The sequence below is a fragment of the Tiliqua scincoides genome, chromosome 1 (genome assembly GCF_035046505.1).
Source record: "Tiliqua scincoides isolate rTilSci1 chromosome 1, rTilSci1.hap2, whole genome shotgun sequence".
NCBI classification, from domain to species: domain Eukaryota; kingdom Metazoa; phylum Chordata; class Lepidosauria; order Squamata; family Scincidae; genus Tiliqua; species Tiliqua scincoides.
Window position 1 is genome coordinate 175,188,525 of NC_089821.1, and position 1,153,433 is coordinate 176,341,957.

The 1,153,433-nt window shown below is 43.2% G+C and overlaps 2 protein-coding genes, 1 non-coding gene and 6 pseudogenes across 4 annotated transcripts; 2 read left to right on the top strand and 7 right to left on the bottom strand.

The window, feature by feature from the left end:
- Positions 1-218,426: 218,426 nt before the first annotated feature.
- On the bottom strand, positions 218,427-218,543 carry LOC136638231 (5S ribosomal RNA; annotated as a pseudogene).
- Positions 218,544-338,973: 120,430 nt separating this feature from the next.
- On the top strand, positions 338,974-903,955 carry ADGRB3 (adhesion G protein-coupled receptor B3). The gene is made up of 30 exons (XM_066612423.1): positions 338,974-339,727; positions 535,630-535,740; positions 547,986-548,147; positions 555,395-555,559; positions 559,874-560,038; positions 562,386-562,550; positions 576,061-576,162; positions 576,602-576,708; positions 598,071-598,265; positions 603,229-603,297; positions 613,375-613,483; positions 645,845-645,991; positions 647,501-647,576; positions 653,849-653,951; positions 661,986-662,029; positions 759,954-760,080; positions 761,674-761,777; positions 767,140-767,242; positions 846,065-846,215; positions 846,955-847,024; positions 852,060-852,126; positions 857,185-857,270; positions 861,116-861,214; positions 861,610-861,781; positions 866,585-866,680; positions 867,945-867,984; positions 872,088-872,731; positions 893,161-893,196; positions 899,044-899,154; positions 903,119-903,955. The coding sequence occupies exons 1-30, from the start codon at positions 338,974-338,976 to the stop codon at positions 903,308-903,310; spliced, it is 4,572 nt and encodes a 1,523-aa protein (XP_066468520.1). The 3' UTR covers positions 903,311-903,955.
- Positions 343,961-344,079, bottom strand: LOC136637553 (5S ribosomal RNA; annotated as a pseudogene).
- On the bottom strand, positions 417,991-418,108 carry LOC136637187 (5S ribosomal RNA; annotated as a pseudogene).
- Positions 475,052-475,167, bottom strand: LOC136638123 (5S ribosomal RNA; annotated as a pseudogene).
- Positions 545,737-545,856, top strand: LOC136637269 (5S ribosomal RNA; annotated as a pseudogene).
- A 102,610-nt stretch (positions 903,956-1,006,565) lies between the features above and the next one.
- On the bottom strand, positions 1,006,566-1,063,105 carry LMBRD1 (LMBR1 domain containing 1). 2 transcript variants are annotated; one of them, XM_066609504.1, is made up of 16 exons: positions 1,063,021-1,063,105; positions 1,060,761-1,060,937; positions 1,056,963-1,057,023; positions 1,053,415-1,053,509; positions 1,052,025-1,052,089; positions 1,046,487-1,046,575; positions 1,043,400-1,043,473; positions 1,031,737-1,031,862; positions 1,031,112-1,031,264; positions 1,025,019-1,025,083; positions 1,023,532-1,023,634; positions 1,023,069-1,023,173; positions 1,020,686-1,020,835; positions 1,019,771-1,019,849; positions 1,008,124-1,008,215; positions 1,006,566-1,007,955 (listed from the first exon to the last, which is right to left on the bottom strand). In XM_066609504.1, exons 1-16 carry the CDS (start codon positions 1,063,084-1,063,086, stop codon positions 1,007,836-1,007,838), a joined length of 1,620 nt encoding a protein of 539 aa, XP_066465601.1. In that variant the 5' UTR covers positions 1,063,087-1,063,105; the 3' UTR covers positions 1,006,566-1,007,835. The 2 variants fall into 2 exon arrangements, with proteins under 2 accessions (XP_066465601.1, XP_066465600.1); XM_066609503.1 differs by having other exon boundaries at positions 1,052,025-1,052,092.
- LOC136638407 (small Cajal body-specific RNA 15) lies at positions 1,008,528-1,008,658 on the bottom strand. Its single transcript, XR_010793626.1, has one exon. It is a non-coding gene; the product is annotated as a small Cajal body-specific RNA 15 (non-coding RNA).
- A 52,734-nt stretch (positions 1,063,106-1,115,839) lies between the features above and the next one.
- Positions 1,115,840-1,115,960, bottom strand: LOC136638207 (5S ribosomal RNA; annotated as a pseudogene).
- Positions 1,115,961-1,153,433: the final 37,473 nt, after the last annotated feature.

Consider the following 1,153,433-nt stretch of genomic DNA (forward strand, 5'->3'; position numbering starts at 1 on the left):
TGCCCATCCCTGACTGCTACTAGTAGTTAATATTAACAGAAACTTAAAACTGTGGTAGATGTTGTAAGTCTCCCCTAACACAGGCTAGGATGAACATTCCTAACACAAAAGAAAGTAAAGGGGAAATCTTGAAACTTCAGTATATTCCAGGAAAAGGGGCAGAAGTGTTTTAAAATTTGTTTTGTTTTTAATTGTGTTTATGTTTTTGTCCAGTTTGAAGAGACACTTGGCCAACAGACTGAGGCAAAGAGGCAAAGAAGGAAGGCCCATAGCCAGGGAGACAGACCAGGGACAGACTGCACTTGCTCCCAGTGTGGAAGGGATAGCCACTCCCGAATCGGCCTTTTCAGCCACACTAGACGCTGTTCCAGAACCACCATTCAGAGTGTGAAACCATAGTCTTCCAAGACTGAAGATTGCCAATGATGAATGTTTTTGTATTTTTACTTATGTTGTAAGCCACCTTGGATCCCTTTGGGAGGAAGGTGGATACAAAAACAATAAATAAATGAATGAATGAATGAATGAATGAATGAATGAATGAATGAATGTGGCTGCTTATTTGGATTTCTTTTCCAGAGGGCAGATTTGCCTGTTCTTCAGGTTGCAGGCTACCCAGAGCATTCAACAGAAAATCTGTCCATTATACTGTCTACTTGTTGGGTTAACAAACCAGACTTTGCTCAGAGATGAAGGGATGAAATATGGGGAGGGGAGAGTGTGTGCTGCAGCCATGTTTTCCTCTTTCTAAACCATGCTGGACATGCACAAGCTGATGCCACCTTCTGGGATGGTGAAAACCACTGTTGCCCGAAAAAGAGTATTGTGTTACACAAAAGCTTGCAGCAACATCTCTGCTGCTAGTTCCAATTAAAGATATCACCTTGCTAACTCTACACCTCTCCTAGCCACTTATCAATAAATATCTATCAATACTCTAATAGCTAGGATTGGACTTTGGCATATAAAATTAGGTAGTAAAGATGACAGGTTTAGCAGTGAATGACTCATATATTCAAATTACTTTCGAAGGTTACATTCCAGAAACTTAAAAGAAGCACACAAGGAAAGGACATTTCGCTGGGAATTTAAATTTATATTCAGCCAGCAATGAGAAAATCACCTTGGTTAATATGTCACAGCACATACGTATCATTCCTTAAGTACTGCAGAACCAATTTAGGAGGTCTGCAGGTTAAGGGTGCCATCTTCCAGTCACGATCTTCTTATCACTTACTCTGGATTAGTTTCACTGAGAAAGCGCAATGCTGTATAATTCAGATGCTGCCTTAATAATAGTTATTAGCCACTCCTTGCAGCCACAGTGATTCATTTGGAAAGGAAAATGTGGGATGCAAAGCAATGTGTGATAGGAATGTGAAAAAAGTGAAATAAAACCATGCTAAAAAGCCAGATGATGCTCTAAAAAAAAACCCTGTTTTTTTTAGAGCAAACCTGCTCCCTTCAAAATTTTCCTCACAGAACACTCCTCACAGGAATACATCATTATGAGCAAACTAAGCAGAGATGGTGTCCATGGTGGTCATCATTTATCCATAGCACACAGTCCAGTGGCTCCATGTCAAGGATAATAATTTTTCCTTAAAGATAGTGAATGTGGAAGGGATAAGGTTATTTAGCTGGTTATCTTTTGGGGGCAATGTTAATAAGTGTCCTCTGGACCCATGATAGGCAAGGGGCCTTTTAATCCTAATCTACTCTAAAATTCCAAAGCACTTATTTTAGATAGAACATTACAGAGTTATGAATGTTTCTCAGCTAAAATCATGACTGTGTCATATATTATTTCAGTGCTGAGACTTGTACTTTAGATACTAATAACGATCATTGATACTTAATAATAACTCAGTTCAGTGTTGCCTATGAAAGGTCATGACGAGAAATAATAGGGTTGATTCACACATGAATTTCTTCCTGACGTGGTAATTTCAGCAATTTTCGTGAAGTAGTAATTCTGGACAAATGTATCCCTGCGTTAAAATGAGTAGATATAATAGTCCACACCTGAAAATGATACGATCTTATTAAGGGTGCAAGCCTAACCCACTTTCCAGCACCAAGGTAGATCATGCAGCTCCAAGGTAAGGGAACAAACATTCCCTTACCTTGAGGAGACCTCCATGACTGGCACCAAACTGCAGGATGCAGCACACACCCCATTGGCACAGCTATGCCAGTGGTGGAAAGTTGGTTAGGATTTGGACCTAATATGCATTGAACCAGTCTTTAATTACAATTCTTGGGATCTTGGGATCATTAGGGTAAAACCTAACTTGTGGGTCATCAAGTCCAACTTGCTTGTAGAAATCTGAATTCTGCCTAATGCCATCTTTGTCAAAAGCTTATTTGCCTTCATCTCCTTTGATGGATTCCCAAGGGTATATCTCAGGAAAGGTTCCTCAGATATTCTCAAACTGCAAATTGACTCCAAATTGACACCTAAATTTATCCAACTACATGCCTAGTTAAAGCTGCTTCCTGTGATTCCCCACATACTTAGATGATAGGTTTCTTCACTCATAGTAAGTTATTCCTAAATTTGAACCTATTCTTTCAGGTCATACCTGTGAGAGACAAGGAGAGCATGTAAACAAACACTCTACTCAAGGCAGGAGCGTCAAACTTAAGGCCCAGGGGCCGGATGTGGCCCGCGAAAGCTTTTTATCTGGTCCTCAGGCTCTCAGTTTCTGAGCAGTGCTGAGTTGTTACTGCTAAAAGGGCAGTCCACATGAGAATTGGGGTGTCCCTTATCTTGAAATATGATCAAGATTTGCATGTTTTCTCTTCTGTCATTTGCAGCTAAGTGAGAAAAAGTGTTTATTTTTGGTTATGACCTGTTTAATGACATCACTTCCTGTCTAATGACATCACTTTCGGCCCTCAGCAGACATAATGAATGCTATTCAGCTCTCTGTATGAAACATGTTTGACACCCCTGACTTAAGGCAACCTTCAGGTATCTTAAGATAGTCATCAAGTCTCTTCTCAATCTTCTTCAATTTTTTTCAGTAGATAATGTTTTTGCCCTTTCTTAAGAGGTGGCTGCTACTGCTGGTCTGTGTTTTATTTGTAATATTTTAAGGTTCTTTTAATATTTATATGTGTAATATTTTAAGGGTGGTTTAATGTTTATATTGTAAATTATAATTTTAGAAGTGAATTTTTTTGGCTCTGTAAGCCACTCTGGGTGCCTTCTGGGAGAAAATCCCTCACCAAAGGCTACTGAAAAAACTCCACAGTCAGGGAATTAGAGGGCAGGTCCTCTCCTGGATTGAGACCTGGTTGAAGACCAGGAAATAGAGAGTGGGTGTCAATGGGCAATTTTCACAATGGAGAGAGGTGAAAAGCGGTGTGCCCCAAGGATCTGTCCTGGGACCGGTGCTTTTCAACCTCTTCATAAATGACCTGGAGACAGGGTGGAGCAGTGAGTTTGCAGATGACACCAAACTTTTCTGAGTGGTGAAGACCAGAAGTGGTTGTGAGGAGCTCCAGAAGGATCTCTCCAGACTGGCAGAATGGGCAGCAAAATGGCAGATGCGCTTCAATGTCAGTAAGTGTAAAGTCATGCACATTGGGGCAAAAAATCAAAACTTTAGATATAGGCTGATGGGTTCTGAGCTGTCTGTGACAGATCAGGAGAGAGATCTTGGGGTGGTGGTGGACAAGCCGATGAAAGTGTCGACCCAATGTGCGGCGGCAGTAAAGAAGGCCAATTCTATGCTTGGGGTCATTAGAAAAGGTATTGAGAACAAAACAGCTAATATTATAATGCCGTTGTACAAATCGATGGTAAGGTCACACCTGGAGTATTGTGTCCAGTTCTGGTCGCCGCATCTAAAAAAGGATATAGTGGAAATGGAAAAGACGCAAAAGAGGGCAACTGAGATGATTACTGGGCTGGGGCACCTTCCTTATGAGGAAAGGCTACAGCGTTTGGGCCTCTTCAGCCTAGAAAAGAGACGCCTGAGGGGGGACATGATTGAGACATACAAAATTATGCATGGGAAGGACAGAGAGATGCTCTTTACACTCTCACATAACACCAGAACCAGGGGACATCCACTAAAACTGAGTGTTGGGAGAGTTAGGACAGACAGAAGAAAATATTTCTTTACTCAGCATGTGGTTGGTCTGTGGAACTCCCTGCCATAGGATGTGGTGACGACATCTGGCCTAGATGCCTTTAAAAGGGGACTGGACAAGTTTCTGGAAGAAAAATCCATTACAGGTTACAAGCCATGATGTGTATGTGCAACCTCCTGAATTTAGAAATGGGCTATGTCAGATGTAAGGGAGGGCACCAGGATGCAGGTCTCTTGTTATCAGGTGTGCTCCCTGGGGCATTTGGTGGGCCACTGTGAGATAAAGGAAGCTGAACTAGATGGGCCTATGGCCTGATCCAGTGGGACTGTTCCTATGTTCTTATGTTCTTAAAAAATCAGTTTACAAAACAAGTAAATAAAGAAATAATATTCCACAACACTCTAATCATTTTTGTAGTATTCACTGGAATATTTTTTCCAGGTTTTCTACTTCTCTTGAATTATAGGCGCCAGAACTGAACATCATACTCTATTGACGGGCTCACCAAGAAAAAGATGCTAGCTTTCCTGCCATGGCACTATGCTACTGGCTTGTATTCAACTTGCTGCTAACTTCCATGATTAATTTCCCCCTCAGATTTTCATGCATAAATTGTGACTCCCAGGATTTTCATAAATTCACTACGTCCAAGAGAGGTAGGATGGCTATCGTATTGTGCAATATTAGATTGGAATGTTCCCAGATGCAGTGCACCACGACAAAATTGGAAGCACCTGACTTGCAGAAATACTAATTTAAAAAAAACAAAACTGCCGGTCTGTGAAGAGTTTGCTGTCCAAAAAATAAGTGAAGACCTGCTTCAGATAGCTTCCTTGGTTACACTGCATGAAAAAATGATAGCATAGATCTGGTCCCATGAATAGCTCTGCTAAAAAACACATTAAAGTGTGATTGTCTCTTGACCAATAAACCACTTACAGTATGCGTGGCCCAAGCACGCAACTAGTTTACAGGATGGTCCCTCTGGAGGAGGGAGATGAAGGGTGGTGGGTTAGCCCACTCTTGCTGCAAAGTACATTTTCAACAAACCCCATTTCCTTATTCATTATTTGGCATTAGAACATAAGAACATAAGAACATAAGAACAGCCCCACTGGATCAGGCCATAGGCCCATCTAGTCCAGCTTCCTGTATCTCACAGCGGCCCACCAAATGCCCCAGGGAGCACACCAGATAACAAGAGACCTCGTCCTGGTGCTCTCCCCTACATCTGGCATTCTGACTTAACCCATTCCTAAAATCAGGAGGTTGCGCATACACATCATGGCTTGTACCCCATAATGGATTTTTCCTCCAGAAACTCGTCCAATCCCCTTTTAAAGGCGTCTAGGCTAGACGCCAGCACCACATCCTGTGGCAAGGAGTTCCACAGACCGACCACACGCTGAGTAAAGAAATATTTTCTTTTGTCTGTCCTAACCCGCCCAACACTCAATTTTAGTGGATGTCCCCTGGTTCTGGTATTATGTGAGAGTGTAAAGAGCATCTCCCTATCCACTCTGTCCATCCCCTGCATAATTTTGTATGTCTCAATCATGTCCCCCCTCAAGCGTCTCTTTTCTAGGCTGAAGAGGCCCAAACGCCGTAGCCTTTCCTCATAAGGAAGGTGCCCCAGCCCCGTAATCATCTTAGTTGCTCTCTTTTGCACCTTTTCCATTTCTACTATGTCTTTTTTGAGATGCGGCGACCAGAACTGGACACAATACTCCAGGTGTGGCCTTACCATCGATTTGTACAACGGCATTATAATATTAGCCGTTTTGTTCTCAATACCCTTCCTAATGATCCCAAGCATAGAATTGGCCTTCTTCACTGCCGCCGCACATTGGGTCGACACTTTCATCGACCTGTCCACCACCACCCCAAGATCTCTCTCCTGATCTGTCACAGACAGCTCAGAACCCATCAGCCTATATCTAAAGTTTTGATTTTTTGCCCCAATGTGCATGACTTTACACTTACTGACATTGAAGCGCATCTGCCATTTTGCTGCCCATTCTGCCAGTCTGGAGAGATCCTTCTGGAGCTCCTCACAATCACTTCTGGTCTTTACCACTCGGAAAAGTTTGGTGTCATCTGCAAACTTAGCCACTTCACTGCTCAACCCTGTCTCCAGGTCATTTATGAAGAGGTTGAAAAGCACCGGTCCCAGGACAGATCCTTGGGGCACACCGCTTTTCACCTCTCTCCATTGTGAAAATTGCCCATTGACACCCACTCGCTGCTTCCTGGCCTCCAACCAGTTCTCAATCCACGAGAGGACCTGTCCTCTAATTCCCTGACTGTGGAGTTTTTTCAGTAGCCTTTGGTGAGGGACCGTGTCAAACGCCTTCTGAAAGTCCAGATATATAATGTCCACGGGTTCTCCCGCATCCACATGCCTGTTGACCTTTTCAAAGAATTCTATAAGGTTTGTGAGGCAAGACTTACCCTTACAGAAGCCATGCTGACTCTCCCTCAGCAAGGCCTGTTCGTCTATGTGTTTTGAGATCCTATCTTTGATGAGGCATTCCACCATCTTACCCGGTATGGATGTTAGGCTGACCGGCCTATAGTTTCCCGGGTCCCCCCTCTTTCCCTTTTTAAAAATAGGCGTGACATTTGCTATCCTCCAATCTTCTGGTACCATGGCTGTGACCAACGAACCTTCATGAATTAGGCTAGGTGACCCACACATTGGGACAATTGTACTATCAAATACAATGCTTGTAACATCTCCCATTCAGTCCCAACCAAGAAAGAGGAGTGTCAGGTTAGGAGATACAAGAAAACAGTGTTCTTTCAAGAAGGCAATTTACGTTGGAGATGTTTCCACACAGCGACAACAGGGATAGGAGCGATAGACCAGAGACCATCTTCCATAAACCATGCAACTCGCTTGTGTCTGAAGTCGTCTCATGCCCCTGTGAGAAAGCAGGAGACCTTTTTCTAGCCACAACAATAACACTGGAGCAAGCAGGGAGAATTGCCAGAGACCCACCAGATGAATGGGCAACTACATCACAAGGTCTGTCAGGCAGCAGAAAAATAAATGAAGGGGGGGATGCAACGGGATGGGAAAAGGCAAGGGAATACAGGGGGACAGCTGGGCTAATACTGCACAAAATTATAGATAAACATTTGCTAGTGCTCTTAAATTTAATTGCTTTCTTTCTGAGTGTGTTTTGGTACTCATTTTGCATCAACTCTTGCTGCGCAATACCCACTGAAGAGTTTCAGGAAAGGCAGAAGGGAGAAAGAACTTCCTCATTTTTTCTTTCTTTCCCATTCATCTGAGGCCTTTTCTGCTGTGTTATGTAGTGCGCAAACAGGGGTGCCCAAACTTTTTGGCAGGAGGGTAACATGATCTCTCTGACACTGTGATTGGGACCAGGAAAAAAGAATTAAGAACATAAGAACAGCCCCACTGGATCAGGCCAAAGGCCCATCTAGTCCAGCTGCCTGTATCTCACAGCGGCCCACCAAATGCGCGAGGGAGCACACCAGATAACAAAAGACCTCATCCTGGTGCCCTCCCTTGAATCTGGTATTCTGACATAGCCCATTTCTAAAATTAGGAGGTTGCACATACACATCATGGCTTGTAACCTGTAATGAAGTTTTCCTCCAGAAACTTGCCAATCCCCTTTTAAAGGCACCCAGGCCAGATGCCATCACCACATCCTGTGGCAAGGAGTTCCACAGACCAACCACATGCTGAGTAAAGAAATATTTTCTTCTGTCTGTCCTAACTCTCCCAACACTCAATTTTAGTGGATGTCCCCTGGTTCTGGTGTTATGTGAGAGTGTAAAGAGCATCTCTCTATCCACTCTGTCCATCCTCTCCATGATTTTGTATGTCTCAGTCATGTCCCCCCTCAGGCGTCTCCTTTCTAGACTGAAGAGGCTCAAACGCTGTAGCCTTTCCTCATATGGAAGGTTCCCCAGCCCAGTAGTCATTTTTGTTGCTCTCTTTTGCACCTTTTCCATCTCCACTGTATTCTTTTTGAGATGTGGCGACCAGAACTGGACACAATACTCCAGGTGTGGCCTAACTATCGATTTGTACAATGGCATTACAATATTAGCTGTCTTATTCTCAATGCCTTTCCTAATGATCCTAAGCATGGAATTGGCCTTCTTTACTGCTGCCATACATTGGGTCGACACTTTCATTGGCTGGTCCACCACCACCCCAAGATGTCTCTCCTGATCTGTCAGACAGCCCAGAACCCATTAGCCTATATATGAAGTTTTGATTTTTTTTGCCCCAATGTGCATGACTTTACAATTACTTACATTGAAACACATCTGCCATTTTGCTGCCCATTCTGCCAGTTTGGAGAGATCCTTCTTTAGCTCTTCACAATCTCTTCTGGTCTACAACACTCAGAAAAGTTTGGTGTCATCTGCAAACTTGGCCACTTTGCAGCTTAGCCCTACCTCCAGGTTATTTATGAAGAGGTTGAAAAGCACATGTCCCAGGATAGATCCTTGGGGCACTCCACTTTCCACCTCTCTCCATTGTGAAAATTGCCATTGACACCCACTCTCTGCTTCCTGGACCTCAACCAGTTCCTAGTCCAGGAGAGGACCTGCCCTCTAATTCCCTGACTGTGGAGATTTTTAGGAGCCTTTGGTGAGGGACCATGTCAAACGCCTTCTGAAAGTCCAGATATATAATGTCCACGGGTTCTCCCGCATCCATGTGCCTGTTGACCTTTCAAAGAATTATAAAAGGTTTGTGAGGCAAGACTTACCCTTACAGAAGCCATGCTGATTCTCCCTCAGCAAGGCTTGTTCGTCTATGTGTTTTGAGATTCTATCTTTGATGAGGCATTCCACCATCTTACCTGGAACAGATGTGACAAACTGGCTTATAATTTCCCGGGTTCCCTCTCCTTCCCTTTTTAAAGATTGGTGTGACATTTGCTATCCTCCAAACTTCTGGCACCGTGGCTGTTTTAAGGAACAAGTTGCATATTTTAGCCAAGAGATCAGCAACTTCATTCTTCAGTTCCTTTATAACTCTTGGGCGGATACAATCTGGGCCTGGTGACTTATTGATCTTTAATTTATCAATTAGGTCTGAAACATCTTCTCTTTTAACCTCTATCTGACTTCATTCCTTAGTCAGGAGGGGCCGTTCAGGCAGCGGTATCTGCCCGAGGTTTTCTGTTGTGAAGAGAGATGCAAAGAACTCATTTAATTTTTCTGCCATCTCTAAGTCTCCTTTTATCTCCCCTTTCCCTCCCTCACCATCGAGGAGGCCAACCGCTTCTCTGGTGGGTTTCCTGCTTCTAACATTTTTGAAGAAATTTTTATTATTCCCTTTAATGTTGCTGGCCATATGTTCCTCATAGTCTCTTTCGGCTTCTCGTATCACCTTCTTAAATTTCTTTTGCCACTGTTTATGTTCCTTTTTATTCTCCTCATTAGGGCAAGACTTCCATTTACGGAAGGAAGCTTCTTCGCCCTTTATAGCCTCTGTAACTTGGCTCGTTAGCCAGGTGGGCACCCTCCTGGACTTAGTGGAGCCCTTCTTCCTTTGAGGTATACACTTTTCTTGGGCTTCTATTACTGTTGTTTTAAACAGCTTCCACATATTCTGGAGAGATTGGACCCGCTTTACCTTTCCTTTCAACTTCTTCCTAACTAGCCTTCTCATTTGAGGGAAATCCGCCCTTCGGAAGTCAAAGGTTTTTGTGTTTGATTTGTTCTTCCCCAACATGTATGGTAAAACTGATTGCAGCATGTTCACTGTTCCCCAATGGCTCAGTAACATTTATCTGTCTAACCAGGTCCTGAATGCCACACAATATTAAATCCAGAGTCACCAGTCATCTGGTGAGCTCCACGACTAGTTGCTCTAAAGCACAGTCATTTAGCATGTCAAGAAAACCGGTCTCTCTTTCATGACCAGAACACGAATTGACCCAGTTGATGTGAGGATAATTAGGTTTGGGGTGCCGCAGGGTTCCATCTTATCCCCCACGCTTTTTAACATCTACCTGAAGCCGCTGGGAGAGGTCATCTGGGGGTTTGGAGTGGGTTGCCAACAGTACGCTGATGACACCCAGCTTTATCTCTCCTTTCCCCCTGATTCTGAGGTGGCGGTTGGGGTCCTGGATCGCTGTCTGGAGGCGGTTAGGGACTGGATGTGGGCGAACAAGCTGAAATTAAATCTGGATAAGACAGAGGTGCTCTTGGTTCGGAAATCCACAGCTCAGGTGCTGGACTATCGTCCTGCTCTGAATGGGGTTGCACTCCCTCTGAAGAAGCAGGTCCGCAGCTTGGGGGTTCTCCTGGATCCACAGCTGCTCCTGGAGTCCCAGGTGGCGGCGGTGGCCAGGGAAGCCTTTGCTCAGCTTCGGCTGATTCACCAACTGCGACCATACCTGAGCTGCGCGGACCTGGCCACAGTAACTCATGCCCTAGTGATATCTAGATTAGATTATTGCAATGCGCTCTACGTGGGGCTGCCTTTGAAGACGGTCTGGAAATTACAACTAGTACAGAGCGCGGCTGCTCGTGTGGTTGCTGGGGCACGTCGGTTTGACTCTGCCGAGCCGTTGCTCCGGCGGCTACACTGGTTGCCGGTTCAGTTCCGGGCCCAATTCAAGGTGCTAGTTTTGACTTTTAAAGCCCTTTACGGCTCGGGTCCGGGGTATTTGAGGGACCGCCTCCTTCCCTACAATCTGGCCCATGCTCTTAGATCTTCTGGGGAGGCCCTTTTGACTATGCCGCCACTAAGAGATGTGAGAGGGGTGGCGGCCAGGAAGAGGGCCTTCTCAGTGGTGGCCCCCGAACTGTGGAATACCCTCCCCTTAGAACTGAGAACTGCTCCCTCATTGCTAACGTTTCAGCATGGACTGAAGACCTTTTTATTTCAAAAAGCTTTTAATTGTTGACAGGCTGGCTGGCGTTCTTGCTTTTTATATGAAAATCCACGAGGTTTGTTTTGTTTTTAGCTTTTTAATCATTGTAAATTGTTTTTAACTGTTTTTCATGTTGTATTTTTAAATTGTCTGTTAGCCGCCTTGTGTGCCCGTTGGGTAAAAAGGCGGGGTACAAATTAATAAAATAATAATAATAATAATTATTATTATTATTAACATTTCTAATTTGAATAAGTTTACATAAATTTACATAAATAAATATATTAGAGATAGAACTTATATGAATGAGTAAAGGTCTTGCAATAGCTCAAGACCTATAAAAGGCCTTGCGCAAAGCAAGGCTAGCCTTTCCTTTGGTGCCACTTTGCAGACATGAAGCAGCAAGCAGTGGAGGGAGCCCTCGGCCCACAGCTTGTGCAAGAGGTCCAACAGTCGGCTCTCGTGCTGACAGCAATCACTTTGGGCCAATGTGGGCTCCAGCAAACGTCCGGCGGGCCAGAGACTCATTGGAGACTGGGCATTCCTTGTGAGGTTCCTGAGGGCCACAAATGGACCCCAGGCTGGGGTTTAGACACCCCTGTGCTAGAAGATCAGTTTGGGGGCTGGCCGACTGCACCTGTGTTAAATGGCTATGATGTGGGGGGGGAAGGATGATTCTGGAGAGTGAGAAAGCTATATGTAAGGTGTCTTTTTCTTCCCTTTGCGTTCCTCTTGAAACATCCCTGTATATTGCAATGAGGGGAGGGTGAATTTTTTTTTTAACTTCATAGCACACATTCTGCAACCTCAGTCCCCTTGCAGCTGATTTTACTGTTAGGGGCTTGATCAGGCTACTTCTCCCTTTGCCCTTCATTTTCAACCAACAAACACCTTGGTTTAAGAGCTCTCAAAATTCCATAGACCCTAGAAATTAACAGGGCTGTGTGTGTGTGTGTGTGTGTGTGTGTGTGTGTGTGTGTGATGTTCTTTAATTTACTCTGTGTGTGTGTGTGAAAATGTTCTTTAATTTACAAGATATAATTCTATACGCCTAAAGAATCCCACAAGTATGTTGAAATGACTTTCTTATTTGTGGGTGGCTTCATTTTATTTCCAAACTGAAAATTAACATTTTTATAGCACTTTTATAGCACTAAGTTAGGGGAAAGATATGTACAGTCAGCCCACATCATACACTAGGGATGGGGGCTGACTGTATATATCTTTCCCTCAACATAAGTAACTGAAGACACTTGTGTAAGTTTTGTGTTCAGGAACTTGGCCCAAAACAGAGCTTCCCAAACTTTTTAGCACCAGGACCCACTTTTTAAAATGACAATCTATGACAACTCACTAGACAAAAAAAAAAAAAAGATAGAAAGAAATATCTTTATTAATAATTTAGGTAGGATGTTAATGTCTCAATCAATCAATCAATCAAATAAAATAATTGGGGTCCTGTGCTAGAGACCTAACATATAGTATTGTGTGTAGAATTTGCTAGTCACCCTAGAAATTGAGTTTAAGGACTGTTCTCCCAAATGCAGGGTTCAATTACAATCATTCCAGGGTACCCAGAAGGCTGAACTGGAGAGCAAGATGTGCAGTTAGGGATTTCCAGGTCACACAAAAGGCTGAAACTGGGTGGTCTATGGCTGGCAATTGTTAGAGAAAATTGGAAAATGTGACATTTTAATTTGGGGTATGAAGATTACTTCATTCCACAGGTTAGCATTCCAGCTAACAATTTTCTTCTGCAAACTGGGCAAGGGTGGTTGCAAAGTTTGTTTTTAATATTTCAAAACTTTTTGCTACTCACCAGAAATCTAGTCAACTTCTGACCTGCTAGTGGGTTCTGGCCGACAGTTTGGGAAACACTGGCCTAAAACGCCTCTCAGTAAAAGAAAGTGTATTTGACAGGTCAATAGTATTGATGACATTTTTTGCAGAATGGATACAGAATTACATGGGGACAAACAAAGTCTCAGATCTGGTGAACATTTGAATGTGGATAAAACCTCAAGTCCACTTCTAGAGGAGCACCAGGCAAGCAATGAATTCAGGAACACAAGTGAGGAGTGGTTGAGTGCAGTTCAAAATCCCAGACCAACTACTCTGGTTATTTTCCAGAGTTAGCACCTAAAGCCAAAATTATGTGGACTCAAAATTTCCTTAAGAATTCCTTAGAGCCAAAAAAACACCTACTGTCTCTTTACAAAACCTCTAAAGGCCAATGGGAATTGACAGCACTGGAGGGAATGGCAGCTAAACTTGAATTTATTCTCTGATCTCCATTCTCCTATCTCATGCCCACTCCAGGGCACATGTTTAGTATGTAAAATAGCGGACAGAATCACCTGTACTATTTAAATTATTTTATCCTCTGCAGTTTTTGTTTGCCGAGTACATGGAACTGAATTGATGCAAGAAGTCTGGGTAAAATGTGGACCTACTGTACTTGCACAGCTCATGGATGCATCATTTCCTTTTTCATAGGTAACAGTGAAAACACACTGTTTTCCTGAACTTATTGTATTTTGGAATGGTAAACTTTGGAATGGTGCTCTGCATCCCTAATGCATACTGGGCACTGAACATGAATGAATGATTTCAGCAAGCCATGTTGCTGGGAAGAGTTAATACCTTTCAGTGTTGTCACCAGAACGAGCTTCCTTTCTTGCCTTCGCATTTGCCTGAGTCTCTCTTTCAGCATCATTACGTGATCTATCGGGAAGAGTGAATGTCCATTCCAAAACTGTACATCAGCGTGCCGCCTCTGATTTGTGTCAGGCTAAAATAACACACTCCTCAACATGGCTGAAATGCATATGCAAATATCTGTTGCGGAATATACAGTCAGCAAAGCATTAAGCCATCAGCACATCTTCTAAAGTGCATCTTGATCAATATCATGTGCAGTGAATCCACTCATCTGTTATGGAGAAGTAAAACTGCATGAAATGAATGTATGTTTGAATACGTGAGATACTGAGAAATGGAGCTCGTAATGAGCTAAGCATTGTGCAGTCTTCCCCACTCATTTCTGACCAGAGCACAACTCCTTTTTCAATTTCTGAGTCTCGGCTTAACCATGACTGACAGTCATGCTAAATGGTGTGTGCCAGGAGCAAGCTTTGTAATCATATTACAACCTACATATATTGAGTTCTGCATTCATTATGAATTTTATTTTATTTCACCGTCTCACTCACATGAAAGATGCCTTTTCCCTACTGTGATACTTGTAAATTTATCAATTGTTTTTAAGTCTTTAGGGGCCCAATCCTGTCCAATTTTCCAGTGCCAGTGCAGCTGTGCCATTGGGGGCATGAACTGCATCCTGTGGTGGAGAGGCAGTCACAGAGGCCTCCTCAAGGTGTGGGAACATTTGTTCCCTTATCTCAGGGCTGTATTGCAGCTGCACCAGTGCTGGAAAGTTGGATAGGATTGGGCCCTTGGTACATCTCATGACTGCATGAAAAGAACCATTTTCCTTTGTATGCATGTATCATGCATGCATGAAACTTTAAGTAAAGAAACCATGCCAATCAGCTGTTTGGTACAGAGGAGGAAAGAACTGGGACTACATTCAAGTCTTCCCACCTTTCTCTTGAGCAGCTGATCTGTGTTATATCACCAGTTTCCTCACAAAGGTTACAATGTGCAATCTCAACAAACAGAGCAATGGTGATACTGCTCATTCACATGCAGTGGCAATCCTGGCCCTGGTACCACCCAGAGCCATGGCTACAAGCTGTCGTCGTCCCCCCACAAGCCAGGCTGCCACCCCCTGCCTCCCTTCCAGATGCCCAGGAAGGCCACGTACACCCTCCCCAACCCTCCTTGTAAAGCCCTCGAGGGCCTGAAAAACATCACTTCCCATTTCACAAATGTGTTTTGATGCCCTTAGGAGGCATTCTGAGAGCTGGGGAAGCCTCCCTCAAAATCTCTTTAAAAGTCACTTTAAAATGTTACTTTAAAATGTCACTTCTGGTTTCCTCTGTGAAATAGGAAGTGATGTTTTTTAGTCCTCCAAGGGCTTTACAAAGCCTTTGGAGGGAGGCAGAATGCTGCTTCCACAACCCTCAGAACACCTCTGGGCCTCCTCAGGCATCCCTCAGATTGGTATGCCATCTGAGTGCCACGGGGGAGATGCCACGAGGGATGTGGATGGTGGTATGGTGCTGTCCCCCCAAGTCTGGTGCCCAGGGCATTTGTTTCCCTTACCCCCCCCCCAGGTATGCCTCAATTCACATAAACATGTATCTATTCCTACACATGTCTTGCACACACACAATCTTGGGTTTTAATCTGCTCGGCCCAGAATTAAACTCAAATTGGGCGAATAAGCAATACTTATAGAGCAAGAGGGATCAAATTTATCAGTGTCTGACAGTTTTGGGATTGTTGATGTGGATAGCAGTGTGAATAATCTCAAAATGTCCCTAAATTAAAGTAAGAAATGTCAGCAAACAAGGAAACATTTACTTTACTGAAGAGATCAGTTACTTTATACACAGAGCTTTAAATGGTTGTGAGTAGAAGAAATCTTATCAGTACTTGAGAGTTCTTGAGAGATCAGTAGGAGTTAAATGATGGTAGAAAAGAGTGAAAGTCAAGCTAGATGTGAGCTGAGTTTCCTCCTCAGCCAGTCAGCAAAAATGAGAAAATTAGCAGGAGATTTTAGTCACAAACACTGAGAATGGAGGCTCTTAAAAGGATAGACAGTTGTTGTGAAGATCAAAGAGAGGAGGGGGAGATTACCAATCCTTAATCTGCTGGGCAGGCTAGCACCCCTTTTTTTTCCTTTTGTAGCAAGGTTGGGCTGCATGGCTTCGTTACAGAAAAAGGGAGAAATGCAGCAAAAAGGTTCTCCTTTAAGCAAGGAAAGTAGCTCCTCCAAGGGTGACAGTGGCAATCAATGTGAGAGGCTTTCCAGCATGAGACAAGCCTTAGCAAAAGAGACAGCAAGGAAGTTTTCAGTGGGAAATCAAGTGCCACAAACATGGAGGAAGTTTCTGTGGGAGAGAATGCAACAACGGGCAGCATGGTTGTCTTTGCTTGGCAGTAAAAATGACAAAACATTTCAGCAGCATGGGCACCTCGGCAAATGACAAGATGACCTAAAATGAAGGAGGTTTCTATGGGGAAAGAGACCTCCAGACACACAGCACAGGCAACATCACTGAGAAAGAAGTTAAGGGGAGACCTTCAAAGAGGACATAAAGGATTGGTTGCACCCAAATCAAAGAAGTTCCTGAGGACAAAAGGCATGGAAGGGTGTGAGCTGAATTCATGCTCAGGCTACTGGTGGGAGAGGTTTCCTAGAGAAGGAATCTGCAAAGACTATCCAGGTAGCCTGGCCACTGGGCAGCTGGAACTTTATTTATTATGCAGCAGGACCTGTGCTCCCTGTTAACCCCTGCTAACTGGTTAAGAGGCACTTTTTCAAGTGGGTGCTCCTCTTTTATTTAGCAGGGGGAGAGTAACTGGCCCACCTCACTCCAGCAGTGTCTGTTCTAGTGGCTGTCTGCTGGTGTTGCATCTTTTTAGATTGTGAGCCCTTTTGGGACAGGGAGCCATTAGATATTTGATTTTCTCTGTAAACCGCTTTGTGAACTTTTTGTTGAAAAGCGGTATATAAATACTGTTGTTGTTGTTGTTGTTGCTGTTGTTGCTGTTGTTGTTGTTCACAGAAGCAAAATTCTATCAAGATGGAGATTCCAAATTTACAAGACCTTGGAAGAAAGGAGACACATAAATGCCCTTCAGCACTGTAGTTTTCCATTCCTCTTAATGGCCCTTAATTAGTATGACCCCGCTTAAGAGTTCCTCAACTATCTAAAGATATGTGAAGCTGGTTTACATGCTTGTGTCACCCCCCCCCCCACACACACACACCCCAAATGTCCAGCTCCTTCATATCTCCATTTATGGGTTTTTGAAAGGATGCCCTTTGCTTCTTAGGTAATAAAGGTTTGGATACATTTATGATGTACTTAATGTTTTATAGTAATTAATGTACCAAATCCAGCACAAAGTGAGCCTCCTCATTAAACAGAATGTGTTATTCTTTGGTACAGAGGTGGAAGAAAGTAATCTAATGATAAAAGCATAAAATAAGCCTGAAGGTCTGTTTTGCTTTTTATGATATGATTGAAACAAAGAAAATAAAAATGGCAATTAACAGGAAAACACAGCTATTGTGACCAAAGCATTTACTGTGAGGGTGGAAAAAAGAGTTAAGACTGAGAGGCCAATTCATTTTTGGTGATTCCAGCCCAGAGAATACTGACGTGATGCTCTTAGGCCATTCTAAATAACTAGAGAGCCTTAGCAGAGATTATATATGTCTATTAATATGAGGACTGCATGGGGATTTAAAAAAATAATGTATTCCCCCGCTAAAAATCAATAATGTTTTCTATACTACTGGGAAATACCTTCTGCCACTTCAGAACTGCAGTGCCAGCAACAAAGTGAAAAAGTCTCATTGACACAATATTTTGGGGCATGACACACTCACTGGCAGTGTCTATAACAGAAGCTCAGATTTCTCCAGTATGGCATGTAAAACTGGCAAATGTTTTCAATTCTAGTTTTACAACAGTGTCTATCAATGCTACCTACTAATGAACATTACCATAGCGGAAAACGCACACAAACCAGTGATGAGAGAACTCTCCCAGCTCAATTCAGAATTGATTTGGTATTTATGAGACTTTCTCTTCTTGAGAGTTCAGAGGAGGTTGATCTGAACATTTTCTCCCAGGCAGTAATGTGCAACTATAATGCCATATGCATAGATTACCTCCTGGGAACTGTAGTTTGGTTCACTTTCACCCACCCTATAGCACTAGTTATGGCAGACAGTCACCTAAACATTCAATTTCCCCCCTCACAACACTCAGAACACCCCTCACATAACTCAGAAATTGGGGAGGGCATTAGAGCTGGATGGAGGACAACTATCACACATTTGCAAGAAACAATCAAGATAATTCACTGACTCAGGGCCAAATCCTATCCAATTTTCCAGCGCTGGTGCAGCTGTGTGAACAGGGCATGTGCGGCATCCTGCAGTAGTGGAGGATGGCCTCCTCCAGGTAAGGGAACATTTGTTCCCTTTCCTCAGGGCTGCGTTGCAGCTGTACCGGCACTGGAAAGTTGGATAAGATGGGGCCCTCAGAGTCCAATCCTGACCATTCCCACCACCGCCACCAAAAAGCCTGTCATTGCATCTTGGTGTGTGGGGGTGAGGGTAGTCAAAGAGGTCTCCTCTGGGTAAAGGAACATTTGTTCCCTTCCCCTGGAGTAAGCCTCCATGATGTGGAGGGGGCCTACTCAGATTTTGCTGGTGCAACTCTACCTTGACCTGCGCTGGTGGATCAGGCCTGGGACAGGGATTAGGATTTGGTGACCACCACTGCCACCAAACCGCTCCTTAAGAGCAATTCAAGTCTGACAGTTATCCAAAACCTAATATCATTCAGACTTCTCCGACATATGCAGCCAAAACAATGAAGAATATATATACCCACCTGCCAACTGAGAATAATACTTTATGCATCTGATGAAAATTTCTGCTGAAATAAATCAGTTGGCCTTTAAGGTGTGACAAGATTCTTTGTTGTTTTTGGTACAACAACAGGATTGTCCCTCTGGAAGTTGTTACCAATAAATGCAGACATTGATCTTGACTTAAACAAAGATCGTAAAGAGAATACTTCCATCATCTATAACATGGTAGGATGGCAGAAATAAAATTAGAGAAAGAGTATCATTATTTTGGTAGGGTGGAAAATTAGATGACTTGGTGCACAAAGAAAATTACGCCATGGTGATTGGCTTGTGCATAATTTAAATTATAAACTCTGTAGTTTTGCCATGTTTCATGTCACAAAATTCATGACCTGGTACTAGATTATATAGTTCAAGCTCATGCATACTTTAAACAAAGTACATAAAGAACATTGTCAGGAAAATTTGATTTACTTTGGGTACTCACCAAATATGCAGCAACATTTACTGGGATTTAAAGTTAAAACAGGTTGTGCAATCATATACTGAACGGGCTTATTACAACTCCTCACACATTATACGCACCAAAAGAGCAGATATATACATCAGGAACTAGCTCCAATTTGTTCAAGTAACAGTTCATTTCCCTCCTGGTTCTCATTTCTTGTGTGCTGCACTATTAACAAGCTGTATGGCAGAACATCATCGTATTTATTTACTTCAGGACTTCCCATAATACCTTTCAACATTGTTTCCAGGCTGATTTACAAAAGGATAAAATAACAACAAAATTGTATCATATTACACTCGCAAAACACATGTTCACAAACTGTGTTTGTTAGATAACAGGAATATAGGAATGAAGAAGGGTTTTCAGTGGAAAAACAATAGTCAGGAGACAGTGTTTAATCTTTACAGACCCCCTATCCTTGCCGTGTTTCTTTCAGCTCTGCTTTGTTCTCAGGACATGGCTGTAACAACTCTGCTGACTCTAATAGCCTGATCCTACCCAATGCTGGAACAGCGAGGTTGCTGGACCTACTCTGTATCCAGCATTGGATTCGACAAGGCAGAAGGTCTCATCATGGTAAGGGAACATTTGTTCCACAACCAGCTCAGAGCCCAATCCTATCCACTTTTCCAGTGCCGGTGCTGCTGTACCTATGGGGTATGCACAGCTTCCTGTGTTGGGGAGGCAGTCTTGGAGGCCTTGGCAAGGTATGGAAACACATGTTCCCTTACCTTGGGGCTGCATTGCGGCTGCCCCAGTGCTGGAAAAGGATTGGGCCCTCAATGGGCTACTCAAATCTGAGCCAGCTATTTAGCTGATACAGAACAAAGCAGCTCCATGTAAGGCTTTCAGGCCTGAGATGGGTTATGATACAGCAAAGGCCTGCTGATTCCCAACCTCTACTGCTGTGGTTTTCAAACTCCCAAGGACTTTGAAAGCTGCAGTAAGTTCTTGCGGGGGCAGGGGGGAGGCAGTGGGGGGGAGGCAGCGGTGCGATCCCCAGGATCGTGCCGCTTGGGGGCTGCAGGGGCTTGGGTACACTTATCAGAGCCTCCTGCAGCCTCCCGGGGGTGCGGGGAGCCTTGCACAGCTGTCCGCAGGGCTCCCCAATGCTTCACAAGCAATCACGCTCCACTTCCTGTTTAACGATTTAGGCTGCAGGAGGCTTTGGTAAGTGTACCCAAGTCCCTGCAGCCCCCCTGAGTGGTGCGATCCTGGGGATCATGCCACTGCCTCCTCCCTGTCTCCTGGCTGCCCCCACTCCTTAAGGGAAAACAGGCCAGGGCCCAGAGGCTGGGGCGTCGTGATGCCCCATTCTGAAAAGCCCTTCCCTACTGGGTTTGAACTGCTTCCCCACTTCAAAACACCCCGTTTCAGCCCCCGGAACGCCCTTGTTCACTTCCCTGCCACAACACCTGCCCCAGCAGCTGTCAGGTGGGATAAGACTGTCGCATGATGGTGCAGGCATTCCCGCTACTGCCACTTACTCTTTGGGTGCCAAAAAATGCTTTACAGTGCTTTTATGACACCCAGCACCAGCTCTGACAGGCAATAGGATTGGGTGCTCCACTGTATGCTGTAAGCAGGCCTGGGGCAGGTCAGTGCCTGATTCTGAAACAACTTCAAGTCCTGTTTGATGATTCATCTTCCTGTAGTGACAAATATGTGAGGATTTTCTCTAGCACAATGTTTCTAAAATTGTGAGTTGGGACCCACTAGGTTTGTCACAAGCCAATGTCAGGTGGGTTCTCATTCATTTCAATATTTTATTTTTAACATATTAGACTTGACGCTACCATGGTATGTGACTGTGGGGAAATGTTACACATCTGTACTTTTAACAGGCTACTTTATACATGTTTTTAACAATGAGACTTACTCCTGAGTAACAGCCCAATCCTGAGCTGCCCGGGGCGCGTGGCTGCAGCAGCACCGAGGATGGCTCCCGCCATATCCTGTGCACCTCAGCCTGCCTTGGGTGGTGCCTCAGGAGAAGGGGAGTTTCGTCCCCTTCTCCCGGGTAAGGGAAGCAGCCCTGCAATGGGGCTACTCACTTTACTGCCAATCAAAAGGTTGGCGGTAAGGTAAAGCTGTTCATGTAGGGCGCCAAGCCCCACACAAACACCTTGAATCCAGTTGAGCAGAGCTCCACGGGACCCGCCTCCCTCCCTCCCCCTGGCACGCCTCCCACCAGCCCTTTCTTTGACTCTTGCCTTCCTGTCATGCCTCCTCCCTGCCCACCCTCCACCTGCTTCCCTCCTCCCCAAAATGCCTCCTCCCTGCCCCCTCCCTGCCCCAGCTTACTGTGCTGCAGCTCGGTGGTCCATGAGACCACTGAGCAGCGGAGGACGGCACCCTGGCACCCAGCACCGGCCAGGGTTGGGCTAGCACGGGCGCTGGCCCGGCGGTAAGCCTCACAGACATGACTTACAGCACGTTTGCGACAGTGCGCTCCAGCAGAAAGCCAGAGCGCTGAGCTCAGTATTGGGCTCGAAGTGTGGATAGAACTGTAGCCTAGGATTGTTAAAAATTTCCTGCCTGATGATGTCACTTCTAATTATGACATCACTTCCAGTGAGTCCCAACAGATTTTTATCCTAAAAAGTGGGTCCCGGTGCTAAAAGTCTGAGAACCACTACTCTAGCACATGCAGATGATGCGGATGCCCAGCTCCACCCACCCCAGTCTCCCTGGGATCAGGGTTTGTCTACACCGACAAACATTAAACATGGGAAAAGTTTCTCCCTGTGAGCACCACCCTCACAAAAGGTTAAGATTGCTTCCTGTAATCTCTCCCCAAACTCTTTCAAATAATTTAGTAGATATTGTACTGTTCCAGAACAACTGGCATGAGCAATCAAGAATTTTTTTTTTGCTCTGATTAATTTTAATTTTATCGCCCCTAATTATAACACCTAAACAACCTTGGTAGCTCCCTTTTTGGCTTTCCTGTTTCAGTGTTTAAAGATTTCAGTTACAGTCTATGCTTAAGCACAAAGCACTCTACCTTTGCTTTGTAGCTGACGTACCACACGTAGTAAAAACTGCCCACTGTTCCTCTATTAATAATACGTGTCTCCAGGGCACAATGCAAATATTAATACGTTGCTCTTTTCAACAGTTTTGTGAGGACCAGCTATGTAAGTATAGGCTTATTTTTATTTTACAGTGGGGAGAACTTGAACTCGGAAAACATTCTCACGGTTGATCAGCTGTAACAGAATATACCAGTTGTCACATATACTTTAGGAAATTTTAATAACTTTAGTCAAGGGCAAATCAAGTTTGATTTAAGATACAAAATTAAAATGGATTTCCATTCCCTTGTCTATCCTTAACCAGAATTTAATTTTCCAGGGTGAGGTGAGATCTTCTGTTCAAACAAACCAGGAGACCCCATTCTGGTAAATTCAAATTTCCCGACAGTGAGAGGAGCCAGGGAGGGAATGTGTGAGCCCACAGAAAACTAGATATTAAGAAATAAAGCTCTAGCCTTGCCTAATCTCCTTACATGTTATTTTTCTTTGTGGAGATCAGGGCCTACAAGAGGAATTTTCTCAGCGGGTACAAAGTTTCTTCTGAGCTCCTTCCCAAAGGCGGAGGGGGGCAATGGGAGCAGGCAAGCCAGGGGGCAAAATAGGGGAGGGGGAGGGTGCTGACAGCCACAATAGTCTTTGGAGCCAGGTCTACTAGACTTCTTGATGCAGAGCCCAGGTCTACCCAACCATGTGGCACTGGCAGCTAGATAAAGTAATATGGAAAACCAAACACACTCCTAAGTCTCTCTAAAATCTTTGAAATATAGAAAATCCATTGCAGAAAAATAGCATCATCGTATTTAGGCTCACACTAGAATGGACCAAAATGAACTTCTGCAGCAGTTGTAGCCCCACATTTGGTCCCTGAACTTCTATACACTCCTTCATGGTTATGGGATCCACAAGCCAAAGAGCTACTGTGGAAGGCCAGTTTCCTCCCAGATTTGACACTGTGTTAAGGAAGGTCATGGAAGCAGCCCTGGGCCTAGTGTGCATGGCTTGCAGCAGCTATTAACACTGCATGTATGTGGTTGTGTCCTGGCATCATGCGTTGGCAGCCAGGTGAGATAGGAAAATATCAGATCCCAGGAACTTTCTGGGCCCCCTCCTTTGGCTCCTGGGCCCCCTTTCTGACCCTGGGCCCGGGTACAAATTACCCCTTTACCCCCCTCTCCTAGGCCCTGGTAGAGATTTTTTTATTTTTGACTGCCAAATTATTTGGTTATGTTAGCTCACAACTGCCACCTAAAGTACAGCTCAGACCCCCGTTTTCCCGCTTAGGGAAAATGAAGTCTAAAGGCCCCAATTTAATTGCACCTCTAAAAGTGAAGCCCACCCTTCCTCTTTATCACTATGTGCACCATAAGGATTTTCACTTATCTATACTGCACATATTAAGATCATCCCTCTTTGTCCATACCAAGATTTTCTATACAAGGTTTCTATACAATGGTGAGGAGGAAAAAAGGACCCCATGAGAACAAGGTCAACCTCTAATTTTAGCCAGTGGGTAGAAGCCTTCCCCTTGCTTTAAGTTCTGGCAACAAAGAATTTGCCTTGCATGCACAGGAAGACGTTCCAGTTTATTGAATCAAATTTTGGATTTCTACCCTGTTGGACAGAGGTCCAAAAGGGCCCCCTTTCTAAGGTGTGCTGCTGAGGGCAAGTGTTCTACAGGACCCTTGGAGGAAAGAGTGACTTGGGAAGAGGCATCCTCTTTCATGTGAGATGTATGGCCTGATTAGTGTATCTCAGTGGTCTTTAGCCTTTTTCGTTCCATGACTCCAATAAATACAATATGATACTGGTGATCCCACTGTCAATCCCACTCCTCTCCCAGGTCCCTTTTGGCTCACTGCCCACTCACCGCCCACTCCCCACCTCCAGAATGCCCTCCCAGAACTTTTGCTGTAAGCAAATATTATTGTTAGAAAGAGCAGAAAAAGTTACCATGAAGCCTGGCATTGGTGAAAGCTATTTTAGCACAAGAACCTGAGCAGGACTGGAACACAATCTCCTGGTATCTGAAGGGTTAGACCAGATGCCTCCCCCTTTACCTGGTGGTGCTCTAGTCCAGTGATCTTCAACCTTTTTCATTTCAGTGAATTGCTGCGACCCCAAGGTCGCATTCCCCCCCCACTTCCAAGGCATTTCATCATATACTCCCTTTTACTATCTGTTTTTGTACTGTGTTTCTACAAATTGCTGTGAATATCAGTCCTAAAGAACAAAAGAAGCTAAAACGTGGAAAAGCAGAAACACAGGTGAAGCATAAGCATAAGCTCATAGTTTGTAACTAAACCTTGAAATGCTCAGTCTCATTATGTGATGCTAGAACTTCTGAAACATTTTCATTGTCCATTTCAACACTCCAAACAATCCAAAAGCAGCTCTGACTGAAGGCCCAAAGACCGAAACAGTTATAGGATTGGAATTCCCAACTACAAATTCCAGCTAAGGGAACAACAGTAAAGAATCCCCGTCATTGTGTGAGAAATGGGGGGAGGGGGAATTCAGTATTTACTGTGTATATAGTCTTACCCAAACCACATCTGTATATGTAAAGTATAAGTATAAACAGGATCAATCCAAGATCTCTGGGTGCCTGAGACAGTGTGCCAAATGTTGCCTCCCCTTACTTGGTTATATGCCAGCCTCTGCCCCTTCCATTCCTTGGGATGGAAAATTAAGAGGGGGTCAATTATAAGAGGATGTGAAGTGAAAGGGGAAGTAGTAGTCTGGAGCATTTCTCTTCCTGTTACTTTTTCCTCATTCTCCCCTTCTCCACACTTTTTTCTGCCCCATTCCCTACTTCAGTGGTTCCCAAACTGTGAACCACTGCTCCCCGGGGAGCTGCAGAATTCTTGCAAAAAACCCACTTCCATATACATTATTGCCCTAATAGGGAGCTGTGGCCAATGACCCAAGAGAGCTGCCAGTCGAAAACATTTGAGAACCTTTGCCCTACTTTTTTTTTTTTCCAATCAAGAAAGTGAATGGAGAGAAGGTGCATAGGCAGATGGAAGAGGACACTGTTGACCAATCTGCCACCTGAGACTGTGGACGCAGCTGGGCTTGTGGATGGGCCAGCCCTGAGGATAATGAACATGTAACATATGAGCATAAAGTACAGAGCATAAAGTACTGATGCTCAGAATTTGTCACTATGATGATTCATATGTTCATCAAAAAATAAACAAAAGACGTACCTATGCAGTAACACAAGGAAAAAGATTGTCAGGTCAACTATTTATTCCTATTGTAGCATTCGACTCACTAATAAGCAATAATTAGCAATGTGTGATCCAAGGTGTGGAAGCTTTATGAACTTTTAACAAGGCCTATGAATCATCAAAATGAATTTGAAGGCATTTCTCACAGATAATACACACATTATCTTCAAGGTAAAATTAATTAGTTGTGGCTTGTTTTCCTGTAACTGAAATTTTGCAGAGAGTGAAATAACACATTAGAGATAACTTCACAGACTGTTGCTCTACCCAAGGACATAAACGAATGCAACCTTGGTGTGCTTTCATAACTGCAGGGGAAATGAATAGGCTAGGACTGTGTACCAAAGAGATATGGGGTGGAAGGCTCTCCAAGCTGTTGCCTCGGTCCTGAAATACCTTGCAGTTATGGGAGCAGGGAGAGAACTTTAATCAGCTCATAGACTCCACAGTCTGCAAGGGCTGTTCTGTTAACTTCTGTGGAGGGGGCTGAGGCAGTTGTATGAATATAAGTTAGTGGGAAGACACAGCTATGCAGAAGCTTCAGATGTATTGAAGAAGTATCAAATATGTACTGAGGTGTATGATCTCTGGGATTAGGCTAAATTCCTGTTGATTTCTTAATCATATAGAGTAACATTTGCTGCTTAAATTCTGATTAACTGAGGCTGCAATCCTATGCACACTTTCCTGGAAGTAAGCACCACTGAACACAATGGGGCTTACTTCTGAGTAGACATGCAAAGGGTTGTGCTGTGAGACAATGGGGTGCACTTAACAATTGTAATTAAGGGTACTGTAGAAACCGTACAAGGTACCATACAAACCATATCATTTGTTTTCTCCCAGCTTCCTCCTGCTTTCACTAAGCATTTGATAGCTGAACCACTCTGGATTCAAGAAACTGATCTTAGGCATCTGTGTACTGTCCCCACAATCTTCCGGTTGGCTGACTGCTTTTTAATGTAGTTTCACTTCTTTATATCACAGCACGCACATTTATTTGTTTAAACAATAATTTGTTTTACTTTTTATTTTAAAAGGGAAATGGTACCATTTCAACCCAAATAATCACCCAAGGCATATAAGAGATTTAAAACTGGACCACGTTTATTTAATCACAGCCAATTCAAGACAGTTCCTATCTTTCCTTGCTCCTTCCCCTGTTAGTGCAGGCATCTACCTTGGAGGAGACAGCACGCTATAGTCTATTCTCCTGGGATGCTCCCACCCTGACTCAAATCTGCAGAACGTCAACAAACAATCTACACTTCTCTGTGCCAACCCCAACAGGGCAGAGGCAGCTGAATTACATCATCTACCCCAGACTAGACAGCCTTTGAGGTCAACTTTGAAATCCAAGCTCGAAGGGTCTCCAGCCAGCATCCCTGAGCCAGACTGCCTTTTGATACTGGTTCTGGTTCCCTCTGCCCCAAGCCTTGCTTCCTTCAAGGTGCATACTGATTCCCTCTTTTTATTCACTATCCTGTACTCTACCATTATACTATACCAGCCAGCTGTAGCCAGCCTGGCTAAGATAGAACCACCACACCTATAGCAGCCTAAGGGCCCAATCCTATCCAACTTTCCAGCTCCAGTGTAGCCACAATGCAGCCCCATGGTAAGGGAATACATGTTACCATTCCTTAAAAAGGCCCCAGTGACTGCCCCTCCAGCACAGTATGCAGCCCATACCCTACTGGCACAACTGCACCAGTACTGGAAAATTGGATAGGATTGGACCCTAAAGCATTGATGAGGTGAGCCGAATGGCTGTCCCATTCTCAAGACATCCTGCAGCCAAAAGAATGAAAGAACTGATGCATCAGCCTTCTGCCTGGGGTGAGACTGGGCATAGAAGCCTCCATCTTCATCGATGAGGGCATGGAGTGGTAGCTATTTAAAAGAGAAATGATAAACAAGACCTGCCAAACTATTCCAGGCATTGGGAAAAAAGGGTTGTGAGGTTGCAAGCTAATCAGGACTGTGCAGAGTTGTCTTCTGATGCCAATGGGTAGATACTTGTCCTGAACAGGTAACTGTATATATGTATAAAGGCAGCGGGTGTACTTGACTGCTCAAACACTGTAAAATTTTACTCCGCCAAAATGACAGCTTTCTGTGGGTCCATCTAACTTAAAATTGGAAATCTGAGAAACTACATTTCCCATGTCCCTTTGCACCTTGGACAGGGCCAGCCATAGGGCAATTTGGCTAAATTGGCCCCTTTGCCTGGAGGGTTCCTGCACGGGGGTAACTTGCTCTGTAGCTGATGCTCCAGTGTGGAATATTCTATGAGAGTGCAGCAAAAGGAGCATTGCCACTGGGGGTCCCTCCCTCCTGCCCACCCCTGGGTCTGATTGGCTTGAAAATCACCCTCCCTCCCCAGAATCAGTTGGCAGTGATGCCGTTGCTGGGTGCCTCACCACTGCCGCTTCTCTTGGTGAATGGGGCAGCTGAGGGCATGGAGGCACAAAGATCTTTTGTATTGGGCCCTGCAGGTCCTAAGGCTGGCCCTGATCTTATATATTGCTATTGTAACATCCTAGGCACCACAAATGAAGAGAGTAAGACAGATCTACTGAGAGGGAGAAATAGTGACAGATCTTGCTGCCCCAACACAAGGTATGACAATTTATGAAGCAACTTTATACTGAGTCAGTCCATCAAGCTCAGTATTGTCTACACTAAGTGTGAGGGTTTCCATCACTAGTCTTTTCACTCCTACCTGGAGCTACCAGAGATTTAACCAGGGACCTTCTGCATATAACGCATGCGTATTACCACTGAGCTACAGACTCATCCCCTAAAGTAAGTTTGGATGAAGGGAAGGTCTTCTGTGGGAGCAGGTTGGGATTAATGTGGATAGAGGATGGGGAAGAACTGCACCTAATCCAGTCCTTTGTGAGTGCTTAAAATATTTCATGCACTTCCAAGAAAAGACAGCAAAAAAGCAAGTGGAAAAATCGAGGCGAGCCAAGAGGAGTTCGCACATCACTAGAAATAACTTTAAACAGCGCCCTGACTCAACTTTCATATAATTCAGTGACAAACACCAAGGGACTTCAGCAGCAAAAAAGCAGGCCCATGATAATCTACCTTCAGTTAAGTTGTACATCTTTGTGTGGGTGTCTTCTATTTTCTATAGCACTTCCAAAGCCTTCAAGAAAAATGGCTTTAAGAGCTGTGGTTATTGGACATGATGGTATGTTATTTTCTTGCTCCTGACATACACAGGCCATTATTCTTTATTTTCCATGATGGTTCGAATATACTATTAGCTTCCTCAGAGGACTGCACTGCCCAGTCTCTTTCAATGAAGAATTCTTACAGAAGACAGCTTGCAAGTTCCTCCACTCCCAGGAAGTTGATTATGTAATGGCAAACATGTCCAACGTAATTAAGATGAATGATTGTATACCCAACCAAACGAATTTTATCTTTTGTAAATTTGACATTTTTCCTATACCGTTCAGAACTGTAATAGGAAAAAAAAAAATCAAACACGCATCTCTTCAGTTAGAGTTAGAGAGGATAACATATTCTTTTTTTTCTCAACATAAATGTTTAAGGGTCAAATTCTAGCTTTTATTGCATTTTCTTTCCTGGACTAACACAGGGGAACTTCAGCCCATCTTTGCATCTGTTGGAAAAATAAAGTCATAATATTATACCCTAAGTCAGGGCTTTTCAAACTGGGGTGTCACGATGCCCCAGCCTGCGGGCCCTGGCCCCTACCCCCTTAAGGGGCAGGGGAAGCCTGAGGCAGTGAGGAGGCAGCGGTGCGATCCACAGGATCGCGCCACTCAGGGGGGCTGCAATCGCGCTCACAATCGCTCCGCATCCACTTTCACTGCTGCGGGGAGCCCTGCTGCAGGTCGCGCCGGGCTCTTTGCACCCCTGGGAGGCTGCAGGGGCTTCGGTACATGTACCCAGCCCCTGCAGCCCCCCTGAGCAGCGCGATCCTTGGGATCACGCCGCTGCCTTCCCCCCGCCCCCGCTGCCTTCCCCCCCACCCCTGCAATGACTTACTGGCTCTCAAACTCTCCCAGAGAGTTTGAGAACCACTGCCCTAAGTTGTGGTAGCTAGTTACTTTGTGACATCACTGACAAGATGTCCAGAGTCCTAAAGACATCTGGAGCATTTGCCCCATAGAATGAATGGGAGGTCTGCCACTGACTGGGTGAAACCCAATTGGTGCCTGGTGTCACCTGATAGAAAGGATTGTGTGGGGGCTGGCAGTGTTTATCCCTCTTTAAAGTAACCGGCAGAAATATTGAATAGCACCACTAGCCTTAGGACAATCTTCTGTAAAAGTTCACATTTCCCAGCACTAAAATCCAAAATTAACTGTTCACAGCTTTCATCTGTTTGGCCAGTTGTTTATCCAATTAAGTCATCCAGAACTCTGCCAGAGGGCCTTCCACGAAAATTAAGTCTACAGGAAACAAAATTACTTAAAACAGGTAGGCGTAAACGTTTACCTCAGGAAACCTCAAAGTGGAATGAATTTATCAGCCCCATCTGAGTAGAGTCTCCTTTGGATCATGGCCTTTCTGTGAAATGTTAAATCCTGCTCCAGGGCTGACCACTGATGCACGTATTAATGTCACTATCTAACCCATAGAAAGGGATAAGACAAAGCAGGCACATGGCATAATTGTTTGCCATGTCCTTTTAAAAGCTTAGATAGATGACTGCCTCGGAAATCAGACTTATGGAGATGAGTAGTTTGGAAATATTATGAAAAGCTTGCACCATACATTGTTATTAAAAGTTAAATGGCTTTTAACTTCGCTAGGGCTGTGACCAAACTAATCTCTGTTCAAGAAGGTTTAAGTAAGTATAGACAGAAGCTGAAGATACTTTGGCAAGCATGTTTATATCCTTCAGAACAGATCAAAAGGAATACGTGAGGACTGGACTGTAGCCAGCTAATGCCATTATTGAAAAAGACCCAAGGAGAGCCAAGGGAAGGAAAAACTCAGGAAGTCATTGGGATTCTCAAGAAGAGATTGCTGTCATTCCAGACAAAAGCAATATGTACATCACACACTTCAATTTTCAGAAAATGTTCAACAAAATTCTACACTGGTGGCAGAGTCAGGAAATAAAGCGGGAAGCAAGCACAAAAGGGCCATCATGAATGCCTGCTGAAAACAAATAATGCAAACAAGGAGATTTCTGATCACGAAACCTTGAAAAGATTATATAAAAATGGGTTGCTAGCCTACTAACTGTGGTTATCTCAACTAGCAAACTTTTAAAGATCTTGTTCTGTTATGGCCCAATTCAAACAAAGAATAGCGCTGGCAAATGTGTGTTCCATCAGTGCAGGCTGCTATAAAGCAGCCATAAAATGCTTTGCGGTAATACAAGCAGCTGGCTTACTGGCCAGAAGGCCGAAACCTTCCCCAGTATGCCAGCAGATGTCAGGAGGCCCTCTGGATCAACACAGGGGGTGAAACGGGGCAAGGGGAGGGCAGAACGAAGAGGAGATGGGCAAGGGATGGCAAATTGGACCTGGGGGTAGGATTGGTGGTGGCACGACACATTGAATCCTGAGTCCCTTCCTGGGTCTGATTCACGTGCATGGGGCAATGGGAACTTGCCCCCCAATATCTTGGGCACAGGTCTAGGTTGCCCCATTGTGATTGCTCTAAACTTTTAGTCCATTCCAAGGAAACAAGAAGGTAAATGTATGCAAGTAGGAAAATGGTAATATTATTGCCATTGTAATTTATTGACCAAAGGTTTTAGCTAAGAATAACAAAAATGACATAAATCCCAAGGCTAGGTCAGGCTGAAGTATTCCAGAACGAAAAGTGGGGGTGGGGAATAAACCAAACTCTGAACAGTCTAGTAAAAAAAGCAATACTAAAGGAGAATTTTGGTAAATTTGGTAAATGAGGGATTCTTCTGGGATATTACATCATTAGCTGCCTTTTGAGAGAGCCTGACTACCACAGGAATCTTAAAAGAAACGGCATTTGATACCTGCAAGTCCTACTTCCAGCCCTGGCATCGAGTTGCCTCCATTGGTTTTTACAATGACCTATTACTGTCCATGTTCATAAAGATCTGTTCTCACACCTCAAAACACCTTCTTGGCTAGTCACTGCTAGAGAGGGAGAATTGGATCTCTTAGGGATTTGGTGTAGACAATAACAGTATTAGTTCAGGTTTTTTTTATCTAGTCTCCAGCAAATGTGCCTGAGGTGCTTTGCAATCAATACTGAACTAGGTTAAATCAGCAATTAAACCAATCGCCCATAGCAAACAAGTTGAAAACACATATTAAATTACAAAGAAGTATTCAGGAAGTTGAAGAGAGATGCACAAAACTAAGGAAGGAAGTTCTGCACAAGAGATTTCCTTCACTGAAGAAGGATGAGCATAAACCAGGGAAGAGGGGAGTAATTCATATGAAATTGTTGTTGTGTTAAAATCTTCCATTGTCACTTTGCTTTGATAACCCTAGTTTTGAGGGGAATTTTCTCTTGAACATGATAATGTGGCAGATTTTCAGTTGAGGGTTGTTTCAAATTCTTGTCTGTGTTGAAGAAATGCAGAATCCATTTCTGATGTGATCCTGTCATAACTCATTTTTAAAAGTTATTGAGTTATTTATTGAGTTATTGAGTTATTGAGTTGCATTGTGTGTTATCAAATGTATACTTTCATGGGCTATTGGTTGAGTTTGGTAGAACTGAAAAAAAGCAATCCCATGAGAAGCTGACAACCTTGTCTTCCTACATTCCAAAGGAAATGCTAAGCAAAAGAGATAAGAAATCTGTGTAGGCTCAAGAATAGGGGCCCCTTCTTCAGGAACGCAGCAGTGAATCCTCAGGAAAAGAGGATGCTATGATCTATAAGAGGAAGATATTTTCTTGAATATGCATGGATATCATGGTCCTATCATGGTCAATAGGGCTTGCTCCTGTGTAAGTGGGTCAGAGATGTTGAGTAACTGGCAACAAAACAGCTGTTTTAATAAAATAAGAAACTCCTGAAAGAAGTGCAGCCTAGCCTGAAGAGTCTTCACTTCACTGGAAAAGAACCCTGCACATCTGCAATGGGAATATGGGGTGGGAGAGTCTGTATCACCTCCTAAATAAACTTACAAATTGGCTCTTTGGAATGGGATAAATGTGTGTTACAAAAACAGTAAGTTGGGGACCAATGACAAGCACTTTTGCTCTCTGTTATACAATCACCTGCTGGAAATGGAAGGCAAAGAACAGAGTAGGCATCTAATCAGTGCTGGCAATGATATTTTGCTGTCTGAAAAGGAGCACCAAGTGGTCCCCTTCCCTTCTCTCCCTGTTCTTTTTTTCCATTAAAATCATCATGTGTCTCTTCTTGCAAATTTCTCCTCTTTGCTTCCTTTTCTGTAAGAAAGGAAAAGCAACCAGGTACCATTTCATCTTTCATCCTCAGCAAACCATCTATAATGGGGTGCTCAGTGGGTTGCCATGCTGACCTTGTCTGCAATATCCTGCTGGCTAGCCCAGTCCTGAGCTGCTCGGAGAGTGGAGCTGCTGCAGTGCCAAATGGCGGCCGCGGCATCCAACATGCCCCAGGCAGCCACCACCACCTTCTCAAGAGAAGGGGACTTTCGTTCCCTTCTACTGAGTAAGGAAAGTAGCCCTGCAATGGCCAGTAGCATTGCAATGGCCCTGTAATGGAAGTAGCCCTCTTGATCCAGCGCAGAATCGGATGTCGGGCCACAGGGCTCAGGATCCAGTGCAGCCAAGCTCCATCGGTTCAGCCCGCCCTGCTCCCTCCTCTCACCATGCCTCCTCCCTGCCCACTGCCCGCCCTCCATCTGCCTCCCCCCCCCGGAACGCCTTCTCCCCAGCTCCACCCACACCCCCACTCACCTCTCTGTTGCCAAGCGGTTTGGGCAACTGCCAGGCGGTGGAACACGGGCCCAGCACTGGAGCTGGCTAGCTGCAGCACTGGGCCTGTGTTAAGGGCTTGCAAACATGCCTTACAAAATGTTTATGAGAGTGTGCGCTAGCAGTGAGCTGGCATGCACTGTTCAGGATCGGGCCAAGAATCAGCCTGCTTCACCCTGCTGTGGATGGGTGGGCCTTGCATCTAACCCACTCTTGCCGCTTGGACTAGCTATGTAGAACCCCAATTATAAGAAGCTCAATCACCCATTTGATTGGTGGGTGATTGAGATCTGGCATCCCATGGGGCAAACGGAACTTGGCCCCTCCAAGGAAAAAGCAAAACATACATTTACAGCCCAGTCCTATGCCCCATGGCCATGACATAACTTGCATTGCACCAGTGGAGGCTGATTTAGGACAGTCGCAAAGCATCCTCCACCGAAGGTCTGCAGATCCAGGTAAGCCAGCGCAGGGGGTTGAAGGGAAGCAGGAAGGGAATTAAATGTGGTGGGGTGGATGAAATTGGATATTGAAGGTGGCAGGAGAGAGGATAAATTGGGTCCAGGATTGAGGCAGGTTTGGCGGTGGCAGCACATGTCAAATCCTAACCCATCATCTGGGCATCATCTGCCTTCCTAGGTCAATGAGGACCTGTGCCCTAAAGACCACCATAGTTCCACCCTGTTTTGAACACCACTATTTGCTATTTGCTAAATAAATCTAAGCCCTGATTAGGGCAAGTTGTACAATTAATAGCTGAATCCTATTCTTCACCGCTGCTGGTGCAGCCACAGCAAATGGTGAATGCTGTGGCCAACAAGGGGGGGGGGGGGGCGTATTGGCAGGCTTCAGAAGAGAAAGGAAATTATCCCATTTGTAAAACTCCCACCCCACAATGGGTCTCCTCCGACCTGCGCCAGAGACTTTGCTGGAGCAAATCCAAAGAGAGAAGGGGGGCAGGGAGCCTGCAGAGAAGGAGGATAGGATCCGGCAAGTGCCATCATGATCAGAGCCACCTACTCCCATAATTAGGCATTTGCTGAAAACAAGCAACTGGCACCACTGAAGAAATGATGGCACAAATGAAACTGGACCAAATTCAAATGAGTAGCTCAAGGTTCCACAGAAATCCACTCGGTAGGCCCTGCGTAATGGATCTCAAAATAGAATTATTAATGACGGATTGTGGAACTCTAGTATGAAAACAAGTGACAAATCCATCTATTTCCCCTCTTGCACTGAATGGATCTATTAAACTGATATGTAATTATTACATGAATAGAGCCATAAAGACAGTCTATAAGGCACTCTTGTCTAGTAAGTTTTCCATGCTGAAATTATCCCACAGCTGAAATTATTCAACTAAGTTCTGGCTTATTAACTGCATTCTCTTGAGGCTGCATAAAGCTTTTCTCACAGAAAAAACAATGCTGTCCACAACATACAAGACGATGAATTGCATCCAACTATACAAATGGTTGAATAAGCAGTGGAACTGTAGACTCATGCTGAAGTGCAATTTTTTTTTCTGTTTTCTCCCCCACCCGCACCCCATTTTAAGCATTTACTATGAGAAATGTGGAGCAAGAAACCGGCCCATGATTACACTGTCAAATTGAGACCAATTCAAATTAATGAATGTTGAGAACAAGGATAAAGACCAAGCTGAGGGTGGATCTATAATCTGGAAAAGAGACAAACACCGTGAATGCCATTTAATTAGGCACCATGTTCAACATTTTGCAGATGAAAGCAGGAACACAGGTATTGGACTCAGTGGGCAGAGAGCTCACTGCAAAGTATTCTTCCTCAGTCCTCAACTAGTATGATTTGCCAAGCAATTGGTTTTTAAAAAGTCAATCATCTACAATTATTGAAGTAATACAGTGGCAATACAGGAAAATAATGAACAAAAGCAATAAGCAATGAACCAGCAGCACAGCAAACATGGTGGCAATCCATCCTCAAACTCTTTGTCTTTCTTATTGTCATTATTAGCTTTCAAGTGTTCAAGTCTTTACCCACCTCCAAAAGGACAGCAGAAGGAAGGCACTCATTTCTGCCTTAGAAGAGAATTCCAAAGTATTGGGGCTGCCATGGAAAAGGTCCTGCTCCTTATAGAGGTTAATCAAGCCTCCCTGTATGGTATCAAAATAAATAATACTGTGACATTCAAACAGGAAAAGATATAGAGATTTTCAAGATACTGTTGGACTTCTAGGAGGACCACAGGACAATATTTTCGGCAGCCAAACAGAATTACCCCTACAATTGCTCCCACTCTGGGCAAACTGCTATTTAACAGCAATTCTACCTGCAGTTGGAGGTGCTGATCAATAATGATTCCTGCTCCAATGTTGTTTGTCTTGCTTTTCCATTGACCAAACCCAAAATGCACTTGAATCCAGCTATGCTATTGGGTTCCTCAACTCATTTGGGGGCTGAGAATAAACCATCAAAAAATTAATCCTTGTACAAAACCCCCAGTCTGAAGGATTTTGTCCCCCAAGGGCTGCATTTTCAATCCAAAAGGCTTAACAAGACATGAACCATTGCATGAATACAACCCATTTTACACTTTTCAAGGAGAACAGCACCTGAGAACAAGGCAGTCTGCCTAAGGCAAACACTTTTTAATCTACTGTGTTACTGGCGTAGCATGTTGTATCAAGACAAGCAAAGAGGTAAAGTGATAGTTTTTATTTTATTTTTAACTTCCTTAACCTCTGGTGGCTTGGCAGATTTCTAGTCCTAAAAGTTAGCATTTAGACCTAAGTATTATTGAAAGGGATAAACAAAAACACACAGTGAAATTCTACTATTTTGAATGGAATGGCTTGAGAGCATGGCACTCGGGGAGTTAACAAACTTAAATGTAATATCCATGTAATTTACTTACATTTGCAAAGCTCTCCATTTGCACTTTATATATAATTGGTCAATCTATCCTCTAACCCAGATTTACTATTTATCACCATTTTTCCTGTACTTTCTGACCAAAAAAAATCTGCTGATAAATCAACCAGTCTACTGCTTTGCCTTGGAACATTTAGTATCATATTTTTCTGCCCTATATTAATAGAATACAGCGCTGGGGAAAGATTCCTTTTTCCTGAAGAGAGCAGAAAAACGCAAGGAAAAGTGCCAAATAATTACAAAAGTGAAATAAGAGAGGGAGGGAAAATCCCATAAGCATATTCTTGATAAATGTGGCTTACAACTTCATTGTGAGCTATACAGTTGCATAGGAATGAGTCAGGCTATGTGAAGTGAGGAAGCTAAACGAATAATTGGATGTGTAAGTAATGTGAAATGAAGATGAAGGAGATGCATAAGTCCTCTTCAGACATTATGGTTGGGAGAGGTGTGGTAAGGGACAACAAGAGTATGCCAGCTAGCCCCATTCCCATGCCAAAGCACTCCATAGCCACACCTTCCAGCCTTCCACAAGTATCTTCCATAAGATTTGTATGTTGAGACAAATACTGCATTGACTGTTAGAGGACAAGGCTTGCTGGCCCCCTGATGTACAAAATAGTTTCTAGTCACAAAGTACAGCCTAGTCCCATAACTTTTGGTCTATGCCTATTCAGGGTTTTCAGCAGGGCAACTCACAATTTGCTGCCATATACCCTGTCCCAATGATGTGAAAGCTGTGTCACCATTGTGTGCTTCAGGGCCACCAGTGCAAATGGCCAAAGGTTTCCAGATGCCCAGCCAGTGCAGGTAAAGTGGTGACAGGGGATGTTCCAGGCAGGTTCAGGGCAGGTAATGCACTGAACTGATGGTGGGAGGGCGGCAACAGCCACACTAACACAAATGATAGATCCTGCCTATCACTTTTCCCTGCCTGATGCATTTCCTGAGGCTCCTTGGACTTACTCCAGTTAAATGGCATTGGTTTGAGGAGACACACTGGAGGCCAGGTGGCTTATGCCTGGTTGCTCCTTCAGTCACTGCAACTCAGATCCATTGTTGTAAGTCAGGGAATAGGGATGGTCCATAACTTCTGTAGGGGTTTGAGACAGGCGTGCCCCAGCAAGAGGCCTCACACTTGCTCAGAGGGAGGGGGGTTAAGTACCCTGGTCCTCCTCCCTCCCAGGGCTAGTTTGCCCTAGGTCTTGGACAGGCGCTGATAGCTGCACAGCCTCCTGCCCTGCTTCTCTTTCTGCTCTGCCTGCCATCATGGGCTTCTTGCCTCTTATGGGGCTTCCTGCTTCCTCTTGCCCCTCCCCTTCCTGCCTGAAGGGTTGATAAAGGGCACCTGCCAGCAGCTGCTGGCCCTTAGGCATCCTTGCCCCTGCCCCTACTGTCCCAGTATGTGCCCTGGCTGCTGGTCTCTGCCTTCTGGGATCCCTGCCCTGGTAAGTTGGGGTCCCCAGGGAAAGAGGGAACCCTGACAACTTCATGTTACATTTGTTTTCCTAATGTCCTAATGGCAGCGATTTTCAACCTTTTTAATCACATGGCACGCTGACAAGGTGCTAAAATTGTTGAGGCACATCATCTGTTTTTTGACTATTAACAAGGCAGCAGGGGACTCACATTCCCTAATGGCACTACTAACAAATGACCCACCCTCAAACTCCCACAACACACCTGTGGACCATTTGCGGCACACCAGTGTGTGAAAATAGCTGTCCTAGGGGATCTTGGACCTTTATACAGATAAGAGTGGCTTTCCTAAAATCAGATAGGTTAAAATATCTTACCATCACTTAAAATGTTTGTTTTTTAAACAAGTGATGCCTTTTCTTGTTTTAAATTTATTGCCCTTTCACAAAACTCGTGCGGGTTTTGCTAAACACTACAAAACACAGTCTATCACATTTTCTGTAAAGAGTTCTTAAAAATCAAAATGCCAACGAGGAAGCAATCGTAGAAGAACAAGACTCAGATTGAATATTTCCTAGAATAATTCCCTCAAGCCTTTTGTCTTTATATTAACATAACAATTAAAATCCCACCAGCTCACCAAAAGCAAATTTATTGTTTAAATAGTGCAAGGTCAGGTGATGGAAATGTTGGATAACTATATGGCTTTTTCCCCCTTTATTGCTTGCTTTCTTTTAGCCTATTCATGCAGATTTCAATGTATAGATAATATTCGTGCTCAGTAGTACAAACATAGACCAACTCTTGGGATGTATTAAAATTTTAAGTGTATATTTCATTACTACAAAGGAAAAGCCATTTATGAACCAACTGTACTGTACAAATTCAAGGAGTTATGGGATTTATAGATAATAAGACAAACATTTGGGTTAAAAATACCATTCTCATAAAATGCCTGTGCTATTTACAGTGAAAAACTGGAAGATTATTAACAAGAAATAAAGCCAACATCTCTGCTTGCAGACATTCTGGGATATTAAACATAAAGCACAAGAGTAAGGTTTTCCTACAGATGTTCTTGAGAGTCCGCTGAAACAAATCAAAGTCTTTTCTAGCCAGTCATTTCTAAACAAAAACAGATACAGGATATTGGCACAAGATGTGCCCAGGAGGAATAAACAAAAATGGCACTGCATTGTCTACAAAGGACACTGCTGCACGGCCAAACCCTAAATTCTCTGAGCTGATGAAAGGCCCTCTGGTTTGGTAGAATAATATATCTATAGTGGGGTTTGGCAGGGGTGGGGAACTAGGAAAAAGGCGGGGGGGAGGAAAACAATGAACAAAACTGTCACTCAACTCAGATGCAAAAATCTCATTGCACAGAAATTGGCAAGGTAGCAGTGAGGATTAAGATAACTTGACTAAAATAAGCCACAATATCTGTCTTTTCTGATGGCATGCTATTGCAAGCGCGTTATCATTACCAATGCAACTGGAGCTGTCTGCTGCTGGTTTTGCTGTTTTATTGTGTTATTTTACATTCTTGATTTCCATAGGTTTTATTGGATTTTAAGGTTGCTAGCTGCATGGTGAGACATTGTCCTGTAAGGCAGAGTAGAAGTGTGTACAATAAACGTGCATGTGGGTGTCCCAATTCCCATATCAATGCTGAAATATTATGGAAGAGAAGAGATCCAAGCTGTTCCCCTCCACCATGTAGTGTGAACTGGGCCCTCCGCATGAATTGCTGATTGTCTGGTTGAGGCACAGTTCACCTGGTTTTTCCTGCTTTTCAAGAAACACTGGTTAAAGAGTAGCCGGCTGGGCCTTTGGGAGTCTGCCATGGTGAATGGAAGAAGCTCACACTGCTTCTACATCACATTATTTCATTTCTGGCCCTGCTGAATGCATGAATCAGGGTTTACAGATACTGTTCACAGAAATGGAAGTTTTCCTTGGTAGTATGGAATTTGCATCTTGGACTACTGTGTCCTAGTTAAATGTGTCCCAGTCATTAGTGTCCCTGGACATTTGCACCTCATTCTTTTGTTGTATTGTATTATTTTGCATTTTGGATGCAAACCAAAAATTTGGTTATTTGCATCCTATTATAACTGGACAACAAACCTCATGTTATCTATCCTAAGCTTCTTATCCCAGCCCTAACCCTACCTCTGCATTTTAAAAACAAAAATGTACATCTAATATAAATATACATATATTGAACACAAATGTCCAGGATCCACAAAGTACAGACGTAAATGTCCAATACCAGGGTGCATTTGATTAGGACACAGTTGTCAGGATGCAATGGTCCAGTCACTTGCTTCTGCATCCAGTGGCATTGCTAGTGGGATGCAGGGGGTGCAGGCTGCACCAGGAGACATGCACAGGGCATGACCCCACAACTAGCCAAAATTTTTAAGATCTTGGTATTTCTGAATACCATCTAATATAAATTGATGCACAATTTCATGCAGAATGCAATTAAACAGACCACGTTGAAATATCTCTATTCAATCAAAAGTTATGGCAAAAATACCAGTGAGGGTGGGGCAATGGTACGTCATCACGCCCACTGCTGAGGGCATCGCCCCACCCACTGCATGGAAGGAGGTCTATCATGGGGGTGACATGATGGCCTCCCATACCAGCTGACGCAAGCCCTAATGACACCACTGCCTACATCACATTATTTCAATACCAGCCCAATTGAATGCATGAATCAGGATAGACATACACTGTACATAGAAATGAAAGTTTCCCTCACGTGTATGACAGTCATTAAAGTATGTAAGTTGCATGTGCAATCTACCCACTAGTCACAAATTTCACTAGACACCAAAATGCATAAAGAGAAATGTCTATTAACTTCACTAGGACTGGACTTGGAGTTAGTTTTCAAACAGCTGAAACTGTGACACAAGGGACAAGTGTCCTTCAGTGTTCTTCTGATCTACCTTGCACAAACAAGATTTGCCTCAATATCTATCATGGGCCGCCCTTTGCAAATCTGTCTTATACATACACTCTGTTAACTTTCTTATGTTCATGATGGACAGAAAATGATGTCCTAGCAAAAAAATATGAATGACTTTTATGATAACCAAATACCTCTCTGCCTGACTGACCATAATAAAGACATTTTAGGATGCAATCCTGTGCACACATCCCTGTGAGAAAAACCCACAGAACACAGCCGGATTTACCTCTGAAAACAGCAATACCTTGGACAGCGTGGAGAATATAGTCCCTGAAAGTTAAGTACTGCATTGAGGCATCACTGATTTAATAGTCAGGAAACAGAGGCTGACTGACCCAAAATGCACTGCTCCCATTGGTTAAAATAGTTGCCAAACACAAGTGGATAAAGAAAGCTGTAATGAGTCACTGCCAATAAGTGGAGGGTTACCCGAGATGGCATTCTTGTCCTCCAAACAAGATTTTGTACTTATGAAGCTCATCATATACGGACGTGATGACATCTTGTTACCCAAGATGGTAACACATCTTGGGTAACAAAATGTCATCACATTCGCATATAATTGAGCATCATAAACTACAGAGCTTTGTTTGGAGGACAAGAATGCCTGTTTGACTGTCTTTGTGCAGAATTTAGCAAGCAATCTAGTATTGGCTGCAAGTTTTGTTCTACCTTCTCTGCTGTAACCAGTGGTCTATCAATTAAAGGCTGAGCTATCAAAGGGACACTAGCCAGGCCTGCAGGGAAGAGCATGTTTTCTAAATCATTTAGCCCTTCCTGCAGGAAATCTCATCTAAATGTTAAAAAGTCATTGCTAACTTGTAAGACAGCATTTCCCAAAACATCTGAAACCTGAGGCACTTTTACATCTGAAAAAAAATGTACTTATGAGAAGGAGACGAGCCCAAGGAAGTAACCCACTTGTGAAGATACAATGGGGTAGACCAGTGGTTCCCAAACTTTTAGCATCAGGACCCACATTTTAAAATGACACTCTGTTGGGATCCACCTAGCTTTATGAGCCTTAAGAAAAAGTATTTTACTTTGCCAGTGCTCAAGCCTGTTTTTATCCTTTTTACTATAGTGTGTGTTGGCGGGGAGTGCATGAGCTCCATGTTCATTGAATCAGGATGATTCATTCTGGTGGTGTTGGGTTGCCCTCACCCTAAAAGCTTCTGCAGCCCTAGAGGCTGCTGCCTGATTTATAAATGCCAAGGGGTGTGACTGTAATGGTGATTGGGCAGCAGTACTCTCCCACCCCCAAGTAGCAGCTTGTTTAACCCTTGATGCACATAGCCTATTTTCCTTGTCAGTTTTGTGACGCACCAAAAATTGGGTTGCCATGCACTCATGGGTCCTAATTCACAGTTTGGGAACCACTGGGGTAAACCCTCCTGCTTCTTTCCAGTGTGCCCTGAAAGGAAGGGAGAAGAACAGGATCCAGGCCAGAAGGCTCACCAACTCCAGAAGGGGCTGCAAATGGTCTGAGACCATTTTGTCTTGCATGTTGAAACTTTGTTCTTGCAGTGTTTTACAGTTGCAAGCCATCCTAGGTGCCTTGATGTGCCTTGAAGGCAGAACAGAAATGAAGTGAATAACGTAAATAAAATGAACCACTTCCTGGAGGCATGTCTGAATCTGAAGTAAGTGAATGAGCCAAGCAAATATCATGTAGCTACATAGGAGAATTATCCATCCCCAGAAGAGGTTGATAGGAAGGAGGCAAGTCCAGAGCCGCAAAGCATGTAGAGATGCCACAGGCAGCTTCCTCTTTGTGCAGGTATTTTGGGCTCTTAGAAGCCTTTATACTTATTTCCCAGTAGAAATCATCTCATGACATATAGTGTGCCCTGGATCACCTTTTGGAAATTACTACTTTAAGAGGTGTGTCCTGTCCTACATTGTGTTCTTTAGTCACCATATCCCCTTACATATGTTCTTTGCACATTCAATTTAATGTGCATGGGGTGTGCGCCATCATGGTGTCAAGGTTCACCCTGGCATATGAATATACATTACAGAGTGGCCACACGTTCCCTATGCATGAGATTGTATTGATTTGGGATTGGAGCCATTTAAGCCTGCAAGGGGAATTTGTGGCCACTCTGTACAGTAGCATATCTACAAAGAACAATACAAACAGATATTTTTCCAAGGGTTCCAGAGACAAGGGCAAAGCTCTCATTATTTATAGCTGGATGTGCAAGCTATAGATGTTCTAATTCAGTGTTTCCCAACCTGGAGGTCGCAATCCTCCAGAGCAGACATTCCCCGCCTTCATTTAGGATGCTACTCCCTTAAGAGGGTAGCAACAAGTACGGCACTTCGGGATTTCGCTGCCACTAAATACATGTAAGTAAAAATAGGGACTTGCATGCATTCTGCGGTGGTGGTGGTGGCAGCAAAATCCAGAAGTGCTGTACTAATGGCACCTATGGGTCCCCACCCTCATTAAGGGGGTAGCGTCTCAAAAGTAGGTTGGGAACCACTGTTCTAATGGATACATGGGGACCTCTGTATTCGTGATTCCCCTATCTGCAGTTTCCATTAACCATGGATCCAAAGGCCCCCAAGCGCCCTATCCGGAGGCAGGGGGAGCTGTGCTCCCCTTGTCTCCAGAGGGTGGAGGGTGTCCCCCATCCATGGATTCAACTATCTGTGGGGGGTTCAAGGATATGGGGGCATGCCTGTATGCAGTTGGGAGTAGCACATCAGTAGGATTCTGCACACAGGCAAGCAAAGAACATCAATAAGATGCTAATGCCTTACTTTTGAAGTCTTTTGGATTGAGCTGTAATTGATTTTGTCACTCCACCTTTCTGTGTTAAAAACAAGCACAAGCCTGCTTACAAGAAAACGCTATGTTTATATGTTAAAAAAGGACAATATAAGATACAATAAATGCAAACATTGGAACAAAAGCAGCAGTCTAAAGTAAGCCAGAGTTGGTTCTATGATCTTAAAGATGTTTTCTCAAAGACCTTATAAAAAAGATAAGACTTCAGCCTCCACTTGAAGTCAGTGAAGAATGGTTCCTGCTTATGAAAGGACTGCAGTTTTATAGCAGTAAAGCATGTGGCCAAACCTGCAGTTTTCACCAAATCAATGGAACATGATAAGCAGAGTGTATTTGTAAATGTAAAAATCTAAATAAATAAAAGGAACAGTGTGGGTGAAAAGAGCACCCAAGGAAACTGCCTGATTTCATAAGTCAGTGGAGAAGGCTTTACTAAAGGTATAATTACTGCTCATGTACCATAACTAATGACTGCTAGCTATTCATTATAAGCACTATTTACTTTTGGGTTTTCATAGCAAACTAACCACCTACTGCTTGCTTTCAAAATAAATAATTCATGGGTTCTCCCCATAATTACCATGTTGTGTTTGTGACGCCCTGCCCCAGCTTGTGTCTCAGTTGTCATGAAATAAGTAAGTACACGGACAGTTACATCTTGTGCTGTCTAGTGGCACACTTCCTGGAGAAGGGCTGCTATCTGCTCTGCTCTGCCCCCTCCCCCAGGCTCCTAAGGACGGGGCAGAGAACCCCGTCCTTAGGAAGGAAGGAAGCAGAGAACGGGGGAGAAATTTGAATATCGTATTCCACAGTCGCTCTTAGCTGCCCCACCACTATAGTCTTGTATTAATTGTATACTGTGTTGGACACTGAAGTCTCCGTGAAATAGAGGCAACAACAATATGGAAATGCACTCATAAAAGTACAAAATATGGCAACCAGATACAGAGCAAGTACTCTTGATTTTGCAGGACCACAGCCAAATGGGATGGCTTCTTTATACTTTTGGTGTTTGTCTTGATACATTAATTACCCTCTTTGTGATTTGAAATAACTTTGGTTCAAATCAATACCTTCTAGATGGTTTATGTCTTCATTTCTTCAGCTGGCATAGGAACTTTCAGGAAGGTCAAACTCAATGGAAAGACATGCCATCACATACACGAATTATCCTGTGGGGAGCTAAGAATAATCAACAGCCCGATCCTAACTAAGAGCTCAATCCTATGCCTGTCTACTCAGAATTGTCCCAATATAGTTTACTCCCAGGAAAGTATGGATAGGATTGCAGCCTAACTCCCCATGTGGCAATGCAGCAGCCACAATGTGGCTTCCACTGTAGCCCAGTTTCAGCATGTTGAGTCCTCCTTGGGGTAAAAGAACTTTTGCTCCCTGACTCTGGGGTAAACCCCAGATTGATAGCTGACGCAAGTCTGCCTTGACCCTAAGAAGGGGGTTAGGAATCAATAGGTACCACTGTCACCAAACCCACCCCCTTTCCAGGTCTGATTCATTCTCCTCCCCTCCCATCTCCATCCCATTCTGCCCACCCAACCCATTCCATCCCCTGTACAGTCTAACTTGCTCTCACAGGAAGGCCTCACACAGACCCAGACACTGGCGGTAGCAGCCAGGTTGTGTGTGCCTGGGTGTCACATTTGCAACAGTTGCAAAGCATGTAATGCCAGCAGAATGCACCAATAGGATTGGGCCATAAAATTGATAGTGGCCCATGAGAACTATACATGGAACTGCACCTTCCTTATTGCTGGGTGTAGAAGTTGGAAGTTCTGCTACTGAATTGAATTGTTTTTATTTGATTAAGTTTTGGAGTGCCCTAGCTGGCAATGCAAGCTTTATGGATGCTCTGGATCACCATCAATTATTGGTACACTCATTTGTGAATTCTTAGATGCCATTTTTTCCTGGTCCACAGCTTTCATAAACATTCACTTCTTATGTTTTTTTTGTTTTTTCCCCCTGGAGAATATGGTTATACACTTTGTCACCTGAGCCTTTGTATGTTGTTTTTTACCCTGAAGTTCAATTTACAACTTTTAAAAATAAGTGTTAGATTTTCTTACTGTCTGACTAAAGAAGAGATAACTGTTTGTGAGCATAAGTGGTGGGGTAGCTCTTCTATTGATGGGACACTTTTAAACGAAAAACCTAGCACATATTATTAAGCTTTCATCTTGCAGCAGTAATATTACAGTATGATAGATAATTTCAAGCTACTTGGAAAAGATAAAACATTTTGCAGCATGGGAAACGCATATCAGCAATGGCATTGATGCTACTTGGACATGCAGGTTAATCTGAGGAAAGAGAAAATCTGAAGGAGCTCACCTTTCATTCAGCCATATTGGCAAAACCATGTTCTAGGCTGTAGTAATCAGAGGTTTTATTTTCATTTTGATAGAATCTGAAGGTCCAGCATGGACTATCCCAGTGTTCTTCAACCTTGGGGTTGGGACCTCAATGGAGTTGTGAAGCCTCAGTTGTGGGGTCGTGGCAACTTACTGAAATGAAATAGGTTCAAGACCACTGTACTAAAGCATCACCAGGTAAAGGTGGAGGCATCTGGAGTACCCCTTCAGCACTGGTTCCCAACCTGTGGTCCACAAGACCCTGAGAAGTGGTCCATGAGGTCTCAGGGGAAAAAAATCACCTTGATTATTCCAGTGTCTCACTGAGCAATTTCCCACAAACCACCAATGAGGGCAGAGGACGGACTGCCCACAGCCATAACCACTGAAGTATCAGATGTGGTTGTGGGCAGTCCATTCTCCATCCTCTCTGATAGTCCGTGGGGGAGTGCTTGGGGGGATGAACCACCAGTGTGGGCAGAGACCAGACCCCCCACAGCCACATGTGGTCCACAACGATTCCAATTTTTGCCCCAGTGGTCCACAGGTTCCTAAAGGTTAGGAACCACTGCCCTTCAGGTACAGGAGATTGTGTCCCAGTCCTGCTCAGGTTCTTAGCAATTATTTATATATTGGGGTCATGGCACAAAAAAGGTTGAAGACCACTAGACTATCCAACTGGATCTCTCTGATTTACATGGACTTTCAAACTGGATCTACAGCTACAATATCAGCTTCTTGCCAAGAATATTCCGGTACAAGGACCTCCATCATTTGGACAAAGGAAAAAAAAAGGTCTAATTTAGACATTTTTTGGCCATTGATCCAGCTCCCATGAGTTGAAATATTCACTTGACTTTAAAGGAAGGAAGTTGTATTGCGTCCTTTGAGAGGACTTGCAAATGCAAATGGCACCATTGGGCAAACCAAAGCATATTGTTAACACAAAATATTTCATGACTTCAGGGTTAAGAAAGTGAAACTAATAAGAAATAATTATTGTAATGAATTACCGTAAGTAATAGTATGGAAGCCTCCAAAAGGGCTTTCGTGTTGATTGTTTTGTTAAGATTACCATTTTGGCAGCATTTGGTTTTATTGATCTGATTTCTGTATTTAAAGATGTTAAGGTTATATATTACAATTGCCATTGCTGCTGGAGAAATAAAACAGTAAATTAAAACTTCAAATCACTGCTCTGCTACTAAGACATATGAAGGTGAAATGTACCCTGAAGACAGTTTTACTAGACTTCCCAGCTCATATGCACTTTTATATAAGAAAAACATTGTTTTTGTACATGTAAAGGTCTTATTCCCTGCATAAAGTGACATATTCAAGTTCTTTTGAAGTAAATGAGACTGATACCCCATGTTATTATGTCTTTGTGCCCTTTCTCGACTGTGCTGAAATCTGTCTTGCATTATTTAATCCATAGATCTAGAGGATTACAGCCAAAACACATGTTTGCCAAACTGCTATAACTACTTTTCAGTCTCATTCTATTAACTATTACTTAGTAGTAGTGTTGTGTGTTGGCAACCTTCAGTCTCAAAATTCAATGGTATCGCGCTCTGAATGGTGGTTCTGGAACAGCGACTAGTGTGGCTGAAAAGGCCAATTCGGGAGTGACAATCCCTTCCACACTGGGAGCAAGTGCAGTCTGTCCCTGGCCTGTCTCCCTGGCTATGGGCCTTCCTTCTTTGCCTCTTTGCCTCAGTCTGTTGGCCAAGTGTCTCTTCAAACTGGGAAAGGCCATGCTGCACAGCCTGCCTCCAAGCGGGCTGCTCAGAGGCCAGGGTTTCCCACCTTTGAGGTCCACTCCTAAGGCCTTCAGATCCCTCTTGCAGATGTCCTTGTATCGCAGCTGTGGTCTACCTGTAGGGCGCTTTCCTTGCACGAGTTCTCCATAGAGAAGATCCTTTGGGATCTGGCCATCATCCATTCTCACGACATGGCCGAGCCAACGCAGGCGTCTCTGTTTCAGCAGTGCATACATGCTAGGGATTTCAGCACATTCCAGGACTGTGTTGTTTGGAACTTTGTCCTGCCAGGTGATGCCGAGGATGCGTCGGAGGCAGCGCATGTGGAAAGCATTCAGTTTCCTCTCCTGTTGTGTGCGAAGAGTCCATGACTCGCTGCAGTACAGAAGTGTACTCAGGACGCAAGCTCTGTAGACCTGGATCTTGGTATGTTCCGTCAGCTTCTTGTTGGACCAGACTGTCTGGTGGTGGTGGTGGTGGTGGTGGTAGTAGTAGTAGTAGTAGTAGTAGTAGTAGTAGTAGTAGTACATCAGCCCCACTGGATCAGGCCATAGGCCCATCTAGTCCAGCTCCCTGTATTTCACAGCAGCCCACAGTAGTGCAGCAGCTGCCTTTGCAGTAGTAGTAGTAATACTGGTGGTGATAGTGGGGATTTTGATACCAAATACTATATGTTTTTAAATACAAAGCAATCAAAGCTTGCCATGTGGGTGGGTAGGTAAGGACTCGGTTGCCCATCACTATATTTGCTTTTGTTGATTATATACATGAAAAAAGGAATACTAGGCAGGCGTTGCTTCCATAACTAACACAAACAAAGTTTCATTCTCTTGAAGACTATGACACAGCATCTCTACTGAGGACCAAGCTTGTGACTTTGAAAAAGTTGCATGAAGGAAAACCAATTTGGTTAGACAGATTTTCAGTCACACGTTCTAAACCTATTATCAAATTTTGGAAATAAAGTCCTGTCTTATTATCAAAGTCTCAGCTATTATAACACCAGCTGAGTGAGAAAGTCGCAATGGAGTCCTATTGTAAATCACACTCACACTAATAAAGAAAGTCAGTTTTACCTTCCGCCCTGTTCGTCCAGGGACATTTGTTCTGTTAAAGAGGTCACCATCATAAGTCACAGCCTTACTTATCTTTTTTCACGGCAAATAGTTAACACAGGATTCTTCCATCACAAAAGTTTGTCCACAATAAATGGAATGTTCTATAGTTTAATTACCTGCTTAGCCTGGACTTGAAAATGTGCTGCCAAACACACCCATGTTTGAAATGATGCATCCCAATGGCAGGTGCTACAACGACACAGCATCTTCTGACATGACACGATGATGGCTCTGCAGTGACATTGCACCAATGGCAGACACAGACCCATGAACGTGTTTAGATTTAGATTTGGGATGTCAATATTCTTTCCTAAGTATTGTTCTATGACCAGGAGGAAAAGAACTGTTGACCTCGATTGCTTCTGTGATGTGATTGTAGGGGCTTGACAGATGTTAATGGGGTCCTGCACCACTACAGGGTTACCTCTCTCTGCTAGAAGTGATGAGAACAAAGTCTTCTAGCGTTCCTTTCACTCAACACACAGCCACAGCAGCAAGTTAGACATAAGAGAGAAGGTGTGAAAGTGATGCCCCTCTATTCTCCTGCTACTGGAGTTATAAGGACGGACTTGGCAGTGTGAAATAAGGGGAAGGATGTTGGACAACTGTTGTGTGTGTGAGAGAGAGGGGGGAAGGGATAGGACTCTATTGCACTCCTAATATAGGATCTATATGATCCCAATAGAGGATCCCAATAGACTGATAGGATGTGAAGCAGGTTTAGAACTGGGTTTGAAAAAAATAAACAAAACCCTGAGCTATGTCCATCAATAATTCCAGTAAGTGCCCTATGCAAGGTTTATGCTGAGTCACGGTGAAATGAGTGCCTGCTAGTTCCTCATCCGTTTAGCTCCAAAATGACAGCTCCTGCTACAATGTCTTGGTTGAAGGATTTGTTTTCTATCCTTGGATGCTGCCTGGGCTTTTGATCCTGACCTTTGGCCACAGCTTCTCGGCCCAGCCAACTACTCTCTTGATTCTGTCTGTTGCTTCCAGTTCTTATGTTTTCAAGCTTAGTAAGCGTGAGTGCTCTGGTTTGATAACGTTAGGTAAAGAGACAGATAAAAAGCAGTGTATCTCATGCCTGAATCTGGTGATATAACTTACTGCCATTATTTCCTCCCTTCCCTCGACATTTGTAATGTTTACTACATTAGTTCAAAGCTTCTTGCCTTGATGCATCACATCAATAATGGAAACATTTATAAAGCACCTTTGGGGGGGAAGAAACACACCTAAAACAAGGCATGAGGATGCTGTACATAATATATAGAACAAAAAAAATTGAGCTGAATGCTCAGAGAAACTGGCTGCAGCAATAAACTTGGCAAACCTGAAAGAAGGCCGGCAATGAAGGAAAAAGCAAATAAAAAGAATTACCTCAATGCAGGAACTCTGTATACAACCTTTCTAATTATTATAAAGGTGCTTATACTTACATATCTCACTGCTGAACCCCATAAATTGATTTGGGGGTTTCTCTCCCTCTACTACTTTGTTAGTTTCTACCTGCTAGATTCAGCAAATCATGCAGTGTGATCTGTTCATGTGCTGATAAACCAAAAAAATGTGTTTTGATTCAGCATTGGCTGTTTACTAAGATGCTTAATTAGCATACAAGAAGACATAGTGGCAGAATAGATGATGGCTGATACGTGATGCCTGATATGTGATGGCTACAAACAGTGCAGTGATTTGTTGGTTTATTCATGGTGCTTTACAGCATTGACAAGAAGGAGTGTGCCAGAGCCACAGTGCCAAGTCGTAAGTCGAGCCTCTGTCCCCCTTGACTCAAGTCACCCATGAGTCATAAGGGGCGGCCATCGCAACTTGTCTAGAGCCGTTGATTCAAGTTCAACTCAAGTCATTTTGATTCAAGTTTTTGAAATTGAGTTAAGCTCCAGAAGCGCCGAAAAAACAAGGAAGCAAGCAAGCACACACACAAAACAGAGTTGCAAGCACACACAAAAGTCATTCTTGACTTGAGTCAATTTGAGCCTTTTCATTTATATGGTAACCCCCCATCTCCTGAGTCAGTGCCCAAGTTTTGACATGTGTGACTTGAGTTTATACGAGTTGCCAAAAATGTGTGAAAAATGAGTTGCAAAATGAGCCTGTATGAGTCGTGAAAAATGCAAGTCATCCGTGCCTTGGCCCATCCCTATTGACAAGCACTGTTCCCTCTAAGATGCACAGCCAAGTGGCTGTGCAGCTCCAAGCTGAGCTCCTCAGAGTGTGGAACTCAGCAAAGTGGACGTTTGGTGATGATGTCATTACCAAACATCTGGAGGCAGTGTCACAATGCCACATATCTACAGAAGTGGTCTGTGCACTAGCACAGACACCTTACAGGGAACACTCTTGACAAGGACAATAAAAAATGTTTTTGTTTTTTTTAAAGATTCAATCCAGACTATACACTTCCTGAGTCTGATCAAAATGTTAGCTTACAGCAGGGTCTCCAAACACTTTGGCACGAGGGTCACATTGTAATCTGACATGGTATCTAGGGCCAGAAAATAAATAAATAAATAAATAATACATGCATGGAGAACCAATGTGCTGAGAGTTGGACTGAATACAATAAGTGGGTGGGGGTGGAAGGAGTAGGGGAGCAGAGGGCAAAATAGACTTGCACAGGAAGAGGGAGGAATGGATTTTGAAACAGCATCAAGCAACCTACGATGCAAATTACAAACTTCTTTTTGTTTCAATTTTTGCTCTGTTCAACATAGACATTATATTTATATTCCAGGTCTCCCAGCATCGGCATATATCTCATTCAGCGTCTAGAGGAGCTGAATGTAATGCAATCTCACAGACAAGTCTAGGGCAGGTTTTGAGCAAAAAATCATGAAATTTTCTGACCGTCAGATAAGTCAGGGGTTAAATTTAGGGGGGTGTCTGACTATAATTTTGTCTGATTTTACCCGAAGCCAGAACCTGAAAAATAACCTACCCATTAATTGTTACCAAAGAACCAAGTTACCAAAGTTTCTAATTGATTAAAAATTTAGTAAAAGATCCTAAGATAGACTTTTATTCCTTAACTTTTTAAATTCTCGCCTTTACAATCTTTTTGTAAACAGAGTAACATCCCAATGCTACATCTCAATCCCAAGCGCCAAAAATGGCTGCCACCCCATCCTGCACACTTTGGGCAGCCACCGGCAGCTCCTCAGGAGAAGGGGACTTTTGTCCCCTTCCCCTCAGGAAAGAAAGTAGCCCCACTATGGGGCTACTCGATTCACCGCCAACCAAAAGATTGGCATTGAATCAAGTGCCTCCGCATCAGGCGGTGAGCCCGACGTGGAGGCTTTGGATGTGGTGGAGCATCACTCCACCTGTCCTGCCTCCCTTCCTCCCTCCCTCCCTGCTCCCTCCCCCCCCCGGCATGCCTCCTCTGGCCTCTCCACACCTCCCATCTCACCGTGATACCTCCTTCCTGCCCTCCGCTCACCTCCTCCCTCCCTGGAAAGACTCCTCCCTGCCTCCCCCCACACCCCTACTTACCTCTCCACTGGTCGCCGATCTGTGCGACCGCTGAGCCCTGAAGATTGGGCGCCTGCATGGCAGTAGCCTGCCACCAGCCGGGGCTGGGCTGCTACCAGCGCTCGCCCATTTACAGCACGTTTGCGACAGTGCACGCCAGCTTTGAACCTGTAAACAACATACCAGTAGAATCATTAATCAAATCCTTCTTTAAGGTGCCTGGTGTGCTAAGCCAGAGGCTCAACAGGTAACATACAACTTATAACATATAGCTGGGAGTGTGCACAGTGGAGAGACAAGCAACAAGGACTGAGCTTGAGCAAGTGCAGCTGCACATAGTTTCAACCCTATTTATTCAGAAGTAGACCCATTGCTTTTCCTGGGTGTTATTCTTAAGCAATGGTGCACTGAACTGTAGCCTGGGACTTTGTTTCAGATGGAAACAAGGATGACATCCTGGTGTTTAAAAAAACCATACCTTTGCTAAACATTTGCAAAATGGAAAGAGACTGCAGAAGGGTCTGCTAAAGAGAACGAGGCTTGCTTGATTTAAATGGAAGCTTTGAGCGATGGCACAGTAGGTTAAACCTTTATGAACTCTTTGCTATATAAATACTAATACTAATATTGAATGTGACTTTAAATTCACTGTAACGGTCCATTTCCCCTCTGATAGTTGCTTGCCTACTGAGTGCAGCTTCTGTTCTATTCTAGTTCTGCACATGGGGACATGTCAGTAAGCCATGCTGCTTACCGTGTCTGTGAATCAATCTTGGTAAACAGAAGTTGTTCTCAAGCAAACCTGTTTCTGCAGAGTGCTAAACTGACAACAGAATGTATAGGAGCCTGGGAGTGTCCACGGACCCCACTCCTGGAACCCACAGACAAAGGGGAGACATTATAGTTGGCATTGCTGTGTAGCAAATTTCACCCAAAACAAAATTGCAAAGTCCATGCGGAAGTTCCTGCCCAGGAAAACATCTGAAATATTGGAGGTGGGAGATGAGACAACTAGAACATTTTGCTAAGGGAGGGTCTGCTAATTGGCTTTGCCAATTTATAGCTCAATCCTAAGCTGCCACTGGATCCTGCACGCCCTGGGCTACCGCGGGAGGCACGTCGGGAGAAGTGGACTTTTGTCCCCTTCTCCCAGGTAAGGTAAGCAGCCCTGCAATGGAGCTACTCACTTTACTGCCGACCTTAAAGTAAAGGCGCTCATGTAGGCACCGAACCCTCCATGAGTACCTTGGACCCTGAGGAGCAGAGCTCCATGGACCCGCCTTCCTCCCTCCCCCAGCACGCCTCCCGCCTGCCCCCTCCCCGCATCACACCTCCCCGTCACACCTCCCTCCCACCCTCTCTCCACCCCCTGCCAGCCTTCCCCCTCCCCGGAACGCCTCCTCCCCGTCCTCATCCCCACCCCCGCTTAACATGCCGCAGCTTGGCAGTCCATGAGACCGCCGAGCCACGGAGGCTGGGTGACCGCCCCGTGCTAACCCAGCACTGGCCAGCGCTGGGCTAGTATGGGCTGGAGCCTGGTGGTGAGGCTCGCAAACATGCCTTACGGCACATTTGCAACAGTCCGCGGTGGCACGGAGCCGTAGCATGGAGCCCAGGATTGGGCTCTTAGGGTCCTAAGCCATAGGAGTTCACTTGAAGAAAGAAATGAACTTCACGTGGAACAAAACAATTTCAAGGCAATTTTTTTTAAAAAAAGGTTTCAATACGATTAGCTACACTTCTCAGAGAAATTTCTATTTTCCCTTCAAACAGGAACCAGAAATTTTAAGAAAGCCATAGCTGGATGTATGCCTACAATCAAGCCTACAGAGATGGGAGCACTTAAGCTCATTGAAAACAATGAATGTTTTCGCCAGTAGCCATTACTGATAACATCCAGTAGGCGTAATATACTATATGACTCCATTCATAATAATGGAATTTCAGCAACATGCTGGGCTGAAAATCTCTCTTTATGTGTGCAGCAACGGTCTGGTGGACAATCATACCACATGCAAATAAACACAAGGTTTAATCATGCAGATCTTTGTGATCACTAGAAGAACAAGAGCTCTTGATTCATCTCTTGATGGACCATTGCGATTGCTGTAGCAGTCACAATGGGATAGAAAAACAATCAAGGATTATACAACATAAAAAAGTGAAACCTTGCTTTATAAAAAGAATCTCTGCTGCCTCTGTGCATTTGCAGAGAGTGTTAAGAGCAGATTTCCATGCCACTTGAAATAAATGCCTGCCAATAAACCTGTTCTCAGTTCCTTTCCCATTTGAGATTAACATTTATAGCCACACGTGGGATGCAATATTCTCTTGACTGATATCAGGTGCCTGTTTTTCCCCCACACTTCAAACCAACTTCTTACCTGCCAAAGCAGAGGCCACTCCACACTGCCGCTTCAGTACTAACAGAGGTTTCTGAGTGTCACTGATCACTAGGGAGAAAGATATGAAAGCCAGTGTTTCATTACAAACTGCAGCAATTGCAAATGGGAAACATTAAGGCCTCAGCAAGCCATTTTGGAATGCAGAACTGCTCAAGGGGAGGGCTTTTCACGACGAGAAACCAATATTAAAAACCGTGGTTGAGAAAATTTTAGATGGGATCAACACTGACAAGAACAGACCAAATAAAACAAAAGTAATCTTTGCAGTTTTTCTGCTGTTTAGATTCACAGCAACATGAAGAGAAGTGATACTATTGATTTCTAGCATTCTGCCACAATTGCACCTAACTTTTCGCTCAATAAAAGGATATTAATATGGTTATTGCAACAGCTTCCCTCAGGAGGGAAAAGGTGGCCTTGTGGTGATAGCATTATTGGGTAGATTGCAAAGTCTACCTTTCCCACAGGTTCATCTTTTCTCAGTCCACTGCTAATTTGGATCCCTTCCTGCTTCTGAGCCTTAAGCTTCACTGACTCTGTAGAGTCTGTACTGGTCAAATTTCCCACCGTTGTCTTCATAGTGACTCTTTTCCCCAGAACCTGAGAAATGGCCCATCTATTCCACACAGCTTCTTTTCTGAAAGTTTCCCCCTGCCCTACAAAGCTTGCACTTTCCCTACCAGAAGCTGTACTCCTTGAATTTCCTCAGCTGTCAAGGACATTTTATGATGCCACAGAATCTCAACCAAAGGAAAGGTATTGTACTACCTTTACAATAAAGACCTGCTGCTTTTGATGCCATCAACCTTCCTTTTCTGACTTTTCCTTCCCTTTGTCCCCAAGTGCTACCAAACTGCTGGTCAGTCAACCTTCTCAGGCTGATTCTTTATCTAAGGGCACAATCCTAACCAACTTTCCAGCACTGACTTAGCTGTGCCAATGTGGAGTGCACTGCGTCCTGCAGTGGGGAAGGCAGTCAACGGGGCCTCCTCCAGGCAAGGGCATATTTGTTTTCTTAACTTGGGGGTGCATTGTGGCTAGGTCAGTGCTGGAAAGTTGGTTAGGATTGCACCCTAAGTGTCCCAACTTTCTCTCTCCCTACCAGGAAGAAAGACAACTCAGATCCCTTGCTTCAAGGCTACTGCCTCTCTCTGTGTGTTAAGGACTTATTTCAAAGCCTCCTTTTTCCCTTTAAGACCTTTCTTTGTCCAAGGAGATTTGTGCGATCAGCCCTTTGTAACCATAACCCCTGAAACACAATGCTCTCAAGTTCAGCAGAGCAGAACAGTAACCATGTCCATGGCATAGCATTCTCGAGGACCTACCAAATCTCCACTAGCTTTCCTTGTCTCTCTCTCATGCAAATTCAAATTGAGTCACATTTACTGATTGAAGTGTTGGGAACTTGAATCAGTGACCTGGACTCGAGTCACAAAAATGTATGATTTGGGGTGACTCATCAACTTGTGTGTGAAAGACTCTGAAAAGACTTGAGTCAGGGCCCCTTTGACTTGGCACTTGACCACACGCATGCTGACTCAAGTCTGCCTGTGTCTGGGGGTGCTAGCTTACTGTTTTCACTACGTGGAAAACCTCATAGGGCAAGCATTCTGACGGCAAGCAGCAGGGAGTTCCAGTCAGTAACTGGCTAGCTTTTAAAGGGGGTGACTCAGCCCAGGGAGAGAGAGCAGACAAGGGAGGCATTCATGGTAATCCCATTTTGCAGGCATGGCTCTAATGTTACTTGGGAGAGAGGGGGACCCTCATTGAATCAGCAGCTACAGAGGGACTACTTCTGAATTAAGCTGCAAGGATCAGGTCATCCTGGTAAGCCTCATAGCTGCTGCTCATGACCCTCCTCCCTCTTGCCGCTTCTGTCCTGGCTCTCTCCCAGTCCCTCCCACCCATCCTGCCCTCTTTACAAATGGGCGGGAACATCAGGGGAGTGAGTAAACGGAACTCTGAGGCACACACGCACACATACACTCCCCAGCAGTAGACCTGTTTTCTCCACAGCAGGCTTTTTAAGGGGGGGGGGTGACTCGACTCAAGTCCATTAGAGTCACTATGAGGTGACTCGGAAAGTGTTCCCATTAGGATTCTTTTTTGAGTCATGGGGAGTGGTGACTCAGTGACTCGACTTGAATCAAGCCCTGCTGGGCTTTCCCAACACTGACTGATTTTATCTTTTGCTTTTGTGGTAGTGGTGTGTGTGTGCGAGAGAGGGCTTTTTCTATTTTTATACATTTGTTGCTCTGATCTATCACCAAACTGCCTTCACCACTCCAGAATAAGGAGAATCTCTCCTCCCCGTAAGGATCTCATTGGGAAGCTTGGGTTCATGGCCAAAGTGTGTTTGTTCAGTGAGAGTCAAGTTTCCCCATTGCAAATGGGTGAAGTCCTTTCATGGCCTGTTCTAGTCTCACCTTTTCTTGTAGCCCTCAGATCAGGCTACCAAGAGTCATTCCCAGCCTCAGCTCTTTGCCAGACCCCACTCTTTTCTTCCCTATAAATCCTTATTCTTCCTTCCTGCACCCCAAAAACTTTCCCTTCTCCTGGGTCCTTCTGGGAAACTCAACTAATCTACTTACACCCCTTGTTGCATCACATCATCCACCTCTTTGCTCAGTCCCCTCTCTTTCTGTGGAGTTCCTCTCTCCTCCCCTCTCCTTTTCTTTTCCTCCTCCTTGGGGCTCTATCATGTATGCATGTAAGCAATAGCATTCCCTCCCTGTACAGTAAAGATGTGAGTGTGCTAATATACTGAATCCCATTTTATACACTCTGTTTTGGTTTCTGAGTACTTTTCAGTACACTTTGATGCACCTTAACTTAAGCCTCAGTCATCTTTCACCACCACATTACATACAGGTACCTTTAGGATCCCCACTCACAATAGTTTCCCACTGCATGTGCACACGTTCCACGTCTTAAAAAGCACTGCCAGTAATAGTTACTGCCTTCTTGCAGTGCTCAGGGGGTGATTGATGTGGGGGGGGGAGAGAAACTTGTAGCAATGAACTCCATCTGGCTTTGGAAAGGAGCAGTTTAAGTCATATATCCTCGAGCATTAGTAATGCACCAGGTATAGTCTGTCACACAAACTTAATAACACCCCTACCCTGTAATGCACTGCATTATTTATGGAGAGACCTTGCGACCTCCTCCATAGAAATGCAACATTTTCATTACATTCATCATATATTCATTGCCCGTATTACAGGGAAGATGTGCCCCCTTCTGCTCATAAATGTTGCATCATATTTGGGTCAAACCTTTCGATTCTTACTGAGACACAAGTCCCATTAAAACAAAAGCCTGTTTTGTTTCTGTAATAAATGTGGGCTCAAGTCCACTGCACATGACGTAACTGCTGCAAATGGAAAAAACCCATCATAACAAATCCAGTTGGCGGCTTACTAATATATTCCCAATATATTTCAAATTATTTCGTTTGGGTCATTTCCATTGTGAGAGATTTGGTGCACATATTTCAGCAGGGTCAGGAAGTTAAACTCGTTTTTCCCATCCTAATGGAAAGTAAATTAGCCCAATGCATTCTTAATTTTCTATGTAATGGAGTGTAATAGCTATGTCCCCTTCAAGTATACAACAAAGAACAAAGCCAACTATTTAACAACAAACATCCCAATCAGACATCTGTCTTACATCAGAATTCCCTTTGTACACAGAGGAAGATGTTAATAAAGGAAAGGAATAAAAAAGTTAAAATCAATGCCTATCTAATTTTGAGAAACTATTGAGAACTCTTAGTGCTTTGATACTTTATGCATTAAGTCACTCTAAACGATTGCAGTGCTTTGTGAGAAGTTTCAAGGGCACCATGAAGGAGAATTAAATTACCAAGTAATGTTACAGTTTGTTCTTATATTTACATTTATCTTGAATGAAGATAATTTATTTGATGGGTAAGGAAATGGGTAGCAAAGAAAAGCTATACATCACCCAAATGCAGACTCAGAAATCTTTGCCCTTCATATGGTGACTGGGCATTGTCAGACAACATTCACAACCTTTGAAATGCTTCCTGGTGCTGCCCCAGTATTTTGGAAGCCTTTGGTTCTCCACACTGGGGAGATGCTACCTACATGCTTTTATTTGCACATACACACACACAAAGAGGAGAAAATAATTTGTTAAGGAGACTAATATCTCAAGCATGTCCTCCAAGACTCAATCGATTTTGATTCTGTTGCATTTTGCCAGACAGCAAACAGGTGAAAAACACAAGAAAGAACACCCAGTATTCTCTGGAGAGAGTGTCAGGGACAAAAACTACATGCCATTGTTGTCCACACTTTCACTTAGGGTTTCCTCAGATTTCTTGGATCTACATCCTTCATAGAAAACTGTGCCTCAGAAAAGATACTGAAAATAAGCTGTAGTCATGGCTGAGAAGTTGCCATAAGGAAAAAAAATGCCAGCCACTACTTTTTCCATTGAGTTGATTCACTATGCATGTAGCCCAAGTGAACAAATAGGGACTTGTAGCCCAATCCTAACCCTCTCCCCTGCTAACATAAATAGTGTTGCGCTGGTGGAAGATGCTTTATGGATGTTGTAAAGCAGTCTTTCTTGACAAGCACAGTGGATCCACTAGCAGGGAGATTGCAGTGGCTTCCTGGGTGCCAGTGGATCCACAGACACCCACTGGAGCAAGTACGCCCATGCAGGGAGTTGGCAGAGGCAGGGAGGGAGGTTGAATAGGACAGGGGGTGGCTGGAACAGGGAAGGGCTGGGCATAAAGGGGCAGTGACGGGGCAAGGACAAGGGCAGATCAGACCCAAGGGCAGGCAGAATTGGCAGCGGCAGTCAATCCCAGATTCCAATCCCGGGTCTGATCCACCTGCAGGGTGCAACACAGACTTGCACCAGTGACAGAGCTGGTGCAGGTCCAAGTTGTCCCTTAGCGGCTGCTGGGGCATGCTGGGGGCAGGGGGACAAATATCCCCTTACTCCAAGGAGACCTCCAGGAACCAAAAATCCCCAGTAGGAAGCAGCGGAAGCCGCCCCAGCACCCTCCTCACACATGACACACCCCTTTGTGGTGGCTGCAACTGCCCCAGCAGCAGCACAATTGTCAGGAAGCATCTAGGCTTTTTACATAGCAGAATGAGGTTCCATTGTCATAAACCAGCAATAGGATTGAGCCATTGCTCTTTCACTCTGCTCTGGTCAGCCACTGGATCGGACACCAAGAGCAAGTCTTGAATATTCTTTAGGTCAGTTTGGAACTAGATAAAAAGGCTTTCTAGTCTTTTGGTAGCATCCCAACAAAATATTTAGCTGCAGTTCAATCTTCCAATTGCTGCATGGTTGACAACCTTCAGTCTCAAAAGACTATGGTATAAGCCTACAGCAGCCGGTATTCCCAAGCGGTCTCCCATCCAAGTACTAACCAGACCTGACCCTGCTTACCTTCCAAGATCAGGCATGTGCAGGGTAACAGTTGCTGCATGATACTTAGATAATTTAATGGGAACAAAAATGTTAGCATAGCACTGCAGAGGTTGACAGGTGTCTCATGGCATTTACTGGGGAGGGAGCATCTGGGAGCTGCTGCCGGTCAGTGCTGACTGTGCTGAACTGGATGGACCTGTATACGGCAAGCTTGTATTTTGAAGCTGTGTCACTACATGTTGATACTGGCAAGTTAAGTCCCTCTAGCATCATAGTTACATGAACCAAGGAAGAATATAGGGAATTGGCAGGTTACATGTGATCTAGACCAGTGTTTCCCAACATTTATCCCCTGCCGTACCACTTCAAATGTCCACCTAGTCAAAGTACCACCGGAAGTAACTGACAATGACATCATTGCCAGTAACTTCTGGGTTGGGAGGCCAGATACAATGTGACAAACACCAGTAAGAGGTGCAGGGTGCATGGGAGGGCTTTTTCAAGCATGGAAGAGCATGCTTTAGAGCTCTGCCCACTGAGCCAAGCATAAGAACATAAGAACAGCCCCACTGGATCAGGCCATAGGCCCATCTAGTACAGCTTCCTGTAAATCAGCATGGCTTCTGTACCATGGCAAGCCTCCTACCGCTGTTTGTTGTGTCACATTCCAGGTCTCTCTGCCAGGTGGCAGGTGTCCAGGAGTCCCATGAGTACCACCAGACACCACCTCAAGCACCACTGGTGGTATCCGTACCACTGTTTGAGAAACACTGAGCTAAACAGTTCCCACTTTATGCCATTCAATTTTTACTGTTTGCTTACACACACTAATCTCAAACAAATAGATTTGATTGTTAAGTTATTGGAAGAAATGTTTGTCTAGGATCTGAAAAGACGTGGTATACACCAGGGCTGTCAAACATAAGGCCGATGGGTCAGTTGCAGCCCAAAGAAGCTGTTTTTCTGACCCATGTGATAATTGGGCTCTCCCAGTGTCATCATCAACTGCTGAGCTATGAAATAATGCCTTGGCAGAAGTGGCACTGCTGAGAGAGCCCAGTTATAGTGCGAGGCACCCTATCAGCAGTGCCACTTCTGCCAATATGTCACTGTTGAAAGCCCACATGGTCATGGAGTACTCCGAGCAGCACAAGAGCCAGAAGACAGAAAAGAGTGACCTCCTGATTTTAGAAATGGGTTATGTCAGAATGCCAGTTGCAAGGGAGGGCACCAGGATGAGGTCTCTTGTTATCTGGTGTGCTCCCTGGGGCATTTGGTGAGCCGCTGTGAGATACAGGAAGCTGGACTAGATGGGCCTATGGCCTGATCCAGTGGGGCTGTTCTTATGTTCTTACAAGGTATAGACAAGGCTTTTAGAAAATCAATTGAGGACCTTATTTTAAATAAGATTTCCATTCCTGAAGCTAATGAAGTTTGATTCGAATTAAGCACATTATCCTAAGCATTTTTTATTTCGAAGCAAGTCCTAATGTAGTAAATGGGATTTACTCTCCAGTATGTGCACACCAGACTGCAACCTAAATGAACCAAAAGTCAGTCTTAAAGTGATTGAATTGCTAATTTACGTCTCCATGAGATAGTCAAAGCAGTTCCACGACACTGTTTGTGGTAGCTCAGTGTGATTGGAGAGCTGTTAACCAGGTAACATAGAAAAGGGGGAGAGTTAAATTTTGCTTTCCAAAGTTGACAAAGACCTGCACAAACCAAATGAGACCAACTAGTTTTGTTGATTCCAAAAATCCATTTTGCGCTTTTAAAATGGAAGCCAATAATGTATAGCTGGCTAGCAGCCCAATCCTATCCCCTACCAGCATTGCCAATGCAGCTACACCAAAAAGACCGTTCTGTGGTTGTAAACCCCTCCACTAGACAGCCAAATCTTAGATAGGATTAGGCTGCTAGCCTTGGAAATCGTGTCCAGTATAGGAAAGGTTTATTATACAGCCACATTATTATATAATAAGTATATAATAAGCAAATCACTTCCTGAAGAGCAGTCTTTTTTAGGCCAGTGGAATAAGTGGGGTATCAATTACATATGCAACCCAAATATTGGTCTTTGTGAACACAGTCAGATCAGCTTGACCAGGATTTTGATGACTATTTGGACAAAGGCTAAAACAGGATTACTTTGCAAGTAGAAGACATTGAAGATAAGTTTCCCTTTAGTCACAAAAATACTCTAATTGTCTGAAAGTAGACACCAGTTCTTAGGAGAGTTGAAAGGGATTTGAAAGTAGCTTTTATTCCTATGGCATACACACACCACTGTCACCTGTGGTCAAACAGGTTTTGCTGGTTTTTGAAACAGTCCAAAAACCTGATTTTTTTTTTTTTTTTGTACAGGTAAAGATGAGGTGAGTGTACACACCATGGCAAATGTCTTTAACTCTCTGGGAAAAAAAGTCCCAAAATGATAGTCTGTCTCCAGGCACTGAAAGCAGATACTACTTTACTTAATGCTAGGCACGTGCACTCCTTTTTACAGGGCTTGTGACCTACATGGCTTGCTGAGGAAACAAAAAAATGTTGGCAGAGGTTGAGAACTGCTCAGGAATTAACAATGTTCCTCATATATTCCGCTGTTTTCCATCCCCCCCTTCCTTTTCCATGGCAGGCCTGCTTGAACAGGAGAACCATTTAGGAAGGGTAGAAGCGGCCCTTCAGTACTTCAGACCTCATGTTATTACTCCTCAAGACAACTTATATCTGGTCAACTTACTGGCTCCATACCCAAATATCTGTCAGGAACAATTAAAAGGACTTAGCAAATCAATTGAGGACCTTATTCTAAATGAGGTTTCCATTCCTGAAGCTAATGAAGTTTGATTCAAAACCAACCAACCAACCCCCCCAACACACACAGAAAATAGTTGAATCTTGTCTCCCTCAATGAACTATCTCAATGCCTTCCCTGCTAAACCTGAAATGACATCCTTGTGCTTCAAAAGAGAAGGTGCTGCATGCCTGTGTTCCCATCTTGGTGCTGTATACCACTATATATATTATTATATTGGCAACCTTCAGTCTCGAAAGACTATGGTATCGCACTCTGAAAGGTGGTTCTGGCACAGCGTCTAGTGTGGCTGAAAAGGCCAATCCTGGAGTGACAATCCCTTCCACACCAGGAGCAAGTGCAGTCTGTCCCTGGTCTGTCTCCCTGGCTATGGGCCTTCCTTCTTTGCCTCTTTGCCTCAGACTGTTGGCCAAGTGTCTCTTCAAACTGGGAAAGGCCATGCTGCACAGCCTGCCTCCACGCAGGCCGCTCAGAGGCCAGGGTTTCCCACTTGTTGAGGTCCATTCCTAAGGCCTTCAGATCCCTCTTGCAGATATACCACTATATTTAAGCACAAACAAAACTGGTTTGTGCTGGCAAAATGTGGCAATATATACCACTATATTTAAGCACAAACAAAACTGGTTTGTGCTGGCAAAATGTGTTGGCCTTGGGCCCAGAAACAAACCTGTAGAGAGACGCTCCATTACACACAATGTTTACCTGTGCAGGCAATACTGGAATGGTGAAGGATGGTGGAAGTGTTTGCTTGCACTGTGCTATGCCAAGGATGGAGTTTTCTGGCACAGACCCACTGTCCAGGACCAGACAACATCAGTATCCCATGGAGAGGGAACATCTGAAGAGTGTTCTAATCTCTTTCTTCTCCCTTCCACACTTTTGCAAGTCTTTAGAGGTTAAAGTAGCTTGGGAGGCAGAGCTCCATCAGACATGCGACACCTCTTGTTCTGACACCCTGATTTTGAAAAGACAACTCCCATTACATCACTTGTGCTGTATAAACACAGTTGAAATTCATCCTGAGTACAAAGCAAACACAACAAATCATTGCTAAGAAAACCCAGGAGTAGGAAAAATCTGCAACAATTTCTGTGCACTGAGGCAGCAACCTGGACAGGTCTACTTCATGCTGCAGCTGCAGGATCATATTTTGGAAAGCGTCCTCATGCAAAAATGCTCACTGAATGTAAGAAATGAGCACACCGAAGGAAGAGACGAGTACAAACCATGTGCTCTCTTGTTGACTTACTGCATGCAACGTGCTTTCTGCACAGAGGAGTATTCTAAAGCATGGCTCTCTACCTGGAGTCTGAGGTTGAACAGCTTGGAAATCTACCACCTCACACTGCAAAAGGTGTTGATTGGGTCCTTTATAAATTCGCTGGAGAGAGAAGTCCCATTGTAATAACTGAAATACTTCCCACAATACTTCTGCTTTCTTACAGAATACCCTCCAGGTTGGTGTCATTTGAAGAAGAGTTCAATTTAATTTATTTATATTAATCAGATAAAATATTTGTTCACAAACATATGTACTTCCAAATGACCACGTCAATTTCAGTGCATGCCAAATGACCATTAGGGAATCTTATTTGGCCTTATTTGGGGCAGGAGGTCTGGTCTGGGGCAGGAGGTCTGGTCTAGAGGGTAGAGCCTCTGTCTGCCTGAAGATAACATCCACAAGGTCGCCAGTTCGAGGCCACCAGCACCGTACGACCTTGGAGCAGCTGACAAGCTGAAGCCGAGCAATTCCATCTGCTCGGAGCGTGGGAGGATGGAGGCCAGAATGTGAAGCCAGATCGGAATGAAACACCTTGAATGTAGTAGTTCTTGAAAGAAAGAACCTTCTTTGAAATTGTAAAAATCCCTATTTAAATATGGATTTAGATAAAAGCCTGCCTATGTAAACCGCCTTGAATAAAGTCTTGAATAAAGACCAAGAAAGGCGGTATATAAATACCTGTTGTTGTTGTTGTTGTTGTTGTTGTTGTTATTTTGTCCATTGTTTATTCATTTTACTTGAATAAAATTCAAGCAATGTGGATTCTTAGAGTTTGGTTTTCAGCATTTGTGAATTCTGCAGCTCAAGTCACTCCATTTGTAGCTTTGGTTCTGTATGGTTAGCTGCAAGAGAAAGGGAATCTGCATACATCTGAAATTTATTCTTGTCATTTCTGAACTCCGCAAAGAGCTGTTCAAATTGAATTTGTAATGCTGCTGGATAACGTAATTTTTCTGTGTACAGCATTGAGCTTTCTGGTTCCTCTGCTGAAAAAAAACAACAAAAAATTGCTCTCGCATGTGGCAAAACATGTTAATTCCCCCTTTTCAAGATGTGACCTTAAACCACAACCGTTTGCTTTGGAACATCTTGACAGCACTGAGCATGCCAGTTATATGCTGCCCTTTCCTTTGTAGAGTGATGTACAATTAGTTCAAGGGATCAGTCGTACCAGGCACAAATGCTAAATCACATCCCGGTTTGTCATCATTAAAAGCCACTGGTTGTACTTTTCTTTTCCCAAGGAGGAAAGATGTTTTTTTCTGCCCTGAGAGCAACAAAGCTTTTCAATGCTTTCCTCTGCTCAGCCAGCGCGTCTCGGTATGGTAACGCGGGTCACCATAGCCTGCCTGCCGCTCATGTAGATAGGACTGAAAAGATTAATGAGACAAATGGAGGCTGTTTCCAACAAATGGCAGTGCTGATGTGATGTATTCAAATGTCATCACTTGTCAGCACTGGGTGAATAACACAATGATACCACTTTGTGCACTGGAAGTAAATTCCTTTTTCAAGATGAAGCACCACTTTTCTGCTTTCCTACCGTTGAAAGTGTTCTGTCAGTCTTCTGCCAGCAAGCTTCCCCCCTGGAAGTTCCTGCCCCTGCATAACAGTGCTTGCTGCCAGTGCTCATCCTTACCCTCCAGGGTGCTCATAGAGAGACAGCATTGCTGCAGGTTCTTCCGCCACTTCAAAGTTTCCATGCACCTCTCTATCAAAAACCTACAGCTGGGTTGTGTCACAAATCTCAGTTTCATCAAAAACAATATTCTTCTCTGAACTGTCATTCTAGAAACAATGATGCCTGGAAAAAGCTGTTCACCCTGCCGGACTTAGCTCCTCAATTACAAGCAACAAACACATTTTAAAAAAAAAATCACCATCTACAAAAGGCGAGCAGAAGAACCTATTTAATTTAATAACTTGAAGCTAACCAAGTTTGATTTGGCTTACAGGCAGCTGCTGTCATCTCCCCCCCTCCAACCCTACCAACCCCCCCCAACCCTGAAAAATGTACCAGTGCACCTGTTGATACCTCTGAACTGCAATATTAACAATGGACCACATCAAGTGTAGGCAAAAACCCATAGGGAGGAGGTGTATGAGTGTGTGTAAGAAGCTAGGGAGGAAGATTGGTTCCTTTTGCAAATGCAGAGGTGTGCCCCTTTGAAGCCCCTGATCCCAGAGCTTTTGAATCTTAGCACAGGATGTTGCTTTTAACATTCACAACCACCCCACTTTAGGGAAAGAGAGCTACTTAGGAAGCATGTGGTCTGTCACCACTTGCTTCCACCCACCCCCAGCCACCCTGCAAAGACTTGGCAATGTGATTTTGAGAGCAGCCAGAGACTCCACAGCAGAGACATGGTCCCACAACAGAAAAGTTCCACAGCAGAATAGTTGCTGCCATCCCCTTGGCTTCAGATGGTGGAGGTATCCTAAGCAGGGCCTTATCTGATTATTGTAAGTGATATATAGGATTATATGGGAGGCAGTAGTTAAGGTATCCTGGTCCTATGCCATATAGGGCTTTAAATGTCATTATCAACAAGACCTTGAGTTGGGCTCAGAATGGAATGGGCATCCAGTGTAGCCACTGAGCCCCACGACCAACCAGGCCACTGTATTCTGCATTAACTGCAACTTCTGAACCCTTTTGAAGGATAGCCCGATGTAGAGTGTACTACAGTAATCTAAGCAAGATGTCACTATGGCGTGGACCACGGTCACCAGATCCAACTGACTCAGATACAGTCTCAGCTGACAGACCAGCCAAAGCTGGGAAAAGTCCACCCCCTTCCCCCAGCCAGAGATGCCAACTGGCCATCCAAGTTGGATCAAGGAGGACTCCCAACTGCGAACCTGCTATTTCAGAAGGAATGCTACCCCATCTAGAGCAAGTTGTAAATCTAGAACTCACATCATAGCCTTCCAGGTCAGGAGGAACTCTGCCTTGTCCAAATTTAAGCCTTTTCTGCCCAATATTGCAAATACACAACAGGGGTCAAATGTGTACACCTGTGGGCTGAGCAGAAATAGGTTAATTTCAATATATTAGCCCACCCACATTCAGGTTCCAGCCACTTCCTGGCAGCGCCCCAGAGCTCCAACTGCCCACTTGAAATCTGGTGGAAAAGAGAAATGGAGCTGTGTTGCAGTATTGATCAAATACAGTTATTTCACGGTCATCTCCACCACTTCTTTCTGACCTAGCAGAACACTATGCTCTCAGCCCAGCATTGCATTCTTAAGTCCTGTTCTGAAAATACCATCAGCAGAGTCCTCAACTTCCTGAGGGCCCAGGGAAAATCTGGTGGTGGAAGGACAGACTGCACAAAATTTGTAGGCTGGCCTCAAATGTAGCTCACAGGCATAGTGATGTGCTTGATCTAAGTAGAAAAAATGAATACAGTGCAGGAGTGGCATTGCAATAGCAATTTCTGCTGCCAATCAGTGCCCACTTTTTTTGAACATCACTAGAGGCATTCAAATATATGCATAGTTGGGGAGGCATAGTTTACCACTATAATGCTACTCTCCTCAACTAACTGTCATTCTGCCTTGACTGAACTTGTCTGTTAACGGGCTACAGTTTGGGATCTGTTAAACTTGTACCTTTGTACGTGATACTCCCTCGTCTGCTTTTCCAGGCGATTTTATTTCCTGTGTCATGCGTTTTGACATCTCCTCATGCCCGAGGCCCCTAAATTCTACTCTAGATCAAAAATTAATCAAAGAGTATTCTCAGGAAAATACCCTCTATTTGATTTTGGAAGGGTGACTCAGAGATGGATAGCAAAGAGCAGGGAGGGAAGGAAATGGGAAAGAGAAATATAGCTTATTAAAAAAAAAAAAAACAGACCAGGGACAGTCAAAATAATTGTGATGGTAACATTGAGAAAGTTATTCACAAGGAATTTCCCCCACCCCCTATGCCTGTTAACAAGACTCTAGGCCAAACCAATTACAATGCAGGAGAAAGACCAAAAATATAGATTATATCTTGCAAAAATAGCCCAAGAAGATTTATTTTTAAAGGTCTTTTCATTAAGAAACGGTCGCCTTTAATTGAGGCATGATTGTTTAGCATATTTTATATCCAATTATTAATGCAGAAACTCACCTTGTGAAATGAAGGTTATTATAGGTGGTCACAAATGTGAATAATGTAGGAAACTTATTTCCTCATGCAGAGGGTAAGGCAAAAAGGCCCTAATAAGACCTGGCACTTGCCAGAGCTACCTTCAGATTGGCCATCCCCCCATTCGCTTTATTAAATACTATATAGGCATTCTAGATGTCGTTTTGGTTTCATGTGGGTTTATGTTTATATGTGCTGTGAATTGTTTTAAAATTTTCTTAATAGTACAGTTTAACCCTTTTTAATCTGCAGCTTTGTTACCTGCTGATTTGATTACCTATGGTTTCTGAACCCACTGGGTGAACTGACCTGAACCTGGTGGCCCAGGAATAGAACCCCTACTGATAAGAAGAACCCACTGTAATTTAAAAAAATTGCCCCCCCCTTCTCTACATTGGGTTGCAAACTTATACACACTTACCTAGTTGTTGGAAGAGACCCACTGGACATCGTAGGACTTTTTTCTGAGTAAACTTGCCTTAGAATCACACTGTTGGTGTGGGCAGGAGGTCTGGTCTAGAGGGTTGAGCCTCCATTTGCCTGAAGATAACATCCGAAGGTCGCCAGTTCGAGGCTACTGGCACTGTGTGACCTTGAAGCAGCTGACAAGCTGAGCAGAGCTATTCCATCTGCTCTGAGCGTGGGAGGATGGAGGCCAGAATGTGCGACCAGATTTATTATTATTATTATTATTGTTGTTGTTGTTGTTGTTGTTGTTGTTGTTGTTGTTGTTGTTGTTGGTGTAGTCCTGTGTCCCAGGCAGCACTGGCTTTGAACCCAGCAAGACTTTTTCCCATTTGCTAGATTACTTCTACTTGTGGTGGTGGTCCAGGATCACGCATTGCTTCCTGTGACCCAATAATCCTTGCGTCTCACAACTTTCTCACATATAGGCAGGGCCGGCCTTTGGGCAGTTTGACAAATTGGGCCAAACTGGGCCCTAGACCTGGAGGGGCCCCACACTGCCACGGTGAGCAGAGCTCCCATGGCCACAGCCAACGCCTCGCTCTGTAGCTGATACGGTCCAGCATGGAATCTTCCATGCCAAGGCATCACAAGGAGAGGGTGGTGAGCAGACCATTGCCCTTCCTCTGCCCACCCCAGTGTCCAATTAGCTTGAAATCCCCCCCCCCCCCGGCTGAAATAATTGGTGGTGATGCTGCTGCTGGGTGCCATGCAAAATGTTTTGCATTGGGTCCCGGAGCAACTAAGGCTGGCCCTGCATATAGGCAAAGCCCACAGAGCTCATGCAGACCATTCAGACTTTAATTTAGGGCCAGGGAACAAGCCTGACTCTGTAGCTCCAGCTTCACTGTGTATGTATGTTGAGTCACCAGCTTGGTGAATGTGCACATAGTCTCAAGATGAAGGCTCCCTTGAGCAGAACTAGTTGATGCTCCCCCATTTCCACACATTTCCCCTCTTCTGAACTTAGACAAACTGAAAATGTATAACAGCAACCTTCATTAATGTTTATAGTTCATTAAGTTTTGCTCAGGATTTTTTTGTTTTTTTTAACAGTATGGTAATGTTCTCATGATGATGACTCATACAAGACTGCATTTTCTGTTCTTGTTAAATACAACATGGGCTGATTTTTATCAACAGCAACAACTTTTTCCAAGCAAAATTAAAATCCTAGTAGGCCTCAGATTCAGCTTATTATCCAAGTTCTGAGGTATTTCAGAGCCATCCATAGAAAACCACTTCAGAAGCCCTATTGGGCTGAGAAAATGGGGTAGAACCAGTGCTTATTTTGTAAAAAAAAAAAAAAAATAATGCAGGAACTCACAACTTGTTAATCTTTTATTTATTTATTTATTTATTTATTTATTTATTTATTTATTTATTTATTTATTTTTAAACCATTTTTAATCAGAGAAATAAGTAATAAGATACAACTAGACGTAGTAAATAACTACGTGTGCGTGCGCGTCCATCCCGTGTGAGCTCCCTGATAGCAAAAGCACTCCTGCCACAGCTGGAGTGAAACACCCCATTTTTTTTAGGTGGGGAGGTGCTCCACTGGGCTATAGGAAACTCTCTCCATTTGGCTATAGGAAAGCCTATAGTTAAAGTGTTCAGAACTAATATATAAGGTCTTGAGCCCAGCTGGTGGCCATCAGCACCTCAAGTACTAGTTCCAAACACTTTGAGCCTAAGAGTTCTTATGGCTCAATTGCTAAAGTGCTGGTCTGTGGAGCCAGAGGCTAGGGGTTCAAATCACTATGAAGAATAATTTTTTTTTTCTTTAGGTGGGGAGGTGCTCCATGGCTGCAAAATATAAAGGTTGGTTGCCAGCTGCCAAAAGGGGGGCCAGGAGGCTGCAAAACTCCTCAAAGTTCAGTCCCAGGCTGGCTGTTTTTTTACCTTTTTTTTTTTTTTTTTTTAAGTCCCAGGTAGGACTTAACCCACAGTTAAGCTCCTGGAGTGAGCCCCCTGCTGGAGGCTGTGGGCCGTTGAATCTAATGGGACTTACTTCTGAGTAGGCATGCATATGATTGGGCTGTAAATCTGGTACCATAATCAAGTTCATGTCACTTATGGCCCAATCCTATCAGGGATCTAGGACAGCAGACCTTGAGATCTACTGCTGTAGGACCTGATGTGGCAGCGCAAAAACCACGCTGCTGTTCTGTGCAACAGAGTCACTGAAAGAAATGGACAGCAGCACTATGTGTGTGCAGGACTCACCTGGATGCTCCACTGGCCCAGGTAAGTTGGTGGTGGGGGTGAACCAGGGGCACTTTGGGGGTGGTTTGGGGTAGGAAAGGGGGAGAACAGGGATTGATGGGTCTCAGTGGCACTCCACTCAGGGGCACTAGATGCACTCCAAATCACTGCCCCACCCTCTAACCTGCCCCATTCCCTTCTTATCCTAGGACCTATGCCAGCAAATCGCTGGCATAGGTCCGTGGAGGCCCATAGGGAAAAAAAAAAAACTGTCTCTGGTTGGCCTTCTGATCAACCCTCCCACCATAGCATGCAGTGTACTTGGGGTTGTACAACTGGATGTAGGGAATAGGATTGGGCAGTTATTTGCTAATGGCATTGGTATCCCCCACTTCTTTCATAATGCATATAAAGCCCCTCCCACCTTACATCAGCCATTCAAGATGGATTAGGTTGACAGAGAATGAGTAATTTAGAATGTGAACCCATACTTCCCCAATCATAGCCTGGCACATTAAGTGGTACACCGCACTGGCTCTCAATTTGCTGCTCTGAGATACTAAAAATGCAGCCTTTCAACTAAGGGTGACTAAGGGTAAAACTGTATCCTCCTTGCAGTGGATTTTTTTTTCCTATGCAAACATTATTGCTTTCATTGATCAATGCCCGCTTTTTTGTATGGATTAAAAAGAATTTTAGATTGTTGGCTAATTTATGTTGCTCATCACATGATCAGTTTTTTAAAAATCTACTAGATATCCAGAGGCTATAAATACTGAAAACTTGTCAAGGTCTATCATGGAATATTTATGTACCTTTCTCTCCTTCATTTAATACTGCCTGTTGCTAGGTTTCACAAACTGGCTCAAACAAAGGGAAAAACATCAAACCTGTCAATTTGAGCAGATCTACCCTTCTAAAGCTCCAGCAGACACCTGATTTTTAATATCTGGTGGGATTTAGATAATTCACTTCCATGCTTTCATGCCTGTGCAACCCAATTCTATGCATGTTTACACAGAGGAAAGCCCTGCTGAGTTCAGTGGAATGACTTCCAAGTGCATAGATTTGCAGCTTTAAAAAAAAAAATTAGGGGGAAAATCCCAACATCACCTTCTTTTCATACAATCTCGCCTTACCAGTTTTAGGACTTTTTGCATCTCATACTGCTACATACTGTAGTAAACAGCTAAAAAAATGTATTCACCTGAAAGATAATGATGCGATAGTATTCATTTAGAATCCCTCACCATTTAACAACCCTGAGAAAATAGTAATTTCTGCACATGTACTAAGGTTACATGGAGCTGTTGTTCATGTAAAAACTAAACTGCTGTACAAAGGACTCACTCTGCTTATAAACATTGTGCTTTATACGCCTTTATACCACAGGGTACATTCCTCAAAAGTGGAGCTTAGTCTGAAACAATGGTGTAGGAGATGTCATTGACAATAAAGTAGGAATCTGGTGCTGATAGGCCAGGGTCCTCTGCTCTCATTGGCTGCAGGACCTATCAATCAATCAATCCAAGATGAAGAGAGCTATAGCAAAACAGCAGAAAAGGAAGCGGTGTTATTAGAGGTATCACTGTTATTTCTGAACCTCCCCCAAATGCTACATGCAATGTCAATGCACAACTAGTACTATCATACAAAAACGGATTGTGTTCCTGATTCTGAGTCAGTAAAATGTTGCATACAGTAAAAGGGGAGGTAAAGAATCGCCTTCAGTCACAAGGTGTTTATACAGTACTTGGGCCTTATCCCAACCATCATATTTGCTGGTCCATATATATAAATGATTAAACAGAAATGTGTCCTCTAACCCATTTCTAGATTTCATATGACAAGGGCAAAATGTCATAGAAAAATACATACAAGGGGAACATGGCTCCTTCGTCCTGAATTGTTGCAGAAGAACTATTAGGTTTCTGCAACAAACACAGTTATTGAACAAATTGCATTTTTTCATAATTCTGCATGGTAAGAAGTATCTGCTCAAGTTCTCTAACCCGCACAATTGTTGAAATACAGGTGCCCAATCCTCCTTTGCAGCGGGACACCCTACGCATGATCCCCTGCGCTCTTCAGCTGCAAAGGGGAACAGCATTGTACCTATCAACTTACCATTGAGCACCACTGTTACGTTAAGCACACTGGCCTATATGGTCTCATTTCTAAGGTACATTTTACTGCAGAAAAGAAATATGCATAAAAGGTAAAACAATATGAACAGCAGGATAGTACCACAGCGATAAAAACACAGCATTATACATCAGCAAAGGCAGAACAATAGTGGCTTGACTAAGGCTGTCCAGTTGAGTTGGAGTTGGATTTGAAGAAGGCCTTTCTAGTTCATGGCATATGTTACTAAGCTACAGAGAGTAGCTCTGGGCAATTGCAGAAGGCTGTTTTCTCTCCATTAGGGTCAGTTCACAGGATTATTTATTATTATTATTATTATTATTATTATTATTATTATTATTAATTTATACCCCGCCTTTTTGCCGAATGGGCACACAAGGCGGCTTACAATTTAAAAGTGCAACATGAAAAACAATTAAAAACAATTTACAATAATTAAAAAATCTAAAAACAAACAAACCCCGTGGATTTTCATATAAAAAGCAAGAAGCAAGAACGCCAGCCAGCAACCTATGCTGAGTCTGGATTAAAATTGTAGGCTGAAACCTGCCTACTTGGGTCTGTCACAGAGCCACGATCTTTACGCTACTTTGTTTAAATGATGGTTCTGCAACACATGCAATGCTGGGTTTAATTGTGGCACACAAACTAGTATAATAAACAAAAGTTAAATCTTGGTTTCACATTGGGCAGGTTCAGACATTGATTCATCTGCTGGCCTCAGTTCTTGTGGGTCTGGATTACCTCCACACACATGTGGAAAAATTTTTTTGAAAGCATCAGATGATTATTATCACCCTGTGAGAAAAGCTAACTCAGCAAGGGCAAAGGTCTGGCCTTCTCCCTGGCACACAAGCATTCTCTGTGCAGGCAATTTTGACATGGGACTGGAAACACCTTCAAAATAAAGAAACTTGTCTTCTCTTCCTTGTGGCCCTCATCATCACAAGGGGGTAGATCTCTGTTATATGGTCAGCATATGTCAAGTAAGCCCCCTTCAGCCCAAATTTATGTCACTCATGTTTTAATGCAGCTTATATAGGTGTGCTCAGCTTCCTTTCCCATCCTTTTCTTGATTGGTCTTCTTCCCAGATTTTCATTGCAGCTTGCCCTTTCTCTCACTTCCTTGCCCCTCTTCTGGTCACAAATCTCCTTATCTTGCCTTCCAGTATTCCTTCTTCACTACCCCTCTCCTGGACCCTGCTGAGCCTGTCCCCTTTCTCCAGCCAGTCCTTCTCATCTTTCTGCTGCTCTCCAATTCCCGCTTCTGGATCTTATTCACCCACCTCAGTTTGACCATCTCACCTGGTCTTCTTCCCTCACCTTTTGTTTCTGTCTCCTTCTGTCTCACCTGCTTCACAATGCATGTGGGGGTTTGCCTGGCTGGACCTCTCTCTGCACTGAAGCTTCACGGCACAGCCTTCGGCAGCAATCGCACCATCTAGTGCCGCAGCAGGAAGAGGCCATTCAGTCACTGCTATACTTAGACCCACGTTCCCCACACATACATCCTCCTTTTCATGTTAGTTTCATCTCCACTTCCCCTTTGCTCTTTCCACCTTGCTCCGCCTCCTGTTCTCCCTTCTCTAAGTACCCATCCCAATTGTCTTTCCCTGCCACCACTTATCCCTGCCTCAGCTCTCCATGCCCTATGCTGATTGGATGGCCTCCCAGCCAGAAAAATCCCCATGTTTACTGAAAAGCAGATGAGGTAGCTGTACCACGTCAGAAACAGACATTCTGAATCAACACTAACTCACTCAGTAGATAAGGTAGCACAACTTAACTCTGGAAATCGCAAACCGCAGTAGGGTTTTATCCAAGAATGTTAGAGAAATTGGTACCGCAATCTGCTCTATGTTGTTTTTCCAGTTCCACACATCTAATTGCATCTTATTTGATGTGTTAGAATTGGGTTCAAAGGTCTGAATTATCAAAGAGACTCCACTCCTGTTTACCCAGAGTACTCAACTGTTCTGCAGCTCTTTTGGAAAAGGGACAATGGGAGCTGCAGGACATTCTGTGCTTTTATGATGAGTGGGTAAAAATCGAGTTGCAAAGCCTTTTGAAAATACATCCGCAGTGGTGAACTGTTCCCACATGTTATTTGGGTAGAAAAGGGCAGCTGGAGAGGTCATCTAGAAGTTAGTAGTCCCCCAGCTGCAGCCATTTTGTGGTTCCTGCAGGTGGCCCATCCATACTGAGAACTTGTCTGACCCAGCTTAATTAGTGAAGCCGTACCAAGGTCTCATTCATAATTTCTGCTGGCCTTTATCTATGCTTGCTATTGTATTTTCATTTAGTTGGCATGTATCCAATTTTGTCCTTTTTTAAAGTAAGAAATAATGTCATAGTACACCAACCTCAGTGAAGCACAAACACTGCATTCCATTACATCCAAGTACTCCATTATATCAGCAAGTACAGTAAGTACATAAGTACACTTATCAGACCCATTTTGCATATTTAATCTTCTAAAATAGTTTTAAATTCCATTTAAACATTCAGCTGTTTCCCTAAAGCGCTCATGTACCAGTCAACAATTTTTCATATTAATGTACCACCGTCAAGCAGGATATAAATGCTGGTGACTGTGGCAGACTTTCTCTTAACAAAGGCCAAGTTCTCAATGAATTAGTAAACCAGCGTTTGGGACACAACACTTCAGGTTTTATGTTGGGACTCCAATGATGGAATAGGTTGAACATAAAGAACTACTTTTTCAAACTTAAAATTAAATGTACAAAGGAAAGGGCCATTTTTTGCCGAATTCCCCCCTTCATTTTGCAGCCCACTGCACCTTTTGGCCTGATATGCTTTTGTTTAGATGTGTGGCATGCAATATGCTGAATGCACGTTCACGAAATATGATCATTGGACAAAGGATGGGCATTCTGATATTTTCATTGGCTGTGCGGGGGTAGTAAGAGGAGCCAAGGGGGTTCTTGCCTTACAATTGGGTTGAGAAGTCCAGGAAGGGGATAGAAGCAGGGAAAGGGGAGTTCATATTGCTCACACTTTGCACCGCATGGCTGGTGGGAACGAGGAAGCTTCATTGAATGACCAGCTACAGTGGGACTACTTCTGAGTAGGACTGCAAAGTATCAGGACATCCTGGTAAGCCTTTCAGCTGCTGCACATGACCTTCCTCCCTCTTGCTGCTTCTGTCCCTGCTCTCTTGCAGTCCCTCCCACCCCCTCTCGCCCTTTATACGGATGGGACAGGACAGCAGGGGAGTGGTTAAAGAGAACTCCGACACACACACACACACACACATCCCAGCAGCAACCCCCTTTTTTCTTTTTCCATGGGGGCTTTTTAAAGGGGAGGGCTACTCAACTAGAGTCTTTTAGAGTCACTAAAGGGTGACTCAGTGACTCAGAAAGTGTCCCTATTATGACTCTTTTTCGAGTCAAGTCACAAGGGGGGGGCGATGACTCTTGACTTGACTCGAGTCAAGTCATGCTGGACTTTCCCATCCCTGGCCTATCACACACAAGATGGAATCAATACCCCAAAAATGAAGTCTAGTGTTCTTCAGACAGTGAGAGAATAAATGCGCAAAGGATCAGGATCCATGATGCCAAAACACTGTGGCACAACCAGTGTAATGCGGTGGTGAAATCTGAGAGCTTGAAAGAAAGAAACAGCTACTTTGGTCATATTAAATATTTATAATAAAAGTATGAACTAATTTAGTGGTGCTAGCTGCTTCTTTGTCTTTTCTATTACTGTTTTGTTCTATGATTTTTTTGGTGTTTTTGTGAGCTGCCTTGAGCCCTGTTTTAATAATGGAAAGTCAGAACAAGTATTTGTCCTGGCAGGAAGACCTGATCATATCCATGGTGTCAAAATGAAGTCATGTAGGGTGTGCAAAAAAAAAAAAGGGGGGGGGTTCATTTCTCCATTCATTTTTATTCTGAAAGTTTCATTTGTGGTGGAATTATTTAGTTAAATCATTTTTATTTCATCATGAAACACATCATTTCTGGTTGTTGTTCATTCTCCATTGATTTCAGCCACACTTCTGCCTCTAACTTTTTCTGTTTTGCAGTCAATTATTGAGACATTTTTCGACATTCTAGGATCTCTCCAATGGATCAGATCTGCCATATTTCAGACACATAGGACAAAGGGACTTCATTTTAGAGCCTATTAAAAAGGACATACAACACAGCCTAACCGCCATCTCAACTACTGGTAATAAAAACAGCAGGCATATCAAAGAAGCACCTGGGGGGTAGATGGGAGGGCAGAGGAGTGTGTAATCCAGAGAGTGAGGAAATAGTGCTATGGAGGCTGCTGCACCTCCAGGTAACGGGTGCAGCATTTGGTGATTCAGGTGCTTCAAGGTTTTATCCAGCCTTTGATACCATCTGTAATGGTATATTGCAGAAGACTATTGTATTGTGAGGGGTTAGTGGTGGCCACATGCCTCTTTTGACCCTCTAGGGCCCTTAAAGGTTTAAAATCCTGCTGTAGCAGCCTACTCTGGGGCATTTCCATTGCTTGGTAGGAGCTTCCAAAAAGAACCATTTATCCTACTCTTTTTACTGGAGGCATCTGTTAAGCTTTGTTAGTGTTCCCAGGCAAGGTTCCTAAGCAGGAACTGGGCTGCTGGAAGTGACCACATAGTTTGTGGAGTCTTCTTCCTGGCCCTGCTTATCTCATCATGGAAAGTACTGGGTATTGTGCTTTCCTGCAATTGTCCACACAAGCAATTGTGCTTGTCCACACCTGCAATTGAGGGGCCCAGTTTTTTTTTACGGTTTCTTCCCTAAAACACTTTTCCTTACTTACTAATTAATGGGGGTTATTGTTAAGCATATAAAAAAGATCCCAGAGCCCATGGTCAATGAGCATCAGTTTAGACCATCCTGGAAGGTGTTACACACTAACTATGGTCAGAAGGAGTTGCTTGCTGTTGAAAATAGTGTTCCCGCTAGCCGTATGAGCATCCCGTTATCAGACAGCATCAGTGTAGGCCTCCTGGGGAGGTGCTGCGCACACTGCCCACTGGAGTTCATTTGATGCTGCTTTGGTGCTGTCAATGTCAGAAGTGGTATAAGCTATCTATACGGTATTATTCTGCTTGCTTAAAATCTTGCTTGTGTCTTAAAAACAGCCCATTCCTATCCATTTGATATGCTGGCGGATCACAGGGGCCATCATCACTGCAGCCGCATCAACAGTATGCAGCTTGATGCCAATTGTGCAGCAGCTGGTGAGCCCCCACCGGCAGCAACAGGCAGCAGACCAGCCCTAGGCAAAGGTAATGGGTCAGTAGGAGCAGATGGAGGTAAGGATTGGGCCAGACCAACTGTGGATCTTTGTAGCAGTGGCATCTGTGAGATCTGGAGCCCCCATCCCAGGCCCAACATGCCCCTTTCACCCAAACAGATCTACACCAGCAGTACGACCAGTGTAGATCTGAATAGACCCACAGGGGACTTGGGAGCAGAAAAAATGTTTGTACCTACCTCTCCTCGCTGGCCTGGTCCCTGATTGGATACAGCAGAGGCTGCGTAAGTGTCCCTGCATCACACAGTGATCCTGGATAGGGTTGGACCCTTAGACTAAAATCCTGTTAGCTTCATCCATTGGTGTGTTCATTGTCTCCATATCCAAAAAGAACCACTGCCTCTGGCAATACAACCTCAACTGCCAAGAAGGGAAGGACATGAAAGATGACCCCTGCACTGATCCGTCTGGTGATCCTAGTTGGCACTAGCATTCCCTCCCCCATTCTTCGCTATGAAGGCCCAAAATTATGGCAGATACCGATACACTTCTATGAAGATGGGAGTTGTTGAGGACATTCTCCTTCTCCCTGCTACTACTTTTGTCCTCTCCCTTGACACCCCCCCCCCCGCAAGTGTAGAGGAAACACCACTAGGCTCTGCTTTGTGTGCCCCCTCTTGCAACAAAACACATCTATGCTGCATCTCCACGTGTCACCATTTCAAATGTTGGGCCCCATTCTTCCCCTTACCAGGCATCTGAATCTACTTGTCAGAGTCAGGAAAAAAAAATCCAACATTTCTGATTCCCCCTAATCCCAAATGTTTGTGCTATTGCTGGTTAAATCCAAGTACGTCAGCCTACTGAACATGTGAATCTGGTTGCAGTCAGAAAACAAATCCATAAATATCCAAAGGGTTAGTACTTATTTTTGGGTTTGGGATGGGACATTCTAAGTATGTTTTCCAGCATTAAATATAGATGCAATAGAAATATCAGTCTTGCCCTTGACTAAAGGAAGTAGAAGGAGGAAATGAGCTTGTCTTCACGCTATCTCACGTCCTCTCCATTGCAGACGTTATTTAAAACAAAGGGGAGCACTTTTGGCTCTGATATGAGTTTGTTAGAACTGCTTCAGTTGCCAGAGAAAAATTTCACTGCTGGAGTTGTGTGGATTTCTTGCATTCATCAGTAAATGAGCAGTAGATTTTTCCCAATTTGAATTACCTAAAAGTAAATCCTGCACTATATACTGATGTGCCCTGCATTTCCAAGTTGGAACACCATAATAAGAATGCAGAGATCATTTCCTTTGAGGGTTTTGAAAGACAACATGACACAGGAATGAAGAACAGCTGTGCTGATTTTTGAAATAAAAAGGAATAACACAGCCAAGAGCTATCACTAGTGGGTATATTTATCTGCTTCTCCTGTTTTTTTTTTTAATTCTCCTCTTCTTTCTTCTTCTAGAAATTAAGAAATGGGCCTCTGCAATGGCTCACAGCTCTGATCAAGTCAAGGGACGATAATATTTATGGAATGGAGTTCTCTTTTGTGGTGGCTTCTGCATAATCATTTCAAGTAGTTACACCTCAGAGTTCACCTGTTGTCACACCTGGTGATATAGAACAGACAAAAGAAAATGCTTCTTTACCCAGCGAGTAATTAATCTGCAGAACTCCTTGCCACAGGCTGTGGTGATGGCATCTGGCCTAGATGCCTTGAAAAAGGGATTGGATAGATTTCTGGAAGAAAAGTCCATTACAGGTTACAAGCCATGAAGCGTATGTGCAACGTCCTGAGTTTAGAAGTAGGCTACCTCAGAAGGCCAGGTGCAAGAGAGAGCACCAGGATGCAGGTATCTTTTTGTTTTGTGTGCTCCTTGAGGCATCTGGTGGGCCACTGTAAGGTCCAGGAAGATCCAGAGGGCCTCTTCTTATGTTCTTATAAGTGCTTTTTGCTTTAGTGCTAAATAATTTAGCTGCTCCCTGTCAGCAGTGCCTGCTGAAGCTCACCACTCCCTTCTGTGTTTTCCAAAGACCTTCATGCAGGAGGGCTTCAGTCAAGCATACTTGCTGCAGCTTTGACTGCCTCATGGAGCTGGGAAGCTTGAATAGAGCCCTCTGTTATCTCTGTGGCAGGGTTTCCATAGAAATGGGCTTTCAAAGAATGTATGCCATGGTGTGATCAAGACATAATAGCCCTGAAGTGACAATAGCATGTGAACATATTGCCTTAAAACACAACTATGTGCCAACGAGGTTGGGCTGAGAAGAAGGAAATGCAGAATCATGAGATTTCAGCATTTGAGTCAAAAAATTAAAACATTTTTAAAAGCCTGAGTTGAATATAAGAAACTGTCTTCTTCTCACTATTGGACCTTCTAGCTTAGTGTTGCCTACACCTACCCGCAATAACTTTCCAGGGTTTCAAGCAAGGGTCTTTCCCAGCCCTATCTGAAGATGCCAGGAATTGAATCTGGGAGGTGCTGCATCCAATGTGCTGCATGCATCTCCATCACCCAGCTACTGCCATAGTAATATGAAGAACAGACACAGTTCAACCAAAATTAAACACCTGTAGGTCCCATCAGTATGCTGTAAATTGGTTTAGCTTTCACTAGATCATGCTCTAAGTGAATTTGCATGTTTCATCTTTTCTAAATAATGGTTGCACTGATCTAAAAAAATAATTAGAAATATAGGTGTGCCTGGCTTAACAACCTTCCGCTTAAACGAAGAACTGTATATACGATGGTCAAAGCACAAAAAAGAGGCTCTTAATGAGTCGGGTCTCCTACAGTCTGCAGCAGAGTGTCTGCTCACACAAGAAAGAGGCTCTTAATGCAAAGAAGAGGCAATTTATCTCCAGTAGCTTGTGCAGCCAACTAGTGTCTGGCAAGGAGTGTCTGTTTAGCACAACAAAGGCACTAGATTGGACTGAATGTTCGCTTAACAATCCAATTGCGTAACAATACGATTTTTGCAATTGACTTGTGAAAACAAGGCAATTTTCACAATGGAGAGAAGTGAAAAGCGGTGTGCCCCAAGGATCTGTCATGGGACTGGTGCTTTTCAACTTCTTCATAAATGACCTGGAGGCAGGGGTGAGCAGTGAGGTAGCTAGGTTTGCAGACGACACCAAACTTTTCCAAGTGGTGAAGACCAGAAGCGATTGTGAGGAGCTCCAGAAGGATCTCTCCAGTCTGGCAGAAAGGGCAGCAAAATGGCAGATGCACTTCAATGTCAGTAAGTGTAAGGTCATGCACATTGGGACAAAAAATCAAAACTTCACATATAGGCTGATGGGTTCTGAGCTGTCTGTGACAGATCGGGAGAGAGATCTTGGGGTGGTAGTGGACAGGTCGATGATAGTGTCAACCCAATGTGCGACGGCAGTGAAGAAGGCCAATTCTACGCTTGGGATCATTAGAAAAGGTATTGAGAAGAAAACGGCTAATATTATAATGCCGTTGTACAAATCGATGGTAAGGCTATGCCTGGAGTATTGTGTCCAGTTCTGGTCGCCACATCTCAAAAAAGACATAGTGGAAATGGAAAAGGTGCAAAAGAGAGCGACTAAGATGATTACTGGGCTGGGGCACCTTCCTTATGAGGAAAGGCTACGGCGTTTGGGCCTCTTCAGCCTAGAAAAGAGGCACCTGAGGGAGGACATGATTGAGACGTACAAAATTATGCAAGGGATGGACAGAGTGGATAGAGAGATACTCTTTACACTCTCACAAAACACCAGAACCAGGGGCCATCCACTAAAATTGAATGTTGGGAGAATTAGAACAGACAAAAGAAAATATTTCTTTACTCAGCGTGTGGTCGGTCTGTGGAACTCCTTGCCACAGGATGTGTTGATGGCATCTGGCCTGGACGCCTTTAAAAGGGGATTGGACAAGTTTCTGGAGGAAAAATCCATTACAGGTTACAAGCCTTGATGTGTATGTGCAACCTCCTGATTTTAGAAATGGGCTATGTCAGAATGCCAGATGCAAAGGAGGGCACCAGGATGAGGTCTCTTGTTACCTGGTGTGCTCCCTGGGACATTTGGTGGACTGCTGTGAGATACAGGAAGCTGGACTAGATGGGCCTATGGCCTGATCCAGTGGGGCTGTTCTTATGTTCTTATGTTCTTAATGGGGATTGGCGAACATATCGCTCTCATTAAGTGACATGCACCTGTAACACAATTACAGTAAATGCATCCATCCCAGACGCTCTTTCTTCTCGTAGAGCTGAGCCTATAATCATGTCTAATCCTTTGACCAAGGAGCTCATTCTTTTAGAAAAATGTGATTTTTAAAGTGAAAGGATTTTGGTCATTTTTTTCCTTGCAAATAAGATAGATGATCTCCTAATCTGTCATGATGTACTATGCCTCATTTAATTGCACCTCAGATATGTTATTATCGTTTCAACTACCTCTCCACTGCACACAAGGATCTTGACAGGCTGGGATAGTTAAAGGACTGTGAATTGTGTTCCAAAAGTGCAGAATAAGTGGGACTACTTAATTTACAAGGTGCCATGTTTTCAGGGGAAATACCATTAAGGTGAAAAGTAAAGAAACCGGTAAAATAAACACGTAATAGCTTAACCTTTGACAGCATCACCATTAATGAAAGAGTGACACCTTGCAATTTTTTTCCCCCAGCTATTAAGTGTTCAGTCCATCATTGTTGCCTCCTAATGAGGACTAATTAGTGGTATTTTACTGGGTGTTTTATCTCTGCTCTTCACTTAATAATACAGCTTTAGAAAGCCATTAATATGCTTTGGCTTGAGGATGGAGAAATAAAATCACATATGGCACCTAAACTGAAGTAATAAAATGCCCTGGATGAAAAGCAACCATGGTGGAGTAATTTGACTGACAATACTACAAATGCAGCCAGCATCATTGTAGCCCAACTTTTCCTCTAGTAATCAAGTCAGTATTGGAATCCCTCTTTCCCATCGCTTTTTATTAGGGCTCATCTTAATTGCACAAGCTCCTTAGTATTCAGAGAGACCTGGTGTTAATGGTTTGCTCGCAAAAGGAAATGGATTTTTTTTCTTTAGTTTTTCTTTCTCAGATGCCAATCTAAATAAGTAGCTACTGTAGAAAATGAAAGTGACATCTGTAGCAGAGCATTGAGGTGTTTATGTAGTTTACATAGCAGCTTGAAGGTGTACCACAACAACGATTAACGTGCTGAACGGTTTATTTACTCATTAGACGGAGGCTGGGTGCATGCTGTATGCAAGGGAAAGATAAACTTTCAGTTTAAATTACTCTTATGGGAGTTGAGTATCATTCAATATCAAGAGATGGAAACAACGGCTAGGACAACTTCAATGGCAAATTAAACAATTTAATTATCTTGTACAATAGCTGGGGCAAGACCAAATGCTAATGAGCACTAAATGAGAAGGTGACTTTTCCCTGAGTTCATGCTCCCTGTTTGAATTTGCCATTGTACACATAAAGATATGGAGTGGCACCCCCCTCCAACAAGTATCTCCACCATTAGGGGCTCTCTCTATGAAAGGAAGACCTGTTCCATTTGTACAAGGATGAGTGGAATGCTGGGAGCTTGCACTTGGGGAGCTTGCCTTGGCAGAGAAAGCTTCTGAGATTGGACGTGCTTGTCAATTAAGCCCACATATTTTGATTCCTCTGAAATGGATTTTGAAAAGATTTTCTCTGACCAGGGTGGCATAACAGCACATATATATAGTAGGGATGGGTGAATTTTCTCACATTGGATTAGCTCAGAAAATAATTGGACAACCCAATCCTAACCTGCGCTGGTGCAGCAAGGCTGCATGGGCTGTGCTATATCCAGAACAGGTTCGGAGGAGGCTGGAGGTTTCCTCACGGTAAGAGGATATATTTCTTCTTACCTAAATAAAGCCCCAGCCAGCCCTTTGGGACTAATCAAATCTCTGACAGCTACATAGCTGGTGGGAGACCAAGAAGCCCGGTATAATGTTGGTTGACTCAAGAGGGGAGTTAGGATACCGTGGAGGAGGTCTCAGCTGAACCTGCCTCCCTCTGGGGCCTGATCTATCACCCGTTCTGCCCTCCCTTGCTCAGAAATGCCCCCTCTCCGCCACCAGACCACCCTCCTGTCATCCTCCCCAAGCCTTGTGCCACTCAGTGGCATCCTTTCCTCCACCAGTGGTCAGGAATCTGGATACAGTGACAGTGGGGCAGTGCAGGTCTCACCACTGGTGCTGCATACTACCAGGGTGGCATGAATGTGCTTTACAGCATGTTTGTGACACCCTCAGCCAATGGTGAACTGGCACTGGAATGCGTTGTGAGCCACTTCCACCCTCCTGCATGAGAAGCACTTGGCTTACTTGCCAGGCTAATCCAAACCCTAAGCTTTCTGCAGTAGCCCTACACTTGTGCCTTTCTCCGATGTATGGTAATGCAAAAAGCCAGGGCACCAAAGTGAAGGGGTCAAGCTCTCTCCTTCCCTATCCTCTTGTACTGCTGCTGGTCCTGCCACCAGTGGGACAGTACATATGCTTCAAATAGAAGAAAGGAGGGGTGATGTGGGGGCTGGCAAGAATCAAGGATCGACAAGAGGGAATCTGGGAATTTTTCTCCAGCTCAAATAATAATGTGAGCTGGAGAAGAATTCAGGGATCCGGATTGCTTGTCTCTTCATTGAAGAGAGCAGTACTAACCGACACCCCCCTCCAACTTTTATTCTGGCCCAAACCCAATCCTGGTAAGTTTCATTGGCATCTTCAGTACATAGTTCAAAAAATATTAGGAAAGTAAATTCTGTTGATAAGAGCCCTAAGAGTCAGGATTTAGGAAATTCCGTAAGTTGAACATTTTCATAGTTGCACAAACAGACAATTCTCTGGAGTTCCAGTTGCAATGATTTTCTTATGCACTGACAATGACATCTTCGATCAGCTTTGCAGCTTCCCAGCTGGGTGAAAGAAGGGGCCTACGTGAGTTGTGCTTCTATTTTTCTGCCTCCAAATATTGAACAGATCAGGAGCTCACACATCACAGAATCATCAGATCAGCACATGCTTAAGTCCCTCACTGAGGCCAACTTTCTCTTTCTGAATCCAGCAACTCCTCCCTGGCTATCAGACTGACTTTCCATCTGACTTTTTGCACCCTTTCCAAGACATCCCAGCAAATGGTAGGAGTCAATGGTTCAAAGCGAAATAGTGGTGTCCATTCTGGATCTTCTCTCAGTAAACATGAAGTACACCTGTTAAACGTTGATTCCCTCTGCCCTACTTGCTTCACCATAATGACCCTCCCTGCTTCACCGACCTCTTTTCCCTCCATTTTTCACCCTACCTCTCCTTATTCAAGCAGGATCCCTTTTCTACAAATGGCCTGATTTGCTGCATCCCATGCGATCTCCTTTCCTCGGAATTCCTTCTCCCAGAAAAAGCCCATTTCCCCTCAAACTATATTTTATTCTTAAAAGGTTCATGGTTAGGAACCCTTTCATGAATTAGTTCCTCTCTCCCAGTACTTGCTCACCCACCTTGTTATACTCACAGTGATTTTGGTAGTTTAATGATTGACAAAAAGATTCTGCACCTATACAACTCTGCCATGACAAGCTTCCCAAATTCCCTGTTCTCTACAACAACTGAAGGTACCAGAACCTTGTTCTCTTTCACGTCTGGACACCCTACTGATTTCAGTTGGGAAAACTTTGCTTCATATCACATTTTCTTGAAAAATTCCAAATCCATCAGGCTTATATCCAAAGGGCGAGAGAGTTCACACACGAGTGCACTGTACCACAGCATGTAAAACCTTCCATAAAACAGAATTTGCAGGAGAGACACAGCAAGTCAATCCCTTCCCGTCTTATGAATTTTCAAGTTATTTTGTTTTGAACTTCTTGAAAAGTTCACAAGCCTTTGAGCCAGGCTTCCACAGCTCTAGTTAAGTCCCTGCTGTGTTGAGGATGTCAAAATACATTGAGCTGCTGACTACAGCCAGCTTGATAAACTGAGCTATTTATTTCTGTGAATTTTATGTATTTGTCCAGTTTTACATTTTTAATGACCTGCCTAGGGCTCAAGCGGCATATAACAGTAAAGGCAAAGCTCTTTATTCATCTGTGGCTTAAGGCATGCTTATAATTCTGTGGAGTTTGATTGCTTTACTCCTAGTTTACACCAGTTAACTATAAAGAATATCAGGTCCTTTCCTTTAACATGAGACACAAATCCATCTTTTTTTTTTTCCCAAAGCCCATTCCATGGTGTTATCTCCAAAAGTCATTAAATACTTAGCTAAGCGCACTAAACTAATAGCACATACGCATTGTTCTTTCAAACTCTGGTTCAATTTACTCAGTCTGATTAGCTAGCAATTTGTACAATTACACTTAAATGGATGCAGTGCTGATTTCACTGCTTATTTTATTATAGCACTAAAGCAGGTACAGTGCTATCTGTATGGCTTGTTTACAAAATTAGTCATAAACACATTTTTTTAACACACTCTATTTCAATTTCCCAGCTTGATTAGCTAACAATCTATACAAAAGCACTCAAGTTAAAAAAGAAAGGCTAATTGCTATGAGGAATTTAAAAAAACAAAAAACCCCAAACAACCCTATTTTACATTCAACTGGTTTTATTAGCACTAATGATGTTCCAAAACATTGCTCTTTCTCTCTCTGCCACAAAGAGACATGTATTTCTGCCTCTCTTTTAAAATTTGCTCATAATTAAAAAAATGCCTCAAAAGAATAAAATACTAATTCCATATTTAAAATGTCATGCCAGGGAGTGGTAATTGCAGTTTCTTGGCAAGTGATTTTACATTGGTTAGCAACCACACCTGTGACTGCTATGGAACAGACTTCAGATCCTATCCTATCCAACTTTCCAGCACCGGTGCGGTCGCAATGCAGCCCTGAGGTAAGGGAAAAAATGTTCCCATACCTTGAGTAGGCCTCTGTGACTGTCTCCCCACCACAGGATGCAGTGCATGCCCCACTGGCATGGCTGCACTGGCACTGGAAAACTGGATAGTATTGGGCTCTTTAGGAATGAGGGCCATTGTTTCTGAAGCACATTCTGCCAACACAGAGAATCTAGATCCCCTTTCTTGTGAAGATGGTCAATCTGCCCTGCACCAGAATCGAGGCAGGGGCTCATTTAATTAAATATTCTTCCAGGACCAAAAGTTCTTACCAAGTAGAAAATACAATATTGGGAGAAATGGCTAGGATAGAATTCTTCTCCCAGGTATCTGTTATCTCCATGGGGCAGTTTTTTGTGTGGCCAAGCATTCAGCCATGAGAGCACTTCCTTGTAGTCTTGAGAACTGATATAGACAGCCCAGGTACAGGCTTACCGCTTCAGTTCAAGCAACACTTGACAAGATATAGGAGATGCATTTGCTACTTGTTTTTAATTGAAATGGAGCCATGGGGGGAGGAGGGTTGCAGCTTGATCTAAGCAGCACCAGGGTAAAGGGGTGCATTGCTGTATCCCAGGGGTGTCAAACATAAGGCTTGTAGGCCAAATGAGGCTCCCAGGAGCAATTTATCTGACCCTTGCTATAATTAGGCTCTCCCAAGGTGCTAATTGGGCTCTCTCATATCTTGAAAATATGAACAAGATTTGCACATTTTCTCTTCTGTCATTTGTAGCTAATGAGCTTCGATGTAGAACAAACTGCTTATTTCTGACCATCATTTGCTTAATGATGTCACTTTCGGCCCTCAGCAGGCACCATGAGTTGATTTTGGCCCTCTGTATCAGTGGTTCTCAAACTTTTTAGCACCACTTTTTAAAATGACAATCTATCATTCCCACCAGAAGTGATATCATTAACGTGGAAGTGATGTCATGGCCGGAAGTGACATCATCAAGCAGGAAAATTTTTAGCAGCCCCATATGACAAAAATCAAATCAATTAAGTAAATTAAAAGTTTAAATAATTTTTTTAAACTTATACTTATTGTAAAGAGCCCTCCTAACCTTCCCAAGCAGTTGATCTGTTTAAAAAAAATTCCCCAAATATCCCAAAAGCTGCAATCTTATCCACACTTACCCAAGAGTAAGTCCCATTGACTATCATTATTAAAAGCATATACGTAGCAGCCTCTTAAAAGTATAGATCTGTAACATTTCTCCAAATGCAGTCACAGACCATGGTAGCACCAAGTCTAATATACTAAAAATAAAATTCCCATTGTAATGAATGGGATCCCACCTGAAATGGGCTTGCGACCCAACTAGTGGGTCCATAATTTGAGAAACACTGCTCTGTATGAAATAAGTTTGCAATACCTACTTTATCCTCTCCCTATAGGCTATTTTTCTGTTCAAAATAAAACAATAAATAGCCTCCTCCAAGATACTTCTCCCTACAAAAGTGGCATAAGAATGCAGCCGACAGGAACACAACTGCTAACTGGGGAAAGTGATGCTCCTCTTATATTTAGGGCCCTATCCTCTCCAACTTTCCAGCACCAGTGCGGCCGCAACGCAGCCCTGAAGTAAGGGAACAAATGTTCCCATACCTTGAAGAGGCCTCTGTGACTGCCTTCCCACCACAGGATGCAGCGCACACCCCATTGGCACAGCTGCACCGGCACTGGAAAATTGGATAGGATTCTCCTTTTCTTCTCTGTTTTACTCTTCTGTTCTGAATCCAGAGAGCAGGAGGAGAAGTGGTTGCTGGAGCACCAGAGTGTAAGGAGCAGTGACATTTGGCAGCCACCTCAGGAGCCTTGTGTCTTGGGTCAGTTCTGCATAAGACAAAGCTAATCTTTGATGAGAAAGAGAGCTGTCAAGCAGCATTCCCAATCTTTTTGCGGACTACGACCACATAAGAGCTCTTAGGTTCCAGGGGCTTCCTATCAAACAAGGATAAATCATGAACAGATAAACATAAAATCCCCTTCTCACATTCTAGTGTGTGGCCCCCTTGAAATGTGTCAGGGTTTCTTAGGGGACCATATGGGTCCCACTGAGAATGACTGGATAGAATAAAGCTGACAATAGTGGTTCCCAACTTTTTTTGACTAGCAGTTCCCCTGACCTACTGGGTCATTGGCCTTGGCTCCCCATTATGGCTACAGTCCTAGACATTGTATAGAGAGCAGGGTTGTCGCGAGGATTCAACAGCTCCCCAGGGAGCCACGGCTCACACTTTGGGAACCACTGACCTAGAACAAGAGTTAGAATGAATCCTGATCTTATATTTCCTCAGAATCAAATCTTACTGAGTTCAGTAGGATTTCCTTCCAAGTAAGCATCCGTGACTCGGGAAGATCAACAACTCTCCTCTGTTATTGGGTTCTAAGGCAGCACTCAGGCAAAAAAAATCAAAAATTCCTTTCCTCCTTTAGCTAGATTATTTAGTGAGCCACAGGAAGTGAATCTAAATTGCAGTGCAAGTAAAATTAGATTTAAATTGACACAGGTACTGAGACACTTTCTATCTCCATATTAGTGTATTGCAATTTGCAACATTTTTCTCACGGGTACATATCAAACCTAAGAGGCTCCAAAATAAAGCAGCATACATATAACATATAAGAAGCAATTCCTAGACCAAATGAGAAGCATAGAGGTTCCAGTTTAAAATATTTTTCAGATTATTGAGCTTTGATGGTATACGATGCTGTCAGCACCCAAAATTTTATCACCATTCTCCGCAATACATTTTTCCCTTCATGAGTTTAATGGGGTTCTATAAATACAGCTCAGATTTAAGAAGTCCAAATTTCATGACTTAAAACAAGCAAAAAAAAAAACAAGCAGAAATCCACATACAGTTTCTTCCTAGCTGGGTCACTTTGAAGAAATCTTGCTGAATTCAATGGCATTCATCAGATCCTGTCCTTTCAGTGCAATCATTTGCATAAGTGCCATTGATTTCAATAGTATTTACTTCCCAGGGAGCTGTATCTTGCTGGAGATAGTAAAATTGTAGGAAAGGATGTGGGGGCAGCTTCTGTTGGCCCCCCAGGATGGAAAAGTTGCAAAGATTTGGCCTGTGTAAGTGGAACCGAGTAAATCTAATGTTACTTGCACTGCAATTTAGATTCACTTCCTGTGGCTCACAGGCAGCCCAAACCTGAGCTGCCCAGGGCACGCAGCTGCAGTGGCATCAAGAATGGCTCCCACCGCATCCTGCACACCTTAGCCTGCAGCAGGCGGTGCCTTGGGAGCCTTGGGAGCCAGGTAAGGGAAGCAGCCCAGCAATGGAGCTATTCACTTTACCGCCAACCAAAAGGTCGGTGGTAAGGTAAAGGCATTCATGTAGAGCGCCAAGCCCCACACAAACACCTAGGATCCGGTAGAGTGGAGCTCCACGGGACCCACCTCCCTCCCTCCCCCCCTGCATGCCTCCCTCCTGCCCTCTCTCCACCTCCCGCCTCCCCGTCATGCCACCTTCCGACCCTCTCTCTGCCCTCTGCCTGCCTCCCCCCCTCCCCGGAACGCCTCCTCCCCGCCCCTGCTTACCGTGCCATGGCTTGGCGGTCCGTGAGACTGCCAAGCGGTGGAGGATGGGCACCCGCCCAGCACCACCCAGCGCTGGGCTAGCACGGGCACTGGCCCGGCAGTAAGCCTCACAGACGTGCCTTACAGCACGTCTGCAACAGTGCGCTCTAGCAGAAAACCAGAGCACCAAGCTCAGGATTGGGCTCTAAATAATCTAGCTAGAAAGCCCTCCAGTGCCCTTTGAATGGCTTAAGGGGCCAAAGACTGTGGATTTAAATATCCATGATTTTCAGTATTCATTGGGGGGTCTAAGAATGGATCCCCTGCAGGTACCAAGGCCCCACCTGTATAGGCACCTCTCATTTTATGCAGGGTTCCATTCTCAAAAATCAGGGGTATCTCAAAAATACATAAAACAAACATATTTATACCACAGGAACATATTTAAATGGTACAGGTTAGGGGAAAGGTATATGCTGATGACTGGTGACTTCTGCTTACCGAAGATGGCACAGGGTGAAGTTTGGGAGGGAAGTGTTTGGGTGGGAGGCTACTTGGAATGAGAAAGGGAGGCTACCGAGATCAATGGCTGAGAAAGCAAGGATGAAAGCAAAGATACCATGTGAGGAAACTGAGAAAACAGCAGGTGGCAGCTCTGTGAATGCTCTCACACACATGGCATGTAACTGTACTGCATGAGCCTGTTGACCATGTTATTTCAAAAATTTGATTGTATAAATTAGGTTTAGGTATTAATTGAGCAAGTACATTGTTTCAAAAACATGTAAATCAAACTCATGCAACAGCAGGTGCCCATACTGCCAAATAAAACAAGAGAAGCAAGACATAAGACAGGAAAAGAAACCAAGGAGAAGTCTAGGCAAAGCAGGAGAGAGCAATCTACAAGCATTTAAAACTAAGAACTGAATAGGTAACATTACTCCTTACTTGTGGAGATGAACACATATACTCACACCCACACTTTAACTCTTCCAACATCCAGCCCACCAAACCTCTTTTCACTCACTAAGAGGAAGGGGATTGCTTGCAAGGAGATTTGTGGCTGCATTTGATACTGAATTCGCTTAGGCTACCCCTAAGGAGAGCATGCGAACTGAAGGCTCACTGCAGCTTGTTCCTGTAACATGAAATGATGGTTTAGTCTTGCATCTCCACTATACCGTCTCAGTTTTAAGCTTGTTCTGATAGGGTGATATCTTTGCAGAGATACTGTTCCATGTAGCTGAGTGTTCACAGAGTTCCTGTTGAAATTATCCTCTGCATTATCTATTTATGATTTCTAGCAGTTCATATATGATTAACCCTGTTTGATCTTCCAAGGTAAATATGTAGGTCTAAGATTTCTTAATATTGCAGTAAGGATAATAGAAAGCCACTCTGATGGGGATTAATAATAAAAATCTTCTGATGTTTCTTCATAAGTTATGCATCTCTCATTTTGAATTGCGTTCTGTCAATAAATCTGCAAGATTCAGCATTTTGATTAAAGTCACAGAATTGCAGTTACTATGTATGTCTTTTGCAGTCTTCTGTCTTTTTATTGGCTGTGGGGCAAACAGATATGTAACCATTAGAGTAAATGTAACCATTCTCAATGTTTTTAGCCCCATGACTCATCTTCAACGCAGAGCTGATGATGTCATCATATCACCTCCAAAACTTCCAGGTTGCCAAGATTTTGCATTTTTTTTAACTTGAAAAGCCCACCTCCTGGGTGTGTTTTACTCAGTGAGAACAAGATGCATGACTCAGCCTGGAGCAGGTTAAAGACCACCAAGCACTCCAGGCCACGTTTTGTTGTGTGCTTATGTTCTGGAGGTGGGCTTGTCATATTAAAAAAATGTGCAAACTTGGCAACCTAGAAGCTTTGCAGAGCTCAGGCGGCATTAAGTGACTCACCAAAAATGGTGTTGCAACCCACAAATGAACCACTGCATTAGAACTTTCCTGTTACTTGGCTGCATCTCAATTGTGGGATGCTTCATTTGTTGAATGTCTGCCTGTCCTGTGCTTAGGGTTCCCAACATTTTATTACTTCCTGTATCTGTACATTTAACAGAAATTTGTTCTGCAGAAATCAACTGGTTAAGGTTTTCACAGCATGGGAATAAGTTTTATTATTTCCCAATCCCTGCATAGCAAGCTGTTAAAGGCACAGAAGCAGGCAAGGCTGGTTTTTCTGATCAGCTGGCAATCTTACACATAGCTGTTGTTAGAGGCACAGGAGCTCTGCCAAAATCCTGTTACAGAGAGACCTCAAATGGCAAGTTCTCAAATATTGTTTTTGGTTCAATTCACTCATTACCTGTCCCACAGTGCTATCTATGCAAACAGATTTGCGGGAGGCAATCAAGCTAATTTAGTTCCAGTATCTGATTTCAGTGCCTGATCTCAGAATGCCCTTAAAGCAAACATGATGGGTACCTCAAACATGTGCTGACTGCTTTCCCCTCTCAGCTGAAGAAATGGGGCAATACCCTAGAACAATTGTTTCCAAACGGTGGGCCAGGAGCCACTGGTGGGTCACGACCTGATTTTTGGTGGGTTGCCAAAGGGTGACAGAAAGAGCCAATAACTAATTGCCTCTAGGCCTGAAGCTGTTCAAAAATCAGATACTGTAGCTTCTAACTGCCCTGCAAGAAGCTGAGCTCCTGCAGTTTACAAGCATGTGTAAATATAGCGCAATAAATGTTTGAGCAACTTTTTTCTCATTATTATTTATAAATAAATAAAATTATTTCTTTCTAGATCTCCTTTTTGAAAAGTTTGGTAAACCTTGGTGGGGCCTGATAGAGTGTCATTTTAAAAAGTGGGTCCTGGTGCTAAAAAGTCTGGGAACCACTGTCCTAGAGAGAAGGAATTCTTATTGGAGGGCATGGTTTTCAAGGTGGGCTTCAGCTAAAGCACTGTTTGTCATGAAATTAGATGCATAGCCCACTTTCTCTGCAAACAGGGACTATCCGCATTTCAACTGGCCTCTGTAGCTGTTCCTTTAAAGGCAATTTCATGATGCTGGTATAGTATGGAGAATGGTGTAGTGTAGCTGGTTGAGTGGAGTGGAGCCACACCAGTGGAGCTGGTGTAGTGTAGAACTAGTGTAGTGTGGCAGCTAAGAGAATGAGCTACAAATCAGGATCTGAGTGGTTTGAATCTTCCTTCTAGACAAGATTTACAGCCCAAACCTGAGCTGCCCAAGGCTGCAGCGGTGCTGAAAATGGCTGCCGCCACATCCTATGCACTCCGGGCCGCCACCACCAGCTCCTCAGGAGAAGGGGACTTTCATCCCCTTTCCCCGGGTAAAGAGAGTAGCCCCGCAATGGGTCAGCAGTGAATCAACAACCTCCCTGTCGGGCGGTCAGCCCAACACAGAGGTTCTGGATCTGTCCTGCCTCCCTCCCTCCCTGCTCCTTCCCCCAGCACACCTCCTCCCCACCCTCTACCCGCCTCCCGCCTCCCGCCTCCCGCCTCCCCAGGACACCTCCTCCCCGCCCTCCGCCTGCCTCCCCCATCCCCAGAACACCTCTTCCCCATCCCCACTTACTTCACATTTGCTCAACAGTTCGCACGACTGCTGAGCGGCAGAGCTCTGGTGGTCGTCCGGCAGTAGCCCAACGCCAGCCAGCGCTGGGCTACCACCTGTGCTCACCCAGAGGTAGGGCCTGCCAACGTGACTTATGGCATTTTTGCAACAGTGCATGCAAGTGCACACTGTTCAGGATTGGTCCCTTACTCACGAGGGCTGCAAGGCAGTGGGACTTGCTTCTGAGTAAACATGCATAGGCCAGCACTGTAAGTGACATTATTCAGTCTGTTTCCAGCCCACACCTGCAATATGGGGGTATTACTACTCACCATATAAAGTTGTTGTCGCAATCCTTATAAGACAATATGAGCACTCTGGACCCTAGAAATGACTGTAGAAATGTTTAATATTAGTATCATAATTTAATGTGCAGACATGGATAAACAAGGATGATATCAGTGCTGTGAAAAGCTTCACTTACTGATTTTAAAGCTGGCCAGGCTGTTTTTTTTTTTCTTTCTGGTCAGTTGGCAACCCTACAGCAAACCTCCATCACTTTAATTTTCCATTTATTTAATAATCGCTTTAATTTTCCAGGATTTAATTTTCCATCACTACAGAGCAGCCTTCGTTTATTTCAGAGATGGTGCTGGTGATCATCTGTTATTTATACAGTGCCTAATATGTGCTAGATGCCATACAGAAATTAAAAAAAGCCCAGTTCCTGCCCACACAGACAAAAAACCTGACAAAGGAGAGCTGAGAAAAAGTTTTCATGCCTGTGAACATATGCCTTTAAAAAATGGAGGGGAGTATATGGACAAATAAAACAAGATGTTGATGTAAAGCCTTCCTAAACATTGTACCCCCTCCTCTTGGAAGACCTCATGGAAGATATCAGAAAGTGGATAGACCCAACTCCCAGCAGTCCTTGGGCTGGCGCAGGATGGAGGCTCTGGATGCTGCGGAGTGGAGTTCCGCTGGTCCCACCTCCCTCCCACCCTGCTCCTTCCCCCTGGCATGCCTCCTTCCCGCCATCTCCCTGCCATCCCCTGCCTTGGAAGGCTTCCTCCCTGCCTCCCCCATACCCCCACCCACCTCTCCACTACCCTACAGTCCACGCAACTGCCGAGTGGTAGAGCACAGACGATCCACTGCTAGTAGCCCAGTGCTGGCTGGCACTGAGCTATCTCCAGCACTGGGCTGGCACTGAGTGCTACAAATGTACTTTATGGCACATTTGCGGCACTCACTGCCAGGGGAGCTCCAGCGATACAAGCTCAATATTGGGCTCTAAGCTTCTTAGGCTGATATCCCAAGGGCAGCACCTCTTGGGCAAGAAGGCTCTAACTACTGCCATGTGTGCTTTAGAAACTTTCAGGTTGGACTGTTACAAGGTTAGTTTGGTGTCCTTAACAGTTGTTTTGTTTGTTTGTCTGTCTGTCCAGTGCGGATCTGTCTCTGAAAAGCACATGGAAACAGTGACTAGACCAGTGAAGGTTTTAACCAATGCTCTCAGCTTGGGACATATCACTCCAGCATTGTCTCAACTTGGGTCTCTTCCAATCGGTTTACAGGCCCAATGCAAAGCACTGCTGTTGAACTTGAATGCTTTCATCCTATACACACTCCTATACTGGGAGCAGTGGCATAGCTAAGGGGTGCAGGGGGTGGCAATAGCACCAGACAACAAGCTTTAGGGGGCAACAAGCTGAGTTTGATACTAGTGGCCAAAATTCTGAAAACCTTGGTAAGTATGCCATCATGTTATATATCATTGGAAAGGTAAATTTATGCTGAATGTAATAGAATAAACCGTGTTGGAATATCTGCATTCTATCAAAAGTTATGGCCAATTAACCTGAAAACATTTTATTTATTTATTTAATAAATTAAATTTGATTTTGTCATGGGGGGGCTACAAAATCTCCTTTGACCCCAGGTAGCAGATGCCTTAGCTATGCCACTGCCCCATTTTTCACTTTTTAAAAAGTCTTTATATAACATCAATTCTGGGAGTGATGTCACTTCCAGGGAAACATTTTGCACTTGGCACCAGGCTACACTTTCATTAGCTATGCTACTAGGATTAAATAATTCAGTGTGATTTACTCCTGAGTAGACATGCATAGGATTGCAATGTAAAAGAACTGGACTGGATATCCCAGGGACAACATACTGCCTGGTTTCTGCTCTGTTTACCCTACTGCAAAAAAGTGAGAAGAGACTCCAAGAGGTGGGACCTTCTCAGAGGTGGCCTCCCCTAAAGAAAGTCATTGACTTCTTTGCTGTAAAGTTTCAAGAGTAATTTCTAAATTTGTCATTTTCGATGGAAAGGATACAGGGATAGTGGAATTTGACATCTGCTGCTTGTTCTTCCTCATGATGGTTGCCTGAAATTTTTACACATGTTTTAAATTTTGATTTTTTAAATATATTTTAGATAGAAAATATTTTTGTTTTAATGTTTTATTTATTTATTACAGATACAGGTAAGGAAAATTGGATAGACTTAGGGTTGGGACTACATAGGTTACACACAAGGTGGTGGCCATCGATTACAACATACATTAATCCAAACGAATTATTCATCAATACAAAGATTATCATATTAATTAATCTACTGATTAATAGATTAATTAAACAATCAATATTTCTCTCTAACCATATCCATCATAAAAAGGCTTCAAATTTTTACTTATACAAACTTCTTACCACTGACCTAATCTCTAAAATAAAATCTCTCTTATCTAATTCTTAATATCTAATATCGCATCTAAAAGGAATACTATGGTATTACACCCTTCAATGTCTCTTATAACATATTATATATCATTTTCCATATCATTTTCCATATCTGTCCAATCATAAAAAGGCCTCAAAAGTTCACTTATAGACTCTTCTTACCACTAAACTAACATCTAAAATAAAATCTCTTATGTTAGAGTTGCAACCCTTTGGCTGGTAAAGAGTTGTATGGAACCTTGGATGACAGGCAACAAAACAGCATACACCAGCAGAGTTCTTTGAATGCAGTGGTTATATTTCAGAGCAAGGGTTATCACAGGTAGAGTAATCAGTAAACAGTCCTAGTCAGCACGATGAGCAGTCAGTCTATAAACAACAAATCCAAATCAGTTTTCCAAGATACACAGTCAAAGTTCATCCCATGGTCAGTAACAACATGTATATACTCACATCCAGCCTCCCAAGTTACTGGCAGCAGTTCAGTAGACTCCTACTACACTCCTACTACTGCACTGGAAGCTCAACAGACCAAACATTAAGTAGTTGTAGTGGCCAATCAGTGTAGGCTAAGCCACACCCAGGGTGAGGCAGTCACAGGTGTTTGCTGATCCTGCTGACTCCAGCAATCTGCACCTGTTCCTGAACCACCTTGTTGGCTGTGTTTCTGCCTTATCCAGAACATAGACCTGACATCCTCCTCCTTGGTTCAGGACAGTTTATCCTGCTCAGACCCTTAGCCCCAGCATCACACAGTTTTCTTGATGCTTAATTGTGCATTGCACTTTTGTTAGTGCATCCGCCACATTTTGGCTGGACTCGCAGTAGGTCAGGGAGATAGGACCATCAGAAACACATTGCTTTACGTTATGGAAGCGCACATCAGTGTGTTTCGATCTCCCCCTTACGCCAGGTGTCGTAGCCATCTGTATGGCCACCTGATTGTCTTCCATCACGTTAATGGGTTTTGGCACTTGTATGCCAAGATCCATTAGCAGTTGGTTGTGCCAAATAAGCTCGGTGCACATTAGACTCAGTGCAGCAAATTCCGATTCACATGTTAACAAAGACACATGTCTTTGTTTCACTGTTTTCCACCCGATTAAGGCTCCAGCTAGAAACAGTGCCATTCCCGAGGTAGATTGCCTAGTTTCAGTGTCTGTGGCAAAACTTGCATCTACATATGCGGTGAGTCTCAGATCACCCTTAGGTTCTAGGTACAAGGACATGTCTATTGTCTGTTTCAGGTACCTTAATATATGCTTTGCTGCTAGCCAATGTCTCTGCGTGGGTTGGTTCGATGCTCTGGCTAACAAATTGCACGCCATAGCGATGTCAGGCCTCGTCCATTGGCTAAGGTACATCAGACTCCCCAGTAATGACTTGTACATTGTGGTATCGAACATGGGACTGGGTGTATTATCTTTATCAAAACCAGTCACCATAGGAGTCTTCACCCCATTACATTGCTCCATGTTGAATTTCTTTCGCAATAGGGCTATTTTTTCTCTTTGCGAGATCTTATAGCCGTTAGACACCTCCGTAATTTCCACCCCAACATATTTGCGTATCTTACCCATGTCTCTTAACGTAAACTTTTTTCTCAATACCTCAACTAGTTCATCTGCTTGTTCTGTTGTTTTGCAAAGTATAGCTAAATCATCCACGAAACATAGTACTATGCATTTTCGCTGGCCTTTACCCCTGGTAAATACACATGGGTCAGCTATACCTTGGTGGAAACCTTCGTCTTTCAGTGTCTTAGAAAGGCATTGGTTCCATTCAGACCCTGATTGCTTGAGCCCATATAGACTCTTCTTAAGTAACCAGTATTTCTTATCATTTTCAGGAGTTCCTGTAGGTTTTCTCATGTAAATGGTATGTCTTAGAGGTGCATGCAAATAAGCAGTTTTTATATCAAGATGTCTGATCACATAATCCTCTTTTGCCGCTATTACCAGAGCACTATACAGTGAACTGTTTCGAAGGGTAGGTGTAAACAGTTCGTCATAGTCAGTTGCATCTTGCCCAAACCCTTGCACAACTAACCTAGCCTTGCACTTGGTTTGACCAGTTGCATCCCTTTTTACTTTGAAAACCCATTTACACCCAATTGCCTTTTCCCCAAGTGGGAGATCAGTCTCTTCATATACATCCAATTCAGACATGGATTTTAATTCAGAGTTCATGGCATCTTTCCAGGCTGCTTGTTCCTCTACGGGCATGTCCTTTATGGAGTCGTAGGAGGAAGGTTCAATGAATGCCTGACAAACAGTCCCTAGTTTAAACCGGTCAGGTTCCTTCCTTTCCCTAGTTGATCTAGGAGGTATAGTGATTTCCTCCTCCTCAGGTTGTGTAGCTGGTGTTTCAGGCTCAAGCTCAGGTTGGGGTCTACTTACATCCATATCAAGGGATGTCTTGCTTTCCATAGGCTCCTCCTTCAGCATTGGAAGTTGCCTTTTAGGTGATTTCCCTTTAACAGGGACAGTTTTCTGTGGTTGTTTTCCATTGTGGTCTATCATCGGGTAGGAAGTGGAGACACAGGGACCTAAACGTTCCCACCTCATAGTATCTTCCAAGAACTTTGCACTCGCACTGATCACAATGGCCTTAGAGTGCAAATACCCAAACCTGTAAGCCTTATGTTTTGCATCATAACCAAGGAAATACATTTTCCTGCTCTTTTGTTGCCCTTTGCGTCTCAGTGCTTTAGGGATATGGACATATGCGGGGACACCAAACACATGTAAATAGTTTAGAGAGGGTGTCCTCCCATGCCAGAGCTTGTACGGTATCTGTCCAGTACCCGAATGCCAGATTGCATTTAAAGTATGCGAAGCGCACATCATTGCTTCGCCCCAATACTTAAAGGGTAACCCACTGTCCTTTATCATACAGAAAGCCATATTTTGTAATGTTTGGCCCCGCCTTTCACAATGTGCATTGTGCTGTGGTCAGTACGGGGCTGTCAAGCGATGTTCAATGCCATTGTCTTTTAGTAAGCTTTCAAACTTCAGATTAACAAATTCTCCTCCCCGATCAGTAATAATGGTTTTTGGCAGCTTGCCTGTCTTTCTTTTCACAAACTTAAGCCAGTACTCTACAGTCTGGCTTGTCTCTGCCTTTGTTTGCATCAGATAACAGAAAGCATAACGAGAAAAATGATCCTTAATGGGCAATACAAATCTTGCTCCCCCCATGCTGGGAGAGAATGGCCCAATCAAGTCCATGAAGATTAGGTCCAGGACCTCTTTAGTTTCATAATTACCAGGCTTCCTGGTGGGTGCAGCCTTGAACTTCACAGCTTTGCACACCTCGCAGTCCAGGTATAGGCCACAGGGTTTTAATTTTATCCCTTCAGAATGTCTTTCTGAGGGCTGGGAACACGCATGACCAAGTTGGCGATGTAACTTATGAATACAGTCTTTATGCGCTGGCTCATGAGTAAACACAGACCCCACAGCTGCCTTTGAAGTGGTGCTTAACAGATACAACTCACCACACAGTTCAGCAGTGGCCACATGCCTAGCATCCTTCTTTATCACACACTCCTTCTCAGTGAATGTCAGAGTGTATCCTTGCCTTGTCAATGCAGCAACAGACAGGAGTTTATAAGTGAGGTTAGGCACATAAGCCATTTCAAGGGTTCTGTTCAGTATAGGTAGAAAGACCTTTCCTTTCCCACATACATTGGCAGTGACTCCATCAGCAAGCGTGACACACTGGTTGTTCACTGCCTCAAACGTTTTAAACAGTCCCTTGCTATTGCAAATGTTTGCCATGGCCCCACTATCAATTACAAAGCAATCAACACAGTCCTTTGTTTCTTTGGTAACTGTCAAATTCACCCCTCCTCCTTTGCCAGAACGCAGGGGTTTCTTGCCTTTCTTGGAAAGACAATCCTTAATTAGGTGAGAAGTGCTTTGGCATCGAAAACATCTTTTCACAGTGTAAGCCTTTGCAGACTCAACAGGGTCAAGGTCACATTCCACAGCTGCTTTCACTTTGTGCTGAGCTGAGGAATGCTGCTTGTTATCTCAAAGCACTCTGTTGTCTTGTCTCCTCCTTTCCTCATCAAGGAGTCGACTGGTAAGGCTGGGTATTGTCAATTCCGCTCGTGGTATCACTTCCAAGTTTGCTACAGATTGGTCATAGCTTTCATCTAGTGAGCACAGAATGATGTACACTTGCTGAAGGTCAGTAAATATTAGCTCGTGTTCTTGGAGTCCCCTTAGAGTTTGTTTCATAAACTCCAGGTGATTAAGCATGTTTCCTCCTGTTTGGAGGCGAGCTCGGAGCAATTTTTGCATTAGGTGTATCTGTGCACCGACACTGTCCCTTACATAAATAGCTCAAAGGGCATTCCAGCAGTGTTTTGCTGAGGTTAGTCCATCTATATGGACCAGCTGCTGATCCTCCAAAGTCAGGCCAATAATACACAGAGCCTTTTCATTGTCCCTGTGGTAGGCCTCTATAAGTTCTGCATCATCTTCCTCATCAAGGGCTCCCAAATCTGGTGGAGCAACTACCACATTCCACAGGGCCTCACACTTCAGTAGCAATGTAACCTTGCAAGACCAAGTGGCATAGTTATGTCCATTTAACCAGATTTTCAGGAACCCAGAGGCTGTGACCGCACTCATCTCCATGCTCTCTTGTAGCCTCCTGTAGCTTTAACAGCAACAGTAGCTCTTGTAATTCACCAGCCCACCAATTCAGCAGTTGCTGGGCCCATAACCCTTGTTAGAGTTGCAACCCTTTGGCTGGTAAAGAGTTGTATGGAACCTTGGATGAACAGGCACACAAAACAGCATACACCAGCAGAGTTCTTTGAATGCAGTGGTTATATTTCAGAGCAAGGGTTATCACAGGCAGAGTAATCAGTAAGCAGTCCTAGTCAGCACAATGAGCAGTCAGTCTATAAACAACAAATCCAAATCAGTTTTCCAAGTTACACAGTCAAAGTTCATCCCATGGTCAGTAACAACATGTGTATACTCACATCCAGCCTCCCAAGTTACTGGCAGCAGTTCAGTAGACTCCTACTACTGCACTGGAAGCTGAACAGACCAAACATTAAGTAGTTGGAGTGGCCAATCAGTGTAGGCTAAGCCACACCCAGGGTGAGGCAGTCACAGGTGTTTGCTGATCCTGCTGACTCCAGCAATCTGCACCTGTTCCTGAACCACCTTGTTGGCTGTGTTTCTGCCTTATCCAGAACATAGACCTGACATCTTATCTAATTCTTAGTTTCTAATATCACATCTAAAAAAAAAAATCTCCAATTACAATTCTTTTTCAAAAAATATCCCTTATTTATCTTAATACCACTTAATTTTCACAATATTTATATTTCCAATTTTCAATTACATCTATTTTGACTTAATATGAATAAAAAATATTTAACTTGTTGTTCAGCCATTTTAACTTTCTGTCTTAATGCTTGCTTTGTTCTGTCTTATCAGTGCTCCTTTTTATTCCTCCCACTGTTTCTTCCACTTCTTTTTCTTTTTCTTCCTGAATCTCTCAACTTTCTTGGCTCTTCTCTGTTTTTCTTTCTTCTTCTTCATTCTGTTGTTCATTCTGTTCTTGATCCATAAATTCTTTCTCTTCTTGAGACAGCTTACTCCCTGCATGCTTCCTCTTTTTTCTTCCTTAAGATTCTTAATTGTTATAGGAACAATTACTTCTTCCGGCTCCTGTCAGATTTCAAAATAGTCAATTTTTTTAATTTCACCCTCCTGCATGCTTATAAGAGAGGAGCTTGTTTGCTTGATTTGTTCAGATAATTTTCTGACCTGTTGTTCCATTTCTCTTCTAAAATCCATCAAGAAATCCCTTAATAAGTTCTGGCTGTTACCAACATCCTTTCGATTTTGAAATGCCATTTTTGTCAGCATCAAGTCCATCCACTTGTTATAGTGCTACTTTCCAATTTTTATATCCAAAAAGTATAAGTCAATATTCCAAATCCTCAATGTCAAATCAATCAAAACATTAAAGAGTCATCCAAATCTTTATCTTGGCTGCCTTCTTCCAAAAAAGGGTATATCAATAATCCAGAACAATATTTTAGAGTCAAATTAGGTTAATATGCCTTTAAATGAGCAGGACAGCAGGACAAATTTCAAGCCTGTTGCTGGGAAAGTGAAAGTAAAGATTTTCCTTTTTCCCCCTTTTTAGCCGTTGAATATTAATTAGTCATTTCTTTTCCTCTTATTTATTTCTCTTCTGTGCATACCATCAAAATAATCTTATGTTACTCCAGTAGGGGAAATCCAAATTTGCTTATTTCCCCTCTGGGTGGCTACCGGCCAACATAAATAATCTTAAAATTTACCTCTGCCTCCTTCTGATGTCTTGATTGCAGTTCTCATTAAAGCCTTTTAATAAGCAAGTTTACTCACAGTTTAAAGCTTTTATCGCTGTTATGTTGTTGTATCTAGGCCGTGGGAGGAAAGATCTCGGCTTTCCATATCTCCAATATGGTGACCAGGATAGATGTGATTCAGCACAGAGCAAAGGGAGAAAAATCCTTGAAATTGCCTGTTTCAAAAGACTCCCCCGTCAAGCTCTAAGCTCTTCGTACTGTCTTCCTGGCACCGAAGCATGCCTTAGTTGTTGAGGCACATGAAAAACACATCTATTCAGCAATCCCCCCAGCCCCCGAGGTTAGTTGCTACTTTGCAGAGTGTTGGCTCCGCCCCCTAGATAGAAAATATTTAAATGCATAAATAAAGTGGCTGGGTGGTATTACTTTTTTTTTCTTTTAAAGTCAGCCAAATCTCACTTGATTTGCTTAGTTCTTTGAGCAGAAAGGTATGATTAGTTTCAGCAACTCCATTAAGTTTCAGCTGTGTTGTTTGCATGTGATGCAAGTGCAGATTAAGCAAGCAAGGAGGTGAAATGAAGAGCAACCCACACATGCATGGCTCTCTATTCCACCTCCTTGCCTGTTATCATGTGTGTTCATCACTGCAGGAGTTGGACTGAAGTTGAGTTTCATCATGACAAAACGGAAGGATGCCATGTAGCAGGATGAACAGTTAAGCTTCTCAAGTGTTGTGTTCTGGGTGGCAAAAATGTGGCCGCTCCTGATGATACTGGGCTTTCTTTTCTCATGACAATTTTAATGATGTCTTGCACAACCTCCACTTTCTAGCGAGCTGCATCTAGAAGCTCCTTCACCGTATGTGATTGATGCTGCAATTCTATCCATTCTTACATAGGAGTAAACCCGATGAACTATAATGGGACTTACTTCTGAGTAGACATACCTAGGCTGGGGCTCTGATACAGTTATGTACACTCCCAATAAGATTGCCACCTCTCTTTTGATTTGACTGGCCCTGCTCCTCTGCCCTTAACCAGCACCCTACCATGCAGAAATCAGAGGTGAACTGTCTTGGCATTAAGATGAATAAAACAAGAAGTGTTACCTGCTAGAGTTGAGTTTTTGGGTTAAAAGGAGAAGAGTTAATAGACTTAGGGCACAATCCTAACCAGGTCTTCTCAGAAGCAGGTCCTAGTTTGTTCAGTGGGGCTTACTCTCATGAAAGTGTGGTTAGGATTGCAGCCCTAGTTTCAAAAAAAAATTGCTGTTGGGAAAATTAATTGCAGATTGTTGTAAAAACTTGAGTAATAGAGCTGATTCTGGAATCCACATTATATAAGAGAGTCTTAGTGAAATGGAGGGGAAAGCATGTGATCAAAAGCATCACGACAATGTCTTGAATAGTTATGCAGAAGACAGCATTTCAACAGGTGCAGTTTTTTCACTTCTGTGTGACACACTGTACTTGCCACAATTCCCACATCGTTATTATGTGTCCTCCCATGCATCTGGCCACTGTAGTCACACCTGGTTATTTTAAAACTTCCCGCAATCATTTATTCACAGCAAAAACAAACGGTCCATAGTTTTTAAGAGAGAGAAAAATCACAAGCAAATGTGATAATTGAACTTATGAATTCATCTTGTCTAAGTGAGTTAATGGCATAATAAATAAGGCCACCAATTGATTAAAAATGTTATCTCATCATTTGGAAGCGCAGTAATAATATCCCCCACCCCCCAGGCACTGGCAACTAATCAGCGAGTAAAAACGCCATGGCTACTCAGAAGACAAAATCCATCCCCTAGACAGTGTGTAAAGTGACAACAGATTAATGCCACTCAGAATGATTATTCACCCAGTCAGAAATAATTACCAGTCTCTAATCATGAGGCATTACAGTCTAATTCCATTTGATACCTCATTCTCTTGTGAGATTTGCAGTGCAAAAATATCTGGGGTTCTTTTTAAATAAAAAAATTTTTTAAAAAGCAAAACCACTTAACTTCTGTAACATGCATGTAGTTTTTTGCAGCAAGGCTTGTGACCTGGCAAAAAAAAGGCTCTCTGGGGATTGAATTGGTAGGTTATAGTCCATCTGCTGGTAACCCTAAGGCTGCAATCCTATACACACTTACCTGGGAGTGAGGCCATAGTTCTCAATGGAACTTCTGAGTAGACATGCATAGGATTGGGCTGTAAGAAGGTTTACCACAAGTGACTTCAAAACAACTCACAACTATTGTCCAAACAATAAGTATAATAAAACCTCAAGGAACCCTGGCAGCAATTGCAATTGGCTTTTAGACATAGCAAAATCCAATGGGGTGCTACTTAGTGGGAAAGAGGAGGGGTCACCAACTCCCCCTCCTTCAGCCTACCTGCCCCAGAGCTAGTACCAGGTAAGAGGGGAACAAGCTAGGATGGAGGGCTTGTTGAAAGAAGTGCCCAGAACCAGGTGTGCCCAGCAACTCCTGGCACCTGTCCCTAATCATCCCAGCCCAATCACTGGGATTTTGCTATCTTATTGATTGCAAACCTCTTTGGGAATGCAAACCATTTCCCTCTCTTTTTGGTTGATTATTCCACTGCTTTGTGTGTTCTCCATATTACACAGTTATATTCTTACCCCTTGGGACAGCATTTGCTTTTCCAGACAATCCTTGGGAGAGACATGGACATTACCATGCATTCCCCAATAAATACAGCCGACAACAGGTATGGGATTAAATGGGCCACTTTATTAACTTACAACAAGCGCAACAAGGCCAAATAGGAAACAATACCCAAACTAAGTGCGGGGTTCTAAATGGGGGAAACGGCCTAGCCGTCTACGTCCCCCAGTCTCATAGGGTGTCCACCCAACTCCAGGCGTAGCTCAATTGTTATTAAGCCCGCCTTTCACTGTCGCCCAAAGAGGGTAAGCCAGCCAAACTACTCTGCCTTCAGGTCACCCCTGCAAGGCCCCAAAGTTCAGACCAGGGGCTAGCCAGCCTGCCTCCCCGAGCCGGTCAAGCATCCAAAGAGCGGTTCTGGTTCACCCCTGTCCTTGCTGGCTTAGATTGGACGCCGGAGAAGGTCTTCTGTCTACCCACCCCGCACTTCTACCGCCACAAGGGGAGGTCAGCCTAGCGCTTGGCCTTCCCTGCACCCAAAAAGAGGTTCAAGCCTTGTTGCAACTCTGAAAGAAAGCGCCCATAACCCATAGGAGAAAGGTGAACACCATCGCCACGGTAAAGAGCAGGCTCCTCCAAACCAATACTGGGATGATGGATAGCCGCTCCACCAAGCTCCGTGACGACCCTGACCAGGTAAGCGTTGACCCTTTTGTGTGCTACTTCGATTCTTTTAACGCTACTCGCCCACCGCCAAACTCGCCTGGGCAGCATGTCAGACCACAGGATAGTGATCCCAGGAAACTGACGGACTAACGAGTTAAAATCCTTGCGGGCCTGGAGCCTCAAGGACATGGACGTCCTCTGACCCAGGTCATTTTTGCCCAAGTGTACCATGATTACCTGCGGCAGGGGGTTGACAGCAATGTACTCCAAAAAGGCTGGGAAAAATTGGCCCCAACACATACCCCTCTTGGCCAACCAGTCAATGTGCGCAACATCACCCAGCACCAGCTGAGAGCCGAAACTGGATGACATGGCATGCTTCTGAGCCCAAAAAACTATAGAGTGTCCGCAGATCAAGACCCTGGCTGGGCAGCTCCTTCGCAGACCTGTGGAAAAAAGAAGCACATCGTGAGATAAGCTCACTGGACAGGCCAAGAGAAAGGAGGAATCCTTCCTCCGCTCTAATGTTCACCCCCATGGCCAGTCACGGTCAGTGACCTGGTCCGCCTTACCAAACCTACAGTTCACCCCACCTACCCATTACGCCGACACTGGTGCGGCACACGCTCACCAAGCGCTGCCAACAGAGCCTACATGGCTCTGACACATCTCGCCAACACTGGCGCGGCACACGCCCACCAAGCGCTGCCAGCAGAGCCTACGCGGCTCTGACACATCGTGCCACATGGTACTGCATACATTGCACCCACCTGACGCTGCACACGCCCACTGGCGTTGCACACGGAGCCCTTGCAGCACCTTAACGGACGTAGTATTTAAAGGCACCAGAGCGCCATCTACCGATGCGCCTGATGCCCTGGGGGGAGAAACCAATGCTGGCCGCAGTGGATGCTGCCCCAATCCTAAAAGAATGCAGCCCAAACAATTCAGGCCTCAGGCCTAATTGAGACAGCGCTCTTTTAAAAATGGCCTGAAACTGGTAAAGTGAAAGGGGGGAACGATCCTCATGGCGAAATAGCGGGCCCACTCCTGCAGGAGCCGTTAAGCAGTACTGTTCCATGACAGATACTGGACAAAGACACCGGCTCGGAGCCTGTTTCAACTGAATCCACTGCCCACGCCCTAACTGGTCCGTTTTGGACACTCGCAAATGGAGGGATAAACACCCAGGCCGTAACTCACAGTCCCCCCACTGAAGGACTCTGTCAGTGGGGGCAAACCGTGACCTAACCAAAACCTCACCTGGGCGAAAAGCCCCATAAAACATTACCAGAGTCACTGCCCTAAACAACAGCGACTCACCTGGGCGAAAAGCTCCATAAAACATTACCAGAGTCACTGCCCTAAACAACAGCGACTCGTAGGTTGAGGAACACATGGCAATGAACTGCATGTGCAACCCCTGTAAAATGGTGGGCGTGATTGGCAGGCGCTTGTCGGCGCCTGTGGGGAATTGCCGGCCAAAACCAGCCACCATCTTACGCACCCTAAAATCCTTAGTAACATCCTGAATTCCCCAGGCCTGGAACTGGAAGGAGATGGCCGCCAAATAAATTGACATAGATTTGCTGGATAACCCCCTATTATGCAGTCCCAAAATGAACTGCATAAGAGTGTGGGTCGAAAATGGTCCCTGCTCTGGAACCAAAGCCAACCTGCAAAAAATGCCAAATTCACGAGACTTACTCGAGAACAGGAAATTGAGCACCCCATTGGCAAGGCCCTATCAACATAATAACCGCCCTCAAACTGGAAACCCAACTGGCAGAAATCCTGAGGGTGCACTGGAAGCAATCTAAAGGCAGACTGAATATCTGCCTTGGCCATCAAGGCCCCAGGGCCACACTTCTTGAGGCGGGCCACCGCCTCGTCTAAAGAAGTGTATCTGACTGAACACAGGTGGGTCGGTATCCCGTCGTTTACAGAGGAACCCTCCGGAAAGGACAGGTGGTGAATCAGTCTAAATTGGGCCTGGGCTTTCTTAGGCACCACACCCAGGGGTGATACCTGCAAATTCCTCAATGGAGGAACCGCAAACGGTCCAACTACTCTCCCCGCTTCCACCTCCTTGGCTATTTTTCCTCGCACCACCTCCTCCATTCCAGTCACTGACCAGAGGTTGCGTGCGAACGTGGGCCTAACTGGAGGCGGGGCTTGGATCTTGAAACCAAACTGAAAACCCTCAAACAACAATCTGGCTGCAGAACAATCCGTATAAAATTGCAGCCAGTAAACCAAGGAGGGAATCTTAACTGGCGTTGGGCCCTTTGCCAACACCAGCTGAGGGTCCACCACCAGGCTTTTTTCCACGGAAGGGGCAGAAACCTTGCCGTGGTCCACTGATCCGTGGACATTTTGCAACAGGATGCCCCGCCCCACACATGGGGCAGCCATGGGAAAACGAACATCCCGGCCTGTTGCATTTGCCCGTGGCATTAAATTGAAAGCATGCGCGAGGGGTTTGAACCCACTGCGCACCCTCAGGAGCCATAGGCTGCTCGGGTCTGGAACAAGCAATCAAATGCCCGCTATCCGCCCTATCCCCCAACGTTGCCCTAGCCGGCAGGACTAACTGCACCCAGAGTTCCCACTGGGGTATAGTTCAGTCCAAAGATGGGTCCTGCGTGGCTCTGATGCGAAATTGACGGTCATAAGCCATCCAAGCTGCACCAGCATGATCACGCAAAGCGCGATGAATAATGTCCAGGTATTTGAATAGTTTGCCCGCCTTTTTGGGGTGCAACTGGACAGTGACCCCAGCATAGACAATGAACCCATTCAGCCAATTGGTCCAATTCTTGTCTATCTTCCTCTGCCTGATGGTTTCCTCATCACGCACAGGGTCTCCCACTTTGGGGGTAGGCTCAGGCTCGATGTGAAGAAGACTGAACATGTCCACAAAGTCACCCCGCCATATCTTCTTCTTGACCGACATGGCGAGGTGAGAGCCCAGAGGGATGGCGATGATGCCATACGAAACCGTAGGCTTCTCCCTCTCCACCACCAATCCAAATGACTCATCCCCCCAGTCCACATCCTGCAGGTCCAACTCTGTGTCAGCCATGGCAGGATAATGACCACACTGGGGGGGGGGGTGCCCTGCTGGACCTGGGACCAGACTTGGGACATGGATATGTCCAACCCAGGGCCCAGGGGTACTGTGGGTAACTGGGCCCCTGCCAAAATGAAGGAGGCCCCCAAGGAGACCAGGGCTGATCCGGTGCAGCCCGGCTAGGTGCCCAAGGAATGCCCTCCTTGTCATCCCACACAGACTCTGCATTGTGAGCAAAGCCCGCCCACGGCTCACCTTGCCCACCGCAGCCACTATAAGCCTGTGGCCAGGGCCTTTTAACAGGATGGACCACCTCCTCCTCTGCTTCTAGGGTGTTGACGTCCTACGCCTCGCCCTCCTCGACAGTAACGTGCTTATCCTCCAGAACATGAACCTGCCGGGGAGGGAGAGAGGCCCCTTTACTCATCCTACCTGATCTGCGAGGTACGGGGACTGCCCTGGAGCTGGAGCCTCCATCACCCTGCCCCGCCTTGTGAAGGGCCTTCTCTTTTTTTCACGTGTCGTAGCGGGCCATTACAGCCCGCAACTCAGCCATTTGTTCTTCCTCATCTGATGATGAGGGAGGGGAGGGGAGAGGCCAAGCTGGAACTGCCTTTTTGGCGGCCTTGCCACCTGACTTCTGGGCTTTCTTCCCCATGTCCACCCCCCAAGTGAAGGAATATGCCAAGTGGGGCCCACCGCCCCCTGTGTTCTAATTTTTAACTGAATACGATACAAGAGACAGGGAGGACTACGATCCCAGCAGTGCCACCGCAGCAGCACGGTTTCTTGTCCCTCGAAGTCCCCAACTCTGAAAATGAGAGACCCTTTGGCAGTTGAAGCCCTGATAGGGGGAGCAGCCTGGCAATCATTGCTAGCGTGCCTATACAGGCACGCTAGCTGCCTCTGTCCATGGTTATTACATTACCTGAATTGGGCCATATTTACTTCACATTTGGAGTACCCCATGTCAGTTCCATGCATTCTTTCTATTCCTTCCTTTATGGATTCTTCTTCATCTTCAACAATAGCATGTACAAAATTTAAGGAAAGAAACAGGCAACACAGATTATGCAAGGGAACAGGGCCTTTCATCTGACTCTAAAATTGGATCTTCTTCCCAGCATCAATCCAAGGCACTGGAGTTCATCCAGATGGCTCTACTCCAGAGAGTATATTGGCTCTGATGGGATCGGAGGCAGGTTTTTAACTGAATTGTTAGGATGTATGGGAAGATATGTTTCTTTGGATTACATAGCTGCATTTTAGAATTTCAGTTCAGTATTCAGTACAGTATAGTGTTAATGTAGTTAAGGAGATGCAGAGGTGAGAGAAGGTAGAATTAAAGGAAACAGACATCCTAATAGAACCAGTTAGGATCGAATCTTTCTGGTCTTGTTTCTAGTTAAGTGATGTGGGTTCCACTTCTCTTTCTCGACCATGACTTTGCATATAGAAAATGCCAAAGTGGTAAAAAATAAATCACTCTCCTGCCTGATTTCTCAGAAGCAAATCAGTTTATCATGTGTCACTGTAACTTGGTTAGGTCAGACAGGTGGACGTATGTATTCCCAGGTTGGCCCAGCCAGGTACTTGGTCCAGCCACAAAATTGGCAAATTGTCTCAGATCAGTCTTTCTTGAACAGGTATCCAGTGCAACCAGTGTCCACCCTTGATTATGTATGTATGGTGTTGGGTTCTAGGAATGAACTACAGAAATGTTCTTCAACTGTGGATCGCAATCTCAATAGAGTTGTGAAGCTTCATCTGGAGGGTCGCAGGAACCTTTCAAATCCTGTGCAAGAGAGGACTTGCATCCAATCCAATAATGGGACTGCCTTATCAAAACTGAGTTCTTGATATAATCCTGCACAGCCTCTTCTCATGGAGTTGCCCTGCAGCTCCAAAGGCTGGTCTTGCTCAGGCTGCTACCTCACAGGCTTCTTCTAAAGACAGAAGAGGGAGGGAAAACACGGTGGGTAGAAGCAGGGGGTGGGTAGTGATGGGGTGAGGCGTGGAAGGATCATGTGCTGAAAGGGGAGCAGGATCAGTGGTGGGTCCCCAGTCCTATATGGGGGGGGGGGGAGATCATGGCATGAAAAGGTTGAAGACCACTGAACTAGAGGTTCTGCTGATCTGCTGCTCTCTCAGCAGTCTCACGCCTGATATTGGAGACCCCATAATATTTTGATGCTGGAGGATTTCAACATGTGCTTGTTGATTATAGTTTTATTTCTATCTTTATTGTTATGTTCTGTTAGAAACTCACATTCTGAAGAAGTGGGTTAGACATGTTTTAAATGAAAAATATCTGCCATGGGATTTTTCTTGTATACAGTGTTTACCAGCTGGCAGTTTAGTAAATGGCAGTTCTAAGAAATATAAAGCCTTCTGCCTGATTGTTGTTGTTTTTTTCCTTCTTGTTCTTCTTGTTCTTCTTCAGAAATGCATTAGCTTTTAGATTGCTGATCTCAAAAGGTTTGACAACTATACCTCTGGTTTCTGTGGTTGTGGTGACTCATCTGAAGTCCGTTCAGTTAATATGTATTTCAAAGTTGCAAAAATGCCAAAAATAGATACAAAGGTAAGAGAGCAAGATTTCCAAATGCTGTTATGAGAGTTTCCAGAATAGAAAAAAAACTTTGTTGGTAAGTGCAGATAGTAACTGCCATATTTGGCTCAAAATGTGAGTCAGTGAATGAGAGAATGAGTGACTGCCTTCTGGCATAATCTGTAGGGTTTTCAGATGGGAAGAAACTAAAGGCTGTCTCAGATCTGTAAGCAACAGGCCTGCTGTCCGGAGGTAATGAATGCTATTAGAGAGACTACAGCTGTTGGGACCCTATGACATCATGCACTTTATGACTGTTTTGACACTGGCTGAGTGTTGCAGTGATGTAGGGTTTAAGAGCTAAATAGAAACTATGGTAGAATACCTGGGGGGAAAATATGTTTGTGATACAACAATGTAAGCAATTTTTCAGGGACTGATCAACAGTGATATTCAGTGGCATAGCTAAGGGGATGCAGGGGGTAGCAGTCACACCGGACAACAAGCTTAAGGGGGGCAACAAGCTGAGCTTGACACCAGTGGCCAAAATTGTGAAAAAAATTGGTATGTATTAATAATACCATCAGGTTATATATCATTGAAAAGGTAATTTAAAGCAGAATGCAATGAAACAAACCCCATTGGAATATCTGTATTCTATCAAAAGTTATGGCCAATTAACCAGAAAACAAAAAACGCAACTGCCTTATGGAACAAAAAGTAGATTTTCTTAACTCAAAACTGACCCATGAGACTGATTGTTCTGAGAGTCAATGAGATGTTGTTATGATACAGCATGGAACCACTAAGGTGTTGATATGAGTCAGTTCTCATTTCCATGTATCATAACACAGCTTCTCCTGCTCACTGGTAAAGAGGCACATTTTCAGGTGGTGCTCCTCTTATATCTAGCAGGGGGAGAATAACCATCCCTCTTCACCCCAGCACAGTGTCTCTAACCAATAAGGGGCACACCTTTTATTTATTTACTTAATTAAATTTGATTTTGTCATTTAGGGGGGCTACAATATCTTCTTTGATCCCAAACAGCATATAGGTGTTTTAGCGATGTCACGGGCTGAGGAGCGGTGGCAGATCAAGTGTGTGATGAACTGCTCAGGGGAGGAGGCAGGTTTTCCCCCAATTTGCACTTTTTAAAAAACCTGAGTGTGATGTCACTTCCGGTTGTGACATCACTTCCGGGGCATCATTTTGAGCTCTGCACTGGGCTACATGTTCATTAGATATGCCACTGGAGATATCTGTGAAAGCAGCAGCAACAGCAAAGAATTCGAGGGCACCTTAACAGGCACGTTGACTGTGGTGTGAGGTTTTGTCAGGCAGACGCTATGTACTGGATGTATCTGACAATATACAGTACTTGACTGCTGCCCCAGCCAGAGCTCCCACCTGGTTAAGGACGTCTCAAATGATTAAGGTGCCAATGCTATTCACATTTACCTAGGAATAAGTCCCAAACAAACGCAGTGAAATTTACTTCTCAGTTGGAATACACAGGATTATACTATAAGCCGCAGGGGTTGAACCTAACTGTCTGCATTTAAAGTATGTGCTGTACCACTGAGCTATGGTCCCTCTCCATGTAGAAATCCTAGAAATCCCCCTACCTACTATCTCAGATGGTACATCACCATGCAGGGGCTATACCATGTGTCTCTTTACTTCTATGTTTATCCATCACCATAAAAACAGAGTTCATGAAAGATGAATCAATATAAATAATTGGGAAATGTCTGCTTCTAGATTTAAATGTCTGCTTCTAGATTTAAAGCAGAGCTGTTTGGCCTCTGACATCCCTGCAGAACATATTCTGCCTTCTAGGGCCCCCAATTCAATTCTAGTCATCTGATTCTCGAACAAGTATGTGTTGACATTCTATCATGAAGACAACAGTTCCTCTCTCTAGAGAAGGGAATCTTTCCAGACTGTAGGCAACAATAACAAAAACAGCAAAGCTGAGTTGCCAGAATAGAAGAGGAAATCATGACTGAAAGCACTGGATTCTCTCCTCTAGAAATTAGTGCTACCCCCTGGTACATGCAGATAAGGATTCAGTGCCAACCTTATTTGGTGGGGAAAGAGAGGCTGTGCAGGATCTTGTCCTTGCCAGGAACCTCAGGGTGCAATCCAGCCACTGGGATTGACTGGCGCAAGTCCCTTGCAGCAGCCCAGAGGTGCCATGAAAGTGCCATAAAGTACTTTTGCGCCACTGTTCAAGAAGAAAGGCCAGCATATGGACATGCACCATCCTCCAGAGGCCGACGCAAGGACCAAAGTGCCAGCGGACCACTAAGTCCTCACCAGCCAAGGCAGACTGGCACAGGGGCTTCAGTAGGGCAGGGAAAAGGCGGGAAGGATGCATTCTGGGGCGGGGGAGGGCGGGTTTGGGGCAGGCCCATGGGCAAGCTGCGGCCAAGCGGGGGATCTGTGCCAGAATCTGTGCCGGATCCTGATCCCAGGCAAACTGGAGCAGTTTTGTGCTGCTCACATCTGTGCTACTGCCTGAGCTGGTGCAGATCTGAGTAGCACCATTGGGGTCGATGTGGCATTACTTGGGGTAAGGTGAATGAATTCCACTTGCCCCGGACTGAGCCCCAAACAGCCCCAACCCCATGTTGGATATGGGGCAGGCCAGCCAACCTCCCCATTCCAATGCAGGTTAGGATTGGGTTGTCAGTCTCCTTATCACCTGCTTCCTGGGCCCCCACCCTACAGTTTCAGTATTATCTGGAAAATTTAAGAAATTTACACTGCGTGGAACATGTATAATTCTCAGCTTCTCAGAAAGGTTCACACTTCAGCGATCGTAAACATTGACAGACCGGGGCAGAAATTGATATCTTCATCTCTTCAACATGTCTCCTCCATGCTGTTGTGCTCATGTTGGTTCTTCATCTCCTCATTATTGATGAGGAGAGTCAGCCCCACAAAATGGTGATTATGGCAGATCAGCCTGGGCCTGGGGTTATCTCCGAGATACCACCTGGGATTGGTTCCTCTTTCTTTTTGTTATTTTGTTGAGAAATCTTAACGATTGTAACATTGTTTACTGTGCCAGGTGCCATGTCCAATCAGTGTCAAAGAGGATCTTAGAGCCACGGCTGGAGACAGAAAGATTGCTTACGCCGTCTCTCCCCTTCTAGCTGCTAGCAACGAGCTGGGTTTACCGCCTTATAAATAACTACTCCACCTGTACTTGGAATTTCTTCATGAGAGCAACAGCCAAGGTGTTTAAAAAGAAAGTGACCTACTTTAACTTTCAAGGCAATGAATAACTTCTGAGAATACTAGAGGTTCCTGCTACCACCAGTTCCACAACAAATAGGCATTGCTAAACTGTAGCCTAATGTCCAGTGTTTGCTACATTTCAGATGTGTGTGCTCTATAAGATCAAGTGAGATTGTTAATGAAGGACATGGTGGTTCCTTTATTTTCTTTTTCCTTTGAAGCTTTCTAGCTAACTTTCCTTGCTTTAGCTATATAGGTGTGATAGAAACTGTGCAAAGGACAGTCCAATTCTGTCCAAACTTCTTGCCAATTCAGCTACATTAGTGGAGTGTGTGTTGCATTCTTCTGAGGCGGAGGGCAGCCTTCTCCAGGTAAGGGGACATTGGTTCCCTTGTCCAAGGGCAAGCCTCCGTTGCCCATATTGGTACGCTCAGACCTGCCCCAGCGATTTTGCTGGTACAAGCCCAAGTGGAGCCGGGAAGGCAATTGGAGGCCAGAAAGGGAGATAGGATATCAGCGACACCCCTTTTCTCCTTGTCCTTGCCCACCCCTTGTTCTACCCACCCCGCCCACTTCTGCACTGACTAGCTAGCACAGAGACTTTTCTTAGGGCTCTGGTGCGCATCCACTCAACACTTGTGGTTGGTGGCCCAGCTGTGCAGAATGGCATATTGCCTTTTGAGCCAGGTGTAAAGCACACTGTGCAGCTGGGAATGTGATTTCCAGTAGCGCAGCAGGTCCATAGGGTTGTAAAGGAGGGCTTGTAAAACCTTCCTTTGTCATTTACTGGAGTCACATTTCACTTGTTAAGACTCCTTTGGTTGAGAGAGTTCTTTCTTTAGTTGCTCCTTGTCATGAGCTAGGCTGGTCAGAAGATGAGAAACCTGAAATCTTGTTGATTAGATTAAGATCTAAGAAACCCATGCCTCTTTACCGTCACAATCTGTAATGAGGCTCTGTTCCTGAATATTGATGGTCTAGATCAGGGGTGCCCAAACCCCGGCCCGGGGGCCATTTGTGGCCCTCAGGGATCCCCAATTCAGTCCTCAGGGAGCCCCCAGTCTCCAATGAGCCTCTGGCCCTCCGGAAACCTCCTGGAGCCTATGCTGGCCCAATGCAACTACTCTCAGTGCGAGGGCCAACTGTTTGACCTCTTGCGTGAGTTGTGGGCCGAGGGCTCCCTCCACTGCTTGCTGTTTCATGTCTGTGAAACAGCAGTGGCAGCAAAGGAAAGGCCAACCTTGCTTTGCACAAGGTCTTTTATAGGCCTTGAGTAACTTCAAGACCCCCATTCATTCATATAAGGTCCATCTTTAATATATTCATTTATGTAAATTTATTCAAATTTTAAATGTTACAATTATTTTTCCCAGCCCCCGACACAGTGTCAGAGAGATGATGTGGCCCTCCTGCCAAAAAGTTTGAACACCCCTGGTCTAGATAGACTATTGGGAACATATTATGGGCTTGTGAATTTGCTCCTCCCTTTCCTGGTTGACATATCACTTGCCATGGCATCCGAACTAGGCAGACTACATCTTGTTACATCTAGGTATACCTTCAGAGCATGACCTGAAATCCTCATTTGAACTGGAATTGCCAACCACAGTTGAGAAGCAATATTCTGAGTAGTGCTGTCTATCATTGGAATGATCAGAGACACAATGCCTGAACTGAATTGGGAATAGATAATAGTTCTTTTCAGAGATCTGAATGTGGTAATGTGGATGTATGATGTTCACATTCCTTTCTTTTGTCCCAGTATAATCATGAGTCAAGTGGGTTCTGCAGGCTTTTGAAGTACCATTAAAAACCTTTGAACAGAGATTGTGATGAGAAGCGTGTTTACGCCACAGGCAAGGATGACTCTCCCAGATAACTTTCAGCTCTTGGGGAATGTTATTGACAATCTCCTGTCACATTGTTGCACCCTGCCAAATGGAAAACACAAGAATGCCAACATACAACTAATTGGCCCCAGAGTGATGTAAAAAGCTAGTCCAACATACTGAGGAATTGCTTCTTATCATGCCCCACCCCCAGTTTCCCTGGAAATCTGATTGAGTGCAGATGTGTGTGACCCCAGAGGCTGTAGTCAACTGACTTCCTGTGTTATGAGTATTCTGTAGAAAGCAGCCATGGAGTAAGTGGTTGCTAGTACCACCTGGGTATCCTGCTTCCCCGAGTCTGTCCCTTGCAGTGCTGCCTCCCTGTCCCGGAAGTAATAGCAGTGATGGGACGACATCACTGCAGTTGCTTCCTGCACACCCCGAGCACTTCCTGCATGCACATCGTTCTGAGTGGCTGTCTGGTTTGTTTTTTTTTGCTCAGCCACTCCAAGGGAAGCAAAAGAATTGAACAGCTGCTCTGAGTGATGCACAATCACTCCCTGCAAGGGGGGAGGGGAGGGCAGTAGATGGCAGCAGCACCCCATAGATGTGCTGCCTGGGGTCACTTTTCCTGGTTCACCCCAGGAATGCCAGTGGCTGGTACCCATTGAGGAACAGAAGTAAACCACATTACCCATTGCTGGTACCCGTTGCATAAGTAAACCACATTACCGCAAGTAATTATGTAAAAATTAAAGCAGTGTTTCGCAAAATGTAGTGCTAGTCGCTACAGATTGAAAAAGCAGAGAAGCTTTCCCTAAAGCCAGAGAGGAATATGAATACAAAACCTTTATTACAGAGTTTATGAAGGGCAAGCTTCATATAAGTGCTAATTATATAAGCTTCTCATGTGTAAAACAGCTAACTGCTCTGGACCATTAGTCTTTGGTTTCCATCCTAAGCTGGCTCACCCTCACCTTTCTTTTTCTTGTTGAGTGTCCACTCATATGTGGCACTAACAGAAATGTGCCTTTGCAAGACCAAAGCAGAAACAGGAGAAACTTGACAACCTCTAGAATTGGCATTTCATGACCTTGCAATATATATAGATTGTAACCTCCACTTCTGACATTTCATGTTCCTACAAAGTTTATAGAAGTAGTCAGTACCTATTAGTCATCATTTTAACCTTCACCATTTTTGGAAGGGATACTTTCCTCTCCTAGGAACACTTTTTCTTTTTTTTTGTCTTTTTCTTTTTTGTGGCTCTAGCACTTTAACCTTTTAGGTAACACCTGTCCAGCCCTGGAAACATCTGCCTCATCCGGTAGTGGGTTCTCCCTCCTTGCAGGTTTTCAAGTAGAACCTGGACAGACACCAGCAACAGAAACTGGAAAAGATACCATGCTGGTTGAGGAGGGACAATTGCTCTTCCAAAGCTCAATATAAGAAGACACCACTTTAGAAGGTGCTTCTTTGCCTAGTTTGCAAGAAACCTCCCAGGTCCCTTTCAGTTGTAATATTCTAAGATTCAATGACACTGTCATGGACAGCCTGGTGCAAGATTTTCCCAAAGGAAATGAATTGCCTTTGACCATTACCTGTGAGCAGTGCTTTTTTGGTAAAAACAAAAACAAACAAACAAAAAGGTGCAGGAACTCACAACTTGTTAATCTTTTATTTGTTTGTTTGTTTGTTTAATTGCAGTTTGCAGTTTGCAGGGCATTGTTGTCTTCGATGGCTCCACATCAGACCCTTTTGACATCCGAAGCGGAGTGAAGCAGGGCTGTGTTCTTGCACCAACCTTGTTTGGGATTTTCTTCGCTGTCCTGCTGAAGCAGGCCTTTGGAACTGCAACAAAAGGCATCTATCTCCGGACCAGATCAGACGGAAAGCTCTTCAACCACTCCAGACTGAGAGCAAAATCCAAAGTCCAGCTGAAATGTCTGTGTGACTTCCTCTTTGCCGACGATGCAGCTGTCACTACCCACTCTGCCAAAGATCTCCAGCAGCTCATGGATCATTTTAGCAAGGCCTGCCAAGATTTTGGACTGACAATCAGCCTGAAGAAAACACAGGTCATGGTTCAGGATGTGGACTCACCTCCCTGCATTACAATCTCTGAGCATGAACTGGAGGTTGTCCATGACTTTGTGTACCTTGGCTCAATGATCTCCGACACTCTTTCTCTCGATACCGAGCTAAACAAGCGCATCGGTCAAGCAGCTACCACATTTTCCAGACTCACAAAGAGAGTCTGGTCCAACAAGAAGCTGACGGAACATACCAAGATCCAGGTCTACAGAGCTTGCATCCTGAGTACACTTCTGTACTGCAGCGAGTCATGGACTCTTAGCTCACAACAGGAGAGGAAACTGAGCGCTTTCCACATGCGCTGCCTCCGACGCATCCTCGGCATCACCTGGCAGGACAAAGTTCCAAACAACACAGTCCTGGAACATGCTGGAATCCCTAGCATGCATGCACTGCTGAAACAGAGACGCCTGCGTTGGCTTGGTCATGTCGTGAGAATGGATGATGGCCGGATCCCAAAGGATCTCCTCTATGGAGAACTCGTGCAAGGAAAGCGCCCTACAGGTAGACCACAGCTGCGATACAAGGACATCTGCAAGAGGGATCTGAAGGCCTTAGGGATGGACCTCAACAAGTGGGAAACCCTGGCCTCTGAGCGGCCCGCTTGGAGGCAGGCTGTGCAGCATGGCCTTTCCCAGTTTGAAGAGACACTTTGCCAACAGTCTGAGGCTAAGAGGCAAAGAAGGAAAGCCCATAGCCAGGGAGACAGACCAGGGACAGACTGCACTTGCTCCCGGTGTGGAAGGGATTGTCACTCCCGGATTGGCCTTTTCAGCCACACTAGACGCTGTGCCAGAACCACCTTTCAGAGCGCGATACCATAGTCTTTCGAGACTGAAGGTTGCCAATACATGTTTGTTTATTTATTTTTAGGCCATTTTTTATTGGAGAAATAAAATATTTTTATGTGCTTCCTCCCTAAAGATGAACTTACTTCTGAGTAGACATGCATAGGATTGGGCTGTCAATCTCCACATCTCCTTCCCCCTAGCTACTTTTCCTACACATGGGAAAAAATACTGTACAGGTGCACTTGTAGCATGTAGTATGGCACTACTTCCAGGAGAGGAAGCAGTGAATGGATTCTGAAAAATGGCTTACATGAGTTCCATGTAGTAAAATTACTCTAAGCAACTGTGGGAGTAAGAACAAAAAAGGAATTCTTACACAAGAGGGGTCTTTAGGTGCACATAGAAACAGCTACGTTTGCAAACAAGCAATTAAAGATGGTTTAATTCGGGTATCAGAATACTCTGTGTCTTTGGGAAGGCGCTTGGCATGCAATTGTATGTTCTCTGCTGCCCTGAGCAGCTGCTGTGCATTGCTGGAGAGGAGCTGCACATGCTGGCTGGTAGAGGGCATGCTTGTGGGAGAAGGATGAGGAGGATCTCTGGCAAGGCTGGACAGCACATTGTACACACATAGAATCCCTTTTCACCTGCCCTTTGCATGTGAAAACAGGTGCAGATATATATCTCTGCCAGAATTAAGAGCCCAATCCTAGGTATGTGTACTCTGAAGTAAGTCTTGTTCTAGTCAATGGAGCTTACTCCCAGGAAAGTGCCTAGGATTGCAGCCTAAGAGCCCAATCCTATGCATGTCTACTCAGAAGTCCACTTTAGTGAATGGGGCTTACTGTGGATAGGATGGCAGCCTCAGGGCCCAATCCTGTGCCTGTCTACTCAGAAGTCAGTCCCACTAGAGGCAGTGGGGCTTCCTCCCAGGAAGGTGTGGAGAGGACTGCAGCCTCAGAGCCAAAGCCTATGGCTGTCTCCTCAGGCTGCAAGGCTATGACAATTTCCCGGGAGTAAGCCCCTTGAACACAATGGAACTTATTTCTGAGTAGACATGCATAGGCTTGGGCTCTCAGACTGCAAGGCTATGCACCCTTTCCCAGGAGCAAACCCCATTGAGTACAATGAGACTTACTTCTGAGTAGACTCACCTAGGCTCGTGCTCCAGATTGGCACAGGGGCTGTACCAGCCAGCTTCCTTCCCCTCCTCCTCCACCAAACCAGTACCTGGGCGTTCAGTGGGTGCAGCAGCCCGTCTCCCTGGCTGGCTGGCTGGCTGTCCATCTTCCTCCTCGGCATCAGCGAGTGTCCCCCGCACCCTCCACCGGCTTGGAAGCTGCACAGGGAAGCAGAGCAGGGGGGGGGAGGCGGGCTGGGCTCAGGCGAAGGCTTGGGGATGGGGCAGGAGGGGGTCATTGTGTGGTCAGGCAGGGGCCAGGCACCCGCCCACCCTGCACCCCCTAGCACCCACCCAGTGAATGCATCTATTTTGCTCCCCCCCAATGCCTCCAAAGGGGAGGGTCACCTGCAAAAAGGTCCCCCCCCCTTCCATTAGAAAAAAAGCCATGCCTGTGAGGAAAAAGGTGTCCAGGATACACCATTATAGCAAAAATGAATTGGATTTTCCACTGGGGTAACTTTGTACCCTAACTATGGTCCATTAATTTACCCTGCTAATTTTTTTTTTCTCCATACCAATCACACAATTTCTTTATGCTAGAACAATATTCCTAATGGCTTCAGACTCCTGGTGTCCAGATACAATGGAGGACACAGTGCCTACACTTTTAAACACTGTATAGAAGAGGGAATATATTAAACTTTTTAAACCTTTCCTTGTTAAGCCGCACCTGCCAAAATTTCCTCTTCTATACAATGGTTAAAGGTATAGGCACTCTGTTCTCCATTGTTTCTGGTCACTCTGTTCAGACTATCCTACTGAGTTCTGTACCCATTTACCAGTTAGTAAATTCCCACTAAAATCAACAGGCCTCAGTTCCGAGTAGACATGTATAGGGTTGCACTGTCGATGTGCACATGGAGTATAAACGTGTGCCTTAGGACACCATTGCATGTATATGTGTGTGTTTCTGTTTGCAGAACATGTGGTAGTGCAGCATGTACTGTGACACAAACTAACTTCTACTGTGAAAAATGATTAAATTTTCTTGGGCTTTAAAGGTTAACACCAGCACTGTAAACTGAGTCTAGAAATAAAGAGACTGCCCACATACCCCAGTAAAAGACACATAGACAAGGTGATGTGGGATAAATAGGGAACAGTTTATTAACATGAACATATAGAATCTGCAATGGGAACTTCCTATGTTCAACTCCAACCCAAATTGTGTGGGTTTCCAACTCTGCACCCAGGTTTAGGTAGGATTGGGCTATAAGGCTATTGTCTATATTTTGGGGCTTGCTTTATAGCCCTTTAAAGCCTATGAGACTTTATTCAGGAATGTCCCTCAGCTGGGCTCTCAGTGAAAGTAATCCAGCCCAGGAGTCTCCATCTGTCAGGAAGAGAAACATGCACATTGGCAGGTGAGGAGAGAAGAGGAACAAGTGGTTAAACTACATAGAAATACCATGCTACTGGGCTCAGCAGGCCAAGCAAAATGTTGGTGGGCCAGATGAGCCTACAGGCTGTAATTTGGGGACTCCTATTCTAGGTATTTAATATTGTTTTTAACTGATGCTGTCCACCCCTTTGCCTGGAGTATATATTAAGCCAACCAGTCTCTAATTTCCTGGTTTCTCCTGAATTCCTTCTTCAGTATTACATTGGCAATCTTCCAGTCTTCTGGCAGAGAAGCTGACTGAAAAGACAAATTACATATTTTTGTCAGAAGATCAGCAATTTCACATTTGAGTTCCTTCAGAATTCTTGGGCGGATGCCATCTGGACACAGGGATTTTTAAATTTTTAATTTGTCAGTGCACTCTAGAACCTCATCCCACAATGCAAATAAATCACTCAGCTTTTCTGCAATCTGCATATTTTCCCAATCAGTTAAAAAAAAAAAAGGTGAATTTTTATTTATAGGGAAACTTCCTGCTTGGAAGCAGGAAGAGGAGCCCATTTTTCCAAAAGTGAACGTTATGTCTGACATGCCTTATGTCATGAGCCTATGTTTCCCTTCAGAGGAACCGTGCTTCCTTGGTTGAAGAACAGAAATGCTGAAAATTGGGGGAGGGGGGAGCATGAAAAAAAAATTATTGGTCAATGTTAGGATGGAGAATCACAGTTCAGTATATGCCCAAACAAAAACTATCCCCTCCTGATAAGAACAAAGCTTCAGAGGAAAATTCTAGCCCCTTTCAGTGGGCTACTGAGATTTCTATCTGAAGGATATTTGGCAATGCAGAAAGAAGAACTGGTTTGGCTTGTACTGCAAAGGAAGTTCTAGATTATAGTGAATGTGAGGTTGTACATGTCACATGAGTTGAAAACCACAGGTGTGGCTCATGGATGTATTTAGGTTAGGCCTAAATTGTACCCTTTCTCCTTCTAGAACAGGCATGTCAGACATAAAGTCCACAGGCCTAATAAGGCTTTCAGAAGCTCCTTATCCAGCCCTGGAGTAACTGAATTTGTGGCAACTGAGATAATTAAGCTGTGAAGTGACACCTCATGCAGCACTAATCACAGTTGTAATAGGGGCTGAAAAAAGTTGCCAACAACTTGTTTTTTTCCTTTGCTCTCTTATCTCCCTCATGCCCCTGGAGCATGCATGGAGGGAAACCAGGCAAGGTGTGCAATCACTGATAGAAGTGAAGCTTCTAAGTGATGCTTCTTAGGACCAGGGTGTGGTGACTGAGGGAGGCAGCAGTAGAGGGTGAATGCTGGTTGAGGAAGGATCAGAGGATGTGGGTGGAGTGGGCATTATAGTTAAGTCAGACTGGTCACTGCATATTTTAAAATGAAATTAATTGTTCTGCATAGTAAGAGAAAAAAGTTAGATGGAGCGCAGCTCGGTAGAAGCAGTGCTGCTGAAAAGGTGGGTTTCAACAGGATAATTGGGCTCTCCCATATTCTGAAAATATTATCTAGATTTGCGTATTTTCTCTTCGATTTGCAGCTAATGAGTTCCTAGGTGAAAAGTAAATGCTTACTTGTGGTCATGACCTGCTTAATGATATCACTTCCTGCTTAATTACATCACTTTCAGACCTCAGTAGTTGCCATGGATGCTAACTTCAACCCAATGTATGAAATGAGTTTGACATCCCTGATCTAAAACATTTCCATCCTCATCTCTTATGAATATTTTGGCTTGGACGCTGCCCAGCTCCTGTCAGTTCCTGTCTTCAAAGGGTAAGTTTAAAGGCTCTGCTGCAAAGTTTTTAATGTTAAGCAGTCAAGTTCCATTTCAGTTCATGTGGAGCCTGTCTCTTTTGAACAGGCTTGGATTATTTTGAAACATTCCGAACAAATGGAAGCCCCTCATGACACCATTGTCTCATCCACATATTGGGATCTTTTTTTAGCTCTGCCTATTTATTTTTTTAACTTTTATTAAAGAATAAAAATAATACAAAAATATCAACACACTGTAAACATGCTATAATAATAAAGGGGGGAGGAAAAAGGGGGGAAAGAAAAAAATTCATAATATCTCTCTATCTCTCTATCTCTCTATCTCTCTATCTATCTATCTATCTATCTATCTATCTATCTATCATACAGAAACCATTTTATATAACAAAAATCAGCAGTTTATAAAGCTCTGGCTATTTAGCCAGCCCTGTGCATAGAACAGGTTGCATTTTTAGAAATGCTCCCTGAAGGTTCTGACCATTATCCCAACTTGTAACCTACATTTGGCTTCCAGGATCACCCAACTAACATTTCTCAACATCGCTGATGCCAATGTACCCCATGACTGTTGACCAGTCCATCTGCGTGATGATCACAACCTCTGCACTAGGCAGACAAGTCATTATGTGTTCTACACCTCCAGCACAAACCCCATCTCTATATGTTCCTAATGTCTGAATCACCCACTCTTACGATGCCCCACCTGACTGTCCTCACTATTGCAGTCTCTTCTAAATTATAATTTCTCTCTTACTCAAAATGATATAATCCTTCCCTGAGAATTCAGTCTCCAGGATGACAACAGAACATGAGCCTGAGAGCAGAACTGGGATGGGCGATTTGACTCAGAAGACTCTGAGTCGAGTCTCAAAAACTGTCTCAAAAAACAAGTCAAAAACTGACTTGCTTGACTGTTTTCCCTGACTTGCATGGACACGAGTTACACGTGTTTGAAACTGGCAGTGACTCAGGAGTTTTTTCTTGGAACCAATGAATATGCAGTCCTAGTAGCTGCCTCCACAGTCACCTGGGAGGAAGTCCCAGACTGAGACTTGAGTGAGTCATAAGCCTCCTGGCTGCTGTGGGTGACACTTGTGCCCACCCGCCCGTCCACTGCTTCTGTCCCCTTGCTTGCACTGCCCATCCCCTCCCACCTTGGGATGCCTCCTCCGTCCCTGTTAGTTTATGGCATGCTGCTTGGCATTCCTTCTGAGAGCAGAATCAGGAGTCATGATTTGAATGGAGAGTTGTGATTTGATCAGGGATGAGTGGGTTCATTGCTGGAGTTCTAAATGAACTAATTGGCACTTTCTGCACTGCTGCAGTCACTTGAAGAACAGCAGAGCTTCTGTTTACAGATGGATGGGAACATAGGAGAGTGTTAAATGAGAACTTCAGCACACACACACACACACCACCACCACCACCACCAGCAACTCTGTTTTATCTGGAGCTGCACCTGATTCATTTACTGAAAAGACTCTGTCTGACTTGAGTTCCAAAAAGTCTCCCGCCGAGTCCCGAAGGCTGCCCATTAAGATTCGTACATGAGTTGAGTCAAAGGAGGTGGGGGTGAGGCTAGACTCGAGTCTCACACATCCCTGGGACTGAATGCCTCAATCAGGTGCCTGAAGATCATTCACAAAACTCTCCCAACTCCCTCAGCTTGTCCATGCCAGCTACGTTGGCTTCAAAAGAACAAACTTGTTCCCTCAGAGCCAAGAGTTCATTGCATCAAGGACACTCCCATAACTTATTCCCAACAGGCGGATAGTAATACATATTGCACTTTACACAGTATGCTAGGAAGTACCTCCCCCACAATGATTTCTACTGTCAAAATAACTAATGTAATTCAGTGTTGGTTTGGTTTGTTTGTTTAATGATCTTCTTACTTGGAAAGCAAAGTCTTCCTTTGAACTTCATTTTTTGAATTTTATTTTAGGGAACTTGGTTTTGAGGGAGGGGGATGATAGCACTCTGGTATCCTTTCTCTGCTACTCAGCTCCCAGCGACATTTAACTTGCATGTTTATCTCCTCCTTACCTTGAACCACATGGATTGGACAAGTAACCTGGTCCTTGACACTCCAGTATTCCTCTCTTTGGGGTTGAGAAGCACCCTTCTACAACTGTTTGGGTGAATCTGACATAGTAAAAGGTACCCTTGCTTAAAGTTGTGTGAAGAATGTAAGTAATACAGTACTGAAACAATGTTTACTTTATAAGATGAACAAGATGAACAAGATGAAACTGCTTCCAGAGTTCTTCAATATGTGCTTCTGAGATCTGTATGACATCTGCAAGATTTGATGATGAGAAACTTGTTGTGCTCCTAGCCTTACCAATCAGCCTCTCTCTTTTTTTTATTTGCTGAAATAACACTTCTAGATAACAGCACTTGCCATAAAAGACAAATAACCTACATCTTAAAACAGAATAAAATTTAAGTGGAAGACTGTATTTTGTTTATTTCTAGCTAGCAAATAAGCTGCCTCAGAGGTATCTTAAAACTGACTGCAGCAAATTCTATACAACCCCCTAAAGAATATTTTCAAATGAAAAAGAAAGAAAAAACTTTACTTTATATAGCCCCATACCCTTTTCTCTTTTAAAAGTCAGGAGCTTTTTTACAACTTGGCTTAATCAAGACAGAACATGGGTTGAGAAACCTCATTGATATCTTCCGTCAGGTTTCTATTTTCACATCTTTAAAAAATATATACTTTAGGTTAATAACATCCTATCACCTTCAAATCTCTGGCTTCCGTGGTATATTCACAGAGTATGATAATTCAACACAGTAAAAAGCCCTTTATTTGGTGATATTTCTAAGGCCCAGGTTATGGCAAATCAACAGCAAGAGCAGTTTTTCGTTCTGTTTTTCTACTAGCTCTGTAACACCTCTGAGTACTCTAAATACTATTAGATACTCCTCTGCTTCATACATCATACTTCACATTGCACCAACGTGTTTGTCTGAAGCCACCAAAAGATGAGAATTGATAAATTAAACTCCAGGCCTCCTAAGTACCATAGCTGAGAATTCCTCTCCCCCCCCCCACCCAATGTCTAGCAAGGAGGTGGAGAAGCCTTGTCACAGCTCATTCTACAGCATTTTTATTTGGTTTATTTTTGCTTTAATGTGTCTGTCAGAAGAGAGCTGGTGTGGGTGGAAAGTGGAACAAACACATTTTCCATAATGCCTTGTGAATCATAAGGAAGGCCTCATCTGTTACTTTTCCTGTGTGGGTGGTCAGTCACAGATTGCCTTAATTTTTACCGCCACCTTCCACACAGCTTGTACACTAAGCATCTTGCTGTCCTAGGTTAATTTTTCCCCTAGATGTGCAGTATGCCTTTGGCTTTACAGAATCAACAACCAGATGCTCTATATGCTCCTGCCAGGGTGTACATAAGGCAATAATGACAGCTAGGGAGATTGTTGCATAAACAATAGCACCTAGAAACAGAAGAGCATATATTAGTCTTTGAACAATTCCTTGCAGCTCATATGGAATAGTTACATTTGAAAACTGCTTTTTGGATGTTTTGACATCCGAGGCATAGTGAAGCAGGGCTGTGTTCTTGCACCAACCTTGTTTGGGATTTTCTTCACTGTCCTGCTGAAGCATGCCTTTGGAACTGCAACAGAAGGCATCTCTCTCCGGACCAGATCAGACAGAAAGCTCTTCAACCTCTCCAGACTGAGAGCAAAGTCCAAAGTCCAGCTGAAATGTCTGTGTGACTTCCTCTTTGCCGACGATGCAGCCGTCACTACCCACTCTGCCAAAGATCTGCAGCAGCTTATGGATTGTTTTAGCAAGGCCTGCCAAGATTTTGGACTGACGATCAGCCTGAAGAAAACACAGGTCATGGTTCAGGATGTGGACTCAGCTCCCTGCCTTACAATCTCTGCGCATGAACTGGAGGTTGTCCATGACTTTGTGTACTTTGGCTCAACGATCTCTGACACTCTTTCTCTCGATACCGAGCTAAACAAACGCATCGGTCAAGCAGCTACCACATTTTCCAGACTCACAAAGAGAGTCTGGTTCAACAAGAAGCTGACGGAACATACCAAGATCCAGGTCTAAAGAGCTTGCGTCCTGAGTACACTTCTGTACTGCAGCGAGTCATGGACTCTTAGCTCACAACAGGAGAGGAAACTGAATGCTTTCCACATGCGCTGCATCCGACGCATTCTCGGCATCACCTGGCAGGACAAAGTTCCAAACAACACAGTCCTGGAACGTGCTGGAATCCCTAGCATGCATGCACTGCTGAAACAGAGACGCCTGCGTTGGCTCGGTCATGTCGTGAGAATGGATGATGGCTGGATCCCAAAGGATCTTCTCTATGGAGATCTCATGCAAGGAAAGCGCCCTACAGGTAGACCACAGCTGTGATACAAGGACATCTACAAGAGGGATCTGAAGGCCTTAGGAGTGAACCTCAACAGGTAGGAAACCTTGGCCTCTGAGCGGCCCGCTTGGAGGCAGGCTGTGCAGCATGGCCTTTCCCAGTTTGAAGAGACACTTGGCCAACAGACTGAGGCAAAGAGGCAAAGAAGGAAGGCCCATAGCCACGGAGACAGACCAGGGACAGACTGCACTTGCTCCCAGTGTGGAAGGGATTGTCACTCCTGAACTGACCTTTTCAGCCGCACTAGACGCTGTTCCAGAACCACCATTCAGAGCGACATACCATAGTCTTTCGAGACTGAAGGTTGCCAACAACAGGAATTTTGAAAAATGACAGTTCTCTGGTCAATCTTAAGGTCACATTAACCTTATCATATATGGGAATGATATCAGCACCCATTCTTCTCTCCACCTCACCTCCATATTGTCAATGTATTTGCATCCAGCCAGAACTCAGGTATATTGCTAATACCAATTCCATTTTTTTAATAGCTGTAATTCCAACATAGATCCAGCTCAAGAAAATATGATTTCTCTTTCAGTTTCAAACATGCTGTTTTGCTTTATTGAAATGAAATGAAATGAAATGAAAGAAAGAAAGAAGAGTGACTTCTTAATTTTTTTTGTTTTGGGGGTGATTTTTGACTAATCCCTTCAGATTAGTTTAGATTAAAACTAGTTTAGATTGTTTAAAAGGGGATTATCCTATCCGCCCCCTCCCATGCTGATGCAGCGAGGCCAGCACAACCCACACTGTCCCAGGGTAAGCCCCAGCCATGCAATGGGGCAACTGGCTAAATAGCCAGTGCAAGTCCACGTTGTCTCATATTGGCGGATCAGATATGAAAAGGGAGATAGGATACAGTACATGCTGCTGACACCCATTGTGGGTCCGATCCACCCTTCCACCCCACCCCACATCATGCTACTAATCTCCAGAGCTAGCCATTCTTTCATAGAAGGAGATAAGGTTTGTCTGGCAATACTTTATCCTTGAAAAACCATGCTGGCTCTTAGTAATCACCACCTTCCTTTCTAAATGCTCGTAGACAGGCTGGTTGATTATTTGCTCAGCCACCTTCCTGTGTATAGACATAAAGCTGAAGTTCCACAGCTCATCTTTCCTTTCCTTTCTTGAAGAAGGGGACCACATTTAATTCCTTGAAGTCTCCCCACACTTCCCTGATCTCCAGGAGTTCTTGAGTATTATAGACAGAGACTCTGAGATAACTTTAATCTGCTAGTTCTTTGAGCATCTTAGGATGCAGTATTTCTGGCGCCATAGATTTCAGTTCATTTACAGCATCTTTGTTAACTTGTTCCACATCCTGCACGTTTCCCTCTTATGGACCAGTTCTTTGGAAAGCTCCTTGTAGGGCCAGTCTGGGTCCTTTAGACATTTGTCTGCTTTTCTTTGCTCTTTGGTTTGTTTACTGTCTTTCCTTCTCCTCAGAGTACTCCTTTGGATATTGCTCAAGGCTGTTTACTTAGGCAGGCTTCCTAGACCCAACAAAGGTCTTTACAATGTTGTTCTGGTGTACCCAACCTCCTCTCAGCTGCAGGAATACTCCGAGCTTTCTGCAGGCAAGCCACACAAATCATGCCAGCAGATTTCTCTTTCTTGTCCCTGAGATTCTCAGCATCCCAAACTGCTCTCCCACTGTGGCAAGCAACACCTCAACAGCAACTCCACTCTGCCACCGAGTTTCGTAACAGCTTATCAGTGACTTTTTTGGTCTCTCCTCCAGACACAACCCAGGCTTCACCTGCTTAGCTTCCAGTAGTCTTCAGGCAGCTCCTCCTTCAGAACACACTTCCTGCCCACTTACGCTTCTTCTTGATTGGGATTGTTTGAGATTGTGCTTTCAATACCAGAGTGGTCAAATCACAGCTTGTGAGCCACATGCAGATCCTTGACATGCAATTTGCAGCTCTTGGAAATATGTTGGCTAAGCTCTTTTTTGCATCACAATTAATATGAAAGGTAAATAATAAAATTTCAAACTTTGTAATTACTTACTAGGCATAAATTGAGAGTCCACTGGATTAAAACATAAGTTTAATGTTCATGGTGAGTAAATATATTTAAGAATTTAAATGCTTCTTAAGTAGTGTGACTCTCAAACATCTTTCTTGCGGGTCTCAAACACCTGAAGTTCCTTGTATGTGACTCGAACAATAAGCAAGTTTGGCCACCCCTGCCATATACTCTCAGTCAGGTACCCAGTCCCAAAAAGCCCTCTTAGCAGGAGATCTCCTGAAAGAGAAAGACACAAATGAACACAAAAAACACAGACACAACCACCATCGACCCTTCCTGCCTTACTCCCACATAAAGCTCTGCAGCTGGATTCACAAGGCCCTTTTAGGCATTCGTATCATTCTCTATACCTTGGATTGTGCATCTTATCCTTGCCTGAATGGTTGTCTACACACCTACTCACTTCACTGCAGTCTCTCAAGCTTATATAAATGAATATAACATTATCTAATTGCATGAAGTTATTTTTTTTTCCATTGATAGTAATTTCATTTTACACGACAGGCCTCAAAATGCTATTTTTATTTAAGTCAAACAAAAGGCTTCAGTTGTAAGAAAAGTACAAAAACCTTTTAAGAAAATGATTGTAGTTCTTCATTGAAGTAGGAGACAGTTTCTTATCAACAGGTTATTGGAGTGGTTAAAAAAGTCATTTTATTAGGTGAGCTAAATTAGGCCTTAGGTTGTTCTCGTCTCCTTGACATGATATGTTCTCGTCTTCCTCAAATGTAGGTGCAGTATCTGCAGGAAATATGGTATAAGTGTAGGACACAATTCAACTTTTCAAGTACTGGATGTGGGCTCTGCACCTCCACAGTCCTTTCCAATGGTGTGCCAATCTGCCACCAATCACATGCCAATCTGCATGTGAAAAGCTACAGGGGGATTGCAAGACTCTGAGGTATGATCAGGAATACTCCCTTATTAAATTCCAGACTTTTTGTATAGATACAGACATTCCAAATAACTGACCGACTGGAGTGAGATTTGATTTAACTTGCCTGTTCACATGGCTGGTATTATTTGTTTGTAACTCCTCTCTCTCTCTCTCTCTCTCTCTCTCTGCGCTGTTGCACACATTTAGGTTGCAATTCTAAGTTTTAAGTTTGAATACCAACACACCCTGCGCCTGTTTTGATCAGGGTCAGACAGTGACATAAAACACCAACAGCCCAATCCTATCCAGAATTAGGCTGTTCTGCAGAAGTGTTTATGACAGTAGATCAGAATTTTTGCAAAATGTTGTCGTAATATGGCTGCTGACAGCACGCAGAGCACTCCATTGGCAGTCATTTTGGGAGCATAGCTGCAAGAGGCAGCAGTATTCACTAGATATTGCCAGATCCCGCCTTGGCCACTGGATCAGGTAAGGCAGCATCAGGGTTGGGGGGGGCAAAACTAGGCAGGTTAGAGTGAGAGGAATGGGGATAGGAGGCTGCAGGATAGGTGTATCCAGTGATGATGGCATGTGCCAGATCCTATCCCTTCAGTATCCTCCCTGTCCCCTTTCTCTCCTCGGACTTGTGCCAGCTAAAGAGCTGGTGCAGGTCTCATTGTGGAGTGGGAGGCTTATGGAGGGGTCAGGGGATTTAAATCTTTCCCCTCTGAAACCTCCCTATCCCCCTCCCAATACAATGCACCAGCAGGGGGGGGCTCAAATTTACATTATCATCCTTTAATCATTGAGCTATCACAATGATATTTGGTATGTATGTGTCCTTATAACACATATATCCATTTTAAGTATAAACCTGAAGTCGACTCTAGCACCTATCTAATATGGCGACGGTGTGGAAAAATGCCAAATGCTTGGGTTTGAGCCTAACTTTTGGCAGAGTATGGCTTTGTCATTGGAAGCTTTTTCTGGGAATGGTGCTCAGTCACCAATCTCATTGCAGAAGGAGCAGCTTTGCCTGCTCCCCCTTTGCGTGAGGCACAGCGGGAAAAGTGGGGAAGCCCATTGGCTGCAAGTGTGATTGGGAGCTGAGCATCCAGGGCCATTACTGCATTTCTGCTGTAACTATACATTCTATGTTAGCTCAGCTCTGAAGCCTCCCATACACCCTACCAGGTAGTCAAAGACTTGCTGGCTACCATTCATAGCTGAGACAGGAATTTTTTGTTCATCACATGATTGGCCATTGTGATGGGTTTTTTTCTCCTATTTCCAGCTACTTGACACTCGCTCATGTTTGTTAGCCAGAGTGGCCGTGACTGGCTAGGGCTTCAGGATAGGGATCAATGTGCACCCTGAAGGAGGAGGTTTGAGGGGGTTCCCAGAGTTGATCTCCAGAGGCTGCTCAGCTCAGGGATGCTGGTTGAGGAACCCACTGCCTAAGATTGCAAAGTCTATGTCAAGGGTCTTCTCAGCATGGGAAAGGTGGTGCAATTCTGTTTCCTTGACACATTATAGGGGTTTACTTTGAAAAACTCAACATATTGTAAAAGTAACCTTTTAAAAAAAAATTATTTTAATTATAATAATAAAGAAGGAAAAACACAGTAAAAGAGAAAAAAGAGAGAAAAAAACAAATATTAAAGATACATAAAAATATAAAAAATACAAAGAATACCTCTAATAATGTAGCATGGGCAAAGTCGAATATTGTAATTACTTTCAACTTTATATTTTAATATCTAAATTTCCACCCATTTATACATTATTATTATTATTATTATTATTATTAGTAGTAGTAGTAGTAGTAGTAGTAGTAGTAGTAGTAGTAGTAGTAGTATTTATATACCGCTTTTCAGCTAAACATTCACAAAGTGGTTTACAGAAAAAAAACACAACTAATGGCTCCCTGTCCCAAAAGGGCTCACAATCTAAAAAGATGCAAAAAGAACACCAGCAGACAGCCACTAGAAAAGACACTGCTGGGTTGAGGTGGGCTAGTTACTCTCCCCCTGCTAAAAAGAGGAGCACCCACTTGAAAAAGTGCCTCTTACCCAGTTAGCAGGGGTAGACATATAATGGAGACATTATATCTCCAACAGCCCCTCTTATCTACTTGTTATAAGTATTCCATTTCAGATTAATGTTCTCTATTCCTTTTAATCTAATCTTCAAAATCCACAACTCATTAACTCATTATTCTCTGTCTCATGCAGAAAGTCAATAATTTCTAGTTCTTCAGAAAATTTTCTGTTGATTTTAAGTAAGTTCATAAGTTTGTCCATTTCTGCAAAGTCCATAACTCTTGTCCACCATTTTTCTATCGACAAAATGTCTGTAGTTTTCCAATATTGTGCATAAAGTACTCTAGCCACACTCGTATACAAAAATAAGATTTTGAAGTAGCCTGTTAACAATGCTCATTTTATGATTCAGTTGGTTCCTTCAGTTCAAAAGGAAGCATATATATAGATGAGAGCTCTTGATGCCATCAATTGCTTTCTTGAAGGTTATTAAGAAGCCTCCCAAATGCAACTCTCTTAGAAGGTACCCAAAGCTTTTAATGTTCATGCTGACATCAGTGATGTCTACTAGTGAAACTGCAGCTTATGATTCTATTAATTTTAAAATTACTTTTCTTTCCTGTTCGAGCTTGAGATATGGGGTGGGTTATACGTATCAAAACAAGTAAGTAAACAAACATACAATAGGAAACAGAAAGCTGATTGAGATTGACCAAAGTTCAAATATACTTACTCACAATGCCCTTTGATTTTTTAGATGGCAGAGCTTTCAGCTGGAAATATTTACTTTGATACAGGGCATTTTAAGACAACTCTATTAATTCCTTGTGCTAGTATTCTGCTTACTGCTGGGTTTATTATCTATTTTTTTCCCCTTCTTTTCCAACCTAGAAATGTCTTCACTGCGTAGTTACTTCCTCTGAACTTCTTTCTGAGTTTTTAAAAATTACTGATATGCATATCTTCAGAGCATTCATATGCAAAAATTGTGCATGGGAATCTATTTTGGGTTGTGCACCAACATCCATCTGCATAATGTTTAAGTACCTATTATTTAGATTGAAGGATGTGACAAACAAGGACAAGTGAAAAGTATACAGCCTGATGGCAGGAATGTGCTCCACTAAAAGTGTGAGCTGTGACCATCGGGATTGCAATTAAAGTCGACCAAGAGGTCAGCCACTATCCTTTCCATTTTTTAAAAAAAAGTTCCTATTTAAACTTTTTAGAATTTTAATAGAAATAGAATAGTCTAGTGAATCACAGCATTCCTTCCAAAGAAAGCATTACAAGTTGGCTCCTAACTTTCGACAGAGTTCGTCTCATCATCATCAGATGCTCCCATTTGGAATGGAAGGAGAGGTGCATTTGCACAAGAATCCCTTCTGCTCACTCACACAAGGACCACTTGCAGGAATGCAACTCTCCATCTATTGCTCGTCTACCTCCAATAATCAGGGATGGGCTGTGACTTGGATGACTCAGACTCTCGTCACAAACACACACTTTTTCACAACTTGAACAGACTCAAGTCACACATGTCAAAAACTTGGTTAGTGACTTGGGACTTGAGGATTTTACCCTAAAAATGAAAAGACTCAAATAGACTTGAGTCAAGATTTGCTTTTGTGTGTGCTTGCAACTCTGTTTTGTGTGTGTGCTTGCTTGCTTGCTTGTTTTCAAGGCTTGACTTGCTTTTTGAGTCAAACTGACTTTAAAAACGCCTTTGGACCAGCGCGACCAGATCCAAAGGAAAGAGTGCCTATATCTTTAACCATTGTATTGAAGAAGGAATTTGAGACTTTGTGGCAGGCAAAGCAAAGATCTGCATTTAAGATCTGTAAGATTACTTGTAGTAAAATAAAACTTCAGGAATAGAATAAAACTTCAGGAAAATTCTCTAAAGAGTTCTTGATTGTTATGTGGTATATCAGTAATGAACCATAACATTTCTCCATCACCTCTGTTTGCAATTTTTTAATTCTGTTTTTTGAAAGTTTTGTGACAGGGTGCAGAGCTGTTCACCAGCTATATCAGATAGTTGTCCTGAAAGAGTAAGAAATATAAAATTAAATAATGTACAATATGTGTGTGTGTGTGTGTGTGTGTGTGTGTGTGTTTAAAAAACTTGTTAGCAAACGTACCATTCCCAAATTCAGATAAAAAGATTCAAAAGGAGACAGTGAAGAATGATTGTCCTGAAAGTTATTTTGGGGCTTAGCATAAACACAGCTGATGTGATAAAAGGCCCCGTTGTGAGTGTGCAGGACTTTGTGTATTGCAGCGTAAACAAGAGGGACAAGGTGTAATTTTGTTCTTTTTCCAAACCTAAATGTTAATGGTTCATCTGGGACTTGGACTAAGGCACAGGGTGACTTGCTTAAGGGGTGGATATGGCTCTTAAGAACAAGCTATAAGTGCTGGTTTGCTAGCTTGGTAAAAATAGTTTGATTTATCCCCTTCTGATCTGCTGAGGCTGTACTCAAGGTTACCTAAGCAAGGCAACTCTTCCCCCAGAGTTTTTAGTCAATCTCAGTTTGCAGGTATCAGCTTTTCAACATTTCACCACTGCTTTATTGCACACAACTATATTTCTCAATATGCAGGATTCTGACACAAAACAATTCGGACCACCTGCTTCTGTCCTGATAGCTCTTAGAAAAGCTGACTTCTTTTTTTCCAGGCAATTTTGAGTTTGCCATCCAAGGCCTCTCTATCTTCCTGTAGACCGTATAAGAGAGCCAGAGATCCATTAATTCATTTGAGGGGAAAATAGCAATGCCCTATTCTATTGCTGGTTGCCAAAACCTCTAAATCCTCAAGAAACCTCTCAAGGAGGTAGATCCAAATTCACAAACTGCTGAAGGAGACCAGAAAACCTGTGTTATTGAATTAAAAAAAAAAAAAAAACTTGTACACACAGGGAAAAACAATTTGTGTTCTGGAATAACATGTAATGGCCAGTGGCACAGCTATGCAGTTCGGAGGGAAGGACAAAAAAGGCAAGGGTGGATGGTGCTACAAAATACATTTATTGTGGGGATAATTAACAAATATGAGGAAAGCGGAATAAAAAAAATAGGACCCAATTCTATCCATCTTTCCAGCACTGATACTGCTGTGCCAATGGGGTGTGTACTGCATTCTGAGGTGGTGGACAGTGACTGAGGCCTCCTTGAGGTCAGTAGCAAACTTGACCTAATTGCATCCCAGGCAGGTCTGTGACATGCTGCCACCCTAGCATGCCACCTCCCTCCCTCCCCAGGATACTCACCAAGGTTCACAGAGCCTCGTGCAACACTCAGCAGCAGACAAAAAGCCTTCTGAGGCTTCTCCTGCTGTTTTAAACAATACTTCCAGTTTCCCAGAAGTATTGCTTAAAATAGTGGGAGAAGCCTCAGAAGGCTTTTTGCCCGCTACCGAGCTCCCCTGCAAAACAGGGCCTTGACTGCCTGCAAAACAGCTCAAATGGGCAGGCAGGGCATCGTGGGTGAAGGCAGCAGCCGAGGGGGTTCAGTGAGCATGGTGCTCAGAGCTTTTTCTCCTGCCCCTGCCCCAGGTTCACCACTGCTCAAGATAAGGGAACATTTGTTCCCTTACCATAGGGCCACACTGTGGCTGCAGCACTAGAATGTTGGATAGAACTGGGCCCACTGTGCCTAGCTAAGTTACTTGTCTACTCAGTCCCTAGTAACTAAGGGCGCAATTCTAACCCCTTATGTCAGTGCTTTCCAGCACTGGCATAGCGGTGCCAATGGGACATGTGTTTCATCCTGCAGTTGGGGGTCACTCATGGAGGCCTCCTCAAAGTAAGAGAATGTTTGTTCCCTTACCTCAGAGCTGCATTGCCCTTAAGTCAATGCTGGAAAGCACTGGCATAAGGGAATAGGATTGCGCCCTAAATAATACAAGTCTTCTTAACCATTCATTTGTGTAAAGAGTTGTTAGGAGGAAAGAGCAAAAAACTGGAGGATAAAGGAAGTCATGAGAAGGAAAAATGGGGCATGTAATGAAAAACTCACATGCACACTCACAAGCACAGAGAGGAGGAAAGTCACAAGGCCGAAGCATGTTGTCAGCTTGAATGCACATGAGACAGACAATAAAGAACAGGTAAAGGCTGAACACAGAAAAGAACAAGTAGATTGTGGTCTGTAACAGTGGTGTCCAAAGTGGAGACCATTGCACACTGGAAAAAGCTTCCCCGATGCAAACGGCACTTACCGTTCTGCCAGAGAGCCTCTGCAAAGTGCCTCCATGAGCCCCTATTCTTTGCCTCATCCAAATGCTTCTGCCCAGAAATCCAGGGACAAAGCCTGGTGGGGCATTGGAGGCCAGAAACGACTGAACGTGAAGAAAAATGGTGGTGTTTTGTGGGGGCTCCCTTGCAGAACAGTAAGTGCCATTCAGAAGGGGAGGGCTTAGGAAGGGTGCCAGATTCAACCTGTGGGCTGGAGTCTGGAGAACCCTGGTCTGTGGCAAGACTGTGCCAATGACTGTTTCATACCTATTGCGGAAGAATCACCCAAATCATGCCACTGAACTTACCACAGTCACATCAAGATTGTTTTTAGTTGCGATGTTACCAGTGCTCACATGCAAAATGTTAATATGGAGAGAGTGTCGATGAGATGTGGACGAACTGAAAAAATGAAAACCTACATCAAACCATGCATGCCCAGTACAAAAATGAAGACACACAGCAAGCAGAAGCAAAGAATTCAGAACTTGTCAAACCATGGAGAAATGTGCATGGGTTTGGAAGCATCCTTAAGGTACTACTGCAAGTAATTCTGCTTCTCAGTAATTTGGGAAAGAGGGAGGCTTGAAGCTGAGATCACCATTGTCTACTTCCCTTTAACAGTTGTCTCTGGGGCTTACGTTGGTTTGTGCGCATGCTTTACAATGGCTTCTTGATTGTTGAGAGTGGTAATGGAGATTTCCTTGCCTCTGGTCCCCAGATATCTAAGACTAGCTCTTGGTGATTTGATAAAACTCCACAACAGCACTTGGAAGACCGTGGCTTTGATAGGCTTAGCAATTTGCCCACAGAAGTGCTCATTGCCTAAATTAGGATTAGGTCCCTAGAGAGTTTTTCTGTCTTTTTGATAATCAAAGCTGCCCACTTGGGCGCTTCACTTGAGGTTAAGTAGTGGAGCAATTGGTGTTCTTGCTTTCATTCCTCTCTAAATCTCTCTCTGATTTATAGTAAGTTTTTGAAAAAAAAAAGCTTGCAGAGATAGAGTCAAAAACCTTGCCCCTCGTGAACTGTACAAGCACAGCTACATGGTGCGGAGCTGATTTTCTGTGGTTTTCCTCTTCTGGGCCTTTGACATTTCCGTACATCCAGTGGGTTTGGGTCAGAGGTTTCACAAAAGCTCTGGTACTTTTAAACTGTTTATAACTACCTCAGAAATCACAGTCATCTTTCAAAAGTCTGACTTATTGATACACTTCAAGTGGCCTGACTTCTGAGGCATTTTGCTGCCCTCATAGAAATGAGGAATGACAAGAGATTTTGATGGGAGAAACTGGAAGACAACAACTTGCTTTACGCCATTGAAACAGTATTCTTGGTGAGAGGACATATTTGAGCTGAACATCTTGAGAACAGTAATCACAGCAGCTTATTGAAATCTTAACTGCATCCACAGCAGCTAACTTTCATAAACATAGTGCAAAATGATTTCCATAAAATGGTTTATTTCCAGTCAGAGGAAGCACAAAGTCCTGCAGACTGTTGCCCTAAAAAGGAAAAAAGGAAAATGTACATTTGCTTAAGAGAGGAATACAACCCTAATCCAAGTTCCAAATAACCCGGTTCATTATGTGGAACTAGGATTCACTGAAACCAAGGGGACCAGATTTTGAATCAGTGAGCTTAGCTACATAGCAAAGGTACATTCAGAATTTGATCTTTCACTTTACCATATTTCCAAGACATGAGACTTACATATTTGTGTATGAGGGGGTTCCAGTTATATAGCCCTCAGGAAAAGTTTCATACATCGTATAGGGGTAGGAGGTTCTGTGTGGGGTAGGAGGTTCAGCACATTAAACACCAAACTGAGGGCTGGGGCCAAGAAAGTGAGTGGACTGAATTTCAAGAATGGGATGGAAACAACCAGCCTCATTTCTGGCTGAAATTCTATGAAAATATTTGAAGTTGAGAGACAGTGTGAACACTTTTCTAAAATCCTTTTGAGATTAAGGCATAAAGAAAAATGTAAAATTCTTAATGGTTGGAATGTTCCAATTATGTCTTTGAAAATACCATTTCACTTTTGAATTCATTGGATAAGAAAAGAGGGGCACAGAGCAGAAGTGTGGAGGAGATGGGGGGGCTAGAAAATCAGAGAAGCAGAAGCAGGCATATCACCAGGTAAGAGAGGCAGCACATGACATGTCATCTAAGGGACCAGGCAGTCCCGAGGCAGTCGTGATCATGGAAATGGCATTAAAGGACCAAAAGCTAATTGAAAACCAGTTCTAAAAATGATTATACTCAATATATTCTTCTAGAGCACTGATGTTCTATTAAAGAACCACTATTGGCTTATCCCTGACCTTACCCTGAAAGAAGAGGCAATGAAGGAGCTGCTGCTCCTCATCTTTATTCTGCACAGCAGGAGGTCTTGTTTTGAAATACGTACTCCAGTGATGGATTAGTGTGTGAACCTCTGTTTTCTTCTCTGGGGATATTTGGGGGGAAGAGGGTGAATGGCCATGTATAAGTGTTTCCTGAGAGTTGCTGAGTCCCTGTTTGTTTGTACTGATAATGGCTGCTACGTCTGCTTCCTTCTTGGGGATGCCATAACCAGCAGTAGGACAACCCAATCCTATTAGGCTTTAGTGTTGACAGAATGAATGTTCCACCGGCACTAACTGATGAAAAAGTGCTGTACAGAACTTTCTAGCAGCACAATCTGAGAGCCCAGTACTATCCTTACCCACCTGACCAAAAATGGACTTGCAATATCCAGCTTGGGGGGGGGAGCATGGGGGATCAGGAGGCGTCAGAGGCAAAAGGGAACTTAAATCCCCTTACACCTCTGTAAGCCTTTCACTCTAAAATGGGTCTCCTTGGACCTGCCCTAGTGATTTTGCTAGCACTTGGTCAAGAAGAGAAAGGGTGCAGGAGGCTGCAGACAAGGGGACAGGATCTGGCACATCATCACTGCCAGATTCACCCACTCCTACAGCCTTTCTACAACCAGTTATGCCTCCCTGCCCAGTTGCAACCCTTCCCCTCCCCACTCTTCCCTCTGCCACTCTCCCACCTCACCTACTGACTTAGAGCCCAATCCTATGCATGTCTACTCAGAAGAAAGTTCCATTATAGTCAATGGGGCTTACTCCCAGGAAAGCGTGGATAGGACTGCAGCCTTAACTGCTCCAGTGGAAGAGTTGACAACATCGGCATCTAGGCAGCATGTTACTGATTGTGCTGCCAATCTGGGGTTGGGATCCAGGAACTGGGGTTGGGATCCAGCACTTATGATGCCTCCTGCTCTCCACCCACTGACCCCTGGGGCCACCCACCCTCTCCTCACCCATGAATGCCTCCCTCCCGCCTCCTCTCTGCCCACCCCAGAGGCTTGTGTCGGCCCAGCGGGCCAACACAAGCCTTGGTGAGGAAGCCGCCGTGGAAGCTGGATTCATACCCCATGTGTTTGCGCACCCCCGTGCACTGATGTGGCTTACTCCAGAGGAGGTGCAAACGTGCCTTACAGCACGTTTGCAACCCTCCTGGGCCTGTGCAAGGGACTTGTGCTGGCCCAAGTGAAGGGCAGGATTGCACCCTTTGTGAATTAAGGGGGAACTGAAAACTTTTGCTTATTTGATTTCCAAGAGCAAATTTTATACTTAGATTTCTAAAATTCAGAACCCAAAATTAGTATGTACATTTCAACACAAGTACAATTGAAGGTTCCGGAGTCTATGAAACAAATGACAGTTTTAATTTCCGTTGCACAGTTCCAGCATTGCTTGAAGTTCTCTGTTTTAACAAGAAAAACAACTTTCAAAATGTAAGCTCCCCATTTATACCTGATTTCTATCCATTTGTTACATATGGCATGTTGGCAAAACCTAGTTTCCGTTTCACTCTCCATATCTTAACAGACATTCTGTTTCAATGTGTTTTTTTCCCCCAGAGTAAATGTCAATATGGAAAAGTTTCTGTTGATCTACCGCAACAATTTTTTAAAATAAAAGTTGGATTATTTGGGAGTTATTTACCCTACTGGTTTTCTTGAGGAAAGCAGCTATATGTAGTATAAAGGACAAAATTGCTAGATACTAGAGCTTTGCTGAAGAAATGTAGAACTAATTATGAAAGCAGAACTTCTGACACATCCATGTGAAGGGAAAGGACCTCATTTTTTCTGACATGCTTTTTCTACAATCTGTTGTCCTTGAATGTTTCCAGAAACACTCAAGTTAAGTGAGGATAAACAAACTGGGTTTTAAAAAGTAATTCTTAATAATCTTCTTTCTGCTCAAGAGGTGGTTCTGGGTTCTGCGTAAATAATTTTTCATGGCCCCGATCCAGGCATGGTTGCATGTATACAACATTGTGTATGCAACCAGAGAAAACAATAGGGATATGCATTCCCTTTGGCCTGGCACAAAGTACACACACAAAGTACATGAAACAAGATTGGCTTTGGCTAAATGGACCACATTTATTGACTGAGAACCATTATATAATGCAGTGCTTCCCAAACCTTTGATAGGCACGATTCACCTCATGATCTGCAATAGGTCGCAACCTGATGCTCAGTGCTGCACCAAAAAGCATTTCTGGGTAGTCAGCACTTCCAGGTCACACTGGGATTGTGACCCACTTCATTGGACTCCATGGGCCCCATATGCCTCACAGCGGCAACCAGAAGTTGCAGAAGCAAATCAGTAGTAAATCAGAAGTCACTTCCATGGGACTGTTCTGTCCATCTTCCCGGGCTGGACAATGCCCTTTCTGAATCTCCTTTCTCACTTCTAAATCCCTCATTTCGCTTTCTAGCTTTGTTTTTCTCTTTTGTTTTTTATTGCTTTATAAAAAATATATTGGCCTCTGTTGAGGCACTGATCCCACGACACTTGCACTACAGCTAGCACAGGCTTAAGCAAACCTGGAGCTGCAGGAACAACACCTACAATCACAAAGTCACTGTTATGTATGCAAGTTAAATGTTTAAGTTATGCAGGATCAAAATCCTGCATAACCGATTGGCCCAGTGTTATGGCTGGCTAATTGGGAGGTGGATTGAAATCCTACCCATCCGATTGGCCCTCTAGCCTGCCAATCAGGTGGACTGAGACTGATTCTACAGCACCAACCCTGGGGAATCTGGGCAAAGCTAAGGGGTATAAAGCAAGGAGTGTCTGCCTTGTGTTTTCATTGCTAGGTTCTGTTCTGAAGATGGAATAAATGTGTTGAGCTGTTATCACTTGCTCTTCATTTATTCGCATGGACCCACTATTTAACAGTCACCCCAACTCAAAACCACTGGGGATAGGCTCAGCATTCACAGTTCCACTCTAGCCCCACCCCACAGCCACCCAGGGTGCCAAACTTGCTGATCTGCCTCCTGCAGGGACGCAGCCAGGCAAAGATGCTTGTGCCCAAATGGACATTGCAGTTTAGATGTCTGCATATGGTTGCACATCTGCTGCCAGACTGTGTGTGTGATTTCCAATCCAGCAAGGAAACCAAGGTGTGGGACCTCTTTTGTGTGGGTCGGTGTCCTCTCTCTGTTCACCAGGGCACAAGACTTCCGTATCTACATCTCCTGAGTGGACACAATGTACATTTGGACAAAGTCATCTTTCTACAGAGTAAACCATTTTACCAACTATCATGCAAAGTTCATTTCAGGTATGCCTTGCATGTTTGCAATATATTTGTTTCCTTACAGTGCACAAAGATTGTCAATCATTTTCCAAAGATAGCTTTAGCAAGGGGTATTATTTACAAGGTCTACTTCTTACAAATGTGACTGCACCAACAGGTATTATATAATTTGAGAGAAATGAGAAATGACATTAAAAAAGAAAAGAGACTTTGCTTTGGTGTCTGTTTAACAGGACATTACATTTCAGCTGGATGATTGGAGGTGTTCAGTGCTACCCATTCTCATTGGATATGAACAAAACTGAAATAATGATTCTAAAGATCAGTCTTGTAGGTTATTAGAAAGAAGTTCTAATAATAAAATCTTTGCAATTAATTTTCAGTGCTGTAATTTGTAGTCCATGAGACATTTTTGAATAGGAGCATAACTATGTTATGAAAAAAAAATGAGAATATACACCATACATACAAATAATTTGGGGAGGGGAGAATTAATAATCTTTAAACAATATCTGCATATTTTTCCATAGTGAATTGTTGTGATAATACCACCAATAAATATTAAAGTTTGGAACTTACGAAATAAATGATTGATAATAGAATTATTGCATTGGGTACATTTGCCCTGTATTGTAAGAACTGAAAGTTGTGGCAGGGCACACAACCTACAAGGTAACACGTACACCACACATACGTGGATCAGTGTATTTTTACTCTGTAGTTTCCCTCTTTGCAAATTATCCTTGCAGAACGTGTATTTTCTTTCGACACTCCAGGGAGCTTAGAAAAAATGTGAGACATGTCTCAGTGGAGTTTAAAAGACAGTTTGAAAGTTCTAGGGGACAGCTGCCATGAGAAACAGTTTCTAAAAAAATCCAGGCAGATATGTAGAGAATCTGCATGTGCTCACCTGGATCAGGGCCAGAGTGAGTGAATAAAATAGGTGCCATCCATCGCTTGAAGAATATCTTTGCTCTATCTTTGGCAGAGGTGTTACTTTCCATGATGGAGAGGGGAGATGAGTCCTCATTTGCATCTGTACACTGAAATATATGTGTGTTTGAAATAGCCAACAATTGCCAATGAAGCTTCACTTTCAGTGGGAAGAAAGTCACACAGCACACACACAGAAAAAGGCCAGACCAGAAGGATTAAAAAAAAAAAAAACAAAAACCATCCTACATTTGGGTAGACTTCAGAGGATGAATACGAGATGAATTTACACAATCTGGCTGCAATCCTATGCACACTTTCCTGGGAGTAGGCCCCGTTGAACACAGTGGAATTTACTTCTGAGTAGACCTGCATAGGATTGGGCTGTCAGTTATCACATGCTTGTTTTATCTGGCTGTTTTTCCTTACCACCCAAGCAGGTGTGAAGGGGTAATTTCTGCACATGCCTGAGAGTGTGCAGAGGAATTTCATGTCTCCGAAGACCAGCAATGAGGTGCATGGAGCCCAGACCAGATGTACAGCTATTTCATGGGCAAATACTGCTGTGAGACACATCTGTGGGTTTCAACTCGCATGGGATTTGCAACCACTTGTTCAGACCAATCTAGGCCTGTCTTCAAGTTGCAAACATTCCTCCTGCACTCCTACCGGTCCCTTCTCCTGTGCTGCCAATCATCCCTCAGCAGACTTCATGTGTCTGCAGAAATCGCAGCAGCACTTGTTTGCCAAAAGGAGCAGAAATTTCCCTGAGACTTTACCCTTCTCCGGACAGAATACTTTCTAGTTTGAAAGATGGTGCCCAAACCCCGGCCCTGGGGCCACTTACGGCCCTCGAGGACTCCCAATGTGGCCCTCTGGGAGCCCCCAGTCCCCAATGAGCTTCTGGCCCTCCGAAGATTTGTTGGAGCTTGCACTGGCCCGACGCAACTGCTTTCAGCGTGAGGGTGACTGTTTGACCTCTTGCGTGAGCTGGGGATGAGGGCTCCCTCCACTGCTTGCTGTTTCACATCTGTAATGCAGCAGTGGCAGCGAAGGAAAGGCTGGCCTTGCTTTGTGCCAGCTTGATCTATTCCAAGACCTTCATTCATTCATATAAGTTCATCTTTAATATATTCATTTATGTAACCTTATGTAAATTTATTCAAATTTTAAATGTAAATTAATTCTTTTTTTCACCGGCCCCCGACACAGTGTCAGAAAGATGATGTGGCCCTCCTGGCAAAAACTTTGGACACCCCTGCCGTAGACACTCACCTATAAGTTGATCCCACAGATAAGTCGAGGGCAGGTTTTGAAAATCATGGAATTTTCTATGACTCTCGGATAAGCCGGGGGGGGGGGTTAAACTTAGGTGTCTGACTGATTTTACCCCTGAAAAATAACCTATCAGTAATTGTTGCCTAAGAACTGTACAGTCTCTCATTTATTAAAAACATAGCAAAAGATCATAAGATACATTTTTATTCTTTTTTAAATTCTGGTCTTCAGCACCTTTTTGTAAGCACTATCAGAGCAAGTGCACTGTAAACAACATACCAGTAAAACAGTGGTTCCCAACCGGGGATTCATATACCCCCAGGGTCACTCAACAGGACATTTAAGGGTACTTGAAAAAGAATGGAATAATGCAGGTCATGCTTCAGAATGGCTTGCAGAGCCAGCAAGGCAGGAAGGGAGATAGCTAGTTGGCTGTGAAAGCCCCACCAAAAACTAGGTTTTGGTCATCAATTCATGTATGAACCAGTGATTGAAAACCAGCACAGTAAAAAAGCTGAAACATAATATGGAAAGTGATCAATCAGCCAGAATTTCTCAGGACACTTCTGGTGCAAAACAGTGCAAAGGCAATGTCTTCTGTTCTTCACACAGATGAAAAGAGAAAACACTGTGATAAATACACAAAGTCTGGGCTTTCATGTGGAGGAGATGAGGGCTTGTATTATTAATTACAACATTTTGCTAATATGAAGGGTACAATTTATGGAAATGGGCTGTCAAGGGATATGCAAGTGAAAAAGGTTGGGAACAACTGCAGGAAAACCATGAATCAAATCCACTTTTAAAGTGTCTGGTGTATTAAGCCAGAAGCTCTACATAAAACATACAACCTATAACACATAACTGAGAGTGTGCAATTCAGTTAACAGCAGAGAGATGAGCTGCATATAGTTGCAACCCTTTTTACTCAGAAGTAGACCCTCTGCTTTCTATGGGTGTTATTCTTAAGTAATGGTGCACTGAATTGTAGCTTCAAATGCAAAGGAGGATCCCATCCTGCTGTTGAAAAAAACAGACCTCTGCCAAATGCAAAGCCTTTGCAAAAGGGAACCAGGCTGCAGCAGCATTTGCAAAATTCTCTGGAGGAGAATAAAAGGTTAACTTTGGCTCGAATTTCCTAGAAAAGTTACTGTAGAAACTAAGATCTCTGTATTGCTTCTGATGGGCAAGAGGTGCCTACCTGAGTGGAGAAATGAAACTTTTCAGAGTTGAAAGGGTCTGCCCTCTACGTACTATAGGCGAGTATCTATGGTATATTGTTCTGTACCATGATTTCCCATCCCAACTTTTGCAGGGGAGTTTTTCCCCTCACATTTTTTCTACAGTTCTGTTCTTTGACCAAGGAAGTGGGGTTTCCCTTTGAAAAAAAATGGGCTCCCTTCCCTGGTTCCAAAGTTTCTTCCAGAATTTATCAAATTCTTTTGGGGAAACTGATCAGGCGATTTCCCACAGTAAACTTCAGAAACAGGGAGGGGAGCTCTTCGGCACAGTTCCTTGTAAGCTGCATGGGAGCGTACCAACACAGCTGCAATGGAAACCCAGCATAGCTAAAAAAAGATGCTGCACACATGTTCCCTTTGTTCTCTAATCTCTCTCTAGCCTGCTGGAGGGAAGTGTGCAGATTGCTGATAGAAGCGATTTTTGAAAGCCAGATATGAGTGTAGATCACTGATAGACACATCAATAAGGAGGGAAGCCAATTGCTAGGCAGATTACTCATAGAAGGATACTACAGGCTGTGGGTTCTTCTTTGTACCATCTCCAAAAGTATATCGTGGGAACAGGTGCCAACAACTCTATACTCTGCACAAAGAATAAAAGGGTAGCAAATGGAGGAGAACTGTGCACCCAATGTGGTAGAGGACATCTGGGTGGTTGTCATCCCACCCCCGATCATAGGGAACCCGACAGCATATGAATACCCATAACCACGTGGTATTTTGCACATACACTGCCCAATTCTATCTGAATGCCTGCACCGAGATGTCGTGGCACCAAAATGGCTGCTACTGTGTCCAGCACAGGCAGCAAGGCTGCTGGACGTCTACCCAAGGTAAGGGGACTTTTTCCGCTTACCCTGGGGAATGCCTCAGCGGCTGCTATGAGGCTATTCAGTCCCACATCAGCAAAATCACTGCAGCCCCATGTCAGTGGATTGGGACCAGGAGGGGGGGGATAAGATCTGGATTGGACCCAGGAGGGGGAATAGGATCTGCCCACCCTCTACCCCATCATCATCCTCTCCCTGTCCTGCTTTGCCACTTCCTGCCTCCCCTACCCTGGAACACCTCCGTACCGTTCGGCTGTGAACCTACTGCCATTCACACTGTTGTACCCCTGCCTGGAAGGGCAGAGCCAGTTGGTCCGACAGGGATGGATTCTGTCCGGTGCCACTGAGAACGAATAAGCAAGACATTAGAAGGTGGAAGGTTAGGAAGGTGTTTACAGGTTAGCAAGGCATGCCTAGGACCCCTGAGAGCTGTCCACTCAAATTCAGAAGCCCAGGGTCCAGTGGAGTGTGACACCCTTTTATACATTTCAGTTGTCATTCAAACAAAGCGTCCTAAAAAGGGGAAGTTCCCTTGGTAACTTTCCTAAATGTCCTTCTTCATGCTCCCGCCCTTTTCACTCTTTCTTTTGCACTTGCCCCTACCTTTCTCAAAGGGAAGTCTTGTTTCTGACCGTTTCGCGATGCTCGCTGTTCTATTTCTATCCTGTCTGGCTTGCGGTTAGGTTAGTAAGGCACTTTATTAGCCTGTCAGCAAAAAGGGTCTGTTAGTGATAAAATTTGGCCAGCAGTAAGTCTTAATTTCCTCTAAATCATGCCTTTCCTGTCTCTGTTAGCTGCTCCCCCTCCCTCTTTGTGTTGCTCTGTATTGATGGCTGCCACAAGTTTTGCTTTGGAAAGAGAGGGGGGGTTTGAGACTGATTTGCAGGTGACAACTCGGAGCATCTCCAACTGGCACAAAACTACACAGCCTATCCATGCTGGCCTTTGTACCAGTGCCTGCCTCTGCTTAGCTGCCACAAATTGCTTTCCAGCACTTTCACAGTTTCCATTGCCACGGCAGCACGCTGCAGACCAGTGCTGTGGCTCTGATGCGTATTAACTGATATAACTGATTCATTGTTTTGTGTCTGACTGACTGAGATGCTGTATTTAAGAAAGTAAAGTATTTTTTTTTATAAATTATGATAAAATTATATTAAAAATACCTTATTGAATAAGCTTTCTGACAAAAGAAAATGGAGAAATGCTATATCCCTGCTACCCTTTCAAGCTTAAGTCACTTCTCCTTTCCATGTTCATTAGCATTCAAGTGTTTACATAGAGATACAGTAGGCCAAAATTCAATATAGTTGAAATGTGCTCATTAAAAGTAGACTGGGTGAGAAAAACCTGGAGTTTGAGCTCAGATTTATTTTGAGTCACAGGAGAAAATATCACAGCTATGACTCATTGGCCACATTCCTACTCCTTCCTCTCACAAATCACTACACCCAAATAGAAACAGAAAGAGGTTGCTAAACTCAAATGGAACATCTTCTGCAGTGGCATCATCAGAGGGGAAGGGACCTATCCAGACATGTCCAGGGCCCCCACTGATCTATTCCACGACTGTGTTGGATTATACAGCAGCCTAAATGTCCATTTTAAGAATTTCAAGTGACTCTAGAGCTCTTAATTATTTTTTTGATGGTGCATTGATGGTGCTTTTTTGCACTTACATATCAAATCCATCGGGGAAAAAGAAGATGACCGTAACTAATTGATCTGATTTTTTTTTAACTGAACAGTTCAAAGATGGACCTTTTAAAACTAGAGTTTTTATAAGTGCATTACCATGGCATGATATATAAAGAGGGGGGCAGAATTTAGGGTTTTAGGGTTTCCCCATACATTCATACATTTCCCCACCAATGAAATAAAAGTTGGAACTTGGCACTTTTTTAGGCCTTCCTTTCAGTGAACTATTAACACCTCTACTCACCTGTTGAAAGTAATGGTGTCAAAATGAACCCCGGCCAATCCCATTATCAGATGGCCCAACTATTATCTTTTGGCGTTCTGTTTTTTACTGTTTATATTGCTTGCCACAGTCAAAGAAAAACACAGCTCCATGCAACAAAAAACCTGTAACTTTACTGAAGTTCTCTTTGCATGCTGGGGGTGTTTCTGCTGCCTGGCAATGCCTTGGCAGTTCCATGGTGAGGGAAACTGAGGTACTGTGATTATTCCATGCCTGGCCTGCCACTTATGGTTAGGATGAAACTGACATCCTCTTTATTTAATTTAGGTAATTTAAAGCCTCTTTTGTTCATAATAGGTGCACCAAAGCATTGCTTGTGCATACCCCTTTTGGTGGCACTCAAAATTGGGGGGACTTGGCTGTCACAGGTTGTGTCCCCAATATAGACATTAACAGAAGACAGAGATGTTTCACGTGATTACTTCCCCTGGAAAGCAATAGGCTAATTCTATGCACAAATCACATATAGAGTGAAGAAGTAGCCACATGACACAAGTGACTCAGACTTCCATGAGTCTCACAACCCTGTTTAGGGCCTCTGAAAGCAATTTTTGTTTACTACTGGCAAGGGAAGAGTGGGGGGAAGTGCTTCCTTCCTTAGAGGATAATGTGACTGGGATATTTCCAGATAGAAGCAGGACAACCACCAGAGAGTATTCCAGGCTAGCAAGGGGCGGGGAGAAGAACTGACACTGCTTGCCCACCCATGTTGAGTTCCAGACTCTTGAGACCTTCTGTATGCAAAGTATGTGTTCTGCTACTGAGCTATGGCTCGTCCCCTTCCTGTGTGTGCCCTCTCTCCTCCTGGCTGACCTTTTAGGTTGGCAGTTCTTGAGCACTCTGCCAAGGAGTCACTGATTTGTTTCTGTATTATTCCCATATCCATTAAATGGGTTGCCCAGAATGCTGTCTAAATGCTGCATTTTTAATAATATGGTGCATATATATCTGTTGTGCATATAACCTGATTTGCTATCTGCCACTGCGCTTTCCACATGCGCTGCCTCCGACGCATTCTCGGCATCACCTAGGAGGACAAAGTTCCAAACAATACAGTCCTGGAACGTGCTGGAATCCCTAGCATGTATGCACTGCTGAAACAGAGACGCCTGCGTTGGCTCGGTCATGTCGTGAGAATGGATGATGGCCGGATCCCAAAGGATCTCCTCTATGGAGAACTCGTGCAAGGAAAGCGCCCTACAGGTAGACCACAGCTGTGATACAAGGACATCTGCAAGAGGGATCTGAAGGCCTTAGGAGTGGACCTCAGCAGGTGGGAAACCCTGGCCTCTGAGCGGCCCGCTTGGAGGCAGGCTGTGCAGCATGGCCTTTCCCAGTTTGAAGAGACACTTGGCCAACAGACTGAGGCAAAGAGGCAAAGAAGGAAGGCCCATAGCCAGGGAGACAGACCAGGGACAGACTGCACTTGCTCCCAGTGTGGAAGGGATTGTCACTCCTGAATTGGCCTTTTCAGCCACACTAGACGCTGTTCCAGAACCACCTTTCAGAGCGCGATACCATAGTCTTTCGAGACTGAAGGTTGCCAACAAGTACTGTTCACATACTTTTCATTCTGGCTTTGTAGTTGGATTTGACTGCTTTGGGGGGCCTCATATTATGTGTGAATGATATTACAGTTCTTGGTGGCAGTGGATTAATAAATAGCCAATAATTTAGTAAATAATTAGTAAAATGCAATAGATGTACCCTTTGAGAATGGAAAATTTTCAGCGAGCCCTGGGCCTACACAGATGCCCTAATTTGTTTGTTTGTTTTAAAAGTCAACAACTCTATTGCTGTTCAAACTCCTTCGATTTTTACAACCCTTGACTGAAGGCTGCAGTCGATAAAATAGCCACTGCAAGGAAATTATCCAGAAAGCAACAAATTGTTATTTTTTTCTTACAAATCTGGTATAAAAGACAAACCATGATTATGTTTTACAGCTGGAGGGAAAGTAATGTTGATCAAGTTATCATTGTCGTTGTCATCATCATCATCATCTTTTACCTATTTCCTTTTGCCATGTTTCACTCCCTGTAATAAGAGTCAAAATAGCCAACATTGCTAATTGAAATGCATTACAATGTCTAATACAAAAGTTCACAAAAGTTTTTCTTTTCAACCACAGTTTTAATTACCAAAAGACACTGTGAGTTGGAGTACATAGGGTCATGAAACACAGGTGTATATTGAGACACAATACTATTCACCATCTTCTTTCCTGTTTGTTTACCATCCTTAGATAAGGCAAATGTTTCCTTATTTACCATCTCAGATTTGAAACGTTGGTTGGTTTCAAATAATCCTAAACAGTTTTCTGCTCTCTTTGCTGAATATTAGGAAACAAATAGTTTTAATTTTGCAAGCATTCATTTATACTGTGACATTTATACACTCATTTATACTATACATTTGCAAATGAGTTCTAGATAGATCCGTGTTTCCTCTGGGAACACTGGATATCTCTGCTTAGAAGAACACTTTCTGTTTTAAATCTGTGCATGTCTACTGAAACAGACTTTTTTTTTTTTGAATTAAAATAAAATAAATGAAGAAACGGGATCAAACTGATGTTTACATGGGAAATGCATGTAAGAGTCTCTAGGCTCAATTTCTGTTAATGTAAAGCAGCCATAGGTGGTTTGACTAGAGGAAAGGGGGTGTGGCTACTTAACCCTTTCCTGTCCAGCTAGTTTTATAGGGGAAAGGCAATAGCTCAAAGAGCATGTGCTTTGTAGGCAGTAAGTCCCAGGTTCAGTTTCTGGCATATTTAAATAGGAGTGGGAAAGGCACCCTCAACAAAACTTGGAATACCATATCAGCCTGTGTTGAATAATGAGTCAGGTGGACAAATGGCCTGATTCACTATAAGGCAGCTTCCTATACTGTGCTCAAAATCTAGAGATTTTGAGAAATCCAGTGGAAAACGCACTGGAGGGTAAGGGTTAAGAAGGTATTTCCCCCACTCCCTATTGCAGCTGCTTTTCATGTTTGGAATTCACATATGGAGCCTGCTGCCTGCATTTCTCATGCAATGTCCAATCTGGCCTGGGTTTTCAGTAAGGATTGGGTTTAACTTAAGTAGACATACTCAGGATTGCCAAGGCATCGCACATCAAGCTCGGTGAGACTTCCTCCCTAGCGAGTGAGTATGGAATTGCCATCTTCGAATGATGAGGAATTATGTACCAACTAAGTGGTGCTCTAAATGAAATGTCACCTCACTATAGAAGCTTTTTACACTAGAAACACAGCATTGCGTAGTTGAGAAATCAATACTGCTTTTTTCCCCCTTGTCTGCTTCCAAATTGCCATTGAATCTGTGCAACCATGTGACGCTTCGCAAAAATGCTGACAAACCTCGCTCTCTACCCACCCCCTGAAGCATTCACATCTTAAGTGCACCATAATAAAGTGCCCAACTTTTCCTTTTTCATTTGTCAAGTAAAAAGCATATTTTAGTTCTCATTGTGCTTGGAGTAAAACAATAATTGATGAACACCAGAAGGCCTTTCTAGGGCATATTCTACATTTGACAAAGTCTAAGTAAGCTGAAGAAACCACAAAGGATATTGATTTTCCATGAAAGGGTAAAGACTGATCTTTCTTCATTTGAAATGTTCTGCTTTCCTACCAAATACCACAAAGAAAATGCAGAGAATAAGGAAAGAGAACAATAGAGCAAAGAGGAGGAAAGATGAATGATTTAGGATCTAAATGACTCTGCTTGCCATTCCAATGCCTATTAGCAGGTCAAAAAAAAGTACGCGGTTTTAGAAAGCCCATTTAACACCAATAAGTAACAGAGGTGTTGCAAACTGCCTTTGGTATTCTTTATGGGGGGAGGGAGGGGGTGACATGCCAGACCAAGGTCTACATTCCCACAAAAGTTGTGAAGCCCCTGCTGGTAAAAATGGTGAAGCCCTTTCGGGAGCAAAATCCCTGTTGCAATTGAACAAACATAATGATTACAAAAATGTCCAGGAGGGTGCTGCTGCCTGCCATCACCGCTAACCAAAGGCCTTGCCCACAACTGGGATCGCAGCTTAATGATTATCATTATACATAGACTTGGTCAGTCTTTCTGGAGGGTGAGTTTGCCACACCCCACTCTTTGAATTTTATTGATGGATCATTAGACTGTTGCAAATGTTTCTCAAACACATATTCTATTTCAAGTTAGACTGTGCTACTACTTCTTCCTCATGGCTCAGAACACCTCGATATGTTCTTAACTCCTTTTACCCTTATGATAACACTTTGGGGTAGGTTAGGCCAACGGATAGTGACTGGATCCGCAGCACACTACTTTGTAACTGAGGAGGAGTTTGATATGATTCTTAGCAGTATGCATCACACTGAGCACATGGCAGTGGGGGGTGGGGTCAAACAGGTTGATTCTGATTGATATTATGAGCACACTTAATGAAAACAGTCACTAAACTAACAGAATGAGATACCCTCAAGGACTTTTTGCATGTAGGATATGAGTAGTGTGCCTTAGGTTTCCAGAACGCTTTTTTAAAAATCCCCATAGTCATAGGCAAGAATATGCATGATTAGTAATGAAGAGAATATTGCGATCAAGTTCTCTTCTTGCTGAGAGCTATTCCTGGCAGGGTATTTTTAAACATATACAACATGTGTGGCGGGGGCACAATCATGTGCAAGGACCCAATGTAATGGCTAATAGTGCAACTGTATAATTTGGTGGTGCAAAGAAAGTGGAGACAAGAGTGAAAGTGCACAGTAATTTACAAAGTGCCCAAAAGCCAAAATGGGTTTCATACAGGATCGAACTGAATTTGCTCACTCACACTGTACTCGAGACAGGAATTCTATGGCTAACATTCACACGTGATGGAGCCATAAAGAAAACAATTAGGAGGAGGAAAAGGAGGAGAGAAGAGCTCCTTCGAAGAAGAAGGAGCAGAACAAAGATGGGGAAATAATGGGGAGAAAAGGAATGTAAGGAGTTCCCTGAGGAACCCATGAAAAGGAAAGGAGTTTTTTGAGAAAGAGGAAAGAAGGAAAGTGGGGAAGTAATGGGAAACAAACAGATTGGGAAAGGACATGTTACAAGGAGTTTCTTCCAAATGTCTATCCACACATCTCTATAGATGTTCAGTGGTTGTATTTATTTTCAGTCCAGTTTGTTTAACTCACCCCGTCCTTTTTTTTAAGTCTCACCTTTTAGAACATAAGAGAAGAGCCCTGCCTGATCAGGCCCGTGCCCATCTAGTCCAGCTTCCTGTATCTTACAATAGCCCACTAGATGCCTCAGGGAGCACACAGACAAGAAGATACTTGCATCTCACTGCCATTCCCTGGCATCTGGCATTCTATTTAAACCCCTGCTAAATGGGTAAGAGGCACTTTTTCAAGTGGGTGCTCCTTTTTTTAGCAGGGGGAGAGTAACTGGCCCACCTCACCCCAGCACTGTCTGTTCTAGTGGCTGTCTGCTGGTATTCATTTGCATCTTTTTAGATTGTGAGCCCTTTTGGGACAGGGAGCCATTTAGTTATTTGATTTTTCTCTGTAACTGCTTTGTGAACTTTTAGTTGAAAAGCGGTATATAAATACTGTTAATAATAATAATAATAATAATAATAATAATAATAATAATAATAATAATTACTCTCACACACCCCAATGAAGCCTCCAGATTGCGGATTGGGTTTAACTTGGGCCACCTTATTAAACACAAGTGACCAATTTTTAAAACATGAAACCTACTGAACACACTGTCCCTCCCTCACCAGTCTGGGGTAGGTGAAAAAACTGCCATCCACAGCCAATTCAGAGTACAGAAAAAAATTCCTACCAAGCCCTCATGATGAGCGACCAGTTAATCTCAGACTGTACATACCCATCATGGCTTGAAACCTGTGATGGAGTTTTCCTCTAGAAATCTGTCCAATCCACTTTTAAAGGCGTCTAGGCCAGACACCATCACCACATTCTGCAGCAAGGAATTCTACAGACTAAGTACAAGCTGGGTAAAGAAATATTTTCTTTGGTCTGTTCTAACTCTCACAACTTTCAGTTTTAGTAGATGTAGCCTGGTTCTGGTGTTGTATGAGAGAGAAAAGAGCATCCCTCTATTCACCCTTTCCATCCCCTACATAATTTTTTGTGTCTCAATCAGATTCTCCCTCAGATGCCTCTTTTCTAGACTGAAGAGCCTCAAATGCTGTAGCTTTTCCTCATAAGGGAGGTGTTCCAGCCCAGTAATCCTTTTGGTCGCTCTCTTCTGCACCTTTTGTAGTTCCACTATGTCCTTTTTCAGATATAGTGACCAGAACTGAACACGATATTCCAGATGTGGCCTTACCGACGATTCGTACAATGGTGTTATAATATTAGCTGTTTTATTCTCAATCCCCTTTTTAATAATCCTGAGCATGGAATTGGCTTTCTTCAACACTGCTGCACATTGGGTCGACACTTTCATCGAGTTGTCCACCAGCACCCCACTATCTCTCTCCTGAGCTGTCACAGACAGCTCAGAACCTATTAGCCTATAATGTGAAGTTTTGATTTTTTGCCCCAAAATTCATTACTTTACACTTACTTACATTGAAACACATCTGCCATTTTGCTGCCCATTCTGCCAGTCTGGAGAGATCCTTCTGGAGCTCTTCACAAACCCCTTCTGGTCTTCACCACCCAGAAAAGTTTAGTGTCATCCGCAAACCTAACCACCTCATCCCCATCTCCAGGTCATTTATGAACAAGTTGAAAAGTACCGGTCCCAGGACAGATCCTTGGGACATACCACTTGTCACCTCCCTCCATTGTGAAAATTGCCCATTCTGTTTGGTCCTCAACCAGTTCTTAATCCATAAGAGTACCTGCCCTCTTATTACCCGACTATGAAGTTTTCTCAGCAGCCTTTGTTGAGGGACCATGTCAAGTGCCTTCTGAAAGTCCAAATATATAATATCCATGGATTCCCCTGTATCTACATGCCTGTTGACCTTTTCAAAGAATTCTAGAAGTTTTGTGAGGCAAGACTTACCCTTACAGAAGCTGTGCTGACACTCCCTAAACAAAGCTTGTTCATCTGTGTTTTAAGATTCTGTCTTTAATGAGGCTTTCTACCATCTTATCTGGAACAGACATTAGGCTGACAGGCCTGTAGCTTCCCAGGTCTCCTCTCCTTCCTTTTTTGAAGATTGGTGTGACATTTGTTGTCCTCCAGTCCTCTGGCACCATGGCTGTTTTAAGGGACAAATTGCATAAGAGATCAGCAACTTCATTCTTCAGTTCCAGATGCCATCTGGGCCCAATGACTTATTGATCTTTAATTTTTAATTAGGTCTAAAACACCTTCTCTTTTAACTTCAATCTGACTAGCAGCATAATCCTATGCATGCTTATTCAAAAGTAAGACCCATTACGTTCAATGGTGCTTACTTCCAGGAAAGTGTGCATAGGATTGCAGCCTTAATTCCTCTGTCAGCAGAGGCTGTTCGGGCAGCAGTATCAGTCTGTGGTCTTCTGCCATGAAGACAAATGCAAATAACTCATATGCTTTCTCTGCTGTCTCCAAGTCCCCTTTTACCTCTCCCTTCCCTCCCTCACCAGTAGGCTGATTGCCTCTCTCTTATGGCTGCTCTCCTGTTTTCCCTCTCATAGGGCAGCCTTCCTTTACTTCTGCATTGCTGCTGGGTGGGAGTTAGGCAAGTATCTGTTGCTTCCTCAGAGCTGGTATGACCCTCCCCTTCCACTCCAACTTGTCTCATCCTTCCCTGCCATCATCCCTGTCTCCTTGTTTTGCTTCCCCTCCACAACCTTCTCTGGCCCTGTCTCTCCTCTTGGGCTTTCTCTGCTTCCTTTCTCATCCATGTCCTTTGCGTGGTTCATCTGTTTCCCTTTCCTCTCTTGTCCTTCATTCCCTTGTTCTCACTACTCCAGCAGATATTTCCCTAGCTGTCTTTTCCCCATTTGTACTACTCTTCTCCCTCATTCTGCCCCTCTGCTCTTTCTCCACCTTCCATCCCCAATCTCCACGCACCCACCAGCTTTCTTCTACAGAGGCCAAATGCCACTGCCCCAACCATCCACAGTGCTCAGTAATGATATTGCCGCTAAGCACCTGTTCGTCTCACTGTGTCCCTGGTCCTCTTCAGGCCATAGCATATAGCCTGTGCCATGACATTACTGAATGTCTTCAATTGAAGGAGATCAACAGAATTAAAATATTGACCATGTAACAGAGGCTTCAGTGGGCATGGCAAGACATGTGTCTGCTGAACTGGAAAGTAAGGATGAGCAGATTCTCCCAATTCCACTCCATTTCCGTTTGCCCTCATTTCTTTGTTCCCCTCCATTTACCTTCAGTGGAGAGGATTTTTCCAGTCTTTTGACAGCATTTGTTTATAGATTTATATCTCACATTTCTGTGAGACCATATCAAAAGGAGCCAAGAAAAAATAAAGATATCGTTCAATACAAGATTATGTTGCTGAATAGCTAAAAGAGGCAGTGGAGGATATGATCATAAAGCCTCCCCCCAGCTCTCTGGTTTTCCAGGAAAGTGTACAGCAGGTATAAAATTAGTAGTCCATGTCTCCATGTAATGATGCCAAAATTGCTATTATTTTTTTAAACACCATCATCACCAGTGTGATGATACAAGTGAAGGGACATTATATATATTAAGTCCAGGCTTCAGCACTACGGTACCACTCTTGTAACACTGGGTTACAACTTTAAGTCCTTTGTATGCCATGTACATACACACATGCATATATAGAGAATTTGTCACCATAATAAGTGAAAGCTATCTGGCCCTGCAAGGAATTTTTGGAATTGTGTGTGTGTTCCTTTTGTTTTATGGCCCAAACGTATCCCTTGTTACACTGGAAGACCAGCGTACCACATAGTTCACTATTGTGGCAGTCTCTCTACCAGTCTGTGGAGTGCTACTGCTACTGCAAGGCCCAGAAAGCTGTGTACTGCCCATCCTCGTCCCAATCCACTCCTGATCCGCCCTCACAAACAGTGGCAAACCTACATTTTTAGGCCCTTGAAACATGGACTGTTATGGGGGGCCCTTTGCAACTAGCAAAGAGGTCTGGGTAACCACTGTTATCTTCTTCAATGGGGTTGTTTCATGACAGATCACCATTTAAAAAAAAAATTAACTACTACATCTCTGATTTTGATTAAAATTGCTATAAAGGCAGCTAGCGTGCCTGTATGGGCACGCTAGCAATGATTGCCATGGCTAGCCCCCCTATCAGCCGGCAGCAGGTCTTTGCTGCCAGCTGATTGGCTGGCTGGCTGGCATTAGGGGGTGGGACGACTGAGCCTGATCTAGCACGCAGGCACTAGACCCGGCTTAGTTCCGTTCCTGGAAGCGACCCCCGCCCGCCCTCTAGCTGGTCTGGGATTAGCTGGTCGCTCTCCGGAGGACCGGGTAGGAATTTTTGAGCATCATCTGATTGGCACCATGATGGTGTTTTGTTTTCGCCTACCTCAGACTGGCTATGGGTCTGCAAGATATCACTTACTGTCCTGGTCACTGGCGGTAGAAGTGCTGGGTGGGTAGGCAGGCAGAAGACCTTCTCGGTGTCCAATCTATGTCAGCAAGGGCAGGGGTGAACCAGAACCGCTCTCAAGATGCTTGACCGGCTCGGGGAGGCAGGCTGGCTAGCCCCTGGTCTGAACTTTGGGGCCTTGCAGGGGTGACCTGAAGGCATAGTAGTTTGGCTGGCTTACCCTCTTCGGGCGACGGTGAAAGGCAGGCTTAATAACAATTGAGCTACGCCTGGAGTCGGGTGGATGCCCTATGAGACTGGGGGACGTAGACGGCTAGGCTGTTTCCCCCATTTAGAACCCCGCACTTAGTTTGGGTATTGTTACCTATTTTGCCTTGTTGCGCTTGTTGTAAGTTAATAAAATGGCCCATTTAATCCCATACCTGTTGTTGGCTGTATTTATTGGGGAATGCATGGTAAAAGCAATTGCTGTATAAGCTTGGGAAGGCTTCTCCAGACCTTAGAATGCCTTAAAAGGCTTTCCTTCAGGAAATCGGAAGTGGCTTTTTTCACCTCTCTGAGCTATTCTGAAGCCTGGAGAGTCAGTGGGTGGACATGCACTACCTCTCCGGACTCCAAAAGCCCTCCCGAGGAGACTGGAGTGCAGCTTCAGTCCCCCCTTCGGAGGGCTCAAGGGGAGCCAGATCCACAAATGTATAATCTGCAGATAAACAAGCTCCACCTGTATACATACATAGTGCATCAAAGAATGATAGAATAAAACATAGAAAACAATCAATATAATATTTTATATTGTTAAGCAAAACGTTTAAGCAATATGGACTAAAGTCGCTTCTGGAGGCCCGTATGCCACCCCGTAGTGCAGCCAGTGCCACTCTGCACAGCTTTGTTTATTCTAAATGGGATTGCATTGCCATAGAGAAGATCCTGAAGGTTGGTGGTGACCTGTGTGCATTCAGGGTCCAATCCTATCCAATTTTCCAGTACCAGTGCAGCTGTGCCAATGGGGTGTGCACTGCATTCAGTGGGGGGGGGGCAGTCATAGAGGCCTCCTCAAGGTATGGAAACATTTGTTCTCTTACCTCGAGGTTGCATTGTGGCTGCTCAGGTACCGAAAAGTTGTGCCCTCAGTCTCCCTCAGCAACTGCAGCAGTTGTTTTTGCCCTCCCACATTCATGTCAGTTGATTTCTCTTCATAATACAGCCGTCCTTAAAGTGGCATGCCCTTGCTTTAGGGACAGCTCGCAGTGGTAGCTTTTCCTTACATTGTGGAAATGGTACAACAATTGAGATTCTAAACGGATGTCTTTGTGGTTTCATAATACATAAATTTTACCTAAAATGAGAAGGGAAGTCAGGAAGACTAAAGTCATTTAAATTCCAAGGACTTAGTTTGCTTTGTGATATTGAAGAACAGACTGCACTTCATGCTGTTATAATGTTTACAGCCTCTTTCTTAACACTTAGTAGCATCTGCCGAGTGCTTAGGAGGATTTTCAAAGCTCTATTCAGCCTTATAACTGAAGTGTCATTGATTTTGTTTTTCACATGGCTCTTTGTGGTGCATTGATTGTCTCTGGGTATATGTGTGCACCTTTCATTTCATCCAGAACATACATATATTGCATATAGATGTTTATTAATGTAGGTTAAAGGGGGTATATGTAAACAATTGTGGAGAAAATACCTAGGTTATGCAATGGAAGTGACAGCTAGATTCATGCAGTATGTAGGGTCCCAGCCCTGGAGGGGCCTGGAGCAGGCTTGTTCCACCCCACCCCCAGGAGGCCTCAGATTGGCTAGAAGGGGAGGGGGTTCCGGCACCCTTGTCCTCCTCCCTAGCAGAGCTGCCAAACCTGGCCTAGGCGCAGAAGCCATTCACCTCACAGCTCCCTGCCTCGCACTGACTGCCTCTCATCCCTGGCTTCCCTGTTTTATGGAGCAAGCCTGCCCCCTTTGGCCCCTCCCCTTCCTCCACGTGGGGCAGAAAAGGCCTTTCCTGCTCCTGGCTTGTTTCCTTTAGTGTTACTTGTTTGCCTTGTCAGTCTCCCCTGCCTGGTTGGGGTGAGCCAACCTTCTTTGCCCCCCTCAAGGGGTGAGGAAGCCTCCCTACCCTGGGCATTGGGTGCCTGCTCCAGGGTACATTGGGGGTCAGGGTATCGGGGGGGGCACAGTAATTACGCAGAATATATTCTTTGGAGCATGCTGCTGAAAATGTCCATATATTAAGCATTCACCAATAACTTTATAGTTTTCTGAGGCCTGAATCTTACCTATATTTTTTCATTGCTGTAGATCTGTTATAGAATGGATGAAAAATGGATCCAAACTGGTCTCTTTCTGGTTCTATTTCATTTGTGGCAAAACAAATGAGAAAAGCTCTCAAACAAACAGAATGGCATACATACTATATGGTGGCGCAACAGGACAGCAGACTCCCCCACTTTTTAACCACAGGAAGTTGAAAATGACCGGCAAAGCTAGTTTGGGCATCTAGTACCAGCCATTTTTTTCATAATGGTCTGTATGTTGTGTCATTCCAAATCATGATGGGGCGGGGAGGTGACTGTTACTACTGGAGGCTGTCCTATTTTATGGCAGTGGAATGGCATGATGTTGCAGCCTATGTGTGTGTGGTGGAGGGAGAACAGACACTGTTTTCAATGCCAAGTTTTTAAAAAGGGGTGAAAGCTCACCCATTCTGCTATGCTACACAGTGCTATATTTTCGTTTTCTGAAAATGAATTGCAGAATAAAATTGGCCATTTGTTACAAACAATAATTAAGTAACCAATAACTGAATGAACCAAGTTTTTAATATTGAGAACCAACAGAATAACTAAACAAAAACAGTGTCTTCTATTTAAAAAAAACAAACCGGTTTTATATTGAAACGTTATATATGTTTGCTATTACATATAAATGATTTGAAGCACAGTATGTTTGGATATAGCCAGTATCTGAATTAGACATTCAATGTCTATTGAAAAATACTATGTATATACCTGGGTGCTTGACTGGTTCTTTGAAGAAGTTCAAGTTATACATTTAACACATTTAGATAAAAGGGCAATGGAAATAGAAAATTGCCACCACCATGACAGGTTTCAGCTTCAATTTGTCAAACTGATTGTGAATGTTTTAGAACATTCAGTAAGATGTAGCAAATTGTCAATGCATCCAATGTTGTTTGGAGACAAAAGTAGCTAGATTTACTCAGAAATCTGGTACACTGGAGTCTTCACTTTTGCTCAGACATGCAGTAGGGTATAATGTTCCATCTACTGAAGACAGCACATAAACTTGTATTGGTTTCAACAGAGCTGCATTCAGGGCCAGCCCAAGATGTCCTGACGCCTGAGGCAGCATGTCAAATGCTGTCCCACTTTACCCAATGGTGTACCAGCCTTTGATCCTCCCACTGACCAATGTTCTAATTCAGCACTCTGCTCCCTTCCACATTTCTTCTTCCTCTATATCCCCTTCTTTCAGTGGAGACAAGTGGACAGAGATGGGCGCCCCCACCCCCAATCTGATTTCAAAGAGTCTCGGAAGCCTCTTTCCTAGCAAAGCTTATACTGAAGTCTTCTTTAAGGGACACCTGTAGGTAGAAGAAGGGAGCAAGGGGAACTCAATCATCACATCTTCTAATATTAATTATTTGAAATAGTGCCATCTTTTTAGTCTCCAACCGTGCTTTTAACACCAGAGTGAATATTGGTACCTGAGCACTGGGATTATTCGTGCTCTTTTTCAGTGATTGAATCAACTGCCCCTGCTGCAAACCTCTCCTCATACTTACAGTCTCTTCAGCTGAGTGATACAAAGGGTGAAGCATGAGTTTACCAGAGCTTCTCCTTTGCTTTTCATGAACTAAAAAGAAAAAAAGTCTCCTCAGGCCTATGTTAAATGGTTCGTAAGTGGATCTTGCTCCCAAATGTACATGCTAGTTAAGGAGTGGTGGTATACAGACTCTGTCCCAAGGGAAAACTGAGATGAGCACAAGGAAAACAACGGAGAAAGGGAAGGGAAATGGAGGCAGGGGAAGGAAGGGAAAGAGTTATGTTTTCTCTTCAAATAATTTGTTGGCATAATCTCAGCCCAATCCTTTCCCCCAGTAGCTCATAGCCTGCAGCGCCACTGCCTGAGTGCATGCTGCATGCTATGCGGGGGAAACCGGAGAGCCCCAAAGAGCTAAGAAAAACTTTTTCTTACTTACCTCCTGTAGGCTGCCTAGGCTCCAGTGTTTCTTCTTGGACCTATGGCAGCAGTTTAACTGGCATAAATTCCAGGAGACTCAGGGGCATTTCAGGGCTGGGAAAGGGGGGCAGGATCTTGGGGTGTGTGGCTACAGACAAGATCCTCCTCCACCCACCCCAAACTGCCCCCTGCCCAAATTACTCCCCTCCCCAAACTGCCCCCACCACCAATCTACCCGCTCTGGCAGAGCATATGGGAGCCACACCGTTGCGGATGTAGGACCTCCAGCCATTTGCACCAGCAGCCCGAAGTCCACGATGGCAGCACGGCTTTAGCACCAGTGTCCCAGATCTGCCACTGTAAGTCCCCCATAATATTTGCTCATTAGTCTACTGATTACATTTGCTCTTGGACTTTGTTCCTTGTCTGTTTATCAAAATTGTGAATGCTCTCTATAAACAAGATTTTAAAATGAAACTGTTTCAAATGATAAAAGCATATCATAGAATAGCGCAGAGGGTTTGTATGTGTGTGTTTACCAGAGAGAGAGAGAGAGAGAGAGAGAGAGAGATGCTGAGAGATCCAAAAAAGATGCTGAGCAGCATTGAGCCTGCCAATTTTTTGTGAGGGGAAAAACCTGTGCGTGACAAACAGGCTCCCTACACAGGCAACAGTTGCAGTTTAGATCATGATGGTCTGCCTTTTTTTTTTTTATATGTCAAAAACAACTGGCTCTAAACTAAGTAAAACCTTCTTAGTTTATGGATCATTGACTTGGTAGATTGTAACAGTTCCTCTGGAGCTATTACGGTTTGTCATTTCAGTCCAGCCACTGAAACCATACTAAGCCTGTGTGCTTACAATCCTCACTAAGCGTTTGTAGGGCAATCATTGCTGCATGTATTCGGCATATTGTTTTTAAAGTTCAATCTAATGTTTTGTCTTTGGTAATATGAGGGAAAAGAAACGATTTTCAACAAATGAATGAATAATGGCTTGAAAAATTAGGCAGTGGAACATGCTGATCACTGCTGCACTTAAGCAGCTGAGGAGAGGAAAGACTTCAGAATGGATGAGCAGAGTAGCCCAGCGGAAAGGAATGGGATTAATAAATCCACCTGCTGCCGACTTCTGCAATGAACACCAGTACTATGAAGATACAGATCTCAACATCTTTGCTTGACTGGTGCCAGAACTTTTAACAGTAGAACTCCAAAGAGAATTAACCACAAATTGTCTTCAGGGCAACTTGGCCCAGTTCCTGTCAGGGCTGTCCCCACTGCCAAAGACCCTCCTGCCTCTTGAAAAGAGATGCCGTGAGGAACAGAACCAATTGTTTTGACTGGTCATGGAAAACGCTCCTTGGCTCTGTTCGGTGTCAGCTTGACATTCAGGAGCTTTCTCATCCCCTGCCCTGAAAAAGATTATCTGTTTCATTTCGGAGAGTTCCCAGACACCTAGGCATGTGGTCCATGTGCACTAGACATCAGCAAGCTGGGTGAACTTCAACTTACAGGCTCTGAGCCTCAGGTGAAATGCTGGGTGGCCTCATAATAAGGCAAACGGTGAGAAAAGGAGGTATGTATCATACCGCTGTGGCACTGTGAGTGCCTGTTCTAAAAGCAGCTGGAAGATTGTATCTCGCTAATTGACATTGCCCAGTGACCACAAAATGACATCTTGTTTCCTTTTTTTGTTTTGTGTAAATGGCAATTATGACTCAACTAAAGCTGGTGCAAATGCTTAGACATGAAATTGTCATTCTCTGCTGTGTGTTTGTTTTTCTCTTTAAAATAGCTGCCACAGGGGAACTCAGCTCAGAACAGGACCATGACCCAGGTGCGGGGAGCATTTAAGATTTTGCTTTACACCATAGTCCCACCAAAAATCACTTCCCAAACTACTGTTTGCCTCTGAAGATGCCAGTAGTCATAGTGGGGCAAAGTCCTGCTCTGGGAACCTTCCATTTCTTTTATTTGAATGTGTGAAGTGTGACATGTGTATATATGTGTATGTAGTGATTGTGGCCTGTCAGGAGAGCTCAACCCAGACCAGAAATGTGACTTATAGTAGGACTAATGACAACAGGCCTTAGATATCACAGCCCACTTTAATTTGTCAGCACAGTCTCTCTCTCTCTCTCTCACACACACACACACACACACAGAGAGAGAGAGAGAGAGAGAGAGAGAGAGAGAGAGAGAGAGAGAGAGAGAGAGAGGATGCCTTGCCTGATTTTGTTCTTTAGAAATGTCCAGGAGCAGCCACACCTTGCTTTCATAGCATGCTTGACCCTGTGAACAAAAGCCACATTATTAGGGCTTCCAGACTTGGAGTAAACAAAGTCATTAGTAACACAGAAGAACAGTCTCCAACCAAAGCTGTCATCTCCAGCTCTGTGGCCAAATTCAATCAAGGAGTCCATGCTAATGAAGCAATTGAACTTCAGAGCTTGTCAGGACTTATTTGTGGCATCCTCAGTAAGGTACAAAACAAAAGCAGCATCCATTTAAGCCTGGTGATGAACAATCAAAGGTCATTGAGCCAAAAAAGAAGATGTTACCGTGATGAGTTTTTCCCACAAGACATCCCATAGATATATACAGGAGGAAAAGGTATAAAATGTTGGGTTACCAGACTCATATATTTCATCCATCACTTGTCTCTCAGCCTAGCTGCCAATGAGTTTGTTCATTTGACTCATCAGTGTGGTGTGAGACAAAACCATTGCAGCTGCTACCCAAGAACCACAGGGCCAAGCTGGCACTCAAGTTGGAGAACCACCTCTTCTTCCCCTTTATCTATTCCAACCTTTTCTCCCAAACTGAATGCCATTGTACCATCATGGGCTGGACAGCCATCCTAATGGGATGCACCCCTCTCCCCTGCGAAAGCAGCTCTGGTTCTCTTTCCCTGCTTCCTCCCTCAAACCAGCTACAGCATAGCATCTGAATTTGCTTCAAAGCAATGTTACCCTGCACATGCCTGATCCTGGAAGCTAAGCAGGGTCAGGCCTGGTTAGTACTTCGATGGGAGACCACCTGGGAATACCAGGTGCTGTAGGCTTATACCATAGTCTTTCAAGACTGAAGGTTGCCACCTAAAATGTTCCATCTTTTATGCCACACTTTCGATCCAGGAGCTTGCTGTGTCTTTGCATCATAGACCCATTATCCTTGCAACACAATAGAAGTGATGCAGCAGAAATGGTCTGGTAATCTTGGTCCTTGGTACAGCCTTGCCATTGACACATAAAACCTCCTCTAACTCTCCTTCTCATATGCAGTCAAATTAGAGATATACTTAGTGCCTCTATTCTTAACTCCTCTCTGTCTGTCTGTCTGTCTCTGTGTGTGTGTGTGTGTATATATATGTGTGTGTGTGTGTGTGTGTGTGTGTGTGTGTGTGTGTGACAAATTTTAGTCTATTTTTTACAGGTTTAGGGGGAGGCCTGATATCCGCTCTAGGCCTCCAGATAGACAGACTCCACTAACCATCAGTCCAACTACTCAAACAGTTGAGATGCTTAGGAGAGTTCCCCTGTGACTGGTTGCAATGCCGGTTAGCAGGGTTGGTCCTGTGGGAAGGACTAGCTCTACCACTGTGAAATGACTTCATGGTTGTCTTGGGCAGCAGTTTCCAGACGATCTTCAAGGGCAACCCCACAAAGAGCACATTATAGTAGTCAAGTATCAATGTCCAGGAGACATGGACCTCTGCGGTTAGGCCTGATTGATTCAAATACAATAGCAGCTGGCACATCATCTTAAACTGGGCAAATGCCCCCCCCCAGGCATCACTACTACCTGGAGATAGATGAATCGAATCCAAGATCCTAAGCTGCAAATCTGTTCTTGCAGAAGGAATGCAATCCCATTCGGGACAGGATGATGATCCAGCACCTGAGTCTTTGATTTCCTAACCAAGAGCAATTCTGTTTTGTCCAGATTTAATTTCAACTTCTTAACCCACATCACCTCCAGACAACGCTTCAGAATTTTGCCACCTCCTCCAGCATTAGATCTGAAGCAGAGGAGGTAGGGGCACACAAACACACCCCCTCCCATGCATGAGGGCAATGTTTCCATGTGTCTTCAGACCCTCTTTTTGCTTGGACCAAACCTATTCATCCAAATTGCCCCCAGGTGCTATTTCAAAAAGGCAAGCACAACAGGGGAAATGATACGTTTAATATCTCATCTAGTGTGATTTTTACTTGCTATTTTTGAATGTCCTGATTATTCCAACACTTTCAGTGGACTTCACTGGGGCCTGTCTATGAGTTCTGCTGTCTTGCTTCCTTTTCTACCTCATACATGCTATCCTTTTCTATACCAGCACCTACAATTCCTCACGCACTTGAATTATTTATCTTATTGACCAAGGGAAACTTACTGATAACCACAGTGTAAACATGGAAACAGGGGAAGAAGCACCCAGAATAATAAGGAATCTAGCTGCTATCATTCAGAAAACACCTCCCTCCCTACCAGCAAGAAAAGAGAGATGAAAATGGCAACTGAAAACTTTGTATTCCAGAGTGGATATGAGTAAGATTAATGCTGTGCCCTCAGAAGATCCAGATATCTTTATTGATACTGAGTTTATTACAGAAATCTCTGCTGCTGTTTCAGAGCTTTCTCAGATACTTCCTCCAATATGCCTTAGGGAGTCATGTCCTTTATTTTGGCTGTATCTTGCATCAAGAGAGCCAAATCATTCATCATCTTCTCAAAGCAGCAATATGACATCCCGCTGACCAACAGTCACTTAAAACAGCTAGTTGGCACTATTATATGCAGGGAGGGCAAAAGTGAATACCAGAGGGAAAACTTTTTCTTTTTCTTCTCCGTGTCTCTTTGCCTTGTCTAAAATGTGTACCCTGCCTGGAAAACAGTTGTTAGGCAGATGTAATTGAATGTGAGATGAGCCCCCACAGTATTTTAATGACGAGTAACATTCCTGCCCAGGCAGCAGAAAGTTCGTTCCTTTGGAAACTCACGAGGCCCAAAATTATTTCACTAATATTGGCCCAGGTTTCCCATTTCTCCTGGGGGTAGAAAGACTGGAGAAGTGTTGAAAGATGCAAATTAAATCTCTCACCCTGTCCTGGTTCATCATTAGGATGCGCAAGAGAACAAGAGCATAGAAGCCGGGTTTCTCCAGTGAGGGAAACAGGTCTCTTCCACTGGGAAAACAGTGCTTGTTTTCAGGAGGATAATGATGACTCTGTTTTAAGTTGCTCTTTACAGTGACGTACAATTAAATATGCAGCCTTCAACTCTTATTTGGGGGGGGGGGGTTGGCTCTGGTCCATTTTTTAAAAATTCAAAATATCGAAGCATTCTTGCTACAAATATCATGTCATAGACTCAGTATTAAAAAAGGAAAATATATGATCTGGGGCAGTGGCACAGCTAGAGGGGATGCAAAGCACTAAGATTTGCGGGGAGCCTCACTTCAGTGTGCAAGCAACCCCTCCCCCTCCCCTTCCAAGCTGTTCCGGGTGGTGGGAGCAAAACAGAGGCATTCTGTTTTGCTTCCACTGCCCAGAATGGCTCCAAAGGGGAGGGGGAGAGGCCACTTGCATGTTGCAGTGAGGCTCCCTGCAAAACTTAGTGCTTCGCATCCCCTCTAGCTATGCCACTGATCTGGGATAATGCTGGTTTGAGATGGTACTGCAGCACTGGATTCTTTTGCATTGGTGAGTGTCTTACACTACCCACAGCACATCAAGAGTCCTCTTCAGATGTACAAAAACGGGCTCTGCCCATTTTATTCTGGAACAGAGAAGATGGGAGCATGGCAGCAAGCCACACCTCTGTCACTGATACAGTCTGTCCCATACCCTTGGGTTCAGTGCTTTCTGCAAGGCAAGCACTGAAGCCTGGGAGAACATAAGAACATAAGAACAGCCCCACTGGATCAGGCCATAGGCCCATCTAGTCCAGCTTCCTGTATCTCACAGCGGCCCACCAAATGCCCCAGGGAGCACACCAGATAACAAGAGACCTCATCCTGGTGCCCTCTCCTACATCTGGCATTCTGACTTAACCCATTTCTAAAATCAGGAGGTTGCGCATACACATCATGGCTTGTACCCCATAATGGATTTTTCCTCCAGAAACTTGTCCAATCCCCTTTTAAAGGCACCTAGGCTAGACGCCAGCACCACATCCTGTGGCAAGGAGTTCCACAGACCGACCACACACTGAGTAAAGAAATATTTTCTTTTGTCTGTCCTAACCCGCCCAACACTCAATTTTAGTGGATGTCCCCTGGTTCTGGTATTATGTGAGAATGTAAAGAGCATCTCCCTATCCACTCTGTCCATTCCCTGCATAATTTTGTATGTCTCAATCATGTCCCCCCTCAAGCGCCTCTTTTCTAGGCTGAAGAGGCCCAAACGCCGTAGCCTTTCCTCATAAGGAAGGTGCCCCAGCCCCGTAATCATCTTAGTTGCTCTCTTTTGCACCTTTTCCATTTCCACTATGTCATTTTTGAGATGCGGCTACCAGAACTGGAAACAATACTCCAGGTGTAGCCTTACCATAGATTTGTACAACGGCATTATAATACTAGCCGTTTTGTTCTCAATACCCTTCCTAATGATCCCAAGCATAGAATTGGCCTTCTTCACTGCTGCCGCACATTGGGTCGACACTTTCATCGACCTGTCCACCACCACCCCAAGATCTCTCTCCCGATCTGTCACAGACAGCTCAGAACCAATCAGCCTATATGTGAAGCTTTGATTTTTTGCCCCAATGTGCATGACTTTACACTTACTGACATTGAAGCGCATCTGCCATTTTGCTGCCCATTCTGCCAGTCTGGAGAGATCCTTCTGGAGCGCCTCACAATCACTTCTGGTCTTCACCGCTCGGAAAAGTTTGGTGTCGTCTGCAAACTTAGCCACTTCACTGCTCAACCCTGTCTCCAGGTCATTTATGAAGAGGTTGAAAAGCATCGGTCCCAGGACAGATCCTTGGGGCACACCACTTTTCACCTCTCTCCATTGTGAAAATTGCCCATTGACACCCACTCTCTGCTTCCTGGCCTCCAACCAGTTCTCAATCCACGAGAGGACCTGTCCTCTAATTCCCTAATTGTGGAGTTTTTTCAGTAGCCTTTGGTGAGGGACCGTGTCAAACGCCTTTTGAAAGTCCAGATATATAATCTCCACGGGTTCTCCCGCATCCACATGCCTGTTGACCTTTTCAAAGAATTCTATAAGGTTCGTGAGGCAAGACTTACCTTTACAGAAGCCATGCTGACTCTCCCTCAGCAAGGCCTGTTCGTCTATGTGTTTTGAGATCCTATCTTTGATGAGGCATTCCACCATCTTACCCGGTATGGATGTTAGGCTGACCGGCCTATAGTTTCTCAGGTTCCCCCTCTTTCCCTTTTTAAAAATAGGCGTGACATTTGCTATCCTCCAATCTTCTGGTACCGTGGCCGTTTTGAGGGACAAGTTGCATACCTTAGTCAAGAGATCTGCAACTTCATTCTTCAATTCCTTAATAACCCTTGGGTGGATGCCATCAGGGCCCAGTGACTTATTGATCTTTAATTTATCAATGAGGTCTGAAACATCTTCTCTTTTAACCTCTATCTGACTTAACTCCTCGGTCAGGAGGGGCCGTTCGGGCAGCGGTATCTGCCTGAGGTCTTCTGCCGTGAAGACAGATGCAAAGAACTCATTTAATTTCTCTGCCATCTCTAAGTCTCCTTTTATCTCCCCTTTCCCTCCCTCACCATCCAGAGGGCCAACCGCTTCTCTGGCGGGTTTCCTGCTTCTAACATATTTGAAGAAGCTTTTATTATTCCCCTTAATGTTGCTGGCCATGCGTTCCTCATAGTCTCGCTTGGCCTCCCCTATCACCTTCTTACATTTCTTTTGCCAGAGTTTATGTTCCTTTTTATTCTCCTCATTAGGGCAAGACTTCCATTTACGGAAGGAAGCTTCCTTGCGCTTCACAGCCTCTCTAACTTGGCTCGTTAGCCATGCGGGCACCCTCCTGGATTTAGTGGAACCCTTCTTTCTTTGCGGTATACACCTCTGCTGGGCTTCTATTACTGTTGTTTTAAGCAGCCTCCATGCACTCTGGAGAGATTGGACTCTTTTTACCCTCCCTTTCAACCTCCTTCTAACCAGCCTCCTCATTTGAGGGAAGTCCGCCCGTCGGAAGTCAAGGGTTTTTGTTAGAGATTTGCCTGGTATTCTTCCCCCAACGTGCACGTCAAAACGGATTGCAGCATGATCACTGTTCCCCAATGGCTCAGTAACGTTTACATCTCTAACCAGGTCCTGCGTACCACACAATATTAAATCCAGAGTCACCTGTCCTCTGGTGGGCTCCGTGACTAGCTGATCTAAGCCACAGTCATTTAGCACGTCAAGAAATCCGGTTTCCTTATCGTGACCAGAACACAAATTGACCCAGTCAATATGAGGATAATTGAAGTCCCCCATGATTACAACCCTTTCCCTCCTTGTCACCTCCCTGATCTGTTTCCTCATTTCAAGGTCCCCATCCGATTTCTGGTCTGGAGGATGATAGCACACCCCCAGTATTACATCGCTGCACAAGCCTGGTAATTTAACCCACAGAGATTCTACGGTGGAGTTGGACCCACCTTCAATCTCTACTTTGCTGGATTCTATCCCTTCCTTAACATAAAGGAGGTTGTCTCCCTGTGATTTGGAGTGCTGATTATATAGTGTGTGTAGGTTTTTTTTTTTTTTTTTTTGACTGCCTGAAGAGAGTGGTACTTAAGTGAAAGCCACACCTTCCCAATGATTCTCCTCTGCAAATATGTCCCATTCACCTCCAAATTAGCTTGTCTGTGAAAACAGAGGGTTCCCACAGCAATATCTCCACCCCATGTTTATATTGTCACTTGAAACTATTAATAATATGAATAGGAATTGGTCTAAACTAAACGTTTAGTCCATTTAGGGCAAGTTTTGCATGGGGAGAAGTCTGGTTCATCTCCATGCAAGAAATTAATAGAAATTAATAGAATTCTAGTTTATCTCTAGATTAACTCTGGCAAGGCAGTGAGGATGTTGTTGGAGTGCCTCACTACTTTGGCATTCGATGCCAAAGGTATTCCAGACTGATCTGGGAATTTCTAGGTGCAGAGGATGTTGTTCTAAGGAAGTTCTTATGGAACCTAACAGCAAGCAGCCTATTACACCTGAAATTTCACTGACTTTGTTGAAAGTGTTATTCGGAGCTCTGTCCTTTGCCCGTGGAGTTGGCATTACTGAGGGCAGTTCCAGGCTTCCATGGGCCTACACCGGCCTCAGAATGGCCCACAGAAGTGTCTCTGGAAGCTATTTCTGGTGATCAGAAGCAGAACAAGGCAAAAGGAAGAAGTTTTTGGAGGCTTCTGAAGGCCATTTTGAAGCCAGTGGAGGTCCAGCACAACCCGGAAGGAACAACTGGGCCTACTAATGACCACACCAACACCATCAACAGAAAGGTAAGGAGTTTCAACTACTGTACAGCTACTGTACAGGAAACAAATGACAGACTGTAGATATGCAGTCTGCCATTGGTCGGAATATCACTAAGTGGTGGCATACATCTGTTCTTGTAACCTGGACTCTACTATTATGCAGCCTAGAATCGCACTCACCTTTTTTCCTACCATGTCACACTGCCATGCTTAGCTTAGCTTGTTGTCTACTCTGTGTGTGTGTGTGTGTGTGTGTAATCTTTATTGGCAAAAAACAATATCAACAAGCCCTAAACAAAGATACATATACAGACAAAAACAGACTAACAAGTCTAACAATTATACCAGCCATTTTCAACCACTGTGCTGTGGCACACTGGTGTGCCGCAAGTAGTCCACAGGTGTGCCACAGGAATTTGGGAGAAGGTCGCCAACAGAGGAGATACTCATGGATCTGGATTCAGTGAGAAGAGTGAGCACTTTTTATCTAAGAAAACATGAACTACCAAGAGAAATCCATGTGAAATTCATCAGAACTTTTACAGAGATAAAATATTGAAGATCTCACAGGAAAAGGAATGGACGCTGGAGGGTAGCAAAGTGAAAATTCTGAGACATGTCCCATGGAGAGTGAGAAAGAAGAGAAAAGAATATGAAGAGCTAGCAAAATTCTTAAGAGGAAAGCAAATACCATATAGATGGCTTCTTCCAGAAGGTATGTTTTTTTCAGTTCCAGTCACAGAGATATAATATAAATTCAACAATGAAAGCAGAAAATTATTTGAGTACAGTGATGAAAGGTGAGACAAGAAATGAAGAAACTGAGGAAGAGGAACTGAGAAGAAAAGAATTAGAAAGTGTAGAAATGGAACTGGAAGAAAAGAAATCAGATGATTCAGAGATAACTTGAGGAGTCAGAAAAGGAAGAAACTAGAGGGGCAAGGAGGCATTCACCAATAGCAACAAGAAGACAAAAAGAGAAGGTGAATAGTAAAAAGAAACATGATGGTTAAGTGAGGATGGAGTATTTACTCTGTCAACATAAATGGCTTAAATTCACCTCAAAAACGAAAGAAAGTCTTCCTTCAATTGTAAAAGTTAAATATGGATAGGTCATAATATTACATTAGAACAATGGGAATAGATTTGGAAATATAATATAAAATTTACTAGAGCAACAAATTTTAAAGAAAATGTATATAAAATGTTTTATAGATGGTACATGACACCAGTAAAACTGGTAAAAATGAATCAGAACATATCAAAAAATTGTTGGAAGTGTAAATGTGTAGAAGGGACGTTTTATCATATGTGGTGGGCATGTAAAAAAAATGCAAGTATATTGGAAAATGGTAAGGAATCCAATACAAGAGATTGCTGGATTTACGATATCGCTGAAACTAGAGTTAATTTTGTTTAATATTACCTTAGATATTATAGATAAAGAAAATGATGTGTATTTAGTTATTATGATATTAACTGCTGCAAGGATTTTATATGTTAGATACTGGAAACATATTAAAATTCCAATGAAAGATGAATTAATAGAGAATAATGAATGTGGCGGAAATGGATAGGCTTACAGAGATTTTGGATCAATAGTGCAAACTGACACAGATAGAACAATGGAGACTATTTTATGCTTGGTTAGAAATGAAATTGTAGATGTATAAGATAGATGTTTATATGATATATTATACAGGATATGATATGATAGATAAATGATATTGCTAAACTAGAAGAGGAACAAGATTAGAAGATATGTATTGACTGATTAGATATATTGATATATGATTGCTTGCACCCTCCAACAGTGTGTTTCTGTGGTTTTGTGTGTGTGTGTTGTGTATTGAGTTTGTGTTTGTTTATATTTGTTATTTATTTTTATTTTGGAAAATAATGAAATTTATTTTTTTTTAAAAACAGGAATTTGGGAGAAGGTAATTTATTAGTAGGGCCAATGGGTGATGAGAGCCCCCCACTGGCAGCATGGTGTGCCTTGTCATTTGCCAAAAACCTGATGGTGTGCCTTGACAATTTTCATGCCTTGTCACTGTGCCATGAGATGACAAAGGTTGAAAATTGCTAATTATACAATAACAAACAGTTACAGCAGGCATATGAATATTCCCAGGCTACTCATTCACAACCCACACATAGTTATATTTTGAACCCACATCTCTATTGCCCAGCACTGTGAGAATAAATGAGGCTACCTTTTCAAGTTTCTCATCCTCCTCTATTGATGGGAGGGTGTAGAGAATGGCACATCAACTCATCCCCTGTTGTTGTCTACTAAAATGTCCAGGTATTTTTCACTCATACTGCTGCTCAAACATTCTTGTATCCCCATTTTATTTGCATGCTTCTTCCTATCCAAATACCAGGGATAGGAACTCAAGTCAGGTGACTCAAGACCAAGTTGCAAAAACGTGTTTTTCGCTGACTCATGCAGTCTCAAGTCACCTGTGTCGATGAGTCTGAGGTCACTGACTCAGCACTCAGTTCTCACAAATGCTGACTCGAGTCTGTTTGCACCTGGGTGTGCTTGCTTTTTTTTTGTGGTGTGAAAGACCTTGTGGGGCCATCATTCAGACTGGGCAAGCAGCAGGGAAGTTCCAGCCAGGAGGCAGGGAAGAGTTAATGTTTTGCTTTTGCATCGAGCAGGAGGAGAGGAGGCAGGAGTGGGCTTTCTTGTCCATCTCTGAAGGAACTGATGATCATTTGTTACTTGGGAAGAGAAATACTTACTGAATGACCAGTGCGAATGGGACTTCTTCTGAGTAGGGTTGCAAAGGATTGGGTAATCCTGTTAGCCTCCCAGCTGCCATGCATGACCCTCCTCTGTCTTGCTGCTTCTGTCTCCTCTCTCATGCAGTCTGTCCCAACCCCTCCAGCCTTGTTTACAGATGGGATGGGGACATCAGGGGAGTGGTTAAAGAGAACTCCAATACACACACACAGCCTGGCAGTAGCTCTATTTTTTCAGCAGAGCTGTAAGCTGGCTTTTTAAAAGGAAAGCCTCGTGACTCGGGTCTTTTAGAGTCACCAAAATGCTCTGAGCAACTCAGAAAGTACTCCCATTAGGACCCGTTTTGAATCGAGTCATGGGGTAGAGACTCATGACTCAACTTGAGTCAATCTCTGCTTGACTCAACCATCCCAGAGCTTCACATTTATCCCTCTGAAGTTTCTTTTCTTCCTTCTTCATGACTGTCTGTATAGCAAGTACCATTTCCTTCGAATGCCCTCACATTTGCTGGTCATTTCTACCTAACTGCTAGGGTGATGCAATGATGATGTATATGACTGGGAGCCCCATTTATCCCTGCCCCAAACCCGCTATTCTGCTTTAATCCTGTTTTGGATGCAGAACAGGAATGCTTGGGTAATTACAAAGGCACCAGACAAGACTTTAACTGCACTGATGCTTCTATAGTTTGGCAGGGTGGGTTTGGCTCGCAGAGTGCAAACCCTTTGGGGGCAGCGGTCTTGTCGGTGTGTAGTGGTTGGCATACTGGAAGACTATTAGAATTTTGAAGAGTTAGTGAACTTCACCATTTCTCCTGTCTGCCAGCTCAGTGAGGCCTGAAACTGTTGCTAATTCATGGTTCATCTGTTTGCCTGCTCAATTAGCAAGGTCTGGGAGCTGCTGCAAACCCACAGCAATGGTTTTCTAAAACCATAGAGCTGTGGCTAGCATGATTTATGTCCGCATAGTTTAGATAAGGCAAGACATGCAGGGAGCTATCTATGTGAGAAAGGCATCAGGTTTTTTGTATATTATAGGCTACGTACTAGCAGCTTTTAGATACTTCCTGTGAGTAGGTATACAAGGCTAGTGCAAGTCTGAAGAGGTCCTGCAATGTCTAGGGAGGGCTACCACCTCTTGTTCCACTGTTGCAAAGCACTCCAGGCCAACAGCCCAGTCCGTTGTAAGATTGGGCTGCCTGTCTTATGCATTCAGATGTTGACAACTTATGGTTTAAGTTGTTTGCCATAAAGCAGCTCTTTCAAAAGTGAAAATAGATATGGTTAAAGTCATTTATTTAAGTTCATGTCCAGAGAGTTTGCCTTGTAGTTGTGTATTATAGGAAAGACATTTTTCACCTTCTGCGCTTTAGAGTGAGCACATGTGTATTAGTTAAGTATACTCCCTGTGGGAGAGTGGGTTGTCAGTTAAGAATTGCCGGCGGTCCAGGGGAAAGAACGTTGAACTTGCACAGGGGAGCCCCAGGTTCACATCCATGAAGTTCACTGGGTGACCTAATCATTAACACTGAACCTAACCTAACTCACAGGGTTACTGTGCAAGTAAATGAAATAACCACTCCATAGATGCTGCTCTGAGCAGCTTAGAAGAAAAATGGAATGTAAAATTAATATAAATCCAATGGGATTGCCAAACTATTACAGAACTGAGCCTCAACAAAATAGAAATTCACTCTTTTGAGATCTGGAATTCAGATCAAAGTCTTCAAACAAAGGAATGCTATTGTGTTGGGATGTTAGTTATATAAAGTCGCTAATTCAGCAACCCTTAACAGTACAGGTCAAATAAAGGTAGCAACTTGGTATGTGTTTTGGCCATTGCAGGGCTCCTCTTCTGTCCTCTGAGTCCTGATGAGAACCTGGTGAGCTGAACAGACAGCCCCTAAGGTATTCTGCCACCCTTGCACCTTGTGGGAGCTGCAGAATGATGAGTAATGATGACAGCGATAAGGAGTGTTTAATGAACTAGTCCTCTTTGCATTTACCCCAACCCCTTTTCTATAGCCAGTCCTTAATTACAGTCAAGATTCAACAGATTTGCTGAAGGCCTGAGGAATGAATTAACTAGCCAGATGGCTTAGCATCCTCTGTCAGGTGACTGGGATTGGGATGAGTGGACAGAGCTGGAGGGTAAATTAAGTGGTGCTTTAAAAATAATAACTATGTGGATAAAATAGCACATTGGATAAATGGCTTTAAAAATAATAACTATGCTTTAAAAATTGCTTTAAAAATAATAACTATGTGGATAAATGTTTTTAAAAAGTAACTAGAAATTAGAAATAATTCTCTTTGGGGAAATCTTACACAAGAACTTACTTTCTAGGTACAATGAGACCAAAAGGATTGACTGATGGACAGTGAATTAATGCTTAGCTAGACAGCTGCAAAGAAGCCTACCAAATTCTCTTCTTTGAGCATAAACTGTACTTTATGGTGTTTATGACTTGCAGAGGTCATGTCATCAGTAGAATTTTTTTCCCTTCTGAGAACACTGTGTTCGTTCCAAGGAAACAGGTCAGAAAAAGAAAGTTTTCTGGCTAAAAGAATGTGTTGGACTTTGCCAGCCCGATCGATAGAGCTGTGGGGGTTCTGGTGCATACACATTCACAGTAAGCATGGGCTTTCACTGGGGAGTCAGCCAGTTCAAATATTCAACAATCATATGACGGCATGGTCATTTTTGCATTGCATAGTTTTGAAAGGCAGGTGGAAAGAATTCATATTTGAAAAACCTCATTCTCCAACCAGAAAACTGCTTGTTATGAGGAAAGGCAGTCTATTGGACAAAAGTGATCTAGCCTGGTTTTCTCTTTGAAAATTTCCATTCGCAGAAAGTTTTTGAACCTATGGGGATATCAGAACATGCAATTTTCAAACATTCTAAATTCTACCTTCTAAAGTGGTACTCTTACAAGAGGCTGTACGGTATACAGGTTGAGTCTCCTTATTCGCGAGGGTTCCATTCCCAGAACTCACATGAATGGCAGAAAACCTCACTAAGGCAAATCCATTTAAAAAACAATGTTCCCTTGCTCCAGTGATTTAAAAACAGCCTTGCTGACTTTTGTGATGTAAGATAAGAGTCCTTAAGAAGACAATCCATCAATCAGTTGTCCTCCAAGCACTTAGAAAGGTGCTTCACTCAGCCCCTCCCTTCACCAATGCAAAGTGATCACCTTTCTTTCACATGCTCAGGAGGAAGGGAAGGGTCGCCTGGAGAAAGAAGGATTGATGGATTGTCAGCCAGCTGCCCCCCCCCCTCTCTCTCTCTCTCTCATTAAGGAGGCTATTGTTAAAGGACTGTTCAGTTTTTGAAACTGATTTTAAAGGGATGCATTTTTCTCCTTCTCCAGGGATCAACACATTCCTTCTCATTTGCAGTGGCCATTCGTGTTGAGTCAAATCCATGCATAAAAAATCTGTGTATAACAAGGCTGAACCTGTATTGTTCTTTTCATGTATATTTGAATCAACCTCTGGTCCAATTCCATGTACTATGTGTGGATATACTCAAGGAGCTATCCTTAATTTTGCACTAAAAAGAGAAACTCTTGTGTGAGAACTAATGTAGCAGAGTAATTAACAGCCCAACTAACTCCCCCCCCAACTAATGAAGGCACGCCAATGGAGAGCGAGTTGTATCCTGTGAGGGAGGAACAGTCTGGACGCCTCCTCAAGGTAAGAGAACTTTTGTTCCCTTACCCCAGGGCAACCCTCCAGTACCCCAATGGGTTTCTTTGGATCTGTGCCAGTTATTTTGCTGGTGCAAGTCCGATGAGAGTAAAGGAGAGAAAAGTGGGCAGGGAATAGGATCTGGCACATGCTAGTGCCACCAAGCTCAACCCCCACCCTCTCCTGTTTTGCCTCCTACCTGCCCAGAAACTCATTTCCCCACCTCTGCGAGTGGTGGCAGGAGGTGAAATGCATAACTGCTTTCTGGTGGGTGCTCAGCCATTCCAACACTTCATTCTAGCACCATTCACCTTCACACCAGCAACCTTCACTCCAGCATTATTCCAGGGCAACATTGGTTCCAAATTTTAAAAAAGCAAAACAAAAAACATGGCTGCCACATTGGCAGCCATCACTTTTCCATGGCAATGGCCATTTCTTCACTAGTGTTTCTGCAAATGCATTTTAAAACTATTATTCTTGAACCTATAAACATCACTGGATTATAATATGGCCCATGGACACTGTTTTTTTTTCCTGAAACTCAGGTCAAGATCATAAAACTCTACCTTGAGCTCTGTTTACAGCAAGATACCACTTCATGTATGTTAAATCCTTTGGGAGGGGCAGTGACATTTGCTGTAACTATTTGTACTGTATTGTAAAGCTTTGACATCCTGCCTCTGTCTGCACCTTTGCATTCTGTCCGTCTCTATTATCTTCACTTCTGTATCCTCTTTCTTAGGCTCTTCATTCTACAAGTACTCTACAAGTGTATTTGATTTATTGGCAGAAAATTTTGCCTTATAGGCAAGCGCCTATAAGGGGAAAATTTTTTGTCAATAAATAATAATAATAATAATAATAATAATAATACAGGTATTTATATCCCCGTAGGAATTTTTACAATTGAAAGAAGGTTCTATCTTTCAAGAACCACAACATTCAGATGTTTCTTTCTGATCTGGTCTCACATTCTGGCCTCCATCCTCCCACATTCAGAGCAGATGGAATAACTTAGCTCAGCTTGTCAGCTGCTTCAAGGTTGCACGGTGCCCTTGGCCTCAAACTGGTGACCTGCAGATGTTATCTTCAGGCAAACGGAGGCTCTACCCTCTAGACCAGACCTCCTGCATAAATCATAAATCAATCATAAATCAAGCATAGATTGTCTCCTTGCCTTTTCTGCGGGTCACTCAGGGGTCAGGGCTGTTTAGGCAAGTCCAGGCAGCCAGGAGAAGCCCAGAGGAGAGCAAGAGATCATGCAGAAATAATTAGGACAATTAGCCTCCAGGGCAACCCCTCCAGGGCAAGATGCAGCCAACCTTTTCACTCTTCCTGAGAAAAAAGTAAGCCAGTGCTCGATGCTTCCATTTAAATCAAGCAAGTCTCATTCTCTTGGCAGGATCATATCTAAATCTTCTGCACCCTCCTTCCATTTTACAAATGTTTGGCAGAGGTCTGGTTTTCTTAAACACCAGGATGTAATCCTCATTTCCATCTGAAACAAAGTTTGAGGCTACAGTTCAGTGCACTATTACTTAAGAATAACACCCATGGAAAGGAATGGGGTCTACTTCTGAGTAAAACAGGTTGCAACTATGTGTAGCTACACTTCCTCATGCTCATCCCTTGTTGCTTGTCTCTCCGCTGTGAACTGAATTACACACTCCTAGTTATGTGTTATATGTTATGTGTAGAGCCTCTGGCTTCACACACCAGGCACCTTAGAGAAGGATTTGATTAATGGTTCCAGCGGTATGTTGTTTAGAGTGCACTTATTCTGATAGAGTTAACAAAAAGTTGTGAAGACCAGAATTTAAAAAGTCAATGAATAAAAATGTATTGTATGATCTTTTATTCTATTTTTAATAAATTAGAGACTGTACAGTTCTTTTGTAACAATTACTGGTAGGTTATTTTCAGGATCTGGCCTCAGATAAAATCAGACAAAACTATAATCAGACACCCCCTAAGTTTAACTGCCTGACTTATCCAAGGGTCATAGAAAATTCCGTGATTTTTTGGCTGAAAACCTGCCCCTGTCCTATCTGTGAGAACAACATATACTTGAGTGACTGAGGTGCCAATCTTCTTGATCAACCTAATATTATCCTCCCTATCCCCTGCCTGTATCCCTATTCCTATGCAGCTCCCTATCACCAGCTTACTATTTCACCCAATATTTGACTCCCTTCCCCCACTTTTACATTCAAATACAGGTCCAGCCTTTTTATACACGGATTTGACTCAACACGAATGGCCACTGCAAATGAGAAGGGATGTGCTGATGCCTGGAGAAGGGGAAAAATGCATCCCTTTAAAAAACTGAACAGTCCTTTAACAACAGCCTCCTTAATGAGAGAGAGGGCAGCAGGCTAACAATCCATCAATCCTTCTCTCTCCATCAGCCCCTCCCTTCCCCCTGAGCACGTTTGCATTGGTGAAGGGAGAGGGGCTGAGTGAAGCACCTTTCTAAGCTCTTGGAGGAGGACTGATTGATGGATTGTCTTCTTAATGACTCTTATCTTAGAGTCAAAAGGTCAGCAAGGCTGTTTTTCAATCACCAGAGCAAAGAAACTTTGTTTTTTAAATTGATTAGCTATAGTGTGTTTTTTGCCTGGAATGGAACCCATGCGGATAATTAGTCTCAACCTGTACCTTAAAATGCATCTGTTCACCCTTGCTTATGCTGATTGACTTTCCTCTCCAATGACTTTCCTTTTCTTCCACAATATGTTTTGTCTCTGATGTTAGGTTGGAAGCCTGTGGAGCAGACCTGTGATGTCTTTAATTTTTGTACAACATTTAGAAATTTTAGGTTGTTGTTGATGATGATGATATAATATATGTGGATCTTGGCTTAGTGAAATGACACAGCCTTTTCACTAAACCAAGGTATCTTGTTGTATCTCACTAATCTTGATGTATCTTCTTTCACTAAACTCAATGTATTTCACTAAGCTTGATGTATCTGATTCAGGGATCTGGCTCCTTATTACCAGCCTCCTTTTTGCCATGGATCTGTGAAGGTCTCCTGTGCTCATGTGCCACCTTGGGTTTTCTAAGTACTACTATGATATAAATTAATGCCAGTTGTCACCTCCACGCTACTGTGAATTTGGCATGAGTGCTTCATGGGTGAATTTGGTCCAACAATGTTTTGAAGTCCCAATAAAATGTGTCATCCAAAACTATCATGTCCAGTCACTATGTCTTAATTAATGCCTGATTAAAGCAGAACATCTAAAGAGATGCTTGTGGGAGAAATGCAAATGGGAAATTACTCAACCAGCTCAGTGTGCTTTTTGCAGTGAATACGGAATGAGTTCATGGTGACAGGACACTTAGAAGAAATTGTTATCCAAACATTTCTGAACCGTAACTAAGCACTTGGAATAAAAACAGGCAAATGGCTTCAGAGGAGCTGTTTGCAAGTTTCTCACCACAGAAATGACACAAACAGCGGAGGGTCAATAGGACTTGCTTGTAAGTGCATTTGTTTATGAAATGATATCCAGTGCTTCTGTTCCTGAAACTGCATTGCTTTGGACTTTGTTTATTTCAAGGTTTTCATTGCAATTTTCGGGAAAGCTGATTTGACACCATGGAGTTGTTTTTAAGGAGGCTTATGTTAGACTTTAAAATTGTCTTTCAAGTTACCCTATTAGAGTAAAGTAGCATTAATATCGTAATAGGCTGGATCCAAAGGTGCCCAACCACAGGCTACTTTATTCCTTGTGCTAGAATGCTGTACGAGACAATTGAACCAAAATCCAAAGATGCAAGCCAGGAACTGTCTGGGCTAAACCAGGCCACTGCTTTGTCTGGTGATCTGCCTAAACTACAGCCAGAATAAAAGGCCCTACCTCATCATGTTGGCATCCTTCAGTCTCGGAAGACTATGGTATCGCGCTCTGAATAGTGGTTCTGGAACAGAGTGTCTTCTCCAGTGCGTGAAGCCTGGGTAAAGTATATATGGAGGGTAGACTGTTTCCCATGCAGCAAATCCCCCCTCTCCACGTCACTGGAATGGTCCAATGGAAAGGCAGAAGACAATACGGTTGGTTCCAGCGGCATCGCAGGAGTTGCCAGAATGCAGGAATTGTCATGAACTGCCTCAGGGACTCCGGCTCCGGATTTTGCCTCGAGGTTGATTCCTGAAGCCTTTTCCATAACTGGATGTAGCCACAAGGCAGTGGAGGTTTGGGATCAGAGTTTTCCTTCTCTCAGATGAGCTGCCTTCCTAGGCTAACGAGTCCCATCTACCCGGCGGCTGTTTAGTCGCCTCTTATGACAAGTACAGCCAAACTGAGGGCCTATTCTTATCCCCCAGCCCCCAGGGGTACCTACCTACCTACTTGGGCTGATAATTGGGTCCTTCTGGACTATAAAAAATTCTTGTCTGGGCCAGGCCTTTGCCTGGACAATGTCCTACTTGTCTCTAGTACTTGTCCTTCCATGATGCCAGCTGGCTTCCTGGCTATAACCCAGGTGTCTTCCTGACCTCTGACTTGTTTCTCTGTCTTGGCTTCTAGTATGATTCCTTACTGACCTTTCAGTCCTAACTTTTGAACTCTACTGTCAGGGTCAGCCCATCTATGATGCCAACTGAAGCAGTCACTTCCGGCAGTTTATCGGTGAGGGGGCGCCTTACTCTGTCCACCTACTTGTCTTCATTGCTGCTGCTGCTGCTGCTCCTTCTACTCCCTGGATTGGAAATGGAAGATGGGGACAGAGGGGAAGAGAAAATGTGGAGGGGAGGGTGGTATGCTGGAGAGTGGGAGGAGGAGAGGTTGGCACATTTGGCATACCACCTCAGGAGTGAGGAGGTCCATGGTCCAGGGGTCAGGAAGTCCATGGACCGAACATTGCAAGAGTTTGAACAAGATCTTGTGAAACTGCGGCTGCAATCCTAACCACACTTTCCTGAGAGTAAGCCCCATTGAACAAAATAGGACTTACTTCTGAGTAGACCTGGCTAGGATTGTGCCCTTCTTGCACAAACAGAATGATCAAAATTGCCATAGTGCCTACCTATTCTGCAAGCTTGTACACAAGTGTAAGTGAAATAGCACCAGATGGTATTTTCTTTTCATTCATGGTTCTTTAGATCCAACTCAGTACAAAGAAGTCCCATCGTACATAATGTTCACTTAGGCTCACAAAAAGCAGGATCTGCTGTTCCTGAGTTTATTTCCAGATGGAGTTTGGCCAAAAACCAGAAGTGACATTTTGCAGCCTATAGTCATCATTCTGAGCCCGGCTAAGGCCGCAGGTGGATGTGCACAGCCTCTGATGGGCTCAGAAGACCCTCTGGAGGTAATGAAGATGCTCCGGAGGATAGGGGGGAGCATTACCTCATATCTGCGGTTTTACTTGACCTCAGGCGGTTCCAGAACAGAACCCCCATGGATAAGGAGGCACACTTTACTGGGAGTAAACCCTATTGCATTCAGTGAGACTTACTTCTGAGTAGACATACCTAGGACTGTGCTGCTAGTCAATGAATTCTGTGAGTTCAGTTAATTATTCAACTAATTGATTAGTGCTTAATCAATCAAATAAGCAGTGTTGAAGTTCTGAAGCATATATATATATGAGGTGTTTGAAAATGGTGTTATTTATCTTACTCAGAAGTAAGTCCATTATGTTCTTTAAATTGAAACACATAAAATAAATTAATATAATCTAATGGACGAATTGATTTGCAATTTCTGACTTACATATCATGCCATATCAGTATCTTCTCACTGTTTTATTTTCCACGTACACACTGGCAACCCAGTCCTGAAGCTTGTGGTTCCACGGGGTGCAACAGCACCAAAATGGCTACCGCTGCATCCAGTGGCACTACCAAGGCCGCTGGAGGTCTACTCGGGGGAAGTCCCAGGCCTCATAATGGGGCTTCTAAAGTCTGCGCTGGTTACTTTATGGCCTGACGTGGAGGATAAGATACGGTGGAGCAGAACTCTGCCTGCCCCACCCCCTCCTGACCCATTTCGTCTCCCTGACCCACCCTCGCCTCCTTCCACCCTCTCCCTGCATCCCCCACCCCAAAACCACCAGCCAGCACTGCTAGAGCACTGACCTGCACTCCATGCAGCATTGAGGCTCAGCACCAGAGGCCCTTCCTCTCCAGTTGTTGCAAATGTGCCTTATGGCAAATTTGCCACACCCAGTACCGGTGCTGAGGATGTTTAGGATTGGACCCTAAATTAACATTCTGTAGCATAGTGTTTTTCCCTCTTGAAACTGGAGTGCTTAAAGGCAAACCGAGTCAACCTTTTATGGAAGACTTTTACCTCAAAGTTATAAAACCTGAAAAAACTCTAACCTGGCCTCAATGATCCTTGCAAGAGGTCTAATTCTTAATACTAATTCCTTCCTATCCTTTCTTCACTCTCTTTCCCCCCCTCGACCACTGAAGCAGGAGAATGTGTGCTCTGTCTCCACATTGGCAGACCACATCCCCCTCCTCCACACATCCATAGAACAAGAGTTCTAGGATCCTGTGTTCCACAAGTAGTAGGATCCTCTGACCACTCAGAAGGTATATAATCTTGAAAACTATGAGTAAAGTATTTCTTTTGAAACTTTAACCAGCTTCTACAGCTAGGTATGTTAGGGTGCAATCCTAACCAACTTTCCAGTATTGATGCAGCCACAGGTAAATGTTCCCTTACCTCAGTGATTTTCAATCTTTTTCATCTCAAGGCACACTGACAAGATACTAAAATTGTCAAGGCACACCATCATTTTTGACAATTTACAAGGCACACCATGCTGTTGGTGGGGGGCTCACATCCCCCACTGGCCATACTAATAAATGACCCACCCAGACTCCCACAGCACACCTGCAGACCATTCATGGCACATAAGTGTGCCACGGCACAGTGGTTGAAAATGGCTGCCTTACCGTGAGGAGATCATGAATGCCCCCCACTGCAGGATACAGCACATGCCCTGTTGGTACAACTGCATCACTACTGGAAGGTTGGATAGGTCAGTGCTCTTAATTGATAGCAATAACCTAGCTGGGTGTTGGATTTTGCCATAGGAAAAGGGTCCTTTTACTGATTACTCTACTTTCCCCTTTTTCAGCAGTTTGCATACACTCAGACTGGCAAGGCAAAGAGCCACACAAAGGATTATGAATGAAACCTGGATACACTCTGCCTTCACAATGTAATTGTGTCTGGAAGCTCACTGTGCAACTGCCATTAGGCCTGTGAAAATTAGTGTTCAGTATCAAGACAATACGATATCGCAGACTCATGGCTTTTGATGGGAATCTCCACCTAGGAAAGGCCCAGAGCTAGGAAGAATATGTGTGCAGTAAGTCAGAAACGCCAAGCACACGAAGGGCTGAGGAAATTAACCTGCTGTTTATTGCTCTCTCAAATGGCCTGACAATCCTAGAAGTCTACATTAGCAATTGATGGAACATAGTTCCATCACATTTGCAAATAATACTGACATTCTGTAAAGTAGTTTCACAAATGCCAAAGTCTGCAACTTCAGGTTTGGCCTGGCTCATAATTATTAGCAATTGTTAATATTTACAGCAGATTTGAATAGTATTTAATAAATTTGATTTTAGTGTGGTCCTGTGCATATCTGCTTGGAAGTAAGAGCCACTGAGTTCAGTGTGGCTTGTTCCTAGCTGTTGAGTATAGGATTGCAACTTTATAGCCCTAACTTTCCAGCACTGATGCAGCTACTATGCAGCCTTGAAGTAAGGGAAAAATTGTTCCCTTACCTTAAGGAGGCTTCCGTGACTGCACCCCCCCCCCCTCAGGATGCAGCATATGCCCCATTGCACCAGTCCACAGCTACACTAGTGCTGGAAAGCTGAACAGGATTGGGCTGTTAGGCTGGCAGTTCTGAGTGACATACTCTTGTGGCTATATAGTGAAGTCTAAATGTTCTGTGCTCTCTTTTGGAATGCATTAATGTCATCGGGACCTGGTTCCTTGTAATGCATTTAGAATTGACTTATAAATGGCTAGTCCTCTGTGCTTTTTTCTCTGTTTAACTCAGGTAATCTGGTGATGAATCAGATTTTCACTGCGTCATCTATTACATTGGAATTCCCAATTTGGCATTAGATGCTTTTGTCAGGACACCTTGTGCTGCCTGTGGAATTTCTGTTCCTTATTTTCCTTTGTTTCTTTTTAATATAAAGGAGTTATAGAATTGAAGGAATAAGAGGGAATTGTGGGAGCAAACTGACTTGCTCATGAACACTGAAGAATGTTCCACCTTATTACAGTTGTGGTCACACACATACCCTTTTTATTTTTAAAAAACAAGGACTTGGGGAGGTTAGTTTTTGGCACGGGATGGGGTGGTCATTTTTCCACCTGACCATTGTTCATTCCAAGCCTACCTTGTTAAGAGTGACTTCGTGTACCTCTCTGAGGTTGGCATTGGTATCTCTGAGTGATTTGCAGTGGGCCCTGACCCAGTAGCATAGCTAGAGGGGGGTCACAGCACTAAGTTTTGCAGGTGCCTGAACCTTTATGCAAGCAGCCCCTCACCCTCCCCTTCAGAGCCATTCCCAGCAGCTAGAGCAAAATGGGGAGGAGGATGGGAAGAGAATGTGTAGACAGGATCCACTGCGGTTTTAAACGGTTGATTTTTTTAAATGGATCAATAAACATGGTTCATTTTACTCCTGATCACATGCCCTTGTGTCTTTTGTGGTGGGTACCTGGGCAATATGAAACAAAGTATATGCAGATGTGCAGGATCAGCGGAGGCAAAATCCAAACAAATTCTATACACAAGTGAAACAGTGTTCCCAATATGTTTTGCTGTGTCAGTTTAAAAACTGATATTGCTAAACAGCGGTAACCTGCCCCATACACAAGTGTGTTTTTGCCATAAGGCTGCCTAGTGTCAGAAAATTCTTTGCATTTAAAATGGAAAGCGTTTCTGGTTTTTCCGTTATAGCCCATTTAAACCCTGGCTCTGTACTGTAACTATGAACAAACACTGAAACTCATTTTTCAGGAGTCAAAAACTATGACTGTCCCCTGAATTATATTGACTGGGTCCTCCTCCTCATTGATTCCCACAATATGCCTATTGACTTCAGCAGAAGCTGGATTGGTCCCTAAATCGCCTGTTTAATTTCTTGGATGGGTTCCTTCATCCTTTTTGTTGGACAGATAATAAAGTTGAAGTTACTCCGAAAGACTGCAGGGAGCAGAATTCTAAATCACTGACTTAGAAAATGCAGCCTTTAGGTCTGGTGCATTTTGTATTAGCTTGGTTAAGGAGAACAGTAAATGAAAGCTAAGCAAGAAGGACAAATTGATGCCTGTTTAGATTCTCAGAAAAATCCACAACCCCAAGTAGAGTAATTAACAGCCAAATCCTATCCTACGTCGACCCACAGCGTGCAATAGCACTGGAACAGCCTCCAATGCATTTTGTGGACTAGTCAGGGACCAGCAGCAGAAAGGTAACTACTTTTTTATTTACCTACTCCGCTGCTGCTTTGTACCCAATAGGCCTATTCAGATCTGCACCAGCTATCATTTGCATTTTTTTAGATTGTGAGCCCTTTTGGGACAGGGAGCCATTTAGTTATTTGATTTTTCTCTGTAAACCGCTTTGTGAACTTTTAGTTGAAAAGCGGTATATAAATACTGTTAATAATAATAATAATAATAATAATAATAATAGACTGGCAGAAATCCAAGCAGTGGCATAGCTAAGGGGATGCAGGCGTAGCGGTTGCATCGGGCATCAAGCTTTAGGGGGGCAACAAGCTGAGCTTGACACTAGTGACCAAAATTGTGAAAATCTTGGTATGTATGAATAATACCATCATGTTATATATCGTTGGAAAGGTAGTTTAATTCTAAATGCAATGAAGTAAACTGCTTTGGAATATCTGTATTCTATCAAAAGTTATGGCCAATTAACCAGAACATAAAAACACAACTGCCTTATGGAACAAAAAGTAAATTTTCTTAACTCAAAACTGACCTATGAGACTGATTGGGGGGGGCTACAAATCTTCTTTGACCCCCAGGTAGCAGATAGATGCCTTAGCCATGCCACTGACTGGGGGGGAGGCAGTAGAGCAAGTAGGTGGTGAGCTGCTGGGGGGAGGAGGTGAGTTCCTCCCAATTTTCACTTTTAAAAAGCCTGGGCGTGACATCACTTCCGGTTGTGACATCATTTCTGGGGCAACATTTTAAGCTTGGCACTGGGCTACACAATCATTAGCTACGCCACTGAATCCAAGTAAATCTAAAGGGGTATGTCGAATCTGGACCACACTGATATCTACCGCTGAGATCTTCCCCCATCTGGTTCTCAGCATACTCCCAGCCAGGCTCAATCCCTACCCTGATCCCCCCCAGAATGCCCCCTCCACTGACTGATGGCTCCAGTAATGGCTCAACACTTTGTTGGTGCATGCATGGAGCTGCCAGCCATTTGCGCTGGGGGGGGGCCTGAACCACACAGCAGCTGCCATGCCAGAGGCCCAAGCCTTGCACTGACAGGGCTTGAGTTCCATCAGCACAAGGTCTAGGTAGGATTGGGCCAAGCGTAAGGTAGTTTCATAAAATAAAGCAACAAATCAGATATAATATATGGTGGGTTTTTCTTTTAATGAACATAGACACCGGGCAGCCCAATCTTGAGCTGCCCGGGGCACCCAGACTCAGCGGCACCGAGGAGGGCTGCCACTGGATCCAGCACCTCCCACGCTACTGCGGAAGGCACCTTGGGAGAAGGGGATGTTGGTCCCCTTCCCCCGAGTAAAGTAAGCAATCCTGCAATGGTTGGTGATAAGGAAAAGGCACTCGTGTAGGGCACACAGCACAGCTCTGTGGATCCTCCTCCTGCCCGCCCCTGGCACACCTCCTCCCTGCCCTCTCTCCACCCCCGGAACGCCTCCTCCCCATCCACCCCCCTGCCTGCCATTCCACAGCCCGGCAGTCTGGGAGACCACAGAGCCGCAGAACCTGGGCAACCGCCCCGCGCTAGCCCAGCACCGGCTAGCTAGCACTGGCGGGAGCCTGGCAGTGAGCCCCTTATAGCACATTTGTGAATGTGCTCAGCGGCACGGAGGCGTGCCGCTGCTGACAGGATTGGGCTCTAAGATGTTATAAATTCTCAGCAGAAGCTTAATGGAATGAACTGGAGGTCATTTTCAGTTACTGTCTCCTGGTTTTGTTTCTTATCTGCTAAAAGATTAAGGACCCAGTCTAATTAGCAAAATGACTTGGTACAGAGGTGTATGTTATGTGGCAAAATTACTTGTTGGACCTAGCATAGGAAGCCTTGGGTTCAAATTCTTACTTAACTATAAAGTTCATTGGGTGATGGTCTATGCATTTGTCTCATGTTGAACAGAAATTTGAACCAAATCAGGTTCGTTGACTCTCATTTATCTTTATCACTAAATGGTCTGGATGGCATCTACCCATCTGGATCCTGTTAGCTTTTGTTGCAAAGGAGGTGGGAGGCTTGGAGCAGGTCAGAATGTCATCTTTTTTCCTGTTTTAAACCTCTTTTCAAAGTTTAAAAGGAGTGTCAGAGCTCCTCCTGGAGGCTTCCTCCTGGCAGCTGCCATCTTTTCTTCCCACAATGCCCAGGTGCTGCTTTAGTCCAGAGCATGATGAGGAAAAATGACCATTGCCAGTGGTAGCTGCCATATTTTTTCCCCACTGTGCTCTGGACTGATCTTGACATTATAGACAAAAAAACATGCAAAGGGGAAGCTGCCTGGAGAAGCTTTGGTGATCTTTTTTGAACTTTAAAAAGCATTTTAACATAAGAGGAAAAACCTTGCTCTGTCCTACTGCAGCACAACTCCCTGTCTCTGTCGGAAAACTAACAGAAGGGACAAAAAACAGGAGAGATTCAGGAGGCAAAAGTGAATATCAAATGAATATTGGCAAACAATAAAAGATGGATGCACCAAACCAGCAGCAAAAAAAAGAAGGAAGATGGGCTCCAAAAGGTGCAAAGGATGTGTAGGAAACCATCTCAGTGAATTAATAAAAACACGAGCAAGATTTTTAGTACCAATGGCGAATGAAGGCATGACACAATTTTTGTGTGTGTATGCATATCCCAACCAGTTATTATTTCTCAACATACCCTGATTCACAAAATTGTTGTGAGAATAAAGTGGGAGAAATTTTTAAATTGCCCTCAACTCCCTGGAGGAAGTGTGGGATAAAAACATGATACAATAATTCTGTCTGAACATGTAGAGAGATGAGCTGCATTTTCCGTTTAGTTTATAGTACTACACGCCCATTCCAAATGCTCCCATCTAGTACTAAAGGAAGAACTTGCTGGTGCCTTTCAACTGGGGGCTATAGATGTAGCTCAGCAAGACTCAGTAGGGTGGACATCCTGTGAGACAAACACAATTGCATCCCAGAGCCATCCAAAAGCAGTGGAAGCACATGAGGTGCAGGGATACCCACTGGTGGTCCAGGCCACCCTTCCACCACAGGGCCATGGCATAAAATGCCACCCCAATTGGAAGCAATTGTGGGGATGTTATCACCTCACCGCAATTACCTGGCATCTCTAGCTGTGCAGCATCCCTTCCCGGGAGCAGGCACCTTGCGGATCTCTGGGCTGTGCCCCAGCAGCCGGCCTGGCTGGCCATGGTGATGCAGGGTGGCTGATGCACATCCCAGCAGCCTAGTTAGCTGGCCCAGAACGGAACCACAAGCCTCATCGCCAGCTGTGTCTCCGCCCTGGAGAAGGGCAGCTTCTGACGCCAGCATTGGAGACCAATGGCCCATGGGGGAGTGGATGGCGGTCTGGATGGCATCCAGAATGCCATATGGGAGCCCAATTATATCCAGCTTTCTAGTGCAGCCACAATGCAGCCCCAAGGTAAGGAAACAAATGTTCCCATACTTTGAGGAGGTCTCTGTGACTGCTCCCCCACCACAGGATACAGCATACGCCCCATTCACACAGCTGCACCAGCACTGGAAAATTGGATAGGATTGGGCCCTAAGGCATTTGCCACCATCGACACCCCACCCACTGGGGACACCCATGCACACTTTGGGAGAGCGGGTGAATATGGCTGTGCTGCGGGTACCTGCACTCCCCACAGGGGCAGGAAATAGCAGCTGGGACGTTGAAGACATCTTGGGAGAAAAAAGGGGAACCAATTCATAGGCTGAGCAGGAGAGAGTCAGGGGTGGGACTAGCAGGGAAATAGCTCAAAAGACAATACAGGTGCTGGTGATGAGGCAGGTCAACCAAGCTCTGCTGAAGGAACAAGGAAGCCCAGTACCACCTCACTCCTAAGGGAGCAGCCTAGCTTGTGGACAAGTGCTAGAAGAACACCCTCCCCAACTGAAGCTCTGAGGCCCCATGATGGACTCTCTTCAGCCTCAGGCACTCTCCCTCCACAACAGAAGCCTCCAGGCCAGCCCACAGCGTGGGCCTTCACAACATCTACTTAGCAAGACATCTATCTAGCAAGAACCTGCACAACTGACCCTGCAGGTGATTGGCCTTTCAATGTAATAACAGTGGCGTCACTAGGGTTTGTGTCACCCAGTGCAAGGAGCCAGCGTGTGGACCTCCACCCATGCACTGGGTGGGATAACAACCTGGGTGGTGGGCCTAGTGATGTACCATCACCCTGCCCCCGCTAGTTTTTTGGCTATATCTTTTGATAGAACACAGAAGTTTCACTCCTGTTTTTTCATTGCATTCTACTGTAAATTACATATCGAATGGTATATAACCTGATGGTATTATTAATACAAACCACAATTTTATCAATTTTGGTCACTAGTGGTGTCAAACCCCCCCCCCGGTGCATGTCACCCAGTGCTGTCAGCACCCCCTGCACCCCCTGGTGACGCCACCATGTAAAAGTAGAGCCATGGAATGAGTTCATGGAAAAGCAGTTCTAACACTTTGCTGTAACATCAAAAGTGTTCTTGATCTTTGCATGTAATGATTTTTTTTTTACTGGAATGGAAGCAAGTCAGTATCTTCCAGCCAATAGAATCTGTAGGACATTGAAATTATGCAAAGATAGAGGCGTGACCTTTTATCTGGAGGAAATGATTTGATTTCTATATTATCAATGGCTGAGTGAAATGACATTGATCAAGTCTGTGTCACCATATTAATCAAAATGAGTGGAGAGTAACATTCCAGTGATATATTATCTATTTTTTTTTATTTCAGAAATGCAAAATATCTGTCTAGCAGCAGCTCAATCCTATGCATTTCTACTCAAAAGTAAGTCCTATTGAGCTCAATGATAGTCAATCCTAAGTATATATAATATTGTACTGTAAGAACCTGATACAATATTTCATGCATTTGAACATGCATTTGACTGCCTATTCTTGAATTGGTTTGTGGGCCTGAGAGAAAGAGCTATTGATGGAAATTTCAGTGGGAGAAAAAGGAATGGTAATAAGCTGAATCTGATATCTTTTTAACCTACCATTTCAGGGTGGATTGTCAAATTTTGTTTTTAAAGGCAGCTATAGGCTCAGAGCGTTAAACATAACTAAATAGAGTCAGGGCATGAAATTAAAAATAAATTGGGCATAAATATATGAAGCTGCCTTAGATTTAGGCAAACCATTGATCCACCTAGAGCTGTCTCCTGCTGAAATGGCCAGCAGTTTTCCAAGGCAACAATCTTTCCGAGCTCGGCCACTTAGAATGTCTTTTGAATGAGAAATACCAGAGATTCAAAATGGGACTTCCTTCTTGCAAAGCATATGCTCTACCATTTAACCATAGCCCAATCCCAGAGGCCCATGGCCCTTTAAAATGATGACTAGACCTGCCTAAATGAGCCTGGAGTACTAGGATGTCCACCCAGCACAAGTATTTGACCTACATGTCTCAGGGGCATGTAGATAATACACAGATTTTATGACTGGGGTCTCTGTGTTTGCCTTTTTAAAATGTAAATAGCAGCCATATGTGGCCCCATCTGAACTGGGACCATGGTAGAGTAGGGGTTTTTTTCTCTTTGCCCCATAACCATCTTGAAACAGACTGAGCCCCCCTGCAGTTGCTATTAGACCAGCAGGGAAGCTTCTATAGGTGCCAAATTCAAGACCATGATCTGGATTTGGATTACAGCAGGGGCAAAGGACTAAAGCCATTAATGACAACAAGACCCAAGGCAAATAGCAGACCTGCAAATGGGTACTGCACCAAATTGGAACCTTCGTTAAAGCCCCCTCTTCCCCTGCCATGGTTTCAGTCCACAATTGGGGCTCTATGCTGCTGCTATTTACATTCTAAATTGCAAACATGCAGGCCTCAATTATCTAGCTTGGCCCTCATGAAGAGAAAGACTGGAATGAACAAAGCGTAGTGAGTCTCTTTGTTTCCTGAACACTGTTGGCATGGATTTTCCCATTGTTCATTACTGTGAGTACTCCCATTTTGTTTCTGAGTAAGCAGAAGACTTTGGTTTCTTGCATGAGGCTTTAGCATTTAATTTAGTGTTTAAAACTTGGCATTGTAGAAACTGGTTGTCCTTTGAAATGATGCTTACTCCCACTGACGCTGTGCTCTGTGATAAGAGAGAATTACTCACTCTAGGTGTTTAGAAAGGTTAACAAGAGATTTATTCAGAGCTGTAGACCAGTCAGATGCTATGATGAGGCAACATTGCAGTATGGAGTGCTATGAAACATCTAAAAATAAGCACACAATATATGGGTGGAACACAACACATTACCAGAGCACCCACACTCTTAAACTCTTTATATACCACAGGGGGGGAAAGTATGTATAACCTGCTCTGAGTTTTTAGAGCAAGATGGGCCTTGAAGTGAATCAACTGGACAAACACAGGAAATGTAAGGAGGCTGCTTTTCAGAAATGTGGATATTTTCCCCAAACCGTATGTCTCACCCCTGGGTACAATTTATAGTATAAAACATGATGCCATGACACATTAAAACCACTAGTTAATGTATTTACCATTCAACAGTCTCTATAATTCTTGAGTTTGCAGAGCACATGAAGCACCCTTTGAATGATCATCTGATGAATAGGCCTTCTAAATCATCACATCTGTTCTCCGGGCGGGATAGAGATAGGAACCAGGGCGGGAGGGTGGTGGAACCAGCAGAGCTCTCTTTTGCCAGATCTTGAACTCCGGGTAAAATAGCTGGCACAGACTTGAGAAGCCCCATTGCAGGGCTTGGGGCTTTCCCCAGGGGAAGGGGATGAATGTCCCCTTCCCCAAGGAAAATTCTGATGGCCTCTGCTGGATGCAGTGGTAGCCGTTTTGGCGCCGCTGCAGCCGGTGGAGTCGCCATCTTAGAATTGAGCTGCCCAGCTCCCCTTTTAACTTAAATGAGACTTAAATGTGTTTAACTTTAGTTGGCTCATGCCCAGTGCTTATGTACCCAACCCCATACACCTTCACATAATGGAGTCATAGGCAGTTCTGAACATGAAAACAGGATAGAGGACATAAATGGTGTATTCTCAAAATTGTAGCTCTTTATTTCATATCCATAAAGTCCAGGATAAATATTACCTTCTGGTTATAAAGATGGATTGGAATCATAACTCGACATTGCAAAGTGCATTGTTAAGAGCACTTTGCTTTCACAATCATTATTAAGTATGCTGGCCCATAATTCTGGTTAAAAAATAAATCTGCATTTTAATACTCATTATGTTTCAAACAATAAGAGAAAAGTAAAGCTGCAAAAGTAGCCTTGATTTGCTTTGTGAATGCCCTTTAGGTGCCCTCTCATTTAAAGAGATGTCTAGTAAATGTCCTATCAGTGCCCCTTGGTTTAAAAATATGAGGCCATGAAAAATTCCACCCCAGTATGAAAATTAAACTCAATTGTTATAATGCAGTTTCAAGGTATCAATTATCTTCCTTTAAATAAAAGTTAAATCCTTATTGCTTGGAAATGACTTCCTAAATATGCATTCATGATGACTCTATTTTAAAAAGATCCTGGGAGTTGCTGATATTAAGGATGATAATTTGAGAAATTTAGCCTCCAGATGCAGCATGGTCATATACCAAATGTATAAATGAGAACCCTTTAACTAATTGTGAGATCTTCCTTGAGATGTGAAATGTAACGGGGTTAATGCACCATTGCAATGTGATGGATGATAAAACATTTATAATCTCTTATAAATCACAGATTCATCCCCCTCCCTTCATGCTTCGATCTCCAGTTCTGTCATGCACTTTCTTGCCATAAGTGCCATCTTGTGAAGCTCTCAGAAATTTCAGAAACTGGGAATGATGATTTGCTCTGCTGGGCTGGAAACAACACTACCAAAAAAAAAAAGTCATCAAATATCATTAAAACAGACCGTCTGAGAAATTTCTTTATTCTTGAGCCACTTTGCGTCAGGAAGTTCAAGTAAAGGTTACAAAAAAGACAAGGAAGTGCTAAAACCAGCTTTGTTTCCCTGTTTTATTTTCTGCTTATTCGCCCTTGGGAAGCTTCCAGAATCTGCAGATCTGCAATCCACAAACATGTCCCCACATAGCCTTTGTGAGCTATCAAAAAAGTAGAACCTTTGAGGACATCGGACAAGTGTCAGGCATGGCTGTGTATGAATTGTAGATGGATATACCCCATGGTTAGAACTGATTACCAAAGCAAAATGAAGCTGGTCATTTCTCATGCACATACAGTATATTCATTTTTAGATTCATGGAGACAAAAATAGTGGTTCCCAATCCTTAAGTACAAGACCGGACCCCCAAAAGCTGCCAAAGCGTGCTAGCTAGATTCTAGATGGGTTTCTTGGATTCCAGTTGGGGCAGACCACAGATCTGTCTATCTCTGATGGATTCTGTGCTTGGCCTGATGATATGAAGTGTGTAGGAAGCTGGAGGGTAGAATGGGAGCAGCACCTAAAGGTTAGTGATGACTCTCACTTCTCTGCTGTCTACTTCACTTTGCTTTCTGAGATTGACTGGGGAAATGGTGGTATTCACCACTACCATCCACAACTAGGAGCCCCAACTGAAAGAGATTGCCTTGAGAAAACATCTCTCTCAAAGAGCACCTAAATCTGAGGGGTCTCACTTGGGTATCCTTCTGTGAAAGACAGGTATGTATAAATAAATAAATAAAAACCAAGCAGTAGTAAAATTTGAGCAGTTTGGTAAGTGTGAAAACTGCTCACTCTCACTTGAGTGGAGATCAGGCAGACACAATCATAGAAGCGCACAAGGCTTACCTAAATCAAAATGGGGGGAGGGGGAGAGGGAGAAATGGGATAACAAACTAGATGCTGATCTAGATGCTGAGCCAAAAGAGAAGAAAAGGACAGATTGGCAGGAAAGGTTGGAATGGATGTTAAGAGACAAGGTGAAAACAAACACCCTGACACAAAAACCAAGTACTTCCCCTGCCCTAATTACTCATGCTGTTGAGTGGGGTCTCTACACTCTGAATGTATCCTGGGGAGAGGGAGAGCCAGTTGTGAAACAACCAGACTTAGGCAATTTGCAACAAGGGGTGCATGTGCTTCCTCTTTACATAATAGCCAGTCGGTGTGAACTCTGCTTTGCCCAGGACCTTTGTCATTTTGAGGTCACATGCGTTTCTGAATCTCCCACTCCTAGTGATCACATGAGTCTTTGTTATTGGTCAAAGGAAGGCAAAGATGCTCAAATAAAGAGCAACCTCCCAGATTAGGATCCTTCAGCAGTGCTTCTGAGACATGGAGAGCCCAATCCTAACTAACTCCCCTAGTGCTGATGCATCCATGCCAATGGGGTATATGCTGCATACTGTGGTGAGGTAACCGTCAGAGAGGCCTCCTCAAGATAAGGAGCATATGTTCCCTTGCCATGAGGTAACCCTCCATGTCCCCAATGGGTCTCTTGTATCTACACCAGCTATTTTGCTGGTGCAGAACCAAGGAGAGTAAGGGAGAGGGAACAGGGATCCCAAAGTCACTGTTGTGTGGACCGCATACTACTCTGTTGCCTGGCTCACCAATCTCTTCGAGACATACATTTGAAACCCTTGCTGTCTTCTCTCTCGGGTACTTCTACTGATCCTTTACTTGTCCTCCTGAATGATAATTCTGTGGCCATCACCAATGCAGTAGCAGAATTTCTTTCCGCAGTTGCCAAGCTAAAACTCCCACCCTGATCCTACTCCCTCCCTGGTTCCCCCCCTTCTTCCCTTACCAGTTCCCTGTTGCGACTTCCCCTTTTGGCAACATAGCCACTGTGCTGGCTACTGCTATTGCTATTTACTGTTTTAATGCCAATAAAGGTTTATGGAAATGGAGTCACTGTTGTCAGGAACTCTTCCCTTCTCTCTCTTCCCTCCCCTGTTTCACCTCTCTCCTTGCCCCTCTCACCACCCACCCTCTGCACCAGCCTACCTGCTGAGAGTAGGCAACTGCTTCAGGTGACAGACTGGGGAAGGCAGTGAACTGGTAGGGGGTACCTGGCATCCCTGCCAGCCCCCCTTTTCCCTCAGCCACTGGTTGCTTCACCCTGAAACTGCCTCATCAAAGATCGTGACAGCAGATCTGGAGGAGGACTAGAGGCTACTGTGATCCTGTTCCCACTTGCTCTCTTTCCATGAGACAGATCAGGAAGAGGGTCATCAACACTGCCTCTTCTGTCACTTAACCACTTTTTCTAGGAGAGGCAAGTAGGATTCTGGGATGGAAGAGGTTTGGATCCCAGGATCCTCCCAGACTGGCCAGTTCTGAAGCAGCAGCAGAGAAGGTGGAGAAGGAGGAGGCAATGAGGGAAGGTTGATTTCCATGGCAAGAATGATGAGGCAAAATTTGATTACCAGTTCAGTTCAGTTCAGGTTTGGGCTGGGCCAGAGTATATGTCAGCACAGAGAACAGGAACATGTCCACTCCCTAAGAGAGACTGCTTCAACCATCCTTGGTTCCTCACTGTCCTATGCAGCTGGGAAAATTGCTGGATTAGGCACAGGCTGTGTTGACTCAGCATAACTTTATTTTCTGAGTATGGTATGTCAGAGGAGCCTTTTCCTGAGAAGTACCTTTATTTACCAACTATGTTGCGGGTCCAACTGGGCAGGAATGTGGGTGGTGTCATCTGGATGTGTCCTTACACTTGGCAATATTCTACCTGCTCAGTATTAGTTTATATTCCGAAGCTATCGCTTGTGCCAGGAAGGTGTGAAAGAGGCATGGAAATGTGCAAAGACAGACATGGCCACAGAGAAAAGAAAAGCCTGAAATTCTGAAGTGCTGAGAGGAGGCAGCAATCTATACCTCCCTGGGCTACCTTGCTGGTCTCATAGAGGAGCACTAGATGACAATTGAAAAGTGGTGGCATTTTACTAATGAGCAGAGTTACTTGGAAAGAGATTGTGATAGAAGCTTTTATATCTGATGGCCTAATAATGATCTTATGTGGCAGATCCATCTCCATTCTCCAATAACTACTGCTGCTATTTAGTATGAGGTATTGACTAGCCAATGATAACAAGAGAATAGTGAGGTGACATATAAATATCCTTTTAAAAACCTATGCATCTGTGTAGACTCCTGGTCCTTCACTGTTAGAGTCAGCAATTTCCAGCAGATATCAGTGAGAAGGTCTGGCCTTGTCTAGCCAACATGTGCCCTATTTATAGATATGCTGATAACACCCCTCTTTACATTTCATTCCCAGTAGATGTAATCAATGCTGTCACACAGGGTCAAAATGTCTGCGAGAGATAAGAAATAAGAAAAGAAACAGATGACTAAATGTCAGCTGGGCTGGGTGGAAGTAAGAAAAAAAGGGACAGCGTTGTAATGAACAGGAAACTCTTCGGGTTTGCCAGGATAGCACTACAAATGAAAGGTTTACAATCTCTTCACACCAACCTAATTTGGTTTCAAAGGCTAGACAAGACTCAGTATCCAATCCTATCCCTCCCAACTGCCCCACCTCCCCTGCCCACACCATTGCCAAAATGCTGACTGCTGCATCCTATGGTGGCAGGGTGGAGTTGTGGATGTCTCCTCTGGGTAAGCCTCCATGGTGCACCATGGTGCCTGATCTGCCCACACCTCACCCCTGACTTCAGTGGACTCCTTCAGCCTCCCATCAGTTGTCCACCCTACCATCCCACAGCACTCCCTCTTCTTTCTTTGCCTTTCCTTCACTTTTTCTCCTTCTGCCTTTCACCACTGAAAGCACATTGTTACCTTTCCATGCTTTGCCTTTCCTGTCCCTACAATTGACCTGGAAGGAAAAAGGGACAGAACAATACACAAGCTGGTTGGTCACCACTGTTACTGAGAGTGCACTTAAATACAGGTGCAGCCTATTTATCCACGGATTTTTTATCTTCGGATTTGTCTCAACCAAAATGGGGTGGGATACCAAATGTCACACACACCTTTGCCTCCTTTGCCCTGCGCTGGCACCTCGCTCCTTTCCAGACAGCCCAAAGCACTGCAAAAAGGCTCCGCCTCACCCTGGAAGAGGTTACCCTTGCAAAGGAAAAGTAACACTCCTGGAGCCCCTGAGCCAGCCAAGGTTGAAGAGGGGAAGGGGGGGCAAGAACATCTGTAGCCAGAACATATGCAGCGAGGTGGAGGTGGAGGTGGAAGTGGAGCTCGCTCGCGCGCTTGCGCGCGTGCGCTCTCTCTCTCTCTCCCTCTCTCTCTCACACACACACAGGGGGCAGGTGCCTTAGCAACAGAGGGGATTGTTTTAAAAGAGAAGAGGGGATTGCTTTAAAGAACCCAGGGAGTGTTTGCTAAATTCCCCCCCCCCCCATGATGCAGGCTCTTGGGAAGCCTTGGAGAGACAGGTGATGGTAAGCAGAGCTGAACTACAAGTCCCAGAATGCTCCAGGGCAGAGGAGTTTCCATGATGGTGTTTGGGAGGGTTGCAGGAGTGGCAGCAGTGAAGAGGAGGAGGAGGAGAACCTGCAGCGTTGTTGGGAGGCCACCTGGGACACAGAGGCTTCCCAAGCAAGCTCACCATTCCCACTGTGAAAGAAGCAGGACAGCTGGCAACAGGAGGGCTGAGTACGGAGGGGAGGGGAGGGAATTGAGAACAGCTGCCTTAGTTTCTTTCCAACCGAAAGTGTCAGGCTGCAGCCTATTTGCTCTATGGACTCTAACTCTATGGACTCAGCACAATGTGTTTTTTGTTAATCGCACTGAGTCACGGAACAGAACTAACACGGATAAATAGGCTCTACCTGTATGCATAACATGTGTTATAGGGGATTTAGGATGAATTGGGCTGTTGGAGTGCAAATGAGTAAGTAAAGAGTCGAAAGTGTTGGGGAGATAACAGAGAAAGGAGAGAGAGAGAGAGAGAGAGAGAGAGAGAAATTAAGGTTCATGTCACAGCAAAAGGCTGTGGAAAGAGCAGTTCTCTTTAGACTGAACCAAAGGCCACTGGCAAGCAGCGAGCACCTCAGTAGGTTGTGAAATCACTTCACCCACTTTCTTTGGGGTAACTTCTCTCTCTTTCTCCCCTATCAAATACCCCAACCACTACAACAATTGCCCCAATTGGACAGTGTGGTGACAGTTCCAGATGTACCTTTCACTTGGATGCCTGAGACTATTCCTGGATTTCACCTAAAGCAGTGGCACACCAAAAATCAATGTTACCAGGTCATATCTGCCTCATTGAGCATGATGTTCTTATGATGCATTGAAGGACCTGGAAGGCAAGGGTACGAAGACTGGGTGAATCTCTGGATTAAAGCAGAATACAAAGGCAAAAAGAGATGTAGGCAGTAGACTGAATTCACCTGAGGGAGGGAAGAAGGGCAAGAGAGCTGGAGCGACTGTGGGGTGCCAACAAAGGTTGACTATCCAGCATGTGCTGGCATAGTGGTTTCAGGTACTCTCACAGAGACACATGGGGAGAAAACCTGGAAAGAACAGGTGAGCAGAGGTTACTGATCCTGGGTGCTGGCTTGGCACAGTGGCCCTTGGATTGCAGCTGGAATGCATGTGGCTTCATGCAGCACCAGTGGGTCAGCACACAATAGACCAACAGCAAGGCAGAATGGAAGCAAAGATGAGAGCCACAAAGGTCTACTGACCCATTTTTTCACTCATTGGATCCTATGGAATGTTTTGTAGGGTGAGCTAACTAAGGGACCTTCCTTTGATGGCTACTGCCTTTGTCCCTCCACCTAGCTGAGGGTGCAGTCGCTAGCTCCTGAGATCTGTTGGCTCATTAGCATGGCTCTTTGATAGAGGTTAGTCATGGAGTTGATGAGAACAGCTTGAGCTGGAGATGCTTCTTTTGTTTTGTGAACAACTTGTTTTTCTTTAGTCAGGAAACTTGGAGGTGGCTTTTGTCACAAGGTCAAACCTGCTGCATCAGCAAAGTGCAGTTGCTTCATTAGAATTTTAGAGCAGGCACAGCTCCATCTGAGACAGCCTGAGTGGGGGGTGGGGGTGGGGGAATGACTGATGGCTCTGTCAGATCAAGAGTGTGGCCTTTCCCTTGGCCTGAAGATCTGACGCTTCTTGCCGTCAGTCGTGGAGCTAATATCATGTCATTGGCCTAGGCTGTGCTATCCTGGCAGGCGCCTAGCACCATGTGCATGTGTGCATGTGCATGTTTCCTGCATGCATCAAAATAAAAGAAATAAAGGCTATTAGGCAACACCACCTGGCAGGAAAAGATGGCTATCTCACCTGCTGGGCTCTTGAAAGTAGGTTGTATGTTGGAGTTTGAGGTGGGTCCCAGCTCTTGGCAAGTGGGAGACCACTACATTCATCAACAAATCTCTATTACTGATAATGGATGTATATGCTAATAACTTTTGGAACATTGCAATCCTGTGCCTTCTCCCCAGGACATCGAATTCCCATTGATTTCCATGGCATTTAAGCATCTAAAAGTGGGTGCAGCTTTGCAGTCTTAAATTATAAATCTAAATACATAATTGATGCCCCCATCACTAGACCTGGGCATCTTTCACAAAACTGACAGTCATGCTTTTATTCAGAAATTATTGTCATTCCGTTTGATGGTGTGTCCAGGGGCAAGATCACATAATTGAAAAAAGTACAGTAGGTTTTAAAAACTTTTACCAAGTTTCAATATTTCCTTATTATATAAGGCAATAATTTTCTCTATACGTGTACCCTCCCCCTTATCCACAGGAGATAGGTTCCTGCTGCTACTGTGGATATAACAGCAGATAAAGACCCTACTCAAAGCTCCCCCTCCCCATCATACTCATGACGCACCTTTCTTAGTTTGCAAACACTTTACAAAGGGGTGCTTTTTCTTCCTTTTGTTTTGGAACAGGAAGCAGACAGCAAGAACCTAGATTTGTAACTGCTAGAGGAACGCCACAGGAGGCAACAGTGAGAATGCTAACAGGAAATGGACAGCAGGGGACTTCCTGTTAGCATTCTTACTATTGCCTCCTGTAGTGTTCCTCTAGCAATATGAGCCTAGGTTCTCACTGTTTGCTTCCTGTTCCAAAACAAAAGGAATCTTCCTCTTGCAAAGCGTTCGCAAACAAAGAGGGGTGAGTCATAAGTGCAATGGGGGGGGGGGGTTTGAGAGCTGCAGATAAGTGAAACTGTGGATATGGGACCCACAGATATGGGGGGGGACAATTGTATAATTTTTTCTTATTTATCTTCTTCTTCTTGGAACATCTTCTTGGAACATGTATAAATAGTGAATGCTGTAAATAGTGAATCTATGAAAGCAATATATGCCCAAAAAAACTTTTGAAGTTAACAATCATTTTAGATAACCCATAAAATGTTCACCCATAAAATGTACTAATGAATGAAAAATAGGCATTCCTCAGCAATATTACTGTCACATTCCAGATAACAACTGGGACCCCACCAGCTTTAGATGCAATTAAATATGTGAATGTCTAAAACAGCACTAAGACAACTGCTTGTAGTCTATCAAGGCTTTGCGCAAGAAGTACATTAGCAGATGTTGAGCAAAATTTTAAAAGAGACAAAGCACACACAGACTTGACAGCTAGGGAATTCCTAATAGGTGAACAGATTCCAAGTAACTAATTCTTTTCATTTATTCAAAAACCATTTTAAGAAATGTGTGTTTATTTAGAATACTCTCCCCATTAATCAAAGCAGTTATTCATTTGTACTGACATGCATGCCAAACAGCAGTATTCGTAACACCATGTAGCCTGGTGACAAGTGGAAATACTTAAGTAAAATAGACATGTGGAAGTAGATGAACAGCCAGTTTTTAATTCTGCAGAAAAGGTTCACGCTGTATCTGATTATCAGCAGTATCTCCTGTTATTTGAGCAAGGGAATTAAAAGCACTTGTAAAAGGTACATGAGAGGCCTCCTTCTAAGCATTAATTTCTTATTTCAGCTCTGTAAGTCAATCTTGGTCTTTATCACTTAAGTATCCTATAATCATCATGCATACATCTCTCCGCTCAGTTTCTCTTTTCTAGTTTTTCTGCCTTTCATACTCATCTTCTTCTTGTTCATCCCTTCATTCTTGCGGACTGTTCCCAACCTTCACTCTGTGTTTTGGTGGCTCCTCATAGTCTTGCCTTTTCCTTTCCTAGGACACTGCTACTTCTAACCCTCTTACCTGAGCCCTCCTGATTCCACTCCCCTTCTCCCAACAGCTCAGCCAAGGGCAACTAGCAATCCTTCTCTTCCAAACAGCTTAGTCAGTGCCCAAACTGCATTGTTATAACATTGCACTGAGATGGTCACAGTGAAGAACCAAGAAGTGCTAGTGTGTAGCTTCAATGGTTTCATTTGCTTTCGCATGGAAATTTGGGAAGTTAAACAAGTAGGTGACCTTTCTCTACTTTCTTTTAATCTTTGTTTAAATGACTCATGTGGTATCATCGTGTATGGTGCCTACACAGTACACAACATATGTTTAAAAAATTAAATGCTATCTAAAAGCAACAATTAAGATTGTGTCTAAAACAAGTAAAGCTGTCTCACGTCCCTTTGAATTTCATCTCCTGCTATGACAAAAGTTGCTGTGACCCTAATCATTGACTATTTTGCTCTAATTAAAGAACTTGGTTTTGTGAACATAACAAAAAACAGCTGCCTAGCAAAAGGAAGACTGACCTACTTTATGGCTTACAAAAGCATCCAAAAACAGGCTTCCATAACCCATGAACCACAAGCCAAACACACCCCACTGCTCATATATTGTGGCTAGTTCGGTGCTTGAGATTCCTTATGCTTTTGCAATTCTTAATAGGCAACAGCAACAGGCAAATTGTGGAGCCCCTAGTGGGCTGTCATCAGGTTTGAAGGCTCCCTTCTCCCAATTGCAGCTTCTCATCAAGGTCTGGTGTTGGCTGCTGCTTCTGTTGTTCCTCCACCTTGCTCGTCCAGCTCCAGCTCCAGCAACACTGTCACCTCTTCCACCTATTTTTTTGTCTTTGCCAACAAGAAGGTCAGTACTGTCAGGGTCTGAAGACACACCAGGAAGATCCTCTCTACTCTTTCTGTCACTCCTTCCTCTAGAAAAAGGGGAGTCAATTTAGAAGTTCCAGCACCATTTTGGGCACTGCTAGAACAATGTCCAATTAATTGCCCAGTGGGAAGAACAACCAGTGGCAGTGGAAAGAGTGAGTCCAGGATGGACTTTCCTGCTTCTAGGAAGGGCAGTGCTGATAGAACTGAAAGGAGGCAAAAGAGTCATACTCCAATCCCTCTGGTGTTCCTTTCACCAGAAAAAAAAAAAAAAAAAAAAAAGATCAGCTCAACAGCATTTGTATCATTGCAGAAGCCTCTGGAAGACTTTTTCCAGAAGCTTATCACAGAGTTCAAAGAACTTAGTGTCACATTTGTTTCAGACCCCTGCCTCACTTCCTGTGAGTGCTTCTGTTCCTTCCTTCTTCCATTTTGCAGTCAGCAAAGAGCCAGGGGGCCAGAAAGAATGACAGGAAGGCTGCAGTATGAAGCAGATAAGCAATTTGCACAATGGAGGCATGCAACGGGGGGGGGGGGGGGGAGGGGGGAGGGAGGGGATTTTGAACCCTGGATAATTGAAACCACAGATACTGGATCTGCAGATAGGTGGGGGGATGGACATCTGTACACATAGTAGTTAGATTTTTTTTCTTTATCTGGTACAGTATACTTCTGATTTGTAAGTAAACAGTCACAGGAACTCCCCCTTCACTGCTAAAAACTTACATCTTCGGAATCAATGGATTGCTTCCCTTTATAGCTTCACAGTGTACATAGCCAGCCCAAGACCTGCCCACACACTGACGGTGTGGTCTCTGCTCCTCCCAGTGGAAGCAAGTAGGAGGAACCAAGGTGGGTACCCCAGCTGTCTGCCTGAGTTGGCTTCAGTTGGCCTCATGAATGGGCTGGCCGTAACAATGTATGGAGAAGGGCCTCCTCACCCTACAAGCTATACCCACAACCATTTGGAATGCCACATATTACTGAATGGAATAAGGTCTCGCCTTTCAGTAGTGGCCTTCAGAAAGCTTTATCTATTAGTTCAGCTCAACGGATAGTACCTGAAAGACCAGGAAGGGGAAGAGGAAAAGACACACAATGCAGTGGGATGAAGATCTATGTACATCATGTTCTATTACAAACTGAGGAGCTGCTCTGCCTTTCCCACAGTTGGCAGACACAGAGGCACCATATTCAGGTTGGTTCAGGTCAGACAGTCCCTGCAGGAGAAAGGGCTTTGCTGGCTAGCCAGTTGTGTTCTTGTTTTTTTGTGTTTTTTGGTTGTTGTTTTTTTGACCTTCAACAGACAAAAGCAGCAGCTTGCCCTCTCACTGGCAGCTGGCTCTCTCAGCAGCCAGCTATTAGCGCAATCAGTTATCAAAGGGTGAGTTGATGATTTCTTTATATTAAATCCTGGTTGTACCTTTCATTGCAATTGCAATCCTATTAGTGATAGGCAGGCTCCTTCAGGCACAAATCAGATTGGCTCAGAATGAATGGAGCTATTCCTCCCTCCCCACCCCCAACTGAGACATAGCATAGTTTTATTTCTGAACCCATCTGATTCCACTTAGAATTCAAGTCAGAGCAGGACTTGGAGGTTGTGACTCCTACCTTGTACTTGATGCAAACATTCTGAGGCAGAAACATCAGTCTTGGTGCCATCTCTAAAGCCTACACTCAGATCAGGACTGAAATCTTATGCCCTGATGATGAGGAACCTGAATGCAGAAAATGTCTCTGTCAAAATGGCAGGAGGCCTTATCAGTGTCAAATGTTGGGGTGGAGGGCATGCTGTGAACACTTTACCATTCCTCCCTTCTGACCCTCAGAGAAGGGGTACAAAAGGTACATGCACTTACTTTGCCCTTGTGGAACTGGGAGGAAGAGAAAAGCAAAGCCCCATGGAAATTATAATTGGCAATCTCCTGACCAAAATTTATGGACCCCCTTCGAAGATGCTGCTTCTGCCCAGATAAACCCACCTGTCCTTATAGACAGTCACCTGTCCACTTCTTTCAGGGTTTCATTTTTTTTATTTTCTTCCCTTTCATAAAGTAACATTTAGATTTGTTGGTTTTTGTAAGTGATAAAGTTAGTCTTAAATTAAATTTTCCTTCCCACATTTTTTGTTCCTTTTGTTAGTACATTGTCCCCACCTTCTCTAGCCCTGCTTCTGCCATCTAACATTGCAACAGAATAACCCTGACTTGTTGTTCTGCTGGTCCCATCAGAATCAGTCTGCATTCCTGACCCACCTTTGTTTGGATTGTAGACCCCATGTGGTTTTTGACAGGAAAAATCAGAGTGATTTGGCAGGGAATCGGCAGAACAGAAGAAGCGGCAGAATCTTAAGAAAGACATGTCGGTATGCTTGTATGAAAGTTATAAAAACAGAAAAAATAAGGTAGATATGCAGAAGCTCTTCTTAAATTACTAAAGAATAAAGATTGTTCCTGTGGCAGTTTTCAGGGTCTGAAAGAGCAGGAAAATCAGGGGGGAGGATGTCCCAGAAGTTCTAAAATGAAAAGAGTGTGGTCCACTTCTAAAGTGAAAATAGGCCATCCAGAGTGAGATTTGGATCTGAGGCTTCTGGGTTGCAATTTTCCTTTCATTCTGAATTGAATGCATACCCTTATGTTAAAAAATGACAATAACTTAAACATCAGGACTGTTATAAATGCAAACATGATAATGACTTGTGAAGCACTTTGCAAATTAACAGTGCAATCTTAACGTGGCCCTGAGTGTCACAAATGTGCTGTAAAGCTCCAGACCAGGCTGGGTCAGTACACGGATGTGTGCTGGCCTAGTGGAGCCAGACCTGCTGGGACAGGATGAGTTTGTGCTGGCCCGGGCAGGGCTGCACAGGGGGGTGGGAAAGGGCAGCAGAAGGGAGTAATGGAGACAGGGAGGGGGCATTTCACAGTGGGAGGAGGGTGGCCCAGGTGACAGATCGGGCCCAGGAGAGGGATGGGACAGGCCGCAGTGGCTCAGGGGCCATGAAATCATAGGTGCAGATCCAAATAGTCCCATAAGGCCACCTGGGGTGTTTCTTGGAGTAAGGAGAATAAAATCCCCTTAGTTGCATCTCAGTCTGCACCAAACCTGCACTGGATACAGCACAGGCCAGTGTGCTTGCCTGTTCCAACGCAGGTTAGGGTTGTTCCCTAAAAGTACTAATGTTTTGCTTCTAGAGTGAAGCTTGTAATAATTATAATGAAATATTAACACTTATGCATACTAGCTGTCCCCTTTGGAAAACTGGGTTTCTCCATTCTATTTCCAAAATAGCCTTCAGTCACAGCGCCAAGTAGGCTGTGACCCAGTGCATTGTCAAAACTCCTGCAGACTTGCATAAGTAGACATTTTTGAGACGATCATATGGTTTTCAGTGTCATGAAAGAAAGGTATTGTTCAGCACATCAGTTGTATTTTGCTTTTAAAAGCCAGCTTTCTAGGAGACCAGTAGGGTCATGGAGGAGCCAGTGGAGATGAATGTATATTTTGGCACTCCACACGTAAGAATGCACAGAAAAGAAGAAAGAAGGTATTTCTACTTCTTTGTTTTTGTCTCAGATATTTGACTTTGTGTCTGGATTGAAAGTACTTGGATAGCATTAGGAGTTGGCTGGAGGTATCAAGTTGATTTCAAATTCTCTTCAGCATGCCTTTGTTTCCACCCTGTATGCTGCAGTATAAGCCTATTAAATCAGTCCATTGCTTTTCAGCTTTTGCACTACAGGATATAATATATATTAAACAATCTAAAAAGAATGGCAACAGAGGAGGGAGGAAGAATGCCCTAGAAATAGGGGGCTGTGATAGGAATCAGGTCACAAAGCTGAAACTTTACCTGCTAGCCTGGACTTCTCCCCCTCTTGTTCTTCCATAAACTTCTAACGCCCTCACGGGTCGCATGGAAGGGCTTGCTCCATATAGCAGAGAAAAGAAGAGTACCACACTGAGAAGTCAGAGTATCAAACACAATGGATTTGGAAATTGTCACAAAGTAACAGTGGCAGTGAAAGTTATGAGAACTTAAGGCAACAAATGTAGAGAGCAAAGGAGAATAGGTAGCCAAGAAATGAACCTTACAAATTCCTTTGGCAAGTCGGTGAAATTAAGGGACACACCCTTGAATATGGGCTGTGATGAGGGAGAGAAAATCCAGAGGGCCCACTGTCACAATAACCCAAAGAAAGGAGAAGGTTTAAGTTATGATTCAGGTCAGGCACTGACAATAGTTTGAACTGATTTGGCTTGGAGTGAGGCATCACTTCCAGCTTCACACACACCTCTTTTACCTTGTTTTGGTCACTGCTGGTCAAACCGCCTTTGCAGGTTTTTGAAACAATACAAACAGCTGCACAACCAGTGTAGTAGAGACAAAATGGGGATGAGTGCACTTGCGACAAACAGCAATCCCTCTTGACCGCGTGCTTTAAGCTTCCTGGAAAAACCTGACTTGTTTCTCTCACCTAGACAGACATAGCAGCAGGCAGGCAGAGATGCAGAGGAAAAGGCCCTGAGCTACTCATTTTACTTCTGATAAGACTAAAAAGTCTTATTTTAGTAATTGCAATTTGCAGTCTCTCCTTCTCTTCTTGTGCCAGTGATAAGATTTATCTAACCTCCCACAAAGCAACTACTGTAAGGTGAAGCAATGCAAGTTCAACAAAACAGACATTTCCCATTAGACTTAGAAATATGTCATGGATGGGTAATTAGTGCTTTCTACCTGTTTTTCTTTCTTCTTTTTTAAAGTCTGTCTGAACTACTATTGAGTAATTTGGTGCAATTTAATTAGCAATATGTGTTAACACACTGCTGATGGCACTTTTTTATTGAGACTCAGAAAAGATGACATTTCCACAATGGTTACATTCAAGTGAAAGCGTCACATGTAATAACACTGTGTATCTTACCACTGGGGCATCATTAGAAGAAGAAGAAAAAAATCAAGCAAATAATGTATTTGCAAGGTACAGCAAGCTTGGTGCAAGGTGTTTGATTGGAAAGTTCTGGTTTTCATATGATTAGGTAATGAATGTTGGTAACAAGAAGAGGAGGATTTGAAATTGCAAGGGCTGCATTCAGAAGGTGAGAAGGAGAAAAGTTGGGGATTTAAAGCCTGAGACAGAGAGGTATCTCCATTAAGGGGCAGGGATCTTCCATTCCCCCAAACTGTCTCATTTTTCTGTGCTTGAACCCTGATCTTAGTCTTTTCACATGCACACCCTCTGAATTATGAAATGAATTTAAGCATCTATTTATGACTCTGCAATGCAGGATGACCACCCCATCACAAGTGGTCATACTAAGCTTTCACCTCTAAATGCAAGCTTCTTTCTTCTGCTTTGCTTTGCAATAACTCTACAGGTCCAGCCTATTTATACATTGATTTTTTATACACTGATTTGACTCAACATGAATGGCCACTGCAAATGAGAAGGAATGTGCTGATCCCTGGAGAAGGTGAAAAATGCATCCCTTTAAAAAACTGAACAGTCCTTTAACAATAGCCTCCTTAATATGAGAGAGAGAAAGAGAGAGAGAGAGAGGGCAGCTGGCTGACAATCCATCAATCCTTCTCTTTCCAGGCGACCCCTCCCTTCCCCCTGAGCACTTGAAAGAAAGGTGATCACTGCATTGGTGAAGGGAGGGACTGAGTGAAGCTTCTTTCTAAGTTCTTGGAAGATGACTGAGTGATGGATTGTCTTCTTAATGACTCTTATCTTACATCACAAAGGTCAGCAAGGCTGTTTTTAAATCACTGGAGCAAAGAAACTTTGTTTTTTAAATTGATTTGCTATAGTGCATTTTTTGCCACCCACGTGAGTTCTTGGAATGGAACCCACACAAATAATTAGGTTCAACCTGTATTTGCTTAGATTTAAATAGGTAGTAAACTCTAATCTCAAAAATAGGCTTTTATTTAACATCCACTGAACACCAAGTTCTGCATTTGTTTAAAGAATGTCATTAAGTAAAACTAGTAGAAAATGCCCTTCTCCTATTACATCAGTTTTAGACAAAGAGAACTTGCAATCAAAATGATAGAAGTGTAAAGTGGAAAGGCTATGAAGCCTTTTTTAAGGGAGTTATCTGGGAGTCCGTCTCATTGAACTCAGTGAGGCTTACTTCTGAGTAGACATGTGCTGTAATTCACCCCCTTCTCTGAAGCAAGGAACGTCGTACTCAAATATTCCTAATCATCCATAGATTAAAACTGGAGATGCAAAACAGTGGCTCAGGAATTATACATCAATCCCACTTTAATGAGATGCAGCTCCCAGGCAGTTCAGAACACAACTTCCTTCATGTTCTTCTGGTTTGCCTTCCATCTCTGATCTTATACCATGAGTAGAAAACATGTAAAATGCTGTGTTTCTGTTCAGAGGTAATCTCAGATGGATTACAAAAGCAAAATAAATGCCTTCAGAAAAAAATTCCAGGTGTTTCCAGGTACATTAACCTTATTTTCAGCAGAAAGAAGATTAGAAAGAGAAAGAAGTTAGGGCAAAAGCACCATCTGTAGAGGCCCAAGCCAGGATATACCTAGGAATCAGGGTGTGGCTGCAGTGGGGTCACCTAGGGCAGTTCTAGAATGGGAGGCTAGGAAATAGTTGTGGTGGAAGGGAGAAATAACGGGAGTGGGGGTATTGGTGGACTATGGAAGAAGACAATAAAACCAAACATAGGGCCTCATATGTTATGGCATCATAACTGCCATACAAAGAGAAAGCAAGAAGGAAGGACCAAGGATCATTGCACAAGTTGTGATCATACAGCAAATAATAGGTATAATAAGAGAAACACAGTTTGTTGGCTAAAGCCCAGTCCTAACCCATGCTGGAACAGGCAGGCCATTTGGCCTGCCCCATATCCAGTACAGGGCTGGGGCTGACTGTAGTTCATCCTGGGACAAGGGAGGGCAAGGGAAATTGATTGCTGCCGGGTAACGCGCCCAGTGGGGCTACTCAGATATGTGCCATCTAAAGATGGCTCACAGATTCGAGCAGCCTGGCACTGTGCTGGGTTGCCTAGGTGTGGGGTTAGGATCCTGCCTCTGTGCCAGATAGTGGCACCGTCCCCCACCCGGGCCTGGCCTGCCCACACACCTGCCCACCGTTCGCTCCCCCCCCCGTGCCCAAGAACTCCCCAGTTCCGCCCTTCTCAAACCCCCACACCAGCCTGCCAGGCCCAGGGTTTGCTCTGGCATGGCGAGGCTGGTACATATCCTTGTGCTGATCTCCCGGACACACAAGGAGGTGCTAATGTGCCTTACAGCACTTTTGTGACACTCCCTAGCCAGCACAAGGAACTTGCACCAGCCCAAAGAGCGCTTAGGATTGCGCTCTAAGTCTTACTGAACACAATGGGCTTACTTCTGAGTAAGGTAAATTAAACCATTTTCAAACACCTCTACTCATAACCACCCATGAAGTTAATAATAATTAAACCAACAGCAAGTGCTTCCCTCAATGCAAAGACCAATACAACAGAGAATAAAAAAGAGAGATTAAAGATTATCTGTAAGCAACCTGCTTCCTAAATAGGCTCTCACATTTGAGAGGTTTTCTCTGACTCCAAGCCCTGATATTACCGATCAGGAGAATCCAGGATGCAAAAAGATAAGAACAAAAACAAGAGCAGTGAAGGCGCAGCCATCCATTTTTCGCACTCCCTGTTATTAGCTCAGCTGGAAAGCACAGCATTTAAAAGCAATTTCCCAGCTGGTGGGAACGTAGCACCCCCTGAAGTGTAATGCCCATTAGGTCTAAGGCTGTATATATGAATGTACATATTGAAATAGGTACAATGCACCTATGTTACCTACTCCTGGGTAAAATGGAATAAAACTAAAAGTAATGAAAGAAGATTAGGAAGAAAGAACATTCAGGATGAATATCATTAAAAACTGCTAGAGTAAAAAACAATTAGCATGTGATTTCTAAAATAGATTCTAGATGGCCAAGCACTGAGTTGTTTGGGGGAAAACTACATGAGTTCAGGGACAGACTCCAGACACCCAGCTTAAAATAAAAAAGGATTTCCAGAATGGTCTACATCAGGGGTGCTCACACTTTTTTGGCTCGAGAGCTACTTTGAAACCCAGCAAGGCCCAGAGATCTACCAGAGTTTTTTTTACAATGTTCGCACCATCATAACATATAACATTTATGTGTACAATGTATGTTGGTGTACCTTGAGCCCCACTGAGTATAACAGGACTTACTCCTGAGTAGACATGCCTAGGATTAGGCTGTGAGGCTGCAGTCCTAGCCACACTTACCTGGGAGTAAGCCCCATTGAGTACAATGGGCCTTACTCCCGGCGTTTCCTCCCAGAGGCACCTGAAGGGGGGGTCGGCACTCCGCGATCTACTCATTTTGCCTCGCGATCTACCAGTAGATCGCGATCCACCTATTGAGCACCCCTGGTCTACATCTTAACTACAAATTTGATCACCAATTTGCATGAATGGTTCCTCCTCCCCCTTTTAAGGAACTTGTTAAAAGTGAATTGGAAAACATGTCTTTCAGAACATCTTAAGTGCTTTTATGACAACATGACTGTATTGGCAGATGTCTTCATAAATCTTAATGCAGTGAACATGGAGAACATTGTGCTCCAAGTCCCTTTTCTTTTCTTTTCTTTTCTTTTTAATATCACTGAATAAAAATGGTATGTTGTGTGAGACAGACAAAAAGTACATTGGTAAAGATCGGAATGTTTTGTCGTTCAGTACATGCTATTTTAATATTGGAGATGAGGGTTTTGGAAAATCTGGAATAATCTAATTTAATTAAAATTGAGGGTTTCTGGCATGATCCTTTGTAAAAAATAATACTTCACCACAAATGCATTCTATTCTTATTACAGACAAAATGCCTGTCACCATGACAGGTGGGGTGTGCATGTGGAAGAAGGATCTGCATATTGCAATGGCACTTTTGTAGGTGGTGGTGGAGTAGTGACTTCACACTGATGTGCAATGCCTGCCTTTTCTTTTTTTAAGGATTCAACATTGTACTGGACATGGAGAGAGCATTCTGTCCCAGAGTATGTTATAATGGGTCAGGCAACAACTTGGATTCGTAGATTCCTTGCTCAACCATGAATCTTACCAGGCAGTCGTTCTCAGTCTATTCTCAGCCATTCTGCAGGGTGGTTGTTAGGATAAAATGGGGAAATTAACCATATACACTGCACTGGGCTATTTGGAAGAGAAATACTAAGATAATAGAAAAAAAACAGGGGGAGGGGGAAAGACAAATTATAGTTTATAATATAACAGGATAGTTATATTGAAGATTCATAGGCAATAGTGGAGGCTTAGGAAAGGGAAACTTAGAGGATGGAATAAGCCAGGAACTGTTCCGTGGAACTGGAGTGTGTTACGCTTCCCAGCAAGAAAAGAGCTGGGGAGGAGCTAAAGAGTATTTCAGGGTGATGTTTGTACAGCTGCATTCCCTAGGTCATTGGTTCCCAAACTGTTTAGCACCAGTGGATCAACTTTTTAAAACGATATTTTATCTGGACCCACCTAGCTTTACAAGAGGTTTATTGGAGCGGGACCATTCTGGTGGCCTTGTGTTCCATTTCACCTGGACTTCGGTAAGATCCAAGCCACGGTCACCTACTCATGACTAAATACTCATGTGTGGCTCAGTTTCACTTTCCATAAAGCTCAATACATTTTCCTTGTGATCTTGGAAGACTTCTTCCTCATGAGTTTGTTGGGGCCTGCATTCATTTGACTGGGACCATTCTGGTGGCATTGAATTCCGCTAGACCTGTCCTTCAAAGTGGATCAAGGCACATTCACCAACTCATGAGAAAACATACGCATACTGCTTTGTTTCGGTTTCTATAGGGCTCAATCCATTTTCCTGGTCAGCTATTAGCTTGTCCATTCCATGACCCACCAAAAATCAAGTTGCAGCCTACTGTGGGTCCCGACCCATAGTTTGGGAACCACTGCTCTAAGTGCACACGCTTGTCATGTTCACCGTGGATTTCAAAGCACTAAGTACTTCACAGCTCCTCCCACTTCTGCAATTTTGGGACAGGTAGAATGCAGACATCACTATCAGAACCATTCTACCTGGATTCCAAACTTGGATGACAAATAGGTGTAAAGAAGCACATATATGAGCTGCAGTTAACACATATCCCAATTCTGGCCTGAGGTTTACCATTCTCCAATATGGGGGGGTTAATTTGAGGCTATGAATCCAGCCCTCTAGTGTTTGGTGGGAATTTCATCCTGCTGTTTGGTATATTTTATTACTTTGGTATAATCATTCAGAATATGGTGTTATAAAATAACATTCAATAATAGAATATTGTAGAAGCTATAAAATCACTGAAAATTCATCTTCATACCTGATACTCTTTTTTGTTTTAAAAAAAGATTCAAACAGTGCCCTACGTCTGTTTGAATTCCTGGACCTTTTTTGCCATCATAGAAGATTTTTACCCATCCGTCTCCAGCATATGAGTTTTTTCCCCCCTGGGAACCAGAGATCTTTCTTCAAAAGATACCATATAATCAATATTATGCATGATCATTCCTGTCATCCTGACAAGAGAGGGCTTGGTCTAGCAATGCTCCTCCACTTCGTGATATTGTCAGGTAACTTTTTTCATGCTGTGTTATCCTGATGATTTGTACAAGAATACTTTAAAACGACAGTGGCATCACAGCAAGTAGGATTTGGGGCACAGTCTGGAAGTAGTGGAGGCTACATCAGGCCAGGCAGGATCCTATTTATGGCAGAAGCCACCTGAACCTTCACCCTCAGCCTGAAGCCACCCTCCACTTCCTCCTCCTTTCTCCCTCCCTCCTTCTGCACAGCCTTGATCCTATGGACTGCTTTTGCTAGTTTCCAATCTTGGTTTGGAAGTACTAGTAAATGCAAGCACATTAGAACTAATTGAGGTAATCAGGGCATATTCGGCATCCCACAGTCCTATCTGTTGCTTTCCGAAAAGAACTTCTGATTTCATTAGCTTTTAGAATGAACGCTCATCTTTGATTTCAGAAAGGCTACAGGCTTTGTGCTTTGCATTCAAATGTTCCGGCTGCCTGTTTAATCATTCAATTTCAGTCGTTTGCATGATGCCATATGTTCCTGCAATGAAACAGCCTGGTTTGCCATTCAAGCGAAGTGGCTATATTAATATTTGAGGTGCTTGGGATTTGTCATCTCTTTGCCATGAGTGCTGCTCCTGTTGCACTTTCTTTTCCTTTCGACCCTCTGTCTCAGCCATAACCATTGGTGTGATGCTACCCTGAGCAAGATATATTATTCCTTTCAGTGGGGTTAGTTAGCGTCATCTGGTCAGATTTGCCTGAGATCATAGAACCAGCGTCTGATTCATCTCCATTTCAGAGTATCTGTTGCTTAGGCAAATAGTGTTATGTTTGAATGATCCTGTGTTGGTATAGATCAGGAGTGTCCAAAGTTTTTGGCAGGAGGGCCACATCATCTCTCTGACACTGTGTCAAGAGCTGGGGGAAAAAAGAATTAATTTACATTTAAAATTTGAATAAATTTACATAAGTTTACATAAGTGAATATATTAAAGATGAACTTATATGAATGAATGAAGGTCTTGCAATAGCTCAAGGCTTATAAAAGGCCTTGCACATAGCAAGGCTGGCCTTTCCTTTGCTGCCACTACTGCATCACAGATGTGAAACAGCAAGCAGTGGAAGAAGCCTTTACCCCACAGCTCACACGAGAGGTCAAACGGTCACCCTCACTCTGAGAGCAGTTGCGTCGGGCCAGTGCGGGCTCCAACAAATCTCCAGAGGCTCATTGGAGACTGGGGACTCCCTGAGGGCTGCATTGAGAGGCCTTGAGGGCTGCATGTGGCCCCAGGGCCAGGGTTTCGGCACCCCTGGTATAGATGAATTCACAGTATTTCACTGAGACCTAGTTAAGTCAGGAGGGTGCCTTTTGTACTCATGCAATCTATTTCTGTCTTGCTTGCTTTTTGTCTGAATGCTGCTCAGATGCCTTAAGAAGCATGTAGATGTGCCACGGCTTAAGTTCGCTGAGTTTCATTCAGTTATTAATGGCATTGACCTCTGGTCATGGCAACAACATAGACACATAGGTCTGGATCCAATCCGCTTTTTAGGCATGTGCAGGTCAAGTGAAACTTTGGTCTTTTTTTCTTTGAATAGCTGCCTCCCACATCATATTATGAATGATTAAAAACACACACCCCAAAACTTACTCTTTAAAAAGTGGCTGGCCAGGCAATATTGAGGGCTGCAGCTCAAGAGCCATGAAAAGAGACAGTCGCTTAGTGGTAGAGCACATGACTTCCGTGCAGAAGGTCTCATGTTTATTCATTGGTTGGCAACCTTCAGTCTCGAAAGACTATGGTATAAGCCTACAGCACCTGGTATTCCCAGGCGGTCTCCCATCCAAGTACTAACCAGGCCTGACCCTGCTTAGCTTCCGAGATCAGACAAGATCGGGCATCTGCAGGGTAACAGTTGCTGCCATGCTTATTCTCTTCTCCATTTAAATGATCTCTCAGGTAGCGAGATTGGGAAATATTCCATCAGAGTAGACACTACACCAGGCTAGATTGACACAATGGTCAGACTCACTTTAAGACAACTAGAGCAATACCTTGACTTTCATCCACTTGACTTTCATCACTTAGCATTTTCAGTTGTAGCCACAGTTCAAATTTTATCTATATACTTTCCCTCTTCCATCTGATTTCATCCAGCCTTCCACAATGTTTTTCAATGTTCTTATGTTTATTTTTGTTTAGGTTTTGCACACATTTGAAAATGTTATATAGTTAGTTACTAGTGTGATACCCGTGCTTTGCTACAGTACTTAACTACTTTAAATTCATTTTGACTCCAATAAACTTTCCTTAGATTGCAATGAACAATTGAAATTTAGCACAACTACCCCATGTCAGGCAACACCCTGTAATTATTGAAAGTCATGGTTCCATCAAATTTTTTTGTTCTATAATAGCATAGTACCCATGTTTCACAAAGGTATTCGCAAAAGTAAGTGAAAACAAAAAATATATGTAGTTTGAATAGAGCGAAGTGTGTTGATGCAGAAAAACGATGAAGTGGAATTTGAAATATAACATTTGATGAAGAAATAAAAAAGAGAAGATTGTAGTGAAAAAAAATCGTGAAAAATACCTGTGACCTTTGGTTCTCTACTTAAGGACCTCTTTGTAAACCACATTGGTGGTTCTCCCCTCAGGTGCTAGGATCACCAGGCTGCTAGGTGAACTAGAGCAGTCCACATAGAACTGCCCATTTGAGAAGCAGTCCTCCCCAGTGGCATCACCAGGTGCGGGAGGCCAGCGTATCACCCCATGCAGTGAGCAGGACAACACCCCAGATGGTGGGCGTGGTGATCTACCATCGCCTGACCCCCACTGGTTTTGCAGCTGTACTTTTTGATAGAATAAAGATATTTCAGTGCGGTTTGTTTCATCGCATTCTGCATGAAATTATGCATTGATGACATATAACATGATGGTATTATAACAATCTGACCAAGACCCACCGGAAGTGATGTCATGGCCGGAAGTGACATCATAAAGCAAAGTAAAATAATTAAATTAAAGTAAAACAAATAATTAAATGAGGCACAGCCAGCTCTGTCCCACCAAGTGAATTTTCTCTGTAGTCTGCCTGCAATTCCCCCCCCCCCCAAAAAAAAAGAATCGGTAAGATTTTCAGCCCTACCCTACCAGTACCCAGTTCAATTTAAGTTCTTATATTTCAAGCATATCACTTTCAAGACCCACCTGGCTTTACAAGTCTAAAATAGAAAAAATTCACCTTACCCTCTCAAGCCTCTGTTTCATTCCTTTTATGGGCAGGGTCTGCCTTCTGGAGCATTTGTTGAGCTCCAGTTCCATCCAATCAGGACTATTCTGGTGGCCTCACATTCCCTTTTGCCTGGCCTGACCACGAGCCAAGGCATGTTTGCTTACTCGTGAGTAAACGCAACCATGTGGCTTAGTTTCGCTCTCCATAGGGCTCAATACGTTCGCCAACTTGGAGGGAGAGACCTCCTTCTTGGGTGTTTTTTTTGGGGAGCTACCTTCATTGGATCAGGACCATTCTTGTGTCATTGGACTCATCTCAGCCTGCCCTTTCCAACAAACTAAGGCAAGTTCGCCTACTCATGACTAAACATAAGGTATGACTCAGTTTCACTTTCCATAGGACGCCATGCATTTTTTGTTTTCTGGTTTTTTGCCAATAACTTTTGATAGAAAGGAGATATATCACTCCAGTTTTTTTCATTGCATTCAGCTGTAAATTCCACATCCAATGGTATATAACATGACAGTATTATTCCTAAACACTGCAATTTTAGCGTATCACACATGCCCCCCAGTGTGCGTCACTCCCCAGACAGGTTCTATAATCCACCCCCAAATTTAGATTTGCCCCTTTAGGGGTTGATTAGGATGAAATATCAAATTACATTTTTAAGCATTTGTATTGGTAACCTTTGTAAGCAAAAACCAAATTGATATCTCATTAGGCCTAAGTGATATTGAGGAATCAGTGAAAATACGTTTTACCCCTTTTCAGCCCATTAGGGGTCAAATTTCTAAAAATCCCTTCTTAGTGGGTCCTTATGTCATGGAAGGAATATACCTGCTGAATTTAATGTTTCTAGGTCCAGGGGTTTAGGCTGGGCATTGATGAGACAGTCAGGACATTCGTTTTTATATAGAGAGATTTAAGTTTTTTGCCGGCCAAAATCAATTTGTACTACATAAGGCAATGCTTTGACATTCATCCATTTTGACTTTCATCCATGCTCCAATCCCTAACCAGTTGAAAGTGCAAGGCACGTGCCAAGGCACATTTGACCCACATGTCAACAGCACACAAAACTTGCCATCCAGATTTTTTGGATCCTGCTTATAAAGGGCAAGACAATACAATATCCAAAACACATTCCAAGTACCTAGAATGGAATGCACATGACAATTGACACAAGAGTTTCAGACTTTTGGCTGCCCAGAAAGGTCTTCAATGTGGGGAATGTGTGATGTGCATGACCCATGGTAGGAATGGAGCGTCATTACTTATTCTGTAATGAATGCTCCTGGTTTTCCTTCCAGAATTGGTGACTTCCTATGCTGCAAAGGAGAGCTCAAAATCCTCAGAGGAGGTTCTACTTGCTCTGACATGTTTTCTCAAGATGAAACTTACACTCCTGGTGAGCAACATTCATACTGACAAATGGATAGCTCCAAAAGGAGAAAGAGTAGCGAATAACCGCTTTGAAGGCAAGCCTTTGAGAAATACGCAAATGTGTTAAGACATAGCAGCACCAATCACAGAACTCTGGACAAATTGACATGATTACTAGTCTCCATTTAGGATTCTGCAGGTATAAGCTGGACAAGGAAGTTATATAGGTTTTTCTTGCTGCAGTGTAACATGCAGCCTTAGATGAGAGTTATAAACTGGTATGTATAGTGAGCATGAACTCTGAGTGCTGAATTCTGGCAAGGTTGTGCAATTCCCCTTTTGTGGTCTCATCTGTACCAATTAAAATAACAGCCCAATCCTATGAAGGCCTTGCATTGCTGGAACTAGCATTCTGGCAGTGCCTTTACAGTTGTAACAAACAGCATCATCATCATCATCACTTTATATTTATTTGTATTCCACTTTTCAACAGGAGTAATTCACAAAGCAGTTTATATAGTAAAATAAACCAATAAGGGCACTATCCTAACCCCTTATGTCAGTGCTTTCCAGCACTGACATAAGGGCAACGCAACTCTGAGGTAAGGGAACAAACATTCCCTTACTTTGAGGAGGCTTCCATGAATGACACCCAACTACAGGATGCAGCAGCAGTTCCATTGGCACTGCTATGCCAGTGCTGGAAAGCACTGACATAGGACATAAATGAATACATTAGATATGGAACTTATATGAATGAATGAATTTTACTAAGCATGTTTATAATACACATGAGAAGTGTAATACAGGCATTTAGAACCACATGAGAACTGTGAACTGATTGCCACACACCTCTTGCACAGTGAAAACATACAGACCAAGCCAGAAACACATGGAGACATAAGTTGTTATATTAACCGCAATGGGGCAGTTAATATAATGCCTAGGGAAAAGCAGAAAACACATTGAGACTATAAAAGGCCTTGCTCTTACTCAGCCTGCAGTTTGCATCTGGTGGTCGTGACCAGCAGTCGCAGGCCGGCACTGCCTAATCTTGGGCCTGCACTGCGGCTAGGTCAGTGCTGGAGTATTGGTTAGGATTGCACCCTAAAGGTCCAATCCTATCCAACTTTCCAGCACTGATGCAGCTATGCCAATGGGGTGTGCACTGCATTCCGCAGTGGAGGGAGCAGTCATGGAAGCTTCCACAAGGTAATGGACCATTTGTTCCCTTACCTTGAGGTTGCATTGTGGCTGCATCAGCACTGGAAAGTTGGATAGGACTGGGCCCTAAATCTTTTTAAAATGATGTAGTGCAATAGGAACAGGTGTTATTTGCTCTTCCATGTTTTTGGAGTTAGATATCTGAGGAACAATATTACAAAACACTGCAATTGATTGTACTTCAAATTCTTCAGTATCCTGCTGTGCCCTGTGCTACCTGATAAGTGACACTGAATGGAAAGGCAAGACAATATTAGGCATTAGGAGGGTGTTCGTGATATATAAAGAAGGGGGATTAGCACAATGGGAGTGAGCACTGTCTGAATGTGAAAGGAATTTCTATCTCAGTTCCTTACCTCTTATTGGTTCAGGTGCCCCGCCAAAGTAGTCTTGTCCAATGGCCTCCTAAATCCTGATGTCGACACTATGGGCTAATATCTTGTGGGCCATAAATCATACAAAAGCAGCCCAGTCTTATTGAGGGATTTCTGGGATGTCACTGTCTATGTGCAACCTCCTGATTTTAGAAATGGGCTATGTCAGATGCAAGGGAGGGCACCAGGATGAGGTCTCTTGTTATCTGGGGTGCTCCCTGGGGCATTTGGTGGGCCGCTGTGTGATACAGGAAGCTAGACTGGATGGGCCTATGGCCTGATCCAATGGGGCTGTTCTTATACTGTCAAAAAAAGGTGCATTGCTGTCATGCACTGCGAGATTACTGGTGCAAGGCTGGAGGCTCCACATGCACACTAGCCCAGATGCCACTCCAAAGCTGTCAAGGTGGCATGGGGGGGGGTTCAGGAGAGGATCAGGCAGGGAATGGGGTGGCATGGGGGTTTTAAGGGTGGGTGTATCTCGGTTAGGACAGACAAAAGAAAATATTTCTTTACTCAGCGTGTGGTCGGTCTGTGGAACTACTTGCCACAGGATGTGGTGCTGGCGTCTAGCCTAGATGCCTTTAAAAGGGGATTGGACAAGTTTCTGGAGGAAAAAATCCATTACGGGGTACAAGCCATGATGTGTATGCGCAACCTCCTGATTTTAGAAATGGGTTATGTCAGAATGCCAGATGCAAGGGAGGGCACCAGGATGAGGTCTCTTGTTATCTAGTGTGCTCCCTGGGGCATTTGGTGGGCCGCTGTGAGATACAGGAAGCTGGACTAGATGGGCCTATGACCTGATCCAGTGGGGCTGTTCTTATGTTCTTATGGTAGTGCTAGCACTTGCCAGATTCTATCCCCGTTTTCCTGGCCGAACACATTTCCTGCCTCTCCTTAGACTTACACCAGCAAAACAACTGGCATAGGTCCAAGGAGACCCATTGACAGCCAGAGGGTCTATGGAAAGGTAAGTAAAACTATCTTTACTTATCTCTCTTGTTCTCCCCCACTATAGAATGTAGCATGTACTCACTTGGCACCCTTCATCACATAGGCTGTTGGAGAATAGGTTTGAAGCACAAATGTCTGAGAATAATTTTGTAAGGCTAAGGGCACAATCCTATGCATGTCTACTCAGAATTAAGTCCTATTGTGTTCTATGGGACTTACTTCCAGGAAAGTGTATATAGGATTGCAGCATAAGCTGGAAAATCATGAAATCAGTGCTACCAGAGTTCTCAGAGTGACGAGAAAGTCAGTGTGGAATAACAGGGTATCAGACTAACTTTAATGTAAATCATCTCTAGTCAGTTTGATTTTATTGCTTCTTTGCCTTTATAACATTAATTTATATGTCACCAGACTGTCAGCAATTATCAGTGTCAGGAACTTGTAGGCAGCCCAGTGACATGCAACAAGGGGTTGTTTTCAGTTACTCAAGTGTAAAATTTTGTCAACTTGTTTTTGTCCAATTAGTGAGCTACTTCCACTTCAAAGCATTCCAGCAGCAAAGTGGTCATCCTTGCCCTTTTGTTCCTCAGATGGAAACTTTTGCTGGTCAGCTTTCAAAGAAATGCTTTTGGAAAGCTAGGTCAGTTCTGATTGCACACTACTGGTTGGCAGAGACCATTCTGAAACGATGGCAGCAGGTCTGAGTTGCTTCCTTAAAAAACATGTATTATTTGGCTTCCATTTTTTAATATATCCATTACATGGATAAAACAATAGAATGCACGCCCAACTCATTTGAACGTATACAATTTAATTTGTAACCATTTGTAATTCAGATATAAAACCTCAGGCTGTAGTTTATTGGATTCCCATAAAATTATTTGATTTCATTAAATAGTATTCACAGGGAGAATAAAGGTGATGATTGCATAGAAGCCCCCTCTTTCTAATGCTATTAAATGTTGCCAGTGGCTCAATAGGTGTCACTGTCTTCCCTCTGTGAAAGGTCTGGCAAAAAGAGGTGAGAAATCATTGTGATAAAAGTAACATTTCTGAGCAGCCATCTTTAACATTCCAACACGTTGCTGACAGAACAATGGACTGATGACATTTTCACTCCAGTCATGAAACCATCAGCGCTGAATAGATTCAGGGCAGCCAAGTCAGACCCCCATGTCTTACGCAAACGTTCTTATCTGGGACAAGGCATGGTCTGAAGCTGTTTTTATGGCCTCCAAAAAAGGAAATAATGAGAAAAAAATAGAAGTAGAGAAAAATTCAGTGTCAATTCCAGTTAACCACTGCCTCTACATCAGGTAACTTCTTAATGTATCCCTCATATGTTTAAAGTTAACAAGATCCATTGCTTCTGTCACTGGTCTAGGAAGATGATTGTACACGAGCATTCCTCTGTCATATAGAAAGCCATTTTTTGATGTCCAATCTGATCTTTATAATGGGCACTTACTGTACTGTGTTCATGATCTCATTTAACTTATAGTAAATGGGATGTGAATCATTTATTAACCCCAGTGCTGCCATCATATCACTAGGCTATGCCTGTGTTTCCCATCAGTTTCCTTTTTTTACAGGCCAAAATTGTCTTAAAGCAGGGGTGTCAAACTCATTTCATACCGAGGGCCGAATGGCATTCATGATGCCTGCTGAGGGCTGGAAGCGATGTCGTTAGGCAGGAAGGGATGTCATTAAACAGGTCATAACCAAAAATAAGCACTTTTTCTCACTGAGGAATTCATTAGCTTCAAATGACAGAAGAGAAAACACAAAAATCTTTATCATATTTCAAGATATGGGACAGCCCAATTTTTGTGCGGGCTGCCCTTTCAGCGGTAACACCTCAGCACTGCTCAGCAGCAGAGAGCCTGAGGGCCAGATAAAAAGCTTCCGCGGACTACATCCGGCCCCCGGGGCCTTATGTTTGACACCCCTGTCTTAAAGGATAGTGACTCTATTCCTTCTCATGCTTGTATTTGTTCCCCTGTTACAGACATTAGCAGGTAGATTATGTTACAATGGGAATCAATGCTGGTAGTAGAGGGATGAAAAAACTCAGGTAGATTCCAGATCATTTGGTCTCTAGGTGCAGTTACAATCCCAGCTGTCACACAAGCCTGTCAACTGAGAGTTTGGTAAAGTATCAGACCAACATAGCCTTTACGAATAGAGTAAGTTAAAGGACAGCTTCAGAATAGCACAACTTGAAACACACACAGGACATTAACATTAACAGGCAACTGGCACACACCCCTTCCATTTTCTGTACTCCTGGGCGCAAAAAACAGGAGGTTTATTCAGTCCCTGGTGAACCGTCATACATGACACCACATTAGATGTGGCAAATCACAAGTTGTCCAGGCCTGCTGTTATTTCTATACATTTTTACCCCGCTGTTATATCCAAAGAGAATCAGAGCAACTAACAAAGTGAAAACATCCGTAAATAGACTATAATAAAGTATCACTAAAAGCAGAATGGAAAAACACATCAATACAAGCCCTGTTGGAATTAAACTGTTTTCACTGCAGGCCTGAAGACCATCTTTACATATTAAGGACATGTGAGTAAGTATGCCCTATTCCATGTTACCCACTATCAGAAGGTGAGAATGAAGGGGGAACTTTCCTGTCATTGCACAGAGACTTACAGCATAATCCTATGCCTGTCTGCTCAGAAGTAGGTCTGATGAATTTCAATGGGCCTTACTTCCATGTAAGTCTGCATAGGATTCAGCCTTAAAATCTCTGTACCATGACAGGAAAGACCCCTTCTTTCATAGTGGAAAACATGAAGCAGGGCATTGATGTTCATCTCAGTGAGGGCAATGCAACCCCAAAGTAAGAATACAAAAATTCCTTTAGGAGGCCTCTGTGACTGCCCCCCTGCAAGATGCAGCACACACCCCATTGGCAAGGCTGCATCAGTGTTGGAAAGTTGGATAGGATTGGGCCCTCAGTGTGTAGGCAGGTACACATGGAAGAGAATGAGTCTTAAGCCATTTCTGCCCAATGTTGCATATACACTACAGGAACCAAATGTGTACACCTGTGACCAGGCAAAAATGGGTTAAGGTAGCCTGACTTTAAAGGGCTTTAAAGGTCACAAGCAGCATTTGAATCAAACCCAGAGCAAAATGAGCTATATGTGGCCGCTTGCCAGAGGTGAAAACATCTCTTAAGGCTTTTCTGTTCTAAATCCCAAATATGTAACTAACAGTTGCTATCACTCTGTGGTGGCAGAAGTATGATAAATTGTGATTCTAACCCCCCCACCAGCTACAACTAGCAGTAGCTAGTAACCCTTTTGATAGACATTTGCTGCTCAGTGATTGGATGAAAAAAATGTGAATGTTTTTTCCCCTTCCAAAACGAGATTATTCTGGAACATTTCCATCTTGACTATTAATAGATGCATAATGATTGTCAAGTAAGATCTATGAGAAGGAATTTAGTATGGTAAATAGTATGCTTCCTGTTGATGGATTAATCCTGCAAAAACTAAATAGAATTTTCATTCTGATGTCCATAAAAATTTATCCAATATAGTCATCCATGGGCAAATATAAGTTGGAACTGGTTATTGGCTCTGATAGGCAGAGACCTCCTTCCTTATCGTTTCATATAATAAATACTAACGGCTTTCTCATGTATTACTTTTTTGATTCACACTTAAGGATGCGTAAGTATAAACCTAAGGATCAGGACCAGATGTTACACAGAAATACTGTACTTTATGTGACTCTGCATGTTTTGATTTGTTTTGTTTTCTTGTAAATAGTGTGACGGGTGGGGTTATGAAATGGGAGAAAACTATAGGAAGAGTGGGGATTAAGACTTTGCCCCTACCCATAGAACAGATCTGTGTTCAGTTGTGTTGTGATGACACTTGGTCTAGATCAGGGGTGCTCACACTTTTTTGGCTTGAGAGCTACTTTGAAACCCAGCAAGGCCCGGAGATCTACCAGGGGGGAAGGAAGAGTCTGACAGACACCCCCTTTAATGTATGGAGCCCCTGCTGGAGTCTAGTCAGTTTCGTCAGTTTTGTTGTTGCATGCCTGAAGAGCAGCTAAAGTGTCAGTTTCAGTGTCAGTTTAGTGTCAGCTAAATATGTCAGTTTTGTCCAGTCACTAGACGAAACTGACATATTAACAGTTTGGAGAGACAGGGCTCCGCGATCTACTCATTTTGCCTCGCGATCTACCGGTAGATCGCGACCCACCTATTGAGCACCCCTGGTCTAGATCCATTTAAAAGGAGATTGGACAGAATTATGGAAACATGTGATCTGTGAGTTTTAGAAGTAGCCTATCTCTGAATGCCAGATGCAAGGGAATGGCAACAGGATACAAATATCTAATTGTCTTGAGTGTTCCTGGAGACATATGATGGACTACTATGAGTTACAGGAAGCTAGACTAGATGGGCCCTTGGCTTGATCCAGCAGGGCAGGTCTTATTGAAACTCTTTTTCCATTAAAAATAACATGTCAGGATGGGGAGAGCACAATCAGGATTGGAATTGCAGTGGGGGGCAAAGGCCTAAAACCCCAAGTCCTCTGTGGTTTTGCCTCATTTCATGCCTCCTCCATTACATTTAATAATGATTTAAAAAAAAAAAAAAACCCACCAAATCACACATCACACATTCACTGTAATGTGGAGGTGGTCCTGTAAGGATGGAGTGTGATTGTAGCAAACAGGTGTTTGAAAATAGCTATACCATGCAAGTACATTCATCAAACAGTGGGAATTAACTGTAACTTCAATGCCTTTCAGATATTATACAAACAGCTGTGAGTGGGTCCCATGGGCACTCAACTTTCATGTGTTCATTGAAAAGACTCAAAAAGCCTCTACACACTGTACATACAAATGGCTTTCTGCACATGATTGAGAGCCCTGCATTTCCAGACATCATAAGGTACATGTAGAGGGTTTGTACCTGAAATCCTACTCTGCTGTCCCATTTGGAAAGGTCTTACCTGTTGTGTGTAATTAGTGGCAGGCTTAGGTCTGTAGCTGTGTTAATATATGAAATTGTTTAGTGAGATGTCTGTAAGAAAAAAAAAAAATATCTGGATAATAGTTTGGTTCTGGGTTGGTTGTTTTTTTTTCCCCTGCTGTTGTTCTTATGATTTGCTTGTGTTGATGTGTTGCTCTGGCTTGGGACGTAATTGAAAAGCAAACTGTGATGTTTGCAGGAAGGTCATTTCCAGGCAATGACGTGCAAATATGATTGAAGACAATTAAGAAATAATTGTCATTTCAGAAAAACTGCTCTTGAAGTTTATTAGGTACTTCATACTGGGTAGGGTATGGCTCTATAAATACAGGTCCAACCTTGTTATACACAGATTTTTTTATACACAGATTTGACTCAACATGAATGGCCACTGCAAATGAGATTGAATGTGCTGATCCCTGGAGAAGGGGAAAAATGCATCCCTTTAAAATCACAGTTTAAAAAACTGCTTTTTACTGTTGTAGAGAGACAGTCATGCAAGTGATTAAAGGTATAACCTAATTATCCACAGTTTTTTTTCTATCTCAGCTGTGATGAGAAGTACCCTTTAATTTAAAGGAAAACAGTCCTTTAACAATAGCCTCATTAATGCAAGAAAGGACAGCTGGCTGACAATCCATCAATCATTCTCTCTTCAGGCACAAGGCAAACTCTTCCCGTCCCCATGAGCACATGAATGAAGGCTAAATGGCAGTGATTATCACCTCAATTCTTGGGGACCTCACTAGTGAAGGGCAGGATTGCTGCCTCCTAGTGAAGCCTAAGCACCTGGAGAGAGGCTGATTGTGTGCATTTCAAAAGGTCAGCAAGACTGCTTTTAAATCACCTAGCAAAGGGACTTTGTTTTTTAAATTGATTTGCTTTAGTGTGTTTTTTCCCATTCACTTGAATTCTGGGAACAGATAACCCTCAAGAATAGTGAGACTCAACCTGTGGTGAGAATTCCCCCTTGACCACAGATACGCTGGCTTTTGTAAAGTAAAATTCAGCTCTTAAGAGTTTGTTCCAAGTAAATTTGCAGTTTGATATTATGAAGACATATTATTATAAGAACAGCAATTTCAAGTGAATTCATAAAATATTCTTTAAAATGTAGTAAAATAACATTCCATCATTACCAATATCATTTACCTATTCCAGGTAAAAAGATTTTGTAATGCTTCTAGAAAATATTAGGCTTTATCAAGCTTGCAGGGAGTGAGTTAATTGTGGGGCATCTTCCAAAAATGGCTTGGTTCTGAATGTTTTAATTTAAGCTGCAATCCTGTGCATATTTACTTGGACTTAGTAGTACGCATTTAGGTTTTTAAAAACATTATTATACTCATACCCTGTTTTCATATGGGACTTGCCATGGTCCCCGATCCAGGATATTGATCTGATTCACACTTGTTTAACTTCTGAAATGCTACAATATCCCCTACTCCCAGACCATGTGCAGTACTTCAGTAGGATGTTCTTCTGAAGATATATACGATTGGGCGGTTCATTAGATTATTTTCAGCTGGCTATAGAAATACAGATAGACTGGAGATAGAAGGATTTCAGTTTGTATTTCTAGATCCCCTAGTCTGCTTCCTAGATTTAGGGCCCAATCCTGAACAGTGCACACCGACTCACTGCCAGCGCACATTGTAAGGCATATCTGCAAGCCCTTGCCACAGGCCCACTGACAGAGCTAACCCAGTGCAAGCCCGCACTGGGCCAGCTCTAGCACTGGGCACGCATTCCACTGCTCAGCAGTCGCCCGGACTGCCAGGCAGTAGAGAGGAGAGTGGGAGTGTGGGGGAAGATAGGGGGAGGTGTTCAGAGGTGGGGAGGAGGCATGGCAGGACAAGGAAGCAGGACAGGAGGTGGGCAGGACAGGTGAAGCTCAACTCCACCAGATCCTGAGCCATGTGTCAGGCTGTGGGGCCCTACATGAGACTTTGCAATTCTGCGCTATCTCTAGAGCGGCCACAGAATTGAGTAGTCCCATTGTGGGGCTACTTCCCTTACTCAGGAGAAGGAGACAAAAGTTCCCTTCTCCCAAAGAAATGGCGGTGGCTGCCCGGGGCATGTTGGATGCTGCAGTAGCCATTTTGGCACTGTGGCAGCCCCGCATTCTGGGCAGCTCAGGATTGGGCTGTTAGTCAAAATATACACATGGAAACTGTATTCTGTTGAAAACAAAGGTAACATTCTTATTAATTCTTATTCAGTATGTTGCCCTGCAAATTATACCCATGTTGTAGTTAGCAATCATAGAATGTCCTTCATAGCACCTTTCAAGTATGTGGATTGGCAACATGGGAACAATATGTAACTTTCAAAAACTATTTCATTATTGCTATGTTAAACATAGATTTCTGCTCTTGCCCCTAAATTTTAGAACCTGGATTAGAAAAGAAAATGATTTTAAAATATCTGTTATTTTAAATGTTCCAGACACATAAGTAACCTTAGTTACGGTTTAAAAACGTAGAACAGCAGTACTTACCCTTGATTATATATAGGTTGTAGTAGAGAAGTATAGTTAAATCTTATAGTTAATTGATTGTTTAGTTTAAAGGGGTTACATTAGAAAACTCCCTCATTTTTAGTGGAAGAAATCCATATTCATTCCCTGAGAGGCCACCACAGACTAGTGTAAAAGTTCGTTTGGGGATTTAGCCTCATGCCTTTTTATTGATATTCATTCTCAGACACATTTTGCACCAGGTAGCAAAATACTGAGTGGACTAATAAGAATCATTAATTAAATCCCTGTGTGCAGATTTGAAAATGTAGAGTTTGGGTACATTTTTTTAAAATTACAATGTGCAGGGAATTAATTCAATAACTACTGCTGCTTTCCACAGAAAATTTCCAACTAATTCCCAAATCAATGAGCTGAATAGTAGTCCCTCAGTGTGTGAAGAAAAACCTGCCTTGAAACTATTAGCACCACTAATTCCAAATACTCTGCTTTAAAAGTTGCTCTCATTGGTAATCAGAAATATAGAGCAGCCTATCCAAGTCAACTGTAGAGTTTTGTGAAACACAGTTGCTATTTGGATCTTGAATACTGATCTATATGTGCTCTCTGTATTTGCCAGATGCCATTCTACACATTGCCAATGAGTCAGTTCCCTTGCTTTTTCCATTGAGGACTGTGCATATCACTGCAGCAGCCTCTTAGCAACTCTGGTCAACTCAGAAAGCTGAGGCACTCAACCAAAGAGTATCTGTGAACACCTGTGCCCTCCTTTTCTGGTGATGCACTTACCAAAGGGGAAATATTTTCTGGTGATGCACTTACCAACGGGGGGAAACAATTGAAGATTGTTAAGAGAAGTGTAGCCTGAGCCATGAAAAGAAAAAGAAGCTTCAAAGGTAGTAATTTGATGGGAAGGGGAATTCGGTATATATGACCACAGGAAAATTAAATAACTTTCCCAAGCATTTACTAAGGAACACAAGAGGTTTTTACATGTCAGGCAGTAGATTGTAATAATATTTTGGTGTATCTGGGCAAGAGGGAGATACCAAGTATGAAATTTTATTAGATAAACCTTTGCTTGTGAAAAGTTTTGGGATTATATGGAAGAAGAAGTTAGAACAAGTGTCTGCTTCCAGAAGTCTGGAAGAAGTTAGGACAACTGTCTGCTTTTCTGGGTTTACACTGGAAAGGTGAAAAACTTCTGAAAAGAAAAATGGAATGGAATGCATGAAATAAATTGGGTTTAGAGCACAGTCCTAACCTTGCAGTCCACGAACCCAGTGGCTGCTGTGCTGGCCTAGAGCATCACAAATGTGCCGTAAAGCATGCTTTTGATGACTTGGGGTAAGCTGAACTGACGAGGAGGTCTGTATTGTCCCTTTGGTGCCAGATCTGGACCTGCAGCCACTGGAGCAGATAGGTGCAAGAAGACGGTAGAATGGGGGTGCCCTTCAAGTCCATCACTGCCTTTGTGTAGGCTTCCTGTAGGGTGCACACTCATTCACTTTCTGACTTAAAAATGAACAGGAAGCAGATCACCCATCTCTTTGCCTTGCTCCACATTTGCTTCTTCAAACATGAAAGTGCAGGACTTTCAGTTTAATTCACAGGGAACATGCAAATGAGACAAATTGTGCAGGGTGGCAGACCATAGGTGACATTTGGCAGCTTTCCAGTTTGCAGCATCACTTATTATTGCTATTGTCTAGAAGGCCAAAACCTGAAGGCACCCAGTGAAATTAGCACACTTGCTTTCTAAAACATTAGCCTATACAATTTTCTATGATTAGAAGTCTGTTTTTAAAAAGCAACACAAAGACATTTATGGGAATAAAGTACAGGTGGAGCCTGTTTATTTGTGAATTTTTCATCCACTTTTCTGGCTCCACATGGGTCCCCGGACCTGCACTGAGCCAGACTGGACTCCACCTGAGCCCTCTGAAGGGGACTGGAGCTATGCTCTGATCCTCTCTGGAAGGCTTTCTAAAGCCCGCAGAGGCAGCACACATCAACCTGCTGCCTCTGCTGGCTTCAGAATGGCCCAGTGAGGCAAAAAAAAAAAAAGCTACTTCTGGTTCTTCTGCTTTCCTGAGGAAAACCAAAGTGTCTTTTTTCACCTCTCTGGGTCATTCTGAAGTCCACAGAATAACCACAGCATCCACCCGCTGCCTCTGCGGGCTTCAGTTATGCTGCCTCTGCATAACTCCAGTCCCCTTTGGAGAGAGAAAGGGGTATAAAATTGCGGATTTGATTATCCATGATATTCAGTATCAGCGAGGGGCCTGAGAATGAATCCCTAGTGGATACTGAGGCCCCACCTGTATGGGCTCTTGAAGTGCCCCATGCTTTGAGCTGACCCATCCATCATACATATGAAGGGCATTCACTTGGAGAAGGGTATTTTTGGTGGTGGTGCTAACCTTGTGAAGTGCCTTCTAACTGGATGCCCTCATGGCCCCCATGTTTACCTACTTCAGATGGCAAAACTTAGAACTTTGTTTTTGCAAGGGGTGGGAGCTGAGATTGCTGCTTTTGCTCCAGACGCGTGTGGCCTCTGGGAACCCTAAGTGCCTCTGGGACCCCAAGTGCCAGGTAAACTGAGAGTTTAGCATCTGGGCAAGTTCAGCAGCAGGGCGAGGAGGCCAGGGCCCCATACACTGCCCTTCCTCTTCCCTTGAGAAGAGGGCTGCTAACCAGTGTAGGGTTTATAAAAGTACCACTAAATAAAACAACAACAACAACAACAAAAAAGCTATGCAGTCAGGCAGCCAGCAGCAGGGAGGGGGCTATCCAGTGTTCTGCATTGAGTGCCACATGTATGATTATATGCCTCTGGGGCATAAGTCATGGGTGTGTCCTCAGTGCAAGGAGCTCCAGGGTCTCAGGGAACGCGTCCACTCCGTTGAAGCCTTGGTGGCCGACCTGGAGAAGCGCAGGCAGGCAGAGGAGGACCGTGGGAAGACTTCCGGGGATGATCAGGCTTCGTCCCAACCTCAGGCTTGCAGCTCCTCGGCTGCCTGGGTGGGAAGTCTCGGGACTGGAGGACGTCATCCTGGAGAGGAGGGAAACAATCCCCTAGGGAGGACCCCTTCTCCAGGGGATGGGCCCGTATCCGAGCGCACTCGGGATACTCCTCGGCGGGAGGGGGGTCGGGGGCTTCTTGTAGTGGGGGATTCGATTATTAGAAACATAGAGAGGGGGGTTTGCGACGGATGTGAGGACCGCATGGTGACTTGCCTGCCTGGTGCGAAGGTTGCAGATATCACTTCTCGTCTAGACAGGCTAGTAGACAGTGCTGGGGGAGAGGTAGTGGCTGTGGTGCATGTCGGCACCAACGACGTGGGCAAGTGTAGCTGGGAGGTCCTGGAGGCCAAATTTAGGCTTTTAGGCAGGAAGCTGAAAGCCAGGACCTCAAAGGTAGCGTTCTCTGAAGTGCTACCTGTTCCACGTGCAGGGCCAGCTAGGCAGGCGGAGATCAGGGGTCTCAATGTGTGGATGAGACGGTGGTGTAGGGGTTTAGATTCGTTAGGCACTGGGGAATGTTTTGGGACAAGCGGGGCCTGTACAAGAGGGATGGGCTCCACTTGAACCAGAATGGAACCAGACTGCTGGCGCATAACATTAAAAAGGTGGCAGAGCAGCTTTTAAACTGATCCCTGGGGGAAGGCCAACAGGAGCCGAGGGGCATCCGGTTCGGGACTCCTCATCCCTATGGGATGAGGATGGGGAGGTTAGAGAACAACAAGACAAAGGCAGGGTAGGAGAAGAAATTGGCAAAGGTAGCGTGATGGGATGTGATAGACGGTTTGGCACAATGAGAGGATGCGGGGACAAAGAGAGCGAATAAGCAGCCCATCCTGGGGCATTCTGTGTACAAATGCTTTTATGCGAATGCCCAAAGTCTACGAGCAAAGGTGGGAGAACTGGAATGTCTGGTGACAAGGGAAAACATTGACATAGTGGGCATAACGGAAACCTGGTGGAATGCGGAGAATCAGTGGGATACCGCAATCCCGGGCTATAAACTCTACAGGAGGGACAGGCAGGGGCGTGTTGGAGGTGGGGTGGCCCTTTATGTTAAGGAAGGGATAGAATCCAGCAAAGTAGAGATTGAAGGTGGGTCCGACTCCACCGTAGAATATTCACCGTAGAATAATGTGGGTTAAATTACCAGGCTTGTGCAGTGATGTAATACTGGGGGCGTGCTATCATCCTCCAGATCAGAAATCGGATGGGGACCTTGAAATGAGGAAACAGATCAGGGAGGTGACAAGGAGGGACAGGGTTGTAATCATGGGGGACTTCAATTATCCTCATATTGACTGGGTCAATTTGTGTTCTGGTCACGATAAGGAAACTGGATTTCTTGACTGCTAAATGACTGTGGCTTAGAGCAGCTAGTCACGGAGCCCACCAGAGGACAGGTGACTCTGGATTTAATATTGTGCGGTATGCAGGACCTGGTTAGAGATGTAAACGTTACTAAGCCATTGGGGAACAGTGATCATGCTGCGATCCGTTTTGACATGCACATTGGGGGAAGAATACCAGGCAAATCTCTAACAAAAACCCTTGACTTCCGACGGGCGGACTTCCCCCAAATGAGGAGGCTGGTTAGAAGGAGGTTGAAAGGGAGGGTAAAAAGAGTCCAATCTCTCCAGAGTGCATGGAGGCTGCTTAAAACAACAGTAATAGAGGCCCAGCAGAGGTGTATACCGCAAAGAAAGAAGGGTTCCACTAAATCCAGGAGAGTGCCCGCATGGCTAACCAGCCAAGTTAGAGAGGCTGTGAAGGGCAAGGAAGCTTCCTTCCGTAAATGGAAGTCTTGCCCTAATGAAGAGAATAAAAAGGAACATAAACTGTGGCAAAAGAAATGTAAGAAGGTGATACGGGAGGCCAAGCGAGACTATGAGGAACGCATGGCCAGCAACATTAAGGGGAATAATAAAAGCTTCTTCAAATATGTTAGAAGCAGGAAACCCACCAGAGAAGCGGTTGGCCCTCTGGATTATGAGGGAGGGAAAGGGGAGATAAAAGGAGACTTAGAGATAGCAGAGAAATTAAATGAGTTCTTTGCATCTGTCTTCACGGCAGAAGACCTCAGGCAGATACCGCTGCCCAAACAGCCTCTCCTAACCGAGGAGTTAAGTCAGATAGAGGTTAAAAGAGAAGATGTTTCAGACCTCATTGATAAATTAAAGATCAATAAGTCACCGGGCCCTGATGGCATCCACCCAAGAGTTATTAAGGAATTGAAGAATGAAGTTGCAGATCTCTTGACTAAGGTATGCAACTTGTCCCTCAAAACGGCCACGGTGCCAGAAGATTGGAGGATAGCAAATGTCACGCCTATTTTTAAAAAGGGAAAGAGGGGGGACCCGGGAAACTATAGGCCGGTCAGCCTAACATCCATACCGGGTAAGATGGTGGAATGCCTCATCAAAGATAGGATCTCAAAACACATAGACGAACAGGCCTTGCTGAGGGAGAGTCAGCATGGCTTCTGTAAGGGTAAGTCTTGCCTCACGAACCTTATAGAATTCTTTGAAAAGGTCAATAGGCATGTGGATTTGGGAGAACCCGTGGACATTATATATCTGGACTTTCAGAAGGCGTTTGACACGGTCCCTCACCAAAGGCTACTGAAAAAACTCCACAGTCAGGGAATTAAGGGACAGGTCCTCTCATGGATTGAGAACTGGTTGGAGGCCAGGAAGCAGAGAGTGGGTGTCAATGGACAATTTTCACAATGGAGAGAGGTGAAAAGCGGTGTGTCCCAAGGATCTGTCCTGGGACCGGTGCTTTTCAACCTCTTCATAAATGACCTGGAGACAGAGTTGAGCAGTGAAGTGGCTAAGTTTGCAGACGACACCAAACTTTTCCGAGTGGTGAAGACCAGAAGTGATTGTGAGGAGCTCCAGAAGGATCTCTCCAGACTGGCAGAATGGGCAGCAAAATGGCAGATGTGCTTCAATGTCAGTAAGTGTAAAGTCATGCACATTGGGGCAAAAAATCAAAACTTTAGATATAGGCTGATGGGTTCTGAGCTGTCTGTGACAGATCAGGAGAGAGATCTTGGGGTGGTGGTGGACAGGTCGATGAAAGTGTCGACCCAATGTGTGGCGGCAGTGAAGAAGGCCAATTCTATGCTTGGGATCATTAGGAAGGATATTGAGAACAAAACAGCTAATATTATAATGCCGTTGTACAAATCTATGGTAAGGCCACACCTGGAGTATTGTGTCAGTTCTGGTTGCCGCATCTCAAAAAAGACATAGTGGAAATGGAAAAGGTGCAAAAGAGAGCGACTAAGATGATTACGGGGCTGGGGCACCTTCCTTATGAGGAAAGGCTACGGCGTTTGGGCCCCTTCAGCCTAGAAAAGAGACGCCTGAGGGGGGACATGATTGAGACATACAAAATTATGCAGGGGATGGACAGAGTGGATAGAGAGATGCTCTTTACACTCTCACATAATACCAGAACTAGGGGACATCCACTAAAATTGAGTGTTGGGCGGGTTAGGACAGACAAAAGAAAATATTTCTTTACTCAGCGTGTGGTTGGTCTGTGGAACTCCTTGCCACAGGATGTGGTGCTGGTGCCTAGCCTAGACGCCTTTAAAAGGGGATTGGACAAGTTTCTGGAGGAAAAAGCCATTACGGGGTACAAGCCATGATGTGTATGCGCAACCTCCTGATTTTAGAAATGGGTTATGTCAGAATGCCAGATGCAAGGGAGGGCACCAGGATGAGGTCTCTTGTTATCAGGCATGCTCCCTGGGGCATTTGGTGGGCCGCTGTGAGATACAGGAAGCTGGACTAGATGGGCCTATGGCCTGATCCAGTGGGGCTGTTCTTATGTTCTTATGATTTTGTCAATTTCTTTGTGATATTGGTTTATATTGAGACTCTAGGCTGAGGACTGTGTTCTCATGTTGGCTGAACTCTGTCTTTTTTAATTTATCTCTTCTATTTTGTTGTATGGTTTTAAATATTTATTGTTGTTATTGTGAGTCACCTTGGATTGCCTTTTTGACAAGAAAGCCAGGAGAGAGATATATATCTCCTGTATATTTATATGGGGGGAGGGGGAGAGTGGCTTTGTGATACTGGGGCAAGCAGCTTTGCTAGCCCCAGTATCATTGGAAGCTGCTTTTGAAACTGAAGGGAAGGTCAGCAGCAGTTTACAATACGAACGCTGATGGTCAGCTCTTTAGAACGCTGGTTTACTTGAGGGGGGGTCAATGGCGGCAAATGCCCTGGGCCACCATGCCTGCAGGGGTGGCGGTGCCCTCCTTGCCTCCTCACCACCCTCCTCACCCCATTCGAGGTCTTTGGAGGGCCTTTAAAGCGCACTTCCCAGTTTCTGGGTGAAAACTGGACCAAACCTCAAAGGGCCTTCTAAGGGCCTTAAAATGTCACTTCCCATTTTCACTCAAAAACCAGAAGAGGCTTTAAAGGCAAAAGGCCTTCTGAGGCCCCCAAAGGGCCTTTAAAGCACACTTCTGGTTTTCAGGTGAAAAGCGTGCAGCCTCCTTCATACCTCAGAGGGCCCCTGGTGGGGGGCATTCAACTTGGGAGGTGGCATTCTGAGTCCTGGTCCTGGCCAATAAGGGTCAGGGTGCCAGTACTTCAGAAAAGAATATTACAAGGCATACTCAGGAATTTTCCCATGTACTTCTGTGTACCAGAGCTCATCCTCCTTGTCCAATAGTGTACTATGAGCACAGACATTTCTTTCACCATGTGCTAAGGCCACTATGATCATACAGAGTTCTCCACCAATGTGCTGGTCATTTGCATCAAGTGGCATCTCCATCTCATGTCTCTATGCATGCACAATGCTCCTAACGGATGAGAATGTGATAAAGCACATGTGCATGAGTTCCATGTACACATCAGAGCAAACGTAAAGGTCTCAATCAGGACGGATGTTTTTGGGATCATGGTGCCATGAAAGAGAATTCTGGTTTTGTTTTTGTTTTGTTTGTTTGGCCATGGAAAGATGTAGCTTTCTTGGAAAGTGCCTGTACTCAGTATTTTAAATCATGAGATAAATTCAGCTCTATTCATATTTGTAAAAGACATCCTGGATGGGGCTGGAAGTTCTGCCTGCTTCCTGCAATGTTAGCATTGCATTCGAGTATTCTTCCATTTCATCTTGTTTCAGTCCTTTGCACACCTGTAATAGAAAAAGTTTATATTTATGACCAAATTCTGTTCAGGTTCATTTTTCATCCTTGATTTCTGCATTTCTCTAAGATTTCATAGCAAGCACCATTGCCGCTGTGCTGGCTACTTTCAATGTAATTTGCTATTTTATTCATATTTTAATCTTTCTTTAATCAAGGTGTGCTATACACAGCCTTCGTTGGTATCAATCATGCAGGCCCACTGAATTTTTATGGAACTTGGCTTTAATAAAGGAGGGAGTTTGCCCCTAAAAGTATCCTGACATAAAAGAAGGGAAAGGGAGCTTGTGCATAAAGCAATCCCAATCTTATAAATGAGCTTTACCTCTAAACAAGAAATGGTAGCCTGTAAGGCCACAAGCACTGTACTCAGCACCACCTTCAAATGCTTGTCAGAAGGCCTATATAAGACACCTGAGAAACATACCTGTTCCACACAGGATCTAGGGAGCAGTGACATCACTAGGGGGTGTTGACTGCACTCGATAACACTGTCAGGGAGGGGATCGCACCACTAGGGCAAAAATTGGGCCACCACTAGTGGCAAAAATCTTGGTATAATATCATCATATCTCATTTGATGTGTGCAGAATGCAGTGAAACAAACCGCCTTGAAATATCTGCATTCTATCAAACATTATGGACAAATAATCAGAAAAGGAAAACACAGCTGTCCGTGTGACAAAAAAGTGAATTTCCTTAACTCAGAACTGACCAATGGCACTGATTGTTCTGAGAGCCAACAAGGTGTTACTAAGACACAGCAGGGAACCAATAAGGTGTTAGAATGAGTTGGTTCTCATTTCCATGTATCTGAGCTAATACTAGAACTCTTATTTAGTTGTGTGAGTGTATTCAAATTGGCCAGTGGTTTCTCATTGGTTACTGATTTGTTGGGTGACCTGTTACATATTAAAATAAGGGTGCAATCCAAAATGCGCCTTGGGCTGGCACAAAGTCCCTTGTGCTGTCCCAGGAGGGTCGCAAATGTGCCGTCTGAATAAGCTGATCCAGAGGCTGAATCCAGCTTCTGCACCAATTTGACAGGGGCAAAGCTGTCAGCTACTTTAGGTTGAGAAATCATAAGTGGGCCAAGGTCAACCAGTTTGTTTTGTAACAGAGTGAGGGTTTGAACTTGGATTATACTAGTATTAGTCTAACTACTAGACCACACTGCTCTACGCTCCTGCTATGCCTGAAGCCCCTGCTATGCAGTTTTTTGGGGTTGCAAACACCTTATGTATTGCAATGATATAAAAAAAAATTAAAGGATTAAAGGAAGAAAAATTGTGTTTTTTTAAATAGCCCTCTGAACCCAGGTTAATCTTAAAAAAAAAAAAAAAAAAGTTGTGTTATACCTGATACAGAACACACAGAAATCAAGTCAGCTTCACATGTTCACATTTTGGTCTCCTTCTGTCAGATTCATAGGCATCAAGCTTGTTCCAGGTTTTCTTACCATAAGTGAAGTGTCAAAAAATAGACTTGTTACCACACTTCACATGTCTGCATGGTGGGGAGCACAACACACAGCAAAAAATAAAAAAAATTTTTTTAAAAAAAATGACCCATCAAGCTGCCAAATTGTCAAGTATGCAACTGTGTAAATCCTACTCCCATCAGTACTATTTTCCTTGCTAATTTTTTCTAGAGATAGATTATTGCTGCTAAAATATTATTATTTATTGCACTTTTTCTAGTGGGTGCTCCTTTTTTTAGCAGGGGGAGAGTAACTGGCCCACCTCACCCCAGCACTGTCTGTTCTAGTGGCTGTCTGCTGGTATTCATTTGCATCTTTTTAGATTGTGAGCCCTTTTGGGACAGGGAGCCATTTAGTTATTGGATTTTTCTCTGTAAACCGCTTTGTGAACTTTTAGTTGAAAAGCGGTATATAAATACTGTTAATAATAATAAGAAGAAGAAGGCACTAATAGGATGATAACGACATTCGTGCACTTACTTGAGGACTGTGATAATTTGCCCCAGAAATGTATTCATAACTATTGTACTCAAGGCCTCCCCCCCAATATTAATTGAAACAAAAACATAACAGAGCTACAGAATTTGAACATCTATGTACCACGATAATTCCCCCATATATTTAATTCCAATGAATTTGCTCATTTCAGGTGAAGGAAAAGGAGTGAGTCTACAGGGGGGGGGAGCCATACAAAGCATACACTTACAACTATTCAGGCCTGAGAAATGAAATGCTGACCCTATTCTTTTCTTTTCCCCTTCCTGCTTGGCTGTGGAGCCTATATATTGCATGGCAGTGATTGATTATTCATGTACTCATACAAATCAGTTACCTGACTATGCTTTTTATCTCATTAATAAGAGAGGACACAAGTGGAGAAAATAAAGTTTTTATTACCAAATGAATAGCACAGCAGGGTGCAATTTGATGAATAGAACATTTCATTTTACCACATGGGCCTTTCCGACTGCAGCCCAAGAGTCTCCAGAGTAATTTAATGAACTGTGATGTTTGAACTCATGCCCGTTTGAATACTCAACATTTTAATCACACAGCAAAATAAGTTATAATTGAACAACACTTGAATAGCACTTGAACATATAAAGAAATAGTGAGCAAGATTGGAGAGCCTTATTGAACTGGACAAAAATGCTGCTTTTAGCATCTGGTTCATGGGGGATACAATTATTACTTAGGTGCTCACAGACAGGTGCTGACCTGCTTCTAACCATTAAAAAAAATGAGTTCAGTAGGAACTGTCTGAAAGATGGGGGATGATGCTCTACCCTTAAAAAAACAAAAACTGACACTCTGGTTTATCTGTTCAATTTCCCTTCCTGATTCCATCTCATCCACGAGGACAGAATGAATTTACCTGGATTGCCTGCATTGCCAGTAAAATAGTCATCATGAACTGGAGGATGGAAATTTACCATCCATCGTCCAATCCGTTCAACTGATTTAAGTGAAATCAAGTATCCCAATTTCCAAGCCATGTAGGCTTTAAAAGTCATTGCCAGCACTTGGCATCAGAAATGGACTGGAAGCTAGCAAAGCTATTTGAACAAGGGAGAAATATGCTCCCAATAAGTGGCACTGGTTAAAAGAAATCTGGCCACAGCTGCTCTTAACACTTTTCAAAATCAGGCATGCACTGAACCATTGCAATATTCCAGTAAGGATGGCACTAGGGCACGTGTTACCATATCCAGGTCTGTTTTTTCCAGGAACAGATGCAGCTGGTACAGCAACCCACATTAGGCTAGGGTTGTCCTGGCCAAATCAGGGTGGGGCCAGATATATTCTTAAAAGATGACTTTCTTTTGGTGGACCTTCTCAAGAACGATTATATAGTTTTTTTAATGTCTGAATGTTGGACTGTTTAACCTCACAAAATCTATTATGATTCTTAGATGCAAGTGTATGTTGTCTTCCAGCAACTCTTCCATGCGCAGGACACATGATGTTTCCAATCAGGCCGCCTTCCCTACTTATGTTGGATACAGGCCATGCATTCTTTGGTTTGTGTGCTTGGCCACACTCTCCATAATTCATCACATAATTTCAGGTGTATACAAAATCTCTGTGAACATGCTACTGCTTAATATTGAGATACAGTTCGCTTTTTCTTTTCCTCTTAAAGTCAGTACCTTTTGCTTCACCTGTTGTACAAGAGCAGGGCAACCTGCTTGGGTGTTAGGTAATAAGCCCGCCCAGATTTGACCAGCAGGCTTTGCATTAGGAGTTCCTTTAAGAGAGAAACTGCAGCTCACTGGTAGCTTTCATATAGATGGTTTGAGGCTCAGTCCCTGCCATCTCCAAGTAGAATGAACATTGTTGGAAACTCGGTAGACTGGCTGCTAGTCTGTTCAGCAGTAGAGACCTAGATGGCATGCAGTTGGTATTACACTTCGCAAGACCTGATAAGCGATGAGCCGTATGCCTGACTAACAGGATTCTCATCCTATTCATCAAAGCACTCCCTAGCCCTTCGCAAAAGAACATGCCACCCCTTGGGTGCCTTTGGAACTGCTCCAGCTCTCTGCTTCCCATGCAGAATCTAGGATCCAATTCAATATGTAGCACATACGCATTGCTAATGATAGCTGCTAGAAAATTGTTCAGTGATCAGATGGGCACACATGGTCCCTATTTATAGCTTGTAAGCTGCACAGTGTCTTTTTGCCAGTCACCATCATTATCACACGGAAACATGCCATGAGCTCTACCCTCTGGACTGTGGCCACTAGAGAGTGTTATCCATAATGTTATTTCTAAAAACGGCCCAAACACTAACATTTCCGTTACGTAAATCATTGTGCAGTTGCAAGACATTTCAGACAAACGGATTTCACTGGCTCTTGCAAAAGTGCACTCGCTCGCTAATTGTATAATAAGATAACTGCAAATAGGAAGTAAGGAAAGGGCTGTGACTTCACTTTGGATGCACAAGTTAATGCGTGCATTGCCACTTTTTCTTTACACTCATCTGCTTTCCCCCTTGCCACGTTGTTTATACAGTCATACAAGTGTTTGCCATTTAAAACTTCTCTCGTGCATTGGAACGTTCAGAACCAGGCAGAGGGCCCACTGACCCACCCCATTCGAGACTATAGCCATCCTCCTGCTGAGTTCAGTGGGTGTTAGATTGGCCACATCAGGCAGAAATTATATATAATTCAACTGCAAATGATAGAGTGGGAAAATGAAATGGAGAAGCCATTGAGAATAAGAAATAGGAGGGACATAATGGCCCTACCACAACAGTAAAGATCTCAAGATTGAGCCCACAGGGCTATTTTTAAAACAGTTTCTGATATATTATTTTTTTATGGACCTCTGAGGTAAGCTAACTGGTAAAAATCACTGATGTTACTGACTGCATTACACAAGCCTTTTACAAGAGAGAATATGCACAGGCATAAAACAATCACATTTTATTGCACACATCCAGCAGCTGCACAAGTCTGCAATGTAATCAGTCACTACATGAAGAACCAGCAATAAATACAGGAGATAATGCAGCAGTAAATGTCAGTGGCTAGAGGTTCAGTGAGATTTGATTGATCCTTAATTTTTGTACTGTCACTGGCTTGACAACATTTGATCAGCCAAACTCCTTTTGGAGTAATGTTTCTTTGTAGCATGGCCTTCTGATTTGTCAATTAAATTTAAAAATACAGTACAGATCAATTACTTCCATGGTGCAACAGACCAGGCATAATTTTTAGAATTGTGTTTAATTTGATGTTGATGACACAGGTTTCTTTCCAACTGAAGACGACATTGATTTGAAACTGTTAGTTTTCCCCGACAAAATGACCAGACACTTCTCACTAAGACCTTCAGAGAAGAAAAAGAGCAATAATTTGCTACTCTAGTCACGCATCAAGTCTAACAGACTTCAAGCTATCTTGATAGTAAAAGCGACTGAATACAAAAAGCAACCTATTTAATCAGAAAAATTTTAAATATGCCTAATTACACATATATGAATTTATATACAATTTTGACATAATAACGAATGTCAGGTAATATTTGTCTAGGTGGCAAGCCTCCATCTTAAAACCATAGGGCGGACTCCAGGAAAAGACCCCAGTGTAAGTCCAAGGGTCCTCTCTGGATGATGTCCCAAGCTAGGACCAAACCAAGACTTCAGGTCTCAACCAGGTAAACCACTACAATTGTGGAGGTCAACAAGCAAAGAGGTAGCAGGTCAGAAAATCAGACAGACAGGAATGGTAGCACAGTGAAGAGAGCAAACACAGGGAGACCTGGTCAAAAGCCCTATTACTTGAAAGGCCAAATGAAGCTGCCCTATACCAAGTCAGATCTTTGATAAATCTAGGTGAGCACTACCTTACCCATGCCTTGCTGTTACAGATTTGTGCAGGGCACCTACAGCCCTGGTACAGCTTGCCCAGCCTCTCCAGACAGGCTTGGGACAGAGGTGGGGAAACTGAGGCAGCCCATTGGCTACCTGATTGATTGGGGGTGTGGCATGGCTGTTGCTGGAGCCAGCAAGGTCTCCCCGGCTTCAGCCCATGCCTTTTCAGCAAGCAATGAGTAGGAAGATGGTTTATTTTGGTGCAAGGATTTCAAAAATGCCACCTTGTTCTGACACAGCATAAATAGTTTAGCCACAATGCTATGCAGATGAATAATATGATGTGTATTGGAATGTATTAGGCAAAAGGATAGATAAAAACACAAAATTTAAGAAAACTACAGAAGTTTTATTTATACGAAAAGGCTAAGATTACTATTAAAATCAGGGCCTCTGACAGCCCAATCCTAACCTGGAGCAGGCGAGACAGCTGGCCTGCCTCACATCCAGAGCAGGTTTGGGACTGAAAGTGACTCAGTCCAGGACAAGGGGAATTCATTCCCCTTGCCTTGGGTAAAACCGCAGCAGCCCCAATGGGGCTACTTGGTTCTGTGCCATTTTCAAGAGGTGGCACAAATCTGAGGAGCCCGGAGCTGCTTCTGGTTGCCTGGCACTGGGAATAGGATAGAGCACAAGTGCCAAATCCTGGCCCTATCCCCCACTCACCCATGGCCTGCCCACTGCCCACTTTTCCCTGCTCTGAAACACCTCCATCCCACCCTCTACCCACTCTCCCTAAGCCCCTGCACTGCCTGATTCAGCTGGCATAGGCTTACCTTTGCACGGGCCCATTGGGGCTTGGACCAGCCTCCCTGCTCTTCCGGTGGCACAAAAATGCTTTATGGCACTTTCACCACCCCAGTGCAAGGGACCCATCCACCGGTCTGGATTGCGCCCTGAATCATATAAGAAACATTACAAATTCAACATAAATAATTTGTGTTACACAGTGAAATCTGCAGAAATGCTGGACTCTCATCTGAGGAGTCTCATAAGTGTGGGGAAGGTTGATGTATTGTTCCTCAATAGAGTCATAATTGTGAGGAATTAACGGAGACACACATCAAGAAAACCCCCTGGTGTATTTTTCTTCTTCTATATGCAGCACTTTTCCCAGTTTCAAAGCAAGCAGGTCCTCTTTCCATTATCCTCTGAAGGTTCCTCCGGCTTTAGGTTCCATAAAATTGTTCTTTCTGCAGGTAGTGATGCATGCCTAAACTTCTTTCAAGGGCTCATATATTGGTTATATAGCCTAGAATTGCGGTGAGTGCTATTATTTCTAGAGATTCCTTTAGTGTTAGAGTCATTGTTCTTTGTAGCTCATTACAAAATTGTGAAACTACTGACAAGTTCCATGTCATGGGTCTTAAATTCCTTCTGTTATACCAACATTGATCATTGTTTACCTTACTTTATTTAAAGCAACCTCAAGGTGTTGGCAAAGTTACATGCTGTTGGCCCATACTCACCTGTAAGTAAAGGTATCCATGGATGAGACTGCTCCAACAGTAACATCAGACAGAGACGCAGCACATTGCAATAAATGTAGATCAGTGCCATTGATTCATATACTCACCAAAAGATTAGCAAACATTTCAGCTGAAAGATGTAATGGCAAGTGGTCCTTCTGAAGCTGCTGCTAGTTTGGGTTTGTGAAGGACCATAAATAATCAGACCTCTCTTTGATAAATTTGTGTCTATATCTCATAGCCAGCAACCAGCAGCAGCTTCAGAATGTCCTGCTGTGGAGTGCCTCCAGTGCCCCTCTCCATCATTCTTACTGATGAATGGAGAATGTTCAGCTCACATTACATTAAGCCATTTCTGCCCGATGTTGCATATATGCAGCACGGATCAAATGTGTACACCTGTGGGCCAGGCAAAAATGGGTTAACAGCCCAATCCTATCAAAACACCCATGTCAATGCAGCTGCACCATTGAAGCATGTGCTACATCCTGTGAAGGGCAGTCCCAGAGGCCTCCTCCAGGTAAGGAAACTTCTGTTCCCTTGCTGGGGTTCTGCCTTCACTACCCCACTCAGTTTACTCAGCCCTGCAGCAGGGCTGAGTGATTTAGCAGGCACAAGTCCAAGTAGACCCAGGATGGCAGATCAGGCTGGGAAGGAGGATAGGATGTTGGTGGTGTCCCACCCCCATCCCGGCCTTGATCCACCTTCCTTCCCACCCCACTCTCTGCCCCGTTCTGCCCTCCACTTGCAGTGATTTGCCAGTACTGGAGCTTGTGGCAAGGCCGCTGGTGCACAGACATGGCCACTCACCACTTGCAGCAGTGGACCAGCAGCACCAAATGGCATGCTGCCGTTTGTGGCAGCTGTAAATCACGGTGCACACCATAATGCTAGTTCTGGAAGTGCAATATGCTCATATGATTGATCCATAAGAAAAGGAACCCTTCCCCATTCCTTGGTACAGGAGACTTTTTCTTGTAGGGCAAGGTAAAAGCAGGAGAGGAGAGACCTTAGCTTGGAAAATGGAGTACATGAAATTTTCCTCCATTCAGATGGTGCTCTTCTCACAGACCAAATCAACAGACCCAGAACATGTGATTCCAAAATTGCTTTAACTACTAGAGTTCTTTAACTTATTGTCTGATTACTGTAATAATTAGGAGAAATCCGAACATCTACCTCTGGGCGTAGGCACATCTAAGCAAATCTGTTCACAGTGGCTTCTTAGAGTGAGAAGCACTCTAAATATCTTAGGGCACAATGCTAACCAACTTTCCAGCACTGGCATAGCTGTGCTAGCGGGGCATGTGCTGCATCCTGCAGTTGGGGGGCAGTCATGGAGGCCTTATCAATTTAAGGCAATGTTTGTTCCCCTACCTCAGAGTTGCATTGCCCTCATGTCAGTGCTGGAAAGTTGGTTAGGATTCCAGCCTTAGTTTGCTAACTGTGAATCAGATTAATCAGTTTATCCAATTTAATATGGAGGGAACTCTGTCAACATATATTAGACATAGACTTCTTGTGGGCTTGAGTCATCTATCATGAATAGTAATTTTTTAAAAATGCAAATGCCAGTAAACCAAAGTGGATTTGTCTCTTAAATTACGGATCTTACCATAATTTTTTTTTTTGACTCATTGTCCAAAATGGCAGGTAGAGGCAAACAGTACATTCCCCTCATTTTGCTCTGCTTAGATTAATATATTCAATCTCATACATATATGAGGCAAATTATCTTGGAAACCAGAAAAATAATGGATTAAAATGAGGGTGGCATACATTGCATTTGCATTTTTAAAAAATTACTATCTTTTTAGTATCTGAATGGGAAATTACTTCAGACAATAAGTTAAAGAACTTTAGTAGTTAAAGCAAAGTTTCAGCATTCAGGTGGTGGGCAAATTATCTTGGAAACCAGAAAAATAATGGATTAAAATGAGGGTGGCATACATTGGTCTGATTCCTTATTTATATTCTATTAATCAGGACAGGGGTCAGCCCATGAGACTCTCAGCTAGCTAAGACTTCTGAGGTGTGGCCCCTTTCCTGCCCCCATTTCGCTTCTACCCTGGCACCAAGGGCCAGGAGGCTGGAGTTTGTGCACATGCACCATTTGAATTATCCCAGTGCCCACCACCTGAATGCAGATCAGTCTGAACAACATTTGTTTTCTAAATAGCAACATTTGCAGAGGGTAATTTGGACCACTTGTTGTTCTTGGCTCAGAGCCCAGTCCTATTCATTTCTCCACCATAGCATGCAGCCATGCTAAAACAGACTGTGCTGCATGCTATGGTGGGGGAAGGCAGATCAGGAGGCTTGGGAGAGGTAAGGGAAAATATTTAACCTTACTTTCCCATAAGTTTCCCCATCACCATGAGTCTTCTCAGACCTGTACCAACCCTTTAGCTGGTGCAAGTCTGAGAAGAGAAAGGGGGCATGTTGGGAGGCAAGGGAGGGGATAGCATTCTGGTTCGGTTCGTGCACACCAGGACAACCCCCCTCCTACTCCCTACATGCCCCATTCTGCCCACTCCAACATGTTCACCCACCCTGCCAGTTTACCTGCACTCCTCTAAGGACACAAGTGAAGGAGTGGGCTGTCACCACTGTTGCCATTTGGAATGGCAGATCCAAAACAGCTGCTGGTGGCCCACTCTTTCCAATACCATAGAGACTTTGTGACACTGTAACTAGCATTACAACATCACTTCCAATCCTATAGGACTGGCCCATCAAAGACATGCTTATATAAATATCAAAGAGCTTATCATAGGCTGTAGGAATCAGTATATCAGTGCTTTTCTTACATGCCCACCCTAAATAAGACTCTTCAGCCAAATTTTGAAAGTTTGGCACTGTGGAAGATGAGAGGTAGAACACAAATCCTTCCCAACAAAAGGAAGCTGCTCTTTGTTTACTGTTTTTTTTTTTCCTCCAAGGATCTGCATCTGAAATCCAACAAAGCTCTATACTGAGAATATACAGGAAGGACTCATGAAATGTTTGGTTAAATAGGAGAAGATAAGCCACAATACTGATAAAAGTTCAAGGTACCAGAGGGAACAACAATGTTCATGTTATGGAGTTGCCATTGGGTAACTTAACCCTTGTTTAGGGTTCACAAGGGTGAATTAACCCTTGTAATTTTGTAATAATTTTCAACCAAAAGCTGCTCCCCCCAGCTATTTGCCCAGTAAGTAGCCATTTGCAGAAAATGGCTTCTTGGGGGGCAAACATTTTCAGGAGTGTGATTTTTAGCAGGAAATGGCTAACCCAGCCTTTCCCAAAGTGTGGGTCATGACTCAAAGGTGGGTCACAAGCCCATGTGAGTTGGGTCATGGGCCAGGCCCTCCCACTGGCCCTTGTGTCCAAATGGCTCCAAATCAGAGCCATTCCAGATGCATTGGACAGCTCCAGAGTCTTCTTCTGGGTCACACCGAGCTGGTGACCAGCTCCACTGGCCTCCAAGGGTCTCAGAATGGCCCACAGAAGTCTCTGAAAGCCACTTCCTGTTTTCAGAAACTACTTTGTTTGCCTCTGAAAACCAGAAGTGGCGTTTGGAGGCTTCAGCGGGCCATTCTGAGGCCCATGGAGGCCAGTGGAGTGGGATGCCGGCCCTGCACAAACCAGAAGAAACCTCCCCGCCACCACCAGGAGTGTCGTGACCTGCCACAGAGGACAAGATGTATTGCTGTGCTGTTAAGATTGGGAACCGCTGGGCTAGCCACTCCTTCCTCATGTACCATAGTCCCTGTCTGGATTGACCCCCCTGGTGTTCTTTTGTTTGTGTGTTTGTTCATTTTTGAAAAAGAAGAGACAGCCAAATTATTTGTATTGATGTCCTAGAAGTCAAGAATTTCTCCAGACCCAAATGAGTAGAAACAGGACTTGTTCAATTTAGCACTAAGTGAGAGGGTTATGTACCATGGACAGGCTCCCTGGAAACAAATTTGGAAAGAGTATTTCGAATCTTATATATCTCCAGAGGATTGAGGATTTACTAATCTACTCCTCCTCCTCCTCTCCCCCCCACCCATTTTGTCTTGGGTTTATAATTTTACAATGGGGAGGAAGTAGGGAGAAGAATAGGAAGCCCCATCAGTATGCTGCAGGGAAAGAGTTAAGGAGGCACAGTTTGCATTATTTTTTATTTAACAAATGCTTTACAGCCCGATCCTATCCCCCACTCACCTGGGAGAAAGCCCCATTGACTCTAATGGGACTTACTTCTGAGTATGCAGGCATAGGATTGGGCTGTTAATAAAGAGTATATAAAAAAGGAAATCCATTATTTGGCAACATAGGCTCTTTTGCAAAGAGTTAAAATTAGCTTTCAATATTACAATGGAATTGACTGCTCAGCAAAAAAAATATATTAGAAAATTATTCTGACTTTAAATTTGAATATCTAGTCACACGCAGAGCAGGGGACTGCAGTAATACCACTTATTTATGCAAGTATTTGCATGATTATGACCCAAATCAGTGGCATGTTGTTTACAAAGATAGTTGGAAAGGGTGTGGGGGAGATTGCATTAATCTCTCTCCCCCCCAATGCTTCTATATTTATGGCAACTTGAAGGTAAACTACATCTTTATAAGTAGAAGACACTGTATATATTTAATTCATATTGTACATCTGGAGAGCTAAGGAAATAATAGATGTTTCCAAACTCAAAATCTTTTTTTTCAGATATGTTTTCATTGCTGCATTTTGTTATGAAAAGCCATTAAAATTTAATAGGAAGAATCTAGGCCAAATATGCATTTGGATATATTATTTACAAACTATTATCATATGGGGACATTTACTTGACATGTTGAAATACGATCCTTTTCACACAGTGATGTGAGTAACTACTTGCCTTTTCTCCTAATTTTTCAAACTATGAAAATGAAACAGAACTGAAAAGAAAATTCCACAATAATTCCTGTATTGTATTGTTTTACAGCCCAATCCTATGCATGTCTACTCAGAAGTCAGTCCCATTTGAGTCAATGGGACTTACTCCCAGGAAAGTGTGGATAGGATTGGGCTGTCCGACCCTTATTACAAAGACCCTACATCATTTATAGATTTACAAAGTCTGTGTAAATTCGGGGCTGGGGCACCTTCCTTATGAGGAAAGGCTATGGCGTTTGGGCCTCTTCAGCCTAGAAAAGAGACGCCTGAGGGGGGACATGATTGAGACATACAAAATTATGCAGGGAATGGACAGAGTGGATAGGGAGATGCTCTTTACACTCTCACATAATACCAGAACCAGGGAACATCCATTAAAATTGAGTGTTGGGCGGGTTAGGACAGACAAAATAAAATATTTCTTTACTCAGCGTGTGGTCGATCTGAGGAACTCCTTACCACAGGATGTGGTGCTGGCGTCTAGCCTAGACGCCTTTAAAAGGGGATTGGACAAGTTTCTGGAGGAAAAATCCATTATGGGGTACAAGCCATGATGTGTACGCGCAACTTCCTGATTTTAGAAATGGGTTATGTCAGAATGCCAGATGCAAGGGAGGGCACCAGGATGCAGGTCTCTTGTTATCTGGTGTGCTCCCTGGGGCATTTGGTGGGCCGCTGTGAGATATAGGAAGCTGGACTAGATGGGCCTACGGCCTGATCCAGTGGGGCTGTTCTTATGTTCTTATGTGATTTTGATGACACATTTCTCATAGAGAATGTTTATGTTTCATTTATTTACTGTCCAAGAATGCTCATCGTATATATAAGAATCTAGAAATACCATGGGCCAGTTTGGATAGAGTCATTCAAACCAACTCACCTACTGTATAATTAAAGATGTGCACAAGCATGTCTCATTCCCTCTCCCAGCACGCCAGTTTTTGGAATCGCATGAAGGGGTGTCCAGACGTCCCCTTCGCATTGTGTGACTACTAGAGTGCATGTGAGGGTGAGAGTCAGAAAACCCCCTGGAGACACACACACACACACACACACACACACACCCCTGATTAAAATAACCAGTAAGGTGCTCTGGAAGGTGTCAGAATATTTTCATGCACAACTCCAACTGCAGGCGGGCCATTTTAACAAACTGGCCCAAACTTTGACAAACTTTACCCAAACTGGCCCCATGTTGTGTTGATCAATTGCTCATTGTTCTGCCTCTGTTAGATGTTTGAGATGAACATACCACACAGACTGTAATACTCCAGTCCTGAGTACATTGTTTAGAAATATTTCTCATTGATTTTGGTGCAATTCACCAATTAGTAACATCCTGGGGTTTGGAGTGCAAGTCTGTGAGATACATGGCCCAATCCTATCCATGATGCAGTGGTGTTGAAGCAGCCTCCACTGCATTCCTCAGGCCAGCTGTGGACCAGGCAGAACTAAAGACATTTTTACTTACCTAGAAGTAAGTAAGTGAGCTAGCTTCCTGGGACCTAATGGCCTGTTGGGATCCATGCCACGTATTTTGCTGTCATAAATCTGGTAGGTCCAAGAGTGTACATTGGGCCCCGGCTGGAAATCGTGGACACAGCTGCCACTAAAATCCACTCCATCCTGCCCTGGGATGCACGTTGGACCTATCCCCGCCATGATTCTCTTCCAAACTACCCCCTCCACCGATCTACCTGTGATCGGTGAAGGTTCAGTGAAGGTTCAGTGAAGGTTCAACTTCAGCACCAACTGAAGGTCCAATGGATCCAGTGCCATCAGTAGTGAGCAGCTCCTGTTGGAGCAGCTCGTGTGATGGCAGGCTTGGCCTTACATGAGATCCATCAGCAAAAGGCCTTGATAGGACTAAACTGACAAAGAATTATTTGAAGAGTAGGCAGATAAATGCCACACTAAGAACGGTGTCATTTTAAGATAAGGAGATGCTGTACTTTAGTTTTATTTCCAATTCTGGTATAAGTTCACGAGAGATATACATTCTCCAAATGCACAGCTAACACAGAGCTGGCCCAGCCATGAGGTCACCTTAGGGAACAGACTGGTGGGAGTGATCCTCTCTGCCTACTTGCTTCCCCTGCTTCTCTTTTTTCTTCTACTTCCTGAATTGGAAAAATAAAATAAGGACTGAGAGGAGGAGGAGAGTGTTGCACTAGAACAGTGGAGACTGGAAGGAGTAGAGGCTGGTCTATTATTGGGTAAGGGCTACTGCCTCAGGGCCCAATCCTATCCAACTTTTCCATACCAATGCAGCTGTGAGATAAGGGAATAAATGTTCCCTTACCTTGAAGAGACAGGATGCAGTGCATGCTCTGTTGGCACAGCTTCATTGGCGCTGGAAAGCTGAATGGGGATTGGGCCAGTCCTGTGTAAACATATGCTAAAATATGCCAATAATATACTGTACAGTATACTAAATTTGAAAACCTGAACTGGGTGGAATGTAACCTGAACCTTCTCTAAGTTATACCACATACATTTAGATACAAAGTATTGGCTGTTTAAAATGAGATGAGAAGCTCAGATTTATAGTAATATTTCTGAGATGTGGAAAGCTCTCAGAAAGAGCCATTCCAGCTCCCTCTTGAAAATCACTAGCAAGTAGCATTATGCCAATGATATTTGACACTACAAAGATTAAGTAGAGTGTGCGCTGCACCCCCCCCCCCCCCATGTTCACTGGGGTTTATTGCAAGAGGTGAGCAGACCATTTGGAAGGCTGCATGTGGCCTCAAGGCCTTTAATTTTTTTTTCCCCCTCAGAAAGAAGTGCTGATGAAGAAGCTGTACCCACTGCAGACTGGCAGCCCAATCCTATGCATGTCTACCCAGAAGTAAGTCGTATTGGAATCAATGGGGCTTACTCCCAGGAAAGTGTGGATAGGATTGGGCTGAGAGGTCTCTTTCATGATGCTTCTCCATCTCCTGCACAGCTTTTATTGCCTTTCTCTCTCTCTCTCTCTCTCTCTCCCCCCCCCCCCCAATTCACACCAACTGTCTTTTCTTCTCATCCTCTCATAACATTCTGGCTCCACTGTTTCCACAACCAATATCCCATGCTTTACAGAAGCAGACATTACAAATGCACACACTAGATGCTGGTCAGAGAGGGAAGAGGGTGAGAGTATGTGGAACTGAGGATGGTTAGAGAGGCTTGCAAGTGGTTGTTGTTGCAGCCCTATTGAAGAAGGGCAGCCTTTTACCTCCACTTACAACAACCTTTCCCTTCTCTAGCCCATAATAAACACTGGCAGCTCTCAGGAGAGTCCTGTAATTGTGGCTGGCATGCATGTACTGACCATGGTTCTTCTTGGGAGGGCAGTAAAGTTCTTAGCTACAGGCCATCCTATGTACTGAGCTTCTATGCTCATTCTCACCATTTGGTGGACATCTAAGCCATTGGTTCTGTTTCCCCATCCCATCCCAGGTTCCTGTAAACCGGCTAGCCTTCCAAGTCTCCTTTTGCATTACTCCTAACTCACCTATCCTTTCATATTGAGTGCTGATAGAAATAGAAATACAGGCTCTGGAGTCAAATATTGATGAATAAGGCTCTTAATGTTCTTTCCTAGAAATATGTCACTTGTTTAAGCAGAGAACATCAATATTTTAAAATTAAATAATCTCTTGGGTCATAAGTATTCTTCTGTTTCAAATGACTTCCTGAGCTACACACACTTAAAGTTCTAATTCTAATGAGAGAAAATTTGTCAGCCCTCTACCATTCTGGCACACCTAGGTAGAACTTGCTTTAAAAGATGAATGTCTGTAATGCATAAACCTTGAATATATATCATATGTTCAATTAATAAATCAATTCTGTACTTTTCCCCCCATAGAGGTCCATGAGAATTATGAGGTTTTTAATGCAACTTTTAAACTATGTTTTTGCCCTTTACACCTGTGTTTTTCAGCTTGAACTTCCACACATCCTGCCCCCCACACACAATTCAACTTCTTTCTTTCTCTGTCCCTGAAATGATCTCACAAGTTCCAATACTTTCTTCCAATTTTCCCAACTTGCTCCTGAATTTCTGTTTGAATTCTTTGTTTTGCTACTGGCCGGTACCTTCCCAAAGTGCCACTTTCCACTAATCTCTATTGGTGAATCGAAATATCTAGCACTAAAAGAAAAGGCCAAAATAAATTAGACTAAGGGCGCAATCCTAATCTGCACCGGTTCAGCCAGGGTACAGTGGCCTCCTGCACTATATCCAGGGCAGGTTAGAAGTGGGGGTTAGGATCTTGCTTGTGCTGCTGATCCCACACCCCTCCCAGGCCTGAACCTCCTATTCCACTCTCCCCCACCCAAAAAGGCCCATCCCCATCCCTGGAATGCTGTTCCGCCACCCTCTTCTATCTCTTGTGCTGCCTGGTGTAACCCCATCCACCTAGTGCAGGGGCTGGATCTGGCCCAAGCAAACTGGCATAGGCCTCTGTGCCAGCCCAGCCGGTCCCTGAGTTGGCGCATACATGCCTTAAGGATCAGGCAAGATCCCCACTGAGCAGTGTGGAGGTGGAATAGGGCAGGGGGCAGGGAGGCTGTAATGGGATGGGAGAGGGCAGTGACAGGTGTGGTGATTCAGGTCCAGGAAGGGGGCAGGGTTGGCAGCAGCCATGCGTGCTGCATCCTACCCCCCTCCCAGGCCCAATCAGATTCACCCTAACTTATACCAGCTGTTTAGCTTGTGCAGGTCTGTTGCACAAGCTGGGGCTTACCCCCGGGCAAAGGGAGGAATGTCCTCTTACCTTGAGGACACCTCCCAACTTCCCCATAGGATGCAGAGCAGACTGCGCTGGCCCCACTGCGGGGTGGGGGGTGCGGGGCAGTTGAATAGGATTGTGGTGTCAGACTAGCAGCCAAAAGAGGAGATTTCCCAAAGCCATGGTGAGCTGTGCTCAGCTTGGGTGTTCAAAATCTGCACAGGCCTGGATTCTATTGCCTTGGGAAGGAGATTTTAGCAACAAACAGAATAATATCCCCAAACTGAAATAAACTGGTGGTGTTATTCAATTGAATAAGTAAGGGGGAAAAATATTTATTTTTGCACTTCTGTGTGGAGCTTTTTTTTTATGTTGCATATATAATGAAACATTCAACAGATATTGGTTACTGAACATGACTTTCTATGTTCTGAAAAATGTTGATTTGGGTGCCTTATGTAAGTAGATGAATGCAGTAACCATCGGAGAACAATGTTCTTCAATTTGCTGGGTTTTTGTCTTTTCTCCAACCAGCAAGTAAACAGAAATCAAATTCAGAATAGGAGACTTCCTATCACCGAAACCATTTTCCTCTAGCTTTGGCTGTGTACCATATATGAAAATATTATTCACTGTTCCCAATAGTGACAGTATGTGTGTGATAATATGCAGATAGCTGGTGTGTTAAAGGCACTGCTATTTTCTGTTATTCCTCTGCATTGGGCACTGTTGTTCATTGTTCCTCATACCAAGTCCTCTGCAGAAGAACAGTGAGGTCTGCAACTCCGCTTTTGGCCTGGCTCAGAAAGCCACATTATGCAGCCAAAAGTTTAGTCAGACTTATTAGCATATGGGTAACATTTACAACAATGTTGTCTGGCAACATCCAGGGTGATTTTGTGATTCATTGGGGATTTGGGGGTTGGAAGATATTCAAAATTTGGAGCCCCCCAGGGTGCACAATAGTTGGTGACCCATTTCTCCAGTGATCCTCTCTTACTTACATGTGGGCTTAGAGCCAAATCTTGTGGTCTGCAGCACGGCTCCGTGCCACAGACCACAGTCGCAAACATGTCCTAAAGCACATTTGTGGGGCTCACCGCTGGGCTCCTACCGGTGCTAGCCCAGCGCCAGCCAGTCTCACTGGTTGCAGCAGCAGCAGTCATTTTCGGCACCCCTGCAGCCCCACGTGCTGGGTAGTTCAGGATTGGGTTATAAGGCAGTTGCACCGGTAGCTTTTTGGGCCCTCTGTTCCAGGAAGCCATTGGCAGTGAGCAAGACTGAGGTTTTTTTCCGTCCCTTGTGAAAGGGACAAGCACTTTTGTACTAGTCGCTTGGTTTTTGGGAATTCTTCTGGCCTGGCAAGTGCTCTTGAAGAACAAGAAGGAGGGTTTCTGATCTGGTTGTTGTGAGGACAGATATGTTTTGGCTACAAAGCGCTATACAGCTGCAGTTGAGATGGTCAAGGCTGACCAGAAGAGCCATGGCCAATGGGTTTCTCAGAGCAAAGCAAACGGTTCAGGACAGGGAAGAGGATGAGAGATGTTGGGTCTGAACAGGTTAGCTTTTCTTCCAGGATAGGTGTCTGCCTTTAAGGGGAGAGGAGTTTGAGTGGATGGGACCAATTGCAGTTTTAAAACAATCACTTGTTATCTATCAATAAATGTGGCCCAATTTTACTCCAAAACATAGTGTCTTATGTCTTTTGTGGTAGGTTCCTGGATAATTAAATTGAGGGGCTATTATAGATAATGACTGGCTCGCCTTAGGGATCTTAATGTTGGCATATTTGTACTCTCAACAGTATACTCACAGCAGGAACTGTATGCCCAGGCCTTGTGATGAGTACAGTAAATGAAGTTCTACAAAGCAGTTAGGATCATGAGTTTTATTTTATACTAGGGAGGTGATTATCACATATCTAGAGCATACCAGTTAACTTCTGAAGGATATCATGCAGCTTAAGAGCCACTATTGCATAATGTTTTTATTTCTCATAATTTTGCATTTCCAACCTTTCTTTGCCATGCTAGAGTGCAATCTTATCCTGCGCTGGAACAGGCAAACCAAGAGGCTTGCGCTGTATCCAGCACAGGATATTGGCCACAAGCAGCTAGCCAGAGGCAAGGGGAAACATTTCTGCTTACCTCTGGGTAAGGGCCGCTGGTGCCTAAGGGTCTCCTCGAATTTGCGCCACCTCTTAAGGTGGCAGAAGTCCAAGGAGAGTGGAGCGACTTGGAGCCGCTCCATTCTCCCCAGGAACAGGGGTTGGGATCCGGCATAACAGCTGGATCCCAGCCCTGCCTCCCGCCCGCCCGCCCCCAGGGCCGCCCACCACCTGCCCTCCCCCCGCCCAGGAATGCCTCCCTCTCGCCTCCACCCTGCCTCCCCTCCGCCTACCTTTCGTCCTTGCGTTGGCATATCCAAGCCAATGCAAGGCACTGGGAGGAAGCCAGTGCAGAGGCTTCCATCAGCCTCCGCAGGCCAGTGCTTCTTGGAGTGTCGACCCGGCTTCCTCCTGAGGAGTTGCAAACATGCCTTATGGCACATTTGCAACCCTCCTGGGCCAGCGCAAGGGACTTGCACCAGCCCAAGTCAAGGGCAGGATTGCGCCCTTAGATATATTAATGGTGTGTGTCCCCCTCCCCCGTTTTTTTCTAAAACTGTATGAGTGTTCAGAATACAAAGTACTGCTAAAATATGTGAATTGGGCTAATGGGTTTATTTTTTAGCATACTGTGCTTTCATTTGCTCTCATTTGTTCTATTCCCACATTGGGGGGGAGGGGTTTAAAATGAACAGGTAGCCATCCTTAAAACCCAAACCTAATTTAAATCAGAACTACAGTAAATATACATTATTTTTTTCTGTCTATTTGACTCATAAGTAATACAGATTAAGCTATATTTATTACAGCGTTGTGTTTACCAACAGAATTTGCCTACTTTTAATGGCTTTTTTCCATGCTTTCTCCATTACTCATTATTTATGACCTCCAGCCGTTGTTATTCACTGAACGCTACCGATGTTTATTTTCATTGTCAAAAGCATAAGTGGAATCAAGTCTCCTGTCTCAGGAACGTTCCAGTGACTTAAAAGGTAGAATTCTAATTTCCTAACAGATTGACAATGCATCTGTAAATATTTTAGTTGTGGGGCTTTCAGAAACACAAGTGACTTGCATTTTGTATTTCTCATTTCTGACACATGGATCTGGCCCAGAATGAATTCCAGAGATAAACTGGATCTTACCATGAATAAATAACAGGAGTCCCCATTTCAGACAGTCTGTTGGCCTGACTGTAAGTCTTGCTATAGAGAGTATGGACAGTCACAAAATATGAGTTTGGGACTAAACAGCAGAACTTTCCCAGGGCTACTTAAGTCTTTATTGATTAATTAATAAATTGATGGTTATTTCTTAATTATTGATGGTTATTTCTTGATTTGATTGTATGATCCATCAGGAAGGCCCATAGCCAGGGAGACAGACCAGGGACAGACTGCACTTGCTCCCAGCGTGGAAGGGATTGTCACTCCCAGATTGGCCTTCTTAGCCACACTAGACGCTGTGCCAGAACCACCTTTCAGAGCGCGATACCATAGTCTTTCGAGACTGAAGGTTGCCAATACAAATACTTCATGGTGCTCTTGGAGAATATGTTGGGATATAAAAGCAGATTTACCTTCGTGGACATGTTGGATCTAAACTTTAAAATTCAAAGTCAAGAGGAAGTCACTGTGAGCCCATTCCTATCCTTTTCTGCCTCCCCACTTTGCAGCCATGCTGAAAAGGAGTGTACTGAAATGGGGGGGGGGGAGAATCAGGAGGCTTCAGAGGGGAAAGAAGATTTAAATCCCCTCTGTAAACCTCCTGCTCCACAATGGCTCTCCTTGGACCTGCACCAGCTTTGTAGTTGGCGTAAATCCAAGGAAAGGTGGTGAGGAAGGATAGGCTCATTGCTGCTGGATCCACCTTGTCCTGCAACCTTCCTGCTCCGTTCCTCCCCACCCTGCACATTTTCACATTCTCCTCACCCCTCCCCACCCAGTTTTGTCCCCTCCCTGCCCAGCCACTGCTTTACCTGCTCCAGTCAGCACAGTGGGGGTCCAGTGACAGACAGAGAGCACTGCCACTTCTTGCAGCAGCATTCCCAAAAAGGCCATTGGTGGAGTGCTCTGTGTGCTGTCAGGGGCCATTTTGTGACAGTGGAACTCTGTACTACTGCCACAAAGTGCTATGGCCAACAGCCCAATCCTACATATGATTGGCTGGTAAGGATAATAAGGGTTATTGTCTTTAAAGATAATACAATTGAAAGAAATAGTCTGACCTTCAAACTCTTTCTGAAGGTTCTTTTTGGAATTCAGTTTCCTCATTGAGATTTGGCTGGAATTCGTCTTTCTGCTTTATATAGAGCTCTGTTGTGTATTAATGTTTTACTCACTTGATCAAATTCATAACCTTGAACTGAACTTTATTGTCTTAAAATAACTTTTGGTACAAAATTAAGTCAGTGAAGTATATATATAGAAGATTAGAACTATTTAAGTTATCTTTTAGAAGAATGATAAGCCTTTTAAAAAAAATAGCCCAGTTGCTAGGAAACTGTCGTGCAAAGGCTCATGTAAGAAGTTTCACTAAACCAGTAGAACGTTTGTTGTTTTTTTTCTTTGAACATCTGATTCCAATTTCATATGGTAATTTTCTCCCTTGTTCCTGAAATGAAGGCAGGGAATGGGTTGAGTGGTGCAGCTATGGGGTGCTTGAAGCCTCAGTCTAAGCCAGGGGTGTCCAAATTTTTCGGCAGAAGGGCCACTTCAACTCTCTGACACTGTGTTAGGGGCCGGGGGAAAAAGAATTAGTTGACATTTCAAATTTGAATAAATTTACATAAATTTACACAAATGAATATATTAGAGATTGAACTTATGTGAATGAATGAAGGTCTTGCAATTGCTCAAGGCCTATAAAAGGCCAGCCTTTCCTTTGCTGCCGCTGCTGCATCACAGATGTGAAGCAGCAAGCATTGGGGGGTGTCCTCATCCCACAGCTCACTCAAGAGGTTGAATAGTTGGCCATCACTCTGAGAGTAGTTGCATTGGGCTAGCGCGGGCTCCAGCAAGTCTCTGGAGGGCCAGAGGCTCATTGGAGACTGGGGGCTCCCTGAGGGCCGGATTGGGAGTGCCTGAGGGCTGCAAGTGGCCCTAGGGCTGGGGTTTGGGCACCCCTGGTCTTAGCTAAACCTGGATGCCCAGCTAATTGGTCTCTGCATAGTCCTTTTTTTTTTTTTTTTTTTTTTTTTGCCTCTCCTCTGGTTCTCTTCACCCTTTCCTTAGTTAAGAGGAAGAGGGTGAAAAGGGAGCAGGACAGTCTTCCGGGCCTGAAATAGAAAAGAGAGGAGGAGCTGCTGCCTGTTATAAACCCTTTTAGGGAAGGTAAACTACTGGCTGAGATGGTGCAGGTGGGTGAAATGAGGCAGGCAGTGGAAGGAATGGGGAGTTTCTGGGTGGGAAGGAGGCAGGCAGGAGGCCAAAAACGAAAGGGAGAGGTGGATCTCAACAGGATTGGCATGTACCAGATTCTAAGCCTGTTCCTTGTCCCCTTCTCTCAGTCTTACACTCCTCAACTGGCACAGATCTGAGGAGACCCATTGGGACAGCAGAGGTTTGTCCAAGGGTAAGAGAACTTTTGTCTTACCTCAAGAAGGCCACTGGGCTCCCTCTCCCCCCGATACTGCTTACACTCCATTGGTGGTGGGGATTTAGGATTGGGCTGTTGATGTTGTATTTCAAGCTCACTTTCCATGACCTCTGACCCTCTTGAAGCACCCTTTCTCTACTCTGTATCATCATAGCTAATACAGGGTGATTTTTCAGGGTCCCTTGTGTAAGCGCAACTACAAAGTGCACTCAAGCGAGCAGAAGTCTTCTGTGGAAATTAATTGACAAGAAAGGACAACGCAAACCACCCTGAACCACTGAGTTGTTTGTTCGTCCTTTGAAATTGCAAGTCGGTTTCAGTGATAAAGGTTAGTAATTAAACTGATGTCAATATTACTATAGCTTCTCAGTTAAACTTTGTATTCCCATATTTCTGGTTAAGACTTGGCTCCAACTCCAACTGTCTCTGTACAGTTCTCTTGTTTCATGAGATTGAAACAATCATGACTGAACATGATTGAAAATTCTTCCTCTTCCTCTAAAGCAGGATGGATTGTGGATTCTGAAGATACCATAGGGGACTATCTGTGCATCCCAAAAGTTTTATTCCAAAACAGCTTAAATGGTGGGCATGGACATGACTCAAAAATAAATAGAATGTGAGTTCATGTGACCTTCCTATCATAAATCCTCCATTTGCATATGTTGATTAAAATAGCCGAGGACATGCATGGGAGATATCAACATGACAGCATGACAGAAGTCTAATATCAAGGCTCTTCCCTCTTTATAAACACTCTCGCTACACAGATTTTAATGTACACATACTGCACATATTAAGACCATCTCTCTTTATCCATACCAAGATTTTCGATATCAGGTCCCGGAATGGTGGTGGGGGGAGGACCAAGTCTCTCATAGGCAACATCTACATCCCATTTTACCCAAACGGCACACCTCCACTCTTCTGTAAGCTCTGGAGACAGAGAAGGGGACAAATTTGTCTCACATGCCCAAGAAGGAGTTCCAGGAGATAGGGCTGGATTTTGGACTTCTCCCCCTGGTAGGACAGAGGTCCAGAAGGACCCCCTTTCTGGGGTGTGCTCCTGCAGGCTTTAGGGGAGGTGCTCTTCAGGGCCCTCAGAGGACTGAGCACAGCTGGGGGGGAAATGCCCTCCTTCAGGTGAGATACACTGCCTGATGGGTAGCAAATTCCCATGTTTTCAAGGCATGCTCCTTGCATCTGTTTTGTGCTGTGTTTCTACCAATTACTGCAAATATGGATCCTATAGAGCAGAAGAAGGAAAAGTGGGGAAAAAACAGGTGAAGTGTGAGAGAGTTATTCAGAGTTTGCAACTAAAGCTTGAGGTGCTAAACCTCATAATGTGATGCTAGAACTTCTGAAACATTTCCATTGTCATCTTGAGCACTTCTCTGATGTTGTATAATGCTATTAAATGTTATTTCTTCCATTTTATCATTCCACAGAACTTCTTCCTTATCAGGCATTGTGGGTGATTTTGGGGTGAACTTGGAATGGCTTTAGAATAAGTTAGAATCTTTCCCGTTGAAATCAAAGTAATACGTAATTTTATCTGTTATCCTGATTTTAACTATAAGGGCTGTTTTCAGGAATGGATTAGTGCAGAATGGATTAATGCAGATTAGTGTTGTGTCCTTGGGCATGGCAGCGTTGCCCCAAGGGGCATCAAAGGAGTTCCCATTTGACAACCTGGGGTGCAACAGGGCTGCCACTCACCACTGATGGCTCCAAAAACCAGGCAGTTCCACAGGGGAGCTTTATTGGGGATGCGCACAAAGAACACAAACAGACCACCTGGGTCTTGAGAGGCCACCCCAAGGCAGGGCACTGATGCCAAGAGCTGTGCAGTCCAGCATGTCTCGGGGGGGGGGGGAGCAGGGCATTGATGCCTTCTCACCTGGCTATGTCCATGGGAATACCCAGGAAAGGGTTCCAATGCCCCGGCCATGTGCGTCGTCCTTTGTGGTTCCCCACTCAGAACAGGAAAGGGCTGGGGAAGATGGCACCCAGGGTTCCCATGTGGCTGTTGTGTGGAGACTTCCAAGGCAGTGGCAAGGGCATGAAGGCTATTGAGGCAGCAGCATGGCAAGGATGAGCGTGGTCTGGGCCCACTGTCAGGATGGGCGACCTGACCTTCTCCCTCGAATAGGTTTCTCAGCTGGGGCACCAGTGGGTCCTGACTGCACCCTGCGGTCCTCCTCCTTGTCTTCCTGCCGTCAGGTGCCCCTTAAGTATCCTGCTGGCTCCTCCCCTACAGCTGCACCCTCTCCTCTGGTGGGCTTCTCTTCCAAAGGTGCCAGTTCCTTGCTTAAGGGGACCGTTCCCCCTGTCTCTTCGAGCGGAAATCCCCTGTGCAATCCCATCAGCACCATTAGGTATGTATGTATAAAGAGGGAAAAGTGTAGATATTTGGAAGCATAACTGTGTTCTTAGCTGCCAGTACAAGTCCCCCACAGTCAATTCAAGGATTCCTGAAATGTGTAAAACAAGAACTGTCTGAACTCCTGCATTCTGTTGAACCAATGGCTTGACTTTTATGCCAGGAAAAAGTATTAAAAAGTAATGTTTTCTGACTTTTCTAGTAATCAGAGTGTGTTGGATTGCATGTGTCCATTATTTTGGCTTTCTAACAATTTGGCTCCATGAGACTGAGTGATATGACATATGGAAAAGGCTGGTATTTCATGGTGCTGTGGCTGTCACTGTCTGTGGTTGTGATATCACATTGGCTTCGTCTGGAAGTGGTCCTATGAAAAAAGGGGGACATGGGGCGAAGGCTTCCTGTCTGGTGGCAACCGTTCTTTCAATATAGCTGAAAAATGGTAGAAGAGTAATCTCTTCTATTAAAACTTACAGAAAAATAACCCTGTCATCTGGTGATCTTCCTTATATGTCAAAACAAGCTATCTAATTAAATGTGCAATTTCACGACATTTAAGCAGGTCACTTTTTCTCTTCCAAATGACTTCTCATTTTGTTTCAAATACATAAAACTATAGAAACTAAGACAGTTCTAAAAACCAAGATCTTTTTTCTTTTTGTTCAAGTGATATAATAACATTATTGTTTATTTTTTAAACCCTTACAATTAAATATCAGTTATTAATTTCTTGGTAATCCTTAAATGTGCTTAATGATTTCTCGCCTCATTATTATTATTATATTATTATTCATCACATTTTTATACTGCCCTTCCTCCAAAGAGCTCAGGGCAGTGTACACGGCTGCTCCTCTCCTTTTTTCCTCACAACAACCCTGTGAGGTAGGTGAGTCTGAGAGAAAGTGACTAGCCCAAGGTCACCCAGGAAGCTTCATGGCTGAGGGGGGATTTGAACCTGGGTCTTCCAGGTCTGAGTCCACCGTCCAAACCACTACACCACCCTGGCTGTCATTATTCCAAGGTCAACTATTTTTCTTTGTATTGTCACATCTATATTTATCCTGAGGTTTTTTTCCCTGCCTGATATTGAAATTCCAACCTGCAGGCCTTTCTTCTGAAAGCAAGAAAACCAGAACTAGACCATCCCCAGCAGATCTAAGCTTTTGTCTAAAGATCTCCAGAGAGGTACACCCATCACTACCTAGGTAATTCCACTATCAAACTGCTCTTCTTATTGTTTTGTGGTTGAACTTATTTCCCTGCTAACTGGGCAAGAAGGCACATTTTCAATTGGTGCTCCTCCTTGAAATCTCTGGCACAAGAACCACTATGTAGGGCTTTTAGGCCTGGGAAGGGGATTAGTATATGATGGAGGTCTCCTCCACCACGAGGTTGTCCCCCTCCCAGGTCTGATCCACTCAGTTCCGCCCTCTCCACCTTCCTTTCTCTGCCTTCCTGCCACCCCGCGTTGCACGGTCAGCCTTCCCGTGGTGCTACCTACACCCGAGTCATCACAAATGTGCTTTACAGCATATTTACAACAGCCAATGCTGGCACAGCAGCCATTGGGCTAGCACTGCACAAGATTAGGATTGGGCCATTATTCAGTCCCACTGCAACCTAAGCCTTCAGGCATTCATATACAGGTAGAGCCTATTTATCCGCATTAGTTAACATAAGAACAGCCCCACTGGATCAGGCCATAGGCCCATCTAGTCCAGCTTCCTGTATCTCACAGCAGCCCACCAAATGCCCCAGGGAGCACACCAGATAACAAGAGACCTCATCCTGGTGCCCTCCCTTGCATCTGGCATTCTGACATAGCCCATTTCTAAAATCAGGAGGTTGCACTTATGCATCATGGCTTGTAACCCGTAATGGATTTTTCCTCCAGAAACTTGTCCAATCCCCTTTTAAAGGCGTCCAGGCCAGATGCCATCACCACATCCTGTGGCAAGGAGTTCCACAGACCAACCACACGCTGAGTAAAGAAATATTTTCTTTTGTCTGTTCTACCTCTCCCAACATTCAATTTTAGTGGATGTCCCCTGGTTCTGGTGTTATGTGAGAGTGTAAAGAGCATCTCTCTATCCACTCTATCCATCCCCTGCATAATTTTTATGTCTCAATCATGTCCCTCCTCAGGCGTCTCTTTTCTAGGCTGAAGAGGCCCAAACGCCATAGCCTTTCCTCATAAGGAAGGTGCCCCAGCCCCATAATCATCTTAGTCGCTCTCTTTTGCACCTTTTCCATTTCCACTATGTCATTTTTGAGATGTTCCATTTCCGTGACTCGGCGCGATTAACAAAAATGCGTTGTGCTGAGTCCATAGAGTTAGAGTCCATAGAGCAAATAGGCTGCAGCCTGACACTTCTGGTTGGAAGGAAACTAAGGCAGCTGTTCTCAATTCTCTCCCCTCCCCTCCGTACTCAGCCCTCCTGTTGCCAGCTGTCCTGCTTCTTTCACAGTTGGAATGGTGAGCTTGCTTGGGAAGCCTCTGTGTCCCAGGCGGCCTCCCAACAGTGCTGCAGGTTCTCCTCCTCCTTGCTGCTGCCACTCCTGCAACCCTCCCAACCACCATCATGGAAACTCCTCTGCCCTGGAGCATTCTGAGACATGGAGTCTGACTTTCTGCTCACCATCACCTGTCTCTCCAAGGCTTCCCAAGAGTCTGCATCATGGGGGGGGGGGGGGGAATTTGGCAAACTCTCCCTGGGTTCTTTAAAGCAATCCCCTCTTCTCTTTTAAAGCATTCCTCTCTGTTCCTACGGCACCTGCCCCTGTGTGTGTGTGTGTGTGTGTGTGTGTGTGTGTGTGTGTGTGTGTGTGAGAGAGAGAGAGAGAGAGAGAGAGAGAGAGAGAGAGAGAGCTCCACCTTGCTGTACATGTTCTGGCTACAGAGGTTCTTGCCCCCCCTTCCCCTCTTCAGCCTTGGCTGGCTCAGGGGTTCCAGGAGTGTTACTGTTCCTTTGCAAGGGGAGCCTCTTCCAGGGCTCCAGGGCTATTTCCCTGCCTGGGCAAGGCAGAGCCTTTTTGCAGTGTTTTGGGCTGCCTGGAAACGAAGTGAGGCGCCAGCGCAGGGCAAAGGAGGCAAAGGTGTGTGTGATATTTGGTACCCCACCCCATTCTCGTTGAGACAAATCTGCAGATAAAAAATCCATGGATAAATAGGCTGCACCTGTATATACAAATTATACATATTTTAGTGATCATTCCAAAGAGTTCTTTCTGAACTGTTTGCTGCCTCTGTGGAAAACTTCCAGATCAGATATTGGGCCTCTCCTTCATGCCTCAACTAAAATGACCTGTTTATGTGTCTGCAAGGGATAATGCATTACACTTTTTCTTATGTGTATCCAATAGCGTGAGTGCAAGTCAACATCCTCCTCCTGCTGCTTCCCATCCCCCACTACTCTGGAGGGTCCTTCACCCTTCAGTAACAGCTTTTCAGGCAAAGAAGTTCACACCACTATCTGGTGATCTTCCTTATAATACAAGTTAGGGTACAAGTTAGGATACAACCCACTGGTTCTTGTACTGCCTTCTCAGAAGATGAGGAAGTGGTAGTCTAGGTATTCAGTCCAAATGGGCTCTTTTCCCACATGGGATCAGGCGGTTAACTCTGATGAAGTTGGCTCTTTCAAGAAATATTTACATTTGCCTCCCTTCTTTTTCAAAGTGAACACCTGATATTTATCATTATTATTATTTTGGCAACTGAGGTGGCACTCAGAACTGTAATAAAATAAACTCTATTAATGGAGCTGATGTACTCAAGATAAAAATCAACACATTTGCCATAGTTGAGTTGGCATCCTTCAGTCTCGGAAGACTATGGTGTCACGCTCTGAATGGAGGTTCTGGAACAGAGTGTCCTCTCCAGTGCGCAAAGCCTGGGTAAAGTAGGTATGGAGGATAGGCTGTTACCCATGCAGCAAATCCCCCCTCTCCACGTTGCTGAAATGGTCCAATGGAAAGGCAGAGGCCAATACGGTTGGTTCCAGCGGCGTCGCAGGAGTTGCCAGAATGTGACTATGTTCAGCCATGAACTGCCTCAGGGACTCCGGCTCCGGATTTTGCCTCGAGGTTGACTCCTGAAGCCTTTTCCTTAACTGGATGTAGCCACAAGGCAGTGGAGGTCTGGGATCAGAGTTTTCCTTCTCTCAGATGAGCTGCCTTCCAAGGCTGACGAGCCCCATCTACCCGGTGGCTGTTTAGTCGCCTCTTACGACAAGTACAGCCAAACTGAGGGCCTATTCTTTTCCCCAGCCCCCAGGGGATAGTACTTTGCCATAGTACTAATCCAATTTTTACCCCTCTGAACTCCTTTCAGCATTTGCCACAAATGGGCCCAAAATCCAGCTAATCCACTTTCTTGCCAAAAGGCAAGGCTGCCTACCCTCCTTTTGCGGATCACATCATGGTAAAGCTTGTATTTAATATGCAGAAACCAGACAGTGTTTCAAGAAGATTTATCATGCAGAATTCAGCCAATCATCTTCAGACATACCTTTTGTTATTCACAAAAGGATATGAAATATTCCTGAGATATTCATTGGCTATCTTCAGAAATAAGCAGTTGTAATTCTTCGAGGAAGGCTCAATATTAAGGGGAAAGTATATGGAACTCTGCAGGAAGCAGAAAAAAAAATGTATATTAGCTACAGCACAATGGAATGTAAGCCTGACTGAAAAGGCATCATTATCGGTATTCAGAAAGTTTATTAATGCACAGATCACATAACCAGGATCAGCAGGAATGATCAGACACTATACTGCTATGGTCTGGGCAGTAACACAAGTAATAATTGCTATTTCTGGAATATTTTGTACTCTGTGAAATTGTGCCTAATTGTGACATTTAATTTGCTGTGGATGTTGAATTTAGAATATATCCAGCACAGACAAAATTCACAGGAATGGTTTGGATCTGATATATCACAGCACCTATTATTATTATTTTTTGGTTAATTTTAGAAAATGTTAATTATTAGCTCTAGGGTTTAATTGAAAGTGATTCCGTTCCATGATTTAAGTTTGCACTCAATTGAGCCATTAGACTCAGAACACTGCCACGTATTGCTTAATAGCTAACAATAGCTGAATTTATATCATCTGCACTAAACAGAAAGCTGAATCTTAATACACTGACACCCTAAAAATATCTAATTAGTTTTCCTTTCCTCATTTGCTGGCTTGTAAGAGGATGAAGTATAAAGTGTTCTGCAAACTTGAAAGTGGAAATTAAAATGCACAAAAAAAACAGCATTAAAGAATGGCTTTATTTTGAGATATTTCTGATTTCACTGCAAGACCGCTTAGCTTCAAGCAGTGTGGTGTGTTTTTCTCTCATTCACATGCAGCGTAATTCTAACTTGCGCAGGAAACAGGCAGACAAGGAGGCCTGCGCTTTATCCAGTGCAAGTTTCAGGTGCTTAGTGGCTCAGCCCAGGGCAAGAGAAATTGCTTCCCCTTACCCCAGGGAGAGGCACTGCAGCCCCAATGGGGCTACTCAGATCTGCGCCATCTCTGGAGGTAGCAGAAATTCAAGGCCTGGGACTGGCCCAGGCTTCCCGCAAATGGGGTTAGGAACTGGCATAACAGCCAGATCCTGGTCCCATCTCCCACTCCCTGCCCGCTAATCCCCCAGGACTGCCTACCACCCGTCCTCCCCCTGCCCTGAAAAGCCTCCTCCTCACTTCGTCCCTGCCTTCCCCACATCCATGCCCTCCCCAGACAACCGCATCGACTGAGCTTGGCCATGCAAGCTCACCATCCCTGGGACCCTGGGACATTGTGCCTTATGGCATGCCATCAGCGCTGTCCCAGCATTGGATTAGGCTGCCTGTCAGCCCACACCATTTAAATTATTGTTTTTCTCTGGGGGGTTTTTTGTGGGGGGGGGTGCATATACAGGTTGAACCTCATTATTTGTGTGGGTTCCATTCCAAGTACTCACGTAGATGGCAAAATATGCACTATAGCAAATCAATTTGAAAAACAAAGTTTCTTTGCTCCGGTGACTTAAAAACAACCTTGCTGACCTTTCTGATGTAAGATAAGAGTCCTTAAGAAGACAATCCATCAATCAGTCCTCTTCCAAGTGCTTACAAAGGCGCTTCACTCAGTCCTTTCCTTCACCAATGCAAAGTGACCACCTTTCTTTCACGTGCTCAGGGGGAAGGGAGAGAAGGATTGATGGACTGTCAGCCAGCTACCCCCCCCCAATTAAAGAGGCTGTTGTTAAAGGACTGTTCAGTTTTTGAAACTTATTTTAAAGGGGTGCATTTTTCCCCTTCTCCAGGGATCAGCACATTCCTTCTCATTTGCAGTGGCCCTTTGGGCTGAGTCAAATCCGTGTATAAAAAATCCGTATATAACAAGGCTGGACCTGTATTTGAATTTTCATGAGTTAAGGCTGACGTATTCATTGGTTAAATTCATGACATATTCATAAGGGCTGAGGTATTCATTGGTGAAATCAGGCTCTGAACATCACAGTGTTGCACGTTCATTCATGTGTGGAATGCTGATGAGATGAAAGCGACATGCCCAATCCTATCCAGACCGGTCGCTGGTGGAACATGCATTGCACTGGTGGCAAGTGCTTTACAGCTATTCTCTTATGCTGTGGAGGCCTCAACATGTTGAAACTCCACTGTGGGATAATGGATTGGTACCGCTGCATCACCATGTGGAGAGTTAGAATTGGGCTGCTCAGCTGCAGTTCTATATCACTTACCTTGGAGTAAGCACCACTGAGCTCAATAAGATTTACTGCTGCATAGATATGCCTCGGTTTGTGCTGTTGATCAATCTGCCATTTTGCCTGCAATAAAATGACTAGTTTATGAGAAACTAGGACTCTCACTACTTGACCTCTATTTATTATGAAAGTTGTAAAAGTATTTGGTTTTAAATCAATCTGACACATTAACTACTTGTTAACATCTTGATAGACATCTTTGAAAGGCATCTAATTGCCAAAGCACTCATCCGAAATCACTATTAAAACCAAAATTTGAACATGAAATAGTGATATCTGTGAGCAGTCACTGCCTCTAGCAATATCATTGCTGGTTTTTTTTATAGTGATCATGTGGGAGAAATTAGTGGTTTTAACCCATTTCCATATACACTTGCACTCACAATCTTCTATTCATTAAATGGAAGTCGGTTAGGCCCATCTAAAGGGCCAGGAATGAACATAACTAAAATGGCTGCAGCATTTGTCATAACAGGCCCAATAAGGAGGGGTAAGTGACATAGGGTGCAATCCTAACCAACTTTCCAGCGCTGGCATAGCTGTGCCAGTGGAGCACGTGCTGCATCCTGCAGTTGGGGGGCAACCACAGAGGCCTCCTCAAGGTAAGGCAATGTTTGTTCCCTTACCTTGGAGTTGCATTACCTGTGTGTCAGAGCTGGAAAGTTGGTTAGGATTGCGACCATATAGTGTCACACACACAACTTGTTGACCTGGGTCTATAAAACTCTTTATTTTCGGGTATGGTCTTTTGGAAGAGCAAGACTAAAAGTGGCAGACAGATGGAACTCTTGTATCCTGAGAAATCTGTAATTGACTTCTAATTTGAACTGCAATTGTAAAGAATAAAGCTTCCTAACCCTTTTTAAGATCTTTGACTGTTTTAGCAGTGCATCAGTAAAGAATCCCAAAATCTTTCTAACAATCAGAAGAGATTTTTCAAACAATCAAATGAAAAAAGAAAAGTAGTTTAGTTAAAAAGCTAAGTTTCTTCATAGAAATGTGAAAGTCTGTTTTTTCCCCTGCCCCAAATAAAAGAACTTATTTTCTGCAATATTTAGGTTTTAAATACTCTCTTAAGGGGATTATGAAGTGCTCTTGCAAACTACAGGGTGAATTGAAGTACTGAAAAGAGTTATTAAAATTGACACTTTAATGCAAGTAATCTGTTACATTTGGCATTAGACATTGTTTCTGTTCAGTAGTTAATATCCTAAAGATAAATGTATTTCACTTTAATGTGGACTGGTCACTCAACTGTGTGATATGTTTTAATAATCATACAGCTCAATCCTATACACAAGAGTAAGCTCCAGTGAACAAAACTGAATTTAATTCTGAGTCAATATGCATAGAATTGTGCTGTTAGCCTATACAAAGCCGGTCTTAATGGCCCAGTGTTTAACACCAGGCCTTAGGCTTACGGATCTTGCCACCCACCACTGTAAAGCCAGAGCTGCTGGCACTGCAGACACCCTGTCATTCTGCAGTCCACTAGTGATAGCACAGGCACTGGTGTCGCTAGGGTGGTGCAGGGGGTGCGGTCCGCACCGGGTGACACGGCGGGGGGTGACGTGCCCTGGGGGAGGACATGCTAACTTCGCAGCTTTCAGAGCTACCCCATCGTGCCATACACCATTGGATGCAGAATGTCCAGCGGAGTGCAATGCAAAAAAACAGAATTAAAATAGCTCCTTTCATTCAAACGTTATGGCCAAAAAACCGGAAAGAAAAAATGCATGGAACCCTATGGAAAGTGAAAGTGAGCCATATCATGCGTTTACTCACGAGCAGGCATACTTGCCATAATACATCGGATAGGGCAGACTGAGAGGAATCCAATGATGCCACAATGGTCCCTATCCAATGAATGCAGCCCCCGAAAACACAAGAAGGAGGTCCCTGCCTCCCTCCCAGCTGTGTCTATTGAACCCAAAACAAAGCCATGTGGTCATGTTTACTTGCGAGTAGGCGAGCTTGCCTTGGGCAGGAGGTCTGGTCTAGAGGGTAGAGCCTCCGTTTGCCTGAAGATAACACCCACAGGTTGCCAGTTCGAGGCCACTGGCACCGTGCGACCTTGAAGCAGCTGACAAGCTGAACCAAGTTATTCCATCTACTCTGAGCGTGGGAGGATGGAGGCCAGAATGTGCAGCCAGATCAGAAAGAAACATCTGAAAAATGTTGTGGTTCTTGAAAGATAGAACCTTCTTTCAATTGTAAAAATCCCTACGGGGATTTAGTATTGCCTGCCTATGTAAAACGCCTTGAATAAAGTCTGAGGAGAAATCTGATGACCAAGAAAGGCGGTATATAAATACATGTATTATTATTATTGTTGTTGTTATTGTTGTTATTGTTGTTATTATTATTATTATTATTATTATTATTATTATTATTATTATTATTATTATTATTATTATTATTATTATTATTATTATTATTATTATTATTAATTAGTCCAGGCAAGGACTGAGAGGACTCAGGGCAGGAGAGGACTCCAAGGGTGTCAGAATGGTCCTGATCCAATGAATGCAGCTCCCAAAAACACAAAAGGGAGAAGGAGGTCCCTCCCTCCCAGTCCTATGGAAAGCGAAGCAGCCTCACGGTTGTGTTTACTCACGAGTAGGCAGCTGAGCCTTGGCTGGTGGTCAGGCCAGGCAAAGGGGAATGTGAGGAAACCAGAATAGTCCCAATCCAATGGAACTGAAGTTCAGCATATGTTCCAGAAGGCAGTCTCTCCCCTCCCCCCCCCCAACTAAAAAGGACAAAAAAAGAGACTTGGATGGTAAGGGGAAAGTTTTCTATTTTGCACTTGTAAAGCCAGGCAGGTCTTTACCTTGATGTACCTGAAACAGAAGAACTTTAAACTGGGCACTGGGGAGGGCTGGAAATTCCACTGATTCTTTTTGGGGGGGTGTTATTGCAGGCAGGCTACAGAGTAAGCCCCATTGACCACTATGCGACTTACTTCAGAGTAGACATGCACAGGATTGGCATGCACATAGGCTTGAACTCACAGGCTGAAATTCTATCCACGCTTTCCTGAGAGTAAGCCCCATTGACCACTATGGATCTTACTTCTGAGTAGACATGCATAGGCTTGAGCTCACATGCTGCAATTCTACCCACACTTTCCTGAGAGTAAGTCCCATTGACTTATTTCAGAGTAGATTCACTTGGTGGAACAGGACTGGCTCCCCCTTATTTAATTATTTATTTTAATTTGCTTGATGATGTCACTTCTTGCCATGACATCACTTCCAATGGGTCCTGGACAGATTGTCATTCTAAAAACTGGGTCCCAGTGCTAAAAGTTTGAGAACTGCTGCAATAAGGTGTTAGTAAGTTGACACAGGTGCGTGTGGGTGTGTGAGACTCTACAAGTTTTCAAAATCACTAAAATCAGAATTTGGAGGATTAATACCATCATGTTATATATCAATCAATGCGTAATTTCATGCAGCATGCAATGAAACAAACCACATTGAAATATCTGTGTTCTAACAAAAGGTACAGCCAAATAACCAGTGGGGGGGCGGGGCAATGGCACATCACCACATCCACCTCCTGGGGTGTTGCCCCGCCCACTGCATGGGGTGATGCGCAGGCCTCCCGCACTGGGTGATGCGAATCCTTGTGACGCCACTGAGCGCGGAAGCCAGTTAGACCTGAGCTCACACTGGCATGCCACAGAACCTCCACTGGTGCAGGTAAAGTAGCAGCAGGAGTGGATTGGGGCAGGGATCAGAGTGGATTTGGGGGAAGGAGGGGCTGGATCTCATCAGCAACTACACATGCCAGATCTTATCCACTTTCTCAGCCAGGAGCCACCCGTCAAAGGCTCTTCAAACTTACACCACCAAAAGATTTCTCAGGAAACCATTTGGGGACAAGGCAACCTGTGGAGAGGTAAGAAATGTTTTTATTACTTACCTCTCCCCAACTGTTTGGTCCCCAACCAGAACATATCATACCACACGCACTCTATCTGCAGCACTGCACACTCTGGGTTGGCCCTGGATACGAATGGGCTATAAGAAGACTAATATTCCATTGTTGTATTTAGAGGAATACTGGGTACAACGCAGAGGCAGAGTCATCCTTAGGGACAGTACATTCTCACTGGTGGACTTTGTACAAGTGCCTTGGGAGTATGTGTCCAAAGAGTTACACCCAAGCAGTGCTCATGTGGAAGTGTCATTTGTATGAGGCAATGCCTTTACATATAGAGAGTATCTGTGGCCCCTGCAGTTTGCACAGCCAGAGTCATGCCAGCCATAGAGACAACCTTCATATATACGTCTTGGCTCATAAAGTCCATCTACAAGTTTGGTGGACTTTGCATGCTATCAAAGCATTCACATGGGGGGCTGCTGCCTGGTGTGGAATGACTTAGAGCCCAATCCTGAGCTCAATGCGCTGGCTTACCGTTGGCGCGCACTGTCGCAAACGTGCCGCAAATGTGCATTTTTCAGATGGTGAATAAACTGTGATCAATGCTCTTATGTGACTCCGGTTTTCAGGTGTCGTGTAACCTGGAGCACCACCCCACACCAAGGCCCACCTGCCACATCTGCTGCAGCACCTTAGGAAAGAAAAAAGCTTCTTACCATACTTTTCTTGTAGTTTTGTGGAACCCAGAAGCCTGAGCCTTCTGGTTTTACAAGGATGGAGCACAATGTCCCTGTAAAGAAAGTCAGAAGTCCTGAACTTCTGGCTTTATTAAGGAAAATGCACGGGGAGCAAGGTAAGGAGGGTGATGGTCTGCTTCTCAGGCTTCTGTTAGGGCTGGAGGGAGTTGGCAGAAGGTTCAGGATGAAGTGCACTCTGAGTTCAGCACCAGAGTGAGTGAGCAGTGCTGGTTTTAGTAACTCTGTTACATTCTGTCTTATATTACTTGATGCCATAAGAATTATGGCCAGCAAGGGAAACGTGATTCCTGAAGATTAAGCATGATGTGTTTTACGCTGAAAAAAACCAAACAAAATAGAGATGATCTGTTGAAAAGTTCTACCTTTTAATATTTATTTCCCCCTCCCCACTAATGCATAGTTATTTTAAGTATTACCTTTTTTAAACACTATATCTACATTTACCTAGAAGTACAATATCTTCTCTATATAGCTGCTAGATACTCCCCTTTATGACTCATTGAGGTTTTAAGGAGTGCTTTAGTGAGCTGTTTGGTGGCATTTAATATTCCAAAGCATAGGTGAGCAATTCTTAGAAGTCTTACCACAGAACATGAGAGTGCTTTATATTGCATAAAACCAACAGGAAGGAAACATTTTTACAATACATCATAAAAGGCTAGTGAATTTTTAAAACTCGCCCGTGCATTATTATAATGTTGCTATATGCTGGTTTTTGTCTACTGTGTTTGCCCTCTGTAAAACTGAGAGAAGGAAAGTAACCTGAAGGGCCAACAAACACTTGCAGCCTGACATCCAAAGCCCACCTCCTCAGAAGGATTACTTTAAACAAGCCGCTTGGACCTTTGTGTCTACATTTATGGTTTTTATTGATATTTTTCTCCTAGAAAGGGAGGAAATTGTACCCTGTTGATCTCATTAAATTTGTCAACAAACTATGTTGTCTTTTATTCTGAGATATTTCTGCCATGATTAGGAGTCAGTTAAAAATCTACAAGACCTAGAATTCATCTTGTTTTCAGCATGAATCATCTAAAGGATAAGTACGCCTTTATGGATTTATACTCTGTACAGACTTTGAAACTCTTAAGGAGAACTTTTTTTTCACAATTTTGTGCATGTCGCCAGCTCCATTATTCAGGTGAATTTAGTGCCACCAGAATTCTGTCAAATTTGGGGGGGATAAGTGTTTTGAGGACACAGTACTTCTAATAGTACCTTCTTTTCTCAACCAGTCAGAGAATGTTGTAATGTCACTATAGAATGTATTTATTTTAATACAAGAGTGGTTCCCAAACTGCAGGTCTGGGACCCACCAATGGGTCATGACCGAATTTGGGTGGGTCATGAAACTGTCAATGCAGATTAAGCTATGTGCATCAAGGGTTAAACAAGTTGCTACTTTGGGGTTGAGTACTGCTGCCCAGTCATCATAATAGCCACACCCCTTGGCAGTTATAAATCAGGTATCAGCCTCTAAGACAGTGATTTTCAACCTTTTTCATCCTAGGGCACACTGATGAGGCACTAAAATTGTCAAGACACACCATCAGGTTTTTGACAATTGACAAGGCACACCATGCTACCAGTGGGGGGCACATATCCCCCATTGGCCCTACTAATAAGTGACCATCTCCCAATTTCCTGTGGCACACCTGTGGACCACTCATAACACACCTGTAGACCACTCATGGCACATCAGTGTGCCACAGCACAGTGGTTGAAAATGGCTGCTCTAGGACCTCTAAAAAGTTTGGGAACCATTGCAATATTGCCTTTCTCATAGATTCAAGGCACTTTACATAGGCAGCCTGACCATAAGCCCCATTTTTAATGGGGATTTAACAAGTATTGTTCCATGAGAGAAACTTATAGAACCCTCCATTTCTCCAGATGTTTCCCTTCATAGTGCAGTTGTCATCCTGGCTGCCAGCACTTGCACTTTCCAAGCTTTCATAGGCAGCTGCAAATCAAGCCTGAAACTGTTTCTCAAGGTGTTATCCATTTCTTGCCAGCTCACTCCACTTCATTCCTTCACACTCATTGGCAGAGATCTGCCAGTGGCTTTGGTCTCCCATGCAAGGTGGCTCATCCTGCTTAGCTTTTTCAGGCCAGGCAATAGCTCAGCCTCCAGATACCTGAACTATCTCAACAATTGGGGATGTTCACTGCCTGGATACTGTGGTTTTCTGCAGCACAATTCAGAGAACATTTTAGATGCATATTCAAATATGAACACCATTTATTTGCATTGCATTACTTTCACTGAGATGCATATAAATGGTACCTCTCCATTCAGCTTTGATATTACTCCTACTACTATTCCTACTACTACTACTACTACTACTTATGATGATGATGATGATGATGATGATGATGATGGGCTGGTTATAGTCTGCAATTTGGAATCTAGTCAAGATCCTGGGAACTGCAGAGATATCATCATAGGATTCTTGCTGCTGCTGCTGCTGCTGTTGTAATTAACAATACTTATAGACTCCTTTTCAAAAAAAAAAAAGTTTACAAAGCGTTTTACATAGCTGAATAAGTAGCCAAGTGGTCCTCTGTCCCAAAATTGCTCACAACCTAAAAAAGATGCAGAAGAAATACCAGGAAATGGCCATGAGAAAAGACGCCATGCTGAGGTGAAGAGAGACAGTTTCTCTCCACCTGACAAATGTAAGAGGAGCACCACTTTAAAAGGTGCCTCTTTAGCAGGGGAAGAACTACATTTACATAACTAGATGAGGAGCAGTAGCAAAAGAAACCAGGAGGCAAACCTGAAAGGGGGCTGAATATGATATATTTCCAAATTCAGTATAATGTCTTATGTCTAACACATTCAAGTGATAACATCATGTTTTTCATCAGACAGTTCTTGTCTCCAGAATGAAGAATTCCATTATTTGGGGGGAGAGCTCTTTTTGATTAGGGAGTGTTGGTCCAGTTGCTTTGGTGATGGAGGCCCATTCTTCCCTGCCCCTAGCAAACATTTTCATGCCCTTTTGAGTCCCCCCACCCCACCCCGCATCACTGAAAGGGGATTGCTTTGCGGGGCTGCCAAAAGTTTCAAGAAACATCCCCTGTTCTTTTTCAAATCACTGGAATTATAAGCAAAATCACTTCAACTGGAAAACAATGGATCTATTTTTAGAAGTGTTTTGGACAACTGTTGTATGCTTTTATCAAGAACATATTTCTTCTTCTTTTTAAGTAGCTTTATTTTAATTCATTTAATCCTGTTATGAGTAAAGTAATGGGATAGGAGTTTTTCAAAGTGTCACGCTTGGAAGGAACTTAACATTTGAATGCCTATTCTGTTTAGATGTGTCACTTCTGATTGCTGTTTAGTGACAGATTTTCAAATGTTCACCAAGCATTCATGCATCTTATGGTTGTCGCAGTATGCATCTCGAAATGTTCACAGCTCCAGTGATGTGGTCATTTTGATTTCTGCTGCTGATTCAAAGAGACTGCAGTGGGCAGAAAAGAACAGGGTAAATAAGACATGGTGACTTCCAATGGGTAGCCATTCAGACCTTTATCAGATTATCAAAAATGTATCCAATATCTAATCATGATCTGAATAGTTTTTTCTGGCTAATTAGGGTTAAGCATAAAACAGCATTCTATTCCATTGTTACAAACAAGTACTCAGATGTAGAAAGTTGGGGGGGGGGATGATCCCAAGAGAATAAATATGAACTGTAGGAAGGCCTTAAGTACAGATTCCGAGCCCAATCCTGAACTGCTCAGGGCTGCTGCTGCATCCTGCAACCCTGCATCCGCAGACGGCACCTTGGGAGAAGGGGACTTTTGTCTCCTTCCCCTGGGTAAGCGCAGTAGCCCCACAATGAGGGTACTCAATTCACCATCAACCAAAAGGTAAATGGTGAGGTAAAAGCCTCCGTGTCAGACGGCAAGCCTTATGTGGAGGCTTTGGATCTGGTGGAGCAAATTTCCACTCGTCCTGCCTCCCTCCTTCCCTGCTCCCTACCCTGGCACACCTCCCTCGCCCTCTCCCTGCCCCCCGTCATACCTCCCCCCACCCTCTCCCTGCCCATCCACCTCCCCAGAATGCCTCCTTCCCGTCTCCCCGCATGCCCTCACTTACCTCTCCGCTGCTTGGCAGTCCATGCAACTGCCAAGCGGCAGAGATCATGTGCCTGCCTGGTGCTAGCCCAGCGTCAGCCAGCACTGGGCTAGCACTGGTGCTTGCCCAGTGTTAGGGCTTGCAAACATGCCTTATGGCACATTTGTGCCGCCTGGGTCCCTTTAGGGAGAAGGGCAGGGTATAAATAAAGTTTATTATTATTAGTTTATTATTATTTGTGACAGTGCACGCCAACAGTAAGCTGGCGGTAAGCCGGCACACAGAGCTCAGGATTGGGCTCTCCAACAGTAAGAACATAACAGCCCCATCCTGAGCTGCTCAGGGCAAAATCTGTTCTGATCCAGTCACACACACCCCCATAAACTGAATATGGATTAGTGTTGACATAGATAAAAACATCCAGTGACATCATGGAGGGAATATGGAGACAATTGTTAATAATGTGTGAAATGCCAGTTGCCCTTTTTCCTGGCTGTCCAATAGGGAATTCAGAAAATGTTTGTGAAAAATGGTTATATTTTCTGCTATGAGTAAATATGTTGTAAAGAGGAATCTGGCAATACAAACAGACTCCAGGGACAAGATTTATACTAACCTCATCTCCTGTCATTTAAATTAATAGGTGTATCTGTTACCATCTACACATTCTTGGACTATTTTCTTGAATCTATGTAAACATCATTGAACTATAACATGAACTTTAACACTCTTTTCACTAATACTCAGGCCAAGCTCATAAAACTCCATCTAGAACTCTATGTACAACAAGCTGCATTTCATCCATGTCATGTATTTTGGGAAGGGCAGTTATACTGTAGAAACAGTGGAAATTCTCATCACATTTGTATTGTGATTTGTGAAACTTCCATCTCCTTTTCATATCTGTTTGACATCTGTCTGTCTGATAAACATTTGGCTGCCTCTTTGTGTCAAGGTCAAGAGAGGGGCTGCAAGCAACTGCATGCTGATCCGGGGCAGTATCACCTAATGGCTAAGGTGCTAACTTCCTGCTCCCTTCCCTTTCCTGTTTCTATATGCAGCTTACTTGGGAAAAGTCTTGGTACACTGAATTCACTGCCACAACCCTGGAGATTAGGCTAGCCAAAGGGGCTCCTTTGGCAGAACTCCCCTCCAAGAACAATACTGAACCTCAGGGGTCTCTGTCAAAATCACTCTCACAGGAGAACCTGCAGAGCAAAGAGATGCAACAATCCACTGAATTTCCCAGAACCAAGCAGACTCAGAGTAATGCAAAAGGTTTATTAAAAGTCTAATAAAGGGGGGAAAAGAAGATAACAAAATTAAATGAAAAAGAAAAAAAGTAAGAATTTAATTTGGCAGAAGAAGGGTTTATATACTGCAATAATCCCAATCACCCACCAAACCATGTACCACATTGTGTCTGGCTGCAAACTGAGGGTGTATACTGGCCCACGGTCTGACTTTTTCTTTGAAGGTAACTCTGTCCTTGAATAGCTGCATGAACTGGGCATTGACATTTGACCTAGTCTAATTGATATATATGTCCATGTATTATATGCCATATGCTAAATAAATAAAAACCAATCACCAGCAGATGGCAATGAAGCACTGCAGAATGTCATACATGCATTGTAACTCTGGGTCAGTGCCTGCAAAGTTCCATTCACTTTAGCCAAGCTAATGATTCTGATTAATAACTGTTCCTTATCTTATTCTAGCTGATCTTACTGGGTCTTATCTCCTGGGGGGGGAGGGTGGAGATAAAAGTAAAACCAATGGTGAGGCAGGGGAGATGACCTCTCTCCCTGTGCTACAAGCAAAGCTCTGGGGGGTAGGAGTAGGAGAAGGGCAAAGTAAAACTCTCTCCCCACCGAAGTTCTGAGGCTTCTGGCAGAAGAGAAAGATGGGCACCACCTGGGCTGCTCACAGTGGGGTCACATCACACAGCTCAATTAGTGTAAATTTAGTGTGAAATTAGTGTAAAACTGCGCACACTTTAGTGGAAGCAAGCACCACTGAATACAGTGGGACTTACCTCTGAGGAGACATGCCTAGGCTTGTGCTGTTATTTGATATACTGGATTATGAGAGAAGCCCTTGAGAATGTTCTGCACCAAGACATTCTTTATGCACCTATTTCTCACAGTCTGTTATGAAGTATCTTGACAGTACAGTCCTTAAGATTTTCATGCCATCCCTTCCTGGACAGGGAGCAGAGATTTGCCACAGCTCCACCCTGCACATGAAATCATGAAAAGACAGATGTCTCTTTAGCCTACTTCTGGAGGCAAGAAAATGACCTTTTTTCCTTGCTTTCTTTTTGTAAAACACTCCTCATTTGAATGGCCTGCTTGAATGGCCTCCTTTCATCATTCTGCCCCTCCACCACCTCCATAGACCTGTCACCTCTTCTGACAACAACAACAGCAGCAGCAGCAGAACTGTGAGAAGCTTATTGCAAATTCCAGCAGCTGATGTTGAGAAATGCAAATGTCCTGTTCTTCTCGGACTAGGGGCACTACACAAATCTGTTACCTCCAAACTATAAAACCTCAAAAGGAAGGTGTTGTAGGGTTTCAGCCAGGAGTTTGCTGTTTGCTGTTGTCACTCTAGAAATTTCTTTAGAGTTATGTGTTCTAGAAACCTCAGGGACATGCCAAAAGTGCTTCCACACCATCCACTAGAATACCTGTGCTTTACCACTGCTGAACACTGTAATAAATAAATTACTTTTTCTCCATTTGTTGGAGAAGTCGTTAAAACAGAAGTCCTACAAAACACTTTATATAGCACTTTATTGTCCAGCAGTGGTCAAGATCCTCCCATAATATTTACTCATAAGTAAATTCTATTCAACACAGGTTCATTCCCTGAAAGGTGTAGGTAAGGGCAATGTAGATTGACATTTGGAATTTCCAAGGGAGCATCAAATAGACAGGAAGGGGACCAGAATCGACCCACAGGTCTTATTTTGAGCTGGCCTGTTTTAGACTATGTACTCTGCCTGCATGCATATTATTGGAAAGACTTTGGTTTTCTAGGAGCCAATAAAACCAACTGCTTCGCCATTCTCACTCCAAACCTTCATTTGCATCTCAGTGTGGAGTACAGCACTGCATACCCTTCCCTGGTTGCAGATTATCTCTCTTCCCTCTGGCATTACATTTTATCTCAGCGATAAATGCAGATTTCAATGAATTTAGGACTCTTACTTCTTTTGGTTGATGGCAGCATTCATAAATGTCTAGACTAATCTATGAATGGCATAAAAGCTATGCCATAAAATGTTTTGTTTGCTCTTTATTTTGCGGAGACACTTTTTCAGTGATGAAGCAAAAAAGCATCCCATTGATGATAATTGTTTGGGCGGTTGGGAGGAGTGGAAGGCAGAGGGTGACCAATGAACAATGCTAGGTTGCCCATGCTTTGCAACATTGTCATCAGAGCACGCAAATACATTGGTCCTGTGGCACTCTGTTGTTTAACGAGGTGAGCCAACAAGTCTGCTTTCTGATGTGATCCCAAGATATCCCTTTGCTTTATTGTTTACACCCCACTTCTCTGAAGCCCAGCACCCGAAATGCAGTCACTGTCACAGACAGTGTTTACAGCTTCAGAGATCCGTGACCCCTTTTTCTAGACAAAAAGAATGTCTTTGGTTACATGTTGCAAGACAATTTACTTTTAACATCTTTAACATACAGCAATTCCATTTTTTTAAAAAAGAAGAAACAGAAAAAGAGTCAATAATGCATGGTTGGTAAAGAAGAGCTATTTAAAGAGCATTTGGTTACCTAGCAACTGCTGTAGGAGGTAACAAGTATTAAAACTTTTTTTCCCTGGTTTTTATAGCTATATATGTTTCCCTGTGTGTGTGTGTGTGTGTGTGTGTGTGTGTGTGTGTGTGTGAGAGAGAGAGAGAGAGAGAGAGAGAATGCACACTAGAGTCAGTACATTAGAACAGCATGCTTTTTGAAAAGGATTTTAACAGTCAAGAGATGTGACTGTATTTAAGATTCCTTTTTCCAGTCACTAGTTCATTGTCAGCAGCAGTTACAGAGCAGCTTTATATGCATTCAGACACAGCCAGGAAATTAGTCCTGCATGGCTGAATCTGAGAGAGCACAGAGTACAACTATCATCACCCATTTCCTTAAACAATTGTTTATTTCTTGGGGTGATAACAGCATTGCATGTCACAATAGCAGGCCTGGGTGGGTTTTTCTTTAAGCAGTTTTCAAAAAGAAATTGAGCCTCTGATGAAGTCATGTCCCTGATTACTGATGTTGTTCTGTGGGTTCCTGCTAATTTTGTGTGCCATTTTATTCTAAGATAAAGCACTCCATAACTCAATAGGTCATTTGGTGGTTGTTTTTTCCTTCAAAACTTGATGAAGCTGCCAAGTCAAAATGCATGGAGGGAAATTAATTGATCATTTCGCTGTGATACACAAAAACCATATTCTGGAAATAAAGGAAAAAAATGTTTATTAGGTTACCTATTGATTTATTAGGATACCTATTGATTTATTAGGTTACCTATTGATACCTATAAACCAGAAAGAAGAACAATGGGAATAAGATTAAGGGTTAAGGATGGAATTGGTCTGTCGCTGTGTCTTGTAGTGTGACATGATTCTAACTGAAAAATCCCTAGGGGACATGGGACATATGGACTGCTTTTCTGTTTAAGTGAATAGGGAAACCTTGCAGCCAACACTTGTTATGACTTGTAATGAGATATGAGGCTCTGGGCCAAGCATGCAACCCAAAGAAAGTTACCTATGCTAAAGTTATTTTTGTGACTTTTAATGTTTCCTGTACTGCAGCTGACTCTCTAAAGCAGAAACTCAAGCAGATCCTTCAGCATGTTTTCTATTACATCTAAAGAGTCCTGTCCACTGCAAGGCTGTTTCTCCAGCACAGCCTACAATTGGAACGAGACAAGTATAGTTCATTGGTAGGAATGGGCCACTTAACTAATTACAGAAACCAATGCCAAGCAAATCCAGCAACAGGTCTTAATTATTAGATTCTACCCCCTTTTGTGCAGGCACCTGCCCTGAGGAAAGGCAAATGCAACTTCCACAATTCCCCATTGGGTGTTAGAACCCTGGCTCCAACCAGATATCAGCTATCACCAACCACTGGAAAGGGGTCAAGGCAACCAAATCACTTGGCCCATCCCAAGCTAGACAGCCCTTTAGGATGGAATTGTTAACTTATATCCAAAGAGACACTAGCCAGCATTCATGAGTTGAGTAGCTTCTTGAGATCAGCACTGACTTCCCCTCTAATAGTTGCCAAACTTAGGGTGCAGACAGAATCCCCTACTCCTACCTTCAGCCCCTCACTATACCTGCAAGAAGTGACAGGTAATGTGCATGGTACATTACAGTACCTCACTGTTTCTCAAACTGTTGGTCAGGTGGTTTGCAAGCCAATTTCATGTGAGTCTCCATTCATTTCAATATTTTATTTTTAATATATTAGACTTGATGCCAACTTCCTATGTGACTGCATTTGGAGAGATCTGTACTTTTAGCAGGCTACAATGTACAATGTTGTAAATGCTTTTAACAGTGATAGTCAGTGGGGCTTACTCCTAGGTAAGAATGGATAGGATTGCAGCCTAGGATTCTTCGAATTTTTCCTGCTTGATGATGTCACTTCCAGCCATGACATTACTTCCAGGTTAATGACGTTACTTCTGGATGGTCCCAGCAGATTGTCATTCTGAAAAGTGGGTCTAAGAAGTTTGAGAACTACTGTAGTACGTAGTCATGTGATACCATGCCTCAAGAACAGTCTGGGGTGGGCAAAAAAAAAAAAAAAATTATTGTGTCAATCAGGTGAGAAGTAAAAATTTCCTACCTGGCCTTGAAGAGACAGTCAGGTAATCTCAGACTCTCCATAGTGCAAGAGGGATGGTGTGCATATCAGCTCTGAATACCAAGTCTGCAAAACATATCACAAAAATATCCACCTTGCTCCTCCCCCAAGGTAAGAGCCCCAACTGGGAGTGATTAAATTCTGTCCTGCCTCATGCAGGGCTGGTACAGCAAATGAAGCCTCTGCTTTTAATGGCAGCCTGACTTCCCATCCAGCCATGGTTTTCTGTTTTCAGACAGAATAGTAACTTCATGCTGGGAGCAACAATGATAACTGCAAGGTTTTTTTGTAACAGTCCCTGTTCTGATATCACTGTACTTTTTGGCATGTTATGTAACTAATTTGATTCTGAGATTTGATTTCTCTTGGGGAGCTCAGACTTTACAGATGCAGATTGTGTTGAAATCTAATACACAAGCAATTTATCACCTAAAAGTTAGTTTTCATTACTATGAAATGAACGATCAAAGGGTGAATTCAGTTATCAGGGCAGAACAGGGTTTACTTAATGAATATACTGCAAACATTAATACTTCCCAAAAATGCTGTTGTGAAGCACATAACTGCATTAGCGGCCCAATCCATTCAGGCAATTACAATGGTGATCCCCACTTTCTTGGCCCGACAAACCTCCTGCCTCTCCTCTGACTTGTGCCAGCAATACAGCTGATGTTGGTCTAAGGCAGTGGTTTTCAAACTGGTGCGTTGCGACACCCCAGCCTGAAAGCCCTGGGCTCTTTTCCCTTAAGGGGTGGGAAGGGGGAAGGCAAAGACATGATGCCCAGCATCACACCTCTGATCAGGGCACAGGGGCATGCTGCCACTCACCACCGCCTACAGGAACCTCCTGAGGGTTGGGGGAGCCCGACGCCAGCCTTGGCAGGGCTCCCCACACAGCGCAGAGCCCTCCTGAAGGCGATTGTGACCACTTCCGGTTTCTCAATCGGTTTTTCTTGTCTGATGGCCAAGCAAGAAAAAAACTGAGGAAATGGCCAAAATGTGTAGTCATTTGAGTGAATAGAATACTGCATCCTGGGATAGTATGCATTAATTCTCATGTGGGAAGTAACAGCTTCTGTCATAAAGCATCGGTTTTATCTGAGAAGAAACAACAAAAGATACCAAGAGACTATACTCTGATGTGGACTAGACTTTTGAAATCACCGATACATCCTTATTTTATGTACATGTTTGAAAGTTGCATGCTTTTTTCCTTTGTCTTGCATGGTAAATTCCTTCAGGATAAAAGCTTTTACAATAGAAGTCTAATAACTCTGAGGCCATTTAAATTCTACAGAAAACAATCAGTGATAAGAGGGGGAAAGTATATCAAGAACCATGTAAACAATAATTACAATTTGTCACTTCTATGCAAGGGAAAATGTGCTCTTTGTTATTTACTTAACTGATTTATTCGCTTATTTATATATCTGTTTAATTGGGTAAGCCTGTTTTTATACTAGTCTTTCATCCTTTATCATTGTGGAGTGACAAAAGTCACCGTTTGCAAATATTCTAGGGCTGTGGTATTTGATAAGAAATCTGTTTTCATTCATTCTTCTTGTTTGTATAAAACAATAGTGATCTGTTGATACAACAGCTTGTAAGAATCCAAATATGCTTGACTTGTAGAATGCTTTCTTTCTCTTCATTTAAGAAAATCCCTTAAGACCATTTTTAATTTATAAAAGTGCAAATTATGGAAAACAGATAATGTCAAGAGTTTATTAAATGCGCGCAAAAGTTGAAGGATTTTGTTTTCACAGTACTTTTTACTCAAAAAGATAGCTGATTCACTTTGGTTTTCAATCTCAAATGGGTTAGTGCAAACTAGTGAGTGATGGGGAAAGAGTGATGTGTCTCTGCTGTAAAAGAAGTCCTGGTGTAAGGAAGACATAGTAAGTGGCAGCAGTGAAGCCAGCTATTTGGAATTTGTGCTCACTCTCTGTATTCTGTTTCTTCTCCCTGGCAGTTTGTCTATAATCTTCTGCATGAACGTGGAGATTTAGGCCCCACGTTCTAGCCCTGGCATAGCTGTGCCAGTGGGACATGTGCTGCATCCTGCAATTGGGTTGCACTCACAGAGGACTCCTCAAAGTAAAGAAAAGCTTGTTCCCTTCAGTCAGAGCTGCATTGCCCTTATGTCGGTGCTGGAATGTGGGTTAGGACTGCACCCTTAGGGGCTAACACATCCTACACAATTATATGTAGTTATCTAACAGAATGTTCAAAGAAAGTTCTGGATTAAAAGATAGTCAAACACTAAATATTAATATGGGAACATACAGTAAGTGAATGACCAAACGGATTTAATACTGGACCCATCCTTCTGGTCTCCAGCTCTGAGCCTTTTCGATCGCCGTCGTCTCATGGCCCTCTTTTTTTGTCTGTTTGCATCTGGTTGGCAGCAGCTGCCTCCCTCAGGAGTTATTCTTGCCACACAATTTGCCCAACCTGTCCATCAGCTCTGAGCTTTATTGAAAAACAAGGAATGTTTTCAAGACCTAAAAATCACACAGACAGAGACCACGAGAGCGCTAGAAAGACTGCATACTCACAATTTTGCAGTTTGTCAAGCAGGGCTCTCTAGTCTTCAGAGAAGGCTCTGCATGTCTGCAACACATTGAAAACATTATCAACAACACCACAAGAGTGGCCAAGGTTTCCTGAAGCCACATGGGTTGTATTTTTGTGTAGAATGACCCAACAAGCTCTTACAGCTTATTTCAATTAAATTGAGAGACTACTTCTCTGTTCAATCAGGTAGCAGGACATCCCCTTTATGCTATGTTTTGATAGACCCTTTTTCACATCATTCACTGACCACTATTACAGACATCACAGCCCAATCCTGTTCAGGATGGGCAGCCCAATCCTGAGCTGCCTGCAGCGCCCAGGCTCAGCAGCTCCGCAGAGGGCTGCCACTGAATCCTGTGCCTCCCACACTACCGTGGGAGGCTCCTCGGGAGAAGGAGATGTTCTTCCCCTTCCCCTGAGTAAGGGAAGCAGCCCCACAATGGGGTTACACTCTTTAGCACCGACCAAAAGGTCGGCACTAAAGTAAAGGTGCTCGTGCAGGGTGCACAGCCCTCCACGAGCGCCCTGGATCCTGCGGAGCTTAGCTCCGCAGATCCACCTCTCTCCCTTCCCATGACATGCCTCCTGTCTGCCCTCTGGCATGCCTCCCCCCTCCCCGGAACGTCTCCCCTACACCCCCAGCCACGTGCCCATCTCCCGTTCCACAGCCTGACAGTCCGGGAGACCGCCAAACCATGGAACCCGGGTGACTGCCACGTGCCAGCCCAGCTCCGGCCAGTGCTGGGCTAGCTCCGATGGGAACCCAGCGGTAAACCCTGCAAACGTGCCTTACAGCACGTTTGCGACTGAGGTCTGCAGCATGGAGCCGTGCCATGGACCACAGGACTGGGCTCTCAGTTGTCATGTTGCAGGGTTTACAACAGCTGAACTGTTGTTGACAATGGAGTGTGTGGTGCTCTGTCAGTGCCCATTTTGTGAGCACTGCCACTATAGGCGGCAGGCCACAGTGGCACCAGTGGACCCTGTCATGCCCCAAACCAGGTAAGATAGTGGGAGGGGGTGAAATGATGAATCTGGTAGGGGTGTGACAGGGCATGACAAAGGTGGGGAGGGATGTGTACTGCCACAAGTGACCTGTACCATTAACCATTCCTCACCTCCTGACACACAGGAGGTGTGTAACCCTTTCTCTCCTCAGACTTGTACCAGCTCAAGATCTCTTCTCAGACTTGTGGCACAGGTCTGAGAAGATTCAAGGCTTACCAGATTCAAGGCTTAAGGGAAAATATTTTCCTTTATCTCTCCCAAGCCTACTGATTCCCTCCTCCCCCACTGGGTTCAGAAAAAACAAAATTTTTGATTCAGCAAATTCAGGATGTTTTGTTATGAAGTTGGATCAGGGTTGGAAAACCGCTCTAAAAAGTATCAGATTTTTTAAGGCTATCAGTAGCAAAAGTTGTCCACTGGTGTCAAACACCATATATAAATATTGAGTTCTATGAAGTCGTTTCAGCACCAAGGTCAGAGCTCATGGTCCTCTTGAAAAATGAAAGCTGACTTCCTTAGTCAAAGCACATGACTATATCAGAACAAGAAATGTGGCTACTGAGAAAAGGATATACATTTCTTTAACATGAATTCCTATTCTTATAGTTTTCTCCTAGTCATCTAGAGCAGCGGTTTTCAACCGCTGTGACGTGGCACACTGGTATGCCGCAAGGCTGCCTCAGGTGTGCTGCAGGATCACAGGAGGCAGGCAGCAGCTGCGTGCCCGCGTGCGGGAGAAGTGGCTGCTTTGAGCCTCCCGCGGCAGGCAGCACAAGCAAGGGAGCAGCCAGGGAAGGAGCTGGTTGCAGCTGCTTTGCATCCCACACAGCAGCTGAAGAGTCCGCTTGGAGCTTGCTCCTGCTACTGAGCACGACTCAGGCTGCAACCTGATCCTCACTTTCCTGGGAGTAAGCCCTGTTGGCTACTATGGGGCTTACTTCTGAATAGACATGCATAGGGTTGGGCATGAAGGAGGTTGTTGCCTGCCTGCATGCTGATTGTTCAACAAAAGAAGCCTGGAGGAGCCAGGAGGTGGGAGCTGTGGAGTGAGTGAGAAGAGGGAGCCAGAAGCAGGCAAGCAGGTACATAGTGAGTGAGTCTGCTGTGGCCCCCAACCTCAGGTTTCAGGGTCCCTGGCAGTCCCTTTTCCTTGCCAGTTTGCCTGCAACTTTCCAAAGCAACCCTCCCTGCGCTTTGGAGCTTTTAGAGGAAGGGTGCTGGGCCACAATCCTATCCACACCTTCCTGGGAGTAAGCTCCATTGACTATAATGGGGCTTACTTCTGAGCAGGCATGCATAGGATTGGGCTTTTGGTTGCACTCTTTTTTCTCAAATACACAAGCAGGCAATTGGCACTTCTCTCTTCTCTTCTCCCCCACCCCACCCTCTTCCCCAGGAATATCCCCCCCAATCTCACAATCACAGTGAGCAACTCTCTTACTGTCCCTCCCCTCACTTGTCAGCACCTTCCAAAGATACAGAATCACTGCCTCACATTCTCTCTCTCTCCCCCACCCCCAGTTTAATCCTGCACTTGTTTCAATCATGTCTCCTCACTGCCCTTCACCCACTATGTGATCAACCTGCCCTGTCTTTGCCAACACTTTCTGGCACTTTTGATAAGAATTTGAACATAGGATTTTTCCTCCTTTTCAGAAACCACATATACTTCCCTCTCCATGCTTCTTGTCAATTTTTTTTGTCATGTAATGAGTTAATTGTATTAATTTTATTAATTCAAGATTAACTGTAATGTAGTAATTTAATGTAAGTAAAAAACTGGTAGTGTGCCTTGACAATTTTAGTGCCTTGTCAGTGTGCCACAAGCTGTAAAAGGTTGAAAATGGCTGATCTAGAGGGTCATTTTACATTTGGAATTGTGTGTCCCTTTGATCAGGAGACAGAGTTATTCCTACAACTTTACCAGGAAAAAGAATTCCTCATCTACCTCAACAACAACAACAACAACAACAACAACAACAACAACAACAACAACAATAATAATAATAATAATAATAATACAGGTATTTATATACCGCCTTTCTTGGTCTTTATCCAAGACTTTATTCATGGTGGTTTACATGGGCAGGCTCTTCTAAATCCCTGTAGGGATTTTTACAATCGAAGAAAGGTTCTATCTTTCAAGAACCACAACATTTCAGATGGATCTTTTTGATCTGGTATCACATTCTGGCCTCCGATTTCCTCCCACACAGTCTGACAAGCAGCTCCTTCATCTCTCACGTGGAGGGCAGCCAAGACGCTTCTTCGCTCACACCAAAGAGCAGGTGGAATAACTCAGCTCAGCTTTTCAGCTGCTTCAAGGTCTCACCATTCACGGTGCCGGTGGCCTCGAACTGGTGACCTGCGGATGTTATCTTCAGGCAAACGGAGGCTCTATCCTCTAGACCAGACCTCCTGCCAATTTATTAATCTTGTTGTTTGACTGAAGAGGAAAGGCTGTATTTTTAAAATGATGAATCTTGCTATTTGAAGGGAATACTTATCAGCCATTGATGAAGTGATTGCCAGCCCAGTCCTATCCACACTTTCCTGGGAGTAAGCCCCATTGACTCTAATGGGACTTACTTCTGAGTAGACATGCATAGGCTTGAGCTGTGCATCTCCTAGTATAGGAGACAAATCAGCTTCCTAACCAAACCCTTATCAGCTCTATTTTCGTGGTCTCTTTTTGTTTTCCCCAACAGCTGCTGGAAAAATTTAATTTCATTAAATTAAAGGGTTCAATCCTATCCAAGGAGAATGGGAGAAATGACTAGTTGGATTGGGGTCCATAGGTGTGTGTGTGTGTGTGTGTGTGTGTGTAATGTTGGTCAGACTGGTTGTTTTACAAAGTTCATTTGATAAAACAATTCTATTGGTATGCTTACAAAGTTTAAAAAAATGAGTCCTCTTGGACCAGACAAAATCTACCTACTCCAGCATCCTGTCTCCAACAGTGATCAGCAGCTGATCATTTATAAAGCATGTATATTGCTTATATATTAATAATATATTTTAAGATCTGCATTTAATTAATATGATTAATATAATTAATATTAAAATAGTTAATATATATTTAATTTTTAATATTATATTTATAATATAATATAATATTATAATATTATATTTAATATATTTAATATAGTTAATATTTCTGGCCACTTCCTGTTTAATGATGTCACTTCCAGCCCTCAGGAACATGATGGGGAGTCATGGCCAACAGCCACAGGGGTCAAGGGAGCCACTGGCCGGAAAAGTTTGAGTACCACTGATATAGGTGAAATTTTCCTTGCTGTCCTGTGTACATCCACTACAGCCTCCTTCTATCACCTAGATGGAAATGTTATAACTAATGGCCTATTCCTGTCCACCGTTTATGCCAGCAGAACATTTATTCCACCAGCACAAACAGTTTTACTACCATCTCAAACATGACTTGGCCAGTGTGTGGGGCATGGCCACCTCCACAGGCAGTGCAGCCCATGTGAAGACAAATGCTGATCGCCTGCTGGTGCAGGTAAACCAGTGTAGGAGGTTGGAGGAAGGTGGGGAGGGGTTGAATGTGGCAGAGCATTGAGCTATTGAGAAGGTAGCTGCTTTGAAAGTTCCCCATGAAGCTGTAATTGTTCTTATTTTGTTTGGATTACACATAAATTGTTCTTATAAGATGTATTGATGTTTTGTGAGAATATATTGATTATGAGCTTCTATTCAATGCTTATTCACTAGCAATATAATTACACTTTTTATTCATGGTGGAGTCTTATATAGCATATTTTTAATTTAGAAAGAAAGTTTAAAAAATCTAATCTTAAATAGCTTAAATAACCTAAGTAATGCTAATAATTTCACAATGAAAGGGATAAGAACTCATTGATTGCAAGCAATTAGTCTGTAACGGCAGGTAGCAGATTTTATTTCATTGAAAAACTCTCCTTATCTTTTCATCTGTCTTATGTTTATACTTTGAAAACTAAAGTGAACAGAATGGTTAATGCATGTATTTAAGTGCAATAGTAAAATGGAAGAGGATGTAACAAGTCATTTAAAGGAGTATATGCTATACTTCAACCAGCCCTGAGAGATGCCTGGTCCTTCTTTACTTAAAAGAGTTCCAAGAAATGAATTATAAAACCTTCCCTTTCTACAAATGTCCTTGCTGAACTACTCATAAGTACACATACTCAGGTATGTCATTTGCTACTCAAATACTCATGTCATTGATGAACTACTTCTAAGATGCAAGAATGAGAAAGACATTCCACTGAACTGAATGTGATTTACAACTATTGACATACTGAAACTTAATTCTTCATATCATGTTCTCGGAGAACAAGAAAAAATGTTTTCAACCACTTCTTTCAGAGATCTTTTTAAATATTTTAAACTGTGATTATACACTTGCTTTTTTCCTTCTTAGTGAGTCCTATTATCTGATCCTTTAATTATCTATGTTGTTCATTTCTAAATTCATTTTTAGTGCTCACATCCTATGATACCCTAGTGATGTGGTTGCCAATTCTATATGATCAGGTTGCATACTCCACTTCACACAGGACTACCACATGAAATGGATGGATGCTATATTGTTGATGCCAGCTCTGTTGACCATTAAGCATAGGTAGTGGACTTCTATCTTTTCTGTCCCATGCTGTCCACCTATTTCACATGTTACTGGTGTGGTGGCAGGCCTAATGCTGCAGAAGCTAACCATGCCACAAAAGAATTAGTCCTGTCACTTTCTTCCTTTAACTTTTAGCTTACTAAAATGAATACAGTAATCCACCTAAGAGTTTATTAATGCTGAGTTAGAGTAGTACTGGTGGCTGTTGCTGGTGTCTCTTCTGTATTTTCTTAGATTGTGAGCCCTTTGGGGACAAGGAACCATTTGTTGATGGGGAGACCAATCCTAACTTGGATTTAGGTTGGGAAATAAATCTTGACATTTATTGATGGGCAGGCCAATCTGAGTGACCTGCTCTGTTTTCAGCACAAGTTAGGTGCTAGCTGGAACACAAATCAGGGTAAGGGGATATTTTTTTTCCTTACCCCATTTTGCATGCCAGCCACCATGCTGGTGCAAATCCAAGCAGCCCATGTAAGGGCGATTGGGAAGGGAGTGGGGATTAGGATTTGGCCTGCACTACCGTGGCTGATCCCAACCCCTCCTGTTTCAAATCTTACTGCCCCAAAATGCCTTTCCCTACCCCTGGAACATTCTCCCATGACCCTCTCCAACCTCCTGTGCTGGTCTGTCTCAGCTGGCCTGTATTCACCCAGTCTGGGTTCAGAGCAGAAAGGCCAGCACATGTCCTTATACCAGCCCAGCCTGCTCGCAAGGAGGCGCGAACATGCTTTAAGCATGTTCATGACACTCCTGGGCAAGTGCAAGGGACTTGCGCCGGCCAATCAATGTCAAAATTGCGCTCTTATTTTAATATGTAAACTGCTTTGTGAACTATTTCTGTTGAAAAGCAGTATGTAAATACTACGACTACGACTGCTGCTGTTACTACAACAACAATAATAATAATAATAATAAATACTTCCTTAGTCTTGCAAACATTGATCCTCAATATGGCCTAAGATCATATTATCTAGATCATCTAGACCAGACCTCTGGGCAGGAGGTCTGGTCTAAAGGGTAGAGCCTCCATTTGCCTGAAGATAACATCCACAAGGTTGCCAGTTCGAGGCCACCGGCTCCGTGCGACCTTGAAACAGCTGACAAGCTGAGCCAAGTTATTCCATCTGCTCTGAGCGTGGGAGGATGGAGGCCAGAATGTGAAACCAGATCAGAAAGAAACATCTGAATGTTGTGGTTCTTGTAAGATAGAACCTTCTTTCAATTGTAAAAATCCCTACGGGGATTTAAATAGCCTGCCTATGTAAACCGCCTTGAATAAAGTCTTGGATAAAGACCAAGAAAGGCGGTATATAAATACCTGTACTATTATTATTATTATTATTATTATTATTATTATTATTATTATTATTATTATTATTATTATTATTATTATTATTGGCCTTTTAGTTCCGATGTTCTTGTTCCAGCATTACCCACGTAGGCTTGAAGATAAGACATCCAACCATGGATGATCTATAGTATTTTAATGAGTGGCTAAGGATGCTATATTGTACAGGAAGTCCTTACTGCGAAAACATTAGGAGAGTCTACGTCAATGCTTAGAGACCCCTGCTAATTGGGTAAGAGGCACTTTTTCAAGTGGGTGCTCCTCTTTTTAGCAGGGGGAGAGTAACTGGCCCACCTCACCCCAGCAGTGTCTGTTCTAGTGGCTGTCTGCTGGTATTCATTTGCATCTTTTTAGATTGTGAGCCCTTTTGGGACAGGGAGCCATTTAGTTATTTGATTTTTCTCTGTAAACCGCTTTGTGAACTTTTAGTTGAAAAGCGGTATATAAATACTGTTGATTGATTGATTGATTGAGAGACACAAATATGGTGACGTGTTCCAAAATGCATTCAATTTCAGCAATGCATCACTGGAGTGAGTACTTCCAGCTCTAGAGCTACATGGGACATCTTGATTACTGAACTATCATTTATTATTTGCCTGCCTGTTCTGTTGCAAGAAAATGTGATTATATAACATCAAATGATCTCTACGCTGTTGTTAATAAACTGATATGTTCTGCATGCATTGAATGTTCCCATATGTTCAAAATCTAAAGTTTGTCTTCTGTTTTTTGTTTTTTTTCCTCCAACAGGTTTTTTCATTCATTCACCATCTGGAACTTCTTGCACAGTTTGCACTCATTACAGGCTTGAATTGTGGATATAATTCTTTGATTTGTCTTTAGTAAGTGCCCTAATGGACATGTAATAGACTCATAACCCTTGAAAATAATGGTGTGAAAACTATTCTAAACATTTCTTGAAAAATAGAGATTGCATTTCAGCACTGAATCTCCTAGTGTTTGCAACCCCATATATTTTCTCAGTCTCAGAAGACAGGTGACAAGAGAGTTTCCAGCACTAGCCGCAAGAAAGAATGGATTTTCATACATTGTTATCCAGTAATTTATACCCCTCATTTTAAATTGTTTTTATGCTGTTTGCTTTTTCAAAGCATGAAATTCTCAGTGTTGCCTTTATTCTGTATTGCCTTTGATTGTTTATCAGGCTAATCCATTTAGCATAAGGGATATGGATAATTGTGAATAGGAATTAGGCAGCAGTGGGTTGATAGCTTTGCTTTGCTGTAAATATTGTGCCTACAAATATTTGATACACAAAATATTTGCAAAATAAAAACATCACTCATCGCATATCTATTTTTCGACTTTCATTCTCTGAAGGAATATTAGTTTTGTAGTAAAATATAACGTCACAGAGGATATACAGTTCTATAATACAATGCAATAAAAGGAAATCTGGACAGTACCATCAAGGCCTGGTAATATTCAGACTAGAAAACAGTAATGCATTCTACATGAGGTTGCTTTTGAAAAGTATTTAGAAACTATAGCTGGTCAGGGCCGTAGCCATAAGGAGATATGGCCCCCTCAGTGATTCTACAGGCCCTGCCCCTAATTTGACAGCTTTCTTTTTTTTTAAAAAAAGTCTCAAGCTCTTGAGGAGATGCTCAAGAAAGAAAGACAGCAAGATTCTACCCAATCATTCAGGAAGGCATAATGCTGTTAAATAACTTCAAACATATTACAATCCCTTGTTTATGTTCTGGGTGTTCTGCAATTATTTGCTGCCCCCCCCCCCCAATCCACACTGAAAACATTTCTCAGTAACAGTTTGATTCAGAATGCAACATCGAGAATGTTAAGTGGGGTATGGTTCTTGGTGAATATCATTCAAATTTTATGTCCACTGTATGGCTTCCAGAAGGTTTCTTGGCCCAAAGTACTGGTTTTACAGTCCAATCCTATCCACACACTCCCGGGAGTAAGCCCCACTTATGGGACTTACTTCCGAGTAGGCATGCATAGGACTGGGCTGTTAACCGCCAATTTTGTCACATAGAAAATCTAATTGGTTGATAAAGCTTCAAAAAATAGACAAAGATTCTGACATATTAAGGGATGATTCTCATTCCCTGAATTCAGTAGAAAATCCCCATTTATTGTTGTTTTAATCTATTCTCGTGAATCTTACTCTGTATTTGCACCCTTTGAACTCTGCTTCACATAATATGTAGCAAACACTAAGTAGCTTTCCTAAAGCAGGGGTGTCCAAACTTTTTGGCAGAAGGGCCACTTCATCTCTCCACCCCCTGCCAGCCTCCCCCCTCCCTGGGACGCTTCCTCCCCGCCCCCTCCCCACCCCCGCTTACCGTGCTGCGACTTGGCAGTCCGTGACACCACCAAGCGGCAGAGACTGGGCGCCTGCTCTGCACTAGTCCGGTGCTAGCCCAGCACCGGCCGGTAGCCCAGCGGTGAGGCTCGCAAACACACCTTATGTCGCATGTTTGTGACAGTGCGCGGCGGCACAAAGCCACGGTGCCGAGCACAGGATTGGGCTCTAAGATATGAAGCAAGAAAGGTGACATGGCAGAAAACACACACACAAGCCAGTTGAGGCAACCATTTTAGAGACACGTTGTGTAGTTCTCGATGCTTCCTGTAAACGTCACTATTTTTAATAAAAATATTTTCAACTTCAAAGGTTTGTTTCTTATTTGAATTGGTGTTCAACATTAAGTTTTTTTTCTTTAATGCAACCCAAGCCTCCAATTATAATTATGCATATTAATGGCAAAATAGAACAACACAGACATAATACCCTAGCAAAATAGGTCATACACATTGCAACTCGAGGATGCCTGGATTTATGTAAATTGTGCCTTTAGAACCATCAAAATATTGGAAGTAAAAATGCTTTTTTAAAAGCTAAATTAGTTCAAGAACAGGAAAAATACAAAATCAGAAACTCTGAAGCACATCAGAGTAATCATTTTGTACCATACCCATTTCTTACTTTCAAAATAAAATAAGCTGCTTTTCTATGCTATAGCATATTCCACAAGTGTTTCCGTAACATGCTTTTTTTACTTGCTACTACTATTAACTAGTGACCTTGGAAGTGCATATTATAAATCACAAATTGCAAGTCTAGGGCTGAACTAAACCGCCCCCCTCGCAAGTTCTGTTGCCAATGACCTCACTTTCTGAAATGTACATAGCCTCTCCTAACTCCACCTTGCTTCCTTAGCTGACATTACTGAGAGCCAGCCAGGCCTTCACTCTGGAGGGGTTGAGGTAAGGCCCTCTCTAGGCAAGATCACGCTAGTAAAGGGGCATTGATTGGAAGAGAAAGCTGTAGCATTGCAGGACAACTGTATTATTATTATTATTATTATTATTAACAGTATTTATATACCGCTTTTCAACTAAAAGTTCACAAAGCGGTTTACAGAGAAAAATCAAATAACTAAATGGCTCTGTATGTCACTGTATGTCACCTTACTCCCAAGTCTTGCAGATCTGGATTCTAACATGATCTCTCTTGCAAGCAACAGTCTTACTGCATAATCAATTAACAGCCCAATCCTACTGAAACCATTAGGTGATGCAGATACACTGGTGCAGCCTCTACTACAGCCTCCACTGCATCCCACTGGGGAGTTTTGGCTGCTGGAGGTCTTCTCAGAGTGAGGGGCATTTGTCCCCTTGCCCCAGGGTAAGCCCCAACAGCCACTGTGGATCAACTCAGATCTGTGCCAGCAATTTCAATGGTGCAAGGCCGCATTGACCTGTGCAGGTGGATCAGACCCAGGTTTCAAAGGTGATGCCATCACCAAACCTGTACTGCGTCTGATCCACCCATATCCTGCCCCATCTCCTCCCCATTCCGCTGTCCCCTAGTGGCCCTCTCCTGAGGTCCCTCCCTGCACAGATTGTGAACTTGAGTCAGCAATCTCACTGGTGCAGGTCCGAGTTGACCCATTTGGGGCTCACAAGTTGATATTTGGGGCTTACAAATGTCCCCTTACTCTGATGACTCTTCTAACAGTGTGCAGGATAGCCTGTACCAGCACTACTGCACTGCCGTGTAGGGATTTAGGGTGGATTGTGCCATAAGGATGTGTAATTTTTCTTCTCTCCCTCTAACCTTCAGAAGAACTCCCCCTGAAATCCTCCATTTCCCCAGTGCTTGCTGTACGCCTCCTGCTAATTTTCTCCTTTTCTCTCATTGGGTCATTTCTGGCAGAAGAAATTCAGCCAAACTGGATGCCCAACTCTTACTCTTACTCTTTCCCTCCTTCACTTAACACATGCCTGTCCGAACAGAACTATTTACAAATACTCTTTCACCCACAAACACTTTCTGTGCACCTGATCTTACAAGTCAGCATGGCCTTTTCCTTGTTTTCCTATATCACTTAATAAAAGCTCTTCTTTTGGAAAACTCTTGTCTTGTGGTCACTGTTAGCCTAACTGGAGGCACTTTGAGGTTGTTCACTCTTCTAGCTAGTCAGTGATCCCAAGCAGATATGCTGCATTTTTTTCAAACTCTCACATTATAATGTCCCCAATTAGCTTAATTCTGGGTCAGGCAGACCTTGGCCCAAGATTGCGAGTTAACCTAATTGAAAATGCATACATGTACACACATGTAGGGGCACATGTACATGCAAAGAAGAGCAGTGCTGACAATAGTTCACTACTCCATTTTCAAAATGCAGTGTAGGAGGGTCATTTCATCCATTTTCAGGGAGGTGAAAGAGTGCAAAGTCAGTGGCAAACTTCTACCTCTCTTGGTGATTGAAGGCCAGCGGTTTTTTTTCTCTCAACTTTTTTTCTCACTCAAGCCCCTAGTGAAGCAGGAAGCACTATCCTCACTCTGATTTCGGAATATTTTTCACATTTTTATACCACCCTTCCTCTAAGGAGCTGAGGATGGTGTACATGGTTTCTCCCCTCCTTTTGGCCTCACAACAACCCTGTGAGGTAGGTGAGACTGAAAGAGAGAGTGACTGGCCCAAGCTCACCCAGGAATCTTCATGGCTAAGCAGGGATTTGAACCTGGATCTTCCTGGTCTAACTCCCAAACCACTACACCATCCTGGTTCTTTAGCATTACGATACAGCATAATGATGACAATGCTGGCACTGCATTGGGCTTCCACCTGTCCATCCCCAGATAATGCACTGGGCACTACCATGTCCACCAAAACTGAAGGTTTTGGCCCAGATAGGGCCCTCTGATGGACACAGGCCCTCAGGCAGTGCCCAACCTAGCTGACCCCTGATACCACTCCAGGATAATGGGGTCATATCTCACTTAGCAGACATTCTTTACATGCAGATTGTTCCAGGATCAACCTCTTGCACCTCCAGTTGCAATAATGTCAGGTAACAGGGTTGGAAAAAGACATCTGCCTGGAATCTTAGAGAGATCAGAGCAGACAGCACCGATTAAGTGGTGTCATTCAGTTTAACCATATGTTCAGATTGATTAAATAGCCACCGGAGACAAATACATAATGTAGACTGTGTTAAGGAAGGCACTGCTAGATTTGGGGCCTGAAACACTAGTTACAGCACAATCCTATACATGACTACTCAGAAATAAGTCTTACTGAATTCAGTGAGACTTGCTCCCAAATAAGAGTGCATAGGACTGCTGCCTAGCTGCCCAATCCTAACTAGGACTAGACTGCCCTTTATGACTGTGGAACACAGTTTTACTGCTGTAAATGGCTATGCACAGCACATCACCATTTTGAGTCTGCTGCAGCAAACAGTAGTAGTGTCAGAGGCCCACTGCTGATGCCGTTTAACTCAGGCAGTGAACGTAAGCTGGAGGATGGGGAGAATGGGGTGTAGACAGGAGGAATGGGGGAGCTTCTGAGCAGGGAGTAGGCAGGCAGAATGTGGAATGTGGTGGATCCTGGTAACACCCTGTGCGCAGGCTCTTGATCCGGTTCCTTGCTCCTTCCTTGCTATTGGTGCTCTCAGACTTGCATCAATAGCTTGCACAGATCTGAGGAGATTCTTTGGGGCAGCAGAGCCTTTAAGGGAACAAAAGTTCCTTTCCCTCGAGAAGGCTTCTAGACCAGTGTTTCTCAAACTGTGGGTCGGGACCCACTAAGTGGGTCGCGAGTCAATTTCAGGTGGGTCCCCATTCATTTCAATATTTTATTTTTTTATATATATTAGACTTGATGCTACCATGGTATGTGACTGCATTTGGGCAACTATTACAGACCAGTACTTTTAACAAGCTACTATGTCTATTTTTTTTTAACAATTACAGTTAATGGAACTTACTCCTGAGAAAGTGTGGGTAGGGTTGCAGCCTAGGATTGTTAAAAATTTTCCTGCTTGATGATGTCACTTCCAGTCATGACATCACTTCCGGTGGGTCCTGACAGATTCTTATTCTAAAAAGTGGGTCCCAGTGTTAAATGTGTGAGTACCACTGTTCTAGATGGTTCCCTCCCATAGGATACAATTTATTTGGTGCAGCCGCATCAGTGAGAGGGATTTCATTAAAACTGGGCTATTAATGGTAATCCCCTGACCCGAAGATCTTTATTTTTTTATTTTCAGGAACAGTTACATTGTTCTTCATTCTTTGATTACTTTACTTTTTTGTTGTTGTTATTAATAAAAGTTCTTTGAACACTGCTTAAAATTGAAGGAATTTATGTGGTTTGAACCCCCAAACATAACAAAGTTTTTAAAAACTAAAAAAAAGAAAAGCATGTTGATTAATAAAAATGGTAATAGATTGAATCCTCTCATATGTTGGCCCTCTGTGGCCGCAAACTCCTTCCACAAACTGAAGAAGAGTGCACCCATAGAAGAACCACCTCTGCTATTGAAGGAGCCCCTCACAAGAGTACCACATTCCTTCCATTCATCAAAAGAATTCTCAGCCCTGGAGTACTGCAGTGTTAAACGTTAGGATCTACCCTTGTGTCTGTTGTAGAAGTATACTAGAATGGGAAATGGTTTGTGAGCATCACAAGACTGCTCTAAATACAGACAAAAGACTCATGTACAGTGGCTTAGCTAGAAGTAGTGCTGCCCTGGGGTTGCCCCTTCCCACTCCAAATGTGCCCGGAGCTGTGCTCCATTTGTGTCCAGTGGGTGTTCTGAGGGTCAAAAATTGTAACTTCCGGTTTGGGGCAGAAAAACGGAAGAAACTGTTCTGGTCCTTAGAATGCCTTCTAAGACCTTCTGAGGGACAAAAATCGTCACTTCCAGTTTTCAGCTGAAAACTGGAAGTGACAATTTTTGACCCTCAGAACACCCACCGGATACAACTGGAGCACAGCTGCGGTCATGTTTGGAGGGAGCGAGGGGGTGAGTGTTGTGGGGCAGGACCCTGGCAGCTGTGGCAGGGGAAGCATTGCCGCCCCTGGAATCCTATGACCCCTGTGACCTCCCCCCCCAGCTACACTAGTGCTTGTGTATATGTATTCTGTACTATAAGAGTAATATATACCCACACACACTACAGACTGAGGACTGAAGGATGGCTTTTGGTTTGCTGAGAAGAGACCTGGTTACAGCTTTAATCATATCATGCAGAAACATATGCGGGAATGGAAGCAAATCTGCATGGCTGATATGAGTAAAAGTTACATGCAAGCTACCTTTCAAATGCAAAAAGGGAACCCCCCGCAAAAAAGAAGTCTTTAAACCTTCTGAAAGGTACTTAAAATAACCACAGAGTTTAGCAGTGTGAATTTTTTTTCGTTCACATCAATTTATAACAGAGCTGCAAGCCTTAATCAGTTTAATTAGTACACAAATGAATTAAAACTTTAGTTGATTAATCAGTAGAGGGCTCTTAATTGGTGAAGGCAAATTTTATATTAGTGGGGCTGGGAGTTGACACACTTGTTTACATTTGAAGTTGCTATGAATCTGTATTACTGGTGTTGCTCTATACAATTTTTTTTCTCATTCTCTGTAACAGAGAATTTCCTTCTAACAAGTGCTAACTTTGGCTTACTAACTGCAATCCTATGTGTGACTACTCAGAAGTAAATCCCATTGTGTTCAATGGGGCTTACTCCCAGGAAAGTGCGTATAGGATTGCGCTCTAAGGATTGCGCCCTAAGGCCAAGAGGCTTGTGCTGCATCCAGCTCAGGATTGTGGCCACAAGCAACTTAGCCAGAGGCAAGGGGAAACATTTCCCCTTACCTCTGAGTAAGGGCCACTGGCGCCTATGGGTCTCCTTGAACTTATGCCACCTCTTGAGGTGGCACAAGTCCGAGGAGAGCGGAGCGGCTTGAAGCCACTCAGTTCTCGCTGGGAATGGGGGTTGGAATCTGGCATAACCGCCAGATCCCAGCCCTGCCTCCCGCTCCCCACCTGCCTTCTCTCAGGACCGCCCACTACCCGCCCTCCCCCTGCCCAGGAACGCCTTACTCCTGCCTCTCCCTACCTACATTTCGTCCTTGTGTCAGCACATCCAAGCCAACGCAAGGCGCTGGGAGGAAGCCAGCACGGAGGCTTCCGTCAGCCTCCGCAGGCCGGTGCTTCTTAGAGCGCTGGCCCGGCTTCCTCCTGAGGAGGTGCAAACATACTTTACGGCACATTTGATTGCGCCCTTAATCATAAATGTTCACACTTATTTTCCAATACTTCAAAAATACTTGTATTGATTTTTAGGAATATACAAATATATTTACATTTAGCTGATTAATCAAAAAATGATTTGGTTAAAGGGCAGATTGCAGATCAACTAAACATTCTTTAATCAGTTCAAAATGCATTATATATACAGTTTACATACATTATTTTGCCCTGGAGACTTCATTCACAACTTGGATTTTTCATTCTATCTTGAATTTGAAGCACCATTTCTGTTGTGTGGGAATAACAAACTGAAACACTTCTGTGTATAACAACTAGGGATTATCTGTAACAAAACCATCAGCAAGATCCAAAGGAAAGATGTAAGCTAGTGCAATCAAAACACTTAGCTTGTCTTCCAGCCTAGCTTACTCAGTGTCCTTGAAATGATACTGCAATCTACAAACTAACTACTGCCTGAAAGCAGTCTATAAATCTAAGAGCTGAAAAACTGATTGAACTCAATAACTCTGGCATGAAGCACTATCGCAGAAAAAATGCAATCAGACACAACAGTTTTGATATCATCTGATTTGCTGTACCAGTGAACTGACTCTTAAGATGGGGGTGCCTCTGCATCCTGTAACATTTCAAATCAGGACAGGAGCCAATGTTGTAAGTATTTGTAAGAAATGTTAAGGATCAGAGTGAAAGAGTGGCCTATTGTCCATTTTCCAGTGCTGTGTTAGGCTCTATAATCCACAGGTGAAGGTCAGATATATGGGAATAAGTTTCACCAATACAGAGGTAAATGATTCCATTTGTAAAACAATCAATGAGGTATGTTCGGGGGGGGGGGGAGTGAGAACGAGGGAGGTAGTTTATCCATGTATAATCTTCATTTGTGATAGCAAATTTCCCAACAAAGCCCAATTTGACCACAAGTACATTCAGCACAAAGACTTGTTTCTCTCTAAACATAATTTGAAACAGGTAGACATGGAAGCAATTCATGGGTGTAAATTACTGGCATCTTCAGTTGAAATAACACTATGCTCCTGAGATTTCTCAGATGTCTAGCCACAGGGAGTGACACAGGATTTTTTTTTTTTAAACACATCTACGAAATGCAAAACCTATCACTCAAGGGACTTTATGTGGATTTGTCACACTGCCTGAAGAATTTTGTGATCAACCAGTGAATGAATTACACTGAACCATGAATATAATTCGCTCATCTGTGAAAGATACACCATGGATATTCTTCTTATTCATATTTTACAATTTTCATTTAATAAATAACTCTGGTGTAATTTGACTTACTCATTTCTAATTTTTTTTTAAAGGACTTCATGTTCTGAAAAGAAATAAAATTGTGAAGAACACCAGAGGGATTAAAAATGGAAGTCTCAAAAGTGTTCAGGTAAAATGATATCCTTGAATTATAGGACTCTGACAGACTGAAATAGGAAGTCAAGGCAAACTTTATGCATGCTAAATTTCCTGGTGAAAACATATATCAGCTGAGTCATCCAACTGCTGAAGCCGCATTTGTAAGGATGCTCTCTCCTTCCAAAAGGAGGACAGGGGATGGATGGTGGTACTCCAGCATCAAACACTTCTACAAGTTGAGTTGGTAGACTCTATAGGCAGATGGAAGTTCCTTGCAACCCCAAGTGAAATTTCAGACAATCGTTTTTATAGATTTTTCTAAGGAAGTATGTCCTAAAACAAACACCTGCCCTCAAACTCAAGACCCCTTGGAGTTACCTAAGCATGAAAGTAAAGCACTCTATAATACATCTATAGAAGTAGCCAACCCAGAGGGACCTCAATTTGTGTTCCATCTTAAATTCCATTGCACCTCCTTTCATATCATTCTCCAAAGCAGTTTTCTCCAAAGTTCAAAAGACAGATACCAGATTGATAGTTACGTCTTGAAAAATACTCCACCATTTTTGACTTGACTGGTGCCACTCCTCCTTGGCAATACCACTGCAATGCATAAAGTAAAGCCCTCACAAAAAGTTTTACATTTTACATCTACAAAGGTTGTCAGTATCTTTTTGGTTGTATTTTCAATACAAAATTGCAAAATTCTATGCAAAATTCTGCCCTTTTCATATGTTGATGTTTGCCAAATGAGTAGTTTAGGGCAATTTTATTGGGATAGAAGCATAACCTCAAAGATGTTCAAAGTGGCAACCTCTTCTCTTCACAGAGAGGACATTTATGGCTTTTTTGCCATGAATTCTGAACCAACTAGGGATAAATTGGACCTCTTAATGTTTTGTAGAAGTAACTTACGGCACAATCCTATACATGTGTACTCAGAAGAAGCAGACATGTCATTGAATTCAATGAGTTTTACTCTCAGGTATGTGTGTATAGGATTGCAGCCTGAAACTGTGAAGTCTATTCCTAATCGTATTACCAGTTTAGAAAGGAGTGGAAAATTAAGGTGAAGTCAAACATAATATAACAAGAGCACCCACAGCAGGCTCTTCAGTTTCCTTCTGGCTTTGTTTAATGATCTGGTGGTTGAGGATTTACTGCTGTTGTTTTTTATTTAATTGTTTCATCATCATCATCATCACCACCACCACCACCACCTCTTTAACCTATATTTTCAGCCAACTTGAAAATGTTACACTGGTAGAGTAAACATACATTTTAAAAAATGGGATTAGCAGCCCAATACGATCTTTTCTCCTCCCCTGCCAATTTAGCCAGTCCAAAAAGGTATGTGCTATGTCCAGCAGGATGGCAGACTGGGAGGCTTAGGAAGGGAAATGGTTGTTATTTCCCCTTATGCCTGCAAGTGTGCACCAATGGGTCTCCTCGGACCTGTACCAGTTCTTCAGCTGGCTCAAGTTCAAGGAGAAGGGATGGAGAGCTACTGAACAGAGGGGATGGGATCCAGTGTGTGCCATTTCACCAGATCCATCCCCTCCTGCCACTTCTCCACCTCTTGTTTCTCTCACTCCTCACCCACACTCCATTGGCAGCCACTGAAAACAGCATGTGTAAGTAGCTCTGCATGACAGCCCAATCCTGCATGGGATGAGGCTTTAGGTTGTATGAAAATACACGGAAACTCCTGCTCTTAGACCTAAAGTTCCCATTGTTGTTTGCTTTCAGTTTAAAAAAATTGGTAAAATATAAATACAGATCCAAACCTTAAAATAAAAAAGTGGCATTTGTCTTGCAATTACCATCCAGAGAATATTGGATCATGGAGAGAAACCCAGATTTCCCTGTTCTGGATGTTCATATATCAGCTGATATATTTGTGTATTGTTTAAATATATATGAGTGTATTGAAAGACATAGCACTGAAATAACAGCAGTTTATGAATCACTCCTACTAATCACTTTGCTGAAATTTCCTAGTCCACCACTTTATTTATGATTCCACAACCACCACCCTTTAGTAGCTGTGATGTTGCGTCATTGTTAAGATCATTTATCTAGCATTGACTGGTGTTGGGTCTAAAGCCAGCCTGTGTATCATCCAATTCGGCAAGAATTCATCATTAGCAGCTACTTGTGGAGATATGTCTGCTATCTACTTGTTAATTCATTTAAAGTGTGCCACTTTAATGATATTGCATGGTGTTAAAAATGTAACTAGAATGATGTAGTCAGGGGAAACAGTAGTAGGTTATGAAAATTGTTTCAGAAATAACATTGTTCTTGTCTCATGCATACCTTCTTCAAACAGCTGTTCCATAACATTTTCCCCCAGACTTTCTGCCTTCCTTTAAAAACATTTGTATTTATAGAGTTTTTAACATTTCCTCTAACTTTCAGGTCAGGGTGGCTCCACACTTTACTTGCTAAACACCATTGCTAGACACCATTGCTATAGGTGCTATAGGTATAGGTCTGGGATCGGCAACCTGTGTTTTTAGAGCCGCATGCGGCTCTTTCAGCCATCTGCTCTGGCTCCTGCGGGCTGGGATTTAAAGGGGCAGGACGGGCAGCTGCTGCTTTCCCCTTGGGGGGAGCGGGAGATTGTTTTGTGCTGTGGGGGAGGGAAAGGGGGGCTTGGCCCGCTCCTGCCTGGGAAGATGGTGTGCTGGGGCTTCGCCTGCTCCCGTAATGCACTGTGCGCCCTCTACGTTGTGTAAATGGTGAGTGTGGCTGACAGCAGCCAGGCTTCCCTCCTGGCTTCCTGCCACCCTGAGTGTGGCTGGCAAGGGGTGGGGGTGCCAGGCGGGTGGGCTTCCAGTGGGGGGTCGGTGGGGGGCACAGAGGCAGGAGGGGGAGCCCAGGCAGGGCTGCCTGGGTGGGGGGAGGCAGGGGCAGCTCCCAGGAGAGGGCAGAAGGCGCCTGCAGTCCCCTTGTGGGCATCTCCTGTGCACACAGCTGTGGGGTGGAGCTTGGCACAGTGAGGCAATGGGGATGACCTCACTTTTGTCTTGTAGGGCAATAGGTGAGGCAGAGCAATGGGAGAGGGGGGGAGTGTTGACTTTGCAAGGGTGGGTGGGTGGGGAAGAGGGAGGCTGTGGAAGGGCTGCCTGTGTAACTCCATCTTTACCTTGCTTTTCTGGGGTGCCATGGGGAGCAGGAGGGCAGAGTTGGGGCTGTGGGAGCCTTAGAAAGGGGTGCTCTTTCAGGAGCAAGAAAGTTGGGGGTTGACCTGGGGAAAATGAAGAGTGCTAAATTCAAGGGTGCTGTCTTAGCATGCACCGTCCCAGTGTGTGCCCAGGGTGACCAGAGGTCCTCTTTTTCCAGGACATGTCCTATTTTTTAGCCCCATGTCCTGGAAAAGAACTTAAATGTCCTGCTTTTCCCTGTGAGCAGGCAACGCATCCCCTCTTTAATTAATAAATTATATGTAATACAGTTTTAAATTCAATAATAAGTAATTTTAAATTAGGCACATGAGATCAATAATACAATATATAATAAATATATAATCTATATATTGATCAATATATAATCAATATAGATGAGTGTTTTTAGCTTTTATTTTGTGGTCCTACATTTTTCTTCAATATCCTACATTTTGGGGTGACGTCCTCTTTTATTGTTATGACATCTGGTCACCCTGTGTGTGCCTCAGAGTGCCGTCTCAGGGCCCAATCCTATCCAGTTTTCCAGTGTCGGTGCAGCCATTCTAATGGGGCATGCACTGCATCTTGTAGTGGGGAGTCAGTCACAGAGGCCTCCTCAAGGTATGGGAACATTTGTTTCCTTACATCTGGGCTGCATCAGTGCTGGAAAGTTAGATAGGATTGGGCCCTCAGTCAAGATATATCTATCTTGACAATAAGTATATTGTCTGGTTAGCACAGGAAGGGGAGCTTGCAGCAGATCATAAAGGTAAAAAAAAACTATATATGCAGTGTTATCTTCATTTTAGATGTCAAAAGGGTTTTGTGGCTCCCGAGGTTTTCTTTTCTCCAGAAAACGGGTCCAAATGGCTCTTTGAATGGTTGCCGACCCCTGGTATAGGTACACCATTGCTATAGGTTTCCAGATCAAGAAAAATCTAAAGTTTGTGCTCATGTATCCATGTCTTTAATCACTAGTATACATTGATCATTGAACTCAAATCCAATCAGTTTCCAAGCACATGTACATAAAGGTTACCAACCCTTCATGATTGGCCTGGAGTCTGCAGGATTCAGAATAATCTCCAGGAAACCACTGAAAGCAAATCTTGAGATTTTAAAAGGGACTTGCTGGCTAAATGACATTATGTAATTGCCAGGGACCTTGAGAAGAGGCAGTATAGGGTCCTTAGCCTATGTTTGGCTTCCCAGGCCATGCCCACCTGGCTTGTCTCCCTCCCCCCCCCCCCCCCGGGTGTGAGTGGAAAAGAAAGGGTTTAAAGCATCAGATTTCTCAGGACCTTCTCCAATCTCCCAGGGCTCTGGAGTCTCTCTGGAGTCTCAACATCCAGCCCTCAGCTAGCCCCTTCTTATCCCTGGCCCACTTCTTATATTCTCTTGGCCTTGATTGGTCCTTCTTACTGGCGTAGCTAGAGGGGGGGCAGTGCACTAAGTTTTGCAGGGAGCCTCCTTGAAGAGTGCAAGTGGCTCCTTCCCTCTCCTTTGGAGCCATGTGGGTGGGTGGGGGGGGAATGGAGGTGAATGGCTCCCAAGGGGAGGGGGAGGAGCTGTTTGCACACTTCAGGGAGGCTCCCTGCAAACCTTAGTGCACCGCCCCCCTCTAGCTATGCCAGTGGTCCTTCTACCCCTTCCTGTTTCCACACTCCCTGCCCAGTCACCCTCTGGCTCCTATACCTCCTTTCCCAACGGATAAGAAGACTCCTGCAGGAACTTGCTGTGAGACAGGAAGGGTCCTGAAGATAATTGCCATGTGGGTAGGCACACTCTGCTGATAGGGCATTTTCTGCCCCACTGAGGCCTTCTCAGCCTTCTTGGCGTGCACCTGCACCTGCACCTGGACTTGCTGGGCAGGCTGCTCCCTGAGCAAGACAAGTCTGGCTTCAGACACTCATGCTGGGAAAAAGGAGTTCTCCAGGAATAGCTTCCACCAGGGTTGTCAACCTTAATGCACACGAGCACTTAAAAGATGTGGGTATATAACCCATACTTTGCATGCTTCCTGAAGGAAATATCAGTGTAACATACTGCACTCAAAGCAGTTGCCACTGTAATGCAAAGTGTGGCATAACCCACAGAAGCCTGGATTAAACACTCCAAGACATTTACACTTGAAGCTGGAAGACATGTTTTCCCTGCAGAGAACACAAACTGTAAAGGGGTGTTTCAAATCTTCAAATGCACAGAGGACATTCACGAGGGAGCACCAAATAATAGCTTTCTCGTGCATATACAAGATGTGTCCCCAAATAACTGGACCAAGGGGCACTCCCTTCATTTTTGCAGGGAATACTGGTACAAGAGCAGCAAATATTCCTGCCATATGCTATACATTGTGAATCAGTCCTTAGTGACACACACCTTATTAGTATACTGGCAGTTTGGCACATCTTCATTCACTTTTAATATCTGGAACCTGACTGGTTGCTTTCCCTAGAACTCTTCATTTTCCCAGAAAGCAAATAGACAAATGCAGACTTAACCAGAGACTGCTGAAAGGACCGGTTCATTGAACGAAACACCTCATTCCTGCAAAATCAAATTCTCCAAATTCTGGGTTCCCCAGCAATTTCCCACTTTAGTCCATTTGCCATAAGAGGAAACATTTTTTAAACTGCAGATTGTGATTCATCTTTGGGTGACTCATTAGTCTAGCTAGCTGTTTGGCGTCACTCAATTCAATTTAGACACTGCCATTTTTTTTTAATGGACTTTATTTATATAATAGCCACCAAACAGATGGTGTTCTTTTAAACTACACATTTAAAATCATTGCCACATTACACTAACTCCCCTACATATGTACAGGCTAGGTTCTAGGGATCGGAACACAAGTTGAACTGCGTGTAACATGAAACATCCGACTTGCTGACCCAGCACTATCGTGCCTACCGTAGGTGAAAGCACTACCAGAGAAGATACTGCCTCAATGCAAAAGCACAGATGCAGCCATCCTTAATTCAGATGTATATAAATCAGACGGCCAGTGTATATTTTCAAAGGAATAGTTATGTACATTTTCATTACCCTAAAAGTACTTTGTGTATGTGTTGCAGCATTAGCATCATAAGTTTCTCTAACTCAGTGCTTTTCAAGCTTTTTCATCTCACAGCACACTGACAAGGTACTAAAATTGTAGTACCACTACAAAAACCATCAGTTTTTGACAATTGACAGGGCACACCATACTACCAGCAGGGTGCTCACATCCCCCAATGGCCCTACTAATAAATAACCCTCCCCCCAAATCCCACAGTACACCTGCAGACCATTTGCAGCACAACAGTGTGTCATGGTCAGTGGCTGAAAATGGCTGCTCTAACCTAATCTACAGTTTTGATACAGGGTATTATCCACCCAAAGCATCCCTGAAAGAGCTGCCAGGCTTTTTTTCCGAGCCAGACTTCTGTGCCTGAAACTTCTCTCATCATGCCCAAAAAACAGAGTTAAGAAAACATTCACTTGCTGATTTCTAAATGTTATTCAAATATTTAAGGCGCAAGAGTTCTGTCAGAAAATAAATCAGCCATACTAGAGATGGACAGCCCAATCCTGAAGCCAGCAGCTCAGCTGGATGCAGCAGTGCCAAAATGGCTACCGCTGCATTCAGCAACACTGCTGACACCACCAGAGGTCTCCCCAGGGAAAGGGACTTTTGTTCCCCTTCCCCCAGAGAAAGCCCCAAGCCATGCAATAGGGTTTCTCAAGTCTGTGACAGTTATTTTGCCGGCGCAGACTGCAGAGACTCTGTGTCATTCTTTTCAGCCCAATACAGAGGATAGGAAACAGTGGAGCAGAGCTCTGCTGGTCCCACCCTGCTCCAGCCCTGCTTCCTCCCCCCACCCCACCCTCCCCAGTCCCCACCTACCCTGAAACTACTTAATACTGGCTGGCACTGCTGGCACACCAGCCAGCCCTCCTCATGGCACTGAGGCTCAGCAACAACTGGTGCTGGCCCAGCACCGGCAGCTCCTCCTCTCTGAGTGCCGTGGACATGCCTTACAGCACATTTGCAACACCTGGCACTGGAGTTCAGTGCTGGCGCTGAAGATGTTTTGGATTGAGACCTAAGGAAGACTAGAAAGATTATTCCACCAAAGTATGCAATGTAGTCTGCAACAAACAACCGCTTTGGGGACAAATAACACTTTTGGAGATAACGGTGTTGGTAATAAAAAAAATGACCCCTAAAGGTTAACTTCCTTCTCCCTGAGAGCCACCATCAACACCTCCATCTCCTCTTGTAATTTTTATTTAAAGAAGAACCGAATTTAGCACATTACTTGAAAATGCAATGGGCAGCCCAATCCAATGCTGGGCTTATGTCGATGCAACTTGCAATCCATCAGTAAAAGTCACATTCCAGTGGTGCAAAAGTCATGCAACCATGTTATGCTTTAGAACCACTGACATTAAAAGCCAGAGGCCCTGCAAGTGCACACGTGGTTCCTAGACACCCTGCCATCGCAGGTAAGGTGACAGTGGGGGCGGTTTGGGAAGGACTGGGCAGGGACATCAAGGTCTTATCCCCCTTTTCCTGGCCCAACATGCTCCCTTAGTCTCCTCAGACTCATACAAGCTAAATAGCTGGTGCAGGTTCAAGGAGACCCATTGGCAGGCAGGCCACCTATGTGAAGGTAAATAAAAAGATTCTTACCTCTTCTAGGCCATCTGGTTCCCCCCCCCCCCATGTCATACAGCGTGAACTCTGTTGGTGGTACTGCATGGTCTGGGCTGGCAGGGGATAGGATTGGACTGTGATCATCTAGTTTGACCAATTGAGGGGTAAAAGGTTTGGGATGCTGGGAGTTAATTGCCCACATTAACAGTGTAGCAGCGCAAGATGCTGCTTTGGGGAGCACCCAAGGCTTTTGGGGGCCTTGGTGCTTGGTGGGAGACACACAAGATTGTATCTTGTTGCCTGAAGGAGAGTGTTAAAGCAGAAGCACTCTGAGGGTTTGAAAGTTAGAACTTGAGGCAGCAAAGAGTTATAGCAATGAATAAAACAACAGACATGCGAGATGCAGAAGGAAGGCCTGATGCAGAAGGAAAAAGCTTCTGGGATTCAGCCTTCTCTAACTTTTATTCCCTATCAAACAATACACAACAGGCTGGGGTTTTCCATTCTCTGATCTTGTTTACAATACTAAACCATGAGTCAGAAGTCTGCGTAATAGGGAAATTTCAAGAGGATACTGAGATTCACACTGGCTATAACTAGCCGGCTCTCTAGCTTAACCGCAATACATTCCTAGATATGATTCTCTATAACATCTTTTGTTTACCGACTCTGGGCGAAGACACTCAGCGTATTATTAAGGCCAAGAGTTTGTTCTTGCTCAGATGCAGGTGTGCCTGCTGTCATTATTGCCAAATACTGCTAAAGCATCTCAAAGCTCAGTGCCTGTGCACATAAACACTACAAACAGGTTTATAGTAGGATTTACTGAGACAGGACTGGTGGTTGGAGCTTCTAATTCCTGCCAGAATTCTGGGCATTGGCAGTGATGGATCCTAAATCATAAGAATCATTTGTGCTGTTTCCTTCTTTTAAAAAAAAAAAAAAAATAATGAAACTTTAGCACCATTTCATTTGGAGGGGAAGAGTGGCTGCTGCTGTCCTTTGGTTCCTCCCACTGCCACTTACGGTGGCATCCACAGGCTCCATTCACATGGTTAGGGGAGTGCACCACTAGTGTGATATATAAGCATGCATGCTGTCCTAATCACATTCAGTGGAAATGGCAAACATCATTGGGCGTGGTGTGAAAACAATCTTTGTTCCCGGTAATGTGTAAATGGGACTCTTGAGGCTTCCAGTAAGGAGCCTGTTGGATAAGGAAAGTGTATCGTTCAAAGTGCATTATACTATAAGCAGTGAAATGGAAGCAGTATTGCAGTAACACCAATACATTATTATGCCCAGTGGATGAATTCATTCATTGTAATGTTTTCTGTTTAAAGATTCAATTTTCATAATTTACATATTGCATTGTTTTAGGAAAATGTTGGTCATACGAGAACGTCTTTTCTTCGTAGATTGGCAGATTCTCATTTGATTCCCACAGTGCAAATTAACACCAGCTGATGACGCGTTGACAGCCAAGCATAAAGGCCAAATACTTACAAGAAGAGAAGAGAATTTGTGTTTGATTACAAAGATTCTTCCTCTGCATGAAGTGAGGAAGGGTCAAATGAAATCTTATTTTAAGGATGTGATTGAGGATAGTGTGCTTTCTTTTTTATTCAGTAAATAGCAGCCAGATCAGTCCCCTGTGGAACAGGCCCATAGTTTGGGGGAGCAGTTTATTGGCACCATAGGAAGCTTTTTGCAGGGCAAATTACAGCCGCAGGCGAATCAATCCATATCAGGACTGTGGGAAGGGGCAGGTAATTTAAAAATCCTCCAACCCCATGCCACATTTCTGATCAACAGAAATGTCAATCTGGTTGCTATTTACAGAATAAAAAAACCAACATCCTACCCTCAATCACAAGCTTAAAGTCTGATCTTGTTTGACCAAAAGTTTACTACCTTTTTCTGACAAAATGTCTCTGCCCTTAACAATTGCATTTCAGGCAGAACTTCCAAGAAAAGCAATTCCTGTAGCTGTTGGAGAAGCAGTACCTCTTGCATTTCTGTCAGCCAGGCAGCTCTGAAAGGGATAGGAATCCTGCCACAAATTTAAAGGTACATGCGAGACATGGTGGCAAAGTACAGATGTTAAGGCCAAGGTGACTTCCCTTTGTCTGAGGGCTACTAGGTCTTCAGCCAGAAACTGCATATCTATCTTTAAATGGTCCAAAGTAGTAGAAAAGGGGCATCCACTTCCTGCTTCATTGGTATCTTTGCTTGCATTTTAAAATTCTGCTTACTACCACAGAGGAAGACGGTAGACAAAGTTTGTGAAAAACGGTTTCCATGTGCCTTTGATGCAATGGTTTCCATGTGCCTCATCATCCTTTAGACATGCTTGCCATCAGATAGATAGATAGATAGATAGATAGATAGATAGATAGATAGATAGATAGATAGATAGATAGATAGATAGATAGATGCTAGTAGCACAGTGGAACAGGATGCACTAGCTCCTAGCTCATACTCCCTTTTCCTGTTTGTAGCCCCTAGGTTGCAGGGGCCCCACAGTAGCCTAGTCTCTTTGAAAAGGCCTTTTTGTTAAACAATAAAAGTGGTCTTCTAGAAAGAGCAGTGCAGACATTTACTTCACTGTTGATTCTGTACCATTGCAGAATCTATCCTTTGGGAGTCCTCAAGCACAAATGGCTGACAGCTTATTATTTTCTATTGCCGTACCTTAGTCACACAGCAGGCGGCAAATCAAACAAAGTACAATAGCTTGCTAATTCACTAGAGTGCCTGAGATGGGCTGTTTTACATTTTTGATTGCTAGTGTGCTTCCAGGACCCAGCAGGGGAGCAGGAAATTCCTATTAATTCCTGTTGGTGGGTGGTGCTTTCTTGATCTTTGCTGGACCTATGACTTTCCTCTCAAAACCTTGTCTAGTGTCGTACACATTTTCATGGAAGCAGCTTCTCTGTAATGATGCATGAGAAAAACAGATACCTTCTTTTTGGAAGTAGCTTGCCAGAGAGTTGGCTCTACAAGAACAATAGAACGCCAGCAAAGAAGGATCAAAGAAACAAAGTATCACATTAGTAAATGGGAAGCAAACAGGTAAGTTAAGTATCTGTGAGAGAAGAGGGTAAGTACTCATATTTATTTATTTATTTATTTATTTATTACTTAATAATAAGAACAAGAACTCACTATGGTGCAACGCCACTGAGTAAATGTGTAAGATGGAACAATTGTGTGGTTTTTAAAAATACTTTTTTTTAGAATCATTGAAATTTGTTCTCATAATCTTGGGAGTACTTCCTTCTAATGTGACCCACTTGAACAGGTCCATTTTCATCAAATGTACGAATACAATATTTTTCACACTGCAATCTTCACCTATCATTTTCATCTAATGGTCATTTGCTTATACTTCCTATTTAAGAGGTTAGCTGTAAAATAAGAATAAGAATGAAAGCAAAATTTAACACATGGGCTCTTTTTGGCTGCAGAAACAAGAAATGCACATACTTTCCTAGTTAAAATTCATAGGCAGGCCTGTTCAGGAGGGTAAGTAGATCAGATTTTGTGGCACCTCTTTTGGTGGCGCAATGCATGGACCCTGATTCAACTGTATACATGGACAATATAGGAAGGTGCTTTATATTGAGACAGGCAGTTGGTCCATCTAATCAGTATTATTTACACTGATATGATGGCTCTCCAGATAAGTCAGAGCAGAAACTTTCTGTATCCATCCTGGAGATACTGGAGACTGAACTTGGGGATTTCTTCATGTCAAGCATGCACTCTCCTATCCAGCTATAGTCTTTCCCTAAAGGGCTGCATATATGTAGCTCTGGTCAGATTAAGGGCACAATCCTAACCCCAAGCTTAGGCTAGCACAAGTCACTTGGGCTGACCTGGGGTTGTTGCAAATGGGCCATAAGGCATGTTTACACCAACTTAGAAGTCAGGGAGGCCAGCGCAAGGCGTTGCACTGGCCTCCCCATGCCAGAACCAGGCCCGGTGGGGTAAGTTTGTGTCAGCCAAGCTTAGTCAACACAGGGGTTAGGGGGCGTGGGGAAGGTGGGGAGAGGAATTTGGGGGTGGGGGAGGATGGGCGGCTGGCGTTCCTGGGGGAAGGTGGATGGGGAGTGGAAGGTGGGACCAGGATCCTGTGGTTATACCAGATTATAACAGATCCTTATGCTGTTCCTGGGTGCCATGGAGTGGCCCGTGGCCACTCCATTCTTCTCGGACCTCCGCCACCTCGTCAGGTGTGCCGCTTCTGGTCCCAAACTTGCTCTGGATGCAATGCAGGCCCACTGGCCTGCCTGCTCCAGTGCAAGTTAGGATTGCACTGCACAATAGATTTCTCCGATGGGTGTTGGTCTAAGGAAACAGGCACAGTTATGATTGAATCCAGTCCTAGCCACCACATTCTGGACCAGCTAAAGTTTCCAGATAGTTTTCAATGGCAGCCCCATGTACAGCATGTTAAAGTCACCTAAATAAGATGTGACTAAGGCATAGAGCACTGATACCCAGATCTTTTATCCTGAGGAAAGGCCATAGCTGGTGCACTAGCCATTATGGCAGCCATCTGCATCTCTAGGAGCATGCCTGGGCCCAGGAACACTTCCAGCCTTGGAACGGAATCCTTCAAGGGGACTGCAACCCCATCTGGAACAGGTTGTAAACTCATTTCAGAATCGGCTTTCCTACTTACAGCACCTCTATCTTGCCTAGATTAAGTTTCAATGTATTAGCCCACATCCAGTCCTTCAGAGCTGCCAGACACCTGGTGCCAAGTGAAATTAGATACAGAATTCAGTGTCATCGGTATACTGATGATACAGTACTGCATTCCAAAACCCATCGTCAACTCTCCTGTGGACTATGCTTTCACATAGATATCAAACAGTGTGGGAGGCAAGATAGAGTCCTGCAGGGACCCCACAGACCAACAGCCAAGCGGACAAGCAACAGCCCCCCCTCCCTGAACTACCTTCTGGAGCCTACCCAAGAAGTAGAAGTGGAGCCACTGTAAAATGCACACATTAATTCCATTTTTGTGAGGTGATTCAGAAGGATACCATGGTGGATACTATCGAAAACCACTGAACAGTTCAACAGAGGATGTCAGAGTAGCCATTAGGAAAACATTGAGTAAACAGGTATGGATAGATATAACACATATAAATTTTCAGATACTGAACCAAGTTATAAATTGCACTGAACCCATAGTTTGCCCTTGTGTGTGTGTAATTTAAATAGCAGCGAATGGATAGAGATTGATCAGGTTTAGAACTTTTGGCATAGCAAGCGGGCGGGAGGGTGTGGGCCACCTCAGGTGCCAGAGCAGAAGGAAGTACCATGTGAGGCCCAGCCAAGATGGCGGCAGCAGGAAAAGCAGTAGCAGCACCAGTGTGGTCACAGGGATGTCCACTGCCTCTTAGTGTTTGGGGGCTTTGCAATGTCCCTGCCGCCCCAAAGGTTAAGCCTTCAAAGGAAAAGGAATGGGATGGCAGCGACATCACAAGGCTGCCAGCACCATCACCTTCTCTTCCAGGAGAACCTGGAAGTGACATCACACAATGTCACAATTTCACTACCCCAGGCTCCACTGCCATTTGCTACGTCACTGTTTGGAACTACTGTATGCAGTGAGGTATTTAGTCCATTCTTCTTGTGTCATGGTCCCCATAAAAATATCCTACTGAAGCTGCTATTTGCTTTGAGAGGGAACTTTTCATTGGTGGCAATGAAAGCTTCCTACTTGTTGCAAACAGCAGCTTTGGAAGGATGATTCTATCAGGACCACAGCACAAACGAAAGGCTTTGAATAATCCTATATGTTTAATATAATGTGTAGTTTGGCCCTAAATTCTCATATTAGTAATATATTTTAAGGCACTAACTCTGTGCATTCTGAAGACACATTCAGAACATGCTGCCAACTGAATATCAACACATATGAGCTATGATCCATACCAACCCATGTCTCAAAAGCCAAGATCTCCAAATCATCGACATGGACATTTTACTTAAAACCTTTCAGACTGCTTTTATTTTAAACAAATTATTTCATCAGGCAGTCAATGCAGGGGACTCTAATACTTCTGGGTTAAATTCAGCTCTTGGATACAAATACACAAACAAGAAAATAAATTATTAATTGGAATGATCTTAAAGAAATCCTGGTCATATGGTTCAGTCCTATTGGTGGGTTGTGCTTGCGGACCACTGTGTGGGCGACTGGCACAGCAGCCTCTCCACCATTCTGTTGAGTACTTCCACCAGCATGAGACCCAGAAGCGCATGCCCTGCTGACAGCTGCCCACAGATTGGCCATCAACTGACCCCAGCTGGCGGAGAGGTATGTTCAGGATTGGATTGGGGCCGGATGGGGGCTGATCTCAGTGGCAGTGGTGTCTGCAGGGTCCAGAGCTCCTGTCCCATTCTGGATGTGTCCCCTGCAACTGTTCAGATCCACACCAGAAAAAGGCTGGTATAGATCTAAGTAGGCCCATAGGGGACCAGGGAGCAGCTGAGGAAATAAATAAAATTTTTCTTTACTTACCTCTCCCAGACAGCCTGGTCCCGAGACAGCACATGGGATGCAGTGGAGGCCATGTCAGCAACCCTATACCACACAGACCAGTCTTGGGTAGAATTGGGCTGTTACTCTTCCTAAATTAAAAAAAAAAAATACTTATTCTTGACCTATACGGAAGTATGATATTTAGAGCACAACTTTGCTATCCAACTTTCCAGCATGGATGCAGCCATGCCAACGAGGTATGCAGTGGAATCTTGCAGTGGAAAGGCTGACACAGAGGCCTCCTCAAGGTAAAGAAATGATTGTTCCCTTACCTTGGAGCTGCATTGCAGCTGCATCCATGCTGGAAAGTTGGATAGGATTGGGCCCTTAGGTTGCTTGCACCTATTGCATTGCCCTGTTAAACAACTATGTAAACAACAGTGCCTGATGATACTCAAAATTTATCCAGATTTTGTATCTTTTACTAAGATGTGATATCACTAAATATTGTTCGTACCTGTGCAAATGGTCCCTATACAATAATTAGAAACCTTGAATTGCTACAGAAAATCAAGGAAGTCCAAATAATATGAAATTTGGGTGATGGTTGTATACATCGTGTGAGGAGATGTACAGATTTACCAAAGGGAAATGGTAAATTTAAATGGCACCTGCTGAAAAACAGAAATGGGAAGAACAGAAAGTGTATCATTATGGTGCTCCAATTTAAATTCAGTGTGATTTCATTTACATGAGAAATTGCACAAGTGTTGCCAAAGTTTTAAGAATCAGTCTGCTTAAACAGCTCACACAAAAGCAACCCTGGGATAATTGCCTCTGGAGAGAGAAAAGCTCCAAATAAATTACTGGTGAAGACACTGACTATATTATCTTGCATCAAAAGTAACATTTATCACCATGTGAAATATGGATATACTTGTAAGTAGGAAAGTGGAAAGAAAATATGGGGGGGGGGGGAGAATGATGAACAGACACCTAAAGGTTGAGTCTTGTTATTCGCAAGGGTTCTGTTCCCAGAACTCATGCGGATGGCAAAAATCGCACTAAAGCAAATCCAGTTAAAAAGTAATGTTCCTTTGCTAGGCAATTTAAAAACAGCCTTGCTTACCTTTGTGATGTAAGACAGAGTCATTAAGTAGACAGTCCATCAATCAGTCTCTCTCCAGGTGCTTAGAAAGGCTTCACTCTGAGCCAGTGACCCTTCCCTTCACTCAGAGCGCAGTGCTGGAAAATAATGCAAAGTGATTATATTTCTTTCACATGGTCAGGGGGAAGGGAGGGGTTGCTTGCCTTGGAGTGAAACTGTTCTAAGTTTTTGGAGAGATAATGATTGATGGATTGTCAGCCAGCTACCCTCTCTTGCATTAACGAGGCTATTGTTAAACAACTTTTTTCCTTTTATTATTATTATTATTATTATTATTATTATTATTATTATTATTATTATTATTATTATTATTATTATTATTATTATTTAAAGGGCCTATCTCATCATGTTGAGATAAAACCACGGATGAAAAATCCATGGATAATTAGGTCATACCTGCATTCCTTTTTATTTTCCTTTGGATATGATGCCTGGTCCCTTAGAACTTTTTCTCTGTTAGCAGATTACAAAGATAGCCCAAGATACATTTTGATCCCTGACACAGAAAATGAATTTCATGGTAAAAAGGCAAAATTAAGCAGTCATCAGTTTGCTGCCCTTGAATGGTACAGCAAAATCAACCATTTCTGTCAGATCAACTTATCCTTCCTAATAGCAAGGCTGACAATGATTGACAGGCTATCAGACCAATGCTGTCATGGATGGGATGGTGCACAGAGGGCTTTATGGCAGCGGAACCCAGTTCTGCTTTCATAAAACGGGCTCTGGCAGCAGCCATTTTAGCTGTATTGCCACACTAGGTGGCAGTACGAGAAGCCCATCGCTGGATCTACAAAGGTAGGTGCAACACCGGTGGGCCTGAAACCAGGTGGGGAGGGAGTGGAACAGGGGAGTGGAGAGGTAGAACAGGAGTGGGGAGGGAAATAGATCAGGGCAGGTATTGGTGGCACTTGCGTGCACCAATATCCTAAACCTGTCTGTCTCCCTTAACCACCACCATCACACACCTCAGATTTACGCTGAGCTGGAGGTTTTCCCCAGGGTAAGTGAGCAAATGTTCACTTACTCTGAAGAGGCCTTTCCAATCATGTGGATGCATGTGGATACATGTGCATACCACACACTCATGTGGATACAACACATGCTCCATTGGTGCTACTGTATTGGCGGGGAGATGTGGGTGAGATTGAACTACCCATTGGAACATAAGAAGCTTTTATATACTGAGTTAGACCCTTGGTCCACCTAAGTGGACCATCAGTATTGTCAACTATGATCAGCAACAACCCTCTACCACTGAGCAATACCTCCTCCCTCTTAATCCCATTTCTCTATTTTCTCTTTGTTTTTTGAATGTAGAAACACACTGCCAAGCAAAGATTATCAGCTGCTGGGGTGACACACTGCAATTGGCAAAGGTTACAATGGGGGATCTGTCATCACTGTCCATCTCCGGATAAGTGTTCATTGTAGCAATTAAGAGTCACACAATCATTACATTTTGAGAACTTTTGAACTAAGCATTACCCAGAATCTTCATTATATACCACTTCTTTCTTTCTTTTTTTTCAAAAAGAGCATCCTCACCTTCCATTCTATTGTATTCCACTCTGTGACCTAGAATTTCAAAGACACACAAGATGCACACAATCATTCACTGAGTAGACTTCTAGAGTGCATAAACAAAATTAAGGGGTAAAAGGAAAGGACAACAATTCAGTATTAACGACAAATTTCTCAGGTTCTGTTGGAGTAAGCCAAACTCACAGAGGTTTCTTTGTATTTATTATACTTCAGTTTGATTAATGACTAGGCAACATTTTAGAGAAGATTAATAATATCAGAGATGAAAGGGCATTTTTAAAAATTAGTCCTCATCTTAGCATAAAGAGGATTTGGATGCATTTAGATAATTAACGGGAAAACAGTGGCTCCATTTTATATTATCCATTTCTGCATAACTGTTCTTCAGTCAATACAGTAAAGATTAAGCCCACGACATGCATCTACTGACTGCAAACCATCCATCTACAGCTTCAGAGTGCAGTGCAGCTAAGAGAAACCAGTGGACTCCCAGATTATTGAGCATAATGTAATGAATGGATGGTGCATTTATTTTAAGACACCTTGATACCGTGACTGAAACACTCAGTAGCAAAAACTGAAATACTAAAACAGAGAGATCACAAACCTCAAAGGATTATTCTGAAATTCTGTTATGAGTGCTGGAAATAATTGCTTATAGAACACAGGACATAATTGCCTTTTATTCATTGATTAGTTCAGCTAGCTCAACAACCTTTGGGTGAACTAGAAAGCAACATGTTCAGCAGTGGAACCCTAATGTCCAACTAAAGCAGAAGTAACTTGAAAAAGGAAATAAAGAACTAATTTTCTATATTTCAGTTGTATATATTCAACTACTTACAATACCAAATTTTAAAACAGAAAGATGAAAATTGATGATGAACCAATTTTAAATTTTAAAATTTACCAAATTTTAAAACAGAAAGATGAACAGAAATTTTAACTACAGAAAGATGAAAATATATTTGTCTTGCTGATTAAAAAGCCCCTTCAAAGAGTTCCTATGAAATGCAGTGAGCTTTCCTTGATCAGCTAAGAAGTAACTAGCTAAGGGAAGATAAGAATACAATAATATGCTTCAACAGACATTTGATATTCAAGAAAGTATTTTGCCACTGAAAGTAGCTAATTCTGTCGTCTTTTTTTTAAGAGTTTGAACTGAATTAGTGATTATCATAATGACCTTTGATGTTGACATGCATTTCTAAAGACACATTGGTGGGTCAGAGGGGGGGGGAAGTTGACATGGCAAGTGTTAATATATTTATAGAAGGGAGTTTTATTGTCACACTTCATTGGATTCATCATGACAAGCAACAACTCTAAATATGCCAATCACAAGCTACATAAATGGACCAATCCTACCCCCCTCCCTGCCACCAGAACTAGCATTCTGGGGTTGGGTTGTGCTTTACAGTCATCACAAATGGCCTTATAGAAGCGCGTAAAGCTGCGTGTTTCCATCTTGCTGCTGGAGAGGCTATGGAGGCCTTGTGCACACCGCAGTTCAGGAGTGGCTGTAGCCAACAGTAAGTCAGTGTTGGGGACAGAGGGTAGGTGGGTGGGGGTGGGCTGGGAGCATAACTGGGCAGAAAGGGGGAAAATGGGGGCAGGGAGGCAGCAGGGGAGGGTGAATCCAGTTGCAATACCACAGGCTGTTCTTATGCCCTCCATTTTGAGGGCGCCTGCCACTTTCCTCTCCTCAGACATATACTACCAAAAGTAGTGGCACATGTACAAGGAGGTCCATAGGTGGTCCCAGAGCTTACTGGGAGGTAAATATAAATGTTTTATAGTTACCTCATCTGTTGCCCCCATCTGGACACAGCAGAAAACGTTTTGGTGCAGCTGTATCAGTGGGGAGGTGATGGATAGGATTGGGTTGAAAGTGTAACATAATCACCAAAAAGGCAATTTTACAGATAAACTGCATTTTAAAAACTGCAGTCTCAGCCATCACTACACTACTGGATGATGCCCCGCTTTCTTCATTATTGCTACATGTAAGAAAGTGCAATGTCAAAATGAAGTACCATTCTGTGTAGAAAAGACTATACTGGAGCTTGCAATTAACTCACAGCCTAAACCTACATATCTTCCCATCACTGGTAATGCAGCAGTGCCAACATGGCGTCCACTGCATCCTGTGGGGGTGTTTTGACCTCTGGAGGTCTCAGGGCAAAGAAGCATTTGCTCCCTTGCCCTGGAGAAGGCCCCTACCAGCCTGATGGGTGAAGTCTGAATTGCACCAGCACTATTGCTGGCACAAGTCCTTGTGGACCCATGAAGGTAGATTGAGCCTGGGAAGGAGGAGAAGATCAGCAGATGCTGCTGAAACCACCCCCTTCTGGGTTCCAAACCTCCCTCCTCCCTGCCCCATCACCTCCCCATTTCAGTTCCAGTTCAGGTCAAGTCCCACCCATATCGCTGATCTTCACAAAGGTTAAATAGACCAGCAATTGATTTACACATCTCCATTGTCTCATGTACTTTGTGAGTGACTTCTCTATCCTGAGCTTCAGTGAGCGTAGATTTGAATTCAAATCTCTCCCATCTAAATGCAAAACTGATAGTTCCATATTGATAAACCTGATTTTATGTATTCTTAGTTGGAGTTTTAAAAAAAGTGAAAAGTATGAATTCATGGGGTTTGAATCAATGGGGTTTACAACTTCCCATATAACTGTGCATAAACTTGTGCTCTAATTCTTATTTATTTCAATGGTACTGCTATGCAAATATTTAACTCTTGCCAATTGAAATCTATGTGAGTTAGAAATTTTGTGCGTTGTGCTCATTGTTCTGTTCCTGGTGATGTGTAAATGCATTTGGGTAAGCTGCATCTTATTTCTGCATTTAGCAATGGCTTAACACTCATACTCACACTTTTCTGAAGGTGCAAACCTAAATATTCTAACAGCAGAGCAATGTGTGGTTGCTTAATGAGATGACTCTGTTTGTACAGAAGAGCAAAGTTGCCAAGAAGAAAAATACTCAAATTGTCAATGTTTCAAGCTTAAATAACTCAACATCTTAGTTCCGCACACAAAGTAGGCTTTCATGAATGCAGAAAGATCATTTGCATCTAATCTGGGTCATCCAGTTCATCTCCATATGGAAATAATAAGTAGATAAATACATAATGGGAATAGGATACCTCTCAGTTCTCCTGCCTGCCATGCTGGCTCTTTAACATTACAACTTGGTTTGGAGCACTCAGAATATCAAGTAATTGAAATATGAATGATGCAAGGATGGAATTAAAAAAAAACAACTGAATACTTTGGGCACAATCTAGCCAAACCATTAAGTTCCATCAATGTCAGTGGAAGAACACGTGATCCAGATACCACACCAATGTCACACAGATGTCATTGTCAGTGCAATGTCCATCATATCCTAAGCCTGCCAGACCACAATGTCACCTGCTAGGCCCATACCCAGATATCAGCTCCAACATCAATACCCACACCCACAGCCAGAAACTTGCCCCACATCCTGAGCTGGCACCCCAGACAGAATGACCAAAAGGCATTTATTCTCCTACAGCAGGGCAGCCATATCTGGCAGCAACTGCTCCTGCTGCTCTGCACCTTACTGGACCACCACAAGAGCCACTACAGTGTCCTCCTGGCATCGCCCAACAGCATCAGTGTCCCACACACTGGGCCTGGACTTCATGGGCAACATCAGCTGCCTGCTGCCACAACTGGCCACTTCAAAGCACACCTGTTCAATGCAGTCCCAGAGGTAAGCCCTGTTGCCAGGCAGCAGTTGAGCTGGCTAAAGCCCAAAAGCATGTGGAAGTAGGGGGTACCAACAGGGCACATGAGAGTGGGGTAAAGAGGGTAATTTGTACCCAGGCCCTGGGTCAAAAAGGGGGCCCAGGAGCTAAAGGAGGGGGCCCTGAAATTTCCTGGGATCTTATATTTTCCTATCTCATCAGGACTCGCTGCCCACGTGGGATGCTGGGTGCGCGGCTGTTGCTGCTACCAAAAGCCATATGTGCTGGGCTCCTTCACACAGTCACATCTGGGAGGAAACTGGCTTACTGCAGTAGCTCTTTGGCTTGTGGATTCGCTTGCCATGAAGGCCTGTATAAGAGTTCAGGGACATAGCTGCAGGCTACAGCTGCTGCAGAAGGAAGCACACAGAGTAGTCTTGATGAGATATTAGGCACTTGTGAAAATTACGGGAAGTATAGGAAGTGTGCCAACTGTATGAAAACGATAGTTTCTAGAGCATTTTTGACATGTAGAGGGTTTTGCTGTACCAAACTATCATTCAATGTTAAAATCTGTGTGTAAACCTGTGGTCAGACTTGTATTTTGCCATGAGCTGGCCCTCGGCTTCATGTTCTTCAAGGTCTATACCTAATCTTCACATTATTTCTGCTCAACACCCTTCCTTGACAATGAGGTTCCTGGATATCATTTCATTTTTTACTTGACTGTGCTTCTTCTTCACTTGTCACTAATCTTCATGAATTGATTTCCATTGAATAGTCTCCAGATATTCACTGAAAGGCCCCCAAAGCTGACCTTTTTATGGAAGTTAATTATAGGGTTGTGTTGTCTGGAGGTTTTCAGGAGACAATATCTCATCATTAGCATAGTTATGGCTTATATGTTTTTGTTAAATACACCTCACCATGCCTGCAAGCATGCCAACTGCTGTAGTTTGCAAAGGTCACCCTCCTAGTCTATCACTGGCTTGTGGAATTAAACAGATCATTCACAATAGCTTAGAATGGCTTGAGCCATGATGTGCTTGAGATTGATAGACATTAATCATGAATGAACATTTTGCCTTTCAATTATTAATTTACAGTGATGCCAAATCAACGTGCCATGAACAAGCATAAAGAACTTCAAGATAATGAAATGGCTAATACTTAAAATACTACAGGTCTTTGCCTTTCTCCTGACTTAGGTCGGTAGTGAAGTACCCAAACTGAGGATCTATCGTTTGGTGGCAGATTCAGATCGTAAGCAGGACAGCTTAGCTACCAATCTGCTATTTCTAAAAATATGCTGGATAAACACTGAAAGGGCATGTAAGGCTTTTAGCATCATCATCTGTAAGAAGTTAGGAATGAGCCAAGAGGAGAGCACTTTTGCAAAAACTTCCAGCAGTAGCAAAAATATCCTCTCTTTTACATTTTGCAGGAATTGCTCTGGACAAGGGTAGAAGTGTGGGCAGTGCTGTTCTAGGAAGCAGTGCTCTCTGTCTCCATTTGTTTTGTGATTTCATTATGCAGGCTAAACTAACTAGATATGCCACTTTGCAATGTCATCACATTCAGTATGTGATTCCTGATTGGTTGGTGTTATTATTCCCAGGAAGAATACCTATTTAAAAATTCCACAGAAGCCGTATCAGAAGAGTGGGGAAATAACAGAAGTGAGAAGGCATCACACAAGATGGTGGTCTTTCCATTTTCCAGTGAGTTTACATCCACTTTTTTTCTTAATTATCTTGGCAGACAACAGAATATTTGGAAGTGTGGTGGAGGTGAGTTGCTAAGTTTGTGGTTTTTGTGACTTGTTATAGTCGACAATAACATAGTACTCTCACAATCACATCTGGAATGGAAACATTGCATCTTGGGTGAGGAGGTGAACCAGTAAGGCCTACGAATCTTCTAAACTAAAAAGCTTAATAGATGACATTTGCTATTGGCCCAACTGACACAGCAGTTGCAGGGTAGTATGGGCTTATGTCACCACCCAGAGATCAACACAATCTACTCATGAATATTTTGGGTCTTGAGCTTATTTTGTTGGTTAAGGAGGATATTATTAAATGTATTTATTCCATGCATCTACAGTTACCTGCAGTTATCTATACAAACCTAAAATAAAAAGAGAGAGATATAATAAATAAATCCTTCCACCTATAAACAACCAGCCAATTCTTTCTTCAAATAATTGGCTTAAGAAATGCAATTAGAAAGTAAAGAGGAACATATTTCATGAAGCTTGAAAGCAAGAAATTCTAAATATGAGAACCTCAGCCCTGTGGATAGTAGACAATGGCACAATAAAGCCATTGTTATTCTTCCTCTTCCACTGTGCTAACTGCCATATGGCAATCAGAGCCAACTGCTGGGGACACTAAAGCCTTCCCACTGGCACCAGTGGATCCAGAGCTGCCTGCCAGTCCAGGTAAGATGGTGGAGGGAGGGGCGGGGAGGTTGAAAGGGATCAGGGGAGAGTGAAATGAGGCAACAAGGGGGGTGAAGGACAGAATAAGGGGACAACAGGTGGAAGATAGGCAAATCAGGTTCAGGAAGGGGGTGGATAACAGACCAATCCTGAGCTGTCCAACACCCAGAAGAGCAGTGGTGCCAAAATAGCTACTGCTGCAACCTATGGGTGCCACAGCAGCCACTGGAATCTTCTCAGGGGAAAGGGATATTCATCCCCTTCCCCTGGGTAAGGGTACAATTTCCCCAATGAGTCTTGTCCAGTCTGTGCCAGCTATTTTGCTGGCACAGACTGGAGGAACTCCATGTCGGGCTTTTCAGTCCAACATGGAGCACTGGATCCAGCAGAGCCAGGCTCTGCCAAACCACTCCCGCCCTGGTGCCTCCCCATCCCACCATGCCACCCTGGAACACATCCCCTCTCCCTGTCGCCTGGAGCACTTCCCCTGCCCTGGGTGGTGTCCATCCGGCGCCAGGCTCAGTGCTGATTGGAGCTGGGCCAGCATCAGGAGTCCCTTCATGAAGGATGCAGTAATGTAGTGCTTTACGGAATGTGGTTTACGGAATGTGGTTTACCGAATGTTTACAACACCCAGCACCCATTATACACTTGAACCTCTGGCACAGACGAACTCAAGATTGGGTTCTTAGGCAGCAGCAGCAGTTATCAAATCCTAAACCCCTTCCCAGACCTGATCCAATGGCATGGTTCACATGGACCTACACCAGCTATTTAGCCAATGCAGGTTTGTGTAGAACTCCCTGCACAGCAGAGTCTTACTTCTGGTTGTTCCCTTAGAATGATTTTGTATCATATAATGCAGCAATACAAAACAATTGTACTGCAGGATGCCGTGGTAGCCATTTTAAGCAACAGGAAACAATAGAATTGGTCTCACATATGATCAAAATTGGCTGCTGAACATCAGTGTGGGAAAGGGTGAACCTACCAAGTATCCATAAAGAGTTGCATAGTAACTAACCCCTTCTATTGAATTTGTTTATCTCTGGAAGTTAGTGGAGCTCTTAGAGGGCCGACCTTATTGCCAGCTGTACATTTGTAACATCCATTGTGATCAACAAATTTATATTGCAAAAGACTATCTTGTGAAGAAGAGCGATAACCGTTATTTTGTTTCCTTGGGTCAAAAGTGGTCACGATCAGTAACCATTACTGATCAGAATTCATGCAGTGTGTAATTGCAACAATAAAATCTTTTTTAAAAAATCCAAGCCTTTTTTGATTACAAAAATAATTGGCTTGTACACCCTCTGGAATGTTAATGCATCTTTCCTCAATGTTCTTTCAATCAGCAAAAAAATGCATCCTGCAGCTAACCAAATGAACTTTAAAGTGAGTGACATTGCCAGATTTAGTAAAACCACCTCTAAATGCTCTGTTCTTTCTCCAGAGGTGAGCAAGGTACAAAATAATACCCAGGCTAGCTAAGTGGTATTTGTTAAAAAGGCAGTGTACCCTCCTCCCTCTAATTACAATGCATTTTTTTCCCTCCAACATCTAAGAACACTGACTGGTGAATAGCTCAGCTCATACACAAGGAAAATCAGATAGAAACAACAACAGAGAGCAGTTGAGAGGAAACTGCTTCCTTGTTCAACTTTCTCAAAGAGCAGCTAATTTTCACCGCTTATAAAACATGCCCATTCTCACAATTACTGCTTCTCCCCACTCCCACCCATTCTGTTTTGCTTTGTTGCCTGCCTTGCAGCAAGGCAGCCTCAGGAGGCAAGGATATAAACTGAGAGATTCTAAATAAATTACAAATGGCCAGGCTGGAGGAGAGGGGCAAAATCCCCATGACCCGGGCTTCTGGAAGGGGGCAGGTCATGACAGAACATGACAGAAGGTTGTAACATCTGGTTTGAAGGAAAAATTTAAGAAGGGGAGGCAATCAGGTATCTTACCCTGGGCCCAATGCCAGCTCTCAGTGACCCTGCAAATGGTCAAATATGTCCACTAATAGTAATTGATCATTGAAAACAAATCGAGAAAGCAAATGACAAAGTATGAATTGGCTTTTAAATACATGCATCAATACTGTGTTGGAGAGAAAGAATCAGTGCTGTGCAGTGTGGGGGCAGCGGGTGAGGCAGAACCACCCTGTCTTTGCAGAACAATACAAGTTCTGCAGCTGTACTGCTGCTTACACCTGAGGAGACTCTCCTTACACCTGACAAGGGTCTCCTTACACCCACTTTTTCTAAGGAGAACCTTCTTGTGTGTATGCAGGCAGGGCGGCTGTGGAGCGTTTTCATGGAGAATGGCGGAGGGGTTATTCCTCACCTGCTGCCCCCACACCACATGCCCCTGGTAACTGAGCAAAAGGGAATGCACATGATCATGAAGATCTAGAGCAGTGTTTCTCAAACTGTGGGTTGGGACTCATTAGATGGGTTGCAAGCTAATTTCAGGTGGGTCCCCATTTATTTCAATATTTTATTTTATTAGACTTGATGCTTCCATGGTATGCGACTGCGTTTGTGGAAATGTTACAGACCTGTATCAAGCTACTTTAACAATGACAGTAAATGGGACTTGCTCCTGGCTAAGTGTGGGCAGGATTGCAGTCTAGGCTTGTTAAAAAAAATTTTCTGCTTGATTTTGTCACTTCTGGTCATGACATCACTACTGGTGGGTCCTGAAAGATCCTCATTCTAAAAAGTGGGTCCCGGTGCTAAATGTGTGAGAACTACAGATCTAGAGGATTGTTAAAAAGAAAAATGGAAAGGCCAATGAAAAATACTTGTAAGAAGAAAATCCATGATAAATGAATAGGATGACACAGCACTGAATTGAGTGATAAGTGCCCAGGGTATAATGACAATAACCACAATGAAATGCTAGCTCCCAAGTGGAAATACAATGTTCAGAAGAGAAGAACAATGGAATAACAATGCCTAAAGTAGATTTTTCTAATGGTATTTCCTTATTGATTATGCATAGTTATGAGCAGGGTTCAACAGTATCCTTTCAAACTTGTTTATGTTTTATTTTCTTCTAGTATATTCTTAATATATTAACTACTATAAGAAATAATAATATCGTAATGATAATAATATTGCACTGGATAGAGTGTTGGATTTAGATCTGGGTTGAAACTTTAAACCCTCATTCAGCTATGAAGCTCACTGGGAGATCTTGGGCCAGTCACTGTCAGTCTAGGGCTAGCAAACACAATTTTTCCCAAAATGCAAGGGAAATCATGTACTGTGTACCACCTTTTGCTCCTTGGAAGGAAGGCAAAATAAAAATATTCCAGAACCTTTGCTTTAGGTCTGTCAGTTTTATTTGTATCTGCACATTGTGTCTTGGGCCACAAGTGTTCTGCAGTTGATGCAATGCTTGGCAGATTTGGCTGAGGCAATTAAACTGCACAAGGAGCAGCAGCAGAAGCTGACCCGTGTGCACCACATACTGTTGCAGCGACTCCACGCTGAGTGTATTTGCTCACAAAAGTGTGAGGGCAGAAGATTTGACGGGGGATGTGTTTGGCACATGTTTCGTGAGACCTGCCTCGACTGAGAGGGAATCAATCAATATTCCTGTGCTTTCTCCATGGCTACCTGCTGTCACTTCCCATGATATCCATGACCTCTTCCTTGTAATTTTATTCAGCACCAGGATATACACCAAGTCTCTTTTTCTTTCTCGAATAAATATGTACTCAAAAGATTCCCCCTTCAGTCTTCCGTGCACTTGCAGTTCCCCCCTTTCCACCTACTCTGTCAATAAAATCACAGTTAATGAGGCCACACAACCACTACCTAAACTGATAAATTATAGCTATCCAGTCCTTCAAATGCTCATCCTGAGGATGGTGTGAATCCACCCACTCACACCATAGCATCTTTTATTATTCCAACACATCTCCATGGTCTTGTTCAGTAATACGTCCAGTTCCTTGCTGCCCCTTTACCATGCGATCCAGTGCTCTTTGTCATTCCTTCATCTCTCATGTTCTTCAGGGTTGAGTTCATGTATTTCTTCTCTCCAATTTTTTAAATCATCTTTACCCGTTCTGCATAGCCAGCTTATTGCACTGCATTTCATTCAATTCCAATGAACACTCGCAGTATCCTCAGCCTCATTCTAACCACCCTAATACAGACTTCTCCTTTGGATTACTTGAGTCTTCTTCTGAGTCTCCTTTGAATTACTTGAGTCTCCTTTGAATTACTTGAGTCTATTGTCACCCTATGTGACCTTTGTTCCTAGTTTGGCCCCCTCTTTTATCTTAATTTCCCATGTCATTCAGCCATAGGTTTCTTCACTATCAGGTTGCAGTTGCCTTCCCTATGCCTGGCAGCTCCCTGATCCCCTGTTCATCCAGTTTATTCTTCCTATTCTCCTTCTCATTAGACCTGCTTCCTATACCACCAGTGAGCTCCACTCTCCCATTCAGCTCACTTTGATATATTCCTTATACCCTTCCACCCACCCATCTCCCAGAGCCATTTCTGAGTGACTGCACTCTTTCACATGATGGTCCAGCTACATGTCTGGCTTCTTTCCCCAACATTATATTGAGCAGTCTTGTCATGAGATGGGTCTGTGGGCCTGATCAGGTGGAGCTGTTCTGATGTTCTTATCTGTCTCTGCATAACTCAAGAGCCAGGTTAATCTCTCCATATCCTACTGTCATTCCACTTTGGGAACTGTCCTGTCCCATCATTCTGCTCCCATACTCTGGGAAACCCCCTTTTTGTCAGGTCGATGTGCTCTGGGCACTGTTATTTTACTGGATAGTTTATTATATCCGTGCTGCTCCACTGCCATTACACCAAATTCTTAATCTGGACAATATCGTTCCATGCCCTCTTTCTTTATCTAGACAACCTCATTCCATAGTCATTCTTTTCTGGACACTGATTCCACGTGATCATTCTGGTTTTCAGTGGATTTCAGTAGGAAGGACTGTAATTGGAGCTTGGACACTGCCAGTGGACTTTGGATCTCACCACTGCAGCCCTGGTTCTCACTCCTTCCTACTTCTGGGACAATCCTTGCCCATTGTGTTCGTCCCTTGCAGTCCTCCTCCTTTCCTTATCCCGGTTACACAGTCCCTCCCTCCCACACACACACTGAACTTGGTGGCATTCCTCTGGGTTCGCTGAATCCTTCTGAGAAACCCCCACGGCTCAGTAGCAGCTGACCTTTCCCTTTCCTTTTCCTTTTCCTTTTCCCTTTCCCTTCTGCAGTGCAGTTCTGATGCATTTTTAAAAGCCCCTTCGTTCGTGCCTATTGTCACTCGGTTGCTTTCCGGGATCATTCCAGGCGGGCTCATGTGACTTTTCAGAGAGGCCCTTCGGTGGTCTGTCACTGCTCTTAAAATGTCCCGGGGGGGGGGGGGAGGAGGATATCCAAAAAGCCCCGGCCGCATGATATTGATGCCATCAGGCATTCCCCATCGTGGCCACGAAGCTACAGCAGGTGAAGCTCCGATCGCCACGGACAGACAGGCAGAAAACAGAGCAAAAAGCTCCCCTCCCCTTCAGATCGCCCACCCTCCCACAAACGTTTACTGGGAGGAGGGCAGGAGAAGAAAAAGCAAAGCAGACATCTGTGAGCCCAAGCCTATGCACGCCTATTCAGAAGCAAATTCCATTGTAGCCTATGGGGTTACTCCCAGGAAAGTGTGGATAGGATTGCCGCCTGAGAACCCAATCCTATGCATGTCTATTCAGAAGTAATTTCCATTGTAGCCTATGGGGCTTACTCCCAGGAAAGTTGGCCAGGATTGTAGCTTGAGAGCCCAATCCCATGCATGACTATTCAGAAGTAAATTCCATTGTAGCCCATGGAGCTTACTCCCAGGAAAGTGTGGCTAGGATTGCAGCCTGAGAGCCCAACCCTATGCATGCCCTACTCAGAAGTAAATTCCACTGTAGCCTATGGGGCTTACTCCCAGGAAAGTGTGGCTAGGACTGTAGCCGCAGGCGTCAGAAATCTCTCGGTGTTGTGGGCTCCGTCCACTCCAGCCCCGGAAATGCAGCCACCATCCTAACCCGAGAGCCCCAAAGATTTGGGGCAGAGAACAAACGAGGTGTTAATTGCAGGCAGCCTGGCGGAGAAAATGGCTATTGTTCGCCGCCAGTGGAAGGCGGCACTTTGAAAGCGGAGAGCCGGGCTGTTTTTCCTGGGAGCGCCGGATCATTTAAATCTGCATCGCGGTGGCGAGCTGACAGCTCTTGGGGCTGCGACAGAGGGCCGGATGCTTTAAAAGCGAGGAGTGGGAGGGGGGGAGAGGGATCAAGGGGGGAGAGGGGGGGCTCAAGGGCTGTGCTTCTCTTCCCTCTCTCCAGTGCGCCCCTTCCCTTGCCCAGCCTCCCAGTTTCGCTTGCAGCCAGCCAGCCAGCCAGCCACAGCGGTGGGAACTGGAGCTGGAGAAACCTCCCAGACGCAGAAAAAGACCGGGTTGTGCGGTGGGGAGGGGAGGGGAGGAGAGACGTGCTCGGGGTTGAGTAGCTGTGACGTGCTCCATCTCAGCGCGGCGGCGGGCCCGCTGGCTGGCCGGAGCCGAGAAGGGGGAAGCCTCCCTCTCTCTCCCGCGCACAGACGCGCGCACTCGCTGGGGAGAGGGCAGCTGGGGGCGGAGGAGAGCAGAGCAGAGCAGAGCAGAGCGCTCCCACACGCGCGGCTGTGCGCGCAGAGCCCGCGCTGCCTGCCCGGAGGGGCTAAGCAAGGCGCACGGCTGCGGTGCCGCCAGGCGCGCGCGCGCACCGCAGAGCGCACTCGCCGCTGGAGAGGGAGAGCGCAGCAGCCAGAGCGCGCCCTCACGCCGCGAGGAGAGGGGCAGAGCGCACGGGCGCACGCTGGAGCGCACACACGGCCCCGTTCGCAGGCTCCCTCTCGTGCGCACACACACACGCTCCCTCCCTCCCGCCCTCTCACACAGGCACACGCGCTCTCTCCTTCCCTCACACACTCACACAGGCGCACACTTGCTGTTCCCGCGCTCGGCGCGAGCCTCTCCAGCCTCTCCCTTCCCGGCCCTTGGCTGGCTCCCGCCCGCTCCGCTCCCTGGGCGCTCGCCACCCTTGGCCAAGGAGATACAGGCAGGTCTTTTTCGGTGCGCCTCCGCCCCCCCCCCCCGACGCTGCCCTTCCCTCAGGTACCTGAGACGGAGCCGGAGGAAGGAGGAGGGCAGAAAGAGGAGCCGGAGCCGGCAGCCTGACCACAAGCACCCCGAGCCAAAGCGCGCCAAGCAGCCTGCGCCGGGGCAGACGGATCTCTGCTGCGGCGGGGGGTCGCCAGTCCGAGCCAGCCAGAGCCTCTCTGCCGATCGGCCAAGTCCGTCTGATTGCCCCCCCCCCCGCTGCTCCCCTGCAGTCTCTCTTTCTGGTTGGAGGCTTCTCCGTTGTGTTATGTGGCTGGATTTGGAAGCAGCCCTTCGGTCGCGCTGAGCTCCCCCCCCACCTTTTGTGCCCCCCCCACTCCTCTCCTGCCTTGGTTCTTGCACGCCGGCGGAGGAAAATGGGCAACGGCGCATCGGCCAGAAGGGGCATCTCTCCGTTCCTGTTTTTGGGACGCCTGCCTGTGGTGCGAGGATCTTCTTAGAGGAAAAAGCCTGCCTGCTTTCGGAGTGCAAGGTAAGGCGAGGGGGGTGGCTGGCCAGGGGGGCAGAAGGCTTGGGGTTGCTTCTAGACGGCTGCTGGAGGAGGGGGGGGCACAAGGCACAATGCGATCCTGCTGCGCCCCAGGGCTACCCCCTCGAACCAAAAGTTCCTGAAGTCTCCTTCGCCGAGTGGGCGAGTCATTGCCAGCCAGGCTGCCCGAAGCATCAGCACCCCCCGCCTCCCCACCCCCAGGAAGGTTTGTACACGATCGGGGTGATTTCGTCGAGAGAGATAGAAAACTGGGGGGGGGGAGAGGTGATCCTGTGGTTAACGGGAAGTTTAAGGGAAGTCTTTGGGTCCTCTGGTCGTGGAGAACATCAGTGGAGTGATGGCGCCGTCTAGGTTCGATTCAACCACAGTGTCACCCAGAAGAGAGAGAGAGCGAGAAAAGCAGGCTGCCTTTGGGTCGGAAGATTCCTCTTCCGATGGCCAGCCCTAGACTTTGAGGAGCAGTCCTTGTTTGGATGACAGACCTGTACACGCACCTCTAGCCTCTCTCTGAACCTGCTCCCTCCAAGCCTCTTTCTTCTGAGATGACTGAGAACTTCTCACCACTGACGTTTTGCTGCATCGCCTCCCAAAGCATTCTCTTGCCTTACCGAGTGAGCCCAAAAGATAGCTCTGATGTAGTTAACAGAGGCTCCCCTCTTTTCTGCTCAAACAGACAAGCCAAAATGCTGTCCCTTTGGCCAGCAAAGCATTGGAATGGGAAGCAGCCTAGCACTGCAGACCTTTGTATCATTATTATTTTTTTTAATTGTGTTTTGTATTTGTTATCTGAAAGATCAAAGATACACCCCTTCAAATTCTGATATGGATCCCCTCTCACTAATGGAATTCCTAATGTAGAGGTTTCATGTCACATTGTCTTTCAAAGCCTAGACCCTCCCGAATAATACTGCGCAGAGCTGCAATCCCTGCAAAGTGCTGTAGCAACATTTGTAAAGAGTAGGTGATCATTTGCAGGGTTTATCCAAAGCAAGTTTTTTCACTTCTCACCCTTGAAATGGCCTCGTTTTGCAAAGAAGCCATTTGTTGTTGCTTGTGATTTTCAGCAGAGGAAAAGCTGATAGCTTGGGTTGTTCCACTGGGAGCTTATTTTCCACAGCTATACCTCCCCAAATCTCTCCCCCCCCTTTTAAAACCATAGATTTAAAGTGCTTCTCTCAACATTTACAGCCTTCAATTTATAATCTGAGAAGCACAAAATCTCTTTGAGGAAGCTGAATCCTCCAGTTTATTCAGCATTACGCAATTGGAAGTGGGATGGGAGATGCCTGGTCATTCAGAGAGGAGATAAAAAAAAAAGGAGGGGAGGAGGACTGGGTCAAAAACTCAGTAACTCCTATGTGTTTGGCTCCCAACAGTGGAAGAGACTATGAGTACCAGAGTTTAAAATGTTGAGTTGACATCACTTTAATCACCTACCATGTACAAAGGAAACCAAAGATTAATAAGGGTTAAACAAGTACTGTACACAAATACTAATGCTGAAAATGTTTCCTCTGTGTTGTGTGTGTGTGTGTGTGTGTGTGTGTGTGTGTGTGTGTCATAAAAATAAAAATTCAGGAGATAACGGCACCCAAGATTCACTTTTTGTTACACCTAGAGAAAAGCAGATCAAGTAGACTTTGTTGCAGGTACAGAGACTACGACTGTAACTGTTGTATTTGGAGATGGATCTGGTAAAGACAAAAAGAGATAGTATCTTTCATCAACCACCACATTTGCAAAACATTATTGATAGTAACAGGACAAGAGACAATTAAAAGATTTAATTCTGGAGGAAGTTCTGGTATAGTGATGCTACCTAGCCCCATCTTTGGTTGCATGTATTGTAGATCCACTTCATGTAACCCAAGAGACTATATCATGCAGAAATAAGTGCTGTTCAAAATTCTAAATCTCAGCACTCTTGACAGCTAGCAGAAAGTTCTTGCTGTCAATCCAGCTACATTTTTTCTTAAGATTAAAAATACTTCAAACATTTCAATTCACTGTTCAATCTTGATTTATCCTTCCAGTTTTTTTTAAGCCAAATTTTAATATAACCAGGTTACTACTGCAATGGCATGCAGCCATATGGGAGATAATGCCCCATCTGTAGCAAATAATAATTTGTGCATTTTTAATCATGACTGTAATTCATCATAATTACTCTTAAAATATAATAGAAAAGATATCATGTAAAAACAGCTGTTCCCAGCATTTTCTTCTGTGTGAATATCTATAGACAGGCTCCTTAGCTTAAAAATAACTTAAAAATAAATTAATATACTTTTTGTGGTCTTTAGATAAAAAATTTGGTTTAAATTTACGACTGAAAGAATCAGGTCTTGCCTAGCTGTACAAGTGCTAAACAAGAGGGACATTTCAATTAATAATGTAACAAATGTTATTTCTGAAAAATTTGAATATGGGGAATTTGACAGTTAGACTGGCCACATGGTGGCGCTGTTCACACAGAAGCCAAAATTTCATTGTGTTATTTAAAAAAAAAACAAAAAACCCTGCCCTCCTTTAGGAAAAAAACACACACACCATTCTAACTGGAATCTTGAAAACATCTGGCTGAAATTTTGTTAGTGTGATTGTCATTGCATGAAGAATACAATCTACGCTTTTCTTTCTTTTCCTTTCTTGCAGGCCAAATGACATAGGATGAAGGCTGTTCGTAATTTGCTGATTTATATATTTTCCACCTATCTACTGGTTATGTTTGGATTTAATGCTGCCCAAGACTTCTGGTGTTCGACTTTGGTGAAGGGGGTCATTTATGGATCATATTCCGTAAGCGAGATGTTTCCTAAAAACTTTACAAACTGTACTTGGACACTGGAAAACCCAGATCCAACCAAATATAGTATTTACCTGAAATTTTCCAAAAAGGACTTCAGCTGCTCTAACTTTTCGCTCCTGGCTTATCAGTTTGATCACTTTTCTCATGAAAAAATTAAGGATCTCTTAAAAAATAATCATTCTATAATGCAGCTCTGCGATTCCAAGAATGCTTTTGTATTTCTGCAATACGATAAGAATTTCATTCAGATACGTCGGGTCTACCCCTTTGATTTCATAGGATTATACAAAAAGGAAGATGATCAAAAATCTTTCTTTGAATTTTTGGTATTGAACAAGGTGAGCCCAAGCCAGTTTGGTTGCAATGTGTTATGTACTTGGCTGGAGAGCTGCTTGAAATCTGAGAATGGGAGAACCGAGTCCTGTGGGATCATGTATACAAAATGTCCCTGCCCTCAGCACTTGGGAGAATGGGGAGGAGAAGACCATTCCCTTGTGTTACTCAATAATGTAGTGCTGCCCCTCAATGAGCAGACGGAAGGATGTCTCACCCAGGAACTGCAAACGACCCAGGTCTGCAACCTCACTAGGGAAGCCAAAAGGCCACCAAAGGAAGGTAGGTGCTCTTCAGGAGGGCTTGGTTGTCCCACAACCTTTTCTTACTTTTGTTTCCACTGATGTATGTCAGTATGAGTTGCACTCCACACCAGCTTCCCACGTGAAAGGATTTCTGAAGGTCTGTGATCACTCACCCTCTGAACTGCTTCTGAGAGGGAGGATATGCTTTTTCTTATTGAATCTGAATTCAGGTGTTTTTATTTCTGCTGAAGATATTTCTCATATTTCACTGAGAATACCAGGCTCTGTTCTCAGACCTGGAAAGAATAATGCTGTTAGGTTGGGAGCGAAGTTATTATCTTTCTTGTTCTCACTGCAACCACCCAGCTACCATAAGCATATTCACATGTGTTCCTGTTGCTTTGGCTTTGCAAGGAAGATCTTTCCAAAGGCATGTGGGTTACCCTAACAAAGTTCCAGAGGTTTAGAGTGGCCAGGAGCTACCTCAGTGTGGCCCAGGTTGAGGTGTGGGAATCTTAACTACATTCAAGTCAGTGGTTAAAATGTTGTTGACAGAGCAGAATGAAGATCCAGGCAGTAGTATCCATGGGCATTCAACTAGTGTTGCTGGAAAAAAGGCTTTAAAAATATGCTTTTATGGTATATTTAAATAAGGAAGCATCTATTATGGAAGTTTGATGATGACCAGTAATAAGAGGCATGTGGTAAATCTGTTTCAGACTTTAGGAACTACACATGTTGGAGAAATTCACATGTTTAGGAGATTCATGAGCTGCTGCTTTTTTTCTCCTGGTAGGAAAAGTTCCAAATGACATGATGGTCTTGAAATGAAAGAATGATGATGATATAGAGGATATAGTTTAGCAACATTGGTTGTCTTTTCTTTTTTCTTTTCCCAAAACAACAAGAAGAAAAAGACAAAGCTGTAGAATGAGGAGACTAGTTACCAGGTCATTTGTAAGTGTAATCTACCTTATCTTAAAGTTATCCAACCTTCATCTTAAAGTTCTATTCAGTTTCTTCTCTCTTTTCTGTATGCTTTCTTACTCTGGATGCCTATGGACAGGTGCAGAGACAAAGAGAAAACTGATGAGAAACAAATAGGAGGAACTTAATGCTCCATAGAGTGAAGTGTTAGGGGCATAGAATAGAGGTGTTAAGAGAAATGTTGTTGATCAGAGTGATAGATGCCAAGTTTATTGAAGTATAAGCAAAATTTAAAATGATTTACTACATAGATATACAGTATCTAATATATGCTGTTAATAAAAAAAAAAAGGAAAAGCTTGGTTCTTCTCTACAAAGTTACACTGGGTGCTTGGAGGGAGGGAGTCTATGTGTGAGACTGGGGAGAGAGACTTTCCCCCTTTCGAGGCATAGCTGAAGAAGGTTGCATTTTAATGCAGGAAATGTTTTTCCTCTCCCGGGAGTTTCTACATGGTCACAAAGCTCTCTGTCTATGGGGAGGCAGAGCCAAGCTCCCGGTCTCCCTAATAGAAGTTGCCTTTGTAAAGGAATGCAAAATTGACACGTTGTTCTGTGAGGATTTTCTTTAAGGGCAGCCAAGGCTGAGTGATGTGGGAGAAGAAAAGCTGAAGCTGCTCAAACTGTTGAGCTGCCAAAGATACTCTTAAAGGGGGGGGCAGGGGAAGAGTAGCTAACCCACATTCAGGCTAAAGGAGGATGAAGGTTGCTAGACTTTAAAGTGGGGTTGGTGTGGGGGAGGGGAAGAGGCAGGGTTAAGCAGCAAGGGGGCAAGACTTGTGTCAGTTTCTTACAGGTCAGCCTTTCTCCAAACATAGTCTGCAGCTGGGGATGAAGGCTGCAAAGTGATTTTAAATTACTCAAATGCTTGTTTCTTGTAAAGATCCCATAGAAGCCCTTGTAACGGCAGGGATGGTATTTAACATCATTTAAAGCTAATTAATGTCCCTTAGAATAAGAAATTCCCCCCCCCCCAATTGTGCCGCTTGAAGCTGACTATTAAGACAATTAAACTGCAGAAAGTGTCTGAGAGACATGGGAACCTATTAGCATTTGAAGGCTATAATTGTTTTTGGGAACAGTTGCAGGCTTTAACCCATTCCTGATGGCAACAGCAAAACCACAGTCTTCCCTCCACCGGCCCTACTCCCTAAAGGCCCGTTTTTATAGAAAAGCAGCAGCTGGCAGGCCAGTTTGCTGTTAACACAATTGGAGGTGGTGGGTGGATTTACAGACAGTTTGTTGGTTGTGTTTGTGATGGATGCATTAAGATAGTCTTGGGATTGATGGAGAGTGTGACTAACAGGGCTGCCCAGATTCTTTGTGAGTTCACAATAGAACTTAAATGGAAAATACCACAAATACAGATTTCACTTTTTCCCCCCTTATTGGAAAAAGAGGCACCAAAAACTGGGGCCAGGGTATCGTGGCATTTGGAATTATGCGGCAAAGAAGGAACTCCTGAGAGCAGGTTGTTGCATTTGGCCTTCCTGCATCATGTAGTTCAAATTTTCATATTAAGTTGTACTCCAGAGCTGTGACATGTACCCTGTGTGTGCATCTGGGGCTACCTATGAAGCTGTAATCCTTGATAAGAGAGACAGATTCCATCAGAGTGACTCATGACACTAAAGGTCATCTAGCAATCTTAATGCTCATGTATCTAGAAGAAGTTGGGCCTGAACTGTTCTAAGCTAGTCTGATACCTTGCGTACTTTGGCAAGTTTGGGTTTATCACCCCCACAGAGCATGAGATAGAACAGTCTTTCAGTGAATGCAGAGGCCATGCAGCAAGAGCATTTATATTGTCATTTCTCAGCTGCTGTATTTGGGGAGCAATTAAATTTTAATTGCAAAAGAGATGCTATTCCTCTTGTTGTACGTCCTTCTCACAACATCTATTCCAGTTAAGCCACAGGATACCTAGGAAATGAAGACATGTGTGGGTGACAATTATGTTTGCCAAATACATGTTCCTACCTTTTTTATTTTTTAATGTAGGTGGAAATTGTGGCTTGTGTAATGTAGCTAGAGAAAGGAAGTGTTCACAGAAACTGGATTTTATTGCTGTGTTTTAAAATAAAGAATGCAGGAAATATATTTTACTTCCAATGTCAATTACATTTTGTTCCCATTGATTCCTATTTATCATTAATAATATTCTAATGATATTAGCAAACATGATATCATATTAACATAAAAACAAAGCTTTCATATCAGTTTCTAGGATATAAAACATTAGTTCATCTTTTGCACTGTGGGTGGTGTATTTCTTTTAATATAGTGTTGGATCTTGAAGAAAAACAATTTTCTATAATTATGTGGTGTGGGGTTTTTGTGTACTTGAATGTTATTAGAGGAACTTTAATACATTAAATTTTGAATGTTGTTTATCAAATTAAGCCTTTCATGAAAACAGCATCCTGTTCTTGTACAACTCTTTCCTGAGTTTCCAAGGGAATCTGAAAATTAGATGGTAAAAATAATCATATATTTCTATTTAGAGGGTACACTATTGACATAAGCTGTCCAATGTATACGTTGAGAGAGAGAGAGAGAGAGAGAGAGAGAGAGAGAGAGAGAGTGTAGATAGCTGTTCTTGGTATGTTTATGGCTCAAAACATCAGTTTGAAGGCTATCTTCACATAAGAGAATAGCTGAAAATTTTCAGGATATATTTGTTCCTACAAATGTGAGATGAGAGTCTGGGTAGTAAACCATCTTGTTGAACAAATAAGCCATACAGACACAGAGGTCATACAAGGAAACAAGTGATTGTTTTTTTCTAGTGACAACATTAGAGTTGTGTAGAGCAGGCTGAAAACCTGGTAAATGGTTGTGATCTGCTTCATTGACTTTGGGCACTTTGGAACTGATGCTTTAAAATGTTCTTCAATAGTAGAGTAATAGGTAGCTTTTGCAACAACTTGAAGACCTTAGCAACGCCATGACTACGCAGCAGAGACTTAAAGTAGCCCTTTTATGATTCAGTGCATTAGATGGGTTGAAAATACGTTTTTATTTAGACAGGCATTTGATTAAAAGAATTTCTCTGTTTAATTGTTTTTGTTTTTTTAAGTTCTGTGCTTTTTTCTTGTCATCTTATAATGCTTGTTGATATTTGTAGTTATGCTTTTATTGTATGCCATCATATGTGTATTTTTATGAGGAAAACCATGATAAACTAAACTAAATAAATAAAATTAGATGTTAATTCAAAATCTGATGATTGTGACACAATTACATACATGGTTGGCAACCTTCAGTCTCGAAAGACTATGGTATAAGCCTATAGCACCCGGTATTCCCAGGCGGTCTCCCATCCAAGTACTAACCAGGCCTGACCCTGCTTAGCTTCCAAGATCAGATGAGATCGGGCATGTGCAGGGTAACATAAATATGTGTGTTCTGATTTTATTCCTTTGAAGTTGTGATTAAGATAAAATGAACTCTGTAAGACCAGTTTTGACCTAATTTAAATGGCCAAATTTAAAGCTCCCCGGGGGCTTGGGGGATAAGAATAGACCCTCAGTTTGGCTGTACTTGTTGTAAGAGGTGACTAAACAGCCACCGGGTAGATGGGACTCCTTAGCCTGGGAAGGCAGCTCATCTGAGAGAAGGAAAACTCTGATCCCAAACCTCCACTGCCTTGTGGCTACATTCAGTTATGGAAAAGGCTTCAGGAGTCAACCTCGAGGCAAAATCCGGAGCCAGAGTCCCTGAGGCAGTTCATGGCTGAACACAGTCACGTTCTGGCAACTCCTGTGAGGCCGCTGGAACCAACCGTATTGGCTTCTGCCTTTCCATTGGACCATTTCAGCAACGTGGAGAGGGGGGATTTGCTGCATGGGTAACAGTCTATCCTCCATATCTACTTTACCCAGGCTTCGTGCACTGGAGAGGACACTCTGTTCCAGAACCACCATTAGAGCGCGATACCATAGCCTTCTGAAACTGAAGGATGCCAACAAAATGGCCAAATCAGAAAGACTGTGGATTAATACTTGTCTAAATAAAGGGATCCATCTGGACCTGTGAAAAACTAGTTCAAACAGCCCAGTTCTATGCCAGATTGGGCCATCATGCAGAACCTCTAATGATAGCAGAAGTCATTTCCAGTGTCATTAAATGGCTGCCAATGGAGCATGCAGCATGCTGTTGGCGGCTGTTTTGTGAGTGCTGCTGCAACAGATGGCAGTGCCATAACTCCGCTGACAAACCCCACTGGACCAAATAGGGTAGTGGTCGGGCAGGATGGACAGGGAGGGGTGGACTGGCATGAAACTGGAGGGGAGAAGAACTGAAAGTGAGGAGGCTGTGAGAGAGGGTGGATGTGGTGTCAGTGGAATTCATTGGATCCTATACTGTCCATTTTGAAACTCCCAGCCCTTACTTTTCCTTGTTGCATCAGGTAAAGAACTGGTAGAGGTCCAAGGAGTCCTTCATTGGCAAGTGGGAGGCTCATAGAGGGGTATGGGGAAATAATTCCCTTGTCTTCTCCCAAACCTCCCAATTTGCCCTTCTCTGTGGTTGCAGCATGCACCTTTTTGGCACAGCTGCGTCAAAGATGCATCCAGTTGGACTGTCTGATTATTGCAAAGTTTTAAAATTTCATATGCTTAGAGATGCAGCATTGCAATGTTTTACTTTCAAGATTTATTACAATGTTTTTTGATTTAGAATTAAATCATAATGTAGATTGCATCACAGAGTTCAAGCAAGCAAGAGCATCTTCAGTGGGTTTTTTTCCCTGTTGCATGCTAATGATTACATGTTCCCAAACATAGCTAAGAAAGCTGCAGTTTTTCAAGTTCTGATTCTGTGAAGCCATTGGTCATGAGTGGTGTGGTAAATAACCTCTTAAGGTTTCGATAAAATAACATTTGGGTGAACATTGAAAGGAGCACAGTTAGTCCTATGCACTCAAATTTAAGAGGTTGCTCCATATTAACTCGGGTTAACTTACTACTAGTTTAACCAAAATTGATTTAATAATTATTTCATTCACTAATGTAAGATTCCCTCATTATATTTATAACCTTACTATATATCTCCCAGCAATTGTAAAGCCAAAAGAGGTAGCCTGGAATTGCCTTCCTTTGAAATATGCCATTGAAATATGCCTTTGAAATATGCCATGAAAATTAGGCTAATAAAACCAGGTAATCTAAATTTTGAATTCATTCAGATCACATTCATAAAGATACACTAAAGCAAAAAATAGAATATTTCATATTTCAAGCAACATGATAGATTGACATATATTTGTTCTCTGAATAATGTTCTTTGAGTAACATAATGCAAAACTTGGGTTAGATCCAAAGGTGTCCAGGTATTCTTAATGGAGAACTTCTGTTCATAGAAGGGTTGTTTTATAGCTTATGCTAGAACATTGCATGAGAAAGAGAAACTAATGGCCAGTTGTATATCCCACAGGTTTATGCTATGCAGCCGTGCTGTCAAACTGCACACTGCATGCTGTGGTGGTGGTGGTGGGGGGGGGGGGACGGACAACCAGACAGCCTAGGAGAGGTAAATAAATAGACCTCTCAATAGGCTTCCTGGCCATCAGAGGGTTTCCTTGGACCTATGCCAGCTATTTATCTGCTGTAAGTCTGAGGAATCTCCTGGGTCATGTCCGGATGGGAAAATGGGGATAGGATCTTGGAGTGAGATAGTGCCGCTGAGATCCACACCCTGCCACTGCCGCTTGCTCACCCCACTCCCTGCCTCCATCCTCTCTCAAACTGCTAATGAATCGCCCTTCTTGCCACTGAATCTATTCAGGCACAGCATCCAGGATCTGCTGGAAGGCACACAAAACCTCCAGCCATTTGCACTGGTGGCTCCAGAGTACATGGTGCTAGTGTGCCTTTCATGCCACTGTAGACCCTGCATAGTATTGGGCCATTCATCCAAAGTTTTCTTTCACATGCTGAAGAGCTTCCATGTGCTCATGTGGAAGACTGAGAACTCTTAGAGAATCTACGTATTGTCTTGCTCTACAAACTCTTCTGCTAGCACAAGTGTTTATGGAATAGTGCTAGTGATTACTTCAGTTCCACTCATGAATTTTTGAATCTCACTCCATAACTTCACTTTCGGCCTGTTTTTACCAGTCTTACCATGTTTATCCTAACTAAAAGTAACATCCTGATGATCATCTGTTCAAGTGTGAAATGGAGGCAGGAAAGGGATGGATTCAGTCTCTAAACTGAATAACCTAAAAGGGATGCCACTTGAGTGGATCTATGCATACACTGTTGGGTCTAGCATCAAAAGAGGCAAAATTCTCAAATGTTATATTATATCAGCCACAGACCTCTGCAACCCCGCGACAGGGGCAAAGCTCAGCGATGGCACCCCCCTGCGGGCTATCGCTGCCCCCTTCACAGAAATCCACCCCCCAATACTCACCAGAGGCTCACGGAGCCTCACGCGACCTCTGCCCACATCAGGGAAGCTTCTGTGAGGTTCCCCAACGCTATAAACTGTGCTTCCAGGAAACCCGAAGCACAGTTTCTGCCCGTAGGGAGCCAGAGAGGCTTCCGCGGGGTCTTAGCAGCTGGCACCTGGGGCTTTTGCCCCATAGAAGTCTATAGCAGGTACACAACTGTATTATATCATAGGTAACATTCAGTAACTGACACACATTCACTGAACCTATCCAGTATAGATCACATTACGTGATCAGAACTGAACTATGAATATTGGTAATCTTGATTTTTTTTTTTTTTAAACGAGAATTTTTGTGCAGGTCATGAATTAGTCTATACTATGCATTTAATTTATTAAGTAAAATATTCTAATCCTCTTCAGTACTTCACTTTTACAAAGCAATCGTGGGCATCTGGCAAAGTGGGCTTTAGCTAATGAAAGTTTATTCCACAATAATTTTGTTATGGCACTATCTAATCTGTGCCCTGGAGGCAGCAATGCTCATGTTTAGTTCTAGGGAACCTGCTAAAGCAGTATTTTTTAAACTGTGGGTCAGGACTCACTAGGTGGGTTGCAAGCCAATTTCAGGTGGGTCCCCATTCATTTTAATATTTTATTTTTAATACGTATATTAAACTAGATGCTACCATGGTATGCAACTACATTTGGGGAAATGTTACAGACCTGTACTTTTAACAAACTGCTATGTATATTCTTTTGACAATGCAACCTAGGATTGTTAAAATTTACCTGCTTGATGATGTCACTTCCAGTCATGACATCACTTCTGGTGGGTCCTGACGGATTTTCATTCTAAAATGTGGGTCCCGGTGCTAAATGTGTGAGAATCACTGTTGCTAAAGTATTGGTCTTGCACTGAGGTTCGTCTCTGTGTCATCTTCAGAAGCTAAGAGGGTAGTGACTAGAGATACCATCTACTTGGCTGTGGCTACCTTGCTTTGGAATTCTGTAGGAAGGCTCACCTGGCACCAAATCTTGAAGCTTTTTCTGTTCCAAGTGAAGAACTTTTTATTTGTCCTGGTTTAAGATTCTTTAGAATTGTAGAAGTAGCATTCAGGATGCCTGCTGAGTGCTGAAAGTGACGTCATTAAACAAAGTCATTATTTGTCATCAGGTCATGACCAGAAATAAGAACTTTTTTTTTTCATATAGGGAACTTATTAGCTGCAAATGACAGAAGAGAAAATATGCAAATCTTTATCATATTTTTAAGATACAGAAGAACCCAATTATCACACAGACCGCCCTTTTTGTGACACCTTGGCATAGCCAGCAGCTGAGAACAGCTGGCAGTGGTGCTGGAACAGTCTGAGGGCGAGATAAAGAGCTTCCTGGCATTGAATCCAGCTTGTGGGCCTCATGTTTCTAGACACCCCTGGTCTAGATCATCCTCTTAAATTTTAAGATACCAAAGAACTCTTCATTATTTTTGCCAATACAAACTCAGCATGCAAACTCATGCTAAAAGCAATATCATTCCCCCCCCCCCTTTGTGATGTGGGAGCAGTTTTTCTTTGCCTTTGCATTTCAAGCAACATGTGTGCTTGTCTCTAAGTTGAACATTTATTAATATTCAGTGTCACTCCCCCAACCCTGTTCATACTTCAGGATTAATTTCTCTGGTTCTTATTATTATCATTTTAAAAATGGGTGGGAATTGCCCAGCGGTCTGTTGAATCTGTTCCTAAGATATAGCCTTTCTACTAATTGTAGGAGTTAGAGCCCTTAGCTTAAATACTACTTGTCAAAAAAAATTGAAACATTTTTGCTTTTTAAAAAAAAATAGTCAGTATTTAGTGTGCAAGACATTTTGTAGAGAAATGTCAATGAAGTATAACTTTTCTGTAGCTTGTGAACCTGTGCTGGAGTCTAATTAATTCCAGATGCTTATACTGTGTGCCCATACCCATGAAGAATTAATTTTAAGGTGTGTACTGTGTATATGATTAATATGCTGAGTGGTGCCCTTTTATATAACTTGAAAGTTCAGATTGATATGGGAAAGCGAGCAACCCAAATGCGATACATTTTGGCTAGGCTCAAAATTTCTTTAGTAAGTGGTAAAGTTTTCAGTGCTTTGATGAGCTTTAGTATAGGGTCAGGCTCCAAAGGGTTTTGGAACTAGTGCCAGGCATGCATGGGGGCTTTTGACTTCTACTCTCAATGTGGCACGTCAAGCTGCTTTAGAAATGGAGGGGAGTTTCGAAAGCAGCTTGTGATATGTTAGGCTGGGTCAGCTGTACAAGGGGAATAAAGCAAAACGTACTGGGCTAACCTAAGCCCCTTTTGGGATTGTCAGTTGGTCCTTGGATCTCAGTTGATGTCTCCTTCCCTGACCTGTAAGGAACAAACCATTTCTAAAGTCTTAGAAGTCCCTGCAAGTACCAATAAGTCCATGTTGTTTGATTAGTACAATGGTTAGAATTTGAGTGAAGATTTCTTCATGCTATTCTAGAAAAATACAGATGATACGAGATGATACAGATGATTCTCGTATATAGAATATGTTTAAAGTCTATTAATTCTATGAAATGTTGCAACGAATAGAAAATAATATGGACATTCAGGTTAGTTTAATTTTGAAATAAAATTTAAGTTCCTGCCTGGGGAGGAACTGCAAAAATGAAGAAAGTGGTGGGTGGAGAAATTTACTTACTATAATGCTGCAAATGCTGTCCCATCAGTCATGAATATGAAGATATATGAAGCTGCCTTATACTGAGTCAGATCATTTGTCCATGTAGCTTAACTGGAAGCAACTCGCAAGGATTTCAAATAATGTCTTTTCCAGCCTATCTGGAGATGTCAGGGTTTGAATTTTGCATGCAAAACATGCAGGCAGCTTGGTGGGACACTGGAAAACAGAATGCTGGACTAGATTGGCTTTTGCCCTGATCCAAAAAGACTTTTTAAAATTGTCTTCTCATGCTCATGTGCTCCTGGTCATTGTGAAATGGCCTCAACCACTTTAAAAATACTAATCTTTATCAGTTGAATTTAATGACAACTTTGTATTTTATTTTTATGTTAAGTTTCTGTGGTGCCACACCTTTAAGATACGTATTGAATCTTGAAGCAAAAGCTTGCACTGTGACTATAGACCAGGGGTGTCCAAAGTTTTTGGCAGGAGGACCACATCGTCTCTCAGACACTGTGTTGGGGCCGGGGGAAAAAAGAATTAATTTACATTTAAAATTTGAATAAATTTACATAAGTTTACATAAATGAATATATTAAAGATGAACTTATGTGAATGAATGAAGGTCTTGTAATAGCTCAAGGCCTATAAAAGGCCTTGCACAAAGCAAGGCTGGCCTTTCCTTTGCTGCTGCTACTGCATCACAGATGTGAAACAACAAGCAGTAAAGGGAGTCCTCATCCCACAGCTCACGCGAGAGGTCAAACAGTCTCCCTCAAGCTGAGAGCAGTTGCTTCGGGCCACTGTGAGCTCCAACAGATCTCCGGAGGGCCAGAGGCTCATTGGAGACTGGGGGCTCCCTGAGGGCTGCATTGAGAGGCCTTGAGGGCCGCAAGTGGCCCCAGGGCCAGGGTTTGGGCACCCCTGCTATAGACCATGGGTGCTCAAACCCTGGCCCGGGGGCCGCTTGCAGCCCTCGGGGACTCCCAATCTGGCCCACGGGGAGCTCCCAGTCTCTAATGAGCCTCTGGCCCTCCGGATACGTGCTGCAGTCCATGCTGGCCTGACGCAACTGCTCTCAGTGTGAAGGTGACTGTTTGACCTCTTGCGTGAGCTGCGGGCCGAGGGCTCCCTCTACTGCTTGCTGTTTCACGTGTGTGATGCAGCAGCAGCAGTGAAGGTAAGGCCAGCTTTGCTTTGTGCAAGGCCTTTTACAGGCCTTGAGCGATTGCAAGACCTTCATTCATATAAGTTCCATCTCTAATATATTATTTATGTAAATTTATTCAGATTTGAAATGTAAATTAATTTTTTTCCCCAGCCCCCAACACAGTGACAGATAGAAGATGTGGCCCTCTAGGCAAAAAGTTTGGACACCCATGCTATAGTCCAGGGGTGTCCAAAGTTTTTGGCAGGAGGGCCACATCGTCTCTCTGACACTGTGTCAGGGGCCGGGGGGGGAAGGATTAATTTACATTTAAAATTTGAATAAATTTACATAAGTTTACATAAATGAATATATTACAGATGAACTTATATGAATGAATGAAGGTCTTGCAATAGCTCAAGGCCTATAAAAGGCCTTGCACAAAGCAAGGCTGGCCTTTCCTTTGCTGCCGCTACTGCATCACAGACATGAAACAACAAGCAGTGGAGGGAGCTCTCATCCCACAGCTCATGCGAGAGGTCAAACAGTAGCCCTCACACTGAGAGCAGTTGCGTCGGGCCAGTGTGGGCTCCAACAAATCTCCGAAGGGCCAGAGGCTCATTGGAGACTGGGGGCTCCCTGAGGGCCGCATTGAGAGGCCTCCAGGGCCACAAGTGCCCCCAGGGCAGGGGTTTGGGCACCCCTGCTATAGACAATAATGGGCAGCTCAATCCTTTCCGGGGTGCCAGCGCCACGGTACAGCAAAACCACTGTATGGCTGCTGCTGTGATCTGCAGGGCCCAGGAGGCAGTTGGAGGTCTCCTTTGACATTACCTTTCCCTTCCCCACCCAGAAAAGGTTCTCCTCAGCCCCATTCTGCCCTTCCTCACCTCCCTGCTACCAGGCACTGCAATTACCCTCTCTGGCAGCTGCTCCTGTTCCCTCTAGCCCAAGAGGCTACTGCCCGCCCATGCTAACCTCAGCACTGGTGGCAATTAGCACTGGGCCATCACGAAGTGCTTTATGACACTTTCATGACAGCCGTTGCCTGGGCACCACATGCAAGAGCGGCATAGTATTGGACTGTAAGTCTATAACAGGAAGGAATTCACCCCATTTCTGTAAATTTGTTTTGTGGTGTATCTTGGAAAAGAACAGGTTCCTCCCCCCCAAAAAAGTTTCCCCTTCATTACTCATTCATAACTCAGTCTTTACTTGTGTTGCCCCCGTAGCCTGATTCTAGGTCATATCAATATCCTGCAGATGATTCCTTTGAGAGAATGCAAAAATGTTGGGAAGAAAATGGTGGCTTTATTCAGTTCCCAATTCACAAACACAATTGTATAACATTCAAGTAGAACTGTCACTGAATTCCTAGGGCAATTGCACATATTGAATGACAGTAGCACAGGAATCTATAAAAAGTATTTTTTATTTCATTTGTATTAAGTTTTTGAATTACTTTTATATTCTCCCAAGTTATTTTTAATATTATCATCAGAAAATATCAGCATTGCAATGTTCAGTTTTCAGTTTTAATTTGTACTAGAATGATCTGTTTAACATTTCAATATACAGAAAGTAATTTATTCAGTGAAGAATTCTTTCTTCCAGGGGAATTAGTTTTATTAAGCTTATTCAGTCATACTCTGCAGGCTCTACCAAAGCATCCAAATTCAAAGTTGTTGTGGCTCTTTGAATCTCAAACTGAAGTCTAGCTGTTCATCTGTAAGTCTACATTAATTGCAATAAAATAAAGGTCATAGTAGTATTCTACTGGGCATAATTTGTGTTTATTGTTAACAAGGAATATAAAACAAGATGGAGAAAGCCATTGTTCAAGAGAGTAAGTACAAATTTATAAACTTTACATCAGTGATGTAGGAGTACACTAGCGATTAAACTTTTTATTATGGTTTTTTGTTTTTAAATAAAGATTTTGATGAGAAATATAATGCTATTTCCATGGCATGTAAATACATTTTCCCTTTATTATGATGATAATTGGCACAGCACTGCAATCTCTTACGAATTCTACAGCCTTCTGTGGGATTTACAATTTCATTTGTGAAATCATATTTATTAGCAGTTCTCTTAGGTGCACAACAGGAAGCTTCTGCAAACGGAACTGTTCCTCATAACAGAGCTACAGATCAGGAAGCCTCACTGGATACTGGAGAGCATGAAGGGGAAGCAATTGGTTTTCTGTGTAGACTGGTACAGGGTCTCGCTTCATGTGTGTAAGCCCAATCCTATCCCCCATCACACTGCACCAATGGAGCATGCTGCATGCAATGGTGGGAGTGGGGGGTAACTAGCAGACCAATAAGAGGCAAGTGGAAACATTTTTACTTTATTCATCGATAGACCTTCTGGCTGCCTATGGATTTCCTTGGACCCACACCAGCTATGTAGCTAGTGTTTGTCCAAGGTCAGAGGCAGTAAGCTGGAAAATGAGGGATAGGGTATGACTTTTGCTGCTGAGATCCTCCAGCCCAGTCCTTGCCCCCTGTTCTTCCTTCCTGCCCCAAATCTCCCCTGACCCTTCCTTTCCCTGTCCACAACCTGCCCCACCAGTGAGTGACTTGGGTCAGTGTGAGCCAGACTCCATGGTGGTGAGCATCTGGAGCCTCCAGAATACCAGTGGCTCCAGAATGCCTGATGGCAGCATGCCTTTCACACCAACATAAATGGCCTGGGGCATAGGTTTGGGCGATGAGGCTGCAATCCTAGACACACTTTACAATGAGTAAACCAATAGGACCTACTCCTGAGTAGTTATGCATACGTTTGTACTGTAAGAGAAACTAATATGGGCTTGGATTCATGAGAGCAAAAATGCACACAGATGGTGAAGTATAGTCAGTCCTCCTTATCTGGAGGTTCAGCACCCACGGCTTTGACTCAATGCGGGTGCCAAGTCCACATCTGGGAGGCCTCCCTGCACCTCAGAACACCTTCCAGATGTGACTGGAAGGCGCTTCCAGTCATGTCTGGGAAGGCCTGTGAGGCCCTTCTGCTGATTTCATTATCTGCAGAAATTGGTATCTGCAGTGGGTCTTGGAATGGATACCAAAGGCCACTGACTAGGTACATGCAACCTAGTCAATGCAATCCACATAGCCTCTTTAGTCTGTGGATAAAGATGCATACTCACCATGATGTGAATGGGAATGCATATCGCATACTGTATGGGATCAATGCATGCATTCATTATACCATAATGCACTTCATTATGCTTTAATTGGGACAAAATCATAAGAGTACAACTGGCAAAAAAATCAATAGCTTTTTTGGATCTAACTAACTCAGGTGATAAATGGGAAAATTTTTACAGCTGTTAAGATGAAGTGCAGTTGATTTCATACTACATTATTTATAGGTTTCTTGTTCTATTGCATGATCAATGCCTGAAGTGTTTTACAACAATCTTTAAACAGCAAGAAGTCTGATGGCACCTTAACAATTTGTTTGTGTCTTATGACATAAGCTTTCATGACCCAGAGCATATTAGTAGGAAAAAAAAAACCTTATTGGCTGATAAGGTAGAGTCGTAGGTGGAAAAGGTAGCGGCAGCCATGTATATAAGGATCAAACTAGAGATCCTTGACTGGACATCCCATCTTCTAGTTTTTGCAGTGGGGGGGGGAGCTTTGGACACTATGGTACTGAGTGGGGAGTGGATTAATCTTTCTACCATGCCATTTTCCCAATTAAAGTTGTCCCCTCATCACCTACACACAAAGCTGTGATTTTCCCTGTTGGCTAAGCAGATTTCCATCATCTTGTCTGACCTTGAAAGTGCAGGATAGAAAAATATGGTTCGATGCATCTACAGTGCATATTTGCTTTTAATTGTTTTACTGTTTTTATGGCTTTTTATTGTAAGGTTTCTTGTGTCCTGCACTTTGGGAAAAAGGCAAGAGATAAATCCTTTAAATAAATAATAAATATGTTCATGTCCAGCATTGATAACCTGTAACAAATAGTATTGAAGGGGGGAGAAAAGGAGAAAAGATTTACTATAATTTATGGTAGATTTAGGCTTCAGAAAAAACCTGGAACTATGGAAAAGAAAATTATGAGGTTAGTAATTTTAAAATATTTTCCACTTGTCTTATTATGAAAATTAGCAACTGTTACCCTGCACATGCCTGATCTTGTCTGATCTCGGAAGCTAAGCAGGATCAGACATGGTTAGTACTTGGTTGGGAGACTACCTGGGAATAACAGGTGCTGTAGGCTTATACCATAGTCTTTCAAGACTGAAGGTTGGCAACCATCTTCCTATTGGACAGTGATTTGTTCGGTAGTATTAATGTGCATAAATAAGTTTGTTGACATATTGAGAGCATCCATAGCCATTCCCTCCTCACTCTCTTCCCCTGCTACAACTATGTGAAGTGTCCCCACTAAAGCCATTCATGGTTCAAGGGATACTCAGTGATGATGTGGGCTGTGGTATGAGGGGTGTATTGGAATCTGGAAGAACTGGCGAGGAGGTAGATGTGGTGTCAGCAGTGGCCCCTTTAAGGGTAAGGCCTGGGCATCCAGCAGAGTGTGCTGCACAGCTGCAGCCACTGGAAGGCAATAGGGCCTTCAGGGATATAAGGAGCACCTGAGGGAAAAAGGGTTGGTGGGTTTTGAAGGAGTGCAGGTTGGAGAGGAGACTGACTTGGCTTATTGAATTTGGAATCTGACTGTGGATTGTGACTGGACTTTGGCTTTGGACTCCCTGATGGATATGACTGACCTACCTGGAACCTGACCTTGGACTGTAACTTGGCTTATTGGCTCTGGACTCTGATTTGGCAACTCTAATTGATTGGACTGGTTTACTTGGCATCTGTGGACTGGAACTGGACTCTGACTTTTGCTTACTGCACTGGTGAGTTGCACAAGGGGGACTGATCAGCCTTAAGTGGGCACAAGGCCCAGTGGATTGGGATTTGGCAGAACAGGGGCTGCAGGAAAAAGGGGCAGTTGCTGGTGGAGAAGGTGTTGCTGCAAAATTTCAGGGAATTTTCCCTCTCCCCACCTCCCCCTCCCCCTCCCCCCCAGTCATACCTCATGCAGGTGTTGAAGATCTCTTAGCCATCAGAACTGACTTTTGGGGGATGATGACTCAAGCCTACAGCAGAGAGGAGGAGGCAGGGAAAATTATTTGCAGTGGCTCAGTTGCACTAGTACCGCTGTATATTGTACCCAGTGTGTGCTGCTTTTGTTTAATGTCAGTAATGAAAATCCTTGGGCCCCTTGATGTTTTACATCCAATATATTTTAAACATTGTTCCAGTGATGGTTACAGTGGGAAGAGGATATAATTCCATTTAGTTCATGTGCCATGTGCAGAAGTGAAGCCAGTCATGCAGCATGCCAGTGCCTTACTTGTGGTAACTCAACAAGACCCTACAGTACCTCCAACAGCTTCTGGCATTGAGAGGCATGATAAGAAATCACTGCTGAATCCTACTCTAGAAATTCAAAGGAGGGTAGGCAGCCAAACAAAAATGTTCAGGATCATTTAAAGCTTGCAGGGAAAAGATGAGGCAGTAAAAAGAAACGAAAAGCAAGTTTATGCTAGCCAAAGGGGCTAATAATAGGCAAATAATAAGGTCTTGCATAACACAATTTGGAGGGGATGACTTATCTGTGATTTAAAAGAGAGAGATTAACAGTACAATTCTCTGCATGTTTCCTCAGAAGTTGTTTCACTGCATTCAACGGGTCTTACTCCTTTTTAACTGCATTTAAGATTGTAACATAAGGAAAAGGTCAGAGTTATGACCAAGGGAAAATGATGAAAAATGTCAACATGAGAAATTTTATCAAAAAATCAGGAAAATATCCAAAAATATTTGAAGGGAAAAAGAGTGCAGTATTTCAGTTCTTAGTAATTATGACGAGACAATTTGGGTCAGTGTAGGAAGTGATAGAAGTGCTGCTGATCTTGGAAAGTTTCATTTTCAACCTAACAACGAGGAGAACTTTATGACTACTGCCAACGACCTGTCAGCAGTATGTGAGACCATGTGCTACAAGCCTGCCAGCAGCTAGGCTATAGCAACCTCATGTGGAGCAGTGGCCAGGCCAACCACTAAATTCTGATCCGCTTCCTGGACCTGATCCTGCAGCCCAGGTTTACACGGACCTCTATCAGAAATGTTGAGCAGGTCCAAGAAGACCCCTCCATGCTGCAAAGGCTTACTCAGAGGAGATCTCCCAGACTGAAACCACCACCCCTCCCCATGATTCAGGGTGAGCTGTTTTGGAGTGCATGCATTAGTGAGAAAGCATAGGATCGAGTTGCTTATAACCAGGGCTTTTTTTTGTAATGTAACGCACTGGAATGGCATTCGGGCACCTTTTTCCCCCTCCTCTCTGCCCCCACCTTTTTTCCCCTGCCTGCATCACCCCGCTCAGCACTGCTGGCTAGGGAGGGATTCGAACCTCCAACCTTGTGCTTCACAGCCCAGCACTCTCTCCATTGGGCTATAGGAAAGCCTATTGTTAAAGTGTTCAGAACTAATATATAAAGTCTTCAGCCCAGCTGGTGGCTAACAGTGCCTCAAGTATTAGTTCCAAACACTTTGAGCCTAAGAGCTCTGGTGGCTCAATGACTAAACTGCAGGTCTGTGGAGCCAGAGGCCAGGGGTTCAAATCCCAGTGAGGAATAATTTTTTTTTAAGGTGGGAAGGTGCTCCATGGCTGCAAAATATAAAGGTTGGTTGCTAGTTGCCAAAAGGGGGGCCAGTTGAGGCTGCAAAACTCCTCAAAGTTCAGTCCCAGGCAGGCTCTTTTTTGAATTTTTTTTTAAAGTCCCAGGTAGGACTTACCCACAGCCTCCAGCAGGGGGCTCACACCAGGAGCTTAACTGTGGGTTAAGTCCTAACTGGAACTTAAAAAAAAAAAAGATGAAAAAAGCCTGCCTGGGACTGTACTTCGAGTTTTGCAGCCTCAGCTGGCCCCCCTTTTGGCAACTAGCAACCAACCTTTATATTTTGCAGCCATGGAGCACCTTCCCACCTAAAAAAAATTATTCCTCATAGGGATTTGAACCCCAAGCCTCTGGTTCCACAGACCTGCAGTTTAGCCATTGAGCCACCAGAGCTCTTAGGCTCAAAGTGTTTGGAACTAACACTTGAGGCACTGATGGCCACCAGCTGGGCTCAAGACCTTATATATTAGTTCTGAACACTTTAACTACTGTATAGGCTTTCCTATAGCCCAAAGGAGAGAGTTTCCTATAGCCCAATGGAGCACCTCCCCATCTAAAAAAAATGGGGTGTTTCACTCCAGCTGTGGCAGGAGTGCTTTTGCTATCAGGGAGCTCACACGGGATGGACGTGTGTATGTGTGCACGTGTATAAAAAATGGTTTAAAAATAAATAAAACTTATGAGTTCCTGCACCTATTTTTTTTACAAAAAAAGCACTGCTTATAACTATCTTTAAACCCTTTAGCTGAAAAGTTTTGTTTGCAGGGTAAGGTCTTGACAGAAATACATTGCCAGTCATTACTGGAAGCATGCGTTAAAATGTCCTTTCTTCTTTTTCATGGCAAAAGCTGTGCAAGATAATTGTGAAGATAAAATAGCATTTTAAATTGAACAGCAAGCGAAATTGGAAAGGTGATCTCTTTAGAAAAGAAGACTGTCTTATACTTTACACATTGTAAAAAGTACTCTACCTGGAGAATTATTATTCTGTAGTTTTTTTGTTGGTTTTTGCAGAATCCAATCTCAGTGCATCCTTAAGATGCATGGAAGGAAGTTCCCACCTCTTCTCCCCATATCAGGAACCATCAGCACCTGAAAATCCGCTCCTTAGGGTCAGGGAGAAATACTGGATGCAGCACAAGAGCCTGCTTGAGGAAGGAGGAAATCCATGAAAATTGCCCCCCTCTTGTGTAGATGGAAGTAACATCTCTTTGCTCAAATGAAGATTAGGATAAAATTCACTTTCTTTTTTTTAAAAGTGCTATCATCTTTCCAAGAGAAAAAAGCCTGTGAAAAACATATTTATTTTAACTCTGTTCTTATGAGGATGTCTGACAGTTGTGAAAAATCAAGGAAATTGAATTCTAGAATACAAGTTTTTTCTTCTAGAAAAGATCTAGGTAGAAACAACTGAAGATAAAATTCTTAACCGGAAGCATTGTCTCTGAGCTTTAATTTATAGAAGCTCTTTCTGAAATGACTAGCTGAAAGGACTTGAACTGTTCAGATGTTGTTGCCATCCTGGTGTTTCTCAGCTGTTGTGTCAGTCTTTTTATAATTTCAGATGGTGAGCTGAATAGTTTTTCATAACAAGTCTTGAATTTGACAATTTAATATTTCCCAGAGTTGCTTTATTATTTCAACTTACTGTATCTGTTGGTTTTGACAATTTAGAGATTGCTTTGAATTTTTATAATAGAAAAGCATAATGTATAAATAAATGTATAAATATCCTCTCCCCCAGGATATAGGGATAGTCTTTTTGGTGCTGATGCATTGGCGGGGGGGGGGGGAATGGATAGGATTGGGTTCTTAAGAAAGTAATATCCACTGCAAAGAAATGTTTGCTTTGATGATTAAGGGACAATGGGAATACTAGTTCATCCACCCATGTTGATTAGTTTAGCAATCGTATACATGAATTATCTCACCCTGTATATTACTTCTTCAACGGGAATACTTTACAAATTAAAGCTTTACATATTATTCTCATTTCTTAGAGTTACATTAGTTATAACAAGTATGAACAAAAATAAAGTTGGCAAGTATGATGCCAAAAAGTTGGAAAGAAGCATCCAATTGCACAGAAAGGCATTATGGGTATCTTTTAGTGAGATGTTGCTGTCAAAGAGGACAAACGCTATTCATAACTCAACAAGCAAGTTTAAAAAAGTGTTTAGACATATGAAAATGATTGATTTAATGACTATACATTTTTTTTTGATAATGCTATATCATAGTACAGGTCCGACTTAGGGTCCAATCCTATCCAACTTTCCAGTACCGGTGCAGCCACAATGCATACCCAGGGTAAAGGAACAAATGTTCCCATACCTTGAGGAGGCCTCTGTGACTGCCTCCCCACCACAGGATGCAGTGCACAACCCATTGACACAGCTACATGGGCACTGGGAAATTGGATAGGATTGGGCCCTTAGTTATGTACAGATTTTTTAAACACAGATTTGACTCAACACGAATGGCCACTGCAAATGAAAAGGAATGTGCTGATCCCTGGAGAAGGGAAAAATGCATCCCTTTAAAATCAGTTTTAAAAAAACTGCTTTTCTTACTGTTGTAGATAAACAGTCATGCAAGTGTTTACAGGTATAACCTAATTATCCACAGATTTTTCTATCTCAAGGTGATGAGAAGGGTGCTTTAAAGCAGCTGACAATCCGTCAATCATTTTCCTGGCAGCTTCAGCTTCACTCCATGGCATCGACCCCTCCCTTACCCCTAATCAAAGAAAGGAAGGAAGGAAGGAAGGAAATCACTTTGCATTGGTGAAGAGAGGGTCTTTGGCTCGGAGTGGAGCCTTTCTAATCGCCTGGAGAGAGACTGACTGATGGATTGTTTGCCTAATGGCTGTGTTTTACATCACAAAGGTCAGAAAGGCTGTTTTTAAATCGCCTGGCAAAGGGTCATTGTTTCTTAAATGGATTTGCTTTAATGCAATTTTTGCCATCCATGTGAGTTCTGGAAACTGAACCCTTTCGGATAATGAGATTCAACCTGTATGCACAATTCCATAGTAATTTATTATTAACCATACATCATAAAGTATGCAAACTATATAAGGCCAAAGTTTCTGCCTGTATCATAAAACAACTTCAATTGAAGTTGTTTGTTTGTGCCAATAAAGTACAAGGAAACAAACTCTACATAAATTACACTAATTAAATCAATAATTACTTTGCCTAATTCTGCCTTGAAGAATTTCAAAGTATTTTCATTTTTTTATTTTGCATGGATGATGGTGACAGAGGGCAGTAGTTTGAAGAAAAGGTATGGAATGGTTTGGATGAGAGGCCTTTTCCTTCACCTGTTTTCTCTTAGAAATGTAATGGAGCACTGTCTAAGCATGTTCTGATTAGGTGTTTTATTTTACTAATCTGACCCTACAAAATTGAGAGTCAGAAACGTTTTTCCCAAACTTTATGGTGGTTTGATAATGAATTTGGGGTGCTGATTCCAAAAATAGCATCCGTTTTGCCCTATCACGTCTAGTTTTGGAGATATAGTATAACCTCAGTAGTGAATGGTTCAAGCAGCTTCCTCGTGAGGAAGCCATGGTGTAGGCTTCCTCATGAGGAAGCTGCTTGAACCATTCACTAAAGAGGCTATGTTGTGTCTCCAAAACTAGATGTGATAGGGCAAAACAGATGCCATTTTTCGAATCAGCACCTGAAATATACCCAGGAATTGGTGTAACGTTTAAGGAAGCAAAATGTGTGTTAGCCTGTATAATAGTTGCATGTGTCAATTCACTGAAAAGAGGGCTAGCTGAAGCTATTGGGCTATCTGAGATGCACAGAGCTCTGTTCCTTGGCCAGCTCTACTTCTTCCCCTTACCTTGTTCCTTCTTCCATGTGGACTGTTAAATCTAAGCAGGAAATGTGAAGCACGCTGGGATTGCTCCCGGAGTGCTCAACATTTCACCCTTTGCTTAAAGTCTTGCACAGAAGAAAAGAGTGATCTTGCTTCTTCCCCTGCTGGGCTTTTTTTAAGCACCCAGTGGTGGAAGGTGAAGGACCCAGATTACTGTGCTCCAAGGATCAGAGCGCTGCCATCTCACTCCTTCTTCCTTACACTAAACAGGCAATGCAGGATGCTCGGGGAGTGTACTCTGCATTGTTCACTTTGATTAAAGAGCCATACAAGAAGGAACTGGTAAGGAAACAGCTCCATCTGTGGTAGCAGAGTGGGTGTGTGTGCATATTTTTGCTGCCCTTCTACTCAGGCCTCAATCCACTGCCCAATACAGAAGGGTTCATTTGCATCATAGATGGGCCTGCCATGGCTGAGAATAAACAAACAAATCAAGAGCGCAATCAATAATATACTTTCATAACACTGACTGTTCAGATCCAATCAGATATCTCTTGTCCCTTGAGACTGTTGTTCATCCTAATCGAAATTTCTTCAAAATGTTACAAATGTCTCCCCTTTCTTCCATGAATCTGATAACAGTGGACTTTCCCTCTTAGAGCCAGCTATATAGTAGCCAGCACCCAATATTCTATCACACTCAAAGTGACAATATAGAAGATATAGCACGGACTATTTTTGAGAGAGGAGCAAGGTGATGTATTCCAATAGTCTGGCCCTCTATCAGAAGCTGGCATCAGGATGGTGGGAGGGGGGAGATGAAGACAAGTCCTTGAGACATCTACCTTCCTCCAAGTGAAAGATATTTCTGAATTGAAGAGAGCAGGGGTGGCCCAAGGCGATCTCCCACCCAATCTGAGGCCCCCTTCAGTGCTGCCCCCAACCTGCCACTGTACCACCTCAAAACCATACAAAAGACCTCTTACCTCTTCATGTGTCTCCTTCTTTGTAGGTCCCTTTAACCATTTCAGCAAATGTGGAAGGCACTGGGAGTACTCCAGTGCTACCCACACTTTCTGATTTGTTTAAAGGTACCCAACTAAGAAGCAATCTGAGGAGGTATGGGGCTGAATTTCTGCCTTCCAATCCACTTCCAAGCTCACTTTAAATAAGCATAAAGTGGATCAGAGAGGCTCCATCTGAAGCAGGCTGGAGAGAGGCAGCAGCAGGGTTGACTTGAAAGTCATCCCGTGCAGTGGTGCTGCTAAGGAGGTGCGGGTGGTGTGGGCCGCACCAGGTGACATGTACAGGGAGGGTGACGCACACTGGGGGGGGGGGTGACACACTAAAATCATGGTGCTTAGGAGGAATACCATCATGTTATATACTGTTGGATGCAGAATTTCCAGCTGAATGCAATGCAAAAAACCAGATTGAGATATATCTCCTTTCTATCAAAAGTTATGGCCAAAAATCCAGAAAACAAAAAGTGCATGAAGCCTCATACAAAGTGAAACTGAGCCGTATCGCGTGTTTACTTGCAAGTAGGCCAACGTGCCTTAGTCTGTTGGAAAGGGCAGGCTGAGAGGAATCCAACAACACCAGAATGGTCCTGATCTAATAAATGCAGCCCCCCAAAACACCTGAGAAGGAAGTCCCACCCTACAAGCAAATGAACGTATTGAGCCCTATGGAAAGCGAAACTAAGCCTCATGGTCGTGTTTACTTGTGAGTAAGCAAATGTGCCTTGGCTAGTGGTCAGGCCAGGCAAAGGGGAATGTGAAGCTACCAAAATGGTTCTGATCTGATGGATCTGAATAAATGCTTCAGAAGGCAGCCCCCCCCCCCCCCACTAAAAAGGATCAAAACAGAGGATTCAGCTGATAAGGCAAACTTTTTTGAGACTTGCAGAGCCAGGTGGATCCTGACAGTGATCTAGTTTAAACACAAGTTCTTAAATTGAACTGGGCACTGGGTAGGGCTGAAAACCTTACTGGTTTTGGAGGGGGAGGGGTGTTATTGCATAAGAACATAAGAACAGCCCCACTGGATCAGGCCATAGGCCCATCTAGTCCAGCTTCCTGTATCTCACAGCGGCCTACTAAATACCCCAGGGAGCACACCAGATAACAAGAGACCTCATCCTGGTGCCCTCCCTTGCATCTGGCATTCTGACATAACCCATTTCTAAAATCAGGAGGTTGCGCATACACATCATGGCTTGTACCCCATAATGGATTTTTCCTCCAGAAACTTGTCCAATCCCCTTTTAAAGGCGTCTAGGCTAGACGCCATCACCACATCCTGTGGCAAGGAGTTCCACAGACCGACCACACGCTGAGTAAAGAAATATTTTCTTTTGTCTGTCCTAACCCGCCCGACACTCAAATTTAGTGGATGTCCCCTGGTTCTGGTATTATGTGAGAGTGTAAAGAGCATCTCCCTATCCACTCTGTCCATCCCCTGCATAATTTTGTATGTCTCAATCATGTCCCCCCTCAGGCGTCTCTTTTCTAGGCTGAAGAGGCCCAAACGCCATAGCCTTTCCTCATAAGGAAGATGCCCCAGCCCCGTAATCATCTTAGTTGTTCTCTTTTGCACCTTTTCCTTTTCCACTATGTCTTTTTTGAGATGCGGCGACCAGAACTGGACACAATACTCCAGGTGTGGCCTTACCATAGATTTGTACAACAGCATTATAATACTAGCCGTTTTGTTCTCAATAACCTTCCTAATGATCCCAAGCATAGAATTGGCCTTCTTCACTGCCGCCGCACATTGGGTCGACACTTTCATCGACCTGTCCACCACCACCCCAAGATCTCTCTCCTGATCTGTCACAGACAGCTCAGAACCCATCAGCCTATATCTAAAGTTTTGATTTTTTGCCCCAATGTGCATGACTTTACACTTACTGACATTGAAGCGCATCTGCCATTTTGCTGCCCATTCTGCCAGTCTGGAGAGATCCTTCTGGAGCTCCTCACAATCACTTCTGGTCTTCACCACTCAGAAAAGTTTGGTGTCGTCTGCAAACTTAGCCACTTCACTGCTCAACCCTGTCTCCAGGTCATTTATGAAGAGGTTGAAAAGCACCGGTCCCAGGACAGATCCTTGGGGCACACTGCTTTTCACCTCTCTCCATTGTGAAAATTGCCCATTGACACCCACTTTCTGCTTCCTGGCCTCCAGCCAGTTCTCAATCCACGAGAGGACCTGTCCTCTAATTCCCTGACTCTGGAGTTTTTTCAGTAGCCTTTGGTGAGGGACCGTGTCAAACGCCTTCTGAAAGTCCAGATATATAATGTCCACGGGTTCTCCCGCATCCACATGCCTGTTGACCTTTTCAAAGAATTCTATAAGGTTGGTGAGGCAAGACTTACCCTTACAGAAGCCATGCTGACTCTCCCTCAGCAAGGCCTGTTCGTCTATGTGTTTTGAGATCCTATCTTTGATGAGGCATTCCACCATCTTACCCGATATGGATGTTAGGCTGACTGGCCTATAGTTTCCCGGGTCCCCCCTCTTTCCCTTTTTAAAAATAGGCGTGACATTTGCTATCCTCCAATCTTCTGGCACCATGGCCGTTTTGAGGGACAAGTTGCATACCTTAGTCAAGAGTTCTGCAACTTCATTCTTCAATTCCTTAATAACTCTTGGGTGGATGCCATCAGGGCCCGGTGACTTATTGATCTTTAATTTATCAATGAGGTCTGAAACATCTTCTCTTTTAACCTCTATCTGACTTAACTCCTCGGTCAGGAGGGGCCGTTCGGGCAGCGGTATCTGCCCGAGGTCTTCTGCAGTGAAGACAGATGCAAAGAACTCATTTAATTTCTCTGCCATCTCTAAGTCTCCTTTTATCTCCCCTTTCCCTCCCTCACCATCCAGAGGGCCAACCGTTTCTCTGGCGGGTTTCCTGCTTCTAACATATTTGAAGAAGCTTTTATTATTCCCCTGAATGTTGCTGGCCATGCGTTCCTCATAGTCTCGCTTGGCCTCCAGTATCACCTTCTTACATTTCTTTTGCCACAGTTTATGTTCCTTTTTATTCTCCTCTTTAGGGCAAGACTTCCATTTACGGAAGGAAGCTTCCTTGCCCTTCACAGCCTCTCTAACTTGGCTGGTTAGCCATGCGGGCACCCTCCTGGATTTAGTTGAACCCTTCTTTCTTTGCGGTATACACCTCTGCTGGGCCTCTATTACTGTTGTTTTAAGCAGCCTCCATGCACTCTGGAGAGAAACCCTCCCTTTCAACCTCCTTCTAACCAGCCTCCTCATTTGAGGAAGTCTGCCCGTCAGAAGTCAAGGGTTTTTGTTAGAGATTTGCCTGGTATTCTTCCCCCAACGTGCACGTCAAAACGGATCGCAGCATGATCACTGTTCCCCAATGGCTCAGTAACGTTTACATCTCTAACCAGGTCCTGCGTACCGCACAATATTAAATCCAGAGTCACCTGTCTTCTGGTGGGCTCAGTGACTAGCTGATCTAAGCCACAGTCATTTAGCACGTCAAGAAATATGGTTTCCTTATCGTGACCAGAACACAAATTGACCCAGTCAATATGAGGATAATTGAAGTCCCCCATGATTACAACCCTGTCCCTCCTTGTTACCTCCCTGATCTGTTTACTCATTTCAAGGTCCCCATCCGATTTCTGGTCTGGAGGACGATAGCACGCCCCCAGTATTACATCGCTGCACAAGCCTGGTAATTTAACCCACAGAGATTCTACGGTGGAGTCGGACCCACCTTCAATCTCTACTTTGCTGGATTCTATCCCTTCCTTAACATAAACGGCCACCCCACCTCCAACACGCCCCTGCCTGTCCCTCCTGTAGAGTTTATAGCCCGGGATTGCGGTATCCCACTGATTCTCCGCATTCCACCAGGTTTCTGTTATGCCCACTATGTCAATATTTTCCCTTGTCACCAGACATTCCAGTTCTCCCACCTTTGCTCGGAGACTTCGGGCATTCGCATAAAAGCATTTGTACACAGAATGCCCCAGGATGCGCTGCTTATTCACTCCTTTGTCCCCGCATCCTCTCATTGTGCCAAACCGTCTATCACATCCCATCACACTACCTTTCCCAATTTCTTCTCCTACTCTGCCTTTGTCTTGTTGTTCTCTAACCTCCCCATCCTCATCCCATAGGGATGAGGAGTCCTGAACCGGATGCCCCTTGGCTCCTGTCGGCCTTCCCCCAGGGATCAGTTTAAATGATCCCCAGGGATCAGTTTAAGTTGATCCCCAGGGATCAGATCTGCAGGCAGGCTACAGAGGAAATTCACTTGGTGGACCAGGGCTGGCTTCTGCTTATTTAATTATTTGTTTTACTTTAATTATTTGTACTTATTTATTTTAATTTGTCTGATGCTGTCACTTCCACCATGACATCATTTCTGGTGGGTTTTGGACAGTTTGTCATTCTAAAAAGTGGGTCTCAGTGCTAAAAGTTTGAGAACTGCTGCAATAAGGTGTTAGTAAGTTGACACCCTGGGGGGAGTGTGACACCACTAGTGACAAAAATCACTAAAATCACAGTTTGGAGGAATAATAATACCATCATGTTATATATCAATCAATGCGTAATTTCATGCAGAATATGTTCTATCTTTGTTCTGTCAGAAGGTACAGCCAAAAAACCAGTGGAGCGGAGTGATGGTATATCACCACACCCAGCACTTGGGGTGTAGCCCCGCCCACTGTATGGGGGGGTGATGCACTGGCATCCTGCATTGAGTGATGCAAACCCTAGTGATGCCACTGATCCCATGTTCATTAGCCATTGCCTGCCACTTAGTGTGAACCAGAAAATAGAGTGGCAGGCTGTTAATGGTAGACAAGAGGGAGGTGATGTTCAGTACTCCTTGCAGCCTGCTGTTCAATGCAAGCCACACCAATCGCATTATGCATGGGCCAGCTATGGCAGAAGTTTCTTATGCTCTGGCAAATTTGGAAATAGGATCAGATCTGCTAATATAGGGTTACACCCATCTCTTGCTCTGCCTATGGTGGTGGCCTCAGTAATGGGTGAGAGGGCAAAAAGAAGACATAATCCATGGTGGGCAGTACAGGAGACAAAGCCAAAACTTACTTTTGCCAAGTGAAACTGCTGAGTGATGGAGCAATTTCTCTCCATTTAGGAGATAGGAGCGAGGGAACTGGGGAAAAGTAGTAAGAGGAGAATCTAAGGAAAGCAGGAAGAATTGGAACCTTCTGTCAGGTAAGATCCCCCAGCTCACCCAAGAAGTTTTACTGAGATTTTTAGCTAAGAAACAGAGAAGCTAAGGAAACAGAGAAGTCCCATATTACTTTGAGATGGAATCTGCTTGAGGGAAAAACTCACTCTGTGGAAGAGTGTTGTGCATCAGTGCATTGCCTTTCCTTCATTATTGGGTAACCACTGCCAGCATTTATATATCTGGAATGGTTTCTAGGACAGAAAGTGTGACTTCCAAAATGGCTTGAGCTGAGCTCTACCATTTCTCATTTTGGAAATGAAACATTTCCTTATAGATCTTCCCTCTTTGATGCCATGCTACGATCCATTTGGCAAGGAGGTCTGTTTGCAGTTTAGCAGTACTGCCTCTTATTACTGTGCAGGTAATGAAACTGGTCTCAGTCTACCATTAAAAAAAGTTAGAAGCTCTGGAACCCATTGATTTCTGTGTTGGACTGTGGCCATAGAGGTAGAAGGGCAATTATTGTGCCCTTCTCAAAACACTTATTTTCTAGTGCAGCAGCTCATAGCAAAGTACGGTTAAGTTTTCATCAGTCAAAACTGTTATGGCCAGCACACTGTGAAGATTTAGCCAGAGGTCTTACTCCAACATAATGATGTGCTTAAAGGAAAACATCTTCCTTTCTGGGGGATGTAACTGCTAGAGAGGGGGGGGGGAACAGTTTCTCATTTTTCATGACCACAAATTATCTTCTATTACCCTTGATGCCTGCACAATGTTACTTGTATTAAACAATCTTCACAGAACCCTTGTGCCACTGCTGATGGCTCCTGGTTCTTTATGTTACAGCCAAACATGCATGCTAGAAGGCAGACTTCAGCTCAAAGATATGATTACAGATCATGCATTTTAGAATTGTTCCTTTTGTAGCTGTTTCATACAAGAAATGATGCTCCATTCTTTTTTCCAATATATAAATGGCATTTTAAAAGTCTATTAATTTTGCATATGTGATGAAACCTAAAAAAGTATACTATCTATGAATTATAAAGTACTCTGAATGAAAGTTCTGCAGCAGTGTGGTTTCAGTGTAATTTAATTTTCTGTAAAAGCATGCAGGTCAATAGCAAAACTGCAGAGTCAGTAAATTTTGTACAAAAAAAAAAACCTTTGAGAAGATAAAAGGATTATAGAGGACCTGGTCAAAAATAATGGAAGATTTTTGCGTGTATGACTTTCAGTCACGAACACTGATTTACCTATACTTGGAGCACAAAAGTTGGTTATGATGAAAGTGCACTGTTAAAAGTTTTTGTTTTAATTTTTAACACAAAAGCTGAGTATCAGTGGTTTTACATCAGCTGAAGCTAATGCTCACTCAGGCAATATCCCTGTGCCTGAACTGTATCATTTCACACTACAAGTAGTCCTGTGTTATCTCTGTATTGTAAGTTAAGATAGGGGTTACAACTCCCTCATTATGATCCCTACATTTCATACGGAGCCTGTGTTTGATAGCTGACTGCAGCAACTCTTACAAAGGCTTTCACCACCCCTTTGCACAGTGAGGGCCATTAAATAGTCCTATACCTGTACTTAAAAATTTATGTACTGAAGTTATACATACATAGTGCTTATCTGCATTGGTCATTTTCTATAAGTGGTTGTTTAAGGTTTTCAGCAAAATTTGTACCACTGAAAGATATGTCTGGTTGTCGAAATGTTAAATACAGTTCACCCTCATCTTGTTACATTCTGAGGTCAGCGCAGAAAGCCAAAATAGCGTATAGTTGACACTCCCTAAAAGCCAACAAATATGTACTGTCTCTTTAATAACTAAAAGCAAATTAAGAGAGCCACATGATAGGTAATAGAACAGCTTCATTCTCCCATGTCAAGTTAATTTCTGGGCATAAGCAGAATAAGTGGAATGGCAGGCAGAGTTACCTGCTCTACTTAAACTGGTTTTTTCCCCCCCTTTGGAGGAGGTGAGCATGTGTACTTGCATGCAAACATCTTAGGTTTGATGGAAATCCCAAATTGGATTGGTAGCTGGTTGGCATACCCTACCCAAATCTTTAACCACCCATGATGGGGTACAAATGTAATAAAACGTTAAAATCCAACAGCCATCACGGGGCGCGTACTGAAATTGCACCCTGAAAAATTAGGCACCTTAGCTAACCAACTGCATAGAGTCACTGCAGACCCAGCACGGCCTCTGCCTCTGCTCCTTGACTAGTGAAGAGCACAAGAAACAGAAGGAGAACAACATGTCGGATTCCAAGCACTTCCTCCTGTATTTACTTGCTTCAGAGGATTTACAGATTTCCGTTCCCAAGATGCTGCCTGCTTGTCATGTTTGTAGCAAGGCTCTCACAGGTTGGGATGATCTGCATCACCTATTGGGTCTTAGCCTGCTTTGTCTTCCTGTTATCTGTATTCAGTATCGCCAAACAAGCACTAAGCCTTCTTCACAAAAATTTCCAGAGCTTCAGATTACAGCGCTCTGCCTCCTTTTTGTCAGATCATCAGTGGGGGTGTTAATACTGCAAACTTAATTGGGAGATTCTGTATAATTGGGACACCTTTTGTCCTGTTAATAGGAACTGTAGATTAACAGAAGATAATATGTGATTACTGCACCAGTAATGCTGTACTAAGAATGGTGCTCTGTTATGGTTCCTTGATCTTGGAAAAGTCACTAGAAGAATCTGAGGGATACTTCAAACGTTACCTCTTTCACTTCAGGATTTGCCATATGCTGCTACTACTGATCCCATTCCCCTCCTAGGTTTGATCCTCCCTTCCCTTGTCACCGCTCCATTATACCCACACCCTCCCCTGTTCTGCCTGCCCCTGCCCCATTTAGCCCCCTCCCCCCTTCCTCCAACCCCCTGCACAGGCTCACCAGCTTTGGCAGGTCTTCTTAGATTCAGCAGCTGCTCTGGCCTCTCTGCCAGCAGACCTGCAGCGTGCATTGGCAGAGGTTGCTTTGCGACTGCCATAAAGCAGCCTCTGCCGGCGCAATGCTAGATATGCCAGTGAGGGAGGGGGATATGACAGGGCCATTCGACGTAGAGAACCAAAATAAATGCAACCTACTGAAGCATGACACCTGGGAGTCCTCAAGAAACAAGTCATGCAAAATGTCTCATTTACTGTGTTTGTGTATAACTTTGCACAAGCTGGAAAGCCACAGCCGCTTGTGACTTCCTAGCTTATCTACATGCAGGCAAATAGATTTGAAAGGAATCAAAACACATGATCACTTACATGCTGCATGCATATTTTGTCCTACCCACGTGAAATCTGCCATGTTAGTCTGTAGACCTAGACCATGCTCATTGTAGGTTCTGTTGAAACATGGTTTGGTTTTTATTTCTATGTAAATTGAGAGGAAAAGTGCCTAAAATGAGGGGTGCTTCTAACTTTCTCACGTTGCAGCTGTTGATTTGGCTATAGACAGTGTTGGAGTAATTCATTTGACTTCCTGCTCATTCTGCAGCAATGGAAGCTGTTGCCAGAGAAGCAAAATGAGAAAATTAGCGCAAAATAGATCAAACCCCTTAAACGCTATTAGGCTATGCACAATTACTTGAAAGTAAGCCCTGCAGAACACACTGGGACTTATAGCTGACTACACATGGATAGGATTAGGTTGTATATCACTTAAATATGTCTCCGTTAAGAAGATTATTATAACTGTTAATCACCCACTGTTGTATCATAAGGTTTAAATCTTGTCAACTACAAGATGCATTGGTTTAATAGCTTTCTTGTTAAGGGCCACAATCTGAGGGGTACTAATATGTCATTCTACTTAATTTCATGAGCATCACAGGAACACATGACTGGGAAAGTGATTTCAAGTCTGTTGGCCTGAATATAACTTATATTTGAGGTATTTTGTCTCACTTAACCCTTCTTGCATTGAAGCAAATCGATACAGCTCCACCCAAAACTGATACAGGTATGGAGTGTTGTTTGCTTCAAATACCCTAGACCAGAGTTTCTCAACCAGTGGTACTCGTACTACTGGTGGTACTTGAGGTGGTGTTCTGTGGTATTCACATGATCCCCAGATGCTTGCCACCTGGCGGTAAGACCAGAAACTCAACGTGAGAGCAGCAGTAGGAGGCTCAGCTCAGCAGGCAGAGCTCCAGTGTGTGCTTCATGTGTGCTCAGAAATGCCCTCTCATCTGCCCCGAGTCTCTTACCGTTGTTTTTCATGTTGCATCTGGCCTCCCAATCCAGAAGTCTGGATGACATCATCACAGGTTTCTTCCAGTGGTACTTTCAATTGATGGACTACGCGAAATGGTACAGCAGAGGACAAATGTTGAGAAATGCTGCCCTAGATCAGAGGCTCTCAAACTTTTTAGTCTCCCAAGCTCTTTACACTCTAAATGGAATCTTGGGGAGCCTCAGACACCTGGTGCATGAGTTGAGTGGCACTGTGCCAAGCGGATGGTGGCTACATATGGTGTGCTTATGGGGCCCCTGGAGGAGTCTCAGGAAGCCCCAGGGCTCCTAGGAGCACACTTTGAGGAATACTGCCCTAGACAAACTGCAGTCATTGGTCATACTTAAAAATGGCTCTTCTGATTCCACAGGAAAGGCATGTTAAAACCCACTCAAGTTTCTTTCCATGGAAAACTGATGGAATTTATCACGTATTTTTGTCGGCTGGCTATAACATCCTAGACGGAGACTAGCTGTCTCTAAAACCCATAATGTTACACAGCTCAGAATGCATTTGAGTATTTCCAACCCTCCAACCCAAGCTTAAATATTTGACACTTGCAAAAGAGGCTGTCAAAATTCTGGTGCTTAATTGGCAGGAAAAACTGAAACCTCCATACGCAGGATTCCCTGTGAGAAGATTGCTAGGATTTCAAAGAGTTCATTGAGCTTTTCATTAGCAGTGCAGATCAGTTAATTTCGAGTCCAATCCTATACACATCTACTCAAAAATAAGTCCCATTATAATCAATGGGGCTTACTCCATTGTATGTTTGGGGAGGATTGCAACATTCAGCTGTAAAGATTTTAGGTCAGCTGCATCCTTAGCTATATAACCAAAACTGGTTTTTCCAATATGTAAAGACATGCCATCTTTTAGCTTTCTTGGTGGTAGTGTACAGACTTTTGAATTCCTGGCAACAGGAGATCTGAACAGTTTCCTTTTTCTGTCTTTAGGTACCAGTTGAAAACAATATTGATCTGATTAACTTTTCAGTAGAGTATTTTTTGAGAATTTATATGTCTTGATTTATTATTGCTGCTGCTGCTGTTTATTTTTTGTTATATTTTCTTGCTTTTGTTGTTTTGATTATATTTTCTTAGTGTGAGCTACTTTGAGGGTTCTTTTTTCAGGATGTAAAGGCAGGATATAAATAAATTTAATAAATTAAGATAAAATGAAATAATCTCTGATTTGTCCTTTGTTAATGTTTAAATGTGCATTTAAACAAACAAACAAAAGCTATGGCTTGATTTATGTGTTACCTCTTCCCTAAGTGTGAGTGAAGCCTCTTCCTTGTCTCCCAATGGTATACATGTGTGTGGTCATCTTAGTAAGTAATGTATAATGTGGACTTCTGGTTTTCAGGAACACATGGAAAACTTACATGTTTCACCTACTTTCTTTATATGTATAATATAAATTTCCTATACCTAATGTATCTTGTGCTGTAGTTTTGTCTCAAGCAAACAATCTGAAATCAATTATTTCTCCTACAATATGAGACTACAAAGTGCTCAGCTGATATAGAATGAATTGTTATATAAAATGTTTGTGCGTTAGAAAAATGAAAATTAAAAAATTGTAAAGGTACCAGAACCAATTGAATCCATAGACCATATCGAAAATGCCATTGCACACATTTATTGTGAAAACCCATTTCAAATGATCCTGAGAACTGGGTGGGGTATTTGTTAGAGCAAAATGACATTTTTTCCTTACCTTTAAAAATAAGAAAATTTATCTTTAATTTTTAGTTAATAATAATAATAATAATACAGGTATTTATATACTGCCTTTCTTGGTCTTTATTCAAGACTTTATTCAAGGCGGTTTACATAGGCAGGCTGATTAAATCCCCGTAGGGATTTTTACAATTGAAAGAAGGTTCTATCTTTCAAGAACCACAACAGTCCAGATGTTTCACTCTGATCTGGTTTCACGTTCTGGCCTCCATCCTCCCATGCTCAGAGCAGATGGAATAGCTCGGCTTCAGCTTGTCAGCTGCTTCAAGGTCGCACGGTGCCGGTGGCCTCAAACTGGCGACCTTGTGGATGTTATCTTCAGGCAAATGGAGGCTCTACCCTCTAGACCAGACCTTCTGCCCTTAGTTCTTATTATGGAGCATATACTGGCTGTAGTTCAAAGGGCTACTTTAGGTGTGGCCATGAGATTTTTCTGTTTTTCTTTTGAATGTTAGACCCTCATGCCTAACATATCATAAACTGTTGTTGGCATGGAGAACTACTGTTCAACATACACAAACGTCAAGCTCCTTGGGCATGTGCATGATTTGTGGATTGTGACAATTATCCTTAGGAAAGATTTAATAATGACTTGTTCAAGTAAGCTCCATGAAACTAGCTCATTTACAGCACAATTCTATACATGTCTTCTCAGAAGTAAGTTCCAGGGATGGGAACTTGAGTCAGGTGATTCAAATCTGAGTCACAAAAACACGTTTTTTGCTGACTTGTGCACATTTGAAACACCTGTGTCAATGACTCCAGCACTGACTCAAGTCTGAGGCCAATGACTTGGCACTCAGTCCCCATGCAAGTAAACTCGAGTCTGTCTCTATCTGGGTGTGCTTGAAAGACCTTGTGGGCCCATCATTCAAATTGGGCAAACAGCAGTTCCAGCCAGGAGGCAGGGAAGGGTTAATGTTTTGCTTTTGCATGGAAGGAGCAGGCTCTCTTGTACATCTCTGAAGGAACTGATGATCATTGGATGAAGGATGGGTGTTCTGATTTTTTTTCTTTGGATGAGGTAGGGCAGGAGGAGGAACCCAAGGGGGTTCTTGCATTAGGATTGGCTGGAAGGGGAAAAAGGAGGTGGGGAAGTTGGGCAGAAGGCGGTTCATAGCAATCATGCTTTCCAAGCTTGTGGCTCCTGTGGGCTCTCTTGTTACTTGGGAGGAAGAAGCATCATTGAATGACTGGCTGCATTGGGACTACTTCTTAGTAGGGCTCCAAATGATTGGGTCATACTGGTAAGCCTCCCAGCTGCTGCACTTGACCCTCCTCTCTCTTGCCACTTCTGTCCTCTCTCTCATGCAGTCAGTCCCACCCCTTCCCTCCCACCTTGTTTATAGATGGAATGGGGACATCAGGGGAGTATTAAATGAGAACTCTAACACACCCACACACCCTGGCAGCAGCTCTATTTTTTCTGTGGAGCTGCAGCTCTTTTTAAAGGGAGAGACTTGTGAGTCAAGTCCTTTTGAGTCTTCATAATTTTCTGTCCGACTTGGAAAGTCTGCTCATTAGAACTAGTTTTCGAGTTGAGTTGCGGGGGTGGGGGCAGAGACTTGTGTGAGTCAAGCCACACTGGACTTGCCCATCCCTGGTAAGTTCCATCCAGTGGAACTTGTTCTCAGTTAAGTGTATAGGATTGCAGCCTTATTGTGTGGGAATTAGGGTGGAAAACTAATTCGCAAGCTCTTAAATACATTCTGTTTGATAGAGAAGGATAGGGAAAGAGAAGTTGGAGACAGATACAAAGAGGGAAACTGTGAGAAAGCCAGTCTATAACTTTTGAATATGCTTTCTTTAAATTACGGGGTGGATTCCTTTCCCTTGCATTGACATACAGCATGTCCAAAGTAATTCCCATTGTGCAATGGGGTTTACTCCCAGAAAAGTGTTATAGCATTGCAGCCTTAATTTTAAAACACAAACTTTGGAGTGAAATGTAAGTACATGACCAATACTATGCGAGTTTATTTCAAAGCCTCAGTGAGTTCAATGAAATTTACCCCAGGTAAGTGTGCCTAGAATGAGAGCTGGGCAGTGTAATCATATGCACATTTATTCACAAGAAAATTCCACTATGCTCAGTGGGGCTTACTTCTGGGTAAATGTGCATTGGATTGCAGCTTTAATCGTGTCTACTGGAACCTGGATTATCCCAGCTCGGAGTCTAGCAATCCAAGTAGGTTTAAAGCAGAGAAAAGAAAATGGTATGTGAGTTAGTGACTGACAAAATGGCTTGTTGGCAACATTCAGTCTCAAGAGACTATGGTATCGCACTCTGAAAGGTGGTTCTGGCACAGCGTCTAGTGTGACTGAAAAGGCCAATTCGGGAGTGACAATCCCTTCCACACTGGGAGCAAGTGCAGTCTGACCCTGGTCTGTCTCCCTGGCTATGGGCCTTCCTTCTTTGCCTCTTAGCCTCAGACTGTTGGGCAAGTGTCTCTTCAAACTGGGAAAGGCGATGCTGCACAGCCTGCCTCCAAGCGGGCCGCTCAGAGGCCAGGGTTTCCCACTTGTTGAGGTCCACTCCTAAGGCCTTCAGATCCCTCTTGCAGATATCCTTGTATCGCAGCTGTGGTCTACCTGTAGGGCGCTTTCCTTGCACGAGTTCTCCATAGAGGAGATCCTTTGGGATCTGGCCATCATCCATTCTCACGACATGACCAAGCCAACGCAGGCGTCTCTGTTTCAGCAGTGCATACATGCTAGGGATTCCAGCACTTTCCAGGACTGTGTTTGGAACTTTGTCCTGCCAGGTGATGCCGAGAATGTGTCGGAGGCAGCGCATGTGGAAAGCGTTCAGTTTCCTCTCCTGTTGTGAGCGAAGAGTCCATGACATGCTGCAGTACAGAAGTGTACTCAGGACGCAAGCTCTGTAGACCTGGATCTTGGTATGTTCCGTCAGCTTCTTGTTGGACCAGACTCTCTTTGTGAGTCTGGAAAACGTGGTAGCTGCTTTACCGATGCGTTTGTTTAGTTCGGTATCAAGAGAGAGTGTCAGAGATTGTTGAGCCAAGGTACACAAAGTCATGGACAACCTCCAGTTTGTGCGCAGAGATTGTAATGCAGGGAGGTGAGTCCACATCCTGAACCATGACCTGTGTTTTCTTCAGGCTGATCGTCAGTCCAAAATCTTGGCAGGCCTTGCTAAAACAATCCATGAGCTGCTGGAGATCTTTGGCAGAGTGGGTAGTGACAGCTGCATCGTCGGCAAAGAGGAAGTCACGCAGACAATTCAGCTGGACTTTGGACTTTGCTCTCAGTCTGGAGAGGTTGAAGAGCTTTCCGTCTGATCTGGTCCGGAGATAGATGCCTTCTGTTGCAGTTCCAAAGGCATGCTTCAGCAGGACAGCGAAGAAAATCCCAAACAAGGTTGGTGCAAGAACACAGCCCTGCTTCACGCCGCTTCGGATGTCAAAGGGGTCTGATTTGGAGCCATCGAAGACAACAGCGCCCTTCATGTCCTTGTGGAAGGATCTGATGATGCTGAGGAGCCTGGGTGGACATCCAATCTTGGGGAGAATCTTGAAGAGGCCATCCCTGCTGACCAGGTCGAAGGCCTTCGTGAGATCTATGAAGGCTATAAAGAGTGGCTGTCGCTGTTCCCTGCATTTCTCCTGCAGTTGTCTAAGGGAGAATACCATATCAGTGGTGGACCTGTTGGCTCGGAATCCGCACTGTGATTCTGGATAAACGCTCTCTGCAAGTACCTGGAGCCTCTTTAGTGCAACTCGGGCAAACAACTGACTGACAAAATACAAGTATATAAACTAGAGCCATAAAAGGACAATATTTCAAACACACTTTTGGAAAGGAAAAAAGAAACTTAGAATGAAGAGGTTTTCAAGAAGCACCAAATCAATGGTTGAGTTGTTGGAATAATATTCTCTTTCTTGCTCACTTTACGTACACAGAGAGAGAGAGAGAGAGAGAGAGAGAGAGAGAGGAGAGAGAATAGCTCTTATTGTGCCATTAAAGACGATATTTCTACCTTAATATTTCTCACTGGTCTTTGGGGGAAACTGAGACTTTAACCCTGTCAACTTGCAGTCAGCTGACTACCAAATTTGGCTGATTTGACAGCTTCTTCTTTTTCAGGAAGGGAAGAGTTATTTCTTTCAATTGGATATAGGGCTTGCTAAAGGCAAGGAAACAGAGCCAATTAAACTGTATGGAACCAGCCAACTTGCTCTAGAGATAAAGGGGTCAGGGCAAAGAAAGAACAATCTTAGTAGAAGCTGAAGAGGATGGGACTCATTAAGGGCAAATAACAGATGGATTGTATTACTACTTCCAATGCAATATGACCATAGCCTGCAAAAGCATCTTAACTGCATATTGACGGAGAAAATATATTAAAGAAAACAGACTTAAAACTGACGCAGATATGTGAATCTTGAGAAAGGATAGAGCCGAAGACTTGGATGAATCTGAGGACCCAATCCTATGCGGGATTACTATGTTACTAATGAACATTGCTGATAGCAGAAATTTTTTCCAACGAATTATTGCTACAATTTGAAGATGAAATAAAGGAAAATTATCAGCTAATAATGAAAACTGGTATGGTGCAGCTTCTAGGAACATGCACTGCCTCCTGATTTTAGAAGTGGGCTAACTTCCAATGCCAGATGTAAGGGAGGATAATAATACTGGTATTTGTATACCGCCTTTCTGGTCATTGGATTACTCCTCTGACTTTATTCAAGGCGGTTCACATAGGCAGGCAATCTCTAAACCCCCGAGGGGATTTTTATGATAACAGAAAGGTTCTGTCTTTCGAGAACCACACAACATTTCAGATGGACCATTCACAGTCTGGTATCACTCTGGCCCCCAGTTGCCTCCCATGCTGGCTGACAAGCAGCTCCTTTATCTCTCACTTGAAGGGCAGCCAAGATGCTTCTTTGCTCACACCAAAGAGCAGGTAGAATAACTCCGCTCAGCTTGTCAGCTGCTTCAAGGTTTCGCCATTCACGGAGCTGCCGGTGCCTCAAACCGGTGACCTTCAGATGCTATCTTCAGGCTAATGGAGGCTCTACCCTCTAGACCAGATCTCTTGCTCCTGTCAAGGATGCAGATCTATTGTCTTGTGTGCTCCCTAGGGCATCTGGTGGGCCACTGCAAGATACTGCATGCTAGACAATATGGGTCTATGGCCTGAATCAGTGGGGCTCTTCTTATGTTCTCCAAGTCCTTGCTAATGTTTTTCAACTTTCAGTTTAACCTTCTTTAAATTGTACTTAAATGTGTTTTTTTAACACTTTTTAATGTTTTTAATTGATATAATCCTATTTTTAACATCTCCATGAAGATTGGTTTCTTATTACTTTAATCCTTCAACTCAGTTGCAGTTCATGAGATTCTATATGTCAAAATGTAACAAATGCCATTTTGAGGGAAACTAGTTCTGCTGAAATATTTTAGGTGCTAATAAAATACCTTGTTAGTACTGTGATGTCCACATAAGGTGCTGGGGGAGGCTTCTTCATCTATTTCAAAGATAGGGCAGCTCCACAGATACTTCTCTTTCATCTGTCATGGCACTTGTATGAAAGAGAGTGCAACTGAAGTAAATGCAGAAACACTTGTTGACCCAGGAACTGTATGTACACACTTCAACCACTGAAGTCCATGCACATTGCTCGATCACACATAATTGCTGGATCAAGAAACTCCAATGCTTTGGATTTAGTTTAAAATAAGCACCTATTAGTTTAGGCTGCAATCCTATCCACACTTTCATGGGGGTAAGCCCCATTGGCTATAATGGGACTTCTGAGTAGAAAATGCATAGGATTGGGCTCTCGCTCTCCTATTATTGATCTTCAGTCCCATAATCTGAACACTGTGATCACAGTGTTTTTCATGTCAAATAGAGCGTGTTAAGGATCCATTCTTACTTGCAGGACAAAAGACTCAGTGCTCACTGTCACCAAGCCTACACTGGCATCATGTCAGAATGGGCAAGATGTGTTTAGCCCTCCCCCCCTCCTTTTCTTCAGTTAGAATTACTTTACCTGGTGGATTTCCAAGTGGGAATGAACTTCTCCCTTTTTTTGATTAACTAAACTTTGTGGAATGTAACCATTTTGCCATTAACTAGGGTAGAAGCTTTCTTTACTCAGTCCTTGCCTGCACAAGGCAAGGCAGTTGAGATAAGCACCCTGTTGCTGCATGGGGTGGGATTTTGTTGGCATCCCAACATACAGAGCCCCAACCCAAGCCTGGGTTGGGCCCCATCCCACCCTTGTGCCCCATGTGATAATCTGAGATTAGCTGGTTGCTCTAGGGCAGGGGTTGGCAACCTTAAACACTCAAAGAGCCATTTGGACACATTTTCTGGAGGAAAAAAAACCTCAGGAGCCACAAAACCCTTTTGATGTCTAAAATGAAGATAATACTGCATATATAGTTTTTTTCACCTTTATGCTCTTATAGGTCCCATTTTTATAATGTAGCCCCCTCTTGTAGCTTTTAGTTAGTTTTGTCATACATTCTTGTCCTGTGTTTTCAGACTGGTCCTCTATGGTGTTTTGCCTGATTCCAAGGCCATTCTCTGCCTGGAGAATTAGGCCCACTTTAAGCAAATTAGATCCCCTTCCTTCCCCCAACAAATGACCCTGGTTCTGCCCTGCAGTCCTGCTGGACCCCACCTCCAGGGCAGCTCGCCTGTTCAACCTGCAGAGGTCCTCTCTCTTGCCAACAGCCTCCCACCACTACAGCAGACCCTGGGTCCTCAGCAGGTCTTGGGCACAGCAGCCACACACCAAACTCCAGTGTCTCCAGCAGTCCATTAGTCACAAAGTCAGTCAGAGCATCCAGGGCAGAGTCCAAAGTCAATAAGCCAAGTCATAGTCCAAGATCAGATTCCAAAGTAAGTCAGTCAAATCAGTCAGAGTATCCAAGTCAAAGTCAATAAGCCCAGTCAGTCAGTCTCCTCTCCTACCTCCAACCTGCACTCCTTCTACAACCCACACCCCCTTCCTCAGGTGCCCTGAGGGCCCTATTGCCTTCAAGTGGCTGCAGCTGTGCAGCACATTCTGCTGGATGCCCAGGCCTTACCCTTAAAAGGGCCACTGCTGACACCACATCTAGCTCCTCACCAGATCTTCCAGGATTCCAATACATATGGCAGTTATGACATCTGCTTATCTTACATGGATACTAAAGAACTCCCCCCACATTCCGGAGGCACCCTGCTGGAAGGAAAAAAGGACACAGACTCCAGAGGTGGGGAAGAGAAGAAGGGGGGGCAGCCACAGGCCAGCTTCTGGCCTGCCTGCCCTCCCTCACTCAGGTTGCAACCCTCTCCACACTATCCTGGGAGTAAGCCCCATTGGCTTAAAGGTCAAACAGACCTGCGCGGGAGGGTGGGAAAGGGGAACCACAGGCCAGCTTCTGCCCTGCCTGCCCGCCCTCACTCAGGCTGCAACCTTCTCCACACTATCCTGGGAGTAAGCCCCATTGACTACAATGAGACTTCTGAGCAGACAAGTTGGTTTGAGCTCTCAGGCTGCAGTCCTCTCCACACTTTCCTGGGAGGAAGTCTAACTGACTACTTGTGAGTAGACCTGCATAGGAGGGGCTGAGGCTGCAGCCCTCCACTCCTTCCTGGGAGGAAGCCCCACTGACTACAGCGGGGCTTACTTGTGAGTAGACCTGCACAGGAGGAGGCTGAGGATACAGCCCTCCACACCTTCCTGGGAGTAGCCCAGGGACTACATCAGGGCTTACTCTGGAACAGACGGGCTCCCACTCACCCGTCCTTGCGCTTGGCCTTGAGCAGGTTTCAAGGCTGCCATCCCAGGCGCCCTTTCCTGGGAGTAAGCTTCATCCTCTGTAATGGGGCTTACAACTGAGTAGACACGCGTAGGAGCAGGTGCCAAGGCTGCCATCCCAGGCACCCTTTCCTGAGAGTAAGCTTCATCCGATGTAATGGGGCTTACAACTGAGTAGACACACATAGGAGCAGGCTCCATGGCTGCAATCCTAGGCACCCTTTCCTGGGAGCAAGCTTCATCCACTGTAATGGGATGAAGTAGACACTGAGTAGACACACAGGATGTCTCCTCAGCTGTGGAGGAAAAGCCTCTCCTTGCACTGAGTGGGGACCTGCTCAGGGAAAGTCCGGCTGCAAGGGCTTGCAATGGCTGAGGAGGAAGGCGGCTCAGGATTGGCTGGTGGTCAGCCAGTGAAGGGCCCTGAGCCATTCCAACAGAAAAAGCCAGGAGCCTGCTGGATGCTGATTGGCTGAGCCTGCTGGAGAGTTGGGGAAGGGAAAAACAGGGACCTTAAGCCTGCAGAGCAGCAAAATTGAAAAGGGAAACCAATGCGGGGCAGGTGGGGGTGAAGGGAGAGGAGGGCAGTGAGCTCAGAGGGCGGAGGGAAGCAGCCCGCCCTCCCAACACAGGTGCCTCCTGTCACACTCCTTGCCACTTTCACCTGAAGGAGCAGCAGCAGACAGCTGAAAGAGCCGCATGCGGCTCTAGAAAGGCAGGTTGCCGACCCCTGCTCTAGGGCAGCAGTTCCCAAACTTACTGTTGCTACAATGCCCTTGGAACCTGGAAGTGAGTCTAATGCAAAACATATCACACGGTTATGTCACTGCCATTCACTTCCAAGTTCAGAGCCCTAATGTGAGCCTCCAACAGTGGTAAAATGAGTGGGAAGGCTTTTTGCAGTGCATGGTTTTTGCACGCTGCAGCTTTGTCAGTATCAGTGAGTCCCATGCTGAAGGAACTCTGAAGGCTCACGCCATGGTCTTGCTGCCAGTCAGCCCATGACATCCTGGCATGTGCATTATGATGCCCCCAGTGTGTTGTGACACACAGATTGGGAACCACTGCTCTAGGGGGTCAGGTTGGAATTTTTGCTTTCCACCTGATTGGCTTTTGATGGGGAGTTTTTTTCCTTGTCACATGGTGTGGTGTTTTTTCTAGGTAGGATGGTCACTACTGTCAGGCCTAGTGCAGGGCAGAGAGTAGGATTAGAGATATAGTATGCATAAACTTGAGTTAGGAGGAGAATCAGAATTGATCTCAAGAGGCTATCTGGCTTAGAGATGCATGCTGGTGACATCTCACACTTGAATTGCAAAAGTCCATCTCAGAGTTTGTCAGGCTTGGAATGGACAAAGCAATTCAGCTGGCTTGAGCTTCTTTTCAAGGCTTGGTATAGAAAACCCAGTTTGTCATGTGGTGATCTTGAGTTGAAGCCGGGGGAATGGGGAAGCAACAGTATCATCTCTCTCCTCCAATTTTAGTAGCTAGCTTTAGTAATTGGGGGAGGGGAGTTATTTGAAGTTAGGACCCACTGCATATTGGTGATAAGTAAATAAAATGGCCCATTTTGTACCAAGCTGATCTTGTCTCCTGTCATTTGTGGGGGTGCCTGAGCAATTAAGCTCTTTGATTCACATATTTCCTAAATATTTGGTTAAACTAAAATCAAGTGCCTGCTACTGCTCAGGTTATAAAAGTTACAACAATCAATAATTCTTCTGCAATAGTCATTATCACCATCACTGGACTGTTCCATTCAACTAGATTCAGAAGTGTATTTTGTTTGAAAATATAAATAAAATTGATCTCATCTATGAAAGTCTCATCTTTGGGCTTATTTTTAATTAAGTCTGCTACCTGAACTATAGCAGTTGTTTAAAGGAGCTGCTGCACGAATTGTGATGAACAATATCTTGGCTGCTGTTTAATAAATACTTAGATCGTTTTTTTCTCATTATCTTGTTGTGGAATTCTTTGAGTTTCAAAATTCAGGAGTTTGTCATTCCTTACCCATAACTTAAATTACTGATCGAGGTCTTCTGACCCCCTCCAAAAGGGGAGTTACCTTGAAACTAGATTGGAGTGTACTGTTTGCAAGAAATGCAGTGTTAGAAACAGATGTCATGATATCCCACTGCATATTCAGACCTCTATGCATGCTAGATTGTACCGTACAGACATAAAAGAAACCCTTCAGAAAGTGAAAGTGAAATGTTTGTAGTCTATATCAGCAAAACCACATACTATAACACTTGAGTGACCAACAGGTTCATTATGCCTTGAATTCTTGTTACCATCAGCCTACTTTGCCAAATGCATGCATTCCTAGGGTTTGTTCTTCCTCCAAAAGTGTTTTGGATAGGCTAATGTTATATGAGGCTCTCAGGGATAGACAAGATATGGCTCTCCCAATTTTTTCCCCTTAGTGCAGAACAGCTAGAGGTGCTTCAGATCAGGACCATGGAATTGGATGAGAGTTTTCAAAGCCTCCTTTCCCATACCATTTCCTTTAACTTGAATCATCCTTCCACATCTGCTATTAGCCACACAGGGGGAAGAAAGACAAGTACCTGTGTTTTACCCCTCCCTTTTCCCCTCTCTGAGGCCATCACAGGGGAAAAGAGTTGAATCCTCATCCAGTGTCACATCCCCCTATCCAAATCTCCTGTGCATCTTCTTTGAACCAGATGAAAAGATGTTGAGTGAGCTGAGATATTCCACATCACACTGAGTTTGGCCTTCAGAAACTTCCCATGACTGTAATGCGGGGGACACACAAACACACTCTCATCTCTATCCTAAGGCATTTTTAAAAACTTACATGGCAAGATATATGTACTGAGAAAGTAACATCCTCCTTGCAGTATCTGCTCTGACTGCCAGGGGCTCTCCAGGGGCTTTCAGGCAAAGATACTTCCTGGCTCTGGAAGCTGAGAACTTTTAATGGGAGATTCTAATGACTGAATGAATTACCTTCTACATGTAAAGCAAATACTCTACCACTGAGACTTTGTGTTTGGGAAAGTTTAATGAGTATTTTTTTAATGACAGACTTTTCTGCAGAATTGATATAAATCTAATTTTTCTTTATACATTTCTGTTAGCTTGGTCTTTGGCTAGATGGTTTTGACTTGATTATTGTTTCCATGGTCTGAATACAAGTGAACTTGGCTCTTATCCATAAATGAAATTTAAACTGGAATTAATATTTTAAAAGGAACTGGTTTGGAGTTTAGCAAAGCTATTTGTGGAAGACAAAGAGGCTGGCTGACTTCCATCTCTGAATAAGCTCTTGGTGATTGAATGGAGAGGCCTCATAAGGAGTGTAATAAAGATTGTTTATTTTAAACTGTGCTGTTATTACAGCACATTGCCATTTATCTACTAACCCTATGGTGGCTTTGGTGGTAGATTATTGAATGTGTGGTGTAGAAATAAATCCACACTACCATAGGGTTGGAAAAAATATAGTTTAGTCTGCAAGGGTTTTGGATGCCTTTATTACTTATTGCAGGTTAAGCTATGAGAAAGTTACAAAGGTCATTCAATTTTATTTATTTATTTAAAGATCAGATATCTCACCCTCTGCCAAGCAGATGACACTTGAAGTAATGTACAATAACAGTAAAACACTATAAAATCTAAATCACAATTTAAAACCAGAAACAGAGCTTTCTTAAAAAAAAAAAAAGCCACATTTTGTTCTGCTGTGGCACCAAATGGTCTTGTTTTTGACTAACACAGGATTTCTCTGTATCTGAAGTGACCCACAGTGTCTTCACTATCAGCTGGATGTTACAGCCATTAGGGAAATTAGTATAATAGCTCAGGCTTCTACTCATAACAATGGGGACAAGGGAAAATATTGGACGCAATAGGAAAACCAGGCGCTTTGAGTCTGACCCACAGACTTAGCTGTAACCTGCCCACAACCTAAATTAGATCACACAACCTGAATCACCTTACTGCCAGGGGTGTTCATATTCATAACAGTGACAGAAGCCCAGTTCTTTTCTGAGTGAAGCAGTTGCAGGCAGCACACTATCTAGGCTGATGAAATGTGCCCTAGACTACAACTAACACCTGGGCATCCAACAACATACAGGGTCCAAGAGTAACTGCAAATGATTAAGATATCTTTTATGGGCAGTGTAGCCCTATCCAAAATAGGTAAAACCAACATATTTCTATCCCGTTGTCGGTACACTATTACAACCTCTCAATTGCCTGTTTAAGCTTCAGTTTAATTCTCAACCATTCCTTAACCACATTCAAGCATTCATTCAAGGACTATCCCACTGCACCTGGATTGGATGAAAATGAAAAACAGAGCTGTGTGTGACCAGGACCTTAATGACGCCATATTCCATACACCACATTTCGCCAGCAATTGCATATAGATATTAAAAAGGAAGGTGGACAAGTCCAAACTTTGCAGTATTCCTATTGCAGCCCTACCTCCCTCTACCTCTTACCAATGGGGTAGCTCTTTATGAAAGGAGCTGGACATCAGTATGTTGAAGTCCCCAGTTGAACACACTGGGGCCACTGCTAGAGTCCTCTCATACCGAGACCTTCCTAAGTTTGAACTGCCCCAAGTTTGAACTGCCCCAGAGAAGAGGGCATACCCATGAAGGGATCCCATTTAAGATGAAGGACCTGGTAAGCTGCAGGAGCTTACCCTGCATTGATCCCTGCCCTCTACCTGCTGGTGGGGCCTCCCAGGGTGACCAGATGTCATAACCACAAAAGAGGACAAGGCACTGAAAAATGTAGGACATCCAAGAAAAAAGTAGGGCATAAAAATAAAAGTTAAAAACAGTCATATATTGATTTCATGTGGTCAGTTTAAACACTATTACTTATTATTAAATTTAAAAACTATATTACATATAATTTATTGCATATAATTTATTAATTACAAGAAGGTTATGCACTGCCTGCAGGGACCCACTCACAGGGAAAAGTGGGTCCTGGGCTAAAATGTTTGAGAACCACTGACTTAGAGAATCCAGAAGTCCTACAGAACCATTATTCCAGTGTAAGTTAAGCTTTTTTGCTTACAGCTGAGTGATCTCTTCAGTTTTTGACTTACAAAAATGTTTAACTATCCCCCAGGAAATTTGATTCATTTTGTTGTTGGCAACCTTTAGTCTCAAAAGACTATGGTATCGCGCTCTGAAAGGTGGTTCTGGCACAGCGTCTAGTGTGGCTGAAAAGGCCAATCCGGGAGTGACAATCCCTTCCACAATGGGAGCAAGTGCAGTCTGTCCCTGGTCTGTCTCCCTGGCTATGGGCCTTCCTTCTTTGCCTCTTAGCCTCAGACTGTTGGTCAAGTGTCTCTTCAAACTGGGAAAGGCCATACTGCACAGCCTACCTCCAAGCAGGCCGCTCAGAGGCCAGGGTTTCCCACTTGTTGAGGTCCATCCTAAGGCCTTCAGATCCCTCTTGCAGATATCCTTGTATCGCAGCTGTGGTCTACCTGTAGGGCACTTTCCTTGTACGAGTTCTCCATAGAGGAGATCCTTTGGGATCCGCCCATCATCCATTCTCACAACATGACCAAGCCAACGCAGGCGTCTCTGTTTCAGCAGTGCATACATGCTAGGGATTCCAACACGTTCCAGGACTGTGTTTGGAACTTTGTCCTGCCAGGTGATGCCAAGAATGCGTCGGAGGCAGCACATGTGGAAAGCGTTCAGTTTCCTCTTCTGTTGTGAGCGAAGAGTCCATGACTTGCTGCAGTACAGAAGTGTACTCAGGACGCAAGCTCTGTAGACCTGGATCTTGGTATGTTCCGTCAGCTTCTTGTTGGACCAGACTCTCTTTGTGAGTCTGGAAAACGTGGTAGCTGCTTTACCAATGCGTTTGATACATTTGATGCGTTTGATTCATTATTATATTGATAAAGCTCATAAAAATACTGAGCCAACATGTAATGTATAGAAAATTTCTTTTCCCCAGGATTCTTTATATACCAGAGTTAAGAGAGATAAATTAGATATCTGATGAGCTGTGATATGATTCATTAATCCAATAAATTTTTAAATTTAAATTAATCCAATAAATGGTTGAAAAGTTGTTAATGTATAGGACATAATTTATTTCTACTACTGTGCCATAGCAATGTAACTAATGTGAAACATTTTAACTAAAAAATTACTTCTTAAGCCAGGTCAAGTTAAAAAATATGTTGGTTGCAGAACTGAGAGTGTTTTTTCTGTTACAAATATTTTTGAGTTTGTTTTAGCCAATTAAGTTCTAACAAAACAACTGGTATATTTTCCATATAGTGCACCTGCTGCATATGCCTAGTATGTATTACCGCAGACACTTGCCCATAAGTCAACCCCACAGATAAGTCGAGGGCAGGTTTTGAGCCAACAATCATGGAATTTTCTATGACCCTCGGATAAGTTGGGGGTTAAACTTAGGGGGGGGGGTGTCTGACTATAGTTTTGTCTGATTTTACCTGAGGCCAGATCCTGAAAAATGACCTACCACTAGTTGTTACCTAAGAACTGTAGTCTCTAATTTATTAAAAACATAGTAAAAGATCATAAGATACATTTTTATTCTTTTTAAATTCTGGTCTTCATCACCTTTTGTAAGCACTGTTAGAGTAAGTGCACTGTAAGCAACATACCAGTAAAACAGTGGTTCCCAACCTGGTATTCATGTACTCCCAGGGACACTCAACAGGACCTTTAGGGGTACTTGAAAAAGAATGGAATAATGGCAAAAAAGGCAGGTTGTGCTCCAGGAATGCCTTGCAAGGACCAGCAAGGCAGGAAGGGAGGTGGCTGTGAAAGTTATACCAATAGCTAGTTTTGGTCATCAATTTATGTATGAACCAGTGATTGAAAACCAGCACAGTAAAAAAGCTGAAACATAGTATGGAAAGTGATCAATCAGCCAGAATTTCTCAGGACATTTCTGGTGCAAAACAGTGCAAAGGCAGAGTCTTCTGTTCTTCAAACAGATGAAGAGAAAATATGTGCTGAGTACATGAAGTCTGAGAGGAGTTGAGGGCTTGTAGTATTACAAACATTTTGCTAATATGAAGGGTACAATTTATAGAAATGGATTGCCAAGGGGTATGCAAGTGAAAAAGGTTGGGGATCACTGCAGGAGAACCATGAATCAAATCCACCTTTAAGGTGTCTGGTGTGGTTCAGCCAGAAGCTCTACAAACAACATACAACCCATAACACATAACTGAGAGTGTGCAATTCAATTCACAGCAGAGAGATGCAGCTGCATATATTTGCAACCCTTTTTACACAGAAGCAGACCCACTGCTTTCCATAGGTGTTATTCTTAAATAATGGTGCACTGAATTGTAGCCTGGGATTTTGTTTCAAATAGAAAGGAGGATCCCATCCTGGTGTTGAAAAAAACAGACCTGCTTTGCAAGCATTTGCCAAGCAGAACCAGGCTGCTGCAGCATTTGCAAAAGGGAATGAAGGAAGGAGAATAAAAGGTTAACTTTGGCTGGAATTTTTTCCATATCTGGAAGACCCACCTTATTAACCAGGATGGGATATAAGGGTGAGCAAACCTTTGTTGCCTGATCATTAAGTTTTTGAAATTCAATATCCAACAGTCTGACTGTGATGCTCCAATAGACCTCAGCATATGAACACATGTTGACTGAATATTGCAGTTTGGGTATTTTTAAGCTGGAACTATGATCCTGAAACAACAGCCTACATTTGCATGTTAACAAAGAATTTCCTGCTTGGTTCCTAGTAACCAGTTTACAACCCAGTTTTCATGGGTAATTATTGGTATTCCTTATGAAAATCCCAGGCCTAATTTGTACTAATTTGCACTAATAAAGGGAGGAGGGAAATTACTGAAATTACTGAATGAATCATCTTTTCATCCAAAGGGAATGGTCAGACAAGACCTGAAGTAAGCAAAATGGGCAATTTCTGTTCATACATCTTTATAAAGTGCAGTATATCAGGAAGCACTATAGTCAGTCCAACTTTGGCTCATATCCACAGTATGACAGAGACATGGCCTTACCACCAAGCTGTAATAGTTAATCCAAGGATGAGAATGCAGATGTTAATTATACTTGGCAATAATAGATTATGATTGATTTACTCCCCTTTTGGGGAATTAATTGGGTGCTTAATGCATTCCTGATAACTTTCTTCTGCTACAGCTAAATAGTCATTTCTCATTTTCAGAATATTAATTCCACTGAATGCGCACTCCTCTCTGATCAGACAGAGTACTCATCTAATCTCTCTCTCTCGCTCGCTCGCTCGCTCTCTCTCTCTCTCACACACACACAGGTGTATGTCACTTAAAATGGGAATATGTTCTCCAATCCATGTTGTTATGCGATTAGGTCATTATGTGAACATTCAGCCCAATCTAGTGCCTTTATTGTGTGAACAGACATTCCCTGCCAGACACTAGGTGGCTGCATAGACTACTGGAGATAGATTGCCTCTTCTTTGCATTAAGAGCCTCTTTGCTGTGTAAACAGACACTCTGCTGTAGGCTATGGGAGTTCTGACTGCCATTAAGAGTCTCTTTGCTGTGTAAACAGACACTGCTGTAGGCTATGGGAGACCTCCCATGTGAGACTGCCTCATTAAGAGCCTCTTTGCTGTGCTTTGACCACTGTCGTATATGCGGTCTGTCATTAAGCAAAAGGTTGTTAAGGTTGCCTCTAAACACCTTTTAAACCACCATTCAGGCACCTGAAAAACTTAAGTGTTCCCCCCCCCCCGCCCTTCCAGGAATGCCAATGCAATTTGTACCTGATCTGCTTCCCACTTGCTAAAAATGAGAGAAAGTGTATCATCTGCTTCTTTGCCAGACTCTATCTTGCTGTTTTCACAAACCCAGAAGTATGCACTTTCAGTTTTATTTACAGGGACTGTACAACTGAAGGAGCTCCTTTGTTTGTATGGTCTCAAAACTGGAAGTCCTGCACTTCCTAATTTGTGAAACTGCACAACATGCTAAGGGACTTTCTTTTCCTTTCTTAGCATGCTGTGGCAGATGTGGCAGCTGCAGACCTGGAGGCAGTGTTGGATAGCACTTGTGCTGCCCTTGTTTTAAGCCATATATATCGTAAATTGATAAATAGATTCAATCCAGGGTTTGGCCTGCTCTCACGTGATCCTGCCTCCCCCTTGGGACTGCCCAGTAATGCTCTTCACTACATTTCACCAACATCTGAAGTGTAGCTGGTGGATTAAAAGGGCTGGATTTTCTCAGTCTTGGCCCCCAGGCATCAGAACCCCTTCTCTTGGGAATCAAGATTAGCCCATTTCCAGTTTTGGTAGGTCTTTAATGTAGTTTATGTTAAGTCCTATGCATGTCTACATGGAAGCAAATTCCCCTTAATCCGAAAGGACTTACTCCCAGGTAAATGTGTATAAGATTGCATCCTTTTGTGCTCCCCCTGAGCTGACAGCCTTTTATACCAAATAAAGGGATATTTGTTGCTACCGCTCTTTATAATGTTGGTTGTTACATGTATCTTTATGACTACATGCTACTTTGAGGTCCAATAAACAATAAATAATATTCTGCAATTGTAGTGAGTGTATCTCTGCTTTGTACTGTAAATAGTTAAAATTAGAAACTTTTTGTCTATCACAGTAATTCGTAGTATCAGAGTTTAGCCTATTCTAATTTTATTGGCAAAATATTTTCAGGACAGCTAGATCTTGGCATCAAATACCAGTCATCAAAAACAAAATGAAAAACTAAACAAAACCCATTCAGCAGTAAAAAATATCACAGTGTTTTGGGCATTGTCCAGTACAAAGAAGGAAGCTACACTTCCTACTGAATTTTATTTACAGAATAAATGGCTGCCTGGCAAAGTTCTGTCAGTGATTTATTGTTGCAATATGCCAAGGTGATAACAGAGCTGTTCATCCTCATTCCTGCACTCCTACACAGAGGCTCAAATTCAGGGATGATGGTTAATTTACATGTAAATATATGAGTGGAAAAGGTGTCAATTTTACCAATTTCATTCAAACAAGTTTAATTGGTGTCATTTACAAGCAAAAACATGATCCTGCAAGCATGATCCATGAATGGAAAATTATTTACTTTCACCAATGTCTTCCTTCCTGGAATGAATGTCAATTGAGTCTGGCACCTGTTCTCCTTTCCACCCCCAGGTGATCATATTGTCAGAGCTGAAGGCATTGACCATCTGTTAAGCTCGAGAGGAGACCTTAAGCACAGCAATCCTGCAGCCTCTTTCTGCACTTGAACATCTATTCATTGAGGCAATGGTGTGCAGTGAACTCAGGTTCATCTATTTGCCCATCTTCTTTTACTAATTTATTTTACCTGGCAATTAATTCACTATTTTGTTTTACTGCTTGAACTTCCCTGTGGAACACCACCAAAAGATCTTTTCGCTTCATCCACTCTAACCCTTGGTTTTGTGGGTGGGTTAGTTTGGTGTAGACTTACAGCCCAATCCGATCCACACCTTCCTGGGAGTAAGCCCCATTGACTTTAATGAAACTTACTTCTGAGTAGATATGCATAGGATCTTTTTCCCCTGATCTAACCTTATTTCACAAAAGACTCCAGCTCCTAGGTTTATCAACTGATCTGATAGGAGGAATACCCATGTCTGTGGCTTACAATCTTATTCGGACGGACTATTTGATATAGAGAAACAGGATTTGCAAGCTGCAGCCCGTAAGTCTTGTTCGCCTCTATATATTGGTCTTTCATGGTCCTCTGATTTGGGTTCAAGCTATCTATCGTTCATGTGTTCACCTCAGATTCGTAGAGCCTTTACACTGGGTAGGTTTAATATCTTACCTACAAATTTACTAAGAGCAAGATTTTATAGACCATTGGAGAGTCCCCAGTCATGTTCTTGCAACCTGACCTCAAAAGAGTCCTTGACCCATGTACTTTTGTATTGTACCCACTATATTGATTTACGCCATTGATTTCTATATCCATTCCTGGAAAACTTTCATGGTTCAGATATAGACTTGGTCCGGTACTTGTTGGACGGGAGAAATGAGTTCCGCTCATCAAATGTTGCAAAATATTTATTTAAGGCACTGTAGAGGTGTAAATTCCTCTGTATTTCTTCGCCTGATCTATGACTGGTGGCTACCTTGAATGTTTTAATTTTGTTTTCTTGTTGGATTGTTTATGCCAATAAAGGTGGAATGAATAATGAATGCATAGGATTGGGCTGTTCATTTCACTCTTTGAAATAAGGGCAAACTACACATTAAGGCTGCAATCCTATGCACCAGTGTTCTTCAACCTTGGGGTCGCAATCCCAATGAGATCATGAAGCTTTAGTTGTGGGGTCACAGCAACTTACAGGAACAAACTAGGTGAAGACCGCTAGAGTACTACCAGGTAAAGGGGTAGGTCAGTGGCGTCACTAGGATTCACGTCACCCCATGTAGTGGGCGGGGCAACACCTCAGATGGTGGGTGTGTTGATGGTGGGTGTGGACTGGATTTTTAGCTGTACCTTTTGATAGAACACAGATATTTCAAAGCAGTTTATTTCATTGCATTCTGCATGAAATTATGCATTGATTGTATATAACATGATGGTGTTATTCCTCCAAACTCTGATTTTAGTGATTTTGAAAACTTGTAGAGTCTCACACACACACACACATCCCATGTCAACTTACTAACATCTTATTGCAGCAGTTCTCAAACTTTTAGCACCAGGACCCACTTTTTAGAATGACAATCTGTCCAAGACCCATTGGAAGTGATGTCATGGCCAGAAGTGACATCATCAAGCAATTTAAAATAAATAATTAAAATAAATAATTATAAATAATTAAATTAAAATAAAAGGAATAATTAAATAAGGGGGAGCCAACCCTGTTCCACCAAGTGAATTTTCTCTGTAGCCTGCCTGCAATAACACCCCACCCAAAAATCAGTGAGATTTCCAGCCCTCCCCAGTGCCCAGTTTAAAGTTCTTCCGTTTCAAGCACATCAAGGTAAAGACCTGCCTGGTTTTACAAGTGCAAAATAGAAAACTTTCCTCTTACCTCTTTTTTTTCTATTTTCAAGCCTCTTTTTTTGTCCTTTTTAGGGGGGGGGGGAGGCTGCCTTGTGGAGCATTTGTTGCGCTTCAGTTCCATGGAATCAGGACCATTCTGGTAGCCTCACATTCCTCTTTGCCTGGCCTGACCACCAGCCAAGGCATGCCTGCCTACTTGTGAGTAAACACGACCATGTGACTGAGTTTGCTTTCCATAGGGCTCAATACATTTGCAGCTAGGAGGGAGGGACCTCCTTCTCCAGTGTTTTTTTTTGGGGCTGCATTCATTGGATCAGGACCATTCTGACGTTGTAGGATTCCTCTCAGCCTGCCCTTTCCCACGAACTAAAGCAAGTTCACCTACTCACAAGTAAACTCAACCATGTGACTGAGTTTGCTTTCCATAGGGCTCAATATACTCTCCAGCTGGGAGGGAGGGACCTCCTTTTTGGGTGTTTTTGGGGGGCTGCACTCATTAGATCAGGACCATTCAGGCGTCGTTGCATTCCTCTCTGCCTGCACTTTCTGATGCATTAAGGCAAGTCTGTCTACTCATGAGTAAATGCGTGATACGACTTGGTTTCACTTTCCATAGGGCTCCATGCATTTTTTTTGTTTCCAGTTTTTTGGCCATAACTTTTGAATGAAAGGAGCTATTTCACTCTGGTTTTTTGCATTGCATTGCATTCTGCTGGATATTCCACATCCAACAGTATATGGCATGACAGGGTCGCCCCTAGAACCGTGATGTTAGCACGTCATCCCCCCAGTGTGTGTCACCCTCCTTGTGCGTCACCCGGTGTGGCCCGCACCCCCCTAGCAATGCCACTGGGGTAGGTATCTGGTGCACCCCTTCAGGTACCAGGAGATTGTGTCCCAATCCTGCTCAAATTATCAGCAGTTGTGCTAAAATAGCTTTCACTAGTGCCAGGCTTATGGTAACTTTTTCTGTTCTTTCTAAAACGGTGTGGGGAGTCTGCAATGACAGAGACAGGGTAGGGGATAGGGTCCCAGGAGAGGGGATTCTTTCTTTTTTTCTTTCTGTTGTGGCAGAAAAAAAGTTGAAGACCAAGATTTAATTCAATGAGACTTACTTCTGAGCAGACAGGCATAGGATTGTGTTAAACAAGTAATTTAGGCGCAATCCTAACCAACTTTCCAGCACCAAGGTAAGGGCAATGCAACTCTGAGGTAAGGAAACAAATTGCTTTACTTTGAGGAGGCCTCCATGACTGCCCCCCAACTGCAGGATGCAGTACATGCCCCACTGGCACAGCTATGCCAGTGCTGGAAAGTTGGTTGGGATTGTGCCCTTAGCCCAGCTGTTTTTTCTAACATAATTAGCAGCTATAGGGCATATCCCCATTCCCCTGGGGGCTGGGGATAAGAATAGGCCCTCGGTTTGGCTGTACTTGTCGTAAGAGGCGACTAAACAGCCACCGGGTAGATGGGACTCGTCAGCCTGGGAAGGCAGCTCATCTGAGAGAAGGAAAACTCTGATCCCAAACCTCCACTGCCTTGTGGCTACATCCAGTTATGGAAAAGGCTTCAGGAGTCAACCTCGAGGCAAAATCCGGAGCCGGAGTCCCTGAGACAGTTCATGGCTGAACACAGTCACGTTCTGGCAACTCCTGCGACGCCGCTGGAACCAACCGTATTGGCCTCTGCCTTTCCATTGGACCATTTCAGCGACGTGGAGAGGGGGGATTTGCTGCATGGGTAACAGCCTATCCTCCATATCTACTTTACCCAGGCTTCGCGCACTGGAGAGGACACTCTGTTCCAGAACCACCATTCAGAGCGTGACACCATAGTCTTCCGAGACTGAAGGATGCCAACTATGGGGCATAACCAGGATTGGGAAGATGGTATAGGTCCCATAATTAGGGAGGCTTTAACCCTTTCTCACAATGCAGATCCAACCTGCATCAGTGGCCTCCAACTTGCAGGAAAAATAGTCAGGGGAGTGATTTAGATTGGAGTACTGGGGGGGGGAAGGGTTAAAAGAAAATCCTTCTCCAGTTCCAGTCTTTCCCATGGCAGCTACTGGCAGTATACTGGCAGTATACTCCCATGGCAGTATATTAATTTAAAACAAGAACCAAGCACATATGGCATACTGTTGTAACACCCTCAGGGCACAATCCTAACCAGGTCTACTCAGAAGTAAGTCCTGTTTTGTTCAATGGGGCTTACTCTCAGGAAAGTGTGGTTAGGATTGCAGCCTTAGTCACTATGTTGTGCCTAAACAATTGCCTAAATGTTTAGATTACACAAACACTTGATTACGCAAATGCTAAGGAAAATTAATACAGTAATTTTCAAAAACTACTACTAGACTATTTTTGTCTTTGAAAGGTCAAAATGATTTAGAGCCCATCCTATCCAGTTTTTCAGGGCCAGTAAGCTGTGCCATTGGGGCATGAACTGCATCCTTTGGTGGGAATGCAGTCACAGAGACATCCTCAAGGTATGGGAACTTTTGTTGCCTTATCTCAGGGGTTGCATTGCAGCTGTACTAGTGCTGGAAAGTTGGATAGGATACTGAAAATATATCCACCAATCAGCCAAATGCCAGTCATTATTAGCTCTGGATTTCTCTCTCTCACACACACACACACGCACACGCACACGCTAGAGAATATTGTGAATTCCATAATGTAGTTTACTGATTTGGCATTATTAAGGTTATTGGAAGCAGATGCAGTGCCCTAAAGAATTTAGAGAAATAACTATTTTAAAGTAACATGTTATGTGTATGTGTTGGGAAAAATGGTGTTTGATAATAAAGGGAGTTTTATGCACCTGTACAAATCAGTATTTCTGCTAACAAGCCTGTTATAAAATTGACATGTGAAAACCAACATGAGCAACTTACAGCAGTCATTCTGACCCAGTAGCTTCAGTCTCATGTTGCAATAATGATACTACATGTTTCTACTGGAATGAGGTATGTTTGTATGGAACTGTAGAATCATTAATTTTGTTGTTATTTACTATGAGCGCTAAGGTGCAGGGTATGTTCATGATGCTCTGTAAATAAATTCAGGCATTCTTGAAGCTATCCAAAACAATAAAAAAACCTTGGTATTTTAAACTGGGGAAAAATATAATGGAAATACAACAATCATGTTATAATCCATTTCATGTTTAGCCCTGAAGTAACTGCTGCATAACTTGTGAGGCAGAATTCTCTCAGAGATTTAAGAATGTTGTTATTTGAAATGTATCAGTTTAATATTTTATTTTATAAATAAATATGAGCAATACATCTGGAACTAGCAGCCTATAAAGCCCCCCTTCCCCCGCCACATGATCCAGTAACAGGACTAATGCTTTGGGGCAATGCCTAAAATGAGTGAAGGAAGCCCTAATTAATTATACACATATTAGACATGCTAATCTAGAGTAAAAGACTGAAGAAATATCTCTGACAGCAGAGCTGGAAGGGTAAACAGTTTGGGGATTAATTCAGAAGCTCACGTTGCCTCTGTGACATCAGGGGCTGGATAACTGAAGCAAAGAAGATCCAATCCAGAGGTCAGATGAAGAAAATTGTTCTAAGTGAAGAATGTTCCTGCACTGAACAACAACAAACATGCCTCAAGTGTTTGTCAGAGTTCTGTAACAAGCTGCATGAAATGGCAGGGGGAAAGAATAAGATTGAGAACATTTTAGGGTACACTCCTACATATGCTTACAGATCAGTCTATCTACTCAGAAGTAAAACCCATTGACTCCAGTGGGACTTAGGGCACAAGTCTAATGAGGTCTACTCAGAAGTAAGTCCTGTTTTGTTCAATGGGGGCTTAGGAAAGTGTGGTTAGGATTGCAGCCTCTCTTGCACACCAGTGTCTGCAGGATTGCAGCCTTTCAGCACAATCCTTCGCAGGTCTACTCAGAAGTAAGCTGCATTCTGTTAAGTTGGACTTACTCCCAGGAAAGTGTGCATAGGATTGCAGCCTCTGGCTGATTAAATATCATCCAGCGGGACTTTCAACACCACAGCTGTATGCAGGATTGCAGCTTTAATCTCTAGCATTAATTGTAACATAATAATAAATGGCATCCTCCATGTCTAATAATTCAGCCCTGTTCCCTACCAAAATGGCTGTAATATATCCCTTTACATTCTGTTTATTCTATTGTTGGCTCCTGCCTTCATCCTTTTTGGCGCTGTTTCCCCAATCCCAATTAACTGATCTTTCAGGCCTTCCAGTTTGAGACCAATATTAGTAAATATCATTTTGAAATAAAGCATCCCTTATATTCTTTACAATGCTTTGAGCCAAAGCTTGACATTTGCTCTTTCTGCTAGTGTCTTAATCTCACTTATCTGAGATGTCCACAGGGTGGCCCTGGCTAAGTCTGTGTCTACCATCTTTGTGCCCTGCTCCAAACTTTCCAGTGCTGATGCAGCTGCAATGCAGCCCTGAGGTAAGGGAACAAACATTCCCTTACTTTGAGGAGGGCTCTATGACTGCTCCCCCCCCCAGCCACAGAATGCAGCACATGCCCCATTAGCACAGCTGCAGCAGTGCTTGAAAGTTGGATAGGATTTGGTCCTTAAATGCTGTACCAGGTTGTTGTGAGGATAAAATCACTGTACCACACTGTGAAGGAAAGGAGGGATATTAATGTTATAATAAATCCATAGAAGTGTTTGAAAATGGTGTTATTTATTTTACTCAGAAGTAAACCCATGGTGTTCAGTAATACTTAGGCTGTAATCCTATAGTACTGGGGAAAAAAAACCATCTTTATACAAACTTCTTTTTTTAAATAAGAGACAGTTATTTGTTATCAATCAGAGGTTAACGGTGCAATCTGATGTATCAAACTGAGATTAACACTTATCCTTGAATAATGCCACCCAGACAGTACAACATAGTGACAACCCAGACAGTGTCAACATAGTGACAACAAAATAATATCATTGTGACTTCAAACCTGTGTAAATTCTATGCTGAGATAACTGTGGTGGCATAAATGAGTTAAGAAAATGGAGCTAGGAATGCGGTGACAGAGGATCAGAGGACTGGCCATTTTAGAGAAGAGTCCTACTCTCTCAGGTCTAGGTCCTTTTACACAGTTAACCCTTTAAGCCAGTGCTTCTCACACGTTTAGCACCGGGACCCACTTTTTAGAATGAAAATCTGTCAGGACCCACCGGAAGTTACATCATCAAGCAAGAAAATTTTTAACTATCCTAGGCTGCAATCCTACCCACACTTACCCAGGAGTAAGTCCCATTTACTTTCATTGTTAAAAGCATATACAGAGTAGCCTGTTAAAAGCACAAACCTATAACATTTTCCCCCAGTGCAGTCACATGTCATGGCAGCATCAAGTCTAATATATTAAAAACAAAATATTGAAATTAATGAGGACCCACCTAGTGGGTCCCGACCCACAGTTTGAGAAACGCTGCTTTAAGCCATTTCTGTCCAATGTTGCAGTTTATGCAAAAGGAACATTTTGCACAAAAAGCAGCAAAATAGGAAGAAGCAGAGTTACACAGAACTCTTTCTCAGAACTCTTACTGATATTGTGTCTCATGACTTCACAAACATCTACCCTCCCAGGATGTCAGCTACACTACTGCAATGGGGGGAGGGCCTTGGATCAATCATGCCTCAAACCAGGACTCCTACACCATCTTCCTCTCACCCACCTCGTTATTGCCTTCTACAGCAGAGTGACTAGTTCAGTAGATTGGGAGGATGCTGTGCACATAATATATTTGGATTTGAGTAAGGCTTTTCTCAAGGTTCCCACCAATGACAAGATGGAATGTGGACAAGCTGATGATGTTACTGTTGGGAGAATCCCTGGTTGTCTGATGGACCACACCCAGAGAATGTTTGTCAATGGCTCCTTGTCTCTGTCATGGCCTTATGTTCAATATCTATAAATGAAGGAGGGTGTAGGAGTGGTGATCAACAGATTTGCAGACAGCAACAAACTGTGAGGGATAGTTAATATCATACGGGACAGGAACCGTATCCAAGATTATCTTGTCAGGTTGGAGTATGGACAAAGAGAACAAACAAAATGAATTTCAGTAGGGATAATAGTGAAGTTCTGCATTTGAGTAGGAAAAATCAAAAGTGCAAATACAAGATTGTGGAATCATGCCTGGGCAATAGCGTGTATGAAAGTGGTTGAGATGTTATGGCAAGCAAGGATCTACCCCCTCCTACTGCTTTCCCATACCCTGTTCCTCCCTCCTCCCTGCCCAGTTTTGGGGAGGATTGGATGATAAGTAACATTTATGTATTGGTTACAAAGCCACCTGGTGGCTTGGAGGTCATTAAGGAAAAACCTTTTCCTTTATAGCAGGGGCTTCCAAAGTATGGCTCAGGGTGCACCAACAAAAACCTCTTGGACATGAATGTGGTGAAGCCTTAATATTCTGCCCCACTGCCTCCTGTTGTCACACCTGATCTCTGTAGAAACTCATACCGGACAGTCGCTCAACCTAGAAGGCTCTGCACCCCAATTTTCTGGGGGAAGCGACTGCCTGGCACAAGTTTCTACAAAGATTGGGCACAATGATGAGAGGCAGCAGGGTGTAATGGTAAAGCTTCACCACCACTGTGCTTTTCCAAGAGGCTTTTCTTGGTGTGCTGGATCTGGTCTGTGGGCTGTACTTTGGAGGCCCCTGCTTTACAGTGATGAAATGCATTATTGGATGGGGATCTTCATAGTGGTGTTCAAAAAGCATTTTTGGCAGGTGCAGAATTTCTCACCCTAGCATGATGACATGAAAAACTGCACATACTTTCTCTTTTTTTTGTGTGCTAGGGATATGTTGCTTTAGCTAGGAGCTTCATCTCATTTGCAGAAACAGCTGTTTCACTTGGTACAAACTCCCTTATAGGAACTCATGTGTGATTAAATCCTGTTTGTTAGGCACATGATTGTCAGCACTCTGGAAATCATGTTTCATTACTGGCACAATTGCTTTCCTGTAGGAAATTAGTTTTCAGGGGTGCTGATTTTTTTTTGCCTTTCCCCCCTCCTTTATTTTTTGCTCCTCATTTTGAAGAACAGCATGGATGATAGAAATATTCCATTTAAATGGTTCTCAGCCAAAAAGCAACAGATTTAATCAGTGGGTAGTGAACAGAAACTGTTTGAATTAATTGGGAAATAGGTCTCCTCTCATAGTGTTACTGTCATGTTGCTTCCTGAAATCTATTACCTCTATGCTGTCTGCTGCTGGTATCCCTATGGTAAGGGGGGAAGGGGCATGCAATGGATAATCGCATGCCAAGATGAGGATAATTAATCTAAATCTCCTCAGAAACAAAGCGTATGCTAGAAAATGACAGGATGTGTAACGCTGATGTACTGGAAGACAAAATGTCCAAAAACAAACACCTACAGAGAATGGATTATATTCTGTCTACATTGCACTAAGAGAGTAGCATATGGCAGTGGGACCCAAACCTTAAAAGGGCTAGATATTTCCTTAATGCACCCAAAACATGCTTACTGAGGGGGAAAATTGACAAGAAAAGTATATGCATGCAGAATACCGAAGTCTCTTTGAGCCTAATACATTGCTGAAATTGCTCAGGAACATTTCATCTGTGTACTAATATGACCCCCATAAAGCTGCCAAGGTCAACAAGACCCAGGCTGATCTGCTGCGTAAGAACCAATCATGCAAGTTAAAACTGCCTGCAGGCCTGCTATATCTTATAATATCTTATCATATTCTAGGTCTTTCTTATTAAAAAGAATGCATTCAAATATATCCCAAAACAGTTGACAGGAAAATGTACTGTACAGAGATTGATTTAAAGAATTTTCCTTTTCTCTTCCATGTAGAATTTGCAATTTATATTGTCGTTTCTCTTCTCTCTTACTCTCTTCATCCACAGACATTTTGTTAGGCTTTTGAGATTTGTGTTGAATTTCTAGAAATATCCATTTTAATGCAGCTTAGAGCTAATAGCAAAGTTTTTCTTGAAGAATCACTGAAAAAGTTGACTTGAAATTTATCTTGTGTTAATGATCTACTGCAAATGTTAAGTACTACTTACTGCTAGAAAGAAAAGAAAAATGACCAAATATGTATGACTGAATGCTACAAGTTGGAGCATTCCAACTATGGTAAAACTAATGTACTATGTTAAGTTCATGAGGAAAGAGAACAATGTGCACATGTTTGACACTGCACCCAAGTAAATAGCATGGTAGGTCTGTTATATATGGATAGTTAGTTATTAGCTGTGGCAATGAAAATGTAAGAAAAGGTGGGAAATGGATATACTGTGTTCATCAGCCCATTATGGTCCGATCCTATCCCCTGATTATGGCAGTGTACTTTCAGGTACAGCAGTGAAATGAAGGCACGACCATCATGGCAAGCCCTCCTCGGGTGGCTGCTGTACAACCACCAGTACAACAGCCACAAAGCCCACATGCCACCAGCAGCATGGTGCCAGTCAGACACCAGTGGGGTTCTTCTAGTGGATGGGCAGGAAGGAATGGGGATCAGGTTGGGATGGGGACAGATCAGAGCAGGACAGTAGTGGGTCTCAGTGAAACCAGCAGTGGTCAAATCTCCATCTCATTCCTGATACACTCCCAGCAAACTCCTCAGAATTACACCAGCAGCAGAGCAGAGGTGTCCCATCAGGGACCTTGTGGAGGCTGACACAAATGTAGGTATGCCCCTTCCAACCCATCTAGATTGACCTTTCCACTGGTAACAGCATATTGGATGCAGTGCAGACACTGTACCAGCATTGCATAATTGTTGTTACAAGATGTGGTCATGACCACTACCTCGGATAAGATTTACAGTGCAATCGTAACTTGCCTGTGCTGTATCCATTGCAGGTTTGGGGCTGGCTGTGGCTTGGCCCAAAGCAAGGGGAAATAATTCCTGTCACCCTGTGTCATACTGCAGCAACCCCAATGGATCTACTCGAATCTGCGCCACGTAAATTGATAGCACAAATTTGAGCAACCTGGAGCTGTCCTGGGCTGCCTGGAAATGGGGCTAGAATCTGGCATAAGTGCCTCCCACTTCCCACCTGCCTGCCCACAGACCAGCCAGCCTCCCGCACTCCACTGCCTCGAAATGCCTCCTCCCCACCTCCTCCCCACCCTCCCAATGCTACCCAGGCCCCTGCGCCAGCCTGGAAAGGCTGGTGCAAACTTACCAAACCGGGGGCCCATATCGGCGTGGGGAGGCCAGCACGCATCCTTGCCCTGGCCTCCTTGACTCACAAGTTGGCACAAATGTGCCTTATGGCATGATTGTGACAGTCCTGGGCTGGCGCATGAGATTTGTGCCAGCTCGGGGGCACCTTAGGATTGCGCCCTAAAGAAATTAAAAAGCAATTAAAGGAATTCATGGTTGTCATTAGCAGCCATTAACAAGTCTTTCACTGACTTTTAGTCATCATGGCTATATACCCAGTACAAATGAGCTACATACCCAGCTGGCTATAAACCCAGCTCTAAATACCCAGTGCAAATGAGCAGTGTTAGGAGAGAGGTACAGCTTTGTCTCTTGCTTGTGGGCTTCCCAGAGGCATCTTGGGGGCTACTTTGGGAAGCAGGGCTTGATGGGTCTTTGGCCTGATGCAGCAAGAACTTTCTTATGCTCACAGAGATATGAATGGGCCAACTGGTATGGGGTTTTGTAGGCTAAACCAGCACTTTAAACTGTACCCCTGACAGCTCATGGAAACTCTAAATTTCTAGAATAATTTTGAATGAACCCACCTGTCCAAATGGTATTCCAGCAGAATATACATAGGAGACGGCCATATGCTGAATTAGAGGCTTGGTCTATCCAGCCTACTATTGTTTATACCAGTGATTTTCAATCTTTTTCATCTCACTGGCAAGGCACTAGAATGGTCAAGGCACACCATCGGTTTTTAGGCAATTGACAAGGCACACTGCGCTGTCAGTGGGGGGCTCACATCCCCCAATGACCCTACTAATAAAAGACCCTCTCCCAAATTCCCGTGGCACACCTGGGGACCATTCGCGGCACACCAGTGTACCATGGCACAGTGGTTGAAAATGGCTGGTTTATACTAACTGGCAGGGTTTTAGGCAGGATTTGAGAATGCCGGGGATTGAACCTGAAACCTTCTGCACAAGAATCATGTGTTTTGCCATCAAGCTACAGCCCCATCCCCTATATGTTTAATGTTTCCACAGTTACATTACATTATAATAGCTTAGTCTGGGGCTTCAGATGCAGAAATGATGGCTTATATCTTGAAATCTACAGAAAAGTTGCAATTGTCACACCATATGGAGTTGGTGAGGAAGGCTGCGATCCTCTCCGCACTTACATGCTAATAAGCCTCATTTATTATAATGACACTTACTTCTAAGTAAATATGTTTGGATTGGGCCCAAGGACTCCTGATTATTGCCCAAACTGAAGTTATCCAAGAATAGCTCAGAGCTACATTTATGAGAGAGAGACTGAACCCCGGTAGTGGATGGTGTCAAAATCCTAATTATCAGATGGTAAGAATTGCTGAGCACTAGTTTTTTAGTCTTCTCTAGACTCAGCTCATCTAAATCCAGTCTCTCTTCAGCTACAGCCAGACACCAGCACACACCTATAAATATTTATATGTGGAACAATTATTATGTTTGTTCTTTTGACATCTGACTTAAGCATTTTTGTTCCCATTTCTCCTACCTCTTGAATAATTTGAATGAATTAGGGCAAAATTCAGACTTGGCCAGAAAGAAAAAGTTCTTGGAGTTTTCCCCCTAAGGCAAAGTGAATGCGTGGTCAAGGAAAGAGGAAAGGGAGCAGTATAGGATAGAGAGCCTCAGGGGAATTTCATCAAGAGAGGCAGAGGGAGATTAAATTAGGACCTTTGCTGCCTGAAGTAATGCGAGAGAGAAAGCACATTCAAAGTTGAATAGCTTTGCAATGCAGTAATTCTTCGCCCACTGCAAGTGAACATTTGCATGTCTTCATTCAGCGTACATTGTTAAGCAGAAGTCAGTTTAACATCATTTTCAGAATTAAGCTAATTTTTGAGAATGAGCCTTTATACAGTGTTTGTTGGATGTCTCTGGAAATGGAATGGTCATCTGACAGATGGATGGAACCACAAGCAGATGTAACCAAAACAGAAGTGTCAAACATAAGATCCTCAGTCAGGATACAGCCCATGGAAGCTCCTTATCTGGCCCACATAATAATTTGACTCTCCCATCAGCTGCTCTCGGTTCCTGTGCTGCAAAGTGACACCTCAGCAGAAGCAGCACCGCTGAAAGGGTGGCCTGCGTGATAATTGGGCTCTCCTGTAGCTTCAGAATATGATCAATATGATCAAGCTGGGGAATTGGGGTGAGGGGAATCAGAACCTGCATGTCATAAGAATAAAATTCCTATCACAAATACATACATCATCAGTGGGCTGTATGAACTAGGTATAAATTAGAACTATCTTATGAAGGTGCAAACTTTCTGAGGTTTATTTAAAAAAAAGAAAGAAAAGCAAACAGACAGCACAAAAACACCCACAGCCTTCCTATGCAGACAGGAGGTTTTGGCTTGTTATGAAAAGTAAAAAGCAAAGGCAAAGTACTGTGAGAGGGAAGTTTAGCTATCCGGAAAAGAACTCAGGCAAATAAGTTTCTGCCCATGCTCAGTCTGTTGTATTCCGTCTTCTTACCTCATCAGAGAGAAGCAGCCCATGGGCGTTGATGAATTAAAGAACACCATAAGCAGAAGAGAAGGTTAGTGACAGTGTGAGGAGGAGGTCTGTATCATTAAAGAACTGAGCAGGGAAGACTCATGTAAAACTTTATTTTAAAACTAAAAGTAATACACATCGAATACTGGTAGTTGGAAAGACCACACCTTATGTGAGACGTTTTCTGCCCATTTATAGTACAAAAAAAATCAGGCTCATGCATGTTCCTAGTAATGTCTCATTGTCTCTCTAGAAAAGTTGTCTTTTAACTGAATAATTCAGATTGTAGGTGCATTGCTAAAAGTGAACCATGTTAATTACCTCCTTAGGTAATTAATTTTAATATTTTAATATTAATTTTTTATTAATATTTATTTTTGTGATTGTGAATATACTGTGCTTTAATGTTTTTCAGTACTTGTCCAATTGGTTTTTTTGTATTGTTAAAATTTTAATTGCTTGTGGGGGATTTAGTTGATGCTCACCCATTTGGGTTATTTTAATAGAATCCCAGTGCAATCCTATGCATGAGTTTAGTGGGACCCACTCCCAGGTAAATGTGCATAAGATTACAGCCTTAGGGCCCAAACCTATCCAATTTTTCAGCACTGGTGCAGCTGCAATGCAGCCCCAAGGTAAGGAAACAAATGTTCCCATACCTTAAGGAGGTATGGTCTAGAGGGTAGAGCCTCCATTTGCCTGAAGATAACATCCACAAGGTCGCCAGTTCGAGGCCACCGGCACCGTGCGACCCTAAAGCAGCTGACAAGCTGAGCCGAGTTATTCCATCTGCTCTGAGCGTGGGAGGATGGAGGCCAGAATGTGAAACCAGATCAGAAAGTAACATCTGAATTGTTGTGGCTCTTGAAAGATAGAGCCTTCTTTCAATTGTAAAAATCCCTACGGGGATTTAAATTAGCCTGCCTATGTAAACCGCCTTGAATAAAGTCTTGAATAAAGACCAAGAAAGGCGGTATATAAATACCTGTATTATTATTATTATTATTATTATTATTATTATTATTATTATTATTATTAAGGAGGACTCTGTGACTGCTGTCCCACTACAAGATGCAGCGCATGCACCATTGGCACAGCTGCACCAGCACTGGAAAATTGGATAGGATTGGGCCCTTAGCCATTACCAAGGTATTTTAAAGGGCAGGGGTGATATTACAGGAATCTATGGAAGTCAATTAGAAAGCACCTCACAAACAGCTATATCTCTGAATATGAGTCTACGGAACTCCTTGCCACAGGATGTGGTGGTAGTGTCTGGCCTAGATGCCTTTAAAAAGTGACTGGACAAATTTCTGGAGGAAAGTCCTCACAGGTTGCAAGTCATGATGTGTATGACCAATCTTCTAATTTTAGAAGTAGGCTACCTCAGAACGCCAGATGCAAGGAAAGATATCCTGATGCAGGTCTCTTGTTGTCTCAGGTGCTCCCTGAGGCATCTGTTGGGTCACTGTGAGATACAGAAAGCTAGACTAGATGGGCCTATGGCCTGATCCAGCGGGGCTCTTATTATGTTCTTATTACAAAATATACAAAAGAAATTAAAATGGAATACAGTGCTCCTCTTCCTCCTCCTACAGATTGAGTTTGAAAATATCCATCTTTAAACCTTACTGTGAATCTTTTTAATTTTAATTTTAATTTATTTGTTATTAGGTTTATATGCTACTTTTTGCTACCAGGTCTTAAAGTGACTAACAGCCAATTCTAAAGTGCCTTTATGCCCCTGGAATGAGTGTTCCTTTGGCATAAACCCCTTTATGGCTGTCACAAATGTGACAATGCCAGCACCTGAGGCCTGGTTGCCGATGCTGCTCAGTTGCCGAGCAGCTGAGTCCACATGATGACAGACACCTGCCGGAGCAGGTAAACCAATCTGATCTAACTGTGTGGTCACCATAACACAGGGACCTACTATATTCAACCTAGTCATCTCTTGGGTGAAATTTCTTACAGAAGACAGTACACACATGCAGTGGTGTAGCTAAGGGGGTGCAGAGGGTAGCAGTCGCACCAGGCAACAAGCTTTAGGGGAGCAACAAGCTGAGCGTGACACCATTGGCCAAAATTGTGAAAAAATTAGTATGTACGAATAATACCATCATGTTATATATCATTGGGAAGGTAATTTAAAGCGGAATACAATGAAACAAACCCCTTTTGAATATCTGTATACTTTCAAAAGTTATGGCCAATTAACTAGAAAACAAAAATGCAACTGCCTTATGGAACAAAAAGTGGATTTTTTAAAATCAAAACTCACCCATGAGACTGATTGTTCTGAGAGACAATGAGATGTTGTTATGATACAGCATGGAACCACTAAGGTGTTAATATGAGTCAGCTCTCATTTCCATGTATCATAACACAGCTACTCCTGCTAACTGGTAATGAGGCACTTTTTCAAGTGTTGCTCCTCTTATATTTAGCAGGGGAGAATAAACATCGCTCTTCACCCCAACACAGTGTCTCTAACCAATAAGGGGCACACTTTTTATTTATTTACTTAATTAAATTTGATTTTTGTCATGGAGGAGGGCTACAAAATCTTCTTTGATCCCAGGGAGCATATAGATGTTTTAGCTATGCCACTGACTGGGGAGAAGGGGGAGATCAAGTGTGTAGTGAACTGCGGGGGGGGGGGAGGCAGGTTTCCCCCCAGTTTGCACTTTTTACAAAGACATCACTTCCGGGGCATCATTTTGGGCTCTGCACTGGGCTACAAGTTCATTAGCTATGCCACTGCACACATGCTGAATCCCTCACTTCCTTTTGTCATATCCTACTTTGCTTGTGAAATCTCCTGTACCTCCATGGGTAATTTACTCCTCATATGGTCCTAAAAGTATTCCAGTTTGTTTTCTAATTGTAAAAACAGTCTTGTGATAACTATGTTTTTGGGCACAAGATATTGTAAAGAAGCCTCTTCAAATGAATGGGACATGGTCCCCATTATAAATCTTTTCAGTACTTGTATCGTTGCCAAGGCCACACTTTGGTGGGGACACTATTTTGTAATGTAATTGGCAGAACAGTTGGCTCTAGGTTTCTTTTAGGGTCACTTAGAAAAGAGAAAACTAATGAATAAACTAACATGATTCTTCTGATGTATAAGAGATCTGAAGCTTTTGCGATAATGTGTTGGCAACACTGAAAATATCCAACATGGATATTTTTAAATTTCTAGTTTGATGCAGTCTGAAATATAGATTAAAAAAGAAAAACTTTGATCCACAACTTTTGATCTGCATTTGTTGCCCAGCTTGCTCCGTATACAAACTTGTGATTTGCAGAAAAGATTATAAATCATTTGGGCATGCATTGCCTCGTGGCAGAATGAAAATTCATTTAACTTGCACTGAGGATAATTTAAAATATAGTTTGTTCTACTTTTAAAGCTCAGTGCCCTGGACATTTCAACCTCTTGCCTCATTAACTGCATTCATATTAAAATACCTCTCTATTTAAATGAGACAATAATTATAATACCTAGGAACAAATGATATGTTATTGCAATAATTAAATCTAAAATAAGATGCGGATTGTTTAGACCTGCTGCAGTTGCAGCTAGTTAATAGCAAATACCATTCCTACTGGTCACACTGATTTTTTTTAGTTGAATTACATTTACAACTGGAGGCAATTGGGACCTGGATGAGGGTTAATAAACTGAGACTAAGCCTAGATAAGACAAAGGCACTACTGATCCAGAAAACCACAACTCTGATTGGTGACCTGCAATGGATGGGGTTGCACTCCCCTTGAAGGAGCAGGTCCACAGCCTAGGAGTCTTGCTGGAGTCACAGCTGCTTTTGGATGGCCAAGTGGTGGCTGTCTGGGGGCCTTTGCCCAGATTCAACTGTTGCATCAGCTGTGACCCTACTTGAGTCAGTCGGATCTGACTATGGTGGTCCACGCTTTAGTTACATCACACTTAGACTATTGTAACATGCTCTGTGTGGAGCTGCTCCTGAAGAAGGTTTGGAAATTGAGGCTGGTTCAGAGGTGGTGGCTCATGTGGTTACTGGAGCTTGACAGATTGATTCCGTTTGGCCACCACTCTGGTGTCTGCAAAAACCCTTATGGCCTGGGACCAGGGCACCTTTGGGATCACTACTCCCATATGGAGTACTCATCCCCTTAACAACTGGCAGGGCCCTGTTAAGAGTTTTACTGTCATCTGAGGTAAAGGGGATGGCGGTGAGAAACAGGGCCTTCTCTGTTGTGGCACTGCACCTCTGGAAAATGCTTCCAGGGGATCTTCAATCAGCCCCCTTTTTGAAGCAGTTCCAGCAAGGTTTAAAAAGATTTCTGTGTCACCTAGCTTTTGATGAGGAAGGGTAGGTGTTGATTGTTATGTCATTTATGTATTTCATACTTTCATGCATTGTATAATTTGTTCCCTTACCCAGTGGTAAGTCTCTGAGATGTGAAGGGGTCTACTGCACCGGTGAATTTGCTGGCAAACTCTCTGTGGATTGGGTCCAGGCAACAGGATTGGTTCTGGGAAGGGGATGTGGATTTAGTGGCCAGCAGTGCTGTCATACCTGCCTCCTTCCTAGACCCAATCCAACATCCTCCCCACTCTCATCACTGCCCTGTTCTGCCCTTCTGTCCTGCCCCTTCCACCTCTCCCACTGACTTACCTGCGTCGGCAGGCTTTCATGGAGTTGCTGGTGCATGTGGGGTTGCTTGCCTTCCCCACAATCACTCTAGAAGTGTGCTGCTTTGTGCATTGCTGGGAACATGTTTGTGACTACCATAAGGCAGTCTCTGCTGGCAGAATGCTCATTCCATCAGTGGAATTGCCCAATAGGATCGGGCTGTTAAAGTACTTAACTTTGGTTTAACTCAGGTCCTTGTTTTCCAGTTGGTAAAAGGCTTTTTTTTTTTTTTTTTTAAGGCACAGCATTTTTCTCCAAGGTAGCCCCCTCATAAAGTCAATGTTTATAAAACATGATGAATCACTTCACAGCCAGGGTTACAATTGCAGAGGTGCAGGTGGCATATTAGCCACATGCAGCGCAAATTTATACTGCTTTGACTAATAGGCAGTCTGGAAGCCATAAGGAGGAGGACTCAATTGTTTAAAATTGGTCAAATGCAAATGTCAGACTGGGACAGGAGGCTGAATTTGGTTTTAGGCTGGAATCCATTTACCACCTTTTTGTCATTTGACCTTGTAGCTCAAAAAAGACACATACACATGACAGATGACTTCCTGTTTTCCACTCATCTTGAGTAGTTTGCTTAACAGCACACCTGCGAAAGAGAAGGCAATAGACAAAACATGTGAAATGATATCTTTTCCCTGATTAAAGCCTTTTAGATTTGCACAACTCTGCAGGCATCAATAAGAAGACTGGAATGAAACTTGGTGACTGCACATAAAGAAGGTTTGAATGTACATTAAAAAGCTGTAAAACCACAAAAAGGCTGGAAGCACTTCTGCTGGTTCTTCTGTTGTTGTTTTCAACAGGCCCTGTCAAATTGTTGAGAGAGAATCAAATTGACAGAAAAGTCATACAGACCTTACAGATTCAAATATGTAAATAACACATTATGTCTCGTGTTCTAGTTTTGCATCTTTGGTACTTTGTAAATTACAAATGTAATTGATAGGCAGCATTCTGTCTAATTTTGGTTTTGAGGAAGCTACAGACCAAATTTATTTAGAAGAAAGTCATGTTGGTTTCAATGGAAGGTATTTCCATGTAAGACTGAAATCCAATGCAAACTTTCCTTGGGGGGTAACAGCCAAATCCTATGGGCAGGATATGCTGGCATATCTCACAATCTGCCATTGCATCCCACAGGCCACTGTTGTGGCAAAAGCTGCAGAACAGCTGCCAGCACAAAGGTTAGGAGGCCACACATGGATAACAGTGGTCCATAGAACTTTCACCACACCAGGTAATTTTGCAGTAGGGGTAGATCAGGATGGGGAGTTGGCTGAGCCAGTGGTGGGTCGGGAATGGTTCTCAGTGGAGGTAGCACCTGCACAATGCAGAGCCCCCAGTCAAGGCCTGACGTGGTCCCTTAGACCTACCAGTTGTATGACAGCGAAAGAGCATTAATGTTTTGAGGACCAGGGTACAGTGGAATCACTTACCTCTCCACAAGTACTTGGGCACCAGCCATCCATGGGATGCAGCAAAGACTGTGAATGTGCTGCTGCACCCCACAGACTAGCCCAGGATAGCATTGGGCCATTAGTCTCATTGAACTCAGTAAGACTTACTTTTGAGTAAATATGCATATGACTGTGCTCTAAATGTCATTGTCCTAAGCATGCTTACTAAGGGGAGAGAGCCCAATCCAGTCCACCCCCCTTGCCAGTGTAGCAGCACAAAAAGGCACAAAAGCAGTACAGTCATGGAACACTCCACCAGGTAAGGGAACATTTGTTTCCTTACTTGGGTGTAAGTCTCTGCAGTGCAGAGGTGTCTACTATGACCTGTGCTAGCAAATTCACTGGCACAGGCCTGCGTGGACCCACACTGTGGGATCAGGTCGGGAAAGGGCTAGCATTTGGCCACTGCTGCTGAACCCACCCTTTTGTGGACTAAATCTACCCTTCTCTTACTCCTTTGCCATCCCATTCTGCCCATCCCTGCCCTGCCCCCTCTTCCCTACCATCTTACCTTATGGGTAGCTTTTCCGGCATGTGCGGGAAGACTCTGGTCCTTCTGCTGGCACTCTGACAGCATGCTCCTCTGCATGCTGCTGGAATGATATTTACGACTGTCGTATGGACTTCAGCAGTGATGGAACGCTCACAGAATGCCAATAGGATCGGGCTACCCATCATATAGAAATTAGTGGGATTTAATATTCTAAGTACACATACGTCGTTAGTCTTGGAGGTTTTCAGGACTGTTAAAATAGAAGAAATAAAGGTAAGAAACTGGTTCAGTTCTTTGTCATTTATTGGATTTTCAGGATAGACCTCTTAAAGTCTGGCTCTCTAATCCATATCATACAAGGGTGATATTTTAGCTTTCAGCCAAAGTAAATTATAAGCCTAAAAAAGTTGTACTGCTCCCGATAGGCTAAAGAATTAAATTGGATCATGCATTGAGAACTGGCTGATGGTTCAAATCCCGGTCAGCCACACGTCAGTTCTGTACTTTGTTGCAGCTTACCTGTCATATCAAAAAATGTACTTCATTACATAAGACCTCTCTGAATCAGGCATCGGCATTTATAAATCTGAATTTGAGGAAATTATTCCTCAAATTTATTTTAGTTGATTTATATTGTCATATACCAGTGTATGGCAAAACTGTTTGACAGCCTAATACTACCCTCTCATTCTGCCAGTGGATTGTATGTTACACTAGTGAAAATTAGAGGATGCCAATGAGTGATGTTCCTCCAGTCAGTACATGGGGCTACCTGCACAATGGTTGGTGGCTATGTGTACGGGCCAGTGGAAAGGCCACTGTCTGCTGGTGCAAGTGAGTTGATGGTGGGGGTGGGCATTGGGGCAAGTGGTGAGAGAAACGGGATGAGGTTGGGGAGGAATAGGGGGGGTGTTATAATTTGTAATATAATATGATACGAATAAAATTAACAACAGTCTAAGGAGATCATGAATAATTCTATTCATTCTAAATTTAAAGTTGCTAACAAAGGAAGGAGTCTCCCCTTAGCTGAAGGAATATCAGTTTAACCAGGAAATAATTTTTAAAAAGCTCTTTTTTGCTTGGCTGACTGTTCTGTTCAGCCTTGAATATCAACTCACCTCCTAAAGTTATTCTGAAATTCTTCACTTATGGGGGGCTGTAGTGATGTGATGAGCTTGGCAGACTGATAACTTTGACAGTGCATTCCTGTTGTGATTTTATTCCTTATAAATAATGTTGTCAAATTATCCACTGCAATTACAGTGTTATCGTGATGATTTTGCAGCCATAGCAGCAGTTAAGATTTTATCTATCTGGGTTACTCTGCTGAGGAGCTATTTATAGAATGCCAGGGATCTCAAAAGATGCTTGGCCAAAATAGATATACAAAAGTTCTGTATATACCTAAGCTGTTTTATAGTGTTGGTTTACCTTGGGTGGTCTATTCTCATTGGCTATGATATTTCAGTACTCTGAAAACAAAACAAAACAAAATTGAGGGCATGACCCCTTGAGGCTGTATCCAATGAGACTTTTACTAGAAGTGAACTTCCACCCTGTTCTTTCCAGCAACAGGGATATGGCTTCTGTCTCCTCTCTCAGGCTGTACTCTCTAATTAATATGCACTATAGAGGTGAACACCATGTGAGCAATGGATCATGCCTAAACTGGTGTATGACATATTCTCTCTGCGTACTAGAGATACATAGTATTGATTCTCTGCTAATGATACCATCTTGAACTTAGTGATAATTATACCTGTTGCTATTGTCATGAGCCTGTTGCCAAACTGAGTCACATGCTTTGGGAGTGCCATTAAATTTTAGGCAGAAGGTTGGAGCTAGGATTAATTTTACTTTGGCTGCAATCCTAACCACACTTTCCTGAGAGGAAGCCCCATTGAACAAAATAGGACTTACTTCTGAGTAGACCTGGTTAGGATTGTGCCCTTTATCTTCTTCACTTAACTTTAATTTTAATATTTCAATCCTGGAATTTATACCTATTTTTTGGGCCTAACCTTAAGGGTCTGTAGATTCATATCATGGCTATGGTGACCAAAGGATCGTCTAACAGTGGAAGGGCCCAAACCTATCCAACTTTCCAGCACCGGTGCAGCCAAAATGCAGCCCCAAGGTAAAGGAACAAATGTTCCCATACCTTGAGGAGGCCCCTGTGACTGCCCCCCCCCACCACAGGATGCAGTGCATACCCTATTGGCACGGCTGCACTGGCACTGGAAAATTGGATAGGACTGGGCCCAAAGCCCCATGTTTGTCCTTACTAGACCTCTGGATTAATGAAATGCAGGGTTTTTTAAAATATTTATTTATATATTTTGCTAAAGATCTTTTGTAAATGGCGGGACACCCCTGACACCTTCCCATTTTTATGACACCATTTTGTTTTCCTTTTGGGCCAATGATTCTCTCTGTTATTTAGGTTTCTCAATTGCTGCAGTTCCCCTTTATTTCCCAAGCTCTAATTTTTTAAATGCCTTCTTTATCCAGCCTTCTTTCTGCATGGTGTAGTAGCCTATTGCCTGTTTTCTGCTTGTAGTTTTCATTCATTTGTTGTGTGGTTTGAAGTGGGGAAAGGGAGTCAGATATTGAGTCCTCTCTCGTGTTACTTGTTTGGGTATATTTTTATTTGAAAAATGCAGATTTTGTCAGAAAAAAAAGATATTGGTATATGAAATATATCTTATAAAATTTATATTGACATTGAAAATATACCCAGGCTATTTCAATCAATGGCATTATGCTATTGATTTTAATGTATAAGATTAATAAATCAATAGTTTCATTAGTGTGCGGTCATCATTGGTGCTTTTACTACAAAATTTTGAAATCTGCTGTGGCTCTAGATAAGTCTTTAGGGCACAATCCTAACTAGGTCTACTCAGAAGTAAGTCCTATTTTGTTTAATGGGACTTACACTCAGGAAAATGTGGTTAGGATTGCAGCCAGGTAGCCCAATCCTGAGCTATCCAGGGCACGCAGCTGCAGCGGCACCGAGAACGGCTACCGCTGCATCCTGTGCACCTCAGCCTGCCATGGGCGGTGCCTCGGGAGAAGGGGACTTTTCGTCCCCTTCCCCAGGTAAGGGAAGCAGCCCGCAATGGTAAAGCTGTTCGTGTAGGGCGCCGAGCCCTACACGAATGGACAGGATCCAGTGGAGCAGAGCTCCAACAGACCCGCCTCTCAGCCTCCCCCTGGCACGCCTCCTGCCCGTTCTCCTCTTTGCCCCCCCACCCCATCACGCCTCCTCCTTGCCCTCTCTCCACCCTCCGCCTGCCTCCCCCCTCCCTGGAATGCCTCCTCCCCCTCCCCGCCCTCACTTACCGTGCCATGGCTTGGCGGCCTTGAGACCGCCAAGCAGCGGAAGCTGGGCACCTGCCCGGCACTAGCCCAGCGCCGGCCAGTGCTGGGTTAGCACAGGCAGTAGCCCAGCGGTAGGACTAGCAGATGCACCTTACGGCACGTTTGTGACAATACGCAGCCACTGCGCCAAGCTCAAGATTGGGCTTTTAGTTAACTTTAAAAGCATTTAATCATTAAAGTGTTTTTTTTCCCAGTTGCAATTGTGGTAAGAGTATATATTTAAGTCTGAAGAAGTGATTAGTGCCAGAAAACATTAGATACATTTTATGATGGACTCTAAAAACCTGAAAAGGTTGTAGAGTAGCCAGTGAAAAGTAAGAACTGGCAGCATATTGTGTTCAGACATTATTCTACCACTTGGCAAAACTCACAGTTCTCAATATTTAAATTTTATTGGCACTGTTATATTCATATTAGTGAAATACTTTAGTGCTGAATGAAAGTAGTTTAAAATGACTGCATCATGATATGATTTTGTAATAATGTGAATTTGGCTAATTTAGCTGCAACAGTCAGGGGAAAAATAGTATAGTAAAAATGCAATAAATCATTGCACTTTAATCACTACAGTGAGTTAGCGTAGTCTTTTGCGGAAATAATAATTTCACTGCTGCTGCAAGCTTGACAAAAAATAGGATAGTTAAGATTCTGCAGTGGTGCCTATTGAGGATTGTGCAAGAATATTAAAAATGTATTAAAATGTACATATAGAGCTGCGGGTTGTGGGTAATAAAAATAATCATGTTGGATATAATATCAAACCAAACAGTAATTCAACATGTTTGACTGCAGTAAAAGAGCTGCCTGACTGCAGAATTGCAGAGTTAACAGACTTATTTCAGATATCTCTTAATGGTCAGTAGCTCAACTGTGCACAATGCCTTCTCCTTTTAATGAGCACTGACACATTCAGATGTCCCTGTGGCACTACAAGCATGAAAAAGTTTTCACTATGGGAGATTTAGGTTGTTCTTCTAGTACAGGGGTGTCCAAAGTTTTTGGCAGGAGGGCCACATCATCTCTCAGACACTGTGTCGGGGGCCGGGGGAAAAAAAGAATTAATTTACATTTAAAATTTGAATAAATTTACATAAGTTTACATAAATGAGTATATTAAAGATGAACTCATTTGAATGAATGAAGGTCTTGCAATAGCTCAATGCCTATAAAAGGCCTTGCACAAGGCAAGGCTGGCCTTTCCTTTGCTGCCGCTGCTGCATCACAGACGTGAAACAACAAGCAGTAAAGGGAGTCCTCATCCCACAGCTCACACAAGAGTCAAACAGTCTCCCTCATGCTGAGAGCAGTTGCTCGGGCCAGTGTGGGCTCCAACAAATCTCTGGAGGGCCAGAGGCTCATTGGAGACTGGGGGCTCCCTGAGGGCCGCATTGAGGGGCCTCGAGGGCCGCAAGTGGCCCCAGGGCCAGGGTTTGGGCACCCCTGTTCTAGTATCTTAATTGCACTAGTATTATAATTATACATGTTGTTAAAAACTACAAATTCTCCTTCATTTTCATCTTTTGGTGACAATTTAATTCAGCATTAAAAAAAAGATTATAAGCCTCCTGCATCCTCTCTAATTACTAGATTCCAAGATACCAAAACTGAATCAATTTTTGAGTTGGGATGATGATGATAACAACTAGGTATTTATATACTGCCGCTCTGGTCATCGGATTACTCCTCTGACTTTATTCAAGGCAGTTTACATAGGCATTTCTAAATCCCTCAAAGGGATTTTTACAATCATAGAGGTTCTCTCTTTCAAGAACCAACAACATTTCACTTCTGGTCTCCAGTTCTCCCACGCAGGCTGACAAACAGTTCCATCTCTCACATACATGGAGGGCAGCCAAGACGCTTCTTGCTCACACCAAGAGCAGGTGGAATCATTCAGCTCGGCTTTGTCAGCTGCTTCAAGTTCTCGCCATTTTCAGCTGTTCAGGGAGCTGCTGGTGTCCTCGAACTGGCGACCTTCTGATGTTATCTTCAGGCTAATGGAGGCTCTACCCTCCAGACCAGACCTCCTGCCCATGGATGCTACCCATTTTATAGTCAGAGACCAGGAGTACCTACAGAATAGAACTAAGAAGATCACAGGTCCTTTTGGGGCTTTCATGCGACAAGAGGTGGTGTATGTGTTTGCTTAATTTTAGACCCAAATCCTAATGAACTTTCCAGCACAGTGCCAGTGGGATGTGTGCTGCATCCTGCAGTTGGGTGCCACTCATGGAAGCCTCCTCAAAGTAAGGGAATGTTTGTTCCCTTACCTCGGAGCTACATTGCCCTTATGTCAGTGCTGGAAAGTGGGTTAGGATTGTGCCCTTAATTAGTTATGCATCTTATTAATTTTGATATATAGTACTGTATGTAACAGAAATGTGACATATGATAGAGCTGAAATAAATTTACATAATCACCCTGTTCTTGGCTAATTTTAATGGAGAATATTCATCAGATGTCATCTGTGTATGTGAATAGTCAGTGAATATTTGCTATTCAGCTTAGCATCTGCACTTGGCATGCAAACGGTTTTGCAGATGGCATGCAGCAGCAATCAAAATTTTGAAGTACCTGAAATGTAGCCATCAGAATTCAACTATATTTGACAGCTGCCATGCAGTGACATTCAGTATTTGACTGTAAAACTGTGAACATTCAGCCACACTCCATTATTTGACAGTAGCACATGCAATAACAGTTGGTATTTGACCGCAAGTCACATGTGGAGATGAATGGTTGGCAGCCTTCAGTCTCGAAAGACTATGGTATGAGCCTACAGCACCCGATATTCTCAGGCGGTCTCCCATCCAAGTACTAACCAGGCTGGACCCTGCTTAGCTTCCAAGATCAGATGAGATTGGGTATGTGCAGGGTAACATATTTAGCAAGGTTTGACCTGCAGTTGTAGTTGGTATATGACACCATCAGACATGTAGCAATCAATATTTGACGGTAGTGTATCTGGTAGTAGACATGCAATAGTAATTGGTATTTGGGAGGGAGCATAACAGAATTTTCATTTAACAAACTTAAAAGAGGCGGCATTTGGATTTTGACATAAAATCCAAGTTTTGAAACTTGAATAACTGTCAGATTTTGAAATGATGTGTAATTTTGTTTCAGAAATGATGGAGTTTAGTTTCTGTACTAGACAATAAGGATTTGGTGAGTATGGTTTTGGCTGGTTTGAGTGACAGAGCCAGATAAGGAGTTTATGAATGTATAAAGTGATTGAAAGGGTGGCTGGAGATGCATATGAGTGTGAAAGAATAGTCGGATTGTATATAAGTAGTAGGAGTGTGTGTTGAGATGTTAAAGTATATGTAATAGGGACAGGAATCAGTAATCTGTAGAAACTTTACATTCACAGAAACATGACCTTGAAGCATGCATTTCATACAACACCATACATATATAATGTTCATTCAGCAGATTGTTTGTTAGTAATAAGCCACTGTGAAAATGCAGTATGCATTTATTCTCTAGGAGCTTATCTGTAATATGCATTTGCAACTGCATTCGTTTCTTTTATCAAAAACTGAATAAAAAGAACCCACACAACATCAACATTGCCCTTTATCACACTGATTGCAATTCACTTTGCATTGACTCACTCAACCTGGCAAAAGTTTGTTCAGAAGTATCAGCAAACGCTTAGAATTCTTTATTATGTATCAACACGAAATTGCCCCATTTCTCCCTAGTAACTATGGTGTGAAACCTTGTGCTTAAAAATGAGATGCAAAATCACCATGTATTTTAAAATCACCCATTCTTTTATATCTCTGCTTCTGTCAAGATTAAAACCTGTTAACCAAATGTGAAGCTCAAGTGACAACACCAAGCATGTCTTTGTATGAGAAAGCAGCCCACCAGTTACTCCATCTTACGTGTTGTAGACATGCTCATAAATAGAGTCCTGGAATTCTTGAGACTGGGCAGAAAATGTGTGGCTGTATCTGCATGAATTTTATTGTTTTGAGCTAAAATGTAATGAATTTTGAATGCAGGCCCTCCTCTTTAGAAAAAGAATGAACTATTTTGTTTAATATTTTAAAGTGATCATTTTAGAATGATCCACATATTTCTTGTAATTGATCAAGAGTACACTACATATTTAAGTATTTGTACTCATGCCTTTCACTTAATTTATTGATGCTTGCAAGTGAATGCAGTCCAGCCCCTTCCCACACAGCTCCCTGCACAGCAATGCAGCAGCACAAACATGGCACCTACTCTATAGCTGGCACCAGTCTGCCTGGATCCGGGTTGGGGGATTAAGGATGGGAAGGGTGTTAGGATATTGGCATGTGCTGCTGCTGCCAATACTGCTCCTTTCACAATCCAAGTCTCACAATCCAATGCCCTCCCAGCTGCCCCATCTCCTCCCCACTCCTCCTCCCCACCTCCTTCATCCCTGCACAAACTTGCCACCACCAGTGGGCATCATGGCTGCATGCAGCAGTGGTTAGGCAACGTGGAATGTTGTGGCATGTTTTACCACAGCCGAAAAGTTCTTTATGCCGCTGGAATACTTGTTCTGGGAGGCATAAGGCTCGAATAGGATCAGGCCATCAGTTATACATATTGCAAGGCAGTCACCCGTAATGAAGTGCTGTCTACATTGAACAAAGTTTGTGTTCTTAAGAGGTTTTCATGGAAGTAAATTTCAGGGAAACCAAAGGGACCTTCCAAGTAAAGGATTTAGAATGATGTAAGGGAAATTTATATCAGTTGGCTGATTTTTCTCAGCTGTACAAAAGTCTGAATTAGCAAATCCTTCATGGTCTAAAATTTAGAGGAAGCTCAAGACTGCATCTAATCAATCACCATACATTTTAATGCTTTTGTGAAAAGATAACATTCCAAGCAATCAACCCAATCTACTACTTGAGTGAATACATCAAAGGATAGCACCAGCAATGCGTCTCCTTGCATCTGCACTGTTTATTTTGCCTTCCAGCCCAACTTGAAATTCAGGATCTGGCGGAGCAGGGCTCTGCCTGTCCCACCCCCTCCTGTCCCAGTTCCTCCCCCTGTCCTTATTCTGCCCTCCCCCTGCATCCAGAGGCCACACCGCCGCCTGGCAGTTTCACTTACCCCTGGCAGTGGCATGTCCTCCTCCTGCCAGTGTCTGACTAATGCGGGTCCAGCACCACTGCTTACTCTCCCAGTGAGGTAAACGTGCTTTATGGCAAATTTATGGCACCCAACACCGGAGCTGGTGGTGGGAGGGTTCAGGACTGGGCCCTAAATTGCCCTAGAACAAAGCAGGTACTCTAGGGGTGCAATCCTAGACACACTTAATAGAGGGTAAGCTCCACTGTTCACTGAGGAACTTACTTTTGAGTAAACATATATAGGGATGTGCTGTAGTTTGCTTGGGAATACATAGCACAATATTAAACATGCAGATAAGTTAATTGTGCACATTTAATTACAATAATAATCAAAGCCGTCTCAAACGATGACAGGATATTATTTACATATTTTAAATCATGTTGTGAACATGACATGGAAACAGCTACGTAAATGCTAAGATTAGTTCAACAAAGCTATAGAATGTCATCAATTTATAAGCCATTACAATTACCATATATCTGCCTTGTAAGGGCTGCTTTATACATTTTATGTTTGCTCCTAAAAACATAATGACCCCAATCCAGAGGGATTTAATCACATTTCAGTATCTTTGAAATCAATGGAGCAAGTTAGTAGCAACTAACTCAAGTCTTGTTCATTTCAATAGCATTTAAAATGAGATTAATATTCTTGGATTAGGACCATTGTGTCCTAATTTTTACCACCATTCAGGTATGGGTACATTTACCGGGGAACTGGAATTAGCTACAACCCTTCACTGTAACAAGCGTGCATTTGCCACCATGTGAAATAGCCTACGCAGATGGATATATACCTTCTTGAAACTTCTGAGCTCTATCCCGGCTGAAAGTAGTCATGACTAACAGTCCTGTTGCATCACTGAAATGTGCATGCTAGCAATGCAGCCTGCTTTACTTCTGTTGCAAAACACAATGCACCATAGAGCACAGCATGGCCATTGCTGCGAACAGTGGCCGAGCCGCAGCACCAGTAAGTCAGCACAGGGGGCAGGCAGTGGATGGGCCGAGCAGGGTGGAGGCAAGGAGGATCGCAGCAGAGACCAGAGTGGGGTTGGGAGTTTACCGAAGGCAAGAAGGAGACAGTTTACTGTAGCAGGAGCTCCGCTGATATCCTATCCTCTTTCGATCTACCTACCCAGGTCCATTCAGACGTGTGCCAGCAAAATATCTGGCACAGGTCCGAGTAAACACATTGGGGCAGGAAAGGCTTATCCCCAGGCAAGGGAACAAATATTCCCCTACCTTGAGGAGACCTCTGGTACTCAAAATTTCCCTGCAGGATGCAGTGTGTGCCCCAGTGGCACAGCTGCATCGGCGTCAGGGAAGTTATTGGATTGGGCTATAAGTTTATGGAACAACCAGGGGTTTGTTGCTTTCAGCTGAACCTATTTTAACTGGATTTGGAGCCTCTGTCTGACTCTGAGTATCACATTTTGCATTAGTGTACTGAAGATGAGTTATTATTATATATGCATATATATTGTTAAGAATTCATTATATAATCAAAATTGATGACATAAGTAGAGGTGCACTTTCATTTATTTCAGTCCTTTTTTATTGTTGCCAGTTTAACGCAAAAAGTTCAAGGACATACATCCCCAAGGATTGTCAGTAATGGAGATTAAATTTGTGGTAGTTAGTCAGCTAGGTCTTTTTCTTACCAGGAAACTAAAGTTCATTAAAAACTAATTAGGAATGTATAGGAGGTTAATACTCCATGTTAATCCTTATTAATGGAAGATAAGTAATTCATAAAGTATCACAGGAGTGCAATGGACAGAATTAAAGATAATTATACTACCAAAAACCAACTTTAAGTGACATTAAGCATCTTGCTTAAGTCTGTATGCACACAGTTTAACTAAAATACTTCTCTTTATGTCACTGTTTATGATTTCAGATGTTGCAGGTGAGCAATCCTTGCATTAAGGGCAGCATAAAGTTGATCTTCCACATGACAAACTGCAACATTGATTAAACAAAAAAATATGTCTCTGAGGGCGCAATCCTAACCCACGTGTTAGGCTAGTGCAAGTCACTTGCGCCGATCCGGGGGTGTCGCAAATGTGCCATAAAGCACGTGTGCATTGACTTTAAGAGTCAAGGAGGCCATCTTAAGGAATTGCGCTGGCCTCCCTGTGCCAGATCCATGCCTGGCACGGTAAGATTGCATTGGCTGAGCTTGACCGATGCAGGGGTCTGGAGCATGTGTGGCAAGGGTGGAGAGGAGGCGGGAGGGAGGCGTGCGGGGGAGGGTGAGGGTGGGGGAGGCAGGCAGGGAGCGGGAGGCAGGGCCGGGACCCAGCGGTTATGCCAGATCCTAGCCCCATTGCCCAGGTGGCATGGAGCAGCTCCAGACCGCTCCACTCTGCTCAGATCTGCGCCACCTCCTGAGGTGGCGCAGATCTGAGCAGACCCATTGGGGCCACTTTGGCTCTCCCCGGGGTAAGGGGAAAAGTTTCTGCTTGCCCCTGGCTGACCCACTGTCCTCCCCAAATCTGCACTGGATACAGTGCAGGCCAGTTGGCCTGTCTGTTCCAGCGCAAGTTAGAATTGTGCTGTTTGAAAACAATAAGCTTTTGCCCAAATAAATGCTGCTGGCTATGTCTTCTCTTTGTACATGTGGTTGACTCATAGAAATGACTGTAAAAGACCTGTTGGTACTGACCAGATGTTTGTGGATGTAGCTGGATACAGGATTGTAGCTTTCATCAATAAATATTGTTACTCTAATTGCTTTTCAGTAACAAGGTTGGACAGCCCAATTTTAACCTGCGCCAATGTAGCAGGGCCAGTGCAGCTAAGCTGTATCCTAAGAGCAAACTGTTTGAAGGTCTCCTTGACAGGGTGAGGTTCATGCCCATATCCTGTTTAAAGCCCCAGCCTGCTCATGGGGCAACTCAGATCTGCACCTGATTGAGTGTTCCAGAGGAGACCTCCACAACTGCTCCCCTGAAGAATGCAGTTTTTGCAACTTTTTTGCACCATTGCATTGGGGGGAGGGGAATAGATAGCAAAAAATGCCACTTTAAAATTGGTTACCGAATGGATGATTCAAAAGATTGGTCCACCAGGGGCATAGAACTGTCTCTATGTCTACTATCTACAAAGCAAATCGAGTGCTGGGATATTCACTTTTGGATTTACAGCAGTCAAACTATTGAGTTCTAAAGAGATATGCCTATTAGTAGGTCATGTTTACTAGAATGTGCTCTAGCAAGTTCTCCAGCTTCTAAGACCCATTGGACCTTAGTGACAACTCCCTACTGTAATGAAACAATTTCAGATATTCTACAGGCACTTGTTTAACTGTTTCATGTAGAACAAAGGCCATATTTTTCCCAGCACCAGTAAAGACATATTAAAGTAAATCTCTGTTTCAAAAGACATCTGTGACAGGCAGCTCTATCCTATCCCCTGCCAGCTCACAGCATGCAGTGAGAGACCATGCACTGCATGCTATGGTGGGAAGGCAACCAGACAGCCTGGAAGAGTAAGTAAAAATTTTTGTTACTTACCCATAGGTTGCCTGGCCTCCTCCAATCACAATCCCTGGACCTACAGCACCTATTTAACTGGTGTAAGCCCAGGCAGAGTCAGGGAACAGACCGGGAAAAGGGGTATAGGATCTTGGCATGCACCACTACCACCAAGATCCTCCCCCTTCTGCCCTTGCTGCCCCTGCCCAGCTCACTCCTGGCCCTAATCCTTCCCCAAACCACCCCAAACCACCTTACCTGCTCCAGCATCCAGAAGCCACTGTTGCATACATGGGGTCCCCTGTCATTTGTGCCAGTAGTGCTGAAGTGCATGACGGCAAAGCGGTTTTCACACTGCTGGTCTGGGACTTCTGATGGCAGAACACAAGATCTGCCATTGCAATAGGATAGGACTGGGGCTTTAGGCTAGCAATCCTATACACACTCAGGCAAGTAAAATGAACTCAATGGAACTTAATTCTATGTAATTCTAGGGTTGTGCTGCTGATATATTTATACTCATCTTGCAGTGTTGCAACGGGATCTTCTGGAGGCCTTAGCTCTTTCCCTTTGCAAGGATAAAAGCATCTGGGGTTAATTTTGTTCAGAAAAACATGTGTTTTCAAGTTTGGTTTTCAGCTGCATCCTCCTCCAGTAAGATTAATGTATTGTGTGGATGGCTTTAGTACAGGCGCTGTCCCAAGGTTGAATTAAGTCAACTGTACAATGAAAATGGCATCAAAAACTTCCTGTGACTAATTCAGACATTTGTGAAAGCTGAAAGAGAAAAATATAGAAATTAATCTAAGAGCAGAATAAAACATTCCTGGATGCACTTGTCATTCTGACTGAACGTTCATTTTAGATAAACGAAATGTAAAACTAAAACCCATTTCAAGCCCAGAATGTCCTTTCGTTACTGTATATTGCCTTTAGGCATCTAATATACATTAAGAGTGAGCAGGGCTGAGGGCAACTGGTTGCATGGGAGGAAAAAAAATAAAAAAAAATTCCATTCAAAAGAATTAACAGCCATAGCTTCACTGAAGAAATTATTTTTTTTAGGGCAGTAGTTCTAATCATGAGAAAGTGAGATGACAAATTAAACACATAAGAAATAACAATGTCTTACATTTTAAAGTGCTTTCTATCCCAAAGGAGCTCTAAGTGTTTTACAAACTGCAGAGATGGATTATTTCATGCACCACTGAAATTCAGCTACCTTTCTATTTAGAACAGCATCTCCGTGTAACAGAGCACAGCAACATGACACAAAAGCACTGAAGGAGAATTCTAAATGGTACCTGGATGGCTCCCCTTTTAGCCTCCTGCAGTTCAATTTTGGGCTTATAGAGGGACCAGGTATGTGTGGTGCAGGTTCTCAGGCACAAACTTTTCTCAGAGTCTTGTGATCTAGACAGCTGAGCATAAAAATGGTTAGAATTACACAACACTCATTCTTTCCCTTTCCTTTTTGACTATGGGAAGAGAGGGGAATCTATCCTGTCATTTACACACAAACCACTGTGTGTTCTTCTGTTCCCACTTTTGGAAGGAGAGGACAGAGAAGGGAAACCATACATTTCATTCAGCTATTTTCTGATTTTTTGGTTATTAGGATTGCATGGGCAATTATAGTAGGTCAAATTGGACAAGTGGGGCAGAGTAAGGGGGAGGTGGTGGACATTGATCTCCTCCTCTGACCCAATCAACTGTCTGATGTGAAGGAACTTGTTTGCTTCATGTATGGGCTGGTGCTGCTTTAACTAATCCATAAAGGACTCTGAGAACAAGGGAAATCAGTATCTCCAATTGGTTCCCATTTGGAAGCTAGCTCTGCTCCTGAAATTAGTAAAGTGATTTCATGGCTCACTAAGTGACTCAGTCCTTGTCTATGTTGTGCCAGTGTCTGCGGCATCCACCAGCTGACAGGTTTCTACACTAGCAGGGTTGTCATTGCGGCAGTGTGTACGTGGAGATTCACTGGTGTCTCCCAAGGATAGGATTGGGCCTTTATTTTCTCTGTTTTGTTCATACATATAATGTCTCTGCATGCTAAAGTACACTTTAGGTATTTATTTATGCTTCTGTAATTTATTGTGGGACATATTTCCATAGCATGAACACTGACTCTGTGCTTAAGAATGTAGCTGTAGCATTTGAATAAAATAATGAATCTGATAAATCAGAAGAATGCTGTTGTAACTCCTTCTAAAACAAACAAATTTTAAGCTTGTTTAACAACAATTCAACGAAGTTGAATGATATGTGTTTAGCAATAATCTTAGAAACATAATGTACTACATATATAAGCTGAGCATTTTGAGAAACATATTATAGTATAATATTTGATATAAATTGAACACCATATTAGTGCATCTGCATAGTTTATAAATGTTTTCAAAAATGCATGATAATATCCATAATGCATTAGTTATGCTCTTTTGCACTCTGGGCAGAACAGTATGTAATTTTAATAAGAGCATTCTTGATATGTATAGTTATGCTGGTAAAGCTATTCATTATTTATTGCTATTTAATTATTGGGCTTTGTTTTACAAGTGTATTAAAAATGTACATGATGCGGAGATGGGGAATAGTTAAGAAGAGGGAATATACTGTCAAAAATCTTACCTAAGATTTTATTATATCTGACAACATTTTACAAATTGTGGTATATTTTGTTACAGCTGCAGTTCACAGCATTTTTTTTTTCAAAAGGAAACCCATTTAAACACAATGCATACAATAACTGAATAGAATCAATGCACCAGATACATGACTGCTTTCCACACTGTTCCAATAATATGGGTGAGTTTGGGCACAATCCAAACCTGCCCCGGAGCAGGCAGGCCTGCGGGCCTGCACTGCATCCAAGGCAGGAATGGGGCTACAAGTGGCTCAGCCTGGGGCAAAGGGAATCGCTTCCCCTTACCCAGAGTAAAGCCTCAGCAGCCCCAATGGACTACTCAGATCTGCGTCATCTCAAACGGTAGCGCAAATCCGAGCAGTCCAGGACTGCCTTGGGCTGCCCGGAAACGGGGTTAGGATCCGGCATAACTGCTGGATCCTGGCCTTGCCTCCTGCTCCCTGCCCGTTCCTGGGAACACCTGCTACCCACCCTTCCCCCCCAGACCGCTGCATCAGCTGAGGTCAGCCGACGCAACCTACCTGGCTCCCAGGGCCTGCGTTGGCGTGGGGAGGCCGGAACATGTCCACATGTCCATGTGCCTGCCTAACCCCACTTCGGTCACTGCAAAAGTACTTTACAGCTTCATGTTCCATGTATGCACTGCACAGTTCAGAAATAATAACAATTATATACTGTAATAAAATCTGCATGTGTAGAACACTTCTTGTCTCAAATCCACTCGATTTTGATATTTTTTTCAGAGTATAAAAGCCAACATTTTCTGGCTACATCCACAGTACAAAGATAAAATGGATTAAAAACAACACCACTAGGTTTGACTATAATGACTTCTCACAAAGAACTGTGTGCCTGTGTGTGAGGTTTTTGAGAATTCTGTCACTGATTCTTACTCCATATACTGGACTATCCGTTCCTAGGATTTCCTGGAGAAATCAGATTAGTTGCATTACTCTAAGTTGATAGAAAAACAACCAAGAGTCTAGTAGTATCTTAAAGACTAATCCAGAATTGGATCTAGAGGGGGGAGCCACGGTAAGTACAGCATGCTCCACAAAGCACCGTGTAAGCACCCCTCCCCTTTGGTGTCGGAGTCAGTCAGGGAAGCAATGGCACATTGCCGTCACTGCCCTGAATGGCTGTAACGCTGAGGGAGAGGGGAGCTTACACAGGGCATTGCGGAGTGTGCTGTACTTACTGCGCTGCCCCTCCAGCTCAGCTTCTGGATTAACCAATTTATTTCAACTTAAGTTTTTATGGACTTTGATTCACTTCAGCAGATGCATAAAGTGAAATCTTCAGCAGATAGACACACCTGAGAATAAAGAAGCAGGAAATAATAGGTGGGGTGGAGTGAGTAAAGGGAACTGAGCAAGTGAAATCAGTAACTATTATTCTATAGCAGTGATTCTCACACTTTTAGCACCAGGACCCACTTTGAGAATGAGAATCTGTCAGGACCCACCGGAAGTGATGTTGTGACCGGAAGTGACATCATCAAGCAGGAAAATTTTTAACAGTCCTAGGCTGTAATCCTACCCACACCTACCCAAGGACAAGTTCCATTGACTGTCATGGTTAAAAGCATATACATAGTAGCCTGTTCAAGTACAGATCTGTAACATCTCCCCAAATGCAGTCACATACCATGGTAGTATCAAGTCTAATAATTTACAATAAAATATTGAAATGAATGGGGACCCACTTGAAATTGGCTTATGGCCCACCTAGTGGGTCCCAACCCACCATTTGAGAAACACTGTTCTATAAAGTACAGAGATGATCAGTAATAGTTAAAACTGTCACTTTGGTGACACTGAATTAATTAAAGCATTGAGGAGAAACTGTGGTTACCTGTGAAGACAGGCCGAAATGGGATGTAAATAACAATAGAATATGAGAATATTAGAGTTGGAAGGAGAGTTAGATGTTCTCCAGTCCCTGCTCAGTGCAATCAACCGCTATACATGCCATTCAGCCTCTGTTTGGCAAACCTTCAAAAAAGGAGAGCACACTATTGTATGAGACAGACTTTTCCAATGCTAGACAGTTGTTGCAGTTAGGGATTCTTCCTAATGTCTCACCTAAATCTACTTCCCAATGCACTCAGCCAAATGCAGTGGGTGACTGTTCTTAAGTAAAGCCAAATACATGAGATCTGGACAGGGCCTCTGAGAGGAATTTTATCAGGGGGTACAAAGTTTCTTTTGGGCCCTTTTGCAAAGGGGGTGGAGTGAAACACAGCAGGAATGGTGGTGACAGGTAAGCAGAATGGGGGCAGGGAGGGGTGAAACAGGGTGGGGGAGGATGGAGACAGCTGGAAAAGTCTTTGGAGCCCAGGTCTACCCACCTATGTGGCATCGGCAGCTAGATACAGTAATGCCAAACACTCCTAAGTCTCTAAAATCTTTCAAATACAGAAAATCATTCAGAAAATGACCATCATCATATTTAGGCTCACACTAGAATGGAAAGTGTCCTGTGTACACCAAAACTTGCTTCTGCAGCAGCTGTAGTCTTGCAGCTGTGTCCCTGAGGTCCTATACAGTCCATGGTAAGCAGATCCACTAGCCAAAGAGCTACTGTTTTCCAACCCCCCTTATGCCGCAATATTATTATTATTATTATTATTATTATTATTATTAACAATAATAACTAGGTATTTATATACCACCTTTCTGGTCATTGGATTACTCCTCTGACTTTATTCAAGGCGGTTTACATAGGCAGGCATTTCTAAATCCCTCAAAGGGATTTTTACAGTCATAGAGGTTCTCTCTTTCAAGAACCAACAACATTTCAGAATGGATCTTCCTGGTTTGGTCTCATTGCTGGTCTCCAGTTCTCCCACGCAGGCTGACAAGCAGCTCCATCTCTCACTTGGAGGGCAGCCAAGACGCTTCTTGCTCACAGCAAGAGCAGGTGGAATCACTCAGCTGGGCTTGTCAGCTGCTTCAGTGTCTTGCCATTCTCAGCCATTCAGGGAGCTGCCGGCATCCTCGAACTGGCGACCTTCTGATGTTATCTTCAGGCTAATGGAGGCTCTACCCTCTAGACCAGACCTCCTGCCCTAACCCTAAAGCCTAAATCCTAACCAATTTTCCAGCACTGACATAAGGGCAATGCAACTCCGAGGTCAGGGAACAAACATTGCCCTACCTTGAGTAGGCCTCCATGACTACCCCCCTAACTGCAGGATGCAGCACATGCCCCACTGGCACTTGCATTGGATACTAATCCCCTCCAGTGCCAGCTGACATGCCCCCTTTGTGTTCTTGGACTTGCCGCATCTAAAGATCTGGTGCAGGATTGAGGAACCCATTGGCAGTCAAGAGGCTTACTGGGGGGTAAGGGAAAATATTTTCCCTTTCCCCTCCCAAGCCTTTGGATCGTCTCTCCCCCAAATAACATGGAGTGCAGCCTGTTTTGGCATAGCTGCATGCAATATTGGGGAAAAAGGTGGAATTGGGCTGTAACTCTCAGAGTTGGTGGGTGCTGTTCCCAACTACTGCTTCCTGTATCTTCTCATCCTACTCCTTTCCAACTACTTGTGTTGCAAAGATGAGTGCCTTGTAACAATGGAATATGTAGTATGCTTTTGCCCATTAGTTGCTTTCAGGCCCCCATATATGTAAGACCATCGCTCAGTTTATTTTCCTCTGGAAGTCTGGCTAGAAAGCAGCTTCTTCCTCCTCAGTACTCTAGTTAATGAAATCTCAACGATCAGCTGAATTACTACCAAAGCACTTTTCATCTCAGCATATCCTTGTGCTTCCTGTAGCTATCTGAAATTTTCATCTGCTTTGGGTTGTGGGTGATCAAACTCTCATTTTCTTGCACTTCTACATAGTGATCTATCCCATTTAGCCCTGAGATGAGCTTGTCCCAGGAGCTGCTCTAATGTTCTGTCCACACACAACCTGAAAAGCTCAAAAATAGGATTGATACAGATCATACACAGATACCACAATTGTGACAATGCAAGAGCCTTGCAAAAAATCTTTCTGCTGTTTGGGAAGATGATCCTGCTAGGTCATACACTCTAATTAGGTCGCTGTAATTACTATTCATCTAGGAATGTGAATGAATTTTCTTTGATCACATGTTTACAGTTATTGACATGGGCCAAATTGTTTCCTCCTATCACCTATTGATCGCTTTTGCTGACAGCCAGTCACTTTTTGTACTGCAGTAAATAAACACTCTGTTGAATTAATAAGATTACAGTTTCTGAGCTTGATGTAACGAATCAGCTGAGGGAAATTTGGTGTAGCCCCATGGAAATCAAAGGAACTCTAGTGATTTATAGTGCCTTTTAAATTCTAAAAAGTGACACTTAGCCTTCTATTTAAAATAATCCTAGTTCATTACTTCCAAGCAACATGATGAAGGTTCTGCTGGATAGTTATGGCCCAGTCAGTTCATCACACATTTTGCTGCACATCCATACCTGATGTGTGGTAAAAACATTTCTGAACTCTTGCAGGATTGTATGGATCACCAAGCTAGTTTAGTCATATGTATGGGTTCTCTATCAGTGACTCTATATCACAAATGACATCTCTCCTAAAGGAAAACGGTTAGTGTTCACTGTTTCATATTAATTTAGATATCAGCATATAGAATCAAAATCACCCTATCTCACAACTTTAGTAGCTTTGAGAGACTGCTAAAAATGGCTAGGTTGACTTTCACCTCCCATAACTCTGTAAACCTAAGGAAATGTTGTGGAAAATGTTTACACTTTTAATTCGGGGAAATAACATTGATTTTCTTAATAAAAAAGGGAAGAAAAAAGGGCAGAAATCAATGGTTCCTTTTGGCTTCCTTAAGAAGGTGGTTTGAGTTTCAAAGTTAGCACACTGTCATCTCATTCTAGAAGTGCCAAAACAGTTGGAACATCAGTTTTGACTTCTGTTGTGAGGAATGACATGTTCGGACAGTAGCTCAATAATACCTGAAGGGAATGGTGTCTTTATGTGAGTTCCCAGTGCTAAATTGCAGATGACAGAGGTCATCATACTCTTCAGAAACAAACTTGTTTGACCTTCACTGTCAGACATTAAACCGATCTGTTCAAAAAGAAACATGACTTCATAAAACAGCAATACAACTATTTAAGGAACAATGTGTGGTGTACACTATAGTCTCTTGACTGTATACTTTCTTATATAAAATGCTTCCACTAACTTCCCACATTTAAACTATAATCTTGTTACGTAAAGATTTTCTAGTTTTTTTCCCTGATGCATTTTGAACTTCTTCCTGTGTACATCACTTTTCCCATAGTTTTGCACTACTTTTTTTTTTTTGTAAGGTAATAGAATCAGATTAATTTGTTCTCTAGAATAATATACTCTTTCATTTGCACAAATGCAAACTGTGGAGTTTTTATTGTTAAATTTTCATAAATGAACATCAGCAAAATGAATTCCACAGTTTCAGAAAGTGTCATCTAACACTAGCTGTTAATATATGGCAATACAGACCTGTTAATTTATCTTATTTATCACATTGTAGGAAATTATAGAAAAGCTGGTGTTTCCAGCAGAATTTTTAAAAATAGGTTTTGTCTGTTGTAAGCACGTATGGTTTCTGCTTATTTAATTTCTTCACATTTTGTATAAACCTTATGATATATCTGATTAAGGATAAAAATCTGATTATGGATGAAGAAGAGCATATTTTATGATTTCTTAAGTGCTGTTCCTGTGTAATTCCAGTATATATTAAGTTTGTTTTTCCTTGTGTGAAGTGTAAGTCATTTTAAAATTCAGTATATAGCTGAGTTTGCTCATTTCCTATTGCTGTCTAATTTCTAAAGCACTAAAATCCATGTGTGTGCATTGTTTAGGATTAGGAAACTGTCCTCTCACTGCTGATCCAAGTAAGTACAGTATGCTTTCAGGCACATGCTATGTCAGGATGAATCTGGGTTACTTTTCCTACTGCTGTCCCATTTACACTTCTTTTTTGTGTGAAAAAGTATGCAAAAATGTACATCTGTAAATTTCTCAATAAGAATATCTCTATGGTATACTCCAGGGGTGTCCAAAGTTTATGGCAGGAGGGCCACATCATCTCCCTGACACTGTGTCGGGGGCCGGGGGGGGGAAGAATTAATTTACATTTAAAATTTGAATAAATTTACATAAGTTTACTTAAATGAATATATTAAAGATGAACTTATATGAATGAATGAAGGTCTTGCAATAGCTCAAGGCCTGTAAAAGGCCTTGCACAAAGCAAGGCTGGCCTTTCCTTTGCTGCCGCTGCTGCATCACAGATGTGAAACAGCAAGCAGTGGAGGGAGCTCTCATCCCACAGCTCATGCAAGAGGTCAAATAGTCGCCCTCATGCTGAGAGCAGTTGCGTCGGGCCAGTGAGAGCTGCAACAAATCTCCAGAAGGCTAGAGGCTCATTGGAGATTGGGGGCTCCCTGAGAGCCACATTGAGAGGCCTTGAGGGCCACAAGTGGCCCCAGGGCCGGGGTTTGGGCACCCCTGGTCTACTCAGTAAGAACATCTCTATGGTCTAAGATGTCTACTGTATGTTGTAGACATCTTACTCATCTATGGTACTAAAAACTGACCTTTATGACTTTATGTCAGATGGTGTAAACTGAGATCTTGTAGAAGCAATTGGGGATGTCAAGGTGGATGCAAGATGCTGGGAATATAAAAGCCACAGCTTTTTGAAGAACATGACAGCAAGGTATTCAAGCCAAAGGAGGAAAAAACTCAAGCTAAATTTTTAACTTTCCAGGTCAGGCTACTAAGATGGGTCTGGTATGGACAAAGCAATGACATCACTCCCTTGTTAATCCTGATCTTCACATTACCTCCCAAATGTCAATTGCTTCACAGACACTTCTTCCTGTAAGATAATGATTGACATAGCCAGTCAAATTTTTAGCCAAAGGTTAAAAATTTAGCTTCAGTGAGCTAGATTTTTTCCCCCACCTACTGCTACTACTGTACATATACTAAAAGAGTGCATTCCAAATGCAATCTGAAGGAATTTGATAATGGACACCTTAACGTCAGCCAGTTGCAGGCCATCCTGATGTTAAAAGGGGTCCTGCTGGTCTACTCCTAAACTAAACTATAACTGAAATAAAACCAGGAAGAGCCCAGTAGGTGATGCTGCAAGGGCAAGAGGGAACATTCCCTGTACCAACAAGGGCTGCGGTTTCAGTACTTGCACACCTAGGTATTTGAAGTCTTTCATTAATAGAAAATTTAGGGGGAAGTTTGTACATTGTTAACTACAGTATCAAAAAGCAAAGTTTTTTTAAGCAATGATAGTGATTACCAGTAGGAACCAAAGATTTGCATCCGCAAAGGGAACGTGTAGAGGGAACAGTTCTAGGAACCACCAGAGAATGGAAACCTAGCACAATAGCCATTTTAGTGATCATTGTAAGAGTTGCACAGTTTAAGTACTTTAATTTTTTTTTGTAAATTCCAATCTTCATTTGCTTAGTTTATAATGTTTGCAGCAACAAATATTACAGTGTGCGTATTTAGTATGATGTACTCCAATTGATCAGCCTTTTGCCTTGTCTTGGCCCAATCCTATTGAGAATTGGACTGGTGCACAGAGATCTATGCAACAGAGGAAGGCACTTCCAGTGTTGCAAAACGGCAGTGCTCTGTCGGTGCCCATTTTAGGAGAGCTTCTGCATAGGTCTTGGGATGGCAGCACTCCAAGACGATGCTGGAGCTGCCTGTACCTGCCGAAGCAGGTAAAACACTGGTAGGGGCTGAGAGGAGCTGTGACAGGGTGGGGAGACTGCTGGAGGTGGTAGGTACTGTAATGAAAGCATGTGCTGCATCCTATTCCCTTGAGCAGCGGCCTCCACACCCTTTTCTTTCATCAGATTTGCGAAGAAGGGGATTTAAATCTCTTTTCCCTTTTGAAGCCTCCCGATTAGATACTGTCATTAGATGCCCCATCTAACACTCTCTGAAATCAATGATGAGTATTCGCATTTGTTCAGCCTTAGAACCCAATCCTATCTCCCCCCCCCCCACTGGCTACAGTGCACCTGTTTTCTATGTGGCTACACCAGTGGGGGGGGAGAGATAGGATTGGATACTAAGACTGAACTAATGGGAATACTCATCATTGATTTCAGAGAGTGTTAGATTGGATATCTAATGACTGTGTTAACTAAAGTGCCTTGGTTGAATTAGCAAAGGTAATTGGAAAGAATGGGAGAAGAACAAAACTGCAAAAACATTATACAGCATGACAATGAAAAATTTATCCTACAAAATAAAGCTTCCTCTTCCCACAATATTGAAAGTTCAGCTCACTATTGAATCTGCTCTGTGTGTGTGTGTGTGTGTGTGAAAATTTCTAATCAAATAGAAGTTATCTTCTTTTCTCTGTGACTAACTCATATACGTTAGATTAAAGAGCTATATACTGAGATCAAATTAAGTCAAACTTAGGCCCTTGGGCTAGTAAGCTAATAGGATATATAGTAACCCATTTAAACTTCTTTTACGGAAGGAAATCTTGCAGAAAGTCAGTACAACTGCATTTCTTTGAATAAAACATGGCTGTACTGATAAGTTTGTTTTGCCTGCCATATAGACTTAGCAGCTACAATTACAGCACAATCCTGTCTAACCCATCCACCTTGCCGATGCAGCTGCACCACCTGAGAATGCACTGTATTAGGTGTCAGGGGGACAGTCCTTGAAGTCTCCTCCAGGTAAGGAAACATTTGTTCCCTTGCCCGGGGTAAGCCTCTGCTTCCACAATGGCCACACTAGCAATTTTGCTGGTACAAATCTAAGTGAACCCAGGAAGCTGGTTCAAGGCCAGGAAGGGTGATAGGATATTAGCAGAGTTGCTACTGCCAATACCATCCCCTTTCCAGGGCGCATTCCTCGTTCTGTCCTGTTCTGCCCTCCCCCTCCCCCGCCACCATCTACCCCTCTCACCAACTGACTGGTACTGGGGCTTTTCTTTCTAGCTACTTAGAAAGGTGGGTCACATTTTATGAGCCCCATAAAGTATGCTTCACTGCCAGAATGCGAATTCAGGTAGTGCAGTGAGCCCATAGGATTGGATCATTAGATAAATTAGGTTTGGCGATATTTACATGTAAACCTCTACCTCCTGGATTAATATGATAAAAGATTCTAATTTGTCATTAGAAATTCATTTAGTCAGTTTAGACTTGTCACCGTCACCCCCCCCCCCCAAGCTCTGTGCTGGCTCAGAAGCCCAAAAGGCTGTTGGAAATACTTTTCCTTACAGCCATGTTCTCTTCTGAATTCAAGCCATTCTTCATATATTAAGTAGCTGACCCTCCTACTCAGATTGGCATGTGTTTACTGATTTTCAGAGATGGGAACTTGAGCCAGGTGACTTAAGTCGGAGTCGCAAAAACATGTGTTTTTTGCTGACTGATGTACACTTGATTCAGGCGTGTCAACGACTCCAGGACTGACTCAAGTCTGAGGCCACAGACTTGGAAATGAGTCCCCACGCATGCAGGCTTGAGTCTCTCTGTGTCTGGGTGTGCTTGCCCATGGCATGAAAGACCTTGTGGGTCTTTCCTGTGAGCAGCAGGGTAGTTCCAGCCAGGAGGCAGGCAAGGGTTAATGTTTTTGTTTTGTATTGAGCAGTAGGGGGTGGAAGGATTGGGCTCTCTCATATCAAAAGGAACCAGTGTCATTGGACAAAGGTTTTTGTTCCTTTGAAGGGAGAAGGAGGGGAGGTGTTTCCTAGCCATCCCAGAAAAACTCATGGTATAGCTCTGGCAGACTTATTGAATGACTGGCTGCAATGGGACTGCTTTTGAGTAGAGCTGCAAAGAATTGGGTTGGACTGGTAAGCCTCCCAGCAGCTGAGCAGAATCCTTATCCCTCTTGCTGCTTCTGCCCTGCTCTCATGCAGTCCGTCCCACCTCTCTCCCGCCTTGTTTACAGATGGATGGGTACACCAGGGGAGTATTAAATGTGAACTCCCACACACAGAGACACAGACACACACACACAAAACTGCCAGGAGCTCTGTTTTTTCCATGGAGCTGCACCTGACCCTTATCTCAAAAAGATTTGGGACTTGAGTAAATAGAGTCCCAAAAATGCACTGGATGAGTCCCCACAGCTGCCCATTAAGACTTGTCAAGTCACAGAGGGTGCAGACTTGGGACTACTCAAATTTAGCCAAGGTGAATTTGCACATCCCTGCCGATTGGGCAGCCAAACCTTTCTGTCTAGGTCTGGGGTCGGCAACCTGCCATTCTGGAGCCGCAAGTGGCTCTTTCAGCCTTCTCCTGCGGCTCCCTGCGGGGCCAAGCCGTGGGGGGAGGGGCACGCCCCTCCCGTGAAGCTGCCGCTGCTCACCAGCCCGAGCGCACAGGCGCAGCTCCCTCACCTCCTGCGGCTGCGCCCCATAGGAGAGGGCATGAACGGCTGGCGGAACAGCTCCTGCCCAAAGAGTCCGCACCGCCGCCGCACGTTCCCTGCCGCCGGAGCCGCAGCGCCAGCCGCCTGCTCGTGAAGGGGAAGGTGCGTAAACGAACCTGACCCCACGGAGCCAAGGCAAAAGCAAGCAATTGAGTGCAGCTGCTCTGTCCTCCGTCCAAGCTCAGAGCACAATCCTGTGCGCGTCTCCTCAGAAGTAAGTCCCATTGAACACCCTGAGCACATGGGCTGCAGCTGCGCCCCATTGGAGAGGGCGGAGCAGCTCCTCTGCGAGAGCGAGCCCCCGCCCCCGCACGTTCCCTCCTGCCGGAGCCGCAGCCCAAACCTGTGCCTGTCTCCTCAGAAGTAAGTCCCATTGAACACCCTGATGACCCCCCTTCCCACAAGCAGCCCTGACCCCAAGGAGCCAAGGCAAAAGCAAGCAATTGAGTGCAGCTGCTCTGCCCTCCTCCCAAGCTTAGAGCACAATCCTGTGCGCGTCTCCTCAGAAGTAAGTCCCATTGTGCTTGCTCCCAGGAAAGTGTGCACAGGATTACAGCCTTCAAGCTCCCCACTCAGCATCCCCCGGTCACTCACTCACACTCTCACTGCCCCATTTCCTTCACTTGGAAACTTGAAAGGGGTTTGGAGACCCCTGCAGCAGATGGTATTCTGTATATGTTTGTATACTGTATGTGTAACATACTGTATATGTAGCACCAAAGCATATTTGATGGTTGGGAAGTAATCACTGTTAGTATGCCTTTTATTTTATGCAGTTTTGAACTCTTAGCTTGTTTGTTCAGGAGCACCTTTGTGAACAGTGTTATGTAGTACTAAGTGGTCTTGTTCAGAGGTAGTATTGTGTGGAAAGGCATTTACAGAAGTACAGAAGTAAATGACAGTAAAGAATGACAGTATCCTTCACAAGCAGTTCACCTGTGCACAATCTAAAACAGTTGTTCTCCAACTGTGGGTCTGGACCTGGAATTTTAGTGGGACCTAGAAGAGGGAAGTGTATTATATAACTATGACCTACAAGAGGGGAGTGCAAACTATATATGCAGTGTATATATACTCCCCTGGGAGTGAGCCCCTTGACTCTACTGGGGCTGACTTCTGAGTAGACAGGGAGATGAGCCACTCGCAGGCTGCACTCCTGTCCATGCATCCCTGGGATGAAGCCCCGTTGACTCTACTGGGGCTGACTTACCTTTCCCCCTGTTTTTGCACTGGTATGTATGGAGATCTGCCCCCCCCCCAACCTTCTCCCTGTTTTTGCACTGGTCTGTATAGAGATCTGCTCCCCCCCCCCCACTTGTATTGGAATCAAGGAAGATCTGGTGAGGAGGTAGATGTGGTGTCAGCAGTGGCCCCTTTAAGGGTCAGGCCTGGGCATCCAGCAGAGTGTGCTGCACAGCTGCAGCCACTGGAAGGCAATAGGGCCCTCAGGGATATAAGAGCACCTGAGGCAGGAAGGGTTTGTGGGTTGTAGAAGGAGTGCAGGTTGACTTTGGAATCTGACCTGGCTTATTGACTTTGGACTTTGACTTGGATACTCTGACTGATTTGACTGACTTTGAAATCTGACCTTGGATTGTGACTTGGCTTATTGACTTTGGACTCTGCCCTGGATACTCTGACTGACTTTGTGACTAAGGGACTGCTAGAGACACTGGAGTTTGAATTGTGGCTGCTGTGCCCAAGACCTGCTGACAATCCAGGGTCTGCTGTAGTGGTGGGAGGCTGCTGGCAGGAGAGAGGACCTCTGCAGGTTGAACAGGGGAGCTACCCTGGAGGTGGGGTCCAGCAGGACTGCAGGGCAGAACCAGGGTCATTTGTTGGGGGAAAGGGAAGCTAATTTGTTTAAAGTGGGCATAATTCTCCAGGCAGAGAATGGCCTTGGAATCAGGCAAAACACCATAGAGGACCAGGTGTCTGAAAACACAGGACAAGAATGTATGACAAAACTAACTAAAAGCTACAAGAGGGGGCTACTTTATAAAAATAGGACCTATAAGAGCATAAAGGTAAAAAAAAAAACTACATATGCAGTGTTATCTTCATTTTAGGTGTCAAAAGGGTTTTGTGGCTCCTGAGGTTTTTTTTCCTCTGGAAAATGGGTCCAAATGGCTCTTTGAGTGTTTAAGGTTGCCGACCCCTGGTCTAGGTAAAGGTGTGGGATGGCGAAGCCAGGTGGGCTCCACTCCTTCAATCTAAGTAAGAGTATGATGTCATCAAACCTAGGTTACTTAAGTTCAAGCACAGAGATGTTTGTGTGCACTTCTGCCAGGTCTGCTATGAAATCTAGTGTTTGTTTATGGAAAATGTATCCACTTACTCTTCAGTAAGTTTGAGTGCTGGGATTCCTGGAACAATATAAGAAGCTAGCAAAAGGGACTATAATCCTAGTTAGAAGTATTTAGAAATTAATTTTGTTTGTTTGCACTTTTTATTCCAAGTCAACAAAGAAATCTTAGGCTTGGAAGTTTTGTGTGCTTTGTTCTTGTGTAGCATCCCAGCTCCATCTGCTGGGCATTACTGGTTATTGTATCAGTTTGATCAAGCTTTGTTCCCTGTGTCCACTCAGTCTAGTGCAGGCATTTTTAATCAGCCTGCTTGTACTTTACCCCCTCCTTTTTCCCCCTTTTTATTTAATTCTTTTTCCTTTTGATTTTTCATAAAATTTACCTTTTGAGTCAACTCAATAAACCTATATTTGGCATACATATTTGATGGATAACATCTCTGTGCAGATACCATACAGAGAATAGAAACCAAAACAGTACACAAATACATATATGCACATATACATACATACATTACGTTATACATACACATATTATTTAAAAGGGAAAAAAAGGAGCCGATTGCTTTACAAACTTTACCATGATGCAAACTACTCAATGATTACCTGGGACCGATAGCTTAGCTCAATTCAAATTACTCAGCTTTAGGAACTGTGCAACTGAAAGGACTGTATGCTCAACATCACCTGCTAGTAGGAACTGAATGATAATATTCACAGAATACCCTATTTTAATACTGAGCAAGGGAGAAAGAAATTGGTGTCTTAGCGCTTGATATCTAGGACAGCACAACATAATGTGTATAGTCGATTCTACCTCGCCTAAATTGCAACTACACAAGCATTCTTCCCTGGAGGTATTTCTAAATCTGCCAAGTAAATCATTAGAGGGGGTCACATTACAGCAGTCCAAGCTGAAGGCCCTCGTCTCGGGGGGGGGGGCGCACTAGGAGGGACAGATATTTTGGTTTTTGACCAAATGTAATATTAGCTAAGATTAAGAGAAAAATTCACTATTAAGTTAAAAATTCAAAGGGGAACATTTTTTTTTGCGCTGTGCCTAAAATGTCTTGCCTTTCTATGTCGAATAGCTTAGCTGTCAAAAGCCTGATGATAACCTCAAGAGAGGGAGCCCCTTGTAAACCTCAAGACCCATCCGTTGGATTTTTTTAATAGAACAGTGTTAGGCAAGGAGTTAGCATTACAAATCTAGGTAAGGAGTTACAAATCTATGGTAAGGCCACACCTGGAGTATTGTGTCCAGTTCTGGTTGCCGCATCTCAAAAAAGACATAGTGGAAATGGAAAAGGTGCAAAAGAGAGCGACTAAGATGATTACGGGGCTGGGGCACCTTCCTTATGAGGAAAGGCTACGGCGTTTGGGCCTCTTCAGCCTAGAAAAGAGATGCTTGAGGGGGGACATGATTGAGACATACAAAATTATGCAGGGAATGGACAGAGTGGATAGGGAGATGCTCTTTACACTCTCACATAACACCAGAACCAGGGGACATCCACTAAAATTGAGTGTTGGGCGGGTTAGGACAGACAAAAGAAAATATTTCTTTACTCAGCATGTGGTCGGTCTGTGGAACTCCTTGCCACAGGATGTGGTGCTGGCGTCTAGCCTAGACGCCTTTAAAAGGGGATTGGACAAGTTTCTGGAAGAAAAATCCATTATGGGGTACAAGCCATGATGTGTATGCGCAACCTCCTGATTTTAGAAATGGGTTATGTCAGAATGCCAGATGCAAGGGAGGGCACCAGGATGAGGTCTCTTGTTATCTGGTGTGCTCCCTGGGGCATTTGGTGGGCCGCTGTGAGATACAGGAAGCTGGACTAGATGGGCCTGTGGCCTGATCCAGTGGGGCTGTTCTTATGTTCTTATGTTCATTGGATCAACCAGCAGCCACTTTAGCAGCAAATCATGATCAGCCCTGAAAAAGACTTTGGCCAAGTATTTTAAAAAGCTGGACCACGCATGTAACTTCAGTCTGTGTTGACCTGACTCCAGGCAGAGAGATGCATAGGGACCATAATGCGGTAAACTGAGAATTTTATATAGAAATATAGATTAAATCCTTTCAATCGTATCATTTAATGCTGGCATACTGTTTGAGTCCTCGACTGCCTAGTCTATGTCCATAGATAATTCAGTGCATTGTCATGTCTGATAGCTTGTAAAGCTACTGAGGTTTTGACTTCAAATAACCCCTGGGGTTCTCTGGACTTCTGGGAGGGGAAGTTTTCTCAGATAGTCTCCCTCTGCTTGGTCTCAGAAGCCTGGAATGGTGTCCATGGTTAAAACTACTGTACTAGTTTCCCTTCCTATTCAGCTGCTAACCAAGTAAAAAGGGAAAACAAAGAGCAGGAAGAGATGCATGTACACTAACCACTTTCCTGGGAAGAGAAGGGAGGGTTGGGGCAGAGATCAAGCTGGGAGGGGGTTATTGATTCTGGGAATGGGGTGGTATCATCTGCAGCAGTGCCACCAATTTCCTATCCCCCTTCCTGATCCACCTTTTCAGGTCCACGTGGACTTCTGCGAGCAAAGTGGCTGGTGCTGGTCTGAATGGACCCATCGGGGTATCAAAGGCTTGCTCTGGAGCAAATATCTACTTATCTCTAGGAGTCATCCAGGACCCAAACACCCCCTCCATGGGGGATTCAGCTTGTGCCCCATTGGTACAGCTGCATCAGCACCAGGGGAGTTATATAGAATTGGGGTATTGATGTTGTACACACTAGTGGGCTAATGTTCTCACAACAACTGCTGCCACATCAGTTCATTCATGCCCAATGGGTGGAGTGGATGAGCAGACACAAATTTTGTGCAGTAATGTCAATGTAACTACTGAGAAGGAAACTGTCAGCTTGTTGTGGGTTACAAGTCTGTCAAACAGCCCAATCCACTGTAACTCCCTGCATGGCAATGCAGCGGCACCAACTTGGTGACTGCTACATCCCACAGGGGAGTTTCAGCTTCAGGTGGCCTCCTCTGGCCTAGGAACATTTGTGACTGCAAGAAAGCACCTAGAGTGCATTCCGGCACCCACAGTTAGGATTGGGCTGCAAATTCCCATCATTTTTCCATTCTAGAGGCATCAGTAGGTGTAGGTGAGACAGAAAAGTACTGCTTAATCTCAGAAGAACATTTGCTTTGGAAAACATTTGAATTGTTGGGAGATAGAAAAATTTTTGTTTCTGATTTCTTTATATTCTGTTTTTACTTTCTGATGTGTTTCTTTGTCACTTTTGTTACCTGTTTTGTATGTGCCCTAGAACCCTTCAAAATCATAGACAACAAGAAGGCTTTCAGAGGCTCAAGAAACACTGGGCACTTTTATTATCCTCAGTTCCATTTGGAGATACAGCAAAGTACTCCATATTCATCCTACAATGTCCTATGCTTTACTAAACTGCTAGAAGAGTTGGCATAGGTAGTAGCAGAGGGGAGATGAGAGGGGCAATCATTACCAGACAAGTAACTTGCCCCGTTACCCCTTCATTGCTGAACCCCATGGTAATTTAAAGGAAAGGAACATTTCATATACCAAGGAATGTTTTTTCTTTATCAGAGGAATCAGAGGTTTTCTGTATCAGAGGAATATATACATGATGAGGAAGGAGAGGGCATCATGGCTCCAGATAGGTAAGGAAGATGGTAAGGAAACATCTAGTTAGTTTTAGACTCCAGGACCAGATGAACTATACCTCACAATATTGAAGGAGTATGAGGGTGTGATCTTGGAACCTCTGTCTGCTGCTTGAGAACATTTGGAAAATGGGTGAGGTGGTAGAGAACTGCAAATGAGCAAATGTCATCTCTGTCTTTAAGAAGGGAGAAAAGGAGGATCTGGGAAACGACAGATTGGTTAGCTTTATGTGCATACATGGAAAGATCCTGGAACAGTTTATTAAGCAAAATGTCTAGGAGTACTAAGAAAATAATGGGGTGATTCCTAGGAGTCAGCATGTGTTTGTCAAGAACATGTCATGCCAGACTAATCTCATCTCTTTTTTTGGATACAGTGAATAGTCAATAGATCTTGGGAATGTGGGTAATGTATACCTAGCTTTCAGTAAGTTGTTCAACAAAGTCTTCTATGATATCCTTATGGTTAAAATGGGGGGGGGGGAAGTATGCTAGATGGTATTGCTATTAGATGGATTCAAAGCTGGATTCAGCCATTCTCATTGAGTGCTAATGAATGTCTTCACATCAACCTGGAAATGAGTTTTGAGTGGGGTGCCAAAGAACTCTGTCTTGGGCCTGTGCTATTCAATATTTTATAAATGACCAGGATGATGGGGTTGAGGGGTTGCTTATCAAATTTTCAGATGACACAATGCTGGGAGCAGCAACAACGGAAACTGGAATGCCATCTGATGCTTCCTCAGGTCTTCCCCATTCTATACTTGTTCCTCTGGTTTTCTGTACCTACATATAGGACTTTGTGTTTGTCTTTGCTATCATTGTGCCTCTGCACGATTACAAAAAAACAAATAAAAAGCCTTCTTATACAGTTTCTTCAGTTGCAGAAATGCAGGACTTTGGGTTTGATTTAAAGGGGCCATGCAAACGAAGGAGCGCCTTCACTCACACTGTCTCTGTAAATCATACCAAAAGTCCTGCACTTCTGCATTCACTTTTAGCAATGGAAAGCAGATTCCTATGGGTTGCACCCACAGGAGGCTGGAAGGCGGTGGTGATGGTGGCAGTCTTGGGGTGAAAGACACCTTGATTCTGCAGCTTGCATCACCTCACCTAATGGATGGCTGTCCCTGCTGTGGGGCATGGCTAACTTCCTGGAGGAATGAATTAGGATTCAAAATGTTCTTGACAGGCATTGGGCCGATATCAAAATGAAATTCAGTCCTATATGAAGGTACAAAAAACCAGAGTATTGAATTAGAGAGACCTGGCTTGGCAGCAGAACATGTGAAAGATCTAGGTGTCTTACAGCCCAATCTGCCATAACTTCCCATGTGGCAAGGCAGTGGCTCCAATATGACACCTGCTGCATCCTATGGAGGAGATGGAACAGCAGGAAGGTTCCTCATGCTGCTGGGATGCGCTAGGCTTGAATATAGCTGGGCCATTAATGGACCACAGGCTGAACATGAGTCAGGAGTGTGATGTCACTGCAAAAAAAAACAAACACAAAAAACTAAAAAACTAATGCAATGTTGGACTGTCTTAACAAAGGCATAGGTCTAGGTCAGGGGCGTCCAAACCCCGGCCCTGGGGCCACTTGCGGCCCTCAAGGCCTCTCAGTGCAGCCCTCAGGGAGCCCCCAGTCTCCAAGTATGGCCCTCCGGAGATATGTTGGAGCCCACACTGGCCTGACGCAACTGCTCTTAGCATGAGGGCAGCTGTTTGACCTCTCGCGTGAGCTGTGGGATGAGGGCTCCCTCCACTGCTTGTTGTTTCATGTCTGTGATGCAGTAGCAGCAGAGCTATTGCAAGACCTGCATTCATTCATATAAGTTCATTTTTAATATATTCATTTATGTAAACTTATGTAAACTTATGTAAATTTATTCAAATTTTAAATGTAAATTAATTCTTTTTCCCCCCAGGCCCTGACACAGTGTCAGAGAGACGATGTGGCCCTCCTGCCAAAAACTTTGGACACCCCTGGTCTAGGTCAACAGAAATACTGTAATAGTTCCACTTCATTCCACACTAGTCAGACCTCACTTGGAATTCTGCATTCAGTGTGGGGCAAGAAAGATATAAATAACTTGGAATGAATTCAGAAGAGGACAACAAACATGGTGAAACTAAATTCTGTGAAGAACAGTTAAAATGGGTTGGTATATTAAGCACCTTCTGGGTCCCCACCCCAATATAGCTGGAATGCAATCAGGATCTTTTATTAGGATCCTGCACTTGAACCATCATGAGCTCTACTGGGCTTACAAGACCAATAGTACCTGTAAAAGACTTTTTTCCTACTCTATACCACTGAATATTGACAGGTCTTTCACTATTTGTATGGGTCATTTGTTCTGAAGTAGTAGCACAGTACTGCATTCACTGTTGCAGTTCACCAGTGTTTGCTGCATGTATCATACCAAAATTATTTTATTAATTCTACTTTACTGAAAAATGAATGGTTTGTGTTTCGTAGATTTGTCACAACCTTGAGCTCATATTTTCATTTCAGAGCTATATTTGGAATATGAAGTACCATTGGGAATCAGATTTCGAACTTTCAGGCTTAGATTCTCGAAGTGCATTGATCTCACTTGGGTCTCTGAGAGTAGAACTGTTTGTGGAAACCTCTACCCTGGTGTTTAAATATAGATTAAAGTACCTAACTTTAGATTCTCACCTTTTAAAATGTCACTTGAATCACAAAGGATTTTCCATGGAATGTGGAACACTGTAAGACTTGTGAAATGTATTACTGATTTTGTGTGATACATTAATAATTAATGGCTTATGTAAGTTTGAAAGGGGTAATTTGGGGTAAGTTATAGCAAGGTGCAATTCAGATTTTAAAACATAAGTCTGACAAATTAGAACTGGGAGCCAGTGAATGTGACCCTTTTTTTTTTTAACATGCTGCTTTTGCAGCAATTCTCAGTACATTCAAAGAACAAATGCTTAGCTTCTTCAGTCAGTGAATACTCGTACCAGTACAATGCTAGTGCTGGAAACTTATCTAGTGTTATTACAATATATAATCTTACAGGTTAGAATGCAATAAATGTTCATACAGTTATGTCCCTGAAAGTTAAAGGTGCTTGGATCCTAAATATAACATGGAAAACAGGCTTTATACAAAAATAGTATAAACTGCAATCACTAGCACTGCGCAACAGTTACAGTCCTTCTGTTATCACAGCTCCATTTATGAGTTGTGATCAAGCAAAATTGACAAAAATTACAAGAATATTCTCAGAATAATCACAGAAATTTTTTACAATTAACATATTTAGAACCCAATCCTAACCAACTTTCCAGCACTGACCTAAGGGCAATGCAGCTCTGAGGAAAGGGAACAAATAGTCCCTTACTTTGAGGAGGCTTCCATGACTGTTCCCCAACTGCAGAATGCAGCATATGCCCCATAGGCAGAGCTATGTCAGAGTTGGAAAGTTGGTTAGAATTTGGGCCTTAAATAGTGTAGGTGGTTGCTTTAAAAAAAAAAAAAAAGTTGCTTAAAATCAGATTCTCCCTTTGGACAATTTACTGAGTTTGGAGTGAGAAATATTAAGATTGTTTAGGGGAATAGATTCAAAGTTGATTGGCATATATACAGTGTTCCAGAATTGTCGATTGATTATCCTTGCCAGGTAACATTTGTGGACACTTTCATTAAGCAGCCTTTCTTCCCCTCCCCACACACTTCCCTCTTCTGCCCTGGACCCCCTCTTTGCACTTCCCTCTCTGAGCAAGACAGGAAATTGAGCTGCTTGGCTGTTTGGCTATACTTGAACAAGGTTTCCAGGGAGCTTGGCCAAGCGCAGCCAACAGACTCCTCCCCATTCTTCCATCTCCTACGCTGGAGCAGGAGAGGAAAGCCAGGGCCGTAACTGTGCTCAGCAAAGGCATACGAGTATAGTCAAAATGTGCCAGCCCACTAACCATAGCAAGGATTGTAACTGAAATTGTGGAAGCCACGGCCCGGTTTTCCTCTCCTGCTCTAGAAAATCTTTCTTCTCTAGTCAGTCTTAGGTGGAAGGTAGTGACAGAGTGACATGCATGTCACATCCAGCAAGCATGTCACTCCATGCCTGTCTTACATGAAAATGGACACCGGGGGGGGGGGGGGTTCCAGAGTGCCCTCAGTCCATGTCCAATCTGGCTGACTTCTGATGTCATCCCTGACGGTCAATAATTAAATGGAAAGCTAAGAATCTAATAAATATTATTCATCAGCCTGTCGTTGGATCCTGACCATTATTTTGGGTACTTTATGTCTGACCATTTTCAACCTATATGACTGTTATGAAATATGCAGGCTGAACAATTTTCTGAGCAGAGGTGGTCTTAGGGCACCCTGTAATGCATTTATTAACTACTAAGTTTTGGGGGAATTTTTTCTTTTCTACTAAAATGTGACTTTAGTTTCTTAAACTAGGATGTATGCATTATGTTTAATTATGCATTTTAAATGGAAATGCAAAGTAACGTTTTAGGTATAATTATTGTAGTTTTAGTAGTAACCTCCAGAGCATATTAAAACTTAATACATGCTGTACAAAAGGACAAGATTAGCATACAGTATACTTTCCACTCTAATGCTGACTAGGGTTTAATCAACGGCATAATGACTGTTCACATGGGGCTTGATCAAAAACCTCCCGTTGACTTTAATGATCTGTGGATCCAATCTTGAAACTTCTGGATATGAAAAGTTAAGAGTATTAACTGCAAGATGCTTCCAAAAATATAGTCTATCCTATTATATAGCAGAAAAGAAAAATATCTTACAATTTTTAAGATATGCATGCAAAATAAAAAAAAATTTGAATTAGTTTTCTTAAGTTAAATTTCTCTGTATTTTTAAAGAACCTCATTTCGACAAGTTCTAGATACTGATGATTTGCCCTCATCCTTGCTCTCTTTAGACATTACTTTCAACACATGTACCGTCTACATATATGACCTCTACTCTAGTTTTTCAGGGGGTTCAATCCTCTTGCTAACTTCTAAAATGATTGCATGTACAGTCAGAGGCACCTGCATTTGCACACAATCCAGTGTATGAATTGATTTTTCAGAGATTTTTCATTTTAACCTTGAAGAAAAATACTGTATATGTGTTGTAATAGTATGTAGATATAATACCTGTGTTTTCCTTCTGACCAATGCATTTTAAGTTTACAAACAAGAGTATATACTCAGGATTTCTTAGCAATTAAGACATAACTGCTATGTGACTAGTGACATAAAAAGGCTCATAATATAAAAAGAAGGTAATTTTCTGTTGCTTTAATGGTTTTTATTCATATGTTTTTTATTTATATGCTTTTATGCTTATATTTTTATTTCTAATTGTACCCTGCCTTGAACATAGGAAAGGTGGTATATAAATTTTTTAAATAAAATTAAATAGTCTGCAGGCCCTCCTCCCCTTGCCCTGAAAGGCTTGGAGAGGTCTGAATGAAATACCAGCTTGAAACTAGAAAATGAGACATGAAACTAGAACTCAGACGTAAAAGAGAGGCAGTGAGATTGGACAACCAAAAGAAAACCAGGTGTAATTACTCCAGAGTCAACCCTAGGAGTTGTAGGGCTCAATGTGGAACCCCACAGGGGGCATCCCCCCCACAGCCCCCACTCAACAGATAGCTGCAGTGACTGCAGCCACAGCGAGCCAAGTGATAGTTTGTACCATGTGCAAAGTGCAGCACCCAAAAATGGTGGTGACATGATGATGTCACAGCCAACTTCTTCCAGGAGACCCATTTCGGGCTGTTTGCAGCCCAATACCCGCAGACACTTGCTCGCTGAGCTAGCCTTCACAGCAACACAGTGCCCTAATCCTGGTAGTGGGCACTCTGCGCATCAGCTCCCCCAAGCACAGGGCCCAATTTCATCTAATTAGATGAATGGGCTAAAAATCGGCCCTAAATTACTCAGTGATTTAGCCTAGGTCAAACAGAAATCTTTGATAAAATTAAGGCTGCAGTCCTGTACAGGCTGCAAGTAAAGGTGCAAGTAAGCCCCATTTAACACATAGGGACTTTATTCTGAGTAGGCAAGTACTGGATTGTGCTTTAAGTCTTTAAATGCATTTTTCCTCCCCCCCCCCTTTTTTTGGAGGAGCTTCCATTGAAAGAAAGGGCTTTTCTTTCACTTGCTAAGATATCCTATGATGATGAATTGCTCATTTCCTTAGTCTCGGTGCTTTTCCAAAATGATGTAGTTGCATTTACTGCAGTCAGATACAAGAGTTGTCAGTTCTTTAAGTGATTATTATAGAGATATGTCTAGATCTTCTCTTCAAGATCAGCCACTCTCCTAGCTATCGACACTGCTCAAAGAAATGTCATGTGATCGCAATACAAATGGCCACAATGCCTTGAGAGATTCCTCACATGCCAGATCACCACAGAATTCAATACATGAATTCCTGAGCTGAAAATTAGGAGACTCAGTATGTCTCTGCACATGAGAAACTTTGCAAATGTTCCAAAGCATCACCCAAGAAAAAATTGGGTGGTAACTGTAATAGCTGTATAAGTTCTGAAAGGGACTGTTTTCTGGCAAACTCACAACCTAATCCTGTGCTTCCCAGTGCCCAGAGCTTCAGCGGTGCTGATTTGTCAACTGCTGCATCCCATGGGGCTGGGAAGCAGCACCAGGCCTACTCAGGGTAAGAGAGTTATGCTCCCTTACCTGTGTAGTACCCAAGTGGCCCCAATGGGTCTCCTCAGATCTGCACCTGCTATTGAGCAGGTACAGATTCTAGGAGATCCGTGTTGGGTCTCTGGGGTCAGGAGAGGGGTTAGGATAAGGCAACAGGGTCTGCTGCCACCTCTGCCTCTCCCGCCCCGCTTTCTACCCTGCCTTGCCTTTCCCTGCCCTCCTCCATCCTGGAACGCCTCCCCCCACCCTGACTTACCACTCCACTGCCTGGAGATGGCCCAGAGCTCCAGGTGGCATTCATCCTTCCTCCACCTGGTGCTGGCTCTCACTGAGCCAGCGCCTGCACCATCCCAGCAGTAAGTGTCACAGGCATGCCTTATGGCACGTTTGCGACACTGAGTGCCAGCATGGGCCCGTTAGGATTGGGCCCTCGGGATGCAATGCTAGCCACACTTACCTGGGAGTAAGCACCATTGACTATAATGGGACTCACTTCTGAGGAAAGATGCATCAGTCTGGGCTATAAGTCTTGGTTGTGAAGTACCCCCAGGAGAATCCCATCGCTGGGAATGCTCTTCAAGTAAGCAGGCTCCTAGTTTGTAGCACTGAAAGTTTATAGTCTTACAGGAGTCAGAATATAAAAGATAATAAAAACACAGGAGATCTGCTAACACTGTATTACCAACCATTATATCTCCAGGGGGATGATAAAAGCAGGTTGAAAAATTAAGTTCCAAAATACATGTTTGCTATGCCGCTATTAATATTTATACAAAATTTAGGATCATCAAAGTGCCTTGAGCAAAATTCTTGCTTACTTTAATGTCATAAAGTGCTCCCTTCAAGCAAGGATGGGCATCAACCAAAGAATACTAAATTGCTTCCAAGTGTAATGTTTGTATGAAAATGTTTGAACGGAATGGTTATAATGCGTTCTCACTGCTATCCATTCAGAATTGCTCTGGGAGTTATTAGAATATGCATGTGGAATTGCTTGATTTCACATGCAAAGCTTTATTGCAACATTTTAAATGTATATAAATTTTACCCATAACTGTACAGAGGCAGTGTATAGTTAAAAACAACACCCCAAATATTTATATTCAGCTACACAGTTTGTCATAAAGGAATTTCTATGGGGTTCCTTGTACTAGTATTATTCACAAATGTTTGGATTGATATGTGCACTTACCAGGTCAGAGTAAGTTCTATAACTGAAATTATGGTTGTAAAATTTGATGGGCTATAGTAGTTGCTAGAAAGAGGCATCAATACTGCAAACCAAATAATTCATAATGTGTTTTTAGTTTTAGACTGAATTAGTCCTTTTGAAGTAAAAACAAAACAATAATAAATCCAAATGCTTCAAGTTAAGTTTTGGGCTTTGCAAATGGTTACCCTTTCCATATGCAAAGTAAAAGTCAAACCATATGAGTTTTGGTGTGAATCACATTGAATGAATCAGTGTATGGACAGAGGAAATATGACCATAATTATGGGAAAGAAAGGTGAATATAATGAATAATTATTATGAATCTAAACTTTTGCACATCCAGTGAAATTTTCAGTAGATTCAGGACAGATAGAAGAAAGAGCTTCATGCAACACATAATTATGGAATCCACAGACATAAGATGTGGCCACTATCTTAAATGAATTTAGAAGAGGATCAAACAAATTTATGGTCTATCAGTGAACATTAGTCTGATGGCTAACATTAGAAAGATGGCTATGTGGAGCCTCTGTTTATTACTTACGGGTAGCCCAATCCTAACCTGCACTGGAAAGGCAGGCCACAGTGGCCTGGACTGTATCCAGTGTAGGTTAGGTGCAAGTTGGAGGAAACCTCAGGGTAAGGGAGTATTTTTCCCCTTACTCCATGTTGAGCTCCAGCCACCCCTATAGCGCTACTTGAATCTGTGCCTGGTAAATAGCAGGCACAAATCTGAGCAGCCCATGTAGGGCTACCAGGGACAGGGGTTAGGATCCAGTACACAGGGCCTAGAAGACGGGGGTAAAGGGGGTAATTTGTACCCAGGGCCCAGGGCAAAAAGGGGGGCCCAGAAGTCAAAGGAAGGGGCCCAGAAATTTCCTGGGATCTGACATTTTCCTATCTACTCAGATTTGTTGCCTGTATGGGATGCTGGGGAAACTACTGATTCCACATGGTTGGGTAGACCTGGGCTCCAAAGACTTTTCCAGCTGACTCTACCCTCCCCTCATCATGCTTCGTTCCTTCCTGCCCCTATTCTACTCAGCCGTCACCACACTCCCCTGCTCTTTCACCCCTCCCCCTTTGCAAATGGCCCCCCCCTCCAAAATTTTGAACCCCCTGATAAAATGCAGTCTGTACATCATCACTGGGCCTTTTGTGACAGTGCGAGACTCCTCCTGCTATTACAAATGGTTGATAGGGTTGGGCTGTAAGTTGTAAAGATTGGATAGAAAGCAAACAATTTGATTTTGCTTCTTACTCATGTGCCAAATGTCAAAAGAAGACACTTCATATTCTTGCAAGCTGCCACCCAGTGGCTTTTGTAATCTTCAAATCATATACCTTGTAGTAAATGAAGCTGAAGTCACCCCACATTTTCCCGGTGTAAATGACATGAGAAGCATACTCATGTTGTTGAGATGTTTTTCATTCTCAGCTCTTTTCCTTTTTTATTTTTTTGCAGAAGGCATGGAGATAGGGACTGTAAATTTTGTGCTGCTTGAATAAAGACTTCTATACTGAGAGACTGACCTTTTCTAAAGCGGAACACCTATCCCATCCTTCAACTCCTAAAATTTCTTGCTTGACAATTTGGAGGCACAAGTTAGCATACAGGGAGAACATTCCTGATACTTGTATTTTACTGCTGACTCTTGGTGCACTGGTTATCACTTTATAGTGTAGGTTATTTTGTATTTGAAACAATTTAATCATGAAGAGATTCTCTGAATAATTTAGCTTTCTAAGCAGTCATAAAGTGAACACTCAAAATTTATGCCACCCAATTAATTGGACCAAACAATTGGAACTGTAACAAGTAATCTGCTTGGTATCCATTAGTGCTAGTAGATTGGTATTAATGTTAATAATAATAATAATAATAACAATAATACTAATAAAGGAACATGAACCTCCAGCAGATTCTGTTGTCTCCAGCAGATTCATATAGAGAAATGTGAATATTCAAATGATTACACTGCAGATTTTGGAGCGAAAAATTGATACTATTTAATATTTTAAGTCTCTGTAACATTTACCCTGCACATGCCCAATCTTGTCTGATCTTGGAAGCTAAGCAGGGTCAGGCCTGGTTAGTACTTGGATGGGAGACGCTTGGGAATACCAGGTGCTATAGGCTTATACCATAGTCTTTCGAGACTGAAGGTTGCCAATCATCAATCATCGTAACATTTAAATCTCTCTTCAGAATCCATTGCATTCATTAAAATTAAATGTTATTTTGGGGTAGTCACACTTTAATAATAAAGTTTAATTAATCTTCTTTTACTAATATTGGATTACACATAAGTGAAGGTTCTTGTGGGTACTTCAAGACAATAACAAAGGGCTGCCAGTGTATTTTTTTTCTTCACATTTTTATACCGCCCTTCCTCTACACAGCTCAGGGTGGTGTACACAGCGCTCCCCTCCTTTTGTCCTCACCATAACCCTGTGAGGTAGGTGAGGCTAAGAGAAAATGACTAGCCCAAGGTCACCCAGGAAGCTTCATGGCTGAGAGGGGATTCAAACCTGTATCTTCCAGGTCTTTGTCCACCTCTCAAACCACTATACCACCCTGGTTCTCATATCCACAGATATGATATCTCATATACACCCTGGCTTGTATATACATCCACAGTGTATATACAAGTCTCTGAGTAACAGCGGTATTAAGTATTGTTGGGGATTGCATATGTTACTGCAAATGTTAATATCTAATTAAACAAGTTTGTAATGAACTCTTCAGGACTGCAAGAATAGTGCCTACAGAATGATGATAAAATTAAAGAGTGATTTTCCCCCCCCCCATCCCTTTGCCTGGCCTTCTTTGCTCTCATTTGTTCTTTAGAAGAAAGCAGTCTAGTATATATAAACTTGTAGGTTTTTAATCTCTCTTTTCCTGAGTTCTCAAATAATGCTGGTTACTTTGCAGTCATTTTATATAGTGCAGATAGGACTCAAAAAATTACTATAATTATAAGGCAAGATTTTCATTTAATTACCAGTCTTCATAGAACCTTCATAAATTTCCTATTTGTATGATTAACTGTCCAGTACTATCCTCTGGTACTTTATAGCATGCATCCATGCGAATGGCGTATGTGCTGCATGCTATAGTGGTGAGAGCAATTGGACAGCCTGCAGGAGGTAAATTAAAATATACATAACCTCCCCAGATGGCTGCCTGATTGCTTATGGGTCTCCTTGGACAAATGTTAGTCATTTTTGGTGGTGTATTTCCAAGGAGAGAAAAGGGGCAGGGAGATTTCAAAGAGGGGATATGATCTGGGGCAGGCTGGAGCCTCTAAGGTCCTGCCCTCATTCCTACTCAAAATTCCCCCTGCCCACCCACAACATACACCCACTGCCTACTTATAGGCAGTGATGGAGGCCTCTGGAGCCACTGCTGTGTGTGCCATAATGAGGCAGTGGCCTGGCTTTTCGTGCCACCATAAAGGACCTTACACTGCCAGAATGCTTTCAGACTGCCATATTTGGAACTCTTTAAATCATAGGATTGGGATGTTAATTATTCAGCAGTGAGTCTTAATTCTTCACGGTTCTGATGAAAATCTTGGAAATATGGACAGCATGAACGATAACCTTCTTGGTCTTCAGAGAATTTAGAATAAGACCCCACCAAAGGACCTAAAAAAAGTTGCTATTTCTCACTTAAAGGAATCAATAACAAGTTCGGAAAGTTCATTAACGTATTCTAACCTGAAAGAGTAATTATTACACTGAAGAAATTTATAGCACATACATTTGTCTGTATGAAACTTTAGACAAGAACTAATTATATGAAACTTAAAATTGTTCCTCCCAAAAAGAACAAATATATAGTGTTCTCGATATGAACCAAAAAAGCCTTTATTCATGTTCAGCAATATAGACTTTACTGACTGTTCTATTTTATGGAGTTGTTTTGAGGATAAAATGAGACAGTCACACTTATGTCACCCTTAGCTCTTTGAGATACAAATGCATAACTAATTAAGAGCTTTGAATATAAAATTGTTCCATTCAATCTTTTTTTAAATAAATTGTGGAGAATCATATGCAGGCAGTATAGTCTGTTCTACAGGTAGCAACCAACTGGAAGAACTTTCTGTGTAAATATTATTCATTAACCAAACCATAATTTTATGATTATTGGAAAGGTATCTGTAGATGAAACTGAGCCATGCTTTTCTAATATAAACCTTCAGTGGCAGAGGATCATTACAATACATTTCTAAGTGGTTTTGTTCATTCTTGTACTTTACTGGCAACACAGATTTTCCTCTTCTGTGGTCTGAAGGAGAGAGTGCAAGAATTTTTAGAAGACTGCCCAGAGAGGCTTGCTGGAAGATTGATTTTTCAATCTAAAGATCATTTGAGTTAAATGGTGCAATCCACTAGGTTGGTATTTATGTAGTTTTCACCTTTTTAGAACTGTCATCTGTTGCAGCGAGGAACTCTAAGTACGTCTGAGTTTGGTTCATCAATCACTTTGCTTGCAGGTGGAGGATGTAATGGGGTATCCATTTTCACAATACCTATTTGTATAGGAGATTATGCCAAATTGTTCCCTCTGGCTAAAGTAATACATAATTAGACATTGCATCAAAGGTGTATTTGACTTCTCTTTCTTCCACAGAGATTGGTTTTTAGAATGAGTTTGAGACACACTATAGTCATGTTTCATATTTACTGTTGTTGAGAATATAAATATGTTGCCATATTACATGTTTGTGATACATATATGACTGCAGAGTTTACGATCATATTTTAAGATTGCAACTGCAATTCCAAACTTAACAAGCATTTCATTAAGTGCTCCTGAAGGACCCCTCCAGAATGGGTGAATGCGAAACAAAATGGCACATATGGTTCAATAACTGCAATAAGAGTAAAGTGATGTACATTAGGGCAAAAAATACCAACTTCACATATACATAAATGGAATCTGAATAGTTGTTGATGCATCAGGGAGATATTGGAGGTGTGATTAAGAGCTCAATGAAAACATTAAAACGTCAATATGGAAGCAGTGGAGATGGCAACTTCCCCACTAGGGAAAGGAAAAGGAATGAGAATCAAACTTAGGAGGAAAGGCCAAAATGCTTGGAGCCTATTAGCTTTCTGCAAAGGTTTTGAGTAGAATGGTTTTGAGTAGCTAGTCACATGGTCCCTTCCAGATCGTTGCCATAGCCAATGCGGGAAGAAAAGGCTCCCCCCTCCCAGCTCTCCTTGCTCCTCCCAACTTACCTCCAAGAATGCAAAGCATTTGTTTTGGTCGCACTTACCAGTGGCCCCAAACTCCTCCACTACTCTCCCTGCTCCCCACACTGTCTACTCCTCCTTCTCTCAAAACTGTTCTCTGGATAGGATAGGGAGCATTCACCTATATCTTTGGTGCCTGTTGGGAAGGCTCATTGAAGAGAGGTGTGCTAAACACATCGCCAATGGCAATGTAGGACTTGTCCAATGTGAACAGTCCTGGTAGACTATCCCACATCAATGGGTAGCAAATTGAGTAGGCCCAGGGGAACTGCTTGGATCTGCACAAATGATATTGTGTCACCTTTTGTGGATCTGCACCAATTATACAGTTTTGCCATTTGTGACAGCTGGAAAGTGCCTAGTGCTTGTTCTGGCAGTGCTAGGTGCTATTAAGACTGAGTCATAAGTCACATAGAGTTTAATGGGACTTATTTTTGAGTAGACTTACCTAGGCTTGCCCTGTAAGAGAATTATTATCCTGTAGTATAGTTTATAAATATATGAACTGACCAATATTATTTCTACGCATGGAATGACAGCAATCTGAACTTTCTGTTGAAAAGTGGTATATAAATACTGTTAATAATAATAATAATATATTTGACTATCAAGTCAAATTATTTACCCCTTTTCTTAACAAATAAATTCAGTATACGGCAAGTGCACAGTAATTTGCAGAGTGCACTAGAATTTAAGCCAGGGGTGTCATTTCATACAGAGGGCCGAATAGCATTCATGATGCCTGCTGAGGGCCAAAAGTGATGTCATTAGGCAGGAAGTGATGTCATTAAAGCAGCTAATTCTATCATTAGCTGCAAATGATAGAAGAGAAAATATACGTATCTTGATCATATTCGAGAGAGCTCAATTTTCAAGTGGGCTTCCCTTTTAGCAGAAACACCTCAGCATGGCTCAGCAGCTGAGAGCCTGAGGGCCGGATAAAAAGCTTCTGTGGGCCACATCGGGCCCCAGGGTCTTATGCTTGACACGCCTGATTTAAGTATTCAAAGTGTTTTACAGAAAACTCTTACAATAGTCTGTAAGGTACTTGGGAGTATTGTTCCCATGTTGCAGATGGGAACTGAGGGACAGGCTAACTCACATTAACAGCCATTATGGTACACCAAGTTTGATATATTTTCTCTTCCTCTGTAGCTGCGCGTGGTACAGAGCCATCACAGAGTGATAAAGATAATCTTGAAGTGCCATATGAAGAACAAGGACAAAAGGGGAGATGGCAAGCTGTTCGTTAATGTAATGAAATGCAGAACACCATGCTATCGAGGACATTGGTTCAGTTGAATTAAGCTGGCGCTAGAAGGAAAAATTGCTTATCTCATTTGGTCATTCTCTGCTTCAGGAGCATTTTGTTTCTGCTGTTCTTGCACTTCTTTAGTGAGAATTGTACAAATCCTAAAACCTGATGTCCAAAAGTCTTTGTTAAGGGGTGGATGGGGGAAAGAGTTTACAGAAGAACAGATAAAATGGGTCAAGCTGTTCCCTTTGATGTAAGATTTCAGAACACCATTGGGCTACCCCTGAATGGTTTTGCTTAAGAAGTGCCTTTAAATCTCTTTCTGGCTTGAGACAGAGTAGTATGCAGATTTTTTTTATCTATAAATATTTTCAACAAACCTCTTACAGCTTCTTCATTTAAGATGCTTAACTCAGTAATAAGTACACTTCTAAGCTTTTAAAACTTGGAGCAATGTTCTCAGGGTGGCTGTTTCTAATGTTACTTTTCCCCTTCATGGAAAGTACTTCTTGTTTTGGGAAAACTGGAAATAATTTCATTTCAGGTATAGCTGGGAAGTCGCAAGTGGACATGACATAGTGCATATGCACTAAATATGTTTGCCTTGCACCTATGTGTGCACAGTGCTAGGGAGGGTTATTGGCTTGATGCCCTAATTGTGGACTTGAGCCCTAATTGGTGGCATAACTGATGACCCTGCCACCTCGGGTCACACCTGCTGCCCTATCACCAACCCAGAAGCAATTGCAGTGACGTAATGATGTCACTGCAATTACTTCTAGTTCCACCTCCTTGTAGCCATTCAGACAGAGTGAGTTGCTGCAAAGGGGGGACAAGGCTGTCTGATTTTTCCAACTCTACACTGCGTTCCACACGCTTATTATCCCTCTCAGCCCACCCAACTCTCGTCCGTAGAAATAGGAAGGCACCTCTTTTCAATTTTTCATATTGCCCCTAATCTATGAGAAGTGATTTATTTGCATCAGCATCTAGTCTTAGGTGATCCCTCTCAGTCGTCTGAGGGTTCCCAAAGACAGGCTCACTAAGTTCAAAGAGTGACTTCCGCCTGGATCAATAAGAGGAAAAACATTTCTGAGTTATTGGGGAAAAGAAGGAGCTAGGATAAAGCCAGAGGGAGGGAGGCTTGCCCAGTCCGTTTCCCAGTCCCAGTGAAAATTCAATGATCAGGAGAGCTGATGAGGCCACTCCTGTGGGACCCATCTGCAAACCAAAGAGGGTGCGAGCTCCATGGCGCGAGCCAGCCTACCAGTCACTTTCTGTTCTCTGTTGTGTCAGCTGCCTTGCTGCTTGGCCGCTTTTGTTTATAGCCAGAGAGAAGCAGACAGCCTTGTGGTGGCAGCGGCGGCATTGCTGCTGGAGTGTCACCTGGGGTCACATGATCCTTGTGAGCCAGCTGCAGACCTCCACAGCCCCATGCCTGGGGCAAAGCTCCATGATAGCACCTCCCCCACGGGCAGAAATCTGCCCCCCCACTCACCAGAGGCTCACGGAGCCTCACGTGACCTTCTCCCATGTCAGGGAAACCTCTGTGCTTCCGGAAACTGTGCTTCCGGAAAATCGGAAGCACAGTTTCTGCCCCTGTTGGGAGTCTTAGAGAGGCTTCCATGGAGTCCTAGCAGCTGGCACCTGGGGCATCTGCCCCAGGGAGGTCTATGGTGGGTACGCAACTGCTGTGACCCCCCACCCCAGCTACACAACTGGTCCTAATTGTGGGCTTCAGAAATGCATCAAGGCAACTAATGCCTGTAGTCAGTCAGTCTCTCTCTCTATCACACTCACACACACTCACACAGCATTCTGATGGAGCAAACTTGCTAAAAAGGTCACCTATGCCCCCTGGAATAGTCCCTTCCACCATCACTCACCCATGCAGAATGTTATAGATATTCATTGCGATGGGACCATAGCTCAGTGGAAGAATACATGATTTGCATGCAGAAGGACACAGGTTCAAGCAGTGGCATTTTTAGGTAGTACTGGGAACCACCACCAGTCAGCATAGACATCATTGAGGTAGATGAACAAAAGCTGTTGCTCAGTAGACGGCATCTTACTGTGTTCATATGAAATTTTGGAAGACCTTCATGTTTCAGGTTACTAATTTTATAAATTAATGAACTGCTGACTTTTTGAGCATGAGGTGCTGTGAAACATGTCATGGGGAAAACGGCTGATTCAGATATCTCCTTAGTGAGTGGATGAATGAGTGTGGAGGTCACATAGAGAGGGAGAAGAAAAGGCAGAAAGAGTCTCTCAAAATAGAAAAAGAAAAAAGCACCAGCATATGAGCTTTTTGTTTGATATGGGATTATGCTCAAATTGCAATAAGGTAGAAAAGCAGTCATGGATATTTTTAGAAGGATGTTTTTCTCCTGCCAGGCGCTGGCATGATGACTCATGATAACAAGTGGTATATTAACAGTGCAGAAATTTTCAGAAAAGGAAAATGTTCATTCATATGAGTGGAGTCTATAAAACATGGTTTAATATATTAAACCATACAGTATTTGTTCCATAGACGTTACATGAACTGGTTTTAATACGTACATTAGAACAATTGCAATGGCTTTTAAGCAGTGCTGAGGGGGGAAAAAGAACGCAAATAAGAAAAGAGCCTTTTACTAGGAAATCACAAACAAGATGAAACGTTAAAGAATGAGAGGTAATGCTATTTCTTTGAATAGCTGAAAAAGTGTGTCATTTTCATTATGATTGCCTTGTATTTTCGTTTGCAGGAATAAAATTGCCTCACAAGGGGAAAAAGGAAAAAAAGACCACCATGAAATCTTTTAGATGTGAGCTGTAAAAGAGCTGTGTTTAAACACTTAATCTTTGTCCTTCAAAACAACAGTAGCAGAAGAAGCTCCTATTAAAATCAAAGCTTTTGATTTAGTATGAACTACAATCAACATCTGTTACCCATCTCCATTAAGAAACATTATTTTTGACATTTCCACAACCAGCATTTGATATTCCTGAGTAGTGCAAAGACCATGTCCTTCACTGTCATCTTAAAAATAAAACAACAAAGTTAGGAGAAATGCACAAAAAAAGCATGAAAGAAAACATTGCATTAATTCCATAGAAATGCACATTTGTTACAGCAATGGGTGAAAACCTCTGTTGAGTGGGTCAGTACATCAGCACATCTATCTAACCAAATCTGCAGGTTTCAGTTGTATGTAGCAATTGAGCCTTGCAGTAGAAAAGAAAATGTCCTCTATCTAGTGGTCACGCAGAAACCACAAATTAATTCTGAAATAAAAGTGATCCAGTAGGATTTTGAGGAACATTTGTAGGAGATTTTAAATTAACTGCATTTTATACATGAAGGGCAGGATCATAAATAACTTCTAATGAAAATGGTTCTCTGCACATGATCTTGTCAAAGGTTGGCAAGAGTGTCAGTTTTCAGAAGGTAGAAATAGGGTCCAAAATGTTGTGTTTTTTGCTCTTAAAATATTTGTACCCAAGGTGCAGGAGACATAGACCAGCTTGATGGATGCCATCTGTAAACAAATCTGAATAGTTAAAGTTAAAGAGAAAACTGATATAAATGTACAAAGAGGGTTCACCGCACATTCTTCAGATATATTGCTAGCCTATCTTCACAGATGAACTGAAAGATAAATATACAAACAAATTGAATGCAGCCCAGGTACTGGCTATTGATCATAATGTTCAATCAAAGTTTATTGAAGAGTCCACAAGCAGTCTGAGGACAACATTTCACCCCTGCTGTTTGTGTTCCTCATTTGGTAATCAGGGGTGTGAATGTGTGGGGAATTAGAGAAATTTACCTATCCTTAAATCTGCTGGGTACAGAGGCAAAGCAGTGGTAGGATGGGAGGTATGCTTCACCCCAGGTTCCAGGCATAAGAAGGCGCTAAGGGGGTGCCAGTGTTGCTTCCACCAGCCTCAAACATGCTGCAAGCCGAAGAGCAGCAGTCAGGAAAGCCAGCAGCACTCGCTGCAGTCTGAGAGCCCAATCCTGTGGTCGGCAGTACGGCTCTGTGCCTCTGAGCACAGCCGCAAACATGCGGTAAGGCACGTTCATAGGGCTCACCACCGGGCTCCCACCCATGCTAGCCCAGCTCCAGCCAGTGCTGGGCTAGCGCAGGGCAGTTGCCCAGGTTCTGCGGCTCAGCGGTCTCCTGGACCACCGGGCTGTGGAATGGGAGGCGGGGGTGTGGACGGGGGCGTGGAGGAGGCATTCCGGGAAGGGGGGAGGCCAGCGGGGGTGGAGGGCGAGCAGGAGGCTTGCTGAGGAGGTGTGACGCAGGGAGGTGGACAGGCGGGAGGCATGCCTGGGGGAGGGATGGGAGGCGGATCCGCGGAGGCTGCACGCCCTTCACGAGCACCTTTAAAGTGAGTAGCCCCATTGTGGGGCTGCTTACCTTACTCGGGGGGAAGGGGATGAATGTCCCCTTCTCCCGAGGCACCTCCCGTGGTAGCGCAGGAGGCACTGGGCGCCCTGGGCAGCTCAGGATTGGGACGCACATGGGGCGGGGTGGGGAGGAGAAAAGGCTGTGCAGGATGATAGGGATCTCTGTATTTTCATTATTTTATTAGCATCACTAGAATTTTCTCCTATATTATCAACTCACAATTTATGTCTGCTGTGACCAAAACCTACAGTTTTGTGCAAGCCATAGATACAGACCACATGAACGTAGTTTAAGCAGTGCTTTTCAATACAAGTACAGTAGCTTTAACTCATGGCTAATGAAACAGAAGGAAAAAATGTGGACACACTGACTAAAAGAGGTCAGTATTATTGAGCATTGCTGAGAGCCCAGGGTCCTCAGAATATCCCACTGTTGATCCATGAGTGTGCCCAAAGCCTTCATGTGCTGGGGAAAGAGCAATGCTTTTGGACTCCTCACATATAGAAGGAGGCCCATGGAAGACACTTTGATGAAGGCCCGCTGGAGCCAATCTGTGGATGTGTGCTTCAGCCGTAAATCAGTGAGGTGATTTCTTTGTATCTGCACATAGTGAAGGCTTTGTGTTGCACATAAAATATGAAGTAGCCTGTTATTTTCCTATTATGCAATCATGGATAAGCCAAAATTCATATATATTGCATCACACTACTTTAATTGCATCACAGCACTTTATAGAATGAAATTTTAAAATCTGAATATTCTTATTTGTACAGAGCCCTGGAATTTTAAGCATGCCAATTGCTTTGTTTTTAACTGAATGCCTCCAATGCAAAGCACTGGAAATCCAGTTATGTATAGAATGAGGGAGAGTATGCAAAATTCTTTGTTTTGTTCTCAGATAATGATGCATTTTTATTCTCATTTTCCCCTCTTGATCTTCTGTCTAATCAGCAGCACTGGGATAGAATGTACATATATCTAAGATTCTTATCGTATTTGGGCTACTGCTTTGTCAATTATGAAGTCTTCTAATTAGATGCAATTTAAATATTATCTAAAGTTAGGTCATAAGCCAAGGTGATTGAATTTGGGCTGTTCCATTTCGCACTGCAGGTGAGGAGTCATGTTTTAGAATTCTTCCCCTTATAAAAAAAAATTTTTTTTTAATCTGCATGCAGTAAATAAGCATATTGAAGGCAGATCTCTCCCTGTTAGACATTATGCAAGCCACAATTTCTTCACCCTAGTTTACCACCTCACTCTGCATAATGTGTAGATTCGGATTTAGGTATCAGTTGGTTTATTTCGGGTGGTTCACACATGTGAGCCAGCCACTTATTCTCTCCATGTGATCAGGGGACAGCATTTCAAATTTTAGTGCTGAGGAAAGTACAGAGAGATTTCAGTAAAAGGGTAACATTCGCAGCAAGATTCAGAGAGTCCACTTTTGGATACATTCATGATTAAACTGCAAATAGACACAAAGGATAACACACACCCAAACCCACAACAGAGTATTTGCTGTGGTTCATTTTTCAGAAAAAAATATAGTGATATTATTAACAGATCTCTGACTCTTACACATTTTAGCACATGGAGGTGTACATTTGCCATATGTATAGACATTCAGTATGTAGAACTTGTAAGATGGCCAAGGACGTAAGTTCCACTGAGGAAGAATCACGTGATCTGAAATATAAGGAGGAGATCACCTTACCTAAATGGCACTCTGGTGTGGGATTATGTCAAGAAACCTCATAAACAGCCATCTTGCATATGCAAACCAGCCCATAATTGACTTGCATCTATAAAAAAATTTCTTAATGGATGGGGAGCTAAATGCTCCCATTTATTGTTATAAATGTTGGCCCCAGAACTGGGACAACTGGTTAAACAGGCAACATGTATGTATATGTCATTTGCATTCACTTCAAAGCCTTTTGGTTTTTCCTTCCATAATCTCTTTTTGTCTTCAGGCAGCAGACTATTTGTACGTAAAGAAAGCAACTAAAAAAAAAAGAAAAAGAAAGAAATCTTTCACAATGACAGATTTGCAGAGATCCAATTCAGAATGGAAAGGTCAGAGGATTATCCTGGACGTATTGTACACAAAAAGACTCCCACCCAGTGTTTATTCCTAAAAGTTACCTGCTTGCTGCTAGGTTACAAATAATACAAAGCTGCATCCTCAGGAAATCTTTAATCTTGTTGTGATTGTGTGTCAGATTAAAGGGTGAAGAAGGCAAATCTCTCTGAGTTGGATTGCATTTCCCGTCTCCGCTGAAATAATTTTTTTTTTAATGTAAAAAATTTCCCTTTTACTGGCAAATGTAATCCTTGAGCAATGAAACAGAGATTTGGGGTTTTGTGTTCTGTTTTTAAGATGACTAATTGATCCTGACTCTAATCCAGAGAAAGTCCTATTGAAATAAATGGGACTTCATCTAGCTGCAATTAATTGATTTCATCTGGATTTGGAATCCTATTTTTTTAGATTGTAAGTATCAAATAGTTGCATAATAAATTTGCGGTCATTAAAATGTTTCATTTTTAAAATGAGGTGAATGTATGCTTCTGTAATAGATGAAATGAACAGTACTTCCCCTGCCCCTGGAAAGATGACATACAGTAAGCCATTGAGCATTCAGTTGCTTAATTGTAAGCACATAAATTATACTTGTGAAGCAGGTTTGTATGTAAAAAGGCAGGACCCAAGAATCTGCTCTGAAACGGAGCATTTCTTTGGCAAAACAGCCCACTTCTTCAGAGTTGGTCCTAAGAGAATGGAACAACCTGTTTCAAAATGACACCCAAAATATCTGAAAATGTTTGCAATGTTCTCTAAGAATATTGAAGGGCTGACAAAAGTGGATGAAGGATAGCTTAACATAGGTCTGTTATCGTTTCAAGAAATGCACCCAGTTGCAGTTGCCTGGAAGTGTTTTGTCTGCTATAGGCCAAACTGCACATGATAGTGGCACAGCCAGGAGAATTGTGAATATCTGCTACCACCACCATTTCCTGTTCTGGAAGAATATTTAGATAATTTAGAGTTTCATATAGATAACACATTACCCATTTAGATAATTGAGGAAGTTCTCCTGCATTGATCTGAACTATGACTTCATAGTTCCATATGCCTTTGGAAATCCCGTGATGCTATTTTAAAGTCTTGCTTTGCAGCAGCAAGAATGAAGCTGCCCTTGCCCTTCTGCTTAACTAGGCTGTGCTTCAGCCACTTCTTCCTCTCCAGCTGATACCAGCTAAAGATGGGAATCTGACATAGAGCCTCTACTCCTCTTCTCACCTGAAAGTAACAGGACACGTCGAGTGATAGACCTAAAGTCTCACAACATACTGAGAAACCCAATCCATTGATCTGGACTCTTACTTGGGCTTTCATAAGCTCCTTTCTCTCTGCTGGCAAGAACCACCACAGGATCCCTTTTTTGAGTACTTCAGACATATCACATGACAACCATGACACACATATCGAACTGTGGGGTATGAGCATAAATTTGTTGATCAAATTGTCCTTTAAAATAGAGCCAATGAAATGCCCGCATAAAAGTTAGCTCAGAAAAACAGAGGGAGCACTTTGGCAACATAATGGCCCATGTTGAAGTTTACCCTGTTTCCTCATCTTGCTGCAGACATTCTGATCCTCTGCTGCCCACTGAAGGCCACTTCACAAGTTACACTTTAGTAATGGCGTAACTGAAAGTACATGATTTTATCCTTAATGGGTTCTACTTGGTACACGCACTGTCAGCACAGCCTCACAAATGAAGACATTGCAGTGGTGTCACAGTAACTGTACTCCAGTATCACAGGCAGTTATCCTGGTGCAAATTGTTTAGGATTAGGTTGCCAATGAGTTGAACTGAATTGATGTCCCCTCCCTCCCAGTTTTCCATGGTTTACTGGAACTCCTGATAAACCTCACTACTGAGTGACAATATCAGCAAAAGCTAAAAGTCAGAATCTAATCTGCTGAAAACAGGAAATTGCCTCCGTATACCTTAGGAACAAACCACACATTATGAGTACTACCACACTTCTTTTTCCTTATGGTGTTTTTCTCCTCAGTGCAAAGCAACACTGTGTAGCTTCAAGGTTGAGTGAAGGATGTGGGGGGAAGAGTTTACTTAACCTTTTCCCTGCCAGCCATTTCTGTCTTCACCTTGCAAACTCTCTTTTCCCCCACAGGGAATTCAAGGTCCCTGCAGTAATTTTCTCCTCAGGGGGAATAAAGTCGTTGGAAGGGTTTTTCAGCAAATGGCTGGCAGTTCCTTCCCTGGTCCTTGACTCAAACTTAGAGTTCCTTACAACTGGTGTTGCCCTTATGCAAGTGTGTGTGTGTGTGTGTGTGTGTGTGTGTGTGTTCAAAGCAAAAAATCAGAATTCAGCAATAATAATAATAGTTAGCAATGTGCGGTACCTTTGAGCGTGTAAAATGCTTCATGTATATCTAATTGGTGTCATCCGTATGATCGTCATAACACATTCCAGCAGCACAGGGAATTGCATGCTGCCGGAGTGCTGGCAGGGAGGAGCAGAGCCTCCCTCTGTGCACTAGCAAACTATCAAAGGCCTGCCAATCCAGGTAAGAGGCGGGGGAGAGCGAACATGGTGGTGATGGGGCAGATTGGGTCTGGGACGGAGTGGTTCAGTGGGAGCAGATGGAGTGGTTCAGTGGGAGAAGCACTGACTCCAAGCCCCCTTCCTGGATTTGGTCTCCCAACCCGGGCCCACGCAGACCTGAACCAGCGATTGTGCTGGCACAGATCCAGGTAGGCCCAGCCAGGCCTCAGAGGCTTACTCCTGGGTAAGAGAATGTTTGTTCCCTTACCCAGAGGAGATCTCTGCGACTGCCCCCACCCCTCACAGAGTGCAGCACGAGCTTTTTGGGCATGGCTGCATCAGTGGGTGGGGGAAAGGATTGGACCCTAAGTATTCTTATCCCCATATTGCAACTTTGGAGAGGTGGCTTGCTTATGACCGCCTAGTGAGGTCATGGCAGAGATTCAAACACCATCCACAGCTCAGTCTCTTAGCCATTGTGCTATACCAACTCTCACCTACTGTGCCACCAACACTATGGTGCCATTTGCAGATTTGGATGTAGTGCAGGGGTGTCACCTAGGTAGCAAAGAAAGCCCCCACAGGCCAATTCCAACTCACCAAGGTGTATGAAACCTTGGCTTTAGCAGTGATCCATCAGTCTGAACAACTTGTCATCAATGCCACTACCACCACCAACTGCTCCTTCTCCTCATGGTGCAATGTTTTGCCTTGCCTCACTTCACCTGACCTGACTGTCTTCTTGAAATGAAAGAGCTATACCCAGCTCTGACAGTGGTCCTACCTCTAGCTCCATGTGATCTGCTTGCTCTGGTTTGGACCACACTCTTTCGACCACACTCTTGAGCTGGCACCTGACACCGAATAACAGAGCCCTGCCTGTTAATGCCTGACAGCTATAGATACCTCTTTAAACATATTGACATATTTGTTTTGATGCACTATTTTTTGTAAAAAAAAAAAAAAATTTCCTTGAATATGAGAATGTATCTGCCTTTCACAATTCAGTTGGCTTTTGTACTGAACGCTGTCCCAATTTATTTTAACTAAGCTAAGTCTCTCCATTTTATTGACATACGCTAAATCTTTTTCTCTGGTTATGTGCAATGCAGGTGAAGTGCAAGCACATTCATCAACATTTATAGCTCACTCAATAAGAGGCCATTGAAAGCGTAGGTGGACAGATCTTTGATTTGTCTCCACAGTAAAGGAAGAGTTCGTCATTGAGACCTGTTGGAGATCAAATTAGGAAAAAACTGCAGATTGCCATCTACCATGATTGATAAAAGTTAAATGTCTGTTCAGCACCATAATCAAACACAGGAGGCTAGAAAAGACTATTTAAGTGGAAGATAGGGGAAGCAGTTTTTCGTCTGACCCTGTGATTTGCAGACTGTGAAAGCTGAGTTTCTCCTAGGAACACGTAGAATAGAAACTAGTAGCAGATCTCAGTCAAGTGATAATTAAGGCTTTTTATCTCCTGAAATCTTCAATTGAAAAAGATGTATACTAGGAGTATGTACTAACATTTCTACAGCTTAGCCCAGGGGTGTCAAACTCGTTTCATCCAGAGGGCCGAATAGCATTCATCATGTCTGCTGAGGGCTGAAAGTGATGTCATTAAACAGGTCATAACCAAAAATAAACTCTTTTTCTCACTTAAATGACAGAAAACATGCAAATCTTGATCATATTTCAAGGGACAGCCCAATTTTCATGTTATCCTTTCAGCAGTAACACCTCAGCACTGTTCAGAAGCTGAGAGCCTGAGGGCCGGAAAAAAAGCTTTCGAGGGCCACATCCGGCCCCCGGGCCTTATGTTTGACACCCCTGGCTTAGCCAATCTTTTGCCTCTGCCTCAAACGCACTGTGTTATCTGGGTTGGACTTGTATCTGGAAGACTGTGAAAGCTATGAATGGCCCCCAGAATTAAGAATGGTAGAGACATGAAATGGGACTGATGGCAGTATATGCTGCAAACTGCTATATGATGACTGACAAATTTAAAGGTTCAAGAGTAGCCAAAAGTTGGTTGGGGGGGGGGAGGAGGAAACACACAATAATTCGTCCTTTCTTAGGCACTCTTTCCAGTCTAGTCCAGGTCCAAATTTCTCATGGCCAGTGATGGGATTTCAGGAGTTACTTATGACTTAGGAGTTACCTACTTAAGAGCATGTTCTGAAAGCATGTGATGTAGCATCTATAGTAAAGCTAATGTCGTTGCTAGGATGGAGGGGGACGACCACCAGATAATTCCATGTATTCCACTTTTTGTTCTTTAACTGAAAAAGTTAAGATAGTAATACGTACAATGACTTAGGGTGCAATCCTAACTTGCGCTGGAACAGGCAAACCAGGAGGCTTGCAGTGTATCCAGCGCAGGATTGTGACCAGCAGTGGCTTAGCCAGAGGCAAGGGGAAACTTTTCCCCTTACCCCTGGGTAAAGGCCGCTGGCCCCAATGGGTCTCCTCGGACTTGCGCCACCTCCTGAGGTGGCACAAGTCTGAAGAGAGCGGAGCGGCTTGAAGCTGCTCCATTCTCCTGGGGGATGGGGGCTGGGATCCAGCATAACTGCCAGATCCCAGCCCTGCCTCCCGCTCCTCGCAGGCCCGCCCCCTGGGCCACCCATCGCCCTTCCTCCCTCCGCCCAGGAACGCCTCCCTCCCTCCCCCTCCCCACCTCCCCCACACCTACCTGTCACCCTTGCATCTGCTCATCCAAGCCAATGCAAGGAGCTGGGAGGAAGCCAGCGTGGGGCCTCCATCGGCCTCCGCAGGCCGGCGCTTCTGGGAGCATTGGCCTGGCTTCCTCCCGAGGAGCTGTAAACATGCTTTACGGCACATTTGCGACCCTCCCAGGCAGGCCCAAGAGACTTGGGCTGGCGGAACGCAAGGTTTGGATTGCACCCTTACATTGTATTTAAAGGGGAAAGGTCCCCGTTGTGCATATGCCGTGGAACATCCTGTGAAACCAGTGGCCCAGTGTCATGCTCTTTGACTGATCCCAAGTTTGTTCACTGACATGATTGTCTTCACAATCCCCAACTTCACCCTTGCTGTAGTATTTCAGTTTGACCAGGTAACGAGAATGTTTTGCATTTTTTAAAAACAAGATAAAATGAAAATTATGCCTTCTACTGCAGCATATTTTGAGTTGTGATGATATCCTGCTGCATCTGAATTATTCTTTAATCTTAGAATTTGATGCATTCTTGTTGACATCTTTGAAATTAACTCAGCGCTTATCCTTTTGCTTTTCAAGATTCATTTGCCAGCATTTGTAGGTTGTTCACAGAGCACATCACATTCTGTGCTTTAATATGCAATGACTCATTTTGAGCCTATAGGAACTGAGTTCCTACTTGCTTTCTGTTTTTTTGTTTTATAGCTGTGGCAGATCTAGATTAGTATCAAAAATCTTTTTTTAGCAGCAAATGCAGGGCTCATATTGATTCAGCACCATGTGCCACCCTATTAATAATTTATACCGCTCAATCTCAGTACCATCGTCTAAAGGCAACACAGCACACACACCTTTCCCCTTAGCTTGTGCTTATTGTTGTTTATTGTGTAGACTCAATATGCTAGGCACTTTAAGTACAATAGAGCAAAAGCGATACAGCTTTGATCTGCATATGTCACCCAAACCTTTGCTGTAATTTGTTAACATGGAAGTATATAGGATCCTTAAAAAAAGACAGTGCTGTTGGATTCCTGGTGTTTTAGAAAACTTTAGATGACTTTCTCGTATGATGGAATGGATATATATTCTAGTTTTGTGCTAGACATTATAGATATGGTCTTTAGCATGCAAATCTTTTCATGGATGTCAACAGATATCCATGTATCACATTGTCTTTTGACAATGCCAAATTGTGTATCAAATTGTCTTTGTATGATCAGTGTGACTTGCTCATTCTTAAGGCTCTCACAGAATTGAATTAGGGTACTTTTCATAGAAATAAGAGACTATATGCTTCAACCAACCATCTATAATAATATACTTATTAAATATACATTTCCATTTGACTTGTGTTTATAAAGTGCTACGTAGGTATTACTCATTAAGCCAGTGGTCTTCAAGTGATCAGGAGCCAGGCCTCAACTTGAACAGCATGTTATATAGCATGCAACAAGGCAGTAGCCTAAAGGGGAGCAGAGCAAGGGAGGCAAGCTGCCTGTCTTGGAGGCAAGGGGCATTTAGAAAAAGTGGCCCAATAGGTTAGCAGGCCAACCCACAATAGCTCAGCAGCTTCTGTTACACTCTGGAAGATAGAAAAAGAGGGGGATTATGGGGGATTATTGATCCAGGATGATGGCTGACATAGATAGTGGTTTTGGGATGGCATCTGGAAGGCTGGCTTAATGCAACTCAAGCAGGTTAGTGCTTCACAAGCCAACTGCAGGACAGAATACCATGGGTGAAGAGAGATTGAAGAACAGTGGTATGAACAACACAAGGCTCTAAAACCAAGGTTTTTATATTTGCCACATAGAATCCATTCTGTGTGGTGTTGACTCTATCAGGGGGGTCCTATATTGATATCTGAGGAACTGCTGAGTTTGGCCCTTGTTTCCCCCTCGCATTTGCGGATGCAATAACTACTTGAAGATCTGTAGCTTGGACCTTGGATTGAGCCTAATCATGGGATTGATGAGGATCATTGAAGGTATGAAACCTTTCCTTTATTTTGCAATTTGTTTTTCCCAAAGTCAGGAATATTAGGAGGTGTCTATGATCAGGAGTGACCATATGCTGTTTTAGCAGGATTTGGGACGGGAAGGCTTCATCTGGATTTTGGAGGTGTCAAAACTCCATTTGAATTTAAGGAATAGACAAGTCTCCATTCAAATTTGGAGCACTGGACTCCATGGATCAATTAAGGAAATGGAAGAGGGTTGCATGGTTCAGTAAAAAGTGTGAATCCCAGCCTGTGGATCTGTGGTATCTTGACAGCAGTCCTATAAATAGTCATGTTACTTGTCTAGCCTTTTGCTCTCTAGGCAGGCATCTAACACCACATACACACGTATAAACATGTGTCTCCTGCACATCTTGATTTAAACAGAAAATATTGACCCTATAACATAATCCACAACTTGAAGTTCACTGCTCTAAGCAATGCATGCTACATTTGCTACTTTATCAGATTTGTGCTATATACCAGTTCAAAGTGGTGTTTCATGATTGTTTTCCAAATTTATCTTTTCAACCACAAAAACGAAAAACAATTTTTTAATGACAAAAGTTGGTTTCAGTATACCAGGTTCTGCATCCATAGCAGATTTTATGAGCATGTGGAGATAGCAGTTTGAAAGTAATGTGAATCATAAATATGTATATGATTATCTATCTCTTTAAAAGAGCACACAAGAGTATTCTACCTTGATTGCATATATGCTCATGAAAAAGTCTTACTCAGGAAAGATAAAAATGAAAGAGCCAATCTTTGAGTTCTGCAGATTGTTGACTTATTGAAAAGCCTTACCAGCTGACACAGTTGCTAATCTATTTTTAATTCTTCAGTGATCACTTTTTGCTTGAAGAATAGCCATATAAAACTGTTGTATTACTATCTGTTTTCAAAGCTGATGAACCAAAATGACCATCTCTGCCAGTAAGGCTTCAACATTAGGAGGTCCACCGTACATTTGGATTTCCACCAGACTTATCCTGTCCTGCTGCCTGTCTTTTTTGGTAGTGCTTCAAAAACCAACAAAACGTGCTGGATAATAATGGAAAAAAAATAAATGAGTGTGTACAGATTGTGGTTCATTGGCCCTTTCTTGATCTGATTCTTGATTTTAATACAATAATTCAGGTTTAAACCCAATGTGCATCATTGGGTACCATAAGAGCAACCAACAATTACCTATGCAATGTCTTTGTTCTGTACATGTGACTTACTCAGTGACAATCCTAGGAAATTTGGATTTCAAAATAATTCCCCAGTTTGACCAACTTTCTGCACTTCACTTGTTTTGTGATGTTTGTCAAATGTTAATGAATTCTCTTATCCAAACATTAGAGGTTCCTTTGTTTTAATGGTCCATCCTGCTGGCTAGAATCTAATCTTAAAATAACCTAAAATTGAGATTCCTTTATTCCCATGATTAACATACTAAATAAATTCTGGCCTCAAATTAAATAGTATCATTGCTCACCTGACTATAGGAGAATTGTTATTTTTGATAGATAGATTAGTGTCTTCAATTTGCCCAGTTTTGTTGAAAACTGACAGGACAAAGTTAATCTCCTCCTTTCCTAGCACACCTGAGAGGGGAGCTTCTAAAAATGACAGACATCATCAGTTCTTGGAGAATTGCTATCTGTCACATTACTATGGTGTCGCTATTTGAAATCTTACCTTGCAACTTTTTCAGATTCACAATGAGCTCAACACAGAGTCTTCAACAAAGATGTTAGAAGTTATTTTGCCTTTGCAATTGGTTGTCTTCATGATGCTTTTAGATTCTCTGTGCATCTAACAAAAACAATCCATGCATTTCTTGTCTTGAAAATTCTATAGCCCAAACCTATGCCGGGACAGTGCCAGTGGTCTGTGTGCTGTCCTGGCTATGCCTGTTGCACAAGTGCCACAAGGCACTTTACCAGCTGTGGGGAACATGCGGCGCCAGCGGAGAGACCAGAGACACTTGTTGCTGGCACTCTGCACCAGCAGGGTGCTGAGGAATAGCACCAGCTGGTGAGTGTCTCCATGAGGCAGCAGGAAGACTTTTTGGGATCAGGGTGGGGGAAGGCAGGGAGGGGGTGAAACTGGATGGAGGGAAGGCAAGCCAGGGAGTGGATCAGGTCCAGGAGGAGACACAGGGACCAATCCCTCTCCCAAGCTGTGGAGTCTGACTTGGGTCTCCTTTGTCCTGTGCCACCAAGTAGCTGACAAAGAACTGAATAGATCCATCGGGACTGCCAGAGTTCTACATGGGCTAAGGGAACCAATGTTCCCTTACCCTAAGATGTCCTCTGGCCCCGCAGGACACAGTAGCAGCCATTTCAGCACTGCTGTAATGTATGGCATTGGGGCAGCATAGGATTGGGCCCCTAGACTGATACATCTTGCAAGTTCAACCCCAGCCCCCCTGTGCCTACATGCTCTGCATGTTACTGACCTTGGGGACGATTGATAAAACTTCTGTACCCAAAGATACTTCAATGACTTTGCTCAAGACCATATAATCTTCAGTCATCCCTCCTGAAGGGAGGTGTCAGCCAACCAAAAGGAGAGACAAAATTGCAGTGACATCTGGTTGGAACAATAAATGCACATCAGGAAATGAGAGAGCGTAGGGGCAGCCAACTACCAGAAATGTAAATTTAAGTGAAAAGTTGAAGGCTCTCTATAAAAGGGATGCTCTAAACTCCACAGATGAGTTGTTTTGTAACAGTACACTACAGGCAAGTGGTTCTCAATCTCTCTGAAATTTTGGGAACTGCTGTAAGTTCCTGTAGGGGAGGGGCAAAGACTGCAAACAATCACTGTAAAAAAATAGTAAATAGTAAAAAAAAAAAAGTAAAATGTAAGTAGTCAAAAAAAGCAGTAACTGTTTTTGTTGTGAAACCAGAAGTGGTGTTTTCTGTTTAACAACTTTAAGAAGTTTGAAGGCTTTGGGGAGCCCTGCAGAGGAGTCCACAGGCTCCCTGGCTCCTGCTCCAGGAGGCCAACACTGCCTAAGGTGAGTGTTAACAAACCCCTTTTATCCCCTGCAACTGCTCGATCGAAATGGGCGCGTTGCTGCCTTTACCTTCCCCCCACACCTTAAGGGGGCAGTGTCAGGGCTTCCTTGGCTGGATCGTCATGATGCCCCATTTGGGACCCTCTTACAGGCAATGATACCTCTGTCATGCCATCTTTAGCTCTGTCTAAGCTAGTGTACATCCCAGCCTTGGTGAACATATGCAATATATATTCTTCATATTTACATACTGTCTTTCCTCCAAAATATTCATAATAGTGAACAGGTCCTCTTCCTTTTATCCAAGTAACAGCCCTGTGAGGTAGCTTAGGCTGAGAGATGGTGACTGACCCATATCACCCAGTAATTTTCATAGTTAAGCAAGGACTTAAACCTGAGTTTTTTCTAGTCCAAATTTCGTGTTAGGGTCATTGATTCATATGGTATATGCACTCATTATGTTTGTCCTGGGCAAAAAGTTGTGCAGATTTTTAAAACATCAGAAAAACTTACCAAGCCTCTTTGGTGGGTCAGAAGTGAATGGGCATGTCAAAGGCAGTTTTGCCTTCAATTTTTTTACCTTCAGCATTATGAAAAATAATTATATAATCTGTGTCCAACCTCCTTTTAGTAGCTGTATGTGCCAAAGGACTTTGTGACATTATCCTGAATACCTCTTCTCTATTTTCTCTTTTGCTGTGGGCATTTTGTGCTTGTGCTTTTAGGGCATTGAGTGTAACATTGTTGTCAAGTATTCAGTCACAGAAAATGTAACACAAAAGGTGGGTGGCTATTTTCACTGTAAAACCTGTAATAGCTAAAGAGCAAGGCTCATTTGTACTGTAATAATGTAAGCATTCACTTCTTTCATGAAGTTACACTGATGGTGGTGCAGGTTGATTTGCTCTCAAAATGCAACGCCGCAAATAGCCGCCTATAAGTCGATCTCACAGATAAGTCGAGGACAGGTTTTGCACCAACAATGGAATTTTCTATGACCCTCGGATAAGTCGGGGGTTAAACTTAGGGGGTTGTCTGACTATAGTTTTGACTGGCTGGCAACCTTCAGTCTTGAAAGACTATGGTATAAGCCTACAGCACCCAGTATTCCCAAGCGGTCTCCCATCCAAGTACTAACCAGGCTGGACCCTGCTTAGCTTCCAAGATCAGATGAGATTGGGCATGTGCAGGGTCTGACTATAGTTATAGTTCTGATTTTACTCAAGGCCAGGTCCTGAAAAATAACGCACCACTAATTGTTACCTAAGAACTGTAGTCTCTAATTTATTAAGAACATAGTAAAAGATCATAAGATACATTTTTATTCTTTTTAAATTCTGGTCTTTACCACCTTTTGTAAACACTATCAGAGTAAGTGCACTGTAAACAACATGCCAGTAAAACAGTGGTTCCCAACCTGATATTCATGTACTCCCAGGGACACTCAACAGGACCTTTAGGGGTACTTGAAAAAGAATGGAATAATGGTAGAAAAAGGCAGGTCATGCTCCAGACAGGAATGCCTTGCAAGGACCAGCAAGGCAGGAAGGGAGGTAGCTAGCTGGCTGTGAAAGCTGCACCAATTGCTAGTTTTTGGTCATCAATTCATGTATGAACCAGTGATTGAAAACCAGCACAGTAAAAAAGCTGAAACATAATCTGGAAAGTGATCAATCAGCCAGAATTTCTCAGCACACTTCTGGTGCAAAGGCAGAGTCTTCTGTTCTTCAAACAGATAAAAAGAGAAAACACTGTGATGAATACATGAAGTCTGGGCTTTCATATGGAGGAGATGAGGGCTTGTATTATTAATTACAAACATTTTGCTAATATGAAGAGTACAATTTATGGAAATGGGCTGCCAAGGGAATCAAATCCACCTTTAAGGTGTCTGGTGTGTTAAGCCAGAAGCTCTACATACAACATACAATCCATAACACATAACTGGGAGTGTGCAATTCAATTCACAGCAGAGAGATGGCGCTCCATATATTTGCAACCCTTTTTACTCATAAGTAGACCCACTGCTTTCCATGGGTGTCATTCTTAAGTAAGGGTGCATTGAATTGTAGCCTGCTTCAGATGGAAAGGAGGATTCCCATCCTGGTGTTTCAAAAAAACAGACCTGCTTGGCAAGCATTTGCCAAGCAGAACCAGGCTGCAGCAGAAGGAAGGAGAATAAAAGGTTAACAAATTGCTTCTAAGGAGCTGTGCCTGCCTGCTAATTGAGAAACTTGGTGCCTGCCTGCCTGAAACTTTTCAGAGATTAAAGATTTGCCCTCTGATTGACCCGGAGTTCAGGCAAAGTGATAATTGCAGCTTGATTACTTGGCAAAAATTTCTCGTACTATAGGCAAGTATCTACGGTAGTTATGTTTTAGAGCTGCTTTTCCACGTAGACTGATTCAGTCCTTTGAATCTGATATAAATATTTGCTTTTAGAGCTTTTGCATATACGGCCAAAGTGGTATCTTTTGTTTGACAACGTAAGCTATTGTATCATAATATGTATTAAGAATTCTTAATAATTACAAAGAATAATTTTTAATAATTATTAGAAGAATGCATACATGTGTGTACACGCACCACTTTAAACCAACAAATTCACAAAGTGATTTACCTAGCAAAATAAATACGGGTGTGTGCCACTTAATCTTGAGGATACGTTCTCCGATCCCCGTTGTTATGTGATTAGGTCATTAAGGATGCAGTCCAGACTCACCCTTGGGCCTGTGCAAGTCCCTTGCCAGGACTTGCTTCCCTTGCCTCCCTTGCTGGCCCAGGAGGGCAAATAAATCAAGGTTAGATAATTGCCTTATCTTTGAGGTTGCTCAGGGGCCAGAGCTTTCCAACTCTGAGAAGTTGCTTTTCAAGCAGCATTGCTTTTGAAGTGGCACAGGAGAAGCAATGCAGAGATAATTAGAGGGCCGTTAATCTCCAAGGCAATCCCTGGAAAGCTCCAACCGAAGTTAACCTTTTCACTGCTCCTGAGACTTCCGCTGAATTCCACTGAATTGAAGCCAGCCTCTTTCTCTAAGTTTCAGAGCCTGCTGCAGCCTCGTTCTGTTTTGCAAATACTTGCATTTGGCAGAGGTCTGTTTTCTTCAGCACCAGGATGGGATTCTCCTTTCCATTTGAAACAAAATCCCAGGCTACAATTCAATGCATCATTACTTAAGAATTACATCCATGGAAAGCAATGGGTCTGCTTCTGAGTAAATAGGGTTGCAACTATGTGGAGCTGCACTTACAGTAATTCCTTGTTGCTCGTCTCTCTGATGTGAATTGAATTGCACACTCCCAGTTATGTGTTATGTTATATGTTGAGCCTCTGGCTTAACACACCAGGCACCTTAAAGAAGGATTTGACTCATGGTTCTCCTGCAGTGCTTCTCAACCTTATTTTGCTTGCATACTCCTCATATTAGCTAAATGTTTATAATTAATATTAATATTAATCTAAGCCCCCATCTCTGCCATATGAAAACGCATACTTCATTTATTCATCATAGCATTTTCTCTTTTTGTCTGTTTGAAGAAGACTATACTTTTGCACTGTTTTGCACCAGAAGTGCCCTGAGAAATTCTTAGTGATTGATCACTTTCCATATTACATTTCAGTTTTTTTTACTGTGCTGGTTTTCAATCACTGAGGGCACAATTCAGAGTTGCAAACAGTTAGCTAAGATAATATGGCCAATCTCTCTAAAATGTGCAATATGATTTTTTCATGTGTGTTTATTTAAGTTCAAAGGAAAGACCTCCTAAATGTTCCATTGTGGTTTCCAGGGGTTAGTACTACTTGCTTTCTTTGGAAGAAAGAGCACTAGAGACTTACTTTTTTTTGAGTAATATTTGTTTTATTTACAAACATACACATGTAGCAAGTAGTACTAACCCCTGGAAGTACTGGACATATGAACAACATACTGGACATATGTATCTCGTATGTGTGTGTGCCGGCCTCCCTCCTCACTCAGTGGCCCAAATGTGTCTTGTGGCATGTTTGCAACACCCCTGGGCCAGCCTATCCGGGGGCTGAATTGCTCCCCAAGTTTGGCAGCTGTACCAGTTGCTGCTTTGTGTAACACTCCTGTCTTGAAACAGCAGCACCATATATTTTGAGGTCTAATTGTTTCGGTCATTGCATGAACAGATCAGCTGTCATTGACTTTGCACTTGTATTCTATAAGAACTTGCTCATTTATGCATTTCCTAAGAGCCTAAGAAAGAATTGCTGGATTAGATCAAGGCCAGCATCCTGCTTCCCCAATGACCAAGAAGACCATTTCCTTGTATTTAGGTCCTTAACATGTCCAAAGCTGATGCCTTACTGTGAAAGTTTATGTAGGGCACAATCCAAACCTGCGCTGGAGCAGGCAGCCAGGAGGCTTGCACTGCATTCAACGCAGGTTCGTTGGTTGCAGCAGCTCAGTCAGGAGCAAGGGGAAGCTCTTCCCCTTACCCCTGGGTAAGAGCTGCTGGCCCCAATGGGTCTCCTCTGACCTGTGCCACCTCTTGAGGTACCGCAAGTCCGAGGAGAGCAGAGCGGCTTGAAGCCGCTCTGATCTCCTCAGGGACAGGGATTGGGATCCGGCATAACTGCCCAGTCCCACCCCTGCCCCCAGCTCCCCACGTGCCTGCCCCCGGGGCCGCCCATCGCCTGTTGGCAGGTGTGCCGACACAAGAGGCGGTGAAGAAGCTACTGCAGAGGCTTCTGCCGGCCTCCGCGCTTTGGCGCATCTAAATGCGCCGACACGGCTTCCTCCCACGGAGCCGCAAACATCCTTTACAGCACATTTGCAACCCTCCTATGCTGGCCCAAGGGACTTGGACCGGCATAAGGCACAGTTAGGATTGTGCCCTTAATTGCTTTTTTCCCTAATTAGTTGTCTCATTGTAGCTGTAATCCTTTAAGGAAAAGGTAGATTTCACATTTTCTCATGAATTTTTCTTTGCTCTGGCTACTGGTTTCTTTTTTTATTGAAAATCTTAATAGTTAGCAATAATTCAGAAAAAAAAAAATCACACTGTCAACCTGCTTTCTTCGTATGAAATGTTCCATATTCTTTAGAGCATGTACTTATGCCTTCATTTGATGAAATCTGCAGTTGGGTCGTTTAATTCCCAAGTCTGTGGTATTTTTAGTACTGGAGGAGGTAATGAAAAGGCTATATATCCCAATGACTAAAGTCATTTAGTAAAAAGGGCTACAAATCCTTGGCATATGTGCAATGGATAAGGTTGACAACATTTTAGGCAAGATATGCAGAATGTTAATCATGTGCTAATTTGGGGAAAAATACTAATGTCACCTGTAACCATTTTTTTTCTTTTTACAAAGCTTGATTTATTTTGGAGAAAGTGAAACTATCATATGCTTGCCAGAAGTAGCTTGCAGCCTCTACCAAGAATTCTGTTTAATTGATGCTAAATAAATGTATTGAAACTGAATAACACAAATTAAAAAATAAATATGTATATATATTAATGCAATTTGAAACTTCCATAAAATCCACTTGTTCCAGGACTAGTTCCAAAAAATCAGCTTTGGCATCCTTTTAAAACATTCTTTTCATGCATTGCTGCTGCTTATGCATAGCATAACCATAAAAATAGTCTCTCTCTTCCACTTATTTTAAGAACTTTATTGCCTGCAGCATTATGCGATAGAACAATGCAAGCTGTCAAAGATGAAATGACCAATTTACTGAGTAAATGAATTAATGTCTTCCTCATCTGACATGAATTTTGTTGGAATTTTGTCTCAAGTGGAACCCGTTGGCTTTTGTCGTGTAGCAGAATAATAAGAATGACTTTTTTAGGCTCAACATGCTGAAATGCCAAGAATGGAAGTTATAGCACCAATAGGACTGGGATTTCAAGCAACAAAGTTGATCAACTTTGCCCTGTGCATTGTTCGGGGATGGAGAGGAAATATAAGTGTAATAGAAGTGAGAATGCATCTCTTTATATGTATCTGAACTAATTTTGAATGAGAAAACTGTGGTGTTGGTAGTCTTTATGTTTATGTTACTTGGCCTGTCTACAGTATCCCATAATATTAGATACATTAGTTTGGAGGTGCGGAGGCTTGCAGCAGCGACTGCTGCAGGGAAGTGATAGCAGTGGATCTGATGCATTATACTTTGTGCCTACGATGTGACTAATGGAGAAGTATCACCAGATGTGACTAATGGAGTCACATCAGCACGATGTGACTAATGGAGAAGTATCACCAGATGTAAACTCTTTTGAGGTACCTTGTTCTCAAGCAAATGTTCAAACTGTTTGTGTATATTCTCTTCCATCACCTTTTCTGCTTTCTTGTTTTAATATGCTTTGAGGATGCAAACCTATGCATGTCTACAAAGAAGTAAGCCCATTGAGTTCCATGGGACTTACCCTAAGGTAAGTCTGTGTGGGATTGTGGCCTTAGATGCTCTTGTATACTTCTGGATGTGCCTTCTTAAAGGTTAATTAGGCTGCAAACAAACCTTTTAATGAATCAAAGTGAGAAAGAACAAATTCACAGTGATGTACTGCATAACGTATTTCAAACAATTGTAAGACTGTCTTTTCCTTTAATATTTCTGAAACTTCACTTTGTATTAGTTGGGTAGGTTGATTATTATGTTTGGAAAAAGATTCTGAATCATGTGGCATACTGATTTTGATTCTGGAGTGATCAACATCCTTGACTTCAAGGTCACCCACTTTTTTTGTGCTTTGTTTTATTTTACTTGAGACTGAAAAAATGTGTTTTTGTTATTATTAGAATTACAGAATCCCTTCCATGCCTTACAATGCATCACTGAGAAGTCCTAAAGCCACATTAAACCTTGTTTACAGAGGACAACACACTGGCTTGACCTACTCCCCTTTCTCATGTTTGTTTATTTGACCACTTATGCACACAGTGAACCATTTGCTTTCTTTGTCAAATGGATGGTCCCCTGCCCTGGAAAAGCCAGGAGCTCATGGTCATAACTTCACCTGGAAGCGATCACAGGACTGAGACTAGTGCTGCTGAAAAAGCACTTTGTGCCTTGAGAAGCAAATAAATCAGATGTTTTCAAATGACATAGGACATCAAACAAAAACATTACAAAATAATTTACTATAAAAGAGATTAACACTGCCAGCTACATCATATTGAAGTACACACATGATGGTGGAAGAACTGGGGCATAAATGGGAAGCAAAATAAGTACTTGAAACCACATTCTGTTTTGCAGTATAGCCCTGAGTATGAAGAAGTTTAATTGCCAAGTGATGGATATATTCTTATACCTCAAATCATTTTGCAGGTAACCATAGAGCAGTGATTTTCAACCTTTTTCACCTCACGGCACACTGACAAGGTGCTCAAATTGTCAAGGCACACCAGGAGGTTTTTGGCAATTGACAACGCACACTGTGCTACCAGTGGGGGGCTCACATCCCCCATTGGCTCCACTAATAAATGACCTTCCCCCAAATTCCCGAGACACACCTGCAGACCATTTGTGGCACACCAATGTGCCATGGCACACTGCTTGAAAATGGCTGCCATAGAGTAATGCAAGCAACTCTTGTGCCACAAATGGTTTTCTGACAAGTTACGTGGTCATGATGCCTAACAATATAATAATAATAATAATTATTATATACCGCTTTTCTTGGTCTTTATTCAAGACTTTATTCAAGGCGGTTTACATAGGCAGGCTTTATTAAATCCCTATTAAATAGGGATTTTTACAATTTCAAAGAAGGTTCTTTCTTTCAAGAACGACTACATTCAAGGTGTTTCATTCCAATCTGGCTTCACATTCTGGCCTCCATCCTTCCATGCTCAGAGCAGATGGAATTGCTCGGCTTCAGCTTGTCAGCTGCTCCAAGGTTGCACGGTGCCGGTGGCCTCGAACTGGCGACCTTGTGGATGTTATCTTCAGGCAGACGGAGGCTCTACCCTCTAGACCAGACCTCCTGCCCACTCTTGTCACTCTTCATTCTTTTCCTTTGTCTATTTATTAGAAGTTGGCATGCTTATAAATTATTTCAACAAGTGCAGGCCAGTGGAAACATGGGAGAAGAGGAGCAGGGCAAGAGGAGAAGACTTTTATCTTCTTATACCTTCTCTCTCTACCTCTACTCATACTCCCCAGCTCCATGGAGCTGGCTGTAGGGATTGCTGCAGTAGTCCCTCTTCTTGAACTGGTTATTGTCTAATTTATGGAATTGGAAGGTATTTAAATAAAATAAATAAATAAATTTTTTTTTTGCCTTTTAAAACTTCCCTTTTATAACAGCCCTTCCGCAAGAAATCCCTAGTGACAATTATCCTTAACAGTATTCCATAACTTTATTGTGCAATTTTTGTTAAATATCAGACACATTTCTTCAGTGCTTTTGGAACAAATAAAATAATTTTATGAGTGATTAAACTGCTCCTTCATGAATAAATTAGGTAATGGGTACGTACATGCTATAGTTATGTATTAGTTAAAAATGGCTTCTTCTTCTTGTTCTTTAGTCCTTAGCTGGTGCTCAGGGAGCAGGTTGACCTCTCAACCAATACGCTGCTGTTAGTGTCGCTGGGATTTGTGTGTGTTATTCATGACATGTTTCCATGCTAGGTGATTGTTGGTGATGTTTCTAGCCTCGTCAACGGTCAGTTGTTTGTTTCTTAGATCTCCCTCAATGTGTTTGGGCCACGTGCTGCCTGTTGAACCCTCCAGTAGAGAGGTCACTCTCGCCAGAGGAGCTCATGTGGCAGCCGACTGGTGTTCATTCTGCGTACGTGGCCAAACGGTTGCAGTCGTTGGAGTTTCTGGATTTGTTCTTCGACTGATGGTTGATGGTAGCACCTTATCCAAATTGTCTTGTTACAATGGTGATCCCGAAAAGATGTTCTGTCTCAAGCATCACATTTTGAAGACCTTGAGCTTGTTCATGTCTGTGTTGATCAGAGTCCATGCTTCTGATCCACATAGGAGAATTGACAGGATCAGTGTTTGGAAGTGGCAAATTTTGGTCTTGATGTAAATATTGACCTTCTTCCAGAGGCACCATTTGAGCGAGGCAAATGTTGCTGTTGCCTTGCCAATCCTACTGCGGACTTTGATGATGGATGCCACTTTTTTCTCCTGTACCAGTGATCGCAGGTAATTGAATTCTTGAACCTGCTCCATTTGGACTCCAACGAGGTGAACTTTGGTCTGTGATCCATCTGTGGTCGCAACTTTGGTCTTATCCACATTGATTCTTAGACTGTAGGATTGGGCAATGTGAGCGATGTGGTAAAGGATGTCAGTGGCTTCTTCGTCTGTGTTGGCAAATACGATGCAAATACGATGCTATTGTCAGCAAGCATCAAGTCAGTCAGGAAGTTGTTTATGTCATACTGAACTCCATGCCTGTCCTTGAATTCTTTCCTCATAATGGCATCCATCACAATATTAAAAAGCAGAGGAGAAACAACATCTTCTTGGCAGACTCCAGTTTGGGTGGGAAATTCATTGGATACTTCATTTCAGATCTGGATACTGCTAGTTGAGCTATTGTATGATGCTTGGAGAAGTTGGATGATCTTCAAAGGCATGTGCTCATTTTCCAATACCCTCCATAGGGTGGGCCAGTGAACACAGCCAAATATGGATTTGAAGTTGATGAAGACAATGACAGTTCACTTTCCACACATGACCACTTGACGAATGGTGAATCAGTGGTCAGTGCAGCCCCGGAGTGGACTCAGTCTTGATTAGTCTGAGGACTCCAGCTAAATGTCTGGTTTACGTTATTGCTCATGTGTAAATCCCCTTTTGTAGCTGTGGAATACAGTTTTCCACTTAAATGTGAGAGGACTGAGAGGGAGCAACTTACTTAAGGTCACCTTGTGTGTCAACAGCAGATGAAAGATTTAAACCAAGGAAGTTTCTTAGCCACTATCACACTCCAATAATAGCAAAACTGTGATTTGGGTCCATAGTGGAATGCTTATATCATCTATTTCCCATGAGTGAATTGCAATCTAGATTTAATTAGTCATGTATATTAATTTTGCAGAATGCAGTGGTTTAAAAAGCAGGAAGGAATTCTATTCAATAAGACTTTTTTATAATAAGGTGGCAAACTGGTAATCCTCTTATCCTGGTGGTGTTGTCTTGTCTTAATATAATTCATTCCTTAACACATTGTGGTTGGCTTTAATGGGACTACAGTAGTGCAAGCAGCCTCTGAATTACTCACTTATATTAATAAAGCAAGGGAAAATGACTCATCTAAGATGACTGCATAGTGCACAGTGCAATTAAGATTCAATCACTCAGTTTATTTATTTAGTAAAATACTGCATTCTTTATGAATTAGCCTGAATACAGAGTTCTGTTGCAGCTAGCTATATCAGCTGCAGTGTTTCCTTGCTAGCCTTTTTATACCTCTCAGCTTTTCAAAGCTGCTAGGCTGATCTTTTCATAGCTGGTATTTGCCTGGAGGCAAAGACCATTTGGGAAGAATGTGCACCCCAGATTATTCATTTTTTGCCAACAATGAATGCATGAAGCAAGATAGTGACTGGAGGAAAGGCTGCTAATCTAGCTGGTGCATTCTAAAAAGACAGCTTATTTCTTCTGGCACATTTTATTGTAAATGTTTCCAGAAGGCATGTACACAAAAGAAATTCAAAGTCACAGGGGTTAGAAACTCTCCAGTCCCTTGCAAGTCTTTTGCGATTAATGTTTAGGAGTGCCTACCATTTTATTTTTATTTGTTCATTGGTGTTGTTTGCCAGAAAAGTAAGGGGCAGGTTTTTCCACCCTCTTTTTTTTTTTTTTATGCTATACACTTTAGGTAAGTAGTTTTTGTGATGCATGACATGTCCCAGAGTAGCTGCGAACCCACTAAGCTCTTCCCCAGACCTTCCCAAAATCACTATGTCCCACCCCAGATTCAGGCACTGCCAGGATGCTAGAATCTTTGAGTTGGAAACCCAGCGTAATGTTTTTATTTCATTTCATTTATGTGGCAGTCCTCTTTATATAAAAATGTTGTTTGTTTGTGAATTTATTTTCTTTCCGTTGGTATTTTTCGAATGAGCAATGGCTCATTTTAGAACATTGTTGTCCATAGTGCCAGGTAGTGTCAAATCAGGTCAAATTTTAACTGTTAACAACATTGGTCATCAAAAATATAGGGGAAAGAAAAAGTCAGAGTGCTGGGCTACAACTTAATGGGAGCATAATATTTACATTTTATTGTAGATTTTTCCTAGCATATAATACCACCTTTTATTACTATATTTATATACCACCATTCCTTCTCCTCAGAGCTATTGTTTCAGCTATTGTTTAAGGTGGTTTACATAGGCAGGCTTCCTAGACCCAATAAGGGTCTTTAGTGTTGTTGTATGTATATAGAACCCTAGTTGTATGTATATGGAACCCTTCAAACTGCAGCTGTTATCCTTCAATGGTGTAGCCAACTTCCTCTTAGCTGCAGGAACACTCTGAGCTTTCTGCAGGAAAGCCACACAAATTGAACTGGCAGAAGATTTTCTAGCTGTTCTCCTTCTTGTCACCAGCAACAGCTCCACAGTGACTCCTGTCTGCCACAGAGGGGCATGACAGCATATCAGTGACTTTTCTGATCTCTTCCAGACACATCTGAGGCTGCTTAGCTTCCAGTAGCTTCAGGCAGCTCTTTCTCCGGACCGCACCTTCTGCCCATTTTGTGAGAGAAGTTTATAACTAATTCTTTGGGTTGCTCAGCCAAACACAGCAACTTTATAAGTTAAATGTTTATCAAAATCAGAGACATATGATTTTCTCAGTATTATTTAGGAATAAGATGTTAAGAGTTTCCTTCAGACTTTTTCCCCCTAAGGAAGGAATATGAAGAGCAATACAGTACACAATATGTGCTGCTAGGCAATGTGGAAAAATAATGTCTGAATAAATTTGTTTTATCAGCATTTATCACTGGCATACTCCCTGTACCTCATAACATTTTGTCAAATATATTGGTATGCCCTTGTAACACTCATGGGTGAAGATATATGAGAAAGTAATGTGAGAATTACGATATATACTATTTTTGTCTGACATCTTATTTGCGCTTCCCATCTGTTGCTTCATTTGTGAGAGGAAGCAGCAAAGAGTAATAAGATACTTCGTACCTTGGAAAAGAAATGATTTGAAGGGGAGAACTTTGTGCAGCCATTATTCTGCCTTTTCTTCCACCATACATTGTAGTATAAAAGGCAAGTGGACACTGGCCCCTCTGCCCCCTGCCATAATTTGAGCACAGCTTCAGTGCTGAACTGAATAAAAAAGCCTACACTTCGACTAATGCCCTATAGTCGAATATTATGGTTGTGGAGGAAGAATTAATAATATAATAATATAATAATATAATAATAACAGGTATTTATATACCACCTTTCTTGGTCTTTATTCAAGACTTTATTCAAGGCGGTTTACATAGGCAGGCTTTTATTTAAATCCCTTATTAAATAGGGATTTTTACATTTTGAAAGAAGGTTCTTTCTTTCAAGAACCACTACATTCAAGGTGTTTCATTCCAATCTGGCTTCACATTCTGGCCTCCATCCTCCCACGCTCAGAGCAGATGGAATAGCTCGGCTTCAGCTTGTCAGCTGCTTCAAGGTTGCACGGTGCCGGTGGCCTCGAACTGGCGACCTTGTGGATGTTATCTTCAGGCAGACGGAGGCTCTACCCTCTAGACCAGACCAAAAATACCTTTTGAATGCACCATCATGATGGCAAGGTGTGCCCCAGCCTATTTGTTTCAATATCTGAAATGAGCCTGTGATGAACTCCCTGCACCCCTTTTTTTTTTGCCTATTTACTGTATTTTGGACAATTTAAACAAACACACACACACACACACACACACACACACACACACACACCCCCAGCAGCTTGTTTACTATTCAGATTCTGGAATATACTTTACAGTCAACCTTTGGCAAATGCCATTGGCAACATGCTAGATCAGTGTTTCCCAAACTGTGAGTCGCAACCTGGTTATTGGTGGGTCATGAAACTGCAACTGCCTGCCTTCTCTTGAGAGTTCCCTGACAAAGCGTATGCATGCAAATTTTAGATGCTGAAATGAATTCACATAGGTCAAGGATGAAGCCTCCTCACCATGATGTCACCATCCCCCATACCCATTTTTTCTTTGCTCGTAATATCTGAAAAAGATTCAGATAAGTCAGATACCATTTGTTGTGGTAGCCACTGCGTATACCTTACTGTGGTCAAACGGGGCAATCATGTGTTTGCCAATTGTGAACCCAGAATTTTGTATAGATTGAATGTTTGCACACCATTGCAACCACACGAAGAGCCCCCTTACAGCAATCAGAATGCCAGTCTTTATCTGCCCAGAGCTGGATCTGCATGATCCTCAGTCACGTGGTCACCAAGTTCATTGTACTGATTGGCACACCCAACCATTGCCACCCTGGTTGTGTGACTACTTGATACACTAGAGCCTTTGGAACAAGGCTTATGTGTACAATGATTTGTGAGAGCCAGGGTGGTGTAGTGGTTTGGGAGGTGGACTTAGACCTGGAAGACCCAGGTTCGAATCCCCCCTCAACCACAAAGCTTCCTGGGTGACCTTGGGCCAGTAACTTTCTCTCAGCCTCATCTTGTTGTGAGGACAAAAGGAGGGGAACAGCTGTGTACACCGCCCTGAGCTCCTTGGAGGAAGGGTGGTATAAAAATGTGAAAAATAAAATAAATAATGTGCAAAATTTAGCAACTGCCTAATAATGTTATATTCTGTAAAGCTGAAACAGTTCAAATTACAAAACTGCAACTTTCCTGAGGTATGAATGTAAATATTTACTAACAGCCCAATCCAATCTTGACAGCCCAATCCCAATCCTGCCCTGTTGCCACCCCATTCCACCCTCCCCTGCACTGTACTTACCTGCTCCAGGAGGTATCCTGATGATCGCTGGCACCAGCAGGGAGGCGCCAGCCTTCCCACCAATTCACCTGGGCCTTGCACTGTTGCAAAGCTTTTGCCACAGCATGTGCCATTGGAACGCATGTTCTGCCAGCTCAGGCGCTTGTAAGGACTGGGTTGCTAAACACATTAGAACCCCAATTTTCAACCATTGTGCCGTGTCACATTGGTGTGTTGCAAATGGTCTGCAGGTTTGCCATGGGAGTTTGAGGAAGGGTCACCTATTAATTTATTAATAGGGCCATTGGAGGATGTGAGCCCCCCACAAGCAGTGCAGTGTAAAAAAACTGATGGTATGCATTGACAATTTTAACACCTTGTCAGTGTGTCATGAGATGAAAAAGGCTGAAAATTGCTGCATTAAAAATCCTTAAAGCATGACGTTGTATTGTTCAGGTTATTTTGTTTGTGCAAGTTGTAACCTAACACATTTTAAACATATTTTTACAAGATTGAGAAGGATAATGGAAAGCTTTCTGAAAGGGGTTTTTTGTTTTCTGCTGGAGAATAACCATATTTGAAATGTTGATAAGTATCTACAATCACACAGATGGCTTCTAAATTGAATTTATTTGATAGATGTTTGGTTTTCTTTGTATAATCAAGTATTTGATCAAAGATGCAAAAAAGATAATATACATTATGGTTTTGATGTTTGATATACAGAAAGGACTTTCAACTGCACTTCAAAAATCCACATTAACTAGAAAAATTAGCAGCGAAGAGTGTTGGGTTTTTCTAGCATGGAACTGCTAAAGCGTGTTTAGCATTTGTTCAAAAGCTTCAAAGACTAATTTTAAAAGTTTAGCATGTGGTGATACAGAGAACTGTAGAGCAGCAAGGACAAAAAGTAAACAACATTTGCATAGCAAAAGCAAATTGACAGCTCAATTCATAAATATTGCAAATGAGGTGAAACATTTGTGTTAGATTTAAGGGGGGAAAATAATCACTTTTAATCTTAGTTCTTCAGTCTAGTTGAACTGCAGTTTGGTGCACACTATATGCATGAATCTTGACAATTCTTGCCTGAAGAACAAGCTAAGTTGAAGTATTATAGCACATATATTTCATAGAACATCCCTGCTGTCAGTGTTAACAGTTGACCACCAGTTGGTATTACCTTATTTTGACAAGTTGTTCATATCTTGTGATACGGAGATGGACCATGCATATATGGGAGATGTCTATCTCCTCCTCAAGGATTGTAGGCATAAGAAGTGATTCCTCATGTACAGTTGCAATGGCATCTAGCCTGGTGAGCTTACCTTTTCTCCTGGGTTTTTTAAAACATATATATCAGTAGTGTTGCTACCTGGCTCACTTCAATTAAGGATACCCTGTTGTTCTTTAAAACCCTACAAATGTTAATTTTGTCTTCCTGTCCTTTTTCTTTTTAACCTGTTAGGAAGCCAAATCTTATTGACAGCTTATGACAACAGATCTCCCATGCATCTGTCCCAATACCGAAACATATCAATCAATGCCTAAATGCGTCAGTTTCATTTCCAGGTTTCATTTATGGGAACACCTTGAAATTATTCCAAAGACATGTTTACCATTGTGGAGATCCCCTGTGCAACATTTTGCAAATGCAACTTCAGTCCGAAAATGGGTTAATTGTGATACAGAATGATATAAGAGATACATTACAACATTACAGCATTTTCAGAAGTCCAGTGCATACATTTGGATATTCTCAAAGTACAGTGGGGATTGAATACCACATTTCCTGACAATACCTTTAGCTAAGATGGTGTTGTTCAAATCACTTTTGATTAAAATGAATTTGTCTCCCCAAAGCTCTGTCTCTATATAGAGAAGATCTTGGAGACAGATTTGACAACAACTTAACAGATGATAGTATTTTAAAAGGAGAGAGGTTGTTTTATTTTAAAACAACCCTCCCTGTATTTTGAAAAGGGAGGTTATTTTTTTCTGCTCCACTGATTTACAGGTATGGACAATGTCATGGCACCTGTAGCAGAAATTACCTAAAGTATGAATCTGTGGCCGAAGTTAGCCCATGAATTTTAATCCAGCTCATGATTATATGTTTATAATCATCTGTTGTGCAAAATGATACCATGAAACAGAAGTTTCCATCTCCTCACACTTGAAAGCTATTCCCAGATTGAGGCTTTTTCTTGATGGACTCAGGAATTTTTGCAGTACAGTACAGGATAGTCACCCACCGATCTTACATTCTTCTTGATTTGCTTTTCTATTGCTCGTTATTGCTTCTGTTCTCTGCAGTACTGTCTATTTCTCCAGAAGACACAGCATACCTTTTGACACAACCAGAGGGATCCTCTGAGTCACTGAAAACACCTGCTGTAAATCAGCCTGTTATTTTGGCAATCTCAGTTACTTCTGCATATCTGATATCTGGAAAAAATGATAGTCAACAGTTTTGATCAGAAGACACACAGTGGCAGGAGGATGAGCATTTTGATTCAAGTGTTATGCCTTCTTGCGGCTAAGTATTCTGGAACAAGCAGTGTTGTTTCAATTAAATACTGGAGGAATACTTAGACAGTATATTTTTTTCTCAATCTTTTATACTTTTTGACATTAGGACATTAATGGCAACCTGCAGGGTTGGTGCCAAACCTCCTGGTGCCCAAGGGGGTGTGCAAAATGCTGGCCCTCTTTTTCCTGATGGTGTACCAGACTTTCCAGACTTCCTCTTATGCTCTGTTCTTCCTCTTCCAGTTTCTAATCCAGGAAGTGGGTGGAGGAGCAGAGAGTGGGTGGTGGTGTCTGCCCCAGCCAATCTGCTGCCTGAGGCAACTGCTTCAGTTGACTGCCTGGATAGGCCAGCCCTGACAAAGTTAAGCCAGGTTAGGGCCCAATCCTATCCAATTTTCCAGTGCTGTGCCTATGGACTGCTTCCTGCGTTGGGGAGGAAGTCTTGGAGGCCTCCTTAAGGTCTGGGAACATTTGTTCCCTTACCCTGGGGCTGCATTGCAGTTGCACCAGTGCTGGAAAGTTAGATAGGATTGGGCTGACAGATGGCTAAAATAAGGACATAAAAATGTATGGAGGATAGGCCTGCCAGTGACTGTTAGCCATGACCTCGAGGAAAGTTCCATGTGTAAAAGCAGTATAGCAGATTAGCTGATCGGGACAAACTACAGGAGAAGGTCAAGCCCCGCTTGGGGGCACACAGAGTCATTTGGTTGGCTATTGCTGCCACAAACTATTCAACTAGACTGATCTTGGTCTTGTTTTGCAACGTATGTTGCATCTGACTGGGGTAAAAAAGGTTTAAATGGAAAGTAGAATGCCTAGGAAAAGGAACATTATGTTGAAAGAAGGCAATAAATGACAGGCAGCCTACCTAGGGCTTGGCCAGGATTAACGACAGTGGAGCATGGCTCCGTTATTGTAAAATGGCCTCTAGAGATGAACACAGTGTGCCGCTGTTGGCCATTTTAGAAGCACGTCTGCAAAAGGCAGCAGCATCAGAGGTTTATCATCAGACCCTGCAACTCCTGCCAGTGGGGTGGGTGGAATGGGGTGGGGGTCAGGGGGGCATTGTGGGTGGATAGAGGGCATATATCTGCAGTGATGGCTTTGTCAATATCCTCCTTGCCTAGTATCCGACTTACCAGCATATAAGCTGGCACAAGGGACAGGCAGTTGGGGAGGGGAAGGAATGTGGGAGAATCTGGGCTGGTAGGGAGTGGGTGGGAAGTGAATGGGGGAGGGAAGGTCTGGATCTCAACAGCACCAGTGTGCATCTGGATCCTATCCCTGTTCCCTCTCCACTTCCTTCTCCTTTACTCTTCTCAGTTCTGCACCAGCAAATCTGAGGAGACCCATTTGGAGAGTGGAAGCTTGCTCCAGGGTAAGGGGAAGAAGTTGCAATGTACCTGCAGGGTAACTGTCTGCATAAGAAGCTCCAAGTAAATCTGGTTAGTCGAGAGATCTGGGTTAATGAAGGTCTTCTAATACTAAGATTCTGTTCTCTGTCTAGTCTAGAGCAGTAGTTCCCAAATTTTTAAAGACTGCTTCCTGATTTATAAATGCCAAGAGGTGTGGCTATAATGGTGATTGGGCAGCAGTGCTCCCCACCCCAAGTAGCAGCTTGCATAGCCCTTGATGCAGATGGCCTAATCTGCCCTTTCAGTTTTTTGGCAAACCAACAAAATTGGGTCATGACCCACTGGTGGGTCGTGGACCCACCGCTTGGAAACTGCTAGTCTAGAGTCTATGGAAAATATTGCTTTGAATTCATTTCATAGTGAATTAGTTTCATGTACTAGCTCTACCTTTTTGAAAATAAGTTACAAACAAACAAACCTTTCTGCCATCTAAATGTGTTATTTAGTGGAATCTAAGCAGTCATCTTTCATTGCTTATAAATGGCACCTCAGGGGAACAGTCTGATGAACTTGTAGACTAGTGCTGTTCTTTTTGATAAGATGGATATGCAGTTAGACAGCAGACACCACCTATGTGCATCAATTTTAAATGTTCAGAACAGGATGTGTGAATCACTGCATGAGTTGAGGATGCTGTTTTAAAATGATGACTTCCTAATAATGCTTTTTAAAACATTTTCAGATTTTAAAAATATTTTTAAAGTATAATACAGCCCAATCCTAAGCATGTATACTCAGAAGTAAGTCCCATTGTATTCACTGGAGCTTACTCCCAGGTAAGGGTGCATAGGATTGCAGCCACAGTTGCTAGAATTAGATCCAAAGAAAGTAGTATTTGCTGCTTGCTACAGTGGAAATGTTATTTACAAGAAACTTATGTTTGCACTACTCACAGCCCAATCCTAACAAACATTCCAGTATTGCTGTAGCTGTGCAAACAGGTTGCGCACTGTACTGGGAGTCAGTCACAAATGTTCCCTTACCTTGGAGCTGCATTGCAGCTGCATTGGTATTAGAAAATTGGTTAGGATTGGGCTGTAAATTTAACTTAAGTATTGAAAGTACAGTCCTGACTGAATTATATATCCTTAATCCCCATAATGGCAAAAGGATCGAGCACAGACTGTATAACAGATTTGCTGACAAAGTTTTAAGCTACACCATTAAAGCAAATCTTATTAAATCTTCCACTGGTTTTTGTAACCATAAACAAGGTTAATAAGCTCCTCTCTGCTTCTCTCTCTCTCTCTCTCTCTCTCTCTCTCTCTGTGCCCATATCTTAACTCCCTTCCTGTTTCAGTATTTAATCGTATGAAGGAATGATTTGTCTGAATTGCCCCCTGTGTGCTGTTAAAACTTCTTTAAAAAAATAAGTCCCCATGTGATTATAGAAAGGAAGGAAGCCAGGGGAGAGGCAAGGACATGTGAGCAGCATGAGCTTAATTGCATAGGGTTGGTTCAGGTAGTAAAATATTATCCAGTTGGTCCCCTCTCTCCTCCTCATGCCACAGTTCTTTTCCCCTCTTTCATTCACCATTAGTTAGGGTCACTGTATAACTTACTGTCCAAACCAGGATACTTTTGTGAGTGAAATGGGGTTTTAATTGAGGTGCAATCCTAACTGTGCCTTATGCCGGCCCAAGTCTCTTGGGCCAGCATAGGAGGGTCGCAAACATGCCATAAAGTGCGTTTGCGCCTCCGTGGGAGGAAGCTGTGTTAGCGCATGTCGATGCACCAATGCACGGAGGCCGGCAGAAGCCTCCATGGCAGCTTCCTCCCCACTGCTTGTGTCAGCGTGCCTGCGCTGACACAAGCAGCAACGGTAGACGTGGTGGGCAGAGAGGGGTGGGAGGGGGTGTTTCTGGGCGGGGGAGGGTGGATGATGGATGGCCCCAGGGGCAGGTGCATGGGGAGCTGGGGGGGCGGGGCTGGGATCCAGCAGTTATACCACATCCCAACCTCTGTCCCCGCGGAGAACAGAGCGACTTCAAGCCACTCAGCTCTCCTTGGACTTGTGCTACCTCCAGAGGTGGCGCAGGTCTGAGGAGACCCATTGGGGCCAGCACCCCTTACCGGGGTAAGGGGAAGAGCTTCCCCTTGCCCCTGGCTGAGCCGCTGCAGCCAACGAACCTGCGTTGGATGCAGCGCAAGCCTCCTGGCTTGCCTGCTCCAGCGCAGGTTTGGATTGTGCCCATAGTCAATCGATCAATCAATCAATGAAAATTATATAATACTTATTCACTTACAAATTGGTCTTTATAAAGTTACACTTACAAAGTTCTCTATATTGAACTTTATATTGATTATCTGAACATTAAAAATAAAAATAGAATAATTAATTTTTCTTGGTACATATTTATGTACTTTAACCCAATTTAGGCTGTAATCCTAACCACACTTTCCTGAGAGTAAGCCCCATTGAACAAAAATAGGACTTACTTCTGAGTATACCTGGTTAGGATTGTGCTTTTGGATACTTATTGGAAAACTGTTCCAACTCTCCAATTAAGATAGACAAACTTAATCAACCTAATGACCAAATAAATTACCTTTACAAAGAGGTAGAAAGCAATGTACTTGAGGTATCTGTGTGATGAGACAACCAAAAGGTGAGATCAACCAGACTGAGGACACAACAGAAAAAGAGAAACAGAAGTAAGGAAAAAAGGGAGGGGAATTGCCTTTATGAAGATAACAAAACACCATTGTGACTACCAACCAAGAGAGGAGAACAAACGGACTGAAGACATAAAACACAGACTAGTGGGGAGGTGAATTGCAAAAAGTGAAAGGATCAACAGTCTTCCCCCCTTCAAAAAGGGGAAGGGCATGGAAGACTGACCAAGTAGGAAAATGGAACTGTGAAATGCTGTTAAAGGGGGCACATGGAGGTGAGAGGAATGTGTGAAAATTAAACAGAGAAAAAGAAGGAGGGGATGAACTACAAAAGTGAAACTGCAAACTCTCCCCCTTCAAAAAGGGGAATGAAGAACATTACGCCACACACTCCAACTGGCGAGAGTGGAAAACAGGGCAGCAACAAGGAAGCCAGAAGCCTCCACCAAAGAATGAAAACGTGAGAAGAATGTGCTGGCATGATCCGGAAACTGAAAAAGCTTTTACCCAGATGGAACTATAGTGTGGGTTGACCTTATCAAGGGCCATTCTTTTTTTTCTTGATGGTCCATGCTCAGTTGGTCCATCCTCAGGAAATCTATGAAAATCCTTGAAAATCTATGAAATCAATCCTTCATTGCTCAGGAAATTTATGTCTTAGTTACCATACTGCTCTTGATTGGGTTTACAATGAACTTGGCTAAGGAAGCCGAGATTAAAGGCACTGCTTTTGTGTTCACGAAAGACTTTGTTTACTTTGAAGTCAGGAAGGTCCCAGGAAGTGGTCTTGTTTGCAGGTTTAACAGTCCAATCCTGTGCATGTCTACTCAGAAGTAAGTCCCATTAGAGTCAATGGGGCTGACTCCCAGGAAAGTGTGCATAGGATTGGGTTGTTACTCTGTGGACTATGTTAGGTGTGGCTGGTCATGGAATTTTTTTTGCCTTTCCCCCAAAGGCAAGGCTTTGTTTCAACCAGTCAGCTGTGGTGGTGGGATGGTGGTGCTCTAAAGAAAAGAATTAAATTTTGGCTTTTTCACTAAAGGCCTATCGGAGCTGATGCTTCTGCACTATTAGGTCAAGCAAACTACCATGAGACTTGTCTTGGTCATGCTTGTGTGCTATGCAGTCAGCTCCATATACACATCTTGAACAAAACATATCCAGCAACAATGTAAGGGAGGTAAGATCATGGAGAGCCTTGAAGATAAGGACCTTATTCAGAATCTGGGAGTGAACAGGAAGCCAAAAATGTGAATTATTTGGACTGCAGGGTACTGGTTGGGTACCTTTCACCGGATAATAATAAATAATAATAATAATAATACAGGTATTTATATACCGCCTTTCTTGGTCTTTATTCAAGACTTTATTCAAGGCGGTTTACATAGGCAGGCTGATTAAATCCCCGTAGGGATTTTTACAATTGAAAGAAGGTTTTATCTTTCAAGAACCACAAGTCTGTTTCACTCTGATCTGGTTTCACATTCTGGCCTCCATCCTCCCACGGTCAGAGCAGATGGAATAGCTCGGCGTCAGCTTGTCAGCTGCTTCAAGGTCGCACGGTGCCGGTGGCCTCAAACTGGCGACCTTGTGGATGTTATCTTCAGGCAAATGGAGGCTCTACCCTCTAAACCAGACCGCCTGCCTGATATAGGTGAAAAGTCCAAAGCGAGACAGCAAAGACCTGGAAAGGAGAAAACTGTTATACTCAAAGCAATAGATGGTTGGGCAGGTCTGACCCAAGCTGAGCTGGCACCTGAAGCACTGCCAAGTTTTCTTGACAACCACACATGCACCTGCACACACTCAGCATCTCCTCCCACTGCTGCCAGTGGCTGGGCAGAGATGATCCTCTTAGCACCATCTCTCCCTGGCCAGTTTGGAAGAAGCAACAGACAGTGGAAGAGACCATTTGGAACAAAACACAGAAGCAGCGACCTTCTCAGACTCCACTATCATGATCTTCAACAGTGGCTGTGGAGGAGGAAGAGCTGCACCCCCCCCCTCTCTTACTCTCCAGGGAAAATGCACAAGAAGAGGATGGGCCAGTGACTGGGCAGGTCAGGGGAGGCAGCAAATGAGTGCAGGGTGCAGGGCACTGTGATCTTTTTACTGCCTCACACAGCCTACCTGTTAAACCAGCCACTTCACCAGGCCTCATTGGTGAGCTACTCCTGGAACTATGGTATGAACCAAAGTTTTTACTGCAGGGACAGAGAAGAAATGCTGTATTTTTGTTTTTTCAAAACAGGAGAATCAGCATGATTTGATTATTTAAAAAGTCAAAAAGAAAGCCAATGCTTTGTGCATTTTCAGCAATGTAGATCGCAAAGTTACCAATTGATAAGAAGAGTATACAAGAGTATACATGAAAGGACTGAGGAAGAAAGATGAGAAACTTGGTCTTGGACATATTGAGTTTTTTGAAATGATGATTAAACATCTAAGTAGAAATTTGAGAGAGACATTGTTGAATGGAGAGTTATGGGGTAGAGAGGTAGAGCTGGGTGTCACCAGATATACGCTATATTTATGGATGAATGTTGTGTTCAGACACATTGGACAACATGACATAGCAAGCTATGTGTCAAAACACATAGACAAACAGGCCTTGCTGAGGGAGAGTCAGCATGGCTTCTGTAAGGGTAAGTCTTGCCTCACAAACCTTATAGAATTCTTTGAGAAGGTCAACAGGCATGTGGATGTGGGAGAACCCATGGACATTATATATCTGGACTTTCAGAAGGTGTTCGACACGGTCCCTCACCAAAGGCTACTGAAAAAACTCCACAGTCAGGGAATTAGAGGACAGGTCCTCTCATGGATTGAGAACTGGTTGGAGGCCAGGAAGCAGAGAGTGGGTGTCAATGGGCAATTTTCACAATGGAGAGAGGTGAAAAGCGGTGTGCCCCAAGGATCTGTCCTGGGACCGGTGCTTTTCAACCTCTTCATAAATGACCTGGAGACAGGGTTGAGCAGTGAGGTGGCTAAGTTTGCAGACGACACCAAACTTTTCCAAGTGGTGAAGCCCAGAAGTGATTGTGAGGAGCTCCAGAAGGATCTCTCCAGACTGGCAGAATGGGCAGCAAAATGGCAGATGCGCTTCAATGTCAGTAAGTGTAAAGTCATGCACATTGGGGCAAAAAATCAAAACTTCACATATAGGCTGATGGGTTCTGAGCTGTCTGTGACAGATCAGGAGAGAGATCTTGGAGTGGTGTGTCGACCCAATGTGTGGCGGCAGTGAAGAAGGCCAATTCTATGCTTGGGATCATTAGGAAGGGTATTGAGAACAAAACAGCTAATATTATAATGCCGTTGTACAAATTGATGGTAAGTCCACACCTGGAGTATTGTGTCCAGTTCTGGTCGCCACATCTCAAAAAAGACATAGTGGAAATGGAAAAGGTGCAAAAGAGAGCGACTAAGATGATTACGGGGCTGGGGCACTTTCCTTATGAGGAAAGGCTACGGCGTTTGGGCCTCTTCAGCCTAGAAAAGAGACGCCTGAGGGGGGACATGATTGAGACATACAAAATTATGCAGGGGATGGACAGAGTGGATAGGGAGATGCTCTTTACTCTCTCACATAATACCAGAACCAGGGGACATCCACTAAAATTGAGTGTTGGGCGGGTTAGGACAGACAAAAGAAAATATTTCTTTACTCAGCGTGTGATCGGTCTGTGGAACTCCTTGCCACAGGATGTGGTGATGGCGTCTAGCCTAGATGCCTTTAAAAGGGGATTGGACAAGTTTCTGGAGGAAAAATCCATTATGGGGTACAAGCCATGATGTGTATGCGCAACCTCCTGATTTTAGGAATGGGTTAAGTCAGAATGCCAGATGCAAGGGAGGGCACCAGGATGAGGTCTCTTGTTATCTGGTGTGCTCCCTGGGGCATTTGGTGGGCCGCTGTGAGATACAGGAAGCTGGACTAGATGGGCCTATGGCCTGATCCAGTGGGGATGTTCTTATGTTCTTATGTTCTTATGAGCTCCTTCTATGAGTGGGCAGGTGCAGCTGAGGGTGATGATGAAGCTGGTGGAGCTGCTGCTTTGTCCCTGTACACCCTCAAAGTTTGATTGTGGTGAGGGGAGGGGTTTACAGCTTGCCCAGGTCATCTTCCTTCCTCATGAACGGCTTCCACAGGCCATCCTTGTCTGCAGGAAGCAACCTGAAGCCCCCATCCTCCTGTCCCCAAGAAACCCCCATACCTCATCATTGTCCAGGGCTTTTAATACCCTCAATGCAGGCTGTACATAATTCATTCTCTCCCCCCCCCCCTTTGCAATCTGGATTGAGTAACTTCATTGTAAGAACACAAAAGAGTGTGCAGATCAGGATAACTCTGCACGCCTCTATTGCCAGCCATTTCTATGTGGATGGAGACAATGATGGCATACCTGAAGCAGGGTGATTGAGGATGGGGTACCCCAAGCTTTAAAGTGATCCTAGTCACTTGATTTTTTTTTGCTGGTTCAATACTGGCCAATATTCTAGACTAGTGTGGGTTAATATTATGGACCACTTAATGCTTATTTTGAAACAGATATATGTGAAAGGTATTTCATGTTTATTTATCTAATGTAAATATGTTAAAATCAAATCTAGTAGGCTTGAAAAGTAGCAAGCATGATCCTGTCAGTTAGCAATAATTTCAGAAGTTAATGCATTATCACTGATTGCTTTTAGCTTGTGATTTCACTTGTTTGGATGGTTCACTATTTTAGCCATCAGGTGGCAGCATTTGAGAAGAGTTGTACATGGGCGGTTGCTGCCACCATCTGGAAAAATTGCAGTGGGTAGGAATAATTCCATAGGAGCTGAATTCATTTTGCAGTTTCTGAATTCATTCAAAATTGAAGAAAACTAAAAAAGGACCTCAGTAATAGTCTTATTTGCCCAAAGTGATTTTAAAAAAACAAAACACCTTTCCCCTTTAAAGGTCTTCATAAAGAAATGCAGGAAGGTGCCTCAAATTTTTCAACTCAAATTTTTTTCACTTTCTCGCTTGATCAGCCTGAAAAACTCTCTTTTCTTATCATATGCAAATGTGATGAATGGTCTTATAAGGTATCTATGACCATCACACACTTAAAATATGCAGCTTCTTTGATATCTTTTAATGTTAACATAGTTTCAGCATTGAAGGAATCTGTGGTGGCATAGGGATTTCTGTAAAAATATACATATGCAAAAAGAATCCTGTAAATATATATATAAATTCCAGCTTGGAGCATAAACATAAGTAACAAAACAAGGTTTGGCCCAATTTAGCCCTCAGCACTAAATCCACTGAAGTCTGTGTAGGACAGAATTGGGTCATAAATATCCAAACTGCATTACAACTTGGTTTAATTTATTATTTATGATGAATTGATTTTACTGCCTTAAGCAATCCAGACTCAAGACTTGAAAGTAAAAGATGTAGATAAGTTTAACATACACATTTCATGAAGGTTAGTGTTTGTGTGGATTGTGTATGTGTAGCAGAAGTTCTCCTTTTTTATCCAACAAGTCTTCACAGGAATCTACTGGGCCTTGGTCATTTTGTTTTCACAAGTAATTTCTTAGAATGTTGCAATTTCTGGGGGTCTGGGGCATGAACTAAGAGCACATGATGCAGGCAACTTACTGAAGTTCTGCACCTTGGGTCTGGTTTGTGCCTGCATGGGAGCCTGCCTGAGAACCCCATGTAGACTGACAAATTCCACTATGGAGAAAAGGTATATAAACATAATTTTAAAAATATATCTCCACTGAGCATTTGGTAGTGTGTGTGAAACATTTTTTTTCAGTACATCCAGCTCCCACAAGACACAGCTTTCCTGGATTTTCTGCAACACAGATTGAAGACAACAGATCTGGAGCCAGTATAGGTAGTGTATGCACCACTTAAAGAGGGCAAGTGACATAAGGACATATAAGACCTGCAGTTATTCTGTCCTACATTGTTTCTGCTCCTGCTGAAGCAGTAAAATATGCAAGCAGGAGAGCATATGAACATATATGGAGGTGCCTTATATTGAGTCAGAGCACTTGCCCTGTCTTTTCTACCACAGGGAGACACTGACAGTGGTCTCAGATAGAGGTCTTTCCCACTGAAGGTGCTTGGGATCAGTCCTCGGACCTTTTGCATGCAAAGCATGTGCTCTATCATGCTGTATTATAAAGCGAATGTAGATGCGCCCAATATCAAAATGCAAAAGCAGAATAGTAGAATTGTGTTCATAAATAATTCACTTGAATCAAATCCTATCTCAGTGCATTTATTTATTTATCACCATCAATGTTCTTTGCAAGGCCCCTACCATGAGAAGCTCACAATCTAAAGCAAACTCAACATAGGAAAAGGAGGGGAAAAGTGCCAGGAAAGATGGGGAAGAATATATCATTATTTCATGTATATGTACTTAGGCTAATTTGCAGTAGAGAAACTAGGGGGTAGTACCAAAGCCTTCAAGGAAAAGTTGGTGTTTGGGGAGTGATAAGAGGTAAGAGGGGGGCATCCCTCAGGTGACTGCAGGGAGTTCCAGGCATAATGGACAGCAAGGGAAAAGAGGCATAGGCATTTGAGGAGCAGGAGACCTTTGGGTAACTGAGGGTGGTAGAACTGGAGGTGTAAAAATCACAGGCAGGAGTGTAGTAGGATACAAGAGCAGAGAAGAAAGAAGGGACAAGTAAGAAGGCTAGAACCAGGAGAATGTGCAGCATCTGGGAGCCATTGCAGGGTTTTAAGGAGGCTTATGACAAGAGAGGTAAATTATTTTGGTGGCAGAAGAGAGGAAGGAAAGTATTTTTGTGATGTTAGAGCAGTAGAAGCAACATGCTTTGGTGACAGAGTGGATATAGATATGAGAATTGAAGGAGAGAGGAATCAAAGATAAAGCCAAGGGGTCAAGTCTGCTCAACAAAGTGGTTGGTGACATGGTCAGTGGATAAGGAGAGGGTACACGAAGAGGAGGGCTTGGGGGAAAGATGATAAAGTACTGCATTTGAGATTATGGTGAAGCTGAAATTTAGAAGAGCAGTCAGAGGTGTGGGACTGGAGCAAGAACTTTCTGGAGTAGAGATGTAGAGCTGAGTTTCACTGGCGTACAGATGGTACTGAAAGCCATGGCATTTGATTTGATCACTCAGGGAGAGTGTGTCTCCCAGAAGTAACTGGGAACGAAGAACAGATCTCTGAAGAATCTCAGCAGAGAGAAGGAAAGCAGAAGTAGAGCTTCCTCCTGTGGAAACCTTGAAAGTATGATCAAACAGGGAGGCTCTGAATCACAGATATCTAAGGCATTATTTGTGCAGTTTATGAGCATCATGTATTCTTTCCAGGAACACTTTCTTTTCAATCATAGCATCAAAGAATTCCATGCTCTGCCATCACCATCATCATCACTACCTTAAGCCCCAGTCCAGCATGCCTACATTTTAACATGACTATTTTTGAGTAGTTTTTAGCTTGAGTTGGATGCTCTTTTTCCTCTTGCTTTTGTAAACTTCTAGAAAAGTAAACAGCGAAGACAGCTAAGGGTCTAACTAACTTTCCAGCACTGGTGTAGCTGCAGTGCAGCCCCAAGGTAAGGGAACAAACATTCCTTTACCTTGAGGAGACCTCAGTGACTGCCACAGGATGCATCATATTCCCTGTTGAAACGGCTGCATCAGTGCTGGAAAGTTGGATAGGTCTGGGACCTAACAGTGCAATCCTAGGCATATCTACTCAGAAGTAAGTCCCATTATGTATAAAGCAGTTTACTGTCAGGAAAGTACGTATAGGATTGCAATGTAAAAGTAATCTTATTGAGGTCAATGGGCCTGAAGTTGAATTTGGGTTGGGGATTGCAGAGTCTGAATTGCGTATTCATAAGTAATATCTGGTAAGCCTCTTTCCTTGGATTTCATTTGAATCTGGAGCATGGATATGAATAGTATAGTACAGATGTTCAACTCATTTTAAAAAAAATATTGCCTGGAATTATGTATCACTTTCATGGAAGCATAATTTACATTGCCATGGAAGCATAATATACCGGAAGCCTGGTATTTACTTGAGAACTAAAATAAGTTCTTATAATAGTTCAAGTGTAATAAACGCAAAGAATATTGGAAGTGGTGGTTTTATTTATTTGCCTAGCAAGGAAAGAGGAAGTTCTTAAATTGTTCTTTTCTGTTGGAACAGGAATATAGGGAATTATTTAGATTTACCCTAGAGTTGTCAAGTATCTAGCAGTGTGCCTATCTGTCAAATTGCTGAATCACAAAGACTGATCTGTGAATAAAATCTTGGAATAAGATAATTTGAAGAAACAATTAAAAGTAGTGCATACATTAAAAATCTTCATTGACAGGGATGTTCAGATCTTATTTTAATTGCTTAATAGATGACTGTATATTTGCCTGTTTCCTGAAATGAAACGTGGGCATGAATTGAAGCAACTTTAATGATACTGCAACTTTACTGATGCAGTATCAGTAAAGGATCACTACTGAAGCAGGTCTCATCCTGCACAGTCAGTGCTTGGACGAAAGGCCGCCTGGGAATCCCATGCACAGCACCTTGAATTCCATGGAAGAAAGGCAAGACATACATGAAAATAATGCCCGGTGCTTGCTAATGACATGTAACGCCACCACCCCTGCTTCTCTACATGTTCAGAAAACAAACCTATACCACTGCCATGTTTTTAGGCTCTGTGGTAAAAAGCACAAGGCAGTAGTGCATCTGCACAGACCACAAGAGCCACTTTACAGATTCAGTTTCAAGCAGGACTCACATTGTTTGTCAACTGGGTGACTAGCAGACAAAACATTTTAAAATGGCATTTAGAAGAAGCATAACTGAAAACGGAAAACTGAACTTGGTGTGATTGGTTTTTCAGCCACATCACACAACTGTGACACACAGAAATAAACCTCCAAGGCTGTGTTATTTTTGACATTTGCATACTGTCCTTCTTCCAAGAAGTCCAAGGTTGCATACAAAAAGATATCTGATGGCATAGTAGGTTAGCTGCTGAGCTACTCGCATCACCCGGCCTCCTCTTGAGCTGTGCAGGAAAGCATACATGAGCAATACCCTACTCTGGATTAACCTTCCATCCACCTCTGACTACAGTTTACAGATGTGCATTTATTATTTTATATGAAAATGAAATTTTTTTTTGGTTGGAAATTTGGGACTGAAAATCTGCAGAAAGAACAAGAATGGAACTAACACACCAATCCTATCAAAAGCTCCCCCCCCAGCTGATGCAGCCACACAAACGAGTGTGTGGGGAGGGCATTCTACGGGGGAGGACATTCCCAGAGGTCTCCTACGAGTAAGGGCTTTTTCCAGGGGTAAGGCCTCACTGCCCTGCTGGGTCTATTCGAACCTGCACCAGCTATATAGCTACTGCTAGTTTTGGCAGTGTAAGGCCAGGCCCCATTAGGATTGGACCGTTAATCATTTTACTGTGGCCTCCCTAAGCAAATAGTTGCGTTAAGATGATGAACCACAGAATATTAATACCGATGTGTACAATAAATGCTCTCTATTTGAGTGAAGGACAATAATGGCTTTGTTGATGTTTTTGTTAGATATACTGTACCTGGTACTTTTATAAACATAAGCAATGATAATGCAGATCAATTAATAATGCCAGATGGCAGTGGCTCCTGAGCAGCATCTCCATGAAAATGTCTTCATAGGCCTTAGATCTTGCAAGAGACAGCATAGATTATCAATGTGGCTTGTAGCTGTTTCTGTAGCTCGGAAACTGTCCACCTCTGTATCTAGCAACCTAGTCACATCACAGTTGTTACATTTTGATTGATTTGGTTTGGTTTTGGATCTTACTTACTTACTTACTTACTTACTTACTTACTTATAGGCCTTCTGGCTCGTAGATGTTTCTGTCTGTTTTCTCCTTTCTACTACTTGCCTCTGTATTACACTATGTTAACTTCAGACTGTTTAAAATAACTTCATCCTTTATTTTTTTAAATGTATTTATCACACTCTACTTGTCACATTTAATTTTTTATTTTATTTTACAAGGTGTTTTAGTACTGAAAGAAAAGGAGACAGAGGATTGGACATTTATGCAAACATCCATTTAAGGTTCAAAAGGAAGCCTGCTTCTTGCAGAGGGAAAGATAGATGTTTTCTCACTGGTGAAAGGTGGTCCAAGAATGGCCATTTCAGTCTTAGTTACTGAGACACACTTCCAGGAGAAAAGAAACAGTAGTTATAGGACTGAGGATGGGCAAGGAAAGTTATAGGACCAAGGATGGGCAAAGAGGAAGAGGCAATTGGAGACTGGTTGCAGTCTGGAAACACTGAAAACATTGACTAGGATTCAAAAGGACAAGTTACGTTTTCAGGCTCTGAGAAGCACATGATGCAGCTGCCTTGCTGAAATTAAGTAGGTCCGGATATGGTCGTACCTTGATTGGAGATCACCTGGGAACCACATGTATGCCATCTTGAGTTTCAGTATGGAAGAAAGGTGGTTCTTCCATACTGAAACTCAAGATGGGAAATAAATTCTGTGTGCACCACTGAGGCTCTTTAGCTCTACTCCTACTGCTATCTCTGACATCCTTCCAAAAGCTGCTGCTGAATATCAGGTATACCATTCAGTGTAGCAAGATGGGCTGAAGCAGAGATGTGTTATATAGTGGGTCTCACGCATCAGTAGACTTGATTAAAAGTTCCATCATAGTTTATTCATACTCCAAATGAGTTAAAATCACACACCCACATACACAAATACCCCAGATATATATACAACTCCAACAAGCCTACATCCCTCTTGATTGGACAGCCAATCACATATAACCTGTTGCTTTCCCACAGGTGATAATACATACATAACACCCCTTTCCCCCAAGGGTTGTTTAGAATCAACACACATAGTCCTCCAAATATCTAGGTCGTGTACGCTCTCATACAGAGCGACGCAACACTGGGACTGAAGCCTCAGTCTCCCTTGTCAGCTCTTGAGTATTCTCTGGAGCCGATAATGTCACTGTAGGAGGACTCTCAGAAGGTGCCCTAACATCAGTGGGTCCAGGTGGAACTGGAGAAGGCTCCAATTCCTGAGATGTAACGTCCTGACTGGCACCTGCACTGGGCACATCTTGTTGTTGATCCCGGGGGACAGGGGGCAATGTCACTGGCGCTGAATCAGACACTTGACGACGCATCTGATCCAGATGACGACGATAAATCCTCCCATCTGGGATGGCCACCTCGTATGAAACTGGACCCGTAGCCCGAGAAACAGTCGCTGGAATCCATGCCGGGCCATTTGCATAATTCCTGATATAAACTGAATCATCAGGACTGAAGCTGCGTACTGGCTCTTGTGACTCCGCAGTTGGCAGCTTATCAGTCGTTCTATCAGGATGCAATCTGTCCAAACGGGTTGTCAAACGCTGTCCCATTAAAAGTTCAGCTGGACTACGACCTGTAGTAGTACAAGGGGTCACTCGCTGGCCAAAAAGAAATGCTGCCAGCCGATGATCCCAATCACCCTGGATAATACGAGACAGAGATTCCTTAGTAGTCCTCACCATCCTCTCTACCTGGCCATTCGTGGATGGATGGAAAGGGGCTGATGTCACATGGCAAATCAAATACCTGCCTATAAACTCTTTAAACTCTGCAGACATGAACTGTGTAGCATTATCTGATACGATAGTGTCTGGTAGTCCATGGGTAGCAAAAATCCTACGAAGGGCCCTAACAACTGCCCGAGAAGTCATAACTGTGACTGGTATAACTTCCAGCCACTTAGTATATGAATCAACTAATAAAAAGAAATTCTGACCTTGAAATGGCCCTGCAAAATCTATATGTACCCGGGACCAAGGAGTGCGAGTGGTCTCCCACTGCTGCACTGGTGCTCTCGGGGCTTCTGGCCGGGACTCCTGGCATGTTCTACAACGATTTACCCATTCTTCTATGGCAGCATCTATTCTTGGCCACCAAACATAACTCCTTGCCAATGCCTTCATTCGCACAATACCCGGGTGATTTTCATGTAAAGCCTCCAGAACTTGATTTCTTAATTTTGGGGGGGATAACCACTCGACTACCCCAAAGAAGACAACCTTTATGGGCTGAAAGCTCAGTCTGGCGAGTAACATATGCTTTAAACTCTGCATCTATATGGCCTCCTGGCCACCCCCTCCAAACCCAGTTAAGAACACGGGAAAGAATACGATCTTTAGCAGAAAACGAAGCTACAACAGAAGCATGTAATGGTGGTTCTGGGAGGGATTCTAGAAGCATAATACCATATGCTGGAGCCGGATCTGGTCCGGAAACAGGCAATGGCAGACGACTAAGAGCATCTGCATGTCCAATAGCCTTCCCTGGTTGATAATACAAAGAATACTGATAAGCTGACAAAAAAATAGACCACCGCAATATGCGAGGGGACAAAATCTGTGGTGTTTGCTTATCAGGGGCAAAAAGGCCCAACAGGGGCTTATGATCTGTTATAATGGAAAAACAACGACCATACAAATAATCATGGAATTTTTTAACCCTTGCCACTATTGCTAAGGCTTCTTTATCTATTTGAGCATAATTTCGCTCCGTTGGGGATAAGGTCCGTGAATAATAAGCTACAGGTGCCTCTTGGCCATCCTGCAGTTTATGACTAAGAACTGCACCAATACCATAAGGGGAAGCATCACATGCCAAAACCACAGGCAGTGACTCATCAAAATGAGCCAATAAGGAATTAGAAGTAAGTAGTCTCTTCACTTCTTGAAAGGCAACCTCCTGACATTGACCCCAAACCCATGGAGCCCCTCTATCCAAAAGGCGATGGAGTGGCTCTGCCACTGCCGCCTTATGAGGCAGAAAAGAATGGTAAAAATTTAAAAGTCATAAAAAAGCCTGTAGTTCCTGCTTAGATGTAGGAGGTGGAGCATTCACAATAGCCTGCACCTTCTCGGGAGCAGGGTGTACCCCATTTGCATCAATAAGGTACCCCAAAAACTCCACCTTTGATGTCCCCAAAATACACTTCTCTCTTTTAACCCTTAATCCCACTGAATGAAAACGATAGTGAATTTATTGGTCGTCTGCGGGAAGTTCTCCATCTGATGACGCTGCTATCAATACATCATCAAAAAAAGGAATAACCCCAGGTATTCCCTTCAGAAGTGTATCCATGAAATTTTGGAAAATTCCTGGTGCCACAGAAACCCCAAATTGAAGGCGCTTAACTTTAAATGCACCCCAGTGTGTCACAATGGTCTGGGCTTCTGCCGTATCCTCATCAACAGGCAACTGCTGATAAGCTTGAGCTAGATTCAATTTCCCAAAAACCTTAGAACCTGCAAGAGAGGTCAAGAGATGGCTTACAACTGGGACTGGATATGCATGCTGCTGCAGGGCCTTATTAATAGTACATTTGTAATCTGCACAAATCCTTACATCCCCATTTGGTTTAAGGGGGGTGACAATAGGTGTCTCCCATCGTGCATGAGACACGGGTTCCAAAACTCCCTGCTCAACCAGACGGTCTAGTTCTTCCTCTATCTTGGACTTTAGTGCGAATGGAACTCGCCGTGCCTTCATACGTATGGGCAACATAGCTGGGTTTAACTGTAAAGACACTGGGGGACCTGTATAACAACCAAGAGTTTCCTCAAAGACCTGGGCAAACTCTTTACAAACTGCCTCTAGATCCTGTTGGCCCATACTCTGAACCCCAGTTACCTGAATACCCAATGGGTCAAGCCAGGCCAATCCCAGCAGGCTAGTACGGCGTCCTTCCACAACAACCAAATCCAAAAGCCCATCAAATTCTTTATAACGGACTCTAAATTTGCCCACACCCCGAACAGGGACATGATTTCCTTGAAAATCAGTAAGCAATAACCCTGCAGATTCCAACCGGGGACCATTTTGGGGGCAAAGGCGCTTAAGGGTATCCATAGAGATGATGGAAAGTGCGGACCCTGAATCTACCTCCATTTTACACGGGGACCCTTGAATCTCCACCATCACATGTATTTTTTCTCTAGTGGTCAACTTAATACTCTGCACAGAATAAATGGAAGTAGTATAAAGCTCCTCCTGAAGGATGGACCCTTGATGGATTTCTCTACTACTGCCCCCTACTACCAGGGGAATTCCCCCTGCTGGCTTACTGCGGCAAACTCGCGCTAAATGTCCCCACTTTAAACAATTTTTACATTTAAAATTCCTATAAGGACAGTTCTGACGTTCATGTGCTTCCCCACAGCTTGCACAAAACCCCTGACTAGGCGTCTCAGAATCTTGCCGGACCCTTAATCAGGAAGCTGGTACTCTATGATGGTTACTCCGTCTCAGTCCTTCTCGATGAATTTGTAACACCTCTCCCCTATCGGCACCTTCAGAAACAGCCTCCTCACAATGATTTACAGCTGGCTTAAGGGAGGGACGTAATTGTTCTGTAATGCCCTCAGCTTTTTCAAAGGACAAAGCTTCTTTGAGAGCTCCTTGGAAGGTCAATTCCTCCTTTGCAAATAACTTCTGCTGTAGTTTTATATCTCTTTCCCCACAACAAAATTTATCAAGGAGTGACTCCTCCAAATTATGGAACTCACACCTCCGTGCCAACTGACGAAGAGCAGCTACGAACACAGGGATGGGCTCCCCAGCTGCCTGATTTCTTTTGTAGAAGGCATGACGCCGTGCAATCCGAGAGGGTAGAGGTGAAAAATGACTTTTTAAAAGAGTCATAATGTCTCTATAGGAAATAGTCCTTAATTCATTTGGTGCCACCAAACTTTGGGCAATTTCAAATGTGGCAGCCCCACAAACACTTAGCAGAGTTGCCCTTTTCAAAGCAGCCTCAGTAATTCCTCTTGCTTCTAAAAAAAATTCCAAACGTTCTGCATAATTGTCCCACAGTTCAGGGAATGCAGGGTCAAATACCTCCATCTGTCCTTGAACGGCCATCGTTATCTCTCGTAATAATTCCAGTTGCTCAGACTAAATCCCACCTTCGTCGCCAGTGTTATATAGTGGGTCTCACGCATCAGTAGACTTGATTAAAAGTTCCATCATAGTTTATTCATACTCCAAATGAGTTAAAATCACACACCCACATACACAAATACCCCAGATATATATACAACTCCAACAAGCCTACATCCCTCTTGATTGGACAGCCAATCACATATAACCTGTTGCTTTTCCCACAGGTGATAATACTCACATACATAACAGATGGAAAGAGCAAATACACATGTGCAAGGGGCCACTTGGGTCCTAGCAGTCGCTAACATGTGAGTTTGGGGTTCCAGAGCTAGGTTTTCACTGACCTGTCCAAAAGAGCTACAAGTAAGCACCCTGCACCTCATTTTAAGCAGCATTCTGTTCACCCAAGTAAAGTTGGTTTATTTGGTCATGTATAGCACACTAGACAAACAAATGAGTTGGGTTTAATTTAGGGTTAAATGTGACACAAGCCACATTTGTGGCTCATAGTGTTTTAGGATTTCTCCCCTTTCTCATGCTCTTTAGATGAACTGTACAAGTCCCTATTTGTTTAAGAACCTTCTGGACCCTCAGAACACATCAGCAGTCCTCTTTCCAGCTGTCACTTCACCAGCATTCTCTTCTCCCATCCACTGGGCTCATTCCATCAGGTAGAGTTCAGCAAGCTGATTTACACACTCCTCTACACCACCACTTTTATATTTGTTTAGCTGAAAAAATTATGTGACCTAGTTATATCCACCAATTTCCTACTGTCATCCTCCTGGTGCTGCACAGGCAATGAAACAGATATGTGAATAATAAGACTCTTGCCCTCAACTAATTCAGGTGTGTGTGAAAAGGGAACAGAACTCCCACAGCCTTCCATTTCATGACACATGTGGTTTGGCTTGCTCTGTACTGCAGTAATCATTTGTGGGAAAGAACTAGAGAAGTCTGTTCTATAGAAAAAGCCTGAAGAGTTTCCCACTTATATGCTTTCTTCTTCACCTCCAAAATAAACAGATCAACACATGAAAAGAAACCTGGTTTTCTATCAAATATTTCTTTTTTGCAAATAACTCATAGGATGCATTCCTAACCCACTTTCCAGCATCAACATAAGGGCAATGCAGCTCCTAGGTAAGGAAAAAAACATTCCCTTACCTTGAGGAGGCCTCCATTAGTGCCCCCCAACTGCAGGATGCAGCACATGCCCTTTGGCACAGCTATGCCAGTGCTGGAAAGTGGGTTAAGAATTGAGCCATAAATATATGAGAAAAAGGAAATATATAAGCAAAAGAGAAAGAAAAAGGATATCAGAAAGAAGGGAAGGCTATTTGTGTGACTACTTTTTAGCCATCCTAGGGTCTATGGAGCTGTCAGCACTTGGTAATTGCCAGTAACCTGCATTTATCTACATTACCTGGTCAATTTGGGAAAGGTCACTGCAGGTTTACTGCAAGCCATTTTTCATTTGGCTTTATTGTTTCAGCATTGATCTGAGTCACTCATTCCAGGCAAATCTTTGGCTCACAAGGTCTTCCTAGTTTACTCATTCTTTATGTGTGAACAGAACAAAGATGACAGAGCACAAGGAACAGAGGTGTCTTTCTTCCCTCATTCTTGGTCATAAATGGTTGTGTGTGTGTGTGGGGGGGGGAACCTACTAGGAAATGTGACATTTACAAGAGGATATATTTGGCAGCCAATGTAGGCTTGTAGCATGGTCTGAGATTTCAAAGGTTTCTATAGTTTCTTCTTGTTTGAAAACAGCATCCTAGGCCTCTCTTCAGCAAATGGTGGTAGCACTTGAATCCAAGGTAGAATTCCAGAATGTTTGCAAGAGGCCATCTTGTCTCTCTTGCTAGTATGCAAACATAGCCCTTCTCCTGAGTTTGTGCATCAGCAGCCACCTTTGCAGCTGTCAGCAGCCTGTCAGTTAAACTTGGTATGGCTGTGTGGTATGAAGGCCCTTTAGCATTGAGGAGAAGATTAGGAGGCCACTGATGGCTGCGTATATCATACCTTAACAGCCATTAAAATGACCTTTTGTGAAGTGCCAGCAGATTGTTTCCCTGCTAAAACTGTTTTAGTACAGAGTTATAGGGCCTTTGAAGGACTAGGAGAGCTGGTGTAGTATGGTGTACTGGTAGTTCAATCCTACTTTATGTTCCGTGTGGTGATGCAGAAGTGCCAACATGGTCCCTGCTGTATCCTGCTGGGCAGTTTTGGCATCTGGAGGCCTCCACAGGGTAAGGGAACATTTATTTCCTTGCCCTGGGGTAAGACCTTGCTACCGTCATGAGTCAACTTGAACCTGTACCAGCAAAATTGCTGGCACAAGTCCACATTGACCCGTGAAAGGTGGATTGGGGCCGGGAAGAGGTTTAGGATTCTGCAGGCACTGTTGCCACTGAACCCACCCCTTCCTGGCCCCAAACTGCCCTCCTCCTCCTGCACATCTGCTCCCTGCTTTGCTTAACCACTCCCACTCAGTCTTAGCTGCAAGATGGGAGTACTTACCCGACAGGGTTGTTGCTTCCTCACTTAATTCAGACAGGTGCTGCAGCCAAAAATGGCAACATGAGGGATTCAGCCTGTAAGCAAAAGGCATCATGAGGAATTGCCCCTTTAAGCTTTGTCCAATTTTTGGAAGTTTTTCCAATTTGCTTTGTCCAGTTTTCAGAATTGGACAATTTCAATAAGCTTTGAATTTGAATTTCAATAAGCTTTGAATAAGCTGTTGAATTCAGAATTCAATAAGCTTTGTCCAATTTTCAGAAATTTTTCCAATTTCTGAAAAAAAACTATTTTGATACTGTGCATAGGACTTTTTTTATTTAAATATGACTTGCATTATTTTCCAGAATTATCAGAAGTACTGTTTACTGCTTGCAATATCTATAGAAACAGGTGGGGGAGATTAGCTTCCCTTTAGGCACCTCACTTTTGACTAAAGGAATATTTGTGCTTGCATACAAATGCAGCTAACTACTGAAATTGGATTTTTGTTGTTGTTCCTTATTACTTTTCCTGTTGTCAGATTTATTCACGGCATCTGTAGGTTAAGGAATATTAATAGATAGATCCAATGGATTTAGCATTCAGTTTCTGTTCTGCATCTGTCACTAGTAAACAGTCTGCTGAGATCAATAAGATTTGAAAATATAAGTGGTACAGTACATATCTCATGACCCAATCCTGTGCTGTAGTGGAGTTTGGTTGGAGGTCATGGCTTGTTACCATATCTTGACTCTTTATTTTCCAAAGATGGTGTGGTGCCTTAAAAATGCTGCTGGAATGTAGGAAACACTTCCAGCATTTCTTTTTCTTGTATATTTGAGGGTTGTAGTACATTTTAGCAAGATGGCGGCACAGAAAAAAATGGTGGCAGAATAAGTTCACAGAACCTTTAAGATATAAGAATACAAGGGACCAGAATGATCAGATTTGCAAGTAGCCAGAAGCAAATGGCATGGTCCAAGTCAAGCAAGAGGTCAAATCCCAAAAGTAGCAATTCTAGGCATGGAAAGCCAGAGGTAGGGTACATGATTTGATGAAAGGGAAGAGGAAGAAAGCAGACTAATGGAGGTGAGGCAAGGCACTGAAGTCTGTAAACAAAAACTAAGAAGTACCTCAAACTTGGGAACTAAACCTGAGGCAGCATTAGAGTAGCCCCTACTTAGAGTAGCCCCTACTGGCTCCCCAGATCAAAAGATCTTACTGGGTTCAGTGGCATACAAAGGTTGTACGAAGTGCCATACGAAGGCACCCAGGACCATAAATTTTTGATGCCCCCTCATATGACAAAATTAATTAATCAGGGCTGCAAGTTCATAATAACATCTTATTGGTTCCATGGAGTGTCATAATAACACCTTGTTGGCCCTCAGAACACCCAGAATCATTGGTCAGTTTTGAGTTAAGGAAATCTACCTTTTGTGGCATCAGGCAGTTGTTTTTCTTTTCTGGTTATTTGGCTATAGCTTTTCATAGAACAAAGATATGTCAATGCTGTTTGTTCCATTGCATTCTGCTGTAAATTACACATTGAATGGTATATAGCATGATAGTATTGTTCCTAAAAACAAAGATTTCCACAATTGTGGTCACCAAGAGTGTCATCTTATGAACACCTTATTGGTTCCATGCTGTGTCATAATGGTATCTCATTAGCTCTTCACACACTCAGGGCGCAATCCTAACCAACTTTCCAGCACTAGCACAGCTATGCCAGTGGGGCATGTGCTGCATCCTGCAGTTGGGGAGGCCTCCTCAATGTTTGTTCCCTTACCTCGGAGTTGTGTTGCCCTTATGTCAGTGCTGGAAAGTTGGTTAGGATTGCGGCCTCAGTTTCATTTATTCATTTTGAGTTAAGAAAATGTACTTTTTGTTTTGGGGTTTTTTTGGTCATAACGTTTGATAGAATTGAGATAGTTTTTTGAGATCAGATTGAGATCTGGTTTTTTTCATGGCATTCTGCTGTAAATTACATATTGAATAGTATATGATGGTATTATTCCTACAAATCACGATTTTAGCAATTTTGGTCACTAGCAGTGTCACTCCCCTGAAGCTTGGTACCCAGGGCCTGCAGCCCCCCTGGCCTCCCCTTCTTTATGCCAGTTACTGGAATGAAGGGCTTCAGTCCATCTTTCTGCTCAACATCTTTGTAGTTGTTCAGAGCATCAGCACAGTAATTGTTCCTGCTTGAGAACTGCCCCATTGGTGCAGAGACGAAGGGGCCTGGATCCTTCTGCTAGATTTCCTTGTTCAAGACACCTGGACTTTTCAGGCAAAAGGGAGCATGATGGACGGAGCCATCTTCCTGAAAAAAAGAAATACTCAAGCAAAGAAGGTGGCAAGATTTCCACTATTCTATAGTAACAATCTGTGATAGTGATAGTCAACAAGTGATAGTAACAATTTCACACCGACACTAACAGCCTGAACCTATCCTGGGCCAGCAACAGTCTCCTGCACACTGCCCAGGAGACTGTTGTTGCAAATGTGCTGTAATGCACGTTGCAATGGCCAGAAGGATGGAGGTGCTGGTGGCAAGTATAGTCTGGGAGGGCACTGGGTCTCTGCACCAGTCAGAGGACCTCCTGGAACCATTGGTGGTATGTTTCCTGCCAAGTGGCTGGGAGGCGTACTGGATGCGTTCTGGGACAGGGGAAGGATGAAGGAAAGGCGGCATGGGGGCAGAACTGGGCAGGGGAGGGTGGGGAGAAGGGCTGTTCAGGCCCAGGAGGGGGTGGGGATAATGAAGGAGGCTGCTGCCAGATCTTATACCAACTCCCATGCCTGAAAGCCCTACTCGGAACTGTGCTAGTGATGGAGCTGATCAAGATCTGCATAGCGGCTGCCAGGGCTCAACATGGGGTAAGGGAACAAATGTTCAGCACCACTGTACCGTGGCACGGACAGCCCCATTAGGACAGGGCTGTCCGCCATCAGCTTTTCTTCAAATATTCCACGGGTCCAACAGCTTCATTTCTGTTATATATCCCCCTTAATATCTGAAGTGTAGCTTTTAGATGTGCGTGGGAAGCTTTCTCTCTGTGAGAAAAATTCTCTGTGGAATTTCTTTCAGCAATCCTATTAGCCATCTTGAATCCTTGGAGAAACGTGGGATATAATTTTTTAAAAAATAAATAATAAATACATTCCCTTGGATACTTCTAAAAAGTCTGCTAAATTTAATCAGAAAGGGTTCTTTTCTCCCTCTATGCCTGTGACCCATTGCCATTTCTAGCCAAATCCAACAGCAGCTTTCTGCACAGCAGACTAAATATTGCTTGTGTGGATGAAGGAAAAGCTACTTTTGGTTGTGCTGTTGCCACATTGCAAAGAACAAGATCTCTGTGCTGCAGTCAGAGAGCATTTTGATCTGCCACTCCACTGTTTTATAGTATATCCAAGTTAACTATTCTGATCATGCTGAAAAGAATTTTTGCTTTCTCCCACTTTAGTAATCACAAAGAAGCATGTAGTAGAACTCGACAATCTTTTCTTCAGTCCAGTAGTTTTACACAGCAGTAGATGGATTCCTCTGCATTTTGTATAGCTACAAATGTCAGCTGTTGATTCGCTGTTCTGGAGAGAAACTGTGGTAGACAAACAGCCATTCCAATAGATCTAAGCTGATCAGCATTCTCCAGGCATAAAGCGATTGTACAGCCGCATGTCCAGATAAAACCAAAGGCTTTTTGCTTTGTAAATCAATAGTAGGTATACACTTTGCACTCCCTCAATTTATTAATCTTTAACACAAATAGCAAATATTGACACATTTTCTGCAGTAAATAAAAGTATGTGACAGGAAAGTTTTAGATGAATTAACCTTCCTTATTTAAACCACTCATAAATTAACACTAAGGTCTCTAACAGCCACAGTTGTGTTTTTTTTTAAATACTTGTACAGCTGATGATCCAAATGTACAAGAAGAAGGTAGGCAAGTTTTAAACAACATTAAGAAATGGTTAGATCAGTGTTTCTCAAACTGTGGGTTGGGACCCACTAGGTGGGTTGCAAACCAATTTCAGGTGGGTCCCCATTCATTTCAATATTTTATTTTTAATATATTAGAGTTGATGCTGCCATGGTATGAGACTGTATTTGGGGAAATGTTACAGACCAGTATTTTTAGCAAGCTACTATGTATATTCTTTTAACAATGATAGTCAATGGGACTTACTCTTTGGTAAGTGTGGGTAGGATTGCAGCCTAGGATTGTTAAAAATTTTCCTGCTTGATGATATCACTTCTGATCATGACATCACTTCTGGTGGGTCCTGACAGATTCCCATGCTAAAAAGTGGGTCCTGGAGCTAAATGTGTGAGAACCACTGGGTTAGATCATGAATTTGGAAGTTCAATAATTTTGAACATTTACATTTAAATCATGAATGTAATTTTTTTTCATGAAATATCTTCTTATAATCTGCTTTTGTTTTAAAGGGAAAACCTAATGCAAGCTGTACTATTCTGCTTTTGGTCCTTAAGAGTTACTATGTGTGTTATCTGGTGTGCTCCCTGGGGCATTTAGTGGGCCACTGTGAGATACAGGAAGCTGGACTAGATGGGCCTATGGCCTGATCCAGTGGGGCTGTTCTTATGTTCTTATGTGCCCATGCTCAACATGATTCCCTCCCCAGTAGATTCTGTTTAAATAGCCCACTGCTTTATTTTATTTCAAAAGCATTAACGGGGCTTCTCATAGGGATAGGACATCCAAGACCATGGCCCAGATCCATTATTTTACATATCAAACTATGTTTACCATGTTCCTGAAGGGAAGTTTATGGAATTTGGTCCTGCTGTTGTCATGTTCTCCTTCTCAGACAGAAAAAAATCTGCCACCATAGTTAGCCAAACAAGCACTTAGGTCCAAATCCTAACCAACTTTCCAGCACTGGTATAACTGTGCCAATGGGACGTATGCTGCATCCTGCAGTTGGGTGGCAGTCACAGAAGCCTCCTCAAGGTAAGGGAATATTTGTTCCCTTACTTTGGAGCTGCATTGCCCTTAGGTCAGTGCTGGAAAGTGGGTTAGGAGAGGAATATGTCAGTCAGACCTGACAAGTGACCCCAGACGCCACAAGGACACGTTGCCTGAAGCAGGGGCAGTTTACGGGTAGTCTATGGTCTCCCGGGCATGTGAGCTGTGGTCTCGCTGGCAGGAGCTTATGGGGCTTATAAGGTTGAGGTGATGTGATTGCTGCCAAATGTAGTTAGTATCCTGTGCTGTGTCCTGAAGGAGTGGATGGGACAGTGGGTCGCTGGATGTGCAATATTAGCTATTTTTCCCTTCTCCATTGTTCCCTGTGAAGTTCCTCCTACCTAGGGCAGCTTGTCTTTGGCGTAGTATTTTTATGGTGTCAGGGGTGTATCTGAAGAGGGCTTATAATGTGGCTAATATAGACCCATTCTTATCCTTTCCATGCTCCCCCATGTCACTCCCACATCACTACACATCTCCTCCCTGGTTTAGCCTCTCTGATTTATACTGGCACAACTTTTTTTCTGACACTGTGAAAGTGCATATGATGTGTCTGTCAGCAGGTGGACTTCTGTGCCAGCAGGGTCATCCTTTCAGTTGCATACATAGAGATAAGCTGAAGATCTCTAAGATAGGATTGGGTCTTAAGAAAATTTGTAATGACTAACAAAGCTTAAAATACAACCCTTAATTAACAAACAAATCTCTGCCATTTGTAGTGGTATTTATCCTGTTCAATTCTAGGATCAGGACATGCTGTTTTTGTCTATGCAGCTTGACTGAGGCTGCTGGTACCAGCCAGACATAATTTAGAATTAGGCTAAAAATAATATCCAAAGGATCACCTTCTATATAAATGCAAATTTGAGTTGGCTGACACAAGGCTAGAAACCTTTATAACTACTGCTAAAACGATTGTGAATCGGATAGTGACATTTGACTCCTGAATTGCCTCTTATAGAGCACTCAGGACAAGATGGGCACTGGCTGTCCCTGCTGCAACATTGTCACTAAGGATAGCCCTTTATTTTGTCTCTTATGAGTGAATGGCAGCCATTATTTTACATTGGATGAATTACAGGGATGTGCACAGAGAGATCACTGAAGTTGCATACACAGAAGAGCTCTTCAACGGAAGCTAAACCTGCTAACCATTCCTGGAGAACCTTGCATGGGGTTTGCCCCCTCTCAAATCAGAAAGCAGTTTGTCCCATAACATTCCATGAAGGCTGCTGAGAATAGATCAGCCCTTATCTGCATGGATTCATACGTTCACCTGCATGTCTATGCTGTGGATTGGACTTTACCCTATGGATTTCCTGCTGTTTCTTTTCTCACTTTTTATAGGACATCCACATAACATCATGAACGAGGCCAGTGGCATAGCTAACGGGGATGAGGGTATAGGGCTGCAGGTACCATGCCCTGAGGGGTGTCAACACTTAGACTGGTTGCAAGCCGCTCTGATCAGCCAGATGCTTTTTTTTTCCCTGCAAAAAAGTGGTTGGCTGCTCAGAGCAGGGAAAAACCACTCAAAGTTCTCACAAGCCAGAAATAATTGGCAGTGACATCATCATGTCATCGCAGTTACTTCTGGGTCAGGTACTTCCAGGGGGTGATGTCGAGAGAGGCCAGTGACACCACTGAACAAGGTTTCTTTCTTCCATATCATCTCAGTTTTTCTTCCATTGTTTTTCCAGAGCTCAGTAAATTTGAATTAGAAAAGAACAAAATGGAATAGTGGAATATTGCACTGCAAGTGTAGATTGGCCAGAACACAGCTGCTGTGTTGCTTTTTGTCATTGCATGATTAACATTTTCTGTAGAATTTGTAATGGTTGCTCTAGTAACTTCCTTTCCCCTAGGAATAGACTCTCTCACAACTTTCCCTTTCTAACCAACACTGCTTCTCTCCCACCCCACCCTAAATAGAAGTGGTGGACTGGATTAGGATGGCAGGGAGAAGTGAAGGAAGCATTTTGTGGTCTTGCATATGCTGTGGGCAAAACAAAACTCTCTCTGTCTCTCTCTCTCTCTCACTGTTCACACACACACACACACACACACACACACACACACACACACACACACACCTGTGCCTGTGGGAATGGGGACAACCCATTCAGGTGTAGGTATGGAAGCAGAATTGTTATTCTGCATGCAGCATGAAATAGTAAAGTAACAATTGGGTACCATTAAAACATTCAAGTCTGGAATCGGAGGAACACAGTTTCTCAAATAAAATACCGATAACCCAATTTTCAGCAGGGTTTGTTTAGCCTGATCTGGAACACACGAGTCTCCTCCCCTGTGAGGGAATTGGAGGAGGGCTGGAGCTGGGTGCATTCAGAAGCCTTTTAAGGACACAGCACCAGCCCTCTTCCTCCTTTGCACAGGGGCACTGTGTGGACACCCATCTGCCTGCCCTTATAGCAGTCTGAGTTTTACTGGCCGCCTTTCAGGGCCGGGTAGGAATTTTTTTCTGCCTGCCAGGATTGGCCGATGGCAGGCAGTTTTTTCGCCTACCCCAGACTGTCAGGGATCCAGGGGTTTGCTCCCCTTACAACTATCATCGGTCACTTTAAGAGGGTAGAGGTAGAAGAGGGTCACTTTAAGAGGGTGTGGGGTAGAAGGCATGAGAGGGACTTTGGCATGCACCTTCAGGCAGCATAGGCAGGGCAGAACCCACTTGCAGTTCTCAGGGGCCCAGCAGCACGAGGACATAGTTGGAGCCCTGGCTGGGACTGCAGGGTCCGCCTCAGAGGCTCAGCAGCTTGAGGTGGTACGGCCCGTGGTCCAGCTGCCTTCCCCTTATGGGATAGACCTGGATAAGCTGCATCGCCTAGGAATAGGGTGCAGCTTGGAGTCGAGTGCATGTCCAGCCTAGGGGACAGATGTGATTCTGGTGCCGCCCAGTGGTCCCCTCCGCACCACAGGGGCTTCACTGCCTCTGCCACTGCAGGTCTCAGCCTCCCCTTCTGTATTAGAACTCCTAATAAAGTGGCCATTTCTCCCATGTTTGTTGTCTCGAGTGTTCATTGGATGGTGCGCAAACAAATTGCCCAAGGCAGATCATGAATGAAACAACAACAATCAACAGTCAGTAAAATTTACACTTGAAACTTTGAGCAAAATTGGCAGCAAAAATTTGACACCTTAAAAGACCTGGAAAAGTAGAACTGTGGTACTAAAACGATAGTAGTATAGGTGCCAATCAGGCTTTTCTAGGAAGGGGGTTCCACAGAGAAGGCTGTCTCCTTAGTCCCACCTTCTCTGTCTCTGATGTTGGGAGGACCCTGAGGGACCTCCAGAGAGATATGACCTTTAGGGTCTGTATCTTTAAGGCCTGATGCTGATGTGGAGCATCCATTGCCTTCAAGGAGCTAGGACTCAGAATTGATTTGGGGGCACTTGGAACCACTTTTACTAGGATTCTTGAAGGCAACAGACACTCTGCATGAAGAATCAGTCATTTTTGCTGTTCTAGAAGTGTTTTGCCACTATTCCTTGCCACTGTGGGTTTCCAGCTATGAAGCATGCATAGTTTGGAATCAGTTCTTTCTGTGGAAACAAACATATCCAGTTCTTGATCGTCTACTGGAAGCCAAAAAGGTACTGACTCAGGTACTGCTTCAAGGCAGAAGCTTTCATTTGGACTCATGAAACAGAAAACAAATGCTGAGAGCATGGCAAGTTCCACAGTTCTCCACAGATGCATTTGATTACAAACCTTCTCTTTGCTATCATAGAGCAAGACTCATATAGAATCTACCTTTTAGTGGAGAAGGATACTTCAGTGTTGCGACAGATGACCCCTAGAATACCAAGTCAACAACTTTCTCTATGACAGCTTAATCTTTCAGGGGCTTATGGTGACAGATCTCTCAGTATGCAGTCCTATACACACTTTCCTGGGAGTAAGTCCCACTGAACACGATAAGCCTTACTTCTGAGTAGATGTGCATAGGATAGTCTGCCGCTGTAAGTCCTGGACTGATACTACAAAAGCTGTACCACTGTTGTTTGTGCCAGGCCCACCAAAGCAAATGGCCAGAGGCCCCACCTGCACAACAGTGGCACACAGACACCCTGCTAGAGGTAGATCAGCAGCTGGAGAATTTCAGGGGTGGATTGGATGTAGTTTGGGGTAGGAAGTGGGCCCAGCAAGGGGCAATTCAGGGGCAGGAGTGGGAAGATCTTGGTGGCAGCTGCACATGCTGAGATCCTATCCCCCTTTCCCCACAATTGCCTCATGGTGTAGTTACGAAGCATAGTTCAGACTAAATAGCTGGTGTAGGTCTAAGGAGACCCACTGAAGGTCAGGTGGCCTCCAAATATTTTTACTTAACCTCTCCTGGGCTGTCTTGTGCCTGTCCCCTCAGCATGTAGTTCATGCTCCATCACTGGAGCTGCATACTATCAGCTGGAGGGAGATAGAATTGGGCCCTTAGATTTATATGAAATTGCAGTCTTCTTGCTCTTCTTGGTTCCTGACTAAGGGTCCAATCCTATCCAGTTTTCCAGTGCCGGAGCAACCGTGCCAATGGGGGGGGGGTGCACAGCATCATGTGGTAGGGAGGCAGTCACAGAGGCCTCCTCGAGGTATGGGAACATTTGTTCCCTTACCCTGGGGCTGCACTGTGGTTGCACCAGTGCTGGAAAGTTGGATAGGATTGGGCCCTAAGTGGCTTAGGATGTCGTCCCTCAATTCTCCACAGATTTCCACTCCTTGGAATGGAATTACGCACAAACCATAGGCAAGAAAAATACTTTGCTTCAAATGCAGTCACACAATCCCACTACTTCCTCTATCTCTCATAGTACTGATAACTTTTTGGTAGCTGTGAAGAGTTCAGGAAGGTGCTTGTCTTGCTCCTGAAGATGTGTGCATATACTCAACATTTCTTCTTGAGGGAAGGTGGTTCAAGAGCCAGTCATTTGCTAAAGTTGATGCTTCACAGGCACAAAGCTCATGTTTATAACTGCACAGATGACTTATCAAACATCAGCTGACCACCTTGAGAAAAAACACAGGTGGAAAGTCCACAGCTTGCAGAAATGCTTCAAAAAATTCCATCATGTAAAATATGAGGTAGTTATCTGGCTGATAGCTGAAAGCCTGAAATATGGAGTCAGTGAACGTAATTGGCATATTTTTTTAATATGCAAAATGGGAAACTGAAGATGCCTGTTTTTTAGAGACCTTGGTTTTAATCTGGTTGGCAACCTTCAGTCTTGAAAGACTATGGTATAAACCTACAGCACCCGGTATTCCCAGGCAGTCTCCCATCCAAGAACTAACCAGGCCTGACCTTGCTTAGCTTCTGAGATCAGACGAGATCGGGCATGTGCAGGGACCATAATAACAGGCCCTAATCTAATAAACTAACCCCTGGGGGCTGGGAGATAAGAATTGGCCCTCTGTTTGGCTGTACTTGTCTTAAGAGGTGACTAAACAGCCATCGGGTAGATGGGACTCGTTAGCCTGGGAAGGCAGCTCATCTGAGAGAAAGAAAATTCTGATCCCAAACCTCCACTGCCTTGTGGCTACATCCAGTTATGGAAAAGGCTTCAGGAGTCAACCTCGAGGCAAAATCCGGAGCCGGAGTCCCTGAGGCAGTTCATGGCTGAACACAGTCACGTTCTGGCAACTCCTGCGACGCCGCTGGAACCAACTGTATTGGCTTCTGCCTTTCCATTGGACCATTTCAGCGACGTGGAGAGGGGGGATTTGCTGCATGGGAAACAGTCTATCCTCCATATCTACTTTACCCAGGCTTCGCGCACTGGAGAGGACACTCTGTTCCAGAACCACTATTCAGAGCACGATACCATAGTCTTCCGAGACTGAAGGATGCCAACAAGGTTTTAATCTCCATGGTAATGGTTGATTATATTTAATTCTAAGTATTGTTTGTGATCTTGCTTTCCTTCAAGAATATTGACTACAGATCAAGATCCTGATCTCTGAGACTTGGAGAGGAAGCTTGAATGAAACACATGACTAGAAAAATAAAAATAAAAATTTGTAGAATGATAAGTGCTATCATTATAGAATGACCCTTTCTTTTATTCTCATCACAATGCAGAACTAAAAACTATCTTTCCATCAGTACCACAAGCCCCAAACTATGAAAAGAGCTACAGCAGTGTTTCTCAACCAGTGGGGTCGGTACTACCAGTGGAACTTGAGGTGGTGTTGGGTGGTACTCATGGAACCCCTGGACATTTGCTACCCAGCAGCTAGACTAGGAACATGACACAATAAATGGTGATAGTAGGCTCAGCTTGGGAGGCAGAGCTCCAAAGCATACTTTTCCACACTCAAAAAAACCCTCCTGTCCACCCTGAGCCTCTTACTGGTGTTTGTCACATTGCATCTGGCCTCTCCCATCCCAGGAGTAATTGGTGATGATGCCTTCGCCAGTTATTTCTGGCAGTACTTCAAATAGGTGGATCATGTGAAGTGTGGTACAGTGGAGGACAAACACTGAGAAACACTGAGCTGCAGAATGCTACAATAAATCTCAAAAATGGCTAAGTGTTCTGGGTACCCTGCTAGTGCCAATTATGTAATGGAGCTTTGGGTGCTAGAGTAGGCTGTGGAATTGTGCATGCATCCTCATCTAGCTCAGTGGCGCAGGTAAAGAGATGCAGGTGGTAGAAATTACACCAGGCAACAAGCTTCAGAGGGGCTTGGGGGGGGGCCAACAACCTAAGCTTGGCACTAGTGGCCAAAATTGTGAAAACCTTGGTATTTTAGAATAATACCATCATGTTATGCACTGATTCAGAATTTAATTCAGAATTCAATGAAACACACTGCATCAAAATATTTATTTTCTACCAAGAAGAACCGCACTGGATCAGGCCATAGGCCCATCTAGTCCAGCTTCCTGTATCTGACAGTGGCCCACCAAATACTTCAGGGAGCACACAAGACAGCAAGAGACCTGCATTCTGGTGTTCTTCCTTGCATCTGGCATTCTGAGGTATCAGGTACCCCTGCTAACTGGGTAAAGAGGTACTTTTTCAAATGGTGCTCTTATATTTAGTAGGGGGAAAATAACCACCCCTCTTCACTCCAGCACAGTATCTCTAACCAATAAGGGGCACACTTTTTATGTACTCAATTAATTAAATTTGATTTTGTAATGGAAAGGGGTTACAAAATCTTCTTTGACCCCTGGTAGCAGATGTCTTAGCTACACCACTGGCTGGGGGGAGAGCAAGTGGGCGGTGAGCTGCTGGTGGGAGGAGGCAGATTTCCCCTCCTTTTCACTTTTTTAAAAACCCCAGTGTGATGTCGCTACTGGTGCATCATTTTGAGCTTGGCACTGGGCTACACAGCTACTTCACTGATCTAGCTGTGTCTTCTAGCTAGATCAAGTTATATGTATTTAATCAAAGCAGTACAGTATAAAGCAAAAAAGAAAAAAGAAAACATTTAAAAATTCAAATATGTTTTTACGTAAGTGCCACGTTGCAAATTAACAATAACCAAAAGTAAATTATTTAGCTCAGAAGTAAAATGTATGGAAAGTATGAAGAAGGATTAGGTTCTTACAATACTATGACTGTAATTTTAATTTTAAAAGGAGTATTAGCAGGAATAGTGTGTTAATGTCCAATTCTAAAATGATATAAATATCAGAATACAATTCAGGATTAACTTTTTAAAGCAAAAAGGAATATTAATAGGTTCCAAAACATCAGAAATATATATTTCAGAACAGCTTATGTGAAAGTAGCAGCAATAGGCTATGACTGGAGTAATACAGTCTTCTTAATAATTTGTGGATCTCCTGGGTTGTAGTAAATTTAAATATGCTTCAGAGTAGTCAAAAATGTTTACTTAGGAAAATAAAAGTCAATAAAACATGTTTGCATTATATCTTTTACACATTTATTTTGACAGTTTTAGGGTTGCTGACAAATTCAGCAATAAATTAAATTATGTTCCCTAAACATTATAGGCAGGTTTTAATGCCTGTTGCACTACTCTCCTGGTGCACAATTATATGAACCTCTGCACCGTGGTTGCATGCTTCCCCTTGACTGTAAGATTATGGTGATTCTAATACAGTACTACTATACAGTACTCAACTCCCTGCTGAGTTCAATTAAAACTGGTCAGCCAATGAGTTAGCTTTGGTTTGTGGTTCCGAAGATAAAGTTATAATCTGCAGTGGGGCAGAGGCATCAAATAAATCAAGCCAGTAAGATTTACCACTCCTTGAACTACAAGTCTAAACCAGGCCTGTTTAGAACCCCTCTTGTCAAAGTAAAATGCTGAAGGTTTAGATTACAGAAGCTTTGTTAACAACAGTTGCAGGCATCAAAATCAAATGAAAGTGCATCTGTGTTCAATATCTAACTATGGGCGCAGATCTAACCCCTTATGTCAGTGCTTTCCAGCACTGGCATAGCGGTGCCAATGGGACATGTGCTGCATCCTGCAGTTGGGTGTCACTCACGGTGGCCTCCTCAAAGTAAGGGATTGTTTGTTCCCTTATCTCAGAGCTGCATTGCCCTTATGTCAGTGCTGGAAAGCACTGACATAAGGGGGATAGGATTGTGCCCTATGTTGAGGTTGCACCGTTTTACACAAAGGACTTATAATCAATTTGCGTTATCTTGCACCACAATTGGTGTCAAATACAGCAACTGTTATATTTTATATGTCTTCTCTATTTTGGCCTTGTACCACATTTATACAAAATTATCCCTGACTAGATATGAATAGATAATGCATCAATATCACTCTTTTGTCAAACTTGTAGGGATCTCGTTAAATTTGTGCAGAAATATTATGGTTACTTATTCCATTTTTGGACTATGAAGATATTTCCAGGTCCATATTGATTTTGCACTTTTTCATTTTATTTTACTGGTGGAAGGAATACCTCGTAGTGCAGATAGAAATTATTTGTATTCTTCATTTAACATTTCAGTTTATTTGCTAGATATTCTAGAGGACATAATTATTTGTGGTAGATGGCTTCCTAGAAAGGATGGAAGACATAAATGAGGTGGGTGAAAGCTTGTGTATGTTGTAAGCTTTGTGCAGCTTATGTAGGACTGTGCTTGTCTTTCTCAGTCTTTGAAGACTAAATTTTGTCTTCTTTGGTTTAGCAGTTGTGATGGTTTCTGTATCATTGCACTGCTGAAGATCTTTAAACCCAAACCTGTGCAGCCCAGAACAAAAGATTTTGAATCCCAGGATCAGAACTTAAGACTAAGGACCCAATCCTATGCAGCCGCAATACAGCCCTGAGATAAGGGAACAAACACTCCCTTACCTTGAGGAAGCCTCCTTGACTGCTCCCCCCTCCATGGCAGGATGCAGAGACGCATCAGCCTGGAAAGTTGGGTAGGATTGGGCCCTCAGACTGATGGATGCTAGTTGGAAACATGAAATGTTTGGATGCTAAATGGATGTTAAAAGCTAGTTTGCTTAATTCATTTTGATGCATTCAGGCAAAATTAGCACCTCATTATTAAGGTGTTGGATCAGTAGTAGAGGTCATACAATAAGAAAGGGCTTCTGCTCACAAAAGGACAGTGGTTCCCAAACTGTGCACCACTGCCCCTTAAGGCACCACAGCGCACTCACAGGGGCACTGCAGAAGTAGCCCATCCTACCTCCTCTCCTGAGCATCGTCATCTTGTATTTCATGGGATTTGGGCACCACCATCTTGGATCTCACAAGATCTCAAAAGATCCAAGATGGCAGCAACTGGCTGAGCGAAGAAGAAAGGCTGGGGGGGGGGGTTTCTGCAATCCCAGTAAGTTTGTGAACCACTGCTAAAGGAGATAAACTGTTCACCAGTTTTCTCTGCACTGTACTCCATACTGTTCCTGAAGTCCTACATCCTTCAAGACTTGTTTTTCAGGCTGCAGGAAAGAGGAGGAAGTAGGAAATCCAATCCTGTAAGTGGTGCCATTCTTGCAGTTTTCTGGATCCATGCCAGCATTTCTAAGATATTTATCCCATATTCTTCTCAAGTAAACATCCAGGATTTTATTAGTAAATATTAATAAAGAAGATTATTATTTTCACATTGTTAGCTGATGTCTTACAATATGGAGGAAGAGAACAGTAGTAGTAAAAATTACAGGTACTGTGTTTCCCCGAAAATAAGACCTACCCCGAAAATAAGACCTACCCTGAAAATAAGACCTAGTGTGTTTTTTGAGAATTGCTGAAATTTAACACCTACCCCAAAAATAAGGCTTAGTAGTGATCAGGGCTAGGACAGGGGAGGTGGAAGGGGTCCTCGAGCTGGGGCGAGTGGACAACGTGACCGGGAATGCTGCATTCCCGCGTGCGCCACCTAGAAAGAGCCTGCTGTGCTGCCTTAGGCAGAGGACGCTGAGGAGCAGCTGAGACAGGAAACAGCAAGCGAGGCAACCCTGCCTACCGGGCTCTGAGGCTCTCCACACTTTCCAGGGAGTAAGTCCCATTAACTATAAAGGGACTGAATTCTGAGTAGACAGGCAGACAGACAAGCATCCTCCTGGGCGCTGAGGGGACACCCTCTCCACACATTCCAGGGAGTAAGTCCCATTAACTATAAAGGGACTGACTTTTGAGTAGACAGGCAGGCAGTACATTATTGTACATTAAAAAAAAAAAAAAAAAGACCTACCCCGAAAATAAGACCTAGTGTGTTTTTTTGAGCCAAAAAATATGACAGTGTCTTATTTTTGGGGAAACACGGTAGTACACTGGTATCTGTGAAGGCCCTGTTCTCAGACCCACCCACCCCCAGATACCAAAAACCGTGGATAACCGTGGATAACCAAACCCACGGTTTCAGTGCCTTTGCTCCAGTCACCTCTGGAGGGTTTTCTGAAGCCTGCAGAGGCTGCACACATCCACCCATGGCCTCTGCAGGTTTCAGAATGAAGCCCGGAAGCAAAATAATGTGACTTCTGGTTTCCCTTGGGGAACCAAAATTGACATTTTAATGCCTTTTAAGGCATTCTGAGGCCCAGGGAAGCCCTCCTAGGGCTCTAGAATGCCTTAAAAGGCATTAAAACATCAGTTCCCATTTCTGAGGTAAACCTCATGTCACTTTTTTGTGAGTAAGGGCCACTGTGGAGGCCGTAGGCAGACATGCGTGACCTCTGTAGGTTTCAGAAAGCCTTCTGGAGGCGACAGGTGCGCAGCTCAGGTTGCCTTCATCAGATTCATGTTGAGCCAGATCGACGGATATAAAACCTGCAGATAAACAGGCTCAACCTATAGCTGCCATTTATATATCACTTCAGGACATGTTAGGTATGTAGGGTTGGCATACTGGTTAGCTCACCAATCAAAAAAGGTCAATTGACTGTGGTCAAATATTTTCAAATATTCATAAAGCCTTTAAACCCATTGTGTAGATAATATCAAATATATATATGAATCCCCCCCCCCCAAAAGAAAAAAAAAATTTAAGTGATGATATACAGCTGCCCTTGACACATTATATTATGGAGAATTGGGGAAACCAGCATCCATTTTTTTCAGGTAAACATTAAAATTTTGTTAACAATTGACAATTGATTTTACCATTGTTTGACCCAGATCATTGACCAACTCTGTTTTGACCTGTCATCCTCCTAATGCTGTATATGCATTACTTCAGCAATTATAACTACAACAACAGACAGGTGCATATTAACAAATCAAGCAAATATTATTAGCCTCATAGTTCATTTGCTGGGCTGAGCCTCTAGCAACTTGTCTCAGGTGTTCTAGTGAGTAAATGGCTAAGATGATATTTGAATCCTGGACTTGTAGATCACACTCTTATGGGGAAAGCGAAGTCCAATTATGTTCAGTCAGGTTTACTCTTAGGAAAGTGTTTTCAGGATTACAACTGGGCAGCCCAATCCTTTGTTCCTGGTGCCCAGGGCTGCAGTGGCACTGAAAATGGCTGCCGCTGCATCCTGCGTGCTCCACTGGCAGTGCCACCTCCTTCTCAGGAGAAGGGGACTTATGTCCACTTCCCCCGGGTAAGCCGAGTAGCCCTGCAATGGGGCTACTCAATTCTACGTCAACCCGTTGGGTCCTGAGTCAGTAACCTACATCAGACTGATATCGATATTGATAACCAAAATAAAGAGTCTTCAGGTGGGTGAAACTGAGAAATTATTTTTGGGAGTGAAGCAATTCTACATGTTTTTCTTCAGCAGTTTGCCTATCTGCTGAAGAATTGTCCATAAAGGCAAACATAAGGGAATATGAAACCCAAGCATTCATTCCCCTGTATGCTTCTAAATGGAATGTAGTCAGAAGTGGGAGTGATGTGTTCTGACACTTCTGTCAGTCCAGTTAATTTAGCAAAGCACATCCAGAACTGCAAGATCTCTCAAATTGCCCTCTTTTCTCCATCTTTTATTAGGTCATTTAATCTTAGGATTCTGTTTTCACTCAAGCTCTACTCAGGAGAATAGACTACTGATTTTTTTTTCTTTTAATTTGATTTGCTGGAACAGAATATGGGAGGGGGGGAAAGGAAAAGAAAGTCGCTAGTTTCTCATTTTTACTGCAGGCATGAGGCTTAAGTCAAGGCACATCCTGCCATCTAGTGATGAGAACAAAATTATACCAAGCAGATATGGGTGTGACTGAAACACCTATTGAGGAAATTGAGAAAACAACATGAAGTAACTGCAAATGAGGCTGAATGTTCCATGCTGTTTTAGTTGGTGTGACAGAACTGCATTAGGAAATAGGGAGAAAGAAATAATGCATTAAAAAGTGCCAAGCTTCCTGGGACCTGAACAGAAGCTTTTTTTTTTTTTATGGAAGAAAGCTACTTATGGTTTGAGTGTGCGTAGCATAACTCTTTGTTTTTACTGATTATTTGCAGTTTCTCCAGACAATGCATTTTGACTTTCAAGTGCATGTTGATGTTGGCACCATATCAGTGGGTAAAAGTAATATTTATGCAGAATTGGGAAGCATTTGTTTTCTTGATCATCCTAGTCAGGCATGCCATAGCACAGTGTTGTCTTAACAGGGTGAAATTTATAAATGTGGAGCAGTAAAGAGAGATCCAAGCAAGTGCACAGGTACATGTACAACTGGAATTCTTGCCCCACTTTAATTAATTGTGTCCCCATGGTGCCATATTGAAAGGTGCTCTTGGAAAAATGTGATACATATTTTAGTTTCTGGTGCCTCAGCGCTAAAGGTACTGTCTCTTCAGTCATGTGAAACCAGTTGCGTGTAACAGCAAGCCACTCAGGTGTGTGTGGATGTGAATTTCTATCAAAAGGCACATCCAGCCAATTCAGTTGGAGCCTGGATGTGCAGTGCAGAGATAGATATACTTGCAGATGCTCATCTGTACTTCGATCAATTGTGCACAAAGAAGCATGCTTCCACTTGTAGAGCTCTGTTGCAGGATTCAGGTAATTTACATTAGGCTGTAAACAGAACTACAGATAGTTTTGCCCAAATCAACAGGTTTGTGGTAGCTGTGACAAGGCAAGCATTGGCTTGCACCGTAAAGCTACTGCTGCATCATGTTTCTGTCAAGCTTTTGGGGGCGAGGGGGGTTGCTTTATTTGCCAGGCAAAACCATGAGGAAATGCTAGTGGGATTGCAAAGCAAACACATCCCCCACTGAACTAGCTGGATGAATCTTTTGATAAGGATACATGAACCATTTAAGAACCACTCACTGCCTTGCCTGGCGTTGCCTAGTTTTCCAAGAATAGCTGGTGTCAATTAAGCACTTAGGGTGGTGTACTGTGGAACATTTATGACCCAGTCTTACTGAAAGGCAGTGTTGCTAGAACATGTGTTCTTCAGCACTGGTTGCCTCAAAAACTCCATAAAGTGCTTTGTGGCAGTGTGGGGAGCGAGTTTGCCAGTGGAAAGGGCAGAGTCTTCCTGCGCACACTCTCAGAGCTGCAGATGCTCACCAGAGCAGATTAGCCCGGCACAGAGGGAGGGTGGGGAGAGGGTTGAACCAGGAGAAGACGGGTTAGGTTGATCTAGTGGGATTGATGGCGGGATTGGTGGCAGCAACAAACGACAAATCCTGGGCCCTTCCCAGGCCTGATCTGCCTGCACAGATCAACGTTCACTTGCACCAGAGACATTGCTGGCACAGATGCAAGTTGATACTTTGCGGCTGCTGGGGCTTCCCTCAGGGCAAGAGGCAAATGCCCCCATACCCCAAGTAGGCCTCCAGCAGCCAAAAATCACTATGGGATGCAGCATAGGCCACACTGGCTGTTAGTGAGCCATCCCCATTTGAACTTGATAAGATGTTGCATCGGAGGAGGTATCTTGTTACTTTGATAACTGAAGGACTGGATCACAAAACTGTGTTCTTTAAACTTCAACAGGCCAGCACTCGCACAGTTGTTGTTGTTTTTTAACTGTTTCAGATGTGCTGAAACCCTGGAAGAGTTCTGGAGCTGCACATCTTCTCTCCAAGACAGTCCAATACATTAAAATATTTCTACTTTCATTTCATATTTTTCCCCAGACCTTTTGGTTTGCCCACGAGCTTGCCTTTAAGTAACCATAAGGGTCAAACTAGATATGATATTATATACAAATAGCATCTGCTGTACCAGTTTGGATTGGGACAACAGTGCAGGTGGCAGGATGTTTAATCCTTCCTCTCTGGTGTCATCATCCCAACAAAATTCACACACTGCTCAAAGCTGCTTTCCCCTAGGAACAAAGCTGCTGTGGGCACCAAGATCAGCTTTCCTCCCTGGGCAGTTGCTGTTTCAGAGGCATGATTTTTGCTGAAACTGGAACTCAGAGTTGAACAAGTCCCATCTCCACCCATATCATAGTCCTGATCCAGATATGCTCTAAATTAAGAAAGTCAGAGAGATAATGATGTGTTTAACATCTAGTTTTACCCTAACAGCACAATCCTGTAATATTTACTCAGAAGTAAGTTCTTCTTTTATTCCTTGGGGCTTAGGTAGGTATGTATAGAAGAATTGCAGCTACTACAATCCTATATGTACTTACCTAAGTGTAAGTTCCATTAAACTTAATGAGGTGTACTCCTGAGTAGACATGTAGTGGATTGAACTGTATATCACTGATGATTAAATGCATCTCCTTGGACTGGAGAGGAATCAACATTTCTGATTATATTTAAGTTCTTAAATACAGCATTACAGTGCATTTCTTGTTACTACATATTGCATGTCATGTATAAAGAATTTGCTTTGAAACATTCATTTTGATGTCATTATAGTGCTACATTAGTAGGTAGATAGCAAAAGATAATCAAACCTGGCTAGTATATCATGACATAAAAACATTGTTGTCATTTTAGTGCTTGTGTAATGCAATTTGAGTTGACCTTGTGCTTTGCCCTTGTGAGAATGAAAAAGAGAGAGAATCAAACCCTACTGTAGTTTCCTTGTTTATTCTCAGCAGTTCAATCAAGCTAGACTGTCACTAACTTAAGATTCTTAGAAGATGTAGGGCCCAATCCTATCCAACTTTCCAGTGCTGATGCAGCTGCATTGCAGACCTTTGCATTGCAGAGGTAAGGGAGCAAAAATTCCCTTTTCTTGGCCTCCGTGACTGCCCTTCCCCAACCACAGAATGCAGCACACGCTGCATCGGAATGGCTACATCAGCACTGGAAGATTGAATAGGACTTACTTTCTTCAAGGTTTATTCTACATAAGAAATTGTGGACTAAAATAACTGCACTCAATGCCTCTGGAACCCCTTCCTATAGCAAAGCAATCTCACCATCATCTTCCATTTTGAAAACTGGGGAGCATTTGTCTGGATGCATGGTACCAGACCAGTGTAATGTATAAGAAGGTGGTGTTCAAGGAAGATACAACTCTCAGAAGTAAGCTCCTTGTAGATCAAAATGCTGATTTGACAACAGATGTACACAACTTGTGAGCCACTCAGCTGAACACAGCTCACCACAGGCTCTGTAAACCTCCTGGTTTTGCTTCTTGCCTTGGAATAACACACATCAGGGGAGCAGTCAGGAGCCTAGCAGACCTCAGGTACAGCAGGTATAGACCAAAAGCAGGTATAGACCAAAAGACCTGCAGACTCATTCTACAAGCTGGTTGGATCATGTACAACTGGAATCAAACGCACATGTGCATGTCTGTATTTATGATATGCATTTGATTCCAGTTTTTACCCCATAGCACCCTGCAACATAGAACATTCATACTCTTCTGGAAAATGTAAATTAAGAAGCAAGAGGAGATGGAGAGCTTCATAGAGAGAAGAGCAATACATGTATATATTTAAGCAGGGTGTTTGGAGAAGGAGCAGAAGAGTATTAAACACAGCGATTAAATAATTTAATTATGCATGATCATCATTTCTAGAATACAGGTGTGTCCCCTTATCCATGGGGGTTCTGTTCCAGAACTCCCTGCAGATAGCTGAAACTGCAAATATGAGCAAACACCTGTCCCTGCAGCCCAGCCCCCTCCTCCGGAGGCGAGGGGAGCTATGTTCATCTCTAGAGGGGCTTCTGAGCAGCAGAGGCTGAGGACATCCATCCCCGGCCTCTGCTGAACTGAGCTCTGCAATAGAAATAACACAACTTCTGATTTCACTGAGAAACTGGAAGTGATATTTTTAATGCCTTATAAAGCATTGGGAGACCCGGGAAGCCCTGGGCTTTCCCAGACATTTCAATGCATTACAAGTCATTAAAAATGTCATTTCCAGTTTCTCTATTAATCCAGAAATCTCGTTATTTCTATTGCAGAGCTCAGTCTGAGCTCAGAAGTCCTTTCAGTGGCAAGGAGAGCAGACCTCCACTCGCCTCTGGAGGGATACATACAGGGGGAGGGGGTGCTGTAGGGTTCAGGATCCTATCCGCAGATAACTGAATCTGTGGATATGGGATCCGCTGATATGGGGAACTCCCAGTACACAATACAGTATATAATTCACAAATATATTTTATTAGAGTTAAAAAAAAAAAAAAAACCCACAGAATTTGTAAATGCAAAATGAGTGTAGATGCAAAATGAATGGCTATTCTTAAGTGAATAACTTTTTTTTTTTTATTTAAAACTGAGTCAGTAGAGGAATGTTTATAGAAAGAGACAGTAATTTGAGGAGGGGGATAAAAAAAACCCTGTCAAGGATTGTGGGGGGGAAAAGCAAATGCTTCAAGAATGTGGGGATGGTTACTGTACTTGTAGCTGGGCCCCACTCATGGGGCACCATTCAGAGAATTGGCACTGGAAAGTGCAGACTGTATCTGTGGCTGCTACAATTTGCATAATGTTGTCTTCCAAAGAGTAACAGTAACTGCAGTGGTTGTGTACGTAACCCCCACACGGAAGCATCAGTTCTCATAGACAGTTCTCTCCCCCGACCACCCTAGATTAATGCAGTTTAGCTACAATCCCAGCAGCAACCCTCAAATGGCATCTGCATGATGACCACCATGAGTAAGAATCAGTTCATACAAAGGAGCTTGGAAAAGAGGCACAGCCCTGTCCAGGTGTTCCAATTGTGAATGGGAAATGCATGTAAGCTTGTTCCAGATATGGAAATGAGCACAGAGGTTTAGGGCAGAGGTTGCTGCTGAGATGCCTTCCCTCTCTATGTATATGGATGGTCTGGGATTAGAATGTCTGAAACAGGCTGCACATTTTTTCCCATTTGAATGTGTATTCAAAGCATTAAAACCTGCCTTTAGACATAATTATTTCAACCACTATGGTGACTTTGCATAATCCTGAGGCATTTGCCTTCACAAGTGTGCAGCAGGTTTACCTGTGGGCCACTTACGAGCACTCTCCTCAGCAGAGCCTGCAATTGGCACCCTGGTACTAATTGTGATGGCGTATCAGCCTCAATTACTGAAACAACATCTTCTGTTATGATGCTGTACTGCTGACGACTTTAGGACACCGCAACTAAACAATTTCTAGTGGATCTTAGGCTCAAACTGTCAGGGGTTAAGTTATTTGCCAAAGGCAATGGAGAGAATTATCAGCAAAGCTGTGCTTCATTTCAAATAGCATCTCCTGATTCCAAAGTGGGAGTTCTTAACATGGTTTTTCCCTATTAAAATCAAAGGAGAGTTGTATTTTAGAATCAACAGCAGGAAAAAGCCCTGGGCCTTCTATGCTGCCTGTAAGGAGAGTTTTCTGAAGCAATGACAGCAACAGACCCAGCTACTGTTGCATCCAGCTTATTATTAAGCATTTTATGGGCCATTTTATGACACTGACACTGTTCACGTGATAGTCTGCTGACCAGTCCATCAGTCTGAATGATGAGCAGGAAGGCTGTTGAGCTCTACGGGAAACACTCAATTCTGTCATAGGACAACAACACTTAGCTCAGTGGTAGTTTCCTGGTGTGGTTTGCACTGATTTAAAATATTCTGATTACAATGTATCCATTTTAAATAAATAATTTTGTCCTGCAACTGATTTTCAGAACACTGAAATGTTTATATTTTTAATATTTAAAACAGCTTTTGTTTTAAAGCTCTCCGGACACAGACTTTAGTTTTTGTTTTCTTTTTTAAAACTAGACTAGCATACTAAGTTGATGTTCACTGCCATGTTCCCTTGGTCTGAAGTTTTGCCAGTACCCTCTTCAGGTGTTTTTTTTTTACAAGCCTATTGCATGAGATAGTATGTAACCTTATCAGAAATGTCTTCGCACAAGCTTTCATAAACCTTTATTCTGTCTTTAGAATTTGGAATGATGGGAGATCATACAATTAAAAGTCAGCGACCTCGATCTGTTCATGAGAAAAGGGTCCCTCAGGAACAAGCTGATGCTGCTAAATTTATGGCACAAACTGGTAATACATTAGTTACATTTTTCTACTTACTGTGTTTAATTTTAGCAAAGCCACTGCATGTCTCCATAATCTTTTGCTGCATATTTGTCAGTTTTCTAAGCTGATACTTTTTTTAAACCATTTCTTCTTCTTCTTCTTTTTTTTACCACCAGTTAAAGTCCATAAATAAAGTAGCTGAGAATTAGACAGATTGTATAAAAACACAAATTGTTGAATGTGAGTGCCAGGTTAATTGGAGTTTCTTCAATACCAAAGCATTTTTTCATTAATATGAAAATAATCCTTAACATAAAATTTAAAGGAAAGTCACACAAAAATACACGTAGTTGTTTAGAAGGAAATTAAATGTAGCATATGTTGATCATGTATAAACTTGTTTCCAAAATGGCTGAAAGTCATTCCACAAGTGTTAAGGAAACACTTCAGAATTTTTGTATATAAATAGAATAAGACCGGGGCCACATTTGACCTCCTGAAGAGAACAATTTGCTTCTTCCTTAGTCACCTTTCAGGCAAGAAACTAAAAATGAGGGACTGTTGGCTCTGTTAATAAGACTTGCTGGCAGTTATCTCTGGGAAATGGGGGTCTGACCCAGCACCTTCCATCTCCTCCTCGAAGCAACCCATTCTGGAAAATGAGTTGCCAGACAGGAAAGTAGAGCACCTGAAGTCTAATCTCAGCCTTATTAATGGATCAGGTACATTAATAACTGTGAAAATTGAACATGCATGCATTTGGCATTTAATATCTTTAGTGCAACATATGCTATTCTCTATTTTCTATTTTTTGTTGCTAAATTCAATTTACCATAAATAATCAACTAAAGAAAGGTCAATGAATCTCACTGTTAACTTTGAATGCATTTTTTTTTTCTATTGCATATGAGCTACTTTTCATAATGAGCTGGAAAAATCTGAACTTATGGTCCAATCCTATCCAATTTTCCAGTGCTTGTGCTGCTGTGCCAATAGGGTATGTACTGTTTCCTGTGTTGGGGAAGCAGTCACAGAGGCCTCCTCAAGGTATGGGAACATCTGTTTCCATAGTTTGAGGCTGCATTGCAGCTGCACCAGTGCTGGAAAATTGGATAGGATTGGGCCCTTAGTCATCTTAGTCCTACATAGGGAAGTACATGCAGTACATGTGTAGACTGAATTCAGATGTCCATCTGGATTTGTATTTGCACTGAGCTGTACACTTGGATACTATGCATTCAGCACAAATTCTATGAGTTCTACCAAGTGTGGATAGAGCTGTGTGCTTCCATTGCTTTGCAGTGCAATTGGGAATGTACACTCCCGACTACTGCCATTTGTGTACACACTTTGTACACAATGTGTATCTAGACTGGATGCCAGGGCTTTTAGAAAATCAGAGAAAACACTTGAAAATTAGTGTGTGATATGTGAATCGGGTCAAAGTCATCAACATGATTAAAAATATATATGTATATTATATTACACACACACACACACACGCACACACGCACACACACACACACACACACACATAAGAACATAAGAACAGCCCCACTGGATCAGGCCATAGGCCCATCTAGTCCAGCTTCCTGTATCTCACAGCGGCCCACCAAATGCCCCAGGGAGCACACCAGACAACAAGAGACCTCATCCTGGTGCTCTCCCCTACATCTGGCATTCTGACTTAACCCATTCCTAAAATCAGGAGGTTGCGCATACACATCATGGCTTGTACCCCATAATGGATTTTTCCTCCAGAAACTTGTCCAATCCCCTTTTAAAGGCGTCTAGGCTAGACGCCAGCACCACATCCTGTGGCAAGGAGTTCCACACAGGTGGAGTCTGTTTATCCACGGAATTTACATCTGTGGGTCTGGCTCAACACAGGTCCCCCGGACCCATGTTGAGCCAGACTTGATCCAACCTGAATCCTCTGAAGGCAAATGGAGCTGCACTGTGTGTGCATCCACCCGCAGCCTCTGCGGGCTTCCAAATGGCCCTTGAGGCCAAAAAAGAGGGAAAGGGAAACCAGAAGTTATGTTTTTAATGCCTTTTAAGGCATTCTGAGACCTGGGGAAGCCCTCTGGGCAGCTCTGGTCGCCTTCAGAGGTTTTAAGGTGCAGAAAACTGTGAGTTTGCTTATCCACGGTTTGCGGTATCCATGGGGGGTCTGAGAACGGATTTCTCGCAGATACCGAGGCCCCACTTGTGTACACATTGGCACTAAATGTCAATGTTTGTCACCTGCAAATACAATTTAAAAGATAAGGGTTGTACCCAAAGACTTGCAATCCTATGCATTTGTGAGGGAGTACGTTGGGCTGAATTTAATTTAATAGGTCAGACTTATGATTAGACATGCATAGGGCTGCATGTTGTTCTTCCACTTGTGCTAGGCAGCTTGCACACGTGGAAGTGATAGCACAAGGTCCTTGCGTGCAAATGTCCAAATGGAATCCTGCCTCAGCTTTGCACTTAAGCAATACGTTGTACAACTCAACTCCCAAGATGTCACACATAAAATTGTCTTTGTTGTACCTCATTGATGTGCAATTGTGCACTTGTAAAACCACAAGTGGTACAGTGTAAGATGCCACCTTATTCCTGCATGTAATCTTTGAATACAACCCTAACTGCTCAATCCTACCTCCTGCCATGCTATAGCATACAGCCACGCCAAAAAGTTACACGCTGCATTCTATGGTGGGGAGGGCGATATTAAGGCCAATAGGAGGCACATAAAAAACATTTCTATTTACCTCCACATAGGCCTACAGGCTATCCATTGGTCTTCTCGGAGAGAATAGGAGCAGGGAAGTTTTGAGCAGAAAGGATAAGATTTAGCAAGCATGACTGCTGCTAGATCAATCCCTCCTTTTCCCAGCTCACCCCCTAGTTCCTCCCCAACATGCCCTGTTACTCCCCCTCCCCACCCACAAATGCCATCCATGCCAGCATAATTGCACTGGAGCAGGTTGCCAGCTGCAGCTGCAGGCTTCTGATGGTGTCATTGCTTTGTGGCAGCAGCTCAAAAATGGCTGCCAGCAGTGTGCTTCATGCATTGTCAGTTGTCCTCTTTAAAATAGCGGGAAGCTATCCCGCTGTTCTACAGTGGATGATAGGATTGGGGCCTAACAATGTAATATAGTTTTAATGTGATTTAATTGTACCTTTTTTCAAATGAAGTTGCAACCTCAAAATGTTGCTCAGGATTTCAGTCCTCAAACTACTTATTTCAAGGTACCCATTTCTTTATAGTTGTGATCACAACATCCACCACTTATTCCATGTTATCCCATGAAATAAGTGAAAGTATTGTAGTGTAAATTTCAGGAAGAATGCAGTCTAGGAATAGAATTAGTTCCTAATGGCACTGTGCTGTAATATTTGGCAAAACCCAACATCTTAATACTGAACTCTTCATTGTATTCTAAGAGTGTTAGTCCACACAGACATTTCATTACGGACAATATGTGCTAGGTCATGTGATAGCCACAATCCACTTCTCTCGTGATACCTGTTGCTAGGCAATCGTCTTATATTTTAACAGGCAGAGATATCTGAACTCATGGGATGACTGGTAGATGTTTTACAGGTTCCGCTTGCCAGGTATCACCTAAGCAATACAAGTGAGTATAGATGTGAGTATATAATACTCAGATATCACCCAAGTAATAGAACGTCTGATCACCTGTGTTGTGTGCAGTAATGGCACTCCTGAAATATCTTGTTCTAGACACCAAAGATCTCCAAACAAGTTAAACACACACACACACACACATTTCTCAAGCACAGTGCATAAGGCCCAACCCTATCCAACTTTCCAGCAACAGTGCAGCTGCAGTGCAGCCCCGAGGTAAGGGAACAAAGGTTCCCTTAGCTTGAAGAGGCCTCCATGACTATCCCTCCCACTGGCATAGCAGCATCATTGCAGGAAAATTGCATAAGATTGGGCATTCACACTAAGAAATGAGGAATGATTTTATCTAGATGTGGCACATAGGTGCAGATATAGCACAGTGCTTTACATATACAGAGAGCTCACTCAAATCACACAAAAAAAAAAAATTAACACAAAATCTATTATTATAAAGGCTACAGTCTAAAATCCTCCCAGCAAAATCTTCCTCCAGTCATGTGGAAGCCCCTTCAGTATGGGAAGATTCCATACTTCAGGGACATGTATGTGAATACTATGATCACATTGTTGAGGCTGATCTCATGCGTCTTCCCAGTGAAATTGTCACCCACCCATCCAGTGGGATGCTTATTCAATGGGAAGCATCCTTGTGCTCAACCCCACTTGCATGATTCTGGTATTCACAGATATTCCCCTGTAGTGGGGGACTACACCATTCTGAAAATGAGTCCTATGCTGTAGGATGTAAAGGGGGGCTAACTTCACATAAGAACTGGACTTCGTAATTCTATGTCACATAGCAGACTTCTGATACAAATTGTTTTTGACACTTCCACACTCTGATGAGGCATACTTAAAGGTCTTATCTGGATGATGGCATAATACTTTAAAGATCAAGTTAGAAGTCAAACACTTTTACGATCTAGTGGTTTCAGTGGGAGAGTGAAGAAGGGGTTTAACTGAAATCTCTTCTACAGAAATCAAGAGTCAAAAGAATGTTTAACTTTGGCAAGCCCTGTCCTCCCCCCCCCCCAGGTGAAGTTGTAAATTTAAATGCTTAGTCAAATCTCTGTTTTGCAGCACCTCTGGATCTTGCTGCTCAGACAATTCAAGCAGGTTTTTGATATCAGCTTCTTGTGACCCATATGCTTTTAGTTTGCTTCTTAATTCTGAAGAATTACCATAAAAATGTGTCATAATCTGCTGGAGCTCTTGTATATACAATTTAACAGTGCTTGAGCATTTATTGCAGTGCACTTACTTGGTCCTTGGAAAACTGCATATAAAACACATCCTCTCTTTACTGCAAAATCTGTGATTACAGGGGAAATGGGGAGAGGAAGTGAATATTGAAAACCCCCTCCCCCAAGATCCTTTTCCAAAATCCTTCCATGAATCCGAAATTCATGGGCCCGATACCTGCTTTTTCCAACAGAAAATGCTTACCTAATATTGAAGAAACAATGCATAGCTGCATACTGTAGGATACCCCACTATACAAAAATCTGTTTTTCAATATAGCTACTAACATCCATCTCTTTTTTTCATCCTGGTTTTTCTTTTCATAATGATCATTGCGTATCTGGTTTACTGAGCGGCTTTTCTTTTCTTGTGATGAAATTAATGTTGTATCTTGTTCAAGTAGCATTATTAGGATCTTCTAACATGCATCATAGATTTACCTGTACAGTAGGGCATTAATAAGTGGAGTTTTAGAAATGAAATTTGTTTGTCTCTGTTACTTGAAATAATTTCTGGGTTTTTTTTTAATGTAATACAAATTAATAAAATTATCTAGAAAATAAAAAGCTGGTTGTGTGTCATGTCATAGAATAATGAGAAATAGTCAAGATTATTCAGAATTATGGTCAATTGGACTTTCCCCTCCAAAAGAAATTCCAGAGAAGTCATTGTAATTCAAAAAAATCTAACCAGAATGGGAAAAGAATGGGTTTGAGATCTTTGCAATGCAACATATGCAATGTTTTGAACAAACTATGCCTTACTTATGGTCTCATTCATGAATACTTTATACAACTATACTCGAACAACTAAATCCAGAGCAATTTCTGCATTCCTCTGATACACATACCCAAACACACACACAGAGTTTTTGCACAGACAGGCTGCCCTTTGTTTCTGTGAAGCCTGAATTCCAGTTTTATATTTGCATCCATTTACATCTGCCCTTTCCATTAAAGCGAATGGGGAAGTACTTGTGGAAGGAGGAGTTTCATGTGTGCTGTGTGAGGCAAATATGTATAAGCACATATAAGCCTAAGGTGACATGACCATTTGCTCATGTGAACTGAGATGTGAATTGATTTTGGCTTTTTGTGAAACAGTCTTCCCCATGTTTTTCCATGCATATTCCTCCTCTTGCAGTAGATGATCAAATGGATGGAAAAAAAAAATGTCCTCATCACATGGCCAAGCAGGGAGCGTGGTGATGGAAGCAGATTATCATTTAATCATGTATCAAAGTGAACTTAAAGCTTATTGCAGGCAGAGTTTCGTGTGCATTGGTCCAAACATGGCACATGACTGTGACAAGGTTGTTTATTTTTTTACTCTGACAATCATTTATGCTTTCCTGAAATTATCCTTTCTTTAGGTAATATGGATTTTATAATTATAATTCAGGTAAGTGATACATGAATTTGTGAACTTCTCCAGTCAATAAGTCATGCTTTGGCTATCTTTTTTCTGTTGTTTTATTTTATTTCTAGCCTGATCCATTCTCAGTGTTTCAGAACTTTAATACATAACTAAACACACTAGGAAATAAAATTGTACTACTATATTAAACAAAAACCATATCCTATGACAGCATTTCCTAAACTGTGGGTCGCGACCATCTGTGGGTCATGACCCAATGTGCAGTGGGTCACAACCTGATGTTCAGTGTTTCACTTGCAGTCTTCTGCCTGCAGAGGTGGGTTGTGTTTGAATTTTTGGGAACCACTGTTCCATGATTTGATTTCATGGTGATGGTTAAACACCACCCTGCTCCTGCACTCTGATCCTTCAGAAATATCCTAAAATATTCTGCTGCATTTTTTAGGAAAAATAAGGAACTATTTGAACATATTAAGTATTCTGCGCATCAAGGCCACAATCCTGTACCTAGTTATTTGTGCATGTTCCACTAAAGTTGTAGAACCTCCCCCCAAATAAAGTGGTGACAGTGTACCATTTTAAATGTTCTACATATACAGTAATGTAACAACAATGCATATTGTGTACTTATAGCCATATATACATGTCCTTGTCCTAAGGGTCTTAGGGCCCAATCCTATCCCACTTTCCAGCACTGGTGCAACTGAAATGCAACCCCAAGGTAAGGGAGCAAACATTCCCATACCTTGAGGATGCCTCTGTGACTGTCTCCCCACCACAGGATGCAGCACACGCCCCATGGGCACAGCTACACTGGTCCTGGAAATTGATTAGGATTGGGCCCTTATTGCAATCAAACAGGAAATTCTTTTGGAAGAGAAGAGAATGCATAATCTCTGAGGGTCCAATCCTATCCAATTTTCAAATGCCGGTGCAGCCACGCCAATGGGGTGTGCGTTGCATCCTGTGGTGTTGGGGCAGTCACAGAGGCCTCCTCAAAATATGGAAACATTTGTTCCCTTACCCCAAGGCTGCATTGTGGCTGCACCCATGCTGGAAAGTCGGATAGGATTAGGCCCTTAATCTGCAATTATGTGTTCCCAGTTTTATATCAAGTCCATATCAGTGGGACTTTCTTCTTAGTAAATGTGGATAGGTTTGGGGTGCACAGTATGTACAACACAGCCCAATTCTAAGCTGCTCCAGAGGAGCAGCAGCACTGAAATGGCTGCATCTTATGGGCACCATGGCAGCCAACAGAGTCTCCTTGGGGGAAGCTGACATTTGTCCCCTTCCCCTTAGTAAGGGCACAGGTCTTGCAATAGATCTCCTCCAGTCTGTGACGGCTATTTTGCCAGCACAGAGTGGAGGAGCTCCATATTGGACTTTTCAGCCCGGCACAGAGCATAGTATCCAATGGAGCAGGGCTGGTGCACATCCTTGAGCAGTCCTCCTGGGCTCCTGTGGTGGCACAAATGTTCTTTACAGCATGTTCTTGACACCCGGAAGCCAGTGCAAGAGATTTGCGCTGGTTTAAGCGCAACTCAGGATCGTACTAAGTTATTCTGTTATACCAAAATCAATAGCAAGTCTTTAACTATCACACTGAAGATCAATGGCCTATTTGCACAGGTTTACCCTGAAACCAATGCAAGCTAGCTTAACTGCCCTGTCTTCCAACAAAGCATCCTAGGCATTCTAACTTTGTAATGATACTAAAACATTTTGGAGAATTACAAGTCTCAGAATGCCTTACTTGGAGGCCATAACAACTGAACATTCATGAATCAGACATTGAAGTGTATACTGCAGTTGTGCCTCATCATATATATTCTGGCTTGACTTCTGTAGGCAAGAGTGGGTTTCATAAGATGCAACCTATTCATGCACAGAATCCTGTGAATTATTCTAAGATGTTGATGTAGACCAGTGGTTCACATCTTTAGGAGCTTGTGGACCACTGAGGCAAAAAATGGAGTTATCGTGGACCACAATATCCCCTGCACACAAAAAATACAATTAAATTTGTAATAATTACAGAATATTTATTAGATTTATTATTTATAAAGAAGATTTTTGTTACCAGCTGTGGCTGCGGGTGGTCCGTTCTCTGTTCTCTGGTGGTTTGTGGGGAAGCATCTCCCATGCGAGTGCCCCCCCATGGACTACCAGAGATAGCAGAAAATTGACTACCCACAGCTGCAGCTTCATTGACAGCTGCAGGCAGTCTGTTCTCCACTCATTTGTGGCCTGTGGTGGAGAGCTTGCTCAGTGAGATGCTTGAAGTGATCAAAGGTGATCTTTTTTTTTTTTGAGATCTCATGGACCACTTCTCAGGATCTCATGGACCACCTGTGGTCCTTGGACCATAGGCTGGGAACCTGTGATGTAGATATTACTTTGTTATTCCTCCATTTTAGACTACATGGAATAAGCAAATGACTCCTCCGTTTTGTTAATTGTCCTGTGAGTTGATGCTGGCTAAAACCGCAACACCTTATGCAAAATTTGGAGCCGCCTTCCTTTGCATGCAGTCAGTGTATTCATCAATTCTGGTAGCAATAATTGGAAAATGCACTAAAATCATATTATACGCCTTCTCCCTTTGATAATCAAATTGTAGAGATGCTCCCCACTCTGGAAGTGAACATTTCAAGAATTATTACTACAGACTACTTGAATTTTAATGTCAGTTCACTGTCACTGGTCCTTTGTGGGATAAATGATCTTTTGCATGCACTGTATAGAGTTCCTTACATAATGAGAAATAAACTAAGCAGAGCTTTGACTTTTGATACCATTTGGCCTTTTCTTTAAACTATAATTACAAAGGCCAAAGCAAGTTTAGAACTGTATAGAACTGTGTGGGGAGGAGCACTAACCTTTTCCCCTCCATGTCATGGTACAAACTATGTATGTATAGAACTGTGTGGGGAGGAGCACTAACCTTTTCCCCTCCATGTCATAGTACAAACTAAAATAGCCTCCTGAATTGCTGTTTGCCCCTGATGGGAAAGTGCTGTGGGTTCAAATAGCAGCTTCCTTCTCATGTAAAATAGCAGTTTGGGAAGGGATTGTGGTTGGGGAAGGGAGCAAATAGTGGGAGAGAAAGGGTAACCTCCCTCATGCCATGATCTGAATCTGGAATCCCCGCAGCTTTAAAAAAAAAAATTTATTTATTTATTTTTTTTAAAGACAAAAATTCAGTTGCCCCTTTTATGGTCAGGTCTTGTCAGCCCTTATTCTCACATCAGTGAGACCTGTTGCCACTGTTAATGACACCTGTCACCACACTACCACAAGACTTGTCACCACGATCAACTGTTAAACACTGCAGACAATTCATCACAGGTTAAATGCTGTGCTAATTTACTGTGTAATAGCCTGGCCTCCACTGACTTTTGAAGCAAATGGGGTTAAGAAACTGACCACATTTCTTTCTTAAAAAAAAAAGAAAGAGAGAGAACAGAAAAGTGGCAACTTTAGCAATATTTAGTATCTTGACAGGAAATTAGGTAAGGAATATAAGGGAAACAGTGCATTAGATCACCAAGAAAGATTTAACAGTTGTAGTCTGAGCAGTCTGATTTGAAAGCAAAAGCATGTTGTACTGGAAATGCATAAATGTCCCATGGGTTATATCCAAAGATTCACTCATAACTCAGCACCATTGAAATTAATGAGACAAGTTAATTGTGACTAACTTCCTTGGGATACAGAGAACCCAATATATTTTGGGTTTTTGCAAATATATTGTATTTTGCAGCAACTGTTACCCTGCACATGCCCAATCTCATCTGATCTTGGAAGCTAAGCAAGGTCAGGCCTGGTTAGTACTTGGGTGGGAGACCGCCTGGGAATACCAGTTGCTGTAGGCTTATACCATAGTCTTTCGAGACTGAAGGTTGCCAACCAGAATATATTTTGGTGCCTAAAAGTTTGCAGTAAATCTTGCCGGACTGCCTTGCATATGACATGTCAGGTTCTGCATAAGAAAATGACATTGCTCCTGTCCAAAAGCAAAGACCCACAAATTATACTTTAAAACTGTCATTGATTTTACTATGATTGAACAGAACACTAAAAACATCACATATATGAAAGTGACAGATTCTACCATTACATTGGAAATGAAAATAATTTTTTTAAAAAGTAGAGGAATGAAAACCCCATGGCTGGTGGATTTAACACATCTGATAACACTGAAAACCACTTAGAAATACATTTCAGGTGATAAGCAAAGTTTACTTTATTAAATAAATTATTTGTTGTAAATTATCCATTCAGCTCTACTAAATGGTAAGTACATGATAACTCCCCATTGAAAACATGGTAATTATAGAACATTTAGAGCATCCATAATGTAAGGCATCCATTTCTCCACATCCCCACTCAACCTGCCAAAGAAATATCTAGAACTATCAAAATCTCATCACTGTGACAGGGCTGGCTTGTGACAGCAAAGCTTATATCTTATAAAAGCTCGTGAGGTACTCTGCACTTTGCATCTCCTTGCAGAATCCCTGCCAATGTGGATCAGGTCACAGGATTGGGGTTAGATATTGATCCCACCTCAATGTGTAATTTTTCCCTGTGCAAAGGAATGAAAACCATTCACACATATGAGATGTAAAAGGATGCAGTCAAAGGCACCAAGGGATGGAACTAAAGGTCAATGAATGTGTTACACCAAATGCATAGTCTGGCTCTTGTGGTTTTGGTTTCTTTTTTGTTAAATATTGACTTCAGGGTGTGCGTGTGTGTGCATGCGTGCATGCTTATTACATGGTTAGCTGATATTTAACAAAAAGAAACCAAGTATGTAAGGGCCAGGCTGTGTTTTTGTCATAACATGTAATTTGATCTTTAAACTGACTCCTTCATTTAATGACCCTACTCACTGAATCGCACACAAACCTCTTTGGATAGCTTCATCTTCAGTTCACATTGTTGTTTGCACTACAGCAAGGCAGAATGTTGGAAGAGTGGGATGGAACACTGGAAGTTAGCTCATACAGAAATGGGAAAAGCAGAAGCATATAACTCAAGTTATCTTTCTTTCCTTCCACCCTGTACTTCCATTTTAATGTGGAAATTGGGTTTGTTAGATCTCACTCAAAATAAGACCCCTGAGCCCCAGATGACTTTGGGAGTCCATATACTGTTCTTGCTGTTCTGTTCTGTGCATTGTGAGTCGTTTTGGACACAGTTGTGGAAAAGTAGCATACAAATTAAAATCTAATCTAAATTTAATCTAATCCTTTGGACTGTGAATGAGATTTCTACAGAACAGTAAAAGATATAAAGCAGGAAGGAATAACTCCTCGTCTTATATGCACTTCTGTGGCATGAGTAGTCGGCCTTTGGTAACACAGGCAATAAGGACAATTGAGCATCTTTATGCTTGTTGTCAAATCTTGAGCTTTGTGTAACTGGAGGAAGATGTTGGTTGTTTATGAAGCACAAAGCTAGGATTAAGAAGCTTCAGCTAATCAATATTTAGAGCTTTTCTCAATGGAAAAAATGATGGAATTGACTGAAAGTAGAAACACACATTACATATCCCAAATAATGACAAAAACTAGACTTGTACCACCATCACTTCACTGTCATTTTGATATGATAATTACAATTCATGTGTATATTCACTTGTTCTGCCATGGAAAATAGACTTCACTGTTGGTGAAAGATTCAGAGAGCAGCAGTGCAGCTGAGCAGCTATTCTGAAAACAATATAAAGCTGTAGATTAGAACTATAAATGCTGACATCTAATCAAGTTTATTTGTTTTTTTAGTGCCACATGTTACAGTATATGATTTTACTTTTTGATATATATTTATTTTCTATTTCACTATATATTTTTCCATAGGTGCTTTTATTTCAGTGAACTTTTATTTTAAAAAAAAATTTTCCCAAATGATACTTGCATGCCATTAATTTTTTTTACTACAAATTTCTATTAATACTCATTGCTGTATTCATGTTTGTTTATTGTCTTGGATACAGGTGAATCTGGTGTTGAAGAGTGGGCCCAGTGGAGTACATGTTCAGTTACTTGTGGTCAAGGGTCGCAGGTGCGAACCAGAACTTGTGTATCACCTTACGGGACACACTGCAGCGGCCCTTTAAGAGAATCAAGGGTTTGCAATAACACTGCCCTCTGTCCAGGTAGTGTTAGCAGCCAATGAATGAAATTGTGGATGTTATTGAACTGTTTAATGCTAAGCACTTGAAACAGTGTTCTTTAAAGATGTGATTAGCATATAGGCACTTAAATTGGGATAAGAAAGTGCAGTTATTGTTCAACTGTTAATCTTTATTGTGCATTCGTTTTTGGAACTGTTTGTGAGATGCTGGGGATATTTTCTCTTTTTTTTTACCTCCCATATTTTCAAAGAAATATCTCTTATGTCACTTTTATGTCATTTGAGATTACAGCTGCATAATGTGCTTTCATCTCTTAATGGTTTACATGTCCAAAATGTTAATCTGAAGCTGAGGGGATTCAGGGCCCAATCCTATCCAACTTTTTCAGCACCATTGAAGCCGCAATGCAGCCCCAACGTAAGGGAACAAATGTTCCCATACCTTAAGGAGCTCTCTGTGACTGCCTCACTGTCACAGGATGCAGTGCATGACCACTGCTACAGCTGCACTGGCTCTGGAAAACTGGATAGGATTGGGCCCTCAGACATTAAAAAGTCTTGGGGCACTGAAAGGCTGTTGCCTCACCTCTTTTTCACACTGAGATAAATGATTATGAAAACTGTCATTGTGGGTATATCAAGATGGATGAAGTTTACAATTGTACCATAATCAGTGACATGGTACCTGTATGACTAAAACACCCTGGGATTCTTTCCCTGAATAAGAAAGAGGTTGGTTAAAAATTTTGAACCAATTGCCTTTTGAACCCTGGTAACATAAACAAAATTTTACCAAAGGCCTTTTCACATCTCACCACTCAGTGCATAGTGACCATGGGACAAAGACCATGTTAGTTCCAAGTCAAGGTAAGATGGTTGTGTGAAGCTCTTCATCACATGCTGACTCACCACAGAGCACGGTAGCAGTAGAGGGGATGATGGAGACAGGGAGCTTATTGCTGCTTATCTGTTTTCTGTGGGTTGGATGGTAGATTACATCTGCAGTTTTGTTCCTAGTCTGCTTTTTCTCCCAAACATCCATGTATAAATTGACAGTTATTCAGTGGTGAGTGGTTAAAGAAATTACATTAATTTTAATGGATAAATTTTAATGAATACCACAGAATGTCTATTACCTATGGCCACAGTAGCCAATGGTTCATTGTCAACTAGCGTGCCTAACCCCAGGAAGGAATCTCAAGGAACACAGATGCTTATCTCTGTCTGCTTCTTTGGTTCAGCTCCATATATGACAATGGCCAGATTTTCATAGGAAGACATGGGCTGATGCAGACACATATAATGCTGGTGCTCCTCTTGACCATAATTACAAAATAGGGAGCCAGCCTTGGGAACATCTGCTGCTACTGTCAACTGTTCTGATGGATAAATTTCCCCTACCACTTTAACCTTGTTTAAGGGAAACATCAGTACTGACTTTAACCAATGTCAGTGCTAACCAGTAGCATACCTAGTGCCACTGGTATCCAAGGGAGGCTCCTCCCACTGCCCCATCCTTGGCTGTGCAAAGCCATTGGTAGACCTGTTCACCACCTCCCCAGGGGAGGTCAGATCTACCTAGCATTCAAAGTGACAGACATGCTGGCATCCCTTTATAGCATGCCCCTGTGGCAGACTCCTCTCCCCTCCCTTGGTATGCTACTGATGCTAACCATTTAATTAGGATCTGAACATGCTTTTTAATCTTTGTTAAGATTCTGGGGTGTCCTGCTTAGCATTTAATTGTGGTTAATGTAGGAGGAAGAACTGCACACATCTTGAGAGGAGATGGGAAACAGGAGCATGAGTTCCAAAGGCTAGTTAATGATTTCATAGTCTTGCTCCTTCATAGTCTATCTTCCTTCATAGTGAAGGAAGATATGACTGCAGCTGAGCATAAATTTATATATGGAAGTAAAATGTTTGAGTTACAAAGACATACTTTATCTAAATAAGCAATGAGCTTTCAGGACAATTGTTATTCATAGTTGATAAAATTACCTGGGCACATATTCAATATGTCTGCATGTGTACCACTTAGCACGGAATGAGAAATCTGAACTAGAAAAAAAAATATATGTTTTCATTTTGGCACTGGTAATTATGGAGGAAAATTTAAAATATGCGTAGGAATTATCCCCTAAGGCAGTGGTTCTCAAAGTGATGGGTCGCGACCCACCAGTTCATGTAACGCTTCACCATTCCTTTAAGGAGCGGGGGAAGGGGAGGGAGGCAGTGATGCAGTCCCCAGGATCGCGTTGCTAAGGGGGTGAGGGGGATGCTTTGCACTTACTTTGAATGTAGGGCTGCTGGAGGCTGCAGGAGGTGAGGGGAGCCCTGCACAGCCTTCTGCAGCGCTCCCTGACTCTTGGAATCTGCAATAAAAGCAGGCGCAAAGCATCTCCTGCAAAATGGAAGTGCTTTGCGCCCACTTTTATTGCAGATTCCAAGAGCGGGGGAGCGCTGTGGAGGGCTGCGCAGGGCTCCCCGCACCTCCTGCAACCTGCTGCAGCCCAACATTGTTCAAAGTAAGTGGAAAGCTCGCCCCCTTAGTGACGCCATCCTGGGGATCATGTCGCTGCCCTAGCTCGTCCCCCACTAGAACTTACTGAGGGAGTGAAGCTCCCTCAAAGTTTGAGAAACGCTGCGCTAAGGGCTCAGATAATAAAATGAGGGTTGGGGCGTCATTGGTAAGTTTTTATTCCTAGTACATTTTTCAAATCCCACTTCGTGGGACACTACCCTTGATTCATCCAGCTCAGGATTGTTAACATTGACAGGCAGCAGGACTCCAAGGTTTCTGATAGTAAGTTGTTCTCTGCCTTACTTAGAGATGCTGGAGGTTGAGCAAGGGACTTTCTGATTGCAACTCAGGGGGACCTCTGGTCCCTCCTGTATTCACTTACCTTACATCCCTACCACAGTATATACTTTCATCCCTGTCCTGATTCACCAAGCTTGTTAAAACATTCAGGATTATGCAGTCAGAATCAATGGTGTGAAAATTATACCACTTTCCCCTTGTTGAACAGGCTTTTTAACAACAATTTTTCCCCCCGCATAGAACTAGCATTCCTCATTGTTAGAGAATTTTACCTTGCTGCAGTTGAGCACTTCCTATATGATTGCAGGATTACACCAGTCTCTGTGGATGCAATGTGTAAAAAAGGCTACATCATTTGCTCTAAGTCAGGAAATTGGGAAACCAAAACTGGTGTAATACCACCTAGAATTGGAGGCTTAAGACAAATAGCAAATGAGTTGGGAGCAATGTGTGTCTGTGTCTGTGTGCACTCGTGTTCATCATCAGATGTAGTTCAGTCCATCAATAATTATGGATATGGATACTTTCAGCCACTGGGCAACCAACTTGGCAACCAATCATTCTGATTTGGCCTTGAAAAAAAAACCCATAAATAATAAGCATACATGGGCCAGTCGGTTCTTGTCAGAAGGATTTTCTGCTTCCCTTCTGCAAAATCCCCAGATTCAATTAATCTTCTCAAAAGCGGTTTTATCTCCATCCCCTCAGTGTTCCCGGCAGCCGCTCTGCACGGAAGTTTCAATGTTCACATCCCATTGACTTTATTGATCTTTTCAAAGCTTTGCCCCAACATTCAAACCAGTTCGTCTTCTTGTCCAATTCATTGAATTTAACTATGGGTGGGTTGTGCTAATGCAAGAAACCATTGTGCTAATGCAAGAAAAGGAAGAATTAGTGTAGTGGAGTTGCGCATAGAAAAAACATCTCGACAAAAGGATGCCATAGGCACAAGCCAGAGGAAGTGAGAACAGAATCCTGAACTCTCTTACTTCATGGTTCTTGTCTGCTGACTGCCCTGGCAGTGGTCAACTCACAATGCAATCCTAACTTTCTTGGGAGCCAGCACAAATCGTTTGTGCTAGCTCCCAGCTATCACAAATGTGCTGTAAGCACGTTCATGATGACTCAGGAGTTGGATAGGCCAGCACACATCCGTGTTCCTTGCGGAGCTGGCCCCGCACCCAGAGGAGGTAGGTTTGTGCCGGTCCGGGCAAACCGGGACAGGGGGTGGGAGAGGGCAGAAGGAGGGAGGAATGGAAGTGGGGAGGGGGCGTTTCAGGGCAGGGGAAGGGTTGCCTGGAGGCGGATTGTGCCCAGGTAGGGCACAATCCTAACAAAAAAACAAAAAAAGTTTTATTATTTATTATTATTAGGGGATGGAGCAGGCCACAGTGGTGCAGACCAGATCCCAACCCGTCCCAGAACCAAGCAAAATTACTTGGGCTGCTCGGATTTGCGCCTGCGAAATCGTAGGTACAGATCCAAGCATAGCGCTGCCTGTGGCATTGCTCAGGGTAAGGGGACTAAAACCCCCTTACTCCATGTTGTGCCCCAGGTCACACCAAACCTGCACTGGATACAGCACAGGCCAATCAGCCTGCATGTTCCAGCACAGGTTAGGATTGCACCCTCAGTCTTATTTATGTGTCAGAAAAAAGTCAAGAGTGTAGTGTGCATAAGAACACAGGAGCTCTGCTGTTTGGGACCAAAATTTCATCTAGTCCAGCATCCCTGTTTCCCACTGTGGCTAGCCAGAAGCACCGGGAAACCCAGTCAGAAATAGGACATGTACACAAATAGGCTTGTCCTACTGCTGCTTCTGTTGTTTGGAGATATATTATCTGTGGAGGTAGAATATCGCCATCATAACTAGTAGTCATTCAGGCACTTGTCCTTCATCCCTTTATCTCATGCCCCCTTAAAGGCATCTAAGCTAGTGGTGATCATTGTCATGTGGCAGCATATGCATTATGTATTGTATGAAGAACTACATTCCTGCTAAATTCTCAGGTGTGACTACATAACCTCTGGGTCCACCTCACACATTTTGGATGTAATTGCATAAGCATAGCTGATACATGCCCATCTGGAGTCCACGATGCACAGAACCAGTTGCATTATTATCTTTGTATCAGAATTTTGCCAGGGAGCTCACTTATTAACAGGCCTGCATGCATTGGACTCTACATGGAAGCATGCCAGTTACATGCATAAGCAAGATGCACCCAAGGATATGACAGGTAAGTGTGGCCCTGTTATTCCACTGCACACTGATTCAGCATACTTACCCATCATTTGAATAGGGATAATTCTGGATCCACTTGTCATGTTTCCCTTGACACACTCGTACAATGCTCGTACGAAAGCCCCTTTCTCCCAACGTGCCTTCCACGGTGGCCCGGGGCATGCGGGATCCGGTGGCAGCTGTTCTCGGTGCCGCTGAGGCTGGGCACCCCCGGGCAGCTCAGGATTGGGCTGTTAGACAGTATTTTGTACATGCCTCGACTATAAACAGAGAATACAATCCTTTTAATAGGTAGCATTAATACTTATGGGCTGAATGACAAAAGAAAAGATTTGTGGGGAGCGGTCACTTCTTGATGGCACTTACAGTAGTCATCGGACACAGTACAAAGGATGTCAGGCATCCTTAGGCTTATTTTGCATTGAGGTCCTGAGTCTCTACCTGGGTAATACAGACTGCAGGGTGAGGGCCCACATGACTAAATGTGCTTTCTAGTCCTAGGCTGAAATTCTTCCTCCATTTTCACCACTGCTCTACTAGTGGCAAGTGGCTGCAATAGAAGAGGTGGTCACATGTATAGGGGTATCCATAAAAGTGACACCAATCTTTGGTCTGAGGAAGGAGCCTAGCAGAAACACTGATGTGGAAATAATCTATTTTTTAAAAAAACTGAAGGACAGTGCCATATCTGCATTTGGCAGCTGCTTTTTGTTTGTGAGGCTGTCATTTTATGCACTAGTAGAGCTTTCCCCAATGCATTCTGGGAAATATGGCAATTATTTGGGAGTATAAGCAGTTAACACTGAAGTGCTGCTGCAGTTGCTGCCTTCATACTGTATATAGCACTATTTTTTGAGTAAATAGAAAATAACAAATACTGCTGTCCCACCACTGTTGATAAGTCACTTTCCTACCTTCCAAATTGTTGTCAGTTTTGGATTTTCCCATGAAAGTATAAAAGTTTCTCCCCTCCGAGCCCCCTGCCCTGCATGGCAAACTTGGCAAAAGTCAGCCCTGCACTGATTTCTTTATAGAAAAATTTTCTTGCATAAAATGAATTTAAGTTCAGCCTTCCTATGTAAACTGCCCTGAGCGTATTGAGAAAGGCGGTCTAAAAATATCATAATAAATAAAAATAAATAAATGTAAAAAGAAACTAGTATGACAATGAGAAGAGAACCCCAATATTTGATTTCTTTTATGCTGCATGGAGATGATTTTTTGTGTGGAGGACTATTCAGTCATAATAACTGCATAATATTCAGTCATAATAACCACAGTTGAATCCTAGACCCAGCTTTGCCACCACATTGAGAACATCCTGTTTTCCACAATGGCCTGCCAGCTGCCTCTTGAAATCCCACAAACAGGAAAGGCATGCCTCTCTCCTACAACTGCAGTTCTTAAACTGCTGCTGAACCTGGAGGTAGTATTTAGCCATCATGAATAGTAGCCATTGACTGACCTGTCCTCCATGAATTTGTCCAATCCTCTTTTACTGACCACACTACCACATCTCGTGATCCCACATTCCACCTGCTAGCTGTGTGCTGTGTATATGTCATACGATTTTGAAATTCTTGTGACTCGAAATTAACCATGTATTTAGTGTCACATATTTAGGGCCATTGTAAGGTATCCTTTGTTACCTGAAAAAAAAAACCCGGTACACTAGCTCAGTGTTCCATACAGGTCTAGAAGATCTGTCCCATCTATGTAACACCCAAACATTTATGGTCCAAGTTCATTTTAGTGGAAGAAGCAGATCTCTATGCACATGTACTCTGTGCAAGTAAATCTGTTCTCTTCACAGGACCACACAACAGACCACACATGTGTGTGCTTTGGAGAACACATGATGTCTGGTCTGGATTCAGGTCATGTAATTCTGTATATATTTACATACTTGTGAGTCCTGTTGACTATATTTGATTATCCATATGTGGAGCATGCAGGGCTGCCATCATCATATCCTGGCTTGGTAATCAGTGTCGGAGATAGCACTAGTCTAACAAATACAATAGCACTCTAAGTGTGAATTTACTGATATTTGTAAATGGTGAAAACACTGCTTTGTGGTTTCTTTCCCTCGCCGCTGATGCTGGTTAAATAATCTCTCTTTTAATTTTACTGTACTTGTTTTAAACCCATTTGGTTGCTCATGTTCTTTTCTTGTTAAAGCCTCTTTGCTTTGTTACAGTACATGGAGTTTGGGAGGAGTGGTCACCTTGGAGTTTGTGCTCATTCACTTGTGGTCGAGGCCAAAGAACTAGGACAAGGTCATGTATACCTCCCCAGTATGGGGGAAGATCATGTGATGGACCTGAAACCCAGCATAAGCCTTGCAATATTGCTCTTTGTCCTGGTGAGCATATATAGAACAACTGTTTGCTACTTACATTTTTTTCCAGCATCATTCCTTTGTGGTTTTTTTTGTGTAGCTTGAGCCTAAAATCTATTCCTGTAGTTTTCCAGAGATACTAAGAAGGCTAATACAGTACTCTGTTGCGCTCATTCAAAAGGGGAGATAAATGGTGTCAACAGAACAATGCAAATAGTTCCATGCACTGAAAGGCCTCTCTGGGCTTTTTATTTTGTCTGTTTATTACAGCTGCAATCCTATACACACTTACCTGGAAGTAAGTCCCATTGAACTCAGTGGAGCTTACTTCTGAGTGAGACATGCATAGGTTAGTGCTGTAAATTATATATATCCTGCCCTTCTGTCCCATCAAGTAGAATGCCCAAGGCAGCTATCAGATAAAATTTATAACATAACAATAAATTAACGAACAATAATGCCTTTAACAGATGTTAAAAGTGTATCAGAATCAGGAGCAAAAACAAAAACACGCACACACACATACACACAAAACAATAACCTTCCAGTTCCTCAAAACAGAAATTATAGAGACGGCACAAACATGAAGGCAGTGACAATTGCAAGTGCTTTGTGTGCCACAGGCCTGTGAGAACAAAGCTGTCTTAATTAGAAGTAGATTCTTCAAATAAGAGCATGCCACATGAGCATCTTGTGGTGATGAGCTCCACAACCTGGGCACCACAACACAGACAATCCTCAGCGTACTCACCAACTCCATATCCACCCACCTACACTTCTGTTGGCCATGGGATGCAGAAGAAGTGTTTATGGGATACATCACAGCTCTAAGTGGAAGGTAAGATCATGCAGGAGAATATGTTCTTTTAAAATGTACTGGTTCCAAGCTGGGGTCTTGCAAGGACCGCAGCTTGGGACCACCTGGCAAGTTATTTTTTTAAACTATAGTAGTTTGTGTGAGGTGGCATGGGGAGAAGAAAGGTAAAAAATAGAGCCACAAGCTGAGTTCTACTCAAACAGTGGGGATTTCCAAGCCCCTTACTGATACAATCTCTTGCAATGTCCCCCAAGCCACTCCCAAAGAGCAGTAGAAATTGTGTAGATCAGTATGGATTATGCACTGTTATAGGGAAGGCGATTGCAACTCAATCAAGGAATTAGATTGAGAAGCTGTCAATGTTTGCAAAAATGTGGCAAAAGAGAGAAGGGGGAGAGGTAAATAAGTAGATCATGAACAAATGCAAGATTTATCAGAATTAGTAAGAACTGGAGGGGGAATTATTCCTTCTGAAGGCTGGAATTTAATATTATTGAGATATATTTATTGCATACAGTTTTCACCACCCACTGATAAATTTTGTGTATGTCTGATTCATAATGTGCATTAGTCTATTTATATTCAGTACCTGTTATTAGATAACAGTGGGGAACAAGGGAGGGTCATTGGAACAAAAACAGTTCTACGTCAGACTGCAAATATGGTGTCCAAAGGATATGTGAAAATTTTGTCAGCTCTTCCACTGTGAGAGCTGAATGAGAAGCATAATTCCATTGAGTGCGCATCACAGCTGGGGCAACATCTATTCTAAGAATATGAATTATAAGCTGCCATGTCCAAGTGTTATTAGTCCAATAACCTTTCTTCCAAGTCACTTGTAAGCTGATGAGTAAATATTTGAAAACATCACATGTACTGTGGTTTTGCTTGTAATACTATGGTTTAATACATATTTAAAAATGGCAACAAGCCCCATGGTATAAAGCAACATTAAAAAATAAAAGTACCAGAGCCATTTAGCAAGTACAAATGGTTTGGTGACTCCATAACTATTCATTTGAACCAATTTCACACTGCATAATCATGTTTCATACACATAAGTCATAGTCTATAATCATTGTTTGGCCCGCCCTGTTCTTTGTAATGTCATACTGCGGTTAGTTTGAACTAGGAAGTGGTGAAAGGCAACTTCTGTAATGCTTTCACTTTTGTGTGAGGCCACAACCAGAGTGAATCTACTCTGTGTCCATATCTGGGGTGTCTTCTCCAGTTTTCTACTAGGCAAGATGTAGTCTTTCATAGTCTTCTGTAAACATCTATATTTTGAGGCTTTGTAAATGTTCTGATTAACTTCACTTACTTGTTTTGAAGAGTCAGGTGTTACTCTTTTGAAGAGTACAGTTTTGTTGATTGTCAGCTTTGTGTGTCTTTTTGGTTTAGTTTTTTTAAAAGGCATAATTCAAAGGATGATAATGGAACATAAATATATATTGTATAACTGTGTGATTATTTTGTGTCTCGAACAAACCTCTTGTCTGCATAATTCTGTGTAAATAGCCCTTCCATTTATCCAAACCTTTGATTGTCCAATCATTTTGTGTGTCTCCTAAGCCTTTAGAATAAATATGTGCTGTATATCATATTGCTGTTGATCTCCATGTAAAAACAGTTTAAAAAAAAATGCTGCTGTGATTTTTAATGACTCTTCTGTTCTGTCCTGCTCTTGAATTCATATCTAGCTTTCTACTCACTATCAGAAACATTTAATAATTTTTCTAATATATAACGTAAACATTTCTAAAAATTCCCTGTTGTAATTTATCAATGTGCAGTGCAATCCTATGCATGTTACTTCCACTGTAGTCTGTGGAGATTATTCCCTATTAAGTGTGTTCATGATTGCAGCCTCACTGCCCAATCCTATACCCCGCATTGTATGAAGGCATGCCAATGGGAGAGGGCAATCAGACAGCCCACAAGTAAAAAAACAAACAAACCCATAAGTAAAACATCAGACAGCCTGTAAATTAAAAAAAAAATAAATCATTTAAAAAAAAATAAACTTACCCTCTGGTAGGCTGCCTGATTGCCTGTGGGTCTCCTTGGAAATACATCAGCCACTTTGCTGGTGTATGCCCAAAGACAGAAACAGAGACAAGTGGGGTGTGCCAAAAAATGGGGCATAGGATCTGGTATTCTCAACTGTCTCTGAGACAGTCTCTTAGCCACTCCTAGCACTCTTCCCTCCCCAATCCATCTCGGAATGCCCCAAATGTCCCCCAGCATGTTCCACACTTCTTTTTGTTTGCAGCAGAATGGAAGCCCATGACAGCAAATTCTGGCAGCATGAGTTCTGTCAGCACAGGGCAACCATAGGATTGTGCTCTTAAGCAGATTAATGAGAAATGAGTGTCATCCATTCAGATGTACTTATACCTGTGATAGGACTTTGATAGAGCTTCGTACTGTGGTCCTTTGAATGGCCTTATTTTTCTCTTAACAAGTGAGAACAGCCATCTGTCTCTTCTCCTCTAGGAGGATATTCTAGGATTGGGACAATGCTATCAGCAATATAAGATAAACAAGATTATTTTGTAATAGCGGCAAGTGGTGGACCTCCCCAGCTCTGCGCCCTGTGGCAAAGGTCCACAATGGCGCCCCCATGGGCTGTCGCCACCCCCTGTGTGGAAATCCGCCTCTCCCCCACTCACCTGAGGTTCACGGAGCCTTGCATGACTCAAGCCTGTGTCGGGGAAGCTTCCTGAGGCTTCCCCGAAGCTGTAAACTGTGGTTCCGGAAAACCGGAAACACAGTTTCCAACCCCGTCGGGAACCTCAGAGAGGCTTCTGCAGGGTCCTAGAGGCTCGTGCCTGGGGCATTTGCCCCATTAAACATAATGGGAGGTCCACCGCTGAAGAATGGGGGGAGAAACTGAGACGTTTTCATAAACTGTCGATAGTATTTATGCAACAGTGAAGCTGATCACCTTTATATACAGCATGAATTTTGATAAAGTTGAATACCAGAAAAAATGAAGAGACCCACAATCACACAACCCAGTCCTATGCTCAAAAACCAGTTCCACTGAATTCATCAGGATGTACTTCCAGATAAGGGCACCATAGAGCTAAAATCCACATTTCCTCCCATGCAATTAATATGATTGTATGTACACATCATGATGTCCACTGTCTTCTTTCATGAGTACTGTGTGGAAGAGAGGATCACATTAGAATTCAATGACCCATCTTCCCCCAAATCCCATTGAAAGGATGACCAGTTTGTGTGCCCCCTGAACTGATCCAGCTCTCCCTTTCCCTGCAGCTTCTCTTTCCTCCCTGCTCTAAAGCTCTACATATTATCTCTATAATGCCTGCCACACTGCAATCATGTTCCCTCTATGTTTTCTGGTGGAATCACTGACTTGGAAAATATCTTAAAGTGCAAGTGCCATTTGTAAACATAAAATGAATCATCTCTACTAAACAACAAAACCCCTCACGGGTCTTGCTGGTAACAGAGGCTGTATTTGTGTTTTTGTTTTGTGTGCATTATGATAGTGGATGGACAGTGGCAAGAGTGGAGTGCTTGGAGTCAGTGCTCAGTGACGTGTTCGAATGGCACACAGCAGAGAAGTCGACAGTGCACGGCAGCTGCTCATGGAGGCTCAGAGTGCAGAGGCCCATGGGCTGAAAGCAGGGAGTGTTACAACCCTGAATGCACAGGTACATGCAGCCTTTGCAAGGAGAACAGTGAAGAAGAACTTATTTCACATAAGGAGAGCTGTGTGTTTCAGAATATTTTGTGACAAGTTCACAATGCAGTTTACAGAGCGAAATAAGTGAAAATGTGGTTCCCTGTCCCCAGTAGGTTCACAATCTAAATTAATTCAAGGGGTTTGTTCTGACACTTTGCTGCACAAGCTTTGCCATGTCTGATACCCTGACATATATTTAACCTGCCAAGGGAAAGGTGTCCCTCACTCATCATAAGGCACTCCTGAGAAGTTCTGTTAAAAACATAAGAAGAGACCTTCTGGATCAGGTCATAGGCCCATCTAGTCCAGCTTCCTGTATCTCACAGCAGCCCACCAAATGCCCCAGGGAGCACACAAGACAGCAAAAGACCTGCATCCTGGTGCCCTCCCTTGCATCTGGCATTCTGACATAGCCCATTTCTAAAATCAGGAGGTTACACATACACATCATGGCTTGTAACCTGTAATGGATTTTTCCTCGAGAAATTGGTCCAATCCCCTTTTAAAGGCATCTAGGCCTGATGCCATCATCATATCCTATGACAAGGAGTTCCACAGACCAACCACGAATTCAATGTGTTGATTCAATGTGTGGCATAAGTATGGCATTGAAAATGAAATTCAGATGGCTTGATTTTAGAATGATTACTTGGATGGATTACTCTTGGTACTAAATCTGGGAGCAGCCATCAAGTTATACTAATGTAGGGAAATCCAAAATTCATACATTCCTTGATAATGTGATCCTGTTATCAGATACTTGATTATAGGAAGGCTATGATTCCTTCATAAGAATGATGGTCTATCCCAGTGTTTCTCAACCAGTTGTATAGGTACCAACAGTGGTACTTAAGGTGATACTTACAGGACCCCTGGACGCTGCCCAGCAGCAAGACCAGAAATATGACACAACAAACAGTGGTAGGAGGCTCCAAAGCATGCTTTTCCAAATTTGTAAAAGCCCTCCTGCCCATCCTGAGCATGCTGGTATTTGTTGCATTGCATCTGGCCTCCCAACTCAGAAGTAACTGGCAATGATATCATTGCCAGTTATTTCTGGTAGTACTTCAAAAAGGTGGACCATGTGAAGTGGTACAGTGGAGGACACACGTTGAGAAACACTGCTCTATCCTATATGGGTCTTGGGCTGCTGAAACTAGCAGCATAAACTCCTTTGTGGCTGTCTCAAAAGGCAACAAGCTGTATCACTAACCCAGCCTGCCGCTGCAAAAATAGCTGCGACTCCATGCCAGTGGATGTCAGTAAGTCAGTGCAAGGGAGTGGAAGGGAGGTGGGGAGGGAGTAGAATGGGACAGAGAGGGAGAGGACCGGGGAGACAGGGAGGGAGACTGCTCCAGTAGACTGGGGCATAGTGGGATCAGAACAAAGCCTGGAAAGGGGCAGTATTGCTGGCAGCAGTGCCCCCGATAACCTATTCCCCTTCCAGCCCTTGGTCTGATTTCCTAGGTACACTCAGATTTGTGTTAACCAAATAACCAGTGAAGGACTAGGAAGAACCCATTTGGGTGCCAGAGGCTTATCTGGAGAAGAACTCTGGGACTGCTCCCCCACCGATTGCAGCAGCATGGTTGCATCAGCGGGGGGGGGGGGGGAGTGAAAGGATACATTTGAGCTGTGAGTCATTTTCTGTTTTAAACATATTTGAGAACATTTTAAAAATGTATTTCTAGAAAGACATTTGAAAGGTTTAAAAAAATACAGGTTTATCTGCAGAATGAAGCAAAAGCAGCAAACAGTAATTCTTTCAACTATTATAAACAGATTATAGGGATTTTTTTCCTTAGCTTTTTATATGAATATTTGTATAGAATGATACAATACAGAAGTGTTAATGAAAATCATATTGAGAAAAGCATAATAGATGTGAACAATAGATTGATCTCAGTAGCAAATTTAAGTACATACTTAAATTTCAGCCATTGAAATCAACTGGAGTTTTATGTGCTTTGCTTTTGTCATGCCAACAGTGTTCTCTTAATTTTCCTTAGCTTTTACACATTTGCATTTATATTTACAATTTTCTTTCTTTGTTTGCCAGGCTTTGCCACCTATGATGATATACTGTTGCATATATTAATTAGTGTAAATAGCTGCTCATTTAAAGTTGACCATGAGCTGGGCCAGGAGACACTGAGCTTTTTCTCTAGACAGACAGGGTTAAGGGAAAAAGTAATGTCTCAGGTTAAATCTTGTGGGTTGGTTTAAAGTGGGTTGGGTGCCTGAACCTCTTTCTACCTGAACATTTGCAACTGTACAGTTTGTTGGTATCCTGACTATTATATTCTTCCAAGCAGCTAATGGCCAATGGAATCACTGGGGCCATTGGAGCGGGTGTTCCAAGTCATGCGATGGTGGCTGGGAGAAACGAATAAGAATATGTCAAGGAGCTGCTGTAACAGGGCAACAGTGTGAAGGAGCGGGAGAGGAGGTCAGACGATGCAGTGAACAAAGATGCCCAGGTAAGAAGCAGGCATCATGTTTAGATGATACCCATTCAGGATGGGTCCCTAACAGAACACAATCAGCTTTATTTATTTATTTGTTTGTTTGTTTAAAGAAATGTATAGTGCACTTTTCTACTCCAATAGGATGTTACCATGGTAGCTTACAATTTAAATAAAAGCAGATTAACAACCCAATGAAACTTCAGAACAAACCAACCAAATAAAGCAGAAACAGAATTCAATATGCGGCGTGACCAAAAATAAAACACAGCAAAGTACAGTAATTTGAGGTGTGTTCAGAAGCATCGTGGGAGCCAGCACAGCACACAGAGTACCAGTGTAATATGCCCCAATGAATTAGTGCTCGAAAGCACTCTGGCTGCTGCACTTCGGACCTGTTGAAGATTCTGAACAGTTTGAAGGGCAGCCCGAAATAGAGTGTATTACAAAAGTCTAAATGAGACATGGCTAAAGACGTGGATTACTGTAGCCACAGCTGCTTTCCAAAGAAAAGTCCACAGCTGACATATCTGCCAATGATGGACAAAAGCACTCCTGGTAGTAGTCACAGCAGTTGCCATCCAGGATCAGGGCTGGGTTTAGGAGCACTCCCAAACTGTGAACCTGATCATTCAAGGGGGGAGACAAACAGGTTGTAAATCCATGGAATGTAAATCCACTTCCTTACTGACCAACAGTACCTCTGTCTTGCCTAAATTATGTTTCAATTTATTAGTACAATCCAGTCCTTCACAGCTGTCAGATGCTGATTCAGAAACTTCAGAGCCTCCCTGGTGCCCGGTGGAAATTAGAGATAGGGTTGGGTGTCATCAGTATACTGCTGAAACTGCACTTCAACTACTGCCTCCATCCCTGGACAATTTCTCTCAGCAGATTCATGTAGAAGTTAAATAGCATAGGAGACCCAACGGAACCCTGTGAGACCTCACAAGCCAGTCTTCCTGAAAGGTAGGAGTGGAGCAACCATAAAATGGCACATAAAGTGGAGCAACCATAAAATGTTGGACCTTTTAGCAGGTTTCAACACCATCATGATATCCTCCTGGACCCTCTAGCAAGAGTGGGGTCAGAGGTGCCACTGGCGTTCCTGGTGGGGAGGCAAAATGCTAAGTTTCTTCAGGTGCCTGTAAAGTGGTTTCGCGTTCTCACCTTCAGAGCTTGTTGCAGCTGCAGAAGCAAAACAACAGCCAGGCACCATACATGCTCTTTGGGTTGAAATGCATACTCAGTTTTTTGAGGAAGAGTGTTGCTATTTGGGAACTCACACAGCAATCCCCTTTTGGGGGTGAAAGCAGAGTGACTCAGAGCCCAATCCTGAGCTCTTAGCACCAGTCCACCACTGGCTCTGAGTGTCACAAACATGCTGTAAGGCACATCTGCAGCCCTTAGCACTGGTACAGTGTCAGTGCTAGCTCAGCGCTGCCCAGTGCTGGGCTAGTGCTGGTGGACCGCCGCTGCTCTGCTGCTCCATGGTTGCCTGAACCACTGGGCAGCGAAGAGGTAGGTGGGGACATGGAGGGAGGCAGGGAGGAGGCATTTTGGGGTGGAGGAGGCAGGCGGAAGGCAGGGAGAGGGTGGAGAGGAGGTGTGCCAGGGGGAGGGAGCAGGGTGGGAGGGAGGTGGGACCAGAGGAACTCTGCTCTTCTGCATCCAGAGCCTCCATGTTGGGCTGGTGGCCCGACACAGAGGGTCTTGATTCTACGGGAACCCAAGGGATGCCTTAGAATCAAGTAGCCCCAATGCGGGGCTACTTGCCTTACCTGGCGGAAGGGGGCAAAAGTCCCTTTCCCCTGAGGAGCCGCTGGCGGCTACCCTGCTGCACACAGGATGCCATGGCAGCTGTTTCCTTGCTTTTTTCTCTCCTGTGGTGGTGGTGTGTGGCCGCAGGCAAACTTTGTGATGAATAACCATTCTGCCCCACATGGCAATGCTATTGTCCTATAAAACAAAAGAGCTGCCCCTGAGTGTTTGAATAATGGTAGCCATTGTTAGAGTATTTGGCATATGCAAAGAAAGAGCAGAAACTTACTGCTATTAGCTATTGCAAAAGGAGGGGATGGATAGGCAACGTGGTTTATAGCAAAGATACCATAGACAATACTAGAAGGTCAGATTTTGGAGGTAGGTGGGCAGGGAAACAAGATAGGTAAGCAGCACCAATATATTGCAGCATAGCATTTCCTCCTCTCTATTGCTAACCTGTGTGGGGTGTACATCCCCTGTGTTGGGGTGGTGAAGTGAAACATCCACTTGGGTGTTTGTGCGCAGAGTTCTCCTGGAGCCGAGTGCTTGCAATAAGAATTATGAGGAACATGTTAACAAAGTGTACATGTTGTAAAGGACAACAGGTTGTTGTATGCAAGTGCTCCCTTTGTGTGCAAAGTGCCCTTCTCCATAGTTTCCATCACTGAAGTTCTCCTTTGTATATTCTAAGTGTGGATGGCATGAAGGCAGAGAAGTATAGTCTCATGCCACACACCTTGTCATCTGGTCTCCCTGACAGGGGCTTAACTACTAGGGTTGATATGCTGTAATTGGCTGTCAAGTGTAGTCTATGCTCTGCTGTAAGAAAGTGGCCAGGGTGAAGGGAGCACCGAAGGAGTGAGTTTTCCCAGTGTTTTTTTTCCCTTCCCCACTGTTTCCTATGCCTTTTTAAATTCCCATCCGTCTCCGTCATTGGTGCAGTGTTTTGCTGATGTTTGGGTGTGTCTGTCATCTGAAAGGTTTAGGATTTGGCAAACATTGACTTCTCCTCATCCTACCCATGTTCTTTACACATCTCTTCCATGTCCCCTCCTGTTGGGGGGTTTGCACCAGCAGTAGTAGAATTAGTGTTGGAGCTACACTGTTGGTCCACTGTTACATTGGTGTCCATGGCACATCCATCAGCAGAACTGGGGCTATCATGGCAGGACTATTGTGCTGGTGTAGCTGTTGTTGGATCAACACCCAAGGACATTTCATCATATGCTATGCTGCTCAGCCTGATGTTTCTGAAGTACATAATTGGACACTAAGCTACTCTTTGGAGGCAAATTTTCCTATAATTGTAACAGCAGTTACAACAGGTAGTTACAACAAGTAACTATTAATAGGGAAACCAGGAATCACACAAAAACATTTTTAATAATTTTATGGTAGGAGTTAGAAATTGGAGCCTACAATGCCAGATCTGGACCCCTGAGGTGGCACTATCTGGTTTCCCAGTTGGCATCCCAAGAGAGAAGGAAGGATGCAGACCAAGTGGCACCAGCAGCAATAGAACTACAGGTCATGTCTCATTATCTGCTAGGGTAGCCACCACTCTCAGAACATCAGCATTAGGATTGATCTACTCCGCACGAGAATTATGTGCTCCAGTATGACTTAAAAGCTGTCATACTAGCAAGATTGATGCCAGATTAAATGAAACCATGAGAATCATAAGCGGCTGTATAAGACCCACTCCTGTCTGTTGGCTCCCCGTTTTGAGCCACAAAGCACCACCAGCCCTATGGAGACAAGAGGCTTTAGTGAAAGAATACAGAAAAATCACCAACAACCCACTTTTACCAGTCCATGCCGATCTTCCTCATCTATCAATCTGTAGGCTCAAATCCAGGAAGCCTTCTCTGGCACTAGCACAACATCTGCTCAACAATTTCAACATCAGTGCCCAATGGAAAGTTAAATGGGCAGCCAAACACCCAGAAATGGGTAGATATATAGATGATCCTACACTTAAGGTGCCAGGTTTCGACTTACCTTGCCAGGATTGGAAAACTTTGCATAGGATCCGTACCCTACATGGTGTTTGTCAGGACTAAATGTTTAAATGGGGGCTACTATCTACCCCTCAGTGTGATTTCGGGTTATCCCACCAAACCATGTACCACATTGTGTTTGGCTGCAAACTGAGGGCGTATACTGGCCCATGGTCTAACTTTTTCTTTGAAGGAAACTCTGTCCTTGAATGGCTGCATGAACTGGACATTTACATTTGATCTAGTCTAACTGATATATAAGTCCATGTATTATATGCTATACGCTAAATAAATAAATAAACAAACAAACAAACAAATAAATAAATAAATCTGCTAGCGTTCTGTTTCAGAACCCCGACTGGATAAAAAAATCAGTGGATAAAAAAACAGTGTAAAAATAGATTTAAAGACCCACTTCCAGGTTTCTTGCCCTTCCATTGCTCCTAATGTGATAAGGTCATGCCCCAGCAATAGCAGAGGTTTGTTTCTGGGACTCCCTGCTGATACCATAAAATGTGTTAAATAAAAGCAATTTTTAAAAAATCAAAAAATGCGACCCTTTACAATAGTGGTTTAAAAACAGCCTTTCTTACTGTTGTAGAGAGGCAGTCAGCAATTAGAAATGAAAAGGACCCCTTTCCTTTAGAACATAAGAACAGCTCCACTGGATCAGGCCATAGGCCCATCTAGTCCAGCTTCCTGTATCTCACAGCGGCCCACCAAATGCCCCAGGGAGCACACCAGATAACAAGAGACCTCATTCTGGTGCCCTCCCTTGCATCTGGCCTTCTGACATAGCCCATTTCTAAAATCAGGAGGTTGTACATGCACATCATGGCTTGAATGGAATGATCACTTGCATGACTGTCTCTACAACAGTAAGGAAAGCAGTTTTGTTTTTTTTTTAAACTGTTTTAAAGGGATGGATTTTTTCCCCTTCTCCAGGAATCAGCACATTCCTTCTCATTTGCAGTGGCCATTCGAGTTGAGTCAAATCCGTGTATCAAAAAATCAGTGTATAACAAGGTTGGACCTGTAGTTAGCAGGTCACTCTGGTGGCAGAAAACATTGAGAGTTGGGGCCTTCACCTCACCCTCTCTCTAATCTCAGTGTGGCTCTCCCAGAAATCCAGTGGCTGAATGCAAGTGTGCAGTTTCCTCAGGCCTGATCTATACATTTAGTAGATATGGGAATGAGGTGGGACAGTCCTGTGTTCACAGAATCGACTATATGCATTCCACTTTTGAATGCTCCCCTCTGTTATAAAAGCCCCATAAACAGAAAAGTAGCACTTCCACGGAGAAAGGTTTTCTCTCAGCTCCTCATTGTAGGGAGTTTTTAACATCAAGGAACATCCATAAATGTTTTCCCACACCTGCAGCCTGGAAGGGTGCAGTTTATTTCATTCAATTTATTTTAAACATTTATATCCTGGCCCTCTCATAAGATTCAAGGAGGCTTGCCATAAACACATTAAAATACAATAAAACAATAATATAAACAATGGGACTAAATGACATAAAATGAACAGGCAGAGGAGGGTTAAAAGTAGATTGAAATCCACAGCAGCACAAAATGACTATTACATCAAGTCAGTAAAGGCATTTAGAAATAGAATCACCTTCAGCTGATTCCAGAACACTAGCAGAGACTACTCCAGCTGTACCTCACAATCGTTTTACCCCATTTTGCTATTTGTGTATATCAGGCCTCTTATACAATCACAGCTTAAGCCCAGAGGATGTCAAGCAGCATATTAAAAATAATGAGGATGAACCTTCTCTCTTTAGTGAATTGTTTTTAAATGATGCATATTATTGAACCATAACAGGGACAAAAAACCTGCAGTAGTTTTAAACGCTGATTCTAACTGAAAAAGAAATTTTTCTGTTCAGTACAATAAAGGCCAAAATTAAGGCAAACTCTTTCAGTAAGAAGAGATTCAGATAAAACAATACCAATTTAGAAAATATTTCTTTAACAATATTTGCATGCATGTCTTCACTGGGAAAATGGTGCTGTTAAAAACCAATTTTCAAAGGTTGCCACCTGCTGTTAATAACATATTTTACAAATAGATTTACAAGTCACACACTAGTAAGTAGTGTGTGATGTGCATTGATTTTGTTTGAGGCTTTCATTTTATCCTAGAGCACAAACAAGACAGTTACAGAAATTACAGGGTCAGATAATATTAATGACTGAAGACATTTCAGAATATAATAAGTTAAATTATTATTTACAGAGATTTTGCATCAGTTATAGCTGAGGGTTTCACTTTGATTTAATATCATGTTTTAATTTGTTTTAAAACTTCTGCTCATTAGTGGTTTGACTACATTTCTGAGAACACAGTCTTGGGTCAACTTTTTCCTAGCCCATAACTGTCTTATTTACATCTCTTCACACACCAGTACGCTGTCATATAAGTGGCTAGTAGCACTAGCCATGCTAGTGCGATATCTTAATTCTTCCTGTTCAGTCCCTCTTTTTGACAGTATAACCACTTCATCTGACTTTATTGGTCACCTAGTTCTTGAAACAAAGGTGAAATGATACCTGATTTTAAAAGTACTGTATAGGAAAAGAGTCATTCATTAAGGTTTTGATTTCTTTTTTGTAACTATGTTTAAGATTTGGATCATTGTTCTTTTAGGAATGTTGTCAAACAAGTCTTGCTTATTGTTTCTGTTCACTGTACCCAGTGATTCACTAGTTCAGTGGTCTTCATCCTCTCAAGAGCTGGGACTTCAAACTCTAGCCTACAACATGAAACCTGCCTTCAAGAAACCACTGAGCAGCAAAGGGAATGGAGAAGTGTGTGTCTTCTTTTCCTGCCCACTAGTGGTCAATCAGAGTGTGCTGCTCCTCTGTTATTCTGTCCCTTCTTTCTTTCCAGACCTGTTGGAAGGACAGAGAAGGGGCAGAGAGAGTGGCATGAAAACAGTGTGCACTCAATTTTGAAATGTGGAGGGAAAGAGGAAGTGAGGCAAAGCAAGTCAAGGCAAATTAGAAGGCACTGCCACAGCAGAGGAGAGCAAGCAGAACGGGGAGGGGGGTCACTGAAGATAGTTCACTGAAGAATAGAGGACTTGGCCAAAGCAGCCTCTCCAGCAGTGAACTTCCCCTGAGATTTCCCTCATCTAGGATCTCTGGCTCTGCCTGTTCAAACTATTCAGACTTGGGCCTCAAATCAAAATGGCAGCAGCAATAGCTCTGCTTCAACCCATTTCTGGGTCCTGACCCAGGAACTGGAGAGCTCTGGGGCAACTGACTGACACATTTGGAGTCTGCCTTTTTAGAAGAGGTTTTAGCTCTTAATAATAATTGTCACACAATAAGACATGCTGTACATTCTATGTTTTCTCTAAGTCTTTCTTAATTTAATTTGCACTATTTTGCATTTCCACAAAAAGTACAGTAAGGATCTTAACCCCTATTCCTGGGGAGTTTGGAGCAACTTGAAGCTGCTCTGCTCTCCTCGGACTCACAGCACTTCAGGAGGTGGCGCAAGTCAGAGGAGACCCATTGGGGCAAGAGCGCCTTACCCAGGGGTAAGGGGAAAAGTTTCCCCTTGCCTCTGGCTAAGCCGCTTTGGCTGAGCCTCTTGGCTTGCCTGTTCCAGAGCAGGGTAGGATTGCACCTTTAAATGCTTAGTGAGTGAAAATCTTGCCTTTCAGCATCATTATAAGCATACAAGCTTATAGCGATGTGCAGCTGCCTCCTGGCAGCCTGCACACTTGAAAAACTAGATTGAGGTTAACAAGAAGCAGTTCATCCTCATCAGGACGAGATGCTGCATTGTCAGTGACAAAGATCCTTGGTAGTTTAGTGATTTCAAATATTGTTCTACTGAAGGAACAAATTCATTGAAAGCTCAACCTTTAAAAGTTTTTGGATTTATCCTTTCATTCTTCTGTTCTTGTAGAAAACTGACAGTGCAATAGGAACTAGGTTTTTGAAAGCTCCTGGTTTTCTGACCTTTCTAATAAATGCAGGTTTTAGTTTCTGGTTACAAGTAATGTTACTACAGCCTAGAATTATCCATTTTTTCTTGCTTCGTTTGTACCTAGGAGTTTCAGACAGGGAAGCTAAAGTTTTTTGAAGGCAGTGCTTAAACTATAGTCTGTCTCGTCAGTTATATACCTGCTCACTTGATAATCCTCCATTGTTGAGGAAACATTGACATTTTGCTTTCAATTTCAGAATTTTTTCCAAATTTGCTGATAATTTTTACTACAGATATTGACCTGTTTATCTTATATCTTTTTTCCAGTGATCAAGCCAGCCTATGCTAGCCATTAAATCAGGTTCCCCTTCATTAAATTCCTTGCAGAAAACCTGAGCTTTCTCTTCCAGGATCAGGCCTGTGATAGGCATGCCCTTGCCTTTGCTGTGTGAACCATAAGAACAAAGCTTCATTCATCTTTTCACTTCCATGAGCACATCATCATTGCTTTCTCTGTTCACTTGTCATGTTCCTCAAAGCAATATAATTACTGTATATCACTGTACATTAAAGCAAACAAACAATGAATGTCCATAGCGGTATGTGACATGATATCGTGGGAGTGTTGAAAATGCACTTGCGCGCAGAACAAACACTGTAAATAGGCCGCACTTGCTGGCGCCGTCTTTACAGCATAAACCGTAAAGCTGTTTATTCTGCCAGAACACTTGTTCCTGCAGCGTAAATGACCCTTAGGACTGGACCATTCACTTGTTTGTGGAGGAAACTCTATTTTGCACTAGAGAGGGAAAGCAGTGGTTTTCTCTTATCTCTCCCTTCTCTCTTCATCTCCCTGCACGAGCCATATATCTCTCCTGTGGGTTCTCCAGCTCTCAGGAGCACATACTCAGGAGTCACAGGGGCTGCAAGGGTAGAGAAAATTGGTGAAAGTTGTCTCCCACCAACCCCCTGAAACTTCTGCAAACTGAGTTTCTTCCAAGAATGGAAGAAGCATCTTAGGATACAACCCTTGCTTTTTACTATATTTTTAGCAACTTGAGTTCACTGACACTTTTTGGAGAGACTGAACACTCCTATGTATTTCTATGGCATTTTTTTTTAAACCCATTATTCACGCTTTGCTTAATTTTGATGCAAAACAAATCTATCAAGTGAGGAGGAAAAAAGCTCGGAATAAAAGCCCATGATGTTGAAATGTTTGTGACTGGATAATTAATGGAAGAAAGAATGACAAAGTAGCTTTGGCATTAACCTAAAAATGACAGTTCACCACCACATTTGTTAGAGTATTATTATTATTATTATTATTATTATTATTATTATTATTTTTAACAGTATTTATATACCGCTTTTCAACTAAAAGTTCACAAAGCGGTTTACAGAGAAAAATCAAATGACCAAATGGTTCCTTGTCTCAAAAGGGCTCACAATCTAAAAAGATGCAAATGAATACCACTAGAACAGACAGTGCTAGGGTGAGGTGGGCCAGTTACTCTCCCCTTGCTAAAAAAAAGGAGCACCCACTTGAAAAAGTGCCTCTTACACAATTAGCAGGGGTTCATAGATAGAGTACAGCTATGACTTAATCTTGAGTTAAGAAGTTTCATTGCAGGAGAGGAAGACAATGATATAAGATAGCATATGAGAGAAAATTTCTTACAGTGCAGTACTGGTGACAGTAAATTTGAATTTGGACTACAGGTAAGTTAGCACTGTCTTTAACATGGTTTTGCAAAACGTTAAAATGAAATTGGTTCATAGAGACAAGCTCTATAAGGCCATATGGCATAAAAATACCCAAAGTTTATGGTGAACCGTGACCAATAGTCACAGCCTATTTTTAATGTGTTTTGATCAATCCCTTGTCCTGACCCGAAGGACTCAGGATGGCTTACCGTCAAATATTTCCCCACCTTGACCATATTCCTGCAAGATAGCTTCAGGTAAGAGAACATGACTTATAATTATTGGACAACCTTTAATTGTTGAACAGAGACCAAAACTTGGATTCTGACATCCAAGCCCACCATTATGTCCCCTGAATTATATGTTATAACATGTCTTTTTTGCTAACTCTCTAATCAATCATGAGTTATTTGATAGTGCTCTCAATGTATCATTATCTGCAGTAACTTCCAGGATAAGCCCTAGATCAGGGGTGCCAAACCCATTTCATACAGCAGGCCAAATAGCATTTATGATGCCTGCTGAGGGCAGAAAGTGATGTCATTAGGCAGGAAGTGATGTCATTAAGCAGGTCATAACCATAAATAAGCACTTTTTTCTCACTTAGGAACACATTAGCTGCAAATGACGGAAGAGAAAATATGCAAATCATGATCATATTTCAAAATATAGCAGAGCCCAATTGTCATGCAGGCCATCCTTTCAGCAGTAACAGCTCAGCACTGCTCAACAGCTGAGAGCCCAAGGGCCAGATAAAAAGCTTTCATGGGCCGAGTTCGGCCCCAGGGCCTTATATTTGACACTCCTGCCCTAGATGGACATCTGAATCTTTGTTGCCATGAATCTGCCTCCCTCATCTTCCAGTTTCACATCCCCTTCCCTATCCCTTCTGGAACTGTAGAGCCATTATCCATTGTGCCTCTTTGTCCACCACTGCTCCCTGTATTTTCCCTCATAATAATCCTCAGTGATGCAACATCTTGCTGTAATATTGGAACTGGGATTACAGCAGTGGCCAGGGATCCTAGCAACTGGCTGCTCAGCGCCCCCTTCAGGACCATATATCTAATGAATGAATAGGGGCTTGACAACTCTGTTGGTAATGCGCACTAAAACCATAGCTAAACAGGCAACAAATAAAATATAGGAAAAATAGAGACAAACTTTTGTAAACTGAAATAAATGTGCTGTTTGTCAGTTTCTTCTCATTTTGCATCCTTTCAGTGCATTTTGCTTACCAAGAGGTTGGGAAATCTGAGTGTATTTTTATATCAATATTACAATAAAATAAATGAAAGAGAGGGAACATATGTATGCATTTGGCTGCTGCAAATATGTGTGTACTTCCTGTACAATTAGAATATGGATACTGCCATGCCAGCAATTCTGGCATATATATAGGGAGCCTAGTGTCCAGTCATGATCCAATGATATGGAGTTCCATACAGCAGGGATTACCTCAACCAGATTATCTTTGCACCCATGATTAGCTGAGACTTCTTGGGTTAGTTATAAATGTGCTCTCCCCCCCCCCGCCCCCGTGTTCAGATGGGAGTGGGTTTTTGTAGAAGCCGGATTTTAACTTCTATTATCCAGTTCTAGAGTCTTAGCGAATTTTTGGCTGAGAAAATTTGTGTTCTAGTTTTCCTCCCGGTATTTTAGTGGAGCTTCTACCTCCTGCTCCTGGTGGTTTCAGCATTTCAGATGTTATTTCAGTCCTTTGACAATGTTTCTTTGACAGTCCTTTGAAATGATTCTGATTATGGCTCAATTCAACTGGGTAAAGTAAGCTCCCTGAAGAAGAAGAAGAAGTTGTTGCAGGAGGTGGGTGGGACACAACTTTCACTAATTTTCTCTACTCTTGCAGCCCCTGCGATTCCTGTATGTGCTCCTGAGAGAGAGAGAGAGAGAGAGAGAGAGAGAGAGAGAGAGAGAGAGAGAGAGAGAGAGAGAATCTTTTCTTCTGCAATGCCCTATAGTGTGGACAGATTGCCATGGCTATTCCTCTTCTGTCCAGTGGCGGAGTACTGTATAAGTAGATGCAGCTATGTGCTGTTTAAAGCATTGACCTGCTGGTCCTAATCATGGATAAATTTACTTCTGTAAATGTGCAGCTTGAAAAACAACCACTTTGCCCTTTCTAAAAGCTATTTTTAAGCCTGACTATGCACACAGCTGTCTGTACTCTTACTCATTTCAAAGGATAGTGTTGTTGTTGTTGTTCAAAAGCAACAAAACTAAATTGCAGTCTTTGCGTGCATGAACAGGAGTCACACACATAATAGTTCTAGAACATGCCTGGGTAGGAAAAACGTGTGCACCAGCTATAAAAAATCCTCCTGAACATGTTACTCTTTTCTTCCAGTGCTTTAGAATTATTTTTTCTATAGCACTTAGGATGAAGTGAAAACAACTCCCTTTCTTAAATGTTTGCCATTAACACACATTCTCACTCTACTGGCACTGTCAACTTTCTTGACTTATGATTTGAGAGAGCAAATGCTGAAACATATTTAGCAACCTTTTTTATGCACTTCATAATAGCACCATTGAAACTTCTGTGTAGGATCTTTTTGTCATCCGTTAAGACACTCTGAGCCCAATCCTATCCTTCCCCCTGCTCTGTTAGTACAGCTGTGCCAAGGGTATGCTGTATCCAGCGGGGGGGGGGGGGGAATCGAGAGGCTTCAGAGGTGAAAGAGGCTTTAAATCTCCTTACATCTCCGTAAACTTCCCGCTCTGCAGAGGGTCTCCTTGGACATGTGCTAGTGAAAACTGTAGTGGCAGGACCAAGGAGAAAAAAGGAGCATGGAGACTGCAGGAAAGGGGGAAAGTTCCAGTGCATGCCATTGCCATCAATTCTACCTCCTCCCACAGTTTCCCTGCCTCCATTACATCCCCCTATCTGCCCAGTTTTGCTCCCTCACTGGTCTGTTAAATAATTTTTAATCGATTGGAAGAGGGATAGAGGGGGTGTCCATCAGATTTGCAGATGACATGGAACTGAAAGGGGGCATAGCTAACATTCTGAAAAACAGAATCAAGATTCAAAATGATCTAAACAGGTTTGATTATTGGACCCATATCAACAATATAAAGTACAATGGAAAAAAGTAAGAACATATGTATATCAGAATCAGAGGCACAAGTACAGGCTGTGCAGACATGGCTTGGCTGCAGCACATGTACTGCCATCCTATACTCACTTACCAAGGAGAAAGTCCCATGTGATAGAACTTCTGATTGCACTTTAAGTGGATCATTCCTAAGTATTCCTGGGCATGGGGAGGGTGGAAGGTGGGCAGCCCCAGGGCTGGGTGGGTGGGGAGCGGGAGATCGGGCTGGGATCTGCTGTTATGCCGGATACCAACCCCCATTCCTGGGGAGAATGGATTGGCTGCAAGCCACTGTGCCACCTCAGGAGACCCATGGGGCCAGCAGCCCTTACCCAGGGGTAAGGGGAAAAGTTTCCCCTTGCCTCTGGATGAGCCGCTCCTGGCCCATATCCTGTGCTGGATACAGTGCAAGCATCTTGGCTTGCCTGTTCCAGCGCAGGATAGGACTGTGCCCTATGATTCTATTCAGTCCCCAACAGTTTGGGAGAGAGCATTAGAAGCAGGAATTCTTTTTTTTTTTTTTAATGGAGAATTTTCCTTTCTTTCTGATGGAACCCTCTACGCTGTAAGAACCCCATTTTTCTACCAAGCATACTGTACCTGCACTATAGCTTCCAATTTATTAAGAGTGGATGTGATATCATAAGCTATATTTATACTTCAAAACGAAAATAGTTTTAAACCAGATCAGCTATCATGTTTTTTTCCTAAGAAAGCCTGGAACTATACTGCTCTTCAACAGTTCTGGACATTGCTTTTAGAGGTCTCTAGTTCCCTCACAGGTCATAAAATTCTCAAGGATAATTTGGGAATGCCAGGGATAGTTAAAGCAATTCATCTCTATGGTGGAGGTATTCTCACCTTTTTGTGCTGAATCAAGTGAGAATGAGTTCCCAAAAAGTGACATTAAAGCTGGTGATTCATTCAATCTAACACACTGCATGCATTTGTCAAAACCTATATTCACGGTCCATTTTTTTAAATTACAGCACCTTATGAAATATGTCCCGAGGATTATTTGATATCAATGGTATGGAAAAGGACTCCAGCAGGAGACATGGCATTCAATCGGTGTCCACTCAATGCTACAGGTACTTTTTAAAAAAATACTTAGCCTTCATGATTAGGATAAAAGATCCATTTTTTTCTGTATTATTTTTATGACTGCGTTTTCATCTAAGTATCCCCCATTCTGACAGTTTGTCTGAGTGAAATGTGTTAAGCCTGTCTATTACACACTCAACCCTCATGTATTAAACAGTAATGACAGTAATTTACAGCATATAGTTGAGTCGGTTTGCTGGAAATAAAACAAATTATCGAAGCTCTCTCAAATTAAACAATGCTTTAAAGGTCAAGCATTGCAGAGAAACCTGAATGGTTCCTGAATTACTGCTAACGCTGCCTTGCATGAAATTGTGTTTGTCCCTATACTTGAAACAAATATAGAACTCTCCTGAATAAGCTTCTCTGATTCTGACTGTGTTTCTATTCCATAAATATTTTTTCTCTGTTCTTTGTGACTCACAGGCACCACTAGCAGACGCTGCTCTCTCAGTCTTCATGGAGTGGCCTTTTGGGAACAACCTAGCTTTGCTAGATGCATATCAAATGAGTACAGACACTTGCAGCATTCAGTAGGTGCAAAGCCAGCTTTCGTACTTGCTCTATTTATTTCTTGCTAAACATCAGCATTAATGGGGATTAACTGATTACTGCCCAGTCAGACCTGCTGATTGAAAAAGGAAAGCAAAAACCACTGAAATAGAGATGAAAAACACAGACTTTGATAAATACTGCTTGCTTTCTGTCATTTTTTTTTTGCCACCTTTAGTATTTTTTTTTTTACCAACTCAGAGTTCCTGTAACTGTTAAAAGCATTACATAGTTTCTGGGCTTTTTATCATTCCCTTTATAAAATGTTTATAGGGAATCGAAGACAAAGAACATATTTAGGTGTATTAGAAAATGTGATAGTGAATAAATTTGATTTACAGGAGCTACTGTCAAACATTTAATAACTCATACCGCACTTTACTGGCAAGTTCATGAATCAGAGATGCCGACACTCTCTTTTTTGAATGTTCACACTTCAGCTAGGTTCAGCCACAATTGCATAAAATTGTCATCACAGGTTGCACAAGGAAATTACTAACTCCGTAAGTAGAAGTGCTGAATGCTTTTCAAAAGATTTTTTAAATAACAAAATATAGCAATGCACATTTATTTTCTTCCATTATAGCAGTGCAATCCTATGCTTGTCTACTCAGAAGTAAGTTCCACTGAGTTCAGTGAAGCTTACTCCCAGATAACCGTGTATACAATTTCCTCCTAATTGTGCTTCAAAAGGCACTCATTGCAAAGACTGCATTGCCTGTTAGAGCAGAAGATTCCAGTGCAAGTTTCTCACAGGCATTTTTATTCACAAGATGTACTTTTCCTGAAATCTTTTCCCACGTCATGAGGCCACCTTGCATGCTTGTTCATTAATCATGTGACAGAGAGATGTTCTGTTTTATACTGTTTCCTAGCCTCTAAACCAAACACAGCACATACACACCATTTTTTAAACTTAAAATTTCACAGTTTCTCTTGAATCGTTTCTAGAATTATTGTCTTATTTATTACATTTATGTTCCCACTTGAAACTCAAGGAGATGCACAGAGGCTACCATCTTGGCATTTACTAGACCCCAACTTTCATTAGCTGCAGTGACCATGGCTCAGTGGCAGAACACATGCTTTGCATGAAGAAGGTCTGAAGTTTAATCTCTGGCATCTCCAGGCAGGGCAAAGAATGGTTCCTTTCTGAGATCTGGAGAGCCAGTCAGTATTAACAGTACTAATCTAGATGGACTGACAGTATAAGGCAGCTTCATGAATTCAGTAAGCTTGCTGCCAATTATGCTGTTGGGACCAAAGCACAGATTATAAGCTATGTCTTACATTAGATTCTGTTGGACCTCAGGCAAGGGATAGAATGGCAAGTTGGGACAACAGCAGAATTTTAGCAGACCTCAGACAATTGTGTAAGAACTCCTACAGAAAGTATACATGGCTAGGGACTATAAAGGTACAGGACCCACTAGCTACCGCACGACGAACACACCACACTCTTACTGCCCAATATTGTTCCCCACCATTTTATGCTATGTAGCAGTACTGATGAAGCACATGCTGCATACTGTGGTGGTGGTGGTGGTGTGTGTGTGTCTGTGTAACCAGATGGCTTGGGACATGTTGGCTGGGAAAACAGAGAGGGGATCTGGCATATGCTGCAGAGTTCCATCCACTCTCACAACTCCTCCAACTAACCCCACTTCCTGCCCTGAACCTCTCATGAACTGCCCACAGCCCCCTCCCCCCGGCACCTTACTTGCTTACTTGCTTACTTGCTCCAGCATTCATCTCCGGCAGAACCTCTGGCCATTTGTGCTGAGTTGTTTCCAGTGTGTACAGTAGTGGCACAACATTCACAGCACCACAGTAGAACTTGGTGGTGGATTGTGAGATCTGCCATTGTAAATGAAAATAGGATTGGGCCATTAGAATTTTAAGCCCTTGGACTCCTGCACAAAACTGAAGTTTTTCAATGTTTACCCATACTGTCCGCCATAACCTCATTCTCCACCGAGGTACCAATTCTATATTTGTTTTGCTTAGACTTTCACTGTTATTCAGGCACATTATTTCTTGGAAGCAACAAACGAGAAACATTTTGACTGGCCATGTTTCAGTGGCTCAATTCAATGGTTGGATAACCTGTTGGGGATAACTGATCAATAACATTTCCATATTATTTCCATTTCCATACTATATTATCATTGGGCACTTGCAAGCTGTACAAGCTGTACTGGGAAGTATTTCTTTATCTCTGTTTTTATTCTGTAATTCAGGAAGTAATCACAGGACATTTTTTGTCTGAGAAAGAATTAAACCCAATCTTAACTCACGCCGATACAGGGAGGCTAGCTGATCTGCCCCGTATCCAGATTGAGATTGGGCCAGTTGCGACTCAGCCCAGGGCAAGGGAAATTCCATTCCCCTACCCTGGGTAAAGTCACAGCAGCCCCAATGGGGCTACATGGGTCTGCACCACCTCAAGGGTTGGCGCAAATCCAAGCAGCCTAGAACTGCTCTGGGCCACCTGGGACAGGGTTAAGATCAGCACAAGTGCCAGATTCTGGTCCCGCCCCTGCTCAACCCCCACCTGCTTATGGGCCCACCCTCTCCAGCCCCAGAATGCCTCTGTCCCACACTCCCCACACCCTTGACCCCCATGCTGGTGTGTGCTTACCTTTGCGTCAGCTCTGCAGGACTTGGGCCAGCATCCAGAGTGTGCAGACCTGTTTGCTCTCTCGATGGCACAGAAGTGCTTTATAGCAGCTTGCACCAGCCTAATCCTGAGCTGCCCGGGGCACATGGCTGCGACAGCACAAAAGCAGCAGAGGTTAGGTGCCTACCTGGCAGTAGCACTGGGCTATCACCGGCACTCAAATGGCAGTAGGACCCACAAACGTACCTTTTGCGACAGTGCGTGTCTGGTGAGTCAGCATGCCAAGCCCAGGATTGGGCTCTAAGTCATTTCCTGGATTGTGCCCTTAATATATTTTAATTAGCATCTTACCCTGGCTTTCAAGTGAAATTATTCTAAAGCAACAATTAGCTTAATTATATTTAGAAAAAAATATATATTTCATATCTATATCATAAACATATTAAGAATATTTAGAAAATATTCTAAAACAATAATTAGGTTGAAAAGAAATGTAAGAAGGTGATATGGGAGGCCAAGCGAGACTATGAGGAACACATGGCCAGCAACATTAAGGGGAATTATAAAAGCTTCTTCAAATATGTTAGAAGCAGGAAACCCGCCAGAGAAGAGGTTGGCCCTCTAGATGGTGAGGGAGGGAAAGGGGAGATAAAAAGAGACTTAGAGATGGTAGAGAAATTAAATGAGTTCTTTGCATCTGTCTTCACGGCAGAAGACCTCAGGCAGATACCACTGCCCGAACGACCCCTCCTGACTGAGGAGTAAAGTCAGATAGAGGTTAAAAGAGAAGATGTTTCAGACCTCATTGATAAATTAAAGATCAATAAGTCACTGGGCCCGGATGGCATCCACCCAAGAGTTATTAAGGTATTAAAGAATGAAGTTGCAGATCTCTTGACTAAGATATGCAACTTGTCCCTCAAAACGGCCATGGTGTCAGAAGATTGGAGGATAGCAAATGTCATGCCTATCTTTAAAAAGGGAAAGAGGGGGGACCCGGGAAACTATAGGCCAGTCAGCCTAACATCTATACCGGGTAAGATGGTGGAATTCCTCATCAAAGATAGAATCTCAAAACACATAGATGAACAGGCCTTGCTGAGGGAGAATCAGCATGGCTTCTGTAAGGGTAAGTCTTGCCTCACGAACCTTATAGAATTCTTTGAAAAGGTCAACAGGCATGTGGATGCGGGAGAACCCGTGGACATTATATATCTGGACTTTCAGAAGGCGTTCGACACTGTCCCTCACCAAAGGCTACTGAAAAAACTCCACAGTCAGGGAATTAGAGGACAGGTCCTCTCATGGATTGAGAACTGGTTGAAGGCCAGGAAACAGAGAGTGGGTGTCAATGGGCAATTTTCACAATGGAGAGAAGTGAAAAGCGGTGTTCCCCAAGGATCTGTCCTGGGACCAGTGCTTTTCAACCTCTTCATAAATAACCTGGAGACAGGGTTGAGCAGTGAGGTTGCAAAGTTTGCAGACGACACCAAACTTTTCCGAGTGGTGAAGACCAGAAGTGATTGTGAGGAGCTCCAGAAGGATCTCTCCAGACTGGCAGAATGGGCAACAAAATGGCAGATGTGCTTCAATGTCAGTAAGTGTAAAGTCATGCACATTGGGGCAAAAAATCAAAACTTTAGATATAGGCTGATGGGTTCTGAGCTGTCTGTGACAGATCAGGAGAGAGATCTTGGGGTGGTGGTGGACAGGTCGATGAAAGTGTTGACCCAATGTGCGACGGCAGTAAAGAAGGTCAATTCTATGCTTGGGATCGTTAGGAAAGGTATTGAGAACAAAACGGCTAATATTATAATACCGTTGTACAAATCGATGGTAAGGCCACACCTGGAGTATTGTGTCCAGTTCTGGTCGCCGCATCTCAAAAAAAGACATAGTGGAAATGGAAAAGGTGCAAAAGAGAGCGACTAAGATGATTACGGGGCTGGGGCACCTTCCTTATGAGGAAAGGCTATGGCGTTTGGGCCTCTTCAGCCTAGAAAAGAGATGCCTGAGGGGGGACATGATTGAGACATACAAAATTATGCAGCGGATGGACAGAGTGGATAGGGAGATGCTCCTTACACTCTCACATAACACCAGAACCAGGGGACATCCACTAAAATTGAGTGTTGGGCGGGTTAGAACAGACAAAAGAAAATATTTATTTACTTAGCATGTGGTTGGTCTGTGGAACTCCTTACCACAGGATGTGGTGATGGCGACTGGCCTGGACGCCTTTAAAAGGGGATTGGACAAGTTTCTGGAGGAAAAATCCATTACGGGGTACAAGCCATGATGTCTATGTGCAATCTCCTGATTTTTGAAATGGGCTATGTCAGAATGCCAGATGCAAGGGAGGGCACAAGGATGAGGTCTCTTGTTATCTGGTGTACTCCCTGGGGCATTTGGTGGGCCGCTGTGAGATACAGGAAGCTGGACTAGATGGGCCTATGGCCTGATCCAGTGGGGCTGTTCTTATGTTCTTATGTTGCAATAAAGCAAGAAATGTACACAGAAATTCTATCCGTCTCCCTAAAGGTGAAATGAAACTATAGATAAAATGCAAAATCTCTATGAATTCCTGAAAATCTGGGAAGGGGGAATGCGCATAACATTTCTGTAGTATGCAAATTCATCTCAGTCAAAAGTATATCTAAAAACGAAATGCTGTTGAACTGTAACAAGTGTTCCACCAGCATTAACTGCATTGTGGCAATCATAAAATCGTTTCCTGCAGCATGTAGAGTCACTCACTGCTAGAGCACTGGCAGGAAGGCTGGAGCCTCCCCTGCATACCTGGGGAGTGTTATGAACATGCTGATCTAGGTAGGATGGTGGGGGAGGTGTGACAGGGCAGAAGGAGGGTAGGGCTGGGTGGAATGGGGAGACAATGGCAGCATTGATGGAGGCAGATCAGGCTCAGGAAAGGAATGATTTCAGATTCAGCTGCCAAATCCAAAGACCCTTCCTGGACCCAATCCCATGGCATGGATTTATGCAGACCTGCTCCAATGGAATCACTGGCGCAGGTCCAACTAGACATGTTCGGACCATGGAGACTTAACCCCGGGTAGGGGTAACATTTTGGCGTGGCTGCATCAGGGGAGGGGAAGCCATAGGATTTGGGCCCTTAGTCTAATACACTGGAACCAACCCTTCATTTATATTTATAAATCATGCACACACAGAGAGAGATCCCCTATACAAATAGCTTCTGTGCTCCTTACAAGTTCATGCCATCATTTTGCTTTCACTCTTCCCTCACATTATTGCAAATGCTGAGATGAAATGTAATTTGATCAAAAGAACTCTGAGGTGAATAATGATTTGCTTCAGCTGCAACTCATTAGAGCTGATTTCATTTTTTCCCCAAATGATATTATGAGGATCGCATATCATCCAGGCTGTCTGTCCCTGAAATGGCTGCTCTGGTATTGGGAATGATAAAGCTTCCTCTTGCACAGTTTATTCCTTCTCCTACATGGTTAATTGTGAGAGTCAGCTGAAAATTGTTTATGTATTTTATAGTGGAGGGATTGGCACTTGGAATTCTAGTCTTCTACTCTCCAAAAAGTCCCTTTATTTCTGCCATATGTCATTGTTCCAAAGCATTCCCCACTCCCGGATTGGACTTCACTGAAGGCCAATCTGAACATGGCAAGTCATCATTGATCTCACTTTTTAAAAACCCCTATGCATTTTCCCCAGTAATGTAATACTTCTTCAAAAAAGCATTTTATACACTTGCAGAAATAAGTGCCTTGCTGATCAGATCAGTGGTCCATACAGTTCAGCCTCTTGTTTCCTGCAGTGGCCAACCAAATGTCTCTGGAATGCTGACAAACAGGGTGTAAAGACGGTGGTCCTCATTTGCTGCATGCTCACCCACATGCAACTGTTCCTCAATGGCATACGTCCGCTGAAAATGAAAAGTCTATATTGCAAAGTTCCAAAATTAGTATTATGTCCTCAGAGTTAGTAGTCTGCAATTAGTACCAAGGCATTCCCTACCAACAGCTTATGCATCCATCCTATTTTCTGTTCTTGGGAGTCAGTTACACAAATGTGTAAACTGTGACTCTTATTTTTTCTGTTATTTAGCCAAGTTTTCTTGTGCCTGTTCTCAGTATGGTTCTTTGGCCTCAGTGAAGTTCTCAGCCATCAGTTTGCAATCAAATAATGACTTCTTCTCAGGGCTGGGAACTTGACTCAGATGACTCAGAAGTAAGTCACAAAAATGCATGTTTTTCGCTGACTTGAGAGTTGTGCAAGAGTAAGACTTGGAAAAACACTCAAGTCAGGGCCCCCCAGGCTCAGCATTCATCCCCACATGTGCAGACTGGAGTCTGCCTGTGTCTGGGTGTGCTTACTTACTGTTTTCATGGTGTGAAAAACCTCGTGGGACCATAATTCAGACCGAGCGAGCAGCAAAGAGGTTTGAGCCACAAGGCAGGGAAGCGTTAATACATCCGTGGCTTCTATGGGCTCCATTGTTACTTGGGAGGGAGAAGCCTCATTGAATGATAGGCCACAATGGGACTACTTCTGAGTAGCACTGCAAGGATCGGGTCATCCTGGTAAACCTCACAGCTACTGCACATGACCCTCCTCCCTTTTGCTGCTTCTATTCCCACTCTCATGTAGTCCCTCTCACCCCCTCCCGCTTACAGTTTACGGTTTTTCAGTTGGGCGAGGGCATCAGGGTAGTGAGTAAAGAGAACTTCAACGCACACACACCGGCAGCAGCCCCATTTTCTTCCACGGAGCCACAGTGGGCTTTTTAAAGGGGGGTGCCTTGACTTGAGGCCTGTAGAGTTGTGAAGGGGTGACTCGGTGACTTGGAAAATGCCCCCGTTACGACTCATTTTCAAGTTGAGTCACAGGGGGCAGAGACTATAGACTCAACTGCCTCTACTTTTTGGCTTCAAAAAAGGGAAAGAAAAGCTGGTTGTACTCATGGCAAGACAAGGGGACCATTGGATGATAGCTTCTTTAAGTCTTCCAGAACACCCTGTGGTATACCTAATTCCACTACTCTGTGTTGTAGCAAATGTAATAAAGTTTTCACACACTGGGTGTAAAGCACAGGCTTGCTTCAGCCAATGCTAATACAGATCCTATATTGGCCAAAATGGCCATTCGCTTTTTAAACATCCCTCTTCTGCTTTCTCTTCTGCGTTAATAATTACCAGGCATTTTAAGGAGAGATGCTCAAAGTCAATTTAAACCTCATATATAGAAACACTAAACAAGTCCTGTGGCTCCTAATGTTTGTGACATCAGTGCCAGTAGGCAAGACCCTACCGTACTTTGCCTACTTTTGGAACTTTGTTAGGCATTCAGCAAGCAACAGCTGTAGCACATTAACACTTCCATGTATTTAAACTCTTAATCTTGTTTCTGCCTTTTGCTCTGCCAACAGCTGTCTATCTTCATTTTTGAGGTGCCTTTTACAAAGAATATAGGATCATAGAAGAGAGTGCTATGTAATGAAAGCATGCCTAGGTCTGAAAATAGCTCTGTAAATCCCAAATGCATAAACAGGTTACATGGAAGACAAGAAGAGTGTTGGGTAGGGGAATCACACTTAATAACAATTGAAATGTTGCAATCATATAAATATGTACATGTTTTAATTTAGTTAGCATAATTATGATTACAAGGCAAGTGGCAGTTATTGTACTTGAGATTCAGTGTATTCTGTGCATGTTTACTCAGAATTAAGTCCCATTGAGTTCAGGGGGACTTACTCCCAGGTAAATGTGTATAGGACTGCAGCTTTTGTGGGGTTTTTTTCCCTTTATTCTTTTTTGAAGTGGTATTCTAGTAACGAGGAGATGGTTGTTACAACACCAAACTAGACACAATGCAGGAGGTCTGTGATTTGATCTTCTGGTATTATTTTCTTTATTTCAGAGTAGCTGAGAGGGTGCTAATTTGATTGGGAAAGCAGCATTTCTCCCTTAGCCAAAATTGTCCCCTGGATGCTGCTATTAGTCCACGGGGTGAAATGACAGGTGCAATATGGGTACTTGTCTTTGTCTAATAGCAACATCTGTGGGATGGTTTTGATCAAAGTTATTTGATGTACCTGCTCTTTAGTCTGTTTTTCTAATGGTAGTTTTCTTAAGGAGTCCTTATTCTATTTAGATGGAGAGGATGGACTATGAGCAAGGCAAATATTCCATGCAGATAAGAGAAGGGCTGAACGTTCAGTTCAGGGTGGAGTTTTCTGGGGAGCAAGAAGGAAAATGCAAGACAGGGTATTACAGAAAGGATGGGAGTGCACAAAATCAGTTCACTGCATGTCCCAGTTGGTAGTGGTCTCTATTACATGGAAATATTTGACTGTAGATTATGCTATTACTAGTGTCTGCTGTTCCAAAGACACAAAGTAATTTAATAGTAACCCCTACTCCCCAAAACTCTCAATCCTACAAACATTTGCAGATTTGAGTTTGCGGGAATGTTTTTTACAACTATCCATAAGTGGTTCACTAGTTCATGGCCACATTCTTTTCTGTTTTTGAAATGTGGCCACATTCTTTTCTGTTTTTGAAATGTCTTATCATTATGTCTATTTCTGTAACTCAACTAACAGCCCGATCCTCTTGCGCTGGAACAGGCAGGCAGAGTGGCCTGTGCTGTATCCAGTGTCAGGTAGGTGCTGGTTGGAGCACAACTCGGAGTAAAGGAATTTTTTCCCCTTATCCACCCCTATGAGGCTAATTGGATATGTGCCAGCAAATTCACTGGTGTAAATAACGCCAGACTGAGAGGGGAGTTAGGATTTGGTCTGCGGTACCGAGGCTGGTCCCACCCCCTGTTTCAGGCCCAATCCACCCTGTGTCCTGCCCTCCCCCTGCCCAAAAATACTCCCTCCCCATTCCGCCTTCCTGTCTCTCTCCCCCACCACCCATGCCAGTCTGCCCGGGCTGGTACAAACATACCCCGTCCTTGTCTGGAGCCAGCATTTGGGAGCTGGTGTGGGCCTCTGCATTGGCCTAGCCAACTCCAGAGTAGTCACGTACATGCTTTATGACATGTTTGTGACACACTTGGGCAAGCACAGGGGACATGCGCCAGCCCATTACCAGCTCTGCATTTTTCACACTGAATATAATAGATAACTCTGGGCACAGTGCAATCCATCAGGAGCACACTGTTCATGCATGGGAGAATCCCATAAGCTCTATAGAGTTAGGTTTCCTCCCTCTGTGTTTATGAAGTATCATGGTCCCTTGGAAGGAGGGCTGGCCTGCCCATGAAGAGAATGATACAATGCACCTCAGATGGCAAATGCCTCCCCCCCCCACCATAGACCAAGCTGGTCACCCAAGCCTGCCCCTTCCTCTGCACAGGCTCTTTAAACAATGGAGGAAATGAAGAGCCCCCTGGGAATGATCCCAGCAGGCCCCCCCTTTCCTGCTTTAAGAGCCACACAGAGGAAGGAGCCAGGTAAGGGAGCCAGATGGGAAGATGACACTACTGGTGGTGCTCTCACCTTGGGAAGAATGAAGTGCTTCTCAGATATTCCTGTTCCATCACTCCTCTTGCCTTGATACATGTTTATCTCACTCTGAAGCACAAATAGCTTGTACTGGGCTAAGGAGGAAGGCTGGATAGCAATATGTGAGGTGCCCACATGCCTCCCGTTCCCCCAAATGGCTTGGCTTGTTGTTCTGACTGGATGCATACTGGTTTGCATGTGCTGACCAAGAAGAAACTAGGGATCTGTTGAACCTATGGAAATCCTTTGTAGGTGTTGCATCCATGATCATGGACTGAACTATGTTGTCCGATAAAAACAGATTTTTGTTCACAATAGCAATGCAAGACTCATTACATATAAACGTGGAACATAACAAATACAGTTCACAAAACAGCAGGATATATAATATTTCAAGCTTTTTAGGAAAAAATGAAGTACTATGTTAAAATGAAGTACTAAGTACTATAAAGTGCTTTTTTCTAAATCAAAATCATCCCCTAGATGCTGCTCTTAATCCATGTGGATACTTGCCTTTTTTTTCTCCAGCAAGTCTAATAGCAACAACTAGGGCAGGGGTGTCCTACCATAAGGGCCGTGGGCTGCATGTGACCCTGGAAGCAATTTATCCAGCCCCTATTATAATTGAACTCATCCCAATTATACTCAATGAATTAGTTCATTTGAAGGACACTCATTCTGTAGAACCCAAGCCTTTGTTTCTAAGTAAGAAAACCCATGAGATATAGCCCCAATCTGTCACCAACACCCCCCCCCCCAAAAAAACAAAAATCCCTCCCCAAACCCAAACTTTTCAGAAACCTCATTCTCCCTCCCCTTGATCCTCTCTTGTCAAGTTATATTATACAAAGAAAGAACACAAGATCTTGTGTTCACCAAAGACATGCCCTATGGTTAAACAAAAGCAGCCGCCAGACACTTCACACAGCATTCCAGTGTCAGCAGGATTAATCAGATAATTGCAGTATTAAGAAAAATAAAGTCATCATATAATAAACTCTATAAAACAAACATAGGAAGAATTTAAAGAATGAAGGCATTTCTTTCACTTCTGCCACTGAGTCTGTGTTTAATCCCAGTCCTAGAAATCCTATAGGATTGTATCCAAGGGGCTGCATGCAGAAGAAAGGCAGTATTTCACATATTCCATGTGCAGTTGCATAAACACAAGTAGAAGATATTGCACAACAATGAATTTAATACAGATAGGTTACCCCTTATCCAGACATCCAAAATATGGACTATTCCAAAATCCAGACGTTTTTGTCCAAGGCTTCTTTCTTTTTCTTTTTTTCTTTTTTACTTTCTGTTGTTAACTTTCTGAACACTAGAAGGTCTTGTTCTCTTCTTTTCTCTGCTCTGGTGTATACCAGTACAGACATTGTTGAGAATGTCAGAGGCCAGCAGATACCTGAATGGGTTACAATGAAAAAGCAAGATTATGCTCATATTTTTGCAATTCTGTAATCCAGATAAATCCAAAATCCAGGCACCTTCCTATCCAAGTAGTCCAGAGAAGGGATACTCAACCTGTATTTTATGCTCACCAGGGACGTGCTGTGCAAAGTAATATGCAATGTGTTGCACACATGTAAAACCTAGTCAGGATTCCGTTCAGTTTTCTGTGCACAACAGCCTTGTGCTAACATCTTCTTGTGTGCAAGCCCTGTTACACAAGTATAAGGAGAATTTAGGATACAACCCAAAGACTCCAATTCTATTTGCTTATTTTATTTGTTTGTTTTATAGTTGTTAAAAATTGCATCCCCAGAAGATACTTGAGGCAATGTACAACAAATCAACAAAACGAATGGATATTTTAAAAAAGAAGTTAGAATAAATGTCACAAATTAAAGCCTACTATAAAACCCTGAGGCAACAGAACAGTAGGAGCAACACTAATTTCACCCAAAGGTCAGAAGAAAGGCAAATTTTTGGCAGAAATTGGCAGAAAATTTTCACTAGACTAATCTAGAGATTATCAACGATAGCAGGCTTCTCTTGGGAACACATTCTGCATTTACAGTGCCACACCTCTTTTGTAAATGGTATTCAACACAGCATAAGTCTAGCAGCATCGCAGGCCATGGCTCTGCTTGGAGAGGTTTCTAATCTAGCACAAAACAATCAGTTTGGCCTGCTGCTGATAGATCAGTTGCCATCTCAGTGCACCAATGAATTGTATTGGACCATTGGTAAGTAAATAGGCCATAAGTTGGCAATGAAACCATTGAGCCAATACTAAATTATTAGTAGGCCAGTCTAGATATTTACTGAAATGGAAACCCAATTATTATCATAATTCTAGCAGCCACCTATGTATACAAATTTTACATAGGAAAATTAAATTTTTGGATGGATTAAAGATCTGCAAATGGCATAAGTACATATCAAGCTGATTTGGACAGGAAAGCTATGGTTATGAAAAGAGGTTTTTATGAAAGGATATCCAGTTGGCTCTTGTCCTCTTGGGTCTCCGTTACTGAGCTGATCAGATGATTTCTGCTTCCCTACCAGACAGTTTGTTTATTCCATCCAGGAGGTCCAAGAACAATCCTATACTTTTCATAGGATTACAGCAATCCTATAATGTCCTTATTTCTAGACAATAGTGTCTGCCTTTCCTTTTTAGCCTCTGCTGTCAAAAGCTACTATGCTGGTGGCCTGCTCTTGGGGTTTTCCATTTAGATATATCACATTATTGAAATTTTGTTTTCACTCTCTTGTGTTTGTGGTTGTGTAATTAGAGCTGGAGCAGAGAACATTAGTACTGAAATATTAATATTTCAAACGGCATTGATTGGCTTGCCATTTTAAGCCATTTCTGCTCAACGTTGCATATACTATGCAACAGGGGCCAAATATGTACACCTGTGGACCAGGCAAAAATGGATTAAAGTTAGCATGTGATGATGAAAACAAAGAAGAACAATGGGTGATATCCAGAGTTGTCTTCTGGAAGCAGAAATGCTCTTGTGTGAGTCAAAAAGCATGGTATGCAGAGATGGTTACTTCTGTTCCAGAGTTGTTCTTCCACCAGCAAGAGACACCATGCACTGTCTTTATTATCACCCAAGGGGTCAGGCAGAGATTAGGGGGAAATTCCCAGACCCTGGATGCAACCCACACACTCTTTCGCCAGCCTAATCCACCTCACTCTTAAGGATAATGTGGTCTGCTTATAACACCATAAGTGCCCAGGTTCTTTTGAAATACATTCCCTTGGTCAATAAAATGTATTGCACTCAATCTTCAAAATAGAAGAACTTTACTGCAAGGATACCTAAGGGATTTCTGGTTGCTCCATGAACATTAGTATCATGCATTTACAGTAGCATTCAAAACAAGAAAAGTTAGCTAGCTTATTGACAAGATACTAAGTTACCAACATTACAGCACAGTCAGCCATACCCCTTTTAACATGCCCTATAGGGCATAAGGACTGCTAACCCAAGCTTTCTTCCCTGCTGTCCTTTCCTCTGTGAACCCACACCCAGATTTTGTATTCAAATAGAAACTAATTACATCTTTTCCTGCTTAGCAACCAACTTAAAATTCCTCTTAAAGGAAAAGACCACTTGCCCAACCCCATGACATGTACCACATTGCAAGAGCTCATTGCGCTACTCTTTGAAGCAGCTGACGGAGTTCAACCTACCTCCCCCATGCTACAGTTCCAATGCAGTTTGGTGTTCTACACCCATTTTTTAAGGTCTCAAATGGAAAGCTAATTACATGTTTAACATAATATCTAATTTTGACCCCAACTGGAAAATGTGTTGCGCAGGAATGGTATTAATCAGAATGCAGTAGAGACAGAAGTGCCTTATAAACTGTGTAAACAGAAGATAACTCCTGTTAATTTCAGTTGCGTAAATAAGGAGCAATTTAGTTAAAAATGCCACATACATATTTGCCTTTGAAGTGGAAATGGGAGGGAGGCTGAGCCTGGGAGGTGAAGCTTTTAGTAACAGGACCAAAAACTCTGCATTGCTCTGATGTTACTTTTCTTTCATAACATGGAGTGGACGCATCTAAAGCTTTGGCAGAAAGCTGCGTTCCTTGAGTTGTCTGTGGAGGCTGTGATGTCTAAGTGGCACTGGCAACAAGGACATGAACACAGTGCATTAGCAATCATATTCATAAGTCAGCTTCCACAGCAGAAAGACTTGATAAGCCTTACATTATTAGATCATAAAATATTTACAGGTCTATTTTCTAACACTGTTTAGAATGTTGTGTGGCCCTCTGTTTCACATGTACACACACACATACACATACGGGGCAGTTGTTTGTTTCATGAGGAAAACCTTTGATCCATCTGCATTGCTAGAAGGTTTATAATTCAACAGTATTTCCTGCTTCTGGCACTGAAATGGGACACAGGTAATGTCCTTTACAGCAGTAGAAGATGACTTCTCTTAATGGGATGTGGGGACATTTGGGTGTGGCACATCAAGCTGACCCAGTCCCATTTCTCCCTCAGGTATTCTCTGTACATGAGTATATGTACATGTGGAACTTCTGAATAGGGCCTTGTGATCAGTCCAAGGTCCATCTAAGCCAGAACTGAATCTAATACTCTCTTCAGTGTTGGCCAGCACAACGTCTTTTGGGAGCATACCTGCAAGCCAATGACAGAAACATCAGGATGTTACTGTCAATCAGATATCTATAAAATAAAATACAGGGGCTGAGCTGAACATTCTCAGAAGAACTTGGCTGTGGAACCAGTGGAGCTTTGCTCTTGCTGCCCAAGACAAGACAAGACAAGACAAGAGTCTTGAATGACTCTGAAGGCGGGGGGGAGGGTTTGCTTCCCTGGCACACTGAGGCACCTGCAAAACTTCGTGCTGTGTTCCCCCTCTTTGATAATAGTACTGGAAAGGAAAATATATAAGGGGAACTATGATGAGACTTTTTTTAAAGCCATATAAACTATTCCAAGTAGTTTTGTAAAGCAGATAATATTCTACAATTTATTCAGCCAAATAACTTGCACCTAGCTTTTCTGTGATCACATGGAATCTTCTGGTATATGTGTATGTGAGTTCTTCCTTGAGATCATATCACATTGGAAACACAGCATAACCAACAGATAAAAGCCAGAAGACTGGATTTTATATATTTCAGGAATGCCTAACTGGTAGTTTGCATACTGCTACATCCGGGATCCACCTTTCCTGTGCCAGGTGGGAAGTGGGCTACTTCTAGCCTAGCAGGTGCTCATGCTACTGCAAAATTTAAGAAAAGTCTAAAGATTTCAGTGATGACATAGAGCCTCTCATTTCATTTTGCTTTGGAGAATCCCTGCTAAATAAGGTCTTTAGCCTGGAAGTCCAGATTTGTCCAGACAATAACAGCCCAACCCTGAGCTGCCGGCACACGGGCTGCTGCGGCGCTAAAAATGGCTGCTGTAATAATAATAATAATAATAATAATAATAATAATAATAATAATAATAATAATAATAATAATACAGGTATTTATTAAGCATGCTAGGTAGCCACCAGTGGCTCCTTAGGGGAAGGGGATTTTCGTCCCCTTCCCCCAGGTAAGGAAAGTAGTCCTGTAGTGGGGCTATTCAATTATGCAGCAACTTTTTAGCCACCGCTGAATCAAGGAGTCCTGTGTCAGGCTGCGCAGCCTGACATGGGGTTCTGGGTCCTGTGGAGCTGAGCTCCACCGGTCCCACTCTCTCGTGCCCTGCACCCTCCTCCACCACACCTCCTCCCCACCCTCCTTCTGCCCCGGAACGCCTCCTCCCCGCCTCTCCCACGCCCCCACTCACATCTTCACTACTCAGTGGTCCAGGCGAGCCGCCAGGTGGTGGATCGCAGGTCCACCACCGAAGCTGGCCCAGCACGGGCTCACATTGGGCTAGCTCTGGTGCTAGGGTCGCAGTAAGGCTTGCAAATGTGGCTTACGGCACCTTTGCAACAGTGTGCAATGGCGGTGAGCCAGTGCGCAAAAGTCAGGCTTGTGCCTTCAGTCAAATTATTTATGAAAGATATAAATCTGTGAACACACACACACACACACACACACACACACACACACACACACAGTGATGGCACATTATTCACAGACCAGCTACATGACATTTCCTTAGAATGTTTTCATAGTATATCACCCTGTTCTGGTTTTTGGTAACTATAGTAACTGGAAATGAAGTAGCTGCCTACTGCACCTTGGCTCTTCACTTTACTTTGTGAACTGTTTTGACAAAATAGGCCACTGTGGATTCTGAATCAATGCTCATAAAGTATTAAAAGGAATTTTTCAATGTATATGTCTGTTGTGTAGGCTGCAAGAGAGATATGGAAATTGGAGTACTGCTGCCTTATTCCACTATCTTGTGGCTCATAAACGTATCTTAAGCCTGCACATAAGATCACTAAAAGCTGACCTTTACATAGAAAGAACAACAGAGCAACTTTCCTGGGCGTCAGAAAGCTATAAGCAAAACAATACGTTGCTCTTTGACATACACATTAACAGGGATAATAGGTGAAGGTTTGATTCAAATTTATTCTGGTTGTCAGTCAAAATAGAAGTTCACCACTAACTTCTCTGATAAGCGAAATGAAATACAACATAGCAGGTCTCATTTTTGGAGACAAAAGCTCAAAGAGATGCCAAGTATGTGACCATCCATTTCTAGCTGAGTCCAGATTGTTCTTGCCAAAGCATACAAAAACCAATTTTATTTCATTCTATGGACATTCTAATCATTCCAATTTAGGGCAGCTTCATTAACCTCTGGAAGATTTATTATAATTTGTACAATCTGTATTAATAAAGTTTCTGCCAAAGAGAGGACAGTTGTTCAACACAATTGCTATCTGATCCATAAGCCTGCAGTTGACGCTTGGTTCACATTCATATTCTGCAAAATATACACTAGCCTTGCTCAGATGTTATTAAAAGTGTGCACAACACATGTTCAGGAGCAACAAGATTGCATTGCTAAGCTTGCCAGTGCCGTGATGTGTTCCCAGCATTGAGCTCCTCAGGCCCCTTTCCCTAGCTCTCCGGAGTGCAGTGTTTGCCTGCAGTGATGAACATTACCTGAGAAGGGATCCTCCTTGTGATTAGGAATGCTGGGCATCCCCTTGTAAGACTGTCCTCCCATCATGTTGGAGTCACCACAGTCTCTCCCAAAGCCCATTTATAACCTGATCCTCCATCAGTGGAGGCCTGTGCACTGCCCTTGCAATGGTAGTCTTGTAGCAACCAGGCAGCGAGTCACACTGGTAGAGAGGCCAGCACCAGTCGATGCTGGGCCTCTGTGCCGATGGGATGATAAAGAGGAGCACTGGATGGTATGTATCCCACCGAGCAGTGGGAAGATGTTTCAGGGCAGGAGAAGGCGGGGAGGGGGCAAAACAGAGTGGGGTGAGTGTGGACCAGAGAGCAGTTTATGCCTGGGAGCAGACAAGGATGACAGGAAAAGCTGCTGCCGAAACCTACCCCCCTTCCTGAGCCACAGAACATGACACAGGTCTTGGTCTCCTCAGTTTTGCACCAGGTACATAGCTGGTGCAACTCCAGGTGAACCTATCAGGGCCACTAGAGCTCTACACGGGATAAGGGAACCAATCTTCCCTTACCCCGAGGAGACCTCTGGCTACTGCTTTCGCCCAATATCTGCTGTTTTGATGCTGCTGTACCACAGTGCCCAGCAAGCATAGAATCGGGCCCTTACGTGTCCTTCCTTACTGTTCATACATGTGAACCCCTGTATACAATGACAGAGAGTTAAAAATTGAAAGTGATTTTTTTACAATCGGTATCTGAACACTAGTTTCTAATTTCTGCTATATGTATCTCTGTTGTTCCCTTTGTTTATAGTCCATTCTGCCTTTGGGAGGAGGGGTATCACATTTTCCCACTTTACAAGGGATACAGAACTACTCATAACTTCATATGGTATGAAGAGTAGGTTCCTTGGTGTTCTTTGTCAGCATGAGCTGGCCTTCTGCTCCACTTTGTAATATATCTATTGAATTGGTATAAAAGGTAGTTGAAGCTACTGAATGCATTTTTCCATGTCAGCCAATATTGATTTTTTTTTTTCAGGATTTGTACCAGCTGGCAATGGTGGAGAAAAAATGTAATAAATGGCCCCATCAATTCTATGTACGCACATAGCAATTTATAGGTCCTGTCTCTATATAGGAAAAAGTTCCTATTCTTTTATGTATATGCCTGACTGAAGGTTCAATCCTATGCATGCCCTCCCATCCCGCCAATGCAAGCACACAAAAATGGCTCACACTGAATCCTACTGGGGGCAGTCTAGGAGGTTTTATCTGGGTAAGGGAACATTAATTCCCTTAATAGAGAGTAAGCCTTTGCGTTATAGAGGCTTGGACATACACTAGCAAAATCGCTGGTGGAGATCCACCAGGCCTCAGGATTGGGTCCAGTAAGGGGGTTAGGATCCAGCAGTTGCTGCTGTTGCCAAACCCACCCCCTTCCTGGATCTGATCTGCCCTTCCTTTGCCCCTGTTGTCACCTTGTTCTGCCCTCCCCACCCCTGTCCTGCCCTCCCTACAACCTGTCCCATCTCCCCCACCAACTTATCTTCATCAGTGGGTCCTGATAGAGCCACCACCACACACAGCATGGCTGTGGCCTTCTCATTCACTCTCTACTACAACTACTACTAGAGGCCTTTGGCTTGATCTCAAGCCATGGCGACTTGATGGATGAATGATCTATAGGAAGATTGATCATGTGCAAGACTAGAGAGGTCTGCTAGGGTTTTCTTCGTTGTTGTTGTGATCATGTCAAGCCGTCTAGTTGCTGGTCTTCCTCTTGGTCTTGTTCCGTCACTCACTCTCACTCACTCACTTTCTAGCAGCGCACATCTCCGCACAGAGTGTTTTTTTCTTTTTTGCAGCTCCCATAAGGCAGTTAATGCAGACAGAACACTCATTCCACTAACGTTAGTGTCCAATAGGATTGAGGTAATAGTCTGACATAAAACAGAAGTAACATCAGCCTTCTAGCCCCACCCCACCCCAAAGCATATTTTTTTGGTACCTGCTACCCTTAGATCGCACAAGCCAAATAACATAGGCCAACACACATTTTGCTTCCTTAAACGTTACACCAATTCCTGGGTATATTTGGGGTGCTGATTCCAAAAATGCCATCCGTTTTGCTCTATCACGTCTAGTTTTGGGGACACGGCATAGCCTCTTTAGTGAATGATTCAAGCAGCTTCCTCATAAGGAAGCTGACACCATCTTCCTCATGAGGAAGCTGCTTGAACCATTCACTAATGAGGCTATACTATATCTCCAAAACTAGATGTGATAGGGCAAAACGGGTGCCATTTTTTGAATTGGCACCCCAAATTCATATCAAACCACCATAAAGTTTGGGAAAAACTTTTCTGACCCTCAAAGTTTGTAGGCCTGTGTAATCTATTTTGAGAAAGGGAGAAGATAAACCTTTGACTCTATTCCCTGGAGGCCACAGGGATGTTGTATGAAGCTGCCTTTACTTTTTGGTCCCTTTAGCTTAGGTTTGTCTACACTGATGGGCAATGACTCTCCACAGTTTTGGGCAGGGCTTTTCCCCTGCCCTATCTTGAGAAGCTAGGGATTTGACTAGAGACCATCCACACTCAAAGCCTGTGTTCTATCACTGAACTGCAGCTCCACCCTGCAGAATGCAGTATGCTACGCTGTGCCAAAAGAAGTTCCAGTGTCTCTTGAAACTATCAGTTGCTCTTCTTTAGGGGTAAATTGCTCGAAAATATAATGAGCCTGAAGCATTCCATTGTGAAACTCTTTTCACAGAAAAGTTCCTATCTCCAAGGCTTTCTACTACAAAAAGCCCTATAAATCAATTTTTTTCCCAGTGACTTGAATGTAATGTAGATTGCTCTCATAAAGTGGTTATTTATGTAATTTAGCAGTGAAATATGTCTGTAGTTTCATAGAAAAAAATATATATGAAAACTGCATACAAAGACTGAAGTTTTTTTCTCCCCACTAATATGCCTCCAGATTCTCCAATTTAGTGGCTTTCTCTGGCCCAACGTATTTCTGGGAGATGAGTAACAGCCCAATCCTGAGCTGCCCGGCGCATCCTGTGTGCCTCAGCCTGCCACAGGCAGCATTTCGGGAGAAGGGGACTTTGTCCCGTTCTCCCAGATAAGGAAAGCAGCCCTGCAATGGGACTACTCACTTTAGCTCCAACCAAAAAGTCGGCGGTAAGGTAAAGGCATTCGTGTAGGGCGCCGAGCCCCACACGAACGCCTTGGATCCAGTGGAGCAGAGCTCCACAGGACCAGCTTCCCTCCCTCCACCGGTACACTTCCCGCTCACCCTTTCTCCACCTTCCACCTCCCCATCACGCCTCCTCCCCACTCTCTCTCCTCCCTCTCCCCCTCCCCAGAATGCCTCCTTCCCATCCCTCTCCCCCCCACTAACCATGCCATGGCTTGGCAGTCCATGAGACTGCCGAGCAGTGGAGGACAGGTGACCATCCGGCGCTAGCCCAGTGCCTGCCAGCGCTGGGCTAGCACAGACGCTAGCCCAGCGGTAAGCCTCGTAGACGTGCCTTATGGCATGTTTGCGACAGTGTGCTCCGGCGGAAAGCCAGAGCACCGAGCTCAGGATTGGGCTCTTAAAGAGCTATTAACTAACCACCTTATTTGGTTATTTGGTTTTACATCCTATGTAAAATCTACATAATTTCAGCACAAATAAATGCGAATGATCCAGTTTCTCTAGGACATAATCACAATATCTGTTCGTGTTATTTGGTGGCAACGTCTTTGTAGTAACTATGCAGAAGCATGCTTTAGCTTTAGTGAACGTGGCAACCTGCAAGCACACTTACCCCCCCGCCCGCCCCCACTCGAGGCAAACCTTGAGCTGGCCCTGTTCATGAAGCTAAGAGCTAAAGCCTGTAAACAGGATGAGATACCAGAAGAAGTGGTGAGACTTCAGGAACATTATTATCTAGGAATGTTATTGTCAACAAGCTGTACTGCGCAGAGGGGGGAAATGAATAAAAGCAGGCTGCCGACTGGTACAACAAGCTTGCTCCCTGCCTCAAACTTTACAACCTGACTTCTGTCTCTTGATTGCCTCGGACCCATCACTGCTACATCTGTCATCGATACAGTCTTAGAATATGTGTTAAAAGGGTTTTAATGTTAATCTCACTGCTCTTCATTTTCGCAGATTAAAGAACATCTTGCAAAAGGGCAGAGGACGCTGGCGGGTGAAGGAATGTCCCAGGTGACAAAGACCCTTCTGGATTTAACTCAGCGGAAAAACTTTTATGCAGGGGACCTCCTGGTTTCTGTGGAAATTCTCAGAAATGTTACAGATACTTTTAAAAGAGCAAGTTATATCCCTGCATCCGATGGTGTCCAGGTATGTGCAGCCGTAGAACAGAATAACATAAAAGCATGAGAGTATCTTTAGCTGAGTAGCTGAAACTCATATATCATTTTCCATGATTAGTCTGCATGCAGAGGGTCTCAAGCTCAATACCTGCTATATCCAATTAAAAGGGTTTTCGGTAGCAGGGAATTACCTGAAGACCTTGGAGAGCCACTGTTCGTCGAAGTAGACCCAAATCATAAAGGGCCTTGAAGGTAAATACCAGCATCCTGAATTGGGACCAGAAACAAATGGTCCAACGTAGCTGCTGAAGCTGTGGTAATGCAGAGTCAAAATGTCTGGTCCCTGTGACAACCCAGGCTACCTCATTCTGCGCTAATTGCAGCTAATGTTCTAATTACTCCTTCTTCCAGCATCATGAACACTGTTAGCTGGTCTTAAAATGAAAGAGCAGCCACTTTATAATATTATGTTCAGAACAGACCTCACTTCTTATTGGGAAGTTCCTAGATAATTATTCCACAGAATGGTTCCAGTAAGTAGTTTTATCCAATGTTAACTCATATCTGAATTTTATGGTCTTCTGGCATTGACCAGATAATTGCAGCAGAAATGTGTAACATGTTTGATATTAAACTATGGAATTTGCCTAAAATTTGATTAATGTAATATCAGGGCTAGAAATGCTGCTGCCTATTTCAGAATAGGGCTCTAATCTGTCTAAAATGCACATTTATTGAAATGAAATCTTGGCAGGGAACCCAGATGATTTACTGATAATTAATTTTTATCATAAAATTCAATTGTAAAGGTGTATCTTATAACATAAAAGCAAGGTGCGTCACTTTCAAAGTGAAATGCTAAATGTTCATTCATAAATTGTGCTGTGACTAATGTGCACTGCATATTGAGGATATAATCCAGCAAGTTCTTTTATGTGTGCACAAGGAATTGTGCACATATAGCATATGCTAATGGATGAACCAGGAGCTGCAGGGGGTGTAGATGTCTGCATAAAAAGGCTCTGTGCACCACATCATCCCCCCCCCCCCCAGCTATAGCACTATTGTTATAGGTAATGACACAATGGGCCAAATTCTATCCAGTTTTCCAGTGCTGGTGCAGCTGTTTCAATGAGGTGTGTGCTCTATCCTGTGGTGGGGAGGCAGTCACAGAGGCCTCTTCAAGGTATGGGAACATTTATTCCCTTACCTCGGGGTTGCATTGCAGCTACACAGGTGCTGGAAAGTTGGATAGGATTGGGTCCAATATCATTTACCTGAATGGCCAATGAAACATTCATGTCATAACCAGAAATGGAAATTCATGGATAACCAGAAATTGAGATAAGCTAGAACTATATTTACAGTAGGATAAAGTCTGTCCATTTTTATTTTAACCTGTGGCAGCCCAATCCTATCCACATTTTCCTGGGAGTAAGCCCCATTGACTCTAATGGGACTTACTTCTGATTAGACATGGATAGGATTGGGCTGTTAGCTGTCATAGGTTCATGGGAGAGAGATGAATGAATTCAGATTATCAAGAAATTTGGATAATAGATACTCTTGGTATAACACAATAGGCACAATCCCTGGCTTCCACACAAGACATTAGGGATGCCATGGTAATCTAGCATGCTCCATTTCTGATGCAAATGTTATCATTCACTGATGCAGATAATTATTCCAAAACTGTGTTCTGTTCAGTTCTATCTGATTTGAAAATCAGGTTTAAAATCTGATTCCTACCTACCGGTAATTTGAAAATCTTTGGGGGGAATTGTTTGGTGGATGCACACATTTTGGTGATAGATTTCCTCAAACCACCTCTGCAGGAGGAAATCATGCTTCAAGAGAGCCATTTCAGTGGAAACATGGTGCAAGGAGAAAGACTTAACATCCACTTTCCTATGTACCTCAGCCTTGACTGGGATTGTTCCTGTGTACAGCTGTTGTTTTTTCTAAGTGATGCTTTTGGTTGGAAGCTTATCACGATAGAACACAGCTGTGTTCATATCTCCTTTAACATTGAGCGGTTCCATAGAGTTTCCATGGGCATCAGAGGTCACAAGATGAAAAGTATAAAATTATTTGGCAAGAAAAGGGAAAGTTTAACACATTTCTCTTTACAAGGCCACAGTAAATTGCCACAGAGAGAAGCTGCAGTGGAACTAATTGCCTTTTTGATCCTTTTATTTTACATGAAATTAGTTATTTACGCTGATAATTTAGCATGAATAATACTGAGAATTATGTACATAGTGCATGCAGTTCTGGTGCCAAGTTATGGTTAAGAACATCAGTGAGAGTTTTCACATTTTAAATGTTTCTTAGCAACTGAGATGTACTTGTTGCACAGCTCCTTTGCAGAGCAAAATCATTAAGGAAAAACACCCACCCCTGTTTAAATAACATGGATTACATCTGCTGTCCATGAATTAAGAATTTAGCATATAGTGTCTAATGGGAGGAAAGGGGGAATCACAACATCAATTCTTGATAGCTTTGCCTTCCCAATAATTTGATTCTGTTCTAACAATTGTGCGATCTAGATGATATTTGATAAGAGGAAATTGACCACCTTTAGCTAGCATACCTGCCTGCAGGGTAAGCATCACATCATTGCAGGACCAGCATAATTAATCGTGTTGTGAGCCTGTGCTCAGAGGTAGCTGGTAGTGCACCCCCAAACAAACGATTCAGAAAGGCACTATGTCAGGCAATGGGACTGCAACAAAAGAAACATAACAAGGACAATGCCATTCAGTTTACGCCATGTATTCTAGGTGTTTGAATCTGATCAAAGCACATCCTAATTAGTGTTCAATTAGTGTTCAAGAAAATAGAACAAAGGTTACTTTCAGTCAGCTCTACAGTCGTTGACTTAGAGCTGAATAGACCCAGACAGGGAGGGCAGATGTTTGTTCTCTTCATCGTTTTGTAATGCCATTCCAGGCATGATTACAAAGCGAGACTTAAATCAGGATAATCTGTCCCAATCACACCTGCTGCATCAAAACTTACAAGATAAGTTTATGTCAGATGTCTAGATGTTTCTCTAGTAGTCTTTATTGGCTTTTGACAGCCTTAAACACTATGGGACTTACTTCCAAGTAAACTGTACATTTATTATGCATGGGCATGTGGCAGATACAGGTTAAAGTGAATCAGGTTGTTGAATTATGTTGAATTATTATTAAATTATACTTCAGCTTTGTCCAAGTTTTATTTTTTCATTGGTACAAATTTACATATGAAAGTAGAATATACTACTACCCAAAATAGTTAAATAAAATTACTATTTCTATAATAGTACCAAATTAACGGCACAAACCTGTTCCTCAGTAGCCCTAGCACAGTGACTGCTGAACCTGCGCTAGCTGTCGTAGAAGTGCTATAAAACTCTGCCACAGCTTAGTGTTTAGGACTGCTGGTGGGAAGGCCTCTGCTGTCCTGCTGATGCCATATATCCAAGGAGCACCTGACAGAGCATGTAAACTCCCATTGGGCAGCAAAGGGGTGGGGGGGAGGATTTGGACAGGGTGTAACTGGGAGAGCAGAAACAGGAGTGGATCAGGCCCAGGAGGGGGTGGGATCGGTGACACTGACACATGCCAAATTCCATCCCCCATCTTCGGCCTGAAAACCCGACCTCGGGCAGTTCACATGTGTGCCAGCTCTCTAGCAGGTGCAAATCTGAGTTGCCCAATTGCACGGGCTGGGGCTTTACATGGGGAAAGGGGACAAAACTTTCTAGTAGGGCTCCTAATATAGGCCTGCACCAGAAAAAAGGAGTGCAGAATCTGGAGGTTGTACTTAAGGAGCAGTGCAAATTATTTCATTGTAACTATATAACTCACCAAGACCCAACTTCACCTAGCCTCTATGTACTCATAAGTTTGTCCGAACTGGAATCCCCATTTTGTGCCATGAGTGTCCGGCATGCTGCATTATACGAAGGAAACCAGCATCAATGTGTCATGCGTGGAGAAAAAAAAAAAAAGCACAACTAATTCTGATGTTATAGCCTGTTGGTTTTAAAATTACATAGGTTTTAGATGACTTGTGTTGTGCTAATAAGACATCTGAAGCTAAATTAAAATCAATAAGGCTATCTGGACATTTTGAACACAGAAGCCTCTCCTTATGGCCTTTAATTAACCTTCACGAAGTATGGACACATTTAGAGAATGTCTGTATTAGCCTTGTAATCTTTTATGCTTCAAGATTGCTGGAAAGGGAAGAATTATAGAAATGAATTTATCTCCTTTGGGAAGAATATTGTAGGTTATGTTCCATCTCATCTCGTTTTCATACTCTGTTTTATATTGGGCTATATATTACTGATGTTCTAGTGATGCAGTGCAGGATAGAGGGATAAATTTGCTGGCACAAATAATAGGGGTTTGATTCATCACCTCCCTAAAGTCAATTCCATGCTGCCTTCACTAAATATTGCTTGAAAATGTTTTATTTTTCTTTTCATTTTCTAAATTAAATAATGTGATAATTATTCACTATTTACCTTCAGATTTTCTAATTAAGTTTTGTTTTCAATTCACAGAAAGATTTGCCAGCAATTTTTTTAAAAAAGGTCTTTGCTGTGTGTGTTTTAGCACTTCATAGCCCACGTTCAATCCAATATAATTATCCACACACTGTTAAGACAGGAGGCAACCTTGTGGGTTGAAAAACCACAATATTTTTCAAACAATAATTTCCACAAATGCTTGCCCAAGAGCTTGCGAGGTGCTATAATAGTTAATAGTTAAGCTTTCATGATTCTGGTTTTGTAAGCTCTTAAACACATGAAAGAACATCTCCAGATTTCATCTCACTTTTCTTGTGCAACAGGCTAGCACAGAATGTAAAACAACCCTTTTGTGAGTGGAAGACAACTTCCACAAGGGGTGGGAGGAATCACCTTTGAATCCATCCCTATATTTTTATTGTCATATATTTATTTTATGTTTATTTTCTTGAATTTTCAGAACTTCTTTCAAATAGTTAGTAACCTTTTGGATGAAGAGAACAAAGAAAAATGGGAGGACGCACAGCAGGTAAGTTTGTTGACAAAGCCTCTTACTCAATGTCTTTTATTTAGAACTAAACTGAACAATAACCAATAGTAAGACTTGGGGCCCAATCCTATCCAACTTTCCAGTGCTAATGCAGCTGCAACAGCCTCAAGGTAAGGAAGCAAACATTCCCTTACCTTGAGGAGGCCTCTGTGATCCCCGCCCCCCAGTTTGCAGCACATGCCCCTTTGGTACAGCTGCATCGGGCTGGAAAGTTGGATAGGATTGGGCCTGTATTCTTCTGGGTTAACTGACAATGTAAAAGGTTACTGTCTTGGGATTTCGTAAAGAAACCTCATTTTATATATTGCTACTACCTTTTGGCTTGAATTGGCTGCAATGGCACTGAAAGGAAATGGCTGTTCCTGCAAGGACAAAGCTTTTTCATCAGGCAGCTTGGAGAAAAATAGCCATATAAGAATGACTAGTGGTCTCCTTTGTCAGGTTTTTAATTGTTTTTCATGAGTTCACTGATGTTGTTGAAGGAGGTGGCTTCATTTTTACACCTCTGTCATAAAAAAGCTATATTTGAACAAGGTATTAGCCACTTGACACCTCTGTGCTTGGTATGACAGGGTTTGAAAAAGAGAGTCAGTGCTGTTCTGCCCTGCAGCCCTGAGGGAAAAATGTCTTCGAATCACTACTCACACTTCATTTTGTATTTGGGTACCCAATGGGAAAATATACAAACGCCATGCCCCAGTTGTGAAGGACACACAGGAGTTTAAATCTTTGCGTCCTTTTTTAAAATGTATTGAAGCTGTTCATGCTGCTGCATAGAAATTAGGACTGAACCAAAATGTTTCCCCATTTCAGGCTTGAGGGCAAAAGTAGTACTTTCAAGAAGGTGAACTATTTTCTCCAACCACCTAATGTTGAGATAGTTTTTCTTTTATGTACCTGTTCACTGTCATTTTTCCCCATCTGCTGCAGCAGTAGCACTTACAGTAGATACTCGCCTATAGTACCAAAATTTTTACCAAGTAATCAAGCTCCAATCATCACTTTGCCTGATCTCCGGGTCAATCAGAAGTCAGAGCCTTTCAACTCTGAAAGGTTTGCAGGCAGGCACCTTCTCAAGCAGCAGGCAGGCACCGCTCCTTAGAAGCAATGCAGTTTCTATTGTAACTTTCCTGCCAAATTCTCCTCTCTATTTCTCTTTATTCTCCTCCTTCCCTTTTGCAAATGCTGTTGCAGCCTGGTTCTGTTTAGCAGAGATCTGTTTTTTTCCACAGCAGGATGGGATCCTCCTTTCCATTTGAAGCAAAGTCTCAGGCTACAATTCAGTGCACCATTACTTAAGAATAACTCCCATGGAAAGCAGTGGGTCTACTTCTGAGTAAAAAGGGTTGCAAATATATGCAGCTGAATCTCTCTGCTGTGAATTGAATTGCACACTCCCAGCTATGTGGTTATGGGTTGTATGTTGTATATAGAGCTTCTGGCTTAACACACCAGACACCTTAAAGGTGGATTTGATTCATGGTTCTCCTGCAGTGGTTCCCAACCTTTTTCACTTGCATATCCCTTGGCAGCCAATTTCCATAAATTGTACCCTTCATATTAGCAAAATGTTTGTAATACAAGCCCTCATCTCCTCTATATGAAAGCCCAGACTTCATGTATTCATCACAGTGTTTTCTCTTTTCATCTGTTTGAAGAACAGAAAACTCTGCCTTTGCACTGTTTTGCACCAGAAGTGAGCTGAGAAATTCTGGGTGATTGATCACTTTCCATATTATGTTTCAGCTTTTTTACTGTGCTGGTTTTCAATCACTGGTTCATACATAAATGGATGACCAAAAACTAGCTATTGGTGGGGCTTTCACAGCCAACTAGCTACCTCCCTTCCTGCCTTGCTGGTCCTTGCAAGGCTTCCTGCCTTGCAAGGCATTCTGGAGCATGACCTGCCTTTTTCTGCCATTATGCCATTCTTTTTCAAGTACCCCTAAAGGTCATGTTAAGTGTCCCTGGAAGTACATGAATAACAGGTTGGGAACCACTGTTTTACTGGTATGTAGTTTACAGTGCACTTACTTTGATAGTGTTTACAAAACGGTGGTGAAGACCAGAATTTAAAAAGAATAAAAATGTATCTTAGGATCTTTTACTATGTTTTTAATAAATTAGAGACTACAGTTTTTAGGGAACAATTAGTAGTAGGTTATTTTTCAGGATCTGGCCTCAGGTAAAATCAGACAAAACTATAGTCAGACACCCCCCTCAGTTTAACCCCTAACTTATCTGAGGGTCATAGAAAATTCCATGATTGTTGGCTCAAAACCTGTCCTCGACTTATCTGTGGGATCGACTTATAGGCGGGTGTCTGCGGTACATTTATATGTGTATTTCTTCCCTGTGGTTACTGGGCCATAAGAACATGAGAAGAACCCTGCTGGATCAGACCAAAGGCCCATGTAGTCCAGCTTCCTGTATCTCACTGTGGCCCAACCAAATGTTTCAGGGAGCACACAAGACCTGCATCCTGGTGCCCTCCCTTGCATTTTTCAAATGGCTAATCCTAGATTATCAGGGATCACATAATGAGTGGAATAATGCCAATCAAATGTTGCTACGTCAGAACATTACTGAGAACAAATAAAACAATATTTAGGAAGTATCACCCTCATTTTTAAGTATTGGTGAATACTTCCCCACTCCCTTTCAGCACTATTAGATGTTGAAGAAAATGTTTGTGAAAAGCTCCCCAGCTCTCCTTTTCCTCAACATTAGTGAAATACATGGAATGTGCTTTCAAATATTGCCAACAAAGGATATGGCTCCTGCTTATATACATTTTAGAGGACAAAGTGGCCATTTATACAAATGTGCATGATAGGTATGTTCACCAATCACAACTGACACAGTATGCGTATTCTTGAAAGAGTTTGAAATAAACTCATTTATTCAACCATACCCTATATATCCATCTTTAATAGTGTTTAATTTAGAATAATGTTAAATGTTGAGCTCTTGCAGTTGCTGTATGAAAGCCAGGAAATTCTTTTTTTTACCAAATGAACCATGGACTACAATTCTTCTCAGATTCAAAGTTGCATACAGCCATACTCCTAAGAGCCAAGGAAAATCATGTCATGCCCTGGAAAGAAAATAAGATGAGACTCTCCTAGGTTTGCACATATTTAATTTAGAGTGCCTGAAAGAAAACAGAATGAGATTGCTTTGCTGGGAACAGCTTACTTTCAAACAGTTGTCCTTGTTTAGATTAGGTGAAATATTCATGGTCTATTATAAACCATACATGCATATTTTATGACCTTTGAAATGGTAAACGTAGTATCAGGACTTTCAGAAGTCTTTCTGTAGGATGTTTCAGTTTAGGATGCTTTGCACAATGTATTTAAAACGTGTGTTTTAAAAATTGTAAAACCGTCACTACGTTGACTGCCCAATCCTACTTCCCACCAATGGAGTCAATGCAGCTGTGCCAGTGGAGCACATGAGGCATCCAGTGGTGGTGGGGGTAATCAGGAGGCCTATCAGAGGTAAGTATTTTTATTGGTGTAGCAGGCATAAGTCCAAGGAGAGAAAAGGGAGGGTGGGCTGAAAAATAAAGGATAAGATGTAGCATGTGTGTTTGCTCCAAGATCCTTCCCCTCCAGCCTCCCCCTGCCTCACATTGAAATGCCCCAAACCTCTCCCTCCCCACCCATGCCTCCAACTAATTGCACCTGTGGTGCTTCCCAGAGCTGCTTCCACATGTGCTGTGCTTCTCACTGTTTGGCACACGATCATAGTTTGACTTTCACATTCCTATAAATGTCCTTCTGCTGCTGGAATGCTAGTTCTGGCAGAGCCAGGCCTCAGTAAGATTGGGGGCTTAGAGCTCAGACTTATCCAACTTTCCAGTGCTGATGCAGCTGCAATGTAGTCCTGAGATAAGGGAACAAACATTCCCTTACCTTGAGGAAGTCTCTGTAACTGCCCCACCACCACAGGATGCAGTGTATGTCCAATTGGCATGGCTGCATCAGTGCTGGAAAGTTGGATAGGATTGGGCCCTTAGGCTACAATCTTATGTGCACTTTCCTGAGTGTAGGTTCCATTGACCACAATGGGACTTACTTCTGAATAGACTTGCATAGAACCGGGCTGTTAGTCAGGCATGAAGAGGAGGTGATCAAAACACTGTGCCAGGAACACTTTGTACTTCCTTAGAGTTTTACATGATAGAGATAATTGTTTGAAATTTCTCCCCTCCTGAAACAAACACACACTTAATGAAAACCCCTGCACAAAGAAAGTTAGCAAACCTGAAAGAAGGCAAAGCTAGGCTAGAAGACTTTATCCTGATAATACAACTTTGCACATGCAGGAGCACTTTGATGTGTGGCTTTACTGACACATTTCATCTTCCATGTGAGTATCTGAGGTTGCATGACTCCAGGCAAACTTTCTCCCTTTGCAACATTTGAATCAGCCCTGATTCCATCATGATGGCAAAGCTAAAGATAGACTTCTTGCCTGGAAGCTGTTAGTGGAGCAAGATCCAGGGAGAAAATACTGGACAGCCTGAGCACAGCTGGGTGAAAGAAAGTGCAAGGCAGCTATTGTCAACCTTTTTCAGCTCACGGCACACTGACAAGGCACTAAAATTGTCAAGGCACACTACCAGTTTTTTACTTACATTAAATTACTACATTACAATTAATTTTTAATTAATACAATTTAAACATTACATGACAAAGGGCACAATCCTAACCAGGTCTACTCAGAAGTAAGTCCTGTTTTGTTCAGTGGGGCTTACTCTCAGGAAAGTATGGTTAGGATTGCAGCCAAAGACTCGCAAGAAGTTTGGAGAGGAAAGTGTATGTGATTCTGGAAAGGAGGAAAATGTTCTGAAGTAGGGTGATCAGATGTTATTAAAGTGCCAGAAATGCCAGAAAATGCTGGCAAAGAGAGGTCAGATTGAGCACATAGTAGAGAGATGTGGGGTGAGGGGCAATGAAGAGACATGAGTGAAACAACTGCGAGATTCAGCTGGAGGGGGGAGAATGTAAGGCAAGTGATTCTGGACCTTTGGAAGGTGGGGACAAGTGGGGGAGGGACAGTAAGAGAGTACTAACTGCAATTATGAGATGGGGGAATGTGCCTGTGGGACTTACTTCTGAGTAGACATGCCTGGGATTGGGCTTTTGGTCACACTTTTTTTTCTTAACTACAGGAGCAGGCAATTGGCACTTCTCTTTTCCTCCCTCCCACAGGCACATCCCCCATCTCATAATTGCAGTTAGCACCTCTCTTACTGTCCCTCCCCTCATTTGTCCCCACCTTCCAAGAGTTCAGAATCACTTGCCTCACATTCTTTCCCCACCACTGCCAATTGCCTGCTCCTGTATTTAAGAAAAAAGAGTGTGACAAAAGAGAGCGACTAAGCTGATTACGGGGCTGGGGCACCTTCCTTATGAGGAAAGGCTACGGCGTTTGGGCCTCTTCAGCCTAGAAAAGAGACGCTTGAGGGGGGACATGATTGAGACATACAAAATTATGCAGGGAATGGACAGAGTGGATAGGGAGATGCTCTTTACACTCTCACATAACACCAGAACCAGGGGACATCCACTAAAATTGAGTGTTGGGCGGGTTAGGACAGACAAAAGAAAATATTTCTTTACTCAGCGTGTGGTTGGTCTGTGGAACTCCTTGCCACAGGATGTGGTGCTGGCGTCTACCCTAGACGCCTTTAAAAGGGGATTGGACAAGTTACTGGAGAAAAAATCCATTATGGGGTACAAGCCATGATGTGTATGCGCAACCTCCTGATTTTAGAAATGGGTTATGTCAGAATGCCAGATGCAAGGAAGGGCACCAGGATGAGGTCTCTTGTTATCTGGTGTGCTCCCTGGGGCATTTGGTGGGCCGCTGTGAGATACAGGAAACTGGACTAGATGGGCCTATGGCCTGATCCAGTGGGGCTGTTCTTATGTTCTTACTGTGACCAAAAGCCCAATCCTAAGCATGTCTAATCAGAAGTAAGTCCCATTATACTCAATGGGTCTTACTCCCAGGTAAATGTGGATAGGATTCCTCTAAAAGGCAAGGCAGGGAGGGTCACTTTGGGGAGTTGTAGGCAACTGTGGCAAGGAAAAGGGGCTTTTGGACCCTTAACCAGCCAATTCTTAGGCTGGTGGCCTCAGCAGACTTGTTGGCTTGCTTGCTCCTGCCTCCTTCATTCTCACTCACTCTACCAGGACCTCCTCTAGGTTCCTCTGGCTGCTGAATCAGCATGCAGAGGAGGCAACACGGACTTAATACCCAGTCCTAGGCCCCATAATATCAACAGGGCTTATTCCCAGGTAAGTGAGGATAGGGGTGCAGCCTTAGACTCACTCAGCAGCAGGAGATGTAAAGCAGCTGATGAGGGTCAAAGCAGCTGCTTCTCCCATGCATGGGATTGCTGCCTGTCTCCTCTGACCCTGCAGCACACCTCACGTGTGCCACGGCACAGTGGTTTGGTCTAAGGGGAAGAGATGACAAGGAACTCTAGAAATCTGGCTTACTTCAGTTTTGTGCAGATATTTGCCATCTGTGGACAGCAAACAAGTGAGGGGGCATATGGAAGCACACACTGACCAGCAATGAATGCCCTAGTCACACCTCCCAGGCATTCCCATGTTCAGCGCAGTGCTGAAGATGGGCAGAGTTCATGCTCAAGATTGAGAACCCTGGCCTAAATTTCAGGAAGGAATTATTCCAACCCAATCCCCCAATTCAGCACTGTCCTTTATAGACAAGTACAGAATTTGGAGATGCATGCCCAATGGTGTTGCTAGAGGGGTGCAGGGGATGCGGGCCACACCAGGTGACGCGCCGGGGGGGGTGATGTGCCCTGGGGGAGGATGCTCTAACATAGCGGGGTTAGGAGCTACCATGTCATGCCATACACCGTTGGATGTGAAATGGACAGCGGAGTGCAGTGCAAGAAACAGAATTGAAATAGTTCCTTTCGTTCAAAAGCTATGGCCAAAAAACCGGAAGGAAAAAATGCATGGAGCCCTATGGAAAGTGAACGTGAGCTGTATCGCGTGTACTCGCGAGTAGGTGTACTTGCCATAGTCTGTCGGAAAGGGCAGTCTGAGAGGAATCCAAGGACACTGGAATGGTCCCGATCCAATGAATGCAGCCCCCCAAAAACACCTGAGAAGCTCCCCCTCCCAGCTACAAGTTTGAGTCTGAAACGAAGCCACATGGCTGCATTTACTTGTGAGTAGGCAGACTTGTCCTAGTCGAGGCAGGCTGAGAGGCTCCAAGGACGTCAGAATGGTCCTAATCCAATAAGGGCAGCCCCAAAAATACCAGAGAAGGAGGTTCCTCCTTCCCAGCTGCAAGTCTATGGAGCCTTATGGAAAGTAAAGCACCCTCACAGTCGTGTTTACTCACGAATAGGCAGACGTGCCTTGGCTGGTGGTCAGGCCAGGCAAAGGGGAATGTGAGGACACCAGAAGGGTCCTGATCCGATGGAGCTGGAGTGCAACAAATGCTCCAGAAGGCAGCCTCCTCCCCCCCCCACCACTAAAAAGGACCAAAAAGAGGCTTGAATGGTAAGGGGGAAAGTTTTCTATTTTGCGCTTGTGAAGCCAGTTGGGTCTTTATTCTGATGTGCCTGAAATAGAAAAACTTTAAACTGGGTACTGGGAGGGCTGAAGGGCTCACTGATTCTTTTTGGGGGGTTGTTATTGCAGGCAGACTACATTGACCACTATGGGACTTACTTCTGAGTAGACATGCATAGGATTGGGCTCACAGGCTGCAATCCTACCCACACTTTCCTGAGAGTAAGCCCATTGACCACAATAGAACATAAGAATATAAGAACATAAGAACAGCCCCACTGGATCAGGCCATTGGCCCATCTGGTCCAGCTTCTTGTATCTCACAGCAGCCCACCAAACGCCCCAGGGAGCACACCAGATAACAAGAGACCTCATCCTGGTGCCCTCCCTTGCATCTGGCATTCTGACATAGGACTTACTTCAGAGTAGATTCACTTGGTGGAACAGGACTAGCTCCCCCTTATTTAATTATTTCTTTTATTTTAATTTAATTGTTTATAATTATTTATTTTAATTTGCTTGATGATGTCACTTCTGGCCATGACATCACTTCCAATGGGTCCTGGACAGATTGTCATTCTAAAAAGTTGGTCCCAGTGCTAAAAGTTTGAGAACTGCTGCAATAAGATGTTAGTAAGTTGCCACAGGTGTGTGTGTGTGTGACTCTACAAGTTTTCAAAATCACTAAAATCAGAATTTGGAGGAATAATACCATCATGTTATATATCAATCAATGCGTAATTTCATGCAGAATGCAATGAAACAAACCATATTGAAATATCTGTGTTCTAACAAAAGCTACAGCCAAAAAACCGGTGGGAGTGGGGCGATGGTACATCACCACATCCACCTGGGGCGTTGCTCCGCCCACTGCATGGCCTCCCACGCCAGGTGACGCGAATCCTAGTGACGCCACTGTGCATGCCCAGGAACATAACTCCTGTTTGCCCCCATGCATTTCCCACCTGTAGATGGCAGACACCTGCATTAACCACATGATCTGAATCTATACACTTTGTTTTTCTGTTTGGCCTCACTGGAACTTTATGCCCATGCATATTTGGCCAGTGGCATTTGAAGCAGGGTAGGTATGCCAAGTAGGTGGGCTAATGGCCCAATCCTATCCAATTTTCCAGCTCTGGTGTAGCCACAATGGAGTCCCGAGATAAGGGAACAAATGTTCCCATACCTTGAGAAGGCCCCAGTGACTGCCCCTCCACCACAAGATGCAGCGCACACCCCATTGGCACAACTGCGCCAGCACTGGAAAATTGGATAGGATTGGGCCCTCAGTAAGGTGTGCCTAGGTGATATTAACCTGCAGCACATTTTACAATCTTTAGACCTTGTGCTTTTCTGTTCATTGTGTTTTCTGCAGCATAAATTAATTTAAAAACTTCACTTCCTATGCTCCAGTTGTCACTAGAGCTGCTGTGGCCCAAACCAATATTGTTATTGTTGCTATATAATGTAATCAATATGAACTCCACAAAATAACGAACAGTCTAGAGATCCCTGCTCTAAGGAGCTTATAATATAAAATTCAACACAATGGAGGTGACAGAAGCGAGAAAAACGGAGGGAAAATATTTTCCATTTCGGTTACACATACGGGAAGCCCAATCCAATCAGGGATTATGGCAGCATATCTTGCAATCCACTACTGTAATTCCTGGTCCAGCATTGCAAAAGGCATGTGCTGCTGTCATGAATGGTGGAACTTCTGGAACAAATAGCTAGGACGTACAGTGGATCTTGGCCGCCGTTTTTCATGCTGAGGTCCTATAACCCTTTCCCTGGCTCAACACACCCCCTCAGGCTCCTCAGACTGATGCCAGCTAAATAGCTGGCACAGGTCTAAGGAGACCCATTGAAGGCTAAGGAGCTTACAGGGAGGTAAGTAAAAACTATTTTTACTTACCTTTTCTATGCTGTTTGGTTGCCCTGCCACCATAGGGTGCAGCGCTTGCTTGGTTGGTGCTGCTGTTTTACATAGGCTGTTGGGTGAAAGGACTAGGTAATTAGTTTCAGTAAGGATTGAATGTTGACAGTAAGTATATTTTTAAATGAGTGCGCACGAGTACGTTTGGGATTACAGCCTATACTAAGATTCAAAAAATGTACATTGTAATAAATAATAGTCTTCAGACTTATCTCAGTTCTTATTTTACCCTCTTTTGTTAATCAGATATGTTCTTGGAAGCTGTCGTGGTAACATGCATGGCTAATGTTCTTAAATGGGTCTACTTCTGAAATTCATAACTGATGAGTGGGACAGATCTAAGCACTGCTATCATGATTCTTGGATTTAGATAGACACTGTAAAGGCCAAAAACTAATTGCTTGGGAAAATCTAAAAAATTGATTAGGATGGCATAGGTGTTCCAAGTTCCAATATTTTCTTGTGGTGGAAATACTTGTTAAATTAATCCCACTGTATTTTTTGGTTCTTGTAGTTACTGTGTGTCTAATCTTCATTTCTTAGATCTATCCAGGCTCGATAGAACTAATGCAGGTGATTGAAGATTTTATACACATTGTTGGAATGGGGATGATGGACTTTCAGAATTCATACTTAATGACTGGAAATGTAGGTAAGAAATAGGAGTTTCTTTTATCATATAATATGCTAAATTGCAAGTATTCGCCATTTAGGTATTTTGTGACTAATTATATTGAGACCCACCTCTCTTCCAGTAATACCATTCATCATTAGTCGTCAAATAACACATATCTTATTCCTGGTGGAGCTCTCTCACAAAGCAGTTTGGTCCTTAGGAATATATAAGAGACATTTTAACCTCTCATGTAATACCTTAAGAAGCAGACTAGGAATTTGGTAACAAAGCACTTTTTGGAACAAAACATCAAATAATGCTATTCTGAACTGAGGTTACTTTTGCAGCATTTTCTAATAATGTGGTCCCATTTTCCATCACTCTGTTGTGTATATTATGATATTGAAAAGGAAGAAATAACAGTTTTCTAAAACTAAAATACTAAACAGCCTGCCATTTGCCAGAACAGGAAGGCGGGGTACCACTTATGACTCAGTATATATAACTGCCTCTAGTTAGGCAAGGGCATGTAATATTAAGAACTACTGCTTCATACTTAACAAGTCTATGTGCCTGCATTTTTGTGTCTATGGTTGCATTTGTATGCCTTTGTAAACACATTCTAACACTTTTATAGGGTTTTTGACAAAAAAGCAGCACAGAAATTCAAGCATAAATAAATATTTGCATCAGTTACAGCTTTAGAAGCAGGAACTTTGACTCAGACACAGCAGCACTTGATACAAGTTTGAAACAAAAGGGACACTTTTGTTTCATAAGGGACACTTTCGGAAATTGTTAAGAATACTTATATAGAGAGGTTTTTTTGTTTTTTTTAAAAACTCATAAAAACACAAAACACCACCATTTTGTGTTTAAAATATCTGAAGAAAAGCACATAACATCACATTTTGGAGTTCAAGATATTTTCCAAATTAAAACAATTACTTTTCTAGTTAGAAATAATACTGTGACATTATATCATCTACCTAGTACACTTTTATAGTGTTTGATATTAATAAAAATGAGAGTGAAGTTCCATAAGAGCTTCACTCTTCCTTTGCCTAGCGCTCCAGGCAGGCTCAGCTAAGGTGGGAAAATGGGAGCACCTCATTAGCTGCTGCACAGGTGGGTGCTGGGCGAACTGATGTCCTGAAGGCTGCATGCCTTCTAGAGTCAGTCCACCAGAATTTTCGAACCCTGCCCACCTTCCCAGCCTGAGATTAGCTGGTCGCTCTGTTAGGGGGCTGGGTAGGAATTTTTTGTTGCCAGCCTGATTGGCCTTGGCTGGTGATTTTTTTCACCTACCCCAGATTGGTATGGTAGGGTATTGTGTTATGTGTTTAGAGTTATTTGCCTTTGGTCACTTGGGCAGGTGTCATGCAGGCAGGGTAGCCAGGACAGTAGGGAATATGGCATATATTCCAGTGTCAGCAAGGTCGGGTAGTGAGCCAGGTCTGCTCAGACTATACTTGTCCGGATTGCTGAGGCTGGCTGGCAAGCCCCCAGGCTGGACTGGGCAGAGGACAACAGTCGGCACAGCCTCTGGGGTATCTGCTCATCCAGCTACATCAACCCCTAGGGTTTGGTGTTGATAAGCTCTCTCAGGCGATGACCAGGAGGGCTTGGAGCCAGGATGTGATGCCCATGTAGCCTGGGGGAGGTAGACGGCTAGCACTGCTTCTCCCAAATTAGAAGCCCACACATGTGTATGTGTGTGTGTGTGTGTGTGGGGGGGTGTTTTAGATTGAATTTTATAGATTTTGTGGTTTGTAAAGCAGAAAGCTGTATTATGTGTTTTTATTCCAAACACTCATTACCCTTACACCTCCACAATGTGCACACCAGACAAAGGCTTGGGATAAAGGCTTGTATCACTTTATTAATACAATCAGAAAATCTGCAGTAGGAAATAAACAAAGAGGCACCTGCTAACTGGGCAAAGATGCACCTTTCAAAGTGATGTCCTCTTATATTTAGTAGGGGGAGAGCAACTGTCCTTCTTTGCCCCAGCATGGCATCTTTTCCAGTTGCTGTTGCTGGTATCTCTTCTGTATTTTTTTTTTCAAAAAGATTGTGAGCCCTTTGGAGACAGGGAAACATTTATTGATTTATTTTATTATGTAGACCATTTTGTGAACTACTCTTGTTGAAAAGCGGTATATAAGTTGGGGTATTTGAAAATGGTTTTATTTTTTCCCACATATTTCTGAAGTGTCCATTATGAAAGTACCTTTGGTTTCAGACTCGTCTCAAGTGCGGCTGTGTCTGAGTCAAAGTTCCTGAGGCTGTGCTGGAATAATTTGCACAGCTCACACATTTAATGCTATTCTAAGAGTTAAATATTGCAGTTCTAAAGTGCTAAATTTTTAGGTGCTGACACACCTGTGTTTTGTTTTGTTTTGTTTTGAACAGTGTTTATCGTAGAACCAACATTTCAGGTTTCATTTCAGAGTAGGGGAAGCAGTTTTTACGCAATGTTTCAAAAGCCTGCTCTTGGATATTTCAGGAATCAATCCTTTAAAAATACAGTATGTTTTAACAGTGTTTATTATAAGAACATAAGAAGAACCCCGCTGGATCAGGCCAAAGCCCCATTTAGTCCAGCTTCCTGTATGGTTACTTCTTCATAACTAGAGACATAGATGTTTCTGAAAAATATGATCTAAAACTCGAGATAGTGCAGAGTGTTACCTTACCCTGATCCTTCCTAGTAAGATGCATTACAAACTTATTTGGGTACCCTTGGACACAGGAGTTAGTAAATAAGATTTACAAATAAATAAATGTTGCCACTGGATTAGCAGTTCATAGCTATTATGACTGTGCCTTGCATGCCCTAGGGAATATTTAGGTCCTTCCCCTCTGCCAGGAAGGGGACTTTACTCATTGGTAGAGCACCTGCTTTGCATGTCTAATGTTCCTGACATTCCCAGGTAGGGGTTGAAAAGATCTTTACCTAAAATCCTGGAGAATCTCTGCCAATCAGTGCAAATAATCCTAAACCAGATGGACCAAGGGTCTGGCTCAATGTAAGGCATCTTCCTGTGAAATTTTTGTGAATATTAATACATAACAAAAGACTTCATTCAAATTTAGAAGAAGGAAAACAAAACTTGTCAATGTGCTGGACCCAGCAAATCTCTGGCTTTTCCAAAGTCTGCACTCATCCTAGTCCATTGGCTATGCAACTGCTTCTGCTCCTAGATAGGTGTCTGTTCTTGCTGAAGACCAGGGCTGTATGCGTAAGCACCCACTACATTGTATATGGTGGGGAGTGGACTTGCTGGCTTTCTGACCCTTTAGGCATACAGTATTTTGATCTGATTGTTATATGAACTGTATTTCCATCTCTCAATTCCTAGTCCAGTAGACTGTATGGAGATGCCACTGGTAACCAGCACCACCATAATTAGTGATTGACAGATAGGTGATATAATATGCACTATTGGAGCTGCTATGCAAGAGACTTGATACCTAGTGCAAACCACAAGGTGCCTTTCACTGTTCTGGATAAATAGGTCACATTCCACAATCAGCTGTAGGACAGTCATTACTCATGTTGGTGCTGAGTATATTTCATTAGATTGTATCATAGGTTCCTCAAAATGTAGGTTATAGTAAGTAGATGCCATCCTCTTCATTTTAAGTTGTAGAAAACCCCCATGCATACAGTGGGGACTGCCAGAATACTTTTGGAATTGAGACTTAAATACCCTTGAATGAATATCTGAGGTTAGTAGAATAAGTGTTAGCATATAGTCTGAGAGAGTAAATGAAAGGAAAGGAAGTGACTATTAAAGATACTGAACCTGGCAACAAGTCCAATCATATAAAATGCTTCACTGGTGCTAGAAAAGCTGGAGGCTGCTCTTGCATGGTCCAATCAAAGGTCATTTGAGAAGGGAGAAATTGGCACTGAAAGAAAGAACACTGTTTATAATTTTCAGAAGGTCAGCAAAACCAATTTTGAGACAAAGATTGTTCTGAAAGTACTGATTATGACAGAATAACGAGAGGTGAGATGTTGTTGTCCTGGACATAAAAAGACGGAGAGATGATGAGATGCTGCTTGTATAAACAGCTGTAGCTAAAGTGCTGATCCATTTAACATGCACATTCACAGCAAGTGCCTGCAGGAAGAGAGTGTAAATTTGCAGCACATCAGAAAACTTAACAACTAAGTTATTGCTATGTCAGTTAACACCACAGACTCACTTTCAGATAAGTTTTCATTCAGGCAGAAGGAGATATGGTGGAAAATAAGGCTGTTTTCACAAATGACCCTTCAGTCCTATCCGATGTGTGTTTATTTACTAGTAATTTCTATTGAACTTAATTCCAAGTAAATGTGCAGTGGATCATAAATAAAATACATTTTAGAATAATCACGCCTATGAATTTAATACTTAAAAAATACACTTTTCTGCAGTCTGTGCAACAATAAATTTGCTGGGGCACAATCCAGCAAGAGTTAAAGATGTACTTAAATATCTCCCACTGGAATGGATAAGTTCTAAGCTTACACTTAGCTGTGCCCTTGGATGCCACAGGATGCATTGCTTTTGCTATAACATGTGAACTCAGCTACTTTTTGGAACTGCTCAAAGTAGACTTTAGTCCAGAGTAAGAATGTGTTCTGGATCACACAAAATAAGAATATATTCTAACAGTTCAATCCGACATTAACTCCCTGTGTGGTGTTGCAACGGTGCCTTTGCGATGCCCATTGTATCCTGTGGGGGAGTATGGACATGTTTAGGGCCTCCTTGGGGGAACAAAATACTTATTCCCTTCCTCTGGGGTATGCTGCCACCATGGATCAACTCAGATTTGTGCCAGCTATATTGCTGGCTCAACTCCACATTGACCTGTAGTTGTGGTTCAGGTCCCAGAAGGGACTTTGATTTCAGCAGGCACTGCTGCCACTAAACTGCCCTCCCCCTGCCCTGTATCAACCCCTCCCCATCTCCCTCCAGACCCCTGTGCAGGCTTACCTACACTGGTAGGCATTCTCAATCAGTCTTCATTCCATGCACCACTTGCGGTGGTGACCAGGCCACACACTCTGGTGGTGTTGCATTTGTGACAGCCACAAAGGACATTATGCTGGAGGAATAAAAGGGTGCAATCCTAACCTCTTATGTCAGTGCTTTCCAGCACTGGTATAGCGATGCCAAAGGGGCGTATGCTGCAGCCTGCACTTGGGTGTCATTTGGAGGCCTCCTCAAAGTAAGGAAATGTTTGTTCCCTTACCTCAGAGTTGCATTGTCCTTACGTCAGTGCTGGAAAGCACTGACATAAGGAGTTAGGACTGCATCCTAAGTTGCTTAGAGCAGGACAATATTTTGGCTGCTTTACGATGTTGACATTTTTCTTCTGGTGTTGTTTGTCCTTGGCTTCTGCTAGGGCCTTGGCACTTTTTACTGAGGAATTGGGACAAATGAGAGCTTGAACACAGCTCTGTTTGGTGAATTAATTAGACATATTAGACCCAACTTAAATTCACATATATAAATCATTTGAAGACCTCATGTTGACTTAGTGGGCGTTGAACTGGACCTGTGAAGAGACTAACGATCAATACCCAATTCGGTTTTCAGTGTTATAATTCCAGCAAGACAGCAAGGGCAATTAGTTTCCTTGTGACGGGATTCAGAAAGACGATTCAAAGTCACTTGTGTCTTAAAATGAAGAGTTGAAACTTAGATCAAATTGCTTCCATTTTATAACTTTGAAGAAATGATGGCTTGCAAATCAGAAATGCTTATAGTTCCATATTTCAGAGATCATTCTATTCCCCCCCCCCCCAAGCTAATACAGCAATGCCAAAATGGCTACCTGTGCATCACACGGGGAGGTGAGACTTTCCAAGGTCTTCTCTGGGTAAGAAAACATTTGTTCTCTTACAAAGGGATAGGTCTCTGCAGCATGCAGGGTTCCTCTCAATTTCTGAACTGTCAAATTTACTGGTTCTGGTCTACATTGACCCACATCGTGGGAAGCAAGCTAGGATACGATGCCCACCACTGCCACCAAAACCACCCCCTTCCTGGATCCAATTTGCCCTTCCATTGTTCCCCTCACTGCCGTTTGACTTCTGAATGAGCTGTTAGAGACCCAACATATACCTAAATGCAAAATAGGGATAGAGGTTTACTAGGGCCAAACACCAGAAAATAGGAACTGTTCTGGATAAATAGGTCACATTCCACAATCAGGTTGTAGGACAGTCATTACTCATGTTGGTGCTGCAGGCCAACCTGCATGGAACCTGATATTTGCAACTGTCTTATTATGTGTAGAAATCACAGCAGTGTTTTGAATGCAGCTCTGGCTGGAAAATTGATAAAGAAGTAGGAGTCTGTGATGGGCTGTAGAGCAGGCATGTTTTGTACCTTGTTTCCTGAATTCAAGTAATGTTCTGTGTCAGGAGTGATTCTACGTAAGTTCCTGTTCCTTTTGTGCCTTGAAAACTTCACCTGGATGAAAACTTGAAAACTTCATCCGGATGAAAACTTCATGCCGGATCCCAACCCCGTTCCCTGAGCAACGCCTTGGAGAGGTGACGCAAGTCCGAGGAGACCCATAGAGGCTACAGTGTTTTACCTGGGGGTAAGGGGAAGAGTTTCCCCTTACCTTCAGTTGAGCCACTGTGGTGCCCTATCTTATGCTGAATACAGCACAAGCCTCCTGGCTTGCCTGTTCCAGTGCAAGATGGGACTGGGACTTAGACTTCCATCTTCGAGCCTACAATCCTATGCGCATTTACTTGGGAGTAACCTTCTGGGCAGCCTCTCTTAGACATAATTTCTTCCCTGATTTACTTATGGTATACTCCTGTTTCTTCCTCTGATCTAGCATTTATAAGGCTGCTGATACACATTTGGTGGGTTTTGTTTGTGTTTTTTTTTGCTAAAAGGTGCAAAACAACTTGTTATAGCACATGCACAAAGGCCCACTTATTCCCTTGATTATAATTAGTTTTTGAGGACACTATAAGTGGAATCAGCCTCTGTTCATGTTATGTACCATAACTCAAAGATTGAAATAATCAAGATTTATATTGCTGGCATGGCAATATAAGAATAGTGCTTCAGCCCATCACATTATAACATCTGATATTGCTGCCGATCCATTCATTCAGAATCAAATCAAATAAATAGCTGTAAACTGGTCCTTTTGGTTGTTCCATTTTGTTGGATTTGAAAATGCTTTATGAAGCATTGGCACCGGAGTGCTATTATTTTTGTTTCTAATAAAGTACCACTTAAATGCTTGGGGAATTAGGGATAGAAAGCCAATTTAGAACAGAAAAATTCTTTAAAATGTGTTTTATTAGTTTTTTCAATATAACACGGAGCGGGGGAAAACCATAACAATGTAAGGCTTGAAACTCCACTTCCACCCAATAAAACTCTTTATTTTTACTCTTTAAAATGGCAATACTCGTCATCAAGATGTGGTGAGGAAAGGTAACAAAATGCAGTTGTACTATTATATTGCTTTTCCTTCAGGAGGAATGATTTCACTGTTGAAAAGTTAACCATATCATGAGTTCTACTTGATCAGCATGCAAAGATTTGGGCATGACCTCTTCATGGAAACCCTAGTTTTTATCTCTGAAGAAAATGCTGACTCTATGGCGAGTGAGGAATGGGGGCTACTGAGTGTATGGGCACTGTAGGGTGCTACTGGTTCTTGTTGGGTTCTGCTTGCTCCCATGTCAAAAATGACTGAACAGGGATAGAGTGTCACAGATGGTTCCAAATATGACATGCTTTTTTCCTTTATATGGAACTTATTGTTCCTAAATCCCACTGAAATTAGAGAAATATCTCTATTCTATCAAAAGTTATGACCCCAAAACCAGGAAATAAAAATACAGCTGTGTTATGTAACAAAAAGAAGATTTCCTCAACTTGAAATAGACCAATGAGACAATGTTTGAGGAGCCAATGAGATGTTATTAAGATACAGCACGGAACCAATACGGTGATAATAAGGTGACACCGGGCTGGGGGAGGGTGACACCACTAGTGACCAAAATTGTGGATATCTTGGTTTTTAGGAATAATATCTTCAAGTTATATATCGTTCAATGTGTAATTTAATGCGGAATGAAACAAACCGCATTGAAATATCTGTTTTCTATCAAAAGCTATAGCCAAATAACCCAAAAAAAGAAAAAAAGAAAAAAGAAAACACAGCTGGCTTATGTAACAAAGTGAATTTCCTTAACTCAGAACTGACCAATGAGTCTGAGTGCTCTGAGAGCTAACAAGGTGTTATTATGACACAGCATGGAACCAATAAGATGTTATTATGAGTCAGCTCCCTTTTCCGTGTATCAGACCTAATACTCGAACTCCTATTCAGTTGTGTGAGTGTCACCAAGCTGGCCACTGTGTTTTTTGTTGTTGTTGTTGGTGGTTGCTGTTCTGTTGGGTAACCTGTACTGTTCTACAGTAAAATAAATAAAGTTAATGGGAGTGACACCATGAGTAACTAGACCAGGTGACACCAACACTAGTTATGTTACTGGTGGGAAGGTTGGGTTTTGTTGGTAACTGGTTTACGTGAATTTTAAAGTGGATTCTAAACATTCATGGTGGGCTGTAGTCTATCAATGTTTATTAACATGCTGGCAACACTGAACCTCCAGATGCAGAGGCAGTATGTCACTGACTACTATGTGCAGGGGAGCAATAGCAGGAGAGGGCACTGATGTTCATCCATTGCTTGTGGGGAAATATTCACTGCATTTATTTTCTGGCCATTATTATTATTCATTTCATATCATGACTATTGCTATCTCTCAGCCTTGCTTACCTCACAGGGTTGTTGTAAGGATGAAAGAAGTGGAGGAACCATGCCCACCACCCTTAAAGGAAGAGTGGTACAAGAATGTTGAAAATATGAATGAGTGAGTGAATGTAATGAAAAGTTTATGGTTCCTGAGTGTCAAATGACCTAGCTATGCCACTTTGTCTGCTTCTTATAGGCTGATGAAAAAAACACTGGGGTGCTTAGATTGGGTCTGTAGATTGTCAGGCAATTATTCAAAATTAAAATATCATCCTTGTCCACATTCCTTCCATAAATGCTCAAATATTGGTCATTGTTTATGTGTGTTCAGTCATACAATTTGTTTAAGCAAGAGTCATATTTGCTTTAGATTTTGTTCACTGATTAGTGGTGAACTTTGATTACTAAAGCTGATCTGTCTCAGGGCCCAATCCAGTAGTCGCCAGTGCCTGCAGTACGTGTGTATTGCCGGCTCTAGGTGTTGCAAACGTGCCTCATCGCTGGGCAGACGCCGCGGAGGAGCTGCCGACAGTATCACTGCTGGCAGTGAGGCTTCCTGGAATGGGAGGAAGGTAGGGGGATAGAGAGTTGGGCCCCAGAAGGGGGATGGAGACAGCAGCAGAGTCTGCCGCTGTATCCTATCCCACTTTCTGACCAGTTAACCTGACATGGGCCTCCTCAAGTCTGAGCCCACTCAACAGCAGGTGCAGATCCAAGGCAACCCATTGGAGCCATGACACCATGACCCGTAGTAAGAGAGCAAATGTTCCCTTCCCCCGAAGAGACCTCTAGTGGCTGCCTCAGCTTCCCCAGCCTTTCTAATGTCTTAAAGGCATAAAAATCTCACTTTTGGTTTTGACAAAAAACTGAAATTGCCTTTTTTTTTTTTTTTTTTGGCCTCTAGGAGACATTCTGAAGCCCACAGAGGCCATGGGTAGATGTGTGTGGCTTCTGTGGACCTCAGAAAGTCCACTGGGGGAGGGCTAAGATTGGGCCAAGTCTGGCTCAACATGGGTACAGGGAACTCACCTTGAGCCAGATCTGCAAATGAAAAATCTGCAGATAAATAGGGTCAACCTGTATACTGTCCTTTATATGGACTTCTATTAAAGCCTCTCTATTACTTATAGTTAACTCAGAATGTGGTTAAATTGCTGCTTATTGGTTGAGGAATTCAACAATATCTACCATTCTTTATGTTAGCTGCCTGTGGAAAACAGTAGTGAATTGAAAAATGATATGACTCCCTAGGTCCTGGTTTTATCTAAGATCTGATCGTGGAACCTGAATTAGTGGAGATCTGTGCAGGCCTCATTTTTAAAAAAAAAATTTAATTCCAGTACCATGCTGTACCATTTTTTCAAGACTTTGCTGTCTACAGCAAATAAGTGGCTTTCTCCACACAGTCATAATCTTTTCCTTCATTTCAAAAAGCATCTCAAAATGTTTCCAAAGTACTTTTAGGGAATTGAGGCTTGACTCTTTCTTCAGTGGTTCTTTCCTTCCTGTCTCCACTTGAAGCAATTTAGTGTTTTAAAATGACTGCATTGCATTGTATTATGTCTGCGATTCATCAGATACAGTTTTCATTTATAAAAGCTACAATTGGGGCCGAAGGACAGCATGCAGAGTCTGCCAGCATGCTAAGAACCTGACCCCATTAATGTGCTTTAGGCAGCATGGTGCAAATAGTGACTCATATCACCACAACTATATGGGAACTCTGTATCCTTAGGAGATGGAGCAAGAAATACTGGATTTGTGCCAGAGGCACCCTGGTTTAAAATCCCCTTCAGCCATAAAGTTTACTGGACTTCTGGTCTTTTTTCATTCACACTGTTCACATTGTCTTTCTGCCTAAGCTTTCTCCCAGCATTGTTTAAAGGATAAAACAATGTGTGTTGGAATCCTGTATGTCGCCCTGAGTCCTTTACAATTGGCTTTTTTAAAGTGGGGCACAGACTTCTTAACAAGTAATCCCCATTCCTGCCCTCATTATTTCCTGGGGTTGCTGCAAGTTTGTGCCTGCCTCTGTCAATCCACTAAGTCCCAAAGTACCAATGTGTGTTGTGCATCAGGAAACCACCTGCCACTGTCCTTCTCCTGCCCAAATGCTTGCTGTTGCATGATATCACTGCAGCTCTGCGGGGGGTGCAGGGAATTTTGCTCTTTGTGCCTTACATTGGTGAGCTTTGCAGAAGATTATGCTTTTTGCATCATATGTTGCTGAGCTATAAAAAGCTATTGTTGAGATGAAGGAATTCATCTTATGGATAGCATCAATAATAGATGGGTTGGAGTAGCAACTATATCCATAAATGTTGGAATGGAGAGGTGGTAGAGAGATTGTCCGCATCTTAAGCAAATTAAGTAAATGTGCAGCAGTAACAATTGTATCATAAATTGTAACCATGGTTCTCTGACCATTTTCAGATCTCTAAATCTTCCCTTGAGACAACATTTTAATGGGGTTGATCTTTTAAGATAATCTTCTGTATTTTAGATAACAAAGCTTTTGTTGTCTGTAATGATGTTTACTGTGGCTCTGAGAACATTCATGCTCGGCTAACTTACATGTATAATTTTCTGTTTTTATTTCCATGAATTTAACAAGGCAGCGATTTGAAATGGAGGAGTAGGGAAGAGGGGAAAAATCAGATTTGCACTGCCTTTTTCTGTGTAGAATTTTTTTTTTAAATTAAGACAGTGTGAGATCTTTAAGCAATATATTACTTAAATATATTTGTTACTGAATAACAAATATATTTGTTACTGAAATATTTTGGTGAATGAAAAATACATATATCTGGCGAATAGTTTATTAAGTATACCACGAGCCACTCACTATTGTACAGTAGTTAATAATGGTGTGAAATAGCAATGATTAGGCCAGTGCTGTTAAGCTGCTGAGGGCCTCTGTGGTGGAACAGCAACCTATAAATATAAATATAAATATAAATAAATGAAATTGCATTATATGGGCACCACAGTATCACCAAAAGACAAAAGTAATCTACATTTAAAAAATAGGAAAGTTTTGGAATGCCTTTGGATATGTGCGTGAACTATAATTAGTGCTGTGTTGAGTTTTTGTGATGTTTGATTTTCACCATGAAAACTACCATTTGGGGGGAAAACTACCATAAACATTAAAAACCCTACCTTTCACTTTTGTGTGAACTCTATTTTCCTGTTTGTAGTCATTGTTTGCCCAATCTGCTGCTGGGCAGTTTTTTACACATTGATCGCACTGTCATGGTGAACTGATGTGCACCATAATGCATGTTAAAGTAATTTCCTTTTTTTAGAAAATCACCTTGGTGTGTGATGACCTACCTAAATACTTTTAAACAAGTCCCTACTCAGACTCTGAGAACCTTGTAAGTGAGGATCGGAACAATTATGCTGCTGCCAGGAAGGGGAGGGGTTTTTAAACTTACCTGGGGGTCACTAAAGTTCTCCAGAGCACTCTGCAACCCTCCAGGCAACTTCAAAGTCCTGATAAAAGAAAAGAAAAACCTACTTCCTGTTTTTGTCATGAAACTGGAAGATGATTTTTTTTTTTTTTTTTTTTTGCTTTTTAACAGAACTTTGAAGCTGCACTGAGGGCTGTAGAGGGGGTTGCAGGCTCCCCAGACCCTCCGGAGAGCTTTAGCAACCCCTGTTTAAAAACCCAACCTGGCAGCAGCATGATCATCCAGATCATGTTGCTGCTGATTTCTGGGTCATTCCCCTTAAATGGGACAGGTTGTTCCCCTTGTGGTGGTGACCACTGGTGGGTGGGTTTGGGAACCCAGTTCTCCTGGTGGGTTTGGGAACCACTGCTTCAAAACAATAACAGTATTTAAAGATTCTTTTTGAAGTCCATGGTGATTTATGCACATGCATGCTCATATTCATGAAAAGACTATGGCTAAGCCGTAGTGCTGTGCAAATAAATTTTATTTTTTCTAAGATCTAGAAATCCCCACAAATGTTTTCAGGTGCTTCCTCTCCAAACTGTGAAAACTAGGGGGAGGGGGGCTTGCTTTCTGGGTGTTGTTGGGTTGCCTTGAGGCAGAGTCCTCAATCCCTTTGATACTGATGATGGTGGTGATGGTGGGGAGCTCAACCCAGCTCAGGTTAGGAGTGATTTTTCCATCAGTAATGATTCAGTTGGACAGACTCTTTCATGCAATTCAATAATATGACCCAAGGATTCAATGGCAGATCATAACCAGTCATTTGTTCTATTATGCACATTTTTTCCACCAAAAAGTTGAACTCTATTACATTTTCACCAACAGTGAATCAACTCTGCCTTTTGTTATAAGCATTTCCAACATTGATGTTGCTTAATTGTTGTACAAGAGAATATTTTCAAAGGAGGCAAACTTGTCCCCTCTTCTTCAGAAATTCATGACCAAAATGGAGATCTCCAGATGGGTTCCTCTGATTAAGAAAACAAAACAAAACAAAAAAAGTTGCTCTTAGGAGTATGTTATGGTTAGTTTTAGTGATAGCTTATTTTAATTTATTTTTTTTAATGATGCGTCATCACTTAAAATGAATAAGCCCCCCATGAAATCCCAATAGAATAATGTGGCAACATATAAATTTAAAATAAAATAAGGAAGGAACATTATAATCATGTAAAATGAAAGTTTTTGTTTTTAAGACTACAAGACAAATCTCCATTATGAATATTATCCTTTAATGTATCCATCTGGTGCCTTGACTTTCTGCCAAAAAGAATGTTGCTTCCAGTACTTCACGGGTGAATGGAGTAAATTGATCTATTATATCCGTAAAAGAAGTGAGAACCTACTGGGGCTTGATGGAGATCTGTATTAATAAAAACACTACTCCAGCTGAGATGTCCCTTTTTGATTTCTGAAATGGATGCTTACATGTAAAAATCGTTCAAAAACCTTCACATGAAGAAGAATGGTGTTTCAGTGTGTAAGTACTTCCAGAAGTAATAACATATATGGGTGACTGAAGCCAGCAAAGTGGTTATCTTGTGGGAATTATCTGTTTCTCCTGTGGGGTGTTAGTTGAGGGGAGGGGAAAACATACCTTTCCTATAAACTTCAGGAAACCACGAGGGGTTGTAATGAAAGCAGAGGTTTTCTTCGTCATCACATAGAAACACATAGCTACTGATTGGCTAGTTGCCCCTGCTGATATCAGCAACTCATGTACTCTAGGAGCTGCAAGCCAGTCAGCACCTGCACATGTACAGGGTAGTAGCTAAAGCCTGGTCTACACATGCAGCAGGATGAGGTTGGATAACAAACTGTACCACTTCAGAGTGCAGTTATGGGATCACATCATTTTTATGCTCCCCTATGTGATAAGCTCCCTGCAAACTGAACATTAGCACAACTGGAAATGAATTGGGCTGAAACATCTCTGTCTAATGTGCAATTTGTAGTTGGAAGTGGTGGTTTTGACACAGGGGAGTACTCATAACTGGTGCATGTCAGCTAAAATAGTACATTCTACCCAGTTTCATGTCCCATGAAAAAAGCAGGAATTTGCCAAATTTGGACATTGCTGCAATCCTGGCATGTTCTTTACCCATTTCTGCCCAGCCCACAGGTGTACATACTCGTATTTGATGCCTGTTGCGTACATGCAACATTGGGCATAAATGGCTTTAAACAAACTACCAATGGAGATCTTCTCTTTGCGGGAAGCACACAAGCCTTAAGTTTGTCACACTACGGGCACAATTCTATCCTGCGCTGGAACAGGCAAGCCAAGAGGCTTATGCTGTATCCAGCACAGGATAGGGGCCCAAGGCGGCTCAGCCAGAGGCAAGGGAAAACCTTTCCCCTTACCCCTGGGTAAGGCGCCTTTGGCCCAAAGGGTCTCCTCGGACTTGCACAACCTCCTCAGGTGGCACAAGTCCAAGGAGAGCAGAGTGGCTTGAAGCTGCTCCATTCTCCACAGGAACGCGAGTTGGGATCCAGCATAACTGCCGGATCCCAGTCCCGCCTCCCACTCCCCAACCACGCAGCCACCCACCCCCGGGGCTGCCCAGCCAGGCCAACGCAGACTTGCAGAGGAAGCCAGCGCAGAGGCTTGTGTCAGCCTCCAAAGGCCAGCACTCCTCTGAGCACTGGCCTGGCTTTCTCCCAAGGAGGCACAAACATGCCTTACGGCACTTTTGCAACCTTCCTGGGCCGGTGCAAGAGACTTGCACCGGTCCAATTGAAGGGCTAGATTGCGCCCTACCATGATAAACCCTAGTTTTGAATAAAGTCTGGTGAGTGTCTTTTTATTCTTTATGGTGAAATATCTGCTGAGTAAAAAATACTTGATCATTAGACAAATATGTATATACTGTGAAAATAAACTTGGTCTGTTTCCATGTCAGGGCCCAATCCTACCCAATTTTTCAGCCAGTGCAGCGGTGCCAATGGGGCGTACGCTGCATCCTTTGGTGGGGTGGCAGTCACGGAGACCTCCTCTTTAGACAATGGACAATATAAAATACACACAGTAAAAACATGAACGTGATTTAAAAAACATCAAACATTATAATACTGTACTCAGGGCACAAGATAAAGCATGTGGGGGGGAAATTATTGGTTATCCCATTTTAACAAATTATTGGGAATGAGAAACTAAACTTTAGCACAGTGTAACTCCTGTAGCTTTGTTAGCTACATTAACTATTATGCACCTCATCAATTCATATATGTTTTACTTTTCAAGTGAGTAAAAGCTCTTTCAAATGGGCAAGGCTACAGTTCTGGAGAGGCAGCAGACGTCGTTCAATAGCTCTAAACTGTATGGCTCTTTCAGATAATAGTTACTCATATTTTGCAGCATTTGAGCACAACTCAAAATGATGATCAATTATCTCAAAATATTCCTGTAAAGGGACTGGGCCAGAAAAACTACATGTGAAGTCTTCGCTGTTTTGCTTTTCCAAAGAGTGAACTCTTTCGCAATTAGCCAAATATCTTCTAACAGGTCACTTTGAATTCTGTAACGCTGTGATGTTTTTGAAGCAAGTAACGTCACCCTTGACCCAGCTAATAACAGGAATCCTAAAGTATTTTGTTGATCTCCATCAGCCTGATCAGCAAAGTCTGGAATAAGTGTAACAAGGCTGACTGGAGGCTTGTTGGTGTCAGTAGTTAATCTCTGGTTTGCAGTTTTTGATGGCTGAGCTAAAAAGCATACTAACCACAAGGGTAATCGAAATCTGCACTGGGCAAATTTTGGTATACCTGTTGGTGTGCTATTTGAAACGAAAGCATTATCATCCAGATCCACTGGTGAGCAGTTCCTCTTTAGAAAGGCAGAGAGTGCCACTGTCTTAGATATAGATGAATCTAATTTGAGGATAAACTTGTCAAGAGTTAATACTAATGAAGATTGTACATGCACTGATAATTTGGTCTTTGGTGCTGTAAGTTTACTCTCCTGTGTGATCTTTACTGTCACTGAAAGAACCACCTCTGCTCTTACTTCAGTGTCAGCAACTTAAGATACTGAATCGAGATCAGACAAAACTTCCACAACAAGAGCCAAATCTTCATTATTTTATTTTATTTTTTATTTTTTAATTTTTCAGGTTTAGATAAAATGTCTTTGGTTTTTGTGGCTTCTTTTATTATTTTCTGAAGTTTATTCATTTCAGCATCATAGTCTTCATAATTTATATCCCTAGCTTCAACTTTGGGAGCTTGAAATAAAGAAGGATCTGTACCAAGGTGAGAGCATTGTAGGTAATCATCATCACTCAGTGTGACTATCGCACCTTTCAAATCTCTGCTTCTCCCAGCTTTTAATTCATGTTATTTTTGACATTTATTCAAAAGTTCAGGGTCATCCGAAGAAACAATCACATTGGACCTTAATGCTCTTCTGTTGGTTGTAACAGTTGGTTCCAACAGGGGTCGAGGCCCCTCCACAGAGGACAGTCCCTTATTCTTTAAGGTCTCCTTTGACAGATTGTAAGCAGAAGAACTAGAGGTAGGCAGGTGTACACTAGCAGTAGATGAGTGTTTGATATCTTTGAGGAGAAAAACCAAAGATACCAGTTGTGTGATCATAGTATCTTGTTCTTCAGGAGGTAGGAAACCAAATGAAGACAGAAGTTTAGCATCCATCTCATCTTCTGTCATGCCAGGTTGGAAGTCAATCTTATCAAGTTCGTTATTAGAAATTAGGGGGGACTTAACCAGAGTGGCAGGAGGGTTTGAGAGTTTTACATTAGTCAGCTCCATTGACGAGGATGGATCTAATGGTACAGGCTGATCTAATAGACTCCATAGGGTTCCAGATTTCTCATTTGAAGTCCACCTTGGATCTTCAGTTGACTCTTTATGGCCCTCTTCTTTTCTCTTGAAATTTGGAAGAGCAAGTTTCTGCAATGAGTAATCATAAAAGTGTTGTTGTAGCCTGATCCCAAAGCCAATTAACTCAGGAGCCTGCGCAAAAAGTAACCTTGGAACACTATTTGTGTGAAAGTAAAGGAGAAAACGCTCCTGGCTCCCCGTGCTGGGCAGTCTTCCCATCTTCTGGAGATCTATCACTGAAGCAGCCTTCCTGAGGAGAAATGCAAGATGTTGTCTAGCTCTCCATTGGTGGACCAATCAATGTGTTTCCCCCTAAAGGGGGAGATATTGATGGCTAGGCTCTTTGTATCATAAATGAGAGTGACAGAGTCTTTTCCAGAAGCTGTTTGTAAGATGTTACCATCTGGCTGCACATCGGGAGTAACCCTTCTATTTGTAGATCTGCCCTCCCTATCACACGCCAAAGGTTTCAACAAGTTGCCTGGCTCAATGTTTTTATCCTTTTCCTGGAGCAAGTCTGTAATACACTCAAGCTGAGTAGTTATTACCTGAAGTATCTCAGCCATGAGGAAAGTCTGGTGTATTAAAAAATCAATGTCCTTATTTTCCCTAAATTTATTAACACTTAATAAATGCAATAGGTAAGCAACTAGCCACCTGGGTAAACTTAGGGGAAGTTTGCCTTAAAGAGCCCGGAGTCTCTGTGAGAACAGCCTCCAGATGGTCAAAGCTGTTCTGCTTCATTAATGGCGACTTTGCTGGTATAAAGAAATCATCAAGCTTGGATTGTTTGCTTGCTGGAAATAACATTTCTCCCTCCTCACCCTCCTGAAGGTAGGTCCTCTTCTGTCCCATGATACTTCTATCTCTTTGTTTTCAGTTGGAGTAACTTACAATTAATTAATTAATTAATGTCATGTGCCGCAGAGTCTTCAGATGAAGATTGTAGCCAGCTGCAAACTCTTATCACTCTTTTTCCTGTGTCGAGGTCATTCTGTTTTTTTCTGTTCCTCTGTGCTATCCTTATAAGAAAACACCTGGCAGCAGATGAAAGAAGGTTCTTCTGCTCTTATTAAGGAGGACAATAATATTAAAAAGGCCTCATTGCTCTCAGAGCTCCTCACAGAGCATCTGTATCAGCAGGAACCGGAACCCATAAATCTTTCACAGTAAATCTTTGACAGAGACCTCCTCAAGGTAAGGAAACATTTGTTCCCTTACCTCCAGGCTGCATTGCAGCTGCACCAGTGCTGGAAAATTGGATAGGATTGGACCCTAAGTTGGTGGGAAATTTGTGGAAACACTGCAAACCTATATCCAATATTGGAAAATCTTCATATTTGTTTCTGTATTGCTCTAATTAAAAGTTTTTACTGAACCCAAACAGGAGAACATAAGAACAGCCCCACTGAATCAGGCCATAGGTCAATCTAGTCCAGCTTCCTGTATCTCACAGTGGCCCACCAAATTCCCCAGGGAGCACACCAGATAACAAGAGACCTCATTCTGGTGCCCTCCCTTGCATCTGGCATTCTGACATAGCCCATTTCTAAAATCAGGAGGTTGCACATACACATCATGGCTTATAACCCATAATGGATTTTTCCTCCAGAAACTTGTCCAATCCCCTTTTAAAGGCGTCCAGGCCAGACACCATCACCACATCCTGTGGCAAGGAGCTCCACAGACCAGAAAAGACATTCAGAAATGAAATATTATTTAGGCCCAAATCCTAACCCACTTTCCTGCACTGACATAGCCGTGTCAGTGGGACGTGTACTGCATCCTGCAGTTGGGGGGCACTCACGGAGGCCTCCTCAAAGTAAGGGAATGTTTGTTCCCTTACCTCGGAGCTGCATTGCCCTTATGTGGATTAGTGGAAAGTGGATTAGGATTGCGCCCTTACAGATATACACATACTCTTTTTAAACATTTAATAGTTACCACCAGTGGTAGCCCAGCGTGAGCTAGTGCTAGTTCGGCTGTGGCGATAGGCCCGCGTTCCACTGCCCGGTGGTCACCCAGACTGCCAAGCGGCAGAGGGGTGAGTGGGGGTGTGGGGGGGAAATGAGGAGGAGGTGTTCCAAGGTGAGGAGAGGCGGGGGAAGACAGGCAGCAGGCGAGGAGGAGGCATGGCAGGGGGAGCAGGGAGGTGGGCAGGACCGGTGGAGTTCAGCGCAGCCTGACAAGGAGCTCTCTGGTTCTGCAGCCGCTCCAGAGCTGCCATAAAATTGAGTAGCCCCATTCTGGGGCTACTTTCTTTACTCTGGGGAAGGGGACAAATGTCCCCTTCTCCTGAGGAGGCGGTGGTGGCTGCTCAGGGCATGCTGGATGCCACAGCAGCCATTTCACCACCATGGCAGCCCTGCGTTCCAGGCAGTTCAGGATTGGGCTACCAGTCCAGTTAGGGTTGATTGTGATTGTTCACAATTTTCCTAATGTTTTCTTTTGTTCTCATTGACACTAGGAAACTAGAAACCAAATCCAAATCGGATAGATAATCTTACCAAATCTTTGTTATTCTATTTTATCCAGAACACTAATGCACAATGTAAAACCTCTGATTTGATTCAAGCACTTAGAGCAGATTTTAAATAATGAAGGTTTTAATTAAAGATACCATCTTCAACTATTTTATGTCTCCCATTTAGCCATGCATTTCTGCATAACCTTATTGAGAACACTTAATACAGAGTGAACATTCTGTATATGCAGAACAGACCCGTTACTTTTGACTTAGCATAAATAATGAAAATCTTTTTATAAGACTTAGAACTGAATTGTTTTAGTCTTCCTAAAAAAAAAAAAAAAAGAATCCTGCTCTGTACAAGATACAGATACGCAGTTTTCCCTTTTTAAAAATATTGTGTTTTGTTAAATGCAGAGGTATGTTATGAAACCAGAAGTAATGCCATTTTAATTGATGCAGTTACAGTAACATAACATCTGCATCTGTGAATATTGTTTCATTTTCCAATGTGGGTATTACAGTAAGTGGATGAATCTCTTTTAAATCCGCACAAGGCCTAATGTTTCCCACTAAAAGGAAATTAATTTAATATTTTTCTTTAGGGCAGATTATGTGTGCCATTTTTTTTCCTTTACAGATGAATAAAACAAGAAGGAAACATGCCAAAAATGTTGTATTGTAAGTAGAAAAAAATGACAAAGGAATTTTTTCAAAAAAAAAAAAAAAAAAAAAAGAGCTGACTCAGCAGAAATTTGGCATCCTGCTTCTGGATCTGTCCTGGAAAACATGTGTGCCTTTTTCATTCAATCATAACATTGCCTCCATAAATTCTATCATACATTCATTTCCTCCATATATTTTACCACATATCAACACTTGTGCAGAAAAATACTGTGTTGGAACCTATCCTTAGAAAGAAAATGTTTTAGTTTCTTCTGAACTATTTAGAATTAAAACTGGAATCTCCTAATTTTTCCCCAACCATGAATGTTCTTCAATGCAACACAAGCATATTCATGCTTGCTCAAAACTAGGTTCCATTCCATTCAGTTGAGAGTACTCCTAGGTAACTGCACAGGATTGCTATCTTAGTGACAAGCAGGGATGGGTAAATCCAACGTGGCTGGACTCGAGTCAACACTGCAGCTGCCCCGCCTGCTTATACCCCAGGAGGGTCACCTTACATCCGCTTTCTTGGGTGTAAGAAGAGCCTCCTTGGATGTAAACAGGCGGGGCAGCTGCGGTTTTTTTCCACAGTGAGGGGAAGTTTTGCCTCACCTGCCACCCCTGTACTGCACCTCCCTGCTCTGAAGGGGAGGGGACTGCTTGCACACCTGCAGTGAGGCTCTGTGCAACACATAGTGCTTTGCAAACCAACGTGTGGCTCCCTGCAAAACTTAGTGCTTTGCACCAGCTGGAGCTACGCTACTGGTGGACACCATTGTTACTTGGGAGGAGAGAGCCTCATTGAATGAATGGAGCAAATGGGACTACTTCTGAGTAGAGCTGCAAAGGATTGGGTCATTCCAATAAACCTTGCAGCTGCTAGGTGTGGCCATTATCCTTGTGGCCGCTTCTGTCCCTGCTCTCACACAGTCCTTCCCACCCCCTCCCGCCTTGTTTACAGATGTGATGGGGACAGCAGGGGAGAGTTTAAAGAGATTTCCAACACACACACACACACACACACACACACACACACACGCAGCAGCCTGTTGTGTGTTGTTGTTTTTCCATGGCTGGGTTTTTAAAGCAAACGACTCAAGACTCAAGTGTTTTTGAGTCGTGAAACTGCTCTGGGCGACTCGGAAATTGCACCCATTATGACCCGTTTTTGAGTCAAATAATGGTGAGCTGGACTTGCCCACTCCTGATTTCCAGGCACTGTAGATTTCTACCCTACCTAGCACATTTTGTACCTAGAGAGAATCTAACAAACCCATCCTGTATCGTGTACAACCTCCAGGTCTACACTAGAGCAGATATATGTCTTTCCTGACTTCTTTTAAATCTGTTCTGTTTGCCAAAACGTTTTCTCAAGGACATGGCCGTTGAAACTAATGGGTTTGATTCAGGTCAAATACATCAAGGATCATTTGTTTCCTTTTACGACTATGTGTTTTGTCTTTACTAACATCAAATAAGTACTTTAAGGCAAACATGCATATTAATTTGGTTTACTAAATGTCATGGCCACTTTATTCTCTTGGGTACATGAACATGGAAGAAATGCATTATACGAGATACAGCTCGTAGATACAGTTGTGCTCCCATTGAAATAAATTGTTCATAGCCTCTTGATTGGAGTGAATCACAATTTTTATGGTTGTTTAGAATTTATTTTTTACCATAAACCAAATATTCAGGGCATGAAGTGTTTATGTTGTGATGATTTTTAAAACATTCATGTTATTTTTTGCTTTTACCCGTGAGCAAAAACACAGGCATGAACTATAACGCTATGTGATAATTGTGGAACTAAAACAATTCTCGTATACTCACTAATTGAGAGTAAACTCCACTGAGGAAAGCAGGACCTCTTCCAAGTGAACTGGGTTGTAAATTATTCAAGTATCAGGAACTAGTCCATCATTTACTAGTGCAAATTCAGAGAGCCCAGGAAAATAGCATTTGCTTTTGTTCCTTGGGTGATTTAAATAAGAACATTGTCCGCGAGATCCTGGCATGTAAATGATCAGGTACCTGAATTACGCACAGATGCTTCCGAAAATGCTTCTCTCCCTTGACGTCAGTGCTCACATTTCAGTCAGTGGCACGTACTATCTGGGTTATTTGGGTAATTTTAATCTAAGGGCACTGAAGGCATAGATGTTTCCGATTTAAGGGCTCTTTATATGTCTGTTCAATAGGAACAAAGTAGGTGGAATGCATCCAAAGCCAACAATGTGTGTGTGTCACATGAAAGGTATAACAATGAGTACAACTGCAGGAACCTGGTGATGATTTCTGCAATCAGAACAGTTTTTTTATTGTGTGTGTGTGTGTGTGTGTGTGTGTTATACAGGGGGCCCTTATCTGCAAACACGCCCCCTGCAACACACTCCTAGCCTCCAGAGGGTCTTCTGAGTCATCTATCTGCAGTCTCTGCCGGGGTCAGACCAAGCCTAGCAGTTTAAAAAAACACAACTTCCAGTTTTATGGAGAAACCGAAAGTGACTTTTTTATGCCTTGCAAAGCAGTAGGAGGCCCAAGGAATGCCCAAAAGGCTTCCCCGGGCTTCCTAATGCCTTATAAGGAATTTAAAACATCGCCTTCTGTTTCTCCATCAAACCAGAAGTTGTGTTTTTTAAACTGCTGGGATCAGAGGACCCTTTGGAAGCAAAGGGAATGGAGCTCCCCTTGGCTCCAGAGGGTGGAGGGTGTTGGTATTCACCTGTATCTGCGGTTTCATGTAACCAAAGGGGATTCCGGAATGCAACCCCTGCAGATACGGGGGCATGTCTGTATTTCCGTGTCCTTGTTATATTCTCCATTTGACAAGGGGGCCTAAGATGACAGTTCTGACCCTTCTCGCAGAGCCAGTTTCCTCTACGTGGTTTGGTGGTGCTCCCATGACTGCATGTATGTGAAGAAGGAATATCAAAATGGATAATCCTTATTTATGTAGGAAGGAATGATCCTGTAAATATAACCTAGAATTGTACATATGGGATCATCCCCAGGAAGTGATCACCCAACTCATTGGAGCTTTTCCACAGATGTGCATTCACAGGATCACTTTGAAGTCATTCATTGAATAATATAGAAGTATTGGTTGGAATCACCCCCATCACACAGAGCTATGTCTGCCATGCATCTTCCACCAGTAAATAGGCCATTAGAGTGCTAAACATGATGTCAGAACTGTGTGCCTTTGTGAATGTCAACACCCTTCTATCTAAAGCAACAATTTGCAACCTTTTTCATCTCATGGAACACCTGACAAGGCACTAAGGGCTCAATCCTGTCCAACTTTCCAGTACCAGTGCCAGCACAATACAGCTGGAGGTAAGGGAACAAACATTCCCTTACCTTGAGGAAACCTCCATGACTGCCGCCCCACTAAAGGTTGCAGCACACACCTCATTGGCACGGCTGCACCGGCACTGGAAAATTGGATAGGATTGGGCCCTAAAACTGTCAAGGCACACCATCCTTTTTTTTCTTTTCTTTTTTTCAATTGACAAAGCACACTGCATTGCAGGTTGGGGGGAACGCATATCCCCCAATGGCCTTCCTAATAAATGACCCCCCCAAATCCTACAACACCCCTGCAGAGCATTCACTGCACACCAATGCACCATGGCACAGTGGTTGAAAATCACTGGTCTAGAGATTCCTACTGGTTGAAGTGCACTGGGGCTAATGATAGAAGTACAGATATATGAATGTTGTTGGTAGGCTTGCAGGCATGAAGGAATGGTTGTCTCAGATTTGCCCATGTTGAACCAAAAATGCATTGGAAATATTTAGTGCAAGTTCACTAATCCTAGCTTTTATTCAGTTACATATCCACATTTCAAATAACTGCTATAATAAGCATAGGGCTGACTTAACAAAGTACAGTAACTGAAAAATCCATTTTGTTGTCACTGTTCACCTGTTTTCTAGCCGTTAGAACAAGGCTGGTTCATTCAGTTCTCTGTGGTCAAGGCTTTATTCATTTTCTCAGTTCATTATCTGCTTTTCCCGTAAAGTAGCAAATGTCAGTCTCCAGTTCATCAGTCACACATTTTCCAAAGGATTATACTTGAATTTGTTTTAATGCACCCTGACCTAGTTGTTGGTTGGATCCTATAATACTGTAAATGCTATTTACCAAATGTTGCACTTTAATATGGATCATACTGAACTGTTACATCCTAACTGTTGTTAAGGACCCAAATCTATTCCTCCACTAGTTTATGTATTGCAGCAGTGCCAATGCTGCATTCTGGGGTGGGGGGGGGGCAGATGGGCCAGACAGCCCTGGAAAGGTAAGTAAAAGAGACATAGGGCGCAATAATCCTAACCCCTTATGTCAGTGCTCTCCAGGACTGACATAAGGGCAATGCAGCTCTGAGGTAAGGGAACATTCCCTTACTTTGAGGAGGCCTCCGTGAGTGACACCCAACTGCAGGATGCAGCACACGTCCCATTGGCTGGAAAGCATTGACATAAGGGGTTAGGATTGCGCCCACAATGTATCTCCTGGTAGGCCACCTGACCACCAGTGGGTCTCCTTGGAATAGCTGGCGTAAATCCACGGAGCCTCATGGGGGAAGGTTCAGGCCAAGAAAGAGGGATAGGATCCTGGTATGTGCTGCTGTTGAGATGCACCGCCCCTCCCCTGAAATGCTCCCCATCCTGACCCTCCCTTAATCTTTCCTTCAAATCACCCCTGCCAACACCTTACCTGCTCTGGCATGGCCTCATTGTGTTGGTGCACAGCAGTGCACCTTTTGTGGCACCACACCAGCACTTATGGCAGTGGGTCAGGGAATGCCCATGATATAGGAATGGGATGGGCCTGTGTGGAAATACGCTGAGCCAGGGAAAGGAGTTAGATAATTTGTAGCTGGACTCCATTTTGGGTCTTTTCTCAACATACAGAATCATCATTTTTGAACTAATCTGACCATCTTTTCAAATGCTATTAGTAACCACCACCTTGGTCTCCAAGGAGGAGTCACTCTGGTGATTGACACTTACTTGGCTCTACAAGATAGGAAGGTTTTACCATATTTCCATACTGAGGGAGAGAAGTACACTGGGAGAGAAATTGAATTGCTATGATTTTTAGGAACTCTGTTTCATTGATCAGATTCCCCATATGGAAGGGTCAAATCAGAAGTGAAATTGGAGATGGATGAATGAGGGCCCAGTTCTATCCTCTACCCCCCCCCCCATGCATGCAGGGAAGGATGACCCTATATCCTATATGACCCAAGGGTGGGCTATATATGGGTACAGCTGTACAGGGATTTTTTTGCAAGTGACCTCATCCTGCAGATCTGAGCTGGTGCTGAACTCCCTTGTCACATTATCTTGCACAGATAATGATATCTGGACTGAGATATCTCACAGCCTCACCTACCTAACCTAGTTGTTGTGAGGACAGAAGGAGGGAAGGAACCATGTGTATCTCCCTGAGTTCTTTGGAGGAAGGGTGGTATAAAAATGAGAAGACAGACAGACAGGGGAAACTAGTCCAGAAGGCCCACATAGGATGTTTATGCCTAATCCAAGAATGACCTCTTTTAGATAAAGTTTTATATGACTTTTTTTTTTTTTTTTTTTTTTTTTGCCAGTGGGTGATAGAGCAATTGGAGAACTTCAAGGAAAATTTTCTGAAAATAGAGTTGTAATAGTTGCTGTGAGTTACCTTCATCCAAAATGAGAGAACTTCTTAAAATTAAAACCACTTGCAAAATGTTGTATGTCTATAAAACTGTCTAGCAGGGAGGGGAATTTGAGTGAGGTGACTCTGCTTGGAGTCGCAAAAATGTGCATTTTTTGCTGTCTCATGGACACTCGAGTCGTGTGCATGGAAGACTAAGAAAACATTCAAGGGCCCCTTGACTCATGACTCGCAATCCACTCGACAACTTGAGTCACACACCAATGGACCCAAGTTTCGCCACCTCCCTCTCACTTGAAAAACCTCTTGTGTTCTTCTGGAAAGCTGTTTTTTCACGCACGAGCTCCAGCACCAGCAGCGAGTAGGTTTTTCAGAGATGAGTTAGGGGGGGTTGGAGTAAAAGGGTTAATTTTGTTTGTGCTTAAAAAAATTGGCAGGGTTTTGTGATGTAGTTCCTGTTGCAATTTTTGCAAAAAGTATCCATGCTGCAAACAAGCCAGACAGTGAGGCACCTGCAGTCTTCTCTGCATCTATTGGATGGAGGATGTGTCTTCAGGAGAGGAAGGGAGCAAATGGAACTGTTTTTCCCCATAAAAACAAGCGGGGGACAGGCTGTTCTTGGAGCAAAGAAAAACAGCCACCCCACACCTCACATCCTCATTCCATGTTTTGTACCCACTAGAAGAAGTTCTCTCCCACACACTCTCCCAGCAGAGCATCTATTCAGGCAGGCAGGCAAGGAAACGTGCTCTTCCTTGTGCTGCTGCTGATTGTGGGGGTAGAAGAGAGACTGAGGTGGGTGAAGCAAGCCTCCAGTCCACATTATAGGTCAGCCTGTCATTTCTGGAAGACCAGAGATGTGTCTGAGCCGCACCACGGGGACATTAGCTTCCCCGCCTTCCTTCCTGACTACAGGTCAGTGGACCATTCTGTTGAGACCAGAGGTGTGTCTCTGAGCGGTGCAACACACATACTAGCAACTCAGAGTCCTGGGTTTCATTCGTCACTGCCTGCATGCTGCGTACATTAGGAGGGTTCTCCCACGTCCAGGCTGTTTTGCAGCTATTTTTGTGGGATGCAAGGTTGGATTGTGATACTTTGGCCCCCCAAAACACCTCTCCATTCTTCTAGAAACGTGCCTGGAAAGTAATTGTCAGTCAGTGTGTCTGAGTAGCAGCATGTCTCTCCGCCCCCCCCCCTCCAGCCCACTGGATTCAGTTTGCCTGTACTGTGGCTAAGCTGTCAGGGGCTTACCTGTGGGCTTCCACTAGGCCCATCCCTCTTCCTCCCACCTTGCCTACAGAAATATTTATCCTTACTGTAAAATGTTGTTTTTACTGTCACTCTGCATCCTGCTTCCGCTCAGTAGTCTGTCATCTTGTCAGAATTGCTGGTTACTGTAATTTGTTAATCAGGCCATATTGAGGTATTTAACAATTCAGGTTGTAATCCTGAGTGGCAGATGGACTGACGTAAGTCCCTTGCGCCGACCCATTGTTGTCGCGAAAGTGTTTCTGCCAGGTCTGCCATGATATCTAGTGTTGTTTGTGGAAGGCACATGCACTTACTATCCAGTAAGTGCAGGCATTGAGATTCTGGTACAATGTAAGTAGCTAGCAATGAACACTGTATTTTTAGTTTAGGCACATTTAGGAATTTTGTTCATTGCTTTTCCCTCCAAACCAGCTTGCACACTCATCTGGTTTCACTATGCACTGGGAATTTTGTGTGCTTTGCTTTGAATCGCATTCCAGCTGTGCCTGCTGGTTGTTGCTACTGTGTCTAATTTGCAGCCTAATTCCAACTAACTGCTGCTACCAATGCAGCCATGCCCACAGAACGCACACTGCATCTTATGGTGAAGAGAAAGTCAGGGGGTCTCCTCATGGTAAGGAAGCTTTGATTCTATTACACTGTAGTAAGCCTCTGCTGCACAAATGGGTCTCCTCGGATGTGAGTCAGCCATTTTCCTAGCACACAACTGAGGAGCGGAAAAGAGGGAACAGAGATAGGATTCTGACGCATACTGGTGCCATCAGGATCCTTTCCTCCCCATTCCACCGCTCACCCTCCCCCCCCCCGCCCAGACGCTTTCCCATTCCTCCCCTCTCAGCCTCCCAACACCAACCATCTCGTGTTCTGCTGTCATAACTCCAAATTAGTTTTGGGCTGTTGGTCAAATTCAGGCATTTCCATCAGTATTGTCTACCTAACCCCCCCCACCCCTCCCACACACTTGCCCCATTTTATTTAATTCATTTTCTTTTGGACTAGTTACCTTTTGATTCTTTGCCTCCCTACCCTATTTCGCTGGTAATTTAGTGGCTTGTCATGTCTGAACACTCATGTGTTCTGTTGCTATTTGAGTTTTAATAAGAACCCCTGAGGTTCTGAGCTATCCTGGAGGGAGGGTTTCCAGATGGCCTCCTCTGCCTCATCTCTTTAACCTGGGATGGTATCAGTGAATAGAATGATCAGTTCTTGCCTCCCCCAGTCAGCAACTGAACAGATAAAAAAGGAAAGTGGAGAGCAGGGAGGGGTACATGTGCTAATCACTAGGTACTGCTCTCCTTGGTCAGTCTGCCTTCTTCTAGTACTCTCTCTGATGGAAGAGGAGCAGAAGTCCTCAACGTCAGTTTAAAAATACTTGTGTGAGCTATGTCTATTATGCATGATTAGTATTCCTCTATCAAGTGCAGCCTGTGAAAGAACATCCTTATGCCTTCAATCCCTGAAGTGTTACCTGAGAAATCACAAAACAAATGACCAGGTAAGGAAGCTGGTTGTCTTGGCTATTGGGAAGAAAGGGGGGTAAAAATGAATCTTGATCTGAAGAGAGTTGTTAACAGATTTGCTAGTTCTCACAACTTTATTGTGAGCGCCCAGCTTTATTAAAAAGGTAAATAAGAATTTACTAGTAAAGACTCTGCTAAACCTACCTTGTAGCACAGCATTCAGTTGCTTGATGTGTTATATTGAGTTGACTATATTTGTGACAAACACTGATAAAAAGCGTATCTGAACCCTCTTGTGTTCATTTGTGTATGTGTACTTCTGTGCCTTGGCTTTTGATTTGATTTGTATCGTTTGTTGTGGAATACAAAAATGATAATGAAAATGTTAAGAAGAAGGGAAATAGACTAACACTTTTAACCTACATTCTAAAAATATGTTCTTAATGTATATAGCAAAAGCCTTGCTCCTCCAGTAATGGTCTTTGCCTCCATTTTGCTCTCCCAAACTCATTTTCCTGGAAACATCCTTGCTATTATTCCAGGAAAGAGGGGACACTCCTGTGTGCAGCCAAGGCCTCCATTGAGTCCAGCTCAAATACATGCTATAGGCTCCTTCAGCCACCACTCTTCAGTTCCTATGGAGACACAACTCCCTATTTTTTCACTGCTACCGTTTGTCACTCACTGCTGCTATCTATTTGGTCTTAAACGTTTGTTGTTACCACTGCTCTGCTCACGTGGTAGGCTGCAACCTTGAAGCCAGACGTCTTGTGCTAGACTCAGACTAGTTATATGATGTCAGTCTTTAAATAATTGGAGGCACTGGTTGAGCATTGATTATGATGATCAGGACCTGCTTCTTCTGAAGGCAGGAAGCATCCAGGGGAGATTGGAACTGATGTGATAAATTGCAACCTACTGGAATTTGAATGGCATGCTAGATCTCTCTCTCTCTCTCTCTGTAATATAATGAAAGCCTGAAGGCTTTAAGTATAGCCTTCCAAAAGTGATTCTCTACTAAACCTTCAGGTACATTTGAAACTGAGAGCCAGTTGTGAGGTAATATATTCTGTAGAGCTAATATTGTTAACATCTTAATATTCCTTGTCTCTTGATTTAAATTACAATTTCCTTTACAATGAAATTCACTTATGAGTGGCTAAATGGTTTTCTGCCACATTTTTGCTATTATGGCTGCTTTTAGAGATGTCCCTGTTGCCTTTCCAATTTACCCCTCTCTGGGGCACTTGCAGTAAATTGGTTATGCACAGCGTATTATGATATAGATGCAATGCGCAGGCTGCATGAACTCTATTACCCTTGTTGTAAAATGATTAGAAAAAGCAGTGTGCAAAAAAAAACAACAAAAAACAATTACCACAGTGACTCACGTTAGAAATGGAACTCTGAACAGACTGTTTAGCATTTCTGTGAATGTGAATAATGGTGCACAGACATGTCAGAGGCTTAAAACGCGCCCGAATTTTGTGTGAAACTCACAGTTGCCATGGAATCATTCTCAGATGGTTGAAGCCACAATAAGAGTGATTTCTAGATAGCAACTGCATTATGAATAGGGCAAAATGGGTAAACAAAATTTCTGTTAACCTCTTTCAGCATGAGGTTCTTCTTATTTCTGGTATTTTACACCACTGTTGCAATGGTAATAGGTAGCTATGTGTTTTCATTATCCCTTATTTGCATTTGGAGCTATGATATGCCAGTATGTGTTTACATATAACTCTCTTAAAGTTGATGGTAGTGGCTTGCTGTATTATGTGAACTGTTGTTTTTTTTAAGTCTCCGATATGATTATTGCCCAGGAAAGAATGTAGTATTAGACCTGAGAAAACTTGAGTTTATATCCCAGCTGAGTTACAGATGAATGGTGACATTCTGGTCAATTGAAACACTCTCAGATTCATTTTTTCCATTTGTAAAATGGGCATATCAGTTACCGGTATCTGCCTTAAAGGATTGTTGTGAAGGTGAATAAGATAACGTTTCTGAAGCACATTGCCTACAAAATGTGCTGAGGACGGGGAGTAATAAAATGGTAATAATTACACTTCATGGTGAAGAATAATAGAAAATGGTGGGTGGGAGACTGGTTGCTATTTTGGCTTTGCACAGAAACAGGCTACAGGCTGCTAATATGTCAATCTACTTAATAGGACTTGCTTTCAAATTCTATTATGTGTGTGCAAAGGATAGTAGCATTGTTATTGCTTCATTAGCCTGGTTCTAGAAGTTATATCTCCCCAAGCAATTTGCGACATCCTCTTCCTAGTTCTGTCATTCTTAATCAATTCAGAATATAGTCTGAAAACACAACTCCGCTATGTCCTTCCACGTGAAGTTCAGGGCATGAACCAACAGAATAAATAATCTCTGTTAAGATATCAAACTCAGCTGACAAGCAAGAAAATCAGGGCTATAACATAAACCAGGGGTGCTCAATAAGTAGATCCCGATCTACCAGTCAATCGCCAGGCAAAATGAGTCAATCTCAGGCTTCTCTCCCATCCATGCATCCCTGGGAGTGAGCCCCGTTGACTCTCCTGGGGATGACTTACCTTTCCCCTGTTTTTGCACTGGTCTGTATAGAGATCTGCTCCCCCCCCCTCTTGTATTGGAATCGAGGAAGATCTGGTGGGGAGGTAGATGTGGTGTCAGCAGTGGCCCCTTTAAGGGTAAGGCCTGGACATCCAGCAGAGTGTGCTGCACAGCTGCAGCCACTTGAAGGCAATAGGGCCCTCAGGGATATAAGAGCACCTGAGGCAGGAAGGGCTCCACTTATTTATGTGAGTCAGCCTTTTCCTACAAGAAGATCTTTAAGTCCAAGTACTGATGTTTTGCACTGGTTTTGTACTGGTCTTGCTGTGATGCCTATATAGAGATCTTCCCTCCCCCACACCTTTCCCTTGTTTTTGCACTGGTCTGTATAGAGATCTGCTCCCCCCCCACTTGTATTGGAATCGAGGAAAATCTGGTGGGGAGGTAGATGTGGTGTCAGCAGTGGCCCCTTTAAGGGTAAGGCCTGGGCATCCAGCAGAGTGTGCTGCACAGCTGCAGCCACTTGAAGGCAATAGGGCCCTCAGGGATATAAGAGCACCTGAGGCAGGAAGGGCTCCACTTATTTATGTGAGTCAGCCTTTTCCTACATGAAGATCTTTAAGTCCAAGTTCATCAGTTCCACCATGACTGATGAACATTTGGAAGTGTGCTTGAAGCTGGCTGTCAGCAGCTATTGTCTGGGCTATGCATCCTTGGCTGATTCACTTCAGTGCAAGTCATCAAAGTAAACTCAAGTAATTACAAAAAATGTTTATAGTTAATTATGTTGTGTTGTGCAATATTGGCTCATGCGGTTATGCAAGGTACACCAACATTCATTGTACACATAAATGTTATATGTTATGATGGCGCGAACATTGTAAAAAAACTCTGGTAGGTCTCCGGGTCTTGCTGGGTTTCAAAGTAGCTCTCAAGCCAAAAAAGTGTGAGCACCCCTGACATAAACCCACAATCTGTCTATTAATTATGTATATTCATCTCTTTATAAATGTTCCTTTTATTTAAAATGTTTCCTCATATTTTTAATATGTCTATTAACCACTTTTTTCACCAAAATGTGTAGCCACATTTACTTTTCCTAATAAAATGTACTTTCCCTGTTGATAACATTGCTGAAGGGTAAATGAGAGCTCCTATTTGATTTTTAAAAATACTTTTTCTTAATAGTGGCTAGCATTCAGAAGCTTCCTGCGGCATCAGTTCTAACGGACATAAATTTTCCCATGAAAGGAAGGAAAGGAATGGTTGATTGGGCACGGAACTCAGAAGACAGGGTTGTCATTCCCAAAAATATCTTCACACCTATGTCAACAGGTAAAAAAACGAAAAGCATCTAATCATTATAGTTCATTGACAGGAGTGTGTAGAGGAGTGCAGAAGGGACCGTATGGAATTGCCAGCTCGTGGGTCTCTAAGCTTGTTTTACTGCTATTTTTGTTCAGATCGTAAGCCAATTTCATATTGGATACTTCTGTACAAATGCATTTTGCCTAGTGTAAGAATTGGGCAGTACAGGCACCAACTATCATTTGCATTTACCGTAAGTTTATCTCATTATAAGGTAGGTTTTCATAAAAAGATGAGAGTAGTTGTACAAAGGTACACATTTTTCCTCCTCATTGTTCTGTAGTACAGTTCTTATCCTTGTGAGTTTGAGGAGGCCATCTTTCTCTCCCTTTCTGGCCCCTACCTACTCTTGCTGCCAGTTCCTCAAGTCTGAAGCTACCGGTGGGTATATTAATGTGAACATTGACATTGCTATTCCCATGACAAGCAACAAGCTAGCGGTTAGAAAGTGGCAGCTGCAGGAGGAGCCCAAGACAGAGAGACAGCAACAGGGACTCTCTCCATAAATAGCTCCAGCCCCTTTTCTGCCTGAGCCTCTATCATTATATGCAGGATTTTTCACACATAGAAATTACCAATTTCTGATGCTGTCAAAGCTGTGCTTGTGACTCTTCTCTCCTTACTCCTTCTGGCCTGTGCACACTTGCCCAAGGGCTAACTGTGGAAGAGGGCTGTTATGATCCTGTCATGATATTTATTTCATGTATTTTTACCCTGCTTTCTCCCCACCTATGCGGTTGCCCAAGGTGTTTATCCCCTTTCTATGTGCAGATGGATCCTGTCTTAAGCATCTTAGGCATATACTTGAAAAGTAAATTGTGTGAATGCAACACGTTTATTACAGGGACAGATGTGACAGGGAGAAAGAGAGCTGAAATTGCCTGCTGCTCCTTGCTGAATGTATACTTGGTATCAAATCTGAGTTTGTTGCTTCATAATGTGTGGAAATGACCCCTGTGCTGGTTTAGTAACAGAACCCTACTACTCCAGTGATTTTCCATAGGCTGATTGCATTGATTTCAGATTCCAGAATTAGTGCTGTAGTGCCATACCGCTGCAGTGGTGAGCCTGCCCTCTTCAGTATTAAAGGGAAAACAGTCCTCTAAAAATAACTCTCATGGATCTTTTATAATCAAGGAGGAATACATCACAAAGCACTGGCACAGTTTAGGAGCAAATGATGAATCTCACAAAACAGCCAGTCTTCTGAGCACTTTAAATCTTCTGAGATGTTCCAATTGTACAGACCTTTTTTCCCCCCTTTAATATATCCTATTACATTTTTATGACAGGATGCTGGGAAATATATTTCATGTTACAATGATGATTTCCTTTAAAGATAAAACTTCTTCCACAGTGATAAATAATATTCCACATCCTTGTTTGCTGACTAAGTTGGAAAGGGTTGGAAAGGCTACAAATTTAATGTACACATTGTCTTCTCTCTCCCCTCACCCCCACCCCTTTTCATTTTAGACCTTGATGAATCCACTGTATTTGTACTTGGAGCAGTACTGTACAAAAATTTAGAACTTATTTTGCCCACCTTAAGGTAAGTGATTACTCTAAAAGTGAGTGCAATTTAGATTCCTTCCAGAATATACCCCTTGGACGTGTCAGGTGGAAAACAGACAGCAGTTACCAGGTACTTTGTTGCAGTATAAGAGTTGTCACTCCCTGGCAACTCAAAGCCCTGTGGGCTGGATCAACAGCTCCAGATTATTTTTGTATGCACCAGTCCTCTCCCTCTATCCAGTCTGTCTTTCTGCTCTTTGCTGGGATCAGCACCAGTTTGCTTTTCCCAGAGGCATGGAGGCAGCAGAAAGGCAAAGCAATCAAAAAGGGAAAAGGAAAAGAAACAGAGAGGAAAGAGACAATGGTGCTCCTAATGAAAGTGGGATTAGAGAAGAGGGAATGAGGAAGACTGAATGGTGCCTGCTGAACCCAAAGTTAGAGAAGGCAGCAGTGGGTGGGGGGAAGAGGGAGCATTCATCAGGTGCTGGGCAAGTTGTCTTATTGCCTGAGCATGGGTAGAGAAAGTAGCCAGAAATAGACAGTGCTTCTCACCATGCTGACAAGAATAGTTAAGGGCTAGGAAGAGAGCCAGACAGAAGTGTGCATTCATGTGTAGAGCCTGAAGCAGTACAAAAGGCTTGTGCATGTGTAGACGTGAGTGTCTGTGAGTCAGATTAATCAGACAGAGGTAGACAGAGACCAAGAGACAGAAAAACAAATCAATCAGGCCAGGTACTGGGAATACTGGTGAGACACAAAAACACAAAAGGAGAGCTTGACCAGTCTTGTGCTGTTAAAGATGAGAGTTCTCAGAAAGTTTGCATCAGGGCTATTCAGTTCTGAGGAACTGCGATTGTGCTTGAGTCTTTGTAGTTGATGAATTAACTGACTCCTGAGTAGCGCATGCTATAGCATGCAATGCTTCGAATGTTGGTTATCCTAAATGCGTTACTTTATGTGCAGGGGTTTTCCATACATTAGCAGTGGTTCTCAAACATTTTGAGGCTCTGGAGGCTGCTTATAAATGCCAAGGGGTGTGGCTATAATGGTGATTGGGCAGCAGTGGTTCTGCACTTCTACAGGCCTCCTCAAGGTCTGGAATGTTCAAAACAAGTGATTGCAAAGCACCTGCTGGAAACCAAAAGTGCTTTGTGCTTGCTTTTTTTTGAACGTTCCAAGCCTTGGGGAGCCCTGCGGAGGGCTGCCTGGGGCTCCCTGCAGCCTGCTGCAGCCCTGTGTGAGTAAAAGCACCCCCTCACCCCCCCCCTTAGCAACGTGACTCTGGGGATTGTGTCACTACCTTGCCCCTTCCCCCACCCCTTAAAGGGGTTTAAAGGGACAGGAGAACCTTTACACGAACTGGTGGGTTGCGACCCACCAGTTTGAGAACCACTGTGCTAAGCTATTGCAGTGGTAGTAGTAGTAGTAGTAATGATATATTTAGCCCACGCTTGAGCTAACCTCTGTTCTTCTTATCTCTTACACTCAGTAAGAGTTTTGCTTAAGTATTTGTAGATTTTGTGAATAAACTACCATGGAATTAGATGTTTTGCTGCACTTCCCTGGTCAGCCAAGAGACCTCTGTGCATTTTCTTTCAACAAGACAAACTTAGATGATTCCTAAAAATACTGAAGCATAGAATAATTTGTACCTACCAATGCATCACTTACCCCACAGGTTCTGTTTTGGCAATCAATGTAAGCTTATTTCCTGTTTAACATAAGTTTCATGCTAGAAGTGTCTTGAGGCGTTTCACAAACTCATAAACAATAAGTGGAGGCTCATTAAACAGAAACTCTTTCAGAATAACTAAAATGTCAGTCTTTATTTAAAAACAGACAGCGACTCAGCAGGACTGGGCTTTGTGCATTAAGTATTTGATGAAAGGGCTGGATTTATAAGAATGTGAGATCCAAATCGGGCTCAGCTAGAAAACATTACTCAGTCATAAGGTTTGACATGGCATATAAAGCACCGAGCCATTCATTTATGAAAATGGAACAAAAACTGATGGAATACCTTAAAGGCTAATCGGACAATTTTATGCCCTGCATGATATATAATAGGAAGTCTGTGTGTATTGTACTCCAATCTGCTGTTGTGCTCTGGTATTTATTGCATGCTTTTCAACCTCTTTCCAAGACACTTTCGTCAGAGTACATAGAGATTTAGATGCAGTACTTGGTAATAATACTAATGGCTGTTTCATGACTGCTTTCACATACAGCATTCAGTATTGGCCTGTTATCATTAAAATGTCTTTACAGCTTATGTTTATTTTATTTTACAGGTGGGGGGCAGTATAGAACACTAATTCATAGTGTTATTGAAAAGAGGGGAAACTAGTTCAAAACAGGACAACAAAATTTATTGCCAATGTTTCTGCAGGGGGGAAAATATGTATATTACAATCTTTCCCCATGGTTACTAGATTTTGACTGCAATCCTGTCTGTGAGTAGGTCCCATTAAACTCAATACAACTTATTTTTGAGTCAGTATGGATAGGATTGGACTGTTTGCCTAATATTTATCTGAAGCATTTGACTGCGGTAAGTATATATAGGAAGACTTCACTACACAATAGCAGAAATAAGGCTAAGGCACCAATCCATTCTCCCCCACCAGATTAGATGACGCAGTAGCTCCAATGAAGCACATGCTGCAACCAGGGGTGGGGGGGCAGGGCAACAGAACAACTGGAAAAGGTAAATAAAAATATGTTTTACTTAGCTCTCTGTAAACTACCTGACTGGCAATGGGTCTCCGCAGATCTACACTAGCAATTTAGGTGACATAAGTCTGAGGAGCTTTGGGGGCAGGTTCAGGCTGAGAAAAGGGGATAGGCATACTCTGCTGCCACCAAGATCCACCTTGCCCTGCCCCCAAACTGCCCCTGCCTGGCCCACTGTCCCCAATCCTCCCCTGAACCTCCCATGACCCACCCCAACTGTCACTTTTACCTGCTTTTGTGCACCCTGGATTGGCCATTGGCATGTGCATGGAGTCTTCAGCCATTTGCACCAGTGGTCCCATAGCACATGAGTGAAGTGTGCCTTTTGCAGCACTTACAGTAGCAGATCAGGAGGTCTGGCAATCCTAATTACCCAATAGAAATGGACTGCCTGAAATATAGGAACTTTTAAAAAAAAGTAGAAAAATAGTGCAGAAGTGCATTCACATGTGCATTCAAGTCATCCAGTTAATACTGAAGGTACAAATACTGCTCCTTATTTAGAGTTCCGTATGTGCTGGAGTTCTTTTGTGAGTGGAACGCCACATTCATTTCAACAGAGAGGACAGCATGGTGTACACAAAGGTGGCTCTTGGATCACAAGGAATGGAGAAGGTCTTGAAAGGGGAGGTGCTATGAGCTATAGTGCAGCACCTATATCACCAAGGAATCACTGGATAGAGTTACTGTGTTCTTTTAGATTCCCTTGGAAATGGTAATATTTTATCATTACTTTTTTGAAAATTGGTAATTTTTTTTTTGTATTTTTCTCTGCAACATCTACTCCAGTAACTCCTGTGAGTCTTTAATGCATTTCAGTCTTAACAAAAAGAAAAATTCCCAGCTGGTGAAAAGGCAGCTAAATATTTGTTGTCAATTGGTTTGGTGGAGATAACAAGTCCTGTGTGTTACCAAAGTAACAGACAGCATTTTTCCTATATGATGGTGTGAGAACTGTTTCTTGCTTCTTTCTATCTTTTTACCCTTTGCAGGGTGTTGGTGGTGGTGTTGGTATTTGTTTTAAATTGTTCAGTACAAATATTCAATAAAAGTACAGATGAGTGTTTTACAACAACAATAACAAACAGATATAATAGAAAACACATACAAATATTATTAAAGGGTTCCTGGACTTTACATAATAACATGAGATGATGGATGCTGGCTCACACCAAAAGTCTATCAAGTCAACCATCCTGTTTGTAACACTGATTAGCCAGATGTTTTCAGAAAACTCTCAAACAGGCCCTTCTTCACTGCACCGTACCCCCTTCCCCAGCTATTGGCTTTCAATGGCATACAGACTCTGAACACAAACCTGACAGCTAAAAAATTTTTATATATGTTTCTGTTTTGTAGGAAATACTCTGAGAAACTATAAAATACCTGGCATAGGGAAGTAGATATAAAAGCAATTTAGACTGTAGTTGTGTGCACACTTACCTAGGAGTAAGTCCCATTACACATAGTGGGATTCACTTCTCAGTAAACATGTATAGGATTATACTGTCACTCAGAGAACTTTGTGAGCATCAGGTGTGCTGCAGGACACCCAAACCATTCTTGGTCCCCATGGGGACTATGCGAATTCTCCTGGTGATTCCTTCTAGCCCATACACATCTGCAGAGGTGGTACAACAAGTAATGCAAAAGGAGCAATGACAAAGCCAAGTCCCTGTGCTAGTGGTTATCTCTTCTCTAATCTGCCCTATTCTAGTTCCTTTTTGTTGCTATAGAAACTTCAGTAGGACTGTTTTGAGAAGAATGGGGATGCATTGCCCCTCTTTTTTTTTTTCCTCTTCCCCTTCAATCTGATCTTTAAAAACCTATAAGAGCAGATCTTTAAATCTCAATGAAATTCTTGCCCCTCTACCACTGGAATACCCCCACACACACCCCTTCACCATCTGAAATTGTGCCCTTGAGAAACCGCTGCCTAGAAGCACCTTTAGGCATACATTGCAGAAAGCAATACAAAGCCTGAGGCAATGTTTGGAGAAAAAAAAAAGATTGCTTATTAAGGCTGCTGTCATCGAAAGAAATTCTGCACAAAAACACTGTTAAAATGAATGGGGCTGTTCTAGTCCAACAGCCCAATCCTATCCACACTTTCCTGAGAATAAGTCTCATTGACACTAATGGGACTTGCTTCTGAGTAGGCATGCATAGGATTGCGCTCTAACAGCCCAATCCTATGCGTGTCTACTCAGAAGTAAGTCCCATTACAGTCAATGGGGCTTACTCCCAGTAAAGTGTGGATAGGATTGGGCTGTGAGTCAGGTCTGGTCTTATGATGATGCAGGGTGAAACTGTCACCACAAGCAGCACAATTTCTGAGGCACAGTTGGGCCTGGCCATCACTCTTCCTCCCCAACCAGCAACGTCTCAGTAGCAACAATGGCCATGCTTCCCTGCCCCAATGTCCACAGAATCCACTTGCTGAGCTGGTAGTTCTGGGCAGGTCTAGATAAGTCAGCTGAGGAGCAGCGGGGCAAGCAGTAGTAGCAGACCAGGGCAGAGGGAGGAGGCAGACAATGAGAATGCTCAATTTCATTTCCTGTAAGCATTCTCAGTGTTGCTGCCTCTAGCATTCCTCTAGCAGCTATGAGTCTAGTGTTCAGCTAGACTTCCTTTCCCAAAAAGCTTCCATCTAGTCCATCTAGTCCAGCTTACTGTATCTCACAGCGGCCCCACGAAATGCCCCAGGGAGCACACCTGATAACAAGAGACCTGCATCCTGGTGCCCTCCCTTGCATCTGACATAGCCCATTTCTAAAATCAGGAGGTTGCACATACACATCATGGCTTGTAACCCATAATGGATTTTTCATCCAGAAAACTGTCCCTTTTAAAGGCATCCAGGCCATATCCATGGTTTCACTTATCTGTAGTTCTCAAATTCACCTTCCATGACACTCATGACTCCTCTCTCCTCATTTGAAAAAGCTCCGCAAATGGAAGCTTTTTGGGAAAGGAAGTCTAGCTGAAATATATACATATGGATGGATGATATATATGAATTGCAGAAACCAGAATACACCAATGTAAGTGGGCTGTGAACTGACTCCCTTAGATATTTTCACACAGTGCAGTTGTTCATTCATATATGAAACAGAATGATTTTTAAATCTCTTGGGTTATATATCAGAAAAATGGATTCTGAGAAAACTCTCATTGCTGTCATCCATCTTAACTTTTTAGTTAGCAAAACAACGTCACCAGAACTTTGCAAGAAAGATGTTCTGTTTTGTGTGAAACAAGCCTTCTAGGTCCCACTTAGAGATAAATGAATTTATAACCATTTAAAGGTTTGCCTGAAGGTTTTTTTGTTGTCAATCTGTCTTTTTAATCAATGAATCATACTTAAAGAACAGCACACGGATCAGCACTACAGCCCTTTAATCTTTTCTGTGTCTGATAAAACAGATAATTGTATTTATGAAAAGAAAGGAGGGGTTGCAATTTAAATTCTCATCTTGTCAGCCATCTTTTCAAAAATTCATATTATTTATTTTTATTACATTGTGTCAAATGATGTTTTTAATGAGTGTTGTATTTTTAATTGCTGTTTTTCAGAAATTATACAGTTGTTAATTCCAAAATAATTGTGGTCACCATAAGGCCTGAGCCCAAAACATCAGACTCCCTTCTGGAGATAGAGTTAGCCCATTTGGCTAATGTAAGTATTGATGATGTGGATATTTGTTATTACGATTCCTTCCTCCTCCTCTCCTTCTCCTTTGTGTGTATTTGTGTGTGTATATTTGTGTAGACCTCAGGAGTGGTTTGGGGAAGGAGCAGGACAGGGAGCAGGGTGGGCACAGGGTAATTTGAGGGTAGGAGTGATTTCATAAGCTCACTATGAAATTAATATTTTAACTTTCATCTTCTGCTCCAGAATGTGATACCAAACCATTTTCCGGAGCTCATAAATGCCCAAGTTCATTGTGTGTGTCTCAAATAGATCAATTTTGGTCATTCGTAAGTAAAAGTTAGTGGTGTCATTTGAGCATGTGATTGCCCCAGATTTTTTCATAATGCACATGCTATGTGATATTGTTAAATTAGTATTACTGGTGTGCATGGCCCTGGCAAACCCCCCCCCCAAGTCCAAGAAATGAAGGGAACCTTTGACTTGCATTACTATCATCAGCTCATATCAGTGCTATAAGAATATAAGAGCCCCACTGGATCGGGCCAAAGGCCCATCTAGTCCAGCTTCATGCATCTCACAATGGTCCACCAGATGCCTCCGGGAGCATAAAAGACAACAAAATACCTATATCCTGTTGCCTCTCTCCTGCACCTGGTATTCTGAGTTAGCCTACTTCTAGGTTACAGCCTGTAACCTGTAATGGACTTTTCTTCTAGAAATCTGTCCAATCCCCTTTGAAATGCATCAAGGCCAAACACCATCACCACATCCTGTGGCAAGGAGTTCCACAGACTAATTACATGCTGGATAAAGAAATGTTTTCTCTTGTCTGTTCTAAGTCTCCTGACCCCCAATTTTAGAGAATGTCCCCTGTTCTGGTGTTGTGTGAGAGGGAAAAGAACATCCCTTCTGTCATCTTGACCTCTTCCTCCTGGGGGAGAGCTCTAACTCCAGGGGACTCATGAAGCCACTGACATATCACTCTGAACACTGGGAAGGCTATCACAGTCTCTTCATTTGATCCAGAAATGGATAAACAAAAATAGAAGAAGGAATGTTTCTTCTTCCTCTGTTAACTTCATCATTTTAATCTTAGTTAACCTTTTGGGAGGTAAGTTGAGCTGGTTAGGTGGAAGCTGTTCTTCTATAGTGCAGCCTGGGGTACATTCTTTAAAACTTCCTGTTGGCTCATTATTGGCCAAATCCTATTGGGCTTCTGTGCTACTAAGATGTGCTTTCTGGCGGCATTGCCTACTTTCCAGCTCTTGCAAATGCAACAATGCTGGAGAACACAGCCTGGCCACTGCTGTAAGAAGCACACAGCTGGATTCATGTGGCAATGGAGCCGGGATGCCTGCTGCTTGAGGCAAGGCTGTGCAGGGGGCAGGAGGGAGGCAGGGAGGGGTGGAATGAGGCGGGGGAGGGCAGAACAGATAGGCAAGAGGGCAGGAATGAGGGCAAATCGCACCTGGGATGGGGCAGTTTCGGTGGCAACGGTGCCTGCTGAATCCCCCTTCCCAGGCCCGATCCGACTTTACTGGTCCACATAGACCTGTGCTAGTGATATTGTTTGAGTAAACCCAGCAGCTGGACACCTTACTTTTCCTTATCACAAGAAAGCTTCCGGAAGCGAAAACTCCCCCATAGGCTGGAGTGGATGCTACGTTGGCATCGCTGCGCAGGAAATTAGGTAATATTGGGCTGCCATCTCCTAGGTCTGATGAAAGGGCTATGGATCTCTGGGACCCCAACTCTACCCAGTTGGATACTGGCCTAGGCAGGCTGCATCCTTCTAAGTTCTGGGCTTCTTGCCAAGTGTCTGCAGTTGAGTTGTGGTGTTCTTTCCCAGCTTCTCTCTCTTTGCTCTTACTTCCTGTACCGAAGCTGTCATGCTCTTACCTGCCCATCCCATCCTTCCTCCTTCGGTCCTAGCCTTCCCACATGGCTTCAGTTTCTTTCCTCCTTGTACCCTCCTCCCGAGTCCAAGACGTGGCTTCTCTCTTCCTGTCTCTGCTCCAAGAGTTGCCTCTGCTCTCATCCACTCCTCTTATCTCTCAGATTCCTTGCTGTCTTTCCTCTTCCTTCTCTGGCTCTTCCCTGCCCTTCTATCCCAGAGCCTCTTTAAAAGGCTGAATCACTCCCCCCCATACCTTCTTATAGCTACATACTGCCTATCCATCCTTCTGCCCAACCAGTCCAGAACCTGCCCAGGATGCCTCAGTGCTCAGATGAAGCGAGGAGAGGAGGGCACGGGATGGAATTGCACAGCATCTTATTCCGCTTCCTCTACAGGACAGCTTCCTTGGGTTGCTGACTTCCCAATAAGTCAGTCTGAGCTCTCAGCTATGCATTCTGCTCCATCCTCATCTCTGCTCTTCATTCATTTATTCATTCCAAATATTTCTACCCTGCTTTTCCCTGGCAATGGCTGGGTTTTTAAACTCTCTTAGCTAGGGGTTCTCAAGCTTTTTAGCACTGGGACCCACTTTTTAGAATGGCAATCTATCAGGACCCACCAAAAATGATGTCATGGCTGGAAGTGATATCATCGAGCTGGAAAGTTTCAGCAATCCTAGGCTGCAATCCTATCCACATTTACCCAGGAGTAAGCCCAATTGACTGTCATTGTTACAAACATATACATAGCAGCCTGTTAAAAGCAGGCTATCTGTAACATTTCCCCAAATGCTACCATAGTAGCATCAAGTCTGATATATTAAAAATGAAATATTTAAATGATGAGGACCCACCTGAAATTGGCTCATGACCCACCTAGTGAGTCCCAACCCACAGTTTGAGAAACATTGCTCTTAGGACTTGTAGGCATGTTCAGCTCTGCTGTTCCTCCAGAAGAGAACGCCATTCTCTCCTGTTGCCCTGGCAACACATAGATTTGCACAGGAGGCCTCTTAGGAGACAGGGGTTTGCTCAGGCCTGACTCCATAAAGTCCAACCTAAATGGTATGGGTCTTAATGGTCGGTTTCCTGCCAGGGGTAGATTAGGTGGAGAGCCTCTTGGTGTAAGGCAGTGGTTTTCACACATTTAGCACCGGGACCCATTTTTTAGAATGAGAATCTGTTCAGGGCCCACCTGAAGTGATGTTATGACCGGAAGTGACATCATCAAACAGGAAAATGTTTAACAATCCTAGGCTGCAGTCCTATCCACACTTACCAAGGAGTAAGTCCCACTGACTATCATTGTTAAAAGCATATACATTGTAGCCTGTTAAAAGTACAGATTTGCAACATTTCCCCAAATGTAGTCACATACCATGGTAGCATCAACTCTAACATATTAAAAATAAAATATTGAAATGAATTGGGACCCACCTGAAATTGGCTCACAACCCACCTAGTGGGTCCCAACGCACAGTTTGAGAAACACTGGTGGAGTGTCTGGCCACCAAGGGGCATGGTAGCAGTAAGTCTGCTCATCTTATTTTCATTGGCAGGTCTGTGATGGTTGTAATCTTGGTGGTAACTCCTGGACATTGATTTCAAACAAGAGACATTTAAGTGCATGCTTTACTCTTCCACTGAAGTCTTTGGGACTTGACAGTGCTTAGCTTTGACTGGATTGTGCCCTAACGAGTCTTAGTACACTGTTGAACATGAAAGGGTTAATTGCAAGAAATAGCATTAAGTAAGGGAAGAAAAGCAAAAGGTTGTAATGACTTGGTCAAGCACTGAGATAAGAGACAAGAAACAATCAGAATAATGATGGTAAACTGTATCAGTGTTTGAATCAACAGATAATCTCCACATAGGCAATTAAAATATGACAGGACAACATCAAGGCCATAGGAAGGTTAGACAGCTTTGGAAGCCATTTTTAGAAGCGGTTGTTCAGCTTGTTTATGTTATTGTTCTTTTCGGTAATCTACTGACATTGCATTTACCTCTTTGCCAGTTCTTTAAGATGTTTATTGGCTTGATGCTGGCAGCAGAAAATGCAGGGCATTGACTGTCATTTGGCTTTGTCTACCCTTCTGTAACAGGATATTAACGACTGCCATATTAGCACAGGGTCAGGAAGTGCTGACAAGGCAAGAGGGCCACAGACTTTTCAAATCTTTTCACATCTTAGAAGAGGTGTTGTGTTCTTTTGGCTCCACTGGAATCCCAAATCTCAGTGATTTTTACAGATTTGCAAACCTGTGAGATCTAACTCTTGAGAATGGAACTTTATGTAGGCAAAGCTAAATCCATTCAGAAATCTTTGCTTAATATCCACAAACACATTTGGTTCTATATAATCAAGTAATCTTTCATGGAGCCTTGAGAGGAAATTGCATAGACTCTGGAATATTCTTAAGTTTTTATGTAACTGAATTTCATTATTATTGCTGGGATAAAAAGAGAGATACAAATTAAAACTGAAAATACCATCACTGATTAACCAGTATCTTTTTTTTAATCATTTGCTTCCTTGATGTTTTTCTCTTTTTCCTTAGCAATAATTTAGCTAAATTAAAGACTAGATAGTAATTTTTGTAATTAGAATGTCTTCAGCACAGTTTGTCTTTGAACTTTGTACCTTACTTAATAAGGTGAAGATAATTTTGTTTCATCTGTAGACTTTGAATGTTCTACATTAATTACTTACAAAGCACTTGTGTTCATGCTGCCAATTAAACAGGCTAAGTATTTAATTAAATTTACTGAATACGAAATAAAATCCTGAATTTATTTAATTACTCTTTTCTTGTGTTATATAGATAACAGTTCACAGTGATATGTGATTTATTAAGGCTGAAATCCTATGCTCACTTTTCTGGGAGTGAACCCCAATGTATACAGTGAGATTTACTTTTGCATACACATGTGTTGGACCAAGGCTTCTGAGACCTGATATTGGACCTGGGGCAAGATGCCTGATTGCCCCTCCCTTCCTAAATGCATTAGCACAGTGGTTCTCACACATTTAGCACCAGGACCCACTTTTTACAATGGGAATTTGTCAGGACTCACCAGAAGTGATGTCATGACCTTAACAATCCTAGGCTGCAATCGTACCACACTTACCCAGGAGTAAGTTCCATTCACTATCATTGTTAAAAGCATATACGGAGTAGCTTGTTCAAGGTACCGGTCAGTAACATTTCAACAAATGCAGTCACAGACCATGGTAGCATAAATTCTACTATATTAAAAATAAAATATTGAAATGAATGGGAACCCATCTTAAATTGCCTTGTGACCCACCTAGTGGGTCCTGATCCACAGTTTGAGAAACACCACAGTAGGGTATTAGAAGTGTACTGAAAGTGGATTAAAGCTGTAATTGAAATGAAGCCCTGGATAGTTCGAGATTGAGGTACCCAACTTTATTTTGTAATAAATTTGTGCTTTTTTAAAAAAAAAACAAAAACTGCAACTTAATTGAGTAGCCTGCTTAACAGGAATAACAGCTGTGCTAAGGGTTACCGTTATGGAAGAGGTCAGTCACAGTGTAACTGTCTAATCTGCAAGCTTACTTGGGAGAAGACTGCCATGAACTAATCAGTCACAGCATTCGTTCTCAATGATTTCCCAGTCTCTTACATCTGAAGCCTGCTCAGGGCATAATTCTTTCAAACATGTTCCCTCAGAGAGACGGTGAGGTGTGGGATCTCTCTTGCAAGTCTCCCAATCCCAGGTGTTTGATATTTGCAACTCACCAGGGACAATATTCTTCTTGGTATCCTGCTATTCCCTGCCGCCAAATTGGATGCTTGTGGGTGCAATCCTAACCCCTTATGTCAGTACTTTCCAGCACTGACATAAGAGCAATGCAGCTCTGAGGTAAGGGAACAAACATTCCCTGATTTTGAGGAGGCCTCCGTGAGTGACACCCAACTGCAGGATGCAGCACACGTCCCATTGGCACTGCTATGCCAGTGCTGGAAAGCACTGACATAAGGGGTTAGGATTGCACCCTGTGTTTGCCATATCAGCTGAAAATATAAGATCAGTGCTGTACAGCTCAGTCTTACCCAACTTTCCAGTACAAAGGCAACCTCAGTGCAGACAGCCCCAAAGTAAAGGAACAAACATTCCCTTACTTTGAGGCCTCTGTGACTCCCTCCCCCCCCCAGAATGCAGTGTGAACCCCATTGGTACAGCTGCAACAGTTCTGGAAGGTTGGTTAGAATTGGTTGTTAGTAGTGTCATTTTTCATTGGGCAAGTCAGATATTATCTTTCCCTTGTCCAACCAGAAATATTTGTTTTATGATATGGAGAAGCTTTAGGTGTTTAAAACCATATTTACATATCCCATTATGAGACTGTACTTAAAACAGAACATCTGGAAAATAAGGGACAAATCATCTGCTATGCTCATAGATCTCCCCATGCACATCTCTGGCTCAGAATCACCCCTAATGTTCTTATTTCCCATTAACAAACAGCCTGCCAGGTTACATTACCTGCTTGCATATGTTACAGCATGACTGTCATAAACTATTCCATCTTATCTAGTTGATTCCCTCTGCTGATTTGGCACAAGAAAAGTAATTCTGGAGTGAAGATATGGAAAGGAGAATTTCACCAGCCTGAGCACTTCAGGCATAGAGCATTCAATCAATAAAGCGAGCTAAATAGCAAAGACGTGGGCAGTGCTTTCAGGCACGTTCTTTGCAGTCTCAGTCAGACTGACCTGGGCTATAGCCAAAAATAGAAGGCTTGTGGGGCTGTTTACACCCAGCTTCCCAAGGCTTTTCTGCAGTGTTTCCCAAAGATAGCAGCCGGCACAAACTCATGCCATACCTACCAAGATGCGACAGACCGTTTTTTGTGGATATTCTCTAACAAACACCATTAGCATTAGTTGCACTATTTTGTTTAAAAATCTGATTTATGCACTGAGCTATGCATGCTTATAACATGGTTGACACCAAGCAGCAAGGAAAAATATAAGTGCTACATCTGTGCAAATTATTTCAGACCTGCTGGGTTAGACCACTGTCTGTCTAGCTCAGCATTGTCAACTGGTAGCAGTTCTCTCTTGGGTTGCAGACAGGAGTCTTTACCAGCCCTCCCTGGATATGCCAAATTCAGAACCTAGGACTGCCTCTGTGCAGAGCTAGTGCTCTGCTTCTGATCTACAGCCCCTTGGATATGACTGGTGGATGCAAAATGCAAATGTTTTGGCTGATCTCTCTGTTTGTGTTGCTGCTTACATCCTATTGTGTTCCACTTTTCTTTATTTTATGGTTACTCCCCATAAAATAAGAAAAAAATTGATAAAACATTGGAATGGAACCAGTAATTTCATACACAGAGACACACACACACTCACCCCACAAAGGGAGAACAGCAGTAACCAAATTAGTCCAGAAATTGCAATCAGTGCAAAATGTGGCAGCCTATGTGGTCAGGAAAGCTAGGTGGATTAACTCTGCCAGGCTGCTGTTCCTTGATTGCACTGGCTACCAGTTTGTTTCTGGGCAAGATTTAAGGTGCTGATTTTGACCTTGAAAACCCTTCACAGCCTGTGGCAGGGGTATACCATAAAGGGCCGCCTCCTTCCTTTGTTGCCAGTCTGGAATTCAGTTGCTGGCAATTAGGGATAGGGTCTTTTCTGTGGTGATACCAGAGCCACAGGACTCCATCAGGTTACATTACCATCTGAGCCTTCCCTGTTAACTGTCTTGTGTGACCTGAAAATGTTTTAATTATACTCAGATTTATATTAATTTATGGTTATATATTGTTGCTGTTAAATTATTTTTAGTTAAATTATTGTTTAATGTTTTGTGTTTTTTATTATAATGTATTCTATTTTATTGTTGTTGACCATCTTTTAGAGCAAAGAGAACAATGGTATAAATGTTTTAAAATAAATATAGCTTGTTCATCTTCATTCATCCATCTTCATCCATCCTTCTACTCCAGGGGAAAAAATAATTACTTGTTTCTTGAGCAAGGACTATAAACCAAATGTCTTTGCAAACTGACTTTTCATTTTCATTCAGGGTAGAAAAAGTTCTTCTCCTGAAAAGAACTTTATATTTGAACTTTTTTTTGTTTTTGCCTCTTTGAGTAAAGAATTTATTTTGATGGGTCTTTTTCAGGGCACATTGAATCCATATTGTGCACTCTGGGATGACTCAAAAATGTAAGTAACAGATGTTTATTGTTATTGCTTGGGATTTAAAATTTCAGATCACATCAAAATGTTTGAATAGCCAGTAGATAAAAATACATGATTATGCAGCACTGAAATTGTGCTGTGCATGAATTAAAACCATAACAGTGCTGTTACACTACAGTGCCAAATTCAAAGCCATGTTTTCGCTTTAGATATTAATACTGTGGTATTAGGAATCTAACCACCTTGCCTCCCATCATTTTGGCACTGATCTGTTAGCAACTTCCTATATTCAAGCAGTCCTAAATGCATAGAGGTTCATGGAAATCTTTACAGAATCAAGAAATTTCACCATGACTCCTCAAGATTAAATGTCTGCCTCTGCAGTCATTACTAGAGAGCTTGTTGCTGGGCAACAAGCTGAGTACACTCTCAGCCTCTTAAATAATAAAGTCTAATATTTTCATGTGATGGATTTCAGTTATTGATTTCAGAACTGATATTCTAATTGGTATCTTTAGTTATTGAGTCAGGTTCATCAAATACACAATTAGTTCACTGCTGTATCAGAATGCAACATTCCCTTTGTTGCTAAAAAAAATACAGATAAATCTGTGGTTGCAAATGTTATAGCGGCATTCATGTGCGCTTCCATGTTAATGTTTTGGATTCATGTTAATAGATATTCTTTTTAAATTATCGCTTGGAACTGTACATTGGTGGTTTTTCTCATTTAAAGCTACATTGTAATGAACTAGCAACCCAATTCTGATGCAGCTGTACCAACCAGCTTGCTGCATTCTGTGGGAGGGGGGAGCAGTTGTGGAGGTCCCCCTGGAGCAAGTCTCCACTACCCAAATAGGTCTCCTCATATCTGTGGGCCCAATCCTATCCAGGACCAGTGCAGCTGTACCAATGGGACATGTGCTGTATCCTGTGATGGGGAGGCCTATTCAAGATAAGGGAATGTTTGTGTCCTTACCTCAGGGCTGCACTGAGACTGTACTGGTGCTGAAAAGTTAGATAGGATTGGGCCCTCAGTCAGCTGGCACAGAACCAAGAAGAATAAGAAAGGGGGGAGGAAAGGGGGCTAGGATGCATGCTGGTGCCACTGGGATCTAACCTTTCCTCCTCCATTCAGCCTCCCATCCCTGCCTTCCCCACCCAGACACTCTTCTGTTACTCCTCCTCCTTGTCCCATTCCCCTCCCACCTGCCCCCTGTGCTAGCTATATGCACTCCCAGGAGGGGTGAAGCCAGTAGGTGGTGGCAGCAACTGGCCGCTGGCACCACTGTTAGCATAGCAGTTCCAGAGTGACCACCAGCAGCATACTAGTCAGGCCATTATATGGCCATTTACAACAGTGGAACCTGTTTTGTTTTTGGAACTCTTAGGTAGGATTGGGCTGTTACAGTGCTATCCTGTGCATGTCTACTCAGAAGTAAGTCCCATTCTCTTCAATGAGACTTACTGCCCAATCCTATCCCCTGCCATTGGCTCTGATGCAGGAACACTGATGAAACGCATGCTGTATCCAGTGGTGAGCGATCAGGAGGCCTACCAGAGACCTCCTGATGGCCTGCAGATCTCTTCAACCCACTATATAGCTGTTGAAAATCCTAGGTGTGGAGGGCCGTAAAATGAGGGATAAGATCCACTGTGCACATTTCCCACCAAGATCCCCCCACCAGCCCACTCTCTACCGCCTGCCTTCCTCCTCAGAACACCCCTGAACCTCTCCTCCCCTCCATTACCAACTTACCAGCACCTGTGGAGTGTCCCAGAGCAATTGCCATATGCCATTTGTGGCAGCAGCCTGGCAGTATATGAAAATGGTCCAGCTTTCACTCTGCCCTAAAGGAGTTTGTGCCACCAGAACACTCATTCTAGCAGCATAAGGCTTTAATAGTATTGGGGTCTATTCCTGTGGGCCTATGTACATTCCCCAAAAAGTGTACTTAGGATTGAAACCTAAGTTATTCAATATGGGGTCTACATTTTAATTAATAGTGTTGTACAAGTTGTGTTATATGTTCATACTCCTTGTAAACCTTTCTCTCTATAATGTTGGCAACCTTCAGTCTCGAAAGACTATGGTATCATGCTCTGATTGGCGGTTCTGGAACAGCGTCTAGTGTGGCTGAAAAGGTTGATTTGGGAGTGACAATCCCTTCCACACTGGGAGCAAGTGCAGTCTGTCGCTGGTGTGTCTCCCTGACTACGGGCCTTCCTTCTTTGCCTCTTTGCCTCAGTCTGTTGGGCAAGTGTCTCTTTAAACTGGGAAAGGCCATGCTGCACAGCCTGCCTCCAAGCGGACCGCTCAGAGGCCAGGGTTTCCCACTTGTTGAGGTCCACTCCTAAGGCCTTCAGATCCCTCTTGCAGATGTCCTTGTGTCGCAGCTGTGGTCTACCTGTAGGGCGCTTTCCCTGCACAAGTTCTCCATAGAGGAGATCCTTTGGGATCCGGCCATCGTCCATTCTCATGACATGACTGAGCCAATGAAGGCATCTCTGTAGACGCAGAGGTGTCTCTGTAAACGTAGGTTTCTCTCTCTCTCTCTCTCTCTCTATATATATATGTTTCAGATAGTATGGTAGTTTATTATGGATGAATTATTTCTATCCCTTTATGCCTGTTTACAACTAACTTGCTGTTTGGCATTTTTCCTGTGTGGGTACTGCCAGAGACAAATCATGGTGTCAGTCCTGCAGCAACTTTCAGTCATGCACAACTCAGTCCTGAGAGTTACCTGACTGAGGAGGGATTTATTTGCAATTTCCTCAATTACTTGTTTGCTGCAATTTTTATATAGTGCAATAAAAATATATCTGAGTATGCACAAGTATCCAACTTGGTATTCAACATATAACTGTTCTGAATTTCAAATCCTCTTTGTAACACTGTGTTTGCATGACGGCAGTGATGATTTGTTAACTACAGGTGTGTGCCATTTAACCACAGGATATGTTCTCCTATTCCCATTGTTATGCAATTAGGCCATTAAGTGAACATTTAGTCAAATCTATTGCCTTTGTTGTGTAAACAGACACTCCCTGCCGACACTAGCTGGCTGCACAGGCTACTGGAGATAGATTGCTTCTTCTTTGCATTAAGAGCCTCTCTGTTGTATAAACAGACACTGTACTATGGGAGATGCGATTGCCTCATTAAGCACACCTTTATTGTGCTTTGACCACCATAATATATGCTGTCTGTCTTTAAGCGAATGGTTGTTAAGCGGTGCTGGCGTAGCTAGAGGGGGTGGGGCACTAAGCGTCCCGCAGCGTACAAGCAGCTCCTCCCCTCCCCTTGGGAGCCATTTGGGTGGGGGAGCAAAACAGAGGAGAATGGCTCCCAAGGGGAGGGGGAGAGGCCGCTTGCACGCTGCGGGGAGATTCCCTGCAAAACTTTGTGCCCCGCCCCCCTCTAGCTATGCCAGTGTTAAGCTGTTCAGGCCTGTACTGTTTTTGAAGGTTTTTTTCTGCTACTAGTTGGGTACTTAGAAGGATACATTCCCTTTAATTGACTGTATCTCCAGTTTCAGAGATAGCATTCCAGAAACAATGTGCTTCAATGTACTGTGTAAGCTCCCCCTCGCTGTCAGAGTCATTCCAAGTGGCAAGAGCAACGCGGAGACATCCCCTGCGTGTTGCTCTTGCCACCTGGAATGACTCCAACAGCTAGGGGGAAGGGTAGCTTACACAGTGTGTTGGTGCACCCTGCAAAACGTAGCCCCTGGTCCCCCTCTCGGGACACTACTACATTATTTTTCTGTGTGTTACAGGAAGCACAGGCTAGCACTAGAAATGCCAGTCTCACATTGAGCTCTCCCCCCCCCCCCAGCTCTGAAGCAGACTCAGCTTTCCTTATGTTGTGCCTTTCCTGCCAAAGGATAAGGGGTGGGGAAACACACACCACAATGTTGTCCAGTCACAGAGCAAGTTGCAGCACAAAGAAAGTTGTTGCACTGTGGAGGCAGAAGAGGGAGAACTTGTCATCGAGCTGACATTTCCATGGCATCCCTGAGTGTCTTGTCATATAGAGTTAACTGCGCTGGAATAGCCCTGAGTGACAAAACTATGCTAAACAACAGAGAGTGCAGTAGCATCTTCAAGATGAACAAAGGTCTCAATTATTTTTGCTCCAACAAAGTAGCAGAAAATGCTCTGCTTTCTAAACAAGCATCATTTAAAACAACTACATTCTGCTGTTTTGCCATAGATTCTGGAGAAATTGTAAACCCTTTTGCATCCAGTTAGCAGTAAGTCGTGAAATTGCTGTTTTAAAACAGAGTCTGGTATTCCGAAGTAGAAGAGTAATATTACTACTGAGAGTTCCCTCACATGTATGGGGTTGTACTGGTTTAACGCATGGTGTGATGTGAAAGGGAGTATGGCTGGCGCTGGTGCACTGTGGCTTCCTATTGTCATAGCCCCTGCCATCCAGCAGGCAGTTGTACACAGTGTTACCTGGTGCAATTTCACCCTTTTCCCCCATGCAAATTACTGCTGTCTTTCAATAATATATTTTAGGAATCCCTAAAAATGACACCAAATAGCTTATGGTAAGGAAAGTGTTCCAAATTCCAAGCAAAGAAATCATTCACTGCTAATTTTGAAACGGCTGTTGCTTGAAGTGCTTAAAGATTTTCAATAATAGAAACAATCCAATGGGGAGACATCAGTCATCGGAGAGAAGGTGGGACCATGAAAGATGGATGCTAAGTACCATTTGTTACGGTTCTGCATTTTGTCACGTGGATCTCACCACCACTTCATGCTGCTTATGCATTTTATAGGATTGATGCTTTTTCCTCCAGCCTTGGAGCTTAAGCTGATCACCCACAAGAGGTCAGAAAAGGTTTCTTCGCCTCCTCCCTTATGTTTTGGCATTGCCTTTTCTCTAGACTTCTTGAGGGGGAAAAAATGAAGGGAGGAACATAGTGTTAACTGAGGGTGTTTTATGATTCATTACTCTTTTAAATTTTTCCTCAGCAGTAATTTATGACATAGCTTTTTACTCTATTTGATTATGCTGTGGAATTTGTATTCCGATGCTGTGGGTTTTAAATTACAGTGAAAGCTCCCCGTGAGCTGGGAAGGAAGGATATTTGGGATTTATAAATCTCACCAAAATGTGCAGCATTGTGCAATTGAACAGATGTGTAATTGAAAAGCTGGGGTGTTTCTTCAGGTCTCCCCCACCTGATGCTTGCACTTCGACGTCAGTCTTGTAGCAGCTCATATTCTATACATGGCAGATTAAGTGCCATTTAGTTATCATGCAAAGCCATGATGTCCTCACATCCTTCAAAAGCGAACAGCACTTTGATTTGGTTGTTTTGCAGCTCATATTAGGCAGTCTCTTCAGGAGTAAACCAACAAGAAAGTCATCTGTTGCTAGTTAGAAGTTCTTACTTTTTCACTGCAGACTTCAAAACTGTGGGAAAAACTTGGACCAACCTGTTCCTAGTATGAGAGTATCTGCACTGCTTAACTGTAATCAAAAAGCTCACAGCTGTTCGCCTGGGCTAAGCGTTCACTGTAGTCTGCCCATAGAAGCAATATATTTTTTATGAGCCACACACAGTTTAACAAGCCAGGGCATGATCTGAAGGCACGTGATGCAGCTATCTTACAGAAGCTCAGTCTTTTTGGGTCTTGTCGTTGCCTGCACAGGAGACTGCCTGAGAACCTTTGCAGACTGCCTTGGGTTCCATTATGAAAGAAAGGTGGGATCTAGATGAAATAATTGACTAGAACAGCGGTTTTCAAACTTTTAGCACCAGTACCCACTTTTTATAATGAGAATCTGCAGGACCCACCAAAAGGGTCCACCTTGATGTCATGGCTGGAAGTGACATCATCAAGCAGGAAACCTTAAACTGTAATCCTACCCACACTTACCCAAGAGTAAGTCCCATTTACTATCATTGTTAAAAGCATACGCATAGTAGCCTGTTCAAAGTACAGATCTATCACATTTCCCCAAATGCAGTCACATACCATGGTAGCATCAAGTCTACTATATAAAAAATAAAATATTGAAATGAATGGGAATCCACCTGAAATTGGCTTGTGACCCACCTAATGTGTCCCAACCCATAGTTTGAGAAACACTGGAAAATGTCCTCTTGAGAAGCTATTGATAAGTGAAGAGCAATTTATTCTTCTTTAGTTTTATGGCAGTTTTCAAACTGTGATCTCACATCTGTTCCTGTTTCTTGGACTATTTGGATTGTGCCTTTTCCCCTTCTGAACCCTTACGGTAGTTTCAGCACTTGATTTTATTGCATCATTCAGTAGATGTATAGTGGCTGATGTTGGAAAGTTGAGGAGACTCCATTTCTTCAAAAGATTTGCCTGCAAGCCTGCAGGTTTCTAAGCTGCCTATGCTTTCACTGACACTGAACTGCTGAAAGCAGCTTGGGCAGAGAAAAGGGAAATCCCTTCTGCTGTGCTCAAGAACCTTGCACGGTGATAAGGATTCCATCTAAATCAGGTTCTGCAGAATCGCCAAATTAGATTCAGCTTGGTTTCACTCATGGCTCAATCTTGGACCACAAAGTCTAATCACTTTTCCCTCCACAATCTGACAGAGATGATCAAAATCTCATCATTCCAGGTGACAGCAATACTGCAGTTTTGCCAAGTCTGTATTTTATCTGAACAGTCTTGGACATGATGGAGAAATCTCACCCTTACCATCCCAACCAAAAAAAGGGTGAATGGTACCAAAAATGAAATCAAGAGCTTGCTAGAAAAAGTTTATTTTGACAAAATATGAATGAAAAGAGTCTTTGGTGTGTTTTAAACTTCAGCCCCATTTGTTCTTGCATGGGGCCAAATCACACTGAACACAGTACAACTTTCTTCAAAGTAAATATTACTGGAAAATCTTCCTCAGGTAAAAATGGGATTTGGTAAGGATGACTCACATGGGCACATTATTCTGAAAAGTTCATTCAAAAAGCCCACACGCCTCTCAGTCCCTTTGTCATCTTTAATTTTTGTTACTTGGTCAATATTTTATTTCTGTTTATTTGCTTTAATTCAAGGCAGGGAAGAGACATGCATCTAATTTGTATGTGGTGCTAGGTGCTGTATCAAGTCACCCTTGTTGTAGCGTCCATCTGATAACCACTGTGTCAGCTGGCACACAGGTTCAGTAACACCACACAACTCCCCTTTCTTTCCCATGCTCCTGCTGGGAGTACCAGTGACATTGCTTCTCCAACTGCTTGCCAGAGCAAATAAGTCAGCTGGAGAGGAGGGAGACGGGTAGGGAAGGGTGAAACAGGGACAGGGAGGGGGCAGGGGATTGGTTGATAGGTTCCAGGAAGTAAGTGGGTTCAGTGGCAGCGGTGGCTGCCAAATTCTTTCTCCCTTCCTGGATCTGATCCCACAGCATGGTTCCTCATGGACCTGTGCCAGTTATTTAGCTACCACAAGCCCCAGTGGCCCCTCCCCCCTTGCTGCACCATAGTCACTTGGACTTTGACAATAGTCTCCAAAGCATTGTGTTGCGTTTAGTTTAGAAAACTGGCCATTCAATTTCACTTATTTTTGATCTTCTAAAATATCAGCATTCTGTAAAGTGCAAGAGATATTTTCACAACAAATTACATAATAAACACGTGAACACTGTTGTAATTAAAATCTGGAAAGTCTGGCTTGCATAACATGAACACCTCATTCTCAGACTTTGACAGTTCATCATATTCACCAAAAAAATGATGGAATTAGGCAGATTGGCCTCGCTGCCAACCGGATTCCTTGTTTTATTAATGGTAAACTTAGGGAATAGGATACGTAGGCGAGGCAGACACTGTATTCCCCATTGTGCTTCCAAACTGCTGTAGTAACATAAAAATAAACAAAAGAGAACAGTAGCAACAGCAGTTTGCTGCCTGTGAAGCAGTTGCTCCAGCTGTTCAATTCAATTATTAGAAACATAGAAAGGGGGGTTTGCGACGGATGTGAGGACCGCATGGCGACTTGCCTGCCTGGTGCGAAGGTTGCGGACATCACTTCTCGTCTAGACAGGCTGGTAGACAGTGCTGGGGAGGAGGTAGCGGTTGTGGTGCATGTCGGCACCAACGACGTGGGCAAGTGTAGCCAGGAGGTCCTGGAGGCCAAATTTAGGCTATTAGGTAGGAAGCTGAAAGCCAGTACCTCAAAGGTAGCATTCTCGGAAGTGCTACCTGTTCCACGCACAGGGCCAGCTAGGCAGGCGGAGATCAGGGGTCTCAATGCGTGGATGAGACGGTGGTGTAGGGAGGAGGGGTTTAGATTCGTTAGGCACTCGGGAACATTTTGGGACAAGTGGGGCCTGTACAAGAGGGCTTCACTTGAACCAGAATGGAACCAGACTGCTGGCGCATAACATTAAAAAGGTGACAGAGCAGCTTTTAAACTGATCTCTGGGGGAAAGCCTACAGGAGTCAAGGGGCATCTGGTTTGGAACTCCTCATCCCTGTGGGACGAGGATGGGGAGGTTAGAGAACAACAAGGTAGGTAGAGTAGGAGAAGAAATTGGGAATGGTAGCATGATGGGATGTGATAGACGGTTTGGCACAGTGAGAGGATGCGGGGACAAAGGAGCTAATAAGCAGCCCATCCTGGGGCATTCCATGTATAAATGCTTTTATGCAAATGCCCAAAGTCTCTGAGCAAAGATGGGAGAACTGGAATGTCTGGTGACTAGGGAAAACATTGACATAGTGGGCATAACGGAAACCTGGTGGAATGCAGAAAATCAGTTGGATACTGCAATCCCGGGCTATAAACTCTACAGGAGGGACAGGGAGGGGCATGTTGGAGGTGGGGTGGCCGTTTACGTTAAGGAAGGGATAGAATCCAGCAAAGTAGAGATTGAAGGCGGGTCTGACTCCACCGTAGAATCTCTGTGGGTTAAATTACAAGGCCTCAGGAGCGATGTTATACTGAGGTTGTACTATGGTCCTCCAGACCAGAAACCAGAAGGGGACCTTGAAATGAGGAAACAGATCAGGGAGGTGACAAGGAGGAACAGGGTTGTAATCACGGGGGACTTCAATTATCCTCATATAGACTGGGTCAATTTGTGTTCTGGTCACGAAAAGGAGACCGGATTCCTTGACATGTTAAATGACTGTGTCTTAGAGCAGCTAGTCATGGAGCCCACCAGAGAACAGGTGACTCTGGATTTAATATTATGCGGTACTCAGGACCTGGTTAGAGATGTCAATGTTACGGAGCCGTTGGGGAACAGTGATCATGCTGCGATCCGTTTCGACATGCACATCGGGAGAAAAATACTGGGCAAATCTCTCACAAAAACCCTTGACTTCTGACGAGCAGACTTTCCTCAAATGAGGAGACTGGTTAGGAGGTTGAAAGGCAAGGTAAAAAGAGTCCAATCTCTCTGGAGTGCATGGAGGCTGCTTAAAACAACAGTAATAGAGGCCCAGTGGAAATGTATACTGCAAAGGAAGAAGGGCTCCACTAAGTCCAGGAGGGTGCCCGCATGGCTAACCAGCCAAGTTAGAGAGGCTGTAAAGGGCAAGGAAGCTTCCTTCCATAAGTCTTGCCCTAATGAAGAGAATAAAAAGGAACATAAACTGTGGCAAAAGAAATGTAAGAAGGTGATATGGGAGGCCAAGCGAGACTATGAGGAACGCACGGCCAGCAACATTAAGGGGAATAATAAAAGCTTCTTCAAATATCTTAGAAGCAGGAAACCCGCCAGAGAAGCGGTTGGCCCTCTGGATGGTGAGGGAGGGAAAGGGGAGATAAAAGGAGACTTAGAGATGGCAGAGAAATTAAATGAGTTCTTTGCATCTGTCTTCACAGCAGAAGACCTCGGGCAAATACCACTGCCCGAACGGCCCCTCCTGACCAAGGAATTAAGTCAGATAGAGGTTGAAAGAGAAGATGTTTCAGACCTCATTGATAAATTAAAGATCAATAAGTCACCGGGCCCTGATGGTATCCACCCAAGAGTTATTGAGGAATTAAAGAATGAAGTTGCTGATCTCTTGACTAAAATATGCAACTTGTCCCTCAAAACGGCCATGGTGCCAGAAGATTGGAGGATAGCAAATGTCACGCCTATTTTTAAAAAGGGAAAGAGGGGGGACCTGGGAAACTATAGGCCAGTCAGCCTAAAATCTATACCAGGTAAGATGGTGGAATGTCTCATCAAAGATAGAATCTCAAAACACATAGACAAACAGGCCTTGCTGAGGAAGAATCAGCATGGCTTCTGTAAGGGTAAGTCTTGCCTCACAAACCTTTTAGAATTCTTTGAAAAGATCAACAGGCATGTGGATGCGGGAGAACCCGTGGATGTTATATATCTGGACTTTCAGAAGGTGTTCGACACAGAAGGTGTTCGAAGGTGTTTCACCAAAGGCTACTGAAAAAACTCCATGGTCAGGGAATTAGAAGGCAGGTCCTCTCCTGGATTGAGACCTGGTTGAAGACCAGGAAACAGAGAGTGGGTGTCAATGGGCAATTTTCACAGTGGAGAGAAGTGAAAAGCGGTGTGCCCCAAGGATCTGTCCTGGGACCGGTGCTTTTCAATCTCTTCATAAATGACCTGGAGACAGGGATGAGCAGTGAGGTGGCAAAGTTTGCAGACGACACCAAACTTTTCCGAGTGGTGAAGACCAGAAGTGATTGTGAGGAGCTCCAGAAGAATCTCTCCAAACTGGCAGAATGGGCAGCAGAATGGCAGATGTATTTCGATGTAAAGTAAGTGTAAAGTCATGCACATTGGGGCAAAAAATCAAAACTTCACATATAGGCTAATGGGTTCTGAGCTGTCTGTGACAGATCAGGAGAGAGATCTTGGGGTGGTGGTGGACAGGTCAATGAAAGTGTCGACCCAATGTGCGGCGGCAGTGAAGAAAGCCAATTCTGTGCTTGGGATCATTAAAAAAGGTATTGAGAAAAATACGGCTAATATTATAAAGCCGTTGTACAAATCGATGGTAAGGCCACACCTGGAGTATTGCGTCCAGTTCTTGTCACCACATCTCAAAAAGGACATAGTGGAAATGGAAAAGGTGCAAAAGAGAGCGACTAAGATGATTACGGGGCTGGGGCACCTTCCTTATGAGGAAAGACTACGGCGTTTGGGCCTCTTCAGCCTAGAAAAGAGACGCCTGAGGGGGTACATGATTAAGACATACAAAATTATGCATGGGAAGGATAAACTGGATTGAGAGATGCTCTTTACACTCTCACATAACACCAGAATCAGGGGACATCCACTAAAATTGAGTGTTGGGAGGGTTAGGACAAACAAAAAAAATATTTCTTTACTCAGCGTGTGGTTGGTCTGTAGAACTCCTTCCCACAGGATGTGATGACAGCATCTGGCCTGGATGCCTTTAAAAGGGGATTGGGCAAGTTTCTGGAGGAAAAATCCATTATGGGTTATAAGCCATGGTGCGTATGTGCAACCTCCTGATTTTAGAAATGGGCTGTCAGAATGTCAGATGCAAGGAAGGGCACCAGGATGCAGGTCTCTTGTTATCTGGTGTGCTCCTTGGAGCATTTGGTGGGCCGCTGTGAGATATAGGAAGCTGGGCTAGATGGCCTATGGCCTGATCCAGGGGGGCTGTTCTTATGTTCCTTTTTGTCTTTTTTGAGCCATTTGACTTGCATATATTACACGTGCTTCAGTTAACGTGGTTCCCCTGTACTATGAATCATCACACTTTCTTCCTATTCCTCCTCTCTGCTGTGATCATGGATTTCCATAGCAACATATCCATTTGTTGCCTGATGCACTAGCTTTAAAAAAGCAATGGTCTTTATATCTTTTGCCTGTGCCTTTTTGCCTCAACACCCTGTAGACCATATTAATGGCCCAGTCCTACAGGCCTGCTGCGCTGCCATAACTCACAAGCTGTAGGGCGATTTCAAAATGTGATATACCATAGAGTGCAGCCTGGCCAATGTCTCAAACAGTAAGCAGCAGCGGCCAACTGATAGAGGTTCCCTGGGGCCAGTAAGCCAGCAGCAGAGTTAGGCTGTGGGCAGGGAGATGGAAGGAATGGGGGAATTTCTGAACAGGGAGGGCGAGGAACCAGGTTTAGTGGAACACAAAATGGTCATTCCACTACCAAACATGCCCCTTCTTGGTACCCCATTTACTCTTTGCCTAGGGAAGCACTATGCTCTGACAGCACAATCACTCTAGAGAGGATGATTTTCTTGAGGCTGTTTTGTTCTTTAATAGCTGAAGCAGAGTCAGGTTCATTTAGCATATTACAGCTTTGGGGCCAAGACCATTTTGTCTCTGTCAGCCCACTGCTAAAAAACCCATTCAAAACAGTGTGGCTTTTGATGAACCAAAGTATCTGTACTGTACTGAACCGATCAGGAAAAGCAAAAAATATTACTTTGTAATGAGTAAGTAGGACCTGTGCTTTTGTTTTTGGTACAATTTAACATGAAGAATGGACGACAATCTGAGCCCTCTGAATTTCTGCTTAAGCATTTTACCCCTTTCTTAATCAATTTCATTTTGGATAAGCTGGTTTTTGATAAATGATATTAAGTTAAAAAAGTAAATACTTTGCCCAAATCCCATTCGTTAATTGTTTCATATGCCTGTGTAGCTCTATAACACCAACAGATTGAGTTGATGTACGCCGATAAGTTACGGGTGCAAGCATTTGTGCTGCTTCTGGACATTCTCCACCCAGAAAACAGAAGAGATTTTTGAATAATCAAATTTACGTTTGTATTATGTAATAAATTATGCTTTAATGCTTTCAAACAGGGCACGTTTTTTTACCTTCCTTATGGGGAAGAAATGTTTTAAAATATATCCACAATGGCTGGGTTTGGACAATAAGCTAAAACCATGTCTTAGAATATCATCAACAAGCCACAGTAATCCTCACATTTACAGGCTCTTCCCTTCCCTCTCTTCCTCCTTCACTTGTGATGTATGACACTGAAGGCTTGCATCTTCCCTTTAGAAAAGACCAGAAGTTCCAAACCTTTACTAGAAGGTTGGAGAATCCTAAGTGGTTGCGGGCCATGATAGGGGTGGTGATGACTTGGCGATGATGGTACTTCCTGGATGATGGCACTACTGCAAAAAAGTACATTTTTTTAAAATGTACCCGGCAATAGTGCTGGCCATCCAGAGAGTGCGATGGACCTGTGTCCCCCACTGTGGGCCACCCTGCACCTCAGAATGGATCCCTGATGTGATCGCAACAAATTGCAAGAGAAGAGGTTTCAATTAGACATCAGGAAAAAATTCCTGATGGTCAGGGCAGTTTGACAGTGCAACAGATTGCCAGGAGAGGTGGTGGACTCTCCCTCACTAGAGATATTCAAGCAGAGGCTCGACAAGCACCTGTTGGGGATGCTCCAAGAGGATTTCCTGCCTAAGGACTAGATGACCTATTAGGTCCCTTCCAACTCTATGATTCTATTATTCCAGTTTTGCAATGAAAACCGGAAGTGGGTTGCAATTACATCAGGAAGCTGAATTGAGACGCTGGGAGGCCCACAGAGGTGGGGTGCAGAGCCCCAACACCCTCCAGAGGGCTGGTTAATGTACCCCCAGGTACATTAAAACCTCTTTTTTTGCTGCTGCTGCGTGATCCAGGAAATGCCTGTTGCCACTTCCCTTAAGGGGGAAGGCTGTGTTTTTGGTTGCCCTAGAGCATGGATGTCAAACTCATTTCATGAAGAGGGCCAAAGTTAGCATTCATGTTGCCTGTTGAGGGCCAGCAGTGACATCATTAAACAGAAAGTGACATCATTAAGCAGATGATGGCCAGAAATAAGCACACTGTTCTCACATGAAAGTGATTAGCTGCAAATGACAGAAGAGAAATTTACAAATCTTGTTCATATTTTCAGGATATGAGATAGCCCAATTATCAAGCTGGGTGAGCCCAATTATAACGGGAGCCAGATAAATTGCTTCCTGGGGCTGCATCTGGCCTGCGGGCCTTGTATTTGTTAAATATACCCATGCCCTAGAGCACTGGTTCTCAAACATTTAGGGAGCATTACTCTCTAAGGCTGCAATCCTAACCACACTTTCCTGAGAGTAAGCCTCATTGAACAAAATAGGACTTACTTCTGCGTAAACCTGGTTAGGATTGTGTCCTAAGTAAGTCTTTGCAGGGGAGGGGCGAGAGCAGAAACACAATCCTAAGGATTGCGTCGCTAAGGGGGGCAAAGGGGTACTTTTACTTACTGTGGGCAGAAGCAAGGAGGAGGAGGTGTGGGGAGTCCTGTGCAGCCTTCTGCAGGGCTCCCCAAGTGTTAGAATGTTGAGAAACAGTGCGCAGAAACCACTTCCAGTTTGCATGAGATGGTTTGCGATGCTGTTTCTCAACATTCTAACATTGGGGAGCTCTGAGGAGGGTTGCACGGGGCTCCCCGCGCCTCCTGCTCCTTGTTTCTGCCCACAGTAAGTAAAAGCACCCTCCTTGCCTCCCCTTAGTGATGCAATCCTGGAGATCATGTTGCTGCCTCCCCCCTTTCCCTGTCCCTTTAAGGGACAGGGGAAGCTTTACACAAACTGGTGGGTCGCTAGCCACCAGTTTGAGAACCACTGCCCTAGAGGGTTGCGACCTCCAGGTTGGGAAGCACTAGAATAGAGGATAGTTTCCTGATCTCAGGAAACTCATTTATTCTAACTGTGGTTAGTTCAAACAAACCAGGGTCAAGCAATGGTTTCAGATCCTGGTTTGTTAATTAACCAAAGTTAGCATTTTATCGTTTCCTCTAGATATAATGGGAAATTCTAGTTTATTCAAAAACAGAAGTCAAAGTTTTCCTTGCATACAAAGATGGGGAGCAGAGAAGAGGAGTAAATGCTAAGGCTCTCCACATCTCCAACAGTTTTAAATTATGATCTTGAACTGGGCCAGTATTTGACACAGGCTTGGGGATTATAAGGGACAGAACATTCCTACTCTGCAGTACTGACTGCCTTTCTTTCCTCCTCTTTTAGCATATAACTTTTTTTTATTCTACTCCTAATTCAGAGCTCCCAATTTATCGCTATTTGTTCTTTGTCCTTTACCATCTCCCTGCTTACCATAAGAATTTTGAGTTTTTGTGAAAAACAAGCGTGTACCTGCATGAATAATTTGAACAAGGTAACTTTATGCAGATTTGTATAATTTTTTTAGAGCATAGAAATAACATGGCAGGAAGACCACAGCTGCCTGCACAGCAGCAGCCCCACCTGGATCTACCAACGCAGAAGTTGGTGGAGGGAAACAGGAAGATGTTGGGGGGGGGGAGGGTGGAACAAGATGGTAATGCAGATAGGAAGAGGGCGGAATGGGGAGGCAGTGGGGCTGGGGATGGGTGGATTGGCTCTGGAAAGGGAGTGATTTCGGCAACAGTGGTGGCTGCACCTACACCAGTGATTTTACTATCTCAGATGATCCTACACTTAAGGTGCCAGTTTTAGACTTACCTTGCCAGCATTGGAAAACTTTGAATAGGATCCATACCCTACATGGTGTTTGACAGGACTCAATGTTTAAATGTGGTCTAGTGTCTTCCCCTCAGTGTGATTGCGGGTTCTCCCACCAAACCATGTACCATATTGTGTCTGGCTGCAAACTGAGGGTGGTCTGTCTGCCCATGGTCTGACTTTTTCTTTGAAGGTAACTCTGTCCTTGAATGGCTGCATGAACTGGACATTGACATTTGATCTAGTCTGACTAAGTCCATGTATTATATGCCATATGCTAAATAAATAAAAAAACTATCTCAGATCCAGGTAGACCCCTCCATGCTGCAGAGGCTTAACCCCAGATAAGGGAACAAATGTTACCTTACCCAGAAGAAACCTCCAGAACAGAATTTTTCCTCCAGAAAATTGTCCAATTCCCTTTTCCAGGCATCTAGACCAGACCACTACATCCTGTGGCAAGGAGTTCCACAGACCAACCACACGCTGAGTAAAGAAATATTTTCTTTTGTCTGTCCTAATTCTCCCAACACTCAATTTTACTGGATGTCCCCTGGTTCTGGTGTTGTGTGAGAGGGGAAAGAGCATCTCTCTATCTATTCTGATGTCACATAGGATTGGTATGTGTCAGTGGTAGACCTCCCATTCAATTGTTGGGGCAAATCCTGCGGGTGCAGAGCCTTTCACACCTTTAGGACCCCACAGAAGTTTCTCTGAGGCTACTGGCAGGATTGGAGGCACTGTGCACTCCTGGTAAGTGGGGGGGGGGGAGACAGATTTGCACAAAAGGGGGGCAGCTGCATCCCATGGGGGGGCACCATTACGAACCTTTGCCCTGGGGTGGAAGACTGGGGAGGTCCGCTACTGGTATGTAAGAATAGTGACTAATCCCACCCACCATCCCATAGCTGATCTCATCAGTCTTCTAGTTCTTTTAAGATTGTGAAATCCTATTTATTTCCAAGGAAAAGATTTGAGCAAGTGTTTAATTCTCCCACTGAAATAAATGACTTGATGAGTGTAATTTCGGTTAGATCATGTCGTAGATTTTCTTTGTGCGTGTCATGCAGTGAAACAAATAATAATAAATTATTCTTAAGTCCAAAATTCTACTTTTCAATAGTGTATTTGTAATGCTAATGGAGCGAGTTGTATGCTGGCATTGCAGTTGTATTTCTTCATCAATATCATGCATAAATCTCAAAGTAATCAAATGCTTGAGAAAGGAAAAGAATGGGGGAAAGGAAAGAATGCAGATAGGTTAGTTTGACTGAAACCTGAATGAAAATGTAAGGAATAGGATTATCAAACATATACATAAATGATTTATGGGTAAGTTGAATGGCACACAATTTTGCACTGCAGCACATTTGTTAATTTTACACTTCATTGCATGTCATCACAACATGGACTGGATTTCAGCTAACATGCATATTTTAAGAACAGAGAATTGAAGGAAGTGTGTTTTCTGTAGTGCTGGAATTCTGGATGCAAATGAGTCAGAAAGGTGCTTATATTTTTCCATTTTAACAAATTATCATACTGTTTTACAAAATTAACATGAGTCATTCAAAAAAAGATCCTGAAGCTATATAGAAAGAATGCCCCAAATAGATACATGACTAGCACTGTATGAGGTATGTGTAGTACTGAGAGTTAACATTTCTTACACAGAATTTGAACCGAGGTCTTATGAATACTGAAACTGAAAGACCGCTGTTATGGTTATCTGTCTTGTACATCTAAGATTCTAAACTTCTCCAAAGCTTCTCATTTTTGTCAAAGGTTGCATATTAAAAGGAAAATATTTCAGTCCACTTGACCGGCGGGCAGCCCAATCCTGAGCTTCCTGGTGCCCCCTGGAGCAGCTGTACCAAAGCAGCTGCGGCTGAATCCAGCAGGTGCCGGGAAGGAGCCAGAGGTCTCCTCAGGAGAAGGGGACTTTGTCCCCTTCTGGGGAAAGCCCCAAGCCCTGCAGTGGGGCTGCTCAAGTCTGCACTGGCTATACTGACCCAACACAGGATATGATCTGCCAATCCCACCCCCCTCCTGTCTTGGTTCCTCCCCCAGCCTTACCCTCCCCTGCCCTCGTTCCACCCTCCCCACCCCCAGAGGCCACACTGTCACCTGGCAGTTACACTTACCCCAGCTGGTGGTTCATCCCCCTTTTGCCTGCTCTGGGCTGGGCACCTGACTAGCCCCAGCCCGGCACTGGCACTCCCTACTCTGAGATGCCGTAAACATGCTTTACAGCACGTTTATGGCACCCAGTTCCAGTGCTAGGGCTCAGTGCTGGCCCTGTGCCAGTTTAGGATTGGGCTCTTAAATGAATAAACAAAGATATTCAATCCAAAGAACAGAGCTGAAGGAGACAATGGCTTTGTGGTCTTTCATAAACTGTTGTACAATTGCTACTTCCCACAGTGTGCAATTATACAGAGGCTTGCAATATGGTATGAAAAACAGGGTGAATAAGGAAGATACAATCTGTAGCACATAAGCTCTAGAGGGTCCTAAAAACTGTTATGAAAAGAGCCTGGGGAAAGTTTAGCTAACAGATGAATCCCTCTGGATTTGTGGTCACTTTTCTCGTGAAGTGCTCTTCAACTGACTCAGAAACAACCCCTTCATGAGTGGAAAAGGCTTTCTGCTCATGGTTCCTATCCAAGACATAGCATTAAGTTAATGTCTGCTGAGTTGCAGAAGTGGCAAAACCAAAGAGGGCACATTTTTTTAATCTTTGCTAAGCGCAGCATATGGGTGCTTTTCAAAGTTGTTACAGGGTGTTTCCCTGAGAGATTGTACAGGTATACTGGCCACTCGGTTATCTTGCACCTAACTGTCCATAACTAGAGGAAATGATTTTTTTGTGCTTCAGCTGAGGACTTTAACAAATCACTGTTAAGACTGGGTCAATCTGACAGATCCATATTCACTGGAGTTTTGCCTACTTCAGCATGAATCCATTAGAGTGATTCGGATGAGTAATGGTCTTGGAGTTATGCTTTAGAATTGTAAATATCATGGAAGTGGTTCCTATTAGAACAGAAAACTTGATTTACAAATTTTGTGTTTGATGGTTCCAGATACCCCAATGGTTAGAAATACATATTTGAACAAAATGTGTGTGTGTGTGTGTGTGTGTTTCTGTGTGTGTGTTAGTAAATATAAAACCATGCACAACAATGTGTATTGGCCCAATCCTATAGGCCAGTTACAACAGCAGACATTCCTTTCTGCTACCATAATCACAGCAGTGACACCACAAAGTGTGCGCAGCTTCATAGAGCCGAGGAACCAGCTGCTCCTGTGCTTGCTGATGGATCGCTTGAACCCTGCCAAGAACAGAGAAGGGGTGTTCCATGGGTGGGGAGGGTGTATATCCAGGCACAAGAGATTTACACTGGGATGCTATCCCTTCTGAGCCTCCCAAGATGCCCCCTTTCTCTCCTTGTACCAGCTTTATAGCTGGTGCAAGTCTGAGAAGACCCATAGGCGATTGAGGGACTTATGGAAGGGTAGGGGAAATATTTTCGCTTGCCTGTCCCAAGCCTCCTGATCAGCTTCCCCGCCATAGCAAATAGTGGTGTCTGTTTTGGTACACCTGCGTTCTATAGTATGGGGGGGAATAGGATTGGACAGTAAAGCTATGCACACTTACGTGAAAGTAAGTCTCACTGAACGGAGTAGAACTTACATTTGAGTGGACATCCATAGGCAACTCCACTGTAAATTAAACAAGGGACTAGACATGGAAAACTTGTTAGCATAGCAGATGGTTCTTATTGCCTTTTGCCTTTACAAAGTGTTATATTTATAGATCTATGGGAATATCAGTAACAATTAAAGTAAAAGAGATATGTCACAGTAACATTGCCTTGGCATTAATAGTTACACCCAAGTTTGCCACCAACAAATGTTAAAGTCATAATAATTAAATATAAATATATGAAGCTAGAAATTATTAGCTATTTTAATTCTGAACAGATAATTTAGCTGAAAGACTTCAAGTCCACAATTGATTTAATATAACATGACTTTATGAAATGCAGTATGACTATCCCAGGGTAGCTGTCGTGTTTTTTTAAAATTCATTACATTTGTAGCAGAAATTGAATGTATGTTGGGGAGTCTGTTCATTCATTGTTTATGAATCCTTGCGTGCCACAGTCTATGATTAGACAAGCGTATCTCACAAATGTGTTCAAGCCGAGAACTAGCTTTTTCTCTACCATTCCTTATGTGGGGAAAAGTGATATGTGGGCACTTGCAGAGGAATAATTCCTCCAAATACATTTTGGAATGGTAGAATCCCATGAAAGGACTTTGACCTTTGCATCCCCAAAATTTTGACGCGAGTGTGGGGAATTAAATGAAGAATGCATATGGGCCATGTGTGATGACCAACCTGATAGTGGAAAATGAATGTGCTGGGCCATGAAACATTTGCCTATTCTGTCTCATAATCAAGTCAAAGAGGAAAGTGGTAGGCCAGGAGGACCCGGAAGCAATTGCAGTTAGCAAGCCAATGCTAACGTTGTTAAGGTTATGTCCAAGGTGCAAGTATCTCAGCTCTGTGAGGCCTTTGGCCCTATTGTATGAAGTGGAACTGCCTTAGCTAGGTCCAGTAGTCTCCAACAAATGTACCTGTCCCAACCAACTGGCTTCTAGCTGCTGAAGGCATCTCCAGCTACAGTGCGTAGCAAATTTAGCTCGAGGTCATCATGAGTAAGGAGTTGGAGTTTAGCCAGTCCCTGCATATGCTTTTAAAATTGTCTGTAGTTTCTCAGGATTCTAATTGGACCTTAAGGTTCCACTGATCCTCAGTACCAACCTTCCCTTACTTTAAAAGGGAGCCTAGTGAACCTGAAGGGCTTGAGAAAAGATTTGTGCTGAAAGCAGGGGTCTTTTCCCAAGCCTCAGAATTCTCACATTCTAGGGTGGGAGACAATGGCTAAATCATTGAATACTCCTTGTCTTTGGATAGGACAGAACTTTCATAATCTTTTAAAGAGGAAAACAAATTTGAGATGGCCAAACCAATGTCTTGAAGACAAACAATCTCATTTTGCTGGTTTGTTCTGCCCAAATATTGAAATTAAATTCATTCAAATTCTTGTTTTATGTTATCACAATTCAATGAATATTTCCGTTTATATAGTGTTTTATTATGGCTTAGCTTTATGATGTACTGCATTGGATTTAGCCTAGGAATACATTGCCTCCCAGGAATAATAGATGCAATTTGCATTTAATTCTTTTTCTCCCCCCTTTTAAATCATTTCACATTCTCTATGTGGGTTAGACTGATTGAATTCCTTTTGAAAGATAAATACTAGAGGCCAAGATTATGTCCTCTAGTGTTAGACAAAAGGAATATAGTCCTAGGAAAATGAGTAGAACACCCTTACAAAAACCATTAAAATAGAAGGCAAGGATAATATGAAAGAAAATTCTGATTTATTATCTCTATATAGTGAGAATATTTTCTTTAGGACAGTAAAGACAAAGTTCATACTACTTATTGCTGAATATGATTGTAATATCTTTTATTAAGCTTATATGGGATGGTCATATCTAGTAAGTCTAATACAAAAGTATCTTGAGTTTTAAGCATGTTTAAATGGAAGGTTTTACTTCTTTATGAACAGCATCAAGCACAGTAATTTCTATGTAAAAGTGCCTTCTTAAATAACTGCCAGACTATGTATAGATTTTTTTTACTGAAAATGTCACATAGTTGCATTTTTTTAAATGTTGTCATCATCGTCCCTTATAATGTTAAATAAGGTTTGAATATACGTATTATGTTCTCTAAAACTAGTTAAAAGAGTGCAATATGCATATACTTTTGAAGAGTCTGTGTTGGAAAATAACATTTACTAATTTATTCAGTTGTTCGCAGCACTGGAGAATGAAGCACTAGGAATCTAAGTCTAAGGTCCCAATCCTAAAGGCCCTGTGCTGCCAGAATTGGCCTTCTGGCAGAGCAAGATCATTTATGGTGGCGTGAAAGGTGGGCCACTGTCACACTCTTCTAGGCTGCTGCTGAAAATAGACAGCAGCATGGCACACGGCAGCAGCTACAGAGACCTCCATCAATGCCAGGAAGTTGGTAGTAGAGGCTTGTCGGGGTGAGACGGGAAAGGGCAAGGGGAGTTTCAGGATGGTTGGGGAAGGCAGGGGCAGGGATGTGGAGGGAGATATGGATCCTGGCAGCACTTGTGTGTGCCAGATCTTATCCCCTCTTTCCCAAGCCACCCTGCCTTTGCCAGAATGCCAATGCAAGGGAGGGCACCAGGATGAGGTCTCTTGTTATCTGGTGTGCTCCCTGGGGCATTTGGTGGGCTGCTGTGAGATACAGGAAGCTGGACTAGATGGGCCTATGGCCTGATCCAGTGGGGCTGTTCTTATGTTCTTAACTACAATTCCCAGGAAGCCTTGCAGGTCTCTTGTTGTCTGGTGTGCTCCCTGGGGCATTTGGTGGGCCGCTATGAGATACAGGAAGCTGGACTAGATGGGCCTATGGCCTGATCCAGCGGGGCTCTTCTTATGCCCCTTTTCTCTCCTTGGACTATCAGTTTCTAAGGCTAAGTTGACTAAGTTGACTAAGCCAGCAAGATAGCTGGCATGTGTATGAAAAGATCCATAACTGATCAGGGAGCCTGCTGGGGATTAGGTAAAAAATATTTTTACCTCCTGCTGGCTGCCCAATCTCCCCCCCCCCCCGCCACCATTGGATGCATCACACATTCTGCACTGCTGCACTGGTGCCAGTAATGGGGGATAGAATTGGGTAGCTAGGTTGCAATCCTATGCACACTTACCTGGGAGAAAACCCCAAGGGACACAAAGGGACTTATGTCTGAATCTACATGCATAAGATTGCACTGTAAATTCCATATGCTGCAGTTATTACTACAAACATTGCATACTTTTCTTGTTACAGAGTACAATCCACAAAGCACTTCATTCATGTTCATTTTAGTGGACCTTGTGTTCAAGCTCTGCTCCGTCACTTGTCTGTAATATTTGGCTTTTAGTATCCATTTATGCTAAGAGACAAAGGTAGATAGTAATTTGCATGTTGTGTGTCTTGAGTTAACCCAATTTGAAACTGATATCAAGATGTGCAAATAAGAGATGGGGGGGGAATGCACAGCATTATGGATTCCCGAGCTTTTGCATTAGATTGAATAGGAACCGCCTTCAAATAGCCACCTTTGAAGTTATGAAATTGTACTTTGCTACCAAAAGTATCCAAAAGACATTCAGTGCCCTAGTTAGCACTGGAATGAATAGCCTGCTTTCTGTTAGCCCAGCACCGTTGAGCTGGAATTGGCTGCTGCATAAATTGGTCAACTATATATAGTCCTAACCAGAGAAGGAAACCTTGGAATCACATTGCATGTATCCTGAATGATGTAGAAACAGAGCAGTTTCTCATGTCCTTACGTGAGGGCATCTTCTTGTGGCTTAGTGCAAGAGCACATGCTCCACATGTAGAAGGTCTCAGGTTCAATCCACAGCATCACCGGTGGGGCTGGGAAATGCCCATTTGAAATCCTGAAACTACCCAATCAGTGCAGACAGTATTGAGCCAGATGGACCCCTGATCAGACTCAGATAAGGCCGCAACCTATCTGACGTGGTCACTGCATGGAGAACACTTGAAATTACTTGGTGAATGATTGAGACTTCAGGCTGCCCATGTGTGCGATCCCACATGGTTTGTCCAAGGGTTGCTATTGAAGCATGTGGCTGTGCTTTTAAAGATATGCAGATCAGCCCCCCCCCCACCATATGGCTTGTTTCCATGCTGCTCTCAAACATTTATAACCATGACTTGCCACAGTGTCAACTGAGCATTGAGGACCAATTTGTGTAGCAAGTGTTTACACGTGCATGTCTTGTTTTGTGGAAGCAGCTGCAGTGCAGAATTTGAATGGTCATATTCTGAGAATGACCATATTCTGAGAAAGGGGACAGTTCTATTAACAGCACAATCCTAGCCTGTGGATTTTCTAAGCTATCCACCTCAACACAGGTTAGAAGGCTGCTGGAGGTCACCTCGGGGTAAAGAAATACAGTTTTCCTTACCCCAAGTAAAGCCCCAGTCATCCCTATAGGGTGTCTTGAATCTGCACCAGCTATTAGGTGGCACAAATCTGAGAAGCCCGGTGTAACACTGGGAGGGGGCTTAGGATACGGCATGATACCCGCCTCCACTGATACTGGCCCCCTCCCAGGCCTAATCCACCTCTCATTCTGCCCTCGCTGCCCCAAAACTTCCCCTCCCTGCCTCAAAAATGCCCTCCTGCCGCTGTCTCCTACCCGCTTCTGCTGCCCAGTGCAAACTTAATTGTGCCAGCCAGCACAGGGAACAAAACCAGCACTGCTGAACCAGTGTGGGCCTCCATAACAGTGCAGCTGGCTTTAGGTAACCACAAACATGCCTTACAGTCGGCACAGCAGCTGCTGTGCCGGCCAAAGAAGACATTGGGATTGGGCTGCCCCATGAGTAAACCACAGGCTTTTATTTTTCTTCAGTCCCTCCTCTCTTTATGTGCTATGCTTTTCTTGCTTTTGCAACAATTATTATTTGCTATTACAGTCAAGGAAGCCTCCTCAAGGTAAGGGAATGTTTGTTCCCTATGGGGGCTCTTATACTGATCCAAATTCCAACCAGTTAGGATTAAATGAAAGGGGGGCAGATGGTAGGAAAGAAGAGGAAAAATGGGAATGTTACTGCCTGCTGTATATTTATGTTTCATACGGCTCCAGGAATGCCAGATAGCATAGGTTGGGTCCAAATTTTCCTTCACATATGCAAGAAGCACGTATTGCTCATGGAAGGGCTGTTTTACACATCATTTTGATATGCATGAGAAAACTGAAACTCTATCCAAACATCTTCAACCTCTTGTGCAAGAGCTAGACAGACTCTTACTTAAGCAGAAACATGAGAACCTAGCTGCTATTCTACCCACATATTATATTGCTGCATAAACCCTTGTGCAAATGTTTATGAAAGTGTTTGAGGACAACAGCGTGGTTTTGTTTGTTTTGTTTTTGGTTTTTGTTCTATTTGCATTTCTTTGGGTAATACGGAATAAATCTCATCTCTTGTAAATTATGCATCCTTTGTTCACCAGGTCCAAGTCTGTACGTGTGGCTTGCAAGAGTGTGTGTAAGTGTGGCTTCCATTTTACACATTATCCTGAAACTAGGCAAGAGTTTTTGTGTTTTATGGTTACTTGTGAAACATCTCACAGTCATTCTCTTATCCTTTTACACAATCTTTTTGTTCACTGCAAGTCTTTATTTCCACCCAGAGAGGGAACAATTTCAGAGTTTAAACTTTTAAGATTTGCCCACTTGATATGTTGTGTTTTCTGTTACTGAATAGAAATGTAATAGATAGTCTACTATCAATCTGTTTGCATGACAGTGTTTGTAATGAGAATGGAAAGTGGTCAGTTATTAATTCGCTTTCCTGGCAATCTGAAAACTGCAATTTTGTGGTCCTCTGCAAATTCCCTTCTTGGGATTCAACAGAGCTGTCAAATTATGTTTAAAGTGATGTAGGACTCTGCATTCTGGACTACTAACATGCAAATAGATCCAATCTCTGGCTTGAAGGATGGATAGCTGGAAAGTACTGAGCCTTTTATGGCAGCCTTTTATGTGTTCTTTTCAACAGTGTTGTTTCTCCTGGGCCTCAATACCTGTCATAACAAGTGTGCGCCATTTATCAGTTTATATGGGCAAAGAATCAATCAGGCTAAATATTCCAGCTTTATGGCTCCCTTGTCATATTTTCTTAATAATGAGGTGGCCTGAAATTTGTGAAGCAGAAAATTCAGCCTCATTTTGCTTGGTGACAAAAGCAAAGGAGACCAACTTTCCCTGATTTATTAATAACAATTGCATCTCAATATTTCTGATAACCTCCTAAATCATCTTCAAAAGCCAGAAAGCTCACCGCATAACCATTTGGTTGCCTCTCTGAATATCCTGAAAGATATAAATTCAATGAGAATGCTTCGGCTTACGTCACATTTCTCCCCTCCCAAGCCTGCAGAAACCACTACTTTATTTGCATGCATATTAAATTTAATACGACAAGACTGATAACACTCCGATAAACAGTGGAGCATATTAAATTGCAAACATCCTGTTTGTGCTGATTACCTGTGTCAGCAGACGGGCCTACATAGCATGACATTAATTAACAATAAGAACATTTTTTAAAGCCCTGCTAGACCAAGCCAAAGGGCCATCATACTGCCACTGACCTACAGGTAGCATAGCCATCATGATTAATATCCACTGATAGACCTCTCCTCCTTGAATTTGCCCAACTCCTTTTTAAAGCACCCAAGCTAGTGGCTGCCATCAGTTGCATGCCTGCCATAGGCTGACCTGGGGCAAACGCCCTGAGCGCCAGCCTCTAGGGCCCCGCAGAAGCCTCTCTGAGGCTCTTGACGGGGGCGGAAACTGTGCTTCCGGTTTGCCCGAAGTACAGTTTATAGCGCTGGGGAACCTCACAGAGGTTTCCCCGGTGTGGGAGGAGGTTGTGTGAGGCTCCTCCCTCTGGCTGAAACTCTGGTAAGTGGGGGGGCGAATTTCTGCCCACGGGGGCAGCGACAGCCCGCAGGGGGGCGCCATTGCGGACCTTTGCCCCAGGCGCGGGGCTGCAGAGGTCCGCAGCTGGCTGCCACCACATCTTAAGGCAGTGAATTCCACATAGAGATTAGGCACTATATGAAGCAGTACCCAGTGGCATAACTAGAGGTGGGCCAAATGGATCTGAAGGGCTCACCTTCAGAGTCATTCAGGGCAGCCAGAGCAACGAAAAGGAGGAGATGACTCTGCATTGCTCTTGCTGCCCCAAATGGATCTGAAGGCGAGTGGGAGGGGGTGCTTTACACGGGCGTTCATGCATCTCAAAAACTTAGCCTTTTGATCCCCCCTCTACATACACCACTGGCAGTACCTCCTGTTGTCTGTCCTAAATTTTCCACCAGTTAATTTCATTGAATGACTCCTGGTTCTGGTATTGTGAGAAAGGCAGAAAAATGTTCTCTCTACTTTGTCCACAACTTATATAGTTTTTAAGTCTCAGTCATGTTTTTTTTCCATACTAAAAATTCCCAAACCCTGTAGCCTTTCTTCATAATGGAGGCACTTCAGCCTTCTGTTCATTTTAGTTGCCCTCTTTTATACCTTTTGCAACTCTACAATATCCTTCTTGAGGGATGGCAATCAGAACTATACACAGTATTTCAAATGTGGTTGCACAATAGTTTTGTAGTCTTATTCTCAGTTCCTTTCCTAATTATTCCTAATATGTAATTTGCCTTCTTCATTTTTGCTGTATATTAGACCAACATTTTTCTAAACTATCCAACAAGACACCAAGATCTCTTTCCTAGTTTGTCATGGGCAGCTCAGATCTCATCCATTTATATGTGACAACTTTACACTTACTGACACTGAGCTGCATTTAGTTGGCCATTTGGTGAGGTCCTTTAGGAGCAGTTTACAATATGCTTTGGTTTTGATCACCTTGAATAGTTTAATGCGACAGTTCTCAAACTGTGGGACTCAAAACTCATGGATATGGAAAATTGCATGAGTTTTTCTTTCATACATTCAGAAAGCACATGGGAAAATTCAGAACTCATGGAATAAATACTGAAAAATTACTTTGAGATTACATGGTAAAAAAACCTCAGGAATGTCTCACAGATAAAGAAACCCACATGGGTTTTGCAACCATATGTTTTGTGGCAAATACCCATTTCCATGTGGGTTTTTGCACATTTTGTCTGGACCTAAGTTAACCACACTTTTGCATTTGCCAGTGCAACCCATCATTCAGTTCTGTTTACTATTTTTTCATTAGCAGCTTTTGCATTTTCAAAATAACTTAAAACTAAACTCAACATTAACAGAAATAATTGCGCAAGATATTCTTTGTAGACTTCTGTAATAAATGAAGTACCGTATTTATCGGCGTATAACACGCACTTTTTCCCCCTGAAAATAGGGGGCAAATGATGTATGCGTGTTATACGCCGATGTCCAGGGAACGGAATCCTCTTTAAGGGATCCCGTTCCCAATAGTGCCTAGCGGCGGCGCAGCGTCGTGACGTGATGTCAGCGCTGCGCCCGCCGCATATTATCACAGCTGCTGGCAGCTGATGAATATGGTAAGTGGAGACCCTTTCTTTGGGGAGGGGAGGGGGAGGGATTGAGGTGAGGTGGCATAAGTAATGCTTTGGATGGTGAAGAAGATGAGCTGATTTATGAAGATAGTAGCAGTGAAAGCAGCAGTGTTCATTGCGATTTTGAAGATAGCAGTGAAGATGAAGAGTTTCTTGGTTTCCCAGATAGTGATTTCTGAGTAAACTTTTGTAAAAACAAAATATCCAAGTTTCTTTTGTTAAAACAGTTGCTTTTACTGTCCTTTTACATTATTTACCTTATATGTGGTAATAATATTAATAAAAAAAAGTTCTGAGCTACCCTTATTTTTTTTCTGAAATTTCCCTCTTAAAATGAAGATGCGTGTTATACGCCTGTGCGTGTTATACGCCGATAAATATGGTAATAAATGAATGTAATGTAATACATGAATGTAAAATGAGTAATAAATGAATCAGGGTCAGTCTAAGGCCTTTTGTAGTTTTCTTCATACTGTATTCATCCATTTGTGGCAATAGAATGCCCCCCCCCCATGTTTTTTTTCAGTGAAAAACTATAACATTAGTTCACTAACAGCACAATGCAAACTTGCTCTGGAACAGGCAGGCCAGGAGGCCTGTGCTACATCCAGTGCAAGTTTGAGGCTGGATGAAGCTTGGCGTGATGCAAGAGGAAAAATTCCCCTTGCCCTGGGGAGAGCCGCAGTGGTCCCAATGGGTCTACTCAGATCTGCACCACCTGACAAGATGGCATGGATCTGAGCAGAATGTAGCAGCCAGCAGCCGCTCTGCACTGCCCAGGAACGGGGCTAGGATCTGGCATAACCCATGCCCGCCCACACCTCACCCAGACCCCCGCGCCAGCCGAGCTCAGCCAGCGTGGACCTATCGCGTCCATTGGCGCAGAGGCTGGATGTGGCCTCCACAGGTCAGCGTGCTTCACTGCCCCAGCCCAGCTGACTCACATGGCCAGTGCAAGGGACTTGTGCATGGGCGCAGTTTGGATTACACCCTAATACTATAATATTGTTTCTAAATGCTTGCATGACACACACATGAATGCTGCTGCTGTTAGTACCAGTGGAACAACTCTTTATGCCATGGCATGTCCATGATCTGTATTCAGTAGTTTTCTTCCTAAGAAATAAGTGGTAAGTAAGCATGCTTAGGATTGCTGTCTTAAAAAATGAAGATGCTTACTGCATCTATTACTGCAACTATTTCACCAAAATAACTTAATTAAGAGCCCAATCCTGTGGTCTTTGCCTCTGCGGCACGGACAACAGTCGCAAATGTGCCATAAGGCACGTTTGCGGGGCTTACTGCAGGGTTCCCACCAGAGCTGGCTCAGCTCCGGCCGGCGCTGAGCCACCGCCCAGCGGGCGCCCGCACTCCACGGCTCGGCGGTGCCTGCGACCACCGGGTTGCGGAACGGGGAATGGGGACATGATTGGAGATGTGGGCGAGGTGTTCCATGGAGAGGGGAGGTGTGGTCGGGGGTGTTCCAGAGGAGGCGGATCCGTGGAGCTGAGCTCTGCAGGATCCTAGGCGCTTGTGGTAGGTTGCGTGCCCTACACAAGCACCTTCATTTTAGCAGCGACCAAACAGTCACCGCTAAAGTGAGTAGCCCCATTGCGGGGCTGCTTCCCTTACCAGGGGGAAGGGGATGAACGCAGTAGCGCAGGAGGATCTGGATCCAGCGGGAGCCCGCCAGGGAGCCACCGGGTCCTGCAGCTCCGGGCAGCTCCGGTTTGGGTTGCCCATCTAGTGCAACAGACTTCACGTTCAAAGCATGGAAAATAATTATTCTGGTTTCTAGCTTGTGATGTTTTACTTCCTTTCTCAATGCATTATTAAGCTTGCAATACACGTATGGAAGTCCAGGAAATACCAGACTCTTTAATATTTCATTATTGGGTTGCTTGTAGGAGAAAGCTCAGACATGCTGGCAAAATCAACTACCTGAGAGCAAGAGCTGGTTTGTTTGTGCCCACCTTCTTGCTGCATTAGAAATGACTTTTTTATATATAGCTGTGTTTGCCTTTTTGAGCTGTCAGCATACAGGGATCTCTGTAGAAGGCTTTCCCACTGCATTCTGTGCTCTTGCAATTCTCCACTCATGCAAAGAAATACTATACATTGCTAGTGTTGCTGTTGTGAACAAAATAAAGGCAATGTAAATAAAAGCAGAACCAGTTTCGCCTGATGCAGAAGCTTCAAATGAAGCTTACTGTAATTTTGTCTCCTCCCTGTACCTCCTCCAAGAGAAGTGTCAGCAGACAAGGTCATTTTGTAAGTATTGATTGGCATTTCAAGACCCAAAGGCAAGGCTTCTGTCTAGCAGTAGCAAAAGCATCTGGCCATGAGGCTGACTCCACTAACAGAAGTGCTGGTAATTGTGATGTGGCCTATGGGGAGCATTCAGGGTCAGTCTGCTGCAGGATTGCCCAAGCTGTACCGTCCTCCTTTACTTACCCTTGAATTTTAGAGTGGTGAACTTTGCTGTGCAAAAAGGATGCAAACATACATCTGGGAGTTCATTTCACTGTTTGTAAGAAGCAGACAGAGATTTTTTGATGTTCATTTTCAGTCTACCGTTAACTCCCATCTACTATGCTACAGCATTACAGATTGCCTAAATACTCCTGGGTAGCTCAAGGACTGCACATATGTCTCAGGTCTCAGCTCTTACTCTGTCATCCTTAACGTTCTTATAATTGGGAGCCTTTATAATACTGTCCGAATTTGCTTATAATACGATACTAAAGGACATGGAATTATTCCATTGGGGGCAATTTTGACAACATTAATGCTTAAATGCATAGTTTAATAGAAGAGGCATTAACAGTGTAAGACCTATGGGCTGTATTCCCCATCCTACTGCTGTGTGACAAGTCACCCAAGGACAGTCATTCTGAAAAAGAGAAGCTTGGAAAGCAGAGTCCTGTAATGGGCAAATGCAGTTGACCCTCTACCAAAAATAACTGTGGTCCAGGAACTGGTTGTCTGAAGCATCTGCCTACATAGCAAGGAGAATTTTGCCACAAATCTGACATAGAGAGGAATCTGGGAAAGAAGGGAAGTAGTAAAATTCTCTCTACTTGGTGGAATCATGTACAGACTACTAGTTTTCCCCAAGATTATTATTATACAGTGATAAGAAACCAAGTGGTAAATAGTTATATTCTTTGGGTAGTCTTCTCCCCTTTACTCCCTGCTTTCCTTTTCTTTACTGTCTTCTTTGTACTGATGTATAGATTGTAAAACCCCTTGAATGATCTCAAGGGATATTACAATCTCTGAATTAGGGGATCTAATACTCTGTAAAGTTCTGAGTGCATGCTATACCACTGCTATTAACAATCCTTAAGGTCATTCAACAGAACTTACAAGTACATCATTCTTATGAATGCTACATTTTGAAGTTAGTGTTATCTTTCAGTATGGAACAAATATATAAACAATGCCTACATTTAAAGCAGTGTTACCACATTTTAAATACGATTTTATAGATTTCTAAACTGGTTTAACATTGAATAGAAATAATAAACTATTATACTAATGGGATGAATGATTTTGTTACTTTTATTAATCATATTTAGATACTGCTTTTCAGCCCCCCCCCCCAAAAAAAAAAGTTCACCAAGTGGTTTACAGACAAAATCAAATAACTAAACGGCTCTCTGTCACAAAAGAGCTCACAATCTAAAAAGATGCAGAAGAGACAGTCATTGGAAAAGACATGCTCCTGGGGTGAAAAGGGACAGTTACTCTCCCCTTGCAGAATAGGAGATGAGCCTCTGTTGCAAAGCATAGGAGAATTTGGATGTTTGACTTGTACGTGTACAGTATTTAGGGGGGTGGAAACTATAAGTGTTTAAAATAAAACAAGCTTTTTATATAAAAGATTTTTTAAAACTCTTCACTTTAGTAGATAAGGTGCCATCAAAGGGATGGTAATCAATTACTTTTAACTAATAATGATTGTACTCCACTGGAGCCTCCTGATTTTAGAAATGGGCTATGTCAGAAGGCCAGATGCAAGGGAGGGCACCAGGATGAGGTCTCTTGATATCTGGTGTGCTCCCTGGGGCATTTGGTGGGCCGCTGTGAGACACAGGAAGCTGGACTAGATGGGCCTATGGCCTGATCCAGTGGGGCTGTTCTTATGTTCTTAAGAGCCCAATATCACATATGAATTCTTATATGAGTGAAGAAATGTTTGTCTCATCTTCAGTCTTCACAGATTAAGAATTCAAGGGGATAATTTAGGCATTTCTTTATTACTCAGACAAAAAGCCATTAATTATTTGATTTTTCTCTGTAAACCGCTTTGTGAACTTTTCGTTGAAAAGTGGGATATAAATACTGTTATTAATAATTAATAATATTTTGTGGCATTAAAGCATAGGTGTGAAAGATGTATACCAGCCTTTCCAGAGGAGCTCAGAGCAATGTTTTTGCTTCACAACAACAACCTTGTGAGATAGTTTCAGCTGAGATATGGTAACTTGCCCAGTGCCAGATGTGAACCTGAATTTTCCATTGTCAAACCCAGCACTCCAGCCCCTGTACCACATAGGCTCAGGAAATTGTGAAGCACAGGCATTCATCTTTCTTCTTTGACCAATGGCAAACCAGGCCAGCAGATTTTGCTATTTAAAGATGTGGTACAAATGGAATATTGATCATTATTATACAGTCCAAACAATCAACATTGTCCTTGCAGCTAGTATCACAGTCAGCAATGTCAGCCAGTGCAAATATCCCATCTGGAAAACAAGTACATTATAGACCCAGAGGCAACAATAAATTCCTGAACAGTGGACTTGCTGGCAGTGGAGTTTATTGTTGCAATTGTGTTTCTACCACCTCTGGAAAAGAAAAAAATTGTGGTATTTTTCAGCTGCTTTCTCTGGTATTTATTTTTGGGTTATTTATTAAACAGATTAGTCAAATCTGAAGTTCTTTTCATGAGTATATTTGAAACTGATATACCCAAACTTAAGTGTCATAGAAAAAGTAATATTAAGTGGAAAACTTCCATAGACCCTATGGAAGGGTCTATGGACTCTATGAATAGGGTGCATGCACCCTATTCTCTCCTATAAAGATAATGCATTCCCTTTGTCCATATTTAGTCCTCTGTTTAGAGGGCTGAAGCTCATACATCCACAGGGTTCCGTGTAATTACCAGCATACTCAATAATGGCAAGTATATAGACAAGTCTGTAATGTACTTGTTTTCCAGATGGGAATTCCAAAAAAGGAAGTGTAAAGTAATGCACATTGGGGCAAAATATCAAAACTTCACATATAGGCTAATGGGTTCTAAGCTGAGAGGATCAGGATTAGGATCTTGGGGTGCTGGTGGATTGCTTGATGAAAGTGTGGACCCAATGTGCGGCAGCAGTGAAGAAGGCTAATTCTATGCTTGGGATCATTAGAAAAAGTATTGAAAACAAAATGGCTAATATTATAATGCTGTTGTACAAATTGATGGTAAGGCCACACCTGGAGTATTGCGCCTAGTTCTGGTCACCATATCTCAAAAACGACGTAGTGGAAATGGAAAAGGTGCAAAAGAGAGCAACTAAGATGATTACTGGGCTGGAGCACCTCCTTATGAGGAAAAGTTACAGTGTTTCTTGAGTCTAGAAAAAAGGAACCTGAGGGGGAACATACAAAATTATGCAAGGGATGGATAGAGTGGATATAGAGATGCTCTTTTCCCTCTCACATAACACCGGAACCAGGGGACATGTGCTAAAATTGAGTGTTGGAAAAGTTAGGGCAGAGAAAAGAAAATATTTCTTTACTAAGCATGTAGTTAGTGGAACGCCTTGCCACAGGATGTGGTGATGGCGTCTGGCCTAGATTCCTCTAAAATGGAATTTGACAAATTTCTGGAGGAAAAGTCCATCACGGGTTACAAGCCATGACGTGTATGTGCAACCTCCTAATTTTAGAAGTGGGTTACTTCGGAATGCCAGATGCAAGGGATGGCACCAGGATGCAGGTCTCTTGTTGTCTTATATGCTCCCTGAGGCGTTTGGTGACCCAGTGTGAGATACAGGAAGCTGAACTAGATGGGTCTATGGCCTGATCGAGCAGGACTGTTCTTATGGTCTTATAAGTGAGCATAATACTGTTTATAAGCAAAAAGGCAAGCATACTGCAGCTAGTGAGATGCAACCTTTATCCTTCCCATATACCAATGTGTTCTTATATAGGGTTTAATTTTTATTTTTATTTTTACACATCCAAAGTGATAACGTGGTTTGGGAAAACCTAATCTTTTTAGAGCAGTGTTTCTCAAACCGGTGGGTTGCAACCCACCAGCTTGTGTAAAGTTTCACCTGCCCCTTAAAGGGGCAGGGGAGGGGGACAGTACCGTAATCCCCAGAATCACGTCACTAAGGGCGACAAAAGGGGGGTGCTTTCACTAGCAGATGGCCTGCTTGAGGTCCAGGTCCTCTGCAGGACTCCCCAATGCTTAGAACAGTCAAGCGAATCAATCGAAAAGTACTTCCAGTTTCCAGGATGTGCTTTTCAGTCATTCTGTTTGAATGTACTAAGCATCAGGGAACCCTGCAGAGGGCTGCACAGGACCCCCCATGCCTCCTTGACCTCGCTCTGGCTATCTGTGAGTGAAAACACCATCTGTGAGTGAAAGACTTAGGGAGTAAATCTCCCTGAAATTTGGAGAATTACTTCTTTAAAGCCCAGACTTTTTTCAGAACTCTGGTAGCTGGCTCCATTCTGCAATCTACTGAAGAATGTACAGCGGACAGTGGGGAAAACATTAAGCCCCCATTCAGTTCTGTGCTCTACCAATCTGAGATATGACAAATGCAAGAGACAGATAAAATTGGTTAAGAAAGATTTTGTTTGTGTCCATAGATTTGTTTCTTCCCAGCAACTTTTATGTTAGCACTAAGTTGACTTCCATTCTAGGTTGACATATTTTCATGCCAGATGTCTAAGGGTGCAATCCTAACCAACTTTCCAGCACTGACATAGCTGTGCCAATGTGGTGTGCACTGCATCCTGCAGTGGGGAGGCAGTCAAGGAGGCCTCCTCCAGATAAGGGCATGTTTGTTACCTTACCTTGGGACTGCATTGTGATGAGATCAGTGCTGGAAGGTTGGTTAGGATTGCGCCCTTAGCCTTGTAGATGCTGTGGAAATGGGAGAGGAAATTAAATGTACAATTGCTGGTTTTTGTCTCTTTATTGTTTCTATATTTCAATGTGTAGTTGCATCTTCAGAGCAATGATAGTGGCATTCTCAAGTCACCAAGATAAAGAATAGGAAAGAATCTAGGAAAAGAGAATGTATCAAAGCCCATTGGCCTGTTTATGTAAGAACCCGGAGTTGGATGGCATGTTTCTTCAAGGTATCTGTGCCAGCCACACTACTACAATGCATGAAGTTGCGTAACAGTGACTGCATATCACCTCTTTAAGAGGCAAGTCTAAAAGGCTTCAGGATGAGAAGCCATATAAGAGAAATGGGAGAAGAGTTTCCATTTGTAGCAGAAAACTGTGCTTGTCTTCTCAGGTCTTGACAACCCTAGGCCTAGATGCACTAGAAACCCAAGACAATTCTCAGATAAATTGTGCTTTTCCCTCACCAATCTACGTTTATATATTGGGTTTTTACAGTGAGTTGTTAGCAATAAACAGTTGAGGGCTGCTGTGTGGTGCTGTTCTCACATATGCAATATTTGAGCAACAAGAGTGGGATTAGCTTCTGCAGAGACATTCTGCAACTGTGAGAACATCCTGAGACCAGACTTTTGTCTTCTGCTTCTTCTTTTACCTCATATTGCTGCATGAAATGGGCCCATTAGGGCATATTGGAGAGCATGATGCAGGTCAATCAACATCTTGGGACTGTTGTTGTGAAAGCCCACCTTACTACTTGTGAGCCAATAAAATAGAAGGTAGAAAGCAAAAGCATGCAATCCTGCTGACTGTGGGGCAAAGCGTTTGCTTCTTTACAGCACCAACTGCACCATGTTCTGAGGCCATGTTATCTTGAGCTGGTTGTCTCCTGGAGGCACATTCCTGCCTAGGGCCAGCTGTTACCCTGCAGAGGTGTGATCAGCAAGCCAGTGAAAGCAAAACTGATTCTGTGACAGTGCTTTGTCACCTTGCTTAATTTTGTGAGTATGGTGATTGCCTGGACAGCCTGTTCTAAAATAATCTACATCAATCAAGCTGAAGAAGTCCAGCACTGTCTTCTCTTCAAACCCAGTATGACTTTTGCTGCTGTGTAAGTGACAAGTATTAATAACTGCAGCAGCCCTCAATAACATAGGAGACATTAACACACACACCGATGTCCATGGACTCCAAGAAAATTTGAATGAGATCATCAGCAAACACAGAGGCTCAGGACTTGTTCAACATGATTGTATAAACTGAGCAATCCACATACATGATTAAAGTATAAGGGACAATATAAAGTGAATGCAGGTTTGGGGATGCTGAGAGCTATATATGGATGGAGAAGACCCAGAGAGACAGAGACAGACAGAGTCTGTCAGTCAAGAATTTCCAGAAAGGAAATGAAAAAGTCAGCCCCCAAACTGCTCAGAGAAATACAAAAAGTGTATTCTGTTCACAAGGTTTGTGCTATGGAGAATCAAAAGCTTGGAAATTAGTCCACAACTGTAGAAATCATAGGTTAGAAGTACGACATGGAATTGACTCCAGGTATGGACTAGCTATTATGGATGAAAACAAGGTTCTCCAGCTTTTCTAGCTGAAGTTTCTGAGAACAAAATGTCATCTTCATGCTCACAATAGATGGATAGTTCTCATAATTGGGAACTGTGATGTTAATATCTATGATGGATCTGTCAGATGGGAAATTACACCTAATGATCACAAAATGTGATAACAAAATACTGCTGAGAAGTTCTTGAGAACCAGTGTTTAAGGTTTGCATATTCTTTGCATGGAGAGACTGGAAAATCTAACACATTTGTTTCCATGTGTATTCTCCAAGACATCAGGTGCTTATAAGAGATCACCCATGACTTCCCAAATGAATTCTGCAATAACGTGAAGGCCTTTACGTGAAGGCCTGATATTTAATTTTGCCTTATATCTCAGTGGTAGAACATGTTATTTATATGCAGACAGTTCCAGGTACCAGGTTCAGTACTTGATATCTTTCAAAAGTCCCCCATCTGAAGCCTAGGAGATATGGTAACAGGCAGGTAGCTAGACCAATGGTCTGAATCAGTAGAAAACAGATTCATATGTTCAGCTGGATCTGTTTATCACACAAGGAATTTTAGAGGCAGTTGCACACACAGACTTGACCACAACAGTCCTTTCTATCATGAAACTTAACAGCAGTTTTCACTTCCATGGAGATTCCAAATGAACCGTACATAAGACACTTGAGCAGGATTAACATCCTGTGACTGCCATTTAACCAGTTACCCTGTTTTCCCAGGAATGAAGGCCTCATCTAAGCCTAACAGCAATTGATAGTGGATGATGATACTGCTGATGCTGAAACCATTATCTCACATTCAGAAGCCTTCCAGATTATATGGCATGAAGGGTTGACTGAGTCGGGTGCTAGCTGGGGACCCATGCAAATCAGAGGGCCCACCAGCTGGACCAAACCTTGAATTTTAAGTACCAGTAGTAGCAATAACAGCCAATGTACCATCAAGGGATTAAAGGAGTGTTATTGAGGGACCAATGCAGGGTTTTGCCCCAAGTGCCAGCACTGATGTGAAGCACCTCAATTTAAAATTTCATTCGCACCAGTTACTTTCCAGCATTGTTTGGAAACACTACTAGTGAGTACTCCCAGGGTTGTGTTCTGTTTTGATCAGTTTAACTATGTCCCAATTTCCTGAACAACTGTGATTGACCCTGAGAAGTTCTACAGAAATGTTATCAATGGGCATCAGAAATGTCATCTGAGAATGTTCAATATCATCTTTCTGTAGTACCAAGTGGATGCATCTGGCACCCATATAACACAGTGATTTTCAACCTTTTTTGTCTCATGGCATACTGACAAGGTACTAAAATTGTCAAGGCACACCATCAGTTTTTGGACAATTGACTAACAGAAGGCAAGGTGAGGGCAATATGTAATGCCTTAGACCAAAATCCAGATAAAATCTGCAGGTGTCCCTTGAACTGCTAAATTTGTGTCATATATTTTCTGAGAAATAAAGCCACCATTGCAGAATTTCTTCTTTTCTTGCTGGATTAAATGTTTAGTTGGACCTTGTCACCAAGAGAAGGCATTCCACAGTGTCAAGAAGATACTGACATCCGCTCACCATGGTGAGCAGAGATCTTTGTCCATTACATGCAGTGTGTTATCATTTGGGGTTGGGGTTGTCCTCATCCACATATTGGTAGACTGCTGGTATCAATACATCCATCAACTTATCTTTTATTCTAGGAGAATAATCTCAACTGAGAGAAACTATGCCCAGATTGATAAAGAAGCATTAGTTTTGTTGCAGGAGTAAAAAAAAAATTCAGTCACATGCATGGTAATTCAGTGTTTCTCAAACTATGGGTCAGGATTCACTAGGTGGTTCGAAAGCCAATTTCAGGTGGGTCCCCATTCATTTCAATATTTTATTTTTAATATAGTAGACGATGCTACCATGGTATGTGACTGCATTTGAGGAAGTGTTACAGAGCTTTACTTTTTACAAGCTGCTATGTATATTCTTTTAACAATGATAGCTAATGGGACTTAGTCCTGGGTAAGTGTGGGTAGGATTGCAGCCTAGGATTGTTAAAAATGTTCCTGCCTGATGATGTCCCTTCCGGTCATGACATCACTTCCGGTGTGTCCTGAAAGATTTTTATTCTAAAAGTGGGTCCTGGTGCTATATAAGGTACAGTGATGCCTCGCAAGACGAAATTAATTCATTCCGTGAGTCGTTCCATATTGCGAAAATTTCGTCTTGCGAAGCGCGGTTTCCCATAGGAATGCATTGAAATTTAATTAATGCGTTCCTACGGGCAAAAAAAGTCAGAACAAAGTCAAATTTGGTTTACAAAGTGTTTATTAAGTGCTCTTTAAAGGCATACATACTGTACAGAGGATTTCAAAAATTTCAAGCACAAAACTTCAACTTTTTAAACATGCACAATGCATCCTGGGTATTAACGGTTGTGCGATTTAAAACAAACCAAAACAACAACAAAAATATGCAAAAAAATTCGTCTTGCGAAGCATGGCCATAGAAAAATTCGTCTTGCGAGTCACCAAAAAAATCGCAAAACGCTTTCGTCTTGCAAGTTTTTCATTGTGCGAGGCATTCGTCTTGCGAGGCATCACTGTATATTGCCATAAGGCATATTTAGGACCATTTTTATGATGTCAACTCATATATCACTGCCATAAGGTATATTTAGGACCATTTTTATTATGTCAACTCAGAATCTTGAACTTGTGCTTTAGTTTATTCTTGAGTATATACGTCACAGCTGCAACTGTATTGTATTGGCAACCTTCAGTCTCGAAAGACTATGGTATCGCGCTCTGAAAGGTGGTTCTGGCACAGCGTCTAGTGTGGCTGAAAAGGCCAATCCGGGAGTGACAATCCCTTCCACACCGGGAGCAAGTGCAGTCTGTCCCTGGTCTGTCTCCCTGGCTATGGGCCTTCCTTCTTTGCCTCTTAGCCTCAGACTGTTGGCAAAGTGTCTCTTCAAACTGCAACTGTATATAAATATACAAACATTATTTTTAATAGAAAGACCTTGCTGTTGTGCAATTTACACAACTCCAATGACAATTCTTAGTTAAAATAAACAAGGGTACAATCCAATTGATATTATGCACTAAGTACTATTGATTTCAATAGAAACATTTTACCATGTGCTTAACTCTCTAGTTGAAATCAATGTGACTTAAAAGTGCTTAACTTTGATTGGATCATGCAAAAGTTACAAAGATTTCAGCCTTATGAAAAAGAAATGTGTTGATACATTTTTGGATGTTGAAAATAACACTATGTAATTCCTTTTTTCTGTTCCCTATCAATGGCGTTACTTTGTATTATCTCATAATATGCTTACAGCACAATCCTATCTTGCACTGGAACAGGCAGACCAGGAGGACTGTGCTGTATCCAGCACAAGATTGGGGCCAGAAGTGACTCAACCGGAGACAAAGGAAAACTCTTCCCCTTACCCCTGGGTAAGCCACCACAGCCCCAGTGGGCCTTCTTGGACTTGCGCCACCTCAGAAGGTGTTGCAAGTCCAAGGAGAATGGAGCAGCTTTGAGCCACACTGCGCTGCTCGGGGAACAGGGTTGGGATCTAGCATAACTTCCAGATCCCAGCCCTGCCTCCCGCTCCCCACCCACCCGTCCCTGGGACTGCCCTCTGCTCGCCCCCCACCCCGGAACACCTCCCTCCTGCTTCCTCCTCACCTCCTCTCCGCCCTCCCCAGACCCCTACATCATTCAAGCTCAGTTGATGCAACTCTCCCTCCCCAAGGAGACGTGGAGGCTGAATTCAGTCTTCGTAGGCTGGCACACATCCCTGTGCCAGCCTAGCCGACTCCCAAGGAGGCACTGCGCTGGCCTAGGGCGCAGTTAGGATTGCGCCCTTAATGATTTTTGGCTTTTTTTAAAAGGAAACCCCCCCTTCCCAGTTTCGATTCAAATGGTGACCTGGAGTAGCAATCATTATGACTCCTGCTCTGTTAAGAATGTGGATTATTATTCTTGTGTATATGGTTTATATGGGTGAGAGTGCAGGAGACCTTCAGAAACAAACAAGGCCAAACAAACAATTAACAATGAGAAAGGGAATACCTAATCTTAAACTGCAGAGGTTTTTGCAACCAATGGTGAATGTATTTTACCTTCTGACTATGAACAGTGAGAAGTTTTGAATCATAGGAATTATCAGCTTAAGCATAACAATATTTTCTCATAAGTCAGTCACTTCCTAGTAAGTATGCTTAGAAGGCAACCATGGAGCTATGTAATGTGTTATATTTTTAGCATGAAATAATATTGCAAATACTAAAACCAAAAAGTTTGGTGTTTCAACATATGTTGTAAGGAGGGTGTGTGTGTGTGTGATAGGATATAGTATATGCCACAGGATACTCCTGATTGGCCTAAGCTAACTGTTGCATGCTCCCCAATAGAAAAAATGCATGAAAATGTTTCACGCAATCTCAACATAATGCGTGAAGCAACCCTGAACCTTCAGCTGGTGTGACTGGAAATGCACTTGGTTTATGCATTAACAGTCCAATTCTATCTAAAAAACCCTGCCCTGCCCCGCCAATACAGCCATACTGCCAGAGTGCAGGCAGGCACTCCTGGAAACCTCTTCCAGGTAGGGAAACATTTGTTCCATTGCCCAAGGATAAGCTTCTGCTTCCCAAATGGGTCCACTCGAACCTGCAGCAGTGATTTTGCTGGCTCAAGTCCCAGTGGACCAGGAAGGTGGATCGAGGCTGAGATAGGATATGGATGGCACTGCTGCCATGGGTACTGCTCTCTTCCCAGCCTCAACACAAGCTCCTTCCTGGTCTCCACCTTTTTCTTCCTCTTCCCCTCCCCATTCTGCACCAACTTACTGGTGCTAGGGCTGTTCAGGAGGCCATGACATGCAGCTGTGACTGCATGCTGCTTGTGGAAGCAACCTTGCTTGCTTGGAATGGCAAGTTGCATGTTGCTGCCACCATAAAGCATGCTGTGCCGCCAGAACAAGAGTTCTGCCAATGCAATGAGCACAGAAAATTGGGCCATGAATTGGATACCAGATGAAAATATAACCCACAGATTTTTAGAAAGCCAGTTAGTTTTACGCTTTTCTGCAGAGCAGGAAAAAAACAGTTAACACAGAGTTGCCTTAACATCATCATTATAGTCTCTGGTAAAGAGACAGAAGGCATTAATGGCATGCAGATAGCAATATAATTGGCTAGGAAACAGATTAGATTGTCCAGTAGCATCCATCAACTGACGTTTTTCATAACAAAATGAGGGTATAGATTACCAGTGTCTGATACTCGAGTGGGATCTGCTTCTGTGCTGGATTTGTGAAGACAATTGGCGGCTATTGAAATAGTTGGATAATGAGATGAGGCAGAATGTTGACCCAGCATCAGTTCCAGAGAGCATGTTCAAAACAGATATTTAGTCTTCAGTGACAGAAAACGAGAACTTAGTAACACCCAGTATGAATTTGAGAAAGGAACTTACATGTCTTTGGCATTGCATTAAGTCCTTGCCATGCAGTTGATTAATAGGGGAAAAAATGTCAGTGGTAAATGAAACATTATCCAGGAAAACTCTATATCTTAAAGCACAGCTTCCTTTCAGATTACATGGAAATAGAGCCAATGTATTACCCTGTTATCATCGTTCTAGCTTAACCGATGGCTGAAGCCATTCCTCTATGGACCAAGATGGTTTTTTACCCAAGAATACTCACTGTTAATATCCTTTGCCAGTACTCTCTTCTGATTACACCCAAAGACGACTCATATAGTGCATTTGCAGTGAAGTGACTTTCTGGCTGAGTCTTCAGATGCTCTTATAAGTCAGCTGCTCACATAGCTACATCAGAAATGGCATGCCTTATTTATTGGAAGGAGCTTACTGTTTATAAAAATAATCACTCCAATATTGATACATGCTGAAGGGAAAATCTTGGCTTAAGTAGGGGAAAATTACTTTTAGGCTTGCAGTCAAGATGGGGGAACTCTCCTGCTGAAAAGGAAGGTTAATACTGGAGCCAGATTTTAGGATATGTTTGCTGAAACATTGGGGGAGGGGGCTATTCACAAGACAGCTACAATAAGAAAATGGCCAGTGTGTGTGTGTGTGTGTGTGTGTGTGTGTGTGTATGACATCTGTTTTGCCTTATCATGTCTAGTTTTGTAGACACGGCATAGCCTCTTTAGTGAATATTTTATTTTTAATATAGTAGACTTGATGCTACCATGGTATGTGACTGCATTTGGGGAATGTTACAGATCTATACTTTTAACAGGCTATTGTGTATATGCTATTAACAATGATAGTCAATGGGACTTACTCCTGGGTAAGTGTGGGTAGGATTGCAGCCTTGGATTGTTAAAAATTTTCCTGCTTGATGATGTCACTTCTAGTCAATGCATCACTTCCAGTGGGTTCTGACAGATTACACAGGCCTACAAAATTGAGGGTCAGAAAAGTTTTTCTCAAACTTTATGGTGGTTTGATATGAATTTGGGGTGCTGATTCCAAAAATTGCATCCATTTTGCCCTATCACGTCTAGTTTTGGAGATATGGTATAGCCTCATTAGTGAATGGTTCAAGCAGCTTCCTCATGAGGAAGCCATGGTGTAGGCTTCCTCATGAGGAAGCTGCTTGAACCATTCACTAAAGTGGCTATGCTGTGTCTCCAAAACAAGGATTTTTATTTGCCTGGGACAACTGGAGCCCTCTAAGTGCTTGGTCAAGCCCTTCCTATGACCCAAGGCTATATTGTATTATAATGTATATGTAACATGCATATTCTAAGCAACAGTTAATTATATGACAAACAGTCATGCATTTCACCAAAGTTCATAAGTGGCATGTCAATTAAGTAATTGTACTTTTATCTCAATTTTCTCTGGAAATTTTGGAGCATTTTATATGGCATCCAGTCATAGATCAGTGCATAGGTCCCTATGCACTTTATTTCAGTATTCCTACAGCATCAAGTACTCCCAAACCATTCACTGGGCCCAATAAAATATTTAAGAACATAAGAACAGCCCCACTGGATCAGGCCATAGACCCATCTATTTCAGCTTCCTGTATCTCACAGCGGCCCACCAAATGCCCCAGGGAGCACACCAGATAACAAGATTTAAGAAGAAAAAAAGTGTCTGTGTATATATAGTAAATTTGGTAAATTAGTAAACTAAATTACAACTTAGTCAATATGAAAATGTACAAGGTAGAATTCTTTTAGGTCCTTTTTCTTTCATGCCAATGCATACTTTAATTCAAGAATACTTTTTTGTGCAATGTCAAGACAAAAAAAAGCAGAACTAAGAAGAAAGCTGATCCAGTCAGTAGCAGAGGCACTGGAAATGAATAATGGCTCAAAGTAATCGAGATAACTGACCTCATTTTATAAAAGTGTCTTTGGATTAAACAGTGGACACCAGTGCTCAAAATACTTGGTTAGTAAGCCTCAAGGAGCAGAACTGTAGCAAAATTCCAACTGAGAAGAGTCTGTAAAACATATTTTCAGAAAGTTCAGCCCTATGTAATACAGATGTAAATGATTATGTCTGGATGAACTATTTTCTATATTCTTGCAAGTTTCCTTGGTACAGCCACTGTTAATTAATTTGAAAAGTCATGGTTCACTTGCGAAATTTGAATTTTTTTAAAGTTTTAAACCTGACAATTACATTCCAAATCAATGTCAATCCTATGCCTCTTCTTGAGAGACCCATAGAATTCAGTGGTGCTTACTCACAGGAAACCGCATGGGATCATAGCATTAAAAGTGGTACATCTAGGTTCACAGGACCATAGGCAATGGGGTTTATAAGGAGTAAATCTCATCATGCAGGGTTGGTTGCTTTTTGGAAACAATTGCAGAATTAATGGATGTGTGGAATAATGCATGCATAATGGATTCAGGTTTTCATGAAGCAATTGGTTCACTGCCTTTTCAGATCTCCAAATTTGAATGCCATTATTTGTGATTATGTTAATGAAAGAAAGACTTTAAAAGATTCTTCAGAAATAAACAATGTATAAGACTGAAAGGAAGCATCAAAAGGGATGGTTCAGAGATGAGCATCAAGGCTGGAAGTAGGCTGATTACTTTATTAATGTTCTGAAAAAGAACATAAACAGCACAGTAATGAATTCTTTCTCTAGGTGATAGCTAATTACTTGTGGTTCTGAAGTATGATCGATAATAGAAATTGACCTAGAGATATTGGAGATATAGGCAGAAATAATAAATGATACTGTACTCTGTTTACAATATCCAGGACTGAAATCACCTAGAGGCAATGAGTCCGAATACTTGCATGCAAGAAGAGTCGGGAGAGCGGAATTCGGGAAGCAGTAATGTGTGGAGTTAGCTTGGATTATAAATTATGCTAGTTGCTGCATCATGCACAGAAGTAAACTCAAATTCTGTTCAACCTCAGATTGCAGCACCAGATCCAGGCTTTCCTGATGGGGTTGAGGGGGGTTGTTTTTCCATTCTGTTGCAAGAGGCTACTGCTATCAGAAGAAGATAATTTCTCTTTGCATGTTGGAATGTGTCTGACATTGACCTGTCACTGCTCTAACTCTAAAAATGTCTGATGAACCCTTTGTGCCAGGGAGAGCTGCCTTTCACTCTTCCTCTATTAGCAAGAGTCTCCTTAGACCTATCTCTTCCAGTCAGTCCATAGGTTTCTGCTTCGTAGGTCCATTTTTTAAATCACCTTTGAGACAAAAAAAGCCCTCAAATATTTTGTGCAGCCGCTTTTTATTGAGACAATATTGCATAAGAACATAAGAAGAGCCTTGCTGGATCAGGCCAAAGGGCCATCTAGTCCAGCTTCCTGTTTCTTATGGTGGCGCCACTAGATTCTTCAGGTAACACCTGCATCCTTGCATCCTGGCATTATGAGGTAGCCTACACAACTTCTCTATGCCTGCACAACTCCTCTATGTTTCTATACTGATCACCTTTACTTTACTGGATCTCTGGGCCCAGAGAGGGGGGATCATTATTGCCACCCAGCAGGTGACATGAGCATAGTTACAATAAAGGCCACTGCAGGCTTAGAACATAAGAACAGCCCCACTGGATCAGGCCATAGGCCCATCTAGTCCAGCTTCCTGTATCTCACAGTGGCCCACCAAATGCCCCAGGGAGCACACCAGATTACAAGAGACCTCATCCTGGTGCCCTCCCTTGCATCTGACATAGCCCATTTCTAAAATCAGGAGGTTGCACATACACATCATTGCTTGTACCCCGTAATGGATTTTTCCTCCAGAAACTTGTCCAATCCCCTTTTAAAGGTATCCAGGCCAGACACCATCTCCGTACCCTGTGGCAAGGAGTTCCACAGACCAACCACATGCTGAGTAAAGAAATATTTTCTTTTGTCTGTCCTAACCCGCCCAACACTCAATTTTAGTGGATGTCCCCTGGTTCTGGTATTATGTGAGAGTGTAAAGAGCATCTCCCTATCCACTCTGTCCATCCCCTGCATAATTTTGTATGTCTCAATCATGTCCCCTCTCAGGCATCTCTTTTCTAGGCTGAAGAGGCCCAAATGCTGTAGCCTTTCCTCATAAGGAAGGTGCCCCAGCCCCGTAATCATCTTAGTCGTTCTCTTTTGCACCTTTTCCATTTCCACTATGTCTTTTTTGAGATGCGGCAACCAGAACTGGACACAATACTCCAGGTGTGGCCTTACCATCGATTTGTACAACGGCATTATAATACTAGCCGTTTTGTTCTCAATACCCTTCCTAATGATCCCAAGCATAGAATTGGCCTTCTTCCCTGCCGCCGCACTTTGGGTCGACACTTTCATCGACCTGTCCACCACCACCCCAAGATCTCTCTCCTGATCTGTCACAGACAGCTCAGAACCTATCAGCCTATATGTGAAGTTTTGATTCTTTGCCCCAATGTGCATGACTTTGCACTTACTGACATTGAAGCGCATCTGCCATTTTGCTGCCCATTCTGCCAGTCTGGAGAGATCTTTCTGGAGCTCCTCACAATCACTTCTGGTCTTCACCACTCGGAAAAGTTTGGTGTTGTCTGCAAACTTAGCCACTTCACTGCTCAACCCTGTCTCCAGGTCATTTATGAAGAGGCTGAAAAGCACCGGTCCCAGGACAGATCCTTGGGGCACACCGCTTTTCACCTCTCTCCATTGTGAAAATTGTCCATTGACACCCACTCTCTGCTTCCTGGCCTCCAACCAGTTCTCAATCCACGAGAGGACCTGTCCTCTAATTCCCTGACTGTGGAGTTTTTTCAGTAGCCTTTGGTGAGGACCGTGTCGAACGCCTTCTGAAAGTCCAGATATATAATGTCCACGGGTTCTCCCGCATCCACATGTCTGTTGACCTTTTCAAAGAATTCTATAAGGTTCGTGAGGCAGGACTTACCCTTACAGAAGCCATGTTGATTCTCCCTCAGCAAGGCCTGTTCATCTATGTGTTTTGCTTAAATGGTACAGTATATTCTTGAAGTTGTCAAGTAGGATTGTGCTGCTCTTTGTTTATATAGCACTAGTGAAGACATGCCTGGAATATACTCTCTATTTCTGTGGAATCATTACATTAAGGTGACTCTGCAGGAGAAGGTGAGAAGACAAAATAAGCAATTGTAGGCAAAGAAAGGGGATTGCTTTATGAGTAATAACATAAGATGTTTCTCTCTCTCTCTCTCTCACACACACACACACACACACACACACACACACACACACACACCTGGGGGGATGAGAGGGAGAGGGAGAGGGAGAGAGAGTCCATAATTCAGATTTCAGACCACATGCAAATGTTCCTCCAGGATTGCTGGCTAGGTCACTGGTTCTACCCACTGGGTGTCTTATTCTTGACAATTAAATTGGCCTTTGTTCTAGGTATGCATGTTTTTAAAAGTGATCGCTTGACCATAGTTGCTTACACTGTAGTTGTTATGCATGAGAAGACATGTCCACAATAAATGCTTTCTAAATACACTGATTGTTTGCAATTTAATATTGAATATTATTATTATTATTATTATTATTATTATTATTATTATTATTATTATTATTATTATTATTATTAACAGTATTTATATACCGCTTTTCAACTAAAAGTTCACAAAGCGGTTTACAGAGAAAAATCCAATAACTAAATGGCTCCCTGTCCCAAAAGGGCTCACAATCTAAAAAGATGCAAATGAATACCAGCAGACTGCCACTAGAACAGACAGTGCTGGGGTGAGGTGGGCCAGTTTTTTATATATCCAAGAACTAGTTTTGAATATATCCAAGAACTGGTTTTTAATACCCTGTTGAGGATATGGCACCTTCCTAATCATGAAACAGCACCCCTGCTGAAACAACAGATATTTATCAGATTTTAGTATGTTGATCACATGAATCCCGGGCATCTGGAATCCACACCTGAATTCATCAAGCATCATTGAAGTGTGTTGGATTTCCAGAGGAAATATCAGAGGCCCCAAACTTATTCTGGAGCAGAAGCTGGAAGTTGCACTCATCTCTACTACAAAGTAGGCAAGCTTGTCTGTGTTTTCTTACCAAAACAAAATAATGAAATCTCTTTGAGAATATTTCATATGAAACAATTGGTGATAACCATTAAGGGACCAATCCTATCGTCTTCTTCCCCCCCCCCCCAAAAAAAAACACCCTGATGCAGCCAATGCAACCAGCGGGAGGGGTGACCCAAGGGCAAAAGAGAACTAAGCACAGAACGTTCACTTTTCCCTCCCTGTAAGCCCTGGGGCCTCTGTGGTTTCCTTGGACATGTGCCACCTCATATGGAGTATATATCTGATGAGATGAGAGGGGTAAGGAGCCTCAAAATGGAGGGGATAGGATCCAATGCATGCCATTGCTGCCTGATTCACCCCTCCTACCACCTCCTCACCCCTACTACTTCTCCCCACCCAGTTTCACCCCCCGTTTGCCCCTCCTCCCCCCACCCAAGCCCACCACTGACTTATCTCATGCAGTGGGATCTGGTGGTGAGGCTGAGACAGGGGTTGCAGAATGGATGCTGATGGAGCACTGTGTCCTCCACTGGCAGTAATTTTACAACTGCCAAAGTGACTTCTGTTGTCATAATAGGCTCCGTTGTGGCATCCCCATCCTGCATAGGATTGGGCTGTAAATTCTATAAATATATTCCTTTAGATTAAAGTGCTTTGCAAGTACTGTTTTATGAAAATATAAAACTACACTAGTTTTATATAAGAAAGATTGGTAGATGCGACAGCAAACTGATACATCCTTAGAGTGTTCTTAGGGGCAGCCTGATAAATCTTCATCATGCAGTCCAAGCTGAATAAGTAAAATGTGACCCCCCCCCCTTTAGCTGAAAGATACTTCATTGCTCTTTGGATTGCCTCTGGTTTGAATTTTCTAGGCATTCACCTTTTGAAAGCTTCACACCCAGAGTATTTCAGTCGTAAATGCCTGTTGGTTTGCATCCATCAAAACAGTCCAGTCTAAATCTGGAGTCATGTTGCTTATTATCTGATTCTGTAGAGCAGTGTTTCTCAAACTGTGGATCAGTACCTACTAGGTAGGTATTCAGGTGGGACCCCATTCATTTCAATATTTTATTTTTAATATATTAGGCTTGATGCTACCAAAATATGTGACTGCATTTGGGGAAACGTTACAGACCAGTACTTTTATCAAGCTACTATATATATATTTTTTAACAATGGTAGTCAATGGAACTTAATCCTGGGTAAGTGTGGGTAGGATTGTAGCCTAGGATTATTAAGACTTTAGGAAGCATAAATAATTTGCATTATCACAGATTAGACATTTCTTGCTGCTATACTTGATCAGAGCTTCTGTAATTGGAGAGAAAGAACAAAGGAGTAGAAAGTAAGTTTATTTCCAAACCCTATCAGTAAAAACAATAAAAACAATAGCTGATTTTTTATTTTCAAGAAATTGGTTTCCATATCTTTCACACCACTGAGAGGACATGAAAATAATGTGACCTTTTTTTGTTATAAACCATTGGACAGAATGTGCTGTGAGTAGAATTCCATTTTCTCCAACAACTGCTTTAAATTGTTATTGTATCCTTTTTCCTTTTGAACTGCTGTTCTGAAAAACCCTTGAAGGATACACATGATCCACTCCAACATGATGTGGGCTCTTTCCTGACCACTGATGGAGTTTACACCCAAGTGTAGGTTCTCTCCCCATCCACCCCCCACTTTTTCATCTGGCATATCTTTGGATTTTTTAATTATGATTTAGGGCCATTTCTTCAGTGCAGAATCTTAAGAAAGGTTTGATTAAGAGAGGGGCTGCCCAATCCTAACCTGCACTGAAACAGGCAGGCCGGCTGGCCTGTGCTGTATCCAGTGCAGGGTTGGCACTGGCTGTGGCATAACTCAGAGTAAGGGGAATTACTTCCCCTTACCCTGTATCATGTGCCAGCAGCCCGAATGGGGCTACTTGGATCTGCACCACCTAAAGAGGTGTTGCAGATTCAAGAAGCCTGGCGTAAGGCCAGGTTGCCCAGGAGGGGGTTAGGATCTGTCCTGTGCAGGATTCTGGTCCCCCCCGGCCCAGTCCTCTCACCAGCCTACCCACTGCCCACCTTTCCCCCACTCCAGACTCTCCTCCCCTCCCCAGACCCCTGCACCAACCAAGGCAAGCTGGCATAAACCTAATGGGCACTGGTGCTCTGGAGGCCAGATCCAACTTTCAGAGGCTGGTGCATGTTCAGCCTGCCTCCTCCAGCCGTGGACTTGCACCAGTCTAAGCAGCCCTTTGTATTGGGTCCTAACAGTCTAATCCCCAGGGTTTAAAAGCCCTTTAAATGTATTACTATAGTATCTACCCTGGGCAATGGAACTCAGGCATAGCTACTGTGTTTGCTGCAAATATATAAACTGGAGATTTTAGTAGGCTGCATATTACATGATGACTGCACAGTTCCTGCTCAGAGAAATTGGCAGCCAATTCTATCTCTGGTGGCACCACGAGGGAGGGGGGTAGCAGCACCAAAATGGCTAATGTTGTGTCCAGCAGCACCACTGGGCCCACTGGACGTCTTGTACCCTTCCCCCGAGGAAAGTCTCAGGCCCCACAAAGTGGCTTCTCAAATCTGCGCTGGCTATTTTGCTGGCGCAGACTTGAGAACCACTGTGTTGGGCTTTGGAGCCCGACACAGAGGATAAGGTATAGTTAGTGGCGTCACTAGGATTCGCATCACCTGGTGCAGGAGGCCTGCGCGTCATCCCATGCAGTGGGTGGGGCAATGCCCCAGGTGGGGGGCGTGGCGATGTACCATTGCCCCGCCCCCACTGGTTTTTTGGCTGTACCTTTTGTTAGAACACAGATATTTCAATGTGGTTTGTTTCATTGCATTCTGCATGAAATTACGCATTGATTGATATATAACATGATGGTCTTATTCCTCCAAAGTCTCATTTTAATGATTTTGAAAACTTGTAGAGCCTCACATACACACACCCAGTGTCAACTTCCTAACACGTTATCGCAGCAGTTCTCAAACTCTCAAAGCAGCTGGGAGGGTGGGACCTCCTTCTTGGGTGTTTTTTGGGGGCTGCATTCATTGGAATGGGACCATTCTGGTGTCGTTGGATTCCTCTCAGCCTGCCCTTTCTGACGGACTGTGGCAAGTACGCCTAATCATGAGTAAACACTCGATACGGCTCACTTTCCATAGGGCTCCATGCATTTTTTTCTTTCCGGTTTTTTGGCCATGTTTGATTGAAAAGAGCTATTTTGCTCAGATTTTTTGCATTGTATTCCACTGGACATTCCGCATCAAACGATTTATGGCATGACAGGGTAGCTCCTAAAGCCGCAATTTTAGCGCATCATCCCCCCAGGGCGCGTCACCCCCCTGGCACGTCACCTGGTGCGACCTGCACCCCCATAGCGACACCAGTGGGTGCAGTGGAGCAGGGGTCTGCTGGTCCCACCCCCCTTCCGGATCAGTCACTCCCTCTGCCCTCCTTCCCCTTCCCCAGATTGCCTCCCCCGCTCCAAATGTCCTTACTATTGCTTGGAGCTCTTCGCTTGCTCTGGGCTGCTTCAGTCTGGTGCTGGGCCGGCAGTGGTTCACCCTACGCAGAAGGTGCCATAAATGTGCCTCATGGCATGTTTACAACACCCTACACCTATGCTGGAGGTCAGTGCTGATGCTCAGAGCCCTTAGGATTGGGATCTTACCCTCCAGTAACATTGCATGGCTGACTTCTTTTACTTGGTGACTTCTACAGCGCACCTTTGTCTTTGCATCTCTCTGTTTCTCTGGGGAATATTCTGTCTTTGAAAACATCTATCCGAGGTTCATCTTCAATTTAGAAAAATGCTTCATATGAAAAAAGGAATTGCGTTCAATGGGAATACATGTATACAATTGCAGCCTTACAGCCCAATCCTATCAGGACCACTGCCTGCAGTACAGCAGCACCAAAACAGCTGCTGCTGTATCCCCTAGGGCCTGGAAAGCAGCTGGAGGTCTCCTTGGAGTAAGGGAACTTTGGTTCCCTTACTCCATGTCAAGCCTAGCATCCCTCATGGGTCTACTTGGATCTGCACCAGTTTTTTAACTGGTGCCAAACTGAGGAGATCTGTGTAGGGCTCCCAGGCCTGGGAGGGGGGATAAAATTTGGCAGCAGCTGAGGCCAGCAATGGGATTGGGCTGTTGTTGAGAAATATGGTGCTTGGATATTTGAAGGCAATGCTTGCAAGTTTTTAGTTTATCATCATGGCATGACTACTGAATGTATTTGACAGCACACCACTGATTGTCAGGATAGGTCACAATAGGTCACTGTTGTCAGGATCTTTAGTGATTTGTTCCTGAAATTAGAAAAGTGACAGAGGTAAGAGCACTTTCCAGTTTATCCACATCCTTTGAGAAAGAAAGCAGTCTGTTTTAAAGAGTTAAACTATTTCTGCCTAATGCATTTCTGTATACGCAACAGAGACCAAATGTGTACGCTTGTGGACCAGGCAAAAATGGGTTAAAACAGACATGTTTCTTCCATCAAATGCAAAGATAGTCTGAATTTTGCTGTTGTAAGTCTAGTTGCATTCCTTCATCCAGAGCTGGCCCAATTAAGTGCAACACCTGTAGTGCTATACAGCCCAATTCTATACGTATTTACTCGGAAGGAAGTCCCTTTGTAGTCAATGAGGCTTACTCCCAGGTAAGTGTACATAGGATTGCAGCCTAAGAACCTTTATAAGCTCCAGTTGGTGCATGAAGTGGTGACACATCTTCTTATGAGAACAGGTTCAAACAAATCACTGCCCTGGCTATCAGTTAGCTTCCAAAGACAATCTATGAAGTTCTAAATACCTTTGATCCTGGAACCTTTAAAGAAACTCTCTCCCCATATGAGCCCTTAAGATATTTAATGGAATTGGGCCTTGCTGCCATCAGGGTTTGGGCCTTGCCACCATGTTCTGCTGGCAGCAACTGCCGCAAAAGTGCTGTAAAGCATTCTGACAGCGCACTGCTGGGACGCTGGCAGGAAGGCCAGAGCCTTCCCATATGCATGGTCAGCTCTCCCACAACCCACCAGAGCAGGTAAGCAAGTGGAAGAGGCAGGTTGGTTTTGGAGGGAGGGCAAAATGAGAGGGTGGATCTGCCAGTGATGGTGTTGACCAGATTCTATCCCCTCTGCAGCTGCCTCCCTGTCCCCTTTCTCTCCTCAGACATTCGCTAGCAGAACCTCTTTGTTAAAGTATCATCTGAGCACTAGGAAAAATAGTATGCAGGAAGTTATTCCTTGTGGTGCCCCCATGATTATGGAACTCTGTTTCAAACATGGGGTGCCAGAGCCCAACACTGCAATTTTTTTTTTCTTGACTGTGACATATTTTTGCTAAGGAAGACTTTTTTGAGCCAACCAGCCCAATCCTCCCATGTTGATGCAGCTGTGCCAACAGAGTGTGTGCTGCATCCTATGGTGAAGGGCATCTGCAGAGGTCTCCTCATGTTCCCTTACCCTAGTGCAAGGCTTCACTGCCCTAATGGGTCTTCTCAGATCTGCAACAGCCATTTTCCTGGCACAGAATCAAGGAGTGTAAGGGAGAGGGAGTTGGGATAGGATCCTGATGTACACTGGTGCCACTGGGATTCACCCCTCCCGCTCCAGTTCCACCTCCCACCGACCCTGTGCCTGCCCAGACACTTCCACGTTCCTCCCCCCATCCCATTCGGCCCACTGCCCACCCCTCCTACTAACTTACTGGCACTGTTGGCAGGGGCCTCTCCACCAGTCCACTCATGCAGCCACCAGCCAGGTGCATTGACACGCAGGTGGCATGTCACTTCCATTACTGGGCCAGCACTTCTGCCAGCTGAACACGAGCCTTAGTTAGGATTGGGGCCAAAAGAAAACAGGGTTTTGTTTTCAGTTCAGTTCAGTAAGACCTTTATTGGCATAAAATACAGAGAAAGAACAAAACAATACAGAAATATACAAAGACAACACAACATAAGCATAAACTTCAGTCACTACCCAGAGTCCCAGGGCTCTGCCTGGCTATTACCCCAGATAAAAAGGAAGCGACATTATCCAGAGTCTCAGAATCAGGTGTGGAAAGGAGAGACTGAAGTATGATTGAATCCTCCCAGCCCTGCATCCTAGCTAACAATGGGCCTAGATATTTCTTGCGTGACGCATCATGTAGCGGGCAGTAAAAAAAGGTATGCATTAAAGTCTCAGTGCAATCCCTACCACACTTGCATTTCCTCTCTGAGTAGGGGATACCGCTGAACCTGCCAGTTAACAAGGCAGATGGAAGAGCGTTACACCTTGCCAGTGTGAAAGCTCTCCGGGCCTGTGGGCACACCAGGTGGTAAAAGAAGGAGGCCGGTTAGGGTTTTGTTTTATTTTTTATAAAAATAAATAGAAAACAAATGCTTTGAAATTTGTTTGCAGTACTTCCCTCTTATGGGGTAATGGGTGTTTTTTTTTTAAATTTTGATTTAAATTGTTAATGATGATTAGAAGTGTTTTGTTTTATCAGTCGCAAGCCGTACTGAGTTCTTAAAAATAGGCTGAATAAAAATGTAATATGTAAGTAAATAAAGGAGACTTAGTATTTGGAAATCTTGCTGATCACATACTGTGTAGGTGGCAGTACATTTTTTTCCTTAGTGCTAATAAGTAGTTTCTAGCTTGTAAGCACAGATTGTCTCTGTGGACAACAGTACTGTCGTGTCAAATTGTACCTGCCTTTTGTATATGGATAAATTCATGCAACAACACCCACCTACTCTACCATTTGTTCATGTCATGTCTTCATCAGCAAAAGAGGAAAATGAAGAATGTCCTTTCATACACTTGTTGGTGCTTGTAATAGATGACAGTATGTTCTCTGCACATCACTCCATTAAGCTATCTAAGGTTTAGTGAAACATTTTGTCCTCTTTTTTATGCAAAACTGTTTCCGGTGCATATTTTCTTCTTTATATTCATAAAATGCTAGGTGGGCCCTGAAACTGTTACTGGGTAAAAGAAGTAAAAAGAAAAAAAGAATGTGTTGTTGCAACACATCCGTTGTTTGTGGATGTTCTCAACCTTTCTCTTTAAAGACATGGTTATGGTTGGTATGATGATGATGTTTTTGATGAAAGAATTGACCATCAGCATCAGATGTTGACTTCTTCGCCTCCAGAATGCACAAAGAGGCTTGTGGCACATTAGAAACTAATCATTCGTTATGACATGAGCCTACTTCATTCATTCATGGACAGTTCAGATTTTTTTTTCATCTGTCTACTTCCAGTGCAAGGGAGGAAGAAAATGCCTGTTTTCAAGATTAAACCATTTCTGCCCGATGTTGCATATATGCAACAGGGACCAAATGTGTGCACCTGTGGGCAGAGCAAAAATGAGTTAAAGATGGACACATACTGAAAGTGGAGATAGCACACATGACCATTTAAATCCACAAGATTCAATCACAAAGGACCAACAATTCCATGGATGTAGTCAATCCAGGCACACTAAAGCCTTGCAAGTTGCTGCTCTCAATGTGGCTGTGTGTAAAATTATGGTAGTTATGCTTTTTACTTCAGTTTGAATCCATTGGAGCGCTACTGCAAGTGAAAATCCTTTCATTCATTCAAGAGGAATTTTCTGATTCCCCTATCCCCCCAACTGCAGCCTCCATACCAACACTAAACACCATTCTGGATGAGTCTCAGAAGTAGTTTTGGGGGAGTGCATAGAGATACAGCAAGAAGAGGGAAATCCCCATTTTGCAAATGATTTCCCCATTCTGCTCATGGTTTCTAGGATCCAAGCAATTGGCTACGGTTCTGTTTGCACACTAATGCTGCACAAATCTCCCTAAAATTGTTGGGTGTAAACGCTGGATTTAAATGTTTAAGGGCTGCTGCCTTTAACAAAAAGTATTTTGAACTGACCATCAGACTAGTTGCAGACTTACATTCCAACTGAAGTGCTTGAAATTTCAGACTAGTTCTATTATGTTTCATACAAGCTTTTCACAATATAAAAGCTCCATGTTGCAATTATGGAGCAGGACAATATGATGCAATAGGCTGTTTTCTAACCCTTATGACCTATGGCAGCTAGCCATAACTACTGGATGAAATTTCTTTTAAGTGCCAGAGGAGGACTTAGGGTTTTCTAAGTGGGCCTTGTCTCCTGCGGCCACTTAGTAGAAGGAACAAAGGTTGATTTAGTCCATTGACATTCTCACCTCCAGTTTATTGATTTTGGCTGGCATTTGATTCAGCCTGGTAGCAGTTCTCTGAATCATCTGAAAAGATGGGAAGAAAGAAATAACCTCTCCATTAACTTCCCCTTCCGCTTATGATGGCCACAGGTGAAGTTTACAAAAGCCTCACTGTAGGGGGAAACTGTAAGAAATTATCCCTTGCAATTGTCCCAAGCACTTAAAAACGTGATGCCAGAACCCAAGAATATGTGCACTTTCCACATACCCCCCCCCCATCTCTACTTTGAGAGTAGGGTGTTAACTCATAAAAATATGATTCTAGTACCTAGGAACTTTAATTTTTTCCCAGCCCAGAGGAAGAAGACTTATGGCCCATTCCTACCTGGCTATTATGTCATTGGAATGCACATTCCGTAAAGCTTCTTTCTAACCAGTCAACCACAGCAAGAGACAAAGAGCACTCCATCTGGCATTTAATGCCTTGAATCGCTGCAAACAGGCTCTTCTGACAGGGAGGCTAAATCACATCAGAGGGAGCACTGCATGGGCCAATCATTGAGCTGGCATGTGACACAGGGCACCTACTTCAGTGGTCCACCCAGCTAGCCACATCCACGTACAGACTTCATGCCCATTGCTGCATCACTGGCACCTACCAGCATAGCTATCAGCATCCTACCCTCCTATCCCCTTACTACTGCCCAGCATATATCATGGCAGCAGAGAACATGAGGTGCATGATCACTGTGCATTCCCCCCTCAGAGCTCAAGAAGTCACACAGTCAGGATGCTGTACAACCTGACAACAGTGTCTGCACAGCCCAAGGCCAACTGAGGAAAGGAACAAATGGAGTTGATAGAAGGGATCTATATCTGCTAACAAAGAGATAACAAGGATGATCCAGCCAAATGTTTTATTGAATGGCAGTAGCAACAGAGCAGATCTAAAAGGGAAACATAGGTGGGGTTGTCAGCTATCTCCTCTCTGCAGGGCTGTTATGCTGTTGCAAGTTATCCAACAGGTGCTGTGATGACTTGCTGAACCAGTTGGTTCCCTGTCTGCCATGAAGTTTGCAAAACCACAGGGGCCTGACTAGAAGACGTAGATCAGCACCGTCACTGAGCCTCAGCTGGGCTCACTGTTCAATTCAAGGCAGGCTATAGGCTTTCCTTGGGATTGGCAGAGTGCCTTTGTCTGTGGGACAGCTGCCTGTGGGGAGCAAAATGAAATACAGAGAGAGTAACAGTGACTTGACAATAGAATCCATCACACATATTCTGTGGTTCGAAATGTATAATCAGTGTTTGTGAGGGAGAGTGGTGCTACCACAGTGTAGATGCAGTGGTGCCCTTTAGGGAGTGAGGGCATAGTGGCTTTGGACATTACCTTCCCCTCTCCGGGGGTGGCTGCAATGAAACTATGCAGAGAACCAGTGTTCAGCCCCCTGTGGCAATGGTGCAGTTATGAAAAACAAAAATATCCTGAGTGTTTGGCCAGCAGTAGCAACCCTCCCAGTTCCTAGTTGTTGCAAACGGAAGGGATGGTTAATACATTGCAGCATGAAGTTTCCTCCCTTCTCTTGACTGCTTGTATGAGGTGCATTGTGCTTGCATCCCCTGCTGGGCTACTGAGGTTCCAGTTGAGTGTTTGTCTGTGGAGTCCTCTTGGGGCATAATACCTGCAATAAGAATTCTGAGAAGACAAGAGTTAAACCTCTTTCCATGCAGGTTGTGAGAGGCAAGGGGTTGTTTGTGCATAGTGCTCCTTTTATGTGCCAACTGCCCTTTCACCTTGGTTCCCATAACCAATGTTCCCCTTTAAAGGACAAAGAGGTATCACCCCATGCTACCCCATGTCTGATCCCCATGTCTGATAACACAGGCCAACACACATTTTGCTTCCTTATTCCTGGGTGTATTTGGGGTACTGATTCCAAAAATGGCATCCGTTTTGCCCTATCATGTCTAGTTTTGGAGACATGGCATAGCCTCTTTAGTGAATGGTTCAAGCAGCTTCCTCGTGAGGAAGCTTACACCATGGCTTCCTCATGAGAAAGCTGCTTGAATCATTCACTAGTGAGGCTATACTGTATCTCCAAGACGTTATAGGGCAAAACGGATGCCATTTTTGGAATCAGCACCCCAAATTCATATCAAACCACCATAAAGTTTGGAAAAAATTTTCTGACCCTCAATTTTGTAGGCCTGTGTAATCTGTGCTGTAGTCTCCCTGGCAGGGACATTGTACTAGGGTAGGTGTAGTATGATTCACTGTCAAAAATAGTCTGTATCCAATGTCCATTGTGGAGGAGTGGATGGTGCAGTTAGAATATGGTGTAAGTTGACACCTCCTTGTACCTCCCATTTACCTCGTACATACCCCAGTCTCCTTCCTGTTTTGGCCTCTGTGCCTGTGGAGTTGGTGATGTTCAAGTTACATTGGTGCAGTGGTATTTTAACATTGCACTAATGACCTATGGGTCTCCTCGGACTCGCACCATCTCCTGAGGTGGCATAAGTCAGAGGAGAGCGGAGTGGATCGAAGCCGCTCTGCACTGCTCGGGAACAGGGGTTGGGATCTGACATAACTGCCAGGTCCCAGCCCCACCTCTCCGCCCGTCCCTGGGACTGCCCTCCACCACCCTCCCCCGTTCCTGAACACCGCTCTCCTGTCTCCTCCCTGCCCACCCCAGAGCCTTGCGTTGGCCGGGAGCAAGGCTCCCTCCCCATGTCGGCATGGAAGCTGGATTCAGCCTCTGCAGGCCGGCATGCATTTGCGCACCAGCTCAACTGACTCTTAAGGAGGCACAAACGTGTCTTACAGCACATTTGTGACCCTCCTGAGCCGGAGCAAGGGACTTGCACTGGCCCAAGGGCAAGGTAGGATTGCGTCCTAAGTCACTCAATAGTAGAGCTGCACAGTATAGATAAAATGCAGCAAATCTCACAACTAAGAAGGATTGAAATAAATAATATTCATAGTCAATGTGAAGTCATAATGAAGACCCATGCTATTGTTTTCAGTGGAAAGTGCCACACAATCCTGTGCAGGTTTATTTGAAGTGAGTCCCACTAAGTTAAATCATACTTACAGTTAAGTAACTGCATAAGATTGCAGCATTAGTTATGATCAATTTTTGATGGATTGTGACCCACACATTTAGACTGGTATCAGATTTAACTGTCATATGTTGCCCAAACAAGGAAATCTGGGGACTGTAGTTCTGTGAAGCAGCTGAAACTGAGAATAAAAAATTCCCAGGTCTATCACAAACCTGCATCTCCCAGAGTTCTTTTGGGGAAGCTACGATAGCTAAACTGCCATTAATCGATGGTGTAATTAAATAACTAGACTAAACATTTAGAAGACAATGCAGATGAAATTTAATATACTTGTGTGCAAGACTGCAGCCCAAAGCTATAGTCAACTTGAAAAGTGCAACGCAGATAGCTAGATACTTAGGTATTTTTCAGTGTAAGCTCTGAGAGTCAAGAACATTAGTGAAAGTTATGTTTATAATTGAAGATACCACAGGTTTCCTGAGATCACCTTAAAAAATGTTTAAAATGTTTAAAAAATGTTTAAAAAATACGATCAGTGCAACTCTATGCATTGCTACTCAGAAGTAAGCCCTACAGAGTTAAATAGGACTTACTCCTAGGTATGTGAGCATAGGATGGCAGCCTATGAGTATTTAGAAGAACAAGACTTTGACCAGGAATAAGAAAAAGTTTGGTTTAAAATAAATGAAAATCTGGGCATTAAAGGAATTGGAATTGTTGCCCTGACACAAAGAAGATCCAGGACTCTCCACTCACTTTACATCTATTTTCCTTTTCCACTTTTCCCTTTATAAATGCCTTTCAGCCCAATTTTCTGAGTTCTTCACTAGTGAAAGCCTGTTGGGTCAATAAATGTGACTGAAGCATGGAAAACAGAATAGCATACTTGTAGCTGGTTTTTTGTTTGTTTTAAAAATCATGGTCCACGTTGACAGTGTCCGCCTTGAGGGCTTCTAAGGAGGTGGAAAGGTGGCACATAAATGCCCAAATAAATACATCAAAATTCACATATGGGTGATGATTCAGACACATTAGTAGATGATACCACTTCTAGAACAGCATTAACTGCTGGCTTCGGATTTTACATATGTTCTCTTTTTTAATTTGAAGGGAGCAAATTATTTATTTGAAGGCGGTAAATTATTTTGTTCTCCTATTTTTTATTTTTAGTTACGAGTAGGTGTAAGAATATTAATTTTTGTTCTTTTTAGCTACCTATATTATTGTTGCTGCTGCATTTTTGTAATTTATCTAGTTATAGTTCCATTATAATTTATCTCTCACAATAGTTTAAAAAAGAAATCCCCTTAGGTGAAAGGGGCACTTTGATGTTTATTACAATGTTCTTTGTGGTCTTCCATCACTATTTTTTTTTTTTTAATTCCTGGGCATGGGAGGCTTTTTAATGTCAGTTTACTTGAGGCCACCACTTTTCCATCATTGTCCAAACCTTTATTTTCTTCAGACTTTATGGTTCAAGTCAACCCAGGTTGACCCTCCTGCTGCTTTATGAAGCAAATTACAGCTTGTTAGCTATATGTTGTACTCTTGTAACAATTCTACTGACTTTACACGCTTAAAGGATAGTGTACCAAGTTTTCTAGGCATTTTTAGCCAGTGATGACCCAGCATTTATTGACCCTTTCAATGTGACTCTGTGGAAAATGTACATTGCTATGTGTTAGATATCAGTTCCAGGCTTTTTAAGAGGTACTGTGAGAGTCTCCTTTGTGTTTTCCTACATCTTTTCCTACCAGAATTTGCAAGATGAGCCTTTTTTGTGATGTAGTCAATAAGATATAGGAGACCTACTTATATAAAGGAGCAATGGAGAACAATGGATTCAGTGCCTCTTCCATACAGGGCTCATGTACAGTATAAGCTGGGGAATAAAGTTAAGAGAGCAGTGAATTACTCTTTTTGATAAGAGATATAAATACCTTTTTTATATGCTGGGGGGAGGAGCATAAAACATTTCCATCAAGGTTAGAGTATCAAATGATAGTAGAGCAAAGAGCAGATTGAAGTATTGTTCATATATTTATATGTATATATGTTTGCATTGTTGCCCCCATCCACAATCTTAGATTGGATTACCTTGTGACTGAGATGTAATATTTGTCATACAGAAAGTAGATACATATGGCAAGACAGGTTAAGTTTTATGACTGCGTTGCTGGGATCTGAACCTGGCTTTCCAGGGTCCAGAGTTAGAGTGCTGTCATTCTTACAAAATATTATCTTTATAATTTATAAGCAACATAAATTTCATTTGTAGGCTAGTCTGTCCATCATACATTGATGACAACATATTGTTTTTTATTTTCATTTTAAATAGCTTATACCCTCCTTCTCTCAAGAGGGATCCAAAAAAGTAATATTAATATCAATAGAACATCATGATGTTAACATGTTTAGAGAAGAAAATGAAACAATACAACAAAACATACTGGATAAGACAGAAAGAAGATAAAAAGTGATAACTTGAGGACATTCTGGAAGTTATAATAAATATGGGGCTGTTGCAGAACATGAAAACTTCAGGTTGAATTCACCCCCTGAGAGCCCAATCCTGTGCTTGGCGGCATGGCTTCGTGCCACCGAGCACTGTTGCAAACGTGCCATAAGGCATGTTTGCGAGCCTCACCGCCATGCTAGCCCAGCATTGGCCGATGCTGGGCTAGCAAGAGGTGGTCGTGCAGCCTCTGTGGCTCAGCAGTCTCATGGACCGCCAAGCCGCAGCACGGTAAGCGGGGGCGGCCACAGGGCCGGGGAGGAGGCATTCTGGGGAGCAGGGAGGCCAGCAGGGAGTGAAGAGAGGGTGGGGGAAGGCGTGACGTGGATTCATTTGTCCTCCTCCCTGTGTGCTCCTGATGTGGTGTAAAGGAAAAGATATGACTGTATTTCATTTTCTGGTAGAAAAGACCTTCATAATATTCCCATGATTCAAATTGTTTGACTAGTTTAAGATATGGAAGACTTAAGTGGTAGTTACAGTAATTAATTTGCTCAGTATAATACTCTATAATTAACTATCCAGTATGAATAGAAGAAAAGCAGAACCTGTGCTCTAGTTGCCCTCCAGATTCAATACCTAAATATTTCTTTTAGTTGTAACTAATGATGTGGGGTGGGGGAGGAGGAATTCAGAATTGAGTTTATCTGTGAGCTATAGCCAGCCTTCCTTGAGAGTCACCCCAAACACCTACCAAACACACCCCCACTCCCCACAAATTAACTTGGGAAGGGAAAAGGATTAATCAGTATTGGGATGGTATTGTTCAACAAAGTACTCAACAAGAGAGAAAATCCCATGTTCCCTGGCCATCATTTCCTGCCTGATTCCTTTTGGGAGTCAAAGGAAACAACCAATGCCATGATTCTCAACAAAAAAAAAAAATCACAATCCCAAGTTAAGGGAGAAGCTTTTAAGAAGAGGTTGGTAAAGCATCTCCTGTATATAGTAAATCCTTCCCATTAGACTTTTACCCACTCTACTTTCTCAAATTCTTTGGGGTTGTGGGAGGAGAGGGATTAAGAAGGGGCTAGGGGATTGAAAGGGAGAAGGGCACTTCAGTAATTTAGAATTTGTTTCCAAGTTTTCCCAATAAACTTAGCCTGATTTTTTTAGGAGCAAAAATGATAGGAAGATGCATATGTATCACAATTACTTTTTGGCTATTATCTTATTATTATTATTATTATTATTAATTTATACCCCGCCTTTTTGCCCAAAGGGCACACATACCAATCTTATACATACCAGACCATCTTATCCTTAGCCGTTCTGATTTTTTCTGTAAACTGCTTTGTGAACGTTTTGGTTGAAAAGCAGTATATGAACACTGTTGTTAATACTTACCTGGGAGTAAGCCCCATTGACTATAATGGGATTTATGTCTGAGGAGACAAGCGTAGGCATCTCTTCGTTTTTTGTCATCTAAAAAGTATGCTCAGTTGTTGGTGAAGATCATAACATACATTAAGAGGCAGGATAAAGAATAAATCATTTTAAAAGTCAAATTAATCCCCTGCATACTGGGGACGAAAAATTCTGAGTGTCAGCCCAATCCTGAGCTGCCTGAAGCATGGGGCTGCAGCGTGCCAAAAATAGTTTATAAATAGTTTATAAAAAGGCGATAATTTAAGTTGATGTCTTTCAATCTCCAGTGTCATCCATTTTGCAAATGATAAATTATAGAACATTTTTAGAATCCAAACCTTTTCATTAGTTTGGCAAGCATATATTGCAGATGTGGCAGAAAGAATATTATGTGATAATCTTAGAGCATCACTGTGTTTGCGCCTAGCATATTAATGAAAATGCAAGGCTGTGTTGCTAAACCAGGTTGTCTGGGGAAAATACATGCCATTTAAAAATGCCAAACCTGAATATGAGACCTGCAAAAGTTGTTTCACAGAAACAAATCAAGTTGTAGAGGGATTACCGTAGATACTCACATATGGTATAGCATTCTGGAGCACAGCCTGCCTTTTTCTGCCATTATTTCATTCTTTTTCAATTACCCCTAAAGGTCCTGTTGAGTGTCCCTGGGAGTACGTGAATACCAGGTTGGGAACCACTGTTTTACTGGTATGTAGTTTACAGTGCACTTACTCTGATAGTGTTTACAAAAAGGTGAAGACCAGAATTGAAAAAAGAATAAAAATGTATTTTATGATCTTTTACTATGTTTTTAGTAAATTAGAGACTACAGTTCTTAGGTAACAATTAGCGGTAGGTTATTTTTCAGGATTTGGCCTAGAGTAAAATCAGTCAAACTCTAGTCAGACACCCCTCTAAGTTTAAACCCCCCCCCCCCGACTTATCTGAGGGTCAGAAAATAATTATTGGATCAAAACCTGCCTTCGGCTTGCCTGTGGTGTCGGCTTATAGACGCGTGTCTGCGGTGATTTGTGGATCCAGTGGAGGCTAAATATGAATGATGGCAGCCTGTTGGATTCAGTAGCCCTGTTCCCTTATACCAGGCATGTGGGTGCATGCACTTTGTGCTTTCTCACTGGTGAAGGAAGGGTACTCTGCTCATGTGCAGATGAAATATCTTCATTATTGCGTCACATGCTGCATCTTTGTATTGTTCTCAGGTTCCAGAGCTAAACATAGTTAAACTCTCACTCAGAGCCAAATGGCAGATTTCTCTTTCCTTTTCAGAAGGCCTACTTGTCCTTTAAGTAATTACATATCCTTCAAGGGAATGAGTTGGATTGGAATTGGAATAGGCAAGGAGGATATCCCTCTCCCCATAGAATTCCAGCTTCACATCTAGATAGGTCCACAGGTGCAAACTACACATTATGCTGAGTTCTGTGGTCTTATTTTAAAAACCTGAAAACCATCTGGATATGCCACATGAGAAAAGTTGTGATTTTTCAGTGATAATGAAATAAAAACATATAACACTGCTCACCACAAAATCTGCAAAAAAATAAGACTGGGAAATCTGTGAAAAATAAAAAAATAAATAATGGGCTGGGCTGAACAGGGCACATGGGTAATGACTGTGACTGAATCCACTGACACTATACCACCTATGTAATACACTTTTAACACAATTATAGTTTATAAATATAATTCATAAAAATGCACTCTTGGAATAAAAACACATGACACTGCTTTCCGCATTTTTCCTCCTTGGGGAAAAATGAGATTTGTGAAAAAATAAAAAAGTTTAAGAATACCTCTAGCCAAGACAAAACACAAAGGGGAGGGCTGCTTCATTGTTCTTCCCTGCCAACCATTCTTGCAGGTCAAAATCAACACCCCCCTCAGCAGTTTTTTCATTTGTAGGAGGAAAAATATGAGGAATTGTGGAATTTCCTTTTATGGGTGAAAAAGCTCTTGGAGAGAGTGGTTTTGAGCTGGAAAATGACTAGAGGAGAAAGGATTAAGCAATCACTCTCTTTCTCCCCAATTCACATCCAGGTTTCTTTGGGCTTAAAAAAAAAACTGACAGAAAAGCACAGAACTTCATGTAATATGTGGGTTGAGTTTCACATTAAAATCTTGAGGTCACAGGGTTCGTTAGCTCTCTTTCAAGTGGAATAAACCAGAACAAAAAAGAATACATATGCTCAAAATAACTCATGCAAGGTTTTCATTTCAGATTTTCTTCTTAATAAGACCTTTTTTCTTAAATCATACTTCTTTTCTAGAGATCATATTCAAAAAGAGAGTCAAAAAATGTCCTTAGATGCACCCATAGTGATAGCTGATGGATTTGGAATAATGCAATTGCTCAGTGGCAGAGTATAGGCTTTATGCAGAGAAGATCCCAAGTTCACACCCTGGCATCTCAAGGTAGGATTGGGAAAGATCCCCATCCAAAACCCTAGAGAGCCTTTGCTAGTCAGTGTAGGCAATACTGAGCTAGATGAACCAAGGACTGGATGAAGTATAAGCCAGCATCCGATACTGTTGGACTGTTTCATGCATATAGTTATATAGGAGTCATTTCCCATGTACTCATGAAACATCTAAACCAGCAATTTTCAATCTTTTTTATCTCATGGCACACTGACAAGGCATTAAAATTGTGAAGGCACATCATCAGGTTTTTGACAATTGACAAGGCACACCATGCTGCCAGTGGGGTACTCACATTGGCCCTACTAATAAATGACCTTCCCCCAAATGTGCCATGGCACACCTGTGAACCACTCATGGCACACCAATGTGCCATGGCCCATTGTTTGAAAATGGCTGATCTAAACAGAGGAACCCTATGAGCAGGGCAAATTATGTGGTTCCTTTCCATACATACTTTCCACCCTTCCCTCCCTCTGACACAGTGCCATCTGTTTAGAAAAGAACCACTTCATTCAGATTACCCTTGTGGTTCCTCCACGTAGGCATTATCAGAGTGGCACTCCTGTGCCACTGCAGCAATACATGCAATGGCACTTTAGGGTGGTCACCTTTCCTGCAATCTAATGCATCATTCATAGGCATCTTCTGGCCAAACAACTGTAATTGTATGAATAACAGGCAAGACACAGGGCTGTTGTTTTAGCAGCTGTTTTAGGCTGCAATCCTATCCACACTTTCCTGGGAGTAAGCCCCATTGATTATAATGGAACTTACTTCTGAGTAGACATAGTTAGGATTGGGCTGTATGAGACGTAAATGAACTGAATTTCAGTGTTAAGAAAAGTGAAGAAACCCCAAGCTCTGATGGTTGGGCATTTTGGGGAGAGGGAGAGGGGCCCCCATGGTGCACAGATCTGCTTGCACACATATTTATGGTATGTCCATGCTGACCATTCACAAGGACTCCTTGTTATGCACAGTGTGACTGGGGCAGCCAGGGAAAGTAACAAAGTAAAGCAAATATTCCTTGGGGAGTTCACTAGCCCTGGGGCTATCCAGAAAGCAGCAGCTGTCCCAACACTGTGAATAGAAAATGTTTTGGTAGGAGTTGAGAGAGATGTGAGAAGAAGTGAAAGATCCAGGGAAATTTCTTTGGGAGACTTTTTTCTAAAGCACAAGGCAGATGGTGAGGCTCTGCCATGGGAATATATTATGGTTGACAAACAGACTGTAAACTGTTGTGAGGAATATTGTCAAGCCATTCAGAATTGCATGGATATCGATAGGGATATAGAGATAGATTATATGGATGTTGAAACTTGCACCCATGCTTGCACACGCACCCACAGAAACACTCGACATGCACTGGCCCCCTGTTTAAGAAAACAGAACAAGGTGGCCCGCAAGAAACCCAGTAAGTAAGCCATGTTGGGCAATTCAATTCTACCCCCAATATGCAATTGCACTGACGAAGTGTGTGCTGCATGCTGTTGTGGGGGGGGGGGAGCACTAGCCTGGTTGTTAATGGGTCTTCTTGGACATACACCAGCTATTTTGATGGATTAAGTCAAAGGAGAGGCAGGAAGTGTGTCATGCCAGAAAAACGAGGATAGGATCTGGAGAGCTGTGCCCACTTCTGCCCCTGAACCTTGCCCCAATCCTCACAAACCTTCCCCAAACTACCCACGAACCACCCCCACTAACACATTACATGCTCCAGCACAGTCTGGGTCCATCTGTGACAGGCACACTTAGTCTCTGGTCATTTGTGTCTGCAGCTCCAATGAAAACCATGGCATTAAATTTTTGGCAGTGGCGTCGCTAAATGGGTGCAGGGGGTGCGGGCTGCACCGGGTGACGCGCTGGGGGGACGCGCCCTGAGGGGGTGATGTGCTAAAATTACGCCGTTAGGAGCTACCATGTTGTGTCATACACCGATGGATGCAGAATGGCCAGCAGAACACAATGCAAAAACCCCATTGAGATCACTCCTTTCCTTCAAAAGTTATGGCCAAAAAACCAGAAGGGAAAAATGGATGGAGCCCTATGGAAAGTGAAAGTGAGCCGTATCGTGCGTTTACTCATGAGTAAGTGAACATGCATGGGAAAGGGCAGACTGAGAGGAATCCAAGGACGTCAGAATGGTCCTGATCCAATGAGTGCAGCCCCCAAAAAACACCCGAGAAGGAGGTTCCCCCTCCCACCTGCAAGTGTATTTAGCTCTATGGGAAGGGAAAGGAAGCCACATGGCCACGTTTACTCGCGACTAGGCAACCTTGCCTTGCTCTGTCGAAAAGGGCAGGGTGAGAGGACTCCAACTCAGAATGGTCCTGATCCAATGAATGCAGTCCCCAAAAACACCAGGGGGGAGGTCCCTCCCCCCCAAGTGTATGGAGCCCTATGAGAAGCGAAGCAGCCTCACGGTCGCGTTTACTCGCAAGTAGGCAGATGTGCCTTGGCTGGTGGTCAGGCCAGGCAAAGGGGAATGTGAGGACACCAGAGTGGTCCCAATCCGATGGGACTGGAGCGCAACAAAAGCCCCAGAAGGCAGCCTCCCCCACACTAGAAAGGACCAATGAAGAGGCTTGAACTCTTGGTAAGGGGAATGTTTTCTATTTTGCACTTGCAGTTTCCCTCACAGCCCAATCCTACCCACACTTTCCTGGGAGTAAGTCCTACTGACTCTAATGGGACTTACTTCTGTGTAGACAGACATAGGATTGGGCTCTGAGGCTGGACTCCTATCCCCACTTTCCTGAGTGTAAGCCCCATTGACTCTAATGGGACTTACTTCTGAGTAGACAGGCATAGGATTGGGCTCTCAGACTTGTAAAGCCAGATGGGTCTTTGTATTGATGTGCTTGAAATAGAAGGACTTTAAATAAACTGGCCACTGGGGAGGGCTGAAGATCTCACTGATTCTTTGGGGGGGGGGAGGTTATTGGAGGCAGACTACAGAGAAAACTCACTTGGTGGAACAGGGCTGGCTCCCCCTTATTTAATTATTTCTTTCATTTTAATTTAACTATTTATAATTATTTATTTTAATTTGCTTGATGAGGTCACTTCTGGCCATGACATCACTTCCAGTGAGTCCTGGACAGATTGTCATTCTAAAAAGTGGGTCCAGGTGCTAAAAGTATGAGAACTGCTACAATAAGGTGTTAGTAAGTTGACATGGGTTTGTGTGTGTGTGTGTGTGTGTGTGTGTGTGTGTGTGTGTGTGACCCTACAAGTTTTCAAAATCCCTAAAATCAGAGTCTGGAGGAATAATACCATAATGTTATATATCAATCAATGCGTAATTTCATGCAGTATACAATGAAACAAACCACATTGAAAGATCTGTGTTCTATCAAAAGGTACAGCCAAAAAGCCAGTGGGGGCGGGGTGACGGTACATTACCACGCCCACCACCTGGGGTGTTGCCCCGCGCGCTGCATGGGGTGACCTGCAGGCCTCCCGCATCGAGTGACGCGAATCCTAGTGACGCCACTGAGTGCAGCAGATTGTGAACTCTGCTGTCATAAATACCTAGTAAGATCATGTTATAGTCTTTGGTCAGACCAGCACTACCCATTTTGAAGTGCTTCAAGGAATATCTTACAAAAGATGAAATAAGCCCTTATCTGCTGCAAAAGTTGCGTGTAAGTGTTGGTGTGACTGTGTGAGGCACCTCTTGGATTGTGACCATTATAGTAACAGACTGTTCCCCCTCTGTGGATAGTTGGGTGCACACCTACACATGTGCTCAGATACATAGCAAATAATTTGAACCTTTTCTTCTGTCTTAGATAGCAATATGCCTGACTTTTTGATGCAAAGTGATGCAGAGTTTCAAAAGAAAAGTAAAGCTATTGACTCATTTTGCCAGCAGACCCTCTTTTACTCTCAAAAGAGCCATCTTGTTGCTCTGTGGAATCCAAAAAGAATTAAATGCTCTGAAGAGTCAATTTAGTTCCAGTTGGGCAACAGGATGAGTACTGACTGTATGCTTCAGAACCTTAGCAAAAATACAATCAGATAAGACACCCAGAATTGGATTGTGGTAATGAGTTCAATCAGACCAAGTAGATCTCTGAAACCTAGAGATGTTTTTGCATTTGCTTTTGCTTCCAAATCTGGCAGGTTAGGACTATATGGGGAAGGGTGGGGTTGTTTAATTTGAAAGGTTCATTTCTACAATGAAGTGCATTGTAAATGTGAATTGAATTTTAAGTACATCCTTTATCATTTCCTTATGTGTTTCTGTGTGTATTTATGACTGTATTTAGCCTCTTTGTTCTTTTGCAAATTTAGCAGCTATATAAACAACCTTAACATCTGTCTCCATGCACTCATTTATTTTCAGTGGTGGGCTAGGCCCTTGAAGCCAACAACAGAAAGCATTTATCAGTGTGAGCCTTTTATGGTCAAATATAAATGAATCAGCCACACTCTTCCGCCCCTCTTTTTCATTCATTTGTCAGAAAAGGGCATACTTAGGGGGTTATAGGTTCTACTTTCTCACCTAAATGTGCAGTAGTGGTGGGAATACTTTAGGTCAGTGTTTTTCAAACTGTATTCCAGGTAACCCTCCGAAGCTTATTTAGGGTTTCTCAGTAACAAGTTAGTGGCAAACAAAATATATTTCTTTGCAAACAATGAAAAACACAATGCTTCAACAAGTTCTCAAGCACTAAATCTTTCCTATACTTAAATAGCATCTTGCACTTTAAGCCCCATTTTCCTGCCTGTGTTTCTTTCATTTTCTCTCAATATGATAATCTCCCAACAAATCTTAACCATCCAGTATTAAAGTGGCTTCCTTCCTAGGTCATTGGTTTTGCTTTGTGGTTCATACAGGTCCGACATACGTATCTTGCCTATGGATACTTCCAATTTGTGAGTGATTGTTTATTATGTTCCATACCTTCAATAGCAAAGAAGAGGGAGGGTAGCACCAACCTGTCCAAAAAGGCAGAAAGCAGAATTAGCTTCAAGCAGGTGCCATGAGAGAGAGAAAGAGAGAGAGAGAGAGAGAGAGAGAGAGAGAGTTTATTACTGTGATTCAATCGCCAATTACAATTCAACAAGTGTCTTTCGTCGGGATGGCTGCAAATATGAATAGACCAAGTATTAGCGCATCATGCTGCATGTAGAGACTTGATTATTCTACCTGGAGATTATGATCCAGAACAAGCAGGCTTGTAACCAGGTGTATTTGAGTATAAGGCTATAGGATAGCACTGGGGGGAGATGGTCTCCTGGTTGCTTCTTCTTCCTCCTTCTGGCACTCTTACCCCTGTTCTTCCACTCTGCCTCTTTCCCCTCCTAGCCCTAGGATGCCTGCTTTACCAAACTCTCTTCTTTTTCCCTTGCCTTTCCCCAGACTTTCCCACTGGCTCTTACTGCATTTCCTCACAATTTATTGGTTTCTTTTTACTATGTAAGCCACTACGGGCACAATCCAAACCTGCGCTGGAGCAGGCTAGCCAGGAGGCTTGTGCTGCATCCAGTGCAGTTTTGTTGGCTGCAGCGGCTCAGCCAGCGGCAAGGGGAAGCTGTACCTTTCCCCTGTCTTTCCCTTACCCCTGGCTAAGGGCTTCTTGCCCCAATGGGTCTCCTTGGACCTGCGCCACCTCTGGACGGGGGTTGGGATCTGGCATAACTGCCGGGTTCCAGCCTGGCTCCCTGCGCGCCCACCCCTGGGGCTGCCCATCGCCCACCCTCCCCCCGCCCAGAAACGCCCCCTTTCCGCCTCCTCCCTGCCCCCCACACCTACTGTTGCCATTTGTGTCGGTGCAGGTGCCCAACTCCAGGGCTGCCTACTGCCTGCTCTCCCCCCGCCCTGGAACGCTTCTTTCTCACCTCTTCCCCACCTATCCCAGAGCCTTCTGTCAGCTGAGCTCGGCCGACACAAGTCAAGACGCACTCTGGCTGGATTCAGCCTCTGTGTGCCAGTGCACCTCTGTGTGCTGGTGTGGCTTGCTCCAGAGGAGACGAAAACGTGCTTTATGGCATGCTTGCAACCCTCCTAGGCTGGTGTAAGGGACTTGCGCCAGCCTAATTCATTGTTAGGATTGCTCTGTATGTCATTGCTCAGCACCCAGTGGGGAAGTTCCAGCCATAATAAGCCCTGTGGCTTAGGTAACAGTGGCCTGCCACATGACAGATATTATGGATATCACACAACCATTTGCAGAGATTGTATAGATCCACACATTTGGCCCCTTGTTTCTTCTTTGGTGGCACTGTCATAAGCAAATAAGGACCCAATCCTATCTGATTTTTGGCAGTTGTGCCAATGGGATGTGCGCTGCAACCTGTGGTGGAGGGGCAGTCACTAGGGTCTTCTTTAGATATGAAAACATGTGTTTCCTTACCACAGGGCTGCATTGTGGTTACACTGGAGCTGGAAAGTCAGATAGGATTGGGCCCTAAGTAACCCATTCTTAGTGTCAGAATGAAGAATCTTCTATTTTCATGTGTTAAGAAGTGTCCTACTTAAATGCTGTCATGTGTATATGAACCATTTATAACAAGCCATATTATGCTGGTTTTCACATATGCCTTGTGAATGCCATGCCCAGGAGTTCTCTTCATGGCTCAAGGCCCTTTCTTGTCAGGCACTCTGCAAATATACAAGACAGTCCGAACCCTCAAGAGCTTATGATAAAAATAAACCTTGACAAGAGTACAAATATGAACTTTTAAAATGATTCCAGAGATGAAGGAGTGCTCCATCTGGACCATATGGGAGATAAAAATCACCAAGAATCAATTTATCACCACTCAAACCATGCTGCATCCACTCAAATGACAAAAAAATAAAATAAGTGTGAGAGAAAATTGGTGCTTGTCAGTTCACAAGTACGTGATTTAGAGTTTGCTATCATTAAACAGCAGTAAAAAGCTTGACTGTCAAAGGAAAATGCAAAGTTATGCATTAGGAACATAGCAACTGAAACTAGTGCCTTCTGGATGAGCTGGGGTCTGAAATTATGCTATATAAACAACCAAAAAGCATTGAATTGCGCATCATAAAGTCCTAGGGCTTCTAAAACATTGAAGTCTAAATTCTTCTCTGGAATTATATCACACTGATATATTTCTAAATTGGCCCCTGTTTGTGGTTGAAGCAAAAAATGATGCAAGCCAAGGTTGTTGAGGAAATTTGTTTTGGAGCCTGGAGTGACATAATACCTTGAGCATACTGATTCAGAGCCCAATCCTATCCAACTTTTCAGCACTGACGCAGCCATGCCAATGGGGCACATGCTGCATCCTGCTGTGGAAGGGGGCAGTCATGGAGACCTCATCAATGTAAAGGAACATTTGTTCCCTTGCCTTGGGACTGCATTACCGCTGCATCGGTGCTGCAAAGTTGAATAGGATTGGGCCCTAAGTCATCAAAGCAATATCAATCTCCTGTCCATTCATTAAATTCCTAATCTCACTTACATCTGGGGCACTAGAGCTGAGATGTAAGACAACATTAGGCAGAAAGACAAATGTGATGTTTTTGCATACAGGAAAGAGATTTTTTTTTTTTATTTCAGCCAATGTGTTAATAGTACTTCTCCACAAAGCAGAAACCATGAGATCATGAGTCACTGCCACACTGTTAAATGCAATTTTTCTCAAAGAAAGTGAAGCACAGCACATCCTTGAAGTGATTCTAGCATCTCTAACCTCAGGTATGCCAGATGACACCACTCGGCACCTGACATGAAGGCTCTTTCCAAAAGGTCGGCGGTGAATGGAGCAGCCCTATTGTGGAGCTACTCCCTTTATCCAGGTTAGGGGACCAAAGTCCCCTTCTCCCAAGGTGCCACCCGCAGCTGCTTTGGGTGTGCAGGTTGCAGCAGCAGCCGTTTTCAGTGCAGCTGCAACAGCGCACCACGGGACCTCAAGATTGGGCTCTGATTCTCTTACAAGGCTAATATTACCTTCAGTGTGTGTGGAGGGGGGAAGGGCAGTTTCACAGTACCATGACATGAAAGAAAGCAGTTAAATCCCTCTTCCCTGTGCATCTTGATCCTGACAGTGATTATTGTTCCACGTGACTCCTGTTTAACAATTTAAAAAATTAACACTCAAGACCAAATTACATTTTTAATGTAACTTGTAGTAATTGCATTGAATCAGGCTTTACTTCATTGAAAGCCACTGAGTAGTGTTCCCCCCCCCCCCGTTTCCAGCCTTTCAAAGAGACTTGGTTTCAGCAGGACTGAAGGAGGTAATTAAATGCATTATCAGAATGCACAGAACATGTGACACTTGGATAAATTCACTGAAAAAATTATTAATGACTGTAGTTTTGATTACGATCTGCGGCCTCAGATCACCAAGCTCTTTCAAGCATGTGCTGGTATGTTTTAAGAGACATAACCAAAACATTTGTGCATCCCAGTCTTTATCAGTCAGCTGCAGCATCGTAAGGAGTAAGGAGAAATTCATATCACAGCAGCTGATGTGACAACCGAAACACATACAGTAGAGGGAGCCATCCAGCTGTGCCCTACATGCACACTAACATTTCAGGTTCTTCATCTTAGAATACTGTTATCCAGCACAATGGAGAAGGAGCATCTCCAGAGAAATTACTTGTATTACCCATGCATTTATTATACAATGGAAACTTTATTTGGGAAGGCTCTTAACTACTCAAGCGCTGCTGACAGTGGAAATACTGAAACAAAACTGTGGCTGTGAAAATGCCTTGCTGCAGATCAGAGCAAGTATCCACTGTTCTTCCATCTCAAAAACTAGGGAGTGTATAATTGTGCTTGCAGTACATCGGATTTCTATCTCAGATGTATTTAGGGCCCAATCCTAACCAACTTTCCAGCACTGACATAGCTGTGACAGTGTGGCATGCACTGCATCCTGCAATGGGAAGGCAGTCAAGGGGGTCTTCTCAAGGTAAGGGCATGTTTGTAACTTTACCTTGGCGCTGCATTGTGGCTAGGTCAGTGCTGGAAAGTTGGTTAGAGTTGTGCCCTTAGTGTATTAATAGTACATTTTGGCCTATGTGATGCAGCTGTGCCAATGGTGCACATGCTACATCCAGGGTGGTAGTGACCAGACAGCCCAGGAGAGGTATGTAAAAATATTTTTTACTATCTCCTATAACCTACCTGGCCAACAATGCATCACTTTGAACCTACACCAGGTATTAGCTGGTGTAGGTCCAAGGATCCTCAGAGGATATCAGGCCAGGAAAAGGGAGTAGGATGCTGGTTGTGTGAAACTGCTGCTGACATCCATCCCTCCCACCTTAACCATCCCCTGCCTGCCCCACTCCCTACTTGCCCTGATACTACCTGATCCTCCCCCCCCCCCCAAACTGCGCATGACCCACTCCTACCACCACTTTACCGGCTCCGGTGTGACCTGGGTGAATTGTTGGCATATGCACAGTGCCTCCAGCCATTTGCATTGACAGTCCCACACTGCACACTGGGCTTTCACTAGTGGATCACAGGATCTGCCACCATAAGGCCAAGATAGAATTGGACTGTTAATTACTATTTTACACCAGCTTATCTTATTAGGAGACCCTGTCTTTATCCATAGCAATTGGCTTTCTTTCTTTTTTGGAACTATTTTTCAAAACTCATTCCTTCCACACAACCTTTTCTGGTGTACTAAAACCTTCTATTTGTGACTTGCAGTTAACCCTCCCCTCCCCGAAGGTCTTCTTCCATTTTCTTTATCCTCCTCCCCCCCAGGCTACAACAATACATGCATGCACGTTTTCTCCCCAAGATGTTTTAAGTGCTCATCTAAGGATTTAATATGAATGTGACAAATGCAGTACATATTGCTCTTACCCGCTCCATGTGAGACGCTTCATGTACCACTGATTGTGACAAGCATCCACAGTTGCCCAATTATAAAGTCTTTATCGGGGGTCATAACTGTAGCATGGCAGAAAGTTATTTCCAAAGCATTCAAGCCAACACAATTTGGTTCTCTTCTTCTCTGTACCATTTAAGAACATAACCGTCAGCCCTGGCAAAGATTTTATCAAAAAAATGTTGGACAAAACACACACAAAAATTCAACTGTCTTGCTTTTTCTAGAAAATACAGGCAGCATACAAGTACCTGTACTTTTTCCCAGTGGGACTAATAGCAGCTTGAAGTGAATGCAATTTAGATCAGGGAAATGGCATGACTCCCCATTTTGCAAACACCACTTCCCCAATCAAATCAGCAATTCCCCATGGCTGCTTTAAAATAAAGAAAACAAAATCAGAGTGGAACTAGCAGTGATACAGATCACAGTGCTGGTGTTGAGGGATTATCAGGGCGTTTTAGTTAGGTCTGTGTAAACGATGAACAGTGAAATGGATGACTTTCTTGCTGCTGTGTGTACTTTGTTGCATAGTCATTAATAGGTATTTTGAACTCAGTGTAGCACTGGATAGTTGAAAAACTACATGTTTTGGTTGAAGATTCCACAGAGAGAAGAGAGCTTTCAAATATATAAATTCATAGCCATCACAGACTGTCACAAGTACGTGTAGCTCATTTTTATCTAGCACAAAAGGGTTGTAAAACAATTTCAAGCAATACATCACAATCCTTTTCATATTCAGGCAACTCATTGCTCAACACATCTCCATTCACATTAAAAACTGTGTTGTGTCTCGTATCCCATCGTGATCTTTAGGATCTTCCAAGGCCATCCTCTTCACTGTGCTTTTTCAACACCAAATCTATCCCATAAATGCATGCAGAGAAAAGCATTGTGGTTGGCAAATTGACAAATGGGAACTCTCTTTTCCTAGTAAGAACTCAAGTCTCAGCTTGAATATTTTCTAGAAGCACAAGAAAACACTTTGGACTTAAAAGTCTATATTAGCTTTAAAAAGTAATAGTAATCAGTATTATACTTTTTATTCCAATCTGTTTGGTAGTGTCATGGGCCTTTTTGATTAAGATGCAGGCACTTTTCAGAGACAGAGACCTTCCCCAATGAGATCAGGTTGAGAAGAAATGGTGGGAAAATGGTTTCAGAGATAATATTGGCTATTAAAAGTACAAATAATGGTAAATTATTCTGGTAAGAATGGTAAGAAATCCTGGTTCTTATGTCTTTCTTACAGAGAGGTACAAGTACTACTTGTCAATGCTGGTACCCACATTTGTAGGGGTTACAATGATACTGTGTCCACTAACTCATTTGACGTCCTTGTTTTATGAAATCCTTATCGCAGTGTAACACAAGAAACCAACCAGGTGTGTAAATTACAGTTCAATATCTTTAATTAATGTTGACAACAACATCCTGGCAGCAGCAGTAGCCCATTGCATTTGACTGCATATGCCTTCTTTCATTCAGCTATCCCAAGTTGGATTAATACATAAGGGACAAGGGTCAGACAACATTAGACTTTTAATTGATCTCATAGCCCTTTCAAAGATTAAACAAAGCCACCATTATTTCACTTGATGCAGAAAAGGCATTCAGCAAAGTTAATTGGAAATTTCTATTTGTTGCCTTGACTGTTTTTGATTTTCCCTCCATCTTTGTTAATTGGGTTTTCCTTCTATATCTTTCCCACAATCTTGAGTTCTCAAAAATTGAATTATCTCACCCCCTTTTTATCTGCATCAGGGCACTTGGCAGGACTGTGCCTTATTGCCATTGCATTTGGATCTATTTTACAGCCCTGGGCAGGCAGCAATCCATCAGGATGAGGGTATCAAGGGCATCTCTGAGAGGGCAGCGTGGAAGAAGAGGTCACCCTCTATACTGATAACGCTCTTCTATTTATCAGTGAATCATCTACTGCCATTCCAGTTTGGATTTTGCTAATTGGGCACTTTGGGGCTTTTTCAGCCTTTCCATAAATTGGTCCAGATCAACTCCCAAATCTCTGCTTTATGACTAGCCCTTGAGATGATGCCTGAGAGTTTGATGTATTTGGAGCTATTGATTCCAAAAAAAATATTTCTAAAATAGTTCAATCAAATTTGGACCACTTACTTGATTGATTAAATTTGGACCACTTACTGGATTTATTAAGCAGGAAGGGCTTCACTACCTCTCACTATTTGGGGCAAGATAAACATAAGAACATAAGAACATAAGAACATAAGAACAGCCCCACTGGATCAGGCCATAGGCCCATCTAGTCCAGCTTCCTGTATCTCACAGCGGCCCACCAAATGCCCCAGGGAGCACACCAGATAACAAGAGACCTCATCCTGGTGCTCTCCCCTACATCTGGCATTCTGACTTAACCCATTCCTAAAATCAGGAGGTTGCGCATACACATCATGGCTTGTACCCCATAATGGATTTTTCCTCCAGAAACTCGTCCAATCCCCTTTTAAAGGCGTCTAGGCTAGACGCCAGCACCACATCCTGTGGCAAGGAGTTCCACAGACCGACCACGCGCTGAGTAAAGAAATATTTTCTTTTGTCTGTCCTAACCCGCCCAACACTCAATTTCATGATCAAGATGATTGTTGTTCTTCACGTGATGGATACTTTATATAGTTTTCCTGTTTATGAAAACTGTATTTTGTCATATTTTAAGAAAATGGACAAATACACATACACAATTTCATTTGCAGTGCATTCCTATCCCCCCCCCCCCGCTCCAAGCCAGCATAAGTCCCTTGTGCCATCTTCTGAGTGTTGCAAACATGCCATAAAGCATGAATGCAGCTACTCGGAAGCAGGCTGGGCCAGCACATGAATGTGCACTGGCCCAGCAGAGCCAGAGAGGCACCGGGACAGCGTGAGTCTGTGCCAACATGGGCAGACCTGCGCAGGGGATGGGAGAGGGTGTAGGCAGAGAGGGACACTTCTGGTCGGGGGAGGGCAGTTGGTGGAGTGGATTGGGTCTGGGAGGGGGTGGGGCCAGCCGTAGTGGTGCAGATAACTGAGTTTATGCTGTGACTGACCTTGGACTGATAACTGACTGTGTTGTTTGGAAACTGATTCGGATAAGGTAAACTGGACTACTGTGATCTTTCGTGTATGACTTGGACCGTGTTGTGACTATTCTTCTTGGTATAATACAACTGCTGAAAGTTAAAAGGACTCTGCTGTGTATGCCGTTTTTCTTTGCATTCTGCCTTGAAACTGGGACACACCCACAGGTCCCCTTTGCAAACTATAACACAGATCTGAGTAGCCATAGGGCATTGCTCAGGAAAGGGGAATGAAATCCCTTACTCCAGGTTGCACCCCGGGCTACACCAAACCTGCACTGGATACAGCGCGAGGCCAGTCAGCCTACCTGTTTCAACTCAGGTTAGGATTGCACCCTTGGTTTGATACATTTTAACTGACTACTGTTTTTATGATATGTGTTAATATGCTTTTATCTGTTCTTAAATTATGTTTTTAATCTGTTTTAACCTGTTGTAAGCCGACTTGAGTCCCTTCGGGGAGAAAGGCGGGGTAAAAATAAAGTTATTATTATTATTATCATTTTCACATTTTTCTATAGATAGGTTTTGCCTGCCCGTCGATAGGGGTGGTTTTCACTAGCCCCATTTGTTATGTTATCATAGTCTTATCTCCTATATTTTCTGTGGCAATCTGCTATCTCTTACACTCAGCATGGGCACAATTAGAATCATATTCTCTTGCTCCTTTTCAGTGGTGTCGCTAGGGAGGCGCGGGGGTTGCGGGCCGCACCGGGTGATGCACTAAAACTGCGGTGGTTAGGAGTTACACCATCATGTTATATACCGTTGGATGCGGAATTTCCAGAAGAATGCAGTGAAAACAGGAGTGAAATATCTGCTTTATATCAAAAGTTATTAGCAAAAAACCAGAAAACAAAAAATACATGGAGCCCAATGGAAAGTGAAACCGAGCTGTATTGTGTGTTTACTCGTGAGTAGGTGAACATGCCTTAGTCCATCTGAAAGGGCAGGCTGAGAGAAATCCAACAACACTGGAATGGTCCTGATCCAATGAATGTAGCCCCCAAAAAACACCCATGAAGGAGGTCCCTCTCTCCAAGCTGGCGAATGTATTGAGCCCTATGGAAAGCGAAACTAAGCCACATGGTTGCATTTACTCACAAGTAAGCAAACTTGCCTCAGCTCCTGGGCAGTTCAGGCAAAGGGAAATGTGAGGCCACCAGAATGGTCCTGATTTGATGCAAATTGAGCTCAACAAATGCTCCAGAAGGCAGCCCCCCCCCCCAAAAAAAGAATGAAACAGAGGCTTCACAGGATAAGGTGAATCTTTTTATTTTAGGCTGCAGTCCTATCCACACTTTCCTGGGAGCAAGCCCCACAGACTATAATGGGACTTACTTCTGAGTAGTCAGGCATAGGATTGGGCTCTCAGACTTGTAAAGCCAGGTGGGTCCTGATAGTGATATGCTTGAAATATAAGAACTTAAATTGAACTGGGTACTGGGTAGAGGTGAAAATCTTACTGATTCCTTTTGGGTGGGGTGTTATTGCAGGCAGGCTACAGAGAAAATTCACTTGGTGGAACAGGGCTTTCCCTTATTTATTTATTTTACTTTAATTTATTTATAATTATTTATTTTAATTTGCTTTATGATGGGTCCTGGACAGATTGTCATTCTAAACAGTGGGACACAGTGCTAAAAGTTTGAGAACTGCTCCAATAAGGTGTTAGCAAGTTGACATCCTGGGGGGAGGTGACACCACTAGTGACCAAAATCACAGTTTGCAAAAATAATACCATCATGTTATATATCAATCAATGTGTAATTTCATGTAGAATGCGATGAAACAAACTGCGTTGAAATATCTTTATTCTATCAGAAGGTAGAGCCAAAAAAACCAGTGGGGGTGGGGCAATGGTAGATCATCACGCCCACCACCTGGGGCATTGCTCTGCCCACTGCATGGGGGTGACGCGCTGGCCTCCCGCACCGGGTGACGCGAACCCTAGTGACGCCACTGCTCCTTTTTATGGATGGCAAGTCATATGCCAATAGTCTATCTGTGTGGCTCAGGTACTGGTCTCCCCACTCTACCTACTCCTGTAATCCCTTTTACACATACTCTTCTATTGTTTGAGGCATAACAGTACCCGCTCTACCTATTTGATGCCCATCCTGGTTAATAGAGATGGCCTCTCAGATATGGCAAAAATAAAACTCCTTTTAAATGATTTCTCACCTGAGAAATTGAAAGAGGTTTCAAAGTTAATGATGGTGGTGATAAAGAACAAACTATGGTATAGATAGTGCTTCAGGCTTCTTGATGGTGTGGAAATTTGTTAGCTAATGTAAGATTGGTATTTCTGATTTTAGATCTAATTTTCCATTTTTCTTTTATATGATGTTCTGTAGTTATTAAGGATAATTTTAGGCTTTTTAATGACTATTTTTAAACTATTTTTTAGACTTTGTTTAATTGTATAACCTGACATAGCTATATGACCTTGTAAGAAACCATTACCCTTCCAGCAATACTTCTTGCTGAGATGTTGTCATTGGTCTGTATGCCAATAAAGGTTATTCTGCTTCTGATATGGAAGGCCCTTGGCTGTAAAATGAGAGCCCAATCCTATGCACGTCTACTCAGAATTAAGTCCTTACCTTGCTCCAAGGTAAATGTGGATAGCCCAAGGCTGCAATCCTAATTCCACTTTCCTGGGAGTAAGTCCCATTGAACACAATAGGACTTAATTCTGAGTAGACTACTTAGGATTGTGCCCCAAGTTTCTGGCCTACTCCGTGCAAAGTCGACCCTGTGAAACAACTTAAAGTCAAAGATAGCGGGTTGATCCATGTCTTGGCGTGTTTGAGCATCTTATATAAGGTCTTAAATCAACTATTGAATAGGGAGGGTGACTTTTACTATGCTCCAAGCATGTTTAAATTTTGTCCATATGGCATGTTGGCATTTTGTACAACTTATATATCTCGTGACCTGTGGTTTTGGCTCTCATGCATGTGCTGGTTTAAAAATACCACGTTTATTTATTTTATTTTTCACATTTTTATACTGCCTTTCCTCCAAAGAATTCAGGGCACAGTGTACATGATTCCTTCCCTCCTTTTGTCCCCACAACAACCCTGTGAGGTAGGCTGGGCTGAGAGATAATGGCTGGCCCAAGGTCACCCAGGAAGCTTCATGGCTGAGCAGGGACTTAAACCTGGATTTTCCAGATCAAAGTCCAACATCAGAACCTGTATACCATCCTGAGTCTCATATCATTAAATGAATTGTTTCAGCTCATAGCTTTGCCTAAATCAGGATTCTTCTGGTATCATTGGCTGACAGAAGGTCTAAAAACAAATATTTCTCATCTTTGTGAAGAATGAAAAAGTAAATGGACTCAAGGACTCAATCTGAGCATCACTAAAAACTCAGAATTCAGGCATCACTAAAGTCTATTAGGGTGCAATCCAGCCCTTGATTTGGGCCAGCGCAAGTCACTTGTATAGGCCCAGGAGACTTGCAAATGTGCCGTAAGGCATGTTTGTGCCTCCTCAGGAGTTGGTTAGGCTGGAAGAAGCCTCTGCACCGACGGAGGCACTGAGGCTTTTGTCAGCCCGTCTGAGCCGTCACAAGCCTCTGAGTTAGGCGGTGAGGGGGCAAGGAGGAGGCGGGAGGGAGGGAGGCGTTCCTGGGCGGGGGAGGGCAAGTAGTGGGTGGCCCTGGGGGCAGGCAGGTGGAGAGCAGGAGGCAGGGCTGGGATCCAGCAGTTATGCTGGATCCCAACCCCCATTTCTGGGGAGAACAGAGTGGTTTCAAGCCGCTCCGCTCTCCTCAGATTTGCGCCACCTCAAGAGGTGGTGCAAGTGCAAGGAGACCCATAGGGGAAAGGGCACCTTTCCCAGAGGTAATGGGAAAAGTTTCCTGTTGCCTCTGGTCAAGCCGCTTTTGGCTCCTGTCCTGCTCTGGATACAGCGCAAGCCTCCTGGCTTGCCAGTTCCAGCGCAGGGTAGGATTGCACCGTTAAGCATTCTTTCTTGGGTCTGAAGCTTCACCTAAGTTAACAAAAATTAATGTTTCAGTTGAACTCCTCAAAAATTAAACCAGAAGCACCTGATCACTTTTCGTCATTGCTGGGGTTGTGACTTGGATCCAAGACACCTTGCTTAGATGATGAGGAACTGTACAGTCAAAACTACATTTAGAAATGACATCTTGGTGGTTGTTAACATGGTACTGGAAACTGCAAAGTCGTTTAAACTTTTGGATTCTTCTGAACTTTCTATTGTATGGAAACTTGCACCTGATTTAGAAGTCTGGCTGTGTAGAATTCTGTGTTTGGTGAAAATTGATCTGCAGCAATGGAAAGAAAAGTTCTCACTCATGACTAAGCAGTGGATTACAGGTTAACACACTCTGGTTTTGAGCAGATGATGTGCAGAAGAGCCCAAAAGTGAAGAATTCATTTTTAAAAGTCTATGCACAGTGATCAAGGAGGTTTTCTGAAGGTGTCTTGACTGAACCTCCTAGGACTTTCTCCTTCTCTTTCCCCCTTCCCCATTCCACGTTATTGATTTGGTCATTGTTTTATCATGTGTGGTAAATTATAAAGCAATTCCACAGTTTTTATTTAATTCTCTAGAAATCTGTGCTTGATCTATGCCTTGCATCTGTCTCCTTTAGCTACATTTGTGTCTCATGTTGCAGGACAGGGAGTAAATATATAACTGAAGTATGGGCTCTGTAATGCAGCAACTGCATTCTGCAGGGATGAAGTTACTAATTATTTGAATGACAAGACAAAATCATATGTTAACATTGAATTTCTGTTCAGACTGGTGTTGCTGATCCAAGGAACTGAAAACAGGTGTCCGATACTGTCCTTATTTTCTTATGGCAAAAGACACTTACATCACTGTCAGTTTCATCCACCTGTGCATTTTTACTCAGAAGTTCCATTGAGATCTATGGCATCTCAACAATTTCTTAACACTGATCATTGTTGAAAGTTAATAACATCCTTTAACAATAAAAGGCACAATAAAAATGTGCACAGAAATATCACTTAATTGTGTCTGCAGCTGGGAACAATAAGGAGGAACAGAAACAGCAGGGCAGGGTAAAAAAGCAGACCACATGCAACTTTAGTGATCAGCAACTAAAGGACTCCAGAGCATATCTGAGTGTACTTGATTTATAGGTTTCTTGCTAGAAGAAGCAAGTCTTGGTGTGGATAGGTGGATACCAGGGGACTCCATGTACATTGCCCTGAGTTCCATGAAAGAAGGAAGGTGGAATGTAACTACGCTAAAGAAAGAAATAATTTTCCAGGAATTTAGATTTAATTTGGTAGTGGCATTTTAGCATCTGATGCAGTTCCATTCTAGACAAGTAATGTACTATGTTCATACTGTGGATGTCTGGTACAGGGTGAGTCATAATGGTCTCCGAGATTTTAGTGTACCACAACATTGTAATGTAGAGGGATAGGGTAACATAGTTAATGGTAATGGAAGGAGAAACATTCAAAGTTTTTTACGGACCTTTTACAGACCATCCTTTGTGACATGGCAAATGTCTTACCTTGTAATCCAATTCGACTCATACTCATACCAGTGTTGCCTGGTCTACTTGAGTAATTACTGTGGTAATGTGGTAATGCATTGTTTAAATTCCATTAAAACTCAGAGCAGGGGTGGCACAAAACCTTGTCCTTAATTTAGCCCCAGAGGAAATTGAGCACGAAAGTGCCATTGGGCCATGATAATGGACTTGGTTTTTGCATACTTCAAAACACAACAAAAACACAGTAAGCCTTCTTTGTACCTGATGCCATCCTGACTGAAAGGAACTCTTCCTGCCAGCCAAGGATGCACCGATTTCCCAATGTGGATAGTTTCTCTTTCCAACACCATGTGTTGTTTGCTTGTTTCCATTACAGTGTTATGGCTCGCCAAAATCCTGGTGACCATTATGACTTGGCCTGTATGTACTTTCTAGAAGGATCAGTGAGTCCACAGATAGCAGCAACACAGGGCCACTCAGAGTGCAGGGAGAATTAGTCCACAGGCCATGGGTTTTAGATTTGTCTACGTAAAGACTAGCGCAAAGAATGGTGAAATAAAACACATGATCCTTTATGTCTCACAGTATTGTACATGCCCATTTATAACTGATCCCTATGTATACTATGCTGCACACACACAGTTAGTAACTTACTCACCCTGCCATGTTTCATAATAATTTAGAGCTTTGTAGGATTTTAATATCCATGTCATTTGGGGAAAAATTAACAGCCGCAGCAGGCTTTCACTAATAATTGCCAAACCCACAATTTTTAACTTCCAGGAAGAGTTTTTGACTTTACTATTTTAGGTATCTGGCAATAAGCAATTTCATAAAACAGCATATGACTAGAGACCATGATACATGCTGAGATTAAAAATAGCAGTATTTCTTAGGCTGATCAAAGGTTACTGATAAAGCATCTCTGAACTGAAATGCTATGAAATTTACAATGGAGACAATACACAGAACCTTGACTCAACAAGCCTTTATTTAGACATGTTTATTTAGCATACAGTGAGTGCAGTCCTCAAGCTAATGGGACTGCTGTGGTTTGAAGATCATAGTCAAATTACTTAGGATTCAACACTTCAATTAAGGCTGCAATCCTATCCACACTTTCCTGGGAGTAAGCCCCTTTGACTATAATGGAACTTACTTCTGAGTAGCTAGGCATAGGATTGGGCTCTAAATCTCATTGTCTTCAAGGAGATGTAGAGTCCAAGTGTACACAAGCTTAAAAAAAAAGGTACCCCTTACTGCATATCTGTATACTCACAATGAACTTGATTAAATGGGAGTGGGAGGAGTGGGTTTCTGTCATTTCACTGTGTAAGTGACATGCATATTTTATTCTGCATTGGTATTGGAAATTTGTAACTATGGGGTTTGAAGTGCACGCGCGCGCGCGCGTGTGTGTTGTTTTGTTTTGTTTTGTTTTTATGGGCTGGACAACCCTGTTCAAGTTAAACTTCCAGCCTTGCAGTGCAAATTAACTGCATTCTGCACTAGCTCAGATTTATTTATTTATTTAGCATATGGCATACAATACATGGACTTATATAACAATTAAACTTGGTCAAATATCAATGTCCATTTCATCCAGCCATTCAAGGACAGAGTTACCTTCATTGAAAAAGTCAGACCATGGGCCAGTATACGCCCTCAGTTTGCAGCCAGACACAACGTGGTATATGGTTTTGTGGGAAATTAGTCCAGAATAAAGGGGGGAAAGCAAAGAAGAGCAAAAAAGAAACTCCAAAGAGCTTTAATCCTGCCAACCCAGCTAACCTTCCCCCAGCCAGTCCTATAGTGGCCATTGCAACACCACCAGTATGCACCAGTAATGAGCCAACATCTTGACAGTGCTCTCATTGTCCCATCACCTATCTGACAAAACGATGCCACTTTGTCTTATCCAACAGGAGCTATTGTGACACAGGCAGGAAGGGGGGATGACGACCGAAAACAGATAGGAATGTCAGCACTCAGACTTTGAGTCCACTTATACTATTCACACACAGAATTGCCTTTTTGATCGCATGAGATAAAGGGAAGGAAGATGCTCCTTCCTCCTGAGCAGCAGCATGAGGACTTACATCAGTTCTGACACTGGTGTAACATTCCCTCCAATAGCCCATCAGTAGCCTTTGCAGATGTGTTCATTATCTGGTAGGGTATATAGAATATGGCATACATCTGTTCCCCCTTATCTCACTCATGAAACTGTTCCCTCTTATCTCACTCCATCCCATTTGGGGACTTGCACTGGAAAGAGCTATGCAAGTGTCATCACTAAGAGTCCAATCCTGGACTCAATGCGCTGGCTTACTGCTGGCATGCACTGTCGCAAATATGCCGTAAGGCACGTTTACTAGGCTTACCGCTGGGCAAACACCCATGCTAGTCCAGCACTGACCGGTGCTGGGCTAGTGCCAGGCGGATGTCCTGCCCTCGCCGCTCGGCGGTCACATGGACCGCCAAACCGCAGTAAGGTAAGCGGAGGCAGGGAGGAGGCGTTCCGGGGAGGGGATGTGGCAGGAAGTGGGCGAGGAGAAGGCATTCCAGGGGGAGAGAGTGGGGAGGAAGGGAGGCGGATCCAGTGGAGCTCTGCTCCACCGGATCCAGAGTATTCATGCGGGGCTCAGCACCCTACATGAACGCTCTTCCCTCACTGCCAACCTTTTGGTCAGCGGTGAATTGAGTAGCCCATTGCGGGGCTATTTCCCTTACCTGGGAGAAGGGGACAAAAGTCCCGAGGTGCTGCCTGTGGCTGCTGTGGGTGCAGTGGATGCTGCGGCAGACATTTTCAGTGCCGCCGCAGCCGTGTGCCATGGGAGCACAGGATTGGGCTGCCTGCCAGCATAGCATTACACTGGCATGGAGCATGGTTACAGTGGTATCAGGATTAAATCACTGGTGTCATTGAAACTGCAATCACATAAGAGGTTTTATGGCGTATCTTATGCTACTCAGATAAAGTGAAAACACTCAAAGGATAGAAATGAAGGGAATGAAGGGATAATGGCTAGTGCCTTGGGATGATGCAATAGCCTCTGGAGGATGCTGACACATCACTAAAGCCTCTGGGGTGGTAGGCACATCTACGGCAGGTAAAAAGTTAATTTAAAAAATGGTGAAAATCATGGTTAGTTAAATGCTCTGAGAACAGTTTGCAGATGCTGCTACCATCCTTCCAATGCTTTGTTGAACCAAGACTGTTGAACTCCACAGTGCAACGTCAGGTGGAATCCATATTTAGTCTGTGCTTCATACCATAATCAAGCCAGAAAAAAATGTGCCAATCATACCTCTGGAAGTGAATGAAATCTTTTTTAAAAAGAGCCAAAGCCTAAGTGTAGATTGCCACTCTTGCAACTTGTCAGTGATGTCTTTTCCAATGACTCTGTCCCCATTACATACGAAATCTGCACCTCATGAATTTTGCATCAGTCAAGGGGAACATATCTGTCCTTTCAGTACAAAATAGATGGTAGCAAAGCTGATATGAAGACTTTGTTTGACTAGTCTGGCATTATTACTGTGCTAGTGTAGTAAGTAGCGTATGCTCATTACATTAGAGTTACTGTGGTTTTTCAGGGTTTGAAGAAGCCTTCAAATCTCATTGGATTAAAATTTGGTTTCTAGCCCAGATGCACATTTGTTTTGCAAAAATAATATTTAAATGGGATTAATTTTTGATTTAGAGATCAGCAAGAGAAAATCTTATTTTTGTTTTTATTTTTGGCAAACATACACATTCCATGGGGCAGAATGTTTAGTCATATTTATTAAAATGTTCAAATCCTCTAGATACAAGGGAAACATATAATTCCTAATAGTTTGATCTCCAGACTCTAATCCAAATCCTATACACTCAACAGGTATTTTACTGGCAAAATATTTACATACATTTTCTCATGTTTGTTCTTTTCAAATATTTGTTTTTGGGGGGTTTTGTCTTTAAATGAAGAAAAAAAGAGAGGCATTAATCAAAGGAGCCACTTGGGAGTTTAAAATGCTTTGCTGTGAAACTTTTCTGTGAATAAGTGCTTAGCTGCTGTAGCCTGAGGGACAATTAGGATACTTTCCTTTGCCCAAATTCCTCTGTAGCTGGGGCTTGGAGTGACTTCAGTGCAGTGACCACAATCCAAGACACAGCTGGGCTTTTTTGAACTCATCAGCTTCAATGGACTTAAATACCTGTTCGTTGGGCTTTGGCCCATAGATTTAAACCAATGCTAGGCACATGAAAAGTGAGTGAAATGAATGAGGCTGTGGAAGTGTCCTTTTCAGTATGCTGACTAGCACATTTGTTTTCTGGGAAGCAGAACAAAGCCACTGTTGCCCTTCTGACTGAAGGAGTGAGAATACTGTTCTGACACGTGACTCATTGCTAGCTCCTTCCAGAGATTGATTGAGAGAAATATTCTTTCACAACAGACCAGGTACTGTCTTTCCTTCATATTCACACATAGCAGTTAACCAAGAGATGTTTAATATGAACATCAAAGATGGCATTATTATTTCTCTAAAAATGAAGTCAGCTTAACAAGTCTAATCTTGTGCATAAATTTCCACAACAATTCAAAAAGCTCTTTCTGCTGTCCTCCATTGTGAAAGTAAGCCCATAGCACATATAAGAGTAGGCTTCATATCATGTAAGCACACCAGTGTGCAATTACTCTGATAATTAGTATCTGGAATCAGGAGTCACCTGTGTGGATAAGGGAATAGCAATCCATTCAGTAATAAACAAATCCTTTTTTTTTCTTATATTGGCAAGAATTCAACAGAGGAGAATAATGTGATAATTGGTATACATTATATGATAAGTGTTGTTACATGAACAGTTTTTATGGTAATGCCCTGGCACATCCTTAGTAATCATTATTTTTAATTGAACAAAATAGCACTGCAGATAGTAGGTCATTTGCACTATGTATTTCAACAAGACAAGATTCATGCACGGGCATCCTTTGTCACCTATGGACTACCGTGTGCTACAGAGTAAGGAAAGCATGGCTTCAAGCACATCTTGTGTGGTCCAGTCAGGACTCTGTAACTGCTTTTGGAGGTGTCATCTTCTGCATGATTCTTACTGTACAAAGGTGCTCAGAGGAACCATTCTACTGCACTAGGTCTCATTTTAATCTAAAACACATGCCCCAAATGTGGTTGGAAGATTGCTTCAAGCGCAGGCTTTGCTCAGCAGGAGATTACATAGCCAGCAGACAAAGTAAATGAATTAAAAATAAAGTAAAAGTTGATGAAAGGATGGGACTGGATGAGAGCTAGGGGGTTGCAGCAAGGGAGGGCACAGTCACCAAGGACATAAGCAATTTTATGTGGGTTTTTTCCTCAATTAAAAGCTCACAAAAGGAAGGCAGAAGATAGTAACATGAATGACAACTCAGACAGTAATCAATAGATAACTGATATACTTGGGCAGCCACAATCCATATGAAAGTCACAGTAGCAGTGAGTATGCAAATGTTTGGGAAATGGGCTTCTCCTATATTTTTATAAATTTATTTTATCACAAGATCTTATTTTTGTTTTTATTGCATTCTGTTAGCGTATTGAAAGAAGATTGGATATTGATTTGCATAATTTGGTTTTATTTTGTCAAGATGAAAGATCATTTCTAAATCCAACTGTGTTATGTTAACCACAACAAATCTAGATATGTGTTAAAAGCTACAACTTCTTTCCAAAGATGACAAAATATATCCAGTGTTGGATAACTGAAATATCCTTAGAAGAGAATGATTCCTTTAAAGGAAGATGCTGTAATTGTGTGCAACAAATGGGAAACAACTGCACTTTCATTGTGTAAAAACCTGATCATGCCCAAATTAGGTTTTAGGCCCTGTGGCTTTTAGTTCTCAGTTATTTTCTTATTTTCAAGTGCAAATACATGGGGTATTTTACAAGACATAAGGAGACATATGTGGTGTAGGCGCATTCTGTGTGAGACCCCACAGTTCTGTCAAGTTGCCTTTCAGAACCTTGGCTCAATATTCTGTAATTTATTTTTAGCCTTCACACTCCCCAGGCTTTTTCTAATTATCAAAGGAGGCCAGTCTCTAGTGCAATCCTGTATTTGTATGAATGTGACTGTCTGTAGGTGTTACAGAAACCAAAGAAACAAAATGAATGAGTTATGGGTAGGTGCTTATCAAGACTTCTTCATATGGCATCAACTTCAAGCTTCTCCAGATGTTTCCCTTCATAGTGCAGTCATCATCCTGCCAGCCCTTACTCTTCCAAGCTTTCATAGACAGATCTAAAGGTTCTGCTGAACCTCACCACAGCTTTCAGTATCATTAACTATGGTAATTGGAGCACCTCACCAAAGGCATGTCTTGGAGACACTGTTTTACAGTGACTCCACTCCTTTCTGGACTGCCAGTCCAAGAAGGTGATATTGGAGACTCCTGTGGTCATTTGCTGTTGGGGTACTGCATGATTCAATTTTGTCCCTTATTTAATATCTATATGAAACTGTTGGGGGCGGTCATCAGGAGGTGCAGAGCTGGGTGTCACCATTATACAGATGACACCCAGCTCTGCACCTCAGTTCCTTCTGATACTCGGAAGGCAGTGAAGGTTTTAAATTGTTGCCTGGAATTGAAAATGGGCTGGATGAGTGCAAACAAGTGGAAGTTAAATTCAAGCAAGATGAAAGTGCTTTTGGTGAGGAGACCTCTGACCCAGGAGGACTGAATTCCTCCTGTTCTGGAGGGTGTAGCATTCCCCTTAAAGGACCAGATCAACCTTTTTTAACCTCTGTGCCATGACGCAATGGTGTGCCGCGGATGGTCTGCAGGTGTGTCGCAGGTGTTTGTGGGAGGATCATTTGTTAGTAGGGCCACTGGGGGATGTGAGCCCCTGCTGTCAGTATGGTGTGCCTTGTCAATTGTTAAAAACTGATGGTGTGCCTTGACAATTTTAGTACCTTGTCAGTGTGCCATGAGATGCAAAGCATTGAAAATCGCTGGACCAGACTGACAGCTTAGAAATACACCTAGACCTGACTTTGCACCTAGATGTGCAGGTGTCAGACACAACCTGGGCGAACTTTGTCCAGGCTTAGACATCCATTCAGCTGCAGCTGCATCCATTCTTGGGATGATCAGACCTTATCCATGTATTTGTTTCATCTCATTTGAATTAGTGTAATTTGCTATCAGGGGTTGAAGATGATTCAGAAACTTCAGCTAGCACAAAATGCTGCTGCGTAATTGCTGACTGGCATGTGATGTATAGATCATATTATGCCTGTGCTTTGTGTTTCTAAATGCACAATCCTATTTATTTTTATGCTTGTAGTGGTTTTAATTGGGGTTGGGGAGTTGTAATCTGCCTTAGCGCTTTCCTCAAGGGAAGGGGGAACATTGCAGGATTAAATATTTTTAATCAATCAGTCAATCAATATAAATATTGGTAAATACTATGTTATGATTCAGACAATGATGGAAAAACAGCACTGTCTGGGAAAGGAACATTTGCAAACTTTTCCAAGGATTCTAGGAAAGGAACATGTACAGGCTGGAACATTTTTGATTCTTAGCAAGAACTTCTGTAGCATTGGCATCTTCACATGTTTTGGCATTTAAGAATTGGTTCTGAAGCTAAGTTCTACATCTCTGTGGGCAAAGAAAGTTACCCATGTACAGCAAATATCCATCATTCTGTGTGGTTCTGTGCAAGAATACCAGAATGAAAAAAAAAATTCACTGTGGTGGTCCCCATAAACATATGATAGGCATTCCTTGGGGAGATATTTTTGCCTCTCTTGTAGTAGCTGATGACTCCAGCTTGGAACATTGAAGAAGACCTTCTCCTGTTGTGATGTGAGGTCAGGTTTGTAAGCCTGAGACTGTGATTTAGTAAAAGAACCTCAGGAAAGTTCAAAGTGTAAAAATAAGCCTAGGAGGACAGCATTTCTTGAACGTAAGAAAAAACTGGGGGAACAAGACTGGTGGAATTATTATGAAAAGTTGTCTTGAATGCTTCAAACCAGATGGAAGGAAATAGTTATATTTCCCATTCTAAAGAATAAAGTGAACCTCTCAAGGGGAGTCTAATAAGATCTGATTGTAACAAACTGTTTATTGTATATTGTAATCATTAAATGTTGATATTGAACTGAATTGATTTATGTGTGCATAATAAAGTAATTCTCATGTAGCTTGTAAATCCCCCCCCCCAAAAAAAAATTAATAATTATAGTTTTGTGGGGTTTTTGAGAATCCTTATTTAAACATGTTTGGTGCTTACACCCCAAAGTACCATGATTCAGTTCATGCATCAAAGTACCTTGATTGAAAAGGAAAAAGAGATGAAAAGGACGTGAATCAATCCAACCATTATCAAAAGTAGCTATGTAGATTATTGAAAAACTAGCACAAAGTTTCTAAAATCAAAATAACAATTGGACAGATTATTTTTTAAAGATGAAAAACCATAGGTATATGACCATATAGAATGAACTAGGGCTGCAATCCTATCCACACTTACCCAGGAGTAAGCCCCATTGACTATAGTTGGACTTACTTCTGAGTAGACATGCATAGGAATTCTATCTGAGCCATATGCTGGTGAATCTTCTGATCTGCCATCTTAAGGCCCAGGCCCCTGGCCTGGCAAGTGCTCTGCTATTCTATGAACCACTGCTGACAGGGTAAAAGCCTGGAGGCTACACATGGGTGACAGTGGCCCACAGAACCTCCACCATTGCAGGTACATCAGCAGTGGCAGCAGTTCAGGGGAACATTGGGACAGTTTGGGGCAGGAAGCAAGCCAGGCCAGGGGCCGAAGGGTGCTGGAGGGGGGAAGATCTCAGCGGCAGGCAAGTTTGCCACATCCTAGCCTCCCCAACCCAGACTAGCCCCCCCCCGACTCTCCTTATGCTAAAGGAGACCCATTGGACACCAGGTGGCCTAAGGTGAGCTAAGTAAAAATGGTCTTTACCTATCTATCGTTGACCATCTGGTCTCCTGCCAGCTTGTATCATGACGTTTGACCCAGTCGTGTCTGGGCCTTGTGTTGCCAGAACATGTGCTCCACCAGTCAACGCCTTTTGTGGTGGCGTGAAAATTGGGATGCACACTTCTGGGTCCCTGGCGCGAATGGCCAGAGGTGCAGCATGTGCCAGCAGCTCCATGGGATCCCACAGATCAGGAAGTTGGCAGCAGGGGCAGGGAGGGGGAGGTTTGGGGGCATCCTGTGGCAGGGAGAGGTGAGGGCAGAAGAGGGGGAGCAGGCTGGAGGGGGTGAATCTTGGCAGCAAAGGCAGCATTGTCATCGTTCCAGATACGATTGGGCTGTTTGACTGTTCTCCTTGACTCAATCAATATGCAGCTGCTGGTCTAATTTTCTGCAAATTTGGACTTACCTGCTCTTGTTTGAACAAGCTCTATGCAAAGGTTGTGAACAACCTTCTCCAAATATGGAATTTCTCATTTAAAACCATGTTTCTTAAAAGATGTATTGTGGACAATAGGTAGCCTCCAATCTATATCAGTCTTAACATCAGGTGGTCTGAGAAGGCAAGTAAAGAAAGCTTACCACAAGTACCACAGAATTGAAGATATTCTATAAAGAGCTTTCAAAAAGGAGTGTTTTTCAAGATGCAATACTTTGGGCTGAGAATCCTTGTGGAGACTTTAAAACAAAAAAGGAGCAAACAATGGCCCAGCTGCCCCCTGCACACAGAAACACGCATGCATATGAATGCCCTGCCATTCCAAGGACCTTGGCTCAGATCCAAAGCAGAACAAAGTCTCCCCAAACCTGGTGACTCCTCATACCACTTTTCATGAAGTATGAGGGGCCAAGCTTTTGTAATTGACTGCTCCCTCCATGCATATACTGAGTATCTTTTCTCTTATGGGTCAGTGAGATATTCCTCTCTCAATCCTGTATGGTTTGGCGCAGGAGTTCAGAGCATATGTTGTCCATCAGTTCAAGTCAGTGTTCAGCCATGAACTTCACTGGTCACATTAGTCTAGCCTCCTAGTCTCAGGCTTGGTTTCCATGTTTACTATTGGGATAATACTGGCCTACCTAACAGAACTGTTGTATGAATTCTTAACGTATGTATAGAAAAGTATATAAATGCTCAATATGCACTTCAATTTCTAAATCTGGTGGGTCAGAACAACATCCCTTCCGTCCTTTGGTCTTTCACAGAACTGCCCAGCCTAGTCATAAATAAATCCACTAAATAAATGCTACATGGCACTAGCTTAACATTTAAGCCAACCTATGTCCTTATCTTTGCAGTGTGGGTTGTTGATGCAAAACTGCTTCCCTGGGCTTCTCCCCCATGTTTAATCAGAAACATGCCCAAAGTCCCACATCGTATGGCTTGCATGGCATGGAGGTCTCTGCTGCTGGTATGAGAAGGAACCCATGGGAGTGTAAATGTAATATCCCAGCGAAATGTGGGAGTCAACCATGGAGAAAGAGGTTTAGCCAAGACAATCACAGCTGAAATAAATGGCCCTTAGTGAAAGAGGGGCTAGTATGACTTCCTGACCTTCTGTTTCCAGAAGCAGCTCCTCCTGTGCCTCCCAAACCACCTCCAAACAGCCAGCCCCGCACAGAGGCATAGCAGAAAATACCTCTAGTGCAGTGAGAGAAAAGAAAGCCAATTCGAAAAAGAAAGGCCAGTGTGTGCTCATTGTGTATATATATGTACACGCACATGCTTTAAGAGTCGCTGGACTGCAGTTTACTGCATTAACAGCCCAATCTCCTATCACATTTGCATCCAGCCATTTATAAGGAGCTGAACTGAGGTACCCAGGAAACATCTCATTTCATCCTCAAATTGGTCCTGTGAAGTAGGTTATAGTGAGAGATTGTGGCAGGCTAAGGGTCGCTTCTCAACTCACTTAGAATTAGAATCTGGCACTTTACTCATCTGTAATGGCCCTACTGGTTGTGATGATGCACACTATGCGTATTGCCACTTTCCACAGGGATGAGGCAGCAGAAGCTAAATTTGTATCAGAACACTGGATTTTCATGCTTTTATGGCCCAATCCTATGCTACAATTACAGCAGTAGAAGCTGTCAGTGGAGTTGCATTGCCACAAATGGCATGCCACTGCCAGGCAATTCAGAGCAGTCAATGGAACCAGTTGACAGCTCCACACCCACCGCCACAGAGCCCAGGCTACACGGACCCCAGTAGGTTGGCAGAAGGGGCATATCATGGGTGGGGAAGATGGGGAGTTTCAGGGAAGGGGAAGGCCTTGGGCAGTTTGGGGGAGAGAGGGAGTGGATTCTGGCAGCAGCAACATGCTCCAGGATCCTGTTCCCTCTTTCCCAGACTGCCCTGCCCCCTTTCTCTCCTCAGAGTTCTGCCAGGTACATAGCCAATGTGGACCTAAAGAAACCTATAGGGATCCAGAAGGCCTACCCAGTGATTTACATGCTTCTGATTGACCTTCTGTTTCCTCCCCCCCCCCTCCATACACACCCACATCTCTGGATGCAGAGCATGCTCTGTCAGTGCAACTGCTTCACTGGCAGTGGTGGGGGATAGGTCTGGGCTGTTAATGAGCTAGGCTGGCTTGTGTCACAGGTTGCAGAATGTTCTCAGGTAGGATGCCAGAATAGCCTGTTTACAATGTTCGCCCCCTCCCCTGTTTAGCCTGCAGTGTACTGTAGACCCCGGATTTGCCTGCCTGTCGTGTAATCAAGGAGAGATCTGGGGTTTGTGTTTATCTGTGATGGCAATTCTGGAAGCTGTTCCAGCAGTACTAATCATGTCCTGGAAATGGCAGCCTTCAACAACCCACCCATCAGGCAGCTCCCCAGTAGTTTACATGGCCAGTCCACCCCTGAGTGCATTAAACGTCTCCGAGGATGGATAGCACTGCCTTTATTTGTTAAGACACGTCAGTTTCCCTTAAGCGCTCGTCTTCTTTAATATTTAATCACTGCTGATAAATGTATTTCATTTGGCTTGAAGTGAATGTCACAATAAGACAAGATGCAGCAGAACTAATAAAAATAATGTGTGAGGTAAATCAGGAACCAGTACTTTTCAGGGTGGGTTTTTTCCTTGAATCAGATTTGGGGTGTGTGTGTGTGTGTGTGTGTGTGTGTGTGTGTGAGAGAGAGAGAGAGAGAGAGAGAGAGAGAGAGAGAGAGAGAGAGAGAGAGAGAGGACTCTGGGCTATACAGAGCAGGCACCTGAGATGTGTGTGTGGGGGGGGGGGTTTCCTTACCCACATTTTTTTTTTTTTTTTGCATTGTTTATGGTTAGGCATTGAAGACACTTCTAATGCTGAGGGTCAGGCTGGCAGTGTAATGAACATGAGCTGGTGCCCCAAGGGTGGGCTGGCATGCCCTCTGAAACACCAGTGGCCCTGGCACCAGCGCCCCTGCTGAAACGTGGGCCATCCAGAGCAGTAGTGGTGACTCCGCAGGAGCTTACAAGGCATGAGATGTGAAGGTGAAACTGGGTTTCCTTTCCCTTTATCCCCTCCTTCTTTTTTAAAGTCTTTTGAGTGCCACGGGGTGCCGGCCCAGACTGTGGTGGGCAGAAGAGTGCTTGCCACCATGAGGCAGCCCGTGCGTGCCTGCATCCGAAGCCTGGCTTCGGAGAGGCGGCGGGGGTTGCTGGAGGGGGGAGTGTCCGTGCAAAGGCATGTGCGGGGGAAGAAAGGAGAGACTCGGCCCTCATAGGGTGAAGACGAAATGGAGTGCGGTGGAGCCCAGCGGTTCCGGTTAGAAAGGAACCCCAAACCCTTTTTCTCCCCTCCCCCTTCCCTCTTTCCGCCTTGCTCCTCTTCTCCTCGCAAGAAAAAAAAAGTGGGTTGATACCATTTTATTGTTCTGCTGGGGAGGACTGAGGAAGAAGCAGCTTTGGTACTTTTAAATAGCTAATCAAATCACAAAAGGGTGGGGGGTGAGAAAGCCCCAGCAAGCGATCCCTTCTGCGCGCTTGTCACCTTCTCCCCTCCCCATCCCCTGCCTCTTTCCAAAAAGAAAGGAGAGGGTGGGAGGAAAGGGCGCGCTGGACCCAGTGATGTCTGGAGGGCGAAGGGGTGTCTCTCTGGCGATGTGGTGCCCAGCTGAAATCCACCCCTCTGTGGAAGCTCGGACTGAAATCAAAAGTGGGGGGGGGGAGAGTTGGAGGAGGACTCATTCGCCGTTGCTCGTTTCCAGGGTGAAATCCGCAAGGCTGAAACATTAAAATCAACAAGAGGAACGAAATATCCCCAACAACAACCACGAAATCCTTGCCAGCAGGGAATTAAAAACACACACACACACCCCAACAAACCAGAATCTGCTAATCTAACCAGTACAAATCAGACAGATATTTTCCAGCCATCTGCATTTAAATCACACACATGCAAGAGAGAGAGAGAGAGAGAGAGAGAGAGAGAGAGAGAGAGAGGGAACAACCTCACACCAAAACGTGGAGCCAGACCCAGGCAGAGGTGGCATGAGAAGGAGGGACAAGGGTCTTTTGTCTGCGTCCAGTTTGTGCAGGGGTCTGAGCAGTTGGGAAGCGCAGGGCAGTGCTCAAGGCTTCTGGTTCCATCGCTAGCATTAGAGCCCTAGCTAGCATCGCTAGCATTCGGAGAGCTGGTCGTGCTTTCAGCACCAGGCGCTCTGGACAGCTCCCTGCGCGCAGCAGACCTCCCTGCTCGCCTTCTTTCCCTGTCCCTCACCTCCTCTCTCTCTCTCCCTCTCCCCCCACCCCGCATTACTGTACAGCTGGAGATGCATCTAAATTAAGTCCTATTCAACAACAAGTAGATCTCTTTTGTAGGGGAGTCTCGCAAGGCTCTGCTCTCAATTAAACTGCATTTTCTCTATACGAAATTGACCGTCAGCTGTAATTGTCCCGATTTTCTTTCTCTCCCTCTCCTCCCTCTCCCTCTGCCTCCCTCCCCTCTTCTCTTTCTCTCTCTCTCCTTCCCCCCTCCCCCCATTCTTGCAGGAACGACTCTTTGGGAACCTGGTCCACCCAGGGATGTAAAACTGTGCTTACCGATGCATCCCATACGAAATGCTTATGTGATCGTCTCTCTACCTTCGCCATTTTGGCTCAGCAACCTAGAGAAATAGTAAGTAACTAAAGGGGAGGAAAAAGATCTGAGTTTAATGCAAAGGCTGCAAGAATTTTTGTGTGTGTGTCAGCTATAAACCCCAGGCATATTTCAGACGTTTGCATGGAGAGAGTGTATAAACGTTGGAGGTGGGGAAAAAGACTGCCTGATCCATTATCTGTTAGCATCTCTTAGTTTATGGAAATGGATTACAGATTGTGTGATATGTAACTAAATGGTGGTCAGTTTCAGGTGTCTATCACTTCCCATTTTCATGGAGAAAACTTAGCAACTGCTATGTGTTATAGACTTCTCTGTTGAATAATTATCTATTTAGCAGTCTTGGGGGGGGGGGGAGAATATGCAAGGTTTTTCATTGTTGCAAGTAAAATCAGAAACCTAGCCACTCTAGTTAAACAGATTGCAGCTCTGCATTGGGTATTTTCAGTGCAGGGAAGCTATGCTGTCTGTTGATATCTTATAAGAGGCAATCTAGTATGAGTTAAATGGGGTATATAAAATAAATATGAATTCAGAAGTACTGCTGACTGTTAAATAGAGGTATGCTTTTTAAGTAAACACCTGTGAACCTTTAAGCAAAATCAGTAGATTGTAAATGTATAGATCAGGAATGATTGTAGTGGGAAATTAGAGGTGCTTGACTGAATTAAACTCAGAATCTGGGGTAAGATATACATTTTGTCTTGTCTGGATGACAAATCATATTGATAAAATATAATTTATAGTGGAGCCTTAAGGCTTTTCAGCTACACATGACTAGATCAAGCAGCACGTAGCTGCAAACTTCTATGTCTAATTGTTTTGTTAGCATTATTAACCAATGTCATATACATTTTAGAACCATAAACCTGGTGGGAATGCTCACATGTGGGGGGAGGTGTTTTTTGGTACTTCATAGCACAAAATAAGGCTTTTCTGCCTCAAGGTCATTTATTCTTTAGCTCCTGTAAATATTAAACATTAAAAGTGCTGCTGTTTTAGTAGTCCAGATTTTTCAAATAGTTTATATATTTTGTTCTTTTTAAAAAAAATTGGTGGTTTTTTTTTTTAATCTGCTCAGAGACATGAGGAAAATGAATGCTGTCTTTAAGGCAAAGTTACTGTAAACTCAGAAAGTTTGATCCTGGGTTTTGGATAAGAAACTGGTGGCATTTAATTTGTGAAAATAATCCAACTTATTTGCTTACTACATTACTTTCTAAACACTACTCTCTGTCAAGGAAACCACACTTTTAAACTGCATTCTTAAAATCTAGAAATCTAGAAACCTTTCTATCTTTAATAAATGTTATGATCTCCTGTTAAGCTTCTGATTTTATTATTCTCTTTATTTTTTTTCTTTCTTTAGTTGATTTACAAAGAATAAGACTGCAAGGCCAGTGGGGATACTATATTGGTATTCCATAAGTTCCAAGGCCTCAGAGTAGTTCAAATGAAAGGTAGAGTTAGGAGAAGTAGTTGCTTGCTGGTAATGTAATTGAGATGAAGTGGCTGTTCACCAAGTCAGCTTTGCATCTCTCTCTTTTTTGGCTTGGTGCTGTAGTTACTGGAATGTGCTTTCATCTGATAGGTGTTTATTATGATCCACAGATCATGGAATCATCTGGTACACCCTCAGTAACCCTCATAGTAGGCAGTGGCCTGTCATGCTTGGCTTTGATTACCCTAGCAGTTGTCTATGCAGCACTATGGAGGTATGTACTTGATCTGTATGATTTTGTAGAAATGTACAATTTTTCATAATTAAGGAACCATTAATGAAGCATCTCTATTTTTAATCAAAAACAGAATATCTCTGTGAAAGAGCTGTAAATCAGACATTTAAATGTGAAACTAAATCTGATTACTGTAAAGCAGACATTTAAATGTGAAAATAAATCTGGCCTACTTGTTATCAAAAACCCAGTTTCTCTCTCTCTCTCTCTCTCTCTCTCTCTCTCATTAATGATAAGCACTATTATTTAACCAGTGGTTATAATGGCTGGAGCTATGATATGTATTCAGAACTGCACCACCTTAAATACTTTTCCTCTTCCTGCAGTGGAGAGGAGGGTATGGAACAACTCTCCCAGCTGAGAAGGCTCACATTCTTAGGAACTGTGCACATGAGGAGGTCAAAGGAATAACCTGTGGAATGACTGTCTGCCATTGTTGTAGTCACATCTTTATTTGAGGATTTGCCTTTAAAATAAGCAGTTTGGTGAATGCTACTCCAAGATTCTGTTTATGGATTTCCTGTTGGATTCAGTAGCACAGAGGTTTTGCTAATGACTCAAAAGAGTTCTTAGTAACTTTCCTGATCTGGGGCCACCTCACACATTCACTTTTATCTCCACAAGATAATTTTCCAATAAAGAATGTCTTGCATGAACTATGATTTTTACAAAAACAGCTGCCATATGGAATGCTGGGATGACAGGAGCTACCCAAGGATACTGCATGGTGATGCTGAGCCTACCACTGTCTTTAGACGTTAAAGATCACCTTGAATTCACAGAAGCAAACTTGACCAGATGGGATTATTTTTGTACCATATGATAGAATCCAAGGATTCCACATGAATAGGTGGTTGTACCCAGTATAATGCTATATATTTAGCTTGGTACTGTCTAAAAACTATAAATATTATACCCAGCTTACTTAACTGTGATAGTTTCCAAAATGGGGAAAAAGTGTTGAAGGCTTCTGACTCTATAAAAGTAGTAGTAATGCATAAATATTTATCAGTGAAAGAAACTGAGCAAAACATTGATTAAAAAAAATATTGTGAATTGTTGTTTTGTTTTAATGAAGGAATAGCCTTCTATTCCTGGGTCAGTGCCCCAGAGAAGAAAAATTATTTTGTCACTCCAACCAACTATTTCATGTGTAGTCAAGTGCTATAATAAAGTTTTACCAAATAGCAGTAAGGGCTCTGCAGTTATTAGGCACATGCTCTCAGGCATACCTGGTGCATCTTATGTGAAACCTAAAGAGAAATGCAACATTAAATGGTGGAATCTCTCTCTCTCTCTCTCTCTCTCTCTCTCTCTCTCTCTCATTTTTTTGAAAAGTTTATTTGCTTTATGAATAAATTTATCAATAACCTTTTACCATACAGTACTTTGACCAAAATTCAGAAGGACTGTCAGAAATCAGAGGGTAGCATTCCCAGGGGTTAGGCACAGTGCTTTGTAGGCACCTCAATGCGCAGTAGAAGATGCCCCTTTCCCTCACCATTGAAGCAATTCCAGGTGGTGAGAGCAATGCAGAGGTGTCTCCTCTGCTTTGCTCTAGCCGACCAGAATGACTCCAAAGGCGAGTAGGAGGGGCCACTTACACAGTGTGTTGAGGCACCTTCTAAATGTAGCACTGTGCCCCTCTACTGGAGCCAGATAATATTTGTCAGCTGGGCATCCCAGCTGGGTTTAATGCAAGGAAAACCACTGGAGAACTTACCATCTTATTCATTAATCCCTGTTACCCATTTAAGTAGAAGTACTTGGATTGCTATAAATCAGTTTAAATCCTTGAGCTCACCTGTGTTACAGAGCTGTTAATTTGTAGTAGGGAGGTCCCAAGGCTACATTTTACACTGGCAGGCATAGATGCAATTATCAGTTAGGGTCTTTTGTAACAAATCGATTTGGTTTCCTGTTCCTGTGAAATTACTCTTGTAATCTATTTTTTTAAAATGCAGCTAAAAATGAATTTGCTAAGTGTGCAACAAGTTTGCTTGTTTGGCAGTGATTTATCTTGTAGACTTGTGGGTATACAGTTTGGATTTAGGTGGTGTTGACTTGTCACATGATACTGAGTTCCCTAGCACAATAAAAATAGATAACACAACACCATCCTGATTTATTCAAGCCCCAATGACCCTTTGCACTGTTTGACCACATACAACATTGGCAAAAGAAGTTTGTCAACACAAACTAAGATTATTTCAAATTCCACAGTATTTTACATGAAAATTTAGAACAGATTCATTACTAATATTAAATAGATAAACTTAATAGAGAATGTTTCGCTTGATCTTAGCCAAAAGGCCGAGAAGCGATTGCTTGTGTAGCTTGTATAGCCAAATGGAGTTCAGTTCATGCCATATAGATAGAAAACAGAAAAACACGAATAATGCCATTCTAACCCTGCTCTGGTACAGCCAGGATGCATGGCCTGTGCCATATCCCACAGAGTTGGAGCAGGCTGGAGATCATAAATAAGGGGATATTTTTCCCCTTATCTTGTGCTAAGCCCCAGCCTATCCTATGAGGCTACTTGGATCTGTGCCAGCTATTTAGCTGGCGCAAATCTGAGAAACCCAGGTAGGACTCCAAGGCCTAGGAGTGGGGGTTAGGATATGGCATGTGCTACCCCCACTGAGCCCACCCTTCCTGGGCCCAATCTGCCCCCCAGTCCAACCTCCCACTGCCCCAACTCCACCTGATGCAAAATTTACCTGTGCCAATAGGCACAGGGATCAGAGCTAGCACCAGCAGGCCAGTGCACATCATTGTGCCTGTGCTACTGGCTCTCAAGCCCGTGCAAATGAGCATTATAGCTTGTAACTGAATTATGCCATTTTAGGATTGGGCTGACATGCAAGCACACCCACAATTTCATATACAGTAGATTTAATTGCACAAGAAATATTGAAACACGTAGGTGCTCTTCCATGAGCTTTTTTTTTCCCCTAAGAGAATGATCACCAAAGATAAACAGGGAGTGTCTGTTCATTTCTTGCCCAAAGCACAAAACCCCAGGAAAGTGTTGTCCCATTTTCTGTTATACATTTAGCTAAGGATGTAAATGTTAATTAGTCCACAGAAGTGAACTAAATAGGTTCATAAGACTGTGAATTTGCAGAACTATGTTGGAGCAAGTAACTTGAAGATACCAATTTGGAGAAGCTACTTGCTCGTGAACCATTGCCTGTTGCCCAGCTGAGCTGAGACAACTTCATCATTTGAGCATAGGAACATAAGAACATAAGAACAGCCCCACTGGATCAGGCCATAGGCCCATCTAGTCCAGCTTCCTGTATCTCACAGCGGCCCACCAAATGCCCCAGGGAGCACACCAGATAACAAGAGACCTCATCCTGGTGCCCTCCCTTGCATCTGGCCTTCTGACATAGGCCATTTCCAAAATCAGGAGGTTGCGCATACACATCATGGCTTGTACCCGTAATGGATTTTTCCTCCAGAAACTTGTCTGTTCTAACTCTCCCAACACTCAATTTTAGTGGATGTCCCCTGGTTCTGGTGTTATGTGAGAGTGTAAAGAGCATCTCCCTATCCACTCTGTCCATCCCCTGCATAATTTTGTATGTCTCAATCATGTCCCCCCTCAGGCGTCTCTTTTCTAGGCTGAAGAGGCCCAAACGCTGTAGCTTTTCCTCATAAGGAAGGTGCCCCAGCCCAGCAATCATCTTAGTTGCTCTCTTTTGCACCTTTTCCATTTCCACTATGTCTTTTTTGAGATGCGGTGACCAGAACTGGACACAATACTCCAGGTATGGCCTTACCATAGGGCCACTCCTGAGACACTTTGGGGAGCACACCCCTCGCTTCTTCTCTCACCTTTGCAAATGGATCAGGGGATGAGGCTGGGTCAGATCTGGCACCCTGCACTTCGAGATGGAGAGAGGTGGCTTTTTGGTTGAGACCAGAGTGGGGCTCTTCAGCTCTGCCTCCTGCTTCTTCCCACAGTGGCCACTCAGGTGCCCTGTTGAGGTGCCCACAAGCAGGGAGAAAGGCAGATGCTCTCGCCTGCTTTCAGCAGACAGCCTCTGAATAGGGAGGTTCCAGATCTTCATCATACTAGTAGTCAGTGACAGACCTGTCCTTCCTGCATTCACTTAATCTTCTGGGTGGTGAAGTCCAGAATGGATTGTGAGGAGCTCCAGAAGGCTCTCTCTAAACTGGGGGAATGGGCAGCAAAATGGCAAGTGTGCTTCAATATAAGCAAGTGTAAAGTGAAGCATAAAGTTTGCATAAACACTGATGAGTCTTAGCTGCCTGTGAGGGATCAGGAGAGAAATCTTGGGGTGCTGGTGGACAACTTGATGAAAATGTTGATGAGCCTAAAACATCAAAACAAAATCTATCTTTTGTCTACATATAATCAAACTGTGCAGGGTTCAGGTATTTAATAATCAGATGAATTGTCTGTTTTCTTGCTTCTATACATACAATTTTAAACATAGTGTAGCATATTGATTAATAAGTACATTAAACTGAGCCTAATATTCTGTGTTTAAATGTGAAGCTTCAGTTTCCATATAAATTTTAATACATCAGTTGTCATTTCATCCATATTCCTAGGTTGCTGAGGACATTGAGTAAAACCTGAGCCCCCATGGTGCCCCACCCACCTCCAAATGGCACATTAGGTACTATACTGCCCTTGGTACTGAGAGATCAGGGGTTTGGCTAGTCAGATGAGCCCTTTGATGGACTTGGTCCCTCAGCTGTTGCCCAACTTGTCCAATCCATGGAGGCACTCCTATGTATGCTCACATACATATTTCTACTGCATGCTATGCAGTGAGTATAGTCCTCTAAGCACTTGTCTTGCATATGCCATATTGAAACAAGTTGGAGTTAAGTCAGCGCAAATCTAGTCATTTCAATATGGCTTCTGCAAAATCAGTTCGGAGAGGACTAGAGTCAGTCATGAGGAGCTACATTACACTTGAACTGAATGGTTCAAGCTCCTACTATCAATTTGTTACTCCATCAAGGGCCACAGCTTACAGGTACTAATGGCCATGTGGCTACTGGCTTTGACTTTGTGGGAGCATTAAGAAGTACTTGTTGCAATTCTGGTTTTCCTTGTCCAGTGCTGTTATTAATAATTATTGTATAAGAATGTGGCATATGAATAAAAAGAATGTATGAGCCTTGATTTTAAAAGTACAATTCCACCCCCTGACAGAAGGCCTTATATGTCTTAAGGTGCCATTAAACTTAAAGAACTATTGATGTTAATGGTTGCTTACTTTTAATAAGAATATACTATACTGATATGCTGTGCATTTAGAAAATCTATTGATATGTGTGTTTATTTGGACAGGTACATCAGATCTGAGAGGTCAATAATTCTGATTAATTTCTGCCTATCTATTATCTCATCAAATATCCTTATACTGGTTGGACAAACACAGACACATAATAAGGTATGACTGAACTGTCTTTATATTTTAATTGCAATCTGTTTTTATATAGCTGAATACATTTTTTTTGGCAAAAAAAAAATTGCAGAATAGACAGTTGCTTTCTGGTGGAATATGCAAAGCCAAAGAAATGATTCAACATGTTTCCTAATAATTTTTTCTTCCTCCAAACTCTTGGTTTTATTCCCTCTGGATAATTAGTGTTTTTCTGTAGCAAACTTGTGTAAATTTCAAAGCTGAAATAGTTCAAAGGCATGATTACATCAAAAGCACAGATTCTGGCTCATTATGGTGGTTGTAATGGGATTGTGCTACAAGGTTTTTGTCTTTTTATTGCCATACTGACATTCAATAGATGAGTATAAAATATACAGAAACTAGATTATTATTCTTGATCTTGATCATTTGGGCCCCTATATGCTAAGTGAATGCTATAGATTATTTGGACATGATAGTGAATTATAATTGGTGTGTTGTTTTTAACAGCTTGTGTTTTGTACTTACAATACATGTTATTTTCAGTCTACGTGGTATGTGTTAAACATTTTCAAAAATAGGTCTTGACTGCTAAGGGTGATTCTATCTTGTTAAACTGTCATCCATGAGATTAATCTGTGGGACTAACATTCTGGTCCTAAACACAGTGCACTACAGTTCTATTTAAATCAATGGGAATGACTTTCATGTATTGTTTGGGATTGTCATAGTATTGGTTTATGGATGAAGTTAAGATTCATTCCTGTCTGAAGGATTATCACTAATTTATGAGTCATGGCTACATGTTTGTCCCAAGTTGATTTCTGTGAAAGTATAATGGCTTGAAGGGCTTAGGAAAAATCAGAGCTTGTACTGTACATGGGTTTAATGTGTGAATACTGCAATCTAGATCTTACTATTCTAAGATCTGTAGTTTTCTGTTGATGATAATATTTCCAGTGAAGGCAATCTGATCAGTCCAGCAAAACAGAGCAAGAGAGGAGATATTAAGAATCAGATTTGTGGTCTGAACCCTAAGAATTGCTGCCTCAGCAAACACATGATCAGAAGAAAGGTACATATAGCATTTTGCTGCTACAGTATTGCTAGTGCAACCAAGTGGCTCGGATCTTATGCAGTCAAAATATGTGTGGTAAATCCCAGTGAGGCTAAAAAGATTAGAGCAGTGTTTAAACCTTTATGGCACAGTGACTCAGATTAGGGTACCATTCTGGAAAATCAGATATCTCTCTTTGCTTCATTTTTTTTTACCGTTGCCTGTAATAATGTCTTTTCACTTTTGATTTCAAATAAAATGAAATACTTGTATACAAAGAAAATCAGTCATAACTATGTCCCATTGAAATTAATACGACTCAAATTAGTCATTACCAACTGGCTTATTACCCAGTCCTAGCCTCATGGTACTGCAGAGCACTGCTATCAGTGCAAAGTCATCATCATAAAGATCATGGCCCTGCTGCCATAAATGTTTTAATTTTTAGTTCTAACGCATTTCAGGTCTTGGGTCTAGTTTATACCTGCATTTAGTGATGCACATAAGCAGTCTGCTCCCATGAGCAGTCTGGTATGGGAGAAGGAATTTAAGGAGTACCACAGCAGTAACTTCTGTGAAGAGGGGGTAGCAGAATACTAAACTCCTTTCCATGAAAACTGATGTTGTGGTATTGTCTGAGTTTTGTCCTCCTATGTTTTACTGCTCACTCAAGTAGATGATTCATTTGAGCAGTAAAATATAATGCATGAATCAGCACTCAGATGTAAATATCTAGAAAGAAAGCATTCTATGGTGTACTTCACACACACACACACACACACACACACACACACACACACACACACCCTGCGTCTCTCTCACATACAGACACACAGAGCTGCATGAGAGCTATTTCTCTATTGAGAGCAACCCCCATAGTTCTGGGAAATATATGCATTTTTTTTTTCCAAACACATGCATGGGTGTTATATATGGGTTATATGGGTGTTTCCCACCTAATCCTTATCCTTCCAGTATAAGACAACCATGTATAAAGGTGACTTGTTCATCGCAGCTGTTCTGATGATGCTGTATGAAAGTTCTTTCCTGCAGTGAATATTCTATTTCTATCAAGGTATTTTGAGGTGGGAGGGCCTTCCTTAAATGGAAGGACCATAGGTCAGTGTTAGAGCACATGCTTTGCATTCAAAAGGTCCCTACCATCTCCTTATAGGGGTGCTTAAAACCTTAGAGCAGCGGTTCCCAAATTGTGTGCTGTGGAACTAACAGGGGTGCTGTGGGATGTCTCCAGCAGCCTCTTCTTGCCAGCTCTCCCAGGCACCACCATTTTGGATCGTGCAAGATCTCATGGGAATCATGCAAGTTCTCAAAAGAATCATGCAAGATCTTGCGTGGTCCAGGATGGTAGAAGAGGCTGCTGCAAAAGAAGGGGACCATGACCATGATACATATTGAAATTGCGGCGTTAGAGAGTCACTGAGGATAGTACCAATGGAGATAGAGTAAGGGCCCAATTCTATCCAACTTTCCTGCACCAATACAACCCAAATGGAAGAGAACAAATATTCCCTTACCTTAAGGAGGCCTCTGTGACTGATGCCACACTGCAGGATGCAGCACATACCCCATTGGCACAGCTGAATCAGCAGTGGAAAGTTGGATACGATTGGGCCCCAATAGTCTCTAACTCAGCAGAAGCCAGCCAGCTTCCTATGCTTTTGTGCGTGTGTGTGTATGAATAGTATTGTTTGAATATGATGTGTTCCCTCTCCACTCCATCCATCCACCCCAAAAAAAACAGCAATCAAGCCAAAACAAATGTGCAATTATTAGTTTTTTTTGGTATGAAATTGACTTCACACGTCTTTTTCTGTTTACAACTTATCTTAATCCATATGTTTCCCTTACAAATTGCTGTGAAAGTACTTCATAGGAAGAAGGACAGAGTAAAATGTTCTATGCCAAAATGTGTCTCCATTAATTCATAGCAACATTTGTTTTTAACAATTTTGTTTACTATCTAGTTAATATATTCTAATACCAGATTCAGCTTTGTGCTTTCTGCAGTCCCATGTATTTTATGCTGAATTACCACAAATGGCCACAATGCAGCCACATTTTGTGGTTAAATTTTGAGGAGGTTTGTTACTGTGATTCCTTTCTAATGAAAATAAAATGTTAAATATGAAATGAAACATTTAAAAAAATGATGAAATAATTGATGTCATTAATCATGGCACTCACAAAGCGTAGAGCCTTGGAAACTGTAGAAGCAACTTTAAAGTGTTTGTGTTGAGTTATCAATTGACAACATAGATCTGAAACTGGATCATACTTCTGATATGTGCTTTTTTTGTGTTTATTCACCTAAGAATATTAGGATCTAGAACTAACCTGATTTTAAAGTTACTTGTAAATTAAATGGATACTTAGTCAAAGGCATGGGTGGTGTGAATTACATGAACCAATTTTTTATCTAGAGAGAGTGCAGCACAGTAGCTAAGAGCCTGAGCTGCAAATCAGGATTTTCCTGGTTCACAGTTTGCCTGCTATGAAGTCACTAACAGCCCAGTCCTACCTAAATCTGTGTAGCAATGCAGCATCCCTCAGGGGATTTTTGGCTGCTGGAGGTCTCCTCGTGGTAAGGGGACATTTGACTGTTCCATAGCTGTGGAAGGCTGGTTCCAGGCTATGGGGTTCCATAGAATTCCACTGTCATAAAATGGCTACTGACTGAGCTCACAGCGCTCCATTGGCAGCCATTTTGGAAGCGTTGCCACAAGAGGTGTTGTGTTCCCTGGCTTTTGCCAGACCTGCTAGGACTCACCAGAGCAGGTAAGGCCATGGCAGGAATGGGGAGGAACAAAACAGGGTGGGGAGGGGAGAGGGACAGGGTGGGGAGTCTGCAGGAAAGGTGGATCAGGCATGCAGGACCCTATCCTCCTTTTTTACAGAGTCCCTGCCCCTTTTCTCTCCTCAGACCTGTACAAGCTAAAGAGCTGGTACAGGTCTGAGGAGACCCATTGCAGAGCAGGAGGCTTGTAAAGAGGTAAATTGTCTTAGCCTTCCAAAACCTCCCAATCCTCCCCTACCCTCTAGATACAGTGTGTGCCTTTATGGTGTGGCTGCAGTTGGGGGGGATAGGGTTAGGCTTCTTAAAAACTAATGTCCTGTGTGACACAGAACCAATCCGTTGCAGGTTCTGCAATGTTGATGTGAGAAAACCATATACAAATCCCCACCCAGCCCTGACAGTCCTCATTAGCCTTGAGCAAGTTGCTGTCAGCCTAAATTACCTGGCATGCTTGTTGTATAGATAAATAAACCCCATATATGCTCGTTGGAGTGCAGGGGACACCAATATGACAAATAAATAATCACCTTCCCATTTGATGATATTCCATTGTGGTCTAACAGTTATCAGTATCTTTCTTTATTTGTACCACACCCCTTTTGGTTTTCCTAGAACACATTTAAAAAAAAATACACTAGATAGAAGTTGTATAGAGAAGGAGATTCCTTTGTTATAACATTTGGAAAATCCCAAGCCTTTGAAGACAAAGGAATCCGTTCTGTAGCAAATTCCTCCCAAGTATTTGGGCTGACTATGAGCCCAATCCTGAGCTCTTGCCACCAGTCCTTCGCCGGCGCTGTCACCAATGTGCCATAAGTCCCGTTTGTGGCCCTCAGCACCAGTACAGCGCTAGTGCTAGCTCAGTGCTGGCTGGCGCTGGGCTAGCGCCGGTGGACTGCTGCTGCTCTGCCACTCCACTGCTGCCCGAACCGCTGGACAGCAGAGAGGTAGGTGGGGGTGTGGGGAAAGGCGGGGAAGAAGCATTATAGGGTGGGGGGAGGCATGCTGGGGGAAGGAACAGGGCAGGAGAGAGGCAGGACCGGAGGAGCTCTGTTCCTCCGCATTCAGAACCTCCATGTTGGGCCATGGGCCCAACACTGAGGGTCTTGATTCTATGACAGTCCAAGGGTTGCTGCAGAATTGAGTAGCCCCATTGCAGGGCTACTTACCCAGGGGAAGGGGACAAAAGTCCCCGAGGAGCCAACGGTGGCTACACTGTTGCATGCAGGATGCCGTGGCAGCAGTTTCGGCGCTGTGGCAGTCCCAGCACAATAGGAAGCTCAGGATTGGGCTGTCTAACCACTACATTTAACAGGATGATCCGTCTTTTACCTTGTTGTTGAAGGTGTGGTGGCAGTGATGCATCTCTTGGTCTTCTGGAATAGGCACAGTCTTCACAGCTCTTAGATTATTACACATCACTCAAATGATCAGCCAACTGCCATAAATGGTGGTTAGAGAAGTTGGCTTCCACTCAAAGGTGTAGCTAATGATCATGCAACCCGGTGCCAAGCTCAATATGTTGCCCTGGAAGTGATGTCACAACCGGATGTGACATCACACCCAGGCTTTTTAAAAAGTGAAAATTGGGAGGAACCCACCTCCTCCCCACAGCAGCTCACCACCCACTTGCTCTGCTGCCTCCCCCCAGTTAGTGGTATAGCTAAGGCATCTATCTGCAACTGTCTGTCAAAGAAGATTTTGTAGGCTTCCCCCTGCATGACAAAATCAAATTTAATTAAGTAAATAAATAAAAATGTATTGGTTCCATGCTGAATCATAATAACATCTCATTGGCACTCAGAACAAACAGTCTCATAGGTCGGTTTGGAGTTAAGCAAATCCACTTTTTGTTCCACAAGTCAGTTGTGTTTTCATTTTCTGGTTAATTGGCCATAACTTTTGATAGAAAACAGATATTCCAATGCCATTTGTTTCATTGCAGTCTGCATTAAATTATCTTTCCAATGATATATAACATGATGGTATTATTCATACATACCAAGATTTTCACAATTTTGGTCACTAGTGTCAAGCTCAGCTTGTTGCCCCTCTAAAGCTTGATGCCCAGTGCAACTGCTACCCCCTGCACCCCCTTAGCTACGCCACTGCCTCCACTGTTGTACAGCAATAGTGAGCTCAACTCCACAGTCTCAATGATAACCCTTTGACCTGCTCCTTGTTTCAAAGCAACCCTTTAAAGCAAATTCGTACAAAATTCTTTTTGTTCCTGTGTTCAGTACTCACGTAGAGAATATGTACTTGATGTATTTCTCATGGAGAAATATAGCATTTGTTTCAAACAATCAGGGATGTAGGTCTTAAGAAAACTCTCATAATGGATACTGTACTACTTCCAATGACAATCACAGGAACTGTAATGGACCTTATCCATGATTCCTTATATCATTCTTTAGCTTCATCCCATGAGTACCTCTTCTTGAGGGTAGCTAATGTGGATCTTGAGGGTAGCTAATGTGAACATTTAAACATGGCATGAACCTGCCTTGTGAAAGTTAATAAGGCCTCCCCTATTTCTACATCTTCTTTCATCTTTTCATGATAGCATATCAGCAATTCTAGAAAGAAAAAAACTCTAAAACCCAAGGACATTTCTCATTATTGTGAGTACTGAGCACACACCTTGAAGCAACCAACTAATATTTGCCTAGCCACCTTTCATAACTAAATTTAATAAAATATCCAACCTTGTTGTTTTTAAGCATATTTTTAGATGTGAATCCAGTAATTAATATGTATGAGATACATGTAGATTAGCTTTTCTCCCCAGCTAGCAGGGAGAAGTGGCTGTAGAGGATCTAGTTATCTCAGAAGGTCTGCTGGGAAATATGATGATGCCCTTGTAAGTGGAATAGTTGAGGGTAATATTAAATATTAGTTCTTGTGTATTAGGTATTATGACTGTGTACCTGTTAGCTTTATACAATTTTGTTGTCTGCATTAAGAAGAAATGAAGTTTCAAGGACTTGAAAAGGTTGTACTTTTGGCTGGTTAAATTACCTCTTGTCTTTCTTCATTGGAAAAGAGGGTGAGATGTATCTCTATCACATGAAGAAGAGTCTTAACAGTGTGTAGACAGGACCCTACAGGATCACCTGGAATTCTTCAAAGCTGAAGTACCTTTTAAAGTTTCAAATGCACACCGCTTGCAGAGAGACAATTTTTTTCTCTCTCAGTGTGAGAACCAGCATTTCAGCTTGAGGCTTCAGAAGCATAGAACTCATGACTTTTTAGCTGTTTTAAACTATGGGCAGTGCAGGGAAAAATAGGTTATGGGTTAGAGAGTGATTTAGATCGGAAGATATGCTGTCTGCAGATGGATGTTTTCTGATGGTCTTAAGGGAAGTAGGTTGATTATTTTGCAGGAAGCCTGAAGCCTAAATTTGACAGGTGGCATTATATAGCCCAAAAGATTACTGTCTAACCCAAAAAGGACAATGTTGTTGAAAGTTTAGTTAATTCATGAAACCATTGTGGAAATGTGTGTACTAAACATTTATGTTTAAATAAGGATGGTTGAAGAGAGATTTAAAAAAAAAAAAAAACATGTGTGAAGGTCATGAAGGAAAATGCCTGTTCATGAGTAGTGCAGTCATGGAGTAATCCCCATGGATACTGCTTAGTACCACAATACCCTAGCTCACTGGACATAGCCAATCTGACATGAAAGTTCATATACCTGCACTAGGGTTTCCTCTCCCTGCTTCTTGCACTGAATTGGAAACTGCATCTTCAGTTCCCCGAGATCCATAGTATCCAGAAAGGGTGAGCTCAGAAGCGGAGCTGTCTAGATGACTCTTTAAATTGTGGCCTATATATCACATAATTCTTCCCATATTATTATCTGCTTGCTTTTGCTCTCCATGCTATCAAAAAAAATTGCAGCATTTTGTCACTCTCTGGACCTTGCTGCTTGATGCTATAAATAGTTTGATTATATTCTAGCCATAACATATCAAATGGGCTTTCCTCCACTGAGTCAATGATTGGTACTGGTCAGAATAAATTGGTTCAATTCTGTGAGTGTGTGAGTGTGTGTGTGTGTGTGTGTGTGTGTGTGTGTGTGTGTGTAAATGTCATTTTTACACATTTGGAAACAGTCTCTCAGATTCATTAGTGATTGCATTGTAAATAAAAACACATTAGCCTTCTGAAGTAAACACAACAGTGTTTAGTTTAAATGGTGCAGTCTTTGCAAGGAATATAGCTAAATGACAAAAACACATTAAGGCAGATGGAGGAAGGTAATTGTGATGCATCCTTCCTTGTATGCATGTATTTTGGTCTGCTGGTGTGTCCTCCTGCCTTAAAGGAAGTTTGCATGACACATTATCCTTGAAGGCAGAATGCAAGGTATCTTGTCACAACACATGAAGAATTCTGTATCCGCCCTATCTAATTATAGCATTGCATTTGTTATGCTCTAGTTAAGACTGTTGGGGGAGGGGCAAATCATAGACCCTGTGCCTGGGGTCATCCCTCGGAATATTATGGAAGCTGCTGGAGTAAGAGGACTATCAAGGAAAACTAGAAATAGTTGTTTTTGGAAAACAAAGTGGAGGGGCAGGCTTGGATTAGCAGTGGAAGGACATGTGATCAAGTATTTGGCACCATATTTAAACTGATACCATCAGTTGTCAATTAATGTTCAATATATCCAGTATGTCCCCTTACTAACAACAACAGCATGATGTTTTATCGTGATCTGTCTGTGTCTCTGAGTGGTGAAGTGTACATATGAAGTACTCAGTATTGCTGTTTTAGATTTGAGTTCATTTGTCTGTCTAAAAAGTGCTTGGGGGGAGCCTTGTAGTCAGGCTACATATGACTTTTTACTGCAGACAAAAGCAGAGGCAGGGACTGCTGGGGATAAGGGAAGCTCCTCAGAATCATTATTCTAGGGTCAATATTTCCTTTGGACCATATGTCACCCAGATAGTTCACCTACATAATGCCAACCGCAATCATCCTTATTCACAGCTCTATGCCCCATTTTCTCCTTCCTTCCTCCATTCCATAGCTGGGATGGCATTAATGGGAAGTACAGAAAAGGGGCCTGCCACCCTACCTTTTGGGACAGCACCCATAACAACAGCACCCCATATATAAAGCTAAAAGAAAGCCAAGGTTTGGTTAGATTTGGCAGAAATCAGGAAGGTGGGCTTATGGATGGGCTTATGGATGCCCTACACAAACTTAAACACAATAATGAAGGGTTACAATGAAGGGTTACTTTACTTTTAATTTCTGTGTTAGTGAGCCTCTTTAGCTTGGTAGGTATTAGCTGTTCTCTGCACTTACTACTTCTTTTAGTGAGTTGTGCTCAGAGTGGCAAATCTTGCCCTTTCAAGAGCTCTACCAGAACATCATGATTCTCAGCCTTGCTGAACGGGAAGTGATCAACTTCTTTCCCCATCAACAACACAGTACTCTGAAAAGGAATGAACGCTCCATATTGAATGTGAAGATGCAGAGATAGCACAGCAGGGAAGTAGTTTTCCCGCCCCTGTAGTTGAACCGCTCCCAGAAACACATGCCTATTTGGACTTGTGTTGTTGGCATCCTTCAGTCTCGAAAGACTATGGTATCGCTCTCTGAATAGTGGTTCTGGAACAGAGTGTTCTCTCCAGTGCACGATGCCTGGGTAAAGTAGATATGGAGGATAGACATGCAGCAAAGCCCCCCTCTCCAGGTTGCTGAAATGGTCCAATGGAAAGGCAGAGGCCAATATGGTTGGTTCCAGCGGCGTCGCAGGAGTTGCCAGAATGTGACTGTGTTCAGCCATGAACTGCCTCAGGGACTCTGGCTCCGGATTTTGCCTCAAGGTTGACTCCTGAAGCCTTTTCCATAACTGGATGTAGCCACAAGGCAGTGGAGATTTGGGATCAGAGTTTTCCTTCTCTCAGATGAGCTGCCTTCCCAGGCTGACGAGTCCCATCTACCCGGTGGCTGTTTAGTCGCCTCTTATCCCCAGCCCCCAGGGGAGCTTGACCAATGCTGTATACCAGTTGTGATCAAAAAACAAAGATCAGGAGTCTTTCATATAAACAGCTGTCACAGAGCTCAGCATTTAACCTATGACCAGTGCCTGATATAATGTGGTTAACTGCCTCAGAGAGTAGAATCACAGATATCTTTTTATGGCAGCAGGTGGAAATCCTTTCTGGAGTTTAATTAGTGATAGTGAGAAGTAAATGAGCCATGTATACACCTATAAGATTTTGAACAAGGGAAACAGAACAAAATATCCAACATTGGCTGATATCGTTTAGACTCCTGTAGTGAGCCGCAACAAGCCCTTGACATTGTCATTGCAATAGATAAAAGTCTATAATTTCAGGCACTTTTCTGCAGTTTACTCTTGCAGGATTCAGAGGCACACCCTCAACTATTTCAGATATGCAGTTCTGAAAATGGAATTAGTGCTGTTGTTCTCTGAGCCCTATTTTTAATTGTCCCCCCCCCCTCTGGAAGTCACCCGCACAGCCCTGAAGAGCAATAACACATCCCTTTGCAAGCACCTGTTACAGTAGTTCCATGCAATCTGTTGATGACTCAAGCAAGCTATTCCTGGCTTCACACCATTTTTGCTGCTGCTTTTACTTTTGGTTGGATTCCAATTCAAATAACAAAAATAGGAAATGAGAAAAAGAGCAAACCCAGCCTTTTGAAATGATCCTGCTTCTCTGCATTTGCAGATAGTGGCAACTCAGTGTTATCAAGACGAGTACATTTCTTAGGATGCAATCCTATCCTGCACTGGAACAGGCAAGGCAAGAGGCTTCTGCTGTATCCAGCGCAGGATAGGTGCCAAAAATGGCTCAGCCAGAGGCAAGGGGAAACATTTCCTCTTAAGGTGGCCCAAGTCCGAGGAGAGTGGAGCAGCTTGGAGCTGCTCCGTTCTCCCCGGGAATGGGGGTTGGGATTCGGCATAACTGCCAGATCCCAGCCCGGCCTTCTGTTCCCCACCCGCCTGCCTCCGGGACCGCCCACTGTCCGCCCTCCCTCCCCCCACCCAGGAAAGCCTCTCTCCTGCCTCCTCCCTGCCCCCACCAACCTCAGAGCCTTGCTTCGGTGCAGCCAGACTGACACAAGGCACTTGGAGAAAGCTGGCGTGGAGGCTTGCATTGGCCTCTGCAGGCCAGCTCTTCTCTGAGTGCTAGCCCGGCTTCCTCCCGGGGAGGCACAAGTGTGCTGGATGGCACGTTTGCGACCCTCCTGGGCCTGTGCAGGGACTTTTGTTGGCCCAAGTCAAGGGCTGGATTTTGCCCTTAGCTGTATAAGCCCAGAGACCACACTTGCGTGTAGAAATGTAATGTGTGGGACAGCATCATGGTTGTTGGCTGGCTGCAACCCAGTGTGGCAGCTGGGAAAAGAGAGTCATAGGGCCCAATCCTGTCTGGGTCTTGCACTGCTGAAACTCACATTCTGGTAGTGCAAGGCCCTTTATGGTGACATGAAAGCTGGTCCATTGTCACATACTTCTGGGCCACTGTCACAAACGGCAAGAGGTGCAGTGTGCATGGCGGCACCTCTTGGAGGCTCCACCGCTTATAGGAAGTTGTCGGCAAGGGTGTGTCGTGAGTGGGGAGGGTGAGGGGAAGACGGGGAGTTTCAGGGAGGGGGTGGATCTCAGCAGCACAAGCCAGTGCCCGAATCCTATCCCCTCTTCAAAACTGCCCATCCCTTTTCTCTCTTGGACCTGCACAGCTATATAACTGTAACTGGTGTAGGTCCAAAGAGACTATAGGCCACCAGGTGGCCTATGCAGAGGTAAGTGGAAAATATTTTTACTTACTTCTGACAGGCTTCCTGATCTCCCCCACTATTCGATGCAGCTCATGCCCCATTGGCCCAGCTGCATTGTAATCAGTGGTGGGGTTAGGATTGGTCTGGTAGTCATAGTAGTTGTTGATAGCCTATAGCTGTTAATGCTTTGTTCACATATTATTCCTTTATTTGTTTTTTACTCACAGTTACCTATTCAGTCAAGGCACTTTGTGTAAATAAAGAATGTATTGTTTGAGCTGGTTTTAGGTAGGGATAATTCATGGCAAACAAAGAATCATAAAAGCAAGCGTAATTGGCAATCTATTAAATTATCATTATAGTAGTGGAGCTGACCCTGATAAGTCAGTAGCAGGATCATGTCATGGGTGGAGAGAGGGAGGTTTGGGGGAGTTTCAGGATAGGGAGAAGAGACGGCAAAGGGTGGTTTGGGGAGGGAGGGGGTGGATCCCAGTAGCAGCATCTTGTGCCAAGATCCTTCTCCCTCTTTCCCTTTTCTCAGATATATGCCAGCTACATAGGAGGTGTGGGTCCAAGGAGACATATAGGCAGCCAGAAGTAAGTAAAATAGACTCTGGTTAGCCTTCTGGTTGTCCCGCCCCCCACGTCTGTTGGCATGGCTGCATGCTACAGTGTGTTGGGGAAAGGATTGGGCTGTACAAATAATACCATAACTTCAGAAGATTAGGTCTGAATGACATAGATAGGCAAAAATATCACAGCAAGTTTACTGGGGGTCATCTGCATCCTTTGTGCCTATATGTCTTTGCAAATGTATGGTGAGTTGTAGCACTGATGGAATAACATTAGGTGCATTTTTACAGTCCTTGGAATTCGTTCTGTGCTCTCCTTTCCAAGTAACACTTTTTAGGAGCCTGATCTTATCATTGTCAAGTCAATTAGAGCTTCCACCTATGGGATAACAACTGGAGTAATAAGCCAATTAGATATGTGGAAATCATATTACTTTCTCTAACGAACCTTTGCTCTCCCTGTTTTAAAATCTCAGGTCCTGGCAACATTATTACACAGCAAGTCTTAGACACCGAAGCAGGTTCTTTTCTGCTTCTGGTAGGCTGAGAGATATTTACTGGTAAATAAAAAAGGGTGAAGATCAAGCAGTAGCGATTTTGACATCTTCATGTGAAGTCTCATCTCTGCCAGTGTAGCAATTGGGTCTGTCAGATTTCACCACTGTGCATATGAGGTTACAAAGAGACCTTGTTATCTCTTGCTGCTGTTTTTATGCCTGCATTTATACAGAAGCAGTGGCTGAAAATTATTTCTAAATACTTGATAATGGCGTTATCACATTGAGGAAGATATGTGGTCAGTCTGGTGCATTACTCAGGTCTTAGCAGTGGCCAGTACCAGCTGCTTTCAGGGAGGCTGGCAGGAAATACTTCTAGGATAATCATCTTCTATTTGCCAGGTTTTGTTTAATGGCTAAATTGGATGAGCTAAATTCAGTGCAATGTTTACGTTTATGGTATAAAGAGATAACTCATTGTGTGTCTACTTCCCCCAAATTGCAACTTGTACAGCCCACTCCTGTCTTCTGCCACTCCATAACATGCAGCTGCACTGATGGAACATGTGCTGCATCCTATGGGGGGGGGGGGTAAAGAAAAAAGGTAAAGAAAAAAATATTTTGACTTACCTCTGGATAGACCACCCACCTACCTATGAGTCTCTATGGGCCTTTACTAGCTATGTCGCTGGTGTAAGACCAAGGAGATGAATATTTGGGATGGGATAGGAAAGAGGAAGAGGATCCAGGCACACGTCGCTGCTGCCAGGATCCACCCCCTTCTTTCTGCAAACTGCCCCTTGCCCTTCCCCCTTCCTGCCCTGAAACTCCTCCTGCCCTCCCCCTCTCCTCCCTTGACATGCCCTGCATTCCTGGGGTTGGTGCAACCTGGGCTATGTGACAGTGAGTACACTGGTTCAGTCAGCAACTCCAAATCATCCAGTAGAGTCATACCATTTGCAGCAGCATCACTGCATTTATGGGAGCAGAAGGCAACTTCCACTGCTATAATTATAGCATAGGATTGGGCCATAAGAGCATGAAAATACAGTGGTCAGGTGCAAATTTAGCTTTTGCTGTCTCATCCTTATGGAACATGATCATATGCACAGTGTGTATCATCCCAACCAGTATGCCATCACAGTCCATTGTGACAGAATGAGTAAAGTATCAGATTTGGATCTGAGGACCTATAATTCTAATCCCCAGTCAACTGTGGAGCTCATTGGTGACCCTTAGCCTCTCATAATCTCTCAGCATAACCTGCCACAATGAGTCAATGTGAGGATGATACCCCAACTGAGCTCCTTATAAATGGCTGGATGCAAAAGTGATAAACAAATTACTGGTAAATCTTGTTAAAACGTTTGATCAGGTATAGTGTTGCATTATTTACTTCTGGTCTACACTAAGGGCCCAATACTATCCAACTTTCCAGTGTTGATGCAGCCGCAGTATGGCCCTGAGGTAAGGGAACAGGTAGCCATGTTCCTAAACTCACATGAAGTACTGTTTGTAACATCTAGATCATTCAGCTACATCCCAAATTATTCTGATTAGTGTGATTGGAACATGCAGAGTCTTCTGAGTATGCATGCGATCATATAGTGGGAGGGACTGGACATATAAGGTCACACCTGATTCGCCCTTAGGTAGAGGTCAAATTATGTATGAACATATGGGGTTTATTTTGCTTTTCCCACTGTTGCAGTTGTCAGTATTATGACGAAGAAGGATATTGGGGGCAAATAATGAAGTCCTGTTGTGCTGTTCTCAGTGTGTGATTTTCCAAGGAAAATTTGTGAAAAGAAAACTACAAATGTTAAGAAGCATTAACTTTTCTAGTAATCATGACCTTCTTAACAAATGTAGCAAGGGAGATCATTCAGATCCCTGTAGGGAAACTTTAATTTTAAAAAAATAAAATGCTCTCAAGCTGTTAGCTTGATAGAATTTCTGTAGTGTCAAAAAGTTCAGACTAGTGAGTTTGAAAGCCGGGATTTAAACAACAACAACAAAAATTTAAGATCTTCCTTCTGATGAAAACTGAAGTGTGTCCGGCATAAGGGGTTTGGCAGCTGGATAGAAATGCAGTTGAGTTTGACACAAATAGCAAACCAACAGCAGGTCATTATATAATCTGCCTCTGACAAGAATGGCATATACTGTAAGTTAAAGTGGTTCTTTCTCTATTATAATAATTAAATCTCGCAAAGTATTGAATTTAATCTGTGATTTCTCAAAGCATTGAGCTCTCAGTACATTTTCTAAGCCTTGTGTATAGTCAGGTGAAGGCACAGAATCAGAATGTGTTCTTCGGCAATCTTCACTGAGTCCTCTAAGGGATGACTAAACCCAATGAGACAGAAACCATATCGCAATTGCAGCACTGTTGAATCCTGAGTGTTAAGAACATGGGATTAATTTAAGTCTGTTGCTCTTTGCATTGAGATTTCATGTATCTTTGTTTCGGAAGGCTCTCAAGTCTCTTGTACTGCATTCCCTCTTATGTCATGTCAATCAGAGTTCAAGCTTGAGTGTTGCCATTTTAATTGCTGCTTAAAAGGCTTCATTTTGATTCTGCTAATGAAGTGAAATAGACAGAAGGATAGTAGTAAGATGTCACTGAAGCAAAGGATCCCAAGTGGGATGCAGAGACACTAGAACAAGAGGAGTAAAACTTTATGTCCACTAATTTCCACTGATTCTTTGACCTCAGAATTCACATGAGCAACATTTTATACCGTGCAATAACTGCCCATTAAACTCTTAGCAAAAATGACTCACTACAATGTCCAAGACACAAAGATTACTGCATCGCCATTTGCTAGAATCTTCAAAACTTCACAAGCCATTCTTCTGCTGCATGAATACAAGAGCTGAGGCTAAAGGGGCCCCTCAGAAAGTGCTACCCATTTTGGTGATTTTTTCTTCTTCTAAAGGACCTTTAAAAAGTGCATAAGTGTTCATGGAGTGAGAGAGCACATTTCCCTGTTGCCTTGGCAACGCCCCTGACATTCACTGTTTGCCACACCATGCTGTGGCAATGAAACCACAAGAGTAACAAAACAAAAAAGTGCCAGATGCACACTGGATATGCACTGGAATGCCCATTCATGCACACATCCCATTAAGAGTTTTAAGTGAAATTTGTGCTGGGATGTATATCCTGTTACACATCCAGCTGAACATCCAAATGCAAGGAAGGAGAAAGGCAAAATATTTCTGAAGTTGGCAAGGCACCAGGGGTGACCCTTCCTTTCTTCTGCACTGTGCTGCAAGGACAATTTAACTGTCTTCATTCAAAGGTGAGCGGAAAAGCAGGCTGCCATAGTGAGGAAGTAAAAAAAATCCCCTTGTCCTCAGCTATATGATGTTTCCTACCTGTCCATGCAGGGTTGGTGTCAGCGGTTGGCATCTTAGGGCAGTTGTTAAAAAAATGCCGCTGATGCTTGCCTTGATCCCCAGGGTGAACGGGACGAAACCAATAGCTACCACACACTACATGGGGGTCTCTTTGGGAGGAAAACATGGTGGGATGCTGCTGGTACCAACAGTTACCAGTTGTTCCTGCTGATGCTGGTCCACTGCCACATCACCTGCACAGCCACAGTAAAAAGAGGGGACCCACCAGAGAATACCCTTCAACCTTGAGCCAGCTGTGTTCCCATGCTGCACTGTGAAAACAATTTCATTGGCCTCTCCTGCAGCGTGGTATATTTAGCAAGACAGGGACATATCCTTACATTGCCAAACTCTTACATCACAGTCGAAGAGAATAGGACACATACCCAGATACATGTACATGCTCCCTCACATCCCTCGCTGAAAGCAATTGTGTTTGTCCTTTGTGACTACCTATTTAGCTCCATACCAACCTTACACCATGTTGATTACATAGTGTGATGACATCATTTCACTCACTGTGTGATTGCTAGTTGGCTGGAATCACTCATGGAGGGATAAGAAAATAGAGCTGGAGAAGCAGCAGGGGAAGAACAACATGTCTGCCATCAGCCACAAAAGAGGAAAGCAAAAAGCATACACTTGGGGTTTTATGGTAACATTGCAGTATTCCTTACAATCACCTTTTTACCCTGAATTTGTTTTGTGGGTAAAAATTCAGTGTAGCACTGACATAATGAAGAAGTCTTCCATTAGCAAAAAGTCCTGTGTTGCAGCTAGCATCATTCAGCGGCTGCACAAGCAGAGCCCACCCAGTTTGTTAAAAATTGCATAATGAATTAATTATTCATTCCACAAATATCTGAATTCTATGTCAGTATTCATTTGCCAGCAGCCATTAAGCCATTTTTTCAGTTGCATATGTATTAATAATGCACATTTTAAAGGCAAAGGAATTATTTATTTATTTTAAATATTTTTATCCTGCCTTTCCCCTTCCATCAGTGGGCAGCTTACTATCAGTTTAAATAAACAGAAGGCAACTTTTTTAAAAATGGTAAAACACCCCAACAGGAATACAAACAGTATCCTCCAGTTTTACAAAGGTACAATTGCTATAAGATGAGTATATAAAAGAGAGTTCAAAAAACATAAAGTGTTACATAAGCCAGCTTGGAAATCGTATGGTCAAAATATTGTACATGGATAAATATGTCATGAGGCACATTCTGCCAGTGCTCACAACCCATAGGGTTGGGCTGTTAGTTAATCCCAGGAAACAACCTCATTTCCTTATTTGGGGTCCTCAGGTCCTAGAAGGGTACAACATGTGATCACTCAAGCCACCTACAACTCTCTAGCCATGAAAGATAGCTTGCAGGAGCTGGATAAACTTCCTTTTTTTACTGCTGGCCTGGGAGTATAAATATAGTAAGAGGTATCAAGTACCCGTCAGGCCACAATACAGGCTTACAGGGCTGCACATAGACATGTTTTTCTGCCCTGCACTTGTATGAGAGCTACTGGTCTTAGAAATGCACTATCAGAAGCTGGGTAAATATAAATTAAAAAGAGAATTTGGCCATACATACATACTGGATTTTTAAGAACCCTAAATTTTTCACTGAGTTTATTTGCTAGGAAATAATAATAATAATAATACAGGTATTTATATACCGCCTTTCTTGGTCTTTATTCAAGACTTTATTCAAGGCGGTTTACATAGGCAGGCTAATTTAAATCCCCGTAGGGATTTTTACAATTGAAAGAAGGCTCTATCTTTCAAGAGCCACAACAATTCAGATGTTTCGTTCTGATCTGGCCTCCATCCTGGCCTCCATCCTCCCACGCTCAGAGCAGATGGAATAGCTTGGTTTCAGCTTGTCAGCTGCTTCAAGGTCGCACGGTGCCAGTGGCCTCGAACTGGCGACCTTGTGGATGTTATCTTCAGGCAAATGGAGGCTCTACCCTCTAGACCAGACCTCCTGCCCTGAAATGAAATGAAATGAAAACAAAAAGTTTGGTTAGGCTAGTATTTTATTCTATTTTTTCCCGTCTTTCATCTTCTTTCTCTCTCACATTATTTACAGTTTGTTTTACACCACAAATGAACAATTTCATTTGTTCTTCTTTTAGAAGCTGGCAAGAATGGAAGGGGGGGGGAATCCTATTTGAGCATTGATCAATAGCATTGATCCTATTAGCTAATAGTTCTATAGATTTCTGAAAGGTGCAAAATACAATAGAGAACAGAAATGGATGCTCATAAAATTTCCTTTTTAATATTCTTCTGAGTTCTTAATAATATATTTTGAAATAGAAACACTGTTCTGCAACAAAGCATTTTGTACATGTGTTGGGTTGATACAGGATTTTGTTTCAATGGTATGCTCAGAGATTTCCAAGTTGGTCCAGAAAAACCTAACTTTTGATATTTACTGCTTGGAGATGGCTGTGTACACGCATGAAAATTTCCTCCTTCTCCACATTCTGGTCCCTGTTGCTGCTGCTGCTTTCCCTCAACCCATCTTTCTCTCCAGCTTAGATCTGATCCATCAGAACTACCTCCATTCACATAAATATATCTCCTTAGGAGACACATTTATTTGCAAAGTGCTTCTTTAGAAGCGCCATTGTAGCTATACTGACTTGTACACCTAGGCTGATAACACACTGATGCATTTCTAAACAAATCAGGCTTTGTTTCTGCTTCTGTGTTTCTGTGCTTTCATCAAGGGAGATAACATAATAACTTAAGAATTACCTAGCTTGATCAGATCAGTTCAGGGGTGCTTTTCATCCAGCCTTCTGTTCCAAACATGGTAAAAGAGATGCTCAGATAGTTCAATAGATTCCTTATGTGTCTTTGTGTGAGCATTGCACTTTGTATTAATCATGATGAACGAGTGATGGTCTTGATGTAATTGCAGCACCTTGTGTGGGTAATAGGCTTCTGTTGCTGAGATTAAGGAGAGGGGGCACCTTACCAATACCTTCACCTTCACCTTATTAGTGAAGCATGTTGTAAGATGACAATCAAGGGATAGGAGCTTTGAACTGAGCACTGTTCAGGCACATGGCTGCTAGCAGCAGCTAGCATGGACACAGACCAAATTGTCAGCAGCCCAGACTGGAAGCTGCTGCCCACCACAGAAAATTTCAGAATGAAAAAATAGCATTTTATTATGGTTGTTTTAGGTATTCACCATAGGTAAAATATAAGTATTGTATTGGCAACCTTCAGTCTCGAAAGACTATGGTATCGCGCTCTGAAAGGTGGTTCTGGCACAGCGTCTAGTGTGGCTGAAAAGGCCAATCCGGGAATGACAATCCCTTCCACACCGGGAGCAAGTGCAGTCTGTCCCTGGTCTGTCTCCCTGGCTATGGGCCTTCCTTCTTTGCCTCTTAGCCTCAGACTGTTGGCAAAGTGTCTCTTCAAACTGGGAAAGGCCATGCTGCACAGCCTGCCTCCAAGCGGGCCGCTCAGAGGCCAGGGTTTCCCACTTGTTGAGGTCCATCCCTAAGGCCTTCAGATCCCTCTTGCAGATGTCCTTGTATCGCAGCTGTGGTCTACCTGTAGGGCGCTTTCCTTGCACGAGTTCTCCATAGAGGAGATCCTTTGGGATCCGGCCATCATCCATTCTCACGACATGACCGAGCCAACGCAGGCGTCTCTGTTTCAGCAGTGAATACATGCTAAGGATTCCAGCAAGTTCCAGGACTGTGTTGTTTGGAACTTTGTCCTGCCAGGTGATGCCGAGGATGCGTCGGAGGATGTACTTAAAATATAAGTACCATTTTGTAAATTATTGCATTCAACTGCCAGTTGAAGTTTGGCATTCTAACTCACAAATATACATGCTCAAAAATGCCTTAATCAGGGCAAGAATATTAAATTAACAGGGATAAAATCACTTCCGTATAACTACCACTAGATCACATTTGGAACTGACAAATCATTATTGCTCTCACATCCCAGAATGCAGACACCAGACAATATTATGGGATCTTCCTTTATACTTGCGTTTGTAGGGGACCTGTTAAGCAAGATTGCTGGGAGAGAGGCAAGGCACTCCTGCACTATTTGCATGGCTGGGAGGTACAAAACCCAACACTGAGGCTCTGCTTTCTCCTTCAGTCTCATATCCATTTTATTCTTCCTTCCCTCTTGCCTCCACCTTCCTTCTAAGAAGGAGGAGGCAAGTCACCCCAATCCCTAGCTAGCATAACTGACAAAAAATAATATGCTAATAATATAATAGTCTGTTTACCTGAAAATGATAATGGTTTTTTGTTTTTAATTGTATTATTCTTCCCACACACATTCAGAGTTGTTCAAAGTTTCACACTGTGAAAATCCAGTTAATTATTCACTTGATAGCTGAAACGAGCTGCCTTGAATGCTCAATAGCTGCCTTGAGTGTCCTTAGTGGGGTAGACAGGTGGGGAATGAATGAATGAATGAATGAATAAATAAATAAATAAATAAGTGCAGCAGTTAGAATATAGGAATTCTCCTTGCTCTTACGCATCCAGACATGTCTCTCCAAATGTACTAATTTTTCTACTTGGCAGGAAAAAATGATTTGCTCCTAAAGTCCATTTTAAAACATCTCATTAATTAATTATCTTGAATGGAGAGCTTTACCCCTAATTTACTTTACTCTGTCCTTTGTTCTCTCTTTCTTACTTAGATTTTGTACTTACTTCTCTTCATCATTTTTTTATCTCACAATACGATCATAATATGGCTTTCATTGTTTCAATCCTCTGTCATTATCTTGCTTATTACTATTTCCTTCAAACTATTCCCATTCATTTTGTTTGATTGTGATGTGCACCATGACTTTTTCCTTTGCGGCTACTGTTTGGTGTCAGCTTCTTTTTATTCTCTCCAGTACTGCTTCATCTTTTTAGTCCTTGTTTCTTCTCTCTCAGATCTTTCCTTTACATCTTCAGTATTAACTTTCCTTCCCAAAGAACAAGTTTCTAGTAGTTAGGATTTCTACATACTTCACACTGATTTACCTCTCCACCGATGCAATAGATCAATGACCAGTGCAGAAGTCCAATATCATGAAACAAGCCTTACTTTACAATGGCTAAGAGCCTAATCGTATCCCCCCTCCCCACTAATGCAGACACCCCAAAAGAGGGCATGCTATACAGGTGGGGTCTTGATATCTGCAGGGGATTTGTTCTCAAACCACCATCCCCCCGCCCCGCAGATACCAAAAACCACAGATAATCAAATCCGCAGTTTTCACCCTTTTAAACACCCAGAGGCGACCACTCCCCAGGCTTTTCAATACTTTGGAGCACTTCCCAGGCTTCCGGGCCTCAGAATACCTTATAAGGGCAAAAAAAGTCACTTCTGGTAGTACACTGTCTCTGCAGGCTTCAGGAAGCCTTCCAGAGGCAACTGGAGCACAGCCCGCCAGAGGCAAGCGGAACCTCTGGAGGGCTCAGGTTGTGCCAAGTTTCACCCAACACGGGGCCAGGGAAGCCGCATTGAGTCAGATCTGTGGGTGCAGAATCTGTAGATACGGAGGCCCCACCTGCATCCAGTGGGGGGATCAGGAGGCTTCTTAAGGGCAAGGGGAGTTATTCCACTCCACCATGGGTCTCTTCAGAACTGCACCAGCTCTTTGACTGGCACTAGTCCAAGGAGAAGAAAGAGGTATGGGGGTTTGAAAAAGAGAGAATAGGATCTGGCATGCACCATTGCTGCTGAATCTACCCTGACCCGCTGCCTCTCCATCCCTGTTTCTCCTCCCCCCTGTCCCATTCAGTCTTCCCCCACCCCCATTGCTGCACTGTTCTGCACTCCCCCATCCCCACTGACTTACCTTTGTCAGCAGATCATGATGAAGCCACTGCCATGCACAGTGCATCTGTGGCCTTCCCATTGGCATTCTGGTAGCATGCACCTCCACAGGCTGTCAGAGTGCCTTTTGTGACAGCTATAAGGCAGTTAACACTGGACTCTAACTCTGGTGTTAGCCCAATCGCTGTCGAAGAACTTTCAGTATCAATTGCTAAAATGTATTGGCGAACTTGGTTCACCACAAGACTTGCCTCTGTTGCGAAAAGAAGTTTCTTTGACTCTTTTAGTGGCTGATAAATTAAAATAGAACTACTGCTTAAAATGCAAAGTATTGTAAAGATCTCTTTTTTTTTTTTTAAACCATTTTCATTTGACAGATACTCCTTGAGAATGGATTCTATATTCATCAGTATGTGGTACAACCCTATGCTTTGCATAGATACTTGTCTGAGCCTTGTACCCCTCTCTTTTCTGTGTTCTTCAGTTGAATCACAATTATGGTTCTTTCCATAGCATCTTTGTCTGTTAAGGCAGTATTAATGTCCCTTCCAACAGACAAGTAACCTGTTACAAAGAAAATGATCTGATAAAGTATGGAGGATGGGATATGTGCCTTCATTTAGAGATACTTAAATGCATCGTTAAATGCATGTTTTTGTTTAATCAGTAAAGCGGACTGGAAACATCTCTTGTGTTTATCAGATTATAGGACCTTTTATGGATTACTAGTTAAAATGAAGTTAAAATTACTTCACAAGGCTATCTTTGCTTTCCTTTCAATTAATCTTTCTTCCACCGGATTGTTATCTTGATCCCTTTTTAAAGCACTTGCAATTAAAGAAAATAAGGAAAACAAAATGAATCCACCTACTGATTAAGTCAACAGATTGTGCAGCATGATAAGGCCACATGGGAAACCAGCTTTCCAGACTAAACCTAAGCTTTTCACACATGGGGCTGTCAGAAGTTGGGAACATCATACATGTAATTTTCATTGCACTTCCTCTGCTTTAACTTTTCAACGGCACATGTGTTCTTGTCTGTGAAAGGGAGCTTGTACCCAAATATCCCTCAAACTCTTGATGTTCTTCACTTTCTTGTTTACCCATTTGGGTAGGTGTGAGATGTGTTAGACACTAGGTTTTCCTTCCTACATTTACTTAATTTTGCATAACGAGTAAAGCGGTAAGAGACATGCTTCACAGTAACCAGCACATGCCGGCTGCTTTCACTGCTCCATTGATGCACAGCAACCAGACCCTTCTTAACTGGTTGATTAAGCACCTGGTTCATGCCTGCTTTGCATCACTGGAGCAACTCAAAAACAGCCCAAGTGTAGTGTCGATTTTGGCCTTCTGAATTGTCACTCAGTAGCTGCTAGTGTAAAGGCTTGCAAAACAATAATTTTCCCATTAGTTTCAATCAGCCTTCAAGAGCTGCACAATAAAGACTTGTCTGCTTCGAAAACCATAGAAGGAGTAAAAAAAAATTTTTTTAAGAATCACAATTTCTAAGCGTTGGTTTGGGCCTTTAACCCAAGGCAAGTCTTGATCTGGTTGTAATTAGACTAACACAGCATCAAAATCTGCAGAGGTCTTAAAGGTGTCTTCTAAACAATGTAGGAGACATTTTTGCTAACTTTCAGTTAATTTTATAAAAGAGTAATTGCAGCAGATGGATCATAAAAGCAGAATTTGCAGTTTGTCACAGTATATAACCTGGTGCTTAGTTTTTTTTTGTTTTTTTTTTAATATACCTAGTTGGGATATTTTCTGGACTGTTTTATAAAAAGGATGCAAACCTTTTTAATAAGATGATTGGTAAAGTGCTAGGAGCACATATACCGTTTTAAAGAAGGTATTGCTCATGTGCTCATGTTTATTTCTTTTAAGAAATTATATCCTGCCTTTCCCATGCCAAAGAAAATGCCCAAGGCAGCTTACAGAGTTCCAACAAATAATAAATGTTCAATATATGAAACAGTAAATAAAATGATTAATAAAACCATAAAGTTCAGATGAATTTACAAATGTTCCCTTACCCAGAGGAGACCACCGGGACTGCCCCCCTCCCAAAGTGCATGCATTCCAAGGGTGCAGCTGCATTGGCATGGAGGAGGTTTTGGATAGGATTGGGCTGGTAGTTCATTAGCGCTATCGTGCCATCCACTTGGTTTGCAGTAGAATTACTGTAGTTTTGTGTCAACATTGCTGAATAACAGTGATGTTTTTGCATAAAAATGCCTACTTTCTGGAGTAATTCCCATAATATAAGCTTGAAAACTATAACCTTCACATTTTAATTATTCTTCCAATTCACACTTGGAAGAAAACCTTCCTATCAAACTTGAATGCAGCAGTTCAGATTCTTAACTGTTATCAATTTATAAGTGTTCCTGTCAACTTAAAGATGCAAGAGACCTTGCACATTTGATTAAAAAAAAGATTGATACTCCTGCCATTTAGACATTTTCATGTTTCTTAGGGCTCAATCCTACCCAGCTTTCCAGCACTGATGCAGCCGTGCCAATGAGGCATGTGCTGCATTCTGCAGTTGGGAGGGGATACTAAGGGAGGTGTCCTCAAGATAAGAGAACATTTGTTCCCTTACCTCAAGCATGATTGTAGCTGCAGTGGCATTGGAACATTGACTAGGACTGGGCCGGTCCCAAGTATCCACGATTGACCTATACATATTTGAAACCCAAAGTTCACAAGGGCAAACTTGTTCTCTTGTTTGTTTGTTTTTTTAATATATGTACTAAAGTATCCATATTTAATATATGTACTAAAGGGAATTCCTGACTGCTTTGCTTCTCTTGTTATTTGCTAACTAGTGTAATATTTATTGATCCAACTTACACAAGCAATCATGTGCCTTGTTTCCCATGGAAATTATTTTGCATGACACAGCAAGAAGTTCAGGTCACAGAACTCAGAGCACCCTTTAGACATGAGATCTATGTCAAGAACTCAAGGCAGCTGATTCCAAATGAAGCAATCAAGCAATTTGAGGTTGAAGCTTTAAACTATACTAACACCTAGCAGGTACAATGGAATGTAACAACATGTTGGGTCCTTTCTTGCACATACTCTGTGTAGGTTTCTCTGTCAATCCAGTTTCATTTTGCATCAGTGGCATCGCTATAGGATGCAGGAGGTGTGGGCTGCATCAGGTGACGCATACGGGGGAGGGGTGACATGCACTAGTAGCCAAAATTACTAAAATAACGATTTGTAGGGATAATACCATCATGATACATACCATTCAATGCGTAATTTACAGCTGAATGCAGTGAAAAAAACTGCATATCTCCATTCTATCAAAAGTTATAGCCAAATAACCAGAAAACAGCAATGCAATTGTGTTATGTAACAAAAGTTACATTTCTTTAATTAAAAATGGACCGATGAGACTGATTGTTCGAAGAGCCAATGAGATGTTATTATTATACAGCATGGAACCAATAAAGTGTTAGTAAGGTAACACATGGGGGGTGACACCACTAGTGACCAAAATAGCTAAAATCATGATTTGTAGAAATAATACCATCATGCTGTATACCATTCGATGTGTGATTTACTGCAGAATGCAATGAAAAAAACATAAAATATCTGTGTTCTATCAAAAGGTATAACCAAAAAACCAGCTAGGCGGGGCCTTGGTAGATCACCATGCCCACCACCTGGGTCATTGCCCCGCCCACTGTGTGAGAGGAGGTCCATCATGGCTGGACATGCTGGCCTCCCACATCAGGTGATACAAATCCTAGTGACACCACTGTTTTGCATAAGCAATCCTCTTGTTTGCAGGTATACAAAGAAAACATTAAGGGCATTTCCTCCTTTAAATTGTTGTGACAATTATACCCAGCTGACTCTATTGCTGTTTCTATCAAGCTTTTCACTGAGAAAACACAGTACTGACAAGGCTCCCATGTTAATATCTGAAGGCAGATCAGAGGCAGGTTGATTTTACTACAGGCACCTGAGGCATTGTGGGTATTCCAAGCATGGTGCAAAGAGTAATGACAGCTTTGTTTCCCAGAATGATTGTGCACCTTGTTCCCTGGACCTCTAAACCCCTAGAATGTAGCAGAAAATCCATAATTGCAATGGAAACTTTCTATTGATTTGCTATGAAACATGAAACTGATTTAACTTTGCCACTCTTCAATTACTGCTCCAAGTATCCATATGTTAACGAAAGCTCAACTACCATAGAGAATCATTAACTTGAATTAATTTTCTGTGTTGGCTGTACCTTTAAGTTAGAAAGGATTGATGTTCACCTTTCACCTGAGCTTTTGCTATAATATTTAGCATTTCACTTTGGATTTTTAATGATGAAGTAGTGCACTTATAATTGTTTACTTTTGATCAAATTGTGTTCCATGCTTGAGAAACTGCTGTTTTAGTCGTTTCGTTTGACAGGTTTTGCATCTCAGGATAAGATATTTCAGATATAAAGATTCTACTCATCAAGAATACTGTACAATTCATTTTATTATTCTGATACATTACAACCTCCATTTTATGAATGAGGAATCAAAGCATTTTGTTCTCTGAGTGAAAGTTTAAGGCTTTATGTTATGCCAGCTGACTAAGTATGTCACATTTTGAAAGGCCTGTTTAAGAGCCCAATCCTGAGCTCTGTGCACCGGCTTACTGCCAGCATGCACTGTTGCAAACATACCGGAAACACTGTTGCAAACGGAGCCCTAATACCGGGCGAGTGCCCATGCTACCTCACTGCTTGCTGGTGCCATGTCAGGCTCACCACCTGACACGGAGGCTTTTGGTTGGCAGTGAATTGAGTAGCCCCATTGCAGGGCTACTCCTTTTACCGGGGGGAATGGGGTGAAAGTTCCCTTCTCCTGAGGTGCCATCTGCGACTACCTTGGGCATGCAGGATACAGCAGCAGCCATTTTCAGTGCCGACACTGCCACGCGCCCAGGCAGCTCAGGATTGGGCTCTAAGTTTCTTCCCTTATCGCTTTGTGGCACTATAGCCCTTGTGTTCAACACATATGGTAAATGCATGGGAAGAAAAGAGTGGGAAGCAGGCCACACCCTGACATCCATGTGTCTTTTGGCCCTATTACTGACCTCCACATATTTAGCTGAAGGTGAGAATGGTTCTATACGCATACAGCTGTATGCATATACACCCTTTCACATATTCAGGAACCCTGCATGATCAAGGTTCCTCTTTGTTCTATGCACATATATTGTACATACAAAAGAAGTTACATTCATCTTCTGCTGAATGCACAGAAGTCAAGTAGCAGAACTATGGCTTATCTTCTCACAGTCCCTTTCCACACATTCAGGGCGCAATCTTAACCAACTTTCCAGCATTGAGGTAAGGGCAATGCAGTTCTGAGGTAAGGGAACAAACATTCCCTTGCCTTTAGGAGGCCTCTGCGACTGTCACCCAACTGCAGGATGCAGCACATGCCCTATTGGCACAGCTATGTCAGTGCTGGAAAATTGGTTAGGATCTGGGCCTCAATCACTGTGTTGAATGGAAGTTGCGAATAGGTTTTCTGTCTCATTTTTAACCAGCACTATGTCCCTACTTTGTCATAATTTTGCAAGTAATTTCTTTCCACTTTAACAAGGGATATATTTCAAGGATAACCCTCACTGTACTGCCATGCGTAGCTGTCATGTATAGCACTGACATAAGGGGTTAGGATTGTGCCCAAAGTCTCTGCAACCATGCCTACAGCTGTACTTGTCATACTCCTGGCCTTTTCCCATTGAGACAGATAAAGACTTTGCAGCAGTGCTGGTAGATTGTTGCCAGTTCCCTCCCCTCCCCCCCACATGCATTTTTGAGATACAAATGTAGTCCTTTTCTTAGTGTCAAGAAGCATTTCATTTAACAAGATGAAGGTAGTTCTATTATTATTCACATTTTCAGTATTCAATTTCCTTTCCAACTTGCCCCCTCCACTCATTTATTGATTTTCCCGTCTTCCCTTATTATCATGAAATTCACATAGCACACACAAAGCAAGATGAAAAAGAAATAGATTCAGGAAAGACCATGTCATTCTGTAGGTCATCCTTTTGCTTCAGGGCATATAGATGCTCACAAAATGCTAAGGATTTGTTATGGACCATACAATTAAGTTTATGAAAGCAATTACTATTATTAAGCCTCATTTTCCTACCACACATTATGTGAAATTCTGCCTTTCTTCAGATTCACCCCATCTCACAGTTGTCTCAACATTATGGCATTTACAGCAGCATGTTAACAATGATGATGAATTACTTACGAGCATGTGACATATAGGTTTCTGTCCTTTGGCTGATATTTTGAAATTAGGATCCCAGCTATGAAATCTTGTAAGGAATTGGTTTTCGATTACTCAGACTTTCCTGACTGGAGCTTTCGGCTTTAATATTATCAAGTAAGGAAATTAGTTATGTCAGCAGCTCCCAAACTTTCTGGGATATGGGAGCTTCAGTAAGTCTTTGCTATTCCCCAGGATCACTCTATTGCCAGGGGTGGCAGGGGCTTTGTTTCACTCAACAGCAGCAGCCTCCCCGGGTGTGGAGAGCCCCATGGAAGCCTCAGAAAATCTAAAAATAAAGATTGTGACCTGCTCCTAGTTTTTGATCGCGAAACTGGAAGTGGGTCACCATCTCTATTTTTACATTTTCTGAGGCTTGAGGAGCCCAGTGGAGGCTTCTGTGGGGCTCCCTGCACCCCGGGGAGGCTGCTGCTGTTGAGTGAAACAAAGCCCCTGCCACCCCTGGCAATAGCTCTATCCTGGGGAGCGCACTGCTGCCTTCCCCCCTCCCTGCACCTTAAAGGAACAAAAACAGAGCTGAGGCATCGCAGTGCCCCGGTTTGAGAACCTCTGAGTTAGGCTGAGAGTTCATTGTTTTCTTATGTCAGCCTCGGGACAGAGCAGACAGACCCCTGCAAATGGAATTTGTACAGTCCACTCGTTTACCTTATGACTCTACCTCCTCATTCTGCTAAATATGTAGACATCTTCCTCTTCTCCCTCCTTTCTAATGCCTGTGAGAGGTGGTGAAGCACTGGGCATCTTCCACTGCTAAACAGCTGCTTGAAGGGACCATATCAGTTAGCCTCATGGATGGGTTGGCCTTGCCTGTAGCCCCGAGACATGCAGTTTCTGAAAGATGGCAGACTGTGAGCTCAGTCTTATCCCCTGCCAGCCCAAAGTGTGCAGTGCTGCTGACAGAGCACACACTATTATTATTTTACTTACCTCTCTGTAGGCCACCTGGTCTCCAGTGGTCTCCAGTTCTTCAGCTGGAGTAAATCTGAGAAGACTCTGGGGCAAGTGCAGGCTGGGAAGGGGGTATAGGATCCTGCATGCGCTACTGCAGTTGAGATCCATAACCCTCCCACGCCCAGCCTGCCCTGCTCCCTGCCCTGCTCTGCCCATGATCCCCTGAACAGCCCCTTCTGCCATCTTACCATGATAGCAGGTGGTGGTGGATGTTCTGCAGGCTGGTAGCTGCGTGCATAGCCTCTGGCACTTTGCACTGGCACACCCAGCTCACAGAATAGCAGAGCAGCTTTCACACTGTTTGCTGTTGTGCTGTCACACCCACCAGCCTGCAGAACTTCCACCATCTTGTGCTGTCACTGATAACTCCATGGTGGGGGTGGTTCAGGGGGCAATCATGGGCAGATTGGGGGCAAGGAGCAGGGGTGAATCTCAAAAGCACTGGCACATGCAGAATCCTCATGAAACATGGCATGACAGTTTCTTCCCAAATAGCTAGGGAAGTCAGATGCAAGCCTTGGTGCCACACTTCAGAATTCCCACTTGATATGGCATCAAACTGGTGGACACATGATTCTCCATGAGGAACACGGATAGGTATCTGTACATGCTCTCGGGAAAGGTTTTTACCAGCAATATTCACTGAAGCAATTTGGTTTAGACTTCAGATGAATCAGTTATTTACCTCTTGAGTTTTATACTGCAGCATCCAGCATGTATTTCCACATCTTCTCACACATCATGTGTATAAGTGACATTCATGGTGATGACCTCTCAGCTTTTTGTTTTGGCAAACAAAATATTTTCAGCCCAGTTGTCACTTCCAAGTACCCCTTTTCTGTATATTTATGCTGCTGCTGATGAGTCAGCTACTGCAACACAGCCGAGAATAAATAAAATTTGCATATGCCAGGTCAGAACTGTCAAAATATAGGGACACCGTTTGTTCAACATTTAAAATGTAGCTTTTAAAATCATAGATCTGTGAAACACTTATTCAAACCCTGTTTTGCTCAGTGCCAAAAAACCAGGCAAGCCATAACAAATCTGTACTTCTAGCTTGCATGGCTACAGTTTAAGGTAATGATTTCATATATAAGACAAAACTGAAAAAAAAAAAACCAAAGACACTCCTAATGTGCTGAAAAAAGGGACTGCATCTATTTTCAAGCAAAGTTCTTTATTAAACTCCTATGGTTTATATACAGTGAGAAAGCGATCCAGATATGGTACCTGATCCACCTGTTAGTGCCTGCAGCACCCATAGTCCCCCACGCTAAAAACCCATCCAGCAGTCAAGCATGTACACGTAGTCATTGTCAGATAAAACAGGTGGTGGTTCCATATCTGTGGATTTTGCATTCGTGACTCTGGCTCAACGCAAGTCCACCGGACCCACATGGAGCCAGACTTGGACCCACTTGAGCCCTCCAGAGGCAACCGGAGCTGTGCTCCAGTCGCCTCCAGAGGGCTTTCTGTAGCCTGCACAGGCAGCGCACATTCGCCTACTGCTTCTGCAGGCTTCAGAATGGCCGTGTCTGGCCAAAAAACTCTACTTCTGGTTTCCCAAGGGAAACGAAAGTAGTGTTTTTTGGCTAGCAATGGCCATCCTGAAGCCCTCAGAGGCAGCGCACATCCGTTCGCTGCCTCTGCGGGCTTCAGAAAGCACAGCTCCAGTCTCCTTAAGAGGGCTTAAGGGGCTGATTCCGGATTTGATCTGCAAAATTTGGCATCCACAGGGGGTCCAAGAATCGATCCCCCACAGATACCAAGGCCCCACCTGTATATGTTCATTATGCTAACCAATTGTTGGGAATGTTGGTGGGGAATGAATCTAGCTATCTGTTCTCTGCCTTCTACTCCCAAACAGACAACCAGGGGAATCAGCAATAATCTGCTGGGTCTGTGCATGCTTAGTGTAGTTTTCTAGTGTCAGGAATGTATTTCTTTATTTTGAATATTTATACCCCATCTTTCAATCAAAATATCTATGACACGAATTGCAATTACAAAAAACTATCCTGCAACCCATGTTCCTCTGGCTGGCAGCAGAGGCCCAATGTTCTTCTCTTCACTTCTGTACTCTCAGCGTAACTGGCAGTTGAAGCAGTTTTTTTTTTCCTCCTGGCCAGGATTTGGGATGGGGGAGTAGGATCCCTGCAGTTGCTTATTCTCTGTCTGATGGCTGGAAGCAAGCTGGTCTTTCCCTTGCCCTGGTGCTTTTCCTGGGAGGAAGGAAGTGCAACCTTCTAGCAGCCTTTGGTCTTCTGGCTAGTTGCAGACGCAAGTGTATGCTTCCCTGATGGCACCTGTTTGCACTTATGGTTCCTTGTTCAATTAGGGATGCATCTGCAACAGAAGCCTTCTTTCCTGTGCTTCTGCTCTAGGTGGGTCAGAATGGTTTCTCATGTGTTGCTGGATGTCAGCACTGAAATTCTGTTGTTTACCAGTTTTCTTGCCAATTGATAAACCTAAGCACAAGAACATTACAGCCAAACCGTAAGACTCATTGTACCTGCAGACAGCTGTTAGTAGAACATACTGACCGTTGTATAATCACCACAAGCCATGATATTGTGTAGACATTACACTCATATTACAGGCAAATATGGAAATATAAATATAGGACCAGAGTGTAAGCTAGTAGTAGATTGGCTTCATCAGTTGGGCCTAGGCTTGCTAAAAGCAGTGATATTGTTTCTGTTAATTTAAGCTGGTGTACACTGGAACCGCCAAGACATACAAAATGCAGCTAGCTTGTCATGAAAAGGCATAGCCAGTAGGTGTCATGCCGTTGCTCCACTATCCATCAGCCTCTTTGTGTTTGACTAATCACTTGGTATAGTGAAAATTAATTAATAGATTAAGTATTTTGTCAGGGGCTAAATGTCTTTTGCTTTGAAAGCAAAATCTCCTCAGGATTTATCCAGCGGTTGGAGACCATTATCCTGTGACAACATTATAATCCACTGAAATTATCTATGTATTACCATGAATTTTAATGTGCATTTCATTTTAGTAATAATTACATAAGAACATAAGAACAGCCCCACTGGATCAGGCCATAGGCCCATCTAGTCCAGCTTCCTATATCTCACAGCGGCCCACCAAATGCCCCAGGGAGCACACCAGATAACAAGAGACCTCATCCTGGTGCTCTCCCCTACATCTGGCATTCTGACTTAACCCATTCCTAAAATCAGGAGGTTGCGCATACACATCATGGCTTGTACCCCATAATGGATTTTTCCTCCAGAAACTCATCCAATCCCCTTTTAAAGGCGTCTAGGCTAGACGCCAGCACCACATCCTGTGGCAAGGAATTCCACAGACCGACCACGCGCTGAGTAAAGAAATATTTTCTTTTGTCTGTCCTAACCCGCCCAACACTCAATTTTAGTGGATGTCCCCTGGTTGCCAACCAATGTAAATTTACCCCTTTCATTCTGTTTTCCATAATGTTCAATGGCAATTTTTTCTCAGCGTTATCCATGATCTCTTTTAAAACTAAGAAGTATTTTATTTTATTTTATTTACTTTGTGAATAATACAAAAAAAAAAAAAACATTAGAGGGAGGAAGTCACCAGGCTGTTCTGACTTAAGTGTCAAGGTAGATTCAGAGCTCAATCTTATTGTCTCTTAGCCCACTTTCAAAAGTCCAACAGTCTTTTACTGCCCAATTCTGAGAAATGCTCCCACTGCTGGAACTAGCATTCTTGCACCAACTGGACTGGACTAGTCACTTGCACCAGATGCCACAACCTCTCAATTTTGACACACCCTAGCCGTCCTCCAATCCATCTCGATTCTCCGCCCCTCCATCCTGCTCTGGCTACCGTGTTGGTTCACCAATGTCAGCACGGCTCCACATTGCCGCCACTGTGCATGGGGTCATCTGGGGTAAACCATGGTTTACGGCATCATAACACGTATCCAGAAGAGCATGGAGCCACATGTTTTCAGGCATGTTTTCATGGCCAGATGACCCCATGCACAGTGGCGGCAATGTGGAGCCGTGCTGACGTTGGTGAACCAGCACGGTAGCCAGAGCAGGATGGAGGGGTGGAGAATCGAGATGGATTGGAGGACGGCTAGGGTGTGTCAAAATTGAGAGGTTGTGGCATCTGGTGCAAGTGACTTGTGCTGGATGCCAGTGGCGTCAGTAGGGTTCACGTCACCCGGTGCAGGAGGCCAGCGCGTCACCCCCATGCAGTGGGCAGGGCAACACTCCAGGTGGTGGGAGAGGTGATCTACCATCACCCCACCCCCACTGGTTTTTTGACTTTACCTTTTGATAGAATAAAGATATTTCAACGCCGTTTGTTTCAATGCATTCTGCATGAAATTACACATTGATTGATATGTAACATTATGGTATTATTTTTACAAACAGTGATTTTAGTGATTTTGGTCACTAGTGGTGTTGTCACTTCCCCCCAGGGTGTCAACTTACTAACACCTTATTGGAGCAGTTCTCAAACTTTTAGCACTGGGACCCACTTTTTAGAATGACAGTCTGCCCAGGACCCATCATAAAGCAAATTAAAATAAATAATTATAAATAATTAAAGTAAAACAAATAATTAAATAAGGGGAAGCCAGCCCTGCTTCTCCAAGTGAATTTTCTCTGTAGCCTGCCTGCAATAACACCCCCTCCCCCAAAAAAAGAATTAGTAAAATTTTCACCCCTACCCAGTACCCAGTTCAATGTAAGTTCTTATATTTCAAGCATATCACAATCAGGACCCACCTGGCTTTACAAGTCTGAGAGCCCAATCCTATGCCTGTCTACTCAGAAGCAAGTCCCATTATAGTCAGTGGGGCTTACTCCCAGGAAAGTGTGGATAGGATTGCAGCCTAAAAGAAAAAAATTCACCTTACCCAGTCAAGCCTCTGTTTCATTCTTTTTATGGGGGGAGCTGCCTTCTAAAGCAGTGTTTCTCAAACTGTGAGTTGGGACCCACTAGGTGGGTCACAAGCCAATTTCAGGTGGGTCCCCAGTCATTTCACTATTTTATTTTTAATATTGTACTTGATGCTGCCATGGTATGTGACTGTATTTGGGGAAATGTTACAGATCTGTGATTTGAACAGGCTACTATGTATATGCAATGTAAGTAAGTGTAAAGTCATGCACATTGGGGCAAAAAAAACTTCACATATAGGCTGATGGGTTCTGAGCTGTCTGTGACAGATCAGGAGAAAGATCTTGGGGTGGTGGTGGACAGGTCGATGAAAGTGACTAAGGTGATTGCTGGGCTGGGGCACCTTCCTTATGAGGAAAGGCTACGGCGTTTGGGCCTCTTCAGCCTAGAAAAGAGACGCCTGAGGGGGGACATGATTGAGACATACATAATTATGCAGGGGATGGACAGAGTGGATAAAGAGATGCTCTTTACACTCTCACATAACACCAGAACCAGGGGACATCCACTAAAATTGAGTGTTGGGAGAGTTAGAGAGTTAGTAAAGAAAATATTTCTTTACTCAGCGTGTGGTCGGTCTGTGGAACTCCTTGCCACAGGATGTGGTGATGGCATCGGGCCTGGATGCCCTTAAAAGGGGATTAGACAAATTTCTGGAGGAAAAATCCATTACGGGTTATGAGTTATAAACCATGATGTGTACGTGCAACCTCCTGATTTTAGAAATGGGTTATGTCAGAATGCCAGTGCAAGGGAGGGCACCAGGATGCAGGTCTCTTGTTATCTGGTGTGCTCCCTGGGGCATTTGGTGGGCCACTGTGAGATACAGGAAGCTGGACTAGATGGGCCTGTGGCCTGATCCAGTGGGGCTGTTCTTATGTCCTTATGTTTAACAATGATAGTCAATGGGACTTACTCCTGAGTAAGAGTGGGTAGTATTACAGTCCAGGGTTGTTAAAAATTTTCCTGCTTGATGATGTCACTTCCGGTCATGACATCACTTTCGGTGGGTCCTGATAGATTCTCATTCTAAAAAGTGGGTCCCGGTGCTAAAATCATGAGAACCACTGTTCTAGAACATTTGTTGAGCTCCAGTTGCATCAAATCAGGACCATTTTGGTGGTTTCACATTTCCCTTTGCCTGACCTGCCCAGGAGCCAAGGTACGTTTGATTACTCGTAAGTAAAAGTGACCACGTGGCTTAGTTTCTCTTTCCATAGGGCTCAATACATTCACTAGCTTGGAGGGAGGGACCTCCTTCTTGGGTGTTTTTGGGGGCTACATTCATTGGATCAGGACCATTCTGGTGTTGTTGGATTCCTCGCAGCCTGCCCTTTCCAATGGACTAAGGCACGTTTGCCTACTCATGAGTAAGTGTGCGATACGGCTCAGTTTCACTTTCCATTGGGTTCCATGCATTTTTTGTTTTCCATTTTTTTTGCCAGTAACTTTTGATAGAAAGGAGATGTTTCACTCCGATTTTTTTCATTGCATTCTGCTGGAAATTCCACATCCAACTGTATATAACATGATGGGGTTACTCCTTACCACCGCAATTTTAGTGCGTCACCCCCCCCTTGCACGTCACCTGGTGCAGCCCGAACCGCCTCACCCCCCTAGCGATGCCACTGCTGGATGCTATCCGATCCAGAACCAGCCAACATGCCCCCTTTGTTTTGTTCCAGCTAAATAACTAATGAAGTTTCTATCCATTGGTGATAGAGGGATTTGCCCAATCCCTTTACTTACCAGTCCAAGTCTGCAGTAAAAGGGAGGGCAGTCAGTACAACAGAGTGAGGAAGGGGGAGGTTTTGATTCCCTCTTCATTTCCCCATTGTCACACACCAGAAAAACCTATGGTAGGGACTCAGAAGTCAGAGGGCTTTCTCTTTCTCTCCGTTCTACCCAGACATTTATCCAGCATTATATTCCTAAGCATAGGACTTTCTGTAAACAAACTATTGAAAAGTTAGGTTTGGTTCCAGTTCATCGTCAACCACTAACTTTAAAATTTAGTTCAGTCTCCAGGAGACACTTAACTGGTTTTGATACACTTCATACAGCATAATATAACACTTTTCCTTACAATATAATTTCATAAAATGAATAGAATGAGGACGGAACTACAGGTGTGCCCCCTTATCCATGGGGGTTCCATTCCAGAACCCCTTGTGGATAGCTGAAACAATGGATATGGGCAGATACCATCCCCACAGTCTGGGGCCCCCCTCCCAAGACAAAGGAGCACTGCTCCCCTTGCCTCCAGAGGGGCTTCTGATGTCAGCAGAGGTTGTGGATGTCTGTCCATGGCCTATGCCGAGCTTTAGAGCTCAATTCCTGTGATTTCCAGTTTCACAGAGAAACTGGAAGTGATGTTTTTAATGCTTAAAAACATTAAAACACACGGGGGGTACACAGGAAGGGCTGGACCTGATCCGCAGATAACTGAATATGGGGGTCCCCTGTATTTTTAGATTTTTTAATGGTTTTTTAAACAACCAAAATACATGCAAAGGGGTAGAAAAACTGAAAATAAACATAAGGTGGAAAGCTGGGTGCCTGTCTATTGTTTAATCACCTACTTTGAACCTGTTGCCACTATTTGTGTTTAGTGGTTAGTTTTGGTTGAGGCTCCAGCTTGATTTTAGGATCAAGCTCAGCTCCAATCCACTAAAAAAACTTCTTTGAATTGTTTTTAGGTTTAAGTTCAGGCTCAAATTAATGTCTTCCTTACTTGAGCAAAAACCTTTCCTCAAGTGGCCTAAATATTAATTTCAAACCTCTCTCTGCTTCAGAAAAAACTAATCCCATAAGATGATGGAGGGCTTTAGCACAAGACAGCTATCACCAATTCATGAGTAGAGCTGAATATGAGGACCAATACAAAGGTTCTATCACTTTTCTGCTTTCACCAGCTGTTGCTACCAATCTATCTATTGCCTTCAACAGATGAAGTAATAATAGTCCCTCAAGTATCGAACAGCCATCAACAGTAAAATGGAAGTTTGTGACTTGTGCCAATGCTATTGAGCTGGACTGCTGAAATGCATTTTTATTAGTTTTACTGGGCAATGTGCCACTACGAGCAAACAAAAACATTGCCTTCAGTTTGAATAAATATGGCATATTGGTTGGAAATGCTTTTGTGGGCCCCCTCCCTTAGAAATGCTGTTGGAATGAATGAAAAATGAAAATGAACCACAATGAAAAAGACACCAAACCGGCTTCAAGTTGATGCTTGTGTCTGGTAATTAGTTGAGAAAGAGAGTACCAGAGTCATTAGACTCTAAATAGCACTTAAAATAAACATTTTGTTGATTAGAATTCAAAGGAGATTGGATTCCTAACCTGATTCAAATCCTTCCATGTATTCCATCTCATTCAGGACTTACTCCTTCTAGAGTCAAATTCAATTAAGCATTTTTTTTTTAATTCCAGAACAAACAGCAATGCTTTGTCCTCAGGACTGGCTACTGTGCTCTCAAATGCTATATATTTCTAACAAGGATGAGAGGTCATCCTCAACCCACAGGGAGTGTAGTTTGTTGACTCTGGGATAATGATCCAGTCAGGTTTGAATTAGAAGTCAGTGCCCAGGTGCCGTCACATGTTCATTGTACATGACAGCCAAAGATACTTATTAGCACAGAGCATCCTATTTTAACTTAGCACTGAAAGCAAGCAGACCCTGGGCAGCTTCTCAAAACTTGGCGAATGCTTAGTTCTTATGCTTCCAGGTCATTTTGTATGTTTCGCAAAGGAGAATAGCAGTAAAACTTGCAGGCGGGTTTGTAATGGTTCATGTCGATGAAGAAACAAAGAATGTTTTTGGCAATTAACTAGTGCCCAACAGGGGACGTGCAGTGGATGATGAGGCAGGTGAGACAGGTGAGGCAGAGCATCCCCACCGGAGTCCTTTGAAAAGCGACTCCACCATGTGAGGCACCCAAGCACTCCCAACCCACGTACTCTGCCTCCAGTGGGGAGGCTCTGCCTCACCTGCCTCCCCACCCACTGCACAATTCTGGTGCTCTAATATGGTCTCAGAACTCAAATGTACATTTTTATATATTGCCTTTGTAGCCAACATAAAGGTCTACACACAGATGAGAATGAAGCACATGCCTTTCAAAATTATTTTTTTAACTGTTTCATCCCACATTCTTTCCTTTTCATTCAACACATCAGAATCCCACCATCTCCATCTGCCTTTTTTTTTTTTTTTACTTTTCAATTATTCTCCGTTGTTCCACTCTGTCATAATTTCTAAACAGCTCTTCAGTATCTCACAGCACAATCCTATCTTGAGCTGGAACAGGCAGACCAGGAGGCCTGCACTATATCCAGCTCAGGATAGGGGCCCAAAGTGGCTCAGCCAGAGGTAAGGGGAAACTCTTCCCCTTATTTCCAAGTAAGCCACCACAGCCCCAGTGGGTCTCCTCGGACTTGCGCCACCTCTGGACTTGTGCACTACTTGGGAACGGGGGCTAGGATCCAGCATATCTGCCAGGTCCCAGCACTGCCCACCCCGGGACCGCTCTCCCCCCACCCTCCCCCTGCTACATAAGGTGCTAGCTCCCAAATTCAGAGGGTCTTCATAAGATATGACATTTTGTGTGTATGGAATTAGTCTGCATTAGGTAACTGCAAGGAATGCAAAGTTTGCACACATCTTCCATATCCCTCTCCAGCCCTCTCTATCAGCACATAAATCTACAAATACCTACAATGTCTCCTTTCCACAGGCACTGTGGGAAAAGGGAGGGGAAAATGAATTTGTATTGATTCCTCCCTCTGTGAGTACTGAACCTCATGACTGGAAGAATTATACCTCTAGTGAGTAAACATTAAATGATTATTTTTCCCATATAATATACAGGTTTATAACTCTAAATTTACAGTATACAAATATGTGTCTTTACAAGTTCCTTTCTCATAGAAGAGAGCAGGAATCTATAATCTTCCACCATCAAGAGCTTATGCAAAGCTAAATGTACCACTTATAGCAAACCATAGCTGAGGCAACGTAATAAAAATAATTGTCAGGGGTATGCATGTGAAAAAGTTTTTATTTTGGAGCTCCATTTATTTTCATGGCTTGCATTTACATTCATTTTGAGACCATTCAGGTACTGCAGTTCGTTTCAGGAGCCATTCACAGAACCCTCATTGATTTTGGAGCTCCCATTCAAGCATTAAAAATATTTTGCTTTCTTTGCCACTTCTACTGGTGGCCACAGGAAGAGTTGCCCCCTGGTAGGTGCCATCTTGAATATCCTTACTGCTCCAGAATGCAGAGTAATCCCAGGGCACTGTGGGTTTAAAAAATGACAACTATAATGACAAAGTGGCAGTCATCCTCCCCACAAAAGAAGTAGTTTCTACATGACCCAGTTTCTGCCATATTCTCCTCTCCGCATCCTGCCTGCATTGCATTGCATCCTGCCTGCCTTGTTCTTCAAAGAGGACTCTCTTACCTTCCTGACATAGAGATCTGCACTTAGCCAAAGACTGGGTATAGCCAGTGGCACATGTTAAAGAGGGACTGAAATGGTCCCTAAATATATTCGCACAGAAGGAAAGGATGTTTAAAGCTGCTTTTAAATGTAAGCATTTTAGACATTATGAGCCCTATCCTACCTAACTCCCCACGCGGCAATGTAGCCATGCCAGCAGTGTGCACACTGCATCATAGGGGGGAGTTTCAACCTGTAAAGGCTTCCTCTAGTTAAGGGAACATTTTTTCCCTTGTTCCAGGATAAGCCTTCACCTCCTAACTGGGTCTACTTAGCTATATTGCTGATGCAAGTCCATATGGACCTGGGACGATGGATCAAGGCTGATAAGTGGGATAGCATATCAGTAGCTCACTATTGCCAATACCATCTCCTTCCCAGCTTTTGTAGGCCCTTCTCCTCTCCCCAATCTCTACCCCAGTCCTATCCCTCCTCACTCTGTTCTGCCTACCCCTGCCTCTCCCCACCCCCATGCTTACTTACTGGCACAAGGGCTCCTTCCCTGTCCACTGGTGCATGGACCTGGCTTCTTGTGGTTCTGTCCAGGCTGCCTGAATGGCATGTGACAGCCTTAAAGGACCTTGCGCTGCCAGAATGCTAGTTCCATCAGCACAAGGTCCTATTAGGATTGGGCCGTGCATTTGAGAAATTGAAACCCTTTGGCCCTGGTTCAGTGGGTCTGTCAAAGTTATTCTATATTAGCTCAAGAAGATGCCTGATACAAGTGATAATGGGTGGGGGAGTGCTAACAAAGGATAATGAATTTGAAAAATATTTGCTGTCGTATTTAAAAAAGGAAGTGTTTTATTATAAAAGCTAAATAAGAACTGGAAAATTAAAGCTAATTTAACACAGTGAAGAGTACAAGCAAATGTGTTACCATTTAATTTAACAGATAACACTAATAGACAAATGAAAAATTGATTAGCGAGACTACACGTAAACATCAAATAATGTTCTCTAGTAATGAACGTAATGTAGAGTTTTAAAAAGAATTGGCTATTGAAATGTTACAGCACTTTACCAGCTTCATTTTGCCCTGTCCCCTTCTTTCTGGAAATCACAGTATTCCCATGTTCTTTAATTGGGCAGTTCTATGAAATGTAGCATCACAGGTGTTCAAGGGGCATTCCTTCGCTATAAAGCTCACTTCCTTCATTGAGAGGGTGCCAACAAAGTACTTTTTGAGGATCTGAACAGAGGAGACTGAAGTGGCCACCACCCATAATGCACACTTGAAGGCCACTTAATTAGCTAGTGCACTAACATTCCCTACAGGCATGTTATCATCTCAATCATCCTTCATCATGCCTGGTTTTATTCTTCCTGAACTGCCACTGAGAGAATCAATGTCAAGGCTGGAATGAAGACAATTCCACAATATGCCTTGGCAAATGTCTTCCCAAGAACAATTTGGGCACAATCCTAACCCCTTATGTCACTGCTTTCCAGCACTGGCATAGCAGCGCCAACGGGTCATGTGCTGCATCCTGCAGTTGGGTGTCACTCACGGAGGCCTCCTCAAAGTAAGGGAATGTTTGTTCCCTTACCTCAGAGGTGCATTGCCCTTATGTCAGTGCTGGAAAGCACTGGCATAAGGGGTTAGGATTGCGCCCTTATTCTCCTAATAGTTAACCTAATTTTCTTCTCTGTTACTTAAACTTCTTGTTTGGTTCTCCCTGATTCATGAGAATAATTGATCCCTGTTGTTTTAATATGAAAAACCAACACTCCTTGGCTTGCTGGTTTAATTGGTTGGGTACTGGCACCTTCATTCCATTTGTACTGTGTCAGCAGCTGTGAAAAGCTATAAACTACTGAAATTCACACCAGTGCCTTTGCTTTGCAAAGCCTGTGACAACTTTTGTGGCAGTGTCATAGAACTTAACTTAAAAGAAAGGAGGTGGAATTTTTATTAGGGTTCTGACAAAGACTTTTTTAAGTTTCTAGGATTAATGCTTCTTTATTATTATGAACAATGGGGAATGTGTTATTTGAAACACAGGACCCAATCCTCCTCTGCCAATTCCCTTGGGTAGTCATTTACAGACTGTACTCAAAGAGAACAAGACCATTCCTTTCTAGTGGCTTTGCCAAGTGGTTTATAAGACACAGGGATGAGTGACACTTATTTTGTCTGCCAGTAGAAGAAGAAAATAGGATGTTCCAATTTTTTTCCACTAATTTCAATGAACCCATGATTTCCCCCACTGTGCTAATGAACAAATACTGTAAGAATGAAACAAGGAAAAAAGCTTGCCCCGATTCATGTCTTGCACAACTTGTGACCCACAAGCTGAATGCCTCATGTGTCCTGCCACATATGACAACCCCTCTATTTTTGCTGTCCTAAGCAGGCAGTAAAATCAGGTGTCTTTATGGGTTCTGGGGTGGACTTCCATTCATGGCTGGGGTTCTGTCCCCATCTTTGTCAGCTGCAGGTTGTATATGCCTTCCGTAAGCCCTTGCATTGATTGTGATTGGCCTTGCCCACATATTGTATGTGATTCAAGGTGCTCAGCCTGAAGTCCTTGGCCGTTGCACCTTTCTGTAGCTCAGTGGAAAAGCAGATGCTTTGTATGCAGATGATCCCAGATTCAATGTGTGGCATCCCCAGGCACAGCAGGGAAAGGTTCCTGTCTGAAATCCTGGAGAGTTGAGGTCAGTCAACATAGGCAATACTGAATTAGATGGGTCAGGAATCTGACTCAGTATAAAGGTGTAAATGTTCTGCCTTGTGTGCTGCTTGAATTCATGGAATGGGTCACATGGTTTTTTGGACCATGGCCAATGTACCATCTTTTTTTGTTTGTTTTAATGAATTATTTAAAAACCACGTTACATTTTCTTATTAAAAGTGTCCAAGTATAATATGCCAAAGAAAAAATAACTAGTGTCTTTTGGTTTTCTTCCCTGTGGGAAGAAACAGCTATAGTTCTCATGATAGCGATACGGAGGGGGGGAGATTATAGTATGGAACCAACTGTGTCTGTGTCTTCTGTGTCTGTGTCCTATTGTATTCTGAACGAAAGTCAGTTTTGATCTAAATGTGTAGATAGGTAATGTTTTGAACAAACTGGTGATACTCAGCATGGTTTTGCTATTTTCATTTTGGTCATTTTAGAATTCCTGCAGAGGCCTTCTGCAATAGTTTCCTTGACTACCATAGAAATCAAAATAACATCAAAAATCAGCCAAGCCAACATCATGTTGTGCTAGTTTTCCTCTTGTACAATAGGCTGACAGCACACTCCTATGCATGTCTACTCAGAAGTAAATTTCATTGAATTCAATGACACCTACTCCCAGGTAAGTGTGAATAGTATTGTAGCCTTAGGGTTCAATTCTGTCCTCCGCTGGCCTGCATGATGCAGACTTCACTACATCCCACAGGCCAGCAGGGTGAGGCAAATAAAGAAATGTTTTGCTTACCTCCTCCACTGCTCCCCGGTCCCCATGGACCTACTCAGATCTACACCAGCTATTTTGCTGGTGTAACAGCCCAGTCCTAACCTGCTGGGGCAAGCCAAGTGGCCTGTGCTGTATCCGGTGCAGGTTAGGAGGTAGCTGGAGGGCAACTCGGGGTAAGGAGACTTTTCCCCATTAATCCAAATCATGCCCCAGCCTATGGGGGTATTCAGATCAGCGCCAGCCTGTTACAGGCTGCTCAGGCTAGGAGCAGTGTTTAGGATTCAGCCCTCGCTGCTGCGACCTATCCCATCCCCTTCTTTCCCATCCTGGTCTACCTCCCAGACCACCCTCTCCATTCTAAAATGCCCCTCCCCGTCTCCGTTTTGCCCTCCCACCATCTTCTCCCACCCCTTCTTTCCACACCCACTCCCATCCCTGGCTGCCTGGACCAGCACAAACTTAACCCTTCCAAGGCTGAATGCAGCCTTTGGGAGCTGGCACAGGCCTCTGTGCTGGCCTAACCAGTTCTCAAATAGCCACGAACATGTTTTAAAGCTCATTTGCAACACTCCTGGGCCAGGGCAGGGGACCTTCGTTAGCACAATGAGTGCCCTGGATTGTGGTCCAAATATGCTAGGCCTGCAATTCCCAAGCTGTAGGTCCAGGCCCCAACAGTAGGCCATAAACCAGTTTTGGGGGTTGTGAAACTGACAAGGCGGATTAGGCTAAGTCCATCAAAGGTTGGTGGGGGTGCATCAAAGATTAGGTTATGTGCATCTGCTGCTGATGGGGGGAGCACTGCTGCCCGATCACCATTATAGCCACAGAGGCATGAATGACTGGTGATGCGAAACTCTTTTTTAGGTGGGTCCCAATGCTAAAATATTTGGGAACCATTGTGTTCCAAAAGGGACTCTGGGGAATGGGGGCTCTGGATCTCACAGATGTGCTGCTGTTGAGATTGAATGCTGATTCACCCTCAGCCCAGCCTGATCCCCACCCTGATCTGTCCTTCATCCACCCCCACCCTACCTTACCTGCTTCAGTGGCTGATCTACTGCCCACCAGTGCCAGCACAGGGCTTACTAGCTGCTGCACCATCACCAGTTAGCCACCTGTCTTTGGAGGGGCTGCAGTGAAGACAGCCCACATGATGTGCTGGCAGATCACAAGTTCCACCAGCATATCACATGGATAAGATTGGACAATTTGTTTTTATGTTAAGGGGTCTTGAAAACCTCCTGGGCTAATTTGTAGGCAGTTCCACAGTAATTACAACAGTCATCTGAAACAAAACAGTGAGAGGGAAAAAAAAGTCAGTTCCTGTTACGTGACGTCCACCTGGAGATATTCTGTCATGCTGGAAAGGAGCCAGGAGCACTTGGCTTCCATATGCATGGCTTATGGTACCACACTGATTCAGCTCAGGCTGTGGCATAAATCCACTGATCATTTTACATTTGACAAAGGCCAATATGTAATAAATCTGCCGTATTATAGTGCATTACAGTCAGAGTGCACTGAATTTGCACCCAGTGGTCTTGCACCATACCATTCTCGATTCTAGAAGCACAAGGTGTCACAGGGAACAGAAAGCAATTTGCACAAGTATCCCTGTGAGTGACTGTGTCTTCTCTAAGTTTCTAGCAGGAACCTGGAATGCATTAATAAATCCAGGGTGGCTGGGAGTTACAGGTTGTAACTCCCAGTTCTCCAAGTTGTGGGCACCTGGGCCTCGTGCCCTCCTCTGTTGTTCCAGAGGAGCTTCATACCACCCTTTCCCGGACTCTTTGCGTGAAGAGCCTTTGCATGAAGTAAAGATTGTGCCACATTCTTGCGAATGGGTAGAGAAGCTTGCACAAAAGCCATTTATGTGACTGTGCTGGATATGCCAGATTCTTCGAACTCTTCAGGCTGAGCATATCACCGCCATCTGCTTAATCACTGACAATGTTTGATCTTCTCTTCTGCAGAAGAGTACTCCCAGCCTGTTATCAATGACAGGAAACCTTTTTTTAAAGCAGCTTTAGAATGAAAAGCAAGTTTCTGTTACCTTTTTTGACATTTGGTTCCTCATCTGTATCCATCACCAGCAAATCACATTGTGGTAGGCTGTGTCTCATTTTCCAATTTTCATATCATGATTGACACGAGTCCCTGATATATGCTGGAGTGTGGTGCAGCATTTTGTCTTTGCCAGAATATGCTCAGGCTTTTAGCGGCTAGCAAGTCTGCTACAAATCTGTTAAAACCTTGAATTTCCTTAATTAAAGGTTTCATCTTCAGCATCCAAGTGATTTGTGACTCAGAGTGAGAAGACATGTAAGGCAGTGCTGAAATGTTTCCGCCAATGCGGGTTATTGAGATCAATGGATTAATTGAGTGGAGTGTCATCAGCATAAAAGTGCGGGGGGGGGGGAATCAATTCACACAAGGTGATATCAGCCAAGGATAATACACCACAAAAACAATTGTGCAGGCAGCCAACTCAGTGCAACACAAGATAGCATGGAGCCCAGCTCAGGATTTGCAGTTAGCAGCTATGAATAGCAAGGTTAATTATGGAAGGAAGAGAGGTAGGCAAATCTCAGCCTCATCCAGATGTTGCTGCAGCCCTATTTCTAAAATAATTAGTAACAAGGACTTACCATAAAGCTGTCATGATGTTAACACCTTGAAGGATTGAAAGAATTTATCTCCTGGAAACGATATGCTTGCCATGCATTAGGAAGGGAATATTAATGAGGGATGGAACCAGGGGTGGAGTGGAGGGGGAAAATAACAGCATATTTAAAAAGAGGAAGATTTAAAATCAATGACAAGAGGCACACCAAAAACAAATGAGTCATTTATTAGGCAGAGACAGATTTAGCTAAGTAACTGCTGAAAATCCAGGCCTCATTTGGACATGGGTGGCAGACCTAAATCAGGATATCTGTAAGCTTAGCACCTTGGCTATGTAATGAGTAACACATAAAGCAAACTGTCAGGAATTGTGCTGATGCCCTGTAGCCTACACTTCATTTGAAATGTACTCTTTCCGCAGGGGAAAGACAATGTAGAAATTAAACTGCTATTACTGCATCCCCCTAATTTATGGTGCTGCTGATTAATAACACAAATGAATTGAATGTTGCTGAAATAATCAGCTACATAATAGCAGAAAGGGAGAAACTGGTCCTTCTACAAGGAGACTGCAGTGTAAACAGGAAACAGGCAACTCAACTGGCCATGATTTAAAAGTTCTAAATTAGAAACTGCAGATATTTAAATATGTTCTTCCAATTTGGGGAAGACTGCCAGTGAAAGATCAGCCATAAGATACACATATCCTCTTCATGCAATGATTGCATGCACTTCACTGTGGGGCACAAATCATACTTTCCCATTAAACTCATGACTCATATCTGTACGTACATGCATATGTAAGCCGCTACATCTCTTTGCGATTGCAACAGGACCAGGAGGCAGAAGCAAGAGTTTATGAGTCAAGCACCTGACTGGGTTACAAAAGGCCAAACTTGGTTATCAACAGCTTACAAATAGCCTTGACATGACAAGAGCAGGGACCCAGATTTCTTGGCCACTTGGTTGTTGTCAGCTGCTTGCTGAGGTGTTCAGAGACATAAGAACATAAGAACATAAGAACATAAGAACAGCCCCACTGGATCAGGCCATAGGCCCATCTAGTCCAGCTTCCTGTATCTCACAGCGGCCCACCAAATGCCCCAGGGAGCACACCAGATAACAAGAGACCTCATCCTGGTGCTCTCCCCTACATCTGGCATTCTGACTTAACCCATTCCTAAAATCAGGAGGTTGCGCATACACATCATGGCTTGTACCCCATAATAGATTTTTCCTCCAGAAACTCGTCCAATCCCCTTTTAAAGGCATCTAGGCTAGACGCCAGCACCACAACCTGTGGCAAGGAGTTCCACAGACCCACCACGCGCTGAGTAAAGAAATATTTTCTTTTGTCTGTCCTAACCCGCCCAACAATCAATTTTAGTGGATGTCCCCTGGTTCTGGTATTATGTGAGAGTGTAAAGAGCATCTCCCTATCCACTCTGTCCATCCCCTGCATAATTTTGTATGTCTCAATCATGTCCCCCCTCAAGCGTCTCTTTTCTAGGCTGAAGAGGCCCAAACGCCGTAGCCTTTCCTCATAAGGAAGGTGCCCCAGCCCCGTAATCATCTTAGTCGCTCTCTTTTGCACCTTTTCCATTTCCACTATGTCTTTTTTGAGATGCGGCGACCAGAACTGGACACAATACTCCAGGTGTGGCCTTACCATCGATTTGTACAACGGCATTATAATACTAACCGTTTTGTTCTCAATACCCTTCCTAATGATCCCAAGCATAGAATTGGCCTTCTTCACTGCCGCCGCACATTGGGTCGACACTTTCATCGACCTGTCCACCACCACCCCAAGATCTCTCTCCTGATCTGTCACAGACAGCTCAGAACCCATCAGCCTATATCTAAAGCTTTGATTTTTTGCCCCAATGTGCATGACTTTATACTTACTGACATTGAAGCGCATCTGCCATTTTGCTGCCCATTCTGCCAGTCTGGAGAGATCCTTCTGGAGCTCCTCACAATCACTTCTGGGCTTTACCACTCGGAAAAGTTTGGTGTCATCTGCAAACTTAGCCACTTCACTGCTCAACCCTGTCTCCAGGTCATTTATGAAGAGGTTGAAAAGCACCGGTCCCAGGACAGATCCTTGGGGCACACCGCTTTTCACCTCTCTCCATTGTGAAAATTGCCCATTGACACCCACTCTCTGCTTCCTGGCCTCCAACCAGTTCTCAATCCAGGAGAGGACCTGTCCTCTAATTCCCTGACTGTGGAGTTTTTTTAGTAGCCTTTGGTGAGGGACCGTGTCAAACGCCTTCTGAAAGTCCAGATATATAATGTCCACGGGTTCTCCCGCATCCACATGCCTGTTGACCTTTTCAAAGAATTCTATAAGGTTTGTGAGGCAAGACTTACCCTTACAGAAGCCATGCTGACTCTCCCTCAGCAAGGCCTGTTCGTCTATGTGTTTTGAGATCCTATCTTTGATGAGGCATTCCACCATCTTACCCGGTATAGATGTTAGGCTGACCGGCCTATAGTTTCCCGGGTCCCCCCTCTTTCCCTTTTTAAAAATAGGCATGACATTTGCTATCCTCCAATCTTCTGGTACCGTGGCCGTTTTGAGGGACAAGTTGCATACCTTAGTCAAGAGATCTGCAACTTCATTCTTCAATTCCTTAATAACCCTTGGGTGTATGCCATCAGGGCCCGGTGACTTATTGATCTTTAATTTATCAATGAGGTCTGAAACATCTTCTCTTTTAACCTCTATCTGACTTAACTCCTCGGTTAGGAGGGGCCGTTCGGGCAGCGGTATCTGCCCAAGGTCTTCTGCCGTGAAGACAGATGCAAAGAACTCATTTAATTTCTCTGCCATCTCTAAGTCTCCTTTTATCTCCCCTTTCCCTCCCTCACCATCCAGAGGGCCAACCGCTTCTCTGGCGGGTTTCCTGCTTCTAACATATTTGAGGAAGCTTTTATTATTCCCCTTAATGTTGCTGGCCATGCGTTCCTCATAGTCTCGCTTGGCCTCCCCTATCACCTTCTTACATTTCTTTTGCCACAGTTTATGTTCCTTTCTATTCTCCTCATTAGGGCAAGACTTCCACTTATGGAAGGAAGCTTCCTTGCCCTTCACAGCCTCTCTAACTTGGCTGGTTAGCCATGCGGGCACTCTCCTGGATTTAGTGGAACCCTTCTTTCTTTGCGGTATACACCTCTGCTGGGCCTCTATTACTGTTGTTTTAAGCAGCCTCCATGCACTCTGGAGAGACTGGACTCTTTTTACCCTCCCTTTCAACCTCCTTCTAACCAGCCTCCTCATTTGAGGGAAGTCCGCCCGTCGGAAGTCAAGGGTTTTTGTTAGAGATTTGCCTGGTATTCTTCCCCCAACGTGCACGTCAAAACGGATCGCAGCATGATCACTGTTCCCCAATGGCTCAGTAACGTTTACATCTCTAACCAGGTCCTGCGTACCGCACAAAATTAAATCCAGAGTCACCTGTCCTCTGGTGGGCTCCGTGACTAGCTGATCTAAGCCACAGTCATTTAGCACGTCAAGAAATCCGGTTTCCTTATCGTGACCAGAACACAAATTGACCCAGTCAATATGAGGATAATTGAAGTCCCCCATGATTACAACCCTGTCCTTCCTTGTCACCTCCCTGATCTGTTTCCTCATTTCAAGGTCCCCATCAGATTTCTGGTCTGGAGGACGATAGCACACCCCCAGTATTACATCGCTGCTCAAGCCTGGTAATTTAACCCACAGAGATTCTACGGTGGAGTCGGACCCACCTTCAATCTCTACTTTGCTGGATTCTATCCCTTCCTTAACATAAAGGGCCACCCCACCTCCAACATGCCCCTGCCTGTCCCTCCTGTAGAGTTTATAGCCCGGGATTGCGGTATCCCACTGATTCTCCGCATTCCACCAGGTTTCCGTTATGCCCACTATGTCAATATTTTCCCTTGTCACCAGACATTCCAGTTCTCCCACCTTTGCTCGTAGACTTCGGGCATTCGCATAAAAGCATTTATACACGGAATGCCCCAGGATGGGCTGCTTATTCGCTCCTTTGTCCCCGCATCCTCTCAGTGTGCCAAACTGTCTATCACATCCCATCTCCCTACCTTTCCCAATTTCTTCTCCTACCCTGCCTTTGTCTTGTTGTTCTCTAACCTCCCCATCCTCATCCCATAGGGATGAGGAGTCCCGAACCGGATGCCCCTCGGCTCCTGTCGGCCTTCCCCCAGGGATCAGTTTAAAAGCTGCTCTGCCACCTTTTTAATGTTATGCGCCAGCAGTCTGGTTCCATTCTGGTTCAAATGGAGCCCGTCCCTCTTGTACAGGCCCCGCTTGTCCCAAAACGTTCCCCAGTGCCTAACGAATCTAAACCCCTCCTCCCTACACCACCGTCTCATCCACGCATTGAGACCCCTGATCTCCGCCTGCCTAGCTGGCCCTGCGCGTGGAACAGGTAGCACTTCAGAGAACGCTACCTTTGAGGTCCTGGCTTTCAGCTTCCTGCCTAAAAGCCTAAATTTGGCCTCCAGGACCTCCCAGCTACACTTGCCCACGTCGTTGGTGCCGACATGCACCACAGCCGCTACCTCTCCCCCAGCACTGTCTACTAGCCTGTCTAGACGAGAAGTGATGTCCGCAACCTTCGCACCAGGCAGGCAAGTCACCATGCGGTCCTCACATCCGTCGCAAACCCCCCTCTCTATGTTTCTAATAATCGAATCCCCCACTACAAGAAGCCCCCGACCCCCCTCCCGCCGAGGAGTATCCCGAGTGCGCTCGGATACGGGCCCATCCCCTGGAGAAGGGATCCCCCCTAGGGGATTGTTTCCCTCCTCTCCAGGATGACGTCCTCCAGTCCCGAGACTTCCCACCCGGGCAGCCGAGGAGCTGCACGCCTGAGGTTGGGACGAAGCCTGATCGTCCCCGGAAGTCTCCCCACGGTCCTCCTCTGGCTGCCTGCGCTTCTCCAGGTCGGCCACCAAGGCTTCAAGGGAGCGGACGCGTTCCCTGAGAGCCTGGAGCTCCTTGCACCAAGGACACACCCATGACTTATGCCCCAGAGGCATATAATCATACATGTGGCACTCGATGCAGAACACTGGGTAGCCCCCACCCTGCTGCTGGCTGTCTGACTGCATAGCTTTTTTGTTGTTGTTGTTTTATGTAGGGGTCCTTTTAAAAACCGTACACTGGATAGCAGCCCTTTTCTCTAGGGAAGAGGAAGGGCTGTGTCTGGGGCCCTGGCCTCCTCGCCCTGCTGCTGAACTCGCCCAGATGCTAAACTCTTGTGCCTTACCTGGCACTTAGTTCCCGAGGCACTGGGTTCCCAGAGGCCACACGCGTCTGCAGAGAGCCTCACGCGATGGCCTGCCTAGCTTTATGCTCCTGGCTGGCTCCTCCCCCCTCCTTCCTTCCTGATTGAAAGGGGGCTGGCCTTCCCAGGTGAGTTTACAAAAGCTCAGGAAGGCAAATGGCTGCTGATGGGCGTGACCTACTCTTATTAGAGACCAAGGCAAACCCAGGGCAGCCAGCAGCTCTCACCATTGTTCCTAACTTCAATTGCCTACAGGGGAGAGAATAAAGCACCTGCCCCCAAACAGGGCTGGTTCTTAGATCTTCACTCCAGGGGCTTGCAAGGGGGACCTCTGATGGGCAAGCAGATATCCCACCTCTCCCAGCCTCCTCTCTGATCCCTCTCTGTTCCCATTGCAGTTACCCATAAACTACGTACAATACCATACAACCTCAGGCATTGAAAAGCTACTAATCCTTCTTGGTTGCTACAAGGAAGGTAAAAACAATCCCCAGCAACATGCATCAATGCTAAAACCAGATAAGAGTTTCTTCCTGGCCCCATCAACCAACTAATTAGCCACAGCAAGTTACAAACCATAAAGAAACATAAGTAAGACATAACATTTAATTGAATATGCACAATACTTATAGGGGAAAGGGGCTGAAAAGACTGGAAAAATATTGGCCTGTACTTAAGGTGCCTCCTTTAAGTGGCCCAGGAGGGGTCTAGAAAGGGATTTTCCATCCAGTTTGCTTTTCAGGAACTGGCTGGTAACAAACCACATTGGCCTCTCGCAAATCACATGGTCACACACATCAGTATATTAATGGCATCTTCCCATATTGTCTTTCCTCTCTGCTCCTCTCCTCTTCTCTCATGGGCACAAATAAGCTCATAGGCAAATCTAGGAAGTTCAGCTCAACAAAACACAAAAAAAGGCAAGGAAGTTGTGTTCCAAATGTATTTACTGAAACAACCTTGGTCTCCCTTGTGGATGATATACTTTGGGGAACTGGATGGGGGGGTGCATCCCTACGAATTTCACTGGATCTCTCAGGAGCTTCAAATACCACCAGCTGTAGTATTTTTTTGGATGCCAGTCAAGGTGGGACTTGGAGGCATCATTTTACTTTTACTGCAGTGCTTCCTACAGGACAGATCTTAGAAGTGGTACTGAAGAAACACATATTTGACACCGTGGCTATTAACCACTGCAGGTTTCTATCTTGTCACCAATGCAAAGTAAAATCTACATGAAACACTGGGAGAGATTGTCCAGAAGTTTAGAGTTAGCTGCCATCAGTACACTGATGACATGCAGTTCTGTCTCCCATTTCCTTATCAGAGAAATCCACATGCAAGTGAAGAAGCTGAAACTCAATTCAGACAAAGCAGAAGTGCTTTTTGCCAAGATAATGGTTGATCTAGGGATAGGGTATCAGCCTGTTCTGGACAGGGCTGAGCTCCTCTTAAAGGACCAAAATATTGCTTCTGGGTACTCAGGTGACTGTTGTGAGCAGGAGTTTTTTCCCATTGAACATTGATCTGCCAGCTGGGTCCATTTCTAGTCAAAGCAGGCCTGGCTACAGCCACTCATGCCTTCGTTATTTCTTGTTTGGATTACTGTATCACTGTATATCACTGTACTGTATTACTGGAGCCCTGGTTATCAATATTGGGACAACTGGAATTTTAAATGTAAGACATTGGATTTGTTGGTGGTGCTTTTGTGTTTACTGTTGCTCTTATTTAGTGACCAAATACTGTGTTTTTTTAATGTATTCCTTGTGAAAGAAAGAAAGAAAGAAAGAAAGAAAGAAAGATCCATATCTTAAGAGTGGGCCATTGAAGAAAAGTATGGTATTAAGATGTAATTGTTAACAATGGAATCAAATACTTGTTTGGACATAGATCAGGCATCACAATTATTTTCCCTCTTCTATTCCATCCCCAAATAGCTCATTGGACTGTGAGTCCTTCTGAAGCAAGAAGGTGCCAAGTTCAATTCTTTGATAAGAAGATGGAATATGTCTGTAAAGAATATATGAATATTTGAAATAGGTTTAGAGGTGTGCAATTCATCAAAATGTGCATTCTGAACCATCCTTTACAGCAATGGTTTTCAAACTTTTCAGAGGTCATGGAGGCTGCTGCCTGGTTTATAAATGCCAAGGGGTGTGACTATAAAAGTGATTGGGCAGCAGTGCTTCTCCCTCAGCAGCAGCTTGATTAACCCTTGATGCACATAACCAAATCTACCCTGTCAGTTTCACAAACCACCAAAAATTGGTGATTCCCAGTAGTGGGTCCCAGGCCCACAGTTTGGGAACTGCTGTTTTACAATCTTTACAGATATGAGGGAGGCAAATAAGCATTTCTTTAAGTTTCATCTTACCTGGAGTAATCTACTCCACATTGGAGCTTACTGACTAACAGAAAGTGTTGCAATTTGGGGGTGTTTCCCTGGTAATCAAAATGATAATGGGAAAGGGAACATCAACAGTAATCCTTTTTTTTTTTCCTTCATCAGAAGCAATTCTGTTCCCCTGCTTTTCTCTGCCTACTTGGTGCTTCATAAGTAGGAGGAAGGGAGAAGTGATTTAGAGCTGCTGCAGCCTTTTCCCCTCTACCTCCAGCAGCACTGAATGAAAAGAAAGCTGCCACAGCTGCAGCTGCAACCCTCTTCCAAACTGCTCTCAGGAGGTTCCAAGAGGATCAGAGCTCTTAGTGGGGCAGCAGTTTGGGAGAGGTAGAGACAGCTGGGCTGGAGGCGCATCCATTTGTCACCCCTCCATGAAAGCTATTTCGTGTGACTCTTTCATGTTGCTGCATGGCAAGGCCAGCTTTGGAACCTCTCATTGGTGGGGCAGGGGGAATGAGCATGTAACAACTGCAATGCACACTACACAGGACTGCTTTTGAATGACAGTTCACAACCAATTGGCACAAACAGTGGTGTTTCTAAAGGGGGGTGCAAAATGCTAAGTTTCATCGGGCACTTGGCCACTGGTGTAAAGCTTTCCTCCTTGCTTTCAGAGCCAGTCACAGCTGCAAATGCTTTTGCTTTTGTAGCCATTAGGGCTCTGAAGGCAAGAAGGAGGTGTAACAAACATTGCCCTTGGGGTAGGGAAGGACCAGGGGAGACACCAACCCAGCCAGGACTCAACCCCCCTCCACCACCCTCAAGAGCAATGCTTATTTATTTTTTTGCTTACTCCAAGCCAGGTCCCAATATCATACATGCCCTGGTCAATTACTGCACCAAATGTTTTACATAAAAGATTTTTATTAAACTTAAGGGAGTTCAATTGCTCCATAAAAACATTTTCATATGCAACACAATAGCTTTAAAAACAAGAAATCTTAAAGAGGCTAAAACTATACTTACAAATCTCAGTATTGCTTCCACTATCAAGCTATAAGCTTCCTTCCCCCTGCACCCTCCTTTCCAGGCACCCAACCCCAGGTTTTATTCCTTAGTTGTTAATATCCTACACCTGACCCAGCCCATCTTAAAGGGGAAGGGACTTGCCCCACCCCGTGACACGCCCCTCCCAAGTTGGAAGAGATTCCAGCCAAAACTGGAACTATTCCAACCCACGGAATGAGATCCACATTAAAATTAAAACCATAAAACATTTCGGTATCCCGTAAGACACAGTGCCTGCACTATGCCTATACTAGGACTGTCAAACATCATCTTATGGACCCCATCTCCGTGACAATGAATCGGCCACAGAATTTAAAACTCCCCGAATATGGGAGATAGAAAATGAATAATCTTGTAAAATCAGAGACCATCTTAAAATCCTTTGGTTAGAAGACATACGCTCCAAACTCTGAAGGGGACTATGATCACTCTGGATCTGAAAATGGGTGCCTAAAAGAAATGGCATACTGTAGTTATTGATACAGATCTTACAGGTATAGGTACATACATACATAAAGGAACAAAAATCTTACATAAAGGAAGAAAAATCCCTCCACAACTTTTCCTTTACAAAAATATAGCCAATATTTGGGGTTACAGAAAACAGATTGTATATCACAACTCTCTTCCTTCTTCAATATTCCACCATGAGCAAGGTTGTCAGTTCCAGATGTCTTCCATTGTATTGAAATCACTGCAGCCAAAAAGCCTCTGCAAAACTCGTAGTCCAACTGGAGCAAGAAAATCAACATACACACAGCTCCCATAGGGTGCACTTGCTGGAACCAAACCCAAAATGTACACAAATAGCTTTGTAGCTGTAAAGAAAGTTTGGGAACAAAAAAATTTCTGCCAGGTAAAAGATCTTTTAAAGCCACTGCTTCACCCTTTATAATTTCATGATGGTACTTACAATTTAACATCTGACACACCCATCCCCCCCCACCAATTACTGGGGAGAACACAGGTATTTTTAAACATTCCAACACTGGCTTACATAGATCAACTACAGGGGTTAGAGACTGCTTTCCCATTTGCATTGAGAACTGTAGAGTCCCTAATTCTCCCTTATTTAGCCTGTTCAACGCTTTTGCTGGTAAAGCAATGTCCTGGACTTTATGATCTTGAAAAACTTTACTCCCACTCTCTGGACATGAAGGTACACCCTCCCATCCTGCAACTGCCTCTTGGGCTAGTTCAGCAGATCTCAGTCCTTCTAGCAATAATACAGGTTCAGTCATTTCATAACTGTAAGGGAACAGTTCTTTTGAAAAGGCTTTTACTTCAGTTTGCCACAAAACAGACTCCAATGGACCATCCACACCTGGAAAAAGTTCTTCTGAGGAGTCCTTTGCTTCAGATTGTGTTAAGGAAAGTCCAGACAAATCATCAGTATCCTGGAATAGATCTTCCACAACTTGCTTTACAAAAGACAAACAAGCAGTTGGGATACATGTCTCTATCTCCTTTAACTCACTGAGCCCTTGAGAGGTACCTTTGTGCCTAGCAGAAGTAGAAGAGAATGCTAATAGCTCAACAGCTGCAGCCACTTCCACAGACTCCATCTCTCCTGCACCCAGCACAATGTTTAACCTCTTCTTTCCTGGAAGCCTCCTTCCCACTTTCACTTATGTTCTCTTGGGCCACAACTTGGATCTTAGAAGCAACCATTCTATTTCTGTAAAAGTTCTTATAGTCAAATTCCAGTTGCATCTCAGGCAGACTTGCCATCTTTTCTGTAAAAACTGCACTCAGTTGCCAATATTTGGTATAGTCTAAACCAGACTTACACATTCTCTCCTTTGCCAACTCCATGGCATGCAGCTTCTTCACTGGTTCTGATTCCCCCTGCTCCACTGGTTGCCTCCAGTTTGCAGAATCAGACACATCCATTCCAGATGCCACTTTTGGTAACTCCAATATATGATTAATTGGTTCCATCTCTCTTTCTTGCCATTGCAACTGTGGGAAAGTAGCTTTGGCAAATTTCCACCACTGGACTAGCATTTGAATTTGATTTTTCAACATCTGCTGCAGAATTTGTACTCTGGCCTCTGACCCTTGCAAACTAGTAGTAGGCATCAAACTGTCCACTGCCGACATCATTACACCACCTTCTTGCTTCTGGGACAGACAAAACTCCAAGTACTCCGTTTTGGGTGTAGGAAAATTCCACAACAACTCCCGATCACTGACAGGAAGCTACACCGCTTCTGGGACTACTTCAGCAGCTCCCTTATCTGTCCTAATCTCTTGTTGCATTCCTCACTCCACAAAACAAAAAACAGCTACTGTAAAATGCATGTTAACCAGTGCAAATTGACCAAGGACCATGTATCATTGGTTAGCACCACCCAGTTCTATTCCAAGTGACCAACACCACTATTCCTTCTGTTAGGTACAGGTGCGCATCACCAAACACAGTGACTCACCACACCCACCTAACAACTCACCACTGGAGGTACCCACCACTAATTACCATGCCAGACACTTAGCAGAGTCCACTACTATTTACCATATCAGGCACTTAAGAACCCTGGCTGCCACCATGTAACAAACATTGCCCTTGGGGTAGGGAAGGACCAAGGGAGACACCAACCCAGCCAGGACTCAACCCTCCTCCACCATCCTCAAGAGCAATGCTTATTTATTTTTGCTTACTCCAAGCCAGGTCCCAATATCATACATGCCCTGGTCAATTACTGCACCAAATGTTTTACATAAAAGATTTTTATTAAACTTAAGGGAGTTCAATTGCTCCATAAAAACATTTTCATATGCAACACAATAGCTTTAAAAACAAGAAATCTTAAAGAGGCTAAAACTATACTTACAAATCTCAGTATTGCTTCCACTATCAAGCTATAAGCTTCCTTCCCCCTGCACCCTCCTTTCCAGGCACCCAACCCCAGGTTTTATTCCTTAGTTGTTAATATCCTACACCTGACCCAGCCCATCTTAAAGGGGAAGGGACTTGCCCCACCCCGTGACAGGAGGGACCACTTTACACCAGTGGCCAAGCACCTGAAGAAACTTAGCATTCCCCCCTCCCCAACCAGGTAGCCAGTGGGTGCAATATGCCACTGCTAAAAATGTGAATGGGATTGGTTTTCAGGGGCATGCCAATCTATTTTTTAATCAGATTCAATTTCATCCCAAAATTCTCCTTCCCCCTGGTTTGTTACATTGCATCCAGTGTGGTAGACAGGGCTTATGTACAAAAAAATGATATAAATTCAGTGTTCAGTAAAGGGAGAACTCCAAGTGTGCAAATTTGAGGAGGAGGTTATGGTGGCAGCTTTTGTACTCAGGAAACACTCGTAGGGCCCAATCCTATCCAACTTTCCAGCACTGATGCAACTGGGGCATGCACTGCATCCTGTGGTGGGGAGTCAGTCACAGAGGCCTCCTCAATGTAAGGGAATGCTTTTTCCTTTATTGCAGGAATAAGGGAATTCTTTATGGGCTGCATTGGGGCTGGAAAGCTGGATAGGATTGGGTCCTGAGATTGCTATTCCTTTACCTGTAATATTTTTCTACAGTAAAAAAATAATTTTTTTTTAGTTCCACCTGCTTACTGTTAAAGAAATAGCCACACCATGCCCTTCAGTGGCATTCGTTTAACTCTAACACACTCTGAATGAAACTCCAGGAGACTTTCCTAGGATGTGCTAATCAGGTGTTAATGGGTCTTAAGGAAGTGTGAATGTGTACTAAAGGGGCCTTAAATGCTGCTGCAGAGGCACTGTACTGCAAAGGAAAAGTGAAAGTATCAAAAAAATGCCTTGACAAAATTGCATCTCTGTACATTTAATTTTGTTCCTGCCTTGGAAATTTTTGGAACCAGTCCTATCCAACATTCCAGTGCTGATGAGCTGCAATAAACATTCTCTTACCTTGAAGAGGTCTTTGTGACTGCCCCAACCACTGCAGGATGCAGCACATGCCCCATTGGCATTGCTGCACCAGCACTGGAAAGCTGGATAGGATTGGGCCCTCGGTAGAGGCTCCCAAAATGATCAGGTCCCTGGCAGTTAGTCATGGACCTTTGCAGATGTTTAGGTGGCTTTCTGGTTTTCCATGGCAATTACACTTTTCATGAATGGGCTTTTATAGGTTGGATACATTTCACATTCCCACACACAAAGCTTAAAGGATTTTCATGAATTCTTGGAGGCAGGGCAATGCTTCCATCTAGTAGCAGCCCTTCCCACACATGCACACCATGGGTGCTGCTCCAGGGAGGGGGAGTGCATGGGCTGCTGTTTGCAAGGGGAAGCAGAAAAGCCTTCTATTGAAGCTGAAATATCTCAATAAATCTGGATCTCAGGTTATTCAGTGGAAAAGGTAGGATATAAGATCCCAGTCCTATCACTCCCCCCCCCCAATGCAACTGTGCCAAAAAGGCTATTGCTGCATCCTGCAGAAGGAGGCGGATTGGAAGGCTTACCTCCCTTACCTTTTCCCTTACCTCTCTGTAAGCCTCCCAATTGCCAGTGGATCTCTTTGAAAATCCACCAGTGGATCTCTTTGATCTCAGTGGTCAATTCTTTGAAAAGGTCAACAGGCATGTGGATGCTGGAGAACCCGTGGACATTATATATCTGGACTTTCAGAAGGCGTTTGACACGGTCCCTCACCAAAGGCTACTAAAAAAACTCCACAGTCAGGGAATTAGAGGACAGGTCCTCTCGTGGATTGAGAACTGGTTGGAGGCCAGGAAGCAGAGAGTGGGTGTCAATGGGCAATTTTCACAATGGAGAGAGGTGAAAAGCGGTGTCAATGGGCAATTTTCACAATGGAGAGAGGTGAAAAGCGGTGTGCCCCAAGGATCTGTCCTGGGACCGGTGCTTTTCAACCTCTTCATAAATGACCTGGAGACAGGGTTGAGCAGTGAAGTGGCAAAGTTTGCAGACGACACCAAACTTTTCCGAGTGGTAAAGACCAGAAGTGATTGTGAGGAGCTCCAGAAGGATCTCTCCAGACTGGCAGAATGGGCAGCAAAATGGCAGATGCGCTTCAATGTCAGTAAGTGTAAAGTCATGCACATTGGGGCAAAAAATCAAAACTTTAGATATAGGCTGATGGGTTCTGAGCTGTCTGTGACAGATCAGGAGAGAGATCTTGGGGTGGTGGTGGACAGGTCAATGAAAGTGTCGACCCAATGTGCGGCGGCAGTGAAGAAGGCCAATTCTATGCTTGGGATCATTAGGAAGGGTATTGAGAACAAAACGGTTAGTATTATAATGCCGTTGTACAAATCGATGGTAAGGCCACACCTGGAGTATTGTGTCCAGTTCTGGTCGCCGCATCTCAAAAAAGACATAGTGGAAATGGAAAAGGTGCAAAAGAGAGCGACTAAGATGATTACGGGGCTGGGGCACCTTCCTTATGAGGAAAGGCTACGGCGTTTGGGCCTCTTCAGCCTAGAAAAGAGATGCTTGAGGGGGGACATGATTGAGACATACAAAATTATGCAGGGGATGGACAGAGTGGATAGGGAGATGCTCTTTACACTCTCACATAATACCAGAACCAGGGGACATCCACTAAAATTGAGTGTTGGGCGGGTTAGGACAGACAAAAGAAAATATTTTTTTACTCAGCGCGTGGTCGGTCTGTGGAACTCCTTGCCACAGGATGTGGTGCTGGCGTCTAGCCTAGACGCCTTTAAAAGGGGATTGGACGAGTTTCTGGAGGAAAAATCCATTATGGGGTACAAGCCATGATGTGTATGCGCAACCTCCTGATTTTAGGAATGGGTTAAGTCAGAATGCCAGATGTAGGGGAGAGCACCAGGATGAGGTCTCTTGTTATCTGGTGTGCTCCCTGGGGCATTTGGTGGGCCGCTGTGAGATACAGGAAGCTGGACTAGATGGGCCTATGGCCTGATCCAGTGGGGCTGTTCTTATGTTCTTATGTTCTTATGTTCTTATGGACCTGAGCCAGATTTTTCACTTGCGCAGGTCCAAGGAGACAAAGGGAATGGAGATGCTGTTAAAAGATAGGATCTGATGACATCACCACTAGATCCGCCCCCTCCTGCAGCCTCCTCACCCCTGTTCCTTCCATCCCCACCCACTTTCACCCTCTCCCCATCCATGCCACACCAACACCGCTACCTTATCTTCTCCAACGGGTGTGGTGGGGTCCATTGGTCAGATTGGAACACTGCCATTTCTTGCAGCGGCACCCAGAAAACAGCCTCCAACAGGAGCATTGTTCTTTGTTCCACTGTCATAAAAACTTAGGCTGCAATCTTAACCACACTTTCCTGGGAGTAAGCCCCATTGAACAAAATAGAACTTACTTCTGAATAGACCTGGTTAGGATTGTGCCTTTACTCACTGTAAATCATTTTTTAAAAATAAATAAGAGCAGAACCAATTGTTTGAATTTCAATTCTTAGATATTTGTTTGAGTTAGTTTAATATTGCAGTTGTGAAGTCAGGGTGACAGTGGCCAGGGTCAGAATGGTTGAAATGTTCCCCACTATTTTGACATTTTTGATGTCGGTATGGCTCCATTCATTATCTTATATAGGGAATATACTACTGCAAACTGTGGAAGGACATTGCTGGTGGTGATACCATGGCTTTCTGCAAAGTAGAGGCAACATGGAAAAAAACTAACACTTGTGTTGGGAATAGGATACACTGAAGAATGCAAGCTCCATCAAGCCAGGCAGTTGCTGGCACTGAACAATTTCTTTCAGGGTTCCAGCTGTTCTTCCAGTGATCACATACACAGAGTACATTGAAACAGACACTTCCTGGGAAATGGGCCTGTTTCTTCTTTATTTAGAGCAGTGGTTCTCAAACTGGTGGGTCGTGACCCACCAGTTGGTGTAAAGGTTCCCCTGTCCCTTTAAGGGGCCGGGGAAGGGGAGAGGTAGGGAAGTGATCCCCAGGATCACGTCTGTTTGGGGGGGGGGTGCTTGTCACTTACTTTTAGAAGGCAGTAGGCTGCAGGAGGTGCAGGGAGCCCTGCAAAGCGCTCCCCAAGGTTTGGAACTTTCACTGAAAGCGGGTGCAAAGTGCCTCCTGCACTGGGCTCCCCGCAGCTCCTGCAGCCTGCTGCAGCCCTGCCTTCTAAAAGTAAGTGACAAGCACCCCCCTTGCCCCCTCTTAGCAGCTTGATCCTGGAGATTGCATTGCTGCCCTAGCCCCTCCCCCACAAAGACTTACTGAGGGAGTAAAGCTCCCTGAAAGTTTGAGTACCACTGATTTAGAGGACTTTGATACTACTGTAAAATGAATAGCTTCCATCAGTACACTATTTTAATCCTGTACTGTGGCGGACTGCCATGCAATAAACCCAGATTGCTGCTGCTTCAACTTATTTTAATCATTAATAGTGAGAAATGGAATTACTGCTGATCTTCCCTTTCCAGACATGATTTTGATTACCAGGGAAACACCCCTGAGTTGCAACATTTTCTGTTAGTCAGTAAGCACCAGTATGGCGTTGGAGTAGATTACTCCAGGTAAGATGAAACTTAAAGAAATGCCCCCCCACCCTGCAAAAAATATCTATAATGACTGGAAAGGATGGTTCAGCACACACATTTTGATGAACCATCTCTAAACCAATTTGAAGTATTCATATATTCTTTACGTGCACATTTTACCTTCTTATCAAAGTATTGCACCTGGTACCTTTGCACTTCAGAAGGACTCACAGCTCAGGAGGGCTATCGGGGTTGGAATAGAAGAAGGAGGATAATGTGGGAGGAGAGGAGAGTTATGATGCAAGATCTATGTCCAAACAAATATGATGTTACTGTTACCAATCACATTTTAGTATCACACGTTTCTTCAGTGATCCACTCTTGTCCTTTTTAAAGATGTGGATTTTTCCTTCTTTTGCAAAGTATGCAATAAAAAACAAGCACTTGGTCATTAAATAACAACAGCAATAAACACAAAAGCACCAATAACAAGAAAAATGTGTAACGTTCATAAAACTAATATTGATGAAATAGCAGGCTTAGGCTTCAGTGCTGTGTACACCATTACTTGGGAGTCAATCCCATTTATACTGTTGAACATACTTCTAGTAGGCATGCCTTGGACTGCACTGTTAAGAAATGAGGTCCTTGGGAAGAGAGTTTTCCACTAATCAACTGCAACCATTTAGAGTTCCTTGCACATTCATTTGTTCTTGCAAGCATTAAATATGTTCTTGCATTGTTCCTGAGCGCTTCAGATATATGCTTCTGGGATGCAATTTCCACACACAGAAGACAAAATCACCTAATTCCTCCATGGTCAGACTTTTCTCTTCTGCTTGGTATTCTTTCTAAAAGCAGCCTACAAAAATATGTTGCTTTTAACTTTTAATCTGTGTTGTAGTTAGGTTAGGTGAATGTTAACATAATAGTACATTCCACCCATATACTGCAAGTCAGTATGCCTTGATTAAATTAGTCAAACTAGGATATGGCACGTGTCCAATGTGCTATTGTCACCTGCCTATAGCCCTAATATTTAATTATGAAGCTTCATTATAAAAATGCCTGTAGGCTTGTCATCTGATCTCAGAAGCTAAGCAGGGTCAGGCCTGGTTAGTACTTGGATGGGAGACTGCCTGGCAATACTGGGTGCTCTAGGCTTATACCATAGTCTTTCGAGACTGAAGGTTGCCAACCATTTTTGTCAAGGGCACCTCTCTTTATTCCACATTTTACATTTTAAAACAAAAACCATATTGAGTGCTTCTGATGGGCTTCTGGAAATATTCTTATACTGCTTGAGGGGGGAGAAGGATAATATTATCTGAAAAATGACTCCTGTGCAGTTCTAGCTAAGAGCTATATATGTGTGAAAACATGGTTTCATGTTCAGATTCTTAGCTGAATGAAAAACCAGATGGGTAAGCAGGTGCTCTGCATGTGATGTCCAAGCCCAATTGAATAGATAGAACTGTGCTCACATTGCCCTTTTTAGAAAACCATAAATCTCACTAATCAGCTGTTTAGAATGGGTGAAGAAGACTTGATTGAGTCCCCTTGCTCTCACTTTCCCACAAAATAACTGATTAGCAGGATTTGAGTTTTTTTTTTTAAAGTACTACAATACATGTGCACAGCTCTAGCTACTCTGCACATGTTCTTTTGGATCCAGACATGTTCATGTGCACCGCAATTAATTCACTGTTAATAAGAGTCTTTTCACACACGCAATTCATGCATTGAATGAGCATGTGCAGGGGGAGGACCTTTCATTCAATGCATTCAATGAAAATATTGCTTTCATTCAATGCTTTAAAAAGGCCTCCACATGTACATCTGTAGGCATGGAGCCTATTTTCTGCACCAGCAGTTCTCAAATGTTTTGGTCTCTGCAGTCCTTTACCCTCCTAAAGGGAGCCTTGGTGGTGCATGTGCAGAGTCTCGGGGAGGTCCAGAGCACCGTTGCATACACAGAGGGGTGTAGCACCAAGCCCAACACCATATACCAGTGAAGAGCAGAAAAAGGAGGGGAATGAGAAATGAGAATGATCAACATGTGAGGTAGGAAAGACAGATGAGCAAACTGGACAACGGGTAGATGGCAGCCACTTAGGGTGTTCCTACATAGCTCCTGGAAGGGTCTCAGGGAGCCCCAGGTTTCCTAGGAGCACACTTTGAGAAACAGCAGTCTACACAATTGAGAAATCTCCCTTTACAGTGTTCCCAACTGCATGGAGAGAGACTTCCATGTATAAGCTGCATACTTGGGGAATCCATTAAGGTACTGAATGAACTGTAGAACCTACCACCCTCTCCCTGTGTGCATTTCTTCAACATGTAAGTTGCATCCATGAAAAGGCTCACTGTTTTCAGCGACCTTTGCTCAGTTTGAAAGCATGTCTATCTACTGCCTGTAGGGAAAAAGATTCCTGCTATTGTAGAGTTATTTCCTTTCTCATGCATGATCTCCAGGAATAAAAATGAAATATTCTTTTATGGCTGTGGCCACCTTGCCTTCTGACTAGGCGGCATCTTACCTTACACAATAGCAGTGGCTTTCAGTCAGCTTGGATAGGAAATAACCATTCTGCAATATTTCAAGACACCCAGTGGTATATCAAGTGTTGGCAGTTGCCTTTTTAAAAAACTTCCATCCTATGAATTTTTCATCTAGAGACAATATGCATCACATTGTGTTTGCACTGTAGAACTTCACTTTACATATAGATTTTGTTTATGCAGTAGAACTGAATTTATTAAATGGCTGTCAAGCCTTCACAAATACATCAGAAGATGCAACAAGCAGGGTCATTCTTTACATAAGATTATATTGTCATTGACCTACATAGTTTACAGAAGAGTTATTGGGGAACAAGACAGGAGTCCAACTGTAGTTCTTCCCACATAATGTCTGATTGGAACAATAAGCCACCCACAATCCCCCCACAAACATCTTTTTTTCCTTCCCTGATAATGTACTTTTCACAACATGGTAATACGTGCTGTTCATCTAGGCTGAGAGGATATGCTAACTTGTTTTTGTTTTTTAAAAATATGAATATTTAACTTGCAAATTGCAGGGTTGTTGTTGCTTTACTTTTTGGTTTCTCCCCTAAAGACTTGTTCTTTGGAGTCGTGTCCATTTTAAGAGACAGCATACTAATTCAAGGGCATAAGTATCATGTTGTATATGTTTGCTTCATTCTGGAAGAGATGAGTATTTCCTTTGTTTAAAGATTAGTGACAGAAGTGTTTAACATGAGCAGCAGTGAGAGCTGTACCCAGACTGGCCATGTTTGTTTCAAACTGAAATTGCTTATTCATTGAGCAAAATTGTTTATGAGTACTCTCTCCTTCAATATATTGTATATATTAATATTACTGGGATCCCTCCCACCAAGGACTCTTTTTCCGCCTACTGAATATTTGCCTGTGTCACATAATCCAGGGCATGGTCCAAAGACACCACAATCCTGCTGAAATTAAGTCAGTTTAGGTCTGGTCAATATCTGGAAGGGTGAAACACTGGGGAATCAGTAGACTACCTGTTTTTGCTGCCTATCTGGGCCTGCCAGAAGAGCGGTTTTTCAAATACCAAGCATGTCCAAATACAGTAGGCTGCTAGGCTGCATTCAACTTCAGTGTGCTGCCTTAAAACACTGACTACTGCTGGCAGCCCCAAGTAGGAGCTTCTTTCTCAGATCTTCCCATAAGGCACATTTCTATAAGGAAGACCAAAGAGGTATATGTTTGCAAAAGGCAGCCAATAAACTCCATGATCTTGAAAGGCCTTCCCATGCCAAAGTCAAAATTATGTACCTGTCCAGTCTGTGGAATAGACTTCCCATATGTATTAAATGGCTTGAAAAACTTGGAACAGCTACAGAGCTGTTCCACGTGAACATTAGAGGCCATTCATATAATAGTAATTAGAAGTGAGGCCAGAACCCTGCCAGCTCTACATGAAACACCAATGCGATAAGAAATGGAACAAACAGATCTTTGCCTATACAAGAGAGATGTTGGCAGTTCAAGTGAACTTTTAGACATAGATACTCAAATGGAACAAAAGCCCCAGAGGGAGTTTGCATAAATTTCCTGAAAGTTGGATTGCATAAATACTACATGTTGAGAACCCACGGTGTAAAAGCTTGCACATAACTTTCACATTAAATCCCCCTTTCAAGGAATGCATTCATTCAAGGATGATCTAGAACACAGTGCTAAAAAGATTTAAATTTTAGTTCTATAAGCCAAAATCTAGGAGGCCACACTTTGGAGGCTTTGTCTTCAGTGTGAATGTCAAACCCCAGTCACAAAGACAATCAGTAAATAAGGCTGAACAGCACTTTCAGTGCTGAAACTGGCTTTTGAGACATGCAAGTAAACAGTCTGGCAATGCAAAAGCTGAGAGCATGACACCAGACACTGGGATGGGAAGAATACATTAGGTAGAAAGCTCAAGACTCTATCTGCTTTCTGTAAGTTAATATAGGATACAGATGTTTACATTTGTTTGGAGAAGGAAAACAAATGTATTTTTTACCAGCTCAGTATTTTTGAGCTGGATTTGAATTGTAAGAATTGTATCCTTAAGGCTGCAACCCTGTATACACCTACCTAGGAATAAGTCCTATGAACTCAGTGGGGCTACTCAGTGGAGTAGACATTCACAGGCTTGAACTGTACATATATAATCCACATTTGTCAATGGATGATTCTGTATTAATACCTGCAGCTGAGTTACCCATTCATCAGTTAATTCGGCAGGACCTGATTTCTTTCATAGAAAAGTTTCCTTTGTGTGGAGGCATTTCTCTTTGGGCTGCAGCAGATCTCACATAATGCCAACACACAATTTGGGCCTTTCTTTCAGGACTAGTGAACCATGTCCTGTACATATGCTTGTCCTGTGCACCAATGCATACTAGTGGACGAACAGGCCACTTATTTTGTTCCTGAAAATAGCAACACCTTAGAACTAGTCCAGTTTTCTGCAGTTTTTTCAGTTTCAAAACCTATAAGAGGCACATTTTTTGCATTGGCATAAAGGAAGCAGACATGCAGGGCTAAGCATTTTGTAATGACCTGCATTCCACCCTTGAACTGGGGTTAAATTGAGACAGTAGTTTTCTCCTACCACCCAAGATTAGGAGAAAAACAACCAGAAGGGGACCATCTGGGAGAAATCCCCCCTCCCAGGGTAGCTGTGAGCTTCAAACTCCTGGGGGACCCCTCCAAGACTGGACAGTAGTGTGGGGATGGGTAGTCTAGAAAGACATAGCAACCAGCTTCCTCTGGAGTAAATTGAGACCAGGCTTATAAAACTGTAAAATAAAAGGAGTTCATTAAAAGAATAAAATTGAAGGAAAAATAAATGGACATAAACATTTGGAAGAATTAGGCAACAATGCCAGGGTATTCCAGTTGCAGGATTTGGGCAAAGGTTAGCAAAGAAATCAAAAGCAAGCTAAAACATGACATAAAATTAACACATTTTTCTGGTTACTTTTCCTACCCTCTGTATTCACTCTAGGCCAAGGGTTGGGAGATCCTTGTCAATGCAGATGACAGACCAGGGCAATTGCTCAATGCGGTTTTGTTATCCTACTTATTATAACTTCTGGATGCTGCCTAGATTTTACCTGTTGGTTTGGTTAGTTAGGATCACCTGAACCCCTCCACTTTCCTGCTCTAGGGGTTTGTTTGCCAAATTCTTTGTTTGCTGAGGATGAAGGTCAACAACAAGGAAGGAAAACTGGCTGCTACTCCGAAATGCCCCAGCAGCCTTTCAGGATGATGATCCAATTATGAAGCCCCCTTAGGATAAAAAAGGTGAAAAACAGTGGAAAAGTCAGGGACTCGCAGCTGCTCCTGGATTCCCAGGTGGCGGCTGTGGCTAGGGGGCCTTTGCTTAGCTTCGGCTGGTGCGCCAGCTGCGACCGTACTTGGATCGTGCAGACCTGGCCACGGTGATCCATGCCACGGTGACATCGAGGTTAGATTACTGTAACGCGCTCTATGTGGGGCTGCCCCTGAAGACAGTTCGGAAACTACAATTAGTACAGAATGCGGTGGCCCGTGTGGTCACCGGAGCTAGGTGGTTTGACTCTGTCAGCCCACTTCTCCGGGGGCTACATTGGCTGCCCATTCGTTTCCGGGCCCAATTCAAGGTGCTGGTTTTGACCTTTAAAGCCCTATACTGCTCTGGGCCAGAATATCTTAGAGACCGCCTACTCCCGTACAATCCGGCTCACCCTCTCAGGTCATCAGAGAAGGCCTTTTTGCAAGTGCCGCCACCCAAGGAGGTCCGGGGGGCGGCTGCAAGAAATAGGGCCTTCTCGGTAGTGGCACCAACATTATGGAACTCCCTTCCCCTTGACTTGAGAATGGCTCCCTCTCTTGAGAGTTTTCAGCGAGGCCTGAAAACACTGTTGTTTAAACAAGCCTTCTGATTTCTGGCCTTCTTAACTTTTTTATACATCTTTTAGTTTTACAGGCTTGATTCCTCGGTCATCTGCTCTTTTACTCTTTTAATCTGACTACTGTTTTTATGGCCTCTGTAGTGTGTTTTTAAATGTTTTTAGCTGCTTGTATTAATGTTTTTAAAATCTGTTTTTTAATATGTTGTTAGCCGCCCTAGGTCCCGTTAGGGAGAAGGGCGGGATAAAAAATAAAGTTTTATTATTATTATTATTTTCTCCACAACTAGTCTGAATGGAAAATGTTCACACTGTGACGCCAGGAGCAGGGGTTAAGTGAGGGAGGGAGGGTGTTGAAGGCATTTGTCAGCAACCTGTAAAGATGCATTGTAAATACAGAGAAGGATTGAGATCTTCAGAAGCAGAAGGGGGCTGTCAGATGGAGGTCCCTAGCATGGGCAGAGCTCCTGCAGAAGGAGGGGACAGAAAAATGGCCTTCTGTGAGCTTGCTTCCACTTGTTCCAGTTTGGACACAATTCTGTGTCCAGTGTCCAGGCCGGATGTATGCACACTGAAAAACAGGTGCAAAGAAGAATTGTTATATGAATTGAGAACATCAACATAAACAGAGATTAAAAGAGTGTGGCTTGCTTAACAGAAAAAGAAGGCAAGAAGATATATTCCATTTTCAAAATACATAGGAGGAAAGGAGAAGGTGTGGTAGAGATGACCCATTGACCAGATGCTTATTCATAGAGTAATTACAGAGATTTCCAACCACATGGTCTTGCTTTTTAATAAAATTGAGCCCAGTGTGGTGCAGCAGTGCTAGGAAGCTAGGAGTAGAACACAGTGGGACTGACTTCTGGGTATATATGCACAGGATTGTTCTGCAAGGGACAAATCACTCATTATCAAAAACAAGTAACCTGGCCCTTTGTTTTTCTTTCTTTCTAAATAGCATGCTGGAAAAGGGCCCAAATCACTGTGAAAAATTTGTTTGCCTCTCTCCCAGTTGGCATATGATTTGGCCCTAAGTTTGGACTGTAGTGAATGCAGAATCATGGTCTCGCTCACTGTGAAGAGCACAGGGTAACTTATTCATTTTTAGAACTGCATGAACATCTGCCGGGAGAAATAGCCCTGCATTGCTTTGAGGTATTGGACATGCTAGCTTTGGGGCTCCTTCTGTGGTTGCTGTTGCTTTCTGAAATAGTGTCAAAAAGCCAAAATCACACTGGGCATGTCTAAAGCCCGCTTGCAGCTGCATTTGTCCTGTATGCGGTCCTAAGTAGATGAACGGTGCCTTTTGACTTGGCATCCCAATTTGAATGAAAGAGCTATAGCTAACATTTATATGTCTGACTTGCAAAATTTTCTGCAATCTTATGTGCAGTTTCCTGGGAACAAGTCTCATTGAACACAATGGGACGTACTTCTGATTAGACATTCATAGGCTTGTCCTGTGATTCTCTTATTGTGAGTGAGAAGATGGCCCATCTTCAGGCAGGCAATCAGTTGGGGAAATAAGTTGTCAAGCTGTAAGAACTTACCAATCATGGTTGTTGTTTTTGTTGTTTACAATTTCTGCTAGTCAAATTCATTATTAAGTCATTTCTGCCCAACGTTGCATATATGCAACAGGGACCAAATGTGTACACCTGTGGGCCAGGCATAAATGGGTTAACCACTTCATACAATGTATTTTTCCATCCTAGTGCAGTCCCATGTGACTAAGGCTGGATCAAGACTATTCATATGTATATGAAAAGTATTGCACGAACTGGCCCAAAATAAGAACTAGAGAAGGAGGTCATGGGAAAACATTCCCATTTTTGAAGGATTTTCTATCAAGCATACATTTTTAGAATGTCAGTTTGATACCTAAAGGACTGCATTGGCACAAGGCATGCTTATTTTCTCCGCGGGGTTGGACCTTTGTCATAAAACAGCTTCCTTCAGATTTTTAAAGACAAGTGAACAGGCATTTCGTATGTAGTTTGCATTACCAGCAAAATTACAGCAGTTCCTAACCCCTTCTACTACCTTTAGTTTTTGAGAAGGATTCTGAGAATCCAGCTGTATTTTGTGCTGCTGTGAAGCTGAAGGAACAAGTTGACAGGAGAAGGTATAGTTGAATGCCCTGTTTAATATTGTGGAGGCTTGGCTCACAATACTGTTTGAAAGTCACTGCAGAATTAACAATTTAAGATGTCCAAAAACTCAAGTGAAATGAGAAGGACTATAAAGTTACTCTCTCTGGCTAGATATAATCTTGGCACACTAATCAAAATGAATGACTCCTTAAAATCCACTGCACCCTCCCCCCAAATAAGAGCTTTTAGAGGCAGTTGTTTTGTATTTCCACTACTTATTTATATACCTGAGTGGTGCTGCAGTGATCTCTCTCTCTCTCTCTCTCTCTCTCTGACTTCATCTCCCAGAAGCATGAAAGAACAGAATAATTTGCTACCTGACACAGGCACCTGTCTTCAAAGGCAAATTGTTTATTAAAGAGAGAAAAAGCAGGTTACTCAGATATTCATGCCAGTTAAACATTGAAAGCTCAATTAAGTCTTCCAGAGATAGAGATGCAATGGGAACAGGAGAGGTAATGCAAATGACAGTGGCTGAAAACTGAAGCCAATATCAAGCCCCTTGTGGGTTTTTGCAGGATAACAGTGCCCAAAGAGAAAAACAGTGCCCAAAGAGCACTTCACTGTCAGGTTGTCTTAAATGCCTTTAACAAAGGCACTGCAAGCAGTTTTTTCTTCCTTTCCAGACGGGAGTTGTCATGCTGTGTTAGAACTATGCTAGATGTAACCCAGTGTACTGAATCTGAAAGTAGCCAAAGAGGAGCTTCAGAAGATGAATGATCTAACTGCCAAGAGCATTCTCAAGACATGCATGCATGCACGAAAATGGAGGTAGTCAACTTCTGTGTTCTTGGGAGCAGCCATTCTTATCTCCAGAACTGGTGCAGGATATCCAGTGTATATTTTGCAACACAAACTAATTTGCTTATGTGTGGTCAGGAATTATAATAGAGTTGGCATCATTTCCCACCAAAGGTTTCTTACTTGTGGAGCATGCACTGCACTCAGGCTTAAGCAGATAATCATTTAGTATTCAAGGAGAGATTGCTATTTTGAAGTATAAGCATAGTCAGCATCGGGAATAGGCCAGACTGGGGCAGCCCACATGGTCCTGAAGACCCACAGCCAATCCTTGATGCTCCCAAGTCAATCTAGAGTTTTATTTGGACTCTAGGTTATCATAACTGTATATGCAAAGTGCATCTAGAATCACAAAAAAACTAGAGTCAAAATACAGCTCTAGATTTTTGGGAGGAGTTGTTTTCAGGAGCTCTCTGCAGAAGACCCACAGGAACAATCCTGATTGGCCTCTAGATGATGGTGGAAACTCAACCCAGAGTTCAGTCTGGCCAAGAATGCTCTCAAGGGGCTAGACCTCTGCCTTTTTGGAAGTATTCAATTAATCTCTGGGGCAAGAAGGGAGGAAGGAAGTGCCTGTTAGGGCACTTTCCTCCTTCCTTTTCCTAGAGGCCAGTGTAGCCAGGCTGGCAGCCAGTATGCCTGGTTGCAGGAGAGGAAGAAAACCACTCTTGCCCTAGCACAGGTAAGCACATGAGTGTTTGTGTAACAAAAAGGGGGTTAGTGACAGTGGTGATATAGTAGCCAGTCATTCCTTCCTTTCCTGCCCTTCCCACTACTACCCCCTTCTCACATCTCGGGTGAATTGTGGAGTGCTGGAAAGAAAATGGGGGGGGGGGGTGTGGCATGGGTGCCCCAAAACAGCCAGTATCTAAGTCCTCAGGGCACCCTGGCACCTCCACTGCATGTCTCTTTTGTTCTCTCTTTTACAGTGTGAAAACATTTTTTTTTTCTCATTTCCCTTTGAGGTAAAACTTCAGGGTAACTTTTCACTATACCTTTTCAAAAACTGGAAAGAGTTATCACGAACCATGTAGAATTGTTTCAGGAGCCAGATCTAGGCTGCCCATAGGCATCAAAGCAATGCAGAGCTAAAGCCCTATGAATGGCCATAATTCCCCAAACAGCCATACAGTAATGGTAAAAGAGGTCAGAGAAAGCCATGGCTCTGTTCCATTGCTTACTGAAAATTTACTGAACGAAACACAGCCCGCCAATGATACGCTCCACGAGAATACTCGTCAGCATTCAGAATTCTTAGATGAAAGAAAAGCTGCTATGATTGTCCAGTCTCCCACTTATTGCACATCTGCAGCCAGTGTGCTCCCTGGGGCATTTGGTGGGCCGCTGTGAGATACAGGAAGCTGGACTAGATGGGCCTATGGCCTGATCCAGTGGGGCTGTTCTTATGTTAGAACCTCTAAGAGCCCAGTTTTATCCTATTGAGTTCAAATGACTCCCAAATAAATGTGCATATGGTTACTGCTTAGGCTTCCTAAGAGCAAAGAATTTACCCATGCCCAGAAAGAGAGGCAACATATCTGCTGTCATGCACAGTATAGCATAATTCAAAGTCAGTCTTCCCTCTGAAGAATGATGTTTGTACTTCTTGCTAGTGGTAGGGCCAGTCTTAAGGTGATACCAGTTAAACTGTCCTGTTGAGCAGTACCATGACTTTCTCTGCAGCAGGAACTTGAGAACTACTCAGAAACTACTCTGCCACCCAGAGAGTATGCCCACTCTGCAAAGGCAGCTCTGTCCACGCCCACTGAGTAGCAGCAGAAGCAGCAGCCCAGGAGATTGGCTGCGGAAGCTGTGTTTATGTGTCCACAATTTCTGGTTTAATATTAGTGTTGATCATTTTGTAGCACTTTAACTGTGAAAAGTGCCTCAGAAGGTTCAGCTATCACATTCGCAGCCCAATCCTAATCTTCGGGTCTGCCTGTGCAGCATCTGCTGTGCTAGCCTTGAGTATTGCAAACATGCCATAAAGCACGTTTGCGACTACTCTAGAGCAAGCAGCGTCAGTGCAAAGGCCTGTGCCAACCTACCAGCACTGAATCCATACCTTTGGCCGATGGCAGTGGTGAGTACTCCACCAAGCAGCACAGGGGTTTGGGGAGGATGGAAGGGAGGTGGGGAGATGTAACAAGGTGGTCGAACAGGGTCAGATCAGGCTTGGGAGGCAGGGGGGATTGGTGGGAAAGGCCTCCACTTTATCTTCCCTCCCAGGCCTGGAGGTCTTACATGGGGCTTCTTGGACTTGCGCCAGAGATATCACTGGCACAGAAGCCCCATTAGGCAGGTTGGGGCTTAACATGGGGTAAGGGAACAAATATTCCCTTACTCTGCGGAGACCTTCAGTCTGCTCCTAATGTGTGCTGGATAAGTGTAGGCCACTCAGCACCAGTACAGGTTAGGATTGGTCTTATGCCCATCTCTTAAGACCTGTGAGGGGGAGGTCTTTCTATTCCCTTACTGCAAGATCCTTAGAGATAGTCATTCTTCCTGAAAAGTCTAGCCTAGTCTTTGTAACTCTTTAATACATGGGGGGGGGGTGTCACTTGCTGTACTCATTTAGATGTAAAATTTTGACAAGGGGAGCAGTTTTATGGGACTATGTGTGTGTTTGTGTGTGTACAGGTATTGTTTCTCAACAAGAACAGTATTTATTATTTCCAGATAGCAGCCCAATTCTGTCTCCCTCCCTTGCTGGCCTAATGAGCGTTATGCACCAGTGGAGGCTGCTTTACAGCAATTGCAAAGCGGCCTCAGCCAGCATGTGCTGCAGGCCCACTGGCAGGGAGGCCGGAGCAGCCTCCCACATGCCAGCGGACCCATGAAGACCAGAGCCGGTAATCTTGCAAATGGAGATGGGGGGGGGGTTGAATGGGGCAGGGGATGGGCGGAATGGGGTGGTGATGGGAACAGAGGGCAGATCAGGCCCAGGAGGTGTCAAGTTCAGCAAAGGCAGCGCAAGCTAAATCCTAAGCCTCTTCCCAAGTCTGATCCACCTTCACAGATCAATTCAGACTCGCACCAACAGTATCGCTGGTGCCCAGCGCATTGTCCACTTCGAAAGTTGTTTTTGGATCCCTTTTTACGACATCCTACTGTTCCATTTATCGATCCCTGTTTCGCTTTGCTAAGTGATAATCAGGCAGATATTACCTTAGCAGTTGCCAGGTTTTTATCCCTAATTATTAAAATATCTTCTATTTCCTAAATTAATTTCTATTTCCCCTTCCATCATGTACATCTTTTCAGTGGTTGATTATTATTTAGTGACTGTTGTAATTTTATATGCCAATAAAGGTATTATTGTATTGTATTGTATCGCTGGTACAGGTCCAAGTTGACCTATAGCGGCTAATGAGACTTACTCTGGGGCAAGGGGACAAATGTCTTTTTACACCTAGGAGACCTCCATCGGCCAAAAATCTCCCACAAGATTCAGTGGTAGTTGCACCTGAGTAAGGGTTGTAAGGGTACCAGTAAGGATACCCTTGCAGTAAGGGTAGTGCCACTGAGTCACCACATGAGGACTGAGGTGGGGTTGGGCTTCTTGTTTCCTTGGCGATCCTTTAGTAATAGATTCTGCATTGGGAAGAGCGCCCTTACTGCATAATTCTGCAGTGCAAACACGCTTAAGCTTTTACAGTATGACTGTTTGGAAGGCAAATTATAATGCTGTGGAATGTGTTGCTAATATTCATGACACAGCAATTATGGTTGGTTGGCAACCTTCAGTCTCGAGAGACTATGGTATAAGCCTACAGCACCCAGTATTCCCAGGCAGTCTCCCATCCAAGTACATCCATACATCCTCAGATTTGTGTGTGTTTCCTTTGCGGTGGATTCTGGGAAGCTAGTTTCAATCCCATGCAAAAATGCCTTTAGAACATTAAGACAAACTGTGGCACATTCTGCTCCCACCCCTCCCACCCTTTGTCCATCTATTTCTGTGTTGTATATCAGCAGCAGTAGCTTTTACCAATGTGGGACCACCCATTTGCACCAGCGTGATGTACTGGTTCAGCAAGTTATACTAGCACAATGCCAGATGATGCCACACTCCCTCTTGTTAAGATGGTGATTTACAGGGACTTAGTGCATGGCTAAGACCTTTCTAAAATCTCTGAGTAAGGGGAAAAGCTTATTTTGCAGCTGTCTACAAATGACATTGAGGTGAAGTATCTTTAACACCAGCTCCTAGAAAGAGAAAGACTGTCCTGACTTAGATCCTTTACCTCTTGGCTTACATTTTGACTGTGGAATGAAAGAAGCTGTTTGTTAATGACCTTGTGTCACTAACAGGGGGGTAGGTTCTTATTAATTGAATAACATTTGAGAGTTTGGTACAAGGATATGAAATTCTGGAGCTTGCGGTTGTGTTGCATACTGATTTTTCAAGAGACCTTTTTTCCCCCCTATTTCAGCACTGATGCAAAACTAAATATAGGTGTAGATTTCAAATGTAGTTACTGTATATAGAGGGTAAAACCTGAAAGCTCATATTTAATCATGAGAATTTAAATGTTAAGATTTGTGTAAGTTGTATGTGGCTTGATACATGAAAGGAAGGGAACGTGCCTGAACCCTAGCTTTGATCTGTACAGGTTAATTATTTCTGTTCATCATAATCTTAATATCTCAAACTGGGCCAGGATTTTTGTTATCTTGATTGGCTTTCAAATCCATCTGTTTATATGGACAAGCTTTCATTCTGCAACATTTCGCCTGGTAAGCAAACACCCGAAAGGCTGGTTTGGGCTATTAAATATAAAGGATTAACGATAACAAAGGAAAATATGATTCAATAGCTATTTACCATTGTTGCCTCTGAAGATCACTGGGGTAGGCGTGTGCCTCTTATAAACTGACTCTTTTTTCTACTCTTCTTTCTCTTTTTGTGTAATCGAAAATAATCCATTTAGGCGGTTTAATACATATCTTTCTTGCCTTTACCACCAGTATTCAGAAGTATACATTTTGGGCCTACATTTTTAGTCACCAAATCACTACTGAATTTTGGCACTGATTTCAGGTCAATAAAAATAAGTTATTCTCTAGAAATTGCTGTGTGAAACATATAATACTGCCTTGGAGCCTGTTTCTCAAAGTACTCTGGCATTGCAGTCTTTTACACTTTCAAGTCATAGCTTGAATTCAGAGAATGATAGCACTCTACAGGCAGACTAATGCTTGTGCAGTAGGGTGCCCCCACCATTTTCCTGCTGCAATTCCTCATGTCCTGAAGAAATTCTTTTAAGGAATAGAGGACCCTAAAGAACAGTGTGTGATGTGGCATGGTAGTGCCTGCAGTGGAGGGGAGAGTCAGCAGAAACTGGCACATACCACCTCCATGCAAGTGGAAGTACTCTCTACTCGGTTATAGGGCTCTTTGAATTCAGGACATAAGGTCTAATCCACAGGATGTTGTTTGAAGATTGCAGTGGTGTGAGGCTGGCAGCCTAACTGTGGCTTGAGCTGAAGGTGATTGATTGCATATCAGTGCTTTGGACAAGATGTACAAATTGCTGTGACAGGGCAGGGTCACAGACCATGGCACTGCATATCACTGGCATAGGTCCAACTTGACCAGTTATAGCTACTGGGGCTTACCCTGAGGAAAGAGAACAAATGTCCCCTTATTCTGAGGAGACCTCCAGCAGCCAATTATCCCCTGTGAGATGCAGTGGAAGCCATGCTGGTGTCACTGCATTGCCACAGAGGGATTTAGGTAGGATTGGACTGTTAGGACCTTAGAAGATGAGCCCTTTGACAGAATGAGCTTTTTAAAATTTACCATAAGTGTTTAAAATGGCAAGTCCACTTCCATCTCTGCATACATAAACACAAAGAGCACAGTGCTTCTCTGTATGAGGGCACACTGCCTGCAATTTAAGGTGGGGAGATGGAAGGGGAAAAAAAGACTTGAACATCTTAACAATTTTTAATGAGCATTCTTCTGGTCTGGACCACAGTTTGCATCAAAGAAATACAACCTGTGCAGCGTATTCTCAAAATTACCAGAGTTATTTTGATGCAAGGGTGCTGTTATGCCATTCCATATTCTATTGTGAAGCCTGCAGTATCTAGGGCTCCTATACTGAATGCAAAGTGGGGAAATGATGGATTGTAATTTGCTTCCACATAAAAGTCAGGCTCACTCATCGAAGCCACAGTGTCAAGTTTAATTAAGCGGAACAATGTCAGAAGAGAGCCTTCAGTCAATAGGTTCAAAGAACCTTTCTGATGGCACACAATTGACATCCATAGGAACAATAATAATCAAAACAAATTGGTTGGTTTTTGTGTTCCTTTAACTAGGCTTCAAATCTAGATCTAGAATATATGTTTTCCAAGGTCTGATTTTGTTTGTGTTTTTTTTGCAAAAATCTTCATACAGCAAGAAGTGTAGCCTTCCCTGTGGAGTTCAATTTTACTTTTACGATTTGTCTGCATGGGGGGAAAAAGCCAGGAGTAATTAGGATTGTTTGCGTTTCTGCATGTGTTCTGCTACAAAGCTGAAATGTACCATAGCTATTGTGCCATGTGTGCTACTGAGTTTTATAGCCAAAATGGAGACAGACGGGAAGCTTGCTGTTTATATTTCCCACTCAAGATTAAATATTCAGATAGTTCAGAACCAGAACCAGCCTGTTCTTCAGTAAACCAAATCACCTTCTCTCTCACACACAAAGACAGTACTTACACTACAAAACAGTGTTGTGTCAAAGGAGTGGGTTAAGGGAGATGGTATGTCAGTATCTCTTTTGCCTACACCTTCACAGAAGCGTTCATAGCCAGTTCAAGCATTCTGCAGAGCAGAAGGTATAGTCCTCATGGCCTGGGATCCTCAAATGCAGGGGATGGACCACATCTTTGAATGTTTTCATTGCTCAGAATAGGCCTGCACATTCAAAGGCAGTGTATTGGTGAAATGACTAGGTTGGAACCCTTGCCCTCACTATGCAGTATATTTCCATGTGCAGCTCTGATTCAGCTGAAATGCAACCCTTTGCTAAGGGAACAAACATTCCCTTACCTTGAGGAGGCCCCTGTGACTGCCCCTCAACTGCAGGATTCAGCACACACCCCGTTGGCATGGCTGCATCTGCACTGGAAAGTTGGATAGGATTGGGCCCTAAGTGACACAGTTACAGTGCAATTCTATGCATATCTACTCAGAAGTAAATTCCATAGAGTTCAATGGGATTTACTCCCAGGTGAGTGGGTATAGGATTGCACCCTCAGACACATGTCCAATGAAGCCATAGGATTAGAAATTGTGTCTATTCTAAATTGTGTTAGGAGATCACTGGCATTTTCAGTGTACCCATCAATGAGGGCAACTTTCACTTTCACTTTCTGAGTGGTTGGTCATTTTAAAGAAACTCAGCACAGAGGCATAATCATATGTGGAGACTCATCCCTTTTGGCCAGGGACCTACTCAGTAATGTATTTAGCTTAACATTTTATCCTCTAGGGTACAGGCAGAATTTGCTCTGTAGTAATAGTCATGCAGTTGGAATTTAACAGCTATGTGAGGAATTGACTGCCCCCGCATATTCAATATAACCCTTTTCTCTTTTCTGCAGGGCATCTGTACTACGACCACAGCATTTTTACATTTCTTTTTCTTAGCTTCATTCTGTTGGGTTTTGACGGAGGCGTGGCAGTCATACATGGCTGTTACTGGAAAAATTAGGACACGACTCATAAGAAAACGTTTTTTATGTCTTGGATGGGGTGAGCATCTATGACTCAGCTAACACTCCCCCCCCCCCCGAGCTTAATGTTTCTTGCACAGATAACATTTGGAACATTGCTATTTGTTTCAATAATCCTGACAGGTAGTAGATGGAAGAGTTTCTAAACTGAATATTACTACTAGGAGATTTTCTATAGAATTGTAAGCAGGAATATAATTTAATTCTATTGATCTACTTCAAGATATGGCTGATGATGAATGTTCCATTGATTATGAGGCTTTACCAGACCACAGCTTATAGCCTTTAGCAGATTTTTGTAAAGCAGAGTAATAAAAAAACAAAACCAAATTGAAAAAAAATACTGAGTGAAATTCATCAAATCTCCAGGCAGTTTCATCATTGCATAATATGTTTTAAAAACCAATCACTTAGCAAACTCAAAATGACACATGCTGGAACAGAAGAACAATTTGTGACAAGCTGCAGGTGTGGGAAGGGTGCATTTCAGTTGTGCTGGTGAAAAGGATCTTTCCACCTGGAAATGGTCTTTATAGGTTAGTGAAGGGCCCTGTGATTTTTAATGTCCAAGTAGAAGAAGCAAATATGTGTTGTGAATCATATGAATAACTGTTACTGGATAACTTCTAGAAGAAGTTTTGGCCACAAAAACCCCAAATGGTTTTCAGGCACCTTAGAGTATTGTGGCATGAGCATTGGTAGTCAAGAACTGACTTCACCAGATGACTGGGAAACTAATAACCTGGTTTCTCTTACAGGTTTGCCAGCATTGGTGGTGGCAATATCAATAGGTTTTACCAAGACAAAAGGATACGGAACTAGTAACTAGTAAGTCATTCTGTCATAATCCTTTTTTTTCACTTTCAGCTTCTCCATCCCTGTTAATAATAGCCTACATTTGGGTATTGGTACATTTCTCACTTTTGTGCTGAAGTTGTTCAATGGTGGGAGTATCTGTGTATGTTAGGAGATGGGGCAAGATATATATGCCCAGTTAAAGGGCAATGCTAACATATTGATAAGCGTGCAGTTGTTGTGGCAGCTTCTATATGTGAGCATGTCGCTCTCTGCAGAATGGGGAATGTTTAAGAACTGTCTCCTTCATTTTCACAGAGTACAAACCAGTACCAAATCTCAGAGTATGTAGCCCCGTGTGTGTAGTCCAACCTCTTTCTTCTCATGCTCACTGATTTCAGGAGTTTGGCAAAGGAAACATGGTGAACCTATATTAGTGCTGGGTTGAGAATCTTTTTCTTTTTCTGACTAGCTATTCCACAAGGTATGATATTGTGAAGAATCCCCTGTGTTTCCTTTTGAAACATTTCAGGGATATTGCTAGCACAGGTTCAAGGTGACCCATGGGAGCAGTTGGACTTAACCAGGGGGAAGGAAACAAATGTTCCCTTCTCCCAGGAAGGCTTCCAGAGACCAAAAACCCCCTTATTAAGGCAGCAGATGCCACAACAGGGCTGCTGCATCACAGCTGACGAAGGATTGGGCTGAAAACCTGATATTAACCGGCAATTCCTTTTGCAAGTGTTGAGTGAATTAACTAAAATTCATGGAGGGCATCCAGCATCTCTTGAGAGACCCTAGAAATTTAGAAGGATTAAGTGCTCTTTATTTTTAGAAAGTTCGTCATGTATTCCATGAAAGTTATTAACTTCATTACATCTTATTAGTAGCTGTAGCAAGATATCAATGACTTGATATCTACACTGTGTCTTTCAATCTGCCAAAAATGCTCACATGCTACTTTCAATGCAACCGAAAACGAAATACAATAGAACAATTCTATTTCAGCACAATAGAATTATTAGCTGAAAACTATTTTTTAAAAGCTATTTTAGCATTCTAACCCCTCCCCCAAAGATGTTCCTCACAGGCAGGAGGTCATGGTGTGATAACTTGAAAAATGTTTAATGAAAATTTGCTAAAACTTCTGAAACTACTCAGCATTATCAAGAGAAATGTTATAATGGATTATTTATTTATTTTTGCTCCGCCTTTTCCCCAGTAATGTGGGCATCTGAGGAGACTTACAGTAAATAAATATACAATATAAAAACTATCAGGGTAAAACAGTACAGCAATAAACAGGGCATGGGAGCCAGAGGCAACAGCACAAAACGTCATAAAAGCTTCAGCTATACATAATAATATAAAACGTAGGAGGATAAAATCAACGTAGCAGCACAGAACAATAAAAGCAGCAATAAAGCGACAGTAGATGGTAATAAAAACAATAGTCCACCGTCAAAGGTAGCAATAAAAACTGGCATAAAACATTAAAAACCAACACAGCACAACACATCATGAAAATCCCCACCACAGCCCATCACGACACAAATGCGAACCAGAATAAAATTGTTTTTAGTCCCTGCTAGAACGCTTCAAGGGAGGGGATAGGTTGTAACTCGCAAGGGAGGGAGTTCCATAACTACCGTGCCACAGCTGAGAAGGCCCTACAATTTACTGCCACCCCCCTCACATTTGTTCGGGGTGGCGCATGCAAGAGGGCCCCCTCTGACAATCTTAGGGAACAGAGCAGAATGCTTGGGAGAAGGTGATCTCTCAGGTACTCTGGTCCTAAGCTACAAAGGGCCAGAAGTGACCTGGCAGAGTAGCAGTATACGCACCAGAGCAGCAGTCTGACAGAATCGAGCTGTTGAGCCCTGGTAACCACATAGGCCCCTGCATTCTGCACTAATGGAAGTTTCCAGTCCATCTACAAGGGCACCCTCATATACAGTGTATTGCAGTACTGGTGAACATTGCTTAGCGACATTCCGACCAGTGACGGGTCACATATGCAATGACTGCCGCTGGTCTCTGTTCACCCCCTCAAGCCTCCAAAGCCGGGGGGTAGCTGCACTTCCCTCCCCTGTGGGGGCTTTGCTGAGCCCCACAGAGGCAGCGCGAATTTGCACACTGCCTCTGCTAGACCCAGAATGGCCAAAACCAGCAAAAAGACTTCCGGTTTTCTCAGACATTTTTCACCTTATAAGGCATTCACTTTATAAGGCTTCCCCATGTCTCTGAATGCTTTACAGGCGAAAAATATCACTTCCGTTTTCCATCAGGAAACTGAAAGTTGTGTCTTTACACCAGTTTTGGACATTCTGAGCCTTGCAGAGGCAGCACGCAAGTGCGCAATGCTTCTCTGGGTCTCAGAAAAACCTCCAGAAGTGAGGGAGCCTCAGCTTCGGAAGCTTCACTTAATGTGAGGCTTTGCTTGACAACGGGGGTGCAGGAATGCATCCCTGTCATTAAGCAACACACGACTATAATCTAAATGAGACGTCACCAAGGCTTAGACCACTGTGGTCAGGCCTGACCAAGCTGGTTATGATCACAATTGGCACACCAGTGAAAGCTGGACAAAAGCTTCCCTGACCTTAGCTGCCATGTGGATATCCCAGCACAGTTCTGGATTCATAAGGATTGCCAAGCTGCAAATACCCACCCCCCACCCCACCCTGCAGAGGGAGTGCAACCTCATTCAGAGCAGGTTAATAGTCTAGCTTCTGTATTGTGGGTTGAGGGACAAAGAGGACTTCTGTTTTGTCTGGATTTAATTTCAACTTCTTAGCCCATATCCAGTTCCCAAACACTTCTAGGCAGTGCTCCAAGACTTCAGCAGGCTCCTCAATATTTGGTAGAAAGGAGAGTTAGAGCTCTCTGTCATCAGTGTACTGATGGGATCCAGCTCCAGATCCCTGGATGGTCTCTCCCAGTGGTTTTATGTTGTTTAACATCATGGGGGATAAGATAGACCCCTGTGGCACCCTACACATCAATGACCAGGCATCCCCCAATACCACCAAAGAGGCATCTCACAACATCACCTTCTGCGACCTGTCAGCCAGGATGGAGTGGAACCACTGGAAGACAGTGCCTTCAAGCCCCAATTTGGCCAACCGTGTCATTTCATTACCCCTAGTTCCTCAGTAAACCAAAGAGCCACCTTGACTCTACTACATGACAGAGGCCATTTAGGAGTGATCTGATCCAGCACCCTAATAATTTCCTTATTCCAAAGAGTCACCACCCCTGGCTATAGGGAATTAAAAAAAACCCTGAATCCTCAAAAATCCATGAGGATTTGTCAGCCTCCAGAAGTGGACTATAAAATTTGGCCCTCTACCTCTGCAAAGTTCAGGGGCTGCAAAAAGCCTAGAGTCCATCAGGAAGTTACCTGTCCCTGTCAAAGAAGAAATCTCTTCCATAGTCAAGTCTCCATCTTCCTGCCCAGCAGTAAGTGCTAGATCCAATATGTTCCCCACCATATGCTTTTGGGCAGAAATATAGGCTCGTGGTTGACATGACTGCCAGGAATTCCTGAGCCATTCCATCAATGAGGACATTGAAGCCCTCCAGAACCATTAGCCAGCAGCACTCCAAAGTCATTTCCAAGATCATCCTAGTCAAGGAGACTGTTAGACAGCAAGGCACGTGGTACACACAGTGTCTCAATCCTATCTCAACCACCTAGCATGGCACGAAAGCAATCAATTGGAGAAAACCACCAGACAGGGTACCCAGTAAGGGGAATGATATCACAGTAGGCCATCACATCCCCACTTCCCTACCCCTGCAGTTGTGGTTGCTGCAACACCCAAAAACTTAGCAAATAAAGTTCAGAATGAGCTACTCCTCCTATTTCATCCCGCCAGGTCTCCATAGTTAGGGTTGCCAGATACAAATGGGGACCGAGTACCAACACCTTTAACCATTGCATAGAAGAGGGAATTTTGGTGCAGCTTTTCAAATTCTTCCATGTTGAGCTGCACTTGCCAAAATTCCCTCTTCTATACAATGGTTAAAGGTATAAGCACTCTGTCCCCCTTTTTATCTGGTAAGCCCATCCATAACGTCTGCCAGGTCAGCACCCTCCTTCAGGATCAGGCAGATCTTACTATTAATGTAATAGTAACAACAGCACATCAGAGGTTACTGCCAAGATCACTGGTAGTCCTCAGGTTGAGGGAAGGACCAGAAATCTGTCTGTGATTAACCCTCTCATTCATTAGAGCGTCATTTGAAAAGTTTAATGAACAAGTTAAGAACGGATGACTGGACTATCTCTTCTCAACCAATTTCTTTCACATAGAATTAAGGTGTATTCCCTGTCCCTTAAGAAATACACAATGGATCCAAAGAGCTACCTAGACACATCCAAGGGGTTGGGAATGCCCTGTGAAATCTGTGACTTCTTCCTTTTGATAGCCACATCTCGTGTCATATCACAAACTGCTTTTTCAAACTTTCCTCAGTTTCAAAGAGACTTGCCATGCAGCATGGGGGACTGCTCTTCAAGAAATACCAGTCCAGTGCAAACCTTCCTTGGATGTGCAGAGCTACTCATGCAGTTCTTTGGACGCAGTTCTGTATACATGTTCCCCCCTTGTTGTATTTATGCTAGGCTAAGATTGTCAGTGGGTATTTTCTGCTCCCTCAACCTGAGGACTCTTAAAGTCTGTGAGAGGAAAAGTCTTCCTGGAGAGTGACTTTTGCATTTTCACATGTATATTTCTTGCTGCCACTTCAGCTTCCTCCTTTCTTAATTGGAGGCAGGCTTGAAACTTCCACCACCCAAAATTCCACACCATCTGTGCAATGACTTGCCATGTGTTTTGAGGCAGACAGCATATTCCATGTTTCAAAGGAGAAATTGCTTTATTAATCATTAAGGGGTCCTGGCCTACATGTGCAATACATTTCAACTTTCTGTCTGTTGTGAAAGTATCTTTTGTGATACCCCCACCAGTGAATCAATGAGGCCCTACTAACTCTAGATAGATATATAGATAGATGCTACATCTTATTAATTTATATTAGTTTTTTTTAATGTTCTTTCTAGTTGCTGGCTGTCTCTGGAAGGGGGACTTCTGTATGCTTTTGTTGGACCTGCAGCAGCTGTTGTCCTGGTAAACTTTGAAATCACCTTCAGTATTTTAAGTGGGCATGGTCTTACGCATCTGTGAATTACTGCATGGCTAATAAATCAGTGCTCTCAATTTTAATCTGGAAGTTAAGAAAATGGGCTCTTTTGCGTATGAAGGTTTTTCTTAATATACAATTAATATTATATGTTATGCAGGAATATTCTGAATGTACTCCCACAGGGTCTTAAGTACTATCACTTTATCTTAATGTGTCCACTTTGTGTATTTTTATTATATTTATAGAAGGGTACAATGCAATATTTGTGCAGTATTCTTTCTGTGCAGAAATAAATTCTAGTGTTAGTTGTATTAATATGCACATGTTGACCAAAAGGTCTTCCATATTACTGTGTTCTATCTCGTTAATGTTATAATTAGAGTATTAAAATGTGTCTCCACGTCAAATAGACGAGATATGAACCCAGCTACCTTGGAATGGAGACAGGAGGCCAAACTGGAGTTAAGTAAGAGCCAATTCACACACAAGAGCACTCATTTTCTCCACCTAGTAGAGTAGTTGAGTACATTTGAGGGTAGAAATCTTTGTGTGACATCATTGTTTTTCTGGGCTTGCACTCTTTTCTTGGATCACAGAAAAAGCAAAAATGCCAGCAATAATCAGAATGGCTGCACACATGCATGTGGAATTGGCTAGGTCACACACTGCAGTTTTTCTTTGTGTAATTGTGTACCTATGTACACAACTGCAGAGACAAAAATAAGGACCGAATCACACATTACACCAGCAGTTTAAAACTTATCCTGGTGATAGTGCCCTTAGCGTTGCAGTAATTCTTTTGCAGCACCCCTAACTTTCTATTGCTGTAGGTCCCACACACAACCAAAACTTCCAGAAAAATCCCACAGCAACCCTGTGAGTTTGTAACAGTGCCCTGAAGTACCACAGTGCACAGTTCGGGAACAACATCCTTACACTAAAAGCTTGTATTGTGTGGCTTGGTCCTAAGGGCTGCTTGCTTACATGAACGAGGCCTAGGCCACAGTCATTCTAAGTGTTTGCTAAAAGAGTTTGCATTTGGGCACAATCCCAAACAGGTCTATTCAGAGGTAAGTCCTATTTTGTTCAATGGGGCTTACTCTCAGGAAAGTGTGGTTAGGATTGCAGCCTAAGTTTTATCCAGCTAACAAATACTCAGTGCAGTGTTAGTACTCTTCTCAGAGATGAATGTATCATTCCTACAATCTTCTGCTCTTATATAGACTATCCCTTTCTGTCCTGGCACAGATCTGGTAACAGAGCAAAACACTTTGCTTCAATCTCTTCACAGCCTCATTTCAAAGCACTAGAGTGCCGGGGGCGGGGGGTGAGCAATACCCCAGGCGGCATGCCTGAGGGGGGTAGCACTGAGCCGCCATCCACTGGCCCAGTAGAGTGCATGCAGCCACTCCGGAAACCATCGGCTTCTTTCACTTTGAAGAAAAATAGAAGATGCAGGCAGTGGCTCAGAGCAGTGTGCAATGCTCTGAGCATGTCAGAAGTAATTGTGGTGATATCATCATGTCACCACAATTACTTCCAGGTTGGGGGAGCGACATTTACCTTCCTGGCCCAGGACAGCAGAAGAGCCAGGAACTCAACTGTTTCAGAGGTACAGAATCGCCCATCTAGTTTAGCACCTCTGAACTGCCAAACAAGATTTTAGTACAGTTTACACAATCCAACCATGGTTTGTTTCACTGTGAGTCCTGATTTGTAAGATATTGTTCAACTGCAGCTCCCAGGTTCTGGCAACACAGAGAGATGTGATTTAAGGATTGTGAAGGATTCCTGCATAACATCATCAGAGATGAGGAAGAGAAGAGAGCATCTCAGGTTCACATTCATGATCCGGCAAACAATAGTCTGTTGGATCATATGAACCTGTTCATTCTGTAATGACTGGTGGAAAAAAAAATGAACTGGACAAAATGTGGTGAAATTCAGAAGAGCAAAGAAAGATAGATTGCAAGTTCTTCCTCCTCCTTCTTTCCTTCCTTGTTGGCCCCAGTGAAAGCATCGTAAATTTAACATAAGAGCCTTCCTATTGCCTACTTGGCTAATACCTTCTCCTTTTCTCTGCATGTCTGCTTGGCACACACTCATACCCATACACAAAATGCTGGCAGCATGTGTGTTGATCTTCTGAATATTCTAAATGCCGATCTGCCTCCCAGTTTTGCTAATCCTTTGAAGTGCATTGACTTGGAGCTGAACCCATCGTATACATTTTGGCTCTGGAGCACTTTCAGGCCCAAAGAATCTATATCTCTTGTCGGATTGCTTTGTGACTAACACAGTACAAAAGGAATAATCCTTACCATCTCAAGTATTCCAGTAATCCAAATAAAGAGAAAAAAATGCCTCTGTGTCTGTCAGAATTATGCATTTTTTTCAACCATCTTTGACTGTATCCTAAGGCATGATATTCTGGCTGAGAGCCAAAGCACCTACACTTTCAAGCAGATATAAAAGCTAATATAGGTCATTTGAATGTCATCAGCACCTGCTGCCTGATCAAGCTACTTACCTACAGTTTTCAATTAATATCAAGCCTGGTTCTTGAAGTTAAACCTCAGAACCAATCCATACAATGTGTGCATGTATGTGAATGCATGAGCAATGGTATCACTCAAGTGTGGAAGTGCTCATCCAGCTCTTTAAAACAAAAAAAGTGCTAAATAGCATAGGTACTACCTTGTCCCAGGAGTACCCTACCATCTTCTGCTACCCATTCCTTTTTAATTAATTCTTTGAATATTGTCTACCTCTCATCACTTATGCTATAGTAAGCGCCCCTGCTTATTTCTGCAAAATTAACAGCACTATCCTATGCATGTCTGCTGAGAAGTAAGTTGCATTGGGTTTGGTGGGACTTACTCCCAAGAAAGGATGTATAGGATGCAGCCTAAATGGGGAAGGAATTCATGCTGCTCAGGCTAAACTAGGACTGCTCTTAAGCAGCAATGTTTGGGAACTGCTGTTTGTGCTTGCGGGAGGGGTGTGCAAAGGCAGCGACGTGATTGCCACAATTGTGCCACTGCCTACAACAAAATGGCGTTGTTTTTTTTTAATTTAGCAGTGGCAGAGCCAGCTCTCTAGAGAGTGTGAGGAGCATACCTAAGCCTCAGAGCAACCAAAAATAGCTGTTACAACCCACTTCCAGTTTCACGATCTCAAACCGGAAGTGGGCTGTGATAGCTACATTTCATTGGTCTAAGGTTCGGGGAGCCCGGGTTCCCCATACCCTCCAGAGGGCCAGTGCTGCTACTGTTATGTCCAAAAAAAACCCCTTTTGTCCCTGACAGGGGCACGATTGTGGTGATCGCATTGTGCCTTTTCCATCACCCTCCCCTTAAGGGGGCAGACACAGGATTTCCCTGGCTGAGGCATCACAACTTCCCAGTATGGGCAACTCTGTTCTAAGGGGTCACATTAAGGTGTCAATCTGGTATTTTTAATCATCTGGAAAGACCATAATATCACTACCATCATACCATTTGTATGTCTTATTCGTTATGTCAATGCACATGCAATTATCAGGACACTTGGTTTCTATGTATTTATGAGGGCAATCAAGTGAAACTGGAAATTGAAAAAATTAATCTTCTAGCAGCCCTTACCATTCCAGAGACAGTTCTAGAAAAATGAGATTGTATGCCCAAGGCCCCAAATAAAATTTTGCAGCTCTCAAAAGATGATCCTCAAGCCATAATCACACCCTCCTTCACAGCAGTGTATAAAACAGGGAAGCAGCTTGAAGGGCAATACCGAAAACCATGGGGCTGATTCACACAACTATTTATTTAAAGTAGGAGTGTAATGGTGAAATCAAAGGATTTTCGCTTTCAGAGCTGGTGTTGGGACTCCTCTGTAGTAAATTGGACTATTGTTGAAACCAATATTATAAAGATTAAATGATCCAGTTTGGAACCTAGCTATGATTTATTGTTTAAATAACACTCAGTGAGGCATTGATCAGTGAAAAGGTTAAACAGCTTATGGCAAGGAAAAAATACTGTTGCGTAGGCTACAAAATCTGTTTGAAACTATATGTTAAGCAATTAATTGCTTGGAGGAATAACCAAATATTTTGATCAGTTCAAAGGAGTATTAATGATAATTAGACCCAAAACATCATAAGCAGAAAGGATGCTGCATAAATATATTGTCATGTTGTATACTATGAATGTATTGTTATTTTTATGCTGGTCGGTGACCGTAATAAAACTGAACTATATATTGTAATGTTTGTACTGTATCAGATTTTTTAAAATCAAAATCAGTTCATTTGATCAGGTTGTGTTTTATACTAACCTCTGTTTTGTACAGCTGAACTGTTGAAATGTTTATGCTGTAACTTCATATTTCTGTTAGTTAGAAATATGAATTTTATAGGTAGGTAGAATATTAATTTAATAAATCTGATATCATATTTGGGTAACTATTTTTGGATGATATCAGTGTGATATCACTGCAATTGCAGTGTTATATACTGTTCAGTGTGCTATTGTGTGTATGTAATCTGAAATTGCAATTTTAATTCTGATGGTCAAGGATCACATTCCTCTAGCAAGATTTGCTTGCAAACTAGTATCCTATGCAAGTGTGCTTTGTGTAGCCATATCCCTATCACTTGTAAGTATTGGTTGGTTGGCTTACTCGAGCACACAACATTCCATTGTAACTTTCACACCTAGAAGTCAGCCTTGAATAACTGTCCCAGGGCATGGTCTGAAGGCATATGATACAGATACCTCACTGAAGCTAAGCAGATCTAGACCTAGTGAGTCCCTGAAGTTCCATGATGGAAGAAAGGTGGGATATAAATGTAATTGATACATTCTTTGCCCATATCATGAAGCATATGTACAGAACTATTATTATGTGTACATGAAGGCTCTCCCATATGAGGAAGTGACTTGGGGCACTTGTTTCTGAGTTTCCTGCTGCCATACACAGGATGCTAAAATTAGACATTTTCCTTCTAAAACGACAACTGTTTTTTCTTGCCTGTTTTTTTTTTTTTTAATATTTTGCAGGTAAATATGGTGATTGGCATTTTGGTGTTTAATAAACTTGTTTCCCGAGATGGAATCCTAGATAAAAAACTCAAGCACAGAGCGGGGTAAGCAGAAGTTAGGTAATTTCCTAGGCCTACTGTGAATCTATAATTTATTTCCAATAATATGTACTACAGCTGCTCACTAAACATGTATTTATTTGGATATATTCTGAACAGTTTTCCTTAGTTTAATTATCTGTCTAACAAATTTTATTCATCTTCAAACTGCAGACACATAAGCTGAGGGAATGTGACTAAGCAAAAATAAAATAATATAACACATACAGTGGTATTAAGTCAAAACTGAAGGCACCATAGTTAGAAGCCTCAAGAATGAGTTTGCAAGCATGTCTACTTCTTTAGTTTTCTATTATCATTCTAGATCACTTTTGTGCAGAATGATCATTCATATATTTAAAACTTTTACTAACCTTGGTTAGTTTAGATAGTCTCCTTTTAGAATTACCATGGCCCCACTAACACTACACTGATAGGAGTTGACTCATTTGTTTGGTTGTGTATACTATATAAGGCTATCAATTATCAGGACAGAACTTTTCAATAATAATAATAATAATAAATTAATAACTAGGTATTTGTATACCGCCTTTATATTCAAGCAGGCAAAATGTTTGTAGAAGAGTGCAGTTAATGTGCAGAGTAATCTTGAAGAATAATTGCTATGCATGGAGGAATTCCTCATTCTTGTCTGTGAGGAATGCCTCACTCATTCAATAGGAGATGCCTGTGTGCAGATGGAGCATTGTTCTTCATGGATTAGAATCAGAGGTACTTGCTCAAGTGGAAATCAGAGGATTTGATTAACATATCAAATGTGGTTTTTCTAATGTTAAAAGGAAGAGGATTGCCACTTTTTTTTTTAATAAAAGAAACAGAACTTGTCCTCCAATTGTGATGTAATTTGTAAGGGAGTCACTCCAAGTCAAGTGTAAGGCACATACACACACATGCCAAAACACACACGTTTAAGTAACTCCAGTGAATTAATGCAACATTGCATAATGGGCATAATTCAGCCATAGTTAAGCACAGTTAAGCCCCATTCATTCCCCAATTCAGGTTGTTGCTAATACACACCTAAGATAAGTTTCTAGGTGTGTGTTCCTAGCTGGAGGGGAATCACACAAACCAGAAGAGAAATAGTTAGATTCCTGAGAAACAACTATTCAGAAGGGGAAGAGGGTTCTTTCCTGCCAAATAGCTGATCAGCGGGGTTTCAGTTTCTTTTATTCAGCTAAGCATGCGCTGTTGGATCTCACCGATTTCAGTGGGGAAGATTTAAACATGTATGTAATCCCCCTGGTTATATCAATGGCACTTATAAGTGCAGCGATTCCCTGCTTTCTGACAGTTCATTTTTCTACAATCCACCCTTTCAGCACATTTCAATTATACCCGTAAGTCATTCATTCAACACTCTTTCAACCTCTCCTGCTGCTTTAAAGGCTGAAATTGCCCTCCCCCATGTTGATTTGCATATGACATGGTGATTCAAACTGTTTTGGTATATGTGTGTGTGTGTGTGTGTGTGTGTGTGTGTGTTTGTGAGAGAGAGAGAGAGAGAGAGAGCCAACTGTAGTTCCGGATCTTTTCCCATTTCCTAAGGTGTTAATGCGAGTCCATTTGGCAAAATCTTTGTGTGACAGCAGGAATTTGCAAGATAAAAAGGCATTTGCAATTTGTTAGCTTAAAAAACATTGGAAGCAACATTTGTAAACCAAAAGAAGACAGGGTTCCGCTTTTCAAGTGTTTCTGCTTTTCGTCACAGCTTGGGTCCCTAACCTGTCAGATGAGTGGGGGACACCTGTTCTTGACTTTGGCTAGGTCATGCCAAGCAATAATTTCTTATCCAGTGTTAGATATTGCACTTACATGTTAAAAGAGATCTCATAAACAAAGCTGATCTTTAATGGCTGCAAAATAATCACACAATTGTTGCACTTGATGGTGGTCACATTATTCGGCCCCACTCTTTAGAATCCTCATACTTTCTGTATTCATGGGCATATGTACTTGCCAAAAGAAGATAGCAGTTGATGAATCTGATGAAGTAGGTTCTAGGATATGAAAATTAATGCCACAAGAAAGGTGTTAGTCTTAAAGTCGCCCAGATTATAATTCTTGTAGGTTTTTTCTGATAGATTTAGCTATGTGAATCAGACCTTCGAGAGCAGCTATTGTCAGGTTCACACTGCAGATTTGCTTGGAGTGAGGTTCTGTTAATTTTCATCCAATAGAATGGACAATTGATTAGGGCACTTGACCCTGCTCCTGAAGGCAATGAAGTCAGACCTTGTGTGTTGTCGCATGAGAGCTTCCTCTCTAGCATTGCCTGATCATGGTTTTAGAAATAAGGGACCCTTTGGAGCAGTGCTTTCTATAATAAAATGAATTCATTTGATGTGAGATGTTCTTTAAAATGGAGGACATCTTCAATTCTTCGTACTTTACATACAGACATTTATTGAAAAGATCAAAAAATGGGCATATTTTTACTTCATGACTGCCAGCACTTCATAGGCCAGGAAAGACTAGCCTCTATTCTCAGGGGATACTTTATATTCCAGAAAGTGACCATGGGGTTATACCTGTATTACACTATCATTTTTGGGGCTGTACATGTATTACATTATGATTTTCAATAGTTAATAATAGATTAAAAATATTGCTATAAAATCTTTCTTGCTATATCAGTCAACCAGATCTGTACAGAGCATAAAATTGCTTTGAGGAACATATTTGGTTCCTGGATCACAAGGTGGCCACTCCTGGTATATCCATGGAATCTGGTGGACCACTACACTGGCCTGCTAGGCTCCGTACTTTTCAGCCCAGGCTTCTGTTTCTGAATTTTTCATCTGCCAGTTTCACTCAGTTTATATATTTAGGAGTAAAAACTGCCTTATTCAATGGGAAGTTTGGCAGCAGTATGATTTTATGGGCTTGGTATTTTTAAAGCTAAAGTTTTGTTTTTTTTAAGTACTAAGGTTTTTTCTCATTTGAAAATACAGTTAATGTTGCCAGTTCGACTATATAGTTATTCAGTAGTGAAATTACTAGGATGGATTGTAGGTTGGCAATAGTCGGGTGCAGCATTTTTTATCATTGTACATGGGGGAAGAGGGTTGAACCTGTTGCTAAGCTGTGTGATACAATGCTCTGTAGAAAAAAAAGGGTATAAATCTTAATGCTTGTGTACTGTGTTTTATGAGAGTGAAATAAGGCTGTCATTTTTCTAGCTTGAAAAAAATATTTTCATTAATTTCCATACATTTCAAACCCTATATTCAGACCAGCATCTAGCATAAATTCGGAACAGACTGAGAAAGCACTTTCATAGTATTGTATCAAACCTAATCCAAAAGATTTTCACAGTGAACTACCTGAATTTATGGGCATTTTAAAAATTCCTTCAGTTGTTAAAATTAATTAAAAGTGTGTAGACTGCCCTGCCAGTTGGCTTCGCTCTTCCATCCTGATTGAATCAGGGAGCCTAGGCATATTGGTCCTCTAAGTGGTCTGAATAGAGGAAGTTCACCTTGTGTGTCTTACACTAGCACGTGCTTGTTTACTTCAGTGTATCAAGTGACCTTTTCTCTGGACTTTGGAAGCCTTAAAAAATAACTTAAATGGAAAAATTCGACCTTGCATGAGTTCCCACCCTCTCCCCTAGCAGCATTAACAATATTTCAAAATGTAAAACAAATGATGTATAATATAGTAGAGCTTTGTGATAAATTAGAGCATTTCATCCTGAATAAGTCGACTTGCGCTTTTTTTTCTTGCATGACGTCATATTTAAAAAGCTAAATTTCAGTAGCAACTTTTTTTGGTGACCAAAAATTCAATATTTTGTTCTTTTTTGTGGGTGTTCTGTTTGTTTGCAGTCAGATGAGTGAGCCTCATAGCGGTTTGACGCTCAAATGTGCCAAGTGTGGAGTAGTTTCAACAACAGCTTTGTCAGCCACCACCGCCAGTAATGCCATGTTAGTCCTAATCATTTACATCTTCTTGTTACAAATCTTATACAGTGCATGTGAGAAAATGCTACAGTGATGAAAAATTGGGATTACTAATACTGAATGTAGTTAATTTTTAAGAAAAGGAAAGAAATGGCAACCACACTTAGTAATTCAGTTGGGGTAACATTTAAAAAAATAAACTATCAATGTTTATATAAGTATGTGTGTGTGTGTATATATATATATATGTAGTTATATATTTTGTCATTGGTTATCGCTAACTAACAAGGTTTAACTAACAAGTTGCCATCTTTAAATAAGATATATATATATATATAAGGATAGGGTTGTATTTGCCCATTCACAGTTCTACAATGTTGTTGTCACTGCTGTTTTCTCTTCTCTCTGTTGCTGTCTAGGGCTTCCCTCTGGAGTTCCTGTGTTGTGTTGCCTCTTCTGGCTCTGACTTGGATGTCTGCAGTTCTGGCAATGACCGACAAGAGATCCATATTGTTTCAGATTCTTTTTGCTGTATTTGATTCGTTGCAAGGCTTCGTTATTGTCATGGTCCACTGCATCCTCCGACGGGAGGTAAGAGACTACTTTCTGATAGTGACTGACCTCACTCCTGTTGTAAAATTCTACCATACTGAAGGTCCAGTAGAAATTCAGTTTCTTAAGGAGGAAATCTGGGATCAAAAGGGGGGCAATTGAATAGCTGCCTTTAAGTTACGCAGATAAGGCAACCTGCTGAGATATTGAAGAGGCCCTTTTATGTGACAGTTAAATATGGAGATTATACTGCGCGGATTGACGTTAAAGACTGAAGAGCAAAAATAAAGAGTGGGCAGTAAGGATTGTGGAAGTCAGGAGAAACCTAATTAATTTCAGGTGCAAAATGTAACACTCAAACTTGCGCCAGTGATTGTGCTGGTGCAGGTCTGAGCTGACCCATAGCAGCTGCTGCGGTTTACTTCTGGGCAAAGGAACAAATGTTTCCTTATCCCACGGAGGCCTCCAGGGGCCAAAATTCTCTCACAGGATACAGCAGAAACCGGACTGGTGCCACTGTATCACCATGTGGAGATTTGGTTAGGATTTGGCTGTCAGCCTGTCATAAAAAAATTATTCTGGTCGGCATGGTAACACTTAGTGATGTGAATGTACACGTCCTAAGGCAGATCAATTAAAATACTGCATCTGATTTCAGTATTGTTTAAGATTGAAACTATATGTACAGCACAATCCTATGCACCTCTACTCAGAAGTAAGCCCCACTGAATTCACTGGGACATACTCCCAGGCAAATGGGTGTAAGATTGCAGTTGTAGAACCTTAAGTTGTTAGTTCACCTATATACCACTGAATAGGGGAGAAGCATTCAGTTATTTCCCCCTTTTCCCTCTTCCTAATGATGGTATTGCATTTTAAAAAATTTAATGCATGCTTGGCATCTACATCTACAACTCTCGATAACGAGATTGCATGGACTAAGGAGAGAGGGATAAAGCACATGTGAGGAGAGAGGGTAAGTTATAACAGCATTGAATTGGTTACTGTTGCTAAGGTAACCACTTCCTTGGTACCCGCACGTTCAGCGCATCTGTCTCTCTTGCTCTGTCTGGCTCTGAGACAATCTTGCAGCTCGATGTCAGAAGAAGGAAAAACCAAGATGGTTTTATGGAGTAGTAGACCCACAGCACTGGATATGCAGCAAGAAAAGCCAAAGGAGCAAGGGTTGTGCATCAGTTTCAAATTGAATGACTAGATCACCAACAAAGAACAAATAGGTTGCTCATTCATAACCTATTTGTTATTTGTTCAGAGCTCATTGAATCTGAGAGGGGGCAGGGATTTAAACACCCTGATCCTTAGAAAAAATCTGCTGGGGTGGGGTCAAAAGACCACCTCTCATGGAACACTTTATGCAAGAGAGTCTCCTACAAAGAGTTTCTTGGCAGTCGTTTTCCAGGTATTTACATTCTTCATAGAATCAAATGAAGCCAATTCAGTCCTTTTGGGTCTGTGGACAATGGGAAATGACAATGAATGGAAGTTACAAAACTGTATGAAATAATGAACCAAATGTGATTTTCCAAATGAAAAACTAAATGAAAGACCTTCTTAATGATTAAAATGAATGAAACAATTTTTTAAAAAAATCCTTCCACACTCCTGAAAGGAATTGATAAGGTGAATTTAAGATAATCCTCATTCAGTGGTTTTGAATGCTGTGCTCCAATAATGTAGCTCACCCACTTCAAGGTGACCAATGGTCTGCTTAGTCATGGCATGTCCTGCTAGATAGTAGTACTGTACTCTCCTCTCCAAGGTAGCATGCATGTGATTTAGTATAAAGTTCAGTAGGTGGTGCTCCTGGTCCTGTCATTGAAGTTGGGTGCCCAGGTGATGTCAGGGGCTAAGAGCATCTTTAACCAGCTTAAACTAGCATTCCAGTTCTGCCTTTTCCTGAAGACAGACCTGGCCATGGTCATTCACATCTAACAACATCCAGATTGAACTATCGTAAGGTGCTTTAAATGGGATTGCCTTTGAAAACTTTCAGAAGCTTCATTAGGTTAGAAATTCAGCCATCAGAGTATCAACTACAGAGAGAGACTCGGAGAATGTTATTCCAATATTTTACTATCTATGCTGGTTATCCATTTGTTTGCAGGTTCAATTAAAAATATTGGTTTCGGCCCTAAATTCTCTGGAACTGGGATACACCATTTCCATCCATATATGCCAACCCAAACACTTAAATCAGCGGCAGAAGTCCTTCTCCATGTGCTGTGCCATCTCAGATTTGGCAAGCAGGCATGTAGGATGGGGATTTGTTGGTTGTGGTATGCCCTCCTAAGAGAGGCCAACCTGACTTCCTCATTACTAGCTTTCGACCAGGCAGGGCATTTTGTGGGAGGGGAGCTATTTTGATAGTGATTCTGTTGTTACCCTTGCTGACTTCTGAGGGCTTTGCTGTGCTGTGTTTTGTTCTATCTGCAGAGTTTATTTTAGTGCTTCTTTTAAAGTGAATTTTAGAAGTTTCTTTTAGAGTTTTTTAGAGTGAATTATAAACCTCACTGTGTTTTTTTTTAGATGGAAAGGTGGGGCAAAAATAATAGGTTTTAATCAATCAATTGTTCAATTAATTAATAGCTGACCCTCTCAGAAGTATCAATTGAACATATTAAAAGCCCTGGCTGCACTGAGAATATGTTTGCAGTGTATGATCCATCAATGGGATGGGCACAACAATTCTGTATATTTAGCTATTAAGACACATCTGGCAGTCCAAGTCAGTGAATCAGCTGTAGTTGCAAGGACATGGACACTGATGTGTGCAACTGTAGCTAAATGGCAAGTGAGGTGAACCGAGTTGGCTTTGCCTTACCTGTCAGAAACATTTAACCCCTTCGTTCATATTAGATTGGATGATGCAGTTTGCATACATAGAATGCTGCAAATAGTGCTAAAGGAGACTCCGCTTAACTGTAACCCCTTTGATTCTCAGCAGTGACCCTACCTTGAGCAACCAGTACTTGTTCCCAGGCTTCACATACCGGTTGCCAGGGTTGGCCCACCTATGGGGCCTGCTGAGTCAGCTGCTATGAGTGATAGGCTGGGGAATGGCAAACTGGGGGCAGTGTCCCCCACCCTATGTCCACCTGCCACTTCACCCAGCTTGCTGTTTGTTTAACTGCTGTACCCAACCTCTGCCCCATCCCTTAGAAAGAACAAGAGAGCAGTATTGGGGCACTGAATACCTTCTCCTTGTCCAGCACAATTGCTGAGCAAAATTGCAGGGCAGCTAAAGAAGGCAGTATCAGCTACTGCCATCTCTGCCTCTCTAAGAGGTTCTGCTCCCAGGACTCTCCCTGCCTAGCCAGTTTACAAGAAACAGAAGCAGAGGTGACTCAATGGCCCTGAAGCAGGAGAGTGCATGTACACTGGCAGTGGGCAGCAGATCATCTTGGATTGGGCCACCCAGTTGTACTTCAGCATTGTGCAGAAAACTATTCCCTCAAAATACCTTTCAATAAATCCTCACACATACTTAAAGATGTCACTGGCAGCACAGTTCTATCCCCTGCCACGCTATAGTGTACAATCACACTAATGGAGCATGTGCTGCATTCTGTGGTGAAGGTGGTGGCAATCAGAATGCCAAAACTGTTTTTACTTACTGGGTTTTACTGGGTAGGCCTTCTGGCTACCTGTAGGCCTCTTCGGACCCCTGCCAAATATTTTGCTGGTGTATTTCCAAAGACAGGAAGGGACTGGGGTGAGCAAGAAAATTGGGGATAAGATCCAGCATGTGCATTTGTCATCAAGATCCGCCCCCTCCCCACCCAGGAATGCCCAAAACCTCCTCCTTACCCCATCACTAATGTACCAATACCTGTTCAGCCTCTGGGAGCTGTTGGCATGCACGCCACACTTCTGGCACCAGTGGCCCAGAAGCACATGACAGCATCCCAGCTTTCATGTTGCTGTAAAAGGGCCTTGCACTGCCAAAGTTCCAGCAGTGCAAGACCCAAATAGGGTTGGGCCACTAATCAGGGTTTGGTTCTCAGAGATGAGAACAGATAATAATTTTAGTGCTTTCACCATCTGTATTTTAATCAACTGATTAATTGGTTAAATATCAGTATGTTGGCCAATTACTGAAGCCTCAATATAGTTGCCTTTTAAGAAGATAATCAAGGACAATAGTGTGCTCTTCGGTCTGAATTCTCCCCAATCTTGGGAGAAGCAGTTTTTAAACTCCAGTAAAATGTTTAATTGCTGGATGTAGACATATAACATACAGCTTATCTGACATTAAAATAGGAAGAATAATGTGAAAAATAAGCACATACAAGAAGTTATTTTATGAATTCATCTAAATAATGCTTGAGAGCAATGGCATTTTTCTTGATTTTTTTTTTTTTTTTGGCAGCAGTTTTGTCAAGGACTACCAGGTTACTGCTGTTTTGACCCATTATTGGCACCAGTTGTGGCCTCGCTCTAAAACTCTGACTGTGTGAAGTTATAGATCCAAAACCATTCTTATGGAAATAAACCTACTGGCTTTCTTCCCATTAATTTTCTAAGTGGTCTTAAACATAATATTCATTAAGGTTGGCTGCATTTATTGTTCTTGTCTTGGAAGTGGCAAAATAGTAATTTGGATATTCTGTACAAAATGAACTATATTCATATCATTGTGGCTCAGGTTTAAGTACTTGCTTTGGTTCAGTCAGCTGCACTGCATCATCACAGCTGGCACTGTGAAGGCCACTCTACTGAGGGGAATTAAGATGACTCAAGTATTAGGCTTATTAAGTTTGTTTTGTCTGTGACTATATATATTTTTAAGTAGTATGCTAAGTGCTTGATCTCTCTCACCAGGTTCAAGATGCATTTAGATGTCGATTAAGAAACTGTCAGGATCCAATCAATGCAGATTCTTCAAGTTCATTTCCAAATGGACATGCTCAAATCATGGTTAGTTTTTATTTTACCCTTGACTACTCTTCCCAAGTGTCTCTCATATGCACATATGTGCACACAGAATCCAAGCAAAGCAAATTGAAGAGGAACATTCTGTTCTGAATATATATAAAAAATGAACAGTTTAAAAAATAACTTGCAAAAAACATTCAATTCCATTCATTCATTCCCATTTTTGTATTGACATTTCTCCAAGGAGCTCAGGGCTGTGTACATGCTCTTTGAAGTGTCTGCACTGTTAGCATTAAACAATCATTACATAAAAGTACGAGTACCAATACTGCATGTGATAAGAGCTGAAGTTGCTTTTCAAACAACCAAATTTGCCTCTTTGCTGAAGTTATACTTTAGATTTCTGTGTTATCATTTCTATGGTGAGAAACTGTCTGCTGGGTTCATAGTCCCAGAAACAGATCCCTACTTCAGGGAAAAGGGAAAAGTAGTACATTAGGAAACTGGATTCAGTCCGATTTCTGTGGGACTGACAGTTTCATCCACTGACCCAGTTTCGGCTGAATTTGCCAACACGATTCAGGCCACATAACTCAATGAGGGCAAACCAGTGTACATCTCATCTGTTTTAACTGGGGTATGGAGAAGACTCTAAGGGCACAATCCTATTCTGTGCTGGAACAGGCAAGCCAGGAGGCAATGTTTTATAATGTTTAATGCAAACAACCATGTCTCCTGCTCCCCTGGACAAATACACTTCATTTCGCTGGCTAGGAAGGCAGGGAGATGTGCTGTATGATGATGTCATGCCATACTTTGTTATATTAGACCCGCGATTTTCAACCACTGTGCCATGACACATTGGTGTGCTGCAAGTGGTCCATAGTTGTGCCACGGGGGTTTGGTGGAGAGTAATTTCTTAGTAGGGTCATTGTGGGAGTTTGAGGAAGGGCAGAACCAGTGTCATGCTTCAGTCAGCTGTTGTTTTAATCAGGCGTGTTATTCTGTGTAAGCTTGTGCTAATCATTTTGTTTGCTATTTCTATATCTTAATACTCATTTTTTTAAAAATTATAAACTATCCTTAAGAAACTGATGATGTGCCTTGACAATTTGAGCTCCTTGTCAGTGTTCTGTGAGATGGAAAAGGTAGAAAATTGCTGTATTTAGACACTACAAGGAAAAGAGACACAAAGTGGGGATGGCTGTGTTTCTTTAAAAACCTAGTTTGCCCTTTAATGGCTAAATTAATAAGAGTTTTTTTTTTAACTTGATGTCTTATTTAAACTGTATTGTTATCATTACAGACAGATTTTGAAAAAGATGTGGACATTGCCTGCCGGTCAGGTAAGACTGTCAAACCACTATGTAAATATGGGAGGGGGGAAAATGAGTGCCTTTTTCATTATGAACTAAAGTGGTAAATTCAGGTGTGATTGTGGCTATAATTCTGTGCATGCATACCTGGGAGTGGACCCATTGAACACTGTGCAACTAACTTCCAAGTAAAAATACAAGAGACTATACTATTAGCAATCAATGGCCATTTTATCTACATGGAAATTTTTTTTAAAATAACTATTTTTATTATTTGGTGTCATGCCCAGAGATGCATTTTGGTATAGAAAATGAATGTGAGAAAATGTACATGGCCATGCAGGAAGACTTCTGAAAACCCAGTCATTGAAAATCTTCATGACCATGACCAAAAGGATATTAAATCAGCCCAAGTGATTTAATAGTGAATAGTAAGTGAAGTAAGTGTGAATAGTAAGGAAGAGCAGACTGATATAGGCTCCAACAGGTTTAAGAAACAACGTAATAAACTGTCATAATCTGTGCCCATCAGCCCTCCTTCGTTTATCAACATTTGTGCTGGATTTTATGCAACTAAGGGCACAATCCAAGAAAAGTATCTTGCGCCGGCCTCCTCAGGAGGAAACGACATTGGCACATGGAGGTGTGCTGACTCACGGAGGCTGAATCCAGTCTCCGTGGCAGCTTCCCCGCGGAGTCTTGCGTCGGCCCGGCTGGGCTGATGCAAGAGGAAAAGGTAGGCAGGGGGAGGCACGAAGGAGGCGGAAGGGAGACGTTCCTGAGTGGGGGGTAGGTGGGCGGCCCCGGGAGCGGGAGTTAGGGCTAGGATCCAGCAGTTATGCTGGATCCCAACCCGCATTCCTGGCTGCTCCGCTCTCCTCAGACTTGTGCCACCTCAAGAGGTCATTGACCGCAAGAGGTAATGAACTCACCTCAAGAGGTCACAATCCTATCTTGCACTGGAACAGGCAAGCCAAGAGGCTTGCACTGTATCCAGCGCTGGATACGTGCCCAAAGTAGCTCAGCCAGAGGTAATGGGAAACTCTTCGAGCTCAGCCAAGCACAGCCAACACCACTTACCTGGGCGAAGCTGCAATAGAGGCTGGATTCATAAGGAAGCAGAAACGTGCTTTAATGCTCATTTGCAACCCTCCTAGGCTACCACAAGGGACTTGCACCAGCCTAACATGCAGTTAGGATTGTGCTACACAACTGGTCTGGTGTTTGAATTGGAAGCCTTTGAAAAGCTATTTGTAATAGCAACGGTAGTTAAACTAGTAACTCTGTCATATTCCTGCCCAGCCCCACAAAAGTCTAAGCTATCTTTCTGAATCTACAATTTAGCCAGTTAAAATTTATTTATAATTTATTTATAATTCTGTATGAGAGCAATTTTCCATCATTGAATACCAGTCTGTCGAATTTTATATGCACCAGAATTTCTTCCTAGGTGTGCTAGTTTAAAAAAAAAAATTGCAGTCAGGAGTTTGCACTGCCAACAACTTATTTAATAAAACTGAAAAAATGGAGGGGGTGTGTGGGATATTTCTAGGGCTCTATCCTTCAACCGTGATGCACCAGCAAACAGATCCTGAGCCATGAATCAAGGCACTAATACAATACTGCAAATGATACATTAATTCCAGGTGTAACTGCACCAGAATGTTGCATCTTTAAAACCGCATTGCCTATTTCGTTGAATGTAAACAAGGAGTAATTCCATTTGAATATCATAAAAATGCCTTTGCCCTTCTTTCTTTCTTACTAATCTAATATTCCTGCAATGTGGATTAAAAAAAAAAAAAGCATTCAGATGAGGTGCCTAAAGTGACATTGCTTTCTGACCATGATTAGGAACTGAAAGAGAAAAAGAGACCTGAAAAAAAGATAGTTTTAGTGCAGATGTGACCAGACTTTGTCATGTGAAAATTAAGGGATTTAAATTTGATTTCCTTTAATGAAAGATTTAATATAAGGTGAGTGGGTGAAGCAACTTGACATGTGTGATTAGAAATAGCATAATGACCACTCTGAATTTTCTAAAATGGATTTTCTCTATTTCTGTTCAGTATTACATAGAGTTGAAATCTCTTTGCCTCTTTCTTACATATCCTTGCTCCCAGGCAAATAATGCTTTTTTAATTGAAAATTGAAAAGCAGTCACACGTGTCTTAATAGAGCAGGTTGCCTATATGTGTATGCCAAAGCAGCAATGCACATTATAGCATAATATCTCAGCCGTTATTAACTTCAGCAGTTTTTATTAAAAGGGAATAGATGCTTTTAAAAAAACACACCAAATCATTTAAAGATTTCTGTCCTTTCGCAGCCTAACCCTTGAAGACTGCACTTTTCCTCTATACCAGCCATTTTCAACCACTGTACCGTGGCACACTAGTGTGCCATGGATAGTCTGCAGGTGTGCTGCGAGAGTTTGGGGAGTGGTCATCTGTTAGTAGGGCCACTGGGGGATGTGAGCCCCTGCTGTCAATGGGTGTGCCTTGTCAATTGTCAAAAAACTGATGGTGTGCCTTGACAATTTTAGTGCCTTGTCAGTGTGCCATGAGATGAAAAAGGTTGAAAATCACTGCTCTATACATTGGAATGGATCCAAACAGAGCTACTCCAAGTGTTGCCAACATGTCTTTCACATGTAGTTGCGGGTCCTGCACATGTTATGCGCGCACACACAAATAACTGAAATTGGGGAAATTAGCAAGCAAGAGGTCACATCTAGTAGTGTGTCAAAATTTTGGGATCGTTGACATGGAATAGTGCAAACAATGCACATGGATGGTGCAAACAATCTCATAGTACCTCAAAATCAGTAACCACAAGACAGAGCTTTTCAAAGAAGATAGTTTATTAAAGAAATATAACTAGTAAAAGGCACATTTAATTTCAGGTCAGTTACAGAGGAGAGACTTGCAAATACCTGTATTTGTACAGCAGGAGTTAGTTGGAAAGATGACTGAATCTTTTGGGAAAGAGAGAGAGAGGCAGAGAAAGTGCTATGGAGAACAAAAGGAAGGGGAGAAAGATCCCCTATCCTAGTCTGCTGGTTATGGCTTGAGTGCAAAGTCCTTCCTGAACAGCAAGGCAGGGCTGCAAAGTTTGGAGGTTCAGGGGGCGGAGGTGAACCAAGCACAGCTTGGACGCCCCAGCTAGTTTCTAATTGACCCCAACCTGCTTCCAGGGCAGGATGTTATAAGACCTTTTACAAAGGAAACAAAGGAATTTTGGGCAGAACAAAGGAGTTTCCAGAGTTTCCTGGTCTTGACTGAATTTTCCAGGAGGTCACAAAAAGAGTTTGATATCCATCTAGGGGAGTTCCTGCTGAATAACACAATGTGGCAGAGTGTGTTGCCTCAGGTTCAGGTTTATGACTTCTTGGTCCAGAGTCTGAAAAGAACTATCCAGTTGGGCAATTGTAATTTAATTTAACATTCCAGCAGAACTTGTTCTTGCTAGCCGTCCTTATGAGAGATCTCAAACACCCAAATTTAATCAGAGGGGCTTTTTTCCCTTCCTTGGGAGTCAGCAAAATCTCGCCCCTTTTCACAGATCAGGGAGGCCTGCCCGACTCTGAAACCAAGATGAACTGCACACCTGTTTGGGAAAGAGGGGGTATGTAACACAAGACCTCTTGATACCTGAGGTGGCATGCAAATGCTACCCCCCCTTACCCAATGATGTGCCAGCCTCTGTTCTTCCCACTCTCTAATATTCTAGCTCAGCACTCTCCTCCCCTCCACATTTCATCTTCTCTGAATTCTCCTTCCATTCCTAATCCAGAGAGCAGGACCAGAGGGAGGAGCCATGGAGGCAAGTAGGTGGACAGAGATGGGCACTCCGCACCAATCTGCTACCTGAGGCAACCAGTTGGCCTTATGAATGAGCCGGCCCTTCATCCAAAGCTGAATACTTATAAAAGAATAGAATTTCCAATTCCTCATATTCTAATGAATGAATATCTCTGTTGGAGGAAGTCCATTTGGATTTACCTATCGGCATTATTGTATTGCTTAAAGTTTAACCTAAAAATATGGGGATGATTATTTTATGTCAGTGATTCTTGTGACCAGATCGGTTGGGCCTGTTAAAATCTTACATGTCTGCTCTCTGATTCACAGTTCTCCATAAAGATATTGGACCATGTAGAGCAGCAACGATAACGGGAACCCTTTCAAGAATATCACTAAATGATGATGAAGAGGAGAAACCAGCAAACCCTGAAGGAATGAGCTACTCAACATTGCCTGGGAATATAATTTCTAAAGTTATCATTCAGCAGTCGGGAGGCATGCACATGCCCATGAGCATGAGTGAACTGGCCAATCAGTGTCTGAAAAAGGACAATACAGAGTTGCGTCGGACTGTGTATTTATGTACTGATGACAACCTGAGAGGTGCAGATATGGACGTAGTTCACCCTCAGGACCGAATGATGGAAAGTGACTATATTGTCATGCCCAGGGGCTCGGTGAATACACAGCCATCGCTGAAGGATGAGAGCAAGTTGAATATAGGCATGGAGACCTTGCCTCATGAACGGCTCTTGCACTACAAAGTTAATCCTGAGTTCAGTATGAACCCCAGTGTAATGGACCAGTTCAGTATGAACTTAGATCAACACCTCCCTACCCAGGAACACATGCAGAACTTGCCTTTTGAACCCCGCACAGCAGTAAAAAATTTCATGGCTTCAGAGATGGATGATAGCACAGGACTAGCAAGAAGTGAAACTGGATCGACCATATCCATGAGTTCTTTGGAGGTCAGTGATATAGAAGCTAAGTGTAAGCGCCCTTCTATTCTAGGTGTGTAGAATACAGTTACTTAAGGCTATTTGGTTCCCTTTCTGCACATAACAGTCTGTGAGTTGCTGGGAAGTATGTGTGAATATCACAACCATATGGCTAGGGTTATTCATCAAGGTGCTGATTGAGTGAGGAAGACCTACATATTCGGCCACATCCACAAGGCTCATTGATTCAGACATGCTCCCCAGTGGTTTGGGATTATAGAGTGGGGAAATTATTCCTGTGCTGCTTGTTGTGTATTTGGAGGGTTCTTGTGATTATTGCTTTATGGGTGCACTGATTTATATGCCTCACTCGCAGCAATGAAAATGCGAAGGACTAGTAAACAAATCATAATGTTGAAGAATTTATTATTTTTCATTGTTGAGACTGTAACATCTCGCTTTGTTTTGTCAAAGACTTCTTCTCATGCATTTAGTTGCCACTCAATAACACAAACTTTCTATGAAAAGGGAACAAAAGAAAAAACACCTGCCTGCACGTTCACATGTTCAGTCCGTTGACATAAACACATTAATAAGCCATGCAGTGCCGATGCAAATAAGTGAATTATGAAAGCATTCTAAAATGTACACACAGCTTTCCTTTTCTTAACACCATCAGGTATGCAGGCAGGATGGTTGGACTTTGACTCATCCCCACTTTGATTCTAGGTAAACATTAGTGTACATCAAAACCTCTGTGCCTTTTTTTAAAAAAAGAAAAAAAGAAAAGCAACTTTGGATGAGGTGATTGAGAGTCACTCTGGGCCAAAGAAAAGGACACTTCTCAAAACATGGGTATATGGGAGGGGGGCATTGAACCTTTTTTTATTCAACATTTCCCTGCTCCAAATTGTACCCACTCAGCTCCCCCCCCTGCGGGGTTCAGGTGGCCCAAATGCTGCTGTTGTTGTTATGGAGGGCCTACAGCAGTGGATCTCGCTATCTACTGCTGTAAGTCTTCTTATGGCATTGCAAATACTCCTGGCTACTGGAGCCCCAGTAGAGCATGTAAGGTGATGGAGGGGGCAGGTCAGGGAAGGATCTGGCTAGGGAGTGGGCAAAACTGGGGGAGGTTCGGGGTGGTTCAGGGGAGGATCTGGGCAGCAGTAGTGCACCACAAGATCCAATTCCCCTTTCCTGGCCTGGACCCACTCACTGAGGCTCCTTCGACTTAAACTAGCTAAATAGCTAATGTAAGTCCAAAGAGACTCATTGGTGGTTAGGCTGCCTACTGGGAGGTAAATAAAAAATATTTTTACTAACATCTTCTGGGTGGTCTGGTTGCCCCCACACCACAACATGCAGCATGTGCTCCATTATGGACTGCGCACTGTAAACTGTTAGAGGATAGGATTGGGCCACTCATGTGGGCAAACATATATAAAAGTCCTATTGAACATCTAGCTCAGTAGTATGCCTGTGGGGGTTGAGACAGGAATTGTGTCTGCCCTGCCTGGACATGCCAGGGATTGAAGCAGGGACCTTCTGTATGCAAAGCATACACTCTTCCACTGAGATATAGCCATTCCCTTACTGTTCAAGCCTTGTGGGAGAAACTGCTTGAGGATCATTTGGATAATGGGAAAGAATTAAGTCCTTATTCTCTTCACCAATTCTTCGTTTTCAAATGTTACCTTCAAAACTGCTTTTCTTTTTGTTAGCAAATTGGCACCAATATCCTGTTGCATTTTGGCGAATAACATAAAATTGACCCCTTCCTTGGGGCTTATTTGTACTATGACTTATGAGGGCCTGCTGTTTAACCTGGTATCTTACAGTTTTTTGCATCTCTGGACTGGAGTCATGATAATAGGCAGAGACAGGTCTTATGTGGTTGGGTTTGTGCATGCTGTAGTATTCAAGATAGGAAGAAGGGTGAGTCTATCAGTCACAAAATTCACATGAGACAGCAGGAGGGAAGAGTTAGATTGAGAGTTGCTCTTTAGAAGAAAAGACAGAACTAGAATGCTTAGGATTTTTCTAAAAATATGGTGGTGCGCTTTCCCCTCTGTAGTTTTGGATGTTATTATGCTTGAATGTTGCTTTGGATTGCATTTGTTGTTAACACTTAAGAAGTCTAAAAGTCTGAATGGAGGGACATGTTCTCCTTTCCATTTGCCAAGTACAGCAGCTTTGGGATCACTCCGACTGATAAAGGGAAGGGGTGAAATCTGTGCATGACCTACATAATTTCTGATGTTTTCTAGTAGGTCTGATAGGCCACACCAATAGCAGGTTGGCAGTGGCTGGTCTTGTGCATTGGTCTAGGTCAGTGGTCTTCAAACTCTGACCTGGGGCCTGATGCAGCCTGCGGAGAGTCTCTATCCAGCCCACAGCAAGCCATTGATCCCCTGAGAGCCTCTGACCCAGTTGACCAAACAGAACCAGAGTTGTGCTTGAGGGGTGGGGAATGGGGGTTCATTTAAGTGTATATTCCTAGGGCTGTGTTGGTGCTTGTAGAAATCCTGGACATTTGAGCCCATTCATTCATTCATTCATTCATTCATTCATTCATTCATCTAAGTTCCATCTCTAATGTATTTATTTGAATTTTATATTTAATATTTTTCCCGGCCCTCAACATTGCGCCAGATATTTGATGCAGCCCTTTGGCTGAAAAGTTTAAAGACCCCTGGTCTAGGTGCTGGAATGAGTGGATGATGTAAACGTTTGCCTAAAGGCATCTGCCCTGGCTTTGCCCAGTGTGAGGCATGTTAGGCCCGCCTTGTCCCCAACACCTTCTCCATGAGGACAACAGCAGAAGAAAGGCCTGGTAAATCTTTACAGAAGCCCTGAATGCATCTGTGAATGAGCTGTAAATTATGATGATGTTGTGTAGCTGCATATGCAGAGGAGCCTTCAAAGCCTCTGCCCAGGCAGCAACTTGCATGGCATTCATCAGTCCATCCCCTCCAAAGCATGAGGCAGTGGCAGTGCTCCACAAGACCTTGCAGACACCTCTAAACCCCAGTGTGGTCCACACATTGGCACGGAGGGCCCTCTGTGAAGGTACATGAATGGACCCAACACAGTGGATTTCACACATTTTGCTCTGGAAAAGAGCTGCATCATGGCCAGGTTTGAAAAGTGTCGTCACATAAGTGTTCTGTGCAAAATAGATAGCTTCAGAATTATTTTGTGTTGCTCTCCAAGGACAGCATCAAGGACACCTTCCCCTCCTTCAGCACTTACCACACCCCCTTCCTGCCAAAGAACAAACTTTTCACAGAGCATTTTTCTTAAGGACTGTTTGTAGGAGCTGTTAAAGTCATATTTACAGCTCTGATGTCCACACATTCATGGATTAAGAGGAAATGCCACTCCATTTTTACTACTCAAGAAACAGATGCAGATATTCTTGCTGCTGCATATGTCCCCCTACTGCTGCTGAAGCCAACTGTGGCTTCTACTGCCATTTCAGTTTCAGACAGTCTATGGAGTGTGTGCATTGACGTACGTAAAAATGTCCATCATCCAGGAGTGCCACTACGCTTGTCTCTGTACAGCACTACATCTATGTAATTAATTAGTCATGTCAGTCAAGGGCACTTCTGTGATTTGTGGCCTCTGCTCATCAATTTTAAAATCTGAAAATGCAATATCAATGATTGTTGGATGCATAATAAAAGAGAGGAAGATTGCCAAGACAATTAAGGGAATTGTTTAACTAGGAAATTACTTCCTAAACTACTATAATACAAATAGGCCTTCTAGTTCCCATTTTCAGTGGGGACTCCAATCAGCTTTTGACTTTTCTGGGCACAGTTTATCCTCAGAATATTTTTCACTTCAACAAGCAGAACACTAATAATGTTGGAGCCAGCAAGTATTGCTTCAAACAGGAATTTGATGAGCTGTCAGTGGCTACTCTTTGATCCTGTATTTTACTGCATGCCTCAAATGGACCTTGCAGAATTAGATGTAATGCAGAAAATGTATACCTATTGCTACCACTGTATTCACACGCAGCAAAAGAAGCCCTAATATGAGTTATTTGAAACTCATTTCCATCTTTTTCTGAGAAATCACTGGCTTGGACCCAAAGATCAGTGAGTGGAAGGAAATTGCTACTAGAGCTCTCCTGCAAATACTTGTTCAATCTCCAGCAATCTTCAATCTGTGCTTGGACAGTGCTAGAGAAACCAGCTTCTATAACAGTGCTTGTGTTTCTGCTTGTGCAGGTGAAAAATCATCTAGCTTCCCTCAGTGCAAGATGGAAAAACCACAAATTAAAGATACCTTCTGTATATGGACAGCTGTTTTTGGATGTATCTAATCCAGAATTTTTTTAAAATGTGATTGAATCTCCCGCCCCACTCCGCTCCGCTCCGCTCCGCCCCCCCACCCCCCACATTTTGGTTGAGTTTTACCTTAGGTGCGCTTCATGTTGATTCTGGTGAACCAGGATTTTAGCCACAAATAAATGAAAATTTTTTAAAAACAAAATCAAATCACCAGCTTGTTACACACAATTCTAAGACACTGGTTTAAAAAGAAAAGATATTGGAAATGTTATATGATGATAAAAGAAAAAAGAAAATTAGATACCTCTGTTAGAATAATCTTTGCAGTTCAGCAACTGCTGTTACTTTGTTTCACATTTGAGTCACATTAGCATTTAATACATTCAAAACTAAGACTGATACCTTGAGCTTCCCTCATTACATGCCCACTGTGTTTGTCAGAGTGACCGGTATGTCCTGCAGCAGACTTGTAGTGTGAAGCATATTGGAAATGTAAATACACTGCTGGATGGAGAAGGATCGCAAGATAACCTATACAAATAAAGCTTTGTAGTTTGCCCATGCACAATGTTTAAAATGCCAAATTACAGCCTAGTCTTATCCCCAGTGGCTCCACTGGGTGCAGCACTGCCAAAATGGCTACCACTGCATCTAGTGGCACTGCTGAATGCCTCCCCTGGGTAAGGGCGCAGAGGGCCCCCACCCGGTTCTCCCCCTACCCTGGAACATTCCCCACCCCCACGGCCCTCACAGCCACCTGGAGTTTCTACCATGCTCTGGGTGGCATCCATCTGGTGCTCAGTGCCTGGGCCAGTACTGACTCCTCACATGGTGTCACAGACATGCCTTATGGCACATCACATCACCACTGAGGTGTCTTGGAATTGGGCCCTTAATCAGCCATTTCTAGAAAAATACTGAACAGTAAAAAAAAATTCAATGATAAATGTGTTGAGGAAATATTTATACAGATCGACCTGATCCTGTCCCCCACCAGCCCAGAGTATGCAGTGCCACTAATGGAATGTGCACTGCATGCTATGGGCCAGCCAGGAACCAGACAGCCCAGGAAAGGTAAGTATAGATTTTTACATACCTTCCTGGTTCTCAGTGGGTCTCCACAAACCTATGCTAGCTCTTTTGCTGTTGTAGGTCAAAGGAGACTCTGGATAATATAAGGGATAAGATCCGGTGTGCACAACTGCCACTGAGATCTATCTCCCTCCCAACTCCAGACTAGTCTGCTTCCCACCCAGTTCTGCACCCTGATCTGCCCTGGTTGCCAACTTACCAGCAATAGTGGAGGTTCTTCAGACTGCTATTTACCTACATGTGGCCTCCAGAGCATTGTGTTGGTGGCAGCAGACCACAGAATGGCGGAACAGCAGCTGAGCTAGTGGCTTGGGCCTTACACTGGTGAATTACAAGATCCAACTGCCGAAGACCTAGATAAGATTGGACCATAAATGATGTTTAAAAAAAAAAATCCATATCTCTGCAAATCTTAAGGCAGCCAAACATCTAGTTAGTCATGGAAGGAAAAAGACCATTGTTCCCAGTCATACATGTATTTATTTACTTAAAATATTTCTATTCTGTCTTTTCTCCCATAAAATGGGAGATTCAAGGTGGCCAGCAGCAAGGCTAAAATACAAAATTTCAATAAAATAAAAAAATTCCATTTGATAAAAGCAGTGAATACATGATGATGAAGCAGGAAAAGTCAGCAAAACTGTAGAAATAAAAACCAGCAGCAAGTAATAATAATTTAAAAAAACCAACCACCAATTAGCTATGAAAGCCCACGCAACAGGAAAGGTTTGTGAGGGATTCCCTAGGGAGGGAATGCCAAGTGAACATAAGAGCCGCACTGGTTCAGGCCAAAGGCCCATCTAGTCCAGCTTCTTGTCTCTCCCAGTGCCCTCCAGATGTCTCAGGGAGCACACAAGAACAGCAAGATACCTGCATCCTATTGCCACTTCCTTGCATCTGGCATTCTGAGGGAGCCTACTTCTAAAACCAGGAGGTTACACATACCCATCATGGCTTATAACCTGTGATGGACTTTTGTTCCATAAATCTGTCCAATCCCCCTTTAAAGGCATCTAGGCCAGATGCCATCACCTCATCCTGCGGCAGGGAGTTCCACAATTATCCACTGGGTAAAGAAATATTCTCTTTTGTCTGTTCTAATTCTCCAACACTCAATTTTAGTGGATGTCACCTGATCCTTGTATAGTTGACAGGTCATTTCTGGAACTACCCAGATGGTCATAGTTCAAAAAGTAATACTCGTCAAGCACATTGTTGTTAGTTTGGGATCAAAACCCTATGCATGAGATGGTGAGAGCATGCAGAGGTTTTACAAGGCAACTGCCCAAGTCTAGTGCTTTTTTTTTTCATCTAGTCATGAGCATGCTCGCATCCGACAGTTCCTTATCTTGACAGATTGAAGTTACTTCAACTTCCCTGCCTTCAAAGGAAGCATCTTGGAAAACACTTCTTCAGTTCAAAGCATTCAGTTTTCCTGACAAAATCATTTTGCATCTTTTTGAACTGGGTTGTGCTTTGAAAGAGTACACTCAGACAACTGCTCTCATTTAAAGAAAATTACTTTGAAAGAAAGCAGAGACTTCCCAGGTGTTTTGATTCATAGTTGAGGGGAGGGAGAAGAGTCTGGGGAAGGTGTAGTCCTTGCAAGCCATCTCCAAATTAAGCACATCTTTTTCTTCTAATGATGTAGGAAAATTCAAAAAAAGACTCAAATCTCCTATGCCCACCTTTTCAGGAATGTAAAATGTATACATGTATACAATGCATACATTTTCAGGGAGAAGAATTCAGCCCCAATACATAGAGCTAGTCTTGGGTAGGGTAGCACATCTGAAATCACTTGACAGGGAAACAGCCTGATAGAATAGCATGACAGAGGAACACCATCCCCATGCAGATGGAATGCCACATTAATCAAACCCCTCATATGAATGGCTAATCACACAGAGGCTCAGCTCAGTTCATTGGAATCTCCCTTTTCAAACAGCACAAAAAAAATATCAGGGAGATCTTGCGACCCCACCTTCATGCAATCAGATGCTCTTTGAAAAGACATTTTTCCACCCCACTCTTATTTGCTCATGGAAATGGCTCATTCGGCTCCTTTACTGTGCTGTTACAAGATAGTCACCAACTGAATCAATGGCTAAAGGGCTTTACACTGGCAGATCTTGCATAATGACCAGGTTGCGGTCAGGGGGAGACCTTTAACAGTTCTGCAGGCTGCTTGTCACAAGTACATAGCCCCAAAGGCAATGTGTGGGTGACCACAGCCTGCAGAACTGCTGTTGTCACTGGTAAGTTGGTGGTAGGGGTGGATCATGGTGAGGAGTGGTCATGGGAGAGCACACATCTCAGTGGCAGCCACACATGCCAAATCTCATTTCTCCTTCCTGGCCTGGACCCACTCCCCAGGCTCTCCTCAGACTTATACCATCAAAAGAGCTAGCGCAGGCCTGAGGAGTCCCACTGGGGTCCAGGCAGCCTACAGGGAGGTACATAAAAGTGTTTGTTTATGTCTCCTGGGTTGTATGGTTCCTGGCTGGCCCACAGCATGTAGTGCAGGTGGCAATGAGTGGGATAGTATTGAGCTGTAAGTCTCTTTCATCTTTTCAGTGGAGTGGAACTCTCACAGTATCAAATGATACCACTTTGTGAAACTCTCAGGGAGGTAGTGCTGAAATGAAGGGATCTCAGGAATATTTGTAATTTCACAATCATTATCCATTCCCATATCCTGTTCCCAAGGATTCACTTATCCACAGCAATAAAAGTGCAATAGGTGCCCCACTTACACCTTCTCTTGGAATCTATTTGCAGTAGCCAAAAACAATTTTGAGAAGCCTCAGGCAGTTCTCCTGGCTTCTGTTGTTCTTGCAGCTTAACAAGTCTCCACATGTTCTCAGTGGTTCTTGATGGCTTAACAAGACACATCAAGTGCTAATTGAAGTGCTAACTGGGTTCTGCTGTTTCAACAATTTCAACAAGGGCAGCAAAGCTTAGTGCTAATGAAAGTATTTTACCAAGATGTTGAGCTGCCCTCAGTATGCTCCAGCCCACAGAATTCAAGGTAAGAGTCAGGTTCATAAAGTTCATGTAGTTAGTACAGTGTATAGTGAAGAGAGTCTGCAGGAACCTAACCCCATTTTTCTCAAAGGATCAATGATTCAGTAACCGCAATTTCGGTAACATCAAGGTCTTCCCCGATGTATATAAAATAGGACTGTTGTTTAACATCCTGCAATAAGATAAATTCCATTCTATGTATTACCAGTGGGATGTTCCAGACACAAAAAATGAACAGTCAGTCAAAAGTCCCTCCCTACCTGCAGTGACCTTAGCACTCCAGATTAGTCTGAATAAGACGGTTTCCTGCATCAAAGCAGAGGTTTACTCTAGGGATGGGAGTTATGAATGAGTTGTGAAACATGCTGATAGGAGGAGTGGTAGTGTGGAATTGGTAAGACGTTTTAGAGAGGCAAGGATGTGGCAGAAGATGCAAAAGAGCACTGAGTACAAAGACCAGATCATCATGATGGTTGTAAGACACTTTGGGCGTAATCCTAACCCACTTTCCAGCACCGACATAAGGGTAATGCAACTTCAAGGTAAGGGTACAAATATTGCCTTACCTTGAGGAGGTCCCCATGACTGCCCCCCCCCCCAATTGCAGGATGCAGCACATGCCCCACTAGCACAGCTATGCCCGTGCTGGAAAGTTGGTTAGGATTGCGCCCTTTGAGAGATCCATTCTCAAGTTGTTTAATGACAACAGGGCAGTGATGCTTAATATAATCACAATCTGATTTGAATCGGTTTGAGTCATTCATTACCTTTTAAACTGTCTGCATGTCATAGTAAATGTCGCACATCGATGAATATTGATAGTCACATGTGGCAGTCCCAAATGAATTTTGTGAATGTCGGAAAATTGGTCCCTGGTTTTCAAACATTCATCCATTAATGCTGACAATCACTGACTTTTCCACACCTTCTGCAACATATATCCTAACCAAAAAATAATTAATGCTTCAATGTTATGCATTTGTTGGAACTTATTCCCAGGGAAGTACGTATAGGATTGTAGCCTAAGAGCCCAATTCTATTGGGCCACTGTGCCACTTGCACTCACATTCCGATGGAGCAGTGCACTTCATGACTGTTGCAAAAAGCAACACACAATTCAACATGGCTGGATCACCACCATAGGTGGTGAGTGGCCACATCCACATGCCAGCATCCTGTCATAGAACCCTGGCCCAAATAAGTCAGCACTGGGGCTGGGCAAGAGGTGGGGTTGGGCGGAATGGGGCAGGGAGGAGGATGACTAGGAAGTGACTGGGGTAGAAAGGGGAGTGGATGGAGGCCAAGAAGGGGGCAATATTGGCAGCAGCAGCTCCACCTATATCCTATCTCCCTTCCTGGTCTTGATCTTCCTTTCCGGGTCCCCTCAGACGTGTGCCAGCAAAATCACTGTTGCAGGTCCAGCTAGACCCATTTGAGGAGCAAAGGCCTATCCCCAGGAAAGGGAATAAATTCCTTACCCATAGGAGACCTCTGGGACTGCCCTCCCAATGCAGCACACACTCCAGTGGCACAGCTGCATTGGTGGGAGAGGGGGTTAGGTATGATTGGGCTACTAGTCATTTCCAAAAGATGAATTTATGATGAAATAGATACATGAAAGTATTAGTAACTACAGGTATAACCTAATTATCCATGGATTTTTCACTCAAAGTTTTATCTCAGTGCGATGAGAAGGGCCCTTTAAAGGAAAAAAGTCATTTAACAATAGCCTCAGTGCAAGAGAGGGCAGCTGGCTGACAATCCATCAACCATTCTGTCTCCAGGCACTTAGAACAGATTCACTCCAAGGCAAGCGAACCCTCCCTTCCCCCTGAGCACATGAAAGAATGATAATCACTTTGCATTCTTTCCCAGTGCTGCACACTGGGGAAAGGGAGGGTCACTGGCTCAGAGTGAAGCATTTCTAAGCGCCTGGAGAGAGACTGATTGATGAATTGTCTGCCTAATGCCTCTGTCTTACATCACAAAGGTAAGCAAGGCTGTTTTTAAATTGCCTAGCAAAAGGGACATTATTTTTAAATGGATTTGCTTTAATGCGATATTTGCCACCCACATGAGTTCTGGGAACAGAACCCTCGCAAATACCAAGATTCAGTCTGTACTTGTACATCAGTAACCTGGAATAGATTCAGATTGATCCTTCCCCACATATACTTCAGACCAGTGACGGGCTTGGGGGGTAGGGGGGAAGCCCCAGGAGCCATGCCCACTGCGCCCGCCACTGCGGTCACCTCCGCCTGCCCATCTGAATTTTCCGTGGGCAGGCAAAGCCCCACACGGCACTCCGAAGCACTCAAAAAGCCTTCTGAGGCTTCTAGCGTGATCTTGAACAGTATTCCGGTTTTGTTGGGAAACCGGAAGTACTCTTTAAGATTGCGCCAGAAGGCTTTTAGAACACCTTGGAGCATTACACGAGGTTCCATATCTAGGTAAGTATCACCAGGGGGGGCCGTGTGATGCAGGAGGGTGGCATGTTGCAGACCTACGCCCTAGGGCAGTATGGGGGGGCCATGTTCATTACTGCTTTGGACACATAGTAAATCTATATAATAAAAATGTTAGGTGCTTTTTAAGCACTCAAAAGATTCCACTTATGTGTAGTATTTTTATGTGTACACAATCAGTCCTCTATCACAAGCTCATATTAGTGGGGCTAATTAGCTGGGCTTCTGAAAAAGAGATATGCACACAAAAAAGGTGCAGAAAAACCCCACCAAATCATATTCAAGTGCATTTTTAAATCTCTAAAACACTTTTTTTCCCTTTAATTTTGTAGATGGGGAAAGAAATCCTCTCATGGGCAGGGATCCTGCATGTCAAGTGTAATCTCAGAGTGAATTATAAACCACTGATAATAAGGATTTATACTAATGGAAACAGGGGTACAAGCTTCACTATAATATTATATCTCTTGTTTCAGTTATAGCCTGCACTCTATAATGTATCTTGAGCAATATCTTATGTAATTAATCAGGTAGCTGATTAGAATAAGGAATACAGCAGGCATTCAACCCTTTTCATTGAAGGAGAGGGACTGCATTAGCCATTGGGTGAGAGCTGCCTCTTCCTGCTGCCTAGTTCAGGTTGGTGCATGAAAATTATCCTTCAGCACTATTCTATTTTTGTCCTCCAGTGAGCAGAGTTCAGTGTTGTTCTGGAATTATACAGCGAAAGCTCTACATGATTAGTTCAAAGCCAAATTGACTCAAAATGAATTATGGCTGCAGTCACCCTCTCCCTTGGTTTTCACTTTTTTGCTTTCAATTCATGAGGCTTTCTGCTTTCATGTGGATTTTATCATTGTCATAAAAGCGAGGAAGTAAGAGATGGGAAAGTTGCATCAGGTCTTCATCTTCTGAATGTGAATGCAATGTGTTTGCCCTCTCTCTCTCACCCCAAGCAACTTGCCCAACCTCATTTGGAATATGTTGCCCACATTAATCTTTTCTGCAGTCAAATTAACTAATGGGAATATCTTACTCTGACATTCAACCTACATACTCTTTTCTTAATTTCATCCCATTATTCTTAATGAACAGCTTCTCGGGCATCAACCACCCTAATAGATGCCTAATGACTTTGATTAATTGGTGTTTACTCGCATCTAATACAAATTCCCAACTCAGACCAGTAGTTCCAACTTGCATAGTTCTTTTACCTTTCTCTCACTTCTTTTTATTTTTATTTCATGTATGCATTTATTTGTATCTCAGTGTTGACACTTTCAACAAGAAGGCCTTCTTTACCTTTAGAGATGACTCAATCTATAGTGCCGTCACTGATTTATTCAGTCATCAGCTTTTTGACCAACAATGATCTCCTAAACTAAAATAGGCCAAAATTGTTCATGTAATTTTCAATATTCAATTATCAAAGGTTTGCTGAATTTAGTACAAACTAAGTAGTAAATTATCAAAAGCCAGCCATATAAATGCTTACAGCTGCTAGATTAGTTTGTACAAGATACTTACTTCACAGGGTTGTTCTAAGGATTGCATCAAAATACTACATGTAGAGTACCAGGAAGCACTAGACAAATGTTAAGTATTTTGAAATATTACAACACAGTTTCTGGCAGTGCAGCCCAATGATAGGTTTGGGCTGTCAGTCTCTTAGCCACTACACTCCACCAGCTGTGTGTTGTGAGTAGTTTTCCTACTATGTTGGCATCCTTCAGTCTCAGAAGGCTGTGGTATCGCGCTCTAAATGGTGGTTCTGAAACAGAGTGCCCTCTCCAGTGCGCGAAGCCTGGGTAAAGTAGGTATGGAGGATAGACTGTTACCCATGCAGCAAATCCCCCCTCTCCACGTCGCTGAAATGGTCCAATGGAAAGGCAGAAGCCAATACGGTTGGTTCCAGCGGCGTTGCAGAAGTTGCCAGAACCTGACTGTGTTCAGCCATGAACTGCCTCAGGGACTCTGGCTCTGGATTTTGCCTCGAGGTTGACTCCTGAAGCCTTTTCCATAACTGGATGTAGCCACAAGGCAGTGGAGGTTTGGGATCAGAGTTTTCCTTCTCTCCAATGAGCTGCCTTCCCAGGCTAACGAGTCCCATCTACCCGATGGCTTAGTCGCCTCTTACGACAAGTACAGCCAAACTGAGGGCCTATTCTTATCCCCAGCCCTCAGGGGAAAGTTTTTTCCAGGGGAAAGTTTTCCTACCATGAGTAGGCTTATTGAATAATCCAAGTGCATCCTATGCTCCAAAATGCCACCCTTTGTATATTTCAGACATCATAGTGCAAGATATGCACTTTTTCATGTACATGGAAAATGTTAACAGATGCAGCTGCCCTAAGGCTCCCAGCAACACAAAATTGTATATACAAAGTTCTTGCTTCACTAATTGAAGCATCTCACATATTTTAGCCAGCTTTATTAATAAATGACACTATTTTTTAAGGCTGTCCAATTGCTAACTAGAATAATGGGTAATTGTAAAGACATTTAGCAGAAAGTGCCACAGACACAATGCCACAGACAGAGACTACTTTGGAGATAATGGCCGTCAGAGACAATAGATTTTGAGTTGCACTAGTTAGGCGAGATCCATTTCTTTTAGAAAAAAAATCTGGCATCAAGGCTTTTAATCCCATCCATGCACAGTTTGAGCAGAGCACAAGCACTAACTCAGAGGTGCCAAATGGCCACCATCACCCCACGCTCCTGCTTTTCAGAATTCACACAGTTTAAAGGATAACTGTGCTGCAAAAGCTTGATTCCAATGTATGTATCTCACCAACAAAGACAAATTTATGTTAGTTCCTCCAGCACTGCTCGATCAGGCACCCTCCATCTATTTCTTTTGAAAATAATAGCAAAACTGTCAAAGCACCAAGATGGTATTAAATGTGTGGGAATTTGGCACATTAAGAGAATTCAACATTTTATTGACATTTCCTGAGTATGGTTATTTGTTTAATAGTAAACTAGAACAATTGGAAGCTTATTTTTCATTTACTGTAGTGCTTGTCTGTTGTTTGAGACTATATATCTTATAGGACAATGACAGTCTCTTGTGACGGGAGCAGTGCTTATCATCTCTTGCCCAACCTTAACTGCATCTGCAGCCATAGGTGCTACTTTTCAGGAGTTCTCTAAATGCAAACTTTAAAAGAAAGATAGGGATTTTCCAGGTGACTGAATTCACAAATTTTGATCCTTAGTGCTGTACTGGCTCTAACTCTGTTTTGTTTCTAGTGCTATGATATCAGATCCTGACTGTAATGCATAGGAGAGGGTTGTAGTCTAAACTACCTGCAGGATGATTCCCTTCCCAGAGCTTTCTTGAAGGGGGAGCAGAAACACAAAGCCACAAAAAAAAATAAGAACAGTAAGCAGAGGAGAAAATGAAAAAGAGACTAAAAATGAATGCAAATGGAACACTGCTACAAGAGGAGAGTATCACTGGCCCATCCAGGAAGCAGATGATGCAGATCATGTCAAGTAGCAGATTGTATGGAGTGTCAAGCAGATTCAGTGTGCCCCTTACACCAAAGACTGTCACTACTCCCTGCCCGTAGACAAAGCCACTCTTCTCTGCTTCTGTACCTTGCAGGGTCCCTTTAAACAGATCAGGAATTGAGTGAAGTAAGGGGGTGGGAAAGTGGATTGCTGCTATTGTCCTGCAACCCTCCCCCCCCCCAAAAAAAAAAATCGTAGAAGGTGGTGATTCAGCCCTATGCCTCCTCACCACTCTTCTTCACAGTGGTCTTTTCAACAAAAACAGGCAGGCCCTCAGCATGTCCCACACTTCTTGTTTTGTTGAAAAGGCCTCCATGAAGAAGGAGCAAGGTGTGCTGCAAGGAGGAAGTAGGGGGCTTGATCACTGCCTTCTATGCAGTTTTGGGGGCACGTGGTGGGGCTTTACATCAGGCAGCAGATCATTTGGACCATCCCTGAGGGCAGCAGTTCCCAATCATACCATGGTCACAGCACCCTTCTTCCATGGTGTCCTGTCATGGTGCTGCAGCACTGCACTTCCCCAGGGTCTCATGTGATTGTGCAAGAATAGCACAAGATTAGACAAGAATAGTGCAAGATCTTGCAAGAATAGCATGGTCTAGGCCAGAAGTTTTCAACCGCTGTGCTGCGGCACACTAGTGTGCCATGAGGCAGCCTCAGGTATGCCGCGGGGCCGGAGGAGACAGGCAGCAGCCACAGGCGGGAGAAGCGGCTGCTTTGACCCTCACGCAGCAGCAAGGAGCAGCCGCAGCTGCTTTGCATCTCCTACTGTGAGCAAGAGGAAAGCTGCAACCTGATCCTCCTTTACCTGGGAGTAAGCCCCATTGACTATTAAGGGACTTACTTCTGAGTAGGCACGCCTAGGCTTGGGTATCAAGTCCCTTGTCTGCCCTGTGTGCTGATTGGGCAACCAGAAAAGCCTGGAGGAGGTCTGGGCGGAGCCAGGGGCAGGCAAGCAGGTAGGAAGCGGGCGAGTCTGCTGAGGCCACCAGCCTAAGAATGGACTGGCTGATGGTCCTTCTAAGTCCCTTTTCCTTGCCACAGTTGCCTGCAGCTCCCCAAAGCCACTCTCCCTGCCTTGCCTTTGCCTTTCAGAGGGGGGGCGTTGGGCCACAATCCTATCCACACTTTCCTGGGAGCAAGCCCCATTGATTATAATGGGACTTACCTCTGAGTAGACATGCCTAGGATTGGGCTTTTGGGCACACTTTTTTCTGAAATACAGGAGCAGGCAGTTCGGGGGGGGGGGAAATGTGAGGCAAGTGATTCTGGACCTTTGGAAGGAACGGACAAGTGAGGGGAGGGACAGTAGGAGAGGTGCTAACTGCAATTATGAGATGGGGGGATGTGCCTGTGGGAGGGGGTGGGTGGGGGAGAGAAAAGTGCCAATTGCCTGCTCATGTATTTGAGAAAAAAAGAGTGCAACCAAAAGCCCAATCCTAGGCATGTCTACTCAGAAGTAAGTCCCACAGGCACATTTCCCCCCCCCCAATTACCCCCCCCAGTCTTTGGCTGCAATCCTATCCACATTTTCCTGAGAGTAAGCCCCACTGAACAAAATAGGACTTACTTCTGAGTAGACCTGGTTAGGATTGTGCCCTTTGTCATGTAATGAGTTAATTATATTAATTATATTATTTAAAAATTAATTGTAATATAGTAATTTAATGTAAGTAAAAAACTGGGAGTGTGCCTTGACAATTTTAGTGCCTTGACAGTGTGCCGTGCTGAAAAAGGTTGAAAATGGCTGCTCTAGGCCCAGGCAAGGTGGTGGTGCCTGGGAGAGCTGGGAAAAAGAGGCTGTTGGGGACATGCCCCAGTGCTGGAGTGCGTTAGCCGCAGTGCTCCTGGGAGTTCGCCAGAGTGCCCCAGGGAACTGCGGCTAACATTTGGAAATGTTAGCTGTACCACTGCCTGAGGGTGCAGTCCTTCCGCTGCTCAGAATTTATTTTTCTTGTTAATTCATTCAGGCTTCATTACCTGTATGTGGCTAGTAGAGTGAAGGAGCATTCAACCTCTAAACAAGTGGGGTTTTTGTTTTTATAACGATGTCACGTACCCAATGCATCTACAAAGTAGAACTCCAGCCCGCAATAAGCATTCTGCATGGCGGCACATCAGTTTTTCCAGCAACAAAATATTGCAGTTTGAATCCAGAGAAAACGCTTTTCCTGCTATTAATGCATCACCCAGAAGAAAGCCATTTGGTTCCCTGTAATAACTCAAAAAAAAAAAAAAAATCCTAAAAACACTCTTTTTGGGCATGGGCCAGTCCCCTACCACATTCTCCCCATGTACCAGTTTCCTGCAGGTCACCCCCCCCCTACCCACACACATACACTGGCAGCCCTCTTGTGCATATGCTATGCACAGCTAATAGCATGTGTAGGAGACTGGCTGGACAGTTACCTTGTTGCCTAATGAAAAATAAATGCTTGGAAAGCTCTCCTTCCCCTCCCCCATTTGTTCTAGCAAGCAAAAGCATGCCTTAGTTCAGAATGATTATTCTCTTCTGACCTGAAACTGTGGACTATTTCTTTTCTTGGTTTTGGAAAACGGGCTGTGTCTCATCAATCTGCAACTCAGAAAGGCAAAGCAAAAGCACACCACTTTCCTTTAAGGCAGAGTTAAATGGCTGTCTTTGCATCGGATCAGTGGGACTCCCACTTGAAATGTTTGAAATGCAGGTACTGGCTTTGCTTTCTGAGTCAACAGTGCCAAGAAAAAAAAATGGTGTGCTCCATAAGCAGCCTTCTAGCAGTGACATCTTTCTAAATATATGGCATTGCAGTGAAGTTGCTGCAGTGTGTAAGTTACTCATCTTTCCCATCAAGCTGAAGCGGACACAGGAGTTGTGTGGGCGCTTCAGCCTCATCACCAGCTCTGCACATGCATTCCTACGTAATGCCGCAGTGCTTGTGTCGCTGGCTCCTGAGCAGACAAGCAAGGCAGAATGCAAAGTAGATGCGAATTGCTTCCTTCTCTCACTTTTTCACCTGAAGGACAGACCACATCATGGCTAACAAGCCAACAAGTACAACAAATGTATTGTCACCTGTTGGTTTGAAATTGGCCATTGTAATGAAGTAATTACCTGTTGAATCAATTATTTTCTTTCAGTGGCCACCAAGCCAGGCCTGGAGTGCTCGATATTTGGGGGGTATTGTAGCCTTATCAGGCTTTTGTGAAGCCACATTTTTCTTAAGGTTTGAAACTTTTTTCAGTTTATTTTTAGTGGTGTCATTATTCCAGTGAGCCTTGGGCAGCACAGTCCTAACTTGTGCTGGAACATGTAGGTCAGTGGGCCTGCACTGAATCCAGCAAAAGTTTCAGGCTGGCTGTAGCTCAGCCCAAGGCAAGGGGAAAAAATTCCCCTTACCCTGTGTCGTGCTGCAGTGGCCCCAATGGGTCTATTTGGATCTGATGAAAATCTGAGCAGCCCAGAGCTGCCCCCAACTGCCCAGGATCAGAGCTAGGATCTGGCATAAGTGCTCCTGGCCCCCCGCTTCCCCACCACCTGCCCACGGGACCACCCACCCTCCCCCCACCCCAAAGCACCTTCTCCCAACCTGCTCCCTGCCCTCCTCACACATCCCCAGATCCCTGCGCTGGCCTGGGAAGGCCAGCACATATTTACTGGGCCAAGTGCTTATGTCGGTACAGGGAGGTCGGTGAGTGTCCTTGCGCCGGCCTCCCCAACTCCTAAGTTGGTGCAAATGTGCCAACAAGTGACTTGCGTTGGCCCACGGGTGCTTTAGGATTGTACCCTCAGTATCCTCCTTACACTGCAGTCCTGGGCATGCCTACTCAGAAGGAAGCCCAGTTAAGTTTAATGGGAAATACTGCCAGGTTAAGTGTATATAGGATTGCAGCCTAAGGTCCCAAACCCCAACCAGCCAATAGCACACAGAGCCGCTGATGGAGTGTGTGCTGGGGGGGGGGAACCAAGCATCCCAGGATAGGTACATTTTGTAAAATAATTTCTTACTCCCTGCCCCTGTATGTCACCTGGCCTCCAATGGATCTTCTTAGACTACACCAGCTATTTTATTGCCTTTAAGTCTGAGGAGACACAGAAGGCAGTTTGGGGCAGGAAAAGGGGATAGGATCTTGGCGTGCGCCGCTGCTGCCACTTGAAATGAACCAACCCCTGCCCAGCCTGCTGCCCAGCCGATCACCCTCCAAAACAGCCCCACCACTGACCTACCGGTTCCAGCAGAGTGTCTGGGAGGTGGTGTTACATGCATGGGGCCTCTGATCATTTGTGCCAGTTGGCCCCAAAGCACATAGCAGCTGCACTGTTTCGCGCCAACAGTCCAGGACTTATCACGAGTTCTAGATAGGATTGGACTGTCAGTGAATGAATAAAGTACAACTCAGGCTTGTCAAGTACTATATTGTCTAACATTAGGACTGGAATTCTCTGCCCACTTTGTTGAGAGCAAACCAAACTGAATCCTTTGAAACTTACTTCTGAACAAACATAGGGTCAGGCTGTGAATGTCACCATCTGAAAAATCAGTGGAAAATGCCGTAACAGGGTCTTAATTCTCATTTCAACTACCTCTAAGAGCAACACTGCAATAATGGAATTTCATAAAGGTTTTGGCTCATACCTTCCAACTCTCCAACCAAGGCAGCCATGATTTTCTGGATGGAGGGCTTTTTGAAGCCAGCAGAGCCCATGCACATCTGCCTGCGGCCTCTGCGGGTTTCAGAATGTCTCCTAGAGGCAAAAAAAGAGGCAAAAAAGTCACTTCCTTCCCGGAGGGTTTCCCCAGTCCTCCTAATGCCTATTAAAGCCATAAAAATGTACTTTGTTTTATTTGTTTCATGGGGTGTGACCTGTCTCACTACTTAAGGTGACTGCTTGCATTGCTTGCATATACTTACTTTTTGTTCCATTTTTTACTTACCGTATTTGTGACTGGATTGGTCTGCCCACCAAGCAATGTTATTTGACTTGCTGATTGGGCTCCTAGCCCCACCCACTCATGCACAGGAGTACCCTATTTTCATCTGTGAAAAGTTGGAGGGTGTATATGACAGAAAGAAAGCTCTGAAAACTCCGTGATTAAAAGTGTACAGATTTTTAAAGCATAACTAACGTTTTGGAATAGTCAACGTTAAGGACTTTCAGGTTAGAGGATGACCAGTTGGTTGTGTATGAGCAGGCTTTTCCAGGGTGGATGCACATAAGTAGTTTAGCATGAGAAGCTGATTACCTTATATTAGATAAAGTAGAGAGCTTCTTTGTATATTCTGGCCTTTCCTGAAAAATCAACCATGCTCTGAAAGTGAGTTCAAATTTTAAAAAATGCAGATTGAGTTCCACCATAAGGGGACTTTCAATAAGCTCCTTCCATGCCTGGCTTTCAGTTGTGGATACGGTCAGGAATTGCAAATTTTGGAGCAGTCATTTTACAGAAAAGATCTTTGTTATGCACGGTGAGCAAGTCTAATCTGGAATGACATTGAAGTCCCACTTTGGTTCCATCTCTAAACACCATGAAAGACTGAACCAGAAGAGATGTGTCCAGAGTTACGTCAGAGGAAGTCAACTTGCACAAGGAAACATCCCCACCTCCATCCCCTCTTCACAGAAGCCTCTTCTGAGGATGCGGGGACCCTCAAGAACAGAGTGGGAAGGGGCATGGGAGACCACAAGGGGCGATTGCTGAAAACTGAGTGGCAGCACTTTCCATGATCAGAGTTTGACTCACAAAAAGTGCCTCGGCATGATTTTCAGCAATTCCCTGTCCCCCTTCAGGCCCTCATATCCCATCCCAGCTCCTTGGGCTGGGGGTCTCTAATTCTCAGGAGAGGTTCTTCAAGGGATGCAGGGGCTGCTGTAGAGAGGAGAGGTTAAAAAAGTTGGTTTGCCAAAGCATCCTTTTGTTCATGCAACTCTAGAAGCAGCCCATGCAAAAGGTGACACTCAGTTACAATACTTGTATTTATTTCAGAAAAAGAGAAAAGGAGCAGGTCCTTCATGTACAGACACCCAGTTAACACACAATTGTTTTTCTTTTTTCTATCTAACACTTCTTAGAGAAGGAAATCACGCTATTCAGACCTCGACTTTGAAGTAAGTGATCCTATATTATTTCTGTGTCTTCAAATTGCATCTGATTTAAAGAAAGTGAATGTGAACTGTTTGTTTTAATATACTGACACCAGTTTTCACAGGAGATCACAGCATTGTTTAACTGTGTGCTATGCTTCACAGCTTATTCTTTGTTAAGTTTGCATCTCTTTTAAGGTCTTTTTTTTGCATTCATAAATTTGCCTTTTCCAGAGAGCAAAACATGTTTTGTCTTTTGGTGTTTTTAGAAACGTATTTCCTCAGGTCCACTTCTTCGGTGCATTTCTTCTGACTCTGAAACTCTGAAGGAATTCTTTTCCCCCATAGATTACATCGCTATATAAATTCTTTTGGGGTTGTCACCTCTCTTGAGGTTTTAGGCTTCCCCTGTGAAAAAAGAAGACTAGACCTCATTTACATGTATTAATCCATTTAAATACGTAGTGAGATGCTTATTGCTGAATCTTGAGGTTGACCTAAATAAAAGAAGCCCCATACAACAGCCAGGGCAACCAGCCCGGGAAGCTTAAACTCAACCATGAGACAGTTCTTAGTGCATGCTGAGGGCAGCAATGGTCAGGTATCACAAGCCAGTTTCATTGCTGTAAAGATCTGGAGTGAAGGCTGCATCCAGTAAATGCTGCAAGAGAGGCCAGTGACTGTGTGGTGGAAAAAATATTTCCATGTCTTTCTAGCCTCTGAAGTTCTAGAGATGGAATGGGAATGTGCAGGGATTCAATTGCACATGTAGTGGGTGGGGATCAGGCCTTCAGCTGAAGAAAGTAATGAGTGGTGGTGAACATAGGAAACTGCCACCCCAAATTAGATCATTGGTCCATCTGATCCAGTGTTGACTACTGTGACTGGCCGATCTCTTCCAAGGTCTCTGCCCTGCTATGAGAGCCCTTTAATGGAAGGTGACAGGGACTGAAGCAAACTCTGTGATTTACCACTGACCTCATTCCCTGTTGTCTAAGTATCTGCTTGAGGGACTAGAGACCATTTCAAATTGGGCAGCTAAATATGAAGAGCACAAATACACAATTTGCTCTCAGAAAGCATGGGCTGGTTGTTTACTGGCTTCAGGTAGTTTTCTCTCTTCAGCTTCACTGATGAGTGATGTTTCAGTCCTGAACCCAATTAGTCACTGCAGATTAATGAAGCTGATAGGAGTAGCAGTTAACACATGGATCCTAAGCCCATTATTTGAAAATAAGTGTCATTGTTCTCAGTGGATGTTAGTTTCAAGAAATATGTTTAGAACTGAAGTGTGCCTGTATATATTCAGAGCAGAACACACACACACACACACACACACACACACACACACACACACACACACACACACAGAGTCTGGTTTGTGGAATAGTAATGATTTGTGAGGTGTTGGTTTATGCATAAGCTTCCTGGTCATGCAAGCTAACTATCTGATATAATTAATTATGTGTTCCACTTGTGGAGCTAAAATCTCACAGTGTTTGCATAGCCAATATACACTTAGGACCATTTTATCATCATTTGAGAAGCATGCACTATCTGTAATATGAAAAAAAAAAAATCATCTATATTAATATGAATGGGCATAGACGGTATATAATGCAAGGTATGTTGTGAACAACCTTCCTGTATTTGAGAGAAGAATTGGGTTTGACATAATAATCATTTACCTAACAAAAGTACTAGGTAAAAGAAGTAGTGACATTATCTTAGACACAATGCCTCATGAAATATTCCCAAATCCAAGGCATATACATTTAGAAATGGGCTATGTCAGAATGCCAGATGCAAGGGAGGGCACCAGGATGCAGATCTCTTGCTGTCTTGTGTGCTCCCTGGGGCATTTGGTGAGATACAGGAAGCTGAACTAGATGGGCCTTTGGCCTGACCCAGCAGGGCTCTTCTTATGTTCTTATACATAATTGTATCCAACCAGCAGCCCAAGCCTAACTAACATTCCGTGCTGCGATGCAGTGGTGCCCAAACTGCCTCCACTGTATCCAACATGGGAAGAGAGGATGCTGGAGGTCTCCTCAAATTTAGTGGACATTCTTCCTCTTCCCCAGGGTAAGCCCCAACAACTGCTACGGGGATATTTGGTTCTGCGCCAGTGAAATTGCTGGCACAATTTCCAAGCAGCTGTGTTGGGCTTTCAGGCTCAGAAGGCGGGATCGGATATGGCAGTAACTCCTGCCTCTGTTTCCAACCCCCACCCCACTCTACCCCGCTAACCCCCTCCCACCTCCATTCTGCCCTACCCTATCCCCCACCACCCAGCCGGAGGTTACCTGCTCCATTGGCCGTTCCACTGGAATCTGGCTCTGGCAGACTGGTGCAGACCTTAGCACCAGGATCATCTGCGCTATCATGAAGCTCTTTCTTACACGTTTGCAACAATGCTTCTGCCAACACTGTGCCAGTTTTAAGATTGCACGGTAGGACTAATAGGAGTTATTATAGGCAATGGCAGGATCATGGTATGCATGTGAATTAATCTGAGTGGCTATTAGTCTTGATGGCTACATGGGACCTCCAGATCCAGTGAATGGAGGGGCAGCTGCAGGAAATGACATTTTCAGTTTCTTAAATATGCATTTCCTAGCTACTGGTGTCTACTGGTTTTTCACCCAAAATAATCTTGATAATGGAATATCTCACTTTTCAAGTGATCAGTAAAATGTTGTAGTTAAGAAATTTAAGACTTTAATCCGTAATGTATTACTCAGTTTGATATCCAATAATTAAAAACAGTATCTGGCCATCATTTGTACCAGCCAATACCTCTGCCCTTGTAATATTAGAAATAATTTAATTGCCATTTTGCATCTACAGCTAACCCCTCTCTCCCACACAGCTATTTTCCAGGTTTCCTTTTGGGATCCTGTCTACTGGTTCCACCTCCTGATCCCCACACATTGATGGGTTTTTCTGTACAGAATTTGCGCACATACAATGTGTAGGTTGTGTGCAGAAGGGCCCATCAATGCAAGCTGGAAGGCAGAAATCTGTGGGTGTGAGCTCACTCCCCTCCACCAAGTGTCGATATCTTTAAAGTTGAAATCTGGCAGGGAAGGATATCCATGAACCGAAGAAAAGATGCAAAACCAATCTGGAGCATTTTCAAACCAATTCTGAAGTCCCTGGACCTTATCGTTATTCACCTTTTTGACCATATGCAAAGAAAAATAAACTTTTAAAACAGTCTCTGTTAAACAGTCATAAAATGGCATTCCAAGTAGGAAGAATCTGATTAGCAACCAAATCAAGCTACCAGAATGCAATTATAATTTTTTTTAGGTATAAGAAAAAGTTATATAAGCACAGCACTGAGCAAGCCTAGTGAGTCATGCAGTGCCTTTCAGAAGGTCAGAAATTCAGTGTGGTTCTCCCTCAGAATTTTTCTCTGATTCAGAGACATCCTTCCTATCACGAAGGAAAGCAGATTTCAGCATTTAATAAATACAGATTATATTGTACATGTTCAAAACATTCTGTTCTCCTTTATCATCCGGTTACATATTTTTCAATTGTCTGACAAAGTGTTTATAAAAAAATGAGTAAACCCCTTGCCAAGTTCACCAACTGCTGCCTCTTTTGGAACTTCGAGGAACTGGCATCCTTCAAACAGATGCATCGCAGGTATCCTGGTGGCATGGCAACATGACAAATGAGCTGCACACATTGTAAGAGAGTTGCAGTTGTGGATGCCACTCATAATTTTCTAGCTCTTTAGGTTTGTGCATTGAGGTCCACCTCTCTGTGACTTACGTGGGCATAAAGAGTTAGATGCTCAACAGCAGAGTCATCAGTACAGTACTGCTATTTCCCACTCCACACCTTCAGAAATAATGCTTTAAGAGAGTTCCTTTTCAGCAAGGAGCTCAGAGACTGCTAGGGTATCGCTAGAGCATTTGACACCTGAGGTGGGTGTCACCTCCACTCCACTACAGGACAAAAAATTTTAACACCCCCCCTCCTCTATATGCGGTGCCCTCCTGCCCAGTTCTCTGAGTAGCCATGCAGCTTTCTGACCTCCTCACCTCCCTTCACCCCCCCCCCCATTTGCTGTTTCTTTGTCAGGTTGTCCTTGCCTGCATATTCAAAATGTATTTAGTGTCATTTCTGCTCCATAAATCTGTCCAGCCAACTAAGTTTATGTAGCTTCCACAGAAATCAGCAAGACTTTCTAGGAAGTGTCATCAGGACTATAGTCCTTTTTGGTTTGGTTTTGCCACTCAGAAAAAAGATATCTTTCCCTATATTAGGGTTCTTGCTTAGCCACTAATCATTTTGAAACCGTGTGTGCATGAGAGAATGACTGTGTTTGCTGCCTAATATTAGCAACCATTAGATTAATATCTTGTAAATCTCCAGCAAGTCACTTATGTGAGACTTCCCTCATAAATCTAGGTCAGCCATCTCTTAGGCACGGTATGTTTTGCAAGGAGGATCTCACTGAATTGTGCAGAACAGTTTCCTGGTCTCTCCCCACAATTCTTGTGAGGTTAATTGGTTTATAATTGCTTGCTATGGTCTTATGCCCATATTGTGATTCACTTTGCCACCTCTTCAGGCAACAGAAATCTAATCTATCGTCAAGAGACTTCCATATATTCCTCACTGCTCTGATAACTCTGATCCTCAGCTAATTACTTAGGAGCAACACTTCCTGGGGAAATTACTGCCAGATAAGTGTCTGTTTAGTCCAATCCATGTTTATTCTGAACATCCATTGACTAGTGGGAGTTACTCCCAAATAACTGTAGATAGGATGGCAGCCTCTGTGCACTGTTGTATAGTACTCATTTATTTATTTATTTAAATGTATGGCCAACAGGACCGCAACAAGATAAATTAAATGAATGCTACCCTGGCAAAATTCTTCTCCAGATCTACCGTTATGCCCTTGCGTGTTAATGTTCTGTTCATCGTGGGGAGGAAGAATGTCCACTATGAGTCACACTAGCAATTTGGAAGCTCTGCCTAGCTGAGTTCTGATATGATCTGGCATGGTCACAAAGAGGGGGAGGCTCCATTTGTCATTGCTGCCATATGGAACATTGTAATTCTTAGGAAATGAGAAGGTTTAGACTTAAGAGAATGCAGAACTGCAAGATTGCATTCCAAGTTGTCTTCCTTTTGTGCATAGAGGTAAAATGTTCACCAATCCCCCCCCCACCTTCCGTGCCCTATGCTACCCTTTTCTGAAGTGCCCCAGACTCCTAGGAATGCTATACATAACCTCAGACTCAAGGAAGCAAAGCCTGCAATCCTCTGCACACTTATAAGGAGATAAACCGTGCAGACCTTCCCTAAATGTAGAATTCGGCTGCATGACTGCTGCCACATCACAACTGTCGAACTGGCTTTCCATCATTATGATAACCCTGGATGCTGTATTCCATACTAACATCCTTCTGATGAAAAGCACGTGAGCTGCTGCCCCATTCATATTCAATGTATTAAAATTGGAATAGATGGCTTCCCCCTCCCACAAATCAACTTTTTCAACATTTAAAGCATTTCTTTAAAAATTGTTTTTGCTGACAATCTGGATATTTTGCAGTCATGACTGCTACATTCATACCACATCTGTGGCAGCATAAAAGAAATACTTATTGAATTTGGCAGTTCAGTAAAGGGAAGGAGAAAAAGCAACACTTCATGTCCAGGAAGTGTATTAGAAAGATCAAATAGGAGATGGTGCAATTCATTTCCATGGCTTGTATCTATAGGAAGGAGACAGCCCAGCCAGATTCAATTTGCTTTATTAGGCTGGAGGAAATAATGATTCTTTTAAAATTATGTCATGATTCATTATATAATATTAAGCAAGTCTGTTGCATTTTCCAGAAGGTCATGCATACGAGGAAGAGGCACATGGAATTGTTTCAGGAATTAAATCAGAAATTTCAAACACTAGACAGATTTCGAGATGTACCAAAATCAGGCAGTATCAGTATGGTAAGTATATTATTTTTGGCGTTGTACAAATGTTTAATTTGTTATCCTCTGAGAATTAAGGGGACAGTGGTATAGTGGTGGGACTTGGACTAGGGAAAGCTGGGTTTGGCTTCCACTCAGACTACGAGGCTTGTGGAGGCCAATCGCTTCCTCCCAACTTAACCTACCTCAAAGGATTGTTGTGAGGAGAAACAAAGATAAATCTTACCAGGTAACTACCCCAAGCTCCTTGGAGGAGGGGTAGAATAATTTGTGAGGAAACAGAGCTGCCATGCCTTGAAGACCATCTCAAAACAAGATCATACTATTCTCAGTTAGTGAAAAATACCCACAAAATCAAGAACGATTGACAAAGGTAGACACAAATATCTGGTTTTCCACTCATCAAGCTTCAGAGTTAACAGTTTCAGCATACAGGAGTAGGGTAACAGATGTGGAAGACTATGGGCCCAATCCTATCCAATTTTCCAATGCTGGTGCAGCCAATGGGTATGCACTGTGGGGAGGCATCCTCAAGGTAAGGGAACATTTGTTTCCTTACCTCAGGGCTGCATTGCAGCTGCACTGGTGCTAGAAAATTGGATAGGATTGGGCCCTATGTCAGGAGGGGCCATGTGATACACTTGCAGTACTCCTTTTTCATGCTTTTCCAGAGACTCCCTTTTCTCTAATGCAGAAGCACGCGTAAAGCTTTAAAAGACTGCAGTCCAAATAACATCGCACATCAGCTATCAAATGCCAAAAAAGCTGTGAAATATCAATGATTTAAATATCCAAGCTGAATAGTGGTGAGTGTAAACCACTAACTTTAAATATAAATATTCACTGGCTATTCAACAACAAAATTCAAAAAATACTTTTAAAACATTTTTTCTACTCATACAATGATTTACAATTACAAGTAGCAAAAATTAACAGAAAAAAAATCAAATTACAATGTCTCAGAAATATTTTTTTTAGATTGTGAACCCCTTTAGGACAGGGAACAACATTCTCACTCTTTTTGCTTTGTAACATACTTTTGCACTTGTTTTAAATTCAAAAGCATAATAAAATAAATGATGAACAAATTTTAGGATTCATTAGCAAGTGCTTTACTTAGCTCCTGTGTGAGAGAAGGATTCCGTGGTAGAAAGAAATTTTCTTTAGGATTAGCAAGGCCCACTGATTTGTTTCTTTGATTTGATGTGAGAGCATCTCCGTAATGCCGAGCTCCTACACTTCATGGAATCATTGATTCCCAGGCTGAAATTTATTAGCCCCCCCCCCTCTCTCTCCCTCCTATTTTTGCTATTGTGAAAAATAACACTAACCAATCCTGAGCTGCCTGGCATGTGAGACTGCTACTGCGCCAAGATGCCTTCTGTGGCACCCTGTCGGCATTTGGGCAGCAGCCAGTGGCTCCTGACGCCTCCTCGGGGGAAGGGGACATTCATCCCCTTCCCCCAAGTAAGGGAAGCAGCCCCACAATGGGGCTACTCAACTCAGCATCAGTTATCTAGTCTGCGCAGAGTAAGGATGCCTTAGCCCAGGGGTGCTCACACTTTTTTGGCTCGAGAGCTACTTTGAAACCCAGCAAGGCCCGGAGATCTACCAGAGTTTTTTTACAATGTTCGCGCCATCATAACATATATCATTTATGTGTACAATGTATGTTGGTGTACCTTGCATAACCGCATGAGCCAATATTGCACAACACAACATAATTAACTATAAACATTTTTTGTAATTACTTGAGTTTACTTTGATGACTTGCACTGAACTGAATCAGCCAAGGATGCATAGTCCGGACAGTAGCTGCTGACAGCCAGCCTCAAGCACACTTCCAAATGTTCATCAGTCATGGTGGAACAGTACTTGGACTTAATGATCTTCATATAGGAAAAGGCTGACTTCCTGCCTCAGGTGCTCTTATATCCCTGAGGGCCCTATTGCCTTCAAGTGGCTGCAGCTGTGCAGCACACTCTGCTGGATGCCCAGGCCTTACCCTTAAAGGGGCCACTGCTGACACCACATCTACCTCCTCACCAGATCTTCCTTGATTCCAATACAAGTGGGGGGGGGAGCAGATCTCTATACAGACCAGTGCAAAAACAGGGGAAAGGTGTGGGGGAGGGAAGATCTCTCTATATAGACATCACAGCAAGACCAGTGCAAAACCCCTTGCACACAGAACCAAAAGATGGAAGTTGGGGGGGGGGCAGATCTCCATACATACCAGTGCAAAAACAGGGGAAAGGTAAGTCAGCCCCAGTAGAGTCAACGGGGCTCACTCCCAGGGATGCGTGGATGGGAGAGAAGCCCGCCAGCGGCTCCTCTCCAGCTCTACTCACCAGTCAGCCCCAGTAGAGTCAACGGGGCTCACTCCCAGGGATGCGTGGACGGGAGAGAAGCCTGCCAGCGGCTCCTCTCCAGGTCTACTCACCAGTCAGCCCCAGTAGAGTCAACAGGGCTCACTCCCAGGGATGCGTGGACGGGAGAGAAGCCTGCGATTGACTCATTGTGCCTCGCGATCGACCGGTCGATCGCGATCAACGTATTGAGCACCCCTGCCTTAGCCTGACATGGAGCTCCAGATCTGGTGGAGCTGAGCTCTGCCAGTCCCGCCCCTTCCCACCCCTCCTTCTCCCACCACGCCTTCTCCCTGCCCTCCACCCACTCCAGAACACCTCCTCCCCAACTCCCCCCACCCTAACTTACCTCTCTGCCACCCGGTGCTCAGAGTGACCACTGGGCAGCAGACTCCTGGTCTCCAACCAGGAGCTCGCACTGGGCCAGCTCCGGCATTGGGCCAGTACTAATGCCCACAAATGTGCCTTACAGCACGTTTGAGCCGGCAGTGAGCTGGTGCACATTCAACAGAATTGGGCCTAAATCCCTGTTTCTATTGACTATATAACAAGCATGCACTGAATTGAGCAGTAACATTTTTGGAGTATTTCAGATCTGCCTGGTTATTTTCCTCATGATTTCACATACTTGCTCCCAATTTTGAAGGGAGTTTATGGGGGTGGCAAACTCATTTTGGCTCTAAAATGAAATCTAAGAAGATTAAACATCAATTTAATCTCCCCAACCCTGCATCAGATCAGCCCAGGAAATTGCAAGTAGAATACACTGCATGTCCACGAGGCTTGAGTTTTGCTGACCCTGTGAAAGAAAGACTCCTGTAGCTCCAGTAAAAGTCTGTTGGGCAGCCACCAAGACTGCCTTCTTGTATTTATGCTCAGCCTACAACCTTGGCATACCAATCCAGTGAATGACAGTGTCCTTGATATGAATCCTCTTGTGATACATCTTTGGGAAGAAAATGATCTCTCAGATATATAGGGCCAAAGATTTTTAGGATTTATATGTTAAAAATTAGTTATGTTTCTAATCTGAGTTGAATCTTACTCCAAGAGTTGGGTGTGTGCTCAGTCTTGATTTCGGGAACCTATTCTTCACATATTCCATTCAGTTGGTACTTACAGTTGTTGTGGCAAATCTTTAAATCCTGCTTGCAACACTTTTTCTTGCAGGGCCATCTGTTAACCCAAATACATTCTCAGTCTTAATTTAGAACCAGGCTGTGAAACCTGTAACTTAACACAGTTCATTAGGAAAAACCAATAACTAGTTCAATTCAGTAGGGAATGCTCGGTCATTTCTTATCAGTTTCTACCTACCTTTCTAGGAAATTGTAACTCAATAGGCTGCTGTCAGTGCTAGTCAGTGAACCCTTGCCATATTCTCGTCCAAGTCAGTTACTGGGAATTTTGTTGGCAGTGCTATTGGCATGGGTTCCAATGGTCTGATTGCTTGTAGAAGGGGATTAGAAGGCTGACTCTGAACATCAGCCAGTTTGGCTGCCATCAAAGCCATCCTATCACTTTGACTTTTTTTTTTTTAATGTGGCTTATTGAAGGACCAAAAGGCAAACACAAAGTTTAATTCTGTTTTTTCCCCCTCCTCACTTTCACAGGAAAATCCAACAGCAGCCAACAAGGCTCCCTGGGACACTTTCAAAAACACAAGTGAATACCAACATTATACCACAATCAATGTATTAGATTCAGAGGCAAAAGATGCTTTAGAACTAAGACCAGCAGAATGGGAGAAGTGTTTGAATTTGCCTTTAGATGTACAAGAAGGAGATTTTCAAACGGAGGTTTAACGAACGGTGAAACAAACTGAAGTGAACGCAAAATGTAGGACAATTTCATTTGCACTGACACTCAAGAGACTTGGGGTCCCTGACATGCCCGTCTGAACATTGTGGCTACTACCGTGTGTCGGGACCCTCCATGTGCCAAATGTCAGTGGTTTCTTTTCGTACGATATATTCCCACTAGCTAACTAGTGGAGAGCCCAGGTGTACAATTCTTACCATCGTGTCTTGTAAGTACCCGTGGAATGGATTTGTAAGGTAAATCTTTATAGATAAACCTCGAGCAACGGTTCATGTTGTAATGGCTTCATCTGGTTTAGTTTTCAAAAAACTTCACCATGAAGCACAATGTATATATATATGCAGTTTTTAAAGTTTATAACAGTCTGTTTGGCCATTACTACACTTTTTACTTTATAATATAAGAAAGCAAAGTTTTGTCGTCATTAAATGAATGTCTGTTGAGCTACATTCTTCATTGCTTTAAATGCAATAAAGTAATAATCTCACTTTTATATGAATAATATATTTCACATCTTTATTATTGCAGTTTTCTCTGGAAAGCTCAAGAGTAGCTTTTCCTGCTGCAGCTGTGTATAAAATATTTAAAATGTTGTATGGTGTAAATAAACTTTTGTCTACATATCGGTATTTTCAGTGCATTTTATTTTGGATTTGTTTATCTGAAATTTGCATATTTATAAACTTTTCTTTAAAAACACACAAGTTGAAAATGTATTCAGAATTTTAATAGCATACTGTTATTACTCCTTTGAGGCTAATGATTTCTCAAATGTAATAATAGGTTTGCATAGCTGTTCTATAGCTGTTCTATTTTTTCTACTCTAAGGAAACAAAATACAATGTAAATTGGACTTGTCAGAGCACTGCTACATTAGTTCTATTATATGTACATTTTATGCTTTTCCATCTTGCTGCAGAAAGACAATAGTAGACAAAACACACGAGTTTTAATACACAGGGTGTGAGAGAAATGTTTCTTTGACTTCTGCCATAATATGGCACAATTTTGTGGTACTTTCTTCCTGTTCCTACATAACGAACAAAGATTTATGGCCTCCTTCAGGACTGAGGTGCATAGCATTATTCTCTGCAAGAAAACAGTGAATATGTTTCATAAAATATGACTTCAATGTGTGCATATCTGACCACTGCCTAAGCCAATAGCAAGTCTTCTCTTAACCTCAAGCAGAATTAAGATTTTTACCCAATATTTTGTATTATGAATTCAATTTTGTAGTATGTAAAGAAGGCAGTACTGAATAAACGTATTGTCCAACCTGCCTGTGTGGTACCATGAAAACACGCTGATATGTGGTGCTGAACTGAAACCCTCATAAAGCAGAAAGGCAAAATCCTCTGCCCCACCTACAAACCTTTCCATTTTTACAGGTGGCCTGCCTTGATTTCTTGGATTGGGAAAGATCTGCTTGCATCACTCTGGGCCAAGAGCTGTTTGAACTTCTATGGTGACTATGTTCCATATCACTGTCCCACATTCTCGGGTCAACAAGCTGACTTCTGTATACTCTGGTACAATCTGAATAGCGCTATATGTTGAAACTCAGTTCTGAGGTTACAAACAGACGAGCATCGTTTTGATTACAAGTGTTTCTGTTCCCTGCAGGTCTGATAAAAGTCCTACAAAAGACTGTAGCAATCCTTCCATTCTTTCAATTTGTTTGACCTCTTTGAGAGCACTGAATGAAGACAGAGTTATGCTCTACAGTCCAACAGATTAGCTTAGCTATTTCAACAGTACCAAGTAACCTTCCCAGCTGAAGCACCATCACATGCTTGCCAAGCACAGAAGTCTATCCTGCTGGGTGGTGCCTCTTAAGCCTGGTCCACAGGTGCACAGTTGTCTCATTAGGATGGCAATAGCCAGTAATGACTGCGTGAGCGGACTAGGAGATCTATAACCCCAGGATAGATATTTCCTATCACCTTACATGCAGTGCTTTCAGTGGGGTCGGTTCACACAATCAGTCGCCACTCCATAAGGATATAGTAACCAAGAGCAGAGAACAATGGGCATTTTTGTGCAAACCATGCCAATTCAAATCCTATTATAAACATGTGTCACTATATATTTGATATATAAAGTTATACTGATGCAGTTAACAGAAATTCATTAAAAAATTTAGGTGTCTCCACAGTTACTATGGAGGGCCATAAGGCCCCTACCCATTGTATTGCCAGAACCTATGCTACTGTGTATCTTGCAGTTGCCACCATATCAGCTTCAAACCACAGCTTAGTGCTGCATGACATTATTGACCAGCCCGAAACACCATAGATCACATTGGACTGATGGGCCGACCAGATGATTGTTTGCACTTAAGTTAAATGAGACATTACACGGAATGCAGAACCTGGCTCAGCGTTGTTGTTTAAAAACAAAATGGCCAGAATCTAGTGAAGTAGATTGGAACTGAAGCACCAGGGCAGGGAATTTTAGGACTTTGCCCACACCATGTTCCAATCCCAAGTCTACCCTCTGTACACTAACTTAGGGCCCAATCCTATACAGTGCGCACCGGCTCACTGCCAGCATGCATTGTCGCAAATGTGCCATAAGGCATGTTTGCAGACCCTAGCACTGGTGGAGCACTAGTGCTAGCCCAGCACTGGGTGAGCACCAGAACTCTGCTGCTCTGCAGTCACCCGGACTGCCAGGCAGTGGAGAGGTAGGTGGGGGGAGGCAGGAAGGAGGTGTTCCAGGGTGGGAGGAGGTGGGTGGAGGGTGGGGAGGAGGTTTGCCGGGGGGGGGGCTGGAGGGAGGCAGGATCAGTGGAGCTAAGCTCCACCAGCTCCTGAGCGTCCGTTTTGGGCTACCAGTCCAATACTAAGGCTCAAAATTCTGTGCCAACAATTGGGTCGCCATAGAATTGAGTAGCCCTGTGGTTTTCAACCTCTCAGGGAGTTTGAAGACCTCAGTAAGTCCTTGCAGGGGAAGGGAGGGAGGTAGCAGGGGTGGTTTTGCAGAGGTGGAACAGTATCGCTCCACTTTTACTTTTGGAAGGCTGGAGAGCCCTACATCCCAGTCCCTGCAGCCCTCCTTAGCAATGCGATCCTGGGGATCACGTCGCTGCCTTCCCCCTCAGCCCCCTCCCCTTAAGGGGGAAGAGACCAGGGTGCTCAGACTTGGGCGTTGCAATGGCCCAGTTTGAATAGCTTTGGTGTAGCCCCATTGTGGGGCTTACCTGGTGGGAGGTGATGAAAGTCCCATCCTCCCGAGGAGTCGCTGGCGCTACCTGCAACGCATGCAGGATGTACCGGCAGCCATTGTTGGTGCCACTGCAGCCCCGTGCGCCAGGAGTGCGGGATGGGGCTGTTAATTGGAGACAAATTTTCCATTGAAAGCTAAATAAATCTCTGATTCCTTGCCGTGGTTCCACACACTTTTGCCACCCGCTTGCCAAAGTATAATTTAAAACAAAACACCAGGCTACGTAGCGCATCCCACATAATACAGTGTTGCAACCTGACCACTTCATGGACCATTGGCTATGCTTGCTTTTGTCTCAAAATGCACAAATCATAATATATTAATATAGTAAACAATTGTTGATCTTAAAAGTATGTCTGCTTACAAAGTGTGCCATCCTTTAGGTGGCTGGCTTATTGCCAAACTGGAAGATTCATTGCCTTTAGGGAAGCAAACATGTTGCCAGAAAGATTTTGTTCATCATTGCAATGCAAAATTGGTCAGAGGAAAACCCATAAATACAGTGAGTCGTTGTGAATACTGTAGAGGGCTGGCCCATCCATAAGGCCAATTGAAGCAGTCGCCTCAGGCAGCGGATTTATGGGAAGCACCCACCTACTTGCTTCCACTGCTCCTCCTTCTCTTTCTGTTTCCCGGACTGGAAAAGGAAGAGGGGGACAGAGGAAGAGGCAATGTGGAGAGGAGGAGAGTGCTGAGTCAGTGTTATATTTACAAGGTCAATATGAAACCAGTAATATTTTTCTTCAGCAAATTCATTCATTAAAACAACTGCTGCTTCATCAGATTATTTTCCTACATTGAAAAAGATCACAGGTGGTGCCTCGATACCTGTGGGGGAATCCATTCTCGGACCACCTGTGAATACTAAAATTCATGGACACCGAAATTCAGGAATTTAGCACCTTTAAGCCTCCAAATGCAACTGGAGCACAGCTCCAGTAGCATCTGGAGAGCATTCCGAGGGCAGGGGAGTCTGTGCGCAGCCTCCATGGCCTTCAGAATAACTTCTAAGGCTTCAAGGAAACCTTGGGACATCACTTCTTGTTTTCAAAAACCGAAAGTGATGTTCCAAGTGACATTCTCTGGTCTGTTTGTGTTCAGAGAGCTACAGGTCACCCCTGATTGGGACTCAACACAGGGACCCTCATTGAGCTACATCCACAGATGAAAGGTCCGTAGGTGATCAGACATGACCTGCGCTGCTTTTAGCTTCATGGAGATATTTTATCACTGAAACACAAAGGGCTATATTTTTTGGTGAACTCCTTCCCTATGTGACATGTTTTTATATTATTTTATTTTATTTTGAACTACAGGTACCTGTGTTCTCAGCCACATTAACTTTGTGGTTTATTCTCAGAATTCGTTGCTTTAAACCTGCAAACAGCACTACCATTTTTGTATATCTTTCCAGGATGAGTCAACAGCTCTTCTCATTTCTCAAGAAGTGCCTTTCTCTTATCTGTGCCTCCCTCAAAAAAAAAAAGATCAGTTCCACCAAAGAAAATTGTCTTCCGTGAGATACCGTGAAACTACAAGCTCCCTGTTATGATCTTGCAGTGTCCTTTACAGAATTGGGGCCTCAAAAGCATGCCTGTTTCTTGAAATGAAGGAATCATCTGGCAGGAAACAAAAGACTAGAAGAGAAGAAACAAGCAGTCGAAAGCTATAATGTTTACAGTTGCAGTTTGTTAAATAAACATGTCCATTTTTGAAGTGGCTAAAGGCGGCTGCTCACTTATTTGTGAACAATAGTGTATCATCTCCCACGTTGCATTATATTCTCTCCTGCATTTGTTCTGAACATAAATGATATCCACAGATAATTCTGTCTAGAGCATTCTCAGCAAACATGCAAAACAGTATTTAGGCATTTTTAGTTCATCTTCTGCTGTTTTGTGAGAGCACCCCATTTCCCTTAGAGTATCATGTTTTCATTCTTCAGTTCTATAGCCAGACATGCTTCCTGCTTCTACCTTGGGCTAGGTTTTCCTGGAAAGGCAGGTTAGGTGAAGGCCCTTATACTTTATTGTGGCTCTTTGGTCAGCTTGAAACAGAAGATTCTGATGTAATTTTCCATGAGTTGACAGTTTCATAGATCTAGAGATTGAGTTGAATAAATGACATTGTTGTAACAGTGACCTGATCTGCTATGTTATTAATAGATAAAAATGTGAATGTGAGAAGCCTTGGGCTTTTATATAATATTTTTAGCCTGTATGTGAGCAAACAAGTAAAAATGTGGTCCTGCTTTTGGTGGATAAAATTAAGTTAAGGAGACAGCTTTCCCTGCTTTAGATATTGCCTTTATCCTAATCTTCTTATTATGAACAGTAGATAATACCAATACAAAGCGATGCTCAGAGTCCTAATAGATCTTTTATTTATTCAAAACTCAGCTGGGAAACCCTCTCTTCCAGTATCTTTGTTGTTTCTGAATGACTGAATTGCATCAGTAACTTGCTGCTCTAAAATGCGTTGTTCACTAAGCAGAAGACAATCCCTTCTTTATTGTTTACTATAAATAAAAATCAGCATATTCGTATGAAGGTGATCAGGAGAACAAAGGGCTTTATAATAATCAGCCAAAGTTGCTGAAACCTTTCCAGACCTGGCAATCAATTTATTTGCTCCACCTTTAAAAGAAGTTACTTCATCAGAGTTGTTTTCTGCTCATGGAGGGTTCCTCCACCCAATTTCCAGAGATTCCCCTGATCCCCAGGGGGCAGGAGATAGCATGCTATGAAGTGGAAGGGGTGGGGAAGATAGCTTGTGCTCACACTGTAGCAAAAGCATTCCTCTGGATGGCCCCTGCTGGGATCCAGTGGTAAGGGCATTTCTTCTACTCTGTTTTATAATGGGATGTAGGCAGGGCCATCCCAAGACATTTTGCTGCCTGAGGCAAAGGGTAAGATGGCATTGCCAAGCCGGCAACAGGACACATTGCTGGCTCCAAAAACTAACTATGTCCTCCCCGCCTCCCCCCACCCCCCTACCTACCTCTCTGCTGCCCAGCGGTTTGTGTGACTGCCAAGCAGCAGAGCTCCAGTGCTCCACTGGCCCAGCACTGGGCTAACACCAGCACTGAGGGCTGAAAATGTGCCTTACAGCACGTTTGCAACAGTGCATGCCAGTGTGCATTGCATAGGATTGGGCTCTAAGTTTCTTCAGGTGCCAGGATGCCCGTGTAACATGCCCCTCTCCTTGGCTTTGAAGCTTGTGGAAAGCCAGAGCAAAGCAGAGGAGACACTTTTCTTTTGCAACCAATATTGGCTTGGAAGGGGGGGCGGCTCCTGAAGAAACTTACTGCTTTGCCTCCCCTCCAGGAATGCCTCTGCCTAGATCTTCATGCTTTCTCCAAGGAGTTCAGGACTCCTCCCTGAAGTATCATCACAGCAAAGCTTTAAGGTAGTTATGCTGCAGGTTGGTGATTGGGCCCAGGTCACCCAGTGAGTTTCATGGCTGCGTGTGGACTCAGACAAAGAAAACCCAGGTTCCCATTGCCACATCCAGTGTAGCCAACTCTCTCAAGTCACTGATACCGGAGGCATTCTCATTTGATTATAGTAAAACCAGCAGGAAAATTAAATTACTGAACAAGCATTATCAAAGCAACATACTTGCAGATCGTCTCTACATGTAAGTCCCAATTTAGCTGGATTTAAAAGGGGATTAGACAAATCAACGGAAGAGCAGAAGTCTATCACAGGCTATTATGCTACTTGAGGCAACCTCTGTAATCTGAACTACCTCATAGGCGTGTTGGAAAGATAAAAATGAAATACCTTTATCGACAACACCTTGTACATTTTAGCACCAGGAGAACAGCATGCTGTATGTAAAAACCAACACACAATCATTTTAAAAGCAGACAGGTTTAAATAAAAATTCAGGGACATTTTAAGGTGGGGGAATTAAGGATTAGTATGGAATTAGATGGCAATAGAATTATTTTTAAAAAACATGTCTTTTCTCTTTGTAGACCTCATGCAATGCATGTTTACTCAGATGTAAGTCCCAAAGGCTTACTCTCAAGTATGTGCACAAATGATTATAGTTGCCTTTGGTTTTTAAAAAATATCGTGAGGAAAAAGATGGCAGAAAGTGCAGCCCAGCCTGGCTCAGCTACCTGTCCCTCTCCTCTGATGATTGATGTTACTGCTGCTATGTTTGGCTGTGTCCTTGTTCTGTGGGGGGGGGGGGGGAATGAAGGGTTTACCCCCCAAAAAGACATGCTTGCCTCCCAGTACACAAAGAGACAAGACGGGTTTGAGAATACCCTTCCTTCCTCCTTGGCTGGCTCCTCTCCTCTGAGCCCAGGCAGCCACTTCTCAGCTTTCTTGCCAGGCCTTTGAATAATGCATGGTGATGCACACACATACACACAGAGAGACAGGCAGCCTCTCCCAAGGATGGCTTTCCCTCCCACAAGATCTTCTCGTCTTCCCCCAGGCATTTGAAGTCGCTGAAAGGCAGCCCTTAAATAAGTCAGGAGAACAAAACCAGTGAAAGCAACACGGAGAGTGCATAAGAGTGGCGCTGAAATCCTACAGTGTTTTCCTGGGAGTAGGCCCATTGAACACAATGGAATTTAATTCTGAAGAGATAAGAATATAGTGAGAGCATGTGTAGTGGGTGGCTGAAGCTCTAGCTCCAGGGGAGGGTTCTTTGGGGGGTTGCATGGCACTGGCCTCAAGCGTTTATTAAGGAGAGGTGTTCGGTGGCAGCTTTGAGTTGAGCAGTCTTGGCTCCACTGGCATTGGAAAGGTGGACAACAGACCAAGCCTGTGCACCTCACTTCCCAACATACAGTGCTGCAAGCTGTTTGCTTTTGCAAGAGGCAGAGAGCCTTTTACAAGAGCTCCTCATGCAAGGGTGGAATTCAGATCATGCCCAAGCCCTTCTGCAGGAGGATGTGCTGGAGCACCTCTGTTTTGGCTCCCCAGTGCCAAGCCAAGCTGCGTGAAGCTGCAATGGTTTTCTTCTCCCTGCAAGGACAGCAGCTGCATGGCCAGCCCAAGGCTCCCTGGCACTTGAGGTAGTGTGGCAAATGTTGCCCCCACCCTTACCCAGGGATGCATCCACCTCTGTTTCTCCCAGTGGAGGCAAATGGGGAGGGGGACAAGGTGGGTGTCCCCTGCCCATCAGCTACCCGAGGGGGCTGCTTCCATTGGTTCTGGGCAGCAGTATCATTGTCCTGCTGCCTGGGCAGTGGAGAAAATTGTTTTGAAGCTGGCCTCAGGAGGTTAAAATAAACTTAATAAGCTTATTAAATATCCACAGAGACTTTCCAGCAACAATTAACAAAGTAGAAAAGATATGTGCAGGGAATCTGGCATAAATCAGCTCCCTCTGCTGACTAACCTTGTACTGCTATGATGATGATGATCACCAACAGCTCTGCCCCTTCCATGCAGACTGCCTCACACCAAGCCAATTGGATGACTGGGGCTGTTGTTGGGAGGTGGGTGTAAAGCAGCTCACCTGGGTGAGGCAGCTAGAGGGCAGGTGCAGAGCATCTGTGTCCATCTGCTGCTTCCACCAATTCACCACTGAATTTATTTATTTAGTATATTGCATATAACACATGGACTTGTACATCAAACTGAAGCTGCTGCTTCATCTTGCCTCATGTGTGGGCTGGCTTTGGATGTAAGACTAGCGTGGGAACCTGCCTAGATATCCACATTCATTTCCCATTTATGACTAAAACAGATATTCTGAGTAATGTAAATGGCAGGGCTGGCCTTAGGAGATGCAAGGCCCAAGACAAAACATTTTTGTGGGGTGGGGGGCCAACTCACCAGGTTGAGTGGCAGCGGTGAGGCACCCAGCTGTGGCGTCACCACTACCTGCTTCCGGGGCCGGCTGATTTCAAGCCAATCTGACTCAGGCAGGCAGGAGGAAGGACCACCAGCGACAATGCTCTGCTTGCCACGCTCTCCTTGTAATGCCTCAGCATGGAAGATTCAATGCCAGAGCATCAGCTGTACAGTGAGGTGCTAACTGGGGCCCTTCCAGGCATGGGACCCAATTCAGCCAAATTGGTCAAATTTCCCTAAGGCCAACCCTGCTAAATGGGATCACCGTATCCAATTGTTTCCTTCTCCCTACTGAAGAATTTGAAAAAAGAAAAAAGAAAAAACCACAGACACCAAAATTAAAGCAAAGCACAATAAACTCCCCCCTCCCCCCCCCCCCCAAAAAAACTAACTTCCAATCCAGTTAACATCAGCTGCATCCAATTCATGGGTGAGTGAACAGAAAGACTCTAGTGAACCCTGAGCCAGTTAGGGAAAACTGAATTTAGGAAAGATGGCACCTTTCAATGACCTTTAAAGATTCCCCACCCCAGAACTAGCAGAACAAATATACCAACACAGTAGTGTAATAACATTGATCAAAAGTTAGTAAGTCTCTAGCACACCAAGGTAAAGTGGTCTTAAAAACCTGACGACTCAAAAAGAGCACTCTTTGAGCACTGCAACCTAGTGAACTCTCTCAATAGTAGTGAAGTGCCATTTTCCAAATCCGTTATTTGTCGCCATCACACATTTTTCAAGGCCTGAATCTCCTGCTTTCTCGGGAAAGCCTCAGAAGCATACATTTTTACAGCATGACCAGTTTTTGAATCCTTAGTTTTCACTGGAGGTCTTCCACAGCCTTTGGCAAAGCATGGATGTTCCCTTTGAGTAACACTTGAGTTCCTGTTGGCTGCCTTAGTGAGAGTGCTATAGATGGTTTCTATTTTCTCCTTAAAAGGGTTTTTTGCTCCAAAATATAGACCAGATCCTCTTCATTCTGTTGACCTTCTGAAAAAATAATGAGTTTGTTCTCACTATCTAGTTATGGAGGTAATGGCTTGTTGTTATAAAACACACAACATGCAGTAGCACACTTTCATGCCTTGACATCTAAAGTCAACAGTTCATGGCACCGTTTTTCATGGTGGCCTCATTTTCCCAGCTCTCCCAGGCACAAACTCACGCAATTCTCACAGGATCTTGCACAATCCAAGATGACAGTGGCTGGGAGAACCAGGAAGAAGAGGCCACCAGGGACATCACACTGTCCTTTTGAGCTTGCTTTGGGTCCCTCAGGCACCATGATGCAGTTTGGAACCCTAGTTCTGTTCACACTATATAGTTAACATGAAGCAGTAGTTGAGAGGAAGAGCACAGAGACTAGAGATCCATCTGAGAATGTATATTTTACTTCTCTTTAGAAACATTTTTAAATGTGCATTCTTGTTAGCAGAGGTTTATCAATCCATTTACATATGCAGAAAATTCAAAATCCCACTTAAGCATCACTTATGGAAACAGCTTCAATAAAAGGAAAGAAGATGGCAATTCTAATTCTAATCTCACCATTGCTAATCTCCACTTTGGGAGAAACGGGTTTAAGTACCGGCTACCATTTCATTTCTAGAAAACATCACTACCCCAAACCTTGGCATGGAAGGGCTGGGGTACACATTTTCCTCATCATGTGACAATGGTAAATAACCACCTCCACGCTTTTGGCACACAAATGTGTTCTACCAGGAATTGTGTTGATTGTAGAGGCTGCACAGGGGCTGTATCTTAATTAAACTTGCTCAGTAGGAACTGCTGTTAATGAAGTGCTAATGAGGCATTGCCATTCATAGAGAGTTCCAGTAATGTGTTTGTCAGTGCAGGAGGGGTAACATCTCATAAAATGTCTCCTTTCCATTCTGCCTTTGTTCTCTTCATTCCAGTTAGGGCCCAATACTTTCCAACTTTCCAGCACCGGCACTGCCACGAGGTAAGAAAACAAACATTCCCTTACCTTGAGAAGGCCTCTGTGACTGTCCCCCCACCTTAAGATGCGGCACATGCCCCATTATGCACCCATAATGGCTGCATTAGCACTGGAAAGTTGGATAGGATTGGGCCCTTAGGCATGCAACTAGGCACCACTGAAGATATGGCAAGACTGCTCAAGTCCCAGGCTAAGCATGGTAACTGCACTACTCCTTGGCTCTTCACCCCCCGCCCCAGCAGTATTGATCCAGTACGTGGACGATAAAAGAAAACACAGTTTATCGGAAGGATACTTCTTTTCAGATACACTCTTCCCTTGTTTATCAGTACCTAATTTGTTCTTCAAAACGTTTCTTATAGCAGAAATTCAGATGAGTACACTTATTACATTAATTTAAATGGAAAAAATTCTAATTTGTTCCAAAGCCATTCCAAGTTCACCCAAACATCTCCCTAATGACCACAAGGAAAAAGTTGTGTGGCCCAATAAAACACAATACAGGTCGGACCGCAACATCTGTGGATTTTTAATCTGTGGATTTTAACTCTGGTTTTTGGGGAAAACTGGAAGTGAAGTTTTAAGGCCCTCAGAACACCCACCTGACATGACCAGAGCACAGCTCCGTCCATGTCTGGAGGGCACAGGTCGAGCCTCAACGTGGGTTGGAGGATCCACCTTGAGTCAAATTCACTGCCTCAACATGATTTTTTAAGCCTTTAAAGGGATGTTTTAAGTCCGAGGCCTTAGAAGGCCTTCTGAGGGCTTGGGGAGGCTGTGTGCACCCTATCCGGCCCCCAGAACACCCTCCAGGTGCAGCTGGAGCACAGTTCTGGTCACGTTCAGAGGCTCAGGTGCCTGCTGATTTGTTTATCCATGAGTTTCTGAATCAGCAGGGGCTCCAGGAATGGAACCCCCATGGATGCCAAGGCACCACTTGTAAATAACAATTTATAACATTATACAGGTATAACCTGATTATCCATGGATTTTTTTACCTGTGGTTTTACCTCAACACAATGAGAAGGGCCCTTTAAATCAAAGGAAAAATGATGTTTAACAATAACCTCATTAATGGGGGAGAGGGCAGCTGGAAGATAATCCATCAATCATTCTCTCTCCAGGCACTTAGAACAGCCTCACTTCCAGGCAAGCAACCCCTCCCTTCCCCCTGAGCATATGAAAGAATGCAAGTCATTATCACCTCTTCCATTCTTTCCCTGCGCTGGGCTCCTGGGGTAGGAAGGGGTCACTGTCTCAGAGTGAAGCCTTTCTAAGAGCCTGGAGAGAGACTGATTGCCTCTGTGTGCATTATAAAAGGTCAGCAAGGCTGTTTTTAAATCGCTGAGCAAAAGGACATTGTTTTTTAAATGGATTTGCTTTATTGTGATTTATGCCATCCATGTGAGTTCTGGGAACGAAATCCTCACGAATAACAACCTGTACAGTGTGTGTGTGTGTGTGTGTGTGTGTGTGTGTGTGTGTAAACACTTTCACCTTCCCTCTGCTGGAGTTGATGCCTAAGTTGGCTTACAATTTATCGGAAAAACATACAATTTATAAAAACAATGAAAAAAATCTCAAAAATAAATAAAATAAAACCAGTTGGAGGAGGAAAAAAAAACAGACATTCAAGGCACAGGAGGCAGACAACTCATCAGCCAGACAAAACAAAAAAGTTTGGAGCCCTTGTCCCCAAAATGCCCAGCTCACAATACCAAGATACCCACAATGCCTGGTTTCAAAATCAGACTTCCCTGGTTTAGGCTTTTCTCTGACCCTTGCTCAGGAATGCTACCAGTCAGCATCGACCATCCTCCTTCTTGGAGACAAGCTAGCTAAACAAGATAAGCCAAGTACACAAAATATGGGCCTCCAAAGAAGGACAGATGGTAATAAACAAATAGACCAGGCATGTCCAGCTTCGAACAGGTCGTGATCTACTTTTTCCGGCCAAAAGTGCCGGTGATCTACCACCATGAAAATTAAGTTTCAAATTAGTTTCAAATTAAATTTTAACCCAATTAAGTTGGAAGATCTCCCCCCCCCCCCCGTTTTTAATGAACCTTCTGTCATTTACTTGGATGTGATCAGCTGTTATGCAAATTAAGCAAAAACAAAACAGAGAGACGAAGATTCAGTAAGAACTGCGAGGGGAAATGGAAAGTACATTTTTTCTTAAAGTTTTATTGAGTAATAACTTTCTTTAACTGTCTTAATAACTTTCTTTAACTTTTATTGAGTAATTTGTGTTAAATTTAGGTCGAGTATTGATCCAGGCTGATCTTGCACAATCTTTAATATTCCACTCTTGCTCATTAGTGAGATGTCTGAGCCTGCATTTCATCCACGAGCTTTTTGAAGTTGGGTGAATATTGCGTGAGGGCCAGTCTCAGGGAATCCTGGAGATGCTCATCTGTCATGTTAGAACGTTGTGTACTCTTTGTCATTTTCAGATGGGAAAACGCAGATTCACACAAATAAGTTGAACCAAAACAGGAGTGTACAGCTTCACTGCATCTTCTCAAGTTGGGAAATTTGTCTCTAGGCACTGGCTTCCAAAACAATTCTTGCTCAGCACGGCTCTTGAGAAAAATGTCATTTTAAGGGTTAATATTTAGTTTTCAAGAGATGGCTTGTTCAATGAGTAATTTTTATTGATAGCAGCTGCAGTTTCTTTAATGTCCACATCTACTTTGAATGGGTATGACAAGTACTCCACAATTGTTCCAATTTTTTGGAAGTCACAGAATCTATTTTTGAATTCCTGGATAACAGAACAGATTTCTGTCACATACTTCTCGTTCTGAAAAACAAAATTTGGATATTTTCCCAGATGGTCCTGAGTATTAGGAAAATGATCAAAAGTGTTGTTTGCAAGGTCAGTCATCATTAGCTCAAATTTGCTCTTGTAGGATGAAGCTGTACTCATCATCTCACCAATGCATTTGTTTTTACCTTGTAGTTCAAGGTTCATATCATTTAGTTCGACTGTGAAGTCAGCGAGAAATGCCAGATCACATAACCACTCCTCATCTTCCAACTCTGCTTGGTCATCTCTCCTCTCCTTCAAAAAACTTCTTATTTCATTCAGCAAATCACAAAATCTTTGCAGAAATTTGTGCCTACTTAGCCACCTTACATCTGTGTGCAAAATGATTTCCGCTGCCCCTTAATCAAGAGTAAGATTGAAAAGCCGTTTTTGAAGTGATCTTCCATGAACTGAATTTACAATTTTGAAAGTGATGTCCATGACAGTCTTTGTATTGAGTCTCTTGCTTGCCAAAACTTGCTGGTGAATGATGCAGTGGTAAGAAAGGAAATCTGGGAAGTCGTCATGCTGTCTACAGAGTGCTATGAAACCGTTAACCTCACCTGTCATTGCTCTTGCTCCATCAGTAGTGATGGAAACAAGTCTATGCAGTGGAAGATTATTCTTTGTCACAAAAGAATGGAAAGAACTGAATATTTCCTTACCGGTAGTTCTCCCTTTTAAAGAAATCATTCCAAGTAGTTCTTCTTTAACACTGAAGTCTTCAAAAACCATCCAGATAAAGACTAGTAACTGGGCTATATCTCTCATGTCTGTAGATTCATCCAGTTGGAGTGAGAAAGCCACACAATTTGAAACATCCTCCAACAATTGTTCAGTTGTGTCTCCACACATCTTTTCTATTCACCGCACAACGGTGTTTCTTGACAACTGTACATCTTGAACAGCAGCTATGATCTCTTTCTTATTTTTAAATCCTTCAAAAAGATTGTCAGCTGCTTCAAGAAAACAATATTTTACAAATTCCCCTTCAGTGAAAGGTTTGCATTTCTTTGCAATCAGGTGGCTGACCTTGAAGGATGCTAAGGTTGCATTGACTGAATGTGACCTTGGCTTCGCCATCAACTGTTGCTGAGTAGCCAATTTCAATTTAAGTTCTTTGAACTTCAGTTTACGAATTTCACTTTTGGGTGGAAAATCAGCATCAAACTTATTGCTGTGCAGAGCCTTATAATGACGTTCCAGATTACCCTTTTTGGGCAAGGATACTGGGGCATTACAAATTAGACAACACTTGTCTTTCACCATGATGAAGAAGTAGTCAATTTCCCATTCATCATGAATGTGGAAGGTTTTGCTCTTCTTTGGAACCCTATACTGGGGTGGCTGGATGTAAGAAGGCCAAATCTGCTAAGTTAGTATAAACACTGGCTGAATCTGGTCCAAAACTGTCACTGTCCCAAAGTATTAAAGATCAACAAGAACTGAAGACCTCTGGACGATGTGCAATACAAGGACTGGAGATGCCAAAACCACACATGCAGTTGTAAAAGTAAAAATAAGAATTCATCATACTGGCACCAATAATCAAATACCACCAAACAATCATAAAAAAAACTCAAACACCTGTCCAGCAAACCAGATAAAATCAAATACCGCCAAACAAGTTCAAATACCACCACACGCAATTTAATAAATTCTGCACACAGTGTAGAATCAACGCAAAGGCAAAGCGAAATAAAATTGCAGTGTAGAATCAACACATTTGTTGTTGGCATCCTTCAGTCTCGGAAGACTATGGTGTCACGCTCTGAATGGTGGTTCTGGAACAGAGTGACCTCTCCAGTGCGTGAAGCCTGGGTGAAGTAGGTATGGAGGATAGGCTGTTACCCATGCAGCAAATCCCCCCTCTCCACGTCGCTGAAATTGTCCAATGGAAAGGCAGAGGCCAATACGGTTGGTTCCAGCGGCGTCGCAGGAGTTGCCAGAACGTGACTGTGTTCAGCCATGAACTGCTTCAGGGACTCCGGCTCCAGATTTTGCCTCGAGGTTGACTCCTGAAGCCTTTTCCATATCTGGATGTAGCCACAAGGCAGTGGAGGTTTGGGATCAGAGTTTTCCTTCTCTCAGATGAGCTGCCTTCCCAGGCTGACGAGTCCCATCTACCCGGTGGCTGTTTAGTCGCCTCTTACGACAAGTACAGCCAAACTGAGGGCCTATTCTTATCCCCAGCCCCCAGGGGAAAGAATCAACACAAAGGCTAGGCAAAATAAAATGGTTTGAACCAATTCGAAGGCAAGGCATAGGCAAGTTAGAACAAAATTGGAAAAGCCCACCAAAATCACCAAACTCTTGACGCTTTGTTGTGGTGGCCCGAAAACGTTTAATGAAAGCAAACTATAAAGCAACCAATGACCAGCACACAACACAACTAATATGGTAAGTGTATTTAGTTAAAGCCCGGGCGAATGGATATCGCCCGGTATATAACACACTTCTAAGGGGTGTTGGGGCAGGGGCAGTAATGGGTGATTCTGAGAAACAGGAGACCAGGTATGATGCCGGACCTGTGGCGTCTCATCGTGGGGCGCGGTTGGCGGCCTGCTGGGGTACCCACAAACTATTGGCACGAAAACAACAAGCGCCCCCAATATACCCGCAGGCAAGATTCCTACAGACAGGGAAAAAAGACAGGCAAAGGATCAGCGGCGGTGGCAAGCCCTCGGCAGATGACCTCCCAGCAAGAGCTCTCTCCTAGCGATGGGGTGAGCTGCTGGAGAGATGGAGCCAAGTGGGGCTGGCGATCTACCTCTGACCCCTCCACAATCTACTGGTAGATCGCGATCTACCTGCTGGACATGCCTGAAATAGAGCAAGGGTGAGAGACCCTGAAAGGACTAGGTTAAAGTGGTGTGATTGATTACCAAACCTTCAACTCATCAGCCTGGGAAGGCAGCTCATCTGAGAGAAGGAAAACTCTGATCCCAAAGCTCCACTGCCTTGTGGCTACATCCAGTTATGGATAAGGCTTCAGGAGTCAACCTTGAGGCAAAATCCGGAGCCGGAGTCCCTGAGGCAGTTCATGGCTGAACACAGTCACGTTCTGGCAACTCCTGCTACGCCGCTGGAACCAACCGTATTGGCTTCTGCCTTTCCATTGGACCATTTCAGCGACATGGAGAGGGGGGATTTGCTGCATGGGAAACAGTCTATCATCCATACCTACTTTACCCAGGCTTCGCGCACTGGAGAGGACACTCTGTTCCAGAACCACCATTCAGAGCGTGATACCATAGTCTTCCGAGACTGAAGGATGCCAACAACAACAGTTCCGGTAATGGACATCCTGTATCTAAATACCCTGTTGATGCACATTGTACTGTTCTTCCTACCAAACATTCCAAACTGATAATGGATGCTGATTTTGCCTTTTGTTTGATTACTTGTTAATTTTCCAAGGATGTTTACTCCTCTCTCTTTGTGCCCTTATGTACCCCTCCTCTATTCATTAGATTCCGTAAAAACTGTATTATAGTAACCCACTCTTGGTCCATCACCCTCTTTGTGGTGGTCCTGTTTGCAAACGAAGTAAAAACTTTTATTTTCAGAAGTCCTCTGAATTCTCCTGACCCGTTGTTTGCCTCTCCACCATCCACTATATAGTGTGCCCATTCGGAAACACCCTCACCAAAACACCATGGGGGAGTAGATCTTAATTCCCCCAGTAGGGAGTTCCATAGCTGTGGTGCTACTACCAAGAAGGCTCGCTCCTGTGCAGCAATCCCCCTAACTTGCAAGAAAAGCAGCACTCACAGGAAAGCCCCCTCAGATGACCTAAGAGGGCAGGCTGGAAAAGATGGGAGAAGGTGGTCCCTCAGATAACCTGGACCCAAACCGTGAAGGGCTTTAAAGGTCAAAACAGCACCTTGAATTGGGCCTGGAAGCAAATGGGTAGCCAGTGCAGTCGCCAAAGCAGAGGTCCGGCAGAATCAAACTGCCTAACTCCAGTAACCACCTTGGCTGCTGCATTCTGCACTAAGTGCAACTTCTGAACTGTCTTCAAGGGCAGCCCCATGTAGAGTGGGTTACAATGATTCAATCTAGATGTCACTAGGGCATGGACCACCGTGGTCAGGTTCAATTGACTCAAGTACAGCCGCAGCTGGTGCACCAGCCGAACCTGGGCAAATGCACCCTGGCCATTGCTGCAACCTGGCTCTCCAGGGAAAGCTGTGAGTCCAGGAGCACCCCAAACTGTGCACCTGCCCCTGCAGGGGGAGTGCAACCCCATTCAGAGCAGGTGGATGACTCAGTATCTGCATCAAGGATTTCCTGACCAGAAGGACCTCTGTCTTTTCTGGATTCATTCTCAGCCTATTGGTCCTCATCAGACCCCAACCACCTCCAGACATTGCTCCAGGACTCCCATAGCCTCCCTGAAATGAGGTGGTAAGGCGACATAGAGCTGGGTACTATCAGTATATTGGTGACACCCCACTCCAAATCACCAGATGCTCTTCCCCCAGTGGAGAGATAAAGTGATGGTGTTAGGTGGAGGAGGAAGAGTGAGACTGTGTTGGTGGTGTGGAAGGCTATCAAACACTACTGACAAGGGATGTGCAGCGCTGGGGCGGCAAGTGAGGCAGAATTGCCCCATTGTAGCCCATGGAAAAGCACCACAGCTGCCCCACCTGTTTACACATGAGGAGGCTCTCCTTACCCCCGAGAAATTGGGTGTAAGGAGAGCCTCCTTGGGTGTAACCAGGCAGGGTAGCTACGTGCTTTTTCATGGACAACAACAACAACAGTATTTATATACCGCTTTTCAACAAAAAGTTCACAAAGCGGTTTACAGAGAAAATCAAATATCTAATGGCTCCCTGTCCCAAAAGGGCTCACAATCTAAAAAGATGCAAAGGAATACCAGCAGACAGCCACTAGAACAGACAGTGCTGGGGTGAGGTGGGCCAGTTACTCTCCCCCTGCTAAATAAAAGAGGAGCACCCACTTGAAAAAGTGCCTCTTAACCAGTTAGCAGGGGTTAATGGACAACGACAGGGCAGTTCTGCCTCACTTGCTGCCCTGCACTGTACATCCCTGCTACTGACACAGCACAAAAACTGATAAATAAGTAAATAATAACAGTATATATGTAAGTATTTTTAATATAATAACAGCACATAAATACTGTTGAGAATAATTGTTGATAATAAAAGGCAAACATCTTGAAAGCCAGTACAACACTGAGCTTGGGGATGGACTACCAATTAGGCAGTGTGAAGCAACACAGTTGCTTCATGGACCATATAACTGAACATTTTGGTACATATTGATGGTCTTAATGTTTGTGGTATCTATAAGTGAAAGTCTGTACAGCGAATGTACAACAAGTGGGGGAAGAATGCACACCAAAATAGAAAAAAGAAATGATTTTCATTCACTTACATTTTTCAGCCAAGGCAACCCAAAAATATTTTCCTTCCAATTGTAAACAGGTAGTTTGTGTCAGTTGTGCTTGTCACATCTTGATTGCTTCTCTCAGGATAGACTTGACATTTGAAATTTCTGTAACAAGTTGGCTCTGTGATACATTTTCTATCATATACCTGGTATGTGTTTGAGAGTGGAAAGCTTCCATATTCTGAGCTTAGCACTCTGTGAATGAACCATGAACTTCTCATTTGGATCCAAGCATGGATTTATAAATCATACCATTACACAGAAAAGGTAAGTTTCTCTAATGTTAAGGAACATTTGAATTATTAGAATGGAACACTGGAATAGAACATTAAATGGAATGCCCATGTAAAATATAACGGGCAGCCCAATCCTAACAGCAACTTGAGCCAGCGCAGGCCCCCTGTCCAAGTAAGGCACGCTTGTGCCAAATCAGCTTGGCTGGCACAGAGGCTCCTGCTAGCTCATCTAGGCCAAATCCAGCCCCTGGGCCAGCCAAAGGAGGTAAGTTTGTGCCAGGTGATGTAGGGGGTGGGGGAGAGTTGCTGGTGGGCATTCTGGAGGCAGGAGGGTCATTTTTGGGTGGGGATGGTGGACCAGGGGAGGATCAGGCCTGGGAGGGGTGGGATTGGCTACGTCGCAACCTAACCCCCACTCCCAAGTCTGGCAGCCTTACATGGGCTGCTCAGAATGCTGATGTAACTCCATAGGGCAGGCTTGGGCATGACATGGGATAAGGAGAAAAATATCCCCTTATCCCAAGGTGACCTTCAGCCTGCCCCTAACCTGTGTTGGATAAAGCACAGGCCACTCAGCTACACAGCCTTCTTGCCTCCAGTTTAATAGCCTTTTTGCTTAGGTCTCTTATGCGATACTTTTAGAAAATGAAATCCATTTCCAGTGGGGAGGTTTTAAGCACGAGATAACTTAGAACCTTTGAAACTTTATACAAATAAAGAGCTCTTTTTTATTTTAAGTAACAGTATTGTACACCTAACCACTTCCTTAAGGACTTGCCTCTCCACTTCCCTGCTTCCTCCAACACACACACACACACACACACACACACACACACACACACACACACACCCTCATCATGGAATTGTGTTCACTTACTTGTAGCATACACATGTTCCATATTGCACAAGGATAGAGAAAGTGTCAGAGAACACTGGAGAAGGGAACAGACAGCTGTTTACCCCCAAATCTATGATGAATGTAAATATAAAGCTACCTTACACTGAATGAGATCCTTGGTCCATTTAGGTCAGCATTGTCTATGCCTGCAGTTTCCAATCTGATGGGTTGTGACCCACCACGGCAACCAGAGGAAGGTCATTCCCCCTTAAGGGAAATAGCCAAGAAATCACCATGATCACACTGCTGCCAGGAAGGAAAGTGTTTTCACAACAAAAACCAAAGGTTGTTTTTTTTTTCCTTTTTACAGTACTTTGGAGCCATATGGGGGGCTGCAAAGGGGGTTGCAGGCTCCTCAGAACCTCTAGAGAGCTATAATGACCCCCCCCAGGTAAGTTTAAAAAACCCTTTCCCTTCTGGCAGCAGTGCGATTGTGGCAACTGCATTGCTGCCCCCCCCACCGCCCACGCAAAGACTTGCAGGGCTCTCAAACTCCAAAGAGGACTTTGAGAACCACTGCTGGTTGGCAGTGACACCTCAGAGTTTCAGAGAGGGGAGAGGCCTTTTCCAGCCTTAACTGGAGATGCCGGGGACTGGCCCTGGGATCTTCTGCACCAAAAGTGGGTTCTCATCCACCAACTTACAGCTCTTTCCTCTGATCGTGTAATTTTGCTTTTTTCAGCTTTTGCATAAAGAAACCTTTATTAGTCACAATACTATCACAGAACCAGAAGACTGAAGGATAGTTTGCACAAGTCCTCAACATATATGAGATCTAGAAACACGTCTTTACCTTACATTGGGTTGCACTCTACAGAGTGCAAGTAGGAAAAAGCTCATGCATGTGAACTTCCTCAGCACTGCAGCCCCCCCCCATGCCCCTTGGGGAACCTCCTATAGCCCAAGGGTTGAGGAACCCTCTGGAACAGTATGGAGTACTGCAGGAGTACAGCAGGCATATGCGGAGACCATCAAAAATCCTCACCCTTATGTGAAAGAAAGTGCCTTCCTGTAGCAGACAAATCAAGCGTACACAGGTACATGCTGCAGACTACAATGCATGGCATCTATAATCAGACTTCTTTTGTGCAGTTCAGCTCTTCCTTGCCTATTGTCTATGCTCCATGGAATACACCTACACAGGGCTATGTTTGTGCAATGAAATGGAAGTAACGTAAATCACCTCCTAAATCACAGCTAATTCTCAGATAGTTGCTATTCTGATGGGATACTTGTCAGCAGTGGTGTTACTTAAGCATGGACTCAGGCTCCAATCCTATGCACATTTACCTGGGAGTAAATCCCATTAAACAATGGCGCTTGCTTCTGAATAGCATGTATAGGCTCCCACTGTTAAACCACCGGCATTTTCCCCAGTGATAGGAACTTCTGCAGTTGCTGGATGGCAAGACTGGCAGAACAGACCTTGCTGAAAGGCTCCATTACTATTTATCGATTTATTTCACTTGCATCTCACTCTTTCTTAAGGAAACTCAGAGCAATATACATGCGGCTGATGAGCACTGCAGGCTCCCAGCAAGGAACTATTAAAGCAAAGCAAGTCTCAACTTCCTCAGTGTCTATTTGTTTATTTATTGCTATTTACATATCACTATCAATTTACATAACCCTTCATACAGAGTAAAAGGACAAGGTTTCTGCCCCGAGGAACTTACACTCTAAAATCTTGGCACAAGGAAGACAACAGCTGGGGAGGGAGGGGGATGGAGGCAGGGCAGACGGGAAAGGAGTTTCAGTCACACAGTACTTAAGCTTACAGCCCACTCCTATGCATGTCTACTCAGAAGTAAGTCCCGTTAGAGTCAATGGAGCTTACTCCCAGAAAAGCGTGGATAGGATTGGGCTGTTACAGGAAGGAATGGGGATTAAGGGTTGGTGCCAAAAGCTTTACAAAAAAGGTGGGCTTTAAGAAGGGTTTTGAAGGAAACAAGCAAGGAAGCATCCCACAGGTCTTGCAAGAGGCAGTTCCAAGCATGGGGGCAGTAAGGGAAGAAAAGGTAGAATTGGAAACATTTGATGGTGGTGAAAGTAGAAGAGCGGAGGTCAAAATCTTAAAATGGCAGTGTCCTCATACCCGTTTGTAAGTGAGAAGAGATACGAGTGAAAGTAACTCACCCAGCAATAAATCACACTAATTGAGTGCAGGCCTCTTGCACAGATGGTTGTCACCAGGTGGTCATAGCTCTTCCTGTCAATTTCAGAGCGCTACACACTTGCAGCCCTGGCTGGACTGAGCTTTTTAGTATATCACAGTATACACGCCACAGCTATTCCAAAGCGCTGTGCCCTGAGCAGCTAGAGACATGTGTGCAAAGGTCTGCCTGTAAGTATTTCCTGAAGTGGACTGGGCCTACCTCAGTGGTTTTCAAACTGAGGCATCACAACGGCCCAGCCTGAGGGCCCTGGCCTCTGCCCCCTTAAGGGGCGGGGGCAGCAAGGAGGCAGGGAGAAGGCAGCGATGTGATCCTGGGGCTAACGGGACTGCAGGGACTGGGATGCACTCACCAGTCCCTGCAGCAGCGTCCTGGGGGTGCGGGGAGCCCTACATAAGCATCTGCAGGGCTCCCCAAAGCTTAAGAAGTGAAAGTGGAGCAATCACACTCCACTTCTGGTTTTGCAGAGCCGGGTGCGACCACTCTGCTTTCACTTTCTAAGCTTCGCGGAGCCCTGCAGAAGGTTGCGCAGGGCTCCCCACACCCCCAGCAGGCTGCAGGAGGCTCTGGTAAGCGCAGCCAAGCCGCTGCAGCCCCCTGAGCGACATGATCCTGGGGATCCCGTAGCTGCCTTCCTCCCACCCCCTCAAGGACTTAGAGCAGCTCAGACTCTCCCAGAGAGTTTGAAAACTCATCACCCAGCCTTAGCTTCCTACTGCACAGTAGCGAAGGAACTTGATGGAATGAGATAACATTCTTTCAGCACCCTAACACCTCAGAAGCAGTCACATTTAGAGCCCAATCTTATGCATGTCTGCTCTGAAGTAAGTCCTATTATAATAAGATAAGGCCAGGTAAGTGTGGATAGGATTGCAGCCTTTATTTAGGGCACAATCCTATGCAGGTCTACTCAGAGGTTCAACAGGAGTAATTCCCAGGAAAGTGTGGTTAGGACTGCAGCCTAAGTCTCCGCTTTCTGCCATAGTGGAACTCAAGGTTTGTACATGGGGGTTCCCATCCAGTCATTCATCCAGGCACTGACCAGGTCTAGGCCTGTTTTGCTTCAGTTAGGCAGCTGTACCCTATGCCCTCAGTCCATGCACTGGGGCATTTAAGTTCCACATGCAATTTATGACATTTAAATGTGCCTGTCAGCCCAATCCAATTTTCCAACACCTATGCAGCCATGCCAACAGTGCGACCTATGCTGCAGGAGCCATGGCATCCTCAAAGTTCACTTAGGAACATTTAGCATTACCAGTAACTCTAGATTTTCTTAACTCTATATGTTACTTGCCATATGACTCTAGGTTTTCCTAAGTGAACTTTGAGGATACCATGGCTCCTAAAGTGGCTGATAGGATTCAGGCTCACCAAGAAGCTCTCTGGGGCCCCTGGAAGGATCTTTATTGGCTTCCAGGGGAGGGAGGGAGGACAAAGACTGCATCAAGGTACTTCCACTTCCCTTCCTTACTGTAGGATCTGTGCTGCTTGGAGCCCCTGATTGGCCGAAGACAGGGGTGGGCAAACTTTCAACTTTAGGAATCCTGAACCTTTAACAATTAGGTAGGAAAGAGAATTTCAGCAAGTGCAGCTTGTCATCTGTGAGATGACAAGCTGCGCCTGCTGTAATTCCCTCTTTTATACAATTGTTAAAGGTCTAAGATCCCTAAAATTGAAAGTTTGCCCAGTCCTGGCCTAAGAACATAAGAGCCCTGCTGGAATCAGGCCAAAGGCCCATCTAGTCCAGCTTCCTGTATCTCACAGTGGCCCATAGGATGCCTCAGGGAGCACACTAGGTAACAAGAGACCTGCATCCTGCTGACACATCCTTGCACCTGGCATTTTGAGATAGCTTACCTGTAAAAACTGGAGATTGCACATACGCATCAACCTCTTGGCAGGCCTCAGGGAGTCTGGCCAGTTACTTCTTCTTCCTTCTCCCAAAAGAAGCCATTATGGCTCAGATGCTATGAACAGTTGGGTGCAGGGAATCTCAAGCTTAGTGCGTGCCAAAGTAGGAAGGGTGGGAAGAACACCTCACCTCCATTAAAACCACCAAAATCATCTGTTGGTTGCCAAGCTGGTCTGTCATAGCCCACCTCCCTCCCTACCCAATGAGCCATTGGTGGGTGAACATGTGCATAGGATCCCAGAAAGTCTTTGTGCTCCAGGACCCCCTGAAACCTGGCACCAGCTTGGGGACCTATAATACACGTACAATGACACACAGTAATAATTGCTCATTCCTGTGTGGGTCAACTAATGAAAGCATTAAGTTCATAGAACTGCGGCAAAAAGAAACACTTCTGTTAATGTTTTAAAAAATCAAGCAATTAATTAGCCATTATAATAGAACACTGGAGTAATAGGTATTTAACTCCCAAATTGATCAGCATCCCAATCCGAGCCCAAAATGTTGCTATATGTGGCTTCTGCTTCTGCTATGACATAACACTGTGTGGAAGCCAGAGCACAAATGGTGGCCCACCTGCTGCTTTGAGGCCATTTTGGCCTACTCTCCATTATGAGGGCCAGCCAGAATCTCACCAATCTGTGAGCAGGCCCTGTGCCATTCTAGCAGATTGGCACAAATACAGTGACCTGCATAATTTGTGCATTAAATGGGGTCAGCAGTAGCCTCTACTTGATGGAATAATATTTCTGTCCCTAAGTTTTACACACAGACACAAAAGAGAAGTGACACCAAAGAAGGGGAATAAATTTAGAAATGGAAAACTGACATTCAGAACACAGCGTGAGGTTTGCTTCAGATTGTGTTAAATCGAGTGGATTGGTGGAAGGGCCGGAGAGCCAGGCAAATCACATTTCCAGCTGCTTTTGTCTCTTCACAGGGAGGTGTTGGGGAAGTGGCCAAGACTAGCTTATTAAGCTCTGCCAGATCTGACAATGAATCAGTAAGCTCTGTGTGAAAATCTGTTCTACAACCTTCTGCTGGCTGCTGAATACCAACAGGTAATCTTATCATGGTCAGAATCATCGCTGAATGAGAAACCAACCACAAAAACCAAACATTTGGAATATTTGTACTCAGTGAATGAGGTTCTCAGTGAATGAGGCTTCAATGCAGGTAGGTTTACAACAGGTTTATCTGCCTTTCAAGATCCCAAACCGAGTACCTGGCATCACCAGTTAAAAAATAAATCCTAAGCCTCAGAGACTACCAGTCAGAGTAGACAATACTGGGATAGGTGGATGAATGGGCTGATTCAGTATAAGGCAGCTTTGCATGATCACATGATTCATTAGTTACTTAAAGATTTATATCCTGCTTTTCTAGAAGCTGAAAGGGGTGTAAAACGTAATAAAAACAATTTGCAATGGCTAAAAAAATACATAAAAATAAATGCATACAATAATATAAAAACCAACTAATGATACATAAGAGCAGGAAAAATCTCTAATAACAATAAAACCATAAAAGCAGCATATAACAACAAAACTTATAAACAAGTATTAAAGGAAGGGGTTAACAGGGGAGTCATCTCTCTTCAAAAGCCAAGTGACAAGTTTTCTTCAACCCCAATGGAAACTGTATAGAGAGGGGACTGTCCTCATGTCTTCTGGAAGTTCATTCCATAGATGTGGTGCCATAGCAGAAAAGGCCCTGAACCTCATTGCTATCCACTTGGCTTTGGATGGCAGCAGTATCCTAAACAGGGTCCTACCTGAAGATCATAAGCGATGGCATAGGCAAAGATGGTCCTTAAGATAACTTGGTCCCCTGCCATAAAGGGCTTTAAAGGTACCCAGCCTTGAACTGGGCTTGGAATTGAATGAACCAGAGCAAAGGCATGGCAAGTTCAACCCACTGAGCTCTGATGATCACATGGAATGCCTCATTCTGCACTAACTGCAGCTTCTGGGTCAGCTTCAAGGGCAACCCCACATAGAGTGCATTACAAAAGTCCAAACAAGAAGTCACTAGGGCATGGACCACCACAGAGTGTCCAAACCCCTGCCTGTGGGCCATTTGCAGCCCTCGGGGACCCCAATCTGGCCCACAAGATGCTCCCAATCTATAATGAGCCTCTGACCCGCTAGACATTTTCTGATGCACCTGCTGTCAGCACGAAGGTTCAACCATTCTCACAAGCTGTGGGCCAAGGGCTCCCTCCATTGCTTGCTGTTTCATGTCTGTGAAGCAGCAGTGAAGGAAAGGCTGGCCTTGCTTTGCGCAAGGTTTTTTATAGGCCTTGAGCTCTCAGAAGACCTTCATTCATTCATATAAATTCCATCTCTAATATATTCATTTATGTAAATTTATTCAAATTTGAAATGTAAATTAATTCTTTTTTCCCATCACAGTGTCAGAGAGATGATGTGGCCTTCCTCCAAAAAGTTTGGACACCCCTGTTCTAAAGGAAAGTGTGAATGACAATCTAGGCTTCCTCGAAGTAGAGAATACTGTTGTTTTCTTCTGATAATCTGAGTTCTTTAAAACTGTACTTCCAGCCATATTCCCTTTAAAAAGAAGTGTCGTTTGAACAAAGCAAAATACTGCAGTATTACGCATGGATCCTGCATTGCTTTCAACAGAAGAGGTGACGTCAGTGGTCTTGTCAAAGACGTACAGAAACAACCATTATGATCTACTGCTTTGAGAACAAAGAACAAAATGCCTACAGGAAGTGGTAGCAAACTAATATGCAGGTGGCTCCACAAATGAATTCAGCATTGCTGCCTCACGTACAAAAGGCAATCACCACTTCCCAGGAGGCAATGCCACAAAGGGAATAGCTGCACCTTTTGGTGAAATAAAGCCCTTGTTGGGAGGGAAATTACTACCTATTGCGGCAATGTCCCATACCTAGAAGAAAAGCCCATTCATTCCCGCAGCAAGATGTTGAAACAGTTCCTTCAATGCCACAAAACAGCACCTGTGCTAAGGCATTGGTAATATGCAAATGTATTTAATTGGCAGAAATGTAGGGGATTAACTGGTTCACCTCTACAGTGCCAACAGTAGTACCTGTCCCAGAGACAGTAACGGTCTAAACATGAGAGATCAGACCATACGGACTGTCTAGAATATGTGATTGCACCCACAATGTAATTGTTTCCCTACTTCTTTTAACCCAACAATATACACCTCAGTAGGTGCCTGGTGAATCTCCATACTTATCCTCCAAAGATCTATGTATGTGGCTTCCTGGAGGAAGGAAATCAGTGCTTTTCTTTCTAGTCCCTCTTACTACCATGCTACTGTTAGGTGCTGCTTTCCTTTCTTTCCTCTCTTTCCTCCCCAATCTTTGCTTTACTACACTTAATAGCTAATCTTTTGCTGCCTACATAGCTTTTGATCTGCCTACATCGCTTCAGGTCTTCAGCATTACATTGTTAAAGTGGGGGGGGGGGAGGAGGAGAATTGTGTCCTGGGAGAAGAAAGTACCCTGAAGTTAGGGAACATGGTTAGAGTATTAGTTACAAGCAGTACGATGGAAATGCAGATATTTGAAGGTGAAAGTGAAATGTTCACATTTTATATTCAGAAGAGAGGGAAGTAATTTATTCTATAATGGATCCCTTGATCAACCTTCATAAAGCTAATGAAAATAGTCTATTTCCAATTAAGAGGTTTAATTCAGCACAAGCCTGCAATTTCATTGGAGTAAGCGAAACAATAAGAGCCATTCCTCCTGGACTAAAGCAGCTCCACTGTAACCAACCATCATGATGGATGTTGCATGACTTTTTTTTTTACCTTTTAAAGTGCTTGCAGTAATTGATTTCTAAAACTCAAGTGTGTTAAAAATATCTCATTCCATTATATCTGAGCTCTGATCAGGTGAAATGATAATTTATAATAATATAGCTTATATGTTCACTGTGCCTATCTATCTACCAACCTGTGAGTCTCATTCAAGTTTTTTTCCTCTCACCTCCCCTCCTCTTTGGAGCCTCTTCTTGATCCTTTTCAACAGATAAACGGGGGTTAACTGGGTGGAGGGTGGCATTCTGCGAACCTGGCCCCAGGCGGCACAGGGGCCAGGTTCATAAGTGGGAAAACTGCCAAGCTTCAAGGTTCCCTGGAAGTCAGAGCCTTAATTCCAGAATGATGAGAACAAGCTAAGTTTGGTGAGGGAAATGCACTTTGTACATGCTCTGACATGTATATTATTAGTTCACTTGATCTAGGACTGAGTCTTGGCATTCAAAGATTGTCACAGAGCTGAACAGGTTTCCTTCCATACCTGGGGGGGAAAAAATGTTGAATAAATGTTCCCAAATATTTGGGAACTAACATCAGGTAAGATCTATGGAGTGGAGTTCAGCTAACTAACAGGATAGAACATTTGTATACGTGTTAATTGTCACTCCACCTTTTTCCTTACTACACAATCTGGGGAGCCGTGAGAGCAGTAGAGGTCACACATCCTTAACTACGCCTGCAGTTCCTAAAACAACCTTCTGCTCTGGGACGTGCATGGGGTTCCACTGATGCTATCTTAGTGTGACATGTTTTGTTTCCCTGTGCAACAAATATATTCTGTTGCTAGCTGTGGTTGTTGGTTTCCTGAGACTTTTTCTTAAACGCAGAAATTATCGTTAGTGTACAGCAGTGGTGTAGCTAAGGATCCTGTTTGCCTGGTGCAAAGCTCAAGATGGTGCCTCAGAAGTGACGTCACATTTGGAAATGACGTCACTCCTGGGTTTTGATTTCACGCCCACCTTTTTTTTAAAAAGTGCAAAATAAAAAATCTGCCACATCCCGCAAGCTGCTTGCTGCTTCCCCCCAGCACCAGCTCCCTCCTACTAACCACCAAGCTGCTGCCACTTCTCCAAATGAAGAGGGTACTCCCCATCTCCATTCCCTCTGAGGTCTTACACTGGGCTGCTGCTGCAGCCCTGCCAGGCTCATTGGACTGGAGAGGGGGAGAGAAGCAGTCAAACACCACCCCTAGCACACACCCCACCAGCCAGGCACATTGGACTACAGGGGGCAGTGGGCTACACTGAGGTGAGCCCTGCGCGCATGTGAGGGGAGGTTGGGGCATGCCCCCGCCGCTGTTTTGTTTGGTGGCACAACTTGGGTCCTGCAGCTGCCTTGTGGGGGGGGGGAAGAGGAGGCTGTGGAGAAGCCATCAGTCTGCTCATTGGTTCACAGTGGCTGTGGGGAAAGGAGAACTCAGGGCAGGCAGGTGGGAGGAAGCCACACCTGACTGACTGAGGCTTGGATCCTATCCACACTTTCCTGGGAGTAGGTCCCATTGACTATAATGGGACTTCTGAGTAGACGTGCCAAGGATTGGCACTGAGAGGGTGAGTGAAAGGAAGGCTTGCTCGCTCACAGTGGCTGGGGGGAGGAGGACCTGGGCCAGGCAGGCAGAAAGAAGTTGGGCTTGACTGACTGAAGCTGCCAACCTGTCCACACTTTCCTGGGAGTAAGTCCCATTGGACACAATGGGATTTACTTCTAAGTAGACATACACAGGATTGTGCTCTGAGGTGGTGTAGGAGGTGGTGGTGGCAACGCACCTCCTCCCTCCCTCCCTCCCTTCCTTCCTCCAGCTTGGTTGGCAGCCCCACCTTGCCTCAGCATCCACAGGTGGCTGTTGGTTCTCAGCAGAGGGGGCTGCAGCGCCCCCCTGCATCAAGGTGTCCCACAGAAGCCTCCCACAGCCCTGCCGAAGTTTCACACACAGCCACAAACTTTCTCTGCTCAGTGCCTGCTATTGCTGCCTTGACCCCCTTCCAAGTTCCACCAACGACAGACACGTGGTGTGTCTCCTCACCTGTCCTTCTTGCCCAAACCAGAGTAAGGGCAGCCCAAGCAGGGCTTCCCCAACTCCCCTTCAAGGAGCTTCCCCACTCTCTCCTAACTGCTGGAGGCTGCTGGGGGGAGCAAGAGTGTAGCCCGTTGCCTCAGGAGCATGTATACTCAGCTTCTGGCAACATGCCTGGCAGGGCTGCAGCACCCCAAGGTAACTCTTGTGCGGGCGTAGTTGCCCTGATGTTGCCCCCAGCTCCTGATGTTGCCCTCTCAGCAGCTGTAGCCTGGTGCATTTGCTACCCCCTGCATCTCCTTAGCTACGCCACTGGTGTTCAGGGTGAACATCGCTAAATTCTGTATCAGGGCAGAGAAATGAAGTAAATATAGAAGTTCACTTCTACAAGATGGCTATTCATTGCTCTTCCCTGTGTATCAATTATTCTCCTGTTTGCCTCAACAAATATCTGGGTTTTGCTATCACTTCTTGCAAAAATTTCAGAGACTTTGCAAATATTCACAAAGAATGAAAGACAGGTGGCAGACATTTCTTTCCTACCAGTTCCCCCCACCCCCCACCCCAAAAAAGAATACTTACTTTTGCAAAAAATAGAAGAAACAGTGCAAGGGGGGAGCTTACTACCCCCAAACAGGCCTTCTTCTTGCCAGCCTGCCTTGTAAGGAGCTTGGCTCCCTCCCACTGTTGATTATTCCCCACCCCCACCCCCCATGATAAAGTGGTGGTGGTGGGAGACTGGCAGGTTTTCCAAGAACCTATCCAGACTCAGGAGGGTCTGAATTAATGTGAATGGGTCACATCTCCCTACCACAAGCAGGGGTTTCACATTTCAAAACCCACCCAATCCCTAGTTTTGTGTGTAGGCTCACCTTCCCAGTAGGAATGTCCACACTATAGGAGCAATTTCTTTGTGAGGAAACTGCTCTAAAGTCTGGTGGAATTTCTGTGATATCTGCTTATTTACCAATATACATCAAGCCTAAGGGAGCAGGCAGGCACTCTGCATCATTTCCCTCCACAAGCTAATAGCATCCATTTGCAGCTCCTCAAGTCCTCTTCCTTCGAACCAGCTGCAAAAATGCAGCCTTTTTCCCCCTACACTGGCTAGTTTCCAATTCTCAACTGTTTTCTCTCCAGATATCACCTCAGCAGGTGGGGTGTGCCAAAGTCAATAACCACCAACCATCAATCCTCATTAAGGAAACATCTTCTAGCCATTGAAAGTCGTTCAGCAAGCAGTCCAGCTAGCTCTAGAAACATCCACCAACCATCAGCAAAAAGTCAAGTAAAGCAAAAGGCAGGCATCAGTTTACAAGTGAAGGCACCATTACCCATGCCAAGAAACCAGCCTGCTGAAACCCACTGGTTGGTGGGTCATCTATTGGATAAATGCCTATCTACATTTAAATATCTTTAGGGCCCAATCCTATCCAGCATAGGAGCACCAGTGCCAAACAGCAGCCGCTGCATCCTATGCTGGATACAGGCAACTTGAAGGTCTCCTCGGAGTAAGGGGACATTTTTAAAGCCCCAGCCTACTCCATGGGGCTTCCTGGAGCTGTGCCAGCTATTTAGTTGGGGCAGCTCGAGAAGCTCTGTATCAGGCTTCTGAGGCTGGGAGGTGGCTAGGATTTGGTGGAGGCCTCCATTGGTCCCTCCCGCATCCTGGACCTGTCCCACACCCCACTCTGCCCCCCATCCACAAACACCTCTTCCACCTTCCTAACACCCTCCTAGCACCTTCCTAACACCTTCCTAACACCCTCCCCATGCCTCTGCGCTGCTTGGCACTTACCTATGCTCCGCTGACGGCCAAGGCTCCAATGACAGCATCAATGGGGAAATATAGATTTTGGGGAAATATAGATTTTTATTTTAAAAGTTTCATACTACAGCATCAATGGGGCAGTGCAGGCCTGCATTCTGGGGCCATCAGCTTTTCTACTCAGACGGACCAATGTGACTTTCTTACCATGCAAACAAAGCTCCGCTTGCATCTTACAGAGACAAGGAGAACAGATTTCCAGAAAGATTTCCTGCTTACAAAACTTTCTTTTGGAACACGTACTCTGATTAGCATGCCTCTGAACTGGTACGTAAAAGACAGGGAAGCGTCACCTTCATTGCAATACTAGGAATGACCTTTGAAAATGTTATCGTCTCATCTAATCTTCAGACTATTGAAATAACTTCAATTTGTTTTGTGTGGAATAAGGACACATTCAGTCAGGCATACTAGATCTTTGCAGGACTCTTAGGAAGATTTGCAGACATAATATAATGGGAAAAAGTCCTGTGAAAAAGTGTTGTTTAAATCTAATTGGAAAAGGGCCTTCCACCTCAGTTTGCTCTTCAGAAGCAGATTCAAATTGGTGAAGTTCATGCAATGCTTATGGTAGCATGCCAATGTTTTATAGCACAATCCTATGCATGTCTACTCAGTAATAAGTCCCACTCTGTCCAACAAGATCTACACCCAGAAAAATGTGTATAGGATTGCAGCCTCAGAGAATATAAAAAGTGAGAGCAGATTAAGCCATTTCTGCCCAACGTTGCATATACGCAACAGGGATCAAATGTATACAGGCCCAGCCTTGTTATACATGGATTTTTTATACACAGATTTGACTCAACACAAATGGCCCCTGCAAATGAGAAGGAATGTGCTGATCCCTGAAGAAGGGAAAAAAAATGAACCCCTTTAAAATCACAGTTTAAAAAACTCCTTTTTACTGTTGCAGAGAGAGAGTCATACAAGTTATTATAGGTATAACCTAAATATCCACAGATTTTTCTATCTCAAAGCTGATGAGAAGGGCCCTTTAAATTAAAGGAAAACAGTCATTAATTATGCCAGCAAGGGCTGACAATCCATTAGTCATTCTCTCTGCAGGCTTCACTCCTCCCTTCCCCCTGAGCATGTGAAAGAAGGCTAAATGGCAGCGATTATCACCTCCTCAATTCTTTCCCCCTCATTGGGGCTCCTGGTGAAGGGAGGAATCACTGCCTCCTAGTGAAGCCTAAGCGCCTGGAGACAAACTGATTGCCTCTGTGTGCATTTCAAAAGAGCAAGGCTGTTTTAAATCACTGGAGCAAAGAAACTTTGTTTTTTTAAATTGATTTGCTTTAGTGCGTTTTTTGCCATTAATGGGAGTTCTTGGAACCCTTGTGAATAATGAGTCTGGACCTGTACACCTGTGAGCTGGGCAGAAATGGGTTAATACTGTAATTTTTTCAGAGGAACTTCTCAAATATAATTAAATAGTAAGACTGTTTATTATAGACTAAGGAACAGTGTAATTTCACCTCTAGTTGGCCCACCAGCCAATATAACTGTGTTCTATTTGGTAATTAGTACTGGCGTCTGAAAATCCAGTACTTCTTCATTTTGCTAGATTCCACCTCTGTCCTGCCTGATCCTGGCCTAATCTTGACTTCAACCATCAGTTTCTGTCCTAGCTTCATCTACCCTAGACTTTTCCTCCAGCTCTATCAGCTCTACCCCCGGCCAGTATTTTTTTTAAACCAACAGTTGACAATTTAAGAGCTAGTGTGATGCAGTGATTAGAGCACTGGCATATGACAAGGGAGACCCAGGTTCAAATACCCAGTCAGCCATGAAGGTGATCTGGGGCCAGTCATTACCTCTAACGCCAGTGGCTTATTAAAATGGGAGATAGAGAAAGGCATTTACTATCCTGGGCTCCCTAGAAGGGCAAGATAAAATGGTAAAATAATAATGATAATTTCAGCATATGTTCTGTCAGTCAGTAAATAAATAAATAAATTAAATAAATAAATAAAAGTTGCCATTTGAGAGAGAGAGATAAGTCTCTTATTTTCCTTCAGTCATCTAAGTTTAATGATAAACAATTATCCTGCAATTTATTTATCAAATTAGCAAAACTAACACAGTACAGAGAACAAAATGCAGGCAAAAGTAAAGTCACCTCACCAATGGCCTTTGATTAAAATCCTGAAAACAAAGTAGGAATAGAAGATGGTTCACAGTGACCCAGCACAAAAGGTTGGATACCTGAGATGTAGAAAGCATTACCTATGAGCAGGATTGGCATATGATAATGGGCTTCTCACCCACTCAGATGAATAGCAAGAGGATCTGAAGCTATTCCGATTGACTGGGCCATTAAGCAGAAGGAGATATGTGGCTTGCAGGTCATTATTGTTTATTTCTATCTGCAAGCTTCCATTGCTTTGCATTAACACAATCAACATTTCCCACAAGGTCTGAAAAGCGATGAAGATAATGGACAATACCACCAAGTGCGGCCCCACAATCAATAGAGGAACACCACCTTTTGTGACTCACAGAGCTTTGAGATTCATGAACTGCAGTGCAGGTGTACCATAACAGCAGTTTTATGTATTCTGAAACGTGCAAACAAACATTGCCAAAATGTTCAGTACATCTTTACAGAAGCCTCACCCACATCCCAATTAAGTCCAGATGGAAGTACACATTGCACTGCAAACCCTGTTTCCCAAATCTATGATGAGGCAATGTAAGTGATATTTACAGGGGAAGATCAGTAGGAAAATAGTCTATTCCTCACCAGCTGATTTTCCTCTGCAAGCTCTCCCCCCAGGCCAGTTCACATACACTCTCTAGTGAGCATAGTTCTGGTCTTGACATCTGACTGGGGAAAAACAGGTGAAAAATGACATGTGGGAGAGGTTACTGGGAAGGGAGTGAGGAAGAGTAACAGCACCTCCTCCCATGCGCTGATTCCTTCAAGCACCCCCCTCCCCTGCAAAATAGAACTTCTTGCTTCCCTTCTGACATGTAGCATCACAATCAATTGCTTTATCATAAGCTACAGCTGCAAGAGGGAAGTGAGTGGCAGCCAGTGTCCCCTTTTGCTGCACTCACAGACAGCCACTATCCCATAGTGTCAACCTTAGACCCATAGCTTTCCTTGCAGGTATGGGGTATATGACATCATAGAAGTATTATACCTGCCATGTTTTGGTCCCTTCTGTCGCTACATCAGCCCTGACATCACTTCCTATATCTGGAGGGACGAGCCCCATTTCACATCTCATGGCATAGACTGTGGGTTCCTTGCAACCTGGGAAAAGCCACTCTGCAATGCTTGGCTCTGCTTCATTGCTGCTCATCAGTGAGTTGGGGTTCTGTTGTTGTACAATAGCTGAGATATTGCTCTGATAGGAAATAATATGAGAAAAATGACTGACTGAACGAGTAATGTCACAAAATTCCATAATGACTGGTTCAGAATACACTAATATTCTGAACTGGGCAGTTCCCACAGTGCTTCTCAGTACTTCTTCAGTCCAGGTTGTAATTCCAAGTCAAAATGGTGGGGGATGCCACCCATCCACCACTATTCTGAACCATTTAGCTAAAAACCAAGCCACCCTGGTATATATCAAGTCAATCTTCACTTGGGATGCATTCTACTTGGACCAGAAGAGAGAGCAGCACAGTATAAAGTCATGGGGGCTAGCACAGTTCTCAAGATCAATTCCAGTCTCACACTTGGATTAGGTCTGGGAAGCCATTCACAAAAAAGTGGTAGTGGTGGTCTGACTGGTAGATATTGATTACACTTTGCCAGTCAATCTTTTGGCTATGTGTTTCTTGCACTGGACTAATCTTCTACGCAATGTTGCTGTCAGGATAAACAGGACAAAGGCTGCAAAATAAAATGCACAGAAGTGACAAGTAAAATCATTGCATTTTAACACCCAATGACCATCAAAGTTGTGGCAGTATTATGGCAGCAAGTAGCATCAGAAATATTAGTACGAGACTGGAAAAAAGGAGAACAGCACTATTTAAACAGACTGGTTCGGTGGTAACAACGACTGCTATACCAAGGAAGAACTGGCAAGTAGCTCCCAACTATCAACTGCAGTAATTTCAACAGCAGGGCATACATCTTATTTCAAGGCTGCATGCGTTAAACACAAACGAAGTCTCTTTATTGAACTGAAATAGATCAACACAACGTATTCTGCAAGCCAGACAGAGAGCAGAATTATCACCCCAACAGGTCATTAATAAAGAAGTGAATTATCTTTAGAACATATTCATAGCTTCATATTCACCTTCTGTACTGCAAGTAAATATACCCTAATGCATGTTCTGAAAAGTGATGTCTCCCTGCGCTGCTGCACTGCACTATTTATAATCGCTCTTTCTTCCTGTGGTACATTCTTGAAATGGCCCTCAACAAGCACCAAGTCACTTAAGAGCCTGACTTATTTATGACTCTGGAACTCTAACAAGAACACAGAAGGCATTTTAGCCTCATAATTTCAATGCTCAGCAATTTAACAATCTCCTGGAGGTCAAATTCTCCCCTATTATCTGCAAAAGGTTTCTTGTTTGTCTGCCTTCTCTTGCTGAATGTGACTTGGGTCACTCACTTGAGCCACCTAAAGCTCCTTGTTCTGAAATAGTGATGTGTGGTGAGGTCCAGACCTGGGGAGGCAAGGCACAGCCACATGAATACAGTCACTCTTACTCTTTCCTTCCTCCCCTTAAGTCTCTCTCAGTGGATTTCACCTTCCTTGAAACACATGCACGCATGCACACTTTCTTTATCTCCCTGCCCCCGAAAATAAATGTTAAAAAAAACCCTCACCTCTTCTTCCCCCCACTCAGAGATAGGGAGAGCTCAGCAATAGGCTCTCTGAGGCAGCTCAATAGCTGCCTCCCCTGGTGCTTTTGAGAGTCAGGTCCCTTTGTGCAGGATCCCTGCTGTTTTCATGGCTTTATTTGAACCAAACCGAGGCAGTTCTACCTGCTTGTTTTATTGAAAACCAGCCATAATTACAGCAAATTGGTTGCGAGCTGCCTCACTGTGTTTAGTGTGTGTATGTTGCTTAACTCACTGACTGTGCTGAAGAAGAAAGGAGTGGTGCGGAAAGGCAAGGTACTTTTTAAAAAAAACAAAATTTGTTGGGTCTGGTGAGGCTCTGCCTCCCCAACTTCACACCTCTGCTCTTCAGGTACCTTTCTACAACTCCTTTATTCATTGTTTGTAATTAGGTCAGACTATTAGTCCATCCATCTTAGTATATGGTGCCTGTGCTAATTGTAATGTGTAGTAGTGGCTATACTAATTGGCAGTGGCTCTCCAGGGTTTCAGACAGGTGTCTTTGCTAGCCCTCCCTGGAGATTTGCACACAGAAGGTTCTGGGTTCAACCCCAGCATCATCAGTGGTGATCTACCACCAAGTTACAACTCTATCCCTGTCATATAAATTATTTTCTTCCACATACTGAAGCTTGCTTCACTCCTGTTATATGCAATATTACAGATTTGCACCCAGGATCCACAGCAGTGTGGTGACCCTACACATATGTTTTAAACTTTAGGAAAAACCAGGCCAGGTTCCTTATTAGTAAAGCCTGAATTAGAGCCAACGTGCTAAGTCCCCCAAAATGGCTGTAATGAACAGAGCACACATACCCGTGCCTGATCAACTTTTCTATGCAAGTCCAAAGTAAGGCCATTTGGTGCCACGATAGACCAATGGAATTGTGCTAACAGCTTCTCTATCGAACTCTAATTAGCCCTGCCCATGCCATGGATAAGGACAGTGCTCAAGTCCTTTTGATGAAGTAAGGACCACTGGATCTGGCCTTAACCTAATTATATACTGAAAGTCCACTGAGCCCAACCCTTGGGAACTGGAAGCAAAAGACTCAACCTGAGATCCAACTTGGAGAAACAAGAGGAGGTCAGAAAGAGCCTTTAGTAGTCTGTGGAAATGCCCTATAGAGAGTCTGGTCAAAGAGACTTATTCAGAATTCCCTCTGCTGATCTCCAGTTAGAGTACCTCCATCATGCTTTGCTACAGCAGTCCACCCACTCAGTCAAAAGACAGTACTCCCAGTGAGTCAGGAAGGCAATGTTAGCTTCTTTATCCGGTCTGCTTCCTTCTCAGCCTCCCACTCTTTTTTCTCTGGTTCTCCCCCAGTCCCTCAAAGTTCCAATCCTAGCCACCCAGTTACAGAACCATCCACAGCCCCCTTCCCCTCTCCAATTTTCCACTTGTCTTCCTCTGGAACCAGGCTGATGTGCTCATGAAGCACCACAGCACCCTTTTCTGCACCTGAGATAATGCAGAAATCATCCTAAAGATGAAATCACACAAAGCTATGCCTTAAGCATGCTTGGCTGGTTCTCTTTCTACATAGCCTCTCCCTCCCCCAGGATATTCATAGTCACTGACATGGAGTTTTGTGCTGCGGCACCAACCAGAGCACACCAGATACCATCTTGTCCCAGCAGGATAGGCAAAACTTTTGGCCATTTACCCCCACTGAACTATCTTCCTCCTTGCCAAATTCAGCCCATTTACCATACTGTCTTTCCCCTCTCCTTCTTTAGCATTCGGTGATTAGTAAAACAGGGGACGCTTTAACCAACTTTGCAAGACTTCTGACCACCCTTGCAATCAAAGGAGTGGAAATCAATCCACCTTCACTCTCTGAGGCTTTGGTGGAAAGTAAGCTCCTCTACTGCAGGCACTCAAGACCCAGCCAGCCTCCTCCATGGTCATCTCCACTTTCCAAGTCATTGCATGTTTCAAACCACTGAGAACCACTCACATCTTGGTCACGCTATCTCTTGCCTGGTTCTCTCTCTCTCTCTCTCATTTTTCCAACAAAAAGGGGGGGGTGATCAGGGGGTCACAGGATTGGGCTGTGAGATCTAGGGCAATCTCTGTAAGAGCAGGGAAGAGGCAGGTAGTCTCCAAATCACCTTTCCCTGCTTACTTGTACTTCATAAGCATCAAGCAGGTGGTGATATGTAATTTGCAGACATGGCTGCTTTCTTCCCCCTACTTCTTTCCCCATCCATACTGGAGGATGAATCAGGATGCCACTGCTGCAACCCTCTTCTGACTTGCTCCCAGCAAGTTGGAAGAGCATCAGAGCACCAGTGAGATGAGAGATGAGCAGGCAGCTCTTCCATTTACTGCCTCTCCAAAGGTGGTACAAACCACAAGAGAACAGATTCTGACTGGACATCAGGAAAAAATTCCTGACGGTAAGGGCAGTTCGGCAGTGGAACAGATTGCTGAGGGAGGTGGTGGATTCTCCCCCACTGGGGATCTTCATGCAGAGGTTTGACAAGCAGCTGCTGGAGATGCTCTAGGAGGATTTCCTGCTATAGGCAGGGGGTTGGACTAGATGTCCTTTTAGGTCCTTTCCAACTCTATTATTCTATTGTGCCTTTCCATGCAAACACTTCACATGGCTTCATGGGTGGGCCACCCTTGGTCTTGGTAAGCCATAAGAAGGGACTACCACCTCAATTAGCCCTGGTCCACCAGTAAATCCAGCAGTTGCCTTCATTTCTAATAATTGGACCAGGGAATGCACTTGAGAACATCAGCTCTAAACAAACAACATTCTGAAAAGTGAATCAAGATACTCCTCTGAAATGTTACGCTTGCTGTGTGTCTAAAGTCAAAAGGTGGCAGATATCAAAGTCAGATAGTAGGATCAGGAATGTTTTCATATGCTAATTAAGACTATGAAAACATACAGTTCAGCACATAGTGAGCAACTAAACAATTCAGATTCTGTATATGCTTTGTTTTGTTTCAAGGGGGGAAAGGAGGTAGCGCTTAGGATAATTATACAAGAGCGTGTTTGCAAATCTCTATTGATACACATTCCCTATGAGGCTGTTTCAGCAAAAACAAACAAAAGAAGCTGGAGGTGCTTTTAAAGACACAGAGTTATTGTGGAATCCACTTTGGAGGGCCAGAGCCCGTTTTGTCACTTGATAGATTACACATGATTTCATTTGTGGTATCTATATCGCACCTTATTGCCAAGCTCCCTTGTGGCTGTTTACTATAAGCTAAAAAAAATAACAGAGATTAAAAAAAATACCAAACCCAATCTGATAAGACACCACAAAAGCAGCAGATAAACACAGTAAGGCTAGCACATAGAAATCCAGATAAAACATCTATAAACATAGCACAAAGGCAACCAAAAGATCTCAAATACTATAAAATCTATTAAAAGGCATGATTGAACAGGGTGGCCTTCACAGGCACCCAACAGATAAAGAACACAATGCCAGGCTCAAGCACATGAGTCACACATACCTAAAGGTACACATAGTATGGAAGGATGTGATGTCACTACAAACTGGAACCAGAAACCCCAGCAATGCGCATGATGAGTGCAACCCAGTACCACACAAAGCCCAAAGGAACAAAAGGTCATGCCAACAAAGAGTTCAAAATGCAGTTGGGCCGCCCAATCCTGAGCTGCCTGGGGCGCGGGGCTGAGGCCGTGCCGAAAACGGCTGCCGCCGCATCCTGTACACTTTGGGCAGCTGCTGGTGGCTCCTTGAGAGAAGGGGACTTTCATCCCCTTCCCCTGGGTAAAGAGTAGCCCCACAATGGGGCTACTTGATTCACCACCAACAAAAAGGTCAGCAGTGAATCAAAAGCCTGCATTTCAGGCGGTGAACCCAACATGGAGACTTTGGATCTGGTGGAGCGATGTTCCACCAGTCTTGCCTCCCGCCCTCCCCACGCCCTCCCCCTGACACACCTCTCCCCGCCCTCCACCTCCCTGTAATACCTCCTCCCCGCCCTCTCCCCACCCTCCATCTGCCTCCCCCCTCCCTGGAATGCCTGCTCCCTGCCTCCCCCCTTGCCCCCACTCAATGGGGGGCACTCTTTGCTGCTCAATGGTCCACGTGACCGCCAAGCGGCGAAGGTCAGGTGCCCACCCATTGGTAGCCCGGCACCAACCAGCACTGAGCTACCACCAGTGCTTGCCCGGCACTAGGGCCTTGCGGCACGTTTGCGACACTGCACGCCCGTAGTGAGCTGGCATGCTGAGCTCAGGATTGGGCTCTAAATCAGTGTGACCCATTCCCAACTGTTAAGGAATTGGCAAAGTAAGTTACATAGCATACATGAATGCCTACAGATGGACAGTCACTAGCCGTAATAGGCTAGTCATTCCCAGTCTCTATTGATCTCAGTATGGGCACTAGAATCAGTACACCACATTAAAAAAGCATTACATATCATATTAATCATTTTTTTTCTCTCTGCCTCTCTGATACATACATGTCTCACAGAGAGAGAGAGAGAGAGAGAGAGAGAGAGAGAGAGAGAGAGAGAGAGAGAGAGAGATGATGATGAACTGGATGTTAATTTTGAAGTTCATACACTTAAAATTCTCTCCAGTACTAGTCTTGCATACTAGAATGTGACTTCTGTGCAAATACACCCCTTATTTCCACAGTAGCCCCTTTCTCTAGAATGGATATAATTCATTCACTCTCAGTTTTTATGCAGTGAGCAATGTCTTTTATATGTGTTTTATGGAGACAACGTCTTGCCAGCCCACCGCATTCCAATGTATTCAGTGATGTCTTTCAGTCTTGTCAAACCTGATTTGTGTTTAAATTAAAAATAGAAGTACAGCACCAGCTATCCAAATGTCAAAATAATATTTAGACTCCTCAGTTCTGAGGCTACTGCCCCTTTAGTTAGTTGTTTCCCTCCAATCCATAACATTGCTCAATTGGCTAGAATTGAACAAGTGTAATAATAAAAACTCTGAAAACAAGAAATTCATCTGACTGCAGACAGGAAACAAGTTAGTAAAGTATCTGCTGTCATAGAACAGAAAATTACCAGTTGAACTAATACAATGGCTGGAAGGGAAACTCTACTTAAAGGAACAGAAGTACCCCTTAAAAGTAAAACCTGCTGCAAGAGAAATGTGTTTGAAAGGAGATCAATAAGATTTGTTAACCGAAGACTGCAGAACTAAGCACATTTTCTAGGGAATACAACTCATTGAATTAAATGGGTCTTGCTCATGAGAGCTGGGCGTTGCCAGAGTCTTATGGGAAATATTGTACAATATTAAGGGCCAAAGTAAATGTTTACCTAAATGTGTGGCATGATGGGGGATAAGATTTATTTATAAATAGTGTGGGAAGGGTATGAAATACGGCAATTCCATTGTGGGGGTAGAGAGGTGCTAGTACTTTGCTTCCACTGCATTTTTGATGCTGGTCACAGACTTCCTGTACACTACATTTAGTTGGAAAAAAATCTCAACTGAAAGCTTTTTGTTGCAGAAATAAAACACAAGATTGAAAAGGACAAACCCAATTGCTTTCCTGGCATGGGACTTAAGTAATTTAAGCAAGGTTTCTCTTAGGAAGAGATCTACATTTTATAAAAGGTTTGGCAAAACTATGACTTTCCAATTAGCTCAGACACAGCACTGAGAAAATACATCTGACCTTCAAAGAGCCCAGCCAGCTTTCTGGTACATCTTTCTGGTGCAAGAATGAACACAATACTGTTGTAAAAGAAAGTCTCAGATTGAGTTAAACAACTCCCTATCACTCCAGAAAGGTAGCCGAGTTTTTCTTTTTCTTTAAAGAGCAGTTGCCTAACTTAATACAATACAAGACAGTGGTAGGACACTGGACACTAATTAATTAAATCACAAACTATTGCTCAGGTAACTGACTGAGAGAAATCTAATAGAGCTCGGAGTACGTATCAATGTCTTAGCAGCTGACAATCTGAATAAGCTTCTATGTTGCCATTTATATATCCTTTTCTTATAGTATAGAGATCATTCCTGGAAGGTTAAAATAAGAAGCCTTGGGCACCATTAGCAGAGTTCCAAAGACAGTGAGGCAGGATGCTAAGGTGGATCTGCCTCCTCAATTATTTATTTCCCTATCAAGATCTGTCACTGAATCCCCTACTCAACCAGTTTCAACTGAACCAGAATGCAAGCATTGTATGGATTGCATGCTTCTAATTTCTACGTACACATCGTTGACTGGAACTGGGTGCCAACGTGACACTGTCCCAGGTGTGTGGCCCACATGAATCTCCTGCTTTTGATTCATAGGGAGGCATGTATATCTGTATCTTAATTGGGAAAGCTCTCCTTGTTTGAGAACAGCTGCATACTGAAGGTCCATTAAGAAATGAGAAGTCTATCATGCTAATTAGGGGGGTGTCTTGATCTAAGTCTTGGGTTTCCAAACTCTCAGGGAGTTTGAGGACCACAGTAAGTCCTGGCAGGGGAGGGAAGGCAGTGACACAGTCCCCAGGATCACATCGCTAAGGGGGGCTGCAGGGACTAGGATGCACTCACCAGTCCCTACAGAGAGCCTTCGCAGGACTCTCTGCACCCCCAAAAGGCTGCTGCAGGGACAGGTGAGTCCCTGAAGCCCCCCTTAGCCGTACCCCCTGCCCCTTAAGGGAGCAGAGGCCAGGGCTGTCAGGCTGGGGCACTGTGATGCACCAGTTTGACTAGCTGTGATCTAAAAATTTTCTCAACAGAGAGGAAACCTTTCACATACTTCATTGCACTGCAGTTTGAATATACACCTTGTGATGTTTTGAAATCAATGCCCAGGTGAATATACGTATTAACACACTTAGAGCCCAAGCCTATGCAGACCTACTCAGAAGTAAGTCCCATTATAGTCAATGCAGCTTACTCTCAGGTGAGTGCAGATAGGATTGCAGCCTTAGGGCCCAATCCTATCCAGCTTTCCACTGCTGATGCAGCTGCAGTGTAACCCAAGATAAGGGAACAAATATTCACTTACCTTAAGGAGGCCTCTGTGACTGCCCCCCCCCACTGCAGGATGCTGTGCATGGCCCGTTGGCACAGCTGCATCAGTGATGGGAATCTTAGGGTTGTCACAAGAGATTTTTGTTTAGAATAGTATTTCCCAATCAACAGCATTAATTTAGGTCAAGTAGTTTATATTTATGTGTTTATAACTGCAAATATGTATATACTTCCAATCTCTAGAAACTATACTACAACTCCAACACCTTGATAAAGTGTGTGAAAACAAAGCAGATTACTTCTCTGCTACTACAGAAATGACGTGGTCCCCTTTTTGTTGAGTCACTTGTTCAATTCCACAAATTCCTTGCAGGTGTGATGCTCGAATGCACACTTGCCCACCTACAGGGGCTTCCAAGTTATTTTCAGCAAAAGGGGCAGCTCTGTGGCCAGTCCAAGCATACCTGCTTCCACCATAAAAGGGATTATGAAAGCCTGCCCACACCAGGAGTCTACTAATTTCCCTCTAGATTCCTAAAGACATTTTACCCAAGGAAGAAACTTCAGTTTTGCTTCAGATCCCGGAAACTTTGAAATGTCAATGGCAACTCCTCTCTTGACCAATCAGATGATATAGAATCTTCACAGCCAAAATGGAGTCTGAATCGCATAGCCAAGTCAGGATACACGAAACACATTTCAGCATGAACTGCAGTTACAATTCCATATGCACCCCACAGGCAATACTGAGGCAATACACTACTACACAGAAACCACTGTTTCAATGTATTTTGTACCCAGATTGTACAAAATGAAATCTCTCTCACATGCACAGAGGAGGGAGTTTTCAAGGATTCTGAATCCAGAGTATGAACTTCAGAATCCCCACCACCACCACCAGAATCCCTTACAAATACATTTGTGAGGCAACGTTCCAAAGGTATATTATGTATGCCTTTATGATAACTTAAAGCTTTCCTGGCAGACAGATTACCTTTAATATGTTTATAACAAAACTGTGAGGACTTTTTTTTTTGTAAGAGCCTACAAAGGCAGAATAGTTTTAATGCAAGGCACAAAGCTGTCTTTTGCAACAAAACCGACAATCACTGGGTGGGTGTGAAATGATGGCACAGGATAGCAGGGTGTTTCATTCTTGAAGGCAAGTCATTTGCTCAGAGAAACCCATGCTAGAATTTCACTTTACCCGAAAAGAGCAAGGCAGCATGGCACTTCATTGTTTTCAGCTCTTACCCATTGACATGTTCTCGGCCAGTTTGGTTCAGGCATTTTTGCTGGAGTTCCAATGTCATCCCTCTCCCCATTTATGAGCATTTAGAAATCTGCTTTTAACACATGAACAATTCCTCCTCTTTTGGATCTGCAGAACAGTTTGTTATAGCTTATGGAAGGGAGAAAAGCAGCCTCTACACTGAAAGAAAATCATGTCGCTTCTTACATCTTGAATTATCAGTGACTGGTGTGAGAGGCAGCAAACTGCCCACGTGAAATAGGCAAAGAAGAAAAGAGTCTTCATAAAAGAAAATATTAAATTGCTAGGAGGGGATTAGATAATACCTATGTTTTAGCAAATGATGAGAACCACTTATTTTTAATCACTGCCACCCCCCTACATGGAGGTTTTACAGATGTATGCAGAAAGGGTGACAAACAGATAATGAGTTTTACCTTGTTATCCTTGCCTCTTTCACCTTTTTGCCATTGCTAGAAGTTAGCATGTAAGTTCATTGGTGCAGGGACACTATTTGTATCTGATTTACAACACCATGTACAGTTGATGACAGGGGCTGCCTTGTTATGAAGCAGCCTGAAGTGGTCCTGTGGAGTGGTAGCCTTCGAGGGTATCAGACAGACAAAGCCCCAGGCCATCCATCAACTGCCCTCTCAAAGCTGCCAATCTGGTGAGTACTCTCTGTTCCTCTTCCAATCTGCTGGGAACAATTCAGAAGAGGATTGCAGCAGCAGTGCTGGAGGCAGTGCCGGTGGCAGAATCGGGAAAAGAGCTTCTGCAGCTCCAGAAATCTTCTCCCCACCCACTGGGTGCTTACAAAGCAGCAAGAAGGCAGTGATAGGTGACTTGCAGCCTGCCCCCTTCCTTTTTACCTTTACTTATGAAGAGTGTAGTGTGCAGCATCCCTGCTCCATGCTCTTCTGTTTGCAACAAGCAAAAAGAAGCAGCTTGGAGCAGAGAGGTCACATGTTACATTCTTCATAAGTAAAGAGAAGGAGGGCTGGGGTACCCCTGATTTATACGACACTATATAAACACCAAATCATAACATTTCACTGTATGCCGAATGACCATTAAAAAAAACTCCTGTAGCAGTTAAACTCCTGATCAGAGTCATGCTTATCATTGTTTTGTCTGTTTTCATCATGATAGTATGGAAGTTTCCATGATGGCAATATCAACTCTGTATCTGTATCTCCAACACATTCTTTTCAAGTAGAGTGTAAAACTCCCGCTCCTGCCTTCAGAACATGGTAATGCTCAAGGCTGAGTACATTTCAATTCCCACAATGTTTCTGAGCAAGTGCGGGGGGGGGGGGGAACCTACAATATTTGGTATTACAGTAATCGCAGAATGTTAACATCCCAAAATACAAATTTATTCTTCTACAAAGCAAAAAGGCAAGATTCTAGTCCAGGGGTATGAAACTTATTTCATACGGTGGGTTGAATAGCATTCATGGCACCTGCTGAGGGCTGGAAGAGATATCATTAAGCAGGAAGTGGTGTCATTACGCAGATGATGGCCAAAAATAAACACTTAGTTCTCACATTAGGTGTAAATGATAGAAGAGAAAATGCGCAAATCCTGATAATATTTTCAAGACATGAGAGAGCCCAATTTATCATGTGGACCATCCTTTCAGCAGTGCCACTTCTGCCGCAGCATCACTTTGCAGCTCAACAGCTGAGAGATGGTCTGCAAAGTGGCACAGTGCCTTGGCAGAGCCACCCTCCCCCCTCCCTCCCTCCTTTTGGTCTGCTCCTTCCTCTGTAGTATTCTTTGCCTTCTCAGAACCTTGGCAGAAGGGGTGCTGCTGAAAGGATGATTCTGGGAGAGCCCAATTATTTCAGGGGCCAGACAAAGGGCTTCTGGGGGCCTCATCTTGCCCACAGGCCTTATGTTTGACACTCCTATTCAAGCCCTTATGACTGAAAGGCCTGGAAGTTCATGGGTAATACTCTGTGAAATTGCTTAAGACAGAGGATTCCATAAGAATATGAGACACTGGGAGAAATGTCATCTCTTCTTGCCCCTTGCTGTAACTAAGCAGAATAAATTATGCAAATGTGCAGATGTATGTAAATTTGTTTAATTTGTGCAGGTCTGCTTTTTTAAAAACTGGATTTGAATTACCTTGGCACAGGGGAGTCAGGTCGTTGATAAATAGCAAAATGAACTCAAACAGAAATGGTTTGGGGTGGTATGTCTGCAATTCCATGAAAGGTACTCCATTTAGGAGTAAATCTCACTGAATAAAGTAATCTTCTAAGTCAATAGGCAGAGGTTTGCATTGTGAATATCTTTTCCCCCACTGTCAGTAATAGCATTTGCATTGTCAAGTCCCAATCTAGAGCCAGATATGTATTTTTAGAGTTGCACAGAAGAGGAATTGTGCAGATTCGCCTAACACCCCAGCACCACTGGACTGGAATTCAATGAAGAAAAAATATATTACACCAAAAGTAAGCTGAAAATAAAGAACTGAAGTCTTCTGTTTCGTCAGCATTCCCTTCATAATCACTACATATGGCTATTACATAGTTAAAGCAAAGCTATCATAGTACCCTGTTTCCCTGAAAATAAGTCCTAGTGTGCTTTTTGAGAATTGCTGAAATATAAGACCTACCCCGAAAATAAGACCTAGTTGTAATCAGGGCCAGGATGGGGGCGGGGCGGAAGGGGTCCTCAGGTGGGGGGGTGGACACAGTGGCGTCGCTAGGAGGGTGCGGACCGCACCAGGTGACGCACATAGGGGGGTGACGCGCATTTGGGGTGTGACGCGCTAAAATCGCGGCGGTTAGGAGTAACCCCATCCTGTTATATACCGTTGGATGTGGAATTTCGAGCAGAATGCAATGCAAAAGACCAGAGTGAAATATCTCCCTTCTAACAAAAGTTATGGCCAAAAAACTGGAGAACAAAAAATGCATGGAGCCCTATGGAAAGTGAAACTGAACAGTATCACGCATTTACTCGCGAGTAGGCAAACTTGCCTTAGTCCATCAGACAGGGCAGGCTCAGAGGAATCCAGTGATATCAGAATGGTCCTGATCCAATGAATGCAGCCTCCAAAAGCCCCTGAGAAGAAAGTCCCTCCCTCCAAGCAGACAAATGTATTGAGTCCTGTGGAAAGTGAAACTAAGCCTCATGGTCATGTTTACTTGCAAGTAAGCAAATGTGCCTTGGCTGGTGGTCAGGCCAGGCAAAGGGGAATGTGAAGCCACCAGAATGGTCCTGATCTGATGGAACTGGAGCTCAACAAATGCTCCAGAAGGCAGCCTCTCCCCCCCCCCACCACCACTAAAAAGGATCAAAACGGAGGCTTCAGCAGATCAGGTGAACTTTTTTGAGACTTGCAAAGCCAGGTGGATCCTGACAGTGATCTGGTTTAAACAGAAGTTCTTAAATTGAACTGGACACTGGGTAAGGCTGAAAATCTTACTGATTTTGGAGGGGGAGGGTGTTACTGCAGGCAGGCTACAGAGGAAATTCACTTGGTGGAACAGGGCTGGCTTCTGCTTATTTAATTGTTTGTTTTACTTTAATTATTCATTCTTATTTATTTTAATTTGCCTGATGATGTCACTTTTACCATGACATCCCTTCTGGTGGGTCTTGGAAAGATTGTCATTCTAAAAAGTGGGTCCCAGTACTAAAAGTTTGAGAACTGCTGCAATAAGGTGTTAGTAAGTTGACACCTGTGTGTGTATGTGTGTGTGTGTGTGTGTGTGTGACATCGCTAGTGACCAAAATAACTAAAATCACAATTTGGAGGAATAATACCATCATGTTATATATCAATCAAAGTGTAATTTCATGCAGACTGTGTCCTGTCTTTGTTCTATCAAAAGGTACAGCCCAAAAACCAGTGGGAGCAGAGTGATAGTACATCACCATGCCCACTACCAGTGGGGTGTTGCCCCGCCCACTGCATGGGGGGTGACGCGCTGGCATCCCGCACTGGGTGACGTAAACCCTAGTGATGCCACTGGGTGGACAGCGTGACCCGGAACGCTGTACTCCCCCGTGCGCCACCTAGAAAGCGCCTGATATGCTACCTGCTACGCTACATTGGTCAGAGGACGCTGAGGTGGGAAGCAACAAGCGAGGCAACCCTACCTACCAGGCTCTGAGGCTCTCCACACTTTCCAGGGAGTAAGTCCCATTAACTATAAAGGGATTGACTTCTGAGTAGGCAGGCAGGCAGGCAGTCAGGCATCCTCCTGGGCGCTGAGGGGACACCTTCTCCACACCTTCCAGGGAGTAAGTTCCATTAACTATAAAGGGACTGACTTCTGAAAAAAATAAGACCTACCCTGAAAATAAGACCTAGCCTGTTTTTTTGAGCCAAAAAAATATAAAACAGTGTCTTATTTTCAGGGAAACACGGTAGGAACTGAATATGAATTGCATTCTCTTTGAAAAATAACCCCATGTAAGGTATGAGTGATTGCATTTTCCACACAGCAACATATTGCTAAAGAATAGAAATGAAATTTGTCTGGTCCAGAGACCCTGTAAAGACTCCCTTATCTGGGTGCATTGAAAGAAAAATTCCTCCAGGCATGGCATCCTACCTACAGGACTGGGATTAAGTAGAACTGGTGGAATTCTCTTTTCTATGTGGGTATTAAAGTTATAGGAGTCTCCAACCATGCCCAGCAGAAACTCTATGAAATTCTGAAAGATTTTAATTTCAGGTCCACTTGCCTGAATGGGGTACGAAGGGGGAAGGGCCCTCCAGTACTTTCCATCATATTCTGAGTATGAGAAAAGCAAAAAACAGACTGTTTGAAAGGAGAGGTGCCCTCAGGTTGGAGTCCCATGCTCACCTGCTGTATTCTGTCACTGGACAGAATAAACAACAGGTAGGAGAAGATGAAACCTCCTCTGCTCTCACTATGAGATGCTGTTCCTCTACCTGTGGAGGGTTTTCTATACCCTCCACATGCTATAGTTTCTTTCCGACACAGAAAATAGGGTTTCAACATTCCATGTCATATTGCCAGTTCCTGCTTCAAAGACAATACCTCTGTTTTACAGATTTAAACCGGATGAGGTGTGTCTGTGAGATGACAAGCTGCACCTGCTGAAATTCCCTACACAAATATTAAAGGTCCAGGAGCCATTCCAGGCTGGCCACTCCTGTTTTAGACTTGTTAATTCTTATAATGCAAACAGTAGGCTGAGTCATACGGGTTTGCCCAAAGCCACTTCAGTGATGTCATGACCAAACTGAGACTTGAACCCGTTTCTCAAGTTGGAGCCAAAAACACTCTCCACAGGCCACACAATCCCATTACGGTATTTTTCACTGCTATTTTAGTCTGTTGAGGTGTTTGCAGAATAATCCTAAGAAAGCCAGTCAGGAACAAGTATAGTATTGAACTAGTAAAGAAGCTAGAGCAGTGGTTCCCAAACTGGTGGGTTGTGACCCACCAGGGGAACCAGAAAAGGGTCATTCCTTTTAAGGGATTGACCCAGAAATCGGCAGTAATGTGATTGCCATGATCATACTGGTGCCAGGCAGGGAAGGGTTTTTTGTTTTTTGTTTTAAACTTACCTGGGCGTTGCTATGGCTCTTCGGAGGGTCTGCGAATCCTGTGACCCCCTCTGCAGCCCTTCTCAAGGCTTGAGAATGTTGAAAAAAAGGGGGGAAACCCACTTCTGGTTTTGTCCTTAAAGAGTAAGTTTTTTTTTCTTTTTTACAACATTTCTAAGCCTTGGGGAGGGCTGCAAAAGAGGTCACAAGATCCCCAGACCCTCTGGAGAGCCATAGTGACCCACAGGTAAGTTTTAAAAAACAAAACACCTTCCCTGCCCAGCAGCAGTGTGATAATGTGATCGTGTGCCCATCACTTCCCCCCCTCCACTCACACACACAAAGACTTGCAGGGTTCCCAAAGTCTGAGTAGGACTTTGGGTACAACAGAGCTAATCTAAATGTTTACTTATGACCCAATCCTACTGGCCATCTACGCCAGCAGAACACATGTTCCACTGGCACAATAGGCAATGCAACAGTACTAGCGCATGTGGCCTAGTTGCTGCTACAAGTGCCCGGCAGCCAGGTCCATACAAAGACAGATGACGGACACCTGCTGGAGCAGGTAGGGCATTGCAGGGATCAGGAGGGAGGGTGGTAGAAAGGAGCCAGGGGTGGGCAGAATGGGGAGGAGATGGGATGGGAGGGAGGGTGGATCAGGCTTGGGAAGGGGCGGGTTCAGTGGCAGAAATCCTAAGTCCCTTCACAGGCCTGATCCACCTTCATGGGTCAACGTGGAATTGTGCTAGCTCTATAGCTGGTGCAGGTCTGAGTTGACCCATGGCAGCTGCTGGGGCTTATCCTGGGAGAAGGAAACCAATGTTCCCTTACCCTGGGAAGGCCTCAACATGCCAAAAACTCTCCCTATATTGGCACCTTTACATCACTAAGCAGGGAGTTGGAATTGAACTATTACTGCACTGGAGCTGCACAGGCCTTGCTCTAAGTTAGCTCTGCATCTGCTGTTTTGTTACGTCAATCCAAGCGGCACTGCAAAAACTGCCAAGTGGAGGACAAAATTCTGTGCCACAAAGCAGGATAGTTGTTTACAGCTAAGTAAGGACTTGTTCACATGATGAATATAACCAAATCTCCATTCTGTTTTTACAGTCTTTGTTTTCTATGGATAGTGGATATGAAAGTATTCCTGGGTACGCGTATTTATAAAAACTGATTTCAATTGCCATTGGCTTGACTGCTCTGATGTCATAAACAGTTCTGCAAGTGTAGGCTTGGGGCAGCTTAATCTTAGAAGAGCTTAGAAAACTCAGAATTCTGAGTTCAGAGAGCAACCTTCATGAAATTGATCCCACCCACCCCTCAAAACACACACATATGCAGTACAGTACTAAATGGGCTTTCAAATGTCTTGTTGAGACAGAAGGATTCATCAGTCTCTGATCATCTTGATGAACCTAGGCAGACAATATGATTCCACTCATATATTCACATATATGACATTTAAGACATAGATCAATGGGTAAATCAAGACTCAGGGAATTATGGGTTGACTATCTACACGTAGTGAACCAATCATCATGCAAGGACTGCCACACCTTACAGCCTGGTCAAGGCTTGCCAGTTGTCCCATTTCTAAGCTTTGTGGTAGCCTGCTTAATGGGTGGTGAGCTGCCATGGCTCCAGAATGCATATAGGGTGGTATGAATAAGTCCTTAGCCCTGGCTCCCTTGTTTGATTCAAAGAACCCAAGCCATTTCAGCTTGAAGTATCAGTGTTGCTAAGCAACACTCTTCATCTATTCTGTATTGCCTTTCAGTTTTAATTTAGCGGAGGCAGAAGTCTTGCTACACTGAAATAGACTTTAAAAATCCTAGCATTAGGCAAGTTCAGAATAAAACAGCATTCCACTTTGGGGTTTGAATGGACTAAAAAGTCACATCCATCTGAGCCATAGTGATAAAGTGACCTTGTAGATGTTGCATGTACGAGTATATTGGGCATAACTTTAGCAGATTAAATACCCATTGCATGTCTCCTACACAGAGATCATCTTATTGTAGAGAAAACCCAAACTGCATTACATGTCAGCATTGCGCTAGGGCTTGTTTTGCCATGCCTAGAATGGTAGCCATGCTGCAAAAATAACACAAAGTGTTTTCATACTTTAAAGACTTTCAGCCCAATCCTAATTCCCCCTCACAGATGCAGCCATGCCAACAGAGCACACACACTGCATCCTGTGGGAGAGAAGTTTGGAGGCTTCCTCAAGGTAAGGGAACATTTGTTCCCCAAGGACCCCAATGGATCTTCTTGGAACTGTGCCAGCTATTTTGCCTGCACAAAGAGAGAAAGGGAACAGGGAAGTAACAGGGTTAGGATCTTGGCACAGGGTGGTGCCACTGGGATCCACCCTTCCCACCCACCCCAGACACTCCCCATTCATCCCCCTCCCCACCCTGCAACAGCTTACCTAGGCAGGAGGTCTGGTCTAGAGGGTAGAGTCTCCATTTGCCTGAAGATAATATCCGCAGGTCGCCAGTTCGAGGCCACCAGCACCGTGAATGGTGAGACCTTGAAGCAGCTGACAAGCCAAGCCGAGTTATTCCACCTGCTCTTTCGTGTTGAGCGAAGAAGCATCTTGGCTGCCCTCCATGTGAGAGATGAAGGAGCTGGAGAAATGAGGAGGCTGGTTAGAAGGAAGTTGAAAGGGAAGGTAAAAAGAGTCCAATCTCTCCAGAGTGCATGGAGGCTGCTTAAAACAACAGTAATAGAGGCCCAGCAGAGGTGTATACCACAAAGAAAGAAGGGTTCCACTAAGTCCAGGAGCAAGGAAGCTTCCTTCCGTAACTGGAAGTCTTGCCCTAATGAGGAGAATAAAAAGGAACATAAACTGTGGCAAAAGAAATGTAAGAAGGTGATATGGGAGGCCAAGAGAGACTATGAGGAACGCATGGCCAGCAACATTAAGGGGAATAATAAAAGCTTCTTCAAATATGTTGGAAGCAGGAAACCCGCCAGAGAAGCGGTTGGCCCTCTGGATGGTGAGGGAGAGAAAGGGGAGATAAAAGGAGACTTAGAGATGGCAGAGAAATTAAATGAGTTCTTTGCATCTGTTTTCACAGCAGAAGACCTCCACCAGATACCGCTGCCCGAACAGCACCTCCTGACCGAGGAATTAAGTCAGATAGAGGTTAAAAGAGAAGATGTTTCAGACCTCATTGATAAATTAAAGATCAATAAGTCACTGGGCCCTGATGGCATCCACCCTAGAGTTATTAAGGAATTGAAGAATGAAGTTACTAGTCTCTTGACTAAAATATGCAACTTGTCTCTCAAAATGGCCACAGTGCCAGAGGATTGGAGGATAGCAAATGTCACACCTATCTTTAAAAAGGGAAAGAGGGTGGACCCAAGAAACTATAGGCCGGTCAGCCTAACATCTATACCGGGTAAGATGGTGGAATGCCTCATCAAAGATAGAATCTCAAAACACATAGACGAACAGGCCTTGCTGAGGGAGAATCAGTATGGCTTCTGTAAGGGTAAGTCTTGCCTCACGAACCGTAAAGAATTCTTTGAAAAGGTCAACAGGCATGTGGATGCGGGAGAACCCATAGACATTATATATCTAGACTTTCAGAAGGCGTTCGACACGATCCCTCACCAAAGGCTACTGAAAAACTCCACAGTCAGGGAATTAGAGGTCAGGTCCTCTCCTGCATTGAGAACTGGTCGAAGACCAGGAAACAGAGAGTGGGTGTCAATGGGCAATTTTCACAATGGAGAGAAGTGAAAAGCTGTGTGCCCCAAGGATCTGTCTTGGGACCAGTGCTTTTCAACCTCTTCATAAATGACCTGGAGACAGGGTTGAGCAGTGAGGTGGCCAAATTGGCAGACGACACCAAACTTTTCCAAGTGGTGAAGACCAGAAGTGATTGTGAGGAGCTCCAGAAGGATCTCTCCAGACTGGCAGAATGGGCAGCAAAATGGCAGATGCACTTCAATGTTGTTGTTGGCATCCTTCAGTCTTGAAAGACTATTGTGTAAAGTCATGCACATTGGGGCAAAAAATCAAAACTTCACATATAGGCTAATGGGTTCTGAACTGTCTGTGACAGATCAGGAGAGAGATCTTGGGGTGGTGGTGGACAGGTCGATGAAAGTGTCGACTCAATGTGCAGCGGCAGTAAAGAAGGCCAATTCTATGCTTGGGATCATTAGAAAAGGTATTGAGAACAAAACAGCTAATATTATAATGCCGTTGTACAAATCGATGGTAAGGCCACACCTGGAGTATTGTGTTCATTTCTGGTCACCGCATCTGAAAAAAGACATAGTGGAAATGGAAAAGATGCAAAAGAGAGCGTCTAAGATGATTGCTGGCCTGGGGCACCTTCCTTATGAGGAAAGGCTATGGCGTTTGGGCCTCTTCAGCCTAGAAAAGAGGTGCCTCAGGGGGCACATGATTGAGATATACAAAATTATGCAGGAGATGGACAGAATGGATAGAGAGATGCTCTTTACACTCTCACATAACACCAGAACCAGGGGACATTCACTAAAATTGAGAGTTAGAACAGACAAAAGAAAATATTTCTTTACTCAGTGTGTGGTTGGTCTGTGGAACTCCTTGCCACAGGATGTGGTGATGGCATCTGGCCTGGACGCCTTTAAAAGGGGATTGGACAAGTTTCTAGAGGAAAAATCCATTATGAGTTACAAGCCATGATGTGCATGTGCAACCTCCTGATTTTAGAAATGGGCTATGTCAGAATGCCAGATGCAAGGGAGGGTACCAGGATGAGGTCTCTTGTTATCTGGTGTGCTCCCAGGGGCATTTGGTGGGCCGCTGTGAGATACAGGAAGCTGGACTAGATGGGCCTATGGCCTGATCCAGTGGGGCTGTTCTTATGTTCTTATGAGCTGCTTGTCAGCTTGCGTGGCAGGAAACTGGAGGCCAGAAAGTGATACCAGATCAGAAAGATCCATCTCAAATGTTGTGGTTCTTGAAAGATAGAACCTTTCTTCAATTGTAAAAATCCCTACAGGGATTTAGAACAGCCTGCCTTTGTAAACCGCCTTGAATAAAGTCTGAGGAGAAATCTGACGACCAAGAAAGGTGATATATAAATACCTGTACTATTATTATTATTATTATTATTATTATTATTATTATTACTACTACTACTACTACCACCTATACTTCTGCCAGTAACTGGCTGCAGCAGTGGGCCTCCAACACCACCAAGGGTGGTGATTCCACAATGGCCACTGGCAGCACACTATTTATGCTGTCCTATAACCATTTATGACAGACGTTCTGCTTTCATAAAGCCCACTTAGGATTGGGTGGTAACAAGTTTATTTTAGCGTAAGATTTCATGGATTAATAGCACAATCCTATATAATATAATAGCACAATCCTTACCTCAAAGGTAAGTTCCACTATGTTCTGTTAGGCTTACTCCTAGGTAACTGTGCATAGGACTGCAGCTTTAAGCACACTTCACAAGATGCAGATTTTTTTGCCATAGTTACACATGTTTCGAAGAAACCCCAGCACGGAGTAGTAAAATTCTCCCAAGCAATTTTCATCTATATTGGGGAATTTAATGTTTTTAACATGGAGAATATCTTTGTATAGGAATGTACCACATGTGATGTAGTTTTTAATCCTGTATCCTGTAACCTGCTTTGCATACAGATCTTCATTTGTGTTTTTTTTTCTCAAAGTGACTGGAGGGGAAGAATTAAAACCAGTGTTAGTGGGAAGTCAAAGAAAGAGTAGGAATATTAATGTTCTAATTACAAGAGAGGAATTTAATATGCTCAGTGATGCTTATCTCCAGATCAGTCCTTGAGAACAGAATAAAAAGTGGCTGCAGTAACCTGAAAGATTTCTCTCTCTCTCTCTCCCCTCCCCTCTGAGGGAAGAAATCATTTGTAGGAAAGGAGTGTTGCTATTATACACTGTTATCCTTGATAAGAAAATGGGAATTTACTGGCAAGGAATAAGAGTAGGAAGATTTTGAGAATATTCAATCTGGAATTTCTGGGTAAGGCCAATGGATATGAATGAATTTTTTTTTAAACATTAATATCCCAGCTTTTGCACTCGAAGGGCATTCCAAGGCAGCACATAACAAAAATTAAAACATCACAAAACAATCAAGATAAAACCAGTAAAATAAAACAAATCACAATAATATATAACTTAACAATCCCAGTAATGCAGAAAATAATCTAAATACCAACAGCCAATAAAAATGACCTACCAAATAATAATAAAACACCTGTGTCTTTAAAGTGCACTGAAAAGAGCGCGAAGTGGGACTTTATGTGAATGTGGATGCAGTCCTTAACATGCCCAGCTAGCATTTAGAGTTTTAACTGAGCCCCAAAACAAATAGACAAGAATGGTATCAGTAGGTGGGCCAAGCTTGACTCCTGAAGGGTCCAACACTGAATATTCCCTCACTTTGGCTGGTGGGGATAAAGAGAAAAAGGAAGTGCCACTTCCTCCTGCCCAATCAACAGAGACATTGGACCCAATTCTATCCAACTTTCCAGCCCTGGTGTAGCCATGCCAAAGGGTGTGTGCTGCATCCTGTGGTGGGAGGGTAGTTATGGAGGCCCCCTCAAAGTAAGGCAACATTTGTTCCCTTATCTCCAGGCTGCACTGCAGCTGCACCAGCGCTGGAAAGTTGGATAGGATTGGGCCCATTGCCTCCTTGCTGCCTGGAAACAACATCCCTGCCCCTTGTCCCTGCCAGCCAATAGGGACATTGCATTTCCAAATGGCAGCCCAGCTACTGGTAAAATTGGCAGGTGACCAAGGAGGGAGAGAAAATAAGCAATTCTACTGGTAAAATTGGCAGATGGGGAGAAGGGTGGACAATTGTTATGTTGCGCAAGGATGCTTTGCATGCATGCAGGGATGGTGTCCCAGAGTCTGCACAACTTGGCGTCTACCCTGCAAATAGGTCAGTGCAGATGGGTGTAATATACCAACCACCCCAGTCAATAATCAGAGCATGTTAAGAATACGTATATATTGCTTTTCAACAACAACAACAAAAGTTTGCAAAGCAGTTTACATAGTAAAAATAAAATACAAAAAACATGAAAAGATGGTTTCTGCTGCCAAGCAAAAAAGAAACCAGCATCCTGCCACTGCTACATAAATATGCTCCCCTGAGGGAATAGGTAACGTTGCTCTTCCCCTGCTATATAGAACAGAAGAAAAGGTACCTCTTCACCCAGTTAATGGCATCACCTAATCAGTGCAGGCATTCTATATCAACTGAAGTATCTGGATGCTCTTCAAGAGCAGCCCCACGTATTGTACATCACAATAGTTCAGACTGGAAGGAACTATTGCATGGATTGCTGATGACAAGATCTGTCTTCTTCAGGAAAGGAATCCATTGTGGAAATTTGGGCAGTAATTAGTCAGAGAAGAGTTGGGTATTGAGTCAGCCTGTCATCAGGAGTGAGCAACTTCCAACCCAGATCTGTTTAATCTAGTGCCTGATCCAGTGCAACATCCCTACGACTTTGATCTTCTGAGGGGGAACTGGACAGTGCTTAACCAGATTCGTACGAACCATGGCAGGTGCCAATACTGGAAATACAAATGGGTGCTGGTTGATAATCCTAATTGTGACTGCTGGAATGTTTACATCACATTGCAATGGAAAGCCCCCTTAGAAGGTATTCTGGCTCCCTGCAGTAATTACATCCACTTGAGAGTACTACTGTCCAGTGGTTAAGTGATTTAGATATTCAGTCATAAGTCTAGTCACTTTATATATTTTCACAATATACAATATTCAGAGAGAGAGAGAGAGAGAGAGAGAGAGAGAGAGAGAGAGAGACTATATTGTATATTGTGAATTTTATATAATGATGCTGCAAACCTGGTCTTTAAGGGAGACAGCAGCCCTGTCCCACAACAGGCTAGAGCTAGACACTTCCCTTAGGTCAGCTGAAGACTCAGCCAGCAGTTAGGGATGCTGAAGCTTTCCCAGAGCACTATTTGATGGCAAAGGATGCAGTCACTAAATGCTGAAACTGTGCAGCCAGTCTGTGGCTGATTAGTGAGTGGATGTGAGACTGCCTGGGAGCCTGGTGCAGCCTGCCTTGATGAATGCGATGATAAAAGAAAACTGAGGTTTAAGTGTGAAAATTGTTCTTTTTTTTCACATCTCTGAGAGCCATCAGTGGATTGCATCAACGGATGTCACTGACAACTCTGTCAAAAGAAAAATCTACCCCATCCTAGACAATTGGCAGATCAGCTGCATTATCAAAATTGCTTAAAGATGCTTTACAACATTGGGGAAAAAAAAAGCACACAACACAATATCAACTCAAATCGCACTGTTGTAACCTGGAAAGCATGCAAAATGTGACATGGCTCTCTGCATAACTGATTGTGCAATAAAAGGGCTACAACTGAAAAAGTCCTGCTACATCCCATCCCATCCCTTTCTCCTTCTGGATTTAGGAGAGCCACGGCAGGGGATTCTCTTAAAGATTGGCAGGATCACTTGGACTCTCTCTGGTGTCCTGCATCCATACTACATAGAAAAATAAATCAAAGCTCTCTCCTGAAAGACAGAAAGGAAGCCAGTAAAGTTGCCAAAGAACCTGCTGAATAGGATCTTTCCTCTCTGCACATCAGGAAGCACATATACCACTTTCTATACTAATTGTTTGGTTCATTTTCAAGAGCAGCTGCACATACAGTGGCTATGCAGTTATTTACCCTCTCTCTGCTTTCCCCCAGATATAATTGGTGTAAAGCTTTCTTATCTCCCAAAGAGTTTTTCTGAAGCTTGTCTCTGTAGAACACCTACAGATCCTTTCTCAAGCTGTCATCAAGGCTCAGAGCCTGACTAGAGAAAACCACCCAATTGCCGGAGCTGGAATGCATCTTCCAACCTGAGAAGAGTTTGTGCTGTGCTTCTGATGCCACAGCAATCAAAGGTTTCACTTCACAAGATTAGTTGGTACCCAGCTGAACTCTTCAAGGTGGAGATTCCCTACTCACAAGAAAACTAAATAGCATGTCCCATCCAGTTGTCAAGCTCAGAGATAAAGTGTATACAGAGATAAAGTGTATAAGTATATCATATTGCACAAGTAAAAGCCTCTACTCGTAAACTCCCAGATTACTTTTCTAAAGCAATTTTATGATCTGCAAGAAAAGTCTTGGAAAAAACTGTGTTTTAGATAGGCAATGAAAAAGATTAACAATTTGATTTTGGCAAAGAATGTTATATTCATCTGAGACACCCCACACACCCTCTCTAATTAAACTGTTGTAGCCATGCTGTTCTGTTCTACTTGCTGAAGAGGTGACCCATCTCTCTGGTCTTTTGAAGTACCCATTAGCTAATAATACCTGCTTAATGTGTATTGATGGCCACATGACATTCCTAGAATCTGGTATGCAGGTTGCACCCTCCTGCCAGGAGGATTGGGGTTAAAAGATATACATTTACATATGGAATCTGGGCAGATAAATATGAGCGTGGGTTTCTGGTATTGCCTGGGAAGAAGGAATCGTAAGCTACTATAATGTATTTTTGAGCAACTGATCATGCTCCAGAGCAGTAATTTTCATCCACTGTGCTGCAGTATATTGATGCGCTGTGAATGGTCTGCAGCTATGCCACAGGAATTTGGGGAGGGTCATATATTAGGAGGGCCATTGAAGGATGTGAGCCCCCGGCTGGCAGCATGGTGTGCCTTGTCAATAATAATAATAATAATAATAATAATAATAATAATAATAATAATAATAATAATAAAATGAACACCTTCATTGCCTTGACCATTTTAATGCCCTGGCAGTGTGCTGTGAGATGAAAACAGTTGAAAATTGTTGCTCTAGTTTGAATACTAAGGCACTTGGGGAACTCCTGTTTATCACCCTGTGCTCCTTGGGTGAAGGACAGATAAAATGGAACAAAATAAATATGTAAGGGCAACCTAGATTATATGGATATCACTTGTAACATGTGGTTTAAAAACTTTAGGTATGCAATTATAGATTTATTGGTCTTATTATTAAAAATGGAAAAATCAAATGACAAAGAGGGTCCATATAAACTGTGCATCACTGTTCATAACCCAAGTTCCAGTTGCATTCTCTGCCATTATGGCTGACCACATGGCCAGTCTTGGCCAGCTATTTTGTGTTTTATTCATCTTCTTTTATCCAGCAGCAGAGGAACAATAGATCCAGCCTAACTCCTGAGTATAACATCTGCCAAGCCATTTGCCAAGTCTATACACCTGTCCCTAACCAAAGGGTAGTTGACGTGACTGACCCAGGGTTTCCAGTTTGGAGGGTTAGCCAATCAGAACACAGTGCGCTGGTGTAAGAGGAAGGAGTTTAAAAAAGCCGACCACTTTCAATCTAGGCTCTGTTCAAGCACTGACAAAAGTTACCTTTCCATTCCTAATGGTCCTTCTGCCTCCCCCTGGAGGTGAATGAGGAAATTGCATCAAAATGAGTTATTTCTTAATCAGGACTTCTCTCTAGATAAGCCTTGTCAGGCTTTTACTGTTTTCATTGACTTCCAAATCTAAGTCTGCAGTCCTACACACTTACCTGGGAGTACGCTCCATTGAGTTCATTGGGAGTTATGACTGAATAGACATGTATAGGATTGCAGTGTAAGACCTGTTTTTATCCAATCTCAAGTGCCTATTGCATTTGTTTTGCCATTGCCTTTCCCCCTTTTGATTCATTTAAAATATTAAGCATTATTATTTTGGCACATTGCTTAGGCATCAAAACACAGAGATATCTGCCCTATTCCTCTCAGGATTAGCTCTACCCAGGCAACTATGGTAGAGCAGCTGGGGTTAGCCTGGCCATTTGGCTTTGCAGATCACCCCCATACCATCTGGCTTTCATGCTGCGTGGGCATAACCTCACTGGGAGGTGGGGTAAGGAAGGGAGCTCCAGGTTTCCCTCAGATTTGGGGGTGCAAATTCTCTCTCCGCGTGACAGCATATTTACCGAGGTTTTGGTGTGGAAAGCCTCATGGTGTGGGCCATGAGACTGCAATGGACCACCAAAGTCACAAATAGTAAAACTCAGACCGAAGAAATTAATGGCTTTGGAGAGACGCAGACTTAGATTTACACTTGCCTTCTATATACCTCTGTGGATGTACAGTCACACAAGGTCAGTATGGTTCAGGAATTCTGCCAATAAATTACACTGACCCCTTTGTTATAGAACTAATGATATATTTGGGCTCGAATATGGGGGAATAAAGATGGTCTCATGTGGACACTTGCTTGTGTCATTAACCCCAGATGCAGATGTAATCATTTCTGTAGAAAGCCACGGCCAGCTCACATGCTTTATCAAGATTTTTTGTATTCTCTTCATCTACACCTAGTCTAGCCTCCCTATTTATTAATCACTGTTACCCTTGTATTAAAGCAGCCTGCAGGGTACTTAGGATTCAGCTCATTGGTTAGCAATTAACAGAGCTTGACTTCAGCCATAAACTTTTACCTCCTCTCAGTCCTTCTGTGATCTATGTTTCAACAAATTCGGGATACTGATGCTCAATTTCAGATTCATGATTGAGCCCACAGAAGTGAGGCTTCTCTGTTTATAAGACTTCCCAATAATTAAAAAAAAAACAAAAAACCCATTTTGTTATTTGAAATTTATTGGTTATTCTTAAAAGCCAGGTTAAGCTAAAATCCCAAAGCCAGTAGTTTTTCAGGATCAAGAATCCAAAAATACAGGATATACACTCAACATGCATTTATACAGCCCAATCCAATGCTGGGGCAGCACTGGCGGTCTTTGTGCCGCCCTGTCAATGGCTATCATGAAAGTGCCATAAGGCACTTCACCACTAACGAGTGGCACCAGTAAAGAGGCCAGCACCAGTTGCTGGGCCCCTGTGCTGGCAGGATGCCAAAGAGGAGCATGCAGTGGTATGTGTGCCCACCGGGTGGCAGGGAGACATTTCAGGGTATGAGAGGGCAGGGGAAGGGAGGGAAGGGGTGTTTTTGGGTGGGGGAAGGGCAGTCCATAGGGCAGTTCAGGCCTGGGAGGGGGTGGAGACAGCAGCAGAGGCTTCTGCCAGATCCTATCCTCCCTCCCATGCTTAGAAGCCAATATGGGCTACTCAAATCTGCACCAGTTATTTCAAATAGACCCATAGGGGCTGTTGGAGCTCTACAGGATATTCCTTTACCCCAAGATAAGGAGGTCTATGGCTGCTTCTCTGGCCCTGCAGAACGCAGAGGTGGCTGTTACCGCTCAGTGCCAGATTAGCCTAGTATGCTGTTCCGATTTATGCTGTTTACAGATTTAGTCTGGAATCAGGGTACTTGGAGGACCAGGTACTCCCATATGAACCTGCCCAGGAGATGCAGTCTTCATTGGAGACCTCTCTTTCTTTTTCTGTTAAGCAAGGAGCTATAGGGAAGCCTTTTCTGTGGTTGCACCATGGCTATGGAAATCCCTCCCAAGAGAGATCCACTTGGCATCTGCTTTGTAATACAGGTAGAGCCTATCTATCCACGTTAGTTCCATTCCGTGACTCAGCACGATTAACAAAAAATGCGTTGTGCTGAGTCCATAGAGTTATGCAAATACAGCCTGCAGCCTGACACTTCCAGATGGAAGGAAACTAAAGCAGCTGTTCTCAATCCCCTCCCCTCCCCCCTCCTTCCCCTTTCACAGGTGGGATGCTGAGCTTGCTTGGGAGTCCTCTGTGTCCCAGGCAGCCTCCCGACAGCACTGCAGGTTCTCCTCCTCCTCTTCGCTCCTGCCGCTCCTGCAGCCCTCCCTGGCCACAGCCATCATGGAAGCCTCTGCCCCAGAGCATTCTGAGACTTGTAGTCCGGCTCTCTGCTCACCCTCACCTGTCTCTCCAAGGCTCGGCAAACACTCCCAGCCAGCAGCAATCCCCTCTGTTGCTACTGCACTTGTGTGTGTGTGTGTGTGTGTGTGTGTGTGTGTGTGTGTGTGTGTGTGAGAGAGAGAGAGAGAGAGAGAGAGAGAGCGAGCGAGCGAGCTCCACCTTGCTCAAATCGCATGCTTTGCTTGGTGGGAAGGCCTTGTGATAGCCTGCACCATGGGAGGGGGAATTCGGCAAACACTTCCTGGGTTCTTTAAAGCAATCCCCTCTGTTGCTACGGCACCGGCCCCTGTGTGTGTGTGTGTGTGTGTGTGTGTGTGTGTGTGTGTGAGAGAGAGAGAGAGAGAGAGAGAGAGAGAGAGAGAGCGTGCTCCACCTCCACCTCCACCTCGCTGCAGTGTTCTGGCTACAGAAGTTCTTCCCCCCCTTCCCCTCTTCAGCCTCAGCTGGTTCAGGGGCTCCAGGAATGTTCCTTTGCAAGGGGAGCCTCGTCCAAGGCTCCAGGGCTATTCCCTGCCTGGGCGAGGTGGAGCCTTTTTGCAGTGTTTTGGGCTGCTTGGAAATGGATGGAGGTGCCAGCGCAGGGCAAAGGAGGCAAAAGTGCGTGTGACATTCAGTACCCCACCCCATTCTCATTGAGACAAATCTGCAGATAAAAAATCCGTGGATAAATACGCTGCACCTGTATTTTGAATACTATGAAAAGTCTATTCTGCTTATGTAGGTTATTGGTGATTAATGTTGGTGTTTAAATTTTTTTTCACATTTATTTTTTCACATTTTTATACCGCATTTCCCCCAAAGAGCTCAGAGCGGTATACACAGCTGCTCTCCTCCTTTTGAACTCCTTTTGAGTTCTCCTCCTTAAATGAACTTGTTTTCTAGTTTTTGCTTTTAATTGGGGTTGTACTTCTTTTGGCTGGTGGAGTGGACCTTCTGGGAGTTGAAGTCTTTCACTTGCCACTTTTATCACTAATTTTATATGGCATGCTCTTTTATTCTGCTGGTGTTTTGTATTTTTTATGGTCGTATATTTAATTATGATATTTTGTTCAGCTTCCTTGAAAGAGGCATATGTGTGTGTGATCAAAATACAGTGGTGCCTCGCAAGACGAATGCCTCGCACACCAAAAAAACTCACTAGATGAAAGCGTTTTTGCGATTTTTTTCTGGTGACTCGCAAGACTAATTTTTCTATGCCGTGCTTCACAAGATGAATTTTTAAAATTAAAAAGTTGAAGTTTTGTGCTTGAAATTTTTGAAATCCTCTGTACAGTATGTATGCCTTTAAAGAGCACTTAATAAACACTTTGTAAACCAAATTTGACTTTGTTCTGACTTTTTTTGCCCATAGGAACGCATTAATTAAATTTCAATGCATTCCTATGGGAAACCGTGCTTCACAAGACGAAATTTTCGCAATACGAAACAACTTGCGGAACGAATTAATTTCGTCTTGCGAGGCACCACTGTAAAATGAATAAATCTAGTGGAAGGAGTAACAGTAGTCAGATTAGCAAATGAGGTGCCCAAACAGTGAGGAAATGCAAACAAAACAAAAACTAGTGGAGGATAACTGAAGGTTCAGTGCCCTCTTCCTAGAAGTGGGAGGTTGAGCAACATCTACCCCACATTGACTGCACCAGCTACCAGAACATGGACTGGAATTGTGTGGCAGTAGAGATGGGAACAAAGTTTTTTGTTTTGTTTTCCGGAAAAAGCTTCCTTATTAAAGAAAGTAGACTGAATCTGGGCACTTGTGATAATGCATTCAATTACAAACATGTCAATGAAATAATCTGCTTGGCTACCTTGGTTGTTGAAACAGCAACTGAAGTATGTGGATGCGATTATACCTGCATATGTTCAGTTTGAGGCAGCAATGGTGTTGCTAGGGGGATGCGGGTGGTGTCGGCCGCACCGGATGATACGCACAGGGGGGTGACATGCTAAAATCGTGGTGGTTCAGAGTAATACCATCATGTTATATACCATTGGGAGTGGAATGTCCAGCAGAATGCAATGCAAAAAACCAGAGTAAAATATCTCCTTTCTATCAAAAGTTTTGGCCAAAAAAACCAGAGAACAAAATTGCATGGAGCCCTATGGAAAGTGAAACTGAGCTGTATTGAGCTTTTACTCGTGAGTAGGCAAACCTACCTTAGTCCGTCGGAAAGGGCAGCCTGAGAGGAATCCAACGACACCAGAATGGTCCCGATTCAATAGATGCAGCCCCCAAAAAACACCACAGAAGGAGGTCCCGCCCTCCAAGCTGTCAAATGTATTGAGCCCTATGAAAAGCAAAATAAGCCACATGGTCGCATTTACTCACAAGTAAGCAAAAGTGCCTTGGCTGGAGGTCAGGCCAGGCAAAGGGGAATGTGAAGGCACCAGAATTGTCCTGATCTGATGGAACTGGAGCTCAACAAATGCTCCAGAAGGCAGCCTGCCCCCCCCCCCACCACTGAAAAGGATCAAAACAGGCTTCAGCTGATAAGGTGAACCTTTTTGAGACTTCCAAAGCCAGGTGGATCCTGACAGTGATCTGGTTTAAACAGAAGCTCTTAAATTGAACTGGGCACTGGGTAGGGCTGAAAACAATACTGATTTTGGAGGGGGGTGTTATTGCAGGCAGGCTACAGAGGAAATGCACTTGGTGGACCAGGGCTGGCTTCTGCTTATTTAATTGTTTGTTTTACTTTAATTATTTATACTTATTTATTTTAATTTGCCTGATGATGTCACTTCCACCATGACATCACTTCTGGTGGGTCTTGGACAGACTGTCATTCTAAAAAGTGGGTCCCAGTGCTGAAAGTTTGAGAACTGCTGCAATAAGGTGTTAGTAAGTTGACACATGGGGGTGTGTGTGTGTGTGACACCCCTGGTGACCAAAATCACAGTTCAGAGGAATAATACTATCATGTTATATATCAATCAATGAGTAATTTCATGCAGAATGTGTTCTATCTTTGTTCTATCAAAAGGTACAGCCAAAAAACCAGTGGGGGCGGAGTGATGGTACATCACCATGCCCACCATCTGGGGTGTTGTCCCGCCCGCTCCATGGGGGAGGGGTGACGCGCTGGCATCTCAAACCGGGTGATGCGAACCCTAGTGACACCACTGCGAGGTAGTTACTCTTTGCAGATTTCTCATGGATTAAGGGAGGGAAAAGTGTGATTATTTTGAACACAAGGACAGAACACATACCGATTTCAGACTACAGTGACCTTGATAGCAGTTCACATTGAACTCTTTATCATTTGAGTGTAAGAGAACAAAATGTAACATCATTATATAAAAGAATTCATTTCATTGCTTAGATCAATGCCTGCAGACCATGTACTGATACATTTTCTTTAAACATCCATAGTTTAATTATTTGATATAGTATTTGGCTGGTTCCTTATTACACAATAGAAATGCATATTTAAAATAACATGAATACTTCAGCACTCAGCCCAGTTAACGCCATCTGTGACTTGTGAACATCTGACCTCTGCCACATTGCGTGGGGTGTTGGGATGCACCTCTAGGATTGCATGCTGCATCATGGGCACACCTAAAAATATGACCACACCAAGTTACTTATCTTGGCCTTTTGATGCCACTTTTCAGCAACCTGGCCCTTCAGGTGACCCACAATAAGAAAAAGAATCTGAAAAACAAGTCATATAAAAATAAGCAAATCAAAACGCAATAACAATAAATTGATAACAGAGAGAAAAAAGAACAAGTCTGAGAACTCCTCCCCATCCCACGTCTTCAATTAACCAAGCAAAGTGCACAATGGAATAAAAGTGTCCTGGAGGCTAATAATAATAATAACCTTATTTTTTACCCCGCCTTTCTCCCCGAAGAGACTCAAGGCGGCTGCAGTATGGTGGGGCAGTCCTAAGGTCTTGGGAGAAAGAATTTCAGAGGCTGGGTACTGTGCTGCCGACGCTTGCTGCTCTTTAATACAACATTTCCTACTGGTTGCTGGCAGTGGTGTGGAGACTCCCCACATGACCACCCTGTCGCACACAATAAAAGGCTTCCAAATGCTGGGACATCAACATGGACTGCTGCCACGCAGATATAGGTTTGGTCAGAATCCACACAGAGGCTTTAAAATGTGAAGTAGACTGTCCAATTTGTATTTGCATAATATAGCTCATTAGTATTTGTACTATCTTCAGAGTTTCACCACACACAACAGAGGTGTCTGAGGGGAAGAGGGCTTAGAATGACCCCAATAGTTAAGAGATACTTTTTAACTAAAGATGGTTGTTGTAAACTATGACTATAAGCTAAGCTATATTGTAAACTATGACTACCGCTATGACTAAGCCTTCAGAAAACAAATGATATGTACCTGTGGCTGCAGATGTGTCTCAATGCACTGAACCTTGTCATGTCCAACTTCTCTTTCCTTGGTATTTACATGTCTTTTGATATGACTCTGCTGTCGATGTTTAAGAACATAAGAAAATAAGAAGAGCACCACTGGGTCAGGCCAAAAGCCCAACTAGTCCAACTGCCGGTATCTCACAGCAGCCCACCAGATACTTCAGGGAGCACACAAGATACCTGCATCCTGTTGCCACTCCCTTGCATCTGGCATTCTGAGATAGCCTATTCAGGGTCCAATCCTATCCAATTTTCCAGTGCCGGTGCAGCCATGCCAACGGGGCGTGTGCGGCTTCCTGAGGTGGAGAGGCAGTCACAGAGGCCTCCTCAAGGTATTGGAACTTTTGTTCCCTTACTTCGGGGCTGCATTGCGGCTGCACCGGTGCTGGAAAGTTGGATAGGATTGGGCCCCCAGCCTATTCAGGAGTTTGCACATATGTATCATGGTTTGTAACCTGTGATGGACTTTTCTTCTAGAAATCAGTCCAGTTCCCTTTTAAATGCATCTAGGCCAGATGCCATCACCACATCCTGTGGCAAGGAGTTCCACAGACTCATTACATGCTGGGTAAAGAAATTTTTTTGCCTGTTCTAACTCTCCCAACACTCAAATTTAGTGGATGTCCCCTGGATATTTGCATGAGGTGGATGATGGCTCTTTCTTCTGTTTGAGCTATCACGGATGGAATGCCTTTTTTTTTTTTTTTTTTTTGCATTAGTCCTTTTTCACAGAAATTTACAAATGCTGCTCCCTACCTGTCCAGGGAAGACTGCAGCACTTGTAATATAACAAAGTAGATGCTTGAAGAAAAAAAGAATTACTCCAAGGGCTAGCTTTCTCACTCATCCTCAGATGCTGCTACTGCACTTCATGCTCTGGAAGCACTCTCAGATAAATGGCTTTCAATTTGAAAGCTAATATAGTACAGCGAGTCCCCAACTTGTGTACTAGTTCTGTTCTAGAGTTTTATCCAGTGGTAGGAATGGAACTTAGGGCACAATCCTAACCAGGTCTACTCAGAAGTAAGTCCTATTTTGTTCAATGGCACTTACTCTCAGGAAAGTGTGGTTAGGATTGCAGCCTTAATGCAAGTCAGAACACAGCTATTCTACCTGTGCAAATGTGTGGAAGTGCCAATGCAGCTGCCTGTAAATTGGGACATTCATAAATTGGACATCTGTAACTTGGCAATTGGCTGTATAGTCCTTGTGAGAGGAGTGTACTATCTCGGTCAGTAACTCTTTGAACCAACCCTGAGAGAATTCTGGTTCATTCATGTGGTAGCTGCTGGAAAAAAATGTTGTTGCATGAGCTCCATGACATAATCTATGGAAGTGTCAATCATGTGGTTCAGCTGATTCAAAAACTAGAGAACTGGTGTAGCACAGTGGCTAAGAGACTGGCCTACAAAGCAGGACTTCTCCAGGTTGAACCTCACTCCTGCCACAAACTCACCAAGTGGCCTTAGGTATCCCACTGCCTCTCAATGTCCCAGGTGTAACATGTAGAGCACACTACTTACCATAAAAGGTTATTGTAAGAATTGCAACAAGATCAATAATACAATTGCTCTGAACCCTTGAATTCGCTGTACAAAATTCCCTTGTGAGGACTCCACTGGAGTCCACTGGAGTAACTGGTGGTGGCATGAGAACAAACCTCACAATCCAGGTGAGCCAAATGATTCATCCTTGCTTTGCTTTACTTTTGTACTATGGAGCGTTGAGCATATAACCCCTGCTAACTGGTTAAGAGGCACTTTTTCAAGTGGGTGCTCCTCTTTTATTTAGCAGGGGGAGAGTAACTGGCCCACCTCACCCCAGCAGTGTCTTTTCTAGTGGCTGTCTGCTGGTGTTGCATCTTTTTAGATTGTGAGCCCTTTTGGGACAGGGAGCCATTAGATATTTGATTTTCTCTGTAAACCGCTTTGTGAAGTTTTTGTTGAAAAGCGGTATATAAATACTGTTGTTGTTGTTGTATGGAAACCATGGTGATGTACCAATGAGTTCAGAATATGTGGAGACAACATCTATTCATAAACTTCGCCATAGTGGGTTGGACATAAATGGTATCAGAGCAAGGACTGAAACAGAATGAACAACTCTGGGATGAAAAAATACTAAGGGCAAGGAGGGTGTCTATATCCTGTCTTAGTGAAAGCTATTGTTTTATGAGAGTTTGCCTCTGAGTGTGCCTGGATGGATGGCCAGGTGGGGCAGTTCCTCTCTGTTCCTAATCTTGTTCTTGGAAGGTTGGTTCACTCATGAGCTCCCCATAGGCCTTGTCAGTGTGTGGCAAGGTGAGGGAGTCAGGCATGCACATTCTCACACACCCCACTTATCCAATATAGCCACCCCATACTTTTGACAGGAACAGATTTGTGACCAGTGCCGATGTGTACCACTTGTGTTCGGTATGCCTCATCATTGCCTTTACAACTTTGATATGAACTGACCTTATTGCAACATTCTTCACTGTTGCCTTTTTTTTTCTAAGCCCCCAGAAGAGCAGCTGTGCTAATCCACTGCAGCACACACAACAAAGTCTTGCTGCTTGGAACACAAGTAGTGAATTTCACTGCATCATTGTGTACGGGTCTGTTTGTTCTTGTCTGTTAATTCCCTTTTTTTTCTGAAACAGAAACAAAAAACTTCACAGCAGGCAGGCCATCCCTGTCAAATCCTTGTTAAATGTATAGTGTAAGGTGGCGCAAGGGTTGGTAAGATTTAAACCTAGAGAGCAGAAGGGAACAATTATATGTGAGCGGAAAGGAGGATAAGGAAACGATTGGCGCTCTGTATCCAGACAGTTGGACAAGCTGCAGTTTTTAGCCAGGAAGACTGCATTATCATTACTACTGTGGTGAATCATCACTTAATTTATCTCTTACATTTAAGCTTAACATAAAAATGGGCATAGATTGCACCCCTTACATCCCATGGTTCTTTGAGCCCCACCATTTACATTTTTTAGCACACAAATGCACACACACAACTCCCATTTTCCTGCCTCAGACGCCCCTCCTCCCTTGTAAGCAAGTAAAGCTGGACCTGTGAAAGCTAATAGCAGGTATGATTTCTGTAAAGTGGGGAAAGGGTGAGACAGAAAGAGTGTGTTTTACTAGGGGAAAGCTTGTGACACTGTAACCAACCGCTTTTTGCTGACCGCTTGACAAATTATTTGGTTAACCACAAATCAGACACTTGCTAACGAGAAAGTCTGCAAAGCTTTACTAATGTGCTAAAATTAAGTGAAAAGGTTAGTAATCTCAGACTGGTTAAAACATGAAAAACCACAAGACCCATGTCCAAAGGAACAGGGAGGGGACAAGGGGTGAAAAGGGCAGAGTAGGAAAATACCAAGAAGTTTTCTGTTTTTTTTTTTTCCTAACTCCTTGTGTGAAGTGTATAACTATGGAACACATCAGTCAGCTGTGATCCCCAGATTTGAGCTTGTCTCCTGAAGTCTGCTTGCATGCAATGCTTAATAAAGAATCCTTGCTCTTTCACCTCTGTGTTGTTAACTGACTCTCAGTGCTGGCGGACAAAACCGCACAGCTGGTTGGCTAACTGGCCACTGCCCCAGGTAGTGGGACAATATGCACATACACACACCATCTGAGAACACAATATATCCTTTGGTGAAATAGGCTCCAGTCCATGAAACCTTATGCTAAAATACATTTACCAGTCTTTATTGTAGCTCAAGATTCTGTTTGGTTTTTTAAAACCTGTCCATCAAGCCATTTTTTAAAACCTTGGCCATTTATAGAGAATTCTATAACTCTAGAGAATTCTGTTTCTACAGATTTTAGAGGTCATTTCTATTCTACTCAGTGATGTTCATGGACTTTATCACGCTATAAGCAGCCTGTTGGGGTGGGGGAGGTCTGCACAATATGCAACTTTAGCCTAGGTGGAAAAAGCACCTCATCTCTTCTTATTGTTGGAAAAAATACTGCAGAGTGCAATGAAACTGGGTATAAAAACCTAATGGCAATGTTTTGAGATCAGCTACAAAGAGTTACAAAGCAAATGCCTCCATATTATTGGATTGTGACATATATTTTCCACCATTGTGGATATATTTTTGTTTAATTCATTTACCCAGCTGATTTTCTTTCTTTCTTTCTTTCTTTCTTTCTTTCTTTCTTTCTTTCTTTCTTTCTTTCTTTCTTTCTTTCTTTCTTTCTTTCTTTCTTTCTTTCTTTCTTTCTTTCTTTCAAGCAAGGCAATTGCCTAGAAACTGGGGAAAATGTTTGAGGCAGCCTTCTGCCCATTCAAAAAGCTTTCTCCCCTCCCCTGCCCTGGTACCTAATATTAATATCTTGCTCTGGGCTACAGTAGTACCGAAAAGGCATTGGGAAAATTCAGGTCGATTTGTTATTTGCGCAGTTCAGTCAATGATTTTCCCCAACCTGAGCTGACTGGTGTAGTGGAGTGGAAGCAATGCAGTAAAGCAACACTTCAGGGAGAGGTTGCCCGTTTGCAGCGCACAGCTGCAAAGCTCTTTGAGACAAAAGGGACTGCTTTCATTTAATCACAACATGTGACATCTAGAAATGCTTATGGTGCATAATCGGGGTCCATCAGTCATCATGCAAATTCCACAAATGTTCTCAGTGTAATGCAGTAGCATTATCGATGCAAATTATAACTCGGTCAACTTGAAAAAAAAAAAAAACAGACGCGCCTGAAAATAAAGCAGTTGTTTCTTGGGGCACTCGCTATATACAGAAAATATATACATTTATGAATGGGGAAAAAGATCATTTAAAATAAAGCAAAATGTTCCTGTGAATTTCCAGAGTCTTACAGAATGCTGTGCACACATATAAGGTGTACATCTTGAAAAGCCCTTCAGTTGTGGATGCAGGTGGAAAGGGAGTTGCCCGGTTCCCCGCCTGCATGATGTGCTGGGCAGCTATTGGTTGGGGGAGGGGGCAAGCCTGGGGCATGTAGTATAAAGGATGGCGCCCATGCTTCCCCCAGCCTCTTGGTTCCTCGGCAGCAGTGGGCGGAGTGGCTCTTCCCGGGCGGGGTGGCCACCCAGAGGAGCGCCTCACCAGCGCGCCCTGAGCTTCCCTGCCAGGCCCTGCATTGGGGCTGCTGCACGGAGGGCAGCGGGCAGCCGTGCTCCCTCCCAGTCACTCGCCTGGACACGGGTGAGCAGCCTGGGCTTCCCCGCCCGCCTCCCGTTCGGGTGCCTGTGGGAGGGGGCAGTGGAAGCTTCCCCGCTGGTCTCCCGTTCGGGCGGCGGCGGGGAGGGCAGCAAGCAGCCACGCTCCTGCCTGCTTTCCCACCCAGCCGCTTGCCTGGATGCGGGCAGCAGCAGACAGTCGCGCTTTCTCCCCAGTGCTTGGCTGGGAGCTTCCCCGCCAGTCTCCTGTTTGGGCGGTGGCAGGGAAGGCAGTGAGCGGCCTTGCTCCTGCCCAGGCGTGGGAGGCACGTGGTGCAGTGCGTGGAGTGAGAGGAGCTTCTAGGAGAGGACCAGCTCCCCACCATCTCCTCTTGCCCTGAAGGCTCAGACGCAGGGAGCGTACAAAGTGAGCGGATCCCAAGATGTTAATGATGGCCCCCCAATGGAGCAGAGATGGCTGGAGCCCCTCACCAGGTTCCAGTTCCTGGCTGTGGTGAGGAAGTGTTTGGACAGCCTTGACCAAGACTCGGCCAAGTTTGGCCTTCATTCATTTAGGATAGGGGCAGCAACGGCTGCTGCTGGCATGCGTTGGGATAGTGGAGAGATCAAAAGAATAGGTAGGTAGAGATCTCCAGCATTTAAGAGCTACGTGTGCCCCAAGGCAGGTGGGTTGTCTTAGTTATCACCTGATTATTCATGTTTGCTTGCATTGTTTTGTTTTCCTTCTTTAATTGTTCGGTCTGGGCCTTTCCCTGCCAGCGAGGGCACTGATTTGTGGCCACTCCATTGTCTTCTGGGCTCACAAGCAGGCTCTCAAGAGTGAATTTGGATCTCAGCAGGGCCTGGGAGCACAGCTTTCAGTGCAGTGGGCCGCCAGACGTGGGATGAAGTGGGGACAGTTACTGCCCATGGTATGGGAGTGTATACAGGGAGCACCTCCTCCCCAGGTGCTTCTCATACACCTTGGCAGTAATGACCTTTGCCAGAGGAGGGGGCTGTCCTTGAGGCAGCAGGCTGCAGAAGACCTCGCCACACTGAGAAGCTGGATGCCTGGCCTGATCATCATATGGTCGGATCTGCTTCTGCGTCAGGTGTGGAGGTGTACTACAAGCCCTGCTGGAGTTGATTGAGCCAGAAGGAAGGTGAATGCGCACCTGGGGAGGGAAGTGTTGGCAGCTGTCGGTCTGGTGCTTCGCCACCCAGATATAGCGAGCTCTCTGTCTCACCTTTACAGGGGAGATGGCGTGCATCTCTCAGAGGTCGGGAACCATATCTTCCTGTCAGACTTCCAGCGGGTCCTGCAGGGACTCTTAGATGGGGCGGAGGAATGCTAAGCGCCAGGCTAGCCCTCCCATGTGGCAGGGTAGTGCGGGAACGGGAGGAGAAATAGGGAACCGGTGTCTACCTTCAGGTAAGCAACAGGCCGGGTTAAGGCCAGTGCTGAGCCCTGAGGCTATCCGGATCGGAGGCAGCCTGGCTTGACCCCGGAATGGAATTGGGATGCTCACCTTCATGGTTCCCCAGCTCAGGATGGGCAGAACAATTCAGCTGGCTGGACCCCGTTTCCAGGGGTTGGTGATGAAGAACCTGGGGGAGCCTTGGGCGAGCTCAGGTTCTGAGTCAAGATGGTTCACCCAAAGGAGGGCTCAGACAGGAACTGTCTCCTCCCAGTTAGGTGCCCGCACTAAAGGGGGCGGAGCATAGACAGGACCCGTTGCTGCGCAGCTTTGTTATGGAATAAATCTAGGCCCTGTTTCAACCAAGTCTTTGTGTCATGCATCTTTGTGGGGGGATACCTGGGCAACTGACTCAGACAATACTTTGAGCATTCGGGGGAAAAAACCCATGAGTTAAGTCTACACACTTAAGCACATGCATTTCCTCGCCCTTGTCCTCACTTTCCCAGTAGATCCAAACTGTATCAGAGATGCAAGCAGAGGGAGCAAGGAACACATATGTTTAATACCTGGGACCTGTTGTACAGTACAAATAAAGTCAAAAGTAACTGTTCCTGGTTTGAAAAAGGAAAATGGCTGTTGCTGCATCCACCTTTAGTAGGGAGAAGATGTGTTGTTGCCACTCTATCACAGCTATGCTAAAATCCTTGATTTCTCTATTGATGGGCAGCTCTCACCTCCCCAAGGAAGAAAAGGGGTCTAGAGGATCCAGAAGTCAGGCAGGCTGTGCAAGTCTGTCAGTCAAATCTATGGCTGAGAGCTGTGCTGACACAGAATGTTAGAGTATCTGTTGGAAGGGCGTAGAAAACAAAAATGTAGGGGGAGGTCAGAGAAGGAATTGGTTTGTTCAAGATCTTAGCAGTATTGGGGGGTATGCTATGGAAAGACTCTCAATTCTGCCCTTTGTAGGAAGATTTCATGAGGAAGAACTTTTTTTCAGGACTTCAGGACTTTTTCAGGACTGTTTCAGGACTTTTTTTTATCACTTTCCCCTTCACTATACAACAATAAAAGGCCTTGGATTGGGGCAGGCAGCCAGTTCCAGACCTAGCAGCACATAGCATGGGGAAGGCCTGCAAGGAGTGGGAAACAAAAAAAGTGTTCTTTATCTCTTCACTTCTCCCCCCCCCCCCAAAAAAAAAAAAATAGCACCAGAAAACTCCTTTTCCAGGCTTGCATTTCTAAATTTTGAAGAAGGGCGCTCCTCTACACCAGGGATATATTACCTGCAGGTCCCACTGGTTCAAATGAATGAACAAATAATACCAGCTGTGATGAGCTGGAACTGTTTATTATTTTTTTTAAAGGGCCCTCTACACTTGTAAATAATTATGCATCTATTTTATTGCAAACGTCAAAGTAATTACATGCATGCAGAGTCTGAACTTGTGCTAATAACGCTCATGTTATTATGTGTCACATATTGTTAGGTAGGAGAGCTTTGTGAAAACTCAAGAGGTGTTCAAATAATTCCTGACATACGTGCAGTTTGGGGAAGTAATTCTGAATCATTCACAGTCTGATGTTAATGTAATGTTCATCTAGGACCAGCCCAATAATGAGGTAAGGTAACGTGAGCTGCCTTGAGTGGCAGGTGACACCCTGTGACCATCCACCACTGCCTCACTTGCCTTCACTTACCTCCAGGATCTTCCCTTTGCTACCCTATTTATAGCAGGGAAATTGCCAGAGCCGCAGAAAGGAGAATGCATAATACTGAGGGATCATGGGGTCATTGGTGTGCCTGCACTTGAACATTTACAGCAGCAAAGTGGCATTGCCAGCACTACTCTCTCACTCTCACTCTCTCTCTCTCTCTCTCACACACACACACCCTACCCCTACCATAGCATATACAAACATACTCTCTCAGGTCTGGGTTTGTCCAGCTAAGAACAAATTGGAGAAATTCATATTCAGTAACCTGAGAGGCCAGAATGCAGTGAAAAGAGAACATGGAGACATGATAACTGTCTACAAATATTTGAGGGACTGTCCTGTGGAAGATGGAGCAATTTCTTTCTCAGTTGCTTTGGAAATGGTCCTGTTAAATTACAACAGTGAAGATTTTGATTAAATGCAAGGAAGAACTTCCTGATGGTCTGAACTGCTTGGCAGTGGAACAGCCTGTCTCAGAAGGTGGTAGACTGTCCATCATTGGGGTCTTTAAGGACAGGTTGCACAGTCCTCTATCATGGATGTTATAGTTGTAGACAGCCTGCATTTGTTGGACTTGATCTCGTAGGTCCCTTCCAACTCTGATTCTAACCATGCTAGCCTCCCTGTCAACCAAATAACATCTGCCATATGCCCTGTCCCTCAAAACACACTTCCCCTGACACTGTTAGTATTGGTTCATAAGCAGTGAGAGCAGCAACGGTGTGTGTTGGGAGAGATATTTTTCCTTTACTTCTCCATCACTTCCACATGCTGCTCCATAGCACACCATAAGGAAAGGTGCAGAGACTCTTGAATATTACCAAGGCAACTGCCATTGCTATTCTGACATGGAGACACTCCACACAGTCAAGATAGAATAAGAGGTTTGCAAACATTATAGTCTCTGCCTGGGGCACCACTACAAAGACACTGTTCCTGCAGTTTGCAAATAGGGGCTATGACGTGTAAAGCAGCTCTTATTAGATAAGGCAGAGGGTATGGGAAAAGTGTATCCTAGTATACAGAAGGGGAACCAATACACAGAGGAAGAGGACTCTGCCCAAAGCCACACTAGTGTCCCAAGACCCATTCCTCATTAAAAAATTATGCTTCCTTTCTATGCAACCCTACAGTATCCCCAAATCCTAGGCAAACACAACTATGTTGTAAAAATAGTTTTAAGCCACGGCAAAAAAATCAGACAATATTTATGCAGTGTTCTGCAAAAGCCAAAAAAGGAGAAGAGAATGTTAAGTACTACTAGGAAAATTACAAGAAACCGTTACTCATATGATCACCTAATTAAGACTAATTACACCCTAACACACACTCAATATCATTTCCTGTTTATTCAGGCTAAAGAGCGATAAAGAAATGGGACATTCCCCATTCTTTTCAAGGTCATTGAAGTTAGGGTATTATGTATTTATCTATGCATTTTTAGCCTGCCTTTCTGCCTCTGAAGAGGCTCACTACATTTGAAAGTACAATACAATAATAAACATAAAAATATACAAATTCCTATAAACAAATCCCAAACAACACAAGTGTATAAAAGAAATTGATACTAAAAGGACAAACTATAGCAGTGGAGTGAAAATTAACAAAAACACATGCTTTAAAAAATGACTAGGTGATTCTTTTTTGAGGTTCCCAATTGCACATATAGTTGTGCGTGCATCCCCTGGGGGCTGGGGATAAGAATAGGCCCTCAGTTTGGCTGTACTTGTCGTAAGAGGCGACTAAACAGCCACCGGGTAGATGGGGCTCGTCAGCCTGGGAAGGCAGCTCATCTGAGAGAAGGAAAACTCTGATCCCAAACCTCCACTGCCTTGTGGCTACATCCAGTTATGGAAAAGGCTTCAGGAGTCAACCTCGAGGCAAAATCCGGAGCCGGAGTCCCTGAGGCAGTTCATGGCTGAACACAGTCACGTTCTGGCAACTCCTGCGACGCCGCTGGAACCAACCATATTGGCCTCTGCCTTTCCATTGGACCATTTCAGCGACGTGGAGAGGGGGGATTTGCTGCATGGGTAACAGCCTATCCTCCATACCTACTTTACCCAGGCTTCACGCACTGGAGAGGACACTCTGTTCCAGAACCACCATTCAGAGCGTGACACCATAGTCTTCCGAGACTGAAGGATGCCAACTCAACTGTGCGTGCATATGATTTATGCATAGGTTAAACCGAACGTGTAAACGCTGGGAAAGGAGAGGCGGGTATGGTTCTCCCTCCATGAGTTCAATGTAACATGAAAAAATGGCCATGTGGAGTAACCAAGTATAGAGAAATGGAGTACTCGTATATTACTAAGTATGAGAAATGAGAACCTTACCCTACAAGAAGTCTATTTCAAAGCTTGCTGTTCAGATATTTGTAGACAATACAAACCAAGAAATCTAAATAGCGCTTAAATTGATTAACAGTCCAATCCTATTGGGCTTTAACGCTGGTCAAATGCATGTTCCACCAGTGTTAGCTGCCTTATAGCAGCCGCAAAAGACACTCTGACAGCATTTGGAGTCACACGCTGCCAGAACGCTAGTCAAAAGGCTGCCACCACAGCACGCATGGCAGCGTTCTAGTTGAGACTCACCGAAGCAGGTAAGCTGGTGGGGGAAGTGAGATGGGGTGGGCGAGGTAGAACAGCGGTGGAGGAGGGCAGAATGAGGAGGCAGTGGGGCAGGGGATGGGCAGATCAGCTCTATAAAGGGGGGTAGTCCTGGTGACAGCTGCCTCTGCTGAATTCTAACCTCCTTCCCAAACTCAATCCCACAGCCCAGGTCCTTGAGTGATTGAACTACAGTGGGTCCGAGTAGACCCCTCTGAGCTGTGGTGGCTTCTCCCTGGGTAAGAGAATGAAATTCCTCCACACACACCCCCACCCACACATACACAGGATGCAGCAGTAGCCATTTTGGTGTCACAGCATCAGTGGGGCGGAGGAGCCATAGGATTGCGCTGTAAGAAATAGAGTAATGCACTGTAATGAAATAGAGTGCTCTTAAACATGTATACAATGCAGATGAAATTGTTTATGGATTCTAAAGCAGGGAGGCTTCCTTTTCAGCACTTGCTGCTGGAAACCTTTGGCAGGGGACACAGCACAAGTAGGGCCTAGTTGAGCACACCCTCGTGAAATGGCCCACACCAAACCACACCCCACTTTTCCCCAGCTGCCACTGTTCTCCCTATCACTTAGTAAGCCCTGGTTTCTTGCTCCCAACACAAGGAGGATCCTCCTGTATGGGGGTGGGGGTGGAGGGGTAAGCTGCTGCATGCATTCATTTTAAGCAGTGCAATGTGGGGGGACAGGGGTTCCCTGCAGGCCTCTTGCTGAAGACATTCAAGAAGTTAGCACCAGTACTTAAGTCTCATAAAAGCTGGTTAATAGTTTACCTTTCATGTATTGTGGAACTCATGGTAAACACTGGTGATTCCCCCGGCAGTCTCATATCTAGGCACTGACCAAATCCAGAGCTGACTGACTCCAGCAAGACTGAAAGCAGATGATAAACATCTTGTTCCACAAACAGTTATTAGTCATCTAAGCAATAAAGAATGTCAGAATTGATGAGATGCATTTGTTGTTACATTATATTTTCCTCTTTAGGTTCAAAAGCTGCTATGTCTACTGCTTGCAAAAGTTCCCATCTCTCATAATAATTTGAAATCATGTCTTTTTCTTTCAAGTATTAATAAAAATAGTAATAAGAAAAGACAGTGTGGACAGCAGTAACAAAAATTCTTTAAGTCATGGACAACATTGATATGATGTAAGGTTAGAACTCATCAGCCAACAACAAACTTCTAGATGGGAGTAGCAAGTAGTCACTCCAATATTAGAATGCAAAGCTGGTTAAGACAGTGTAGACAACGCTCTGGTAGGCCTGTGTGAGCAATCCACATGTGCCCAGAGATGACAGATGTCAGTACAAAAACCTCTCTCTAAAATACACCCATCACATTTATCTTGAAAGCTTTGGTTTCCTGTGAGGAAAAGCACAAACAACCAAACAGAGAGTGTCATTACTGAAGAGATATAATTCTCTTTTATTTTCCTTGCAAGAGCAACTATAATAACTCACCTGCTACAGTTATCTTCCAGTAAATACCTAACTCAAAGGAGGGGGAAAGTGACACACAGTGGAAATGAAGTTATAAAGTCAGTATCTGCAACTGGGTGGTGTGTATTCCAAAAGAAAAAAAAAAGTCAGCAGCAGCCCCCCAACACAGCTAAATAAACAATTCAGAGAGCACAATCCTATGCATGGGTACAAAGAAATAAGCCCTAGTGTTCAATGGAACTTACTCCCAGGTACTTGTGAATAGGATCGTAGTCTAACGGCCCAATCCTATCCAGGACTGGACTGACATGTGCAGGGGTTCACAAAAGTGGAACTGAGTTCCGTCATCATAAAATGGCTTCCAGCGGTGTGCACAGTGTGCCACCGGCGACTATTTTGAGTGCACTGCCACAATTGGTGGCAATGCAGGAAGCTCGCTGCTGGACCACCACAGGTAAATGTGATGGCAGCGGGGTGAAACAGGAGGAGAGGGGGAGGAATGAGGGTTGTCCTGGGTAGGGCAGGAGGGGAAGAGGGAGGCAGGCTGAAAGTGGTATTAAGGGCTCTTGCATGCACCGATATCCAAAAACCCATCTATTTGCCTTCCCACTGCCATTATGTGCCTCTGACTTGTACCTGCTAAACCCTAACCCTGCTAAACAGCAGGTGTAGATCCAAGGAAAACCAAGGCAGCAGTGGAGACTTCCCCTGGAGTAGGGAAACAAAAGTTCACTTACCCTGAGGAGACCTTTCTGACCACCCTCCTCTCCAGCAAATACACACACTTGTGGTGCTGCTGCATTTGGGGGGGGGGGTAAGATTGAACTGTAAGGGTCCAAACCTATTCCACTTTCCAGCACCAGTGCAGCCGCAATGCAGCCCCAAGGTAAGGGAACAAATGCTCCCATACCTTGAAGAGGCCTCTGTGTCTGCCTCCCCACCACAGCATGCAGTGCACGCCCTATTGGCACAGCTGCACCAGCACTGGAAAATTGGATAGGATTTGGCCCTAAGTCACTTATAGCACAATACTATACATGTTTACTCAGACCTCCTATTGTGTCCAGTGGGGCTCACTCCCAAGAAATTGTGTATATAGGATTGCTGCTCTGGCCAGCAATCTTGTACAAACATACTTGGGAGTAAGTCCCATTGAAATCAGTGGGGTTTATTTCTGAGTGGAAATGCACAGGCTCACACTGTTTTTCTGCAATTTACTAATGGTAAAAGATTTTTCAGCTCATTCAACAAAGAACTGGCTGGAATGTTTCCACCACAAATGTTCATTTAGGACGTCAAGAATTACCAAGAGTTGTACTGCATGACTGGGACTTAGCACAGTTGAATCTGAGAGGGAGAAGAACGTCATTTCTTCCTTTTTACTGAAGAAAAGTCATGAAAGAGATTGAAAAACTACTATAATGCCACCTTTGTCAGGAAGTAAAAAGATTTACACCTGCTATCTATTTAGTTGCATCATGTACAGGGAGTCCAACACTCACCTGTTTGTAGAGTTTCTATGTTTGATTGCCTGAAGAATGAATCTGCAAATTAGGATGAATCTGTGATATCTGTTGTAAATTTAGATCAGTCTATGTAATGCCTGAAATATCAGATTCTCCTGAAATAGCAGCAGACTTCAGTATATAGCTCCAAACCTAAAGCTACAAGGAATAATTCATTGGGAGAGGAGAAAATCAATCATATTTTAGAACTTCTCTACTATCTGCTGCAACTTAGAACAATGTTTTCATTGCCAGTGGCTTTCTTTGTATGTGGACGATCTGGGCTATAATTGGGAAAATCAATTCTTTTTCTATAGTTGGGGGCAAATATGACATTGCATCACTGGCATTAAACACAGGAATTATGTTAGCTGCTTGAGGATACTAATTAACAATTGTGCCTTCTGGCATAAAGAAGGGAAATAGAGAGCATCCCTTTGGAAAGGACATGCAGGCCAGACTTATTTATTTAGATGTGCATAAATGTGGTCCTAGCGAACATGATCTCTCAACCAAAATTGGCCTATTGCTGATACATGTTAATTGACACCACAGCATAGAGGTACAGATTGAGGCCAAAAAGTTTGATCCAAAATGAAAGAGGACTCTTGGGCCATCATTATGGGAATTTATGATAATAGCTCATTAGTAGCAGCCTGGAAACGAGCTTTTGTAGCCCCCGTGAGAGGGAATGCCAATGCACGCAATGAAATTCAAAGGGGCTCCTTTACGGTTTAAGATTGCTCATGGGCTTCTTGGGAACTCACATCCCTGTCAGATATTTATTCTCTGTGTTGTTGCTGGGCGATACTAAGGCATAGCAATTCTATATTGTACGCAGATAAAGGTGGTTGAATTCTGAATTGTACCATTCAAAATGCAAGCGAGTCACATTAGAACCGGGGCTTTCAAACCCTGGCCTGCGGTGGTGCTTGAAAAGATGATCATTGCCATCCTACCCTGCCAGCAAGCACCCAAAGGCATCTAGCTGGTCATTACAGAAAACAAATGCTGGATAAACCTTCAGTGTGTTTCAACACAACACAGCTTCTAATCTTTTGTTATGTCTTTGCAAGCTGTCTTAATTTACAAGAGAAAGGCAACTGGGCCATACTGAGACCAAGTCTATGTTTGTCAGTAATCATGGAACAACTATATTAGTTGTAATTTCTTTGCTTTGACCCTCAAATTTATAACCCTGTCAGAACAAACAACTGAATTAAAGTACAACATTCACTTATTATGTGTCAAGCTCTTTGAGCCTGAAGAGTCATTTACAACATTCATCTTCAAAATGAAACTGTGAGGCAGGCCATTTTAACTCTCATTTTGCAGACAGAAAAAGGAATGTGAGAGTCAGTAACTTGGGATTTGAAGCCAGCTTCCACATCCACTGCCAGGCCTTAGTGGTCCTCACCACCAAGTTTATTCTATACAGTGCTATTCTAAAGTGTCACAATACAGATCTCATTTAGTTCAACAAAGGTGTTTTAATACAATCCACGGATACCTCCGTAATTAAAATCCAAGAATGGAACCTTCAAAAAGTCTAAACATATAAACAAACAAACAAACAAACAAACAAAAAACCCAGTAAAGTGGAAGTAAGATGGATGAAACATTGCTTGCCCCATATTTATTAAAAAGTAAACTTTATAGATTAATTCCATAAAGAATGATCCCAAAACATAAATTTATGCTGTCAGTCTATATAACTTTCTGTGGTTGGTTAAAGTACAATAGGCCCTCTTTATCCATTGGTGTTTGGTTCCGGGACTTTGAGTGGATACCAAAAAACATGGATGCTAAAGTTCCTATAAAATGGCATAGTACTTGCAATTTGCTGACTTTAAGAGCCTGCCTGAGGGATGGGCTGGTTGGGTGCTCCCAAGCGTTTCTGGGGTGGAGGAAGCTGCTGGGTGATGCACTGTGAGAGGCAGAGAAAAAAGTAGTGAGCCAGAGCCTGCAGACACACATGGTGTGCTTCAAAGGGAAGCCCTGCTGTCCAGGGAAGAGGAAGGAAGGAAGGAAGGTGCAAGCAAGGGAAATTTTTTTCCAAATATTTTCAATCTGCATTTGGTTGAATTTGTGGATGTGGAGCCCGTGGATATGAAGAGCCCACTGTATACTTCTGTATCAACTTATACATATAGGGAATTTTACTTCTCCATATTCAATCCTACACACACACACGTATTTTAATTGGCGTTTGAGTATCTTGTGTTGCAATGCTTGCAGTCTGCCATGAGGTGCCACTATAGTGCTCTATAGCAGTGGTTCCCAACCTGGGGTATGTGTACCCCCAAGAGTACATGGCTTTAGGGGGCTTTAAAAAAGACTTGAATAATGGCGGAAAAGGCAGGTCTGTATAAAAAGGCAGGCAGTAGTTGAAAACATATAAATTTAAAATAATAGCAACTATATTAATTATAATAATAATAGTATAATAGTAATAATGATAATAATAGTATAGTAATAGATGCCAGCACCTAATCAGCACCTAATCAGAAAGCAAAATTTCGTTCATAGAAAAAAAAAGACCATCTTTCATCCTCCATGGAAAGGAGCAACAAAATTCTCTAGTCAATGAGGTTGTATTATAGGTATATACACAATTATAGAGGAACCCAAGAATGCTCTAATATAGGGTTTGTGCTCTGAAGAAAGAAAATTCAAGCAGCATAGGATATTTCTCTTCAGTAACTTGGATAACTGTATGTTGTTCCCTAGATATCAGTCACAGCCAACACATCAGGCCAATAATAAAAGGCATCCATGTCTACAGCTTTCACTCATAACTCTAAAACCACCACTAAAACTCAAACCAAACAGGCAGTTATTATGCGAGGAAAAACATCCATGAGTTATACTTGAGGGTTTCCATCCATATGAGATTTAAAACCACACATTCAATGCAATCCAAGGCTTTTTTGAGGCAGAAGTTGCACTAGTCCCTACTCTCACACTGCTAATCATTTTTCAGCAGACTTTCTGTGTCACAAACCCTGAGCCACTCAGGCAGGATAGGACCACCATATGATCAACACAGAGAAACTGGTCAAGAACATTGAAGAAGGGCATGTTTGTTCCTGAGCACCCAGAGTGACTATTGCCCGCTTTGATCAACTCATAGTTCCTCAACCTTGCTCCTGCATACCTCCAGGCCCCTCTTGTAGATTCTCTGAAATGTAGTGGAACTGCTCTACATTTCTGTAATCTTTGGTGAGAACTGCCTGGATTGCCTCTTCCCACCAAATATCTATGAAGGCTCTCAGCTCCTTGGATGCAAAAAAGCTACCTGCTAATGAGAAGAGTAGCTTGAGTCTTGGGAATATTGCTTTTTCCATCATGAGCCAACACAAGGTAAATATTCACAGAGCCACAAGTTCAATACATACAGTTTTTTCAACTTTCTCTCTTACTCTAGTCTAGTCACACATGAGGGGGAGGAGACGGCTGCTCTTGAAAACCACAAACTAGGAGGAACTGTGGTGAAGTAGGGCTCTCCAAGAAGACAGTATAGGACACCATCTCACCTAACAAACTTATGGATATGAGTTTTTGCATGTTTAGTCTGGGCTTAACTCCAGAAGCACTCCCAGGTTTCATATCTTTGAGATCCTGTAATTAAACCCAGAAGCCTCCAGCTAAGACAGGGGTGCTCAATAGGTGGATCGCGATCTACCGGTAGATCGTGAGGCAAAATGAGTAGATCGCGGAGTGCCAACCCCCCCCTTCAGGTGCCTCTGGGAGGAAACGCCAGGAGTAAGGCCCATTGTACTCAATGGGGCTTACTCCCAGGTAAGTGTGGCTAGGATTGCAGCCTCACAGCCTAACCCTAGGCATGTCTACTCAGGAGTAAGTCCTGTTATACTCAGTGGGGCTCAAGGTACACCAACATACATTGTACACATAAATGTTATATGTTATGATGGCGCGAACATTGTAAAAAAAGCTCTGGTAGATCTCCGGGCCTTGTTGGGTTTCAAAGTAGCTCTCGAGCCAAAAAAGTGTGAGCACCCCTGAGCTAAGACATCTGGTTTCAGTCAGAAAATGTACGTCTGTGCTTTATCCCATGTGAGTGGTCATGGAAAGCCAATTTCAGAACAGCAATTTAGGGCACAATCCAAACTACGCCCTATGCTGGCCCAAGTCCCTTGGGCCGGCCTGGGACAGTCACAAATGTGCCATAAAGCACATTTGCACCTCTTTGGGAGGAAGCCAGGCCGGCGCTCCCAGAAGCACCGGCCTGCGAAGGCTGACAGACGCCTCCGCACCAGCTTCCCCCAGCTCCTTGCATCAGCTCGGATGAACCGATGCAAGGATGAAAGGTAGGTGTGGGGGGGAGGGGGGAGGGAGGCGTTCCTGGGCGGGGGGAGGGAGGGCAATGGGTGGCCCTGGGGTGGGTGGTTGGGGAGCGGGAAGCGGGGCTGGGATTCAGCATTTATGCCCGATCCCAACCCCCGTTCCTGGGGAGAACGGAGCGGCTTCAAGTCACTCCGCTCTTCTTGGACTTGTGCCACTTCAGGAGGTGGCGCAAGTCCGAGGCGACCCATAGGCGCCAGCATCCTTGCCTCTGGCTAAGCCGCTGCTGGCCACAATCCTGCACTGGATACAGCACAAGCCTCCTGGCTTGCCTGTTCCAACGCAAGATAGGATTGTGCCCTTAGTTTGATTTCTGTTAAAGTAAGCAAATCTGCAAAAATCCAAGTGAATTAATCACCATGGCAACTCTGCTTCATAGTTCTTTTTTCATTTTAAATTGATCAGAATGTAAGAAAATAATGCAGAGATCACTAGCTAAATTAATGAAAGCCATAAAAAAAGCACACCCATGCACAGCCCTTCCCAAGCCTGAAGAAAAACAAGATTCTGAAAACTCAAAATTTAACGATGAGACCACAAGAAAGAAAGAAAAAAACAATGGCGGAAGAAAAGTAGACTTAAAACAATAATGCATGCTATTATGAACACTATTGCCTTTAAATAATAAAATACTCAGGTTGAATCATTTATGAAGATGTCAACTTAAAAAATGTTCCCAATGCCTTCTCAAATTTTTATTGACATATTTTTGTAAGGACTTGAGTATCCAGCCCACAGACTGTATGAGAGGTGAAATCAGTGTGCTCTGTTTTCCCACCCTTCTTCTAGTTCCTCTGTGACCATGGTAGGGTAGGAGCAGGGAACTTTGCTCCTCACAAATAGGACAGCACTGGCCATTAGTTCTTGTCATGGTTCTCACAGCCTTTACCCTTTGATGGGAGAGGTCTTGCCTCCTACCCACCCATAGGCTATATGTCCATCTCAGCTCCTGGTTCTGCCTTCCGCACTGTCCAGGCTTCATTGTCACCCCATCTTGCACCCCTTAAAAAAAAAAACCCCACACAATTTTCAAACACTCTTAAACATAAGAAAAATCCTGCTAATGCAGCAATTTCCCAGAGTGGCCCACCAGCTGCCTCTGGGAAACCAAATTTGCAAGCAGGAGAGAAGGCATGCACCTCTCCCACCATTGCCCCTCTGCAACTTATATTCAGAGGATACTGACACTAGATCTGGTGGTGGCATATAGTTGCTATGACTGGTAACCATTGAAAGACCTGTCCTCCATGAATTTGTCCACTCCCTTTTTACAACTATCCAAGCTGGAGGCATCACCAAACCCTGTGGCAAAAAATTCCACAGACATGGCAAAGGGAAGTACTTCTGTGTGAAGTACACTGTGTGAAGAAGTACTTCCTTTTGTCTGTCCTAAATCTCCTACCAGTCAATTCAACGTGAGACTACCTGCATGCCAAGCATGTGCTGTAACACTGAGCTACAGCCCCATCCTACCAATAGAACTTAAAACTGGACTACCTACTTCATATGCTAATTAAAATTCAGTCAAGAAAGCTCATAAGCATCTTTCCATGCTCTCTTGGTGTTTGAACTTGGCACATGCATGAACAGTATGGTCAAAGAGGCATTTCAGCTTGTGCATAAAGTTCCTACAACATAGGAGAAGATGGAGTTGACAGCCAAGGCAGAGGTTTTCAAACCTCTGCAGAACAGCTGCTGATTTCAAGCTGTCGGACAACTTGACTTTATTGAAAGTTGTATTTTAATAATTCCAGTTTTAAAAAGACTTGGTGTCTCCCCAAAGGTTTTGACTAGCACGGATGGGCATGGTACCAGCTTGCAGGTGGTTGCCAGTGCTCTCCTGGGCACCTCATTTTCACCAGTGAAAAAATGCCTTGAAATTGGTTGCAACAAACTCCACAAGATTGAACTTTTGATGCTTCAAACTCAAAACTCTAAATTTCATAAGTGGGTCCCCTGCTCAAGTTGAGTACAAGCAATTTTGTCTGCAAAGCGGAAAGCAAATTCATTACAGTCTCTGGGTAGGGATGATACATTCCCCCCTGTAATCTTGTGGGCTAGTTTGTATATGTTTATGGCAGGGAAAAATTGATGCTTTAGAGCATCCACATTAATTATTCAGAGGCAAAACCCCTAAAAGACAGAATCAAAGCATAAAGTTTGGACCATTACAAAGCTAGAAAAAAAATGAGATTTGCCTCACTTAGGGTGCAATCTTAACCAACTTTCCAGCATCGAGGTAAGGGCAATGCAACTCCGAGGTAAGGAAACAAACATTGCCTTACCTTTAGGAGGCCTCTGTGACTGCCCCCAACTACAGGATGCAGCACATACCCCATTGGCCCAGCTATGTCTGTGCTGGAAAGTTGGTTAGGATTGCGGCCTTAGGGCACAATCCTAACCCCTTATGTTAGTGCTTTCCAGCACTGGCATAGCGGTGCCAATGGGACATGTGCTGCATCCTGCAGTTGGGTGTCACTCATGGAGGCTTCCTCAAAGTAAGGGAATGTTCGTACCCTTACATCAGAGTTGCATTGATATAACTGAAGGAATGGAACCACATCCATAAATTGTTCTTTAACTACATGCTCAGAAAAAAGTTTAAAAGTATGCATTTTTCTTACATTCCTGACTCACAAAAATAGATTGCAAGAGTTCAGCCCAATCAAGAAGCTCCTTTAGTATTCTATTGCTATGCCTTGTATAGTTGTGTGGAATGTATCCCTACAATTCCACAGAGAGATGGAATCCGTTTGCATTGTCTATGTAAGGAGACAAAAATGGGCTCTAACCTTATCCTGCTGTAAACTTCATCTGAAAATTCCCTAACTTCTAAGAATGGTTTGTAATACACTCTCCCAGTGGGAAGCAATGGTAGCAGCACTGCTTTTGAGAAATGAAACCAACTAGAATGAGTAAAAGGAGTTCATATAAGAAAATATGTGCAGCTGAAGCACACCTACGTTCTGTTCTATAGCACTATTCAAAGCACATTTTGCAATGTGCTGTTTTCCATCCACCATTAATCAAGGATGTGCAGGAGTCACCTCACAAGTCATAACAGGCAGCCACCCCAATTCATCTTGAGCCACTGTGGAATCATTTTTTTACTTGAGTTTGAATGTCGCAAGTCAGGTGCGGCCCCCTCTCCAAAAATAACACAGGCCAGCACATATTTTGCTTCCTTAAACATTACACCAATTCCTGGGTATATTTGGGGTGCCAATTCAAAAAATGGCATCCGTTTTGCCCTATCACGTCTAGTTTTGGAGACACGGCATAGCCTCTTTAGTGAATGGTTCAAGCAGCTTCCTCATGAGGAAGCCGACACCATGGCTTCCTCATGAGGAAGCTGCTCAAACCATTCACTAAAGAGGCTATACTACATCTCCAAAACTAGATGAGATAGGGCAAAACGGATGCCATTTTTGGAATCGGCATCCCAAATTCATATCAAACCACCATAAAGTTTGGAAAAAACTTTTCTGATCCTCAATTTTGTAGGCCTGTGTAGTAAGCAAGCAGACACACACACAATAGCGAGTCAGGACTCAACTCTGTTTGAGTCATGCGTGACTTTTTCAAGTCACTGGTTCTGACTTGCAAGTCAAGTCTGAGTCAGTGACATCCGCAAGTTAATACAAGTCACGAAAAACATGTGTTTTAAAGACTTGAGTCAAGTCTTTATGAGTCAAGTTCCCATCCTTGCCATTAATATTCCATTTTTGTTAGATGAGATGTGAGCCCAACTGACATGCTGGGTGCTCCATGCAGAGCTGTTGAACATGGCCACAAACCAGGTGCTGTAGCACTCAGCTGTAAGCACTAGTCCTTGAGATGAGGAGAGAAGGGACAAAGCAGATGGTGAGACACCAGCTGCTGGTCCTTCTGCCAGTGGTGTCACTAAGGTTTATGTCACCCAGTGTGGGAGGCCAGCACAACATCCCCATGATGAACCTCCTCCCATGCAGCGGGCGGGGAAAAAACCTGGGTGGTGGGCATGATGATGTAGCACTGCCCTGCCCTTGCTAATTTTTTGGCCATACCTTTTGATAGAATAAAAATATTTCAAAGTGGTTTGCTTCATTGCATCCTATTGTAAATTATGTATCGAATGGGATATAACATGATGGTATTATTCCTACAAATGGGATATAACATGATGGTATTATTCCTACAAACTGCGATTTTAGCCATTTTGGTCACTAGTCGTATCACCCCCCCCCCCAAGTGTATCAACTTAGTAACACCTTATTAGTTCTATGCTGTGTCATAATAGCATCTCATTAGTTCTTCAAACACTCAGTCTCATTGGTCTGTTTTGAATTAAGGAAATGTACTTCTTGGGCCCAAATCCTAACCAATTTTCAGCACTGGCATAGCTGTGCCAATGGGACATGTGTTGCATCTTGCAGTTGGGTGGTAGTCACAGAGGCCTCCTCAAGGGCAACCTAACAAACATTCCCTTACCTCAGAGCTGCATTGCCCTTAGGTTGGTGCTGGAAAGTGGGTTAGGATTGCACCCTTAAGGCTCAATCCTGAGGTGCCCATGGGTAGCGCAAATCCCTTTCGCCAGCCTAGGAGGGTTGTAAACATGATGTAAGGCACGTTTGCGGTCTTCAGGTCGAAGCCGGGCCAGCACTCAGGTGTGCCGGCCTGTGGAGGCTAACACAAGCCTCTGCGCCGGCTTCTTCTGCATGACTTGCATTGGCCTGGCTGGGCCGAAGCAAGGCTGTGGGGTGGGCGGGAGGGAGGTGTTCCTGGGCAGGTGGTGGGCGGGCACTGGGTGGCCCCAGGGGCAGGTGGGTAGTGGGAGGCAGGGCTGGGATCTGGCAGTTATGGTGGATCCCAACCCCTATTCCTGGGGAGATTGGAGCGGCTTCAAGCCTCAGGAGGTGGTGCAAGTCCGAGGAGACCCATGGGGCAAGGGTACCTTACCCAGGGGTAAGGGGGAAAGTTTCCCCTTGCCTCTGGCTGAGCCGCTTTGGGCCCCTTTCCTGCGCTAGATACAGCGCAAGCTTCCTGGCTTGCCTGTTCCAGTGCAGGGTAGGATTGCGCCCTTAGTTACATAAGATACCTGCATTTTTGTTTTCTGGTTTTTTGGCCATAACTTTTGATAGGATATTTCACTCTGGTTTTATTCATTGCATTCTGCTGTAAATTATACATTGAACATTATATAACATGATGGTGTTATTCCTACAAACCGTGATTTTAGCATGTGTCTCCCCCTGCATGCATCATCCTCCATGTGCGTATCACCTGGTGCGGGCCGCACCCCCACACCCCACTAGCCACTCCATTGCCTCCTGCTAATGAAGGGCCAAGCTGGCACCTGCTGGTAACAGGGGTGTGGAGAAGCTAGGTAGGGGCAGGTGGATGGCAAGAATGAGGACACAAGATACAGAGAAGTAGACAGAATGGAAAGTGGAGAAGGAGGTAGCGAGAGACACTGAGGAGATAAGGGACAAAGCAAGAAGGGGCAGCAGGGCTTTTCTTCTGTTTAAGAGTGTTTGAAAATTGTGTGGGGTGTTTTTCAGGGGGGAGGTGGAAATTGTTGAATTAAAATGAAAAACGTGGTGTCTTGTGTTTTTATTGGCGCCTGTTCAGAAAGGGGCAACTTTGCTGGTGTTGGCTCAGCAACAGAACACAAAAGGAGTTGGCCTCAGATATGATCAGGGGAGGGGTTATCTCATGCTGGCTCCTCCTCCCCAACTGTGGCTTCTCTGACTGGGTTACTGGTAGTGCAAGCCTCCTCCTTGGCCACCTAACTTTAATGAGTCTCTTCAGCGGTTGGGTGGAGAGTTTATGAAGGCTAGGGATTCCTGCGAGCACCACTCCTTCCAGGTGGCCAGCTGATTTAAATTTAATCCCCTGGGCATCCCCCTTCGCTGCCTCTCGCTCACCCATCCTTTACCCCAGTAGACCAGGGATGCCCAAACCCCCGCACAAGGGCCACTTGCAGTCCTTGAGGACTCCCAATCCAGCCCACAGTGAGTCCCTAGTCTCCAATGAGCCTCTGGCCCTTTGGAGACTTGCTGGAACCTGCGCTGGACCGACGCAACTGTTCTCAGTGTGAGGGCAACTGTTCAACCTCTCGCATGAGCTGTGGGATGAGGGCTGCTTGCTGTTTGACATCTGTGATGCTGCAGTGGCAGCAAAGGAAACACCGGTCTTGCTTTGTGCAAGGCCTTTTATAGGCCTTCAGCTATTGCAAGCATTCATTCATATAAATTCCATCTCTAATATATTCATTTTTGTAAATTTATTCAAATTTTTTCCTGCCCCCAACACAGTATCAGAGAGATGATGTGGCCCTCCTGCCAAAATGTTTGGACACCCCTGCTCTAGACTGATAGCTTGTCCTCTCAATAACCAGTTCAGGCAGCTCAAGAGCAAAGGGTGGGGCTCCTGTCTTCACGGCCCGCTGCCATGTCTGAGCAGCAGCTGCTAATTTCAGGTTGTCGGGCAGCAACAGCTTTGGATCACCCCAATATGCCCTGTGACACTGGCCCCGATGCTGACTCTCTCCTACCTGACCTGCATTTTTGATTGGCCTGTGGCTCAAGTCTGGGGACCAAGGCAAAGCCAGACCTGATGCAATTTTAAAATTGTCAATATTTTACAAAACCAAATTTTTAAAAATCACTTTATTTTACAATTTAAATGCAGATCCAAAAGTTTCTCAAGCCCGAAATATACAAAGAAAGTACAAAAAATATATGAAACGCAACTTTTGTTTTTACCGCTTAACAAAAACAAATACCTCTGCTTATGTTCAGTTCCTGGCATCTCCAAGTAGGGCTCAAAAAGACTCGTGGCATAAATTTAACAGAGGTTATTAGTATGAAATGGGTTTCTTCTACATTTTAAAGTGTGGTTACTCACCTTGAGTCAGATTCAAGGTATTTATTGAACAGAGATACTTTAATGAAGCATCACAACTTAATTTAGCTGAATTCCTTGCTTCGTTCTTCAGTAGTGGTTTTTAAGAAAATGCTTGCTCTACATCAGATGATTTCCATTAATGATTTTGTATCTCAGTAACTGATAGGGGAGCTCCCCAGAGTGTTTTTTTCTGTTCCAATTTAGTTTTGTTTGCTTGTCATTCATCAGTCATATATATTCAATACCTCCTTGTTCCTTTTTCTATGATGGCAGCAGCCACCACTGCTGTACCAGAGAAAGATAAGATTGTTAATGGTTTTAATCCTCTTTCCAAAGCCGTTTAAGAAAAGTTTGGTTTGTCATTGTACTAAAGGCTATTTCATAATATTAAGAAGGCATATCGGCGTATTTGTGGTTACTATTTATTACAGTGTGATCTCAAAAGCCACTTATACATTTAAAATAAATACCTTATATCAGGGGTCTCCAAACTTTTTGGCCAGAGGGCTGCATCAAATATCTGGCATGGTGTTGAGGGTCGGAAAAAGAAATTTAAATATAAAATTTATTTAAATAAATTAGAGAAGGAACTTAGAAGAGTGATTAAATGAATGAATGGGATCATTCATTCAACCTCTCTGGCCCTTGAACACCCTCCAGACGCAACCAGAGCATAGTTCCAGTCATGTTTGGCCAAGTGGGCCAGAGGTTTTCAGGGGACAATAGGTTGGCCACAGGCCAGACAGAGGCTCAACGCGGGCTGCATCTGGCCTCTGGGCCGGGGTTTGGAGACCCCTGCCTTATATCTTGGTGCATGGCTATCCAAGAGGTAGACTGTGCTGCATAATAGTTTTATGGAAAAGCTATATTTCCTTAACTCAAATTATGAGTTCACACAATACCAGTCAAAATAGCTATTAGCCCTTTTATATTTATATATTTTTGTGGTCGCTCACATGCACATCCTGGCATGTTTTCACCCATGTGGTTTGTCCTCCACCCAGTCACATGACTCTGAAAGGCCAAGCATCATTCATGCATTATACTGATTATCATGATTTTCAACCATTTTGAAAATCACAGCACACTGACAAGGCACTAAAATTGACAAGGCACACCATGCTGCTGCTCACATTCCCCAATGGCCCTACTAATAAATGACCCTCCCACAAACTCCTTCAGCACACTTGTAGAGCATTCATGACACACCAATGTGCTGCAGCACACTGGCTGAAAATCACTGCATTATACAAACATGCTGCAATGTGTGAGCCATGCAGCTAACATTTTCCTGGTACCTGATCCAGTGATGGGAGGTTCTGGCTGCCCCACTTATACCAATAGCTATGACATAGCTTTAGTCTGCCTTAATCCAACTACATATTGTGCATAACTATGCCTTTAAGACTTAACTTTCTGTTCTACTCATTAATGATTGAAATCGCAGGATGATACAGAGAAAAAGATTAGCGGTTTTGTCCTGACAAATTGAACTGGACTCTGTTGTGGAATTATCTCCACTGTCTTCTGATGTGGAAAAGCAAGTAACATGATAGGATAAAGAAGGTACTAGTTGGAAATGTTTTAGCTCTTTTTAGAATGGAAGATTCAACAAGGTTAAACACAGCACTCACAATAAGTACAAACTACCTACTTGAATGATCTAAAATGGCTGAACAGTATGTGAAATCAGTATGTGAAGGTAAAGATTGGCTTGTGACTTATCAGGGGATGTGAAGTTGCTTTCAACATCTTCAGATAAGGAGCAAGTTTGAAGTCCAATACATTACAGGTGAACCCTATGCTATGTTTTCACCATGTACACCTGTCCATCTCTCCCTGGTAATCAGATAAAATTGTAGAGTTTTTGTACCCCGAAGAGTTATATATTCTGGCAGTATGCCATACTGTGGCAGGTTCCACTTATCTTCCAGGGATTAGAAAAGCTATATCTGTTAGGATTCCCTTTTAACTCAACTATTAAGAAGTCGTGCTGTTTGTATAGTTGCCCTAGGATGTTACAGTAATTTGCTTTTGACTTACTGGATTGGCTGCCCTGAGTGTACAGATATACTTAAGTGCTTATATCCCACCATGCCTTTGGTAAGTGCCACATGGCTGGGGTAACATCTAAAGGGCTGACAAAAGTAGATGGTCATCAAGGACAGCTGTAATCATCTAACACGTGGGGGCTCTTAGAATTGTTGTTCCTGATGCCTTTTCGTACAGTTTTCAGGAATATTCTCTTTCTTTATGAACCAGCTCAATAAAATCACACTGCAATCACCTCCAGCAACTGTTCTATGTTACGTGTTTGTAACATTTAATGGGCCCTATCATGTTAGTTCAGGGTACTGGTGAAAAGGTTAAAGCAAACTCTGGCCATACAGAATTCAAAGACTATTTGCATTAGTAATCCAATTTTCTGGTTTGTGTTAAGGGGCCAACGAATGAGTTTGTCAATAGAATTTCTAAGCAGTTCTTGTGCAGTGGCATTGATTTGACAATTAGGATCACACTAGAACAAGACAACTTTCAGGCCTTCTTTAACACTGATATATACATTAAAAGTACCAAAATTTGTCATTGATCAGGGTTGCAGTTTCTTTTGTCTCCTGAGAAAGCAAGTTTTTCTACGTCACAGTGGGAACAAAAGATCTCAAATATAATGGTGCATCTCAAATTATCAAGCCTTTTCTGGGCTCTTGATTCAGATAATTTACATTTACTTTCATTGATGCAATTTTAGATCATGTTGCTGCATCTCAAGTTAAAAACGTTTGTCAGTACTCTGACAGTATTCTTGAATTCTTATAATATTCAATTTTAAGTCCTGTGAGCTTCCTTGCTGCCCATTCACAGCATATTATCACAGACAAAACTGGTTCCAAGATCATTCTGGCACACAGCAGGGGGATTGCTGTGACACATGTATGCAGAAAACATAAAGTGGCAAGAGCAAAACATTCAGGGCAGCTTTGCATTCCCACATCCTTGACCCAATCAGTTGTGCCATGTGTTTTGACTGCAAGGTGCAAAAATTATTCCAAGGAGACCAGTATGACTCCAAGACTAAAAATAATCTTTAGAATAAGAAGAGGTTATGAAATTGTTCCTAGTTTTCAGTTTCAGATTAGTCAATTATCTGAAGCAGTCTCCTGTAGAATGAGAAGCCTATTTATTAAACCATTAACCACCCTTCTAGTGCTCAAGGCAGTGTACATTAATATAATCAGTAAACTCTCTTCTATGAATACAGTAGACAAACAGCTGTGGCATTTATGGTAAGCAAATGTAATTATTAGAACTTGCCGTCTAAGAACCTAACATTCTGGAAAAACCTTATCAGGTACAAACAGCAGCAGGTCTTCCTACTCAAGCATGTTTATTACACTGGCATTGCTAGGAGGGTGCGGGCTGCACCAGGTGACACGCCGGGGGGGGTGACGGGCCCTGGGGGGAGGACGTGCTAACATCATGGCGTTAGGAGCTACCCCGTCATGCCATACACTGTGGGATGTGGAATGTCCAGTGGAGTGCAGTGCAAAAAACAGAATTGAAATAGCCCCTTTCATTCAAAAGTTATGGCCAAAAAACCAGAAGGAAAAAATGCATGGAGCCCTATGGAAAGTGAAAGTGAGCTGTATCGCTCATTTACTCATGAATAGGCAAATATGCCTTAGTGCATGGGAAAGGGCAGGCTGAGAGGCATCCAACGACAGCTGAATTGTCCCAATCCAATGAATGCAACCCCCCAAAAACACCCGAGAAGGAGGTTCCCCCAGCTGTGAGTCTATTGAGCTAAAACGAAGGCACGTGGCCACATTTACTTCAGAGTAAACTGACTTGGTGGAACAGGACTGGCTCCCCCTTATTTAATTATTTCTTTTATTTTAATTTAATTATTTATTTTAATTTGCTTGATGATGTCACTTCTGGCCATGACATCACTTCCAATGGGTCCTGGACAGATTGTCATTCTAAAAAGTGGGTCCTGGTGCTAAAAGTTTGAGAACTGCTGCAATAAGGTGTTAGTTGACACAGGTGTGTGTGTGTGTGTGTGTGTGTGTGTGTGTGTGTGTGAGACTCTACAAGTTTTCAAAATCACTAAAATCAGTATTTGGAGGAATAAAACCATCATGTTATATATCAATCAATTCATAATTTCATGCAGAATGCAGTGAAACAAACCACACTGAAATATCTGTGTTATAACAAAAGGTACAGCCAAAAAACCAGTGGGGGCGGGGCAATGGTACATCACCACGCCCACCTGGGGCATTGCCCCACCCACTACATGGGGTGACGCACAGGCCTCCCGCACCGGGTGACAGGAATCCTAGTGACGCCACTGTTTATTAATCTACACTTCCTTATCTAAAATTTTGCAGCTAGTTTAGGTAACTTGGCTGCATATTAATACACAAAAGTTGCATAACTATTTGCTAAATACAGCAGGCTAACATTTACAGTTGCATGACATGTTATGCTCTACAATTATGCTCAAGCATGAGTCAGCATGTGAAAGTTTTGATACAAGGAACTTGTAAACCATGGAGGACTGAAAGAGTATGAATCTGTGCTTTATACCTGTCTCCGTCCAATTCTTTAGTCTTACATTTGTTGGTTTTAGTATTATGTTTTCAGACACAAATCTACCACCATGCCAGGTTAGACCAGTGGTGCTCAATCTGGTGGGTTGTGAGCCACTAGCTCATGTAACACTGCCCCTTTCCTTTTAAGGGACGGGAGCAGGGAGAAAGCAGCAATGCAATCCTTAGGATCATGCCCTTACAGGGAAAGGGGGGCTAATTTTAAACGTATGTGCTGCCAGGGCCTGGGGATGTGGGGGACCCCCCTGGGGCTCCTGCAGGAATTCACAGCTTGTAAAAGGAAAGTTGTGATTGCAACATAGCAGGAAGCGGTCATGATTGCAACTTTCACTTTTTTGCAAGCTCTGCCCTGCAGAGCACTCCGTGGGACTCCCTACGCTCCCCTCCCCCCCGCAGCAAGTAAGTTAAGATTAAAAATAGCCCCCCTCCCCCTGCAGCGGTGCAAACCTGGGGATCACGTCGCCACCTTCTCCCCTCCTCTGCAAAGACTTATCTCAGGAGGTTTACTCCCAAAAAGTTTGACTACCAGTGAGGTAGACAATTGTTAAATTACAAACATAAAACCTGAGAATGCAGTCAGTGAGCAAGCCACATATGAACTGTATAGATTGCTCACAACTGCTGCTGGTTTAGAACAGGGGTCTCCAAACTTTTCGGCATGGGGGTTGTATTGTGCATCTGACAGTGTTGAGTGCTGGAAAATAAGTAATAAATACAATGAGGACCAATGTGCTGAGATTTTGATTTGAATACAATAAGTGGGTGGGGGTGGAAGGACGAGGGGAGCAGAGGGCAAAATTGATTTGCACAGAAAAAGGGGAGAATGGATTTTGAAAAAGCATCAAGCAATCTACAACGCAAATCTCAAACTTTTTTGTCTCAGTTTCTGCTTCGTTTTAAGTTCACATTATATTTTTATTCCAGGTCTTTTCTGGGATAGATCTCATTAGATCTCAGCCACTAGAGATGCTGAATGTAATGGAAAAATTTCTTTCCATTACATCGCATTGGGCACATCTAGTGGCTGAATGGGGTATAAACCCGGAAGTGTGTCTTTTGAGTTATTTTTAGCCCCGAGTGTCTGGGGAATCTGGGGGGCTAGATAAAGTTCTCCCAAAGGCCTGATTTAGCTCGTGGGCCGGGGTTTAGACACCCTTGGGTTTAGAAGATATGCCAATCTTTTCATATGCCCATCTACTTTCAAATCCAAGCAATCTCTTTCTCTACATCCCTGCTTCCTTCCCGCCACACAAACAATTGGTCTCTGGGCTCCACCATTACCAATTAAGGAACCGGTTATTCACATACTGTAGATACTCACATATAATTTGATCTCACATATGAGTTGCGGGCAGGTTTTGAGCTGAAAAACATGGAATCCCAAAGGCCAGATTTAGCCCTCCTGGTGTTTAAAAAACCAGACCTCTGCCAGACATTTGCAAAATGGAATGAGGGTGCAGAAGGGTAGGGTGTGATCCTGCCAAAGAGAACAAGGAGCAGTTGATTTAAATGGAAGCCTTGAGCCCTTGCTTACTTTTTTCTCAGGAGGAGTGAAAATTTTAACTTTGGATGCAGCTTGCCCTGCAGCCTGGTTGCCTTGTAGTCTGATTGAAAGGGGGGATAGAGCCTGAATCCCACCACTTTTTTTTGAAGAGATTAACCCAGGAAACTACAGGCCAGGCAGCCTAACATCTATACCGGGTAAGATGGTGGAATGCCTCATCAAAGATAGCATCTCAAAACGCATAGACAAACAGGCCTTGCTGAGGCAGAATCAGCTTGGCTTCTGTAAGGGTAAGTCTTGCCTCACGAACCTTAAAGAATTCTTTGAAAAGGTCAACAGGCATGTGGATGCAGGAGAACCCGTAGACATTATATATCTGGACTTTCAGAAGGCATTCAACACGGTCCCTCAACGAAGGCTACTGAAAAAACTCCATAGTCAGGGAATTAGAGGACAGGTCCTCTCCTGCATTGAGAACTGGTCGAAGACCAGGAAACAGAGAGTGGGTGTCAATGGGCAATTTTCACAATGAAGAGAAGTGAAAAGCTGTGTGCCCCAAGGATCTCTCCTGGGACCGGTGCTTTTCAACCTCTTCATAAATGACCTGGAGACAGGGTTGAGCAGTGAGGTGGCTAAGTTTGCAGATGACACCAAACTTTTCCAAGTGGTAAAGACCAGAAGTGATTGTGAGGAGCTCCAGAAGGATATCTCCAAACTGGTAGAATGGGCAGCAAAATGGCAGATCCGTTTCAATGTAAGTAAGTGTAAAGTCATGCACATTGGGGCAAAAAACCAAAACTTCACATATAGGCAAAGACATAGCTGTCTGTGACAGATCGGGAGAGAGATCTTGGAGTGGTGGTGGACAACTCAATGTGCAGCGGCGGTGAAGAAGGCCAATTCTATGTTTGGGATCATTAGAAAAGGTATTGAGAACAAAACAGCTAATATTATAATGCCGTTGTACAAATCGATGGTAAGGCCACACCTGGAGTATTGTGTCCAGTTCTGGTCGCCACATATCAAAAAAGACATAGTGGAAATGGAAAAGGTGCAAAAGAGAGTGACTAAGATTATTACTGGGCTGGGGCACCTTCCTTATGAGGAAAGGCTACGGCGTTTGGGCCTCTTCAGCCTAGAAAAGAGGCGCCTGAGGGGGGACATGATTGAGACATACAAAATTATGCAGGGGATGGACAGAGTGGATAGAGAGATGCTCTTTACACTCTCACATAACACCAGAAGCAGGGGACATCCACTAAAATTGAGTGTTGGGAGAACAGAAAAAAGAAAATACTTCTTTACTCAGTGTGTGGTGGGTCTGTGGAAATCCTTGCCACAGGATGTGGTGATGGCGTCTGGCCTGGATGCCTTTAAAAGGGGATTGGACAAGTTTCTGGAGGAAAAATCCATTACGGGTTACAAGCCATGATGTGCATGTGCAACCTCCTGATTTTAGAAATGGGCTATGTCAGAATGCCAGATGCAAGGGAGGGCACCAGAATGAGGTTATCTGGTGTGCTCCGTGGGGCATTTGGTGGGCCGCTGTGAGATACAGGACTAGTTGGGCCTATGGCCTGATCCAGGGAGGCTGTTCTTATGAGATGATCACTTTCCAAGTCACCAGGCCAGCCTTTAGTGACTCTAAAGGACTCGAGTCAAATTGCCCTCCCCTTTAAAAAGCCCACCATGGAAAAAATGGGGCTGCTGCCAAGGAGTTTGTGTCAGAGTTCTCTTTACTCACTACACTGATGTCTCCATCTGTAAACAGGGTGAGAGGGACTACAAGAGAGATAGGAAAGTAGCGGAGGAGGGTCACGAGCAGCAGCTGTGAGGCTTACCAGGATTTGATCCTTTGCAGCCCTAGTCAGTAGTCCCACTGTAGCCGGTCATTCAGTGAGGCTTCCTGCTCCCCACCAGCCATGGTGGAAAGCATGATTACTACTAACTCTCTCCTCCCCTTCCCTGGGCTTCTGCAGCCAATCAAAAGGCTCCACCTCCTGCTCTCCCTCAGCCAATAAAAATATCAGAATGCCCATTCTTTGTCCAATGATCATCCTTTTCTTCCTTCCTATCAGAGATAGGTAAAAAGAGCCCAGTTCCACCTCCCTCCATTCATTGCAATTATTTCCCTTTCCTGCCTCCTGGCTGGAACTGTCGTGCTGCTTGCCCACTCGGAGTTATGGCCCCACAAGGTTTTTCATGCACATAGTCACGAGTCCGCACATATGGGGACAAGTGCTGAGTCAGGGGGTCCCTGACTTGAGTCTTTTTCAGAGTCTTCCACACCCACAACTCCCTAGTTACCACATCGCCCAAAATCATGCATTTTTGCAATTGAAGTCCGAGTCCCTGACTCAAGTTCCCAACCCTGGCTATTACTGGCACCCACATGCTTTTTTTCCATCTATTTTAGGCCATTGAAGTGGCTATGACCTCCAAGGCACATTTTAAATCAAGTCTCATGCTTTAACTTCAAAAAATATTATGGCTGAATTCAGAGGGTCTCTTGCACAAGCAAAAGTATCTCCCATTTGTGAATGGTGATCCGTTTCCCCCCCCTTCTACAGTCCCCATGCTGCACCCTATGCCATTCCAGAATGTCCTTAACCCTCAATGGCAGTTTGTGCTGGGTTGCCATAAGCTGCTGTAGGAACTGGGAAGAATTGTTATGAGTTTAACTTGTGCTTCTTTTGGTCCAACTATATGTACACTCCTCATTAAGAAACCTGTTTGAACAGAACGATGGGTTCAAGTGAAGTACAACACCTATATGTTAATCTATAGTTGAATTCCCTTCCAGGGGAATTGAGAACTACTCCCTTCATCATGGCTTTATAGGGAGGGCTCAAAACATACCTGTTTCATCTGATATTTGGTTGCCGAGTGGATTTTTGCCCACTCTGTGCCTCTGAAATACTACTGTGGCTTGACTGCTTCCCTGGACTAATTTGTTCTCCTAGTGGCTCAACAATGTGTGTTGGGTTTTGCTTTTTTTTTTTTTTAATGTTTTTAAAATTTTAAATGTTTTATGTTTATATTTTTAATGCTAGGTTTGATTTTTTTCTTTTTCGTGTTGTGATTCTTTGTCCTTTCATGTAGGAGTTCTGAAAGCTGCCTTCGGCATTTGCTTCAGCATGGGAAAGGCGGGATATAAATTTCTCATGTAAGCAAAATTCATTTCAAGTTGATCTTATAGAAGAAGCTTCTTTAAAAGGGAGCATACACTTATGTGGCAGTGGCTGCCACAAACAATATTCTCCATGGCGAGCTACAATTAATGAGGTCACAAAGCTGTTTATAAAGTCCACAGTTTCTACAAAACATAAAATCATTAAAATGTTCCTTGCAAGTTGTGCGCTTGAGATGACATATGAGCAGATTTCTATGCCTTGGTTTACTTGGCCACTAACAAGCTACTTTTGGAGAAAAAAAAGAAGTCAAAGACATTCATCTTCTAAAGTCTGGTATTAATCAGTGAAGCACTAGCTGACACCAACACTGCAGTATATCACTGAAGTGTAGGGCAGGAACACAAGGCAAAATTTCAAGGGTTTTACTGCTGAAAGTTCAACATTGCATGGGGGAAAAAGCCCTCTTACAAGCAAGGAAGTAGAATCATGACTCAGATAATTAGGGGCCATTTCATATGTGGCCTTTTGCAACATTCTTGTTCTTAAAGAAAGCCATGAAGGTTATAGAGGGCACCACAGAAGAGGAGAGCTGCAGTAAAACATGTGGTGCAATGTGGGAAGATTAAGAAGTTGCAACTTCCACATAGTCTCTCCAACAAGCACAGTAAAACCTTCTGTTGCAGCATTAGAAAAGAAAAAGGGAACAGCTTCCATCAAGTAGCTGGAAATCTAGAAACAAGAGTAGTGAATAATTTAAAATATAAATTAGGAAGCAAACCTAAAACTTTACACAAAATATTTCATAGTCCCACAATATACAAAGTGGTTTGCAATCTGGAAACATTTACAAGTGTTGTGTTTAATTGTAAATTTTAATTTAAAGAATGGTAATTAAATCCATCAACAAGATTTCAGATTAAACAGCTGGTTTCTAGTTACAAAAAATGTATGAAATTTTAAAATTCTTTTAAAATAAATTCTTGAAAGTTCTGGCTAGAAGGTGGCCCAAACAACTTTAACACACAAAATAAATGTAGTTGGGATTCAGGTTAATTTATTTTACAAATAGTACAGAAAAAACACAACTTTGCATGATTTTTAATACTTATGCATTCCACTTAATTATAAACTCTGAACAAAATGACAAACCATACTAAATTTACAATTTAAAAAATCCTTTATAAGTATTTGGGTTCCAGCAAGCTGAGAAACAGTGAACAACAATATGTACCTAACATGATTAATATTTAACCTTTTTTTTTAAGATCACACATTTGGTTTACATTGTGGAGACATGGTACCTTCCAAGTTATGCAAGGAATGGAAGTTGTACTGTCTTTTATAGTACTCTCAACAGAGAAACTTCTAAAGAGTTTCAATACTGTGGACAATATTCTCTGTCCTGTCATGTACTGCAAGATGGGAGAGAAGCAAACATACTCCCTCTCCCCACTCTCCTTCTGTGTCTGGACCATAAAAGCTGAACTGGGACATTTCAAGTTATATATGAACACAGAATCTCCTTAACCCAAAAGTGTGGCATATGGGCAGGTTAGGGGAAGCCCCATGTGTGATTTTTCAGTGTAATTGTATAATGCTTGTGGTTTCAGGAACTGGTGAGGGAGCATGAGCTTGGGTCCTGCTCCCCATTTCATGATACTTGCACATGAGATATAGGAAAGGAAGACGACATGCTGTCTAAATAGGCCATGGGTTCTTATTTAATTCACTGGAATCATTAGCCAGAACCCAACATTGCTGACAGCCTGAGATTCACTAAAGCTACTGTCATGTATGTTTTAGTTATTAATTGTATTATTAATAGGCATTGGCAACTTTAACTCCAGATTTCTGTGTGTTTTAATTTAAATTTACCTATCACTTAATCATCAAAATGAACCAGGCATAAATTTAAAACTCAAAACCAACAGAAAGGCAGCCAACTAAATTAAATGACATGCTACAGTACCCGCATATACTCAAAAAAATAGTACTTTTAATCATTCCTTCATAAAATCAGCTCTTTTTAACAATATATGTACATTAGCTATAATACACTATACTCAAAAGACCCCATTTCCCAATGCTGCGCAACATCACTTAACAGTGGCAAATGTGAGGGTAGAGAAAAGTCCAAACCAAAATGACATTTTCAGTTTTGTGCTGCATGCTTTACCCTTCAGGAGTAAGGGTGTTGTCAACCATAATAGAGAGGTGGTTCATCATCACTCATATCTGAATCCTCTTCATCCACTTCACCTTCAATGACAGATTTTTTTCCTTTGCAGCATGACACAATTAATCCAATTAAGAACACCTGTGAATTCAAATCAGTATAATGTATTACTATTGATCACTTGAGGAGAACATGGAACATCAGATTTAGAGCAGGGCAATGTTGTTATAATGCAAACGATATGATAATTGCAATTATGTTAAAGCACTCGGTTGGTTTTTATAATGACCTTTAAATAAGATTACTTACTGCAATAAAAGCCCAGTTGCCAAAGTAATATGCAGCACTGAAGAACCAAAATTTGTGAAGGAACAGGTAAGTCCTAGTAACAGTGCATTGGTCTGAAAGAAAAAAAAATCTTAAGCTGAGGTGGCAAAGTAACCACTTAAGCTCTTAATTTTGTATGATGAACACGATTCTGAAAAATGTCCTGACTAGTCAACACACATGAATTTACTCTTAAGAATGTATATTAGGGAAATCAGCTATAGTTACTGCTGTGAAACTTGAACTACAAGGGTAAATTTGTTTTTCTGTTTTAAACTATGACCAGGTATCATAATACATATTAATTTTATACAAACAGCATACTTCACTCTTCTTTGAACAAATGAATCCTTAACGAACAGTTCTCATCCATTCCCATTCATAAACAATGTTGGCAGATAGTAGTAAGGCCTAGCTACATCTCATAGACAGACCTTGTTCTTCTGCCATTTAATGTAGGAGGATAGTATCAACAGAGCCAACTGACTTCACTGGTTCTACTTTCTTAATCCTCCAGAAGAATTCAAGATTTTATTTACAGATGTTGTGTGTGAAAAGGCACATAATTTCCCACCAATCTTTAGAAATGAGTTCATACATGCACATTTGCTTCTATTTAAGCAACTCTGTGGAAGAAGTTGTGGAAGAAGGAACCCTGACAGCAAACAGTGCAATAAGCAAACGGAGGCTATTTTACAACAAAGGGCAGCGGAGAAATTGCTTAACTAAACTGTAAAATTATTACATCCCCAAATATAATATTCTTTAAGACACTGTAGTTTTGCAAACTACTCAAGATGTTCGTGTATCTGCAACTCTGGAAAGTACTTATCTCAATAGTAAAATGCTAAGTGCTTCTTGTCTAGCAATCTAAACAGACACCACATCACTGATATCATTGCTAATATTAATGGCATTGAGCACTGTACTGTACAATTTACTGTGAAAGTTGGCTATAAAATATTTTACACATTGCTTTAAATACTATTTATTATTTTGGAATAATGTTTTTTTTTTCTTATTTCAGGTTTGTTATCTGTGAATTTGCAGTCAGTTCTTGCGATCTGAGAGGGGCAGAATTGCCACCTACCCTTGTTATCTGCGACTCTGTTCTTATTATTCACTAATAGCGTGCTAGTGCCACATCAAATGGGCATTGGTCCAGGCAGGTGGAGAATCTGTGTCTGCTTCCAGACTAGCCCCACCATCTTGGGCACTCCAGCTGAACCTTCACAACCCTGACAATGATCACAGGTTGATGATGAGAGGCCTCTGAAAGGCTACATTAGGGCTGCTCTGGGTCTGGGGCAAGCCCAGGGAAGGACACAAAAGACAGGTGGAGGAGGAGGACAGTTGAAGCAACCCCCTCCTCACTGCTGAACTCTGAGACCTCGTTGTCAGGCCAGCAACCCTCAACAAGTCACGTGATAGCCAGCACTGAGAAATCACCCTCACAATCACCACAACCTTTAACACATCACGAGATATCCAGCATGGAGAAGGAAGCATCAGATGCAAGAGATGTTGAGGCGCCCTCGCTATCACCCAGCCACGTAGACTTCAAGTTAAGATTCAGGTTCATAAAGTTCACAGAGTGTATAGTGAAGCGCGTTCTGGAACCTAGGCCCATTTTCCCCATATGATCAATGATGTGTTCAACAGGACTTATGGCCAAGGATGAATAGGATTATAGTTCTGATATACTGCTTAACTAAAACGGATAAGCAAAGGCTTTGCTTTAACAGTTGGTTCTTTGGTATATTATTGGAACTGAAAGCTGCCAGTCCCTGCTGAAACATGGATATCTTCAGCAACAATCACCGACCAATCAGGCCACAAATTCAACTTGACAGCCTGTATAACTATCACATGGGACTTATATTACGAAATGGAAAGTCAAGAAGAGCAAGAAATCATTGCCACAGGAATACTGAGTACCCTCAGTGATATGGAAACATGAACTAAAATTCATTTGAAAAGATACTCTGTTGCACAGTTTACAATGTGGGTCTCTTTCCTCCCAAGGTACACTGCTTAAATGTATGAATGATTACCAAAGTACTGTTTGGCCAATCTGAACAGAAAAAAGAAGCAATTATGACAACTGTTGATGTAGCTGTTAGTAGCTGTTAATGTAGAAGATTGTGACAGTTTTCTCAAGAAAGTTACATAAGAGCCATCAGGAAAAATACCACATAACTAATCTTAACTCTTAAGTAAAAGCAAAGTATTGCAAAAAGACTATTGGACAGATGGTCATACACTTTTCACATCTTCAAACACAGGCACCAGACTTTTAACTCAAAGAAGTAAAACTACAGTATAATTTATGTTGCAGTTCAAGATCTGTTGAATAAAGATTAACACCATTGTATACATACTATGTGAAGCCATTCTTAGTCAACCGGTTCAATATATTATCTCCCTTTCTATAAAAAATAAAGTATTAGGGAGAAGAATTATTCAGTGTGGCAGTCACTGCACAGCGTATCTGGGCATATATCCCAATTAAGTCTAATTCAAAGGTACGATTAGTTCTACAGAATAGATTGGAAAACCCTCAGGCCAGCAGTTTACCAACCACCTTCTTCAGGAATGCCACACAGAATAATGGTCATTTAGAGAAATGTTATTCTTGATGTTCCATTAAGTTTCTGCAACAGGGTGAATGCTCAATAAACTACAGCTTTCAATAGTATCATACTGCCTTGTGCTATCATTTACCTCTCACAACACAGAGGGAAAGATCCAAAATTGGCAATTTTACTGCATCTGAACAGGTTCGTATTCCGTGGATGGGCTGAGCACTTCACCCAGTTCCCCTTAATCTTCCATGCCCAAGGCTAGTTTCCGTGTCTTGGGCTAACTGGCTCTCTGTCAAACATGGAACTTCTCTGGCACAAATCACATTCCTTTTGAAATGGCTATAGTCCTTTTGAAATATATAGGTCCTTTTGAAATATATAGGTCCTTTTGAAAAGGACCTATATAGTCCTTTTGAAATGGCTATAACTCACTATTTCACCAGACAAATAAGGCTGAACATGTCTTTGCTATAAAAGTGTCAATGCATGTCTGAGCATAAATATTGAACTGGCTCAGCTAAATTCCAGAGATAAGTTAAAATCAAAGATATAGGTTGACGTTCAACTTGGCTATGAAACAGATTACCTCCCGAGTCAACCAGTACACCCCATGCGAGACGAGGAAATAAAACATTTAATTAGTGTATCAGGATAGCATGTTTTTTCAGCACCATCTGCAACCCCTCCAGCTGCTCACCTGAATTAAAGAGCAGTGAACAGACCTACAGATGGCTCTCTACAGTAATCTGACTAAACAAATTACAGTAGATGTTTTGGACCTGTTTGACCTTCAAGACATAGTATAATGAAATGTGACACTAGTTCAGTACTACCATTATAATGTCTTTGCTTCTTCCCTAGGGTGACAATAGCATTTGCTTGGCATTATGCGATACAAGAGCAAGATTCATGAATGAACAATCCAAGGTAGTTTTGGAAATGCAATTTATCAGATCTTTGCACTGGAAAAAAAATTGCCTTAAAAAAAAATCTCAGATCCCTGAGTTATGTTAATAATAAATAAGTTATATACCCAAATAGAAGGGGGTCCATAGCTTAGTGCTGTGGTATTCAAACTAAGGCCCTGGCCTCTGCCCCCCCCCCCCGATCATGTCGCTAACAGGGATGCAGGGACCGGGATGTAATCAGCCCTGCAGCAGCCTTCCCAGGGTGCAGAGAGCCCTGCATGAGCGTCTGCAGGGCTCCCCAGCATGCAGAAAGTGAAAGTGGAGCGATCGTGGAGTGTGATTGTTTCACTTTCTGCAGGCTGGGGAGCCCTGCAGACGCTCACGCAGGGCTCTCTGCACCCTGGGAAGGCTGCTGCAGGGACTGGTGAGTATATCCCAGTCCCTGCAGCCCCCCCCCCCGAGCAATGCGATCCTGGGGATCACGTCGCTGCCTCCCTCCCCTCCCCTGCAAGCATTTACTGAAGCTTTCAAACTCCCAGAGAGTTTGAAAACAGCAGGCTTAGTGGGTATGATGCATCCTCAGCATATTCAGTCTGCAGGATCACAAGAAACAGGGCTGGGATATATTTCTCCCAGAAGCCATGGAAAAAAGTGTAAGTGGACAGTATAGGTAGGTAGTCCAAAGATCTGATATTGTATAAAGTCAAGCATATGTTCAGGAACTATAGACTGCACGCATTACCAAAAACAAGAACTCTGTAGTATCTCTGAAACAACATCCATGTGAATTTGACTTAAGACTAATAATATGATGTTCTGTCCAAGAGCTGCAATATTCCCTTATCTAAAAATATTGAAACGGAACATGTCCAAAACATAAGGCAGAATGTACGCTACAGAAGGTGTTTTTTGCCCACACAGCCATGTGTGAAAGTCAGAAGACAGACAGCTGTCAGAAATAGATGCTGTGTTGAGAAGACTGTCCATTAAACTCACGGGTCGAGCTGTTCTGAAGTTTCACCAGGTTCGTATTTGGGCTATATCCCTATTAGTTTTGAGGATATGCTTTTAAAAACCTGTTTCATATCTGTGTGTCATTACGAAAGTGCCACAAATGGGGACTTTGCCTCAGCTCCTATGCTACTTCTCATACAGGCTGGCTAGACATTTCTGCCTTAAAATCTAAGCAGCAGCCTAAAATTGAGGGCAGAACAAGTGTCCTAGAATGACAATTAAAGCTATGCCTATAGTGAATACAGTGGGAAGGGCTCTGAGGGACTGACCTAGAGTGCTTGTATTTATAACGTGACGTTAGCAGCCGCTGAGACAATACGAGTCAGTGGAGCTGGGAAGCAATTTGTTTTTTCTTTCCTATAACAGTACCAAGCACACATGCTAAGGTGTGGAAATACCTAGAGGAAGAGAAGACTCTTAAAATATTCACACTTCTATCCTGCTTTCTTTGGAAAGCTCAGAGTGGCTTACATGAGCCTCTCTTATACCGAAGCACAAATCAAGTCAATGCTTAGTTTAAAAATAATCAGATAATCCTAAGCCATTAACTGGGTCAAAGACTCCTTTCGACCATACTTACCAAGGAAGAACTGAACTAATAGATAGTGTTAAAGGAAATCCTGTTCCAGTTCCACCTCTACTCCAGTTCTCAGAGCAGTATTCACTACACAATACTATACACAAGTCTTTTCAATTGGCACTGTGAAGACCCTTCTTGCCCTCACAGCTCTCTCATCCTCAGACCTTTTGTCTCACCCAGTTTGGCAAGAGCCTGCAATATTAGTCACTTCAACAAGTTTAATCTTAGAAACATTATGGCTATAGATCTGATCTGCTGACAGGGTACTGCAAAAGTTGCCTCTTGTACCAAAAAGCTTCTTGGTTTTCAAACTACATCTCTGGCCTTCCGCTAAGGGTCCTCAAAGTGAATCCAGTGTATTGGCTGATCCAAGTTAATCCTGAGTTCAGGTTTCCCCAAGCAGCCTGGGGAAAAGCAGGGACTGGAGGGCTCCTGCTTCAGGCATTGTGGAACTTCAGAGGTGGATGTTGCTAGGCCACTAAACCCCAAGGGACAAGTGAAAACCTTTTGGTACATTTGCTATGAAGGCCAATAGTCATTTTCTCATACTCCATCCTCTCTGTTGGGAGTGGGTAGCCTGCTGCCCTTTATCCCAAAGGGGCTGGTTGATATCTTGGGGCTTTGGGTATGATATGGGCTTAGTTTCAGAGGCTAGGCTCTGTGCATTACAGAAAACAGATTCCCCACTGAGATAAAAACAAAAGCCTAACTAGGATGCACCACACTATCACAGCCCCCTGGGGCACAGTAGCCGAGCCAACACCCACCTCTGAGGCCCCACAATGCCCACAGCTCTCAAAAGGCCTCCAGTCCCATAAGTCCAAGGGCACCCAGGGGACCCTCAAGCCTCTCAACTTGGAGAAACAGCCACTGGACTATTTACCTAGAGTAGTCGTTCTCAAACTGGTGGATTGCGATGCACCAGTTCGTGTAAAAGTTCGCTCATCCCTTTGAGGGGCGGTGGAAAGGGAGAGGCAGGGAAGCAATCCCCAGGATCACGTCCCTATGGGAGGCACTTTCCACTTACTTTATGCAGGTACGGCTGCAGTAGGAGGTGTGGGGAGCCCTCTGCAGCGCCCCCCTCAGCAACGCGATCCTGGGAATCGCATCACTGCTCTAGCCCCTCCCACACAAAGACTTACTGTGGGAGTAAAGCCCCCTCAAAGTTTGAGAAACACTGACTGAGAGGATGTGCAATGGCAGGGGGTGTGTCCTTATGAAAAGTAGCCCCATCCTCCTCCTCCTCCTCCTTCAGGTAACATCTCTCCATACCCTCTCTACTGCTTACTAGGCTCCTCCCAGAGTGCCTGAGAGGTTAATCAGCCTCTCCTAAGCTCTTGCATACAATTTCTGCCAGTTCCTCCAAACTCCTGCTTTCTTGCCCTTCCTCTGGGCCGCTTTCTTCCCCCTTTCCATTCTCAGGTCTTCTGATTTTTCTGTTCCTTTGCCCTCCTCTTCCTTTTGTCACTTTCCCCATTCCATCTTTTCTCTCTCTTCTGCCTGGCTCCTGTCTCTTTCCTTCTCTGTTCCTCTCATTCACCCCCACCCCACTATCCCTGGCTTGCTGTATAGGCTGGTACCAGCTCCCAGCCATCAGCCTTCCCACTGTGACAACCAGCAAAGGAACCATCAGCCAACTCTGGTGGTGAGGTCACCACTGAACAACTCCCACCCAAACATCTCCAGGATAACTCACTGCATACCCTAGCAATGTGAGGCTTGGGCTGCAGCAAGCAATGGCCAATCACACTCCCAAACCCACCACTGGTAGAGTACTGAGGCTTCCTCCCAAATGCAAAAGACTAAACATGTGCAGCTCCAAATGCGGCTGGCCTACAGCAGGCCAGATTACCTTTGTGAAACCTCTGCAGTGAGGTGGCAAGAAGAAAATGCCAGAACTACTGCTATCAATATGTCCAACTGAAGATACGTTTGACCTTTAGACTGAATTTCTCTCTGAAACCACTCAAGGTTGAGGAGAGAGAGTAATGGCTATTTCCTCTGTCCACGCTGAAGTACAGTCAATAAAAAATAAAGGGCAGGAGGTCTGGTCTACAGGGTAGAGCCTCCGTTAGCCCGAAGATAACATCAGAAGGTCGCCAGTTCAAGGACACCGGCAGCTCCCTGAACGGCTGCGAATGGCGAGACCTTGAAGCAGCTGACAAGCCAAGCTGAGTGATTCCACCTGGTCTTGGTGTGAGCAAGAAGCATCTTGGCTGCCCTCCATGTGAGAGATGGAGCTGCTTGTCAGCCTGCGTGGGAGAACCAGAGGCCAGAAGTGAGACCAAATCAGGAAGATCCATTCTGAAATGTTGTTGGTTCTTGAAAGAGAGAACCTTTATGATTGTAAAAATCCCCTTGAGGGATTTAGAAATGCCTGCCTATGTAAACTGCCTTGAATAAAGTCAGAGGAGTAAACTGATGACCAGAAAGGCGGTATATAAATACCTAGTTATTATTATAATACTATTACTAGGGCGAGAAGGAAGAATCTGCCTGAATGGAGGTGCCACAAGAATGTTTTCACATACTATATGGCACTCTCATATTAGCAGAAATTTAGAGTACACTTTATATGGGATCCTGGGTTCACTGCTGCTTTGCCAAGGAAAACTAGTTTGGCTAAGAAGAAAAGAATCTACTTTACTTGCCAGTGTTTACTCAGTGTCCTAAATGGGTTGGTTCAGCCACAGAGGAAAAATTAGTGTTGGAAAAACAGTTTCAGAGCATAGAGTTTGAGTCAAAAGGTTACAAAGCAAACAAAAGTTCTCCAGTTACCTCTGGGATGAGAAACAGTTTTGTCACAGTTACAGTCCTCTTAAAATCCTAGAGATCTCCTGCGTGGTAAGTCTCCCTGCCAGAACCTTACTCAGTTACTCCCAGAGAACACAGCTCTAAGCTGCATGAAACTGTACTAATTGGTTCAACAAGGGAGTTTAGGTCTCGCTTAAGATCTAAAGAGTGAGGTTTTATACAAACTTTCTCCCTACTCAATAGTTCTCACAACTTTTAGAGGCACCATGCCACCTCAGATTATGTGGGAAAGAGATGCTGAACCTTTTCAGATGACTGTGAGGAGACTACAACGTCCTGGGGACCTGGCTTCAATTCAAACTTCTAGACTAAATTTGCATAATCAATGATAAGAGCAAACTTATCCTCACTGGCATACTTGCGGTTAGGTCAAGGGGGGCAAATATCCAGAGCCCCATGCCTGTGTGCCACTACCATCCACACACCCCCTTTTGCTGCTCCGAGTTGTAGCTTCTCCGTCTGGAGGCCTTCTAAAGACTGGGGAGGCTGCTGCAGAAGTGATGGTTAAGGGCCCTCCTCTGGCCCTCAAAAGCTCCCTGGACGCAACCTGAGGGGAGGCAATTTCCTGGGGGGGGGCACATTTTGTGGTCCAGGCCCTAGGTGGCATAGGGGCCAGGATTGCCACAGCTTACCCTAGCCAGCTCCATCAGATTCCCAAATTCTTAGATGCCAATTGTGCAAAGACTTTCACCCATGCTTTCACTAGGCTTGAGTGCACTCTGGATTTGCAGTTACTTATCAGATTTTTATTTTGGTAGTATTTAACTATGTTGCTATAAAACTGAAAATACATATTTTGCTGTAAAGTTTTATTGCTATGTACTGTTGCTACGTACTATTATTGCTATGTACTGTGCTATTGTATATGCAAGATAAATGGCTTCTAATTTTAGCAAATGTTACGTATAAATCAATTGCCATGAAGAGATACGTAAGAGTTATTGTGTCTCATGTTCCTATGTCCTCTAATTCTCTGTTCATGTGTTTAAGGAACCTGAGCAGAAATTTTCAGAGCAGATGACAGAAGGTGTCAAAGGGCACAACCAGAAGTGCACACACAGAATGTGGAATGATCCTCTTCACAGTTTTAAGCCATTTCTGCCCAAATTGCATATACGCAACAAGAATTAAATATTTACACCTGTGGGCTAGACAGAAATGGGTTAATTAAACTTAGCTTTTAGAAACTCAGGTGGCCAAGGTTTTAGCAGGAAAACAGTACTATTAGCTCACCATTTCATTTTTACGGACATCACAGAACAAGAACATAAAAAGAACCTTTTGTCTCGAAGGTGTTTTATTGCCAGCTCAAACAGTGCAAGTTTCTTACAGCAATAACACACACCAGTGTACACACAGTGAAAGTTGTGTGAAGTTATTGCAGGATATCAGTTCTCATGTTTTCCTATATGACAGTGTTTAGTGCAGAAAATGTCAAATGTGTTGCTAATCAGTACGCATTAAACATTTCTACTTACAGTTAGCTTTTCTAGAGATATTTTCCTACTCTCCCAGAGTATCAAAGCACACACAGAAATCTGTTCTATTTTGCCTTCATTCAGCAGCCTCATCTGTTCAACCTCCTTTCACCTACTATGTGTCCTGCTTTGGTCAGTTGCATTTTCATGGCCTGAAGCATCCATTGTGAAGTACCTCCATCACTGATACAGGAGGAGTAAATATTCATTCTCCATACTCTACAGAAAAACAGTTTAATGTAACTGTGAATTAACCATTAGTTTTAAACTATTTTTCTGTAGAATGAAGGATGAATATGTTCTTAAGACTTAAGCAAGACTAGTACTCCGAAGATGTTGTAGATTTGCAACAGCACTATGTTAACACAGACTCTTCTGAAGGAACACCCACCACAATGGTCCCCTTGGAACAAAATGCTACTAAAAAGATCTGTCTAAAATGCACTCCATATTAAAGATTACATTCCAACAATGTAGAGATTATTTTTAGAAGTTTCGTTGCCATAACAACATCTTTCACTCAGGCTTTCCTTTGCATTCTCTACTAAAGAAACTGGAACTCAAGTACAGCAATGCCAGCAAATGCTTTTAATTCCAGTACATTTTTGCTATTATCATAACCCAAAGGGTCAACATACATTTATACCTAAGGAACTAGTAGTAGTAACAGACAGTAAACACCACACCAAATTGGACTGTGGCCAAGACTACTTGAAAATCTTTAAGAGAAGGTCCTAGCTACATAAAGCTACAGCTGACACTTTATTACAAGTGTCAAACTGGTCAAATATTCAAATTTAAGATGCACAGGAAAAGGAGAGATACTGTATTTTTAACAGTCCATCCTACGCACATTTATTAAGAAACAGAACCACTGTTTACAAATACACATACTGTGCATTGCAATCTCAGTTGTACAAAACACAGTGTTGATTTATTTACATAGACTTTTCCTCTATTCTCACCTACAAAATTTGATGGTTGGAAACGTACACACAATACAGATTCAGCTGATTCTTCATAATTCTTCAAAAATTTTAAACAATTTCCCATCCATAATATTTTCTTTCTATGCATGCATAGGAGGGGAATAAATCTGATCTCATCCCTAAGGCAGAATTATGAACAAAGTGGCAATTTTATTGTATAGGTGTGATCCCTCACAAAACAACAGAAGAGTCCATGTGGGGAGGACCTAATGGAGGAAAGGTAGACTGCCTGCTTAAACTTGGCATATTGGTTAGTCACATGTGGAAATGTTTATGCTATAATTATTCCCATTGATAGGATCTCATGTAAATGCATATTTTTCTTTTACTTCATTAAAAATGAGAGAAGATTCAGGATTCCACTCCTATTTCTCCAGAGGTCTGCTCAGAGAAACGGCCTCCACATGGCTTTCAGAAATCTCCCCAACTCGCAGGAACCCCCCCCCCCTCCACTTCCATGCTGCATTCCACTCTCCCCAAAGTCATCCAAGCCTCAGGAACATTTCTTCAAGAGATCTTGGAGAGATGCCCCAGAGGTGGGAGAGGGCAGGGAAAATAGTTTGCACCTTTGTGCAAGCATTACTTGGGTAACAACCTTTATAACAAAAGTACTGAAGTTATAATTAACAGAACAATTACCGTAATAATGTGTCTTACCAACCAATACTTGAAGTCTGCATAGGTAAAGAACAAACTATGTATACCTTAGAAAAGATATTCAAAGACATGAATTTGAAATACTGAAAGGCTTTATTTTATAGGATCACAATACCAATGACCAGTTTAAAAGCAGTGAACACTTTTCATTCTATGCTTGGTCACAATTCAAACAGTTTACCAGCTATAGCAGTATCTCTTTACTTTTTAGAAAATCAGACTAGTATCTAATTTGTCCTTTGACCTATACTAGATGTTATGACAGTGCAATCCTACGCATGTCAACTCAGAACTCAGTTCCCTCTGTGTTCAGTAGGGCTTACTCCTAGGAAAGCAAGTAAACGATTGCAGCCTGAAGTTACAGGGGGGTGGGGGTGGAGAAGAAGATTCAAAAGAGGCTTCAGAGTGTAAGTATTAACAAGAAGAATCTACTTTCCTGCTAGAAAGGCAAGTCTGGATTAGCTTAATGTATCTTTTAAGTCAGACCTAAACATTCAAAGGTGAACTTGGTGAGCAGAATTATCAGTGCTTAGGACAGAAGCATATTAAGATAGTTTGGCATTGAGAGATCACAAAATTGAAGCTACTCATGGAGCTGTCTTACCTTCTGGGGCATCTGCATCACAGACTTTAGGCACATACGTTGTCACATTTCCCAATTGGCCATCAAATGTCCTGTTATTCTGCATAAGGAGGACGTAAAGAGGAAAAAAATATTTCTTTAACCAGCATGTAATTAGTTTGTGGTACTCCTTGCCACAAGAAGTAGTGATGGCATCTTCCCTAGATGCCTTTAAGAGGGGATTGGACAAATTTCTGAAGGAGAAGTTCATTATGGGATACAGGTCATAGTAGGTATGTGCAAGCCCTTGGTTTTAGAGGCAGGCTGCCTCTGATTGCCAGATCAGGGGAGGGCATCAGGATCCAGGTTGTGCCTGTTGTCTTGTTGCTCCCTGGGGCATGTGGTGGGCCACTGTGAGATACAGGAAGCTGGACTAGATGGGCCTTTGGCCTGATCCAGCAGGGTTTTTCTTCTGTTCTTATGACATGCTCATTAATGCTGCCGACATTTTTCCATTCTGACACAAGAGGAAAAGTCCATTTTGCTTGTGAAAAAGGTTTATGAAATGGAATGATAATATAGCACTTGTAATGATACAAGAACATACCATCCAGTGATCCAAGTGAACATACCATCGTTTGCAAAAACAGCTTTGTATTTGCCCTGCAGGCAATTCCTAATTTAATACATAAAATTTAAAAAGAAATGTAGCAGTATTTTTTTACTACAATTGATTCTCTGTATTGTGGTAAATCAGGCAGTGTGCCCCTGCTATAATGGCATCACATGTGCTAAACTAGGAATCTTTACATTGCCACAAATTAACATTGAAAGCATATCACTTGAAAATAAAGACCAACTGGAAACAGGCGATACTTCCAGGCAATATATACAGGATTCGTTGTGAGAGTGCATTTAACTTTTACACTTCACTTCCCCATGTGTGAGAAACCTTACCAGAATGAGGTACTTTTGGCTTCCATACATAACATACTGAGGGGCAAGGCTGTAGATCATGTAGCTGGTGTGAAGAACAATCAACAGAAGTATCATGCAAAGAAAGAGAAGGGCTTGTGGTCGTGTCCTCCCCCGTCTGATCTTGTATAGCTGGAAGCACATAAGCAAAAGCATTACTTATTAAACCTAAATGTTTAAAGGATGAATTAAGTCAATTTCATTAATTCAAATTCTACCACTGTATGCCTTGTGCATGCATGCATGAGTGCATGCATGCATGCGTGCGTGCGTGCGTGCGTGCGTGCGTGCGTGCGTGCGTGCGTGCGTGCGTGCGTGCATAGATAGATAGATAGATAGATAGATAGATAGATAGATAGATAGATAGATAGATAGATATTGTGCTACATGTTTCTGGTCACCTTTTCAAGTCAGAGTGTAAAGACCGTGCAAACAAAATTTCTTGCACTGAAGTATTACTCTTAATTTAAAAAACCAATCCATTCCATTTAAACTTGTTTTAACATTCAAGCTTGTTACTATTTGTTATTTATATAGAGCCATCTATAGCAACTGCTGTAGTGTTTCAGAGAAACAAAAAAGTCAGTCCCTGTCTCAAGGCACTTACAATCTAATGACTAACAGTGGGGAAACTCAAAAAAGCAAGCAACAGCAGCATATGGAAAGAGAAGTAGTGAGAAAAGAGTAGCAATAAACAGTATGATTTGTTATGGGTGGGAATGAAGGCTCCAAGCCAAATGTTTCAACTGTATATTTTCTGTGAAGATATGTCTGAAGGAGGAAGATACCATGTTGATGGTCTGGGAGGGTGCTTAACTGCAACAGCAGCAAGGATCACTGTCATTTATGATGCAGAAGACTTGTATGGCTGAGCAAACAACAGTTAGCTTTTTTACATGTCATAACAGGGGACCCGACAATTTCTTCCTGAATGACTTGCAATAGAAGGAATCTTCAGATATGAATTAGTTAAAAGATTTAGAGTGTAACAAAATTCTTCCATTAGTCCATTTTATCAGCAGTATTTGAAGTGTACAAAACTTCTAAGTCATAATGGGAAGACAGTTTCAGCCAAATGTAACAATATAGTGCTAACAGCTTGAGGTGAGTGGGAAATGAGGGAAGGATATCTAAGCCAGAGGTGTATGAGCTGTCAAATGTTAAGGAAGCAAAGAAAGTCTGAGATAGAGCACTCAAGGTAATAACTGAAAGTAAATTTTAGGAAAGGTAGACACAGCAAAGGAATGGATCTTTCTTGCACAGAATAAATCCATTTCAGAGGCAGATTAGACAATTTTTTTAAAGTTCATATTTAAAATAACAGTTATAGCAAGCTTCTCTCTAACAGATAAAAGTAAATTTGCATTTTAAGTCTTTAAATAAACATGTTAAAACAAACATTAAAACAGAATCTATGACCAAGCAAAAATACATTGTGTTAGAACAGGGGTGTCCAAAGTTTCTGGCAGGAGGGCCACATGGTCTCTCAGACACTGTGTTGGTGGCCAGGGGAAAAAAGAATTAATTTCTATTTAAAATTTGAATAAATTTACATAAGTTTACATAAATGAATATATTAAAGATGAACTTATATGAATGAATGAAGGTCTTGCAATAGCTCAAGGCCTATAAAAGGCCTTGCACAAAGCAAGGCTGGTCTTTCCTTTGCTGCCGCTACTGCATCACAGATGTGAAACAACAAGCAGTAGAGGGAGCCCTCATCCCACAGCTCATGCAAGAGGTCAGATAGTCGCCCTCACGCTGAGAGCAGTTGCATCGGGCCAGTGTGGGCTTCAACAAATCTCCGGAGGGCCAGAGGCTCATTGGAGACCGGGGGCTCCCTGAGGGCCGCACTGAAAGACCTCAAGGGCCACAAGTGGCCCCAGGGCCGGGGTTTGGGCACCCCTGTGTTAGAACAACAATTTCTGTCTTTTGAAATCAAACACTATAAATACAGCTAACAGACAATATACATTACAGGCTTGATACTGGATGCTTAAACTGAGGGACAAATAGTCGTACATATGTACTCATGCAAGTTGGATGCATAGTAAGTTTTTAAGCTGAAATGGTCCTCAAGACTAGCTTAAGAGCTAACCAAGTACTGCATGCACTTATGTGGTTTTAAGCACAATGCACAATGTTGAAGACTACAGCGAGAACTTTCTACTTAGAGTCACTTATTGATGGCCACATGTCTCCTGTTCCTCCCAAAATGGCCACTCATCTCCTCTTCCTTTTCCTATCTGCTCTGTTGTTTAAAAGCCCCTCCCAGAATATCTATGTGGTGTCATAATAGAAATATTTGTACATCACACTGAGCTCCAAAAGGAATACAAATGTAATAGTAAAAACAAAAGTTTACCCTTATCCAGAAGAACCATATACCCATGTTTCGAATTCCTGCCATTGAGGTGAAGATAAAATACATAATGATAGTAGAAATGAGAATATAATCTAGAGGAAAAACCTGGAAAATAAAAATATTTGTTACTGCCAAATTCCATAGAACTGTTCTTTTGCTTTCAAAATCTATTTCTTTTCATGGTGAAATTACAGATAGTGTGAACTACTATTTGTCTGAGCTACTGAAAGCAACAATAGCAACATTGTTATAACAACCTTCTGAAATTTTATCATAGTTTACTTATAACTCTAGTGTTAAAGAAAACCAGGACCAAGGCAAAGTTTCAAGTCAGTATGCAACATGGAACTATAATAAAATGAGAGCAAAAACACATTTCCCTTTTGCAGGAAAGGAGTGCACAGAGCTCTAAACCACAGTTTCATGTTGCATCTGTCTTTACAAGTTCCCATATATTACTTACAGTTTGTAGAACAGGTAAAAGCATATTCAGTGGATTAGTCAAATTTGTTCCCAGGATTATGAATCCAGAATCTATGCCTGCTGAATGCAGTGCTTTATCCAAACTGTAATAATGTCAGAAACAAAAGGTTATTAACCTATTTTTAAACACACACACCCCATCATATCTTTGAGGACTTGTAGACTTTTAACGGTCACTATCTAGAGCAGGGGTGCTCAATAGGTGGATCGTGATCTACCGGTAGATCGGGAAGCAAAATGAGTAGATCGCGGAGTGCCGACCCCCCCCTTCAGGTGCCTCTGGGAGGAAACGATGGGAGTAAGGCCCATTGTACTCAATGGGGCTTACTCCCAGGTAAGTGTGGCTAGGATTGCAGCCTCACAGCCTAATCCTAGGCATGTCTACTCAGGAGTAAGTCCTATTATATTCAGTGGGGCTCAAGGTACACCAACATACATTGTACACATAAATGTTATATGTTATGATGGCGCGAACATTGTAAAAAAAACTCTGGTAGATCTCCAGGCCTTGCTGGGTTTCAAAGTAGCTCTCGAGCCAAAAAAGTGTGAGCACCCCTGATCTAGAGTAATGCTTTCATTCACAGAAGCACACTCCCCAAACACCAGCTTTCTCTGAAAGCAGAAGGAGCACCCTGCTAGCAAAAAGTTCTTCCGCATGAATGAAATTCTCCTTTTATTCTCTGAAGGAGCCAACATTCATGGGAGCAATACTCTGAATGAAACCTTAAACTCTTTACAGATTTATTAGTGTTATGTGGATCATTCAATTTCACTTTTTCAGTAGGATAGGATTCAGTAGGATTCAGCAGGATTTCACTTTTTCAGAATCATAAAGATTCAAGTTCTTAGGAAAGTAGGGTACACCCAAAGCAACTTCCATGAGCAGAGAATAAAACAAGGTACAGGTGTGTCCCATATCCATGGGGGTTCCATTCCAGAAACCCCTTTCAGAGGCGAGGGGAGCCCTGAGGGCTTCCCCAGGCCTCCCAATGCCTTTTTATAATGCCTTATTAAAAACATCCAGGTTTTTCAGAAAAACCAGAAGTCATGTGTTTTTGCCTCTAAGGCTAAGTCTGAGCCTGGCAGAGGCCGCAGAGAGATGTCCTTGGCCTCTGCTGGGTTCACATGACCCCCGGAGGAGAGGGGAGCAGACCTCCCTCACCTCCAGAGGGAATGCATGGGAAGCATGTGCAGACCAAATCTGAGAATAAGTGAATCTACAGATAAAGGATATGCCCCCCTCCCCCCAATACTTGAAAGAAATCCTCTTGGCCCTGGTTTAGATGCCTGGATTGTAAATGAATACAGGTGTGTGTTCAGGTGACCTTTCCTGCAAGTAGTTCTCCACTGCTGTCCCAAGGATCTCCCAACTCTATTGAATGGTTTTTGGTGAGGCTATAATGGGGAAGACAACAGGACAGGGAAGATCCCTTACACGAGTACAAGTGATTGACAAGCAATACTTACTTTGATAAAAAGAGAGAGACTGTAAACAGCAGAGCAACAAGGATGAAAAATATTCCCCATACGATCTATAAAAAAAGACAATCTAAGATTAGTCAGCTTTCCTAACGTTGCTTGATCAAGGGATATAACTGTGCTATGCTGATTTAAAAAAATGCATTCAAGAAGCTTGTCAACGATTTTCACCCTAGAAGTGTTAAGGCATTAAGATATTTGTTTTGCTTTATGGCAACCATTTTCACCATCTCCCCCAACAGTACAAGCAGACTAAGAACTATTCCTAGAAAGATTGCTTCTGTAAGTATGCTAAGGTTACATTAAACAAGTAAAATGAGCTGCGGGGCCAAGATAGTCCTTTTGTACCCCCCACACCCTCAATTCCACTCAAGTGTACCTTTGAGGCTGCCTTAGGAATAGAGTAGAAAAGTAAGTATACTCCAGACTAAGCATCAAATCTACATGGTGAAATGTTACTGGGCTACAAAGGCTGAATTGCCTGGTTACTTGGGCAATCCTGACTTTTTGAGTAGTTCAAACTACAAAATTGGGGGGGGGGGAAATTGGAGCACAAGACAAGTGCTCTTGAAAATAATTTTTCAGTGCAAGTTCTTAATGAGGTGAAAATATTCCAAGTAATATTCAACACACTCATTACTATTCTCAGCTGTTGACTTCTGATAGTAAGAGCAGTTATGCTGTAAGGTAAAAAAACCATATGCAAGGTCATGTCTCTCATCAATTACCTATGGATCTCAATCTCTATCACCAACCAAGTACACTGGGTCCCCGAGTTACAGACTTTTGCACAGGCTCAGCACATCTGGTGCTTTTGCGTAGGCACGATAGCCCTGAGCCAGCAAGAGTTGGCTATTCTGATGTACAGCCATTCCAACTTTCAGGAAAACCTTCAGAACAGAACTAGGATGTAAGCTGCGGTTTTGATACAATATGTTTGTTGTGTGAACTACTAAAACACAGAAATACACCTATATTCTATTTCTTACTAGCTTTTACAATCTCACTTATGTTGACAAATGAAAGCAAGACGTTCACAGTGCATTTCATGAAGGATGTGTTGATACAATTTCAGTCTGAACAGTATAAGCAGTAACCGTGGTAACCATGGATCGCTTCATATATCTGTGCAGGAGTTTCATACGGAAAAAAATACAAGTCATAACTTGCAAGGAATGCATGTGCGCATTTCAACAGCCTTCTGGGAAGTAGTGTCCACTATCGAAATGCAACCAGATATGCACTAACTTACATTTCTCCCACTAAAGGTAAAGTTGTAACTGGAGTACTTGACAAGACAGAGGACAAGACAGATGTCACATTCAACAGAAAACGCTAGCAGGTATAAAAATAGCTAAAGGTCTATTCACACAGTCCTCTATAATCACCACTGTGTGTGCGATCTTCAGTTAAGTAAACTTATGTACCGAGGTCACCACATGAAAGCAGGCATCACTGGTTAGTGTCCTATTTCCACCCCCCCACCCCCCAATGTTGTGGAAATGAAAACAAACAAAATTCAACCTTTAGCAACATGGTATAAGTCTGTCTCCACTGACGTTTTTACATGCCTGCGTTAATGAATGGTAACCATAGATGGGGTCAGCATGCTCACTGGCTACCATGCCAAAAAGGGCTGTAAACACAATGTAACAGCGTATTAGCCAGAAGGTAACAGATCAAGTTCATGGGGCAAACTTAACAGGTAGATACTTTTGAACAGAAACAAATGTTTGATAATGTTACAACCAAGTAGAATTCATGCAGCTTCACATACAGGAAGTTGTTCAAACAACTCAGGACAACTTTTGGGTACCACTTAATAATAATAATAATAATAATAATAATAATAATAATAATAATAATAATAATAATAATAATAATAATAATAATTTATTTTTATCCCGCCCTTCTCCCAAAAAGGGACCCACTTCTGCCTTCTTCTAGCAGTCAGGGCCATCACAGTGTTTTACATCAATTCATTTTGAAAGCCTCTGTAACTAGGTCAGTTATCTAAGATTTTTGTACACTTTATTTTCCAAATAGGTTTTTAAGAGCACAATTCTGACTATTCTCTGTGCTGGCCCAGGAGTGTCACAAACGTACCATAAAACACATTCACGGCTACTCAAGAGCTAGCTAGGCTGGTGCAGAGGCCAACACCAGCTCCTGGAGGCCATATCCAGCCTGCACAGCAGCCAAAGAGGGTAAGTTTGTGATGGCCCAGCCAGGCCAGTGCAGGTGTGGGAGAGAGCAGCAGAAGGTTGTTAAGGAGGCAAGGAAGGGTCATTTTTGGGTGGGGGGGGGGAAGCAGATTAGGCCCAGAAGGGAGTGGGACTGGTCATGGGACTGTTGGAAGAGGTGTCTGAAGGACAGAAAAGTATGCTTTTCCTAAGTACCCTAAAGCTTGTATGAAGTTAGTCTGTCATCATTTTAATAATGTATACCCTGCCTTTCTGCCGTCAAAGCAATTACCCAAGGTGGTTTACAAATGTTCACAAGATACACCACAATCACAAGATTCTCAGGTCAGTGCTGGACTCCATGGGAGTCACTCCTGACCTGAGCATGTCCTTTTTTTTAATGTCCACCCTATGTTTCCAGAATACTTGTATGCAAAATCAACTCTAGAATTGCCAATATCATAAGAACATAAGAACATCCCTACTGGATCAGGCCATAGGCCCATCTAGTTCAGCTTCCTGTATCTCACAGCGGCCTACCAAATGCCCCAGGGAGCACACCAGATAACAAGAGACCTCATCCTGGTGCCCTCCCTTGCATCTGGCATTCTGACAGAGCCCATTTCAAAAATCAGGAGGTTGCACATGCACATCATGGCTTGTAACTCATAATGGATTTTTCCTCTAGAAACTTGTCCAATCCCCTTTTAAAGGCATCCAGGCCAGATGCCATCACCACATCCTGTGGCAAGGAGTTCCACAGACCAACCACACGCTGAGTAAAGAAATATTTTCTTTTGTCTGTTCTAACTCTCCCAACACTCAATTTTAGTGGATGTCCCCTGGTTCCAGTGTTATGTGAGAGTGTAAAGAGCATCTCTCTATCCACTTTGTCTATCCCCTGCATAATTTTGTATGTCTCAATCATGTCCCCCCTCAGGCACCTCTTTTCTAGGCTGAAGAGGCCCAAACGCAGTAGTCTTTCCTCACAAGGAGGGTGCCCCAGCCCAATAATAATCTTAGTCGCTCTCTTTTGCACTTTTCCATTTCCACTGTGTCTTTTTTGAGATGCGGTGACCAGAACTGGACACAATACTCCAGGTGTGGCCTTATCATCGATTTGTACAATGGCATTATAAGATTATTAGCTGTTTTGTTCTCAATACCTTTTCTAATGATCCCAAGCATAGAATTGGCCTTCTTTACTGCCACCGCACACTGGATCAACACTTTCATCGACCTGTCCACCACCACCCCAAGATCTCTCTCCTGATCTGTCAGAGACAGCTCAGAACCCATTAGCCTATATGTGAAGTTTTGATTTTTTGCCCCAATGTGCATGACCTTACACTTACTTACATTGAAGCATATCTGCCATTTTGCTGCCCATTCTGCCAGTCTGGAGAGATCTTTCTGGAGCTCCTCACAACCACGCCTGGTCTTCACCACTTGGAAAAGTTTGGTGTCATCTGCAAACTTTGCCACTTCACTGCTCAACCCTGTCTCCAAGTCATTTATGAAGAGATTGAAAAGCACCGGTCCCAGGACAGATCCTTGGGGCATATCGCTTTTCACCTCTCTCCATTATGAAAATTGCCCATTGACACCCACTCTCTGTTTCCTGGTCTTCAACCAGTTCTCAACCCATGAGAGGACCTGTCCTCTAATTACCTGACTGTCCTCTAATTCCCTCTAATCATGAGCCTGACCTCTAGATTAAAATAATTGTGAAGCCTTTTGACCAGTGTTTGATGACAGAGGAGCTGGCATATGATGCACAGAAACAATCAGGATATTGCATCATAGTCGTATTTTTTGGATAATGCATTTCCTATAACCTATATACCTTTAGATAGCAAGGCTATTTTTCTGGTGGCAATTAAACCCAAATATGCCTAAAGGAACTTGCAGTGGGGGGTGGGAGGGTGGAGAGAAGCATGTACAAATGAAGTTATAAACAGCAATGTGCTTTCTGCATTGTTCAGGAGCAATCCCACTTAAGGTTACAATCCTTAGCATCCCCCTTTAGGGTTTGCTTCTTCTACATTCTGCTGCATACCTTATTTCTTCACATTCACCTTCTGATGTTTTCCCAACACTAAATTCAATTTGTTTCTTATTTGTTCACCCTACAAGCCTGTTCACACATTTCTCCAACTGTCTACTTGTCTTAATTCAATCCACAATTTGTCCAATTTTATCTATAACTTCAGCCATAAATCTTGCTCCTGTTACCAAGTTAGTTTATATAGTTGCTAAATAGAATGTGACCCAGTGACACAACACAAATTTGAGTGGCTACACTCCTAAGCAGATTTCAGGAGACCTTGTTTCCAAGTAAATCAACAGAACTTGTGTTCAGTGTCAAGGACTATTGGATCATCTTGCTGAAAGCAAGATATACAAAACTGTTGTCATCCTGTATTTTTTACATATTGTCATTGTGTTCCTGTATATCTTGCTTTAAAAGCTACATTTCAGAACCATAGTATTTAACTATAAAGAGCAGAGAAATGCAGTGAAGGGTATCTTAAGTACTACATGCACAGTAAGTTGACAAACTCAAAGATGAGTGCCAACTGCACAATGAACTGCGTAGAAATCAAAATATCTGGCAAAGTCCTATTGCTGTTATCAAATATTGCAGTGTGCATTGAAAAGAATGGGCTGATTATGTGATTTCCTTTTCAGTTTTTGTCCAATCCAAGAAGGATTTGTCCAAGTTTAGCAGGATAATTTGCATTCCACCCATATGATTGCATATCCTTCTTGCTGCAAACTAGGCAGCCTAAAAGTAGTGTTTTAGAAAAATTGGCAATTTCTGTTTGCCTTGTAGACTTTAACCCATTTTTGCCCTGCCCACAGATTTAGTTACTGTTGTGTATATGCAACAATAGGCAGAAATGGCTTAATCTGTACAGTTTATGTCAGAATCTTTGTTCTAAAGCAGGGGTCTCCAAACCCCGGCCCAGGGGCCAGATGTGGCCTGCGAAGACCATGTATCTGGTCCGCAGCTAGCCTCTGATCCCCTGAGAGCCTCTGGCCCAGTTGACCAAACACAACCAGAGTTGCGCTTGTGAGGTGGGGGAATGGGGGTCCATTTTAGTGTGTGTGCTTTATTTCTTGGGCTGTGTTGGTGCTTAGAGAAATCCTAGACATTTGAGCCCATTCATTCATTTGTTTCAGTTATTCATCTAAGTTCCATCTCTAATGTATTTATTGAAATTTTATATTTAATTTTTTTTCCGGCCCTCGACACTGTGCCAGATATTTGATGCGGCCCATCAGCTGGAAAGCTTATAGACCCCTGTTCTAAAGAGTTTTAGATTCATCCAGTTCACAAAATCCTGGTTATACAATATTGAACTTTTTTTAAAACAACAAGGTCTAAAGAATGGATAAATGTTTAAAATGACTGGGATTCAACCTGCTCCTTGAAGCTAATCCAAGGGTTTGAACTCAGTCACAGGCACTCACTTTTTACTTTTTCTCCTTTTGATTGTAGACCTCCTTACCATATCAAACCTCATTTTTAAAATTTTGCTGCATTTAAAAAATTTGCTGACTGGATGGACTGCTATTTAAGCAACATGTTTTCCAAAGCATTCTTGGGACATGAAGTTACCCAAGCAGTTATTTGGATTGTGGCCAGTTCTTTTAGCTGGATATAAAAAAGCATTATTTTATTTGTTCTTCATTCTTTTGCACCAGTACAATTATTCCAGGTCTGCTTCCTTAAGCATTTGTTAGCAGACCTTTAGTGGACCATTAAAGATCAGCGTAAATAGCTTAGATAAAGAGCCATCTGGAAAAAGTTTTGGAATGTGAAATTCAGAACTATGAACACAGTATGTGTCATGGGCTTCCCTACAGAACCAAATGTGCAGAAAATAGTTACTTTTAGCGGCCTCATGGCTCCACAGAATTTTGACCAGCAGCTTTTCTCAATATATTCTAGACGTCGCCCTCTTCTCCGAAGGGTTCTTAATCTTTCCTCAAATTGTTGCAGCGTCCGTCTGTCCCGAGTTGGTAAAGGTCTACCATCTTTACACTAACAGGAAGGCGAAAAACAAATGTTAACAGAGAATGCAAATTTCAAGGTTTAGTATATTTTCGTTGTTTGTTCTTAATTCAAAAACATACCTCCAGAAAAATTCCCTTCAAATTTTATTTCAGTGCCTTTTTTGAAACACTTAGGCAAATACAAGGAGAGTCACTTCAGCTGTAGAACACTATTAAAATATCTCAAGATTTTTCCCACCAATCTTTCAGAGTGCCACACCAGAAGTGTGTCACTCCTCTATATTCTTTTTAAACTGATACTGTGAATAGTGCAAGTAATCCATCAAACAGCTGATTATAGCAATTGGGATATTTAATTCTTATTCAAATTTTATAAATTCTCATCCAGATTATATAGTGGGGATTTGCCCTTCCTGCCCCTTGTTCAAACTATGTAAATAGCTAGTAAACTATAGGCTATAGAATTAAAGTTTTTAAACATTTTTAAAATGACAACAGACCTTTGATTTAATTCTTTGTATATTTTGCTCAATCTCCTCAATATCTTCAGTGTTTTCCAGGAGTTCATAACTGGCATTTCTTGTCCCTTTTATCAGGTTTAGAGGCAAAGCAGACATGCCATAAGCCTAGGGAAAAGGCAACAATGCATTAATTTACTAATAATAATCCATACAGCATTATTCTGGAGTACTGTCACCCTTCCATTTAAGAGATATCTAAAATTATAGCAAACGCAGAAAGATGACAGTAGAAGGCTCAAACAGTATAATGAATAGAAGCAGTATTGCATGGAGGTATTGCAAGGTGGAGGAGAAATTTAGAAGCAACCCAGCAAAACTACTTAACCAAAAAGGTGCAAACGGTACAGATAGTGATAAGGGAGAAAATTTCAATGCTAGGAATTAATAACAGTCCAAAGAAGAGTGACAAAGCTGTTTAGAAGAGGTAGAACAGAGGGGAAAGTCATAACAGTTCTAAAACAGACTTAGGTAAAATCAGAACTGTTCGTCATACTGTTTTTCATAAAAGTAGATAGCTAGAGAGAAACTTCATACAGCAGACCAAGGGTAACTGAAGGAGTGAAGTTTGCTTATATCAAGAAGTGTAACTCAGTGGGAAAGTGCCAGGAACAAAGAAAGGCATGTACACACCTTCAAAGAAGAGAGAAACAGAAGAAGCACTGCAAGAATAATAATAATAATAATAATAATAATAATATAGGTATTTATATACTGCCTTTCTTGGTCTTTATTCAAGGCGGTTTACATAGGCAGGCTACTTAAATCCCCGTAGGGGATTTAATTTCAATTTCTTTCAATTTGAAAGAATTGAAAGAAGGTTCTATCTTACAAGAACCACAACATTCAGATGTTACTTTCTGATCTGGTTTCACTTCTGGCCTCCATCCTCCCACGCTCAGAGCAGATGGAATAACTCGGCTCAGCTTGTCAGCTGCTTCAAGGTCGCACGATGCCGGTGGCCTCGAACTGGCGACTTTGGGGATGTTATCTTCAGGCAAATGGAGGCTCTACCCTCTAGACCAGACCTCCTGCCCATAATCTTTTCATATCTTTTCATAATCTGAAAAGTCAGATTATGGAAAAGAAAGCAAGTACATATCCATTTAGCAGAAACAAATGTACAACATAGCAGTGCAACCGGTTGTTGAGACTGCTGCTAGAGCATGTTACAAAAGCCAGAGCCCTTTAGAATCTCAAACATATTGGGAATTTTGATAGCAACAATTTGATAATTTGTCAAACATTTCAGGTGAGAGAAGACAGTCATTGCACAGCATAATATCATAATGAAAAGTTCACTGTTCTTTTAATAGGGTATCCAAGATATATAAATTTTTTGAAGTATTAAGTGCCTAATACTTCTGCCATAGAGAATTCATTCCAGAAACAGAAAGAGTGTGCCACTTGCACAAGGGATAATCAGGATACTACCAAAATTTTGGGACTAGTGAGCATAGATTTTCCACAACATTTCATAAGGAATGGTTACCAATGTAGAAATACTGTTAATAATTAATAATAATAGAAATATGTACTTGTATCTAAGGGAGTCAATTTAAAGAGATTCTATTAAGTCATTGATTATGTTGTTTTTGAATACAGGAAAGATGTATCAGTACAAATGTAGATGCTGAACAAAATCTGGGTCAGTTAATCAATATTTACAGTATCTCCAAGACACTTTCCAAAGTCATTTAGGACTTAATTTGAAATACTTAAGTGTAACCAAGCCCACAGATTTGTGTCTCTAGAAACCAGAATATAAAGTTTGGGCACTGTTTTTATTGCATCCAGATAGTGCAAATTAGGTCCTTTATCAAGCTGTGCAATGCAGATCTATGTACTTGAAGACACAGCAGCAAGTTCTTCATCCCAGCATCCCCCTTTTGTTTTTTGTATGAAACTATCAAGCACTCTTCCCACTGCTTACCCTATGCCTTGCCCACATGAACAGAAATATGTGCAAGTAAACCAGGTTAATTTAACTCTTACACCAGCATAACCACCACTGTGGTAAGACATGGAGGATGTGAGCAATCTCAGCCACAACAGGATGTATCATACAGTCTGACTGCCCTCAAGGAAGAATGAGGGAAGCCTTCAAGAAGTTTCAGGGATTGAGTTTTTATTATCACCATTATTTCCTCCACCCATCCACATTGCATCTGGAAACCCAAGGCTAAAAGGGAGAAGCATATCCAAAGGTACTGGCCTAATGTGTTCATGGCAGATTTTGTTGGGAGTCAGTGCAATTTCGATGTGAATCTCTAGGCTCCACTTTCAAACATCTGCAAGAGGGATCTGAAGGCCTTAGGAGTGGACCTCAACAGGTGGGAAACCCTGGCCTCTGAGCGGCCCGCTTGGACGCAGGCCATGCTGCATGGCCTTTTTCCAGTTTGAAGAGACACTTGGCCAACAGACTGAGGCAAAGAGGCAAAGAAGGAAGGCCCATAGCCAGGGAGACAAACCAGGGACAGACTGCACTTGCTCCTGGTGTGGAAGGGATTGTCACTCCCAAATCGGCCTTTTCAGTCACACTAGATGCTGTGCCAGAACCACCATTCAGAGCACGATACCAGTCTCTCGAGACTGAAGGTTGCCAACTAACTTTAAAACTGCTACTTTCAGGATTGGCAGTTGTTGCCAATGTCAGGCAGGAACTTGAGTTCATGATGCTTTGCAACGAGACATAACTTATGCTTCAATGCATTTTTGGCTACAGATTGTTTGTTTCCGCACTGTCCAATGAACACTCGAGACAACAGATATGGGAGAAAGGGCCACTTTATTTAGCAGTTACAGCAGAAGAGGAGGCTGAGACTTGCAGCATCCAAGGCAGCGAAAGCCCCCTGTGGTGCAGAGGCAGGACCTCTGGGCGGTACCAGAACACCTCTGACCCCAGGTGGGCATGCACCCGATTCCAAGTCGCGCCCCGTTGTTGGGCGGCGCATCTCATCCATGTCTGTCCCTTAAGGGGAAGGCAGCCGGACCGTGGGCTGTGCCACCTCGAGCTGCTGAGCCTCTGAGGTGTGCCCCGCGATCCTGGCCAGGGCCCCTTCTATGTCCTTGTGCCGCTGAGCCCCTGAGAACTGAAACTGGGTTCCACCCTGCCTATGCCGCCTGAAGGTGCATGCCCAAAGTCCCATTCACTCCTCCTAGCCCGCACCACCTGCCCTCTTAAAGTGACCAATGGCAGCTTGAAGGGGGGGCAACCCCCTGGCCCATGACAGTCTAGGGTAGGCGAAAAAACTGCCTGCCCCTTGGCCAATCTTGGCAGGCAGCAAAAAATTCCTACCCAGCCCCAAATGGCGACCAGTTAAACTCAGACTGCCTCTAGGGCGGGCATTCCCACGGTGCCCACGTGCAAAGGAGGAAGAGGGCTGGGTCTTGTGCCTTTTAAAAGGCCCGCTGTTGCTGCCAGCCCCAGCCCCCTTCCCCTCCCCATTGGGAGGAGACTCTCGTGTCCCAGGCCAGGCCAAACAAACTCCAATCACCCTTCAATTGGGCTATCGGGACAGCGCCTTCTCCTGTACTTTTTTTCCTCCCTCCCTAATTTCTTCCATTTTTATTTCTGCTTCTCTAATAAAGAGTGTGAAAGCCTAGCCAGCTGGACAAGAAAATATGCAGGCCAGTGAAAACTGAATTTTCCAGTAATAGTAACAAAGTGAGAAATGGAGTGAGTAACTTCATTCTAGGTGGAAACACTGCAGGGTGCTAAAGAGAAGAACCTAGCAGAGTAAAGGCAGAAACTTCTATCATCCCCCTCCTGGGTTTGGACTGGGTAACTGTTTCTGGCCACTCCAAAAGAGAAATGCTGCCTTCACATGTTCTTTCAGCCTAGGTAGTGTCATCAGCATTACAACTGGCCAGAGTGGTAAGACAGACTGTGTGCTTGTGTATGAATGGGAATTAGCCTTGTGTGTTAGGGAGATAATGCAAGAAATTCAAGTCCACGTGATCTTCAGAGAATACAACTCAGATTTTCTTGACACAGGCTTTGGATAATCAGGCAGCAGATTTTTATTATATATTTTAGCTTCGCACAAACAGGTCTACTAGAAATGGAACATGGTTCACAATGGAAGTCTTTAAAAAGATTCCAACAACATCTAAGTTAATCATACCCTGCCTCAGGACAACTGCTGCATAGCCCTCTAGATCAGTCCTGCTATTTTCTAAACTAGCACAAAATGTGCTTTCACTTGCCCCAAATATCACTTGCCCTCTTTCCAACAGCAAGTCACACCCAGGATTCCACCTTCCAGGAAGACATAGCAGCACCTTCTTTGATCCTAGACTAAAATTAGAATGTCCTTTCTATTCTTATTAAGAACATAAGAAGAGCCCTGCTGGATCCAAAGGCCCATCTAGTCCAGCTTCCTGTATCTCACAGTGGCCCACCAGATGCCTCACAAGACAACAAGATACCTGTATTCAGCTGCCATTCCCTTGCATTTAGCATTCAGAGATAGCCTTCTCTGAACAGCCTACTTCTGAAAACATGATGAATCATATCCCTATCATGGCTTGCAACCCAATGGACTTTGCATTCATAAAACTGTCCAATCCTATTCAACAAAAATGATTACTGGGCTGGGGTACCTTCCCTATGAGGAAAGGCTATAGCATTTGTGCCTCTTCAGTCTAGAAGAGAGGCGCCTGAGGGGGGACATGATTGAGACATACGAAATTATGCAGGGGATGGACAGAGTGGATAGAGAGATGCTCTTTACACTCTCACATAACACTGGAACCAGGGGACATCCACTAAAATTGAGTGTTGGGAGAGTTAGAACAGACAAAAGAAAATATTTCTTTACTCAGCGTGTGGTTGGTCTGTGGAACTCCTTGCCACAGGATGTGGTGATGGCATCTGGCCTGGATGCCTTTAAGAGGGGATTGGACAAATTTCTGGAGAAGTTCATTACGGGTTACAAGTCATAGTAGGTATGTGGAAGTCTTGGTTTTAGAGGCAAGCTGCCTCTGATTGCCAGATGCAGGGGAGGGCACCAGGACGCAGGTTGTGCTTGTTGTCTTGTGTGCTCCCTGGGGCATTTGGTGGGGCACTTGGTGGGGCACTGTGAGATACAGGAAGCTGGACTAGATGGGCCTTTGGTCTGATCCAGAAGGGCTCTTCTTATGTTCTTATTTTATAGGCATCTAGTCACCATCACCACATCCTGTGGCAACAAGTTCCACATATTACACATTACAAATTCCAAAAGTTTAGTAGATCTTTGTTTACCACTCCTTAACCACACAGTATGTTCTGGTTTTGAAATTTTAAAACTCTAAAATGTTTTGGACTGGTATACTTGAAGCCTTCTCCTGCATAAATCTGCCCATGTCAAGAATGTCTTCAAAAGCCCTTCTTTGCCTCCTACTAATATTTAAGATACATTTGGCTAGGAAATGTAGGAGGTCACACCCAGACCTATGGACTCTTTCCTTTACTTTTTGCTGCTGTGTTATCACATTCTCATTTTGCAAGTTTAATATCCCAATGGGCAAACATTTGTATGTCTGTTTATGCTTATTGTACTATGCCTGCAGTGGAACTGAGTTTTAGAAAGTTTTAATTAACCATTTCAGAAGGTATTAACTAACTGATAAACCTATCTTGCTTTATTTTTCTAATTGGTTTATGTTTGTTTTTAGACATTTGAAAGCTGTCTTAGACTTTTTAACACAGAAAATAAGGGTATTAATAAAAAAATCTTTGTCCAGTTAGGCATACAAGAAAGAGAAAGGTTATTAATGAATACAATCGGGATAAGGGGCAAGTGAAATACCGCAGACACTTACCCAAAAGCTGACCCCACAGATAAGTCGAGGGCAGGTTATGAGCCAACAATCATGGGATTTCCTATGACTCTCAGATAAGTCGGGCGTTAAACTTAGGGGGGTGTCTGACTATAGTTTTGTCTGATCCTGAAAAATAACCTACCACTAATTGTTACCTAAGAACTGTAGTCTCTAACGTATTAAAAACATAATAAAAGATCATAAGATACATTTTTATTCTTTTTTAAATTCTGGCCTTCACCACCTTTTTATAAACACTATCAGAGTAAGTGCACTGTAAACAACATACCAGTAAAACAGTGGTTCCCAACCTGGTATTCATGTACTCCCAGGGACACTAAACAGGACCTGTAGAGGTACTTGAAAAAGAATGGAATAATGGCAGAAAAAGGCAGGTCGTGCTCCAGAATGCTTTGCAGGGCCAGCAAGGCAGGAAGGAAAGTAGCTAGTTGACTGTGAAAGCCCCACCAATAGCTAATTTGTGGTCATCAATTCATGTATGAACCAGTGACTGAAAACCAGCACAGTAAAAAAGCTGAAACAATATGGAAAGTGATCAATCAGCCAGAATTTCTCAGCACGCTTCTGGTGCAAAACAGTACAAAGGCAGAGTCTTCTCTTCTTCAAACAGATGAAAAGAGAAAACACTGTAATAAATACACGAAATCTGGGTTTTCATATGGGGGAGATAAGGGCTTGTATTATTAATTACAAACATTTTGCTAATAGGAAGGGTACAGTTTATGGAAATGAGCTGCCAAGGGATATGCAAGTGAAAAAGGTTGAACTATGAATCAAATCCACCTTTAAAGTGTCTGGTGTGTTAAGCCAGAAGCTCTACGTACAACATACAACCCATAACACGTAACTAGGAGTGTGCAATTCAATTCACAGCAGAGAGATGCAGCTGCATATATTTGCAACCCTTTTTACTCAGAAGTAGACCCACTGCTTTCCATGGGTGTTATTCTTAAGTAAGGGTGCACTGAATTGTAGCCTGCTTCAGATGGAAAGGAGGATTCCCATCCTGGTGTTTCAAAAAAACAGACCTGCTTTGCAAGCATCTGCCAAGCACAACCAGGCTGCAGCAGAAGGAAGGAGATTAAAAGGTTAACTTTGGCTCAAATTTCCCAGTTGCCATAGAAACTCTCTCTGCCCTGCCTGCCTGGTGATTGCCTGCTGCTTGAGAAACTTGGCACCTGTCTGCAGCTTGAGAGATGAAACTGTTGGGAGTTGAAAGGCTCTGCCCTCTGATTGACCCGGAGATAAGGCCAAGTGATAATTGGAGCTTGATTATCTGGCAAAAATTTCATGTTCTGAGTATCTACGGTAGATGAACAAACAGGATGCAAGTTTCTAGATCAGTGCTTCCCAAACTTTTAACACTGGGACCCACTTTTTAAAATGACAAGTCTTTAAAGCTAGGGGACCACCACTCTGATTGCCTTGCATTCCCCTTGGCCTGTCCTCTGAAGTGGATCAAGGCATAATTGCCTGCTCATGAATAAGTATGCATGTGCTGCTCTGTTTTGATTTCCATATGGCTTAATACATTTTCCATGTCAGTTTCACGACACACCCAAAATTGGGTCACGGCCCACTGGTGGGTCCTGAACCACTGTTCTAGACTATACTGAATTATTAGAACAGTGGTGTAATCTATTTTTCAGTGTGCCACCCCTCCCTCCAAAAAAGGTGCTTTCTTTTCATGATTGTGATACCCACCTAGAAGAAATTCAAGATAAAAGCTGAACATGCACATTAAGAACCAAACCTTGGGAAGGCAAGTTTTGTCCCTTTTCTGAAAAATCTCTGCCAAACTGATCAATCCAGCATTATCCAGTCTCTCCCCATCACATCACTCCCACAAATCTCTTTGTCAAGGGTGAGAGGAGATCAGATAAGCTGTTATCTTCACACTTATATATAGATTTTTATACAATTGTAGGTACAAATGGCATCTCCCAATTAAGGAAAGGATTACAACAAACTCCTAGAAGTTTGAGTGGCATAGTCTTAACAGAACATCAACTAACAGGTATGAAGGGTAATGGCAAAGTGTCAAAGGCCTAAAGAGTCTAAAATGCTCCTTCGGACTCATCTAAGGTTGAGCCCCAAAAAAGTTATGTTCATTTTCTTTCAATAGCAGCTCTTCCAGCCTTCAGGTTGCATAACAGTTCAACAGGCCAGCACTGCTGAATTTCACCTCTATGATCCATGAGTGTTCTTGAGTTGTGCGTTACAGGAAAAACCGACAGTGGTGGGCAAGCTGGTATTTAAGTTTATCTCAAAGACATTACTGACGTTCTTATCAGGGAGCCCCAAGATTTCTGGGACTTATATTTATATTCCATTTGTAAAGCTGCTTTGGGAGCCAATCTTGACTGACAAAAGTTAAAATCCATCACAAGGTTTTTGACAACAGTTCACATTTGAGGCTTTTTGCTACAGAGAGGGAACAGTGAAAAAGGAGCTGCAGGTAGGCTTGGACCTGTGTGAGGATAAGGATGCCAACCCACGAAAGCAGATCTACTCGATCCACTTCCTCACAAAAATTAGATAGTAAAACTTAGCTTGAAAACCTCTGATTTAGAGCAAAAGAAATAGCGTTTGGTATGTCGGCAGCCTCCACTTGGTTTTGATTAAAGGTGCCATATTTAAATGTTGATGCTTTTTGTTCCAGTACTTGTAAATACTATAACAATTAAGTACCAATAGCTACAAATAATGCTATTTTCCAAATGTGTGGTAGTCATTGAAAGTGACACTTGCTAATTAAACCTATAACTCCAAGCACAATTACTACTTAGCTATAACTGTTGCATTTTAAAATGGATGCAGATCATTTGTTAATTTTGAGAATGCATAACATGCAATTTTAGACTTTTAAAAAGCCATCCTAAGCTTAATACAAAAAGCTTTAAGATATAATACCTTGCTTCTAATGTATTTGTTGCCTGCTCCTGCCCTCTAGTGAAACTGCACACAATGCAAACATTGTAGAAGGGAACAAAAATTGTGAATAAAATGCATGTCACATTGAAGTCTGTGCAGGTTGCTTCAGTTCTTTCAATGTAGCAACATTCTTTTTAGGAATGCTCTCAGTCATTTTTCTCTAGTAAGCCCAATGGGAAAATAATTCTGTCTGAGACATTTCAGCTAACCAGCAATAAATATTAGAATTAAAGATCAATATCATTCAATTCATAACTCTCAGGTCTTGAAATTTCTCAGCAGCAATTTTAAGCTTTCTTCTGATGTTTAGTTGGAAGAGACCCCATCTCTTGTACTATGCAACTTGACTATGTATGTATGTACTATGTATGTTCAGCATTTTAAACAGTACTTGTACACAGAAAATAGAAACAATGAACTCAAGATGATTCTTTTTGTCAATCCCTTCCTCCTTCTGCAGCTTCTAGTACTCCCCTCCCTCCAAAAAGACTCTGGAGGTTGGGAAACCTTCATGCATTTTGAGGAGATAGAGAGGTCAACCAAAAGACTGGCGATCATTTCTTCCCATTTTGCAATGGGAACATTTTTCATGTGTTGGAGTATTAGTTGGGATTCAAATCATTACATGGTTCTCTACCACATTTTTCTTTTGAAACAAGTACGTCCTTTGATTGCTGTTCAATCTGTCAACCACATGACTTTCCCTAGAGCCTCCTGTCTTATTTATTTTAAAATCTACCAATCAGAATGATAAACATTTAGCCATTCAGAATGCCACTGTGTCCACTGTTGCATTTTAACCAAGGATAGCTGAAGTAGATCTATTCAGGCATTACAGAGTTCAGGGCAAATACAGTACAGCCTTGCCTCCTTGGGGGTTCCATTCTCGGAACACCCACAGAATCAATTTGTGGAAGTCTATAAAACAAAATACTAGAAAATTTCTGTTCACAAAAAAATTATGCAGATAAACAAAGGTAATCATTCTCAATGCAAGTTTAGAAGCAAGCATAATCTATGAAACAGCTCTAATAAGCATTCCAATCCTAATTTATAATATTATTCTTGGGCTGCATGTTTACAGACTAGTTAAAACATTGTCTGTATAAATCAAGGTCACAGATTCATGAAGTATCATTTCTTTGCATTTATTCTCCTCCCCTACACACACACAAAATATGCTCTATAGTTCAGTTCTATTTATTGACAACAGAAGATACTTGATTTTGTAAAATTTTGTATGTATAAAAAGATTACTCAAATACAGCAGCTACTCTTGGACAACTCTGTTAAAGGACACAGCGAATAATGCAGCAAGCCCAGTGAAATCATCACCAGGAGAACCTGGTATTCTAAGTGTGTCTTCATTTACAGACTGCGTAAGTTCAAGTGCAAATTTGGTCAACTGAATAGTGATTTGATTTTCAGAGTTTGCAAAAGGAGGTTCTAAAATTAAAGGCTTTACAAGACAATCTGTTGGACCATTCACAAACCAAGAGACATTTGGGATAACAATGCACATTCTTATTCCCAGCACCAAACATCATGAAGCAGAGAAAAAACAGAAGCAGGATCATACATCTGTACCCATAGGAAATAACAGTAACCAGTGAGCATCTACAACCAGTGAACATATACAGCTACATTTTAGCACTCAAACATACATTATATACACACATAGGAGCAGTTTTTCAGTGGTGCACTTCAATACTGCTGGGGTGTGAAAAAGAAACAATCATGGAGGTGGAGCCTATCCTATGGCTCTTTCCCACTTGCTCAGCTACTGATTGCATAACAGTAAAAAAAATCTAGCAAAAAAACCTGCATTTCATATATTTGGTTTTTTCAGGACAACCCTGAAAATTATAGAGAGGGGGGCAGTATTATGCAGATAGGAATGGAATGGAGAAGCAGCAGAATAATCACTCACTGACTAGCTTTACTTAAAGGGCACCTCACGGAATACTTAGCCCCCTGACCAATTAGACAAGTAAAGTCGTCTGAGTTTCTCTTTGCTTGCTGAAGAAACAGTAATTGGTGCAAACAGTTCATACAGGAATTAAAAGATTACTGTTGTGAAACAGGATTTCTTATAGTGAAGGCTTTTAATCAGGAGAGGACTGGCCAAGATGCTGAGAAGTTCAATATTCAGGATACAAAGATCTATAACAGTAATCCCACTTCAGACCCTCAGCTCTGACACATTGACTTAGAGATGGCATCAAACTTCTGCTGACTATAGTGTTGAGTCAGGAAGACACATCACATCTGCACAATTCATTTTAAAATCCTTCTCTCTGCCAGGTTACTAACTTTAGAGAAACTGCAGTAGTAGTTCACTACCACTCCAAACCAAAAAACAAAACTTTACAAACTCATGCGTACAACACCTCATTGCTATCTATAATTTCAAAAGCAAAAGTATGATATTTACCCAGGTTACAGATTCCATGAAATGTCTACTAAAATTTAATTTAACTGTATGATGCCCACAAAGATTCCCATGTTCTGTTTCTCTAGTCATGCAACACAAAAGGTCTGACTGCAGCTAATTCTTATTTTTAAAATTTTTATACCTATGCCTATTTATACCTTTTTTGCAAAGCATTTTAAAATGAAGAGCTTATATGCAGGCCAAAGAGAAGTTTTCTTCTGTTAAAGGCTCAACTAAAGAGCATTCCAACACCCAAAGTAAATTACCCTGCAAGTTTAGAGGGATAGATAATCATGCAAATGCTTACCAAAAGCATTTCCCTTTAATGTCACAATTCCCTTTAATAACACCAAGAGCATTAACTTTCAGTATTAATTCAAATCTGATTACAAATCATTAAAATTGAAACAGAATTTAAATAGAGAAGAGAGAAAGGATGGGCTCTTACTGTATAGATAATAGTGGCCACCATTCCAATGAGGGTCAGAGAACTTATAGAAAAGGATAGAGCAGCCAAACCATCTGTAGAAAAAAAAGAAAATGTTGAAAAAAGGTCATAATTAGGTTAGCAATACCCACCTGACAAGTTAGGGGTGAGTTTTTTAATGTGCTTCAGGAAAACACTTAAGAGTTAAGACATTCAGAATTAATATAAACTACATAGCATGCCATTTCCAAAAAACTCAGATGCTAGCTCAGAATCCATTATCCTAGACACCAAAGTGCTCCATACAATTTAAATGTTTTTACCATTGTGTAACCCAATGAAATATCTGTCTGAGTAGGCAAAGCAGTACTCAACTGTGAACCAAAATATTTTAATCAATGTCAACGCAAGTTCTCTTACCTTGGTTTGAGCTTCAGCAATCAGATCACAACTAATGTTTAATGTTACATTCATCGAGCCTGTCTAAATTCAAGCAGCAATACCACAGTTTAGACTAGGGGTCTCCAAACCCCGGCCCGGGGGTCAGATACGGACCGCGGAGAGCCTCTATCTGGTCTACGGCCAGCCTCTGATCCCCTGAGAGCCTCTGGCCCAGTTGACCAAACACAACCAGAGTTGTGCTTTTGGGGTGGGGGAATGGGGGTCCATTTAAGTGTGTGCTTTATTTCTTGAGCTGTGTTCGTGCTTGGAGAATTATGCAGGGGATGGACAGAGTGGATAGGGAGATGCTCTTTACACTCTCACATAACACCAGAACCAGGGGACATCTACTAAAATTGAGTGTTGGGAGAGTTAGAACAGACAAGAGAAAATATTTCTTTACTCAGCGTGTGGTTGGTCTGTGGAACTCCTTGCCACAGGATGTGGTGAGGCATCTGGCCTGGATGCCTTTAAAAGGGGATTCAACAAGTTTCTGGAGAAAAAATCCATTACGGGGTATAAGCCATGATGCGTATGCGCAACCTCCTGATTTTAGAAATGGGCTATGTCAGAAGGCCAGATGCAAGGGAGGGCACCAGGATGAGGTTATCTGGTGTGCTCCCTGGGGCATTTGGTGGGCCGCTGTGAGATACAGGAAGCTGGACTAGATGGGCCTATGGCCTGATCCAGTGGGGCTGTTCTTATGTTCTTATGAGAAGTCCTGGACATTTGAGCCCATTCATTTATTCATTCATCTAAGTTCCATTTCTAATGCATTTATTTAAATTTTATATTTATTTTTTTTTCCAACCCTGGACACTTTGCCAGATATTTGATGCGGCCCTTTGGCCAAAATGTTTAGAGACCCCTGGTTTAGACAACTAGCTGCTAGAAAAATGCACAGAGCCACTTGAATGATTTATACAAAATGATGTATTGTATTGTCTAAATTACTCCTTGAGATTATGATCCCTTAGGTCAGAGGTTCTCAAACCGTAGGTTGAGACCCACTTGGTAGGTCACGACCCGAATTTGGGTGGGTCGCACAGGCGCAAAGGAGCGAGGCAGCACCTGTTTCATTTCTCCAGTGAGCATGGCTATGTTGGCAGAGCAGAGCAGAACCTGTCTTTTGAATTTCAGGTGGGAGTCTGAAGCTGCCTCTTCTCTCCCCCCCCCCCCGCCTCGGATGGGCTCCTTTGAAAAGCTTCTTGCACAAAGTTTGGGACGGAGGATTCAGGGCTCAGAAAAGGAGCTTCCTCCCATGAAGGATTCACTTGGTGAAAGTTTTGATATGCAGCAAAATGCAGAAAGTGCATTTCTTCCTATACAAAAACTAAAGCACTGAGACACCCAGGAGAGGGAAGGGTGGGGGAACTGGACTGAGCATGGGGGGATCAGAGGGCTAGGAGAGATGGGGTGGGGGAACTGGGGTGAGTAGACTGAGCATGTGGGTGATCTGTAAGGCTAGGTGAGATGGAAGACTCCTGTCTTACAGGAATGCAGACAAGCCTGGTTTTGCTTTATCTGTAGGAAGCTTCAGGTTAGTTAGTGCCATGAACACTGATGGGCATATTCAAAATACATCGATGCCATGTTCAACACTAGCCGGAAGCAAGCACACCCTTCACACACACACTTCATTACAAGAAGGACAGTGAATTTTACAGGTGGAATGCTTGGTAGCAATGGTTGCATGGGACAGAGAATTGGAAAAGCTTCTGTGCTGGAATGTTTTCTCTGGTCATTTGAAGTTTATGAGTTCCTAGGTGAGAACCTGGAAGTGATGTCCCTTCCTGCTTAATGACATCACTTCTGGCACTGGCACCACAGTGATGTTACTTCCTGCTTGATGATGTCACTTCCGGACATGACATCACTTCCAGGTTAATGGCATCACTTCTGGTGGGTCCTGGACAGATTGTCATCATGACAAGTGGGTCCTGGTCCAAAACGCCCAAGAACCACTGCCTTAGGTAAACACAGAAAGAATTAATGTATAAGACGTTCCACCCCTTCAATCTCCTACTTTTTTCCCATTCTCAGGGATCTCCAAACTTTTCAGTGTGAGGGACACATCATATATTTTACAGATTTTTGTGGGCTAAAAAAATCAATTTTATAAATGAAATTTAAATGAATGAATAAGTTTACTTTTACTTGGATCTTTTTTGTAATCAGCATGATATGACTCGGAACAAAAGAGAAATGAAATTATAAAGAAATAATGCCATGCTTAAACTGAGAAAAGATATTGAGTAAAAACATCAAACATTAGTAATTGCTCTGACAAAAAAAAACACGAATTGCTGCAGGCCAGGTGTGGCTCCCTAGCCATAGTTTGGAGACCCTGTTCTTTATCTAGCACTCCAAGCAACATTCTACTCCATGTCTTAAGAGCTGGAGTGATCTCAAACCAAATACTTCCATACCATTCACTAAAGCACTCCTAAAGATCACATGCAGTCCTACCTGTCTTCTCCTCACCCTTATTTTTCTCCTATTCTCAGAGCACCTACACTTAAAGTTTAAAAAATCCATTTATACTAGACAAATGGAATAAAGCCAATGTCTTTGGGCATGCTTTTAGACTAGAGTATGAAATCCTGAATTATTCACTTATTGGATTCATTATACAATCTCTAATGGAAAGAATATAGTCAATCTTACGGCTGCTTCCAAGTTCTTCAAACAAGAATTTCACTTTCTCCCACTCTGTTGAATTTTTCTTGTTGGGAATATCCAATGGAATAAAAGCTCTGCAACAGGAAAAAACAAGTTGTCCTTTAAATGATACCTTCCAAAATGTACTACATTACGCCATATAAAGATAATACTAGAAGTCGACAAAAATTCAACATCCTCATGTCCCAAATATAAAAGCAATTACAGACATCCCCCCCACCCGTATCCAAGGATCTGGTATCAGCAGATTCAGTTATCTGTGCATCCCCCTCCACAAGCCCATTATCATTTAGAGCAGTGATTTTCAACCTTTTTCATCTCACGGCACACTGACAAGGCACTAAAACTGTCAAGGAACACCATCAGTTTTCTGACAATTGACAAGGCACACTACACCGATAGCAGGGGCTCACATCCCCCAGTGGCCCTACTAACAAATGATCCTTCTCCAAACTCCTGTGGCACACCAGTGTGCCACAGCACAGTGGTTGAAAATGACTGGTTTAGAGGCTTACTGCAGCAAAATGTTTCTTCCTTTTACAGATCGTTATAAGCATGCAAGCTTATAGTGCAGGCAGGCAGGCTGCAGGTGGCCTGAACGCTTGAAAAGTTTAGATTGAGTGTTACCAGGAAGCAGTTAACTTTCTGCTTCCTGTTAGCAGTCAATCTAGCCTTAACATTATTGGACGCGGGGGGGGGGGCACAGACTGCCAATCCATGGTTTCCATGTCTGTAAGGGGTGGCCTGGAATGATCCCCTGTGTATACGGGGTGGGGAGCGACACCTGCACATTTTATTTCAAGAACACCTTTCTGTTCCAAATGTGTGTTTTAAATCAATTTTAAAACCTTTTTATCAGGTGTAATCACAGTCATATAGATGCTATATATGTATTTTATTTCATTTTTATAGTTTTAGACTGTCCCCATCATGACTTATGACAGGTTGCATGACTCACAACACATCAAAAGTTAGCAAAGAGTAGAGTGACCAGAAACTATTTATTGCTTCTAATCAAGTTTTGAATAAGTTAAATATTCAACAGTTTGACAAAGTTAAAGCAAAAAAATTGAACTGAAAGAAGTTCTATTGGGTTTCATAACCAAATTACTTTCTCGTAGATGTGTATATGATTGCTGGCTTAGAGATGTTTCAAAAGTTTGTTGCAATAGAGCACCATGTCTCATGTTTAAGAAAAGATGCTGTGTTCAACAGGTACATACAATCTCTTGGCCATCCTTAAAGTGACTGACTATAAATAGAATATTTTAAAGAATAAAGCCTTTGCTGTAAAGGCATAACATGAAGTCCAGATGGGTACCTGATCACCTGTGTTCCACTACATAATTGTGTATTGCCAGATTAGTTACTCTACCAACAAGAAAAACTTACTCTGGCTTCTTTAAAAATCTGTTAATTTTGACGCTATCCATTCAAATAAGTTCAATCAAGTACGTTCAGAGGTAAAACTACAACAGGATAGCATGTCATAAGAACATAAGAACATAAGAACAGCCCCACTGGATCAGGCCATAGGCCCATCTAGTCCAGCTTCCTGTATCTCACAGCGGCCCACCAAATGCCCCAGGGAGCACACCAGATAACAAGAGACGTCATCCTGGTGCTCTCCCCTACATCTGGCATTCTGACTTAACCCATTCCTAAAATCAGGAGGTTGCGCATACACATCAATCAATCAATGTCACGAGCATGTTATGACAATCTTTCCATTGTTGGAATAATGTGGGCATGATTTGAAATCGTACAGGAGAAGACAATCAACAGAACTTCCCCCCCCCCCCAAAAAAAAAAATAAATCACAAGAGACATCTAACAGTCTTCAATACAGAAATATGTCCTGGGCTAAATTAAGGGAATTTTATGTCAAAGAAGCAGGCATGCATCTGTATGGCACTGAAAACAAACGTTTTAGCTGACAACCCATCCAAACAACAGCTGTGTCACCAACACCCATAGTTTACAATAATGAGCTAGAACTGCTTTTGTTACAGTAGGGAGCCTCACTTTGTCAGAGAACTATGCTAATCCATGTCTCAGAACACATCCATCCAAGTAGAGGCACAGTAACATACCAGTAGTGGGGTAAAGACAAGTACATACAGCAACCCCATATTGTAAAGAAAGTCTACACAGCACCACAAACTGTGGCTCTGAGCCAGAAGGAATATACTGAGAATATCTAGTATGCTAGTGGAAATATTGTATTCAGGTTGACAGCAGCACCAGGAAGTCTTCCCAGGGAGAAAAGTGGGTTGCTACTCTGCAGTCATTTTGAGAATCGATACCCCATTAAGCAGTATCAATACCACAAGCAGGTGGGCCCTTTCAATCCGAAAGCTCAGAACCAGCAGATTTGACTCACTATACATTCCAAACCTGTGGTAAAAAGAGTCCCACCTGACCTCCCGGATGTGACCAAAAGCATCTTCTGGTTGCATCTGGGAGGCTTTCTGAAGCCTCCCCTAGAGGTGACGGAAGGGCACTTCTTGGTTTTTCTGAAACACAACAGAAACCCTGCGGATGCCAAGGGTCAACTGTAGTTGTTAACACTGTATTCTGCTTTAGTTATACTCCACCTAGAATTTTGTGTCCAGTTCTAGGCACCAGAGTTTAAGAGGGATATTGACAAACTGGTATGGGTCCAGAGAAGCGCTTCCGACTAGGATGTGGGGCTTCCTGCACCTCTGCAGTCCCTTCCTGCAGTCCCTCTGAGGGGCGTGATTCTGGGGATCACGCTGCTGCGTTCCCCAACCCCTGCTGCCTCCCCCCTCCTGCCCACGTAAGAAATTATTGGCTCTCAAACTCTTCCAGAGTTTGAGAACCACTGGATTAAATGTTAGGAAGAAGCTTCTGACAGTACAAACTGTTCAACAGCAGAATAGTCTGCCTCAAAAGGTAGTAGACTCTCCACAGGTCTTCAGGCAGAGGCTAGATAGCCATCTTTTAGGGATATTGTAGTTGTGGACTACCTATACTGACAAGGAGTCAGATTAGATAATCTTGTAGGACCCTTCAACTATTATTTTAAGTGCATCAAACCATTACTCATCTGCAATTACTTTTTATCAGGCTCTTTGTTATTGAGAAGCTTCAAACACAGACAAGGCCATGTAGTAAATAGCTAGTGAAATTAGAGGAAATTCATTCTAAAAATCAAATCAGTACAAAGAACTATGCTGTTAAGAATCAAATTATATCCTCTTTTTTATTCCATACAAAGCAGAGAACAAGGATCTCCAACAATATCACAGTGATATTAATTTCCTTCCAAGGAAGGCTCATCACATAATCTCTTTCTCAATCCATTTCTATTATTGAATCTTCTCTCTCTCTCTCTCTTTCTCTCTCTCTCTCTCTCACACACACACACACACAGGGAGAGAGAGATTCTTAACTCCAGAGTTCTACAGGAGACTCGCACAGTATTGAAAAAACATGAGCACATTTTTGCTTCATGAGACTGTATGGCTCTAATTTAAGCAAATGCTTGGCCCTGTCTGGCAGTTTCAACATCAAAGCATAATTACATCTGTCCAACAAACCTATGCCACACTGCATTCATTATTTTATGAATTTACTTTGAACTTTTGGAACTGAACGTCATGATCAAGTCAGAAACAAATATTCATTAAATGCAGGCATTAAATGCTGGGCATTTTTTTTTAACTTAAGAAGTAGAAGTTCAGATACTGAAGATCTGTGATGAGTACACATTCAAAAAGTCAAATTACTTCGGGCAAAAAACTGCACAATTTTACATTAATCTGTCACATGTCCTAAATGACTCATGGTTTTAGAGCCAACAGGGAAAACATGTATGCTCAGATTTCAAAAAACAAAAGCCTGAAGTTCCTCCCTACATCCTTCAAGTTTCAGACTTCTATTTACACTACACTTAAGCCAAAGTAAACCCAAACTGGAAAGTAAACTTAAAAAAAAAAAAAAAGACATTCAGAGCAACTTCCTAAATGTGATAATGTAGATACTCAATATACTGTCATATGTTTTGAGTGTACATTCTGATCTAGGCATCTCCTTCTTAGCTTCTAGGTAAATAGACAAGTATGATTTAAAAGTTAAGTAGAAAAGACTAAAAAGCTCCAATCTTGCTCCAAAACAGACTGGGTGGAAGGTTGGCATAAGTACCTCAGATGGTATTTTTAGAAAAGGCAAGTTGCTAAAAACGAGAATGGACCTATTAAGTTCAAATACTGACTCCTCATGTTTAGATTATAAAGAAATATGAAATTGAAGAGAGCAAAGAAAAGAAAAATAAGATTTGCAAGCATGAGCTCAGTACTCTCCATGGTAGTGTACCCTCTTAGACTCCATATTGGAGTCTAAGATGAGCCTATGCTCCTTTTTTCTTCCCAGTTTTGGAGAAGGGCAAAGTTTTTGTCTACGTCCTGCTGTTGTTCCAAAGCGCACTCGCATGCAAAAGTAAGCCTCAGATCTACCAAGTTGTAGACTGGAGACTAGAGATTATTCCTGCCTGACTTCAGGTGTGTGCCAAGTGCTTCTGAAACTCAAAGCAATATCAGAGGCAAGTTACCATTCACTGGGGGAGGGTCAAGGTCATAGCAGATCCTGGCTTGCTAGCAAGGCCAGTTAACATTCATGGCCCACTGTATTTCAGATATGGCTTGTTTTGCATAACAAGGAGATGACAGCAGCTCCTGATATAAAATTTTCAAAGAGGAATATGCATAAAAGAGTATTTAATTGACAAGAGATGACCAAGCAGGAAGACCAAGTCAATTCATGACAACCAAGTGACTACTGCCCTGCTCTGAATGGGGTTGCATTCACCCTGAAAGAGCAGTTTCGCAGCTTGGGGGTTCTCCTAGACTTGCAGCTGCTCCTGGATGTTCAGGTGTTAGTTGTGGCCAGGACTCCCTTTGTCCAGCTTTGGCTGGTGCGCCAGTTGCAGCCATACCTGCCTCAGGCGGGTCTGGCCACAGTGGTCCATGTCTTGGTGACATTAAGATTAGATTATTGTAATGTGCTCTATTGGGGGGGGGGGGCTGCCCCTGAAGACGGTCCAGAAGTTACAGTTAGTGCAGAATGCTGCAGCTCGTGTAGTTGCTGGAGGTTGGTGGTTTGACTCTGTCACACTGCTGCTCTCAATATTTTATACTGTATTTTGTTAATTTTAATTTTAAAATTGTTAACTGATTGTTAGCTGCTTTAGATGCCCCTCGGGGAGAAAGATGGAGTATCAAATAAATAAATAAATAAATAAATAAATAAATATACAGAGCAAAAAGAGCAGTAGAAAAAGAAAAAAATGTGGGCACCAACAAAGAGAACAAGCAGAGACAACCAAGAGGCCAAGTACAAACCTTAGATTAAATTAGGGGACAGGAAGACATCTATCAAGAGCCTGAAATGTGGTTAAATGATTGGGGATTAACAGAGATTCAAGTCAAGAGATACAATTTTACTGATGCTCGACAAGATACACAAGCAGCAGTATTCTGATGCACAGACATATCTACTTACCCAATTAACAGAAGAATGGCACAAACTAGAAGGAATCCCAATGTATACTTGAATGCAGTTTTAACCTGCTACAAAATAAAGATAGAAGAACTGTATGTATATGAAGAAACTGATAATGTCTTCCTGTTAATTCAACATTTTTATAGAAATGAAGCATGACAAAGCATGTTTTTCCTCAAAACAAGAGCTACTGCTGTACATTAGTACTATAAATTTTAAGGATATACCTTGGATCAAAGCATCTTTTTAGTATTAACTGTAGGTATGAACTATTCAAAGCTCCTAATTTAAGAGAGTCCAATATGCACTAGGCATGCCGTTTCATGTAGCTAGCACATTAAATAGCATCATTTAATTCCCCATTGTACTGCCATCATTTCTGCTCATTAAGCTGAAGGCTTTATCCAGAACCAACCCTGACAATCACACTGCAGAGGCCTCATTACTTAAATAAGGACAAGGTGAAGGAACCACCACCACCAGGAAATTCTGGATTTTGTCTGCTAAAAAGCATGAGGAGTTTCCACAGTACTGTATGCAGTTTTAAGCTTTCATCCACACTTTGCTTCAACTTCTGTTAAGCTGCATTTTCTTGCTGTTGCTTTCATCTGCAGTTTTTATTTTAAAGAGCACATTTCAATAAGGAAGGTTCTTGTCTCTTTCCCTTTCCCGCTCCACAGGCACTGTTGCCAAGTTACAAAGAGAGCACTATTTAATGCAGTCAATTATTCTCACTCTTGATAAAATTATCATTGCTTTTGATACAATGCCTTCAAACACCGTTTCTAGAGAACAGGCAGTTTGTGTGCAAGCCACAGCTGCTTTCTCTATAAGAATTGTTTAAAAGTATTTTATCAGTGTAATTCCACAATGGGAAAAATTCATCACTGTTGTTTTTCTTCTCTGTCTCAATAAGTAGAGCTGCCAGAAGAACAAGGAGCAGCTATCCCCTTGTCCCAGGACTGTAAACTATCCCTGTGTCCGAGGACTGATGCTCATTTGTTTATAGGTAGAGAATTGTATCTCTGAATATTTACAAATGCAAGAACTTTTAAAAAAGCTTTGGTCATACAACTTGATGCCTAGAAACCTCAGAATTTCATTTAATTAAAGAATGTAAGCAGTTGGGGGAGGGGTCACAGGGCCTTACAACTGTTGGCACTGGTTTCAATCTATACAGTGCAATATATTTTACTTTTAAAATCAAACAAAAGGTTTTATTTCAACTGGTGTTAGTGTCCAAACTTGAATAGTTTTATTCACTACCTATCTAAACATAATTTTTTGTTGCTTATATTGTAAGCCATGCTAAATTTACAGAGTGAATATTTTATATATCAATAAATATTCAGTAAAGCAATCACTACTACTACTACAGCAAACGTCTTACTGAGCATGTGTCGCTATCTTCATCTTTCTCCTCATAGTAGAAATAGACAAAGGGGATCCATAAGAAGACACAGAATAATATGATGGAATACAGTGCTAAGGTAGAAGACAAAAGACATAGTTACATTCCAACGTAAAAAGGGGGGTGTATCTAAAACAGCTTCTTCTGTTTGTGAAAGAAACTCAATTTGTGCAGGAGTGGGAAGAAGGGTGGTTTTTGCCAGTCTTCTTTCCCTCAATAGCTTGCTATGTCTAATTATCCATTCCCAAGCATCTCTCAAAACTCAGGAATAGATTTTTGAGGCTGCAGAGGGAAGAGGAGCTCAGTGAAAAACACCACTCCCCCTTGCGTGCACAGACAGAGACCACACTTAGGGTACAACCTTATAAAATTGGCATGGATGCCATTTATCATTATGCTTTTGCTCAATTAACACATATAATACTGGAGATAGCAAAAAAAAACCTTAGAAACCTGTTAAAGTAACTCTAGTCTCACTCTACAAGGCACATGTGTGGGTTTTTATATCAATGCCCATCTTATGTGGTGCTTTACAGCCCCCACAAGATGCAAACATAGTCTATACTCAGATGCAAGCAAGGAAAAGATATGCTAACATGAGCAAATGCTGTTATGCTTACTTTTAACACCAAAATGAATTCCAGCTAGAACATCTAGCATTCTAGGTCAACAAGTTCGTAAGAAGAAACCTTTGGAAACTGTGCAGTAGAGGACAAAACACACTTTACCCCTTCCTCACTGAGGTACTTTTTCTGCACAAGTCAAAGTTCAGTACAAAATCAGGTGCAGGACAGATTAAACAGGGAATGCTGCTAAAGAACAGCATAAAATTGTTCTTTACTCTGTTAATGTTACACATCAGTGGCCCTAGTTAGCTCAATGGCCTTTTTATGTTATCAGCTAGCAGCAAGAAAGAGTTTGTCGTCATTGTCGTTACCCCCCTGCCGCCATAGCAGTGTATTTATTAAAGATAAACACTGGTGAACAAATAAAAAACTCAGATACTATCATGCTACAGTTCACACATGGAAGCAGAACGAAGCTTGTGTTGTTCTCTTATTTTGGCTTTATTTCTACAAAAGATTCTTTAGAAATGTTACTTGCTTTGTATAAAACAAACTGTTCCCAGAGCAATTCAAAAATAAGTTTTTTTTATTACTGTTTAAGCTTCTGCAAATAAAATATTTCAGAAAACTCTGCATAAGGCAGCCTTGTATGACATTGTGTTTCAGATATTGGAATGAGCTAGATGCAATAGGGATTAACATTTACAACTAGAAGAAAATTAAGAATTATTAGTGTAAACTATGAAGCTTCAAAAGTATGAACTACATGAAACTTTGAATCCACAGAGAAGTTGTGCATTTTAAATTCAATACAAAACCAATAAGATTTATGCACCATTCTAGAACCATTCTTCAGATTTTTAAGCATTTGGACCTGTGAGTTTCACAGTTGACAGACATCTCATTAAAGTAGTTTATCAGCCACATCAAAGCAACTCTAGTGTTTCAGTCTTTATGAAGATATCTTCATAAAGTATCATCAACTTCAGTTACCCTGGAGGTTGTGCATTCTACAGCCTGTCATGGGTCTGAACTTGAATTGTTAGGAGACAGAGGGCACATTCCTAACCAGGTCTACTCAGAAGTAAGTCCTATTTTGTTCAATAGGGTTTACTCTCAGGGAAGTGTGGTTAGGATTGCAACCAGAGATAACAAGCTACAGACATAGTTTTCAGACAGAGGTTAATACAGTGAAGTGCCAAGTACCAAGACTCAACACTGACAAGAATGTTTTTAAAAAGCTATGTCAAACACCACCGCTAAAAAATTTTCATTCCATAGAGTACATTGTTTCACAGACATTGCACAGGCAAAACATTTCCTTATAGGACAACTGAAATCGAGACAAATTCAAAAATTTGAGGAAGCTCATCTTAGACTTCAACTAGTGCAGAGTTCATAACCCAACACTAAGAAAAACTAGAGTTCTCACAAAAGCAAGACATGGAAAATCCAAATGCAGAGGGAGAATTTGATTAGCAGGTTGCTTCTTCTGTGCAGATCTAGTGCAGACCATGGTTAAGAGTTATTTTCTCTTTAGATCACATTCTTAATACCAAAATACCAAAAATACCAAAATGATTCATGAAGCCATGTTCTCAGTTTAGCCCAACTTTCCACCCTTATCTACTGTTAAGACTTGTGCAGCTTTGGGCGGGTAGAATAACACTCTTCCCAATGCCCTAGCAGATCACTGAGTTTGTCCCTTCTCAAGCTCTCTGGGCAAACATTAAATTCCCACAGACTGGAAAATAACTGTGTGGATTAACACCATAGCCACTGGCTTGATAAAGGGTAACAGCCAAGGTGGTCTTTAAATAATAGGCAGATAGGAGTTAGTTCTCTGCTGAAAGTGTGTCAGGTTTCTGATCTGTTTGATTACAGCACATACACTGGTTAGGCATTGGACTGTAAAACCAAAAAAGTAACCTAAAGAAAACAAACAAACAAACTTGAAGAGCCTCTGGTATGCAGTCTAACAAAGGCTCAAAACTTCTGTACTGACCATTGTGATCAGGCTCTTTGAAGATTACAGACATTCAGGAAGAGGCAGTTGACAGGGGTCAAAACAAAGCCAATTCAGTTAGAAATGCTTGAACAGCATTTACAATTTAATCCAACACTTTCATGGTTGGCTCACAAGTCTCATGGGAATAATATATTTGTGCAATCTATGCCTAATAAAGGTTTGTTCAGTTGAGTATATTTTTGCAGTTTATAACTTTGCATATTTTGGTAGCCATTTTGTTAAGACATGGCTCAGCTCAATAGCTAATGTCCAATGCAGAATTGCTTCACTAATCTGACTAATTTAAAATAGGAAAAGAACCCTGCTTTTGGTTTGTACTTAAATCACTGCCACCATCTGGAGGCTATGCTGTGCAACTGCATCAGGACATAAACTACAAGATACTTTTCTTGAGATGGAGACAGTTAATCCAAAATAAAAGGATATATGGTCATCTGATCAAATGGACTATTTGTCATCTCATTATTCCATGTGTTAACCAGTCTTCTTTGAAATGCTGGTCACAAGTTTACTATACAGCATAGCACAAAGCTGAACAAACCAACCCTCATATTTCCTACACCAAAGCCAGACATGCATGCAACGCAGAGAACATTCTTTTGGCAGTCCATTAGCTGTATTCTAATTATATCGTTAACCTGTACTATTTGTGTGTACCTTAAACCAAAATGATTTTTGCCACATTTCCCACCATTGTCGTGTAAGTGACAAAGTGTGCCATTAATGGTACATTAAAATTAACAGAACAAGTCCATTAGAATAGGTTTGGACTCTGGGAGTCCATGAACAGAATATGAGGGTGGGGAGGAGAAATTTATGGCAACAAACATTAAACAAATTTTTAATGAACTTTTGACAAAGTAGTTGTAATGAAATGACATGAAAAATAGGTCATAAAGCTACATGAAGTTGATATTATTAACAATACTCACTGTAATATGCATACAATACTGTATCTTCAATTTGTCTTGTAACATTTGCATCAGCCCAGTCCTGAAGATGTTGAAAAATAAAAATAAAAGTGCTTTATTAAAAAGCAATTTGTGCATCCAACATATGAGTCATTAAAGATCAAATGCTGCCAGTTTACAAATATGTAAATAGGCCTCTACACTTCCATGATAAATCAAATGAAACAAAAACCTCACTACCTTCCCATTTTTCCACCAACCAACTTGATATGTCTCATGTTCAAAACTGCATTCAGGTTTTTTTCCTTCTTCATATCCATGGACATCATTCTAATTGGCTGCAGCAGAGAGAGAGGTAATTCAACATGGACCACTCCAACTTTGCTGGGACCAACTGCCATTTGACTACTTCCCTGACTTCCCTTTAGTACTCTAAGGGCCCAAATCTATCCAACAATCCAGTGCAGATAAAGCCACAATACAGCCCAGAAGTAAAGGAACAAATGTTCCCTTATTTTGAGGAGGCCTCTGTGATTTTCCCTCCACTGCAAGAATGCAGTGCATGTTTCATTGGGATGGCTGCACCAGCGCTAGAAAGTTGAATAGAACTGGGCCCTAAGTCAGCAATTCTTGACCTTATTTTTTGGCTCCCCTTAGGAGCTAACCTCAGGTTCCAGGACCCATATGTCAACAAGGATACAACGCAACATAAAATCATTATTTTTGGTTTTCAGTCTATGGACTCCCTTCAGATGTGTCAGGACACCCCAGATTTAGAGTTGGGCAGCCCAATCCTGAGCTGCCCAGCGCATGAGCCTGCAGCAGCACTGAAAGTGGCTGCCACAACATCTAGCACGTTCCAGGCAGTCACTGCCACCTCCTCAGGGGACTTTTGCCCCAACCCCAAAGGTCGGCATAGAATGAAGAGCCTCCATGTCAGGCAGCCATCCCAACATGGAGGCTCTGGATCAGAGGAGACGCCAGCCTAAATCAGCAGTGAAAATGAGAAGTTCTAGTCTCTACCATCCATGTAGCAACAGCTTTGCTCACATATCTCCCCTCTCACCGATATGTGCAGGCAACCAACATCACTATTTAGTTGTAGCCGCACCAAACAAATGAAAAAGGATCAATGAAATTTGCCCCAAGCCTTAATGTTTCAAACCCCTAAATTCAAAAGGGCTAATCAGGTACAATTTGTAAATAAAATTGTTTTAAAATTCCAGTCCAGAAAATTTCCCCTTAAAATAAAACATCTGAGTGCCTTTAATGTATCCAATGCCACAAATTGACAAGAAAAAGTTAATCTTCCTTGGGGTGAAGATGTAAAACTGTGTTTTCTAATTCTCACTTGTCTGTGCTGAGAAGCAAGGGGAAACATCCAAAAAAAGTTAGTGATCGGCTTACAATGCCTTCCTTCTTCTCCCAACCAATGGCAAAAATATAGCTGATGAGGCAATCATTTGCCAGCAGCCAGGAAGCAACAAGGAATTTAGGACTATATCAAGATAGATAGATAGATAGATAGATACTTTATTTACGGTCATCCGACCAGCTCGTTATAAACAACAAAACAAAATACACAGAATTAAAACCAACACCCCATTACACATATGTAAAATCATAAAATCAGAGATTTACACTCTCAATTTTCTTCCTTACCAACTGTGCAGCATAACAGAAGCAGGCAACCCTGAGTGATATATCCGAGTAAACATCAGAGGATTATATCTGAACCTGCAGGAAACACCTCACACACACAGGTCTGCATGCCAAGCCAAGTCGCTTACAACCATTTTCAGCATTACATTGGGTGCCTGTCATTGAGTGGTAAGCATGCTGTGATGCCCCTGCGCATCACCATGCTGCCCCTGTAAGCTAAACCTCTTGGTAGTGCATGGTACAGATTGGGGACCACTGCCTTAACCCATACCAATTACACTGGTCCCTGTGGGAAAAATACAGTTTTCAATATACGTATCAATTTCCAAGACCATAAGCCCATTATAAATCAAGGGCTGCCTGTACTGGCTGAGGTCTTGAAGTGGGATGGGGAAGTCTGCCAACTAATCACTACTCAAAAAATACAGGTTATTGGAAAATATAATCCAGGTTCTGTCCTGGGACAGCAGTACTACTGTAGCAGAGAATAAAACCAAGAGTGCTATACGGGAAGAATGGGAGCCTTAAATAATCTTCATTGTAAATAGGGTAGCTACTGATTGGGATCACTCTCTCTCCATTCAGAACTGTTGCAGAACAAGCAGTCAGGAACAGGTGGATTATCTGTAACACCATCTTTGGGTAAGTTCTGATTCCATTTACCAGATAACCAGTTTTTGTTTGGTTTTTAGTTCCTTATCTACTACAACTGTTGTAATTTCAGGTACACCACAATGTTAAATCTTTTATTCCTTAGGGCAGAATGTAAAATTAGCAATCAGAGATGGTTCCCAGCTGTAGACTAACTCAGGCATAAGTCTCTAGCTTCATGGAATAAAAAACCATAAGATTAGCTGTTCCCAAATAAGCTCTCTGCAAGCAAGTATAAATATGTGTATCTGAAGCTGGTGATCAAGAAGTTTTACTGATCCTTCCCACTAATGTACTGTATTCGGGGTAACTTTAATAAGCTGAGCAAGCACTGTACTGTAACATGTGCCCAATATTTCCAAGGCAGTCACTTTCCTACGGCAAAAGGCAGGATGGGCAATTCCACTAATGGGCATCTCTTCACTACATAACCAACAAAGGCTGAACTTATAAACGAATCACAGAAGGCAACAGACAGCATATCCAAAATTACATTCAGCAATATAGAGGGGATGAGATTCACATGAATACATGCTTTCAGCCAAAAGAGGTTGCCCTCACACCTCCCATTCATCTTATTGGGATGAATAAGATCTCATAAATGAACATCTCAGCAATTCCTGCCAATTTTTTTTAGGAACAGACCAGCAAATGTTTCACCCCACATCCAGCTACTAGTGAAAAGGAACTGATTTCCAGTGCAGCAAATTTGTCACTTTCCACATTCCACTGTCACTATTAAAAAAAGAGTAACTCCAGGAAAAGGCAACAGGTAAGACTGAGTTAGAGAACATTAAAGACTCAAAATCAGGTATACGCCCCATTGTTCCACAACTTGTCAAGCTAAGGATATTAGAGCCTTCTGATTTCTACAGCTCATGAGCTGTAGGATACGGCACCAGCCTACTTGGTGCCAGAAGAAAAAAGTCCCAAAATTCCGAGGCAAAACAGTATGGATGTTAAGTAAACACATTAATATAATGTAGTAGTCTGCTCCTCTCAATTTGTACCCTTCAAGCAGGAATCAAGTATTTTTCTAACCCCTTCATCAAGGTACAACAAGTGTATTAGGTCATTTCTTCCAGGAAAGCACTTCTGAAAGCCAAGTCTGTAAACAGCATTTAATGAAATCATGAGAACGCCCATACAGGTTTATGTTTATGCAAACAGAGTTACTGATATAGCTATCCGGAAGAAAACTTGTCAGTAATAGAAGCAAAAGTGCTCAGGAAACCAAAGAATACACTGGATAACTGGTTCCCAACTTGTGGTCCAGGGACCACAGGTGGTCCGTGAGACCCTGAGCAGTGGAATGGGAAAGCCTGAATGATGGAGGCTCCCAACTAATCACTATTCAAAAAATACAAGTTATTGGAAAATGTAATCCAGGTAGTGTTACTTTAAATTGCAATAAACTGCAAAAGAAAAATACTCAGATTATATCTAGGAACAGAAAAACACATTTAAAAAATGATATGGCATCACAGGGCAGAGGCTAATACATACCTTAAAGGTCCCATTCTGATTCTTCACATAAGAAACTAGGAAAATATCCACTGGCAAGAGTGCTGATGTAATAAGTGCAATTGCCAATGCAAAAATAGAGGTTATGGTAGAAATTACTTCACTTTCCCGCCTGCTCTGGTACTTGCGGACGTAAACCCAGCAGAAAGCCAGAATAACCTAAAAGAGGCAGGGAGACAAGTTACTACGACCAAATGAAAGATACACAATCCTGCCAACATTATCTTTCTTTTTTCACAAGAAAGCCCACAGAGCATAAAGGATTCCTGCACTCTTCAGTACACCATTTTTGTACTATGCTTGGATCAGAATTTTATTCCTACAGCAAGAGTTTCAATCTGCAGAATCGGATTAGCAAGTCATACAATCATTATTTTTCATTCCAGGCTCAATCTCTATCTTCATCTTTCTTAAATGAATTTTAATTTGATCAGCCAAAACTTGGCATTTGGAACTTAATACCTGGATTTTTAAAAAAATTAGCAAGTTTCCTATTTGCTTTAAGAAAATATTGATTTGTCACAAGGTTGATAAAGTTAATAATGGGAACCCCATGTAGGCACTGATGAACTCTCGATAAATCTGGTATACCTCGATAAACCTGGTATAAACCTCTACATTTTGCAAATTGGCATAACAGGAAAGAGGGCTGCACTAAACTTATAACTAATGTGCTGCTCATCTACTACATGCAGCCAGAAGCGGTATATGCAAGAGTTCAATGACTTGCCTCACCCTACCTCTTTATTATTAGGGCGACCAGATACAAATGGGACAGAGTGCCTGTACCATTGTCTAGAAGAGGGAATTTTGGCATGCGCAGCCCAACACAGAAGGGTTTTAAAAGCTGCACATGCCAGAATTCCCTCTTCTTGACAAAGGTTAAGATAAGACTATAAGAGCCCTGCTGGATCCGGCCATAGGCCCAACTAGTCCAGCTTCCTGTACCTCACAGTGGCCCAGCAACTGCGTCCGGGAGCACACAAGAGAACAAGAGACCTGCATCCTAGTGACACACTCTTGCATCTGAATCTGAGGTAGCCTACTTCTAAAATCAGGAGGTTGCACATACCCATCATGGCTTGGAACCTGTGATGGACTTTTCCTCCAGAAATCTGTCCAATCCCCTTTGAAAGGCATCCAGGCCAGATGCAATCACCACATCCTGTGGCAAGGAGTTCCACAGACTAATTACATCCTGGGTAAATAATTTTTTTAGCCAGTCCTAACACTCACTTTTAAGGGATGCCCCCTGATTCTGGTGGTTAAAAGGTATAGGCACTCTGTCCCTGTTTGTATCTAGCAACACTACTTATTCTGCATCAGGTATTGATCAGCTGCCACACTGCATCACACTGCAGTCACTCCTGCTCCTGCTTCAACTGTCTGGAAGCTGAAAGACACTCAGGGTCGGCCAGCCAGCCAGCCAGCCAGACCACTTCACATTCTAAAGAGGTGGTGACCTCATTGCAGAAATCCAGAGAGACACACACTTCTCCAGGAAAGAAAAGTAAAGGTTCTGAGGAATCAAGCTGGGCAATACCTGTCTGCCTCCCTCACAATGCTCTCTGGCTGCAACCCTACAACCTTACTAGGTAGTAAGAGCCCAGTCCTATGCATGTCTACTCAGAAGACACATTATAGTCAATAGGACTTACTTCCAGGTAAGTGTTGATAGGATGGCAGCCTTAGACCCTAATGCTAGGCATGTCTACTCAAATGCAAGTCCCATTATAGTCAATGGAGCTTACTCCCAGGAGAGCATGGATAGAGTGGCAGCTTAAGAGCCCAACCCTATGCTGTCTACTCAGAAGGAAGCACCATTCTAGTCAATGGGGCTTACTCCCAGGTAAGTGTGGAGAGCATGGCAGCCTCAGAGCCCACCCTATGCCTGTCTACTCAGAAGCAAGTCCCATTCTAGTCAATGGGGCTTACTCCCAGGAAAGTGTGGATGGGATGGCAGCCTAAGCAGGTAACCTATGCCCGCTTTCCTGGGAGTAAGCCCCATTGGCTCCAATGGGATTTACTTCTGAGTAGACAGCATAGGATTGGGCTGTAAGCAGCACAGAGAGATTTACTTCCTGAGAGGCCGGGCCGGGCTTGGGGGAGCCATAGGACCCTGGCAGAGAGGCAACTGGGCAAGCCCCTCCCCTCCACCCTCCCAGGGAGGGAGCAGCGGGGCGGGCGAGCTCCAGCCTGGGAGGGAGGGAGGCAAAGAGCCCGGCGCCCCGCCGCCGCCTACCAGCAGAGCGAGGCCGAAGAGGCACCAGCCAGTGACCAGGTCCGTCTGGGCGCTGAAGGCCGCCATCTTCACTTCCGGCAACAACAGCAACGGCCACCAACGCGCCGCCGCCAGGGGGAGGAGCCGACTGAAGCGAGGGGGGTTGCGCTGAAAGGGCCGTCACCAGAGCAACCTCCGCGCGGTAGCCGCCGCCAGAAGTCGTGACAGAACCGCTCGGAGCTCTGTGATTGGCTGGCGTCGCCCCAGCAGTAGCCAATGAGAGCGAGAGAACGTGTGAGCGGCAGGGTTAGAAATCCATTCAGTGCTCAACTGGGTCTGAAGCAGGAATGAACGAACTGTGCAGGTGTGAAGTTTATGGGTCACCGGAGGGGTGGAGAAGCACTCAGGCTGGCAGTGAGGCGGGCAAGCGGTCCCCCCTTCGGAGCCATTCCCGGCGGGGGGAGCAAAACGGAGCCGTATGGCTCCGAAGGGGGGGCCGCTTGCCCGTCTCACTGCCAGCCTGAGTGCTTCCGCCCTCCAGCTACGCCATTGGGGGGGCTGAACCCCTGGTGCAACAGGAGGCTTATCTGAGGCTTCTCTGCAGTGCACACAGAAGGCTTAAAAAAGCTGCACCTGCCCAAATTCCCTCTTCTGTGCCAGGGTTGAAGGTACAGGCGCTCTGTCTGTCCTCCCTTGTATTTGCTCATCCTGGTGGAGTGGGCTGAAAAGAGACTGAAGAGCCCCCTCTAAGCATGTCTACTCGGAAGCAAGTCCCATTCTGGTCAATGGAGCTTACTCCCAGGAAAGTGTGGACAGGATGGCAGCCTCACAGCCCAGTCCTATGCCTGTCTAATCAGAAGTAAGTCCCATTACAGTCAATGGGGCTTACTCTCAGGAAAGTGTGGATAGGATGGCAGCCTTAGTGTTCAAAGGCTTCTTCCATATAATGTACTAGAACTAGAAAAACCCCATTTTTAAAAGTGTGATCCTGTGCACGTTTACTTAGAAATGCAGCCAAATTCAATAGTGTTTACTCCAAAGCATACACTAGATTGCACTCTTTGCCTACTTTCCTATCCCTCACAAACATTAGAGGTACAGGTGCTGGGGGGGGGGGAGAATTACTCTTGAAATGGGGGGGGGAGGTTCTTTGGAAGCAGGGTGACCAGATACAGTGGAGGACAGGGTGGCTTTAACCATTGTACAGAAGAGGGAATTTGGGCAGGTGTGACTTTTTAAACCCTACCCTGATGAGCTATACCTGCCAAAACTCCCTCTTCTATACTTCCAATATCAGAACCTTTATTGGCATAATAGAACCTTTATTGGCACAATCCCTCTTCAATACAATGGTTAAAGGTATAGGCACAATATCCTCCACTGTATCTGGTGACCCTGCTTGGAAGGCATCCCTGGAAGGGAAAAGACTGGTCTTTACAGTTCCACCTTTGAGTTCAGCATCATTTCCAGCACAATCCTATACATGTCTCCTCAGAAGTAACTCCTATTCTGTTTAATGGTTTTTACTCCTAGGAAAGTGTGTATAGGATTGCAGCATCAATCCAGAGCTATATACTTCCCATTCATTACCGCAGCCCTAAGTGAGGAAACAAGTTAATTAACAAAGTATCAAGAGGGAGAACAAGTAGCAGGTGCAGTTCTTGTTCTTGCCAGCCCCAAACCTGAATGGGGAGGGAAAGAAATTAAAAGCCATTTCTGCCCAACGTTGCATATATGCAACAGGGATCAAATGTGTACAACTGTGGGCTGGGCATAAATGGGTTAAAAAAACCAAACAGGGATACAGTGTGACCTACCAGCAAAGCACCGCTAAAGAGGCACCAGTCCAGGTTCGGGTTCAATACACTCCTAAACAGCTCCATCTTAGCTTGCAGGTGCTACTACAACTCCAACCTCTGCGTGGCCATTTATATAGAAAAGAACCACACAGCTGTAGGATGACTTTTAAGTTTGCTTTCCTTGGTCATGATCTGCATTTCAGCAGTGGGGACTTTGCAAGTTCAGACTGAAAGGGGCAAGTTCTGCACTGGAACGCTTCCTCAAATGCCTTGCATGTAGAAAACTAGTGTGAAAGGGACAAGCTACACCAGGTTTTATCTCCCTGGCATACTGGTAATGAGCAGAGCATTGTTGGGGGTGTGGGGGACCTCCTCCAATCTAGAATGATAGAGTTTAGCCACAGATTCATCACATGAGGGCCCTGATCATCTAGTTCCTGCTCCTACAGGATTTGAACCTGATGGTTCTATGGCCATAAATAAAACCTTATTTTCAACTTCTGTTTGACCAGTGCTTGTTTGATGAAGCAGGTGTTGACTTTGGGTAGGTTGTATAGAGGCACTTCTTCCTTTGAGTGGCTGCAATACTAAGGTGACCCATAGCCCTATGCATGTCTACTCAGAAGTAAATCACATTAGAGTCAATGGGGCTTACTCCCAGGGAAGTGTGAATAGGATTGGGTTGCCAGTTTGCTCAGAGTGAGCATGAGTCATCAGACTTCTGTTTTGAAGCCATCCAAGTCAAGCAAAGGCATAGCCACAAAATAACTACACTGGGGCTGCAGTCCTATACACCAGTGATTTTCAACCTTTTTCATCCTGCCAAGGTGCTAAAATTGGCAAGGCACACTATCAGTTTTTTGACAACTGACAAGGCATACCACACTGCCAGCTAGGGGCTCGCATCCCCCCATGGTCCTACTAATATATGACTCTCAAACTCCCATGGTACACTAATATATAATCTCTAATTATAATCTAATTTAATTATAATCTACTATATATAATCTCTCAAACTCCCATAGCACACCAGTGTTGAAAATTGCTGCTATACACACTATCATGGGAGTAAGCCCCATTTAACACAATGGGACATACTCCTGAGTAGAGATGCCTAGGATTGCACTGTAAATAACCTTCTGCCAGAAGCAACATAGTGCTCAAAAATAGGCAGGCTTTCTGCTTACATACGTAATGCTTTAAGGGGTGAAAGGAGGTATTTCACAATGTGACCATGATGTTAATCCTGATTGACTCTTATTAGGACCAACTAAAATGTTAGAAAATTGTGAACTACTTCGTGACATTTTAGCTGACCCTAGTTAAGCTATCACTGTACAGTACTTTGGCATTTAGATTTGTTTCTAAGGTACCCTTGTTAGCTGTATTTGCCTGTTAAAGATTTTGTGACCTTTGTTGTTGTTGTGCTATTGCTATTATCTTCACATTTTCCTAACAGTAATAAATTATTTCCTTTTTTCTTTCATGGGGATTATCTGCATGTCTAAAGTGGGAAAGACCATTTAAGGCTCTTCACCTACCTTTCCCCCCCCCCCCCCAAAAAAATACCAGGGGATTACAAAGTCCCCCACCTTTCCCCAAAACCACCCTCTTGTTCTATATTTGTGTAGTAGAACAGTGAGCAGCTGTTCCCTGTTAGCATTTTCAAGAGCATTCATGGTTTCATTTACCTCTATCATATTCCCAGCTAACCGTCTCTTTTTTTAAGCTGAAGAGCTATAGTATTTTTAACATTTTGTTCAGAAATACTGTACTCCTTTCGTGCCATATGCATGATCGCATTTTTGCTTTTCTTTGTACCTTTCTTATAGTGCAAGGCAATGCATGTCTACTCAGAAGTAAGCCCCATTGTGTTAAATGAGAATGAGTCTTACTGCTAGAATTGCAGGTTTAGTCCTGTTAAGTTCTTCTAAAACTGAATTACCAGAACTATCCAATTGATTAGTCATGGGTCACAATCCTAACCCCTAATACAGCTCTGAGGTAAGGGAACAAACATTTCCTTCCTTTGAGGACGCCTCTGTGAGCGACACCCAACTGCAGGATGCAGCACATGTCCCATTGGCACCACTATTATTATTATTAACAGTATTTATATATTTTGCTTTTCAACGAAAACTTCACAGAGCGGTTTACAGAGAAAACTCAAACAAACAACTAATGGCTCCCTGCCCCAAAAGGGCTCACAATCTAAAATGATGCAAAAGAACACCAGGAGACAGCCACTAGAAAAGACACTGCTGGGGTGAGGAGGGCCAGTTACTCTCCCCCTGGTGAAGGCAATCAGCAACACAAGCAAACCCCCCCCCCCATGGTGCAAGCTATCAGGGACACAAGCAAGTCTTCCCACCAAGCAAAGCATGAGATATAGCCTTCAATCCTCTCCACACTTTCCTGGGAGTAAGCCCCATTGACTACAATGGGGCTTACTTCTGAGTAGAAACGCATAAGGCTTGACTCTTAAAAGATCAGTATCCCAACTGTGAAAGAAGCTGGGCAGCTGGCAACGGGGAGGGCTGAGTATGGAAGGGAAGGGATTGATAACAGCTGCCTTAGTTTCCTTCCATCCAGAAGTGTCAGGCTGCTGCATATTTGCATAACTCTATGGAATTTAGCACAACGTGTTTTTTGTTAATCATGCCAAGTCACGGAATGGAACTAACACGGATAAATAGGCTCCACCAGTTTATGCTTTGCTTGAGGTGTAGTTTGTGTGTATCAGAATATGGGCTTCCCTGGTCTTGTGGTGAAAGTCCAAAAATGCTAGGTGTATGGCTCAGAATTTGCAGGCTCTTCAACACCACCATGTAAATGATCCCTTTCCCTTCCCATTGGAGCCATTCTCCCTCACCATCGAAGCGGAGGAGATGCCTCCATGTTGTTCTTGCTCCAAATTGGAATGGCTCCCAAGGTGAGGGCCCACTTACACTGTGCATTGAGGCCCTGCAAAACCTAGCTGTGCCTCCTTCTGGGAACACTGCTGGCTCGTACAAGTCTTGAACACTGACTATGTCCCCTGGACTACATCACCCAATAAATGGGTTCCCATTCTAAAACACTCCCACTCATTGTAAGCTTCTGTGGGTTTCTGTGAGCAACATAGTTCAGACTATACATCATCCATGATTGCAGCCACAGGTCCAAGAATCTGTATACCTTCTTGGGAAATTGAATTTGTTGCGATAATGCTACTGTATTTCCTCTTGAAAGGGCAAAAGAAGCCTCTGTAGAGTTTGGACATGGAATCTGGCCACACTGCCACATTCTGGCAGGATGTCAGACTCCCCAGCAACTGAACCCTCCCCATTCCATCTGCCCATCATTTGTATGTAACACTTGGTAAAAGTAGTCATCTTCAATTGCCTTGCCCGGAAAGAGAACATTCTGTCCTGGAGCATAATCAGAGTCACTCCCACATGGTGCTATGTATTGACTGCAGAAAACTCTTTTCTATATTTATGACAATCCCATGATCCTTCAAACAGTTGACAGTTGTTAGAATGTCCATTGCAGCTTGCACCCAGGGATGTTAAGCTTATGAGGATTTTGTCCATGGAGGGAAGGGCTTCAACCCCTGTATTTCAAGCCAAGTAACTAGAGCTACCAAAATCTTTGTAAACATCTAGAAGCCAGTGTGGAGCTAAAAGAAGGAATACACCTGGTGTTTTTCTTTTTCAGCTCGCAAGGAGTATGTTACTAGGTTTCTAACAGTGCAATATAATGCATGTCTATGCCTAAGTAAGCCTCATTGAGTTCAAGAGGACTGACTCCCAGGTAAGTGTGTATAGGATTGCAGCCTAAATCTTACTGATATTTGATCACTCCACCTGTTGGGTAGTCTGCTGAATTAGCCAGCCTATCTGTAGTGATGGTTTATTTTGATGTAAGCAGAACAAAGGATATGTCTGTTATTGGGCCTGATCAGAATATGGAGATGTGCCTCTGAGAGATCTGTGGCCACTCAATAGTTCCTCTTCAAGAGAGCTACTACGGTGGGTTTTGAGGTTTTCATGGGATAATGTCTCTTCTTGAGGTATTTGTGGAACTTCTTTGGGTCCAGCATTGCCCTCCCATTCCTGATACTTCAGGGCATAATGTAAAGAAAGGAGTAAACCATAGCTTGATGTTGAAAATTCAGAACAGTTTTTATTGCTGGGGTAAGATATGCTAATATTGCCAAATATTTTTGAGAATCCTTTTGATCATATGGAATTGATGGATCTGTTCCTTTGCTCCCTTGCCAACTCTGAAGCATGCCTTTTGGAAACTGTCCCCAGCACCCAAGCACCTGTGGCAGATTCTGTCCATTTATGGTTGAAGCACAGGAACCATCCCTGATGCTACTAGTGGGGTATGCTAACGGCATTCTTGTTTTTTCTTCCTGTTCTTAAAAGAAGATGAAAGTCTTAAGGTGTCAACTAAGGGCATCCAGACTCTTCCACAGAAGACTGGGAATGGTTCCACTTGCTTTTATTGTCCCTGTGCTCATTCAATATTTGCATATGCTTGGGGTTTCTGGTCTCCTTATACTCCTTCATAACTGTAGGGAGTGCTTTTTCTTTTGTTCTTTGTTGCTATGAAGATTCCCAGCAGTGGTGCCCATATAAAACTGCACAGTGAGAATTAGTAAGACAGGATGGCAAGCACGGATCAACATCTTAACTGTTAAGTCATAGATCTACCATGCTACTACATTCATTGCTATGAACCATGCTTTGAGTTGGACTCACTGCATTCTAGGATAAATGAACATAAGAAATTCTTTGATGGATCAGACCGAAGCTTGTAAGTGCAGTTTCCCATAGTGGCCAACAAGATTCCTCTGGAAAGTCAGCATTCAGGGACAAGGGCAATAGCTGTCCCTCCAGTAGCTGGTATTCAGAGGTATACTAATTCAGAGGTATACTAGCTCTGAACATGGAGGTTCTACAGAGTTATCAGGACTAATAGACAGTGATAGATCTATCCTCCATGAATTTGTCATACCCCTGTTAAAGCCATCTATGCTAATGGCCATCACAACCCTGAGTTCGAGTTACAGAAGAGGGGGAAAAACTTTTCTCCATCCACCTCATTCACACATGGAGATTGCCATTGTGACTTGATCGACAGAAGTAACAACCCAGACTCATAATGCTTAGAATATTACAAAAGTTCTGAATTACCCAAGGGCAGTGTCTTGATAATCTTATAAAGAACATAGAAGCAGCAGGAAAATTACACAGCCTGATTACGTAGCCATTGTTTGATTACATAGACAGTTGAGTACATAGCCACTGAATGTTTCACCTAATCATAAAAATCTTACAAGATAGCTCTAAATAAAATCCTCAAAAAATGCCCAAGTTCCTTGTATGTAAAGAAATGAATATGCGGCTCCATTGGGAGCATCTCCACATCAGTCGGAAGAGAAATAATGTACAGCCCGGCAACCAGCCTGGCACATTCAGCCTTCAAGGAGACACTGTGAATGCACAGTGCATAATATACCCTCATATGCACATCTGCTCTGTTTTCCTTTTACTTTCCATATGGGTTTGCTTGAAGACATGGAATTAGAGTAATAGCAGACCTGAAGAAATTTGTCTTTTTTGCAGGGAATTGGAAAAGGAAGGGTATAATGAAACAGAGCTGAAAAGTAAACAGGTGCTGCCTATTTATCTGTGGATTTGTCTCAATCCCCACCTCAATGGGGTGGGGTACTGAATGTCACACACACCTTTGCCTTGCGCTGGCGCCTCCTTCCATTTCCAGGCAGCCCAAAACACTGCAAAAAGACTCTACCTCGCCCAGGCAGGGAATAGCCCTGGAAGAGGCTCCCCTTGCAAAGGAACAGTAACATTCCTGGAGCCCCTGAGCCAGCTGAAGAGGGGGCAAGAACCTCTGTAGCCAGAGGTGGAGCTCCCTCGTGCACACACAGACACAGGTGCCAGTGCCCTAGCAACAGAGGGGATTGCTTAAAGAACCCAGGGAGTGTTTGCCAAATTCCCTCCTCCCCCCCATGGTGCAGGCTATCACAAAGCCTTCCCACCAAGCAAAGCATGCAATTTACAGCCCAATCCTCTCCACACTTTCCTGGGAGTAAGCCCCATTGACTGGAATGGGGCTTACTTCCAAGTAGAAATGCATAGGGCTGGACTCTTAAAAGATCAGCATCCCACCTGTGAAAGAAGCCGGGCAGCTGGCAACGGGGAGGGCTCAGGAGGGGGAGGAGAGGCGATTGCTTTAAAAAACCCAGGGAGTGTTTGCCAAATTCCCTCCCCCCATGATGCAGGCTCTTGGGAAACCTTGGAGAGACAGGTGACGGTGAGCAGAAAGCCAGACTACAAGCCTCAGAATGGTCCGGGGCAGAGGAGTTTCCATGATGGTGGTTGGGAGGGTTGCAGGAGTGGCAGCAGCGAGGAGGAGAAGAACCTGCAGTGCTGTTGGGAGGCTACCTGGGACACAGAGGCTTCCCGAGCAAGCTCACTATTCCCACTGTGAAAGAAGCAGGACAGCTGGCAACAGGAGGGCTGAGTATGGAGGGGAGAGAATTGAGAACAGCTGCCTTAGTTTCCTTCCAACCAGTAGTGTCAGGCTGCAGCCTATTTGCCCTATGGACTCTAACTCTATGGACTCAGCACAATGCATTTTTTGTTAATCATGCCAAGTCATAGAATGGACCTAACACAGATAAATAGGCTCTGCCTGTATAGCAAATGCTATTGCTGTCTCATCCTATGGTTATTTACTTGGAAATAAGTCCTGCTGAATCAGGGCCCAATCCTATCCAATTTTCCAGTGCCAGTGCCACCGTGCCAATGGGACATGCACTGCACCCTGTGGTGGGGAGGTAGTCACAGAGGCCTCCTCTGTGCTGCATTGGGTTGCATTGCAGATGCACTGGGGCTGGAAAGTTAGATAGGATTGGGCTCTCAGTATAGTATGTGTATGATTGCAATCTCAAGAAACTATTGTAATTGAATTATCTTTGCTATCAAAAACATAGCAACAAATGACACATTAAATCTTTTTGCCTGGAGATTTTTAAAAATCATTTTTCATGCTTTCCTCTATGTCTTTTAAAGAAGTATGTACAGGATAGTTTTCAATTGGGAACCAATCCCATGTTCTCCTCTTTCACTTCTTACTAGTGATATCCTTTCAGGCAAAGTATTTGAGTTATGGGAAGAAGATACTGTTCCACTGACAACTTGCGACCAAAGATGAATCCTTGAGGGTTAAGTCAGGGGATTTTTTTTTAACTACTAGAGCCAAAATGTCACTGCATTTATCCTTCTCAGATATTTCAGTGTCCTTTGTTTGCTAAAGTTACTGTGCTTCTGGTAGAATTGATTTTTCACTGGTTAACGAGAACTTGTTTCTTCTTCTCCTCTAAATATTACAGAGACAGTTAAACAGTGTGATCATCCTGATTCATTATGAAGCAGAATACTTTGATTAAAGTCCCATGAGGATTTCTGTGGAAATGAAGTGGAACAGGACAATTCTTCCAAATTCCTGGTAAAAATGCTGTTAAAACATCAACCAATTTCTTTAAGGCAGTGTCTGTATCTGTATTTGTATCTCTTAGGGATAGGATGACAAAACACCACCAGGACTGATCTGGACCACATGTAGATCCCAGGACAGTAAATACATCACTGAGTATCCTAGTCTGCTATCAAGTTTTCATGGTTTGGTTATACTCCAGCTGACAGCCAAACCACAAAACCCAGTAGAACTATGCAGACCACAAAGGTGGATTCTGTCATTGCACAATTGGCATTCAAGCAACCCAATGATCTGTGCATGTGTGGATATCCTTTAGGCCATGTTCTAGAAAACAGTTAAGATTTCACATACATACTGAGGCTTTCATGGCTGGCATATGCAATTAAAAGTGTCCAGGCTTGAAGACCATACTCCAATTAAATGTCTTTCACCTGACATTTTGCTTCCATCTGTGGAGGGCATTTGCAAAGATTCCATGAACCAGAGATCATCAGCATTCCATACTCTGCTTTCTTCTAGGGAGGGGGAACAGAATGGTGGTGATCTTTGGATCATGGAACCTTTGAAAATGCCCTCCACAGATGGAAGCAAAATATAAGGTGAAAGACATTTTATTGGACCATGTTCTTCAAGCCTGGACATTTTTAATTGGACTATTAAGATTTCTGTTTCAGTTTAGGAACCTGGATTTAAGTCACATTGGATTAGGCCATCCTGGACACGTGATCATGTTCCTTCCACATGCTGAGGAACAAGTCACTGCATGTGGCATAGTTAGGCTTGGGGTTTGACATATGAAGTGGAAATGCAGAAGATACTGCGAGGAGGTAGGATTTGGTGTCTGCAGTGGCCCTTTGTTCTGGTGAACCTTGGAAACATAGGGTTAAAGCCTAGGCTTTAACAGCAAGTGTGCTGCACAGCTACAGCCGTTAGAGGCAACTAGGTCTTCAGGTATCAAAGCAGCACCTGGAGGAAGGAGAGTTTTTGTGGTTAGTAGAAGGAGGAAAAGCTTGGAGGAAGGAAGGAGAGAGGACTAACCTAAATTGACTAGCTGATGGACCAGTGGAGTGGCAGGCAGACTAACAAACTGATGCACACTGATGGGTGGACTGGTGGATGGACAACGCACTGGTAGACTGACTGATGGACTAGCTAACTGGCTAATGGACTGACTGCCTGGCAAACTAGCTGAATGGAGACTACTGAGTGGTGGAGAGCTGAGGGGGTGCTGCTGCACCTAGAAGAGCTGCTGCTGTGAGAACTGCGAGGAGGGATCCTTGGAACTTCCCTTTGGAGCTGGAGTACAGTGGTAGTTTGTATGTTGCTAGAGCTAGCCGTGTTTGAGCCTGGGGAACAATTAGCTTAAAGTGGGTGTAAGTTATCTAGAACCAGCTTGGAAAGGCAATTTGGCAATACGGCATAACATAGTTTCTTGCGTGTTCGCTTGGATTCTGAAAGAGTAAAGAGTGCCATACCATGTAGGAAACTGCCTTACACTGAGTTTGCCCATTAGTCCAGTTAGCTCAGTATTATCTATTCTACACTGAGTGGCAGATACTCTCAAGGGTTTTAACCACCAACAACAAACAGCAAAAGGAGGAATAATTCTATCTTTACTGAAATCATTCTCAGTCATCCAGTGCATTTTATAGCCCAATCCTATGCCGGAGCCCAGGGTCCATTGCCGGAGTGAATATTCTGGCAGTGGAACATGCTTTATGTTGTTGCAAACACCATTGCGTCAGAGCACATTGCTGCACGCATTCAGGTCACTGCCAGAGATGGCAAGCAGCACCTTACACATGGGAACGGCTGGGATAGGCTTTGCCAGTTCAGGTGCATTGGTGGTGGTGGGGGTTGTTTTACGATCAGAGGAGGGCATTCCTAGGTTGACTGGGGGAGGGCAGGAGGTGTGAAGGCAGGAGGAGGTGTATATCCGAGCAAGCAATATACACCAGGATACTATCCCCTCCGGAACCTCCCAGTGCACCTCCTTTCTGTTCACAGACTTGCATCCCTTTGAGAGGGACAAGATCCTATTTTGCTGGGAGAGATTGAAGAATATTGGAGGGAAGAGGATTAATTTGGAATTAATCCACATGAAAGCTGCAGTTAAAACCAAATCTGAATCTCCAAAGATAATGTGTGACAAGAAGACTAGTGGCCCATGTATGGAGATTTACAGGGACACTTGTAAAAAATAGAAAGAATTAAGAAGATTTAAGAGTTTGTAGCCAAGGTAAGTGTTTAAGATAGTATCTGGTAATTACAAGAAAAATAACTGTTCTATTCTGTATAATGACTGAGATCTCTTCCCCACTGGGTATTCTCTGGATCCATGAAAATCCCTGTCTGGTTCAATTGCCTGAGAATTCTTAAGATCTTCATCCTCCAATACCAGATTAGAACTGCTGTCCTAGACACACTTCCCTGGGAATCCCATTGAATTTAATAAGATTTAACTTCTGAGTCGACATGCCACGTGCTGAAGAAAAGCTTGTGGTGGTGGAGGGCTGGTTTAATACAGGAGGTATACAATGTTGGCATACAGAAAGGACAAGAAGAAAAGAGGCTGTTAAATTTGATCAGAATTTTAAAATTGGAAGTATTGTTAAGGGCAATGGAATGATAATTAATTACTTTATTTAATACAATGTATGCAATTTGTATTTTTTCATTTCACCTAAGTTTTATTTTTATTTCAGTGAATCAGGAATGACAAAAGTAAAGGTGGTGGGGGCCAAGAAGAAAATGTTTGCTTCCCAGCACTGCAGCTGCCATACTATTGAATCAAGAAAAGTTCTCTCTTGGGTTTGGTCTTGGTCATCTCTGGAGCCTATATTGCTCTATCAGCGCAAGCCTAATAATAATAATTAATACTGGCATTTATATACCGTCTTTCTGGTCATCGGATTACTCCTCTGACTTTATTCAAGGCGGTTCACATAGGCAAGCTGTCTCTAAACCCCCGAGGGGTTTTTTACAATAACAGAAAGGTTCTATCTTTCAAGAACTGCACAACATTTCAGACGGACCTTTCATGGTCTGGTATTTCTCTGGTCCCCAGTTGCCTCCCATGCTGGCTGACAAGCAGCTCCTTCATCTCTCACTTGAAGGGTAGCCAAGGGGCTTCTTCGCTTACACCAAAGAGCAGGTGGAATTGCTCAGCTTGTCAGCTGCTTCAAGGTCTCACCATTCACGGAGCTGCCAGTTGCCTCGAACTGGCGACCTTTGGATGTTATCAAGCCTAGTCATGTCTTCTCAGAACAAAGCCCCACTGTGTTCAGTGGGACTTACTTCCAGGAAGGTGTGCACAGGATTGCAGCCTATGAGACTGATGGCCCAATCCTATCTGGGCCTTGTGCTGATGGAACTCATGTTCCGTCAGCACCAGGTCCAGGCCACTGGAGCAGCAGCCACTGAGACGGCGCATACACCAGGGCCATGAATGCAACAGGTCTGGCTGTTACAGGCACACACCAAATGAGCTCCAGAGTCCCCCACTAGAACAGATGAGTCAGTGGAAGGGCATTCCAGAGGAGAACTGGGGTGAGGATTGGGACCAGCCGGGACATTCAAGGGTGGCATGGGGGCAGATATTGGCGGCAGCAGCAGCGTTGATATCCTGTGCCCCCAGCCTGCTCTGATTTATGCCAAAGAGCTGGTGCAGAGCCAACTAGGCCCATGGGGAACAATGCAGTGGTGGAGTGGGTGAGTAAAAATGTTGTTTTTTTTTTAATTTACTCCTGTGTCACTGCCTGGTCCCCAGGTGACCCTCAGCATGCAGCAGAGTCTGCGCCAGGGTCACTGCACATTCTGGGCCAGGCCAGGATAGGATGGTCCTGTGAATAATATCAGCTTTATTGTAGTAAATTCATTGTCAGAAACTGGTTATTATGGAGAAGAATTGAAATTAGCAGAAAATCTGCTCAACCTGCAAAAACAAAAAAGGCTTCCTCATTTTCAGTAATGAAGCATGTTTTGAAAGCAAACTGTTATTGTGAATAATGCATATATTTTTCCATGCATTATTTCTCTAAAATAAAACTACCAATTATTTTTATCCATAGACAATCTGGCATATTTGTATTTCTCATCATTAATTTATACATATTAAATCACCAAGAGAAAATGGTTCCCTTGATGTCATTGCTGGTAATTAATTATGCATGTTGTGAAACCAAACATCACCACACATACCATAAAGAATTTAAAAAAATTATAAAGCTTGCAAAAATGTTTATTTTTCCGAAGCAGGAAAGAAAGGAACGTACATTTTGCATTTATAAACATTTTATGAATAGAACAGTCAATACTATTGCTAATAAAACAAAAGGCATAATTAATAAAGGATGATTAGAAGTGTAAAAATAAATTTTATAGATGTACATTCATTTGAATTAACCATGACGCCTGTCCTCATATAGCTTCCCTGGGAAACAGTCTACCCTCATATTCTGCTTAAGCGACTATCATGAATTTTTACATCGTTTCTCATCTCAGTAAATCAACTAAGTAAATGATTAATGAGAAATAATTTGAAAAGTAATTTCCAAAACAAAGTGAAATATTTAGGCTTGCTCACACAGAAAAAATACTATGTACATTTTTAATTTTGGTGTCAAGAATAATACTGTGTACAAAAAATATAGTGTGCATTTCTGAATTTGATATGCCAAGAAATTATCATTTTCAGATTGATTATATCTACTTTAGGGCACAATCCTAACCTGCGCTGGAACAAGCAGGCAGACTGGCCTGTGTTGTATCCAGCACAGGTTTGGTTAGGCCTGGGGCACAACTTGGAGTAGCGGGATTTCAGTCCCTTACCCCAAGCAACGCTGCAGGCAGCCCTATGGGGCTACTCAGATCTGTGCCAGTGATTTGGCAGGTGCAAATCTGAGCAGCCCAAGCAGCCAGGGATGGGTGTTGGGATCTGATCAGTGCCACCATGGCCAGCCCCATCCCCTCCCGGCCCCTCCCTGATCCATTCCCTGGGCCACCCTGCCCCCACTCAGAAATGCCTCCTCCCTGCCTCCGCCCTTTCTCACCCTGTCAGGTCAGCAGGGGAGGACAGCCCTTGCTTTCCCAATAGCAGAATGGCATGGGAGCGTAGGGAGATAGCAAAAGAAGCAGATGATCCCAAACAGAGCCAAAGAAGCAGACACAGGTTTGTTTGTTGCAGAAGCATATATTGGTAATAGGAGCAGGCAGAAGAGTAGTCAGTCAAACAGTCCAGAAGTCAGGGATACAGCAGGTCACAGTCACGAGAAGGCAGTCCAAAATCAGTACACAAACCAGCAGCACACAGAAACGTCTGTGCTTGCCCCATATATACTGGGGCCAGCCAATCAGAGTAGGGTGACCTCATAGTCACAAGACAGTCTTATGAGCCACTCTGATTAGCTGTCCAGTGGTGCATTGCACCATTCCTCCATAGCCTATGTGACTCAGTAGTCATCTCTCCCCAAGTCACGTGACTCCCACTTGCAGCAGGCACAGTTGATTGCATCAGCTGTGCTGCCTTGCTGGTTGCTTCACACCAGGCCCAGATATCAGAACCTCCTGCCACATCCTGGCTACTAACAACCTCAAGCCTGGGATGCCAACAATCTGACACACCCCCTGTGCGGGTCTCTGCTGGCCCAGCGCACATTCATCCAGCCTGGCCCAGCCTGCTCCCAAGTAGCTGCAATTGTGCTTTATGGCATGTTTGTGATACTTGGGAGCAAGCACAAGGTAAAGGATTGCACAAAGGCCCAATACTATCTGAATGCTATGCCAACATCACACAGGTGTGAACATTTATTTATCTGAGAGATTTATATCCTGCTTTTCCCATGCCAAAGCAAATGCCCAAGGTGGTTTACAAAGCTTCATAATAGAGTACAAATGGTGTGCCACGAGTGGTCCACAGTTGTGCCACAGGAATTTGGGAGAAGGTCATTTATTAGTAGGGTCAATGGGGGATGTGAGCCCCCCCACTGGCAGCATGGTGTACCCTTATCAATTGCCAAAAATCTGATGGTGTGCCTTGACAATTTTTGTGCCTTGTCAGTGTGCCATGAGATGAAAAAGGTTGAAAATTGCTGCCCTAGACACTAAAAAACACCACACAGATGCACCCCTAGACCCATCCACTGAATTGCAAAGCTGGCTGCCAAGCCCATTCTCATGAAGCAATGATTCTCATGATTCCCACCCCCATGGAAGCAAGTGAAAAGGCACGGCCTGGCAAAACCAGCGAAGCCAGAGGTCTATGCCACAGAGGGCCCATGATCCCATACACATATGCCAGGAGGAAACCCCTGGGACACAATGTAACCTACTAGAGATCCACAGATGACCAAGCTGACACTAAACTACAAGGCTGAGGGAAGATGAGACCAGGGAAGATTGCTGCTAAGCTCCACGGCCGCCATTTCCTCAGGCAGGCAGCCAAAGCACTGCACACACATGCTACTGTGTACTAGACACCATTGCGCCCACAGAACCCCACCCACAGGGCACCCTGAGTATCAGCTGTACGCTGCAAGTCAGCCTGCCAAATGGGCTATGTCAGAATGCCAATGCAAGGGAGGGCACCAGGATGAGGTCTCTTGTTATCTGGTGTGCTCCCTGGGGCATTTGGTGGGCCACTGTGAGATACAGGAAGCTGGACTAGATGGGCCTAGGGCCTGATCCAGCGGGGCTGTTCTTATGTTCTGGCATAGGCACTCTGGCATATGCTTCAGAAAGGAAACCCCAGAGGCAGGAGGCAGGCAGGAGAGAGATTGGCATAACTAGTACAGGTGGAACCTCGGTATCCATGAGGGTTCTGTTCCCAGACACTGAATCCACTGATAATGAGATCTACGGGGGGCTCCCTTGGAGGATCTCCAGATGCAACTGGAAGTGCCTTCTGGTTGTGTCCAAAGGTGTTCTGAGCTGTGGGGAGGCCACATCCCAGAGGCTTCTGAGTATGTCTCAGAAGCTCTGGGACATGTTCTGAGGCATGTGAAGATTGGGCATGACCTCTGCGCGCCTTCAAACACCTCCTGAACACAACTGGAAAGCAATATTGCAATGAAGGGCAGGATGTCTGCTGCTGCCTTGACTGAAGAAGATAAGCAGGATCAGCTTCTGGCCTTGGATGGGCAACTGGAATGCAGCTGATGTAGCTTAGCAGAGGCATGTGGAGGAGTGTGAGTGTAGAGGAGTCAACTGGCAAGAGATGGATAACATCTTGAGAACCAGCCTGAGACTTGATTTGCGGCTGCCTGTGGGAGCATAGAAGGCTAGAGTTACAGCCAGAATGGTGACTGAACTATGACGGGAAACATCTGGAGAAGTTTCTATGGGATTCTCTCATAGAATAACACTTGTAAAAACCCCATTTGAAAAAAAAGGGTTCTGCCTATGTAAACCACCTTGAATCTATGAGAAAGATGGTATATAAATACTGTAATAAATAAATAAAAATAAAAAGAGGGTATTCCTTTTCTTGAAGGTGATCAAAATTCAAGGTCCTTTATGTGCTTGTAAAGTGTTAGTGTGATACAAATACAATTATGCAATGAGGAGATGTTTTTGTTCATAAACAATCTTATTATCAGTTCACTGCATTTATTTCATAGCATCAAAAGGATGCCTACAGCGACATAATAAGAAAGCATGAACTGATTCATAATAACACCTCAGATGTAATAGGACATATACAGTATGGGAAAAAGTCACAAATTATTGCACTTTGTCCAGTTAAAGGGAGATATTTCATAGTGGCCTGTTGTCACAGCCTTGAAAATAACAATTTTCAAATTATGCTTTCCCCCAACAATGCTCTCCTAATGCTCTTGCAATAGCATTGAATTTGTACCAAGTTGATAGTATCAGGGATGGGCAGCCCAATCCTGAACTGCCCAGCACACGAGGCTCTCGCAGTGCCAAAAATGCAGTATCCAGCACACACTGGGGGAAGGGAACTTTTAATTAATAGCTTATTCACTGGTTTTGTTTGCAGCACATAGTATCGGGTCGATGGGACTCATCAGCCTGGTAAGGCAGCTCATCTGAGAGAAGGAAAACTCCGACCCCAAACCTCCACTGCCTTGTGGCTACATCCAGTTATGGAAAAGGCTTCAGGAGTCAACCTCGAGGCAAAATCAGGAGCCAGAGTCCCTGAGGCAGTTCATGGCTGAACACAGTCACGTTCTGGCAACTCCTGCGAGGCCGCTGGAATCAACCGTATTGGCCTCTGCCTTTCCATTGGACCATTTCAGCGACGTGGACAGGGGGGATTTGCTGCATGGGTAACAGCCTATCCTCCATACCTACTTTACCCAGGCTTCGCACACTGGAGAGGACACTCTGTTCCAGAACCACCATTCAGAGCGTGACACCATAGTCTTCCGAGACTGAAGGATGCCAACAACGACATAGTATTGCAGCACGTATTAATAAAAGTGGTTTGAAAGTAAATATTTATTTCTTTTTTTGAGGATGGTTATTGTAGTAGAAAAAAGGAAGAAAGACTTTTCTTAGACAGCCAGTAGAAGATTCTGGTAATTAAATAGTAAATTCAATATATTAAAAGTACCTGTACAGTGGTTTTGATAATATGCACATTTATTTAAATTTAATTCATTTTTTTATTAAAAGATGATTCTTTCATTTAACAATTATTTATTGGCTATGGTTTTTAAATGTTTAATCTATGGCATGTGACTAGGCTGCCTTGCTTTTGCTATGCAAGTACTTTTCTGCGATACACATGCCCACTATACACACTGTGGGGTGGTGGTATAGGGATGACCCTGTCTTGTGGCCGAAGAATGAACTGGAAGGCCTCAGGGTCTTTTCTGACATGATTGATATTAAGCATCTGCACATCGCCTTCTGACAGCCCAATCCTATCCACACTTTCTTAGGAGTAAGCCCCATTGACTGTAAAGGCACTTACTTCTGAGTAGACATGCCTAGGATTGGGCTATAAGAACATAAGAATAGCCCCACTAGATCAGGCCATAGGCCCATCTAGTCCAGCTGGACTCACAGTGGCCCACCAAATGCCCCAGGGAGCACACCAGATAACAAGAGACCTCATCCTGGTGCCCTCCCTTGCATCTGGCATTCTGACATAGCCCATTTCTAAAATCAGGAGGTTGCACATACACATCATGGCTTGTAACCCGTAATGGATTTTTCCTCCAGAAACGTGTCCAGGTCAGATGCTTTTAAAGGCATCCAGGTCAGATGCTGTCACCACATCCTGCGGCAAGGAGTTTCACAGACCAAACACATGCTGAGTAAAGAAATATTTTCTTTTGTCTGTCCTAACTCTCCCAACACTCAATTTTAGTGAATGTCCCCTGTTTCTGGTGTTATGTGAGAGTGTAAAGAGCATCTCTCTATCCACTTTATCCTTCCCATGCATAATTTTGTGTCTCAATCATATCCCCTCTTAGACGTCTCTTTTCTAGGCTGAAGAGACCCAAACTCCATAGCCTTTCCTCATAAGGAAGGTGCCCCAGCCCAGTAATCATCTTAGTCACTCTCTTTTGCACCTTTTCCATTTCCACTATGTCTTTTTTGAGATGTGGCAACCAGAACTGGACACAATACTCCAGGTGTGGCCTTACCATTGATTGTACAATGGCATTATAATATTAGCTGTTTTGTTCTCAATACCTTTTCTAATGATCCCAAACATAGAATTGGCCTTCTTCACTGCCGTTGCACATTGGTTGACACTTTCATTGAGTTGTCCACCACCACTCCAAGATCTCTCTCCTGATCTGTCACAGACAGCTATGTCTGTGCCTATATGTGAAGTTTTGTTTTTTTGCCCCAATGTGCATGACTTTACACTTACTGACATTGAAGCGCATCTGCCATTTTGCTGCCCATTCTGCCAGTTTGGAGAGATCCTTCTGGAGCTCCTCACAATCACTTCTGGTCTTCACCACTTGGAAATGTTTGGTGTCGTCTGCAAACTTAGCCACCTCACTGCTCAACCCTGTCTCCAGGTCACTTATGAAGAGGTTGAAAAGCACCGGTCCCAGGACAGACCCTTGGGGCACACCGCTTTTCACTTCTCTCCATTTTGAAAATTGCCCATTGACATGCACTCTCTGTTTCCTGGTCTTCAACCAGTTCTCAATCCATGAGAGGACCTGTCCTCTAATTCCCTGACTGTGGAGTTTTTTCAGTAGCCTTTGGTGAGGGATGCCTTCTGTTGAATGCCTTCTGAAAGTCCAGGTATATAATGTCCATGGGTTCTCCTGCATCTACATACCTGTTGACCTTTTCAAAGATGAAAAGTGTGAGTGTGTGAGTGTGTTATATGCTTCACACATATTATCTTGTTGCAATCCTTAAAACAACTCCGTAAGTTAAGTATTACTGTCCCCATTTTGTATCTGGGGTGCTGAGGCTGAGAGAGTGTGACCTGCCTAAGGCCATCTAGTGAATACATGGCAAAAGCCAGATTCAGATACAAACTGGAGAAGTCCTGATTTGCAGTTCAGTTCAGGACTTCTCCAGGACTTTTCCTGATTTGCAGTTCAGTTCATTAACCCCTATACTAAACTACCTCACTACATTGCCCATTACACCCACACAACTGTGTTCCATATAGCAGAGGTTCCTAAAGTGGGGTGTTGCAATGCTCCAGCCAGGGAAGCCCAGTCTCTAACTCCTTAAGGGACAGGGCAATAGCAAAGTCAGTGATGTGATCACCAGGATTGTGTTGCTGCCAGGGATGAAAGTTTTTTTTCTGTACATACCAGAGGCAGTGTTGGTTTCCCAGAGGGTGCGGGGAGCCCGTGGACACCTCTGCAGGGTTACCCAAGACTTGGAATGTCTAACAATAATGATCGCGACCCACTCCAGTTTGTGATTGAGATAGATTTGTACAGCCTTCTTGGAATTAAATGACACAGATACAGCAGGGTATCATCCACATATTGGTGATATACAATTCCAAAACTCTGGACAATCTTATTGAGGAAGGAGCAGCTTCTTATCTGTTGCTGCCTGCAGAATGCAGCCTCAAAGACTCAGCCCACACAAAGAGCACTTCAGACATAAATCCTTCATTATTTCAGTCTGTATTTATAAGGTAAGGGATATAACAGCAGCATAGCAAAGACAGCACAATGTGCTACATACATGACCACCTGCCTTCCCACACATGAGGGCTCTTGCAGTCCTTTTAAAGCACTGTGCATGAATTAGGAAGGGTGGTGTCTCCTCCTCCTGATGCTAGCTCAACACCTGTTTCAATTAGTGAGCTCTCTTTCCACCTGACTCTTGGTGATTCAGCATTTTACACAGCTTGGGCCCTACCTTATCCAGGCCAAATTTCCCCAGGTTGTTTTCTAACCCTGACAGATCTCTCCCAGCTGTTTTATGCAGATGTTAAATAGCATGGGGGATAAAATAGAACCTTGTGACACCCCATATGCCAAAGGGGAGGTTGCCAAACAGTTCCACCCCCCAGTAATACCTTCTGAAATCTGTCAGCCAGGAAGGACAAGAGCCACTGCAAAACAATGCTTCCAATCCCCAACCTGGCCAACTGATGCAGAAAGACACCATGGTTGATACATTGAAATCTGCTGAGAGGACACACTTACCCTGTCTAGCTCTCACTATAGATTATCCACCAAGGCAACCAAAGCTATTTCTATCCTGAAGCCTGGTCTGAAGCTGGATTGAAAGGGTCCAGGTAATCTGTTTCATCCAGGACCCCTTGGAGCTGAGAAACCACCACCCACTCCAGTGCCTTGCCCTCAAAGAGGAGGTTTGGTAATAAATAATAATAATACACAGTATTTATATACCGCCTTTCTTGGTCTTTATTCAAGACTTTATTCAAGGCGGTTTACACAGGCAGGCTTATTAAATCCACGCAGGGATTTTTACAAATTGAAAGAAGGTTCTCTCTTTCAAGAACCACTACATATTCAAGATGTTACACTCCGATCTGGTTTAACATTCTGGCCTCCATCCTCCCACGCTCCGAGCAGATGGAACAGCTCAGCTGCAGCTTGTCAGCTGCTCCAAGGTCGCACGGTGCCGGTGGCCTCGAACTGGCGACCTTGTGGATGTTAATCTTCAGGCAAATGGAGGCTCTACCCTCTAGACCAGACCTCCTGCCCATAATGTCCGGTAATTATCCAACATGGTGGAGTCTAGAGAGTATTTCTTCAGGGGGACCCCCCCCCCCATCAATTTCAACACTGGTGGCAATACCCTCTCTGTCAAAGATGAATTTATCACTAGAGATGGATTTTTTTGATAATAACAAAATAAAAACACATAACACTGTTTTCTGCATTTGTCATTTTTGAAAAAACGCAAAAAAGCAGTTAGAAAAACCAAATCTGCAAATAAATAAAACTGTTTTCTAACACTTTTGCATATTGGTAATGACTGTGGCTTCATCTGTTGATACTATGCAACCTATATCACCTACCTAGTACACTTTTAAAGTGATTATAATTTATAAAAATGGAATAAAGACATAACATTGCTTTCTGCACTTCTCATTTTTGAAAAACACTGAAATCCATGAAAGAATAAAACCATTTTCTCCCACTTCTGTTTATCACCCTCCCTGTCTACTTGCCAAGGTTCCCCTGAGCAGATCTAATAAGCCAAGCTGTGCAAGGGATGAACGGGAAGGTTGATGGTATCACACTGCAAAGCATCCTGCTATATCCTCAGGTTGAACAAGCTGAAAGGAAACCAAAATAACAGGACCAATTTGGGACCTTGACCGGACGTAATAGTGTGGAGTTCAAGTCATGATGGATGCAAAGAATTTGATCCAGAAAGTGCTGAGCAAATGGATCACAGCAAGCAACCAAGTTAAAGCAAGCCTTGGACAGTCTGGAACAGCTGAGCTGGATGGCTCTCCATGTATGCAGTGGTGAGGGAGAAAAATTCTTCTTTATTGCCTTCACCACTGAGTAGGCTCTATTATGAGCTTTCACCTGTATTTGGTTGGACTAGTAGTCCATGTAGTTATTTTCGTAGTCATGCTAAAAGCACAAGTGTTTCTTCCTTTACATTCTTGCTCAATAGAACTGAATGTGCATGCCTGCCCGCTACAGAGACCAGACGAAAACAGGAAGCAGGAGTTCCTGCCTCCTGTTAACATTCAGTTAGTTGCTTTCTAGCTTGCAGGCAACTAGCCTGTGTGTTCAGTTCTTCAGTTTAGCAAGAATGTAAAGGAGGAAACACTTGTGCTGTAAGCACAATTACAAAAATAAAAGGTACTTGTAATGGGTGAGGGGGTGTATGGCCCACTCCAGATCCTCAGATAATTGAATCCACCGATACTGGATCAGTGGATACAGGGACCTAACTGTATGTTTTAAAAGGTAGCCCCAACATATCCTCCAAAGGCAAAATAGAACAATGCTTTTCCAAGGGCAGCTATCATAGATATGGATAGTCCTTGATTAATAGGTTGGAGCATAGGGAACTCCCCAGTTTCAGCTGGGTCATTTGCACAGCAGCACAGAAACTTTCTGGCCCTTGTAGCCAGAAGTATCAGAGGACCAGTCCAATGCCATTCTCTGAAACAAAGCTCCTAGATCTGCTGCTTTCCCTTAATCTAAGAAATTTGTTTCTGAGTGCGGCTCTCTTTGCACTCCTTTGGCCTGCCTGCCATCTGACTTCAGCCTGCTTGTCTGCAAGATACATGCCCATATGCCTGGGCACATTGTTAGTGAATGCTTTAAGGACCTCTTCAGCCCATAGCAGTTTTGTCTAGCTGCAGGAGTTGAGGATGGAGTTTCAGTTCATCAAATGTTATGGGTGAAGCAGGTGCAGTGAGTGATCTTACTATGGCAAATGTCTGGGCCCACGCAAACAGTCAAGAGAGCTGCTCATTTCTGTTTAGGACCATCTAGCTTGTTTGCTTCAAGGCAAAACAAAAGCCTCTCTGCATATGAATTCCAGGAAGCAGGCTGACTGATATATCTATAGTACAGTATGTACAAGAGCAACCATTTTAAGTACTGGCTGTGCCTAGGTTTCCAAACTTATATTGTCTTCAAACTGTTTCCAGGAGCATTTCAAAATGGACTGCTACTTCCTGTTGGTTGTTCATCTTTCAGCAAATCCCATCCTCATTACTGCAAAAGTGCTGTGTTTGATAGCAGGGAAATTACAACAAACAGGCCTTGAACACAACTGTATTTTTTACAGTTTTATAACCTGAACTGAATCTCAACCTCTCTGCTAGTTCAGCAAAACAAAAGCTGGATGAGCTGAAGAAGTTCTAAAAGCACTAACTTTCCACACCAGTGCCCCCAGCACATAATAATTCCCCAATACTCCAATCCATGATCAGGGGACCCACTAGGTGGGTCACGAGCCAATTTCAGGTGGATTCATTCATTTCAATATTTTATTTTTAATATATTAGACTTGATGCTACCATGGTATGTGACAGGGGAAATGTTACAGATCTTTTATCTGTACTTTTATTCTGTATATGCTTTTAACAATATAGTAAGTGGGTACGATTGCAGCCTAGGATTGTTAAAAATTTTCCTGCTTGATGATGTCACTTCCAGTCATGACATAACTTGTGGTGAGTCCTGACAGATTCTCATTCTAAAAAGTGGGTCGTGGTTTGAGAACCACTGGTATACAAAATAAAATAAATTAATCCAGCTGGGGTATTTTTTGTTTTGCCCAGCAGGGGGCCCACACATTGTACAGTACAGTATTTTGCTGTTGTACACTTCTGTTTCTAATGAGGGAGTGTCATTCTATTGAATTGAGTGCTCAGTTAGTGGAAGTATTGAGAGGAAAAGTTCTTAATTTTTTACTTGAGCAGGCTCTTCTCAGTTAAAATAAAAAACAGGTTTTGTTTTATTATGAAAAAACATTTCTGAATCTGTTTGAATAAGGCTGCATAAATGGTGATCCTTAAATGGATCCTCAACAAGTTTTGGGATGGGGAGGAACCCTGATTGAAAGGGATGCAATTGACTTTCCAGCAGAGGTCTTTTGGGTGTTTACTAGATTTAATACTAAACAGGGAATTATATATATATATATATATATATATATATATATATATATATATATGTATGTGTGTGTGTGTGTGTGTGTGTGTGTGTGTGTGTGTGTGTGTTTAATGTGATGATAACGCAGTAGTGTTCCATGCACTGGAGGCAAGTGCAGAAGACACTTTGATATAAGCAGCCCCCATTCCAAAACTGGTGGGTTCCAGCAATCACTCTGACACCTGGCCAATAACAACAGCCAGTTTGATAGGGAAGGGCAGACAGAGAGACTGACTCTTAGGCGGGTGGGGCACAAGGACAGGCTCCAGCAAGGGTGGTCAGCGAGGTCTTCAGCTGGGTCTCTGTAGCTGCCAGTTTGGCAGTAGGCTTTGCAGCAGTGTACCGGGCCCCCATTCTCCAGGGCTTCCCAGCACAGCCTGTGCAACCCCAGACCCAGGGCTGCCTTGGCTTCAGTTCACCAGCCTCCACAGGTCTGCTCCCAGGCTGTCACTCTCTCACTCTGGCCTTCGGCTTCCCTCCTTTTTACCACCTCCCCGCTTTCCAGCAACATAAGTACTTGTTTGCAGATATGTTGTGAGCATGCTTTTTTGCCTTTTATCTTTGTTTTGTGGTAATACTTCCAAACTTGCTAACATGTTCACAAGATGTTGTTCCATGTACTGCATATCACAATATTTTACTTCTAAATTGTGGCTTTGAAATATTTATTTGTACCCTTAACTAGAGACTCATATTTGTATGCCACTAATGTAAACCCCTCACTGTAATACACGTATCTTACTGAAATATGCAATATTGGTATCTTATATAGTGGCTATACTACCCCACAAAGCAGTGAGAGTTTTTAACTATAAACTTTACTATAAATTACCTATGCTGGCTGGACAGCTATGCAAAAGAATACAAAAAGGATATCAGAAGATTAGAGCACAAGAATGTAAGGTAAATATCAAATGTAATTAATAGCCCAATCCTGAGCTGCCCAAAGCATGGGGCTGCCGTGGCACCAAAATGGCAGTTGCAGCATCCAACGCATTGCAGCCATCCAGCCACTGCCACCTCCTCAGAAGAGGATTTTCGTCCCCTTCCCCCGCTTAAGGAAAGTAGCCCTGCTGTGGGGCTACTTGATTCTGCGCCTGCTATCGAGCGTGCACAGAGTAACAGAGTTCCGCATCGAGCCAAGAGGCTCAACGCGGGACTTTGGATCCGGGGGAGCCGAGCTTCACTGGTCCTATCCTGCTTCTTACCTGCTCGCACTGGGCTAGTTCTGGTGCTAGGTCGGTGCTAAGCCCCACAAACATGCCTTCTGGTACGTTTGCGACAGTGCGCACTGGCAGTAAGGCTGTGCGCAGACCTCAGGATTGGGCCCTAAGCCCATGTTGCTTTATCATTGGCTTGTGGAGAACAAGCTCTGAAGAATATTGGGGAGTGGGGGGGGCCTCTTTATTTCATCAGTTATGTTGGACTGTCTGTGATTATCAGGTGCTGACTCCCTAAACACATGGTGTTCTTTCATAAAAAGTGGTCATGACAGAAAACACACAAAGGCATTTCCAAGGCTGTTCTGAAAAAGCAAGGAATCAGACTATTTGTCATTCTGTTTGCATATTTGTTGAAGCATGCAAAAACAATCTCTACCATTATATTTACAGGATCTGGCTGTAGTTCAGCATTTTGGAGCCTATTTTTTTTAAACAGTTTATATGCTCCTAGTCTGGGCTAGATTGTGGCCTTTCAGGTTAAGCTTAATCATAACAGGGTTATTATTACTTCCTCAGCCCAAGCAAGAGGAACTGTAAGAGTACAGTATGTGTTCATGTGAAACCTACAGCTTCTCCCCAATAATCCCAGGAATTGTGGTTTGATTAAGGTGTTCACTATTTTCTGCCAGAGATCCCTAACCTTCCCACAACCACAAAATCACATTTTGCAAGACCAAGAGGTATCCCCCACCTTAGAGAGAATGAACAGCTGTTAAACTAGTTAAAGTCTGTGGTGTAGAGATATGCTGTAGATGTGAGGACTACATTAAGTGTGAGCTGGAGTTAGTGAGTAAAACAAATAATTCAGTTTCCAGGTCTTCGGAACAACCACACTGAATAGTGGTATATCTGTGCTTCTGGGAATAAAAATACATTTCTGTCAAAAATGGCTCTGGGTTCTTTCCAAATGATGGGCAAGTTGAAGTCATGTGTATACTTGGATTAAATTACTTAATAAAATGAAATAAAGTTCAAAGATTCCTGGCAGTATGGTCTTGTGTACTGAGAATTGTTCAGTTTATTTTCAAATACAACTCTTTTTATAGATTAATGTCTTCAGTTGTAGTCTAATGTGTTTTTAATCTCACTGAAAGTGGGCCCAAACAATCACATTTACCTCAAAGGTATCATGTGGTATATGTGACTGTCACAGGATACTAGTATCCAAATTCCTGGGCTCCTCAAAATAGCCATAGAAACAGCCATAGTTGTGTCATTGAACTGTTGTGGGTGTAGGCCAGTAGGTCAGTTTACAGTGAACTCGGCAATATCCAGATTTTCTAGCACATGGAGATTTTAACTCACTTGTAACTGAAGACCAGCTGAAATTGGTTCTTTCATCCTGGAAAGACCAGCATATAACATGGCACCAAATCCTGTGATTACTCTTGTACCCCTCCAGGACAATGAATGACTGTCTTGTAGCTACCAGTTAGCTTGGCTAGTTCTCCTCCTAAGAATGGTATGCTGTAAGTTATGGTTTGATACTATATGTAGCTATGATTATGTATTTCCTCTCTATTAAAATTAATAAAATTTAAGGAACTTTTTTTTTTTTTTTTTTTTTTTACAAAATGAGAGATGTACTTGTTACATTACAAAAGCACTACAGCCGACAGCAGCAATTCCCAAATTCTCTTGTAGAGTTTGGGCTGCTGTGTTTGTGGGGGTGGGGCAATGTCAGTGACAGAGCTCCCAGGATTTTATTGTTGCTGGGGAAAAGGGCTATGTTTGAACTTACTGGGGCAGCACCAACCCTCTCTAAAGTGCAGGGAACCCTTAGCCCCCTCTACGTGACTCCCTGTGCCCCAGAAATGCTCAAAAAGGCGATTGCAACTCTTTTGCGTTGCAGGCTCCCTGCACCCTCTGGGAGGACATAACTGCCCCCCCATAAGTTGAAAAATAGCTTTTCCCCTGGCAATGACCGGATCCCAGGAGCATAATTGGCCCACCCCTTAAGGGGCCAGCGACAGGGCTTCCCTGGCTGAGGTGTCACAATGCCCCAGTTGGAGAACCTCTGGCCTAGGCCATGGTTTCTGATCATAGACCCAAGTACTAATGATGGAGTGCTAGAGTAATAATGATGTCAGGTAGCATAATGTTTGGCATAAAATACACTTGATGTGCTTGCTTATAGGAACTTCCAGTTCTGCACCAAGTTTAGTCCAGCCAAGTTTGCATATGCAGCCAGTGAATCATGAGAATTCACCAAAACCGATAAATGTGCTCCTTGTCACTGAGGTATCTGGAAATTGAAGAGGGAGCAGTGGAGAGACAAATGGGATGCAGGGGGGGGAGGGGCAAGAGAGGGATTTGTGGGTATCAGGAAAAACTGTTTGTTCAGCAGTGTCTGAACACTGCTCTCTCTCTCCAACGGGTAGATGAGCCTCGTCAGCCTGGAAAGGCAGCTCACCTAAGAGAAGGAAAACTCTGATCCCAAACCTCCACTGCCTTGTGGCTACATCCAGTTGTGGAAAAGGGTAAAATCAGGAGCCGGAGTCCCTGAGGCAGTTCGTGGCTGTACACAGTCACGCTCTGGCAACTCCTGCGACACCGCTGGAACCAACCGTATTGGCTTCTGCCTTTCCATTGGACCATTCCAGCAACGTGGAGAGGGGGGATTTGCTGCATGGGTAACAGCCTATCCTCCATACCTTCTTTACCCAGGCTTCGCGCACTGGAGAGGACACTCCAACTTTGCCATACGGCGTCGGCACAACATGGGAAGCAGCAGTTTACCGGTTATAAGTCTTCGCTCGATTGGCGTAGAGCATGATGCCAGGGGCTGCTTCCAACGCTGGGAGAGATAATTGCATCTCATTGGGCAGCTACCGCCCGCCTTAAGCTGGGCAATCCCCAGCCAGTAAGGTGTTGCCTCGCCACGGTCCGTTAACCTCACGGGGTGCGTGGGGTTTAGGGTGAAAACCGAACAGTCTGAGGCTAAGAGGCAAAGAAGGAAGGCCCATAGCCAGGGAGACAGACCAGGGACAGACTTCACTTGCTCCCAGTGTGGAAGGGATTGTCACTCTCAAATTGGCCTTTTCAGCCACACTAGACGCTGTTCCACAACCACGTTTCAGAGCGCGATACCATAGTCTTTCAAGACTGAAGGTTGCCAACATGAATGTCACTGAGGCCACCTGGGCCTGCAAGGTAATTTCTGGATCAAGGAGCACCACAAGACTGCAAACCTACAACCCCATCAGTGAAAGGCTGAACACCATGTTTCTGATCTAACACCATCTTTCTGTCTTGTCAGTATTAAATGTCAGTTTGTTTTTCCCACAGAGCCTCACACACCTGCCAGACACTGGTTCAGGATTGCCACAGCCTCCCCAGGATCAGATGAATAATTGAGCTAGAATAAGGTGTCATATGCATACTGGTGAGTCTGCAGTCCAAATACCCAGATCACCTAACTCAGCAGTTTCATGTAAATGTTAAAACTGCATAGGGATCAAGAGGGGAAGGTATATGGCTCCATGGTAGAGCCCCAGCCAAAGGTCCCAGGTACAACCCCAGGCATCTCCAGGTGGGGTAGTGCCTGCTATCTCTTTCTCTTCTCTCCTTTTTGTATAACCTGCTGAATAGTATCATTATTGCCTAGCGCTAGCTGATATCCAGTACGTTTTCCTAATACGTGTTTGTGTGGTGGTGGTGGTGGGATTTCCTGCTCATGGTGGACAAATTCTTCCCATTAAAACAACCTAATGTATCTAGGTTGGTGGATAAATATGCTCTCCTAGGCATGTCTACTCAGAAGTAAGCCACACTGAGCTTAATGGTAATTATTCCCAGGTAAGTGTGTTTAGTATTTTAATCATTTTTGCAGTGAAAGCATACATCTGCGTGTTGTATGTTTGATTCCAGGCTTGCAATAAAAGGCAGCAAATGGAAGGCAGAGATGAAAATTTGGGTGGCATCCATAGTTTCCCTTTCACAGAAGCAAGGAAAAACTGATGCTACTCATTGAGTCCAACTTAATGGATCTGATATGTCACAATGTTTAAAGAGATGTGTATTTTCTCACTCTCCCTTTTATTTCTGAATCCATAGTTATAGAGAGATGCTCAAGTATTTTAAACAAAAAATAACCAAACTATTTTTTATCTTTCCTGAGGAAACACTGCAATGTAAATCTTGTAGTTTATTCTGGATGTTGAATGTTGTTTGTGTAAGGAATGTCGGGGACACCACCGAGTGGAAGAAATTAGTTGTACATTTTCTTTTGAAAACACTTCCTTCTGAACTCTTCAAAGAGGTCATGACTCCAGCAAATGCTAAACCATAGTATATTTTTTTAATGGTGTCATAAATGAGTGCACACCACATGCAAAAAAACACACACTTGAATGCCGATCTTCACCTGCATGAAATTACTCAGATGTAATTTATTAACAGTCATACAAAGTACCTGACTTATATTTTGTATTTTATTATTAAATACTAAATAAGCAACATTTCTTCAATAGCTGAACATGGAATCTTTACATCTATATCACACAGCTAAATCTGATGCTCTTGGTTAAACAAATCATGTGTAGCTACTTGTTAATGTTAAAGCATGTGTAGCTTCTTGTTTTGTTTTTTTTTTACCTGTGCTAAGCAAAAGAGGTATCTTATTTCTCATTACACAACTATTTCTTACCATTGGAGGATGGGGCACCTATAATTTCCTGCAGTACGTGTGTGTCATGTGCTTGTTGTTGTTGATGAACACAGAAACAATTGCTTAAAATGCAGAAATAGTATAAGCAACATCTGTGAGGATGTGGTCACAAGTGACATTTTAGATGGACAAACCATGCTGTAGTCAAAGAATACACAGACTGGGCTTCTTTGGAAATTGTGGAAGAGCAACATGAGAGGCTGGTGGAGGCTGGTGGATGTCCCACTTGGCAAAATTATACACAGTTCTATTCCAGTTATTGGGCCCATTAAAATGAGAGACAGAGAGTGAAATCAGTGATTCCCTTTGAGTGGTAACAGAGAGGGCCATCCAGTTGCTTGTATCTTTCCTTGCCTTGTTTTTTGTAACAACCAAAAGCAGCCTAGGAAGGCTGTGCATTTAAGAAGAGGAAAAAGAAGAGGGGCTATTTAACTCTTTCCTGTCAAGTCATTTTCCCATTCAAAACTACAACCCCAAAACTACTTTTTCCCTTCATAAGGGAAAAAATATATCTTTCCCTTTAGAGCAGTGGTATTCAGACTGGGGCATCCACTTCCACTTTGCAGAAGTGGAGCACGATTGCTCTACTTTCACTTCCAAGCGGCTGGGGAGCCCTGCAGGCACTCACGCAGGATTCCCCGCACCCTAGGAAGGCTGCTGTGGGGACTGGTGAGTACATCCCAGTCCCTGCAGCCCCATTAGCGACGTGATCCTGGGGATCACGTCACTGCCTTCTCCCTGCCCCCGCCCCTTAAGGGGGCAGAGACCAGGGCCCTCAGGATGGGGCATCACAACACCCCAGTCTGAATACCACTCATCTAACCCCTTCAAAAATCCATCTAAACCAGCAGACTTTGTCACATAATAGGTCAATGAATTCCAAATTAACTATGCATTGTGTGAAGTTTTTTTATTTTTGTCCTGCAAAAACTAAAACGGGGGGACGGGGACGGGGACTCCAGACTCAGAAAAATAAGAGCAGAGTTCCACAGGGCAATACACCCTTAAAGTATATGTTTAAAACAAAGAAACAGAAAGTATAGAAAAATATTTAATAACAAAATTTGCAAACATATACTTTGAACAAAATGGCAAAAAAAAAGCATACATACTGAGAGACTCTTGGGGCAGAGCCTCTGCTCTGGCTAACTGGCTAACTGGAGAGTCCTGCAAAGGCCTCAGACTCACTCAGGAAGAAGGGGTTCCAGCACCCCTGGGGTCCTCTTCCCTGGCTGGGCTTTGCTGTCTAGGTCCTGGACAGGAGCTGTTGGTTGCACCACCTCCCAGCTTCTAGCCAGCCCATACAGCACTGGCCTCCCAGCTTTTGTAGGGCCAGCTACCCTCCCCATAGCCCCTCTCCTTCCTTTCTGGAGAGGTAAAAAGGGTGGTCCCCAGGAACCACCCTTCCCTTGGCTTAAAGGCCTCCCTGCTTCCCCTGTATTGCCTTCACCTCACCCTTTGTTCTGGCTTCTCTCTTGTTGCCTGGCTCCCCAGCCCCATAGCCTTCTCCTGAAGGGTGCAGGGTGGAAACCCTGACACATACAAATTGCTTTACACAGGTAATCAACTGCACAACATGACAAATGAATTGTTTATAATAGGCACAAATAGTAAGCAATTCATAACAAGTGCAATCATTGTAGTTCATGACAAGTGCAAAGTCTCTGACTTTGCTAGTCTCTGGATAGTATCTTGTTCCATAAAATCTTATAACACACCATAGTACATAAAGAAGCAGCTGTATCACATTTGCAAGTGTGAAAACAGCTATGGAACTGCCCTATTCTACCACTGCATGCAAATTCTTTTTTTACTCCTTTGCGGAACAGTGCTAGCCACTGCATTCCTTTCACTCACTATTGTTGGGATCCAGCCCAATATCATCTTGGTACAGAATTTCAGATACTACCCAATGACAGCAAATCCTACTGCAAATGTTATTCATTTCTTCCATTCTCATCACATGTATTCATTTGATCTTGACTGTCCTGCATGTACATTCCCAAAAATTTAATAGGATAGAAATAACTGCAGTTTGCCAGTCTCTGCAGAGATAAAATGGAGTGATCTGCAAGATTTCTTACATATTTCCGATTTCTGGAGTTGCAGGGGGGGCATATCCGTGGATCCCGTATCTGCAGATTCACTTACCTACGGATTGGTTCCAGGCCCCCCTAGCATGCTCACTCCTACCTACACCCCCCTCCAGGGCTTTCCTGCGTCGCCAAATGCCTTATAAGGCATTACAAATGTCACTTCCAGTTTCTCAGTGATACTGGAAGTTGCATTTTTTTGCCTCCTGAGCTCAGTCTGAGCTTGGCAGAGTCCAGGGACAGATGTTCCTGGCTTCTGCTGAGCTCAGAGGCCCCTCCAGAGGTGAGGGGAGCAGATTCCCCTAGCCTCCACGGGGGGTGGGTGGCGCACTGGGACCATGGGGACAGGCTTTCGCCCGTATCCACAGTTTCAGGTATCCGTGGGGGGTTCCAGAATGGAACCCCTGCAAATAATGGGGCACACTTGTATATGATTTTTTAAAAGACATATTCAAGAAGAAGAATGGTGGTATTATACTGTGATGAAACAGTTGTGTTTCATTGTGGAGGATTTTCTCTCCAATTCTGAGGTGCTTCAAGGTTGCAAGGAAGCTAGCCAATCAGAGAGCCAGTGAGTGGTGCTAAAGTACAGGTCACCAGGCCTGAAGATACTCTCTCTCCCTTTCCTGTGCCATTCTGACTAAGCAAGACAGGGAGAGCCCACTCTCTGCGGATCAGAGTGGAAGGCTACTGGGGAGAGCCCCCAGGTACATAGAAAGGGAACAATAATAGCCAATGACTGTTAGGTTCTGTTTATGTCGATCTGTCCTCCCTCTCCAGATATTGGGAGCTCTTGATGATCTCAGCTCAGGCTTGGATGTGTAGTGATCCAGGTTCTCAGCCTAGAGTCCAGCAGGGCTTTCACATGTGAGGCTTTCCTAGAGAGCCTGTTTCCCTTCTAATGATCTGTTTGTTAATAAAACCTCATTGTTTAAAACCTCTGACATGTTCTGGGATCTGTGGATTTGTCAACCTCCTCACCCTGCAGATACTACTGTCAGAATGAGGGCAATAACCACCCTGAATACTATTATGGGGGGGGGGGAAGGATTGCCCAGGGAACCCTTCTGGGAAACCAATCTCCTGGGCTGGTAGCAGTGACTAAAACTATCAAGTCTTATTCCACTAAGCTTCCAAACCAAATGTAAGAGTGGGGAGTGGGAAGGGCGTGAGTGCCTGGCACTAGGCGCTATTGCCCTAGATCAGTGGTTGGTCGCTGGAAGCCTCCCTTGCTCTTCATGACATAATATACAGACTAGTAAAATCCATTTGTTTTTATTTCTTTCTAGATAAAGTACAAATGTGACTGCCAACAGTGGAAGGAAGTTGCAATGATCAAAGGTGCCAGGTAAGGATATATTCTTGCCCTTTCTCTGTTAAATATATAAAGATGCAATCCAGTTGAAATAAAAATCCCACTGATTTTAGTGGAAGAGAGGAAAGCAGATTCTTAACTCTCCTATATATTAAGGCTGTGGTTAATGTGCAGAAATGCAGTCTTGTCATACTTGCCTGTGTTTCTGTATTACTATATGAAGGTGGTGTAAATCTTTTGCCATTTGTGTGCTGAAGAGTGCTGGCATGACTATGCACCCATAAGCATAGCATATGCACCCTTATTAGTAGTAAGTTAACCATGAGCAAACACAGATCAAATATTCTGATTTTCTGCCACTGTTGTGAAAAAGCACTGATGATAAGTGAATATATGATGCTACCTTATTACTGAGTCAGGTTGCAATCCTATCCACTTGCCTGGGAGTAAGCCCTATTGACTATAATTGGACTTACTTCTGAGTATACATGCATAGGATTGGGCTCTCAGACCATTGGTCTGTTTAGCTTAGTATTGTCCACAGTGACTGGCAGCAACTCTCCAGGTTTCTAATAGGCATCTTTCCCAGATCTGCTGGGCATGTCACTGACTGAACCCAACCTGAAATGTTTGCAGGCAAACCTTGTGCGTTGTCACTAAGCTATGGCCCTACACCAGATGAAGGCACAACTAGACATAATGTGGGAAATCTGTGAGTGGGATGTCCTATGGGTGGAAAAAAAATTGAATAACAGCTATGGAGAACGATGGAATAGAGAGCCAAGACTGTAGTGTTTGGTACTATATAGGCACCTGTATGATTTCTCCCTGCAGGAAAAAAACTTGGAAGCATTTCCATTGGGAAAACAGTGCGGGGGAAAATGGTCAAACCCCCTTCTTTGAGTCTTCCCACTGTGAATGCTATTTGTTTTTTAACCCATGGGAGTCCTACACACAGGACTCCCACCATGTCTAGTTTGCACTTGAGCTCAACTAACACGGATATTAGTCTACCAACAGCATTAATCTTGTGGTTCCAAGGTAAATACTGATGCTGCTAATGAGTTTTACTGACCTTGCTCTAACATGCACACATGTGGGAAATATATTGTGTGCAGGGGCCAAGTGCAGTGGCATATGGCACAAATCAATGGAATAATATAAAATGAGGAGGGAGGCAAGATTATAGGTGCAAAAATAGATATGTTTTGTGTGGGAAAGAAGGGAGAAAGACTGGGGGGGGGGAAAGAGTGGTTTGCTACTTGTCCTGGGTGCTGCTTGGCACAAAATTTCTAGGGCAGTGGAGGGAATGTGAGTGCTTGATGCAGCACCAGCTGGTAATTGAATAATCTGCAAGCAGTGGCAGGAGCAACGCATGGACAACTGATGAATGCATGCAGAAATATGTCGAACTGGGCGACATGAAGCACCTATGTCTCATTTACCATGTAGCTCTTAATTAAGTTTACAGTGGTGAAGGAAGCCAAGATTGAAGGCTCTTCTTTTGTGTATGCTAACAATTTTGTTTACCTCAGAGTCTGGAGGCTCCCAAGTTGTAGCCTTATTTACAGGTTTGAACCTGCTGACCAAGCAAGCTGTGGCTGGTCATAAAACTTTCTCCCAAAAGCAAGGCCTTGCCTGAGCCAGCTGGAGTGGAATGGTGGTAGTGGTTCTCTGTAAAGCCAAACATTGGTCTTTTCCCTAAAAGCCTGTGGGATCTATTGCTTCTCTGCCATTAGCCCAAGCCACAAGCCCAAGCCACAAGCCCAAGCAAAATACCAAGAGTGGCCTGGATTATGGTTGCCTGGCATGTAACCAGCACCATGTACATGTGTAGAAAAAACATATTGGGTGATAAGGAGTGAATGGCTTGAATCTTGCATTTTTTTAATGAATCAATTACATGTGGCATTAGGCAGAAGACTCTTAGCCTCAGCTTCCAACAACAGAGCACTACTGTGCCAAAGATACAATCCATTCTATTTTTATGACACCAGAAAGCAATTGCTCAATGATTGTTAGCGAGGTCGAAATACCACCTATTATTGTTATTGATACACTTATTACTGTTAGCATACACGCTTCTTTACAAAGAAACATAAGGCCCAATCCTATTCAACTTTCCAGCACTGATGCAGCCACAATGCAGTACTGAGGTAAGGGAACAAATGTTCACTTACCTTGAGGAAGCCTCCATGACTGCTCCCCTCAGCTCAGGATGCAGTGCATGCCCCATTGGCGCAGCTGCATCAGTGCTGGTTAGGATTGGGCCCAAAGGCAACAACAAAAATAGATCCTTGCCCCAAGGACCTTACAATCTATAGTTCTGCAATCAACTGAAGACAGCAAAGGGGGACCCATTTGTAGAGGCAGGTTATTAGAAAAGCATTGAATGAGATAGTGGAGAAAGACTGGAGGGGGAATGTGGAGGAAGAATATTTCCTAAATATATAGAGTATAAAACTATCTTGCCCTCTCTTCTTTTTGAGTATGCACTGCAGTCGTTTTCTTTTTCTTACTACCCTTTTATCCTCTGATTAAATGCTTACAGGCAACACTAGAAGCTGTCATAAGAACACTCTGAGGGCCCAAGCAAGCACAGTTTAGCATATTCAAGGAGGAATTAGCAGCAAGGCTGAGTGTCACACAGTTTTATCACAGACAACTGATATTGCAGTATAAGAACACTCTGACTTTATATGATGGGCTTAAAAAAAGGCAAATCAAAATACCAATCATCTCCTGTTCTCTGCAGCATTTGATGCCATAAATAGGTGCATTTCCATGGTTGGTTGATTTTAAATTTATGATAAAGTATATAAAATTAATGAGATGTGGCTACACTTAACGTGCAGGGGGAAAAAATCTACTCCCCTGCTGTTGTGCTAGTATCATGTACAGTACTTCAGAGTCAGCGCACTGAAACCAGACACCCTTTCATTCATGCAGTCAAACCCTGGCAGTCTTATCTGTGAGACAGCTTTATACAATCCATAGCTAACCCTTTTAATATTATTACCAGATTTGCAACCTCTTAGGGTGTGCTTTTTCAAAAACAAAACAAAACAAAACTGGTGCGTGAGCTAGGGGCTGTCCTGTCTTACAGTTGTATTCTGTGCTCACTGAGTGGGAGGGTCACAGTGTGTGAGACTAATAAGGACAGAGCTGCATCCCCTTCTCCCACTCTTTAGAGACTCCAGCAACTCGTCAGCAACTACAGCAGCTTTGTACAGGCATTGACTGGGCTTCTGGGGGAACTTCATACATAAAAATTGAAGGTAAGAGCCTCTTGTTTGTGGTCAGCTGATTTATACCCAACCCAGTATTGGGTGCTCTGCTATTAGCCTTGCTCTGGGTTTGCCAGCGTTAACTGAACCCTCTATAAATGGTGCTATACACTGTATGTTGATGCAGAGACAGCTGTAATTCTGGAGTTGTTAAATCGTGCAGCTTTTGTAGCTATGTGATGGGAGATCAGGTAGTTGTTTGCCCGACTACATTTGTTTTAAATAGCTTGACTTATCATGGTGCATACAACATAGTTTAAAAAGCAAGTATTGAATAAATACAAACTGAGACAGTGCTAACAAAGCCTGTGAATATTTTGTGGTTTGTTTGTTCAATTCATAAGAAACTACTCATAATTTTGTACATGTATGTATGATGTTCTGCCTGATTAGAAGTCCTTACAGTGAAATATGTAAGGGAACACAGATACCTGGTAAGAAAAGAGGAAGTCCTACCGGGATGCTAGAAAATCTAAAGGGTTGCAGGGAGCTCCCGTGACAGAATACAGCAATTCTGTGTTTAGTGGATAAAACTCTCTCTCTTCCTCTTGTGCTATTGGGAGTATTTTGTTTTGTGATAGTACTAGAATTCATTTATTCTGGGCCAAGGAATGAATTCTTCTACCTTCCAGGCACACCAAGGCAAGCAGGATGGAGAGCATTATACTTTGTAAATGAATTGTTCCCCACCCTGATCAAAAATGCTGCTATATTTCTCTTTAGTTTTCATCTGAGTGGAAATGGAAATGATTTCTTTATATATCTACATCATTTCTGAAAGCTTAAGCACTTTTGTTATATTGTTGTAATGTAGAATGATCCCATAAATATTTTTGGCACCTTCCAGCCAAAGTCAACCACTTTTAAGCCCCATCAGTTTGAATGGGATGGCTCTAAAGCATATGCCTAACTGCTTTCCTAAAATTAGTGTGACAAAGTGGCTTACATTTGGTGGGATTGTGACCCTTTTTTGTAATTAGCTAAGAAAAATAACACATTCTAAAAGGCGTGGTTAACTACTACTTTGAAGGTTACAAGGTGCTGCAGTGACTTCATGCTTCCCCAAACACGTTTTGACTTCTAAATGGTATTATATGCATTTCCCACCATGGGAAAAATGTGTGGGTTCCAGAGCCTGTTAGAGCTGATGCATCTCTCTACTGGTGAGATGCGTATGTTTCATGCTGGCCTTATTAGATGTGGGAGAAAAAATAAGAGTGCCCTCACTACCAAAACTCCCAAGTACATCTGCTTTGGAAAGCAAGCACAATTTCCCCCTCTCTCCTGCTTGTTTTCTCCCATCTCACAGTCTGTAAACAGCATTTTTTAAATGCTGTTTACAGGCCAGGCACAACAGGGGAAAAATGTTAAATCGGGTTGCTTCTACTCTTCCCACTTTGCCTTCTGTCTTCAATTCCGAAGTGTTCCTTCAAGAGTCGGTTTTCTTAAATTTTAATGAAGGGTGGCTTTGTACATGCACTTGCTATGTCATAAGCCATTTTTGTTTGCTTTACCTCCCACGATTCCGAAAAACAAATCTGTTAATTGCATATTTATGTGGGTTTCTCATTAGGTAGCCCTATGGCCTTTTTGTGCTGCCAGAATTTGCTGTTAGCACATGCTTCACACTTGCACTCATTTGTGTAGTGGCACGGCCCACAATGTGTACCAAAACCCCCATGGCTTCTGGTATGGTAAGTGCATACCTGAAAGTTGCCCTTAATTTGGGCCATATGCTTGCTTTGTGACATTCAAATGGCCCTGATGAGGGCATCAGAGGTTGCAGTTTCCCAATGGAAAAGGTGTTGGGTGTTAATCAGGATGTGAAAGGCTCAAAATAGAAATAGCAAGGTCCTATACCCTTTGAAAACAGGGCAGCAACCACACAGCAAACTGCATGGCTTCAGGCTCTGATGTGACTTGCAGCAAGAGTTGGCCCTACTCGTGTGCTTCTAACAGCAGCCTGACACACAGACATTCAGCAGGTAAAGATTCTCCTGATGTGGAAATAAAAGGTAGGGAAAGAGGCCAAGAATGTGCAGTTCCAGGCAGCTGTTAAAAGCACAGGAGTGGCCTGGCAAAAAGGTGGCCATACATATGGCTAGCTCAGGGAACAGAGGAACTTTTACTAGGCTGGCCCCATTCAGCTGTCAGTTCTTTGAAGACTTGTGTATTTGAAGGTATAACCCTGATCTATGCAAACCATTGAATGAGGTGGTAAAAAAAATGAGCCAGTGGACTGTACCATCTCTGATTGTAGGTGAGGGTTGCCTTTTTTGAATTTGCCCTCATATAAAAATTCCTTGCAAATAAGAAGCTAGCACATCAGAGTGAGAGATATTTTAGCCTAGCCTGCTTCCTGATGTACTAGTTTTCTCCTTTCAGGGATTCTTTAGGGATGGTCTTTGTAAAGAGAATTCGAAATGTGATATCCCACTTGCAATCTGAAGTGGTACCTTATTCTGCTGCACTAGTACATTGTCACAGCAAAAAAAAAAAAAAAAGTGGTTTTATGATAAAATCACAGGACTTGGTATATACAAATGATATCCTGTGGAGTTCAAATTAAGATAAGGTGGCATTCTTAATATTGTCAAGATTTTTAAATTTCACTGAGTTCATCAGGACTCATTCCCAGGTAGATACACAGCTCAGTCCTATCCTGTGCTGATGTAGCAGGGCCAGTATGGCAGCACTGCATCTTATGCATGAACTGAGCAGGGTGGAGGTCACCTTGAGGTAAGGAGATTTTGCCCTGTAGAAAGCCCCAGCCATGGCAATGGGTCTACTCAGATCTGTGCCTGCTAATTTGGCAGCACAGGTCTGAGTTGATCTATGTCAGCAGATATTATCTGGGAAGGGGGATCAGATAGGGTGTGTGCCAGTGTTGCTGATCCTGCCCCCTCCTGGGACTGATTAGCCCCTATCGCTGCCCTCCCCTGCCCCTTCACCACCCTCCCCCCACGCCTCCACTACCCGGTGTGAATCTTATCTGCTACAGTGCAGGTTACAGTGCAGGTGTTGAGGCTTCTTTTGGTGCCACTGGAATGGCACAGGCCTTTCTGCCATCACCCCTATCTTTTGCATTCTCACAATGTGCTTTATGGCACATTTGTGAGCGAATAGGATTGTGCCAACACTTAACTTGAAGTAATTTCCACTGAACTCAGTAAGACTCCTGAGAATATCAGAAATGTCTCCCTACTTAAGTTGAGCTTCATGGTATACCTTTTTGTGTATATCAAGTTTTGAGATCTTTTCGCAAAGTAGACATTCTAACACTTGGCTGTGGCTTAGTTGCTGTACTACATGTGTAGACCAGGTCTTATGAGAATTTCTGTCACATGTACACAAAGACTGTCCTGTGGCACTTAAAGACTAACACATTCATTTCAGCATAAGCCTTTGTGGATTACAGTCCACTTCATCAGATGTATGAAGTGAGATCCTCACTTGACAGATGTCTATTTATGCAGGAGTATAGATGTTTTTAAAAACAATAGTAACAGCAGAGTGAATTTGCAAGATCAAATGAAACAAGGCTGATCATGTAACAAACTTGAATGTAGGTCTGTATGTATGTACGTATGTATCATGATGAGAATTCACAAGTTGTGCTTACTAGTGGAGACCCCTAAAGGTGTTGGATGATAGAGTAGAATTAAAAAATATTAATTAACTCACAGCAATGCAAAGTGAATTAACTCTGCATTGTGATAAGATGTCCCTTTTGTGATTCAGACCTCCTCTTGTGATTGTGTTAAGTCTCATGATAAATTCTAATTAACACAACTATTCCTCTGGAAGTTGTACACCTACAGAAAAGCAGTTAATATGTGAAATCCTCTTCTCTGTAGATAGTTCTTTATTATTTCCTGGGCAAGTGTTTGTAAGAGAGCTGCACTTACACATATGGGACTAGGTATCTAAAGTTGCTTTGGTGTGAGAGAGCTTATGAAGGCCGAGTGGAACCAAAGAGAAACATGTCAAATACAGTCAATTCTCATTATCCGCTAGGGTTAGGTTCCTGGAAGACCTAGTAGATACTGAATTAGCAGACACTGAGAGCCCAATCCTGAGCTCGGTACTCCGACTTTCTGCCAGAGTGCGCTGTTGCTAACGTGCCGTAAGGCACATCTGTGAGGCTTACTGCCGGGTCATCGCCCATGCTAGCCCAGTGCTGGCCAGTGCTGGACTAGTGCTGGGTGGGTGCCCGTCCTCTGCTGCTCGGCAGTCTCATGGACTGCCGAGCCGCGGCACGGTAAGTGGGGGTGGGGAGAGGGGCAGGGAGGAGACGTTCTGGGGAGGAGGGAGACGTGGGGAGGGTGGAGAGAGGGACGGCGGAGGCATGCCAGGGGGAGGGATTGGGGAGGCAGGAGGCGGATACGGTGGAGCTCATAACCGTGTCTTGGCGCCCTACACGAACGCCTTTACTTTACTACTGACCTTTTGGTCGGTGGTAAAGTGAGTAGCCCCATTGCGGAGCTGTTTCCCTTACCTTGAGAAAGGGACAAAAGCCCCTTCTCCTGAGGCACCACCCACGGCAGGCTGAGGCACGCAGGATGCAGCAGCAGCTGTTCTTGGTGCTGCTGCAGCCGTGCGCCCTGGGCAGCTCGGGATTGGGCTGCCCATCACTGAACCTTTGGGGAAAATGGGGTTAGGTTCCAGGGGACCCTATTCACCATAAACTCTATGAACTTTTTAGTCAGTGGGACTGGGTGATAGTGAGGGCTCATCAACATCTCCAACATCTAATGCTTCCTCCTCCGTGCTGGATATCCCTTGACTTGTTGAAGGTTGCTGATCCAATGTTGAAGGGTCCTGTCTGTTGGTTCCTTCCCTGGGCTTGCCCCATCCACAGTATTCAGAGTCCGGAGAAGTAGGTGGCAATTCTTCCCCTCAAATATGAAAGAATTTGCAGATAATGAATTTGCGTATAACGAGAACTGATTGCATGTGATTAAGGGGGAGTTCTATTTTACTATTTAATAAAGAAAAAAAATAGTGAGAGGAAGTCAGTAATTAAGACCCACCACCACTTCAGGCAACATATTGGGGCAGTTCGGAAGCCATTCAAGGAGCAAATACAGGTCCAGCCTTGTTATATGCAGATTTGACTCAACATGAATGGCCCCTGCAAATGAGAAGGAATGTGCTGATCCCTGGAGAAGGGGAAAAATGCACCCCTTTAAAATCACAGTTTAAAAAACTCCTTTTACTGTTGCAGAGAAACAGTCATACAAGTGATTACAGGTATAACCTAAGTATCCACAGATTTTTCTGTCTCAAAGCTGATGAGAAGGGCCCTTTAAAGGAAAACAGTCATTTAATAATGCCAGAGAGGGCTGCCGGCTGACAATTCATCAATCATTCTCTCTACAGGCTTCACTCCTCCCTTCCCTCTGAGCATGTGAAGGAAGGCTAAATGGCAGCGATTATCACCTTCTCCATTCTTTCCCACTTGCTGAGGCTCCTCCTGAAGGGAGGGATTGCTGCCTCCTAGTGAAGCCTAAGCTCCTGGAGAGAGACTGTGTGCATTACAAAAATCAGCAAGGCTGTTTTTAAATCACAGGAGGAAAGAGACTTTGTTTTTCAAATTGATTTGCTATAGTGTGTTTTTTGCCATCCACCCACATGAGTTCTTGGAAAGGAACCCTCGTGAATAATGAGACTCAACCTGTAATCACTAATCACCCAGCCAGAATCAACAAGTAGCAATAAAATAGGCTGAACCTGCAAGCAATAAACTTTTATTTGACACTTCCAGGGGCCATTGCTGAATGAAACTGTGAGCAGATTATAGAAGGATCTGGGCCTTGGGGAAGGGCATTGTTAATACAGTACTACATTAACAGCCCAATCCTATTCTTCCCCTGAGCCAATGTAGCTTTGCCGTAGCTTTGCCAAAATGGTTACTGCTGCATCCTGTGGGCTGGGGCAGTTGCGAAAGTCTCCTCTGGGTAAGCGAACAATTGTGTTATAAGGTGGTCCTCTCAGACATCAGCTAGTGAAATAGCTAGCACAGGTCAGTGTGGATCCCTTGCTGTGGGATCAGGTCCAGTGAGGGGATTAGAATTTGGTGGCAGCAGCTGCCACCAAACCCACCCCCTCGCTGGACTCAAACTGCCTATCCACCACCATCACCCCAATCTACCCTTCCCCCACCTCCTTGCCATCTTAATCTGCCCTTCCCCACCCTGTACTGCCTTCCCCACTACCTTACCTCCATCATTGATGTCTTCTGCCTGTTTCAGAGCATGTGGGAAGACTCTAACCTTCCACTGACACTTCAGTAGCACACAAGTTCACACGCTGCTGGAGCGCCTTTTATGGCTGGTTCTGACTGCATTATGGACACGAGTTCCACTGCTGTGTGTCTCCAATAGGATTGGGCAATAAGTGATGTGTAAATTTTCTGTTTCGAATCTGTGACCATTTAATTTTGAGAACCATGCCTCAGTGTTATGATTAAAAAAAGGCATCATTGGCTTTAACCCTGTCTTCCTCCTGTAGTCTCAATCTGGATTTATTTGATTATTTGCCCAGCTTATTTGCCTTGTGAGAGAAGCTCCTATAGGCACCAGTGGGAGCTTTCCTCTTAGTGCAGTTGGCACCTGCAAGGGGCGGCAGCAATCCTGATTAGGACCACTGAAGGGAGAAAGGCGTAAAGCTTTCCATACTGTGGTCCCAGTCCTGACTGTAAACCTCCCCATTGCTACTTAGTAAAATGGGTAAGGACTCTGAGGGCAAGTACCATTTAGCATGTCTAGTTTGGCCTTGCCCGACTGACTCCACTACAGTATTTGATATGGATCACCACACAGGACAGGTATGGGAGATGGTCGTGTGACAGAAATGAGCACGCATGTGAGCTGCCTAAAATAGCTCTGCCTTTAGGATCAGCAGCCTTCGAGGTCGCTGATCTCCTTATTGGTCTTATGGGTGTCTGCTTGCCCCACCCCTTCTCCATGCAGTTATGTAGACAGTGACAAGCCTAGGCACAGAGATTTTTTCCAATCCAGCTTTGGTCATGGGATACCTGAGAGCTTTCAAGTCAAAAGAGTAAGCACTGACTTGACTCCTGGAACTTGGGACTGAGGCTATATGCAAGAAGAAGGCCGAAAGTCAGCAGGCATCTGCAGTCACGTTCCCACCCGGCTATGGGGAGGGGTTTCTTTCAGGGGATAACTTGCCTGTTACATTGGAAGGATTTAGCCCTGAAAGACAGAAAAACATTCTAAAGAATAGGATTGCCAACTCTTTTTTTTCTTCTTCTTGCTAGGAATCCTCTATTTTTAAAGCTGAGTGACACTGACGTAGAGGTGAGGTTACCTCCTCCCCAGCATGCAGTTGCAGCAGTTCACAAACCTCCCCCTTCTAAATTGTTACCTGACATACAGCTTTTAAATACATAGGAGCTTTCTCTGCAAAAAGTGGACAGAACTACTAAAGGATACCTCTGAACATGTATAAAGTTACTTTCTGCTTATAACTTGTTCCCATGCAGATTAAGTGGCAATGCTTCTAGTCTGCATCTCATGACTATCAGTCAGGTCTGAGTTCTTGTACATTTCATTTTGGAAATTGATGGTTAATGTATTCAGTGCACTGTGACTTCTGCATGCTCTTAGATGGTGGGCACATTATTATTCAGATGAGTTAAGTGCTCCTCTGTTTTTCACCTAGCTGCCTATCAAAATGTATTATAACCCTCCCTGTTTCGAGCCAGTAAAAATAATGAGTTCTTGCAAGTGCACTTCCCAAGCAGGTAATATGCTTTAGGGCACAATCCTAACCCCTTATGTCAGTGCTTTCCAGCACACACATAAGGGCAATGCAGTTCTGAGGTAAGGGAACAAACATTGCCTTACTTTGAGGAGGCCTCTGTGAATGACACCCAACTGTGAGTGATAGCACATGTCCCATTGGTACAGCTACGCCAGTGCTGGAAAGCACTGACATAAGGGGTTAGGATTGCACCCTCAGTTATAATCAAAAACAGTTGTTTGTTGTGATAAAAGATGAAGCTTTGCAGAGCTGTCCTTCACTTTCTTTTCCTTTGGCTATCCAAAGAAAGTTTCAGCAACCCAGTAGTGTATGTCCATGTGGAACTTTTTTGTCTGTGTGTTTAACATGTGTTTGTCAACCTTATCAGTACTGGCAGTGCTTGACAATGTTGAAAAATAAAGCTTGCTGCAATTATTGTATAGCAGCAGTGGGCTGAACCCATGAATATAGCAGGTGCAGTATGCACTTCGTATTGCAAGATGATTTCAGAAAGACAGCGGTGGGTGGAAGTTATGGTGCAATCCCAATCTGATGCTTTTGGCATGTTGTAGATTTATCTGTTGTTTGTTTAAACTATTTAAAACCCTCTTTTCTATTTAAAAAAATGTTCAAAGCAGTTGATGTGATTGACAGTCGCCAGAAGTATCAAAATAGTAGAGAGAACCAAGATCACACATAGTGTCACATATCTGTGCCTGGAGTTTTTTCAGGAAAGGCACACTTTGTATGTTAAGGCCAGACTACATGGTATACCAGGAGATCTCTGATTGATCTGTTGCTGCTATTTTAAAAAACTGGAAAGTAGTATTAGAGGTGGGCCAGTCTGCTCAGATCAGCAGTGCAGGGTGAGGCAATGTTTCACCCTTTTGTTCCTTTGCTGTTTTCCTAGTCAAAACTCCCCAGTACTACCTGGGCAAAGAAGAAATATCTTTTAAAGCAGTGGCTTTCTTAAATTTAGCAGGAGGACATCAAGTGCCGCATAAGCAGCTTTTCCAGGGGCTGTTTGCTGGTGCCTTTAAAAAAACTAATCCATTTGGGGCCGGAAACAATTTTTAAATTCATTTTGCTGTGTAAACCACTTTTTTTTTTGTTGAAAAGCAATGTATAAATATTTGTAGTAATAGTACAATTCAGAGAACAGCAATAGAATTGAGACGAATGCTCTTATTCCATTAATTTTAATGGGACTGAAGCACAATTTAGTTTCCTTTAGATTGTGCTCTTTTCATTTTCAGTTATTCTGCCTTCCAAAATTAAATGCAACAAAAGTTTCATATGACTGCTGACCTTATAAAGACAAAATTAATATGAACACAAAATGTGAATCATATCAGCAGATCAGAAACAGCAGCTGTATATTAAGTCTATTTTTACCTTATGGGGAAAAATATTTCATGGTTACATTTTACTACATTATTCTAAGTTCTTACTCCCCTATTCATTACAGTTGCCTTAGAAGAAATCACTGATTGTACTCGGAGGACATATTTTGTTGGGTATGTTCAACTCATCTTTTTCTGCAGCTCAAAATGGAACAAAATGGACTGTCCCACTCATTTGCATGTATTGTGAGGCATAACAAAGTGTCCTTTTCAAAAAGGAGTCTAGATATAAAAATGATGCATTTCTCAGTGCAATGTGATGAAAACTCCAGTCATTCTGCCCATACTGACTGCAACGTATCAACAATAAAAATGTAAATCAGCTATTACAAGTAAATTATAATTAGCAGCTTGTTGACCAATACATATGACTAAGTGGGGTTGAAAGTCTATTACTCATCACTCTAAAAAAAATGGCTAGAAGTACTTTTCTTTGCCTTTCTACAAAATCAGATTGTCACTGTTTTATTTGTTTTTTAGTAGCTCTTTCACACTGATAAATGGTACATGTTTTGTGTGACTGATGATGTCTTTCACTCTCTCTCTCCCTGCTTCATAACCTCTGGCGATTTGGTGTGAGTGGGAGATACAGTTTAGGGAAGAAAAAGGGAAAAGAAAGTTCAATTCCATTTTATCGCTAGCAGCCTTTACAAAAAGTAAGTTATCAAAAGGTTACAGAATGAATGAGTCAATACATATAAAATAGAAACACTTTTGTGTTTTATAATAGTATAAAACTACTACTACTTTTGTAGTAATCCTTTCTTAGCACAACACCTATAAAAATTATTTTCCTTTTTCCTTTTGAGTTTAAAATAAAAAACCATTAAAATAAAATTATGACAGAACAATCTTCTGGAAAAACTTTACTTGAATTTTGGCTGTGACTAATGTGATGGATGCTACTTGGGAAGCTACTTGGGAAGCTACTTGTTGAAAAGCGGTATATAAATACTGTTAGAAGTTAGAAGAAGAAGAAGAAGAAGCCTTGCCATTTAACTAATGATTAAAAGGCTGCAATCCTATGAAGAGAGAGGTGCAGTTAATCCTATTGATTTCCATGGATTTAGGGCTGCCTGCCTCTCTGCAGGATCAGGTTGCAAATTTATGTCCACAACAAAAGGCAAAAACTATGCAAAAACTATGCAGTAACCAACTGTTTTTCATTTCAGATTTCTGGCCATTTGTTCACATGTGTCCGAGAGGAGATGAAGGCAATTGGATTTTGCATACTTTGGCTTTGGTTGGCAATCCCCCTTTTTCCTTTGTCTCTTTCTATGGCAGTCACTGACAAAACAGGTATGTCTTCCCACCCTCTCCCTTCTAGCCAGACACAGAAAGTTTGTCAAGGTGATTATGATGCAGTTGAACAAATAATGCAATTTTGTGGAAAATGCATAAGCAAAGAAGGCTTGTCAGTAGGGCCAAACAGGTTATACAGTACAACTGTGAAGAAAGCTGTATTCTATTATTTTATGTAGAATTATTTTGTTAATGGAAGAGGTGCTTATACTGTGAAATCTATGAATGGAGCTACGGGAGCTAAATAGAGTTTCTCATCTGGGGAGTATTTAATTAAACGTTTCTTTCTCTATAAAAATATGTTTCCACCCAAGACAGCAATATTTCCATTTCCTGGCCGGAGGAGTCTACATTTAGAATGAGCTTCCAGTCATTTACAGTTACGTTGCACTGCCACTGATACTTCCTCATTTTCTTAAATTACATGTCTAAAAGAACCAACCCTGGTCTTGGAGACTGAGCACAGTCACAAATACAGTTTGTTTCTTTGGTTCTAGATGTCTTGCACCACCATCCTAACAATACTTACTTGAGAGTAAGTCCTGTTGATTTTAATGAGTCTTCCATGGACAAGATTGTAGCCTTGAAGTGCAGTTGTAAGCATAATTATTTGGAAGTATGTTCAACTGAAATGAAGGCAACTGATTTCTCATAAGGGTGCAATCCTGTGATCTTACCAGGAAGTAAGTCCCTTTGGACACAGTAAACATATATAGGATTCCAACATTAGTGTAGTTGGGAACATACTTCAGTGGTCAAGCCATGATAAAAATTTAGAATTTTTCATTTTGTAATAACAATGTAATCAGCTTACATAACTGTATTTGCCTGGAGGTATATTTCATTGAAGCCTGTGGGTTACATCATAACTTTACTTACAGCCCAATCCTATGCAGTATTGGGCTGTTCTATGCAGCACTTTGTGATAGTGGAAGATACTTCTGCTTTTGCAAAATGGCTGCAGGCAGAGCACAGAGCCAGTTTGGGAGCACTGCTACATTTTGGCAGCGCTCCTGGTTCATCGCAGGAGCTGCCTACGCCCGCCAGAGCAGGCCAGACAGTGGCACGGGCAGGAAGGGGGTGAAACTGACCAGGGTGGGGGAGGAATGTGGGGCGGGGAGACTGTAGGAGGGGATGGATCTGGTGGCAATGGTGTGCACCAAATTCTATCCTCTCTGGCAGCAGCTTCCCCGTACCCTTTCTCTCCTTGCACCAGTGAAATATCTGGCACAGGTCTGAGGTAAGGGAACAAACATCTGCTTACCTTGTGGAGGCCTCCATGACTGCCACCTAACTGCAGGATGCAGCGCACACCCCATTGGCACAGCTATGTCAGTGCTGGAAAGCTGGTTAGCATTTGGGCCAATTCTAAAAGAATTGCCTTTCAACATTCCCCAATTTGGGGTGGGGGCTATCCCCCTGCATCTGAGGGGTAGCCTCCCAGATGCAGGGCTGTATTAGGTGATAGTCCACTCCTTCCAGATCCAGGGCTGTCTTCATCTTTCTGTGGCAATGGCAACTATCATGACAGGTCTAAGAAGTCTGTTTTGTGACTGTAGAAATGATTATGTTGCAAGTATTATACTGAATACTGTATTGATTTGATATTTTGTCGAGAATGATTGAGGATCGCATTATACCTAGAATTTTGCTAGGTTGTATAATCTGGAGGTGCTCACTATGTTTAGCATCTTTGAAATTTTCCCGTAACACATACTAACAACTGGATTAGCATCAGAAAGTGTAGGAAAACAACTTCCTGATCCACATGTAGATATTATTAATATTATTATTATTGATAATGAAATGTGGTAGATTTACAGATAACTCTATTAACTTCATACCCATGTGAAGCAGATGGAAGATAGCTGTTACAGCTAATCAGAGATGGCCAACCTATGGCACATGTGACACTAGTGGCATGCAGACACTTTCTAAGTGCCACACACAAAGTTGCCATATATTTTTGGGAAAAAAATTAAATAACAAAAAAGCACCACAGCAGTTTATGGTTTGCTTGATTTCTTTGCTACTCCTTACACAGCATACTCCCCAAGTTTCTAATAGTGGACATGGCTACTCTGCTTGATTTGCTGTGGTTGGAAAATGGGAAGAAAGATGGGAAAAAAGATGGACAAAAGAGAAAGCCAGCAGGTGGATGATAGTGAGCTGCATTCCACTAACTGGCAGGACATTCACTTACTCAAAAAGGCCTGTATTGGTGGATTGCTGAAGAGACGAGGGTGGGCTGTAGAAGGTGTCAGCAGCTGGCTGGGGGCCAAATCCTATCCAGCTTTCCAGCACTGGTGCAGCTGTGCCAATGGGGCATGCACTGCATCCTGTGTTGGGGGGACAGCCATGGAGGCCTCTTCTAGGTAACGGAATGTTTGTTCCCTTTCCTTGAGGTTGCATTGCTGCTACACCGGCACTGGAATGTTGGGCAGGATTGGGCCCTGTGGCAGCACAGAGATGGCCAACGAGATCAGCAAAGCCCAGGTGGCCCACCCAGGTGGAGATATCCTCTTCAGGAAAATCATCCGCAAAGATATCCTGGCTAAGATCATCTTTGTGAATGAGAAGGTGGGCAGGCAGAGGGGGGCTGTGCAGAAGGGCAAGGAACTCACATTCTGTGGACCTTGGAACAAGACCTGCTCGGCCTAAAAGTCAATGCAGGCCACATTTCTGGCCTTATCAGCAATCAATGAGACACCTAATCAGGTGTCTTTGGAAAGCAGCAACACTCCTCTGTTTCTTGCTCAGTACCTTCTGGCATTCTGAGATATATTTCCCTTGAATATGGAGGCTGTATTTAGCTACCGTAGTAATTCCAAAAAGCGATGTTAAGGTGGAGAATCATGTTCAAGATTCTCTTTATCAGTGGTTCTCAAGCTTTTAGAACCAGGACACACTTTTTAGAATGAGAATCTGTCAGGACCCACCAGAAATGATGTCATGACCAGAAGTGACACCATGAAGCAGGAAAATTTTTAACAATCCTAGGCTGTAATCTTACCCAGGAGTAAGTCCCATTTACTATCATTGTTAAAAGCATATACATAGTAGCCTGTTAAAAGTACAGGTCTGTAACATTTCCCCAAATGCAGTCACATACAATGGTAGCATCAAGTCTAATATATTAAAAATAAAATATTGAAATGAATGGGGACGTACCTGAAATTGGCTCATGACCCACCTAGTGGGTCCCGACCCACAGTTTGAGAAACACTGCTCTACATAAAAAGTGGCACATTGCATGCTATGGGTTGGCCACCCCTGATCTACATATTAAGCCTAAGACATGTTTTTAGATGTAAAAGTGTCAGACATGAAGAAGAATGTCTAAGTGAACTTGAAATACTAATAACAAGTATAAAGTGAGAATATTGTAGGGTATATTGTAGGATGCTATAGTGTGGTAAAAACTGTAAGCTTGCATTCCTGATTTTCTGCTAAACTCTTAAGGCAGCAAAAGCTTCAGAAGACTTGCTGATCTCAGCTCCTGGGAGAAAGGGAAGGTAAACTACCTAATGAACCTATCGTAACCTTCCCTTGCCCTCTGAAGGTGTGCAGTTACAGAATTCTGGAGGAAGCATATCCTTAATTGGATGATTAGATATATGGAATTGAAAGCAGAATAGTCTCTTTCCATGCAATCGGCACTTTACATTTATATATGACTGTGAATGTCAAAAATGAAGAATGTCAACATTCATGCAACATATTATCATACACAATTACAGCAACTATATGGGCATTCCTCAATTTCTTTCATCTACAATAACACATGGCTGAAAACTAGCATAAGTTTTAGAGCCAAACTGCAAAGAATGCAGCTTTGAAAGGCAAAATGTTTTTTAGTTCAGCATAAAAAAACTAGAGAAGTCAGAAGTTATTTATGCCAGGAGAAATAGCTGAAGTGGCCATATCAAGGGATAGCTACATTTCTAAGAACCCCATTGTTTTAAAATACTCTTTTGCTCTACAACATACCAAATATCACTCCTTCCTGGATTTTCCTTTAGGTTCTGTTTCATCCCATCAGAACAGTCCTACTTCTCTCTCATTCCCTCTCCCTGCTACCTTTTTCAATGCCTAGATCAGTGGTTTTCAAACGTTTTGCACTGGGACCCACTTTTCAGAATGACAGTCAGTCCGGGACCCACTGGAAGTGATGTCATTAACCTGGAAGTGATCTCATGGCCAGAAGTGACATCATCAAGTAGGAAGCACTTTCCTGAGAATGCAGCAAGCACTGAAATTGCCCATGGCAAGCACTGAAGTTGTGCCATTTTCCCTAGATAGGCAGGCTATAAATAATTAAATTAAATTGAATAATTATAAATAATTAATTAAAGTAAAACAAATAATTAAATAAGGAGAGATGAGGGGGAAGCCAGCCCTGTTCCATGTAGTGAATTCTCTCTGTAGTCTACCTGTAAAACCCTCAAATCCTCCTCCAAAATAAAAACTGTAAGAATTTCAGCCCTACCCAGTGTTCAGTTCAATTTAAGTTCTTATACTTAAACCAGTTCAGTGTGATTTGGGACAAAAGCAATTTTAAATACAACACTTTTTTTTTTTTTTTGGTTTGGGCTGGATTGAGATCCAAAACTTCCCTCTTAACTCCATTAAAACCCCAGAGTGATGAGGAGAGGAAATGCGGCTCCACTGTGAGGGCGGCTGGGTACGGACAGACAAGAGGCATCTGTAAAAGTCAACAACCCTTTCCAATAAAGCAGTGGTTCCCAAATCTTTTTAGCACTGGAATCCAGTTTTTAAAATTATGTACCATCAGGACCCACCTAGCTTTATGAGACTAAAAAAGAAAACAGTCTTGCCAGCCTAAGCCTATTTTTACTGAACTATGGGGGGGGGGGGGGGCTGCCTTCTGGAGCATTGGTTGAGCTCCATGTTCATCGAATTGGGACCCTTCTGGTAGCCTTGCACTTCCCTTTGCCAAGGCACAGTTGCTTACTCATGAGTAAATGCGACCGTATAGCTTAGGTTGCATTCTTTTTTTTTAACCTTCTAGTGCTGGAAGCACTAGACAACTGATTACTTTTTAGCTCCTAGCACACTAGGGGCACATTCTTTTTTTTAGGTTCTAGTGTGCTAGCCACTCTAGAATTTTTCCTAGTGAGCTTGGAGCTAGGAAAGATAGCTGCCACCATTTAGCAATGTAATCCTATGCTCTGCTCCGAGGAAAAAAACTGGCCGCGGCCATTTTGTACGGCAAGTAGGGGAGACGGTGGAGGAGGGGGTTTTGAACTTGCAGACAAGAAGCCATCCATTCTGGAAGTTGTAAAGGGATTATACAGATTTAAATAACTTTCAGGTATCTTTATTGACTGGAGGCAATTATTGGTTGGCAACCTTTAGTCTCGAAAGACTATGGTATAAGCCTACAGCACCCAGTATTCCCAGGCGGTCTCCCATCCAAGTACTAACCAGGCTTGACCCTGCTTAGCTTCCGAGATCAAACGAGATCGGGCATGTACAGGGTAACAGTTGATTATTGAACGTTGCAAAAACACCCCAAAGCACATTCAGCACTATTTGACTTCTGTTTTTAAATTAACCTTGCAAGAATTGTGCTGGAAATATGCTAGAATGTCACTTCTCCCTATTCTTCTAGCTAAAAAAAGAATGCAGCCTTAGTTTTGCTATCTGTAAGGCTCAATACATTCATCAGCTTGGAGGGAGGGACTTCCTTCTCGGGTGTTTTTGGGGGGCTGCATTCATCTGATCGAGACCATTCTGGTGGCATTGGGTTCCTTTAGGCCTGCACTTTGCAATGGACCAAGGCATGGTCATCTATTCATGAGTAAACACACAGTGTGGCTCTGTTTCACTTTCCATAGGGATCAATGCATTTTGCTCCTCTCTTATCAGTTTGTCAGTTGCAGCTTCTTGACCTACCAACAACTGGCTAGCGATCAATCAAGTGGGTCATGACCAACAGTTTGAGAAACCCTGGCCTAGATGATGCTGTGTTTGCTTCCCTAGGGGTCTCAGACTGTTTCCTTACAAATTGCTCACAATACTCTGATTGCATTAAAATGACTTTAGGAACACTTAGAACATCACATAAAGCTTCCAATTAACCTTGATTTTTAAAAGTAGCATATCCTGAAATATGGAGGCAATTACTCATGTACAGGAAAGGGGAAGATTACATGTGGGGGTTATTATGATGAAAGAAGTAAGGTTTACTTTCTGCTCAGTTATGACTGATAACAGCCTGAGGAATGGCTTCATTTAATTGGCTAATATTGTATTAATTAAGGAAATGGCAAGGCTGAAAGAAAGATGTTGCGAAGTGGCAGATAATGCTGGTTCTGCTTGCAGCAGCCTGGCCAAGCATATGCTGATAGCTCTTTGGTTCACAGCAATGTTCTCTTTCCGTTTTCACTTGTGCAGAACTGCTGGTCTAACAGCCGTGGACTGGAGGGAAGTGATTATTTCTAAAAATAAAACATCTCGAAGAGACGATTGGGTTACAACACTGAAGCCCATGGAGTTGTCAACAGTCATGTGTTAAAAGCCTAAACAGACTAAATATTACTTGTTGTTCTTAATTGTTTTATCCCTTGACTTTTCAGGGATTCAGTTCCTTTAGGAGCATGTAGTTTTTATTTTACTGAAGAGCCCCTTTGTTTGACTAGGTCATAAAAGGATTAGGATGATAACACAGGCCAACACACATTTTGCTTCCTTGAACGAAGCTGCTTGAACCATTCACTAAAGAGGCTATACTGTATCTCCCAAACTAGACGTGATAGGGCAAAACGGCTGCCATTTTTGGAATCAGCACCCCAAATTCATATCAAACCACCATAAAGTTTGGGAAAAAAATTTTCTGACCCTCAATTTTGAAGGCCTGTATAATATATGCATTTTTAGTTGGAACATGAATGGTTCTTTTGTGGGTTTTTTTCCCCAGTGATTTTGGCTGCAATCCCAACCACACTTTCCTGAGAGTAAACCCCACTGAACAAATTAGGACTTACTTCTGAGTAGACCTGGTTAGGATTGTGCCCTAAGTGCTCCAGATTCCTATTCTAGGCATCTTTCTATAAACGTCAACTGCAGCTCAACTATAATGTTTGTATTTAAGCCATTCCTTAATCCAGGCCACTATTTAGGATGCTGGGTAAATGACAGACTAGTACTTAATTCCAGGATTTACAGCCCAATCCTAAATAATCCCCATGTGACGATGCAGTGGAGCTAGTGTGGGCTACACTGAATCCTGTGGGGGATTTTTGAAAGTCTCTTTGGGATAAGGGGACATTTGTTCCCTTCCTCTTGGGCAAGCCACTATAGATTAATATGCAGCAATATTGCGCTGGCCAAGGAGGCTGCAGTCAGCCTCTGTTGTGCCAACAGAAGGTAAATTCACACTGGTCAAGCTCGGCTGGCATCATCGGGGGGGGGGGCATTGGGAAGGCAGGGAGGAGGTGGAGAGGAGACATTTGGGGAAAGGGTGGGTGGGCAGTGGGTGGGCCCGTGGGCAGATGGTGGGAGAGTGGGGTGATGGTGGTGCCAGAACCCGACACTTGTGCTGGATCCTGACTCTCTTCCTGGATAGTGCTGCACGACTCCGGGCAGCTTGGATCTGCACCACCTCTTGAGAAGACCTATTGGGGCTGCTGCGGCTCTCCCTGGGATAGAGTGTTTCCCCTTGCCCTGGGCTGAGCTACTTGCTGCCTGAAACTCACACTGGATGCAGGGCAGACCTGCCAGCCTCCCTGTTCCTGCAAACATTGGGATTGCGCTGCCCATAGTTTTTTTTAAGAGAAGCTGAAAGGGAGAGCAACTGAGAGAATAAATGAGAATGAAAAAGGGGAAAAAGGAACCAGATGTGAATTGAATGAAGCTCTTTTACAGGTGCAATGTCTAGAACAAAAATGCTGCTTTTTGTTAGTTAAAATATCTTCAAATATCTTATGCATATTACATTCAAAAGTGCATAAAATCTTGTAAATTAGTACAATAACTATACTGTAGTAATTTCCATGTCAGAATTGAATTCATCTACATTCTTAAAACAGCACAATGAATAGTTCTCCATAAACTTCAGTGGGACTATTCATGAATAAGTATGGTCATTTACCCTGGGCATGACTCAGTAGTATACTCAGACACTGACTGCACACAAATTGAACTCTGCCTATTGCATGTGATTTAAAGGTTAATGTTCCCAGGACTCAGTTTCAACTCGCACTCTGTTTATGGCTCAGTGTCATACAACATTTACAGTCTGCACGGTTGTACTATGTGTACACAGTTGTAGCCTGTGATATCATTGTATATATTTTGCTTGTAAGACTAAAAGTAATCAATAGGCTGCTTGAGTGCCAAAAATTGATATGCTCTCTTTCTCCATCTCATGCTGCATGGCACGATTTTACTTTTTGTGCATGAGGGAAAGGTGGATAGGGTGGTGGGCTGTTGATGCCCTTGAAAGCCATGGTATATAGTAAGAGTAGCTCAGTTATACCTCTTTCATCCAGAGGTTTTATGTGCATATGTTTGCTCCCCCACGCCCCTTCTGGTCTTAAAAATCAAGGCGATAGACAGTGGTGAAGCTCCCCAGCCCTGCGCCCTGGGGCAAAGGTCCACGATGATGCTCCCCATGGGATGTTACTGCCCCCCATGTTCAAATCCACCCCTTCCCTCATTTACCTGGAGTGCGACGGAGCCTCATGCAACTCCAGGACGTGTCAGGGAAGCTTCTCTGAGGTTTCCCAACACTTTAAACTGTGCTTCTGGAAAACTGGGAGCACAGTTTCCAACCCTTTCGGGAGCTTCAGAGAGGTTTTTGTGGGGTCCTAAAGTGTGCAAGGCTCCCACCTCGGGTATTTGCCCCATTGAATGAATGGGAGATCCTTCACTGGCGATAGAGCACTGAAGCTGTAAATTGTGCATAGGCATATACAATCTCCTAGTGCTTTAAGCCCAGGATAGAGAATGTGCATGCATCTGGTTCCTCCATAGGACAAAAATGTACAGTTGGGTTATCCCTGCACCATACCCTGCACAAATGGGGCAATGAATGTCAGTTTTCTCCAGGACGTAATATTTTTCTCAAGGACCTTGGCAGTAGCTCTGAGTTATGTGTATTTAAAATTCACATCCAGAAAAGTATCATTTACTTGCTTTTTAGAATGCCTTCTTGTTGTATGCTTGAAGTTGTGACTTCTTCCCAGTTTGTTTTTGAAAAGTGTGCCCCTGCAGAGCCCTAGTAGAAAGGGACCTGGAAGGGGGGAAAAAAAGGAGAAAAAAGCTGTAACACAGTTTGAGAATAAAGAAATTGGTGGTGTTCAGGTCTTGCCTGATGCAGTGTTCTACAGGGACCAAGGGACATGTACTAAAAATGTATTATACCATGTTATAAACAATAGGCTTGTTGTCTAATCATGTCTTATATAATGCTGAGTGGAAAAAAAAACATAGTTATACAATTGGAGGCTGCTCCCATGTGGATGACCAGCTACATGATTACTGGTAGCATATGGGGAAACTTTTAAGTAGTTACACTCAGTTCTCATTATCCGCTAGGGTTAGTTTCCTGGAAAACCTAGTGTATAACGGATATTGATTCATGGAGCCTATGGTATAAGTGGGGTTAGGATCTTCACCATACATTCTATGTATTTTATAAACCTGAATCTCAACTTGAAGTCTGTGGGGCTGGGTGATAACGAGAGCTCATCAACATCTCCAGCATCTGATGCTTTCTCCTCCGTGCTGGTTATCACTAAACTTGTTGAAGGTTGCTGGCCCAACAAGGTCTTAGAATTCAGCAATGGGAAAGGGGTTCCTTCATCCGTCCTCCTCCTCCACCTGTCTCTTGTCTCTTTACCTGGGCTTGCCCCAGCCCCAGAGCAGCTCTCAGGTAGCCTTCCAGAGACCTCTTATTGTCAACCTTTCATCATCACCCGGGTTGTGAAGATTGAGCTGAAGTCCCCAAGATAAGCCCAAGAGGGCAAGTCTGGAAGCAGGCACAAATGTGTGTGACAGTTCTCCACGGACCAATACTAATGTCCATTTGACGCGAAAAATTGACCCAATCCAGATAATTTTCTTTAAAAACCGAGTAAAATTGGCTGGACATGATTACTGCAACCCTCCCTCCATCGGCCTTATACTGGATAGGTGTCTCTTCCTCTCCCTTCTGCACAGTGCCAGTGCTGGCTTCTGCTCATGACGAAGCTACTCTCTCTTCTCCTCCTCCTCTTGCAGCCTCTCTTGCTCCCTCCTGTCTGCTTGTCGCTGCGCTGAGCCCCCCACCCCTGAGTGCACTGGCACAGTGTTCATGGATAACTAGAACAGAGTCACAGATAACAAGGGGTAGGTGGCAATTCTGTCCCTTGCAGATAAGTGTATTTGTAGGTGGCGAATTCACGTATCAAAAGAACCAACTGTACAATGCAGTGCCACACAACTTCATCCAACTTCATTATGGTTCTGAAGGAAAGCATAAGCAAAGTTAGGTTGTTGAATTAAAAGCTGAAGGAGTGGGTGAAGAAGAAGCTGAAGAAGAAGAAGCAATGCAGCAAACTGTGGACTAGAGAAGATGAGGATGTCAAACTCTTAGGAAGGGATAGGCAAAATCCAAGAGGGATAAAGAATTAGATAAAATATGTTTGACAATAGATACACTGATACAAATGAAAACCTTATGTCATTGTAAAGACTAAAAAGCCAATCCTACCTAACTCCCCACTTGACAATGCAGTGTCCACCATATCCCGTGAGGGGAGTCTTGGCATGTTGAGGCCTCCTTGGAATAAGCCCCCCCCCCCCGCTGCCATGGGTCAATTTGCAATGGTGGCCTGGTCACACTTGCTGTCACTGTCACATTTGCTTGTTCCAATGGTATAAATGGCCGCTTAAGATAAAACATATTTGTTAGTCTTGAAGGTGTCATAGGACTTTTTGTTGTTTTTTCTAAAGTAGTCATGCAGCGCAATCCTATCTTGCGCTGGAACAGGCAAACCAAGAGGCTTGTTCTGGTTGCCACATCTCAAAAAGGACATAGTGGAAATGGAAAAGGTGCAAAAGAAAGCGACTAAGATGATTACTGGGCTGGGGCACCTTCCTTATGAGGAAAGGCTACGGCGTTTGGGCCTCTTCAGCCTAGAAAAGAGACGCCTGAGGGGGGACATGATTGAGACATACAAAATTATGCATGGGAAGGATAAAGTGGATAGAGAGATGCTCTTTACACTCTCACATAACACCAGAACCAGGGGACATCCACTAAAATTGAGTGTTGGGAGAGTTAGGACAGACAAAAGAAAATATTTCTTTACTCAGCGTGTGGTCGGTCTTTGGAACTCCTTGCTGCAGGATGTGGTGACGGCATCTGGCCTGGATGCCTTTAAAAGGGGATTGGACAAGTTTCTGGAGGAAAAATCCATTATGGGTTACAAGCCATGATGTGTATGTGCAACCTCCTTTTAGAAATGGGCTATGTCAGATGCAAGGGAGGGCACCAGGATACAGGTCTCTTGTTATCTGGAGTGCTCCCTGGGGCATTTGGTGGGCCGCTACATGAAGCTGGACTAGATGGGCCTATGGCCTGATCCAGTGGGGCTGTTCTTATGTTCTTAAGCATGCGTTATCAAAAATTTATAGATTTCTTCTGAAGAATTATATGATAAAATAGAGTCAAGATAGCATAGTCATAAGTTTTTACAGATGGGAATATATCTGTAAAAGGAAGATTTTTAAATGTTTATGTTTAATATTTAAGACCAAACCTTCAAAATAATAGGAGCTGGTATACAAACCCAAAGAAATTAAATAAATTCCTTGTATGTTGCGAACGGCCCAATTGTATCCCTCCACTTGCATTCTGGTGGCAGGGCATGCTTTATTGCTATCAAGAACAGCCTTCTGGAAACATGCAGAGATGTGTGCAGCTAGAATGCCACCAGGGAAGCTAGAGTGGCTCCATGTGCAGCGGCAGCAAATGGTGCACCCGCCAACAAAGATAGTCAGCAGGAAGGGAGGAACAGGGTGGGGGAGAGTGGGAATGACAGAGACAGGAGGGGTGACACCCAGCACGGTCAACTTGCACCAAACGTTACCCTGTCCAACAGTAGCCAGCATGCCCCCTTTGTCTCCTTGAACTTGCACCAGCTAAAGAGCTGGCACAAATCCAAGAAGACCCGTTGGTGGTCAGGAGGCTTATGTTGAGACAAGGGAAGTATTTTCCCTTTACCCTCCCAAGCCTCCTAATCCTCCACCTCACCATAGCACACAGCGCAACCCGATTTGGTGTAGCTGCATTCTATGGCAGGGGAGAGGATAGGATTGGACTGGAAGTGTCATTGTTTTATTATTTATTTTATAGCCCAATCCTACAAAAAAAACCCTGGCCAGTATAGCCATGACACGGAGTGTATGCTGCATCCTGCAGAGGGGGTGTCCCAGAGGTCTCCTCTGGGTAAGACACCGTTTGTTCCCCAGCTATTTGCTGGTACATGTCCATGTGGACCTGGGAAAGTGGATTAAGGCTGGGAAGGGGGATAGGATATTGACGATGATGCTGCCACCAATACCACCCCCTTCCTGGCCTTGATCCGCCCCGCTCCCCGGTCTCTGCCTCATTTGTCTTCCTCCCTGTTCTGCTCTTCCTGCCCCCGTCTCCCTCCTGCCCCCATGCTGACACTGGCACTGGGGGCTTGTTGATGGGCCACTGATGCATGGCCATGGCTGCTTGCTACTTGTGGCGGCAGCCTTGATGTGCTGAATAGCATGTTGCTGTTTGTGACAGCCGTAAAGGACCTTGTACTGCTGGAACGCCTATAGAATTGGTTGTGCTAAGACATATTGGATAAAAATAAGAAATGCCATTGAAAAAGCAACACAAGTTAAACTGGAGTTAGATCTTGTTTGATTTCTGTTACCTTGTACAAAGAATATTGCTGAAAATTAGGCAGATTACAGGCTAGTGGCAAGAATTGGTTATACCAAACACTGAAAATTGAAACTCCAACTGTGAGTGAATGAGAGGAAAAACAGTATTATATGGCAATAACAGCAAAACTAGTATCTTGTGTAACAGCTTATATAAAGTGTGCAAACAGAATGATTTTCAGGAAATTAGGAAGTTATTCATTATCACGCTAATAAAACAAAGCACATTAATGCTTTTATATATTTTATTTGTATGGAATATTAACTTGTAAATTCCATTTGGGTAATTTTCTTTCTGTAATATAAATTTTAGAGATTGAGGAAAATATTTACTACAAAAAAAGTTAATTCTTAGACCTGTTCAGTCTTTGCTGACACATTCTTTGCTTTCAGAAGGAATTAGCTTTAACAATCCTTTCATAGGAAATGAATGTTTTATTTAAATGAACTCTTTCTAGATATAAAATTGTTTTTGGTATACATTTAGCAATGCATGTTACTGTAAAAATTGGATGGACTATTGTACAAATGGCAGGACATTTATTTATAGAAATAGGTATACATCTTCCCAGTTTGCAACAGTGGTTAGCGAACTAGAAAATTTTATGTCACTTTTAGAACGTTTTATTGTCTTTTCAGACTACTGCTATGTTATGTCTTCTCCCTTTTCACCCTATGACACTGTGGAAAGTCCCTCCTAACTTGTTTTGGCAATCTTGCTTAGGGACTTCACATTTTAAATTCAATACAGATTCCACCTGCGCTAAATGATCAGGCCAGCACTTGACTCAAATGGTTCACACGTAGTTACTCCTTTGAGTAATATTTTTGTACCAAAAATGCTGCCTGTATGTAATTTCAGCCAGTAAGGGTTGGCTCATGAACACACTCCTCTGCTGAATAAGAACCTGTTCACATGCTACCTTGAACTGCTTCTTACCCTTACAAGAGCACATGAAAGCAATGAAATTTGTGAGTGCCACATGGCAATTTTGTTATAGCTATATATTATAGCCTTGGAAATCACAGCAATGGAAGTTTTGGCTTTTATGTCAGAATTACATATTGGTTGGCAACCTTCAGCCTTGAAAGACTATGGTATAAGCCTACAGCACCCGGTATTCCCCCGTGGTCTCCCACCCAAGTACTAACCAGGCCTGACCCAGCTTAGCTTCCAAGATCAGACAAGATCGGGCACGTGCAGGGTAACAGTTGCTGCTATGTTACTCAGCAACTCCTATTTATGAACAACAAAAATGTGTCATCCTGATTCCCCAGCAAAAAGTCTGAACTAGGATGTAAACAGGTAGTCATCAAAGAGCTGCTTAGGTCTTCAGAGTCTGCGGTCCCAGCTTAGATTTTGTGGTTATGTTTCAAGTAGATAAATATTAAAGTCTTGAAGATTAATCTGTAGACTATTTGGAAAGAAGAATGTTGCGTTGGTAGAATTTTGATAATTTGATTTGTTAAATCTTTCCATTTTAATTCAGTGTAGCATTTTTTTTAGGTTAATTGTTAAATAAAGTAAGTTCAAATTGGACTTGGAATGAATGTCGTATAATAAATGCAGGAACATTTGCTTTTTGTTTACAAAGAAAAATGTTAACTTGTATCTAAAATAATCTCTACAGTAAAGTTGCTTAACTTATAGAATTCTTTGCAAAACAACATTTATTATTACTTTATTTAACATTATTTTGAATGCGCAACGGTATTAATTCCTAATAAGGCAAAAACACTGTCTTCACGGTCAATAACATTTGGCTCCTGAACTGGTAATCCAATTATATGGTTCTGTTCTTCCTTTTTGTCTCATTACCATTTGTTGCAAATTTTAATCCTCAAAAAAGCCAAAACTTTATAGTTCACTAGATGTTTTAAAAAATGCACAAAAGCATGTGAGTCCATGTTTTATTTTATGCGGAAACACTCACACTTTTTGGACTGTATCCTAATCTGTTGTACTGGAAACATTTTGCAATTGGGAGGAGGGAAGTTTTGCTGATTCCACTGACCTGATGCTGTTCCCTGTGTCACATACCATCTTGCTTCTGAGAGCCACCTGATCTTCATTAAAAAAAAACAAGAAAACATACTGATGTAATCCAGCCAAAGTTAAGCATTTTTTAGTCTTGTTGATTTTTCCCCCATAGAATGTTGAACCTGTGCTTAATTCTCTCACAGCGTGATCAGCTCAGTTTTATCAGCTCATCTGCTCTTTCTGCAGGTCAGAATTCAGTGCCTTTCTTGTATAATGGAATTATCACAATCCATTTCCCATTGATCAAACATCTCTGCAGATTAAAGGATGTTATGAAATAATTGATATATAACATATAGACTCCTGCTTAAATTCCTGCACTGAGTTCTGGATAGCTTCTGGATGCAGCATAAAGTCCTTATCCTTGCTTTCAAAGTTCTGGTCTTTGGTCAGTGCAGTGTCAGGATCTGCCAGCTCAGTTGAGCTGGCATGGGCCTCTGTGTCAATCCAGCCAGCTCTCAAGCAGATGCAAGTATGCCTTATGGTTTGTTTGTGGCACTCAGAGTCAGCACAAGGATGGCTGTGCCAGCTCAACATACACTTTGGATTGTGCTGTTAATCTCTCTGCTCTCATATCTTTACGTATCCCTGCCTGTGAGCTTTACTTCCCTAGTTCCACCACTCACAGCTGTTCAAAGGGATCTTGCTCCATTAAATTCTCCCCTTTCTCCTTTACTGCCTCTTTTTACTAGAATTGCCTCCACAAAACCTTGATGCTGCTTCTCTCTTCCTTCAAATTCTTCCTCAAAACCTACTTTTGGGTTAAATATTTGGCAAAATCCCATAGTCTTCTTCCCCTTCTGAAACTCAGCCTAAATACATGTCACTGAACAGAACACACATTCTCCCCCATTTCCCTCTGTTCCCTCTTCTAGATCAAGTTTTAGAATGTAAATTCCTCTGGGCAGATATCTGACTTCTTGCTTTTGCTCCATTAAACAAAGGTGGTGCAATATAATAAAGACAGTTCTGCATTTGCACAACTCATTAATTTTTTCTGTAATTCTAAGATTAGTTTGTAGTGCTGTAATCTGTTTATTTGTTTAAAAGTTTAGGAAATTTTATATTCTTTTGTAGCTACTGTATGCCCGATACTGAACCCAGGACATCAGTTTAGCCGTAACTACAAAGAAAATGTTGATGATTCAGGTAAGCTTTCCTTAAGCAAAAAAGGGAGAGAGCCAACATTATTTAATACACATTAATAGAGATGTTGAAAACGAAAGATGCCTTTAATTTTTAGAAATGTCTTTTAATTAAGGCAGAACATTTTATTCCTGAGAGTCAGAGCTACGACACTAACATTCATCTTTGTTTTATGTTTCCATTCATGCTTGTTATAATCAGCATGCCATTAGCATTCATTTCTGGAAGGCAGCATGCTTACTCTCTTCTAGGTAACAGTAAGGAAACAGCCAGTATGGTCTTCAGTGATTGGAAAGTCAAGTGCTAGGGGAACTTTGCATTAATATACTCTCTGCAGAGAAAATGAAATCTAGACATTTCTGTGACTAAAACCATGGTATTTGAAATAGTCTAGAACAGTGCTTCCCAAATGTCTATAAGGGAGTTGGGAGCATTTGTAAGTGTGTGCAGAAGAGGGGCTATGGCTGCAACAAGGGTTGTGCTGCTGCTGGGGATGGGAGGAAGTTTTTTTGCAGGGGTCTGGGGGGTCTGGGGAACCCTTGAAAGGGCACCCTGCACCTATAGACATCTAAAAAAGACAAAAACATGCACTTTTGGTTTTGTGACGAAAACCAGAAGTGCCCCCTCTTTTTTTTTTTACATGTTTGGAGGTGAGGGGAGCCCTGCGGAGGGCTTCCAGCACAATTCTGGGGATCTCATTGCTGTCTTCTCCTCTCCCCACCCCTTAAAGGGGCAGGGATAAGTGTTTCTCTGACTGGTGGGTCACGACCAATTTGGGAACCACTGGTCTAGAAAAATTAAACTTATAGTACAAATTAGTAATTTCCCCCAGCCTTTTAAAACTGCATTATTTGACCAATAAATATCACTCTGTCATATTTTGTAGGTTTTGATTTAGCAGATATCTTTTCTTTGAGGCAGTCTTCCTGTGGAATTGGAAAACCCTGTTTTAAGTTGGGGAATGCACCTCTTATCAAAGATTCTCAGTAAGTAATATGATACATTTTCCTTACATAGCAATTTAGAACTTCCAAATGTATTCACGTTCTTTACTTCTTTCTATTAGACTTTTCGTTTCACATATCTTGAATTTCTCCTTTCTCTTTTCTGCAGTGTCTAATCACCTCCTTTGCAGATTTTACTTTTTGCTTCAATCACATAAGCTTTATACAATGTTTTAATAGGAACTTTAGGTAATTGTATAGCCTTCTTTAGGTTTTATTCCCTTAAAAGCCAATGCAATCACTAATGGTGATAAGATTAAAATGACATTGCATGCCAACTGCATGGAATATTTTAAAATTAGGTTCCATTTTAGAACGCTTGTAGAACTGTAATGCACAGACTACAATTACCTGTCAAAAGCCGAGAAATGCTCACATATGGCACAGGAGAATTATTAGTTCAGATGTGTTCAGTAGAATGTTTCCATGTGGATCACTGTGGGGAGGGGTGAATTTCAGCAGTTCTTCTTCCCAACTCATTCAAAGTAGCTGAGCAGTGAAGTTTATGTTATTTCTGATTCTCACTGTGTCCAATTTTTTTTAACCCAAGCTCAGTTGTCCTTTGTGAGAATAAGTAAGACAGAAAAAGCTATGAACAGGTTTTTAAAAAAAAATTTAAAATTTCTCTTGCCTGGCACTGCTGACGTTTTATGAACATCTGCTTTATTCCCCCTCCCTGCAATGAATGAATACTCTATAGCCTCATTCCAGATGGGTGTCCATTCACGCACCCAAATGTTTTGCAGATTTTCGTGTTCAGAAGTTCTCCTCTCCCCAAGCAGAATCCCCAAACTGCCCTTTAAACAACCCTGAATGGAACAATATGCTTTTGTGCAAGAGCAGTTTAAAAGGATACCGGTGTGGTCTGCAGAGTGTTTCTTTTCTCTGCTGATCTTTCCACACTGCTGTCATGCCAAGCTGTGTTTTGAACCCACTGGCTTTTGTCAGTCTGGGGGAGGGCAGTGTTGAGATAGGAAACTTTGCCAAAATGTAGATGTACACACACAGGCACAATGTGTGTTCATGTCCCCTGCTGCCACTGTAAGTTAATAGGCTAGATTATAAAGAAAGAAGTCTAGGGATTCAGATGTCTGACACTGGAACATCTTTATCTCTGTTGCCCAGGTACAGTCTGTTCAATAAATATTTTTCGTCCTCTTCTCTTTCCATGGTGTGTCAGATTATATAGTTTTAGACATAGCAGTCTAGTCAGATGTAATATGACTTGTATGTCCATCTCTTCACTTAGTATATGTAAATAGACTCTGGATATACCGTGAGCAGCAGCACATTGGTCTCGCCACTACAGGAAACGTAAGGGTATCTGATTAAGCTGACTGGAAAGTGTCAAGTAGCTTGGCAAATATCCCCTTACATTTCACTCATTCAGCTATAGCATGAGTGACTGTAAACTATGCTGTGCCATTTCTCTCGCTTGACGCTATTTGATTTTTCAATGGGACTTGCGACCGTTTATGTATTTGTAACTACGCTGCTTTCCCAAAGTCAGTAAGGGGAAAAAATTTGGATGACTTCTTTGTTTTGAGTCTTCTTTTGCTGGCTTTCATTTAGTATGCATGATTTTGTCAGTGCTGGAACCACAGCCATGCACTTGGGTGTTCCCGTGGCGGTCCCTACCTATACCTTAGCCCATTCGATGCTACCACTGTCACTGGTACTGAGGATTCAGAGGCCAATGTAGTCAGGAGGGCCCAATTCAGAGCATGGCCCTCAGCTAGTGGTCCACCTGGTCTAGGATCTGGGCCTGCCATTGAGCTGAGTCAGGTTTCCTGGCCCAGAAGAGAAGATTTGGCAGCAGAGCCTGTTGCCATCTCAACCCCCTCCCAGGCCAGCTCCTCCCCTCCCGCACTCTCCCCATGCCACAGACCTGTGGCAGTACCTACCACAGGGAGCTCTCAGTGTCCATCTTTGGGCACTGAGGCCCAGTGCTGACTGCTCTGGGGTCAGCGCCAGCAGCACATTCCAAGCATTGGTGCAAAAGTGCCTTATGGCACTTTTTGCAACAGCCAGGGTCACTGGTGCCAATGGAGCGCTGTTGGGCACTGAATTCCCATGTTGCAGTTCAGGAGCACTGGCACCGCTTCCGCCTCATATTGTGAGGGATTATCAGCTGCTGGTGGTCTTGGGGTAAGGGCCTCCTTGCCGTGGAGTAAGCCCCAGCAGTTGCTGTGGGGCAACTTGGACCTGCACCAACTCAATTCCACATTACCCCATGAAGGTGGATCAGACCCAGGAAGGGTTTGTGACTTGGTGTGATCCTGCCCCCTGCTCAGACCAGGTGTGATCCTGCCCTGCTTCCCACCCTGGTCATTGCATCATTCCACCAGCCTCCAGCGGGCTTGCAGTGCACATCAGTGGAGGCTGCTTTGCAACAGCCATAAAGCAGCCTTTGCTGGTGCAACACTAGTTATGCAAGTGGGGGAGGGGTTTAGAATTGGGTCATTAAATACCAAAACGGTTTTTAGTACCTAATACTTACATAGGAGTTCCTCAACTGACAAGGTAAGTCTGGCTTATTTCGTATAAATAAGTTTAATGAATAGAATTTTTAACTGTGATTTGTAATAAAACAGGGAAAAATTATTTTCTGGAGGATCATTTCTGCAAAACATTTAAAAAATTCTTTTAAAATCAAGGGCATTCATTTCTATGTTCTTCCCTTCTACAACACAGATGCCTTCTTTCAAGTGACTCTTGAGAATCTATTTTCACTTGTTCTGCTATCAACACTGGGTTTCAGTTCTTGCACTGAAAAGATCAACAGCATATTAACATCTGTTTATAAGGTTGTTGAATAGGTGTACCTGAATTTTTGGTTGGTTCATTTATTGGACCTAAAACAAGGGGTGAGGTAGTGCTTCAAAATAATGCTCAAAATAAAAAAAAAAAGTTTATTGGTATGTTCAACACATTTCAGCATGTCTTATCTTATCCAGCGTTCCAGTGCCAATGCAACTGCAATGCAGCCCCAAGGTAAGGGAATAAATTTTCCCTTACCTTGAAGAAGCCTCTGTGACTGCCTTTCCACTGCAGGTTGCAGTGAGTACCCATTGGCATGGCTGCATCAGTGCTGGAACATTGGATAGGATTGGGCCTTTAGAAAGAGGACACCAAGACCTAACTATATTAGGGGTACTGGATATTAAAATAAAAATATTGCATTGAAGAAATATACATTATATGAAACATAAATGGAGTGTATAGAATTCACAGTTGTAAATATATCAAAAGTGTTTAGAGTTATTGTCAGGCTTGCGACACTTGGGACCCCCGGGGTTGCAGGAGGCAGCGGCAGGGCACCTCAGGGTCTGGCCTCAGCAATGTCAGCCCAACCCAAATGGCCTCAGTAGGGTTGTGAGGGAAGGGGGTTACATCACCCAGGTCCTTCTCCCCACTATCTGGGACTCTCCTAGTCCCAGGCAGTTTTGGCTCATGGGCTAGTCAGCATCTGCTCCAGCCAGTGTCTTAGCCACTTCTGCCCTCATTCCTGGCTGGGCCGGGCTTTAAGCTGGAGACCAGCCCCCTTTGGCTCCGCCCCTTCCTCCCTGTGAAGGTTATAATGCTGGCCACCGGAGCCTTTCCTTCCTCTCACTTGGGTCTCTCTCTCCTGCTCTGCCTGCCAGCCAGGCTGCAGGGACTGCTTCTCACCCTCTCACTCCTGGAGTGGACTGGGTTTGTGGGCAGTGTTGCTCCTGCAGACGGGCAAGCAAAGGGGCAACGGCAAGCCCTGGAGCTTCGTGCCATCTGCTGGAGGTTTGCCCAGTCAGTCAGGGACTGGCTTGGTCCCCCACAGTCCCAGTGCCGGGCTCAGGAACGGACCAGGCTTACCGCTGAATACCCAGTCACGGCTCACCGTGGCTTGCTCCCAGGAGTCTGCAGGCCAATCCCCTCTGGCCTTGCTATTGCCCTCCCAGCCAGACACATACTTCGGGTGTGAGGGTCTACTTGTGGCAGCCCCGCGGCTCCATTTCCCCTGCCAGCCAGAGGGGCTGAGGTAGGCTTCCTCCTCCTGCTGCTGCGGCTGCCCAGGCTGGGACTGGCTCCTGGGCTGCTCTACTCTCAGGTAAGTCAGGGGAACCCTGACAGTTATAAAAATTTTAAAACCATAAAAATACATGAGAAACAATTATACATAGCTGTTAGCCAGATACATACATACACACATACATACATAAGATCAGAGGTTTCCATTTACTAGTTTGCAGAGTCCATTATAAGCAAAGAAAATGTGTGGAACATAAGGGATTCACATAACTTATTGCAAAAGCAGAAGCCATATCACTGTAAACCTTACTAGATCACCACAACCTAAAAAGAGAACAAAAAAAGCTGTTATCTATTCTTCTACCTTATTATGCAATATAGAGGAGGACAGAGATAAATCAGTACACTTTAAAAAAAAGAAATAAAAGCTTCATTTCATTGCAAAATATTACATTACTCTCTTGAACAGTTCTCTTACAGGTTGTTTGAAATCTGCTATGGTAGGAAGTTTCTTATATATGCATGCTGCCTTCATTTGTAGACCTGATATAAATCAGTTTCAGAAAATTCTGGAAGAATCATTTTGTTAAAGTGTCCTTACCATTTTAGACCAATCCATGTAAATACCATAGTACTACTGCCAAGAAAGGCAATTTCTCCATAATACTCTTCCTTTCAGAAGTCAAGTCCCATGGACACACACACGCAACATATACGGGCTGCCTGTAGGGCATGTGGGCAGGGTTGGGTTAAGTGAAATCACTTTTCTCTGTGTGTTTTATGACATACAAGATTGTTCCAACTATTATTTGAAGACACTGATTCAGTGTCCTTGAAGAAGAATCATGACTTGAAATCAGTTCTTGTTGAGCCTTAGCGTATTTGTGAAAATTTGACTTCTCTTTTTTATTTAATCCCCTTTCAAGGCAGCAAATCTTACAAAAAAGTAGGTAGTATAGGATTGTAACCTATAGCTCACTAGAAGTGTTCAAGCCTTCCTTGAGATAACATAGCTGGACTTCCTCATCCGTAGCATTTCTCTGGCATACAAAAAAATTGACTTCTGTCTTTACTATTGATGTTCCATTTATTATCCTGTGAATGCCAAACTGAAAAGGATGCTTTTTGTATTGTGTCATTAGGACAAGTCAATGGCAGATAAACCAGTAAAAACATATGTCAAGACATGGCTGCGTAGCCTAATGTTTTAAAAACCAGGGATCTAAATTGGATTGCTTAACAGAGATCAGCATGTGGGCAGGGATGTATCCTGCGGGGCCAGAACTAGGCCTTGTGTTTAAGTTTAAAACAAGTTGCTTGTTTAAGTCAACAGGCTGAGTTTTATAAATGGTCCGTTATTTTAATGATGATGTTATGGGCTGGTTATTATTACTTTTATAATGAGAAAATGCTCATCCACAATGCATAATTCTGATCTTGACTACGTTGTTTTGTTTTTTGCTAGAACCGCTATAAAAGTCTTGGTTTTAGTGTCATTCTTTTTAATCAGTTTCTTTTTTTATCAGTAAAATACTCCTGGAGAACAGAGAAGTATGAAAATTTCTAGCCAACCCATTTCCTTCCACAGAAGATGCATTCTTCTTTTATGAGGGGACTGGCAGCACAATAATGGATGGTACTTTCCATTTCCAAGAATGTTTGTGGTGCATAGTTCATTAGAAAACTGCTTAACATATGCACGGCATGCTGAGAAAATTTTGTATAGGGGTGCTTTTTACTTGAACTGAAATGAAAGACCCAATCCAATGCTGTCCTGATGCCGTGTGGTACAGCAGAGCCAAAACAGCCACCGCAGTATCCTGCAGGACCAGAACAGCAGCCGGAGGTCTCCTTGGAGTAAGGGAACATTGGCTCCTTTGCCCTGTGTAGCACCCCTGCATCCCCAGTGGATCTACTCAGATTTGCACCAGTGAAATCATGGATCTGGCAGCAGCCTCTGCTACCATCCCTGCCCCTTCTGGTCCTGAACTGCCCCAGGGGCTGCCCTTCCCCCACCCAGAAATTATATCACTTGCGCAAATCTAAGCCACACCTTGTTGGGCTTCCAAGCGCGGGAAGGGGGATAGGATACGATGGAAGATGTGGCTTCTGTTCCTTCCCCTCTCCCAGGCCTGATCCACCCTCTCCCTGCCCTCCTGTGGCCTGTTCAGTCCTATGCCCTCTTTCACCTTTCCCCCTTGCCAGCCAGAGAATCACCTACCTGTTTCGATAGGTGTAGACCTTTGACTGGTGGTGGCAAGCCAGCTCTGGCTTACCACATGCACATTGGTCCTTTGCACTGTCCTTACAGCACATTTGTAACAGTGTAGACACCTGTCCCAGTGATGGTAGCCAGTTTAGGATTAGGCCGTAAATTTATTAAAAATTGGGGTTTGTTTTTTCTGCTTTTAATAGTGTGTCTTGTCAGGGATGTGAAAGCTGGCACTTCTTGTTGCAAAGCCAGAAAACCACTTAACCTATTCTAAGCATCCCAACAGTCATTAAGACTTGGTCAATTAGTAAAGCTTCCTGCCCTATCACTCTTTGTTGTGGTTAGTGCTTTGCAATTTTTATCATTCTGCCACAAGCTATTGTTCACGGTTGAAGGAGATAAATTTATGAACACCTCTTTAAAAACAAGTTTCTTTAATTTTGCATCAACAAAAATGGTTAGTGCTCTACTTTTTCTATTCAGGATGCCCCAGTTCCAAAAGAGCTCAAGACATGAGAATCATGAATAGGATACCTCCCAGTTCCTACCTTCTGGGGGACATTTGGCACTTCACAAAACGTTATTGCAATATGGAGTGCGCGCATGTAGTTCAGCATGAATGAAAGTCTCTCCTTTGCAGAGACTGAAGACTTGAATAGAGGAGAAACTATGCACACTCTGTGCAATCCTATGTGTGTCTACTCAGAAGCCCCACTGTGTTCAATTGGGCTTAACTCCCTGGAGCAGTGGCATAGTTAAGGAGATGCAGGGGGTAGCAGTTGCACCGGGCATCAAGCTTTAGGGGGGCAACAAGCTGAGCTTGACACTAGTGACCAAAATTGTGAAAATCTTGGTATGTATGATAACACTATCATGTTATATATCATCGGAAAGGTAATTTAATGCAGAATGCAATGAAATAAACTGCATTGGAATATCTTTATTCTATCAAAAGTTGTGGCCAATTAACCAGAAAATGAAAACACAACTGTCTTGTGGAACAAAAAGTGGATTTGCTTAACTCCAAACTGACCTATGAGACTGATTGTTCTGAGTGCCAATGAGATGTTGTTATGATACAGCATGGAATTAATAACTTTTTATTTATTAATTAAATTTGATTTTATCATGCAGGGGCTCTACAAAATCTTCTTTGACCCCAGGCAGCAGATAGATGCCTTAGCTACACCACCAACTGGGGGGAGGCAGCAGAGCAAGTGGGTGGTGAGCTGCTGGGGGGATGAGGTGGTTTCCTCCCAATTTTCACTTTTTAAAAAGCCCAGGCATGATGTCACTTCCGGTTGTGACATCACTTCCAGGGCAAAATTTTAAGCTTGGTACCGGACTACACAGTCATTAGCTACACCACTGCACTGGAGTAGGTGTATAGGAGTCTTCAGCAAGAGAGTACTGACAGAATGTTTTTAGTTGCCTGTTGTACCATCTTTTGCCTGTCCACTCTGCTTTTAATCAGGTGTGGTCTGCCTCAGCTTTTTGAGTTCCGCTTAACTTTGTGTTGTTAACATTTTAAATAAATAAGTAATTGGAAAGAATATAGAGTTCTTCTAACAGGGAAATTTAGAAAGCAATGTGCAACTGTGTGAGGGATTTCTGCCTTCATGCTTACCAATCATAGTCTGCCACTCTCTTCTTGCATTCTGAATCTTTTATAGGCTCAACACACTGAAGTCTCATTGCTTCTGTTAAGAATTTAGAGCACTCAGCATATGATCTGACACTTTTTGTTGGAACTACTAGAATCTTAGGGACTAGTATTGCACAGTGTAAAGGCTCTCTTTCTCTCTCTCTCTCTCTCTCTCTCACAAGGGAAAGGCCCATTTTCTAGTATCTTTCCTTGGTAAAAGAGGTTTTGCTTTTGGGGTTAATACTAAAAAAGATACTTTTTCAAATTAGTATTTGTTTAGGTGAGGGACTGTAGTTCAGTGACAGAGCACCTGTTTTGCATGAATAAGATGCCGGTTCAATCCCTGGCACTTCCAAGCAGGACTGGGAAAGAGTTCTGTCTGAAACCCTGGAGAGCTGCTAGTGGTCATTGCAGATAATACTGAGTGAGACTGACCAAGAGCCTATGTCAGTTCTCCACATCTTCATATGGACTAGTGCTGCCATTCCTTGGACTCTAGCCTTTTCTTCAGGGTCTCTGTAAGTAAAGTTACAGATCGAGGCGGTGGGTGGGAAGATGCTCTTTAACTCTAGTGTACATGTCTGTAAATAATATAGAACCCTGTAATTGTATTCCCCACCCTTTATTGTGCCACACAGAGAAATTATTTTTACCACAAAATGTAGCCGTAAATCAGAGAATATTGCAGCAGTGAGAGAAAAAGGAATGTAAGAAACCTTGGACTGAACAGAGGCCAATCACCTGCAGCAGCTTGTTTGGTTATGGAGATACTACCAAACCCAAGGCCTGCTTATGTCAGGCCTGAGGCTGCTGAAGTTTTCTACAGTCTTAGGTGGGAGGCATAGATAAGAGAGCTCACTGTGAAGCATTTTCTTTATTTATATCCTTTCTTTCTTCCTTCATGGGACTCAAGGCAGTGTGCATGGGAGTTCCAAGCAGCTATCCATTTAGGCATTGATCAAACCTAGAGCTGCTTAGTGCAAAGGATTGCAACCCCAACCCCTTCCTTTAAAAAACAGATTAAAATGCTCAAATTCTAAAAGATTTGCCAAAAATGTATTTATTGCTCTTCTATAGTTAGGTAGTGATGGGACCAGGTGCATTCTGTTCATTTCAATATCTTAGACTTGATACTACCATGGTATGTGATTGTATTTGGGGAAACGTTACAGACCTGTACTTTTAAGAAGCTGCTCTGTATATTCTTTTAACAATGATAGTCAATGGGACTTACTCCGGGGTAAGTGTGGGTAGGATTGCAGCCTAGAATTGTTAAAAATTTTTCTGCTTGATGATGTCACTTCTGGTCATGACATCACTTCTGGTGGGTCTTGGCAGATTCTCAATCTCAAATGTGGGTCCTGGTGCTAATTGTGTGAGAATCACTGCCTTAGAGTAATCAATGTCTCTGATAAGGCTAGTCTGGCAGACCAGATGGCATCACCATCTTGCACCCACAAGTTGATGCTAATTTATACCCTTGTCTTCTTACTCGGGATAGACAACATGCAAGGTAGCATTAGTTGGGCCTCTCATGATTATTTGTCCCAGGAGGAAATCTCCCATTGATGCCAATGGCATCTTTCATCCCAGGCCACCTAGGTAAATTTGCTCTTTACATAAAAAAGGCAGGCCCTGATCATGCAATCTGCCTTTCTTCCACATAGGTGCTGACTGACCATGCTAGAAGCTGTGCTCTGCTGCTTCCCCACCACCCCAGAAACCCCAGCTCTAAAGTTAGTGCTGTGCTGAGCAAGCATGGATTCTTTTCTAATTTATGCATAGAGACTCATTATCTCCATATGCATGATTCCTGTATCTTGCATATCTGACAATGATGGCCTCCTTGAGCTGTGACCCAGAGCACTATGCAAGGAGTTCTACATATGATGAGGCTTTTGACTTAAGCAACTTCCTTGATGAGCCATTTTGGAGATTCAGTAATGTCAGAAGCAGTATGCTGACACAGCCAAGAGCAATGCTGTTCAAAAGAAGACTGCAGTGCCCCGCTATTTGTTATGTTCATACATGCTCCTAAAGGTCTCTTGAGAGTCTGCTCTTGGAATGCAGAGGCCTTTAGATTCTGATGAGTAGCCAGTGTAATTTATATCAGTTATAATAGGATGTGTAGATAGATATACTACCAAGAAATGGCACGCCAGCCTATTAGCTTCACTGATGCTTTACATAGCTGATGAACATGGATGCTGAATTCAGCAAAGGAAGCACAGCAGTCCTACATTCTTCAGTTATTTAAGGGCCCAATCCTATCCAACTTTCCAGCTCTGGTATAGCCACAATGCAGCCCCGTGGTAAGGGAACAAATGTTCCCATACCTTGAGAAGGCCCCAGTGACTGCCCCTCTACCACAGGATGCAGCGCATACCTCACTGGCACAATTACACAAGCACTGGAAAACTGGATAGGATTGGGCCCTAAATCTTCAATAAAATTTAAAAGACTGGCTCAGTTAAGGATCTATTAATAGTCCATATATGTCTAACATTTTTTGTTGGGTTTCTAGCAAAATGCTTCCATCTGACACACACTGTACTAAACAATGACATACTGACAGCTGTGCTGGGTCAAACAAATGGCTCAGCCAGCTCATAATTCTTTACTGGACAATGGCCAGGCCAGGATATGGCATTCCCTAGAACAGACTCTTACAAGTTTATACCAGGGCACCCTTAGGGTGGATATTGGATCGTTTTATCTAATAGCTGCTGTTAATTCCCATTGTGCATCGTTAAAAGTTTTCTGTATGAACATTGGGGATCATTGTCTTAGGGGTAGAAAAATTCACAGGATGTGTTTCAAACCAGGTTTTCTGCCTGTCGCCAACACTCTGCTCTGGCTGCAGTCCTGGAGACTTGGCTTTAACTTTCAAGGGCGCCACTGAGGATGCAATAGCAGCCTGCCTGATAATCTAGTCAGTTAACCTCCAGGGTCAATCTCAGCTCACCAAGCCCTATAAAGCCCAGGTCTCAGAGTTATCCCCTCCATCCAAGCAAACTCATTGCTAGTGTGAGGATTCTGCATGTCAATCCTGTTTTCTTTTCCTGACTGCTGCCTCAGATTATAAACCCTATTTCTGTGACACTGCATTTGCTCCTGGCCTGTCATCCTTGTACTTCTGCTTTGGATCTCAACCCCACCTGATTTTGACTCTGTGTCTGCCTCTGATCCTTCTAATCTCTTGGCTTACACAAACATGAATGTGCCTGTTTTGGACCACATCCTGGGACCTGTCAGATAAAGACCTGGGAAAGTTATGTTCAAATGTCTGTTCAGCTATGAAACTCACTGGAGGACCTTCAGCTCAATCTCACTTATCCCTTAGGGTTGTTGTGAGGATAATGTGTGTGTGAGGGAAGAATAATTTGCACTGCCCTTCCCATTCCTCAGATGAGTGGTAGGATAGGAATGTAATGAGCAACCCTATCTAAAATGCGCTGGTGCATCCAGGTCATATGGCCTCCACAGTATCCTGTACAGCTTAGGAGGTGGCTGGAGGTCTCTTCAGAGCATACATTTCTCCTTACCCCAGGTAAGCCTCAGCTACCCCTATGGGCCTTCTCAGATCCGCACCAGCTAAATAGCTGGGGAAAATCTGGAAAGCCTGTGTAGGGCTGCCCAGCCCAGGAACAGGGATTAGGTTACGGCAAAGGAGGCCTCTGCTAACCACACCACCAGGCCCAGTCCTCCCCCTGTTCTACCCTCCCCTGCCAAAAAAATCCCCCTACCTGTAATCGGTCCTCCAGGCACCCTCCCCATGCCCTGACACCACCCAGCACAAACTTCTCTCTGTCAGCTGGCATGGGGATCAGATCCAGAGCTGTTGAGCTGGCACAGGCCTCTGCACCAGCCCAACCAGCTCTGGATTTGGCACAAACCTGCCTTGCAGAATGTTTGTGACACTGAGCCAGTGCGGGGATTGCTGTGCAGGCTCAACAGCCCATTAGGATTTCGCTGCAAATCATTTAGAAGGGTACTTATTGAGTAAAAGCCATACTAATGGATATAAGATGCTTGTATGTTTCCTATCTAAATGCAATCTTCCCAATAATCTGTATTCAGGAATGGGGTTAGGAATCCTGTAACATCTTCTCTGAAGTTGCACCACTGCTTGCTACAGGCTGTAACTAAACTGTTCTCTTTGTGCTTTCCACCACCCGGCCATGCTTCTCACAAGATTAGACTTGGGTGGCAAAGCTTTCAAAGCAGTTTTCTAGGTCATATAGGAAGCATTTAATCCATTCCAGCCACCCACAGAAGGAAAATGGCATGCATGCTATCTGATTTCCCTAATTGTATTTCACTGGGACAGAGGGTGGTGGAGGTTCCAGATTTTTGAACCATGTGAAGTATTTCTAAAAGTTCTTCAAATTTGGAGTTGTGCCTGCAAGCTAAAATCCATTAGCACCACTGCAGAAGAGTTTTTAACTTCCCTGAGCCCTAGAGGCTAGGGAGCCAAAGCTTATCACGTTAGTGAGGCTTAAAATGTGAAGCTCAGCTAGGTTACAGATTCTGAAGGCTAAACCAGTGAGGCTCATAACTCCCATTATTTTGGACATACCACTCTGTTCAAGCAGGATTGAATGTTGTAAATCATCTGAAAACTACATTTGGGGCTTCATTGAGTTTATAAATACAAAGCACAGTACTCCAGGGTTTGTAACAGCTCTTACTAAATTGAGATGCAAAATCAGTTTAGCTTTTCTTACATAAAGTTCCTTTAAAAGTGTCTTTCCTCTCTCTCTTGAAAGTGAAGAAAATTCTTGAATGAGAATAAACAACCTGAGGAATTCTTCTAAAAAGAATTCCTTCTTAGAATTCTTCTAAAGAATTCTTCTAAAAAGGAAGAATGCAACCTGAGTACACTGATAGAGCTCATCTTCTAGCAAACTAGAACCTCAAGCAATTTCTCATTTTGATTGTAGCTAAATTACATTCAGTCTGTATAAACATCATCATTCCTTTTTTTCCACCCAGCTCTCCATTACATTTATAATGACGTTGTACTTATTGTTCAGCATGATAAAATTGCTACAACACTCTGAGACGGTGATTACTCTTGCGGTATTTGCTAAAATCAATTTCCAACTATCTGAATATATTTATTTTTCTAAACTTTATTTGGATACAGTTGAGATATGTGAAGAGTGGGCTCCGCAGTTATTCTGTTGAAGAGTATACTGAGGAATGGCATTAAAAATCAGCATAGAACTTCATAAACCATTATACTACCTTTTTAAAAAAAGCACTGTAGTTTACAAAGTGGTATTACGTGGCAAAATAAATCAATAAATGGTTCTGTGTCCCCAAACAGCTCATAATCTAAAGAAAGATGCAGAAGAGACATCCGTAACAATTCTGGAAAAGGTGCCATGATGGGGTGAAAAGAGACAGTTGCCCTTGTGCTACTAAATATAAGAGGACACCACTTTGAAAGGTGCCTCATTGCCTAGTTAGCAGATGTAACTAGTCCAATAGGTTTAAAACAATATATCAGATAGTTTTAATAACATGAAAAATAAGGATCAAATGCCAACAAGCATCCTCAAGTCAGAAATATATGCCATATATCCACCAATTTGTTCTCAAGCCAGGAAAATGGATATCCATTCTGCCAGCCAGGAAATCAGTGCAGCCACAGCCAACTAGAACAAAAACATCTGCTTCACTAAAGCCAACATTTGCTCTAGCAAAACAGTGACAAGGGGAGAAAGTGAGGAAGTGCTGCCTCCTATTCCTTTATTGGTAAGCAGATATAATGGAGGAAAATGAAGCCAGACATGTTGCTTTCCTTTCTTGTCAGTTATCTGTCTTTCATTCATTGGCTTGAACACTTGAACTTCTGTGTTCAATGTTTACTTTCTACCTAGCACACAGAATACTACCTCCAGGTTTCCCACTCTATCTTCGTACATACATATGCAGTAACTGGAAGTTTACTTTAAAAAAATAAAATACAAAAGGTGAAATTCAGGAAAGACCCTGGAAGATTTTGCTGGTCTTAGATGCTTAGCTTTGGGGTAGGGTGTAATACAGGAAATGCATAATACTGATGTTATCTGTATTATATTGGCTGGTAGGATTCCTCTAGACACATTTCAATGTACTGTTTTCACCTATGCATCCCTAAATGACCTGGGCCAATGTTAGTTGGTGAATGCTTTCTCCCAACCGATTTCCCCTTTCCTATCAGCAAATGTGCTCTTCTCAGGGTGATTCTGATCTCAGCTGTCAGAGAAGATTATTCAGTCCCTACACTGTCCTAGTAATGCAGGTTTGGAATGTTCTCCCTACAAAGATCTGCCGCTTTACTTTCCCCTTTAAGTTTAGAAAGTGGAGAAAAAGTAGTTGTCCAGTCAGGTCTTCATGGCACCTAAATAATGCAAAGACAGTTTATTCTTCTGCAATTCTATTCCTCTATTGAATATTTTGAAGTTAAATTGGTTCATTGAGTTTTAATATATCTTTATGTTATACCAGGGATGTCAAACTCATTTCATACAGAGGGCCGAATAGCTTTCATGAAGCCTGCTGAGGGCCGGAGGTGATGTTATTACACAGGAAGTGATGTCATTCAACAGGTCAAAACCAGAAATAAGCACTCTGTTCTCCTGTAGGAACTCATTAGCTACAGAGCAAATACACAAATCTTGACCATATTTTAAGATATGGGAAAGCCCAATTATCATGCGGGCCACCCTTTCAGCAGTGTCACCTCAGCATTGCTCAGCAGCTGAGAGCCCGAGAGTCAGATAAAAAGCTTCTGCGGGCTGCATCCGGAACCCGGGCCTTATGTTTGACACCCCTGTGTTATACGTTTTCTTCATAACTTTATTGAGGAGTGCCAATTGAGTCCTAATAAATAAATAAATAAATAATATTTGAGTAAGTTACGCGGTTCCTTATGGGTCTGTCCTTATTTGGCGTAGCAGACTAGGTTGAAGTGCATGCAAATATCCTATAAATTGGCACATTACTTACAACTGGATCTAATTAGTTGCTCCCTACTCTTTTGTTGTTCTTCTCTAGGACATTTGTTGTTGTTCTCTACGACGTTTGTGGTAAATTTTGTGTCTACTAATGTATTGCTGCTGGCAATATCTGCAAGAAGGATGACTTTTTGGGTTCCTCTCAGTTTTGGTTTTCCACGAATTAACCTGACATGGTTTGTTGAAGCTTCTCTGCAAACACAAAAGGCAGAAATTTCAGCACCTTGCTTTAAGGCGGCCTTAAATACATCATCACCCACCATAGCACAGAGGTTGTTCATGCCAACCTCACAACCAGGGATCATCAAATTATTTGTAATGTGACAGGTGATGGTAGGTGTCAGCTGGAAGACGAAATGTCTTGCCATAAATGCCAAACATCTCTCACTTCACTCTCAGGAAATGTAACTTGGATCATCTTTCTCTTCCTGGAAGACATTCAGCAAGCTAGAGGCCCCATTGATGCTTGTAAATACGGAAGTTAATCACAAACTCTAATTTGGTCTCATTCAGTGTGGAAGAATTAGTGTTCATAAGATTTAAAAATAGCAACTTTTTTCCATCAGTGCTTTTTAAAGCAAAACCCGCAAGGTAAATAAAGATTGCCTTACTAAATTTGATATGGGTACCTCTTACAAAAATAGCACTGCAACCGAGTCTGCCTATAGTTCAATGATTATTATGTTCATTTCATTGATACCCAGGTATGAATGTGTGCAGTACATGCCAGAACACTGAGAGAAAGAGGCATAGGACTGGAATGGATCACAAAACCATCCTAGTTCAATACACTCTCCTTAAGCAGGACCATCGACAGGTTAGCCTATATAATTTAGGCCACAGTGTATGATACGCCATTTTCACTTGGGGGAGGGGGCAATGCTGTCTTTACCAACTAAATGTAACATGTCGTATGTCCAAAAAGGAATCTCTTATTGAGCTATGTATCAAGCCTCAGCTCTCACTTTCTGGCTCTAGCTCTGGCAGTCTCTGATAAGCTAGTGTAGCATAGTGGCCAGAGTATCAGGGAGATCTGAGTTTAAATCCTCACTCAGTTATGAAGCTTACTGAGGGCCCAATCCTCTCCAAACTTCCTGCGCCAATACAGCTGTGCCAACAAAGTGTGCACAGCATCCTGCAGTGGTGGTGAGGCAGCCACAGGGGCCTCCTTAAGGTAAGGGAATGTTTGTCCTTTTATCTCAGAGCTGCATTGCAGCTGAATTGGCGCTGGAAAGGAGGATAGGATTAGACCCTCAGGCTGTAATCCTAACCACACTTTCCTAAGATTAAGCCCCATTGAACAAAACAGGATTTACTTCTGAGTAGACCTGGTTAGGATTGTGCCCTCAGTGATTTTGGTGCAATCATGGCCTCTCAATTTAATTTAATTCACAGCATTGATGTGATGGTGTTTGGTGAGGAAGGACCCAAGCACAGCAGCCTTAGCTCTGGAATAGAAGGGCAGGATAAAAATGTTACATTATGTTTGCAAGAACTTCAATCTCCATTATGCTACTGATTTTAATATTAGCAAGTTGTTCATTTAAGTGAAGTTGGATCCAGTCTGAAACTTATGTTTTGTGTTCTTTTCGGGAACTTCAGTGTAGGTTTTGACCTTTTATTTCATTTCTTGAGGGTAATGCAATATATAGGCCAGCTTCAAGGTGTCTACTGGCAGCCTCCATAATGAAAAGGGTACTTCTCTAAAGCTTGAGCAATGCCCTTATTAATAGCTATAACAAAACTCTGATTCTCTTGGCACTGAGCAGAAAAATGACAAATCTAATAATAACCCTAAGTAAAATGTACTTGAAACTGCTCCTTTAAGCATCAGTGACACTGTGGTGCGTGCTCAGCATCGACTCCTATATTTTGAAGTTGAATACATATTTGCTCTAAAGGCGAATGGCTGTTCTCTAAACTCTTTGGGGAATTTTTTTAAAGAAAAAAATATATCATCCTTTCAGTGTTAAAGTGCTGAGAAATTGCATGAAGGGTAGGCAATACATTCTTGAAGGATATCAGTGATTAATAACCATCTCAGCAAGCTGTGAAATTTCTATAGTTGACAGCAGGGCTGGTTTTAGAGAGATTGGCAGCCCAATCCTGAGTTTCCCAGCACCCAGTGCTGCAGCAGTGCCAAAATGGCTACCTCTGCATCCCAACGGGCTGGAAAGCACTGCTGAGGCTACTAAGAGTAAGGGAGCAACCAGGCAACTCCAATGGGTCTCCTCAGATCTGCACACGCTATTCAAGATTCAAGGAGACCCGTGTCCAGGTTTCCCACGTTGGAAGGAGATTCAGGATATGGCGGCAGGACCTCCCGCCATCTCCGTCCACCTCCTGCCCTGCTCCCTCCCCCTATGCCTTACCCCCACCCCACCCCAGAACGCCTTTCCCCTACCCAGTCTTACCTCTGCCACCTGGCGCTCATCTGGAGCAGCAGAGCTCCTTTGCCCAGCGCAGACTGTCCCAGGTTTGCCTTATGTCATGTTTGCAGCCGCTCGTGTCAGCGCTGGGCTGGTGTGCATCACTCAGGATCGGGCCCTAGGCCATTTGGACCAACCAGGCCCTGTGCCTGAGGGATCCCTGCACTAGGGTTGTGGACAGATTGCTCACTGCTGCAGCTGGCACCTTTCTCTGCAGCCGACACTTTGTGAGGCTGGTGCGTTGAGTGAAGCATCTATGCTGGGGGGCCCTCTTGCCATCCCTGTGTCTGACTGCCTGAAATTGCCCTCCCCCAAAAGTTGTTGGTGGCGACAACATTATGTCACCACTACCTACTTCCAGGTACCACACTCTGTAAAAGGCACCATCAGCCCTGGACCCACCACTGCACTAGACTTGGTAAGTGAGGGGGGGCGCATGCAAAAGAGGTTTTGGCCAGGTTAACAGTATACCATTGGTTTCTAGAAGCTGGACTTTATCAACATCTTGCATTACGAAGTTCCCAAAGGCATGGTATGCCTTATGGTAGCTCATGGAGTTACCAAAGGCATCCAGTTTACTATTTCTAGATGTAGAATGCTACTCAGTGGCCATATTTTTGTTCCTGGGCTCCATTAACCAATACAGGGCACAATCCTAACCCCTTATGTTAGTGCTTTCCAGCACTGGCATAGCGGTGCCAATGGGATGTGTGCTGCATCCTGCAGTTGGGTGTCACTCATGGAGGCCGCCTCAAAGTAAGGGAGTGTTTGTTCCCTTACCTCAGAGCTGCATTGCCCTTATCTCAGTGCTGGAAATCACTGACAATAAGGGGTTAGGATTGTGCCCATAGTTTTCAAACTGTCTTCAAGGACAGCCCCACATACAATGCACTGTAGTAGTCCAAACGTTGACTCTGCTTTTTTGACTGTAATAATTACCCCTGGACACAGTTGCCTTGCTTTATGTTGCTTATCTTTACTGAACCAGAGTTTTCAAAAAACAACAACAGTTGTCCTTTTTTCTTGTGTGTATCTAATTGAGCTGAGAATAATTTGCTGTAGTAGTCACTTTGGCAGAAAAAAGGACTACTCTTTCTCTCTTGAAAATCAGAGGTTAGGAAAAACTAATCTGTCCCTCCCATCCTTGTGTTCATGACCATACCCCTGGGGTGGCTCACAGATTCAGACCTTAAAACAGAAACAAGTTCATTGATTTATTCCATTAAAAAAAAATCAGCAATAAAGGAGTGACAGCAATATGTGTGTGGGTTTTCCTCCCCTATTTGCTGCCAATTATTTAATTGAAGAGCAGGCCAGTGTAAAATCCTGCTTATTATCTGAGGGTATTATGCCAACATGTGGCATAGCTGGTATATGCCAAAGAACTAATCAGTGTAGGTGATCTCTGTGGTCTCTAAGGAGGGAATAAATGCCCAGGCAAAAGTAAATTTTCAGCCAATTAATTGGTGTCCAGTTAAGCAAAAGTCATTTATGATTGTCTCAGAGGATATGCTTTGTATTTCATCATCCAAGCCAGATGGTGACTGCTAGAGCAGCAGCAGCTGGGGGCACAGATACCTGCAAAACTGGCATGCTTGAGAACAATTAGCTCATTTATAACATAACATCCTAATGCACTGAAAAGGCTGAAGGCTACCTTGTCCTACCTCTGTACCCAAATATCTCAACAGAACACCTCATGTTGCGTCTCCTAGAACAGTGCCAAAAGCAAAGTGGGCCATGAAAAAAGTACCTGACAGTGTGTATATGTTAGTAATGTGAATGTTCACTATTGTCATAAGCTACCCCCAGTTTGTGGAGATGAAAGGTATTGCAAACATTTGAGATATGTCAAGTCCCAGGAAATGAGCTGTGCCACATGCAAGAGGAGTTTTCTAAAGAATAGCCATCAGTGAGATTTAGGGAAAGGACTTTCAATATAATGGCCATTCTGTAACAGTTAATTTCAGAGAAGAGTGGGGTGGACTTATGTGAAAATTATGGAAGGAACATGGCAAGGAGGTGGATGATCCCCTTTTCACTCATGTGAGCAGGAAGCAGATCAATATGGCTCATGTCCATGGTGGGTTGGAGGGAGGGAGCTGCAGGCTTAGAGCCATTTAGGGTGAAATCCAAACTCGCACTGGAGCAGGCAAGCCAGGAGGCTTGTGCTGCATCCAACGCGGGTTTCTGGCCAGCAGCGGCTCAGCCAGAGGCAAGGGGAAGCTCGTCCCCTTACCCCTGGGTAAGGGCTGCTGGCCCCAATGGGTCTCCTCGGACCTGCGCCACCTTTGGAAGTGGCACAAGTCAGAGGAGAGCGGAGCGGCTCCAGCATAACCGCCGGGTCCCAGCCCCGCCCCAGCTCCCCACACGCCCGCCCCGGAGCCGTTCATCACCTGCCCTCCCCCCGCCCAGAAACACCCCCCTCCTGCCTCCTCCCTGCCCCCCACGCCTACCTTCACCACTTGTGTCGGCATGGGTGTGCTGGCACAAGCGGCAGGGAGGAAGCCGCTGCAGAGGCTTCTGCTGGCCTCCATGTGTCAGCGCATCTAGATGCACCAACGCAGCTTCCTCCCACAGAGGCGCAAACGTGCTTTATGGCATGTTTGCGACCCTCCCGGGGCTCCTATGCCAGCATAAGTGCCAGTTAGGATTGCGCCCTTAGTTATTTGACTTTGTCTGTAAACCGCTTCGTGAACTTTTTGTTGAAAAGCAGTATATAAATAATAACCTTCTTGCTTCCCCTGCCCTTAGTCACTGACGCTAGCTGCATCCAGTAGCTTCATAGTTGGGTCAGCAGTGTTTGGATCAAATTAATGTAAAGCCTTTTTCAGAGAACTGTCCCTCATTCTCTTACGTCCTTCACCCCATCTAATATCCTCTTCTGATTACATAAAGAAAGGTGGAAAGGCACACGTCCTTATTGACAAGAACCTTTTTTTGACTGATTGTAGCAGGGCAAGGTGGAATCCCATGTTAAAACTTGCTATGCTATATTAAAAGCATACCTAAATTTTTACTGACCAGTTATGACAACAAAACAAATTGCAGAAAACAGAATCAGCAAAGGGGAAAGGTCTCAAGATCTGCTATTGCTACTGTACTCATTTTTAACACCATTGACCATGGTGTCCTTCCGGGTTGCTTGGCTGGGTTGGGGCTTGGCTTGGGCAGTGGTTCAGTTCTGTCTTTACTGACAAGTCCCAGAAAGTTGTATTTGGGGATACCTGTTCAGCACTCTGGTCAATAACTTGTTGGGTGCTATTGGCAGGCTGGATGTGAGTTAATAAATTCAGATTAAATCTGGTTGTAAAACAGGTCCTCCTAGTCTGGAAATCCATGAGTCAGCTGCTGGACTATCCATCTGTTCTGGATGGAGTTGTAGTCACTCTGTGGGACAGGTGTGAAACTTGGGAGTCATCGTGGTACTTCGGGAAGTATGAACCACATCTTTTCTTTCACTGAATGACATTGAACTCCTGGCCTGGGAACTCCTGCGGGAAGAGTGTGCTTGGTCTGGGACCCCTACACTTCTTTTTCTCTGTTCCCTGGGTCTGGATTTTATTGTTTTTGGTAGCTTCTCACTGGTGTACAATCAGAGTCATTACAATGAGAGTCGGCATTTTGTCAGATTGGGTTGTTCAGGTGATCTGTAAAGGCTAACGCTATGTAAAGTGTCTGGACTATTTGTGGTAGTTATTGGTGTGTATTTGAGCAGCGTGAGAATGATATATTTCCTGATGAATAATGTTTAAAGTAGAATGTCAGCTTGTTCATGTGAATTTACCTCTTGACAGAATGTTGGTTGCTAGGAATTGCAAAGAGCGTCATCAGAAGTAACCTTTTGGATGTTTGTTGTTGGCTTGTTTTATAAATAATTTGTTAGAAAACATATCTGTCTATCTTAAAAGTTACATTTCTTTTTGAATTGCATCCACGGGTCACTTAGGGTGAAATTCATCCCTGGGCAGAAGGCCAGCTAGAGATCGGTGTATCAGATGCCGCTTAAGCAGTGCGGAGCTCTTGTACTGATGCACTAGACTGAAAACTAACATCTCATCATAGATTTGCTTCGCATATGGGCAGCTTGCCCAAATATTTGCCCAGTGAAAGTTAAGAGCACCTCTCTGAAGGGTGTGGTGGACAAGCCATAGACAGAAACTGTTGCCAGCAGACAGGACTGAGTGTGTGGGTTTCCTGCTTTTGGCTTTCAGTGAACATTTCACAAGCTTTCTTCTCAACTAAAAGAGAAAAGAAGCTGCTTCATGCATCATTTTGGCACTTCTGGAATAGCCCACTCTTTATGCAAATAGCCTTGGGTACATTCAAAACCTTCAGTTAATTAGAGAGTGCCACAGAATGGAGTCCTGCTTACACAGGGTTACTGTATGCAAGGGTCTGTCTCACTCTATGCATCTAGGTGTTCATTTGGGTACACATGGGTGAGAGCTGATTGCTGTTGCAACCAGTTCATAATTGCATGGAACCTGCAGGTGTGCACTTAAATGCAAGTAGGCTGTTGTACATTTGATTTGGGACCCTTGATTTTTCCAGAGTACCAGATTGCATTGCTGGGAGCATATATATCCTCAGGTGTATCCACATCAGCTCCATGCAAACATGACCCTTGGAACTCAGGGTGGGGCTAGAAGGCGCAGGGCTTGTACAAAGGCACGAAGAGAATCAGTAGATGTGATATCTTTCTTTGGAAGTGTGGGGGTGGAGAAGAAAATGTGTTTATATGTCACTTGCCAAACATGGCCTAGAAGTTGTTTCTAAACTTGGTAGGCTTTTTGGAGGGAAGGGGGAGAGAATGCTTGGGATTCATGCAATATCGTGGCAATAAAAACCAAAAATTCATTCTATGGTGCATGGATTGGGAGGGACCTACAGCTATGATGAGTGGGAAAACGAGTTCCGCACCATATTATTGGAAACTTCTAGATGTCTTCTAGACCTCTAGACCTAGGATCCAGAAATCTGCACAGGGTTTTCTGTATTTGCAGTAAGGCTTCTTGAGGCAGCATATCCAGATACAATAGAGGACAGAGTGCCTATACAATTAACCATGGTAGAGAAGAGGGAATTTGGGCAGGTACAGCTCAACATGGAAGGGTTTAAAAACTGCACCTGCTGAAATTCTGTCTTCTCTATAATGGTTAAACATATAGGCACCCTGTCCTCCATTGTATCTGGTGGCCCTGTTCTGAGGGCTTCTAAAAGTAGCCCTCTAAGCAGCTCCCACTCACACAGCTGTTGTCAGGGAAGAAAGGGCTAGTTCCGATGCACCTATTTGCCTGTAGGGTTGTTTGAGCTATGGAGCAGTTTGTGATTGAGGCATTTGGATATGGGGGGTGTAGAGGAGGTCAAACAGCAACCTCAGAATATTCTAATTTTGTAAACAAAAATGCCGTTGTGGTTTTTGCTTCAAGGGATGGTGGTGGATGAGAAATGTTCAATGCAACAGCTTTGCCATGAACAGCTTTTCTCTCTCCTCTCCCTTCTCTATGCTTCTGTGCCAGAAAAATGACTAGTGGAGATCCAAGGAGACTCATTCAGGTGCAGCTGCATTAGCGGGGGGAGGGGTTAATTAGGATTGGGCTATCAGTGTAGTGTTTGTTTCAACACCTATCATTAATAAGGTATATTTTTGTTGGTTATTTTTAAAGTTCATTGCATCAGAAAGACTGAGGGTTGGTTAAAAAGACATAATATTTTCATAAACCGGTCTTAATTTCCACCATATGACTTATTAGCCTAATTCTGTCTGCAAAGAGTTTGGGTTTTCTTGGTGTAAGGTTAGCTTTCTTGGTGTCACTGTATGAACTTAATCTTAGAATAGTATCAGCAAGTTAAAAAATTATACTGGAAGTTTAAAAATATATAAACTACTGTTGTCTGCTCTGAGCAACAAAATGTATATTTTTTAAATGTAATAATAAAAAGATGAATATGAATGTTTTGGGATCTGAATAATGCTTGCAAATGGGCCCACTGTGTGAGGTCTGGGTATCTCATGGGGATCCAATTATGATTTCAGTAAGATGGTGCAGCCTCTTAAAGACAGTACCATTTCAGGAGTATACATGAGGCCAGAATTAGATGCCATATTTTTTTTTTTACTGTATATTTGTTTTCATCTTTTGGATCAATTAGCATTGCCAAACTAATTAGAGTGTTTTTCCTCTTCATGTAGGCAAGTGTTTCCAAATGGGCTTCCAGAAGAATACTCCTTAACAGCCACATTCCGTGTTAGACGAAACAGTAAAAGAGCACGATGGTATTTATTGCAGATTTTAGATCAGCAGAATATGCCACAGGTTAGAACAAACAGCCTCTTCCCATTTAGTTGCTTTGTTTGCTTCTTATTGTTGTTCTCCTCCAGTGTGGTGTTAGATGCAGCTTTGTGAGAGAAAATATATATTCCCCTGTATTTAGGGCTGGTTGGCTGTCTTGAAATAACAGTAGTCATCTAGTTATCTAGCTACATATATAATGAGTAATGTTTCTGTTACAGAAATCAGTACTGATTTCTGTTACTTACACAGCACTGTGTGTAAGCTGCCTTCCACCCCCACCACCCCCAAATGGTTGCTGTAAATCTGACCACCACTCCAGGTTTTTTGGAATTATGGTGGCATGAAGATGATATGCTGTCCGAAACAGTGGTGGATCTTCCCCCTATCCACCCCAAATTAGTCAGCACATATGTGTACATGTGCCAGTATCCTCCTGCACACCAGCATCCCCTTCTGTACCAGCCAACCAGCATACACACACACACTTGCAGCTCATTGGGTTCCTGAGATGTAAGTTTTTTCTTCTTTACTGTATTATTTGTTTTGAAACTGTTTCTAATTCTTTAAACTTTAGTTTTTGTATTTTTTCCCCAGGTTTACATCATAGTTGATGGGTCAAAAAAAATTGTTGAGTATGTTGCTCAATCTACCCAAGGGAACTCATTGCACTATATATTTAAAGGCCGGGAAATCCATCCTGTCTTTGATCGGCAGTGGCATAAGCTCGGCATCAGTGTACAATCAAGGACTGTTTCTCTATATGTGGACTGCAGCTTCATTGAGCAGAGGCAAACTGATGAAAAGAGCCCTCCTGAATCTCAAGGAAAGATTCTTATTGCTACCCATTCTTTAGATGGCAAGCCTATAGATGTAAGTGGTATTGATTACGAGTGCATCTTTGGATATAATGGGTGCATTTAAACATGTTTGTGCCCACAAAACAAACTTTGCGTAGATACCCCACCACAAGTCATGCAAAACAAGGTGACTTGGTATAAAAGAGGCCACACTTACTGACTATAATAATTAATCAATTCACAACTGTAGTGGGTCCTATCTACACAAACACTTTCCATCTTTAGGTGTCAGCACCTACCCTGAAGAAGACAGTTACCCTGTCAAGTTTCTATTGGACAACACCACCCTGGCACCAGTCTGGGGTTGCCAATGGATGAACCCAGCTTTTCAAAGCCAACTTCTGGATAGGGTGTCAAGGAAGCCAAACTGTTTCACTTACCCCAAGCCTGACAGCCTTTGAGATATATCTTATAATCGCCAGTGTGCATCCCTGAGACCAAAAACTTCTTGAGAGTGGTTCTGTTTCTCCTTCTGACTCTTGCTTACTTCAGGATGGATGCCAAATCTCTAATCTTACTCACTGTCCCTCACTATAATTGCCAGTCTTGGCCATCCTAGCTAAACCTATCTTAAAGAAAAGCAAGGGTGGGCAAAAAAAAACCCATGCCAGTGGCCAATCAGGTGAAGCAAAACATTCCTACCTGGCCCCTGGACCAGCTTATCTCAGACTGTCCTAGTGAGTGAGTAGGCTGGGTTATGAGTTCTGCCAGCCTTGGAATGCTGGAATTGGGTGACAACCCAATCTCCTGCTGTGTGAAGGGTAGAGGCCAGGCAACCCCCCACCAACATCCATTGGTGGGAGAGCAATGTTTTCAAAAGCAAAATGTTATTTCCAGATGGAATAGGTACATTAGAATAAGTGGTTTGATGTTTAAAATAACAAACAGGATGTAGAACATAATGTCTCAGGTACCATATGGCAGAGCAAACACATAACCTACTTCTTTTATAGTGCCCTCTGACCTGCTAGTCTGGTATAAAATTTGAGTTGAACTAAACAGCACTTAACTCAAGGCATTCCAAAATACTAGCTGATGGCAAGGAATCAATCCATGACAAACACTGCACAGTAGAGGACACAACACTTAATATTAAGTTTATGGCAACTTCTAATCAAATTACAACCCAATCCTGTGTATGTCCACTCAAAAGTAAATCCCATTTAGTTCAATAGGAATTATTACCAGGTAATTGCATATAGAATTGCAGCCTTAACCTAATCTGTCGGTTTGGGCACCTGAAATCCTCCAAACATGACCGGAATTGTACTCTGGTCACATCTATAGGACCTTCTGAGGGCCTGGCATGCCACCCTGGCCCTCAGAAAACCTTCTGAGAATCCCAACTTACAGTTTTCAGCAGAAAAGTCACTATTTTCAGCCTTCTGGAGGCCAAAAATAATGACTTTCAGTTT

Coding starts and splice junctions, on each gene's coding strand:
- ADGRB3 (XM_066612423.1), top strand. CDS start 338,974: ATGAAGGCTGTTCGTAATTTGCTGATTTATATATTTTCCACCTATCTA. Junction 603,298..613,374: donor AATGGGAGGACGCACAGCAG/GTAAGTTTGTTG, acceptor TTCATTTCTTAG/ATCTATCCAGGCTCGATAGA. Junction 899,155..903,118: donor AATCAGGCAGTATCAGTATG/GTAAGTATATTA, acceptor TCACTTTCACAG/GAAAATCCAACAGCAGCCAA.
- LMBRD1 (XM_066609503.1), bottom strand. CDS start 1,063,086: ATGGCGGCCTTCAGCGCCCAGACGGACCTGGTCACTGGCTGGTGCCTC. Junction 1,031,265..1,031,736: donor TACAAAGAATTAAATCAAAG/GTCTGTTGTCAT, acceptor CCTTCCTGTTAG/TGTAAAGATGGTAGACCTTT. Junction 1,025,084..1,031,111: donor GAGCCATGAGGCCGCTAAAA/GTAACTATTTTC, acceptor CTTTTTTTATAG/ATCGTATGGGGAATATTTTT.